Source organism: Anopheles maculipalpis, chromosome 3RL (genome assembly GCF_943734695.1).
Source record: "Anopheles maculipalpis chromosome 3RL, idAnoMacuDA_375_x, whole genome shotgun sequence".
NCBI classification, from domain to species: Eukaryota; Metazoa; Arthropoda; class Insecta; order Diptera; family Culicidae; genus Anopheles; species Anopheles maculipalpis.
The window spans coordinates 32,085,510-33,238,942 of NC_064872.1; the positions used below are offsets into that span (position 1 = coordinate 32,085,510).

Below are 1,153,433 nucleotides of genomic sequence, written 5' to 3' on the forward strand. Positions count from 1 at the left end.
TGTCACTGTATGATTCATCACAACAATTAACGTACTAAAAACGTAAAACAAAGAATGTAATTAAATCATAACAACACAAAACATTAAGTTAAGCTCGCTGCACGCCGGTTACGGTCATCCGTTGCATCTTTTCCCAACTTATACAACTTTCTCACACATCCGCGAATCTTCTTTACGGTGAAAGTTTGCCAAAAACCCGGGCAATAATGGCCATTGGATGGTTACATTTTTTTTTGCACGATTGAGAACGACACAGCGGAAGAAATGGTCCTTGCAAATAACTAGGCAACAGCAGCACCAGAAGTCAATGGCTACTGTTTTGTGTTTTTCAGCAAACACCGAAAACGGCAAACGGGACAGCTACAGCCCGCGCGGTAACAGCCAAGCCAGACGACAGCAACCCCGGTTTGGCACACGTCAACCTTCAACTTCGACTGCGCTGCGATTGATTCCGTACGACGGTGGTCGCGACCGATGAAAAGGATATTCCGTCGTGTTTTTCCAATCGAACACAGTGCGCGACGACACACACTAGGGGGAAACCCCCTAAACAGATAAAAAGGACACGGGCTTTATACGCTGCGCACTAACACACGCGTATCGCAAAACCTGCATCCACTGTGGCAGGAAGAAACAGCATGTACGGCTGTACCGCTCGCTCCCTTTTCGTTCAGGACACTGTGATTTTTTTTCCACGGTTACCTCGACGCGTTTCGTCGTCCTTTTTGGCACTACACACACACACTGATGGTGAGTGCGTGTGCAGGTAGATTCACATACGCATGTGAGTATCGAAGTGCAACGAATCGGTGCTTTTTTTTTGTTTCCTCGTGAACCCGCGCCGCCACGGATAGTTGCGCGTGCACGCAGGATGAACCGCCGACTATTCAACGTAAGAACTCGCAGGGACACGGTAAACTAATGATGCGTACTTCTTGGTCAGTTTGAAGAAAATCTTTTTAATTTTTCTACCTAGTACCTGCAGCAGTAATTGAGGAAAGGAAAGAAAATCGTTTGAGCTACAGTAACCGCAACAGAAAACAAACAAACACACGTGCTGTACCTATTTTGACAGCAACGTTTCGGCTGAAGCTAGATTGCTAGACAATGCTACGCAAGATGTATATAAACGAGATGATCTCGCAACGTGAGATTGGAAAATTTTAAAGCGAGAGGGAAATTTAAAAAACTACGAGAAATTTTAAATTTTTGAAATCGATGCGAAACTCTCAAAAATTCTCAAAGCTACGATTTCAGCTCACGATTTCCCGTGTAGGTAGCTTATGTACGCGCAAGGTCCGCCAAAAGCGATTTCAATGCGAGAAAAATTCTCAAACACTCATAAGAAACTGAAATTTTGAAATCTCTCGAACCCCTCCGTGTATAAAACCACCGTACACGGTCGAGGATCTCCAAGCAAAACCTCAAAAAGCGATAAACTTTCAATCAAAAAGATTTCGATTCGTGTACCCGCGTACGAGAGAGAAAAGCTGATAATGTAAGGTTTCCTCTCTGTAAGTGTTTTTGAAAAAAATTCTTGCTTTGAAACCACATGTTGAGATCCTGGCACATACACAAGCTACCTGCACGGGGCAACGGAAAAAAGTTGAAGTCTTAGTTTTAAGATTTTTTAACAGTTTCCCATCGATTTCAACAGTTTGAAATTTCCCGTGGCCCGAGGCTTTTAAGTTCAAAATTGGGAACCTGGGAAGCATGATTTTTCTCGCTGATCACTCCTTGAGAAATAGGTTGAGCCCATCTCAATTATATACACCTTGTCGTCCACTGTCAAATCAGTACCAAACATAAACAATCAGATGAAAAACCAGCCAAGAAAATCGAATCAATTCCAGCAAGACTCGTACAAAAGTTCAACTGTACGCTCGATTCTTCAGCTAACCAATCTCACCATGGATGACGAAGAGTACGAACGCTTCGAAATCACGGATTACGATCTGGACAACGAGTTTAACCCGAACCGGAGCCGTCGGCGTCCTACGAAGCATCAGCAAATCTACGGCATATGGGCAGATGACGATTCCGAAAACGATGGCGACGAAGGCACATCTACCGGCGGCGGTCGACGCAGAGGACGCCAGGTCGGCAAGAAACCGAAGGACTACTCGGCTCCGATTGGTTTCATTGCCGGCGGTATACAGCAGTCAGGCAAAAAGCCTGACCCGGCCAAGGAAGCGTCCGACGAGGACGGCGAGGGTGATGAGGATGACTCAAGACCACGGTTTGGTTCGAAGGGTAAACCGAGCGCCAGCAATACCTCGTCCGAATCGGAAGACGACAAACCTCCCGTGCATGATATGCGATCGATGGCCGGTTTCCGCACGTTTAGCAACGCACCACCGCTAACAGCCAAGGGGGGTGGTAAAAACGTGGGGAACTGGGAGCAGCATACGCGTGGCATCGGTGCCAAACTTTTGCTCCAGATGGGTTACCAACCGGGCAAAGGTTTGGGTAAAGATTTGCAAGGTATTTCTGCGCCGATCGAGGCACACCTGCGAAAGGGCCGCGGTGCAATCGGTGCGTACGGTCCGGAGAAAAAGACAGTCGTGGCGGATGCAAAATTGAAGCAAAAGCAGGATGAATCGAAAGCTTTACCGGCTGTCAGTGGAGGGGAGGACGACAGCGGACAGTGGCGCAAAGATGGCAAGCAAGGTAAATCGCGCTACTTTTATAAATCCGTTGAGGATGTTATTGAAAAGGGTAAGAAATCAACCTTATCGTACGCACCGTTTGATAAAACAGCATCGAAGCTAAGCCAGGTAACGGTTATTGATATGACCGGGCCGGAAAAGCGTGTCCTTAGCGGCTATCATGCCCTCGGCCAAGCGAAGGTGATGGACGAGGAGCTGTACGAGCCGGCACTGGCGGGAAGTAAAGCTCCGGCAAAAGAAATTACCCACTTCGCCCTGCCCGAGTTGATGCACAATCTGAACCTGATGGTGGAGTACTGCGAACAGGACATAATCGCAATTGATAAGCAAAAGTGTGAAGCCAAGGATCGCGAAGAGCAACTGTTGCATGAGAAGCAAAATTTGATCCGTATTAGCGAGCTGGAGAAAGATTATCTTCATACGCTGGAGGGAGCGCTTGAGCTGGTACGAACACTGGTCGAACCGGAGGGCGGATCGATCGAACTGGAAGAATGTGAAAGAGTCTTCGTTCGCTTGTACGCCGATTATCCGGCCGAATGTAAGGAGTTTGGTCTGCCGGATCTAGCAGCAGGTGTAGTTGCTCCACTGATTGCCGCCCGGCTAAAGGAATGGACACCGTTCAGTGAACCGACGCGCCATTTAGATGTGTTTAAGCGTTGGAAATCTATTCTGACATCTGCCAACACGGACAGCAACAGTAATAGCCTACTCGATCCCTACTCGGCCGTTGTATGGACTGGGGTAGTACCCAGCATTCGTGCGGCGGCAAACGAATGGAATCCACGCGTTCATCAGCCAATGATAGCGTTGCTGGATGCGTGGGCACCTCTTCTGCCAGCATGGATACTGGACAACGTACTGGAACAGATCGTGCTGGTCAAACTAGCGGCGGCGGTTATCGAGTGGGACCCACTGACCGATACCGTTCCCATACACTGCTGGATTCACCCTTGGACGGAACTACTTGGTCCCAAAATGGAAGGTAACGTTTATCCAGCAATTCGCGAGAAATTAGCCCGTGCCCTCAAAGCCTGGCATCCGGAGGATCGTTCCGCCCGTGCTATGCTAACACCGTGGAAGGGCGTTTTTGCCGAGGAAGATCTGCAATTGTTCCTAGCCAAAAACATCATACCCAAGCTGGAGCTAAGGCTTACCGAGCTGCTCATCAATCCGCTGCAGCAAGATTTGGAAATATTCAACCAAGTGTGGGAATGGAATGAACTCATCTCACCGCTACAGATTGCTACCATCCTTGACAAATATTTCTTCCCCAAGTGGATCCAGACCCTCGTCATCTGGCTCAACCAATCGCCCAACTTTGATCAAGTATCGCGCTGGTATCAGGGTTGGAAGGCACAGTTTACGGACGATGTTGTACGGCATCCGAACGTGAAGGAATGTTTCCGCAAAGCGCTCGAACTGATGCAACGTTCGATTGGTGTAGCAGGTACAGCATCAAACTCACCTCCGATCATGATGGAACCGATACCGCCACCACCAAAACCACCCATTCCGATGGATATTTCAATAGACACGTCCAGCGCTCCAACGCTCGAGTTTAAGGAACTCGTTTCGCAAAAGTGTGCCGAACGTGGCATTATTTTTGCACCGATGCCGGGACGCCGGGAACTCGGCAAGCAGGTGTATCGCGTTGGGAAGCTGTTTTGCTACATCGATCGGTCGGTGTGCATAATCAGTCCGGATGGGGGTGTTAGCTGGACGCCCTTATCTTTATCGGCGTTACTGGAACGGGCTGTCAGTGGATAAGATGGACGAGAAGTTTGTTTCAATTTAAATTAATGAAATAAAATATAATTTAGCTTACCAATTTGCGTGTCTGTTTTTACTTAGCTGGTTAGTCGAAGATAATCTCGTTTACGCCATCAGGCAAATACAAATTGGTACTAAACCTGGTGGACCGTTCAATGAAAAAAGTAATGAAGAAGACCCATGACTCCATGAATGTTGCTCTTTTGGGAGGATCTCTTTCAAATTCTAGATAAATTTCCGTTTTGCCCTCCATATGGATGTTGGTACTGCACTCCAGTAATGCTTCCCGGCTACGTCGGAAGAATTTGGAGGAATCGTCGCTGGTTGAACTCTGTTCCTCAGTTAAAAACTTATCCAGGCTAGCGTAGGAAAAAAGGTTAACGACCGTTGAGACGCCTGTTGTTTCAACGCGGATCCACTGGTAGGAGCTAGCCCTGGTCGATCCAGGAAAAAGCGTATCCGCCTGATCCTAGTAAATTTGAATCGTTGATCGAGTCTTTGATCGGCCCACCAATGCTGGATGCTTGCATCCGGTTTGGTCCCGTCTGTATGCATGGCTAAACGATCCCCGGGTCGAAACGGGCCCCTAGCTGAAGCCCAAAATTGCTTGTTGTAAATACTGGTGGATGTGATGTATGGTGCTCCGGCAGCTGCCTCGGGAGACCCTTCCTGGTGAGATTCGCTTAGGACATCAGAAGGATTCAATCCGCCTCTAGTCTGACTGTATTGCTTACATACGTACATGTCTCCATTGCAAATTATTTCCCTCAAAATTTAACCGAATCTTACGAACGGATTACGAGCAAAACAGGGAATCAATTTGGATTTGTAAATCGAACAAATGAGACGATGAATTATACAAAAGTAGAACAAGGTATTAAAACCCGTTGAAATCTCGAATACCACCGTGGTGTTAACCAAGACGCATAATCATACACTGTGTGAGATAATATACCGTCTGGGGCAAGTTCTCTACACACCCTAAATACGATCATCAGAATCTTGGCGTGATGGAATGGAATGATAAAGTCCTCTCAAGGGTTTGCCAGCACAGTAGTGTCTCATTTGTGATTACCGATATTATTCACAGGTCATTTCAATCCGACATATAGATTTTGCACAACATCTTTCAGCCCCTCACACGATGAAAATCTACAGGTCTACACTTTGATTTTTGATGGACCCGCCTAGGGCTCAGACACAATTATGCAGCGCGACACACGTATTTGGAATAACTACGCTGATATTCTATATTGTATAGAATCGCATACAATATATACAATATCCAACATAAAAAATTGATATCATTAAACATCCAGGCATCTACTTCAGACCAGTCTTATAATCCTCCAGAAGCCGATGATGAAAGCTGCAGTTCCAAGAGTGTTGCATGCCGCAGAAGATCCTAGATAAGATCGATAAAGCTAGTTGAGAAGCTTTCAATATCGGAGGACTTGGCAACAACCATCCAAGTTTGATTCATCCTCAATTAAACGATCAACCAAGTTCAACTCATACTTGGCCGCTGCCATTAGACCTCTCGAGAACGAGTGGTACTATTTCTCTAGAATGGTTCTTAAACTTAGAATTCAAACATAATTAAATCCATCATGCAAAACACTTTTTTATTCAGGCAATTAAACTTAAAAACATTATTTAGTTAGCCATCATTTTTGCCACAAGAATACAATTAATTTCATTTTATTTCTATCAAGGAAACTTCTTTCAAAAATTCACACGATCAATCTGGCATATATAAAATTACTAATGGTGTGTATTAGACTGAGATCAAAATTATTTGATTCGGTATTTTGCAGCTTACAAAACATAATAACGTGTCCTATCTTAATAGAATTACATAGAATTACAGAAAAATAATAATTGAAATAGAAAAAAAACCATACAAACGCGCCAGCCCTTACTTCTTGCCTTTGCGCTTACGAAGCAGCGCAGTAAATATGGCCTTTCGCCAGAATTCGAATGCATGCTCCATTATGTCCTTAACATACTGTTCATCATATTCGATCCACACTTTCGCTATATGCTTCGTCTTTTCGAAATCGAGCGCTGCCACGGCCAGCAACGCCTTCCTACGGTGCGTAATGTGCATCTGTAGCTGTATCTGGGCGAAGTACTTGGGCGAAAGTTTCTTCACATCGACGTAACATGCGTACGTCTTGGGCGTGTACGGACACTTGATCTCTAGCACAAACTCGTCACAGATACCGTCGGGCGATGCACCCATCCAAGGACATTCGGGATCGAGTACGAGTCCGATATCCCGCAGGTCAGGATATTCTTTGCATAGTTCGGCTAGCACGTGCCCTTCGAGATCGGTGCCCCGTTTCATGGCCATAGAAAAGCCAGACGAAACACCCATGATACGATCCCGCAGCGATCCGCCCAGCATTGTGCAACGGGCAGCTTCCCGGATGCGGGAAGCAGTTATGCGCCCGATACGCAGCTCGTGCCACAGGTCGGTGTCAGCCTGGCCGAGTGTAAGCTGTGGCACGGAACCGCACACCTCTCCCTGCATACCGGTGGTACAAAATTTCAGAAACTTATCTACATCATCACCCTTAAACGCTTGGATAAAGTGTACCAGGGAAAGCTTGCGTGCCTTTTCGAGCTGATCCGGTGCGATGGGAACACTCTCTTTCTGGATCTTCTTTAGTACGGGCTTGGTGGTGGTAGCTGGAACGGTCTCTTTTGTCCTAACATATTTGTTAACGTCTAAGCGTACTAGCAACACATGACATTCCCGTTTTAGCAGACGTTTCTTCTTCGGTGCATTTTCTTCATCGGGGTTCTTGTTTTCCTTATAGTCGATCGCTTTTCTTTCCTGCTGCTTGTGTTGAATCCAGTACAGGAAGCTTGGAATGGCACTGCAATTTACTGAAAAGGGAAAAGAACATTAGTTAGGTGTTCCATCAGTCTGGCAGGAATCTAACGAAGGAAATGCACCTTTCTCTCGGCTACATTCATTGCAGTGGGCAGAACTAACATTTTGTAGTTTGCCAGTAAATTGCAAAATTATGACATGTTTTTTATCCTGAGCCTTTTTTCGTTTAGTCCGCTTCTGTCTCTCATTTATTTCTGCCGTTAATGTCCGTTGAACCTTTTCGTCGGCATCGGTGTTGCTTTCCAGCGTTATCTTAGTTACCGAAATACTTTCATAGGCTCTCTTCGGTACAATGCTAGCACAGCAGGGTGCAGAGTAAGAAGTGGAACAAAAAAATATGGTTAGAAAATGATTCCATGGCACAATCCGGAGGGGCCTCCATTTCATGAATAAACATGTACCTGCGTGTTCGGTGCAGCTTGATTGTACAATCGATTAGTTTGTTTTCTTCGAGAAATATTTTCACCGTGTCCAGGTTTAGCTTCGGTATGAGCAGGAACACATCCATATCGATCGTCATTGAATTAGGGACAAAGTTCTTTTCACTTGCACGGGAAAATGTACGTTCCACTAGTGGACAGTCGGTTCAATAGCTGTCCTTACCGCCAAAACTCTACTGAATGTATTGTTTTGTGACGAAATCAACTGTGGTAATTGAAGCAGTGCGGCCAGATTACACAGAATTTACCCTACCCTTCTTTCGTTAAAACGCTTTTTTCGTTTTAATTCCGTATGCGATGGAATTATGGTATGTTGTTTTTAATTATGGTAATACGTGAAAACAACAGTTTTTTTTTCATTTTGTTTAACATCAAACCCAACATTGTACGGCATTTTTATTCCAAAATTATACAGCCCCCTCGAGAAGAAAATTTAACGAAGATTTTCTGCGTCTCAACCGCTTTCAACCGTCGTTGGTCAATACTTTCGAAGCAGTTTAACACGAAACGATACCACGTAGTTGGATATATCCAGATATATGACTATAGTCAATCCTCACTGTGGGGGGATGGTTCGGATGGGATTTGAACCCCTATCCTGCCGTTTGAAGACCGGCGTCGCCGGGAATTGTTGAAAATGATGTGAAACTGTCAAAAAGTCTCAAAATTTCGATTTCAGTTTTTTCTCCATTGCCCCGTGTATGTAGCTTGCGTACGCGCCAGGATCTCAAAAAGCAATTTCAAGCGAGAAAATTTCTCAAACACTCATGAGAAATTGAAATTTTGATTTTGAAATCTCTCGTGGCCCGCGGCCTCTACAATTATGTTATCAGGCATAATAGGCAATTTTCTGTCTAAGACCCTTAATGGCAGTCAAAATCCATAAGCAACCGACAGAATCATCTTCCGTGTAAGAACCCTTTAACAAAACTTTTGCCCGCGGGGTCTGTCGTTAAAACGTAATTTTCATTTTGTTGCTGTACAAGATAGAATGGTAAGGGAAATTATGATAACAGATTTATTCAAAAATATTTTTTCAGATTTAACATCAAAAACACCAATTTTTCTCATTTTAATTCTAATTATACCGTCGTACCCGATCAAACGCAGCTGCCACCGATTGCAGTTCAGTGGAGGGTGCTGCTTCTTGCTTTTTTTAAACTTAACGAAAGTAACTGTCAAACGAAGCAAGAATGGAACCAACACCAATTTCTAAGATGGCGCCGAAGTGAGCTGTAGAGCAAAACGGTGCTGGTGCAAAATTCGATCGTCGGAAGCTTGCAAGCGCTTCCACCCCAGTGGTAAACAATAATAAAAGCAATCACCGAATGTGCCAGTGCGTTTGTTTTCGGTGATTTCGTAACGCGGCTGCAACGTGCATACGGCCGATCATTTACATCGTGCGTGTGTGTGCTTGGCTTTGTGGCGCTCGGTGCGTTTGGAAGTGGGTGCAGAAAGTGGTTGCGAGCAGCAGCAGCAGTCAGCCTTGGGTGCACCTCCGGGGACAGGAAAGAAAATGGCGTCGTCGATAGTCAAGTGTTGAAGTGGAAAAAAATTTTGCATGTGAACTTAAAACCCCAATTTTCGACCTGAAACGCTCACTTTCCGGCCCGAAAACGGTCGCATTCGATTCACAACGGTGTGGTGCATTTTTTCAGCCACAATTCCATATGGTGGAAATATTTTTCCCCTACACCGCCGAAGAAAACCCTGCCAAAAAGCGTAATGAGCCAGGTAATGAACCCATTTTTGACCCGTTTTCCGATGCATATTCATTAAATTTACCTTTTCTGTGTTTTGAGCTCGTTTTTCCGCACGGGAACCCCGGCTGGGTGTGGCGTACGGTGGCTACAAGTTGTGAAAACGAGCACCCAGCAGTAGCTGCTTCCAGCGTTGGGGCTACTGATTCGAGAACAAAACGGCCGCCAGAACCTGAACCGGCCACTGTTCCACCCTGAATCGTTGTCCGTTCGATTGCCCACGATCCGGCCGTTTAGGCGAGCCCCTTTTTGTCCAAATCGAAAGGGGACCCTTTTTCGCAAATTAAGCCCAAAACCAATGTGTACTGCCGGGTAAAACTGCCTGCGAAAGTGCTTTTTACCGTCCGGAACCGATTTCGGGCAAGTTTACCGGACTTTTCCGTACGTGCGTCATCGTGCAACGCCACGTGGAACGTTCTAGATCACGCGACCACACGCACCGGGGAGAAGTTTTGTGGTGGGCCTTCGGATTTTTCGTGATAGATTTCGACGGAATGTAACGTTTCGGTGGTGATTTCTGGCGGTTTAGCTACTTTTCCGGTGGTTAAAATGGCCAAAAGACCGTTTTTCAGTGTGCTCGAGGATTACGTAATCGGTGTTCTTTGTCAGAAACAAAGGAGGCGAGTAGAGACACTGACAAAAGGCCAGGAAAAGATCCGGTACAGAACCTCCGGAACATCCGTTTACCAGGCTAGCTGAACTTTTCAGTCGATTCCTGTCGTATGATGTTAAGTTTTCTGTGTCCTCCAAATGGTTTTCAGGATTTTTTGGCGTGCCAAACTTTATTTGTATCCGTTGCAGACGTTTTAGAGTAGGGAAATGTACAGAAAGTTCGATTTTTGTGCAGATTTTAGGCAGATTTTCTGTGATTTAATAGTGTATGCTTGAAAGGAAGGCTTCCATTCGGATTGTCCCCTTTCTGCCGTTACAGTACGATAGTATTTGATATAATTGAGTGAGTTTGTTAGGAAATTTCGGTATTTTAATGAGAGTTTTGGGCTTTAACCGAGTTTTTACTACATTCCTTGAAGTTCCGGAAGTTTAGATGACATGGTGGATTGTTTGGTGAATGCAGTTGTGTGTCCAGTATTGCGTTGAAATTGTTCCTAAACTTTATGTAATAATCAATCCATTGGTAAAGTGTGTTTTCCAACAATTTGCGTCTCTACTTGTGAATAAATTAGGTTGTTTTATCTTAAATACGGTGTAGATTTGTTTTTTGCCTCGCGTCATGGATAGAAATGTTGTTAAAATAATGTGTCTTGTGCCAGGTCTATCTGCAAGATATGAATTTAAAGTGGTAAAGTTACAGTTCAACTTCCATTAGTTAGTTTGTGATGATCGTTTCTCTTCTCGTCTTGATTTCTTATGAATTTTCCTATAAACTGTCCTTAATGGGCTTCTACTACCATTCATTTAATTAACAAGAATGTGTGTTTTTCCTTCTCATTTTGTATTCACAGACAAAAGAGGATAAAAGTGATTCAGAAAATGAATCCAGCAGTGGAAGTAAAAGTGGCTCATCCTCCGATTCCGAAAGCGAATCCGGATCCGGCTCGTCCAGCTCCAGCTCGAGCGATAACGAGAACGAAACGTCCAACAATGGTCTGATGAACGTTTCGAACCGTGACACAAGCGGTACAGCATCCACGACCACCAACAACACATCCACCGCTAGCAGTAACATCAGTGGTGGTGGTGTGCGAAACTCCAAGGCAGAGAACGGCCTGTCGATCAGCAAAGCGAGTATTAATCAGCATCGTCCGGAGGATGAAGAAGATGACGATGAGGACGACGATCGGAACGAGGACGATTCCGATGGATCAGCTGGGAATGAAGCGGAAAGCGCTGGCGCTAACCATCATCACCCTTCACAGAACAGTCGTGTACGCAGCTCATCACACTCGGGTGCCGATTCGGATGAAAGTGCCGGGGAGCAGGAGGGAGCAAACGGAGCAGGGAACAATGCAATCAGCAACAACCAAAACAGTGATTCCGATAATAGCGCCAGTAAACCCAGCAATACTAGCCGACAGAGCGACGATGATGAGGAGGACGAGGAAGAGGACGATGATGAGGAAGAGGAGGAAGACGACGATGAGGATGATGATGATGATGAGGAAGAAGAAACGGGTGCAAAGCCGGAGCAACGGCTGACCGGTACGGTTCCGGCCACTATTCCTCCTCCACCCGAGGACGTCGACGATGAGGATGAGGAGGACGAGGATGAAGAGGAAGCCCAGCAGTCCTCCAAAAGCAGCTACGATGTAATTATAGATATTTAAAGTTTTTATTTTATATTTGAGTGTTCGATTTACTCACTTTTTTACTATCTGGTTTGCTACAACAGGATGAGGATTATGCTGCAAATAAACTGAGGCGGAAAAGTGCACGAAAAAAGGCGGTAGCTGCCGCACGGAAACGACCCGCTGCCCAATCAGTATCCAAAGCCAAGAAGAAGAAAAGGTAATTGATTTTTTTTTACAATTTTCTCTCATTATTTACGATCTTCTGGGTCATACCGGCCATCGAATGGCTTACTAGACTAGCTGATACCACGTAGTTAGATATTCAGTCCTCACTACCGGGGAACAATCCGGGTGTAGTTTGATCCCTGGTCCTATCGTGTGTTTGAACTTCTAAGAAGTTTACTGGCCATTTCTCTCTCTACAACTTCGAAATTTCTTGGCTTTCCCATTTTCTTGATTTAGTCAATTCTTACTACGAGGAAACAGTGCGGTCAGGATTCGATACCCGCTTTCTGGTTCCGTTTTGTTGGTTAATTCTTCTTTTTCTTGGCCTGCTCAGAGTTGAGCACGTCGCATAGACATGGACAGACCTCTCATTCGTTTTCAGGAAAATCCATCTAGGGCTGCATCCGCCGATTTCCTAAAAGTTTGACTCCACTTGTTCCAGCCAGCGAGCTCGCTGTGCTATTCTACGCCTCGTGCTGAACCCGCGTGCATTCGCCCCATGCCTGTAATCCTCATCAATCCACGTCGCATAGACATGGACAGACCTCTCATTCGTTTTCAGGAAAATCCATCTAGGGCTGCATCCGCCGATTTCCTAAAAGTTTGACTCCACTTGTTCCAGCCAGCGAGCTCGCTGTGCTATTCTACGCCTCGTGCTGAACCCGCGTGCATTCGCCCCATGCCTGTAATCCTCATCAATTGCCCTAACCATCGTATCCTTCCGGCATTGACTACCGTCAGGATATTGTGGGATTCTTACTTAAAAGGCACCATTTCTCTTAACAATTTTCGCTTTACACTCCTTCAATGTACAGTTCGTAATGGTCCTTCTTGCATTTGTAACAAACATGAGAGGAATGGAGTTTTTTTGCGAAGCATCTTCCCTTTGGGATTTCTTGCTAGACAATGGAAAACTTCCATGTAAAAGTGTATATACACTGTACATACCTGCCTTTGTTTGTAAATGTGATTGAATGGCATCACTTGATGCTCAATAAAGATGTGCGCAGATCACATGGTGGTGGTGTTATATTTTTATGTGGTTGAAAAATGCGTACGCAAATCTAAATTTATCTTTCGCACGCAACATCATCTCCGTGTTCCGACTTTGATCATAACCTCTAAACCCCCAGTCGCCAGTAGTAGTAACAGGTGGGTAGATACGTTGTAGTCCTGGTGTGTAGATTGCGGCACAAAAAATGTATTAAATTTTTTTTCAGGCTTTAGCCAACCTTAAAAACATTCATGTTATGAATTTTGATGGCTGTCAGTGGATTAGATGAAGAGCTATAGTGTTTTGAGAGTAACAACATCTGGTTTAGTGCAAAGCGCGAATGAAAACGGATTGGGCGGAACGGATCCCTCATTGATATTCGATGAATAAAAACAATGTTAAAACTAAACAATAGCTTCGTAAGCCTTCTCCCGGACCCTGCACAACAAACATTTAGTATTGTTTTCGTGGATTTACTAGTGGCTTTAGACACAGCCAAAAAAAATTTGATGTTTTATTTATTTATTTACATTTGATTATTACGGTCCAGTGCCGTATTGTCAACACCGTTGTGTTGAGTATAAAAAATTTTTATGTGTGCGTTTACAAATGTAAACGGGAATTCGATCTTTTTATATTAAATATAAACGAAGTGTTAGGCAAATATTCGAGATATGCGGAAAAATCCCCTTTCTAGTGGTTAGGACTTAGCCTTATCTACCCACCTGTTCCTAGTAGTGGCTAATCCGTTTTTTTATTTTTATTTTTTATTTCTTTATTTATTTATTTATAATTAATTATGACGGTTCAGTGCCGTATTGTTCACACCGCTTGCGTTGAACAAATTCTATAACTATATTTATAAGGCATTTCCTCCTTATTCCTTGCCTTATCCCGGGCATACTCGGTTATTTTTTATTATTTTTATTTAAATATTACGACTCGGTAGCTTATTCTCAGGTTAATTTGAGCTGATTTTGTACGAATATCTCAAGGCATTTGCTTCATTTTTTAAATAACTTTTATCTTTTCTTTCGCATCCACCCATTCCCAGTTCCAACAGCCGATGGAAGTCGGACACATCGGAAAGTGATGCTAGCGACGGTGATTCGGAGGACTCGCGTGACCAACGCTACCGACGGAAACCACCGTCCGGAGGCGCTGCTGCCACCGCCGCAGGGAAGAAACGTTCCGCCGGGAGTGCAACCAGCGCTAAATCGAAGGTGGCCAAAAAGAAGAAACCGGCGTACAGCTCCGACGATGGTAGCAATAGTGAGGATGAAAGAAAACGTTCGGCCGCAACGCGAAGGAAGAACAACAACGTAAGCTACAAGGAAGAGAGCGGCGATGAACCAACGGACAGTGACGATCTGCTGGAAGTTGATCAGGAAGCGGAAGAGGCAGCGGCAGCATTAGCCGCCGAGGAAGAAAAGGCGGAAACGATCGAACGGATCATCGGACGGCGGAAGGGCCGGCGGGGTGCAACGGGTGCGGTAACGACGGTTTATGCAATAGAGGAAAATGGTGATCCGAATGAGATCGGTGGGGAAGGCGTCGGTCGCGAGTTGGAAGAACAGTTCCTAATCAAGTGGACCGGTTGGTCGTATCTGCACTGCACCTGGGAGTCGGAGGAAACGCTGCGCGAGCAGAAGGTGAAGGGTATGAAAAAGTTGGAAAATTATATTAAACGCGAACAGCAGTTGGAATACTGGCGCAAGTATCAAGCCGGACCGGAAGACATCGATTACTACGAGTGTCAGCAGGAGTTGCAGCAGGATCTGCTCAAAAGCTACTACAACGTGGAGCGTATCATTGCTCAGGCGAACAAAGCGGAAGAGGGTGAAACGGGGCTAGAGTATCTTTGCAAATGGGAATCCCTACCGTACTCCGACTCGACGTGGGAAGATGCCGGCTTGATTCGACGCAAATGGCAGCAAAAAATTGTGGAATTTCACGAGCGGGAAGAATCACGCCGAACACCTTCAAAGCACTGTAAAGCGATACGGTATAGGCCGAATTTTAAGCATCTTAAAACGCAACCTGAATATCTCGGCGAGGAGCGTGGTTTGAAGTTGCGCGATTATCAGATGGATGGATTGAATTGGTTGATATTGACTTGGTGCAAGGATAATTCGGTCATTCTGGCTGATGAGATGGGACTTGGCAAAACGATACAGACGATCTGCTTCCTTTACTATCTGTTCAAGTCGCAGCAATTGTATGGGCCGTTTCTGTGCGTCGTACCGCTTAGTACGATGCCAGCCTGGCAGCGTGAGTTTGCCATTTGGGCGCCAGAAATGAACGTCGTCACGTATCTGGGTGATGTGCAATCGCGCGAAATTATTCGTCAGTACGAGTGGTGTTATGATAGTACGAAAAAGCTCAAATTTAACGCAATTCTTACCACGTACGAGATACTGTTGAAGGATAAAACGTTCCTAGGTTCGATCGGATGGGCATCTCTGCTGGTGGATGAAGCTCATCGGCTCAAGAACGATGATTCGTTGCTGTACAAAGCGTTGAAAGAGTTCGACACCAACCATCGGCTACTGATTACCGGTACACCGTTGCAAAACTCGCTCAAAGAACTGTGGGCCCTGCTACACTTTATCATGCCGGAGCGGTTTGAATCGTGGGACGACTTTGAGCGCAATTACGGTAACACGACGAACGACAAAAGCTACACGAAGCTACACAAAGAGCTTGAACCGTACATTTTGCGGCGCGTCAAAAAAGACGTCGAAAAAAGTTTGCCCGCCAAGGTGGAACAGATATTGCGCGTGGAGATGACTTCGATACAGCGCCAGTACTATAAGTGGATATTGTCGAAAAATTTTGACGCACTACGGAAAGGCATGAAGGGTTCGGTCGGTACGTTTCTGAACATTGTGATTGAGCTGAAAAAGTGTTGCAATCATGCTGCACTGACGCGTCCGATCGAGTTTGAAACGCAACGAGACAATCAGCAGGACATTGTGCAGCAGTTGCTGAAAGGGTCGGGAAAGCTGGTACTGTTGGATAAATTGCTCTGCCGGTTGAAAGAGACCGGCCATCGGGTGTTAATTTTCTCCCAGATGGTACGTATGCTGGACATTTTGGCCGAGTATCTACAGAAGCGTCACTTTTCCTTCCAACGGTTGGATGGTAGTATTAAGGGCGAATTGCGAAAGCAAGCGTTGGATCATTTCAATGCGGAAGGTTCGACCGATTTCTGCTTCCTGCTGTCGACACGTGCCGGTGGGTTGGGTATTAATCTCGCAACGGCTGATACGGTTATTATCTTTGATTCGGACTGGAATCCTCAGAATGATTTGCAAGCGCAGGCACGTGCTCATCGTATCGGGCAGAAAAATCAGGTGAACATTTATCGGCTAGTGACGGCACACTCGGTGGAGGAGAATATTGTGGAGCGTGCCAAGCAGAAGATGGTGTTGGATCATTTGGTGATACAGCGGATGGATACGACGGGGCGTACTGTGCTGGATAAAAATGGCGGCAGTAACACATCGAATCCGTTCAATAAGGATGAACTGTCGGCAATTTTGAAGTTTGGCGCGGAAGAGTTGTTCAAGGAGGAGGAGGATGGGGATGAAGAGCTGGTGTGTGATATTGATGAGATACTGAGGCGGGCGGAAACGCGCGATGAAGCGCCGGGTATGCCGGGTGATGAGCTACTGTCCGCGTTTAACGTTACGACGTTCGATTTCGACGAAGATAAGGTAGTGTCCGGTGCGAAACCAACGACCGGTGGTGGTGGTGGTGGTGTAGAGCAGGACCAGGACACCAAGGATTGGGACGAAATCATTCCAAAGTCATATCGCGAGCTGGTAGAGGCGGAAGAGCGTGATCGGGAAATTAAGGACCTTTATCTACCACCTCGGAGGCCAGCTGTGAAGCAGGGTAACAACCAGCAGCACGGTGATAACGAGGCGGATGGTAGGAAGGGTAGTGGCAAGGGTAAAAAGCGAAAAGGTGGTGAGGCGGAGGATAGTGAGGAGCTAGATTCGGACGTTGGTAGTGGTGGTGAGGATGGCAAAACGAAACGATCACGAGGGCGACCTTCCAACAAGGAGAAAATAAACGGATTCTCAGACGCAGAATTGAGGCGATTAATTAAGAGCTATAAGAAATTCCCGGCACCATTGAAACGACTCGAAGCGATCGCTTGCGATGCGGAGTTGCAGGAAAAACCGTTGTCCGATTTGAGGCGCGTTGCTCAGCTGCTGCATGACCGATGTCTACAGACAATGCGTGAAATTGCGAAAGAATCGGAAATGGATGGAAAACATCCCTCGTTGGCAGGGGCTGATGCTAAGAAGAAGTGTGCTCGTGCGGCTTATTCGAGCAAAATTGGTGGCGCATCGTTTAATGTGAAAACGATGATGCAGTGTGTGGAGGAGTTGCAACCACTAGACGAGGTGATACCGAGCGATGCCTCCGAACGTGCGCGGTGGTTGCTGAACATTAAAACCCGGCCGGCTAACTTTGATGTCGATTGGAGCGGGGAAGATGATTCGCGGCTACTGCGAGGCATCTATCAGTTCGGTATTGGATCGTGGGAAGCGATGAAGATGGACCCATCGTTGGGATTGGCGGACAAGATTCTATCGAACGATGCGAGTCGGAAACCGCAGGGCAAACATCTACAGTCACGCGCCGAGTATCTGCTGAAAGTGTTGCGGAAAACGCTCGAACTAAAGCGAGGCCCATCAAAACCGCGCAAACAACGAAAACCGAAGGAAATCAAGTCTTTGGCATCGACGCCGATTGTAGGAGCAAGTCCGATGCGGGACGGTGATTCTTCCTCGGTCAGTTGCTCCATATCAGCCACAATCGCTGCAGTTGCTGCAGGGGAAGATGTGGCGATAGGTGGCGCTATTGTTTCGTTGTCCAGCGGAACAGGACCAACATCCGGTGCGACGGGAACCGTTGGAACGAGCGCCATCGGTTCGGTGGTTGGTTCGACTGAAGAGAAAAAGACTGGTAGCAAAAGTAAAAAACTGTCAGAATCGGACCATCACCAACATCATCACAATCATCACCATCATCACGATGAGCATTCGAATGGTTCGCGACCGTTGGCAGATGATCACACAAATCATCAACCACACGGCGCCAAAGAATCGGACAAAAAGGATAAGAAAAAGTCCAAGAAAGAGAAGCAAAAGGATGCGAAGAAGGACAAAAAGAACAAAAACACTGGTCCGATGCATTTCACGGCGAACAATGAACCGTGCGCACTTAATATACTAGGCGACCTCGATCCGACCGTATTCAATGAGTGCAAGGAGAAGATGCGCCCGGTAAAGAAAGCGCTCAAGACGCTAGACAATCCGGACGAGTCGCTGTCGCAGGATGAGCAACTACGGCAGACGCGCGCCTGTCTCCTTAGCATCGGCGATCAGATCAACCTCTGTCTGGCGGAGTATCGTGATCCGGAAAAGGCTAAGGAATGGCGCAGCAATCTGTGGTACTTCGTGTCGAAGTTTACCGAGTTTGACGCGCGGAAGCTGTTCAAGCTGTACAAGCACGCACTGAAGCGTACCGAAGGTTCGGGTACGTCCGTTGGTGACAATAGTACGGCGAACAACGCAACGTCCAGCCTGATGACATCGCCTGTTAAGGAAGGTGGAAAAGGCCGGAAATCGGGCGGAAAAAAAGACAACGGGCATAGTGAAGGTGTACCACCAACGGCTGACAGTGCCGCGGAGGATAAGGAGGGTGAAAAAGTGGGTCGGCGTGATCGGAAGGAGAAAAAGCGACATCATCATCATCATCATCATGCGGGCGGAATCGGTGGACCTATTATGAGTGATTCGGCGTTACAGCAGCGTGAACGGTATCAGCAGCATCATCAGCAGACGGCAGGGGACAGTAGTCATCACGTGCCGGAACCGGGTGGTGGCAAGGATGAAGGCTCAGGGACGATGCATTCCAAAAGGCGGCTCGAGGAAGGAGAATACGACGAAAATAGCAAAGAGTACAAAAGACTGCACGGGGATAGTCGGTAGGTCGTTGGTGCCAGGGTGGAATCTGCGTAATCGAATGGAGTAAATCAACAGTTTCTTTTTCCTTTTTTCATTTTCCAGTAATCATCGAGGTGATCGTGAAAAAAAGTGGGACGAGTATGGACCTGACCGGGATCGTATGAGGAACGTGTCCTCTTCTAGGGGAAGTGCACCGACGACACCACAAAGTATGCGTGTGTTTCCCGACGACCGGGGGCCTCCCTATCCTGGCGATGGTGGTGGTGGTGCATGGCGGGATCGGTATGTACACATCTGCATTCACAAATTCATGCGATTCAATAAACAAGTCACCAATCAGGTGATGGGTCATACGACTCTTTTTGCGTTTCCTGTAGGAATCGAGATCTATCCGTAGGTTCAACGAGTTCGGAACGACCTATACGTGCAGCAAAGCGTAGGGCCATCCCAATTGAATTTCGAATACGATTCAAAACAACAGTTGGCCGATCCGAACCAGCAAGTCGAACGATCTCGCATTTGTTTTGCTGCACCTTAGGGTCGGCATGACATCGTTGTACTAACGGGTCGACCAGGACCCATTGAGAATGCGAAGTCAGTCGACACAGAAATTACTTCGGAGTCGAAAGCGATTTCGATTTCGGGTTTGAATCCGAAGTGAAATTCCGAGTAGACTCCGGAGTAATCCGTAGTTGACTTCAGAGCAATCCGCAGTAACCTTCAGCTGAGTCCGCAGTGCACTTCGGAGTTTAATCCGAAGTTAATATCGTAGATTATTCCGGCTTACACCGAAGTCAATTCTACAGATTTTACGGAACCGGAACTCCGTAGCGCCCATCATTATTGTCGACCTAAGTTGTTTTGCACCTTCCTTTTTTAAATCAGCGTCGCCGTTGGTGCCACCATCCAAGGTGGCAATATTCGACAGGGATGTAAAGAGATGAATTATCAACTGTTTTAGCGTTAGTTAACGTTTTCAAATGATAGGGTCTGTATATAACATAATTTGTATGAAAGTTGATAGTTAAGTGGTAATGGTGTAGTCACCACACAAAAAAAAAACTTTTTAATCATTCCTCTTCGTGCTTCCGGTAATGTTTGGTGTATTGTTTCTTATTCGATAGGTTCGGACCTGATCATAAGCGGGATCGATACGATGGTTACGGTGGCAGGCATACATCATCGTCAGGCTATCATCGCGATCGGGATCGAGATCGGGAACGTGATCGAGACCGTGACCGTGACCGAGATCGGGATCGCGAGCGAGACCGCGACAGGGACCGTGATCGAGACCGAGGTGATCGTGCTTACAAAGACAAACGAAGGTAAAGCAATTCAAATTTTTCATCCTGTAGAAAAAATGAAATAACATTGTGTTTCTTCTTCTTATTTTAGGTATCCACCTTCTGGCCCAGGAGGCTATCCTGGTGTTGGTGGTGGTCATGGGTATGGCATGTCCCCTTCTGCCGGCTACTACCCGTCCGGTGAAAGTCCCTATCGGTATCCGATGGGAAGTGGTGGTTATCCTCCTTCATCGCGACCTTCCGCTGGTGCTCCGCCCGCTGCTGTCGTGTTACCTTCCGGGAGCGTTGTTCCTGGTGCAGCCGGCGGTGTTGTACCACCCACAGACTATATGGACTATCGGCGACCAGAATATGATCGACGGCCTCCGCCAGCGGCAAATAATTAACTTAACATACACTCTTTCATTGAAAGAAAACCAGATTAATGGGATGTAAATAGAGGCAAAGGATGCTAAATGATGTTGGCTGTAACGAAAGTAGCGTACGTACACGGTGTATAATTCAGTCAGGTATTGTGTTAGGCGAACATTTTTTTTTAAGAGAAGTAATGGAGGACCGGGTCGATGGTGTGGAATCATCGTCGTCGTCTTGTAGAATGGTATAGTGAAAATTAGATTTAAATTCAGATTATTTTAAATAAGAGTCCAACAGCAGCTAGCGTTTATTGTAGCAGAATTCGGTCTAGGTTTAGCTCTACGTGTGTGTGTATATCTGCCTCGATTTGGTGATAAGCAAGCTACACATGTGTTTGTGAGAGCGCGACTGTAAGTTAGTAGATAGAATTTATGTCTGATGTGTACTGCGTGTGTAAATGATTTTAATTTGTAATAATGCAAAATTGCTCCCCCACCATACGAAAAAAACACATCTCAGCAAAACTCACACCACACTCACACACAATCCAACAAAGCCACACGGCACACAATCGTGTTACTATAACTTGGTAAGGTTTATTTATTTTACGTGAAGCCCGTTAATAAGCAATAGAGTAATCTAATTAGTACCTCTTTTTATACGCCTAGAGAATATAGCCAAGAAACAAACAAGGAATGATAACAAATATGAGAAAATCCGCGATACTATGAAGAAGAAAAAAAAAAGAATACGAAACTCACACACACACAGGTGCCGTATACTCCAATTATTTTTCTCTTTGTATTTGTATTTGGATTTTTTGTTCTTCTCCGCATACGTAAATCACATATCGTGAACTAAAAATAGTACCAAAATGGAAATCAAAGTTCTGTAAGCTTAGCCCGTACGCTACCATGCGTGTGGCGCGCCATCAGTTAATTATTTCTCTACTTTTATTATTAAACACCCAGAGTTGATCTTTCGTTTGCTCTTGTAAGTTTTCCAGCATCTTTTGTTGATTGTAGCGCAGTGGCAAACCGAAGTGTCTCTCCGCTTCGCTTCACTTTAATTTGTTCACAAACATACGAAAACAAAAAAAAACAAAAGACCACGGAACAATGGCTTTCTGTACGACACGAAATGATTGTGATTTTATGCTCTAAGTTTTATAGTGCGTACGTTACCCGACTACCCGTGTAATGCGATGTTGCAGATGCAATGGATAAAATTATGGACCATACCAACGTATATACTCCCAGAGAGATAGAGAGCAGGTGGAGGGTGTGAATTCACGTCCACTTATGAGGATCTTTCGCATGTTCTGTGCGCGCACTAGAGGGCAGTGGACGGATAATATTGTACACAAACTACTCTGCTTCTCTCTTCCAAATCACACTTAAAGAGGCACATCAAGATTGGATGGATGAAACTACTAAGACGGGCAGCAAAAACAGCAAGTTATACGTATTTAGGAACCGGTTGCTACTACCAAGTAGGCAGACCGGGGCCATTTCAGGGGGCATTCAGGAAAATGGATAGCAACAGCATAGCAATAGACCACTTAGAATATGTACAGTGTAAAAGCTATATAAAACCTGCATAATATATCTATATATATACATAACGTGTTCTGCAGTCGGATCGGATGAAAGGTTATATAAAAAAAGGGGGAAGATAACAAAGAGCGGGAGCAGGGAAGCAGTCGCTAATAATAATGAACTTGAACAAACAGAAAAACACGGTTACATTCACTACAAAAAATAAACAAAAAAAAGGAACAATTTTCTTGAAATTAAGCATTCTTTGTAGTTTCGGTAATTTCGATTGCATTTTATTTGAATTTGATTTGATTTGAATTGTAGCCCTTAGCATTATGCATTCCAAGTATGGTTCTAACCGTCATTTTGAATTATGGAAGCGCTATGTGAGAAGATCTTTTTTTCAAATATTGTTATTGAATAAATTATTCAATTTTCATATTTTTTAATGAACGTAGAAGAACGTAAAGCTTTGTGATAGTATTAAAAGAGTTTCTATTGTTTTTTTTATCGTTCAACTGTTTATTATTGAATATTTTGCAACGCTCGCTGTCTCTTTCGATGACCGCTTACAGCCACCACCGTGCATCACTGTTCTTAGCGCCTTTTTGTAAGCTTTTGCACCACAAAAAAACGAGGAAAAACAAGAGGAAAACTTATTCTCCCCGTGTGCGTGGGCAAGAAAATCAGATGTGTTTTTCACGGTCCGTGATATTGTGCAGTGTTTGTTTAGCGGAGTAAAAGTGCATAATTGAAGTTGTTGTTGATTAATGGAGATTTTTCTGTAGTGTCGTTATGCTGTGCGAGTAGTTGTGTTTCTAGAAGAAGCCACACCATCGTAGCAAGGGCGAAGAATTCAGGAGCGATTCTTGTGTGGGAAAAGATGTGTATGATGTTGGGTGTTGGGACGGTGCACTTCGTTCTTATCAGCAGCAATAATTCGGCAGTGATTATTGTGTAATAATGGTTTTGTGTATTTATGTGCCGTTTGGTAGTGTGAAGTTTTGAAGCTAAATATTGGTGGTTGGCGTGAGTTGTCTGTTTTTGGATTCATCGTGAATAAATGCGAAAAAGGTGAAGCTAGTTGTGGAGGGCTGCTTTGCGGTTTACAATGTAATGTGAATGCATATGCTGTGTGTCGATTTTATGGTCGGTCCAGTTGAATGCAGTCGTCGTCGTCTACGGGGGCTGTATTGGGTTGAAATTTAAGCAGAAGCCTCCGACGAATAAGGTAAGCCGTTTGTTGTCATTGTCCAGCTTTACTTGCTAGTTTTACTTTGCTCTATCAACTAAACGGAAAGTATGTCCCGTTTTTAATAGTGGTCTGTCCATTTAATACTATTCTGTTGGCCCATTCCTGTTCGCACAAAAGTGCTAGGTAGCGATATATAAGTCCATTGAACAATCGATGCATTTTAATGCCTTTATCGTCACAGATCTGACAAGAAATTATGTAGTTGCAGTTGCATTCATGTTGCGACAGATTTCTTTCTTCAAATTATGAGCAAACTCCATTCGGAGTGGGAACAGTCCAACCCTACCAAGCGAAGACAGTAGGGGGAAAAAAACAACAAACAGAGTGATTTTCATCTGAACTGTCAAACTTCAGTGCGACAGAAACCTCTGGAAAATAACCTGTTGGAATTCAAGGTCCGTTTTGGATGCGCGGAAAAGCTTCTAAACATTTTCTTATTAGAGTTTCTGCATTTTTTTGTGTGGATAGTTCTCTTAGTAAGAATGTTTAGTGCAGATTCAAATTACAACTTCATTCCATTCGAACAAAATAAATAATTCACTAACACATGTTTAGTGATGGGAAAGTTAAATTTTCTTCGGAATAGAAGAGCTACAAGCCTTGTTTTAGAAAGTATCTAGTACTTATTTGAACCTACTTTAAAGATGAAAATGCAAAGAGACGGGCTGCGAGCCACGGGAAATTTAAAACTATTGAAATCGATGTGAAACTGTCAAAAATTCTGGAAATTCCAATATCAGTTTTTTCTCCGTTGCCTCGCGTTTGGTGTCTTTTGTAGGTGCAAGGTTCTTTAAAAATGATCTTAAAGCGAGAAATTAAAAAGAAACACTGAATTAAGAACAGTTGATACCCTAAAGAAGTTCTCCAAAAATCAAGTTTTCAGCACATTTTTCATTTTGATAAAAGTCTCGAGGAGAAGGAATAGAATTTTTTTTGTCTCCCTAGAATATTTTTTTGTGCAGCACTTTGTGAATTTTAAGGCACAGTGCGTTGTCAGTTTGGTCAAAATCGTTCGATCAATACTTATTCCTTCAAAGGATTCGTAGCACAGTGAACATTAAAAGTGAATAATAACTTGCGTTTGAACATGTGACTTGCCGTCCAAAACGTTTGACTTTTTCTAAGGGGAACAGATCTTCTAAGCTTGGGATAAAGCTTACTGTGAATATGTTCCAAGGGCTAACGGTAACATAGTGACTGATTCTTCAACCGTTGGCCAATCGAGAATGAGCAGTAACATCCTAAGGTTAAAACTAGTGCTCGTTAGAACAAAGGGAGGGGTTTTCAATTCGAATTTTACCTTAATTTGTTTATCATGCATCTTATTATTTTTTCATGTAGAACAGCCAGACTGTATTTGTATATCATGATTTTTAACAACTGTGAAAATACAATGTGCAATCGTGTCAACTTGCACCGCACTTTGCATACATTTCAACGAACCAATTTCGCCTGAAAAGGGAGATCCTTCTCGAGTTTTTTACTCACTGAATGGACCGAAAATAACAGGAACTGTTTGGGTGGAATTTGTCTCCAGGGCCCACGTATCTTGTAATTGTAATTGTAACATTTTTTAAAACTTTCATACAACTAATTTTTTTTAATTTACTAATTTATTATTACATTCATAAAATCATAATTTGTCGTTCGAAAAGGCTCGTACAACACACAATAAAATACATTACAGGAGTGTTACTTTTGTCACTTTAAAATGTATTGACAAAATCCGCAAACTAAGGCACTATTGAGGCAAATTTGTTTGATAAATCCCTTAGTAGTGCTTATGAAGGCAATTTTGTCAAAAGGGTCGATGGTTCATAGGAACTTTCCTTCCGAAGGGAGTGTTTCATCTCTATAAAAATGTATCTCGATTTTCTTCAAATTTTATTGCACATTTTAGCCGAATTAAATATTTCTTCATACTTTAGTAAGATGGCTTACCGCCGTACTGTCCTGAATTAAATTTGTTCGGTTCGAAATTGTCGTGGACAGCGTGATTTCGTCAGCTGGGTATCAACTTCGAAAAGCGATGCGCGCGCGCGTTTATACCGGGGTTGACGAGTTGAATTGTTGTTTTCATTCTCGACTGTTTCCACGAACCTTCGATGAGACGATGCGTGTAAGGGAGTGAGCGATACGATGTTGTGCATCTCTGTCCCGCGCTGTGCGGACGAGCGTCAATCGTGGCAGGGGCTGTTTGCATCGACGCATTCGAATTTTAACCTCCGTGGCATCGAGATCGGTCTGGACGGAGTGAGCAGTTTGGGTAACGTCGTGCAAGAGAGCCAAGAGTGAGGAGTGAGAGTGTGTGTGTGTGAGAGAGAGAGGGATAGAGCGAAGGAGTAGCAGTCTGAACGAGCGGAAAGAGGAAGAGAAAACGTTTGCCATCTGCCCCAAAAAAAGAAGTCAGCGAAGTCGTGTGTCGAAAAATCCGTGATTCGAAAGTAGGAGGAACGCGCTTCTTATTCAACCAAACACTTGCACCCCGACGTAACAAACGCGCCACGCATTGTGTGCCCCATTTTGATCCTCGAGGTTACCACACGCGACCAGACAACGATTGTGCGTTTGTGTGTGTGTGTATGTGTGCGTGCCTCAAGGTGTGCATTTGTGCCCGGAAAGGAGTTCTATTGCGTTGAATTTTCGTACTTCTTATATGTGATCTGCCCCACACAACCCCAACCAACAAACAACAGACCCCAGGCTGTGTAATTCTCGTTTGTGTGAAACACAAAGCAACGGCCGCTGCCAATCCAAGATCCAACCGACAACGAGCAAAGAAACCTTGTAATTTTTTCCCCCAAAAGCGAAAACGTGTGTGTTACAAGCAGGCGCAGCAGCAGCTGCTGCTTACTTACACTGTTGGCAAATCAACCAATAGAGAAAGAGTGACGGACGGACGAGCACCAATACCATCACGCTTGCAACAATTTGCCCTTCTCTCTATCGGGTCGTGCATTCCCTACACGCGAAGCCATTAAAACCAGGCCGCGACGTTTATTCACGACTTTTGTGTGTGTGTGTGTGTGTTTGTAATTGTACGAGGTGGTTTCTTTTTTTTGCAAACTCATCAATAGAAGAAGCAAAAAAAACGGCATTTCCGTGTTTCGCACAACACCACACACTGGAATTATTGCACCCGTCAAATAAAGTGCGTTGTAAGTGTGCATAAGGGAGCGTACGTGTCAGTGTGATTGTGCTTCTAATTTCGTGAAAGCGCTAAACGAAGCAAAAAAGGCAGTAAATGAGTGCAAATTAATGGGCTCACCCCTCCCCACCTCCATCTCAGCCATCCATCGTGAGCTGCTGCTAGCCTAGCAACCATCTTTGAAGAGCCCCCGACGAGAGTGTGTGCGTGTGTGCAGCGAACGTTTGAGAAGGGTGAAAAGTGCGTGCGTGTGTCTGAAACCTTGTGCGTGTGCGTAAAGAAGAAGAAGAAGAAGCAGGAAGCAAAAATTGCACACGCACACTACAGTAACAGCGACATTCGTCATCATCCCCTTTAGGGGTTGAATTTGTGTGTGTGTGTGTGTGTGCGCGTGTGCGTGCTTCGTATTACGTTGCGTTTTTTGGGTACACGACATCGATCGATCGAGGTTTCTATTTCGGCTGACGGGTGGTTTTACCCCTCACTCTCCCCCCATACACCAAGGAGCCTTTGTGATAAATTGTGTACAACAACAATAACAACAACGATATCGTTTTCCCGTGTGTGTGTGTGTATGCGCTAGAGCTGTATTTCTTTTTCCTGTTCTCCCGCGGAAGCAGTAACGCGCAAGGCCACAACACATACACATAGGGTTCGCTCTCGCGCGCGTGTGTTTGTGCGTACGTACGTACGTTTCGGTCCCGGCCAGCTTTGAATGTACGCATCAGCACCTTGCCCGTACGCGAAAAAGGTGTTAACGAACGCAGCGCCCCAGCAGCCGAAGGACAACAGCATCAACACGGCGCGAAACGTCGTGCCCTGCCCCGCCACAACCATCACCCAGTGACATCCCTTCTTTACCCCCCGAACTCCCCGCAAACATGAGGATAGAGGTGAATTCGGCCGCCGACTTTCTGATGAACCTGCTCCGGGTGCGGAAGGCGAACCAACTGTCGGAAAGCCAGCTGCAGCATTTCAAGGGTTCGCTGGAACAGATCCTGACCCGCCACTTCCAGTGCCACTGGTACCCGGACGTGCCGACGAAAGGGTCCGGCTTTCGGTGTCTCCGGATCAATGGCAAGATGGATCCGATCATCGAGAAGGCGGGCCACGCGGTCGGGCTGAATACGGTCGTGCTGCGGAAGCTGCTCCCACTCGAGCTAACGATCTGGATCGATCCGGACGAGGTGTCGTACCGGATCGGGGAGAACGGTACGATCTGCGTGCTGTACGATACGGCGCAAAGCCGTGCCAGCCCGTCGTCGGATCTCGACTCGACCGGCAGCAGCAGCGGCATTGCGTGCGACGAGTTCATTATGGAGCGGGTCGGCCGGCTCGATCTGTCCGTGTCGTCGGTGGACAGTGGTAATGGGAGTGCGGGCGCCATGGTGGTCGACTTCCTGGAGCAGCAGCACAACAGCACTAGCAATGGGAAACCGCACCAGCAGCAGCAGCACCATAACAAGTACAATCACAACCAATCGAACAATAACAGCCACCATCACCATTATGCGAAGCAGCGCCACAGCAACAGCATGAGCTCGTCGTCGAGCGGACAGACTAGTCCCCCGCTAAGCCCACCGTACGGTGCCGCCGCCGGCTTCCTGAATCATCAGCAGCAGCAAAATCTCGCCAGATACCAGGCTGCCCAGCAGCAGCAGCAGCATCCCCATGGACCGCAGCAGCACAGCAACAACTACTATCCGGCAGCCGCCGCGAACGTACACCAGCCCCAGCAGTACTTCCCCTGGGACAACCAGTTCGTCAACAACAAAGTGCGCACCCAATGTTAAGAGTCATATCCTTCATATGTGATCCTCTCTCTCTGTGCCCGATTTTGGGGGTGATCTCCCTCGATCCAGCAGCAGCAGCAGCAGATTCAGCGTGTAAAATCCGAGTTAGTGTTTATCCTTTCCCGGTGAACAAAAAGTACAAGGAAGTGTGAAAAAACGGAAGCTTAATATTGTAGAAAAAAATGTGACGCGCGCGTGCGTTTGTGTGCGTGCGTGTGTTGGGGGAGAAGATCGAGCGCATTTAAGTGCGTGTGTGTCCTGTGATCCTGCTTTTTCTTCTAACTGCGGTGGTGTTGTGTGCGTGAGTGTATGTTTTTTGTTTGCGCGTGCGTGCGTGTGTGTGTGAAGCAAGAAAAGCAAAACAAAAGGATAATAGTGTAACAACACCATTTGTGTACAAAGCAACAAAAGTAGTGCGTGCGTGCGCGCGTGCGTATGTGTGTGTGTGTGTGTGGTTCGATGAAGGTGATTCTGTATATATGTGTGTATATGCAGATTTTTCCACCCACGCGTAACACAAGAGCCACGTGAAAGAAGAAAAGTCTCTTTTAATTGCCATCAAAGAAGAAAAAGAAAAGTAACGCGTGCGTGTGTGTGTGCGTGCGAGACCTTCTGTGTAATGAGTGTGTGCGTGCGTGCGTGCACGTCTGCCTATTGTTCTCCAGCATAGAAGTAATGGAATGTATGTGTGTTGTGTGTTGTGAAAACCAGCTGGAAAAGATCCGGAAAATCGAGCGAAAGTTCATGAGAGCGAGTTCCTACATGATGATATGTTTTTAAGGCGAGAAATAAAGCAGAAAAGAAGTGAAGTGTTGTGAACGACCACCACCGTGGATGGTGTGGTACCTTTATCGAATAGTAGCATAACAACAAGTCGAAGAAGTAACACACACACATACACATACACACACACACAAAAGAAGAAAACAACAGTGCAAAACCTACTAGAATATCCCCCCACCATCCCACAAAAAAAAGGCTCGGCAGGTGATGTCCACCGCGCTCACCACCCCCCCCCCCTCCCCTCCCCCCCCCCCCCGGGGAGACGCGAGAGAAACGGAGCAAATGGAAACGGATGATCTTCAACAAACATATAAAACAAAACCCCAGCGCCGGCGTGACGTGTGTGTCAGGACGACGACACACAATGCAAGTGTGATTAACCTACCGTTTTTCCTCCCCATCGTACAATATGGCAAGCTTCAGCTTCCCTTACCTGATGTGTGTGGTTGCTGCGGGTCGACTGGAGAGAGCGAAAAAAAGCGATGAGACACACACATGCACACCCAAACGGCATAGATGATAAGGATACCGGGAAGAAAACAACAACTCGGAAAAACCACCTGTTTTTTTATTAGGGGTAGCGCGACGCATTTCAATTGTGATCAATATTAATTTCAAACACACACACATGCACACAAACACGTCTTTATTATATACCAGTAGTAGGAAGGGAAGGTGGAACGACGGTGTAGGGGGTCAAGAAGGAATAGAAGTAGGAGGTGTGGAGCGTAACAATGAGTCAACAAAAACCAACTCGCACCCCCCCCCCTCCCTCCTCTCCCTCAATCACATCATCTCCCTTCGATTGTAACGATGCAGCGTAAGGATGCAACTGCGCTGCTGTGAGGTGTGTGTGCGTGTGTGACAAGTTTAAGAAAAGGAAAAGCATGGAAAAATATAATTGTAAATGTAGTATGAAAGGATTGTATATGATTGGAAGCAAAAGTACAAGAATGTGTCTAGAAGAAGAAGAAGAAAACACAAAAGCATAATACGAGAGGAAATGAAAAAAAAGAAAATGAAAAAAATGGAAAAGAAAAAAAGAAACGAAAAGAGCGAGAAAAAAACGTAACGAACAACGCAAACAGGTGGAAAAGGTAAAAAAAAAACATCCTCCCCCTATACATCTCCCGCGCGCGCGACTGCAAGAAAGCTCTTAGCAAAGTAAGCGTTGAAATTAAGCAAAAGTCATCCATCTCCTTCGTGTACCCCTCCCACCCCTTGCGTAAAGACAAGAGAGACCAATTCTCACGCCGCCAGCAGGCGAGAGATCACACAGTTGTAAGCGATTTTAGGTTTATATGTATGTTTACTTGTAAAAAGCCAAAACTGCAAATACTACTTTTCTTGAGATACTTTATTTTGTATTTTCTGTTTTTGTACTGCCCGAACGTATTGGTAAAAAAATTGTCTTTTTTACAAATTGTGTTTAAATTAAAATCCGGGCTCCTGGAGCCGTCGTTGTGTTGTGTCAAAAAGCACACACTCACACAAGCACCATTGTGTGCAGATTGTAAAAGGGAATGTGGAGGGAGGGTGTAGTCGTTGGGAGGGGAGAGTGGAAGATTCGATCTCCATCACCTCGCACAATCTCAACACTTTCTCCTATCAACGCCCATCGACCAACCCCCCCTCTCGCGAATAAATTCTCACCAGTTCAGTCCAAACGAATTAAATTTAGTTTTCGAAAAATGAAGACATTTTGTGATGTTTTGCGTTTATGTGTATGTAAAACTGATGCCAGATTTCTGTTCTGTATTACACTTTTATTGTGCCGGTTGGTTTGTGCGTGTGTTGCACTGTGTTTTCTTCCATTTGTTCCTCTTCCGCTTCTTTGCTTCTCGTTGCAAAAGATTTTTATGGTTTTTTTTTGTTGTTGCTGCTGATGTCTTCCTTTGGCTGCGACGGATGCATTTCACACATCTCTCATCAACCAATCCAATAAACATGGGAGACACGATTATGTTTTTCAGTTGTTCAGCGATTGTTTCGCGAGAGGTGTGCCAAGCTGCAATGCGAACAGTAAAAGAAGGGCGCAAAAACAAAAAGAAGCACAAAATCTTGTTGTTTGTGGAGGAGGTGAAGAGAAGAATGCGGAAACACAGAACGGAAGGAATGGTGCGGATATGCGCGGATAAAGTGATTAGCGTGATAGAGAGAGAGAGAGAGAGAGAGAGAGAGAGAGAGAGAGAGAGAGAGAGAGAGAGAGAGAGAGAGAGAGAGAGAGAGAGAGAGAGAGAGACAGAGTGGGAAGGAGTTGAGGCAGTGGGAGTGATGATGTGACATGATTTTGATAGCGAGTAAGAGCGATAAAAGCGAGTAAAATATCAGCAAACGGGTGGGCATGGGGGGCGTTAGTAACAGTTTGCTTTTTTTTTTTTAATAAGATCCATTTTTCTTTCCACCCCTTTTCTTTTGCTAAAACCCACAACAACACTCCCACCATCATCCCCAAACCACCCACTTTGTGTGGTGTGACTCCAATCCCCAAACCCGCACCACCACACGTGCACCCACTGCTCTGTGTGTGAATTCAGGCGATAGTTTCCCCATTTTCGTGGGAACCGATTGAAAGTAAGTGCGTGCATGTATGGGGGAAGGGATATCAGGTGAGGTGGAAGGGAGAGAGAGAGAGAGAGAGAGAGAGAGAGAGAGAGAGAGAGAGAGAGAGAGAGAGAGAGAGAGAGAGGGATAGAAGAAAGGCTTGTCAGAGAAAGAGAGAGAGAGGGAGATAGAGAGGAAAAGTGTGTGAAGGGGTAGTTAGTACCTCCCTTTCAGTTAACAAAAAAAGGGAAAGGAAAGGAAGGAAAGAGGGGGAATAGCGTTTAGGTGTGAAAGACGTGAAGAGTGTGGAAGGACGAGAATCGATTGTTTATAAAATCTATCTATAAATATACATATACATATACATACAAAACACAATGCTATATTTGCTTACGGAACAGAGAAATTCAGGATTAAAAATAAGCGAATGTCAAATCGTGTTTCAGTCACGGAACTAACAATGTTGCAAATTTATGTTTTCTTGACCAAAGATGCTGATAAATCACTTTTCCGTGTTCTCTGCAGGGTTCTGGTTCGAAGAGAGACAGTTCTGGTGAAGTGCAGTATTTCAGTGCGATACCTTTGCTGGATGATTTTTTTAAGGGATGAGACTCATCTAGGGAGCTGGACTAGATCTTCAACCGCTATATGATCCGCTTCTTCTTGAAGACAGAGTCTAGGAAATGTCCCGCAAATTTCTATCTTTAGTACTCTAGCCTCTCCATGATTCCATGCACTATTTTCTGTTTTCTATATTTCCAAAGATCTAGACTAGATCTTCAACCGCTTTATATGATTTACTTCTTCTTGAAGACAGAGTCCAGGAAATGTCCTGCACACTTCTAGTACTCGAACCCCTCAAAGATTCCTTACTCTGTTTTCTCTTTACTAAATTTCCAACGACCGGGACTAGATCTTCAAATTGTATATGCTCCGCTTTCTCTTCAATAGAGTCCAGAAATGTCCAGCAAATTTTTAGCTCTAGTACTTTAACCCTTCAAAGATTCCTTACACTACTTTCTGTTTTCTAAACTTCCAAGGATCTGGACCAGAACTTCAACCGCTATATGATCCGCTTCCTGTGGAATACTGAGTTTAGAAAATGCCCAAGCATCTTCAAGGTCTAATTCAATCCTTCCAAGATTCTATGCACTATTTTCTGTTTTCTAAACTTCCAAGGACCTAGACTACATCTTCAACCGCTATATGATGCGCTTCCTCTTGAATACAGAGTCCAGGGAATGTCCAGCTTCTTCAAAAACTTCTAGCTCTTATTCCTCCATTTTCTGCTTCCAAGGACAAGCGCAGTTTCTCTCCATGTAAGTTCAGACCCACAAACGTCGTTGAGGAGTCGTTGTCGACAGTTGATGATGCATCCACAACGGCATCACGCACGAATTCAATCAATGGTGATTAATTGGTAATGGCTGCCGACGTTTTAGCAAAAGCGAAAAGCAATAGTAGTGTTTTTGTGTTATTTTTTACCCTCTAAATAAGAAATTCTTTTTCTAGTTACGGTATGGAGAAGGTGAGATTTTATGATGAAAAAAAGAACAGAATTTTACAGAGTTTGTGTTTCACCTAGTCACGTCGGCTGTAGGAATGATTAAGAAAAACCCAGCTTCTGCCATGAGACCGAGAGACGGCGTCAACGTTCTTGGTATGATTAGATTTTGCGATATTTCTTCTAGGGAAAATGGTCAAACAATGGCTTTCATGCCAAAAGTATTTAAAAGTAAGCTTAAAGCTAACCTGTACTTGTACGGGGGGAAACCGGGATGTTTCAATTAATTTTGTTTTTCATTTTGAAAGCGGTCTGCGAAAATCGCTTCTCAAGCAAGGCATACAATTTTCACACACAACCAACAACATGTTTTGCGCCATCAAAACGATGATGGGTAGAAGCGCCGCATTGCTTTTTGTTGTGCATGTGCATCCGCGCATGCAGCGGGGTACTTTTCCATCCATTCAGCATAGACGACGACGCGCCATAGATGTGAGTCACGTAGCGCGTAGAGACACCTCCACCGCACGCACACCAATGTAGGTAACAACCTCCCGTCCAGCCATGATTGCAAAGCCCAACAAAAGGCTCTCGAAGAGAGGGCTGTTTTGTGTTTGCTGTGCGTACTTTTGTTTGTTCGACGCCGAAGCCTTGTGTTCCAATGCGAGCGAACACAAGGTTTTTGTGTGCGTGCGTGTGTGTTGTGCCTGGGAATACACACAACACGGCCATCATTATTGGAACCGCTAGCACTAGCAGACCATCCATTAAACCATGCGAAAAGCGAAGGGCTGCTTTATACACACACTCTCTCCCGGGCTAACGACGCAATAAAACACCCCGGCGTCTCGCGATGGCTGATCGTTGCTACTGCTACTTGGATTTGCCGAAAAAAACATAAAATAGTTTGGGCAAATGGTGAATAATAGGTCTAACAGCTAGATCGATCTAGTAGTGCAGACGTCACCCGCTAGTAGAGAGAAGGGGTGAGTTTTGCACGTTTGTTTGTATGGGTGAAACACGCTGTCAATCGTAGAGAGAAGACACAACACCCCGAACTTCGATGATAATGATGATGATTATGCCGTTTTGTTTCCCTTCATTCACCGCGCACCAAACACATCGGTCGCGGTCGAGAAGTTTTCGGGCATTTATTTTTCGGTTGTGTGGTTGAAGCTACGTGACTAAACGCATACTCGTAGCCACGCATACAGACGCACGTGGAACGATGTTTCAAAATGGCTGCTCCTCCCTACCATTCTATGGCTGTGTGGCGGCGCACAGCGCAAGGTGACGCTCTTGTTTCGTTGTTTTTTTGGTTAAACGCCCTGTTCCAAGATTGTCGTGTTTGTTGCAAATTGTTTCACCATGCTGTATGTTGCGGGGAGTGTGACTACATAGGGACAGAAATCTACAACCCCCCCCACCCCCCTCTGATGCTTTCTAAATGCGTCATTTCGACGCTTTTTTTCCCCTTCATGTTCAGCAGCAAGATTAAACTTGATTGCTTCGGTGTTGTACGCGTGCACTCGGAATCAATGTCAGTACACATCAGCAGGATTTTGGGGGGGCTATTTTCATGAAACATGAAATCATAAAACCCTCGCACAATTTGGAACCTTGCGCTGCCAGATTACACTAATCGAAAGAATCCCAGGAACTAAAGAAAACCTTGACGTGCGAACCGCCCAAATCGCAGCTATGGGGAGGGAGCTTCATTAGAATCCTTCTCGTGGATGCTAGACGATGCGGATAGACGTTTTAGCTGTTGAGTTTACGGTAATTTATGAAGCATCTTTTCTTTTTACTTTAATTATTACGTTTAGTATTTAAATGCTTTTTGCAAAAGAACGATTTTCGTGAGAAAATACTGTAAGCAAAAGCAGAACATCTCCGCACAAGTGTCTGTCATCTTGTATGGGAGTCGATTCCCCTGACGAAGCGAAAGATCTACTCTGAAACCTGGTGCATTTAGATACATTATCTTGCCTGAAGGTGTGCCACGCAGGAACAGCTTTAATCGTCTTTAATGAGCTGGAGAGGCATAAAGTACTGTTCATTTAGAATTTGGTCACTCTATCTTGTGTATAGTAGAGCCGCCATTGGTGCTATATGGAATTTTTTGACACCTATGAGTAGTTATTGGAGCACTCTTCCCTCTTATGGAGTGGTTTTGGTATGATCGTACTTGTTTCAGTTATTATTATCGATGGAGCTGCAACGCAGACAATTAATTGTGACATTAATTGTTCGTTCAGGAACAATGTCAGCTGAGCTGGAAGATGTTGAAAGCTTTACAGGCTAACCTTGGACTTTCGGATGAGGATATTGCAAAGAAAAAGCACGGTGCAGCTTAAGTACCGTCAGAAGAAGAATCGGGTTAAGTGCAGATTTCCGCTCTTTTCGTGCCTGAAAGCCACCAAACAGAACTCTGAAGAACGAGGTACGCGGGATACGTTCTTATGGATGACGAAACGTACATAAAATAGAATTTTGGGGCGATGTTCCCAACAAATATAAGTTCGTTTTTGCTGACAAATTTGGTTCCAAATTCATGGTGTTCCAAGCCATCTGTGGGCACAAAACACGGGTTTTTATAACAAACAAATCTATGAACTCGACAGTTTATGCAGATCGGTGTCTGGAAAAGCGTGTTTTGCTTTTTAATAAAGCTCATAAAGACTCAATTAAGCTCTGGCCATATTTACCAAGTGCATACTATTGGAAAAGAAACAGCTGCTGAAGTTGAAAAACCAGTTTTGCGGTAACTTATGAGAGATATCAAAAGAAAGTTACTTAAATTCATCCGTACACAAATAAATATATTTTTCTTGATTTTTTTTGATAAAAGAACAATAAAAAACCTTTCGTTTGATGTAGAAATTATATTTCTACGTTCAAAAATTGTTCGTTTTACAGCCTGTGATGAGTGACCGAATTCTAAATGAACTACACTTTAGATGGGAATGTATGTTTGTAGTACTTGTGAGTGTGTGTGTGTGTGTGTGTGTGTGTTTTTTACATTTCTGTACATATAACAAATATGCAAATATGGTCGCAAAGTTGAACGTCGGCTGCTATTTATATCGGTCGGTCGGTCAAATAAGCGATTGTTTGAGCCGATGCGTGAGGGATCGCATTGCCATTGTTCGTTTTTCGAATTTCTCCGAAGACTTCACCTTTTTTACGGCCGTTTTTTTTTGTCTAAAACAGTGTTTATACTGTTGGAAGAAATCCCCAAAGATGCCTCTATCGCGCAGTATGTCACATGACGATCTTGTGCAATTAGATCTTTAACGGCATCAATGTTCTCAGGTCCAACCGCCATTTTTTGACGACCTTCTCGAAAGCGGGAAGGTGTCTTGAGCGAGCGTCGGCCACGATTTTAGTTCTGCAAAGCAGTCTTGTCTTGATAGTCCAAAATGTTCACGGGTCAATTGCCTTTTTTTCAAAACTGATTTGTTCAAGTCAATGTAGACATCACAAATGATGGTCGTACGTCATAATGTTGTGAGTGTGATTATGCTCGAAAATGTCAAACTTTCGAATAAAAATATCAGATTGCATCTAGCAACACTTCTTGTGGCTTAGGCCAGAAACATATGAAGCAGCCCACGTACACGAGACCAACACTAGTTCCAAACTTATGGGGGGAAATCTGGGTTGTGCAGGATACGTTCAACAAGAGGTTATTGGGAACGGTTTGTATATGCTTAAAAGCGGTTGTAGAAAATTTGTGTTTTGTTTTCCTATTTACCTTTAAAATATTGACTGAAATTTCTTTAAAAAATGAGAAGAACAGAACGTCAAAAGCTTCAATGAATAGTTCCAATGAATAGGTTCATCTTTTGTACGTGCAATTTGCCATTAGAGAAACGTCCAGCACCAGCCAAATTCTCCAGCGATGTCCGCATGTCCAAGGCTTGACTTGAATACATCTTCCTGTGATTATCATCCTGTGGCTTGGTGGTGTTGATTGAAACGTCTCCCACTTGTATAGCAAATATGGGAGACAATTTTCCCTTCATCACTGGAAAGCGCTCAGAAATAGCCAGGTCCTTGCAGGGTTCTGAAGGCGTATTCTACAATTTGAAATGATCTGTGATTCTTTGCGGGCAGAAGAGTGCCGCTTTCTTGTCACTATTGGTATAGACAATGTCTTGGACATGTGTTTCCTAGTCTTTCTATGTTTTATTTGATCGCTGAACATCAATGAATGGTACTGGTTGGCTTGCTATATTTTTCCTATAGCATACGCTATTCAATGTGTGATTTAAAGCTGTTAAAGTTGAACTATATCGAGCAAATTTATTACCTTCTTCGTATTGTAATCCCATGGCTTCTCTTTATTGTTTTAATAAACGAATAAATAGCTTTATCATATTTTTCAACCGCTTCCTGTTCTTGATTTGATCCTTTTTTTTAGTTTATTTGATACTGCTTTTGCTTAGACCTTTTCGACAGAAAAATATAGAAATATATTAGAAAAATTCAATTCAAACGTACCGCAGCACCTGTTCCAGCACCGGTTGTAATTTAATAATAGAAAAACAAACAAACTGTGCTTGTGCTGCCTCAAGAAAGAGAGAGAGAGTTAGTAAAAGATAGGCAAAAAAGAAATTCTTGCAAAGTTAGCTTTGGACGGGGAAGAGCAAAGGAAAAAAAAGATATTAAAGGAAATAACAAAAGTAAGTAGGAAAAAATCAATCGAAAATACACACAGGGATAAGTTTTTTTTTTATTCTTCCGCTTGCGAAGAGACGTACGATGATGTGGTGTGTGGTAATGTCCGCTTCCTACGCACAACGCAAAGCGATATGATCTATGTGGAGCGCTTAACGAATATATTTGAATGTGATAATAAATATTTTTATATCAAACCCTCCTACGGGTACAGATACAACAAACGAGAAACGCAGATGGAGAGGCGACTGGTAAAATGAAAATGAATTACAAAATAAGAACAAAAAAAAAACAAAACTACAAAAATGATATGACAGACACATACTTTGACGGTAAATCATGCAAACGAGAAAGAATGTAGCTTTCCTTTGATATAAGATTCAGTATAACGAGTAAACAACAACAAACAAAGAAAAACAAACACAAATCAAACCATCAACAAAAACCACAATTATTTATTTTCATAGTAAGAGCGAAAACAATACAAAACTTCAGGAAATAAATATAAATTATGGAACAGCAGAAGAAAACAACAAGTTACAAACAAGCAAATAAAAACAGTTGGAAAAACTAGGACACACATAGAACACAAAGAGAGAAGTAAACAAAACGGCACGTGTTGAAGAACCGAAACATGCTATAAAACTGTCAATTCGGGTTAGTTTACAACCTAAGTAGGCTGTAGTTTTTCATTATAAATTTTGTTTCCTTTCTTGAATGATTTTAAGTAGAACCAAATTAAATTATTTTTTAACCATAAAGCTTTCCTTTTTTCACTCAACTTACATAATATTTCGTGTGGTCATTTTTATTTATAATAATATTTTTCACATTATCTTTCGCGCATTATTTCTCAATTTCGGTTCTTCAAAAAGGCAATTCTTCAACAAAAAAGCAGTTACTTTCATCTCGATCATTACACCAGACTTACCCGGTAACCAGACAAACTTTATGTTTAAAAAAGTACAAAAATACTGTTCTTACAGGGTGTGTGATATAGCGAAAAAGCATGTGAAACATTCTTATGATTTTTCTGTAACGTGGAAAAAAGAAAAAAAAAAACGTCTCGGCCGTCGTCTCAATCTGTAATTGTGATCTTACCATTCGTGCAGGAATGTTTCATACAAAGTACGAAACAGTATTTTAACTAAAGTAATTCCCATTTTAAACAATCGGAGTCGTGGGATAGAATGGCGAGAAGCAGTGGTTTGCGCTCGCCAATCCTCTCTTTGAAGCGGGAAAGCCTTTTTAGTAGGTGTTAAGGTGTGTGTTTTTATAAAAAGACGTACTATCACATTCATAGATATTAACGAAACAATCCATAAATAGGGTCAAAATGGGGCCGCCACGGACACCACTATGCAACAGTGGTTGCAGATTTTTTGGCGGACCAAACCAAGTATATCGTACAAAAAGCGGTCAAGCTCCTGCGGTGCGCAGTTGAAAGGTAAAAACAATCATCTCAGACCTGCGTATGCGTATGTTCTGTTTTCGGTGCCAAGAAAATCAATCCCAGTTTTTGGAGGCTGTTGCAAAGTGGAGATTCTACGGGAATTCTTTCGGATGCATGTGGGTTCTCTGTGGTGTTGTTTTGAGTCCTTTTGGAGGATTTTTCCGAGAACAAGACAAATTTCTTGTTGTATAAATTTCAAAAAATGTATCATGTAAAAAAAAAACCCTATTTGACTGTTTTGTAATTAGGCAAAGAAATCGTTTAGGAATTCACAAAAGGTGGGGCAACACGATAGAGAACAAAACATGCGTCGAATTCCCTTCTCCATGATCGGTGAAATCACGTATCGTAATAATCACTTGCCTCATCTCATCCAGACGCTTTTATAAGTCAACTAAATCACGGTACGAACGCTGTGCCGCGTTTAGTGTTTGGATGATTTTGCATTGCACAAAAAATCCGCAAAAACAAAATATGGACCAGAAATCCAAAAAGTAAGGTTATTTTACAATTTATTAGTGTAACCTTTGGGGGAAGCGAGCAATCGCCTAGATGTTATAATGTCCCCCCTTTTGGTTTGCTGTTGTTGTATCTTTCGAGATATTTATGTAAAGGTAAAAATCACAACAAATCGAAAAACAGAACAATACCGAAATCAATAAGACTACAACAATCAACGTACAAATATATAGGTAGTATAGTTGAAGCAACTACACTATTACAAAGCAAAACAGGTGTTACAGCTAACGTAATATTAGGTTGGTGACAATTAACGTTGGAGTTCTGGTCTGTTAGGCCAGAATTGGGAAGAAGCACATACAGGGTTTACCTAGCCAATTCGGCTTTGTCGAACTATTATCGGGCATCGTAAATGCTTATTCTGGCGTCGTAAACTCTCATTTTGGGCATCGTCCATTCTATTCGGGTGTCGTCAAGTTTAAATTCGTCTCTGGGTTGTTTTGATTGTCAAGCTGAGTTTATACACACTGATTGATGATTTACAAATTCCCAAACAAAAAAGTATTTCATTAAAAACCTATGACTAAAGAATGATATTTTGGTTTTGCACCTTTTATGTTGGTCATTTAACTTAAAAAGAGTAAATTTTCCTAAAGTAATTTATGCTAATTAGTTCGACATCACACAACCATCGCATTTTTGTAGAGCGTTATGGATCAAACACAACAGAGCCACCGATTTGACAGCTTTGAAAATCAAAACAATCCAGAGGCGGCTCAATATTCTATCTTTTTACAACGACGGATTTAAACGTGACGACGCCCATATAGAGAATTTACTACGCCACAGAATAAGCATTTACGATGCCGAATTGGCTAGATAAACCCTGTAATCGGGCGGGAGTACACCAATGCGTTGATACGAGGAGTGAACGAGAGTACTGAACGGAACGGGAACTATTTTTGTCATTTTCAGGACCCTTGTACACAAGCTAAGAAACACATCAATTATCTGCATGATGCTGTTATATCTCGCTTCTAAGGTGCATTCATTAGTTGATCTTATACGCCACTACTACCGGTATCCCCAATAGGCAAGGGTGTCGAGTACTCCTGTGTCGCGTTCGGCGGCCTCCCTCGTTACAATGTTACATTTTTTAATGCCTACTAGAGAGAGAGAGAGAGATATATATATATATCCGGGGGGCTTTTATGATTGGACATGATATTGATGAGGGCATATATAGGCGCCGCTTTTGAAAGTTTCTTGTCCACCCTGTGGTTTGTGGATGTTGTGCAGAGCTCGAAGCGCACACTCTCGTCAGCTTTAATAAGCGGCTCTGGCGATATGAGACACTTAGGACTTCACCATCCATCCAGGCTTCATCGAGGGGGTGGTGGTAGTCAGAATGTTGGTCCCGGGTTCCAGCGACAAGTTTTGCTACCAGGATTTTTTTTTGACTGTCTTTCTTCTCTACTCGTTGCGAACGTTGTTTTTACTCGCTGAGTTGATCTCACGCGATCAAATTTACACGATAGGCGCTGTGTTTTTTTTTTTAGCCTGAAATCTCTACCTCTCGAACAGTTGGATTTGGAAACGGTGGTTTTTGCACCACCACATAACCTCGAAAAACGGGTTCGAGTCGTTGTTGTTGTTGTGGGGGTTTTTTTTTTTTTGTAAGCGATGATGAGAGCCGTGCTTCACCAAACTTGTCCCCAGGTCGGTTTCTGCCACGATCTCTCATGGAAAGCCTGTTTTGCTTTCGACTCTTTCCTCTTCTCCCACAACAGCGCACCTTGCACCCACCGTGGGGGAAATCGATTGCAGTAGTCGGCGGCCCACACAATCCCCCCCAATCCAGTATGAGGCCATGATGCCGATGGTGTGTGCGCGAACAAAAACCGCGAACCGGTTTACTGCTCCAACGTGTGTTTTCTTTTGCCGTTTATTGCTGCTGCTCGAGACGCACCGCGAAGTACGATGGAGAGCATATGTTGCGCACAGGAAACTGGTTTTCGAAGTCTCGTACACATTATTTTCATCTCTTGGCTCTGCGTATAAGGATATTTTGTTGCTCCAGACGGCTGTCGCCTAGTTTATTGCTTCAGCCCGCACGAGCGAGTCCAGCCGATGGTGGTTGTTTGGTCACCATAGCACAACCCGTAGCCCTCATTACACGGCCATTAAATATGGTTCTACGCAAGCGTTGTTGCACGTTCTCCCGACAAGTTGTTGGTTCATTCAGGAAATGCGCTAACAATCACCAGATCAGATCACTTCTGATTCCTAGTAAACATACTCTCGCATTGCACACCTCACCGTCATCGTACAAACTGGAGTCAGCAGAAATGGCATTAAAAAAATTCGTCCACCAACCAACACACCCATTGCTCTGCTATACCCGAGTAAATCGATGCAAAAAATGTACAAATTTTTAACGAAACGAAAACCACAAACACCCAAAGGAAGCCCATATACTGTTAAAAAATAAAACCCTTACGAAAAAGAGAGAAACAAAAACGGATTTAACATAAAAAAGCGAAAAAAAGTGTTACAAAACGGTGCAACTTTTACAACAAATATAGAAAAAGATAAAGATATATTTTTTTACCTGGTTAAGATAAGGAAAGTGATAAAACGATATCGTACCCCGATAGGAAGCGAACAAGAACAAGACAGCACTCTCAGAAAAATACGAACAAACGAACAAGACTATCGAATGTCCTAACATAAGCAAGTGAAAAACCACCATCACCCATCACAGAGAGCAAAGAAACAAAAGGTAAACAAAGCGAAACATGCAAACACGCAAACAAAAATGCAAACAACTGTGATTGCAATGAAACGATATAAGGACACAAAGCACTAAACCTGAACAGCTGCATTTCCGCACCGACAGCGACAGCTTGTGCTAATAGGAGGGAAAGAGATCAATCAACACCACACCGAATCAGTGTGGGTGAAAATCAGGCTAGTAAAGAGAAAATTGTGATGTAAGGGAAAGAACAAATTGGATCCCTTCTATATGTATACCACACGTCGTACGGATTGTGACGCACCCATTAGTTTAAAACCACAATTATTCGTTGCATTTGCAAGCTGTGAAGTTTGTGAAGTTTGTTGTTTTAAATTATTAATGAAGCAACAATGGTAGGATGAGGTTTGCAACAGTATAAAATTATTTCAAGCGCTAGTTGTTGAACCGATAATTCCTCGACGAACGGAAAAGAGAACCTCCCCCCCCCCCCCCTCCCCATAAGGATCCTGTACAGTTATGTGTATAGAAATGTAAAAACAAAAGTAGTATAAATATACATTCGCTAAATTTGATTGTGGTAGGGAAACTAGACGTAGATGAGCAGGGAGTATTAGTTCAATTTTGAACTGGGCAAACAAAGGCATAACTATGAAAGCATCTTAAACGTGCGTGTATGAAAAATCAACAACACATAGAATCGCAAAAGTGGTCACCCCATGATCAGCAAAACCGTGTCATGCATGGAGATCGTTAAGGAGAATAATTCTCACGTTTTATGTTGGGATAGTTTAATTAATGTAAAATTGCATACAAGACAAAAGATCGTGGTTAATAATCTACACTGTGTCAAATAATTGACCGTACATCAAAGATACAAAATAACATATTTAATCAAAACAAAACAAATATCATATTTATTCCATGAAAAGCAGTGCAATGTTAGAAAATTGTCCGTACAACGAACCAACACACAGTTTATCGAGCCCGATAAGGCAAGTTAATACTCAGCATGTCCACCTTAAGCTGCAATTACGCTCTGCAAACGCCCTTTTTTATCGAGCAGACCAATTTTTTAGTTGTTTCAGAGTAAATTTTCTCCCATTCTGCCATGAGAACCTCTTTCTGAATGGCTTTTTAATCCTGGATCGAGTGTTTTCGCTCAAGATGATCCCACAGGTTCTCTATAGGATCTAGAGTTCTGGAGGTTGGTTTGACGATGTGCAGCAACCATTATTCGACCAGCTTAGAAGTATGCTTCGGATCATTATCTTGACCTTAGCCTTATCAGGCGCTAAAACCGCTTTGCGGTCTTGGCCTGCCGCAGCCAGCCCATCGAAGCCTGGCGAGCCTAATTCGCTGCCTATCCGTACATCACCCCCACGTAGTTCCGGATTTCTTAGCATGGTGCCACCATCAATTTGATCTTTGCCTCGTTAATCTGCAACCCGAGGTTTTCTACCGTCTGTTCGATCCTTTGGGAGGCCTCTGCTACCTGGGATGTCTATATTATCAGCGTCTACCAGGATCTGGGTTGACTTATAGAAGATGGTTTCCGAAGTCTCCATCTCTGAATCACTATCATTCTCTTGGACAAGCTGAAAGTTGGTCCCATGGTCCAACTTCACAGCACACTTGCTTTCAAATTATTCTCCAGAATGTCCAAATACTTTGCTTCGATGAATACATCGAAATACTAGTACAGTCGGCCGCAGATTTTTTTTATTTTTTATGCAATTGAGTATTTCGTTTGCGCCACACTCTCGCCAGCCCATCTGACATAAACGTATTAAATTTGCTTTCGTCCGTGAATCTGACGTTCTGCTAAAACTCCTCCGGTTTGAATACGTAGTTTTGGGCGAATACTTCAACTGCTTTTTAATGTTTTTTTTTTATAGAGATAAACGGCTTCGTTCCTTCTGCATGTTTTGGGGGACACTAATGCGCTTGTGACGTTTGGCGAGGTTCGGTTTGTGGTCTCTTCTCGGGAGTGATCTCCGGGGTTTTCTGGAAGGTCTCAATCGCATATTGAACGGATGTGTCACTAAAATCACTTACTTACAAAACCGACTAAATGTAGCATTGGATGTATCAAGTGTAAAAGGAATCTGTTTAAGATTTAAACTTTTTTCTTGCAATTATTTCCATTAGCTTTCTCTGTACGGGCAATTTTTTGACACAGTGTACGTTCCCTGTATGCTCCAATCGAAAACATCAAATGAAGTATTTTATTTTACTGTGGAACTATGCAATTAGATTTAATTTAAAATTCAAAATTACAATTTATAAAAGGAAAAAAAGTTTTCCTTTCCAAAACTTCTAATAAAAGTATCTGTGTGGCATCTCTAAGTTCCGTAGTGCACAGAAAAGAAGGAAGTAAAAGAAAGCAAAATTTAAACATCTGCCAAACACCAGTACCGTGTTTGCCCAATTTGAAATTGATGTCTCGAGTGTGAAATAGGAATGAGAAACTTTCCAGTATTGTTTTCACCTTTTTTTGTAGCAAAGAAAAATGCATACAAACTGGAAGAAAATCAGTCAGAGGCAGCAGAATGAGACAGAAAGAACAAAAAAACATAAACAAAAAACAAAATAACTAAAAATAATTGTCGAAAAAAAGGAAACAAAGGACGAAGAATGGCTGTTAAAACAAAAACGGAAGAACTGAAAAAAAAATATGTGAATTTGTGTACAAATCTACAAACGTTAAACACACACACACACACACGGCTAAAGAGTAATGAACACATTTTTTATCTCTCGCCCTTTGGATGCTCTGTTAACGCTTAAATGTAACGTTCACACCCGGCAGGAATGTGCAACAAAACCTGTCTGTCAGTCGAGGGATGTATAAAACATACGGTGCCGAGCAACAGAATAAACGGAACGGAATTGTTTTGAGCATTTATATACGTAATGTAAAGTTTTGTAACATTCGATGCAACAACAAAAAACGTACTTTTTACCGAATTTTCCTTCCTGTGATTTCCTTTCCTTCTGATCATCGGTTTGACGATCGACGTTTGCAAGTGTTTTATGTTTGCAGTTGTCGCGCCACTGACAAGTCGACTGTCTAATCCCATTTTTTGATTATTTTATGTATTGTTATTGGAAAAAAGGACTTTACTCCCTACTGTAGGGTGACTGAAAGGAGATTCTGAAGGGTAAAAGACAAGAAATGGGACGAAAAGAAAACATACCTGAGCCACACTGATAACAAATTTCTACGAATGAAACAGATAAAAGATAAAAAAAAAGTTTTTAAATATTGGTTCCCTTGGTGGATGTGTTTGAAGTGGGAGTGAAAATAATAAAGAAAAGATCCACTGTACGATTCCTAGTAGAAAATAACTTACGGGAAGGGAATACAAAAGCGTAATCATTTTATCATCGATGTAGCATCTAGAGCTAATCATGTAATGATTTCTAACCTTGTGAGCTGTGTAGATTGTTTAAAATAGAGCGCTCGGGATCAGTAAGCTTTCCTGCGCATCCCGGCAAATTATCTTTCACACGTTGTGAAGCAAAACTATTGTGTATAGAGCACTTGTCTGTCTCCCTTATCGGTCGAATCATGCAGTAGTAAAACATGTTCTTTCTTTATTCCCTATTGATGCTAAACTGAAACACCCTAAACGCATAAGATCGAGTAAGGATGGGCTTGTTTTTCTTCTGTAGTACAAAGCTAAAATTGGAAACATACATTGGGAAAAAGTTTAACATTTTTATACTATTCTTGTACGGATCCACTTAACAACAAAGTCATGCAAATTTAATGTAACACCCTTGAAAAACTTGATTGGAAAAACGGAAAAGTGTATTAATAGAAGCAAATGAAGAGATTAATATGAAAACAAACACATTCTTTGAACGAAACAAAAACGAAAAAATCAAACACGAAGAAAAGTACCAAAACAAAACATAAAGTAGTATCAAGCAGACGTTTGCAGAAAAGTAAAACAAATGAACAAAAAATCTTATATATCGATGTTGACTTGAATGTAACACACCTCTATTCGCTCTAAACCACAGATCCGCAAGAAGAAACGAATTTGTAGCAGAAATAGAACAGATTGGATGTAAAATCGATTCAAATAGGGATGGCTAGAGTGTATGTATGTATATTTATATGTTTCCATTCAAATTAAATTAAAACAAATAAAACAAAAAAATCAACTACACACACCTTCTCTCACTCTTGTCTGCCTGGCAGAGCTGTAGGAGTGATTTTTCGCCCCTCAAACTCCCCTGGTAGAGATTTCTTATCCGATGTGAAAAAAAGCTAAACTTAATCCACACACTTTGAACCAAAACTTTGATAAGCGTTTGGGGTGAAAACCAAAGGAAATACCCATCATATAACACTTCATACAAAACGTAATGCCATTGCCATTGAACACTAGCTGGGAGGAACCGCCCTTTCGTTGTTGTATGTCCTGTGTGCGTTCGGTCAACGCGAACTCGTGTAATGATGATAATGCACCAAAATAAGATAATCAATCACACAGAATCACACACTCTCTCTCTCTGTCATAAACCATCTACTTTTACCACCCATTCCTTGTACCAGTGATAGAAGCGGGTTCGACAAGGCCTGCAGATATACTCTCTTCTAAGATGTTTTGTAAATAAAATCGCGGTATCGGGCGTGCGCACCAGGACGCATTGAAGCATAAAAATTAAAGACGAATATTATTATCGGAGAAAAACGCAGCAGAAGAAGAATCACAGCATGAAAACATGACTAGAGAGAGAGAGAGAGAGAGAGAGAGAGAGAGAGAAAGAGAAGAAAAGAAACAGGGGACGATAAAGCTGTATACAAAGCTGGTGGCGTAAGGATGATTTGCTAGTAAGCTCGAATTTAATTTAGTTTCCTACACAATTATTGGTTTTGGCAATAGACAAGCGAACTGAGCGAATGTGTCATAAATGCGTTAATTGAATCAGTCAACAGAGAAGCTCGGAGTCATTTGGCACAATCTGTCCCTGTCTTCTGTTTTCCTTCCTATTAAAGAGACGAACCATTTCTTCTTTTCTGTGTTGCTAGTAATAGAAGAAACGTTCCTAAAGTACAAGCTGACTAATACACGATGCTGGAAATGAGATCTGTAAAAAAGCAGTTAATAAGTGTCATCACAGCTAAGAATAACATTAGTCTCGCTATTATTATAACAAGATCATGATCACACCGCGGCGTACTGCTGGTAAAAATGTGAAATTTCTGTTAAGAAAACATTTGTTTCTAACATGAGCGCTAAGAAGGAAAGAAAACATGAAAATAGAAAAAAAAAATACACAAAAACACACAACTGGAAACTTAAGTTTCCTAGGAACATATTTTGTTTCGCTCTTATTTCTTACTAGATTTACAAGTTTTCTTATGTTAATGTTTAATAAAAAAATGCAAATGGTTAAAAAACAAAAAAAAAACAACAATTCAAACCACTAAATGAAAAAAGCAAAACCTACACATCTTCATATATTATAATAATAAATAAAATGATGTAATATGACAGGCGAAAATGGAAAAGAAAAAAAAACAAAAACAAAAAACATAACAAACACACAGAAAAAAACTCCCTATCCCTTTTGCTCCCATATAAATGAACATAAGCATATTACAAATAAATATATTAAATGAAACTATGAAACATGATAATATTTGCAAAAAAAGAAGAAAAAAAAACATAAAACGAACAAAACTAATATTGTACAGAGAGAGAGAGAGAGAGAGAATTTACGACGATAAATACGACGATACGATGATAATGAAGATGATGATAACGATGACGATAATGATGAAGAAAATGGCGATGATAATGATGATAATGAAACTACAGCATGCTGGAAAATACAATTGAAAGTAATTAAAACCCGTATATTATACATAGAAATAATAAAAATCAGCATAAATTTGATGAAAAAATGAACTACTTTCGTGTGTTGCGTTTTTCGCTTACTTTTTTTCTTCTTCATTTAATTTTTCCGAACAACCCGTGCGTGGCAGACGAAGCGACGAAGACGTGTGAAGAGAAGGGGTATTTCTTTTCGTTGAGACACGGTTCTGATCCGTTCGAGTCTCCTTCAACTGGTTAAATGTTGAATCAAAGTAAAGGTTTACTCAGCTGCAATTAGGGCGAACGGCAAATAAGGTTGCTTTTCTTTTGGTGGCGCAATTTTTCTTACCACACTTCGTTTGAAAATGGGAGGATATGTTTGCTAAACTGTGCAGAAATTATATGTTGGTTTATGCGTGTTTTGACAAATGGTGTTTTGTTTTAACAGTTACACTCGCTAGAATCGTTCCAGTTCTTGGGAATTTAAAAAAAATCTGTTAGACGGCCTTGGCTTGCCATGTTTAATGACCGGCTGGCGGGAACTTCTGGTTGGCAGGTTCTTCTTATTGGGTTCTACTAAGTGACGCCGGAGTCATTGCTGTTACTTCGTACAGTATTGGACAAAATATGTCCAACTCAAATAGAGCAATCAAAAAAACGATCAGCAAATTTCAATTTATCGAAATAGAAAACGAGACACTTGCTGCAGTTTTGACGGTTTAGGAGTCTAGTTGTTTGCTACATGCTTATTGCAGCAATCAGCTGTCAAATTGACAGCTCACCGCGAGTGTTTTATGGAAAAGAACCATTTTTTGCTGGTCAAAACAACTGCCACTTTTCACTTCTTTGAACTATTATTTCTACCAGCATCGTTTAAGAACTTGGCAGTTTACGTTGGAAAAAGATTCGTTTGTTGAAAAAAGTGTTCTTTTTGCATTATTGTAACATTTCAAAGCAAATACACGTGAATAATTACTGAGGAAGGTCAGTACTGACGCTTTCTTAGTATTTTTGTTACTGACACCAAAATGACACCTGACAGCCTTGGAGGGAAACTAAGATAGAAAATAATCAAGAGTGGAATGTCACAAAAAACCAAATTGCGAGAAGTATGAGATGAAAAAAATGGACCGTATCTAGATTGTGCACGAAATTTCGTGCAACCGGAAAGGTTTTGTGTGCACAATAGAGGTGGAAGACCATGGTCCACCACGCCAAGAGGGGATACTGTGATCGTACGAAGCAGGATCCTATCAAATCTTTGTTCAGGGTGTGAATACTTATGCAGTTATCAGTTTCGGACCGTACACAATCAGACGACAATGCCGTTGAAGCCGGATTGTTCTCTCGACTGTTCTCTTAGGAACCGGAATAAAAGACTTCTGTTTGCTCAATCTCATATTGACTGGAATGTTCAGAAATGGGGGACGATTCTGTTCAGAGATGAGTCGAAATTCAACATCTTTGGAAGTGACGGGATTTGCCGTGTACGTCGACCAACTGGAAAACGCTTAGATTCACGTTACTGTCAGAAGGCGGTGAAGCATGGGTGGAGGGAATGTAATGGTCTAGGGATATTGGGGATGCAAGGCTGTAAATGAAAACAAGGGTTTCATGATTGGGATTGATTGGTTGCACATGTTTTGTCCAATACTGTTGTTAGATAGGCTGTACTCACTACGGAGGAACGGTCCGAATGGGCATTATTCCAGGACATTATATACAAAAAAATCACCGTCTATGTTACAATTATTCAGAATGAGCGGTTGATAGCGCTTGGCGTAAGGCCTCCGTCTAACTTGTGCAACTGCAGGTGCTTAAAGATTCACACATAGCCTAGAAATGTTTGTTCTTAACTCAATTTAGCTCTTAATCTTGGTCGTAGAGTTTGTCGCGAAGGCTAATATGGCTTCGTTGGCTGGAGCACGTAATGAGGATGCCAGACTCATGCCTCACCAAGAAGGTGCTCGTCAGCGACCCGTTCGGCACGAGGCGTAGAGGAGCACAGCGAGCCCGTTGGATGGATCAAGTGGAAGCTAACCTGTCGGAGACCGGATGCAGCCGTGGATGGAGGACTGCTGCTGAGATCTAGACCGAGTTTCCTAGAAACTGGAATTGGAGACCTGGCCATGTCGACGCGACGTGCTCAATCTTGAGCAGGCCAAGAAGAAGAAGAATAGGGTTTCGCTGAAACCTCAGGCTTAATGTCAGTGCAAGTCATTTATCCATCAGATGGATCGGAATTAAATTTTAGTGAAGAGTAATGATTGACTGTGAAGTTCTGGTTGGTCGGGAGATTTGGGGTTCCCAAAAAGTCGTTCTCAATTCCTAAATTAGATCACCTAGAACGTTTTTTCTCGTGGAAAGAAGTACCCAATACGGTCGTCCACATACTCAAGTCAAACAGAACATGGCGCACAACTGTACAAACACCACTCTCACCGGTGCCAACTTTGCTCAGACAGATTCTAGAACTGTTTTAAATGGATATAGGTTATATCAATTGTAAAAGCTCCTGTCCGATTGGGGACATTTTTGTGTTTTGTATTTTTGCCTTACGTTTACGCAACATATTCGTGCGCGTAACATTTTCTGTTGTTGCCTGACTTCTTCATTTATTTCTTCTCACAACCCTCTCGATCGAAACGCTTAAGGGTGGTAACACAAGCGATCGCGCATCATCCGGGAACAACAGCATTTGGCTTGGGTAGTGTTTGTTTGTCTTCCACTCCCAAGATCGCATCGTAAAACTATTGCGTCGTAAATATTTTGGCGATGGACTTCGCAGAAAAACCTGTTCTTGGATGAGATTTTTTGTGTGTTTTTTTTTGCTGGATTTTTGTGGTCACTGCTACTACAAAACCCCCGAATGATCCGCCAGAGGGAACGGGTCAAAATGACGCAGGAACGCGCAGACCAGCGCCGAAGCGCAAAACAACATCAAAATAATGTGCAAAAAGAAAAGAACCACAACTCCAACCACACACCTGCTCTTAAACTTGCTGCTGCCGAAGAAAATTATTGACTTCCTTCCTTCGTATTCATTTCTGGAGCTGGACAATATCACCTCTCCGAAGAAAGATGTACAACAGGGGGGAGAAGGAGGGGGGGGGGAAAGGAATTGTTTTGAAACGCGAATTCTTTCTCGGCTTATGCTGGGTAGCTTCACGGACACTGGAAAGAATTGCCTCACACACAAGCACACGCAAACGGATACTCTTTGGGATAAACATTGCAAAAAAACTTCAACTAATGCCTCATAGCACAGAGAATGTTTGCGCTGGTGTGCTCAACCAAACATAACCGGAGCGACGGTTGGTGGTGTGGCCGCGTAAATGTTTCGCCTTCTATGCATGTACGTGTTTCGTGAACGAAACGAAACATGCATAAATAATTTCACTCTCTTATCATTTTAGGGCCGGACCGCCGTTTGGGGTCCTCCTCGGGAGGGGTTGCCATTTGCCACCTTTGTCCTCCCTCGTCACCCTTGTCTTTCAACCTGGGAGCAGAGGGCTATAATAATGGTTGGACATGGTCCGTTGCTTGCAGTAACCTTCAACAAAAACAAACCCCCTTTGTAGTTTGTTTTTGAGCAGGGAGGACCCGACGATGGACAGTTCGATTTGAATGCATGGGCTGAAGTTTGTGTACCGACTCGGTAGTAAGTAGTACTGGTGCGATTGGGTGATAAGTTTTGGAATTGTATTCCGACCCACCCCGGTGCTCCGGTGTAAGGGTTGCATGGAGCGAACAAATAAATGTTTACGCTTTGCATTGATCGAGACAAACAACTGTGGTGGTTGTGTGTTTTCGTCGTTGCGAGGAAAGATGGTTGCTGGAAGGTTCTAAAAATGTGTATGAAAGTCACATTATGTAGACTGACTGCATCGTAAAACCCGAATTGCATTTATAGCAAACAGGTAATGTCTTTATCACGCCACTTTTACGATCAAGCTTACTTAAAACAGTAACACTTAGAGCACACTTCCGTAAAATTATTGCGTCTTAGCTGCTCGTACAAAAGCGGTGTAACATACGCAAACACACACACACACGTACTCGGCACTGTTCGGCTGATAACGCAGCCGCGGCCTCAGGCATTGTAAAAGTGTCTGGTGTTGTTGTTTGGTTTGCTCATTGCGTTGATAAAAAAAATTGAAACCGAATCCCTTAGATTCTAATTTGCGTCACACAGACGGAGAGCCACATCAGCGATGTCCCCAATCTCCCCCGTACCACCCAGTAAATGGGGGGTAACGTGGTGGTGAGTCGCTTAATGCTGGTGTGGCTTATCGCCGCCAAGGGACTGCTTGTCTCAAGTTTCCGACCGCGCGTTACCCTTGCCGGCAAACCCCGTTTTGTGTGCAAACACTCAATGCACGAGGGGGTGTCTCTAGTAGCAATAGTCTGTCGCGGACCTGTTGATAATGCAATTGCAATTGTTTGCATTGCGTTGTGTTGTTTCTAGATGCAGGGCAACACGTACAAAGGGAGCGTAAGTCTAGTCTAGCAGGTGTGGGCATGGTGGACGAAGTATGAAATGTATCTTTTTTCATTAGAGACCTCTTCAATAATCGCTCGCTCTCGATCTAGAGTTCTTGCCGTAAAAGCAACATTGATCTCGGCGTCTCAGGGTACTCATCTGCCAAGAGATCTCGTAGTTGAAAAGGCATTTCACAGACCTCGTCCAACAAGAGACTTCATAGTCGAAGAGGTCGACCAATGGGCTAGATCTCTAAAGAGTATTTCCATGAAAGGGTTGATGTCCATGTTTGGTAGAACTATATTAGGTTACAACGGATTCTTCTGCTTTCCTCCGGCGTAACGATCTTCTAGCTCACGCCAGCTATCCAATGACTTACTAGACTTGCTGATACCACGAAGTTGGACTGTCAGTTCTCACTTATGGAATTGGAATTTGAATCCCAATCCCATAATGAATCCTGCCGTGTGAAAACCGACGACTTTGTTGCCACACCACCGACTATAGGATAAGTACTATGGGATGTAGTACCAAAATTAAGATCCTTTCGATGCGCGGAAGACACGGATCTTCCCGCCTTTTGAACTATCCCTCATATTTATACTATTTCGCTACTTGCTTCTCGCCATCGGAGCTCGTCAAAAAAGCTTCTCTGCAACTCCGCTCTGCTCTCTGAACGGCTCGGATGGGATTTGAACACCTGCGAAGTCCTAGAATAACGGAGTACCAAAATTAAGATCCTATCGGTGAGCAGAAAAAACGGGTCTCCTTGCCTTTTGGATTGCTCCTATTTATACTATTTTTCTTTTTGCTTTTCGTCATCGGAGTTCGGCAGAAATTCTTCGCTGCAACGATCCGAATGGCTCGGATCCGAATCCTGCGAAGTCCTAGAATGACGGAGTACCATCATTAGGATCCTTTCGGTGAGCGGAAAACAAGGATCTCCTTGCCTTTTGGACTGCTCCCATTTATACTATTTTGTCGCCATCAGAGCTCGTCACAATTTCTTCTCTGCAACGATCCGGATCCGAACGGTTCGGATGGGATTTGAACATCGAATCCTGCGAAGTCCTAGAATAACGGAGTACCAAAATTAAGATCCTTTCGGTGAACGGATATCACGGATTTCCTTGCTATTTGGACTGCTTCTATTTATACTATTTTCCTACTTGCTTCTCACCATGGGAGCTCGTCAGAAATTCTTCTCCGCAACGATCCGGGATGAAGGGAAACAAACATGGCCTCATAAGTGCCTTTAACAGCTGAGATAATGATTAATCGCTTTACAGTTTCGGAGAATTAAGTGAAACTTCAGAGATGTGTTGGTGTGTTGTAAAACTTGTATCGATAAAAAACTTAGACATAACGACACGAATCCTTCAAATGGCTTCTAAATCTGGGTATTCCCAATGTCAGAAAGAACAATAAACTAAGAGTACATAAATTTCTAGGAAGAAAAAATAGTAGCTACAACAATATCTACACTAGTGTATGAACATGTTTTTCCCAACAATTGTCCCACCTAGCTGTACAACAATTTTCCCTCCAAACACTCGAGTGAAATTAATTTTCCACAAGATCCAGTGTGTGAGACCTACTTTTACGTATGTTTACAATGCAACCTTGTGTGCCCGGGTCTCACACTCACAGAGGTGTTTTTTTTTTTTCAAACCTTGCTCTCAGTACAAACCCTTGAGAGTCGTTTTGTTTGCGCTACCAGCGCTACGAGGTGACACTTTTGTTTTTGCTTCTTCGCTTATTACCCACTTCAACGCCAAAAAACCTTGTGCGAAGCTCGCTTTGTATGTACGTATTTTAGGGCACACGGTTTGTGTGTGTGCGGAGATCGCATTTCTCTTATCTTGCAACGAAACAGTTTGAAGGCACAGCAGCGTGTAAAAGCGTGTGTTCGAGTGTTATCAATACTTGAATCATGCAACGGAAAAAAAACACACAAGTATCTACGCAGCAAGAAATACCGGGTGTAATGCAATGGTGGCAATACAGAGCAATTCTCTGCTCCAACAGTGTTCCTCTTATGCCCTTTTCGACGTCGTAAAACTCGTATTGCATGAAGTTTTTTTTCCTGATTTAGGGAAGCCTATGCCATAAATGTTCCTTTGCCGAACGGGTGACATTTCACCGGAATTTGTTCTGATGACCTACTGTAGCTAAGAACGAAGAGTAAGGAAAAAAAACAAGAATGTTGACTTCTTCACGACACATAAAACCAGAAACGGAAATCCTGAAAAATCACAACGGAAAGGGCCGGGAGGACGTGAGCTGACCGTAAAAGGGATTGGTAATTTACATAAGGACGCATATTAATGAAAAACTGTCGGTTGTTCCCATCCATCCCGTTTACCTGTGGTGTGTGACTTTGGTCGTTCTTCAATCCCAAACTGACCTTTCTTTTTGTCGGTAGTATTGCATCAAAATGATCTTCCCGGTTTTCGTATAAAGACGTTATTTGTCTGGCGAAAAATTGCCGCTGTATCAAGTTTGACCATCGTCAACGGGCTGTTTTCTCTCGCCGTTTGCTCTGAATGACCTCAAAAAGTTAAGTTTTAGTTTCCGTTTTTTACAGTTTAACTCACATTATGGTCATTGCAATTACACGAGCTATTTCCCTGTCAATAGAACAGGACGATCAACCACTTTGGGTATGGGGAAACAGTACAATGGTTAACAATTAAAATGAATATAGTTTCCTGCTAGGACTTTCGTACTTCAGCTTGGACTGATGGAGCAGCTGTAAGCTTTGAAGCGTGTCTCGTAACATTTAAAGCGACTAATAATGGTTGTCGTGAATGTCGTTCTACCCTACTTACATATCTAGCTCGAGAAGTAACTCGCATATTATTATGAATAAATTGAATTGACAGTTAAGACTCATAAGCAAGCATTCAAATTCTACTCGAATGCTAACTGCTTCTATTAGAACTAACAGAAATAAGATGGCGATAAACAGCCATGTTCACTGCCATCACTGATACTAACAAAAGAATCCTAAAAACCTCACATCCGATCGAACCTTGTCGAATACAGCAAGAACAGTAGGGATTTCGGAGGTTATACATCGATAAACTTCACGTCCTACAGTGTTGCAATGGTGTTTAGCTGACACAAACACAACTGCACACCGACGGAGGAAACCCTCCGTTCTTTCATTCCCAAATTCAAAATTGCTTCCCTAAACCCTAGTTCTTTTGTCTACCCAACAACAACAGCAGTCTTTTTTTTTGTTGTTGGCCGAATGTCCGTTAATTACTGGCGCGGCACGACGCAGCAGCAGTTCGCCTGCATGTACGTGTCATGCATGTCCGCGGTTCAATTGAACTTGTGCAGCAGGCACAGGGGCAAGCAAATGACGGATAAAAATGGTCACTTTTCCAGGCCTGCGGAGGGCGCGCTTATTTCTTCCACGGTTCACTGCTCGGCGTTCAATTAATGCGCTTGCTGTGTGTTGCGTGTTACACTTTTCGTTTCCTTTTTTTATGAATTCCAACGAGGTTTCAACTGAAGTCATTAAAAGTTGTGTGTCTTTTCGATATCTTGTTGCTCTTACGTATGAAACTGTATGCAAACATATCTTGCAGTATGGATGTAAATGCAGTTTAACTTTGTTTAGGCGCATTACATCGTGGCACAGAAGCCACGATGTAATGTGTTGGCTCACACAACGCTCAACGCTCGTTTCTTCCCATTTTTTTTTGCTCCTTGTGGTTCACGATTCCAAAGTTGTAGGCGTGTGAACACGGGGAAAGCCTGGGACGGATCTCGTCCATTTGCTGGCAACCTTAAACGATCGGATTCTTTTTTTTTTGTTTGTTTCGTTTTATTCCCGCGGGAGAGCCACTTTCGCGCCATCGGGACGCAGGGACAACGCTGTAAAAGGGCTTCATGAGCCATGGGAACTACGGTAAAAATCCTTCCCATCGTGTCGCTAGGGTAGCGTGTTTCATCACCGCGGTGTTACAGATTGCTAACGGAACAGAATGATGCGTTGGGAGTGTAATTGCATAAAACTTTTATTTTTTGTTTGCGTTATTTGATTTAATTGTAGTTTTCTGTTTATTTTATTTTAATTCTAACCCTACTTAATGTTGAATATTCTTCATTTATCTTCAAACAAATTCAACAACCTGTTTAAAAACAACAAACCTTTTATGTCACATCTCGCATAACCTCCTTTCATGGATGTCCATGAAAACTGCTTTACTTTAACTTGCGCGTCCAACAATGTGCGTCCCACATTGGGTACCATTTTCTTCCAACGATGATTTATGAAATGCACAACAACGATGCATTTCGCAGGCTCGTATGTTACTGCCAACGTACAAAACTTGTACCACATCGTACAGTGAAGCGGATTCTTCTTGAGCGGCGCAGGCATTCATTGTGAGACGTGTCGACGTCTCAGCCGATCGACGGTTTTATCGTGGCTATTGCGAATTGAGAATGGAATTGCGGTCGCGCGAAGCTTATTCATGGCCGTTGCATCGTCACCATTAGCATAGTGCGGCGGAGAGAACGGTTGCCCACAAAGGAAAAGGAACTGCCGAAGATTTTTTGAAGGTTGTGTGATGTGAGATTAATTGTTCGGCGTGGCGACTATCTGTAGCTTAGCCGCCCGTGAATAATTGGTTGAGCAATGGACGATTCATAGTTTGTGTTTGTCATGGTTTAAATGTATTGTTAAGCAGTATTTTGAGAGGTTATTACTAAAGTTCTGATTTATTCCCTCACGTAATGGAGTACACAAGACTATTTGAATAAGAGATGATTATGAAAATTCTTCGACGCCATTTTAAGACATACAACACTTTTAAAAAGCATACTTCTTATCATATTACGCACAATTTGAACCATTTGCTAGACGCCATACCAATTTCTAGTCATTTTATTTATACCCTAAAAAGCAACGCGATAAGCAGTTACAACAAGCGTGACCGAGGGAACTCTAATTTAAGCAACCCTCCCAACAGTGCCTGTGCGGTGCGACGTTCCGTTCGATTGTATGCGGGCCCTTCAGATCCTTTACGGTTTAGAAAACCGTTGAATGGAAAGGTTCGTTTTCACTCCGTCCCGGAGTTCCTATGGGGTTGCGTTGCAAACGTTGCAACCGACAACAACACGGCTAAGAAGAGGGTGCATAGAAATAGAATTGTTCGCCCACCCTGCCGAATGTTATATCGCGCGACGGTGTGTAAAGAGATCCTTGTCGAATGTCCGCCGGATGTCCTGTCTGGATTGGGTGCCGCACGGACCAACAGTCCGTTTAGGGTGAGGAAAATAGTACCGAAGCTTTGAGAGTGCTTGCCATTACACACCCTCATAAACTTGATGTCCCTCGCGTTGTCGTTCGATGTGCACACGACTGTGGCGTACTTGATTGATTGAGCCTTTCCAGTGGTGAAACGATAAATATATTGTGCAGTAGCAGCTGCATAAGGCTGTTCGGGACGCGCACAACGACGTTGATAAGCCTGTCCCGTTCTGTTTTTGGCAAATAATTAGCGGATGGAAGAGGTGAGTTTGGTTGAGGTCCTGTCCCTTGATGGTGGAACACAGAACAGCGGGAAATCTTTTTGTTCCAGCAAGAGAGAGGGTTTTTAGAATCATTAGCTCATCACAAGCTGGCCAAGGGGTTAGACAGTTCACACGCAGGCAGCGATAGTGGATGAATAGGGGTGAACATGTGTCACACGAAAATTGTTGCCAACTGTGCATTCCAAATGGTGTATGATGGAGGTTCGAATAAACTTCTTCGTTCAAATTTCATCCACTGTTTTGTATAAACTTCTTCTGAATGGTTTCCACAAAGCACGGAAATAGATCTGAAAATAGAAATCCTCAAATACACTACATCAGAAAGTAATGGACACCATTTTTCCAACGCCCGAGTGTGTGACCTTGGCCGTCAAAAGCTCGGTTTTGGTGGAATGATAGAATAAAAGCCATTAAAATCGTATTCCTGCTCGCCGAAGCGACACAACTACTTGGCGATCGTCTAGGAAAGGTGGTAAGCCGCCCCCTGCCGCATGGGAACACTCCCGATGAAACGACGTAATAGAAAATCACTCCCAACGTATTCCATGTTTCCTGCTGGCTGCTAGTCTAAGAGCAAACCATAAATTAGACAGCGAACAACGAACCATCAACACCGAGGTTCTTCACAAGCCCTTCACATAAAAACCTTTTGGGTTCTCGCAACGTGAAGTCCCTTCTTTGTACTAGACGGCAAGAGAACGTTCATTATGTTGGCTTAAGAGTTTGTAGCATTCCATTCGATTTTTCCGGTGGAAGGATAGCCGAGTGTGAGTGATTGTCTGGGCACGACACGACGTGCGGAAAGCTCCAATCTCTGTGGATGTTTTAAGAGTTCAGAGAGTACACAGTTCACAACGAAGCATTCTGGAAAGCGGCGATTTGTACAACGTTCTGACGTCAGTTTTGCCAGTACAAGCTTTCCTTCTGTTGAAGGAGTGGTTCGTTTGCTTTCCTTCCCTTTAGGGCTCTGTTTTAAGGCTCTAACATGAAGGTGTGAAAATGTGAAAAAGGCTCTTAAAGGTTTTGCTTTACTGTGAAGCATTAAATAGCCCTGCCAGCAATGGACCTGTAGTCTGCCGTCGTAAACATCGAAGGCTTTGGAAATACGCGCCTCGCCTAGCCACACGATGGTTCGGTTCGATCGAACCGATCGGTCGTCGGTGGTTTCGGTTTTGCTTACCAAACTTAGCTTGCCTAGCCCACCCATCTATTACTATTACCAAGCGCTCTATTGCGTCTTCGATGGCCTTCGAGAGCGCGCCGAGCGTCGTGAGCAGTCAACCATTATCCGCCCACCAGAGCGCAGACCAGTGGATGAATCATCCGAAATAAACGAAAGGCTTTTGAGATAGGTTTGTGCGAGGCGCACGTTCGTAACATGAAGCCACACCAAATTAAAGTGGCTTTTTCTGAAGTGGCGTGAGTAGCTCGCTGTATTTGTTTCGGCGATAATCCTGATCTCTCGTGATCTTTTCCTTCAACCGGGGAAGTGTGAATGAGCGCAACCACGAATGCACGATCGATATATCTGCACGACGGTGAGTCATCGTAGGTTTCGCAATCACTGACTTGTGTTTTATTTTCCTTTCTGGCGGAAAGGTGATCCTACCGGTCCAAGTAGATGGGAAATGATCCGATGCGAATGACGTAGATCGGTCGGTGGGAAATAAACAAACGTCCAGCAGCAGTGTTTGTCTGAGGAGGGTTATATGATGTTCGTTGTAGTAATAGCATAACTGGTTTTAAAGCACTGCCAATTAGCATTTGTGACACTAAAGTGCATGAAAATTGTGAAAAAAGTACGATAAAACAATAAAGAAATAGTAAAAAATTTAATTAAAACATAAAATAGTGTATCAAGTGTAAAGTCTACCATTCTTTGACAAGAGTATGACATTTTCATGTGATTCTATTCACCCTTTGCTGCTTCCATACCTTAGGCGTAATGTAAGCATATAAATTACGCTCATAAAACCCGACCTCATTGCCCCTTTCCAGCGGAAAGTCTTGATCGAAACTGCATGCGATTTGCATTCGATCATATCCCGCGCTGTATCGGCAGGTCCCGCGATCGATTTGCGCGCTGATGCTGACGCATAATCTTTTACGTCTTGCTCGCGGAACAGCGTTGGGAAGAAGCAAAAACAGTCCCATCCACCCCCCCCCCCCCCCGCCGCAGCAAGAAAACAATGCATTTGTTAAAGCATGCACAAAACCAGAAATGGGTTAGAAATCATGACGAGAGAAGGAAGTTTGAAAGCCCTCAGCAGGCGTCATGTGATTCCCCCCCCCCCCCGTCCCCCACTCTTCGCTTACCAAATCACCGCCGCCTTACCAGGAAGAAGGGCCTGCGAGAGACACTACCCTGGCCCTTGAGAGATGGGCCCCAAAACGACAGGAAACTCGTAATGGTCATTAAAGTAAATATGTTAAGCAAACACGTACACACATGTGTGGTGCCCTCTTACCGGGGTCTCTCGGACCAATCGTCAGCGCAAAGCAAAAAGAAAACCCCGGGAGAACCATTTCTCCGGAACGCATACGAAGGTTTTGAACACTTTTTTTCCCCGTCCCCGGATGCTTGTGTCCGTTCGTGTACCGTTGGCGGTGCACTTTTCTTTGGTTGGAAGTGCCGGTTGTAAGTGGTGGCAGTCTTTATACCGATCGATTTGGGAGGTGGAAAAGGAAGCAAATGGTAAAAGCTTAAGACACTACAAGAGCACAATGGTTATGTGCGGTGTGTGTGTGTGTGAGACCGTTGGAGCATTGAAGCCAAGATGCTGCGGGTGGTTGAATTTGTGGTTGCCTAAAATGGCACCGAGATGCACAAAAAAATTGCCACTTTCTTTTCCCTCTCCACACAGAGACGCTGATGTCGCCGCGGATAATGGTGTAAGTGCTGCGGTACACGGCCCAATGTTCGCTTTAGTGGCGCTACGAACGCGACAACTTCGTCACGGTCGTCTGCACTTTGTTGGTCAAGCAAAATAGTAAGCAAATTTAACCGACGGTGCAATGAAAAGGGATTAGTGCATGCATGGAAGGGCTAGCGATGGAGAAGGGATGCGAAAGATCACGAGATGGGTTTGTTGTTTGGCGTGTGGATGGGGGTTGGTTAGTGTTATTTATGAAACACAGGGCAGCTCATTTGCATGGTCGTGCAAATTAGTTTCGAGACGAAATTCACTCCGGAGCGACTCTTCGAACCTTCATCATCACTTTTGTTTGTACGCCCTGGGTAGAACCTGGGTCTACAGCTAGCTTTGAGCTGCTGTTGAGTCCACCGTTTCTCCCCCTTTTCCGAGTTGGGTCCAAGCAACTGTGAGTTATTCAACAGAAACCATAGATTTGTTTGGAACATTCCTTGGACGATGACACTGACGACGGTGACTGTGCGAGACATCAATTTCTCTCTCGGTCCCAACTCTGTTTGCCCCAAAACCATGCAGCTAGCCAGGCTAATAATAGCTAGCTCTATGCTCACCGACACAAGGCTTAAAATAAGGTTAAACAACTCCCAAAAAAAATGATAGAAAATCACTTCTTTTTATCTCTGTTAGCGTTCAGGGTGTTACCACAGTTTCTCCAATTAGACCATATAAGGCACCTCGGCCGTTTTTCGCTGTGGCGAAAGGATACACAGCGGTGTGTAATGGAGAGAAATGGCTGTGCGAAACCGTCCATAGTGAACGGGAAAGGAGTGATTGATTTCATATCCGCGTGAAAGGAGGATTTAGTGGGATTTTTTTTTGTCGCAGGTTCGATACCCTTTTGCCACCACTTTTGGATGACATCATCGCCGTTCGAATCGTGTCCTGCATTGATTGTTTTTTTTTTTTTTGGCAATTTATTTTATTGTTTGATTTGTCGGCTCTTTCATGTATTACAAAATTTTGGGTGCTTTGATTGCTTTCACTAACAATTGTTTTACTTCTTTTGTTTTCTTGTCTTTAATTCCATATCGAACACTTTGTTAAGTTTTATTATTCTTTCAATCATTTAATGAATGATTTTTCAATGTCTTGCGAAAATTTTGCTCAATTCGTTTATTCAATTCGTTTTATCCAAATTAATTAACTTACTTACTAACTTATCAGGCGCTACAACCGCTTTACGGTCTTGGCCTGCCGCATCAGAATCCGGAAGCACTCAAGGTCGCGCGCTGTCGTCCGCCAATCCGTTATGCCTTGATGGCCTTGATGGCAGATGATTCCACGCCATCCTTCCACTGATCATTTTCCTCTCGAACGCGGCTTAGAGGACTTCGTCTGTTTTCGATAGGGTCCATGTCTCAGAGGCGTATGTGAGTACTGGGACTATAAAGGTGCGATACAGTCACAGCTTCGACCGTTGTTACAGGTTTTTTGAGGTGAGAGGTTTCCTCAGGATGTAGAGATGAGCTGGCTGGCCGCCAGTATCCTAGCGCGCACCTCCGTCTCTGTGCTGTTTTTGGTGCTGATTTTTGACCCGAGATAGGTGAAGTTTTGAACGACTTCAAATTTGCGGTCACCTATCTGTACATCACCCCGGCACGTAGTTAAGAATTTCTTAGCAGGGCCGCTGATGGTGCCACCATCAATTTGGTCTTTGATTCGTTAACCTGCAACCCGAGGTTCTGCTACCCGGTAGAGCCGCAGACCAATGATGTCTATATCGTCAGCTTATGCCAGGATCTGTGTTGACTTAAAGAAGATGGTTCCCGAAGTCTCCACCTTCCCAGTCACGGATGGCCCTCTCTAGCGCCAAGTTGAATAGAAGACAGGCGAGCCCATCTCCTTGTCGCAGGTCTTTGGTGGTAGCAAAGGAGCCTGAGAGTTTTCCATCCACCTTCATCTGGCATGTGACGTTGGTCGTGCTCATTCTAATAAGCCTGATCAATTTGGCCGGTATTCCAAAAGAGCTCATGGACTCGTAGAGTTTTACCCTGGCTAAGCTATCATATGCGGCCTTGAAATATATGAAGAGATGGTACGTGTTCAACTGCTGTTCAGCCATCTTCTCCAAGATTTGCCGCATGGTGAAGATCTGGTCATTGGTAGATTTTCTGTTTCGGAATCCTCTTTGATAGTTTTCAACTATCTGTTCGGCGAAAGGGAGAATATTTTGAGTCGGTATTCTAACACCGTAATACCCCTGTAGTTGTTGCAGTCAAACATATCTCCCTTTTTGTATATGGGATAGATGATTCCAAGATTCCAATCACAAGGCATCGATTCGCTTAATCAATTTAATTAACAATTTTAGTTGAATTTCTTCCCCGGTCCGAAAACGGCCCTGGTGGTGTAGGCGACAACGGCACCGGTCTTCGAACGACAGGACCGGGGTTCAAATCTCATACGGACTGTCCCTCCGTAGCGAGGACTGTGAGGACTAGCCTAGTAAACCATTCGATGGTCAGCGTGTTCCAGAAAGTCATTAAGCCAAGAATCAATTAAACAGAAATAATATAAATACTTGCACAAACATTCAAATTGTATATGTCACTTGCTAATTGATTGTTTTTGTCTGTCGTTCTTTTCTTCTTTCCGTTGTTTTCGATTACTGCGCTAACGAACGCTATTTATTCAAACGATGTAAACAGATTCGTCAGCTTAATCAATTGTATGTTTTCCAACTACTGTGCGCGAGGTCATCTTGAATGCTAATTGCCTGGTGGCTGGACGTAGGAATTAACAGGCTGCTGCATGGAAAACATATTTTAGCTTTGTTAAATGATTCGATACGCACGACGGATGTTTGTTTTGTCTGGTACTCAAGTATGCGAAACAATATGGGAAGTAATGTGTCAGGTGGTGGGACAAAATTCAATTTAGTTTGATTTATGATAAAGCTAGAGGGGAGTAAAGAAGTTTGAAATTTTATTTGCTTACTATAAATTAAACTATTTTTAATTTGAACTATTAATCGATTCGATCGATTATAATGAACGTATGAAATATTAATTAAAATTCTTTTACAATTGGAGATATTAATTCACTGAGATCTTGTAGAGATAACTCTTGATTTGAAACACAGGTAAGTAAAACCTTGTCGCTTCTATACGATAAAAATGGCTGCCAATACAACTATAACGGTGTTACCCTAAATGTGACTCAAAATAAGAAAGATCCACACCCCTACGGTGTGTGAGGCGGTCCTCGAAAAAATAACGGGAAGGTTCGGCTTTTTTATTTGCTTTGACTAACTTTATCTGACTCTGGCCCTGATACGTATCCTGCACCACAGTGATGCCAACGAGCTATACGGCAAAGCAGCGAAACAGCCCGAAGAAAACGACACAAACGACGACTTTGACGACCGGGGACAGGCTAGCTAGCCATGTCTCTGCCGTCGAAATCAATCAACTTCCTCAATCAAGCGAGCAATTTCCTCGTGAACCGGCGACGATGCTGGCAACGACGAACCAACACCACTACATGTTTTCGACGCTCCGCAGCCATTTTATGCTGCACCAGCACATATGTTGCTTTTGAGGTCGAAATTCGAATCGCGCTGCTTTCGAGTGTTAGTTTGAAGCGTTCTCTGGCTTGTCTGGATTGTTCGGATCAGCAAATTTCTCTTTTTAAAACGATTCTGGTACCGATTTTGGAAGGGTATGGGCGTGAAGGCGAGACAGTGAGGAAGACATTCTCTTCTTTTCATTGCCTTAAATGGTGTTGATGTTCTTAAGCACCAGAATGTTATGTACCACCAGCATGCTATCAAACCGGAACGATGGTGCATAAAACTTAATTGTTTCTTTGTTGCTGTTGCTTGGTTTTGCTCCATGCCTTGGTATCAAAAGTGCTAAAAAGAAAAGCACAATTTGAAATGTAAACCGCGCAACTATCGTGCCTTTTTTTGCGTGTGTTCTCCGCCCCAGCGTGGTGGTTTTTGCCTATCACAACTATTTTGTATTCCTAGCGCGCAGCGGCCCGTACCTTCGTTCACTTGGTCCGTCCGCTTGGTCCGATACGAAACGTCATGTCTGCTGCTATTGCTTCGTGTTGTCTTATCAATGACATACTGTGATAAGAGTTTGCGGAAACGCGGTAGTAAAGGATTTTTAATGTTGTCTATTGCCCTAGCTTGTCTATCGCGCACTTCGGTTGGCTGTTACTAAGTAGAAACTGCTCGTCGTCGTTTCCCGCTCGTTGGAAAGTTCGTGCCGTTTTTATGTTCCACAATAGCACAAGTTCTATTGCGAGCCCTCGGACAATTGGCTACGGTGTGTAGGCCCACTATTAGCACAATAAAGGAAACATAATCTCACTCGATCGTGGCGGGCGGTATTTAAATCGAGTTTCACCGCATCTCGTTTGCATCCTTTACGCAAAAGCTACCCGTCGCCTCGGAATTGCCGCATGCCGCTGAACCGTATCGCGTCCCGAATCGATGCCATTGTTTTGCTGAGGGCAACCTCTACCCAAAACCCCACCCTCCCATTGAGGGTGTGGGGTGGCCATTGTTGTACCCCATTCGGGAGGGAAACCCGTCTGCCATTTCTCAAGAGGCGTCTATAAACGGGCCGACTCGGCCCGAACGATTAGTGTGGGCGGTTTGATTGTTTTGCTTTGATTTTTGTCTGTTTTGCCTTTCACCTCTTATTTGTTGCCTTTTTTTTTTTGGTTGGTTGGTTGTTGGGTATTGTTGTGCTGAAGTGACCAACGGTTTATGCTGTTTATGTTTGCTCCAAACAGATGGGAAGAGTAGTTTCGGGGATTGGGGTTAAAGCATTGGTACATTTCAGCTGCAAAGCTGAAAAGGGGAAAGTAAGTTTTAAACAAATGCTACCGGAGTTTACAAACTTTTCTGATTTTATTTTCAAAATTTTTGAGAGAAGTTCATGAAACAGGCGTCCACACACACAAAACAATGCTTGTTTAGTAGCAAGAGTAGGTTAGGCATTTACGACTGATCAATGTATTTCGAATTGCAAATAGTTTTATTTCGACAATTGTTTTGTAATTGTGTTATTTTAACACAGTTTCTTTTGTTACAATATTTTTGCTTTTTGATTCTCATGGTCATTTTTGGTGTGTCTTGTTTAAATTATTATTTTATTGCTTTGAAGTTGTTTATTGTTAAAATATTCTATTTTCTTTTATGTATTACATATATTGTTGCATTATCATTTTGGTTTTTTAAAGTTTCCAGTTTAGTAGAAACTCAAACTGTTTGCTTACTAAACATTACATAATTTATAACCTTTTCGTTGTAGTTATTACAGTTTAATTTATTAATCAGTATTTGTCCGAATTTTTTTTTTAATATTTTTTAATTTGAATTAAATTTTTAATGTGTTGTTGTTTATCCTATTTTTTGATTTTCTTTTTTCCCTTTTTTAGTTGATTGTCTTGTTTGTCTTTTTTTAATTTTTTTATCAATATTCACGATTTAAATTGATTAATTGATATTGCATTATTTTTTGTATTGTTTTAAGAATTTCAGTGTTTCTTTTTCCATTTACTGTCTAGTTTTTGGTAGGAAGACATATTTTTCAGGCATTTTTGAAACTGCTTTGATTTCTTTTTGTTGTATCGTTTGTCGTTGGTTTTTTTTTCTAACTTTTTTTTAAAGTTTTTTCCCTTCTTTTATGTTTGAAATCGATCAGAAAGTCTTGCATTAGTTAATTGTTTGTCCTTGTTGTGTTTTCTTTTTATTCATTTACTTGCTCTGTTTATTGCTAGGAGGGCAATCTGTCACGTCACGTAGTATGGCGTATTAAAAGCATATCGAGACAAGCCGAAGTGTTTCACCGTCATGTAGAGCAATGAACCATGGGCGTCCGTCACGATCTCGATGTCTGAATAATTTGGTCGAGTTGATAGGAGGTCATTTTCCACGGACAAAGAGAGCAAGGGAGGGGTGTAGGGGTGGGTAAGAAGGGCAAGAGAAACTGGGGTCGATTCTACTAAATCACGGTCAACGGCGAACTGGCAATCGTAAAGCCATTATACGGCCATGCTGGGAAGTTTTTTGTGCGATCCCTTTTCGCTTCTCGATCGATAGTTCCATGGGCGGCGATGCGCAGCAAAAATGATCCATTGTTCGATGTATGTGTTTATATACACAGGCATAGGCACCAAAATATTATCTTAAAATACTTCTTCAACAGTGCTTTACTAAATGCTTGTAATAAATAATGAACGAGGTCGGCTAAAGTGCTGAAAATAATCGGCTCAGCCTGGAATCTCTCTCGAACGGTCTGGTCTCGAATTTCTTTATTCATTTGGTGTCCACTGCTAGGTTGGTAGAGCTGGGTGGCTGGGAGCATATAGCTGACGTTTGCAACACACGGTGGCACGTTGCCAATAAACGTTTGAAAACAGTTCACACCTTTTTCTTACCTACGGGCTTTGACCGGCGACTTCCAACGCGACGACATCTCGCAACCGTTTCACCTTTTTCCAGTCCGTCGTGACTGGCGCACACGAAGGATTGGCGGAGGAGTGCGTGCGAAGGTGGCACGAGGAGGGAGAGGAAGAGAGATCCAAACGAAAGGTTTAAACTTACCACTCGAACCAATCTATTTCGGACCAGTTCGGCTCGGGCGAAAGGATTGCCGTGTGGCCGTGCGGTCTATCCTCCCCAAGTACACCACCCTGGCCACTTCCCTTTACCTTCACTGTTCGAATGGGTTGGCCATCGTAACGAATCCGGTTTGGTTAGTTTTCGGATCGTATCGAAACGGAGCGGTGTGGCATGGCCTCTCTGCACATGGTTTGCCCATAGATTCGAAAGGCACCACCAGCGACATGGTTGCGCTGCTGGTGCTGCTGCTGCTTTACCCCATGGGGTGGGTGCTCGTGCGCTTTGATTTGGCTTTTGCCTCGTGAAGATTTTTGCCTGCAAAACCCATCACGACGGCACAAGAAAGGATGATGATGATGGGTGCGCTTACGATCGCCCATCACGGACTGCATATTGAGGACATTGGGTGATACGTTTTGAGATTAGAGACAGAAACCGAGCGAGAGAAAACGCCAAAGCAGTCAAATGCCTAACTAACGATCCCGGCCTGGTTGGGTAGTTGTTGTGTTCGGGAATGGATTCGACAGTGCAGTGCGGTTTGATTTGTTGCTGTGCAGCCGATTGATTCGCTTTTGAAAGTACGGCAAAAGAACTGTGCTGCAGTTAGATTAGATAGAGGAGTAGTACAGCGTGCGAGTAAAATCGGTTCAGTGACCGGATGGGTGTTCGAGCTTGGGTATGAGTAAACATTTTCCTTTCGCTGTTTTGTTTGCAATCGGGGTCGGTGAAGGAAGGGTTGGATGTAACGGCAGATGCACTATTTGATATTTTCTTATCAATTAACTGACACAAGCAAATGGGTTGATAAGGGGAATGCTAAAAAATAGTGTTGCATCGCTGGTTCAACTGAGTGTACGATATTAAGACATAACTTCTAAAGCTCTCTCTGCTATTTTATATTTTCATCTCCTTCATTATTGAATGATTTGATCGATTTTTCATTTGAGGACCCTGGGAATCTTAGTGATAAAACAAAGTATTCATCGCCGTTTTGGTAATGTTTTTTATGCAAAGACAAATTTCTAAAATGTTACCAATTAATTTGGAGGAACTATGACCGAAAATGTCGAAGGTACTCCAAAGTGAAGATATATTCGTACTATAAGTTTAATGTCTGACATTTAGGGGAAAAAAAATTTAACAGCAAACCAAAAAGCATCGTCAATTAATCACGAATCGCTTGGAGGCCTTATTAATCCTCACCATTGATCCAAAGGTCAGAACAGTCTTTGAAATCGTAGATAATATTCTCGACAGAATGTCCTTTCTTGCAGGACAACTTCGCCGTCGTCCTTACCTGAAGTGATAGATGGGACAATCACTCAAAACGAGGTGATAATTTTATTTTATAATCATTTATTTTATAATCAATAGCCAACCTAATGATTATACATAAAGAATAAATGTTTTTAACTAACGACAGAAGAAAGGACGGATAGAAAATGGTAGGAAATATTTGGTAAAACGCATGCTGGGTGTACAGGGAAATGCAAAAGATAGCTTGTGGCGTGCCATCTTTATGGAATAGCGCAAGCGCTTATGAAATTCTCGACCACTGATATAGAAATCTTCAATGCCTTAGCCAAACAGCAAAAATAGATACAAAATCATCGAAAATCGTTACGGAAACCGGTGCAATTGATATGGAAAATGTATACTAGCCGGTTGGAGAGTTGAACTATGTGAATACGAGATAGTGTAAATTATAGAGTATTTCGTTTTTACCAGCAAAAGACTAAAATTTAAAAAAAATTCCCAAAAACATGCTAATATTTGTATTCCAGTTCTGAATCAGTTCGTATATCCAAATACGTTCAAAAATCGTTCAGTCGTGCGGTCGACAGAACCGTTTAGGTACAAAAAAACATTTTAAGTTCGTTTAGAAAGCGCAGTGCGGACAGTTTTACCAAATGTGTGTTAATTTTTGGTGCATGCAACTACAAAATATTAATGTCAAAAAGCTTATTCGCCTACTTCTACTCTTCAACCGGCTAGTATACATTTTCCATATCAATTGCACCTATCTATTTGTATCTATTTTTGCTGTTTGGCTAAGTCATTGAAGATTTCTATATCAGTGGTCGAGAATTTCATAAGCGCTTGCGCTATTCCATAAAGTTGGCACGCCACAAGCTATCATTTGCATTTCCCTGTAAGGTTTGTACAAAACTGCATCGTTCGAGAAATATGTGATAATTTTGTTTTTCGTTTCTGTCTTAAGTTCTTCTTCTTCTTGGCTTAACTACCTCTAGTTGGTCACTCCGTTCAACGAAAGGTTTATTAGACTTGTTGATACCACGTAGTTTAATAGCCAATTTTCACTGCGGGGGAACGGCCCGGATAGGATTTGAACCCCGGTTCTGCCGTGTGAATCTGTCGTCTATAACACCGGGCCGATCCAGGCGTCCATTTGTCGTAAGTTCGTCTACTGTCATTAAATTCGGCAGGCTGTGCAAAAAGTGTGGCATTAAAATACAAATTTGCACACTAATGTGCATCACGAATAATATCAAATAAATTCAAAAGCTTAGGACCCCTCCTCTTTTCAAACGATTCAGCATTCGAATGCATTTACCGGGCCAGCTGCAAAATTCGTGTGGCTTGGGTGTTGTAGTTTCGTAACCTGCAATTACGTTACCAGTGCCCGGCGAGATTAGGGAAAAGAGCAGACCCAAATTGTGTGCCGCTAGAAACTGGTGCGTATTATCTCTCCGGGAAGCGAGAGTGTACTGCGGGCGGAAAAGCGCCCGAACTGCAGAACTGCTTACACCATGACCCGGTTTACCATCCGCTCGGTGCACCGCCACCGTGGTTGGGGTGGTAATGAGCGACCAATTTTGCACCGCCAATTGCAACCGACTCCTAATTCGCCAACCGAACCGTGTGTGTATGTTTCGTGGCTTCCCAAAAGAAGAAAATAGTGCCCCGGCAGTGTGTGGAGCAGACCAGGCGAGTGATCGCCGCGCAGTTAGACACAGACCGTTTTCGATGAATTAACTTGATTGCGGTGGGTGCGCGAATGCTTACCAACCACCGCACCGTGGCCGCCAGATGGTCGATAACAGAGACAGACCGATCCCATTTGGATTGACCGGTGCTGTGGGGGCTGGTCGTTGTTGGCGTATGGAAAGTGAAATTATTCAGCTTCTCAAAAAAAACACCCCGAATGCCAAAAGGATCGGAAACGGAAACCAACAACAAGTGAGCGAAAGGGATTTCCTCCCGCGAGAAGTAGTAGGTGTCGGATTCAGACCTTCCTGCCAATGCGGTCAGCTTTCCAAAGGGACGTTGACATGGAAAGCTTTACCGCAGATTTACACCCTAATGGGGATAAAAGGCAATGGTCGGGACTGTAAGTAGAGAAAGCAGCAAGAGTGCGTTGCATAATATTTAATGCACTTCATGTGCCTAGTTTGCTAGTGGTACGAGTGCATTTTATTGCTGCAATCCACAGCATTGAGTATGAGTGTTTTTTTTACGCTTTGCATATTCATAACATTTTGCAGATTTTAGGTTAATTTTGTTATTTAACACTTTTCAAAAGTTATTTTATATGTTCGAATTCATACGTTCGCTAAAATTCGTTTTGGATATTGGTTTTTCAATTATTACACCCTTTTAGAAATATTTTTTCGTGTTTGGTTTCAGGTTATCTTCGAAAATAAAATATCATCTTTTCCCTTTTGTAGAAGTGATTAATTTGGTTAACAAGTACTGAATACTACGGAGCGGAAAGTAAACTACTGAACGGTTCTTTATCATTCTTCAAATTTTAGAGAAGATTAGTAGAATATCCATCTTCTCTTGATTGATCGAAAACAAATAATTGCTATTTATTAATCATCGTCAAATGTCAGGACAAGTCGATACAACTCTCCTGTTACCTTTAAGAGCCAGTAACAGGCGTTAGGCTATGGCCGTTTAAAACTCAACAGTAGTCACACATTTTTCTATAAGCTAATTAAGATCCTGTCATACTGCTGAAACATTTATAGTCGCAGTATTACGCCAAAATTGACTCTGCCCAAAACCGAAAAAGTCCTCTTAATTGCCTCAGAGGGGAGAGATCGGGATAGGTACCCTTCGCTCGGTAGGATGTACCGTGTAGGATGATTGTGTAGATGATTGTAGGATGATTGTGTAGAAAGAGGCTGGATGAACCGATGTAATGACAGGATTTATAAGACGGTCATCTTACAGGATTTACCTAGCCAATTCGGCATCGTCAATCTATTATCGGGCAGCGTAAATGCTAATTCCGGCGTCGTAAACTCTCCATTTTTTGCATCGCCCATTCTATTCGGGCGTCGTCAAGTTTAAATCCGTCGTTGTGAGATTGAATTGGGCCGCGCCTCTGGATCGTTTTGATTTTCAAGCTGTCAAATCGGTGACTCCGTTGTTGTTTGCTCCATTAAACTCTACAAAAATGCTTTGGTTGTGTGATGTGTGATGTATAAGCATATACATACGTTGCACGATAATAGATTAAAGATGCCGAATTGCCTAAATAAATCCTGTATTACCACCACCATGTAGCGAATGAGACGTGCCAGGCTCGGATGGACTGATCATGTCATGAGAATGGCACCCGACGACCCATTTTGTGTTCTCTGTTTTGGGCTACTCGCATGCATATTGGCTAGATATACTACTGTGACCGGAAAATAAAGTGACTTTGATTTTTTTTTCTTTAATGAGTTTTTTTTAGTAGGCCAAATGAAGGTCATCACCTTCGAATTAATCCCCTTCCGATGCAGTGCATCCCTCTTCCTCCTCTTCTCCCACTCCTCGAAGCAGGTGGAAAACGCGATTGCTGGGATGTCCTTTAGTTCCATCGTCCTCCTCGATAGTGTCAAAACGGTATCCCCGAAGCGGCCGTTCTAGCTTGTTGAATATCCAAAAGTCGGCTGCTGCTAAATCTAGCGAATACGGTGGTTGCGGAACAATATGGGCGCCAGTTGTTGCGAAAAACTCCCTCAAAATGATGGCCGTATGGAAGGGCGCATAATCGTGCGTGCAAAAACCAGTTGTTTGTTCCACAAATCTGGCCGTTTTCGCCGGATGGAGGTTCCGAAAGATCTCGTATCGTCAAACGACGATTGTTGACCAAAAAATCCTTGATTTAGACGACGTGGGAGTCGTCGGTCGAGGTATATGGTCTCCCCGGACGGTAATCGACTTCGACTTTCTCACAGCCATTCTTGCAATCACTGTACCATTTGTACACATTTTTCTTTGACATAGAATCTTCCCCGAAGGCTTTTTGTAACATCCGCAATGTTTCTGAAGCGTGTATTTAATTGGTGCAGCTCCGAAAACAAATTGTGTCACTCCTAGCCGGGTTGGTGTTGTGACATGTAACGTGGCCGTACTGTCGAAAACACACATATTGACAGAAAACACACATATTGGCTTCTTTTGATACCTGAAATTTGACATCCAATGTCACCCTACTTTTCGGACAAAGTAGTATATTAATTCATCAACTAAATAAGCAATAGGAGCCTCTAATGCTATATAAAGCTACTTAACTAAACTTACTTACTATTATCTATGTTCTATGTGTGATCTACTTACAATATTAAGTTACTTCACCGGGGCGGCCATTTAAGCCATTTGATGGCGCGGCATGACCTAGAAGAGCGGTAAGCCAAGAAGAAGAAAAACTAAAACCCTAAGTATAAAGCGCAACTCACGCATTTATCAAACTCAGGTCTTGGTCCCGATACTGCGCACAAGTATCTAGTCAATATGCGTCAATATGCAATATGGTCGTCGGGTGCCATTTTCATGACATGACGAATAGCCCACCCGAGCCTAGCACGTCTTATTTGCTGCATGATGGTAATGCAGGGTTTACTTAGTCAATTCGGCATCGCCAACTATTATCGGGTCACGTAAATGCTTATCCGATGGGATTTGAACCCCGGTCCTGTCCGTGTAAAGACCGGGGCCGCTGTCGCCTACACCACTGAGCCCCGGTGATGTAACTTAATATTGAATAGTAAGTTTAGTTAAGTAGTTTCATATTGAATTAGAAGCTCCTATTCCTTATCTAGTTGATGAATTAGTATAATTCAATTGGCAGTACAACAGTTTGTATATTTGAGTAGTCAAATTCATAATCAAATAAAATGTAGCAAGTAACTTCGTTAATAATTCTTTCGTATAATTTCACAGCAAACCGGGCACATAAGCTCATAGAGAGTCAGCAACGTAAAACATTTGAAAATGCCTTATGAACCTTCGCCCTTTGTTTGCACGTGCTGTCTAAATAGTAGTGAGGCAAAAAAAAAAAAGGTACGCAAAAATAGGCCTCCAGATTGGTGAAAGTGTGTACGTGCCCTAACTGGAACTATGCCATTCGTTAACTTATCGAACTTGTGCGGTTTCATTACTGCCGCGCACACATGACCTGACGCACACATGACAAAAATAAACCAAAATTGTTTCTATAAAACAATTTATTCTGTACCGTGTATGTGTATCAATCACGATTTAAGCGGATAGCAAAATTGTGTAGCAATTTGAACAAGATCTTTATGTAATTCAAATCAACTTCAGGATCGGTTCTCATTGCTAACCGATTACAGCGAGATAATCGGTAGTGTGTTGTCGTGTCTCAGTGTAGGAGGGAATAAAAAAAAACACCAACCAATGCGCTACAAGTAAATAATCTGTCCTACCAACAACACGACGTACGGTACGCGAACGTGACCTGTGCCGCTGGATGATCCGTTGGGGGGTTCGGTTGCATGCCTGGGCCGCATGTGCTTATCGAATTTATCGCCATCTTTCCCATACATTGTTATGTCGCACGATCAGTGATAATCGCGGATCGTTAGAGGGATGTATGCACGTTCTTGGGATGGTCATAGCCGCGATGTGTGCTGGGACGGGATAGAATGTAGAAATTGTTTAATTTAATGGCAAAAGCACCATGGGTACGATTCAGCATCGGTTTTGTGACGATCGTGTATGTAGTTTGGAAGAAAATGTTTTTGAATGTTTTTCAAAGAGTATTTTAAAAATAAATCTTTTAAACTTTCTTTTTAAAATTGTATAGAAGATGAAAGTGGGAACAAGCTAAGGCTATATTATTTATGTAAGCCATTTTTCTTTCTAAACATCTTACGATCTTAACATACAGCTGTTATGCACCGGTAGCGAGACAGGAAGCGCCATGAAACGAATCGAACCGTACACATACACTAAACAGCCACACACATGCAACATATGATGAAGAAAATCAGTCCTAACCATTAAATGAATCTGAAAAACAAAACAACATTTACAGTGAAACCACATAGAATGCACCAATGGCCCCCTCCATGCCCAGGAAGATCAAAGCGATTCCCGGTGACGGGGCCATAACGAATGAAGAGAGAAAAAAAACCTGACACATTAATGCGTTGAAATGCTAGAGCATAACACACATACACACACACACACACATAAAGCATAGCTCGGGATACCACGGGATATGGCCACAAACCAGCCGCCATGTTGCGATGTTGCCGTACCAGCAACCAGTCAGTTTGATCGGTCGAATGAAGAGCAAGAAAAGGAAGCAAACATAGCATAAAAAGGAGAACCGGAAAATATAATCGTTTCCTTTGCAGCTGCTGTTGGTAGCAACCTTTCCATCGCTTGTGTGGTTGTATGTTCGTATGTGTGTAATGAGATGGCTTTTTTTTTGTTTTGGTTTTTATGCTGCTGGAAGGTAGAAGATTTTAATCGGCCGTGCATCCAAACGCACCACATTCACATGTGGTGAAGCATGGTGGTGCAGTTGCATTTGAAGTGTGTGCGTGTGTGGGCATATGGTAAACTTTACAGTTGCAGTCCGAAGATCGGGTGCGCCTTTCGCTATCGATTTTTATCGTAATTCGAGAGCGAAACATACTTTCCGTGTGTTTTATTGGGAAGGAATAGTGTGAGGTGTTTGATTTCAATGGAGAAACACCAGAACGCGATGTGCAAGGAGCTTATAAATGTATTTTATGTCGCAAGAACTAGTTAATACATTTTAATGCATGTCTGTTAAGCTACTTACTTATTAGTTTTCTTATGAATCAATCATATTGATTCACTTACATTTAATAAAATATACGAACAAGATTTTAATAAAAGTAAACTATTTTATTATGACTCATTTAATTTACAGTGTTGTATAGAAAAGTATTTTTAAATGGCTTTTCAAATGAGAAACTCTAGTTTGAAGTACAATTTAATTAATTTTAAGCCTCTTGACAAATCTCTTTGCATCCGTCTATCCCCAAAACTCAGGACATATTTTCTAGATATGTGTCTTGCAAGGAACTTTAGTTAATGAAGCTAGAAATGAGAAGTTAAGACATTCTAAGGATTTAGTATTAAGAAAAAGAAGCATCGAAATTATATTGCAGCGATTGTAAAACATAATACCACTTATTAACGGGGGGGTGGTCAGGTGGTAGAGGTGACAACGGCGTCGGTCTGCACTCGGCAGGATCGGAGTGCAAATTTCCATTTGGTGCGGCACTCCGTTGTGAGGATTGGCTATCCAACTAGTATGTGGTATTATTAGCAAGTCTAGTAAGCCATTTCTAGAGTTGGGACTTTTTTGTCCCTTCGCACCCGAAAAAGGTGTGTTATTTCGCTTGCGGACGTGACAACCCATTGAAATTTTTTGACTTTTATTTATGTTTAAGGATATTTCGAATGCGTCAATAAAACATTGTGTATCTCATACGGTACTTCAAAACAATCATTTCCAACCTAGAACCGCCATATGGGACACATTTGTCCGACAGGCAAAATACGTTGTGATGGTTGATGTGCTTCTGCAAGTCTGGCAGCCCTGGCGTGTACGCGTTTTCGTGACAAGGCAATATTTTTCAATCAAAAAGTTCAACAGAGGAAGAAACGTAACTTGTGATAATTTTTTAAACCTCCTTAGAATTAGCGAATTAGCGAGGACAAACAGAAACTTTATTTTACCAAAGCGTTCAAAAGCGAAGACACAACTCTTACAGTCCATCAAGGAAAAACTAAAAAAAAAAGTCGTTTTACTATGCTCAATGCATCGTGATGGAAGAATTGGAAACGATAAAAAATCAAAGCTTGAAACAGTGTCTTTTTTACAACTCGAGTTGATCGAGTTGGAGTTGATGTAGTTGACCAAATGTGTAGAAAGTACCCCGTGAAAAGTGCTAGTAGAAGATGGCCTGCTCATTCATTTTTTAATATTGTGGATTTGGCGGGAATCAATGCTTGGGTCCTGTACAAAGAACTTACACGATTTTCTTTTCAAACTAGGCGAAGAACTTGCCAAAGAGTGAGTTGAAAATAAGAGCGTCTACCTGCCTGTGCTGAAGGCTCTCGTCGGCGCAGCCTGGCTCAAATGACACAAGAGAAAAAGTGCTAACGAATTTTTTACATGTAATAGACCAGTATGTACATAATTTACAAATGTGAGCTAGGTTCTGATGAAGCAATGTAATATTTTGTCCTGATGCCAAGAAACCTAAAGATGTGTTATAGATGCTTGACATAATTAATGTTCTAGGTGTTCTTTTTGCTTTCAAAAAAAGCTTTGTCCTCTTCTTTTGACCATTTAGAGCTGTATTGACCTCGAATTTTTGTAATGTTTCTAAAGGGAGTCACAGACGCCCGCGTAGATCCAAACGGCTTAGAACAAAAGATTTGTTTTATTATAATAAAAACCCTACTTTTCACTTGATTGTTCACATATTTTATAGTTCTAAGTCGAGATTTACTGTCGTTCAACCCTGTAAAGAATAATTATGAGCGTTTATCACTAAAAGCCCTATAATGTTATATTAATGCAAATTAAACTGGCCTTGATATCTTTGATATGCGTGTGTTTGGTTATTGATTGCGTTGCTAATAAAGCTTTATTATACCTAATTATGATGTTCATTAATTATATTACCTCAAAAAAAAAAAAACCCCTTAGATAATAATAAACCTTTCTTAACTTGTACATATAACGAATGGGACAAAATTGTACCAAATGGCTGTTCTAGTAAGGTTGAAAAGTCCGGTGGTTCTAGTGTTAAGTCAAGAAGCGAGAGGGAGAATCCCATTTACTACTATTGTGACTTTTTATTCAACTGCATTGCAATTACAGTGTGTCTCAGGTCATAGAACAAGTGTCTGTAAGCTGCATAATTTTATACCATTTTTATCGCATCTTTTGTCGGAATTCATTTACCATTTAGACTCTTATTGAATTTCTCTAAGCACACCGTTACAAATTCAATAAATATCTTTATTGTTATTGCTCCTGCAGGCTATTTTTACTAGTGAACTGCATTTTTTTATTTCTGTAAAGGACTTTTTCATCATGTAATAGTGATGTGCGCTCCGGAACGCACCCACGGCTCCGAAGCCGGTTCCGAACCAACGGTTTCACGTATAAAAACCAACCTCTTCTAAGCTTGGTTTTAATGTTTGTTTTAAATAAGTGATTTTATTGGGATTCTTTGTGTCAGTTAGCATAAAAGTATCTAGAGCATATTCGGCGACCTGGCCGTGTCTATGCGACGGGCGCTACCCTGAGCAGGCCAATAAGAAGAAGTGTAAGAAGAAAAATAAAGAATCATAGGCAGCCATTTCTTGTGCTTCAAACTTTATTAAATCTTGAAGCTATTCTAATATGCCTTAAATTCTAACTTTAATTTGCTTTACTACCATTCCTGGCATGAACCAAGCGTAATATGTTATTGCTTCTTATGCTACCATAATGAAGCCACGTCCTCCTTTCCATATGTTGGGAAGCCGATTTCTATCAATATTTACTTAGAAAAGACATTTGCTCTAGGTCATGACTGGGAGAGTGAGTGGCGGGATGGGTAATGCCTTTCGAGAGGGCTGTTACTGGCAATGGTGCACCTTCACAAGCCACTACTCATCATGATCGTCTAATGTAATGCTACCGAAGCAAAGAGCACTTGAGATAGCGCTCCTCCAGTACAAGGGAGTTAGTTGTATATTTACACGGACGCATTTGTGTGTGTGGAGCCCTTTCGACGAAGTTGGTGATGTAGAATAAAAAAAAAATGGAAAGGAAACCAAAACAGACCAGACAGTGTATTTATGCTTTTTTTCGGCTGCTGCTTCCCGAGCGGTGAACGGGGTGTGTGCGTGTGTGTGTGCGTGTGTGTGTGTGGTGCATATAATTTAATGCTCGACCCACAACACACAGGGCCAGCCAGTGGCAACGGTGCATTTTTTGGTTCAGGTTGAAGTTCTGACACTCGGTCGGTCTTGTTTCCACTTGTTTTCCTTTTTTTCTTCTACAGTTTTGTTTGGTGCGCTGTTAATTCCTAGTTCCAGCCGTACGAACGATGCCGTAGCAGTGATTGAGCAGGCAACTTGGGTCAAAAAAGGCCAACGAAAGCGATGCGTACGATCGAGGACACGCTAACGAACGATGAGACAACGCTGGCAAACGAGGCAGCGATGGATGGTGGTGTAGAGTTTCGAATGGTTCTACGAAAAAATTCAATCCATTCGCAACCGCACAGTGCACACCCTACCCAGGAAGGGATGGTGCCTAGAATCGGCTCTTCGTGAGGATGGCGATAGCCATTCGTCATGTGTATATGTGCCTCGAACGAGCAAGCACAACAAGGGTACAGGCAGCGGCTCACATTTATGTACACACCCGGCAATCTAGAGAACGATGCTCTTCACATAAAGCCGGAGGTTCCTTCTTCTCTTTTAGCATAAGCAGCATGCACCAACCGATACCAAACCCACATAGCTCCCCCGCACATAAGCCCAATGCGCACGACACTGTATTTATGTTTCAAGGGCCCTTCTCGCTTTGATAGCCCTCCTGCGTAAGCCTTTCCGCACTCCGACCATCTGTCACTTTTTACCTTTTTCAGGCTGGAAACGGAACGCTTAAGCCTTTTTCCTCGCCCACCTTTGCGCGATAATGGTTTACCTTCTTTGTTTCTGCTGCGCTCGATCGCACAGGAGGAGAACATCGATCGATCGCGATCGTCCCTCTGTGTGACCGATCGGTGGTGCATCATCAGCGGATGAGACTCGAGAAACGCTCAGGAAACGACCTGGAACGAACCTGGATGGGTAGAGCAGCAGCGTTACTGCCTGCTGCTGCGGCATAAGACTCAATGCAGCGAAGAAAAGGGCCACGTTTTTCTGTCCTAGAAAAGAAAATGAATTTATAAAAAAAACAAAACCGGCTTCGGCTTGGTGGCGGCCGGCAGCCCTTTTTGAATGCATAGGAAGGGCAGATACTTTTCGAACATCATTCAACTCGATAACCTTTGCGCGGCGCGCAGTAATGATCGTGGCCGTCTTTCTTGTGGGGTATGGCAGCAAGATGAGAACATCACCAACTCTGCCCCCCCCCAAAGGCACGATCGTTGTAGGAGGAATCGAATGACAGACCACGCAGCATGAATAATGTTCCGTAGCGCATTTCTCGATCCCGATTCGATCGGCCAGATTCGGAAAGGCTTTTTTCTGGAGCACGGCCCGATCTGCCGTACCGTATGGTTGGAAACGATGTTGTTTGTGCTGCTCGTTGTAGCGAGACCCAGTTACATATTTCGATCGAAATCTTTCGGTGAAATTGAGGTTTCCTTGCTGTCGCTATCTGTGCCTTCTCTAGCCTTGTATCAGCCGTGTCGTATCAACAGCAGTAGAATCGAGCTTGTTTCAATAGCAGGCAATGTTTGTTGCGCTGCTTGTTTTATTCCATTTTCGTGAAGGGTTCTCCACATACACTCGCAGCTTCTTGAACGTGTGTTGGTAAAATCCAGTCCAGTTGAAGGTTTCTAGCCACAGAACAGACCAGCCGTGTATGTTTCCTTGTACCAGAACCTACAGATCAGAAGAGCTTTAGGTATGCAAAAGCACAATTTATCGGTCACGAAAACGATTCATATGGGTTGGTTTGGCAAAGTGTTGTTCGCTTGATCGTTACTCAAACGTTTCCTCAAATGCACGGCCGCGAATGGACACGTTGCTGCGGCAGAATGCAGAATGTAGAGGGCTATGCAAGTATTTAACGGAATTTCTTACTCATAAACAATTAAGATATGGGTTTGAATTGCCGTATTTTAGGGTCTTCGAACTGGCACGATCTATAGTAATTTTACTGTCTGATTGGAACATATAGTCGTAACATATTGCAGAGATGTCATTAAAACTGATCTTCGGGATAGCAGTAGTAGTAGTAGAAGTAGTAGTAGAAGTAGTAGAAGTAGTAATAGAAGTATTAGTAGAAGTAGTAGTTATTTTGGACTTAATATTTATAGTGCTGTTTGATAATTTTTGTTCATTAACAATTGGTTTGACTGTTTCATTCATTAACTCTTTCTGGTTTGCTTTTTTATTTTTGCTATTGATTATGATTTAATATTCATAATATAGCAAAAATTCACGAAAAAACCTACGAAAAAATATTTTATTTTATTCTAACCTAACCCTAAGACTATGATAAGTAAAAAATGTAAATAAAGGATAACTAATTAGATAAATTAACCTAAGATCAAGCCAGCATGGCTTAAATTGTTAACTGGTTCAATGGTCTTGCATTACTTGCTTGGCAGCCGTTGTCATAGTTCCGGTAAACTTCAATTGTAGCTATGTTTTTAATTCTGTGAAGCTCTCTAGTATTGTACGAAGGAGGAACATTTATGATCATTTTCAATATCTTGTTCTGCAATACTTGTAATTTTTTTTACGATCTGAGAATGCTATGCTCTTCTAAGCTGAGACTGCATACGTTAGTACTGGTACTGGTTGCCTTTTTGCAAGTAATTAATTTTTAAATTCAATTTTGATCTGCGAAACGGGTACCTTCTTTTAATCATTTTGTTCGTTCTTAGGAGAACATTTTCAATATCGCTATTTAAATGTTGCAATGGGCAAAGCGTAGGTTTTGCCCCTACTTGGACGTAAAAATTTTCTCCATACAAATTGTATGGGAAAGCCCGACTCCACAGAATAGAGTAGACTTTTCTTGGATGTGCAGTTTCTCCGTATTCATGATATCTGACAATGTTTCTCCGATATCACGCATCAATATTACAAGTCTTTCAGCTCAATTTTACAATTTACATCGATGGGAGCATCAGTGCGACCGGATGACCGTGTACGTCAGGACCGCACTGTAGCAGATGGGCGAGGGACGTACACATACCCTATCCAAGGTGCCCTGTGTCATCGGATTGGAGCGTTTGATCGTCTTCCTGGGCATGTACCGACGTATGAGCAGTGTCGGGCTATCCTCCATTATGGCAAGTGATTATGGCTAACCTCCAAAGCATGTTCGTAGCTAGCAGTCCGCTGGCTGCCATATTCCGGCATGCGTACGAACGTACGACACTCCACGCGAAAGTGCAGTCTACGCATTAACGTACGATTTTCAGCTCTCGATATGCGTCGTTACCCTATTGACACGATGCTCCTCAATATCCACTATTGCATCCATACGCAAAAATAGGATGGACGTACGGCATATTAAAGGCACCGCGCTGTGAACGCTGGGGGTGGAGCCGAAGCTGAGGTTCGTGAGAATGACTTTGCCACATCGAAGCAAATTACTTCTGGCGAATATGAGGAGACAACTCATTGATCCTTTGCTCCGGACGACTTATGCAGATCAGAGCCTAAAAGTCGCGGGTCACGTGAGATTTCAAAATTAAAATTTGCGTTTCTTTTTTTTCTTGCGTTTTTCTTTCATACATAAGCTGCCTACACAGTGCAGGAAGCAACGGAGAAAAAGCCGAAATCATAATTTTGAGATTTTTGACCCAGCCGACAAGATTTTTGACCCAGCAATTGCAAAATGCAGCACCTGAACAAGGCCAAGGGTTTTTTGGCAGAGATCGTTTCATGCGAACTCAGTACCAAGACTCAATGGCCTTTGTACATATTGCGATTGATTAGTCTGATCTCTTCATTACAGTAACGTGCAACCCACAAGTGGCCTCAGGTGATCGAATTTTTATTATAACGGCAGTAAGCCTCTGACAAGAGGCTCTTGTCAGAGGCCTCGACAAGATCTCCTCACTTCACGTGTTTTTAGATTGAACTGAACCTCACTGTTTGCTGACCCTCGGTGACGCGGACATATTCACGGTCGGCGGCGGATAACGATCGACTAGTTTCGGCTGAAATTCCCGCTTGTGTAAATAAAGAGCTTCATGAATCAACAGTGTCCAGCTATAAATTATTTATAATTCTATCATTTTATTTTGTCACCATTTCGTTGGTCAATAATCTTAAATTATTAACCGGTCAAATTTGAATATGTTTTTATGCTTAACCTTTATAATCCCCGGAGTTCAGTTACGTAGCCCTGTAACCGCGCTGCATTGACTAGTGTGTTTAAAAAGTAACCGTTTGTCAAATTTGATTCCTAAGTATTTCATGTTTGTTTTCCAAGGAATATTCCCATGACTCATCTACAGTTCGCTTTGTGGTAGTTTCCGGTACCGGTGTTTTTGGTATATCAGCTATATAAATACTGAATAATAAAGGTGACAATACGGTACCTTATGGTACACTGGCCACAGGTACATAGGGCAATAATTAAGATTTTACAATATTTGCAATGTTTTTACGATTGTGTAGAAATGATTTTTTGGTCGACCTTTATAGTCCCATTACTAACATACGCCTCTGAGACATGGACCCAGTCCAAAACAGACGAAGCCCTCTTAGTCGCGTTCGAGAGGAAGATGCTCAGAACATGGGCTGGCCATGTTATACGCATGGTACCGGACGACCCAGTTCAGAAAGTCCTTTTAGACCGTCTACACGGACAGAGGAGGCGTTGTAGGCCTAGATTGAGGTGGGAGGATGGCGTGGAATCACCAAGTTTTAGACATGCGTTAAATATAAGGACTAGATAGGTTAAGGCGTTCCTCGGTCATGGTCTTCGGATGCATTTTTATTAACTTTATTGCAACCAGTTAATTTTTGTTTTTTTTTAGCAGCTTTATCAGCTCGGCTTCGGTTTGATGAATTCAGATGGATGTATTTGGAACTTCGAGACAAGAATTAAGTGGTTGTTTGATGGATGATTAAGGGTTCTGGTTGCCTTTTCTTGTCCGCTCATCATGCACAGAATTTCACGATTCAATATCGTTACTGATAAATAGTACATTGAAATTAATGTATTGTACTATTTTCAAGGTATTCAGGTTCATAAGAGAGTTGCTGTGAGTTTTTGTACAGCAAAAAAGTAAATAAAAATCCCATTTAAACAGCTTCTTGCTTGTCAACAATCAAAATTCATTTTTAAAACCCTAGCCTAAAGTATTCTGTGACTGTAGCCTAATTAATAATAAATACTTGCAATGCTTATGCGTAAGGCTCCTCCACTGTGGAAAAGTATCCAATACAGTGCAAAAGCTTCCAACCCTCTTTTGGTACGGTCTCCAGACCAGTGCCTGGCTGCATGGCTATGAGGGTGAGCCATCCGGTTGAACCTTTTGCCACGAAATGGTCCAAGGCGATCCGGCGGCAGCGATTCCGCGCCGTAGTTTTTATTTTCGCAAGAGACCTCGCATTTGACGCGTTGATTGCCGTGCGGCATGGAGAAACAAAACCAGTCAGCGAACAAAACGTGCACCAGACAAACACTCATATACAGTGTGTGTGTGTGTGAGAGAGAGAGAGAGAGAGAGATAGAGGCACCGGATGGGGGAATAGCAGCACAACCATTTTCTTCAACTGCATCGCGAACCACCCATAATGGGAGCAGCAGCACTCACTGGCTGCTTTCGGTCCATTGTTTGACATTTCGCGCTGCTAGACGAAACAGGCGCGAAACACAGCGCCGGGGGGTGGAGATCTGTGGGTAATTGCGCGCCCGGTCCCCGCAGTGTCTTGGGCGCGCTCGCCAAATGCAAGAACTGTTGTGTGGGCCTGTTTTAACTGTTCTTCTGGTGAACGGAACTTGCTCTAGCTCTAGTGTGTCTGGTGTTCTGCTTGCTTTTTTTAACTTGTTCGAATGCTCTCCAGTCTGCTGCGAGAGAGTGTGGCTCTTTCACCCTTGGAAACCATCGTCATCCTACCATTTGGGGACACACAATCGATTCAGCTAAACAGCGAGCGAGCCAGAGCGAAAGAAGCCTTGCTCTGGATCAACGTTACCCCCGGTGTGTCGGTGTTGCTGGGTGGCAAAACCCTCAACGGTTCGTTAGTACCGATTTTTACTGTACTTACGGGGAGTGTAATTAGGTTGGTTGACGGTACTCGGTGGTTGGTTTTTTCCTTCGGACGACGTGTTTCCCGGGCTCACCCTGTCACTGCGAATACGGAGCAGAATGTCACTCTGTGGATTGACATTACGGCATCAAGACAACAGCCCCCTCTTCACCAGTCAATCCGTGCAGAACAGGGACCTCTGGTGGACATGCCTTGCATCACGTATGCTCGTATTACACTACACGAAACAAGTCCAAAGTGTCCCCCGGTGGGTGAAGGCGTAGAACCTTTCGCTTGACGCGGTGTGACATTAATGTCAGTAGCTGGTATAAGCACAGTTGCTATGCATACTGTCGTATGATATCAGGACAGCCAGATATAATCTGGAGCTTAATTTTAATATCGCAATCACCCGATAAGGGCCCCTAACAGATGGAATAGAATGTTCGATACATTTCTGGAGAAATGAATCAACCTGATGAATGTTTGTATCTGCTTATCTTGATTAGCTTTTTAGCCATATCGTATCGATACGTTGTTTGACATGTTTATTTTTAATTGTAAATGTGTTTACCTCAGGCTTTCTGTTTGGTATGCATTTTTCGGATTGATTTCTTCGTGTTTTCATTGAGTGATTAATAAATGCTTGCAGGGCTGGTAAGATAACGGCTTCCATTGAGTAAACATGCATTTCAACCAGTTGGCGTGAATGTGTTTTTTAACCCTCAATCGTACTTGACTTCCAACGCTTTTTGTTTTTTTTATGATAACGAACGTTTTTTTTGTTACTGTTTATTTTGCATTGCCAAGTTTGAAATATCAGAAATGGAGGGAAAAAAGGTTTTATTTCAATTTCTATTAAATGTACTATTTCCGGCTGAGCTATCACTGGTCGCGTCTTGTCGTTAAATTCAGGTTTACCCCAGGTATTAAAGTTTAATCTCACTGCGTATGTCGTACGTCATGATAATGCTTCGAAAGTGGTATAGATATGAAAACTGTGGGATTTTTCACCATTGCTAGCGGTTTTTTACGCTTTTCCACCACTATTCAAACCATCATAGGTTGGTGGTGTCACACACACATACAGCCACCACCTCTTTGGGCCGTAATTAGATTGCAATCTTTGCCCTGACGTAGACGAGATACGGGAGTGACGCGTGAGTTTCCGGTCTGTCGCTAACCAACCCCGGGCACGTTTCGGGGAAGTATTTGAACCGAGACATAAACGAATGACACCGGTTTGTAATTTAAAACAATTTTGCATCCCCACCCGAGCACACCCGCAAACCCCCGCTCGTTCCGGGCACCGCGTAATGCGCAGTTAACGGCTGGCAAAATAAACCGCACACCGCGGTTGTCAGTTTGCTGCTTGATGAAGCATTTTTAACGAAAAGGCCACTCAATCAAATGATAAGCAATACATTTCGCTTTCTCGGGTGTGACGGTGGTGGCGGCCTCTTTACGTGCCCCCACTGATGAAGAGATTAACAATATGCCCTTTTGCAGGAGATCTTTTAGTATTTTTTTTTTGTTTACCTTTATTTTTGTTGTTGTGTCGATGTGGCACTTCTCATTGCATAAGCATCTCGTTAATCACGTCACTAAGCGGTAAAGTTTACGCGAACAATAACGTGTTGTTTTGTTTTTGGAATTGAAACCTTTTGCTGACCGGCCGAGCCCGGGGAAGGTTGATAGTAACTTTGTGTACACAGAAAAAGCATCCTTTCGCGCATCTTCTGGCAGGCAGTTTGTAAACGCAAAGATCACTACGTGAAGGTAATCTCGTAGTGCGACTTAAAGTCGGTAATTTACAGGATGACCGTCATACATTGACATGCATCCTTAATAGGACGCCATAAATGACAAATATTATACAACCTGCAATGAGGCACATATACCTCGTTTGACTAGGTACGGTAATCGGCAGCAATCATGACGATGAAGTTCTATCCTCTTTGACGTGCGGGAGTCACACGGTACGATGGCATGACGTGCGACTGGTTGCGCTGATGAGTGGTGATGGAATAATTTCATTTAATTGTTAAGCGACACGGATAGAGCAATCGAGCAAGTGGAGCATGAGTGGAGCTAGGAACGCATTCGAGAACAATTGAGACATGGTCAATACACTCCAGCAACGGCAAAGGCTCATTTGCGCACTGCAAAAGCATCACAAGGCCCTACGATTTGTCGATGGGGGTATGGAGAGGTGTTAATTAAAGGACAGTGTACTCGATATGTAATGAATAGGTTTTGTATTGCCAATGCTAAAGTGTTGTGGGTAGGTTTTAATGCAAGAGATTAGCATACATAGAAAAGCTCTACCCAGCTTGAAATATCTCATTATTTTGCTGCTATACTTCAATCAGAAAGAAGCACATTACGGAATACTCGTATTTTTTGTATCTGATAAACTTTAGCTACTTGAGATAAGCTAGAGAGCTGTAACTGCAGTTGTACTACAGAGTTGAAGTCTATATAGGTTCAATTTTTGTATTGAGTCGATTTGTTGAAGTCATAGAACATATTAACTGACATATTAAAGACATAACTTGAACTAGAACACAAAGCGGCAAAGGGGCGACCCGGTGGTGATGTGACAACGGCGCCAGTCTTCATACGGCAGGACCAATAGTCAAATCCCATCCAGACCGTCCCCCCTTATGAAGACTGACTTTAGAAATACGTGGCATCAACAAGTCTAGTAAGCCATTCGATGGCCGGCGCAACCTAGTAGGTCGTTAATCCAAAAAGAAAAGTTCAAAGCGCTACTACCTTCCAGTCCGACCTTTCCCTTCCATGGGGGAGGATTCCCTTCGTCCTGGCAAGAATCCTGGCAGCTACGCTGATGACATTGAAGTCATTGTTTCACGATTTGCAGATACGCCCATGAGACATGGAATCTGGCTCAAGCTGACGAAGACTTGAAACTCGCGACCGAATTAGACGCCTTGGGTGTGAAAGTCGTCTATAATAAAGAACTCTATGGCCTGCATATTGGACAGCAAATTAGTCTCGCCAGGATTCGGTTGACACATGTCATTAGAATGCGGGATGATCATAAAATACGTCTATACAGGTACAGCTCCAGGTACTAGGTTCAGATGAACAGGGAAGGCCCAAAAAGGCAACAACAAACAATTTCCAGATTAAACAAAAGAGCAAAAGTCTGGGTTTAGAGACATTAGGATCCAAGACTTGTTGCTTGTTTTTATGCTGTCTGTTTTATAAAAGAGAAAGCTGAACAAGCGGCTCGTCTGATCGTCATTGGGAGGTTCGTTCGCCAGTGTCAGCCGCACCGACTCACCGTGTGCCCTTCATTTGTTATGACATTAATTCTACAAGTGTTATCCGAATAAATTGAGTGCGTTCGAGATCCGTTTGGAGTTTATTGGATCCAACACTCGCTCTATTAACATCATCTGCAAGACTTCTCTCGACAGCATCTTCACCCACCCAAGTGGGAACAAAAGCAAGCCAAAACCAAAACCTAACCACAAGCGTACGGCGCCCTGCTGCAAGTGCTCCAAACAAAGACGAGAAAAGCATGCCTATGGGGTCCGGATGGTGTCCCACACGTGGGATACATTGCCATCATATGTTGCTCTCGGTCTGTGCCCCGGTTACAATCAAGTTGCTACGATCTACTGCGGGTCTAAGGGATTCTTCTACAGTGTTTTTCCACCGCTATGCCTTCCTGCTGCCCATCCACGACGTTTACCACGATCGGAACCTCTTTTCAGCATTGATACTGGCTGGTTGGTTGGTTGGTGGCAGCTGGCAACAACATGCGGATCGAAATTCTCGCTTTGTCTCTCTCGGTAGTGGTTTTGCTTGCATCGCTGCCGCTGCCCCAATCGCTGTTGGCGACCTCCCCGGCAAGCGTGTGTGATCGCATTGCGGCGTTCATCTGCGTACGGAAGAAGTGGTGTTTGCCATTTTCGAGCTGCCCTGCTATGTTTCGCGTGCTTTGAGCGGTGCTGATGTGGTGGCATTAAAAAGAAGTGACACAAATAATGATAAAGTGACAGGCCTGGTGAGCGACAAAAGCAGGCCAGAGGAAACAGCTAAGGAAAGAAAACAAAACATACGTAACTAAATAAATTAAGCTCGTACGAAACGCATCGTATGGATGCGCATCTCTCGTTTCATTTGTAGCTTTGCAAGCGGATGAGAAAATAAGATCCCACGGGGTTGAAAAGCGTTCAGGGGTGTTTTTTTTGTGGCTGTGTTTTGTTTTTAGTTATGCTGGTTTGGTGTAGCTTTTCTATCTTATTTCAGACTGTGGTTTCTTGTGGAAAAAAGCGGGTTGGTTTGGTGGAGGATTCGAGAAAGATGATTTTATGACGTCTTATCATGCTCTCGTGCCCTGCCTTTGGAGCACTCGTACCAAAGCACCCTTCGTTAGAACCGGCCGAGTGGGTCTTCAGCCATAATCGCTTACAAGCGAACGCAGTCAGAAAGTAAACAGCTTCTGGCAGACATTCCGAAAAAAAAAAAAGACCTGGCCATCCGAGCCATGCATCTCGATTGGATCGTAAAAGAATAAACGGACCGGTCTTGAGACGACGTAGTTTCTTCCGATTTTTGTCAACGTGAGAGAACCTCTGCTGGGTAGTAAAGCAAAAACGCCGTATGCCTTCGTGAAAGCAAACGCTTATGTAATGTCCCTGGAGACGAGTCTGCTGGCTGGAGCTCGGGTTGACTTAAATCCCATTGCCTGCTGTCAACAGTCCGTCACTCAACTATCATCGGTTCGCTGCAATGTCATTAAACCAAATCGCCAAATCTCGGCAGTTTTAATGACTTTGGCCCATCCGCTGGCAGCTTAGAGTGTTTAAATCTTGTTTTTTCCAACCGGCCCAGCAACGTCACATGGGAGTTTGAGTCGCTTTCAGAAAAAAACCATCATCTAAACCGCGCGAAGATCTGAGTGTAACACAAACACTTCTCGCACGGCGAAGGTCATAAAGGCGACGAAGGCCCGCTGAGTGGTTTCAGCAGTACGGTCGGGTCGTTGGCGCTGCGCCGTGCTGTTTTAGGCCGTGTTATCTAGCGCTCAAATTAAAATGAAGGTTTTAGAAAACGCGACACAGAAAGGTAGAAAAAAGGGTAAATAGTGGTGTGCCTTGCCTTGGACGCGTTCAGCTGTGTAGGGTATCGATCGAACGGGTTAAGGTGAAACGATTTGCCGGTTTTTGCCACATTTAACAAGCATATTCAAAGCAGTTGTTTGGTGGTTTGTCAATTTTTGTAATTGTATTTTAGATTTTTTGAAAGTAATTTGTCTTAATTAATATTTAATATTAATTATATTAAATATTCAGCCCAAATCTTAGACCTTATTTGGACAGTTTTTTTTTCATACATATTCGAACGCTTGAATTTTCGATTCGAATACATATTCGAATTATCTTACTTACTTACTTATTTTATCAGGCGCTACAACCACTTTCCAGTCTTGGCCTGCCATAGCAAAATCCGGAACCGCTCACGGTCCTGCGCCGTCGTCCACCAATCCGTTATCCTTTATGATCCTTGGCCTTGATGTCGGATGATTCCACGCCATCCTCGCACCTCAATTTGGGCCTACCAAGCCTCCTTTGTCCGTGTGGTCGGATTAAAAGGACTTTCTGAGCTGGGTCGTTCGGTGCCTTGTGTACGACATGGTCAGCCCATCGGAGCCTGGCGAGCCTAATTCACTGCACGACGGTGGTGAGGTCGTCATACAGTTCGTACAGCTCGTTGTTGTAGCGGCTTCTTCCATTGTCCTTCCACACAACACGGGGCCAACAATCCTTCTGAGCATCTTGAACGCGGCTAAGAAGGCTTCGTCTGCTTTGCACAGGGCATATCCAAAGATTTCAGATTATATACAGTGCATCTCAGAGGCATATGCCTCAGAGGTTTTTGAGGTGAGATGTTTCCTCAGTCTGTAGAATGACCGCCTGGCCGCCAGCATCTTAGCGCACAACTCCGTCTCTATGTTGTTTTCGGTGGTGACTTTTGGACGACTTCAAATTTGCGATCACCTATCCGTACATCACCCCCACGAAGTTACGGATTTCTCAGTAGGGTGTCCGATGGTGCCACCTTCTATTTAGTCTTTGCCTCGTTAATTTGCAACCCGAGGTTTACTGCCGCCTGCTCGATCCTTTGGTAGGACTCTGCTGCCTGGGAAAGCCGCAGACCAATGATGTCTATATCGTCAGCGTATGCCAGGATCTGGGTTGACTTAAAGAAGATGGTTCCCGAAGTCTCCACCTCCGAGTCACGGATGGCCCTCTCTAGCGCCAAGTTGAATAGTTCAGTTTGGCCAGGATTCCAAATAAGCTCATTTCCTCGTAGAGCTTTACTCTGGCTATGCTATCATATGCGGCCTTGAAACCTGTGAGGAGATGATACGTGTTCAGCTGCTGTTCAGCCATTTTCTCCAAGATTTGCCGCATGGGGAAGATCTGGTCAGTGGTAGATTTTCCGTTTCGAAATCCTCTTTGATAGTTTCCAACTAAGAAAATGTTAAATATCGCCACCGCAGACTTGTATCAACTTATTTAAGACATCGAGGAAATCTTCGAACATTGTCCCACTAACAAACGCCACCCAGCATTAGCTGCAGCTGAGGTGCAATTGACGGCACGCCCTTTGGAAATGGCCATCTCCGCGAATCTCCATCCACACTGAATTCATCCATAAAGTGAAAATTAATACGATCGTTTTCTCAACACTAATTGTAGAGCGTCGCTGTGCTCGACCGCTTCGGTGCTACTGATGGCGCTTTGCTCGTGATCATCAAAACACCAGTGGCATGACCAAGGCAGCGAATGAGCACGTCTTTTTCCGGTTGAAAGAAGTTTTTTTTGACATGCGGTTGGTTGAGTGAAGGAAATGATTAATAACGACGTACTAAAAACAAAACTTGCTGTGCTTGATGTGCAATTTTAGCCGCTGCTTAATCGTTGTCGTAACTGGTTTTGGTAACAAACAAAAAATGGCAGCAGAGAGTTCGAAGGTTGACTAATGCGCGTGTACAACAGAAACAGAATTAAATGAGCAAAAACTAAAGACCTCACATTTGCATGAAAGAACTGCGTATCACGCTCTGCAGTACGTGATCGTGAGTAAGTGCGCAAGAACCACGCACACACACACATACACACATACACGCTTTGTTGCACCAGTCGACGATCGTCTGGTCATTCGCCTTTTCTTCGTCAAATGGCGTTGTGTCATCGGCAAACCGACACTTAAATTATCAACAAAATGGCAGTAAACTGCAATGGCAGTGGAGAAATGTGAACAAAAAGCATAAACATAAATAAATAATCGACCCTGTGTGGTGCAGAAAATTGGCACCAATACTCCGCTGCACATCATCCGGCCCCTTGTGCTCCTCTGCTGGTCCTCCTCCTCCTGGAAAGAAAGATCCAAGCAACGAATACAAACGTGCGCACCTTCAGAGTGCGTACACTGCACAGAAATGCACTTCATGCAGATGGGTTGCAAGAAAGAAGCAGACGCGAAGCGTTCATTAATAAGCGGAGACATGTTTGTTCGCTATCCGGCCCTTGCAACTGCTTCAGATTTGGCTCCGAAATGGCACGGGATGTGGCCAATTTCTCAACGGGCTGGAGGTGGAGAAAAGTTGCTGAGAAGAAAACATTCAAATTGCTCAGTGTACATGGCTGCGCTTTCGTCATCAATCGTCTCGAGCTTGGTTGTCGAAAGTTGTGTGGCTGGAGGCGATTACGATATGCATTTTTGCGCAGTACGCATTTCACTTTGCGAGCCTTGCCGACTGGGACGGATGAGACTGCATCTGCCGCGACTTGCGGTACGCAAATTGCGCTTGGTTGCCTATGTGTATGCGGTGCGTCGTAGATCAATACGACGGATGGTCGAATATGTGTTTCGACAAACAAACAAACTAACTTGGTCAAGGGTGACAAAGTCATAAACTACTTTTGCACTTATTTGCTGGCGGTGCGACGAATGCATTTGGCGTCACAGCTATGGCCATAGGCAATTATAAACGGTGCGTATTTACAGGGCCGTTAATTTTATTGGGATATTTTGAAATGCAGTACCTTGCAGTAAAGATTCCGAGATTGCGCTTGGCTAATAAATACATAAAATTTTATATGCGATCTGGGGCGGCCCGGTGATGTAGGTGACAGCGGCGCCGTTCTTCATACGACAGGACCGTGGTTCAAATCCCATCCGAATCGTCCCGTTCCGTAGTCTAGTAAGGCATTCGATTGCCAGCGTGACCTTATAAGGTCGTTAAGCCAAGAAGAACAAGCTATTATGCGATACTGCTTTATTAATTCTGTGTTTTTCAAAAAAAAAGTTAATTTAAAAAAAACATTCAAATCCCATCCGGACCGTCCTCCCGTAGTGAGGACTGACTATCCAACTACGTGGTATCAGCAAGTCTAGTAAGCCATTAGATGGCCGGCATGACCCTAGAGGACGTTAAGCCAAGAAGAAGAAAAAAAAAAACACACACACACACACACACACACACACACACACACGTGTAACTCAATTCATAGCTTGTAATGTAGTCTTTTTACCATTACTGATTATTTCCATTACTTGCTTGCCATTACTGATTTCCCTGCCTTAATTTACCGTGCTATTTGTACGTGAAATAAACGATTATAATTTTCTACTATTTATTTATTTTTTCTAATTAATTATGACAGTACAATGCCGTACAATTTTCTACACCGCTTGTGATGACTTATTGACGATCAATAATGTTAGAGAACTTCCTATAATTTTCCACTGGTTCATCGTAAAATAAATCACTAGAGGTTTTATCAAGGGAGCCATAAACCATTACAAAAATCAGTTCAAAACTATATAAGAAAGACAATAGAGCGACAGTGGCGCCGGTCTTTACTCGGCAGCCGGCTTGGGTTCAAATCCCATCCGGACCGTTCGGTTCCGTAGTGAGGACTGACTATCCAACTACGTGGCAAGTCTAGTTAAGCCAAGAAAAAGACAACAGAGTAGGAAGAAACATTAAAGTGGGATAAAGTTGTAAAAAAAAAATTCAAAAGGCAAACGAAACGAAACACAAAATATAAAAATAAAATAAAACATAATAAAAATAAATCAGTAATTCCAAACTTGTGTTGTACTATTAGCCAAAATGTCTTTAAATGTTTTCAATTCTTTGTCAAGATACACCACTTAATGCTTAAAATAAAATAGAATGCTTGAAATAAAAACCTTTTAAAGACAAGCAATGCATGAAGCCTGAAGATAGTTAGCTCGAATAATTAACCAAACAGCTTAAGTATTACATGATTTTTCCCGGTTGTTTAAGATTACAAAAAATAGCAACGTCTAGCCTTATTTGGACCTATTTGAACTTATTTGAGTTTGATGAAATTTGTTTTCCTTTTCCATTTTACTTTTCTTCTCAGCGTTCGCATATTTATGTTGTGGTCGGTGGTTTGTTTGTGTTTTCAGTTTTCTGGCACAAGCTGTGTCTCGATATCATCAAACCGACCATACGACGCTGCTCTATCATTCACATAAAACAAGTTTCGTTTTCCGGTTCGTGGCGGTTTGTTATTATCAACGCAGCGCCACCACTCATTTTTTGCACTCCCCAAACGCAGCAGCAGTGGTACCACAAGTATGAAGTTATGTTTTTCTTTGCATTATTTGAGTAGCATCACGGATGTTTGCATTATTGCGTTTTTTGTGATTCACAAGAATGTGCACGAGAACCGAGAACGAGGAAGCCACCGATAAAGGAGACGATTATTGTGTCGGTAGGCAAAAAAGCGGGGCACGCTCAAGAACATATCGCGCAATCGGCGAGCTGGTTTTGGAACGGTAAAATAAAAGCAATCGAGCAGTTATTACCGGGGCGCAATCGAAACGGATGCTTAACCTTTTCTTCTTATAACCCTTCGTGTTCTTTTCGACACACAGACCATACAGAGGGCGAGGAAGGCAAGCCCTTGCCATAATGGGCAGTAGTGGTGTATCATTTGCCAAAGTTGGTCCTGGGAAATGGCAAATCGTGCAGGAGTGCCCGATGGTGAGGGATTGTGGTTTTGATAAATGGACATTAATGCCCTCAGACGATGTGTTTTCGGGGGGTTTTTTTTGGCCGGCATTGTTCAGCTACATAATCGCGATGGTTCGTTTAATGTTATGGCACATTGAGGGAAATGATTTACTATAATCATCATCCTTGGTTGGTCAAGAGCTATGCTTTCTCTGAGGGGTATGTTCATTGTTTTGAGTGATTTTTATAAAATAATGAGCTGTGTTCTGAATTGATACTGCACAATCGGTGTAGAATCTATCATTGAATGATTCAAAAAATTTGAAAAACATTCAAAGCAATTTTTAACTGTTTTAATTCTAGTAATCCAATAATAAGGACATAAAGAAAAACCTGATGAGATGACAATGACCCATATAACTGTCAGATGCTTAATTAATTTGTAAAGAGGCTCCTTATATCGAATTTGTATTACTTTTTGCTCTTTTTTGTTTTATAAACAGTCAAGCTAGTTCTGGATATTTTAGCTTAAGTTTGTAGAATACGAAACCTCGTATCTTATCGCTTATCTCACTGTTTCCGAAAGCTCATATGTTAATAATTATTGACCGAAGCGTATCCGGTTGCACCGACGATCCTGTAATATCCGCTCCTTTTCAATTGCCTTTTGCCTAGTGGTAAGTTTCGCATCAACTCTGCGCCCTGCTTCACGCTTCAATTCGGACGTTTCCACTGTGCCTGCACTTGCTACGGATGACATGTTTCTCTTAACTTTTTTATAGTCCTGGCTCAATGTTGGGCTGGAAAGTATATGTTTGCATGAGCATTTAAGACACGTCGTTCAAGCTCACGGCACACATCCGCTGTCTGAGCGCTAAGGGTTTACAATTCTGGTGTCGCTCTTCGTACTGACAGTGTTTGAAATTGGCTTGCGTCACCATATCCGTCACCAAACCGTAGAAAACCCAAATTTCACCGGTTTACGGTTTCCGCTGGATGTTCTTGGTGGTTTTTGGTAAAATATTTAATTTCTTTTTCGCTAAATCGTTTCGCTCCCTGCGTCAACGCAGTGAGTTGTGACCTGATATGGAAGAAATGTGACCCTTTAGGTTTGCATGGTTCACATCCCTTCAAGGAGATGTTTTTTTTTTCTCCTCTCCTGCATATGTAAAAATCTATGGCTTTTACACAAATAAATCACTTGTCCCATACTCGAGACACTTGTAGGGTCTCTGAAATCCGGCCCCTGGTAGTTGAGTATCGATCGGGAAGATTGTCTTAAGATCAGAGATCTTCTGCACCGATCGGTCCCTTCTAGGCGCTGGTGATCTTGTACCACCGTCCATGGGGTACATGCTGGTAGTCCTGTGATGAGGTTTAGCCTTTTTTTGTATGTATTGCACAAAGGTTCCCATTTTGTCTTGCCGCAGCTTCTACGGTTCGCTGGCAAGAGAAGCAGAAGTTTTGTAAGATAATCTTTCATCGTCTCCGGCGAGTGGCGATGTCCGGAGGAATTCCATCCTCTCGACGACAGTAAGACGGTCTGTATCTGTAAAGGTTTTATTTGTGTGGTGAGCTTTGTGTGCGTGAGCTGCACGACCGGTGTTTGTTTCGCACCTTTACCACCCAGCTACCCGTAGATCCGACCGTCAAGAAGACGTCAGGTTCACGTCTTTTATCGTCGGTTCTGTTAGCTTTCATCAATTTCTCTTCCCAATAATTTGGTATTCCAGCTGCAGATCCATCCATCCAACCATCCATTTTGACCGTTCTATCCCATTTTACTCAAGGTTCGGTTGCGTTTTCAGCTCTCTTGCTTACAGTCTTTCTACGCTGCCTGCCTGCCTGCTGGTCGTCACGCAAACCGAACCAGAAGATTCCAATCTTCTTCGGTTGTGTACCGGTGGATGGAGTGGATCCGCGGCGGGTACGAACCCGAAAGAGAAAAGCCGTTCTATAATTTCACATCAGTTTCGGTGGTGTAAGAAAACGTAAGAACCGTGTGCCCCTGGTGTATGCTGGATGGTGGAAGAATAAATAAAATCACCCGAAACGGTTTCGGGAAAGGTCGGTGCCGTTGGTGTTCGTACCGCGCCCGGAGAGGAATAAACTTGGCCGAGCAGCGACCAAACCGGCATAAATTGCGTCGTTAGGAGCTAAAGTGAACTTCAAAGTTATTACGCAGTGTGGTAAGTATATACGTAGATACGAGGCTTGAGGTAAACAGAGTGTGGTGTGTTTCTGGTTCTTTTTTGTATATGTACGTACGCACATCCATTTACTGAGTTTGCCATTGCTGTAAAAGTTTTAAGTGTGTTGGCTTAAACAGCAAAATTTTGTTTTAGACAAGTCTGGTCGTTTACATTAATTAAATTTTAATTGGAAGGTAAATTATGTTCGCCCAATCAAATCGCACTTTTCAGCAGCACAACATCAGGGTATAGGTAAATAGGGAATGAAGCTTAAATTTCCTACTTAGCTACTTCGAAAAAAGTTTTGCAATTTTGTTTAAATAAAATGGTTAATGACAGGTTCTGTACATACAGCCTTTTATAATAATAGGCAAAACAAAACGTTACACTGTCATTTAGCTGCATTGAAATAAGAAATTAGAATAACTACTCCTTTCAAAGAATTAAATCAATATTACTCCTTCCACATTGTGATTCGATTCTTATAACAATGCTTTTTTAGATTCGTTATAACTAAACTCACTCTGAGCGAGTTGCTAGTCATCTTGAAGGATTCGAATCGTAAAGAGATTTGAACCTTTTTTGGGATTCGAATCGCAAAGGAAAATGTCTCTGCTTACAAGCAAGTCACTTAAAGTGAGTTTAATTATAACAAATCTCAAAAGAGTTGAAAAATATCTTTGTGATTCGAATCCCATGTGAGTTTTCAAACTCTTAGCGATTCAATTCACAAATGAATTATTAAAACTCCTCGTAAAGAGCTTCTTCTTCTTCTTCTTCTTGACTTGCTCAGGATTGAGCACGTCTCGTCGATATGGCCAGGTCTCCAATCAGTTTCCAGGAAACTCGATTTGGGGCTGCAGCCCTCCATTTACGACTGCATCCAATCTCCGACAGGTTAGACTCCACTTGATCTAGTTAACGAGCTACCGATAGACCCATAGACTACCTGACGTATCAAGGTGCGGTATATCATGGATTCATGTGTTGTTATAGTCTTCTGGATCGCAGGAGTTTGTACAGTCCGTAGTAGGCGCGATTCCCCTGAACAATGAGGCATCGGATTCCTCCTTTCCTCCTCTAACACCTCGAGAACTAAGGACTCCTCAACCACCTCGAAATTGTCGCCGTCAACTGATACTTTGCTTCCGAGTCGCGGTCTATCGCTCTCAGAACCACCGGCAAGTAGGTATTTTGTCTTCATCGCATTGATGCTCAATCCAATTCTATTGGCCTCGCGTTTCAGTCGGGTGTCCGCCTTGCACACCGCCGCAGTTGTCCGTCCGATGATATCGATATCATCCGCGAAGCCAAGGAATTGGAGAGATCGGGTGAAAATCGTGCCCCGGATGTCGAGCCCCGCGCTTTGCATGACACCCTCCAGAGCGATGTTGTGAAGAACTCACTCACTTTAACTCACTTTAGCTCAGTACGCACAACACTAATTGAAATGTGTACATGTCAGATCTGTTTCGAGTTTTGGAAATATTAAGTGAAACAAAAAAATACTAACTTTTGGTTATTCTGTTAAATGTTTAAAGTATATAGTAATTATTTGTTCGTTATGCTGTATAAATTAGCAAAGAATTAAAATTTTGTTTGGTCCATTTACCGCAGAGGTTTATCGGATCGATCAAGAATTCGACACATAATATTGGCGTAAAATTGTGAATAAACTAATGAAGCTAACGAGCATGAAATCAGCCCAAGGCGGTTGTTTTATTTTTACACTGAAAATATATGCAGTCCCTTCCATCTCTTTGAACTACTGCTAAAGGACGCAACATTTGTGTTTAATTTACTATCTGATTTACTGCTGCCAGCCAAGGAAAGTAGCATCTTGGCTCGATCTCACTCTATAGCACGTTTTACGACGTGCAACAAATTCCGCTTGCTTTGCGAGAAATCTAAGAACACGGTCAGCACAAACACGGGTCATAAACGCTTACACACACACCCATCAGCGTTTGCTCAAGAGCATGCATCCACCCACGGACGAAGCGGTTCCATGATCCAGCTCCCTAGATTTGTTAGCAAACGGCATTCAATGTTTCAATGTTGCGGCCTCTGCCGTACCGACGATGCAGCATACTTTCTATATGGCAATCGAACGCAACGAATCCATTAGCCACAGAGTTGCGCCAGTTGCATACGCCCAACCCTGGCAACATGATCTCCTTCATCATCATCCACACCGTTGGTTGCCCCGTTTTGTGCCGCGGGAGAGAAACTAGATTGGCCCGACACGAACGCCGATGATGAACTTGGTCGGATCTTCCTTGTTTCCCTCGGTTTGAACGGGCTTCATCGACAACGAAAACCCGCTTTTCCAAGACCCTTTCTCCGTATCTGTACCGCTAGCGCGTATGATCTGGCAAAAAAAAAACCCCAACCACCCTAACGCCCATCAATATCATCAATCTTGTCGCCAAAGTGGCGCGGCACTCCTCGTGATTATTATTGCGAAGGTTCGAAAAGATGCTTCCTTGAGGCGAAGGTAATGGAGGGAGTCGTACGGATCGGTGTATAATTTTTCCGGCCCGACTAAATCATAAAATCCCGCTGTTCTGACACGGACTGGAAGTTCGCGGAGGTCCAGCAAATCCTGTTTTGGCAGGCATAATAAATCTTGTATTGAACCGAACGCCCTCTGCGAAGATTGTGGTGTACGTGGCAAAATGCAGGGAGCATTTTGTAAGTAAATCACCTTTCGTCACCTTTATTTTACCTTGATGCCGCGATGGGAGGAGCATCCCGGCTCATATACAGACCTCCTATAGCTACTTCCAGCGATATTGCACTCGTCACGATCAGATAAGAAAATCAAACAAAAAACATCTTTTTGTGGGTCAAGCTCAAACAAAATAGAAAGCATCATCGTACGATTTGGTCGGTGGTCCGCATTGGTTCTTCTCGCGGTTCGAATTATTACAGTGTACACAGATTAAACCCACTCCATCATTGTGCAGCTTCGCTCGGTGGGTACACAAATCAATAAACAAACTGATTAGCGTTCATCAACATTTGCAGCACCGTAACGGAGTGGTAAGTGGGTGTTTTGGGACGACGGTGGATGTGGGGGCCACCGTCATGACAAACCTGGCTTTAACTGCTTGTAGCAGGAAAATGCATGACGATAGTCTGATCCGTTAATCAAGCGTTAATGTAAATAAAGTATTAAAGAGAAGTTTACTTAATTGACGTGTTGGTTATTTATAGTTGGTTATTTAAAATATTTCTGTTCAATTTTGATGTGGAATTCAACGCTTTTATGTTGCTTCACTTAACACGTTGAATGCCATGTCACCCACATTTTGGGTGACATCAAAACCGATCCTCTCTCCGTATACGATAGGCACTAATACTATGAACGTTCTAATATGGATGGTTGAGCGATTGTTGGCAAAAGGAACGAAAAACGAATAAGCTCAACGAAAGTATAATTGGTAACAAATTGTTCATTTCATGTACGAACTCTGCCTAAGTTACAGTTAACCTTAACAAAGCGAGAAAGCAGGCCGATTGTGTAGTATAAGAACGTTATAACAACAATGTAATAACATAGATATGTGTCTGTAAAAGGAATGAGCATGGCTGGGGTCATTGCTCAGTCGAATACAATTTTGTATGGCATTATCTTAAAGAACCTTACAGAACATTACCTTAAAAACCATATCGCAAAGCATGAGCCTATGTGATGAGTGAGCGAAGCGGTTCTTACAAACGAATAAGTAAGCGGCGCCCGTTCTTTAGCGATTAACGTGGCCTGACGGATAATTTCGCACAAAAAGGCTTGGCAGTCAACGTGTTAAATAAATTTGAATAAATTCTTATTATAAACTTATTACAATTAAGTTTGCAATGATTTGTTACTAGCAGTAAGCTAAGTAATAATTTATTTCACAATACGAGCACAATTCGGGCTGGATAGAATGACCATGACCAACGTCACATGCCAGGTGAATATGGATGTAAAACTCTCAGGGTCCTTTGCTACCACTAAAGGCCTGCGTCAGGGAGATGGGCTCGCCTGTCTCCTAATTATCTTGGTGCTAGAGAGGGCCATCCGTGACTCGGAGGTGGAGACTTCGGGAATCATCTTCTATCCAGGCATACGCTGACGATATAGACATTATTGGTCTGCGGCTCTCCCAGGTAGCAGAGGCCTACCAAAGGATCGAGCAGGCGGCAGAAAATCTCGGGTTGCAGATTAACGAAATTGAAGGTGACACCATCATTGCTAAGAAATCCGGAACTACGTGGGGGTGATGTACGGATAGGTGACCGCAAATTTGAAGTCGTCTAAAACATCAAAAGTCCTATTTTGGGTGAAAAGTTAGCACCGAAAACAGGATAGAGACGGAGTTGCGCGCTAGGATGCTGGCGGCCAACCGGTCATTCTACAGCCTGAGGAAACCTCTCACCTAAAAAAACCTGTCGTGACGGTCGAAGCTGGGACTGTATCGTACCTTTATAGTCCCAGTACTCACATACTCCTCTGAGACATGGACCCTGTCCAAAGCAGACGAAGCTCTCTTGGCCGCGTTCGAGAGGAAGATGCTCAGAAGGATTGTTAGCCACGTATGTGTGGAAGGACAATGGAGAGAGCCGCTACAACGACGAGCTGTACGAACTGTATGACGACCTCACCGTCATGCAGCGAACTAGGCTCGCCAGGCTCCGATGGATTATACGCCTGCCAGATTCCATATATGTTATGGAATCATCCGACATCAAGGCCAGGATAACGGATTGGTGGACGGCGGCGCGGGACCGCGGGCGGTTCCGGATTCTGATGCGGCAGGCCAAGATCGCAAAGCGGTTGTAGCGCCTGAAAAATAAGTAAGTAACGAGCATAAATCACCATCTGAAACTCAGTTCAGATAACAAGTAAAACGAAATTCGCCTGCCAATACAATAGGCCTTTCTGACTGACGAGTAAGCGCTAGAACTCCGTTTTATTAAGGGTCTTAGCAAGTCTCTTCCGTGGATGTAAAAAGCCCTAAGTTAATTTACACACCGGATTGTTCGGTGGCATTCTCATGACTTAACCAGTTCATTGCAGAGCAGGTAATCATACAAAGAGCTTTATTGAAGTGTGGCTTAATTCGTGTAAGAATAAAATTCCGTTTTAATTGGTATAATTACGATCATCAACTGAATTTGTCCAAATGTGAATATTTGTAAAATTTGAGTTTTCTTTTTTTCTATTATTGTCGAACTCACGCATTAGATGAATAAGCAACCAATCTACAAAATAGATGATAGGTACGAACTTTCAATTACTATATTAGCATACCTCATAATAGTTGTAAATGTTCTGATGTGTATCCATTAATACGTATCAGCTCTTCTTTTTGGCATAATGACCTCTAAGGTCACGCCGGCCATCGAAATGGCTTACTAGACTGCCGATACCGTCCGTAGTTGCCGATACCGTAGTTGGATAGTCAGTCCTCACCACGGGAGAACAGTCCGGATGGGATTTGAAGACCGGTGCCGTTGTCGCCTACATCACCGGGCCGCCCCGTATCAGTATTTCCAATAAAATTAAACTCATTAGTTGTGTGAGGTTGAGGTATTGGAGGACAGTAGCTTTATTAGGTCGAAGTTCAAGACTTATGTCTTCGTTTCGTTTGATCGATTTAGCATATCGTGGGCCGATAGTGAAAAATGAACGACTAGGAAATAAAATTCCATAAAATGAGTTGGTAAAATATTAAACAGGATTAATAGTTTTCTTAGCTTTTGTGTTGAAGCTTTTTGCCATGTGTTTTGTACCATCAATGGCTACAGTCATCGTTCGCGATTTTGATTATCGTTCCAAGCTTGATTGAATGATGATTCGCAGAATCAACCACCCGTTGTCCTTTTCGCTGCATACGACGGCATCGATCGATGCGGATGTTGTGTGGATTGTGCAAATCACGCAAGAAACTCTGAACCTTTCGATCAGCAGCTCCCAGTTGCCAAAGTCGCTGTTGGAACGACAGTTCACGATCGGTGTAAAGGTGTAACAAAAGGTAAGGACGTCAAATAAACCTAGCTGCGCTGTGTCGCAACTACAATGCCAGCAAAGGTTTTTTTTTTTTAAAGGGGTTGCTGCTGTGAATGTGTGAATTACATTGATAATTTGCAACAATTTAGCACTGTGCGCAGGTTTGTTTTGTAGCTTTTTTCGATTTTTCGAAGCAAACACCCGCACGTTACTTCCGAACGGCGATCGAAAGAAGAAAAAGGGTAGGATATTGGTAGAAATTTACCTTTTGTCCCACGTCAACCGTTGTTGTGGTCCAGCTGGTAGATTTCGCTTGGCAGACATCTTTGCAACACTTCTGTAATGAAGATAAGGGTGTCCTCGGTAATAGGCTTTCATACCCACTTCGATGAAGTTGGTGATTGTGCAAGAAGCTGGTTCGCTGTATGCGTTTGTTGCTGAGGCTGAGGGGTCTTCTCATTCCGAGACCGTTTATCTCGTACGGTAATCGAAAACTTTCTCTCAACGGAGCGATACGAAAACTTTCCTGCGTGAAATTTATTCAAATAGCTCGTGCATTACAATGGATGATATTTTTTTTCTGCGGTGCGGTGCAAATTTTTTTTTAAACGTTGGATAACCAATGTCTAGGCCTAGTGGTTGAATGATCGTCAATAAAGGGAAATGAGGGATCACAGTATTAGGATCGCTTTCGGGATGCAGGAAAAACGAACTAATTTATTTTATCGGTGGGGATTGTGTAACAGGTCAGTAGAGTGTCTATTCTAAAAACTTAATTTTTATAACGTTTTATAGATGACAGTTCCATTCCTGTAGATTAGTAGCCAGCAATGTCAGTAGCAAACACGATAACATCGAAATTAACACCTGTCCATTTAAGGCTAGATTACTTTCGGAAGCAAGACATGTCAAACCCAGATCGCCAAACAATTAGAAGACTATGAGTTGACAAAGCTTATCGTATTGATTTAATATTGCAAGTCTTCTTCGTCTGGACTGAACGACTTTCTAGGTCTCGCAGGCCATCGAATGGCTTACTAGACTGGCCGCTACCACGTAGTTGGATAGTCCTCACTACGGAAAGGGACGGTTCTAGGATGGGATTTGAATCCCTGTCCTGCCGTATGAAGATCGGCGCGACTGTCGCCTAAACCACCGGGCCGACAGTCGCGGATCGTCGCGGATAGAATCGTCCTCACTACGAGGGACGATCCGGATGGGATTTGAACTCCGGTCCTGCCGTGTAAAGACCGGTGCCGTTGTCACGTATACCACCTGGCAGCCCCTGCCGTGTATGAAGGTGAATAAAGTATGCTTCAAAAATCAACATATTACTCAACGAAATACTAGCAGCAGTGGAAAGCTCTGTGAAAGTGTAATAAAATTAAAAAAGGCACATAAATTCGTTACTGCCGTGGTGTGGCAACCCCACAGGGAATGCAAGAAGAAACAAGTAGCAAAATAAAATAAATGCAAATGCAACCGGTGCAACTCACCAGATTGGCATCTGACCGTCGGACCGTAGGAAGCTAATCTGCAATCTAGCTTTAACTGACAGCCACCGAATGCAGGCGTGTTGGTTGTTCTGGTTTTATTGCACCCCGCGCTTTCCGCTGCAAGAGAGGTTTGCATTTATGCGATACTAACCATTAACTCTCAGTTTGTGGGAAAAGAACAGCAAAATAAACATACTACACGTATGTTAATGTTCAGATCACTCATGTGAATGGGCATGGACAAAATTGGAATGTTCCCCCTTTTATTCTCAAATGTCTAAAGTTTGATGATTACCCTTCAAGTATTATGTTGAAAGTCCGTCAAAATAATGTTTAATTGATTATTGTTTGTAAAATGGAGCTTATTTTAAAATAACGAATCTCTTCATACAGGTTCTCGTGCTCGAAATTATTAAAAGCTCTTTAAGTGTTGGAAATTAAATTAATTAAAAAAAATGAAAATTAAATTAGCATCTCTGCAACAAGCTATTAAATCCATTAATCTCTAACGACTTCCCACTCGGCTTTATCGTCCTAGATCTGCTAGCGCACACTCCCGTGCCAGTTATCTAGCTGCTTGTGTTCGTGCTTGATTAACCGCGCTAGAAAATACTTCGCTCCCCGTGCATATCGCGAGGCTTAACTCAATAGAGCTTATTGATTTTAATTCTGAACTTTGCACGATCCATTATCCTCCCCCCTCCATACTCATCTCCGCAAGTGCCCTACACGAATGCGGTGGGAGGGCAGCCGCCCGCCTCTGTTACCTTCCCAACTGGCAAACCTCCTCTTAATTCCATCGCGAAAGGTTTTGCGAACATGGGAACAAACCATGCCTACAGCAAATCCAATCGAGACTTGGCAATCGCGCACAATTGGATTGCGAATGCAATTTCGTGAGTGCATGATGCAGTTACCGTTGCGCTTGCTATGCCTCCCATCCTCCCCATTTCGAGGGACATGTGTGTGTGTGCGCGTTGGATGCATCGCCATGTTCTGTCTGTTTGACTGTTTGTCTGTCCGTCCGTTTGTCTGCCTGTCTGGTCGGGTGGTTTGTCTGTGTTTGCCGCCGGTGTCGACAATTGGGGATTTGGGGGTGTTGAAAGTCACAAAACGGTGCCTTGTAGCCTAGCCCAGGACGAAGAAGAACTGATTTAGCTGTGTGTGATGCGCGAAATATGAAACTGCTTCGTGTTCTTAGGCAAGCGGGACATTATGTGTGTGGCTGTGGAAGCATAATATGAACGCGAATATATTGGGAGCTCGAGGACATATGGATACTCCCCGGTCGCTGGACACTTCACCTTGAATCGCACCGTCCCCAGCTCGAGTGTACCCCATCGTTGCGTTTTGTCAGTAAACCGGCGGGGTGGTTATTTGACTTAACGGTACCTGTAACACGTGGGTCATCCATTTATTCAGTTCCGTGCTCGCTATGATCGAGGCAGTAGCAACGAAAAAGACACCTTACGGACTGAGGCGTCCAGCGCGGTGTATTGAAATTCGCGCACCACACAACAATATGTCTGAGCGTTTGCGATTTACAATGCGATGGTCGCGAACTGGGAAGAATAGCAATTTACTTCCGTGGCGGCGACGTGTTTTTGCACTGAGTGGGGGGTTCGTTGTGACCGGAAAAAAAAAACTAGACAACGAAGGTTATGTGGATGTCGTTTTGCTAGCGGAAGACGTTTGTGAGATATAGTTTGTTTGTATAATTAAGAGCAAAGGAGAATAGTGCTAACAGGTGGTTTTTATTTTTGAAACTATTTGCTTCTTCCGATACGGTCACAATTTAAATAGAAACTTATCGAACTTTATCAGCTGAAGGAAAAAAAAGCCGGTTCCGACCGGCTTCAGCCCGGAGCCGGTTGCGAACCAACGGCTCCGGAACCGGTTCCAAACCAACAGCTGCGGAGCTGGTTCCGAACCCACGTCTCCGGTTCCGAACCAACGGCTCCGGAGCCGGCTACAATCCAATGAATCCGGGTCCGGGTCCGCACCAACGGCTCCGGAGTAGGTTTGTTGTAGGTACAGTTTTGATATCTAATATTTTCGCTCTTATGGCCTTGTTTACATTTTGCACTTGCAGACGTATTTTGTAGCCGCTTTATTTTGATAGATGATAACCAATTCAACACAATTTATTAAGCACATTGAGCGTGGATCGTAATTGTCTGGTTCATAATTTATTTTGATGAAAAAACATCATAAAATTAGTAAAATTAGACGATACACAGTAAAAAATATCCAATATGAGCTTTTAATTCGGATCGACCAATGTACTACAATGCTATAAAAAGTATCTGAAAATGCAAAATGTTAACAAGGTCATAAGAGAGAAAATATTTGATATCAAAGCTGTCAACAAACCGACTCCGGAGTCGTTGGTTCGGAACCGGCTCCGGAGCCGTTGATTCAGAAATGGCTCTAGAGCTGGTCCAGAGGCGGCTCCCCAAACGTTGGTTCGGAACCTCCGGGCTGAAGTCGGAGTCGGCTCCGGAGCCGTGGTTGCGCTCCTGAGCGCACATCACTATCAAAAGTCCCAGTAATCACTCCTATCTAATTTTATTTTTATTTTTATTTATAATTAATTATGACGGTCCAGTGCCGTATTGTTCACACCGCTTGTGTTGAAAAAAAAAAATACAATTATATTGGTAAGGCATTTCCTCCTTATTCTTTGCCTTATCCCGGGCATACTCGGTTGTGGATGGTTGTGGTGATGGTGATGATGATGATGATGATGATGATGATGATGATGATGATGATGATGATGATGTAGTGGTGGATGTTGTGAGTTTTGATGGTCCGGGACTATCGCTGTGACTATTGTGATGATGGTGGTTGGGTTCATCCGAATTCCGGCTATAGTGGTGATGTGGCTGTTCTATTGTTGACATTTGATGTTTGGTCTCGACTGTAACAAACAAATAAACATTGTTAAGACAGCACGAACATTTATTTGTCTGCATACAGTGTTCTCCAGTGCAGTCCAGCCATGACATTCCAAGCTCAATCTAGTCAACGTCCAATCAAAGGATGATCGACAAGCTCTATCCCGCAGCAGTGAAATCAATTTCACTACTCCCGAGACCGATCCCGCCAAACACCCCGAACCCGACGCCAACGCTGTGAAACTCAATGTGCCAAAACTGGACTGGAGTGTAGAACACTGTACTTTCAACAGCGCCTGCCTCCCTTTTACGGCAGTGTTGGAATCGCCCTCGAGTGCTGTTGCCCAGTCATCGGATCACCCGTGGCACTACAAAAATACACTTAAGACGTAGACAACAAAACATTTAACAAAAAAGGAATGGGGAAATACGAATAAGGATTGTAAGGATGCTTGGGATGTGGAATCATAGGACAAGACCGTTGTCTCTAGCGAATCGATGAATGATCCTCATGTAGGGGAGGTCCTTGGTAGCCAACACTTCTCTAATTTCTGTACCCGGTCGTCTGCCGATATTCTCGACTGCGCTCAACAAGGAGGGTCTTGCGGTTTCAAATTCCACGCAGGACCACAGAAGGTGATCCACATCGTGGAATCCGTCACCGCAGCCACACACTTTTGTCTGAGCCAGAGTTATACGCTGTAGATGAGCATTCAACGCAAAATGATTCGACATCAGTCGAGACATCATTCGTATGAATGCCCGGTCTACAGAGAGCCCATCGAACCAAGGCCGCAGGGACACTTGCGGAGAGATCGAGAAAAGAAAACGCCCGAGTTCATCCGCCTCCCACATGCTCTGCCAGCGAGACAGGAAAAGTTGCTGTGGGAAACGAAGGAACTCCTGGGCCGAGATCGGTCGGTCGTAAAAAGCGCCTTCTTGGACGCCTGTTTTGGCCAGTGAGTCTGCCTTTTCATTGCCGGGGATTCCACAATGAGAAGGGACCCAAATTAGCGAGATCTTATACGCCTTATCGAACATTGAGCCAAGCAGTTCAATGATTTTTATGGTGAGGAAATCCTGACTCTTAACAGCCTTCGGAGATCTCAGAGCTTCAATAGCACTAAGGCTATCAGTGAAGATGAAGTACTGGTCCGAAGGTCTCGCTGCTATCATGGATAGTGCGTACAAGATTGCGGCTAGCTCTGCGGTGTAAACACTACATGGCTGCCTCAATTTGAAAAATGCCTCGGTGAACTCGCTAAAAACACCGAAGCCAGTGCCCTCCTCAGAGGATGATCCATCAGTGTAGTACTGGCTTATTTGGTCTAAATGACCATACTTATTCATGAAAATACCCGGAACTACCCTCGGGCGAAGATCATTAGGTATGGTCTTAATTTCCTCGCGCATCGAGGAATCTGTTTTTAAAATGGAACTGTAGTTCTCAGGAAGGGCAGCACGATTTAATGCCTGTGGAGCGCTAGGATGCACTTGTAGGGCAACAAAATCTTCGTAGATCTTGAGGATTTTGCTCTTAGAACCTGTCTCTAGAAGCGCTTCAAAATTTTCTATTATCAAGGGATTTGATACTGAACAACGGACTAGAAGGCGAAGCGACAGCATTTCAAAACGTAGTTTGAGCGGCATCACTCCGGTCATCACTTCTAGGGACATGTTGTGTGTAGATTTCATGCTCCCTAGTGCGAGTCTAAGACAGCGGTACTGTAGCCTTTCGAGCTTGAGTATCAAAGTATTGGATGCCCAATGGAAGCATATGCTTCCATATTCCAATACGGATAGTACCGTTGTCTTATACAGTCTCAGGACGTCTGATGGATGTGCGCCCCACCAGAATCCTGTGACTGTCCTTAGAAAGTTGATTCTCTTACTGCATTTTTGTACCAGATGGGTGAAATGAGTACTCCAGTTTAGCCTTGAATTAAACCATACACCAAGGTATCGAAAATTGTCGGATGTTGATATCTTTTCACCATATAAAAAGACATCAATTTTCGGATCATATAGCCTTTTCTCCCTGTTTTTTTCCGTGTCGCTAAAAGGAGAAAAGACTACCATCTCAGTTTTCGTTGCAGAGAACTTGATACCAAGGTTTTCAGACCACTCGGAAAGATTGTCCAGAGTGGTTTGTAAAGCCAGTTGTATTTCGTCGGCGTCTCTGCTTGCAATAGATATAACGCCGTCGTCTGCCAATTGTCTAAGACTGCAGTTTGGCGCTAGACAAGAGTCTATCTCACTAACATAAAAGTTATACAACAGGGGGCTCAAGCAGGACCCTTGTGCTAGTCCATGGAAACTGGTCCGTTTTAACTGCACGTGACCATTGTTGAAATTCATAACTTTTTCCGACAAAAGTTTGAATAATAAGTTATTCAACTTTGGTCCCAGGCCCGCATTTTCTAACTTTTGACTCAGTTTGTATGGAGAAACTGAGTCAAATGCCCCCTGTATGTCAAGGAAGATAGACCCCATGTTCTGCTTGCGTGCACGGGCAAGCTCTATTTCTGTCACCAAAAGCGCTAAGCAGTCATTAGTACCCCTGGCTTTACGAAAACCAAACTGGGTATCTGATAGAAGGTTGTTTTTTTCCAACCATTCTTCTAAGCGTAAGAGAATCATCCTTTCAAGGAGTTTCCTCAGACACGATAGTAGCGATATTGGCCGATATGAATCGTGTCTTGATGGCGGTTTGCCAGGCTTCAAAATAGTGACAACTTTCACTTCTCTCCATTCTTGCGGGACGCTGTTGAACTCCAACATATTGTTGAAGATTCTTAACAGACGTTTCTTGCCCATGTCGGGGAGATTTTGCAGCAGTTTGCTGTTGATCTGATCCAGGCCTGGGGAAGAATTTTTGCTTGATAGAAGAGCAAGCGATAGCTCAACCATAGTGAACGGTGAGTCCATGATAGGGTCACTGCCAGGCGCATTTTGTGCAAAGTTTTGCGCAGGAACGAAATCAGGGCAAAGCTTGTGGGCAAAATCATTCAACCACTCGCCAGAAAAGCTTTCGCTCTCGTTAGTGTTATTGCTGTTTCGCATCCTTCTAGCCATCCTCCAAAGTGAATTAAGTGAAGCGGAAGGGTCTAGGTTATTGACGTATCTACGCCAATAGCCCTTTTTCTTCGCCTTCAACAGGTTTTTGCACGATCTCTCCAGTCCTTTATATTTTTCATATAAAGACCTTGAGCCCGTGTCCCGGAATGCTTTAAACGCCTCCCGCTTCTTATTAAAAGCCGCTTGGCAATCCTTGTCCCACCAAGGAGTGGGAGGTTTTTTGAATGTCCTTGCTTGGTGGGAGCGCCTTGTTTGGGCCTCAAGAGCGCACTTGTTTATAATTGAAACAAGTTTTTCGTACTCCTGAACTGGAGACAAATCTTCCAAGTCAAGAGAAAGCGAAGCGGCTACTAATTCACCGTATCTTGTCCAGTCGATGTTCCTCGTTAAGTCACATTTAACAGGGATTCCACCTCCTGGACATCCTCCCTTGATGTAGGAAATTTCTATCGGCAAGTGATCACTGCCGATAGGGTCCTGGATCACCTTCCAACTAAAATCCAGGGCCATCGCTGATGGACATAGAGACAGGTCCAGTGCACTCGCCCTACTCTTAGTTGTCTGCATCCTAGTTGCCTCTCCTGAGTTGAGAATTGAAAACCCAAATCTGTCGCAGATGTCTCGGATAATAGGAGCGCGAATGTCATCCTTATCGCAGCCCCAGTCGACTCCGTGAGAGTTGAAATCTCCCAGGATCAACTCCTATCTAATTTGTTCTACAAATATTTTCATCCACACTGTTTACCGCACAAGACGGTATTCTTGCCAGACATTCAATCATCCTTGCTTAGCATGTCTCTCTATCAATTTGCAACATGACTTTTATGCACATCAAACTCGCCTCCTGACTGTGTGAATGGCACACCCGCATACGCCTCTCCACGGAGTGCATCATCAGCATCGTTGCAAGCAATCGGATTGATGGCCTCGTCAATCTTTGCCGGGTGCATTTATCAGCATCAGTCGACTGCTGTTGCGAAGTCAGAATGTTTCAGGTTTTGCTTTCATTTGCGAAAAAGTCACACAAAGGTCGTTGTGAAACCGGGATCAGGCTTGATAAGGACGATGCAACGGAACGCCGGAAGATTCTGATGGGCTCGTTCGGATGGGTGATAGTAATTTTGTAGCTCTGATGGGATGGTGCTCCGTGTTGCGTTCGTGGCGGTTGGGAAAGGGGGATGGTCGTAAATTTTGAAACAGCACGTCAATGCGTCTCTTGTGGTGTGTTGGGTTTGTTCCAGAAACATGCTACAATGTTGTCATCTACGTTCGGCAGAGAGTATACGTTGCCTTTTTCTTAAGAACACTGTTATCATCGTCTTGGTGAGTCCGTCATGTGGCTAAAATTGGAAGTTAATCAGTTGTGTCTTATACAGTAGTTTTGATGTTATTGTAAGTAAATTGCACGAGCTCGGGAAGAAAATTGGATCAAGCTGAGAAATGAGGACATGTTTTTAAAGTAAGTAGATGTGCTCTATGCCGATCATAATTTGTGCATAGACTTTTTCCACTTGATCCATATCAGGAAAAGAAATTATAGACCTACTGATGTGAGATAATAGATCTCTGCGAGATAGTATTTTATTATTCCTATTCTAATATGAAATATTTATCGCATTTTAGACCATTCTTTGCCCATTATGCGTCAGCCCGACATTAGCTAAACTAATTTACCTTCCCTTGGAGTAACATTGGGGCCAATTCTTCTTCTGCGCGTTGCTTTCAGAACACCTTTTTTAGTCAAAACTCGTTGCTCAGTTTAGTGAACTTCTCCTCCTCGCGGCTTGTCGGTCCCACGGTATGGTTGACGCTGACAAAGTGAAAGAGGCTTCGCCCCAATTGGAGCTTTCTAACGCTTTTGCTACGATTCGTCTGTGTTTTTTTTTTGCGTTCAAAAGCGAACCTTTTCGAAAGGGTGCATTTATCGGCAAGGCAAGGAAAGCTGTATGCAGGACAGGACAGGAAAGAAGGTTTTGATAGATTGTGCCAGCGTATGCAAACCGGAGTGGGAGCCGGAAAGCTAAACGGGCTCGCGCTTGGGCCCTAGGACCAAAAACACCCCGTGGCGCTTAGATGGAGTTTGATGGCTTCTTTCCCACCGCTTCTGCCTTTCGTTATTTCTCTTGCTGTTTCTGCTGTCTATTGGTTTTCACTCGTTTTTTTTTTTTTTGTTGCTGCCATTAGTGTGCCAACAAAAATCCCTCGAGTCGAGCAACACCACACACACACACACACACACACACACACACACACACACACACACACACACACACACACACACACACACACACACACACACACACACACACACACACACACACACACACACACACACACACACACACACACACACACACACACACACACACACACACACACACACACACACACACACACACACACACACACACACACACACACACACACACACACACACACACACACACACACACACACACACACACACACACACACACACACACACACACACACACACACACACACACACACACACACACACACACACACACACACACACACACACACACACACACACACACACACACACACACACACACACACACACACACACACACACACACACACACACACACACACACACACACACACACACACACACACACACACACACACACACACACACACACACACACACACACACACACACACACACACACACACACACACACACACAGCGACACCGACCGATGGCTCAATCGCAACACTAACCGTTCCGCCATTCGTGTGTCAGCTTTTAGCGAGGTTAATGTATTCCTGTCGCGCTCTGCTTTCGCATTCAAAATCAACACCCGATCGGGGTGCGCGCGCGGGGATCGACACCGACAGAAAGCGACCGATTCGAACAATGGTCGATCTATTGGGGTAGCTCGTTTGGTTGTTGTTCCAATCCGGTGCACTGGTGCTGCCCGGAGCATTATTTCATAGCCCTTGTTCTTCGCGTTCCCGATCGGTGCTGTTGGTCTTCTTGCTTGATTTATGTCACAACAATTGACTAACAGAGGATGTGTCCTCGTATGCTCAAGCATGTTGTATGTTATCTGTTTACGTATTGGGAGATATATGCCTTTTTTGTTGTTTGTTTTGTTGTTTTAATTGTTTATTTTTGTCGTTCTTTTTCTTTTGTGTTTTTTTGCGCACATTATTATTTGTTTTGCTCTGCGCTGCTTTTTCTGTTCAACTTTTACCTTTCAAGTTCGATTTTACATCAGCTTCTGTGTAAGTTGCATTTGGTTCTGGGTTTTTTGTGTGCCTTTTTTGTTATCAATGTAAGTTTTTTTTATGTATAATTGTTTACTTTCCGCTGTTTGGTTGATCTGATGATTTAACATATTTTTATTATTTTAAAATAAGGTCATAATGATAATAATCATCGTTGTGATAAATAGCTTTACTAACTTGTTTTCATCTTCTTGGCATACCTGGTTTTGATCGATATCATGGAACATTTAAATTCATCAGTTAATTTTTCCTGTAATTAAAGTTGAAGATTGGACAATAAGGCGCAAGCCGTCATACTTAAAATAAATAAAAATAAAGTTGAATAATGCAAGCTTCTTATGGAACTTTAACTTTAGCATCATATGTATATGATTGTGTATTCAGCTAAGGGAGATTTGCAATTCAACTGCGGCTCTCTCCAATCAGCTGTTGAATTTCTGCCGACCTTTCGGAGATCTCCTATTGAAATGACCAAAATGAAAAATACCATCCAATAGTGTGATTATATCGGCAGTTCTTATCACCCACATTTCGACGAGTTTAAAGCCAAAAAAAATGGTAAAATTTATTCTTATACCATAGTTCTTATGAAGACCGGCGCTGCTATCACCTACACCGGTCCGATAGGTCCTCGACATTGTGATGAAACAAACAAGATTAACAGACTTTTTATTTAAATATTACAATAGATGTAGCAAGGTAAACCAATATTTTCTTCTAAACGAATTGCGGTATGATGACGATATGGCGAAACGACATTTGTAACGTCAGTTCCATTTGATTCTTTTTAAAGACTTAAGGCCAAGACCTTAGGCCATAGTCTCCGTCCGTACCGGACTATGCAAACTCGCTCGATCCCTGTTTAAGGTTACGCCATGGTCAATGGGCCCCATGCCCAATAGAGGATCGCTCACCAAACGTAGCTGTTGCGTTTTTGTATGTTTAACCATCGGTGCGTGCCTCTATTACAACGGCAACGTGACATTTTGTTGTTTTTTCTTGTTTAGAATAGTTAGAATGTGTTTGTTGCACCCGGTTTACACGAGCCCTTCTACCTTATAAAAAGCAGATTTTTTCATCGACGTGATGCAGAATTTGCAAGTCTATGGGGCCCCCCCGGGGGGGGGGGGGGGGGGGGTTTGGTCAGTGTATGTGCAGTGTAGCGCTGGGAGATGAAATGGAAAATGTATAAATTCCAATCCAAACCGTTTGCACAATGATGGGGCACCCGTAAGCGCACCGAATCGGATATATATGGGCGCTTATGGGTGAATGAGTTAGTTCGGAGCATGAATTAATGAACTGCCGCGGATGGTCACCGCGGATGGTTGTGAAACAATATTTTATTCATACAGCGTACCGTCGTTGAACTCTCCCCGCGGGGTGCACCACAGAAAGGCACGGGAAATCCCTTGGCGAGAGTCAACAGCTTGCCCTGATGCTGCTGCCATCTGGTGTGTTGGTGCAGAAATTTTGCACAATTTAAATATGTTGACAATAACGTAGTATCGCAATTCTTCTTTCCCGCACAGCAGACAAATGGATGGTGAAAATGCAAACAACGTTAAATTAGTTCACATCTCAAATTGTCACCTAAAGCCCCGGCTATGGGTGGTGTTTTGGTGGCGGAAAAGGTTGAGCCACTTATTGCCAGCGTAGTCATTTTGTGCCAATAAAAATGGGCTATACTCTAGTGCATTGTTTTCATTGTTTGAATAGCAAGGGAGAAAGGTGTCTGGCGATGTGATTGAGCTACATCACACATAAGCTGGCGGAACAGGGCTGGAACTGCTTTTACATTGTTTGTAAATTGACACTCTCTCGTAGTTGTTTTGTATCAGTTGGGAAAAAACAACATTTAATTGAAGTTTTATGTTCATTAGAATATTGAAGTCGTAGTTGGATTTCTCTTGTCTCTCTTTGCTCTTAGAGTACTTCACTGCATTAGGGGTTTTCGTAACAGGTTTTTGTAAATATATTAGTTCTCTCTTATATCTTGTTGGACTTCTTATCCGTCAAGAAAAAGTTTCAAATTTCTGTATGTATAATCTAGAATTTCCTTATCCGAAATTGTGTTACTTTGTTTGTTCCCTTCAAGAAAACAATCACACTGTAAATGGTTTGATTTTGCTTGTTCGGAGAAATGGTGCCTGAAAGAGAGAGACCAAAAAAACCCCCGCAACTTCAATAATCCGTGCACCAAACGCATTGATCAAGCGCCTCATCTGAATTGCGAATCGTTCCCATTTTTGTTGTAGCGTGGAGCATGAGGCGGAGCGGGATTGATTTGCATTTTGTGCTAAAGAGAATTTCAATTTTCATGCTAATTCCGATGAATGCTATCGAAAACCACTCATCTGCATGCACTGCAGCTATTCAATAGGACTTACGAAAATATGCAAAACCATTGCGCATTCATATACAATACGCTCAACTCACGTTTACCTGTGTGGGAAGAACGGAAGAAGATCAGGGAAGGCTTTGGGTAACGAAGAGGGGGAATGCAAGAGGGATTCTGGGCCTGGGTTGGTTGAAGGGGGTGCAAATGTGTGTCGATGTGTGTTGTCTTATCTGTTTTGAAGCACCTTTTTGATGCGAAATTAGTAATTCTTTAGCGTGTGTTATTACATGAGGCATAAAGTTTTCTTAGCATTATGTGGAAAATAACATACAGTCGTGCAATACTTAGAATCTTGCACTTGGTTTAGCTAGTGAGGTCTTGGTTTAGTTGAAGTTTTTTTTCTGTAAATTTGCCTACTAATTTTTTTTTTAAACAAGTATTTTATTCGATGATCCTGAGCAATCTTTCCAATAATCCGTTTTACGTCGTATCATGTTTAGATAAAACTTTAGATAATTTTAGTTCCCAAAAATAACTGCAATCATATTGAAAACATAGAGCACCTATGTCTCATAACACTGATGGACAGCGACTATAAAATATTTAGTAAGATTAAAAAAAAAAAGATTTTAGTAAGATTAAATCTGCTCACCAATTCACAAAAATGTAGTAACAAACCAAAACATATTTTCCAAGCTCTTCTATCGATTATAGACAAAAATATGAGCCTTAAGCACCAAAACAAAATAGCGAAACTCATCTCCTTCGTCATGGAAAAGGCTTTTGATAGAGTGGATCATAAATTACTGTATAGAACTATGCAATCTATGGGCTTTAACGAGAGAATAGTTTTGCTCATAAAAAATTTGAATGCAAATGCGTACTCAAGAATGTCTCTAAATGTCACACTTCTACCGTCAATAGCAATGAAACGATCTGTAAGACAAGGCGATCCACTTGCTATGCTCCTATTCTCGTTATATTTTAATCCTTTATTGACTAAACTAGAAGAGATATGCAATGGTGAAAATGTCTTGATTAATGCCTATGCCGATGATATTTCGATAATTACAACGAAAAAGGAAAGAACTTATTAAAAACGCCTTCCATCACTATAGTGTCACATCTGGAGCAAGACTAAACATCTCTAAGAGCTCATCCGTTGACATAGGGACAGTATCGGATAGGAGCAAAATTGTTATTGATTGGCTTGAAAATACGTATAAAATCAAAATCCTTCGTATAATATTCACTAATTGCCTAATTGAACTGGGTTATCTTGACTACAAGACGGTTGAACGGTCATCTGCAAAAGCAATACACAAAATAGTGCTGGATTCACTTGCGCCACCAAATGTACAAACACATAACACACATTTGAAATGGAAAAAAGATATGAAAGAATATTAATAGTAACTCAATGAACTCGAAACAAATGAGTCTCTATTACCTTACAGCAAACGAAAAAATATTCACCCAGGAGCTAAAGCATAAATTTGGTACGAGTGCAAATGCGAACTGTCAGGAATGCGGAACGACTGAAAATATGGAAAATAAGTTCAAAGACTGTAAAGCGTTAGGAAATATTTGGAAATTATTTTGTGAAATAATTATGGAAAAACGCACAGCTGATTAAACCGGACCTAGAGAATATAAATACGAAGAATAGAACGACTATCATGTCGTTAAAGTTAAATAAACTATATTATGATAATTAAAAATAATGAAGTTACGAATTGGATTTCTCTTGATAAATATCATTTAAAACAAAAGATATTTCACTAATAATGTAAGTAGACTATATGAACTGTAAAATTCTTAGCGCTTAAGACGTACTAAAGACTGTTTTGTAAATGTTAAAAAGAGTGTTAACCCTGAGTAAAAGGTGGTCCATGAGGTCTTAAAGACTCAAAGTCTTTATAAAATATTAAAAAAAAAAGCCTGAGTAAAGAAGCTGGATATATCCTGACGACCGATTCTAACATCTACGAAGTTTACAAAAGCAACAAAAGTCACAACTGATGTGGATAAAATGACAGTGTTTAATAGGGAACAGATTCCGGTCACTTCACTGTACATTGTAATTTAGAATTTAGCAAAACTTCATGAGCAATGCCGAGGCTTTGTTGTCTGATTCCTTAATCGTTGTTAAACTTTGATCTAAAGATCAGTCCGACCATCGAGTGGTTTTTACTAGAGACTTGCCGATAAACACGCAGTTGGATAGTCAGTCCTCATTGCAGGTGGACGGTCCGGATGGGATTTGAACCTCAGTCCTGCCGTTTGAAGACCGGCGCCGCTGTCACGTATACCACCGGGCCGCCCGTGAGTCAGGCTCGTGAAGATCGGTGTAGTCGTACGAATTTTGAATTCTATTCCCTAACAGAAGAGCCATCACATACATAATTAGTCATCCATTTCTAAGGTGAAGTCATACATGGTTAAATTATTCACTATTAGCAGCTAGCAGAGTTTGTGAAAAATATCTTGTTTTTGGTGAACATGACGCCAATCGAAAAGACTCAAAACCGACCTCAACGACGACCAAAAGAATTTATTGCGCTTACTTCAATCGGAGGACCTTCTACCTAATGATTCTACAACCAGGATGAAAAAGCAACTGATCCGTCAAAGCTTCGAAAGAGTTGAAAAAAAATGTAAATATTTTTGAAGAACGTTGGAGAGATGTAATAATAAACACAAATAAGCTCAATTTGTTGTAAACAGGTGAACGCACCTAGCGGTGTTATTATTGGTCGAAATGGGCATTCTAAGGCCTCCCAGCCGCAATGATTTAGCGCTGCAAGTTAATGCGCGTTTTTTTGTTGTTGCTATTGCTGCTGGTTTCTTCTAACCTCTGTTACCGAAATGTAACGAACGAATTAATATGTTTCCAGAACGCGCTGCAGGCAAGTCTGTGGGTCCCACCCTGTGCAAGATGCTACATCGTAGCGAATGGATTTCGGTTTGCCGTTACAAGACTTCTAGCGTGCACACCGGTACACAATTAGTTAGTTTATTGAACTCAGAGGGGTAGAACATCGGTATGGAACCTTGGCGAATGCTACGAGCGTTGCAGAACATTCACATCACCCACACGCACATGCTCCACAGGGTCGTCGAAAGAGGCCGCTGACAGGAATTAGTGTCATATTTCGTGCGCCATTCCGAGACTCAGCTCATGTTTACAGACAGTATTGATTCGTTCGATTCCCGATGCCAAGAAAGATTAGTACCCTGGCACACGTGAGACAAAGGTGGGGGAAAGAGCACCCCTACTAGCTGGACCATCGGCTCGTTTGACTACTTTTGCGTTGATCGTTGCACGGCGTGTTGCGTGTTGCGGCTTTAAGCTGTTTGACGATCGCTAATGCCGGTTCTATTATGGCTGCCTGTGGCCAAATCAGCGACGATGACGTTTAGCAAACAAAACGGACTGACATTTATGGCCTCCGGTAGCTCAAGTGCCATTTGCACGCATCGATGGTATGGTCACCACCATCTTCCCTTGCTCGATTGAGGAGTATGTAGTGTGACTGGAAATAGTAAAAGTGCTCAATCGAGTGTAAGCGCGTCTTACAAACGATGACGTAGGTAGGTGTCGTTTTCTTGTTGACGCACAAGAGCACACAGCAGTCCGACGTTTTGCAAGCACATGTTGCAATGCTGTCATCGGGAAAAATGTGACTGGCATGTCTGGTCAGAGCATTATGAATGGTATGTGTGAGATGTTTTGTAATTTAAGGTTTAAAATGGCAGTCACATTTCACATATGTTCATGCTATATCGTTCGCAGAAAGGTGCAACAAATGTTTGAATGAAGTGTAAACACTGAGGAGAGCTTATAAATGACTTTTCTTTCGTTTTGGTTACTTATGGTTTTTCTAAACATATGAAATACGTGTGAATTGTCCAATGTTCTAGCCTTTCTTGTGGACTCCACATAAACGGTAACAAAAAGCGTTCTGAACATCTCTTTCTCGAATGCAGCTAAGAAGAATTTGTCAGTTTTTGAACAGAGTTCATGCCTCAGAGGCGTATATGAGAGTTCCCCGGACTAAAAAACACTGACAATTTGTATTTTATTCGCCTTATGTCAATGTGTCCCTTCTCCGTGCCAACAGCGGTTACCAGTCCGCAGCTTAGCTGCCCACAAAGCGTACATTGTCCCCAATAGGGCGGGCAAACAACAGCGCCGCGCTCACATTTTGTGCGGTCTTTGTTTGGCGCGAATTGGCGCATCACTAATCCACGATTGCGCACACACCGCCTAGGGGTCACTCTGGGGCTTTGTTTGGTGGGCGGGTGGGAGTATAACCATTTTATTGCACGATCTTCATGGGATGTTAACTTTGGTTGTTATTGTTTGTGTTTATTTGTTTGTATCCTCTTTTTTTGCCATTTTTGTTTAAACTGCGTTTGATGTTATCCCGCACCCTTAATGGATATTGTGGCAAAGTTGCAGAAATTCTTATCGTGCGCATTGTTTTTTCTCTCTCTAATCTGCTGCCGGCGTATGAGTCAAGTGCGTTTTTTTTAAATGCATTTTGTAGCAGTGTGAGTTGGCAAAAAAAACCCTCTTCGTCACCACTAAATGGATCGGAACAACGGGCGTGTGTGTATATGTGGAGAGTACGCTTAACTTTCCCTCAAACGACGAGCATTGAACGCATTGGCGAAAGATAGACATCATGCTGCCATCATCATCACCAAACCCAACATCCAACCTGGCACACAGAGACGAAAACCTCTTCTACCACCATGGCCATGTTTAACTCATTAGTCGGCACATATACTTATGGCCGTGAAGCGTGTCGTGCATATTTTGCTATTCAAATTTCCTGCCGCCCAACATAATTCGATCGCATCGCAGAGGTTCGCGTTTCGTGTACATTGTGTGTTGGTGCATCTCGGCTGGTGTATTTGGGGCGTTTTGTTTCACATTCTTCCATTTATGGTATGGAAAGAAACGTTGGTTAACTGTGCTGTAATGCTTGGTTAAATGTTCTGTTACTTTTCCTACTTTGGGAGTGTGAGATTATGGCGAAAGATGTTTTGTTGTAGAATCATACACAGGGGTTAGGGATGTTCCAGTGAGTGTTCGAGGGACAGAGGCAATAGACGTGACATCAATATGCCTTGTAAGCTCTTAGATGGCTGCCTTTATCTTGCATGTCGTTAAGTCAAAAAAAAGACAGAAGCTAGCATTGATTGAACCCATTTTATTGACTTTCATTTAGGGTGTAATTAAACATTTTCAGTGTCAGGCCAACACAAGGTAGTAATGCAAAAGTTCTAGAAAAAAGAGGAACGGAACGGAACTGGGTCTTTTTGGAAAAGGAACGGAACGAACCTGCCAGGTTCATTCCGGAACGCACAACTCTAGTTTCTTTCCTTTAGCCATGATCGTTCCTTTCGTCAGGTTCGTTCCTTTTGCCAGTTTCTTTCCTTTAGCTATGATCCTGTCAGGTTCAAAATTTCGAACCCAGCGCCGATCGTTCCTTTTAGGGAACGGAACAAACCTGCCAGGTTCATTCCGTAACGCACAACTCTAGCACAAAGTTGTTGTACTTTCTGCGCTATTTTTAATTTTGAATAGAAACGACATATCTGGATGTCCGATGTCACGTGGATGTCAGGCATGCACCCTATTAAAATACTATTATTTATACTTTTGTCGAGAAATACCAAAAAATATTTCACTAGAAAATGCAACAGAATCCACCCGATATTGTTAATTTTATTTAATCATGTTCATAAAGATGCTAAAAACTTAAAAAATACACGATAGTTAGTTCAATAGTGGCTAATTTCTTAGTGGTAGAGCACGAGAAATGTTCTTTTCAATTTTATTACTCAAAAATGAATTTGACCGTAAGAGTATATTTGTTTTATTTAGCATTTCATACTTTGAATTCAAAGACCATAAAAAGTGTTTCAAAAAAAAATTGACAGATCTGGACAGAAATGTGATAAAATGGTAATAATTTAATTGATAAATGGCAATCGAAGCATTGGTATTAGTGTGAGTTGACTTTTTCGCATTAATTTCGCAGTGTAGGCATTAAAGATCCAGTCTAAGGAGGTGGAAGAGTTGAGTCAATTTTTAATGTCAAAAAAATAACTTTTGTTCCAATAAATCAAGTACGATCTGGAAGTTCTTTGTTGGAAACTTCGGTAAAATAAGCAGAACAACGCTTTGTGAACTCTTTCATTATTATTAATCCATAAAAGTGCTGTGAAATACAAAGAATGAATACAACTTATCACCACAAATAGCAACAAATAAGCGAAACGAGTCAATGGAAGATGATCCTCTGTAGCTCCCTGGTCAGCTATTAAAGTAATCAAGATTGCCGTTTTACGCCAAGTATTGACGTTCGTCTGATAAGGACATCAAAGTGATTGAATATTACCAACTGCGATTAATGGCACCATCAGGCGCAAACTGCCATTCAACCTTTTTTTTGTGTTTTGCACGTAAAATCATCTGTTCAATGACGTACGCGCTTACACACACTCTTTCCTTCCATCCGTTTTGAAAAAAATAATCCAAAGTTCAGAAAGAAAGTCTTTGTTACAACGTTCGAAACGGATGTCCGTGACGATTCAGTGACAAGGTAGCACCGCCTGGGGAAGGTCTCCCGGAACAGATCATTCTCGCAGTACGTCAGCAAAGGGGTTGTAGAGGGATTCGACAGGGGGTGCAAATCTTGGCACCGAACTTGATAGCTTCGTGTAATGGTAATAGTGGTGGGGAATGACGCTTCACACCTTCAAAATTTTCCCTCACTCTCCTACCAGGGTGCAATGACGTAGACTTACGTGTACTGAATGGGAGCAAACAGTTGTCTTCCCACCTACACCCATCGTCGGTTCGGATAAGTTTTTTTTTTCCAGCGCTTCTCCACTTTATCTCACGTGCATTCGCCATTGCGCCCTCGTGATACACCTGCCGGATGATTAGTTTTTCGAAAGAAGAAAACGGGCAAACACGTACACGTTTAACACCTCTGACGTAGAAGGAGCACTTGCGTGTGTGTGTGTCTGTGTGTGGTGTGTTCATTCGTTCTTGGTTTGTTTTAGCTCGATTTATACTGCTATGCTATGGCCTTAGTTGCACTCAGCGAGAGCCACTGACGAAGGGGCTACAATGTGCGGTGGACTGCGTGGAGGCAAGTTTAAAGTTGATCCAGTTGCCCTACGGCTCTCTGTGGTCTCTGAGTTTGCTGTGGATGATGTAATTCACGTTGCAGGAAAGTGTAAAGCGCAACTTATAAAGGCAAAAGTTGTCCCATTCTTTAAGTTACTGGCAGGGCAGGAAGTTGTGCCTGTGCTGGTTGCCTCCGAAAGTGCGTGCGAAGTGAATCCATTTTCCAATACCAGTTCTTGCGGGGTAAAGCTCAGGTAAGCTGTCCGAAGGGAATCAGGAAATAACGTTTAACTTCCTCATCGTGCTAACTGCGTCTGCTTGGCGAAGAAGTTCATTCCGTTTAATGACATTGATGCGCGTGCCGCGCCGCAGCCTGTGCGGGTATGTACGTGCCGGATGTACGATGTGTGGAGGTTTCTTGGTGTTTGGTAGTCGAGTTCTTCCAAGGCTTCAGTAAAGTTGCACGTATGGTTTTGCATGCGCGTTGGCGCGTTGGACCAGTGTCCAATGTAGCAGCAGCAGGTTCGATTTCATTGTAGTGGCGTCTATACACGATTCTAATTGTCTTACTGATGACGTAAATGGACAAGCGCTAGCGCCCAGGAGTGGGAGGACACAGGACCTTTATCGATTGTAGGCCTGTGTGTAGGTGTTATGTTCGACCCTTTGGAACTATCCTTCCTCAGGAACTTTAGTGTGGCTGGTCATTACTGGTTAATGTAACACTATCGTCGGTTGCAAACGATCAATAATTGGTGATTATAGTCTAATATTAGCATCCTCTCCCAGGTTAATCCCATTTCTTGTGTATATTTGTAGTGTGTAAGGTTCATAAGTTATAGTTTAAAGATTCTTTTTCTACCATCGTTTCTACGCATAAAACTCTATCCCTCAGACAGCTGAGGGCCATTTTTATTTACCAGTTACGTGGGTAATTTTCCCAAATTTTCCTAGCCTTCTCCTTTCTCGCCTTTCCGTTCATACCAGAACGCCATTCGAACATATAGGAAGCTTGTCTATATACCCCACCCCAAGGGTGTGTGTCTGGTGCTTTTATTTTTTGTTTGCTCCCATCAACATCATCTGCTTGATGCTCTACTTGAAAAACAGCGCACCTCGTGTGGCCTTTTTTTCTCCTTCTGTCTTCGCAATGAGTACTGTGAGAGTGATGCGTTTTTTTTTTGCTACTCGTTTGTAGAGCATCCATCGCAAACTACCGGAGTGCACCGGTACTCGGGACCGAGATACAGCTTTAATGATCGTTATTGATCTCAATTTGCAATTAGCAGCACCTTCGCCTTGGCGTGGAAAAGTTTGATTTTGTAAGTGGTTCGAATGTGGTTCGCGATGGTGTGTGTGTGTGTTCGGGAGGTTAGTTGTTTTTCGAAGGTCTTAAAATTTGAACAGCCTTAAGCGGTTAGCTGTAGTGTACAGTAGCAGCATACCGTACTGTTATTTAAATTATTGATGAAAATACGCCATTCTTGAATAGTTGGGGTGGATTGCTCGTTGGACTAGCAATGTTTAACATTTTTAAAGTCTACTAAATATATAATTTTGTTTGAAGATTGAGAGAAGAATGATGAAAAATTACGTCAAAATAGAGATAACAGGTTAATAATTAATATTTGCCATTACAATTTCTACCAGCACTGTAACAGTTGAAATAGCTGTTTTTCTTCTAAATGATCAATGCCGATTTTTAAGACTTCAAGGGCTATCTCACTCTCGTGGGCTGTAATTGAATTACGAAGCCAGTCGAAATGTGTAATATCTTGCCCGCAACAATTAACTACCGCGCCGTGTTCTACGTTTTGATGATGTTCACGATATGGAATTAAAAAAAAGGAAAAAATGAGTACAACATTTTTAATCGGATGCAAAATTTTCCCCCCATCAATCGTGTGCAGCAGCTTAGTTTTTGGAGGCTACGAGAAGTGGTCATTATGCTTGACGGTGATCGTTTTTTCTTTTGCGTTGGTTTGAGTCCATTTGTGCGTCTCTCTGCGCGAGTAACCGATTAGTGGTTAAACACCGTTAATTGTGCCACACGACCTGGATACTGCCAGACAAAAGGCAGTGTGTGCTGAGATGCTGAGCCCAACAGTGGAGGGGAACCGTCAATAGAATCACGTTTGCGCACACTCATCCGGTCGGTTTGGCATTGCGGTGGCTTTAGCGAATGAGATGTTCTACTTTTGCTGTGTCGAAGTAAATTGTGCTCCATGGTGGAAACGGATTGTTCTTGACGGAGTGGTCGTCATTTAGGATATGACACGGTTGATGGAGCTGTTTTTATGTCGATCTAGGTTTGTCTAACCTCGCATCAGCTTAGGATGATTATAAGTGGTTTGGTTGGACCTATGGACTAGGTCAGCGAAGTCAGTAGACCTCTAAAATATACTTAAACAATGCTTTATATTCAATATAAACGAAACCTCTGCATGTTTATTTATTAAAGCTTAATTTCTAGAGCATACAGAACATATATCTGACATTATTTTATTTTCAAAGCTTCAAAGCAAAGCACGCTGTACTACCTCAGTGTTCCAGTATGGAAATTTCATTCATAATGCAGGAAATTTGCACCTTGTGTGGAACCGTTCCTAAACTGAAATCAACGAACACTCTCCATTCCCCAACAAGATCACCCAACACATCATCAAACCCGAAGCTTCCCATATCGACCATATCGAACTTTTCCACGTGCTAAAATAGAGAATGGTTTTTTTTTGCTTTTGTTTCATTCTGTTGAACCCTGAAATTTATACAAAACTTACCCCCTTCCGGTAAGGACAGCTCGTTTGGTTCAAGTGCTTCGTAACTGGATACCAAATTTCGGTACTGGCGTGCATTTCCAAGCAGAGATTAAACGCATTCTTGGTGTACGGCGTTGGGTGCCATTCGCCATGATCTAGCTTATGGGTGTATATCGATACCTTTAGAATGAAAAAAGCGAACCCAAGTCTTGACAGTTCCAAAGGTACATGCTTCGTCTTCCTTACTTACGCCCCACGGTGGATAGATGTGCTGAGTAAATTTAACCTCTCCATTCATGACGAGCCGTTCGTCCTCGGCAAGATATAACTGCATCTTGGAGAAATCCAACGGGAATGGTGCGGCCTTCCGTGGGTTGCCGCAGCTCTTAAACAGTCTATTAACTTCCACTACAAAAACGCCCTAGAAACAGAACGAGACGCCATCCGTGTGTGAGAACTTTCTCGTGTAAGAACACAACGTTTAGGGTGTAAAGTTTTTCTACCAACGTTTGCAATACTGATCAGAACGGAAAGCCAGAGAATGATGTGCTGCATGGTGTTGTTTCCACTGGAAGAAATCGTCTGCCGTGAAGGACGTACGAACGATGTAACCTAGCACCGGGAAAGTGGTCATTGCGTGCTAGTCGCTAGTTTTCGATACCGATCGGAGCATATGTTGTGCACAACTTGCTGTAAAGTTAATCGCGATAATGTTTTTTTATTAGTTACTTAGTTTCATTTGCTTTCGAAAACAACTTTCGATTGTTTAAAGTTGGCAAACAACAACACTATCGAGATGCAGTGAAACGTGCACAAAAATGTTTGAAAATGATTAAGCCATTTGTGATATGTTTGTAGTAGGTTAGATAATTAAAAAAAAATACGTTCACTTCCTATTGATGTTTACCTGTTGGAAAGAAGTTCACGTTTTGTAGGTTTTATTTAGTGAAAACACATTCTGCCATCATTTGGAGGAGTACCTTACTGAGTTTGTGCAAAGCAACTTCCCATGCTCCAGTCTGAGCCAACACGCTGTCGATCGTGCGTTGACCAGCTTTATCCTCTGCATATTTGGAACCTTTAAGTAAGGCCCCATTGTGCTGTTTGTTTAGTGTAATAACCTCACAGAGTCTTAGCCTGTTTTATTTTATACTTTTATGATCAAAAATCTTGAGGAAGGATACGTATGGGATTTAATACCTGTCATCTGATAGACTACATTTGGAGCTTCAAGAGATCTTGCCTAGCATTCCTGGGACCGTTGAATTTACCCACCCGAAACTGGTTATTCAGTCTCGTTGGGTCACCGAGTCACGACATGGCCCATTCAACAATAGATCTCCAGGAAACTCGATCCCTGGCTGCAGCTTCCCATCCATGTCCAGCCAACCTGATCCAGCCAACGAACTCGCAGAGCTCCCCGACGCCTCGTGCCGAACTAGGGGTCACTAACGAATACCTTCTTGGCGGGTCAAAACATGTCCCAGCCATCGTATCCTGCCGGTCTTTGCTACCGTCAGGATGGCCTGTTCTCCTCATAGCTCAGCAAGTTCATGGTTCATCCTTCTCCTCCACACTCCATGCTCGAACAAACCGCCAAAGATGGTCCGGAGGATGCGACGCTCAAACACGCCAAGAGCGTTTGCATCCTCCGCTTGGTGTGCTCACATCTCACATTTAGTGCGGTCTCGAAGTCTTCTGGATCTCAGCAGACGGTAAAGGCCGTAGTAGGCCCGATTCCCCTGCACAATGCGTCTCCGGATTTCGCTGCTGACATCGTTATCCGAAGTTGCGATTATTTCAAGATAGCAGAACTCCTCGAGGTTGTCGCCGTCGTCTAGTCACAAGGTGGTATCACCGAGGCACCTCACAACGTAGTAAATGAAAGATCTCATGATCTTCAAACCAATAGCAAAAGATGTTGATATAATTTTTGCAGCATTTTATAACTGCTTGTTCTGATATTGAATCCTAGTGAATAATACTTTTACGCTTAACGTTGAGTTGGTTAAACCTTATTATTGACCCATTATTAACTTAGACTTCTAGCCTTAAAAAGGCTTTTAAAACTATGTGGTTGACAGTGAAGTGCTCGATTATCAGTCAGCACAATGGTGACAATCTTTCATTTTACCCAGATAGAGTCCAAGTACGTTTAATTCCATAACTTGATCTTTATGGAACCGTAACGTACTATACCCTTGAGAGATCTTTATGGCACAATTCTACTCTCCCGATAAGACAATAACATAGCAATACGGTGCTTACATACACGATCAATACCATCCCCTTGCTAGGTCTTACGGTCGCCATTGTATACTTAATGAGTCAGCTAATCAACCATGTCTACACACGAACACAGGTTGAGGAGTAATAAGGTGCGTCCATTTCTACATTTTATCGCACCTTAGTCAGTACTGCTGGTGAGCACATTGTTGGTGGCATGTGGTTTTTGTGATTCAATTGCATATTGAGTCATTTGATGTACAACTAGTTCATCAGACAGCGATATGAGCCAAGTAACAAAGCTAGTGTTCCTTCTTCACGTGTCCACAGCCAGGTGACTTGTCATACGGTGGTGCAAATTTTGTTTGAGTGATGGAAGTAGATTCGAAATTCTGGCCATAAACGTGATGTGTCTGTTTGTGGCTCTTGTTAGCTTATTTTAGGACCTGTGTTTGTGCACTACACACACGCTCACACACTCTGCTGCGTTGTGAGATATGGCGGAGTTTCGTTATCAACCGTTGTGCATCATCAACCCACCCATATTCGATTCCCGAAATATTTGTCCAGGGTTATTGCCATGCTATCTGACACCCATACCTGTGGACATACGCTGCGTGAACTTACCACACGTTTCCGTTTCCCCTACACATTTACAGATAGCAAGTCGGCCGGCTCGTGTTTCGCCCTTTCCCGTTTGCAACTGCCACAGAACGGCCGTACCCAGGGGTCGTGCATTTCCATCGATTGGTGTGAATAAAACATGATTCTCGTCAGTGGCATCGGTGCCTCGTACGAAACGGTTGTCACAACCGAACAATCCCCGTTCGATCATTACTTCCTGAGCTGATGGAGGTCGGCTGAACGGGAGCGCAAACACCAACTCGGATATTAACGGACAAACCAACATTCGGCGTACGTACTGCGAGGTCTGGAAGGATAATTCATCGGTGGATTAGAACCGTCTTGTGCCAACGTAGTGTGTATCGTCTGCATAGGAAGTATTTTCGTCGCTCTCTCTAGCCTGTCAAACAGCAATCAAACCATGGGTAAAATAAATGCCAGTCACAGTAGCTATTGTTACGATAGCATGTTGAAGCGGTCCGACGACAAGTATCTGCGGAGCTGCAGCAAAATCGAACCGATCGATGATCCAAACGACGATGGTGACGATGATGATGAGGACGATGAGCGGTCAAATGAAGCCCACCGAGGGGGGCCACCGGTTCAGGTTGTATGGCATGCGGATAAACTCGATGATCTACGCGGCACCGCGTCCGGTTCGTCCGATGATGAGCAGGAGACACGTACCATCCGGTATGTACCGGAAATTCTGGAACGAATTGACGAGAATCGCTTGGTTTATCGAGCGGAAGGTAACGCCAACATTGTGCTTTCCCTGTCGGACAACAAGCATGTACTGCGGATGCGCAAATCTACTGTCGAAACGCGCGAGGGTAAAGGTAGCTATTCGTTAATTACGTCGATTTTTTTACTTGTAACGATCTTTAGGACTAACGCCTTTCTTTCCTCGTACCAACACAGGTGACTCCAACGTAGATCTTCGACGGTTCGTCAAGTACTCGAAGGTCATCGCGAGCCAATTTTCTGAGTGTTACGTTCCGGCGCCAAAGCTGGCTCATCTAAATACGTGCAATCTGCAAGCGTTTAATGAACGATTGCGATGCTTTCGTCCTGGTAAGAAAATAACAACAGCATAAACATGCGTTTAAGTTAACTAATTCACCGTCATTTACTTTCGTTTTTTAGCGATGAGACTCGGCAAGGAAGTACGAGAGCTGGATGGCATTCTCTATCCGGACGTAGCATTCCTGCCGAAGTGGCTGTATCCGGCTACGCGAGTGCGGGACTTCAGTCAGGTGTGTTCTAATTTATTGGTTCCCTTTTGTTTCTGTCCCTTCATTCAATTCACGCATGCACGTTTCTTGAAGAGATGTTTCCAAGAACTGGTGGCAATTTACACGAATTACCGAGCGCGTGTTGTTGTTGCTTTTGCTCCATCAAATTGATGTCGGGATAAGCTCAAGGGTCCTGTTTTCTGCTCCGTTCAACGAGCGTGCATGCATAAATATCTCAATTGTTGTTCGGATGTCGGTAGCATCGTGTGCTTATCCACTACGAGCATGCGGTGTTAGGAAATGTGTTCTTGGAAAGCGAAAGGTACTTTATTTTAGTACGGGCCCTTACAGGATAGGTACAACATGCCCTTCATATGCAAAGATGTAGTTACTATTAATATCTTTTGATGATGTACATCTATAGGACCGATTTTGGTTAGGATGAAGATAAAAAAGATCATAAAATATTTTAACAAAATTTATCCAAGACCTTAAAGTGAATATCTGAGAGCAATCAAAATCAAGGAAAAAGTTAAAAAAAAATTACCTCATTCTAGCTTCTAGCTTTAATTAATTATTATTTAAAAAAGCATTTCTTACTAATCATTCCCATTGTGTGAACCCTCTTTTGTATTGATTCTACCAGGACCCAAAAATCTCTTCCACACCAACCCACTACCAGACGTACTGCGTCGAAATCAAACCGAAGCAAGGCTGGTTGGCGTACGAATTCTGTGATAACATTCCCCTTCCGGAGTTGACCAACGGTGGGGACCTTCGGAAGTGCCGTTATTGTTTGCATCAATATTTAAAGGTAAGTCGTTTCATTTGGATTTGTACTATCCCCCATGTTCACGTATAACACCATATAGAGTTCAGTTTCTAACGTTCCGTTGCGTGTTTTCGTGTACTTTCCAGCTCCAAAAGAAATCGATAGCAAAAATTAGTAAATACTGTCCACTGGATCTCTATTCTGGGTAAGTACGAAAAAAGGACCGACTGCGTTTAAACCTGCACACTGCTACACGTGCACGTTATAGCTAGAATATGCCAGAACGAACGCCAGGCGTCTTTTACAAGATACTTTGCCCGAGAAGGGGTTTTGTACGATCTCAAGGCTTCTCTCGCGCCTAACGTATTTTTGCAAACGGCGAAACCACGCGTTCAACTAGCGCAACGTCGTATTTTGAGCCGTTACGGATTGAGTTTTCGTATTTCATTCAGACAGACACAGACAAGAGACCATCGCGCACCAAAAATAGCGATCGATAGCGTGAATTGCTCAGGTTTTGTGATGCTTGCCGCTGCCCGCAGCAAGTGCTCGCACGTCAAATTGCCGAACGTGCGGCAACAGGTTATCGACGGATTCATCGGGGACGTTTTTTTGCGGGTGACCGAGGTAGTAGGACAAATGACCGCCATCTCTCCTACCGGTTGACCGGTTCATGTATTGAATGATGTTTGTTGTTGGCTTGTTTTGCTGCCAAGCGATTGTTTGTTCACTTGGTTTTAAAATGAGAACGGTATATTGTATCGTGGTAGCGTGGCGACGACATTCACGACAAAGGGAGTATATTTGACCGATCGAACTTCTCGACCAACACCTATCGGTACGATCCGGTTAGGGAGTTTATCTTCATTTGGTTGTCGCACGTTATTTGCACACAGCCGAATTCCCACCACGCGAAATGGCGTGGTGTGACGTAGGTTCAGCAATTTTTCCTTATGACGCCACATGCCATTTTTTTGTTGTTGTTCGGTTGCTCTCTTTGGTACTCGTGCTATCAAGCTGCACGCGTTCGGGAATGTCACCCCCAAAAAGACATCGGCAGGTGGCATTAGTCACCGTGTCCAAACTTCCTCCTTCCTGCGGTGGGGCATCCGAAACGGCCGACATGTGTATTGTGTGTGGGTTATTTATATTGATGAGTGTGTAATTTTGAAGCACAAAACGATAAACATGATACCACTAGCGAGGCTACACAGGCAAAAAAGGAAAACCCGCAAAAAAATACCCTCAGATGTGTTGTTTTTTTTATGTGTTACTAAACAAATATAGTTACGTGGACTAGTATTGAAATGGAAGCGCGAACGGTGTGCGTGTGTATCTAAAGAAAATGTCTGCTGTGGAGTGTTTTGTTATGCAACTTTAGAGCCAATTAGACTCGGATGTTGCTGCCTGGTTATTGCAATTAAACGTGTCTGATAAGATAAGCCCTAGAGGATAAGACTTTGGATGGAACAGGTGCAACAATGTTTGTTTACACGTAGATTGAATTTCGCTGCTCTTGGTGTTTAGTTTCTAGCAGTTGTGACACAAAATTTCAACCTTAAAATATCTGCAAATGCCCATGCACCAAGCGCTACTTACTAAATGGGTTGAAATCGAACCAATCGAAGCTTAAGTTATGCCTTTATTTATGCCACATTTGCAAATCGCCGTTGCCGCAATGCCATGCCATGGGAAAATCGTTCGGCGATTTCGTAAAGCGATGTTGTACTTTCCTTGTGCGAATGTGTCGTTTGAATGATTCAAGTCCTCTGCACCGAGGAGCTCTGTACAAGCGGGCATGCATGTTCTTGGTGAAACTCAAGGCACAAGCAACTGACCTTTAGGCATTAATTATGACTGACTTGTCTTGCCCGAATATCCTGTGCGCGCGGTAGGTTTGCGTACAGTTCTTGCAATTGGTAGCTCCGCTCCGCTTTCTGGTGGTGGTGGTCCGCATGTGTAAAAACCGACCGATTTCTCCCGTGCACCGAAAGACCCGAACGCAAACAAGCAGGACAAGCGTAGATGATGCACCTCACGCATCGTCGCATCACATTGGTTATAAATAAAATTCAATTATTGCCTTTTGCCTTTGGTTGGCCGGCCCCAAAAATATCTCCCGGACTCCCGGAATATAAATCGCTGCCGCGCGCCGCGGTTGTTGTCACTCAGTGCTAGCCGCGGCCCTAGAGCATCGAAGCGGCAGATAGAGGGGGCCATTTCCAACTCTCCTCCGTCAGGAGATGGTGTGGCGCACAGTTCAACCGCACAAACCGGTCGCGCCACGATCTCGTTTGGGTCGTTGTACACTACGCAGCTGCAGCGTTGCATTTTACGTGATCCGTGCACTTTCGAATCGGTGGTTTTTTGTTTTTTTGGTTGGTTTTGCTGCAAAACATTCAATATTTTACCGTTATGGGGTGGTGTGGTGGCACCCACAGCAGTTACGCTGTGGGCAATTACTTGTTTTTTTTTTGCCATCCCAACGCAACGAACGCAACCCAGCACAGGAGTGCGAATCGCTCGGGCGGGGGTGGACACAATGCGAAGGCGGTGGATGCCAAAGGTAGAGATTTTGCTAGGAAATCACGCCACGCTAGTTGTTGGTACAGAGTCACCCGGCGACCGGAGATCAGGTTCGACGATTTTGAATGATCTTTTTTGGGGGATATTTTTAGTTCTGCGTGTGTGTGCAGGGCGTGTGCTGTTGTCACACGAGTTATGTCGCTATTCGGTAGGAAAAAGGGGGTGGGGGTCAAACGGGGAGGAAACGCGATAGTGGATGGGAAGGATGGAGGAAAAGAAAGTGTAGTAGTAGGTAGCGTGAAAAAGGGATCTTCACACCAGCTTTAGAACAGAGAAGTCAAACTCATTTTCATACGCGGATTGCATAGTTTTAAAATTGAATAGATTACACTGCATGTGGAATATTGAACGGTAATATTGACTTTGCTTGGTGGTTTGAGGCCAATCCAAGAGTCATCTGCATTTCCGTGACTTTGTCGCATATATCAAACTGCATTTCGTCGATTCCTCTTATCATGTTGACTTTGAGAGCGTCAGTAATTTACGATGACTAAGATTTTACTTGAGACTAAGTATGTGACTAATAAAAAGCCTGACGTGGTTAAATCATGAGTTGTTGGTGGTTAGCTGTGATCGCTTTTTCAAGATATAACAATCATCTTGCATAACTGATAATCGCTTTCCAAAAACTGTAAGAACCACATGTTGCTCACATCCATATCGTTAAGTTTAAGCCAAAAGTAACAGTGATCTGTAGATTGTTAACAGTTGACGGACTCCTCAATATAAAAGAAGTTCATAGGGATGCTTAGCCACGTATTGGGCCTCATGTGGATTGGGTTTCACCCACAAACTTGTGTTTAAAGAGATTTTTTCGATTTAATTGGTGGTTTGTAGTAAAATGCCACAAAACCTAATTAGCTTATACACGAGATTGTCTGTGAATGTTAGAATTGAATCTCCGAGTTTTTCAACCGGACTTAGTTTACGTTTCCGAAAATCCGAGTTCTTCCAAAAAGCCGAACAGTCATCCTGTCATCTGGACCTTTCTTGCAACCATACCAAGGGGGAGAAATGCTTCGCATTTTGTTTACAAACCACTTTTTTTTACAAACTTCATACAGAAAATATACATTTTGGAAATCGTTTTAGTTCACCATAACTGACTGTCTCAACTATCCTTTGTCAGGGTCAGATTTGCGGGCCACATGTTTGACATGCCTGCTTTTAATCATCGCGGTCTGCAATCCGTTGTGAAGTCGCTTTCGTTTGATTTTTTGGTTTGGTTTGTTCCCTCGACGTGTGTGTTTTTCGCTCAGCCGACGTTTCAAAACCATTTATCGTGTTTTGAATAACGTAAGACTGCGTGAACGACTGTGCACACACACGTTGATTTTGTAAAGCAATATAAAGACGAAATGTTATTACTTGGGAACATGCCACAGTGCAAAAAAGATGCATCCACTGCCAATCTCCCGTTCGGTAGGAGCTGTTCTAGGTGGACAAGTTTTGAAAATTTATGCACATTCCTATTCGATGCAGCAACCAACAACGACACGTGCAGGTCGTGTATTGTTTTTGTTTCACTTTTTACCGGCAGCATCACCGCACGATTTCGCCTGTCGTCTGTGTGCTTCAGCGAAGGTTCGACAAAAAGTAATCGTATCGCGATCCTTTCATAGGCATGCAAACGTGGCTGTTTTTTTGTTTTTGTTTGGGTGTGTGGTCCCTAGCTACCTCTACTACACGCAGAGAAAAGGTCAAGGAGCACAGGAAAGTTGTGTTGCAGTTTGTTCCATTTTAGGTCCGGTGCCCTAGGAGACCTGTCTCGTCTCGGTATCCATTTCGGTGTTGCCGTGCGTTGGCTTTTGCATACAAATGATCTTCTTATGATAGAGTTGTTAGAAGCATCGTTAATATTTTATTTAATTTATAGCATACCAATATTGATTAACCGATTAACAATGCAAACCCTCTTTACTACAGTAAACCCGTTCGTGTTCTCCAAGCCGTAAAAGGCCTTATCGGTGCACCGCAAAATAATTTTAAAATTTTGAAAAATGGCAAGGTCGTGTACGATGACAAGCGAGAAAAGTCGATGTACAATCGGATATTGCGAGAAATGTTTCCACGGGATGGTCGCACAAAGGAGGAGTAAGTATCGCCGTGGAGCGTTATATTTCAACACTTTTAGGATTTTACTTAAAACATCTCTCAACTTTGTATCATTTATCCTAGGAAAAGCACAATTTTCATGAACCTCATCAAGGAAATTTTGCTAAAGGACTTCACTACGAACGATGAGCATTGCGATCGGAAGCTGTTGAGCATAAAAAAGGACCGAAAAAAGGTAAATCATAAAGAGATTTCTGCTGTAAATAGTCACCGATTTTTATACCGCTGTTTATATTCACAGAAGGATAAAAACCTGCTTCACGAGCGCGCCTGCAATCCCGTCAATCAACAGTTTCTCCCGAAGAGTTGCGCGTTGCGACAGATTTTGGACGTTCAGCTGTTGGTGAAAGTAGGAACTATTGAACTATTCTGTTGTGTAAGCGCTGCTAATTATAATTCCTTTTTTTCCTGCATCTATTTTAGTCGAGCATTTCCACGATCGATCAGTCCAAGTGGACCAAAGCATTGGGTTCAGATCCGTACAGCTATATTGATGACATGTACGAAAAGTATCTGACCTACCAAGAGGATGCTGGTGTGCACGGAGAACGCCACAGCACCACCTGGCCCAAAGAACTATTCACTACCGAATATCTGTCCGAGGAGGAAAAATATCAGCTCGGTGCGACGGCCCTGGACTGCTCGATAATGATCACGTTCCGACGGCTGTCCGGTGATCGGGCAGAGGAGAACAGGTAAAAATCTGCAGGTCCAGCATGAGCAAACAGAAACGCTTACAAAGGGAATATTGCCTGGCTGGGGGTCTGGGATATAAGTCTGTGAAGGATGCAGTGCAGTGTATTTAAAAGGCTTTTCTTAACGATCTCGCTATTTGCTATTGGAATTACTGAATGAAAAGCACCCACCCATGATCGGGTTTGTCTACTCTTTGTAGGATGATGAAGTCTACGGGCAAGGGACAGTTACCTGTCGCCTTGAGCCTAGACACGAAAGTGAATCATAGGGAAAAATACGAAGGATGGGATTACTTTCATACAGCAAACAGTACAACACAGTTGCAATCCATTTTGTTGTGAGACGGATAGGACCTTAAAGAAAAAAAGAAGAGTTTCTCTTTTTTCCTTTTTTTCAAAGTCCTTGTAGACAATTTAGGTATACGGTTGAAAAATTATCCCGTCCTTTTCGTTTAGCTTTGTTTGGTCGGTTCCGTGTAGTAAGGCTATGGGTTTCTGGGGGAACAGAGGGATTTGGGATGGTGTGATTGAACATTCCTGAGAATTTCTTATGCTTTCGTACCACTTGTCCTTTCCGCGTATCACATAAACATACACACACGGCGTACAAATGGTTCCTTTTTTTCGTCTCACAGCATGGGCTGTGTCCATTCGAAATTGACGAACCATAGTTGGATATTGGCAACCGGATAAAAAAATGTGATCACGGTTTTGTTGTGTGCGTGTTAATTTAATACACGCGTTAAAACCCTGCGTACATGTGGTGGTGGAATTTTCGGTTATATGGATTCGTCTGAAGAATTAGAAACCCTTAGAATTTACTCCATCCGAAAATAAAACTCAAGACCTTTTTTTTGCTGCGGGTACACAGGGGTTTTACATTTCATTGCAAGCCCTCTGTTTTCTTTTTTTTTTCATTAAAAACATGGCAGGAAAACAAGTTGTTTATGTATAACGGATTTTTTGTTTGCTTTCACAAAAAAAAAAAAAATTTAGAAAAATATTTTAAGATATTTAATATTTCCTTTCTTTCTTGATGCCATCCTTTCAGCCTAAACGAGGCCGCCCTCAATCACATCGTGTCCATCGAGGGTATGAAGTTTCTCGTAAATGTAACGATCACTGATCTGGACCCAAAGTCGCCGAAACATTATGCCAAGTACGTGGAGCAGCTTGCAGCATCCGCGGTAGCATATCGCGACTTTATAAGCAAAATGCGTCGTTAGAAGGAGCAAACGTTTGGTTGGTGTTGTGTGTGTGTGTACGTATGTTTCATCTACTATACTGTAAGTCCATCCATAAGTAAGTGGATCAAAAGACTAATTGCATCGATAATGCCTAAGAAACCCGATTCTAAATCGTAACGCAACACAACAACCACAAACACACACTAGCAAACCTCACAATGAAAAGCAATATAACATTTCCTATTATACCGCAGAAATAAAGGAGTTTCTGTTGTTGATTTTTTAAATGGAAAAGTAAGACAAAAACAGCATCGTAATTGTCTGTTCTTTACAGTAAAATGTGAGTTAGATAATTGTCGAAAAAGATAAATAATGTGAAAATGTCTCTGAATGAGGTATCTATCAGAAACAAAAGCCAATGAAAGACGAACAAACTGAAGATGAATGTAGGAGGTGGAAACCGGAATGGGAGAGAACACGGAAGAGTATAAATGTGTGGAGGGCATGCAAAAGATGTCATATATAATTTGAACAGGGTGTCTGAACAGGGAGGACTGAACAAAACACTACAATTAGGACACATTAGAAAATGTCTGTTTAAGGTTCTACCCACGAAAATTCAATATCGATTAACTACAGCTGTAAGGTTTTAGTTTTCAAAGCATGTTCTATTTATTGCAAACTATTTATTATGACGTTTTCATAGATTTAAACAAAGTGATGGACCCGGGATGGGTTCCAAATGACACCAAGTAATTTATTTATCGTACTAAACATTGTATTAGGTTATAAGCGTGGAAAAGAAAATTTTGCTAAAATAAGTTTACACCGCTTCATCATGCACAACGCTAGAAGGTAAACGGCCCTAAGAGGTAGGATCTAGCTCAGACGTATGAGTACAGTATTTATATTTGGTTTAGCGATTTATCATAGGCTTTCGTTCTCTGCACAGGTTAACAGTTAACTGAAGACGTTTCGGACCCCATTTTCTATGCTGCGCTATAGCAATAAGCGTCAGAACAGTCGCAAACAGGACTTTATATACCGTATGGTTGTTTTAGAATAGAAATACTAGTTTGGAATGAATGTTTAGCGAAATTATTCCTTAAAGTTTAGTAGAGTTTTTGAAGACTAGAAACAAAAAAAACAAAACTTGTACTGCATTTTTTGTGACACTGTGACCAACAAAAAAACATACGGACACCATTTTCTCTCTGTAACTGTATTCAGTACCTTTTTCACACTCGATATGGAGCAATGGGGAAGAAAGGTTTAGTTTTACACTGGGTGTTCCGTTTTCTATACTGGTTTAGCGAACAATGTTAAAACAATAAATCGATGGAAACCTTTAACTCGTTCGTCCGAAAGTGCCGAAAGACTCGCTCGGTTTTTGGATATCCGAAACTGATATCACATTATTGCTGTTGTGTTGTTGGAGCAGCAGCAGAAACAATTATCCCGGGACACCACATTCCCCGATACGCGAAGGAATGTGGCGCCCATCATAGGAAAAGCATGTCAATCAATTATTGAGCTAAAAGAATGGTTCCTTGCTGCGACGCGTAGCTTTTTTCTCTTAACCTTGGGATGTTTTGCGACGTTTGAGGAGCTTTTATAGTAGCAGGATGGAGGCGAAAGGAACACTATGCTATATGCGCGATCCTTTGCGTGACGATAAATTCCTTCCAACCCCTCTAATGCGGTTGTAAGAAAGGAAGAAATTAGACACACCCAACTGTTTTAGCACGTTGCCTGCCACTCTGTCCGATGATGGAAAGGATGGACTGTGTGTGTATGTATGACGCGTGTAAGGATACGAACAAGCAACAAGTCATTAAAGGGTGCTCCATTTTCGATTCCAACACAAGGTGTGGGCGAATCGATGTAGTATCTGTATGTGTGTTGGCACCATATCCTACGCCCAGTTTATCCAGGGCTTTCAGTCATTCTTACACTACCAGCCAGTAAAGCACGATTCGATGGGCAACAAAGTGGTCACCTTTACCGACCAGCAGCTCGAGGACTACCAAGATTGTACGTTTTTTACGCGCAAGGAGATACTGAGAGTGCACCAACGGTTTTACGAAGCCAGTCCGGATCTGGTACCGGTGATAATGACCGAAGGACAAGCATCCACGATACAGGTTCCGCGCGAACGTATCGAACGTCTACCGGAGCTGGTTGAAAATCCATTCAAGGGACGAATGTGTGAAGCATTTTCGCGCGATGGCGATGGTAATCTAACGTTCGAGGACTTTCTCGATTTGCTATCGGTTTTTAGTGAGCAGGCTCCACGGGACATTAAAGTGTACTACGCGTTCAAGATCTACGGTATGTCATACTGGATTTTTGTATTATTTTCATTTAATTGAGCGTTTTTTTCTGGCTCATGTTGTAGATTATGATCGCGATGGTTTCATAGGGCAGTCGGATTTGCTAAATGTAATTACGGCTCTCACGCGGAACGAGCTATCGCTGGAGGAACATCAGCAGATCGCGGAGAAAGTAATCGAAGAGGCGGATGTCGACGGGGATGGGAAGCTGTCCTATTTGGAGTTTGAGCACGTGATCACGAGAGCGCCGGATTTTATCTCTACGTTTCATATTCGTATCTAAAGCTTAAGCTTTTATTCTTCAAGGGACTTGTAACTAGCATATAATTTTATGGACTATATTTTACAAGTTACCACATTATTAAATGGTTATATTGTTGCCCAACGAGAAATTCTTAATGAATTCGTTAAACAACGTGAAACAAGATTACATGTTTTGTTGATAGGGCTTCATCTTGCATTTTCAATCCAAAAAAACTTCCAAAATCAAAGCAATTTTTATTAGGTTCAATTAAAAATTACTACCCGTAACTTGCTTTGGGTGATTTAACAACTCAGATTTTTATTTCTTCAACATCTTAGTGTTTATACTTTTAATCGAGATAGTAGTTTAAAATAAACATAAACACTCAGTTTTACATTAAAAATTTGGCATTGGACGAAACGGTTGTAATGGCTTCAGTGACGAAGACTAAATTGTATTGTATTCAAGGTAAGTTAGATGACATTAATGTATTAAAAGATCAAACCGTTTGCTATGAAAATTTAGATTTTTGTATTTCCGATCCATTCAATGCCACACGAGTATCGCATAGAGATATTCAATTGTTTCTAAAAACGTGCTCTTGAAAAATATAATTTTACTTCTCTTTTTCTGCTTTAAAAGTTGAACCTATCCCAATAATTGGATCATTTATGATTTATAATTTGTGATACGCTTTGTCAACTTTGTTAATAGTTAGTAGTAAAAGTTGTGATAGTTTATTTTAAATTCAAAATTAAATCTTTAGTCAAACTACGGCTTTGTCATGGAACGAAGTTGCACACTCCTGTATAATTTTTCGGAGCACGTTCGCAAAGTACTTTCGTTCAACGAACGATGAAACTCGCATGCTCGTTAAATAGCTTTCAAATGAGACGTTGGTTCGTTGAGTAAGTTTAGGGCGATCATATTAAATGTTGTACCAATTTTAGCATCGTTTAACTAAAAATTATATGAAGTTTGAATAATCATCGTGTTTCTTTTTCATTTTTTGTGAGTAACATTGAAAATGTATTTTTGTTTGTTTTATATTTGGTGATCCATTCTGTCATACTAATGGTTCCGCTGTAAATTTAAAAGATTTTTTCTGCGCTTTTTGAAATAATATAAAAGCAAATATCGTAACAGGTATTGACTTCATGTGATTTGATTTTCGGGGAAAACCCTTACCTAAGGTGTAATGATCAGCAACGAAGCGCCTGACAAACACGCAGGATAAGGTGTTCTCACGATAAAGTTGCTCGCATTGAACAGGACTCTGCTTTAGGATGACGGAACAACCCGCAACGAAACAACCGAGCGCACCTGGGATAAGGTGGCGGTATTCACGGTATTGTAAGATGAAATGCTTTACAACCAAAATGAAAAGGATTTTTTTTCTGTAAATTAGTTTTAAGCCATAAGACTAGGCTACCACTCATGAATAAATAAAATAGTTTGTGAACGATCAATACCAGAACAACTCTCCCCATAAGCGCTGTAAATTGTTCTACCAAAATGTCTCTTACGAGTGATATATTTTATTATATTATCGACCAGTAAATGTTCTCCTATCGAACTTATTCAAGGAAAGATTATTGATGATTGCAAGAATATCCTAATCACCAAAGTATTTCAGGCAAGCCATACAATTTCACCTTTTCTCATACCAGATACAAGTGGCGAATTTAAACTCAAACCACTAAATCATTCAATGCGTGGCAAACGCTTACAAAGTTGCATGTTTGACTTTCGATGGTTCAGGGCTGATACTTGCCCATTTAGTGGTAAACTTCGGTGGAGAGTGCTTCCGAGAAATCACAGCTTACATTGTGTTGAAATGCAATCAACTATGAAACACGGCTATCTTCAATTTAGTTTAGATATTTTTTATTTATAATGGAAAGCAGCTTATCTTTATGTAGTAAAATATAAATATACTTCTAGTACAAGTAACTAACAAAACATATGCTCGTTGTGCGTTGTATCATACATTCAGAAACTAGCATTCCTTATTTAATTATAATTGTTCGACATGTTCCCTGGTTGAGGCTTGAGCAGGCTTAAAAAACCATTAGCTGCCATTGTCCTGCTACTGTGCGCCTGCTACACTGCACAAAAAAGAGAGGTCGACTCGTATAAATTTGCATACCACAAACAATAATGCACCGGAACAAGCTAGTGTGAGCTTGAGAATGCATCAATCAATTTCGGCACAGAGGATGAAAAACAATGTAATTTTGCTCCAGGAATGCAACATCAGTAGACAAGTGTCGGAGGTATTTAAAAGTTAATTAAAACACCATACGGACACACGTATGCGTGATGCTTTTTAATCCTTCCATTGTGAGCTTTTTCAACGCACTACCACCGGGAGTATATTAAACATGGCACCATTTGTCTTTCGGTGAGTTATGAGATGAATGTAATTTTTGTGGTTTTGTAGGGGAATGAATTGAAGCTTATCCACTGAAACGGAGATGCTTTTAGCACTCTGATGCTAATGTTACACCTTGACAGAAAATCAGGTAAAAAGGCCACATTTTATAGGGTTAACCCACACGGTACAGAACCCACATAGAAATGGGTTGTCTGCAGGCCAAAATAGCAGCACAAAGTAGTGCTAAAAATTTCGCTTCACTCCGCAAAAAAAAGCATACTGTTACGCGTTGCGCTTGGATTATGCTGTTATTGAGCTTCATTGCGATAGTCTCGAGGTCGGTCATAAATCTTCACATAATCGAATTGAATTTCAATCATTCAATCCTTTCGATCCAATGGGGCGCATCGTGATGTGGGGGAACAGTAGTTGGACCTGGTCAGCGGTCCATAATTGATGATTAACGTCATTACGATGGCAATGAAGTGGACGCAAGAGAGAGTAAAAAAACGAACCGGGGAAAATTATTTTATTTGTTCTGTGACACTGTGAAGCGAGATCTCGGTAATTATATTGTTCCCTTTTTTTACGACTGGGAAATTCTAGTTTTAAGCGTGACCTTGCCGTATGAGATTTTTATTGATGGTTTGCAACTGATGTATTAATGGAGATAATTTTTATTGCTGTAATTTTTATTGTAAAAAAGTTTTTGCTACTCTGTATATATCACGAATGGCATTTGCAAACGTTTAGTCGTGAAAACATTTATTGAATCGCTATCATAGCATGAATCAAGATTCATTCAATTTAATGGAACAAAATTTTAAAACAAACGATTGTGAAAATACGTATTAAAAAACTATTTCCGTTAAAATAAAACTAAGTAAGGCGGTTTCGCTAAAGTCTAACCAGTCACACAGGACTTAACAGGACGAAAAAACGAAATGAAAATAATTACATAAAAAATTATCCTGGCTTAATTCTAGATCAACAAAACAAATCAACAACCTTTGGTATGAAATGAAATAAAACAATAAATAATATATAATTTACCACAGGATTTTCATATTGACTACTAGTAGTTTAAAATATATTGCACAACGTAGTATTAATAATTAAAACGAATTTTATTTGCTTAAGGAAATAGCCGATTTCTTCAATCCTTGAAGATGTGCTGAGGTTTGTTAGTTTAGCGCCACCTAGTGTAGAGTAGCTGCACTAAAATAGCAGAAAGCCGGTTAAAGTTTAGCTAAATGCTATCTGTTGGCTGCCAGTTTGCTATTTCTAGGCAAATTTACACCTTTGTATTTCTGTTTATTTGTATATGTTTTTCCTTCAATTGTCCTTCAAACATCAAATAGAATAAAAAACGAAAAATAACATACATAAATAATATGAAATAAATGAATTAAATGTATGTAAAAGAGATAAATAAATGTATGTAATGAAAATATTGGAAAACAAACGCAAAACTTTAGACGAGTATGCTCGGGCTAAGGCAAAGAATAAGGAGGAAATGTTTTATTATTACGTTTATACAATTTAGTCATCACAAGCAGTGTTGACAAATTAATTGGAAATAAATAAATACAAATAAAATAACGCAAAACTTTAATTCAATTTTTGAAATCAAAGTACTTTTTTTCAGAGAATTTGAAAGTGTTTTCTTTCCCGCTCTCTTCTGCACTTCTGCTCTCCTTGCAACTCATCATTCCTAACACGATTTGTTACCTTTAGCGTGGATAATTCACACAACATTGCAGCTCGAATTGCTCCCGGCTTCCCGGCATCACTTTCCTCGAGCACGTGTCGCAGAAAACGCAAACGAACCATGAACAATTGACATACGAGTGAGACACCGCACAAACCCGGTAGGACGATCACGACGAACGATCACCTCAAGCGGAAAGGGCACGCGTAACCCCAATTTATACCCGCACAAACAGGGACAAATAATGTAAAACATATCAACAAAAGAAGCGAAAGAAAGAAAAAAAAAGCCCGGTCTTCCCATTTCTTCGCCCTGCAAACAGCTGGGTCGAAGGGTCCGAGAAAAGGTAACGCACCGTCAAACATGTGGAGGTGAAATACATCGAGAGAGAGAGAGAGAGAGAGAGAGAGAGAGAGAGAAAGAGAGAGAGAGAGAGGGAGGAAAAAATACTGGAAAGAACCCAAGGAAGGATTTGTCTCGGACGGGTAAGTAATCGACCAGCTGGAATGAAAATTATCACCCGCATTCATCGAGCTCCTACGGTTGGTGTCTCGGAAAGGCTGCCTGATAGATCCTGATAGAGAAGCGTGTGTCAGCAGTCAGGAGGCCGCTGAAGGCGATAAACTAACCGGTTGCCGTCCGTGCCGTGTCCATGTGTTGCCTTATGTGGACGGTGTGCGAAAACTGCCTGGATACGTGAGCTGGTTCTTCAAGGAGCGCTAGTCACCTCGGTAGGGTCAGCGAACGCTTTCTTCGATATGAAAGGTGATCTTACCCGGTTGAAGATGAGTTAGTGTAGAAGAAAAAAAAATATGTGAAAACTCTTCCTTATCCCTGGGACTAGGAGTCCTCACGCGAAGAACAGCACTTGAGGATCCTTTGGCGTGTGAGGGGTTAGCGACCATCATCAATTCGCAGTCACAGTGAGCGTACTGCACCCGGCGTACGCCTTCGGAGGCTCGGTAACGGAAATATGTGTGTTGACTTTGAAAACAACGCATCCTTAGGCTTCCCGACAGGATGAGCAAATGGAAGGGAAAGTCCATATGGTTTTGACACATGTCACACAATTAAGTGATTGTGAAGTTGAACGAACGTCGGGTTTGGATTTTTGGAAATGTGAAACGAAGTCAAGGTAAAATGGGCGTGCTTGTGTGAGGTTGTGTTTTCTGCTCGTTTTGTGTGTGAATGTGTTGCTGATGCCATTATCATATTAATTTAATTTCATATTTTTCATTCAGGTTATGTTTTTGGTGTGTTGCTTCGTCTTACACGCATCACGTGCGTAATTTTTAAATTCTATTTGTTTCCTTTCTTTTACAGTTGTTTCTTCAGCTTCCATGACTGATTGTGCATATTTTTACATGTCATAGAAAAATAAATTACTGGTTTGGTTGAACGCGGTTTCAAGCTCTTCCAAAAAAAAAAATATCTGCACCCGGAAGTCACATTTTTTATTGTTTTCTTTTTGGTCTTATAGTAGGTTGAAACGTGCCTGCTTCAAGCATGAATCATTTTGCAAATTTATATCGTTCTTTTTGTTTTTATATTGTTGAGTTGACTCGTACAATTTACTCTATTAGTTTTTCATAAAAAATAGTCAATTATTTTATGATTTATGTTACTAATCAACTCTTTTTGTCTTCCTGATATTCCATCTAAAATTTGAAATTTATTGATTTTCTTTGTTGCAAATCATTTGATTATTTTGTGCTGTATTTGATGTGCTCATTCTCCTTGTTTATATTTATCATGTTATTATTTCTTATTCTTAGCTGCTTTTCATCTTTTTATAGACTTTAAATTTTGTTCTGATAGCATTTCGTTAAATTTATTAAATAAATTTTGAATGCTTAACATTTTTAAATTTTATTTTTTTTTTACACTTTGATCTTAGCCTTTGGATCGAGAAGCGAAATTTTGTCACTCATGTGTTGTTCATCAATTTTGTTTGTAGAATCATTGGTTTTCATTCAAACGCAATGTTTCTGATTTTTCTAAAGTAACACAAAGTTTTAAAAAATTTTTGAATGATTTTAATTTTCTTATTTTTTGTATAACCAATTTAACAAATATGCTAGCCTAAAATAAGTTCATCTATCTATTTCTCACTTTTGGTAGCTTACCATTATTTTAAAAGGTAAAAGATTTTTATTTTAAAATGTTGCTTTTAATATAAAAAATACTTTTATCTACTCTTTCTTTATTACTAAGTATGACGGGTCGATGCCGCATTGTGAATGTGAAATGTAGTTATTTTGTATTTTCATTTTTATTTTTATATTATGTATGCTCTCTGTATTCATTCTATTATTTTTAATTTTTATTTATTTAAAATTTGATGGCTCTTTGCCGTATAGTGGCATGTGTTGACAAATTACAAATTTCACAAGGCATTCCTCCTTGGGTTTTGCCCTATCCCGGGCATTCTGGTCAAATTCTGTATTTATATTGTATATTCTGTAGAACTGCCCAGCAATGTTGCTTAGAGGAACAGCACAGTCAGTAATCCACGGTCGTCTAGTCGGTATCCGATTCCCAATCTCCATTGGATTATTCTCCAATTCCGCCAAAGAGTGCCAAAAGTTGTAATCGCTTTGCAACGGTGTTTAGCTTTCGTGCAGCTTTGCACAATGCTTTCCCTACGCACAATAATTGCATTGCGTGTTTGTTGAACGTGGTGTGTGCGAAAAATTTAGTCACATATTCATAACCTTCCCCTCGAGTAGGCTTATGCGTTTAGCCGAAATAACATTTGCATCGTTTTCATCGCTCGTCGGTCAACAAGCACAGACACTTCAACCCGTAACGAATGGATGCATTCAGAGCAGCCATCCTATCCAATCGTTCCTACCCAAAACGCTCATTTTAAATCGTTCCGTTGAAGCACCATTTCGGCTTGGGATGGCTGGCTGGCAACAAAAAAAGCGCGGGAAGCACCAAAATAAACTGGCGCTTCGGATAAAGAGCTACAACTTCAGCACCATTCAAGTGCGAGCGTTGAATTTATTGCGTAGATAAATGCAAAAAAAGGGCTCACCGGAAATGCGCAGCGAAACTTCTGGTGTGTTGTTTGTAGCGATATGAATGGTGCCAGTACACGGGCGAGGAGTGGCCTAGTCCTGCCGCGGAAAGTCAATTGCCGTTTACACTGCATCATTTTTCATCGCCATCCTGTATGGTGTGCTGCGCGTAAAACGGATGCGTTCCTGCAAAATGCAATCAATCATAAACTCCAAGCCAGAGAATGCGGATTTGGAATTTGGAGCCTTGAATTGGAACAAAGTATAATCCCTATAGAGGAGCGTTACTGTGCGGATGAGTAGCGTTTGGGGGGATTGGAATGTGAAAACCACACTGGATTGGGCAGTACTGGGGCGTTTACTTCAACGGAAATGATGCACTTGCTAGTGTGCTGTGAGTGGATTAGGTTAAACTGCTGATGCTGATGAATGCAAAATGGTGTTAAATCGGATACATTTCAGAGCATTTCAATCGAATTCAGTGAGCATTCCATTTTCAGACTGCTAGACATTCAGTTGAATTTTAAAGTGATAGAGGCAAAATAAGTAAAATTTGACTGCTTTTCGTCTATTCAAATATTTCAGATATTATTTTGTGGAGATTTGAACAACGTACTAGCATATCAAGAACTTAAAATCATTCCTTCGTGCTCTTAGTTGCTACAGTAATTCACGATAGCACACACGGTCTTTCGCAGTCATCTATGAATTAAATATGCCGGCCTATCATACCTTTGTTTTGAACAGCAAGAGCATCCACTCTCATTACTGGTGTGTAATAGATGTAAATAACGGAAGAAATGATCCTCGTAATAATTTATGGTTCTTGTGGTGGATCCTCTTTAAAGATGCCCCGCTTCTGTTATGCCTATATTTACCACGAAGTGGATACAGCGACTGGCATGAGACGACTTGAAGTTGTACATCTTTGCGATCTTTATCTTTCATTGACTCTTTGACACTATTGGTGCCAAGCTAGATTTCGCTCCAACACTGAACGTCGTACGATGATCTTCTTGACTTAACGACCGACTAGGTAAAGCTGGCCATCGAATGGATTATTAGACATAATGATACCACGTGGTTGAATAGTCAGTCAGTACTTCTATTATTCTGATAGAGCGGCCTGACCATTTTGCTAGTCAAACAGTCCTTACTGCTGGGAAATTGTTCGGATGGGATGGGAACTCCAATACTCCAATGTCATACGCATGGCACAGGACGACACAGCTCAGAAATTCCTTTTAGGCCGTCCACACGTACAGAGGAGGCGTTGTAGGCCTAGATTGAGGTGGGAGGATGGCGTGGAATCATCCGCCATCAAGGCCGGGATAATGGATTGGCGGACGACGGCGCGGGACCGTGAGCTGTTCCAGATTCTGTTGCGGCAGGCTAAGACCGTAAAGCGGTTGTAGTGCCTGATCAATAAGTAAGAAAGTAAGTAAGGATGGGAGCCCCAGTCATGACATATGAATCCTACGCCTCTATGTTGCAATATATTATCAACGATTTACATTCTCGCGGTGAGATCATTCAGGAGCCACAAGCTACCGACAGTTAAATATAGCCATTTCAGATACAGATCAGAAGGAAATGTTTTCTGTAAATGATCATCTTACCTAACATGTTTAGCAATCGATATGTTTCGTGTTTGGTTGTTCGTTTGTTCATGTTTGATAAAATATGACACAAGGTTCATCCATCCCGCCACGTAATAAATCAGATCAAGAATGTCAGAAATGGTAGGCCAAATGTATTGCATCGTCAAAAGACTGGCCAGATCAAATGGAGTCAAACCTGTCGTAGAACGGCAGCAGCCGTGGATAGATGAATTCAGCACTGGACCGCGAATCCTGTAAACTCATTTTCGTCCAGGCGATATCGTCACGACGAGCAGGTCAAGAAGAAGAAGCAGGAATGTCCAAAGAAGAAAATGCTGCCAACCGGCCTTACTGCAACCTGAGGCAATTTCTGCACTCTATTTGTTTATTAAATATTATTTCGAAGGACTGGTTAGCTCTCTCACGACAGCGTGCAACAATTACAACACAGTTTACATGAACATGCGCATTTTGAATAAGCTAAAAAGCAGAACACAACACTAGCGTGCAAAGTTGGACAAACGCTGAACATTTACACGATTGATAAAGTCGACAGAAGAGATCCCGTGCTCGAAGTCATCACAAACACATCACAACCAAAAGAGGTCCGAGGTTTGGTGATTGCTAACATTGCTCGAGTTCAAAGCGATGTTGTTGGCAGGTACCAGTTAATCGCCGATAGTAACGGTGGACAATCCTTGCTGTCGTTTAGAAGGACAGTTGTCGTACGTGTTCAAGACGCTTATCAAGAAAAGGCAGTCCAAACTTCAGACACCTAGTCCCTTAGTCGAGCCGCTGATCCCAGGAACGGAGTGCAAAGCGCGAGACTCCTGCAGCGCGAGAGCCCGGGAGGCGACAGGCCACCACACTATGCTCCTTCACCGACCTTATAAGGAGCAGTATAGCATCTTCATAGACATTGGATCACGAAGCTCACGCGTCATGTTTACGACCGATCCAAGCAAACGGCTAGATCTTCAGATCATGTGAACGAGTTGTTCCTCAAAGGCGAAGCTTAATACACTAGCACGCAACACGCCTGTCGCGGTAGATGAAGCTGGGGTTGCAAAGAACCTTTAATGTCCCAGTACTAACATACGCCTCTGAGACATTGAGGCACTGTGTGAAAGAATAATCAGTAAAGGAGAGGATCTTATCACCAGCCAAGCAAATCTTTTAAGGCCGTCTACATGGACAAAGGAAGCGTGGTAGGCCCAGATTGAGATGATGTGAGGGCTTTGAAATGTCCGTCAGGAAGGCCAGGGTTTGCAGACGACGGTGCTACATCGTCAGTGCTTTCGTGGATTTCTCCAACAAATCAAAACCTGCTATTTTCTATTTATCTTGTATGTTTTGAGATAGATTAAACATGTGACATTTATCAATTAAAGATACGCAATTTCTTAAATTTTTTTGTTAAGTTTTTGTTGTTTAAAAACATGTTTCATACCTTGAAGACATTATCACACTAATTTTATACCCTTAATAAATGGTTTTTATGTTTCCTTCACCATCAGTATACTAATTTTATTCTTCTGATGTATCCATTGCATTTGAAATACAAACTGCATTAATCTCTTTAAGCATAAAATTTTTTAAATACACACTTTATGATCATCATCACTCTTTCCCTTCACAACACACCCTAATGATATGCCACTAGCAGCAGATTTAGATCTTGTACAAACCAAAAAGAAAACATTGCGCTACATTAAATCCTCCTCTAACGACAAGCTAAGTGTTTTGAATGGTGCGTACACAACCATTTACAGCCTTCAGCAGTAATATTGTTGGTGAAAAATGTGTAACATATTTTTTAGGGTTGGTTTTCCCTCCCACCCATTCAGCACAATGATGAGTTAATCGCTTTAGCCCCACAGTTACCATCAGTTTGGTTGGAGTAAAAATTCTTGTACTCTTGGATCCCTTTTGCCTTCTCTCCCTAGTGTACTGTCTTCGTTTTTTAACTCATTTCCCCCCCTATGTTTTGGCTAATATTATCCTCTCACCTACAAATGCACTTGTTGAATGAATGATAAGGACCGCGCAACAATGAAACACGCCACCATTGCGATGAGCTCGCGTAATAAGCATAAAGCTACGCTTTACGTACGCGAACGGCATGAAATTGCTTTCGCCAACACCGGTTGTGTGCGATGATGGCCACCCCGTACCGGATAGAACCGTTCTTTACGCGGTTTTCTTTCTCGCTCTCTCCCGTCTTTTCCGAATTTAAACTACAAAGAAAGGATAAGCGAAGGAACGAATAATTTCATGTAAAGAGAAAAGAGATTTATACACGGTAAAACAAATGCGCAAACAGACAGATAAAAAAAAAGGTCAAAAGGTACCGCCGGAGATTGACCTTGCCGCCTTGGAGCAAGCCCTTGGCAGACCTCGTGGAATTCATTAGCCTACATTAAACCGCAAGGTGTGCTGATCTGTCGGTAAATCCGATTCTTCCCCCAAAAAAACAACATCAGAGGGGAACCTCTCGCACCCATTCTCACCCACCTCCCAACTGGCCACTGTGGAAGAAATGTTAACCCGGATAAGCGCGACACAAAAACGCATCGAACAGCACAAGCAGCTCCCCCGCAACACCAGCGAGATGTGCGCACGTTACGTAAATGCTGTTCTTTGGTCACGTTTTTCCACACCACCGGAAAATGATGGCCGGATCGGTTGGACCAACCAGTGGTCATCAACGGTGAAAAGAAAACCACTTGAAACAAAAAAATCACACCGGATTGTGTTCCGTTTCTTTTAACGTTTTTTCGGCTGTTCCGCGCGGTCGGTTCCGTCAGCCCGGGTTGATAATTAATTATCATTCTGTTTTGGGTCTGTTTTGCGGCCATAGGGCTAGTTCTTTTGAAGGTTTTACTTTGTTTTTGTTCGTGCCGAACGGAACCCCCAAGCTGCTTGCTTGTGGCGATCTGTTTCGATTACCTTTTAGACGGTGGTCGGACGCATCTTCTAAGAATAATTAGTCCTGCGGTACGTTCGCGAGCTTAAGCAGGTGGTTTACAAGAGTATATTTTAAACACTACTGTGGAGAAAGCATATGCATGAGAAGTGAAAAAGCTTGAGAAAATTAGAAGAAAGTAGAAAAAAAAAAACATGTTGAATGATTTAAGAGCTACAGGATGAGTGTTGGTAGCATTAATTCAGTGTAGATAGATAACAGTAAAATAGCATAATTCATATTCTAAATATGACACGGGCGGTGATGATGTGTTGACAACGGTGCCAGTTTTCACACGGCAAGACCCTGATTCAAATCTCATCAGAATCGTTCCCTAGTCACGCCGACGAATGGCCGGCGTGACCTAGTGGGTTGCCAAGCTAACACACACAAAAAGAAGAACAAATATCACAAGATAAGTAAGTGTCATAGTCATAGTATATGTTCCTATATTACTGAGACTGATTTTTGTGTAATCTATGCTAGCTTCTAGAATGTATACCTGTCCCTATTACTTGGTGATCAAGACCGGGGTCCAAATCCCATCCGGACCGTCCTACTGCAGCGAGGACTGAGTATCCAACTACGTGGTATCGGCAAGTCTAGAAATCCATTTGACGGATGGCGTGACCTGGAGGGTCGTTAAGCCAAGAAGAACGGATTTCCTTGTTTGACACATCTTACAACCAATTCCCAGCAGTCATAAGTCAGAGGCCTGACCAACGATAAAGAAAATCGTGATAAAATTCGGTACTCTTGTACTGAATTCCCATTCCATGGCGTTCATGTCCGATCAGCTGACAATCTTTGGCAGAGTCCACTACAAGAAGGAGAATTTCGATCCCCATCAGTAACGAACGACTGATTTGTTTGAGAAACTTTCAACCCTGGGATCTTTCCCAATTATTCCGTGGCTAGGAGCATCTAACTGCGAAGGGTCTGCGACACTTATGATGTTATACTAAAACTTTTTACAACCTTTGATGCATCATGCACGGAAAAACATACTCCAAAAAAATCCGGTAGTGTTAGGTATCATCCTCACGTCACATGAGCTACGAAAGTTGATGCAACAGTACAGCTTCTTCGGAATGCTGGTACGGAAGTTGCAGATTCCAAAGAACGATGCAAGATTAGAATTTCTAGCATGCTTCGAACCGTGAGGTTTTAATTTCGTATCGGATTGGGTATGGCGAATCACGCATTAGTGTCCGGATTTATTGGATCCGGATCAGATCAGATATCCTGAGCCAAAGCAGAAAAGACATATGGTGCTTTGCAGTGCGTACACATCGAAAAATGCTTACGTGCTCAAAAATAACTAATACATTGAAATATGTTTTAACCCATTACTTCACTGTGCATATTATTAGTAAATTTTATGACTTTTATAATAACAGTTTAAACTACATTTCACTGCTTCTCGAATGTCCGACAGCATGTGCATTTAACGAGCAACTATGAGGGGAAACAAAACCTTAAGTATCAGTGCTCTACAAACAATCCCAAAAACAATCGTCCATGCTGTTGGTTGGAGCACAACTTAGTGGACCGTTGTTGGGTACGAATGATGGAGCTCTTGTATGGTTCGTAAAAGTTTCTCATTGAAATGTTCACAACCGTGCCGGGCTAAACCGGCCGGCCTTGGGCTTGGTAGAACGCTCAGCAAAACAGGACGAAAGGATTGTTTGTTGTAATTAAAACTATTTCCAACCAACAACTAGTCTTTGGTGTACAAGCAACAGCACTCGACAAACGTCGAAGGTGGAAACTTTTTCATTCCACATGTGAAAGGTTTAGCAACGTAAATTTTCCGGGCCACCCCTTCCCTCCACTACAAGCTGTTGGGATTTCGAGGAACGTTTAGCCGATTGTAATTTGTTCGCCGTATGATGTTCGCCCTTTGCAAAGGGTACTCATCCCACCTCACTAACTTGACGATTTGGGGAAAATTAGTGAGTGAAAACCACCCCCTTTTCGGAAGCTCCCACACTTGCATGCACACATAAATTTACTGTTCCTGCGAAACCCTGGTAATCGGATTTTACGGACGATCGGAAATGTGTAAACTTTTTCATCAAAACACCATCGGACGATAGTTTGCAACTTTTTAACGATCAATTTTCTGTCGACCGGTTTTAAAGCCGCGACCGGATAAGCTAAATAAAGGCAAGCAGAACAAAACAAACGGGTGATTTGTTGAGCATGTTTACTGTTTCTTTTTAAAGCTTCGCGTGGCGGAAGTTAACGCAAAAGTTAGTAGCGTAAGTTCCCTGTACACTAAATTCCACATCGCGATAGCGTTCCTCGCAAAGCACTAGAATTTCGTACCAATTAATACAGACAAATAGTTTATCGTGCGATGATCTAATTATGCCTTTCCAAACAATGAATCTGCATTTAATGGGCGTAGGATGCAAGGACAATTGCTGCGAAATGGCAGTGCGACCATATAACATGCATTTAATTGCATAACGTTTGATCAATTACGAATGCTGTTAAGCTGGAGCGGGAGGTTTTCGGTTGAATGGCTAATCTGTTTTAGTTATTGCTTTCACCTAAACCGCCCGCAAGCTTTGACCAATTTGTGCACTTGTTTCATTATTATTTAATGTGAACAATTACGCCCGATAAGAACACGTTGTTATGGTTCGTGTAAAATGTGTTTTTTTGTTGTTAAAAAATATGTGTGTGAAAAAATATGTAATTAAAGCCTATCCAACAGAGAGCAGGGTTAAGCTAAGGGTGAAACGTGTAGAAAAAATATTATGCTTAATGTGGTGTGAAGTTGAACTTGGAAAGTATTGGAACGAAAACCATTACCATTACCATGACCATTAATGATTTAATTATCTTTCACAATATCCTTTTTGCTTTTTTTGTGACATTTGATAAATTTAATATGGAGACCATCTGGGGGTTTGGCATATCAGAGCAGGACAGAATCTGGACTCTTAAATACCTTGACGTAAGGACAATCGTGTTACAAATCGATAAATCATGTTATTTTTCAATATCTCGGACTTTATGATGGACGTATCAATGGCATCACGCCGTCTCAACTTGGATCTACTACACCTCTTGCACTGTCTTTTCACACATATGGACGTATGTAACTATTCTGGATTATTTTATCACTAGGCAGAATTTTTGCTGTGGAAACCAAACAACTGAACGGCATACCAACCTTGACCTAACCAACGAACAGTGAATCATTCTGATGCACCAGAGGTTGTTAAAGTCTCTGGCGATTTGGTCAAATATACCAAGGATTTTTGGAGGTCAAGCCGGACTTCGAGGTCCTTAATTAAAGACACTATAGACACTTGAGAGTTAGTAAGGCAATGGGGAAGTATTATAGGATTAAGGAAACGAGAAAACGAGGAGGAGAAACATTATTTACATCAGAAAGAGAAATGATTTAGTTGTAGAGATATGCAGTCAGCTTAGGAAGAAATTGGGACGAAAATTGTTAAGTCGTCAGCACAGTTCAAATAACAATCAGAGGGTAAGGAACATACATCATTGACAAACAAAACAAACTACAGGGGATAGACGACAGTTCCTTGAGGCACACCTGCTCCACAGGGAAAAGAGTGAGAAAGGATGTTGCTGTGTTTGATGAGATGTGGAAGGTAACCAGGAAAGGCATAAAGCCAAAGGATAATGGAATTATCGAGGCCTAAATTGGAGAATTTTTGGAGTAATAGAGGATGTAGAAAACGATAAAATGCGTATTTAAAATCAATGCAAATCGCATTGACTAGAGGGAAAGAATCTAGTTGCAAAGAAATTATAGAGATATAATACCTAAAGTTGGTGGACGTGGAGCGAAAAATTGTGTAAATGGAGTAAGGTTTCAAATGAATTACAGCATAAAGCAGGTCAATTCCTCGATACTTAGACACATCGCAAATACGAACCACCCAAGCGAATTTCAAAAGTTTATTAAAGGTTTTGGAATGCAAAGACGGACGAAATAGTTAGGAAGGACAGACGGAAAAGTAGTGGAGCTAACACAGAGGAACAGTGATTTTCAACTTAAACTGTATCCAAGTTAGAAAGAGCACGTTGCATAGGACTGCCTCAAATTTAGCGCATCTATGGCATCGGCACATACAAGGATCAGCATTAACTTTCATTAAAAATTTCAGTTCTATGATGGCTACCGTTGTCCTTAATGATTGCCAAATACATAGCAGGGGCAATTCTTCTTAGCTTAACGACCTCTAAAAATCACACCGGCCATCGAAATGACTTACTAGACTTGCTGATACTACGTAGTTAGACCGTCAATCCTTTATACGGGGGGACGACCTGCATGGGATTTGAACTCCGGTCCTACCGTTTGAGCAGACCGGCGCCGCTGTCGCCTACACCACCGGGCCGCCCGACATGAGCAAATGTTGGGCATGAGCACACTATTTCAGTCAAATAATTATTACAAGTACAAGAGCTACCTGGAAGATCAAAAATGCACTTTCAAACACGGTCAGTGTAATATAACTTCCTTGACAATGCCAGGTTATAATATTGATGCATCTTACTTTTCAGCATGCTCTACTACCTCACAGTCATCCATAATAATACTTGTAGGGTAGAAATTACTATAATCTCCCAAAAAATTGCCAATAGTCAATAATTTCTCATGATCCAACGTGATCCATTCTACTGGATGACATTACAGTTTGGTGTGAAGCATTTTAAATTCTCCGTTGGGAATACTGAAACGCAAAGAATAAACGTTTCCTTTGTCCTCGGATCATCTTTTGCTTCATCTAAATGGACCAATATCGATTGTGTGCTGTGTGATCGTTTTCCGAAACGGGGTCAAAACGAATATGTCATTTTCCACCTTCCAAAAATGCAATTTCCACATACCAATTGCTATTGCACCAGCTAACGATTGCTCCGATGGACGTCGCACTTGAACCATTATACATTTCTTTGATCGGTTTTAAATTTATGTTATTATGCTATTCTTTGCAATCTCGTCCCTCCCCGTCTATTTTCTCAAAAAAGGAAGAGGATGGTCCATTATTTTCCTTGTCAAAATAAAAAAAAGAAAACAGGACAAGCGAAGGGAACCTTTTTTTCTTACACGCTACTCATACGAAATTTGCTGCCCAGAACTCACTTTTTTTCCTGAGCGCACTTTGTTCAGTATGCTACTATTTGGTTATTCCTTCCAGTAGCCCATTCGCAAATGCATATCACGCGATGGTAAGCTCACAGCTCTTTTTTTGTTTTCCGTTTATCGCATACACAGCGAAGATGGTTTCTGGGTACGGTAAGGCTAGGATAGCAATCTCAATGCATATTTCACAACGCATAATTTGCGTTCCTGGCGTTCCTATAAACTATCGGATGGCTACATGCTCCAGTAGCGCCCAGCCCAGGCCAGGGAGAGAGAGAGAGAGAGAGAGAGAGAGAGAGAGAGAGAGAGCACAAAATGTAGGAGCAAAAAAAGGGGATAAAGAATGGGTCGAAATGTTTGTTCTTGTTAGGTTTTCCTGCAAACTTGGTGTACTAAAAAAAATGTGCTGAATAGTTGAATTCTACCCTTTCGGGGCTTGTGCCACATATACATTGCCACTAGTAGCTTTTGCTGCTGCCAATCAAGTGAGCTTTAGGAAAAGGATAAAGAAAGCCTTCAACGGACAGTATCAAAACGTCAAACTAATCCCGGGGATTAGCACTGAGGTTCGTCGTATGTTGTCAACAAAATTAATGGAAGTAGGCAAGCGAACAAAAAACCCAAACCTCCACAGCATCACGTCACTAAGGACACTCCCAAACAGGGAACAGATCATCAGCAGTAGCCATAAACAAAGCCGCATCGATTGCCCTTATTAGCTCCGGCTGGTTCGGGGCACGCTTTGAACAGGGTCCGACAGACATACAAATTGAAATTATTCAAATCTCCAGCACTTTGCGGTGTGCCTTGAATCCCGATTTTTGGACTCTTTTAATGGCGATTCTTTTTTCGATCTTCGCATTTCCTCGGTGCTTTTCGCGTTAATCCTTTTTGCTCATTCCAAACAAGTATTACTGGCCGAAGGAACGATGGTGCTATCGGACCAGCGTGAAGGAACCGTTAAAGGTAGACACACTTAATGCCTGAAGCATAATCCTCCGCAAAGTTCGAAACAACGATGTGGAACTTGAAATGTGAGGGTCGGCGGGGTTAAGGAAGAACTTCAAAAGCATAGATGTCAACGCGCACGGCAAGAGAAACGAGTGTTCCGGGCGGTGAAAGTTTCGGTTCGTTTTTAAAGTTGTGACAGTGTAACCACGGAAAAGTTGTTAAGCCCCTGTAAATAGGCTATGTCAGTGTGAAAGAATCCCGAAATACAAAAAAAAAAAATCGAATGCTTTCCAAACTTTTCACAACTTAAAACTAAATACTGCCGGCAAGGGATAAGTTTTCGATTCTTACGATCGAATTTCTCGTTGTTTTTCGTCTGCCCTCCCCCGAACCAATTGTGCGGAATAAATTGCTAGATGGTGAGAATCGGTAGATTGTGGATAAATAAATGAAATTCAATTTCGTTTGTACTCGCGAAAAACCCATTCCGTGCACGGAAGGAAGGCGGGAGAGAGGCAGCAGGTAAAAATAAAAATCATAAAATAAAACGCACCACCCAACCGGCCCCAATGGAGCCCGGTTGTCGAATCTATTTCGTTATCCTTATCCCCAAATCGAGCCCGCCGCCTTATTATAACGGTATCAATTTCCAACCATTCAAAAGCACTGGATGAATAAACAAGCAGCAGCAGCAGTAAGAAGCAGGCAAAGACAACTGAAGATGGTTCCGTCGGGTGGCCAAACCAAAAAATAATGAACTTGGCCGGTATATTTCTTCCAAAATCATAATCCAATGAGAATTTCTGGCAAACATTCAAACCCGGAGCATTGACAAAACCCAGGCCCGAAGAGATGGTGCGCATCAAAATCATAATCCATCGAGAATTTGTCAGGAAACGCTTCACGTACCTTTCACGGGAGCTGAAACGAGTCGAATTTCGAAACGGGGGGAAAAAAACGTTCCCAGGAACGCTGGCAGAAAATCAGGAATCAAAATGTCGCCCTCAGCCGATGGTTCCGATGGCATGGGATGGACGAGCTTCCGCTCTTGCGCTTGTCAAGTTTTCCACCAAACAATCGTCGCAAAAGTGACCCATTTTGATTAAATTGCGAAACACGGCGGCGGCACGGCGGAAGGGAACAAGATTGAAATGAGATGGAAACGAATCGATTTATCCGGTGGGAGCAGTTTAAAGCGAAACTGTTGGGAGCAGTATGGACAATGTAATTTTCGTTGTTTATCTGGTGCAAATATTGGCAAACGACTTTTGCAAGAAATTGATGTTATTTGTTTTTGCAAGAAGTGTTAAAATGTGTTTTTGGTTTGGTAAACATCGTTGGGTGGAAAACCGAACTTCAGTCAATTGCACGGGAAAGAATGTTTACAATCAATCTGGTGTTGTCCGGTTAAACATAATTCTTACAACTGAATTTACTGCGTAGGGTTTATTTTACTATCCGGAAACTCAACAAGAGAGATTGACTATTGGAACAGCGATGAGATCATGACCAGGGACAGTATAGGGATGTAACATTCCTATTCATCTGATTGTTCGAAGCTACTGTAGTATGTTTCTAGAATTCTGCAAGTGACAGTTTCAAGAAATATAATCTTAAAGGACGATTACTTCACTCTTTAACTGAAATGAACTTAGATATACTTGAGCAGGTGGAGTATCTGCCACGTCTCTATCAATCTAGATCAAAAAGTTAAGCAGCAGGAGCAGGCAGGAGAACTGAGGTCTTAAAGTCAGTTGCAATTTTTTTGTTACAAGCCTGATCATGCATTTAATTCGAAAACGGATCTTCATAGTAAATGACCGACACTCCAGTAACATTTCATAGATAATAGAAATCTAGAATTAAGAGTTGAGGTGGTAGAGGGATCGTAACTTCGGACACCATCGTAAGCAGCGAAATCTGAAAGCGCTTCTTTCAAGAAAATCGTGCCTATTACGGACTCCACCAACTCCTGTGATCCAGAAGACTCCAACACATGAAATGCACGATATATCGTACTCTGATGTCAAAGGCCCTCCGAGTGGTTGAACTGGTGACCTCTGTGATGAGGAACCACAGTCTCCCCCAGGTGTTGAAACGACGGCTGTTGGCAGGAGTTGCGGAGTCAGTTATACGCTATGCGGCACCCATCTGGACAGAGGCAACCGACCTGCAGTGGTGTCGCCGGAAGCTCGCTCAGGTCCAGAAGCCGCTGACCAGGGGTGTCACGAGCTAATTCCGTTCGGTGGCGTACGAAACGTCGATAGTGCTGGCTAAGATTGTGCCGCTACATTTGGTCGTCAAAGAGGACGAAAGGTGCCACCGGAGGCTTCTGGCTGCCCAGGGTGCCAGCAGAAAGGAGATTCGACGACAAGAGTGAGTGACCACGATCCAACAGTGGTAGGGTTCCTGAGATCGGGCAGCCGGAAGTTCATCGGCCAGCCGGTAAGTCGTGTGGGCTCACAGGATCATTCTAAACCTTCACTAGTGGATGGAACGGACGCACGGTGAGGTAGATTTTCATCTCTCGCAGGTGCTTACGGGACACGGATTCTTCCGGGAGCACCTGCACGTTTGTAAGTTCGCTCCGTCTCCGGAATGCCCTCGGTGTGAGGGAGTGGCCGAGTCAGTGGCCACGTGATGTTTGAGTGTCCGGTGTTCGAAGACATCCGACAGGAGCTGTTGGGCTGTGGGTCGAACGATCCGGTGCACGCCAGAAACCTTGGCATAAAGCTACTGGAGAGTCCAGAACGGTGGAGGGGCATCCAGGAAGCTGCCAGGCGAATCACCAGCGTACTGCAACAACTCTGGCGCGAGGGCGAAGCTGCACTTAATGCGAGGACTAATCCTGCCTCAGAGAAGGTGGCAGATTAAAGAGCACCGCAGGAGAAGGAAAGCCGCGTGGCGAGAAATCTTTCCAGAAGGAATCGGCGCACACGTGACATGGCGAACGGACGAGCTGGCGCTCGTCTAGCAGCCCACGTTGTGGCAGCTTCAGCCGCTCGCGATGAGCAGATCCTGCAGGCGGTGGTCCAAGCAGAGTGTGTTGTTGGTCCATACCCACACGCAGCAGGGGGAGACCACCTTCCCCCGAGACGCTACGGCTCAGGCATGAACGGCGTTTGTACATATATGCAAAGAGTATGGAGAGACAGTGTTCAGGAGGGAACACTACCAGTTCCACCCGGAAGAAGTCGTCGCAAACGAACGCTACCCTCTGATGGTCTGATTAGTACGGAAGTCGCGGATGCGTCGTCGTCTCATAGAACGTATATGGAAGCAGGCGGCGAAAGACGCCGTTTCCATTATTCACAGAACAGACCAGACCAGAACAGACTACTTCAGGCCGTTGAAAGAGGAGTGGTGCGGTTAAACGGTGGATGTACGGAAGGGGAAGGCAGGGGTACTGCGGATTGTGTGGCAAATTACGGCAACAAGACGCAATGCAAAGCGTCGTTTAGCTCTGGAATCAGTCCCTCGCGGGAATATTCCATAGTTACGCAGGGTAGGCTAAGAAAATTGTTGTTAAATTATGGAAATGCAATAAAAATCCTACCAATTGTTAAAAAATATATACATCGTACTTTGACACGTTCGGTAGTCCTCAACGGGTAAGTTTCTTGGACTATGGTGACGGAGGACGCCAATGCGCTCGCCATTTTCGATTGGCGGGTGCTTAGGACTTTCCGTGGCGGTGTGCCCGAGCAGGGCGTGTGACGAAGGAGAAAAAAACCGCGAGCTGGCGGAGCTGTTTGACGGTGCTGATATTATGAAGGATACGATTGCTGGACTCATGCCCCACCAAGAAGGTGCTCGTCAGCGAACCGTTCGGCACTAAGCCACAGGAGCATAGAGAGCTCGTTGGCTGGATCAAGTGGAGTTAAACCTGTCGGAGATTGGATGTAGCCGTGGATGGAGGACTGCAGCCCTAGACCGAGTTTCCTGGAAACTGATTGGAGAGCTGGCCATATCGACGCGACGCTTCTCAACCCTGAGCCAGGCTAAGGAGAAGGATGTCGGATGTAACACGGCGAAGATTCAATTCCACCTACAATTAAGTAATTATTCGTCAAGTTGTTAGCTAACAGTCATACGCTAGGTTGAATATGTCCATCGTAGGTGTTTGTAGGTTATGGCATCAATTACATTATTAACCTTGGTTAAGCCCTGTGCCAAGCCGTCTGTGCTGGTTTCTATGGTTTATACATAATTTACAGTAAATAGATACAAAACCTTCATTTGTTCGACTCTCATAGACAATCTTGGTCGAAAAATTATGTCATTCAGATTGGTAGAACCACCTCTTAAACTCTTAAATGTTCCTTCAAAGTCTTATTGTACTGTGTGATTCTAATTACTAAAGCCTAACGATACTTCTTCAACAAATTTCCGATTCGATAAATCAAATGTCCCAAGGACGATCAAGACACACAATGACTCTAACGGAGATGGATTAATTCACATCTTACCAATGCTTTCCTTTGATGGTTGCGTTTGTTATCCTAATCATCTGCACACAATATGGTGGTTAAATACGCGCAAAAAAGTATCTTATTTCATACATCCCAATCAGTCTAGAATCCCACACATTTGCAAAGAACTGTACCACAGAATCGTTGTCGACGAGGCACATTGTCAAACACGGGCAAAACTCTTAAGCAAAGGTGTAAGCTGTGCAAATAGATCCGTTTCGCAAAAGCAACCCAACCAAAAAAGGGGTGCACCTTGTCAAATATTGATTCTTGGTTGGTTTCCCGCTGGCTAGCAGCACATGGTGTTTGATTTGTTATCAATTTCATCCTCACCATCATCATCAGCATCATCAGTCAGCACCAACACACAAACATCATGACAAACATCAGTTGCTGGAAACGCACCTTTTAACCGTAGGCAAATATTGTCGCAATATATTACGGTGAAGCCACTGGCCCAGCGGGCGACGGTCCATTTCTGCCGCGGTTCGATGACAGAAGCTCGGCATGCAATCGGCTTGCCTTATCGGTGCTAGTCCCCATCCAGACCGCCGATAAGGCAATAGCGTTGGGGGGAGAGAAAGAGAAATGGGTTGGACGTTGTCGTTTATTAAACACCGCTGATATGCTGTTTATGTTGCGTGATTGTGGGTTCCGAGAGATAGAGAAGCATGATCACATATAAGCGCTTGTAAAGTGAGCGAGCAGTTGTTGTTGGTGGTGGTTTTGCTAATTGAAACCACTGTCATCCGTTTCTTCTGGTGTGTGGCACTCTGTGAAATATGCATTTTGTGCTCTAATTATGCTTGGCACGATTGGCCAAATTGCAAATGGCCAAACATTGGGGTAGACGAGGCGTGTGTTTTGTCTGTCAAATTAGATGAATGTTTGTGCGAATGTGAGGACAATTGTGAGTTTCGACTATACCGCACGCTCGTAGAGACAAGAAAGTGCACCAATTGGAGATTGGTAGACGTTAGACGTATTGCACGCCACTATTTGGTTTCATTTGTGCATGCTTTTCGGATTTAGATTAAAAAAATTCTTTTAATTATTTATTATGAAAGTGTTTTAGAAGGTTTTGAATTATTAGATAAGGAAATGACAAATTGGCAAATAAGTAAATAAATTAACTTAAGATAGATGAAAATTAAAACTGAGTGGGAAATTTTACTATTTATTTTCTAATTAACTTTTATGATACGTTTTAATTGTTTTAAATAGGATTTTAAACAATTAGCTGTAAACATTTTAATTTGCTGTAAAACAATTTGCTATAAACAGAAGTCCTTATTTATTTATTTACAATTGATTATGACGGTCCAATGCCGTATTTTCAACATCGCTTGTGTTGAATAAAATTTGTTATCTTATTGGTAAGGCATTTCCTCCTTATTCTTTGCCTTATTCCGGGCATACTCGGTTATGGTTGTTGTGATGGTGATGATGCTGATGATGATGATGATGATGATGTATTGATGGATGATGTGCGTTTTGATGGTGGTTGGTTATTTATTATTTTGGTTATTTAGTTATAATTTACTATTATTGGTTATTTAATAGAAATAAATACATCTGAGTGTAAAATATCAAAAGTTCTTTCTGCTGTGTTGATTTTTAATAGAAGCGATTTTTTACTTCTTTATTGAACATGATTCTCGAGGCATTTCTTCTATGTTATTTTACCTTATTTTGGGAGATTCTTCTGCAGATTTTACATAGTTTTATAGATTTTAAAATTAACGTTTGGTATACCTTCTGCCATTTGAAAATCATATGAGTGGAAACAATTCAACAGATAAGACGTTATATCTATTATTCAGAGGCTGACATCCTGACCTGAAATGGGCAACGAATCCTAAAAGACATTTAGAAGTCTTAAGAGTTATGCAAACAAAAACAAAATTTTGCTACAGAAAATTCAAAAAAGTTTGACTATAGTCCATCACACAATAAAAAAGGATTATTTCTAGTTCTCAAAAAACAAATGTTTAAATGTATCTTTCTTCGAATCTATTGATACAATTGCAATTGTTTGCGATTCCGAAAGACTTTTCTTAATCATCATTCAACCAGCCACAAAACGATCATGCCACTTCCGGTTTCGCACGGCTTCAAGGTAACACCCCATAAGCCACAAAATGATTGTGCAAACGGTACCGGCTGGTGCAATTGGCAGGGAGAACATAAAACAACTCATCTCAGGCACTTCCGAGAAGCGATGCTATTTACCCATCCATTCGATGCATAATGAATCATCGAACAAAAACGTGCTCCTCAACCGCGACCAACCGCAACGGGTGTACTTTTATTTCTGTCCGTCTCCACTGGATGAAATCATCCATCCAGGGATACCCGCTTGAAAAAGGCAGAGGTCTCTACGGCGGTCTGTACGTTTATTTGAATGCTTATGCCTAGGACAGCAGCGGGTGAATCCTTTTCCTTCAGCCCAACAGAATAAGCTACCAAACTGGCGAAGCTTAAGCCGCCCGGACGGGGAGATAATTAAGCTGAGATTAATTAAGTTGCGGATAGTTTCATTGCGCGAGCCAGCACCGTGCCCGGCTGGTGCGGCGGGTGCCTACTACTATTGATGATGAAGAATTATCCCCGTGGCGTTGTTGCGTGTCATGCCGGGAGGGTGAACGTGGCAGAGGCAAAACAAAATGAGGACATTCCGGTGGATATTGTTGTCACCATTATCGCAGTGCTGCGCTATTCATTCACTTGCTCTTCCACTTTATATACGGTTTTCGGGGTCTATTGCTGAAGTTTTCCCAGTGACGCCCGGTGCTTTCGATTGTCCCAAGTTGGAAGACAATTATAAAATGAAGGGTATTTGTATCGTTCAACACACTGCTTGGTTGTTATAATCGCTTCGTGGAATACTTTCCACTTTCTCTCGCAAAACAAAGTACGGTTGCGTTTTCTGTAAGCTTTGCCAAGGATTAACAGTCTGGTGTATTGTCTTGTATTTTGTTCTATTTAAAGTTTCTCCCTCTAAACGTATTCTCCTTCTAGCTCATCTACGTTAAATGTTAGAGTTTTTGCAATTTATATAAGCAAATACAGTTTGCATAAAATTATCTGTTTTATTATTGAAGAAAATTGAATATTGGATAGTCAGTGCTCACTACGGGGGAAAATTGGGATTTGAACCTCGCGCCTGCCGTGTGAAGAGCGGCTCCAATACTGAAAGGATGGAGCATGTAAATAGTTACCGATCACAATTGATCAAAATGGAGCCTGAGCTAATCAATCAGGAAAGCAAAAACTTTCGAGGTGGTAGAGCCAAAGAAGAAAATGGATAATATTTTCGAAATATCGGAATATTTTCATATTTATGTTTAATTTCATGTTAAATACGTTTTGATTTCTTCATCATCATCATCACCATCACCACAACCATCCACAACCGAGTATGCCCGGGATAAGGCAAAGAATAAGGAGGAAATGCCTTATCAATATAATTGTTTTTTTTTTTTCAACACAAGCGGTGTGAACAATACGGCACTGGACCGTCATAATTAATTATAAATAACGTTTTGATTTCTAAGTTACCAAAACATTCATAAGACTCATCCGTCGAAAACTGTCTGTGCGATTCGGTCTATTTTTATTGCCAACTTTCCACTTAGCAGTTTCAATCCGATTGTGCAGACTTTAGCACGAAAAGTTTTCTCCCTCGGAAGAACTATCTACATTTATCGCACGAAAAATGTCTGGTCCGCATATTTGCAACAAGTGTAAGACGTAATTAGTGCCTGGAGGTATCGCCCGCCTTAGCCCGCCGAAGAAAAGTTACGAAATCCTTCCGCCCGACACCCAGCTGACCTTGGTGCGTAACACCATTTCGCCGGAAAAGTTGTCCACCAGCTGGATGGGGTTTTTTTTTTGCTGGCGTCTACTGCAGTGCCTCGACAATACAGTGGATTAATTAAAATCTGTTGTGACCGACCGTCGGCAGGACCGATTCGCGTGAGCAGAATCCTTACGTAGCGAAGCAGAAGGGGAGAATGCGACGACAATCACCGGCCAGCAAACTGGCTGCAGTTTTCCACCATGGCGGATGGCACGGGTGGTTCATGCAAATAATTACGCACTAATTCCCATTTAATGCTCCCCATCGGAACTGCCCTTCAAAAGGAGGAAAGATAGGGGAAGGTGCAAGGACCAGCTGTTCCTTTCCGGCACGACTTAGTTGACCCGCGTGATGGACCTGGGCTGGGTATTTCGGTCAGCTGTAAAACGATACTTCGTGCCATACACACAGAGGGATGATGGTGAAGTGAGTGGGCACGTGAGATTGACTGAAGTTTCGCGTGCTTTACGGTGAGCAACGGTTTAACTGGCACCTGTTTGAGGACGGCATGTGACACAGTGGGAAGTTGGTCAGTTGCATTGGATGAGAAGAGAATTAAAAAGGATTCATGGCGACAAACGCATTTGTTGTTAGGTTGTTACAGATGTGAGAGGAGTTTATTTATTTTTATTCAAATTTTGAATGTTTAATTTTATGTTAAATAAAATCGTTTAAAATGTGGAAACATACTAAAAGTGTTAAAAATAAATATACCAAAAACGGCAATAAAACACTTTGTTTAAAATAATTAATATAAATATGGAAATAAAGCAACAAATCCTATTAAAGCAAGGACAATATTTAATTAAGAGAAGAAAATAGAAATGAAAATCATTTGTAATTATATAGAACTTGACCATACTTTATACCAATACAAAGAGATGTTGAAGGCAGTTTCACACTTTTTGTCCACCGTAATCCGCTCAAACGTTGCCTGACATGCGCCTATGTATAAAGCACCGAATGGGTGGCGAAAGGGCATAAAACAGAGGCATTTTAATTAGCATACCACGGAACCACGTGCTTCCCCGGTCGCAACCCAAGAGCAACCTGCATCGACATCCAGGCGACATGTAACGTTTGTGGTTTGGATTTGCAAACCCAAAACGACACACGCACCGATGCACCGGAACCACCTCACTATAAGGGTCAGACTGTTTAAGAAGGCTCAGGTGATGTTGGCTCAGTTCTTTTCCTGTTTTTTTTTGTTCGTTACAACTCTCTCTCTCTCTCTCTTCCTTTTGCTGAAGCGAAACTCGCCACGCTTTTACACACACACACACGGCACGCGAAAACAAAGCCTCGTATAATCCTATTTGTGCCTGGTTGGATGTAAATCAGAAAAAAAGGTGGAAGGATTTTGTAGCGAACGGGGAAGGTATTCACGTGGTGTCCCGCCTTGTGACTTTTCCCGTGTACACCGTGAGGTCAGGTGTTTTGGGGTGTGGGAGGTGTGCATGTGCGTTTGGCTAAAATGCCGAACATCGAGGGCAATCGATGGCATAGTATTAGATGCAATCAAGTGATTAACGGCAGCTTAAAAGCGATTTGTTTCGGGTTTGGTTGCTGTTTTGCAAAACGTGAAGTGCGCACTCGTATCGCCTATCGGTATGAGTGGAGTCGTTTCTTTTTTCCTGCAGCTTATAGGATCAAGTGAAACATTAGCGCTAATCCAAAATGTGACCAAAAAAAAACTAAAACAAGCCCGCTGAAAGACATTATTTGTGTCTCATAATGTGTGGTAATTAGGGCGGTAATGGAGCAATCTAGTGGTATTACTGCGAGGTTATTTGTTCGTGTATTTAAAAAATCTGTAAAGTAGTCATAGGTTATCATGAAATAAGAACTTCAATAAAAACAATCATTTGTTTGGTTGTGGCATAGTTGACAAATTTTGAAATGCAAATGAAAATATTCATAAACGACCAATTTCTCAGCATCGGTTCAGTTTTTCTAACGTAGTTGAAGTCGTCACGGATGATGTGTAAATAGAGGAATAAAAAATATCCTGGGACTATCCGCTGTCAAAGGTGAAAGCGACGGTAATATTCAAACCGCATGTTCGTGTATTAAACCTGTTCGATTAATTTGTTCCTATAGAAAAAAGCAAAAGGTTAGGGGTTTTTAGGAAACTTGGTGCCGCGAACTTGAGCACCATAAATTTAGTTGTTCATTTATTGGTGTTTTCCCACTTAAAAGAGAAAAGTCTTACGCGCTTGGCCCTTTTATATCCTTGCCCTTCTCACTTTCTCTCTCTATCCGACAACCTTTCCGACACATATTCCAACAATCTGTCCAGTGACAGCGGCTGTCGGTGTTAACAAGATTTGTTTGCAACAGTTCCATTTCGTTCCACAGTTCCGCTGCAGACATATTCCCAGATTGACCTCGTTCTTATCGAAGGCGGAAGGCAATTCTCGGATATTATCGACGTAAGGACCTATAGAGGAGCAAAGGTGGACTCAGATAATTTCTTGTTTATGGTTAAGTTACGCCAAAAACTTTGCGTCGCCAATAAGCTGCGCTTTCAGCCTACCCCAACATAGATCGGCTGAGGCAAGCTGATGTGGCAAGGGACTTCGCAAATGCGCTTGGGGAAGCGCTGCGGGAGGACACCACCACCGAGGCTATGTCCCTCAATGACCACTGGCGTATGGTGGAGCAAGCCATCAGCAACACAGACGAGCGAACACTTGGCTTTGTGACACGTAACCAGAGGAAGGAATGGTTTGATGATGAGTGCAGGCGAGCACTATCCGAGAAGAACGCAGCGCGTACCCGCATGCTCCAGCGCGAGATCTGGCAGAACGTGGAACACTACAGACGACTGAGGAGGCAGCGGATCCGGCTCTTCCAGGACGAGAAGCGGAGTTTCGAAGAGTCGGATGAGCAACTGATGCAGCAGTTATCCCAGTCGGGGGAAACTCGAAAGTTCTACAAGATGTTGAATGCGGCACGGGGCGGCTTTACTCCCATGATCGCTATGTGCCGCAGCGAGGAAGGAGATATCCTGTCGGATGACCGAGAGGTGATCAACAGGTGGAAGTGCTACTTCGACAGACACCTTAACGGAGCAAATGCAAGAGACACCGAACAAGGCTCAGGAAGCAGAGGAGTGCAGAACTACGACAGACAGCATGACGATGACGAGGTACCCCTGCCATCCCTGGACGAAGTCATCAGTGCCATCAAACAGCTGAAATGAAACAAATCAGCTGGCAGCGATGGGCTGGTGGCCGAACTTTTCATGATGGGTCCGGAGAGGATTTCCGCCATTCCGCATCGGCTGGTTGTTAAGATTTGGGATCAGGAAGAACTATCGGACGAATGGAAACTGGGTGGCATACACCCGGTGTACAAAAAGGGCGACAGGATGGACTGTGCTAACTTCCGGGCCATCACAGTCCTGAATGCTACCTATAAGAATCTGTCCCAAATACTCTTCTGCAGACTGGAACCCCTTGGCAGATCCTCAAAAAATGCCGTGAGCACAAGATCCCTACTCACCACCTGTTCATTGACTTCAATGCGGCCTACGATACCATAGATCGGACCGAACTATGGAACACCATGCAGTAGTATGGATTCCCTGGGAAGCTGGTACAGCTGCTAAAGGCCAATATGGACGGAGTGCAGTGCAAGGTGAGAGTTTCGAGCATGCTGTCGGAATCGTTCGAATCTCACCACGGGTCTGAGACAAGGCGACGGACTCTCCTGTTTGTTGTTCTACATCGCTCTGGAGGGTGTCATGCGAAGCGCGGGCTCCGAGGCACGATTTTCACCCGATCTCTCCAATTTCTTGGCTTCGCGGATGACATCGACATTATCGGACGGACAACTGCGGCGGTGTGCGAGGCGTACACAAAACTGAACCGAGAGGCTAAAAGAATTGGATTGAGCATCAATGTGGCGAAGACAAAATACCTGCTTGCCGGAGGCTCTGATCGTGATAGAGCTCAACTCGGAAGCAAAGTATCAGTTGACGACGACGATCTCGAGGTGGTAGAGGAATTCTGCTACCTTGGCACGATCGTAATTTCGGACATCAACTTAAGCATTGAAATCCGAAGGCGCTTTGTTCAGGGGAATCGTGCCTACTACGGACTCCACAAACTCCTGCGATCCAGAAGGCTCCAGCAACCGCACCTTGATACGTTCGGCAGTCCTCTACGGCTACGAGTTTTCGAGCGGTGGGTGCTAAGAACTTTCGGTGGCAGTGTGTTCGAGCAGGGCGTGTGGCGAAGGATAATGCACCACGAGCTAGTTGTGCTGTTTGGCGGTGTTGATATCCTGACGGTAGTCAAAGTCGGAAGGATACGTTGGCTGGGGCACGTGATCGTCAGCGACCCGTTCGGCACGAGGCGTAGAGGAGCACAGCGAGCTCGTTGGCTGGATCAAGTGGAGTCTAACCTGTCGGAGATCGGATGTAGCTGTGGATGGAGGACTGCAGCCCTAGACCGAGGTTCCTGGAAACTGATTGGAAACCTGGACATGTCGATGCGACGCTGCTCAGCCCTGAGCAGGCCAAGAAGAAGAAGAATAAGAAGATGTTTCATTTCGTGAGGATACAAATATGTGGTATTATTTGTATCCTCACGAAATGAATTTGTATCTCATTTGTATCTTTGTGTTTGAAATTAAACCATTCTATATTATAAACATCCCTTAAAACTACCCTGATCAATTTGCAATAAACTCTCTACAGTGCAATGAACCTTTACATTCGAAGAGAAAGAGAAAAGCTCATTCTTTTGCTGCCCTTCAAAAGCGAGATGGAGCGGACCATTTTCAGGGCAGCGAAAAATCAAAACCGAACAAAAGACACCGAACGGAACGAAAAGGGCCGTGCATTTGCAAATGCGTAAAATTGTTTCTTGTGTAGCACAAAAAGTATGTTTTACAAATGAGAATGAAAAAAACGAAAAGAAAAATGCTTACTCATCTGTTGTGCTGGAGTGGAGTGCAAAATAGCAGCAATACAAAAAATCACAACAATCGGCGAGACTCTCTTTGGATGGTTGGTAATGGTGGCCAGCTAACGTTTGTGCGATATAATAGTACTGAAAGCTATTTGCCACGCGTTTAATGTTTGAATGGAAAGATGAAAGGATCACCACTGTTGCTGGTGCGGTTGGAGTGCGATGGGGCTCCAGCCGGGGGGAGTGGCAGTGTCGGTGTTATGCTGTGTGTATATGTTTAAAAGCGAAGTTTATGTTTTCCACGTGTTTTCACTGTTCGGTTCCGGATGAGTCAGTGTGCCTGTTCATTCGGGACTGTAACGTACCCGTGTGTATGTGCAAGGATGTGAGTGTGTTCATGTTTTACGAGGGTGTAAAGTTTACAACCATTTCCGCGCTGAACGACTATTTCGCTCCGAATGTGTCGTGGATTGGGCTTGGCGAGCATATCAGCTTACAGCAAGCACGCAGATCTGAAGCTGATGCATGACGCTAATGGACGGTGGCTCGAGACCGTCGATCGGGTGTTCGAAATAGACAACATTTGCTAGTTTGATGCTCACCAACCGCTACCGCTTTTGTCCACAACTTTCTGGGGCCGTCTCATCTCATCTTCATTTGTAAAACCCGCGGATAAGCGCATCATCGGCATACTCTCCTATTTCGCTCCTTCAGAGTAGTGAGTCCGGTGCGTCGGGTGATACAGGACAGGAGTCGATTGGGGGGGGGGGGGGGGGGGGGGGATGGTGGGAGGTACTGTGAAACTGGGCCATGTAAACATGGCGGGGAAGCGATTAGCTTCCCGTTTTCCATGATACGTCCGCTCTCGACCAGGAAACCGCACCGTAATCGGACATTATTATCACCGCAAAATAAACATCCGAGCGATGTAAGCAATATGCATGGCAATGCACCACACCAAACCCCGTTGCATTGCTGATGATCGTATGGCATCAAGTGGTACGATTAGATTGGGCAGAGTAAGGCGCACAGATAAAAAACACAAAAATAAAACAGAGGGGAAATAAAAACAAATAATTATAGCAACGCATGCCTTCCATCAGCAGTGTCGAATGCCGCTTTGGATTGTTTTATAGATCTATTAATTTTAACCCATTAGTTTGCGCTATTTTTAAATGGTGTCTGCTTGATGGCATTCCATTTGTAGCGAGACAGCTATAAAACTTTGTCTTGTGGCCTTTATTGGGTTAAGTATCTGATCCAGTTTGGCATTATTCCTGCAGGTTTTGTGTTTTGCGTTTAACAATGTTGAGTAAAATATGTTTTAAAAAATTCCATTAATGCAAAAAGCTATTATTTTGTTGTATAAATATATATAATATAAGCAATTTTAAAGAAAGTTTATTTATTTATTATAAATATTTCTTATTCTTCTTTAAAATGCATCCATCTGTTCGACATCAATAAACAAAAAATTTCTTATGTCGCATATTTTGACAAAAAAATTAATATCTTCAACAGCAGACGAATCTTTGGAGCACAAGTTCATTTTGAGTCGATTTATAAATGACATTTGAGCCTGTTCTTCAAATACAAATTTAAATTCGTCTTCGTTGACATTGATGTCGCCTTTTTATTGCCCTTTTTCCTTAATTTTTTTCAATTTTTTTCCACTTCTTTGCTTAGTTTAGTACTAATTAACCGAAATCCCACTTGTCTCTTATCGTGCTATAAAAAGCATATCGAATATCATAAACAACTTAAGGTGCAGCTTTTTCGCCAACTATTCCAAGAACAAAGAATGCAATTTACGAACATGGGCAGCAAATGATCTGGTTGTCTATTTTAAGCTACCCTGTAACTCAATAGCCTGTCTGGGTGGTCGCTGCATCTACCGAAAGTAAAAACGCGATCCTCCCCCCACGAACATACTGAGGGGCGAATAATAATAATAATAAGCAGGACACCATCTCTTGGAAATCGGCTCATCACGAAAGATGATATGGTGCGAAGGTTGCAGACGCTGAAGATTGTTGATAGCGAAAGCATCAGTAGCAACCCACAGCAGCGCCACCGACAAAGCCACCAAAGCCACCGATTTGCCTGCGGCGCGACGTTCTGAATCGCGGTCAGTGTGCGCGGTTAGTTTTGCGTGCTATTCCGCGGTTAAGCACCGGCCATTATTTGCATCGTCATAATTATATTTGCTGCATCCGCGGCACGCGCTTCAGCTCCATGTGGTGCGAAACTGCCGCGATGGCAAATTGTCTCGTTAAAAGCGAAAGCTTCTTTCGCGTCCCGTTTTGCAGAAGTTGCAGAGCATCACATAGATTACGGAATTTGTTCCGGATTCCTAGATAGAGCGAAGTTGCTCGTGAAGATACGGGACGAACGAAAGCAGAAGACGCGACACGAGATCGTGTTGCAAAGCGGAGTACAAAAAAAAAAGGAAAAAAGAGTTTGTGGTTTGGATGGTCCATTTAAGCAAAGCCTGGCTTTCAACTACACCACCACAGCTTTAATTGCTCCTCGCGGACCATTCTTGCAGACCATTAGCGTGCTGATGGTCTTTCCCTAAAAATATAGTTAATACGAAAACTGAATTAGCAAAAGCGTCTAGTACTTTGTGGGTGCATTGCGGTGCGAGGTTTGAAGTGGTGAGTTTTGAAATTGGTTTATTAATGGTCGTCTTGAAAATGAAATGCCATCGACAAAAGTTTTCACCATTTGCGCGTGACAAAATTATTTTCCATTTGAAGCAAAAGTTCTGGATGGTGGTTATTTATAAGGAGAGGATTTAATTACTATTAATAAGCTATGACTAATTGTTTTGTTGCCTTTTTTTGTTGTTCCAAGAAAGATTGGGGCGTTCCGATGGTAGAGGCGCCAACGACGCTGATCTTCAAACTGCAGGACCGGGATTCAAATCCCACTTGAATTGTTCTTCCGTAGTGAAGACAGACTATCCAACAATGTTAGACATTAACGCATAAAGTTACTTTACTAAGAAACAATAAAAGTAATAGGTCAGTTTACTGGTTGAACCTATAAAATTTATTTTAAAATTTTTTTTTTTTCATCTTGTCTTGTCTTGTTACAACCGCTTTGCGGTCTTGGCCTGCCTCAACAGAATCTGGAACCGCTCACGGTCCCGCGCCGTCGTCCACCAATCCGTTATCCCGGCTAAAATCTGGGCCTACCACGCCTCTTCTTTTCGTGTGGACGGCCTAAAAGAACTTTCTGAGCTGGGTCATCTAGTGCCACATGCGTATAACATGGCCAGTCCATCGAAGCCTGGCGAGCCTGATTCACTGCACGACGGTGAGGTCGTCTTACAGTTCGCCGAGCTCGTCGTTGTAGCGGCTCCTCCATTGTCATTCCACACATACGGGGCCAACAATCCTTCTGAGTATCTTCCTTTCGAACGCGGCCAAGACGGCTTGGTCTGTTTTGGACAGGGTCCATGTCTCAGAGGCGTATGTGAGTACTGGGACTATAAAGGTACGATACAGCCCCAGCTTCGACCGTCGCAACAGGTTTTTTGAGGTGAGATGTTTCCTCAGGCCGACAATACGGCACTGGACCGTCATTATTAATTATAAATAAATGTTTCCTCAGGCTGTAGAATGACCGGTTAGAAACTCCGTCTTTATGCTGTTTTCGGTGCTCACCTATCCGTACATCACCCCCACGTAGTTCCGGATTTCTTAGTAGGGTCACTGATGATGCCACCGTCAATTTCGTCTTTACCTCTTTAATCTGTAACCCGAGGTTTTCTGCCGCCTGCTCGATCGTTTGGTAGGCCTCTTCTATCTGGTAGTGTCTATATCATCAGCGTATTCCAGGATCTGGGTTAACTTATAGTAGATGGTTCCCCAAGTCTCCACCTCCGACAGTTGGCCTCCCACGGAGTCACGGATGGCCCTCTCTAGCTCAATAGGAGACAGGCGAGCCCATTCCCCTGACGCAGACCCTTGGTGGTAGCAAAGGACCCTGACGTTGGTAATGGTCATTCTAACAAGGTCTGATCAGTTTGGTCCGGATTCTAAAAGAGCTCATGGCCTCGTAGAGTTTTACCCTGGCTATGCTATCATATGCGGCCTTGAAATCTATGAAGAGATGGTACGTGTTCAACTGCTGTTCAGCCATCTTCTCCAAGATTGGCCACAAGGTGATTAATTTAATATATATTATATAATTTTTCCAATTTTAACTTCCAGTTCGGTTATAGAACTTACAGTGCTCAAAGGAAACAGCGAAATCCTAAAGCTACAAGATAAATTCTTCATTGAAGCACTGAGCGAAACTTATAGTTTTTATTAAATATTTTAGTTATTCTTTATCTAAGACGTTTTAAATTCGAAGCCCTTTGAGCATTGATTTTTCGTACTTCCATGTTTTTTGTAAAATAAAACTGGAAAAGTCGTTATTTTGATGATAAAAATGTATCAACTATTCGCTTTTCATTTCTTTATCAAAAACACGAGTCATGTTTATTGTAAGCCTAAATTAAGTTCTGCTGTTTTGAATATCCAGTACAACCTGTTTGCGTACGAAATTTATCAGGAGTTTAAAAGCGTTTTGAACTTCCTAAACATCCGTGACACAGATTATGCTGATTTGATATGAATAACAGATGATAGATATCAGTGAAGAGGACTATAAACAGAAAATCTCTGCTAGGCTTCCCCAACAGTCGTAATCCCTTTCGACTAGACAGCCTAAACATTAGACCTAAGCTTTTTTGAACTTCCCAATATTGTTTTGAAACAAGTTTAAAAATTATAATAAAATTTGCAACACACACCTCGATGAAATACGACCGTATCTCGTTGTTTCTCACGGTTCTTCAGTTGCCCTTGAGCTAACAAGCTTGGGTAAGGTCTTGCTTCGGATGCTCACAAGCCTTTGCCAAACAACCCTCACTCTTACCGAATTCGATTGCATTTTCGTAGAATTTGATTTGTTTTTCCTGCCACAAACTTTGCGCATGCTAATGTTTTCGGTGCCAAGCGCCGCACGTCGAGGGTTTTTGGGAGAATCCGCCCCAAGGATGATGTCATAATGAATTGGTTGGTGCGATCGCATATCGTTTTGCATTTGCAGGTGACCTTCGAGGGTTCGTGTTGTTTCGAGAGAATCGAGGCGAACGAAATCGCATCCGAAATCGAAAATCGAAGCCAAATCGATAAAGTTTGGAGCATTCTTTCTTTTTTGTTCATAACAAGATAAGCGATCATCAGGAAATGGATAGTGGAAAGAATGGGTGCGATGTTCGGCGGAGGTCACCGTTACCTCCAGAACGTTCAGCGATGTTGGTTTGTTTACCAGATTTGTAACGTTTTGGGTTTCCGTTTTTTTATATCTTCTTTATTCGTACGGGAAAGATTTTCTGGTAGTTGTAGTTGGTTTCGAATTTAGGGGAGCATAGCTTATGTTCTCCACCCCATGGGGAGCATTAGGGCTGGATCCAGTTTCAATACACCAGGGCCTAAGCCTATAAGGCCCGAGAGGAAGAAATAGGATCACCTTGTTGATGCAAAAACGAAGAACAGGGCTGTGTTAGGGCCATGGACGATCGTAGAATGGGTCTCAGTTACAACAAAGCCATGGCACATGGCAAAGGAATCGGCCGTCGAATGTGCTGCAGACGATTTCTAACTCGTTTTTTGTGTACATTTGTCGAGAAGCAGTAAAGCGTTAAACGAGCGCGTTTCCCTTTCGAAACACAAAAAAATGTGAAGGAATGTGAGGTATTTTCGATTTCAATAGATCTTCCAATTCACCGAATGCAGTTAATTATCTCAATCTGCTGCAAAACAATAAAAACCGCATTCAACCGCGGGCCATTAAATCATCGCGCATATGCGGTTTTTTTCGATGATTGGTTATTAATTTAAAGCTAGTTTTAGGAAGCAAAAACGCGTCCACGGAGGAGAATCAGGTGATTCAGTGAGGCCTTTTTGGCGTTTACGAAATTTAAACTCGATCAAGAGGGTCGAAAAGGGGTCCAACATTGAATTGCGAGGGATGGAATGGGGTTTCTCCACCGCTCCGAATAATGCTGCCACAAATTGCTACCCAGCACCGAACGACAAAGTTGAATACAAATTTGCTTGGGGAGCAGTTTTTTTTCTTCTTTGCTTCTCCTCCCCACGCTCCACCCGAAAGGGGCCACAGGTGTTCGGTTTGAAATTCCGGAATAGGCCACTTCCGAAAACGCTAATTGGATTACGCATGACGGCAACAGAAAAGCGAACGACGAAAGGCCGCGAAAGAAATTCAAATCGCATGACGCGTGACAGGTTGGAACTGTTGGACGTTAGGCACGGATTCGGATGGACAAAACGGTGTTACGGTTTTTTTTATGTGGTTGTGGTTGTTGCAGGAAGTGGTGTTTCGTGACGACTGTTTCATTTGTTTGGTTTAAGGTGATTGATTAAGTTGATTTATGTTTGATGATCATTTTTATTGGACTAGTTATGGATAAAGTGCTTTTAATTCCTAATTAAAATTTCTTTGTTTATAGGCTTTGATGATTTTACAATCTAAATCTTGAGAAACATTTATTCAGTCATGTGTAATCTCTTTCACCATAGTCCATAGTATCCGAATTCTACCAGCCTGTCAACCATTCTGCCTCAACAGCCCTGACAATGGCACTGAGCTGGACAAAACGTAATTCAATCCTGCGATACTGCGGATTTCAGCTAGCTCCTGGACGGCCAGTATTTTAATCTCCTTCCCCGGCCTCCGAAATCTAGCGAGACCGGCTTAACGCACGGGCCCAAAAGCCTCGAACCGAGGTGGGTGAGGTGTGAGCATGAAGTTTTCACGGTTCGATGCCTTTTACGTTTACGCCACTGGCCACTGGCAGCAAAACGCGCCCGAGCGGTGAGTGTGCTCACCGGCAAAAGGTAAGCATTATTCTTTCAGGGAGTGGGTTCAATCACACGCGTGGCGGGTTGAAGAATCTCAACCATATTTGAAAACATTCCGCGAGGCGCGTAAATTGTAGCTTTCGCGGTGATGCACACGCGGTCTACGAATTGATGGTAATGCTGACTGGAAGGGTACTTCGCAGACTGGAAAGCGCTGGCAGGTTTAGTAGACACCGGTGCTATGCTATTATGCTGTTCCATCGGAGCATAATACACCCGAACATCGATGAGAGTGAGTGTTAAGCGGCTGGTGAGGTAGAAAATCGATCGGGAATCGGATGGAGATTAAGATTAATGTAACCCAAGGCGGTAGTAGCGACGCTGGTTGTGGAGATTGTGGAGCAGTTACTCTTCGTTATATCATTAAGCATTTGATGCTTAACATTACATGGCTTTTGTTGAGGAATGATTCAATAGAAGTCAATTTAACATAAATCACTTCTGTATTGTGTGATCAAGATAAAGTGAATTTATTTTATTTTCTGATTCTTCTTTAATTTTTTACTTGCGCGAAGCAATCTAATAGGTACACTTTGTGTCATTTTTGCTTAGATAAAATGCCTGAAGAGTAAAAAATAAGTTTAAGAGTAAAATCATATTCATCTTTTAATATCCTTTAGCAATTTTGTCTCTCTATTTTAAATCTTTTAACACAATTTATGGGTTCAATTTATTTTTTTAATGATCGTAAGTACTGTAAAACCCTATCTTTACACCATTAGATAGTAAAAAACACAATATTTGCTTCAGTTTTTGAAAATCTCAAATGAATTACGATGCTTTTTTACATGCTTCCATGTTGTGCTACAAAGAATATAAAAATTTAAATTTAGAAATTAAGTAACTCCCAATTCAAGGAAACATAAAAAAATCTCGGTTGATCACCGCCACAAGTGTTCGCTAAATCCCAATTGATTTGCGTCACGCACTCTCGTTTGATTTACCCTGCCCCAGCGTATGCTAACGGCGCCATGACGTCATCGTGCAGGATCGCAGGGTGGTCACGATCCTTCCCAAACTAAGAAACACACGCACGTCTGGAACAACCCCCAGAGAGCAGAAAAAGGGCACAGATCGGTGAAGGGTAAGGCAGGGCAAAGATTTCTGTGCATTTTGTTCTAGCACACAGCTGTTTCTGGTAAGCGGTCGTGCCTGTCCCAACTCAAGCCACTGAGGTCTGATTCACATTCCATCCCCTTCTAACATAGAGGCGTATGAATCAGCATTCGAATACCGCCCGATGCGTCGTCGGTTTAGGTCAGTGGTCGGCAAAACTGTTAGCATCTAAATGTTCAATATAATGAATGATGTTCATAACTAGCTACACAAATTTGATAAAATTCGACAATTTATCTCACAAAAAGCATTAAATATTGCCAGAACCATTCCCGAGCACCCGAGCACCAGAACATCGTCCATTTAGATATTAAGAGATAGTTATGGACAACAGAAGAAGATGGAAAAATATCTTTATAATCTGTTGAAGAAAAATGAATCACATTTTGAAAAATTAAAACAATGCGGTTTATTCTAGAATATTATAATTACTAAAAATAATATGGAAGTTTGTCAATTTATTAAACAAGTCAACAGACCACATCGGAATTGAAGTGAACTACTAACGAATTAAAAGTTATTGCTCAAGAGTGGAACGTTAACGAGTACTTGGCCGTGGTAGAACGGAAAATTATGATGTATTAGTGAGTTTAATGAAGCTAAATAAAAGACTTCTACATTTTAATTGGGTTATTTAAACCGATAAAAGTTTAAAATATTATTACCGGTGAAGAGTCACATCATACCATAACCTAACAGCTGCGAGCCTCACGTTTGCCGACACCTGGCTTAGATCGTACACGAGCCACAGCCATACCAGCCCAACGTAGGGGTTGTTTGAGCGTTTCTGTTTACCCTGACGCTTATTCGTGTTTCTGAAGTCGACCGCGAACGTTTATCGGAGAGTGTACGCGCAGTGACCAGTAAAGGTACGTCGCATGCACGCGTGTAAAATCGTGGTGAACAGTGTTGTGTTGCGTATCGCATACCGGGGTGTGTTGTGACCAAGAAATGGGCTCCAAACTTCCGCAATAGCAGAGCACGATCAGAAGAGTGCAGTGGAGGATCAGTTTTGGGGTGCTGTAAAACGGAAGTAAAGTGGTTAAGGGTTCCCATAAAAGCTCCCCGGCCTGAGTCAACCAAACGTGCTTGTGTCCGGATTATTTGGTGGGGCGGTTTGGGCGAGACGGAGGATTTAATTGTAAAATCGATGTGTCATCATTAAGTACGCGATCGCGTGAAGGAATGTGTGGTCGCCAATTTCCATCCAATTTTGTGCGGTGTGCGATGGTGAACGGTGTGCATGCGAATGTGTTGAATACGGCCTACTTTGTATGCGGGAATGCGAGAATAAGTGTCTAATCGGAAGACGGCAGCAGCAGCTAGGTGTTTTGGTGCTGGTAGTACCAAAAGCCAAGCCAAACCAAACGGCAAAGAATCATTGAAGTAACTCGTCGAAGCTGCCCAATTTGACAGCTATTAGCGAATTTTGGTCCAGGTCACGTTTTGTGTTTTGGTTTGCACCCTCCCGGGTTTCGGTGTGCCACTTTTGCTCCAGTCGGTAGGGATTGTGTATATTTGTGCTTATGTGGTGTGTTTGTGTCTTCCGTTGCGGTCTTTATTGCAGCGCTATTGTGTTTATGCTGCTGATCATAAGCCCGCATTTTATGACATAACGAATTGCAGATTCGACGATAGAATCGATCGATAAGTTAGCTTGTGTGAGGTGAAGATTCGGCATCGGAATCACACCAGAAAAAGGAAGCCATCCATCCCGAGACGACCCGGGCCACGGTGGTACCTGCGAGATAACGTTACTTTGTGTCCTCTTCGGTGCGGGCTACCTGTTGATGCTGTTCTGCTGGCCGGATAATAACACTAAATCCCGGGACCCTTTCTTTACACACCGATCATTCAACTCCGGAGACTTTGGGACATCGAACACAGCGAGCAAAAACCGTAATCTGCTTAAAGGTCTCCGAAATAGAAGGGCGAGAAATAAGACAAGGTAAGGAAGATCGCTTCAGAAAAAAACGCAAACCGTAACAAGAACCTCTGGGAGATCCCCTATCGGACATCCCCGGAAACATGGCTACGGGTGTATACGGTGGGATCTTGTTCGAGTCTAATTATATCTCACCATCGGACCAGTACGCGAGATACCTATCTTGAATGTTGTGTTCATAATTTACTCACTTCCTGCCACCTCAGTTAGCATCGATGATAATGTTACCGGCGTGATATGGCGAAGGAAGGAATCCAGCAAACCACGCTGTATGTGTGATTTATCGATCGTGATGATTTGTACCGCTATAAGCGCAGCATCATCTCAGCTGCAAGCTCCAAACCGCAGCCGGGCTAAATGGGCAAGCTAATGGGCTAATGGGCCGCTCTATACTTGCCGCACCTCGCCAAGCAAACTCGTTTCCGTCCCCAGGATGCCCTTGACCGTGTGTCCCTTGCGAGGTCGTATGTGCACATACGCAACTACGGACGGGCTAAAATATGCATTATTTCCGACACGAAAGGCTTCAGGGAGCGCTAATGGCAAACAATTAGCAATTCATATGTGGAAAGACGCGAGTAAATCGTGCGGTATCGCACCGAAAGGCTTGTGATTCATGTGCGACTTAAACACTGGAAGAAAAAGCAAAAAAAAAAATCGAGTGAGCTCGTAAGTTCGCTTAACCACCGTGAACACTTGCGCACCGGGTTGTTGCCGATGTTCGGGTGGCGTCTTGTCAATGCTCGAATCAACGATACACGCAGGTAGAGTAGCAGTCGGAAGAACAAGCGATACAAGTGTTTTTCTCGTGATTCATCGATCCCGCGTGGTATAAATAGCTTGACTCAGTTGTTTGATGAATGAGTTAAAGTGATGCCGTTTCCAGGGAATGGTGGAATTTTTGAAGGTCACATTAGCAGCTTGACGGAATGCGTAAAAACGCACCATAATCCTTCTTCGGTTTAAATAAACCATTGGATTAGTGAGCCAAGCGGCACAAAACGATCATTATTAACAACTGTATTTAATTGGATCAATATTTACTATACACGCACGGGGTAAGCTCAAAAAGTTCCGCGAAATGTAGCTTACCGAATAGGGGAAAATTGGACAAACGGACTCTCAATTTCCATTTCTGTGACAAGCACAGGTTGTGCATCATAACAATAATGTTTTGCTATTTTACTGACGCTCAAGCACAACTTCAAACTTCACCAATGCGATAAAGAGCAAACCACGAACAAACGAGTCAGCATAAATCCGGCTTTTCCAGAGCGTAATAATCAACTCGGCTGTCGGTTTCACGTTGGGTCAGTCAGCCGGCTGACAGCCGTGGAAGTGTCAATGGATCAGTTTAGCGGTTTCGGAATTGTATCGGAAAATTAATGCCCTGCTAAATCAGCATTATATCGCGAGCTTTTCAGCTTACAGTAATTGTGTGCTTATTGGCTTCGTGCGCCCCCTGTCTCATCCGGCCCGGTGTTGTATCACTTGACAGGTTGGATGGTTATCACTTACAGCGACCTTATCATGTCTCCCCACTGGACGTTAATGTCCAATGGGAAGCGTAGAATCTTCTGCAAACATACACACCAAGGTGTACACGGGATGTTTCAGAATCGTACAATCCCACACTCTGGAACACGCTTGATGAGCTTATCGGAGTGCAAAAACACACCTTTTTTTCAGGTGGGAGTTTTGAGGGACTGCCGGCGAACTCTTCCCCAAAAACCCAATTGCGCAACGAGCGCACCAGTTTCCAAATTGAAGGGAAACCTTCACCGTTGGAGGTTTCGGGCCGACGATAAGATAATGCACTTGGAAGAAGTAATTCGTGTCAGGGGTAAAAACAACCTCCTCGAAAAAGGTATAAACCTTCTCTACCGTATCCGGAAGATACGGGGTTTGTTTTGGAGTGCGCTTGTACAGCGTTGTACCTTGTCAAGGAGGTTATCGTTCGGCCCGAACGATGAAGCCATCGACGCGCGCTGGATCGCCGTTTCGCATCACACCTGGCCCGCCTGCCGTGGTGCGGTTGATAATAGCCCATCTTGGGCGGGAAGTCGGAAAAAATAAACGACTTAAACAATGCCATAAACAGCGAGATTCTCCTTTCCTTAACGGTGGCAGCTGTACCGAGCTATCGTGAAGGCTGCCAAGGTTGCTGTCGATGGCATCGCTTTACCGAAAACAGTAATCACGACTATAGCCAGGACACACCGACACCGGGAGGTCATCGTTTGCGGTGGAAGCTAGCGCGTGCGTAATGCATAATTCAGTGCCGGCGATCACCTCCGAGGTGAGGGTTCTGTGATCTTCACTGAGCTACTGAGGACACATACGGAGTGAAGTAAACTGAGTACAAGATGAGTATCGACTGTTTAATGATATTTATTAGCGATCGCTGTGCTGCCTGTGTCTAGGTGTCGAAGAGTGTCTGGAATCTGAAAGTACATTCCAAGCTCTTCAATCTTGAAAGGTTTGCTCAGACACGCTCCAAACTAGCTTCTGCGTACATAATAATTAAATTGTATTGCCCCGTTTTTTTATTGTTGCTGCTTCATTTCAAGAGGTTTCCATGGAAGCCAGCGCACAAATAAAAGCGTCACCTCAATTCTGACGAGGTAATTCCCGTCCGTACATCTGCTTCTATCCCTGATGGTACCGCCTCAGTGCGCATGGAAAAATGTAACCAAACACGACGGCAAACGATCGGTGGTACGCCCTTGCATGCGCCCTTGTTGTGTGCTAAGGGATGCGCGTCTGTACGCGTGCCATACGTGCTACACGTTTCCGGCCGACAGAAGCCCATTCCGAAGGGGGCGATCGTGTAGCTTGTGGCACCATATGTGCAAGTCCTTAACGGTTGCCGTTCCATACCGGTTTTTTTCACATTTACCGAGGTCCTTTTCGGGCGGCGGCGTGGCGGGATATAAATTTAGAACTGAACCGCTCACGGTGAAGCGATCCTGTAGGTGGGTGTATCGTGCGCATGAGGGTGCATTTTTGTCAGTTACATTAGTGAGTGCGTCCTGCGCGTCTGTCATCACCGGTGGTGGTGGACTTTATGGTTGAAATGCGGGGCAACGGTACGATATCGCAGTGATGGTACAGCTGTCGAGCGCATCGGTAGAAACCGTTTGTGTGTGCCTAGATAATAAACCACCATCATGGAAGACATCTTCTTATGAATGTTTTCATTTTTTCCCATCCCGTTTTATGTTTCTTTCTTTTATGTTGCGCTAATGAATTTGCATAGCTTCATATTTTCCAGTTTCTTTTTCTGTTTGTTCATTACACACCGAATGTAACGAGGTGGTTCATTTGTCACATTTATTGACCCCATTACGCATCGATAGCAGAGCGGAGAACTCAAATCGATAAGTGGAAAAAAAACACACAGCTGAACGTTTAAAACACTGGGCCAGTAGCCAGGGTTTTTGGGCAAATGCTTTGCGGTTGTTTCCATTACCGCCCGACCGAACTGTGTCAAGGTGGAAGATGGGTGTTTCGTTCTGTTTCAATACCTTCACAGGCTCGTGTTTATCTCAAGGCTGGCATGTGGCTAAAAGCAAAATATGGTTAAATGACAAATGTTTAGTTATTACCGAGATGGTTGGTGGTTGGGTAGATGCTCGATCGTTACCTCGTTCGTTAGTTGCAGCGCGTTGCAGCAAGGCCCTGCTTGGTGATTTGCATTCGTCGATGGGATTGTTTTTAATCAAAATGCCACATCGATCGATTGCGATCCGATCAGGCTTATCAATGGCGCAGTCCAAAGATGGAGGTTCGTAATTATGACGTGGGACATCGGGGACAAAGATCATAATCATAATTTTTAATCGCGAGAGAGAGCTGTAGGCGCAACAACGCAATATGGTTGAGCATTACGTCTGGTGATAAATTCTGAAAATGGCTGCTTCATGTCATTGAGGTCGTTGTTGTGTAAATGATGATACGAGTAGGTCTCTGTTTATTGCTTCACAGAGTGCTTAAGATAACTTTGTAAAATGATGGATAACTTTTTAAAATTAGAATTTTACAACAAAAAATTATCTTCGATAAAAGAAGCTTCTTCAACAGTAAGAGATTTTTTATAAAACAATTTAAAAAATCATTTTAGGCGTTTATAAAAATAATTAAGTATTTGTTACCGTAACCTATACATTTGTTATCAGGAAATATCCTAAATTAATGCTAATTATGCGAAATATTGAGACGCATTGTGCAGGGGAATCCTGTCTACTACGGCCTTACCTTACGGACCTTACGAAATGTAAGACCTATTTAACAAATTTTTGAGTCTTGACCATCTGAGCAGAGGATGCAAACGCTCTTGGCGTGTTTGAGCGACGCATCCTCCGGACCATCTTTGGCGTTGTGTTCGAGCATGGAGTGTGGAGGAAAAAGACGAACCACTAGCTTGCTGAGCTATACGGAGAACCGGACATGTTATGAGGATGCCAGACTCATCCCCCGCCAAGAAGGTATTCGTCAGCGATCTGTGACGTGGGTGAACTGTCGGAGATCGGGTGTCTACATGGATGGGAAGCTGCGGCCAGGGATCGACTTTCCTTGAGATCTATTGTTGACCGGACCATGGAACGACGACGTTGAATTTGATTGAATTTTTCTAATTATTTTATTGTGATTGCTGTTTTGAAATGTCCCTGATCGATGTTAATTTTAATTTGTGGGAAAAATTCAAAAATGCTCACGACAAATAAGAAAAGCGCTCTAAATTTTAAATATTTTTAAAGAGTCTGTCGTAGAAATTAAGAGCGGGCGTCAAACCAAAAACATGGACGTTTTGGTTACACAACTCTTCTAGATGTTTAATCTTTTTTATAAAAAAAATCATCATTCAACGATGATACGTTAATAATGCTACGATAAGGAAACTTTCCAATCAGAAACACACACAAAAAAAAAATCGTTTCATCCATATGACGCTACATTAACAGTATACGTCCCACCGCATTCTTACGACTTTCCCATTTTCATAATCAGAATTATTGACTCAGATGCGCTGCAATTAATTACGGCTACGATTATGAAACCGACTCCGAGCCAGCTGGCGTGATGAAATTTGTAAAAATTCTTCTCCACCTTAGCTTCAACGCTTTCCGGCCCCTTTTCTCTGCGGAGTGTGTGGAGCAAACATCCGACTAGCGGTGCTTTTCACCCTTCCCGAAAGCAGTGTGAAAAAGGAAGAAAACCGTCCCCATCTTCCCTCGCGACACCGGTGGCAAGCTTTCAAACAGACCTTTCAAAGAGACAGGACCATTTTTAATTCATTACGTACCATTAGTATGTAAATTGTTTCTGACCAGTTCGGATGGGCTCGGTTAGGTTGGCTTTCATCTTGATTCGCTGCCCTCGAAACTGCAATCAAAATGCTGATAGGGAATGGTTATTGTTGTTGCGATGAGGGAGTTGCGCGCAGGCAAACGCATTTTTACTCCGCAACGATCGTGCAGACCAGCAGACTGGCCGATTTGAAATCGGCGTAAGTCGAGAAGCGACGTTGAGCTGAGGATGGATGCCGATCGGAATGGGTATGGGAGATAGTTTTCGTAATACGAACGGAACACGCCACAAGCGATAGCGTTCGCATTGCATAATTCAAGCTCGGGGTTGATCGCAACGATCGGCTAGAATGTGTTACGGAGGGAAAAAGAAAGCTATCGAAACCAAATTTTATCCAGGAAGAACGCCAGTTTCGTGCAGACAAAACAAAACAAATACGGTTTTGTCAAGCTGAACTAGCGTAACGTGACCAGCCTAACCATTAGTGCGCACTGCTGATGGAACGATACCGATGCCTACGGTTAAGCTATCTAGGCAGGGTCTAGACCAGTTACCACCCGCCGGTCACTGACGGGTGACAACAGTCAGTGTCAGTGTCGTTACGGAGCCATCACGTCTATCCCCGCGGGGCTGGCGACATATTTATTACTTCAAAGTCGATCGTACGCTTTTATTGTCATCCCTTAGCCGCCGGGGAGGACTCGTGCTCCATAACTGTACATTGTTAATTTTAATATTTTATATCGTAAAACCCGTTTTGTTAGAGTAAGATAGAGCTATTGCGGAACCATATTTGGATCGAATTGTTTGTTTTGTTTGAAGGCATATCGATTAGAACGGTGGTAATTATAATCAAGCTCCATGAGGCACAGAGTTTAGAGATTTTTGACTGTCCAAGACCTGACACCTCGACAGGAAGGGAGGAAATCTCCGGTGTAGTTTTTTAAATTCTTCCTTAAATTACTTTTCCAATCACTGGAGTGCTCGATAGAGTTGGAAGCTCTACTTAAGATTCTGCGAATATGTTCTTGTACTGTTCTAAACCTTCAATTTTATTATTTATAGCTCTTAAAGATTTCAAAGCTCAGACGAGCTTTGGATTCAAATCAAGCCAACGCTATGCACTTGCTATGAGTTCTCCCAAAGACCGGCCTCTTGTCTTGGCCAAGCTCATCTAGTGATATAAATAGAGGTGTGTGCTCATATTGACTCATAGTATTAGGTCATTTGTTTTTATTTTTCAACACTTACACTACCTTTGTTACGTTATCGGTCGATGCGTGTAGAACTAACCGAGCTCTGTTCCGATAATGAAGGTTCCCTCCTACAAGAAGCTGGGATCAATGTCACCTGAATCGCAAGATGCCGTTGAACCCGCGGGTCGGTACGTGTGCTTTAAAAAAGTTTTCCAACCTACATCATTCTCCCCGTCACACACGTAGCCACGTGTGCCAGCTCCTTTCAAGTGTTCAACAATCCCCAATAAAGCCTTCAACGCGAGAACAACGCAAGTTTTAGTTGACAGTTTGAGTGGAGGAGGCGTTTTGTACGAGAGGTGTGTGTTTACCTTTTCAATGGTTGATTTTTGATAGCAGCAAGAAGACGGGTGTGAAGAGCAAGTTCCACTACACCAGTCTCCCCTCCTCATTTCTCGGTACAAAATTTGAATAATCTGTCAGTGGGGAATTAAAATTAGCTGATCACTTGTCGCGAGTTCTGAGACGCCCTCCTACCAAGACGTCCCATCACTTCCAGCACGCCAGAGCGTTTCTGAACCGAGATCGTGGGGTTAGAATAATGGCGTAGTAACAGCAACAAATAGTAGAGCGAGGGGAAAAAATACACGAAGCAAAATACACGCGGGACTAGAATGGAGCCATGCTGCACGAGCAATCCGATCACGTACCGGCCCGCAAAGCAATTCTCGTCTATAACCTATGGTTAGAATTTTAAACATCTCGTCGTGCGTGCCCTGCCAGCATTTTATAGACTGGACCGCTTTTTCAATGAACCAGCTTGACGTGGCGTTGTTATTATGAGGCAATGAATGTTTTTTTTCTTGGTGTCCTGTGGTTGATTTTTGTAACTAGAGGCAACTTGGCAAGGGGGCAACATAAGGGTTTTGGGAGGGGGCAGAGGAAATTGGTCGATTTGTTAAACGCCACAATAGTCCTCACCGTGAGTGCGTGAGGCAAAAACGTGACTAGGATCGTTCGGGTTTTGTAGCGTTGATTCCTGAGCGTGGAGGTAGATTTGCTAAATAAAACAATTGAAGCTAGAATTTCGGAGCGAAATAAATGGTCAGATTTGGTGGTATTTTATTAGCTTCTCAATGGAAAGTGTGGTGTTATAATGGGATCCAATGTTGACGCTGATGAACTGTCACTGGTACTAACAAATTCTGGAGCTATGTTTATAGTATTATAACTTGCCCATGCTTTCACATTCATCACTGTAAACCATTCAAACACGCCAGAAAAATTCATTGTAATTGCAAATTGAATCATCATCCCTTACCGTTTGCCTTTTAATCTTCGCTAGACAATCGTCCTGTTTAAAATTCCTGCAATGAAAATATTGATTGACATGCAAGTACTGTATGTAAATGTAGCTAATCGTTAAATTAGCTCTGTTAGCATTTTGTTGTCCCGCGCGTGTTAGAGGCATTCTACTCTTCGCTAACGGTTTTTGGTTCATCTGGTGGGTTTATGCTTTCTCAGAACCTTCGATATCGGTTGTGTTCCCGTTGAAAGCACAAAAAAAAAACGAAGCATCGGCCATTCTTAGCACGCTACTCTGGTCTGCAAAATGGGGGCGATGAGAATAATCGCTTTTTAAGCTGCCGTGCCCTGTTGCTGTGCGGTGGAATGCTGTACGGTGTTGTGCATCGTCTTACCATCCATCCGTCCGCAACATCCGCAAGTCACATTTCAAGAGGCATCACTGCCGAACCGCCTCACTAAACAATTAACGAAAGGAAAGAAAGGCCTCCCTCAAGACGGAGGCAAGGAATGGCTCTTTTGCGGGCGTTGCATTCCGTTCTTCGTTTGTTGTTCTCGGGCTCCGGCTCCGGGATCGCTGGCAAGACGAAAGATCTTTCAGCTGCGTGGAGAATGAAGAGCACTGGCGAACAAGAACCCCGCTTTGTGCCAGGCGTACACACTGGCTGGAGGTGCTTTTTCTAGCCCGTTTCAATTTTTATGTGTACCGTTTAAGGCCTCTCGAGTTATGTACGCCCCCGTACGGTCTTACCTCCCCATCAAGCGGCAAAATACGCTGATCGATGATGGATAACTGTTACGAGCTCCAAAGAACCCTAGCCTTGCCTGTTTGCGAAACGAGTTTAGGACCCCTTAACTAGGCAATTGTTGTGGTCGGCAAAAATTTCGGGACATCTTCGGAGCTTGCAGAATGTCCAGCCAAGACGGCTCCGCAGCATAAGCCAAACCAGACCGGTACTAGAAGATCAACACTCAAAGAACAAAAGTCTTCAACGCTAGAGAAACAAAACGATCACCTGTAGGCATGGTTGGGTACTGTGGCCTATGGTGCTTACGGACGGGGCAACACTCAGTACTTATGTTGTCGAGATTGGAATGTTCGTACAACCCGAAATGATGCCAGTTGTGAGGCCCCTTGTTTGTGTGTGTTTGTGTTATTCGTTACGGAGCAAAATTACCCCATCGGTACCTATTGGGCCGCGCGATGGGTTCTCGATGTCTGAAGTGCCGGCAGCGATCCAAAGGCAAATCCGTCCGAATGGCGCATATCGTCCAATGTTGAGGGTAACTTCCCGGGTGATTAGAGGACGCTCGTCAGCGGTTTCGGCACTGTGGTGCGCAAAATTTTCCCGTAACGGCACTTCGAACCGAAGGAATTAAAAGTGGTTTATGTCGACCGGTGGGGAGCTCGTCAAGCGGAGCGGTACCCGATGAGTGATAGCGCCTAATGATATAACACCGTGCGGGTCCAACCGTGCGCGGTCACCAAGCAAAAAGCGGTGCTTGAGGGCTATTAGCGTGTCGTGTACCTTCTGGAAGCTCTGGCAGAAGTTGGCACGATTTCTGGATACCGATAGTGGCATAGAGTTGGTGTATGGAGAGGGCAGCGTAAAAAAAAACGAACGAATTCCTTTCGGCGGCAGAATTGTTTGTGCGGGTCGTGTTGAGCAGCGAGAGCATGTGGAGAGCAGCAAGTTGAAAAGGGGAACACCGTTCAGGACATCGTTGATCGGCAACGAGGCCGGCCAGGGTAGTAGCGGTGGGATGGATGTCACGTCACGTGTAGGTCAGGTCTTTAAAAGAGCAATTTCAATCGCTACAAATCGTGAGCATTAAATTCTTTCCGGTGCGACGTGTTTCGGTGTCCAAAGGGCTGAAGGAAAATGTTCCTCACCCTCCGTCAAGGTTCGGCTTATTTAGATTGATTTCGATTGAATCGTCAGGAACCGGGACTCCCGCGCAGTTACGGCTAGAGCGTACGGGAGAAGACTCTTCCGGGAATGGAATAGCAAAAAATCCACAGCTGTTCCGGAGAGAGTAATTAATAGATCGAGATCAAAGTCGTGGGCCCTTGTTGCTTCGCTTCAACGGTGCCTTCTGGACAACTCAGCGAACCTTTACGGTAACCCCCCCTTCGAAAGCTCCTGGTTTATGGTAGAGAGTGTGCGAAGGCTGAGCGTTTGCGAAAAATGGCCGCTCCGAAGTAGCCTGATCGCTGGACACCTTAATTGCCGGACGAAAGGTTGGAATTTGTCGCAATGTCGTGTCGGGGACCGGGTGACGTCCTTTGGTAAGGTAATTGGCAATCGGTTCCGCGAAACTTTGCTTCCTCTAGCGCGTGCTAGGCTCTCGGATGTGTGTTTTTGTTGTTGTATCATTTGGTGCAAGTAGTTCAATGTGAAATGTCGGAGGTAACATGTTTGCTTTAATTAGTTCGTACTGATTTGGATGCAATTATACGGCTAATAGTTTAGCAGATCTGAAGCGCGAGCCAAATGTGATTGGTGTATAACATGGAATTGTTAATCCGAGGCTCGCATTTATTGAACACTTTTGGGAATTTGTAAGAAAATAATTAAGTTCAGTTTTTGGAAATACTTTTTGAAGGTCACTACAACACATTAAAGTTACGAATTAAAATTTCGACAAAATGGACCATTTCAAAGAGAGCGGTTTTGCGAAAATTGTTGCTAATGAACCTGTTTGTTGTTAATAATTCTTTGAAGAGCTAATGTCATCAGTAAGGTAATTTCGATCAATTTCTCTAGAAGTTTGGAAATACACTTCTTTGAAGCAGTTTTATTTCCAACAATTTGATTGTTGAAAGATGCATTTTTAAGTTCCAAAAGGAAGCTTTTATAATTTAGACACATTTGAAGTTTTGTCCTATTTATTCGCAGGCAAAAAAAAAATCCACCACAAAGTAAACATTCTATGTCCCTTTCAACGACCGACTTTGAAGCTTTTCATTACTTTCTCCCATTAGGTACGGAGAATTCCTTTCATCATCAATTATTTTACCCTTAGAAGAGTACCCAACGCCCCACCATCATCATCGATACGATGTGATCGGATGGGACGATGCACGATAACGATAAATATGCATAACCTACCATTCACTGATTCCGATTCCGCGAGCACCGGACGATGATTGGTTGCACTGAAGCTACGGTTGCTGCTCCAGATAACACACGGTGTGTCTGTACTTTCACCTGCGCGAAAGAAAAGGTGTAATGAATGCGCCACACCTCTCCAGGAAACCAATGCACACGGGCCGGACCCGTGTGGCTCAGTGGCTTTTGGCCGGTGGTTTGTTTTTATTGACCCGGACACGGTGGCGCATTAATTGCAGCATCACGCTGGCAATTAGACACTAGGCACGGTGTGGAACGTGGCCAATTGCCTGCTGACGAGCTAAAGTAGAACACAGCTTTATTATCAGCAATAGCCAAACGGATCCGTTCTGTTTTCTTTTTAATGTAGGTTCTTAAATTAGATGCATGATACGAAGCACTGTTCGAACTTTTATAATAGCGCCCGGCTTCTGTCTGATAGCTTTTGCAAAAAGCGCAGAAATTATTTATGGCTATCTTATGGCTATGAATAACGATTCATTACCATCATCGGGTTTAGGTTTGAGTCGTTCCGAAGAACTCATTCCGATGCATCATTCCTCATTGACATTCACTCGGCGGGAAGCAGAATGAATATTTATGTTATTCGTATTCAAACGGCACAGATTTCGGATGCATCGGATGACCCTACTGTGGCTCCCAATCATAAATGGACGGCAGTTCATATTCGGCGCGGAAAAGAAAATTCATTCCCCGCGAGTCGACATTAGCGTTTTCGGGGTGGAGTTGTCGATCAACAGCAATGACCCGCGAGTGATGAAGTACTGTACCGCGTGAACGATGATGATGACCCGTTCCGGTATGCTCAGCACGTAGTCCACGGACACCAGAACGTGGCTGAAAAAGGAACTCCAACATAGCAACTGTTCTAAAGCCATTCGAATATGGGCGTACGGATGTATATTTACAGCGCACTGCAAACGTGCGGGAGCTACCACACGAATCAGAAGTTTGCCATCGATGTTCAATTAATTGGTGGCTTAGTGGTGGAATGATTTAGAACAGCAGCGCGGCACACAGCAGTAGTACTGTCCTATACGATTTCTAGTATCGGTCGGTGCGGTTGATGGTAATGACATTTCTAATTACTAATTACCATATCGAACTTGCGGGGGAAGAGAAAGAGACACGGCCAGCAAACTAGGGACGTTGGTATGGGGTTAAACTTAAGGGATAAAGTTGGGAAACGTCATAGACAAAACACTTCTTGTCTCTGTGTCCCGGGTTGAGGAAAGAAAAGTTTTTAAACAGTTTGCTCCTGGTGGCAATTGAAAGTGAAGCTTAAGCGAAACTTAAAGGAAAATGGAGATGATGATATTGTGAGGCATCAGCCATTCAGGAGCGCGGTAGAGCGTGTGTGAAGGATTCCGGGCCCAAATTCCCGAGTAGGGTTACAACAAACGGGTTTCTAGGGTTGAGATTTCCCCTGCTTGATTGAAAGGGATGGTCGGGGGACTATTGAATTTTACAGCAAGCTGTAAAACCGTAAGGAATTTAAACTACCGCAGATCTTTAACATACGCTGTAGAGTACGTACGCGAAGATGACACTCTTGGTAATAATCCTATCAGCAAGTTATCGTCCAAAGTGCCTCCAGTTCCCAGGAGAGTGACTGTGCTGGAGAAGGCAATTAAGCAAAGGCACAAAGTTCCCGGCACAGCTAACTCATCAGCGCCAATTCTATCTGATGTGTCGTGTAAATTGTAGCTCTATTTTGTGAGTAGACTGGAAGTAATGTGGTAATGGCGTGATAATGGAGACGAATTTTTTTTTATTGAGTTGATGTTGCTGTTAGTATCCGAATGTTACTATTGTTAGAACTCACGCAACTTTAGCATGATGGATGTTGTTCGGGAGGGATCCTGTCCGTGCTCGAGATGTTCTATCATTGGAACGGGAGAAAACCCATTTGCCAAAGTTCATTCCGATCATCCCGTCCTGCGAACGCACGCAGACAGTCTCTTCCCTGTCAGTTGCAGTTTGACATTGAAAATATTGTTTTGACAGTTAGTAGCAAAAGTTTGCCCAATTCTGAGCGCAGAGCTTAAATTTCGGTTGAGCAACTTTGAGCCTTTTTTTGTTGTTGTTGTTGTAGCCAAACAATTGTGTTTCTGACTCACAGTTTTTGTGGAGAAAATGTGTTCGGCAACCGTCACCAAGGGCTGCGCTTAGAGTATTTGTGTTAATCATTCACCACAACTTTGTGTACCTCGAGCACTCGATAAGGCCCACACGATCGGTTGGGTTTTGTTTTGAGTTCGTTCGCAAATGTTTTCCTTTTTTTTTGTTTTGCCATTTTTGCTTAACGACGTACTAACAATGCCTGCGACCTACCGCATAAAGTGTCATTAATCGATTCGTAGTACAGCAAAACGATTAAGTACGTCGCTTCCGTAAATGGCACAGGAGGAGAACGTTGTCGATTGGCATCGTTGAAAAGGGAAAAGGCAACAAACTGCATACAGCAACTAACAACATCCGTAAACGTTCGCTCGAGACGCAGGAATTCTGAGCTGCTCGGGGAACTCTATGCGGTTGTTATTGCTGCTGCTGCTGATGATGGAAACTTTTCTACCGGCTGCCCGTAGCTAAAATGGCTTGCAGGGTTGCCGTAAGGGCTTGACAAAGGTTCGCATTTGTTGCAGCTGCATAATGCAGCGCAAGTGATGGTGACTCTGTCCTTTACCGCCATCACTCATACAAACCATGACTCATACAGCGAGTGTTGTACTCCTATTAGACGAACGTCTTTTCCAATTGAAACATGCACTTGCGAATGCAATTGTTCGTGGTTCGAAGTTCCACCGTAGTAGTGTGAAGAATGTGTACTCACATTATTCGCCACAGCAGTTGTTGATGCTGCTGTTCGGTGTATCAACAAAAACGGACGATTGGAGATGCTTCTATTGCCTGACGAAGAATGCAACACTTTTCCCGTTCTCGGTTTCATGCTGCCAACGTGCGTCTTACACCACCAAAAAGTGTTCGTCCCATCAAGCGGTTCGAATGTCGAGGTCGGAAAACGCTTTGAAATTCCAACCCACGTGTGCGTGGAGCTGCAAGGAAACGGGGAAGAATTTTTCTTCTCCACCGTCGTGTTCTTAGGTTCTGGGAATTGTTGTGCTAACCCGTTGACACTGGAGCGCATCGAGTGCTGATGGAGCGTGGAATCGATTGCCTTCCGTATGATCTCGAGACTAGCTTCACTTTCGCTTCCGGGAATGTCTGTAGTCTATCTACATGCCACACCGTAAGGTGGAAATGAGGCAGAAGAAGAAGTAGACGGGTGAGGGCTAGATAGCACCACCATTCAGGCACGCAGCAGTTCGTTGCCCAAAGGGGCGTTTTTGTGCTGTCGCAAAGGTGAGCTATGTGGTGTGGGCATGATGCGTAGTTTATTGGGATCATTTGCGGAGTTGGTGGTGCGTAAAGGTGGTGTAGGAAATTGGTGATTTGCAACTTTGCACATGATTTGGAGGTAGTCGTCTCGGAGACGGCTACAAGAAAAAGAAAGTGCGGCGGAATGTGTTATTTTATTATATCGAAGAGTGGTGATCAAAAGCATATTTAAAACATAAGTAAGACGATTACACTTAGCGTTCTAGATGATGTGCTTTAATATGATTTTATTAACTTTAATAGCACATTCTTTACTCGTGCTTTAACATAATTCTTTGTAGGAATTGAATTAGGCAATTGAAGCTTCATAGGTACAATTTATGTGTTCACTTTAATTGCGTTTATAGCTACTTAAATAAAGAAGAAATACTTCTTTCTACAACTGAATGCTCCTGGTGCATTAAATGTCCAAAATTTCTTATTCTAGAAACGATTGGCCATTATAGCTGTTTTCTTAGGTCGATTTAAGGCCAGAAAATGAAAAGTTAAATAATGTTTACTTATGTCAGGTACGACGACTTGCGCCATATTGTCAATTCCGCATGTGTTGACTGTTTTCATAAATTAGATTTAGGGGGTATTTTCTTCCTGTTTTTTGCCTTATCCCGGGCATGCTCGGTGATAAGTTTAATAAATTGAATAATAAATGTTAGGCACAGAGAAAAAGAACTTTCCTTTTGATATTATAAACAAAAACATGGATTTTTGGAACAGGAGCTCTGGAGCACTCTCGGGTTATGGTACGTTGTAAGTAATACAGACAAAAATATATACATTTTTGATAACAAATAATAATGGAACAATATTTCTGAATTTAGTTTGACTAGTGAGGAACTTTATAACAAACTATGTGATGATTTTCATAAGATGAGATCATGTAATTAATAGGCATAAATAAACTGCAGTAGGAATTGTAAGGCAGATGACGTTCATGTTTATCTACTGAGATCGTGACCCTTTATGCGGTAGTAATTTTTGTTTTCAAATCAATTTATTTTTTGTCTAGTGATTTAACAAAATTTACTTAAAAACTAATGCAACTTAAGAATACCTTAACCCAATTTGACCCAACCTAGTCTTACGAAGAAAGAACACAATGGATATTTATGTTAGGCTGAGGATAGGCGTGAACGAAAGGATATTAAGGGAATGACGAAAGGACCCGCACGCAGTGAAGGGTCCTTACGTCCCACTGCTGTGCGCCTCGAAGGAATTAGACGTAGGGGGCGAGTACGAAGGTTGCTGTAGGAGACATAAAAAACGATTGAGAAGAGCATCAGTTCAATCTAGCAGGAGGGCTACGATAAAAAAGGATTGGGCATTGACAAGGCCGGATTCAAGGGAAACTCACCCAAGTAACCGGCATCTGATCTCATAACAAGGTAGTACAGAGGCTTGCTCTACTAAGATTTTCCTGGCGGCAAACCTAGTAAAGGATCTCTGCATCCGTTCGAGGCGGTCTATGTGGATCTTAGGCGAGAGCGATTAAATCACAGTAATCATTATTATCTGATATTGGCTGCTTTAACACAATTGAATTCATTTTCGAAATGCAGTAGTTTTCACGTATATTTTTTTTACACCTTGATTGTCAAAAGGAAGCAGCCGGAAAAGCATTACCGCTGCAGCATCGAATCGATTGCTACATCTGCGTTCTGCTCCAGAAATCATTGCAAAATTAACCGTGTGAATTGAATCGTCCACATCGTTCCAGACTATGCAGCAAAATAAAATCACAAAAACGAAATATAACCAGCTGCGCTTCTCTTAAAGCACCATTCCCTACCGTTCAGCTGACTTGCTGGCTTCACTTCCGCTTCGTGATCGTGCTCACCTGGTCCTGTTCTACCGAGCTGGCAAGAATGGAAAAGTCGTTAGCTAAAGCGCCACCCCTCTTACCTTTGTGGCGAAAATAAACCACTTCCATCGCGAGGGTCGATGGGGTGTGGAAAAGGTGGAAGAAAAAAAAATCGAAAAAGACATACAGCAGTAACGCACCGAGATTAATATCGCGTCTGAAAAATTCAACCCATACACACATGCTTTCGCGTAATCGACAAAGGAAGAAAAAGGAGGGAGCTAGAAAATACCATAACCTTGTTTCTCTTTACACCGAATCCGAGGGTTTTCCAATGGTGTGTCCCTTGCGTAATTAAATCGCGGCTGTATAGAGACCCTATTAACAGTAAGGGACCCTGTATTTGATCGTTCTGCTTGCGTAAGCGAAAGGGAAACTCACGTTACAATCAACACGCACACACACTCACATCCAAACACAGGGACGGATATTGTACTGCAAGGATATTTCGACGCATTTGGTTCTGTATCCCTGGCATGCAATGGAAGGGAGAGCAAGAGGGGATAGATGCAACATCTGCCCGTCTGCTATGACCGTTGGAAAGCATCGTACAGCTTGCGACAGGACGCGCGTCTTCTCGTACCAAACGATCGGCAATACTTGCCATTTGCAACCGGTGGGAGAAACATTCTGGTGCATGGGAGAAGGAATATTTCAGTTCACATTTTCCTCTGCCCGATAGCGGAAGGATATTGCTTGTGGTGTAGCCGTAGCGTTAGCAAAAAAAGGTAAACGCAACTTAATTTAATCGTGTGGTCGTGGTGTTGTGATGTAAATTGTTGCCAAATTTCTACGTCAGTTCATGTTGGCAAGGAATGGCGAAATTGATGTCACGATGCTAAGTTATTCGTTATTCGGTTCGAGGAAAGGACATACTTGCAAAAACAGCAGACCCTCGTGCTTATACTGGAAGTGTTGTAAATGTGGAAAATTTATCACCCAAAAGATAAACCACAGTTTACAAAATTAAGTTACAAAAAAAAAAAGGTGCTTGTAAGGAACACCCACAATCATCCCGCGAAAACTCCACGTGGGAATGCAAATTCTCATCGAGCATCGAGTAGCATTTGCAGTGGAAAACGGTGGCATCGCGCAATGCATCTCAACGCATTCGAACGACGTCTGCGACTTGGTTGCGGTTGCTTCGGATAAATTATTCCCATTGCAAACGACCACCAATGGTTACGACATGGCAAACGTTTTGCGGTCCAAGAATCGAAGAAAACGGTACCGGCACCGGTACAACTCTCCAAGTGAATCGCGCGCGAAGTGTAACGCAAACACAGACGCACACAATGGCAGCGGTGTTTGAAGCGGTCTTACCCGCCCGGAAGTGTTTGCCTTCCAAATGTTTGCCCATTGGAAGAATGTTCCGGTGCTAGTACCTTTGCCGGTTCGGAGGCGTTGATATGTTTGCATTTCGACTAACTGCGGTGGATTAAGGTTTGATATTTACAATCCTTTACCACCCATGGGCCGAAGGAGTAAAATTAAATTAATCTTACTCTTACTGGCTCCGACACTCTGGATGGGGATGCGTTTGCTGTTGTAATTATTGATGCGGGTGTGGAAACGATTTACGTGGGTAGACTGCGCTAAGATGTTCTTGACCGTTGGTTGGGTGATGTTTTTGTTTTCCACCCAGAATCATAAGTGCTGTAAAAAGTCTAAATCTTCTTTATTTTACGGCTACGAAACATGTCTAACTCTTACCATTCTATTTTTCCCTCGTTGCAGATGTCACGTTCCAACTTTGCGCGCTCACAAAGCAAAGTTTGGTTCGGCAATGAGCCGGACAGTGGACCGTACGGAGGGTTCCGACCCTACGGCTACCATCTTCACAGTGGACCAATGTCACGGCCAACATATCCCACCTTCCACGACCTGGAGGAGGAGGACGAGCTGATCGAAGAACAGCAAACGAATGCGAAAAGTGCCCCGAGCGCCAACAGCTGGGCCGAAACGAACCGCCAGGGAAGTCCGGCCAGTCACAAAAGTCAAGTAAGCATTCGTTTGCGCACACACGAAAGAGACGCGTTTTCTTTTATTTGATTTATTTACACCTTTTCTTTTGCTCAACTTCCCAAGGACTCTGGGTTTTCGGACACGGAAACATCCTTGAACGCGGGCGGCAGCAGTCTGGCGAAACGGGGCATCATAAATGATAGTCAGTCGTCCTCCGGGGCCACTGACAAGCTTACACCAAAGAGAAGCGCAAACGAGGAACTGTTTGCACGGTCACCATCTCTCAACAGTAGTGCACCGACACCGCCAACAGTGATCCGGAGGCCGGCAGCAATTGAGGTTGGCGAGAAAGCTGCGGCCGGCCGTCGGTTGTCGTATAGCGAATCAACCGACGTACAAGCACCAGACAGTCCTCGTAATGTGTCACTGAAGCGTGGCCGTGTCATCACGAAAAACAGTCGCGTGAAGCGCAATCTCAGTGAGCAGTTGAGCAATTCTAGTGAGGAAATGATCTCATTAGACAGCAGTGAGCTGTCGAATATTCTTAATCGAACGATACACGAAGCTTCCGAACCGGTGTCCGAAGCGGATGCCAATAATAACGCGATTAAGGGTGAGCCTGTAGAGCTGCCGACGTACTCCGAACTTTATCCGTCCCGCGGCACCTCAACGCCTATCCGTGGACAGTCGAAGCTGTACCGATCGTTACCACTGTCACCGACCCAGCGAGCACCACCCGTTCGACCTGTTGCGGCTCCCTCGGGGACAGATAATTTCTACGACGAACCGAGTAATACCACCTCAAGCACCGTGAGTGAGCATGGACTTTATTACACGATCTACGACAATCCACTGCTGAATGGACATCAGCCAGCGGTACAGGGCTGGCTGGATGGGTTGCGATTCTCGTGCCAAAGTGAAGTGATGTCGATACTGCAAACCAAATCGATAGCGACCGAAGCGGGACGATCGCTCAAGCTAACGTCAACTGTGGCGGTGAAAATATTGCGCCATTTGCAGAGCAAGGTGGCCACCTTGCAAGGAACGTTCGAAAGGGTGGAGAAGCTTTTTGCCGCTATTCGGAAGTACCAAACACAGCAGGAAAGCAACGATGAGGAGGACGAGGAGGATGAGAAAGAGATCTACCAGAAGGTGGCACCGTTTGTGCAAGGGCTTGCGACCGATATCGATGTGTTCTTGCGGAAGCAGCAAGGAACGGATTACTTCGGACGGGAAGCTTCCGAACGTGAAGATCGAAGGAAGTTTGCGGAAAATGCTCGTTCGCTGGCGGACATGCTGGCAGATCTACGAGCGGCTGCCTCAAGTACGGACACTTTCGACTATCGTTCGGTAGAAGAGGAAATACAGATCGTGAAACGATACTTCCTCATCACGGTGCGATTGATCTTCAAGCATCTAGTGAGGGTAATCGTGGATGCTGTGGAAGGTGCTCGCTGTGAATTGATCCTGCGCTCCAATCTCAGTTACGTTGCCAGTCTCTCCAATCTGGACTACGGTGGATTAGCTTCACTGAACGATGCATTCATAGCGAATGGAACGGTTCGAGTGTTGCTGTTGGTGTGCGTCGAATCGAAACTTTCGTCCGTGCGGGCACTTGCCCTGAGGGCCCTGGCGACCGTCTGCTCTACGACGGAAACAATTCGCCAGCTGGAGCGGGCCGATGGACTTGAGGTATTGCGCGATATCCTTGCAGCGGGTGATGCGGACCGTACCGAACCGGAGCTACGGGAGGCAGTGTCGGTGTTAACGCAGATTACTGCACCTTGGCACGGTGAGGAACATCGGTTGGAGGGATTGAAGCAGTATGTCCATGCCATCGTCGAAGCAATCACCGGTAAGCGAGCATCCACAAATGTTGTATGTAAGGTTGATTTGGGCAGGGCGTCGCCAAGATTGGCACGTGGCAGATTATAAAACTATTTTTGGAATTCAGATTTTGTCCATGCTGTTTTGGATCGTGTTTGTGCATGTGACTTTGACACTTGCTTGTCCCACTAGACTATGTTGACTGGCTGGCAATCTTCATCGGATGGAAAATGTGTAAAATTCCCAGAATTTGTCTCATTTTTCCTTTTATTGTCCACTTTTATCGGTCGAATTCTTCACGTGTGGAATGCCTGTTGGTCTTTGGTGTTTTGAACCAGGAATAAGAACCACTGAGATTAAAGTTTTTGTATTAAATTTTACTTAAATTCCTTAACATTAACAAAAGCTGCTAGCCTGAGGCTGGGTTTCTAAAAGTATTTTTAATAACCCGAAGCTACATGCAAGAACCATAAGTAACCTAACCCTACCAACGATATCCAGCGCAATGCCTTGTTGGGCAAGAGCTGATGTGATTTATGTGAAAAGTTTCACCATTATCATAGCCATTTGCATTTCATTTGCGAGTTCTTGCTGAAAAGTGCTTAATAAGATCGTCTGGCACAATAAAGCTTCGGCCGGATGTACATAGTTTCCTTCGTGATGGAGCATACAAGGTTGTAATGAAGACCGACACAACAAGGTTGCTGATGTAGCAGTTTAAACCAAAAGGGAAAGCTATGTACACATCCTTGCGCTTTCGTTAGGCAACCATATCGTTGTAAATTCGTAATTAGAAGAATTAGTGTTTGCTGGTGAAAAGGGTTTAAGGCAGGACGAAGTAATTGGTGGATAAAAGTGCGCTTAACAAGGCTGGCCTTTCTTCACTAGCTTTGGTCAGCAAATTGCTCCAGTGGTTTTCTCACTCCGTTGGCGTGGGGTCTGGAAGAAACGTCGGAATTAATTTCTATTTTATTTCCTTCTTTCTTTCCGCTGTGTCATCACTCACGCTGCATCGTTCTCGTGTGCCATTGAATGGAAACTCGCCACTATCGTCATCCCGCCCCACCCCGCAGAGATCATCGTGAAGACAAACTGCTGCCAAACGCTGCTGCTCTGCTCGGCCAGTCTGAACAACATGACGCGCATTGAACCGACGGCTGTGTACTCGGTGATGTCACAGGATACGGTCGACAAGCTGAGAATGGCCACCGAGCAGCGTGGTCCCGGTGCATCCATCTTTCTCTACGTAAGTACGAGTGCAGCGTGTGGTTCGGGAGTATAAAATGGAGTAAACAGCTTCATCTGTTACCCGGTTCCGGAGAAACGTTTAGTGGATCTAGTTCATCATCATCATCCTTTTGCGCTGTAACGATACCAGTCCGTTGTTAAAGGCAATAAAGGACAAACGATGCGTAACACGTCGCAGCACGTCACATAGTGATGCACGGCACGTAGTGGATTCACATATGGTCACAAAAAAGCCATAAGAACCACCACCAGGCTAGCTTTTCAAAAACTAGCGAACGAGGCTTTTGTCCCAGGGCTGATTGAAGCAATCAATCGATGCGGTGAGACGACCCGTTCTTTTCGTCCTGCCTGTTACAATTTATGGGCCTGCAAACTGTGCCGGCTGTCCTACATTTACCAAGTGTGAAATATTGCTCTCGAGCAGCTGAAGGACACGAATTGATGGATTACCGATCTCCGTGGTGGATCATAGCGGGGTGACCTATTCCGAAGGTGTTGTTCGGCGATTCCCAGGGATTTCAAATCTAATGTCCTGATACGGTACGAAAGGCGTACGTATTGGCGTGAATTGATTCGTTTTTGATGAGATGACATTAATCCGATGGGAACCGGTTACCGGAGTGACATCCCTCCTGCCGCTAGCTGATACTAATCGTGATCCGTTTTTCTTTTTCCCTCCCTTTTTTCCCCGTTCGACGCGCGTAGGAACAATTCACCTCGACGCTGTACAACATGTCGGCTAACTGGAAGTGCCATCATCATCTTACCCACCGGCCGCTGCTCGCCTTTCTCGTGACCGTGCTCGGTCAAAAGTTCTACGACCGTCTGCCGAGCGGTGTAGAATCCGAGGCTCAGCGTAAGACGATTCGGAACATTCTTCACGTGCTGTCGCGATTACTGTCCGGCGGTAGCCTATCGTCTGGCACATCGCTCGAGCTAATCGAAACAACGATTGGTCCCGTGTTGGCACGCATCGAACGGACGCTCGATGGGCGAAGTGAGCATTATCAGGACATTACCTACGTCAGTCGACGGTGCACCGAAAGTCTTGCTACACGGCCGTCACACCCGAAGGATGGGTCGGTTGTTGGTGGACAGCAGACGGCAGCAACAGCAGCACCGCACATTACCCGGCTCACCATCCACCGGGATCCGGTGAATGGGCCGGTGATGGTGCTGGACAAAAACCGACAGGAAAGTTACGTCTGAAGGCGATTGAATTATTACGTCAGGCCCACGGGTAGCAGAGCTACGGCGAGTGGCAAAGAAACCAAGGAACGCTTGTGCCATATAGCGAACGAAGAATGCTTTCGAAACGAAACGAACGTATCCTTGCAGTGCCTTCGAGAGGCCATTACAGGGGATGGGTACGACACGTTTAGAATTTGAAAGAAAGGAAGGACATAGAACACGAATATGTATTTATCTGTATGTATAGCTTGTGTTTTCGTGGTATACGTGTGACACCAGAGGATCTAATATATTCGAATGTGCTGAATGTTGTAATTTATCTCCCAATTCCGTAGCTCGTAAGGATACACAAACTACCCCAGATGTATGTATGATATATATATGAGAGTGTTGAAGCGAGAAGTGAAAATACGATACAATGAACTAAACGTCCGAAGAAGAAAAAAGTCACTATTCGAAGTCTTTTATTTTCACTCACATTGCACAGTATGGAACGACAGCTTTATCTAGAACAAATTGAAAGTCTTCGAAGCTGGGGCGAGAAGAGAGATCAAGAAATCCAATTTCCAGTGAACATCTTGCACACATACTCTTGTTTGACATATTCATGAAGGATTTGATCAAACATGGAGGGCGGTCAAATGCAAGTAGCTAGAAGCTCGTAGGTATGCGAATGTGGGTGGCTGGGTGCGTCTGCCTAATATGATTTATGTATATTTTAATGTCTAGAAGAAAAGGAAGGACATAATTCGATGGAATTAATAATGTCTATTACGGTAAGAAAGAACATCTTTTGAAGCATGTTCTACTGAACAGTCGAACCAGATTGGAAAAGTACCATATTGACTGAATATTTATGCGTATTTTAGCACTCCTGTTCCTCCTCTTTGGAAGTCTATGTGGGACGATATGGTTCGAAACGGGAATTAAAATGGGCCTCATATTGTAGGGATGCAGTACGCTTTATCTGTAAGTCTGCAAGATGTCAAACTTATTTGACCGAACCTTTTGGTTTATCCTTGTTAAGAAATGATACGATTTTTAACCTATTTAACCTGTGGTGGTGGTGGGGGTTTGTAGTTCTGGTGGTAGAATGTCCCCCTTGTAGCTCTCATTGTAGGTTTTGGTAAATCTGAAAATGTGCTCAAGAATTTCGTACGAAATTCCGAACAGCTGTTGTTGCTTGCTTGCTTGTTGGATGTCTTGTCCCGACCATCTTCCGGTTTTGAGTGGGGTATAATTCTTCGAACGAAAGCCAATCAGCACTTGAATAACAGACCCGATTTTTTTTTCGACCCCATTAAGGAGTATGAGGTGGGTAATAGTGTTTGGTCACTGGGTTTATCCAGTTGCTTTATGAATGTTTTGCTAGCCAATGTTATTTTGGATTGTCGAATTTCTATACTTCTGAATGTGGGCTTGTATAGCCATTATGTTGCTAGAGAGGAAAACAAAGCAATGCTGTGTACCATCGAAGGATAAAATGAACGAAAGGAATATAATGCAGAGGGCACTCGTATGCCCTTTTTTCCAATATACATTAAAGGAACATAGAAATTATTAGATATATTTGCGTCAGAGGTAATGTTCTGTAGGTCGTATATTATTGCAGGGAATTTTATGGCCCAAAAGAAAAGTGTTTATGAGCAAAAGTTGGAATTTGATTTTAACTATCCGTTGAGAAACTAAGATAATGGAGGTTTTACTATGAAAATATGCTCAATGTTTGTGGGAAGCATTAAAATATTACTCCAATCACATCAATTCATCGATCGATTCTAAAAGGACAATGGATTTTAATGTCCCAAAAAGTGTTAACGATTCGACCATGCTCGTAACGGCTGTGTAATGCGCGTTGCATACATTTAGGAGTAAACTGCCTTTTGGGTCTTAAATAAGCTGGTTTTGGTGCTTTTTACATGTAAAACTGGTTTGATTGCAGATTTAATCAACAAAATGTATTAAACAGACGCAGTGGATAAGATTTTTCTCATTAAATAAGAGGTAGCGAATCTTAATCCGTGATCAAATGATACAAGCAACAAACACGAGTAAGGGTAAGTTATAAAATATACTTGAAGCCGTTTTCTTGTACAATTAACATTGATATTCTTTGAACTGTTATTATGATTGCACATAAAAATCGCTTGAATCACAAACCGCATCTAAACATCGCTCCAAAGCTGGTGCTTTTCTCTAAACAGAAGAAAATCCGTTCTCAAATCGATTGGAATTAATGAGCACGAAAAACAACAACAAAAGGGGAGGAAAATATGCTCTTACGTATCGGTATACAGCGAAGCACGTTCCTCGGAACTCGTTACCCTGTCGCCTAACGAATTCTGCGAAAATCGAGCATTCTTTGTAATTAATTTGGTACATTTGAAGCGGGGGGAGGTACCCCTTATAGAACAGCACCTTTGCTTGCTTTTGGTTGAAATCGTACAAAGACAACGACATAAACCAATTTGTTGTGCACAATTGGTAGAATTATTACATCAAAACCCGAGCAGTGCTGCACTGCACACCATTTGCCATCCGACAACTTTGCCGATTACCGTTGATTGTAATTGATTTAACGTTTCTAGACTTTTTTTGTCTGGTTTCCAAACACAACGGGAGCACCAGTCAGGAAAAAGGCATCAAAATGGCTCACTCTCAAACCGTTTACAGTTCGTAAAGTTGGACAATTCTCGAGAAATTTTCTTTTGTACTGCTTCTTCGCCGTAAAACTACCCCATAGTGTTTGTGTCCTTCCGATTGGGCCAGATTTCATTTGCACCACACCAAATTCAAGGCGCAAGTGGCTGAAAAGCAAGCAAGTAACAACATTAAAACTGGACAGGTTGCGGCAAGTAGCTTTTCGTTTAATGTGAGCAACGGAACGAGTAAAGTTCACCCTTCGAAACCCTTTTTATCCACCTTTGGTAACTGCTAGGAGTGGTTCTGTTAGTTGGTCCTTTTTTTCTATCTTGAACGAGCATTTCTCGCACGAATTGAGGTGAGTAATTGAGAGATTAAGGACACACTGTTTTTTTTTGTTGGTTTTGGTAGAACTCAAATGTGCAGTTGGTGTTTTCGGGTGGTACAGGTTGGGTAGAAAACTTTACAGAAAAGCTAGAAAAAGGCTAGAAAAAAGTGGAACGGAGCAAAATTAAATTAATTTAAAACTAGCACCCAACTTACTCTCTACGCTTCTACGGGAGCATTAGGTGCCATTTTGACAATGCGGCAAAAGTTTACGAAAGTGATCGATTAATATAAATTAATTAAGGAATTGTTCTGCAGAATCACATAATACTTCTTTTCAGTGCTACGTGCAGTGGTGGATTAGAATGAGAGAGAAAGGGTTCCAAAAATTAAATCGAAACTAGTAGCACGGAACAGAAATTCGACTAGCTGGTTTCGTTTTATGCAAATAATATTATACTTTCAAATGCACAACGAGAAAATAATCGGTTTGAAGTCAAGATTTGATTTGGAAATTTATGTAAGAAATGAAGGTCTACGAATTATAGTTAAAATGTGTATAAATACCCTCCTAAGAAAAGGATTCTCGCAAAAGCTGGCGAAAGAGCCAACTAAACTTTAATAACGTTTCATTATCTACCGTTGATAATCACACAGCAGGAAGTAGATAATCCATTCTTATCATTTCAAACGTCAGGCAACGGCCCTTAAAGGTTTTGTAAGATGAAGAGCAACGCAGACCAGTGAGAAGAAGATGTATTTGGCAACAAAGTTGCTGTGTCCGTCTGCTTTTTATTGTTGGACTGCATTTAAAATTATTTTATTTAAGGTTTGCAAAAGAAGTTAATTATGATATGAGTTTAATATTGCATTTTTGAAGCTTATGAAATGATCAAAATAACATTTATTTTCTATCAATTGTGACGTAATAGAAGATTGTGTTACGATTGTATGATTGACTGAACAGCTGTATTACAAATGAAAAAGTTAAACAAGACAAATTATTAACTCACTCACTCACTCACTCATGTTGGCCTGCTCTTTTAAAGAGCACGTCGTCGTGACATGGCGCCGTCAACAATAGATCTCCAGGAAACTCGATCCCTAGCTGCAGCTTCCCATCCGTGTAGGCACCCGATCTCCGACAGGACTCTCTTCACCTGATCCAGCCAACGCCTCGTGCCGAACTGGGGGTCGTTGACGAATACCTTCTTGGCGGGGCATGAGTCTGGCATCCTCATAACATGCCCCAGCCATCGTATCCTGTCGGTCTTTGCAACCGTCAGGATGGCCGGTTCTCCGTATAGCTCAGCAAGCTCGTGGTTCATCCTTCTCCTCCACACTCCATGCTCGAACACACCGCCAAAGATGGTCCGGAGGATGCGACGCTCAAACACGCCAAGAGCGTTTGCATGCTCTGCTCGGATGGTCTATCTATGGAAGATAGACTCATATCCATATAGGACCACCGGGCGAATCAGTGTGCGATGTATCTCACATTTAGTGCGGTCTCGAAGTCTTCTGGATCTCAGCAGACAATGAAGGCCGTAGTAGGCACGATTCCACTGTACAATGTATCTCCGGATTTCGCTGCTGACATCGTTATCGGAAGTTACGACAGTCCCAAGATAGCAGAACTCCTCTACTACCTCGAGTTGTTCGCCGTCGACTAACACGCTGCTTCCCACTATCGCGATCAGAGCCTCCGGCAAGCAGGTATTTCGTCTTCGTCGCATTGATCATTAATCCAATTCTTGTTGCTTCAAGTTTCAGTCGGGTGTACGCCCCACATACATCGCTGTCGTCTTGCCAATGATGTCAATGTCATCCACGAAGCCAAGAAATTGAAGAGACCGGTAGGGAACCGTGCCACAGATATCGTTGTCTAGCCCCACGCTTCGCACTCGACACCTTCCAAGGCTATATTGAACAGTAGACAGGACAGTCCGTCCCCTTACCTCAGACCCATGTGAGATTCGAACGATTCCGACAGCATGTTCAATACTCTTACTTTGCACTGCAACCCGTTTATGGTGGCCTTTAACAGCCGGATCAGCTTTCCAGGAAAGTGGTGCCGCTGCATTATGCTCCATAGCTCATTTCGATCTATGGTATCGTAGGCCGCCTTGAAATCGATAAACAGGTGCGTAGGGGTTTGGCGCTCTCGGCACTTCTGGAGGATCTGCCGAAGAGTGAAGATTTGGTCGGTGGTGGATTTGCCTCCAACAAACCCCACTTGGTAGCTGCCGACGAAATCTGTAGCAAGTGGGGAAAGTCTGCAGAACAAGTTCTGGGACAGGGTCTTATAGGCGGCTGTAAGGACTGTAATGGTACGATAGTTCGAGTATTCCAGTCAGTCGATTGACAGTTTTTGTAGACTGGGCGAATGACGCCCAGTTTCATCTCCTCCGGTAATTCTTCCTGTTCCCAGATTCTCATGATCAGCTTGTGCATTTCGACGGTAAGTCTCTCCGGCATCATCTTGAAGAGCGCGACCACCAGTCCATCACTACCAGCAGCCTTGTTGCTTTTAAGCTGCTTGATGGCGCTGGCAACCTCATCCAGAGATGGCGGAGGCACTTCGTCCTCTGCACTGTTGCTGTCACTGATGTTGTTGCTGCTGTGTTGCTGCTGCAGTTGGCGTTTTTTCTGCTACTTGCACCAACCTCTCCTGTCTCTGAATAATTAACATTTTACTTACATATTTAAATCCGAAGGCGCATTGTTCAGGGGAATCGTGCCAACTACGGACTCCATAAACTCCTGCGATCCAGAAGGATCCAGCAACCGCACCTTGATACGTTCGGTAGTCCTCTACGGCTACGAGTTTTCAAGCGGTGGGTGCTAAGAACATTCGGTGGCAGTGTGTTCGAGCAGGGCGTGTGGCGAAGGAGAATGAACCACGAGCTAGTTGAGCTGTTTGGCGGTGTTGATATCCTGACGGTAGTCAAAGTCGGAAGGATACGTTGGCTGGGGCACGTGATGAAGTTGCCGGACCCGTTCTACACGAGGCGTAGAGAAGCACAGCGAGCTCGTTGTCTGGATCAAGTGGAGTCTAACCAGTCGGAGATCGAATGCAGTCGTGGATGGAGGACTGCAGCCCTAGACAGAGTTTCCTGGAAACTAATTGGAGAATTGGCCATGTCGACGCGACGTGTTCAATCCTGATCAAGCCAAGAAGAAGGAGACTTAAAAATTTATAAAACACTTATTTCTACAAAACGGCAACTAAAGTACTATAATATAAGTATTATTTATTGAATTTATTTGGTATAGCTGCAAGCAAAATAACAACCGAATTATAAATTCTGATGAAGAGCAGCTGATTAAAGTAAACAAAAATGTCGTAAAAGTACAGACCAACGCTTTAAATCAAATACTTTGGGGATTTAAAAATATTCATACTTAAACATGCTCAATTTATAATATTTAGATGAAACCGTTTTAATCAAAGCGTAAGTTGAAACAAGTTACCTGTACCGCCGATTATTCCGAAGTTATTTCTCAAGATTTTATAAAAATAATTGCGTCCATGCGTCCATATAAATGAATTAAAATCTGCATTTTAGGACTATAATTTTATTATTCGTATTTCTAGGCTCGTACAATAAATTCTTTCCAGTTTTGCCATGTTATCCTTGCCCTTGTAGCTAAACATTCCTCTCTTTTATCGTCAAACCGTTGCAATTACAGCAATTAAATCCGTATTGTTCTGCCTTCGTATAATGCTGGTCTTTCCCTCTCTCTCTCTTTTTCTCTCTCTCACTCTCTCTCATCTCTCTATCTTTCTATTTCATTGTCATACGTTAAGGATGCATTTTTTTGCGTTTAACTTTTTTGTTACAATAAATGTTGATCCTTTTTCTACACACGAGCGAGCAACGGTATTAATTTTTAAATGTGAAAAAATATACTTCTTTAAATATAGTCTTCATCTGAGCGCAAAACATTCGTTAGTACATTGTTCAACAAATCTGCTTTTGGAAAACCGAGTCAGGCTGACCGCTGATACCGATGAATCGTCGGCAAGACACGAGATTAAGTACGAGCTAATACGTATTGATGATACTGCATGTAAAAGTAAGCTTTGTTGTACACAGTGCTACGCTTTTCGTACGGTGCTGCTCATCGTTTTAGTCATAATGTTTCGATGTTTCAAACATTTTACATGATTTTTTTCTGCCTCGAAACTGTTTCGCCGTTTCGTAGTACAAAAAAAATGTAATTGATTCACAATCGAGCAAACGGTTTTCTGTTCCAGCTTTCATACATTTATGGAGGAGCTGATTATTTTTAAAAACATTCTTAAAATTCATTTCTTTTCCTTCTTTTCTTCCCGTTTCCAGTTTCGTTTTCTTGTACAATCCATCCAAGTTTTCTTATAACTTTATCACAGTATCGTTATTTGAAGTTTTATTTCTTTGTGCGAAAACAAACAAAACTGTTCTACAAAATCATAAAAGTAGCTCAAGAAAATAGATTATTTTACAAGACACAATTATAAAATTAAATGGTTGATTGCCGGTGACGGTTTGATTAGTTTTCATTATTGTCAATAAGCAAAATTAGGAACATTCAAATAACATGAGTCAAACATGTTGATCGTCAGAGCAAACAATCGAAATGAAAATAATGTTCATCCCTTTCCTGTTTGTTCTGCCAATTTATTTACAATTTTTTTTTTCGTACAAAAATAGTGACAAATCTTCTTCGACTTCTATAGTAGCATCGCTCAATTCCATCCGCTTCGTTACTTCGTGCTTTTTTGACTAAAGACTGGTAAAATAAACTTCTGTATAGGGAGTTAATCACTTTACAGGAAAGGAAATCTGGCCTGTGAACTTGCTATTGTCAGTAAAACTTCCTCACTAAATAAAACGATCCGGAAGAAGTGTAATGTACGGGGTTGTGCTTCCCTTTTCGATAGAATTATGCTGCCATTAGGCATTTGGCCTAACACGCCTGACCTTTTGCCACACTTAGCGTGAGTCCTTTAACGAGTCGTAAACGAAGGATGTCGAAGGCAACAACAGTGCATTATGGGTGTGTAATAGGGCAAAAACTTTGCTCTTGAACACACGCACACACTCATACATACATTCATGGGCAAAAAAAAACTTTGTGAACGTGTGTGTTGGTACAAAGAAAATTGGCATCGTTACTATGTGGTGTGTGAATTGGACTGTAAACGTATCCACGTGTCATTTCCCTTGATTGACATTCATCCGATACTTTTTTCTGCTATGCAAGAATCGATACACACTCTCTCTCTCTCTCTCTCTGATCCTCTGGTATGAATTCTCTAACGCCCTGAAGCCAGGGGCTTTGATTTCGTTGTACGCAAAAGGTTTGGCCATCTTCGTTGATGTTGCATGGTAAAAACACAAAACTTCTCTTTCTAATACAATACTGATTCGTACGCAGTCGTGACGCTCCCGATTCCTAGGTTCCGTTCCGTTCATTTCCCGTCTCGATGACGCTTACTGTGAGCGGCGGTGCGACCGTGGCAGTCGACAGCGTGGTGGCCGGTTCGTTCATATCATCCTCATCGTCCTCATCTTCATCCTCGTCATTGCTCACCAGCTCGTTCGTTCGCCGGAACAGCAGCTCGTTGCGTCGGAAAAGCGGATGCTGACGGAACCGGTGCACTCGAGAGCGGGCGCCAGTGCAACCGGGTGCATTAGTGGTGCCCTCGGCGGCGGCGGCTGACCCTAGTGGTATGCCCTCTGCCGCTGCCGACACACCGACCGCAGCACCCGCGGTCGATCAGGTCGTGGCATCATTGGGGAAATCCTACATGGGTCGAATCGGTCGGTAAGGAATGGTTCTGTGTTCGTGTGTGTGGGCGTGTGTGCGCCAACCAGGTACGCGAGGTTTCGATAGAAAGTTTGTATACACGTGCACACATTCGCATGAAGCAGGCCCCGGGTGGGTGGGTTGGTTGGTTGATATTTGTTTTTTTTCCGGTATCATCATTCGGTCCAACCCGGCAAACCCCAAGGAACGCATCGCCAGCCAACAATACAAACGAGTACGAGCACAATGCAATGCAAACCGACAAAAAAAAAACAAGAAAAAAGAAAATGGAAAGAAAACACGCTACAATCAATGCAAATTTTGTCATCCTGTCGCTTTGCTGCATTCCATCAACAGATGCACACACACACACATGTAAAATACACACACATATAGACAGAATATTATTAATGGCCGTGGTGTTGCGCATGATGTTTCCTTTCGTACAAGGCGGCCAATATATTGACTACTGCTTAAAGCTAATGTTCATAATCACTAGATGAGGCAATTAGCGGGGATGTATTGACGAGAAAGCATAATATTTTGGAAAGTAAATATGGGAATGAGGTGCAAAATTTCAGTAAGCGATCATAAATAGCGTGATTGTTGTGTTTGAAAAATAGATTGGAATAAATTTTGCGAAGAAATTAGAAACATAAATAAGAGAATCGATGGTTTTTGCACCTACCAAAGTGTTTTCAAAAGAAAATATTAAAAATATCCAAAATTTCATTTAAGAAAGTTTCATTTTATGACAAGTTTATTTAAAACTTAAAATAATTAAAAAAATGCAATCATTCATGAATTTAAATGCAGGAGAGCTTAAAACTGCGAAGAAATAATGCAATATTTACACTAAAATAGGTTTAAAATTTTGTACAAAATAAAATCACATTTTTCAATGAGGAAAACGTACAAAAAGAAAAGGTTTTCAGAAAGAAACAAAAATAAACTATAAATTACGATACAAAATAGAAAAATAACCATAACATTCTATGAGACCACAAAAACACGAAAACAAAACAAAGGAACAATAAAAACAAATGAAAATATAAAATATGACGTATGCATTAACATATAGACAGATTTTTATAATTCTTCTTGCAATGACACAGTGTCTAATCGGTCGATTTGGTTTGTAACTTGGCTTTTCGTATGTAAATACTGTAAACTATTAAATACTTAATATTAATCGAGAGATGTTAAATACATTAATTCGTCTGTTCATCAATTTTTATTTGCGGTGCCATTCAAATTTATTCTACTCTTCAATGCATACACTACAACTCTTATTAAAAGATTGCTTCAGGATTTATTTGAAATGGAATTTAAATTGATATACGAAACCAAAATAGTAATTTAAAAAATAGGATTAGTGATTGGTGGTTAGTGTTAATTTGGGACATGACTACCGGTGACCATCGATCAACGTTTACATGCATTTATTAACTCATACCAATTTACCCGTCTTTGCAAAGCTTTGTTTAGCTTGTTTTCTTGTGTTTAGTATGGTATCCACCAGCGAGGACATTTGGTTTGGCTGTCCCTCATGCGAGCAAGCAACGAACCAACCGAACCGAGCAGCCGAACCAGATACGTGTTGTACCTTCCGCTAGATGGAAGCGTCTCTTCGTTTTTTCTCGCTCCGTGTCCTTTGACCTTCGTGTTTGAACATTCGATTTCTAAGCGCAACAGCCCATCACAGCATTCGCTCGTCGATCCCATCGAGGGAGCGGGTCGTCGGCGAAGGACAGTGTGTCGCAAGGGAGACGGTCGGTTTGTCCGTAGCCCAGCAAAGCATGGCATGCCGCAGTAGCACTAGGATGGATCGTGGTCGCTAAGCATCGATGAAATGAAGTCAAAGGGATCCGGGTTAAGGGAAGGTGTGTGAATGGGCATGAGAGCATGAGATGTTGAGAAGAATGAGAAAGCAAACAACATGCAGAGCACAGATGCGAAAGGCAATGCGCCGTAGACGCCAAAGGAACAAGACTGAAATCGCAAATAGACCAAACGGGTAACGTAACGCCATAACGTAACTCTTGCTAAGATGCTCGCTAAGTAAGTAATGCCAGTATTGCTCGCTCGGAAAGTGGTGTAGTATGTGCGATGCAGTGCTGTACTTACGTGCAGTGGGATGCGCTGATTGAGCGATTTGTTTTTGTTCTTCTTCAAGGAACACAGCAACAGTTCGCGCATGCCTTTACGAAAGTTGCGGCTCAGGAAGGCGTACAGGAGTGGATTGACACCGGAGTTGAAGTAGGTCACCAGAAAGGTGAGCGGGGTGAAGAGCGCATTAAAGTTGGAGTCACCCTTGTAGTCAGTGGACCTGAGGAGGGTAGAAAAATGATGTACGGGTGATGAACGAGGAATGGTTTTGCTTGGAGCTGGTGAAAATAGTTATTGGCATTTTATTGTTATTCATAATTTAAAAGAAATTTTCTTCCAACCGTAAAGATTTATTTCTAAAATCCATATTATATAGAGCCAGTTATCATTGGCTGTATTTATAAACGTTTAAAAATAAATAAATGCCTCGCATCCGAGCAGATCCGAGATTTAAACGACAGACCAAATATATTTGTTCCCGGCCCCTTTCTATGGCATAAATCATCAACAAAACGGGTGGTCAACATAACATTAATGACGTCAGGAATCACTTAGTACCATTGCTAGGTTAAGTGAACAGAACGCACACTGGGTGAATAATACCATTGCACGGACGCTTTTCTTTTTATTGGGGAAAGCGTCACGATGCCACCACCTGGGCGATATTTCAATGAAACGTGCATGATTAGACTCTTTTCTCCGGCAGTTTGGACATCTTAACAGTAATTTCGTATGCGGAACGCAGTGATACGTTTTTTTTTGTGTGAGTTCTTTTTCATTTGACAAGTCATTCGGCTTATCATTTCGTTCTACCTTCCACGCGTGACCACGCGCGCTGTTGACGTCAAAGCCGGGTCCGGGACCAATGGTCGATAAAAATGAAATATGAAGTCACTTTCGCAAAGGTAGAAGCGGGTGAAAGAGAGACACTTCGAAACTCACCAGTATTGCCACATTTTCCTTGCATGGAACGGTAGATTGCAGAGGGCGAAGGTGAGCACCACCACCATCAGCATGCGAATGACGCCACGGCGCGCTCGGAGCACGTTGTTGGACGAGTGGGACACCTGTGTCAGCTGGGTGCCGTGTCGTTGGTGGAAGCTGTTCTGCGCCGGCCAGGTAGTCACCACTACCTTATCCGACTCGACCGAAACCTGTGTGTGTGTTTTTGTAACCCATGAGGCTTGTGTGTTTATGTGGAATTCGGTATCTCCGGTATTCCGGGCGGAAGTAGACACCGCAATGTCCGTGCACCTAACGCAATAAAGGCGCCCGGACGGACACTTACCTGGCTTTCGGTGACACCTGTGGTTCGCTTGTCGTACTTGCTGCTTGGCTTCCGGTGGAAATTGCTCGAATAGCTCGATGAGGTTGTGTTTTGCAGCGCAATGTGTCGCTCCAACCCCCGGGAGCTTTTCCACAGTGCTATCGCTATTCGGCTGTACAGGACCTGCAAAACCCGGTGGCCGGTGTTGGTCGAATGGAATGTGTGGTGTGAAGCAGTGGCAGCAGTGCAGAGTTTTGAAAGGAAGGTTTCCGCAGGCATGAAATAAAAACTCACACCCGGGTGACCCGTAATGAGCACTTACCGTCATAACCAGGAGCGGTAGCAGGTACAGCAGGGCAAAGTTGATGATGTCGAACAGCTCGGAGTTGAACATTTTCCGGTTGACGATGCAGATCGTTTCCAGCTGGTCATCACCGAGGTTGTTCGTGATGGTACGCACGAAGATAAACTTTGGGATGGAGTAGACGGCGGACGTTATCCACACGGCCACGATGACTAACTGTGGTGGACAGGAAGAGGAGGTGAAAGAGGAAATCAAATGATGGGAAAATGCTTTGAAGCTTCAAGGTTTTATGTATCGTGTAAATGTTCAGCGTGTTCTTGGCATTTTAAATGCTTTATACTCTGACAGTTATCATACTTTATTACAAATTTATCAAACTTATTTTTAGATAGTTTTCCCCAAGCGATGAAACTGCATTCCAAAAGAGGTTTCAAGAAGAAACTTTCTTTTAAAAGAATAAGTACATGTCGTTAGTCCCTAGTCCAGTTGAAGCTTGTTGAAGTTCTTCTTCTTCTTATTGGCTTAAAGAACTTTTAGGTTACGTCGGCCATCGAATGGTTTACTAGACTTGCAGATATCACGTAGTTGGATGCTGCGGAGGGAAATGGCGACGGTCCAGATGGGGTTTGAACTCCAGCCCTGCCTTGGTAAGACCGGCGTCGCTTTAACCTATACCACCGGGTCGCCCCGAGTTAAGGTAAGCCAGTTTATTATAAGAATCAGTCAAAACGCTCAAAATAAATAATGATTCTAGATATACAAATAGCTCTCCACCTTGTTGTGTAGCAACTCTGATCCAAAAAGCTAAATAAAGGTTAATTACCGTTCATAAATGAGCTTACAAGCAGTGTTCAGAACAATTATCAACGCTAAATCCAATTTAACTCATCTGTCTTATGATAAGAAATTAACTTACAACGTTAAAAATATATCGTTGATACAAAAAGAAAACTCAATTTGAATTTAGTGCCACTAAAATAACCAAAAAAATTATAAAAATAATAAAATGTAATAATTTTATTTATTTTTATTTTTGTTTGAGTATGACAACTTGCCGCCTCATGGTCTGTTATAACTTTATTTAAAAAAAATTTGCCATAGGGTCTGGCCGTTCTTCATGAAATGAAATAAATAAATTAAAACAAAACAAATTAAAGTTTATTTTCTTGAATATGTTGTGTTGTTTTTAATAGAATCCAAAATTACAAAAAAAAGTTTAAAGCATTAAAGTTTTGTCTATATTTAAGTTGAACACCGAACACCCATAGTTGATTAATCGTTAATATAAACGAAATTAGACTGACGACTAATTTGGAATGTTTGTTTACGCCAAATAAAAATTTTATTGCATACTTTTAGGCGGCGAATAAAGAGCTGAGAGCTAGTGAATTTACTTACTCTATTGTTTTGAAGATCAAACAAAGACTTTGCGGACAACAATTGAGTACAAAAACACACTCCACTGCCTCATAGAAGGAAATGTAATTAAAGGCGAATTTTTTGTAATCAAATAAACTTAAATCTTGTAACTGCTTTTCATCGCTAATCAGCTTAATCAGCGGATGTTTAAGTTAAGGCTCGTCCTAATTGTAGCCAGCTTAACTCCTTTTTTTCTATGAATCCAATCGTCAAAAGTTAAAAGCTCTCCGTTTATCTTTCGCATCTGAGCTGACTCCACCAGTCAGTAAACATACGCGTTACTTCGAAAGGTGACTAAACGTATGCATGTGTTGTTGCATATGGAAAAAAAACTACACATCAATGGAAACGTTAGTACGACAGCAACTACGACAGCGAAAGTGCTGCAGCTTCTTCATCACCGGACATCACAAACATGCCACGAAGCAAAGTGCAATGGGTGACAGATTGTTCCTTTTTTGGGGTGTGTAGTTAAGCTGATTATTTCCCCAGTGGGTGGAGCTGCCTGTGGAGTTGGAAGGATGGTCAACCACAAAAGCACACTGTTTGTTAGCGAGATTAAACTTTTCCGGGTGGCAACGGCAACGGCGTACGGACCAGTGGATGCAATGGCTACTGTTGAGGGTGCATCTGGTGCACATTCTGTCGACTGGTTGGCATAGATTGAATATGGAGCCGGAAGCCCTGTACTAGGGGTGCAATATTGTTTACCCTGCTGCTTATCGATCTGCGGACAAAAGGCACGACATGGCAAGACGTCGATGACGTTCCTTTGTGCGGTTCCGATCGTTTCGAAGGACACGAGCAACTACTCCGGGGATGGTCTCTTGGCGTCGTTGGACGGTATCGAAGGGTGGGCGATATCGATTCGGTTCAATGATTGAGTGGGTACGCAACCAAATGGAACAAAACGCGAACTGTTCTGGCTGCTCCTTCGGGTTTGCTGCATTGAAGATGAATGCTCGAGTACGAGTGGCTTTTCGAGGGGTAATTAGGGAATACTTCAAGTCGCATCGGTACACTCAGTACACTGAATGCGAAGTGCAATCGATCGAGAACTGTACGTCAAGATGGTCTTTTTGTTGTCCCAGGGTAAATTTCCTGTGCCAGGACGAATCATTACAATGCTTGGCGGGCGAGCATATGTTTAAGGCTTGTTTTGTGGATTGGATTGAACTCTGCTCTACTTGTGTTTACTTGAACGGAAATGACAAAGATTTTGATATTTGGTTAATTACGCTGGATAGTTACAACCCTCCATTTAAGTTTATACATGACCAGCTTCAATTGTGAGCAGATATATTTCTAAGGAAGCGACAAAGTTGCACTAAAATGGCATCCAGAGTGCTTGAAAATAACTCATTTTATTATAGCCTTACTATGCAGTTGCATTACCACGATCACTCTCTCCCTCGTCAATTCATCCTCGTTACAATGTATTTGAAGTGCAAAAGCACTCTTCCAGCACAGATATACACGTACGCACATAAATATCAATTCCCGGAACCTATCTGGTTCAGTGTGATTAATGTTTTCGATTTTACCAAACATCATACACATCCTGCCGGCGAGCGGCATACCTACCCTTAGTCGGCGCGATGTCAGGATCTGCTTGCACGTGATCGGATGGATGATGGCAAAGTAACGCTCCATACAGATGACGACCAGGATGAATATCGAGGCGGTGTAGCTGAGCGAATGCACGAACTGGTACATCTTGCAGAGAAAGTCACCAAACACCCAGCTGTGTGAAAAGCAAAAGGGACAGATAGAAGGCAGTGCAACGTTATTGACGGGCTGTCAGCGTTACCGGGCTCGTAGAAATCGTACTGTTTGAGGGTTTTGAGAAGCAAACGACAAACCACACGGTGACACATGGCACTAAAGCCGATGTAGGGGGTAATGTGGGAACTTCCGCTCTCGAGATGACGACATCAAGTCTGGGTAATAGAGAATCTGGTTTGCATTTTTTTGTTTCAATTTAATTTCAAATTTCAAGATCAAACTCGTTTATGACATACCGACATAAAAAAAAAGGCTGAGTAGAAAAACAGATCACTCTGGGATTGGAATTTTTAAAACACCCGAACGGCAACATCGATCGTCTGTTTGTTTATTGGTGCAAGCATATTTCCGAAATGGTTTGCATGTGTTTGTTTGCAATTGTGTTTCCTGTGGCGTAACATTTATAACGTGCTGGGAACATAAAATGTTGCTCAAAGACGGTGTTTGTACGCTAACGCTGCAATACGCGCCGCGCGTAAACATTTGCAGTCGAACGGCTTTGAGGAAATGGAAAAGTAATAATGACCCGCGTGATGGAATGTTAACAAAGGATAAAAGTAACATTGGCAACATGTTGGCGAGATACATATGGTAAAGCATCAAATGAAAAAAATACTGGTAATTTGGTATATTTCGGGTAGCGTTTTTTTGTTTGATTAGTTATTGAAGTATATTCAAAAAGTTTGTAACAGATGTATCGCTTACTGATTTCATTTCTTTTTAACGGACCTGTATTCTGTGCAGACTAAATTTAGATTTTACAAACTTTTATTTGTTAAATAGACCATCATCACCGCAAATTAGTACCTAGACTGTTTTATAAGGCTAGGCTGTTTGTCGCAGATGTTATAAACAATGAGAAATAATTTTTGTTAGCATTAGGAGACCAGACCGTTTTTCACAAATAAATTTTTTTTTGAAAAATACCTCACACGGTTTAAAGAATTATCCTCTTCCTTAGAGTTTCTGTTTCAATTTTTCATAAAATAAGGGGTAATACTGACTATTAAAATCCTCTAAAATGAAAAAATTTGGCATTATTGGTGTCTTTGATGGCTATAATTAGTACCATATCGTCTTTAACGAAGAAATTAGTTCAGATAAAATTCTAAATATGCTCAATTAAGACTGCTTTTACGCACTGTTATTACACGATTATGAGCATTCTTGATAACTGAATTAATATTATCATTTTTAGTCATGTCTTTGTTATGAGTCGGTGGTGAGTTGCTCTTTGATAATTGCGTTAAGTTCTTCTTCTTCTTGACTTAACGACCTCTAAGGTCATGCCGGCCATCGAAATGGCTTACTAGACTGCCGATGCCACATAGTTTGTTAGTCAGTCCTCACTACGGGGGGACAGTCCGGTTGGGATTGGAGCCCCGGTTCCACCGTTTGAAGACCCCAATTGCGTTGAGTTGTTTCGGTTTAAAATAGTTTTTGATTTTAATGAATTTTAATTATCAATTTCAACTTATAACGTTGGTAAACATTCTCCTTGCCAACAAAGATTTCCTTTTCCTTTGGAAATTATGCAGCTAATTAACTGCATTATTTTAAATTTCCCAGAATTTAACATGAACAGCATACAGCAAATGAAAATCTCCACCATTCCATACTATCACTATCCATCGACGTAGAAAGAGCTTTCGCAGCCCTTGGGAAGTATTATCTTTTCTCTCCCAACAACAGCCAGTATCGTCAGGCGTAGTGGTGTAGCTTTTGTACGTCTTCATCAAGTACTAGCGCCACTTGTCGGTCCCACCAAGAACCGCACTTTCATCTTTCATTCTTCAACTCTTTACTGCTGCACGCAGAATTGACACGGGGCACAAGCCGGGGCGATCGTTATTTTCCTTCACCGCAGCGTAAGACATCACATCGGCAAGCCGAAGTTTTCTGCGCTGCTGCACGCAGATACGCTGTACGCGAAATCTCTTCGCAAAGGCTCTCCCAGTACACGGACACCACCATTGCCAAGGGAGGAAACTATCGACAACAATACGAACCGCCGTACTGTTGGGGTTGCGAATTCCGCTAGAACTTTTCCCGGGCGAGTGCAGTGCCAGTGCTCAGATTTTGGGGATCATGTTATGGGACACGTTTCTGGCTGGCTGGAGCGGCGCGTCTTTCTGTTGGGTTTCGGTGGCTGAAAGTTTCTGGCAAAACATGGTGCGCAGGAAATTGGATAGCATCTCCGGGCAGCCGGTTAGAAGGATTGCTGTTTGGAGAAGCCGCTACCAGAACTAGTGCCAACCTTAATTATGCTCGCTAATTAGGTAAAAGGATTATGTTTTGACGCGCATGGAAAGGATGATGGAGACACATGGAGTTGGAGTTATGCATCAAGTGTGTGATGTGGTGTTTAAATCCTGCTTTCGTACGGGATCTTTCGGTAGGTAGGCGAAATGATGTGGATTTTGAAGTTAGTTCACGTTCATGTTTTAAAGATAAAGTTTGTGGTATAAAGTAAGCCGGAGAGTCTTTTTTTGCCGTGCTTGCCGGTGCGATGTTTTGTCAAACGAGCGTAGCCTTAGGGGTGTGTCTAACAAAGAAAACTACGTGGTTCAATAATTAAAAAGCTTGTCGCTTTTTTTCCTTTTGGTAATCTGTGAAACATGGCGGGAGGGATTATTTTGTCGTTCGTTTTGTTTGGTCTGCACCGTCACGCGAGGAACACAATCAGCAGCATCATTAAAGATTAATAATTGACGTAGTAATGGTAGCTTTTCGCTTCATTGAGACTGTCCTTGAGCGAGCGAATCCTCGGGAGAAAAAAGAGACGTGGCACAATTGAAAATTTATACACCACTAGTGGGATGGAAACGGAGGAGAGCAGAAGCAAGCGTGCCTCACAGCTCACAAATTTGAGCTTAAATTCGTTTGCAGATGGGACCGAAAAATGCCATCAAAATTGTAATTAATATCTTTCCTTCTCTCTCTAGTCACTGCGTTGATTTGGAAACTTTTGTTTTATTTTTTATTTTGGACATTTTTCTTTTTCAGTTTTTGGAATGAAGCTTCAGCTTCTTTTTTCCGTTTCGGCGATTTCTGGTTTGATTTGTTGGATTTTTTCGATTCATTAATTGCTATCGATTAGTTACCGAAATTCCACCGAGAAGAGGACAAACGGAGGACAACCAAGAGGGGAGATATTATGGAATATAAAATCAATTATTGTCCCAAATCAAATATCCAAACAGTGATTTCTACGAATCGTTGCCTATTGGCGTGAACGTAGCGAATGGCACGAAACCCGGACCTTACTGTCGGCGAAGGAATGTCATTGAACGTTGCGCTTGGTGTGACTTACCTTTCGATCAAGTAGATGGTCAGGTTCTGCATCACACAGAACACACCCACGCACAGGTCGGCGACGGCCAGGTTCGCGAGGAAGAAGTTCGTTATCGAGCGTAACCTTCGGGAGAGCGTCACCACTAGAATCACGAGCAGGTTCCCTGGGGAAGAAAGATCCGGTAAAAAAAAAGTAGATGACAATGATGACGTCCTTACAGTGAAGTTTTCAATAAAAGCCAAACGACTGAAGCTGATTGATAGAGGTAAACGGAGAATTCCGAGTAGATGTATTCCGGTTACGTTGGCTGCAACTGACACGTTATCCGAAATCTAAGAAACTCCAAAAAGAGAAGGATTCACTCTCACAGTGACACTTTGGGCAAGAAGAAAAAGCAGTAGCTCAGGGACTAAGAGACGCATATCTTTGCAACGGTTCGCGAGCCTCGCGATGCGAAAGCAGACAAACAAGTTTGGGGAAAAAGCTTCTCTTTGAAAAGGAACTTGATCGACCCTTTGGTCTCGCTTGGGGAGCGTAATAGCAGATACGGGAGTTATCTTTAGCTTTTGCTGGATTGATTCCTTTCCGGTGAGCTCGTGGAAGTAACATGGCCACACCATGGTGATGATGAGAAACGGAGCACTACTATCGAGGGTCGTTTCAGTTCACTGGTAATGGAACGGAATTGCGTATCGTCAAAGGATGTTGCACAGCAAACCCTGAAAACAGTGATCCTTGCGAAGCTTATAGATTGTGGCTCATTGTGTTTGATGATTCGCTTGTGTCCTCGATGGGTCTCTCTGATAGACGGATTTGGATGTAAACCGGCCACGGATGACCAAAATAATATTTTTTAAGTTAAATATTATCTTTACAGCCGAATGAAACTGGACAAAGTTTGCAACTCACATAAAGAATAATAATTTCAACAAAAGAAGTGATTTTTTCTTATGAGTTACAAATGATGACTTTTGCTAGGATAATGGCGAAGATCAATCTAATTTCTTGCTATACATTATTGTCTTATTCGTTTCCTTTTCAAACGCCTTTTTGTACAGGCAAAGAATGGCCAACTGTATAAATATTTATAAAACTTGTCAATGTTTAGATTTATAAAAAAACAATTAATTAAAACAAAAAAAAAACAATCAAACTGAATAGCAAATTCAGCTGTACAACAGCTATATCTCAATAAATAACTTTTTGTTTGAATTTTATCCTAGGGAAAATTCTACAAAAAAACCTGCCAAACAGTCTCGTGAGACGTTCCAGCAATTATTGAATACTTTAGCATTGGTTGCATAGAAATAAATTTTTTGGCATTTTTACTGAGTAATAAAAATGCCAAAAAACTGCTTCCTTCAAATACTGGCTGTCCAAATGACCCCAATATTGCTATTGACTGATGCTGAGGTTCAAATGTTTCTTTTAAAAAAGCTTCTCAGGCATTGACGGTGAGTGTTGTACTGAATTTCCATTTTTTCCATAATCTTCTACAATGCCTAGAAGTTTGCTCCTGAACCCATGTTTTACAACGATGAACCACATAATAATCATTTGGTTTTCTTGAAAATTTTTTGTTGGATGGCTTTACTAGTGTTACAGTATGGTTGTGTTATAAGAAAAAAACAGAAGATTTTGTCTAATAGAAGGGTCTGTCACATTGTCGGATCCCTATCAAAATCCCATCTGAACCGTTTTTCCACGTAAATCGTTTGACGAACCAAATTTGAAAATAGAAATGATGTATAAAATTCTTGAGTGGATTTTCTTTATAAGAAATATCAAATGTATATTTTCCGAAGTGTGTTGGCTATTCAAGCTTGATACAAAATAAAATGATGTGTTCTTTCATTCGTCTTGTTTCTTAAAAGTTTATCGTATTTCTTCCTCAGCTGACTGTACATTCTTTCACCCCATCTTAGATCGTTTCTCCTCCTGGTGTGAATGTAATTCCCTAATCTTATGTCTCGAGAAATATTACAACTTCTCGTTTACCCGTTGCCTTAATCTAAATTTCCCTATTGTCTTACTAATTCTCAAATATCTCGAGTTTCTTGAATTAGGGGCCTCAGAGTCCGGCTTGAACTCGAAAAATCCTTAGTATGTTTGGTTGCTTTAACAAGCTCTTGTGCATCAAGGCGCTCCACTGTTCGTTGATTAGGTCAAGACTGTAAGGATCCACATCGATCTTGTTGAGCTGGTTCAGAGGTTCTTTCGCTGGATTCGGATCTCGTAAACACGGTGATGCCTGCTATATTTAAGAATCCGTTTGCTGTAGCTTGGGCTTAGAGACATTCGAAGCTCACCGTACGATCGCTCAATCGTCTTTTATTAAACGGCTCTTCTCTTGGACTGTGCCGATGCCCCCGATCTGAGCTCGGTAATTTCTTTATACATACATCCTCACTCCTTTTCTCCTTCTGCATCATTTCCTACATCCCTACGTCGCGCACCGCAGTCAAAAGTAATAATCCTCTGGTGCGTGCCATGCTTCTGATCAATTTCTCGTATAATTTGTTTGATTTTAATCCCTCTCTATCTTCCTATCCTGCTTGTCTCCGATTCTCTCTCAACATTTATTTTCCCTTTTCATAACTTCATAAACACCATAATCACATACGAATGATCCTTCCATATCTGTCATCACAGCTGATCAATATCTGGAGCTCAATATTGAACCGGTTAGAGATAAATGTTTAATTAAACATGCTTTATGTTGAATGAGCAATTAAATCTCTATCCCCCGCGTGAAAACCACATTCAATCACACACACAGAATTAATTAAAAACACTCATCGTATTCGTATCCACCTCTACCACTTAGCATGTACCGAAGTGTAGTGTAATTTAAATTTCTCATTTACACTACCAAAAAGAGAACGTCAATAATAATCATAATTTCACGGCGTTGGAATAAATACTGCAATAAATCATCGTGCGTGTTGATATGTTGGTCTGTAATTGTTTTATCGAATCTGCTCCGCGGTACCTGCTACCCGTCGAACGCACATTGGCTGTGGTCAACGTGCGTCATAAATCATCACGGAAGCATATTTGGTCACGGTGAAATTGTTGTTTGCCCAAGCGGCCCTGAGCATCATTTTGCCGGCTGGTAAAGGCAAAGTAAAAAGCAAACGTACGCACATAATTGGCTACCAAAGCTAACGACACTCGCAATCTGGAGGCCATAAATCTGCTTATCTGCTTGAGCTGCGCACTTATGGCAGTAGCCCCGTGTACTGAATCATTTTTGGATGCAGCAACAACAGAGACGCTGATTTTCTTTTCCGTTTTGCCGGGTTATCGAACCCGATAAACTGTTCACTGTGGGACAGAGCGGGCATATAAAATGTAATTTAGGATAAATGCGAACGAAATTGTAACAAACGAAAAAATAGAAGCACAACATACTGCTCACTATAACTTAGACTTTGGAAGGTGCTCCATCGGCTGACCAATCGGAATTACGGTTTCTTAGAATTTGCTCACACACGTAATCATATTCCTCGAAGGAGCCACACAGAAAAAGTTAACCTTCAATTACATGTGTGGGCGTATTTCAGTGGAAACATATTTCCAGCCGGAATGGCTTTCTCTGTGAGAATGTTGGCTTTCCGGGGGGAGGGCAATGGAAAACAGAAATTGAAGTCTGGAGACACAAAGCGTGGTGAAAAAAAAAGAAGCATAAAAAAAAACACTTCGGCTCGATAAAAGTTTCTTGCGGTGGAAGAAGCGACGGAAAGCAAACCATCAGGCCACTGGCTGGAGGTAATAAATAATTCATCCGGGACTTTACCAAAGGGAAGAGAACGATTCCGCACGGAAACTGATTGCTATCAATAGCTTCGGCCGCAAGTTGATCCGGCACGATTCGATGTGAAGTTCATTTGCTGTGTGTAGAGTGTTGTTGTTTTTCAAGCTTATTTTTCTTAGGCAATCGAAATCACCATTGCGCACTGTGGCGGTGGTTTCAATTGGCAAAAATAAAACAGAGCTTAGAGATTGATGGAAAGTATTTTAAAATATTATGTTTTACGTCTTGGTTTTTTAAGGTTGTTTTGAAGTACTTGTTTGTCGCTTAGAGATACACGTGCCGACTTGTGTCAGGTTGATTTGCTTCTTAATAATTTGAGAGCTACAGACGAGCAAATTAAAATAATTGGTAGCAAGTGGAGAAGATTTTTTTCGTTGATTTGGCAAAACTGATTTTCTTCGTTCAAAATAACTTTTTTTTGGCGGTTATACGATTGGACGACTATACAGTAGATGCAAATTATTCCAAACAGTTTGCATACACATTCAGAGCAAGATAAATTGAATAATTTATGCAATTTGTAACATTAAACCAAGTGATGAAAGCAAGTACAATTGCAGTATCTTCTTTTCAAGTCTTTAATAAAAAAAACTTGCTTTACTCACTTTGTGCTCCTTGGTTTAATGGCCTTTTAAAGACTAAGGACCGAATAGGTCACGTCGGCAGTCGAATATCTTACTAGACCTGTTCGGTAAGTGAGTTAATTCTCACTACGGGGGAACGGATGCGATTTGAACTGCCATTTTGCCTGCCGTTTAAAGACCGTTGTCACCTATACCACTGGACCGCTCGACTCAAATCAGTATACTAATTGAATGGATTCCCTTCTAGAGCTGTCAGATCATTGCAAATAACTGTCTTATCATGTGGTAAAACATTTATTAAGTTTTTATCGATACTAAAAGTAGTTTAAGAAATATTTGTTGTCTTGAAAATCAAATTCTAAACCTTTCGATTATCCCACGGTTTCCTACTTTTATCACACTCTTCCTCAGACATTGACTTCTTCACCGTCAAATATTCAGGCACATTCATGCCTTACCGACAAACGATTTCTGAAAGCTTTAGCATACTTAAACACTTGATTTTAAAGTAAGCTTACCGAAGAAACAGCAACAAAACACCAAGGAGTAGAGCGTGATGAATATGACTCGCACGTCCGTCCGATCGAATATGAACTCCTTGTGCACGAAGTTGGTGAACGAGTGTGTCAGGTTGTTCGCGTCGGAAAATTCCAACCCCGACCCGTTGACGTTCAGCAGGGCCGTAGTGAGTAGTGGTGCCACCGAACCATTGGGCCCGCCCAACGATAGCATAGGGGCAGCTGACGCGGGCGAGGAACTAACCACCGTCGAGTAGTTGGCCAGGGTGGAGTGGTTCGCACCGACAGGTGAAGAATTTCCAGCTCCCAGCAACAATCCACCGCCACCGTGGGTTGGACCCAACCCATCGAGAAAGGCTGCACTCGAGCTGAGGAAACTCATCATTACACCGACGGAACTGGCAGGGGAGGAAGTCCCGTTGGGAAAGTCTAGCATGTTTTAAAAGCCTCCGTTTGCAGAACAGGCTTTGATTGCCGTTTTTCTTCACCGTGTGAGGGACGGTTTCACGTTACACTCACACCACTAGCTGATATCCGACATAGGGATATGATTGATGGGTGGTGCTGCCGGTAAACTGCCCCATTCGTATGGCCGCTTGTAACAGGTTGGGCTTAATTGGTAGGTTTAATCAGCAGCTTGTATCCACGTATGTGAGAATTGATTTTTCATCGCTCACTTAACCACCATCTGCTGGTGCTGTTGCGCTGGTGTGATGATGTGGATCACTTAATTGCTGTCTCCCGTCGGTGGATTATCGATAATTGAGTAGATTATCTGCAGAAGAAAGAAGAAAAAGAATGGATGAGGTAGAGCATTAATACCAGTAAAGGGTAACAAAGGGAAACATATTGAAGTGAACCATTTCACTTGACGATTGTCGATACGCCCGAGCGATTTCGTTCCACACGATGGAGACGCCTGGTCGGTTTTTTTTTTTACTGCAAAGCAATGGAGACGCCTGGTAGCTTTCAGCGAATTTATGCGACGGTTAAAAATTGCGGTAAAACCATGCAGACAAACAATTGATTCCATCTGCGGTGCCGACACTGATAATGACGATAACGATGCCGGAAGGGTAATGAAAATTTAATTTCATTATTTCTTCTGCATCGCGCTTGTGGGTAACGTTTATGTTTGAGCACTTGCTTTTGAACTCATGGGCGAGATGAAAACCACCACTCGCCGGTGAACCCATTTTTCAACAGCCGCAAGGGGTAACCAGGCCCGATAAAAACAACAACACCACCTGTACATGCCACCATCAAACGCGCTTTCGAGAAGAGAAGAAAAAAACCTACCCGTAAAAAAAAAATGATACCGTCCCCGGTGGAGTAAATCATTGGACGAAAATAAACGAACGAGAACGGGGTGAAAAAAAAAAAAACTAAAAAGCGGGAAGGAAATATGGAAAGCATAAACTTCAATCTGAAAATTCCCATCCCCGGCACGGTGGAATGTTCTGTTGCGTGGCGCGCACGTTTGTATACACACAACATGAATGAAAGACATCCGCCTCGGTTTGCCTTATGTTGTTCCCGAAATAAAATTATGCTTCAAACGTAACAGCACCAGGTCGGAATGTACAATGGGTAAAGTTAGGGACGAAATTGAAATATTTTACCTCGCTGCTACTTGCTGCGCAAAATGTATTTATTGCTTTCATAACTGTAGCATTATTGGAGCTGCATTGGAAATTGCTGACGACTTAATACACCGCTTCCAAACTGTCAAAAGCATCCCTGCAAAACCACATGTGTGCTGCAAGGGGAAAAAACAGAATCAAGGTGGATTTGTCATGCATGTTTTCTCGTTCAACTGCTTCATCGTCGCCTAAAGACAACAATAAAATCTGCACCGTACCTTTCACTCGAACAATGCGTACAATGGCGCAAGGCATGCGTACAATAATTTAGTCACTGTATCTACAACCGACAGATACGGTCTGGTGCGTGCGTGTGTCCTTGAAGCAGTGATCGAAGGAGCAGAGTCAGTTTGGGCAGCGGAAGAAGGTATGAGAATAAAAACCGGAACAGGAAATAGGAGAATGATTTATATTTAGGCGTCGAGGGAGGTTCTCTAGCTAACGAACAGTGAGCGCACAGTGTGCAGGATTGTTGGTTTCCAAAATGAAGTGCTTTGGTGTCCTATATTTTATCGTCTTAGATGGCACCCGGCCTTGACAGTAGTGCACGCAACGTTGGATCGTATAACCCTCTCTATCTTGCTTTCTTCCATTACGAGCAGACCAAAGGTTTCTTTTGGATAATGATTTGTGACAGATCAGGGCAACAGTCTTCTGTGGTTTTCCTCGCAGAAAGGGAAACGATGATGAATTGCTAGAGGAAATTAGTTTCGATGGGTTTATCGTAAAGGGGAAATAAAATGAACTCGTAAACCGTAAGATTGCGCACATAAATAGGGCTATATTTCTATAGGCCATAATGAAGAATGGCAAAATCAACGTGATTTTCATGTACCGTTTGTCTAGGTGAACCTGATTTAAAGCTATGCTTAAGAAAATAAAAGAAGTTACACAATTAGCAATAACACAACACCCGTTAAACTTTTTTACCTGCCAAGAAAAGTTCTAAGGGTGGGTTTTAGTGGCTTTCCTGTGACATTAAGAAGCCATTTTATTCTTCTTCTGTTTTCACGAGATGTAGCTGCTGTGGTAAACTTTGTCGTAGCTTTAAAAAGAACGATACTACATCATTAATGTCCTCGGTCAATTTTGTAAACTAACACTGCGTTGCAGAAGGAAAATAAAAAACAAAAGCGATCCATTAAGTCATTTTCATCGAGCAATGTATCATTCGTTGACTCCGGTAGAGTGCTTCGATATTATTGCAAGCAACGAAACTCTTGACAATTTATCGCTTACGTTCATGGCTTTTTTTTTTCTTTGCCAAAGACCATAGTGATAGCATAATGTGTTCCAAATTCGTGAACGCCGTTTCTCTTCGCAACAAAACCACCGCCATCGAAAGAAAAACGTATCAACTCTGGCTGCATCATTAAGGGTGATCAGTTTTCATTTCATTTTTTTTTTAAACAGCACGAAACGACAAAAGTTTCTGATCGTTCCTGGCTGTTGCTGCTTGGTCGACAACGAACGGTAGTCGGTCAATCCTAATCCATTTTTCAAGACCTCAGTCCCATCGTAGACAGCAGCTGCATTAGGACGAGACCGCTTTTCGTTGCGATTGGCGGTTGTGTCCCTCTTTTACGCTTCATTTGAGCATCAAATTGCATCCTTCGGTAGAATCCAGCCGTCTCCTTTCCCTCTCCTTCTGTTCTCTCTTTGCTGACTGCTGCTGAATGAAGTTGTGAAATCGATCGTTAAATTTGCCATGAGCATCGTTCGGCAGCAGGACAGGCGCATTTTGTTTTCATTGGTACGTTTATCTGTCCGGTAAGATTATCGTTCGAAGTTTGAAAGCTTCGTCGGATTGGCTTTCCTGTGTGAGAGATGTGGGGTTGGAAACAAACCGTTTTGGGTTGGAATATGTTTGCGACTTATCGAACGCTGTTGAGATGATTGTTTTAGATGCGGTCTAACGATAATGTTTGTGACCGTTTTGTGACAGCAATTTTTATCAATTTTTCAACAATGTTCAATGTTTGGTGAAATTTTTCTGAACACATCATTGCAAGTTTTACACAGTTTTGTAGATAATATTGAATTAAATTTTATTTTATCAGCCATCTCTGCTTTTCTTTATTTGGCAAGTCAGTGTCACTTAGGTACAAGCAACGAAAGTGTGTTTCTGCTCTTTACCAATTATCTAAAATAATATCATCGTTTCACCACAACCCCCAAAACCTCAAAGGATGTAAACATGCACCAACCCGAAATTCTCCTACCGTAGCACCTAAACACCAAACACACACACAAGGGATAGCCACAGGCCAATAAACTTTTCAAACTAAAGTGCAACCGACAGACGAACGCCACGAGCAGCACAAGACACGAGCGAAAGTCACGCACGCGGGCACGTTGCACGGAGTGTTTAATCGTAAACATTTGGCTCAAAACCGTGGGGGTTTGAGGTGGGACCGAAGATGATCTGTTTACTGTATCTCGTGATTGCAAATAGAAAAATCCCTAACCCAAAATTCGCCAATCGATGAATGAATGGCAGTGCCGCCGTGCGACGCAGCAACGTTTGTACGTTTTCTGTTGTTGCTGTTTTGCTTCCTCCTGCAGCGTCTGTTGATCATTTACGAAAAAGCTGTTCCTTATTTTATTGTTTCGTTACGGAATAACACACGGTGCACGGGCGCACCGAACCGTTCCGAGCACGAATGTCTCAGTGTCTATATTTACGTAGTGGAAAAGTGCAAAGTGCCAGGTTGAGATCGTTTCGGGTTCGACGTTTCAAGGTGCCGCTCACAGTTTGTCAGCTGTTCCCCAGATCTCGGTTTGGGGCGTTTTACCGCCATCACTCGAGGTGTGCGTTATAATCGATGGTTGGTTAGACCGTAAGCAGTGAGCGAAACTCTCAATCAAACCGTCTTATAAATCTTCGACAGGAATAAAACAAACCTGGCTGAATAGCTGGAAACGTTGGTTGGTGTGGTTTGTTGCGGGCCTGGAATGTTACGGATGATTTAATCAATTTGCCTGGTGTTTGGGTGCTACATTTGATTTAAATGCGCAAGATTCGCTCAAGAACGGCACTAACTACAAGCGTATACTAATGGGTCTTCCCAGATGTGGCAAGCGTGTTTAACAAGCGCGTTGAATTTGTTGGCTTTGGGCCAATCAAAATCATTTCACGGTATGTAATACACTTGTCATGTTCGTTGGCGTTAGCTTCGGTGAAACGATTAGCTTTATTTATCCAATAATACAAGTGGCCCACAAACAAGACTTGAGAAGAGCTGCTTCAAAATGCTACCGATGGAAGAAGAAATTAAATAGATGAGCAGCAGTATTCAGATCCAAACTATAATTATTCATATCTTGGACAAGCCCAGGTCTGGGCATTTTAGTATTAAGAATGTAAAATATTATGGAAACACAATGTTTGGGATTACTTCATATGTCAATCGGGGCGGCCCGGCGGTGTAGGCGGCTCCCACCTGCGGCGCCAGTCTTCGAACGGTAGGTTGAGAGTTCAAATTCCATCCGGACCGTCTCCCCGTAGTGAGGAAGCCATTATCGATGGCCGGTGAGACTTGAGAAGGTTATTAAGCCAAGAATAAGTCATATGTTAATCGAATAAATAAGAAATATCCCTAGTTTTGAATTTTATTCCAAGATTAAACGTGCAACAATCAACGGATTTCCTGAAAAACTCCCTTAAACTTTGCTTATTTATTTTCGCATTCAATGTAAGATGGTAATTTTTTATCCATTTTTGCGTAATAAGCGTAATGTGATAAAGTTGCATTTACATTTAAAAATAGCTTACGCTTGAAACATTTTTGAAATCTGTGCAATAAACCTTGAACGTATCGCAGACACGCTTCACACATCCCCCATTGAGTCCATTTTCTATTACAAAACACTAATGCAACCGAATCAAGAATGCACTCGAAATATAATGCACCGGCGCTTGTCTCCCTTGCCGGCCGTGATAAGTTTTGCGGTTAGCTATATCTCCGTCGGAAGCCCTCGGAACTATCGTAATTGAGGGGATAAAAATAGATTCGCGCTGCACTTGAAAGCGGGTACGCAAATCGTTCAGAAAAAAAACCTTCGGTTCGACCATTAGAAGGCCACTGCAAGTACGCAAACAGCGATACAAATTAATCCTCATCTGGTGGAAAAGATGGATGGGTCGGAGTATAGTTTCAGCCGCTGGTGGAAATCGATCCACGGACATCTGCAGAGCAAAATCGAGGTTAGGCAAATCTCGTTCAAAGTTTTTTTTCTTTTCTTCTTCTATTTTTCTTTACGAAGAGCTTGCTTTAAAATAGACAACCAAATGTTGGAAGGTATTAAATATCTTCCTTGCTTTACGTAATTTACGTCCAGTCTAGGCGACTGACGATGGTTACATTTAGTCGGCAAACTGTGGCGCGAATTACGACCGATTGTAAATTGCATTATAAACAATTTTGCGCATATCCGTGAACGAGCTGCATCAAAACCACGCTAGTTTGGATAGGAGATAGCAACTGTCAGGAACGAAAAGAGTTCTGCAGAGAAAAGGGTTGGAAAATCATTCACGTCAACTTGATTTATCCACAGCCAACCAGTTTGTTAACATTGGACAATTTTTTTTTTGTCTTTTCAACTTCCACTCCACTTGGTGACAGGTTGCACGTGGACTTAAATAAAAAACACCCCCGAAAATCGAACATCTTTTAAGAACTCTGGGTGAAAATAGTGATTGATAAGCACTGCTTTTTACTGTCCCAAGTGAGCTGCAAAGAGGGTAACAACAAGATGGGAGTAGTGGCACAGCCAAAATGAAATGCCATCACATCGTTGAATGATTCCATCTGGTTGTGTGTATTCCGTTTTTTCTCAAATTTCCGATTTTCCACCCCCAAACACACATCTCTGTCCTTGCGTGTGTGTGTGTATGTGATGAATTGTGGGGGGAAAAATCGTAGCATAAAATTTCTCTCCCCATCAACTTCAACGTGTTGATTGACAGATTGTATGACGGTTGCAGACAGGCACAGGCAATGCGAGGTTTTTTGAGATTTAGATATTCATTCGGCATTCAACCGGAACCCTTCATCACGACGGAAAGGATGGTCAAAAGCGATGAAGAAATCAATGACGGTCGGGCTCCACTGTGGCTGTGACCGAACGCGTGACAATTTTTGCATAATGTGTAAATAAATTCCGAAAAATGTTCTTTTTCTATTTTTTCGAAGGCACGTGCGTAACCCAATCAATAGTCGGCGATTGGGAGAAAATGAAATTTTCCTTGGAAATTAATTTCATTTAAGACATATCTTAAAGAAGAAAAAATCTTCTTTATTGTAATGGTAATAGGCAATAGGCAAACCAAAGCAGTAGCAAAGAAAAGGAATAATAAAGATTGTCTCATCAATTCCGTATTTCTGCAACCTGCGCCATCACTGGTTTACACTTAACACCCCTTTTAACAACCGATACATCCGTGACCTGCCAACCGGAAAAAGCGTTATTACCATACCCTTGGTAACGCCTATAAACACCCAACGATCTGTAGTCTGTTTGTACAACAGCAGAAAAAACACACCACACATTTTATGATACTTGTGTCCTGAGAGGGCAAACATGTGCACTTCACACCGATGATACTCGCACGTGTACGTCATCCAATTCTTTGAATTATCCATAAGACAACTGACATCTTCGTTCGACACATGCACACAGGCACTAACGCTGGAAGATTGATTTATACGTGCCATCGTTTACTATCGTCATTTGTGGCCAACTTTTAGTGGGGATACAATTACACTTTCTGCAGGTAGCTGGGAAAGGTATTTCAATTCATTTTTATTAACCAAACAGTATCATGTCACTCATCAAATCATTTCCGAGAAAAACAAAGATGGCAACAGCTAACACAATCGATCGATCTCGGCTCCATTCGTTCGCACCTACTGTCGATCGGGTGTACAGTTTTACGGCTGGAAACGAGAGCAAGTCGTAAATATTGTGTAAATATATTTTATGACCCAGTTTTTGAGCGCAAGCAAGCTTCAATGTCTGAATGTAGTAAGGAACGATAAGCTTCCCAATGTGCTCGCAAATGTGGTGCAACATGGTGCTGGTGTGCGGGTTAGTCATAGTACGACTGTGATCTTGAGAGAGCAGTTGTATTTACACCAAAGCTATATCCATAAATCAATCATGAAAATTTAATTCTTCAAATAATTACACCATGTGAAATAAATAAATAAATGACCCCATAGCGAAGCGAGCCAGCAAAATGAAAACTAGCCCAGAAAGCGGTGCCAAACTGTGCTTAAGAAAATTGCTTCTCGTCTTCCTTCCATGTGCAACGCTGGAGTCATTTACATTCGCTGTTTGAAATTCAACGCATAACGTTAAAAGAAAGGATAATATCGTAATGGAAAATTCTTACATCATAAGGCACATCAAACGATTACACCCAGTAGGGAGAGAAAGCCCATGTTCCACGTATCGTGTTTCATTCTAGCGAGCATTCTACATTAAAAAAAGACACATAAAAACGCCTCATATGAGAGATAGTACTCGTGAAGGACACATCCATTACCTACTCTGGTGAAGAACTAAAAAGAAAAGCATGCACAACTCCTGGGAAATCTGAAGATTATCTTTCGGTGGACTCGTTGTCGTATGAAGCGGTCGCACACCGACTGTTAATCTTAACGATATTGGTGAAGTCAAGAAAAAATACAATCTTGTAAAATGTGCCAGTGAAGGTTTAGAATATTTATAATTTTCAAATGCAGACATGGAATTATGGTAACATAATTGACAAAGATCCGTTGCGGTTTTATTTACCTAAGATTGGGCTGCCGTTATTAAGGTATGTAGTATTTTGATCCATGAAGAGATTTTAGTCCAAACTCATGCGTCATACGCCACTGTTACAACAAATAAAGCAGTTTGATGACCAAGGTAGTAGTAGCTGTACTGATCTTCAAACGATAGGTATTGAATCCTGTTCTAACCGCTAGCTACAGGTGTAATTAAGTCAAAGAAAGTCAGAAATGGGAGACCAACAACTCTCCAAGTTGTTTTGGCTTCCCTGGAACACGGCACCTCCAAAGACCCCCACATCCAGCTCCTAGACTCCAAATCTTCGTCTCCGACAATCGTTTTCAGTTGGATTCCGGGTCATTCCGGAATCAACGGAAACGAGAAAGCCGACCAACTTGCCAATAATGGTCGACTCCGTTCTGACACCCTTTCACACCCAGATGTCATCCGCTTCACCAATACCATCATCTCCCAACACTGGAACTCCACATGGCACAACGTAGACCTCAGCAACAAACTACGTCCTATCAAGAACAACACCTCTTCATGGGAAGATACCGAATCCAGAAACATCCAACAAGTCCTTTCCCGCCTTCGTATAGGTCATACCCGCCTTACACACTTCTACGTCCTATAAAAATCCAGTCCTCCACTCTGCAGCTTCTGTGGTGTGGACATCACCGTCCGCCATATCCTCACCGATTGCCATGGATACACGACCAAGCCACCAAGCCACCTGCCATCTAGGAACTGATTTAACGACAATCCTATCACCAGACAAACTCCAGCAGAACCGCCTCATTAGATTTTTACGCATCAATTATTTATACAAAAAAATTTAAGCAATAGTTTAAACTTATCCGATACCATATGCCATAATAGTTTCTATAGTTTTATAGGCAATAGTTTTCCATAATATGAAAGCCACATATGCGATAGTTTTGTATTAGATTAAAACGTCCTTTCTTTTTTATACAGTAGATAGGCGAATGTAGTCTCTAAGACTCAAAGCCTGTGTAAATAAACGCAAAAAAACTCTCCACATTGCAGAGCCAAAGAAAAAAAGAAGAAGTAGAAGAAGAAGAATTAAAGACAAGAAAGGCACCAAGAAGAAAGAGCTAGTTGATCAATTTATTTATTTATTTATTTACAATTAATTATGTACAATGCCGTATTCTGAACACCACTTTTGATGACTTTATCATATAAACGTAATGATAAGAGCTCATTTGTAGATGGTTTAGTTTATGGGTTATGGTTTGGAGGTAGTTTCTTTTTATGACGAATTCAACAAGTGTACATCAACATCTTTTTGTAACCAACATTAATGGTGATTTATTTATTACTAAGTATGACGGCACGTTGTCGTTTTGTCATCATTTATCATGATGATGATAGGATTCCTTTTTTTATTGCCCAAGAACTTGTAATTTTAATTTGTAATGCAATTTCAATTTTAATTGTTTCAAACTTTTATAATCAAAACAAACAAGAATGAGTCAATTCAGCACTGAGACATGCGCGCTAGAAAGTGGACTATAAAGCTTTTACTGTTGTGATAATGAGTCACATCAATTGCAGCTCGAAAAGTGCATTTTCCGAAATTGATTAGTAACTGAGAAAGGAAAAAGTATCTTGTATTGCAGTGTCTGAAGTCATTCTTGTTAAGAATGACTCCACAGATTACCTAACGCTTAAGTAGAGGATTTTTTCATCATAGATCCCCCTCCCTGCGCTATTCTAAAATTTAATTAAAAATATTTTAAAATAATATGTCAGGTTGAGTTAACTTTTCATCCCAAATATTACGAAAGTGTTTGGGTCAGTGGTAAAAGCGCCTGTGGTGCCGATCTTGCGCCTGTTGTGCCACGACAGGAAGTTGTTAATTTTTGTCTCTAGCAAAGAGATATGCAAAAAAAAAAAAATTAAATACTTTTTGAGCCGATTTCGTTTGTAGCATATCTCCTAAACATCTAACTAGAGCATACATTATCTGGCATGGGCAGAAATTCACCAATTTAAAAAATAACGTGCATTAGCCAAGAACGTAAGAAATATATCAAACGATGAATGATATCTGGCACTTTTTAGGCAGACTCAGTTCAATAATCGCGACACATTTCTTGCAAGTGCAGCAATCGATCGCACCGCGACACATTTTGTGCGTACGAAAACATTTTTGTACTAAATGCAAAAAAAAACAAAAAAATAAGGATCAATTTTTGGTTACAAAAAACGAGCAAAAACTATTATAAGAATTGGGTATAAATAAAGCGGTTTAGCAAGCCTTCGACATGGAGAGAGATAGAGCAGTCTAGAGAGAAGGTGCAACAAGCTAAACCTTGCGTTCAATTCTTTCTAGAGGTTTGAGTGTCCTCCTACCCAAGGTAAGGCCTCAAACCTCCAACATGCCAGTAAGGGATATTCCTTCTGAACATCCAAAGTCGCCTGGCCGACTTGCTCTGCCGAAGAGCATCAAGAGTCTGCAACCAAAGGTAAGGCCTCGATGTTTCCAACGTTCCAGTAAGGTAGATTCTCATCTAGAATCTTCAGACTGCCTGGACAGTCAGATAAAAAAAAAAGATATTGGTCCGCACAGCTAGCAATCACGTTGTTCCATTCTCGTCGCGATTATAAGTCCGAAATTATTCTTCCCCACCACATGGCGACCGTCCGAGAAATCCATCTTCTCCTCCACACTTTAATAAAACAAGCGTGTCCCGAAATTTTGTTACATATAACACCACCCCTCCCCCCCCCCCCCCCCTCCAACCCAACAGGCAATACGTAATTCATGGACGCCTCCTATGTGTGAGGTGGGCTGCTGGACTCTTTTAAAACGAGGTAAAATAATTGCTGCTACCATTTCATTAAGTTCATTCGTTTATTATCAACTGATCATCTAAAGATCGTCTCCTCTCAATACTGTATCCGGGTAAGCGAAGTGAAACCTCATTATCAACATTTATTATTCAATAGTATAATATCGTAGAAGTTCTTAATTAAAACAACACTTACTTACTAGTAGCTCCAATGGCAAGAAGCTGTTTTTTAACATAAAAAGTAAAACTCATAATCAACTGGATATAATCAAAATCCACTTTCAAAACAGCAAACATTAGCTGCATACATCGGACTTAAGAACCTAATTAATTCCCAATCACCCCCTTAAGTAACACTCTGTAATGCTAATTCGATCAAACTAATGCATCGACGTGCAATACTTGGAAGGAAAATTTGTAACAAATAAAAAAAGTGGTATCGATTTCCAAGCCACACAAAGTTCTACAGCCGGTTCAATCTCTCCGCTCAGCCTCGAACCGACCGAAGGTAAATTATTGATGTGAGATGGAATTAATTCATGCTAATGGCTATCACTTGCCACCAGTTCCGATCGCGTCATGCATCTCAGAACAAGCAACAGCACCGCGTGCTAGATTGACGCTTAGATGAGATAATTAGATTGCAACCCAAAACAACCCCACTTGGGTCCGTCCCGCTGCTCCATACGATTCCTCCTGAAAACACCCGCACTCCAGCAACCTGTAACGAATCATTCATGGGGACGTACGGGACGGTTCTTGGGATTTGTTCACGACACATCACGGAACACACGTGAGTCGCATCGTATCGAACCGTGTGGCACATCATTATCGACCTGCGAAATTACACTCATTGAAAGACGCACGCTTGAAGATGCCGATCCGGTCCCGTCTTCCGTTCGCCCGTGTCGCCTTAATCGATGATCTTTACTGGGGTGCCCTGTGCTGCCCTGTGCTGCCCTGTCTGCCAGCTGATAGTAAAAGACGCTGTCATTTGCAACACGCGATGCATCGTAAGATGCAAGGTAAGATTAGAGTGTGGTGCTGAGTGTAGTAAATGAAGTCTTGCATCAACGGTGAGGCGAATCCATTTCTCAACTGCTCCTGGGGTGGATTCGGTTAATTTACGTCAATCATATGTTTGCGTGGTAGGTGCTTTGAAGCTTGACTGTCGATTGGTCTCGGGGGAAAGATTTTCATACGAATCTACCGATTTCGGTATGCTGGAATTATGTTGGAAAACACCCACCAAAGCGATAGTAATGTAATGGGAAATGCAACCATAAACTGTGTACTGCGTACAGATTGTCAACGCTGAAATTGGAAATTGGAATTCAACCCGATCAATTGCATTTCCAATTGTAAAACGCGGGGCACTGTTAATTGTTCTCGGTGGAAAACATCGTGCACTGACTTGGTGCTGCAGTTGATGCTGATTTATTCAATAACGATCGTGCACCGGAAAATTCTCGATCCCAGAATCGGCGATGGCGTATGCCCGGCGTTGACAACGTATGATGAATTATTCATTTGTTTGCAGTTAGGGTGACACCCTATCAACGGTTCTGGACGGAGAGCGCTGGAAATAGGAAGAGAAATCTCATCTGCACTCAAACGATCGGCAAACGGAATCAATTGCACCAAGCGTGAAAAGCTTGAAGAGTGTACTCTCGAATCGGATGCAAAGCAAAACATTTTAATTAAAGTGTGTTTGCAGAGGCAGAGGCAAAATAGAAGATGTATTGCAAGTTGATACGTTCAATGGCAAGTGCGTTGGGTGGTTGATTTAATTATATGAAAAGTAATGTCGAGGATGGTTGTTTTTTTGTTGTAGATGCAACTTGGGACAATGAAGAGCATTTAGGAGTTCAAGGTTTATCTATATGTTTTAACCCTGTTGACAAAATTGCCTTGATAACCACTACTAAGGTTCTTTTCAGTACAAATTTGCCTTAGTAGTGCTTTAGTTGGTGGATTTATATCAATTTTTTAAAATGGGAATGGAAGATGTAATGTTGTATAGAACCTTTTGGAAGGATTTTTTAAACTTTATTTGTTGTAGAATTTGTTTATTATATTTCGATTTCAATTAGCGCTATCTATCTTTAGATGTTAAAATAACATTTATTGATTCTATATATCAGTATAATGAACAAAGAAGCAGCTTAGAAACGAATTCTAGGGTTAAAAAACTCGAGTTAAAGCGTTGCATTCTAGAACTGCAAAGTGAAAGTGTTCGTAAAAATAATAAAAATTGCGCATCCTAATGGTCCATAATGGCTAGATAAATGAACTCCTTGGTGGAATAGCTTATTGTTTAACTGCGTCCTATGTGATATTGCCTTTATCTATGTCTAGCCACCAATTTAGAGGCGTCCATTACTTCAGATAAATGTTTTCCTTTCACTTCAACTCACTCTGCACTACTTTACGTCCATGCTCATGCGGGCTGCTGCATATGTTTCTGGCCTAGGCCACAAGAAGTGTTGCCAGATGCATTCTGATATTTTTGTTCGAGAGTTTGACATTTTGGAGTATAATCACACCTACAACTTTTTGACGTACGACCATTATTTGTGATGACATTGACTTGAACAAGTTCAAGTTTTGCCAAAAATAAAAGGAGAATTGATCCGTGAACATTTTCGAGCGATCATTTTTCACTACTTTCGACGTGGACTATCAAGAAGAGAGTGCTTTGAAGAACTCAAATCGTGGCCGACGTTCGCTCAATGACGATTTTCGAGAAGATCGACCAAAAATGGCGGTTGGGAACTGAGAACTTTGATGCCGTTAAAAATCTAATTGCACAAGATCGTCTTGTGACGCACTGCGCGATAGAGGCATCTTTGGGCATTTTTTCCACCAGCATAAACACTATTTTGCATAAACACCTGACCGTAAAAAAGGTGAAATCTTCGGAGAAATTCGAAAATGATCAACATTCTTCACCATCACAATGCAAGTTCTCACACATCGGCTCAAACAATCGCTTATTTGACCGACCAAATTGTCGAAGTGACGGTTCATCCGTCCTATAGCGCTGACTTGGCACCCGATGACTGCTTTTAATTCGCGCTTATCAAGAAAAATAAAGCGTGATGAACGATTTTTGTCCCCAGAAGATGCTGTTGAAGCGTTCAAAACCACGTTTTGGAGATATCTCAATCAGAGTGGGAAAAGTGCATTGACAATTGATTTGGCGCATGCAAAAGTGTCAAGCTGAAGAACACTTTGAAAAAGCATAAAACAATTTTTGATGATAAATAATTGCATTTTCATTATTAGGTCAGAAATATAAAAAGTCAGCTGCGTATGTGCGTTTATTCTTGTTTTTAATTGAATTAAATGATAATTTTGCAAAATTCGTTTAGGTCGTTTCTGAAACTTAAAGACATTTTTTTAATGCATATTACGTTAAATTTAAATAATGAAAATCAGAATGTAAAAACTACTTCTTATTTTTGTTAGCTTAACGACCAACTAAGTTCACGCCGGCCACCATTACAATTATTGATACCACTTTGTTGGATAGTTGCCCGGTGATTCAGGCGACAACGGTGCCGGTTTTCAAATGGCAGGACCGGGGTGAAAATCCTATTCGGACCATTCCCCCGTAGTGAGGCCTGATCATCCAACTTCTTCTTCTTCTTCTTCTTCTTGGCTTAACGATCTTCTAAGATCACGCCGGCCATCAAGTGGCTTACTAGACTTGCCGATACCACGTAGCTGGAAAATCAGTACGGAGGAGGAACGGTCCGGATGGGATTTGAACGCCGGTCCTGCCGTTTGAAGACCTGCATCGTTGTCGCCTGTACCAACGGGACACCTTACGGTTACGGTTACGGTTACGGTACCACGTTACAGTTTAAAAAATGAAAAAAAATTACATTTAGATTTAAATTTTACTATGGATTGAACAAACACACATACGACAAAGCAAAAAAAAAGGGTGAAGGTAACAAAAGGAAAAGAGTTTCATGTTTTTTCTGCAATTTGTCTCCCGAAAGTGAGTTTTTTCTTACATCAAAACTTGCATAAAATAACCGTTAAAGCAATAATCATCACATACTTGTTCTGCTGACCTGGGTAAAACCTGGTGCTTGGCTTTGGGCGGTGGCCGGTGTACGGCCATTTCTACCCCCAAGGGACGCTTTGTTAGCATAGTACATTAATTTTCACGACCACTTTCTGCCACACTAGCGCTACCATAACGATTCAGCTATTCAGCCGCTGGGAAACTTGCTCACCGACGCGTCACCACGTGTACAGCGACTATGCTAAGGGATTTTCTAGTTTGCTCCGTCCGACGCTGAACCGGGAAAAGGATACAACGTTCTTTTTGTCCCATCACACGCGCCCCGTGTACGGTGCAACGGGTTTTGGCACCGGTTTCGGTTGGGTATGGTCAGCAAGCGCGACTACTGCTGCCCAAAATCTGGCAGGCAAAACTTTTCACCACCAAGCTCCACGAGATAGGAAAATATTTATCGTTTTAGTTTACCTTCCATCCGGTAGCAGTCGGTAGCTTGGGTTTTGGGGGGGGGGGGGGGGGGGGGGGGCTTTACCCAAACCATATGGCGAAACGCTGTCGCATTTATTTTATGCTATTTTCGTGTAACGTGTTTCGCGCATATTTACGGGAAGCTCAGGGTGCCGTTTCGAGTGAAAGGACCGCATTTGAGTGTAGATAAGGGCGGAGAGTGGATAGTTGTCGGGTAAAGTGGCACGGTTGATGTTTAGTAAGGTTTACAGCGAGGGAATGATGTCTTGGATGTTCGTGGCTTGAATAAACAAATTGATTGTTTTAAATACACATACGTGTACGGGACAGAAATGTTTTTACTTACATTATCATAATGTAAGAAAGGGTAAAGCAGCTATCAGTGCGAATGAGATCGATCAGTCGATATCAATAAAGCAACAGAGGACTTTATGAATACCCTGGACACTGGTCTAGAGTTTTGCTGAATGTCTCAGACTTAAGTATCAAATTTGCAGAAAGGTGAATCAAAGATTGTTAAGACGCGGTCTGACGATCTAAATACGTGGTATCAGCAAGACTTCTTCTTCTACTGCTTGGCTTAACGACTTCTAAGGTCACGCAGGCCATCACATAGCTTGCTAGACTTGCCGATACCACGTATTTGGATAGTCAGTCCTCACTACGAGGGAACGGATGCGGTTTGGATTCCGATCCTGCCGTTTGAAGTCGCCTACACCACCAGGCCGCCCCTATCAGCAAGTCTAGAAAGCCATTAGATGGCCGGCGTGACTAAGAAGTTCATTTATGCGAGAAAAAAAGACGAGGTCTAGCAAAGATGTAAATGATATTAACATTTGCGTATCTAAGACCGTAAAACGAGGTGGCCCTTTCAACGAAAAAATTCAATCAACAGTCCTTTGCCGCTTCCACTGGGTTTGCCCCATTGTTTGACAATTTTTTTTTTATCTAGAAAGTAATTGCTCAATAAGTTATCAAAGGTTTTCTGCTTAAGTATGGGTGTAATCATCCTTTATATCTGATAACTTCGTTCAAATCATTCTTAGCCTCAGTTCATTTGCATTTTAAGTTAACAAGAGCAGTATGGCTGACAAGCATTGTGTAAGAAAATTGAGAAAATTTCTTTCGCACAATATTTTTTTGTACGGTGATCGTACCATCGTTCAACAAATAAAATTCACCAGTTTATTGAAGAGATCAAATCCTAGAATAGTATATAAAAAAAAAATTCAAGATGAACACCTAAATATGAGATACAAAAATATAAAAATTCTAACTTATACCTCCTGCACATCGCTCTCGTCTAAACGATAAGACCCTGCCCAAAACAATACTAGCACAAAGTTAGCTATATTTCTCACCAATCCTGGTACTGATGGAAAATCAATGATCTCGAGTGCTTATCAACGCAGTACATGTTTAGCAACAGTTTTTCGTCTTCGCCCAGCACATCCCTTCGCCCTTGAGCTTCCCGGTCAGCTCGCTATCTTAAAACAACATTATACTTTTGCCTTCCTTCGGTCAATTGCGACCCCACTTTGCAGCAGCCCGAACGCTTGCCTGTTGGCCGAAAACCAAAACACTGTTCATAATGCCACTCCAACTCCGGGTGGTTTTATCTTTGGGAATGCCAGAAAAACACTCTCGCTCGCCCTGGTACCGTGTTGGGCTACTGGCCCACTTGCCCATCGACCCAGCTCCTGCCGGGTAATGTTTTATCGATAACGCGTAGGAAAAAGGGATTTGCACTGGATGAACGGAATTCAATAAGATCCGTTATCGCAGCGGCAGCGAAGGCATGGAGGGTGCAAAAATAAGGAAAAGTTGTTGATATTTATGGGTGAAAAGTTTCGGGTCTTCGGGCGAGTGAGATTGAAGGGTTTTGCTGGGTGGTGTGTTTGTTTATTGTACCGTGGGTACACAACCTTTGCGCCATTCTGCCAGTTGTGATGTGATTTTTGGACCGGCAGCCCGATCCGATCCTGAACCAATGAGTTATCAGTGGAGGAATGTATGGTTCTTCTAATTCCGAAAACATGCGTTTTTGAGGTTATCATTAACTTGTGCCTAATGCTGTGCCAGCCCAGCATCAGGTGGAAGGAATGTTTTGATCGTTCCCATCGTGTTCGCGAGCGAGGGTTTTTTGTAAGGCTGGAAGAATAAAATCCAGTAAGCTTAAGTGTTTTAAATCGATTTCTGAGTACGATAAGTTAGTTAACACACTCGTTGTGATTTGCTTCACCGGCTATAAACTTTTGTGGCTACCGTCGATAGGTGGCAAGAGTCAATATATCATGGAGCAGCTTTTACGCGTTCCAAGCATGAGCTATGCGTACGTTATGGCTTTGGTTTTATTTTAATTTCATTTTTCCCTATGAAAAAACTCTTCAGCAATCGTTTTCTTCGTGTGATCTTGTTTCAAACATCAAACAAAAAGTAGATTAAATTTCAATTTGAGTGTTTTAAAACACACCGAAGTCGAAACACCAGGTGTGCTGCCACCATTAAAAGAATCACATTGAAACAAATTTTATGAAGAATGTTGATCTGGGAATACATTTCCACAAGGCGTAAAAAAATCCATAAAAAAAACTCATCGTTGAGGGTACTTCTCGGTACTGGAAAGGAAAACCCCTAATTACACACCCTTTTCAACTGATCATAATCGTTGCGAAATAAAAAGGAAATTTATCTCGGCGTCCCATCAATCCCTCGTTCGTGCTCACGTTCCTCTCACCGAGAACTTCTCGGAACTTCATCGTACGCACACTCGTTACACTGAAAACTGTCAAGTGAGATTTATTTGAAGCTTAAGTGTTTTTCGTGCATCTTTCCTTTTTTTTGTTATTATTTACTGTTACCGGATAAAGCTACCCACTTTTCGACGACTGCTTTGGACGGGAGGGGACATAACTTCAATATTTGGTTTATGAAAAGGAAACCTTTTTCCTCTCTTGCCTCTTCTGGCTTTGAACAAAGGTTTAGTGGTGTTTGTGCTAACCTCCATGCAAATAATTTATGCTCACGTGTGAGGATTTGTTTGTCGTTTGCTTTTTTCTTGCACAAATTCTATTTATCTTGTGCCATATTTTTCCACCCGCTAACTTTCCAGTCAATCAAATTAAGGCGTAAGAAACAGACATCGCTCGGTTCGTAGGGTAGAGGTGTTAAATTATGTTGCCAGACCATGTCGGTAAACCATGAAATGTAATTAAACTTGTGCAATAAGCCTTCTTAAGTGTAACTTTTTAACGCAATCAACACATATCACAAACACACGCGAGCCACATCGGGGTGGGTTTGATTATTTGTTTTTGGCTAATATGTTTTTATTTTCAGCTTGCTTGCTTATCGGGCAGCTGTAACTGTCGGCCTGTTGCCGTCTACCAAATCAATATCCAGGCATTGTTGGTGCCACACATCAATACCATCACTTCAAGAAAATATTTTACAGTCTAGGTCGTCTGGTGCCATTCTCGTGACATCATGAGATCATGATGACTCGCGACAAAAGCTCGTCGTTGTAGCGGCTCCATCATTGTCCTTCCACACAAACGGGGACAAATATCCTTCGGTGCATCTGCCTCTCGAATGAGGCTGAAAGGGTTTCTTTACTTTTGGACAAAGTCCATGGCTCACAGGCGTATATGAGTGCGGAATCCAATAAAATTTTATACAGTCATAGCTTCGTCCGTCGCGACAGTAATATCTTGCAAATGAAGATTGCTTCAAATCCTTGCAAATAAAAAAAAATGCAAATCAATCAATACTTTAACCTTGAGAAGAATTTAAACATTTACACCTCGTGTACAGCAACTGGCATTGTTAAGAAAAGCCCTATTTGGTTAAAAACAATGTAAATAAAACAGTGTAACAAGAGAACAAAAGGAAAATTGATTTGATACTTTATAATTCCATAACGACGGCTGGCAATCAATCTGCATTACAATTGTTTTTATTTAATGATATTAGATTTTTTTAAAATAAACATTACAGTTAGAGCCTTCTCATTCTGTAAATAATAAATTATTGCGTCCCCGCGAATCCTCCGGACCAGTATTTTATATTTACTGATAGCCTCAGCGCTGTCGAAGCACTGAAATCCGTTGAGGTATTAAAGAGCTTTGATTATTTTATACTAAAAATAATGAATATTCTAAGTCTCTTTGCTCAATAAAGCATTCCGAATATCGCTTATTATGGTTGCCTGCTCACTCCGGGATCCCCGGCAATGAAAAAGCAGACTCCTTGGCCAAACGAGATGCCTCTGATGGCAGCATTTTTGAGAGGTTGATTTTCCCTCACGAGTTTCTTCGCACCCCACAACAGCTGTGCATGGCCCGCTGGCAGAGCATGTGAGATGAGGACGAACTCGGGAGGTTCCTGCACTCCATCTCACCACAGGTTTCCCTGCGTCCCTGATTTCACGGGTTTCCGGTAGATCGTACGTTTATTCGCATGATGTCGAGACTTATGTCGAACCATTATGCGATGAACGAGCATCTTCAACGGGTAGGTAGTGCCGAGTCCAAGGTAGCTGTAGCTGTAGCAACGGGTACCACGACATTGACCACATCCTCTGGGCATGTGTGTAGTTCGATGCCGCTAGACCCGGACTCTTAGCAGCCATTCGGACATCAGGAAGATCCCCAGCGGGGCCGATGCGCGATATCCTGGGACAGAAGGACTACGAACAAGCGCGAATTCTGTATGACTTCGCCAAAGTGATGGGAACCGTTCTTTGATCGCAACGGTGACTTCGACATGCGCCAGTCGGCTATTTCGGGAATCCATAAAAGCTGGTTTAGGAAGTCTAAGGTCGTAACTGGCGACCTTGTCGTTGGCGGGATGTCTGGGTTCGATTCTGCAGTAACCTTACATGGTTATTGTAGCTGTCGGCTCCTTACGTTTTGCTGGCGTCAGGTGTAGTTGTGACTGGCGGCTTTACTGTTGGCGGAATGCGTGAGTTAGATGCTACTGTAGCTTCACAAAATTGGAGTGGCTTTCGGACTACATACATTCATTCTGCTACATGTACATTCTGCCGATGGTGTGGCCACCAGCCACATCTAAATGCTTGCAACGACATGGAGTGGCGAATCACCACAAAGTATCCGCAACAAAGGGGGTTTTCTTGGGAGCCAATTGATAGTGTCCACGGCACGTTGCGCCAAAGAGGCGACAACAACAAGCATCCTCAAACGAGCTCACCTGGAATAAGGTGCACTTGAATTTAGGGAGAAGGAAATGCCTGCCCTCAAAATAGGATATATGTTTGATAACAATTCATCAAGCTAGATACAAGATTAGATTTTAAAGACTACGGCTTGGCCGTCATTACAAAATAAAAAAATAATAAATTTTTGCGTCCCACTGCTCACCGAATTATTTAAATGAATTTATTGCGCCGTTTGATGGCTTGATGATGGTTTGCGCCATTTTGTCAAAACCGCATATATTGACTGTTTTTTTATAAACTAGATTACCGGGGCATTTTCACACAGGTTTTTTGTTTGCCTTATCCCGGGAATGCTCGGTTATTACAATAAATTTGTTTATTTATTAATGTATAATTAATTAAAACGGTAGAATACCGAACTGTCAATACCGCTTCTGATGACTAAGCTGTATAAACTTAATGCTAAATCGTTTTCTCCTTATTCGTTGTCTTATTCCGGGCATATTTGGTTGATATTTAAATGAATACTAAGCTAATGACATTCAAACAAGCATGAATCACTGTTCAGTTCCATGAAGAAAACTTTTATCCATTAACCTATGAGTTTTAAAGGAAATTCAAAGATTCTTCTGGAAATTTCGAGCCTGTACCCAAGACTTTAAACGTCATCCGCTTATTAGACCACGGAAAAGCTGCTCCAAAAATACTGTTCAACATAAGCAAAAAAAAAAAAACTACAAACCCCACGAAACCGATTCCACTCAACCCAACCATCAATCGAGCGTTCGTTAACAGTAATCAATGAAACAAGGATATCCTCCAAGAAGCATAAAAAACACGGCTGAACACGCAATCGATGTAGGGAACAGGGCAGAACAAATCAGTTGAAGAATAGCCGAGTAGAAAAAAAAACCAACCCTGAACGTACACAAAAATCTGTCCCGTCCAGTATTTCCCGGGCGCAAAAACCGATAGTGTACCCTCATCAAAGCCGCTTTGAAGGTGACATCCTTTTCAACCTGTCCACTCAACACGAAACGCGCGGTCAAAAATATATTCATTCCAGCGAGTGCGAAAAAGAAGAGAACAAACCTTTTGAACGGGATTTAATGCAGGAGAACAACAACAAAAAATCCCTAGCCTCACGCTCAAGAATATGCCCCGATGACGACAGAGAAACACCGAGAAACTGATGCTGTTGATGACGAAGACGTTACTGACGGGGTTGGCTACAAAAAATGATAATAAAATGTGCTGCCCGTCACCGTCACTGCCAGCTTAATCCATCAAATTCTGGCTGGCTTAGGTGACGACTTTCGGCAGTGGTTCGAAATTGATTCGTTTCGTTGGGCCGTTTTCAATTGGTTCGCCGAAAAGTGGACTCCCCGGTGTGAACGGTGGTCGGAGGGAAAATCTCTCGTTGCAGTGGATTAATCCGATCAATTGGGTCCTACTTTGCAGCCAATTTACCGTACCGTGAGTTTCGAAAGCGATGGTAAAACGGGATTGTTGTGACCCACGGGATTCTTGCATTTGGTGATTTATAAAACTCACTTTTCACACTTTGTCGCTAGTGATGATGTCCGGTGCTATAGAATCCGACGGTTAATTGTGCGATCTATCGGTGTGTTTGGCAAATATCTAGATAGCAAATCTGGGTTTCAACTCACTTATCCACTTTACAACTCTTTTTCAAAGGCCAAATATGCAATTCACTTAAATCTCACTTAATGATCACACTCACCATTCACAAACACTTCACTCGAAAAAAGGATTTCAATCATCACTTGCTTACGCTTCCGCCCAGACCTACTTTATGAGCTCACTCTCTGAAGGCTTCGCAATGCTTTCGGCACTTTCCAACTGATTTAATGTAAATAGCACTCGTACCAACACACACACACACACACACACACACATCATCGAACGTAATTTATCAAACCAACAGAGAACAACTTCACATCGATTGATCCTTTTGATTCACTTTTGCACTTTAGCCTTTTGCCATCACTCAAAGCACGGCTAGAGCCGTTAAATTTTACCCAAACATACACACACACTTATACCGAATCCATTCCGGCGTAATAGAGAAGATCACCAAAACTCATCGGATGCATCGATGAATGCTGTTTCGATGCATTTGCATGCCACATCGCTCACTGACTCCCGATTGCCCGTGCACTATTTGGGTTAGTGTGCCGTGTTGTCGTAAATAAACGCAAGCTCGAACTCACGAGCTCGCAGCAACCGATAGCGATACGTTTTCTGACGGTCGTTTGGAACCGTCACCGTACACCGTGCTCGGTGTTTGCCCGTTCGCGTGCGTCGGTCGAATTGTTCGCAACTGTGCTGCTGCCGGCGATGGAGGCGCCAGTTACAATCGTGACTCGATGAACCAATTTCCGTGTTCTGTCACGTTCGGTTGTTGCATGTGGATGAATGTTGCGCATGAACACTGTACAGTGGGGGAGCTAGCTATAAGTGCGCCAGCTCGAAGTTGGTCTGTTGTGTTACTAGTGATAGTAATCCTGCGAAACTTTATTCTTAGCTTTTAAGAACGAATTTTAGAAGGATTTAAATCAAGGAAAAATCACGGCAAGTGACTAACTAACAAAATTACATACCAAGGCAACATGGCTTGCATGATATTTATATTTAGCTTTAATGTAAATCTTGAATAGATTCGGCTTTTATCAATCGGTTGCATGCTGTTCAGAAGTAACGCAAAAGAAGAGAATCATAAGCAACAAATCACTTGTTACTAATCCCATCCGGATTGAACCCCGGTCCTGCCGTTTGAAGACCGGCGACGAACATTTTTATTTAATGAACAAGATTTTGAATAATGTTTTCCTCTTTAAAAAAGTTAATGGAGGTGAATACAAAAACCTCTGTAAATAACTAAAAAAAACTCTGAAATTTTCAATGGATATAAACTTCCATTGGAGTGCATTGTGTATAACATGCTTTATTTACACCAACGGCAGCGAATGAACATTACAACTGAGCTCGGTAAATGATTTCCCAACTGTAGTTCTGTTGCGCAACATCCTTCATTCGTAGAAATCAATTCATGCGACACAGACAACAAATTGCCGCCCAAAGTGTTAGTTTTTCTTTAGTAAAGGAACATTCGCTACAATTTGAAACTTTGTTAAGCTACGAAAAGCTATCAAGCTTAACATAGTTTTGTGTCAAAAAAATGTTTTAATGGTACGTGAAGAGATGCAACATTGCAGCTGTAACAGTTGAATTGAAATCTCAGCACCAAGAATGGAACGCTTCATTTGGAACAGATGTTTTCAAAAAATCCAATTCACATAACGATACAAACAAACGCCCACCGGCACAGCAAGGTGTATGAAAGCGAGTGTTTTTTTAATTATCTCCGACACCTTTGGCACCGGTAATAGCAATGGAAACTTGCCCAAAAGGCCAACGACCATTGAAAATTGCGGTCCCGAGATTGTAGATGAATCTTTGTTCGATAGATTGTACGGGGTTACCGTCACCATCATCATCATTACATCCGGCGTCGGACTTTCCACCCTATTCTAACACTTACACCAGCAACCTTCACCTATCGCTGAGTAGTACTCGGAAAGGTTCATCCGACTAGCCGAAACAGCCTCACAGTTGCAACCGTTTAGGGCGGAAGTGTAGCAAAACAAAGCTTTTTTTTTATTCATAAAGGAGGCCGTATTGCAAAGACAAAGCTATAAATAGCGTACAAAATGAGTCGACGCCTTTCGGCTCAGTACTAACGTTTTCATGAATGAAAATTCATGAAAACCAAAAGTAAGGAAACCCCGTTTTTTCATGAGGGTTCAGGTTGAGGTGTTCGGCAAAAAGATGCGCGGCCTCAAGACAAATCAAAAGGTTTGCCGGACGCCAGGATTGGACCAAGAATGAACCAGTTACCGACGATTTTCCACGAGAATGCTGTCGTTTTCCGCAATGACTTGGCGGGGAATGGAGGGATCGGGTTGAAGTGTTGGGCAAAAAGTTGCGCGGCCTCAAGACACATCCAACGGTATGCCGTGCGCCAGGATCGGACCAAGAATGACCGAGTTATCTAAAATCCCCCTTAGTTTCGTTTTATATTGAAAAATACGTTGTGGAGGACTTTTTAAAAATAATTTTAAGAAAGAAGCAAAATTGAGGATGAATATCATAAAATTTGGAAATCACTCTAAAATGGATCGGAAAAATATTTGTTATACTATTTGTATATACTCTCCTGTTAATCCTGGTCAAATTTTGCCGCATCGAAATCCACAAAAATCTGGCACAAAAATCCGACCAGCAGCGACTCGTAGTAACAGGAGAACATGTATTCGAGAAGGTAGTTTGGGCCGGCAAAAATTCCAGAATCAGTTTTAAAATATCCAGTCAAAATTAAAAGTTGAATTCCAAATATAAAATTTCCACATCAACTTTAACTTGGATTTCGAAATTTAAAGCTGAATTTGGAATTTTTTGGCCGGCCCGAGCTACCTTCTCGAATACATGTTCTCCTAATACTACGAGTCGCTCCTGGTCGGATTTTTGTGCCAGATTTTTGTGGATTTCGATGCGGAAAAATTGACCAGGAGTAACAGGAGAGCATACCAGGCGAAGAGGTAGCAAATGGAAATTTTAAAAGTGGCCAGAAAATTATTTCTTTCCGTCACGACAAATATTTTTCCGATCCATTTTAAGTTTGTCAGTCGCATTTTAATTTCTCTCTTAAACTATCTTTTAAAAATACCTCCAAAACATGGTTTTTAATATTACAGGATACTAAGGGGGATTTTTCCAAAACAAGGTTGGTGGGAAGGGGAGCTAATTCTGCCAGCAGCATTCCCATGGAAAATCGACGATAACTCGGTCATTCTTGATCCGATCCTGGCGTCCGTCATAACGTTGGATGTGTCTTGAGGCCGCGCATCTTTTTACCGAACACGTCAACCTGATCCCTCCACTCCCCGCCAAGTTATTGCGGAAAACAACAACATTCCCGTGGAAAATCGACGATAACTCGGTCATTCTTAGTCCGATCCTGGCGTCCGGCATACCGTTGCGGATGCGTCTTGAAGCCACGTTTCTTTTTGCCGAACACGCCGCGGCCGTAAGTTGCCCCAGTGACCAAGCACAGTGAATGGGCGATTGAAACGTATGGTCATGGTCAACATCGCACGACCTATCCACCACAGTCCACAGCTCAACCATTACTCCGTGATGTTTGCGTCAACAGGATGTAGTGGGCTTTTGGGCTTTTTTCGAAGGAAATTCTGTTAAAAGGCATTGATGGATATGAAACGTGTACATTCGTTGGTCTGGAAGAGGTTATGTGCTAGCATTATATTGAAAGGAAATTGTACCAAATAATGTTTCGGCACGATGCGCATTTGCCGTAAATGAAATAAGCTCACCAAGAGGAAAAAGGGCAAAACAAACAAATGTTGAAGTTAATTTTGGTTGATCGATAATTGGTTTGAGTAACGAGAATATTGTTTCTATTGCTAAGCATTAGCGCGTCATGATGAATGTTTACGTGGTGACGTCCAATTTGTTCTTTTTTCTAACTCGGGATCGGGTCCCCGTCATTCATAATTTGTAACGATTTGTGCGTTCCTGATAAAGCTTGATGTTTCATTTATGTGCCAACAGTAGCAGCCGGCGTCATGAATTACCTTTTTACAATGGCAGCTCCTGCATCAAATATGAGGTGTAATGGAAGGGATGGTGGCAGAACGGTGTCGTCTGACCTTTTGTTGATTTTGTTCAATGGAAAGTGAAATGTTCGGTTTGAGTAGAAAGAGCAATAGAAAGAATGATAAAGAGAACAAACAAATCAATCATAAATAAACGAACAAAATTGAAGGCATGCGTCAGGTTGCTTTTCAACAATAGGAGGAAAATAGAGAGAATTATTTAAGGGGTGAGTTTTCCGAACCATTTTCATATAAATTAGGTTGTTAGATTTCAGTTTTTATTATACACAAAAATAAATTTGAAGATAAATGGTCCCAAAACTAACAGTCATCATTCATCACGAAAAGGGATTTCCATCAGCACAGCCGCTACTGAAACGCATTCAGCAGCAGCCGTAATTTATTAGCAAATTAACATTCTGTCAGACTACTTCACAACGTACGATCGACGCTAGTTGCATACAGATACCATGCAAAAGGCGAGCAAAATATCGAAAAAGTCGCCTAAGTGGCTAGGGGATTCGCATTCTCCAAAGCAAAGCAAACCCTATCGGCAAGACTGACTGACTACAGGGAAAAGGCTGCCATTATTGATTATTATAGACAACATGTTGAGTAAAAGCTTGTCTTCTTGCACATCGTTTCATATTGATAGGGTGTTTTTTCCATCTACTGCCAACATTACTACCATATTTACGTCCAAGAGCACACCTTCGGGCTGTACATTTGCACCTACGGCGTGTGAGTGTCGCGCGTGTGTTGGTTTTGTGATGTCAATAGCTTCGCTAATAGATTCAAATCCCAACGCAACAGGAGTCTTTTCGGTGCGATTATGTTTGCTTCTCATGAAGCGTTTGGAAAATATTGTACCACGTCCTTCCAGGCGGGCACGATGATTCCGATCCAGCCATGGGAGTTTATCGATTTTATGTAAATGCTGACGCGGGAGACTATGGACAGAAATGAAATACAAATAAAGTTTATCACCATCGCTCGGTTATAAATGCAGCACTTTGCATTAAAATTTATGCTTCGTATTATTAAAGCTGTTCGCCGTTTCGGTACTTACAATTGCTTCATTTTGCTTCGCACACGTTGATGATAGTGCTAGCAGCACGGCTCATTATGAACAGAGCAGCAAAACAAATGCAACAGTGTTTAGGGAGTAGAGTTTTGCAAACCGTTTCGCTCGGGATATGCGGCAATTTACATGACTAAACTAGCCTGTCATGTCGAGCAGGCTGCAAGCTTTGCCCAGCTGGTTTGTTGATTTTGCCGGTGATGATGAGCTTAATGGATGCATGCCAGAAGTGTGCATGCTGCATCGATGCTAACTAGCCAGAGTTTCGTACCGGGTTGCATGTTATGCTAATGAAATTATTCTTCATAACACTGTAAAACAATTATTCGTGTGTTTGTGCTGGAAAAGTGTACATAAGATGTGATTATTTCTTTATAAGCATTCCCAGTGGTGTACATTTTTAATTCATATAAACGATGAAAATACTATGTTCTTTTTGGTTTACTCTTCACCGAGTTCATGTTGGCCATATAATGGCTAACTAGACTTGATGCTATCACGTAGTTGGATAATCAACCCTCACTACGGGGGAATCGTCGCATTAATTATTTAATGTACATTCTTTTTCCTCTTCTTCTGGTGGTTTCTAGACTCTTTTTCTTCTTCTTCTTCTTCTTCTGGCCTGGTTTCTGGACTTTTAGACCAGATCTCCAATTCTTATCCAGAAAACTCGGCCTAGGACTGCAGTCGTCCGTCCACGGCTGCATCCGATCTCCAACATGATAGACTCCACTTGATCCTGCGAACGAACTCTCTATGCTCCTGTACGCCTAGTGCCGAAAGCTGCTCGAGTGCTGCTGCCGAATCTGCCTGGCGAGGGTTTAGTCCACGATCCTCATCATGTGCCTCAGGATATTGACGAATTTTTTAAAGGATGCAAAGTGCAAGATTATGCTGCTAACGATGTTGTCCGAGGCAGAACTTCTCCACCACCTCGAGATCACCGCCGTGAACTGATAGTCTACTTTCAAGTCGGGCTCTATCACGGTCAGAGCCCTCGACAAGCAGTCGTGTGTACGCCTCGCCGCCGCCGAAATAGTTTAGTTTATTCACACAATGTTGTCTGGATTTTCCTGAACAACAATTATTAATACAAACTCGTAGATTGGACATTGTTTACAACTATCTAAAAATATTAAGTTAATTCAAATATTATCGCGGATTCTGAATCGGAAGGAAGGCAATGGAAGATGATGGTCAAACAAGTGGTCGTAAGTATTGAATAAACGTACCGCACGTAAAAGCGGATCATTAAGTCCGACAGCCGTACGCCGAATGGGAACAAAAAGAGGAGGACGGGGTCGAAGAGAACGAGTTGGTAGGTAAAAATGCAGGGATGATACGAGACTGGGAACATCAACAGCGTTCAACATAAGGGAAGCAACAAACATGCTTTGAGATACTCTGCGTCTTTTTGCTAAGGTATCAAGCCCTAACAGCTCAGAAGAGGCTCAGAAGTATTACCCTTCATGATTCTTACAGCATATCGCGTAAATAATCGCTGTATTCTTTCAATGCGGTCGATCGATGATTTAAAAACCGGACACCATACAATAAGACAATATTCGTGTGTAGATCTGACGATCGATTTTACAAAGGAGTCATTCGTTTTATTAACCCGATAGATTTGCGAGCTTTTTTCACGATCATTTCGATATGCTCGAGGAAAGATAATCTGCTATCGAATGTTACACCTAGATCTCTGACAGACTGTACTCGATTTATTACTATTCCACCGAAAGAATAAACATTTCTAACTGGAGTATGAGAGCACCTAAACGGCATGACGTTACACTTTTCGGGACATAGCACTAGTTGGTTAGATGAGCACCAGGCAATGAAGAGGTTTAGAATGTTTTGAAGAGACGTACAGTCAGCAGTAGACGCTATAGGTTTAAAGATCTTTAAGTCATCTGCGTAACAAAGAAAACAATCATGTGGGAGGACGGCGGACACATCATTAATAAATAAAACGAATAATAATGAACTTAACACGCTACCTTGTGGAACTCCAGACGTAGGAGAAAAGGATTCAGAAGAGTGGGTATTGAGTTTCGCACGAAAGGAAGGATTTCAGCCATACAATTTGAGATTCAAGGAGACCCATTTTGGATAGCATTGCCAGGAGAATGGGATGTGGAATGCGATCAAAGGCATCTTTGAAGTCTGTATACACGACATCAACCTGAACACCTCGATCTAAACTAGAGGCGTTAGAGGAAGTTAAGGAAATTAGGTTTGTCAAGGTTTTGGAACGAATCCAAAGTTTTAACTGTCTAGTGAATTTTTTGGAAAAGTGTTTAAAGTTTTAACTGTCTAGTGAATGAAAAGACCTCATGGTCGTCTGCCAAGAGTTTTTGTCGTCTTCGGGTCCTTATCGTTCAATTTTGCTGGTCGTGTGCAGCGTCTACAGAGCCTGGCAGGTTCCAAGAGTCATGCTGTGAGTAATTCTAGTCATTAGACTCCCCTGTGAGGACTTAATTTTGTGCGAGCCTTTCCTCTGATGTATGCAAATAATGGTAGGAATGTTTCACAAAGTCAGTAATTTTAAAATTGTATCCGCTGTAATTACTAGAGAAATTGTTGTTTAGGGTGGAGCGTGTTAAAACTTCTTTTCAATTACGATAATTTTATACTTAAGCTCTAACACACGGAGACCTTTTGCTATTGAGCAAATAATCTATGTGCACAATTTTCACAATTTTCCTTAAATGACCCATTTTGTTTGCGTAGAGCACAACTCCCTGCACAACTCTCAGCCTTACTCTTCTCTGTCCACTAATTTTTCATAATTTACCTCAACCAAGATTGACTTCAACGATGACGTTTGATGATTTAGATTTTTTCCTTCAATCACTGCCCGTTTAACCCGAACCCCGGAGGGACCGTTTTTCCTCTGGGTCAAAATCGAATTTGTTTCAAGTGGATCCAACCTTTGAAGGTATAAAACCTACCCGAAAAGGTGGGTCGGAATTTAGCGGTCAAAATGATCACAGAAGGCTTTTCAATGCTAAAAATAGCTCGTGTAATGCACATTACAATATGTACATTTTTCATGCCTCTTTTCACTGTCAACGAAAAAAAAACCCCTCCCACAAAACTCCTGCAACCGATGCTGCCAGGACCGATCCTTAACCTTGAATTTTGAGTGACTGAAAGGTCGGAAAACTCGTGTGGGGTTTAGGAAAATTATCATATAAATTGTTGCACGGTGTGGTACGAAATGATTTTTTTGCCTGTTGGTTTTTGAAAGGTGCCCTCAGGATGGTGGCTTGAGCTTGACTTGTTTCCCATTTTTATCTGGCAGCATACGACTTTTTATGCTCCGTGCTGTTCGTGGTTTTATGGGCTCGATTGGATCACGGTGAGCGGGAAATACTCCTGCACACAGGCACCGCCAACAGCAATTTGCTGAAAGAGTAATTCGGTAAAAGAAAAATCAAAGCCCAAGGTACGGCAAGAAATTATGATCACTCCCACCACTATTTGTTCGTTCTCGCATACATACATACGTAAGGAAATGGGTCCGCTTTGATGCTCTAGTCTAGGTGAATAAAGCAGTCCAAGCACTTGAGTTGAACAATCGCGAACTTGACATTCATATTACACCCATTCAAAGCATTCAACCACGTGTGGAGACGTTCCGTGGAACTGTGCGGAATGTGATGCTCCAAGTTTTAAGCAACAGTGAAACTTTATCTGTTCCACACGTATAAAAAACTTTCTTTTTATGAAACCTCATCGATTCTAGGAGCTTTTCCACCTTCCCACTTGCAACGGAACGCATGCAAAATAGCACGAAGAGGCACTGCATTGGCTTTATTGAAAAGTGAACTTCGATGTGAAGTATTTGATCTTGCGCTGCACAATAGTTGGCACATATCCGATTCACCAGTTCAACCTCTTCTTACACACCAAGGGTAAACGGTGTGAAGTTAGCACAAAGCGCAAGCAAAAAGAAACCCTTCAGCAGCACACAGTGAAGCATCATCTTCGCTAGTGTAACTGGATTGCAGTTTGCCGATAGTTGAATTGGCCATTTGCATTGATATGATCGGTAAAAGTACACTCCACAGTCCGCATAAGTTTGCAGTCGACAGTCGAGGGCTCGAAAAGAACGTACGACGCACGGGGACTTAACGAGCTCTTCCGAAAGCATTACAACACCACGGATGCTTGTAATTTTGAATCTAAGAATAAATTCACACTATACATGCCAACGCCGATGCCGATCAGAATGCGCTCTCGTTACGTGTCGGCCTCCAGAAATGCCTTCAAATCGTGTAACGCAGAAAAGGCGTCATTCTGAGAATGGAGTACGTGCTGTAGTGCACGCTGTCGAACACTTTTTGGTACGAAATTATAAAAGTACGCTAGCTGAGAAGACGAACTCAACGTGTTGTGTAATATGAGTGGAGGAGCGTACGAAAAAATACATGCATTGGATTGGGAAAATATCTTCCAAGCATTTTATCAGGGAAAGTCTTTGAGGTTCAAGTTCATCTGCTTATATAAATTTAAATTGTGAATAAAGAGGATTGGCAGTGAATATCTGCGTATGGGGAGCATTGTAATAGAAAACTAAATTATAGTCAGCAGCAACCGTTACGTAGTTGATTGTTACGTACAAGTTGAAACTTTTTATAAATATTATGACATTGCATTTCCAACGTTGATAATCTTTCTACAACTTTCAAGCTTTTAAAAAAAAATTTTTGTGCAAGAACGGCCTGGTCGTATTGACCAAATTGTTAACATTTTTACTTTTTCTTTACAGACTTTTTTTACAAATTTTTATAAAGGGAAAAAATAAATAGATTAATAGCTGAAATAAGTGATAATAAAGAGTAATTTTATAATTTTTTTATTTATTTTCAGTATTACGGCTTGCGCCGTATTGTAAAATTTTTTAAATTTATTGGTTAAAATTATCATTTTCAAAATGATTGTTGTTTATTTTTGAATGCATTTAAAATCTTGTTCTTCTTAACTTAAAGACCTACAATACTCTTAGGTTTCGCTATGCTATCGGTTGGCTTACTAGACTTGCTGATACCTCGCAGTTGGATAGTCAGCTTTCACTAGGAAGGAACCGTCCGAATGCGATTTGAACTGGCGCCGCTGTCGCCTTTACCATCGAATCGCCCCCACGACTTGATTAAATAATTGCTAAAATCTTCGAATACATTTTAGTCTGACATCAATTCTAATAGCTCCAGTTTTTCCCAATCATCATCAATCATCAATCATCGATTAGTTTTTTTTTGTTTTAAAGAAGGGGTTTTTTTATTATTCTTGCGTTTCTTCAACTTATAGTTACACTTTTTAAACATTTTTTTTTTCGTAAGAACGGCCTGGCCGTATTGCCTTTTACTTTTTACCCTTTATTATTTAAACCATTTTACTTAACAAACACATCTATTGATTGTAGTAAATTAATATTAAGCCCCAATCAGTTTTTCAAAAAGTTGTTAATGTAAGTCTGTACTTTACAAAATAAGTTTTAGTTATTTTCAGCAATAAAATTCATCCCAATTAACAAACCGAACTCATGAAAATAAAGCAATAAATCTCCATCGATCGTACTGGAAAGGTTTTAGCTTACTTTTCCCCAAAAAAACACCAACATCATATGCCACGAAATCTTTGATTTATAGAACGATTTCTTTCTAACCTTTCTAGTCTTCCCACGCTACGCTCTGCGTGTGCCTGATGCGTCTAACCATATCAATGTGGTGGTTTGCCGGCACCACGGATACGCAGTTCGTCTATGTCACCCCGAATAATGGTCTCATCGATCAAGCAACGGCTCACCAACGCGAACGAATTCTCCCCGCTTTAACGGATTAATTGCGGTGCTTTGGTAGGCAGTTGGCCGCGATCCCTGGACCGTCGGTAATAAATGATAAGTTCATTCGGGCGGGAAATTAAGATCGCAGTTTGCTCGTCGTGTGCATGTTTGGTTGAAGGGTTGGTGCTTGCGGCGGTCTGGAGTCTAGACGGCGTTGGTTAACCTTTGCTGGTTTGGCTAAGTTTATGGAGGTAGCTTCCCGTCCGGTGTTAGCTCTGTTAAGGGTCAACTCAGTCATTATAGCCTCTCGAATGACTTTATCGGACATATTTTCTTGACAGTTAGACTTCCTTTTATTTAATCAAATTTACGTTAACTGAATATAACTGAACGGACAAGTTAGCATGAAAATTCTTCACGATGTCCTTTGATCCAAATAGAAACCCTACGAAACGTGCCATTTAATTTACTTTCCATTATTTTCGGCGGCTAGCAATAAACAACTTATTGCACTTCATTTATGTTTGGGAAGCATTCAAAGAAAGCTACAATCAGCCACTAAGGACACGTTAAAGTAAAGCCTAACTTTGATTAAAGCAAAGCAACAGCTAATTGGCTTTGGCGTGCATCTACGGTTCACTGTACCCTCTAGCACCATTTATATCCTTTCTTATCGCGTGAAATCAAGCATTAGCAAACCCCAAAAAGGAGCGTCGCCCAAAACTTCAACAAAATAGCTCAACCGTACCGTACTCGGTTCCGCCTCAATGTGCGCCATTTTGATGAACTTAGCTCGTGTTGCAATTTATCAACTTTTCCTTTCGCCCGGCTTTTCTTTTTAACATTTCTCTAAACAAACCACTTCGCTATTAATGAATATGGGAAGCTGCTTTTTCGCTGATATCCTTTTAGCAGGAAAACGGGCGTTCGAAGCCAAATCTCTGCTACGTTCTGCTATTTCTGTATCACAATTCCCGATTCGCTGGAAAGGAACTTGATCAAAGTTGAAAGATGTTATTTCCCGGCCACAAGTTTTGCTGTACTCGGTTGCTTTGCCTTCTTTTTATATTGCTTGGAGCGGATGTGCTAACAAACACCAGACACCTGCCCAACACAGGAAGACGGTGCAAAAAAGGATGGAAAAAAGAATTTTCGTTGCCCTTGCCTACCACCACGCGGTAACGGCACACAGACCAAAAGCTAACAATGCTTGCCGAAACGAGCAGTGCTAAAAATAATCAAACTTCTGCACGGTTTAGCACAGCGAGGCAGATGAATCAGTGGCGCTTGATTGCATGGCACCGGTTAATGGTGCACGTAGCGTACCTGTGTGCGAGCGGCACACCGTTCGGCTGCGGTTTTTTCGTGTCACGCAACGGTACAGCAGAACGATGAAGTGATTTACGCGTGTCACTTCGTCTGGTGTTTAATTTTGTCAAATTGTTTTACTTTCACGCTGAGCAAGTGTGACAGTTTTGATAGGTTTTGATTTTGCGGTGTGCGAGAAAGACGTGTTTCTTTGTATGTGGATTTACGCGCCTCGAATCAGTGGGTTGCAAGCGGAAGTTCGTGATGGTGTACGCACAGATAGAGGAAGAAGTGTGATAAAAATGAGCTAAGAATCCACTTAAATTCGATAAAACATCTCTTAGGGATGTAGTTGAAAGAAAAAGGAATTATGTTATTAGTTTAAAAATAGCAAATATTCTACATTCGATTGATTTCGTTTACCAATGTTAACCGTTCTTTTGAAAGTTCTTTATTCGAAGCGTTTGCAGCTATGCTTCAACGCCGCCTAAAAGTATGCAAACCGCAACACATCAAACATGAACTGAATGCAAAGCTCTCTCAGAAAGCGTGCGCTTCTCAGTACCGACATAATTAAATCCACATGAACTGTAGTTCAATCATCATGCTGTACAGACAGTCTATGTGTGTTTTGTGGAACTCCATCATTAAACTAGCTGATAGGTTGGTAAACTTTAATCATAAAGCAGACTGGGAACGGAAAAAGAGAAGCTACATTTACTGTTGAAGACATGTATCAATTATTAAAGTTGCTTTTCCATATCCAAAAAAGCACATCCTTTTTTACTTAACAAAACTGTCAGTTAGAATGATTTGATTTGTATGTTTCCTGTTAATTAGTGTGAAATAACCTATTGGTTTGGTCAGCCGAAAGTTTATCAATATGTTAATTAGACTTGTACCTTTTTTTTTTAATTCTTATGGGCTGACGAGACCGCAGTCCTGTTAACTAAATATTCATAACATCAAAAGTCGATTGACCAGATTCTTCAGATGGATGCATGCGCATGAGAAGATACAAAATTCATACAATCACATCAAGCAAACCCTCATCAATGGGACTACCCACAAGCCTCTACTCCCTGTGGCTGAGCACCAAAAGCTGAAAGTCCTTTAAAATCTTCCTTCCAATGATGGGAAACAGATCGAGTTATCAAGTCACAGTGGACGGCAAACCCTTTTCCATTCAATATCCACGTTAAAGCACATTCAACACATTGCCAGAAAATAGGGTTATGTTTCGGGTTTTGTGGCTTCCGGATGGAATGTTGGCTACTGCATAATAATCTAACCCGCCCGTGCCTTTTCCATAACACTTGGCAGGAATCGATCGTTTGCTGATGGGAGCCCCTCTTTCTGCTCCGAAAAAAAAAGATCCTTCCGAATCCAGTCGAGTGAGTTTGTTTTGATTTTACCGCCGTTTGGGAGGGATAGCTTCCTTAAGGAAACTGTACACTTTGCTCTTATAAACGGTCGATCCCGATGATAGTGCCAGTGTTTGTGTTTGTGATTATGGACAAAGAAATGTACGCTTCGTCGGCGATCAAGCCGACGACGCCGTTTCCTGTCAACGTAGTGACAGCTCGGAACGTTGTAAAGCGGTTTGTAGCGCACATCAAGCTAGCATGTGCCGTAAGTTTTCCATTCATTTCTGTTTTTTTTTTTTTGTTATGAAGCACCAAACAACCCAACAGCGTCTGGACAAAGAAGATCAAAAAAGCTGACTAGAAAAATAGAGCCCGTTCTAAAGCAGTATAAAACACATGACAGCGTAGCACAGGAAGTGCTGAAACGACAGCTCCGATCGTAAACGGACATCTGAGCACGTGCTCACAAAAACGTGAAGGCACGGAAGGGAACTCCAAGGAACTCAGGATAAAGGAAGGATTGAAGAATAATACAAACTCAGTAAGGAAAGAGAGAAAAAACTCACACACACACAACATAACTCACGCACTGAACTGCATAGCATTACGGGAATCTGTTCCCGGAATCCGTTCAAGTGAGTAAGGATAACCTTGTTTTTGTATGCTCGACCTCCTCTAAGGCGTACAGTGGGTAGAAGCAGACAGAACAACAACATCTAACAAAAAAAAAACCAAGCCAAAGCACGACACTTAATCGACGATTATGGAAACTATGAAGCCGGGCCGGGAACTAAAGTGTACGCAAACAAGCATGGCAGGTCCTGACTTAATCTGCATTATTTGTGCTGTTGCATCCTTTCGACTCGCCCGACGTGGAGCAACCTGAAAGCAACAAGAAAACACTCTTACAAAAAGACATGACACGCCACATGGCACTGGGACAACGGTAGACGAAGAAAGAAATTGTAAAACATTGTCTGAATGAAAGCGGAAAAAGTGAAGCGTGTTGGGTGGAAAAATGCATAAAACACAATAAAGCCACCGGGAGCTCATTCTTCATGCAGCGCAGCAAATCACAGCTGTGCACTATCGACGCTGCAGGATGTGCTTTATGGAGGTTGTGTTTGTCTGTTAAGTAGTTAATTTAGTGTTTTAAAACATCTCGAAACAGCTTTTTTTTTGGACAAACACTAGAATCAGCTACAAGAAATATCTACCCATGCTGGTCGTGTTGGATAAGTTCTTACTAAAATGTGCTTAGAAATTGCATAATCACTTACCATATGGCTCCGATTTGTTGCTTAATCGATCGTGAAGTTCATCTGACACCAAGCACATACACTTCCTTCCAAGAAAAAAACACGCGTATCGAGTATCGTTAGCGCATCTCATCTTTATTTAAAAGGATTTTAAACCATTCGTACTCCTGAACAACGTTTAATGGGCTGCCAACGGGTAAATATGGTGTGTCTTTAAGGATATCGATCTGTGGTCGCACTGGTAAAGTTCAGTTAAAGGAAGTTGAAGGAGAAATTCGTGAAAAATTTAAAGTGCACTTAATGATTGCCGTTGAAGATTTTTTATTGATTCAAACATTTCACACAAAGGCGATAAAAAGTAATGAACAAAACTACATTAAAGAACGTTGTTGCATTAATGTTTACTTATTTTAAAGTTTCTAAACAAAACATTCCCGCTGGTTTTACTGATTCAAAAACAGTCCTGACCATAGCAACACTGAATACAATAACTTCTTCGGCGGGTCCGCTAAAACAATATTGAAACAGAACATCTATTGACGATTCGCCCAAATTTTTAGATTGGGTAATACTCAGGGGTTTGAAAAAAGTGGACAACTTGTTATATAAATCAAAGCAAAGTAATGTAATATCCGTCGTGTTTGAAGAGATTTTTCTAGCTGAAAACGTTAACTACCAGCAGACATTTGGTTCTCCGTTCGCCGCAAGTCCTTATGAAAAAACTTATAACATACCTTAATACTCCTTAGGGATATCGTAAGACATGCTGATCTGGGCAGCTAAAAGCCATTAAAGGATTACGGTTTACCGGCCGAACGAACGACATTTTTACCGACAGTGCCCGTGTTCTGGGCGCCCTGAAAAACGACTCCTCCAGATACCTCCACATCCTAGACGGCATACCTTCCACAACTACAATCGTTTTCTGTTTAATTCTGGTTCATGTCGAAATTGCCAACAAAGATCAGCTCTGTCCAGCTGAACCACATACTACCCTTTCACGTCACGATGCCATTTGCAACACACTAGTCCTCAGTATCAAACTCCCCTCAAGCAAGCAAATCCAGTCATCTACTCTGCAGCTTTTGTGGTATGGAGATAACCGAGTCACCTGCCAACTATACACAGAACTTGCAACCATTTCATCATCCGACAAGCCACAATAGAACAAATTCATACGCAGACTGTAGAGAGAGTTCTAAATTCCTATCGCAATATTGTTACCAACAAACGAACCACGTAAGACGTGATAATATAATATAAATGAAATAAATATAACGTACACCCGACTGAAACGTGAAGCATCAAGAATTGGATTGATGATTAATGCGACGAAGACGTAATACCTGCTTGCCGGAGGCTCTGATCGCGATAGAGCCCGAGTGGGAAGCAGCGTGTTAATCGACGACGAACACCTCGAGGTAGTAGAGGAGTTCTGCTATCTTGGGACTGTCGTAACTTCGGATAACGATGTCAGCAGCGAATTCCGGAGATACATTGTGCAGTGGAATCGAGCCTACTACGGCCTTCACCGTCTGCTGAGATCCAGAAGACTTCGAGACCGCACTAAATGTGAGATACATCGCACACTGATTTGCCCGGTGGTCCTATATGGATATGGACCATCCGAGCAGAGCATGCAAACGCTCTTGGCGTGTTTGAGCGTCGCATCCTTCGGACCATCTTTGGCGGTGTGTGCGGAGGACCGGACATTCTGAAGGTTGCAAAGACCGACAGGATACGATGGCTGGGGCATGTTATAAGGATGCCGGACTCATGCCCCGCCAAGAAGGTATTCGTAAACGACCCTCAGTTCGGCACGAGGCGTTGGCTGGATCTGGTGAAGGGAGTCCTGTCGGAGATCGGGTGCCTACACGAATGGGAAGCTGCAGCTAGGGATCGAGTTCCTTGGAGATCTATTGTTGACCGGGCCATGTCACGACGACTTGCTCTTTAAAAGAGCAGGCCAACATGAGTGAGTGAGTAAAAAGAAATAAATAAAAAAGTTGATTCAACTCATTTTATAAAGTATAGCTGCATTCAAATTTCTGTTGATACTTTGGAAGATTCAAAGGCGGAAGCACGTACAAAAGAGACGATATTCTGGTGACAGAATAATTGTTCGAAAAGTCCTTAAAACACTCTATTTTTTAAAAACGAATCGTTTTCATAATTGCGCTTGTAATGTTTGTTTGTCAAATTACTAAACCATTAGAATTACACAAAACCATAAAAAAGGTCAACAATTCGCATCAATATAAGCATCAATATTCAAATCGAAACCAAATTAATGGCGGTCATACATCCATATCAGGCCTCATTCTATCGACAACAAATACGTGCTGCTGCCAATGCGGAAGCTTTGCAAAAAGTCACTCTTTTCTAGCGAGTCATCATGAGAACGCCACGATCATTCAAACGATAAGTAACTCATCTAACTTTATATTTACGAGCGTACATCCATCCATCTGATGCCTTCAATCTGCAGGCCATGTCTTCACGTACACTCGCCGCGCTTCGTGCAGGGATACTTCACTGGGCTTCCCTCCATAAGCACGCCATTTTTACGCCAACATTGCACAATTGGTATCTAACGATGGTCCCGCGCATCGCACCGGATCAGTAATTCCGACGGTTCCGATCATATACGGATGTGGATTCTCCATTACAAGCGAAACATGGGCTTAACGATTCGCAACACGAGCGCGGGATGCGCAAACAGCTAGCTTCCGAGCAAATCACGGTACGGCTTCATCAACCTGAGCAAAGTGGTCAGCGGGAACTGACGCGATGCGTCCCCACCGAGCCGGATGAGAAAGTCGGCCAACGAGGCATGGTAATGGTGCAGCAAGCTATCCATATAATCCCGCCGGAACTGTTCACCGGCCGAGATGAAGAAGAAGTAGCACAGATCGAGGATGGGCGATGCGTACCGGGACGATTGCCAGTCGGTCAAAATGACACCTGTTGCCACGTTGTTCTGTGAATGATTAACGATATCGTTATCGACCTAATAGCAACGAATCGGCACACCGCTCACTTACCTCATTATGCGAGTAGATAAGATTATTGATCCAACAGTCACCGTGCGTGACGACACAGTACGGTTCAGCAGTGGCCGGATCGCAACATCCCTTCAGACTCTCGAACACAGCATCCTTTACAGCACCGATCCGGTCCTGTTCCGATTCGAACCGAGTTTTCATCGTGGTAAGAGCACGATCGAACGATTCCTTCATCAACGTGATCAATCCACTGCCCTGCTCGCCGACCACCACACCGGCCTGCTTGTACTGCTCAAACACTTCCGGACGCTGTTCCTTCATCGCAAACGACAGTGCATGCAACCGTCCGAGCTGCTGCATCACCAACCGCGTATGCTCCACGTTGATCGGTTCCAGCTTGTCCCAGTCCCACTTTTCGAACGCTTCATTGTACTCCAGCATGATCAATGCTTCGGGTTCCGATTTGTCGGTATTGCAGTGTGCCAGATAGCATTTCGGCGTCGCGTAAAACCCTTCACCGGACTCCTCGGACACACCCTTCTCCGACTGGAACTCGTAGAACCCGTGCAGCGTTTCGCGGTAGAAGAAACATTCCCGCTTGAACAGCTCCAACGAACGTTTATCGTCGTTCGGTGGCACCTTACACCACAGCGTAAACTCACGATCGTCTCCATTGATGATGGCCTTGAACACGAAGCTCACGTACCCGTCACACTCGAGCCGCGTTTCTTCGTCGAAATCCACCGAAAACAGATCCGGCGTAAAGCCCTGCTCGACTGCAATCTGACGGATCGCTTCGTACACGTAATCGTTGAACATGGGAGTTATCTTCCGGCTGGCCATGGTTGAACTGTTTGGACACTAGCTCACTATCACTGCGAAATTGTGCGTTGCCCTTGCGGACCAATCTTGGATGACTGAATTGACACAATCATTGGCGCTGTGCGCGGTTTAAATAGGCCGGCGCGTCAGCTCCGAAGTGTTTGTTCCAGCCCCGGCTTACACTGATGGTAGTGGTGTAATGGGGAGCATCAAGAGAGTATGTTACGTGCAAGAGAGATAGAGAAAAAGAGCGAAATTCTATGCTCCAGCCGGGCGTCGTGGGGCGAGTATGCGTCCGGGTTTATCTTATCTCTCTGCTGCGTGTTGTACAAGCAGAAATCACTGGATCGAACGTCTGTAGGTTGACTCAAAAGTCACAGAACTTTTTAAACACATTTAATGAACGTTTAGAGATCAAGACGATATATTTTGATAATTTTTAATATGAGGATCTACACTAGACACGTTAGAATTAGAATAAATGATAGCAATTGATAGCATCTTTGACTTAAGCTTACAGCATCCTAAAGCATAAAAAAGGCCTGTACCTTTTTAATAACCCTTAAATACTTCATCAATTGCCGAAAGTACTCCGACGCGATATCTTTGCTCTCTGCCTTTCGTGAGGAGGGGTGTGTACTCAGCAATATTGTGCAATAGAGAACCGACCTTTCCTAACAAGCTGCAACCGATATTGGCTCATTTGGTGAAACTGACCAAATAAGGCAATGACTATTGATCGCCAAAATTAGCTACACCATATCTCGGCGCTTCCCAATCGCGGCCACACGTCTCGCATGCTTTCACCCACCTATCGGCATCCAAAATGACCAACTCTCATCCGCCAAGTGCAATAAACGTTTCCCTCCGAACGGAAAACCCGGAAAACCCGTAAAGGATCGTGAGAATGCTGGCAAACAGTGCCGGGGAAAATTAATTACTAAACAAAAATGAATCCCGTCCCCAGACCGGAGATTATATTTGTTTTTATCGTACCGATTTACATAATTCTCCATTTGCTTACGAAACATGGCGTGAAATGTGTGGCATGCAGTTCACGGTGCGCAACCACACAAACACACCAGCGCGAAGGTGATACATTTTTAATCCTTATTTCCCATTTCCGGCTCTTGCACACGGTGTTACCGGCCGCGGCCCAGCGTCCAGAGAGTTAGCTCACTGCATCATTTTATGCTTCCTTCTACACACACGCCCTACACGCACCCGCCGTTCGTCGGATTTGTTGAGGATTTACATTTGAATGTTTTGTTATTAAATTATCGCGTTTATGAAGTCTCACGGACCTCACGAATGCATCCTTCCGCGAGCACGGTGGTCCTCCGCTCGGCAAGGATCAACGGCTGCATGTGTTTATTGTTTACACAATGGCCGAGGGACGTGGCGGGACACGATTTTGTTTGTTTGAAATCAACAAAAATGGTTGTGTGTGCACTGCGACTGTTGCTGTTACAGGCCTCAAAGCCTAAAGCATGGGATGGAATTATAAATTACTTGCATTATGTTGGGGTGGAGAAGATTGTTTTTGCTGTTTACATGATTCTAGCGAAGCATTTTTTAGCATTTGGTTGTGAGGGTTTGAATGAAGCATAGTTTAGTTGTGTTTTCAACATAGAATGTGCAGCAAAATTTGTATGTCATATTTCTCTTGAAGAATAGAACAAAACCATTTCATACTTTCAAGAAAGGTTTTATGTAGTAGTTAAAGATATTTGACTTTTGTAACTTTTAAGTTCGTAGCTAAGAAAGCTCTCTCTTCTGGAAGTGGCATCTTTAAATACTGTAACTGACGCACAGGTGGGTGTCGTAGAAGTCATCGTCTAAGTCACACACTTTGTTTATGTAATGCCAGGTAGATTTATGTAAATTTTTGAATGTAAACGAAATATGTATTCTCTTCGAAATCGATTTAAATAACTTCAACCTCACATTTTATAATTGATCGTAGGCTTTTGTGGATGTCGTTACAGTTCACATGCACAGGGGGCACACAAAAACCCTCTTTCTTTGTATTTCCGCAATAATTCGCCTGTGGTTGGAGGGATCGGAGTGGAATGTATGAAGAAAAAATTGATCCAAAGACGCGCCTCAATCAGACCAGGAATGCCCGAATTTCCCGAAAGCTTTTTGGAAAATCAACCTTAGTTCCCTTTATTAAAAAATAACACGTTTTGGGGGTCTTTTTAAAAGATATTTCAAGAGAGAAATGAGAATAAAATACTCAAAATTGAAAAACACACTTAAATGGAACAGAAAAATATTCTCATTTAAATTTGAACTAGAATTTTTAAATTTCGGATTCTAACTTCAGATCTGAAATTGAAATTTAAAATTTAATTGGGAGTTTAAATTTTAATTAAAATATTTTAGGCACAATACCAGCTACCTCCCCGAATGGAGTATGCATTATTCTAATGTAATTCTAATTATTGTATGAAATTCTAATTATTACCAGTCGCTTCTGGTAGGAAAATTGGCACAAAACGAGATAAGTTTCAAAGCAGGAAAATTTGATCTCGTGAAACAGGAGAATGTACAAGGCTAGGGATTTTTTTTTTTTTTTGTTATCGGGGAGGGAACCTTCAAAAGGTCCCCATCTCGGAAGGTGGTCGCGGCTACAGACCAACCCTCAAGATGGGGTATGTGGGATTCATCGTGACGCTGGGCCCGTGAAGCGGACCCGGCAGCCGATGCGACCCAACTAAACCACTCCTCGACCTGATCCGAAACCTGCCGATGCGCTGATGTGCGTAGTACTCCATGCAGGTTCGTTTGTGCAATGCACTCATCCCGTTGACGCGCGGTTGCTGCGTCATTCGTCCTTGTTGTCTCAGCTGCTGCTGCTGCTTCATGCCTTCCTTTCCGCTGCTGCTGCTCAGACCCGTCCGTCCGTAGCCGTTACTCCCGTTTGGGTCTAAGCTCCTGCTGCTCCTTTGGTTACTCGTCGCTGCTGCTGCTGCTTCCGTTGTAGTATAGTCCTTTGTGTGCGGTTACGGCGGCAGCTTTTGCTACCTTGGTTGTTCCGTGTTCCGCCGTCGTTGTTGTCGCCTCCGTCTTGCCGTTGGTGGACTTTCCTCATTCCACCTCACTTGGAGGTTTCTGAAGATGGTCCGAGCGGCAGTCCGGAAAGCTTCCCAAGTGTCGCGGTTGGCACACATTTCCGCCGCCAGATTGTCCATCGTCAGGCGGGTGTGGCTCTGCTGCTGCATCTCATGCTGGATCCGAGCAAACCGTGGACAGTGGAACATTACGTGGTCGACATCTTCCACGTCATGTTCACACACCGGGCAGTTTGGCGAGCCGTCGAGGATGCCTTTGTCGACGAAGTAGCTCCGGAGAAACCCATGCCCTGTAAAGAGTTGAGATAGATAAAAATCAATTTGCTCAATCAATCTGCTCTGCTCCGGCTGTCCACTGTTGTTGCCAGCGTTCCATGGTCTCCTCTCTGCGTCGCTTTCGTATGTCTGGTCCAGTGTATCCCCTCGCTACCTTGTCGTCATGGCAGCGAATATCCTCCTCTAGGAGGAGGACTAGCGGGATAGTACTTGCGACCACGCAAGCTGCATCGTAGGAAACCGTCTGGAAGGCGTTGGCTACTCGGAAGGCTAGGGGGGTTGATAAGATAAAAAATCGAACATAAAATAATTTCTTTCCTTCATGAAAATTTATTTCTATGTTCCAATTATGATCGTTTTAAAATTTAATTTTAGTTTCTTTGTTCAAATATATTGTACAAAGCTCTCCACAATGTATTTTTTACCACTAAAGTCGGCTTTCTTGTGACGAAGTTCATGGGACCGAATGCCCGTTCCATTTTCTCTATCGTACTGCACAAATGCGAAGCGGATTATAAACATAACTTAACATAAATATACGAAAGTTTGTTTTTGAGCAATAAAAGAGATGTTCTAGTACGTGTAAGGGCATAATAAAACATATATTTTGAATATTTTTTAAAGCTTTACACATACTTGAACTTCGCTGTTGATACATGCAAATTTCGTACATGCACCAGCGGGAAACATTTTTCCCGGCAACCGTAATGAATTTAACTCTCCTTTAAAAGTATAGGTAGCTTAAGATAACCTTTGTTAAAGTAAATCTTCTTCTTCTTCTTTGGCCTGCTCAAGATTGAGAACGTCGTGTCGACATGGCCAGGTCTCCAGTTCAGCTCCAGTTCAATCAGTTTCCAGGAAACTCGATCTAGGGCTGCAGTCCTCCATCCACGGCTGGATCCGATCTCCGACAGGTTAGACTCCACTTGATCCATCCAACGGACTCGCTGTGCTCCTCTACGCCTCGTAACGAACGGGTCGCTGACGAGCACCTTCTTGGTGGGGCATCCTCATCACGTTAAAGTAGATGTATTTTTGAATAATTTTATTTAACGTCATCGACTCTAAACTATGGAGGTTTTACAGCCAAGATATGTTTTTGTCATATTTAAGTTTTTTGTTGTTTTAATAACGCATGAATTCATCCCATTATTTAAGCTAACCGAACATAGATTTTATGTAACAGAGACATTATTCACTCGGCTTGGGGCCTTCGAAAGGTTATATCCGTCACTGCTTGCATCAATTCGGTTTTATTTCTCAATATTAAGCTACAATGTGCTGCTACAATGCGTCAGAAACATATGTCATCTTCTTTGACACTAAAACAATCATGAAATATTGGCTTGTTTTTTTAGGATTTCTCTGACGTGTAACTTAGCGCAGCGATAGAAGGCCCAAGAGATTTTATATCGATACTATTTTTATATCAACCAACGCCACAAGTTTATGTGTTATAAAAATGAAGGCACCTAAATTCCCCCAGTTCATGAAATTAATAAATCTGGCAACCTTTCTTTTAATAAAACCAACTTTGCTGCTGATTTGTTGTTTGTAAACTTAACTTAATCAACCCATGGTAGCAGTAACTACATCTGGGAGTTATTCTTACCACATAGGGTTGGCAAGGATTTCAGATTGAGGAATAAACAAGTCAGGGATAGCACAAGTTACAGTATGAAATTAACGATAAGAGAAGATTGGTATTTTTTTAAAAAGGACAGCAATATAGGTCGATGCATAACAATTTAATAAAAGTCTTACACAGTTCCCCGCTTTCCTAACGATGCTTTTGTTCCAGCTTTACTCCACAAACACACATAAAATCCTTCCCACTGCCATCACCCGGCGTGTTTCCGTCACATACTCTCGACTTATGTGTTGGAGAATGCATTTTACACCCTCCCTTATTACATTATTTACCTTAATACGAGCGCAGAGCATACTGTCACACGGTAGAAGTTCTTAGCCCCTTCCGTCGAAAGTCCCGTCCCATGCATCGAAATGCCGCCGTTGGCTGTAGTTGTCCCAAAAACAGCAAGAAACAAACATCCGCTCTCAAGCACAGACACCGAACCAACTGGTGCATTAAGCAGTATCCTTCACCGTACCATAAGCCAGTGCCCGACTTCAGTGCCTGCTGAAGGAATCGAGATGGGAAAAGTTTCAAATGCCTTATTGCACGGCTTTACCAAGCGCGCCGGCAGCATCTTGAAGCAAAACAACGACCCCGCAAGCTGTTGGACGCAAATGCAAATTCAATGTCCAACCTGTTTCAGTTTGCCAACGACCAACAGTACTTGCAACCCGCTTGCAACCTCCTTAAGATCGTAATTCGTTAACGTAAGTTTTGGAAACAGACGACGGGTTCCACACGCCTCCCGGTGAGGCAAGTAAATGCACCGGGCAAAGTTTTTAAGCTCGTAGACGAAATCCTGTTGATAACTTTGAATCTTCCCAACCAAGCGATCGTCAATCGTGACAACAAGCGTCGGATGCAGCCTGCCATAACTTTACGCGGCTCCGAAGGCAAATGCATGCGAGAAGCTGCGAAATGGCGCAATAGTCTGCAGCAACACACTGCCTCTGTGGTTTGATGGCGTAAATTTGAATATAATTATTCCCTCACCGGTCAGCCCTCTTGAGATTTTCGAGCGTGTTCCACTGAGGCAAAAACAGAACCACGTTGTTAGTTGAAGAGCCAACGACACCGGAATACCCGTACACCAACGTCAAGAAATTCCATGTCCTCCTACTTAAACACCCCGATCGGCTAATTAGTCCAAAGGGTAGCTGTAACCACTTGAACGCGCGACCCGGTTCGTTCGGTACGGGTACGGTGCGGGAGCTGGTTTCCATTTTTCATCAACATAAATTGAGACAAGTGTCGCCGGAAAAGCAAAAGGACGAGAAACCCTTTTTTTGCGGTCGATAGACCACGTGTTGCCAGGAGTTTTTCGGGGTTCTGGTGTTTTGAATACAGCTACCACTTGTCGAGCTAGATGTTTTGTCGCGCATGTTTAGGATGTGTTGGCTTGTTTACTGTCTGCGTTGAATGATTTATAGGAACAACTGTTATTGAACTGAAACCCCAGCGGACATTCCTAAACGCTTGAAGAAAACGTCAAATTTGCTCTGTTTTTTCAGAGATTCAGGCAGAAAGTCGTCAACATGTTTGTGAAGAAGTTCAAAGTCACCTTACATTAACTATACACGTTCGTGTGGTTTTGTTTTCAATAAGAGTTGGTTTTAGCAGTACTTCTATCACAATGAGCTTCTCTTAGAAACCTTGCTAATGGTATAGGTTTACTACCATATTTATAGCAATGGACACATAACCACACGGTGGAAATGGATTTAAAAAAATTTCAAATTACCCAGCTGAATCGATCCTAAGTCTCTCAGATTAGGCCGATTTTATTTATCATCCTTAAACATTACGAGCTATCAAACCAGGCGCAGGAAGATGATGACGAGGTTCCGCTATCCCTGGACGAAGCCATCAGTGCCACGAAACAGCTGTAACGCAACAAACCAGCCAGCATCGATGGGCTTTTAGTCGAACTGTTCAATATGAGTCCGGAGAGGCTTTCCGCTATAATGCATCGGCCAATTATAAGCATTTGGAACCAGGCAGAACTGCTGGACTGGTGAAAATTGGGTGTCATACTTATCAACTTCCAGAACATCAGAGTCCTGAACTATTCTGCAGACTTTCGCCCCAAATTTGCAGCAAGCAAATTTCGTTGGAAGCTACCAAGCTAGATTAAATAAAAGTCAAATCTACTACCGGCCAATTCTTTACTTTACGGTAGATCCTCCAGAGATTCATAGAGCATCAGTTCTCTACGCACCACCTGTTTATTGACTTAAGGCGGCCCATGATATCTGGTCGAACTATGGAACACAATGAGGAAAGTACGGATTCCCTGGGAAGCTGGTACGGTTGTTAACGGCCACTATGGACGGGGTGTAGAGCAAGGTGGAAGTTCGTATATCACCGGGGTCTGAGTTTAAATAAATTTGCAATGCAGATTTTTACTTGAATAAAATAAATTTTCTTTCGTTTTGTAAAATCACAAAAAAGATAATACAAAAATTCTTCCAAAAATCCGGTTTTTCAATAGTTCTACTTTATATTTCTGTGGATAACTTACTTACAACATAATAAAAAAATACATCTGATAGACACTTTTCAAGAGATAGACCATAGATAAAATACATCGAGTAGTGCTGATAGCATTAAAGTATAATAGATTTATAGCAGCAGTTGGAAAACATTACACTTCCAATACAGTGGATACATGTTCGCTAAACATTAACCATTATATCTAGATGTACTTGTGGTATAGACAGAATTTAAGGATAGTAATAATTCCGGCTTGCAGACCAGAACGCAGTAGAGCGCAAACGCTGCAGAGGAAATTGGAACTCTCATAAACTTGTTGGATTAAAAAAAGAGGATTTTCATTTGGTATTTCTATTTAGTTTGCCACGGCTCCATGTCTTAAGGCTTTGGCAAATGGTGCATATGCTTTGTAAACGGCGCGTGTTTGTGTAGTCGTTGTGTTTTCGTGCCTTAAAACAATTCCTTACATAGCTAGGCTGATTAAAAACTCTTTGGCATGCAGCAGCACAACAACATCGATGTTCAAACTCCATTTCCCTTCCGTGAACTCTTTTCCAGGGTTTGCCTTTCTGGCTCGATTTGGCTTCCTATGCGCTTCACCATCCTTACCCATCTACCTGGTAATCTGTACATTGTTTGTATTCTGTTCAAGTGCCAGTCCGAAAAAGCGACTATAGATTCCGATTCCCGATGCTGTGTGTACGGGTTATGGGAGTGCTGTTGCACTTGTAACGCTTCCGTTAAGGGGAAGCCTCAAAATTCTTCCCGCTTTTACGTCGTGTACACGATGCTCTCTCTTTGTTTTACGATAATAGCTAAGACTAGGATGATAGCAGCATTACAAACATACACTACGCAAGCCTGTTTCTATCCGGAGGAAAAACATAAAACGATCTCTTCCACGCGCGCGATGAGCGCGCCTAAATGTAGACAAAGTTACCGACACCCTTTGCCGGATCCGTATTGACCATCTCCTTCAGCAGAGCGCTCGTTCGCACCGCACTGCTCTCGTTGGTGGTGTTCGTTTTCACGCCGCTGTTGCTGTTGCAGCTGCTGGTGCTGTTTCGAATGTCGGCCAACTTTTTATCGATTCCGAGTGCCGAAAACGACTGACTGACGGTGCGAATTTCGCGAATGTTGTACACGGGACTGTAGGACGGAGCGGCCAACGTGGAGGCGGGCAGCAACGATGGACGGCTAAGTGCCGCCAGCATGCTGGATGATTTGGCTGGCCGGGGTGGTGGCTGTTGGTGTTGAGCGCTGTTTTTACATTTCACTTCCGGGGGTGCTGCGTGACAGGAACTCATCGTTGTAACATCGCCCTCGTTGCTCGGTTGGTCCGGTTCTTCGAAGGAAGAATCTGACGAAAGAGAGGAAAAGGACGAGCAGGAGGAAGAGGAGGAAGACGATTCGGTTGAGTCGGTGGAATCGGTTGAGGTGGCCGAATCGTCGAGCGATGCTGGCCGGAAGGAGTTGCTCTCCTTAAGCCGCAAACTCTTCGCCTCGGCTGGCAGGTCGTTCAGTGAGCTCAACCCGTCTACGATGTCCGAGATGAAGGTGTTGGTGGGTGTACCGGTGGGACCGAGCGAGAAGCTGCCCGAGTGAAGCGACAACCGATGATGATGGTGAAGGTGATGGTGATGTGGCTGCTGGTGCAGATGGTGCATGCCGGGCGTTGGATGCTGAGCGTTCGCCGAATCGAGCGACGAGTTGAGGATGAAGTGTTTCGATTCGGCGATGGTGGCTAGCAGCTGACGGCGGCGCGGATAGTTTGGATTACGGCGAACGAGAAAATGCATAATCTCGCCCTTCTGCTGGCGCTGAAGCTGTGTCTTGAGGGGCAAATCGTCCGGGTGTAGCTTGCGCTGGTACTCCTGACCAGGACAAACTTCGTACAGGGAAAACTGCTCCACGGGTTCGATCGAATTATAGCAGGAGAGTAGCAACGACAGAAGCTCGTCGGATGTTGTCTCCTCCGAGATGAGTAGAGACTTGTACTGGGAGTTGGGCTGTAGCGCTGAGGTGTGTACCCGTATTAAACCGCCTGGTTTCTGTTGCAGACAAAACCTGCCGACAAAGGGAAGGGAGAAAATTGGAATACGTTTAATAACGAGAATTTCCAAATAAAGCTTTTGGGATTGGTATGTGTGTGAGTTTCACGGTCCGTACCTGGAGTCACCTTTGGGATGACAGGCCTGCAGTAGCGCTGGTCGTGCTTCGTCATCTAACTCTAGAACTGACTTTACACCCGGGCGACGTACAGTGACCTCCATCGTGAGGTAAAACAATCGCGGATCTCGATGACGCATTTTACATCTGAAAGGACCGAAACAAAATCCATTATTAGTCAACTGAGTTATGCAAATCAGTGCCCGATGAGAAAGGATCCTACCTTCGAAGCACCTGCTGTACAACACTCTTGCTGGTAGCATCATACGAAATCCCGAGCGTTTTGTACTCGATGTCCTGCCGCAAACAAGCCGTATAGATTTTGATTGTTGTCTGTGGAGGAGAGGAAGAAGTAGAAAAAAACGGTTAAAAACGTGTCGCTCGATAAAGTAACTAAAGCGGAACTTAAATACAGAAACAGACGTAAACGCTTCACAAGCCCAGACATTGGGATTTGTCCTGCTTCATCTTCATCCGCAGTAACCCTACTTTAATGATCCTCAGTTTTGTCAGTTCGAACGTTTGGGGAACTTTTTGTTTGTGGTAAGGGTTCCGATATTTATCCATCCGATGCGACCACCAAAAAGTACATAAATCTCGATTTGCAGGTAAACCTGTGCCCGAAATCTGTGCTGTGCCCAAACCGGGTCCACAAAATCCCTCGTGTTCGGCCGAAAGGGCAAAGGCCAACATCAAAGGGCAACGATCCGCTTGGGCTAAGGGGGCACCACACCTTCATTAGGGCATTTGGGGTATGGAATTTCGAGCCGATTCCAGTTGGAGATTTCGAAGGATTTAATTTGCACGCGACTACCTTTCGGTCGGCAAAGATGTTCGTTTGCGTAATAAATCGTTAACGGCAGTATGGAAAAAGGAAGAATGATACAATTTCGTTTCGTAACGAACGCTATAAAAATACGAAAATCGCATTAACCAAAGCATATTGTTTGAAAGAACGATCGATTTTCCCGGGAAAATCAAGCACGCTTATCAACAGATAGGTTTGATGAAATGGGAGAAAAAGTACGATTTTTCGATATCCTTATGAGTAATAATTAAATTTCAAACTTTATATTGAATAGCCATTGGGTACTGAACAATATAAAAAGAGATGTTTTTGCTGTTTAATGCACTACTGTGCATCTCTACTCTTTTGTCTCCGCACGACTTCTGTTTTTTCTACTTCCTTTTTTCTCTTCTTTTCAATTTTTGTTATTGTAATATTTTTTTCACTGCATATTTTAATTGCATTTTTGCTTTTAGTAATATTTCTGTACTTCAATTGTTTTATTTTTCATTTATCATTAGCAATTTCAGGTTAATTTTCTTTCATTGCTTTTTTTATTCAGTTACATCTTGCAGTTTTCTGCTTTCTATTTAGTTGTAAAATCATTAAACTAGCTTAATAATTGCTTATCACAACAAGACAATATTTATAAGATATATTTCTATTGCTTTCGATAAGCTAAGCTATGCCAAAAGCTAAGCTCATTTTCTCATCATATTTCTCAGCTCCTTCGCACATATTTTTAAGAAATGCTTTTCAAACAATGACTTTATTGTCTTCAAGCTCGCTTTTCCCCAGGCATGTACACATATTCAAATGATATCCTGGTTGGAAGAAAGCTATTCCCACGGTTTATTGGGCCTGTCTTATCACTTACACACCGTGCAGGAGGAAACAAAGGAGAAAAAACCCGAATCCAAACAAACAAACCAACGATAAAAAGTATCTGTTTCTCAAACACTATACAAGTCATTTTGTACACTTTCCAAGCACCCATGGGACGCCCGATAAGCTCAGTCAGCGTGCGCGCTCGCGCACTCGCGATAGATCTTGCCACACATTTACCGTCGAGCTCGCTTGGAAGATCACGCTGATCACGATCGCAGAAGGAAAAATCGCGACCAAACCACTAGCAGCGCTCACACACTAGCGCTCAGTACATCTTTCCATCCGAACTGGGTGAAAGCGCGGGAAAAACGCCACCCTCTCTGGGTACGATCATCGACCTAGAGGTAAAGATATCGCGTGCCGCTACGGGTTGCGTACCAAGCGATTGGGGGGTTGAAGTGAATGTGTACGAAGCCGATTCTCGCTTACTGTTCCCCTTCTTTAAGGGTTTTTATCACGCACACACTGCAAAGGCCCCACGGAGAAGCAGTTTGCCGTCGTCAAAGTCAGTGGCAATTCCGGTGCAATTCCGTAATTTATTGTCACAATAATCGCGCACCCATCACATTCCGGGGCTGCCGGTTTCCTTTCCGTTTGGCAGTGTTTCTGTGTGTTTGTGCTGGTTGTCTCCGAGAAAAACACAATAGAAGTCCAAGCACAACCTAGCCGTACAGTAGCAGTGGGAACTTGGGAAGGTTGAGCAAAACCCGCAGGGGAAAAGCTCGATCTTAATTAGACAAATTTCCCCGGTGGCAGATCGAGACAGGGAGGTAAACAATTATTTCTAACGCTCGCCATCAAACGCCATGAACGCTTCGGATGCCGCTGCAGACCTTCATACTGTCGCACAACACAGCCCAGCTCGAGACTTTCACCCTTCAAGGCCAAAGGGGATGAAAATTGTCCTCCTGCCTGTGTGGATCATCATTCACTTTAAATTTTCGCACCATTTCTACGTATCCGGCAGTTGATATGATGGGAATGTGTCCCAGATGTGCTGCCCGCCAAAACACGGCACTCACGTCAATCCTTCGTCTGCACGAACGCGTGCCATTTTCCGACCGATGTGCCACGTGACGCGGTTGCCAGGGGGCGCTTCGGTTGCGGTTACCTAGAATCTTAAAGTCACCGACGCCGATTTAAACCGTAGAAAGAGGCAACGGAGCCGTCGTCAATTAGAATTGAAAGCCAACAATAACCAAAAAAAAAGGCATGCATTCCCTAGTTAGTGCGTGTGGTTCCATCTTTTTAGCAGGAATTCATGCCCGGTTGCACTGTCGCTCGAGAATAGTCGCTTTTTGGTTGGAAAAATGGGCTCGGTATTGTGTTTCTTCAGCCGTCGAGAAACGTTTTTATTTTGACACGACACCCAAACACGTCTGCCGGAGCTGTTATCGTTCGGAAAAAATGGCACTTCGAGCCAGTCGTTCCGAAGATTTGTACAAGGAATAAGCTTTTCACTCATCACACCGCTTATACGGCAAACGGTGGCACAACAATTCGCGCGACCAAGACATACCGACAAAATGAGCATCGCGCTAGCAACAGGCACACACACACACACAGACGCGCGTGTGTGCCAATTCTGCCGAACGGAAAACCACAACAAAGCGTTCGCCTTTTTTCGCCGCGCTACCCCATCGCGACACAAAACCGTTTCACGACGCATCCTTTTCGATTTAATTTCCATTTTCCGACCCAATGCTCCTCGGTGCCTCGGTGTCGTCGTGGTAGAAAAATAATATTTTTTTTATGGTGGGTGGAAAAGCCACGCTTGTGGGATGGGCAGCATAAAGCGAAAGAAGTGTGTTACGAAGCGTGATTGAATCACGCAAATAAGAGCGTGGAAAAGCAAGAAGAGAGCACGAGCTGTCGGGTGCCAACCTCTTGCTTACCAATTTTCCTCTTCATGCTGGGGGAAAAAATGCGATAACCCCGTATAGGTATGGCTGGTAAAGCACGCCGGAGCTTTTTTTATGTTTTTAGTGGAGTTTAAGGAAATTGTTTCAAGTATCGCTCTCGCGAATAGCTTCGCGAACCATCCACTAAGGGAAGCGTTAAGGAATTCGATTGAGCAAAAGTATTCAATAAGCATTAAAGATGGAGTTTTGGGGTGTAGAATTCGCCCCAAAAATTAAAGATACGCTAAACAGTTTCAGTTAGAGGTTTATTTAAAGAATACATTCGTTAAAACGTCGTTGAACTACTACCATAACTACTAAGAGCGATCATAAGAGAAGCCAAACAGTAAAAAGTAATGTGCTACAAAGTAACGAGTTTTTCTACCCCTCCTAGTGCCGGGTTAATATTCCCGTTTGCGAGACATCGGGGAGCCACACATAAGACGCATAAACCCTTATCGAAGCCCAACGACCACTGCGCGTACAGCGAGTACGTGCCCGAGGTGGCTGGAGAGTTCGGTATATCACAACAAAACTGTGTCTAAGGGGTTACACTTTTGCAAAAGAAACACACATCCTTCCTTTTCCCATGAACAGTCCATGAGTCCATATGGAACGGAATGTAAGATGAACAACAACAACAAAAAAACCCTTAAACACGCTTAGCGAACATTGAAATCAAGAGCATCATGATTGATTTTACACCTCACACTTGGCCCGCTTCGGGATGTTCTTCGAAGCTTTGAATGGTTTAAAAAATAAATCTCTCACCTCACCGTTGCTTGGCTTGAGTGGATTTTGTTTTATTTGTTCCCGCCATCGACACATCGTTCGCACGTTCACGCAATGGTCATAAATTTTAAAAACCCACCCCAAAATAGTGACGTGTCTCGTTGGTGTCTTTGCAAGTGCTGAAGCTTAAAAATGTCACCCGAGAAGGCGTCGGGCGTGGTTTATTGGCGTGCAGCGAACCAGATCGGTTCGAACGATCTTGCCCACGAGAAAGGATGGGAGCAAACAAGCAGATGAGATCAAGAGAAAAGTTACTCTACTTTTCTTTTTTTTTTTAGCAGCAAAAACTAATAAGTAGTTGACAAATAAAACATAAAATCAAGCTCTTTTTTCCTGTTAGTAAAAAAGGGGAAAATAAAACAGTGTCTCTAGCAAAACGTATAGAAGTAAAACAAAAACAAAGCTGTTGTAAAAATCCCCAAGGATCAATAGAAAAGGAGAAAAAAAATGAAAAACTTATTCTGGCAAAAAAAAAACCTAAAGCTGTAAAGCATCCATTACAATGATTTCTGTCTACTGCGATTTGGCTTGGATGAGAGTTGGAAGAGAAATGAAACTCGTAAGGAATTTGTTGTTTTGTGCTGTTAATGTTGCTAAACCTTTGCTATGTTACAATGCGCCAAACGCATTTAAACGAGAAGGAGAAAAGGAGAGTGAAAAGAAACTTAAAACAACGGTTGTTATCAAACAGCAATTTATTTGAACGGTAGCACTTTTATTTTGCTTTTCGGTAGCGCCACCGTGAGCGTTTTTTTTTTATTATTTGTTGAAACCAAGTTGGGAGTTCATTTGGTGAGTTTATTCCACCGTCTCTGTTTATCTTTTCTACCCTGTTCACATATTCCACACACTGGCAACAGAGCGCTTCACCGTGGACACACTCAGCACGGGTTTGTTTGTCTGTACACATCCTAGCAAAAGAACTAAAACGAAAACATACGTGAAAAGTGAGGAAGCTTTTTTAATCGCAAGCTTTTCTCATTTGCTCTCACATCATCGCTAAGCACGTCTATTTATTTAGTGCCGAAAACGAGCAATACACACCGGTTGTTTACTGGGCCGGAGGGTAAAACTTTGTCACAACGTGATCAATGATTAGAGGGAAATGAAAAATATTTCCAAATAGTTTTAGGAAAAAAGTCACACACCTAAACGCCACAACTTTCCACTATAGTTGCCTTTTTTTTCTTGGTTTTGGGTTGTAATCCTAGCTCCGATTACAGTGCATTTAAAAATGGCCTTTCAGGGGTGGTGGTGTATGGCCGCCGGCAATAATAAATGAATTTTCGAACAGCCGGATTGATAGTGAGAGTGTGCCTGCGAACGGTAAGACCACGATGATGATGATGATGATGGGCGGATGCGAGAAGAGAAAACAGTCCGATTTCCGGTGCTAAGCTGAACCGCACGCGCGTGGTAGAAGCAGCAACCCCAAAATTAATGAGCTCCGGTTGGTCATATTTTCCGACAGCCAATCGAACGCAAAATTGAAACTTCACTGAAATCCCTTGCCCCGAAATTAACAAACCGATCGAATGGCGGATACGGTACAGTTTTCGATAGGAATGCGAAAAAAACGAGGCACATTTTCTGAACTAATTTAAATACCGGCGTTACCTTTCGACTTGCTATCGGAACCACTGAGCTGGTTGATGTGTTGACCCGGCTAGTCCGGCCACTTTTCACTTAGCCAGAAAGAGGTTTTGAAAGGGTTCCATACGCACAAGTTCGAACGGTGTTTGGAGAACAAATTTTTCGAAATAGGAACAAAAACCAAGCCGGTAGTGCATCATCATTACGAGGGTCCTAAAACCCGCAAACGTTGTATTGTGTTTTATTTATCGCACCTTTTTCTTAACTGTCTGGTCTGTCTGGTGCTTGGCAGATTGCGCCAAATTAATCAAACTCCTGCGAAACGTACCCTGAAAAACGCTTAGCTCGACAAATTAGTTACCGACAATGTGCCGGCAAACAAAAACCAGAACCCATGGATTACAAAGTGAGAGCAAAAACGATGCTTTAAATGACTTTGGTTAACACTATCTACACACGATTCAAACAACTTTACCCCCGGCAGGTCTAAAGTGCTGACAAATTGGTTCTGTTTTTCTGCGTACGAATTAGTGTACCACGTGCCAAACGAAGACCTTTGTTTTTTGCTGGATGGAATAAAAGCGATACACATTGCGAGTGAAATAGTTCTTAAGCTTGTAGTGGCGTAAATACGTCCGCAATTTTGCAAATCCCTCGCTCCGAGCAGCCTAATGAAGCTGAGAGTTGGTCGGGTAAATTGTTGATTAAAATAGTTGTCTAATGAAGTTATGCACACAGAAACACCTCTAGCCTCGAGAATGTGCCAACTACAGTTCTACAGCTGGTTATGATTAAAGTAGAAATTAAACGCAATTCTCTTGGGTACTTCCAAAGCTTCTATTAGCAGTCGTAAAATAAAATCCCTTAATATAAGCACCCGAACCCGAAGAGCTGCTGGTGGGCATCTGGTATCGTCTTCGTCTCGGACCACTCCGAAGAAATGAAACGAAGTGTGCATATAATGAACCGCAAGTAATGTTTATCCACTGGCGAACGTACCCGGACTAGATGAGTGTATCCTTTGGCAAGAAAAAGGAAAACGTATCTCCTTAAAGAGGCCACGAATGGACCTTTGGGGTTGGGTTACGGTACAATGTTTAACACAAACAAAGACTGTAAACATGACCGAACGTGGAATTCTTGAAGAACTGACTATTCTTAGTGTAGGAAAACGGAGAATTCTATATATTGAGCAAAGGAAACATAGAACAAGCTCTCTGTGGTTAAAACATTGAAGGGTGAATTGTGCTCCAAGGGATTGCAAGAGCCGAAACCGAATCACAAATCGAGTGCGGTTTATTTCCCACGTAGATAAACAGTTCCGCGGCATTCGCGATTTCAAAATATCCTAGCTGAAGAGAAGGCTTTGTTACCCATTTTAAGTGGTGAGGATTGAACGCAATACACACGAGGCAGTCATCCACGCATATACCACTTAAAGGGCTTCACGTTGACGGAAAGGAGTCACTAGAAGCTTTCATAAGTACTTCCGTGGCGAGGCAAGTCATTTGTTCTGGTTTCGGGTTTCCATTAGTGAAAGAACGGAAGTAATTGGAACGTTGCTAGACGACGGCCTGTTCAGGGAGGCGTCGCATGATTAACTCTTTACATTCTCAAGTCATATTTGGTATAGAAGTAAGTTGAGACTTAACCTCAACAGCAAGAGAATGAAGCAATTTAAATGTTCGAATGAAGAGTAATCTTTCAGGTTTCAATTTACGAGAAACTTTCGAACACGATGACACACATATTCGCACTGAAATCACTCTACTTCACCTTCAAAAGGTCGGCTGCTTATGGCCATCTCGTTATTGTAATGAATTCTATCATCTCCATCAGCATGTGCGAGAAGGGCTGGTGCAGTGTGCGATTGAATAGTTGCACATCGACACGCAACTCCCCACGCACACTCGCACACACACACACACACACACACACACACACACACACACACACACACACACACACACACACACACACACCAGGGGATGAATTCTCACCCAGAACAACGGGGGTTTTTTTGCATACGCCATGAGAATCCACCATCACACAGCCGCAAGCGTGCAGCGCGCGTACAGAATTTAATTAAACTGTGCAGCTTGCCAGCCGTTAGAAAACGTTACTAAGTAACGTACCAACTCACACCCGAACACACACACAATTTAAACGGTTCAGAGGAGGAAAAATCCATCGCAAAACCCGTACTGCACCGGGGTGCGCCTGTGTGGAACTCTTGCATTAAATTCTCTTAAGGGGGTAAAATCTTTCCCGTTTTTTTTTTTTTTGGTTTGTTGCGATTAAGCAAACCAAAACGCTGGATGCCGTTTATGCACCTTTGGTTACACGCCACTGTTTCATGGAAAATCTGTTTGCCCCGCATGGTGCAACCAATTACTCCTGAAAGCACACGGTGTGCGCGCGTGTCTTGTGTGAGAGAAAATGTTTTAGCAATACACAATCTCCATTGCATATTTGCCTCCTTCTCGCGGGTTTTGGTGGGTGGTATGGTGTATTAGAAAGAGCAGGTGGAGAGGTAGAAAAATATCCCGCACTTTGCTAGTTTCACGGCATGCCGCTAGCCAAACTAACACAATACTTCATTAAAATGAAGATGATTTGCTAACCACACTACCACCACCACAACCGTCGACAAATTGTGTTATGTGTGTGTCTGTGTAGGGTAAGGTTTGTTTGTAATTCCACCGAACCAGAATTTTTCCACCCGAACCCACAACCCCAACACCCTCCCACGTCAGTGTCGCGTGTGTAACAACCGCTCGGGTAATGACAATAATTACAGTCCTCTTGCCAAAACCCCGAAGTCAGCAAATGGAGAATGACCGAAGGAAACGGCCGTGGAAAGGAAAGGGGATGGTAAGCTTTTCCCGCAAGTGCGCGGAAACGGCAGCTTTGCACCGTCAAAACCAAGCTCGAAAAATTGGGTGTCGAACCACTTCATCTTAATGAGCACCTCATCATCATCAGCAGCTGTAGCGAGCCGGGAGCCTAGAAGCCGGCAGCTAAACTTATTGGAAGATTGGCAAGGACAGCGTCTCGCGAGAAACGGGGTAGAGAGTAGGGGCAAATAATGAAGTTTAGTAAAGCTACCGAAAAAAAAATCCCAAAAAAACGGACAAATTCCGTCCAAGTGCGGGCGGTGTGCCACAAATCAAGCGAACCATTGTTGGAGAATTTGCGGCATTTCCGTGGCGCACGACTTTATGGTCGTTCCAAGCGCCGCAATTAGACTGGCGTTTACATTTTTTTCTCCCCTTCTCTGTTTTGTTTGACCTGTACCAATCAACGGGGACGCCATTGGGCGTCTCTACAGTCCACAAGAGATTGGGATTAATTGAATTTGCATCCCGAGTTACGTGCTGCGACTTACCTGCGGAATGGTTTCGTTCAGGCTGGAATAGCTCGATGCTCGCGAGTGGCTTCGAAGCTGATCGCCCGGAGGCTCCGGACTGCCGCACAGGGACGATGCGCAGGATGTGGACGAACGCATCGACAGTGAATCTGCCCGGCTGCGCATCGGTGAGATCTGCACGTGCTTCAGCATCTGCGGAGAAAGAAAGAATCGATTCCGATTAGAGCAACCTGGCTGGAACTGGCACGCCGACCGGCTGTGCGTAATGATGGATAATTTTTGCTTAAGTATGATGTGCGTGTGCATCGTCAAAGTGATCGTCAGGTGTGTCGGCTCCACTGCTAACCGGACACAGCTGTCCGGACACTGGCATCGAGTGGAGGCGCGCAGGTTAATTGATCAATTATCGGACGTCACCACAAACACAAGGGTGATGATCAAGTTTCCGATCACCGTTCATTCAACGTTTGGCCCGGTTTTTTTCCCCTCTTTCGCTCTACTACTGCTGTCAGTTATCCCTCATCCGTTTTTTTTTTGTGCAAATATGCTGCAACACTGGCCTGATAACTCCAGTATCCCGTTTGCCTATTCTTTGCCGTTAGAGTCGGATGGCTAGCAGTAGCAGAAGATGATCACACCGAAGTTACGCAAGCTAGCAGGCATTGGTGAGTGTGCAACGCAGACTGGGATGAGAATCTCGACCAGCGATCGATCGTTTGATCGATCGATTGATGTCGACGAGCACGGAAGTTGAGCACATTAAAAACCCTCATCGCAAGACGAATCGCACAAGAATTTCACTTCATTTCTCACAACACGAACCGGTGACGACTTTGTTTTCGCCACCGTTAGTACGCACGGTGGATGTCATCATCGTCGATGAGCAGACCGCCACTCCTCGACACTGTGGTGGGTCTCGCCCGCATTGAGAAGCGCCCGGTTTGCTGTCCGTACAGCACTTCCTATTCCCGGCGCAAGTTGCGCAACTCGTCCCGGCACCCATTACGTGACGATTTACGTTAATTAAAATGCTTCGCTTTTTTTTTCGTGTTCTCTCTTTATTTGGTGACGATTGAGAAGCAGCAACCGAATTAGACAAGCCCCAACATACGCACAGAGGCTTACAAATATACAAAAGGAGAAGCGAAAAAAGAAACTGATCTCTATCCACTGGCGACAACAGTTCGAAACGACGCAAAGCCATAGGAAATTGATAGCCCAAGAAAGACAACTCTCCGACAACTTCAGGGCCCAATGGTCCACCAAAAAAATAGGAAAAAGATGAACAAAAAAAATTGGAGTCAAATGATAGTATAACATGATCTTTGAAGATCTTCACGATCTCCACTCGAGAGGATGATGATGATAATCATGATCCTCACACGATTCCGCTCGGTGATTTGGATGCTTTTATCCCCCTCTTGCTGCCATTTAAAATTTTGTCCATCTCCGGATGGCGTCGTCGAAAACGACCTTAGAAAGAATGTCGATCTTAGGCGGACCAACTCGCTGGAATCCTCATTAAGCGAAACGGTGACCGGACGCGAAGGCGCGGTTAGAAAGAGGTTAGAAAGATGCTCGCGCAGCACGGGAAACGGATCCCGTTGCGGTCGGTGTGGTATCCATCGCATTCGCTGCTCTACATGATTACGACATTCTTGAGAGTGGTTCAGCCCATCCACACGCATTCCTTGAAATTGCTGATCCTCTTTTGTAGGTTTTTTTTTTTTTTTGGGAAGTTCGCTGGGAATGTTTTGTTACGTTGTTTTGTTTTAGATTTTTCAACTCATCCAGATTTGAAATCTCAGCCAAAGTTCCCCCCCCCCCCCCCCACGCGGGTATCGTGCGCTGTCATCACATGCAACTCCACCACCAAAAGGGCCGACAACCGGGCTGGGTCGTGTTCTTGGCTTTGTCAGCACATGCTGCTTGGATAGGCAATGCTTCCGGCTTAAATTTCGTCAGATTTGCGAACGGATGTTGGAAAGCTTTCACGACCCCAGTGTGTGTGAGCGTACGAGAAGTCAGGTGGATATGTTAATCGGTTCGAAAAGATTGATTCTAGCTGACCTAGTTATCGAACAAACCCGACGAGTTTCTGGTGACCCACGATATAGCTTCACACGGCGTGTACAGTGGTGGGCTTCCAACCTTTCCCAAATCTAGTCAGAATTTGGTGCAGATTTCAATTACTTTAATGTGGTCCCCCAGCCCACAAAGTGCACCGGAAAGCCACCAAACAGCGTCGTCGTTCAGTTGATGTTTTGGTCGGTTCGGGCCCAGCTCTAAACAGTAAACTCAGTTACCGGATGGCTGAGTTCAGCCCATCGTCATCACCACACTAACCACTTCCCTTTTGTTCCAGTTGATCCCACCCGTAGCAAAAAAAAAAAACTACTGGAGCTTCGGGAACGATACAGGCCTTTCGTTCCCAAAACTCCAAATATGTAAATATGCGCCTTGATTCGACGGATTCCAGACCGACCGCCCGAGTCCACACCGGCAGCGGATGGAAAAGGCCACAAAAAAACAACAACCACAACGACGATGACGGACGGTGCGGTTTTCGATAAAATTTGCCTTCGAGGCTTCAGAGCAACGGCGATTGGCCGTTTTCACCTGCACCAGGCAAAAACCTTTCCTCCCCTATCCTGTTACGCTTTCCTGTAATCCCCGCGGATCTCCATTTTCCCACCCGCCGCAAGCGCAAAATCCCCGCACCAACCAAAGCATGGGGCGGAAAATCGTGAAATTAAACCTTTTCCAATAGAACACCGGATGCGTTATCGGTTGATTAACAACGAACCACGTCGGATCGAAACCGGGACCGGGCAGAATGGCAAAAGTTAGAACGGAAGCCATCGCAGCGGTGGTGTACGGTTCAGGGGGTTTTTTCCTGTTTTGCTTCTGCGCGGGTGGGGGGAAGTAATGTCAGGAATCCGGAACGAAAGGAAACCGGAAGCCCTTTGCGGTGAGATCGTGGCCCACGTTCATGGGAAATTTGGAAATTGTTTCCTCGCCCTCGGTTCTGCTGTGGAGTCGGTTGTGGAAGGAGTGATCGATTCTTGAGGAAGTGAGGGCACATTCCAACCGTTCAGGTTGAAAAATCTTCTCCATTTCCCTCGCTTCATGGAAAGTCCACCCATTGCTAGGCGCGTCAATGAGTTTTGCGTTCGAAAAGACAAACCAGACCGAGAAGGGGTAGCCATCTCACTTAATTAAATTAATTTACGGTCATTCCACGAAACCCCCGAACGCTATGCACTACCCAGATAGAACGTACCGAATGGCGCATGGTGCTCTTAGGGGGTTTTTTTTTTTTTAGAGAACGTGGTGTTTGTGTGTTTTTATACCGAGTAGAATAGTTTGTAGATTCTTGCTCTTTGCACTTGTTCTACAGCAGCCGCCACGGTATCCAACAAACCCTTCATCCCGTGTCCAGCTGGCGGGAAGCTTGTTAAGCAGGCAATAATTATTCATTCAACGTTACGTCCTCCACAAAACCACTTGTCGTTCAGTACCTACCATCCGAAAGCCCAATCGTTGTGAAGAAGGCATTTGGCCGGCCACTGCTTGCTTAAGAACGCGTGCTCGAAAGCCACTAGGCAGAGTGAGTGCTTTGAGCTTCTTAATCTTCAGACAAGACAATCACTAAAGCTAACAACCATTGCAGCGTTAAGATGCCTTCGAAAAGTTTGATAAGCATGGGAAACGCGTTTAAAAATTAGAACCTTTGATAAAAACAAAGCTGATGACCACGATAAGTCTGATTCAAAATGGTGGAAAAATTCGCTCGCTCGTACTCGTTACTGTACACATATCTGTCAGAAACGTCACCGGACCAGCCAGACAAGTCGTATACTAATGGCTCTGCCGTACATGACAATGAAACTGACACTTTCGCTGATATTACATTATTCGCGCGTGCAATTCAAAAAGGGCACTGTTTTTTTAAAATCACAATACCTCCTTTGGTTGCAGCAACAGCAGCAGGTGAGCAAGAATTGCATTTTATCACCAACTGACAGCATGTACACCTAGCTGTCATTCTACAATTCACTGCTATAAAATGAATCTAACAGCAGAAGAACGTAAAAAAGCACCTTCGGTCCAGAACAATATTACCGCTCACATACGTACAATGCTCATTTTCACAACAATATTACTGTATAGTATACCGTTTTCAGCCTCCCCCATTCGCCGCTGTTGCAAACTCCCAGGTAAGTTCACAATGGTGACAAATAAACAAAGCCCATCCCCGGTTGCTTAGCTCACATAAAAACGCACACGAAATCTGCACTCCGGCGGTCTGGGAACTCCAAAGGCCATTTTAGCTTTCGGATCGCAAAGCGTCCCTCGCTTATTGTGTGTGTGTGTGTGTGTGTGTGTATGAGCCTTTAAACGTATTTCTCATTTATTAATATCGTGCCAGCAACCCTGTATGACCCCGTCCAACAGGCTTGAAGCCAAAAACTGCCAAGGAAAAAAAGGCCAGCCCCAAGAGCGCTGGGAAATCTCCGGTGTGCACTGCCATTGCTTCGTCCGGTTCCGTTGCCAAACAAACGGTGCCACGCAACAATCGCACCAACGCGCACCACAATGGCCACCTCATTGCCCAAACGATGGGAGCTGCATTAACTCCCGCAGACAAGGGGGATAGAGATAAAACACATTGCTGGGCGAACAATCGTAAGCATCGTTGTACGTGCGTTCTCTTCTCGACGTTTCGTGCCCGTCCGCCCAAAGTGTCACCCAGCGACGGAGTGACTCCGACGTCCGGAGTGACTTAAACCTTGGCGTCACGCAAGGTGCTCATCGAGGAAGTGGACGACGTGGACGTTCTCGGCCATTGTTTCAACGTCACCAAACAGCGGGAGTTTCAGCCGCTGCACCCAGCAGACTCTCTGGCACAGCTCCCTGAGAAGCCAACGGTTGCCCGAAGACCGATGGATGATGATGATGATGCAAAAGCGGCGGGTAAATCACATTGTCTTCCATTGCACAAAAAGATCCCAATGTCGGCATTGACTTCGTGCTCGTTTTCCCACAACCCTCGCCACATCAACCCTCGGCGTTTCCTCACAGCGGGCCAAATAAGCAACCTTACCTGATAACTTCATCCGAAATTCGAAGCAAGCGCCAAAGAGGCCAGCGGCGTGCATTATTGTGTCTGTGCGAGAGCGTGTTGATGAATTGAAATTAGTGTCCAATTTCCTGGCCCTGGTACTGCGGGGCTCCCCCAATACATCCAACTAGCTGCAGGAAAGTGAACCGTACTGGCGGATCGCGTTCTCATTAGAGTTTCGGAAGAGAGCATCACAAAGTCAGACATTAATTTCTGCACGAGCACATACTTAGTACGCGACGCAACATGGGTTGCCTTCGGTGTGGGGGTTTCTTTTTTGGTGATGACTGGGTGAAAGTGAAAACAGAATAATTTCAGCTCAATCGCTTTTTACTTTGCTTTCGCTGGTGGAGCTCGTTTTCTATTGCTTCCTCGTTTTCAATCTGAACGATATAGTACGGTACGAATTTATGCAACCCCACGGCACCGATCACATCTCCCGGGAGGGCTGCATCCGGAAATGAAATGCATTTTTGATTACATCGTAAATCTGTAGCAGTGCTGTTACCAATTAAAACTGCATCTTGTAGCTCATGGTACAAGCAGTAAAATTGCGACGGGTAATGACTTAGCTTATGTGATTCGGATCGTTATAGATTCTGTCCTCCTGGTAGCATTCGTTTTTCAGTCAATTTCTGTTTGTATTACTTTACGAAGCTTTTCTTGAGAGAACTCTTAAGAAAATTTATTCGATCTGATCTTTTTTTTATAAAAATTCTACATCGTACAAGAATATGAAGTTTTACGCGTAACTTTAAAGCATTGCCAAAAAAATCCTTGAGTTACTCTATTACCTCAACAAATTAGAAGGTTTATTTATAGTAAATTAATTGTTTTATTACTTTGTCTGTCAGTTTACATGCTCCATTCTTTTGACTTCCACGCTATGCCCAGAAACCTTCAGGTTCTTGTGATTTAGAGGCATGAAAATCAATTCAATTGCTTATTTTCTCACAATCCAACAACCTACTAATTGGCATCATAAATTTATAATATCTCGCTGAAGGCAGAAACCTTTAAACAATAATTTCAATTATTATTTACTAATTCAAGCTTTTTATTTAAACACCAGCACGGTTTTTAAATCGCAACCGCAAGCTTTTCTTTCCCACAGAAAACCACTTTTACTATTGCCTGTCCCAGGCACATCCACCTCATCAGTGCGGCTAATTAAACAATGCAACAAAACAAAAGCGCAGGGGGGGGGGGGGGAGGAAAGGGTGGGCGGATGAGTGAAGTGGAGTCACCGATGAAGGAAAGGAAAAGTGACCACACCACCCACTTTTCCCGAAAGCGATCGCTGAACAAAGACGTCCGATCACGGAATCTCCCGGAGCTAATGATGGTTCGTTGGTTGGTTGGTGCCGCCTGTTCAATATAGATGCGGATGCGCACACTCCCCCTCTCATAATGGCACCTTCAACCTTACCAATCATATCCAATTCCGGATGCCACAATCCATACCTCTACCCCGACCAACCGGGTGAAAACGATCGAGGCTTTGGCGATCGAAAATCGCTTGCAACTGCAACGCTCATCTCACTTTTGCGCGAGCAAATGACAACGTGCAAAGCTGCTGACAGCAGCAGCAGCACCATGGTATTATTGGTTTCGATTTTGTGCTCTTCTATTTGTTCGCCCGCTCGATTTTCGACAGTTCCCGTCCGGGAGTTGGGAAAATGTTTGCTTATTGATTTTCGATTCGACCCAAGACGCTTGCAACCCGCTATAAAGGCAACACGAAGGGAAGCAAGGATATATTATAGCCAAACAAACCCGACTCCAAATGCGGTATAAAAGCTTTGTGTCCGAGCGACCGAAAATCTCACCGTACAAGCGTGTGTCCAGTCCGGACATTCACACTGTTGTTCGTTTGCACAGCTTTTCCTCCATTTTTTTACGTCTGTATGCACCGAGGAAAAGTGCTTCCATTCTCCACACGATCACGACCGTACGGCCATTTGTGTCGAATGCAATCGAGTTGCAGCCGTGCTTCCGGAGAATGTGTCCTTACCGAATTTATATGCTTTCCCATTTTGGGTGCACTTTCGGTTCCTTGCCGAGAAACAAGGAAGCAAAGCAGAATTGGACCAAGTTTGTAAAACTACAATAGAGGATGTAGAAGTAAAAAAGAAAAAAAGACAGGATGTCTCAGCAAAGTGGAAAAGGAACAGGGCTGGAAATAAAAACCCGAAATCCCTTCGGTGCACAATTGAATGCAGGTTGCATTCATTTTTTGCTGCTTTCAAATCAATTTGTTTGCTCCTCGGACGTGCCGCCCTGATGTGGGAACCGCAGGACGGACGGAAATCGAGGTCACGGACGAACGAATAATAGTCATTGTATTGGGACAGTAAAAAAGGACGATTTGTCACATGATGAAAAATGGTCGAAAAATAATTGCCACTGGGTAAATAGCGCATCCGGGAGGCCTATTAGTCTGCGTGGTGGAAGAATCAGAAGCAGATTATGCTTTTTTAATCCTCAGCTGCCCTAAGCGCAAGGTCATTACAATTGGCAGATGGTACCGTGATTGCGAAAGACATTCAGTGACAAAGTTGGTAAGCGGTGGATGATATGAAGGAAATATTTTTAATTGAAAAACCCTCTTCATTTTAATGATAAATGGCTACCTAATGAACCTCGGAACCTCGAGACCTTTGTGCTGCGTTCGATTTGGATACGGCAAACACCGGAGGCACCGGAGGATGCATAACTCATGCGAACGCTAATCACCCTCACCAACTCCTCGGGAACGGAAGCCGTTTAACCTACTTTCCACCCGTGTAGTCTCGAATGAAGATATCTCTCAGACGCGCCGTGATCGTTGCGTGCTAACCTGTCCCTTTGCATTATGCATTCTCTCGATGGCAGAACCGACCGGGGGACACCCTAGTGTGCATCTTCCTGTCCAGCAGAACCCTCCACTTGCTGGATGTATAAATTTATAAACCCGTTTCCACGCGAACCTCAACATCATTGGAGATCGAGATCGAGGGTAGATACATAGAATTTCTGCTGGTTAGCAAGCGGATGAACTTTTTGCTTTCGCGAATGGTAACACAAGCTCCCGGTTCAGGGTGCGAACATTCCAACGTCGACCTTGCACGCGGACGATCTGTCTCTATCTCTCTCTCTCGGGGGCAGAATGTGCCCCCGAGGGTACTTGGATGTGGATGATTATGATGATGATGAGCTCTCTCAATCTCGAGCTGAAGCTGCTTGAAGTACTCAAAATCCAACGAGGACTTTGGACTGTCGAGCGGATGAAACCGATCGTTTGCATCCGTTCCGGAGGCTCCACACCGTGCCACTGTGTGTGGGGAGAAGGCCTCGCAGATATTTCGCAATAAAAAAAAAATACAAACGGCTGCATGCAAAAACATTGACGAGATGGTTGTTTCGAACTTCGAGAGAGCTTCGTTGAACTCTTCGAACAATTTTGCTGCATCCTGTTCTGCAAGACCTTGTCCGCTAGCAGGTCTGCCAAAACACTCGCCGCCACCAAAGGCTGCCCGGCCTCATTCGAGTGTCACTTCCAGTGAACGAGGCGGCACACAGACGGCGTGTTACGCGCGTACCAGCACAGAGAACCTACTGCACACATTTCAAAGCGAGCGAGAAGCAATCCCACATAACCGGAAGGATGCCATCAGAGAGAAAGATGACAACTGCGGTTTGCTGGTTGATCAGAGACCCGGCCGGAGTCGGTATGATTAGTTATTTCTTTTCTGTTTTAATTAGCGCATGTCATAGGCAGAGCTCAAACGAGAGTAGAAAAAAGGACAGACTCTGAGAATGAGAACTCCCAGTGCTTCCGGGGAGCTGTATGTACACGAGCTCCCGGAATAGGGACGACCCACGGTTCCCGTTCGCTGATGACATGGAATTGAAGTGGTCTCCGGCAAAGCATGTGTGTTTCTTGAGCATATACATCACAGTTTTCCAGTTGGGTTGGGTTTTTCTGGTACTGGCGACAGCATTACTACTTCCGCCCGGTGAGCTCCATTGATTCTGCCCTTTCGGATAGGAACCGGATTCTGGTAGCTCAAGTTCGCAGCTCGTTTATCCGTTCTCAGACCGAAGACTTCCCAGTAAAATTATGATTGCCTTGTGCATAATTCTCATTCATTCCTGTTTACCACCATCTCGTTTATCCATAAAATGTCAAGTTCCATTTGATCCCCACCCATTCCGGAGCTTCCGGCAAAAAATTATTGAAGGAAAAAACAGATTTAAAGAGAAAGAGAACCCAAAAGAAAGAGCTGCGTCCCCTCTAACCGCTCTAGCGGAACAGCGTAACTGATGGAACGCGATTGTTTACAATTAAATTAACATAAAAATGTACTGTACCTACCTCTTTCTTCCCCCAGAACTCCCTCAACTTGGGCGCAATAAAACGGAAACATTACACTGCCCGTTAACCCCTTGCTTAACTTGCACTCGCAACGTCACCGGCGTTCTTTTCGGCAAGTTTCCCGACCGTTTCACTCCGGATACGGCAATAGAACTTTCATCATCATCATCACCATCCGGCACGTTCTGAACGGAACTCTTTTGTCCGAAGTTCCGTGGGTTCGGTGCAATCCATGTAGGGAATTATTGAATTTATTAAAATGCACAACCAAAACATCACCCAAACACGGAACACAAACGCACCCCGAAACAAGCGTCAGGGCCCGAAAGCCATAATGTCCGGCACGGAACGCTGAACGGGGGCCCAATTTTGATGAGTCTATTGTTTATGTTTACATTCCGTTGCGGACTCTGAAAAAAATGACGCAAGCCCTGCATGGCTTGGATAACCTCCAGCAGAACCCATAATGTTCTCCCGTAGAGGAAGTTGGACATACACACACACACACACATACGAATGGTTCAACGAAAAACGAAAAGCCGGAAGTATCGTATTTCAGATCTTGTACAATGGTATTATACGGCCGGCGCCCTATCGTTGCGAGATTGGATGCGACTTCCTCCACCGGGAGAGATCTTTCGGTGAGGATTTGCGCTTGACGGCGTTTGGAGCAACGAATGTATGCTGAAGCTGCCGCTGTATAGACGAGAGCGAAACTATTCCTTCAAGGCATGCGGTTATCGACCGGGCTTGGGTCGTTTGGTTTGGTTTTGAAGCTGGACGGGACGAGTTCATGGACCATCGTTGAAATGATCAAATTAGCATGCAATCGATAGTCAGCGAATCTGGACAGACATTCGTTGATACGATGCAATTTCAAGCTGTCAGCACCAAAAAACAAACCTCCCTTTTGTGCATCTGCCCAAGAGTTCTTAAAGGGACATCTCAGGACACTTCTAATATCAGTGGATGTTCGGAAACGAGGAGAGCCAAACATAGGAAAGCTATTTTAAATTACATTCCAGAGCACTCACTTCCGTTGTTCGCCCGCTTCCCACATACCATCTTGACAGTTTCTTGCACTGCTGTCCCGAATTTCGAGTAATTCGAGAGTCCCTCTTAGCGTTCGTTTCCTTTCCGAATGGTGTGTCAGCTGGTGCATGTACGAAAGCACACGCAGCAAGGTGCTTCATCGGGTCGGTTTAACACCCTTTTCTGCAAAAGTAAAAATATTCCCATGCTCTCGCTCGGTAGGGGCGAATGTACGAAAGCATGGTCATGTTTTACGTCCACACCGTGTCCACCGGTGGACCACGATGATGTGTGGAATGTGAAGCCAGTTTTGAGTTCGAGTTCGTCTCGGTTGGCCGGACACTGGGGCGTTTGTATGTTTGTTTGTTGCAGTTTTTGGCGAGGTGGAAGGTGAAAATTGCATCACCTCCACAGGGCACAAAGACCCTTCGGCGTTGGTTAAGAATGTAAATTGATGCAGGTGGTGAAGTCATTGTTAAGGGCAGCTTGTGTTCCGCCGGACCGAATGTTTGTTCAACGACGCATACTTTATATCATTTCATTTCATAACGATAAGATCCAATGATGCAGCTAGAACTCTCCATTTCGCAATTTTCTTGACCTAGCCCGGGAGTTCATCATCCGAAGCGCTCAAGTTCATTCACTGGTTCATCCGTCCACATCCGTCACTAGAAAGGATACGAACCAATGTTCACGCTAGGGAAAATTCGCAAAACGATTAACTCCTAACCCATAATCCTTTGTATTCGCTGCCTCAATCTGCTGAATATGCCCACCGAAGCACAAACAATAACCGGACTTAAGGATCCCATCGCTGGATTCAAGGTATTCTCGTGCTCTGCAACCGACGGATTTCGAGCTTCTCCGAACCCATTCAAATTTCATTGCGGAATGACTCTTTCTTTTCTGTCTGCTTCAGCATTTGCTACCCAATGTTCGACCATGAAAGAGTAAATAATCCTACGGGTAATGGCCGCTATTTGGTGTCATATTCGAAGGGTCGCGAAAAACGAAACCGATTGACGATCGGTATGGCGTTGGTTTTTTGTCTGAATTTCGCAAGAATGTTGCTTCCTGCTCGGTTAGCAATCAGCTTAGCTTCATTCAGTACGTGCTTGTGTGTGTGTAGTTCGGCTTCTCTCATAACTAAAGTCATGAAAAATGATACTCCTCCACGCAAATGCCCCAAAGCGGTCGGCGTCACCCGATAGCAGGGACCCGGGCACTACCGGCTGGCAATGTGTTTCGGGAAACGCTTTGCTATCGGGTTAGACAAACATCGGACGCAACATACCAACAAGCTCCACACAAACCAAAAAGAAGAAAAAAAAACAAAAACCCTTAATTCCTTCTTGACCGGTAGAACCCTTCCTAGAATGCAACCGCGGGGCGGTTTTTTAGCAAACAAAGTTCGCTTGCAAAATGCAAACATCGTAGGGCAGCGTCGAGCGGGAGACAAAAAAAAAGTAAAACCGCAACGCAAACTCCCTTTTGCTTTTGCTCCTCCGGTCGGACACACCACCACCGTCTTGCTTTCTAGGCTGAGGATGGACCAGCAGTCCGAGTCCGCGGAGACGGTGCCATTGTGCAAACACGTTCGTCCGTACACCGGAGGCCGTTATGGCGATTGATTTGATTTATGACCCTATCCGACCCGTCCGAGGATGGGGCGTTTGTTTGTGTGCGCGTGCATACTTCTTTTCTACCAGATGTACCTTTCCCCACGACCGAAAGGGCTGCAACCGTATGCCGCCCGTGAACGCCCCAATCCCACAACCATCCCAGCCCAACCCAAGTGCAGAACGCTATGCAAATTCATGCTAAACATATGCGCACGCTGTCGCTGCCGTTTTAGCTTCTTATTGTTTTGTTAAGTAATTTCTACGCTTGGTTGCTCGCCGGCTTAAGATTTGAAATTTGATTGTCACGGCAGGGAGGAGAAGGGATTGAACGGAGTTGAGCGCGGGAGTGGTATGATCGAGTTCGAAATGCATAAAATGGGAGAACACAACAGACTCGCCTACACGCATCTGCTGCAAAAGCAATGGTGTGCCGGGAGGAGTGCCATCCACACCGGTGGAAGCAAAATAAATTCGAATAAATAAGCAATGGCAATGGCGGAGAAAATGTTGATTGGAACGACATGGATGTACATCTCCATTTCAAGCCAACGATTAGGATGGTGCGTAGCATGTAGGTAAGGGTTTACAAACAATATCAGTTCAGCTCAGGTTCAGGTTAGCGTGTAGCAAAACGAGGGCGTGTAAGTTTAATGAAAGTAGTTGAATAAAATTCAGTCATTTAAATTCTTGGTTTGTTAATCCGGATTTAAGGAAAATTATTTTATCTAAACTAATCCGTTTATTTATCACTTAGGTTACATAAAAATCACATAAAAGCTTTTGGGGTAACTTAAACCTTAATCCAGTATTCGATATTCGGTGTATCGATATCCCAACTGTGCTTTGAATAAATCAATCGAATCTTGGACTAAGAGTGCCACTTTAAAGCTTCATCGTCAGTGAAAGTGAACTCCATGCTTGTGAGCCCTTTTTCTGCCTAATCATCTCCCTTTCTGCCTCAAAAGCGACACCATGCAATGTCTCCGAGTGTGTCAAATCTTTTCCGAGCTGCAAGATTTAAGCTCACATTTTCACTTTCGATTAAGTGAACCAATTTTCCGACAAGAAAAGAGAAAAACACACACTCACACGCCGTTTGCAAAGCGACCAGGCGTTACAAATTCCATTCAAATTACTTCCCCATTTACGAAAAGGGGGGCTCTCTGTGCGGAGCTTGCTTCAACACAACGCGTGTATGTTTGTTATTTGCTCTCGTTTTTTTTTTTACTCTTCACGGGGGACACTGCACCACATGACGCTTTTTGGCCCTTTTTTTTACGAACCAATACAGCTGATAGCGGAAAATGGGCGGAAAATGACATCGATCAACAGGGATGGAGTTCGGTTTGTTTTGCTTCTATTTTAGCACACACACACACACACGCTTTATTTAAGCTTTACCGCTCACCGAGGTGCCTGGGTCGATCACGGGTTTTTGGTGGAATGTAAACGCGACACAACCAAACGCATATTAGCTTCAGTGCTTTTATCCATCCCATCATCACGGTTGCCTTATCGCTCCTTATCGTCGTTTGACAGCGTTGCAAGAGTGGCAGACAAGCAGGCAGGCCGAATTAAAATGCAAAAACCCAATCAACTGTCAATCAGCGGTGTCTCGCTCATCTAATGTACTAATACTGAGGGATGTCATCGGTTATCGTTGCTAGAAATAGATGCACAAAGTGGAATGAAATTGATCACACTTCCTGTCTTTAACACATCCGCACGCAAATACGGGCGACCATCGTGCGCAGCACATGTTCTTCATGTTCATTGCCTTAATTCGATGCACCACAACTAGCAAAGTGTCCCTGGCATCTGCTCATTCTTTTGAACAGGAAAAAAGGATTAAATTTAGTGCGGGAACCAGGAATTTAGTGGCAGGAAAATAAACGATCGCCCATACCTCCCAGGAGCATCGTCTAATTCCCTCAAAGTAACCTGCGGGTGGTTTCTTACAACAGCTCTTGCTGCCAGTTAATTACAGTACCAAGCAGTTGGGTCGGCAGGAAAGATCGAGAGAGTTTCGTGTTACAGTGGCATTGGCAGTGGAAACGAATCCCGGGAGGTCCCGGATGCTGCGAACGGTGTGAAGAACGATTGCAAGAAGATCACCATAATGATGATGATGATCCGAGAGCACCTTAAGCCGAGTGTCACACACAGGTTCAGATAATGGGTCCGGAAACAAACAAGGAGACGCACACACACACACACACGTTGGTCTGCAGAACGGAAGTCACCAGACGCCGTGGAATCTCTCAAACCCGAGGACAAATGTGTCCGGGATTAAACCATTAGGGTTCCGGTGGTGGCTGATGGTGCGATACCTTTTCCCCCTTACGATTACCTTCATCTACATAAATTCCACCGCTTCATTTCTCTCGCTCGGATTCTGCCCATTTCCGGCACATTACCGGCAACAGAAATGTGTGACAGCGAAATTGGGAATACCGTACCGTACCTTCATCATCTCATTTGTAACGCTGCTCTCGTTTTCGAGTGGTAGTGGTTCCCTTCCTATGCTTTCCTTCTTCCCGGTGGGCTGACCCATAATGCTCACTGATTGTATTTTATGCTAGCTTTTGTTTCTTTTTTCTAGTTTTGCTGCTTGAAAACTGCAACCGTAAAGCATATGTGGGAATGTGAACGCGGGAGAGAAAGACGCCGGTGTACGCCAGCATAATATAAATCACATCTTAAGCGCTATGTGTGTGTGTGTCTGTTTTGTGTGTTAGGAAGAGAGTGTGCAAAAATAAAACTCGATCGCCATACAGCCAAAAAAAAAAAAAACAAAACGGCCTGCAGGAACCTTGAGAGAATTGTTCCTGCAAATACGATGGTGGTCCATAGGAAAATGCATATGACCGACATGAAATTCGCACCCGCCCAACCCAGTGATTAATGGCAACCTTAATGAGACACACATTCAACCATCAAATACCGGGTGGTAGTGTGCGTTACTATTCGCGTGGATGCAAAGGTTTTTCCCTCTCGTCAGTTTCTTGTGATGGCGGTGGAAAGTTTGAGTAAAGTGAACCAACCGATCCACAAAAAGCAACGAAAATAAGAGCATCAAACTTGCTGGAAAATAGAAGTAGTAGTCGCCAAATTTATCTCTTTTAGCTGGTGCCTTTTTTTTTCTTTTTCTGCTTTGCTAATGATCAGCTGCGGGAAGGAAATGTGAGGGATTCATAAATCATCACCAAAGCCACAGAGGACGTCAAGATCACACCGGCGCTGGAGTCTCCTCTTCTGAAAGAAAGCAATTTTCCGTTTTTTCCCGGGCTTGATTGCGTGATGTGGTAGTTGGCCAAAATTTGGCCCCTGAACGGGACTTTCCCTCACACCTCCCACCGAACCGGGCGTTCCTTGACCTCTGGGTGGGAGCATTTGTGTTGGGCCGGTGGAATATGGTTAGACAAGCTTCAAGCACACACACAAAATCGGAGCGATCATTAGAATAATTCCCCCCGAAACGCGCACGGGATGGATGAAAGATCGTTTCATGCCAAACTGCTACACTAATAATCCATCGCCCGAACTGGAAGCCATGGCTTCATTTCATGGCACCACCTTCGTATCTTTGACTTGGCCTCTGGTACGGGACCGTACTACCGATCGCAACGAGAGGGGCAATCATTATTATCGTCATCTTCATCAGCTTTCTACCGTGCTTCGCGATCATAATCAAGTGGAATTGTCCGCTTCCTCCCGCAGCTGATTCTTGCCGAGGATCGCCATCAACAACAAAAATAAACGGAACGTTCTGTAGACATTCCATGCAAGTATGCTGGCTTGTATGTGTGTTTGGTAAAGCATTCCGCGCTTGTTCCTGTGTGTGTGCGTGCTTGTGCGTGTAACAGACTTCTGCCTAGCTCCCGACAAGCCAAAGAAAAGTCCGACAAAAAAAAGCATGATGAGAAATGGAAAAAAGCTTTGATCGTAAAGATGTTTAATATCAAAATTCCTCCCCATGCCCAACCGTGCGCTCGAGCGTTCTCTCTCCCCCTAGCATCGACGCCATACAACATTGTCTTCGGAGTTGATCTCGCTTTCTTGCCCACCTTAACCCAACCATTTCCCAACGATCGGAACGGAAACGAAATCGATAAATTTCAAAACTATCTCGTCGATTCGACGGCTGCCCGAATCCCTGGAGGCAACAGTTTCGGGTGGATTTGGGAAGAAATTCCAATTCTGCTTGTTTTTACTACCAGAGGGCACAGCACACAATCACACCCGTTGTCACCTCTGGCACCGCGATGACGGCAGTGGGAACATTCCCGGGCCGGGGCTTCAGCGCAACTTCCAAAATTTTGTCCGAAGCGTCACCGAAACGCGCGACTCGCGCGGATGGAACATCACAACGACCGACCGAGAAGTCCACGGTTCCCCGGGCCTCGACCCAGGCTCGTCTATATTCCAATCTACCCTCATCTCTATCTCTCGCGTTTTCCTCGTTTCACCCACCCGAGTCCGCATGAGTGACATGAAAATCCGTACAAAATAAAACCTTAACTCCAGCGCGCTGAACGGCCGAGAACGGTTGACAGGAAGTTCCAATTTATAATTTACATTTCTACACTGCGGCCCGGCCCGGCACGAGGCTTGAACGCTCGATGGCCAACTTTGCGTTCCGATGGTGCATTTCTTCTTCCCACCGCTGGACAGCGAGGTGTCAGCACCTCGGGTGGAATTGGACTTTTTATTTTCAGATTCTTTCCGTTCCCTTTGGCTTATTTCTTTTATTACTATTGTCACCGTACTGGTTGGGCTTGCAGCTAGTTCTAGCGAGCCGCTCTACCGAGTATCGAGTAACGCGAGTAGGAAGTAAATGGCACAATCGATGAGCTGGAAAGCCGTGACCCGACACTCCAGCTGACACGTACCGTTTTCCGGTGTTTGGGAAATTGGACTCTTTCCGGAAAAGTTGACTTTAATGCAGGGTGGATTGAAAAGTTAGAATGAAAGCGAATGGCAAACAGTGACACTCCTTGGGTTATTAAATTGTGATCACTTTTAAGCAAATATATCCAATCATACTGGCTTTATTATTAAGACATAGATCACCCAAGCCGAAGGATGGATGACAGACAAAACTCCGACAGACTTTAAAGCGAAATAGAGCCATTTAAGGCCATTTACTTTCGCTTGCAGGACTTCAAAAGCATAATGAGCCAATTTGATTCGCTTCGGCAAGATAGATCCGATAATGATCCGCTGCCTGTCATTAGGCGCCGATCTTTTTTCCTCCGAAAAATATGCACACCCGGAAGATCCGAAGCGGTGGTGAAATTGTTTCGCTCAAGAACGCACCGAATCATGGCCACCCTGAGCTTACTTTCTCGTGCGCAACTTAAGAACCAACCAGAAGTGGATGATTTTCATAGTAGTGAATGGAAAAGTCATGCCACTTAGAGGAAAGGAATTTTTTAATAATTACCTTAGATTTTCTCCCAAGCGAACGAAGGCACAGAAAGTGAGCAGGCGAACCAAAAAACGGTAAGAATGAAAGAAGGGGAAAAAAAACAAAAGCGTTCTTGAAACTACCCGAACCCGGAATCGGAATCGATAATTGAAGCGAGAACCCGGTGCCCTGTGTCTTGGGTTCTTTCGTCCAAGAATCCAATATATCAAATCGCCCGTACTGTTTTGCCGCCTTTCGGCCTCCGTACCGAACACATTCCAATGTCCATTTTGACCCATCATCATCATCATCACCATCTTGATGATCTTGATCAGCACCATCATCTAGTTTTCATGAAGGCAATCGCATGAAACCCCGTCCGAACAAGCGCCAGGTCAGAAGTAGAAACAAATGACCGGAAAGGAGGTACGGTCCGAACGGATCATTCTGGCAAGCGCCTTCCAAAACCTCCAAACCGACATCTTTAAGACGTTCCCAGTAAGCCGGGGCACCAGAGAGATGTAAATTAGAAATCGTAACCACCGATGGAATCGTTTAGCGCGCACCATTAACGCAGTGAGTGCGGAAGAGATTTTCAGAATCTTCTTCACTTGAACCTTCCAACCTCATGCAAGCAGCGGCTCATATGGAGAGCCCCGATCATCACCGATCCAGCTAGTAATTACGCGTGGAGTTTAGGGGTCCAATTTCGACATTCCAACGCTCGAACATTGTCCATTTGCGATGTCCATCTTCGTGTGCGCATTAATGCGCGCTCCAATGCGCGCGTTTGTGGCGTTGCAAGGCCACCGACCTCCGGGCAGACCTCCAAATTTGCGTGCGTGTTTCCCCATCTAAGGGTTCGATTGAATGGTGGTCCGATCTTCGACAAACAAAGGTTGAAGGTTAACTGTTGTCGATTGCACCGATTGCGCGTCTTGCGTAACCCGTCATTGGTACGGTGCAGTGCAGAACTCTCGCTGCACAACGATCAATCGACGAAGCGGATGTGTAACACCTGGTCGGTACATGCAACGTACGATCAAAAGGCTTTCGGGAGAGGTTAGGATTGCTCTGAAGAAGTTACCACTCAACACAAGCCGCGGCCGCGGTACCCAATTAAAGAAGACCACGGCTTTATTTACACCCGAAAAAAAAAAGCAACAGCCACGCTGCGGGCGTCCATTTTCCACGCTACCGATCCCGACCGCTGGATAGATTGATGGATCTGCTTTTATTTTCGGGTGAAGAAGAATGCACGCATGTAGTTGGGGTGTCGGCTTTGAAATACGATTCCCAGCAAAAGCATCCCGCAGCCGTGAATATGGTGGGATTTACAAACATTGCTCCCAAGGAGAACCAACAGGACGATATGTTTAAATAACAATTCATCTACCGAAAGATTGTCTTTGTTCTTGTTGAGCAAAAACTTTTTAGAAAAGATTCATTTACAACTGTTAGCGGCAATCGTGTGGAAACTTTAGTTGCGGCCACTCCGCTTCGGTCGGTGTCTCGGAAAGTGGAGCATAATGCTTCACCGTAATTTATTCAATCAACACACGCTGTCCAACACCGTTTCCGACATGCTCCAGTAACAACGAGTCAACTTCGATGACGAGGCACCACCAGACAGTCGAAAGCCATCCTCCAGATGGAGAGATTCGACGTGTGTTTTATGGTGCTCTGGATGTCTGTGCTTTACCACAAGCGATTGAGCGAGAGGGAGCGCTACATCCGGTGAGGGAGTTCTTCTAATAAAATGCCAGAACCATCAAAACTCCTCGTGTCGGTACATGGAGATGGTTGGTGCGTTACAACCGCCAGGTGAACTCACGGTTCAACCACGGCTGTTCTAACCACGGCGCTTTGGCGATCGTTCAGGTCGGAATTCTTCGGCCCCGCATAAATTACCCATAAATTACGCACCATACGCAGACGGACGCGAACACATTCTTTCTGCCTTTAGAGGTTCTTCATCGGTCGCTTCATCGCATTCTATGTGTATCATTGTTTCAAGTTCTCAGATTTCTTTAGCTTTAGTAGCCTCACCGGTCAGTGGTAACGCATATTATAGCACCTCGCGTTGTTTCTGGGCAAGCATAAAAACAACTTGACTGCCAACAGAAAACTTCCACCACACAAAAACCGATGCCGTAACTTCGCTGCTCAATCCGCGTACAACGGCGGTGGCTTTACGTTGTCAGGTGTCTTCGTGACTCGCGAATGGCACGCGTTAGACGAGCGTCAGTTCACGCGAAAAGGTGAAATGATTCAGCTTCCGCGCTTGGTGTGAAGCTACCCAGCTACACCGTCCGATCATTTCTAAATATGGCAACACAATCCAAATGACTCACCTTAGATGGTTGTGCGATCGGACAGCAATGTCGGTGTTCTTGATGATGGTAACCGCTTAATTATCGGCTTGTCAAAGTCACGTTGCGTCCACCGATGGTTTCAAAACGTACGGAAGATCACTAATCAGCCGGGTGACGACTTTTTGATTGGTAATGCACACACACACACACACTCACACAAAGCGAAAGATTCGTAAATTAAATGTAATTTTTTAACAATTTGTTCTCGTGCTAATCACCACCGATAAGTGAAATTCGAGATTCATGAACAATATTTTGCACACACACAAATACACACACACGGCACTTTTTATAATGATTTCTTCTTCTTATCAGAAACATAAATTAAAGCGATTTTTTGCACAACTAAAGCACTTTTTTGCACACTTTTTTTTGCTGTTATTTTGAACCTCCGTTCTGATAACACAGATTTGGACGTTTTTTCTTCTTTACGTTTGTTTTTTGTTTGCACATTGGCACATCTATTGCTTATGCTCGATTAAAGTTGATTGCACCGATACCACATCTTTTAATGCTTGTTTAGCTTTTTATTCCTTCTTTTTCTCGCCGAACTGTTTGATTGTTATGTTTCACTTCGATTGCCTGTTTTCCGTTTACAAAACAATGAAAAGCACAACCGACGCCCCACTGGTGCTTTGGTTTGAAAGCATCGGAAGCAAACTTGCCTTTCAAAAATATGTTATTATTTTTCTGCAAACAAACAAAAAAGCCGCGGCTTACTGATTGCGATTTGCACCATCTCTCACCATCTGTTGTACAAATAAATGCAACTTGTTTTACTCCCTTTTTTTTCGTTTCGTTACACTTCTCGATGTCACTTTAAATCTTCTTTTTTTGTGTTTGGTTTTTTCTAGCTTCTGTTTTGTTTCGAACATACACGGCCAAACCACGGTACCGCTGTTTGGGGTTTTGGCTTTTTAATTTCACTCACTTTGCTTCATGCTTCATGCTGCCGTTCTTTTGCCGAACGCTCCACAGTGCAAACAGTGCGAACCGGTCAGCAATCATAGCAAAAGCACCGAACACAATCGAACATTGAGGGCCAACGAGCAGCACCGACCCTTATCTGTTGTGGGGAGCTGGTGGAGGTTTTTATTTTTATTTTCGTTTTCAATAACTACACTCAACGGTACACAGAGAGACACATACCGACACACCGAGGTTTACTTTTTCACAAAAACATTTCCAGGACATTTGCGGCGAACATTTGCGCGCCCTCGCATAGATTGTGCACGCAAGGGAGAGAGCGAGCGAGAGAGCTGGGCGAGGTCAAAAGGCACAAAATAAACTGCACTGATAAAGTGCAGCCCAGTGCCGGCACCGAGACGATACACCGAATGCACTTGGCGGCGCCTCTCTATGCACCACTATCGGGAGGGTGTTGCATGTACGTCGGCGCCCTGATAACTTCACTTGCGTTTTTCTGTTTCCAATTATAGAACCTGCCACTGTTGCACTTCCGTTCGTACCCACCGAAGCATCGAGCCGTATGACACGCACCAAACACTTGACCAGCCGGGGTCGGTTTAAAAATAATAAACAATTTTACTGTTCGCTCGTTGAAATCGTTCGTTGGTTGAACGCGCGCAGCACCGATTTCGCACCGTTCCACGCGTTCCAATCGACTTAAGAGGAATGAAGATGGCTTAGCTGGTAAAGCATGCTTAGCCCGGTCTGTTGCTTGGTCGACCGAAGGGAATTCTCGCTCTCGGTGCGTGTTGTTTCTCTCTCTCTCTCCTGACTCCTGGAAAGGGGCGATCAGAAAACAATGCACCTCTGCAAACCAAAATGCTTCGTCGACTCACTCTGCTCTCGCTCTCACTTCGCTGGAATGCAGCTTAAACATACAATACATGCTGCCAAGCATAGATCGCTTAACATGCACTGTAGACGTTAGGAAGCAAGTTGAAGTTGGAGAGAGAGAGAGAGAAGGAGGGAGAGCGTAAAAAAGGCAGCTCAACTCTTCATCGATTTTTCAATTGACTCTCTCCGTAGCTTGCTCTCCCTACGTGAAGACCTTTCGCCCTCCGAAATATGCGTAGGGTTTCATCGATTTCAATGCGAGCGACTGCACTGTGAAACGCGCTGAGGACAAAATACCGTGGTTGAATCGTATCTGGTAGAGGGAAACAATACGATGAATTGTTGCTGAATTATCAGCACTTCTTGAGCTGAGTCGGGGGAGAGGCGGGGAGGGGGGGAGAATAAACATCTAATAATAGCTTAAATAAAATGCTTGCTAAACTTATGATAAGTCAACAAAAAATTTGTTTCAATATTTTTGTTCATATTGCGAAGTAAATTGATTTGGGGAAGCGAGGTAAGGAGAAGAATTGATTTTATTAAAATTCAATTTATTCTTTTTTTTAACTCATGAGGATCTCACGTCCCTGACCGTATTGTATTTATTTATTTGATGAATTTGATTGAAGCATTATTTTGATCTATTTCTTTATATTCTTTTGTAGATGTTTTAAACTCCGTAGAAATAATGACCATAACAACAGCAAATTACTCAGGGTGAACAGATTTTTTTTCTCTTTAGATAAGTTCACAATGAACCTGACTCTATCATGCTCTACTGCCTCCATAAATTTATCCACCCGGTGAAGCTTCCGGCTCTTCATGTCAGCCATCATACCACAGACGGTGACAGAAATAAAAACTGCCTTCACCTCGCCCCTTGTTGAGCATAAATATTTGTAAACGGCATGGCCTGTGCACTCGAGACTGCACTGGCATTAATGCCCGAGTTTCCGCATGCGTGTGTGTGCGTGTGTGCGTGTGGATCCATACATCATTCTTGCAGTCATTCTGGAGTGGATAAACAGAGACGTAACAACACAGCCAAACAGTGACGCGTGAAATATTATAAAACTCCCTCCTGACTAAGTTGTGTTCTTGATCTTGGGCGAGAATGCAAACTCTTCTCCTCGATGCACTTGGCGGCCTGCTACACACTGTCATTTGCTGGAAGCCCACGCTCGACTCGAACCTCTGCCCTGATCATTTGTGCACTTGTGCGTCAGATCCCACAGCGCAGAAGGAAACGATGTCACTGCCACTGCTCACTGTCGCACATTATCCACGCGAATGGTAGCAAATGGGAAACACAAGCGAGCAAACGCTGGTCACTAATATGCCTTTGACATAATGTTCCAATTTAGATTGACGCTGGATTAATGGCGCATGACAACCGCAAAACAATTTCGCTCACGATTCCACGCGATTCCGCGTACCGGGCCGGCACAGTGCTGACGATTGCCAATCATCTTTTTTTTTTTTGTACTCGGTGCGTTGCAGGTGTGTATCGGGGATTTTTGGTCGGAAAATCGGGTTCCCTCTCAATTGCACAATCAGACAAATGAGCCAATTTTCGTGCTTTATAGAGCGACCATTGTAAAGCGTTTTGCAAATGCATTTCGTGTGTTTTTTCCTCTTTCAATTACTACTTTGGGAATATTACATCTAAACTTGATGGGCTGCTGGGAAAGAAAGTGGTGAATTTTTTAAGTTGACTGCAAATAAATATTATTTGAATCTTTTAAGCTTTAACGACCAATTAATTTGTTTGCTCAGCGATTTTTGCGGATGACATTTTGATGCACTAAACTTAAGGAAGTATTAAAAACACTTCTAACGTTATCATTATCCATCCGACCAATGCTCATTTTCAAGCCAACCTATCTGCTTATTAATCTAACAACACTCGTAACATCTCGAAAGAGCCCATAAAAGCAAGCAGTCAGCTTAAGCGATCGTCGCGTCAACTTTTGCGTATCAAACATCACACACTGAGCGCAAAACAAAATCATCTAAACGTTTAACAACCAACACCAAAAAGTAGCCAATAATAATCAAAATCGGATTATCTTGTGCTCTTGGCACACACAACAACAAAAAGGCAAATAAATCCTTACAGCACAAGGGTGTGTGTTGTCCGTTGGTAGTTTTTTTTTGCAGCAGCAGCCTGGCAAACGTTCAAATCTCCAAACGATTGGCCCATAAAATGAGACTTATCAAAAAGAAACCTGTCCTGAAAGGTGCAACAGAGATTGAAATTTTAATTCAATTTTTTTATAATCTTTTTATTGTTTCCTTTCTATTTTCTTATTATTTATTAACTTGTTACACAACCACGAGTCCCTCTGTCTCTCCTAAACTTCTGTCCATTCGCTTCCCTTTCTATTTTCAGCTTAGCAAATCAATTAAGCAAATTAATTTCTGCACCATTCTGGTCTCTTGTTTATTAAAGCCCTTCCCATGCCTCATTCCTGTATGTTCATAAGGAAATTGTTTTTCATTTTCATACGTGGATCGGCCTTTGTTTATCTCCACCGTCTACAAACGCATGCAGGAAGGCAGGCATTTTTCCCGATATTCCCCCAAAACGGGAGTATCCGACCGCACCCGCTCATTTTCCCTATAGGCATTTTCCCTAACGCGCACCCATTATAGGAATTTGTTTGCTTTTGGGTGTTTTCGTTACTTGCACCTTTGTTTTTCACTGTTTCTTTTTTTTTTTTCCTGTATCCCGGTACACTCCCGTTAGACGGTGGATTGGTTGGCATCAAATTTCATGCTTCACGTGCCATGTTGCATCGCCTTTCTTTTTTTTCTCCCTCCTCTGCCTATGATTGAGTGGAGCATAATGTTGAATAAAAACAGCACAGCGTACACTCCCCCCAAAAAGGGACGCTGATGAGCTTTACACTGTCATATCTCGTATCGCACCGGTTTGTCCCCATCTACTTTGTTTTTGTAGACCGCCACCGAAGTGGGCAAGCCCACCCTATTAATCCCCCAACGGTTCCCCTTTTTTCCTGCAGGGTGTGGTGGAACTGCAGTTCCGGTGATGTACCTTCAGCCAGCAAGCCGCAAGGTTTTCGATTGTTATGCCGGTAAGTCTCCGATGCTACTACGTGACCAGCCCACCACCACGGTAAGCCACCTTTCGCTCGTGGGCAGCGGATAAAGTAATTAAACCCACGCAGACACGTCGTCTATCCTCGTTCCGGTGTGGTTTAGTGTGGAAGCCACCATCATCATCGTGGGCATCCTTCTGCGTCGGCTGGCTCCCACACGGCGTAGCATATGTGGGCTCGTGTACCAAGGTCGGCGTAGGAGCCGTTTTGACCCCGTTCGCCTCGCCAGAAGTTGCATGATCCGGGCAAGTGGGTGGCTAGTCAAATGGATTATGAAACGTCTATTCCCCACGGAAAGGAGGGCCGGTGCATTAGATATACAGAAGGAGACAATCTATTCCTGCTTGGGGAAAACTCTGGGGCAGAAATTTACATAGACAGGATCGTGTAAACATGATTTTTATTTTACTTTTTGTAATGATGTAATTAAATCTGCATGCATAGTTAAAAAAAATTGACAGATAGCTCTTATTATTAATATTTAGTCAATGTTATCAATATTTCTGTTTAAAGTTTTATCAATTACATTATCAAGACGTCAAATCGAAACAATAGAAACAATACCCAACATATTAAGGTACACACTGCTAACAAGACAATACAAATCTTTGGGACAGAAATTGCATGTTTTACAACAGTTCGTTAAGGGTTATTTCGACTTCATCTTGACAAGGCGTTCCATCGGTAAGGATGGACGCGATCTATTTTGAACTTCAGAGAAGTACTCCGTAACCTTCAGCATCATGTGAACCTTTTAGCATCGCGATTTCCACTTCTGTATCCATTTTAACATCAGCTTCTAGTGTAGGTTTAAAAACGTTGAACACAAACATGCCAAACATCGTAACAACGGATACAAAGTTTGAGACTTAAACTTCACCTTCTTGGAATCACCTTTAGGTTTGTCTGTCGACGAATATTCAATAATATTTCGTCGAAGCACAGAGTTTCATTTTATTTACATGTTTTTAGATTTTTTTATATTTTCTTGAGCTGATTTTGTACAAAAATTTCAATGCATTTCTTCCTTGTTTTTCTTTTGCCTTATCCCTCGCATGTTCGGTAACATGTTTTGTAACTCTCGATACAGAAATTAGCTGTGGATTTCCTGCATTTGCAATTTTGTGATGTCATTTACTTGCGATCCTTGATCCTCCACTTTATTGTAAAGTAGCTCTTTTTATACAGGAGATGACACTGCTCCCTAAAATGTGAGAGATAAGTCCATCCGGAAGCTTCGTGCCCACTGAGGGTAAAGCCATGTAAACTTACACGTGTCGGCATTGTTGTCGGCATCTCATCGTCTCTGTCTTAGACTACTTAGATGTGGATAACGTGGTTTTTCCTACTAGTTCGAAGCTAACTTTTTGATATAAAAGAGCTCGCTTAGAGTCCTCAGTTTTTTTTTTTTGTGAGGCCTGCGCTACTTTGCAAAAACAGAAGAAATTAAAGAAATACTCAAAAAGCTTAAAAACAAGAATTCACCAGCATTAGACAATATTAAAAACAAAACCCTTAAAAGACTTCCAGCCTAGGCTTTCATACTTATAAACCAAAATATTCAACTGTTGTCTCAAAGTAGGGTACTTCCCCGATCCCCCGAAACCAGGTAAAAGCAAAATAGTTTAGCTACAAGCTACAGACTTATAAGTCTTCTAAGCAGCATTGGAAAAATATTTGAAAAAATGATCGAAAAGAGGCTTCGAATGCATGTTAACAGCAATAATATAATCCCAAATTTCCAACTTGGTTTTCAGCCGTCCTTATCGACCACACATCAATTGCAAAGGCTTTCAAAACAAGTGAAAAATAATAGAGATATATGTAAATAAGTCTACGGGAATGGTCCTTCTCGATATGGAAAAAGCATTTAATACAATTTGGCATAAGGGTTTGTTGTATAAACTAATCTTGTTAAAGTTTCCTAAATCAAAGATAAAAATAATACAATCGTTTTTTTAAAACAGACAAAATAATTTACATATAGCTAATGTTATATCGGAAGCTTTTGTACCACTTTCTGGATTACCGCAAGGGAGCATGATATCTCCACTCCTTTTCAATATTTATGTATCAGATATTCATAAAATGAAAAACTCCAATAGTTGTTTTAAGATCATTAAGCAACGCTTTAATCAAATATTCTATTTTTTGCCGAAACTGGAAACTTAAGATAAATGACACAAAAACTGAAGCTATTTATTTCTCGTGCAATAAAAGCATGCGAAAACTTCCACAAGCAGGACTAAAACTTAATAATACAACCGTCGCATGGAAAAATTATGTCAAATATGTAGGAATGTTACTAAACAAGCGTTTAACATTTAAAGAACACATAGAACAAACAATAGTTAAAACTGAAAAACTGCTGAAAATGTTATACACATTCTTGCATAGGAAATCCAAACTTATTAAAATAAAACAAGCTTCTCGTATACTATAGTTTCTTTCGTCCGTTATTAACCTACGCCTCCTCAATTTGGCAATATTGCACATGCAGTCATGCAAGTAATGCAGAACAAAATCCTTAAAATAATTATAAATCTGCTCCCATGGTACAGTACAGACTTGCTACACAAAAGGACAAAAACACAACTCATAACGGATTACATAGATAAGTTATGCACAAATCACTCAAGCAAGTGCCTTAGCAGTACAAACCCGATATTACAACAACTTGTTAAAGTGGGTTTTTATGTAAATTTTCCCACGTACTGCAGAAAAAAGGTCTTAAATAAACATCAACAATGTTATCAAAAACCGTAAAACATCTATGAAGAGTGTCTTAACGGATGGGTCCAATTACAAATACCATTATAATCATGAAATAGTCCAATAAACTTCTACTACTACTACTACTACTACTACTACTACTACCTTAGGTGAGGCCTCCCGGTAGCTCTCGAACTCACTACTCCTCTTTGTTCTTCCGGTTGCTTAGAATTATCCGTGGCAATTTTTAATCTTCAGTACTAAACCTCGCGGGATAAAGTTTTGGCCGTGTTTGCTTCCTTGAATTGTTTATATTTATTGCTGGAAAGTAAGTCCTGCCACTACCGATCCTGCCACTACCCTCCCCTACGCATTCTATGGCATCCTACAGACCTGACGATCATAGGTTATGAAATCATGCAAAGCTCAGACATTTGAACAACACATGAAAGAAACTAACAAAATATTTAATCAAACCAAATGTTATTCCTTTAGCAAGAAAATTAAATTAAGCAAAAAGAGTAAAACTTTTCCTTTCTGTTTCTCAAAAACTCATATAAAATATTTAGTACGGCAATTTCTTGTATTATGTGTATTCAGTTCCATTAATTTTGTTTTTAATGTATGCAACAATTCATACGCTCCTGTCGATAAATCACCCGCTTAAGCATCCGTATTTCATTGACACGATTAAAAAACTAACAAAAGAGACTGAAAATTAGGCTGTAAACCACTCGAAAGATATTGCCCCGCGTTGGTAGGATAATTTATTGCATTGGCAATAAAATTATTTCATCTCATTCTTGCTCCCCAATGGTTTAGCCAATCAAAAACCAACAAACCACCCAAAGCCGGAACGAAACGAATTCCTGTAGCAGCGCAAGCAAACCGATTCCACCCACCGTCCAACCGCTCGAAAACGGCGGAATGATACGTTGATAATGCGCCATAAAGATTTCGTTCCTTCCCATGACAAATAGCAGCATCAAAATGGGAAATCACGCTATACAGATATCGATCGGCAGACTTACCCCTGTAAAGCCGGTGACATATTTTAGCGCTCAAATACGTATTTAATCTACCGCATGCGTAGCTCATAATCGTCGATTAGTTACGCCTTGGTTGGTTGTAGGCGTAGGCCTACGTCTAATGGACTTTTGAGAGACCCATCGGTTATATGCTAATCGGTTTGCTGCGGGTCATCTTGCATGGATTCTTCGAAAAGAGCTTCCAAACACTGTACAAATCCTCTCACCCACCCAGATCCAGGAAGCCACCCCCAAAACGGAAGGTGTCAAACGTGCTGACTTGTCAAACGCCTCCTGTCTGTGGCGTACCTCGTCCCAGCGTGTCAGCGTGCCTGTCGACATCGAAGCGGGCCATCAGGCTGGGCCGGTTTTTATGCTGCCGTTGCAGCGCAACACAATCCCGGCATGCACGGGACGATCGAACAGCGCTCTTGCACTGGATTTGCTGATGGATGGAAACATTTTCGACACAAAACCATTTGCTTTGCAGAGGGGGTTTTCGGCTTTTTGACGGTGTTTTGTTTTACTTGTGAGACGTTTCGGCGCGGGCGTTTTTCGACGTTGGCGGTTTTTTATGGCGGCACCCTTTTTCGGTCCGCAAAGGGAGGTCCACCCGACGGAGGGAAGGGTGCTAAACGGCTTACGACCATTGCGCCATTTGCCGTTGGATGGTAATTATGTTCGGTGGTCGGCGTCGGCTGCCGCCAGTTAGTTCGTCGTCGCCAATTTTCAATTTAGATGTGACAGCATTTGCCGCCCGATCGTCCCTGTTTTCCGTCCCGATGAGGGTTTCTTGTGTGTTTCGCACTTTGTTTATGTTTTGTTCTGCTCGTTCTTTTTTTTTATCTTGTTTTTTTCTTCTTTTGGCGTCTTTCTTGTTAGGTGCACAACAATTTTGAAACGTCGCTTGGACGTGGGTTTTTGGGCATCATTATTTGACGCCTGTATTGATGAAATCATTTTTTGAAGCGTTTCGTGCTAACCGGCGCCATCCATATGGTTGAGTGGAAGGGTAGAGCAATAAGGTGCACGATATCTCATCGAAGTGAAGGATTCGCGGAGGCGCTACACTATCTGCAGTTTGTGTTCCACCCACCGAGACAGCGGAGAAAAATTAAGAGGGCGAACATCGAATGACAATAGCTCAATCGAAGTCGTAATGGCGTGGGTTTCGATTTGCTCAGAGCACATATCGAACTGGTAAGGCCTATACTTGTTTGTATGATTTCTTTATGATTTTGTCGAATGTAGAATTCAACACAACAAATCAATATAGAAGGTATTCTTTCTTCTGTAAGAACTGGCAGACGGAGATGAAAAGAAGCGAATGTTCAATTTTGAAGTTAGAGGAGGTTAAAGATTTGTTTAAGTCTCTCCTCAAGATATCTCTAGACCATTGTAAAGGTACAGTAGGAGACATATAGTACGTCTCGTTCTCCATGATAATCAGGCTGTTGTCTTACGGCACAAATATGATTGGCACTGGCAGTAGCTTCTTCAGAGTGGCTAAGTAATGCTCAGATATGGACTGCATCAACTGAAACTTATATCAAATAATTTTCATCTCATTGTTCTCAATTATAATACAAGGGAAAGAGACTTTTTATTAACCAATCATTTGCAGTCGATAATGACGGAGGTTTCTCTTAGCTTCTTCTCCCGCTTAGAGGCAGTCTGACCTCCCAATAATTGGAGGAGAATTAAGTGATCGAACATTAAACGACAATAGCTTAACCGAAATGCTGGATTGGGCTTATTTTATCAAGCGTTTAACATTCAACTTTGCCAAAACAAATCGGTAGCGGTTAAAGATCGTTGATGGCAGATTCCCTAGGCATTCCCTAGGAGGGTTGGATGTTGGGGCCGTGTCATGAAGGAGGAGGGGAGTATTTTTCTTTTTTCTTTTGAGGCCACTAACACGTACGAGGCCCCACGTCTACGAGGCACTTACTACGAAGCTACTACTGCAAAGCTGCAGTCGCAGGGCCCCTTTTACTAGACCCCTTGTATCAAGCAGTTGCCGGGGACCTAGGCGACTGCCTACTCCGCCCACTGTTAGATCCTCTACTGAGATGAACGGACGACGCAGTTAAATTTTACGACAGAATACGACAGACAATGTATTTTGTTCGTTTGCCGTCGATGAGTGGTCAATAAACTACTTAAAACTATTTAAAACAGTGTCTGCTTACTGGGTTTAAAACTATGAATACATAAAAAGCATATTCAATATCCTGTCTAAAACTATATAATTATTTCAATATTAAATATATAACATTGACTATTTTGTTATAGAATCTGTTTAGATTCTTTCTTTAGTGAACGAAGATTTTTTTAAAAATCTTCTCTGACAATCTCCAATCATCTTGCCTCACCTTCACATCACAGTTAAAGGATTTTATTTTTATTTTTGTATCCTTAAAAAGCTATAGCATGGAAAATTTATGTTATTTCCAGTGCCTTCAAAATAAACATTGCAGCAAAAAGTTGGTACCTGGCGAACTAGCACACTTGTATAACTTCCCATAGCTACTGCTCTTTTATGTTTATCCTGACCTTGTTCCTAAATCTCCTCGCCACACTGTTGCGCTCCCAACGTACATTAATCAACAGAGAAGTGCAGAACAAACTGCATTGAATTTAATTCAAAGCATCCCATTTGGCAACATTTATCATGTACAGCCAAACCAAACCGTCCGGAAGAAAAGGTGAACGAGAACTCCCAAAATGCTACTAAAATAAAAGCTCCGACCCCAAACGGGTGGAAAAGACTTAATGTATTACCAAACATGATCAACCACACGGGCGTGGTAGCAAAAGGCAATGGTCGATGATGCAGTGCATAAAACCACACCAACCACTAACACACATACGTTCACATACACATTACTGCATTCCCGGTTTCGGTCAGTATTCGACCAGTTGATGCACATTTTTGCAACCTTCACTTCCAAAATAAACAAAAAAAAACTTACCCAATTTCCAGTCCTGGGCTTCCCATCTCTTTCTTGTATGCTGCAGAAAAGCCAACTATTCGGGATGCACGTGTTTTTTTCGCTTGAACAAGTGCCTAAAGTTGCAAAAGCACACAGCTCGACTTTCAACACTTGAATGTTTCGGTCTACTTTTGCGTGCATGTACGAGTGTGTGCTTGTATGTATGCTAAGGGGTTAAAGAATCGTGGTACCACCTTTCAGAAGTTAAACTACGGAAACACCCAAAATTGTATTGCTAGGCAATAAAACGGAGTTCGTTATCGATATCCGTAAAACGCTGGTGCCGGCTAATAATACGTGCCAAGTTGCCCAATTTAATACGTTCTGGATGGCAGTAAAAACACCTTCATGTAACATTGATGCAACAATTTAAATGGCAAACCTACCTACCTGTTTCGACCCACTCTCGATCACTCACCGAGATCGTCGGGAACACTTGTTGTTCGTCGGAATCGAAACCCGTTCCCAGCAAAAAACATCTCAATTTCGTCTCCTGAACTCTTCCCTTTAGGTGGGATACAAATTCCAAAAGCCTCCCGCTTTGTGCATCTGGCGATCAGCTTCAAGGCACAACGGAAAATGCCTGCGGTTTGCCACAGCGAACGTCCGCTCCGAAACCCTCCAGCTCTCCATGTACCAGGGACCATCGGAACTGTTAGGAGTTCCCATTCACACAGCCGAGCACCTTGTCCTTGATGATGGGTTCGTCCTGGCTCTGGTCAGGTGTGTACGGTGGCAACGGACGGTTCACATAGCTTACCTGTCTATGGTCGCAAAGACGATAACGGCGTAGCTGCACTTCCCATAACACCAGCGTACACATCGGATTTCGCACGGATAATTCGATCGGGAAAGGAATTCGTTCTCAGATTCAGTTCCGTAGCCCCACAACGGTAGCCAGTTCGGTTGTTGATGTGGTGGATGTAATAATACCGGTTTTTTATTATAAATTTGATCGGTAGGAATCTTGCCCTTTCGTTCCGTACGAGCTGTTCTGAGGCTTTGTAGGACAGTATTGGAGTAGGAGTTGGATGAACCATATTTCATCACCATGCTGAATCATCGCACCATTAGCCTGATTATGTAGTGAGATACGTTGGAGATAGCATAGAGATGCATGATGTAAATCGAGTTTCCGATGTAATTTCTCTTGTAAAGTATTAAACAATTTATTCTTTAATAATTTATTTAAAGTTTTGCTCGTAGAACTATTTGTTTTTGATTCCAATAATTTCTATCCGTTTTACATTTAAACTGTATGTCATTTGTTGGAGATTGGTTCTAAATAATGAGAACAATTTTCAAGTAATTATCAACAGCAAAAAGTCTTTGTAATCTATTTGTTATATTTTGTGGAAATTTTTTTGTTTCATGTGCGATCTTTATACATTATACAGACAAGGACAATGCAATAAAACCATCTAAATATCGATTTTTGAAGCAATTGCTTTTGAAAATTATAGTCAGTAGAAGTATCGTAATTATGGTATAAATTATTTATTAATTAATTATAGCAAAAATTAAACTAAGATGATAGAGGCGACAAACGCGCAGAGAAATAATCCTACAACGACAGGAACGGGGCTCAAATCCCTCGCGGAGATCCAATCTCCCGTAGTGAGTACATATGGTAAGTATCCAACTATTTGATATCATTAAGTTTAGTAGTTCTGGCACACGTTCTGGCTGCCTTGGAACACGGCATCTCCAAAGAACCCCACACTCAATTCCTTAGCGACATCGCTTCCTCACCCGAAATCGTTTTATGTTGGATTTCGGGTCACACCGGTATTCACGGTAACGAAAAAGCTGATCAACTTGCCAACAATTGTCGACTCCTTTCACGCCGAGATGCCATCCGGTGCACCAACACCCTTATCTTCCAACACTTGAACTCCACATGGCACAGCCTAGACCTTAGCAACAAACTCCGTCCCATAAAGCACACTGCTTCATGGGAAGATACCGAATCCAGTCACATCCAACGAATCCTTTCCAGTCTTCGTATAGGTCATACCCGCCTTACGGACTCCTTCCTCCTAGAAAAATCCAGTCCTCCACTCTGCAGCTTCTGTGGTGTTTGGCATCACCGTCCGCCACATCCTCACCGATTGCCATGGATACACGACACACCGATCGACCTGCCAACTAGATTTCACAACAATCCTATCACCCGACAAACTTAATCAGAACCGCCTTATTAGTTTTTTACGTATCAGTAATCTATAAAGAAAAATTTAAGCAATAGTTTTAACTTATCAATTATCATATACCATAATCGCAATAGTGTTCCATAATATTTAAGCCACACCTGCAATAGTTTTGTATTAGATTACACCACTTATACAGTAGAGAAGCGAATTTAGTCTCTGATATTCGAAGTCTCTATAAATAAACGTAGAAAAAATATTCAGTCTTGTAAGCCATTTTATGGCCGGTGTGACGTAGCAGGTCGTTTAGCCAAGAAGAACAAGGAACATCCAGCAGTAGATGCGACGGCTTCGGTGTTCATATGGCAGGATGGTGGTTCAAATCTAACCCGAACTGTTCCATTACCAAATCATTACTAAAATCTTAAGCACCGAGATAAATTATCGAATGGTTTACTAGACTTATTGATACCACTTTGTTGGATAGTTGCCCGGTGGTTCAGGCGACAACGGTGCCGGTCTTCAAACGACAGGGCTGGGGTTCAAATCCCATCCGGAAAGTCCACCCGTAGTGAGGACTGACTAACCAACTACGCCACTAGTAAGCCATTCTCACTACAGGGGAATGATCCAAAGGGGATTTGAACCCCAGTCTAGCCCGTATAGGCTGGATGTATCAAATCAAATGTCCTGCGAATTTCCATTTGTTCCATTATGAAGTTGCCGTAAAACAACTAAAACGTGTTCGATACTTATTATTTTACAGAATTTTTACGACGTCGATCATATCCCAATCCATCAAAATACAAATGAAACAGACGCTTGACTATAAGAAATCATTCCTCAGCAAATCAAACCTGAAATAAACCCAAAGCGTTTTATTTTTTTTTGTTTTGCAAACATCTTCAATGTATCCTTTCATTGGCATAAAAACCTTATCGTATACGAATCAAACCCTTCATAAATTCTGGCCAGAAAATGAACCAGAAAAAAATTTCATCTATTCTTTTCTCGTTGACTGATTGATTGCATTTACCGAACATTCGGGTGCCCTTGGTGCATGTCTGCATTGAAGCACACTTGACCGATATTGAAACTCATAATCAAACCTAACCCCAGCACAACCACCACCAGCTCGATCGATATTACTTAAGCCGCATGGTCTGTATGCACCAAACAAACCATCGCTCACATAAAACTTTGTCAACCGAAAAACAATCAAAGTTTCCGAAGCGAACCATCCGACCATCCGATAATTGGATGGCCTATACAAGCCAGGCTGGCTGTGTGGTTAGTTCCGTCATGTGTCCTCTGCCAGAGTGCAGCACAGTTGGTGGTGGCTTTGACAGAATGTATCCTCCGCCACAATTTCATCTCGTCTCGTGGAAAGGAATTTCTAAACGCCTACACGAGTTGCGTTTTTTTTCCCCTTTAAAGAATAGAGCATTTCGACAGCAGAAACTATTTTTCTAGCCCATCATCATCGGCAACACTAGCCCGACCAGTAAATGGGCCCGAAAGTTTCGGATGTTTTTGAATTTATTTCTACTCTCCCCCCCCCCCCCCTTCCCCAAAAAAACGACTAAAACCAACCAAGGAAAAAAAAATGAATTCCATTTATGTGCGCTCCATCTCAATCGCTTAACATCGTGCTTAACTCGTTCACTTCCACTTTTCATCGTGAAGAAAAATGCTCCGGACCAGTGTTAAAAGAAACGGTTCCCGCAGTTTCCTCACTGTTCCGGTATCCGTCATCGAACCGTGCTTTGCTTCGGCAGTGCAAAGCCGCGTCAAAAGTGCGGCGCATCCCCGGCGGGATGACGGGTAGAACGAAGACGCGAAGAATCTCATTCCATTCTGCGCTATTAACATGACAGCATTCTTTTTCTTGGGGATTCGGTTTTTTTTTTCTCTCGCCTTCTCTGGAGACATTGCGCCATCACACCGACAGCCGCAGCCGATCGTGTCCATATTTTGACGACGAGTTTTCACTGCCGAAAATGATGGCGACGATATGAGTGTGTACTTGCGCTTCCTACGGAATCTGGCCTTTTTTTTTTTGGTCGGAGGTTCGTTTTCTCCTTCATTCTTCCGAGCGCTCTGTGCAGATTGTTAATATAGGGCGATATAGTTTTCGATCCCACGTTGACCCGGCTGCGACCGCATTACGAGTACGAAGAGTTTGGGGCGTAAACGCAAGCAGACTAAATACCGCCTTGGGAAACCGCCTGTCCGGAATGCTCTCTCCCGCTTCATGTAGTGGAAGACAAGAAAACGGTAAGACGAACAAGGAGCACAAGCAGAGATGAGATGAACCTTTAAAAATACGCCATAAAATGAACGAATGTCGTCCAAGATTATGGTGAATGCGCGGCGCGAAACGAATTTTTAGCTCCACAGAAGCCGGCTGGCTTTTTTTTTCGTACTGTTGTACTTGGGTACTTGTGTGAGTTGAGGTAATATTCGCTTACATTCGCGCAGTTACATTGTTGCAGACGTGCTTTAAAGCAGCCTTACCATCTGCAAAAAACTGCAAAAGGGTCGTATACAAACAATCTAACGAATCTCTCGTCTTTCGAGCAGCCATGGTGTGAACTTGACACCGTTAATGACCGATGATCGTTGGTAAAAATTGATTACTGTTCTTTTTCTACTCTGTTTCTTTTCATTTAAGATTTTTAAAATTAATGCTTTGAATTTAGTACTTTATTTATTATAACTGGAGTTATCATCATGACGTAAACAAATATCCAGATCACATCGCAACATATGACGTACACTGTCATCAGCCCATTGGATTCCTCGCAAACAGTATAATGTCGTTATTGCGTTACCACCGTGTCCTTACGACGATCGATCACTGTCGTCCCATCAAATGCGCGCCTCCGTCGACCTTTGCCACCGAATCGTATCACATCATTGGTCAACGAATTGGTGCACGAGAAGAATGGATGAATTCATGTCCTACAATGTAATGGCTTACAGGGCCTCCATTTGCTACGGGTTTGCTGGGGGGGGGGGGGGGGGGGAAGGAAATTACTTGCCATTCGTACAACGGTGCACAAGGCAACGGGCAAGGGCACGGGACAAAAAGCTAGCTGGTTTCATTTTCCATTATTTCCGCTTTTTGCTTCCCTTTTCGCGTATGGGCAGTGGAATTTCTGGACGACGCTAGTTGGAGGATATTACTGAGACAGTTTTAGTGCACCATCGAGCGGTTCTACTTCACCGTGGGGATATGCTTTTGGGGATGCAGGGTGAGTAATCTTCCTATCTTCGTAAAGAAAAGGAAGTAAAGAGTTTGTGTGGCCTCTCTTAATTTAGCACGGATCAATTGGAGCATATTCATATGCATCGAGCGTAATAAGATGACATTCGATTCATATGCAAAAGGATTGTTTGGTAGTTCGGATGCTTTATTTATTACCTTTTTATGGTGAAAATATTCATTACTTCTGCCGCCAGTGAAAGATTTTTTTATTTATCTACATAAAACACAATAATGTTATATCACGCTGGGTGAGAGCTAATAAAAGGAAATAAATAAATAAACAAATCCTACTCGAAAAAGTCTATTAATAATCGAAATATGTTGTACCAGAGAAAACAAGAAAAAACAAGAAGGAAATGCCTTCTTTTACAAATAAATTTGTCCAAAATGAGCTCAAGAAGTTTTGAGAATACGGTACTGAGCTGTAATACTTAAACTAAACTAAAACTCTACAGCCTGAGGAAACATCTCACCTCAAAAAACCTGTCGCGACGGTCGAAGCTGGGACTGTATCGTACCTTTATAGTCCCAGCACTCACCTACGCCTCTGAGACATGGCGGCCCTGCCCAAAACAGACGAAGCCCTCTTGGTCACGTTCGAGAGGAAGATGCTCAGAAGGATCGTTGGCCCCGTGTTGAATGGAAGGACAATGGAGGAGTCGCTACAACGACGAGCTGTACAAACTGTATGACGACCTCAACGTCGTGCAGCGAATTAGGCTCACCAGGCTTCGATGGACTGGCCATGTTATACGCATGGGGTACTGGACGACCCAGCTCAGAAAGTCCTTTTAGGCCGTCCACACGGACAGAGGTGGCGCGGTAGGCCCAGTTTGAGGTGGAAGGATGGCGTGGAATCATCCGCCATCATGGCCGGGATAACGGATTGACGGACGATGGCGCAGGACCGTGAGCGGTTCCGAATTCTGCTGCGGCAGGCCAAGACCGCAAAGCGGTTGTAGTACCTGATGAGTAAGTAAGTAAGTAAAAAAAAAAAAAATCAACAACGAACGCGTTTCAATAGTAATTATTGATCGTTACGGAAAAAAGCTCTACTAGAACTAGATTTTTAGGCAAATCCTAGAACTAGATGCCTGGTCGAATTGTTGCCTGGTGAAACTAGATTGTAAACGCTGAATGAAAGAAAGTAAAATAAAGTACGATGTGTAAAGTTTCCGGTAGAACACAAATCAAACGCAGTTGCGCCTGTGGAAAAAATAGGCCACATCTAGAGCTCCAAACTGCAATACATCGAATTTTGATATGGGACCTTGCTATGAACAGGAAATCTCTCATCGACTACAAGATGATCGACCTAAAACACTTAGGATAAGGTGTCTCACTAAGATAAAGACCCTCCTACGAACACCAAGCAACGAGCCCAACAGGGATATGGTGCCCTTTCACCGTTCAGTGCTTGAAATTTCTCCCAACCAGGATGAAAGGCGTTTATTGGCTAATAATAGCCATTACGGCCAGGCCATTCTGTGTTAATATATACCAAACTAGATTGTAATATTTGAGAAATTGTAGTATTTATAGAGAGGCCTCAACGATGCTGATGATTACTGATTCTTTAAAGAGCAGAGTTTGATTTGCATCAGCATGCAAGTATCGTGTGCTACCCCTTTGCATCAATTTATTAATTTCAATTATTTTTTTAAATTGTCAATTTATTTATCATTTCTAGGTGCTTGTTAATTGTATGATTTATCATTTCTAGGGGCATTTCTTGAGGCTATGCTAAAGCATTTAAAGCTATTTTGTTTGTATAATATAAAATACAAAACACTGACTAAGACAAAGACGCTAACGAGTACACGGACTCACGGAACGAATAAAATTCAGAAACGCGGGACATGTCAAGTTGGGGTCGTAGCGGTCAGACAGGAAATTCAATTCACGACACATTAACTAGAAAGGGTCTGAGGAACCGAAACGTGTGTGGCGTTCCTCAACGTCTAGTTGTCTCCTAGCTCGGAGAGTTCTCGCCGGGACCTAAAGACTAATTGCAGAGAGTAGAGCCGGCGAACCGATCCGAATGTCCAAGAAGCCCGCTATAAAGGATCTCTGTGTGATACAAAGGATGGACTCCAAGCGTCTTAAAAATCCGAATGACTTGAAAATGCGTCAAATTGATAACACTTTGAAAGGCAACAGCGTGTCTAGGAGGGGAGTGTTTTGATTCGACGCCCCCGATCTTTGTGCTCCGATGGATCATAGAAATACCTACTCGAGCTCTCAAATAGCAAGAAAATCACGTTTTACGCTGCATTTCTGGAGGAGACCTTATAGGAGACCTATAAGAGCGTATCCTGTGTGTTCTAATGTCCTTTCCAATTAATCCTTTGACTGTCCATATCAATCGCTAATTCAATGCTGTTAGTGATGTCGTTGTGTTTGGGCTCTTGTGGATTGCATTTATCAGTAATTTCTATATCCAGCGTACGTTAAATATCGCCCCCTAGCGATATTTTGATCTATATAGCTATTATATCTAGATATGGGTATACATATTTCAAAACACTATTTTCCGATATTGCTAGTTCCTAACCTATTGATAGAGGAAGAAAAAAAGATGATAACTGCTTGAGGCTAATTTTAAAATAAACTCCCTCACATCGTCATTACTGGCCTTGATTGCATTCTCGGTGCCGATAATGTTTTCGCAAAAAGGAAGCCGTTCGTCAACAACGCTTCAACATACACAGTCGATATGGAATGTTAATTCGTTTTGCGTCCTCTTAAGTAGACGCTACATTTTTTGTTTTCACTTCATATGTTTGCCCCCCGTATTTTTTTTTTTTTTGCACACCCCCTGACACTACATGCTTTCCTCATTAGAAGTACAATGAAGCCGAGCTACACTGTGTCATTCGATCGGTGGCAGACGTAAACATTACCCAGACGCCATCTATTCATTCGTATGACATCATCTTAATCATAGATTCATCTGCTTGTTGGAGCAGGGTTTTTTTCCTCTCTAACCGTCAAGTGATGCGTTACGATTACTTCATTGCACCACTGCCGATAAAAGCCGGTTCCGTAAAATGTGACTCGGACAAACTGAAAACATTTTTTCCCGCTCGATAATGATACGGTTACGATAACGCCCCACCGCAGTCCGTCCGTGAAACTTGCAGCTAAGTTGTTTTTTCCTTCTTCTTTGTGTGTGTGTGTGTTTGCTTTTTGCCCACAAAAAATCCTCCCAGTTTCTTCACAACACCCCCGAAACGGCGCGAATATCTTCACTTTTCGAACAGCAGCAAAGGCACCAACAGTGAGTCTGACCTTCGTGACGTCTGCTCACATACTGTCAGCCACCCTTGTGAATGGCAGTCCCTAGGCGATCCCTTCGCTGATCCCTCGACGGCCCAACAAGTCAACAGGTGGTGCGCAAATGTTTGATCTCGCTAATGAGAAGCGAAGCATACTCTCGCACGGTCATCAGCCCGCTAAAGTGACCGCTTTTCTTGGTATCTCCGCACAGTAAATGTTGCGAAACCGTACTGGCAGTGGATACAGCCGTACGGTGTGTGAACGAATCACAACAAACAACTCACACTTAGAATGTAGAAAAAAAGGAAGCAGCTTTTGTAGCTTTTTTTATTTTTAGACTAGCAAATAGCACCCAGAATACTTCGTCCAGTACTTGAATGAACTTCAAACGAAGGATCGTAGTTGTTGGGAAGCTTTTACTTGCTTCGCCTGCTTCCTGCTATGGTGCTTGTTCGTTTGATTTTCCGTGGACAAACATGACTTAGGTCCTTAGGTGGAAGAATATCTTTCAAAATGTGTGATGTTTGTATGTACACAAAAAAAGCATAAACCCAACATTCTGAGAGTTCTGAGAAACAACAAAATTAAGGCGTAAGTAGCACGTCGTATTACAACTGCGAGTTGGTTTGTAATTGCGCTTCAGAGAATATTTTTATAAAATAAGTTTGTTTGTGCTCTATTGCTTTCATCAACCATCAAATACAGTACAAAATTCTTGGAAAATCTAAACTTTTTAAGCTAATTGGAATGATTTGTGTTTCGAGTAACTATTTTTCCGATCATTTTGCATTATTTTTTGAATCAAAACCTTGTTGCAAAGAAATGAGTGTTCGTTTTTAACCTGCAAAAGTAAGAGCATCAATAAATAAAAAGGCAAAAATTGCCACTTTAGGTAACGAATCTGTGTTAAACAATTTTTCTTTCTCATCCATTCTTAAGCAATTCTACTGCAAAGCTGCAGTTTTCGCCAAATGAACCATGCAACCAACCGTCTAACGAGCAGCTCGCGCTCATTTCAAAAGGAAATAAGAGACTTTATAAACCGCATCCATCTACGATTCCTTTCCCAGGATCGGTCGAACATCCCTGGATCCTTGACGCGATCCCGGTCAGCTTCTTGAGAAATGGTTTGAGAAAAAAAACCTCGAGTACTTCAAGCATCTGGATGCCCGGTAAGGAAGCAGGATACCACAAAAAAAGAAGCACGAAAAAAAGGTTGCATCCCGGTGTTGATGCATAAAAATCATTCCACCACTCATAAGTTCTCCCACGCCACATTCTTGATGCACCAAAGCCAGGACTTAGCGAAGCCAGAAGTATACAAACTATCTTCTCCTGTTCTTCCTACTCGTTCGCTTGTTCGGCTGCCTTCACTCTTGGCGTCCATTAGCGGCGTTTCGAAGCTGACGGCGCTCGGATCACGAAGAGAGCTGTGAAACATATGGTTGTTTACAAGGATTTTCTCAACTTTAGGCTGGATGCTGTGCGCTGCTATTGTTTTTCCATCATTTTTACGTTCCTGCGATTGGTTTTAGTGGTTTTTTTTTGTTCAATTCGCTTCCTTTTTCCGAAAGTCGTTTCCGTTTTCTTTGGGTGCGCCAGCCAGCAACTAGAATGGCTCGTAAAATGCCACGAAACGTTGAGCACATGCCGAGTTTTTCTTTTGTAATCAAATGAGTTTTTACTTCCTGCTCTTAGCGAATGGATACGAATATTACTTCCTTTTGTGTTTGTTTGGTGAATATTTTTCGATTGGAAGATTAAGAAAGATTTAAAATATAACTATTTTCGATTATTCATTTAACAGTTTCAAATACTTTCTTTACACAACGAATTTATGGTTTCTGATATGTTCTGCAAGGGTCATATTTTGCTTAATGGCCTCAATCAAACAATCATAACCCTTTTCAACTCGTGCATTTATGTGCTGGATTTAAATGAACTAAAAGCCACCAATTCTCCATTCAACTAAAAATCGCCCTTCAGCCCATATGGCGACGGTTCAAATTTGTGCTTCTTTTTTTTGCACCAATCGACGAGCAAACTTAACTTTTCGTCATCGTACATCAGTTTGCTGCTTGGGAGACTTATTCATTTCCTCCTTTTTCCCATCATTCTCTCGGGCTGCCGTGTGCTACCGAGTTTCAGTGCCCGATCGGTAGTCGTGGGAATCAAACCGGACCCATTCCCATGGCGTAAAGTGTAACGAACGGCTGAAGGATGTGATGGGAATGTAGCAAAACAAAAAGGCGCAAGAGAGAGCGAGAGAAAATCCGGGAGTGGAAACCAGCGCATCGGGATGCAACGGGATAACCAGATGCAAGGTGCTAAAAGATCCTTCTACACAGCAGCCGAGCATCCTGGTTAGCATCTGGTACGAGGAATTTATGATTAACGAGGAAAAAAACGTCTCCCAGCCAGCGAGCGATGGTGTATGGTAATCTGTGGGAAAAAAAAGGAATTGTTTAGAAGGCCGGATATACCCGGAAAAAAAGAAAATTTGAATTGATTGAGAAGATTATGGATAAGATTTGACTGTGTGAGGAAGCTAAGACTGATATCGAGTTAATTTACTTAAAATTCTCGTTTTTATGTTTTAAAACAAATCAAGGACGTGTAATTCATATGGAATTAGAAAAACCTTAACTCTGACCGAATAAAAAAGGCATATTCGCATTGATATGATACAAAAAGACAACGCAATAAAATGAAATCCAAACATGAGATAAAAATCTTTGCCTTTCATCATCTAAACGTCCTTTTAGCTTACAGCGCAATCCTTTTACAAGCGCTGTGCCACGCTTATGTCATATGTTGGCAAAATAATTACAGCCCTAATCACATTAGTATCAGACCAATCTAACTCCACTCCAGCAAACAAAAAAAATATCCAACTTTTTCGTTTAAGTTTTAATCTTTAACACCCTTTTTCGAAGCATGTTATGCTGCCTTTTTTATTGTGTGGGTCCCACCGTTTCCGACGTAGAAACTTTTCCGATTATCTTGCCGGCCATCGCATCTTTTCTTACAGACGCTCCGATTTTTTTCATTGTCTGAAACGGATGAACAAAATAGAGGGAAAACAATCTCTTTACATCTTTTCTAATCCACCGCACGCTCGCTGGACCGTGCGGTGACAATCTCGGTAATTAAAAAAATTCTCCTCCAACGACCAAACACACATAATTTAATGTAAAAGCAACATAAAACACACACACACACACCCACTCTCGTATATTTCTTACCATGCAACAAGAGCATTGTGGCTGTGTTGCATTGTGAATTACGGTCATTGGTTGGACATTGCATTGGACAGACCCACGCACACAGAGCCAGAAATACCAGAATTCAAGGTCCCGAAGGTGTCGTTCGTTCGTCGGCCCCGTTCCGGTCCGACGGTGCATACCGGGCTAAAGGCCGTAAGACCACCGAACACTGAGGTTTTGGTTGAGAAATAAAATAAATAAAAGTCGGGCACCGCAACACCTTCCCTGTTATTCTTCGGGCAGGATTTATGGAACCTAAGAAGCCATGGGTTTAGGTAAGTGAGGCAACAGGCCAGCAAGCCAGAAAGCCGGGGCGCAGTGTATTCTCTTTCTTGTCTTGATGAAGCTTTATCAAGTTTTTTTTCCGGTGGTGCACGGTGGAAGAATGCGGTTGCTTCTTAAAAGTGTCTGAAGGGCAAAGAAGGATTCACCAAGCAGGCAGACGATGTGACCCAGGAGGACAGTTTAATCGAGTCAAAATTTACAATTTTTTTAGCAAAACAAAGAAGCTTGAAGGATTAGAAGAGTTGCTGGAGGTGTTTTAAAGTTGATCGTTGTGTTTATACCATATTTCACTGATAAAAGTCGTCACAAGTTTAGATTTTCATTATCAACTATGTGAAAAGATTTATTAATAGACAAATGAAACTTGCGTACTACGTCCTCACCGAAATTGACACACGAAAATGAATCATTTCAACCTTCCCTGATGGGGATTGAATAAAGTAGTTTGAAGTTTGTCTATCCACCGCTAATCTTTAGCACAATCCCATGCACCACTTGGGAAATGTATTTGCCAATATTCAATATAACCCACCGTGCTCCCAAACATCACCAGTCAAAAGAAGCTGTCTGTGAAGTTGGTTGATAGAAAGAACAAGTCACATCATGGACAAACTTTCGATCACACAGCTTTGTTATTAGACAGACAATTTATTTTTCCCTCTTTTGCTTCAGACGACCAGTGCTCACATGGTCGGCGATAATCGGTCCTAAGGTCCTGGCCCCACCAACCATCCAACAAACCGTAAACCGTTTTACCCAACAACCGAAAATAATATTGCAGGTCGAACGGGAGATGGTGTCCCACGCGTCTGCTACACAAGGGAATCGAGGAAAATCATTCAGGAGGAAATGAAAATCATTTGCAGGAAGCGAGATAAACTTTCACCATCAACAGCTTCTGGAAGACAAAATCGAACGGAAACTGTGAAGCATCTGTTGCCGAAGTCGTACAATGCTAGTCAAGTGTGTCAACGCAGCACATAAAAAATCATGGCGTGCGTTTGGGCGGGATATTGCTGTAATGATTATGTTTATGTCTACTGACACAGTTAGTTGAAGCTGCAATTCGGATTAATTGGTTTGATTTCGTTGTGCAGAAATGGCTTTTAAACAACACTAGCATGAAATTCTTGATGCTACAATTATGGTGCTATACTTTTATGAAATTTTTGGATAACTCCTAGCAGTTTTCAACCACAATTTTCTTCGCTGTTGATGCCACAACGATTTTCTCCAACAAAAAAAAACCCACCATGTCAGCAGCTTCTCTAATTTCTTACCACCGCAGCGAAAGTTTTCGCTTTGAAATATGCTGTCAGCATCACACAAAACCTTAATCTAAGAAAGGTTTCTTATCATCGAGTAAAGCAAGTTCTTATGCCCTAACAACAAAAACACACCGTCTAGGAAAATCTATCCTCCCGCCACGAACGTGTCATGAAATAAGACAACATCACACATCACAGACCAACCATCGGGACTGTCCATTGCAGTATCCTTTCGTCCGTACGCTTCGTCCTTCGAAAGAATTGGTTCACGTTCCGCACATATCTACCCAGCAGAAGCTTTCAGATTCTCGCGAAGTGTTGATAACGGCCTCGCCCCGGACCTGCAAAAGCATTTTTTGTTGCTCGTTTAGAAAGATTTCCCCATTTTCATCATCATCCTTTGACATCGCGCGTCGTCGGACGATGGCACTTCAAAGGGTCCCCCTCACATACACACCCGTCCAAGGACCAAGGGCCAAAGGGCACACCGTTCGAGACTAGCCTCACCGTACACTCTTTCAAGCACGCGTGCCCATATGCTCGATACTTGTCGACCGAACCCTGGACTCGTTCGCTTTCTTCGCTTAATTAATATGAAACAGTTTCGTTTTGCCGGTACCAGTGCCTGCGGGTATTGTCTCTGCTCCTTGCACGAAACCTCTCATAGAAGCGTTTTTCATCTGCTTTTGGCAAAGGAGAATAGTATCAAACGGCTCCCAGTAAGTGTGGCTGTATGTGTGTGTGTGTGTGTATATCTGTTTATAGGCTTGACACCTGTCTATTTCCGGCCATCAATCTTGGCCACTGCCACTGATGGGATCCTTGCCTACTACATCCTTTCCTTTTGCTTTTCTACATTTGTTCATTCGCTCGCGGAGCCACAACGTGCGCCTGTGTGATGTTTCGTAAAAAAGGGCCCCTAAAGCCTCGAACCGGATGAAGGAAGTCATCAACATTAGGAGCGAGGTTCCAGTTTTTTTTTCGCCTCTACGTTCAGATATTGAAGAGCAGCACGAGGAACTGTGACGAGTAATCATCTCTCGCCATATGTCGGCCGGAAGTGATAGAAGTTGTTGCTCGAGTGGAGAAAATCTGGCCTTAATTCTGATGCATTATGATTTTAGTATGATGGTTTCCGCTCAACATGATGGATCACGAGGACTGCAGTTTTGTTTGTTTGAGCGTCTGAAGACGTTTTTATCCTATGTTCGAATGATGTTGGAGAAGAAAATGATAAAAAGTGTGTAACACAAATTTTCTTTCTAGAATTTGATTCCCAGTTTCCGGCTATAATTATATTAAACAATTTTTTTTAATTTTTCATTTGATTTCGTCGCATTCTTTTCAATTTATATGATCTTTATTTTGAAATTTATTGTGTAATTGAACTAGCTTCAAAAATATAGGGTAAAGTTTTTTACACTTCCTTCATGAAGTATTTTCATTTTTAAAAGATATAAAGTTTTTGTTTCGTCATATCTTACAGACAATTAAAATACTGTTTTCTAATATTTTTTTTATTTATGATTGTAAGGGTTTCTATCACTCTGTCACAAAATTATATTTTAATACATATTTTATAAATATGAATCGCACTTGAATATCGTAAATAATTTAAACGTTTTTTAGTTGCTCATAAAAAATATTTTTCTCTTACCATGAAATAAATGATTAAAAGCCCAATAAAATTTTGTGCAGTCATTAGTGACAGATAGCTTACGAAAATATGATTGCTAAATCACATATAAACAAACATATTTTTTGAAAAAAAAATCTTTTTCTGTCAACTAATTCCTCTCTGGACACGTTAAGGCGATTGTTCATATTATGTTATTTATCTATCATTCCACTTCATTGTTTTGCCATCATTCGTTTCACATGCTGTAAATTCAAAATTGAAACCCAATTCTACGTAAACTTTCACTTCGATAAGAGCTTTTTTCCTGAGGTAATAGCACACACACACACACACACACACACACACACACACACATCAAGTAACGCCATTGACCGTTGGTGATTTATCTTTCCGATCCAGAATGTATCAGCTAGTTGGTACCAGATCCAATTGCAAGGCGTAACATCTTGAGGGCCACAACTTTCCTTCCTAATACATCCTCACACACGACCACTTACACACGAAGAAGGATGCTTATGGCATGTTCATCTTTGGAAAATAACCGACCCCATCCTAAGGTGCCAGCGGCCATACGTTCGGACTGAAGACTCGAGTGGACTGCTTGCACCGATTACTTGCGCCAAGTTGACCACAAGCGTGGTGGTGCCGGGAAGGGTACGTGGTAGACTTTTGAGAAATCATTTCTGTACTGCAAACTGCAGCGGCGTAAGTGTGTATGAACTCGCTCGTTACACTCTCACGAGGATATACCCTGGTTTTCCCGGTCCCGGGAATTGCAAAAATACAAAACGTGTGGAAAACTTTTCCATGAGCATTTAACTTACACAAACACACATGAAGCAGCACACTTACGCGGCGGAGAAAATGATACTTGAACGGGAAGCATATGTACCTACCTTTAACTGGGTGGGTAAAAGTCCCTTTTTACGGCATGAGTTTTGGATTGCGATGAAGTTTCGGTTGCAGCGGAACGGAACGTAAAAATCCCTTTGAGCACTGCGGCCATGCGACCATGGCGTTGCATGCAATGTGCCGTTGTTGTGAAACTCATAACTAAAGTTCACAACTATTACACGCTTGGAGTTGGGAAATTAAAAACAGTCTTTGGTGGTAGTTCCAACCTTCCGAAAAGGATTTATTTCAACAGGATTTATAAGTCGGCAATGAAGGCGGGCACGTTCGATGCAGATTCTACACTTCGCCACACGTCTTCCAGGACACTCAAAATGTCTTAATGAGTTAGCGAAACACTTCCAAGGTTATTAAATAAAACTGTACTCAGACGGGGCATTTTATTTTCTTAATAATGATCAGAGAATTAAAGCACCGCCTGTCTAAATTCTGAATTCGTTACATCACCATTAGCTTATCCACATATTTGCTCCCGAAAATGGTGCAAATACGGGCACCTGCGTCTAAAAAACGACGAACCAAACTTTAACGTCAATGATCGCAGTTTTCTGGTGTTTCATTCGCTTCAATTGAGGGCTTCCCTGGACAGGTGCGTGTGTGATTCTCTCTTGGCACAAGTCACCCTCACGCGATTGCTCGATAAAGCGGACAGCTTTTACTGAAACCTTCTAACCGCATAGCAAACCTCCCTCCAGAGATATAGAGGGACAGAGAGAGAGAAAAACTAACACACAGAGGAAGTTATCCAATGAATCCGTAATGTGGTGGTGCTTGGAACTTTCATAGCCTCGTCTTGATTTGCTTCATCCAACCGACCGGAGCGACTAGCGCTGATTCAGATACGCTTCAGTTCGTTTGACCTTCCGGTTATTAGGACGTTTACATATTTTGTTGCCTCCACGGTAAGCCACCCTAGCAATAGCACACAGTCGGTGATATCGCCTAGACACTGTGGGTCTGTTAGGAAAGGTTGCGGTTTTTAGTTCAAGAATAAAGTCTTGCTTTACGGTGTGGTTTTCCGAAGAACAGAGTGAAAAGCAGCAGGAAAACGAATGGTAGTGATCTGCTGTGAAGACAATTTTATGCTCACCGATTGTGTCTCAGAACGTCAACGTCAGATGATCAAGTGGATGAGCTTTACTGAGTGCGAGAAGAGTTGTTTTAGATGGTTTTAGCAACGCACGAGATAACAGAATTCGTTGTTGTGTTTTTTGTTTTGTTGGAAAATTCATCTTGGAGTGTTTAATTACTTGAGAACTTTACTTGCCAGCCAAATTGATACAATCATCTAATGGATCTTAAGTTTATGCGAGCGTTTAAGGACACAGTGAAAGATAAAATCATTCTAAGAGCCAATTAGAGACATTAAACTGAAGCATTATCTTATTATTGCATTTTATGGGTTTTCCAAGTGGATAGAATTGAAGACTTTGGCCATTTCAAGACACTGCTTGGTATGAAGCGCAGAATTCGCAGATAGAGCAACTAATTGCAACCAATTTTGAGACAAAAACTCCTTTCATTTTGGATGTGACACATTTCCTCCTCCGAACCATGAAAGATTGACATATCCCGTGTGAGCTTCAGGTAAAATATTTGGGTTTTTTCATAAGTAAATCTATCTTTTTTGACCGATTAGACAGTTTTATCCAGGTTTACATGCAAACTGTTCTATTCATCTTGATCTTTGCAGGGATACTCCGAGTATAATACTCGGAGTATAATGTCTCCTGTTAATTGATCAGCTCTTAGTGGGGTTAAAACGTTATTGAAAAATGAAATTACTTCTTAAAAAACAAAGAATACGATTGAAGCAAAACATACTTCTTTCTTTGAATAAAACAAAAACTTTAAACTTGAAACAAAAAAACTGGAAAATCCCGAACCAAAAACCATCAACATTTATAGTGAAAAGATCCTATTCCTTTCAATTTTTGCTGACTCCTTTTACTAAACACTATGAATAGTAAACTAAAACCTCACTCAAGTCTCACTGTTTACCGTGCTAATCGTCGTGCCAAGCTAATTTTAGTATCCCAAGCCTCGCAAAGAAACTAAACGCCTGGCACTAATTTAAACCCTTTTACCAAAAGAACAATTTCCTGCCGGACGCCACCAAAACATGCAACGTCATCGGTTTGTTTCCCTCTGATGGGGACCGGGTATTTCCGGCTACGCACAAAACCCCAAAGTTACTTGCAGTTTGACTTCTCCCGTTTGCTACTACAAGTTTGACTTACGACTGCGGCCGGAATTTACAGCAAATCAAACAAAACCAAAGGCAAAGGTCATCGAAAAGGGAAGGAAAACGGCAATAGGAAAACCCGCTGACATTTGCGCCAATCAGCCATCATCAAGCCAGTCCAAATACACCTTTTTTACGTCGAACGCCAACGCCAACCGAAGGGATATTGAGCATCTGGAAGGAAAAATGATTGACCTTATAACTTTGCCAACTTTTTCTTTTTTGACACTTGTGTTTTGTTCTGTGAAAAAAAATTTATGTGCTAGAGCGCATTCGTTGGAGAAATGTTTCGAGTTGCTGCAATGTTGTTTGAAGCTTGCCTTTGGAAAATTTCATTTCTTCGTGAACAATCGTTCAACACTCAAATAACAAGCGGCTTTATGGATCAATTTCACCTGTGCGCCTTGAGTGTTTATGCTTAACAAAGAAGAATGTTTTTTACTGTCATATTTTAACGCACGAAAAGTTAGTTTCACACAGAAATGACAGAAATATTGATTTTGCCATTAGAGTGGAGGTGCGTCATGGATCATTTCTCTGCTTTTTTCATTTTGTACATATTCCAATGCTAAATTAAGGAAACATTAAAATTAATCTCTCCGGTATTATTTCTCAGAACGAGGCTTCTGTTCCTTTGCTCCATTTCATTGTGCCACTCCCTCTGTGTCGTGGTGATGAACGAGAAGCGATTATAATGTCAAGGAACGTCTTGAGCAAATGTCATTAAACAAAAGCATACATACGATTCTGAGAAGAACGCCTATTTAAATATAACGAAATTCAGCTTTAAAAAATATGAAAGGATTAAACAGAAAAACAACACACACACATGCACGTACATACGAAATATTAGTTTACCCTAAAACTCTGGCAGGAGAAATCCATCCTCCTGACACTTGGCTCCTATTACTAATGACGATGCCGATTTCCGGTTTAGGTCAAACGACACCACGCGACGCGACTCAACATGAAAATGCTGACTATCACTTCTGCCATCTCTCCGAGCTGAAGCATACCAAACAAAACCTCACCACAGCCCGAAAGGGGGAAAGAAAAATAAGAACCGACCAAACAACATTTCTTATTTAATTTTCCTCATAATTGTTATTCCGTGCCGCACTTTCACTGTCACAATATTTGGTAACCGGAAGCCAAGCACATCGGGTTTTGGCCGGCCGGTCTCTCATTCCGGGAAACGTGCCTCACCGTTCGAACGAACTATATCCGTCGCCCGTGATCGTTAATGATGCTGGAAAGGGAAGCAAACAACGAAAAATTGCCGCATTTTTGTTTTTTTTTATTTGTTTGTTTCGTTGATCGATTTTTCCGCCCGCTTGGTCGATCGTAATCGAGCATGTGTTTTCCTTCCCGTACCGTGTGTCTTGCATCGGGCTTTAAGTGGGAGCCGGGAGTTAACCGAAAAATTTGGAGCTTCCCTTGAAGTGTGAGATCAAATGGTGGAAAATTGACAAGTAATGGAGTGAGGTGATCGGAAGGTTAACCGTGAGGCGATGAAAACTGCCGTAGGTAAGCGTTAGTGAGAAGTGGTGCTGTCTCAAATGAGAACCAAACAAGTGCAAAGGGAAAGAAACAAGGGAATGCGGGGGACCCAATGTCACTAAAACTGAAACCATAAACTTCGTGCTCGTGTTGAACGTCAAAAAGGGGAATTGGAAGACGAAAAGGGGCTCATGATTGTCGCCGTTATTTAGGAAACACGTTAACCACCCACTGCGGTTGTTTTGAGTGGGAAAAACACTTCTCAAAAGAGGGGAGCATCAATGAAGAGAAGAAAACTTAGGGACTCATGTCATAAAAATAAACTCTAGAGATGAAATCTGAAGATGAGACGTAAAAGAGTAATATGCATTCATTAGTGACATAAGTCGTTCCAAAGTTAATTAAATCAGATCAGTTAACATAATTAATTACAATCTCACTGTCATACGTGGAAGAATACGAACAAATGCATTCTCCTATTCAAGTGCTTAAATCAGTAAATACACCTTATAAACGCTTAATAAAAACGATTGATCATGGAAGTAACACGGCGACTTCAGAAGCTTCAATTTCCTGATCTCGAGAACGGTATCGACGACCATATGGGAGGCAAATTACATATGTGCTACTTAAAGTCTCTGATCGTAACAATTTGACCAATAGTCAGAGTAATTATTAGTTGTCAGAAACTATCAGCAAGTGATAGAGTTCTGCTACCTTAGCACGATCTGAACTTCAGACAGTAATCTTTCCAGCCTTATCTGATGGTACATTTTCCAAGGATATCTTGTTTACTTTGTAGACTTCTTGAAACGCGTCTCAATTAAGCGAGACGAGGAGATATCGGGCAGTGCCGAGATATTTTTTCGGACATTCTGATTTCCCAACGAAGGAAATTTCAGAAAGCTGCAATGATTGGTATACGCCCTGAGTATCACTCATGTATCACAAGAAAGAAACTCGATTAGTTTGGCGTAGGGTGTAAATGATCTCATCGAGCTCGTTGAATAGATTAAATGGAGTCAAACCTGTGAGAGATCCGATGCTTCTGTCTAACATGTCTAACGACGAGTTTCATGGAAAAGAATAAAACGATATATTTTTTAAATTATCTTTATCGATTAAATATGTAGGCATAATATTGCAAGCCAAAGTAGCATATTTTAAATTTTTCCAGTAAGAAACTACTAGAAAATGGGTTTCCTCAAGGTGCGATTCTATCTACAACACTGTTCCTTATCAGTATGGAATCATTATATGGGTATTTACCTACTGTAATACAAACCTTTACGTACCCAAACGATTTAACTATAGCTGCATCGTTGGCTTAGAAGTTGGTTATTACCAAAATTACTTTATTTTATTCAAATTATTTGATTTAATAGAAAGAAATTCGAAAAAATGGTTGCCTCACTCCATCATAATGCCCAGAGACATTCCACCGGTGCTTTTGTCACCAGCTCCATTTCATCGTTGTTCTGCGAAAGAAGCCAGCTTCCATTTTCGTATCTCATTACCCACAGACTAGTATCAGCCACAGGAAGTCTCACAGAGAAAAGCATCGACACCAAAGCTTTCTTTGGAAGAGCAAATAGGAATGGAATGCTCTTTAAAATCTTCGCAGACCACCTATCACCAAGCAAACACTTATTGGAGAACGTCCCTGGAACCGAAACAGTCCTGCGATAGATTGTTCAATGAAAACAAAACTTCTAGCCGGATGCACTACAACCACAGCGAGAATACAATTCAAAGAGCTAATCGAGCAAAAATATCAACTATACCATCACATCTATACAGACGATTCAGTGTACGGAGATTCAGTTGGCTGTGGGATATTTTCAACCAGATCGAAATGCGCTATAAAGCTCCCTGATCATACCACAATCTTTTCGGCTGAGGCAATAGCGATGATCATAGCGCCAGATGAAGAGACATGCTCCACCAAACCTAGTGTCTTGGCTGCCTTTGAAGACGGAAAATCAAAAGACCCATATATTCAAATTTTCGATAACCTTCCTTTAGCACCTTCCATCACATTCTGTTGGATCCCAAGCCATACTGGGATAAAAGGCAACAAAGAAGCTGACTGCTTGGCGAACGAAGGTCGCAACTTAGAACCTGCTAACCAAACGATCTTCAACAAGGACTTGAAAACATGGGCCAAAGAAATATTAAAGAACTCGTGGCAGCAAAAATGGTTGGAAGAAAAAGACTCCTTCTTACGATGCATCAAAACATCAATCAACAACAAAGAACAAGTGATACTCTCCAGGCTACGTATAGGACATACAAACCTTACTCACATCTATATCCTGGCAAAGGAAGATACGCCAAATTGTTAATTTTGTGTTTGTGAACTATCGATCCGACACATACTGGCTGATTGTTTGGGGTACACCAATGAAAGATCAAAACACCAACTTGATGTAAACATGCGTTACAAAACTTTAACAAAACAAAAAGAGGAAAAACTAACTTAGTTTTTAAAACTACAGCTTTAGGTGAATATAGCCAAAATGGCTCAAAACCTCTATAAAATAGGAAAAAATGTTTTAAATTTGTTTAAGCATTGCACATTGGTTACATACATTCGTCTCTTTACTAAAGTTTTTTTCTCTTACAGTATTAGGCAAGTGTTTATTAGCTTTAAACACTTCAAAAATTCACTTTTTACAAATAAATAATTATTTTTCTATCTCGTAACTTGCTCTTTTGTAATCAGCTAGTTTTCAAGCATGGCGCTTCTTTTAATTAGCGTGATTATGATGTTTGAAAATAAGGAAATAGAAAGTAATCAAGCCAAGACTTCTTTCACGTCGTGCAAAATGGTGCCACAACTAGCATACGGTTGGAGACATTAGGACTAATTTAAACCAGTTTACTCCTTCCTTAGATACAGCACAACTATCACACAAACGTACGCCCCGCGACCAACCCGAGGAAATGAATGCAACGAAATTAAACGCAATGCAGCTTGCATCACACATGCTCGTGCACTTTTATCACGATGCGTAATCGGCGGGTGCCATTGTGCCGACAGCAAGCGAGACTTCATGTTAAGCAGGAAGTAAAAATTAAACGCAATTTCGAGTTCTGCAAAACACATCATCCAACACCAGTCTTTGGCTGGCATGCTTCGAGACGAAAACACCCGCAAGCCTTGCAAAAGCAACCGAAACGCGACGGGACAATTTCCTGGAGCGAGCAAACTGTTGACGTGATGGCAGCCAAAAGGATCGAGTGTGCATCCTCGATGGGCACACTTTCTCAAGAGGAAAGCTTCCGGCTTGAGATGAGATGGGACCGTGGAAGTAATTTCTAATGCCCTACCCTAGGTGCTCTCTTTCCACTTCCCAACGCGTCTTATGGAAGATGGTCAGCATCTTTCTCATCGATGACGGTACAGGGCTGGTAAACAATAAAAATTGGTACAAAATGTACACCATCGGATTGCAAGGTTGATGCATTCTGACGCATTTAAACATCCCACACATCCGGTATTCTCGGCTGGGTGCCACACTTGGATCGCTCCGGGCTATCATACTGTTCATTCGAGACGCTTTTGCATTGGTTGCTTTGTCATCTTTTCCGGATCATCTATCTCTCCTGAGGTCCTATCCCTCGGGAGAAGATTTTATTTTTGGGTGCTGTTCCTAGAACCTCCGGCGCAAGGGGAAGGTCATTTCCGTTTCTTTTGAAGCATGCTGAGTATTGGAAGACGTCCCGTAAGCTTTTGTGCTCACAAAAAGATGATTAACCTAGCATACAATAGCGATTGCATCGGATTGATCGGAAAGGATCGATCGTTTTGTGAGTGTTTCGTTCCTATTGGGAAACAATTTGTTACTTGCTGTGCTCAATCCTTTTCTTGGCATTACAAACGAACAATGTATTAGTATGATTTATGTTTGTTTAAGTTAGATTATTTAGTTCCCATGCAGTGTTTATCTTTTTAATTTTTTTTTGCCGAATCAGTAGCTTTTTTATCACTTTTTTATCACAAGCTCAAATTGTGTGTTTATAGCTTTTATAAATTAAATTATCCTTAAAATTCGATTTTGGTTCAAACGAAGCTTTAAAAGTCACCGTCATCCATCTAAAATCACATCGTATCCCTCCCGATTTTTAAACTCTTGTAGATGTCTATTTTGCAATCGATCTATAAAATCAAAGTCGTTAGTGTGATCTCCTATGGACACTTTAGAATAACGAATACATCCTCTTCTTCTTGGTTTAACGACCTGCTTGGAGACATGCTGATCAAATAATTGTTTTTCCAAACTTATTGGTACCATGGACTCGAATATACAGTTCTCGCGACGGGAGAACGGTTTGTATGGGGTTCTAACCACGATCCTGCCGTGTCTGGTATCGAAGTCGCCTAACCACCGGACTGCTCCTAAAGTGATACATTTACATCTTTTAGATTCAGAAGTAAAAGGAATATCAACAATAAGTGAACCATAGTCGCAAAAGTTATATTTTATCATCAAGCCAAATTTGAAATAATTTTTACCAAATGCTGTACAAATGAAGAAATTAATTAAGCAATACGTCCAGAGCGTTCTTCAGGAAATAAAAAAAAGGTAGGTCTTTTAGGATCAATACCTTTATGAAATAATATTTTTATATTATTTAAAATGAATTTCAACACCCTTTCACGGTGTAACTTTCAGGGATATGCCGTGCCCTATCACGGCTCGGTGAAGGAAATGTCTCCCAGCAAAGATGGAAGGAGTATTTTACTTTTAAGTTTATTGTAAGCAATACGGCCTGGCCGTCCCTTATGAATAAAAAAAATGAATTTCTAGGGCTGCGACATTATGAATAATATTAAGAATAACCTTAAATATTGTAGTAACAGATTTGTAGTATCAATGTTTTTTTCTGCTTTTTTATACTTTCTGTTGTTGATTGTATACAGCGTGGCATCGTAGAAGTGATACATTTTTTTTACAATGCCCTTTTACTGTGTTTTTTGTCACTATATGTCAAACACATGGATATATGTGGACAGATTAGCTTGTTTACTATTTATGTGCAAAACATATACTGGCTAAAGAGAAATATAGGCCCACAAGTTGCACGCAACGCACCCAACGCATACGCTATTAAGCTATTGGTTTATAAAATTGGTTACAAATTAAAACTATTGGTTTATAAAATGCACAAAATTTTAATTTAACTAGTTTTAACATAGTTTTAGCAAGAAAATAAACTTTTTACTTAAATCATGTTTAGTTAATAATTTTTTCTCATAAAATTAGTCATTTAAAATAAAATTATGGCTCAGTATAGAATGATTAAAATTCTTCTTCTTCTTCTTCTTCTTATGCGAGTGTGGATTGTATCCTCCTATGGCCGGTGATGCTTCGCTCTCCCGTTCATATTCAGAGGCTTACCTCACTCTACTTTGCCTTTCGACTTCTAAGAGTCATATCGGCGGCTTATTTTCTCGCTTGATGATCGCTTACGGCTGGTTATCGGTCAGTTGTTTGGCTTTTTTAGAATTCTATCTTGTTCCTTTTTACATATCTTACTATTTCCTTAACATACTTTCCATCTTCATCCTTCCAATGCTTTTCTAGTGCTTCAAAAGATAGTCCTAGGGTTGGTTTATATTTAGAGCATTCGAATATCATGTGTCTGGCTGTTTCTGGCACCTTGCAAAGTTCGCAATTTGCCTCGCTAACGATTTTCATTTTTTCTAACCAGTACTTTCCCAGGTCGTGTCCTGATAAGATGCGATTCATTTTCCGTATTTCTGTGGCAGATAGGTCTATATTTCGGTGCCATGGCATTATTTCAAAATTATTTTGAAATTTTTCAAATTTCTTGCCCTTCTCTGCGCACATGTCGCGATACCATTGTTTTGTATATTCTATCATTTTGGTTTTGGCCATGTTTATCGCGTCCTCCATTCTCGATTTGTTCTTTAGGATCATTTGTGAATCTATTCCCTCTTTAGCTAGTGTGTCAGCTTTTTCGTAACCCATTATGCCTAAATGTCCCGGTATCTATCTAATTTCTGCTTTCGTTTGTTTGGATCTTTTTAAGATGTTATGTATTGATTCCTCAATATGTGTTTGTTTTTGTGCTTTTTGGATAATTTCGCATGCGGCTTGGCTATCCGTGTATATGATTGGCTTATTGATTCTATTTTCGTGTGCTATTTCTAACGCCTTTTCTATTGCGATTATTTCTATGGAAGTAATGGATGTACTTTTTTCAACTTTAAATTTGTATGAGAAGTTTTTACCGTGAGTCATGATGAATATACCAATGCCAGCACCTTCTGTGGTTTTACTACCGTCAGTGAAAATTAGTGTTTTTGTTGTGATTGAGTCCTGAATTTCTTTCTTATATTCTAGTTCCATAATTCTACGGTCAGCTGTACTTTTTTTGGATAGTTTTTTGTCTAGTTGTGTTCTAACATTTACTCTATGGTCTATATTATTCAGTTTTATGTCTTCTATGTTTTGTATAATTTCTCTATTGTCTTCATACAATCTTTCCATGTAGTTCTTTTTTCGTTTTCTTCTTTTTCTGTTTTTTCCAGTTGTCTTTTGTGAATAGGAGAATTTATGACCGTTTTAAAAAGTTCTTTTGTCGCTAAGTACGTTTTTCTGTAGTTCAATGGAACTTCGGAGTTTATGGCATATAGTGTGTTCAAAGGCGTGGTTTTCGTGCAACCTGATACTTTTCTAATTGATTGTGATACTATGCTGTTCATTGTCTTTAATTGTTTCTTTTTTCCATTTCCTAGAATGGATGCTCCGTATTCCAGTGTACCTCTTACGATTGTGCGATGTACTCCAATTGTTTTGTTTGGGCTCAAATTGTTTTTGTAGTTACATATGTGTTTTAGTACATTGAATTTGTTTCGTGCTTTATCTTTCTGTTCTTCTATTTGTTTATGGAAAGAAAGTTTGTTATCTAACCATATGCCCAGATATTTGTATGAGTCCGTTTGTTGTACCGTCTCTGTACCTATCTGGATTTTTATGGAATTTGCTTCTGGTTCCGTTACCCACAGTTTGGTTTTTTGTATATTTATGGGTAACTGTAATGCTTTTGCAGTTTCGCTAAAGTGATTCATTGTTTCTTGCAACCTTTGTTCTAGTTCACTTAGTGACTTTCCCGATTGTATTATGGCAAAGTCATCCGCATATTGGATGATTTCTACGTCCTTCTTATTTTTGTTTTTGTGGAATGCGCTTGTATATATATTGAACAGGGTTGGAGATAGAACATCTCCTTGCGGCAGTCCATCCGACACTAGTTTTCGAATAGTTTCCCTTTCTACTTGTATTTCTACTGTTCGATTATAAAGGAATCCCGTAATCCACCTATTGATATCTTCTGTTATCTTTTTTTCTTCTAAAATATTTATCAGTAGTTCCGTCTTGACATTGTTATATGCATTTGCCAGGTCTACAAATATGACTCCGGTGTATCTGTTTCTGCGTTTGTTTTGCGATATTTGATTTAGCAATAGATTTAAACACTGATTTGTGGTTCGTTTTTTTCTGAAGCCGAAAGATGTCTCAGGAATGAGGTTTCTTTCGGCAACTTGTCTCTCTAATTTTCTTAAGACCTCTGAGTTTGCCATTTTCGTAAGCGTTGGTATCATTGCTATCCCTCTATAATTTTTTGTGTCATTGAGATCTTTTTGGGGTTTTGGGATAGCTATTAATTTGATTTGTTTATATTGCTTTTTAAATTTTCCAGTTTTCCACATGTTATTGATTTCATCTATGAACTTTTTGGTCGCCACAATGTTGAGACCTTTTAAGATCTCATAGGATATGTTGTCATGCCCCGGAGCGGTGTTCTTTTTTCTTTTTAATATATCGTTCCAGTTTTCTATATTCATTAAGTTACTTGATATTTCGCCCTGGTATATTTTTCTGTTACCTCTTCGATTTTTCTTAAAGTTCTCTTCCAAAAAACGTTTCGCTGCTTGTTTGTCTTGGTGGATGAGGTTTTGTTCTTGTCTATTTGTGGTATTTCCTTCAAGGTTGCCTAAGAGTTGCCACATCTCTTTGCTAGTAGTATTTGAATCTAATTTCAACAATTTCTTCTCAAACTCGGCTCTTTTGTGTACTTTCTTTGTATATCTAAACTGAGCCATTGCTCTGTTGTAATTTATTTTGTTTTCCGTTGTACGGTTTTGATTTAATATTTTACGTGCTTCATTTTTTCCATTCCAAGCCTTCTCAGTCTCACGGTTCCACCATATCTTTGGCGTTTTTCTTTGTTTGTGTCTGTGTTTTTTGATTTTGTGTTGGATGGTTTTGATAACTGATTTCAGGTTCATACTCCTTTCCGGGATAAATTGGTTTAATTCAAACATCAGCTGTTTTTTGTTTACCAACGTTTTTTGTCCTGCTCTGTGCTTTACCTCTATTGTTGTTATGATCGTTTTGTGATTGGTGGCACCCATATGATGGTCCAATACTTTGCGGCTGCTCTTGGCCATGATATCGTCCGATATCATGGTAAGGTCAATTGCTGTTCTTTGTTTTTTTGTATCTGTGGGAATGTAAGTAAACTCCCTCTCGTGGAGCATGCACAGATTCGTATCCTCTAATTCCTCTACTAAGAACTTGCCCTTGCTGTCATTGTATGTGTTTCCCCACATGGTGTGGTGGCAGTTTAGGTCCGCTGTTATCACAGTTTTTGTTTGATGTTCGGTTTTTTTTATCACTTTTGCTATGATATTTTTGTAGTCTTTGATCGGTGTTGATGGGGCTGCATATACACATACTATATTTAATTTCGAGTCGAGTATTTGGATTTCTGTTATTTGAACTTGGTCACTTTCTTCGTGCTCATTTATCACCTTATATTTTAGTCCCTTTTTCACGTATATCGCTGTTCCGCCGTAACCGTCATTTCTGTTATTGTGTATTAAATTATAGTTGTGTATTTTCACTTTTTTCTCATTTATGTCGTTAAGCCACGTTTCCATAAAACATCCTACTGTTATGTTCATTGCTGTCATGAGTCGCAGTATTTCGTCCCTATTTTTTGAGAGGCTGTTTACGTTGCTTTGAAGAATTTTAATCGTGTTTGAAGCCATGATAATGATTAAAATTCTGATGTAATTCTTGTAACTCTTGTAACTCTTTTTGTGTGTGTGTGTGTCGTTGAAATTTGTTGGTCACTGTTTATACTTTTTCGTTGCTATTGTCTCGACTGGGCTTGGGTTTCGTTGGCCGTCCTCTTCCTCGCTTGATGATTTCTCTTTCTTCCTCCTCTGTATCTTGCGGGAAAGGACGCACTAATTTGAGCTTGTTTGTTAGAGTGTCGTTTGGATTAGTATTTGCGAGATGAACCTTCTCTACGTTCGTTTCTTTGTCTGTGTCAGTCTGTATTTTCGCAATACGCTCTTCTAAGGTTTTAGGCGCACCTGGTGTTGGTGGTACCGTTGGTCTGGGCTTGGTCGTTAGTGTAGTAAACTTGGTTTGGTTTGCTGTGGTGATGTTAGTTATATTGGATGCTTTCATTGCTTCTGCATACGTTAGCCTATTTTGTGCACAAGATACACCGGGATGTAGTTTGTTGCTACAGAACCTGCATAAATGGCTATGGGTTTGATAGGTTATAAGGAGTTTGTGCTCGCCTCCTAGGAACAATGTGGATGGGATGTGGCTTTCGATCTTCATTCGGACTATGTAATCTCCCGTTTTGGTCGCGTATTTATAGTTCGCTCCCCATGTGGTTGGCTTGATTGTGATGACCTGACCATAGTTTGACAGCAGTTTGGCTATGTCTTCTGTCTCGGCTTCCTCTGGTGCATCGTACACTCTAACTTCTACCGATCCGTCCGCTACGCTCACTGGGATTTTGTACGGTTTTTCGTTTAGCACTATGGTTGCATTCACTGCATCCTGCACTGCTCGTTCCGCTACCTCTTGGCTGATGGCTTTAACGTACACTGTAGGTTCTAGCTTGCATATTTGCAGCATCACTACTTCTTCCACCTTCAGTTTTAGGCTGCTTTCAACGAAATTGTGGATTTCTTGATACGTTGGCTTCGGTACGCCCGAGAAATCCACCTTTACGGTGTTCACGCGTACCACCATTTGGATTTTGTGTTGTTTTTCTTTTTATTTGTGTGTTTTAGTACGGGCTCTTTTAAGGGTGTCAAAACACGTCTGTTCAGGCCTGTTGTCACACATCGACTGAACATTAAAATTAAAGTGTGAACACACTCGTTAAAATGATTAAATAAGCTAGTGAATTTTTTTATCAATTAATCTTATACATAAGTTAGCTTTTGCGACACTTAACAATAATATCAAATTCCTTTCCTCATTTTACTAATGATTTATTTAGATATTTTTATATCCTACGCATAATGGTCACAAACAAATGGTTCAGGTTTTTAGTAATCTACGAAGGATACTACCCGCGAACAAACACATTGTTACATTTGCAAGGTGTGTGAAACATTCAGATTAGGCAAAAACTGCCTCATCTCAAATTGTGCCGAGTATTCGTCTACCGGAGACCGGCACGGTTGTTCCAAAAAAGGAACTGGGCAAAATACCTAGTGTCCGGATTCCAGCGGTGATATCAGCTGAAAAGGAACGTACGCAAGATGGCGCGTGAAATGAACAAGAGCCACTTTGCCATGCAAAGCATTCTGAAAGCATTCTGACTTTGATTAGAATAAGTTCAAAAATATGAAAATTCTTGGCTAAACCAGCAAAATATTGCCGACAGGGTGACCTGATCTCGGTTGCTGCTGAAGACGCATGCAGAACCCAACATCATCTTTTCGGACGAAAAACTGTTCACTCCGTAGGTACCCTTGAATAAGCAGAATGATCGTGTTTATGGAGCATCTATTCGCGATATACCAGCCGATAAAAGAGAAGTCGAGCGGTATCAAAATCTCGCTGTCTCAACCAAAGGGAAGTTGCCACTATTATTTATCGACAAAGGTGTGAAAATCAACAAAGAGTACTATTTCGAACACGTTCTGCAAGACCTTTTAAAACCGTACGCTTTTAACCTTTTTTGGAAACGATAGCTTTTGCTTCCAACAGGATTTAGCTCCAGCCCATAAGGCTTCAATCGTTCAGAACTGGTGCAAGAAGCATTTGCCATCGTCGCCAGATTTGAATCCATTGGACTTCAGCATATGGGGATACATGCTTGGAAACTTGGGCGGCGTCAAATATTTGAATTTGGACGGATTCAAGAGACGGTTTATTAAAAAGTGGGACGAAATGCCGGATGAAGTTGTACGTGCGGACTGCAACAATTTTCAGGTGCAGAGGTGAATGATTTGAAATAAAGTAGTGAAATACAAGTTCATTACTAATTGTTGGTATTTAATTCGATTCCGAAGAGAAATGGTTTCGATTTTATTACATGACCAAAGTGTATCACTTCTACGATTCTACGGTTTCTTTTATAATATTTAAGTTTTTCTACGTCGTTTAATTTCAATATTGCGCTATCAGGTTTCTCAGAAAATCTCAATTTTTCAGATATATTTTCTGTTCGTTAAACATTGAGCGCAAAGATTTTCTTTATTTCTTTAATCATTTGTATGAATATGGCCAGGCTAGAATTTTCCAAAGGTTGCATTAATATTAAATTAAAGATAATATAATTGACAATCAACAGAACACAAACGATGACATTGACATTTACAGACTTGTCTCTTCCAAAAGCTTCACTGTTACTCTCATTTCTACACGTCTCAACATCCGTCCCATTATGTTCACCACCTCAGCCCCCGGCTAAATTCCATCAAATTCCCATCCATTTTTAATACGAAAATTCGCAAGCTTTCATTCAACTCCGACACCATTAAAATGAAAACCCTCGCGACTATTGACACGCGTCGTCCCCCCCCCCACGGGTTTTCTCATTAGGCCACATTGTCACCTTCTGCCAACTCCCTTTAATATGTCTCTCGTTAAAGCCCGACAATGGTTCGGGTCTCATCAATTAAAACGCCATAAAGTATTGTAAAACAGCCCAGGTTTGAACGCAAAACGCACGATAGAAAGCGAACCAATTCCCATTCGCACAGCCCGCCCCAGCCGTCCCACGGTTAATCGTCGATGGAAATGAAATCAAGCTTCGTTCCACCGGAGCCCGCTCTTTTCACCTCGTTTTCGGCCATCGAATCGGGGCCATCGTGAGGCGCACTTTCGATTTTCCATGCTCATCCCTCATTCACACCTGTGCACAATTGTGTGCATCTCGTGGTCGGGGTGAAATTTAACGGACGAGTTTTTCCCGTCAACGCGCATTGTAAGGAAATGATATCGCTTGTTAGACCCCTGAGAACGCTTGCCTTCGTTGTGAATGGTGGGTATGTGTGTGTGTGTGTGTGTGTAGTGGTAACTTTGGGACAAGTAAAAGTTCAGAATTTGTTCAGGAAATTAAAGCTCTCTGCACGAGCATTAAACACACAGCAGCAAACTGCGGCAGCAAAAACGAATCCCACTTCCGGGGACATCCGATGCAAAACTGCATCGGAATGGTACAGTAAAAAAAAAACAAATGCAACCTGCTTCTCATCCGCCTGAATGCAGCGTTGATCGAAAAGATGCGTCCGGTATTTATATGTGTGTATGTGTTCTATTTCTATTTGCGTTTGCATTTCGGTGGAGAAAGTGAACCGACGCGAAGGCTGTTTTTGCTTTTCATCGTGCGGAGAAAGTGCGTGCGAAAATGTAGATCACACTGTTCGTTATCAATTGAAGACACCGACACCGGATACGCTAACGAAAAAAAGGGGTAAGCATTAGAAGAAACTCGTGGGGAAAAGTGAAACAAAATCAGAGAAAAATGGAGTCATTTTTTCATCACCATTGCTCACGGAAATCCAACAGATTATTTGATGAAAAGAAATGAAAAGAAAAACCAACTCGTCGAAAGATAAACAGTCGTACAAGCGCACCAACAAGCCGATGAAGCGAACAAAATCACGTCCACTTTGCAAAAAAAACTTGACGTTAAAATCGACCCCAATGTAAATTCGACTGTAACTAAGGGCGAACGATCGTATATCGTTTCGTTTGTACGTCGTGGTGATGGAGCAAAGATTCTTTCATCCGAGATTTATCGTGTGCTTTTTCACGCTGTCGATTACAGCACATTAAATGTTTGCAAAAAGCTATCACTTACGATCTTACGCGAATTTACTTATTTTTGTGATAGATTTCCCGACAAAAAAAAAACAAATTGTTGTCCAGGAAAACTTTTTCTATAAATGACGTTACTTTGCGCATCATCCCTACGCGCTGTTGATGGCGGATGACACTTCCTAGAATCGTGAATTATTTGCTTTAGGAATAGGACTTTCCCCGAAATCCGGTCTTTCGTGGATATTTAATTTTATTTGCCGATGTGATGATTCGAAAACCATCATCGTTTCTGTATCAATCGGCCTTTCAGTGGCCGGCTGTACTGTCTGGTTACTGGGAGCAATCAATCCATTTGTAATTCGATTACCGGGTGGTTTGAAATTTGGGGGAAAATGAAACGATTTCTGGATGTAAATAATATTTCCGAGAATTTGTTTGTGAAGGGATGCAAATGATACGAAGGCTTCGCATTTGTTTTAGATGATATTTTTTAAATAACTTTTAAGACATTTTCAGCAGCAAAAATTGGATTGATGATCGATGTGACGAAGACAAAATACCTGCTTGCCGGGGGCTCTGATCGTGATAGAGCCCGAATGGGACAACTAACACACTGCTAGTCGGCGGCGACAACCTCGAGGTGGTTGGGGAGTTCTGCTATCTTGGGACTGTCGTAACTTCGGTTAACGATGTCAGCAGCGAATTCCGGAGACGCATTGTGCAAGGGGAATCGTGCCTACTACAGCCTTCTCCGTCTGCTGAGATCCAGAAGACTTCGAGATCTCACTAAATGTGAGATAAATCGCACACTGATTCGCCCAGTGTTGCTATATGGAAACGAGTCTTGGACCATCCGAGCAGAGGATGCATCTTTGGCGGTTTGTTCGAGCTTGAAGTGTGGAGGAGAAGGATGAACCACGAGCTTGCTGAGCTATACGGAGAACCAGAAATCCTGTTGGTGGCAAAGACCAACAGGCTACGATGGCTGGGGCATGTTATGAGGATGCCGGACTCATGCCCCGCTGACGAATACCCAAGGGTATTCGTCAGGGACCCCAGTTCAGCACGAGGCGTCGGAGGACAGCAATTTCGTAGGCTGGATCAGATAAAGGGTGACCTGTCAGAGTTGACTGAATAATAAATTTGTAGTTATGTTCCATTCCATTTATATGAAAAATTTACTTAACTTTAGTTTAGTAAAGGTTTCAAAATATGTATACTCCATTTTCTAGGCAAATATCTTAACTTTCCAAACTCTAACTGCATAGTAATGCTGATTAAATATCAAGAAGTTATAGTTGAATAGCGGCAATCGTAAAAATTCTTTTTTTTCTTAATAGTTTTAATTGTTGACTTCATTTTTAAACAACTCACTACTGGATAGAACTGAGCTCTGTGCGGATTTTCGTTTATCGATGACACGCAAACTAACAGAGGGACATTTTTCACGAGTGTTGTCAGTCGTTTAATTCTGGGTGATTACAGTTACATCGAGCGCTTCGTCCGAAACATTAGCGGCGAGGTTTATGAATTAAACTTTGTCTGAAGAAGGATATTCTTCATCGTTTGAACGGATGTTTTGTCCTCTGCATACAAATTTCACTACGATTAAACCATCCAGGGATAAAGTATCGATTATCCTCGTCAATTTCTGTTGCAGCTTCCAGTCAAACTACACTGTTGGGTGAACAGAACCTGTCCCAATTCGATAGGAATAATTTTCTCAGCAACAAATCTATAGTCTAAACGCTGTATTATTTATGTACAAGAAAAGTAGATACAAACGACTTATGGAGAGTTCGGTGGAGCACTAAGATACCGGATGATTGACGAAAAAGTTCTTATAATATGTACTTTCTTTTTAAGCTACTGGCTAATCAAACCATAAATAATAATTTGATACATTAAACCAGCTAAGAAGAAATTTCATGCTTATTAAATTCAGATAGATGAATATTGAGAGCAGTTAATTACCTTTCAGCTGTCTACTTACATTTTTATTACTATCGGTTAAGGATAAAAATTCATTCGAACCACTGCTCAAGCGATCGGCTCCATAAAACCCTCCCAATCCGTACACGAAATTATTTCATTACAATAAAATAAACATTTGCTTTTCATTTGCTACACCTCTGCTTTACACTTCGCCTGCCGACAGTCTGGTGCAACAGCTCCAGCAGCAGCTGACAAAATACGGAATCACACTCGAACCGGTGCAGCTTGCTGATTTCCGCTTAATGAATTCGTTTTTCTTACACCCAGCCCAGCTCTGATTCGTGTGCGGTTGTGTGTTATGTTCGGTGCACTCTTGCTGCAGCTGGTACCACCGGTTTGGCTTCCTTCCACTGCGTTCCATTCGAACCGGCCCGAAGAGCGCTATTAAGCAATCGCCAACGTGCTAACAGATGTTGGTCATGCAAAGGAGGCATGCGATCCATGTGCAGACATTGAATTAAAGTGTTTCAAACTGGGAAAAAAAGCGAATAAAATACGCTGGTGGAACGATGTTGCGTGCAGCATGATGCCGAATCGTTCGACGGTGTGCGTTTCTGGCGATGCCAATGCCCTTTCGTAGATGATTGCCCTACATTGCCAGCTGGGCGAGTGACTTTGGAGCTTCTCGCTCGATGCGATACCCTTCAAGTAACGTCATTTCCAATAACACTCTGATATACTTCATGCTGCAACGCGAGAAAATGGTTTGCCAACTCGCAAGAAACTATTATTAGTCCTCGTTCTACGGTTTGCCACCGGAAATGTCGTAAATCGACAAGTGCTGCCAGCTCCCATTTGAAGACCATCATCCTATCGATATACCTGCTACAAGCTACCTGTTCCCCTTCAAAAACACCCCTTAACTTCCTAGCCACCTGGGGTGAACCTGGGGTGTGAAACAAAAAGGACATCGAACGACGGAACAAAGCTGCCGAACCGATTCTACCACCGGGGCTGAATCAAGCAAGATCGGTCCTTTGTACCATGGTGCAATTGAATTCCAGTTGAGTCTAACGGACAAGACGGGCAAAAACATCGTAAAAATTGACTTCGATTGTGCTCACTTCCGATGCATTGTGGCGAAGGTCCGGAAAACTGGCTCACAAATAAGAAGCGGAACAATCGGATAGGGCAAGACAGCCGGCACCCGTAGTTGGACGTCGTTGAGCGTTGTCGTTGCGATAATGGTATCTGCCCGAGGCATTATTGAATGTCCCTTTCGGAAACACAGTCAACGACGGAACCATTTATCTATCCTTGCTGTACCGCGTACCAAAGGCTCACTGGTTTGTAAGAGAAAGGATCGTGCCTTTAAGGATCTAAGGTATAGCGTGGATTTGTCTTCTCGTTCGATAGCGTGCGAGACATTAACGATAAACGGGTCCGATAATTTCACGCTCATTCATTGGTACGGCCTTCTTTTTTCACCCGAGCCCTTCAGGTGCGTTGATTCACATATTCACCATAAACCTTAGATCATTACCGATGGACAGGAGCGGATGTAATCACCAGCTTGTCCAAAGTCAATACGGAATTATGGTTAGGATCGGTAACTTGAAGGAAAATAATATTGCATCGTTTTACGTTTCTTTCTTCACATGACACTTTCGTGCCATTGGGCGTAATTTCTTTGCCTCATTTAATAGGTGAGGATACTTCTCACGCTTTGTATTTTGTATATTCGCGTATAAAAAGGTTCTCCTCAGTCAGATTATTTTTTATCTGGCTTCTGGCTTACGTTAATACGTTGGGAAGGCCCGGTGGTGTAGGCGACAGAGGCACCGGTCTTCAAACGGTAGGACCGGGGTTCAAATCCTATCCGGACCGTCCCCCCGTAGTGAGGACTGACTAATCAACTACGTGGTATCGCTAGTCTAGAAAGCCATTTCGATGGCCGGCATGACCTTAGAGGTCGTTAAGCCAAGGAAAAGAAGAAGCTTACGTTAATTATGTCCTTAGTTGCATCATATATGGCGTAAAAATGAACATACAGTGTGGTTCGAGCCCCAGTATTCCTGCTCTTAAATCCCAATCCAGATCTTATATCTCAGGTCCAAGCACCCAGACCATTGCCTACGAATCCGAGATACCTGGAGTTGTAGGAAGTAGAATTGCAGGATCTCAAATCAAGAATCCAGATCCAGAAAACAGAGATGAGGGGATTGAAAGCAGAAATCGTAGCTCTCCAAATTAAGGATTCAGGATTTGAGAGCAATGAATCTTAACGCTTCAAATCAGGGATTCGTTTTCCGAACACAGAAATCCGAAATCTGAAATCAACGCTCCGGGATTCAAAACTTCAAGACCTAGTAATGATTTTTTCACTACTAAGTATAACGGCTCTTCGCCGTATTCTCAACACCGGGCGTGACAACCGAAACAATGAACATTATTGATAAGGCATTTACGCCTCATTCTTTGCCTTATCCCAGGACAGTGAAGGGCAATAATATAAGACCACCTGCTATTACACAAAGACCAAATTGATGGTGGCATCAGCTGACCTACTAAGAAATCCGGAACTACGTGGGGGTGATGTACGGATAGGTGACTGAAAATTTGAAGTCGTCCAAATCTTCACCTATCTCGCGTCAAAAGTCAGCACCGAAAACAGCAGTTGCGCGCTAGGATGCTGGCGGCCAGCCAGCTCATCTCTACAGCCTGAGGAAACATCTCACCTCAAAAAACCTGTCGGGACGGTCGAAGCTGGGACCGTATCGTACCTTTATAGTCCCAGTACACACATACGCTTCTGAGACATGGACCCTGTCCGAAACAGACGAAGCCTTCTTCGCCGCCTTCGAGAGGAAGATGCTCAGAAGGATCGTTGGGCCCGTATGTGTGGAAGGACAATGGAGGAGCAGCTATACGAACTGTATGATGACCTCACCGTCGTGCAGCGAATTAGGCTCGCCAGGCTCCAATGGGCTGGCTATATTATACGCATGGCACTGGACAACCCAGCTCAGAAAGTCTTTTTAGGCCGTCCACATGAGCAAAAGAGCCGTGGTAGGCCCAGATTGAGGTGGGAGGATGGCGTGGAATCATCCGCCATCAAGGCCGGGATAACGGATTGGCGGACGATGGCGCAGGACCGTGAGCGGTTCCAAATTCTGCTGCGGCAGGCCAAGACCGCACAGCGGTTGTAGCGCCTGATAAGTGAATAAGTAAGCTATTGCACATTAGGCAAAAAAAGTGGCGATGGGCAAGTTTTCTTTCGATTCTGATGAAAAAATGGCTAAAACAGATATGATCATGAAATTAGACCGTTCATTAATTTTAAAATTCAAAAATTTTGTTTTTTTAAGTTTTGGGCAACACTTCTTTGCATTTTTCACCTCTAGGATTGATAGAGAGTGCTGAAAAAATAGGATTTTTTAACCTTTTCATTTTCTTCTTTTTTTTAGTATGACGGCTTGCGCCGTATTCTATTTTTTTTAAACCTATTACAGTTTCTTTTTATTGTTGTACAATCATTGATAAATTTTTGGAAAAAGCAAAAACTGTCCAAAATTTGGTAAAGTTGTACATGGGGGTAGTATCGAAATCAGCATTTTGAAAAGCAGATATCAAAGTGGTCTTACTTTATAGTCCGTCACTGTATATTATGTCCTGCCTGGATCGAATCATGCTACTGGTAAAGTTATTCAAGGAAACCAGTAATGCCAAATTCAAAAATATCGTTCACCGTCGCTTGTCCTTGTCCTACTTTATGCGTAATTGTTATTTAAGAACGTTTGCTTCCTTTGACAATTTGAAGCAATCTTTTCAATCGCCAATAATTATTTTCCCATCAATTTCGGGTGTTAGAACTGAAATCATCCAAACAGGCAATTGCTTAATCGCGTTTTCAATCAGCTGGTCCCAAATTGCTTTGGTCAAGTACGCGTTTCATACTCACACATTGCGCGAGTCGTTCCGGTCGACAGACCTTGTCTGACACACGCAGTGAAACGGGTGCATAAAATCCACCCAAAGGTCGACCGGCGATGAAACGTCTCCGAATGTGCACCCACGTGTGAGAGCGTGATGCTTCTGCCAAGGCGTCTTTTCTACGATCGTGGGAAAATCGATACATAACTATCATTTCGAAAGAAAAAAAAACACCCAACATGCTCGTCGCATTGTCGCCAACGTCTTCGACTAGTCGTTTGGAAAAACGTTCCTAAAACCGATCAGCTGTGATGAGAAAATGAAAGTGATCTGCTTTTTATCTATCTATCCATCCATAAACATCCATCGTTGCACGGTGCTGCAGTATCGTTGTTAAGTTTGTCCCACCGCTGAGCCGGGGCAGACGAAATCGAAAACTAATTACCTGGGAAAAATTTGGCCAGATGAGCCATCACAGAAGGCCGGGACACCATCAGGGCCATCATAACAAATGATCTATTTCGCACCTGCGAAAGAGTGTGCGCTTCGAATGGGGTGAACAGAAGAGAAAAAAAAATGGAATGTAATCGCTAACCGGTACGTCCAAGAAGGGGCACTTAAAGGCGTCTCCAACACGCGGAGTTGTGTGACATTAGCGGGCAAAGATGGGTATTGCAGTTCGTGGTCACCAAGTCATCGGTTTGATTAATGTAAACATTATTTAAGCACAGGAAAGCACGGCGCGATTGAGTAATGCTGTAGTTCGTGGGGTTCCATAGAGGTTAGAAAGCATCTGCTTACATCACCGAACAATGCTGTAAAGCTTTAGCTGGGTTTTTGTAGCTCTTAGCTTAATATTTCAACATTATATTTAATAAGATTTTAATTTAAAACACATCAGCGAGAGGAGATTAAAAGTGAGAGGTGCTTACTTTCTACACTGAGCACAGATATTTATGTAGTTTTTGTGATACTTTACATATGAATTTATTCCTGAAGCTTTTCTCTAATTCCCATGCTATTTCCCCATTTTTAATGAGCTGATAATTTATTTCAACTTCGAAACTTCTCTATTCCACATCAGTTTCTTTCACATTTTTAAACATAAATCAGTTCATTTTACGTTCTAATGTAACAAATCAGCATATGAAACATTTTTTGACATCTCTCGCACCAGGAACGCGTTTTACTAAATGTAGCCAAATGGCCCAGGAAATTCGCTACACTTGGTTAGCAAAAGCTCGACAAATCGTCGACGTAAAATACCAAGAACCATCTATCCTAATCAGCCACGAATTGGCCACTCAGCATAAAAGTAACATACAGTACTGGCCCCGTCCCTGTCTGCTTGCTGGACGATCGTCATCATCAATCATGTGCGCATCATCATTCCATCCTACATTCCGTCCAAGGTTTTCCTCGCTCGCTCTCTGGCTGGAAAATAGCACAAACCAAGCGGAATGGCGAAATCCATCACTGGCGCATCTTCATATTTGTGCTATCTTTTTTTCCGTTTTATTATCATCCAGTGCGTTTTTCTCCTTCTTCTTGCTCTCCAGTCATTGTACCGCTTGTGTTGTTTTGTTCTGCAACGCAAAGCACGAAAATGTGAACCATTTCAATTCATTAAATCGTTCCCAGCGCTTCGGCTGCCGGCTATACCAGGCCGTGTTCCAGCTGAACGACTCGGCGAAATGTCTCTTCTTGCAAATAGAGCCTTGGTTGCGCAATTTCTCCAGCGCGGTAGATGGGGTCTTCTCTTTCTCGAATGCGGCACAACAAACAGGTAACTGAATTATGAGTATGAAATTAATATTGAGCAAGATTTGCTCGAATTACATGAAAACAGTCCATTCGGAGCAGCGACAGCAGCAGTGGGTAGTAGGAGGAATCGAGCCATTGTGGGTGCTAGGCGGCGCGGAGGTTGACACTGCTGAGTGATGGTAATATCTTAGGCCACAGCAGACCTAGCATCATCTAGCACCCATCATCATCGCTAAGGTTTTCCAAGAGCTATGCTTACGCGCTTCTCTCTTTGCGTGTGCGCTTCCCAGCATAACAGAGGAATTTTGCCAACTTGTTTTTCGTTTTCTTTCGTTATGATCATCTTCCAGCCAAGCGATAGGACCGTCTGTATGTTGTATGCGTCAAAAACCGAACTCACAACTCAGGCTCATGGGAAAACAGGAAAAAAAACCCCCCCGAGAGTACCTAGAAACGCACGCATCTCAACATGACACACGAGCTATTGTTTCGCCGGGCTCAAATATCCACAGGTGTAGCGGGTCTCTTCTGGTGCTTCCACACATCAAAACAAACATTAAAACTAGCAAACCATCGAACCTACTCGACACTTTCCCAATCTTCCAACCGAGGGCCAATAATCCTTTTCGGATGGCGGGCACTGTCACATAATTGTTTAGCTCGTGCTTCTAGCATTTCATTTCGTTGCGCCCTTCGAACCGGATCGAAATTAGCCTGGGAACGGTGTGTGTGTGTGTGTATGTGGAGGGAAAGCAATGTACGCTGAAAGGCGAAACCGTTTCCGCCAGGGGTTGCGATCGGAAATGGAAACGACAACGAACGGGTTATCCTTGCCAAGGTTCAATAGCCATTACTTCCGTTCCGATGAGCAGCATTTGGTGTGTGGTTTTTTTTTACTGCGGCATCCTTTCGATGCGATGAACCATATCCCGGTGCAATCGTTCTATAATGGTAGAGGATTGCTGTTAGAGACATTGAATGCCAGAATTTGCATTGTGATTGAATAGGTAATGTATACATGGTACAGCTAAGGTACAAAACATGAAATGGTTCCATGAAGAATTTAAAGTGTAAGTTTTTTAAATTTTAGTACATATATTTATGTAGTTCAGAACCTTAATCATGTTAATTATACAGCCTGGCAGTTTTTCAGAGAATTAAAAAACCTAAATCATGAGTTTTTAAAACTTATTTTTCTACATTCAAATTACCATAAAGTTAAAAAAACCTATAAGAAAAGTATGAATAAAAATGCATCAGAAAAACTAAAATTATCATTTTAAAAAACTTTAGAATGCGACACGTAGACGAATTTCTTTTTCTTGAAATAAATTTAAAAAATAATTCCATAAAAATCTACTTATTTTCTCTATGTTTTTCTTAAAATTCGTTACTTATTGTTGTGCTTGTTTTGTAATTATCTTCTTCTTGTTGGCCTGCTCCGGATTGAGCACGTCGTGTCGACATGGCCAGGTCTCCAATCAGTTTCCAGGAAACTCGGTCTAGAGCTGCAGTCTTTCATCCACGGCTGCATCCGATCTCCGACACGTTTGACTCCACTTGATCACAGCCTCATGCCGAAAGGGTCCGGCAACTTCATCACTTGCCCTAGCCATCGTATCCTTCCGGCTTTGACTACCGTCAGAATATCAGCACCGCCAAACAGCTCAGCTAGCTCGTGATTCATTCTCCTTCGCCACACGCCCTGGCGAGTGCATTGGCGTCCTCCGTCAGCATAGTCCAAGACCCGTCCCCGTAGAGGACTTCCGGACGTATCAAGGTGCGGTAAATCGTGCATTTCGTGTGTTGTTGGAGTCTTCTGGATCGCAGGAGTTTGTGGGGTTCGTAGTAGGCACGATTTCCCTGCACAATGCGCCTTCGGATTTCGCTGCTTATGTTGTTGTCCGAAGTTGCGATTGTACCAAGGAGGCAGAACTTCTCTATCATCTCGAGATCGTCGCCGTCAACTGATACTCTGCTTCCGAGTCGTGGTCTATCAAGGTCAGAGTCTCCCGCAAGCAGGTATTTTGTTTTCGTCGAGTTGATGCTCAATCGAATTCTATTAGCCTGGCGTTTCTGTCGGGTGTACACCTCGCACACCATCCAGCATACATGACAAATACAAGGTGAGAGTGTAGTGGTATTGGGGGTGGCTTGCAAGGACTCTCCCCCAATCCCCTGTCTCGCCGGAGGACCTACGCATCCTAGCTGATTAAAGCCCCGTAGAATGCCAGGACAGAAGGACAACCAGCTGCCCCTAACATGGAGAACAGGCACTTTTATTTTTCTTAAGCAACAGCATAGCCGCTCGAAGGCCGGGAAACCACCGGGTGAATCATCGTACCGGCCGATCTGCCTGCTGAGCGTCCTGGGAAAAGTGTTGGAGCGACTTATACAGCGCAGACTTACGGAGCATCTCGATGCGACGGGCGGTCTCGCTGATGCCCAATACGGATTCCGGAAAGGACGCTCTACTATGGACGCCATCAACAGGGTGATCGCCAACGGAAAGGTTGCGCTGGATAAAAAGCGCAAGGGCGACCGACTGTGTGCAATGGTGACAATCGACGTGAAGAACGCCTTCAACACGGCCAACTGGACAGCGATTGGAGCAGCTCTGCAGCAAAGAAACACGCCATTGTACCTCCAGGCGTTGCTGCGGAACTACTTCGTCAATCGCACGCTCCACTACGAGACGGACGAAGGAATGGTCTCGTTACCAGTGACGGCAGGTGTTCCGCAGGGTTCGGTTCTAGGGCCAACACTGTGAAATGTCATGTACGACGACCTTCTACGTCTGGAGCTGTCCGGGAAGCGTGCGGACATCATTGGATTTGCAGATGATGTGGCGTTCACCCTTATCGGGAGGGACCCACAGGAAATCAGCAACCATGCTACGAGGAACCTGGAGAGGATCGAGCGTTGGATGGATGCAGTGGGTCTGAAGCTGGCCCATCAAAAGACCGGCTACATGATCTTCTGCACGCATCACAACCCGCAAGTAGGTCAACTACAAGCGGGTGGACACACGATCACTTCCACGGAATCGCTCAAGTACCTCGGCGTCGAGCTCTGCCGCAAGCAGCACTACGGCCGGCATTTGGAGAAGGTCTGCACCAAGGCAACGCGTATCGCAAATGCCTTGACCGCTCTGATGCCGAACAAGTGCGGCCCCAAAAGCAGCAGAAGGAGAGCCCTGGTTAACGTTGGGAACAGCATTGTCCGTTACGCGGCACCATCGTGGGGACGGACACTACTACACAGAGATATTCATCGCACAACCGTTCAGAGGACACGCAACAACAGTGGACAGCCGGAGCAGAGCAGCAGGGATCGCCGGGGATGAAGACGAGGAGACCCCGGACATTATGTCCTGGGTAAATCGTAAGCACGGAGAAATTGATTTCTTTCTTTCCCAACTCTTTACAGGGCATGGGTTTCTCCGGAGCTACTTCGTCGAGAAAGGCATCCTCGACGGTTCGCCAAACTGCCCGGTGTGTGAACATGACGTGGAAGATGTCGACCACGTAATGTTCCACTGTCCGCGGTTTGCTCGGATCCGACATGAGATGCAGCAGCAGAGCCACACCCGCCTGACGATGGACAATCTGGCGGCGGAAATGTGTGCCAACCGTGACACATGGGAAGCAGTCCGGACTGCCGCTCGGACCATCTTCAGAAACCTCCAAGTGAGGTGGAATGAGGAAAGTCCACCAACGGCAAGACGGAGGCGACAACAACGTCGGCGGAACACGAAACAACCAAGGTAGCAATAGCTGCCGCCGTAACCGCATACAAAGGACTATACTACAACGGAAGCAGCAGCAGCAGCGACGAGTAACCAGAGCAGCAGCAGGAGCTTAGACCCAGCCGGGAGTAACGGCTACGGACGGACGGGTCTGAGCAGCAGCAGCGGAAAGGAAGGCACGAAGCAGCAGCAGCAGCTGAGTCAACAAGGACGAATGACGCAGCAACCGCGCGTCAACGGGATGAGTGCATTGCACAAACGAACCTGCATGGAGTACTACGCACATCAGCGCATCGGCAGGTTTCGGATCAGGTCGAGGAGTGGTTTAGTTGGGTCGCATCGGCTGCCGGGTCCGCTTCACGGGCCCAGCGTCACGATGAATCCCACATACCCCATCTTGAGGGTTGGTCTGTAGCCGCAGACCACCTTCCGAGATGGGGACCTTTTGAAGGTTCCCTCCCCGTTAACAAAAAAAAAAAAAAGAAAAAAAAAGCAACAGCATAGCCGTATAGCTTTTTTTAATGTCTTTTCAAATGAAAATTTTTGACAAAAGCTACAAAAACGCCTTGAACGATTGAATTCACTCTAAATAGAAAGATTATTAGCATGGCTTAGATAAAAATGTTGTTTAAAGTTTTAGAACAACCTAATTAGACTTATAATGCTGCTTTTTTTGTTTGTATCATCAACCAATTTCTCCATTTTCTTTCTTTATCTCCATTCCTTGCCTGATATTAGTCAAAAGTCATGACTATTATTCATCTAAACGTTTCTCGTGAATATGAATAATTGCAACACTTTGCTCTGGAGACAGTAGCAACTTTGCATAGAATTGCATCACCGTCCGCCATTATTGCTCTCTAGTGCATTTCACCCAAAATGCTATGCTCGGTCCAGTGTTCAAGTTTATGTGGTTAGCGATAAGAATAAACTTTGTCGTCAGAACAAGCACCCCGATTTTCACCTACCAGACCATCTATAATTGCATTTGAATTACGGTGTGCGCGTGTGTACAAACTGAACGCGATAAAGCATGTGCCTAAAGCGACTAACAAAACGGGAAACGGTTTCACACGTTTAGGTCAGTTTTTGAACGCATATTGCCCTATTGCAAGTATCCTCGTGGGACCCATTTCCTTGGGCGCTCTTGACACTCGCCGTGAGTACGTGTGAAAAGGCTACGCAAGCAGGATGTGGTAGTTCACATTTCAACAACCACTACACCATGCGCACTTCACCCCGTCTTTCGCGCCCCGAACGGAGGCGCCCATCACTGTCAGTTTGGAACGCATAATTAATGGCGAGAAGCGCATAGCGCAAGGGCCAACGGTAGACAGTGTTGTGTCGTGTCGTCGTCGCCCATCGGTTCAACCAGCCGGAACGGAATTACTTCCAGCCAACCAGGCAGAGGTCAGGTGAATTACCTCCCATTTGTCCACCGACTTGTTAATGCTCTATTTCTTCCGCTTCTGACACAGATCGAAACGGAAGAGGGTTCTCCGGCTCCCAACAGAAGTAGTACGGTTGGTACGAAGCTGCATGGAGATAGTTCACACCTTGGCAAGTAGATGTTTCGTCGGACCGAAAGGCGTCCTGGGGCGAAAGGTATGATGACGTTATCTTTACGACACTCTCTGTCATCGAGCCGGCAAGAAACTGGGCAAACATCCTGCAGCAATGAACCTGCAAGGCATCATTGTTCATTACAAGCGCGGAAACGAAATGCTACAGAGGCAATAAAGCATTTGCTTTGCTTATGCGTGTTCTAAATGTTGAAGTTTGACTTAAAGTAATAATAAAACGACGGGATAGTAAAAAAATGGTACAAATTGTTCCTTAAAAGAATTGATAAGGAAAGAGTCACCTAGTTAAAAAAGTTGTTAAAAAGAGTGAATGATAAAACAAACAAGTTTACAAGTCTAATAATATTTTCTCTATCAGCCCTGTAAATTTTGACTGTACGGCATAGAGACGTCGTATTGGAAATAATACCGTATTGGTATCTATTGGGTAGTAAAGTCGTATTGGCCCATCATTTCTCGCTTGTTTAGCTTAAAAATCCAACCGTGTTTGTGTCCTCAAAATTCTCGAGAACTCTACATTTTTCCACCTTTAACCTTCGCTTGTTTATACCCTTTGGCTGTGGGGTTCAGAATCAACGGATCCATTCCCCTTGTATCCGTCACATAAACAAACAAAGCTTAACTCACCATCTCGCTTTGTTTTCCAACACACACACACCCAGACGAGACATCAACATTATGCTCAATGTTTTCCCGAACCACTACATAACCCTTAAACGCTCGCGCGAAGAAGTGTCTACTTCCTGTGAAAATTTTCCTTTCATCTGCTTTCTGGCGTAAACAACAAACATATCGAACATCGGAACAGATTTCCCGGCATAGCCACCCCGTACGTTTGATGTGGTTTGAAGTTACACCATCGACTACACACATTTTCAGTGCTTTGTTTTGCAATGCACTAACAGATACGATAATTGTCAAATTGATATTATCGATCGGTCGTAAGTTGGAAAAAAATTGAGTTCAATCGGAGCTGAAGCATGAAGCGAAAAGAAAACTTTGACTACGCCACACTTACGACCGGAGCCGGTACTTTGTTCTACTGCCCTTCGGGTTAATTGAGATGAAACCCGCATTCGACCGGCAACCACCCCATGTGTCGCTTCCTCAGCAGCATATGTCCAACGGCGGCGACTATGATGATGACGATGGTGTCAACAGAGGAAGCGAACGAACCTTGCCCAAGGCTGACCTTTCCCTTGGTTTTGGATACAGGCTCCCCCTTTTGCTGGGAGTGTTGATTCGGACTCGTTTCGGACTCGTCAAATGCAATTACCCAGCATTATTTGATTACGATTCTTGAGCGGGTTTTTCAACTCACTTTTCGTGTGTCGCTACACTGGGTGTGGAGATTGTCCTGCGTCCAAAAACCAAAATCGTCATTGATTCCACCCGAATGAAGCTGAACGTCCGTGCTTATGCTTTCCAGCTTCAGCTAGTGGTGCGGATTTGTGGTAAGGAAGTAAAGCAAGCTTGAATGTGGAGAAATTGAATTACTGTGAAATATATATATTCATAACCCTTGGGGCGATGATACTTCAGCTTTAGTGCTTTGATTGGATAAAGTATTATTTCATTCTATGGGTTTTTTTTACCGGTTTGGGACAGTGGATGCTTCCGGAGGTTTCGTTTGCCTTCTGAGGAAACTTCCAAAAGTGTAATCAATACCTTCCAGTAACATATTTTGATGCTTTTGCGTCTTTGGTACGATCAATCTTCTATTCGACGTTGTCCATTGTTAGCCTGTCAAACTTATGATTTAACTTATTTATTATGGTTCTAAATACGTCTTAATTTTGTAGCTACGGAAAGCTGAAAGTGATATTTAACTTCAATTATTTTCAATGCTAAAAGACATCCCAATCCAACAACTTTTTATCTTAATGTAAAAGAGTAATGGCGCTGATTAACTTAACAGTGCAAACAATCTAATTAAAAAAAACTCATCGTAAATGAAGCATCCACAATCTCCATCTAGCCATGGAAAGGCAACTTTGCATGAATGGCCGGGATTTGAAAGGGTCGCCTTTAAACGATCACGTTCAAGGATCTACGTCCCCCAGCCGTGAGATCCTTAAATTATCTTCGCTCAATAAATTTTACAGCTCGCAAAACAATCAGGCCCACACGCTGAGTTCTCGCTGGGAGTGTTTGCATAATTTATCTTATTTTTCTCTTTTTTCCTCATTTATAAACGAAAAAACAACCGAAGGCGAGCGCTCTTTCCCGGATATTACGGTTCGGTTTAAAGCTCCATAAAAGTTAAATTGCAGCTTAAGTGCACCGGAAAATTTCCCACGCTCTTGCTAGTGGTAAGGATTTCCGATCCTGGGCCGGGCTGATTTCACTTCCCTTACCTGAGCTTAGTGATTTTATGTGCCGGTTTGGGATGAGAATTTGCATACCAACGCTCCCTGGTCCGAAAACTTGTTTGGATGGCAGACAGTGTCCAATAATCATCATAGTAATGCAGTGACCAAACATTTAGTTCCCACGCCTTCAGAACCATTTACCGATCCTTGCAAATGTTCTGCACATTTCAGAAGTCATAAACAAACCAACAGTACATTTATGACTGTTTTAAATTATTTTACTAGTCTCTCCGCTACAAATAATACAGATTTTGTACAGCAAAACTAGTTCTTCATCCACACAAAAAAAAATTCCTTCAAGCACCTGACCTGAAGGAGTGATTCTCCGGAAAGCATCCTAACGGGTGTCTAACTTTCAGGAATTTTACTTCCCATTTACTTCTCACCTTCTTTCACTCACCAGATGCATCACCATAAGCCACCCAGACGGTGATACCGTCGGAGATGTCTTTAAGTGGCTTACAGAGTTACAGAGGCGCTCGATTCCTATACCTGCCGAGACGCATTGCCTTACCTGCGCTACCAGCAAACGACCAGCGAAAAGTGATACAAGTTTCGTCCTTTTTGTCGACGCTTTGGGCCGTGAGAAAACATGACAAACCTTTGCGGAGTCTGCGGAGCGCTGCATCAGGTGCATAAAGATGAATTAATGTGCACACCGAAAGGTGCTTAAAGAATGTCTCGGTTTCTCTCCTACTGGGAAAGGAAACACCCTCCGTTGGTTGCCTTCGTTGGGAGGGACGCTTTCTACAATGTGTGAGTGTTAGGAAAGGATGAAATAAGGGCCCCGAGTGTTGTGATCTGATAAGTTTGTAATCATAATCGTAAAGATTTCTAAGAAGTACCGTACCGTTGCACAAAGCAGGGAAGTGAATAGTTCTGTAGGTTTGTTGGGCTTAAAATCTCATAAAATACGACGCTTGTTGCTTCAAAAAGGGACTGTTTTGTTCCTGTGAAGACGCTGACTGTAGAGGAGTAATTTTATGAGATTTACTTGTCTAAGCCTGAATGTATTTTAAATATTGATTAAGTAACAATTACAATACACAAAAAAACTAAGATTTAGGAACAAGCAGGTTTTAATAACTGCGCTGAACAAATTATAATAAATTCATTTATTAATTTGAAACAACAAAACTGCTTATAAAAGTGTCATGATTATTTTCTTTACTAATTAAAAAGCTTCGTGTTAAGAAACGGACAAATTTAATAAATTCCTTCTCAGATGGCTCTATGTGTCTATTAAATTATATCTAACGAGCTGTGTTGCCATCTTGCTAATATCGTCACAATTACTTATGCGGAAACTCTGATTTAATAAAAAGCACCAAACAAAAATTAAAGCTAACAGACGTAACGCTTCCACCAGCGTGATCATTCTGTTTTTTTAAACCAGAAGAAGAACTAGAACACAGCTTAGAAGCAATATATTCTAGAGACTAATTCCATGAGTCATGAGGCCAAGCGGGTGTGATTAAAAAACCATGTTACATTTATTACAACGCCATAAAACAACCGATATCAGCAAACGAGCCAATCCGACACCTTCACTCAAATTACATCGCGATGACCAGTCACAATCGTTCCACTTCGGTCAGAAAAACTCGCAATTTTTTCATGCTTGACGGCATGACAGCTCATCCTTACGAGTGTTTGCCCTGTTGACGCGTGGCTCGTTCTTTGGACACAACTTACGCTACTCAATTAACGCAACCACCGCTAACACCGGAAGCTAACGCTACGGGAAGGAAATAAACTCCCCTACTAACTTTAAGCGGCTTATCTAGAATACACGTTTGCCGGTGTAGCTAGCATTACGAAAAAAACGGCTTCTCTGTGGTTCTTTTTTTCCTACCACAAACAAAAACTCTTGCGGTCAAAAGCTCGTATCATTTACATAATCGAAATATTGCGCTTTTCCCTAACCGGAAGCGATGATGCGATCAATGATGAACTATACGCTTCCAATCAAACGATACCGACACGTTTTGGAGGTTCAGAACGAGAAACTGAAGAAAGGAATGAAAAACATATTGATTTACCCCTGGTAGGGCAGCAGCCGCACTCTGACAGATTGTTCCTCGTAAGCGACAAATGAGACCTGACCACGCTTTTTTCATGCACTTTGAATAATTCATCTTCTTTCGCAAGAAACGGAAACGATGGAAGCGACGGCAAACATTGTGGGCAGTTTGTTCCTAATTATCATAACGGTGGACCGGGGTGTCGGGATAGTTCATCAACGTTCCTCACTTAGTTTCGGTATGATGTACGGTAGCAAAATCGAAAGACGAATTGTAAGGCGTCTCAACACTGCTTGAAATATAAATTTGTAAATGTAATATTTAAAAGTAGAAAAAAATATGAAAAATTAAAGCAATCACACAATATTATCTTAAAAAAGGAGAAGAATATGATAAGTGATGTAAAATATATTGTTTTTTGAATTTCATTTTAACTCATATCAAGGAGCAAGGGGTAATGGATAATAAAGCACACTGATTTCAATTTTTTATGATTGATTATTACGTTGAATTATTACGTCCTTGACCTTGAATTATTACGTCCTAGGCTTTGAAGATATCAAAGACTGGATTATTTCCTTATTGAGTTCGATTCCTTTATCCCTAGGTATTTGATAAAAAGTTAACAGTAATTTTCTAAACTAAGGCCAATATTATTTTCTAAATTATTTAAGAAGTCTCTTAGACTTTTTCACATTTTATTTTTATTTATTTTTATTTTTTTTTTTACACATTTTATTCGTGACATTTTAACTTTTGATCGTCTTCTTAGTATAAAAATTTCAAGAAATATCAAGCTTGTCTTTCTAATGAAATTTAGTTGAGAATTTTTAAATTAGCTCTTTTATACATCTACGGTGGCGTATCAAGCGCCAAACATAGTTTTTGTAAAGGATTTTGCATTTTCTATTTTATAGAACATCTAGTTGGACGTATCTCTACAGTTAAAAAGCAAATAAAATAAATAAGTAAATATACAATATCAAACTACTTTTGGATGATTTTACCAACAGTTTTTCTAGTAAGAAATAATTTAAAATGAATGGTTTATTACTCAGTTATGAATAATTAAATCAATTGCTCCAGCACACGTAAGAGAAGCCTGACAAAATATATGTTCGGCTTTCAGATTGGTTACCAAGGAAATTGTTGACAAGTATTAAGGCCAAAATGTAAAGCTTGAGTATGAGCAGAGAAAAACATTTTTTTTATTCCTGTAGAAAGGCCAGGCCGTATTGCTGTATGCAAAAAATTCACATGGCATTGTAAGCATGAAATATTACTTCAAGTCATATGCTTAAACTTTCATGAAAATTTCAGGTGAATACGACCAATAGATCACAGGAAGATACAAGCTTTATAATCCGAAAAAAGGTTTAAATTCCATACAAAATATCTGGACTACACGGGTAGGCAGTCGTAGCTGTAAGGGATGTCCATCGAAAAAAAAAAACGAAAAAAAAAATTAAAAAAAAAATTAAACTTTTTCTTCTTATCCGAAAAACAAATTGGTCTAGGCCTTATATAAGTTTCAAGTTGTGTACGCCTTCCCTATGAAAATATATTAAGGAATTATAATACAAAACATACCCAGTTAGGCGGTTATTGACTATAGGGTTAAAGAACTAATTTGAGACCTGGATATTTTTTAAATTTTTAACTGTGTAGAAGAAGATTTTGTATCATTAGCCTGGGTTTTCGTTTGAAAATTTATATTTATGTATTTTTTGTATTTATTATGAAGTATGATAGCACGTCGCCATAATCAAAACACCATGTGTGACTGAAAACAAGAACATTAACGGCAAGGCATTTCGTCCTTTTTCTTTACCTTTTCCCGGTTGTAACTTTGCAGTTTTTTTTTTTCAATCAAGAGTTTAAATCAAGAGCTGCCAGTTCAAATGCCACCAATAAAAACGATTGTCTAATTCCTCCATGATTCGAAAATCACACCAACATCAGCAACCCGAATAAAATACAATTGCCAAATTTGAATTACTCAAGCCATCTCCAAACATTGAACAAAAATTATTTATTTACCTTTCTACGCTCAAACTACAAATTACCAGCCAGAATGCTTCGAAACAGATCACATAACTGTTCCCATTATTGTCAAATGCAGGTCAATTTCAATTAGCATTGCCCAAAACCGCTCCGATTAGTCATCGAAAGCATTATTCAAAGAGATGGAAGAGATAGCTGCAAAAGAAAAAGTGACACTAAAGAAGACTTCGCAATTTGTTAGCCTACAGCCCGGCGTTTCTGCTCAGTGACTAAATTAAATGATTGGTAAATAAGAGTAACAAAATGGAAACAATAAACAAAACCGCCCGATTGCCAAAAATACATCGTATCATCCACCCCATTACAGCTTGCGCCTGTGTACGATGCAGTTTCGCCGTTTGAAACAAGCGGTCAAGATGCGAACGCGCCTGCAAACACATAGACACGAAATGGAAACATTTGCTCCATAAAAAAGGCGGTCGGTTCTTGGTGGGGGCTTAAATTGTCCTAATATTATTTATATCCAACACCGAGAAACGTGACGATAATTCATTTTCAACGGTCCCGAAAGCAGAACTTTTTGGCGCAATTAATCAGTCGCGATGGCGAGCTCCGAGCGTGACCATTCGGAACGGAGTCAGTGGGTTTTGTTGGTGCTGAAGCTTCAGCCAAACGAAGCAACAACAAAAAAAAAAAAAGCTCTTCAACACTGGGTACTGATCATTAATTAGCTGCATAATTTAGCATCAACAGTCACCGTCTCGTCCGACCGTCCATCCGCCGATCCGTCTCCGTTCCGTTCAATATCCGGCACATCATCGCATCGCATGTCGATGTTTTCCTCTAAACTTTCCATTTTCAGAGCAGTTTTCTCCACCGCTCGGAGCTGAGAACGGCGGGAAATCACGCCCCGTCTCTCAGTTGTCCAGCAGTTGTGTCTCGTTTTCTTAGCAGCGTAGCGTTTTCCGCAATCGAAAATGAACCCCCCCGGCATTCACCTGTGCGGGGTGTCGATTAGAAAGCCGATTCCCCACCGTGTTTTGTTGCCGATAAATTAAAGGCTAAAATGGTTGATGATACCGTTCATTACCGGACTGTTGGCATGCTTTAAACGGTTGTGCTGATTAAATGAAGCGAGGTTGGGTTTGGTTTGGCAAAGCTCCATATCCGTATGGGAGTATCAATTCGATTGCCAATTTAAAGCATTCGGAAAAGCGATAGCTTCATACGATGACGTTTCCGTAAGGCGTGAGATACAGGAAGCTTTAAGGGCGTGTGTCTTTAGGAATGTCAGGGCAGGGATTACATAAACTTCCAGGTGAGTTAAGGAGTGTAAGACAAGTCTTGAAAATCAATGGATGGCTGTAAAGTTGGACGATTGTAGACAGATTCAAACCACAATTTAAATGCGTTTTGTTACAAAGTTTCACTTTCAGGTTTAATGTAAAACCCCTGCAGAGATTAATATTGGCAACCGTAAAAGTAATAAATAATACAAAAAAGTTTCTACACAATTAAAAAAAATTGTAATAAATAAGCCATTTCAACCATAAAGTAACGAAAGGATTGTAAGTAAAAAGGGTATCAATGTGAGATCAAACATTAGGAAAAGAAATTAAAAACAAAACTAAACGGAAAAACAACATAGAAGAACGAAATAGACTTCAATTGAGTAGAAGATACTCATACTTAGAAAAATCTATTTGGCAATGGCAATCACTTTTCATGATACCTATTTACAAGCATACAAAGTTCTAAAAACAACATAAAGAGACGATCAAACAAATTCAAAAGCATACAAATAAAACCGCTTCTTTCAAATGCACATATTCCGGGCACGCCATCTCTCAACGACTAAATTAAATTGAGTGACCTTCCCACGGTGCAATGCATCCCTCCCATAGAGTTGCGGCAATCCTTTCAACACGCTAAAAAGCTTCATGATTAATCATAAAATCCTTGCCAGCACGTACTGTCATCGGTGTACACGATGCACTGCCCGAAACCCGCTTGATCCTTTTATGTGTTCCGAAAATGCGCTGATGGAATATCTATTACAGCTTCAGAACCGCCATTCAGAACCTGCTTAGCATGCGTCTCGGGTGGACGGTATTAGCGAAACGTTTCGAGCAAAAGATTATAATCTAATATTCCACCCGAGCAAGCATTTCCTAATGCAATCCGAATGGAGCGTGACCGTTGTCACATTGGTAGACAGGTACGGCTTACAGCTGGCGCAATTGATGTAGATTTACGTACGGAGTAGGGTTTCGGTTAGACGAGAAACACGTTGCACGAGCAGAGATGGAAAGATACAAAATGGATGTCTGTTTAGCAAAAGTAAAGGAAAAGCTAACTCAACTAACTCATAACCACCAACAGCATGAATCTACTCCAAATCTTTATCGCGATTGAGCAACTGTTGATGGCGCTAAGCTCATAGTGTACATCCACCAAAATTTCATGAAAGTCTCATCCGCAATCCGCATTCTACGTCCATCTAGCTCTTCAGAAAAAGAGTAAAGGTATGAATATTAAAGCATGCAGCAAGAACACTTGCTTCCGTCTCCAATACCAGCACCGGCTGTGAGCGAAAGGGAAAAAGTTCGCAACCGTAGCAGATCTGTACGTTCACCTGCACCTCCCACCGTCAGACGGGCAACGGCACTTTATGAATGTGCTCATGTCCGTCAACCATCTCATCCGTTCCGCAGCAGCTCTTTCCAGTCCAGAAGAACTTGTAGGAGAAAACAGAAGCAAGCACAGCCATACACACCTTCAAGATTTTTACGCAAACCATCTGCTTAATGCGGCAACTTCCTGCCATCCTGTCCTTTGAGATTGAATTGTAGGATGAAGGATGGAACTGAGACAACAAAAATGAAACAAAACAAAAACCAGATTCGATTAACTCCTGATGATCGACCACATGGCATTCGGAAGTTCGGATTCGGTGCACACACACGCAATGTCGAAGGACCACAACAGATGATTTTATGCCCGCTCGTTTCGGTTGGCTATCTTGCGGCTGAATATTGATCGAGGTGTAGCCTTAGATGCTTAACGAGACAAGTGCAATTTCAATCAGATTCTCTCGTTGAGCCTTTGAAAAGTTCGCACATGGCACCGGTGCACAAGAGGGTTGGTTTGCAAATGATACATTTCTGAATGATCAGCTTAAAGACAATGAGTTTGTATATCTTGCCAAGTCAACTTCGTCGTGTTATGCTGGAGGAGATATCAATTAATTTCACCTTTTTGCGGTGAAGTTATTTCAATAACCATAACTACAAACATATATTCGGACAGGCTTCAAAAGACACGTGGCGGGTTGAATTGGTAAAATCTTTTATTAAGGAGAAACATTTAACGGAAAGATGATGTAGGAGTAATTCTGAATGATAAATTAGTTAATTTCAAGTTTTGAATCTTTATTTGCAATCGCAGTCGTCTTAATCTTTTTGAAAGAAATTGATATTCAGACAACCTAGGGGGATGAGGGACATTTAAAGGATATCACTAGAATCGATTGTCTCCATGCAGCCTCTCCATGTGAATATTCTCAGTCACACTTGTAAGTCCTGTTCCATACGGTAGCTGGCTTAAAAGTTGATGGTATTAGACGAGTTATTCTCGGTCAGTCAGTCATGTTGGCCTGCTCTTTAAAAGAGCACGTCGTCGTGACATGGCCCAGCCAACAATAGATCTCCAGCACCAGCACATCCATGTAGGCACCAGATCTCCGACAGGTCTGTACTCCCCGACGCCTTGTGCCGAACTTAGGGTCGCTGACGAATACCTTCTTAGCGGGGCATGAGTCCGGCATCCTCATAACATGCACCAGCCATCGTAAACTGCCGGATACGATGGTTGCCACCGTCAGGATGTCCGGTTCTCCGTATAGCTCAGCAAGCTCGTGGTTCATCGTTCTCCTCCACACTCCATGCTCGAACACACCGCCAAAGATGGTCCGGAGGATGCGACGCTCAAACACGCCAAGAGCGTTTGCATCCTGGACTCGGATGGTCCAAGACTCGTGGCCGTATAAGACCGGTCTCGGCGTCTTCTGGATCTCAGCAGACGGTAAAGGTCGTAGTAGGCACGATTCCCCTGCACAATGCGTCTCCGGATTTCGCTGCTGACATCGTTATGCGAAGTTACGACAGTCCCAAGATAGCAGAACTGCCCAACCACCTCGAGGTTGTCGCCGTCAACTAGCACGCTGCTACCCACATTTTAATGCAGACGAGTTATTCTACTGGATGCTAGTTGTAGTCTGGAAGCTGGTAAAAAAGTATTAACCAAAGGTATGTAGACTCGTTTAATTCCCAGAAGTCAATACTTGATTTGTTTCTAATTACATTAAAAACAATTCAGTTTATAATTAACAAAACAATATCCATTTGTACTTAAACGTTTTAAATTTTCTAGTAACCCGTTAGTGTGAGCCAAGCAGGGGTTCGAGTATTATTTGTCAAATTTTTAGAAAAAGTATTACTAAACTGCGCCAATTCTGTCACTTTAGAGTGGTATTTCTGACGGACAAAAACCGTCAGACTGTGCAATATTGTCCCATTAGAACAGAGTGAGGTCAACAAATTTAAGAGATTAACATTCAATTCGATATTGAAAAGAATTTATTTGAAATGGTGGAAAACATCACAAACTAAACAAAAACTTTCCTAAAAGTATAAAACCAATCAATACTTATCAGGGAATTGCAGCAGCGGCGAATAGAAGTTGCTCCTATCACGTAGGCAGCTGACAGCAAAGGCAAGTTTTACAAGCCTAGAACCTTTTCCATGTTGTAACATTAACTATTTCCGATTATTATAATGACAATAACTTTGCAACCGTAATTATCCATCTGCCTACCTCATTACGATGTCAGCTATATTCAGAAGCTACCTAAATGTACATAAATGGAGTCAATGACACAAAACCAACTGGCAGCAGCTAATTTCCAACGAGCTGACACAAATACCCAAAACTCGCTAATCAGTGGAAAATCGAAAAACAGGTGCGTATGCATCGAAAGATCCTTGCAAGAAAAAGGTCCTTCCCGGTAACAGCTTGCTGCTACCAGGGAGGGATAAATTATTGCTGATCTTTGGCAGACAAAATCCCTGGCGTAGGCTGATGCTCTCAAAACAGTCCTCCAACCGCACAACACACCAGCAGCAAAAGGTATCGCGCTGTTCAGGCACGCACCCGCCTCCTCGAAAAAACAATCGAATATCACATTTGTTTTAATGGTGTATTAATCGGGAAGGATGGCGGTGAAAATTAGGGTCCGTACAGGACCGCAACACACAACCGGAACCGTTACCGGATTACCTGCAAGCCTGGCAAGCTGGTGTAAACCGTATGCCGAGCTTCAGCCGGTGCTAAGGAAATTGATTCTGACAGCGTTCTACGACACGGGTTGGCTGGTTCAGAATTTGTGGATGGGGATGATAGAAATAGGCAGACGCACGTGCTTCCTGCCCATCGTACGGCTAGCATCGTGACGAGCGCGTGACACTACACACGGTAACATGTGCTGCACAACCTGCGCCAACCTGCAGGGGGTCAGGTGTTTCTCGACGTACCTCGTTACATCCGTGTTTTTATGCTCCTGATGAGGTTTTTGGAAGCGTCACGGTGGTACGATAAATAAATAAATAAAAACCTCCCGGCCAACATTGAACAGCAGCAGCCGAGTCCGGGCAATAATAGGCCCTGCTGTTCCACCAGCAGCCGAACGCAATCGCGCTAGCTGCCGGTTGGTCAGCAGCATAAAGCGCAGGATGTGGCAGCCCGTGCTGCTGGCGGTACTGTTCTGTCATTCACACGCATACACAATTGCTGGCTGTACGCGTAACCGCAGCTGTCCCGAAGAAAGGAAGGTCTCAATAAGCGGAAGTTGGAAATCAAAGGCTAAAATCTAGCACCGCAACACACAATGCATGTGTTCTTATGCTTTATTGTTCCTTTGGGGATGCGTTCCAATTTGGATTATGGTCTTTAATGATGGGATGGAATTGAATCCTGTTTATTGTGGTGTTTGTGTGCGGACATCATTTAGCTTTTTTATTCTGCCTTGGAGTATTCAAACATGAAGCTTTCCTAAACACGTGCTTTATTGTTGGATGAAAACAAATGGAGCAGCTGGACACGGAGATTTGAGGTAGTAATTAGCCTATCGTGTCAGTCTGTAGAGCAGTTTGAATATTTTTTTAAACAGATTTTTAGAAATATTTTCTCTCAGGCCCAAAATAACGTTTTTGCGATTCATTTTTGGGGAGCTTGTAGACCAACATGTCCAGAAAATTGGTAAAAATGTTGGTTTGGATTGGTGAATTACTTTAAATTTGGTTTCAATCACCTTTTCCAAGTTTAGTAGTACGTCTCATGGAATCCACATTCGTCCTCTGGATAAACGAATCCATAACAAGTTTAACAGCAGAGAATGTCCTTATCTTAAACGCCATTAACGTAGCATTTTATACATAGGGCTTTGACTGAAGTGCCTTCCAAATTTTGTGTTTGAATTTATTGAATACCATATAAGACTTAATATTTGTTCTATGTTCATAAACGCAAAACTATATTTTCACAATTTTTAAACACCTTTTTATAAACTAAGTTGAAGTTTAAATTCAAAACATCAGCCCATGTTTGACATTTTGTGATATTCTTTTGTTATTTTAGTGTTTTAAAACTTCTGTTTATATTATTTATTGATTTCCATTTTTAATTCAGTTTATTATTTCTCGCAGTGTTTCTTAAATTTTGTTTGTCTCGTAATTTTGCTTGTTTTTAATTTGCTTTTCATGTTTTGGTATTATTTTTATCCAATGGGGATAACTGTTATTTTAGTGTTATTTAGACTAGTGGAAGACATGGTTAGAATTATTGCAGATGTGTCTGTTGAAACATAATTTTATTTATTTACTTATTTATCTACAATTGATTATTACGGTCCAGTCCCGTATTGTCAACACCGCTTGTGTTGAATAGATTTTCACAGATTCAATAAGGACGCATTTCCTCCTTATTCTTTGCCTTATCCTGGGCATACTCGATTGTGGGTGGTTGTGAAACATACTTTTATGTAACATTACTTATTATTCTTATCACCAGCAAAACAGACATTTAAGGATTAATTAATGAGCTACAAATGAGTCATAATTCATCAAACTGTTAACAATAAAAATATTGTTTAAAAGCTTGGAGGCGCTAATTTTTCGCTTGAATCGTGAGATCGTGAGACAAGATCGTGAGAAATCTTTTTTCAAATGAATGGAAAATGATAGTTTTTTTCCATTTTCTTTTCATAATATATTTATGTTTTAATGCAGTCCACAGGGCATGTCACTTAAGATTAGGTAGATAGCTTTTCTCACATTAGCTTCACCTGTACGCATTCCGATAGATCGCTCCCGTATGAGTATGCTAACGATCGTTCCGTAAATCACAATTTTTAAGCTTACGGCCAAACCCTATTAAAGACTTATCTGTCGTTTAACATCGCTTGAGAAAGCTTTCCACCAAAAAAAATGCACGTGTTTTATCGAATGTGTACCATAATTAGCGTCCATGTCAGAACCCATGTCCTCATGGATGATGAATGGCCATGTAAACGTGTCTGACCCTCCCTGCAATCGACCGATAGACTTGTTTTTTCTTTTTTCATTTTTCATTCATCCTTCGTCAGGTGCTTTTGCAATTGGAAGGACATTTTTAGAGGACTTGTTTTTCTCCATAATTTCAATCCAATTTGAAATATGTTTTCTCTCCATTGCGCCCATGAAATTTCCCCATCGCTACGTTGGCTGCTAGGCAATACAGCTAGTTGAGCCCTTCGTTTTACCATGCCAAAACCCATCATTATCGTCCCGTAAATAGTCCGAAATAAAGAACAGTTCAGTCGGTAGGAAAATAGAACTAGCTCACCTAAACCACTTGACCGCCATACCCGGCAAATACGCTCCGATAAAAAGTAACGAAAATAAAACCGCTCCGAAAATCTATTTCCATCGTGCCGGACATCGGTTTTTGTTTTCCCTGCTTCACTTTTCCTTTAACTTTTTGTTCCATTTGGTCAAAACATGTGCTTGCTTCTTCCAAACACTTCTGATCCCAATCAATCAGCGATCAGCTCGATGTGCACTGGAATCGTACGTCAAACACACGGGAGACCGATAATTGCATGTTTGAGCGAGAGCACACGGCTGCTGTTCCTGGTGCCGAAAAACACGTTGGACGTTGTTGGCTGTTGGAAGCAAAACGCTTTTCCAATCTCATTCCGATCATCTCGCACGCGTAATCCAATTAATACAAATGGAAATTTATTGCCTCTTGCCCGGGTGTTGGTTGTTACTCAAAGGCGAAAAAGCGTTCGAAGCGTGATAGTGATCGGACGGATACACTGTTGCTTATTAATAAATATGCAAAGTTGATGGTTAAGCTCGGCAGTGCTGAGAGAGAGCTTATTGTGTGAGCTGTGTAATGATTTTCTTTATGTGAATGATCTCAACTGGAAGTAGGTTTCAAATGGAAGCAGCATGAAAACTACAAAGCGTATTTCTTGATGTGCGTTATTGGAGTAATTTTTTCTTTGCCTTTGTCGAAATCATTTCAATTAAATGATAAGCACATCTGCTAAAGATAGTCCGAAAATGGAACATAATTTTCGACAAATCTCCGGTCTGGTGCGTTATCAAGAGCATGGACTCGCTTCGACAACAAATCACCCAAAGTACATCAACAAGTCGCATCTACTGGTGTAAAGGTCAGCTGTTATTGTTTGTCCGTTTTCAGGTCCGTTGGTCCGCACGAACAACAGAATGTCGAATGCCCAAGCACGCAAAATATCAAGAAGTCTTGTTCTCATCCCAAAATAAATAAGAAATTACGCACGGAAACTGTTGCTTCAAATAATCAAGATGTAGTTTCCAGCTAGCGTGACCTTTACCGATAAGGTTGCTACAGTTGAAGCTGTCCCGATCCATACACGGTTTTAGCACTCTGCAATACCAACCAACTATTTTAAAACACATTTACAGTGGATTTGTTTTAATCGAATTCAATGATCAATCTCTTCCGTGAGCACGATGGCGATGTTAATTAAACCTTTGATCCAGTGTAATAATTCGGATGAAATCGTTGTGTGGTCATGCACGTTTGATGCCGTGCGACCAGTTGGAAAATCGTAGTCGGTACATTCACCATTTGAAGCCTGTCAGTTCAAATTGATTGAAAAAAAAAACGGCACAAGTTACATTGCTAACAGTAGAAATTCTTTTAAACCGCCACATGAATCATCTGCAACATTGTGCAATGAAAATCTATTGAAAGGTACTTTTGTCAGGTATTTTATTACAACTTCATTTTTAAAGACACGTTTTTAATTTAGCCAGAAGATCTTCGGAACATTTGTTAAGCATTTTTCCTTTGACGATTATTTTTAGATATTAAATTGACTAATACGAATTGGATTGCTAATCTAGAGCTATTAAAATCACTCTTTAAATACCGAGAATGTTATCGTAAAAGACTACAAATTTTAATTCCGAACTGCAACTGAAACGTCAAGTAAACACAACCGGCAAAGCAACAACCATAAAGCTTTGCCATTCCCTTTCGCAACTGAGTCCAAAATTACACGCAACAAATGGCATATCAAACATCACCTTGCAGTGTGTAGCTACAACCAAAAAACCGGGCTAACACTGTTTGTGCAATGAAACACGCTACTAAAAAAAAAAAAAACAGAACGAGCCGTAAGGTTTTAGCGATCTGTTTTTGTCTCCCCGGTATCCTACAGATCTTATGATATGTTTGTTTCTTTTCGCACTATCACCCATCATCCCAATAATGCGGTGATACTTTGCAGCTAACCTACTTCGGCACGGTTCAACCCACCTGGTTGATTTTTTGTTTTGCCATCGCCCACTGTCAGCACCGAGTTCGACGTGTTTCGAACGATGTAAATGGAGTTGTAATACGATACAGCTACAATAGCAACAACAACAAAAAAAATAACTATCCGTTCAACACTCACTCGCGTATCACGCGGATCCGTCAAATTGTGCTAACGAGTGGTAAAATTGCCATGTGCGAGACTTTGAAACAAATGATAGGGCACAAGGCAATGCGTGGCGCGATGGGCCCGGGAAGGTTATTTTTACCCTACGTAAGGTTGATATACGTGCAACACCACCAAAATACGCATTGATTGTAGGTTCAAAAAGTGGTGGCTCATCATGATTTTTTTTTCCAAATCAAGTCCATGTGGGGAGAAATAACGAGAAATAAGTACCGTTTGGTAGTACAGAGCATGGTGAAGTATTTTTGGGACGTTAGGCGTTTTAGTTTACACCAGGGACTATGTTGATGATTAATTAATTTGATAAAGTGTTGTTCAAACTTCAGAACCAGAACCATTTTAGTGAATTTATGATTAATTTTTGATAAAATATCAGAATCAGAAGTAAATTAGCGAATTTTTGAATTCTAAGCCAACGAATTTTCTGGACTATGTTATTTTTTATTCATTTATAATTAATTATGACGCTCCAGTGCCGTATTGTCAACACCGCATGTGTTGAATAGATTTTCACAGATTTATAAGGCATTTCCTCCTTATTCGTTGCCTCATCCCGGGTATACTCGGTTGAACTATGTTAATTTTTTTTCTTTTTTGATGCTCATGAACATCATAGACCTTCAAAAATCGTTGCGTGTCATATTTTGGTTCTTTGTCTTGAGTCTACCTTTTTCTGGATAGTAAGTGTATCTCACCTAAAAACTGCATGCGATTCGATATCGCGTTCCTACGCGTAGCTGAAAAATAAAACACAGAACCTTGCTTATTAGGAATCTTACTTCTTCATTGTTCTTCTGGTTTGATCTGGTCTGCTTTACGCGACAGGTTTGGTTCAAAACGATCACACACGGCGGTGAATTCGCGTCACATGACGAGGAACGGGTCAGAGGCGCCAAAACGAGTACGACGTTCCCTTACGTCAAGAAGTGATCTAGCACGGAGTGATCTAGCCGGGGCGTAAATGTTGATTGCAGAGAGCAGCGCCAGCGAGTCAATACGATTGTCAGTTAGACTGGCGACAAAACGCCTCTGCGCGTTACAATTCCGCTGTTTCTCAGGTCAAGTAAGGCGAAACGTCCATTGCAGTCCACCTGGACACTCCAGCCACGCAGCGCAAACCGTGTAAATTTACGCTGGATGGATTCCAGGCAACGAGCGTGTCAATATGAGCCACCACACCACGGATGAGTATTCCACCACAGACCGAACTAAGAAGCAGTACAGCATCTAAACAGCAATCGGGTCTGTAAGATCGCGCGCAAGCTTCTTCAGAAAGCCAACTAGCTGATTGCCCTTAGCGACGATGTGCTCCAGCTGGTCATGGAAGCTCAACTCATCATCAAGGAACACTCCTAGATCTCTGACGCAGCTTTTCTGGCAAACGTAACCACACCAACGTAACCAATCTCCAAGCTTTTCGTACAGCACCAGGACTGGAACGCACTGAGAGCATTCTGGAGATGCAGCTGATCTTCCTGATTGCGTATCGAAAGGTAAAATTTAGCGTCATCCACGTAAAGCTAGTGGCTGTCAGCAGGAAGCACACGTGTGACATCGTTCAAGAATATCACGAAGGGAAGCGGACAAAGGTTGCTCCCTTCTAGCACTTCTGAAGACCCGTTGATACGTCAAGAGGTTTGGTTCCCCATCTTCACACAATAGGAACGGTAGGTGAGGTAGGGCCGCATCCAGTTCAGCATTCAGTTCAGTTCCGGAAGACAAAAAACCTAAAGCTTGGCGAGCAGCAACGAATGCGAAATACTATCAAAAGCTGTCTTGATGTCCGTGTGGTCCTGTGGCAGGTACTGAAAAACACAAATGGCACAAAAAAAAATTAATAATAATTTTATTAACACCTACGTTTGTTTATATTACGTTCTCAAGAAACATTTCCTATGCTTTTTAGTCTCCAGTGTGATTTATTAATGTTTTATCATGTCTGTACCATGTCAAAACAGTTTTATTACAACTTTACACGATCCTAAACAGTCCATCGCATGATTAGTTGAAACATGATTACTCACCATGTAAAAACGCTGTTCGGAGCATTTTATACTTTATGAATTAAACCATCTAAAGACTTTGCGTCTACAGAATTATTAATCTGTTCTTCTTGAGCATAAAGACTCATAGGACATTGTGTCCTAAGCTCAACTAGTCGACATGTATCAATATTAAAACTATGTGACTCTCAATCGTTTCAGCCTTAAATATGGTAATGCGGAATAATTGTATGTTCAAATCTTGCTTGTAAAATTTGCTTTGCAAGCTTTGCAAGCGCTTTTGCGAAATTTCGAAGTATTACGATCAAATTTTCATGGGTTTATTATATTCGCATTTACCTATCAGTTGCCATATCATTAAAGGTAAACATAGAGAGTGATTGTATTGGAGAATCAAGTATAGTAGACCTTGTTGACAAAATCTTTGAAAATCTGCCAACTAAAGCGATACTAAGGCAAATTTGTTTTGGAAAACCCCTTAGTCATGGTTATTTAGGCAACTTTGTTAATAGGTTGAAAGTTGAACTATCTTTCTAGATTGTATCGCAGCCAAACAAGGTTTTAAGAAACAGTTTTATCATCATGCTATAAACAAGTACCTTTGAATTTTAAAAGCGCTGTATTTTTTTTAGGGTATTAAAGAAATAGAATATTTTATGTTCGTTTTTTTTATTCATAAAGGACGGCCAGGCCTTATTGCTTACAATAACTTAAAAGTAAGATACTCTTTTCATCTTTTCTGGGAGACATTTCCTTCTTCGAGCCGTGAAAGGGAACCATATCCCGGGTGTGCTCGGTTGTTCCGTTGCGTAGTATTCCGTAAGCCAAAGTCGTGTTGATAGCGAGTCGTGTGCGGGCGTTTCCATACGTGAAGTCCTGATGGCAGGGGGGTCTTGTACGTTTTCCATTTCGAAGGTTCGTAGATTGCGTCCGATTTTGAAGTCTCGTTCGTGTCCTTCTGCTCCCTTTCGCTGGTTTGTCCATCCATAGCATCGGTCGGTGCAACTTCTTCCATATGGTACCCAACCCTTCACGCATCGTACTCATTCATACATTCTTTCATGCATCCATTCATTCATCATAATTCATATAAGTGAGGTACACCAGGTACAGCAGGTCCACGACTTTCCAATGTCCTGGACTGCATCTAAAAAGACGGGTCAAGCTGCCAATGCCCTGCCTTTCCAATGCCCTGGACTGCGCCTAACAAGGTGGGTCGAACAGCCTCGTATATCACACAAGACCATAGAAGATGATCTATGTCGTGGTATCCGAGGCCGCAGCCACATACTTTGGAGTCGACCTGTCCTATACGCTGGAGCTGCTCGCCCAAAGCGAAATGATTAGACCTAGACCTAGACCTGAGATGCCGTGGAACCAAGGCTTCAGGGACACTTGGGGAGTGATCGAATATAGAAACCTCCCGAGCTCATCGGTGTCCCTCAAACTCTGCCCCCGAGCCAAGCAGAGAGACTGAGGGTGTGCACGCATGTACTCGTAAGGTAGGATAAGCCTGTCGAAAAAGGACCCTTCCCAAGAACCCTTTTTGGCCAATTGGTCTGCCTTTTCATTGCCGAAGATACCACAATGTGCAGACAGCCAAACAAGAAATAACCGAAATGATATCTCAAACAATGAGCTTAAGACCTTTAATATTTCTTTTACGAAGTAGCACGGGTTCTTAATAGCCTTCACAGATTTTAATGCTTTTATGTTAGTTTTGATGAACATGGAACAACAATAACAACTATGATAAGATTCAATTATTTCTTGGGATTGTATATTAGAATATTATGGTTTATAAGAAACTTCTTAATTTTATTTTTCGAGTGAGTAGATATTCAGAATCAGAATCATGTAATTGTCAAGTTTTCTAAAAAAAAAATAATTTATATTATAAAACAGTAAAATCGTTCCTTTTCCTCGCCGTCATTAAATTAACAACGTCAAAATACCCGAAAATACGATTAAATTTATTTAATAACTTTCCCTAATAGATAATGAGAAAATAATAAGCGAAATTCTCACCATTTTCTGCATTAACGACATCACACAACAATAATTTATAACACACTGCCGTTGGTGGTATGAACCAGAGATAATTTCACATTTTAAGTAACGATGACGTGACGTGATAGCTTCAACGTTTCGTTCTACATCACATGGTTGGCAAGCAGTGGGTTCCACAATTTTCCACTCACACCCTGTAAACAAACCCGTGGTGTGCAGTGTACGCTCATCTGTGCTGTGGGGAAAGAAAAGCCGAGCATAAAAAGAGGGCAAACGCTGCACAAAACTTCGCGCATCTGTAGCTCCATATGGTCCATCATCCATCATGTAATATTTTCTGTTGTACTTTTTTTTTCAACGATGGCAAACAATGCAACTCCACTACAGCTCGGCCGTCCGCCAAAAATGCATCCACTTCGGGGCCACCTCGGAAACTTTGTCGCAAAGGGTGGCGGGAGAAAGATTTAACACTTTACTGCCGCGCATCACACATTCGTCATGTGGGCGTGAAAACCGGAAAAAAGCAACAGCAACAGCCATCGGCGGCCACAGCAACCTAGCGTCTGGCGGTTGTGCATGTACGCTGCCATCGCAGGAAAAGTAGGGAAAATATTACGCGAACAGCAAACGTACAGTATGGTGGAAAATAAACGACGGTGCCGTGTCGTAAAGTTGTCTGCGGTTTGCTAAAAGTACACAACCAACCAACCAACCAACCAGCCAGCCAAAGCCACAATATCCATGTTTAAGATTCGCGTCCCGAAAACCATTCACCTTACAGTGCAGTTCACAGTGTTTGCGACAAACCCGCCACACAGCTGCGAGGCGCGTGGTGTTTTGATGATTGCAATCGGTGTGGATGTCGTGTTAAATCTTTCAGTACGTCCTATTTACGTCAGATTTATTTGTTCACTCTCATCTTCTCGCGCAACATTATGAACACACTCATTACTCAGCGTGATAGTGCCCGAAAACACAAATCAAGCTTGAAGATAGCAGCGCAACAGCACCGCAACTGTGGCCAGCGCAGGTTCGTAAATCATGATTGACAACTACTGGCTGGCATTTCGACTAATCACCCTCGAAAGCCGCAGTGGGTAAATGTTTGATTAGGTTGTACCGGCGAACTAACTGCCTTACCAAGCGCTTATCATAAATTTACAGCTCACAACCAAACAACCACTTCGCTTTTCCAAATGAAAACCTATTGTTTTCGGAATTGCTCACCATCCCGGAAATGGGAATCTTGACTATTGCATGTTTGCCGTAAGGTTTAGACGAAGGTTGATGCAACAAGCTCCACAGCCACAGCCAGGGAAACATTCGTGATTGATTCTCCTCACGCTGATATGGCGAAGCTTTGATGCTTCCCGGAGACACACAGCGATCGAACACGTGGCCTAGGGAGATGAAATGCATTCGAAGCAATGTGTCGTTGGTGCATTCCGAAAATGTAATATGCTGCACAAGTAGTTGATACAACTTTTGGCGAGCCAATTGAAAAGTTTTGCAATATGCTTAACCCAGGTCGCTTTTCACAGAACGCTTGGCGAATGTAATGATGGGAAAGTGTTTCGTAGCTTTTAGTTTTATGGCGAAATTTGCAATGGATTCTTGGTAAATTATTTTTTTTTCATTCGTGAATTCTTGTTTTACACATTGTATTGAAAACTTTGTTTTTTTAAAGAAATTGCTCTTGACAATCTTATTTTTAATTTTTTTTGTGACTTCTCTGAAATTTTATATGAAGAGAAAATGTAGTCTCAGAGACTCAACGCTTCTTTAAATGGACGGGGGATTATTTTGTGTACAAATTCAGTAGATATTTTTATACGACAAGTCTGTTGCGAAGACGAAGACACTTCGACGATAATATCCCAAGTGGTCTTAGTAAACTAGACTCCCAAAACGATGAGGTCTTCTCGATCATGAGGTCTCTTGTTAGGCTAAGTCCTTTCGACGACGAGCAAAATTAGCAGCTGAGATCTCTTGGAAGACGATTCTAACACAAAGTCTGTTAGTAGATGTGGTTTGAACGACGAGGTCCCTCTGATCGAGAAGTCTTTTGGTGGATGATACACTCTCAACTTCGAGGTCTTCTGGAAAATGAAGTTCTATGAATGAAGTTATCTGAACTGGAAGTTCTGTCCACAAGGATTTTTGTTAAGATTTATCACAATGGACCACATTTCTTTTGGATTTTGTGCTTAAAATTTCTATGTGGATAATAATAAAATAACAAATTATTACTCTAAAGTAGTATAAACTTACATTCGTCTATTATGAAAATTAAACTTTAATTCAAATAATAAGGCGGTGAATAACATTCCTCGAATCTAATTATATTGATAGACAACACCTAAAATAAAAAATGTACCCAGACCATGCAAAACTAAGCCAGCAAAACAAGAGGATATTTCCCTTCAAACTTCATACCAAGAAGGTAAAACCGATGTTTCACGAAAAGTTCATTACTATTCCATTGGCATCGATTTCTTTGGCATGTTTTTTTTATTTTGTATACTTCCATCTGGCACGTCCTAAAGCAAGTCAATTTCTTCATCTCTTATGGATTTATTTCGATTGCTTCTCAGAACAAATGTCGCTAAGTACGGACCAAGCTTACATTCGAACACATTCCATCCACAGCCAAATTTGTGGTTAGCCGAGTGGATAGATTAATATTAATGAGCCGCTTGTGCGAGGGCTTGTGACGGACCGAGAGCTCTTTTTTATATTTTTAATTCACTTTCGCTTTATGCTTCTACCGAAAGCAAACCAAAACAGCGCCTCCAAAAAGCGTGTGGACAGCTCCATCACACGTCGTCCTCCTTAATGTCAAGGCAAACATACACACATACGTACAGTGTTTGAAGTGCCCGGTTCCAGCCCCTCGACTCGCCATTTTGTGCGATTTGTGCGGGATGTATTCATTTGGTCGGAAATCTATCAAATGTCGACTATTTGATCGACGCACTCAGACGTGCCATACAGCGGCGCCGCCATCATCGCGTCAGTCCAGATCCAGCCAGCAAAAAGCATAAAAGCCTTGTGGCATCAAGAGTGGCCGAAACATACTGCTGCTCGCTACACGTGCCCGAAATGGGCCGAAGAATCGGTAAACAAACATCGGGACACCTTCACCTTCAGATCAGCATTCAATTATCGGCATCATTCACAGGTCACCGCTAATGGTAGGCGATCATCACTCAAAAAAAGCCCTTTCCTGGATGTGATCTTTCTATCCCGTCTAACATACACTGGGTAAAAGTGATCGCGGGCTATGGGATGGATGGAGCTAGCGGGCTGTTAGTTTTCATTGAACGGCATTCCTCTCGACAACGGTGACCACCCGCAAACCATAAAAGGGAGGCCTGCCGGTTAGGTTACGGAAGCGATGGCACGCGGAACGTGCGCTACTGTGTTCGCCCGAGCCGATCGTAAACAGTCATAAAACAATCAAACGGCCTAACGTATCCGTCTTGATCAGTCGGTGGGTGTACGTGTGGGGCTAGCCCGACCGAACTCACTCACGTCTTACACAACGCGGGCTTTGAGAGCGTTGGAGGCATTTCCACGCAACGACAGTGCAAGGCACCATTGCCAAACGATGATTTATGGGAAGTAAGTCAAGCTGTAGCTTATCTGTTGCTCGGTAAGCTTGCTTCGCTCGTGCAAAATTGTTAAATTACCCCAATGACTTCATGACTGTAGCCCGCATTTTTGCTCGGTGATTGATTTGTCGTTGAAAGGCCGGTAAAGTGGCTCACGCCAGCTCAAACCGAGCAGGAAGTGTTGTTAATACTGTTGCAACCGTTTTACTCATTCATGTGGGCTGTGGTTTGGAAATTGGACTGAGCTACAGTTGAAGACAGATAATCTGCAATTAGTGGCACGTTCACAAGCTTTACAGTTTTTATTTGTAATTAAGGAAAATAGTAGTTTCTTTCGATAGGAATCCAAGAAGACTCTTTAAAAAACTCTCTTAGTTCTTTCTTAAGGATTAAATTATTTAAAAAATAAGAAATGAACATACCTAATTACCATTCGCCAATATTTTATCAAAAGCTTATCCAATTCCATAGAATACTTTTAGACGAAATTAAATTGACTGCGTCCGAACTGCGTCAGCCCGGTAAAAATTTTTGACTGATAAGGGGACCCCGAATCCACTAAGAACCTTCCCTCCGGTCAGCAGATTCCATGTGTTAGGGGCGACCAACTTCTAATCCGCCCAGGCCCTCCGAGGGACTAAACCTTTCACTGGCTTCAGCTACAAAATAGTAATAACTATCATAAAGTCTATTAAGCTATTAGATGACCAACATGGCCTCAGAGGTCATCAACCCAAGAAGAAGAAGAATACTGAAAATGACATGCAGTAATGGCGTTAATTCGTCAGCCAGAAAGACTTGGAAATTGGATTGACAAACAACGGCGCTAAACCGTAGACTTTGAGCGGTATCGCGGACTTATGCTGCACAGAACAAGACCATGAAAGAACCTTATGAGAAGATAAATAATCAACAAAATTTTTCGCTAATGTCAATGCCAGAGTAGTGCCGGTATCGAATGTCATTACAACTTTTCTAGTATTACTAGAATAATCAAGTAAAGAAAATCAAGAATCAGTAAGTAAAGGTCTTTCTAACACTTATAGTCAAAGAATGAACAATGACGTCCTACAAAACTTTGAAGCAAAAAAAAAGTTAAAGAATGTCCGGATTTTTGCAAATAAGCTTTAAAAATTCCTTAAAGATATGTGAAACGTTCTGTTTATTAGATCTTTCTTACATGGGTTCTTAAAATCAAAATCGCCAAAACCATGATTTAAGGCATCCTTTAATAGACCATTCCGAACCGTACGATTGTCTGCCAAAATATTACATCACACGTGACGAAACAAGCTTATCCTCTAAAGTATTATCGTACATGCATGAGCAAAAACATGAATAGAACACAATTGACGTTAGCTATGATGTACGTTTTATCATAACCATCCATTGAAATACACCAGCAAGACATAGCAAAACATTGAAACGTTTTTCTCCTCTTCTCTCGCGCATGTATGTGTCTCTGGTTCTACTTCAAAGCTCGGCTTAAAATCGCATACTATTCCCATTGAATAGTCGTGTCGTTACGGTCCAACGGTGACCTTGGTTTGGCAACATTTAGACACAAACACGCGGGCCGACAACAAACGTGATACTTACATCCCACCCACCCACGGTCACGGGTGTCAGCCATCGCGATGCCATTACTGTCTCGGAAGTACGCCGACTTTAGCGCACCGGTCCATTATTATTGTCAGTTCGGTCGTTCGTTCCCGTTGATTGCACCGCGGCGGTGCAGCCGACGTGATTCGACATCTTCTTTTCGTTGGTATTATGCAGCGACGATGCTGCACTGCGCCGTCGACTGCGGGAGATTCGCGAACACAAGCCAAAGCATCAACGGATGCTGCGAATGGGTGAAGATTATGCATCCTCGAGCGAACCGCAAGAGATTCGGTGATGGTCGCCTTCAAACAACAACAATAGTCGCAATCAATAATGACCGTAAAATTGTTAGCTTTCCTTGTGGGATGGGAGCTGCCGCTTCGCAGCAATCTGCTCGATCAAAACATGCTCACCGAATCGGTCAGATACGAGGTTAAGACGGTAGCCAGCAGACAAATAAAAACCCAGAACCCACTAACATTGATCCTTTACGCTGATGAGATACGGTTCATTTGCTGTTTTTAGTGGCGCGCTTTTTGCAACGTCTTTTGTCTTCTAGGCTCAGTTATAGATTGTTCTTGTCCAACAGGTCATTGACAGTCGCAGAACAACGGTGTTTTGTAGATTTGGATGAAAAAATGTTGTATGAAAATTAACGACAAAAAAATCAAAAAATGAGCTGCTTTTTAAAGTAATTACACATTAACTGAACTTTATAACTTGTTTCTATTGTAGGAAAAGCATGGTACTTTCAACATAACTCATTTTCATATAAAAAATAAAATAAAACAGGTAAATATCTATTATTTTCAATGTGTACATATTTTCAATTATTTTCCTTAACCAACATAACATTCTTTGAAGTGTTTTGTCTAATAAATTTTGTTTTGTACACCAACTAAGCTTCTCCAACGGGCTAATCATGTCAGGTGAATGATACCAGACAGCTCTGTGCTTGAAGTATGAAGGCTTGCTCCGTACTGTCAACATCGCATGTGTTGACTGTTTGTCAATTAGATTATCAGGGCATTTCCTCCCAGTTTTTTTCCCTTAACCCAAGCATGCTCGGTTGAGCGAAAAAATAGAATTAAGGAAACAAAATTCTCGAAAATAAGTTCTTCTTCTCATTTTTCTTAGCTTAACGACTTCTTAGATCATGCCGGCCATCGAATGGCTTACTACTACTTGCCGATACTACGTAGTTTGATAGTTAGTTCTCACTACGGGGAGACGTTCCGGATGGGATTTGAACCCCGGTCCTATCGTTTGAAGACCGGCTCCTTCACCACCGGTCCGCTCCCATACGTTATAATTGCTTGAATTTTTTTTCAAAAATAATACAACCCATCCTACTATTAGTCTTTCTGTAGTTGTTAGCAATTTACCAATATGCCTGCGACTAATTAAATACACGTTGTTCTACGACCGCCTACCCGTGTAGGCCAAACATTGTACCAAACATTTCTTTTTCAAGGGTTAGAAAGTTAATAACTTTTGATATGCGCGTCAAAAAAGTAACTACAGGGGTATTACGGTCTTGACTACCGCCTACAAAATATTCTCCCTAATCCTTCAGGATAAGCTTGTCCCATTCGTTGAACGGATAGTTGAAAACTATCAAAGAGGATTTCGAAACGGAAAATCTACCACTGACTAGATCATCACCATGCGATATATCTTGGAGAAGATGGCTGAACAGCAGTTGAACACGTACCATCTCTTCATAGATTTCAAGGCATGAAGATAGATTTCATAGATTTCAAGGCATATGATAGCATAGCCAGGGTAAAACTTTACGAGGCCATGATCTCTTTTGGAATCCCGACTAAACCGATCAGGCTTGTTAGAATGACCATTACCAACATCAAATGTCAGGTGAAGGTGGATGGAAAACTCTCAGGGTCCTTTGCTACCACCAAACCTTTGCTACCACGTGGGGATGATGTACGGATAGGTGACCGCAAATTTGAAGTCGTCCAAATCTTCACCTATCTCGGGTCTAAAGTCAGCACCGAAAACAGCAGTTGCGCGCTAGGATGCTGGAGGCCAGGAGGTCATTCTACAGCCTAAGGAATAATCTTACCTGAAAAAGTATGTCGCGACGGTCGAAGCTGGGACTGTATCGTACCTTTATATTCCCAGTACTCACATACGCCTCTGAGACATGGACCCTGTTCAAAACAGACGAAGCCTTCTTAGCCGCGTTCGAGAGGAAGATGATCAGAAGGATTGTTGGCCCCGTATGTGTGGAAGGACAATGGAGGAGTCGCTACAACGACGAGCTGTAAGAAATGTATGACGTCCTCACCGTCGTGCAGCGAATTAGGTTCGCCAGGCTCCAATGCGCTGGTCATGTTATACGCATGGCACCGGACGACCCAGCTCAGAAAGTCCTTTTAGGCCGTCCACACAGACAGAGGTGGCGCGGTAGGCCCAGATTGAGGTGGTAGGATGGCGAGGAATCATCCGCCGTCAAGGCCGGGATAATGGATTGGCGCACGACGGTGCGGGACCGTGAGCGATTCTGGATTCTGCTGCGGCAGGCCGCAAAGCGGTTGTAACGTCTGTTAAGTAAGTAAGTCACACTAGTATGAAAATTTCAAGAAAGGTGAGCATTTTTGTTGTCTAACTAATTAAATTTAGTTGAGGATTTTAAAATATTCCTTCAATTTAATTTTCGCTTCCAAAACGGTACACACCATACATCTACGGTGGCGTATGAAGCGCCAAACATAATTCTAATCAAAGGCTTATTGCACAGTTATGAATAATGTAATCAATAGTTGTAAGATCAATTCCACATGTAAGTGAAGACTAGCAAAATATTAGCCTGTTCGAATCAGTAAGCCGATCTTGCATCGAATCTTTTCTAAACCAGCCTTCTGTTACAAGAAAAAAAACATTCAGCAGCAGAAATTAGCAGATTAGTTACCAAGGAATGTATTAATAAATATTAAAATCAGAGTGTAAAACTGAAATACAAACCAAAAAAATTAAATTTGCAAAAATTTATTATAAAATTATAGACAGGAGATATTTGATGTCGTATGCTACCTTCAACATAGTAAATAAAAAATTATTACAAAATAAATTTAACTGACTCATTTCAGCCGTAAAAGATAATTCAAGATAAATAAGTTTAACAGCATATAGTTTGCCAAAAAGATAGGAAGGAAATGCCCAGGTAACCTAGTTTATAAAAACAGTCAATACAGCATTTTTTTATTTTTAATATAATCAGTTTTCAGCTATGAAAGCGTACAATAAAAAGAAAATGTAAACAAATAAAATCAAATAAAATCGAAAAAATACAAAATTCAATTTAAAAACTTTCTTTTTACACGAAAAGGTAAAAACAAATTGGTCTAGGTGTTCTATAATTTACACACCTAGATTACCTTCCCTATCAAAAGATATTAAGCAATTAAAATACAAAACTTACCCAGGTAAGCGGTCATCCGTTCCGTTCCACAGTGCTTTGAAGGTTATCCAACTATTTCTGGAGCAATGATAATCGCGTGCTATTCAAACTTCAATCAAAACTTCTTTTTAAACTTTTTTTACTTTTTGCTGTTTATCAATTTGTTTTTTAATTTTACTTTAACTCCTCTTCTAAATCGTCTGTTTGCCTAAGTATTTTATTTTGTATTGTTGCGAATTGTTTTACAACACGTTTATCAACTTAATGTCTGGAGTTTTTCAAAATTCAAACTGATTTTATTTATTCATAATTTTCTGCATCATTAGCAAGTTTTCCGATTAAATCCCTATCGTATTGCAGGGCCAGGCCAGGTTCATTCGAACCATTTTACGTACGTGTATATTCCTCCCATATAATTGAACAAAACCTGTTTAACACTTACCTCCCCTTAAGTATATTTTTCAAACGCTATTAGTTAAAAGTTATTGCTGCCTATCAGACTTTCTTCCAATTACTAATAAACAATCCGCACTCAATTGGATGATGGGGAATGAGAAAACTAATTTAAAGCTCACATAAATATATTTAAAGCACCTGTGAACAGAAAATACCATCAATAGGTCGTACATCATACTTGGTACACCATCATATCCCGCTCTATTGTGAAATGCTTCCTACCAGACTCACAACACACATTATGCTCCACAGGAAAGCTTTAACACAAAACGAATGCAAGTTGTGTAATCCTACCGCCGGAATGTGTTGTTGTCTGTTGTCAACGTAATACTATTTTCCGGTAGCGTATGGCGAAGAGTATAACACCGGAAAGAAAAACGTTCCATTCCGAACGATGATCGCTGACCTAATTTAAAAAATCGGCGAAAGCACTAACAGCAACAGAACCAAATTTAAAAGCAACCCTGTAAATCAAAACACGCACCGCACCGTTCCCGGGCTACGACGACGACGACAACGACGGTCCCATCCTGTTGTTTCTTTCCTTTTTGGTGGCCTGATGTGAGTGAGTGGGGCGAGCTAATGAGCGTGAAGACCAATTAATTTAGCTATTTTGCCCATTTTCACCTGCACAGCCAGCGCTTTTGTTACGACGGGCGACCACTGGGTACCTTTAAGATGTGTTTTGTTTTTGCCCCTTTCAGTTTTAATATTTCCAGCGTCAAGCATTTCTTTCTTATCCCATTTTAAGGGACGAAAGCTTTTACCTTCTCCCTCGTGAAGGACCTTTTTCGAACCTTTTTTGCAGCATGTAAAGAGTTTTGAAAAAAACATAAATAAAAAAGCGTTCAGGTATAAAAATAATACTATTTGCTGACTGGCACAACCGAAACGATGTGGCGTTAGGTTTGATTTATGGTGCTTGCAGCGTTCATAGGAAGTAAGCAAAGGAGAAACTTAATTTTTAAAGCGTGTATTTGTCATTTATTTAGCCAAATATCCACCATATTCTTTAAACAAAATCATACCCAATAATACATCATAAAACACTTGGCAATCTTTTCTCTGTTGTTCAACCATATGCACGAAAGTCAATAAATAACGTTTCCCACGAATAGAAAATGGTTCAGAAATCAACACCCTTGCCCTAAAGCCCCCCTTCCCAGCTGGACCTTGATTGAGATATTCATCATGCCCGTGGGGCAAACCAAAGATTCGATTTCCCAAAAAATCACCCCAAAAAATCTGAATCCCTCCCCTCCTTGAGGTCGGCATCATCGCGCGCGCAACATAATTCCGAATCCGGCGTGGTTCGTTATCAAATCGACCCCGTTGCTTTTGAATCGGTAAACCAGTTCCTGAAGCATGGGCAGGCAAAAAAAAGAGCTAGAGAATCCTTTACGGCTCTCACCGTTGGACAATCACCAGCCCTTATCGGCCACCGAGTAATCTACGTTTGTCGTCCGTTTTGTTTGCCTCCCGGCAGCATAACTCTTGGAACCTTTTTTGCTTGTGCCCCGTCTGTTTTGGTGCCGTTTTTTTTTTTTTTGCTCCTTCTTCTTTCACACAAGCGCCAAAACATTCCACCACCGTTTATTTGTTCCATTTTCCATGCCGGTGACAACGGGATGGTTTGTCCAGTTTTCGAGAAAACTACAACGTGATGTAGGCAGCGTGGAAAGAAGAAGGAAAAGGAGCATAAAATCACGGATGTAAACAAACTGGCCTGTGCGGTACAATGAAGTCCGTTGTTTTCAGGATAGAGCATGATACCATGTTGATCAAAGAGACGCAGTTAAGGCGCGATCATTGGTAAGAGCATATGCTGAGGTGATCAACGGTAACAAACACTAACTTGTCCATGAACGTGATCGATGAAATGGATAACATTTGTATGAAATCTTTAATAAATGGATAACATTTGTATGAAATCTTTAATAAAAATAATAGTTCCATCATTACATAATGGTGTAAAATGGTTAGCAAAAAGAGTGTAAAATATGCAAAACCTAATGACAATTATCTTATCTTAGTTACTTATTTTTTCTTTAATATTGTTCCGTTTCTTGCAATGGTGTTTGCTTCAAGGTAATATTGGCTTAGTAACCTCCTTCCGATGCTCATATAAATCAGGCTGTATTATGGTGGGCTAGGCAGTCCGGGGACCGGTTCAGGTCTTATCTGGACCGTCCTCCCGCACGCAGTACCGACTAATCTGTTGCGGGTAAAATCTAATCATGGAAAGTGAAAAATAATGGCAGACCGAGCCCTCACGAAATTTCAACGCCAAAGAAAAATAAGATATTGGCGTTAAGTTTAATTTCGTTTGGGTCAGTTTAATGAGAATGCGCCTTCTTCACGGCTTAACGACCTTCCATCGAATGACTTACTAGACTTGCTGATAGCATGTTGTTGATAATCAGTCCTGACTGCCTGGGAACGGTCCCGCAAGGGATTTGACTTCCAGCTCTGCCGTGTGAACACCGGTGACTTTGTCGTCACTACCCAGGGCTGAAGACCTCAATAAAGTGAGAATCCTGAGCGCGCTCATCACCTTCACGAGGTAGTTCTTCGCACTTTTCAAGCTCATCACCCTCACAAGGTAGCTCTTCGCTCTCTTCGAGTTTTTCACCCTCGCGAGATAGCTCTTTGCCCGTATGAGGTAGCTCTTCGCCCTCATGAAGTAACTCTTTGCCTTCAAGAGGCAGATCTTCGCATTCTTCGAGCAGTTCTTTCTCACGAGGTGAAAGAGCTACTTTACACAACGCTAGTCCTAATAGACTGTACTGTCTAGATTGTCTGACGCTATTCTCATGACATGACCTGGAAACCAGAGTCAAAGATTTGTCTGGAGTAATTCCTCTGCTGAACCTTACCAGAAGCATTCAGTTTCAGACAAGATCCATGTCTCAGAGTGTTATGGTCAGCCCAGCGTTGAATCGTATTTGTTAGTAGGACTACTCATGATTTCTTGATAAGTCCTTGACTTTTATTTGACTGAAGCTGGACATGAGGAAACGATTTAGCTGAGCTTCAGATAAAGGTTCACCTGTATTAAACACATTTTTATTTTTTTAACATTTTTTAAACATGCGGCTACATTATTTAAATTTCTTTTCCATTCCTGAGCGTATATCGCTAAATTGAAACATTTTCCCATAACTTTCCCCAGCGAAAATTGAAAGCATGTGCCGCAAAGTGTAATAAATTATAACATAAATTTATTGACTACTTCCCGCGGTTATCACGGTTACTTCCCGTGTAAAAATACTCATACGTCCATTGATCACGACCATCAAATTGCTGTCCGGCCTGCACGGTTGCCTCCTTTGAATGCGTCCGAAATATTTAAATATTTATCCAACGACACAATTCCCGAGCACACACACTAAATGCCTTATCGAAGATCAACAAATCAGCTGCTGTTGCTGCTGTTACTGTTTGCTGTCGCCAAAGGCAATGACACTGTTCCCCCCGGTTGCGCTTTGCTGACCGGAAATGTGGTTATCTCCCTATTCGAACGATACTCCGTGATTGGGATCGCGTTGCTCGTCGGTCCGCGAACGGACAAATTGAACAAAACCTTTGTCACTGGAACAGCAGCAATTGCATAACAGCTGGGCGACCGTCCGACTAGCCATGAGGAATAGACGAGGCTACGTTCGACAACACCTGCCACCGCATTCGTTGTAGCTTATTCAATCCGCGGAAAGGCTTTTCTTTCTCGTGTCATCCCTTTAAGACCGTTGTGGCGCCAATGTGAATGGTTTTCCGCTGCGTTTTATGTTTTTTTTTCTGTCAAACTCCCGTCCCGCGACAAAGGAATGCCACCGATGCCACATTAGCTTTTAATCGCTTAATAGCCGCTAAATGGTACCTCATTATGCAGATTAGGGAAGCGAGAGATTTGAAAAAAGGGGGATGTCCCTATTTTGTCGTGGTCGTTTATGCTCCATTAATGTGCGGATCGAAGGGCACAGGGATTGAAGGGATTATTGGAATTGCTGGAATCAAATGATGGGAAATATGTGGAATTTTGCCGCCAACGAGGGATTCTGTGGGAGCCTCGTTCGCGGGTAGAAAGCTTTCCGTGTAATTATATACAGCTGAAGCTCGTTACAGTATTGTAATTAAAAATATTAAAAGAAGAGAGAAAGTAAAAAACCTACAGTTAGATCTAAAAGAAAATCATATCCAAGTAATCGAATCATCAGAACATTAAAATTTGTTATCAAATTCTTGTCATTTTCACACCACTTTTCCATGTAGAACTAGGTCTTCAAGGAGGAATAATTTTTCTACACACCTTTTTCACTCAAAATGAAAGTAATAAAAGATGCTTTAAGTTCAACAACCACCGGACGAACTGGGGATGAAATTCAAACTCTGTGCGGTCATCAGTCAATGCATAATTAAACAGTCCGTGCATCAATGTGTCGTTGCTGCTCTGTGATCATTTGTTTTAAATGTGATTCTCACACTATTATTTACAAATTTCTTTGTGCACGCTTTTTGGCTCATCAGTATGCTGTGCGGATTGCATACCAACAGCATTTAAATTTCTGTTTTTATATGAGTTTTTTGTTTTGTAATTTGCTCATAATAGTTTTGCATAAAGCGAACGTTACAAAGGTAAACATTGTAATCGTGACAGTTTGAAGCCAGTGGATGGCAACTTGCGACAGTTTCGTAAGCAAAGAGCATTATTAGAGTGTGGTTTATGTTATTATTGTTTGATTTTGTTATTGTTCGTAAATATTTACTTACATTTTCCAGTAATGCTTAAAGCACTCATTTAATTCAGACTGATGCTTACAATTTTTCTAAATACATTAGTCTCAAATTTGTATTTGAACAAATCTGGTTGATTTAGGGTTTGATTCCTTTATTCCTGACCAAAGACTTACTTCTCGCGTACGACGAAAAGGACTTATGGTCTTAGGTCCTTTAAAATAAGGGAAAAACTGATAAGGAAATACATTACTTTATCGACTGGTGATCGTTGTAAATCCAAAGCATCAGTCAGAGCGAAAAACCAAACTTCCATATCTGACACAAAATTGAATGCATCTATCTTAAAGTGGGTACGTCGTCGATCAAAGATAATCCTTACTGGACTCCGCATCAGGCGATAGCATTTTTGAAAAATCGTTGGACAGACATCGAAGGATCTTATCCATTAAACCTGTAAGCCAAGATAGAGGATCAAGCGAATAATAAGAATCTGTTAGAGATGAATACTTGGTACTCGTCGATCAGGCGGGGCATCGCCGGAGAGAGCAGCGGTGAGAGGCGAGCTGTGGAAGGGCATCACCCCCGGAATGAACTTTTACATTTTACATTTTACATATACTCAAAAAATATTACCTTACCAATCGGTGTTGCCCACCACTGATTTATGCAACCCGAAAGAATGAATTGTGTGTAAAACGAGATAAAAATATGAAAAACAGCAAACGATCAACCACCATCCCACAAGATTATGCAACCAACGCAACACCCGGAGTGCAAATAGTTTGTGCCGGGTCCCAAGCAGATGAACAATAAAGAGCAAACATTTAACGAATGAAAGAAAAGGCGAGGCGAGTGAAAAAGCCACCACGATGATTGTTTTTAATTCTTAGCTGCCGAACAAGTTCACTTTCTTTTACTTTAAAAAACCCCCCCGGCCTGAGTGACGAACTTTGGCCGAGTGTATAGTGCGCTTTCACATTTTTGGGGGAAAAATTATTATCATTTGCTCATTATCATCGTGTCCCCGCTCCCGCTACCCAGGTTTTGTTTCACCGCTGGACTGCATTTATCACCCTCAACGAAATTAAGAGATGAAAATTCATTTCATCTGCGCGTCGAAAACTGTTTAGATGTATGTGATTTTGGGGTAAATGCACGGAAGTGAGCGGAACCATTCCGAGACGATAACGACGTAACGCCGAAAGCATTCGATGTCGATCGATCGTTCGCATGCGTTTGCATTTAATTTCGAATGCTCGGGAGGCTTTTCCTTCCCCAAATATGTCCAGCGAGACGAGATGTTCAGTGTCCGGAAAATGATTGGTTTTACGAAAAAAAAATATATACATGGAAACGCAACAATGTAATAGGTTTGAATGGTTTTGTGAACCATTTCTCGGGCGCCAGTCGCCGTATGGAGTAGCTTCCGTTCATGACACAACATTGGGAAACATTTTTTTTTTTGTTGGTTTTTGGTTTGTTTTTTGGGCCTAGGAAGGGAGAATGCATGTTTGCAGTCTTCAAACGAGAGTCACTGATTGAGTAACCAAGGGTTGGGAATTTATTTCAAGCTCTGTTTTGAGGGAGAAAACAATTTTTTTATTATTAGTTTATCTTTTTTCTTTCAAACTTTCAACTCCACGCTTGAATGTTAGAGACGCATTTACAGCGATGTGAGCATATTGTGTAAGGGATGGGTTCAGCTGGATGCTACTGGACGACTGTGCCCAGATGTAAAACCAAGACCCAATTAGCTGATTATGTGTTTTGTGCCGAATTGGTTCAGTAAACTCTTGGATGTGGATTTTATGTGCCAGCCAGGACTTATTTGTAAATGGAAAGGCATATGAAAAACTGAATAAACATTCACTCCGTAAGGGTGTTTTGAACAGCTCACTATTGAAATGAAACCCTTTTCCAATATGGACGGTTCATAAATATTCTTTTAGATGATGTACTGTTCAAATTCTTGATCGACCTTTGAGGCTTCTTTCTTCTAATAGTAAATAATGTTCCACTTCCACTTGGTTACAGATAACCTCAGCAAGATCATAGAGTTATAGAGGTCAATTAGAAAACTAAACTATGTTTACACTGATAACGCCTCAAGTAGACATTTATGGTCATCCAGACCATATGTCTATGCTGCGTAACGCATCAAACGGGCTTCGAGGATCACCTTACATTGGGGAATGAGATTACTGAATGGACGAAAAGTCATCGCTGTTATTAACATGATCATCATAACCATATGGTAACGAGCATAAACATTCAACAAAAACACACGAATGAAAACCAAACGATCGCTAATGAGATTAGAAAAGTGGTGTTATTTGTGGTTATTATATGAAAAACGTCTAGCTAGCAGTTTTAGAGGTTGGAAGGTGTATGAAACTGAATTTCATAACCATACGTTACTGCAATGAATCTTTTATTCTTTTTGCATGCAACCGGACCATTTCGCATAACAAAACAGTAAAAAACGCAAGTTTGTAATGTAAAACGACCCATTAGAACCCAAGTCTAGAATACTATCAACGCCAAGTTTTGCCACGCGCTTGCTGACGCCAGTAAGTTCCAGGAAATAACCCGTCGACCGTTAAATTCCCCAATCTCTCAGAGAGTTTATCTAAGCGCATGGCAACCAGCGTGGCTGTTGTGGACAGCAAACGTAATTCACACGCGACGTGTTGTCGATATGGGCAAGAATGTGCTCCAACCACCGAGAAGGGGTTGGAACGATCCGATAAGCGGGAACAGACAGAAACCCGTTTGCAAATAAAACACAAGCTACGCTACCTCATCTCGCTAAGGGATGATCCAATGAGTCAGTGGGGTTTGTGTTAAAGCAGCGTGCTAACTTTAGAATTTTACATCATTTTATGTTAAGGAAAAAACTTCCCCAAACGCGTGTCGTGAGTATAACTTCAGTCTTCAGTCGTCAGTATGGGTCGGCATATTGTTTGGCGAGTATTCAACAGCTGGAATTTGTTCTAAAAAATTATGATTTGTCACTGGTTTACACATTCGGGAAAGATAGCAAAGAGTTTATAACTTACTCATTATTTAACGGTTTTTATTTATTTATTGATATATTTATATATTAATACAATGAGTCATTTAACAGGTTGGCTGATAAGTCCCCGGTCTAACAAAGAAAAACACATTTTTTTGTCAAAATTCGTTTTTATTATTCAACATAGTTCCCTTCAAGAGCGATACAACGATTATAACGACCTTCCAATTTTTTGATACCATTTTGGTAGTACTCCTTCGGTTTAGCCTCAAAATAGGCCTCAGTTTCGGCGACCACCTCTTCATTGCAACCAAATTTTTTTCCTGCGAGCATCCTTTTGAGGTCTGAGACCAAGAAAAAGTCGCTGGGGGCCAGATCTGGAGAATACGGTGGGTGGGGAAGCAATTCGAAGCCCAATTCATGAATTTTTGCCATCGTTCTCAATGACTTGTGGCACGGTGCGTTGTCTTGGTGGAACAACACTTTTTTCTTCTTCGTTCTTTTTTCGTCAAGCAACCAAAAGTTGCTTGACAAAAGACAGAGCGTCTCACAAACTAATTGACATACAGACGTCAAATTTTGACACGATTCATTTGAAGGTTGGATATAAAAATAATATGCATTTAATACTAGCGGCGCATTCTATGTGTCAGACCGGGGACTTATCAGCCAACCTGTTAGTCTAGTTTGGCCTACATAACTATCCAAATTTAACGTAATTAACGATGAATCAAATTCGGTGGATTCAAATACGAAGCTGGTCTAAGAATTCTACTAGGAGCCCGGAAGTCTATACTTTCAAGAATGTCTATGTTGAAGGGATTCGAGTCCGAATAATTGACAGCTAGTACGGTATGTGGGTAGGGTAGTGCCACGAGGCCAAAGCAGCAGATAAAAGAGTGCACGTGTCAATTTTCTTTGCACGGATTCCAGCCTGTCAATTCTGTACTGTTGCATAGGTGTCCATATAACATCAGTAAGCTCTAAAATTTACCCAACAATAGCACAATTCATAAATTTAAGATTATGGGGGTTCTTGAAATCCTTGTCTGCACGTGAAATAAAACCTAATAATCAACACACCTTAGAAATAGTTAATTCATGATTTTATTCAAAAGTTAGCCTAGAGTCTAATAGTGCACCCAAATCACGAATGACGTTTGTTCGTGGAACTGCGCTGCCAGCTAATTTGTAACCAACTACTACACGTTTTGAGGAGGACGTTGTAACAGAGCACTGTAAAACATTTTCACGCATACAGTTCAAAGAACACCAGGACATGAAACGATTTAAACAATTTCGGAGTACAGCATAGTCGTCAATATTTCATACAGGCACAAATAACTTCAAGTCATCAGCATGCAGCTGTACGGAAGTGCGTTGAGAACATCATTAATAAAAATGAAAAACAGCAGAGGTCCAAGAATGCTGCCCTGTGTTGATTTTGTGCTTACTCTTACATGTATTGTAATAACTTGACTGAGTATGCTCGGAATAAGGCAAAGAATAAGGAGGTAATGCCTTATTAATAATGTTCATTATTTCAGTTATCACACATGGTGTTGACAATACGGCGATGACCCGACATTCTTAGTAATAAATAAATAATTAAAAAATATTCCAATAACTTGCAGACTTTCTGAAGGTCAGACTCAGTTCTTTGCTTAAAATGAATCAGGAATATTCTTATCAAAAATAATTCACTCCTACCAATCTAGGTTTGCAGCAAGAGTCCTTCAAATCGTTTTGAACGACAATTCTGATTTGCAGGCATTTCCACATTTCTTTTGCTAGATTGAAAAAAGATCCAACGGCTATTGCCTTTAAGAGATTTACCGAACAGGTTCAAGAGCCACCCAAATCATCCGTAGTAGAGAATCAACTGTCCCTGTGGAAGCTTACTAGGTGTCAAGAAAAACAGCGAAATCCTCTGCTGATCTGAATGACGGCGCTGACGGTGGTGGTGGTCAGTAGGACATTTCTCTGATGTCACCCGAGGCTTAGTGTCCGAAATTCTATTAACCCTGCAATCGGATACAGCATTCCTTCTGCTGGATCATTCAGCAGGATCAGTAACTTAATCTATTTATGATGAGCGCGAGGATGAACTGTTTGAGATACTCAGTGCTGCAGAACGAGCAGATAAGACAGAAACATAAATTTATTGTTCTTAACTTTTATTCGTTTCTGGATCTGGATTTTTATCCACACAAGACATTTTTTATTATAAAAACGTTGGGCAAGGAAACAATGATGTATGGAAGATTTCAACAAATTTTTATTTATTTATTTTATTTTATTATATTATTACGACTTACCGCCGTATTGTTATGAGTTGTAAGTTGCGTAGGTGCTGCTGATGATGGTGTAAAGGTGATGGTTTTTGGACCGGAGCTATTGCTGTAACTATTGTTCCTATACGGGAAATTCTAAAAAATGATGGGAAGAAAATTTTACGCTTATAAAACATCTTATCGTATAGAAAATGTACAAATGACATCTTAAAAATTATTACAAGCCGTGAAGCTCATTAATCTTTATTACTTAACAGCTTGGAGTCATTTATGTGACAATACAATCAGCACATAATTAATAACCTGCTCAGAAAAAACATAGCCCAACAACAATTCTGTTCGGAATCTTGCATTTTAGAATTTGTATTTTACCAAATCAAACCAAAATTGATGTAGAACATTGAGAAAAATTGACCAACGAAAATCTCGTCTTTATTAACAGCGCTTGTAGTGATAACTCATCATAAAAACATAGCAAATATTGATCTCTTCACCGTTTCTTTATTCCCAAGACACACCTTCATCTGACCCGTACGCCATCAAACGTCATCGCCGAGGTGTTGTTCCTAATTACACGAGCCAAGTAGAATTATTGGGTCATATTAATCAAATTTTCCTGCCCCGCAAAGCCGTGCTCGCACATCGCACTTGCTCCTGAACAACCAACCATTCCAAGGCCAAACAATCAGCGAAGCCCCGGTGTCGCGGTTTTGATTGGGCGATTTGCAGCAGCTTTCCTTAGTCGTGGGCCAATGTCGACGCGTTTCGAACCGTGGGGGGGTGGGGGGGATAAGCTGGGTGACGATGTAATTTGATAACAGATTTCGAATTAACGTAATTTCTCAACACCACCCTTGGCACCCCGTTAGTAATCCAATTTGTCACAACCAGGTTGGAAACCCGGAGGCGTTTTGTGCGTTGCGTCGCTTCTACCTTGGAAGCTTGGCGTCGCGAATGCGTCAGATGACATCAGTGGAATGAGCTCCTCATGGAAGTTTCTTGTGACGTTGTGGTTTTTGAAGCGACGTGCCTCGAATCGTTCGTTGCCTTGCAAATTGGGGAAGGGCAGTTTCCACGAAAACGGTTCAATCTTGTTAGCGGATGGAGCGGCGGTTGTACACAATGTACTACAACGCCATCGCAACACCACGCTCACGCGACAAACGGGCATCGAATATTGATTTCGTCGCCGTATCGATGGCAATGTTGAGATTATTTCCAAATCGTTGGCATACTTTTATGCTTCCCATTCCCAGCGACTCGAGTTCCTACACTCGTGCGGCATTCGGTCACACTCTGCACCGATCGATCCTCGTTCGCGAATTTACACGGTCCACAGTGCCAAAGGTTGATGGTGGCGGTGGTTGTGGTGGTTGATAAAACCACGACCTTGTCAAACGGATATGCATATCGATACCTTGGGTACTTTCCGTGCTACTTTCTGCGGTTAGCAGCGGATCAAGCGTGTGAAAGCGCTGCCGGAGGCTGACGGGAAGCGTACCAAAGCGTTCTTTTGGCAAGCATTTTGTGGCACGTTAGTGTTAGTGTAAGAAGCGGCAACAAAATGGCATGTTAAACATGCTGCAAATGTCATGTTTTTCTTGCATGGAAATTGAATACACCCTGCGTTTGCGTCATTGAATACCGTTTGATGTGTGTTTCGGTTATGTATCCGAAAAACCCCAAAGTCAAAGTTTATCAGCGCGAATGGATGGTTAGTTGTGCGGCACTGAGAGCATGGTTAAACACGTGGAATTATAATGAACACACAACTAACACAGATTTGCTCAGAGAATTTAATTTATAATAATTCTTCTTGGGGCTTTTCTGTAGTCTCTTTCTTTCGGATATCACCAACTCGTCGAATATCATCACAAATAGATGTTTTTGTTTGAAACATTAAATCCTGTCGTCACCACTTGTTTGCAGAATAGAGATATTTTCTTTTAAATAAATATCAAGTCTTACAGCATCATCGCCAACTTGTTAACATTTTATTTCGGAAGGGAACTCCGGAATCTGAAGGCCACGAGACATTTCGGTGAAGCCCATTCCCTGTGTGCAGTTAGACTTTTATGGAGTAAACCTTCCTTGACATTTCCAGGCTGCCAGCAACATCGGAAGCGAAAGTCATAATCGTTTTATTTCCCAAAGGACCACACCTTGGCGCCAATGTTTGACTGCTTGTTTCAGGTTTCGGCAGTCTGGCGACTTGGCTTCATGATCGCCGCTAATTACCGCTGGAGCTAATGAGACTCCTGCTGCGTTGAAAGCTGCTTGTTTGTAATTACAAGCTAGCCAGATTATTCTAGTTGTCCTGGCGATGTCCCTCAGAAATGGCACTCTTTTAGGGACCTTTTAAGGATGCCTTGGGCGATTGACTTGAAGAAGAAAATTATTCAAGAATCAGAACGCAAAGCAGGTGGTGCTGGCTCGAGCTTTTATCCCATAATTTTATTATTATTATTCTATGTTCAATAAGGATTAATCTATTTAAACTCTTAAGGTAGAAATTGAGTACTAAATATAGCCCAAATTTTAACCTATTTGTTGCATAAAAGGTTATCATTGATCACAATACCAACTGACCAACATTACAGCCAACAAATTGTATATAATAATCGTCGATACCGGCACCGGATGTGATCCAAATGTACTAAATTTCACTGTTACCCTCACATTACGCATTGTGTGATCAATAAACATACTTTTCTTCTGATCGATAAACACCTCACACTATATCATGTTGTGCGAAACTGCGATGCGAAGAAAAGCCTCCGAAGCATTTAAAGGTCACGGATGATTTCGAAAACATCAAAACGGTACCATCTTTCCAAAACCGTGGCGCATCTTTAATCAAGCTAAACCCAAAAAACCGGTCGATTACGGATGCCTTTGCTACCCTTTCTTACCTCTTCCCACCTCAGCGCTTCCCATGGCCGGCACACATATCGATCGATTTGCTGACCAGATGGCTCGGTCGGTTAAGGTCATGAACCGTTTATCTCCGAAACCTTTGCTCCTTTCGTGGTTGGCAGACACAACAGCAGTAAAGTGAGAAATGGGAAGTGGGTGCAACCGCGGTTACGAATGTGGTTTTCATCCATCATCCATGCTTTAACTAAACAACGGTAGCGACCAGCTTTTCACAACCCCCGACAGGCGTGTATATACGGTCGATCACGCGCCCCATCAAAGAGTAGCCTTGTTTTTTTTTTTCTCCTTCTCTCTTTCTCTCTATCTCTCTTTTATTGGAAAGTTTCGTTTGGGGTTTTTGTTTCCTTTTTTTCTTTTCTCGGCAGCTGAATTCTGGTGCCTTTTGGATGATTTCGTTTACAACCTGTCAGTGAGCTTTTCCGATACGCTTTTCACTGCAGCCGTAAGCCTTCACCGTTTGACCTGGTTTTCGTACCGATTGTACAGCACCAACGTGTCAGAATCACACCGCATCGATTGATGCTGTTCTTTACAGTAATTTATAATTTTTGAAATCCATTTGACGGCCTAATAAAGCATAAGTGACCTCACACAGAGGGGTTTGGAGAATATTCTTGGGTGAAAAAATTGGAAAATAGGAGAATAAAAGGAAAAAAACCGATTGGAACATTTTGGAGTGTGAAATTAATATTAATAACTCGCAATATCTAACGCTAAAACTTACAGACAGAAAGAACAATAATAACTTTAAAAAACAATCGAAAACATATTAGACATAACATTTAAACTAAATCAACCTCTTCATCAGTACTTTGTAACAGTACCAAAAATAATAAATTTACTTATACATCTTGTACTTCAACTAATATGATAAGAGAACTTTTGATTGAACCTGAAGTATTCTATGCACTGCTTTGGCTTTGGCTTCCACACCTTTTGGCTGAACAACCTTCTAGACGCCAATTAGAATTAGTGATATTACGTATTTGGATAGTTAAGTTGACACTAGGGTCCAATCCGAATGGGATTTGAATCCCGTTCCTGCTTGATTTATGATTTTTTTATTTGAATAGACGGGTTACTGCCGTATTTTCATCAACAAGATTTATTTATTTTATTTTATTGCTTCGTTTAAATAACAATAGAATTTAATGAATAGGTATTATTTGTTGTGGTTGGTACGCCTGAGTCACATTGATTTAGGTTCATGCAAATGATAACTACGCAACCTTAAAATATTTTATCAAATTTACAAAACGAAATATAAATCAAAACGCACATACAGAAGCCAAAGTAAAATCAGTAAAAAATCAACTTGCAAATTCACTTAATTCTATCAGAAAATGCAAAAGTTCATTAAAAGGGCTCCTGCTCTTTCGATGTGCTCGTGTAAAATGCAATTTAAACCCTAAATCTACATCATTCCCACCGTAAAACAGGTTATTTTCACGAACATAGATATACTGGATGGGGAGGTCAAGGAGAAAGGAAGCGAAATACTTCAAATTTAAAAAGTTTTGGTAAAATAAAAAATCGTTCTATAAAAAATATACTAAAAAAATGTACCTAGCCTAGGAGTTGCATCCCTGGAATGATAGTTCAATTTGCAACGGAATGCTATCGGAAGTGCACTTCGTTCGTTACACGGTGAAGGTATTTGTATGCAGATTTAATTGATTCCTAGATCACCGTACCCGTTGCCCCTTGCCATTGCCCGATCCAATGCCAATCGTATCGGGCTAAATCAATTGGAATCAATTTAAACGCGCCACTCACCGGAGATCCCGGAACGGTATCCTCCACCCCGTTTCGGGACTGTTGGGATTTTGGGGGGGTAATAAAATCAACCCAAACGATGGGCACAAATGTATCCGAAATGGATAAAAAACAAAAAATTCGCTATTTCTTTTTTCTTTCTTCTTTCCATTTTTCGCATCGGCAGAATGTGCATCGAAGTGAAGCGAATCGGGGCGCAAGAGCGAACTATGAATCGAGGGAAATACAATTACGCGCCAAACTGCACGGATACACTGGCAAAATGGCTGGACGTGGCAATGCGTTGCATTCAGTGCAGTGTGTATGCAAATTGTCGTCCATCCTTACCCAGGACCCACGACACGAGCGACCCGAAGAGTTGACGTTTTGGTGATAAAAATCAATCTAAATTTTAAAAAATGGCCTCATGGCGTGTATCGAGCTTGTAGCTGGTGGTAGTGGGAATTGTTTCCGAAACAATTCTCACTACCACCAGCAACAACCGAGGTCCATAGCTTTTTTGATAAGGACATTGAAGCACAACATAAAGGTCCCTTTTCATGTTCATGAAGGTATGAATATCACTTTTTTGCAGTCTGACGATACTAGCAGAAGAAAGTATCGATCGTTTAACGTACAACATTCTACAGCAACTTTGCTTTGCGATAGGTTGTGAGACTTCGTGGTGCTGGTTGCATCCATCACAATATCGGCGAATTTTCCAAGCAAACTTTTCAACATGAGAAGAGATATGTTCAGAATGATCAGATACGGGATATTAACTTTCTATCGACATACATAGAACCGTCGTTAGCAGCCGATTTTTTATGCGATTTTGTTTGAATTACTGACTTATCAGGCCTCAATCTGTGTCCTACCACGCCTCCTCTGTCTGTGTGGACGGCCTAAAAGAACTTTCTAAGCTGGGTCGTCCGGTGCCATGCATGGCCAGCCCATCGGAGCCTGGCGAGCCTTATTACAGTTCGTTTCTCTGTTTTGTCTCGCAAACCTTTACCATGAAGATAGCTTGAGCTTCAAGGATAAAAATTATATAATGAAAGTGTAAGTATATGCAAAATATAGTTCAAAAATAACATCAAGCCAAAATCTGTCCATCACTGTCACATAAACAGCTAGGATTAATCATCAAAAATGAAATTGTTGTTAGCAATGGACAAGTCTGAAGCTAATTTTTTTGCGAATTGTCCGTTATTATAGGTTAAATTGTCAAGAAAGCTTCAAATACTGTGACTTTACAGTGAGTTTACTTTGAATTCGAAAAAGAGGATGGCATGCCATAGACAAAGGATAAACATTCACAAGAAAAGGGCCTCTGCTACCTGGGAGAGCCGCAGACCAATGATGTTTATTTCATTAACCTATGCCAGGATCTGGGTTGACTTATAGAAGATGGTTCCCGAAGTCTCCACCTCCCAGTCACGGACGACCCTCTCTAGCGCCAGGTTGAATAGGAGACACGCGAGCCCATCTCCCTGACGCAGGCCTTTGGTGGTAGCAAAGGACCCTGAGAGTTTTCCTTACATGTTATTTCTATGTTATTTGTCAATTTCTATGTTATGGCCAAAGCGGCTATCGAATGGCTTACCAGAGAACTGGACTTTGTTGATGATAACCACGAAGTTTGATATTCAAGTCCTCCCTCAACTAAAGGGGAACGGTCCAAATGGGATTTGAACTCCGCCGGTCCTACTGTGTCAAGAACGGCCCCGCTGTAGCCTTCTCCACAGGGTCGCCTCCACTACCAGGGTCGCCTTTTCGACCGAGGACCAGGTTTCAAATCCCATCCGGACTATCAAACTATCATTCACTATCAAACTACGTGGCATCGGCAAGTCTAGTAACCCATCCGATAGCCGGCGTAGCTTAAGAAGATCTTTAAGCCAAGAAGAAGATATATTTATTTTCTAAATTTTCCAGTTAGAAATACGGGAAAGGTAGTCATTGAAAAGTAACCTGACTTTACAAATTTGTTATCATCAAGCGAGGCAAGGCAATTTGGGTTTTATTCCTGATTAAAAAAACATGGTAAAAGTTATAAACAGTTACGGAGAAACACGGAGAAGTTTTACAATTTCTACTACCATCTTAAATTTAAATGAAATCGGATTTGGCCCACTTGATTTAGTTTTGCAATAACTTTTTAATGTAATGGAAACTCACGAGCGAACTAAGGCGTCTTTGTCTGGTGGTTTCATCATAACAAAAATTGGTCTTTATTTGTGCTCCAGTCAGATGTCTGTGCCTGCATTTAAATGATGAAAAAGTTTTCTGAAAATGATAAGCAGCAAACACTTCGTCCTTGTGTAAGAAGAAGCCGTCTTTTGATACAATAACTCAAAAAAAGCAGATGTTATAAGTAGTTGAGCAAGAAAAAAATATAAAAGAAGTCAGAAAAAATTGCAATTACCCTCATAGTCATGTGATGCGCTGGGTTTGCAAATGTAATTTCAGGGCAAATCACTATCGAAGAAAATGATCCAGCCTTTCTCCATTCACGACAGAGAAGCATCTGATCGTTTTGAGTCTTCAAGCTGAAAATGTTGCTATAATATTTTATAGAAAATTCTCAAAAGCTAGTTCTGAGTTTACTTTTACATTTTATAGTTTATTAGGTTGATTTCCAAAAGTTAAAAATATATGTTTAAGTGACAAAATTATTAGCCCCAACTAGTGAAGCAGTTATTGAAGCGATCATTTAAATGTTTCATCACATTCACCAAAACAAATCAATGCTTCTACAGATACATGCTTATCATGATAACAACCTATGTAACACCTTAACTTTAACTACCCCTTTAGTGTCTTCCCTTCATTCAAAAACGGGTTCACAGTACTGTACATCCTGCAATCATACCGTCAATCATACCCATTTCATTCACCCTTAGTGTGTTACACCGCGCTTTGTTCGAAATTCTCGCACGACCACACCATCCAGAACCGGAAACAATCGGTACAGAATCACAGCAAAAACTTGCTCCAAAACCAGAATGCATCCGGCCGGATGTAGCAACGAAACTATTCTCCACCCCGATCCCCTGTTGAACCGATCGGAAATGGCACGCGAATTGTGGTATCTTGTGGCTCACTTTCCTAGTCAAGACGGTGATCATCATCATGGCTATCATCATCATCATCATTGTTGCCTTGTGTCGTTTGATGGTCCCTGTTCGTGGAAATGGAAAGAATGAAACGGAACGGACCCATTATGATGCGTAAAACCTCACGACAGACACCCGACCGGGAACTGTAACTGTGGGATGATGTAACGGACGGTTCTCTAGTTCGTCCATTTAGCGAAAACCCAATAATTACTACCGATCGGGTACGTGTGTACAGCTCGTTTTCGTTTGATAAAGTTTCGTCTACAGCTGGACTGCGTAATACAGAGGTACGGCCATCTCTGCTGGCCAACATTGTCACGCTCTGATAAACGAATGCGAGGAACACTAGCAGCAATTTGCTTGTCGGTCTGCCCTTCGCAGTCTACATTTAGATGGAAAGGAGGAAAAGTCTGTCAGCAAAACAACAGCAGACAAGAGTAGAATGTTTTGCTGATGCTGATGATGGTGGAGAAAATTGGTAGATAGCAAACAGGTATTCATTTGTTTGTGCGTTTTGCTTTGTTTATTATAAAAGAAAACAGTTTTTTTGTTTCCAAAAATGTTAGTTCCCTTAAAGTTGATGTTAACGTCCTTAAAGTTTTCATTTAAAAAAATGCTCCATAGATGTTCAAGACAATTTATTATTCAAGCTTACTGCACCATCATTTTTTTATGTTTATGGAACAAAAGCTGGGTAACTAGTCCTGAAAATCACTTTCTAAAGATGTGCATAAATTTATGTATGAGTGCCATAATAAAAATGGGGAGTCAATATTAGGACCTCTCTTCGATCACAATCACAATAAGTGGATGAGTTGTAACTATCGTGTGACCAGCTTAAGATGAACCATTACCGACCTTCTTATTTATCAGACGCCACAGCCAGGGCAGCTTGGCATTGAGCAGAAAACCTTGAAGCACGCTCGGAGTCTATGATAGTTATCTGACATGACCTGGACAACAATAATTCTACAGGATACTCGATCCCTCGAGGCACCCGATCTCCAACAGGCTCCACTTCAACTGATTAAACAAACGAACTCGCTGAGCTCTCCAACGCCTCAAACAAAACTGGGTGTCGCCTAACTGCCTAGTGGGATATCCGTTGAGAATTTAAATGCTAAGAGCGATTGCATCCTCCGCTCGGATGATCCAAGTCTTTTGGCCATAGAGAGAATCAGTGTGCGATATATCTCACGTTTCATATGGTCTCGAAGTCTTCTGGATCTCAGCAGACGGTGAAGGCCGTCATGTCATGTTGGTCTGCTCTTTTAAAGAGCACGTCGTCGTTACATGGTTCGGTCAACAATAGATCTTCAGCAAACTCGATCCCTGTCTGCTGCTTCCCATCGATGTAGGCACCCGATTTCCGAAAGGTTTCCCTTCACCTGATCCAGCCTACGAACACGCTCTGCTCCCCGACGCCTCGTGCTGAACTGGGGGTCGCTGACGAATACCTTCTTAGCGGGGCATGAGTCCGGCATCCTCAAAATATGCCCCAGCCATCGTATCCTGCCGATCTTTGCTACCCTTGGGATGTCTGGTTCTCCGCACTCACCGCCAAAGATGGTCCGGAGGATGCGACGCTCAAACACGCCAAGAGCGTTTGCATCCTCCGCTCGGATGGTCCAAGACTCGTGGCCATATAGAACCACCGGGCGAACCAGCGTGCGATATATTTCACATTTATTGCGGTCTCGAAGTCTTCTGGATCTCAGCAAACGGTGAAGGCTGGAGTAGGCTTGATTCCGCTGCACAATGCGTCTCCGGATTTCGCTGCTGCCATCGTTATCCGAAGTTACGATTTTCTAAAGATTGCAGAACTCTTCTACTGCCTCGTGCTTATGGATCCATCTGTATGCAGGACTGATTATCCAGCTACGGGAAAAATTAAGTCGAAGAAACCAGTAACACCAAGCATAGCACCTCTAGAGGTTAACAAGTCCAAGAAGAAGCATTATGGCAAGTTTACAGCCAGCATAAACTGTGCACTTAAAGGCAAAAGCCATCAAAGGTAAAATTAGGACTCAACTATTCTTTACTAGACAATCCTCTCCACGTGACTTACACGTCATCATAATGACACTGTTACACCAACCGGAAACCATCATTAAGTGGAGGTACCTTACTGCTACACCTCAAAACAACTTCCTCCATCAACGACCACACTAATAAAAAAACATAAAAAGGAACAGCTAGGGCTACCGAAAAATAAAAACAATCCACTGACCCAGTTTCCCTAGCCGCGCCATTTTCAGGACGGGGATCGGTGGAAGAAAATCAATCGAGTACATCATCTTTAAATGGTACGCGACTCTTATTCGGCTCCATTCCTGCTTCTACTATCTGCCACCAACCACAACGAGTACCTCTTTGGCAACCATGACGATTGGGGAACTACTCTCGGATCTCGGAAGCACAAGAACAAGCTGTAGCGGGCTGGTCATAAAAATTGATTGGCACAAAAACAAAAACTTTTACGCCCGCGCCCCACAGCACCCCAACGAAGGGAAACTGGTTTTTCGGTGCCATCGAACATTCCGCAATGTTGCGAGCATAAATCTCGCCTACAACAGGCGTGCGGCGAAAAGGCAAAAGATCGCGTCACGCGATTTCTTGCGCACAATCAAACAAGAACAAAAGGGACCCAAACACTTACACACGCACAGACATAACTAAGGTAAAACAAAAGCAACAATGAAAGCAGTGAAGGGCATTTGATGCGATTGTGGCCAAAAATAACGACCGAAAGTTTTGGGCGAGTATTTGACCTACGGAACTTTAATAGGCACGTGCCCCTTGGACCAGCAATGGCTGACATAATAATTTGTCCCGCGTCATGCTCGTAATTGGGTCACTGTCTAGGGGGAAATGCGAGCCGGCCCATCGGTCGTTCGTCAGCTACCGGAAATCAATACGCATCGAACCGGGATCGACCGTACACTGTGGGTGTTTTGGAGGACATGAGGCCACAGAAGCAATATTAATAATAATCTGTATGAAGTTAAAACTTTTTATTGCATGATTGCTAAACTAAATTAGCTGATGTGCTTGCATTTTCAGATTTAAAAATGTACATTCAATATTAGGCTAAAATTTCAGTCCTATCCCACGTTTGATGAAAAATTGTTCCAAATCCACCAACTGCACACCATGCATGCTTTTGTCGCATTTTCTTACATTATTTCGGTATGTTTGTTTTTCTTGCTGTCCTCCCAATTCGTACCAAAGAAAGACTTTAGTCCAATAAACGGAAATGAACAGGACGCTGGTTGATAGCGTCACCGTTATCACGCACCGGGCGGCAGTTTAATTGGTTTTTTGAAAAATTAAACACCCAATGCGTCCAGTGCGCTTCGGTTTAGAGGCTTCGCTGAACCTTTCGACTGGCTATTGGAAGTGTGTGTGTGTAAGAAATTCCAATTTGCTAACAAACCTGAAAGATTGCCGAGCGTTGAAGTTAACGAACAAAATCGATTCATTAAACGGAAAGGGGAATCAATTATCGTGTCACTGGTTGGGCCGATAATATTTACCATCGTTTGTTTGAGTACGGGTTTCTTCGGTGCTGTTTCTTATGATCAATTGTATGCTGAACTCAATCGAATGTTTAATAAACATTTATAGTTGTAACATTATGATTCATAAAGCAGCAATTATAGAAGTTATGAAGTTAATATCAGCATGTAACAGGGCGTCGGTTCGAATCTAGTTTTTGCCCAAAATCTACGATTATTTTCACCGTCAGAATAGCGCTCATACGAATATTTAAAAAACATAAAATCTAACAAAAATTTTTTTTATATTTTTCAATCCATTGACAAAACAATATTTTCATTATTTTCCTTTCCTTGTCAAGCTGGGCCCGAAAGCTTCTTGAATTTCTTCATTGGCACTGCAGCTTCGAAAGAGTTTCACCCGTATCAGTCAGTATAGTCAGTACTGCGGACAAAATGAGATTCGATACATGGACCAGTTGTGTGAAAGACCGTCACTACCGTCTCTGCCACACGACTGCGTAATCTCTTGCTTAACAAGTTACCGCGACCAGTTGATATTAACAATCCACGTGAGAAAAACTCAGATTAATTTCCCTATTTGAGTATAACTTGTTACTGAGGAATGGGATAGCGAATCGATGCCTTGTGGCTTGGCATCATCTATCCCATATACAAGAAGGATAAACTTGTCCCTTTCGTTGAACAGATATTTGTAAACTATCAAAAAGAATTCCGAAACGGAAAATCTACCACTGACCAGATCTTCACCATGTGGCAAATCTTGGAGAAGATGGCTGAACAGCAGTTGAACCACGTACCACCTCTTCATAGATTTCAAGGCCGCATATGATAGCATAGCCAGGGTAAAACTCTACGAGCCCGTGAGACCAACACCAACGTCACATGCCAGGTGAAGGTGGATGGAAAACTCTCTGGGTCCTTTGCTACCACCAAAGGCCTACGTCTGGGAGATGGCCTCACTTGTCTCCTATTCAACTTCAACGGCCCTCTCTAGCGGAGGTGGAGACTTCGGGAACCATCTTCTATAAGTCAACGCAGATCCTGGCATACGCTGATGATATGGACATCATTGGTCTGCGATTCTTCCAGGTAGCAGAGGCCTACCAAACGATCGACCAGGCGGAAAAAAAACCTCGGGTTGCAGATTAACCAGGCAAAGACCAAATTGATGATGGCACCATCAGCGACCCTACTAACAAATCGGGAACTACGTGGGGCTGATGTACGGATAAGTGACCGCAAATTTGAAGTCGTCCAAATCTTCATCTCGGGTCTAAAGTCAGCACCGAAAACAGCATAGAGACGAAGTTGCCGAAGTGTAGAATGGCCAGCCGGTCATTCTACAGCCTGAGGAAACATCTCACCTCAAAAAGCATGTCGCGACGTTCGAAGCTGGGACTGTATCGTATCTTTAAAGTCCCAGTACTCACATACGCCTCTGAGACATGGACCCTGTCGAAAGCCGCGTTCGAAAGGAAGATGCTCAGAAGGATTGTTGGCCCCGTGTTGTGTGGAAGGACAATGGAGGAGCCGCTACAACGACGAGCTGTACGAACTATATGATGACCTCACCGTCGTGCAACGAATTAGGCTCGCCAAGCTCCGATGGGCTGGCCATGTTATACGCATGGCACCGGACGACTCAGCTCAGAAAGTCCTTTTAGGCCGTCCACACGGACAGAGGAGGCGTGGTAGGCCCAGACTGAGGTGGGAGGGTGGTGTGGCCGGGATAACGGATTGGCGGACGAGGGCGCGGGACCGTTAGGGGTTCCGAATTCTGCTGCGGCAGGCCAAGACCGCAAAGCGGTTGTAGCGCCTGATAAGTAAATAATTTCTCTATGTTTTTAAACATACAACAGATTTTAATAAATAAATCAAATTCAAAACAATTGTTTTTCAATTATTATTAAACATTTAACCGAGTATGCCCGGGATAAGGCAGAGAATAAGGAGAAAATGCCTTAGAAATATGTGAAAATTTATTCAACACAAGCGGGGTTGACAATACGGCACTGGAGCGTAATAATCAATTGTAAATAAATAAATATAAATTTTTTTAAACATTTAAAATTATTTTGATAAAAGTAAACAAATAGTCAAAATTCAACAAAAAGTATAAAATTTATATTGCATTAAAAATTCTTCTCGCAGATTAAAAATGAAACAGGAATAATTTCTGTAGTAAAAAGCAACAATAAAATGTCTTTAAATTTTACAACAATAAGCAAATAAGAGAAATGGATGAAATCAACGAAAAACAACGCTGGAAAAATAGAAAAAAACAAAACAAAATTAAACAACTAAGATGAAACCAATGTTAAACGGACTTTACTTAAAAAATCTTCACAAATATAGTATAAAAACGGACAATATGGCGATAAGCTGCTATATTAGAATATAGATAAATATAATATAAAAACAAACTCAGTTTCATAAATGAACTATTAAGTATTAAAGTTCCTAAACTAAAACCAAATGCTGCCAACAATCTTACTGAATCATATCTTTATAATAATTATATAACAACAAGTCGAACGAGCAAATGAAAAACATATTCAAACATGCTTGATGAAAAGAAGTTTAGCAAAATTTAAAACTCAAAAATGTCATATGAATTTCCACACACTTTTTAATCACGGAACGGAACCAGCACGTAAAAAAGGAAGCATTTTTTGCCATTGCCATTCCTTACCATTAACTTTTTATCAAAGTTCCCTTGCGTTAAGAACGCGTTTGAAGCATTCCAACATTGCCTTCGCTGCTGCTGCTTACACATTTGCACAACGAGCGCCTCAGAGTGATGCTCACGCACATTCTTGACCCACTACCACCAACCGGTACACCGGTCTGCCGACCGGAAGCAGATATCAATGATGCCTCTTGCATCGTCTATCGTCTTTTCTTCCCCACAATCTTCTCCCAACCCACCAGAACCGTCCCTTATCTTTCCTGCTCAATTAATTGTCATCCAAAGCGGGACGCCATTTTCGCGACTGGGACTCGCTGCAATGAATCTGTCCACCAATCACCCCACCTCGCCGAGCAAAATTCCATCCCCCGCTGCCCATCTGTGCACGGGTCATCATTTCCTGCCCATCTCGGTGGCAGACATTGTTTTCAGCTTTTTCGCTGCTCATCAGCAGAATTGTTCGCCGTTTACTCGGTTTAGTTCTTTTTTTCTTTCTTACGAATTCATCAAGTTTTCGTCGACACCGACCGGGCCACAATGTGTGTTGCGCCGGATGATCCGGTGTGTAGGTCTCGCTTGGACCGGGATGCGACCCAAATATTTGCACGCATGCCCGTCGTGTCGTGATTTGTTGGATCTTCTCCACCGGCACCCTGTCTGCCAGGTCCATTTCCGTCATCCGTCGTCGAGCTGTACTCTTTAAGCGAAGAGCTCTTTAAGTTTTTTGGAAAATCTAATGAAGGCCGCACACCTCTGCCGGCGCAAAGGGAGTTCCGGGAGGCCGTCCCTTACTTCCTTCCAACGATTTGGTTTAAGTGATAAAGTGGAATCGGTCGATCGTTTGTGTGCATGGCTATCGATCGGATTGAATTGATCGATCGTGTGATGTGTTGATGAGAATGGGGTTGAAAACCGTGAGATTTTCCGCTGCTTCGATTAGGCTACCCAATCTGATTTGACCAGATGTGTGTGTGTGTATGTCAAGGGCTCCCGGGGTGTATCCGGAACTGGTTTCGGTTACACCATTAACGAGTTTAGCGACTGTGCTGTGAGATAAAAATGGTTTTGGTGTTGGCTGGGCGGGCATTGGGACTGTTTTGGAATATCTGCTTGGGATTTCAATACTTCCACACTAAAAATCTTCCAACGGGTAATAACTCTCGAAAATTTCATTATTAAGAGCAAAACACTATAAGAAATAGTTACACAGCAGTAAAATATTTTATTAAGATTAGGGCTCGATCCAAGGTAGGATCGAGACGAACAAAAATTCAATTTAGACTCATTAGAGTATCACTCTCCACGGAAATCTTTAGTAAAAGGCGAAAGATTTATTCGACAATTGAAGAGAGATCAGAGTACCTTCCGAGCGCTCGGAACGAACCACCGGATGGGCAGTCTGCATGTTTCTCTAGCGATGGCTACCATTATCCTTCAATTATAGTCCTTCTTTTTGCATTCTTATGCCCTGAGATTGAGGATTAAATAAGAAAGAAATCACGAAGGGAAGAGGAACTGCAAAGTAGGGAACAGAGAGCCAATAGAAGTAAACTAGGTACAAGGCAAATGTTGAGGTTCATAAAATGAATTTAAATAATTTAACCATTTTTTCATTAAAAACATTAGCAAAGTAAGAAAAGAAAATGATTTTAAACATCTTAAACACATACATAATGCAACATAATGTTTACAAAAATATTTATAAAAATTCAATACAAAACCTAAAGCCAGGTACATCGAAACATAAACGCTTGCAAGCAAAATTATTGACAGTATTCCAATTTTCAATTTTTATTATCAAACAGCTGCACAAGCCTGTTGGAAACTGAAACCTATTCCTTTTATTTTTCGTCCTTATTTTATTTTATTTGCTCCCAAAATAATGAATGGAAAGTGTGAATTCTACAGAATAACAATTAATTATCAAAAACATTTTCAAATAAATATTTTTGTGTATATAATTCAGGGTAAGGGTACATGATGCTACTGAAATAATATCGTCAAACTGCTGCCCAACCATTATCTGTACTTTGTCGCCCTTATCGTTTTTCTTAGCTCGCATGACGTTTGCAGTATCAGGTCGACGTTCGCAGTACATGCAGCGTGTGATGTATGTTCAAATCTAGGTATTCTGTTTTTAGAGTTTTTATATTTTTTTCAAGAGAAGAAATATTTAATTTTTATATCTATTTCGAATTATTTTTAAAAAAAATTCTAAACATTTCTATACCATTCCAGTTACATACATTCCTCACATAAATAAAAGCATGCAAAATCTTAATACGCACGACCAAAAATAGAATTCTTCCTGTATAAGCATTTCGCAACGGTTACCTCTCTCAAGCAAACGGCCACTTTATGGGACGGGCAGAACCAGTTGTTTCCGTTCCTTTTTCTGCCTGTTATTCGCCTGGCGCATGGCGGGGTAACGCACGGGACAGCAACCGTAGCATAAGCATACGTGTAGAACGAACATAACTGAAGCATTCGAGGGAAGCATTCGATTTATACATCGCTAGAGAAACATGCAGGCTGGCCATGCGGTGGTTCGTTCCGAGCGCTCGGAAGGTACTCTGATCTCTCTTCAATTGTCGAATAAATCTTTCGCCTTTTACTAAAGATTTCCGTGGAGAGGGATACTCTAATGAGTCTAAATTGAATTTTTGTTCGTCTCGATCCTTTCTTGGATCGAGCCCTAATTTTATATAAAATCTTACTCATCACTTAGGGTGCTTCGTAAATGTTGTGGGTAATAACATCTCTCATATTACACGCGTAAGATGTTTAAACCAAATATTCAAGTATTCATGCTTAAACACTTGATAACATTTTCGAATAAACAAGTGCAAGCAATTTGTAATAAAATAATATAGTTACCCAACACTACTTCTACATTTTTCAGTTTGACGACAGGTCCGACCATTGTAAGATATTTTAATATTGGATCAGAATATAATTTGAAGCAATACGGCTAGGCCGTTTTAACACAGAATAATAAAAGCAAAATAATTTGTAGCAATTTTGTATAAAAGTGAATCAATTTTCCTGCCTTTTTAAACTTTTTATCTGGTGAAAAAGGACCCTTCCGAAGCACCCTTTTTGGCCAATTGGTCTGACTTCTCATTGCCGAAGATACCGCAATGTGCAGACAGCCAAACAAGAAATATCCGAAATGATTTCTCAAACAATGAGCTTAAGACCTTTAATATTTCTTTTACGAAGTAGTCCGGGCTCTTAATAGCCTTCACAGATTTTAATGCTTCGATAGCGCTTAAACTGTTGGAGAATATAAAATATTCGTCTGGAGGACAAGCACTTATAATCAACAAGGCGTAAAAGATTGCGGCGAACTCCGCTGCATACATCGAGCATGGCTGGCGTAGTTGGAAATATGCCTCGGATACAATGTTATATACGCCAAAAACGATGCCCGGCTCTGATGAGGATCCGTCAGTATAAAAGTGGTTGCTGTTATAATGGCCATACTTTTCCATAAATATGCTGGAAATTGCTGTCCTGCGAAGACTATCAGGGATATTAAGTCCTTTTAGGACAACCAAATATTGTTGTTCTTGTTCTTGTTGAATTTTTGACTTGTCTCAATATATTTTTGAGCTTAACTGATTTTTTAATTCGTTCTTCTTTTTTTTGCACATCCCAATCAGTGTTAGAAAATCAAATCCGTGAATAAGTATTTGCATTGAATCGAATCGAAAAAATGGTGGTTAAATTTACGTTTTATGCCATAAAGCTTTAGTAAAATTATGTGAAATTGTATCAGTTTACACTCTGTTAATTTTTATATTTCAATCGAGCCTGCCCAGGATAGAGCGAAAGGAAAGCCGCGTCAATCTAGTTTATAAAAACAGTCAAACGTGCGGTGTTGACCAGACGGCGCAAGCTGTCACACTTAACGTATGACAGCTTTTTTTTAAGGAAGTAATTACTACCTTTAAAAAATTGCGAGACAAGAACAAAAACTTGTGGAAACGCGTCAAAAAACCTCGAGACGTGAACAAAAATATTTGGACACACAGCAAAAAACCATAGGAAAGTGTCGAAAATTGCTGGGATACTCTGTATTTAAATTACTTTTATTAAATTTTATTCTAAAACTAAGCATAGTTGAACTAGGAATATGGTGTGGCCGTAATTATGATAAAATAATTGAAATAAATTGCTTTAACTCGTGTCAAAAGTCAGTCAGTCGACAGAGAGACAATTAAACGGCCAGTAAACTCACTCTCGAGAATTTAATTCGCTAATGACTATTAAAATTCTTCAACAACCGTATTTTGCATAAGTTAAAGGAAAATTTTAACGGTCACTTATAATCTGGAAACGAATAATTCTTACTGAATTACAGTAAATAGTACCGGAATGTTAAGATTTATCAAGAAATACGATAAAAAAAAATATTTCTTCAAGTATCTTCTTCTGAAGACCAATTTTATCTAGAAAAACGCAATAAGAGTGTGTTTATTTGTTTTTTAATTTTTTTATTAATTTTTTTTAGTTAAAATTAGTTAAAAATAAAAAGAAAACGCGTCTTTTTTGTATCTGAATCGTCTCGAGCAGAAGAAACAGTGGCATAAAAACACACACATCAGTATAATCGTATCTGATCAGCTTCTGTGAGCGGTTTCATTAGACATTGGAACCCTGGAACACCATTGGACGCCACAGTGTCTTACCATTTCAACCCGGGTAAGGGTGCGAATCACCAACACCGAATGACCTGATAAGGAATTTAACTACCCTACCATAAAATCGGAATTGCTCGCTCTTCCATCTCACCCTAATCGCACCAACCGTCGTCTCTACGAGCAGGAGTGGATCAATCGACGCCAGTATATCCGATACAGGTCGTGTCCCAAACGGATGGGTAGACAATTTTCCGGATACCGGACACCTCCCTTGTTTAGCTCACTTCCACGCACATCGAACCGTAACGGGAAGTGAAAGGCTTTCGCTGTGGCACATTGCATAAGCATCCCCAGTCGAGTCCGGTCCCCAAACGCGACAAACTGCAAACAAAACACAGTTAAAAATCGTCCACTAAAACAAAAGAGACCCATCACGACGCTACCGAAAGTAGCGAATGGTGGCGAATATGGTGCGATCACCGTTAAATTATACCGCCAACAGTTTTCGCCACCAGCTCAACTGCAAGACATCGGCCCGCAAGGCCACGCTAGTGGTCAGAGAAAGTGCGAATGACGTTGCGATTGCGAACGCACTTGTTGAGAGCGATCGGCCACTTTGTCGGCGACAAAACGGACCGCAAAACGGTACGTATCGAACCGGTGAAGTGGACCGTGGTTGATTTTGCGTGATGAAAAAATGTGTCGTGGTTTGGTTTTTTTTTTTTGGCTTTTCGCAAATGGAAAATAGTCGGCCAGTGGGACAATTTTTCGTCCAAAAGCTCCACCCCAAAAGCATAGGGTTTTTGTGGTGGATGGAGGGAGAGGGTCGTTCAGTGTTCAATCGTGGTACTTATTTAATCGAGCTTGGATTTGCCCTTTTTGTGAGGATGATAATAGCAACTATTTAGCAATAAGGCAAGGCACGTTCCTTATTATAAAAATTTAAGCAGTAATGTGAAGGATAAGCCTTAGCAACATTCTTTAAATATTCTTAATTCTCTTTAGAAAAAGAGGATGTTTGTATCAAGTTAAGGAAGTCTTTGCGAATGGAATTTCTTTTCACATAATGTAATTCCTCAGGCAGATAGCAATTAATTAATATTATTGACAATTTTTAAGATTCAAAATTGCTACGTGCAATTTCAAATGTACGAGTCCAAAAGTCTTAAGAATTACCAGAAGATACGCCAACATTTGAACTATAAATGTTGCTCATGAGTGAGAGTGATTTCAGTGATTTTTTTAAGTCCCCTTGGGTCATCTTCAAGTACTAGGTGAATATTCCTTAATTGGTGGACCTTGCTTCTTGTGTGTCGTCGTGTCGACATGGCCAGGTCTCCAATTAGTTTACAGGAAACTCGATCTAGGGCTGCAGTCCTCCATCCACGGCTGCATCCGATCTCCGACACGTTTGACTCCACTTGATCACAGCCTCATGCCGAAAGGGTCCGGCAACATCATCACGTGCCCCAGCCAACGTATCCTTCCGGCTTTAACTAACGTCAGAATATCAGCACCGCCAAACAGTTCCGCTAGCTCGTGGTTCATTCTCCTTTGCCACACGCCCTGCTCGAACACAATGCCACTAAAAGTTCTTAGCAACCACCGCTCGAAAACTCGTAGCCGTAGAAGGTTGCTGGAGCCTTCTGGATCGCAGGAGTTTGTGTAGTCCGTAGTAGGCACGATTCCCCTAAACAATGCGCCTTCGGATTTCGCTGCTTACGTTGTTATCCAAAATTACGATCGTACCAAGGTAGCAGAACTCCTCTACCACCTCGAGATCGTCGCCGTCAACTGATACTCTGCTTCCGAGTCGGGCTCTATCACGGTCAGAGCCTCCGGCAAGCAGGTATTTTGTCTTCGTCGCATTGATGCTTAATCCAATTCTATTGGCCTTGCGTTTCAGTCGGGTGTACGCTTCGCACACCGCCGCAGTTGTCCGTCCGATGATGTCGATGTCATCCGCGAAGCCAAGGAATTGGAGAGATCGGGTGAAAATCGTGCCTCGGAGCCCGCGCTTCGCATGACACCCTCCAGAGCGATGTTGAACAACAAACAGGAGAGTTCGTCCCCGTATCGTAGGCCGCCTTGAAGTCAATGAACAGGTGGTGCGTAGGGATCTGGTGCTCCCGGCATTTTTGGAGGATCTGCCGTAGAGTGAAGATTTGGTCGGTTGTCGATTTGCCTCCAACAAATCCAGCTTGGTAGCTTCCGACGAAATCTGTAACAAGGGGATAGATTCCAGTCTGCAGAAGAGTATTCGGGACATTCAGGCAGCATTCAGGACTGTGATGGCCCGGAAGTTAGCACAGTACATCCTGTCGCCCTTTTTGTACACCGGGTGTATGACACCCAGTTTCCATTCGTCCGGTAGTTTTTCCTGATCCCAAATCTTAACAATCAGCCGATGCATGATGGCGGAAATTCTCTCTGATCTAGACCGTCTAGGTCTAGATCATCAGAATTGCAGAATTGCACATCATTAACATCATCAGCCGGACTCACTTACCACCTGGAAGATGCTCGTCAGTGACCCATTTAGCAAAAGACACAGCACTAAGTGCATAGCGAAAGCGCTCTAAAAATTCGATCTGAAGTTGCCTCTGATCTTCGGCAGCTTCTCAAGTAGTTTTTTTCAAAAACTCATTAATATCCTGCTTGTCATGCAAATTATCTCAAATTCTAGAAGTTAAATCTCCAGTTTCTGAACAGCAATTTATAGACTCCAGAAGCCATCATCGGGACAGGAAATAAGTCAAATGCTTGGACACACTTTTTCAATCAACCCTTACAAAGTTGCAGCCTCGAATCTTGTACGATTAACACCCTTCTTTTTTTCTCCAGTTTTCCACACAAGAACGTCCTCGTACTTCCGCCAAAACGGGCACAAATCGCGTCAGTAGCAAACCAATAGGCGGACGACGCGTGCGCGAATCATAATAACGTGACTGACGTTCTGAGAATACTAAAACATACAGCCGGGCACATATTCGAATGTATTTATTCAACGGTCACCTGCTAATGGGCACTACACTCTGCTGACAACAGCAATCATTGGTTGGCCCTGGGCTTCTGCTGTTACTGTACGTGGGGGGGGGGGGGGGAGACCAGCTGCATTCCGATGGCGATGCGCGTTGGGTTTTTACCGACCCTCGGGTAAGCTCAGGTGGATAAAAGTGGATTGCGCGTACGTGCTTCTGCGAAACCGGCCTGACCCACCGGGGAAACTACTTCAAGGTGCAGCCAGGGGCCACATGATTATGGAGGAATCTTTGCGACAGTTTACATGACGCATGTCGTTGGCACGCGTTGCAAGTCATTTGAGTAAACTTAAATCCGGTTCGCAGAAAAATTAACACTAAATCGATGTTTACGATCGATCGACGAATGGCTGAAACTAAAAAAAGTGAGGATCTACACATGTTTGGTTTTAAAATTCCGAGTGTTTCAAGAAAGACACTCTAATAGGCCATATCGGTCACACAGGTTTAATTCTCTTAATCTTCAGCTTAAACTCTTAATTTCAGTCTTCGAACTAGAGGCATCTCTCTATGCTCATTCACTTCCATAAGATCACGCACCAAACTCATGCTCACGATCGCCAACACCGATCGTTCATTGACACAACAAGCCCCAGTGGAAAAGGCACACACCAGACAGAAGGCGTTTAAACTCCGCAATCAATGCACCCGCTGTTCGGCGCATGGCTCACGTGCCCCGTTTCAATAACCACCACGCTCGATCAATGATCGTGGGCATGACGCTATCAACCGGTTTTCGGTGGGAAAGGCCACCAGCGTGCTGAGGCATGTGTAACACCTGTCACACATACCCCTGGCAAGGTTGCGAATTTTTATGAATGAAATCAGTCTCCTTCAGACCACCCCACGCGCGCCTTCCATCTGCCCACACACACACACACGCGCCTAGTTTATTCACGCGATTTTTTGCGGGATGTGTAATTTGAATGGACCAGTGTCAGTGAGTACACACCCTCTAATTCATGCGGCAGCTGGTACCGAAGGGCTGCATCCGCTACAGGTGGCAGCGCGTATGTTGCGCATTTCATTGTGGCTGCATTATGCGCTTACCGGATGTTTCCGGTCGAGCGTTGCTTTGCATCGCGAAAGTTCCGTTCAGCGGGTCTGCGGTACTTGGCAAGGCGCGAACCTACCAATTGGCGCAGAGCCGAAAGGGTTTCTAGATTGGGTGAAAGTTAAGAAAAGGACAAGCATCGGGTGGTAGTTGAAGGGCAGAACTGCAATTACACCGGTTGCCGGGGAAGTTATGCAAATTGCGTCCCCTTTACTTTTGTAAGAACCAATTGCATGCCTTTTACAACAGTTTTCATAGCATTCTTGCAAATAAAGAATGTAATTTTATTGTCGTTATTAGGCCTTATTGGATATTAAAATTCTTAAAGGTTATTCTGCGATAAGGTGATTTTGGGAAGTCTTCTGAGGGATAAAATAGTTTCTCAAACTTTATCAAAGATCAACCCCCATTTCTTTATCTTACATGGTAAACGATCGCGATCTTCCTGAAATATTAAGATGAGAAAAAAATTAAAAGCTATGTTTTTTAGCACTAAAACCTTTAAAGGTCTTCGCGTTAGCGATTGTTAATTTCACTGACCTAAATTCTTCGTAAAATTTTAAAATTAGGTCACACCGACCATCGAATAATTTACTAGACTTGTTGGTACCCCTTAGTTGGATAATCAATGTTCTCACTACAAGGAACGGCCCTGATGAGATTAGAACCCCGACACTACTCAGTGTCGTATGCTAATGTCGTGTACTAATTACAAATTTTACAAGGCATTTCTTCCTTGGATTGTGCCTTATCCCGGGAAAACTCGGTTAACTGACAGAATATCAGTTAAACAGAAGACCCATTTTTGCAGAACGGATGTTAACACGAACACCAAAACGTGTTTTGTTCTGGACATGGCCTCAATTCAGTGAGACATCATGGAACAAAACGTTCGGTGAGTATTAGAGCTTGTTCCCAATTGTTTAGCAAAACCTCTCTTTCTTCAACTGGAGGTAATTCTTCATTGAAAATGAGTGCTTTACCCTCATAAGACATAAGCGTAAGCGCTACAAAGAAGACAACACTTTCTAGCCTGGCTTCTGTTAGACTATTTGTCCAGTAGAGAACTATTAAATTATTATACAATTATAATTTAATTATAATTGTATAAATATAAGCCTCTCTAAAAAAATATACAATTTTTAGAGCAGCACGGCCCGATGGCCAAAACAAAATGATTTCAAATTTTTGGACCTTGGCAAAGGTCTCTGGGAAACCGTGCTAAATGTAGTACAAAGGAAAGAAAAAATCCTAAAGAAGGAATCTCTGGAAATCTTAAAATTATAAGTTGAATTGACAAATGTAACATCGGAAATGGTATAATTTGCGGTAAATTTTTTCAGTAATGCAATGCATTTTCTGTAACAAAATGTCATTCGCGGTTTCTGTACAATGTGATGAAAACAGAACAAAAGATAAACAAAGCATGTTGTATCTAACGTGTGTAGCTGATATAAAACATATATTTAATGCTTTTTTCCCACATCCAACGTACTCTTTAAACTTACTCTATTCGATACAAATAAACCTCATACCTACGAATCGGCTTCCGCTCTTCAAAGACGCTCAATGCGATCGTACTCATAGCACCAGAACACATTCTTACTCTCAACTTCCTTACACTCAAACTGTGGATAAAACCGCTCCGGTAACAACGGTCTAGTGTTCTGGTAGAAAACGGTTTCCAGCTTCTGCAACAAATTACCCGACGACATTGAAACGCGCCTTGCGCACGGTAGCAAATGATCCGCTTTACACAGCAACATAAACTCATCCATATCAAACTCCAGCAGATCGGACTTCCGATTGTACACCTCACCATAGCTGAACGGTTGCCGGTTTAGATACAGCTCACACACACGTCCATAAATCGACGGTACGTTAACGACACTTTCCAGCAGCAATAGATGCTCCAGCAACAGGTGTACCTGCGCCAGTCGGTTAAGCCGAATCTTCACCTCATCCTCATCGAAGTTGCTCAAAAGGATGGACTTTTCGCGTCCACGATCCTCGACGGTAGGTTGAAACAAAAGTGCGCTGCGTTGGGTACCACCGGCATGGTCAGCTTGTGGTCCCGATCCGGTAGCGTATCGAGATTTGCGGGTACAAGTAACTTGGGGTTGAAAGAGCTTCTCAAACTCCAACTCGTACACACCACTCTCGCTAAAGATCGTACGATAGTCGTTCATGAGCTTGCTAAAACCACACTCCAGCAGCAGTTCGTACGGTTCCGATCCGGTCAGGGAAGGTATAGCCAGACGGTCCTGGATCATCGCTAGTATGAGCTGCGCGAAACGAGTACCATTCGTAGGGACATTCTGGAAGGGCAAGAAATGCACATGAATTATCGGTAGAATGCTTGAATTCAGGGAATGTTTCAACAAGGATAATTTACCACAATATTAGAATGGGTTGACAAATGAAAGATGTAATCGATGGCTGCCTTCAGATCGTCATAGTTAGAGCATACTGTAAGTAGAGAAGGATTTGGAATTAAATTTCGCACGCTCATCACCAAGTCACTTTGTAGAAGCTTAACCAATCGTTCTCCCTCCTGACCCTATTTCTGCTTTTGAAAATTTGTTTCGCTAGGTTCCTATTGATGTCAAATTGTTCTCTGCAAAGTGGGCGAGATCATACCCCATTTATTTATGCTAATGGACAGTGGAATGGAATTTGGTCCTCAGAGGTTGTAGACGGTTTCGATGAGATTCTCTGCAACTTATTTTAGCTATTTTTTCCTTTTTATTAAGATTTTTTTCCTATTTCGTGTTATTTTTATCAAGAGCCTTGGAGGATGATTCCAAAAGAAACGACAAGGGGACTTTATTGACTCCTTGGGCATCAAAATACTCTCCTACTCGTAGGCCAGTTTACTTTATAAAGCAAATACTTTTCAAAGCTACTATCTTCTTCTTCCCCTTGACCTGCTCAGGGTTGAGCACGTTACGTAGACATGGCAGGGTCACAGGGGATTCTAGGAAACTAGGTTCTGTTGTCAGTGTATGTAGGAATTCCTCACTGATATGGGTATATATCTGACTCCTCTTGTAGGACTCGCAAAAAAGCCTTGCAAACCATCTCCAAGATAATCGCAATGAAAGAAGAGCAAGACATTTCAAAGCCTAGTCTTGCTGTGTCTAGTTATAAGAATGATTTACATACGCGTCAATGCATCGTACAGCCGTTCCATCACATCCGTCAGATTATGATTTTGCACCTGTCTAACCATGTCCGCGATCGAGGAAGACTGGTAAGTGGTGGGTTCTACTGCCAAAAATGTTGACAGAATGTTGTACACCTTTTGCTTCACGTACTCCAGATCCATCTCGCTGCAAAAGGAAGGACAATTATAGTATTAGTGTACTATCCGTGTTGTAAATCCAAATCTTAACTGCCAACTTACTCTACTCCACCGAGATCGTTACGTGCATAGCCAATCGCTCGGTTCGCACGAATATCCATAATCTTCTCCCTCATCAATGCTAATCGTTGCAGTTGCTGCCAGAAGTACTCCGCCCGTGAACTGCGACTAAACGCACCATTGTTAATCGGGAACTCCTGGCTCAAACGTACTCGTGCATTCCTCTCAACCGCAAACGTAGCACCTTCACCCATCGTGTTCCAGCTTAAACGAATCGTTATGTACGGACTCAACGAGCACCACTGCTGAATTTGAATTTTCGGGTTAAATTTCATTGCATCCCCGGCTCGCTCACGATGCAACCCGATAAGATGAGCCAACGAAATATTCTCATTCGCATGCATCCCAGCAAAGCGCACAACACCACGCGTAAACTGACGCTGATTGTTCGAGGCGGAGTTTATCGCCAGCTGAAGCAATACCGTCTGGTCCGTGTCGGTCCCACAGCACAACGTCCAAATGCTTCCCCGTCCCGTACGGCAATCCAGGTTGATAAAGTTCTGCAGTATAGAGCGAGCTTTTTCCGTTGCCAGCGGACCATAAGCTTCCTCCTCGGGCGCCCACAGGTTTCCCACCGTTAGTCCATTTGTTTCTTCAATGCACATACCGATATCATCATAATCAGCAAAGCTTATATCCTTCAGCGGAGAACCGGTTAGATCGAGACTGTTGGATGGATTGCTTTTCGGTGATTTCTTCACCCAATCGGTATCGGAAGGTAGGTCTTCATTCTGCAATTAACGTATTTTCACATTATCAAGCAAGTTTATCGCAAGCTAACAAACACATACCTTTCGGAAGGCGAATATGATCTTTTCGTTGCTTTCTGTAAGTGTGTGTATGTACGATGGGGGAGCGTAGTACTGAAAGTCGTTCTCCTCAAACTTACTGCGGAACAGCTGATAAACATTGGCCAAATCAGTCATTTTCACAAAATAAAAATGTTTCCTCAACGAGTAGCAAACAAAAAAGGCACAAAGCGAGGCTTCGGTTTGATTCAAATCGAAACACAACGTCAACAATGCCGGAGCGCGCAGTTTTTGTTTTTCCCAACCAACGATATTGAATGACAATTTTGACAGCAAAAGCAGCAACGGACTTTTTACAGCAGAAAGACCTTTTCAGTTTGATTCAAACAAAAGGAGATTTATAATTTCAATAGCATTAACGAAACCATTAGATTTTGTTTTAAATTTTCTTTTTATTTATCTTTAGTTTAAAAGGAATGCCACTTTTTCCCTTTTTTTTAAGCGCCAAAATCTCAACCCGAATATTATCGTTTATATGTCAAGAACGAGAACAAATTCCAACTGTCAGATCACTGTTTATCAACAAACAAGGCGGAATTTTTCCAAGTTTGCTTGCGTTCAACACGTTCGCCTAGCCACGCGCAGTTTATTGGGGAAAGTTATTTAAAAAAAATTGATCAAATCATGTTGAAGCCAATACTTGATAGAATCGGAACGAAACGGGTTGTACTTGCCAGTGGATCACCACGACGCCAGGAGTTGATACAAAATCTGGTAAAATCAATAATGAGGGTTTGAAAGATCGGAACGCTGATAACAAAAAGTCGTTCTTTCATGATACATTTTTTTTTTCGTTTCAAATACCTTCTAGGGGATATCCAAAGTCCAGCTCTGTCCATCGACATTCGAGGAAAACCTTGACCCTTCGCAGTATTCCTTCAGCGATTATGTAGCCATGACGGCACTCGGGAAAGTCCGGGAAGTATACGAGCGTCTATCGAAGGATGATGCAACGCGACCGGACGTTGTAATCGGAGCCGACACCATGGTCACAATGGATGGGCAGATGTACGGAAAACCAAAAACACCCGAACATGCATTTGAAGTGCTGCAAAAGTAAGTATACGAAAGCATTAATAAAAAGCAAACTAAAACGGTGCTCCAATGGATTTCTTCCACAGACTTATGGGTCGCACACATGTCGTGTACACCGGTGTGGTAATAAAATATCATGATAAGGAGGTTAAATTTACCGAATCGTGCCAGGTACACTTTGGCAAGGCAACAGCTGCCCAGATTCAGGCGTACGTCGACAGTGGTGAACCTCTGTAAGTGTTGTTTTGGCCACCAGTACTTGTAAATAGAACTGTAATTGATTATTTTCTTGTTACAGCGACAAAGCCGGAGGCTACGGTATTCAAGGATTGGGTGGTAACTTCGTGGAAAAGATCGAAGGAGATTATTTCACTGTAGTAGGACTACCGATGTACCGACTTTCAGTAGAGCTGTGTAAGCTATTTGACTATCACATAGAATAAAGACGTGGTAATATAGAAATATATATATTTTTACCCTTATTTAAAGCCCCAAAGTTGAATGATTGGCTATGGATTAAAAATGTTTCCGAAACGTTTCGAAACTAACGAGTCATCATGTAAGACAGTCAACAAAAATCAATCGAAATAGACCACATGATCATTGATACAAATCATTCCATAAAATTACAATATCTATTTCAGTATAATATTGTGTTTTTTTTTTTACTTTTTCTGTAGCAAGTTTCTTTACTGTTTTCCATCTGCCATTGCCCAAATGATGTTCGGCTTGATGATCTGAGGCTGGATGTGCTTTTATCAGCTATATTTTGTTTTATTTCTCTTTTTTGTTTTGCTTCATCGTTTGTTCACAGTAGAGTTTTCTTTTTTACGTTTCTTTTTTGTTTTAAGTTGACTATATCGTCGGTTTTGTTTATCTTTTTTATGTTTTCATTTCTTTTGTTTCTTTTCTAACATTACTTTCATACTCTCTTTCTCTCTGTGCCTTGTGGTATTTTTCGTACTCGTTCGTTTTTAAATTCCCTTCAGACGCCACAGAAAATAAAAGAAGTAATAAAGCACTTTTCTCGGTGAAGAGAACTGATGCGTGCTACATACAACCACACATACATACACACCCACATTCCGGTTTCCGGGAGTCCTCGATTTTCCTAGTGCTCTTAGGGATACGAAGAGATATGGCCTTTCAGCACTGTTTCTCACAATGTTTGCAATCTTTCGCTATACGTGGTGTGCGTGTGTGTGTGTACACGTGTTGTTAGTGTGCGGACGATGCCTAATAATGATCGTTTATCTGGACGACAATCGATTGATTAATTAATATAAAACACCTCCAGAGTGGAGATGCATTTTACATTCATTCAACTAAATCACCGCATCATCATTGGCCAGTCCAGGGCCCATTTCAACTACCGGTTACAAAATAATACACGCCACACACACCACAAATGAATTACATTATTATCCAAGTACCGCAACAGTTAAAGTGATCATTATCAATATAGGCGCATATGGGCGCGCCCCCTTTTTTTTTTTTTTTGCTTCGAGTTTTCCTTCCCACGTATCAACCAAAACCGAAATTTCCTCACACAGATTCTTTCGAGTATCGTGAATATAGTGCCTCAAACAGAAATCTAAACACCTCGAAATTGGACATCTGCTCAATTTTGTAAATAATTTTCATGATAGCATTGATTTCTTTTCATAGCATAGGTAATCATGATTTTATTTTTCGCAAACATGAAAACTGATAGAAAAACGGTTACCGAGCGTCCAAAAGCAGAAAAATTTGTAAAACACTGAAAAAAATTAAAAAACAAGAACTTCTAAGTATCTCATTAGAAACCTTTAAAGAATATAAATCATTTTTAATAAAAAAATCTGGTTTTAATCCCCAAAGTTCAAAGTCGAGAAATATTTCAATTTCAAGGAGTCCTTACATTCGTTCGAGGCACTCTGTATCCCGAATCTTCATTTCCATTTCCATTTGTCTCTTTAAATGGTAGAGCTGTCGGTGTTGATTGAGTTTGCGGCCTCTGGTTAACGACAACGCTTGTAGCAGCATCATTTTCTTGGTATTTATTCTTTTCTGGTTTTGTTGTTTGCTTGTGTATATAAAATATGAATACGATCTTGTCACGCGCGCCCTTCCTGCCCGCGTACAGTACTGGCTGCTGCCACCGTGCCGGGGAGGGCACCCTCGGGAGGAGAGATTATATATTTATTTTTACTTGCGGTTTTCACCATTATTTAGTGCTTTTGTTTGTATAGCTTTTCGTGTATGTGTGTGTTTTTTTAGTATTAATTTCTATTTTCTGTGTATAGACTCTAGCCATATTCGATCATATATGACTATTAATCAATACATAATAGTAGAGGCTTTCTTCTTTTGCCATATGATGTACCACATGTTGGGGCTCGCTTCATCCTCATTTTGCTATATTAATAGTAGGCAGAGTTAAGTAAATATAAGGATTTAAGTAAAACAAAACAAAAACACGCACATACAAAATCCATGTTTTTCCCTCGGCATTGGAACTTATACGAAAATTACTATTGCGCGCCTTAAGGACGCTGCTGTTCGGTTGCATCCTCCCTTCGATGATTTTATGTTTGAAGAAAAAAAAAACTATATTTCTTTTCTGTACCTCAGATTTGATTATCCAGATCAGTTATCTTAATGATATACTCAAAATTATACAAACGACGTTTTTTAACCTGTTCATCCTAAAAGTATGCAATGTTGTGTCCACGTTTCAAGACATTACATTCGTATCCGTATCCGGTACACCCTCCCCTCCGGTTTAGTTTATGTCGATCCTTTTTTGTCCTCTTTTTCGGTAGTCTCGCTCGGTTCGCTCTTGTTTTTAATAGTTATCACAGAAAAAAGTGGCCCACATTCATGCGCTCACTCATGGTATTACAGTGGTTAGAGCATAGCTAAAAACCGAGGGCATATGCAGTAAAGCGAACAGGACGCGCTCGACATAGATTAATAACACAAAAAAAACCCATCTTTGTATCCGTTCCATTTTAGGGTACGCATCATCAACGCTAAACCACATTTGCTGCACATATCATGTCTTTCCTGGCCGTACGTTTTTTGGTGGGGCTGGAGGTTCGTTCGAAATCCGGTACGAAGGATACGAATGAAAGTGGCGTTCATAAAATCATTGGCAATTATTACCGCGGGAAAAGCAAACATTCACACACTCATATCATCGAAGGGAGCGACACGCTTCACTGTTTATCGGGGGTTCGATTGTAAAATGGGGGAAGAGATCGCTGTGCTTAAACTTTTTAAGAAACACGGTTGTTCATCACAGGCGTTAATACACACGCACACACAGGTGGACTCTGGTTAACTTAAAACTTAGTTATCCTGTACAGATGTAATTGCGGCCGGGGGTTTGAATTTGGTTTGTTTCGTGGGCAATGGCGACGTGCAAATTCATTTACACGGTGTTTAATATAATTTAATACATTGTCTGGTAGTTTTACCAAAACTGGTTCTGCAGATTGTTTAGACTAAACAATAAATAATTTATTGATACTATGTAGTGTTCGTAACGATTGATTAGGTTCTTTTTTACATGAAACAAAAAACAAGGAACAAAAAACTCTGGTGGAATGATCGACATTGATGTAGCATAAAACAAAGGCTAATTGTAAAAACAAAATATCCTCATTCCAAACAAAGGTTCCTTCCGTACAGGTTCCGCAATTTAACGGAAATATAATTGAACTATAATTCTTGCTGAAAGTGTAGCAGCATTTGATTTCATCTTAAACTAAACCATATCCTATTGTGTAGTGTTAGGATCATATCGCTACGATCACAGTTTTTCACTGAGTTCTTTGCGCGTGTTGTGCAGTGATAGCTGAAATGTGGGTGGGTGGTGAGTTGGTGGTGGGTGGTTGTAGCAATTTAAAGACTATACTGCCGACCACATAATTAAATAGACAGAACAGAACTATGTACTTTGCCTTTGCGGATTATTTTACGGCCATATTGCACAATGATTTTCAGTGTCGCTAATAAAGATGTTAAAAGTAACAAATAAAACTATTGTAAAAATTTGCTATTGTTCTTGTACGGGTTGATTAAATATCCAAAACCACACACGCGGATATCATCTTCGTACTGTGTGTGTGAAGGATATTTTTGGTTTGGTGTAGAAAATATAATGTTTTAAATATAAATTATTCTGCCGGTCGCCGGATGCCCGGATGCGGAAATTATTACATATAATAGAAAGAATTATTTAAAAAAACCCTTATTCATTTCGTATTAACGCCTGTGAAGAGTCCCGATGTTTTAGGATACAGATATTAGGCCCTTTTACTTTCTTCCTCTTTGAATGCCTGTGTCATTGCGCTATTGTTTTTTTTTTGGTTTTGGTTTCGATCGTTTACATATACAAGTGTTTCTTGACGTGTTTTTTGTTTGTACGATATTGTAATGATTGCAGTATGGTTCGTCGTAAATTTTAATAAATTAAAAAATAGATGCAATTGCCTTCCACTGTTTTCCGCGGAACAAATACAATAAATCATTGTGTAGCTATAGTTGCACAGGTAGGTTGTTCCCACCACAAGCTTGATCGCAACGTGTATACATACAGTTGTACTATCCTTATTGACAAAATCTGCCTTTTGAAGCACTATTAAGGTAGATTTATACTGAAAACCCCCTTAAAAGTGTTATTAAGGCAATTTTGTCAGTAGCGGATGCAACAATAGATTGAGCTCGTAAAGACAAACTCATCTCATTACGGTGCATACACATACACACACAAGTAACTCTCAAAACAGGAAGGGAAATACCTATGTTCCGGATATGTCACGAGTGTCGTTTTCTTGTTTCTGCAACAATGTGTTCCAAAAAAAAAGCTCAGAACATATTGAAGAGTTCTCTTCCCTCGTTGAAATATTTAATTTATTACAATATATTAATAATGATCTACGGTCACACATACACACGCACTGGGCATTGTCGGATACGGATCATAATATGTCTCTCTTTCTCTCTGTCTACGAATGTGTGAGAAGCAGCGCACAACGGCGCTTCCAAATTGCTGTGTACGGCACATAAAGGATGTCCGAGTTACATAGCAAAAACAAACCCCGCAAGAAAGGATAATATGTACTCTGGGCTAGTAAAGTCGACACACGACTAAGCTCGAACAGAACAAAAAAAAAAGCTTTTTTATAAAACTTACAAACCTAAAATCAGCTGTCTTCTGTGTATAAGAGTTTTTTTTAGGGCTAGGTATGGGCCTCATGTACTAGAGCGCGATGATTCTGTTGTTTTGTGGAATCGATATTAAATTTGAAAAATAAACACACATGGAAACATGAAACAAACGAAGAAATGTGCAAAAAAAAGGCACTAAAAAAACGGTTTTTTCACAACTCAACCAACCAATCGTTCTTTGTTTAATTGTTACTAAAACCCGAAAGAGTATCTTCCTTTTCTTTATGTTTCAAGCATTTTTCGCTACTTCTTAGCTCCATAGGATGTGGATTCCTCCATGGATTTCTATCGTTCTGACCAATTTCATCCGGTTGTACACTGCGATGTTATCCGGAACCATTCCGAGCATTACGCTCTCGGTACACTCGACCCAAACCCCGGCCCATTCATTCGTGTGCTGTGTGTGTGTGTGTCTGATTTGTTAACGTAAAGCCTACCGTTGTATGTTAGGATGTTGATGTATCATCTTGTTTTGTTTTAAACATTAATGTTTCTCTTTCTCTCTCTCTCTCCCTCGCTCACTTCTCCTCAATAGGTTCGGTTTTCGGCTGTCCTTTCTCGTTACCTCGTTCACCTTCGTCTCTTGCTGTCACTTGCTTAAAATGAACACTTTAACTGGTGGGAATTTTGATAGTTTTATTGCACGCAGCACGAGTTCTTGTGGCCATTTTTGTGCTTTAACCGTGACTTGGGCCTATACTTTTCTAGGTATGATAGTTGTTTGGCATTAATAGCACCTCTTCGTTTACTGGAAAGAGAAGACATAAAATGGCAGATTAGTAAAGGAAGGTAAATCGGAACCACAATATAACCTCAATTATTGACTTACTCTCTAATCAATTCTACAGCTGCCTCATACTTAAGTCCTAGTTCAATCAAAGCTAGTGCCACAAGGACCGGCGCACGGCCCAGACCCGCCACACAGTGTACCGCCACACACGCTTCCGGATCCTCCTGGAACCTGTACAAAAAGCTTCGATTTATTGGAGGAATCGCAGCATTACGGTGGCACTGGTTACGCTACCAACCCATCCCACCGGCTACAGTACTGAACGATAGGTGACTTACTTTTGTTTCAATATCTCGAACCACTCGAATACGATGTCGTTCGGCGGGAACGTACCATCCTCGAACGCTAGATCGCGCACAATGATACCATGGTTCGCGAGCTCTTCGATCTTATAGCTTGGTTCGCACACGCGCACCACAATCGAAACGTTATGTTTTTTCAGCTCCTATAAGACAGCAATAGTAACATGGATCGTTTTAGTACACGAAATATGTGATAGAAGGGTCATTTTTCAATCACCATCCCCTACTTACAGCGATGTACGAAAGAATATTTGCATCCGATGGCCGATCGGTGATCAGGAATTTCATTCCCTTAAACTCGATCCGCGCCGGTGCGGGTCTGATGTCCTTTTGACGCATGATGACGGTTGTCATAAAAAAAAAGTTCGCCTTCACACACGCGACTCAACCTACAAATCCAGTTAACCTCCGGTGTGGTTGATGTTTGGCTGCTGGGTAAGGCTTCTTGCACACAACTGTCCTCTGCACAATCTTCTACGCCGAAAAGTCTTGCTTGTTTTATCACACGACGCACTCACCACGGCTTACACAGACAAAAAAAAAACGATCGTAGAACTTCTGGCGATTTGACCCTTCGTTCCAAGCACTAGGGCGCTCTTGATGACTTAAATACACAGTATTATCGATGCCGAGCAAAGGATACAATTTTCATTACAATTACAAAAAAGGAAGGGTTTAAAAGCCGGCCAAAAATCGCTCCAATAGCGCCAATGAAGATGGAGAATTTACTTAAACAAACGTAAAATTATCTTTATCACAATTCTCTTCGCGATGATCCGACTGATGGAACGGTATGTCTCCAAAACTCGCACGAATTTCGACACGAACGTGACTTACAGGCTTTTAACGCGAACGAGTTTGTTGTGTAGGTGGTGGTGGTGGTATAGCAGTATTATCTTATCTTCCAAACTGTCTTCTACTGTCGTGCTTTCTCCCGAGATGCGTATGCGATTTTTGTGACCGAACAGAAATAATAATCTAATATTCTTTTTCCAGCAAGTTTAGGGTTCGCCACTTAGCAGCCACTTCTGCGCGCATCCAATTCTCTCGCCCTGGTAGTAGAATAGAATTAGAATTATGCTTTTTATCTCTTCCGGTTCCTTGCTCGCCGCTTAACTGCGACGACAAATGCTGCCAAGCAAATACACACCTTTTCGTCGGCGACCAATTTTTGCTGATAACCGTGCAGATGAAGGTAGAAGCTGACACTGGGATTCTTGCTTGTTGCCTTGAGTGAGTGAGTGGATGGTGGGCCGGTAAGTTATCTTACTTTTCCTCTACTACTGTACTCACAAGCACACATACAAACACACACATACACACACACGGTTTATCTTTTATCTGATCAGATTTGTTCGCTGTTGTGCGCACCTGATCGACTCTCGAGATGATGATGGCAACAACAGATGCGCTGAGTGCTGTGCAATCTTCCGTAGGAGATGCGTAGAGTTTTATATAAAAATGAACAATCTGTCCTCCTCCTTCAGAGAGTAAAGCTTGAAACACGTATCTAAAAGTATTTCACATTCGAAACATCTGCAAATAGAGAAGGAAATAACTGTTAACAAATTTATTCAGATCAATATGAAATAACATATCTATGTTAAATATTAAAAAAACGCTTTAATATTGTACGTAGCGACGCGCCAATGTGCTGACTACGGATCGATCAGTATTTTTATAATATAAATTAGCGAGCAAGATCTTGAATTAAGTGACATTCTAACCAACAGCTTAGACCATTCATTGAAATCAGAGGTATCCTCCGGTCTTCAATTTATCCGAAATTATTCCTATCAAGTCAGAAGCATCTTCCGGTCTCATTCCGTTGAACGGCACAATAGCCCGTCTCAACTTTTTTGTTTATATTTCTATCATAGAGGCATTATTACTTCAACCTATAATCGACTATTCAATGCAGAACATTTTATGATCGTAAGCAAGATGCAGCATTGATTCGCCATCAACAAATGAAGTTTATATCAGAATTATATCTACCTGTACAAAAAAAAAACTATATGAACATTAAAGATAGGAAACAAAAAACGGCAGTCTCCAAGGATGATTAAACAAATATTAATTACCCTCAACCACTAAGACCGGGCAAACAATAAATTGTAAAAATGCTCTCGAGCGCAACATTGTTTGCATTCTAGCTTTATTCATGTACTGCGCTGATGTATGTGTGTGCGTGTGTTTTTTTCACTTGGTCGGACTGCCAATGCCAGTGAGCACTTGCTGATACAGAAATAAGAAACACGCAACGATTGAATGCTTAAGGTAGCGTAAAGAATGCTCTCAAAGGGCGATTGTGGGCTTACAGCTAGATTAGCTTACAAAAGAAACGCGCAGCCAACCGCAAGAACAAAGTAATATACATTGTGTATACTGCAACTTTGTCTAAATGCAATAAATATATACAGTGACCACTAATAAAAAAGACCACCTGCTGTTGTACATCAGCTTAAAATGAGTTTGTGAAGCTAATTTTCAGCGAATCTATTTAGTTTTTTTTTCGTAAAATTAAGTTGAACATTTTGAAAACACGTTCCTGTCATATGATAATTAATGATAACTACTATTAATCGCTTTTTTCGATTGTGCTTCAAATATTATTATTATTCTTATAATATTTATTGAATTTGATTCTGAGTTAAAACACATAAGAAGATAAAACAAAATCAATCATCAATTTAAAAATTCAAATAATAAATTAATTATAATTTTGGATATCCCTTTTTAACATTTTTCAGCTCTAGGATTGGTTAGGTGTGCCAAAATAAAAGTTAGATGTTTTTGAGTTGAAAAACTTTAAGAACTTATTTCAGGTTTTCTATGATTACACAATCATGGATGATCTTTTGCACGAAATAAAGATTCTATAGATAGTTCAGTTATTGATAATCATTCTACCATAATTTGATAAGGTTATACCAAGTAGAAATATCGCAATTAGCTTATTAGACAAGCGGACATAAAAGTTATGCTATTATGCCCGTCACTGTATATAGTGGTTTAAATTCAATTAGTTGCACAAAAGCCAACAAAACAAATTGAAAATTTTACAATTATGGACTGCCTATCACAAAAAAGCAAGTCTTGAACGCAGCTGATCGGTAACTAAAATAAAATACTACTTAATGCTAGAGTTTGTTACGAAACTTACTTATATTCATCTGAAACCCTGCTCTCTCTATTGCGGGGACTTAGATGGCTGCTCCGAATCACAACACACTACTACGGTTATTTATTTCGTTTGACTATATCGCGCCTTCTTCTTAAACATCGGCCAAAATTCGGTGGAACTGTGAATACCCTCTTTCCCTTGGAACGGGTACGGGATATAAGGGTCTTTTCAGCAGCAGCAGAAAGATCTTAGGATTTCGTTACAGTGTTATTCACTTGGTCGGGATATTGTGGCTGGTGTGTATGTGTCCGTGTACTTGGTTTTGATTTAGTTGTTTGGAGCACCTTCGGAAGGATCGCTCGCTCTTAGGGGGGGGGGGGGGGGGGGGGAAGAGTACAAAACAATTTTTACCGCGCCACAGCAGGACACCCTTATGCGGTCACTGCTTCGTTTGCTTTTGCGCTGTGCAACAGCTGATGATAATGGGTTGAGGGGGTTATACTTGTTTTGGGTACTATTCTTAATAGATCTATTTTACAATCAGTCTCAATCTGAAAAAAAAAGAAATAAAAGAAAGCAAATCGTTAGACCTCTTTCCCGGGAGTGCGCGCCAGTGATAAACAGTTGCTACCTACATATTGTTTTCTGCCGCCGAGTTTTGCTTGCAGTTGTCGAAGATATCCGATGCACAGCGTTCTTGTAGAACACGCAACGAAATGCCACACGCATAAATTAGTGAAGCGCAACAGGAAACGATGGGATTTATTCAAGCGCACACCAATTACAAAAGCATGCAATGTGTTGCTGGAAAGATGGTGCAACAAAGGACACGAATTGCACGCTTTGCTCCTTCGCAAGCAAAATTAAAATCGCTTCGCTTTTGGATATGGATGGCGGGATGGATGCAAGTTTACTACGATGACGAATCCACTACGACACCTTCACGTTCCTTTTTACGCAATTATGGTGCGTCGAGCAGGATGATGATGATGATGATGATGATGGTTTGTGTCCCAGTGATCGTCTTCTTTCGCTCGTTTATCTATCACCAAGTTCGATCGCTTCCAAAGGGGACCTTCGTACGTCCGGGTTTTTCACACTTGATGATGCTTTGCGACTTCAATGGCAATAACTAAACCGTGCGCTTCCTGGCGACGATGCTTCTCTTCGCTACTACGTGCAACACTTTCTTCTCCAATGTATGCTCCAGCTCGGGGCTTCTCATTCAAAAGCTCTCGATTTCTGTCTACGGTCTTGCGCGAGATCGCCTCCCTTACGCAGCAGTCACCATCCGTTGCTTTCGCTGGAAGATCTCCACTACTGGTTCGCTTCCTGGCCCCCTGCTCGCGCTCTCTCTCTCTCTCTCACACACTCTCCGGCACACGCACACTTTTTCTCTTTCGCGCTAATCAACGCTACAACTTTCTCCAGTTCGGTATCCTTCTTGGGAGGTACAGGCGGCGATGGTGTTGTGAATGGTGATGTGGCAGGGAAAAAGCGCGCCTTTCGCTTATTTGTGTTGTGCCTGGCAGTATTCCGCGCTGTCTAGCTGAAACTCCATAGAGGTTGGAACTAGCCGCACCAGCTGTCGGGTGAGAAGAAAGGGAAAGGAGAAAGGTAAGACATTTTCATTAGTAACACCGCTTAGACATCGGCAACTGCATGAGTAAAAATGATGAAAAAAAAATGCTCGAATTTTCTTATACAGTTTATCGTACGGAAATACTTAGCCGCACAGGGAGACACATATAACCCCATTTTTAAATTCAAATAAACGACCATGTCATAATTCAACAATTTGTTGGCATCTCTCCAACATTCCCTCAAGGTGAAAAACAAACATGAAAAAAACACCAAAATAAATGCAACACAAGATAGATCTCGATTCCGCCTTTCTAAAGAAAATGTGCCAAGGACAATCAAATTTCCCATGTGCTCATAACGAACAAGCCATCGGAAATTGAAATTGGGGACTCAAAAATGCCCTGCTTGCTGCTAAGAAGCCGAAAAGTATCCCTTCTAGAATTAAAAGAACATTAAATAAATTCAAACACCATTTTTAATTTCCTATACACACTTTCACGCTGAACTTGACATTGGCGCCGCTCGGCTGTAACTCACAAGAACCGAAGCTAATTTAACGAATGATGCAACACTTGCTGCCCATGCATCCAACAAACAAGTATTGCACCATTTACGTCTTCCTGTTGATGATCTACTGACACAACCAAGCGTCAGTGTATGGGCGATAGTAGCCCCACTCAACAGCGTTGGGAAAAAATGCACCACCATTTCCAATTACCATTGAACATTCTCTTATCGGTGCTTATAATCAAGGGCAGAAAAAGATATAGAAGAAACAAAACTGGGAAGAAAAAGCTATCATCTAACGGGGGCATTCTGTAGAAAAAGAACCGGGAATTATAGAGTCTACTGCAGTGGTCCAGAAAAACTAAACGACCTGCTTCTGGTTTCTGCAAATTCATTTGATTATTGGTTCTTGATTTTACGATTGTGTTATTACCGCTTGCTTTTGAATAATTTGATTGTAACACTCATGGCTCAAGGGTAATGTAGTATAAGATAAAATAGGTCTCAAAATTTTAATTGTTTTATTGGGTCTATTATACTTCTACGATTTCGTAATGGTTGTACCGGTGGCTCATCAGATAACTTAAAACATTCAGCATGTTTTTGACAACTTTCGAATGTACTACAGCAGAAGCTGAAATTTGAATGTCAACCCAACACAAAGAAAAAGCTATTTTCATAACCATTTCCATCTGACCCAAACCAAACCAAAGTTCTGTTCCATTTTGAGATAATGCCAATATTGTTAGGCAATGTTTTCTTACATCTCTAGGAAAAATATAAAAAATTTTTGGTGAGCAGATTGGTTGCAAACCGAAAGCTTAAAGCGTTTAACTGTTTAAGAAGATTTGGCCAAGGATCTATCATTGGACTTGCTCGAAACGAAACGTTTATTACTTCTGCTGCTATCTGCTGAAGTCCTATCAGAATTATTAAGATTTTCTATAAGATTTTCACATTAAGTTGAAGAGATTCCACTCCAACTTGAACAAAATCCTAGGTACAAGTTGTTACTAGGTACAAGTTGATCTACAAAACCCAGACGATTGAGCAATCAAATAGCATTTAAAAAATGAAATAATATATTCAACAGTTCCTCAGTTCATATATTTGCGATCTGCCTTAGATTTCAACCACACCGAAAGTGTACATCGCTGTGTTCACACATGCACCTTCCCTTTTCACGATTCTATCTTATCTCAACCGTCGTGGCCCAGGCTCGCCACCTCCAGCTAACACTCTATTTTCCTCCGCACTGGAATTGCACTAGCGATTGCGCAAATACCCGCTCCAAACCACGTACAATGTGCGTCGTTCGTGCATCGATGTGTGTATAAGGTATATGAGGGGGGTGCTTGCGTCAAATGTTGTATGTAGAGAGTGACTACTCCCCACACACCACTTGAGCACACAAAAAAGGGCAGCGAAGTGTATCTTCCAAAACAAGAAGAACTTGGTGGGTGTCCCAACGAATTATCCCTCCCCCAACCCATGATTATTATACATTCCAAAACACACACACACGGCAAGGCAAATGGGACACGTTAGCGAGGTTCTTATTGCGTTCTCACTGCTCCAAGAACGTTTTTCAACTTTTCTTATACAAATCTGCCGGCCATCGAATGGCTTTCTATTTCTAAACTTGCTAAATAATGCCTCTTATTAGTTTGATAGTCATTGTCCTTTGCCACTAACGAAAGATCTGGATGGGATTTGAAAATCGATCCTGTCGTGTTAAGACCGGCACCGCTGTTTCCGGACCACTGGAACGACACCTCCTGCAGAGAATAAAACTTTCATATGAATGCTCCACCAATTTGTTTGTTGCCCGTTCGTGGCACGTAATTGTTACAAACATACATGATCATTGTCGTCGCACTGGCCCCGTTTTAATTATCGAACAAACCACCCTCTCCCATTGGGGTCCGCCAAGGTGGCTCCAACGCAAAGGAGAGCTTGAGTGAGCCGGGTAAAGGTTGATATAGCAGTGGAAGAAAAAGTTGTTTTGCACGTTGTTTCTAATCATTCTCTCACGATAATGCTTCCAGAACCGCGCCATTGAACGCAAAGACTTCGTGTATGTGTGTACTAAATGCAAAACAACAATTCCACCGAAGCGTCTTACTGCTGTCAACGATGACTAACATAACCGATCGCCAGTGGATCGTTTATTTTAAAGCGAAAATTTGCGCAAGGAAGGTTTGTATTTTGTATATTTCGAACAACAATAAAGCATACCCGCCAAAGGGTTCTTTCAGGAAGGTAGAAACGAAAGGGAAGGTTTTCGGAAGAGGGAAGAGCATGGGATTCATTTTGTCCCCCCATCGACTGTGACGCAAATCGTAAAACAGAGTGGTGCATACGCAACTAACAACACCCTCCTATTGACGCCATATACGGCGGCAACTCCATCGTATCTCTCGCAATGGCGCGCGCGCTGGACAATGTCACGGATTCAAATTGAAAAATGGTTTGAGGGGAGGCCCCGCTGCGAGGCCTGCTCCCTCGGGAAGTCAATTACAAATGCACCGAACCCAAGAGTGGAGGAATTCTTACAGCTGCGTGCAAACGTGGGTGTGCCAGCAGTTCGAATCGAGATCAATGGCGAACGAGGAGAAGGGTGGATGGAATTTTGTTATCTAAATTCCGGAGAATTCTAAAGCAATGTCAATTGAACAGATTGCTTCCTAAGAAATTGCTATGGCATTGAATATCTGATATCAAACATAGTTTATGTAGCGATTTTTATTCTCATAAAGCATAACTTGAAGATGTATTTACACAGTTTAATATGTTGTTGCCATCATAAACTTCTGATAAGTCGATTAGGAATTGATGCAAAAATCAAATCTGACGTTAAAATTCAATTTTGTATCTCTGTTTTTTCTATCAGTTCTAATCCTTCACGATACATCCCCCAGCAGCGTCGGCAAGAATAAAAGCGTCGGCAAGAGTGAGACCATGTTTGCAATTTTCCCTGATACTCTACATCTGCAACAATGTTTCGCCCCATTGATATGACGTCATTGGACAATTTGGCATGTTGGCAATAACCAACCGAAAAACCCACACGCACAGCATCAACTTCCTGACGCTCTCACACTGAAAAACCTCACGAAATCGAAATCAACTCACACTGTGCCTCTTCTTGCTCGGTGCAATATTTGCATCCGCTCTGCCTTTTATCGCTCACTCTCATCTGCAATTGCACACGTCGCGTTGGCGTGAAGAAAATAGTCAACTAGCAGTGGCGGGTAGAAAAGATGGACGCACCATGTAATCACAACTAAAGCAGCTAAAGCAGAGCACGGGGATAATGGTGGTAGTATTTGTATCTGCCCCAGGTCATAAAGTTAACTGCCATCATCACTCTATCCATCCCCTCAGAGTTTGAGTGTAACAAGTTAGTGTCGTGTTTCTTCGCAGTCACTACAAAGTCGAGCCGCGGCGTTCGGAACAGGATTGCTATAAAAAAGCATCCTCAGAAACGTACAAAGTACAGGGCGTGCGTGATATCGCAAAACGGGAGATGAGCCCATAAAGCAAAACGGCGACAGCGATTACGGGTGATGGTGAATCATCCCGCGGAAAGATCGTCGTCACAATAGTGGTTAGTGCTTGCCCGTTTGCGTGGTGTCCGGAAGGCTCTTTGCCCACACCGCCACCATTCGTTGGGGCAGATAGAAAAGTGCGAGCTCAAAACTGCTCCAATTTAAAACTAATTTAAAATTTTAAATGAATAAAACCAATGCAGAATTATGGTGAGACTCGTTAAATGAGAACGTGGGGGATTATTATTTGAATTTCCTATTCATGTAGCTAAATTCCCACCTGTTAGAATTTAAAATTAACTTTTGCATAAATTTCGTTAAGAAATCCGAATTTATTATTCGTCTAGCCTGTCTAGCCTGAAATCATTATGGTTATGAGTATTTGAATTTTATAGTAAATCTAGAGCCATTTTCAATCATCAGTTAAAAAATGAATTGAACCTTGAACTATTGTAATGAATTATGTGAACCAAAAAAATAAATAAAACAGTAACCAACAGCACAAGATCACTGACGCCAAAGCGCAATTATCACAAGTTCGTTCCCGATCACGATCACTGAAAATCCTACACTAGTGAAGAATGTAATCAAATAGAAACGAAACACTTAATAAATCACAATATTGTTCTTCTTTTATTTGAATAATTTGATGTTTTACTTCAAAAACATTTTGGCTTCTAACAAAAAAGTGAAATCTTTCGTACAGGCCAGCTGACTAGATTTCCTGACTAGGACCTCCCCTTGGCGAGTTCATTACCCGGTGTCAAAAGCTTAATAAAAATATTATTGTGAAACTAGTAAGACAGTTCAGTTAGTTCAGTTATCAGGAGATGAGATGTTTCCTAAGGCTGTAGAATGACCGGCTGGCAGCCTGCATCCTAGCGCGCAACTCCGTCTCTATATTGTTTTCGGCTTTGACCCAAGATAGGTGAAGTTTTGGACGACTTCAAATTTGCGGTCACCTATCCGTACATCCCTACGTAGTTCCCGATTTCTTAGCAGGTCCGCTGATGGGACCACCATCAATTTGTTCTTTGCCTCGTTAATCTGCAACACGAGGTTTTCTGTCGCCTGCTCGATCCTTTGGTAGGCCTCTGTTACCTGGGAGAGCCGCAGCCCAATGATGTCTATATCATCAGCGTATGCCAGGATCTGGGTTGACTTATACAAGATGGTTCCCGAAGTTTCCATCTCCGAGTCACGGATAGCCCTTACTAGCGCCAAGTTGAATAGGAGACAGGCGAGCCCATCTCCCAGGCAGACCTTTGGTGGTGGCAAAGTACCCTGAGAGTTTTCCATCCACCTTCACCTGGCATGTGATGTTGGTCATGGTCATTCTAACAAGCCTGATCAGTTTGGCCAAAAGAGCCCATGGCCTCGAACATGGCCTCGTATAGTTTTACCCTGGCTATGCTATCATATGCGGCATTGAAATCTATGAAGAGATGGTATGTGTTCAACTGTTGTTCAGCCATCTTATCCAAGATTTGCCGCATGGAGAAGATCTAAGCTAAGACATACATTATCCTATACTGTCATATCCAGCCGCTAAAGGCCTTTTGCGCAACGGGAATCAACAGAGGAGTCGTGATGGCAGTTTCGAATAAGAATTGCATGAAGACATTGAAACGACCCTAAGCAGAAGAGTTTCAAGGACTTCTCCAGCAGATAACAGGGCGATTCTACAGCTTGATAAATAAGGGAATTCTATGAGCTAGGTATGCTGAGACGACGCCGATCTTCACCACGACAGGACCGGGGTTAAATGCCTATCCGGATTTTTCCCCTGTAGCGAGGACTGGCTATCCAACTACGTGATATCAGCAAATCTAATGAACCATCCGATGCCCAACGCAACCCAAAAAGGTCGTTAAGCTAAGAAGAAGAAGAAATGCTCAGTAAGTTGAGGAACCCTTGCACTATAAATCAAAGAAATCATTGTATACTGTAATATCTGTCAGAAATCGACAGAGGAGTCGTTATTGCAGTTTCAAATAGAATTTACATGAAGAAGTAGAAACGATCCTTAGTAGAGTTCCAAGGACTTCTCCAGCAAGAACACATAGCGGTTCTACCGCATGATAAATAAGGAAGTTATCTGAGCTAGGTATGCTGAGACGACAGCAACGCCGATCTTCACACGACAGGACCGGGGTTCAATGCCCATCCGGTCCGTTTTTCAGTAGTTAGGACTGACTATCCAACCATGAGGTATCAGCAAGACTTCTTCTTCTTGGCGTAACAACCTTCTAGGTCATGTCGGCCATCGAGTGGCTTACTATAATTGCCGATACTACATTATTGGATAGTCAGTCCTCACTACGGGGAGACGGTTCGGATGAGATTTTGAATTCTGTTTAAAGATCCTATATCCATGTCGCCTATACCGCCCCTCTATCAGCAAGTCCAGTAAGCCATTAGAAGGCCGGCTATCCCAAGCAGAAGAGCTTAAGATTCAGGACGGATGACGGTTTGGATACAGACTACGGATAAAAAATATTAAATGAAACCAGAAATATGATCTCAATAGATCGCAAGGACGACGCGCAAAATTAATCAGCTTAATCCAAATATCCTTCGCAAGCTACAAATTTATACTTTGAACGATCGCTGGTTGTTGAGAAGAGCGGTAATTGATGTTCATATTCCTGTAAGCCGTAATCAACCAACGTGCAATACCATCAAGTTCAATTCACAGTTTAAAACAAGCTCAGTGTGAAAAATTGCCTACAAAACCCTCAAAGGCAGTAGAAGCTAAAGACAAATGATCGCCTCGTCCATAATCCATCACACAGCAATAGTAAATAGTTCTCTGCATCTGCATCAACTGCACGATCGCGTTCAATGGTGCTGCAGTAATTCAAATCATTCAGCATCAATTACGTTACTATTGCGCATCTCCCGAGCCTAGACTGAGCACAACACACAACCGGCAACAAAACCGCACACTGCCATACACAAGCACTTCAGTCACGGGTGGGAGCTGTGGTTTCGGTTTGGCAAATAAATATAGCCCTCAGCTGTTACACGACCGATCATCGCATTTCGGTGGCCACACACGGCTGGGTGACAACAGGACGGTGGTGCTGGGTGCAATTCCCTAGTGTCAATGTACCTTGTATACTACACACAACGACCGTTTGCTGCACACCAAAACGAGGAGTGATCGATCCGCCCGCGCGTTAAGCTGCAAACTGCAAATCACACAGCTACAACGGGGGAGTTGTTTTCCACTTTTTTGTTCCCTACACTTCCTTCGACAACGCGCCAGACCCATATCCCGTGGTAATGACGGTGTTTGTTGGGTGGCTGCGGGCAGGTCAGAGAGGCCCGCTCAACCAGCGGTTAATATTACTAGGTCACCTTTACGTGTGATAGGCGATCCACCCGCGATGATTTGCGGCGGGTGCGACGGACGTTCGTTCTCATTCTCTCCCTGAAACGTGATGCCGAGTAGACGTTGGGTTTCGCGCACAGGATCGCCATGTCGGCGGTTCAGTACTTTGCGCTTGTGCGTTGTAGCCAGCCGTCTTCAAGCGCGCGACAGTTCGGCCCGCGAGTGGTGATGCGAAACATTGAAAATAGATCGCTAGCGAAACACGGAACCAGCAAAAAAGGGGAGCGAACAAAACCAAAAAAAAAAAAAACCCCTAGGTGTCCAGGGAAAGCCGAGCGCCGATTTGTTTTGGTTTTGTCGTGCTGCGATCTTGCTGCGATCTTGTTTAGCCGATATTTACGAACTTTGTTTTCTGAATGACGCTTTGTTGCGACTGCTGTCAGACAAAGTTGAGAGCTTTAGACGATATAGATCCGCACACCCGCACATAAAATGGCAACGTAATTCACACGCAACACAACAGAACGATTTCCCAGTTGTTTTTGTAATGCCCTTATCGGATAGAAATAGGCTCGCGGACAGACAACATTATCTCCTCCCCCTGCCGACCTGCTGCTTGATAGATTTCACACGCAAAAGGTGCGATAAAAAAAACTTCAAATCACAGCCCTATGCTAATAGATGATGCCATTTAGGGCGGCGACTTGGAAAAAGAACGATGAAAAAGAACCTCTCACAGGAGAGACACAAGATAACTCGCCTAAGGCACAGCCGCAATATGACAAAATTAACCCCACCACGCCAAGGTGTTGTTGTTCGTTGTGATGATAAAACGAAATTAAATACAACAAAAACCCTGAAGGTGATGAGTAACAGCACACATACCTATCTACCCATCACCCCACCACCCAAACCCTCAGGCCAGGGGCGCCATTGTCGTCGATATAACAAGGAGGGCTTTAAGTACAGAGATTGTGTAAATATTCGCATTGCGCAGGTGTACCCGGCAAAGCAAGATAAAGGCCAATAAAAAGGCAACGAGAACAACAACAACAAAAAAACTTTGGATATAGAAAACGCCGCGTTAAAGACTTACGGTGGATAACAACACACTGTGGCACACACGGGGAATGATCGTTCAACACAACGTCCCTCGGTGGTGTCCTATTAAATTTCACCAACTAGTCTCCTTCACCAGTACCGGTACAACGATTGAGCAAACTTGCTTAGGCTCTTACAAAGTCTTCAATCAAACAAACACCACACACACAATTGCAACAGCTCGGCAAAGGATCACACCGCGACACCAAGCACACCGCGAGCCGGGTGGTTCATGTAACGCTCTCCTTGAAGAATGCTTCCTGTGCGCAGACAGTCCGCCGTCGAATGGTTGCGTCCTGATCCCGCGGCGGAAGGACACCGTTTGGGCAGCAACCTTTCCACTCGCCACCGAGCCGAACAACGGCAACAACAATCTTCACTGCCGAGTGCAAATTCTGCTTCTTCCACTGTGGTCGCCGCGCTAGTGCGACGCGACCAATGATGACGATGGTGGTGCCGTTGGGACAGTGCCCCTTACTGTCAATCATGTAAAGGAAGCGAAGCTACCCGCTGATGATGGTGGTTTGTTTCGTTTCTTCTCTTGCCGTTTGGCAAATGTTTATCTCACGGTTAAATTATTCCTTTTGGGTTCTTCTCCTCCTCTTCCTCCTCCTGACCCTTTGGGACGTTGAGGAGGATCGTGAAAATATAGAAATAGGCACCAGAAGATTTCGCTTGAGAGTTTTGCTCTCACACGCAACAATCAACTTCCAAAAGCATATTCACACAAGCGTATGACACAGGCGACTGACATTCAATCGTTTATTCTTCGTCTTGGTTAACATTATTACACGACACACGACTGCTGTACGAATCATCAGCACTCTTTCGATCTTTCGACAGACTACTTTAACACATCACTAAGCACAGGGCTCACAAGAGTGGGGCACGGGATTTCCCCGATTCCTCACTAGAAAACCTCGTCTAATCTAGCCCAAAATTCACAAGAACTCGTCTAGTACGATCAGTCCACATTGAACTACGCTCGGCTTACTGCAGCACTTCACTTCTGATGCTTATCAGTTGTAATTTCCTGCCGTCTGATCTTCGATTGATCAAGTACGGGCGCGAAATCGTTGCTTTCAACCACTCGGAACCTATGGCGATGACTGACAGTGTGCTTGACGAAACCTGCTCGTTCAAGTCTAAGCGCGCGCGTGGGAGAATCGCACTGCTCAGCTAATGATTGTAACGGTCCGACCGACCGTACACTTCAACACAGTCAAGCAGTTCCTCCACGCACATAACCAAGTTTCCACCACCGATTCGGCGATTATACGGGGTTTTACTTTCCGGTAGAGCAGGCGCGAAACGTGGATCGCGATGTCAAGAGCGCCATGCGGATGCGAAACACACACACTGATGCGAGCCTTGAACGCGAATCCGGGTTGATGCGTGTGCGATAATGGGGCTTGGGAGGATTGATCGCGTGTATGCGCCCGTATTTGTTTAGCGCGCCGGTTTCGAGTGGATGCCCCTGGTTCGTAGTGTGGATGAGTGTTTGTGTAAGCGATACAACGATTTGCTCGGCGCGTATAAAGACGGAGGCTAGGCGCTCATTAGCACCTAGTCGCTTTCGAGCGCTAAGCATGGATGGGTCCCGAACACGCTCAACATAAATTTCCATCTTTTTGATGTCAAAACAAACGCAGTATTTGTTGGAGCTGAAGCTTTTTGAATAAACGTACCAAGTACTATACACCTGTATCTAACAACCAACAGAAGAAAACCGATCAAGTTTCACGGTCGTAACGCAATGCGGTTAGGAATCCGGGTGTGTATCAACTGGCGACGCTCCTCTATCCCCCCGTCAAGAAGGTCCCAACAAACGTTTGTGTTTGTCACACAAACGCCAATCGATAGTACTGGAATGTGGAGTACGCTTGTGCTAGGAGGGTTGTATCAACGTTATCAGCGAACGGTGACAGGAAACCATTTTCCTATCAACCTGCAAACTCTCTCTCTCTCTCTCGCCTAGAAAGAACGTTACCAATGCTGCAAGACAGATAGCAGCGGATGTGCACTCAAAAAATCCATGGAGCACACCACACACGTACACACATTCCGCCTTTATCACGGTTCAGTGCGACGTTCGACTGTCATTCCGTTCGAACATGTTCCACGATCGAGAACGTTCCCAATGACGTGTGCTACAGCACAGCAGCACTCTAAAAGCACCCGTCGAAGCATCCCCACCCCCGGGATGGCGGATGATCACATGTCTTGTTGGTGTGGTAGAGCGAAACGTTTGCCATATGGTTCATTCGGGATGGTTCATTCGGGGGTTGAGAATCCGACATCAGTTCGATTCCCATTTCGTCAATCATCGGTACCCGGGGAGGGGGTTCGAGAGTGAAGTTGAAAGCAACAACACAACCCAAAACAACGAACGCAATGTGTCCCATCGCCGTCCGTTCCCGCTAATGACGGGAAAACATCAACGGTTGATTGCTCTTGCGTTTTTTTTTTTTTTTGCTGCATCACTTTCCGGCGATGCATTCTTGGTGCTCTGGACCCGGGGATGTAAATCAAAAGAAGCTGCTAACGCGTTGCTGTCTTGCCAAAAAGATCACAGGCCAAAAATGTGTGTTACAGTTTTTCTTGGGTATTTTGCCGAGGGTTTACGAGGGATAAACGCTGTACGATGCAAAAATGTTGTATTAGGTCCGCAAATAAATAACGGCCGTTTTGAAATCGATGTGGCGTGGACCGTGGACTGTGGCGCGATTTTGACGTTTACAAACATCATAATCGTGTAAACTGACTAGTGATTATTTCATGCGAGTAAAAGTTGTTAGTTTTTGAAAATGTCTGATTTTGAGCCGGATAAGCGCCGTATGCGGGAGGTGTTGCTGTTTTCGTTTCGAGCGAAGAAAACGTCAGCCGAAGCGCATCGAGAATCGAGCGAAACAAGGTGTCGGGATTGGCTTCGACGCTTTCGAAGCGGTGCCGTCGAGGATGCTCAACGTGAAGGTAGGCCCAAAACGTTTGCCGACAAATAATTGACGGCTTTACTGGAGGAAAATCGCTGCCAAACGCAAGAAGAGCTTGCAACCGTGCTTGGGGTAACTCGTCAGGCCATATCAACACGGCTAAACGCGTTAGACATGATACAGAAGAAGGGCAAATGGATACCACACGAGTTGAAGATGCGGGACATTGTCTCTTCCTGTGTGAATTGCTGGTCCGGCACAACAGAAAGAAGTTCCTGCACAGAATCGTGACGGGAGACGAGAAGTGAATTTTGTACAGCAATCCTAAGCACAAAAAATCATCGTGATCCCCCTGTCATACCCCAGCATCATCAGCTCGGTCGAACATCCATAGCTCGAAAGTTATGCTGAGTATTTGGTGGGACCAGCTCTGCGTCATCTACTACGAACCTCTGAAACCGGGAGAAACAATCACTGGTGTACGCTACCGGAAACAATTGATGAGTTTCAGCGGAGCACTGCGTGAAAAGCGGCCAGAATATTCATCATGCCACGACAAAGTTATTCAGCTGCATGACAATGCTCGGCCCCATGTTGCCCCACCTGTGAAAAACTACCTTAATACCCTGAAATGGGATGTTTTACAGCACCCACCGTATTCGCCGGATCTGGCACCATCGGATTTACATCTGTTCCGATCCATGGCACATGGATTGGCTGACCAGCAGTTCTCCTCATATGAACGGATCCAGAATTGGTTGGATACCTGGATTGCGTCGAAAAACGTATCATTTTTCCGAAAAGGAATCCACGATTTACCCGAAAGGTGGAAGAATGTAATAAATAATAATGGCCAATACTTTGATTGGCCCAATTTCTACTAACAAAAAAATGCCACGAGTAAAAATAAACTTATGAAAAAAACGGTTATTTGTTTGCGCACCTAATAATAAAATATATTTTCAGAGCAAATGTCAAGCAATTTCTTTATTTTTCTAATCAAGAATACAATAATTGTGTGACAACTAGAATCTGCAAAGACTCCAAATTTCAGAAGCACTGGAATCACCGCCTAAAAATTGTCACTTTATCAGCATCTCAATATGTCCTCGATGGATGAACGTTCCTGATGCATTTCATCACTCTAGGACAGCATCAGTAGAATATGTTTTTGTGTCCCACATTTCTTCCATTTGCCAACTTTTGTAGCCTTTCCGAGATGTGTTTCAACGTCAACCGCGCTGATTGATTAGAGGATATGTCGGTCACGCAACCCAGGATGCGACATCATTTTGAAGCTCAAGTACACAACTTGGTTGGTATCATGACCAATCTGACTACAGAGCAGCATGCGTTAGAGTGTAGATAATTTTAATTGCTGTCAATGTGATGAAAACTACCCATATTGTGGGAAAATGTTTCATTTCTTTATTGCACTAGCACTAGAGTACTTTTTTTTACAATTAAATGACACATCCTTTATGATGATTCCTGTTCCTCAAACAGAGCAAACGAACGTGCATTTTAGCACACAAGAAAACGTACCACAATATTGGACGGATGTCTTCATCGTCATAAAGGCACCGATAGGCACCGAGCGGTGTCGCAGTCAGTCCCCGTAGATACAGATAAACAGCAATAATGCGCTCCCTGATCATCACATGACTTGGGTTGCGCATAGCGCCGTACATGTTAGTAAACAAAACCGAACCCCAGAGATCAGGTGGATACGTTACACGGTGGTAGTGGGCAAGAATTTACACGCGTTTATCGCGAAACCTTGCAATATTTGGACCGTATGAGACAAACCAGCAACGAGCAACGGTGCGTCGGTCGGTGTGGTCGACATAGCAAAGTGATAATTGTTTAAATTTAAACTTAGCAGAAGAAAAAAAAACCTATTCAGACGTCGACAGTGTGGCAAAGCAAAACAAAAGTGGCGTAGCAATAAAATCACTGTAAACAAAACACACAGTTCCTGAGCTGCACATTAACTTGCAGTTACCACAGTTGCTGCTCTCGATGGAAAATGAGAATCCCGTCGACGGGAACTTCAATAACTGCAAGCGTTACGGATTGGATGACGCATGTCTGCATAGATGCACAGAAAATACTGCAAACGTGGTCATAAAGTTGTAGGCGCGGATCGGATTACCACTGACTGAACCACATCACATCATCAAGGGTTTGTCCGTCAAAACAACAGTAACAAGACGCTGAACGTTGTCGTAGATGTTTGACGGACTTTGAACCTTCAAGTCTGCTTAGTAAATGATTATTTCTGTCTATGTGAGTAGGAAGCATACACGAGTCGTTGCAAACAAAAACGTTAGAATACGATCCAGTTGAGACTAAACCAGTTTGCAACTCAACTACAAGATTTCCTAGGCCCAGCTCTAACCTATAATCGCCACTATTATCTGTTCCTATCTACTAGTGATGCGAAATTCGTTTCGGACCCATTAGGTTCGTTCCGTTCCGTCAATGGAACGATCGAACCTAGATGTTCAAATAAGATCAGAAAATACGGTTTTTGCATCTACTACTGTGTCCGAAAAATAAAGCGACTTTGCCGATGCAATGCACCTTTTCCACCTCTTCTTCCATCCCTCGAAGCAGGTGTAAAACGCAGATGCTGGGATGACCTTTAGTTCCACCGTCGCTGCGGCTTCTATCTCCTCCATAGTGGCAAAACAGTGTTCCCGAAGCGGCCGTTGAACAGCCAGAAGTCGGTGCCAAATCTGGCGAATATGGCGGTTGCGGAACAATATGGGTGCCGGTTGTTGCGAAAAACTCCCTCAAAATGCTGTTGTTTTTCCACAAATCCGGACGCTTTCACCGGGTGGAAGGTTCCGAAAGGTCTCGTATAGTCAACCGACGATTGTTGACCACCAAATCCTTGATTTGGACGACGTGGGCGTCGTCGGTCGAGGTGGATGGTCTCCCCGGACGGTTCTCGTCTTCGACCTTCTTGAAATCAGTGTACCTCTTGTACACATTTTTCTTCAGCATAGTGTCTTCCCCGAAGGCTTTTTGTAATATCCGCAATGTTTCCGCAGCGTTTATTTCATTGCACAAATAAAATTTGCTACATGCGCGCTGCTCCACAAACTTGGACATGGTCAATATGCCGCTGTTCCCCTGTAGTGAGGATTGACTACCCAACTCAGTGCCATCAGCAAGTTTGGTAGCAAGCCATTCGATAGCCAGCGTGATCTAGTGGGTCGTTAAGCCAAGAGAAAGCAATCAGATGAAAAAAATGTATTTTTGTGGAACTTGCGGTCCTCACCAAGGAAGGAAGGAACCCTTGATCCACGATATTGTTGGGTAGACGAAAACTCGTAGACAAACCCCTTGGGGAAAGGTTTCAAAGAAGCTACCAGGATCGTTCCATTCTGTTCCGAGCAAAAAGGGAACATTCCCATCACTACTATCCATACCATACACATTGGTAGATCGTTTCAGTCATAGCTCTTATGCGCTTAAAACCTGCTTCTAACCTGCGAACATGATGTAAAACACCACCCACAGTGATGTACGTAATAACTGCAAAAAAGCTGCAGGTGTGCAACGTGCCACCCTCCCCCACCTTTCTCTACTCCCTAACAACCGACAAACCAATGTCCATGCCCTTGTCGGTACAATGTAAAGGTCGCGGACACGAGCTTCCATTTTTACGTAGCAACTCTACAGGCGCAACAGCAACAGCAAAAAAAAAAAAAAACCAAAGCAAAACCAAACGTCAGGAAATTCAACGTGATTATTATATGCAGGATATGCATACACTCACACGACTCGGTCATGCGGCTTGCCTCGTTTACCAAGACGGACTGCATCTAACGAACGATTCCCCGTAGGCAGTTGTATAATGCATCTAATTTGAGACAAAGTGATAAAAGGATGTAGCGTAGTTCGTTTTAATCAACATGCTGATGTTAAGTTTAAGCATAAGTGTTTAAATGATGCCCGATGTTGGATAATATTATTGTTACACTGCCATACTATTTTATCCTATATGTGAAAGATGCTAACGATTCTCGACACTATTTACGTGCTCAATTAGTGGCCATTAAACAGTGGTTTTAAAACCTGTAAAAGCTTGTATGCCGTTACAGTACCGCAAAGATTGCAATTGACATTGAACTACGTCGCTCTAGCGCTCACTGGTCTTGTCCCATCGAACACTGAACAGCGGCGGTTCAATCGATCCAACCCGCAAAACGTGTGCAAAAAATAGAACCCACTGCTGACAGACACTCTAACCTTTGGCTGGTTCCTGGCGGAACTTAACGGCGACCCTTAAAATAAATCAATCGACTCCCGGGGCTCGCGTGCGGCTCGTGCAACAGACGAGGCGTGGGACACACGGTTGCATTTCGTGTCCCGCGACACTCGGGACACGCGCTACCCTCAGGCCGGGATCAGGCCGGGGGAGCTGTGCTCACCGTCACCTGGAGGTCGCCACCATCCGCAAATATTGGCGTGTGCTGTCAGTATATATAGATCAGTCGATCATAAGACGAAATAGAAATGGATACTGCGACATAATGATGCGCTGTGAAAGCCCGCCCTAAAGTTGTGGCCGGGTTTTTGTGTCGCAAAAAAATGGTACAAATAAAAAGAACCTTTTGGAAACGAATTGAAATTTACACTATCAGCAGCTGGTTTAGATGCACTAGCAGATGTTTATCTGATACCTCTAATTGCTTTGCGACGCGACACCAATTTGCACTTCGAAGGTGTCGCACAATATACACAACCATCGCTGCGATGTTTACAACACGTGTTATGGTAAATATTGTTGCGTTGAACGTTGAAATTTCTCTTTCAAGGTAGCAAATAGGACATCGCAAGTTATGTACCAGAGCACCAGAGCAACATTATAAGCGTTGCAAATTATTTTAAATTGAAACGGAGAGCCACGCTTCGGTCTTGTTCAACTCATTTACCTTAGTAATGGGTTTATCTATTAGTGACCTAGATGAAGGACTGTGGCAGAGCGGATGAAAAATCTAAAAATTCATTCACGAGAAACCAACCACGGTGGATCTCTCGGCAGGAGAGTGCCACAAATTTATGCATTGCCACAGAACACAAACAAAAAAGAAACAATCGGCGTTTGTTTGTTTGAAGCAAAAATAGACCACAACGATTATTTAATTTTATCATTCGCTCATGCCGTGTAAAAACGAGATTTCTCGTCCAAGGGCACACCTCATGGGAGGTATGCAAAAAAATTTATAGTGCGATTTTTTTACGCCAGGAACAACACCAGGGAAACGCAAGGAACGCTACAGATTTGAACAGGAAATAGCATTGACATTGGTCGAGGGAAAATTAGGTTACAGTGCTGTGTCTCGAGCGTCGCAATGGGTATGAACGCTATTCGTAAATGTTAGTCATAACACTGTTTGTTGGTGAAACGAAAATATTTTGCCTTGCGGCAAATAAATCGCAAAATGCGAAACTAATGATTTTGCGCATTAAACTTCACTTTTACGATGTAATGATGTTATACAAACAAAATACTTAACAGCTAAGCCTTTTTAGCACACTATTGTTGACCAAAATAGATTGCTCACAATACACACACATTCCCACAGGATGTGACAACTTTCCCCAACCAAGGACACTGGAAAACTGTTGCCACATTTTATGCTGATTCCTCCACTGTCGGTTGCTGGTATAATTACAAGTAACACGACAAAAACTTTTACTGGATAGTGTCGCAACAATTTCTCGAGCAGTATGCCTCACGTAAAAAGGTTCAAACGTAACGTGACATGAAATTCAAATTGAAAAAGCGACAATTCTAAACCATTCTTGCTATTATATGTCCCTTACTCTGGTCTCCTAAAAATAAAAAATAAACTGCGTCAACATTTTTAATTGCAGACAAAAAAGGGTCCTATTATCTATTCCAAAACAATCAACCAACATGGTTCCTTCAGTTCTGGGAATGTCATGACACGCAAAGGACCCAGAGCGATTTGTGCGATTATCTACCAGTGGTGATTAAAAGGAGCTTGAAAAGGAAAATAAACGGTAGTCCATCCATCATTCCGGAATGTTAAAAAAAATGCAGCAAACTCAAGGTTTTCCGTCCAGTTTGAAAGTGCATGATGTAACACACCATTTGCAAATGACACGTCAAAACCATTTTCAACCAAACATGGCCTAAAAAAAAGTAAATAGCTCACTGGCTCCTCACAATAGCTCCTTGATTTTCTCCAGTTTTCTTACGGCCTTGTTTTTAGCGCGCGCACAGTTATTATGCGTCCTCTTCCCAGTGCCACCACAAGGACAGAGACGCACACAACGAGCGGACGATGCGTGGCCAACTGCTGCCGATTATCGATTTTTTTTTAGTGTACGATATTTTTATCAGTTCGCTAGAGCAAACCCAACCGAGCTCCCAGAACGCGCGCCATAACATTAAGCAGTGTACATTTGACCTTTCACGGTCCTGCACGATCCATGAAGGAAGGACGAAACCTTCGTCAGTAAGCACATGGATCGAATGACCTATTTTAGTGGGGGGGCCGCTTCAAGTACGGGAAGCCACAAGAAGAGACAGATGAGATGGCTCCGGTTGGTCCTTCTTGCACGAAACATACATTATCACCATCGATGAGTGCGTGATGGATTCCATTAGTATCATCATCCAGCATGTGAGTCGGAACGCTAAAACACCTAAACCGCGATGAACGCCGAGAAGGAATAGCGAGAAAAATTATTATGAACGTCACAAACAGCATGGTTACAGCACGTAACTATCAAATGGCTTTACTTAATCTTTATTTCTTCATCATCTAACTGACGCACGCAGGTAGTTGAAGAGTTAATAGGTCAGGGAAGAGTGTTTTTGAGCAATATTCCTTCGTATTCGCTATACACCGGGGCGGACCGGTGGTGTAGGTGACAGCGGTGCCAATCTTCAAACGACAGGACCGGGGTTCAAATCCGATTCGGACCCCCGTAGTGAGGACTGACTTTCCAGCTACGTGGTATCGGCAAGTCTTGTAAGCCTAGTAAGCCATTCGATGACCGGCGTGACCTTAGAGTTCTTAGAGTAGAGTAGAGTAGAGTGACCTTAGAGTTAGAGAAGAAGAAGCTATAAAGTATCAAGTATAAAAAGAGTCCTTTGCTAGTGGATCTTGTTTAGTTGCTGTGTAAAAGGAAACGCATGTAGAATGCAATACGAGATTGAACCTTATCGAAAGTCTCGTGAAGGCTTGAGGATTTTATTTGGCGGATTCTTGGTTTTTCTTGGTCATCTATTGTCCTTTTTGCGTTTATTTATGAACCGAAACTAGAACCGGATAGAATATCTACAATCTCAGTAATTACATTTGCTTCTGAGATTTGCATTCTGTGTAAAACTGGGCAGCTTCGAGACGACAGCACAGCCTTGACAGCCTTGACAAGCTTTATAAGGGTGGTTTTGGTACGCCGATCATGTCACAAGAATGACACCTGACGACCCAATCAGAAAAGCTATCAAAATTAATATAAGATGAGAAGTAGGGCCAAAATTGATGATGATATGGTCATAAAACAGGCGGCGGAAAACATCGGATAGCAGATTAACGAGCCAAAGACCGTATTATTGATGGTGGCACCATCAGCGGCCCTACTAAGAAACCCAGAACTACGTGGGGGTGATGTACGGATATGTGACCGCAAATTTCAGTCGTCCGTCGTCCAAAACTTCACCTAAACCTCACCGTCGTGCAGCGAATTAGGCTCGCAAGGCTCCAATGGGCGGGCCATGTTATACGCATGGCACCGGACGACCCGGCTCAGAAAGTCCTTTAATGATTCACCATAACAAATTTTGCTGTGTTTTTTTTGCGGGTGATAAAGACTACCTTTAATAGAGGCGGTGTTTGCGAGAAGGGCGTGCGGCGAAGGAGAACGACCCACAAGCTAGCTGAGACGATTGCGTCAATGCCGGAAGGATGCTCCATTAGGAAGGTGCGCGTCAGCGACATGTTCTGCACGAGACCTCAGCGATTTCGTTGGCTGGATTAAGTAAAGTCGAACCTGTCAGAGATCGTGCCGTGGATGGACGATTGCAGCCCTGGAAATATGAAGTTAAAAAAGCTTGTTTCCAATTTTCAACTCTTCAACCGGCTAGTATGCATTTTCCATATCAATTGCACCGGATTTTATATCTATTTTTGCTGATTCGCTGTCTATATCAAAGGTAGAGGATATCATAGAGCGTTAATACTTTTAAAAATTCTTAGCCAAAACCAATTTAATATCTTCTCAATTATGTAAAGCAAAATAAGTTTTACTTGAGCATATTTTTTGGACCTTGAAAAAATAAGGTTGTATGTATTGGGCCCTTGAAAATTGAATTTCCCCATCGTTGCAGCATAAAGACGGCCTTTGTTTAACATGCAATGCGAGAGCACGTTCGAAAGTATATTGACATTACATGAAAGTTCATTGTACCATCGTTGCGAAGAACACATTATGTTACGTTGCTGGGAAGAAAAAAAAAAGGGAAGAGAACAGAACAGAAAGGATAAACTCTCCACCCCACAACCGCTTCGATGCTTCATCGACGGCGTCTACCTTCGCTTAACAGATCCCACACACACACACACGATCATCGCTGATCACATGGTGGTAAACGATCGTTGAACTTTTCGCCAACCACAACCGAAAACAACACCACACAAGTTGAAAGAAGTTGCGGAAAACTGCGGAAACAACGCCGTATAAAGACATGTTTCGTTGTTGCGTCGTTGGTGCTGCCGCCAATGAGGAACCGAGCACGCACGGAACGATCTCAACCCCTAAAACAAATGCAAAAAAGGCTGCAAAATAAACGCGGCAACGTCAGTCAGACGGCCGACGCACAGATGTGCATTGCAAGAATGCACCAGAACAGCAACGAAGGAGAAGGAACACAACACAACAAGCGTCATCGCCGGTGAAGCGAATCGGAAAAGATAATTTCGATGCATTTATACATTTTGAGCTCTCGGTTCTTGGCCGTGTGCCCCCTTTGCAAGGGTTTTGTTCTGCCATTCCCACGGATCGTATTTCCGAACTATAAGTTCTTGCCTGTTTTTCGTATTGCTTCGGTCATCAGTTCGAAATCCAAGAACAAGAAACGATCGAGCTACGATGAAGGGGAGTGTCTGCGCCATTTTATCAGTGCAACGTGACCCAAGGAAAAGAGTTCATTGGCCTCCGCCAAAAGCTAGCACATGATGTTGTTTGTGACGATCGCCAGTTTATATATTCTAAAGCTAATGAAGTTCGAGTACAATTTTTATTAAAATCTTCCTATGCAGAAGGCGTGAAAAGCTTCCGGCGATAAGAAACACGAGAACCAATTTACAGACCCCTATCAAATCCTTATAAAATAGGCAACAAACTATATGCTCTTAGGATTGAAGACAAAAACGAACGCTTCAGTACTCTGCAATACTTTGGTTTCATTTCTTGAGCGACGACCACACTCAGCACTGGATTTCTTATACTGTTGCGAAAAATGGAACACAACTCGAAGTGGGCTCAACCGGCAAAGGTGAATGACTTCTGGAAAGCATGGAAAAAAGGGAGCGAAAAACATAATGCTTCATTCACTTCCCTCTTGGTTTTGCAGACACACACACATACACACAAGCAAGTTCCCTTTTTAGTCGACTGAATGCAGCAGCATAATGCTGCTCTTCATTAATGCATTTCAAGTGACCTGAGGGCTTGGTGATATTATTCATTCTTGAAAATGCATCTGCATCAAGAAAATCAGTTGAACGGAAGACGATAAATACATGAGCTGATTTTGCAAGTGTAAGGCAAGTCATAAATAGTCCAACGAGAACGATACTTGCCATTGCTAAATATTGGGAGTTCTTCTTCTTGGTTTAACGGCCTTCTAAGGTCACGCCGGCCCTCGAATGGCTTAATAGACTTGTTGATACCACGTAGTTGTTAGATGGTTTTGTTCCTCACTGAAAACTCACTTTTCCTCGCGGTGAAATGGTTCGAATGAGATTTAACGCCCGCTTCTGCATGTGTGCAGGCCGATCTACCAGCGGATCAACCCGAGACAAACGGTGAAGTATGCAATAATTTAAGGTTTAGAAAACGCCAGCAATAATTTATATAAAAAGATGCTAAGACTCTGATGATTTACAGGATTAAATACAAAATCAATGTACAATCTAGTGTAATAATCCTGGTGTGTGTAATCTAGTGTAATCGAAGGTGTGTGAGGCGTACACCCAACTGAAACGTAAAGCAGCAAGAATTGGATTAAAGATCAATGCGACGAAGACGAAATACCTGCTTGCCGGAGGCTTTGATCGTGATAAAGCCCGAGTGGGAAGCAGCGTGTTTGTCGACGGCGAGAACCTCAAGGAGGTAGAAAAGTTCTACTATCTTGGGACTGTCGTATCATCGGATAACGATGTCAGCAGCGAAATCCGGAGACGTATTGTGCAGAGGAATCGCCAACTCCAGCCTTCACCGTCTGCTGAGATCCAGAAGACTTTGAGACCGCACGAAATGTGAGGTATATCGCACACTGATTCACCCGGTGGTCCTATATGGCCACGAGTCTCGGACCATCCGACCATCTTTGGCGATGTGTTCGAGAATGGAGTGTGGAGGAGACGAATGAACCACGAGCTTGCTGAGCTATACGGAGAACCAGACATCCTGACGGTAGCAAAGACCGGCAGGATACGATAGCTGGGGAATGCTATGAGGATATGCCGTACTCATGCCCGAAGAAGGTATTCGTCAGCGACCCCCAGTTCGGTACGAGGTGTCGGGGAGCACAGCGAGTTCGTTGGCTGGATCAGGTGAAGGGCGACCTGTCGGAAATCGGGTGCCTACACGGATGAGAAGCTGCAACCAGGGATCGAGTTTCCTGAAGATCTATTGTTGACCAGGCCTTGTCACGACGACGTGCTCTTTAAAAGAGTAGTTCAATATGAGTGAGTGAGAGTGTAATGATCCTAGTATCTTTTTCTTCTTCTTGGCTTAACGTCCCCTAAGGCTTAGTATAATCCTAATAAAAATAATCCGATAGTCCTAGGATTAACAGAGAGATAACTCTGATCGTTAGCATTTTAAATTTCAGAATAAGCTTATTAAAATTGGGCTACGTCCATGAATAATTTCTGTATCATCGAGACGATTGGGATCTCCCAAACTATAGCCCTCCACGGTTGTTAACATGGCCCTGTAGGACCTAATAATAAATTTATTCTCTACTATTATAGTCAAAGTTAACAACTATATGATCAATGTTTATATTCCAACCCTGCTGCAGTTGAAACAGGGTCTTCTTGGCCCTGTTTCCCGATGGTTTCGTTGCACCGATGGTGGCCCGGAGGATTTAAACTCCGGTACTGTCATTCGAAGACCGTCGCCACCGTCGCCTGCAGCACCGGGCCACCCTAAAAATATTGGGAGGGTTTTGTTGCAATTCTATCAACCCAACAACTACCACACCAGCGGAATCAAAAACCGAAAAATCGCAACATATTGTTCCCCACATTCGCCCCTCCCGACGAACGGTGTGTTCTGTGTTCTGCACGCATAACAACATGCTTGAAGCAGAATAAAAGGAGGGCAATAACCCGATTCAAGGCCAGCACAGGCTTTTATATGCACCATTGACGAAATGATTCCTCTCTCTCTCTCTCTCTCTCTCTCTCTCTCTCTCTCTCTCTCTCTCTCTCTCTCTCTCTCTCTCTCTCTCTCTCTCTCTCTCTCTTTCTCTCTCTCTCTCTCTCTCTCTTTCTCTCTCTCTCTTTCGGGTGCTTTTTCTTACAATTCATTTGCCATTTTATTCGTACCCTAAGCAAGCAAAGGGGTATGTTTTATTGCGTTTTATAAAAGGCAATCTCACTCCGATTCTAATTCACAAAAAAAAAAACACAACAAACTGGGCTTACCATCCGCAGGATCTCTGGATAGATGGGTGGAAAAAGAGCACTTAGAAAAACTCCAAATGAAAAGTGATGTTGGTAAATGAATTCATTACACCGCAAGTATAATATACGTTTTAGAACGGAGGGTCGTATTTCCAAGGAAAAGTACCTTTTGATGAAACTCATGCTGGTGATGGGTCCAGTGTAGATAATGAAAAGAATACAGAAAAGAGGGAACTAATGCGAACAATCCCTTCTCCTCACTCTCTGGGAGGGTTGATAAAACAACCAAAATTTAATCCTTCAAAGATGTGTACACCGTGTGCAAGATGAATTTGACACATGGCCATTTCGTTTATAGTTCGTCATTCGAAAGCCACAAGTGTTTGGAAACAGTGACGAAAGTCACTGTTTGATGCAGTGTGCATCAAACACTGTGAAGGATATTCGCAAGCAGGTTGAAACCTGCAACGTAAATTTTGAGGCTGGTGTACAACGGAAGGATCATAACCAGGCGGTTGAATTGCTTACGGAACGAAGAGTTCTTGCAAGAATTGCAGGGGTGATTGCAGCAGGATCCGGGGGTCAGCATTCGGGCTCTTGCGCGTGAAATTGGTGCGGCCCCAAACACGGTGAAGCATGCGTTGAATGTGGGTCTTCGCTGTGCGTCGTACAAACGCCGCAGGAGTAAGCTTCTAACACAAAAAAAGCCGCGAGAAGCGTTTGGTATACGCAAAAAAGATAAACTTTTGTCAGGATTAGAAGCTGAACGTCCAAAATAGCAGTTCCATGGGTGCTGCAAACAATCGGAAGGGGATGTGATGCCACTACATTTCTTCTAGCAGGGCCTGAGGCTGAACGCGGACGGCTATGTGAAGCTGCTGGGCACGGTCGTCAAGCCCCGGAATAACCAATGTGGCCAATGGTAAGCCATAAATGGGACAACAGGATTCGGCACCTTGTCATACGGTCACCAAATCGCAAAAATGGTTTAAAGACAATTTTTACAACTTTACCACCCCCAATCTTTGACCTCAAAGCTCCCCGGACCTCAACCCGAAGGACTATTTCATGTGGAGCATGGTTGAAAGCGACACCAACCGAACGTCCTGCAACACAAAAGCAGAGTTATAGCAAAAAATTAAGTATGTTTTTGCGGTCCTAAACCCAGGCTATGGTAGTCCGGGCATGCTCCAGGCTCCGGAAGCGGATACAGGCGGTCGTCGATGCCAAGGGTAAAAAAAAATTTGAGTAAATTGTGCAACCAACATGGTAGCCTAAATGTATATGTATTCTAATATTTAAAAAAAAAATCCTCAATAACCTCCAGTAAATCTCCAAAAGAAACCCCCAAAAAGTGTATTTTATCCCACAAGGGACTGTCTGTCAAAGTCTGCACCCGCTCCAGGCCTTCTCATATCAATTGCGTTTTGCTCGTTTGAATTCCACCGAAAAAAAAGGGGTTTGGACTTTTGTCTGTCTCTGCTGCTGCTGCTGCTGGTACGTCGTATGCCCTTTTTTTTTTGGACCGAGACACATATTCGCAAACATTCAAAAAGGGGGAATATAATGTGCCTGAATACTCAATTGATGGAAAGGCCTAACCTGGCTTGACTGTGTGGCCCAAAACGGGGAAGCATCAAATGACCTCCGCAAAGCAGTGTGTCCGCAAAACCGGTAGAGGGAAACTTGGGGAGGGTAAATTTTGTCTAGACGTATAAAAAATTGTGTAACCTTAACACACACAAAAAAAAGCCGAACCAAAACGAGAATAGGGAACTTAAAAGGGATATCCGGTGAGCGAGAGGAAAGCGGACACACACAAGCACGTACCATCAAATGCTGTGTTGGTACGGGCGTCGAAAGGAACGTGACAACAAGAGTAAAGCCGGAAAACCCATCCAACGGGAACCAACCACCAACTGGGGCGAGGGGGGCTACACTTTGTCTGATGCGGTTCCGGTCGAGGAGAGAAATATTCCAATGTTTGGTGAGCTTATAAAATTATAAGAGTAAGATAAGCATTAGTAAATGGTTAAGGAAACATCAATTCCAGACACTGAAAATATCGAACAAATATCACCAATCCCAATCCAAAAGTTGAATTTCATTATTATCATCAAAATCTCGACCAAGAATAGAGTTATTTATGGTCACATCGCTTCAGTTCTCTTCATGTCACGCGGTCCAGATATTTGCGTGTCCTTGCAAATCATATTTTATGCTCAACGAACGTTATAAGAGCATAGAGCAAACGGATAGATTGTTTATCCAATATAAACAAACTGGCGACTTTTCCAACAACAACCACTACGGTGGCGTTTGTAGCCTCACAATCCTCCGTCTCTCTCCCTGGAGTCTAAGTTGCATAAAACGGTGATAATAGTTTATCACTTTGATGACTGATTGTTGCACGGCAATAAAAATCAAAAGCAAAACCCTATATTCAAATGTGGTATAGCAATGTTAACTCGTTATTTTACAGAATTTTAAATACTTTTTCTTCTACCGCAGAAACAAAACCCCTCAGGAAGTGGGCGAAAATATGAAATATTGTTTTTTTTTATAGAAAGGCGAGTCAAGAGAGAAAAATACATTCCCCCGCCTAAGCTAAGCGATCAATGTCCGTGGACCAAGTCAAAAGTAGAACTCTCGTTGGATACGAGTGAATACACCTTGGCAACAAAACCACAATTCTCAACGTGTCCTAGTCTTCTGTGCCCTGTGCATTCTCCCTATCGCCCCCTACCACCCCTTAACAGCATGGAGTGGATTTTCTCGAATGGATTCTTAAGAAAAGAAATCCAGGGAGAGGGGCAAGTTAAGTTGGAAATTCGACCCACCCGCAGAAGCAATCGGGGCGCCGCGAGGCTAGAAAGGAAAGGTGGCAAAACAAGGAAGTTTCCGCTGCACAAATGTAGGACACGGTACGATAGTTTTACACCGCCAGCTTCACACTGTATTCCTCCCAGCATTCTCCTGCTTGCTGTTTCGTGTTTGCTGGAGGGACGAGTTTCGCGTTTCTTGTCTCGCGCTGAGAGCCACTCTCTTTGTTTCTGATGCGGATAGTGTTTGTTGAAGGAAGGTAGCAGCAAGAGAAGTGAGATTTATAGTGATGTTTTCAATAAGCCTGATCAAAAAAACGCTCATACATTAATCAGACCAAGGTGTAAGGGTTCGGTTCAAATGTAACTCTTGCCCGCGTGACCTTTTTTTCCTTTACCCTTTAGGAACAATGCTTTTCTCAACCGCCAAATTGGTTCTAAAAATAGCTACCAAAAGTACAAATTAAATCCAAATAAACGAAGAATTAGGTAAATCGATTTGCTAGCGCCATGATACACCATTCGTTTTTTGGAGGCTTTTACCTTTCTTACTGCCAGCAGCAAAAGCAAAAGCAAAACGAAGGATCGATAATCCTAACACCAGTGTCGGTTACTTCCCAGAAAAAACAGGGAAACCCTCCTCGCACGGGAAATTGAACCATAAAATTATGTTGAACGAATACACTTTCTCGCATCCCCGGTGGCGCTCCCGCAATTCCTACGATTGTCTTACAATCAAATCTGACGCATTTTATCGGGAGCAAAACGCACGAATGGCTGTTCCATCACACTGAAACAGTACGCGTATCTTCTTGCTGTCACATGATTGTCAAAAAGTCCCTGTCCTCTCTCTCTCTCTCTCTCTCTCTCTCTCTCTCTCTCTCTCTCTCTCTCTCTCTCTCTCTCTCTCTGCAGTGCTATTCCGAAGGCGAAATATTCACGCACGTCGGATATTTCTGGAAGCAGAGAATTCGATCCGAAACAGTTGGTAACAGCCCTGAAAGATGGGGGGAAGCGGGTTAAGGGGCGCACAGCACAGAAACAACGACCAGACAAACCGGGACACACCCACAAGCTCATAATAAATTTATTCGGCCTCCAAACCTCCCGGCAAAGAATCCGGAAAAACCGAGAGAACGATTGTGTGTGCTCGTGTGGTTTTGGTGGGTTTAAGAACATGTTTTTGTATGCTGCAGGTCGCACGCAGCACGCAAAATCTAGAGACCACGCGGTTTCGACACTCACACAGGTGTGTGAAGCGTGAGGATTTTGGGAGCAAAAGCAATCGTTGCGTTCCGCTGCCACTGTATTTTTTGCAGGTGATGTCGACGGATTAATGTTCTGGTTTATTTAATCCGTCTCGGGTTTTATCGGGTTTCGCTTGTCGGATTAGTCGAGGTCTCTGCCCTTTGATCTAGTTTTTTTTTTGACAGATGTTACACAATGATTCGGTAATTTTGAGAATTTCTTATTACAACCAACGGATTCAAGTTATTTCGTTTACCAGATCCCCTGTGATTCTATTCAGTTACATCCTCTGAGATACAGTTATACGTGGAGTATCTTCTGTAAAGGATCTAGGTGGCTTGGCTTGACGAGACATTCTCTTACAACACCCACGTTGATTATGTTATTAGCAAAGCTAACAAATCACTGGGTCCTGATTGTTAGGCTATCGTCCGAAATCCGTGATCCCCTCGGTCTGAAGTTCCTCTTACTGTTGTTGGGTTCGATCTTTCTTGGAATACTCAGCTGTGGTCTGTGGTCTCCAGGTTCAACCGCGATGCCCAGACTGGAGAGTGTTCCTCGCCAATTTACGCGTGTAGCTGTTCGGCGCTTTCTTACCGGTTATCATCTGGCTCTACCTCCTTACTTTATACAAAAAATACTGAATATTCTAAGTCTCTCAATAAAGCATTCCGAATATCGCTTATTATGGCTGCCTGCTCATTGCGGGATCCCCGGCAATGAAAAAGCAGACTCCTTGGCCAGTCGAGGTGCCTCCGATGGCAGCATTTTTGAGAGGTTGATTCCCCCTCACGAGTTTCTTCGCACCCAACAACAGCTGTGCATGCCCCGTTGGCAGTGCATGTGGGATGAGGACGGGGAGGTTTCCCTGCGTCCTTGGTTTCACGGGCTCCCGGTAGATCGTGCGTTTTTTCGCATGATGTCGAGACTTCAACATCTTCAGTGTATAGGCAGCGCTGACTCCAAGGTTTGTAGCTGTAGCAACGGATACCACGACATTGACCACATCCTCTGGGCATGTGTAGAGTTCGATGCGGCTAGACCCGGACTCTTAGCAGCCGTTCGGACATCACGAAGACGATCGACCCCGGCGGGGCCGATGCGCGATATCCTGGGACAGAAGTACTACGAATATGCGCCTATTCTGTTTGACTTCGCCAAAGAGATAGGAATCGTTCTTTGATCGCAACGGTGATTTCGACATGCGCTAGACGTTATTTCGGCCAAAGAAGGGACTAAACTAGGTTTAGGAGATCTAAAGTCGTCTCGATCTGGATTCGATTCTGCAGTAACCTTACAAGGTTATTGTGGCAGTCGGCTCTTTGAGTTTTGCAAGTGTCAGGGTCGTCAGCGACAACATTAGACCACTGAACCAATTGAATTATGTTTGAACGACGTGTAGTTGTGACTGGCTGCTTTACTGTTTGCGGAATGCGTGAGTTGGATGCTACTGTAGCTTCACAAAGTTGTAGTGGCTTTCGGACTCGTGCGTTCTGCCGATGGTAGGGCCGCCAGCCACAACATCCAAATGTTGACTGAAGTATCCGCAACAAATGGGGTTTTCTTGGGAGCCAGTTGTTAGCCTCCACGTCACGATGCTCTTCCCTCCAAATAGGATATAAGTTTAATGAATTGTTAAGCTAAATATTAGATTAGATTTTAAGGAATACGGCCGTCTTTACGAAATAATAAAAAAATAAGAACTCAAGGATGCAATTTGCGTACAAACTGACCAAAGAGACTTAACGCAAGTATGAAGAGGTATCTGAAGTTTGTGGTATGATTATCACCGTGCACAAAATACTCTACCTAGGAGCTAACTCAATCAGTTGAGAGAATGCACGAGCTATCCTTGGTAGTAACAGATGGCGACTCTATATATGATCCTAAAGCCTCTCTATAATTAAATCCGTCGTAGGGTTTTGATTGCGATGCATCAACTGTTTTAATAATCGTGCCTAAGGAGACACCAGTTCCCGCAGAGTTGATAAAACCAATTTATCACAAAAATAGAAGGATATTTTGCCTTCCATTTTGGCACAAACCATTCAAAAGTCGCAAGCCAAAAACCGAGAAGAATATTTAATCTGATTGGAAAAGGAAATCACAACCTGTGGAGTTACATTCCTATTTCCTGGTTGATGAATTGATTGGAGAAATTCCTACCATTCCAAAATCTCTTTTCTACGTAAAGCAGTGAATTGGAATTGGAATTCCAGTACACGAAAAAAGCCTCCAACAAAATAGCTCACAATCCATCATTTAATAAATGCATCTTTCAGAATTCATTCATCACAATCCTTGCCACACAAAATGGAACTGCAGCAATTCAGTTTGATTTTCCAAACTTGTCGTTCGTTGAAATTCACTTCAGACAAAACACAGCCCTTAGTACGATTCCATCTGTTCAGGGTGGCATGTGACTCCTCTGTTCCGGCACAAGAGGGGGCATGAAATTAAAACCAATTCTCATGATTTTGAGATTCAACACGCGAAACACACATACACAATCGAAACTGCCCAACGTGTGAAACCCACGCCACACGACCACTTATGACCGCGACCGTCGATTGCCATTGATTATGGAAGCATACGAAAAGAGGAGGGAAAACGAAGAAGACCTTCCCCTTTCCACTGCACACCGCCATATGCCGCCGGCGGACATTCCGCGCTGTGCCGCTTATCACGGTTTGAATGAACGACGTTTAGTTCACTCTTTTTTTAAAGTGTGCAAAAAGTGTCGTGCAGAACAGTCGGGCACGAACTGTCGTTTATAAAGATGGTAACGCACATGGTCACAAACGAACTGTTCCATTTGTCGGTTTGCTCATTGAAGGTGAAATTTTCTGGCAATTTCGGTACATATTACAACGGATTCAGAGTCATATTTTTCTTGATCAAAGTGAGCTATGCTTTCGATGTGCAGCAACTGTAAAACTATGCTCCATCTTTTAGCTCTCTTTCGCTGTTGTTTCCTTTCTATTCTAAATTTGTTGGTCTCCACCCAAAAAAAAAATATGGACGATACAGGATGATGACACGTTTTGTAGAGCTAACTACTACTACTCACCACTAAAGCCATACACATTGAATTAACGATTACAACGGGATGGAACCGCGTGAGCTGACGTCGAAAAACACACGAATGTGGCGATGATGGTGATGGTGAACCGTAGTAGTTGGTTGTGGGATTGTGGCAGGCCGGGGAGACCCTTTCCCAGCACGGATCCACGAATTGACGACACACACACACGTCGAGAGGGAGAGGCTTCTCTTCTTCTGTCCCGCGTGTTTCAACCGCTTTTCCAGCTGCCGCTTCTTTGACCAGGGAAATTTAGTTACAGGCTGCACAACAATGATGGCTGAAAAACACACACTCACTGTACACCTGTGGGGCTTGGTATAAATTCCACACAAAACGGTGGCCACGCGCACTCACTCACGGTAAAAAGACCAATTTTCCCGTGTTTCGCAATTTTGCCCGTCACAACCTCACACTTTCACACGCACACACTTTGAAGAACTGACTTTTTCAAGCACTTCCTTTTTTTTATTCGCCCTCAAAAGGATTACACGCACAAATACACCGACCCGCTAAAGGATGGTTTTAGCCTCCTGTAAGAATAAACAGAAAAGTAGTTGCAAAAATTGGCTCCTATTTTCTAACCGCGCTCGTTTAGTTTATCTCGCATTTACTCGCTTTAAACACACGAAAAAAGTCGAAATTCACATCGAAATTATTACTACGCTGCGAACGATCTGACTGCACGGGTGCACGAGGTCCGTTTTACTAGATCGCCTTAAAAAAGTATGTGACAGGAGGGCCACGGCGCTAGACGACGCGAGAAGCAGCAAGACAGAGTGCGAGAGAGACAGACATTCGGTAACACAAAGGGAATCCCATAAGAACGCACACACAGCAATAACGGCAAGCGCCAGACGGTATCAAAGTAGCACGAAAGCTTTACGCACACACACCACTAGAGACGCACTTCTACTACACTGCACTACAGTGCGATGTACAATCGTTTCCGTCGCTTACTTTGTATGAAAAATTTCTCATCCCTTTGACATTTTCATCACCAGATCCGAAAGACGAACAATATTAAAAAAAACCTCAAACGGCTAAAAGAATACTTTTATCCACACGCGCGCACACACACACACACCCATTTACACACGCCCAAATTGTGAACTCTCTCGGTATCGGTGGCTGCAAAATTTCGATGATGGTGGCAATATTGGAACTTTCTCGCCCACTCTGTCACCAACCACACGCTACGAATGGCTTCGTTGACCCTTTTGTTTTTTTCAGCTCACCAAAGAAAAAAGACACCCCCGCCCCGTTCACCTGCCGTGGTCTGCTTTTCTGTTTTCACTCACGATTTCCTTCACTAACCCTGAGCACCTGACACAATGGCACTTTGGGGAAAAATCCGTGTCTCGGCACGGGAACTGCTTTCGTGAATTTGCCTTACTGGGGGGTTACGTACCCCGAACGAACAGGATTTCTTTCACTCTAAGGGTGCGTAGCGCCTATGCGTGAAATTCGGTTGCAAATTGAAGCAGGAGAAAACTTCTGCCGGGATTTTCCAGACCAAACACGAACGGCTTGAAAAGAGCACACGGGGTACACACCGTAATGTCGAGATGACACACACGCCCAACAGTGGGAAGATGATTTGTAACACGATTTTCTTTTTTCCGTTCACGACGCACGCACCCGTAGAGGAAAACTTCTTCTTCTGCGAATGTATAGATATCCCGTCCGTGGTGTTTGCGTTCGTGTGTGTGTGTGTAGCATCGGTACATCGTCTGGCGTCTGGTTGAAGGGTGCGTTTATAGTCGCGGTTCGGCTACTACCTCTCAACGGGCGCAATTGAGGTCACGTTGTATTGATGGTTTCTGTCTGTGGTGATCCGATAGATGGCGTTACTTGATCGGTGCCTTTTTTTTAAATAAAACATTTATTCTACTAAATAGAATTTCAAAATTTGCAGACAAATAGAGGTTTCCTGAGCTTTTCCCTTAAAGAACTGAAATGTTAGTTTACAGACACATACGCACCAATCATCCTTGCACTCGTACCCATTCGAATTTCATTGGCCAATTTTTAAATTTCTTTGGAAAACGATGACGCAATCCAAATTTCCCAACGCGCAATCCAACACACATACACAAGCGCATTTTATCCTCGAAAGGAAAAACAATATTGCAAAGAATCCTTGTTGCGTCATGTTTAAAAAAAATTACGCCGTCCATCTAAAGTGGGCAACTGCGCATTGCCAATAACACAATGTGACGACAGCAACAGAGCACGTGGAGCATGTGAAAAATCGTCCCAACATCCTAACTAATCAAGCGAATGGGGTGGGTTTTTTCCCCCGAATGACGTCGCAAACTTATCGATGCCATGTGTTTTGCTCTCACGTGGCATGATGATAACATGGATTTTCCTTTTCAAATGCTTGCACAAGTGAATTTCCATCAACAGGTGGCACAGATATTGAGGAAGCTCAAGATTGATGAACAGAATTAGTACCAATTGAAATACAATCTATTTTTTATTATTTCACTTCCATTTTATGATAATTATTTATACAAATTTCTGCCATTAATGCATCAAAATTATAGCTTCAAAATATTAAAAACAAGGCGTATTAAGACAAACACATCCATATGAAACATCTTAAACGACAGACAATGAGATCATTATAGCAATAGAAAGTGAAACGCACTTTGAAGGATCTCTGGAACGAAGGAAAGGAAAATATTGCGAAAGGCCATGGTCAGAGATAGATAAAAGTCCATCTGGAGTATCTATTCCCCAATTCAAGTCTAGACGCAACCGATAAGGACATGATCCTTAATCGAGATCCCTTGAAATCTGATCGTAATTCGGATTCGGATAAGGATCTGGAACCTGATTGAAATCTGGTTTCTGATAGACATACGAAGCTGAGATTGAAAGGAAGAGATTCCACACCCTTTCGCAGCTCAGAATCTACAGGTGTTTCCTTGGAACAGGATCACTCTCATCAGAGAACCCCACGTATTTCAAAGACAGGAATCCAAACATCAGATGCGGACAAGGAAATTTGGTATTATTTCTCACCCATCAGCCCATCATGGTAGGAAGAAATAGCATGAAAATGATGGTTTCATTTTTGATTTTGCCAAACTGGACCATCTCGGTGAGAATAAATGTATACATTTTTAAGAAAAAGAAGGCTTTAAGATTTGTCAGGACCCATCAGGACGAAGAAAAAGATTGCAAACGGGATTGCCAAACGCTATCGCCGATAACAGGATGCACCATTTTCACAATATACTATACACACATTGTTTTCTGTAAATTTGCAATCTGTATTTTACGTTTTATTATATCAGGCTTAGAAATAAAAACACATAACTAAGAGGGGGTTTTTTTATTTTGTTTAGCTTCCGGTCTACGGCAACCTTTTCCTCGTCGCTTCTATATTGCCCGCCGCGTTGAAATGCTGTCCGGTTGTCTGTTATAGTTTTTAAAGTGGATTTGAGGGGATGAGTTTTGGCGCTCTTGCGTTTGTCGGCAATCCTACACCTGCACCAAAAAATACGGAACGATACAGGTTATTAGCTAAGCGTGTCCTAAAACCTGTTCTCTTAAGCGATTTTTTGCGGCAAGTGATGATCCCTAAACGGGAGTGATCAAGCTAAGGATGCGATGCGTTTTTTATCTTTCTTTGTTTTCATTATATAAAACCAGGAAAGCTCGTCCGAATAATTGACAACGTGTTGATGGGTGTAAAGTTCGTGTTGGAAAGGAGACCGCAAATGCACAGAGAACAGAACATGAATTTTAATTGCGTTTGTATTATTAAGCCGAAACACAGCGCATCGTGGCGGCCTGACCGATGCTTAATTTGTATTAACGTTTACGTCGTGCTGGTACTTTCCCGAGGTGCTGGTGTTGGTACCAACAAGCTTTAAGGGCACGATTTGTGAAAAGGGTTATTTGTTTTATTATTATCTTCAGTGCACACAACACATTTAACAACTGCAACGTAAATGCGTGTGTTTGCTTTTTTGTTTGTTTAATTGTTGTTTTAGTTTTGTCTCTAGGCTATGTGTTGCACGATATGTATGATTTCGAATGAGCAGCATTGAGTGAGTTCTGGGACGTACTGGGACGCGGGGATGTGTTTTTCACTACTCTTGACATGTCGTGGTCTTACTTAATAATCCTGGGTTTTCTTTCGACACCGGAAAACGTACAGCGGGGAACGCGGCCTTATATTTCGCAGCTTGCGGCTATAAGAGCAGATTCTTGTATTCGAGAGCTTACCGAACGGTTAAGAGTGTTTGCACAACGGCGCAGCTACGATAAAAAAGAAACACAGAGACACTCAATTTACGAAACTTGATCTGATTACATTATGAATAGTTGTTTGGTGTGCTTGCTTAGTGACTTGGGTAGCTCGCCTAAATGCGATGACACGCCACCAAATGAAAGAGATGAAATGGATGGACGAATGTGAAACAACATCCGACTCACCGAAATAGTTGCGAATATTCAAAAAACTATCCTTTTGTCACAAGGGGGCGCTCTACAGCAATAAAAACTCACTAAACTTCTGTACGTGGACTAAGTAATCTTTTTTTTTTTTTTGTAACACTTTCTCTAATATGCGCCACACACTTTCCCAGGCTCTATAAGATCTGTTAAAAAGGTCTACCAAACGATGCTTTATTTTAACTGGTTTATGTATTGAGATTTACGGATATTCAATAATAAAACTGGAACACAGTTGCCCCTTGATCTTTGCCTCTCGATACGTTGTTTAAACTTTAGTAGTTTCCTTGTTTGGTACGTAAGAAAAAGAAAGTACAAAAACCTCACGAGTCCTGTTTCGTTTTGTGTACGTAAATTTTTTAACTGGCAGCAATTGGTAACACTACATCTTTTCAAATTTTGATCAACGATTTTTTCTACTATTTGAATGAATATGACTGTTTGCTACTGAATTTTTTTTTCTCCCTAATTTGCCTCAATAACTGGAAAGCAACTTAAAGTAATACATCAAATTTTTGTATAGCCGAAAATACCGAAAAAAGAAAACAAATATTTAAGGGGTTTGTTAGTTGATAATTTAAAAGCATTAATCAAAAGCAGAAGACTTGGTAAACAATTACCTTTTATTGTGAAGCTACCAAATGACTCCCTGCCCTTCTTTACACCTGCAGGTTACGCAGTAACCCGTGCGCTGCAAAGCAGTGTACAATTTCATTTGGTGCGATTACAATGACATCTGCTAGCTTTACAATTAAAAGAAATTTTCTACCATGTCATCTGAAACCATCACAATACCATCTAAAGTAGTCTACCATTTTATCTGAAGCGTTTACCAAAATCATTTATGGTTTTACATTATCAACTGATAAACCCTGTAAATCAAAAGAGCAACAACTAAACACGCAACCATTTCCTACATTGCGCTATTTTGGTCGGTACTTTGAATCCACACTTTGCGCTTCTTTTCACGCTTTTCTGTTTAGTACTGCGCCTACGTTCCACTCTCGTTACAGCAACGTTTGTTTTTACTACCGTGTCACAACCCACACACACATACACACATTCATCTCCTGTTCTATTCCCACAGGCCTTCGGGTTTTTTTGTAATTAATTCTCACAGCTCTTTTATAGTTAACTATGCTCACAAAATCGGATCGTGCGCCCTCCCCCCCCCCCCCCCCCCCCAAATCGTTCTCCATTACATGCACCTTTTTCGTTCATGGAGGGTAAAAAATTCCATTCCAAAAAGAAATTCGAGCAAAATTTAAATGAGTGTTGATACACTGCATTTTCCTATAAGATCACTCTAGCGAGAGTCGCAAACGGGTTTAGAGAATTGGAGATAACAAATAAGGATACTACGCTTCCGGAGCGTTTTAACTGTAAGTAAAGTAAATCCAGGATCGCTTTGTGTTGTTTTAGCTATGGTTCCATACTATACGACTATAACTGTATTCATCTAGACTGGGCTCTCCCTCTCTCTCTCTCTCGCGTCGGGAAACATCATTAAAACATCCTACCATTCCAATTGCCTGACATTCCTTCTTGTCTTTCATTGTACATTTCATTTCACTAAAATTGCTTTATCCACTTCTTCTCCTTCGTTCATTTACTATTAATCCTCTTCACTCTCTCTTCTATCTCTTTCTCTCTCTTTCTTTAGTAGCGTACCTGCAATATTTTGCTAATAATTTTGATATAAAAAATATGTTTGCTTTAGATTATTTTAACTTGGATCTCTTACCATATCATATATCCCCCTATACACAACTATTCGACGCGAGATTTCTCAAACACCTTCCCCACCATCACATCACTCACAATCTGTGCTGGACACTCTACAACCTGTCGTGTGAAAACCAAATTGCAGTAGTGTGTGTACATATTCAATAAGATTCTACTTCTATATGTATATTGCTATTACATCTGCATTACACTCTATACACTCAGTTCTTCAGTCCCATCTTCCACACCAACACTCGAATCCGGTTCGAACCCCGGGGCAAAAACCATAAGGAAATATTCCGAATTTTCTTTTGTTTTGCCAACTGTTGCCCTTGCCCAGGACAACCAGGAACTCTACAGTAGGGGACTTCTTACAAGCTAAATGCATATACACAGTCACTCTCACACGCACGCAATGCATTTCTTCGGTTTGATCTCCGTTTTCCTCCGCTTTTTCCCATTTGTCTCAAATCTCACAACGAACTTCGAAAGCGAAGGATTAGTGAAAATTAACCAAAATCCTACGGTTTACTCACTGACGCGTGGTTCTGGGGTTCCGTATCATTAGTTTATCCGTTTTATTCCTGTAATTCTTATGTTCCTTATGGAAATCGACGACATTTCCGAGGAGCGTACAGCACACACCGTACAGCAAAATTGTTTTATAAGCACTGACAGTACGGTACGATGTCTACAGATGCATAAGGACTCTGCCTTTTAAATGGATCACCAAGGTTCCCAAGGTTCGTTCCTGTGGACATTCCTTTTTAATGGACTGAAACCAATGCTAGCATTGCTTTTGGTTTGTTCTTTCCCTTTGCAAGCTAGCGGGTAACAATTCTAGGCAAAACATTGCGATAGATTGTGTCGTCGTCTCATGGAGATTGTATTACTGATTAAGCTTAGAATTTAAACGTTCAACCATTTGTTTAGCACTGCGTCATAGTTTTCTTTAATTAGAGGCCTAACGTACGCATAAATGCATCACGACAATTCTGAGAATGCCGCGTAGCTAGCCATTTGGTGCTTCTCAGCTCCGGCTAAACTTTTGCCACCACCGTTGACGACACGGAAGAGGCCGATGATGGCGACGACGTGGAGGAAGAGGCAGACGGCGAAGAACAGCAGGTCGGTTCCTCTTCCGGCACCACATTATTTTTGTCCAGCAGCAGTTGCAACGATTCCGGCTGAACACTGCCCTTCGCATGTTCCCCGGACGCGATCGTTGCTAGGCAGGAAGATACGACCGGCGGTAGTACGGATGAACTACTTCGTCCAGGTTCGTGAGCTGAATCAACCACCGGCGGCAGTATAACGGCTGCCGAGGATAGCTTGCGCACGAGTGCATTGCTTCCGACGATTGGTGCCACCGGTTCCGTGCCACTACTACTGCACGGTTGATAAGCGCCGTACTTTAGATCCTTGGAGTTGGTGCGTCGATGGCGCAATATGCTGTTCGAGTCCTCGATAAGTGATTTTATACCACCCAGAATCCCGGTACTTGGTGCACCACCAACACCTCCACCCTGCTCGACAACTCCCGATCCGGTGTGCGTCCCCGGTGCTAGGTTGAGTAGATTCAAATCACGCGAATTGGTACGCGAGTGACCCTTACCGTACTTGGACTCTAGCTCCTCATTCAGATCGCTACTGTGCTTCATGTTGTTCAGCACACCGATGTTGTTGTTCTTTAGCACCGCTGCCACATCGTGCGAGAAGGAACTTTTCCGTGACGAGCCACCCCCGGTAACGGGCGCACCGGTGGAGCTGAGGAACTTGTTGGCAATGTCGTTATCCAGTCGAATGATGACATTATTTGGCAGAAAGGAGAACTCCTGCCCGTAAGAATAGTTGCGCGTGTGGCGTTTCTTCTTCGCCGGGACACCAGCACCGGCACCGCCACTACAGCTACTGCTGTAGCCCAACTTGACATGCTCCGAACCACTCGCTCCCGGCTTCAGATGGTTTAGGATGTAGCGAATGTTGCTCGCACCGCCCGAATGTTGATCGCCCGTACTACTATGCTGCTGTTGCTGCAACGCAATCCATCGTCCGAGATGGCCCGATGAGGAGGAGGACGTTTGTTGCTGCTGATGGCGATGCTGTTCGTTGTTGTAGTCGTGCGAGTTGTTGCGCGTGTGGTGACGCATGAAGCGCTTCAGCTTCCAGTCGTGGAAGTCTACCTCGCGATTGGTAGCGGAGTTGCTGCGCTGGATTTTGATATCACAGGAATTGCTGCGGTAGTGTTTGCGGGTGGCCGACGCAGCCGGTGGCAAGCGGTAGGGCTGATGGACACCACCACCATCATCGTACCTGTAAAGACAAACATGAGCAATCAATATTTGTAATATTGGAGCGATTTCCCTTTTGATGCATCCTGAATATTCGACGATTTTTCAAATATATTTTAATTTTATTTAATTTTTTTGAAAACAACTTCGTTAGTCTTAGCTAATCACACGCTCATTTCACGCTTGTTACCTGTACTCCAGCTGAATGGTTTTAGAATCGTTCCGCTGATGACGACTAGCGACCAATATACGCTTGTTGTTCTCTGCGAGAGCGTCTCCAGAAATGCATTCACCATTGAACGGTACCATGATGCTTTCATCCAAAGTGCTCTTCTCTTCAAATACTACAATAAGAATGTAGGGAAATGTGTTTTATTAGCAACAATGAAGATGACTAAAGATCTGCTGCTGGTGGCTGCTTACATTTGTCTAAACTTATAATCGACCCCACCAGCTCGTTCGTCGACAGAGGATTCATCTTGTCCATGTTTTTTCGTCGTCTCACAAGCCACCAGTCAATGATGAAGATCACCAAGGCAATAATTTTAATTGACGCACATAATCCAACGTATCTGTGTGAAGGAAAAAGTATAATGTACACGATTTTACTTGTAAACCATAGTGAGACCATAGACCATGGATAACACTTACTTGTAACGGAATTTTTCTATATCATAGATCAAGCATCGACCACCCTTTTCACCACATGTGGATTTCCACAGTAGACAGGAAGAATCGATCAAATTGCCAAAAACGATAGGAGCCGGGATGTAGCCAAACAGACGGAATATGACAAACTGCATGCCGAGAGCGAACGATCGTTCCTCTTCCGAAACGGACCTAGAAACATAAAAGAAATGCCAGAATTTATTACTCATTTACTCCTATGATTTACTGATTTCGGTTGAATAATCTGCATACCGCAAAACAATCATGAGCAGAGGCATTTGCGTCGAAGCCACAACGAACGTCATGAAGAATAGCAGTATCAGGAAGGGATAGATCGTACGACAGGGTGTGTTGCAAACTCCTGCGGTTGCCACTGGCACAACCGTCACCTCGGCGAATGCTTCATGAGCGTTCAGGGCTTGCGCTTGTGCTCCTTCTGCGCCTCGATAAATGCTATTGTTTGTTACGTTTGCTTGTACGCCTAAGAAAAAGAAATTCAAAATAATTACAATTTCCATCTGCTGATAAAGAAAACCGTCTAGAATACTTACAAGCACAGTTAGTGTAATTCGAGCTAGATGAAAATGCCGTACACCCGGCATGACATGGGCTAAAATATGTCAACCCGTTGTTGCCGCAAACTGGCTCCACATCGTACATGTGACACTCGCATCCAAAATTGCACGCCGCCGTCAGATTCACCTGGAACGGTTCCACGTTGTGGGCCGAACTATTGTAGTACGGTATGGTGGTGCCAGCCATTTTGAGATTTTCACACCCAAGGAAGAACAACAGACCGTAGCAGGAGAGGCATATAAGGTTCGAAATTAGCACAAACTGGACAGCACCCTTTGGCTTTAGCTGGAAGCGTTTCAAAATGCAACCCCCGATGAAGATACCGATACAGGCGCCAGGGACTGCGATGGAGCCAGTAAAAACGCTTGCCTGGCTCTTTCCCAGACTGAACTGCGTCTCGAGGTATTTGGGTAGGAACACGACAAACCCGGACACAATCATCAGCTCCATGCAGGCGCCAAGACAGGTGACAATGTACACCGGGTTCGTTACTAGACGCCACATTGACTGGGGAATGTCTGCAATGGTATGACAGAAGGGGAAATTAAAATACTCAATGTCGAAACTCATGCACAATGGGAAATCTGGGAACCCTAGTTCTAAGGCCTGAAAAACGCAGCAATTAATAGCTGTGTCTTTTGGAGAAGAAAAAGCATTCTCCAAACAATTCTGAGCCCTATCTTCGAATCAATAATCTGCCAGACCAAGGAAAAACTTTTCTCCGTGCGAAAACAATTTCTGCTATCCGCACGCCAATGCCAATATCTATAAATCTACCTTCTGTATCGCATCCAAACCCCGTTTACCTTTAATGTCCTTTCCATATCCGGTGTCCTCGCCCGGTTTGTTTGCTTGCGGTGCATTATTGGCAGCATGTCCTGTTTGTTGTTGTTGAGGCGGCGGCTGTTGCTGCTGCGGCAGAGTTCCCGTTTGCTGCTGGGCCAGATTCGGCTGCGATCGGGGCAAACTGCTGGAGTTATTCGATGTTAATTGCTGCAGCTGGGGTAACCGTTGCTCGGCAATGCGTATTTTCTTCTTCTCGCGTGTTAGAACCTACAATCGAATCGGAAGGCCACGCATAAGTCGATGAATTATTGGACCGCAATAATGGGCATGTTATGCCGCTACGGTCATTTCTTCTCAGGAACAGTTTGCGAATTACTACCGAATAATTCACCTACCTTTGGGAAGGAGAAAAACGGTACCGCAACAATGATGAGCAGGATACCACACACCAAGAAGCCACCCCACCACATGCCAACCCATCGGCGATCGTCAGGATCTAACACAACAGAAAAAAAACGGCAAACAGACAAGGAACGTTAATAAGAACGGCAAAAAGGAACAATTTATTAGCGCTCCTTTTGACCATGAAACGCTTTTCTCAAACGGTTCTCTTAATGCGTTTTTTTGCACGTCTGGGCCGGGCGGAAATTGGCTTATCCAATTAACTTACCGATATGGATATCGCTGCCGGAAAAGGAATCCATATGGAATGACAGCAGATAAGCACCGAGCAGGAAGCCAAGCACGGGACCAAAGGCAGCCATACTGTACATCGCACCTGCACGACGAGAGCATAAAACGAGAGCAAATGGACGGTAACGGATTAGTTCTTCGGCAGGTGCGGGAGCGGCACGATATCTATACACTTACCGATATACATCGACGAGCTTTCCTTCCGGACGTGATCATCGACGTACGTGGTGCCGAGTGTAAACAGTGGACTACCGCCTCCTCCGAGCAATATTTGCGCAATTACAAACAGTATCACAGGCCCGAAGGTTGACGATTTGCTTTTAAGACAATTGTCTCCTCTGAGAAAAAAAAGAGAAGAAACAGACATCGTAGAAAGGTATAAATGTGAGATCGCGTCTACTTTTTCCCGTGCAGTTTGCTTACCTTAAATTGTGAGACGTGAGCGGTGGATTTGAAAGGCTATTCGAGAGCCTGCCAAGCCCCATGTCCTGCTCACGTACCGATACCAACCGACAGATGTTGTCGGACGTTTTATTGTCAATCATTATGCCCGGGTTCGGTTCGCCGGTAAAGTGGGGCACCATGAACACGAGCGAACCAATACCCATTATGACCGCACCTGCAAAGGCATGGGGAAAGACCGTTTCAATTTAGTGCGCTTTGGAAGCAAATGGTGAAATATTATAGTGCGCAGCAACTTACCGATACCGATCCAGACCGGGATGTGGCGCCGGCTGCCAAGGTAGCTAACGAAAATGACCGTGATAACGTTGCCGATTTCGTAGCTAGACGCTATCAAACCGGACAAGCTGGATGGTATTTCAAACCGCTTCTCTATCGTCGTTATCACGGAGTTTATATACCCGGAACTGAGCGCCTGCTGTAACGTTACTAGGATTGAAAGCAGCAGGACAAACACCTGTGGGTGGGGAAAGGTTCCAAGGAAAAGAAAAAGGAATTAATTTAAGCAGCGAATTCAAGAGGGTGGTACTTTACTGAGCATTTTGAATACCGGAAGTTAGATGATTATGGATGTCGGATAACCATTAACCTTTAAGGTTGCCTTAACAGCAATTGACTAACTTTAAGGGACGTACGGTTACGAAAAACGTACGGAAAAAATGGTATGATCTGATAACAAATTAAAACGGTAAAGAACCAATCGTTCGGTACATATTGTGAGAGACAAGCAGCAAGGATTAGAAAGACAAATATCTCAAGTATTTTGACATTTTATAATATCTCTCATTTGCCTTAATCATTTCTACGAAAATGACCGAGTGAAGAAGTCCTTCGAAAGGGACACTTTACCAACTTTCCTTCGCGAAATTCTACACCAAGCACGCTACCTAAAAAGGGGACAAATTTTCGAAACCTTCTTTGACCTTTAATGGCGGTGAAATTTTTCCTTCCCATACCTTTATCCGTGCAAAGTGCTGTACCGCCGATGGTCGACAGTTTAGGATTCCACAGTCTCGTGTATAATCCTCATTGATCAGCAGCACGTTCGGTAGCGGCTTTTCGCGGTCCATCATCACACTGCTGGACGGTTGTCGGCTGTGGCACTTGATAACGGTGTCGGCGGTAGCGGTGGCCGAGGTTGTCGCGGTTGTGGCAGTGTTCACCGACATCGGCAGCGACTCCGATTCGGTGTCCTGCGGAATGTCGGCGCTGCTGTCGTCGGTTTGCGCTTCCGAATACAAGCCGGTCATCGCGTACATCGATTCATTACGCCTGGAAGTGAAACAACAAGAATTTAAAATTGTACAAATGATGATAGCACAGAGTTGCTATGATAATACTGCTCCTACTGTGATATTCATTTTACTAAGGTGTCAAAATAGGATTCTGATTCGAACAACATTTCTTATTTTTAATTGTGAAATGTAATAACAAGCAGTAAAAGAAACTAAATAAATTACTAAAAACTTACACTTACCTGTGCCCTTTACGTTGGCTGTTGCCACCATCGATCGCACCACCGGACGTTGTCATTTTCTTCCAGTGGATCGTTCCGGATCAGACAAGAATGCACCGAATATTGCAGACCCGCCTGCACCGAGCGGAAGATCTGTGCAGAATGAGTAGGAAATTGGCGGGTAGGGGATGGTGCACGACGGCAGGTTCCGCTCAGGGGAAACTGTTGCAGCTTGGTACGCCCGTTCGGTAGAGCCAATGGTCGACAGGGGTTGTCGGTTGTGCCGCTATCATGTCTTCTGCTTCGAGCCGTATGTTTCTGAGCATAGAAACACACAACACTGGTGCGCCTATTGTTGAGATACTTCTGTCAAATGTGACATGAGGATGGTCTGTACTTAGTTAAATGTTTTCCTGCAAGAAACAAAGACAAATATGCATAGTTATGAGAAAAATGAATAAAAAATGAAGGAATATATTTTATTTATTTTATTTATTTATAATTAATAATGACGGTCCAGTGCCGTATTGTCAACACTGCTTGTGTTGAATAAACTTTATAATCATATTGATAAGGCATTTCCTCCTTATTCTTTGCCTTATCCCGGGCATACTCGGTTAGAAGGAATATATTTTATGAAATTTATAACGTGGATGAGAATGAGAAGACTTCTAAAGTCTTTTGAGGATTTGGCGATCATTTGTTACTCTGTTGTAGCTAAAGAAATGTTTTGAAAGCGACCTCCGATAGAATTTAAAACATTCTATTACTTCTTGCTGAGGTCAATTGGAAGCCTCTCTGGTCAGTGACGTATACATCATCAGAATGGTAAGATTTCGTAAATAATTTCCATCATTTGGAGGAAAGTCTTAGCCGTTTAGACGGATTACAGTGAGAAGACACTGATGACCAAACTTTGCCCTCTGTCGTTAGTCGTTAGTCGTTTCGTCTTTCACTAGAAGTGAGTCAGAATATGTCCAAGTATTTCAAATTTCTTCGTAGAACTCCAAATGCTTCGACTGTTTTGGCAAGTTTATTACATCGCACACCGTAACATTTAATTTCTAATCAAATCACACTTTAGAATTGTCATACTACACACCTCAAGATCCATTATACAGCAAGGACAAGAGTCAATTTTTGGAAAACATAACATTGAAACTAACCTACATTAAACTGTCATCAAGGGCACGTTTGATGGTAAAGCAAAAACGATAGGCATTCATGAGGTATACGGGACATCTTTATATTCGCTGGTCGAAACACGAGCCCAGCTAGCTTTGTGCGTCATCTCGGCAGATTTTGGAGAGCATTCAACGAATCCAGGTTAACGACCATTTAATGAGATATTTTATGTAATCTTCCCCACCCAGACAGTTGCCAAAGACGAGAACTTTCGTACAAATACAAACCATGTTCTTACAGCTTACATCATATCAAATTATATAAACAAACCTTTACACTAAAATATTACCCAGTCCTGTCGTAGGTGCCCTCGATGGATCAATATGTGATGCATGGTACAGACATGCAGGTGACATTAATTTGGTGCGAGCATCCGAGATTGGTTCGCTCTGGCCGCGTTCTGTCAGAAAATGATGATAAGTGACTTTCTCCCGAGCACCAAAAAACCACCACGGAACATTCGTCGACGGAATGGTGTGCCAAAAATTGAAGGTGTTGATGCTAATAAGCGCTCACCGTTTGACCTAATTGCGAGCTGATGAATCCACGCGGCACCCCTAAACTCGACACTCGACTGTGTGTTTTTAATAGACCCAGTGCCAACATCCGGTACACAGCAGCCAATCCGCATAGGCCACACATTGGCGTGAACAGCGCTACTGAACCATCATGCCACATCATCTGTAGATAAGTTTTGCAGTACCACTTGCGGGAAACAAACCACAGATTCGATGCTGTCAACGGGCTGCAATTTTGCGCAACAAAACATGTGCAGCGCAAGCAAGTGTGCATGATGTTTGTAACTGTTTCCGCTCCCAAACGTTGGCTTTGGGGAACCCATATCCAACCATTGGATTACGTGCATATGATGGATGGGGACAGTTGTGCCAACATTTCCTGTCCAAAGTTCCATCAAACTGGGCAAACGGATCGGTGCGAAATCCGGAATCCGCTGCCAAACTGGCAAATCAAACTTTCGCAATTAATTATGGTATCGTGAAGATTGCGTGCTGCTATCGAATTCGTGATGCGCAATGTCACTCTTATCGGACAGCGTTTTCCATCCCTGCTTGTGGTGATTAATTGAAAGCGAGTGGTTAGTTTGTCATGCGAACAGGGAAATGGAAAGTAGACATTTAAACATGCGTCAAATGTGCGATGTAATGGGATTTGATTAATTAAATGCAATTTTTATACCGATTAAACAACATGAAAATGATTGATTTTCCCGGCATTGTGGAACGTTTTCCGTACTCTAATGAACGGACCTATGAGGTGAGGCGACTACGGCGCCAGTCTTCGCACGACAGGACTGGGAATCAAATCCTATCCGTTCTCCCGTAGGGAAGAATCAATAGGTTGTTGAGCCCAAGAATATATAAAGTTTATTCAATTCATACTTCGGAGCATATATTAATCCAGACATAATAAAGGTTTCAAAGATCAATGATTACGTTTTACAGTATGAGCTAATTTTGCTTTATTGACGTTAATATGAGTTAATATACTAACTAATTAACTATCCTAAATCCATTAAACTAGCCCTATTGTAAACTATCTAAACTATCGCAATTGCGCCTATGGATAATGCTATGGATAAGCGTGAAGGAAGAATTCCTACAATGATCCAGAAATTTTGCTGATGATGTTTCCAATATCTCGTTTATAGGTCTAACATTGGCATACATTTCTGTGTTTCGAGTGAAGCGGTTTGTGTCAGTAATCATGCGCAACATTGTGTTAAGCATGACTTGGAGTCGGCAGAGGTGAGTCTTCGCACATAAGCCCCAAACTGATGCCGCATACGTTACTGCCGGCAAGATAATTACCTTGAAAATTGCCATTTTATTTGGCATTAACAGCTGGGACCTACGGCGTATCAATGGGTATTGGATATTTCAATAGGAAATGCACTTTTTCTAGGATGATTTTAATATGCCCTTTGAAAGGCATTTTGTAATCTATCGTAAGACCCACATGTCTAATGGACGAAGCCCACTGCACGTTTGTTCCATGTATTTTGACTCCCGAACTCAAAAGTGAAGTAAGACTTTTTTCAAAACGAAGTGGAAAAATCAGTGTTTGTGTTTTTGAAGGATTTATCCCAATTTTCCAGTCCGTGGCATTCTTTCGAAAAACATCAAGACAACGCTCAGGAGGACCATCGCAAGGTAGAGGCGGGACATCCGTCATGTACAGATTGTACAACAGCGGAGCCAGAAGGCTTCCCTGGGGAACTTTAAGCCAAAAAGTCGAATTATTGCAGTATTGGAAGTTAGTTGTCAAAATTGAAGGCTGTCTTTTGCTCTAATGTAATCAACAATATTGAAGAAACTTAGAATAGTAAAATTTAACTACCGAAAAGTCTCATTTCACTGCACTAAAGAATCACGCAACCTCAGGTGAGATTAAAACCTCAGAAATTTAATCATCAAAAACCAATTATCTAGCCCAAGATTTTCGTAAACATAATTTGCAAACTCTAGGCCACCCAAAAAAACAGAAAAATGGAGTGAAAGCTCGAAACAACTTCCCGCAAACAACTTCCGACCCATACCAAATGATAATCCGATTCCAATTTCCATCAGTAGTACTATAATGAGTCGCAAATACTTAGTGTTGCAGGGAAAGAATGTAACTTCCCATCACCTCAACAGCATCGTCGGTACGTGACATGCCTTTACGTTGCCACAACACGTATCATCCCTCGTCCTTTCCTGGCAGGTTACGGAGCATACATTAATGAAGCTCATGGCTGCTGTCGGGACAGAAGCATCTCTACCCTTGTCTACCATGCCCCCGCTTAGAAAAGGGAAGAATCAAGAGCTCCATATAGAATTGGGGTGGTTTAGTCAGTGTGCGCTTCTGCACCACACCGAGAGTAAAGTTCACCGACCCGACGGCTCAAAGAAAAAGACCAATATCCGGAACCAGACAGACGGAACCAACCGCTAACCGAAAGAGGGGCCCCCGTAGAAGTGCTAGTAGTAGGCGGCAGCCGGGGATGATGATTCTTTCATTTGATTGCATTCACTGGTGGTGTATGAAGTTGGTCAACGAGCGTAAAAAAAAGCCATATAACTTGCCCGGCTGTACCACCAGCAGCACCTTTTTTTCTCGGTGGCGTACCGAGAGCGATGGTGGAAAACGGAACATAATGTTTTCCCCGTAGGTATTTTCGTCCCTAAAGTGGTATCTCAATTCTATTTCCCCGTTGTGACCAAATGCATGCCCACACCTATACACAGACTTCCGTATGAAGACTGAGTGTCTTCTCTTTCTTATTTTTGCAAAAACCCGGAAGCTAAGGGTTTAGAGTAAAAGCTTACTCCGTAGTTTCCGTCTGCAAGAAAATCGCCGACATTATGGGTGCATTTTTGTTTGCTTATGGATGGGAAGTAACAAAACCCCTTTACTGTCTCTCTATTTCTTCAAAAATGACTTTATGGTTATCTCAAATTGAAACTTCACAAAAAAAAATTTAATGAAAGTATGAATGCCTCAATAGAGGCATTGAGAAAATAATTTTTTTAAAACAGCTGTTAGAGTAATGTTATTTGGAAAAACTATTTAATGTCTTTAGTACTCATATCGGTTCCTCTAGCAAGGCAAAACAAGAACACTGCCCAACATATCAATACACGGCAGTCGAACCGAATTCCGCAACTGCTTCGCCGAATACTTTGCAGTAAAACATTTTACAATTGCAAATACTAGCCCACTTTTGTCCCGGAGTTTTCCTTCCTTCACTAGCTGCAGACACACCGCCCGTGACAGATGGAGCGTTGTGCAAACCGTTGCTTTTACGATGAAGCATCACATGCGACACACAATTTGCCGTAAAAATTCCACCGATAGACACTACCGGAAAAGAGGCCGCTCTCCGCCAGTTTGCCGTAAAATCGAGCCCCATTTTACTCCCCTGTTGTTTTTTTGTTGCAACACAAACAGACGAAGGAAGAATGAATTTAGACACGCGACGAAAATGACGAGAGTGATCGGACAAGCGTGCGGTGGCGCAGCGAATCATGCCTTCCCACCATCCCGATCCGGATTGTAATTTTGGAAGGAAAGCCCGGGAACGGGCTGGGAAAATTCCGATTGACGACCAACACACGGCACAGAAGGCATGCTTTATCTCGTTCATCTTGTGTGCCAAACTGGTGGATGGTTTGTGCGCTCTGGTCTATAAAAAGCGAACGAGGAGAAGTTAATTAACAATTTTCCTGAGTTTACTGGTACCGATCGATGGGAGAAAATTGAATCGGTACGAAGAAAAGGGTTGGAGTTGCGGAACAGCTTTGCGGAGTACGGATTTTGTGTGTTTTGTAGTTTTGTCTAGCTGAAAGTAGGTTTGGCACGGGTTGTTTTTCCTTGTTGCGCAAGGTATGTTGCTGGACCGAAAGTTTTGTCAACGATTGGGAAGAATTTTGTTATTATTAATGTAACACCTGTGAGATACAGTTGAGTAAGTTAAATACTCCAGACAAAGTTGCCAAAAGTTTTATAATTTGCATAAACAACAAACGCTTATGATGTACGATTAACGTTACAAGCATGAAAATCAGTTGACTGCTCAGTGCCAAGTGAAAGACCTAAAAGGAATTAAATTTATACGACCTACACACGCATCGCGTGCAACCAATAGAATAAAACATTTTGTGACAAATAATTGCGTCCTTTTCGAGGTCAGTTTTGGTAGTACCAACTTCCTCCAAGCATTGTCCTACTGCACCGATGAACTATTTTATTCGAGTCAAGAGTTCTACAGTCTAGAGACCTACCGCAATAGAGACTCTATTGGTAACAAAAAGGATACTATCTACCCTGTTGCGTGTGAACCCTAGAACTCTGCAAAAAGAAAACCCCAAAGCATGCAACGCGGAAGGAAATGAACTAATTTTAAAAAGCTTTCCCTTCGTTTACAGGGCAAAGAGAAGCACGTTGGATAGGTCATACAATGGAGGCGCGATACCTTCAGGCCTTTTGCTCATCCGGCAGCAAAAGAAAAAAGAATGAAAAAAACGTAAGATTGAGGTTATGAAGTGATCTTATTTTCACTTGCCTTCTGTTGCATCGCGATGCGGAAAATGACAATTAAAAGCATGAAAAATGTTAAGTGACTGAGGTTCCATCTCTAGTCCACAAGTTAATTCCACGAAACCATGGTGTTTCACTGCAGGCTTATGGTCTTTTGGAGGCTAAAAAGCTGCTATCTCGGCATACGACCTGGTTAAAGCACAGTAACACCCGACATAACCATTGGGTTTTTAGAAAAATAAAATGGTGTGCCTTTTTGAACAAAGTTAATGACTTTGTACTAAAATTTTGACGCCAACGACTAAAAATATAAATATCCATTAGTTATCCAAGCATATCTTTCACAAGACAAAGGCAGAAATCTTTCGTAGCTATTGTACAAGAATTGTTGACATGACGATCAGAGGACATCGTCAGCGGAGATCGATGATCAGAGGAGATCAAAACCATTTTAATTATTTTTTATATATTTTTTTATTGAAAGCAACTTAAAAACTAGTTTGTAATAGGAATGTGTGGTACATGTAGGGACGACGTACACGTTTGACAAAGAACATTTAAGGATAGTTTCATCAATCACAGCATTGTTGTTTCCAACATTGTGGATGATGTAGTTTGCAAACAAACGTAGGATAGGAATCCTTCCTATCCTACTTATGCTAATGTGACTTAAAATAGGTAATAGGAGGGAACGGAAGTTGAGTTTGTGGTTTGGAACAATGGCTTCCATAGCCTGCATCTATGCTCCAGAGTCTCCATCCGGAAGCAGACTGAGCCAGGCTGACGGATCTCAATCCTTCCTATACAAAAGCAGTCTGATGAAAGTCTGTAGCTGGTGACGTTTTTCCAGATCCATCGCCAATCCGTGGAAGGTAACTCCAGAGTCACTTTGGAGTCTGGAAGTCTGTCGACCATCATTTGTCGACCTGTTGGATTGCGTTTTCCCAGTAATGCCCCATGGTCTCCCGTATATTGTTAGTAAACAATATGTCAAGCAGGCGCAATCTTTCTACTTCCCGCAGCGACGGAACATGCATCGGGGTGGTTGTTGGTGTGATGTGTCCTATGTCCAGTGCCGTTGTTTTTTCCACGCTCAGCTTCACCTCAGCGGTTCTGCCAAACGCTTCTATCGTTGTGGTCACCACCGAGATGTCTTCAGCATATGCGTTGATCAGGTCATCCAAATAACAACAAATATTTTCTAATCTGGTGATGAGCGCATTGAGGTAAAGGACAAACAGGTGCATGGATAAAGGATCACCCTGTCTTACAGAACATTGGATGGGAAACGACGGGGAAATGTTTCCATTCACAAGGATGCGGGAGGAGGATCGTTCACCAACTGTGCGCAAAAATCCCACAAGCCCTGGATTGAAGCCCAGAGAAGACGAGCTTACCACGCTTTCGTTGATTCTTGAGAACAACCACCCTCTCCTTTATAGAGAGCACCACTTTGCGTTGTCGAATATAGAATCAAGACGTAGACGTTAATAATTCTCGACAGTAGCTTGTAGTCTGTGTTAAGCAGGAATATGGGCCGAAAACTGTATAGATCTATGACACCTTCAACAAAGTCTCGCGGAAACCTTTCTTCAACAGCCTCATTCAATATTAGATGTAGATGCCTCACCATAATAAATAAAAATGCACAACATTAAACACGCTTGCAGTATTCAGTTCAGTTCAGTTATACCTGACTGACTAGAGCTACTTGAAGACCAAAGAACATTTTTAATCGATAAGAAAATTCTACTTTCGAAGTTAAACAACTATTAAACACAATATTTAAACTCTTTTGATACGATTAAACAAAAAAATGAAAGGATTCAAATCGATCACGACAGTTTATTGCGCGCTTTCATAGCTGTGCGTCGTGTGTCTTTCTGCCCAGGCTTCTATCAAACGCAGCCAACCAAAGTTTAACATAAACATTTCACCACCGACGGAACGGTTTGAATTCGATTAACAGCATCTCGAACATCTGTTTTGGACAGGCAGCGTATTTTTTTTCCTTGCTTACATGTCCATAATCTCGGCAAATAGCCGGTAAGTCGGCCAAAGGGTGCCTGCTAACGCATTGTTGTTTATACTGCCGCCCGATCCGAGATAGGATCGAAAATATCCGATCGGGTTGGGAAGTATCGGCACGCTGTGCATTGCGCATTTCGGATATGGTTTGTTTGCAAGCTTTGTATACATTCATCAGCAATCGATAAATTTGAACATTTTTGCGTATCAACGCAACAGCGCCCGTTCCGAAATATCGTTTGTTTTCGATTAATTATCCTTCCCGGAGTGTTGGGCACATTTCCTTGCCATTGTAAGGGAGTTGTGTGTGAAGTTAAAACTGTGTCAACCGCAGACCTTTCTTATTGAGAACGTATCGTTACCCACTGGCTGATATGTAGTAGTCACGGCACAGAGTTCATGGTAATAAAATAGTAAACAAAATTGAATTAACAAACTACTTGGCTACATTATAAAACGAATTGCAATAAATCAGTCGATTAATTGTTTATACATTCGTTAGCAACTGTCTGAGGTGAAGGTGCTGGAACACCATCAAAATTTGCACTTCATTTGTATTGTTGCTGCAAGCCTTCAATAGCGGTGCGTAAAAAGTATCAATCAATCATCATTGCGGACAAACAAAATTACGCTGCGAAAAATTAATGAACACTTGTGGTTGAAATAAACAGAACAAGCATTTTTAACCGTATTTGGTTGAGAAAAAAAGCAAAGTATAACTAAAAAATTTATCGTGAATCAACACAATCTGGCAACAAACGAACTTTAGAAAGCAGCTTACGAGTATCTTTTGCTTTCTTTTCAGGATAAAACGTATCATTTTCAGGTAGAACTGGGTGGTCTTTTTCCTTCAAATTTGATCTCCAATATCTGAATTTTGTTCAAGACGAATATCGTATTTTTCCTTCCTCCAAAATTCATGTTCTTCCTTTCAAGCATTTTAGAAATTTAATACATCAGTTCTTCTTTTTCTAGCGCAAGAGAGAGCCATCCGTGACTCGGAGGAGGAGACTTCGGGAACAATCTTCTATAAGCCAACCCAGATCCTGGCATACGCTGATGATATAGACATCATTGGTCTGCGGCTCTCCCAGGTAGCAGTGGCCTACCACAGGATCGAGCATGCGGCAGAAAATCTCGGGTTGCAGGTTAACGAATCAAAGACCAAATTGATGGTGGCATCATCAGCGACCCTACTAAGATATCCGGAAGTACGTGGGGGTGATGTACGGATAGGTGATCGCAAATTTGAAGTCGTCCAAAACTTCACCTTTTTCGGGTCAAAAGTCAACACCGTAAACAGCATAGAGACGGAGTTGCGCGCTAGCATGATGGCGGCCAGCCGGTCTTTACACAGCTGAGACTGTATCGTACCTTTATAGTCCCAGTACTCACAAACGCTTCTGAGACATGAACCCTTTCCAAAACAGACGAAGCGCTCTTAACCGCGTTCGAAAGGAAGATGCTCAGAAGGATTGTTGGCCCCGTGTTTAATGGAAGGACAATGGAGGGGGCCGCTACAACGACAAGCAGTAAGAACTGTATGACGTCCTCACCGTCGTGCAGTGAATTAGGCTCGCCAGGCTCCGATGGTCTGGACATGTTATACGCGTGGTACCGAACGACCCACCTCAGAAAGTCCTTTTAGGCCGGACATAGAAGGCATGGTAGGTGACAGATTGAGGTGGGAGGATGGCGTGGAATCATCCGCCATCAAGGCCGGGATAACGGATTTTCGGACGACGGCGCGAGACCGTGAGCGGTTCCGGATTGTGCTGCGGCAGGCCGAGACCGCAAGGCGTATGTAGCGCCTGATAAGTAAGTAATTTTTTTATTTTCTGTCTTTTTTCTTAGCCTGCTCACAGTAGAGCACGTCGCGTCGACATGGCCAGACCCCTCATCCGTTTGCAGGAAAATCGGTCTAGGGCTGCAGTCCTCTATCCACTCCAGGTTAGACTCCACTTGGTTAGACTCCACTCCACCTCGGCACGCCTCGTGCCGAACGGATTGCTGACGAGCACCTTATTGGTGGGGCATGGGTCCAACATCCTCATCACGTGCCCCAACCATCGTATCCTTCAGGCTTTGGCTACCGTCAGGATATCAGCACCGTCAAATAGCTCTTCTTCATTCACAATCCAGAAGGATCTTCTGTAAGAAGTCCTAGCTCAATTGAAAAATCCTGTATCAGTCATTTGATGATCAAAAATTGTCATAAGCCAAATTAACGCCACATATTCTAATGGCTGCACAATCGTGATCAATACGATCAATCGTTGTACAGCTCATCTAACTTGTCATTGTAGCTAGATTCGGGATTCGGAAGATTCAAAGATTCAATCCCAGGAAAGATTAGAATCAGATATGATCTTAATTGGTGGGGCGCCTCAGTGGTGTTGGCGATATCGGCGCCGGTCTTCATACGGCAGGACCGGGGTTCAAATCCCATCCGGACCGTCTCCCGTAGTGAGGACTGACTAACCTCACTACGTGGTATTCATTAGTCAAGCAATACGGCCAGGCCGTTCTTACGAAAAAAAAGAAAAAAATCCTCATAGATGGATTCGATTTGCTAGAGACACGATGAGGATTCGGATTCAATTAGGATTCTGTAGCTACAGCGTTCAAGTAAGCAAGCAGAAGCGTATCTGTGAGAATAACATTATGGATTTGCAGATCGTGCGGAATGCTAATAAGGATTTGGTTTGGAAGACTCACATCTCCAGTGGGAATCGCATTTTCCAATACCAATTGTAACGACTCAAGCTTCAGTAGCCTGTGTGTAGAAGATTCCTCCGAAGTATGATCATCTAGGACCACATTTAGTATAGAGTAAACTAATCCTCCAACTAAACATTAAATAAAAGCTTAAATTTTCTGTTAGATTTCCATATTTAAGTAAAATATTTCAAAAACAAATGATTTACTATTATGAAATTCTTGCTAATTTTTTTCAGCCATTCCTTCGTGACTTTCATCTGAATTTCTAACCTGACCTTCGACAACTGGCTGTCCATATACCAGTAACAGCAACCTTTTTCCATCCCGTTTCTTGCGTGCTCAGAACAAAACACACATTTGCACACAACAATAAATGAAATCAAACACCACTTACTAACCAATCAAGCCAAATAACTGACCAGGGACAAACTGAGGCCAGCACACACACAAAAAACAATAAATTTAATATGCGCTACCATACCCCAGAGAGAAAGAAAGACTGATGGAGAGAAATAAAATTAATTTTCATTCCCATGTACGGATCCTTGGTTCGGTGAAGTTCCTTACAGAGCTCGGGTCAGTGGTTGGTCGGATTGCTGCGCTTCCGTAGCTTTGAATCGATTGTGGAAAGGAGGCCAAACAGAGTTCCAACCGGTGCGCCAAGGCTTCGTTTAGTAACGGTAGTTAATTAAATTTGCATAGCGACACAAGTGAAACAAACACCCGAAGGCTACAAACGCACACGTGGGATGGTGTGTGTGTGTGTTCCGTTGAGAAAACGGGTGCATCCGGGAAACGTATCCTACTCAGCATCTCAGCCCATCGAGTGCGAGAACACATCGCTCCCATCGGACTGCAATAAAAACCAATCCATCGTGCCTGAGTGCCCTGAGTCCCGTATTGCTGGCGATTACACTACCCAGCCAACAGCCCACCACCGTCCAACGGCAGTTGGTAATTGGAGCAAAAGTAATGCGGAAATATTGCGGCGCAGCAGCAATAATAGCAGAAATAATCGTCGACGTACGGAGTCACGACTGCCCTTGAAAATACTGTAATGCCCCGACGTACAAACGCGTTCGTTCCGTGCAGGTCGTTATGATGCACACACACACACCCCACAAAAAGGTCAACAGTGGATTTTACAAAATAAATGGTAAAGAAAATGGATGCTCCCGTGCAGCTTCAAGTAGTAGTTGGTTGTTGAAGTTGATGCTCTGAGTCAGCGAGCGGTCGGGATGCAACAAGTTGGTGCACTATCCTTCTTGGCTTTGGTTTTCTAACCCAAACCACCCATCGATCCAAGTGGTTCGATCAATCAATCCTTCGAACCTGGGAACCTTTCACGTTGCGTGACATTTACAGCGAAACCACCACCACCGAATGCACCGAAAACGGAAAGAAATGTTTAAAAAAAAAGATGCTTTCTGCTCCAGTTCACTTTGCGGAGCAAAGGAAAACAAACAGAACAAAAAAGCGAGTCAACAGTATTGATTCAATGCAGTGTTTGAAGCTTTCGTCCATTACGCTTCCTGTGCGAGTTCGTGCCCGCATCTCATATTGCATACGATGGCGTAGCTTCAGGTCGATTCCGCACCAGCTGGTCGTATGCGCCGCGCTGCCATTGCATGAGTAATGCATTTTTAATGCCACACGAATCCCGTTGCCAGTGGCAGTGGAACATCGATTACATTAACCCTCTGCTGCAGGTTGCAGGTAAACCGTTGAGTAGCTAAGGGCAATGCAGCAGGTGAGAGATTTGGCAAAGAATCCTTCCGGGAAAGATGTTGTCTGTTCATAGTATAGCAACTATGTATGGACCCGAAATTCTTATGCGACAGTTGCACAGCGACGCTGCATGCAAATGATGTCGAGCAGGAGTTTTGTTAGTATACTCACGTTTAAGTTAAGTAATGACACTGTGTCAGGTATCTACCAGCAATGATTTATTTCTTCTTGTAGTTGCTTCAGAAGAACAAATTTCAATTTCAAAGACTGAATACTTTTAAATAATATAGCAGTTACTTATGCCATCATATAAAACAGCAACAAGTAATTCAATGTATTAAATGTTGCTCGAATGAATCATTCTACATATTTAGTGCCAATCCTTCCCGGACGGCTTAATGTCAGTTAGCTGACACCTTAGCTATGACAGCTGCAAAACGACGTCACGATCCATTGTTACACCGTCTTGACTGCAAGAAAAATCACTGCCGAGAGGTTTGACCTAAGCATCCGCCGCTGCTGAGATCAGATCAGTAGGAAAATGTTTATTGTATAATTTGTATCGATGGACAAGTGGTTCCTCCCGATACCGTTCTATGAATTCTTCATGAAATATGTGTAACAGATAACATATAGACACAGATAAATCCGAGCACGTAAAGGAATTAGACGCACCCAGTGAAATGTGCTGCCGAAATTCACGGCTCGAAATGATCGCTTTCTGCGTTAAAGTCGCGGGAGAATTGTAAAAACGAGTCCGAGGGGCCGAATGATGTCCAACGGTCGATGACGGCTAGAATTGCCTCGGACAAGAAATGACCGGGCTGGGATGTACGAGTTGTTCGCCGAGAGGAGCTTCGGGGAGTCCTGCGATGAAGGACAATCTTGGGCTTGGGCGCTTAGCTCTCCTAAGGAAGGTAGACCAAGCAGTATACATCTTTTCTAGAAATCCAGTCTCTGATTCCAGCATCGAAACAGAAGAATGATCTCTAGACGCGGTTGGTTGAGACACGATAATGGCATATTCCAGCAACAAACGAAGCAGTGAGAAATAGAGGGTCTTGATGCATTTAGTATCTTGAAGTTTACGAGCCGTATTGAGGACCCGTTCAAGCACCCCACAAGATAACCGAGCTGATCTTTAAAAGAAAGCTTCGTATCAAGCAACGAAGCAAGATCCCTCTGAGAACACATGTGAGGAAACTTCTCCACTCAAAACACCTTTCAAGACGAATGGATTAGGGACTGAATGGAACATTTTGTGTAATGATGGTGATGCCTCCTGGACATGGACGCATCACCCAAAAGTGTCAAAAAGTGACAAAATCCGGGGTAATAAAGGCATACAAGTTGTATGGGATTCATATCATGCAAGCTTGGGTGAAATTCACGGTAGATTGTGACCATTATGCGTAGGACATAAAAATATTAATTAAATAAATCATTAGTAAAATGAGGAGAGTTATTTGAAATGATTGTTTAGTGTCGCAAGAGCTAGCTTATGTATGAGATTAATTTATAAATATGTTTCACTAACTTATTTCATCATTCAAACGAACCTGTTCACACTTTAATTTTATATAGTTCTATACTGAGCCATATTTTCATTTTAAATTACTAATTTTACGAATAAAAATTATTCACTAAACATGATTTAAGTAGAAAATTTATTTTTTTACTAAAACTATATTGAAACTAGTGAATAAAAGATTTTTTGGATTTTATAAACCTATAGTTTTAGTATTTTCAATATGTCTTGTCCTGCCATGTTCACAAACGATTATGGAGCTTGCACGTGAGTGCGTGGCGTGCCACTTGTGGACATAAATTACTTTTTATCCCAAAATTCTGGCTGTTCTGTTTTCGAGAGGAAGATCCACAGAAAAACATTCGGCCTCGTATGTGCAGAACAGAACTCTTCCGCAGGAAACACCCATCTCTACCAAACAACAGAACGAACGATCTTGCAAAGCACAGCCAAAACAATCCATAAATTCGTGCTTTCAAAGGAAACTGGTATTCCTGACACCTTACTTTTGGAATTAAGGTGTAAAGGTCAAAGTCAATTTAAATTCCCTTTTACAAATTTAATGAAACTTTTCATACCAACGCATAATCCGCATAACTTATTATCAAACTGACAGGATATTTTTTCAAAAATCTTCCACCTTTATCCAGGAAATCTACCCAGGAGATAAAGCCCTTTAAAACAGCATTGGAAGATTGCTTTTCGATCGCCAGACAAACGCACCAGGATGCTGCACGCCGTACGCACACAAAAAATAAATCAAATATTCCTCCCCGCTGTGCACGACCGGTCATTTTACCAATTTATCACACAGTTCACCAGCACCAACCTTCGAAAATGTAATGATCAAACAGATGGAATGCAACAAATCGAAAACACGCTTTATTAACGGCTGAGTAAGAACTCTGCATGGATTTTTTCCCGTCAACAAAGTTTTTAAAGCATCTTTTTGAGCGTTTTTTTTTTGCACTGCCCTTAGTTGGGTCAAAATAAAATTTAAAAAAACCTACATCCAATTTGGGATTTAATGTGCCGGCTGCGACCAACGAGGAATAATTCACTTTATCGTTGTAAGGATTAAATTGTCTCCTTCTGTCGCTTATCCTTGTTTGCCTGATTCGGTTTTACTTACAGCAAAGCGTACGGATAATTCAAAGGATTCACATAATGATAATGCGGTAGAATTAGGCCTCCGGGGAGTGAACACTCTGGGGGCTCGTACTAATTAAAACTTTTAATCGTGACACTGCTTCGTTCAGGAGCAGGAGCTTCGGTGCCAGACAGTGAAGCGAGACAATAAATTGCACTGCAGTGTTTATAAATAATTTATCTAAAATGCGTACTACTCAGCAATGGTGTGTTGCTTAGCAAATAAAAAAAAACTAAACGAAATCATTGTTTTCCATTGCAATTTTTTAATAAAAATGCTAAATAATTTTAGCCGGGGAATTATGCAGACATTCCTAGGGACACTGGCCTACGCACAGATTCTAATTTTGTAATTAATTTTGAACTGCAACCATTTTTTTACTAATTTAATTTTTATTATTTTAAAATCAGCTCATCATAGTTTCTAATAGCAGAATATTTTAGAAAAAACACCTCCAAATGACAAAGAGAAAATCCTCTCTATAACATCACCCAACATTACCGTATCGCTCCCTTCTCAACTGCATTTGCATTTAATCTCATATTATAACAACACAGCGCACACTCAACGGCCCCCAAAACAGCTGTGGCGAGTAAAGCACCATTAACTGCATCACAAGCTGTGGCCGAGCGAGCTAAGTGCAACGACACCGAACGAACCGTAGTGTGCGTGCGCGTGCATGCATTATCATCGCCAACACAAGTAGCCTTTTATTTTAACGTGCTGGATCCGCGCGATGTCACGCACGCAGCACGCGCTGGGAGGGATTGGCGTCAACTTCTTACGTTGCCAGCCGGAGTGCATTTATTTCCCGTTTGCTCTGATCGGGTAGTTTGACCTCGGGAACGATTCGTACGCCACGCGGTATGAGCTTACATTGGTAATGGTTTGATTAACATACAACGGACCGCACCATACCAAGGCTAATCAGATTACGATCCGCCGAAGAAAGAAGCCCGAAACAAAGAAACATTGCGTGGAAAGTATGCTGAACAATTGCCGGAAGGACTGAGCTGGACTTGCTAGTTTTAGGTATAGAAAGGCTCAACTGCCTCAACTGCTTTGTTACCAAATCAATTCGTCAATAGTTTAGTTTGATTTTTTTCAAAATTTTCGCTCCCATGTCTCTCATCCGCCAGACAATCAGTAATGTGATCAATAAATCATAACCAACTACCAACAACCGTCACTCGAACGACCACCTAGACAGGATGTCACACATCTCGTTTTGGCACACGATCGAAACGGCATCAATTCAGGAGCAGGTTGCTGTTTTGCTGCGTTCGGCACAATTAAATTGGTTCGTTTCAACTTTTGACAGACTGAATTTAATTTCTCAATTCCCTACCAGCACCACATCATCTACGTTGGGGCGAGGATAATTAATTAGTTTTACGATGCCAGCAATCTCCAAGGAGTTGGCATTCGCGCCTTGAGTGTAAGTGCAGCAGCCGAACGTAATTAACCGATATGCTCTTAATTTTTTTTTTGTTCATAAAGGACGGCCAGACCGTATTGCTATATGCTCTTAATAATATAAATAGATTTAAAAAAATGGTAATCAACAGGAAATCAAGACACACAGGATTTACCGTCTTAATTTGAACTGGCGGCCCATATTTTTTTACTTGCCACCATCGTTTTTTGACTGAATGTGACTGAAATTTTTGAATGCAAGCATTGGATTTTGGATTGCGAACATTGATTTTCATCCGCCCGATTTATGACAGCTTTTAAGGCCGCCTGTTTATAACCCCCCTGATGAAAGATTACTTTACACTTTGCATTGTTTTTTATATGCAAAAATGTTTGTTTTTTCAATTACTAAACGTTTTTTGTGGTTAAATACTTTTTTTTGAAAAGGTTATGGTTATTTATAGAACAGGCATTGGGTGTTTTTGTTTAGTGTGATACGAAAATCTTGTGAATTAAATGTGCCTTGAAATGTGTAGTAGTGAAAGCAAGGAGATAATCCTTTCTCTGCGGGATTGATACTCGGATAAACATACAGCCTAATGAAAATCAATGCTCCCAATCAAAAATATACCTAGTCAATCAAAAATTTAATGCGGCAAGTCACAAAATGTGGGAAGCCAGTCCAAACTAAGACGTCAGACCCTGTAATATACCAGAAGATGATGTGACACTTAATATGGTTTTTATCTTCATACTTGACCGATCAGATTTTTTTAAAATGACTATTAATTACAAGACGAATTATTAAAACGTGTAGCGTATTTAATCCACCAGAAAGGTAAAATTAACAGATCGAGAAAGTAACAGGTGAACTTTGTATTTTCGCCAAGGATTTATGGCCCTCCCATTTACTCAGCCATTTTTATCGCATTTTGTACGAATAACCGTCCACGGGTTGTGGATCGTTAAAAAAGTGGCACGCAAATTTTTTAACGACTCAACCATATGCCCATTAGCATTCCATTCTATCTTCGCCAAAGCAACACTATAGCAAAGGTAACGGTTTTTTGGGAAGAAGGTCCTTAAAAGTTGTGGCTGCATTTGACTATCACTGCTATTTGAGTTAGAGTTAATTAATGCTGAATTTGAAGCTCTATTTCCCAAAATTGTACATCAAATAAAAATAATGATTCATTTCATAACCATTCTTCACTGACAAGCTGAATTGAAATTATAACTTATAACATAAAAAAATAACACTTCTGCAGTGACATAAATTCGCCAGTTCCTTATCGCATTACTTAAACAGAGATTTAATAAACTCAGAGACGATTGTCTGCCTCACCTTTTTATGCTTTTTACATTTTAAGCCCCGCTAAGCACTCAAAAGAGCACCCAGTCAGTCTCGCACATTGATATGACACATGGCGTTCTTCGCTTCACTTTGGCTGACACTTGTCGTGGCCGGCCGGGCCACTAAAGAGCACAGAACGCGGAAAATAAACCTCGAGACGCTACTGAAATAAATTGGCGCCCGGGCAGCAGCAACAGTAAGGCATAGGTGTATTGTGTGGACTTTTATTAGCATGACTCATAAAACCAGCAGGTAAGAGGGTATGTTGACGAAAGAGTAGTGAGAAAGTAAAACATTATGTTCGCTTCTATGCTTCACAAATTAAAGCTAAAATTTTCAAGAAATTGTATATTTTAATCTTTTTCATGAATAAATCATTCCAAACATTATATGTTGTACGTCAAGTACGTTTCCAATTTCCTATTTAATCTAAACGAACTGATGACTAATCCCATTGCACCCTTGCATGCCGCCAAAATTACAACCAACCATTTCAGTGGATGCAGGTAATGGCGCCGACTTTGTGGAACCTTTTTACTGCACGCATACGCTAATAAACGTGCCCTGCATTGCACTGAGCCGTTACAACTCGATGCTTAGCCTTTCCTTAAATAAATTAAAGTCAAGCTATTTTACTTCTGTTCACTGCAACTTAATCGGCAGGGTGGTGGAACCTTTTATTTTGCATGAACTTTTACGGCTGTACCCAAAAAAAAACTGCTCTTGAGAACTAAAAATCGTCGTTTCTGCCTATTTTATTTGCGAATCTTTTGATCGTCGATACAACTTAACCTCTATTCCAGCGTACCTTTACCGGTAGGAAGGTTTAATACTGTGGCGAAGGAAGGAGGTTAGGCACAATCGTCATGAGAGCACAATGCCCACACCAACAACGAGGAATATTTTTTTGTACTCTTGAGCGAACTGATTGAGCCGTTGTTAAGCGGCCCTAGTGGGAGGAAGTTTCTTTTTGGGAAGGCAACTCGATCACTCGGTTCACCTTGACTGTCGCGTGTGGAGTAAAAAGCTGGGCTTACCTGTTTTTTCCCCGATGTTTCGAAAGGCCGCTCAAGGTTAAAAACTGTCGCCGATGTCGACAATCCCGCAGAAACACGATTTCTGAGAGAAGAAGAGAAAGCAGATATAATAGTTAGTGTGGATGTGGTGAAGAAATCGTTATTTCATACTAAATAAATAGCTAGAATACTATTCAATTTAATTTTCGTTTTTTACATTAGAATCATTCCAAGGAATCAAATAACTTTTATCACACAAAACAAGTGACATTTCAGCACTCACCCATGAGAAAGAAACTCAATTCTTCTCACTCGTATATCGTCACATCTTTGCTTGAGGGTAGCTCTACACGATCTAATTCTCAAGGCTGATCTTGGTGGGAAAATGCCACGATTAGCCCGTGAGTGTCATATTTTCAAAGCGTAACAGACACCATTCGTGGGCCAGATTATGGGCCACGGCACATACTTTTTATGGCGTAAAAAAGCAAAGCTCCGGCAACCATTGTGGTGGTGCCATTTTACACCTGCCGGATTTTATTAAAACAGGTGGCTTACCCACGTTCCGTTTACCCAATTTTCATCAGCAAACAAGAGACTTTTGTTGGTTAGTATTTAATTTTCACCGTTAACCTTTTATCGTACGAAATGCTGCGATATTCCGACTCTGACTGTTTTTGACATTTATTTCCTTTTCCATTTTTTGAATTTCTTGTGTGTTTATCCCACTGAACCAATTTTAAAGCTGCATTTTTTAACGAGATTCAACGAAAATTCACCAATAAATTTTTTCTCAACTTGATCTTAAGTTCTAGTCGAACAAAATATGTCTTATAATTCTTAGTGGCTGAATGACCTACTTACTTGCTAAACTTGATGATAACCAAGAAATTGAGTCAGTCTTCACTACGGGAGAATGATCCGGATAGGATTTGATATTCGGTCTTCAGTTAATCTTTAGATCTCAAATGGTCTTCAGATGACAAAATTCAGTTATTTCTAACTTTGTCCTTCTCATAAACATGTATTCCGGTATTAGCTATAGGAATTTAATGAAATTTGACGCAAAATTGTGATATAACTTGAGACCCAAACTGATGTTTTCATAGACAGTAACAATTTTTGCATTTTTGGATTTCACATCATTTCAATTCACATTAAAATCCATTGGTCCTATACTAATGTTATAACATACAAACGCTTTTAGGACCTCTGGGTATCATTGTATAAGTTTACTCGCTATCTGCCGCCTTCTGACAAACTTTGCTAAAACCACCTTTCACTTCAAGGTTACTTAAGTGCTCAAGCGCTACTAGCCTAATGAGCATAGGACTTGAATAATGAACAAACTCATTCATTTTCAATGACAAAACGTTTCATGTAGCGCGCGAATCGATAAAACCAATTGCTTTCGGCCCTGCTCTGATCCCTTCTGGAGCGCGAAGAAAGTAAGTCGATTACACCGCCACCTCCGCCCGCCCCTAGTATTCGTATTTCGAGTATCGATCTACACAATTTGGTTGTTTCTCAGCGCTTTACCTATTTGCAACATACTTGCAGCAAGTGTTCACCAACGTCGCTCTAGGGAAATTGTTCCAGAAAAATAAAATTGCACCACGAACTACGCGGGTGGCAATCGAAAGTGAAACATTGATGGACGCCATAATACACCAATCCAGTTGGGGGCTTGGAATCGATTACTTCAATTGGAATTGACAAACAAAACGGCCAAAACTTTCCGCTTCCCGAGCAATTCCCGATGCACTGGAGGGAAAGTGTAAGCAAAGACATATTTGTAAAATTGTTAACGAAGGATGATTTTGGAGAGAAAGTTTAAAGGGATGACACATGACGGAAGGTGTTTGGAATTTTTAAAATGTGTCCAAGAAACTACTTTTGCGCTTTTTGCTATTGGCTAGCGTAGGGTGAAACAAATGCAGAAATTTAAGACAGTCCAAAAAAGATTTGAAATAAAGTCATCATTAGAAAAGAAGATTAAAGTATCATAAAATGAGTTACAATTCATTACGTCATTGACGAAATCCAAATCAACTCTTAAACTCTTAATGCAACAATACACCAGCTGTACATACAAAAACAATCATGTGATAGCATCATGTTCTGAGCTGCACACAAATTTTTTCCCTCGGGCTGTGCTACAATCTGCCAAACGGCACATCTTTGATGCGTGACAGTAGCTCGTATGGAACAGTGAAAACCATTTCATTTTTTATTCATGATGCAAGGATTAAGGACTAAATGTAGTGTCCATCAAAATGCCGAAAACGGCAGCACGATCAACAAAAAACTCGAATGACCATTTCGTAAACTAACTGCGATGAATAGGTTGTTTTGATAAATTTATGAATTTATGAATGCTTGGACAGAACATGATAACTAAAACAGCTTTTAACGTTTAATTGATAGTTTAGTAACATGTTTACTTATAACAGAGTTTGAAAAACTGTCAAATAACTCACAAAGTGACTCGCTAGGTAATTCAATCAAAATAAATAGCATTAGCATAAAAGAATGAAATAAATACTTCTAGCATTTATACAATAATATAGCGGGCTGATCTTTACACGACAGTACCGAATATCAAATCCTAACCGGACAGTTCCCACGTATTGAAGACTGATTATGAAACTGCGCGATATTAATAAGTATTGCAAGCCATTATATGACCGAAATGATCTAGCAAGGCCTTAAGCCAAGGAGAAAACTTTAATATAACAATGTGCGCAGGCTGGTAAATCCTTATGAAAACGTCAGAACTTGTAATCATAACTAGACTTAACAATTCTTAAATTTATTCTTTATTGGAATGTTGCTGTTAACATTGACTAAGCGTAGAACTTCTTACTGCTTCTTCTTTTTCTTAATCTGCTCAGGATTGAGCACGTCGCGTCGACATGGCCAGGTCGTCAATCCGTTTCCAGGAAGCTCGATCTAGAGTTGCAGTCCTCCATCCACGGCTGCTTCCGGTCTCCGACAGATTAGACCCCACTTGATCTAGCCAACGAGCTCCTGGAGTCAACGTGACGATCAAGTAGCCGACGTGCCCCATCTTGGCATGATGGCATGGGCATGAGTCCAGCAATCGTATCCTTCAGAATATCAGTCCCGCCAAACAGCTCAACTAGGTTGTGGCTCATTCTCCTTCGCCACACGCCCTGCTCGCACACACCCCCAAAAATAGTCCTTAACACCCGCCGTTCGAAAATGGCGAGTGCATTGGCGTCCTCCGTCAGCATAGTCCAAGACTCGTATACGTAGAGGACTTCCGGATGTATCATGATACGGTCGAGATCGTCGCCGTCAACTGATACTCTGCTTCCGAGTCAGGCTCTATCACGGTCAGAGCCTCCGGCGATCAGGTATTTTGTATGCGTCGCGTTGATCCTCAATCCAATTTTATTGACCTCGCGTTCCAGTCGGGTGTACGCCGCCGCAGTTGTCCGTCCAATGATGTCGATGTCATTGGCCGCGAAGCCAAATAATTGGAGAGATCGTGTGAAAATCGTGCCCCGGATGTCGAAGCCCGCGCTTCGCATGACAACCTCCAGAGCGATGTTGAACAACAAACAGGAGAGTTCGTCCCCGTATCGTAGGCCGCCTTGAAATCAATGAACAGGTGGTGCGTAGGGAACTGGTGCTCCCGGCATTTTTGGTGGATCTGCCGTAGAGTAAAGATTTGATCGGTTGTCGATTTGCCTAAAACACAACCAGCTTGGTAGCTTCCGACGAAATCTGTAGCAAGGGGCTCAAGTCTGCAGGATCTTCTCTACTTCCTACTGCCTCTGAAATAGAATTGCTTCTGAAATCCCTTTTAAAGCCACAGTTGGAAAACTGATATTTTTAGTCGGCATCTGTCAAACACTTGATTAATCATGCAACAGACAAGTAGAGTATTTATACTCATTGCGAAGCACTTGGTGGTAATGGAAATGATGATTATTTGACCCGAACAGATTGCGTAAGGTTCGAATTTTTTGCTACATTGAATTTATTATAGTAGGTCTGTTGTCAAACCAAGTTGAGAGTAAGTTTGTCTAAACATTTGCTCATATCTGTTTAATTTAGATTTTGGGTAGCAATATTGTTCTCAACGATCAAGGAGGTAACTGACGGATGTCATCCGAGAGACTAATCTTAGAATAAAATCTTGGCTAATAGATGTCATCGAATAGTAACACTAAAAGCTATTCGAGTACTCATAAAAACGAAAGAAAATAATAATTTTTGGAAGGATTGATAAGACAATAGAATACCTTCATCGAACAATTGGAACTGCTAGAAACGGGCCTACAATTTTGGACACCACCCTCCCCCGTGCCGTTCATGAGCAACCTCAATTGCTCTGCTTTATGGCAATGTAAAATGCGTGTACGCATTACGAATCCAGGTCTGTCATTAAAAAAATCACCTACCCGCCCCCATTGATTCACGTAACACACCTCCTCGACTGGGCAGCACGCAAAGAAGGAGTAGGCAGGCGTACATAACAAAAAAAGACTTACCGCCTAACCAGCGAAACAGCAGCACAGTTCAACACAAAACCATCGAAATGCCAATGGAAAAGCTGATGGTGAAAATAGATACGACAAAAGGCAACCGCCACGGTTTGCCGGTGCATATGGACGCGCTTGTCAATCAATGGAGGCGCACAAGCAAGGAAAAATGGATGGTTGATGCTTTGACGCAATACATCAATCCAATAAACGCGTCCGATGCCGGTTGCTTTATGCCAAACCATCAACAACAACAACACCTTCCCCTACCAACACTCACACTCTCGGCAGCACTACCAACTTACCCCAAGATGACGTTGTTTAATGTTGTGCGAAAGTGGCAAAAATTGGCCACAAAATGAAATTCTCATCATGAAAGCATCACTAGGAACACCATAGAAGTCCCATGGGTGAAACCACAACGAAATCTCGCAAGGAAATCCAACCGAAACCTGTAGGCACATGTCTCTTTCATAATGTTTTTCATCAGAAATCTTTCCAAGTTAATAAAGCACAATCTATTTACGAACAATTATTGACAGCTCTGTGTATTCCCGCAACAAAGAGAGCAGCACACCACGCGCTAATGGCACATGTTTTTTTTTTTTTTTCAAGAAATCTGCAACCTTTTTCACTCTGGTCTGTCTCGACCTCGACAGATGAATCGCTATTTTCATTCGTCCTTCGAAAGTCCTTCCAAAAACGGAGGTTTGAACAGGTGGTGGCAACTCTGTGCTACGCAGTTTTTTTCTGTGACCCCACCGTGGTTTGTGCGTTTGACAGAAATTATTGGAAGGAATTTCGCAACAAACGTCATAAACAGAAAAGAGCATGAAGATAATGTTGTTGACAACGGTGGTGGATGATTGTAAATGACAGAGCAAACCTCCGAACGATCCTCCGAAGCCGTAGATGTTCGTAAACGAAGCAAAAAGGAATTGCGTACTAGTTATAGCACGGAGTTTTTAACGCGACACTGGTTCAATTCAAATCGAACTGGTTTAATGCTACTTTCGCTTTGCCTTGTCCTAGTCGTCACAGACAATTACAAAGCTTTCATAGCTGAGTTTGAAGCATTACTCGATTCTGTATAATGTGGATTAAATTTCGGCAAATTTTAAATACACCCTAGAAGTATAATCTTATCAACTATTTCTGGACAAAATCTTCAACAGTGTCATCTATTCATCCAAGATAAGTATCACGGTTGTTCCCCTGAATGATCATATAGTAATCGGTTCGTTGGTCCTGTAACTACTTGTACAATTTACCGTCATTCCCTTTTTAACGCAATTCAAAAGGGCCGCTCTTAAGAGATCTTAAGACATCCCCGGCTAGATGCTAATTCGATAACACAGTCAACGGCTATGGAGAAAACGATGTACTAAGCAATTAGTGTTAATTAAACTATGCCGCAAGAAAAGGGCCCCCAACGGCCGACTAAACCAGCATCGAGCTAGTTTCCCATTAGGTGTACCGCTGTGGTATAGGCACAGTACCAGAAAACCCTTTATTACGTTTTAAACAAGCTAGATTAATGTGACCTCTCTATTGAGGGTGGAGGTAATGGTAATTGCAATCTGGAGGTTTCCCTACGATTTAAAATCTTTCGCCATTGGGATAATATTGTAGATAAATTAGATCACTTCCAGTATACAAAACACGTGGACAACTACGAAAACATGTTAAATACTGCGACAAATGGAAGCTCATGGTTTACGGAAGGAAAGACAGCTACACTTCACTAACTATCGCAGTGCTAGAAAGCTTCCAAATCGTACCATCGATATCGAATGGAAAAACTCCATCAAATATTTAGGCGTAATATTTGATGAATATTACCGATACTCTTGTATGCTTCACTAATCTGCGGTGACAGCGCAGTAACACATATTCAAAAGATACATGTTTTACAAAACAAATTCTTAAAAAAAGAATAATGAATCTTTCTCCATGGTTTAGCACAAGAATCATCCACAAGAAAGGCACAAATCGATAGGGTATTCGAACACATTCAAGCAATCAAATTCAGATACAGAACAAAATGTATGAATAGTGCAGAGAGAATCCTACGGAACCTTGTATAAAGATTCAAATCTAACGACTTCAGTAGGATAAGTTTAGTAATTTAGACGTAGATTAAGTTAGTATTATTTCTTATAATTTTCCTTCTTTTATGTTGTTTTTTCCTTTACTATCTAAGTTAGGAAATAAGTTTATCTTTGATAAGGGTTTTTTAAAGAATTTTTCCGCAACATGAATTTTCAATATTCTTTAAAACTACATTCAAAATGCCCCAGGCCACAACAATCCTACACATCGAGTTGTTCACGCACAACGGTGAGGCAGAAACTTGGCGAAGAACAATTCGTCAAGTGAGTGTAGTGAGTTCACTGCAGTGAGAAGTAGGTAATGCATGAGTGTCACTCAGAAAATTATAAATAGGGCAAATTTAGTTAAGATTAGATTTCTTTAAGAATCCCTTCCAAACTGATCAGGCTTGTTAGAATGACCATGACCAACGTCACATACCAGGTGAAGGTGGCAAGTGATGCCATGAAGGTGGATGGAAAACTCTCAACGTCTTTTGCTACCCCCAAAGGCCTGTGTCAGGGCTCGCCTTTGTCCTATTCAACTTGGCGCTGCGGGAACCATCTTCTATAAGTCAACCCAGATCCTGGAAAGGATCGAGCAGGCGGCAGAAAACCTTGGGTTGCAGGTTAACAAGGCAAAGGCCAAATTGATGGTGGCACCATCAGCGGCCCTACTAAGAAATCCGGAAATTTGTGGGGGTGATGTACGGATAGGTGATCGCAAACTTGAAGTCGTCCAAAACTTCACCTTTCTCGGGTCATTCTACAGCCTGATGAAACATCTCACTGGAGAGGGATAACGGATTGGCGGACGACGACGTGGAACCTTGAGCGGTTCCGGATTCTGCTGCGGCAGGCCAAGGCCGCAAATCGGTTGTAGCGCCTGATAAGTAAGTAATTAAATTTAGTTAATAAAAGCTCGCCATTCATTTTGGACTCCTGGCAAACTGCAAGCAAACTGGTAACAAATTTCTCCGTGCAAAACACGTCCGAAAGATCCGCGACTGAACAGAGTAAAGGAAACACCCGGCACCGATCAAAAAATAAATACTGTAACTTACAATACACATCATAACTAATAAATACAATGAAAACACACGTGGATGAACATAGAAGAAGAAAACAAATCAGTGAAATAAACAATATTCAACATACTTGAACAAAAATTGCATACGTATCTCGTTCGAATATCACCTCCAAGTGATATAACACCACTTTGATATCGTGGAAAGATAGTTGCGTAATGCTTGGCTCAAACTACCACCCGTAAAAAAAATCAGGTATTAGCATCATCGATACTCAGTACAGCCACAACGCACCGTAGTTTTGACGTAATTAATTGCCATTTTTACCGACACTGTTTGCCTGTGAGGAAGACAAATTGAATCACGTACAAATTAATCGAAACGCACAGTTCCGAAACGCTGGCAATTAGCTATTAACAATTTACAAGCAAACCCTTGCCCAACCAATTCCCAAACTACGGTGTGTGTTTGTGCGGGAAGAGCAGCAGAGATCGTACGTAACGTTTTCGGACAGACACGCGTCGCTGCAGCTGGAAAGGAATACGGTTGAATGGATCTCGCAAAAGAAACAAACGCACAAACATAAATAAAAGGCCCGGACGCTCCAAACCAATCCAAGGTGCACAGGTCCTGGGTGAACTGTGCGTAAATGTGTTCCACGAACAATCAGAAACAGAGGCATGATAAAGAATGAAGCATTCGGTAGTTTTTTGCATAAAATCGCGGGGGAAAATGCCTGGATATGAAAAATAATCTCATCAACAAAACTGCAACAAATCAACGTAGTGAGGACTTATGATCCAACTAGTCTTAGTGACCTCCATTATTCTGACATTTAAAACGATATTCTCAAATACGAGATCAACTCACTGAACTTAGTAGTGTGCCCGACCTTTACATCAATTTACGCCCAAGAAATGTTGGATTTTGCTATTCATCGCCACTTCAACCTGTCACCGTACGTCGCGGAATTGCGGTCATTTGTCCATCGACGACCACACATTGCCATGGCTGAAGCAAGTCGGCATTGGACCGTTGCTTCTCATTCTTCGTATCTGTTCTTGCTTAACCACACCAAACTACTTAGCCCTTCTCTCTTAATTGATCAAGCCAAGGTAATGATAGAATGTGTTTTTCCTTAGCGAAACTATTGAAGCGTGTTATTTGGTCGCTAGTGGGGCGGAATACTAACTCTCTAATGGAGCAAAACAGCAAGACTTTTGTTAAATTTTATTCAAACTACTTTATGTTTTACCTCTTCTTAAACAAATCCCATGGATTAGAAACGATCTTTTGAAGTTCGTTTCGTCATCTAGACAGATTTATGATTACCAAAACCTTTCCCGAACCCAACAAACAGTTTTATGAGGAGAACAACTTCCACGAAACTGTCGCTCACGATTCAATCTTTGCTGCCGAAAGGAAAGGTCACTCCAGGCGCTTCAAGCAAGCCAACACATTGTAAACTAATGATTTCCGTCTTCTGGATCGAAAGTCATGATTTCGTGCAATAACGAACGCAGGAGAGACACGATTTTCGAACGATTCGTTCGTTAATGCTGTCCCACAGTCATTGGGTAGAGTAGTTTTAGCATTTCCACCCTGGCTCTTCAAGGGATTAGTGAGAATAATCAATTTATTCACTATTAAATGTCTAGGCAATATCTTACCGACGTTTTCGATCCCAAGTTACCTAACGCCAGTGATCTGAATCCATCTCATTTAATTTCACCTCTTTTTCCTTCCATAGCTCTTACACTCTTAACACTATTCCTTTTTCTCCAGCCTATGAGTCATTATCAACAGCGACGTCAGCGGCAGTAGTAGTAGGGTGATTACTCACCACTGCGGAACTGCGTCAGTTAGCACACCTAGTGTAGTACATAGTACTGTCGGTCCGTATGTATATCGTTCCACTTATTTCGAATCGACGATCGTGCTCGTGATCGTGATTTCGTCACTCGAGAAAGCAATAGACCAGCTCTGGGCTGACTGGTTGTTGGTAGGCTGGGCCCCCACGTTGGGTGGTTGGGCAGATATCTGCAACACACACACCCGGCGTTCGGCAACATTGCGCACCGTTACGGCAAACTGTTCGTCGCCGGATGCATTGTAAAGCGCGCGCGCGCAGGAACGAGAGGAGAAAGCAAAAGCTTTACATAATGGATGAATTTAAATTCAAAACCGGCAGTAACTTACATATGACAGTCGTCCGGACGAATGGCGTGAGACTTTTGTGTCTTGGACTCCATCCGGTTTCGTACGCACGATCATCACAAGATCGATATTGAGCGTAAGAAATAAAGGATCAAAGGGAGTCTTCGTAGGGCAAAAGGTTGTTCTTTTCCCTAAGATACTCATCAACTGCATATAGTTTAAAATTATAGGCCAAAAAAGGGATAAAATAAGCTTAACTTGCTGTAAATATGGCGCCCATTCCACAACGCAAAATCAAGTGAACGTAACATACACAAATGAGCACTAATACGGTTTTAATCATCAACTCATAAATAAACCATTGACTGAGGTGGCTCTCCCATTAGCAGTTTCGATATGGGAAAATAGCGGCAAAGAATATGATTTAATATTATGCGAAAAAAGGGTAACCAGGCAAAACAACTCTTTTACACAAAAAAACCGGTACCATACGAATATTCCAACCGTTCGTTTCGTTCCGATGAAGTCATTGTTGGAGAGAGGTGCTATTAGTGACGGTTCATCACCATGATTTTATTTTCCAGCGCATAATATAATGTCTTACAGGGTTGACGTATCCAATTCGGCATCGTCATACTATTATCGAGCAATGTAAATGCTTATTCTGGCGTCGGTAACTCTCAATTTGGACATCGTTCATTCGATTCGAGCGTCGTCAAGTTTAAATCCGTCGTTTTAAAGATTGAATTGGGCCGCGCCGCTGGATTGTTTTAATTTATAAATTTGTATGTACATGACTAAAGAATGTGAAATTTGATTTTGCACCTTTTATATTAGTCATTTCACTTAAAAAGAGTAATTTTCCTAGAGCAAGTTATGGTAATTAGTTACACACAACCAACGCATTTTTGTAGAGCTTTATGGATCAAACACAACGGAGCCACTGGTTTGACAGCTTAAAAATCAAAACAATCCAGAGGCGGCCGAATTCAATCTTTACAACGAGGGTTTTAAACTTGATAACGCCCAAATAGAATGGACGATGCCCAAATTGAGAGTTTACGACGCCACAGAATAAGCATTTACTTTGCCCGATAGCTTGACGATGCCGAATTGGCTAGGTAAACCCTGTAAGATGCATAAATTTACGAATTTCTATGTCTTATCAGTTTCTTATATCCAAAGGAAGACTCTACACAGGTCGGTTGTAGTTTTGGTTGCAATTAGAAGTGTTTTTAACATGTATACAACGCTAATCCATTCGCACCTACTCACCTAACCTAACAATGTCCCCTACATTCCTGTTGCGATTTTTTGCGAGGAACAAATTATCATATGCAGTACCGATTGACCAACTAAAATTTAAAGACCAACAAAAAAACACGCACCTTCACGACGTAGGGAAACAGAAGCAAAACAATCATTGCTCGTGTTCGAGCGTGTATGTTTACAAAATAATTTCATCATGCTTTTCCCCCCACACTCCATGCAGACGCGAGACGCTAATTACCCACGGACAAATCAACCCGCACTCGCATAAAATCAGGCGCACACGCATGATGGTGTAGCATGAGTCATAGGAGATAGGCAAATGGAACACTGGTCGAAAGAGATAATCGCAAACAATCTCCCCGTTTTTTCTTGCACAACGAAAAAACACTGAATGGTACTGAAACATTGACGACACAATTCTTGTGCTTAGTTCGGCACAATGTCTTCAGGTGGGTAAACGTAAAGTGCGTGGTGCCGTCCAATCGTCGAGGTTTCAATGATGTCACGGAATATTTGGAAACCGTGTCGCGGCTGATGCCTCTAAGTAAGTTTTGTTTGCCGTCGTTTCTCTGAGGTTCATTCAACTTTAAGGTGTTTTGTCAACAATTTCAAACAATGACTATTATTTACCCTCTTTTCTTCCCTTCACTCTCGTAGAGCCGTCAATGCTCCAAGCAAATAGATGAAGGGTCCCATGTATGGGCAACACTGGTAGGCGGTTAGGATTAATACAGGCTGATCGAGTGTTTGTTTCCGAATGTGAATAGTAAAAGTTAGGGTAAATTGAAGTTTTGGAGGTTTATTTAGAGTAGTCGTAAGATTTCTATAGTTTGTACTGGTCATACGGGCATTAAGATATTACTTGCTACAATGGATATATCATCTACTGCGGCTATATTATGAGGCATTCTCTAGTCATGGTCTAGCGGCGCGGCCCGGTGGTGTAGGCGATAGCGGCGCCGGTCTTACCACGACAGGGGCGGGGTTCCAATCCCATTCGGACCGTCCCCCTGTAATGAGGACTGACTATCCAACTACGTGGTATCGGGAAGTCTAGTAAGCCATTTGATGGCAGACGTGGCCTTAGAGGTCGTTAAACCAAGAAGAAAAAGAAGAAAAAGAAGAAGACTCTAATCATGACGAAGCATTACAGACGAACCGACCGAAAGTCATCTTCACCGACAGTGTCAGCAACACGACATCTCCAAAGATCCCCACATTCAACTCCTAGACTCCATACCTGCGTCCCCGACAATCTTTTTCTGCTGGATTCCGGGTCCTTCCAGAATCAACGAAAACGAAAAAGCCAATCGTCTGGCTAACAGGGGTTGGCTGCGTCCAACAGAAGCACACAACTCCCTTTTCTACCGAGATGCCATCCATTTTACCAACACCATAGTCTCCTAACACTGGAACACCTCCTGGCGCAACCTGGACCTCATGCTCCATCAAGCACAACACCGCTTCATGGGAAGATATCGAATCCAGCCACCATCAACGAGTCCTATCCCGCCTTCGAATAGGACATACACATTTGACCCATTCCTACAACCTCAACAAATCCTGTCCTACACTTTGCAGCTTCTGTGACGTTGACATCACTGTACGCCTCACATTCTCACCGATTGCCATGGATACACGATACACCAAGCTACCTGAAAATTAGACACCGATTACACAATTCTACCACCCGACAAACTTCATCAGAACAGTCATATTCGATTTTCGGATTGACAGATCAGTCATTTATATAGAGAAAATTAAGTAATAGTTTTGACTTATATTAGCCATAATTGCAATAGTTTAAAATGATAGACAGGCCACATCTGCAATAGACGCGGCCCGGTGGTGTAGGCGACAACGACACTGGCCACTCGCCTATACCACCAGAACCGGGGTTCAAATCTCATTCGGATCGTCCCCCCGTAGGGAAGACATACTATCCAACTACATGTTAACGGCAGGTCTAGGCAGCCATTCGCTGACCGACATGACCGAGGCGAATGTAGTTTCAGAGACTCAAAGCGTGCACGTGGGCTGCTACATATGTTTCTGTTCAATCTGATATTTTTATTCGAAAGTTTGACATTTTGGAGCATAATCACACTCACAACATTTTGACGTACGACCATCATTTGTGATGTTATGATGTGAGTGTGATGGACTTAAACAAGTTCAAGTTTTGCAAAAAAAAGAGGATTGACCCATGAACAATTCCGAGCGATCATTTTTCACTACTTTCGATGTGGATAGTCCAGAAGACAAGACTGCTTTGAAGAACTCAAATCGTGGCCGACGATCGCTCAATGACGATTTTTTAGAAGGCCGTCCAAAAATGACGGCTGGTCCTGAGAACATTGATGTCGTTAAAGACCTAATTGAACAAGATCGTCATGTGACATACTGTGAGATAGAGGCATCGTTTCGGGCATTTCTTCCACCAGCACCAGCAAAAAGGAGAAATCTTCAGAAAAATTCGAAATACGAACAACAGAACACGAATCATTTTTCACCATGATAATGCGAGCTCTCGCGCATCGGCTAAAACCACCGGCCAAAACGTCGAACTGATGGCTCATCCGCCCTATAGCCCTGACTTGGCACCCAATGACATCTTTTCATTCACGCACATCAAGAAAAAAAATGCTGTTCAAGCGTTCAAAAACCACGTTTTGGAGGTATCTCAATCAGAGTGAAAAAAGTGCTTCGACAATTGGTTTGAGCGCATGTAAAAGCATGTGAATCAGGTTGAAGAACCCTTCGAAAAATAATAATACAATTTTGGATGGTAAATAATTGCATTTTCATTATTGGGCCAGTAATATAAATAGCAGCCGATGTATACGAAACGAAAAAACGAAAAACGAAAAATAAAAATACTCTACTCATGTTGGTTACGGCCTTAGTGTTAAGATCTGCAAACCCATGTAATTTTGAATCTGTGGCTCATTTGCGGATCGAAATGAACTTCAAATTACATTTATTACAGAAAGTTAAACCAACAAATGATAATAAAATTGACTCAAGTGCTGTTTTTGTTGTTTTATAACAGCTGCGTCCAAGCTTTTGCCACTTCTTTATGCTATTCTCAACACTAATTACAACTTTGTTACAGGTGACGTCATTTCATTTGCCTAAAATACATCCAATAGCATTTGCTTATCCAAGAAATCAAACCAATGATGAAGGAAAACAGATTTTTATGTTCAAACTTGTGTCTCAAATTGCCGCCCCCTGGTTAGTGTAGCAACCAAGGCTGATAACAATGATTAACAGTGGAAAATTCTATCTTGCCTTTCTGGCACTTTACCCACAGTAGGGAAAATTTTTCACGAAGCACAAATGACAGAAACAACACAAAAACCCTCCACAAAACAAATGATGAGTGTAGCGGATGAAAATGGGAAAAAGTTACATGCAGCTTTTTTTTTACACATTTTTTCTCACTCATTCATGGCATGGCTTTCTGGCTTTGTGGTAAGGTGCGAAATAACTTCCAGCCGAGCCGAGCTTCAGAATAATAAATGCCAGGCGAAAATGGAAACGAAGGAATAACGTTTCCATTCATATCCGTTGGATGTGGTTTCGTTCGCAATCTCACGCATTGGTAAGGAAGAGAAGAACAACTTCTGTCGTTTGCAGTGCGTTTATTGCTAGCGCGGTGGATGAATCGCGTGAAGGCACAGTTACTTCGTGCCCGATTTCAACATATTGCCGCCGCTGGCGGTCCTCCTAAAGTGCTGTTCAGTGTTAGTTTAAGTGAGAGCTAAATTTGTCTGCGAAACTCCATTGGAAAGCTTCTTCTTTGCTTAGATGTTAAATAGCAAAGCATTTTTCCGCAAAGAATGAATCGTTTAGCTGAGCATCCCTTAAAAAATCAATACTATTGTACTTTATATTTACAATAAATCGAGAGAATCGAGAAAGAGATAATCCCTATCAATAATAACAAGAAATCATCACAATTTGCTTTCTCAAACTCCATTATTCATGAAACTTTCCAAAGCAAAAAAAAAAACACATAATCCCATGTCCTTCGAGAATAAATGACTCTCGCGCGTTGGGAGCTTTCCATTAAAATGCAAGATTTGGGTGGATCCGGATGGGTCTCTGCATCTTCATCGTTATTTCGACAGTTCCACTCGAGAGAATAATGAAAAAAAAAACGATCATTGTTCAACGACCGTTCACCTTTTTGGCACTGCAATCGGCTAAACATTCATCCAAATCATGATGACGCACAAAAACGGGCTCCATGTGAACTACTATTACTGATACTACCGTGTGTCTCCCAGAGAATCAGCCAAAGCGGAAAAGAAGTTTATTATCTCCTTGCTAAGGACACGCAATACCGAATCCTCGATTGGTTCTCATCAGTCATCTCGTTCGTATGCCTTCCCTGACCAAATCCTCCAACAGCCACCCCCTCACCGAAGTGGACTTCTCTCATTTCGCTATTCTAATGGTAACCGCGACCACTTGAAGCAGGAAGCCCTAGTACCGTGTCCTCGTTAGTGGTCAAATTTGGCCGCAAGTTTGTGGACCAAGATGGGACGGAATGTAATAATTATTGAACTTGTGACGCATACACATAACGAGGGTTAGACAGCGGGATACGGTTTTGAGATGAAATCAATAATCCTCAAATGTCCCCTTTCTTTATTGCTGCCGAGCTTTTCCCTATCTTCGCAAATGCCACTACCGGGCGGCGCGTGGGACTAAACCAAACAGGGCACGAATCCTGATCGTTACCAGCAGAAAGAGAACCTTAGCCGTGCTGGCGCGCGATACGTGCGTGAGTCTTTGAAGCGTAAATTTAGATGCAAAATGTGTGACCCAGAGAATCAGTAGACTAGAATGAAGATGCCTGCTACACGTGTTTGTGAATAGTCGAGGGAACGCTTGTATCATCAATTCTTCGTCTTGAGCTAAACCTCCAAGATGGTAGGTGTTTGCAGAGAGTAGATTAGGGATTGCCTTGATTCGAAGGGTCGCAGCTTTATTCATTGAACTGCTTGCTAAGCGAAAAACGCTTTTGCTACGTGGTACGACTTTGAAAACCGATCCAAAAATATCTTTTTTCGAGAAACATTATTAACTTCTAGAATATCGTAACAAAAGATGGTCTTTTCTGAGAAGAAATGATGCTGTGGCTGAAAGGTTTTGAAACAAAAACCGCTCTGTTTTGTTGGATGACTTGAATGATTATGTAGCGAGCGGAGGAGCATTTCCACTACCAAAAAATGCATTAAATATCAATAATTAAAATGCAAACTTCACATGATTCATAACAAAGTTCACAACACCATTTTCTTTTTCATTCGACAACAGAAACTTTCCTGCAAGCAAAACCAACCGCGTTGCCTATCAAACAAAAAAACCATCATTAATACTGTGACGGGGGCAAACCATCGCCGAGGGTTTGGGGGGAGGGGGGCAGTGTACTGGATCTATTATTCATTCGCGGCCTCAGCCTTTGCGATGAATTTTCATTTCCCGAAGCTGCAACGAAATGTACAAAATTCGGAAAAATAAGCCTCCTGTCGTGGGTGGGTTACGCGCGATCGTGTGGCATTGATGTTACACACATTTAGCATCATCGTTCGTGTTCGTGCTGATCGGTAAGGCTAAGAGAGTAAGAGCACCCGGTGGTGGTGGGAGGGAATTTTGGGGCAAGTCATCCGCACGGGGAATTCACGCCGCTCACCCTTATCAACAGCGAAAGGGAGGAAAGGGGTTATAACACGGCCACCGTTTCAGTGAAAGGTAATCCCGCCCCTCCAACTCCCCTCCTCCCTTCGAATCAACACCCCCACACGCAGCAACAGTCGAGTACGCCCCGGTGGGAGTGAACGAATTTTTGACATGGCACATTTCCATGCCACACTGCATGAATTGGCACAATATTCGTTTTTTTGGTTCATTTTTACGCTCAAACCTGACGATTACCGCGTAAAGGCCGGGCTACATTGATCGTACTCGCAAGCGTAATTTTTATATTCACTAGCGCATCTGGCGGCGACCAGCGCAAGCTAGATGTGGGTATAATTTAAGTGCCAAAATTATTCATGCTTGGTGTCTCATCAATTTTCGACCAGGCTGTCTGTATGCCGTTTGACATGTTGATCAAAATCAATAAATTGCTACAGGTCAGGACGCCGAGTACTGCGGGGCAAATCGTCATTTGACAGTTGGGTGCCTAAGCTTCATACAAAGCGCACGACAACATTCCTTCCCATCTGCCAAACTCCATCCATCATGGCTTCCACAGCCAAATCTTCCACATATAATTGTAGTCAATGTTATCACCTTGATCGTAGCAGTGTGCATTGTTTATTGTTTGAATCGTTTGCCGGCCGGTGTTTAGTAGAAGTGAAAATGTTGGTGGTTCTCGATTTTTTGGAAAAATGAGCGAGCCAGAGCTTGAAAATGACAACAACGAAGTCCGGGATCGTTCCCGATCTCGTTCCCGTAGTCCGCATGCACGTCGTTTGTGGGTTCAAGACTTATTCCTGAACCGAAACGAAACCGGCAACCGGCTACTGACCGACATCACGACATCGGGTATATACGAGACGATGAACCGATTTTTAAGGATGAAGAAGGAAGATTTCTTCCATTTACTGTCCCTTGTTGGTCCAAAAATTGCGAAAATGGACACAGATTTCCGCAAAGCAATCACGGAACATGAAAGGCTGCTGATAACATTGCGTTATCTTGCGACTGGAGAGACATTTACCAGCCTCCAATACGTGTTCCGGGTAAGTAATATTATTTTAGCTATTTGCTTTTTGCTAAGCACACTTTTATCAATCAACATATAATTTTAGGTGTCGAGGCATTCTATCAGCAGAATAGTTAAAGAGACGTGCGCATGTCTTATCGAGGCTTTGCGGGATTATGTCAAGGTAAGTTGCGGGTGTAACCAGCCTCGCTTCAGTGTTTATGTGTTTAAAACGTTCAGCCAGGTGGCAGGCACCAGGGCCTGCCAGTAAACTTTCCCGTTTGCCGGGGCCAACCATTGCTCTGGGGACTCTTTGGCTAGAGAAACAGAATACATTGCGAACAACTGTACTCTAATCGCATGAATACAACGGTGTGAAGGTAAAAAATGATTTTCTAAATATTATTGCGATTGATAAAGACATCAACCCACACACAACAGTATTGATGAAGAGAGTAGAGTTGAAATTATAGCGAAAAACCTCATTTTTTCTACATGCATCTTTGGATCAAAATTCACTGCTTGGGTAGTAGATGCCGGCGGATAGTTCATGAAAAACGGAGCCGGAATGAACGTGTGAAATGTGCTGCACTACGTTTTCCTCTTCAACGTCCTCGTATAAAAAGAGTCAGCCGGAATCGATTCCGATCCGTGGGTGCAGCGGGTGCGCTAGGTCGGAGTTGGAATCAAATCCGACCCGCGGGTGCAACGAGTTCGGGTCGACCCGAAAGATCAGTAGGTGCGAGAAAGCATAAGCGAATCCGACCCGTTGGTGCAGCGAGTTCGGGTCGGGTCGGGCCACGGTAGGTTCAATACCCGATCCGAACTCGCTGCACCAACGGGTCAGAGTCGCTTATGCTTTCTCGCACCTACCGGAGTATTTGCACCCACTGAAACTACTTATACCTTTTGGGTTGACCCGAACGACTCCGGGTCGCTTTCTAATGGCTCCGACCCGATAGGTTCGGGTCGACCCGCCCATTACTAAAAGGTTCATGTAAAACGGAAACTTTTTTTTTCCTCGAACGTAGCTCTTCAATCAAGTAACTAATGTGATATACAAAACTCAAAAAGTATTCAAAGTTATGTTTTTAAAGATTTTTTTTTAATGTTTCTAATAATTCCCGCTGAATATTCATAATACGTCTCCTTTTTGGAGACGGAATAAGCCGAAGCTCATCGGCCACGTACCGGCCGAAATCGTCCGGATCTGCGGTTTCCGGTGCGCCTGTTGCACCCGAAACCGGTTGTTGCAGCCGGTTGTTGAGGGCCCCACTCACACCGTTTCCCTCGCGGATCGTGCCAGGAGTGACGGATAAGGCAGAAGGGTAGGAAGAAGGAGTAGGAGAGAATGGCTCGGGGTCGAAGGCAACCGCGGCATCCCAATCGATGTCGTCCAACGATTGTGGAACCGCGTAGGCTGCCTCCACGAGGGAACGGGGATTGAGGCCCTCATCGTCGTTGCCAAGCTGAAAAAAAAAGAAAATGAACATTAAAATCATAATTTATGTTTCTCATAAGCTCTAAAATATACAGTAACTAAAACATGCATTGAAATCATTCCTCTATTTTATTTTCTTTTAGCTACCCTCTACCGAAGAAGAATGGCTTGCAATCTCAAGACGATTTGAGCAGCGCTGGAGATTTCCTCACGCAATAGGTGCAATCGATGGGAAGCACGTTGAAATTATTTGCCCTCGTAATAGCGGATCCGAATATCACAACTATCAAAAATTTTTTAGTATTGTATTAATGGTTGTGGTCGATGCTGATTATAACTTTTTATGGGCAGATGCTGGTGGTAAGGGAGGAATATCGGACGGTGGAATATTTAAAAACACACGGCTGTATCACAAGCTAGAAAACGACCAACTAAACATTCCACCAGCAACGCCATTGCAGGTCCCGTACCAAACCCCAGTCCCATACTTTATTCTCGGTGACAAGGCATTTGCCTTTACCAATTACTGCTTAAGACCGTACAGCGGGGTGCATCCTCCTGATTCAATGGAGCGTACATTCAACAAAATGCACTCTACTTGTCGTATGCCAGTTGAAAATTCGCTTGGAATATTAGCGAATCGATGGAGAGTGCTCAAAGGCATACAACTGCAGCCGGATGTTGCCAAAAACATTGTTTTGACAACAGTTTACTTGCACAATTTTTTGCGCAAGCATGCTTCGCGGGACACATACACACCCCCGTCTGCATTTGATAGGGTTGTTCGCGGGCGACGAGTCGATGGAGATTGGAGAAGTGAAGGGGGCTTGACCGATCTCCAAAACATTGCTTCCCGACCTTCAGAAAATCTTGCTGACATAAGGAACCACATTGCAAACCATTTAAAACATAATCGTTCTACGTAAATCCATCCAACCAATACCATGGATATTAAAATTAATAATAAATTATGAAATCGCAAACACAACTACACCAACTATACTGTACATTACTACCAGCATGGTTATTTATAATATACATTTAAGTACGCGAGTGCAACAACTACGGATTTTTTTAAGCATTACTCGCCTGCTCTATTAGCGGCTGGATAAACTGGCTGGCTTACTAGCTCACTCACCGAATAAACGTGGCCACATGCCTGTTGTGTTTGGTTGCTGCTGGTGGATCGAGTGGACGAACGTGGCGATAATCATACGCATGTAACTATGTACAGTAAAATCTTTCTACAATCAATTCTCTTCAAGATTGATCATGGAGAAACTTAACTATAGCTACGTACACGATAGCGATTCGCCCAAACACATTATCGGACGAATTGGCCATCGACCCGCTGAAATAGCGGAGTATAACGGACGATCGTAACAAGCAGGGTACGCTCGTCTATCAACTACGCACCTGCTTCCAGCGCAACGATCGATTGCCAATTGTTATTGCCGATTGCAATTGCACAACGAGCGAAGAAAGAATCCATCGTCATGTCAGCACTATCATTCCGGACGGCTATACATATTGGTCTCGTGCTGTTGACGTGGTGCGCTGGTCAGCATTTCCTGCTTGTCGTGATCGTCCGTATATGTGTACATTTTAAGGATCATAGGAACACTTCGTGTGTGAAATGATTCATTTGTATTAAAACTTTGACGAACGAAGCACATACTACTGTGGTGTTATGGGGAAAACCACCATGATATACTTTGTTCGTCAAAATGTTTATTTTATAAGTGCAAAAGAGAGCTTTTTTATGTATATAACAAACGAGCTTCGCATTAAGTTAGTTAAATAGAATGTGAGTAAGGTCAACTAGTTCGTCGGAGAACATCTATCAATCATGGATACCCAAATGTGTTGATGCTCAATACTAGGCATTTATGAAAAAAATGATTTGAAAGCTGACATTAGCTTCCACGCCAAAGATTAAACAAACTAGTTAACCCACACCACTAGTTATTTAAAATAAGTATAAACATACTCACCGTGTCTACATGCACCGCATCTTGGGTGGCCTCGTCTACAAAAGACATCGCTTGGTAGGCGAACCACCGTGGCCGGAACACGTCGTCATTGCCTAAAATAAAACAATAATAAATTGGGATGAGAAATAATAAATTAACTGTATATATATTTTCCTACATGTACCTGCACCGGTTTGCGTCGTCTTCTTGACCTTGGCCTTGTTGGTCCGATAAATGCCAAGGAGTCGGGACCACAGATGTTTCGCATCTTGTGGCGAAACCTCCTCCTTGGCCGCTATCGCAGCCCACGCGTCGCCCTTCAAAACTACATTTTTATAGTTTTTTTTTTTTTTCTCCCACAAAACACGGTGCTTTTGCACCTCGGCAATGAAGCGGAGGCTTTTTTCATGATCCTGGAATGAAAAAGAAAATTCAGTTAAATACTTCCCTTTTTTAATTTAAATTAAAACAACAGAAAGGTCGACAATCGCGTGATAATTCGGTCATGCTAGCCGTCACACCGGAACCACAGTGATAATAATAACACGTGCTATTTTTATATTAAATGTATACAAATAGGCCGGTAAATTTTGCTTACAATTTTATAAAAAAAAAAGTTCTACCAAGCAATATGACAAAGCCGTTCCTCATGAATAAAAAAACTCGCTCTATACTAAAAACCGCTACAATACCAAAACGAACAACCAGTTTCACACACTCTGCAATGTAGTTTAAATGATGAAATAGATGGACAAACCCTACAACAAATTATTTAAGCACTTGTGAAACCTACAAACACTACATTTTTCAATAAAATGTTCAGCTCAATTGCGGCCCCGAGCCGAGCCGGCGATTCACAGACAACAGTTCACACACACACACACACAATTTTCGTTAAAAACAGTTGTACTTACTATTTTTTCATTGCGTCCACTGCTTCCTGCTTGTTCCATGGCTAGAAATACAATATGTATGTTAAATTACCACATATTTTCAAAAAAACATACACGACAAAATATCGAACATACTCACCGAGCTGTTTGTTTACTGGTTTGTGATCAAAATTATAGGCTCCTCGACCCAAAACGCTTTTTGACAGATAAATTATACCAGCCTCTAGCTTCGACCCGCCGCCGCTAGATGGCGTATGCGTTCACAAAAATTACACTCAGGAGTACGATCAATGTAGCCCGGCCTTAATATTCGCAGGAGATTACATTTTTTTTGCCTTGGGGGAGCGAACACACGTTAATCAGTGGGTTCCACACACGTTTGGGATAGATAGTTAGCTCCTGTCATCGAAGTTGATGGTCACGAATATGAGTTTTTTCGCTTCGCTTTGGGATCAAATACGTTCTAAAAATGGACTTGTTATACTGATCAAAACCCCTTGGAAAGAACCCATTTCACGCTACTATAACCAAAGATAATCTTTATGCTGTTGAAATATTGTCGTTTAGAGACGTCAAGAATTCGACATTCTCTCGCGGAAAAGATCACTGATTTCCTGTTGCTGAACGAGACGCGACGCAACAAGGTTATGACCGGTCCGCATTCATCCCGAACCGCGAAGGGAACGCTGATAAGGGCTCGGAAAACAAACCCCCTAATACCAAAACAAGCAGTGATGCTGGAACGGGCGATAAGATGTAACCGGACTGTGAGTAAAATGTTCCCTCACTGGGATGACAATCTTTCAACCTAACCTTGTTTCCCAAGATAAGACGCCACACATGTCGCATTTTCATAAACACATGCAATCGCTAGCAAACAAAGGATTGATGTAAAACTTGTACAAATAGAATTGGGTTGAACGATAGTTGAAACTGTTCTAGATTCTCCTAGCAAAGGAGCAAGATTGAAAATGGATAGATGTGTCACTTCAAACTAATAATTCTGCTGAAGCAAAGTGTCATTTGGGCGGCCAGGTGGACGGCACGACCGGGGTTCAAATCCCATCCGGACCGTCCCCTCCGTAATGAGGAATAACTGACCAATTACGTGGTATCGGCAGTCTAGTAAGCCATTTCGATGGCCGCCGGCATGACCTTAGAGTTCGTTAAGCCGCAAAGAAGAAGAAGGAGAAGAAAACAGAAACGTCTTTTGTCTTCTGTTATCTTCTGTCAAAAGATAAAATTTTGAACAGGTATTGCAAATATTTTATTTTTACCTCACATTTTTAAAGAAAACCTTGCATTTTGATCGTACGTGCGTTTTGGAATTATTTAGAATTGGAAATATGTATTTTAGCAGTTATTTTTTTCATTTTTTAGTTCAGCTTGAGCGTTGTCTAGAAATGACTCGCACTTGTCTAGTTCTACTCAGAAACCCTGTATTGTATATCGGTTCTTTGACGGTAATATTTGGATGACTTGTTTTAATCTCAATCCATTGATCCTCACATTATCAAAGTTGCAAGGGAGATCTATGCAAAATGGGTTAACAAAAGGATGCTCTATTTCCGACAAAAAGCCTTGTTGTCCCTAGTATCTCTAGTAAGTAACCTAGTAAATCTCACTGTCTCGAGGATCGCCATTCAACACGCTACTCAAAAAACTTCGAAACGATCCTAGCAGCGATCTGTGACTTTTGGCGTTGGCGCCGAGCTTTTCAACCGTAGTCGCATCATGATAACCGCCATGTAATTGAGTAGGCGTAAACGAATAGCGTCAATCACGGCGCCATTTAGTGGTGCTGTGTGCTGATGTTGGGCAACATAGTGGCGAGGAGGAGTTTGCCACTGATGGTGACACAATCAGCGGTGTGCGTACGGTTGTGTTAGTGTGTCAAAATAACGAAAAAGCGGAATAGAAACTTTGCCCACTGTTTGTGCGTAGCGATTTGGAGTTCCCCAACTTCTCCCCTAGCCCCTTACAATACTCACACACACACACACACACACACACACACACACACACACACACACACACACACACACACACACACACACACACACACACACACACACACACACACACACACACACACACACACACACACACACACACACACACACACACACACACACACACGCGCACGCACACCTTTTCCTTTTTAATCTTCCGATTTCTCCCACCGGGTGTATGTTTCAAAACAGATTCGAAACATTTCTATGCGTATGCTTCCGTAATGGAGAGTTTGAGTGGGAGTTCGTTTCTTTGTTGTTACCATTTTTTCTTGTCTTATCTTTTGGTTTTTTTGTGCTATCACACGCAAGCCTAGGGGTTTTTCAGCAATTCTACCATATCGATGCACACATCCTGATGGGAGGATACTGGCGCTAAACAGAAACCAGAGTAAAAAACCCCTGTAATGCGTCGTAAGTCGCAGACAGAAAACAAACGCACGCACTTTCTTTACGTCTGATCTCGGCCCCGTATGGACCACAGTGCTATTACGCAATGGCATTTTCCACTCTCAACGCCCGGTGGTTGTTTTTTGGAGATGGTTTTTTTTTGTAAGGTTTGATTTTCCAAGTTTTCGGTGGATTCGGTGGTTTTTCATTTCAACTTGGTCGATTGCAACCACGAAAGTGTGAACGGATTTTGTGGCGCAGCTGGTACGTTTGCTTGTTTTGGGGTGAGGCGCTTATCAGATGCGTTACGCAGCGAAGTGGAGTTTGTAGTCATTTCGAATCGGACTGTTGGAAAGTTGGTTTATTTCATAATTTGATTTGTAAATAATTGTAACTTTACAACGGAAACGATGAAGAAATAGTTTTGTAATTTTCACAAAACCATCCGACTGATTCGTTGTTACTGATTTGTACAGTGTACGATTGTGCGTGAACCAGTTGAAGGTGTGATAATTTGGAGGGGTGTTCTTGTTTTAGGGTTTGTCCCCTTGTACTATCCATCGTATTGAGCTCACGAGGGAAATCATGAGGATTATGAGTTGGAAATTAGAATTGTTGCAATTATCATCCACAGCAAGGACAGTTGAAAGCGTTTGAAAATCATGTTCTAATCCCTGCAACAATTAGAGTTAACTTTATCTTAAGTAGTAATTTCTAGTGTGATGGAAGTGAATGTTTCGGATAGAAATGAATTTGATCTTAAGGAATACAGTGTACAAACATGGGACAATACTATGCGTCCTTGAAATCCACATGTTACGAAGCGTATTATTTCCTCTACCAAGGCTAATCTTTTGACTCACGATGGCCAAAACATAATACATAAAAGTACAAAGGTAAAGGTAATGTCTGACACAAAAGAATGGGTGTCATAAATAAAGCCATTGAGGAGCATGAAATGGGTTCCTTGCCCGTAAACAATCCCACAGCAAAAAATGTTGGTAGGCATCAAATAACAACGCACCTAGTCTTGGTGTTCAATTCTTAATCAAACGCAAAACCACTCTTAGAAGGACGAGTCGTGGGCCAAAGGGTGGCATAGTGGGTTCAGCAGAAACTTCACGGTCTAAGGGACCAGGAAGAATGCGATGTATCAGGTGTAATGTAATTTAATCAGGTCTGTAATAGTAAGTAAAATTTGAGGTTCGGTTTTGTATTTCTTCATTCATTTTATTGTGATTGCAAAGGCTTTAGATGTTGGTATTGTGTAGTAAATTTGTTGTTTGAATATTTTGTCGGTAAGTTAGTGGTTAGCGGTTAAAGAAAGTGTGCCCGCCATTATCATCAGCCTCTTAAGGGTATGTTGCACAAGGTTCTTATACAAAATCTGCTGTCCATGTCGCCGATTCGCCCTCCACATTCAATCTACTCCTTGGAGAAGGGTTTACAAGTTTAGCTTTAAATCGATGGGGGAGCAACATTGCTTGCGTTTTGGCAGTATTTACTTTAATCTTCCAATTTGAAGCATATTTGAGGAGCTTTTCCAGGCAGCGCTGAGCTCTACTCCTCAACTCAACCATAGTTCTGCCCTTTACTGCAATGGCAGTGTCGTCTGCGAACAGAAACATTTGTCCATCACAGGGCATAATCGGCATATCTGCTGTGTACAGAACGTACAATAACGGACCCAGTAGACTACCTTGTGGGACACCTGCCGGTATGGTTAATGGGTCAGACACTTCAGAGCTTAAAGCCACTCTGAACGTTCTATCATCCAAATAACTACTAATGACCTTGGTTAAGTACATAGGAAGTCTAAACGCAGCTAGTTTATGTATAAGTCCCGCATGCCAAACATTATCGAAAGCTTTTTCAATGTCTAGAAAGGCAACAGCGGTGGATTTTGTTGCTTTCTTGTTGTTTTCTATGACTCCCTTAAGCCTGAGCAACTGATGTTTAGTGGAATGGCCCGGACGAAAGCCAAATTGGGCTGTACGAATGATCTCCAGTTCAGACACCCAGTCTTGGAGACGATCAAGAATCAATCTCTCGAAAAGATTACCAAAGGCACATAGCAAACTGATTGGGCGGTAGCTCTCAGGACAGGTCAAATCATTCCCTGATTTAAGGATGGGCACCATTTTAACGATTTTCCAAGCACTAGGAAAGTAACCCACTCTCAGGCATTTATCAAAAATATTAGACAATAAGGTCAGTGCAAGTCGGACGTTGTCGATGGTCACACGGTCACGTCGAGGTATTGAGTAGCTGGCCTCTTTGACATGCTGGCTGCTACATTACCCTCAACAGGACTAGCAATATTTTCACCCAGAAGATGGGCATTGGCAAATTGTGCAGCAAGGGCATTGCACTTTTCGACAGGGGTGAGTAAAATATTACCCCCGGCAGTCAAACGAGGTACGGGCTATGGTCTCAACACCCTTTAGCATAATTGCTACTGAAAGGATTGATAAGATTCCTGCCTTCATTAACGATTTTCATGGTAAAAATTCCAGGTAATTTCCGAATGCCTGCTGGCATATATTATTGCATTTGAGATGTTTTTTAGACTGATTTAATAATGCAGGGTTAGCGCATCGTGAATATATACGAATACAGGAAATATTCGTTTTTTTCATTTTCATCTGAATTTAGTCTTTTTTTTTTGTAGGCCAGACCATTACCTTTAAAGCCCTGTTGAAAGACTCTGTCACACGAGAAAAAAGTCGTAATATTTGTTCTTATCAATAAATTGAAATTTTGAATACACTTTCACAACCGACATGGCAAGATTGCAAAATATACTTTGACAATAAAATTGTTCATACAATATGCATGGTGTTATCGTGTCCAACAATCCAGTGCTGGACGACACACAATCAGTGCTTTGGCCACTTAACAGCTGCAGCTATATTTGGGCAACTAAACCAACGTCAACTCCGATGATTATTCTGTATTAACTCACTTCAGCCCTCTCATGTTTCAGGCGTAACACGACCCTTTTAGCTGCTAGCGTGCTGTAAAATATAAGCCTTCCATGAATTTCGGAAAGGGTACGCTTACAATACGGTGTAATAATTCAGTGTTTCAGTAATTTCCGGTGTTTGATATCCACCGCGTGGACAAACAGAGATACAAGGCATCGATAATGCAAGTCCCTTCGGTGTACAAAACTTTGAGTAAATGTGATACACAACAGTAGACGGTTTGTTTGTACTGAAGAGGCATAAAGTACAGTTCATTCAAAATTTGGTCACTCTATGTTAAGTACAGTAGTGCCCTCAGTGGAGCAATATGGAATTTTTGACACCTTTGAGTAGATATTGTAAAAAATAGAAAATCGTCGTTCAGGAACAATGTCAGCTGAGCGGGAAGGTGTTGAGAGCGTTACAGACTAACCCTTTGACTTTCGGGTGGGGATATTGCAAAGAAAAAGCACGGTGCAGCATAAGTACCGTCAGAAGAAGAATCGGATTGAGTGCAGATTTCCGCTCTTTTCGTGCCTGAAAGCCACCAAACAGAACTCTGAAGAACGAGGTACGCGGGTTGCATTCTTATGGATGACGAAAAGTACATAAAATAGATTTTTGGGGCTCATGGTATGACAAGTCATCTGCAGCTGTGGAGGCACAAAATACGGGGTTTTATAACAAATCAATCCATGAACTCGACAGTTTATGAAGATCGGTGTCTGGGAAAGTGTGTTTTGCTTTTTAATAAAGCTCTTAAAGGCCCCATTAAGCTCTGGCCAGATTTGCCAACACCCCAACACGCATACTATTGGAAAAAAAGCTACTGAAGTGGATAAACCAGTCGTGCGCCAGCTTATGAGAGATGAGCTTAAATTCATCCGTACATAAACAAATATATTTTTCTTGAATTGTGTGATACAGAGTTTCTGAAAAAATGTTTTATTTTTTGTCTAATTTTTTAATCGTACTTATATGTACTTTCAGGGGGCACCCTTTATGTGGACCGGCGTGACCTAGTAGATCGTTCAGGCAAGAGGAAAAAACATTCCACATAATAATGCTCACTCAAGAGGTACGGCAGGTATACGTATTTTCATGTTGAAATCGGAGCTTAAATTTTAAGTATGTTTGGAATAGGCCTTATGATTAAGTTTTAACGGGAAAACTGCTGATCGTTAGAGCATACGAGAATCTTTTCTGTCGATCTTTACACAGTTCGCTTTTCCTGGGATTATTCGCTTAGAATAAGACAGATTCAGATTAAGCTTTTGCACTGCTTATATTCACTAAACTATTCTAGATCGTACGCTGTCGCATATACTACCAGGCTACCCTATTCGGAGCATTATCTATATATATAATAAGGGTTTCATTAAGGCCAACGATTACGTTTTAGAGTATGAGCTAATTTTGTCTTATTGGCGTTAATATAGGTCCCATGTTGAGAGCTACTCTTATCCACAGACCGTCTGGTGCAGAGTTTTAGATCTTCGCAAATTCTAACCACTTCTGAGGAATTTTTTGGTCTTATAAGACTTGATGGAGACTAGAACTTGGCGAATGGCTTCACGATCTTCAACTGTGCTGCTCAGCTTTTTTTTACTATTTTAATCATAATTGTCTCAAATCAACGGATTTCAACGATAGATTAAAGACAAAATGGAAATGATGAAATACAGTTACTATAGCGAGGAAATGACCCGTTAATATAGTGTATAAAAACACTCAACAAATGCGGTGTTGACAATACGGCGCAAGCCGTCATTGTTAAAATAAATAAATTAAATAAATATAGTTGATTTCAATTTGAAAAATTCTAATTTATCTCTTCTTTTGGCATCATCAAAATTCAGTCACTGACTACCACTGTATAAAAGCAATCAAATCGCAATCTAAGAAGATATTCATCTCAACAATTTTTGTAGATCAAGTTGCCAACACATCAGCTGGCACAGGCCAATTTTTCTAAAGCTTTTGATTATGAAACAACAACCTGCCACTGGACGTACGCATTCCGATGTTTGTTGACGACTTTGTTGGCATAAAAACAACATAATAAACATATTCTTGTGTACGACTGAACCTCCGAAACATGCTAATAGTCTTTTTCTATTTTTTTTAAACTAAAAACTTCAATTTGTAAATAAGAAACACACGCAAGTTGGCGCTTTGCCATCGCTGAATGTTAGAAAAGTTTATCAGCCATGCTCGCAAATTGGGTAGACCAACTTTATTACGCCTTCCTTTTAGTGTTGATTTATCTAACTCCGAAGGAAAAGCTATAACATCTTATTGGAATAGCAAACATGCTTTTGCTCCACCTTCCTTTGGCCGGATCTGAACACATTTTCTCTCACCGTACGGTCACCACGAAACATGTCAATGACAGATTTCCGGTGCTAAAGTCAATCTCCTTCGGAGCTCCACTTTTGGTGCGGCGAAGGCTTAAAGTTGTTTTCGAGTTTAGTGGACGAATAAGTGGAAGGTGGCGTGAATATTTAAGGTCACGCTGTATTAATATCGTGCGTTAAAGACTTCGGAAAGTGTAAAAGACGCATAAGACAAGCTTTTGGAATGGAAGGAGAATGGAGAATTCTTCACACGGCAGGACCGGAGTTAACATCTCATCCAAATCGTAGCCCTCCATAGTGAGGACTAACTAACTATCCAACTACGAAGTATCTGCAAATCTAGTAAGCCATTCGATTGCTGGTGATAATCTAGTAGGTCTTTACGTCAAGAATGGGGAGAGCGAGAGTTTGTGTGTGTATTCAATAAAGACTGCTCAAATGTTATTGAACTTACCTTCTTCTATATTATCAAGCTGAAACCATTAACGGCTATACTTGTTTTACCGAGTGATTTCTTTCTTCTAAGCGCACCTTTTCTGCTACACTTTTTGCACCGATAGCACTTTATATTGCACTTTGTTTCTTCACACAGCACTGGTAGAGGGACAAACGAAACGAAACGGGAACGGGGATGAGATTAGAAGCATATTTTCCTTTTAATATACCAGCTTCACACCAAACACTTGAAAAAACAATCGCGTCGGCCAGCCAGCTTTAAGATTATAAATACAAAATCACACACACTTCACGGCACTGTGCTGAGAAACTGAGGCTGGCTGGCTTGGTTGGCTGGCAAACACAATCGCTTTTCTTTGTAGCTCGCCGTACAGCATAAACATTCACACACACGCACGCGCGACCACTTCCATTACGTTACCGATTGGCAGCATACACATGCAGCAGCCTTTGGCATGCTTTGATGCTCGCTTTCTTGGTTGATCATCATCTAAGCAGCCAGCAGCAGCCACGTTGCCTATCGACATCACACTTAGTAAGCCAAGTGCACATACTCACACACACTACCAAACACCACATTACGTAGATGAAAACGTGTACCCTCCCCCCCCCCACCCCTCCCATATAATCCCTTTTTGTGGGAGGGTGTTGTGTTTAATCGCACGTGCCAAAATTATCCCCAAAAAACTGTTTTTCATTTAACAAGTGAGGTGAACAACAAATTTCCCTCAAAATACTAAGAAGGATGGTTTCAATATTAGGAGGAAAATAAATCTATAAAATAGAATAAAATCCTCTACCAACTGATGGGCCGATTTGGTATTGGGATGCATTGCAACACAGACACGCTTTTCAGTCAGCCACCCCGAGCAATCAGCTGTGTGTTTTGTGCCCCACACACACACACACACCCGATGGGTTATGAAACATGACCATGGCCTCCCCACACCCTGCCGGTGAGCGGAGAGGGGGAGGGGGGGGGAGAGGGTTGCATGCAACCGACCGAAATAGACGAGAGTCGTCGGCGGTCCTTGGTGACATATTCGAAGAAAATCGATCATCGGGGGTTGGGAAACGGCAAAAAGGTGCATTTTCTTCAAGGGGCAAGCTGCTCTAGACGTGTGTGTGTGTTTTTTTCTCTAGTTATTTTCCTTTTTGACACTTGCGGAACACTTACGAAGTGTACAAACAAAAAAGGAAAAACCTCGTCAGAGTAGCACGCAGCCAATAACAACAATTTGGGACGGAAAAGTGGCACGTTTCGCTTGATTTGTTCAATTTTTCATAACTGATTCGATGAGCTAAATTAAATTTCTCGTCACCTAGTGCGCAAAATAGTGGCCCAGTATGCTATCAGCTGTTCCGTCGTTTGTTCTGTACATTATTGTTGCGTTTTATGATTGCTTCATGCCCGATGCTGCTGTGAAGCTGCCCAACATAGAACATAGAATCGTAATCAATCGTGTGCTAGCGGAAGCATTAAACTACACATGAGGGCACTTGTACCACTCACAATCAACTTATCTAAACGCACAAATGTGAAATAAATTTCACGCGATCCAAGCCACCATATTTCGTCACAACAAAACATTCACCCTCGCCTTGTGGTCTTGGCGACGACTTCTTCGCTTCATCTCACGACCATCGACACGACACACACAAAGCTTCACCATTTTTTCTAGCACACTTTCTCGCCTTGCGTGTAATTGCATGGCCAGAAAAGAACTTAGCACAACTTACGTAACGAAACTTAAGTACATTTTTACCAACCCGTTGCTCTTTTTTTTCTTTTTTAGAAGCAAAAGTTTCTCGCTTTTGTTTATGGACGCGACGGAACAACACACACGTCTTGCTCGTGCAGAAGAAACCCGATTTTTGACAGGAACGGTTGACGTACACGTACACAATGCTCTCACTTCTCGCTTGCTTTTTTCTCCTCGGTCCCGGGTGCAAGTGAACGAACGGGGCGCGTTCCCAGCTGACGTTTGGTTGGGCGGTGGTCCTGCTACGCGTTCGTAATAGGTGCCTTCAGTCGTGGCTCTTGAAGAAATTATTGTTAGCTGTCAAAATACGTACACGGTTTCCACTATGTCTTCATGTTGGGAACAAATGTTTTTTTAAATATTATTGTTGCTATCAAAACATTTTCTATTCATTTGTTTATGAAGAGTTAGAGTAAAAAGTCTTACGAAGCGGTGAATTTCGAGTTGAATCTTCGGTCCTACTGTGTGAACAACAATGTCACTAAAGAACGACTTGATTCGGTGTTTGATAAATTATTAAATGAGAAAATTTGGGTTCTTTTATAAATTTCTGCTTATTTGTGAACATCGAAACTCAAAATTAATTTAATCATTATTTTTTCTAACCAAACTTAAACGTGTATAGACACCTTCATGATTATTGCTTAGTGCGCCACCTATCGAGCAATAGCGCAAAGTAGCCATACCGTCATTTAAACTTGAAAAGCCTACGGAAAAATAAACGAGGAAATATCATTGAATCGCTAACACAAAACCGTTTTCAGTAGGTTTTTCCAATGTGATAGGTAATCTATCTTCTTCTTCTTCTACTACTTCTCCTTAGCTTAACCACCTACTAGGCCACGCCAACCATCGAATGGCTTACTAGACTTGCCGATACCATTTAGATGGTTAGTCAGTCGACACTACGGGGGAACGGTCCTCCAGATGGGATTTTAATCCCAGTCCTGCCGTGTGAGAACCGGTGCCGCTATCGCATCCTAGACCTCTCCTAAGTGATCAAAGGAAACTACAATTTTCTTTCATTTTATGACGTCAAAATAATTTCACTAGTAGCTACTATTACCTTCTATCATCAAGTACAGAAATTTCTTAATTCAAGGTTTCATTTTATTCAAATGCATCTTACACACTATAGAGCCTACACGTCTTAGCTTTGTTTTTGGCAGTACGTACATATACATATACGATAAAGGTTCTGTATGAAAAGGGTCGTTTATCAGGTGTTGGGCTAATTCTATTCCAAAGACCTCATAAAAAACTGAGAAGCGTTTGTTCGTTTAATACGGGAATCAGTCCATCCTGAGAATCATTTGGCCTCAGACAGAGAATTCTACAATTGGAGAAAAATTATGCCCTACAAAACAACATCAACCACAGTCAGCGACTCGATTCGCTGACTAAATTCTACCTTTACTAAACTTACTGGAACTTACTGGCGCAGTCGCTACACGTATCTGGATGGTATAAATTTTACATACTTTATTAAGACAAATCTGCATTAAATAGCGATGTGTGTTTGATGGAATGCGTGAACGAAGAAACAAACACGACTACTATATGACACTTAAGAATACGTTTGACTTTAGCAATAATAGTTTGCTACTTGAAGTGACGAGTTTTGAGCAACGGTTTGGCATCGTGATTGATCAAAAAGGATCACTCAATACTTTTCTACGGTGATAGGATTCGCGTGACCGTTTGAGGTTAGTTTTTGGTTTGTTGCTTCTGGTTTTGGATGTGATTCACCGTTCGTGATGACTTTGGGCGGTATGTAGTAGAACCAGGCGCCGAAAAAGAATAGTATGGAACACGCCTTGCCGATCAGGGCCAGTAATAGCATATACCTAGAAAGGGAAAGAGAGAGAGAATAACCATAATAATTGTGATAACATCACTTAGTACAAGCGATAACAACATCAAACAGCCTTACTTGCTCATGTACGCATTATCATAAACCAAACATGCGCCGTGATCCTCACAGCTCGATTCCTGCCACAAGATGCACGTTTCGTCGATAAGCCGTCCGAAGATCATCGGTGCTGGAATGGTACCGAGCACACGGACCTTGATCCACTGTATCCCAAGCGCAAACGAACGTTGATCGTCGTGGACACACCGGAGCGTCGCCGACAGGGCCGGCATCGTCGCCAGAAAGGTGAAGAACATCACCAAAAAGCACAGCATCACAAAGATCCACAGATGGTCACACTGCGACTGGCACATCGTATTGACCGCATCGTAACTTCCTCCACCGTACAACGGTCCCGCCTCACCGTGAAACGTCGCATTGATGCAGGTACAGTCCCGGTAAACTTTGGCATTTTCCAGATTGATTTCCTCACTGCACCCCGCATGACACGGCGAATAGTACATGACCCCATCCGCACCACAGATTGGTTCGTAGTTACGCCGGCTACAGGCACATCGGTCATTGCACGCATTGTCCAGATTCTTGGGCAGATAGTACAGATCACGTGGTTCCGTCGTGTGGGCGTAAGCGCGACTGTCAAGATTTTCGTGTGGAAAGTAGGGGGCTGTCACGCCGGCAAACGTGAGATTGGGACAGGATAGGAAAAAACACACCGTAAATAGGGCTGCAAAAATTGTTGCAAACAGACAAAACTTGATGATGCCCGAGCAGGACAGGTGAAGCTTTTTCACCAGATAGCCACCGAGGAAGGTTCCACCACCGCCGGCAGGTACCGTTATTATTCCTGCGGGATTAAAACAAGACAAGTGATTAATTTATTTGCTTCAATTTATAGTTTTGTGCATGAACATGTTAATAACAAAAAAAATAATTCTTAAGTGCGTTGTTGAGACTAGGCTTAAGTATAAAATGTGATTTTAGAGGATTTTTATTTAATTTTCCGTTAGAGTATTACAGCTCGATGTACATATTTTAATACATATTAGATTGAAAATGGGGGAACATATATTAAAATAAATAAATTAAGAAATGCGCTTCTTCTAGGCTTAACGACATCTAAGGTCACGCCCGCCATCGAAATGGCTTACTAGACTACCTACATATATACTACGTAGTTGAACAGTCATGGGATTTGGATTGGGTTTGAACCTTTGAATACCTTAAACCTGCCATCTTTTACACCTAAAATTTTTGTTTCTTATTCTGCCAAAGTCCTAGGTTTAATCGTCCAGGCCTCATTAATTTGCCTTACATCCCTAGCCCTACCTAGAGTGTTAAAACATGTTCTCTTGAGGAGTCTTAGGACTTGCACAGGAGGCCTTTCATTGAACAGTCCTCACAAGGCTTCAATGGTTGAAATCTGACAGCACCCAAGAAATGCTCTGTCTTGCGATTTCTTCTTCTTCTTCTTGGTTTAACGACCTCTAAGGTCATGCCGGCCATCGAAATGGCTTACTAGACCTACCGATACCACGTAGTTGGTTAGTCAGTCCTCACTACGGGGGGACGATCCGGATGGGATTAGAACCCCGGTCGTGCCGTTTGAAGACCGGCGCCGCTGTTGCATATACCACCGTGCCGCCCCATCTTGCGATTTATAGAGGACAATACTCGGTGTCCTTTATCAGGGAAAGAATTAAAGAATTTTGATTACCAAGAAGAAACCTTTCTTGTCAATATAGCTTGCTAAAAAAGCCACATTAACGCTCAAGGGACTCCTTCACTTTTTCCATGAATCTTTTGGAATAAATCAAGTTATAAATTAGTAATACACTAGGTAAATTAGTATAGACACATAAAAATTTGAAAAATGTAACCTAATTTGCAAAAGCTAGTAGTCAGTAGTATCGTAGTATCTAAATCGATCTAGTAAAGCTAGTAGTATCAAATTCGATCATTGGCACTACTCAAGCTGGGAAACAATTTCACGGTTGAAATAGGACAATGAAGTAGCTCCAAGTGATTTAACTTTTATCATGAATAAAACACATAGTCAGTATTTAATAGCTTGCAAGACAATGTAGGATTGTACGATAGACACTGGGAATCACCTCGTGAAGAAGACTTATGCTGACGGTGACTGCATTATCGACCGAAAAAACTACCAATTCCTCTAATGAGAGATTGAAAGAATTTTTAAACCCATTTGAATTGTTATTTGTAATACACAGATAGTTCATTATCATCAGATGTCCATGAGTGACTCCCATGAAAACGGTCACCAAGAAGGTAGACAATTTTTGTGGAAGAGTCACATTGGGAACTTGGCAAAGAGTCGCACTTTCCCGACCACTGGGTTCATTGTTTAGATAAATAAGTCCTACAAGGATCGTTCAACAATCAAGCTCTAAACGAGCTCATCCAAATCGTCACTTCTTTGCTGATTAACAACTAGTTGAATGCTTATTTCAATCCTTGAATAAAGATCTTTTCAATTAAAAATAGTTCTTTTTATGATGTTTGATTCGCTTCTTGGAGAAGGCAAAATAACATTAACTCTAGCAGGAGGAGAAGTAGCTTGCAAAATTAACAACATCAAGGTATAATTTTACTATTTTCATCAAGCTTTTAATATAATTTCTCTAGGATCTAGTTGTGTACTCCAACCAGGACAATAAGCGAAATGAATATAAATAAAAAATAAAAGAAAAGATTTTTGAAACAACTCAATTTTATTACGGATGTAATGTTTTGAGCGTATTAAAATGTGAAATGTCTACTAAAACCTGTGTTTTTTCTTAGCATCAAACGAGAAACATCCTTCATAATAATTAATATGATTATACTAGAAACAATATTATTTAAAAGAAAATAATTCAAAAAGAAAAAAGAACCTTCTAGAAATTTCCCAATAGCATGTACATATTCCACTCCAAAAGGGCATAAGACCTTATAAATTTATTTCAAAAAACATTTTCAACGATCAACACTTACCCATCAGCAGCGCCGACCATACCGCCGTCACACTGAACTGATTCTCGATCAGCTTCGGCAGAAACACGGCAAACCCGGATATGACCAGCCCTTCGGAAGCACCGGCCAGGTTAAGGAAGAAAAACGTCGGATTGCGTAGCAACGCGAGCAGCGCACGTGGAATCTGCTTGATCTTGGTGAACGCTTCCTGGTGGCGCTCTCCATCGCCATCACCGCCACCGCGGTGAGCTTCCGACACCTTCTGCAGCTTTTCCGAACCGGGCAGGGCGGGCGGATAGGCCAGGATGGGGATGGCCAGCAGCAAACAGAACGCTGCCATAAAAACGAACCCAACCCACCAGGCACCGACCCATACCTTGCTGTGTGGCGTTAGCCCGAGACTATGGTGAGAGAGATGTGAAGTAAAGAAAGCAAATAAAAAGAGAAGGGAAAAAACAGGTAAGGTTAATAAATAGAATAATATAGTATCGTGCACGTGAGTGTTGGTGGATGCGAAGGAATGAAGCAACCGTACAAATGCGTGTTTTTCCGGCAAATCCTTATACCAGTCCCTATGCCGGATGCGGAACCCGGATATATGAGGTTAGATAAAAAGTGTTTTTAATGGCGGATGTCCTCACAGTGGCAATGTGGTCTATTTTCTCGTCCGGAAGCACATGTACATTGTTTGTGCCACGGATTCGGTAGTCACGTTGTCGTTTTTGCTCGCGTTACGATGGTTACAATCCGCCGCCGTAGTTACAACCGGGTGCAATTGTTCCGGACTGAGCGCGCGTAACGCTCGGGAACGCCGCTGCACGGAATCACTGCGTAGAGGACAATGGTGCACGACTTAAATGGCAATATTGACACCGTGTTCGTTTCCGAGCTTCCGAAACCGGCTCGACTGTGTGGCCAGCTCGTTCATAAGCTTAGTTTTATGCGCGTCCAGTCCACACACGGGAAAGCGACCATGAGGGATTTTGGCTGTGTTTTTTTTTTCTTCTCCAAATCATACTCGAATGGGGAAAAATGGAACTCACGCGAGAAAAGACAATTAAAAAATGATAAATGCACATCGCTAAGGGTGAATGTGAGGAAAGGGAGAGGAGCAAAAAAAAAATGGTTATCCTGAAATTCTGTGCCCCACGAAGAATGCCATAGAAATCCACTCAGTCCGGTGGGATCAAGCTACTTTTTCGATTTTTATTTTGCAGCTCGAAAACGTAAAACAGCGCGTTCGCCGGTTGTGGTGACGTGTTCATTCATTAAAATCAACTTTTCCCATGGATTACAAATGGGATTTTAGCTTGACCGAGCGCAGAATGCGTTTTGTTCATTCATTTATCGATCTATTGTGTTTGGACCAAGTCAAGTGGTCACATGAAACAAACTGGTTTTGGAAATGCACCGAATCCAGGAACGGATGCTAGGAACGCAGAGGCTTTTTTTATTTGAATGAAGTAGGGAGTTTTCTCTCACACATGTGCAATACTTTAATTAAGAGCACAGGTGATCATCAATCATCGTGTGTGTGTGTGTGTCTCCACGATCGATCGATTACGGTAGGCAATCCATCTTTTGCATAATCGGGAAGTCATTAAAAACAGTTTAACAAATTGTATTTTGCAGCTGAATTTGTGTCACCATTTGTCGAGGGTTAAGCGTTATTGAAGCGTTGTGAAAAAAGAAGAAAAACTGCATTTAAAGTACCGTAAAGCATCGAAGCAGATTTTGAAATCGTGGCTATGTTTTAGCAAAAATAAAAATATAACAAAACTATGTTATGTAGCGATATAGAATTAATGATAAGGTTCTAAGTCCTGGTAAGGACCTAAAAGAACAAATGTATCTTTGGAATATTCAAAATATCCTAGACTATCTCCAACTATCTCCACCGGGCGGCCCGGTGGTATAGGCGACACCGGCTCCGATCTTCAAACGGCAGGACCGGGGTTCAAATCCCATCCGGACCGTCCCCCCGTAGTGAGGACTGACTAACCAACTAAGTGGTATCGGTAGGTCTAGTAAGCCATTTCAATGGCCGGCATGACCTTAGAGATCGTTAAGCCAAGAAGGAGAAGAAGAAGAAGACTACCTCTGACTATTGCTTAAATAAAGTCAAGGGATGCCAGTAATGACAGGCTAAGACTTCCAGAGGCTGTAGAGCCAAAGAAAAAGAAGCAGTATGAATTAGTTGGTACTACTTTAAACCTACAATTTGGAACTATAGATTCATTTTTGTTTCTTCAGTAAGAAAACAAACCCTAATCTATTATAGAGATGTCAATTTTAGACTTATATGGGCTAAAGAGTAATATAGGCCCTCAAGTTGCACGCAGCAAACTCACATGCAAGCTCTACAGTCGTTTGTGAACATGGCTGAGTAGGTCATATTGAAAATATTAAAACTTATTTATTTATTTATTTACATTTTATTATTACGGTCCAGTGCCGTATTGTCAACACCGTTGTGTTGAGTAGATTTTCACATATTGATAAGGCATTTCCTCCTTATTCTTTGCCTTATCCCGGGCATACTCGGTTAAAATATTAAAACTATTGGTTTATAAAATAAAAAAAAAACCTACTTTAACTAGTTTTGATAAATTTTTAGTAATTCAATAAACTTTCTACTCAAATCATGTTTAGATATTATTTTTTCCGTATATTGAGCCATTTAAATTAAAGAATATAACTCACTATAGAATTAATTGGCTAAGGAGTAATAAAGGCCCTCAAGTTGTACGGGATTCATCTCATGCAAGCTTGTGTGAAAAATCACGGTAGATTGTGACCATTATGCGTAGGACATAAAAACATTATTTAATTAAATCATTATTAAAATGAGAAAAAGGAGGAATGAGGAAAATTATTTGAAATTATTGTTAAGTGTCGCAAAAGCTAGTTTATGCATAAGACTAATTTATAAAAACCTTTCACTAACTTATTTCATCATTCAAACGAGACAGTTCATACTGTACTTGAAATAATTCTATAGTGAGTCATATTTTTTTATTTAAGCCAATATACGGAAAAAATCATTTTTAAACATGATTTGAATAGAAAGTTGATTGAATTACTAAAATTTTATTAAAACTAGTTAAAATATGATTATTTTCGGATTTTATAAACCAATAGTTTAAATATTTTAAATATGTCCTACTCTGCCATGTTCACAAACGACTTTGGAGCTTGCATGTGAGTTTGCTGCGTGCAACATGAGGGCCTATATTACTCTTTAGTCCTCTTTAGCCCTAAAGCGTTCTCCAGTTTTCCTCAGTCCACTCTGACTTCTGTTCTTTGTCAATGGCTATTTGTATTCCCTGATGTCCCGATAAATGTTATGCCATTTTGTTTGAGATATTTCTATATTTCTATTTGAGATATTTCTCCGTACAAACACACTCCACTGGCTTCTTGGATTAGACACCATAGAGGATCGACATTCCCACTTCTGGTCTTGCTTTATAGCAAGTCGCTTTTCGCATGTTCTGGATGTTCTTTCAGCCATTCCTCTTTAAACTCTAAACCGCTGTCTAGGCGAATGATCTCCCTTATACATTCCATCTCGCCATACGCGATTTGAACCATCCGAACGAACCTTTCATTAGAGCGCTCTCGGATTTCAATAGCTCGTATCACCTGTTCGACTACAATGTCCCTGGGTACCACGTTATGTCTCATATACCCGAGTCCTCGGACTTTCATCCACTTTAGCGTTCCCCGCATTTTGTAAGTTTCCTACTGTTTTTACTCACATTCCCTTAATTAATAAAAATACTTTGTGAAACCCAAGTGACAGACAAGTTAATTTAAATAAATAAATACAAAAAAATGAATAAATAATCTAATAAATATGCTAATAAAGCTAATAAATAATAAAATGAAGAAATAAATATGACGTACTTTGGCCGCACTTGCAGCTTGTGGAACAAGCAACACTGCTTAGAAACACGAGAACCAGGCTTAGCAAATTTGTCCATGGTCAAGGATTTATTTGTAATTTTTTTTTTGCTAGTTTACTATTTTCCATTTTTTACTTCTTGTTTAGCGCCATACAAGACTTTTTAAGCTTATCGCCATCGAAAGGTTAAAAATAAAGTTTTGCGTGATAAAATTTGAACTTTGCAGTGCAATCGGTGCAGCTTCATTGTGCTTCTGTCACTCGCGTGAATGCTGCTGCCATCCTTGATTTTTTCGGGGGTATCCAAACACAAATAGACAAATAAAAAATAAGCAAAATATGCAAACAAAATTGATGTTGTTATACAAATATTCCAACCACACAATTTAAGACCTATTCGAAACAAACAATTTCACTGGTTAGCACATCTACCGTTTGTGGTTTTCTGTGGCTATACAATGTGGCTAAACCACATTGTGTTGTTGCATATACGTAAAAACATGCTTCCTTTCCGAACCTACTATGCAAAAATGCTTATTACCTTTTGCGCAGCATAACGAATTGCTTATTATGGAAATGCTTCGACACTAGCGTCGCACCATTGACGCGCCGTTGCTTCACCTGTGGCTGAAGGTTGATATATTTCCACCAACACACAGCACAACATCGTCGACCGTAACACAATTTGCTCGGCAAACGGCAATGCACCGCCATAACCTGCGAAATGGCGGGCACGAGGGCACGATCGATCATTTCAACCGGCGGTGGGTGGGACGTAATCTTTTTGTCGTGAAGGAAGACATTTTTGCTGCTGTTGTTATGTGAGCTGAAGGTGAATTTTGCTGGTTTGTGTACATAGGAAGCAACAGGATGGTTTGTTCTTGTTTGCCCAACGGCTGTATTTGCTTGGTAAGGACATGTACGAACGTTGGAAGTATGATAGGATAAGAGCAGGGTTAAGTAGAAATGTTTTGGTGCTTTAGAAGTACAATATTTGGGTTTTCGTAAGAATATTAGCAAAACATTTTTTTGGATTATTAAAATTGGCAACTTTTTTCGCTTTCCTGGCCTAAATTCACATCTCTTTTTAAGCAGATAGTCTTTGCCTGCAGCAATACAATTCCTGCCAACATTCGACAGGGTAGAGATGACGCCAGTCATTATTATTCCAGAAGGAAATGAACCATTTCCCCCCTATGCTGCAAACTCTCTCGTAATGAGCCCAATGATCCGCTGCCGGCATAATATCGTCACACCATATTCGTTGTGCTTCATTGGCGCACAAGTGATGCAGTTTGTTCCTTTTACTTCCAAATACTCTGGATAAATGGGGGGAGTACGTAGGCAACGTAGCCTACCGTTTCACAATTCTTTCGGATGATAAAGCCCGCTCGAATGATGGCAGATGATGCGAAACGTCCGTAATGCCGAAAAGCGCAAGATGTTACCTTGTCTGAGGTGTTATGTGCTCTAATAAATCTGTCCCATCTTCAGACGAAATGCCAAACTATAGTTGTCTCCTTCGATACATTACTATACGTCCGAAGGGGACGTGTTTGCCATTCCTACCAAAAATAAAACGGTGCGTTCCGCAAACAACAAGAATGGACGATAAACGTTACGACCATGGTATGAAATTTTTCCACCTAATTTGAATTTATTAATATTAGATGCAACACGTTTCATAGGATTTTGCACCGAAGCTTACCGGTCGTGTATTTTGGTGTGGTTGTTTGGACAAAACATAATCCCTTCCCAATGGCACAATTGGATACGCTTACAAAGGGTGGATGAGCGGCAGAAGTGGGTAGAGATCGACCAATATGATGGATGACAGTGCAAACCAGTAGATTAAAAGCAGATCCGTCTTCGACCCTTTTTTTTCTAGGATCTTATGAATATTTTGCTTCCTTCGTACGATATCTATAGGAAAACTTACGTGCTAGCATCGACGACGAACATGTCCGTGTAGAAGAGAAGCAACTGACCACCGATGACATAGCCGGCAGCTGGTCCAACAACGGCCATTGTGTAGTAAATGCCTGCAAGCAGAGGTTTGAAGTTTGGGCGTTTTATTAAAATTGTGTAACATGCTACGGAAATAGTAAATAAATATTTAAGTTAATTTTGTTCAAGTATTTTAGTAATTTAAACAAAATGCAGAAAACGATATTCTACGATGGCATTGCTTACACTGCTTACAATCCTCTAAGTATAGGCTATATTTCTACAACGCATCCGTGCCTTCGGTAGGTAATCCAGCACCTACCACCACGACCAAAAGCTTGCGGCAAATCTCCGGACACAAAAATGACCATGGAGTCACCTTCCACCGATTGACGATTGATCTGGAAAAAAACGTCTCCATCTACAGACTATCAACGTACCAACGATCGATGCTGATATCGAAGGTGCCGCTAGGACTGCTACTCAACTACTCTCACAGCTTGCTCAGCCTGCTCCCAGATAGAGACTCTGGAGCACAGGTTTGCCCTGTCCTCTAGTGCTTGGAGTATATTGATGCAGGCTATAGAATCCGAGGACTTAAGATTCCCATAGAAGATGTAAAGCCTTTTTTATCAAAATTGGGCAAGTCGTCAATGAAAACGTAAATAAGCTTATGCCTTAAGTAAATAAGATAAGTACTGCAACGATATTCTACGAAACTTCAGGGGCTTAAGCTCTGTCAAGCGAGTACACAGAGACACAAGCTCATAGTAGATGATTAGAAGATGTTTTGTCAGATGGCCTACAATATGTTGGTTATAAAAATATTGCGTTGTATAGGTCCTAAGACACTGCCTTGTAGAACTCCGACACAAGCCGTTAAAGGTTCAAATTTTCCCAACCATGTTTCCTTTGTCCTTCACTGTCTATTTTCACAGATTTTAAAATTATATTATACTAACTTCTGATAATGGATTGACCTAAAAATTTACTTACCTACGAATGTTTACCTTAAAGCAGTCGAGTTTTTTTTTCTCCGTCTCCTAACACTCACCAAATACATCCTTTTCACTGTTCTAGGCCGACACAATAGTACTCCTCGATTTCGTACTTCAAACCTTCAATCAAAAATCAATCAACCCCACTGTCATGCAGTGTACAGCATTGCTTCTGTTTTTCCTACTCTTATCGCTCACTTTTGTCACTAAATAGATTTACGCTCCGACCCGACCCAAGTGCAAGTGTCCGGACGAGGGGGATGAAAACGAAACACAAATCAAATCAATTGAACTGAGGAAGCTCCGGTATCGGGCACACAATCAATGCACAAATTATGCTCCTGCTTGTGAGCTAGTTTACCATTTTCAAAGTGTTCCGTCAATCCGTCAAATGGTGCCTCAACTTTCAATTGAAATACTATCCCTCACACGCACACTGCATTTGTGCTTGGGGTTGTCGATAGGGGTCCTGGTTCCACTTGGACCGAGACCAGCGGCCTCACTAAAGTGGCACTGAGGAAATGAGGAAAAAAATGATGTAAATTTTCCACCCGAAAGAAGCTGATGCAACTAGCTAGCGGCAGCTGTGACAAATGTGAGCACTTAAAGTGTGAAACAGGACGTTGTCTCTGGTGGTCTACAATAAATAGGAAATAGTAAAGAGCTTTAAGTATTAACTCATTTCGTACGATGCTGTTGACGTTTGTTTTTTTGATTATTCCTCGTTTTAATTATTTTCAATGTCTTATTATTTTTTGTCATAATTTTTATGATAGTTTTTTAATAATTTTATATTTTTGAGTGCCTTTTTACATTATTTTTTGCTGCTTTCTACTTCATAAAGCGATTTTTTTTTCAAAATTTGTTTCAACGCTTTCCCAGATATTTTAAGATTCTTTTCTATTTTGTTGAAGGTTTTCCATACACTTTTTAATTTACACTACAGTCTATTGACGATGATTTAATAACAACCAAAATTAAAAAGAATTAATAAAACTGTTCAAGATAATATCTACAACTATTGAAACGATTACGAAAATGCTTGGGAAATAGTCCATAAACGATGTGACGAATTCAATTATGTATGAGAAATGGAATAAATGAAAAAACATAAACAAATCTTCAAAATATGCTTCCTTTTTAAGTTTTTAGAGTGTCAAACAAACAATGCAATATTTATGTAAGTCCAACACTTGGTTTTTAACTTTATGCTCCTATCTACGCACTTGCATCCTATCTTGCTCAACCTATTCCATCTGAAGCCCCACAAAGATATGTAATCGTTTTGACGCACAATTTCATCGAGGTTAATAAAAGGAAGCTAATAAAATTATGATGAAGTTGTGCGCATTTATGTCTCCGGCCAGTTCACGATTCTCCCTTCAGCCAACGCGTTTCCAACATGTTCACGCACAACTTCTAGCTTTTTCCGGTTTACGACAAAGGAAACTCCTTTAGCGTCTTCGAAGTACAGTCCACAGTCAGCAAAGGGGCCCGCTTCTAACAGCAACTATCCAATGCTTTTACCAACAATTTCACTCCCTTCAACCCGGAAGTCGGTAGTGGAAATTCCTTTCTTTCCACTCGTATTCCTCCCAAGGAAAGGCATGATTTTATTTGCTTCCTTCCAGTGCGCCCTTATCCTGCCATTTCTCTCGGTCTCCCACCGTCGATCACCGTCGTTTAATTTCACAATCAGATGATTTATTTTGACAGAAGTGATTGCAAAATATTTTGATCCTCCTCAGCGTGCTTCCTTCTGCTGTTTTTTCGTGCTGAGGGCGGGCCACAGAAGTGTGTCGCAAAGATTATATGGTGAGTAATTTATGGTGTTCATTTGCGAATAACTTACTGTGCACACCCGGGACCTGGCCTAAGCTAATGTAGGCCAACGACGCGTGATGGTGAAGGGAGAGAGAGAGAGAGAGAAGACAAAAAGGGTGGCACCCGATGCATGGTGTAGCATATTTAAAAAGCGTGTGCGAAATATGCTCTAAGCATTGGGTCTGTGCTGTGAGAGATTGTATCTACATTCCCAAGCAATTGCGTATGAACACGTTTTACACGATAAGCAACGATTTTACGCACATTTCTCTCTAGCTTACTAATTTAGATCATCTTCAACACTTACCCAAATACACGGAAGACATTTTCTTCGAGACGTTCTCGTCGATGTACGTAACTCCCAGTGTGTAGAGCGGCGAGGCTCCGGCACCGAGCAGTAGCTGGGCGGTAAAGAAGAACCACACATTCCAGGACAAGTTTTCACTGTCCGTCGATGTCGATGCTTGTCCACCGTTTGCCAGGGGCAGTCCCGTGCTATGACTGCAACCTGTCAGCTAAAAGGGAGAGATTAAAAAGGTATGTAAGCGAAACAGAAGGAAAAGTAAGAACATGTTACATAGTACAAAAAAGGGGAAAGGATTTTATTTTTGTTTCCGGTAATGGTAGAATGTTCCAAAGAGTGAGCCAAAGCTAACCAGATTTGCCCGGAAGCTAAACATGTCAAGGTAGTGCTTTTTCACCATTTAATTACCGAGTTTTGTTCAGTTCAAAAATGATACGACTACATTAGGATAATTGAAACATTTAAAGTAAATTATCTACTTTCTTTTAGTTGTGAAAAAAGAACATATGCTACGAGAATTGTTACAAGCAGTTTAAGGAATGCTGAACGTTATTTTTAAAAATAGCTTCCTTAATTTTCGGTGGCTGAGGCGATAGCTGTGAAGGACTTCACACGACAGGATATTGGTTGGATTTTGCTTGAAAATAAATATGAATTCTTTCGGTTTTTCTTGGGCCTTGATTATCCGTAGCTGCTCTAACAGCTCTCAGCATCGATTTATAAAGTCCTCACATTGAAAATTTATTTTTTTAAATCCATAGATCGAATGTCTTTTTCTGCTTTTAGCGTTCGATCTTAAAAAGATGAGAGATTCTCCATCATTTAGACGGATGCTCTGGTCTTTTTGGGTTTTTGCTGCATCTTACAACCAGTGGCCGAAAGTGGAAATGGTTTTCGGGTGCTTGGGAGAGCGGCACAGTGGCGAATCAAGGTGTTACGAGGCCCATGGCGGAAGGGATATTGGGGCCCAACACCAATCAGGCTTTAGCAAAATCAAAAGTGCTGACCGGGGGAGGGTACAATAGATACACATTCATCCTCATCATCCGAGATCCCTTCTTCCTCATAATCGAAAGCGCCCGTCGAGGGGTGGAGTCGATGCGTCTCTTGGAGCCCCATCTATCAGATTCACCAGTATTTACCAGAATACACAACATAGCGCCAAAATTTAAACAGCCAATTCGTTTTGGGCTTCAGCTCGATGTGAGACACCGCACGCGGCCGATCAGTCCTCTTTTAGGAAGATCCGTTGGGTGGCCAAAATTTTAGGAACACTGTTGGGTGGCCGAAATTGTCCTCAATTAGGCTTAGCGCTCAGAACTGATCTGGAAGTGCTTCAAGACTTCCAACTTCTTCCTATAGAGAACGCGAAACGCAGTTTCGCGACTATTACGAATAGAACTGCTCCAAATCAAGTAAAATTATCGTAAACTTTTGCCTCTACACAACTGATATCATGAAAAATATTATTAAAAATTTTACGGATCGCCAGGATTTAGAAATATTGCAAGAAACATTCTTAAGATCAGACTGTTTAAAGCATTAAAGCATGCAAGCAAATTTTATTTAAGAAATAAAAACTGCTTTCAAAATGACAATAATTTTACTCCTTTTCATTTCATAATGACTAGTATAAAAGAAAATCAAAAGAACATAAACGAAAAAGCAAGAAAAAAGACAACAAGAGAATAACCAAAACACAAGATAGGTTTGCCCAACTGTAGTCCAGTGCTTAAAATTGCTATTTTTATGCTACCAAAATCAAGCAATACAACCAGCTTGTTCTTTACATTTGAAAATTATGAAAAAAAGAAAATAAGAAATAAACAATTTTAGTCATATCTTCCCTTCACCTGTTGCGCTCATTCCCTTCTCTTGTCATCGAAGCATAACAAAATGTCTCCGCTACTACTTGAATTTCGATCACTTACCTCTGTTAACGCCTCCACGGAAGCACCGGTTCCGTTGGTCAGCAACGTTGTCAAAGTACACACATTCTGCTCCGAGTTGGTTGCCCGATACTGTCCGACGAGAAAGTGTGGCAATGCGAACACGAACGCACCGAGTCCCATCACTGCCACACCCCATCCGATCCAGCGTGGCTTGGAGGCACCGATCCTGCCGCCAAAGTATGACACCGGCACGAGGCACAGGAAGGACGCAATGTCGTAACCACTGGCCACCAGGCCAGTTTGTGTCGAACGCAAACCGAACCGCCGCTCGATGGTCGTGATGACAACGTTGATGAAACCGTTCACTACCAACCCTGGAAAAAGAAGGGACGAAAAAAAAAAATTAAATAGAAAGAAAAATTGTGAAAGCAAAGGACACCGAAGATGGCCAAGAATTACGGGCATGTGGAAGGAAAACCGAGGGACATTATAACGGGAAAAGAAAGACGGGAAATGTTGTGTTGCGTAGCACATTAGACGCAGGTTGTTTGTGTCCTGTCGTGCGTGTGAAAATGTAAAGATTCAAAACATCCGGCTAGGGTGGCGAGGGTGATACACATCAGTACAATGCATCTAGGGGAAAGAAATGTGTTCCGAAGAGGTGTCCAAGGTGACAACTTTTGTTTGCATTAAGTGAAAACGGTGTTTCTTCTACGTCCTCGTTTCTCGTTTATCAGTGTTTATCACGTGCTGGCAGTGATTGACCATTGTATGCGGTTATTGTAGGTTAAATTGAAATTAGTTTTATCTTTTACACCAGAGATATTTACACGATCCCAATTTTTAGATCAGTGACCAGAGAGCAGAGAGCAGAGAGGTCTCATCCTCTCCATCTTTATACTATAGATCAGTAAAATATTTATTACTGATACTTTTTTACCAGATATTCTTATGCTTCTTACTATATAACTTATACTGCATAAGCAATCAGGGCAGGCCGTTCTTACGAAAAAAAATCTTATACTTCTGTGTCAGATTTCGTAATTGGGGTGTAAAGTTCGAGACTCAAAAATATATAATTTTTTTTTTTTACCAATTCCGTGCATTTCTGCAGCACATTTTAAATCGACTTGTTCAGTTTGCCACAGAACCAAGCTGTTTATTACGGTTTTTTTCTATACATTACCAAACAACTTCTTCTTCTTCTTGATCTGCTCAGGTTTGAGTACGTCGTGATGACATGTCTAGGCCTTCAATTCGTTTCCAGGGAAGTTCCAGGGCAGTCCGACATGTCTAGACGCAGTACGCTATCCACGGATGTATCCGATCTCTGACAGGTGTGACCTACCGAAAGCGACTCATCGTACCATTCTGCTGGTGCATGAGTTCGGTATCCTCACACTTAGCATACGCAGTCAAAGATAGTGCTTAGCACCTTAGTGTCCTCCTTCCATCAGCATAGTACAGGACTCGTACCCGTACAGGACTAGAGGACATTTCGTGTGTTGTTGGAATCTTCGCAGGAGTTTTTGAAGCCCATAGCAGTTCAAGTTCCAAAGTTACGATCGTCCCAAAGTCACCGATACACTGCTTTCGAGTTGGACTCCATCACACTTCCGGCAATCAGGCATTTTAGCTTTATCGCATTGATCCTCAATCGAATCCTACCGCCTTCACGCTTCAGTCGGGTGTACGCCTCGCTGATCAAACCAAGAATTTAGAGAGATCGAGTGAAAATTATGCCCGGATCTCAAAGCCCACGTTTCGTATGACACCTTCCAGGGCGATGTTGAACAGTAACCAACCAAAATTCCATCTTATTTTGAGAAAAGATCGTTGTTCTTTAGTGTATTTTCGTCCAATGGAAGAAAACCACCGTCTCCAGTACTGGAACTATCTCTAGGGATACAGAGGAATATTGTCATTTACTTAATTAAGAATACTACTTTTAGGGCTACAATTATCCAATAATTTACACCCATTTTAATCAGTTTTTCTGAAGAAATTATTAACTATTGAGTCTATTATGAAAAGAAAATCCTATGAACTCTTTAAAACATGGTTTTACATTTATTTAAAGTATCTTCAGCCGAATTATTCAAGAGTCGCTAACCAAATGTAGATCAGCGAGTGGATTTTTTATTCTCAAAGGCATACCAGATTGAAACTTTGTTAAATACACACAAAAGTACCCAATTGTAATCGGTATAGCAAATTTCCCTTTTGACACATGGCACAACCAATCGAATCGAAACGGAGCACATACTCAAGACATAATTCATTTCGCCATGTAATGTGCACATTGAGAAGCGCTTTTAAAGCACCGAATCGAAGGTGAAAGGAAACCAAACAGCAATGGATGGAAAAATTGTCATTTAACCACACTTCAGCCACACTCAATGTTTGAGGTTTCCCTTCCCTGGGCAACACACTTCCAGCTGTGAAAGCAAAAATCGCAAGAGCACATTCAGAAGCGACACTTAATCGTAAAGAATTTGGGCAAGCATTTACTATCTGGAAACGAATCTATACCAGTCAGTTAGTTTAACCTTATAGCGAGTTTCCCTGCCAGAATCAGCGACAAGTTTGGCTGCTCCCAGGAAGCATTCAAGCAGCCGTTTCGTCCCCTCTTCTTGATTGACAATTTTTCTACAGTAGACTCCATTTCGCTACTATACTACATCATAGTTCATATTTTACGCATTTTCTTTGCCCACATGCCGATTGACTGTGGAACGGATTTCGATAGAGCTAGAGTTAGATATTTGGCGTGTCTATGGACAATGTTTTCAGCCCGTTGGTTCGTACAGTTTTGGTAAAACGATATTTTTTTTCCCTTATCGCGACATGCGGTGCGTCATGCTGGGACAAACGTACATGCGAGTACTGGGGGAAATGATAGTTTTTCCCCAAATTTTCATATGAACACACATACACGTGACGCATCAGTGAAGCTTGCTGCACAACAATCTTGTATCTCTTTGATCTGATAGCCAATTTTTGGGGCTTTATTAACTAGACAAGAGAAGGGGGTTTTTAGCTTTAGTTTATGATGATTCAATTTTTGGAACACAAACAGTTTATATTTCTATTTTCTTATATTTTATTATGTCTAATACTGTTTTTTTCGTTCTTGTTTATATTATTTGCTATTTTTTCTGTAGATTAATATTTCTAAAATATTTTTTATTGTTTTATTAAGTTATTTTATAATTAATTATGACGGTCCAGTGCCGTATTGTTTTATTAAGTTATTTGTATGTATTTTACTGCTAAAACCCCAACAAACTTTTTCATAAATTATCAGTTATCCAATAGAATTTAGTTGAGTCCTTCCAGTCTATTTCCGCATTTTTGTGCTTTGATGCGGATTGATAATAGAAGAAAACATCAATCAAAGATAAACACTTCAATCATAATGTTTTTATTATGTTGTAAAACATGCAACAATTGAGACAACAAAAAAACGTGTGTTTGCTTCAAGAAGATCCGATTGTGAACCCTACTCCAAGTATTCAAAAGCAAGTGTTATCCTTTTTATAAATCGCATGGAAATGGATTCCCATTTGCGGTTGTTTGAATCACACTTCGATCATCACAGCAACAGCAAAGATATTAACCAAACAAGCTCACCATTCAAGCAGCCGGCAGCAGCAGCAGCAGCACGTGTCCATAAATAGGCCTCATATTTCATTCCGCTTATGAACGATTGAGCAGAAATGCAATTTCGTACTTACACTCCCCTCCTGCATGGGAGGGTGGGGAAGCGATTGTAAAATTGTAAGCGATTTATGCTAAACGAAAATTTAATTTCCTGTTTATCGCTAAATTGTGAAAATTTTCTACCCGCAATCTCCCATATTTCGCGCCCTCGCAGCAAAAGGAAAAACAAAAATCCCACAACCACTCAGGTCCGATGCACTCGAATCGATACAACCAAATAAATCCATCAACTGGCCACGTGGCAGGCGTGAAAACAAAAGGTCAACAAACTGTGTGACGATTTGGGGGGGGAAAAAAAGGAAACATTAAAGAAAGTGAGGTAAACAAACTCGTAGCGAAACAAAAGTGTTGCAAAAGCAAACCAAACACGGTGCAGCATAAATGGACGCTTTTCAACGGAAGCAAACAAACACAGGAGCAAACTGCATGTGCAAAGTGATATGCCAATCAAGCCGCTATTCTTCGAGCACTTAAAGATGAGCTGAATGAAAAGGATAAGAAATTCGCCTACGTTTCGAATTTCGCGCAAAACACCCAAATTGCTAAACTGAAAGCTATTTGCGGTACTACACTCCCTTGCTTAGTAATTCAATGTTTTCCTCGACTTCCATCCGTCACCGGCGAGACATCAGATAACGTAAGGAAAGCCCTGTTCTTCTCCATGTGACTGTTTATTAGATTTTATGTGATACTATGCCAACGAGCACAAATCGGCCCAAAATTATGTTTTTCCCTCTCATCCGTTCAAGCATGGAAAAGCAGAGCGTTAGAGTGATGGAAAGGACGTGCAAGGGAGTGACGTCTGTTGACAAGCTTTCCTTGTCCCTTAATGACTTTATGAAACCGGAAGGAAATAAGATGTGGGTTCGACAATCGGCGTTGTGCAGCCGATTACCACCGATTTAGCAACGGCTATTTTAAAATTCGAGTGATTGCGCTTCGATTGGCGCCGCTTGATGGCACATTAAATGGGAAAGTTTTATTAGCGTGTCGATGGTTGTGATGGTGGTTTGTTGGTTGTGTTTTGTTTGTTTGTGCTACATTTTGTAGGTTTTCTTATTTCATTAAATGTTTGAGCTTCTTATTCTCCTTTTCTTTTTGTTTATTTATTTTTTTTGTATCTTATTTTATCTCATCTCGCTTTTATCTTCACTTAGAATCTTATGTCCTTTTAAGCATCTTTAAGTAAAAACTAATTATAGTTTTTTTTTTAAAAAGAAATTCTCTTATTGTTGAGTCAAGTATTCGTTACTTAGAAATAATCAGTATTTAGAACCTTATACATATTTTTTTCTTTTATTTCTTCAGGGACGGACTGACCGTATTGCTAGAGCCTCACTTCTTTTTGAGGCTAAAATGTTATTTTTTTCGTTTTAAAAATGATTTTTTTATGTTTGTGGGGCAATTATCGAATTTTGTTACCTTCTATCAGATTTTCAAATTTTTATGTCTGCATTTTTTCAGCTTTCTTTTTCATTTTTATCCCTTGAATGCTTGGAGAAGATTTTAATAATATTCCTTTAATATTAGGAGCTTTTTTACTTTTTATTTTTAAGATTTTATGAAATGAAGTCCTGTGCTCTTTACTTATGCTAACTGACTGTATTCAGCATTAATCTAAAAAATGGTAAAAAAGCCTTCTAATTAGAAATAGAAGAGGAAATTATATGGTTAAAAACATTGAAGATTGATTAACTTTAACAAGGAAATTGTTTCAAACAAAAAAAAACTGAACTGAACTTCTCTTTTTGTTTCACAATATTTTATGATTTTATTTTAAAACAAAACACCCTGAAGAAAAAGTTCGATACAAGCTACAGCTATAATAAGGCTTTTTAACTATCTTTTCCTGAGGAAACACTAAGCTGACCTGCACGCGTGGTGTAAGGGTGCAATCCAAAGCAGAAAATTAATAATATTCCCACGAACTGTGTGACTGGTAAACCGCTACTACATGCATGCAACGCCCCATAAGCAGCATCATTTTGAGCTCAAAGCATGATACGACCAATTCCTGCCATACTTGGGCCGTAAGTTCACTAACCGACCAGCGGCAAAAGTCGATGGCAAATAGCTCACGCGCCACGACCAAAAACCCTTCCCACTATTTTCACATTTATGGTGAAAATTGCCACAAGGGGAAACCCTCGAACCCAGTTACCCGGTCTTGTGCGAACGTAAGACGTAACGGCAAACATTCCCACTTGCCGGAAGCCACACGGTGGTTCGGCATCAAACTGTTGCATCTGCGGAACGATGTTTGCCCTGAAACGGCGTTTTGGCCCGTTTACTACAACACACCGATCGCTAGACGGGATTGGGGTTCCTTTCATGCTTCGTCAAAGGATCGGGACGGACGGAAAAATGTGTCAACTACCGCAGGCTATTTCTTGTCCGTTACGCTATCGCCCTCCCCCCAATCCACAGACCCTCCTGTTTCCATTTTGCACGGGGAATTGGGAGTAATCCCTTCGACATGACACTAAGCTACGTTTTAGAACATTGTACACACTTTTCTTACTTGCATCTAGCGTTGCTTTCCCTCTTGTTACGATGTCAACACTCATAAAAATGGCTATGGGTTGACAGTTTAGTTTTAAAATCCTTAAACTTCAGACCACAAAATTGCCTCAATTCCTACAGATTGGTGGTAGATGTTTCACGCTATTCGTTCGTACACCATGGCACCATGAAATGGTGATTTTTCTTTTACACCGGAAGAAAGATTTGCCACTTTCTCCCAGTGCAGTTGTGTTCGAGCCAAAGATGAAAGAGAACGGTACGATGGGAAAAGCCGGAAAATGGCCGAAGCCCTGGAAATATCACGTTGCACAATAAGTTGGAGGATTTCATGCAATCTTTTAACTGTACGCGTACTTTATCGACATTTGCTTTGCTGAGCAGGGGGCTGGTAAAACACCTTCTGAATCTCAATTACGTTCATTTTTCACATTTCCTACTGCTCTTCGGTTTACTGCTTTTGGAATTCTGTTTTCAATCTTGGCTCGGGGAGGGTAAAAAGTATTTTCTTTTCCCATGTACTCCTCATTACTGTTTCAAGGATGTATCGGAATGCGCACGGTATCGGAAATGTATCGCTCGTTTTGGATAACGATAAGACTTGAACATAAAATAAACGGCCATATTATGTTTATTTATTTATTTATTTATTTATAGGTTGTTTTGGTTTTTTGTTGATTATTATATGTATTATATTGTTGCATTTCAACATTTCATTTCCATTTAATAAATTTTATTCTTTACTTTTTATTTATTTTACTATTTATTTTATTTTGTACACATTTGTTATTCATTTGTTACAATTTCTTCTACCAGCAACAGTTTTTTGTCATTTTTCTTCATTTTATCAATATTATTATTTGCTGTATGCATATTTACTAAACTTATTTAACGTTTCTTTAACGTGTGTATGTTCATAAATTAATGTAAAATTGTTTTGCTTATAAAGTTCGACTGGTTCTAGTAAGTTATAGTTTTTTTTTTCGTTTTATTCATTACTTTAAACGTTTAGACGATAATTTATTAAAAAATTGCATTGTTTTTTTGTAAACCGTAGCGAAAGTTAGTTTTCGTGCTTGATGGGTTGAATTTACGAAGCTATACATTGTTTGTAATGTCTTAACGGAATAAATAGCCGTTTTTGTTCTTGTTTTGTATTATTACAACATTTTCCATTGCCCTATTTACTTTTGAAGTGTTGTAGGTTTTTAATTACTTGCTTTCTTTGTTTTATATTTGTGTAATTTTATTCATTTTACATTAAAAAGGTAAAATCTTCATTCATTATTTAGGTTTTCCTACATTTTCAATGTTTTATGGTTTTATGGTGGTAAATAAATAATTGACATTGAAATTGTAGCTACGAATGCTAGTTGACTACTTTCCAAATAAATTTTATGATATTATGATTTTTTTATTTTAATTTAAATATTACTGCTTGGTGCCGTATTCTCAGCTCTTCCTGGGCTGATAATGTACAAAGTTTTCAAGGCATTTTCTCCTTGTTTTTTTCCTTATCCCGGGCATGAGTATAGTGGGTCAATGCCGTATTTTAACATCTTTCTATATGTGAATAACAGTTTACAATCGATAGCCTTAGATGCAAATGAAACCATCAGCACAATTCCCACAGTGCAGTTATCAATACATCGAAGCACGAATTTTAACACATGATGCAAAGTCATAAGTTAATGCTTATAGAATTCCTCCTTCTAAATAAGAAGCAACTCCCCCAACGCGGCACGAAGCGGCGAACCCGATAAAACGAAGCTTATGTACATTACGATCCACAATTTAGCACAACATTAACGAACATAATGCCACCACACTCATACGTCGGCAGGTGTTTGGGTGCATTAAAACACCCGTTCCAGTGGGGAGGAGAGGGAAAAAAACGCCGTGAGTTGACATGCTTCCCACTCCCAGCGTTTCCAAAACACCAGCACCGGAATGGCGGATTGAATTTAAGCGTGTATCGTAGTCAATCGTGGCACTTTACAAATGACATAAACGTGACTCGACGTAAAAATCGGAGTATTCGCGAGTGAGGTTTTTCCGCGCCAACGACGACAACCGCCGCTTGCCGGACGGGGGAAAGCATTTTACGATCCACTTTGCCAAACAGCGATTGGCAGGGCATCGATTTTCTCCCATCGAAAAGTATATCCCTTTTGCAGCGTGTCTCAAGATGCTGTTAGCTGGAATGGCAGTAGAAGGGCACACACGCACACATATCAAAAGTAGGTCCTAGGAAGGCGGTTGATATCTTGAGACGAGCTGGTTCATTGTTTTTATAGCTCCTCCACTCGTCCCGCTGGCTGAGAATCTCGCTCCCTTGTTCTACACCCGAGCAAAATCTGGGGAAAGTGTCCTCAGCCTCATTTGGACCAAGGAGGTTAATTTTTACGCCGCAAATAAACCGCACTAACCCCTTGGCACGAGCTGCCATCACCACGAGTTCACGAGTGTTCGCACAGAGGATGGACGGCACACGCGTCCTATCGGGCGGCTGCGATCTCTTCGTTTTAATAAGACTCCATAGAACCGAGGGCCCGGGAAATGCATCCCTCGTCTTTACTGCCATCGCGATAAGGGTTCATAATAACACGAAACAGTAGTAGCAGCAGCAGGACTAGAATGAAACCCCATAAATAGAACAGTGCCGTGGGGCGGGACGACAGTGTACGGCCACAGCAGGAACGCTCATGCAACGCTCGATGACGCATCCGATTTGCGAAAAGCTGGAATATACCACCCCGATCCCGATGTTTGCCCCGAGTGTGAGATGGGTCCAATCGGAGAATCTGCAGTAAACGCCGGGCCTCCCACCCGGCTCGCGTTACGTTGTCGTATTGTCCGCTGAGCAGCGAGAAAGGCACGGAAGGATAAATCACCGGCGAAGATGTCGCTCGATGGCATAAATCAGATACGGGCCACTTTCACTGTTCTGCGTGCTCCACACTCAGAGCAAACGATTCAGTGATGACAGTCGTAAAACGATGCGGAAGCAAAAACCTTCTTTTGTTTGGAGGTTAAATCGGGGACACGTAAAAATGCAAGTGAGATTGCTAGAATTTTGAGAACAACAACGCTGAAAGGGTTTGTCAAACGTGGAAAAAGCAAGAGCAAACTTTGTTCTGGGAAAATAAGCACAGTTCCAGGATGCGAAAATAATCTTGACCGAATGACACTTGCTTGAAAAAGAACTATTTTTTTCAAAAGAAATGTTTGGTGAGGACAACTGTTTCACTAATTTGATGATTTGTTAGACAGCAAAGGGAAAAATTACAAGGTTTTTGACGAGGTCGCTTTTCCTGGTCCGGTATGTTGAGATGCAAAGAGACACAACTAGGAACTGAAATAGCCTTGGCAAACATCACCATTATATTGTAAAAGAAGCAACTGATTCCGTGATCACTTGACTCTATCTTGGTTACAACACTCCACCACAGTCGAGAGATATTTTCTCATGGAACGTAACACAGGCGTTAAAGGAGATTCGATGATGGAGTTGAATATGATGAGTAGATAGCCTTTGAAGATTCATGAACGTGATCGTGAACCTAAAACACTGGACTTCCTGTACCAAGAAGTGGGTCCTCTGGAATATACATCTATAAATCAATACCTTCTGGCGATACGCTGGTATTCACACGGCAGTACCGGAATTCAAATCTCATCTCCAGTGTTATTAATAAGACAGCAGCTTGACCTAGCAGAGATTATTAAACCAAGAAGAAGAGAAGATCTGGTATCGAAATCCCGGTCCAAGCCGTCTCCCTACACGCAGGACTGCTGTGGATAAACTATGTCAGGGAAAGCCAGAAATGGCAGGCCAGAATTTTTTGAGGTTGTAGTGCCACAAACGAAGTATCTACCTCGCGTTTCTGGTCTTTCTAGTACTCAGAAATTAATGGTCGATGAATGATTTCGTGACACGGCCATGTATATTAACAATGAATGTGCTATACCAACTAAGCTTTGTGATAGATCTGTTACGTGAAATGTTTAGATAAGTTCTAGTCAATCCAGTCAATAAGTTATATGAGCGACATGATAGGTCATGTAGGCCATTTAGTCAAGAAGAAGAAGAAGAACAAAAACAAGAAGGTTACTTCTTACTTACTTACTTACTTACTTACTTACTTATTTATCAGGCGCTACAACCGCTTTGCGGTCTTGATCCGCCAATCCGTTATCCCGGCCTTGATGGCAGATGATTCCACGCCATCCTCCCACCTCAATCTGGGCCTACCACGCCACCTCTGTCCGTGTGGACGGCCTAAAAGCTTCTGAGCTGGGTCGTCGGGTGCCATGCGTATAACATGACCAGCCCATCGGAGCCTGGCGAGTCTAATTCGCTGCACGACGATGAGGTCATCATACAGTTCGTATAGCTCGTCGTTATAGCAGCTCCTCCATTGTCCTTCCACACATACGGGGCCAATGATCTTTCTGAGCATCTTTCTCTCGAACGCGGCTAAGAGGGTTTCGTCTGTTTTGGACAGGGTCCATGTCTCAGAGGCGTATATTAGTACTGAGACTATAAATGTACGATACGGTCCCAGCTTCAACCGTCGCGACATGTTTTTTGAGGTGAGATGTTTACTCAGGCTGTAGAATGACCCGAGATAGGTGAAGTTTCGGACGACTTCAAATTTGCGGTCACTTATCCGTACATCACCCCCACGTAGTTCCGGATTTCTTAGCATGGCCGCTGATGGTGCCACCATCAATTTGGTCTTTGCCTCGTTAATCTGCAAACCGAGGATTTCAGCCGCCTGCTCGATCGATTGGTAAGACTCTGCTACCTGGGAGAGCCGCAGCCCAATGATGTCTGTATCGTCAGCGTTTGCCAGGATCTGGGTTGACTTATAGAAGATGGTTCCCGGAGTCTCCACCTCCGAGTCACGGATGGCCCTCTCTAGCGCCATGTTGAATAGGAGACAGGCGGGCCCATTTCCCTGACGCAGGTGGTAGCAAAGAGGACCCTGAGAGTTTTCCATCCATATTCACATGCCATATTCACATGGCATGTGACGTTCATGTGACGGTCATGGTCTTCCTAACAAGCCTGATCAGTTTGACCGGGATTCCAAATTCCAAAAATCCATTACTTCAATTTGCTATTAAATTTCACAGGTAAGATAAAATTTTAAAAGATAGTTTGATCCTGCTAGTTTTGCCTAATACACTAATGTAAAGCTGGGTACTAAATTAAGCTGCAAGCTTTACGATACTTATCGATGTAAAGCAAATACTTGACGTGTTTAATCCATTGTTTTGAATGAACCATAATAATGAATGAACAAAGCAGATAATACAGTGGAACTGTTGCTGTCCATCCGATAGAGTGGACCTTTTTTCTATTACTCCACTTACCATTTTCCTATCACACTACTAATCCTATTCCGGTGACAAGTGCAGTGGCGCACGAGTGCACTCACTCAAAGCCCTGCCTGTCCATTATTTATGACAGCTCCCAATTCATTAAATTTGTCATTTTAAATGCAATAACAATCAGATGACAACGGCGACACGTTGTACTTGGCTTGTTTACAGCCCTGGATGGGACTGGGAAAGCCAACCTGAAAATTGCGGGGCTCGACTGAATTGTGCGTGCGCGCGTATGTTTGCCTGTTGTTATGTTTTGTTTTTATTTCAGCCTTACCATTCGCGCTTTGTTCTGACAACTGTCACTTCAAGTGCGATTGCCGCCGTCGTCCCAGCGTGAAATGATAAATGGACCGTTTGCCTACGCCCTCCCAAGGCACCGTCTCTTCGTTCACACTGAACTGGACTGGTTGCCAGAATGGGCGAAGTACTTCGTCCACCTCGCGCTTCCACCTAACCATCCGCTTTTCTCACGCCACTGACCGTTCGACCGGTCATCGTTTTGTCCGCCTCCTCTTGGAAAAGTGATAAATAAGCCGATCACAACTGACACCACGTGCACGAGCCTCATTTAAATGGTGTTTCCGAACCGATGCACTTTTCACCCGGTTAGCATGCACTTGGTGCTAATAGCAGCCGTACCGGGGACATATGGACATATGGGCCCCATCGAAACCCATTCTCCAATATCCGTACAGCATGGACAGCCCTACACCTTCCACGGTTGAAACTCGAACGGGGTCAACAACAGGCTGCACAAACCGCAGGGTTAACGGAGTGTCATTAAAACACTAAATGGTCCATTATTTGGACGTCAGTTTTGGGGACAGTTTTTATTATCAACATTTTCCGTGCCCCCCTCCCTAGTGATTCTATTTTCCACCGTCCGCCCATACGACGACGGCCATTTCAATTCGCCAGTAATCCTCGGACGTGATTTCGAACCTTAAAGTCTCATAAATGTCCCATCAATTTATGATCATCATTCATCAACTGATTACCATTATTGGGCGCACGCTTCCGCTACGTTTGCGTGTGGCTGATGGGATGACCAGTCCCCGTCCGGTGGACTGGATACGATTATTTTTTTATTTTTACGCTGCATACACTTGTTGCTGCTTGTATCGTGAATCGTGCTAGATGAATGGAGCGAGTTTTAAACTCCACCATCCTCCAGCTTACTGTCTCCAGCGGGTGTGCAGCCACAACACTTCTTCTTTATTATCTAATGACTGCAAGCCTCATAAATGCGGTGCATATGGGTCGTAAAATCGGATCGTAAAACGGGACTAATCGAACGAGATATATACGCAACCCCCATACAGAACACGCCTCTTGCCGGAAGGTTTCAGTCGTATGGAAACACCTCTCGTTGCGCGCGTGTTTGATGTCAGCTTGTGGCAATAGCAATTGAGATTTATGTGATTTTAACCAAATTATTTGATGTATTGAAATGAATAATATGCACAATAAAGCATGCGTTTTTCGGCATTACCGGTTGGGCAGATTGTTGACGAAAGAATGGAACTCTAAAACCAACTTCTAATGGTCGTAAAGTGAAGCCCACATTTATAAACATTAAGCATCGACACCGATCCACAGGGAAAGAAATGGTCTATAAATCATGTTCCATACCGCCAACGGTTCTCTGCGGTGCGATTATGTTAATGTCCCAATTGTACAATTATGCAATGGTTTGCTTTTTTTGCCCCTCGGCTAATTTGGATAAATAAACTCATCTTGAACAGCAACCTGTTGTGTGTCCGCTCTGATCATCGCAAAAATTGTAGCTAGTAGAGTTTAGATTTGTGTGTAAATTACAGGGTAAATAAACAGTTTCAATACTGTTAATAAGCTCTTAACATGAGTGATGGAATTAAATTTAGCGGTACAACTCGGACTGTATTTACAGTAAGTTAAATTAAAAATTTTCGTTCGCAGTTTCGCATAAAAAGGAATTAGTCATTGCAATCAACACTAGAATTACCGGACCAGTCATTTGGACTAGTCCCATACGTTTCAAATGGATATATTTTGTATAGTTGAACAATTCTGTCCATGTTGATGCACGATTTTTGTACATTCAATAAATCATTCGTTTCTAGGAATTTAAAAATTAAAAATAAGTTCTAATATCGATAGTAAGTCACATCAAGGGCAATTCTATCTTAACCAGTCACTTTGACTGGTGGTTTGTGGGACGATGAACAGCGTCTTTCAATGCAAAATGCTTACAAAAAGTTAATATTCATATATAAACAACAGACTTATTTCTTGCCATATAACTATAAAATAATATATAATATACAAATATAATTTTGTATATTATATTATTGTTTGTATATTATAAATATAATATACAAAAAATAAAAAAAAAATAAAATTCGATTTTCTCTGCTGCAGGACCACATACTGGACAAATAGGCCCCAAACAACCGAACTAGTCCCAAACAATTAGATAGAAGATGTTAGTCAAAAATAAGTCCTATTTCTATGACTGAATTGCACCCTTAGAACTGATTTATACCTGGTACTTCAGATACTTTGGGCAATCCTCTTCGCAGACTTATAGACAGTACTCTGTACGTCAGACTGGTAGAACTGTGTTAATTCTTATGTACAGAGTAAGTAGACTTACAAATTGAAAAAGAGAATTTGTTGAAGTGGAAAAATCAGAGTCTCAGACTAACGCCAGAAATGGCACACACAAAAAAGAAACGCATAAGCATTCAGCGTAATATTCGTAGATAAGTAGGGTCCTGAATCTTTAGTGTGGCCTTCATACGTCCTAGTATAGCTCCACACTTGAATTTTATTTGAAGTTTTTTAATACACTTCAAAATTCAAAACTTCTAATTTCACCAAGAAAGGAAACCATTTACACTTTATCGTCTACTAGAGATTTGTTTTGCCCCGGAACACATCAAAATCTTCAACGAGTCTCAAAACGGGCAAGCGATTGGAAACTTTTCAATATGTCACAACCACACTCGAGAGTGTGCAATTGACCGGAGACTACAGATTAGATAGTGAAAACTAACGTTGCAACTTTCTGGCAGCCCTCATCTCGCAATAGTCGGCGAGATGGTCGGGGTCAATTTTTTAGACGAAAACTTTCCACACACACACACACACACACAAGTCCCCACGACAAGTCGACAGGACCAAAAGATTGAACAATCGGGATAAGGATTTTCATCTACCGCGGGAGCATCTGCCCGAGACAGGCTAATTTTGGGTCAGTTGTTGTCAGGCAGTTTCGGAACACCGAATTCCGAAGGGTTCCGAAACGCCCTCCTGCGCGTACCATTGTCGAGAGATTAGTTTCGAGCATATTGTGCCGTACATGCAATCACCATGAAAAGCGTCGATTTACGACGCTTTCTTTCTTGCTGTACGTTAACCTACTAACCCCTCGTAAATGTTTCGTCCGCTTCCGAACTGCAACAGCTGACGGGATGGGTAATCTCCCAACATCCAGCCCGGGCAGAAGGATGGTAGGTACACGCCAGATGCTCGAGCTACCTGAAAGGGCGGGTGTAAAAGTCACACAGTACGCGTCCACAATTTAATTTTTCCACCACTGTGGCCGGAAAGTGGAAATTCCCCTCGCAATGGAAATGGTTTGTTTACACGCATAAACAGCATATGATTATCACCTCGTAATGTTTGAGTGTTAATAACGTTGATCGGTGTGGGGTAGCAGGCGTAAGAATCTGTCAACCGTAACCATCCCCTGGCCTGATGGTGGTTGGAAAAGAAGAGGGAAAATGTAGTCCTAGAGCTCCTGTGCTCCGGGGGCATCTAGTTCCAAAGTGTAGGATAATTGTGTCGCCAGCAAGGGAAGCCAACGCATCGTCTTCGAGCGGTAGTTGCTCCTTCAGGGATTAAATTCAATTTCACCGCTTAATGGCGGAGAAGAAAAGGAACGTCGCATTTAGACTGTATTGTTGATGTTGTCAGTTGCAGATCGCGAGTATGATAATGGAGAACTACGAGTACGGTCGATGATGATGTATGTGGCGATCAATGCACATCGATGTTTCATAGGACGATAAACTGGCAGATGAAACTACGTATTAAAGCTATGGGTGGCACCCAATCAGAGTTCAAACGCTGTGACTATGGTTTAATAAATGTCCTTTTCATCTTTTGCACATCTTAACGATTGAGATGTGAAAATTTATCACTTTTTCTCCCCAAGATTGTAATCTCTCTGGTTGATGGTTATCCTTAAAACCAAAAGTAAGGACCTCGTGTCTAATGCAGCTCACAAAAGTTTACAGATATGGAGACCTTTTAAATAATTTAAATAAACAACGTGCTTTTCTAACTAAAACAACATATAAAGATAATGTATGTACATAATAAAACATCAAATGGAATAAAATATTGTAGTTAATTTTTTTTTATATAACAATACGGCACTGGACCGTCATAATTAATTATAAATAAATAAATTTGTTTGATAACTAAGCGCAGAAGCAGACAAAATAGTGATTAAATAGAATTTTAACTTTATTACCAAAATATCATCAATTTTTATTTGATTTGTAATTTATTAATATTTTATTCTAAAATTTTTTTTCCAGATTGGCTTTCTTATTTCTTTTTTTCGGTTGCTGATTTTCAAAATTATAATACAATTCTTTTTAAAGTTTTTATTTTTATTTATTTTAAGTATGACGGCTTGGGCCTTATTGTCAAAACCGCATGTGATGACTGTGTGTATAAACTAAGTTAACGAGGCATTTCTTCCTAGTTTTTTTTTGCCTTATTATGCTCGCTTATCTCTTAAAAAAGTTATTACTCAAAAAATAAAATAAAATATTTAAAAATTGCCATCAGGAAATTTTTGAATTTAGCACGGTCCTTGCATTGCAAAGTTTTGAGACCACTGATCTATATTTAAATTATAAAATCTTAATTGAAACCTGTATAAACCAGCGTAAGTGCGGCCCAACGATGTAGTCGACATTGGCGCCGGTCTTCAAACGGCAGGAACGGGGTTCAAATCCCATCCGGACCGTTCCCCCGTAGTAAGGACTGACTATTAAACTGCGTGGTATCGGCAGTCTAGTAAGCCATTACGATGGCCGGCGTGACCTTTTAGAGGTCGTTAAGCCAAGAAGAAGAAGAAGTTAAAACTAGAAAAGACAGTGAATCATTTTATCTAATTTCACTATATTTTTTACAACTTTACAAACAAACAGAACTTTATTGGGTATTTAGCGGCATTTACTTGTAAAACAAACATTAAATAAACTGTTACCCGTTTACTAACGTTATTTCTTCTTAATGAGAAGTGACGTGCGTTACAATAAAATTCAAAATCACTAGAAAAAGAAATCAAAATTTTTTTAATGTTAAACGTCTAAAAACCTAATTTAATTACTTCTAAAAATTAAACGTAAAATACTTAATTATTTCTAACAAAAACAAATAAGCCAAAACTTTCTAAATACTTTTGGGTTAATTTTCTTCAGAATGCAAACTCAACGAGTGTTTGTAAATGTTTAACAATTTACTTCCTATTCAAGCTAAAAAGCATTTCACAGCGCATAAAGTGTCCACAATTGTACTCGTCTTCAGTCACATATTAGCACAACAAATGTGATCCGAATTTGCATTCCCACGAGCTCCGTCAAGCTCGTCCGCGCACACATCGGCCACAAGGGTGAAACTGACTTTCATCGTGCGTTAAATATTGCGACCGCACGCACCCGCCACATTCATTGCTAAATCTGCTCACTTACCTTGCACGGCACCGGCCCAGCACAGCCAAAACAGGGCCCACTTGGGTGTCATGAAGCGCGCCATCCACCGAGGACGCAGCGCGAACCACCCGCAATGGTACGATCGAGGTGGCGTCGCCGGCCTTTGCAGTGGCCCCGCACAGTCTGCCGCGACCTTGCCCGGCGGACACACGCCCTCCTCCAGCGCGACAGGCGAGGACGGTTCACCATAGCTGCCACCGCATTTGGTCGACTCGGTCTGTACCGTGTTGCCGGACGGTGTTGTGGCAGACGAGGCCGGGTTGTTCATCTTCACGCTATCGTCCCAGCTGGACGTGGTGGACATGAGGATGATGATGATGGGGAAATAGACCGAACCAACCAAGGTATTACGTATTACACACACACACACACAGCTACTTTTTATTTTGTAGCACTTTGTGGTTTTATTTTAACCTTCTTTTCTTAAATCTCAACTTTCAATTAAGCACTAAAACCTACCACATGGTCAAGGTCAATGGGGGGAAAAAAATGGACGATTGAGAATTGAAAACACTTGTCTAACTTTTCCCTCTGCACGGCGGCTGACGTTTATTATCCGTCTCGAAAATTACTGACCATCGACTAGAAGCTGCCCATTCAACGGTCTTATCACATATCGCCACACGGTAGCACAGAAACTCTGGATGATGCCCGCAGCTTCAGAATTGTTTGTGTAAAATTATGCAAAATCTCAACACTGTTTCAAAACGCTCACTGTGCCCCGACAATTGGCTATTCACTCTCGGGCATCCAACTACCGAAAGGTGAATATCAATACAGCTTATGGGATTTGATAGCTGGCAGCTTTTTGGTCACCTTGTCGCTAGTAAAGACAATATTTACTTTAAACCCTTCTTATCACACTGTAACATTGATTGGGTTGTATGCTCGGCAAGCATGCAACACACACACACAATACACGCTCGTAAATCACCAAGATCCTCCAAATGATCCTCCCAACGACGAATATCTGCACAAGCAACGCTCACAGAAATCACCCACAAAACTACAGCTAGTACGCTCCTGTCTACGTGAACTCCGTCAGCCAGGACGTTCCATCGATGACTGACGGTTTGGAATTGCCTTGGCGGAGCATACAAGTCACTTGTTTGGTCGGTGGTGCGCAATCGTACACCAGACGAGTGTTGCAAACCGACCCGCCGACAAGCAGCCACGCGGTCAACCGAGGAAGCGCGACCCGAACGCACGTCAGCAGTAAGCTCTCGTCGGCATGAATGCTGAACGGAAACTAATCGGAAGCTGTTTGTCTCGTGCGGCTGAGAGCGATGCAATGCAATCTGACGGTCACATGTTGGCCGTGAGTGCACTTGACGTAGCAAGTGCATTACACCAGAGACGAGGTTTGAAGGTACTCAGTGAAGAAATTCTTCTATTTAAATAAAACTCTTTGGGACACAACGTTCAGCATAAAATTCGGCTTTTGCCATATTAAGAATTGTAATGAAAGAGGCAAAAATTTAATTTCCTAATGACTCATTTAATATTAAAATATTTCTTATTCTACACGAATTGACAGGCGACAGCGATGATGGTCTTCAAATGACTGGATTGGGGTTCAAATCCCATCCGGACCGTCCAACTATCCAACTGCGCGGTATCGGCAGTCTAGTAAGTCATTCGATGGCAGGTGTGACCTAGTAAGTCGTTAAGCCAAGAAGAATATTTTTTCCTCAATAATCAAATCTGACCGGCAAGTCACAAAATGTTGATGCATGTAATGCCGAATAGTTTAGGGGAACATTTCAAAAGGATTGTGTTATATTCCACTATATGGCTGCAACGTTCCACAGTCGTGTTGCAAAACTCCCCGAACTTAATGCAAAATTCTAGAACAAGGTTGCAAAGTTCCAGGCCTCCTAGCTTGCCATAATGCAATTCCAATGAGTGATTTAAATGTTCCGTGATAAGGATCGCATTCCTGCATAGCTCACAAAAATTTAAAAACAATCATGAAGACGCTCATCATGAAGATGAAATGTGTGGATGAAATCAAATATATTCACTATGAGTGAGATAATTTTAATGCTTGACGTAGTGATACTTATTTTAAACCAATAAGGTTTTTCACGAAGTGTTAGGCTTTTAATTTTACTCACTGTACGCATTTTACGTGCTTCCACTGTGAGTGCTGTATTTGATTGAGTGGTCCACTCACGCGCTTTTATGAGCCACTCACCACTTTAACGGCCGTTCCGTTTTTTCGCGTAGAACGGATTATTGACCGGCAGAAACGGTTTATTGATTATTTATCCATTATTTTATTCATTTTACATAGTTTACAAGCTTTCACTTTACTTGCTAAAAATTATTTAAGAGATTATTTACTGTTTAACATATTTTTCCGGACCATGCGATCAAGCGAATGCTTAGAATCTAAGTGTTTTTACGTAGTTGGACGCTGTTATAACTAGTTGTACGCATTACAGAGCGATCCGAGACACACCGAACAGCTGCTATGTCCTCCGTTTGTGGCGTACGTGCACGTCTGAGGCACGCTTGCCATTAATTGGGCGCAACCTTTAGTGGTTACCATTCGGTTATTAGCTGGAAAAGGATGAGAAGCGTTGCAAGATTAGCAAACTGAAGATCACACTCAACATGACTGGAGATTGTATACAAACCATCAGCTCGCTGCACAGAGAGACATGCGTACTGTGTGGTATTGGGAGGTACCGGAATCACTACTGCAAACGGAACTGGTACACCGGGGAGTGGGGTAGGATGTGTCGGTGGTGTTAAAATTGGAGAACCTGGCGTGCTTGACACAGGTGAAAAGGTGGGATGCGTTGGAGGGGTTAAGATGGGTGTGCCAGGTGTGGTGCTGATGGTGGTTGTATCCGGTTCAACGGTGGGAATTGTTGGAGGAGTAATCGTAGTTGTATCTGGCTCAACCGTAGGAATAGTTGGAGGAGTAATTGTAGTTGTATCAGGCTCAACGGTGGGAATAGTTGGAGGAGTAATTGTAGTTGTATCTGGCTCAACCGTAGGAATTGTTGGAGGTGTTATAGTAGTTGTATCAGGCTCAACGGTGGGAATAGTTGGAGGAGTGATCGTTGTTGTATCAGGCTCAACGGTAGGAATAGTTGGAGGAGTAATCGTAGTTGTATCAGGTTCAACAGTTGTAGTTGTCACCGGGATGGTTGTGGTTGATTCAATCGTTGTCGTTGTTGTCTCTGGCTCTACGGTAGGTATTGGCGGTGGCACTGCGGTCGTAGTTTCAGGAGCTACAGTAGTAGTTAGTGGAGGATCCGTTGTCGTTGGGGTAGAACTATCCGGAAACGGTAACATAGGTCGATTTGGTCCACATTGCACAATCTCCATTTGTCGTGTATCGCAATCATCGCAATGAAAACACATTAACTGCCCATTGGAAGCTGGAATATGATAACGAATCCGCTTACAAAAACTCCGCACTTCACATTACGCTTGCTCCTACTAAAACTTACTCCTTACAAGACCTCCAACAAGACATATTGCCAATAGTACTATACGAAAATCACTCATACTGTCCTTACGGAACGTTCAACGATAGCCAAGCGTTTATCCTCAACTGCGAGCTAGACAGTCGTTGGTAGGCTTTTTTATCAAAATCCCCAGCCCGGACCCTGATCTGTCGGATGAGCTTTATCCGAAGGTTTTATCGGTTCGATTCAAGATTAGCTCGTGTTTGAATCAGTGATTATTTTTAAATTACTTTGATATCGGTCCAGCCAGTTTGGTGAATCACGCGCCTCGGTGTACGTGCAATGTTGCAATGAAGCATATACGGGATTACGTTTGTATCTATTTTGTGCAAGAAAGTTTCTGGTTTGGTTTTGATAAGTGATAGAATTAACGGCTGATGTTTGGTTAAGATTAAATTTTGTCTCAGACCGTCCTCCAGACACGTGTCGCATTGTTTGTACAAATGAAGTTTGGAATGTGTACTTAGTTGGTATCGGTAGCGACGTCAAGGTTGCCCTATCAAAGCCTGTACCTTAAAATGTTGATGCCTTGAAGAGGATTAAAGAGCAACGACATTGTTTAGATGAATTATTCTGAATCATCATGCATCATAACCTAAAATTAAAGTCAGGATTTCTGGAAAACTCATCAATTTCCGATAAGCTAAAATTGCATTCCATTTCAACCAATCGATCATTCCGCCAGTTTGACTTCAGTTCTATTTTTCATTTCTGACTAATATTGCAGAAAATGCAACTTGTCATTTTGTCAATATCTGATAGCTGTACTCACTTCTAGAATGAACAATGAAGGTAATGAGTGATACAAACACAATAAAAATGAACCACCAGATATCTATAGGCAAAACCACACCTTTAGGAACCCTATCAGCGGTTGGGATTTTAATCGTTACGACAGACTTACGGCATCTTTCCTCTCTGCCTTACTGAATCAAAGACTGAAGGACAATCGTTTCCGGCTGAAGTATAAAGCAACGTAAAAGCCAACTTCCGCCAATGTGTTCAACGCCCACTGCCTGGGAAAAAGGAACACCAACCAAGACTATTGCATCGGTCGCTGCATCGCGCGAAGGTTCAAGATCATCGTACTTTATTGCCCGCGTGATAACGCCCCGGTGCTCATCGTCGTGTACAAATTAACCCGAATCAGAGTACAATAACGCTCATTTATCCACAGCTAAGCCGCACTAGGGCGACGCTCGGATTCCAACGGGCTCTTCTGCAGGATGCGACGTAGAAGAGACCCAAGAGCGAACGGAGCGGAGTACCGCTTAATCACCAAAGAATGCATGCCGTTGTACCAGTTGATTGAAGGGATTTGGGCAATGCAATGTATGGGCCACGGACGCAATGATGCCGATGGTAGAGTGCTGTTCATGCGTTGGTGTGATTATGCGTATGGTTGCGCATGTGGAAGTTAATAACTTAATTATATGCACAGCGGTATCCACAGGGGAATGGGACTCGGATTGATCGTTTCCTTAATTCTTCTACAGTTTAGATCTAACGTGTTATGTGTGCGTGTGTTTTAGACGTTTGTTTAGCTCAACCGTTTCCTTCTGTTTCATGTTCATCCGACCGCTGACGCGCTGGTCGTTATGATAGTGGAGGAACCGACATTGCTGCAAACCTCCGACATGTGTTGTATACTAGGAGTAAATGTCTTAATTAAACTCTATCCCACGCACTACTTACTTCAATGCGTTACCCTTTTGCTTCACTCCAACTTAATTTGATGCATTATGGACAGAGACTTTGCAGAGACTGTTATCAAGTGAGTTTAGTAATTACATTTAAAAAAATCGGATTATTTTTTTTTTCATTTTAAAAACTAATTATTCATATAAAACAGAAAATAATGTCTTTTATAAAGTAAAGTAAAGTTTTATAATTCATATAAAACAAAAAATAACACTTTGGCACTGTTGTTATGCTCCTATCCTAATCCATTTTGCTTTCTACAACATCTCAGATGTTTCAAAGTACTTCAAATGTCCAGACTTAAAAGGTATTGTTGGAAGAACACCAGACATGCATGAATCAGTTGGATTTTTTTTACGGGATGAGCATTGCTTCGATTATTTCTAGAAGAAGTCTAATGTTGCAGCCTTATTCATTTGCTCTAGACGCCATTTGAGAAATTAGCAAGCTGATACAAATTCTGTCAATTATCAGAGAGGATTTCGAAACGGAAAGTCAACCAATAACCAGATCGCCGGATGTGGCAAATCTTGAAGATGATAGTAGACCAGCAACTACACTCTCACCATCTCTTCAGCACGGTTTACCACGCATTGGGCTATTTTTGCATTTCAGCCAAGCTTACCAGAGGCTTATATGACTGTCAATAAGCAACATCACGTGTCGAATGATAGTTAATTATAAACCTGCGACAAGGATGGACTAAACATTCTCCTATTCAATCTGACGCTACAAAACATAATTTGATTTGATGCTTTTCAGTCCAGCAGAAGATTACCAAAGGATCGAACTAAAACCTCGGAATGGAGGTTATTAAGCGAAATTCAATATTATGTTTTACAGCCTATCACGACGGACGATACTGAGACTGTATAGGACATCTATGAATAGTCCTAGTAATCACATACCTCACATGTAGTGTTGTGTAAAGTAGCTTTTTTAAGTGAGGAGAGACCAACATGTGCGAAGTGAGTCCTCCCGGTAGCTCTATAATCACTATCAGGGTGATCAGGCCCAAATCAGGGTGAAAAGCTATTTCGTGAGAGAGAATAGCTCGAAGAATGCGAGCTACCTCATGGAGGTGAAAAGCTTGAAGAGTGCAAAGAAGTACCTCGTGAGGGTAAAGAGCTACCTGGTGAGGGCGAAGAGCTCCCGAAAAGCGCGCTCAGAATCCTCACTACATTGAGGGGTGGCTCACCATCTCATGACCCAACACTAGTCACAAGCTTTTAGTACAGAGACTCTGCACAAAACTGATAAAATTCTCTTAGCCGCGTCCAAGAGGTATTTTCTCACAAGAATCTTTTGCCCCGCATGTGTGGGCAGGATGTAACTACAATGGCGAGCTCTTTGAGCTGTACCGAATTATCAATATTGTGCAGCGAATCCGTTTCATCGGTGAGCAGGTCATGTGATGAGAATGGCACTGAACGATCTAGCCCGTGAAGTCCTTTTGGGTTCCTCTTATGAACACAGGCGTGGTAGACGAAAAATCAGATGGATCAGCCAGAAGTCCGAAAGGGTTGGCAAAATTTTACCTAAGTGCCAACTTCCAATGATCGGATTGAGTCGATTCTTAATTCCGTTCAGTAAACAATCATGAATAGCATTTCCACTAAATTTATTAAACTTGTTTCACGCAAGCACCCACTGCCTCTCAATTATTATCGTTAATCGTCCGACGGTCTTTCGATTGCTCCATCTGGAAAATATAGTTTGCCATCGCTTCAGCTTCCGCTCGCTCCCGTCGCATCGCAAATGGACGATATATGGATCGGTAGGTGTAAATTACGGATCCCGATATTAGGATCGTTCCTCCTACCACTGCGACCGGGGAGCCTTTTATCATTTGAAACATACGTGCCACGGTCGACAGAGACATGCTGTGGAACAATTGGACGATAGACGTATGTAAATTACACATTGCAACATAATGCTTTAAGTGAATAGAAACATACTTCACGGATACTGATCGTTCTATTTTTCTTTGGAAGCAATAGCAGGTGTTTCACTGGTGCCAGTCGTAACGGTGCGTGCTTCTTGTAGTTGCCGAAACGTTGGCTGAAACACGTAAAACCCTCCACCGATTCCAAATACCGTGATGATCAGCAGTTCCGGAATACGTGACCGACCGTATCTCATCCTAAAACGACACCGGAATAGATTTATTACTTGCACAAAGCGGCGGCAATTTTAGGAACAAACACCAACCTGCAAAGCGAGATACAGTTTGTTTTGATTCTTGCATAACAACAACCGGCAATGCATACAGGGTGACGCGTAAAGTCATCAGCATGACACTTTTGCATTTGAATAAATATTTGAAGTTTTCGGTTACGATTATATATTTTTGAGATATGGAAAATAAAAACTTAAACTATGTACGAATGGAGTAGTTACTAAGTATAATATTTTTTTTAAATATACTGTACACATAAAAACCCCGAGAGATCTATTTTCCTCCAAATTTCAAGATTTTATTTTAAATTAACGATTATAAACCATTGCTGCATACCATCTGAAACGTGCATTCAGGATTTTACTTTTTTCCAGTCAGAATAGTTTGCCTTGAGATCTTCCTTCCCAGAGTATACTGTGTACCCTGTCAAGCGCTATGTATTACGTAGCTGTTTTACATGAATTTCCAAAATTTAAAAGATTTCCTTTACGGGGATATTGGCAGAATGTTGTAATGTGTTTTAGTACTCTTAAGCCAACTGACGATAGGTACGTACCATCTGAATACAATTAATTAAAAACAAAATCATCCTTCATTAGCTCCTCATTTCCTACAACTACAACAACATAGTATAATTGGAAAAGCAAATGAAGAACGGATGAAGGAACCCACAAGAGTCGCAATAGTTTCCGAAGTAAAGTGTTCAACTTCCGAACAGCTCTGCTTCCTACCGGACGCAGATATACACCATTCTATGGTTGAAACGAACAGCTCACAGAAAATGGAGAAAATTTCGTCATCCGTAGGAATCAACACCAAATGTTTCCTCTCCAACAAGTCTCAAAGCAGCAGCAGCAGCAGCAGCAGTGGTGGGGATTTGCAGGAATTTAATTCGGATGATAGCGATGTCACCCTCAACGACATAGAATCCTATGCTTGTTTCGAAAACGATCGAATTTCACTTTGTTCCGAAACTGGACCACCTAAACAGCTCAAACGCAGACGACTGTTGCCACCGGTAAAAAAGCAAAAGTACGACTACGTTCAGTCAAAGGTAAAACAGTACGTTAAATCGAACGCTGCACACTAGAGGGCAAACTATGGTGGATGTGGAGAGAAGAAGTATTAGCATTTATTCCGTTAACATACCCCTGTTATAACATCTGCTTGTAGTATAAAAAGGTAAAAAAAAGTTCTCAATTGTAGCGCTTTGCATCCTTCAGCACACGTACCGAAACGTCGCTCGAAAGCACAGACAGATCGGCCAAACTATCGTCCGTCATTGTGCTTATGTTATGCGACGCTACCTTACGCTCACCGCCGGCCGCTGTAGGCTCGGCAAACTTAATTCGTCCCTCGTGACGGATAACCATCGTGGGCGAACTGTTGATCAGCTTCTGCATCTTCTCTCCACCCGGAATCCGTACCACGTTTCTTTCGTCCAGCACATGGGCCCGATTCGAACAGATAACACCCTTGCCGGGCAGTGATGAGGTGTATCCTTTAAGATTAATGCCTTGATTCTCTTTGCATCCGTGGCTGCTGCCAGTGCTCAGGGCACTGTCCCGATTTTCGCTGTGCAGCACATCGATCAGATTTTTGTTGTGGCAGTTAATCTTTGTCTGCAGCATGCTCTGAGGCGTTTTCTTGATGTACGCACCGATCGGTGATACGATATGATCAAACTTTCGTCCCGTAACTTTCAAGTGTGGTAAACGACTGACCGGTTTCTTGAAGGATCCTGTCGACCCAGCACCCACTGCAACGCCTGTTGGTAGATTTTTTGTGGCACTGTTTTTACCCGCGCTAGAAAATAGTGCCTGCTTGACGCCAGCGCTGTGACTTCCGTGGGATATATTCAACCGGGAGCTCATGCCACTCGTCGGCGTCAGATAGGACAGATGTGAACCCATTGGTGGTGCTTTCTTCATATTCTTGTCTGAAGGTGTATGTAACAGCGGTGGACGGTATCCATCATCCGAGCCGGAATTTGTGCGAGATTTTACCAGCTGTGCTCGGCGTTCTTCCTGCTCTTGCTGCTGCTTCTTCAAAGCCATCAGCTTCAAGCCCTGCTTTAACATGAAGTCCGTCTCCTCTAGTGTGTCGTTAAAGCGATCAGGCATTTCATCCAGCACGGAAATTTCATCGGGGAAGTTTTGGGTGCTTTCTTCCTGATCCTCGTACAACAGTGAAGATGGTTCAGGCTCCAACAAACTTTCATCCCGCTCGCTAGCCAAAGAATCTAATGGGTAGGTATTTCCGAGTTTCTCATCCTCTTGATGTTTCTTGATGTATTCCGTGTCTTGTTCATCTTCTATCTCGCTTTCACTGCTATCCAAAATGATGACATTCTGTTCCCCTTCCATCGAGTCTGCCTCTCTGGTAGAGTCTTTGCTGTACCTGGACTCGTACTCGGTGCGCTGATCGTAGTTATTAGTACGATTATCGGCCGCAGTCATGTCGCTCGTTACTCCCGAATCCATGTCCAAAATGCTGCTGCGTGCATACGATTCAGTTTCGAACGTATCCTGTGCCGTACGGTACACTTCGCTAGCACTGGTAGCGGAATTTACGTTCAACGATTCTCCCTCTTCCGGTACCTGCCTAGCCGAGGCGAATGTTTCAATGGAAGAATTCTTCGACGCTTCGGACGGACCGGAAAAGGTTGATTCTTCCAAAATGGTTGACGGTCGTAGCATATGCATACGCTTTACAGGCGAAAGAGCCACACCACCACCAACAACGGGTAAAATTGTATTTTCCCACAATCCGGACGGTTCGTCGATTTCGTCGAGCTGCGTGACATCACCAAATGTTGCTGGCGGATGGAGTGTAAGTGTCGGCACAGGAGGCTTAACGACGTCGGCTTGCATTTTAACACTCGTATCGAAACCATTCACCTTATCCAGCACGGCACATATTCGCTCCATTTCCTCGAAGCTAGTGTCGGACAGTTTGCTGATCGAGTCCTGCTCGAGAAACGTTGAATCGTCACCGATGGACTGTTGTTGGCTCGGTTCAACCACTTCCCGTGACGCTACATCATCGGAGTCTTCCGCTGGTGGCATTCGCCCATCGGCCACTTTGTTCTGCATTTCGCGTCGCTTACGATCAAGCAGCGCTTTGAAACTTTCCTCTAGCTCGAACGACGATTCCGATGACGATGAATTGGGTGTGGCCATGTTTTGGGTAGGATTTTGACTATAAAACAAAAAATGATGCTATCAATAACACTGCCCGCTGATGAGCACACCCCGAATGCACGATGCTCGTTCCCTGTTCACCTCTAATACTCACTGCAAATTCCGCAGATAAATTTTCCAATCGTTCAGCGTTGGCGTTCCGTACGTGATGGTCGTTTCTGCTTCTTTACCACTTTGCTGGGACATTCTTTCTCAAAACGCCAATCAATCAACTTCACTTCTAGGTAGCGGAAGAAATCGTAATTTTCACGGAACAGGTACAATGCAGCGCCGCTTGATGCTTGTTGTTGTTGTTTGGATGGACGGTTATATTTGAATGCGGCGCAACGATCGTCTGTTTTGACAGCAGCTAACACTGTGCACTCGATTACGACCATTCGTTTTGACAGTTCAGGAATGTGAACTTTTTGAATATTTTTCACCAGTTTTGTTAATGCAGTAATTTAGATTATTTTAAAAAAATAAAGAACTAGAAGTATTATTTCATTTTCAAAATGATTTGCTAAAACATATCTAATTTAAATTTTTTATTTCATAATATAACTCAAACACAGTAGGCCTACTGCGCCGCATAACGAATTAATTCACGTGTAAATACATAAATACGCTAGATTATCATAAAAATAAAGTAATTACGGGAAAAATTAAATAACTTAACAAATTTTGCAGCTTGTAGTTGTGTTTCACAAATGATATTTACGTAGATTTGTCCCATCATGCCACATTGTGTGATTCATCTCATTTTTTTCTATTTGTTTACATTCACGTCAATAACCGCGGGTTGACAACAAAGATCGCAAACGATCTGCAGCTGTTTCCGACCATTCCTACTGTTTCAGTTTCTACATTCCACAAAAATGATGCGACTTACCCAATTCCTGCCAACAATTGCACGCAATCGCCTTTACACGACAGTAAGTTTAGCTGTGTAGTCCTCAATACAATCATTGCGGTGTAAAACCATTCTCTTATCATTATTGCTTACATCATTCTCCCGTCCCCGTCAGAATATCTCTCAACCCGTATCGGTGCGAATCGTGGAGGTAGGTCCACGGGATGGTTTACAAAACGAGCCTACGCTGCTACCAGCAGCGGTCAAGATTGAGCTCATAAATCAACTGTCCGAAACTGGGCTGCGTACAATCGAAGCGACAAGCTTTGTGAGCGCCAAATGGGTACCGCAGATGGGTGATAACGCGGAGGTGCTGCGAGGTATTAACAAGCTTCCCGGTATTTCCTATCCAGTGCTGACACCGAATCTTAAAGGATTCCAAGCAGCGGTAATGCATCAAAATAGTCAACTTATAGGACCCAATTGCGATCATATAATGAAGAACCGCTTTTCCTCAACAGATCGACGCCGGCGCAGAGGAGGTGGCAGTGTTTGGTGCAGCGTCAGAAAGTTTCTCGCGCAAAAATGTGAACTGCTCGGTAGATGAAAGCATTGCCCGATTCCAGGACGTTATGGATGCGGCCAAAAAGGCAAACGTGAAGGTTCGCGGATACGTTTCGACGGTTGTCGGTATGTAAGAGAGTTGTGCGGTAATCCTTACCCGTAATGCTAACAAATTCCCCTATTTTATCGTACGCTAGGTTGCCCCTACGAAGGAAAAATTAAACCCTCGGCAGTGGTTCGCGTTGTGGAAAAGTTGATCGAGATGGGATGCTATGAAATTTCACTGGGCGATACGATTGGCGTCGGTACACCGGGATCCTTCACCGATATGTTGCGCGAAGTCACCAAGATCGCACCGGTCAATATGCTAGCTGTCCATTGCCACGATACGTACGGTCAAGCGTTGCCAAACATTTTGACATCGCTGGACTTTGGTATCGGCGTGGTGGATGCTTCCGTTTCGGGTTTGGGCGGATGTCCGTACGCACGTGGTGCGTCGGGAAATGCGGCCACGGAAGATGTCGTGTATATGCTGCACGGGCTTGGCATTGAAACGGGTATCGATCTGCCGAAACTCGTAAACGTTGGCAAGTACATTTGCGACAAACTGCAACGGCAATCCGAATCGAAGGTGAACCGTGCGATGAGGAAGACCAATCCAAACGCTTGTTAAGTACAGGTTGAGACATTTACAAAAAAAAACATTTTTTTTTTTTTTTTTTTTTATTCATGAGGGACGGCCTGGCCGTATTGCTAAAAAAAAAAAAAAAAAAAAAAAAAAAAAAAAAAAAAAAAAAAAAAAAAAAAAAAAAAAAAAAAAACATTTATCAGGGGTAAAAGTGCATTTACTAGTCGTAAGCATTTTTTTATTCGAAAATCCATTTGATGCATTAGTGTCATTTCAAGGGTCAGCCAAACAAAAAAAAACTAGCCATGCCGTTTTGCAGGTTGGCATCGTAGAAGTGATACATTTTGTTAATGTAATAAAATTAAAACCATGTTTGATTTCTCTTCGGATTCGATTTAACCTTCGTTTCAATGACCTAAAATACACTCTCACTTCTACAATCACCTACCCGTGTAGGTCATACCCATTTTGTATGGGAGTATGCATTTTTCCGGATTAAAAAGCTAATAACTTTTGATCTGCTTGTCATATTTGTATAAAAGTTTCAAAAAAGATGTGGTTTTTTACTATTTAACTAATAAAATAAAGTTGAGAATTTAAAACATACCCACATTTATTTATTTTTTGTTTTCATAGCTAGTAACATCGACATTTACAAATGTTTTTAACAAGCGCTTAACATACTTTTTGTCTGAAAATATGTATTTTTCGTTTTTTTATTATTCCGGTAAAATGGTCAGGCCATATTTGCTGCTTTTTCCGTTTTATATTTACTATTTTTTTATTAAGTTAACTAAATGTGAAAAGTAAATAATAACCATCAAAATAAGTCTGCGTACTGTTGTTACTTCTTTTTACAAAGTCAAGCAATCAATTTATACAAACAGAATAAAAATAGGCAAAGAACTGTCGGATAATCATGACTCCAAATAATTCAAACGATAGGCGTTTCTCTTATAATTTAAACAATTGCCCAAGCGACCGTAAGTGAAGAATGAAGACTTCATTCGTATTCGTATGCCGATCATGCATTGAGTCTCGTCTAAAACAGGCTCTTGTTACAAAAAAGACGAATAATCGACTTAAATTGAGTTGAGTCAGTTTGTGCCTAATGTGAATGCTTGTGAAACCTTGTAAAAGCAAACATTTTTACTTGTTTGCGATATGAATCCATTATGCTAGGAAACTGAACTGAACACTAAGTGTACGTTTTGAACAATAAATAGCAAACAAGATATTCTGTCAAAATATACTCAAGTGTTTGACACACAGTAACAGAAAACACAATACAGCGGCACTCGAATAAGTGTATCATTTCTATGATGCCACCCAGTAGGGTAGCGGGCCACGAGAATGCTCGGATTTCAACGGTTTGAAATTTACCGTGGCCAGAGACCTGTAAATTGTACACAGAAAATTTCTACCAACCGCAATTTTGAATGCAAATAAAATAAAACAATAATCAAATCATAATCAAACGCATCAAAACATAACTGACACACACCCACAAAATTTAGCCATTTAGACCGTGACGTCCGCAGAGCGATTTAGCAAGCCGAGTCTGCGCACCAGCATCGTCCAACGGAGTATACCACCTGAGCCCCGAGGTTCGTTGTCGGTGTTCGTCGTGCTTAAATTTAGTTGAGTATCGGTACCCGCCTCAGGCTACGCTGCAACGCGGACGCTGCGTAGATCGAAACGAGCCCGAGTGTGGTCCAACCCCTTTGCTTCATTTAGTACTTTGCTTGCTTGCCCCAAACTACGACTAGAAAACAGTATGCAATTATCGACAGCAAGCAAAAGTGAGTGAGAGAGAGAGAGAGAGAGAGAGAGAGAATCCGCGAAAGAAATCCTACGAGAGAGCCTATCGATCATCCTGCAGAAACGCCAGAGCAAACGAGTGGCCGATTGAATGTACGTACGATTGCAGCGTAAAAGGATATTTGCGATCGTCTCGTATTTCGCACACACACACATCCCGTTCGAAACATATCGCAGCATATTTTAGTGTATAGTTGAGCGTATACAGTGGTGACATATTCCAATTACAAGGTTGTGTGGTTTCCGTGCAAACGTAGTGTCCCCAACCTCCCAGCGCGAAAAAAAAAAGTGCTGGGAGAGCTTAGTTTATTTTTGCCCTCGCATTATGACTCGTTCTGTTGCCGAGCAGAAAGAAAATTCAACTGAAAAAATGTGAGTAATTTTCACTGTGCATGGGCATGGGTATCGTGTTAGCAGCAAGTGAATTTTTACCCGAATAAAACCCATCGATCGCATTACAGTAGAATATTGTAAGTGGAGCCCCAAACAGTGAGTGAAAACCGTGCGTATGTGTTTGTCGGGAAATTGAAATGCGTGCCCGTAATTGTGCTACAACGTGATTATCGTCGTGCTGCCGTGCCGTGTAAAGCCCGCCAGAACGCCACCAGTGAGAGTGAGAGAAAAGCTGGAGCTATATTTATAGAGGTGATAAAAAAGTGATTCCAGAAATTAATTATTACTATTATCTCTAGCTGCTAAGATCGTGCTACTAATGGGGAAGTACTGGGAGAGATATCTCGTTCCCGGCTCCGGACAGGGGAACGATGTGCAAATCGTCCCCTTCATTGTGGAAAGTGAACGGATTTTCTTTGTACCGCACCGAAATTGACGGTGGGACAAGAATTCGGGTTTTGAGTGCTTAGTTTGTACCACAGAGAGAAAGAGAGAGAATGTGTGTGTATGAGAAAGAGAGAGAGAGAGAGAGAGTGCCTGTTTTTCATACCAACACACTTGTGTAGATGCGCGTGTTGTCGGACTCTTCGTCGGCGACCGTATTCCTTGCGAAGATCATCATCATCATCAGCGGGTGAAGTAAATTATGTGAATTGGAATGAAGCAGACAACAGCAGGTTAAATGTGCCCCATCCTGCCGAAGCGCAAAAGAGAGAAAGTCTGCGGAAGATATTTTTAAATCATAGGCATACACAACCATACACCATCCATGCAAAGAGGGGGGGGGGGGGGGGGGGGCAGGTTCTGCTCTCATCTCGTATTAAACGCGTTACGCAATCCACAAGGCGAGCAGCGTCGTGGCCTCGATGTATGTTGTGGTGCCTGAAACCGAAGGAGTTTCTTACTGAAACAATCAGTGATCCTGGTCGTGGAAAGCTGTCTCTCTTTTTTTTTGCTCCACTAAACGAGGAAAGAGTCTCGCGAAGAGTCTCTCCACAGGCACATTTCACAACTCTTCGCGGGGCGTTCTTCATGCGCCCGGCCCTGCCGTATGCCCTAATGGCGAAGCGTTGATGGAAACCTGTTAGTTGACCGTTTGCTGCAATAAACTAAAGAGAGCATGCTGGAAAATGGGGACAAACTATTGGAACATCTGTTGCCTGTAGTGAGGCCAATGTCAGCAACAGACCTGAAGCGTAGACAACTTATGCGCGCGTGGAACTTCGTTTCGCATCGCTCGGTGTTCTTTTCGAAATGTTAACCTAATTAATTGAAAGCCTGTCGAACGTATAAAAATATGGTTTAAACAATATTCTCGTTTACTAAGCTGTATATGTGTGAGTCTCGTTTCAAATTCAACCAAAGAATTCAATAAATTCTACCACGAATTGCACGATTTCATTCTACAGCTAGCATGTGCAATTTTAAAACATCTTCTCTTACTCTCCCGCGTACAACTACTACGCCACACGTCGTACACAGGGGATGCATGCACATAAAGGCAAAACACAAAGCCGGCAGCAACAAGTATAACAAGCGGAGAAACTCTTTGTCACTAACCTGTTTGCCTGTATTGTCTCACTGACCATTTGGGGTGGACCGTGGCGTATGATACGGAAAAGTGATGGTAAGCCTTTTTTTCTATTTTTAAAAGCCCGATCAGTTGACGTTTGCGAAAGATGTGCTGCCTCTGACAGCAGCACGTCGTCACGTGTGTGTGGTAGATGGAACGGATGCACAACGGCTGAAGCTGATTGTTGGTGTGAAGTACTACGGTGTGGCGTCAGCTTGTCATTAGGAAGCATGTTCTGTTCTGGCAAATTTGTGAAAAATTTTATGTGAGAAAAATCGAGACTGATCTTTGTTATCCCATGATTAGAAGAATATGATTACCATATGCAATTAAAGCCGCAGAAAGGCATGTGGCATACCAGTATCGAAAAAGGTTTTAATGCCGAAGAAAATAGTTTGAATAGTAGCGATAGAAATAGCTGTGAAAGCATCTTAAACATTTCTTTTCATAAGCCAAATGAAAAGCAATGGAGACGCATGGTATTTCACAGCTTCCAATGGAGACGCATGGTACCTAAAGCGTTCTAATGGAGACGCATGGATACATACTAGAAGTGATTTTTTTCGTTAATTTGAGCTAAAGAACTGAATTTTTTGCTTGTATCTGTATCGAACACCGTTGTTAAACTATCATTGAACAGATAGTTGCAAACTATCAGAGAGGATTCCGAAACGGAAAATCTACCACTGACCAGATCTTCACCAAGGGGCAAATTTTGGAGAAGATGGCTGAACAGCAGTTGAACACGTACCATCTCTTCAAAGATTTCAAGGCCGCATATTATAGCATAGCCAGGGTAAAACTCTACGAGGCCATGAGCTCATTTGGGATCCCGGTCAAACTTATCAGGCTTGTTAAAATGAACATGACCAACGTTACATGCCAGGTGAAGGTGGATGGAAAACTCTCAGGGTCCTTTGCTACCACCAAAGGCCTGTGTCAGCCTGTCTCCTATTCCACTCGGCGCTAGAGAGGGTCATCCGTGACTCGGAAGTGGAAACTTCGGGAACCATCTTCTATAAGTCAAACCACATCCTGGCATACGCTGATGATATATGCATCATTGGTCTGCGGCTCTCCCAGGTAGCAGAACCTCGGGTTGCAGATTAACGAGGCAAAGACCAAATTGATAGTGACATCATCAGCGGCCCTACTAAGAAATCCGGAAGTATGTCGGAATGATGTACAGATAGGTGACCGCAAATTTGAAGTCGTCCAAAACTTCACCTATCTCGGGTCAAAAGTCAGCACCGAAAACAGCATAGAGACGGAGTTGTGCGCTAGGATGCTGGCTGCCAGCCGGTCTGTACCGGACTGGCCGGACTGTACAAAACAGTCTGAGGAAGCAGCGAATTAGGCTTGCCAGGCTCCAATGGGCTGGACATGTTATACGCATGGCACCGGACGACCCAGCTCAGAAAGTCCTTCTAGGCCGTCCACACGAACAGAAGAGGCGTGGTAGGCCCAGATTGAGGTGGGAGGATGGCGTAGAATCATCCGCCATCAAAGCCGGGATAACGTATTGGCGGACGACGGCGCGGGACCGTGAGCGGTTCCGGATTCTGCTGCGGCAGGCCAAGACCGCAAAAAGCGGTTACAAGAAAAAAGTTCAAATCCACTTTTGCGAAGTTTTCTAGAAAAATATTTACAAATAATGTTCGGTAGGGTCATCGATTAGTTTCACTTCCTAGTTTTTGTGGAATTAAATTCAATTGAATGACATTCTTGTCGCTTTCAATAAAAATAATATATGGAAGAACTTTGCTTCAAACCCCATCGGTACCCTTCTCCCGTGGTAAGGTCTGATTATCCAACTAAATACTATCAGCAAGTCTGGTAAGCCATTAAATGGCCGGCGTGACCTAACAGATCGTTAAGCTAAAAGGAAGAAGAAATAGTAGAAAAACACAGGAAAAGTTTACCCCGAAAAAAAGATGACATGCCAAACCATTTGCAGCTGTGGTTTCGAAACAAGAATTCTCATGCTAAACCACAACATAAAATAATCCAACAAAGTTATTAAAACTGTGTCTAGAGGTGGTAGGATAAGATCAATTAAGCTTCAATCAAGAACCAAAAAAGAAAAAAAGAATTGATCAATGATTGGGTAATAAAATGATAAAAAAATCGCCCAATGACTGGAACAAATGTCCTCAAAATGTTCAATTAATTTTAACAGAAAAAACGAAGTACATTGATTGCAAATTGGCGTCACAATTTAATTTTTACCTGATGTACAATAACTGGTGGTTTTATTGGCGGTCACTGTATCATCAGCAAATAAATATGAAGCTCTCTATCTTCTAGATTTCCTGCTAAATATAAAATAATAATAGTTATATTAAGCTAGGTTTTCGTTTGAACAACGAGAAATCCAAACAAAAACGTTTCAAAATTGAAGTTCTTAATCTGATCATATGATCGATCGATTAGTCCACCGTGCTGCGCATTGGGAGCATAGACGATAAAAATAGTGTGCCATTTAGTGCACAAGGTCCCGCCAAAACACGTGGGTGTGGCGGCGTCGATGACTATTTATAGTCTGGCGCTAACGCTATGTTTGTAATCAAACGCGCCCACATTGCTGTGCCTTGTCGTACGATGCTCGCTTGATCATTATCGACATTCCTACACGAAAAACCTAATTTTCGAATTTTTTTTACATTCGACAAACATGCCGCGAATCCTATCGTCTAGCATTGAACATCATTGAATGAGACGTCACCATGTCGCACCTATTCCCAAGTGCAAAGGGTGATCAGTTATGTCCGCTTGGTTTCCATCCGCAAGTACGCTGGCCCACGCGATGTAAGCGATGTTTTCGAGACTACAAGGAACACGGAAATAAACGAAATGGAGACGACATAGCAGCTTCAACGCCGGTTTTGCCAGGCTCAACCCAATCACGGTGAGTGGTGAGTGGACTGGCGAAAATAGCGTTTGTGGCTAACTTTCTCGTAACATCCCGCACCAGCAATCGTGACAGTGGCAGCAGCACCACACTGGACAAACCGGTCCGAAGTTGGACATCTACACAGAATCTGCTTAGTCCGAGTAGTGGCAATGGCGGCAGCAGTCAGAACTTTCAGCAACGTCCAGCTTCGTGGGCCTCGACGCCGGATCTGGACAACATTCTGCAGGCGGTTAAGGCCGATTTTACGGTCAACTTGCCCCTCCCTAGACGACGGCATACGACAACATTCGACAATGTTAGTAATGTATGAAGAGTGCAGTTTAAATGCATTTCTACTTGAAAATGTGTATGAAACGAAGCTTCATTTGTGACTTCCAGCTAGACGAGGTAAACTCGACAACAGTCACCATCAAAAGGCCACCACTGCCACCGATTCTGAAGGTGGAAAGCGTTAAAAAGGAGGACAAGGCAGAGCTACAAAAACGTGAAGACAGTGCAACGGACATTGTGATCGAGAAGGGTGACTCGCTGGCGGAGCGTGTGCGTAAGTTAAATCTAATAAAACGGCAAGGTAGCGCAGAACGGGAGACGAGTCGAGAGCGTTCAGTTCCTCCGAAGCAGGAAAAGTAAGTTTCGCAAATAATTACAATCATCCAGAAAACGGTCCTAACCTCTAATGTTTCCCTTTAAATTTCAGAGATGAACCACCAGTCGTAACAGCGAAAATTGTTCTCAAACCGCCCAAAACAGAACCGGAAACGGTTGAAAAAATCGAACGACGAAGACGTAGACCCATTCCAGACACACCCGATTCCAGTGTCACCAGTTCCTCTGCAGCTACAACTAGCTCTAAAGTAAGCACCGCCAGCAGTGTGAAGCCGACGGTAACGTTTGCAAGCACATCACAGCCATCAACCGCGTCTTCTACAACTAGCTCCCAGACTTCCAAAGAGTCTCAGGGAACTGATGCAAGCGCTACAACCAAAAGTATCATTCGCAGACGACGCATAGAAGAATCTACAGCACCGTCGTCGTCTACCACTTCTACCCCGTCCTCCGTTGGGTCTTCATCGTCATCAAAATCCACCCTTACTCAGTCGAGCCCGTCCATAACCTCTTTCCAGCCGAAGAGTGCGCGTCCTGCCAGTGAGCCGCAAGTACCCAGTTCCAGCAGCGACGATGTCAAATTCCTCATATCGATTAAAGACAAAAAAGCGAAAGCGGACGATGATCTACACTCGATTACGACCGAAACGACCGAAACGACGGAAGCAACCATTGTGGACCACACAGACATTCGAGAACTGCAGGAGGAGAACGAAGGTCTCAGACGTGAACTGGAAACGGTCAAAGCACGAGCGGAACGAGCCGAACGGGACAAGAGCGATATTCTGCTGCGACGTCTTGCCTCCATTGACACTGTGTCGAACAAGACTGCTGCGTCCGAAGCTCTCAAGTTGCAGCAGAAGGTAAATGAGCAGAAACAACTGATAGATGACCTGCAGGACGAGAAAAAGTTCCTTACCACCAAGCTGAAAGAGATGTCCGCCGATATGAATGTTCGGGGCAGTCGAGGTATCGAGGAACAGCTTCGCCAGAAACTAGAACAGGCGGAAACGCTCTGCGAGGAACTGATGGATGAGAATGAGGAAATCAAACGCGAACTTCGCAACATGGAAACGGAGATCGAAGAAATGCACGACAACTTCCGTGAGGAGCAGGCGGATGAGTATGCGTCACTGAAGAAAGAGCTCGATCAAACGACAAAAAATTGTCGCATATTATCATTCAAGCTGAAGAAATCCGATCGCCGTATTGAGCAGCTAGAGTCGGAAAAGTCTGCCCTTGGGGCGAGCGGAGACTTGGCAGCTAAAATAAAACAGCTCGAGGATGAGCTGAAGGTGTCGAATGAAGTGGCACGTCGCCTACAAACGGAACTAGAAAGCGCTGGCCCAGGAGCAACGCCAACGTCTCCGACTAAGAAAACACCGAGCCTTGGCAATATCGGTAAGTCGACGTCGGCCGACAGTAAGATTTCTCGCGCCTCATTAACACGCGGTGGATCGCAAGAAGATCCGGCACAGTTGCTGCGCGATCTGCAGGATTCGCTCGAACGGGAGGCGGACCTTCGGGAGCAGCTTAAGTACGCCGAGGAGGAGGCGGAAAATTTGCGCCGCAAATCATCTCGCGTTGAGGATGAGAATGACTCTTTAGTAATGCAGCTGAAGAAGATGGCAACGAAGGCGAAAAGTAAGTAATTTAGTTTAATTTTTAGTATGTCCTATAAAACACCTTCCCCCCACATTAATTCATTGCAGCTAAGAGCAGTATCTTCACTAAGGCAAGAAAACTTAGCCCAGCACCCACATCACGCTCCAGCACGGACACTACTCCCATAGAAAAGGATGAAGGAATATCGGACGAGGAAGACCCGGCCGAACTGCGCTTGCAGCTCGAACTGAACGAACAGGAAATGGCAGTTCTGCGGCGTAAGATGGAGGAGTTCGAGCACGAGAACAAACATGCGCGAGAGCAAATCAAAGATCTGCAGGAAAATCTAGCATCCAAAACGAAGGAACTGGGTCGCAAACTTCCATCGTCGCTCGGTAGCAAAACAGGTGTGAAGGATCCATTGGAAGAAAAGAAAATTACTGTTATGGAAGAAGAGATAAGCGAGCTGCGGAAGAAGCTGATCGAGAAGGATCGCGAATTTGAACGATTGCAAGCTGAGATGGCACTAGCTAAGTCAAAGGGTGGCAAATCACTGTCTAAGTCCAAGTAAGTTTATCGTACACTGGCCTTCTTCTTATTCTCTTTGTGAGGATGTATCACGGTTCGGTAAAGGTAGTTCCAGTTTCCCTCCAATACTAGGTCCGTGATTGTAGTTCCATGATACTCTTCATGTTTTTTGGGACCGGCTACTGATGGCCATATATCGTGAAAATCATTGTTGATAACCATAATTGTCCATCCCTTTTTTGCAGATCACTTGAAGCCCTTACCGAACAACAGGCACTAGACTTGAAACGACAGCTGCAGGTGATCGAGCAGGAAGCGACTGTACTGCGAGCCAAAACGCAAAGCCTCGAGCAGGATAATGAAAAGTATCAGGCAGAGATCAAGAAGCTTCAGGCCGCCGCACCGAAGGCAACCGCAACATCAGCGGCGGATAAGAAAAAGCTTACCGATTCGATTGAGCAGTTGGAGAAGGAGAAACATGAGCTTGAGGTACGGTTGAAACGCCTCGTACAAGAGTCTCTCAGTCAGCTACCGGTACGTTTGTCCAAGAGCCCGACAGATATGCACACCAAACTTCAACTAAGGGTAAGAACCGAAAGAGAGCTTTGATGTGTACTGTACTGCAATTTCAAACACATTTTCGTTACCAGAAAATGGTCGAAGAATGTGAAATGGAGATCGACGAACTGCGAGCTTTGGTTGGCAAAGCGGGTGCTTTGAACATTACTGCGCTAGAAAAGGAAAGGAAGCAGCTCGAGGCGGACCTGACCGAAACAAAGCAACAACGGGATAAACTTACATCTGAGCTAAGTAAATGAGCGATAAGTCCATTAGAACCTCTGCATTGAAATCTAATTGCGATGCTTTTTTTTCAGGCACACTTAAAAAGGAAACTCTCGAACAGCAAACATCGAAACTGAATGAAGCACAGCGTACTGTAGAAAAATTGGAAGACGAAAATAGAAAGCAAAATGAAAAGATTAAAACGCTCGAAGATAAAATCACTAAAATCAATACTACAGTACGTTAAGAGAATAGGCGAATCGAAGATTTAAAAGAAGTAATGATTTATTTTTTCCCCACAAACCCACAGATGAAGGCTACAGAATCAAGCAAAACTTTCCTCGAAACTCAACTCAAAACGGAGAAAGAGAAACATACCACCGCCGAGCGAGAGCTTGAAAAACTACGCAAGGAAAAGACTAAGCTGGACAATCGGATCAATGATTTAGAGAAGGAACTTCAGCTCTCGAAGAAAAATGCCGAGCTCATCAAGGAAAGTCTGGAGCGGGAAATGGCGGCAATGAAGAGTAAATCGTCTACCGGTGCGGACGATACCGAAGCGACGAAGCTTCTGCAGGATCTTAAAAAGCAAAACGAAGGTAAGGGCAAAGCAAAACTCATTGCAATAGAAAATGTTCGCTATGAAACTATTTTTATCTTTCTGTACGATTGTAGAACTAACAGCAGAGATCCACCAGCAGAGCAGAAAGTTCGAAGAGTTGCTTCAGAAACATGAAACCATGGAAGAGGACCATCTGGTCGTTAAGGCACAGCTTGCATCGGAACGCGAAAAGACGCAAGAAGTTGATAAGCTGAAGAACAAGCTGCTCCAAGCGGAAGCCATCGAGTCAAGGCTGGTAAAGGAAAACACTAACATGAGCCGCCGATTAGTGGAGGTGCAGAAGAAATTAACCACCGCCGAGACAAACAACGACAACCGGTACGCCGGAATAGAGCTGGAGAAAAACCGCTTGAAGACGGCACTGGAAGACAAGCAGCACGATTACGAGAAACTTACCAAGGAAAGCGAAATGAACGCGTATCAAGTGAATCAGCTGAAAAAAGACGTGAGTGGTCTGGTGGAAAATTGGTAACTGGGCAACATGAATGAATATCCATTTATATCTTCCCTGAACGATTCCAGAACGAAGACTTACGCGGAAAACTGGATGACTATGAACGCATTAACAAGGCTCAGCGTACACTAAGCGAACACAACGCTCATTTGGAGCAGGAGCTGAAGAATGTCTACAAAAAGTAAGTGTTGGTGTTTCTTGCTTCGGCAAAGCTACAAAGAACATATTCTGACATATTTTTTGCAGACTAGAAGCGTCGGAGTTGAATGTAAAGTCAGAAGTAGCTGCCACACGCTTGCGCTACGAGCAACAGGTGACCAACTTGCACAACGAGCTGACAGCTATGCAGCGACAGTGCGAACGGTTTAAGCGAGATCGTGATACCTTCAAGCAGCTGGTAGAAGCCGCCCAGAAGCAGATTGGAGATATGAAGGCAAACCGACGCAGTCTCGCGTCCGTTACCAGCAGCAGCGGAGACGATGACGATAAGACGAAGATAGTCGCACTGGAGCAACAGATTGGCTGTCTCGAGGATGAACTTAGTGAGGCTCGGCTTGAAGCTAGCAAGGTGCGCACGGAGCTAGTATCCGAGCTGAGTGCGTCCGAGATTAAGATCTCGGAGATGCAATCCAAGATCAATGAGCTGGAAGAGGAGAAAATTATGGGTAGCGGAAAGTCCAAAGTGCCCGGCACGAAGACACGACTCGAGCTATCCTGGCAGAAGGAGCGCGAGGAGTTGCAACGGTTAGTGCAGGAAACGTCGACGTTGGCTCGCGATCTACGCCAAACACTGTACGAGGTGGAGCGTGAACGGGACAAGGAGAAGCTCGAATCGAAGCGCAAGATCGAACAAATCAAAAAGACAACCGAGGAAGAGATCGAGGAGGGTCGCCGGAAGGTGACCGAATTGCAGAGCGATCTGCTGGAGTTGCGCGATGCTCACGCAAAACTGCGCACGGCAAACGAAAAGTTGCGCCGCGATCGCGATCGTTACGAGCGTGAGCGGGTCGATGCTACGAGAAAGAGGCTGGAAGCTGAGGGTGACAGACGGATAGGTGCGCTGCTGCAAACGGTTGACGAGTTAGTGAAGCTCGCGCCGGAACTGCAGAAAGTAGCGTCCAAGGAGTCTCACACAACAAGCACGGGAAAGGTAGCGGTTTATTTGAGATCGGGAAGATTGTGCGGTTTTGATGAGCTAATTTAATGTCTTATTCCACAGACCATCTCAGCTAATGCACCCATTCCAACACCGCCCATGCGTCACAAGAGTCCATCGCCGGGACCTGGAGCCACAGCACAGCCACAGCAATCGATTTCTACAGTATTAGCCAGGCTGGCCGATGCATCCGAAGATCTGAGACGCTACCAGCGTATGTGCGACGAGGAAAAGGACAGAGAACGGGCACGTCGCGGTGGGATGCGACGGTAAGGATTCCTGAACATTCCCCAGAGGAGATCCAAAAGACTCATCAATATCATTCTTTACAGTGCTGCATCGCAAGAAAACGATACAATGCACGATAATTCACCAAGCCGGCCGGTACTCAGGGTGAATCGAAACGGTGGCAGCAGCCTGCACAGAAAGAGTCTTTCGTTGGATCAATCGATGCAGGCTGAACAGCAGGGGGTAAGCAAACTTAAGTCGTTAACTCGCTTCCGCTTCTGACCTTTGCAATTTTTTTTTTTTTTGCTCTTTTAAAGCTTATCTGGCGCGAAGGGGACGATAGTATGTCGTCACTGCAATCGATCGACTCCGACTACGGCATGATGCGCCGCGATTCCAGCCTAGATTCGCGCCTGTCGACCGGTTCGACCCAAAGTGATATGCCTCGCATGCGAAAGAAGAAGCGCGGTCTGATGGGTAAACTGCGCAGCTTAAGTCTGACGCGCGGCAAAGGAACCGAAAGCGATTATTCGGTAAGTTTACCGCGCTTTTTGTAGTGGATTTTGGCAACAATCGATGGAAGGCTTATTACGTATTTGACACTTTATCATCACCAGCACCAAGGATCAGATTCCGATCTCAGTCTGGCAGGTGATGTTCGATCGAGCAAAACCAATCTAAAGGGAAAGCTATCGGGAATGTTCCGTCGGGCCGGATCTTCTTCGCGCACCAACAGTGCCGAAGCTATTGATCGCGAAATTCAACGCCCAGTCGCCATCCAGACGCTCGGTAATGGTCCTACATCGGTAGCTGTGCCACCACAACGGCCAGTTTCTGCTAGTACACCGCATTTAGCTAGAGTAAGTCAGAAGTCTTTTTGAAAGGGTGGATTCAACTGTAGATTATTGATATTTCGAATTCTTTCCTTAGGCTGCTAAACCTCCCACACCGTCAATGGCATCAACGCAGAGAAAACGGCTGAGTGCTAACCTTCCACCAACAGGCCAATCTTCTGGTGGAGGTTAGTAACGGAATCGATGGACTCAAATTGGTGTTATTGGCAGACCAAGGAAGACGGATATGTTGTAGCTTTGTTTAGAACAATCAAGTCATTACGAATGATTGTCGATCTCTCCAAACCGTATCGGCATACACACACAAGCTCAAGCAACTCGCAATCTTGGGCCTACGTTTACAGGAAGTGAAGTGCACTTTTCTTAAATTGTTCATCGTGATAATTGTTGATGTAGCAAATGAAACACAACCGAGAGCAATCGTTAAATAAATATGTTCCACTTATTGTTTATGTTTTATGGTTACTTCGTGTATAGAAGAAGATTTGTACAACATACCTTAATGTTTTTCACCATAAAATACACAATTATGAACAAACAACACTTCTTTTTCCACCTTTCCGGCCAATTAAATGGATATCGCAAACAAACCCTTTTTTGTAGTACACGCGCCCGAGCGAGTGTTGGTCACACTAATTTTATTGACTGTGGACACTCAACGACCATGCGAAATTGTCCATTTCACCCAGTGTGCACTGCACGAAACTCGCACCATCATCGTCGAGCAGTTCGAGCAGCGATAGGGCTGCTGTCAAAACAGTCATCGCGCTGTCATAACAAAGCAAAAAAAATATATCAATTCCTAATCAACAAAACGAAGTGGAAGCAGCGCACAACGAAATAACAAAGACGTACAGTGCAGTGGAAGGCAAAGGAGTTAGTTTTATAGCTACGGGGATTCTCCCCCATCTTTGTAGTTTTTGTGATAAAGAAGGCGCAATCGACCCGCGAACGACAGAGATATATTCCCCGTCGTCAAACGAATAGCAGTACCATATTCGGGGTACCAGTTGCTACGGGTTCGGAGAAGTGATAACACTGGTCAGTAGTAGCCACCGGATCCGGATCCTCTACGAACGGTGCGACCGAAAGCAAGGAAACAGCATGTTTAAGCGGCGTGTGAAATCACAGCATACTCATCGATCGCGATATCGGTTTCTGCCGGTGGTGGTGCTGCTAGTGCTAGCCCAATGGTGCCTACTAAACACAGCCGTTACGGCCGAATCTACCGATATCGAGCTCGATGCGAAGGCGAACAAAATCCATCAGATCGATTCGCTCAATCTGTTGCTTTACACCTTCCTGCTAACGTTGACGGTGCTAACGATATGGTTATTTAAACATAGGCGCGTTTCATGGCTGCACGAAACGGGTCTGGCCGTTATATATGGTAAGTGAGAAGGGGGAAGTGGTAGTAAAGAAGGTAATTTTTTTTGGAGTCGATTTTCCTAGCAAACGAAATTTCGTTTCACTTATCAAAACATACCGGAAAGGTTCATGCAGGCGGAGAGAAAATCGGATTATTCGAATATTAACGCGGTTTGTAATCAATAGTACGACAATGTTTAGTGGGCGACATCGCTTCCCATATGGTACACTGTCGAACGGATCATTTTACATTGATAGCGGGAGGAGCACGTCGAAGAGCAGCAGCAATTCGTATGACTAATGCCGTTTGCGCAACGGCAGTTTGTATGGCTGTGTGATTTGTCTGAACGACCGACCGTCCGTCGTCCCCGTTCTGTTTATTATGTACTTGCTATATTTACTTTTGCATCGCCAGTGCAAAGCGATGCTATACCGGCTGTAGCAATAAGCAACAAAAAAAACTGACTCTGTAACGTTTTATGCGATAGAAACTCTAGAACCACGGCACACACACAATTCATCATTTCTTTCTTTTTTTTTATCTCTTCCTTCAAACAGGCCTCATTGTGGGCGCCATTATCCGTTATGCAGGAACCACCACACCAATCATTCACGTTTCCGTGGAAGCCGAACCGGATGCCAAGTTCAACCAAAGCCTCCCACCGGACACGTTATGGCTCAAGTTTCCGGGAAATTTGCCGCACGGTTCCGATCAACCGGTAAAAGCAAACAAAACGTACACGTACAGCTTTCGGGGCGAGCTGGGCAATGTGGAAGAGAACGAGATCGATCTGAAGGCGACGTTTGATCCGGAAATCTTTTTCAACATCATCCTGCCACCGATCATCTTCCATGCCGGTTACAGCTTAAAGAGGGTGAAATGATTAAAATTTGTTTTATATATTAAAAAAAACACTTTTCACATTTATATTCCTTTTTTTAGAAATATTTCTTCCGTAACCTCGGAGCGATTTTAATGTTTGCCATCATCGGTACGACCCTGTCGGCGTTTTTAATTGGTGCACTAATGTACGGATTCGTCCAGCTGATGCCAAAGCTAAAGTCGAGCTTTACGTTTCTGGATACGCTGTACTTTGGGGCCCTTATTTCTCCTACGGATCCGCTTACCATTTTGGCGATCTTTAGCGATATGCATGTGGATGTTAATCTGTATGCGCTTGTGTTTGGTGAAAGTGTACTGAACGATGCCGTTGCGATCGTGCTCAGTGGGTAAGTTATGGTGCAATTATGCTTCAACTTATAAAGGCTCTTAATGATGCATTTTGTTTTACAGTGCAATCCAAAACTACGGCGAACATTACTCGAGCAATGGTGAATTTGAAGGGCATGCGTTTTTACGATCGTTGGGCGATTTCTTTAGCGTGTTTGCCTTTTCACTGTTAATCGGTGCATCGATGGGGTGCGTTACGGCCATGATGACCAAGTTTACAAGGATACGAGACTTTCCACTGCTGGAATCGGCCTTGTTTGTACTGATGTCGTACAGTACGTTTTTAATTGCTGAAGCGGCTGAGTTGACCGGTAAGTTTTTAACCTTTATTTCAACGATCATCAAACATATTATATTGCATATATGTTGTTATATTGCATGTAAAATATTCTATTGGTAGGTATTGCATATTTAATATAATGGAGATAAACATTTGGAATGCCAAAAAAATATTTCTATCATACAGCAAAAAACCAGACCTTTTTTTTCTATATAAATATACTTTTCATTTAATTTTCAATTCTAGGGAAAGGTAAAGGGAAAATAAATGTACTTCAGGACGAAAAGATAATGAATTTCCCTTTTTTCAAATTACAGGAGTTGTTGCTGTACTGTTTTGCGGCATCTGTCAAGCACATTACACGTACAACAACCTTTCGGATGACTCCCGGACACGGACGAAGCAGATATTTGAGTTGCTTAATTTTCTTGCTGAAAACTTCATCTTCTCGTACATCGGTGTGTCCATGTTTACCTTCCCCAAGCATCATTTTGATCCGCTGTTCATTTTTACCGGATTTGTAAGTATCTGTTAGAAGTTTGTTTGTTTTTTTTTTTTTTAAATTGTAATTCTCTTTATTTATGAACCTTTCTTTCAGATGTGCGCGGCTATTGGGCGTGCTGTAAATATTTATCCCCTTTCAGCGTTGCTGAACATTGCTAGAAAGCCAAAGATTTCGTGGAACTTTCAGCACATGCTGTTCTTTGCAGGTAAAATTTCGCCTTTTTAACTCTATTTTCTTTAGGCAAATTTACCTGTAATTTTTTTTGCTACTTGTTGTAGGATTACGTGGTGCAATGTCTTTCGCACTTGCGATTCGTAACACGGTGTCCGATGCAAGACAGGCTATGCTAACGACAACGTCATTGATTGTTATTACTACCGTTATCATCCAGGGAGGTGCCGCTAACTTCCTGCTAAACTGGTTGAATATACCGTAAGCCGTTTTGAAGGGTGCGCTACGCTACCCGAAGCGATATTAATTTACTACCGTTTTCATTGCTTTCAGTGTTGGCGTTGATGATGAAACGGAAGTTCTACCCTATCAAGGCGTTCGTAGCGTAAGTAAAATAGTGTTTTATTTTTCTCGTTTTCCTACCCGTTGCTCTTTAGTGTTGCACTGTCGTGTAACACCGGCACATACAGCTCGTCCGGTGAAATAACAAAACCTCTTATGTATTTATATTTTTTTTTTGTTTTTTAATGGTTAATCTTCCTACAAACTCAAAAATGAAACGTTTCGCTAATCGCCTTTCAAAAATTTTATTTTAACCACAATTCCAACACTCTTGTACTTTCCATTCTAAATCGGTTTTATTTTCACCAAAATAAAAATCGTACGCCTGCCGCACTGTTCTCACGGCAACAAACCCAATAAAAGGTGTACAATTCGATGGAGAACACAGCTGGGGTATGTTAGATTCGTATAACAAAACAAACAGCATGCCGTATGGTGCCACTAGAATTTGGTTTAATGTTTGATCATTGTGTAGTGAAGTGTGATGGCTGATCTATTATTGCATGCCTCCTTCCCGTCGTTAATGTGTTTTGTATCAATGTATGCGTGCGTCTGTGTGTTGTATGGTCCATTAATCGATCCGATCTGCCCGTACCCACATTCATACCAGCTAGTTCGAAGCATTTCATTTTCCGTGTAGAACCTGGCAATGCCTTACAGTTTCCATGGTTTCAAAGCTTTCTTTAAACTTTCCTTGCATCATTATCGATTAAGCGTTTCTTAGCTAGCTGTCATGTTTCATGTTTCATGTCGCCATAAGCCGTAAACGAACCGGATGATATGCCAATGGGGATGGCATATCAGGTATTTCAAAGTCAATGTGGGGCACCTTGAAATTGTCTCACCTGTCTTTTCATAATATAGTGTATAGCGCAATTGATGGACCCATATACCAAGAGTTTTTTACCGCTTCGCAATCGTAAAATGGATCCTAAAATTAAAACTTGATCTTAATGCGCCAGAACTTTTAAGGGGTGAATTGCAAAACAAGACTATCAAAACGGAGCATAAACATTTTGAATTGCTGAGAGATTTAAGATAAATGTTAAAAAAATGAAAAATTTTCGATTGATCTTCAATCCTGCCCTAAGATGGTGAAAAGCATAACTATAAGATTGTGGTAGGGAAGTATATAAAATATTTATAGGTGTTACACATTGATTTTGACGTATTATTGACTGTTTAGAACAACTTTTTATTGGCTTGAAAATACTTGAGTCGCTAAAGAATGCTCTCTAACTCTCTCTAGAACTATTTAGAATGGACGAAAAACTATCACCCTCCCCCCTGTGCATTTCCTACAAAACAAACATGCACAATTCCCCAAAAACTAATCCATGATAATGTTTTTATTGTTGCTTATCGCAAATTCGTCACAATCGGAAACGATTGCTTTAATTTCTAAAGTCGATCGACGTTGGTTTAAATCTGAGTCAGCTGCAAGTGAATAGGCGAGCAAGCTCTTTGGTAAGAGGCATTATTAAATTCTAATTTTATACTAGTTTTTTTTTTCAAATTCTTAGTACATACGGATGTGATAAGTTTAACTTTTGTTTTAGAATAATTTTTGGTCGAGTAGTATGAATAGATGGTATTTGTTTTTTTTCTTCTGTGATTAATGTAACGTATGCATTAAAAAGAGTAGAGTTGCTGTAGTTTGGCAATCGGTTCGAATCTTAGCCAGGGTAATAACAAAAAAAGAGTCTTAGTATTTTAGCCCAAAAATGGGCATGAGTTTCTGTTCTGAATGGCGACAACTTCCGTAATTTTCTTCCCTTATTTGGGCATGAACTTTTCATCCTAAGGCACTTCTCCGGGACTCTACTCATCGTGAAGAGTCTTCGTATATTAATACTGCCACAAACACACAATCACTCGTGCATATCGCCATCTATCGAGGAGTAACTATTAAACTTCTTTACTAGTAATTACGTCGAACCCGATAAGATCAAGTATTTCTTCCTTCCAATCTTGATCTTATCGATTCCTGCTCAATCTTGGCTACAGAATGATGAATGAGAGCTATTGCTAAAGAGATCCTCTAACACCTGGATAAAAAATCTAGAGTGTCCTCGACCTCCTAGTCATTAGCTATGTCTTGTGAGGGGATTTTGTAAAATTAGAAACCATTATTTCGACGATCGTCAGGCTATGTGCCTTATCAATAGTAACATCTCCTTTAGGGGACTCAAGAAAATCAATCTATTTTTTAATGCATATGTTAGCTACTAAGTTTTACTAGACTTATGGTTTGAGGGATTTGCTAGACTTAGTTCTTACAAAGCTTCGAGAGCAAAACATTACCATGCTATTACTATTGAAACCGTCACCATTAACCACTAGCACTAGAGATTCGCCTTTCTTTGTCATTTGTTACCTTTCCCTTGCACCTAAAGCCTCGAGCTTTTTCTGCTATCATTAAGATTGTTTGTCATTTCGCTGTGAAGAGTTAATGTAGTAACAACTCCCAGAGGGCACTACGTAATAATTGCATTTCGTTTCAATTTATACGTAAAAGGATTTGGAAAATCCAGATAGTGAGGGTGCCACCACACCGGGAGGAACACGAAGAGGGCACGAAAAGGCTGTCCTGGCACGACTGTGGGGAAACTTCGATACAAGGTAAGGCCATCAAGTTGGGCTGATAGAGTTTAGCAAAGGATTGAATGAATGTGCCACGTTGTTTCACTTTACCAGGTATATGAAACCATTGCTGACCCATTCGAGGCCGACATTGCTCGAAACGTTACCCGTTTGCTTGAGCCCATTGGCTCGTTTGCTCACCACAACCGAGCAGCTGACGCAGGTAGGCACTTAGAAATAAAAAAATTGATGCTAATGTATAATTGTAGTAATACAAAATTTATTGTTATAACCCGTAGGATGGTCCAACGCGCCGTTCGGATTCCGATTCCGACCTATGCATCGATGACGATGATCGTGCTTCGCGCGGTGGCCCCACTGATGGTAGCGGTCGCAGGAACTCAATCAATCGCGTAAGTATACGCCTCGTTTCGGACGATCGCAGCACGATATTTGCAAGCTATAAAAACCGCGACTAAAAAAAAATATTTGCAAATGCAGATCGGGTAGTGTGCGAGATGAGCTTGAGAAGTAAAAACACAGTCGTAGGGAACAATAATTTGCAAGCTAACAAGTTGTATGATATTCGGGGATAGGTATGGTTTTTTTTAGTTCTAAACCTTCTACAACGCAACTAGCACGTAAATGATGATGAATGCATGAAATAATCCGTACTACTAATTCATACACAACCCACACATCCAAAACAATTACACAAAACATACAAAGTATTTAAGGGTAGAGCAAGCTGTCGTAAGAAGGACGAGAACAGATCGTCAAAAAAAAAAAAAATGCGTGCCTCTGCTTCAGCGCGCAATTACCGCTTGAGCGTGTCTCTCTGGATTTGTTAGAGGTGTTTATCGATATGTACTATCCATTGGTGGTGTTTTTATCGCTGTCTAGTCAACGCGGTACTGTTTGCCGTAGGTTCGGTTATAAACGAGCTGCTATAAATGCATGCTCTAACGAATATTCTTAACAGAAGTGTGTAGCGGTGTCATGGTGCTAGCCACTACCACCCTCCTGTTGTTTGTCCTATATGTAAAGACTGGACGTGTTAAAAACGTGTTGGTGATAAAGTGTATTTTGCCAGTTTAACATTAGGGGTGTCCGGTATGTAGGTTAGCGTAGATTGATATAATTTTGACTTTTGACAATTGTCCAAGGTGAGGGTAGCATAAAAGCGTAGAGATCGACACAAACAGGCGGTGAGTAACGCTTCCATTCGACATTCGGAAAAATATGACACAACTACATGTACAATAGACATGACTTAATTTATCTGACTGACATGACTGAAAAATTATCTAACGATAGAAAGGTGCAACATCTGAATTATTCAGATGCTCACCACTATTGAATTCTTGATTTAAGTTTTGCATCACAGCTTGATTTCGATGATTTCGCATACGATGCACGTCTGTCCCATGTGTTCCACGCAATCATCGATTGTTGTTTATAATATGTATTTTACAGTGACCGCTAATAGTGTAAGACCACTTTTATGTGCCGCTTTTCAAAGAGCTCATAATTAAATAGTAATAATTAAAAAACCTGTAATACGTTTGAACATTTTTCGACCCAAAAAAATGTGTTGATTGGTACACCTAACCAATCTTAGCGTTTAGTGAGGAGAATTCCGTTCCTTCAATGGAACGATTGAATCTAGGTTCAAATAGAGTCACGAAGTAGGTTTTTTGCATCTACTTGTTTTGTCCATTAGAATGTTAAACCGGATTTTCTAACACCTTTTATTCCTGCATAAAGCTCCATTTTATTACAATGAAAGCAACGCTCAACGCTATTTGGGTTTTGTAAAATCAGGTGAAAACATAATGTTTGTGGAACTTCCGGTCCTCTCTAATGAAGCGAGGCCTACGATCCACGATGTTGTTAAATAGACGAAAAGATTAGACTGACTATAATATCATCAAGAATCGAAAAAAGCGACTAATAGCCGATTTCATGGTTCATCCGATGACAGGAACGTGTTTCCAAAATGTTCATCTAAGCTTAACAAAAAAAAAATGAATAAATGAAAAAGTAGTTTCGTTGAAGATTGGCTTCACAATCTCATGCTTGCTTGACGTGCAATAGCATGTGGTCTTATTTCATTGGTGATCACTGTTGGTTTGGTTGATTTTTAGTAGTCATGGTCAAAGCGGTTGAGGAACTACAATTGATGATTCACTCTTACCATGAGCTGTAAATTAATGCAAACATTAATGTTTACGACACACATGGGAAAGTTGGCATTTAAGGCATTAAGGCCTCGTGGAACCGGATTGCCGGATGATGTAATCTATTTAGTTATCTTTTTTATCTATTGTCTGTTGTAGTTTTATTTTCGTTCGTAAACATTACTCATACAATAATGATGAAGCATCGAAATTGGTGTTAAAATTTATTGAAGCGTTGGAATTAGAATTCACCGCAAAAAATCTTTCCAAGCAAAAGCGGAACGGGAATGGTAACATGCCCTACTACTGCCATTAGCTCTCACGTAAACCGGTTATTTAAAAAAAATGAGCACCAAGAAGGCAATAGAAGCAAATGGAAACCGACGTCGAATGGAAGCGACACTTAACGCCGCAGTTACAAGTAGTTGATTGTTAACGATAAGTTATTATTAAGTAAGCCTAGTTTTATCGACAACCGTATGAACGTGGATTGTGATCTTAATATGTATCCCCTTGTTCTTTGCATGCATGCGTTTCCTTCGTTATCGTCCCTTCGACTCTATCCCCACTACTATCCACTACCTATCGTGTGTATGTATGTGACTCGGTGTGACGCACGTGTCCTGCGCCATTCGATCGTAAATTGTATCCTCTTATCCTTCTGCAAACTCGTTATACTACCGACAACAAATACCACCGACCACTACTTCTACTACACCACAACTACGACTACTACTTCTACTACCTGCTACTGCTCCTAATACTTTCACTCGGTCCATTCGTCCTGGCGTATGGGCGAACTGGTACGACCACCGAATTCCGCACACACACACACACACACACACACACACACACACACACACACACACACACACACACACACACACACACACACACACACGAAACAAACACTTTCTGATATAATTAAACCTATCAACACCGGCAGCGACAGCAACTTTCCGATGCCGCGCATGAGGCTAACGATGCGATCAACATACTAAGTAGTTTGGGAACTAATTTTATGTAACACCCAAATAACTGTCTCAAGCTACTCATCGAGAGTGAGTGATGGGATTATATAGCGATTCTTTTGTAAAAAAATTATCCTTTTAACATTTTTCTTTGTTGTTTTTTCGCATGTTTTGTTTTGTTTTAAATAACGAACTGATCCTTTTTTATATAATTGGCATAATTTTATTCAGTTTTTCTTTCGTTTCGTTTGTTTTTTTTTCTCTTCTTCCTGATTTATTCTACGCGTGTGCACGGTGTTTATGCAGCAGAAACGTACTATTTAAGCTGGCCGATCCTGTCGTTTTCTTCTGCTAGTAAAGAAAACGTGGGTTAAAAATGAAGTGCAACACAGTATGTATGCTCAACCAAATTTTTGCAGCATTACCCACCCAATGGGGTTTGCCATATGTATCCTTGGTAATTTTTAGTTTAATATTTTTTAAGTTTGCAATCGGTTTATCCCTTCTCTTGTTATTTAGTTTTTTAAAAACATTAATTTATAGCTCAAAGGTATATGGGGGTATTGAGGTTGATTTGTTACAGAACTGCGCAACATCGTTTGTTGGTGGTTAACGTATTTTCATTAGGCTAAGTTTTTACTTGGTCCCAAAGCAAGGGACAATAATTGTGTTTAAGAACTTGTTGAGTGAGTGTACTCTTCGAATTAAGTCTTTCATTGCTTAATGAAATAAATTATAATTGCTTTCTTCCGTTTCGGTCACATTTTTGAAAGATTCATAAACCTTCCAAATAACTTCTGGAGCAAATTTTGCTTCCTTTTTCCTTTAGCAAAAAAAAAAAAAATTTCCAAACTATTGAACCATTCAATGCTGTGTGCTCTCTGTTGACTCCACTGAGAACGTTTTCTTTTTTATTATTTGATACTTATCTGTTTCAACTTTTTTAATTATTTAACTTTCATCGAGCCTACATTTGTTGGTTTATCTATTTCGTACTTGATTTTTTTATGTCGTAGATGTGTTGTTTTACAAAATTTTTATGTTCTACAGTTACCCAACACCGTAAGTCAAACGATTACATGCGAAACATACAAACCCCCTTCCTGTGATTTGTCATTAATCTGAAAGCTGCAGTATATAAAATGCTAACGCGCGCTCTAGCTTGAGTTAAACGATTGGGAGCATCAATGATCGATTCGTTCGTGTTGTACTTACCAGTGTGAAATACAATGATTTTAACGTTTGATAGTAGGGCTTATAAGAGCTAGTTAATTCGTTCCGAATGTGTCAAAGGATTAGTAAATCAATGACAACGTGCCGGTTGAAAAAAGGTAGTGCTCTGCTAACAGAAAAAGACGAGCAGCAAAGCAGAACGTTTGGTTTACATCGTTTAAGTTCGTTAAGTATTCTGCTAAGTAAAAAAAAAGTGTTGCGCCAATGTCCTATCCAAAGCGATCAAGGGTGCGATGTTATGCCGAAAGGAATAGAGATTCATTATGTAATGCGTTTGACATGCTTACAGTGGGGATAATCATTGTAAGTGGCAGTTTTTTTTATATAACTTTGGGTGATCGTCTAAACACAAGTTGTCCGGATAACAAAGGTGCTAGTTAGACGCTATAGGGACAATGTGTGTAGGTCTACAACTGTCTAATGTGCTGAAGATTGTGTAGTTAATATCGAACGAGCAAGAGACGCTAAACATGTGCATTAAATACAATGATATTAAATGATAAACAGTTGACGTATTTTCCTCTTTTCTTTGTACTGCATTCAACTTGTTTTTTGGCGCTTTCATAATCCTTTCTCTCTTTCTCTTTCTCTCCCTCTTTTCTAACGTTTGCTCTCCCCATTCACTATGCGTCCGATAACGATCTTTCCGGTGCGGGGGGGTTGATTAAAATTCCGAAACATCCGAAACGGTCTCTAGTTAGAAATTATGGACGACAATGAGCATGGCACGTTCCGCGTTGCATCCTCTGCCACTATTGCCAACCGCATCATACAGCAGGGAAGAAGGGCCAGTGGAAAAATATTCCACTTCTAAACGACTTATCTAGTATTAAGATGCAATACTGTCGCTTACATTCTTAACGATGATCTGTTCCGAATATTCTACGCGTTCGAGTAACCGAAAGTTCTTGTTTTTGACTGTGATATTTTAAAATTTGAATCATTTTGTTTGTTTTCTATCCAATAATGTCGGTGAGCTGTTTGGCTATTTTTCATTCTTCTTTGGAAAAGTTTTTTTTTCAAATCCAAAACCTAAATAAAGTACGATCTGTAATCGTTATATTATATGCGTTACAAGCACATATATGGCTAATATTTTCAATTTATTTTTTTTCAACTTGAAAAAGCTAACAAACGAATGAAATGGAAGGATTTGAGTACTACAGGGCGGTCGGGATAATTTTGACAGTTACATTTTTGTTTATAACTCGAGCTTGAGTTGGCATAGGAAAACAAGCAATATGTCATTCGACAGCTAAAAGTGTACGGAACAAGCAGCGAAAACATCCCGGGATAAAAAAAATGCCAAAAAAGTGTACATTGTGCAAGCAGATCACATGCATCATGGTGATCCGCGCCGAACGCGACAACCGCCGACACGGTACAACCGGTGGCTGGCTTACTGCCCGGCGGACGTGCCACGGGTGCCGCAAACCAAGTTCCCCCAGACGGTGATGGTGTTTTCCTGCGTGTTATCGGAAGGGGACGTGATGCCGCCCCACTTTTTCGAGCAGGGGCTGAGGCTGCACGCGGACGGGTACATTTCCATGCTAAAAACCGTCGTAAAGCCTTGGATCACGAGAGTGGCCAACGGCAGACCGTACGTGTTCCAGCAGGATTCCGCTCCGTGCCATACAGCCTCCAAAACGATAAAGTGGTTGGCGACCAATTTCAACTTGTTCCCGGTTCCGGAGACGGGTGGAGGCCGTAATAGAAGCCGAGGGCGGATAGTATGAATAAAATGAATAAAATACATGGTAAGCTACTATTTCTAAAACAAAAAAAAAAAATCCCCGATGATAAATTTAGCCATAATTTTTTTTTCTTTCTCCGTAGGTGACTCTCAAAATTATCCCGAACGCCCTGTACATAAAATATTCGTTTTCTCGTGCCATAAATAACGGCCCGTTCAAAGGTTCGTCCATCAACTGTCAAAAGTGACATTACTGTGCCAGTTAGCAGCGTACGTGATCTAAACTCGCCTATGCAGTGTTTGATGTTTCATTTGCTTTCTCAAACACCTGGGGACAAACACGAGAAAATATTTTCTAGAAAAATTGTGTCTCGGTAAGTATTTTAGCCATTTCAGAACGTCTCTCGTTAATTAGGGGTTGGTAAATCGTTGAACCGATGAAGAGGCAAACAAATTAGCATCAAAAAGTTGCTAAACCGATTGCCAAAACGGGTCGCTAACATTTCCTTGTTTTTCGCTCTTTGTGTATTTTTAGAGTGCTTCCTAGGGATCGATAGTCTCACCAACACACATATACTCACGATGCCTACCATCAGACTACAGTCGTCGGACGGTGAAATCTTCGACACCGATGTGCAGATCGCCAAATGTTCCGGAACCATCAAAACGATGCTGGAAGATTTGGGTATGGACGAGGGTGACGATGAGGTAGTGCCGCTGCCGAACGTAAACTCGGCCATCCTCCGGAAGGTGCTACAGTGGGCCACCTTCCACAAGGATGATCCGATCCCGGTGGAAGATGACGATAGTAAAGAGAAGCGTACCGATGACATCAGTTCGTGGGATGCCGATTTCCTGAAGGTGGACCAGGGTACACTGTTCGAGCTCATCCTGGCGGCGAACTATTTGGACATTAAGGGGCTGCTGGATGTGACGTGCAAGACGGTGGCGAACATGATCAAGGGCAAAACCCCGGAAGAGATTCGCAAGACGTTCAACATCAAGAATGACTTTACGCCGGCCGAGGAAGAACAGGTGCGCAAGGAGAATGAGTGGTGTGAGGAGAAATAGTTTGGGTTGGTGTCTTCAAACAGAAGGGACAGGTATGGACGAAGCTGCCTATCCCTATTATCTTCACAGTGATTTGAGGCTCGAGTTTTGGAGCTGGTGCAAAACTCGGATTTAGCCAAAAAAAAAAGGAAATTTCCTATTCGGTGACTGTTTAGTTTGCTTTAACCACTTCACTCACCATAGATCCGTTTTATGGGATTATTGTAATCATATTTTTTTCAGTTTTGATATATTTTCGTCCAAATGTTCTAGCAACTAAAGGATCAATAAACAGTATGCAGTATAACTTGTAAGTTATACTGCAAATCGAATTCGTTTATTTATAAAAATGTTAATATACAAACATCAAAAAGAACTATTCTATGTAGTAATTCGGACGTTACTTATAATCTTCTGCTCACCATTTGTAGGTTAAATCTCAATCACACGCGGTACTATTGTCATAGCAATAAGAGATTCATGATGTGGAACTTTCCCCCAGAAATGGCGTCCTGTATACATGTATTGCCAAACGGAGAGATAGAGGCAGATGGGCGAGACGCACTGCAAGACAATAGGGTATCTTCTCGATGCCACATGTTTGATCGCCAGTCCAGAAATAGACAAAAATTGGACACCACATGGTGATGGTAGCCTTCTTCGACAACCTTGCAGCCAGAAGACTTCGTCGTAGTGGCAATAGTGATCCCATCGACTGTTAGTCTTTGGGAGGATCGCTTTCAGATTCGGAAGAAGTTTCTCCTTTGCGTTCCGTACGGATGTCGGTCCCACACCAGTAGTGCTTCCCCGTTCTGTCGGGAGAATGAAGAGAAATCGTTGCCGGCTAACGGAATCGTGCCTGGACGCCGAGGACGGCTTTTTGGCAGTATGGAGAACTTCTTTTTTTTTAAGTAAGTGTGATAATTATCCTACGGGAAGCTTCAACAATCATCAACAACTTGTGTAGTGATAGATTCGTGTCTCTTTTATCTTATTAGCAGGGCCGGTAATTGGTTTCCCATTCTCCAGTTACCTTACTTGGCATTACTAAATCTGTCGTCTTTAGAATTCTGATATTTCAGCTTTAACAGGCAGTGTATATGTGATGTGGTCTCTCGTGCAGATGTCTCGACCCTGTCGGCTCTGTACAATGTCGCAGTAGCTTAAGTAGCTTCATAAGTGAAACGCGTTCCGTGCTAACAAAAGAACGGTTAAAACGAAACAAACAAATTGCGCACATAATCTTTAATGTACCGGTGTGCCTCTTATCACAGTTCATGGTTCCATTGAGTTGTTCATTTTTAATTCGTTGGCCTGGTTGGCATGTCTGGTTCTGGTGGCATTAATTGCGTGGTGTGGCTTGGCTAGCTTTAAGCATTGTTTTCATTTCGACCTCTGGCACGTCGGAGGACTTTTTGCCACGGAAATGATTTTCGATGTCTTCCAGCGTGCGACCCTTCGTTTCAGGCAGGAAGAAATACACGAACACGATGCCCAGCATCGACAGGCAACCGAACAGGATGAACACGTTCGAGCTGCCGATAGTCTCCACCATTGAAGGATATATTTTAAGAATAATGAACGACATGGTGTACCCGAAGAAGATGGTCAATCCGGACGCGAAACCACGTATCTTGGTCGGATACACCTCGGCATTCATCGAGAACGGCAGTGTGAGAAAGCCGAGCGTGGCGGTAAAGATAAATGCAACGAGCAGTACTGTTGGGATCCAGGCAAGAGATGTCCCCTTCACCGGATGGATGGCACAGATGGCTAATCCGAACATACAGGAGGCCATACCGAAACCGGAAAATAGAGCCGGTGGACGACGCCCAAACTTGTCGGAGATGAACGACATCAGCACGGTAGTTACAACGCGCGTCAGTCCGACAAACACCGCGCTCAGGAACGGATCGATCGCAACACCGGCCTCGATTGAGAAGCTTGCCGCGTACACGATAATCACGAAGATACCGGTAAACTGTTGGAAGAAGAAGAACGTGCACATGATGGCGAGCGGTTTGTAAACTTCCGGTTTCTTCAACTGATCCAGCTTCGAATTTTTGCCATCCTGTGACGATCGGAAGCGTGCAATGTTGTCCACCAGTGCATCCAGCTCGGCTCGTATCTCGGGATGATCGTCCTCCTTGATGGCACGTACCACCTTTAGGCATCGTTCCGCTTTTGGCATACGCTTCTTGCTCACAAGCCAGCTGGGCGATTCGGGCAGCGGTATTACGGTCAGCAGCGATACGACGGTAAATACGCCACAGATCATACACACGAACCGCCAGTCATTCTGCATTTGAGAAAGTGAAGTGTGATTAGTAAACAATTCGACGAGGCTTGGCAGGCCCAACAACAAAAAAAAACGTCCATTCGTTCGTCCATTCAATCAAGCCTATGATAAGCCGTACCTTGAACACATAGCCGAGCGTGTAGATACTAAGCATGCCGATGGCAGTACAGAAGGCGGTCAGCAGCGTTAGGCGCCCGCGAAGATTTGGATGGGCCACCTCGGCCGCGTATACCGATGCCGGAGTGCTAGATAAGCCTATCGCAATGCCTGTTCGAACGGGCGACATTGAAAAGAAGAGAGAGAAAAGAGAAAAAAAGCGTGTGACAAATGATGGCCATTAGCTTATAGGTAAGACACGCGCTGTTACTGCGTACTGCGAAACAGATAAAAAAGGTCTCCCTCTAGGCGGTAACGTACCTATTATTATACGCGCCACGATTAGCTGGATGAAGAGCGTGGTGCTATCGGTGCGGCTTGCAAAAGACATGATTGCCCAGGAAACGATCGATATGATGTTGATAAAGTAGAGCGTTTTCTTACGCCCGACCTTGTCCAGCAGATAGCCGGAAAGCAGCCCGCCAAAAGGGCACATTATCGATGTGATGGATGCTAGCGGGAAACGATGGGCGAAAAAAGAAATTTGTGAGTCCTGAGCAAAATCTCAAACAAAGCTCGACCTTTTCTCGCTTACCGAACCACGTTGCGTCGGATTCCGTCAGCACTACCGAGGTGGTAGAATTCGTAAGCTCAATCATAGCAATCGAAGGAAAACCGATACCCATCCCGGACGAGATGATGGTAATGTTGGCCACAACCGCCATCACTATCTGAATAATGGCGGCACGGCGTGTTAGCTGCGTTAGGACGGCATGGGTTGGACTCTTCGGTGCGGATGATTTTTCGGTAAGGGCGGCCTCCACCTCGGCCGTATCTTTTCCACTCATTTTGTCGCCTAACAAAAAAAAAAAAAAAAATTGAGAAAAATTGATGTTAAACAGAGTAGGTAATGTTGGCAGGTATTGCTATGGTTATGAAAAGCGTAGGCTACCTGGGTATCAAACGAGCCCAAAAAAGAAACGATACCTGCCAGACAGAGCACGCCCGTTTAACTGATCTTTCCCGATCGACGCGATCGGGAGCGTTAGAATAATTAAAAATTTGGAAGATCGCGCAAAACGAGAATAGGCAATAAAAAAGTAAATCAGGAATATATTTTACAAACAGGTCTTTACGATTTGATGCGCGGAAGTCTCCAGCACTTGGGTGGTTCGACTTTCAGCAAAACATCGAAAGAACGGAGAGAGAGAGAGAGGGATAGTCCTTCGAATTGGTGTACGTTTTGGTGAGATATTAGGGCACCTTGAGGGACTAGAGAATTTTTTGGTGGCCTGTTGCCTCACCCATTCAGCGCGTTCCAGTTCTAACCGGTGTTCGAAACCCGTGTAACTGGATGCAGGGTGACGCTTTACCCTCGTGTAGATTGCCCAACGAGAGAACCCTTCCTTACTACGCACTGTTGCTGCTGCTGCTGCTGCGTTGCCTTCAGAAATAATTGACCTCAATGAATGGCGTGTTGGCGCCGAATGTATTTCTCTTTTTGCACACGTCGGCGGTTTACATGTCCGTAAACATTCGTGCGGCGGACGTTGTAAAAGATCGTCCAACTTACCACCCTGACCAGACTGTATTCCAGTTTACAAGCTTGGCTGGTTTCCAGCACTATATCTGAGAGATCTATCGATGGTCTTAGTTCTGTTAATTGGTGAACAATTTAACACTGAATTTGCTAACACTCGTGTCACGATTTCGTTCCTGATGGTCCTGCTGACTAATAAACTACAGACGACAATGTTATGATGCAGCCGAGCGTCCTGCCACCGAGACTGATCAGCTGGCTACCAACCGACACCGACTCCCGGAGCTATTGGTTGCATGTGGTCGTACCACAGACGCGCAAGTCGTCGGTAGTGAGCATAAATGTTTACCAAACAGTGCCCACGTCTCCCCGGCTGTTATGTGGTGGTGAGATGTGTATGTTCCGGAAGGTTGCTCACCGCAAATACGAAGCATGCGCACAAAACGAACTTCACAACGATTAGCGGATTTGAAAACGGCACGCCAAGAAGCGGGAAAAGAAGAGGGTCATGGTACATTTGACAGCAGTAGTTCGATTTTTTTGCTCGTTCAAGAACCAGTTTTTGAACGAAACGATATTTGGGGTTGGTAATGGTTGGCAGCAAAAAATGTGTGAATTGTTTCATAAAAAATGTGGATAAAATTTCTGTATACAAATTTTGGAACAAGAAAACAAAATAACTCTCTTATAAACTCATGCAACGATCGGCCCCAAAACACAACACTTTGAAAGGAAAGATTTACTGTAACAGGTGGAACAGCACGGTGAAACAAAAGCCGCTCTACCAAAACTGGTGAATTTATAGCTAACCTCTGGGGGAGACTCCTCTTCATCTTTTATGATCACGTGGCCGAAATCCGTGGTGTGATGAAAACCTTTTTAAAGTTATGAGAAAATTAATAATTTACAGATGTCCCTAGCGGAGGTGAATCCCGCCGCTAGCACCAGCATTTTACTTGGACCGCGGTCGCCATTAAATCCACTCCAAGATGTTTGCTTTAGGACGTCGTCTTCTAGTACATCTTGGCTTGTTTGTCCAACAAAGTCTCCCCTCCAGAAGGTGGATTGACCCAATCTAATGCGCAAACCCGTAGCCGAAGTTGCGGTTTTTATTTACACTATACCCCGATGCGAATTGATTCTTTCAATCTCCACCCCACCTGTTGTAGGATGTAGAGTGGACAAGAGCTTATTATCTCTCGTCCTCAAGCTTGTCTGTGAGGTGAGTACGCCCGTTAACCTTCATTGAGGAAACGATACTTCAATCGATTATTATCTGATTGGCCTCAAAAAAAGAAGTGTGTGACTGCTGTGACAGAAAGGTGGCCAGTTATGGTGCCAGTACATGCTGTTCCGTTGAGGGTCATACAGTAAAAAAAAAGATGAGTTGTTGGAATAACAAAGCTATCATCTCTTGCAAGTGAATAATAAATTCAACTAAAAAAATCTAAATAGAGCGAGGGATACAACATTCTTTTTAATATTCTATCCCAGATTTATTTTATCAGATATCCAAAACTAAAAACTTTGATCCGAAATGGTTTATCTTTTAACGTTCTTAAAAGAATTCCTATATTTTTACTAAGTATAAGCAAATTAATGGGGCCGCCTGGTAGTTTGATAACAGGATCGCCGGTCTTCACAGGCAGGACCGGTGCTCAACTCCCATTCGGACCACTCCTCCGTAGTATGTGAGGACTGACTATCCAACTACGTGGTATTAGCAAGCCTAGAAAGCCACTTCATGGCCGGCATGACCTAGTATAGGTCGTTAAGCCCAGAAGAAGAAGAAGATGGAACTAAATTCCTTACGACCAGAATAGCTTTAAGTGTTGGAGATCACTTGTTTAATCTGATTGAACAAGGGGTATCGCAAGGGATTTTAAACAAAAAGGCGTTGGGAAATAAATATTATTTCAAAAGTATCTAATATTGGCATTATACTTACAATAAAGCCAAGGAAAGCGTGTTTTTTTTAAATATTCGAACTCTATTCTTTCCTTGAGGATAGGTTAATTTTTGAAGCCTCCTTTTTTATTCTAATCTGATAAACTAGTGATGCTGAGCTAGTTTTGTTTAACGATGTCTGTATTTTAGCTCATCTTTTGATGATTACAGAGACCGCCAATAAAATAAGACCACCAGCTATTGCACATCAGGTCAATCAGGTCGTCAGGAGATCGTGAAGATAATTTTAGCAACTCTAATTAATGTTATGTGTTGCAAAATTTAGATAAAAATTTTGAAAAAAGTTTTTTGTGGATTGTGTATGATTTATGGTCTCCAAGTTCATTCATATATTTAAAAAAAAATTGGTTGGAAATATTTTTAAACCTATTTCTGAAATCAAATTATTACACAATCTTTAATCGACTTTTTGCTGATGATAATTCTACCAAAATTTGGTATATCTATACCTAGTTGAGGTATCGAAATCAGCACTTTGACAAGTGGCCCTAAAAGTGGCCTTATATTATTGGTATTGGACACTGTATATTGGTTTTAAACGTGAATCATGATTAACATGTCACGTTACATGTTATGTTTTGTAGGCTATCCATTGGAAATTTCTTCAAAAATAGACCTTTTCTCTATCAAACTGAATATGTTCATTTTAAATCTGTGGTATGCCTTAAAATATATTCTTAACATAAGATTTACATAAGATACAGTAAAAGCTTATGTTCAGCAATCCTCATTTTTTCCCTTTTCAAACGGAAAATATAAAGGATTCCAGATTTCGGATCTCTGGTATAGAAATATACGTCAAATGGCGGCCCTGAACAAAAAAACAATTCTAAGAAAACAAAAAAAAAACAGTAACAAACCGCTCATCTCATCGTTTTATTCTTCACCCATCCGGCTATTGGACACTATGCTGATAACAACAAGTTCAATAGCGACAGAAAAAAAAGCAACAGAATGGAACATTTGATGTTTCAGCGCGTCATTAGCACATGGAAAAATGGTTAGTGCTATCATTAGTAGGTCGCGTTCGATGATTATGAGATTCAACTCATGCAACTTGAAACATGGGTTGAAAACTTAAAAATCAAATGTTAGCCTTTAGCGTTGCTGTTTTTATTCCAGTTCCAATGTAGCTGAAGCAATATCTTTCATCTTAACGTACGGAACTCTTCTCTTATCTAATTCGGCCTGGCACCACAAAACCATCCTGAACAGGTTCTCCAACTGCGTGGCTGGAAGTTCCTGGTTGGCTCGCCTAAGTATTGCCTCATTGATCGTGCGTGCTACCTTGTCACGATGGCTTTGCTCCAGCAGCGCTCGGAACGGACTTGTTTGTGGGTTGTTAAATACCAAAAGTGCTAATGTGCGTTCGATTTCGCTGGAAACAACTTCCTGTGAGAGTTCGGCTATCTCGAAAGCTAACGTTTGTGCAAAGGCTAACGCTTCTTCGGTACATTCCGCACGGATTAGTTCGATCAGATGTAGTTGTAGTAGTTGGAACTTCAGCCTGTATTCGGTTTCGAGCAAACCGGGAAAAAAACTCTCCACCAGCTGGGCAGCTTCCAGGGCACAACCTTGAGCAATTAGGCCGACTATTCGCACACGGATGTCTAAACAGCAAGGATCAACCGTTGGATACAGGTTCGATTCCTGGACAAACTTTTCCACCGTTTCTTTGTAACCAGCGCTGAGCAAATAATTTGCAATTATTTTGTGCATGGTTTTCTGCTTAAATGGAAACGTTTGCAGTAGCTGCTTCCACGCCTCAACCGCAGAAGCGTGCTCGTTTGGTTTTGGGTCCATCCAGGACGCACACACTGCTTCAGCTCTCTTAAGCAAACGTTATTAATTGACAGCAGATGTTGGTTCTCGGTTGTGGTTTCCCTGGCAACCAGTGGAACCAGTGGAGAGCTTACCCTGATTGTCAGAAATCCAGAACCAAACATCGAACAGATGTCGGGTAGAGGTGCAAGACTGATCGAGACATCATCAATCATGCATCGCTGGACAGGGGGCATGTGGTACCACTATTAACTGGTGAAATCCTATCCATGTTACCAAAACAAACAACACTTTCAATTTCGTGTTCTCTGCCAACCTCACCACCGTACATCCCGAATGTGATGTGAAAATTGGAAGCAGAAGATGATCTTCCGTTCACATCTCGGGACAGGCGTTTACCCTTGACCGAAACGGCCGAATTCTTATGTGACACTGCGAATGCGGATCTTCTATTAATAACACCCGACCAAACACGGATGGTCGTCAAACTTGTACTTGCAGCAGCAGCATTGCTTTCTGCCTTTCGGAAACGATTGACGTTTTATTATACGCCGGCCACTATAACACAAATTTCGTATACTGTATCAGTTTGTTTTTCTTTTCGGGAGGGGATAAATCTTGTCACATACGGCAAACCCCGGGAAGTTTCTAATCTATTAGGTGGTGCAGAAATTCACTCGAACAAAACACCACGGAGCATGCTGGCAGTTGAAGAGCTGGGTTATCAAAACAGTGACAGAAAGTGCTAGTGGCACCATTTGCATTGATAATCGTAACTTACGCAAAAGGACGACAAGACGGCGCGTTCGACGCCACTCACCACTGTTCTGCACCACACTATCTGCCGGGCACCGACTGTACCGTTATCCGACGGAACGCAAACTGTTCGCGCGCGCGAGAGCCGCTCGTCTTTGGGTAGCGATCGGCGAATACTAAAGTCCGTTGCCATCATCCGGCTAGACTAAATACGCATTATCATCACGAACGGGCCCACGAGCGCAGTTCCACGAATGCGCGAACGCGCGCGTAGAGCGCGCGCATGGCTTATGCTCGGGCCAAGCGACCCGAACCACGCTGCCGGCTGGCGTCGTCGTCAAACGAAGCGGCCGGCGCGCGCGAGAAGCTTTCGGATTTATCAGTAACGGATTTCGCGATCCGCACTTTGAATGAATGTTAGTGACAACGCACCAATTCGTCTACGGACGCGAGAGACGCACAATGAAAAAATAAACATTCAAATGGCGCTAAGCACGTGCTTGCGCTGTGCCCGAGAATGGCGCGAACCCTAACGGGCGTTACGGTTAGCTTGTCTGACATCAATGTTGACCATCCTTGAACTTGATGGATTTATGGAAGCGTGGACTAGAGTAATCCGGACTGAGTACACACACGCACACGAGAGGGTAAGATTAATGCGTAATTTTGCAAGTAATTTAAATATTTAAAGATTTCGAACTAACGCGACACTTCATGATACAAGTTCATGCAATACTTTAGTCGCAGGGATCGAACCGGTTCGGATGTAAATATTTAATTACCATCATTAGAAGCATATATCGGCAGCAGTGATTAAGTGAATTGCCGGTACTTTGTTGTCAGATAATGATAGCTTATCGTGGGCCGCAGAACAAACAGTACGATCATAAACCATTAATAAGCTCGCTATCACGCTGTTGAGTGCTGTGTAATTATCACTCATTTAGGAGGGTTTTTTTTTTGTGTACTGATAGGACTTTCTATTAAGTAGGGCATTAGAATGAATCAAGCAGTTTAAGGCTTTAAATATTTCATTTTTTTATTCGTATTCGGTAGAGTTTCATCTATCTTCGTTACTAAACTATTTAGCGTATGCGTATGCGAGAATGGCACAATGCTTCCCCATTAAGCTACTATTTCTATATAACGTGGAAGTGGTTAGTTAAGTTTTCCTTGCGGATCACAGATCTATCTTCGATCACAGAACGGGAGACTATTTTATTAATATTAACGATGTGTGCAATGTTCCAAAAACGAACGCACGTCTAACGTGATCCATCTTCAGACGACCTCACACGAGCCTGCCATTAGTTAAGTGTATTTTTGGGCAACAGATTAACCACACAACGCGTTTCAATTAAACCTAATTCAGCGCCAATTCCTTTGGAGTATTTGGACGCTTTTCACTAACGCCACCCGACAAGTGCGTACGGCGCGCGCAGATGGACAAATGATTGACATCAATTGAACTCAATCATGGTGCGAAGGAAACTTGAGCTTCTCCTGCTCCATAACCTGCACTCATCAGTTCACTGAGCGGTGAAGTAGCAATGGTTTAGCGTTCCCAAAGCCGTTAACAATCGCATGCTCTGAAAGCACACGCCGTATCATTGGCTCACACACTCTCCGTGGACAGATTGCTGACTTCATCTTCCTCAACCTCTTGCGATGGTGTCGAACCGTGTGACATGCCGCGGAAATAATCCTCAATCTCCTGCAGCGATTTGCCCTTCGTTTCGGGCACGATGTAGATGACGTACAGTACACCCAGCAGGGAGATAACCCCGTAGAAGATGAACACGTTCGCACTGCCAAGATACTCCACCATCGTAGGGTACAGCTTGATCGTGCAGAATGACATCAGGTAGGTGAAAAACACGGTTACACCTGAGGCAGGACCGCGCACCGTCTGGGGAAACAGTTCGGCCAGCATCGAGAAGGGCATGGTAAGAAATCCGAGCGTGCTGGTAAAGATGTACGTCAGTATCAGGACGGTCGGGATCCATTTTAGTGGCTCGATCGGTGGGAAGTAGCTGCACAGTGCCAGTCCGAACATGCACACAAGCATACCGACACCGGAAAAGATGGACGGTGGTTTGCGGCCGAGCGTATCCAGGATGTAGGCCACCAGCATGGTGGCTACTACGCGCGTGATCCCGATCAGCACCGTGCAAAGGAACGGATCCATCGATACGCTCGCTTCCGACGATACCTTAGCCGCGTACACAATGATCACGAAGATGCCGGAAAACTGTTGGAAGCCGAAAAACCCGATAATGATACCGAGTGGCTTGTAGACTTGCGGTTGCTTCAGCAGCCGTAGGAAACTTTCCTGCCCGGCACGTCGCTGAGCCATTACATTATCCCGCATGCGCATCAGTTCTTTCTCCACCTCCGGGATTCGCTGGCTGTACGCACCGTAGCCACGGATTTTCTTGAGCGATCGTTCGGCTTCCTCTTCGCGATCCTTCGACATCAGCCAGGCAGGTGATTCGGGCATGAAGAACAACACCACCAGCGAAAACACACAAACGGCCGCGGCGAGTGCGGCTACCAGGCGGAAATCGTGCGGTATGGCGTACCCCATCGAGTAGATCAGCAGAATACCGACGGCAATACTCAGCGACGTTAGGACGGTCAGCCGGCCGCGCATCTTCGGTGTGGCGATTTCTGCCGAGTATATGGAGGCCGGTGCGCTTACTAAGCCGATGACAATGCCTACGGGTAAACAAGACGACAAATGTTTGTTAGCAAACGGCCTGGTGGGTGTCGGCACAAAGGGATCCCAAAGCTTACCGATGATGACACGAGCGCTTAGGATCTGTGTGTACATCAGATCAAAGTTAGTCATACTGCAAACCGCGATCAGTGACCAAGACACGATGGATAGCACGTTGATAAGCATGAGCGTTTTCTTGCGTCCGATGCGGTCTAGCAGGTATCCGGAAACAAGCCCACCGAGAGGGCACGCGAACGAGCTGATGGAAGCTGTGAGTGTGAGGTAAGGGAAAGTTGTTTCAAACTTCTGCTGATAAAGAACTTATCTAAATTCGTTCGTTTGATCAATAAAACCTTCATCGATCGTCCAAAATAGATTGTCCAAACGAATGTATTTAATTACTTCGATTAAATCTATTAAGGTTTTTAAATCCTAGCTCTCTAATAGAGCAAAGTCATGTCTACTCATGTCTACTGGCATGTTGACTACTCTGTAGGCTCTCATGGAGTAATTCAAGGATATATTCTTAGTATCGTTTGGTTGTCTGTAACGCTCTTTGATCATGTTATCGGTTTTTCTATTTTTCTAGATTCATTAAATTGTCCGCATGATGAATAAGACCTTGATCGAGTGTCCGAAATAGCTTGTCCTGGCGAATCTGTTTAATTGCTTTGATCAACACTGTCTTGGTTTAAATTCGAGCACCGTGTCAGATAGTTCAGAGTAGTGGTCGTGCCTAGTTGACTCCTGCCTAGGCTCTCCTGAAGTTCCTTAAGGAAGTATCTTATGTTATTTTTATTTTTGTGACTTAAGTTTCTTTGTTGTCTATGTGTGTTCTAAGTACTAACTGATTTTCCTTCTCTTTCAATATTTATGTTCTTTTCTACGCGTTGTTCACAGAGGCTGGTTTTACCCTTCTGAAAACTTAAGCGGAAATGGTTTTGGGGCTCTTGGGGGAGCGGGGCAGTTAGGAGGCCCATGACGGAAGGGATACTGAGGCCCAACACCAATCAGTAGTAAGACTTTATCAGAATCGAAACCATTGATACACCTTCATCCTAATTAGCCAATGCTCAGCTCGGGGGGCCCCCGAAGTGGGGGGCCCCACGCGGCCGCTCAGTCCGCTTATAGGAAGATCCGCTTCTGCTTGTTCTACCATCCCTTTGAAGGATTAAAAGAATCATTTAAATCTACAGCTGACTCTTTTGTAGCCCATCCCGTAGTTCCTCGAGGAAGATTCCTTAGCATCCTATTTTATAATTGTATTTTAAGTTTCTGTATTTCTATCCCTTCTCCTGATGACTTTCTGATATTTTTGAACGAGTCCAATAATTAGTTTCAACCGATTTCTTACTAAGGGGTGTCTTCATTCAAGCCTCATTTATTAAAAGGCCTCGTTGTCTGGAGACTTGAACCAAGTGTCGTCCAAGCTTTATTAACAGAAAGATCTCGGAATTGAAAAAAAGATCTCGGAATTGATCTCGGAATTGAAAGAATTAAAATGGGATTCAAACGCTATAGACCTCCTCAAATCTAGACTCCTCACTGGTGCAATGGTCATCCATTCCTTCATCTGCTTTAATGCAAGTCTCATTTTTTCACAGACCGTAAGGTTGGAAGTCTTCATATTCCTCCTAATAATAAGGTCCAGTAATAATGGTATATAATAGTATATGAACCGTACACCTATACTTAGCACATAAAAATGCTTACCGAACCACGTAGCCTGGCTAGTATTCATTCGCAACGGATTGTCCTCGCTGGTAAGCGCGTGCAGCGTTATAGCCGAATAGCCCAGCCCCATACCGGACGACAGTACCGTCAGATTGGCCAGAATGCTCATGATCAGCTGCATACGGGCACCGTTCGTGTGCGCTTCCTTGGTCAGGATCGTTGTCATTTTGTTCATCCCGTAAACCGCCCCATCGTTCTGCCGGGCGTCCGGTTTCCATTGCTTTTCGCTAATAAGCGATATGAACGTGGGCTGAATGTAGTGCAGATTCGAAGAAGCGGTCAGCTGTTCGTGCTCATCTTCTGCAGAGGACAGTTCGGCACGATCTTCCACGGGTTGCAGTTGCTGGGTGGCGGCTTTCGCACTGTGTGCCATTATCAGTACTGCAAAAGAACAACGGTAGAAAGATTACATCAGCTCACGCACCGTAACATGACACCATTGACCGAATGGGCTTCCTGTCAACTAAAGAATTCCCCAGGACTCTACCCCTTTCGCAGTTTCATTATCGCCGCTATCAGCCCATATCGATAATCGATGCTGAGTTGGCAAACAAACTCAATAGCAGCGAAGATTTGCATGTGACAGCATGCCAAGACTTTGTTATGGTACATTTATATACAGCGTCCAACCCACTAAACAACATACTAATCGAACAACAAACCCTGCGATAGTGGTGCGATTGAAGATGATGATGATGCAGGAACTTGCGATGCGATTCCTGCAGATAAGACGCAAAGCTAGCAACACCATCCAAGCGCGCTTTAAGATCCTTCAAGTAATTGGTAAGAGGTGTGGCCACGAGGAAAGTTATTTGTTGCGAATACAGGGGACACCGAGAGAGGGACGGGACGGGCTGTGTAAATACGGCATAAGTACCTCTGCGGGGCAAAGAAAAGTGGTGATAATAGATTGTTACCGTGCGCATTTGATGAACGGTAATCAACGCCAATCGGCATTAATGAGCTGCCCATGCGGTGCGGGCCAAGTCACGACGTGCTGTCGAACCTTGTTTGCCTCGTGAGAGCACTGAGATGGACGGTACAGGACACACGCGCATTTGGATGCGTTTTACAGGTAGTGTATATAGGGGACTGTCACGAATCGGGTGCATTTGCATATGCATGAGCATGTGCCTGAAGAATGTAGACAAGAAGATGGTGACAAGATTTTAAGGGACATGGCTTGTTGCTATTACTAAACGTAGAGTAAAGGTCGTTAGTACACTCTAAATGACGCGCTTTGGAATTCCACAGTTCCGGGGGGGACTTTGACTCGTCGATAGCAGGGCTTATCTCGTACTGCAGGTTTTTTTTGCGACCGATTGAAGCTTACAGATAAATCCAAATGCAATTCTTATCGCTTAAGACACTCGGCAGGAGGTATAAAGAAGTACCCTTATAACATGTTTATACACTTCGACGGAATGATGTAACCAATGGGCAAGTTTGCTGGCCCCATTCTCTGTGGCGGGTTGAAAAGGTCATCCCTCCATCAAGCGATGATAATCTCTCCACCTTGGTGAGAGAACACTTGATTAAGTCATGATAGAACATCTTCACACACAAAGCAAAAAAATCGTTCCTTAAAGCAATTATTTCGCTTATGCAGCACAACATTTCTAATCGAACTTCTTCATCGGTTCCCACATGTTCAGCTGCCGAAGCATATTGGAGGCAACATCAAACCCGGTCCGAATCAGCTGTACGAGCCACAACGCAACGTGAACTTCGCGTGTGGTGATAATGACCTGATAGGTCCCTCCTGAGGAAGTAGTACATCAGATACAGCTTTCGTCGCGCCATATTTCATAGACTGTTTGCTGCCTGGGTAAGCTACATTTCTTCCTGCTGACCCGTGGCATCTTATCTACAGACAGTCTATCAGTCGATTAATTTATTGGACAAATAATTAGCTCGTCGAGAATAATTAAGAACGGATTTGTTTGTCTGTGCAAATACTCGGAAGCTCGGATGGCTGCGAACCTTGATGATCCTTTTTTAATTTAAATCATTTAAAAAAAATGGAAAAACTCTTCCTGGAGTCTGCAAGTCCAGTAGGAATTCCTTCCAGAAGGCGTCTCCTCGGTGTGTGACGTCGGTATAGGGCGATTGCTTAATCACCACCAAAAACCGTACACTTTGGCCAGCATCCACTGAACTCTTCGTCCTCATGGTTCATTGCTCTTTTCCCCTTCCCAAAAAGGTTAGCCCGCCAATCTCTAATCGGCCATGCTTCTCGCCCGTTCTACGTGTGAGACGCGCCTGCGCATGTGCGCCTTCTTGATTGCACCGTTCTAAGTTGTTCCGCCACCTTCGTCGGGACTTAGAATGGCAAGGAAGCAGCTAGAACCGCTTGATCACACTGATGCTTTCGCTGCAGGAAAGTTCCAGAACGCTTGCTGGCGTTTTGGCGTAACAGTGACGCGTACTGTAAACAAACCGCGACTTCCCGAAAGCCCCGAGCCCCGAGAATGGCGCGGATTGATAGCGCGGGATGCGATTTGATGCGTGAATGCCAAGGCCGCAAAGAAGTGGTCGGGATAAGAACGAACCTAGCCACCCCGTACCGTCCCGTGGCAAGAACCGAAAGGTGCCTAATGGGTGCCCGTGTTATCAGGCAAACATTCTCCATTCTTCCTGTACTATTAGTTCACGTTATGAAATAGTCTACTTATCTAGTGTTTCGAGGAATTGAAGTTGAAGTTTTTTTTTTTGCCGAACTCTCCCGTGTCATTGTCCAGCTGGGTGCCATGCAGATAGAAATGTAAACAAAGTGTAGCCAGCAAAAAATATAGCCGACAGGGGCAAACACAATCCGTTTGTCGGTTGTAAATTAGAAAATAATAAACCCTAAATTTTGGGCTTATGGCTCTGCGGTTCAGACAACGCGTCCGCTAAACTGTGTGCCATAAATCCCAAACGGTACGCATCACGTGTAGCTAGAGAATGTTCCACTCTTCTGCACGCACTGGCCACGAGATTGGCGGCAGTAAAGTTCATCTCTACAACAATAATCAGGATAATCAAACACCTCGGTAAACACCTCTCCAGCAACTTAATCCACAGTCAGCGGACAGACAGTGTCGGCATTTATCCAACTCAATATCAAGCGCGTGAGACGTTTTCCTTATCGTGGGGCCCACTAGCATGGCAGATAAAGTACGATAAAATCATACCGCAAAACCAACGCCATTTTTCAAACCATTTTCGATTTCATTTTGCTATTGGCGCTTCTTCAATAAATTCACACTTTAATTAAACGTCCGGCAGCCCGTCCGTCGATTGAGCCGGATGAAAAGGGGTTTGGAATGTTGTTTGCAAAACTGGCCAAAAATAATTGCCGATCTGGGCCGAGGGCCAATTTGTTGGAGCGGGCATGTGTCACATTGTGCTCCAACCACAATCCTGGGACAAGTTATTTTAATAGTCACTACAGCAGTGTTAAGCACGTTTCCCGATTCCCGAAGGTGACATTGGAGAAGGGTGTTTTCGCGTTTCTCGGATGAAAATGCGTCTCGATCGACTGATCATCGCTGCATGTAGGTAGCGATCAGGTTGTGTGATTGTGATGCATTTCTACGCGACTTAAAACTTCAAGATCAACGGCTACGCCTGTACACTAGCCAGATGGAAACAGGTTTGTTGGAGTTTTTGAGTGACTGTGGGGAACTAGTTATTGAAGGGCTTTTGGGTCGTACCTACCTTTAAGGTCTTAGCATTCACTGAAGAGTAAAAAAAAAAAAAACGCGCCCTAACTAACGATCCCAAGCGACAGGGTTTAGAGGTTTCTCTTGATTCGTTTCAAATATTTTTAAACTTCACTATTACTTGGCAAGCTTTCTTGTCTCTTGTTTAGTACTTAAATACTTCTTTATGTGCACTTCACTAACTGTACTTTATTCGTTGATAATGTAAAGGGCTACGTGTCGAGCTGGAACGTTTGTCCACTCTGCGATGGTACACCTCCGATTGGGTTCCTGTCTGATCGTAGACTGTTCGAACCAGCGGCCCGGTCCTGCCCGTTAGTACTCGTCGTCTGTGTCTTCGATGCGCTTGCTTCTACTGTTGCGTCGAACCAGGCCCCCCTATCTCATCTCTCGCTCGTCTTCGTACGCGGTATCAGCTGCTAGCGTAAGTGGACTGGACGCGCTACTGGTGCTGCGTATGTGTCATCAAAACTTGCATATGTGTGCAAAACGGTTCAGGACGATGCGTGAGAATTTGTTTGGCCAACTCTAATACACGATTAGCTATATGCACAGAATGCGACTTGTGTGATGCATCAGCCCTTTTTCTGTTTTCCTGTTGTAATTCGTCACTAGTGCAAACGGATCAGAACGGATTGCACCGATCCTCGTGTCAATAGGTGCAGCGATCAGTGCACTATAAACACTGCTTGATTAAGCGATAATTGGCCATTGAAGCTAGTCAACTTCCGCCGCAAACAGTCCCTGTGATGTGAGTGGAATGCGTTGCACTGCTCTCAAGTGTGTTACTGGGGCAATTTCTGTACATTAGGAATTTATTTTACAACATTTCTTGCAGCAGTATATTCTGAAGGGCAGCTTGATAACACGCGTAATCCATTTGCTATTCATCGTAAAATTAAACTAAAATATACAAAACAAAAAAACGATCTGATGTCTAAAAAAGAACAACAACCGACGCTTATCTTATCACAACACTCTCCTGCATCGGCGGCATCGTTCGTATATGAATTTTCGGCATCATTTGGGCCAAATATTCACTTCCTCATTGTTTTGTTTAAATGATTTTGCATGTATCAGGATGTATCGGCATCGTAGCCTACGGAAATCATGTCATCTGTTGCGACGATCTGGTGACAAATTATCGGCGTAAATGATAGCATAACAATAACAAACAGGTGATGCTTTGCGTCTTTTATCAGTTTTTTTGCTCTTATCAATCAAACTAAAAAGAGGTCGTGATTGTTGTGCTGTTTACTGGTCAATGGATTTATCATTCATTACCCTAGTTTTAAAAAAAAGTCAACAAAAATCTATTTAGAGCGTAGCAACTACAGTGTAATGTTGCTTACAGCGTAAATGTCACAGAAAAGCTCATACAGAAGTTTAATATTGTTTATTTTCTAGCCGTTAAAATTATGCTTGCTGCTAAAGTTTTTATGCTTAAAATTAGTTAAAATAAATTGGCTTCCAAAACATAAAATTTTCCTGAAACTATTTGAAAATTAGCTCCTAGAATCGAATAGAAAAGGAACTTCAGCCAAGACGCAAAAAGAAAACACGTGGAAACGAAATTTGAATCAAACGGCATAAATAATAGCGCCACCTGCTGGAAAGAAGAAACAGCAAATATACTAGCGCCACCTGTGTGTCAGTTGAAAGAAGCTTGCAAATGAATAGCTCAATGTGTTGTGTTTGAATACGACCACGTGGTTTTGAGATGGTGCACGTGGTGAACGTGAGTGCTGTTCGTTGTTCTTAATAATTAGGAACACGTTTTTTATTAGCCTTTGCGTTCTTTGTTTACCAACTTGTATCCTAAATCATTTGCGCTGTTTGGCAGCCGTTGGTTCGAAGATTACCTTATCATAAACATTCATTAGCGTCTTCACTTCTGTGTTTCTCTTTGTTATATTTACTTTTTATAGATTTTACAAAATATGGCTGATTTTGATGATTTTCAGCTCATTGTATTGGCTTATCGACCTTTCTTTATCATCCGTTTTTTTATCACCGGTTCCCTTTATTATGTATTTCAAGGATTTTCATATAATTTTAATTTAGTCATTTAAATCAGTGTGAAATCGGCTTTATAGATTAAACTAAAACATCAGTCCAAGTAAAGTTTAATTAAAAGCTATGAAAGTAGTATAGCTACTCTATTCTCTATATTTTTTAGCAAAATAAAACAAGGTCTTGTGTCGATGTACTACGCCTCCCCGAACCGTTTACAGCTTTGCACGGTTTTTTTTTCTTTTCTTTGTGTGACGAAAGTGTGAACCTTCCAATCACGTCGCTGATTAAAAAGCTAGTCGCCAGTGTCGTTGTAACGAATGTCTAACAAACCAGTTGTTTAATCATTTGGAAGGTAGCATCTTCGTTGGTGGGATGCAACACCAACATCAACCATACCGTGTGGTACATCACGGTCCCTCGGCTTTCCTGTTTACGGCAGCCCTTGTCACCTCGGCAAGCGCGAGTGTGTGTGTGTGTTGTTGGTGGAGTTCTCAGTATGATCAGGTGTTAGCTTTGCGTGCGTCGCTGATTCAAAATCGAAGCGTATGCTTGATCAACATAAGGGAAACCGTGCCCGCGCGAATGAATCATCCGAACAACCGTCGCATAATGTCGTCGCATAGGGGCGCTTCGCTTTTCACGAAACATTTGCACAATTATCACAGCCATGTGAGAGTCGTCTACGTAGGTATCCTTCGCACCAAAATAAAACTCCACGATAGGCATCATTGAATGTTCACAGCAGGAAGATAATTCTTTTAATTGCTCACTCTAGCAAGCATTAGCAGAACAAGGAACACCTCCTGACGGAATGATTCATTCCTTGGAGGTAGGGAATAATACAAATGGAAAAGCGATAGGAAAGTTAGTAAAAATTCAGCAATTTATCATTATTTTGGAGCGAAAGAAATAAGGAGCATCTGTTTACTGGAAAGTTCTGGATGATAAGTGCAAGAGCAGTTACAGCTTTACGATGTTTACTACAATTCCGGTAAGATTACGGTCCAAGAATTATACTTAAGCGGCTTCGCCCGGTTCTTATCTGTAACGGATGATAAACTAGAGTCTCTTTGCGTCATTACAATTGCTATGATGGTCAAGCAAAGAGCGTAAATCTGCAATATTTATGATCTGAATTGATGTATTTATAGCTATCGAAAGGGAAAGTCTCTTAATAGTACACTAAAAGTGTTAAGAAATATTGTAGATTCAAATCTGATCTGGAGCAAATATTCCTTGGTATGATACTTAATATATCCGGCAAGTGTCTGTGAAAAAATATTATAAATGTATGTACTTTATCAGAAGAAGTGGGTGTATAAATAAGGCACACTTTATTTGATGTGTGTAGGCCATGCGTTTTGCCAAGAGTCGTTGCTGTCCGGTGGCCCAATCTGATCTAGCAAATAATTTTGTCCGACCAGTTTCCGAAAATATTGGTATGAGTCCTCGATTACCAGGGTTCTTCTTCTTCTAGGCCTGCTCAGAGTTGAGCTAGTCGCGTAGAAATGGCCAGATCGTCAATTAGTTTCCAGGAAACTCGGTCTAAGACTTCGACTGCATCCGATCTCCGACAGGATTGACTCCACTAGATCCAGCCAACGATCTCGCTGTGCTCCTCCACGCCTCGTGCCGAATGGGCTGCTGACGAGCAACTTCCTGGTGGGGTATTAGTTCGGCTCAGCAGCTCGTGGTTCATTCTCCTTCACCACACGCCCTGCTCGCACACACCCCCATAGATAGTCCTTAGCGCCCGCAGTTCGGGATCACATAGATCTCCTTCTTGGAACTTCTTTTGGACACATTATAATTATTTGGTGGCTTTTTAGAGTAGCGGCACCGGTCATTCACACAGAAGAACCGGCAACGCAGTAAGGACTACGTGTTGTTCATAATAAGGCTAGTAACCTATTATATGACTGGTTTGGCCTTAGCAGATCGCTAGAAGAAGCTGCCGTAATCCGGTTAAGAAGTTGAATTCTTTTAGCCTACATTCGGTAATTTCTTCGGCACAACAGGACTAATCACTAACCCCATATAGAGGCTGCACCATTGAAGAAAAAAGCTCAATATTTTTATCTTGATTGCGTATAAGTTTCCTGTCATCCTCTGCTCTTCCTGGGGACTGCCAAGCCGTCTATGAAAGTGTAATTGATATTTATATATTTTTCCACATTCGCCATTCCATATTTTTCCATATTACCCCCATAAATAATTATTACATGAGGACTGACTATCCAACTACGTGGTATCAGCAGTGTAGCTAAATGGCCGGCGTGACCTTAGAGGTCGTTAAGTCAAGAAGAAAAAGGATATTTTCCAACGTTCTCCAAACTTATAGCATTCTGAAAAGTGTATTGTTCCTAATTTTGCAGTGATTTTTTTATAGCCATGTGAAACAATGTGTATCTGAATTTTAGCTTATTTGCTCTGCATTTATTCATTTATTGAATATGAAAATTCCTTATTATCTAAAAATAAGAATTATGGGATGAATACATGTAAAAAATATTAAAGATCAAAATATGAAGAAAAGCGTACCTTGACTAAACAATAAACCCCATCGCTGCCTGCCAAAGACCTTTATAAAAATGATTCAAAAATATATATACCCGTGTATAAAGGTTACTTTAAGCTACTTATATTTTTAAACGACTTTTAAAACCATTACCTTTGCCAAGAAAAATATTTTTCGAAGATTATGTGTAAAATTATACAAAAATATTCAAATAATGTGTTTGGTTGCTGTCTACAACTTACTACAACAAACACATAGACATTTTGGCCTATAATATTGGAACGCTAAATCTTGCGAACATCGAGCAACAGGTTACTCCAAAGTTTGTTTGAAGTCAATGAAAAGATCTTTTTTAATTTATTGTCATCCATACAATAAATGCACATATGTATAAGGAATGTAATTATTGCAATATTAAATGACCTTTAGTAATAAAAAGTAAAATAAAATAAATTATAAATTTGTAGGGCAATCCTGCAGTAGTATGTCGTGAGAAGTATGGACAACCCAGTCATGGGGTACGAAAAAAGTCATTAGCCATTTTATGACCAACAATTAACCAGCATGTGTCGTTAAGCCAAACAGAAGGTGAAGCCACCAGAGCCTTGTCGTCGCGAAGATAGCAATGAATCACTCATTGTTACAAGTTGTAAACATCCCAGGGGTTTAAGGCTCACTACCAAGAATCTGGAGGTTATTTAGAAGGATATCCGTCCCAGATGTTTACATTTTATGTCAATTTGTACAAAGCTTAATGAAGACTTATTCCTCGAAGAGCTTTGATGCACTAAACCATACTATCTAGTAAGGGTGACTCTGTAGGCCAAGACTTCAAACACCACACCAGCCTCAACGGATCGAGATAGTAAACAAAGCTGCTTACAATGTAAAAATCCCACCTTGTCATCATGATGATAGAGTTGTTGTCGCGAAATGAATCAACACACTTACATTTCTTTTCACTGCTAATTATTTTATTCCATTTATTTATTTTATTTATTATTTTATTTAACACTTTATTCCATTTATATTAAATACACTACACGAGATTCTAAAATGCTTATCGTAGAGAAACAGAAAACAAATGTCAAAAGTATAATCAATTCTTCCGAATATCGTACGCTGAAATACCCGCCCCGCCCCCCCACTCTATCACAGACTAGTAGTTTGCTTATCTACACATCCTGCAAGCGGCCGGTCGTCTACGCTTTTGAGTCATTTTTGTCCATCTCCTTGCCCTTGCCGCCGCGGAAGTAATCCTCAATATCTTGCAACGTTCGTCCCTTGGTTTCGGGCAGGAAGAAGTACACGAAAGCGATTCCGATCACGGATATCAAACCAAAGAACAGGAACACATTTTCATTCCCGATGGCGCTTACCATCGTCGGATAGCTCTTCAGTATGATGAACGACATGGTGTACCCGAAAAAGATCGTCAATCCAGACGCGAAACCCCGGATCTTGGTCGGATACACCTCCGCATTCATCGAGAACGGAAGCGTAAGGAAGCCGAGCGTGGCGGTAAAGATAAACGATACTAGCAGTGCGGTCGGGATCCAGTTGTACTCTGTATCGGCTACTGGATAAACAGCACATGCCGCCAACCCGAACATACAGCACGCCATACCAAAGCCGGAGAAAAGGGCCGGCGGACGGCGCCCGAATTTATCCGAAATAAACGACATCAGTATGGTGGTAAGAACACGCGTCAACCCTACCAGCACTGCGCTCAGGAACGGATCGATAGCAACACCAGCCTCCACCGAGAAGCTTGCCGCGTACACGATAATGACGAAGATGCCGGAAAATTGTTGGAAAATGAAGAAGGTACACATGATCGCGAGAGGTTTGTACACTTCGGGCTTTTTAAGCTGCACCAGCTTGGACGCTTTTTTCGAATCCGAAGCCGACGTCGCGCGGAAGCGAGCCACATTATCCTCCAGTGCTTTGATTTCCGCCCGAATCTCGGGATGATTGTCCTCCTTGATGGCGCGAATAACTTTCAGATAGCGTTCCGCTTCCTGTGGTCGCTTTTTGCCCACCAGCCAGCTGGGCGACTCCGGGAGTGGAATCACGGTTATGAGCGAAACGCCAGTAAACACGCCGCAAATAGTACAGACGTAGCGCCAATCCTCCTGTATGTGTGTTGAATGATGAATGGGAATGATTGTTTAGAGTTGCCGAAGCGCTAGCGTTGGGAAAAAAAAGTCGTGCTTACCTTAAACATGTAACCAAGCGAGTAGACTAGAAGCATTCCAACACCGGTACAGCCAGCTGTTAACAGTGTCAGGCGCCCTCTCAGCTGAGGATGAGCCACTTCAGCGGCATAAACCGAGGCAGGTGTGCTAGAAAGCCCGATAGCGATACCTAGGGGCGAGAACGAGAAGGTTCTGGATGACTTTACGTTGTTTACGTCGAAGTTATTTAGTACCCGATATTGAAAGAATGCATTCATTTGGGGTTTTCCCATCACAAAGAATCAAGCAATACAATGGGCAGCTTTTATATTCCAACGTACCGATAATGACACGCGCAACAATCAGCTCCACAAACAGCACGGATGCGTCCGTTGTACTGGCGAACGACATGATCGCCCAGGAGATGATCGATATGATGTTGATGCAGTACAGCGTTCGCTTACGGCCCACCTTATCTAGCAGATAGCCGGACAGCAGCCCACCGAACGGGCACATGATCGAGGTAATGGATGCTAAAGGATATCAACGAGTTCAACGTGTGTGTTTGTGTAAGAGATTGACCAACATTCGATGATTGTAAAGAGACTCGCTTACCAAACCAACTCGCTTCCGATTCTGTCAGCACAACGGAACTGGTAGAATTCGTCAGCTCCATCATAGCGATCGAAGGAAAGCCGATGCCCATGCCGGATGATATGATCGTGATGTTCGCAACGATGGCGAGCAATATCTGCGTAATGGCGGCCCGTTTCGTTAGCTTCACAATACCGGTTCCGGTCGCTTCGGTCGCCTTGTCCGTTGGTGGTGGATCGGTGGTGGTGGTGGTCGGTGTGGTTGGCGTTTCCCTTGCTTTCTCCATTGTAGCCATCGTTGTACTGGAAACAATTTTGAAGCAAACAACCAAAGCTACTGTCAGTAACTGGTTCGGAACTGGTAATTGATTGCCATAATTTTTATGTGTAGTTTATGCAATAGAAAGTAGAATTCTCATGTAATGACCCTTTTTTTTTGGTGATTTTACACTATTACGCAATTACACATGTCAACAATAAAATTACTGCACGGTTAAAAAAAATGACCCACTTCAGCTACATATGGATCAATTAGATTTAATTTTGCTCGGATTCTACACCTATGAAGTGTTCTATAAAAATGGATCCACTCATCGTCGGGTTGATAGGGTTTCAGTATTTCCACACGATCGGGGATTTTGCCCCTAAAGAGTGAAGACAACACGTTGATTCTCATACAGCCGGCTTCGTCTTAGAAGAGAAAGGCGAGTTTTGGATAACTATGCTCAGTTAGTTCTTCCTAGCTTAGTTGAATACTTTGAACTCTTTAATGGAAATTTTACAATGACAGAACACCAAGACTATAAAGTCGGAAAATGTTCTTTTGCAAGCAATTTCGTCTTCTTCCAGAAGTAAAAAGATTCAGGGAGTACAACACTATTTAAAACTTCTTAAACCACTGATAAAATTGTACGTACTAATCTTGAAGTGCAGTTTATCAAATACTTTGAAGATAGCTACTCTAAACCTGATAATAGTTTATCTAATCAAATTAAGTAAAAAATAAAAGTGATGAGAAAAAGTTTTCTTCCAACGCAGTCGAGCCCTAACCAAATCCGCATAGAATCCCAATCGTAGCTGTCGGATCGAATCCTTAAATTAGGATCCAATCCGATTCCAATCTTCCTAGGGATTGAATATTCAAATCTTCCGAGTCCCGAATCTGTGAAAAACTCACAAAAATACGATGGGAAGTTCGTTAGTTTGTTAGGTTAGGTCATTCAATCTATTTATCAATCTAGATTAAGATATATGAATGATCAGAAATCACTAATAAAGGACGCAAAAATACAACTATTGGAGATACATTTTGTGCTAATTAAATTTCCTCTCACAATTCTATATACGGTTCCTGGCTCCCTCGTAACATTTCCCAAGCTCACGAAAAAAAACTCGATTTAGCACAAAGCTTTCGCACCCAGATGTCTAGGTCGGTCATACACACCCGTCCGTATTGATACAACAGCAGCAGCCTGGATGATCCAAAGACTCACGCCTACCGGAACCATGTGAGCAGTTACTACCGGTATGCTAATTGTTGAAAAAATGTGCCACCCACCGCGAGCCAGTTCCGAAATCTGAACTGCGTATCAAAATCCCTGCGCACTTTACCCTCGGCTATCCGTCCGTATCTGTTTGCCCTATTAATTTGCAATTATTGGCGCTTGAGTTGAAAATTATCACAAAAGAAACAAGTAAAACGACTTACACTGGCCACACAACCTTGGCTAAGATTGGCCATTGGCACTTGCATGCGTTTACGCAAAGCATTAGCATTGTCTCGTGTGCGTAATGTTCTGGGAATTACATCCAAACATCTGGGAGCTTGCAGCAGCACTCCAACAAGCCCAATAAATTCTATCATCCCGCCAAAAATAGTCACCATCCGACACGGAATTGCATACAGGCAGCCGGGTATGGTTGCGGAGGGTTGTTTTCCATCAACAACTCTGCCCACCACCGGCTGGCTGCTGTCCGGTGGAGACTGACTTCTTGTATAATCTTACCCAAGCCCACAAACGTAATGCACGATCAAACATATGACGTACCGGGAGGTACGTACACGCTATCCGAAAGCTTTTGTTCCCAAGCGGGCACCCGTGGCGCATTTCTTTATCTTTTCGCGATCGCGATATCTTGCGACAACACGCGCTGTGGTCTTTTTCCCCCAACAGCTGTTGCCATCACACCATACGCGAGTGTGGTTCCGGTGGACTATTTTTAGCCCACACTGTTTTGCATTTCTAGCCCGCTTTCCATTCGATGCGTCGACTGCACTTTCTTCCCCGGAGGATCAGCGGGCGGGTTTGAGGGTTGGGGACCGAGGACCGTGACATAGTTTTATGTGACACCTGGGAAAGGGGTGCTGTGTGCCCGTAGAAGGTTCGGTGGTTTATCGGTGGGCAAATATTTATGACCTCCACCGGGGACAACCCTACCAGAGAGAGAGAGGAGATGCTGCACTGCAGTACGAGAACAACGCACCTCACTATCAGAGCTGAGTTGTGCGGATGATATTGGAAGGTTCTGATTGTACAGATGAACGCCGTTTTTCAATGCCATTAACCTTCCGGAGATATTACAGCCCATGAAGGGGAATCCTGCTAAAACCTGATAGTTGTTGTTTTGTTAACCCTCTCCTGGACCGAAGACCCAACCAAACCAGATGGGAATCATTTTTTGCAAAAAAGAAATCAAAAGAAAGAGTCTCTCGAAAATCGCTCAATCATTCATTGGCGGTAAAATCCCGTTTCAGGTGAATAAAGACAACCCCTCCCGAAACGGCTTTCGATAACCTTCGGCGTCGAAGGTGAAGTCCTTAATTTCTGTCTGTGCTGATGCAGGCGTGTAATGCAGACACTTGATTTTTTAAGGGCTTCGTAAAAAGACCCGTGTTTTTGCTGTACAAATTTTATATGATAAGTAATGCATTACACGTGCGAAACGGTTCATATTTATATTTTAAAAAAATATTTTGGCCTCATTAAAAATTTAAAAAATTTGTTAAAAGTATCACATTTGTATAATTTCAATGAAATGACATTTACTCAATGTTTATGGTAATTTAGATTCAATTTTTCAAACAGAATTGTAGTTATGAGGACGTATACTGTACCATAAATTCATTTCATTTTAAATTTATTTGCATTTTGAAACTTTTAAAACTGTTGTAAAATATTTAAAAAAAAACTCTTTAAATTCAGCACAATCCACTCAGCACAAATCTTTTTCTCCGAATATCGGATACTACGCCGAACTGATGGGCCACAAAACCAGACTTTTCTTTTGTGCGCGGTGTTTAATCAGCTGAACCGATAAGGGAATGATCATCTTTTTCCCAGTGAAACGATCGTGTTCTTAAGTCGCACAATAAAATTCATGAAACTGAACTGAAACTGGAACGATTTGTAAATTGGTCCGTTCGTTTAAAGTCAAAGAGGACTAGCATATAAATTAAGATAAGAAACATAAATCACACAACACATCAGTTCCATTTTTGAACGTATGCAAAAGAACTTTCTTCTTGGGTTCCATTTTTTTTCTGTTTACGCAATTATGCATCCGAAAACGGTTTTACAACACTTGATTTATAACAAATCACCACATAAATTTGCAGCCCATTAATAGGCGCCTAGCGCACGTGCGGTGGTGCTTACCTTGCCCGAATATTGTTGGCGGGGTGATGCTATAGCTAGGACAGGTTTTGCTGGTGAAAACTGGCCACTGGCGCGACACGACTCGCAAGCCAAAATGTTAACCAGTGTTAACGGGGGTAACAACGTTGTTACTAAGCCGATGCGGCAAACGGAACGAAACGGAACGTCACTTCAAACAAAAAACGAACGAAGCAAGACACCCGACCCGGTTTTAGAGGCCACTTTTAGACACCAACGCACAACAACCAAGCTCCGAATGCTCTTCCAGGACTTGAAGTTCCTTTCGCGACGATCTTCTCCACACGACTGGGATGGCTTCGATGGGCTGCTGATCGTATTATGCTGAACCTGTGTACCCGCGGCACCAGGCCACCACCCGGCCTCACAATCATCAGCATCATCATCGTCATCGTCAACCCCACCCTGCCGAACCGAATCGGCGGGGCGATGGAGGCGCACCCTTTCAAACGTGCGAACAAACCACCCGCCCGGGTTATACGCGGTCGTTTATTTAGCGTAGTTTTTTTTTCTTTCCTTCACGTCCTCAATGCTCTTTCTCTCTCGCTAGGCTGATCTCTCCTACGAGGCTGCTGATCCACGCGGTCTCTTCTATCGATGTGTGTTTCGTATCGTGTATCACAGCCCCTATTTGTCTTGCAGCACTCGTGCAGATTGGCCGTTGCCAAGTGTGAGTCGGTTTGAATATATATTGGGCTACATTTGTATTTAACCACCGGCAACGGGGGTTTTACCCGCGAATAACCTGCGTGTGCTGGTGGTTCGCAAGAGGAAAGATAGCACCGCGACACCGTTAGGCAGGGCAAGGTCTTCTTCCTTGCGAGGTTAGATGTGGATAGAACTGTGCAGTGCGCTATATTTGTCTGGATGCTGTTCTAGCGGTGCCATTGCATCGCTTCAATGGCAAGGAAATTGAAAACTACCACGTGGTCACTCTTCGAATGATTCCGTAGCTCAACGCACGGTTCCAGAATGCACCGAATGAATTCGTTTGACTTTCTAGAAAACGTTCTAGAAACGGTCATTTAAACACCTAACACAAAGCAAATTACTCGTGCCGTTCAATGTCCAGATAATCGTTGTGCGCGTATTAACAACATTAGCCCACTTTCATTATAATAATGGTCGTAAATTTCCACCAAAAATATGATATGAACCAAACACAGTGTTCAGCGATCGATCGGGATTTTTCTTCTAAATCAGTCTCTCTTATAATCTATTTATTTCTTCTAATTTAAAACACTTCTAAATCACACGTGGTACGAAGATCGATGACGATCATTCTAGCTACAGCACAAGTTCGGCACTAAGAGTGTTCCATTCGTATGTTCTCTCGTGAATAAAAAGCTGCTTTACAGTGTATTGTATTAATAAATTTGGTGGTGATTCATAACGCATCAATCGGTAATGGTTTAATGGCGTAATTTGGACTCACAAAAGGTGTAGATGATACAAAATACAAAAGGAGAAAAGACAGAAGCAAATAACGTATGCATTTAAAAAAAGCGACAAAAATGATCCAATTTTTTTACGCGCTTACGCTGTCACCTAGTGGTCGGTCCACCGGTATACTATCGATGTATACTAGTTGACTACATAGTGTCAAAATTTGAGAAGTACCAATTTACAGTAGAAAGGACAAGAACAGTAAAAGTTCTTTGCACGAAAGTTTGTTCGTAACGTTTGCTCAATCCGGGCCAGAGAAAATGTTGGCCGTTGTTCTACATTTCCTTTCGGTCGGATACGATCGGGCGTCAGATATTATATATTTCTGGCCTATCTAGAGAAGGGAAAGTTCATAGAATGGGAGCCATGATCTGGCCTTCCGACAATTTATAAATCTCCTGAAACATTCAACAGAAACTGAGGTTCACAATCAATGAAAAGGAAGTCAAGCGAGCGCTGGAAAAAAGGAGCGTTTGGGGCGATTCTGAGGGATCGCCCAAATAGCTATCCTAAGTGTGCCCCAGTACCCTCCGATCGCAATTTTCTAGATCAATTTGAAGAAGAAAATTTATCTAAATAATTGCATGATCAAAGTCAGGGATGAATTGATGAAATAATCGACCCTTTTAACAGAAAAAAGGTCAACCAAAAATGTTTTGGCACTTTAAGTGCGGCAAATGGCCGCAAGATGATGAGGCTAAGATTGGATTTTTTTCTTTCATTAAAAATTTATTAAAGAAAACAATGTAATTTGATTGCTTACTATATTCTTTACAATTTCGTTTTACCATGCATGTGTGCTTCTTTAAAGCATACGTTAAAGCAAATATCTTTCTAGAGAGATGGTTAATGGTACTATTTTTTGCATTTACAGGTTGAAGAGTGATGCATGAAGCAACACAATTTGCAAATGCCGTATTTGATAAGGCTCTAGATGATTTTGAAACTTATCACTCCAGCTAACGCGAGTTCTGAAACCAAGTTGCGGGTAGTAATTAGTTTCATTTCGATCATAAATCCTTTTGTTTGGTCTAATTTCGTTCGCTAGCTCCGGTTGTTGTTTTCGAGCGCTTTAGTATCCCACATACTGATAATCAACCAATAGAAGAGTTTAATGGGAAAGTTCTTCTACAATAAGCATACTGCAAATAATTACGTTGGCCAACGACATGTTTCGTTGATTGCGTACTGAACCCGTGCAATATCCTTCAAAAAACAAAATACCGGTTCTTCGTATAGCACATCTTAGCACCACGATTCGATCGGTTACTATTTGGGTCAACCTTGGCAGAAGAAGGTCGACCGGGCAGAAAACGACAACAACAAGCTTGTTAAAGTTAAATGCAAAGTTTAATGTTTTTACTAAAGATAGTAGCCTCTTGTGCGGTTTGTCGTCAAGTTTTCCGGGTTCCGGGTGAAACGTTGAAAGAAAAAAATACATATAGTTTATCAGATTACAAATTGCTATGTTATAGTGGCTACTGACCTGTATTTTTAATCCTTTTTGATGACACTCTTCTACTACTTATTTAAATGGTTATCAAGAGGAAGATTTAGCTTACCTAAAAGATGCATGGAGATGTGAGATAACTATGCCGCTTGAGCGTCTTTTGCATAGGAGAAATGTAGGTACAGCATGTCCCCAACGGATGTACATTCGTCCGTAGAACCTCAAGGTTTTGTAATTCGTTTTTTTCCTATGATCCATTTAAATGCAGTTATTGGCATCTTTTAAGGACGTCCTTGAGGTAAAAAGATGCAATAAATATTAATAGAATGAGCATGAAACGTAGGGCTCAGTCATATCTCACCTGGTAATGAATCTTATCCATACGCTTTCAGCAGCTTACGAGGATGGTTGTCGATTAGTTGTGCCATAATCCTTTTCGATATTCGATGTTAACATCCAAAGGTTATTTATATTCTTATCTAATAGTATTATCCTGCAATCGAACAAAAAGAATAAAAATTTCTGAAGTGTTCACAGCTAGTAAACAGCCGAAACTTACAAAATCATCGTTGTCTTGCCAACTTCCCCGGCAGATAATAACTGTAATGAAACACCGACGAAACATATTGTTGCGAAATGGGTCCTTAAATTACACTTTTGATCACTTTGCACCACTAAATTCGACACGCTTGCATTTGCTCAACGCACTGCAATTTTGCCGGTTTTTATTTTCATGAATTCAACAACAACAAAGTCAAGATTAGTAGAGGTTACGTACAAGATCACTACATTTAGATGTCCCCAAACGTTTCTTTTTGTGAAATGTTAAAAATTCTTTCAAAAGTTTATTGTATTTTATGAATGATAAAATTAAATGGAAAAACGATTTCTCATATTTTGCAATAAAATCAAGCTGCAAAACCTTATTCCGAGAAATGAATTAAAAACGCAAATGTTCGTCAGATCAATTGATAAAGCGTTTTTTTAATCGGCCGGATGAGCGATTCAAAGCGTTTTTCGCCTAATGTCAGTTTGTTTCAAAGAAAGGCGGGAAAAAATGAAAACAAATTAAGGTCACATTTTCGATACAGTTTAAATACTTTCATTTTAAGATACTTCGATTAATTTATCTCCTATTGTGTTGCAAAAATGTCCGAAGGTGTTGCTGACTTAGATGTGGAAGAGTTGGAGCAGTTGTTGTTGGCAAATTATGCCGACAATGTCGACGACAATGAGAGTGATGAAGAGACGAATCAGCTTGATACCAGCGGACAGAAGAATGAAGCTCCAAAACGGAAGTTAACACTGGAAGGATCAAGCTTTCTCGTAGCCGATACTGAAAGTAATATCAATGGAGAACCGTCGTCCGCAGCGTTAGCGCCAGGTACAATGGTAACTGCCGACGCTGATATTGATTCGTCCGATGAGGAAGAAACGAGAAACTTTCTCGAGCGCAAGTACAATCAGTACGGACGACAAATTAATGATCTGCTGAAAACGAAAGAAGCGGAACAAACGGACCAAGCACTATCGAAATGGGTGGATCGAAAGCTGTTTCAAATTAACCGTAGTTCACCACAAACTCCTTCCGCAGAGATTGTGGGAAAACCCGTACCATCAAGTCCAACCACAGCAACAAATAACCGTATCGGTGCTGGTGTTAAACAGACTCCAACGGCCAACAATTTTGCCAAGCAAACACCTACCAGCGGTGGAAGTATTCCGGCTGTTTTTCAAGCGACTGTTCACACCGATCCCGTATTCGGACTGCGCATCGTACATCCGCTAGTGTCAAGCCAGACGCTGCAGGAACGAATGCAGGACAAAAAAGCGGTCCCCTTTATGCGTCTGCGAGCATTTGTAGAAACGGCCGATCTGCAGCAGGATTGGGTTATTGGTGGTGTGGTGATCAGCAAAAGTCCCACCAAGACAACTTCCAAGGGCAAACAGTTTGCAATTTGGAAGTTGAGCGATCTTCACGGTGACATCAAGATGGCCAGCTTGTTTCTCTTCGGGCAGGCGTTTAAGGATCTTTGGAAAACGGCGATAGGTACGGCGGTCGCTGTACTGAACCCGAACGTGCTGAATAATAATAATAGTGATAAAAACACGGAAGCAACCCTTTCGATTGATCGTGCTACGAAGGTGATGGTGCTAGGACAATCGCGTGACTTTGGCACCTGCCGAAGTCGTAAGAAGAATGGGGATCCCTGCACGTCCATAGTAAATTTGGGCAAGTGTGAGTACTGCCTGTACCATATTAAGCAGGAGTACAATAAGGCAAGCAATCGGGGCGGTCTCCTAACGTCCACCGGCGGCCGTGGATTGAATGAGCTGCGAAACAAAGTCCTTGGGAAGAATGAGGTGTTTTATGCGGGACAAAGCTTTAGCGCGGTGAAAGCCGTTAAACATCCCAAACAGATCGAGAAGGATCGCAACCGTATGATGACGCTGTCGGATTACTTTCGATCACCGTTCGAAGGAAGCGGGAACAATGGTGGACAAGCCACAGCTGGTGGTACATCACCGGCAACAACACGTTCCGTACCGTCTTATCGCGCTGCGGCATCGGCAACCAAGCCACAAAAATCGTCTGCCGCAAGAGTCGAGCTTAACGTAGGCCAACGGATGAAAGATTTTCAGCGGCTCCAAAGTCTTGGTGTATCGATGGAATCGTTGCAGGAAATAAAATCTTCCAAACCATCGGCGGTCGAACCTGCTCAATCACCTAGTACTGCTGCATCGTCCTCATCCAGCATGGTGGATAATCGCAAATTTAGCCTTGAAATAGTGCCTCGCTTAAGCAAGGATTCGTTTGATATCGATTTTTCCAAGCAAGTGTCCCTAAAGAAGGCACTCCAATCGCGTGCTCGAGCTTCGGAAATTATCAAACGAAAACCGATCGAAAAAGCGGATCCCAACTTCATCAAGTACCGCGGCACGGAACAGGGCAAGAAACGGGTGCTGGAAGAGCTGTCCAAGAACGCACCGGGCGAAGAGAATGCTGCTAAGCGACAAAAGCTCCAGCAAGAACAGGACGAAAAAGAACGTGCCAAACAGGAACACATGAAACGTATCATAGAAGCGTCCTCCTCACATCAGGATCTGATCGTGGCGAGCGAGAACGCCCAGCAAGAACAGTACATCAAATCGCTCGAACGGAAGGAAGCGATGGAAGAGAAAATGCTGAACACTTTCAAGGTACCGTGTAAGGCGGTCAGTTGCACACAGTGCAAGTACATTGCCTTTTCCGCTGCGGATCGTTGCAAGGCGGAAGGACACCAGCTGCGGGTGCATGAGGCGGAAAAGCGTTTCTTCCGCTGTGCCGACTGTGGCAACCGGACCGTCAGCTTGTTCCGCATACCAAAGGTCAGTTGCAAAGGTTGCCAAAGTTCACGCTGGGAACGATGTGCGATGATGAAGGAGAAGCGTGGCGTACAGATAGGCGACGTGCTGTCGATTCGAGGCGATGAAGAGAAGTATCTGGGCAGTTTGGCGGGTGCGAGTGCGAGTTTGAATTTGCTGGTGCCGGAGGAGGAAAGTTGATGTCGGGTAAGGAAAGGATGGAACGAAGGTTAAATAAAAGTATCACAGCTGACTGATATATACAGGCAATATTCCTTGTGGTAGGACTTAATTTTTCTTAATTCAGACGGATGAAAGCTAGATTTAGATCTTTGGATCTAGAACTAGACAGACGCCTATTATCTCTGATCTATTAAAACTTCTCCGATTGAATTTTTCTGACCCAGTTTCTTCTGTTTTTGGCTCAACTCTCACTGAATTTAAAACCTACGATGTCAGGAAAGCATAGAGCTGAATAAAAATTGCTCTTATCACATGTGGTGGGTTTTTGGTCGGGAAAACGACTTACAACCGAAGGACCAAGGTTCCGAATCCCTGCGATATCTGAAGTACAGCACTTTTGAGGCTTCCAAAACGTAGAACCACCAATAGTCCTTTTCCAATGGTATTCTCTGTCTGTAAATATTGTTATGTAATATTGTGCGTAATATAATCAATGTAATTTAAATATTGTGCGATTACTTTTTAATTTTTGATAATGAAATTCCTTCATATATCTTATGGGTTAGTTAAGCATACCTTAAAAACGTTAAAAATTTAAATATCTTGTAAGTGGATGTAAGGATTGTGAATGTCTGTAATTACCCATTTTTTTATTAAGAGAATTTAATTTAATTAATCTGTTGCGTTTCAATCGAATCATCAAAAAGTGAATAACATCTTGTAGTAAGAAAACGTTAATTTCCATTTGCCAAAAGAATGCTGTTGTTGGTAGAACTTGGAGGACCTTGTGCTTAAATACTTGAACCCTTATCCTGCTTGAAAAATAAGTACTGTTCCGTTATCGGTGGACTGCATAGAAATTAATTGTACGAATGATGCTTTATTCGCTCTTACTACAAGAGCCTCGATATATAGTTTGTATACAAAAAATGTGAGTGTTTGATAGCTATTATCATAGTTACTTTGTTTGTTTGTATGTTTCGAATATCATCACTAGGCGCCAAACATGTCATGTGAAGATGAGGTATTACCGTTTACTGATATCTGTGCTTCGATGAACGATGGATGATGGTGTTTTGCTTTAATATTAAGATGAAGTCTATGAATGTTTTTCACTTGAATGAGTTGAGTTGTATACCTACACCTAATTTCTAAACTTTTTTTTTTAGTAAGAATGGCCTTAAATCATGTCCATCAGTTTTTGCTACGAAAGTTGTAGACGACGCACAGATTCTAAATTCTTGTTTTTTGGTTTCATTCTACATAATTCGCACGCGAGGCGCCTTCACAAAAAAGAAGGGGCTTTCTTTTGTCTACTCTACACCCGGTGAGAGGTTTTCCGAACGTTTTGTGGAGAAAATGGTGTAATCAGTCTGTTCTGGAATCAGTTGATATTGTTCATTCGTTTCTCGCGTGAGTATTTGCCGTTGTGTGGAAGGAATTAGAGGTAAATTTAAGGTGGATAAATAATGATGCTTGCTCAAATATGCTAAAACTATCGGAAAGGCTTAAAATCGCCAGCTTTGGTGCGATTGGAAGAGAAAGAATCTAGAGAGAATATGTTTAGCTGCAGTTTTTCCTACGCTCGACTTCGAACTGTCCAACCTAATGTGATCCGTAGGCAGCAAACGAAAGCGACTAGAGAGCTTTTTTTCATAGATGAAGTGGATAATGCTACCAAGGCAAGACCTAAATATAAGTCGAACGTCGACTGCATCTACCAGTTGTTCAAAAAATCAAACCCTTTGCTGTTGCCGAGCAAGCTGTTCAGCTCGTCGTAGTTCTTATCGTCCTCCTCAACTGACGATGATTGCGCACGATGAAGGCACTCATTTTTGGAGCTCTTGGCAAACAGATTTACCTTATCATTGTCCGCATCGAACTCGTCTTGCTCGAGCGTACCATCGATCTCGTCGCTACCGTTGATCGAAGCAGCCGATGCCGCCGTTGTCATTTCCATCGGTGCTTGATTGAAAATGAGATTGTTAAACTTACTCAAAAAGCCCGCACCGGTTGCCTTCGTACCGTACGCTTCCTCCGTCAGGATAATGTTCTGCTCACTATCGTACGCTGGCAGCTCTTTTGCGAGTGGTTCGTCGTGTGCCTTCTTTGCCAATCCTTTCATCAATGCAGCCGCTGCCGTCCCATTTCCTTTCGCCAATCCACCATTCGCATCGTTCGGTTTCGGTGACTTGAGCAGCAACTTTTTCGCCAGCAATCCTGCCGCCTTGACTCCGTCCTTACCATCCTTTTCCGGTGGGAAGATGGTTAAATTGATTTGGCTTTTAGTTTTGTGTGCAAACGGTGCCGAATGTTCGTCCCGGTACAGACCGACACTATCGTCCGTCACCACTTTGCGTCCGGTACGCACGTACTGGAAAGTTTGCAAACGTTTGCCATCGTAAAGATTCGCGTTTCGATCTTCCTCGCCCGGGTTTGCTTCATCGTCATCGGTGCCGAGAATTCGCTGCAGCGAATCGGTCGATGTGGAGAAATTGTCAAAGTATTTCAATGCCAGCTCCGGTTTGATGATGGTTTCGTTCACGATTTCCATCTGCTCTTCGCGACTCAGATCATCCCATATGTGTTCGTACGCGCCCCGTATCTCGTCAATGTCTAATGCGATCTTTTTGGAGATTTCGTTCAGATTGGCAAAGTAATCCGATACGTACGTACGATCCAGTGTGGTGTCCATCGTGGTGCCGTCCAAGCTTGACTGATGTTTGCAGTCGAAAGTCGGATTAGTAGCGGTTGCAGCCCTTTCTCGATTGGTTTAATGTTGGGTATCGTCGAGATGCCAATAGCCTCTTACGTTGTGTAGATGGCAATCAGAGCGTGTCCAACGGGCTGAGGGAGCTTCTCTGGTATGTAATCGCCACTGACTGCCTGCTTGCTGAGACCGATTTGCTACTGCGAGTGTTCTCGCCTAATTAATTGATCGGTTTCATTGCAATCCCCCACCCAGCCGATGGACGATGTGTTCCTTTTTCTGAAAAAGCCCGACCCTGTGGTATACTGGCCAAAACTAAACAACACTTGCGAGAAGTGGAACACCTTTTTGGGTGAAAAACTTTTTTTTTGTTATGACACTGTTTGACGTTGCCGTTGTCATAGAAAAAAGTAAATATTATGGGCGACGAACTAGGGGGCGCGTTTACATTGGAAGGTTGAAATGCTTCGCCATTGAATTCGCTTCGTTCCGATACAGTTGAAATGGAAATCTTTCTACAAATTGAATTGAACAGAACATTTTAAAATAACTTATTAGAATATTTTCATAATATTAATAATTCTACTTTAACAGCGTTCTGAACGAAGTTGCCTACAAAAAAAAGCATACTAATTCGAAAGATTTCAATAAAATTATGTTTTATTGGATAACACTAAATTGGTTTTGCTATCATAATTTTGCTGTAGTGTAGGGTGAACTTGGGTTTGGTTGTTTAAGCATACGCCGCACAAGGAAACATATCTTGCCATAGCTTTGTTGCGCCTGTTGATAGTCGAGAATAACAATGCTGTTGATTTTTTGTTCCCAGATGGTGGGACGTTTTCAATGCTAATATGGCTGAACGGAACCCGATCAATAATGCTTTTTCTTCTGCGTGAATATTGTGATTGCTTCTCTACGTTTCACCAGGATATACCGCATATACCCGTAGCTGTCGTAGGTGTGTTTTTCAACGAACTGGATATCTCTTTATTTCGCGTAGGTAATGCTCTCCAGGTTTTAAATATTATTTAGTTTGCTTTTCATTTCTACAGCAGGGTGGCAAATAGGTGTTGGATTTTTGACGCCACTTGTTTAGACCGGAGCCTTCTCTACCAATTTGAACCAGTGTCCGCATTCGCAACGCTTCGGCTGGCCCTAAAATGGGAATAGATTGAAATTGGAATGTTAAAAGTTTTGTTGGAATAGGTGTTTCTATTGCTTGAAGCTTTTCACCGTTGCACTTACCTGGTACAGCCACATCCACTGGACATAGGTTTGATCTTCCTCGCCTGGAGAAAAAAGAATAATAAATGTGTGTGTTAGCAAAAGGATAGCCGTTTGCAGTTCCGAATCCGAAACGCAATTGAATAAAGCATCAAAACAATATACTTACAAACACAGCCGACTAGACGAGCATCGAATGCCGATGGAATCAGGTTGGGGCTATCCTTGGTACCCGGTCCGCGCTTGAACACACGCATATCGAACGGATCTGGATTTCCGGCTTGCTTGGCCAGCAGCTCACGCTTCTCGATACCGGTAGCATGCTCGATCGGGTCGTTCATCACTGCAAGAAATCATCACAGAAAATCCAAAGTCAGCAGTCTATTCTTTCCGGACGTTGAAGCTGTTTGCAACAATGAAAACACCGTTCCAGCGACACACACAAGAGCCATGTCAACTCGGCATGAGGGATCCGACCGTGAGAAGATTATCAGGCGGCGAAGGCATGAACTTTTGGATATTTTCATACGAAAGTTTTACCAATCAGTGTCGACCATTTCGGGGCATCCTTTGGTCAGGCATTTTTATCCTTCCCCCGGACGCAGGATGTTGATTTTTACCCTTTCAAATTACGTAAGCTCGCACAGAGTTTGGGATTGTGCTCTCTCACTTCGGCCGCTAAAGAAAATTTCGATCGCTCCATCCGTCTCACACACACACGCACGCGGATAGGTGTGTTGTGCAATATATATATCGATGCACCCAAAGAACTTACTTTTGCAAAATCGGACTGGCGTGTAGGTCACATTTCGCTTGGCCGCAGCCAGGACAATTCTTCCGCACAGCGATGCCATTGGTGTGGTTGCTTTGTACGCGACGAGAAATGTGAAAAGGTGTCTTTTCGTTGTCGGTCTCGGCGATTGCACTTTTCGTAGAGGGTTTCTCACGAACTGCGGTTGCTTTGACGTACGATGAGAGCGGGACCAAGGTTGCTTGAGCCAATCACATGGTGTGAGGTGTTTTGACAGTCCGGTGACTGTCGCAAGCGGATCAGCTGGAAAATAAACGATTTTTATTGTGCTTTTGACCTTAAAATGCTGTTTTAAAATTCTACGAGAGAAAAATAAAAGAGTTTTAAGAATTATTTTGTATGGTAGAAGTAATTCCGTACAAAAATAAATAATTGTGGTAATCAAAGACAGCGATCATTTTGAAGCAATGTATAGAAACCTTGCAAAATAAGGACCATCTGGAAGGTGATTGATAATATATAGTTGATTACTTCCTTCGGTAGTGCTCGGTTGTTTCGCTTTCAACAAATCTGTTGCTTAATTTTGAAGATTTCGGTAGCTTCTTTTATGTGCATATATATGTGAAAATGGAACTAAATCAGGCAACGCTTTTCCCTCCACAAGTGTGAGTACAAACAACATCTTAAACTTACTTTATTATATATGTTTACTGTTTACATATATAAGCGAATCTGTAATCATTTAATGCCGGTAAAGTATTTACGGATGTCCCGAAAAATCCTAGTCCTTGTCCAACTTCTTGTAGTTAGCAATCTTGACGCTAATTGCATTAAGTATCTCCTTTGGCGACATCTTTTGATCGTCCTGGCAAACCTTCAGAATACGGCCACACTCTTGTATGAAGTAGCCCAACTCCTTTTCGTCGATCTTGTGCTGTCCTTCGTGTGCCGGCGAGAGACATTTGTTGGTCAGCTGAGCAATTTGTACCTTTTCCGAGCTGAATGCTTCGTCCAGATCAAACAGCTCAAGAGGTGGAGCGGCTAGGTCACTGAATATTGGCTGGAACACCTGCAACGCACAGTAAAAAGTTTACTCCAGCAGTTCAACCGAAGGCCAAAGCAACCAATGTTTGCCACACAAAGGCACACGCAAACTTACCGCAAGCTGTAACGGCGGTAGAGGAATCTCGAACTGCGGTTTGATGATCTTGAGCGGTTCATATTGCACATCCAGCTTTTCGTACGTGCCGATAACATCGCGCAGCAGATCGTTGTTGATCGAGTACAGCGACATATCAAATAGCTTCTTGAAGTCGGCCGGAATGTCGTAATCGAGCGAATCCATTAAACAAATCTTCGGCTGCTCGGCCAGATAGATCGTATCGGGTATGACGGCGTAGTCATTTATCTATTTAGCAGAAATTTGGATATAAAGCGAGATATGATGCAACTGTAGTACAATCAGGGAGATAGGCTGCCCCTTAGATTACCTACCTCCAGGTCGTTGAAGTCAGATGATTTGAATTTAAACTCATCCTGCAAAATCATCGCCAGCAAACTGTCCCAAAGCGCTGTGTTCACCTCGTTGGTGATGTACTTGTCCTGAAACATGTGTCCCGACCCGATGGCGATCAGCTTGCCGTTGTTTTCGTTCTGAAAGTAACCAGCCAGCGGTCGGTTGAAAGGATACACTACTGGGCCGGTCGTGAGGAGCACATTCGCAGGGGTTATAACGTTCATGGTCGCTCCGAACGGGTAGACAAACTACAAAACATACAAACGAGTGGAAATGAGATATCCGATATCTATCCTAGCGCAGCTTTTCTTGATCATTAATCGCCCAATGGTAGCGCAAATCGTTTTTGATACCTCGACTTTGTACTTATCGTCCATGAAATCGAACGACGTGAGGATACTTTTGCTCGTGTCCAGCAGTAGATTGTTCATCGAGTCGCAACTTACACCGCCACTGATGAGAGCTTCCTTGGGGTGGAAATATTTGTAATATTGTGGTCGCACAACGACATCTGCGAAAGGGGAGATATTAGTAGGGAGAATGTTACACCGGCTGCGCTATATCTGTACCATTGTTGATAGTCATTCCATAGTCTTCGAGTAGAAAGTTTACATTGGTGTTGAACTGAACTTCACCGCCTTCACCGAGCAGAAGTAATAATCTTCCTCCATCGTTAATATAGTCCTAATTAGTAATATTAGTAAAGCCATTACATCCTCCGAAAAACAGGCGATAGCCGAATGTGCTTGTACTTACCTTCAAGTGCTGAAACTCTGTTTCGGTGAATTTCTCCTGAGGTCCTGCCAGCACAAACACGGTGGCTGTCTTCAGGATATCTGGCGTGATCTCACTTTTATTACTAATGACACAAAGACGTTAAAATTTAGTGTGTTGTCGGTGACTCGAAATTGTTGGGAAACGCTATCCAATTGTCCTACCTTTCGACACGATGGTTCACCTTCAACTTCCTGTGCAGCGTTTTGTAGTTGTCTGCAAGCTTAAACAGCTCGTTCTTGGAAATGTTGAACAAAATTGTTGCGTTGCTCATGGCTGTTAACAGATTCTGCCGGTAAACCGGTCCCTTTTTTATATCACCGGAACCGTAAATGAGCTTAGAATATGATACGTTCGCTCTAGTATCAAACCACACACCACTGTTTCGATGAAAGGAACGCATAAACAAACGTCACGTGCCGTTCCGAGACGACTCCTACGATTGTTTGGTATGGTAGGTTGCCATGGCAATGCCTATGCCTGCCGGTTTTTTGCGTCTCTATGTAGCGGTTTGAGGGCCTTGGTATTTTTGTGCCACGCGTGGAGTCCAGGGATTGCCATATGGCACATTTCTATGCCAAATTTCTGATTTGTAGTCTACTTTTTTCTGTCCGTCATGAAAAATTTTGGTTGGATAGGATACGGCACCGGGAACCGGGTATCGAATCCCGTACGGAACGCCTCTACGGATCGATTCCGCGGTCTCGGGAGGTTGTAGAGCCAAATGAAGAATATTTTATTTCATTTGTGCTAACTTTCTAGGAAATACAGAAACTAGGGAATATTTTAAGAAATACAAGACAAACCAAACTGACTGACATTTATGTTTTATATCAAGAAAGTACCACTTACGGAACCACATAGAGGAAAGTGTACCACGTTAAGCACTTCATACTGTAAGCAAATTAAATCTGTTAAAAAACTGAATTAGCTTTCATTGTCATTTTAAACTTATTTTAACGCATTTTAGTCAGTCACAGAAAAAATCATGCAAAAAATCTGTTTTATGAAAATTCAAAAAATGGTTAAAATAGTGATGATTTTTCATTTTTTGTGTTTAGGCAACAGAGCAACACCCAAACGGAGTAAGAAGAGCCACCTGATGAAATTATGGAAAATTATTAAAAATATGAAAAATTGGGTGTTTAATTAGTATATGTTAGGCACAACTGTGTTTCAAAAATTCCTTCTCTTTTGGGCGTTAAAGATAGTTTCATAACGACCAGAACTTAGCTCAGCACTGGTCCTTACTCCTTCCTTGCCTTAGGATTTACCTCCTTAGGCTTCTAGGATTTGACGTGTTTTATTGGTGAAGCTTCGTGTTCCTGAAATGTTTGTGTCACCGAAGTGTGTCACCTTTTGGTCACGGATTTCACCGCCCGTTCCAGTCTAGCCCCTGGCTCCGTTTCTCGACACCATCCTGTTTCATTGTGGACTAGTAATGAAAAAAAAAAAAAAAAACTCCGGTTCGGATTCGGCGATTTGTTCTCTAGCCGGATCGATCGGGATACGAATACCAATCCAGAATTGAGATTTCGAGATTGAATATTGAACTAATTGAATATTTACTGAAAAAATGCCTGGCGGTTCACTTGTCCTTACGTCTTCAGCTATTCAACAGTTCACAAGGATATAGAACAAATTTGTGTAGTTGCTAAAGAGCGTTTAAGGAATTACTACTCAATACCACTTTGCCTCAATGAGAAGAGCACATCTTTCCAACTCTTTTAAAGCTACTCGTTTTTTGAAACTTAATTCTTGTTATGCTGGAATTCTAATTCTTCCAATTAATTTTTTGTCATAATTTACTATGCCAATTTGAAACCATATTGCAAAGAACACACCATGCTGGTGGCAAAATTAGTCAATAGAAATATCCGATTCACGAACTTTTTTCCAAACCGCAGACATCAAGACAAGTTTATACGCTCCTCAATTTTTTTTAATCGCGTAGAACGGCCAGGTCGTAAGGCCAATTAAGTCTTTTTAGTTTTATTTATTTACAATTGAATATGACGGTCCAGTGAAGTCTTTTTAGTTTTATTTTCCTTAAAAATGGATTTGCTTAACATTTAATTTATTTGTAACGCATAATTTTTTTTGGAAGTCTCATAAAAGCCTAACAAAAACTCGATATGGTTGGTATATGGTTCTGTTAAAAACAAGGCTATTGCCTAACTGGTAGGGAACCCTCGCACTCATCAATTTTATAATTTTCTTAGAATCTATGTGATAGTTGAGATTCATAAAAAAGCAGGAAGTTTCCCGGTACTACAGTAATCTCATTAAGGTCCTGAGGGAGCCATTACCGATTAATGGTGGTTTGGCTAGAGCAGCTGGGTAAAAAAGCACCGTTTTGGCCTTTTTAGTAAGAAAAAAACCTGAAAGCAACAAAGTAAAAAAAAAAGATATTTAAAAATAAAAACATTTTACTGTGTATTGCCACCACCCTTCAAACCTTCACCATCGTTCGTAGTTATATCTTTCGAAATTCGAAATTGACTTTGCACGTCTGCAGTGCAGTACGCTGCTTACTGGACGGTACCAATTCAATGCAGAAAAAGGCACGCATAGCTAAGTATTAAATGAAAGTGTTAAGCAATTTACGACTCTGTCAGCCCGGTTACGAGTCATTTATCTTGCTCGTAGGATCGCTTACACTACTACTCACTCCCGCCCGAGAACGAGCGAACGCATCAGAACGTGTTACGCGAATCGTACGCACGCACGGGAAAGTAAATACAGATGGTGGATTTGCAGCGGCCATCGGGTCCTACGGGTACGGGTTTGACCGATCGCGGGTCCCCGTAGACTCATCGTTCTCGCGATCGTTTCGCACACTTGAACGGGTGGTCCGATGGTCCGAAGCTCTGGGAGTACTGCTTGCTGTTGGCATCTGTGGTACGATAAAATCATGTTTAACATCTTGTATTACCGACCCGCGCCGCATCGTCCAACCCCTTCGCATTGCTCTTTGCTTTTTTCGTTTTCCGCGGAATATGAATCAACACTCTGGTGCATCGATACGGTCATTGCATGTACCTTCGTACCTGCACCGATCATCGATTTGGGCTTCCAACAGCATTTCAGACCGGGCTGAGCCTCTGTAGCCTAATCTTTGGTATCGAAAAACGATTCAGATAGTACTAATTGGGAAGCAAAACCATGCATGGCAAAGCTTTTTCGTTAGCTTCCGCTTTGAGGTGAGTGGGCAGGTTTGGGTTTGTTTGGGAGCAAGGAAGGCAGGAGAGGCAACCCGAAACTACCAACCACCACGAACCCGAATCGGTCAGTCGGGGTCAGTTGTACGAAACGGAAAAATACAGCCGTTTGGCGGATTGGCTGAGGGACGGATCGGATGGTGTGAATTTTATTATTCTGCAGTTCCTTATCGCAACGGGCTTATCTTCGATTTATGGCACCCGGTATCGATAGGTGACAGTGTAAGGAAAAGGTTAGTTGATTCGATTCGCAACACCCTCAGCCTTCCTGTCCTTCCTGGTGCGTGTCGATGTCCGTGATCCACAAACGCATTCCACGACGTACGTGTGCGAATTCGCGATTTGTGTTGTCTTGCATCGTGCTGGAATGAATTGTAAATGTCTTTTGCCACACGTTTTAACGTCCGCGAACCGTAGTTTAACCCTTGTGCCTACCGGCGTTTCTGGAGAGGAAATTTGGAAAATTGTTATCCTGGTTTAAAAAAGAAAGAAAGAACAAGCGCCTCATTAAAATAAAGTTAGTAACACTTTAAATTTGAGTGGAAATTATAGTCATGGCAGTTAAATGTAAGGAGTAATATCCAAAAATGATAAGATCCTTTACAATTAATTTTTCATTCATTTTTCACCGGCATTATCGGGCTAATGCCTTTAGACGATCTCCAGCAGCCTACCGAAATAATTTTTTTTTCTGGACATTTTAATTTTGTTTTAATTTTGTGTTAGAAGGAAACGATTTATTGCTAAAATCTAACCCTAAATATTCAGAAAGTAACAGCTTTTTGCACTGAAACATTTAGCTAAAGATCGACGGGTATCTAATCAAATGAAAATCGACGCCCTTGCCGAATTATACTAGACCAAACCTCCCCTATGATATATTCTCATAAATTATTGGAATTAATGAAATCTGTTCAACGAGAAAAGATCATTCAAAATTGACAGTTTTCAGATTTAATTGATTAATGGAACCCATGTTCGTTCATCTTTATATATCGGATAACGTTCACCAATGACCATTAGCGTGGCGTAACATTCGTTCCCCAGGAGCTATTCTGCTGAAACACCACTCCAGGCAGCTCTTCCAAGATCAGTTCTGGATTCTAAAAATTGAAGCTTTTTGCGTTTTAAGAAAGCTTCAAAGTGTAAATTAAGGTACATCGGCTATGATGAAGTTTCATCCTATTGCGGCATTTTTTGAGACATGTTTCATTACAATTTACTTCTATACGTTATTGGGATAAACAATGTACATATTAAGGGGTTACCGTTAAAGTCCCGTTGAAGTCTTGTCGATCTATTATTATTAACAGAGTTTATCGCTCGTCTATGTCATGCACAACATAAACGAGAAGCGCTTAGTTTAAGGTTTGTGGGGCGCGTAACAGGTTTGGTACACAATTCGAGAATTTGTTGACTGAAACAAAATACTTTTCATCGAAAATTAGCTCTCAAATTAGAGTATGCTCATACGACCACAAGAGTTAAGAGGCCTCTTGCTTTATCTTTGCATGATCCTGTTTCCCTACAGCCCGAGTAGCCAGCGTTCAGGAGTGTGAACTTATTTATGCTTTGCCCGTGTAAGTATCGGCTATAACCATACTGTGCGTTTGGACCATAACCTACAAACAGCAGAAACTAAAATGGAAAAAAAAAGAAAACAACTGGCATGCTTCACTACACCCTTTCCACCAGTTCCAACAAGTACATGAGCACAATGTGTTTTTCAAGCGTAAAAGTATATTTGTTCGAGTCGTGCAATTGTTACAGCGACAGCGAATTTGACAGTTTACACTGACCGTGTACATGATTTCGATTTGTAAGTTTTGTTATTGCAGTATTGCTCTCCGTTTTGTTTCGATACATATGGAACCTATGAACCGAAAAAAAACCCCCCAGTACCAACTGGCGTGTCTCCCATGATCTCGTGGGGCCACGCGAAGGTGTATAAATATTCCACGTTGGTGGCACATGCTGGGTCCACCGTTGCTGGTGGTTCGATCATCGCCTAACAAGGAGAACACAAAAAAAACTGTTCTTTCTCAGCGCTAGCTTCTCTAGCACCTGGTAGGATGAGTCCTACAACTAGCGAATAGAATATGGAGCAAAACCCAAAGCGAACAGCGTAGTGATAGCGCCGCTAGGGTGCGCTAGATGGAGAACGCAACCAATTCTCCTTGGGGAGCCGTTTTTCGTGGCTCTCCGGCGTTCTTGTCGTTCGTAGGTAATTTATTCCCAACAATTATGCTGCTCATGTTGTGACATAAATTTTCGTTAGTACCAATGCTTCTCCTGTTCCGGGAACTCAGCAGTGTGGCTTCGTCTACCACCCCCATCCCTTTTCCGTCCATCCCGTTGCGAGTCCCTCGGGATCGTTGAAAAAAAGGCCTGTCTGGAGGGAAAGTGCTGAAGTGAATTATGACTATTTGATCTGATTTGATTTTTATCGATCGATCGTTCGAGCGTTTGGTGTTTTGATTCCCATTCGTTGGATAACATTGGACTATTAGGACGAGTGATTATGTTGACGTATTTGATTGGATTCTATTAAGTAGCACGTGCGTGTTCTTTGCTAAGTAAGGAGGTTAGGTTGCTTGATTGATAGTGTAAATGATGTTGCAGTCAAAATTAAAGGACCACCATTTTGAAGTTGTTTATGTAAAAATATCTGTTTCGATTGGAATCCCTTCCTGATAAATCAGAAACAGTTGTATGTGGTTGATACATAACGAACTTGCATTAAAAGTAACATTCTGTGTTTATTAAATAGGAGTATTGTTGCAGTTAACAGTAGCAAAATATTCTTCAACCGTCTTCTAAGCGACACCAAATATCAGCCAAAGAAATCACTTACGATTTCAGTCAACGAAAGGTATGCGTCAGCAAAACAAACCGAAAAGCAAAAACAAAGCTTAAAAGATTCAGTTCGCTAACTTTTCTATGCTCCATATGACGCACCGGTGCTGCTAGAACTGCGAACACCATACGATCGTTGAATCTCACAGTGCGGCGCGTCGTTGTTGGAACCCAGTAATCGGATCTCCAACAAACTAATTATACTCAATAGAACGTTAAGATATGCTGCTGCTGCTGCTGCTGCCTCCACTTCCATCTACTTTCCATCCGAGTTTATTCGTCCCTCGGGAAGCTGGGTGGCTGGCTGGATTCTTGAGGAGCGGTCGAAAACGGTCGATTCAGCATCCGCGTGTGGGTGACGAACGCGTGGCTTATCGCGGGATGCACATCGACAGCAAATTAATTTATGCCCTCGCTCATCCTTCTGTGTAAACAAATGAGGTTGAGCGTGAGAATGTTTTTTTTTTTTAAAAAGGTGGCCGTACGGCAACGTGTACCATTACGTGGAAAAAAGTTCGTAAATCAATTGTACGTCGAATGCATTTGCAGAAATTAGTTTTGTTTTGTTATTAAGAATAATGCTTTATTCGTTCAATGTTCAATGTTTCAATTGTTCAATTCCATGGCACATTGGGCTTTATTCTGAGCATGCCTGCCATGTAACGGTTTCCTAGATTTATTGATACAGGTATTTGGATATTCTGTCCTTGCTACGGGGAAAGCGATTCAGATGGGATTCGAACTCCTGTCCTCTCATCTTTGATCATTGTTTGAGTATCCGGATCTTTGACATCTCTGATGAATGTCATAGTACCCAAGCTAAATCCAGTATAAAATTTTGTTAACCGAATATTAAGTTACTCGTTGTCAAATTTCGGACAATCCCCGGACTCTCGAAAGCACAACATTTTCAACACCTATGCAGTTAATAAAGGGTTTTTTTAATGGCGCTTTGTACTATCTGTACTTTATTGTATTTGTACTGAACCTTCCGGCCCTTTTTCCTCTATAACTTTCCTGGTACAACCGCCATCTTTCGGGAAAGTGTGGCACTAATGCGCTGCGCACTAATGTCAATATTAATCTGACACCGATTTTTCACTTGACAGGACCGGACTTCGAATCTCTTCCGAATCGTACTCCCGTAGCAAGGACTTAAGTCTTAATATTGGCTTACTTCTCGTAGACTAAAGAACTTTTTGATGGTTACGGAGGCTATATGAATGATGGAATAGATGACTCAATTTGAATAAAGAAAAGAAACCTTTTGTGTTTCGTTTTGGTTCCTTTAACATGTTTTCATACTGGTTTCTTCGTGTTTTGATTTATTCTGCCGAGCTAAGTCTAGAAACCTATTTTATGGTATGGCGGGCATGGTCTAGCACAGGTTTATACAGGGTTTGGCGATTTATAAAAAAAATTGTGCACACACTTGAGCATTTCACGGAAACGCAGATGGACTATTCTGGGCATGTAATATAATTTCAATTGCCTAATCATATGGAACGATGATGATAAACAATAGGGACAACAGTAACGCTAGATAGTATGGCCTAATTTGTACGAAAAGCCTTAATTATTATGTGCTTAGCTTTAAATAAATAGAATAAAAGATTTTATAAATCGACTAACGCAATGTTCCATAAATTTTTTATAGATCGTTGGAAATATTTGAAGTCTTGGAAATATTTCGATACGGTTGACAAAGAAATGCAGATCACAAGCTGCACAAGCTGATACAACCTACTATCAGGTAGGATGCGTGGAATGTGTCGTGTTCAGCATCAATCAGAGCCCCATCACGTGTACCGTTGGTGCGTCGAACGTCAAAAACGGGATACGTCCGGCCGTTATGGCCTTGTCTGCCTTGGTCGGTTGTACGTTGCCCGGAAACCTGGAAACCGCTGACGGATGCGGTCGACGTATTCGTGTGCGCTGTGATGCGCCAACTTCACCACCGGTGCAAAAAAGCGGACGAACCGTAGCGAACATCGGTTGCGGTTGTTTGGTGCGTTGCCATGGTTTTGCTGAAAGCTGTTGACATCTTCCAACCGAAACCTCGACAGTGCACGCACCAGCAACTGCTGTTTGCAGCGGCCTTAGATGGAAACGGATCATCCTAGATGGGTTTTGGCACCTGCCCGTGCCCTGTGTGTCTGTGATGAAATAGACAAACGAAACCGGATGGATTGCTTCTCGAATTGCCGCATTTTTATTGTTGGTGCTTGTTTTGCATCTATGTCGGTCATAGCGAATTGCAGTGAAATTGTTTCTGTCGAAACGAGATGCACTAGACTGTATCGTTGCATTGGAGGTATGACTGGCGTACAATCACAGATGAAAGGGTTTTGTGTGTGGAAGGTCTAAAAGCTTCAATCTAAAATATTCATAGCCTTTTTTTATCAACACAAAGCATGGTAAATGTTTAATGGGATTCAGATATATATATGTGGCAAAGTTTTTTGTATATTTAGTTTAATAATGGAGCTCAACTTATAACCAACAATTCATCAAATAGCCCAGAACCTCAAAACTGCAAAAAACCTTTATCAATGCCTGCTTTTGTGATCATGTGAAAACTTTTTTAAAAGTTCAATTCATTCATTACTCGTATTGGGTTTTACATAATAGAAAAAGAGTGGTTCATCTTGTTTAAGCGATGCATTGGATGGAATATGAGGGTCCCGCTGCATGGCGAGAGTGTTGCAAGAAAAACATTTCAGTGGCTTCTTTCGTTAGCAAACACACAAAAGCAAACGACAGTTGACGGTCGAGTGATGCGTTTTTCCTTTCCCATTGCGTGTAGCAAACGCTTCGATGCTCTGTTGAGACGTAGAAATGCTGCACTAGAAATGAGATATGGCCAAACATCACTACCGTTCCATACTGCTGATCAGCAGGAATTGTAACGACAGCTTTCTACAAGTTGAAAAACATTCATGAGATGAATGGCTTTTTATATACAGTGGCCTACAATATTTGAAATTTACTGGGGTTTTGTTTTTTTGTAAATTTTTTTGTTGTTAAATTTTAATCCTATTCGAGCAAGACATGTTTTATGGAAAATGATGTAAAATAATGTGTATAATGTTTGAATGTTTATTTAATTGAGAAATTTTATTTAGTGCATACAGAGACGGACAACAGATTATGACCACCTGCTATTGTACCTAACGTAAAAATGAGATTGTGAAGCCAATTATCAATTTTCTATTTTTTTTTGTAAAATTAAGTTAAACATTTTGAAAAAAAAACACGTTCAAATCATTTGAAAAATCAATTAATCGATTATTGGTCACTTTTTGGCATATTTAATAAGAATAGCCAAAACACATAACAGAAGAAGAAGAAGGGAATAAAAAAAATTTCATTATTCTTGGGCATCTGTTTTTCTATTTTTTCAACACAAAAATTGGTTATCTTTTATAATGAAACAGTTTACTTTGGTACGGGATCGAAATTTTAAAACTTTTTAAAGTATTTTTTATTGTTATACAATCATTTATGAATTTATAAACGAAATCAAAATTGTCATCCCATTCGTTAGTAGAAGTATCAAGTAGAAGTATCGAAAGCAGTAATTGAAAAGCGGATACAAAAATGGTCTTAATTTATTGCCCATCACTGTACGCTTGAAATGAGAGGACCTTTGGGACTGGCACTAGTCTAGCTGAAGTCTATATTCATAAGAACACTAAATTTTAAGATCCTACTAGGTGTCTGAAAGTAGATCTTCTTTCCAGAATTGTCGGAACACCAGATGACGTCCGATGCAGATTGTTGTTTATTTGGATGTATTAGAGAGACAGTGGTCCCTATTTGATTTTTTTGTTTTTAAGTTAGACAAAAAAAGACGATAAAACCTTACTTGAATAAATTCTATACCTCTCTCTCGTATACTGAAATTTACGTTGAAGAAATTTCCCATAACGATGCATTATTTTGTTCACCACTGTGGTATATGTGCATGCGCGCTGCTCTTACAGAACTGAAAAGGCGGAGCCAAGCGTGGCATCCAAAACAGGGCTGGGCTTCATCATAAACGTCGCGTTTACATAGCAAAAGGTAATCACCAAACTACGCCAAACTTTCGTACCAATCGTGATCGGAGCCGATTTTTTTTGGGCTCCTTTTTCGGCAGCCCGGCAGGACGATTTATTGCGTTTGCGTGCTGCTTGGATTAGTTTTGCCTGTGTTGATGAGGGAGAACATTGTCTGCGTGGTGATGTTCTCCCTCATCAACACAGGCAAAACTAATCCAAGCAGCACGCAAACGCAATAAATCGTCCTGCCGGGCTGCCGAAAAAGGAGCCCAAAAAAAATCGGCTCCGCACACACAAGCGTACGAGTGTTGAGTAGCTTTTTTCTATTGTGTACAACATTTTCCAAAAGGACAATTATATTACGTGAAGCATTGTTTGTGATGTTTAAAATAGGACTCTATCAGAGAAAACAGTAACGAATTTCAATTTAAATCTCGATGGCAGTACAGCTTCTTCAAACTTTTACAGTGTAACACTGTCATCAACACGGGGCTTCCTTTATACAATCCATGGCGAACAATAATGAGCGGAAAATTGCTCCCTTTTGCATGCTGTTTTCAAGTGCTTCGCGTAGCTTCGCCCGCAAACCGGTGGCATTTAATTTATTTAAAATTAAACGCATACGAGCATACATTGCCTTTCAGCTATCCCCGTAATCGGATACGTCTTTTATATGGGACTATGCAGGCTGCTTGACGGTTGTGAAGGGACAAAATGCGCACCGGTGGTGGGTGGGCAGTTTTTCGTGATTTTTAATTTTAAAACGTCCTACCGATCCGCTTGCGTTTCTCCTTGCAAGGTTGTGTGGGGCGGTGTGTCCTCTTCCAGTTTGGCGTGTCATTGATAGCGCTAACTATGTAATTAAACAATTAATCTTGTGAAATGATTTTAATCGTTTTTTATATGCTGCAATCGCTACAGGTTTGTGATATACGATTCGGCTTGTTGTGGATTTTCTTTGTACGCAGGTGTTTTAATTACTTTTAAAGTGTGTTTATACCTAAAATATATCTTAAGTTACAGTCTTATCGTTATTCGTAAAACTATTTTGGGGACAAAAACTACCTAAATTATTAAAAAAAATTATTTTGGTAATTTCAAAATAATGCGATACTATTAAAATAGATTTATGAGCAATAAAAAATATTATTTTTCATGTTATCAAATCGTATTCCATGGAATTACGGCATGGCATGGCCACCTTTGTTGATCTGTCAAACATGTAAATGAACAAAGAATTGTAAACGTATTGCGTGTGGCAGGGCAAAAATTTGCACAGAAAACATTACCACCCTGCAGGAGAGGCCAATTACCGCCCAGAAGCAGTAGTAATGACCAATTCGATCCGATCGGTTTACTGCTCTATTCAAATGAAACGGTTCGCCAACGGTTTGGAATGCAACTCGGGACATAAAATATGAAACCTCCAATTGGTGCGGGCGGTTACTCCGTTTGGTTAATTAAATGGGGGTGCAAAAGTGCAATAGTGTGATTCTTGCGTTTGTGTGGTTGTGTGCTTGCGTCCAAGCCCGGCGTTGCCGATATTAGCTCCCGGCCGGTGATCCATTTCAGGTCAACATGATTATATCGTTGATGGGAGATACATGTTTGACGGTGGTGGTGGTAGTTGCAGCTTCGTTTGACGTTTTGTTTGTGCGTGTTTGCTGCACTTTTGTGCATGTGCCGTGGAGTAGCATTTTAATTACAATTTACAAATGCACCCTTGCCTAATTATCCTGCTTAAAAGTCCAGTGCCGTCCAGCGAACCGGCGGAGGTAATTGTGCGAAGAATTGCTTAAATTAACGCCATTAATCATCCGCTTGTCTCCATGCCCCAAGTGGGTACGAAGGTGGAAGCGAAGAGAGATGACATACGCTTGGCACGGGAAAGATGACACAGCAAACAGCCACAGTACAAGCAAAGCTGCCCAAACAGCAAAGAAAAGGTCCCCAGGGCTTGCGCAACACGTGGGAGGAAAACGCGGAAAAGTTCAAATAGAAAAATGCCGCCCCGATGCCGCGGTGTGGCTGTTGGATCACGGTGTGCATCATCCCGTCCGAACGTCGTGGAAAATCGTTGTTGCGGTAATTCAACACCTTAGCTAGAGCGCCGCTGGTAAAGGGTAAGCTCCAAACGGCCGAAGAAAGACGGAAACAATGAGAAACACCCTGGCAAGAAAAGCTGCTAGTGGTGAGCGAAAGGAATGTATGCTTGTGTCTGTGTGTGTTCGCACAAAACCCATGGTTGGACCATTAACACGGTCGGAATTTTCACGTTGCTTATCGCAAGGTGCCCATCGGTGCGGTGTCGTGCACTGGGATGCATTTTGTGCAAAGCCCCGACGGGACTGGACGGGCTGTAATTAATTATCACATTTATCGGATTTGTTCATCTTGCGTACTGTAAACACTTTTGAGGTTTGCAGGGTGACAGAAGAGGAGGTGTGTTTGAGTTTTATGGTGATGCTCCAGGGCAGTGGGAGGCGGAAATCCTCTGCCCCTGGCAGGCCTGGCTGACCGGGTCCGGTGCTGTACATATCTTTGTAGTTGTCGGTTGTAGGTTGGCTGATGAAAGGGACGTTCTGTCGTGTAATTGCGGTAATCATTCTCACATAACTCCTTTACTTTGTTTGCCATTTTGTGTGTGTGTGTCCCACGTTTTACTGCCTGCAACGATAACGATTAGTCCCTCTGGTTGTGATACTGCTGCGTGTAAAAACGAGCTGTTATTTACAGTCAAGTGGTTTATATTTAAGATGTGTGCTTATTGCAAGGCTAACATAAATGAGGTGATATCATTTGTCATTGTACATTAACAGACAGCTCTAGGAATATTAATACTACTTTTTAACATATAACTTTTTCTTCGTTAAACACCCTACAAGGTCATGTCAGTCTTTGAATTACTTACTAAACTTGTTGTTACCACGTGGTTGAATAGCCAGTCCCTTACTAAGGGAGAACGGCCAAGACGGAATTCGGACCCCAGTCCGGAGGTGTGGAGATCGGCGCCGCTCTCACCTTGCCATAGGATCAACCGCCTAACATATAACTTACTTACTTACTTAGCAGGCGCTACAACCGCTTTGAGGTGTTGGCCTGCCGCAGAAGAATCCGCAACCGCTCACGGTCCCGCGTCATAGTCCATCAATCTGTTATCCCGGCCTGTCCGTGTGGACGGCCTACGGCCTAAAAGGACTTTCTCAGCTGTATCGTCCGGTGCCATACGTATAACATGGCCAGTCCATCGGAGCCTGGCGAGCCTAATTCGCTGCATGACGATGAGGTCGTCATACAGTTCGTACAGCTCTTCGTTGTAGCTGCTCCTGCATTGTCCTTCCACACAACACGGGACCAACTATCCTTCTGAGCATCTTCCTCTCGAACACGGCCAAGAGGGCTTCGTTTGTTTTGGACAGGGTCCATGTCTCAGAAGCGTATGTGAGTACTGGGACTATAAAGGTACAATACAGTCCCAGCTTCGACCGTCGTGACAAGGTTTTTTGAGGTGAGATGTTTCCCCATTCCTAAGGTATAACTAGATATTGTAAATGATGAATCCCAACTCGATACATCTTTTTATCTGGAATTTGAAAATCTGGGCAGTATGTCTTTGACTGGCCACTAACTAGCATGACTTTTAGATTAGAAGTCCGAGGAATATATTTTTAATTATCTCAAGCTTAACAGAGGCAGGCAATCATCCAGAAATTTTCTCTATCCTGTAGTATCTTGTTGCAGAGATCTCTGTGACGACGGCTATATGGCTTTAAAAATTACACTTTCTTGCTGCTCCATCAACAACAATAATTGTGTTGATGGAGTAGAAATTTGAATGTTCTAAAAGTCCTTCAGTAGTATCAGTAGAATACGAAGATTTTGAAGAAATTTCAAAAATTTTTGTGGTCCTGTTCTGTCCTGTCTACGGGTTTTTTTTTTACAAATTGGATATGGAGGCCACGCTCGAATTGCTGCACTGATTCAACATAACTGCAAGTATCATAAGATTTGACGTTTTTACTCGGTCTTTCAAGGGTCTTGCCTAAAATTTTGGCTATTTGGAATGCGTTTTGATACGATGCGAAGGTCCTTACATGACCCTATCTAGTGATATATTGAAAGATGTTTAATTTAAATGAAAAAAAAATCTTTAAGCATTATATATTTTTGTATAACGTTATTTTTGTATGCTTTTCAATCTCTTCACTGCAATGTAATCCAATAATATGTCTCATTAATAATGATAATGTTGTGCCTAGCGGCTGTTTTATTCAATTTTGTGCGCGTGTGTGCACACTTGTCAAGTTCCAATTGAGAGATGATGATCATTCTTCGGAGAGTAAACGAACAACACAATTAAAAGGCCTCCACATGGTACGACCTTTTCCGATTCTCCCCCCCCCCCCCCTCATTCTACCCTACATTGAACCATCGCCGGTATTAATCGAGGTGTGGAAATTCTGCGAATTATTGCGCCTGCGCTGCAGCACCACATCCACCCACTTCAGGGCACCCATTTTTCCGGGGCTCCATTTCATGCCGTCCGATGGTGGTGGTCCGCGCAATGCCGGCCATTCCAGCGATACGACCTGACCATAACACACACACACATACACGCACACGCACCACCCTCCACAATTTCCACACTCGTTCACAGACGAAAACAATGCGTGCCCTGACCGTTGGCGGCCGGCGTGCGAAGTGAAAGCTGATCCGCGGCCGGTTTCGATTTCCTCGGATTTGGCCGCGCAAACCGCGACGTGCCTGTCGTGACAGAAGACATGAGCGCACGTCGACGCACGATACCACCGTGGTGTCGATCTTGATCTGAAACGAAAAACGAAATAAACGACCCCAACAACGCCCGCATGCGCTCCGCCATGGTCGGGCCACCGGCCGAAGTGTGTGTGTGTCCCCAAAAAAAAAAAAGCTCAGCTCTTTGCTGCCCCTCTGACCAGGGAACGGGAAACGTAACCTACCGGAACCTTGGAAAGATCATCTCCTTATCGTGTTACTAATTAAACTATTAAATTTAAATCAGTTCACATTCAGCCGTGAGCGGGACGGTGTTCTTCGGGGGGAGTGAAGGTTTGACCGCGTGCCGCGGGTCATATCACGCATGTGCGTGTGTCCGCTTACGCTGAAGGAATGTAACAAGCTGTACGACAACGGGTCTTGTGCTGACTGCTTTGTCTGTAGGACATTCTTTGAAAGTTGTGTCAACTCGTGTCACCGAGGCGGTGGTGATGGTGATTCGGTCCTGTAGTGTTGTCATGTTTTCAAATTTTTCGATGTTGTAGGAGTACTTGGTTACATATCTATTTCACTCGTTTTTTTTCTCTCTCTCGCTTTTATTTCCCTAACACACGTTGCGTTGTGTTTTAATTATTCTCGAACCGCGGTTTTTGGTTAATGTACAGTGGCGAAAGTTTGATACACACTTGTTAAGTTTACTTTCAACACTTTTGCGACACTTTACTTGTACGTCCATATTGACTATTTTATTAAGTTTATCTTTTTTCTTACTTTTTTTCCCCTTACCCTACGAACCCTGTTACGATCGCATGTCCAAACGTAAGATCATATGTTGAATGTGTTCCACTCTTGTAACGTAATACTTCTATGTTACACACATAAACAAAATGCTTTTTTGTTGTGTGATTTAGATAAAGTTGTTTCATCCAGCGTTTAGAGTTGTTACTCATCAATGAAGCGTGTTTAGTTAATGTTTGATCTCGATTTCACCCTGGTAGAACATTCGTCATCATCCAATTTTTTTGCGTCTCTTCGTGGAATAGAGAAAATTGCTAATGTAAATAAAAAAAAAAGGTGACTCGAAGGATCTTTTGTTTCTTCTTTTTGTGGAGAACTACAAAAGCGGCTGGTCCTGCGAAAGCAGAAGATCTGTTCTGCCTTATGAAAGTTTGGCAATGCTACAACTGGATCTCCGTATCGTCACTTGTTACACACTTGTGTGGCAACACTTGCCACTTGCCACTTGTAACTGTTTACTGACTAGGAGATAACATTTATCGAAAAGTTGTCGGATTAATCTTTTTTGTTCCTGGACAAGCCTTGATCTGGAGAAATATTAAACTGCGAACCGAGTTAGCCGGCAAAGATTTCTCCTAATTCTTCAGACGGAGCTGGAAAACACTACGAGAGTGCGGGACCAATATCCGGGACCGAAACTTCTCCTAAATCTGAAAGAGATCTTCTCAAAGAATTACATGTAGTTTTTTTTTTCGTTTATCTTAGAGGCTTTTAGAGTCTCTGAGACTACATTCATCTATCTGTAGTATACAAAAAGTGATTAATACTAATACAAAACTATTGCAGATGTGGCTCATCTGTTATTTTAAATTATTGCAGTTATGGCTAGTAGAAGTTAAGACTATTGCCTACATTTCTCTATATAAATTGCTGATCCGTAAAAATCTAATAAAGCGGTTCTGATGGCGGTTTGTCGAGCGATAGGATTGTCTCGTAATCGATGTCTAGTTGGCAGGTGGCTCGGAATGTCGTGTATCCATGGCAATCGGCGAAGATGTGGCGGACAGTGATGTTAACGCCACAGATGCAGCAGAGTGGAGGACTGGTTTTGAGGATGATGTAGGAATGGATCAAGCGTGTATGACCTATACGAAGGTGGGAAAGGATTCGTTGGATTTGGCTGGATTCGATATCTTCCCATGGAGAGGTGTTGTGCTTGATAGGACGGAGTTTGTTGCTTAGGTCTACGTTGTGCCATGTGGAGTTCCAGTGTTGGTAAAGCGGATGGCATCTCGATTGGAAAGGTTGTTGTGTGCTTCTGTTGTACAAAGCCGATCTCTGTTGGCCAGACAGACCCGGAATCCAGCAGAAAACGATTGTCGGGAACGCAAGTATGGCGTCTAGGAGCTAAATATGGGGGTCTTTGGAGGTGTCGTGTTCCAGGGCGGCCAGAAAATTGGCGCTGTCGGTGAAGATGACGTACGGTCGGTCGGTCGGTCGGTCTGTAGTCTTTTTTAGTTGACATCTCAGGAATGGTAACTACAAAACAATATTTCGTTGGACAAGATGACGCAGTTATTTACCAGTCTGTTTGGAATAATTAGAACAAACACTTGTTCTATTTAAGTTTGGTTTCAAAAATTAAACCATTGGCTTTGTTATATCATTTTTCTCAGCTTCCAGAATTAAGTTTTCTAAAACAAAAATTTTAATTTCTTGATTATCGCCAATCGCCTTTTTAAATATTGCCAATTGCTAGGCGTTCCAAACAAACGTTTCATAAAGGTATCATTCAAAGGTAAATAGAGCCAATGGCAGTACCATCGTAAGGAAACACGACAAGAAGAAGGAACACGCTAGCACATTTCATTGAGAAGTCGTAGAAATTAAATTTTCTCATAGATGAATGACGTTCGTGGTAGGCCAACGGACCGTTCGTTCGATGCGGTCGATGCATGTGTTGCCGCAGCTCCCGTTATAATAACTGAAGAAAGAGCCTTACCGAGAGGGGAAGGGGGGGGGGGGAGTTCCAAAGGCGAACGAGCCTCGTATGGAGTGCATTTCACGGTGCAAGGAAAAGACAGGGCTTCTGGTTGATGGATACCGACGTTTGGGATGTCTGTATAAATTTCTAGTGCTTTTTTTTTTGGTTCGTTCCCCTTTGGCCATCGCTTCTCCGACCACAAAAAAAAAATGTTTCTTTGCACCCAGTTAGTCAAACATTAGTTGGCAGAGGAGGGAAGGGTCATCCGGTGGTGGGTTCATTCATTCATGGATGATGGGAACTAGCACAGACGCGACACGAAACACCGTGCCAGTATGGTACGCGCGCGGGAAGAAACGGTCAAGGGATAGGGATATCCTGCCGATACCCCCCCCTCGTGCCGACTGGTACCCTGTCGGTGATGGTAGCTCCATTTCTGAAGCGGCAAACAAACCGAATCCTTACAACTGTCTAGCTTAGAGCCAGACCGGCGTGGTGAACTTCGCCTCGTCGCCCAGGATGGATGCACTCGAGCGGTCCTTAAAATGGCCTCCTTCACCTTTACCACGCTGCTCATTTGCAGGATGTCCTCTTTCTTTGAAGCAAATGAAGCAGCATAAAGGCTAAACGTCAGCCATTGGCAGCAGGCCGTTCGGTCGTTGTATGAATCAACCACGCGAGCTGAAGCATAGAGACGCATGTCGTACCTGAAAAAAAGAGCCAGATTTTGGGAAAAAGAGCTTAATATGTTTGACATCAGTGATACGGAACGGGAAATCGAAGTGGGCAAAAATGAAGCGATGGGTTTTTGGGCCTTTTTTCGAATGTCTTCGAAATGTCTAGCCTGGAACTAGTGCAGGCATGTACAGTTAGACATAGCTTGAGTGAATAGACTTAGGGAATCGAGACTATAATTGAGGTGGCCTAGCAGCAACGCGGTTGTATGTAGAGGACTTGATTCCTAATAACTTTAAATCCTATTTGGACCTTCCCCTACTGAGGTGCTTACACACTATCTGGACCATCTTTGGAAATGCATGTTCTTTGCTAAGAGAACTTGCGATCAAGGATCCCAAAAATGATAGGTTAGGATTCTCAGAAGCTAAAAAATAAACAATAATATACATTAAGCAATGCTAGCACATAATATTGGATGTTGAATGTTACCTATATAACTTCTTAGTGAATAACATGAATAACATTCAATAACATTGGACCTTCCCAATTACACTGCTTAACTGGCAAAGTTTGAGAACAATTGCCTATTTTTGTATATTGAAATTTAAGCTTTTAAAATAAGTTAACTGTTAATTATATCTTTAACGTTAAATCTCGTTAGATGGATGTTTCATGGACCCTTTCCGGGTGTGGTTTTGACTTTAAGTGACTCTGCCCGGTGGAGTGCTTCATCCTGACGCTTCCGAGTCCACGCTGACAGACGTCGACCTAAACAAATATTAGCTCTGGTAAGTGGTGGTCTGTTTCCGTCTCCGTAAAACCCTAGTTCCGCCTTTGCTGCAAGGTTGGGCACCCTTTGTGCTGGCGTTGATGCTGAGAAATTAAATGCTGCATTGCAGCAGCATCCTCAGCGTTGGCACTAGCCATTCGCTATATGTTCCAGATGCGATTGCTAGGCTGCAGTAGTATAAATGTTTCTGCTCTCGTTCCCTACAAGCATGTTTCTTGTTTGGTGTTGTATGTTCATCATATACTTTGCAGCCTTTTTCAATTATTTTCGAGTGGAGGAAGCCCCGAATTCTAGGAAGCGATGCAACGATTCCATCCCTAGATTGTGTTCTCCCGATAGGACCGCTGCACTTTTGGCCAGAGCACACCCAAGCAAGGGTGGGAAAATTGCAGCAAAATGCAGCCAACAACAATGGTTCACAGCTCGCTGCTCTAGTTATGGTGTCCCTGTCCCGGGTTCGCAGTGTGCCTCAGTTTGCTAATCCGCCTTTAATCTGTCCCTTGAAATCGGGGAGGATCGCCCAAAGAAATGCCACAGCATGCTCGCTGCTTGTTTGGAATAATGGAAAGTGTGCAACAAAGCTTCCAGGTGACAGCGCAGCGCTTCCGGCACACGGGCAGGTACCTGTCCGTTCGGCAGGAAAGCTTTGCTCCCGGCGTAAAATGGTGTGTATCAGTGCGTTCCCGATGGTATCGTTTGTTGCTTTTCGGAAGAAGTAAGTGGAGTGATGAAAGATTGTGCCCATCAAAAGAGTGTCGTGAGAAGGGAAGCCTTACGGTTGTGAGGATGATCAAGGAGTCGTCTACACGAACGATCAATTGGGCAGAAAGGCTTCCTTTGCGCTTCCTGATATGTTGAGGACAAATCAATCGAATAAATAAGCTTATAAGTGGACTGGAAACAACAAATAATAATAACAACGTGTGGCATGTAATCGAAATTATAGAGCATGCATCAACAAAATAAGTAAAATAAAATAGCAATATTGATGTTTATTTATTTTGTCATAAATAATTTATTGATTTTATCTTAGATTACAGAACGGTTTATCTCAGGATCTTCAAAAAATTATTTTAAAATAAAATCCTTTTTATTGCGATTTCTAGTTCAAACCGAGCACAAACTAAGTCTTGCCTTATTTTAATTTATAATTACGCCTTTCAAGATTACGCTTTCTTTTTTCCATATCAAACTTATTATTCTGCATGCTGTGTTTCTACTGTGAGTTTCTTTAAAAATCATATTCTGTGATCTGCATCAGAAGCAAACATAAAGGCAACAAGCGCCTAGGATGCATATGTTCGAGAGTAAAATCATGTGGAAAAGTCAAACAATTGAATGCAAAAGGGCAGAGTGTGCTGTATATGTTTAAACAGAGGGGACAATAATGGCCCAAAATCGATCCGTTGCTTCGTGATTTCTTCTCCGGACAGCGTTTGTTGATTTTCCATGTTTTTTTCTCTCTTGTGGTGCTTCAAAACCATTGCGACCGATCGATAATATTCTCCCGGCGTATCCTAGTAACTGTTCGGGGTTTGCTCATGGAAAACGCACCACCAAACGCTAGCCAATTTGGGGAGCAGCAACAAGAACGGATGGGCTTCTGTGTGCTGTGAAAACATACGCTACTGTTGTCCCACAAGACAACACCTATTACCATTGTCCTACCGCTGAAGGGTGCCACAGTCTCGCACCGTCTGAAGGGCTGAACGTTGAAACAACAAACGAAAATTCATCCCCCTATCTGGTTTGCCCGCGCATGGAAGACACGTGTGCATTAATCGATGGATGCGTCAGAGCGAATGTGTTATCCTTGCAAACAGTGAACAAGATGGCTCGCAGGGTTTGATAGAAATGCTCTTAGAGGCATCGATTTTTATCTACACCAATCGACGGCGATACGCATGCTGAGTAACAGCGTGTGTTAGTGGGGCGCAACTATAGCAACGACCTCGGCTACTGTTCGAACGAATGAAACCATTAAAAGACGCCGAACGCACGGGGTACCACCCTGGATGCTTTAATTGATGCTCTCCACAGCACAACATTGTTTTTCGTTCGCTCGTTGGTGGTATCAAATTTACCATTATTATACCTCTAGTTAGTAGTGGCACTTGGCGGGAAGAAAGTGTGGGAGAAAATGTGTTGCTTTTATCCTTTCGTTCAGATGATGGGAATGTTGCTAGATGCTGACAGATGCATTGTGCTGGCTGCTTGAACGCTTTAATCCTTGAAATCTTTTTAACTCAACTCACATGGTCGAACAGATTTGATCTATAGATTAACAAACTAAATAAGAAAAGAAACATTTCATTTAAATTCCTATAAAATTTAGTAAATATTTAGTTTGGTCATAGGCAGCAGTTTTGCTTTTCTAACCTAAATTCGTAGCATTTACAGCAACACAATTTAGCATTTACATTTACGTAGCATTTAAGTTAAGCACTGAATGTGTTAGGTATGATTTGAACTTGAGATTTTTATTTATTTTATTTATTTATTAATTTTTTTTACTTACTTACTATGCCTCTCTATGCACTAAAAATTAAACTAACTAACTAAGAACTAACTACAAGCTATCTTCAATAGTATCTCCTAATACACGAATGTATTCGTGGGGAGAATCTTTACATTTTTGTTTTATTTTATCGTTGATGGTTTTTATCAAATCATTAAAACATTGAACGCCTGTTTTATGGTACAAATAGGCGCACCTAGTGTACCTACTTTCCTCCAATATCATCATATCATATCCAATCAATATCTGAACTCTCCTTCTGTGTGTTTGTGTACAAGTCCCCCACACGGACCAAGCATAAGTAACCATTGGTGTAATAATTTGTTTAAACAAAGCCAGCTTATTCTGGAGTGAAAGTTTGGACTTGCGATTGATCAAAGGATACAGGCTCTTGACAAGGATGTGACCTTTGTTCAAAATGCTCTGTACATGGTCTCGAAAGAGCATCTTGCGATCAATCAGCAGGCCCAAGTATTTTATGGCCGTGGACCATTCAACAAAAATGCCGATTCGCCCTCCACATTCAATCTGCACCTTGGAGAAGGGTTTACAAGTTTAGCTTTAAATCGACGGCGAAGCAACATTGCTTGCGTTTTGGCAGTATTTATTTTAATCTTCCAATTTGAAGCATATTTGAGGAGCTTTTCCAGGCAGCGCTGAGCCCTACTCCTCAATTCAACCATATTTCTGCCCTTTACTGCAATGGCAGTGTCGTCTGCGGACAGAAACATTTGTCCATCACAGGGCATTATCGGCATTTCTGCTGTGTACAGAACGTACAATAACGGACCCAGCAGACTACCTTGTGGGACACCTGCCGGTATGGTTAATGGGTCAGACACTTCAGAGCTCAAAGCCACTCTGAACGTTCTATCATCGAAATAACTACTAATGATCTTGGTTAAGTACATAGTAAGTCTAAACGCGGCTAGTTTATGCATTAGTCCCCCATGCCAAACATTATCGAAAGCTTTTTCAATGTCTAGAAAGTCAACAGCGGTGGACTTTGTTGCTTTCTTGTTGTTTTCTATGACCCCCCTAAGCCTGAGCAACTGATGTGTAGTGGAATGGGCCGGACGAAAGCCAAATTGTGCTGTAGGAATGATCTCTAGTTCAGACACCCAGTCTTGGAGACGATCAAGGACCAATCTCTCAAAAAGTTTACCTGAGGCACATAGCAAACTGATTGGGCGGTAGCTCTCAGGACAGGTCGGATCTTTCACTGGTTTGAGGATGATAGTAAATATTGATATTAGCACGATTTGTATTGCTGCATTTTTTTGTTGGGCTGCTCCGAATCAATAGGTGTTAGGCTGATTTTCAATGGGCATCAACTAAATGATCCTTGAGTATTCTCTTAGATCGGCAACATCAGTCTCTCCTATGGATGCTTACGTCCAGTGGCGATGCTTCGATCATCAACTTAAATGCGATATTGCCACCCAACATTCACTCCGCTTAAGGACTTCGAGGGGCTAAATCTGCAACTCCTTATGTTGCTAGGGCTTCTGTTTCCTCCTGAAGCCTACAGGGACTTGATGCACCACTTTTTCGCCTTATCTAGATAGTACTTCTAGTGGTAAACGGACCTCTGGACCAAAGTTTCACAACGCTCAAACTACCAGGCTATAATGTGTCGAATTTTCTCATCCTTACCTGCTGCATTTGAAGATACATACAACACTGTTCGTTGATCAGAATTCGCTCCTGATTACATCCTACTGTCTTTTTCTTGTAATTCTGGAATACAAGCAGATGACTCACCAAACCATACGCATTTTATTCAACACTAGCAACATTCAGTTTAGCACTTCCCCACCATCTTCAGCATCGCGAGGAATGAAAAAAACATGCAATTTAGAATCAGTTCTTAAGCGAGAAACCATTTTAAGCTTCCCCTTTTCTAGTTTATAGCTCTCCCAGTAAGACTTCTGTTAAATCAGTGGAACCACATAAAATGGACGGATACATTTCCTTCAACGTTTTTTTTTTCGCCACGCCATAAAACATAAAATATCATCTTTAAAATCTATGGACTTAGCCACGTTGGTATTCTTTCGCCCAACATTACGTTCGCTGCCAACCTTTCCCAAGGCGAAACACACGTCCGATCGGAAGGTGGACAGTTGTAAAATCTAAAAAAAAACTGTTCTCTTTACGATCGACGAAACGAAACGTACGAGCACGGTGGATCCCGGTGCGCGCTCGTCTGGTGGTCTTGGCGTATAAAATCATCACGTTTTGTTTTGAGTTGTTTCCTTTTTATTTGTTCTTATTTTCACCCCTTTCCTGTCAGCCTTCTTTGCCAACAAACGGCCCTGCGACTGTGAAGATATCGATCGAGAAATTAACCATCGACACCTTTGGCAGTGGTGGACGCGTTTTAATTTCTGTCCTCCCAATGGAGCTGGACAGCACGCACGCCGGTCCCGACGATGCTCGTCGATGCTGTTGTGTCCGATTCGGTTCGATCGAATAAAAACAGGAATCTTCAGAACTTGGATGCTTTTGGGTGTGGGTTCAAGAAAAGGAGGATGGTGAAAATTTTACGCTGTATGCTACAGTGCGAACGAGGTGACGATCAACGACGACCACCTCAACCTCCCTACAAACCCATCGTACCCTCCAATAGCCAGATCGGTCACTCGTAGAACATAAGCACGATGGAGTGAAATGGGTAAAATATTTAAATTTATTATTAAATTTATTTTATGATATGTCTCATTATTGAATTAGATTGATGAGTCATGTGTGAAACCGGGGCGTGCTCAGTTTGGTTGGTGCGCGGGTTATCACGTCGCGCCCGTTTCTGGATCGCGTTTCGTTCGCATACGCGTCAAAATGTCACCGAAACGGTGAGAAACTTTCTCACCTTGCCAGTTGATCCGCGCGGGCACACGTCACGCTGCGCTGTGGGAGGAAGCGAGCTTGCCGTAGCTATGATTTGTTTAACGATTTGACCATGCTGCGGGGCAAGCTTGTGGAGAACAATCATATCGACTGTTGGCAAGCTTTTTTTTTGCGGCGGGCATGGTGATCATTTCATTTCTGGAGGATTGATTCGACGTCAACATTCGATGGTTCCAGGAATCTTGTGTAGCAAACCATCAGCGAACCACTTTGCCGAAGTCGAACAGAACCTCTTGATGTTCCGACAATTTGACGTGTACTTGCCGTTGCAGGAAAGGCTCTCCTTGCCTTGAATATATTACCTTAAGGCCGGGCTACATTGATCGTACTCGCAAGCGTAATTTTTATATTCACTAGCGCATCTGGCGGCGACCAGCGCAAGCTAGATGTGGGTATAATTTAAGTGCCAAAATTATTCATGCTTGGTGTCTCATCAATTTTCGACCAGGCTGTCTGTATGCCGTAACACGTGCTATTTTTATATTAAATGTATACAAATAGGCCGGTAAATTTTGCTTACAATTTTATAAAAAAAAAAGTTCTACCAAGCAATATGACAAAGCCGTTCCTCATGAATAAAAAAACTCGCTCTATACTAAAAACCGCTACAATACCAAAACGAACAACCAGTTTCACACACTCTGCAATGTAGTTTAAATGATGAAATAGATGGACAAACCCTACAACAAATTATTTAAGCACTTGTGAAACCTACAAACACTACATTTTTCAATAAAATGTTCAGCTCAATTGCGGCCCCGAGCCGAGCCGGCGATTCACAGACAACAGTTCACACACACACACACACACAATTTTCGTTAAAAACAGTTGTACTTACTATTTTTTCATTGCGTCCACTGCTTCCTGCTTGTTCCATGGCTAGAAATACAATATGTATGTTAAATTACCACATATTTTCAAAAAAACATACACGACAAAATATCGAACATACTCACCGAGCTGTTTGTTTACTGGTTTGTGATCAAAATTATAGGCTCCTCGACCCAAAACGCTTTTTGACAGATAAATTATACCAGCCTCTAGCTTCGACCCGCCGCCGCTAGATGGCGTATGCGTTCACAAAAATTACACTCAGGAGTACGATCAATGTAGCCCGGCCTTTATGCTCCAGACCTGAAACTAAACTGTTGCGAAACTGTTCCGGGAAGATCATCGGTAGATTGCGATGAGGTTTACAAGCAGACGAGGTTGACAACTGGATGGTTGGGGACCATACCGTTGCCGTCTGGCGCACGGTCTGGTTTTTTGCCGAACCGACAGTTCCTTGAAGAATATTCGCCGATTCCTGCAGCCGCACAATTGACAGCAAGGATCAACGGCGGCAGGACAGTGCCCTTCGAAAGGTCCAAAGAACGTGGCGTCCCTTGTTGCTTTCTTTTTTGGGTTTTGTAAATCACACATGTGCCCGCTTGGGCCCAATTAATTTACGCATGATTTGGCCCACTGTCAGTTCCAATTAGTTGTGGTTAAACATTTGCACCTTCCGTAGCATGTTCTGCGCCGTACGCTTATTTTGGTTTAGATAGGTTGCAGACTGTCCTGACTGCCGAAAGGAGCAACCGATTAGCGAACTTTGTGCATGAACAGTGGGAATAATACAATGTGGATAATGGGAAGGCGGGCAAAGAATTCTTCATCGTGAGGACATTATTTTGATTAGACAATTATAGCATTATGTTCAATATATGAAACGTATTGTAATGTCTTGTTCATAGATGTAAAATTGTTGGAGAATGTTTCATTATCTAAATTACACCCTTTTATCCCACTGTTTGTTCCTGCGCTGTGTGAGCTTCACTGGCGTCAAGATGCCATGCGAACCCAGAACATCCCGCTGACACCACCGTCGGCGAAAAGGTGGAACCTGTTTTCCGTGGTCCTCTACAAAAAAAAAAAAGTCAAAGCCCGGTATGCAATGTCCAGGACGAAGGAGCCATGTTCAACCTGTTGTGTGTGCGTGGTTATTTTTTGTTTTTTGCTTTGAATTTTCGTTAATTTTTCGCTGTAGACGATCGCGTACCACAGATGAAGAAGTTCCGCGAAGTCTTGCGTCTCGATCGGTTCTATCGAAGACAACCTGTGCGCCGAGACCACCGAGTGGAAAAGTGCGAGCAAAATGCCCGTGCAAAACCAGCTGGGTGATCGGTAGGAAGAGCTGCTGCTGTCTAAGATGTTACGAATTTCGTTTTCCTTATCTCACCCCAAGGATCAACCAAAATGACGACCAACTGGTGGATGCTGGCAACGTAAAAAACACACACACACACACTTCGATGACCATCAGCATCCGTGGTGGAAGAACAACCATTACCACCGGGAGGAGATGTGTGTTTAATTTATAGATCAGATGAATGCACACAGATAAGTGGCGTGAGGAATTGATAATTTACATAGATTCTGGCCAGCCCGTTTTGGGTGGAGTTTCTTCTTCTCCAGCACACGACGGTGGCTGTCTCTGGATATGGCGTTAGAGGATCGAAATCGATCGAACGCTTCCCTCGCTCGATGAGGCGTAAAACAAAAGAACACTACCATCAGACCAGATGGGAAACGATTAGAGGTCTTTGTGACAAATTTTTATTGTGCATCCTCCACGTCCTCCTCCTAGCTCTTCTCGAAGATCGCAAGAAAAGGCTAATAGTAGAATGCTTAGTGCAAATTTTCGACAGCATCGATTTGTTTAAAGTTCTTTTTGTGGGTTTATATATTTTATTTTCCTACCGACGTTGTTCGTCTGTATTGTAGGCATCTTCCAGCCCGAGAGACACCACGCAGTGTTACGGTATTCGGTGAACCGGGCCCCAATCCCGTTTCCCGGGGGTGATCAAATGGTTTATGAGATATTCGATCGAATCACACCGATAATGAAGGTTCGTCTGGGTGAACTGTGCGGCTTAACCATACGGAGGGTGGTGGTGGATGGGGCGGTTTGGGGCACAATTGAGTTATGATGTGGAGAGAGTAATATTTTCCTTCGCCCGTTGCATCGGTTCCGGCCAGCTGGAAAAGGGTAGGCAGATTTAATTAGTGAGTGTAATTTATTCGGCAAAATATGCGATGATTCAAATGCACGATAAAGCATTTAGGTGGTTTGTAATCGGGCTCCAATCTGCTGTGTGTGTGTATAGCTTTGGTGTGAAGGAATGTATTAAAATTTGAAATTAATAATTGGTAGATTGCAGATCGAATGCTGCTTCATATTCGATACAAATTGATCAATAATAATTATTATTGAGAATTGAGAAATGGAAGAGATCAGTAACAATTTTCTTCAAATATTGAAGTTAAACATACTGCAAAATTACTGACGAACCCTGCTTAAAATAAATCATCGTAAGTCCAAACAAAATTCTACCACCAATTCCAGCATGTTCCAAAGCTCATTTCCGACCCAACGCATGGGCAAGTGATATCGAAAGGATTCTCCCCCTTTCGCGTATCCAGACACATGTGCCCGGACACAAGTGAAACATTAGAAGTTGAGCTGTCCGTTTAGAGAGCATCAAGCCCTTACCATTTCCCACAACAACAGTAAAAAAAAACTTCCGATCAACCCAACGTTAACGTATGGGATCAAGTGCGTCGCAGAAGCATCACAACGGCACTGTGCGTTATTCTCGGCTGCCCAGAGTTTTCGGTACTTTCAAGGTTGCACTTTTCGCCATCGAACCGAAGTGGCCACAATTTTGAAGGGCACCATCACGGACCGACTGGTGTGGCCACTCAGGCAAGCGGCGTGAAACCCTTCAAAGACTTTGGGACTTAAGCGTTACGACCCCCGGGGGACATGTGGGTGCGGGTTTCCCGAAAGCCAAAACTAAGCCACAATCATTTGTGAACAGAAAGTGCTTCTCAACGTCCATCCAGCTTTGATTTTTTTTTTGTCTGTTGTGGCTATTTGAAAAAAAAAAAAAAAACAACGGAAGACACTTCATTGGGACTAATGTTGGATAGAACGTAACACCCGAAACCGTACCGAAATTATGCGAAATGTGAAGCATCTAAATATGTTTCGGATTATGCTGAAGTGAATGGACGTGGTGTGCCACAAAAAAAAAAAGGCACGCCACGTACACAAACACACAATAAGCTTATTGTACATTATGCTCGTGTTAATTCCTTCCTAACTGCTTCGAGCGGGTCACTACGATAGGTCTTACTGGAATATGAGGGAGGGTCTCTCCTGTCCAGACAAAACGGTTGATTTCCTCTGCTAGCAAACCAAATTGGCAAACAAGAAACAAGAGGCAACAAAACAGTCTGCACAAAAGGGGTTTTTTTTTGCTGTTTCTGGTAGCACTCTATATGTTTAATCATCACGCACGGTCTTACTTCAGCACGCAAGACGGCTGCGTGAGGTTTCGGTTGATATTTTACTGTCCAAAGAAGTCGACATTACGCATAATCCCTTTCGAAACCGGTAGCAGCTATCCTGGGGCTACCTTAAAGCTTTTGTTATTGTATGTTTGCTAACATTTTTTGCAAACACCTTTGATAAGCCGATCGAGGTTCGGTGGGCTTTTTTAAATGGCGGAAAGAAACAGATACTGAAGGAGGGCGAATTTACACGTAATGTACACCTTGCGAGGTATGTAGAAAAAGTATTTTATGCTGTTTGAGTTATTTACTCAAGGGTTACGTTTGAAATAGTTCACCTATATTGTGGAATTACTTTAGAAGAGGACTGATTATCCAGCGCCGGGTAAAATAAACTCCAAAGAACCTAAAATGGTAGGTTTACTAGTTGAACAAAAATCCTTTAATTAATTACTAAAAATTTTAGTTCTAGATTTTTGCATACGAATTGGATAAACATTTTCGAACGATAACGATACATTGGAAGAGTCTGATTGCCTGGTGGATATACTGATTTACGTACAATCTTAAATATATGGCATTCCCTCCTCAATCTCTCTAGGCGATGATGTGGCTGATACGCCCGCTGGCTGTAGTGAACTATTCGCGATACATTTTTCAGGCGTGTTCGTTGATCCATGTAGCAGCTACAGTGTCTCTCCCCGATGCTTTGGCCTACACGCCTAGTAACGTCATTAGCTGCAACACCGTAGAAATAGATGAAAATGCGGTTTCAAAAGCTCTAAAGAAACTAAAATTACCTTTCTTACCCGGGCCAGATGGCATACCATCATGTGTCTTGAAGAAACGTTCAATTTTCGTCCCAATTGTTTGTTTTGTCTTTTTTGAAGATCGCTCAAAGAGGGAAGTTTTCCAGTCGTCTGGAAAACGGCCTGGATCTGTCCGATTTTTAAAAAGGGAGATCGTTCAGTCGCGGCCAATTTCCGTGGTACTGCCATCCTCTGTGCTATGTCTAAAGTGTGTGAATCCCTTGTTCAATCCTTTATACTTCCTGTACTGTCTAATTACATTTCTCCGCACCAGCAAACGTTCTACTTCGACAAATCTTATGTGTTTTGTGTCTGTTATTATGTCCAACATTATTTTGTAAACGTCAAGTAGACACTATATATACTGACTTCAAAACAGCTTTTGATAGTTTGCCACATGACCTACTGCTTGCAAAATTGGAGAAACTTGGGTTTGGAGGACCAATCTTGTCCTGGATCGGGTCCTTTCTTACGAATCGATCTTATTCAGTCAGATTGGAACACTCGTTTTCATCTTCATTTGTGGGCTTGTCTATCGTTCCTCAGGGAAGTGCACTTAGTCCTATCCTTTTTACCCTATTCATCGAAGACTGTATCAATGTTCTTCCAACTGATGGACACCTTCTTTTTGCTGATGATATCAAAATCTTTCTCCCCGTGTCTTCGTATTTCGACTGTCGATCTCTACAACACATCTCTTAGTGACTTTTCTGTTTGGTGTTTGAACAATGGGTTGGTGCTCTGCCCCCGTAAATGTTGGGTCGTCTCTTTCGGGAGGCCTTCTGCTGATCGGCTGTTATGGAACTACTCCTTTTGCGGCACCCAAATAAGTAGAGTAACCACCGTTAAAGATCTTGGGGTCTTGTTGGATGAGGGACTCTCGTTCGATGAACACATTAACCATGTAGTTAATAAAGCTAATAGAGCACTAGGCCTAATTTTCCACATGGCTTCTGAGATCAGAGATCCTTTATGTTTAAAGTCACTGTACGGCTGCTGCCTGACCTGATATCCTGACAGTAGTCAAAGCCGGAAGGATACGTTGGCTGGGGCACGTGATGAGGATGCCGGACTCATGCCCCACGAAGAAGGTGCTCGTCAGCGACCTGTTCGGCACGAGGCGTAGGGGAGCACAGCGAGCTCGTTGGCTGGATCAAGTGGAGTCTAATCTGTCGGAGATCGGATGCAGCCGTGGATGAGGGACTGCAGCCCTAGATCGAGTTTCCTGGAAACTGATTGGTGACCTGGCCATGTCTACACGGCGTGCTCAAGCTTGAGCAGGCCAAAGAAGAAGACTGCTGCTGGGTTCGCTCCGTTCTGGATAATGCAAGCGTAGTGTGGACCCCAGCCGGAAAAACCGCTATGCAGAGACTAGAGAGGGTTCAGAGGGAGTTTACGCGCCTCGCTTAGCGCGCTCGTCTACACCGTTCCTATGCCCTAATATTTTTTCGCTGCCGTATGTTAAACCCAACAGAGATATTAGATCCCGCCATTCGCACGCGCATTCTTACTTCATGTATGCTTTCCTCTGAACACGACGTTTCTTCACTTCTATCTTCTATACCCCTGTATGTCCCTTCGAATGTCCCTTCGTTGACTTCGTGATAGACCGCCCATATTTATCCCTTCCCGTTGTTCGGTTTTCGGCCAGAATGATCCTTGGTTAAGATGTTGCATTTCTTTCAACAGAGATCACGAGCTGTTTGACTTTAACTTCCGAACTCGCCTTCTAGAGTCCACTACCTTTACTTCATAAAAATCCTTTACCTCTGATAACTCCTAATCATAATTTCGCCCCTACCATAGTTTAAGCATATAAATTGTGTAGCCTACAGAGGGAGACAATTTGAATTTAATAAATAAATAAATAAATAAGTAAATAAATAAAATATTGAATTTAATTGTTATGTATTTGACCCTTACACTTTGCCTGAGCGTTTTGGTGTTTACTTAGAATTATTATTGATATTAAAGTTTTGAGGGATTAGTCATGTGTACATTGTTGCTAAAATGATTGTAGTTCGAACAAACTAAACTCTGTTGTTATATTGTTACTATCAATTATTTTGTAACATCCCTTTTGCCAAAATCTGCCAACTAACGCACTAGTAAGGCAAAATTGTATTGAAAAATCACTTAAGCCGGTGGTTATTAATGCAATTTGGTCAATAGGGAAAACAGACGTGTGTTACTCTTAGTTTTTAATCTCAAATGGTATGCATATTGACCACATCAGAAAGAAAAAATGCGGCTAGCACCATACATCAAACTCCCAAACTCCTGAACCAAAAGAACTCCCGCCACGATGGTCCCGTCAATCAACGGGCGGAAGAACAACCAAAATCCTGACGGATCTCGGTACGCTTGAATTGCTCCGCGTGCTATAGGGTGCGTAAGTATCCCGGATGGGTTCAAGACCACAAGGGCCTAACCGCAAAAGGACCAGTGCCAGTACCAAAAATGGACTACGGACGATTAGCCAAACGGATTTGATTCTCGTTCCTCTGTTTCGTTTGTATTTGCCTTGTTGGGCTTTGGGCCACACAAACCTCACCTGAGCTTGAGGTAAAACCCGATCGAAACCATCGTGCATCGGTGGGTGATCTCGCCTTTGCCACGCATTCGCCGTGGGCTTTGATCCCTTCAGCAAGATCAACTTTCCGCTCAAGGGTGTGTTGCATCCTTTTTTTTTTGTTGATGGGGCACAAAATTCGGAAGCCAGATACTGTCATGCATCATTGAAATCGATTACATTTTCGGTTGAAGATTTCTAGGAAAATTTCATTAGCCATCCGCCTATCCGGCCGTATCGTGGCTTCGCGCTCGGTTTGTTCTCGTCTTCGATTAGGTGTGTGTGTGGTGTTTGGGCTCGGATCTCTCTCGTTGGTCTAGATAAGTTGATGCAACACAAGGTCCAGATTGCGGGTGCGTGTGTGTGTGTGTGTTTACTTGGAATTATCTTAGCCGGTGGGCTTCACCTATCGATGGATCATCGTCAGCAAAGCAGTAAGGGTGAAGAGCAATAGCTTTCTTCTGCGATGCGTTATGTAAACAAGAGTCAGCACTCCACTTTCTTTATCTTGTCAGCTTCTTGAGTGATATTCCTGCCCGAACCTGCTAGAAATCCGTGGGAAATATTTTTCTTTTGTCTAGGATAAAGTCAGAATGTCAGGTGCTTGGTACGGATTATAGAAGATGAGTCAAGAAGATTATAGAAGATGCGTCAATTGTATTTAGACTCAAGAGTTTGGTGGATGAGTCAATTAAACAGTAATAAAAGAATATGAGGGCCGGATAGTGAAGACTGACTATCCAACTGCTGCTGAAAATTAAGTCAACGAAAGTCAAAAACAGCAGACCAATCCCTGTGGATCTTGTAGTGCCACAGGAGGACAAGAAAAGTATCAACAACTAAGAAGATAACTTGAAGGCTCTTTGTGAATATTATTTGGAATTATCCACATTTTCTTTAAATAGAGCAATATCATGAAAACTTTACAAAAAGTTCGTTTATTTTTGTCTCGTACAGTTTCATTATTATTTTTTTTTTTTATGAACCAACATTGCAACAGCCTAATGATCTAATAAAAATGGCAAAACCTTCAAGATAAATGCTGCCCTAAAGAGCTCTGAAGGGAAATTGAAAAAACCCAATTCCAGTGGAATACAAAAAACTTCCACAGCACAGAGACGAAAGGGGCAAACCGGTACAAATAATAACGAAACACTTGTTGAAGAAATCCGACTCCCAGTTGCTCGTAGTAACAGTACGGTGGATGCAAGCGCGCCCCGTCTGCAACATGACACCGGATCGGATGTATGAAATATTCATTCAATTTTCGGTGTTAATTTGGCCCATTGGGAGCGTTATCACTCGGCACGATCGTTATCGGGCTGCTGTGAGCAGACGCTGTATCCTTACACATTCCCCCTGTTTGACATGAAAAACTCGGCCTCAGCCGCCCATGTTCTTGCACCCGTTTCACTTCACCCTGCTTTGGGTGCAAAAAGTGGGAGTTCAAACCCCTTGAGGCGTAGCATTCTCGCAGCACGAACGGCTAGCACGGAAGGGCTGATGATTTATAAGATCAGGAAGCCGCATATCAAAATCCACAAATGATGTGATTAAATTATTTGGCCACTTTATTACGGTGCAAGTTGGTGTATGAGGGTGTGTAGCTAACGATAGCCGTTGTATCCCCGACCGTTTCCGTTGGGTTTTCCCGGTGTGTGATGACAGGGGGTTTTGAAGGGGGAAGCCGTGTCCGTTAGGTTAGGATAATTTGCACGACAAACTTACTGTTTTTACCGCGGGACACAGGAACGTATGGTTTTGCACGTGTATGAGAAGAGAAAAATGTATATAATTAATTTTCCCACAACCCTTCGGGTTCTTTGGTTGTTTTGCCGAGCACGAATGTTAGGAAGCCAATGAGATTTGGCAGTAATTGACAGAACACATTGACAGGCGCGGCTTTCGGTTAGATATTAAATGCTTTGTACCGAAAAACAGATATATCATGATATTCAAAAATGAGTTGTGATAATAGTTTGAGTTTTAAGGAGGAAATGCCTTATAAATATGGTTAAAGAATTTGTTCAACACAAGCGGCGTTGACAGTACGGCACTGGACCGTAAAGGCCGGGCTACATTGATCGTACTCGCAAGCGTAATTTTTATATTCACTAGCGCATCTGGCGGCGACCAGCGCAAGCTAGATGTGGGTATAATTTAAGTGCCAAAATTATTCATGCTTGGTGTCTCATCAATTTTCGACCAGGCTGTCTGTATGCCGTTTGACATGTTGATCAAAATCAATAAATTGCTACAGGTCAGGACGCCGAGTACTGCGGGGCAAATCGTCATTTCATGATCCTGGAATGAAAAAGAAAATTCAGTTAAATACTTCCCTTTTTTAATTTAAATTAAAACAACAGAAAGGTCGACAATCGCGTGATAATTCGGTCATGCTAGCCGTCACACCGGAACCACAGTGATAATAATAACACGTGCTATTTTTATATTAAATGTATACAAATAGGCCGGTAAATTTTGCTTACAATTTTATAAAAAAAAAAGTTCTACCAAGCAATATGACAAAGCCGTTCCTCATGAATAAAAAAACTCGCTCTATACTAAAAACCGCTACAATACCAAAACGAACAACCAGTTTCACACACTCTGCAATGTAGTTTAAATGATGAAATAGATGGACAAACCCTACAACAAATTATTTAAGCACTTGTGAAACCTACAAACACTACATTTTTCAATAAAATGTTCAGCTCAATTGCGGCCCCGAGCCGAGCCGGCGATTCACAGACAACAGTTCACACACACACACACACACAATTTTCGTTAAAAACAGTTGTACTTACTATTTTTTCATTGCGTCCACTGCTTCCTGCTTGTTCCATGGCTAGAAATACAATATGTATGTTAAATTACCACATATTTTCAAAAAAACATACACGACAAAATATCGAACATACTCACCGAGCTGTTTGTTTACTGGTTTGTGATCAAAATTATAGGCTCCTCGACCCAAAACGCTTTTTGACAGATAAATTATACCAGCCTCTAGCTTCGACCCGCCGCCGCTAGATGGCGTATGCGTTCACAAAAATTACACTCAGGAGTACGATCAATGTAGCCCGGCCTTAATAATATATAAAATAAATAATAAATAAATAATAATAGTTTGAGTTTACGTACAGCTTTTTTCGTGACCGAGGCCGTGTAGCGCTGGCGATCTTCACACGACAAGACTGGATATCGAATCTTTGTTCGGGCTGATTATCCAGCCAGGGGTAAAATCATTTGAAAGACGCCAGAAATGGCAGGCCTCTAGCAACAATCGGCCAGTTGCTAGATTGCAAGCAGTTGACTGTTTTAATTTATATTCTAAATAGCCAAGACCAGTGAACTAAGTAGTAAAGTGGTTGTAAAACGATTCGTCATAAATAATACAGCGGCACAACTATACAAATAGTTAGTTATTTATTTACAATTGATTTTTACGGTCCAGTGCCGTATTGTCACAAATAGTTAGTTTTTTAAATAAAAATAAAAATTGGAATAGATTTAAAAAACACTGTTTTATTGAATGTAGCGAAAAAAGATCACGTCGTTTAATAATTTTTGCATAATTTTACACCTTTTCGCTACGAACCAAAGTCCTCCACACGTGAGGATATTTTGTTTTTTGAGAAACATAATTCTGGGTTTGTTTTGCAACAATACTAGAGGTTTGAAACAACCTTTATGAAAGTTCTATAAATTTCAATCGTTTGTACTGTTTTAATTCGCAGTTTTGATGTTTGAAAACGATGTGTTTTCAACGTTTGATTTTTAGTATCTTAGTATTAGCAGTTAGGTCTAAAAATATTTTTAAAAAATCCTTTGAAACTACTTGAATTTTGAAATAAAACCAGATCATTCGAATAAAGCAGGGTTTTTTTTTTATTATTCTGTCCAACCTGCAATAGCATTGTTTTAGCTTGTTCTAAGAGCTTTTATATGCTGTTTATGTACTTGTGTTAGAGGCTGTAACATTACAACTTATTGCATTGGGGTTTCTTGATATTAACAAACCATAATATAGATAATTAAATTCGCTGATTTCAACATTAATTTTCATTTTTTCTTTTAATATTGAACTACAACAACGTACAAATGCAATAAAATTTGGTTTCTACGCTCACGCTATCAATACAATGCTTTTTGCTTGTTTGTAATAAAAACAGGATAATCACACTTTTCTTTGATTTCCTTCGGTACCTATGTCCCTTATTGCCTCCAGTACGGTTCTAGCTGAAGAAAACCGGATTTAATCAAACACGAAAAAGGGGGAAACCGGGCACACTAACACCCAGCTCAGCTCGGTACAACGCTCGGAAAAGACACCCGTAATTTAAGGCATGCGAACATGACTCCCCGGCAGCATAATGCTCAACTACTGCTGTGCAATTATCCCGTGTAAGGTCGGTGTAGCGCGGTGCGTTACCACTGCCACCCCGGCTTGTTGCGCTTGTGTCATGGTTTTCCCTGCACACTCTCGCTCGCCAGTGCGCGATGGAAAATAAGTTTCCTTTGCTTTCGCTTTTCATCAGCCGATGTGCTAGAAAACTGAATTATATGTACAATAACAACGGGCTTAGCGAGATTTTCGTAGGAGAGTATGGGTTGCGTTTTGTGGTGTGTCGTAGCAGTAATGCTTTGCTACGTTCACTTTTCGGCTTTGGGTGATTTAGTAACATTCGAAGAGCAAAAAAAAAAAACCAGCGTTGAACTTGCGTGTGCTCTGGATGAGCGAAGGATGATGGTGGCGAACATCCAATTTCCTTCCCTGCTGTTGATTTCCCATTCCTTGGTTCTTGGTTGAGTTTTGCGCAGCAGAGAGATGTCGACGTAATTTAAGGGGCGTTGCTATAACAACTTAACTTGCTGCTCTTATTTGATGCTATCGTGTTTGATTAGGATTTCCCGGGAGATGGGAAAAAATTTCTCCGGGAACCGGGGGTGGCCCAAGGAATCGCATTATCCTCTCAAGTACGGGAACACCTCGGCAGCACTCGACTGTGGTTCGTTTAAGACGGAAGCATATGCTTTTCCGTGTTCTGTTTTTGTTTATAACCTTCTTTTCCTTTGCTTTGGCTGATTGTGTTAATGATTGTGATGTTCTTTCGCAATAAATTAATTCACTCGAAGTGGTATTAAATTATATTACGATTATCAATGTGGCCTCAGTTTGGAAATCTAAGTAAATTTTCAGTTAATTATAACAATATAATTACGGTTTTCTTTTTAATTTTGGTGAGAGTTCTGAAACTATCTACTGTACTTACATACACAACATTTAAATTTCTTTGTATAACTTTTCTTCTCTACATCTACTCCTAATGATGCAATACCCTAACTGGAGGGTGTATTTCAAACAATTGTAACCCATCTTTATTTTAGCACCGACGTCCGTTGTCCATCATTATCCAATGAACGATGACAGACAAATTCTATTAACCAAGTACTAACCAGTTAATGTGAGGTGTGGTGGTTTGGCATGTGCTGCTGCTGGTAGCAACAACTTCCCCTTTGCTATCCGATCCCAATATCCGCGTGACGCATCCACCACCCGACCGTCGGTCGCTGTCAGTCTTCATGAGCTGGTCGGTTCCTGCTGCTCGAGAACCTGAGTGTTGCTGGTTTAAAATTGAGTGCAAATTTGCCGGCTTTCCCTTTTCTTTGCGGACTTCTGAAGCGAGCTACGGCACGTGTCCAGGATGTTCGGAATTAATTATGGTGCGATAATGTTGGTATGCTTGTGTTCTTTTTGATATGGCTTGTGATTTCCATGTGTATTTGAATGATGATGTGTTGCTGGCTGTGTTCTGACGTATGCTTGCTTTTTATTTATTTATTTTTCTTATCTGTTAGTTGCCGTGGGAAAATAGAAGTTAAAATCGGAAGAAGGAACGAACTTTTTTACTAATCAAAAAACATACATAATGGCTTACAATTTCTCATTCAAATATTGTTTTTTATAAATTTTTTCCCAAAAAGAATTGGATTAATTCACACACAACTTTGTGCTACGATTTTAAACTGAATCAATTGGGATAGTCGTAAAATATGTTTCGAAACATTTATCTACTTCTCTATACATTTTTGTGTGAAAAAGAGGCTTTTCTCACGAATTTGGAATCAAGAAGAAAAATTACTGCAGAAAGCTGTGCTGATTGAATAATAGAATCATTCTCCTTACTTAACCCTTTTTGATAAGACTTTCGATCGAACGGGTTGTCCTGGGAAGCGAAGAAGTTTCCCTTTGTGTTAGTTTGCCCTAACCTGGGGTATTCAAAATTTGGCCTTTAATTCCAATCGATTTCCCTTGCCATTCAATTGGTTTTTTCAATCGAACATTTTTATCCTAGAAAAAACCGTATTGAAAGGGTTGTTATCGCAGAATGTTTCAAGCAATTTTCTTGTCTTTGTCATGTTTCTAGTGAAGTTTGCTGATTTTTATATAGGAAACAAATTATGTTAGAAGAGGGATTCTGAGATTAGTGAATCATAAAAGTTAACTTTAGATTAAAATAATGTGTTAGAAATCCTTTTTTTCAGCGATGGTTTGTTTTTGTTTTGTATTGTTATATTTGATATTGACAATTTACATCATAAATTGTGTTTTTCGAAATATTATTGTATTACAAATATTGGTATATTATTAAAAAGCTTGAATAAAATTGAGACAATTTTTTTAATTTTTTTTTATTTACAAGCATGAAATACTTCGACATTTCTTCACTATTTTTATTTTGTATTAGTGGTTTTTATTTCCAAAATTATATGTATCTTTAATTTTCTGCCGTTTTTTAAAACATAAATTTTCCGACAAACAAGACTTAACTATTTAGTTTAAAAAGGTAAAAAAGCAGCAAACCCCTTGAAAAAGGGACAAAAATCATCGAATAAATTTTTTACCAGGCGCAGAGAAAATATTTGCTAGACCTTTGATCTTTTGTGCGTGTAAATAAACAAAGCGAACGGCAATAAAGTGCAATAAAGATTGCACCGGATGCATCAAATTCAATCGCTGCAATCAAGAGCCGTCTCTACATGCTAGTCGCAAGTTGGTAGTCAAAATTCTTTTTATTGCAAGAAGGCAATTGCAAGGGGACAGACTTATAATGCTGCGGACGCTGTGAAAAGGAGTAACGATTGCTTTCAAGAACGATCGAAAAACTTTCTTAACACGAAAAAGACATTTTTATCCCAAAATTCTCACCACCTTTTTTGAGGGTTCATTTTTTTAAATTTATTGACAATTTTGAACACCGAAAGGGATGCATTGTATCGTGCAACCAAGAGGAATCGTACATGGGGCGCACTTCATTTCGATTGACCTCACAATTAAGGGCACCTTTGCACCCAGAAGTTCAAAGCCATTAATGAAATTGGTTATTTGATACATTTTTTTTGTTTGTTCGGCTCACCTCTAGTCTAGTTTGGTGTTTTATTGGTGAACATTGTAGAAGAGATCCGGTTAAAGTAAAAAACCCTTCACGAACGACAAAAATTGGCAAAGGGTTTGCTGAAGGATGAAATATTCCTGCAACTTTGTATGATTTAATATTGGTTTACCGTGCGAGGAGAGGGAGAGGTCCGTAAATAGTTCCAATTATTGATGCCTGTAGGTCTTCGTAGTCGCATGGTTTGCTCGCCGTGTTACTATTACTGCTGGCCATAGCCTGTACGAACGCAAACCTCAACAAAAAAAGGTCCATCAAATGATTGTTCGTATTGATTGGACATCGATCCCAAGCAGTTCGACGCTTCGTTTGCTACCGGTACAGCGGGGCTGCCGCTTGGAAGGATTCGTTTATCCTTTTTTCCCGCTGCTGCTGCTGCTGCTGCTGCTTGCCATATGCTACCGGGCGTTTTGATTCCACTTTCCGTTACGTTAGCCTTTTCTTTCGAGACGACCCTAAATCTTCCCGTGGTCAGACGTATCGTACCGGGGCGAGAATGGGCAAAATGGCAATGGGTCGAAAAATTGGACTTGGAAAAATAAAATATCCATTTCCATTCGGCCATTTGCAACCTGGCCGGGACATGGGCTGTCAAGCCAGGGAACGTTTTGTTCATTTCTCAGGAAAACAATTATTATTTATGTGCCCGTAGAAGTTGGAGCGAGTGAGATCGATACCGCAAAACCGCGAGGACACAAAGTGATCGTCCTCCATGGGGAGAGTGTGTGTTTTCTTGTTACGTCTTTAACCGGAGCAGTTGATTGATTTTTTTTCTACCGAACAGAAACAGATTGATTTGGTGCGTTTTTGTTCAGTGTTTTTTCGGTATTCTCCATTCCGTGCGTTCTTTTCGACGCTGGAATTCTATTTCATTTCATATCGAGCTATCATTTTCATTGGTTATGCTACGACCATATCTCCTGCTGGTGGTTTGTTCATTGTTGTTCGTATTGTTTTCCTAGTTGACGGTACTCGAATTTGTGACCAGTTGCCATTTTGTGGTGGTCGTAAGGTCGAATGGCTTTGAGGTTTGAGGTTGTTCTTTTTTTTCTGTCTCTTTAGGATAGATCAATCCGTCAGCTTTGGTGGCGGATGATACAACCGAACGGATGGATCCAATTACCGAGCGCGATGAGGATTATGAAGAAATAGTAAATTCGATCGCCATATGCTGGTGATAATGAATTTTGATGCAGGCGTACCATAGAGAGTATGCTGTCAAGTTTATATCGAAACAAATTTATTGGACTTCAGTTCCGTATAATTCGATTTCAAAACATTCGCGGTTTATGCAAAGATGTTTGCCAAACCGTAACCGTAAAACATCGCCTTTTATATTCAAAATTTTAGTGTAATAGTGTTAATTCAATACGGGATGATTTAAGTATTTTTTAGACCTTAAAACTACTTTGCGGATGCTCAGCATAACAACAATCTAACGAATCTAAGTTGGTTAGAGCTTCTTATTGGTATTACCAACCATTGGGCGGCCTGGTGGTGTAGACGATGCCGGCGCCGGTCTTCGAACGGTAGGACCGGGCTTCAAATCCCATCAAGGACTGTCTCCTCGTAGCGAGAACTGACTATCCAACTACATGGTATCGGCAAGTCTAGTAAGTCATTTCGATGACCGGCGTGAACATACATACGGTCGTTAAGCCAAAAAGAAGTATTACTAACCGTATAGCGACGGACCTAGGCTTGAAAGGGCCTGAGATTTTTTTTCGTTTATTTATAGAGGCTCAAAGCCTTTTAGAGACTACATTCGGCTCTCTACTGTATAAAAAAGATGGTTTAATCTAATACAAAACTATCGTATATGTGGCTTTAATATTATGGAAAACTATTGCCTATAAAACTATAGAAACTATTATGGCATATGGTATCGGATAAGTTTAAACTATTGCTTAAATTTCTTTGTATAAATAATTGATGCGTAAAAATCTAATGAGGCGGTTCTGCTGGAGTTTGTCGGGTGATAGGATTGTCGTTAAATCAGTTTCTAGTTGACAGGTGGCTCGGTGTGTCTTGTATCCATGGCAATCGGTGAGGATGTGGTGAACGGTGATGTCAACAGCACAGAAGCTGCAGAGCGTAAGGCGGGTATGACTTATACGAAGGCGTGAAAAGACTCGTTGGATGTGGCTGGATTCGGTATCTTCCCATGAAGTGGTGTTGTGCTTGATAGGACGGAGTTTGTTGCTGAGGTCTACGTTGTGTCATGTGGAGTTCCAGTGTTGGGAGATGATCACGGCGTGAAAGGGTGTTGTATGGTTCGTCAGGACGGAGCCGACCATTGTTGGCAAGTTGGTCGGTTTTCTCGGTTGATTTCTTCGGTTGATTCCGGAATGACCCGGAATCCAACAGAAAACGATTGTCGGAGACGCAGGTATGGAGTCTACAAGCTGGATGTGGGGGTTTTTGGAGGTGCCGAGTTCCAGGGCAGCCAGAACACTGGCACTGTCGCTGAAGATGACGTTCGGTCGGTTAGTCTGTAGTCCTTCGTCGGCGGCTAGTTAAATTGCTATTGCTTCGGCAGAAAAGATGGAGGTGTGATTAGGAAGTTTGATGGCGCAGTTGTCCGTGGAAAGGGTCTGCGATTGGAACTGACTCTTGAATACACCCTTTAGTTGATGAAGTTTCTTGTCATTAGGATCGAAAAATCGATATTTGGTCTTCCTGTAGATGAGGCTAACCCGCTTAAGAGAGCTCTTCGTCGAACGAGTTTCCTTAAACGACCAGGTTTGATGAAAGATAAGGTTACTTGAATGACTCTGGGACGGTGAAGATGTCTGAGAATACATTATATCTCAAAGTTCTAGAGGTCTTTTGCAATTAAGGCGTCGTGGACGATAAAATTCCTTTCACCAATGAAGAATTTGGCCCTTTGCGGAATAGAAGTTGAGAGTCTCTACTAAATCGAAGTTTGGACTGCTTAGTCCGAGTCATTGTACCTAAGACGTGGAATACTCTTGATGAGTATTCCACAATGACTACTAAATGATTTATACAAGTTGATACTGTAGAATCATCTCTTTATAATATATTCGTCAGTTAAAAGCGTAGCTTGATAAATTAGTGAATGATCTACACTGTAACATCGAAGACAGCATTTATACCATGCTGCCTTCGATCAACGCATGATCGATCCGTTTCGTACACCGGTTTGAAGCATCTTGCCATTCCGAGAACGAAAAGTCCCAGACTTTTGCTTACATCCTACCGAAACACTCATTCGACAAAGTGCATGCACCGTCGAAAAACTGTTCAGAGAAAGAAAAAAGAAAAACCCGTCCCATCATCCCTCAACAACCAGGGTGCCAAATGCATGCTACCGCATGGTTCGATTCCTTCCCTCATGTTCTTCCCTCCATTTCTGATCCCATCCATGGCCAGCGATGCTGATGCGTGCCTCCCATTGTGGGTGCGTTCGTGCTGACTACTGACAGTCGGCGGTCGGTTCGAGATCAGCTACTGTTTGCGGCACTGTCCATAGCTCCCACCAGCCCAACAAGCGTCCGCGCACCCTTGGATCCACTCATCCGACACTTGCCATGGTCCTTGTTTGCTTCCTGCCGCGATTTTGACAGCAGCCAGGACTGGAACAACCGGGATTGTGGTATTCGAGATTCGATCTACGGAACGAGGGGGGGGGGGGGGGGGGGGCGATGGTATACGGTATCGCCGTAGTCCATGATCCGATCCGAACGCCCTGACGGGTCGGGAACGCACGTCATAATTATGTGGAAAACGCTTCGTGTATCTTATTCTTACGTCTGTCACTTTTGACAGTTGATAATTTTTAAACGAATCGCTGCTGCGTTTTGTGCTTTGCTGACCTTTTTTTTACTAAACCCTTTCGATGTTTTTTTGGGATTGTTTTGTTTCTTGTGCACATTGTTTCAAGGCGTATTTGTGGAGCTGTGTTGTGTTATTCACTTGCTCTATGGCAACATGTTTCTTATTAATCATAATGTTGTTGACTTAATTTATGATAACAAAACTAATTTAATTTTTATGAATAACGAGATGATAATGAGAACATCAGAAACATCCGATCATAGGAACTAGAACCTCAGATTCGTTATCACAATGCATAGAATCTTGATCGTTAGATCACTCGAAATCTGTGAATCCCAAAAACACAGCTTCTGGATTTTGTCTTTAAGATTGTGTGCTGGATTTTTTTTAATGTTTTTGCTCCCCTGCTTACACGCGCCATTCCCGTTTGATGTGCCGACGTCACGAATCGGGTACGTGTTGCTCGACGTTCACATTCTTCCTTTACTTCGATACTGATTGCTTCAGAAGGAATGAACGAGTTGGTTCGGTAAAACATACGGCCACCATGGCACGGTAAGAAGAAGTACGGGATCGTTATGAAGATTTTGTTTCCGTTTGTTTGCTTGGGACAGAGTATAATTACGTATACGCTTGGTGCGTTTTTTTTGCTTCTCCAGTCACAGTCATTCTCGTTCCAATATGTGTAACATCTTACTTGAGCAAGGTAAATGTTTCGAAAAGTGACATATTAACGTCGGCTGTCCGTCGTTGTTGATTGATATGGTTAAGAAGAAACAGGAGAGCAAGTTGTGCATTATGTCTTTGGGTCTTTGTTTCAGTGCTTGTTATTGAATCAAATGAAATGTTTGTGTTTTCCCTTGCGATAATCTTTAATTGTGTTTTATAATTTTGTTTTTTCGATTGCGACTTGTTTTCTGGCATCCGTGATTGTCCGAACTCTTCTCCAGGGGAGTCTTGATCTTTTAAGCGATTTAAGCGGGATTTTTCCAAGTGCAAAAGCACAAACAAGCGCTCTGTTGATGCGATTTGATAAACAGATTCAGGACTGTTCAGATGTAAAGAATTACAATCTGCAGCCACGGGTCAGCGCGAAGGATCATCGGAGGATTAAGGATTAAGAAATTGCAGCAGCATCTGTTGATAGGAATATGGGTGCGATTGCACTAGAGAACTAGTGCTTTATTATCCAAATTGTTAATGTTACGACACCATAAACAGATGTAAATTAAACAGATGCTTGGGGCCTTGGACTTTCATGGGGTTTCTTCTCACATGGGGCGACAAAGAGGTATCTTCCTATAAGGTCATTGGAGCCATGGGTATTTAACGAGCCCGTGGAAGGATATGTTCTATCGAAGGAAAAAAATCAAGATCAATCAATCTACCTAAGTCGCGCTTCAGATCATTTTCATTGGTGAATTCAAAAGAGTCCGCGGACACGGACAAAAGAGTTTATATCGTCGGTCACAAAAATGAAATATTTTCTGCACTCCTGACAAACGGTAAGACGCCCTTCAGTCACCTAATTCGATGAGGTAGTGGCCCCAACTTACATTTTGCTTGGCGCCTCCATGGGTCTTGATCCGCTACTGGTTGTAAGAGTATTCTTACTATCAACAAACATTCTGGCTCTGCGAAATTGCATCAACAGAATACAATGTGTCGCCTATCCAAGGCTACCGTTTTTCTGGTGTTTGCAAAATTTTATCACAGAATTATTGTCTTCGCATGTCATGATCAGATTGACAATACGGCACTGGACCGTCATATTCAATTGTAAATAAAATGTCATGATCAGATCGTCCGGATGGTTGGATATTCTTTCCAGTTTGCTAGAAGGGATGTTAGATGTAGGAAGATTAGATGCATTGTCCCGATAGAAAAATACATTTTACCTGAATATAACATTGAAAAACTGAAATAATTGAGCTTCTAAAAATATTTTTCTTCGTAGAAAATTCTTCTCACCGTGTGCGAAATGCGCAGGCCACTTGGCTTTCTTTACAGAGCCTTGAGATTTGAATTTGCAAAACTAGCTACACAAAATGATGCTGAATATAGGTTTGCTCACACAGTAGAGATGGATAGAATTGACAGTGTGCAGCAGTGTCGCCTTCAATGGGTGTGGATCAGTGTGCAGAAGATGCGCTTTCATTGCTACCACAATAAATCGTCGGCGAGCAGTGAGCAATCATCCCCTTCGAAATGCTCTGGTCTCCCTCTCCCTCTCTCTCTCTCACACACACACACACACTGTATATCGACAGGAGAGCATAAAGTGGGCGTGGTTAAAAGGATACACAGCAATACATAACCCGCACATAACATCACGCGTGGTTGATGTTGAACGATTTGGCGAAAGATTTTAGATCGCTTGTGTGGCGGTGTTGTTTTTTTTTCGCTCCGTGTTATTTGTAGAGTAAATTGTTCTTTTCGTCAACCATTTCGTCCAACGGGGCCTGTCATCATGCATTCAAAATGCTGCTTTGAAAACCACTTACAAAAGCTTCCGCAAAACATGGTACAAATATCCGCCACGACGTGTACGACCGGCCATCGACCATCGGCCATCAGTGCAGGTTTAGGCGATCAATTTAGCATTGAAGAGTTTGTCGTGTGAAGAAAATACATTGTACCGGTGTGGATGGGTGAGCGTGCATGTGTGGGGAAAACTGAATGAAAAATAGTGTTCAAACGCTAAGCAAACGCACACACAATCACACAGAGAGAGGATGATTTGATCGGGAAATCGAATTGCAAAGAGCAATTAGATAGGGAAATTTGATGCTACGATTATGGAACGTATACACAAAAATCAAGAACGATTTAATGCCTCAACATTCCAACAATGCAGTGTGATGCATCCATAGTTTGACGTTCAATCAAGTTGCATCGATTGAATTGCTTCGATTGGTGTGCTTTGTTTGCACGAAACATGCTTTTCCTGGTAGCGCTGTGTTCGTGTTTCGCATGCGATCAACAATATGCACGCTCCGAAAGGAAACATAATTATCAATGGATGTTTGATGTTTCTTTGCAGTACGAGTTGCCGTTGCAGACGGAGCGAAAGATGCGTTAAAAAGTTTCCACCGAGCATAAATTGTAGCCCTGTGCCAACATCGAGCAGTGCTCGCTCGAACCCCCCCAAAATGGGAAATGTTTTGCTTCCATTCATGCTACTGTTGCTATTCGATCGACGACGTACGTGATCGGTTTTGTTTTGTTTACGCAACAAAGCGCAATCAACATCCACCACTTGCAGAATGCACCGAATGCAAATGCAACAGTTGGGCCGGCAGTAACTGGCTGTGACTAAACATTATATTTCCCTTTTTTTTTTTTTAATGTTTGCCCCCAAGTGGTCAGCTCCAAGTGCAACGATCAATGCAAATCAATTAAGTTGTTATCCATCTGAGCCGAGCGAAGTTCATTGAAATCACGCTGGTCGTGTATGAATGAAGAACGTGATGTGTTTACGTTTTTCGGTTAACCCATAATAAGAAGAAAAAAACGTTGTGAAGCTGTGGGTGCAGCAAATCATCCCCTGAGCTACTGACCGATGCTTATGCAAAACTGCCAAGCCAAAAACCAAACAAAAGCAACTCAACTGGTGCCCTTAATTGTCAACAGACGGGATGGTGGGAGTTGCTTTTTTTTTCTCGCTGAAGAATTGTTTACACGAGACTGCATTGCGCTGATTGCTCTACATTCGTTTGGATTTTTGCAAATTGGTTCGATCCGAGTGAACAGAGTGAGCAAAGCGAAGGGGACAAAAAGTTGAAAAGAATTATGTTTAAGGATTAAGTAGTGCGCTTCAGTATGCAAACACTTGATAGATGTTAGAATAATAAGATATAAACAATAAGAAAATAAAATAGAAAGAAAGTGTAATAAGAGAGTGAATAGATAAAAATAATATTAATTTTCCTTTCCACACCGCTTTTCTACAAAATTTTGAAATGTATTTTATGAAACTATTTTATTTGCCATGGGAAAAAGCCTTTTTTTGCATAGCCGAAAGAAAATGAAGAATTTTTAATATGTTTTCTTTGAAATTTTATTTGACACATCTTTTTGAAGTATTTTTTAATTAAAAAAAAAAAAACAGAAATAAATCGCCAACGATTCTTCAAGAATAAATGCATTTTTGTTTATTCCTCTAACAAACGGCAACAATGGGCGCAAAATGCGCAACATACTTCCTGCCCTGCATAAGTTCTGCAAAATCGGGCACGCTCATTACCACCATGTAAAAAGGGACAATTTCGATTGCACTTTTCGCTTGTATGCATTGCCTTCTTTTTTTTTTTTGCACGAACAACGATCTTTAAACATGAGCTGGAAAGAAAAGAAAACAAACGTGAGAAGAAAGAAGCCCGAATCCATTGCTCGTTTTTCTGCTATGCAAACCTCCTCACAAAGAAAAGGCGAAGCGCCCGCTTGCTAGAGCCAAACGGTCTCGCAACCGTGTGCCGACAGCAACAACCAACACCAGGGGTGCAACATAAACCAGCAGCATAAGCATGCTCTACTGACAACACCATGACTGGGGCGTGCTCTTTCTCGCACACGCCGCGCACAATCACTTCTCGCGCGCTCGCACGGCACCCCGAACAAGACCATGCTCGCTCTCTCGCTCACGCTATGCTCTCTCTCCCGAGCATCAACTCCGCGTATGTTGAGGTTGAGATCAAAAAAAGGTGTGTGTGTGTTACAAAGTTAGTTTCCATTTAAATCTCCGTCCGAGTGGATCGTGCGTGGTGTTCCGCGTGCCCGTCGCTGTCTCGTCGTGTTTCGTGTGAAAAGTGTTCGATCACGGTACCAGAAACGGTCTCAAAAGTGGACGGAAAAATAAGGCACGGAAACCGTTGGTGGACTGGTTGTGGATGCCGGGTTTGATAAGCAAGTGGAATTTACTGCAAATCTTTCTAAATTTGTGTAAAGCTTCAAAAAAAACATGTTCATTTAAAATAAGGAGAAAAGTAAGTTTTGTGTGAGTGTGTGATTGTGTGCAATATAGTGGAAAATTGTATTATTTTAAATTTTAAGTGTGAGATGCCGAATTTCGAAAGTTTCGTCCTGGGTGCGACAGTGCTTTGAATGAAAAGGTGAATTGCTTTAATACATTTAAATGGACAACTTTTCCTAATACATTCACTACCACTGCGCCAGAGGCTGCTAGTTTCCACCGGCTAGAGGCTTTTTTGTACAAAGCGCGAAGGATTAACACCGGTTCTACACAGCGGACCGTCACCATAAGAACAGCCAAAGTGTACAATTACACCCAGCTTAATCTTCGCCCGCTTTTGCAGATGAATGTTTGTTTGTGTTTGAAATTGGGCGAATATGTGTGTGTGTGCATATGTGCGTTTTTTTGTTGGTGTGAGTTTTGTGTGTGTTTGCTTGTGAAAAGGACGAATTTATTATGCTACGGGTTTAGCAGCATAATAGAGTTTGATGGGCGGACCATTGTAACGTGTGTGACATACGAAACCGACGTGCAAAGAGGCATCCGGGGCATCCATGCTGGAAGATGGGCATGCAAAAGAAAACCACCGTGGAGTCTAGGGAAGCGAAGACCCACGGCAAAAAGGGTCCATTTCGTGGAAGAGAAAAAGATTATCCAAGCGTGAAAGAAAGTTGTACGATTGTTCGACGAGATGTGCAAAGCTTCCGAAGAAATTTGAAACGCACCAGGCAAAGGAAGAGGAAAGAAAATTTCACATTCCATCGGAAGTTGTGTGCGTTTGAGTTTGCAGTTTTGCGCTCGATTCAGCACAAACAGCTTTAATCGTTCAAAAAAATGTTGTTGATTAGTAATCCTTGCTCACTAGACTACATCGAATAGGGTGTGAAAGGAGTTTTGTTTGCAGACAAATCCTATTGCCCAGTTGGCGGCAATCCTTCTGCTCAATGGTTTCGCTACAAATCGTTTTGCCACTTGACGGCGAAGCCCTACTGCGGAGGAAGCCCTTTCGCCCGACACAATGCTCTCGGTCAACCCTTTTCAGCGTGCGTGGTCGCGAACCTTTTTTTTTTTGCCACAAAACCGTCGGCAAACTGTGCATCACCCGGCCGTCAGAAGGTGTACCACAGCTACAAGCGGACGACAGTAATCCGCAGATAATGTTGTTTTAGTTCAACTGGTGTGAGCTGCAACAATTATGGGACCGTGGGCACGTTTCATTTTTCGCGAATGCATTTTTTCGTTTTGGATGCACTTCAACTTATTTTAACTGCAACGAACGGAACACGCTTTCCGGTGTTGGATTGATAAAAAAAAGCAGGAAAAGATATGGAAAGAACGTGTCTTTCCAACCACAATTCATATTCGTTGCCTTATCATTGCGTGATCATCACCTACACTTGCCACACTTGAACACGTCTTGGGTGGGTTGAAGCTAGACGGTTGTTTATTGTTTACAGGCATAGTTTTTCTTATTGTTTCATTAAACAAATGCGTGGAAAATGGACTAAAAGCACTTGCGTTGTTGTTGATAAACACTTTTCAAACTAGTGCATGGAGGCTTGAGCTTCAGTTATGGCTTTGTACCATTGAATGTTTTGTATGTTTTGCCTACTTTTTATTGACACGGAACTACATTAAAGTGTCTTAACTAAGGTTGTCTCGTTACTAGACTTTAGACTGATGGGCCAGACAAGCAATGTTCATAACATATGTAAAACACAAGTACACCTTAGGCACAACAATGGAACATTCGAAACAATGTTATACTCAATGTTCTCAATCTATTAACCATAACATAAATAATATTTGTGTTTGGGAACGAAAACCTACACTAGAGACGTCCAAATTGGGCTCCACGTCTTTTGTATAAGTTCAATTTCTTGACTAATACTTCGTCCTTGTCGGGACTCCATTTTCTCGACCAGTCTGTAGAATGCTTAGACCTCGAACCTTCTTAAGAACATATTAAATGGGGGTTTTTCTATTGCTTCCTAATTTTCAGTACATATAAACATTTGAAGACAGTGAAGCAATTTGTATTTTTAATTTACCAGTGCATCTACCACTAAGCCTTCGTCTTGGTTTAGCGACCTTAACGACGTAGGTCATGCCGGCCATCTAATGGCTTACGATCCTTATTGATAACAAGTAGTATTTGGCACTACTTATATTAGCAGTATTCTATGCCGGCGCTGCTGTCGATCTTATCAGCGGATCGAGCGACAATTCTATTTAACAGCTGTGCATCTTATTTATCCTTTATTTATTGGAATACAAAAATATATTGTCACCTTCATAAAAAAACAGAATAATAAAAACGCTCCTTTTTATTGGTATTAGCTGTAAATTACTCTTAACATCTATACTTGTACATTGTGCTTGCAAACCACTCACTTTATAGTTCTGGCGTAAGTAACGAGGTTAAAGACAACTTCTTTGAATAAATAAAATAATGTACAGAATATTTATGTAAGGGACTTCAAGCATATCATAAAAGTCTATTCATTCTCTATAGATAGTCAGAAAATAGAACTATCATATTATATAATTATATTTTATGAACTTTATTTGAAGTAACTCTAACTTGCTTTTTTAAATTGATAAACAATTGTATTTTTATTGTATTTCTGAAGCTTTAGAACAAGGATTTTCTGATTATAACAAAGCCTTCGACAAGTGTAAAACAACGTGTGTTAAGAGAAAAAAAATCCTTCCTTTTATTGTGTATTTCGTACCGCATTGTTTTAGAAGCCCGAAGATCCTTGAAAAGGTTACTTTTATTGATAAATGTGTACTTTGCCTGAACAATTTAAATGATTACCAGTAAAGTAGTTTCAAATGCAATGCAAATGACTACCTTATAACGTAATATTTACGTGCGACTTACGTGGGAATAATTTTTAATTTATTTCTATGCGCAACAGGAAGTACTTTTAGCATACAGTACTGGACAAAATAATTCATACGGTTCAACTATACGCTTTTGTAGAAAGACTACAAGATCAATATTACCTTCAATGTAATAGTTACAACAACGGTATCTTAAGAAAAGTTGTTGCCCTATTATCAGGCAATAATGTTGTAGAAGTGAAGTTATTAGAATTACGCATGACTTTCTAAATATATGCTATCTTTCAGGAAAGGATGAGGATCGGAATGGCCAAAATAAATCATACATCAGATTTCTTATTCACAAGTTATGCTTATATCAAATATCTCCTTTAAGTTTTGAACCCTTTGGGATTTGGTATGACCACTCTTTGTCTTCAGCACCGCTTCCAATCTACGAGGCATACTTTCAACGAGATTCCGTAGATATTCCGGATCAATTTATCTCCTACGCTGTTTTCAAAACATCAAAATAGTCGTCTTTGTTGGAGATCGATGTTTTGTCCACTTTATCGGCCAAATAATACCACAAATTCTCTATCTTTTTTTTTTTAAGTGTATGATTTATTTTGTCCATGCTTAAAAACCAACTGTTTGTTATAAAAACTTCTTGTATGCATATAAAGCTATTTTTAATATTTTTTTATCTGCAATACTTAAAATTTGATGAAAGTATTATAAATATTTCTAATAAATCAAGGTATTTATCTGAAAAATAAAGAAAATACTCCTCAAATAGCATTTTTACTTTGCGCGTATGATTTATTTTGTCCAGTACTGTATGTTCAACTGTTCCGATTGCGACGTGTAGAGCACTTTATCTAGCACAGAAAATGGATCTGCTGTTTGTAATTGAAAACGCCCCTTAGATTATGTGTGTAAACTGGCTTGAAGTTATGGTTTGTGTTAAGTTGTCTGACTACAGTTTATGAAGTAAGATGCACTGTCGTGTAAATTTGAAAAGAGACATGTTTTCTGTTTCGAACTATCTTTGAATGTTTCGCCCAAGATCTGAACACGGCGCCTTGCAACCGTCGGACAAGCGGACAAATGTGCTGTGCTGGATTTATCTCGAAAAAAACATTCACAAACGCATCCAGCCAGTGATCCTCTTTTCAACTTCAGAAGCCGGCTTTACCAGCCTTCATGTGTTTACCAATATTGTACCGTAAATGCCGCAGTACCGTGTTTAATCTGACTGGAATCTTCAAGAAATCAGCCCATACCGTACATTCCCGGCATTGTTACGGGGCACAGTAATGCGATGGGAAGGGGCAGGGTAGGCAAATCAGATTTTATGAATCAATGGTTCTGAAACCTTTCGCACTGGCACAGGAATGGAATGGAAGAAACGGTAGCTACCTGCCCTAATCCTTTAGAATCCCGTTGAGCCAACAGCACGCCAGACAGCTCTGCGATGGATGGTTAGTCCGAAGAAGAGGATGATCCGGTCCCGCTGGCTGGAATGTGGTGACCGATCGAGATAAAGCCCCGATCGACTGAAGTGCCCGACATTCCTGACGGTCCACACTGTCTCGCGCGCAAAACCTTCCTGCCTTCTTGCCCACCCACAAAACGGTCCGGACGAACAGTCAGTCAGTCGCCTTGGTTGAACTTGAGCTCGGTTGGGCCCGTTGGTGAAATTTCACGGTTCACATTTCAAAGCAAAGTTGCTTGTAATTGGAGTTGCACGCGCTCCCGGAGTTTTCGTGGCAACGACACGGCGGCGCGCACGACGTACACGATGTGTTGTACATTTTCGTCACCTTACCGTTGGTTGGTTAGGCTGGTGTTTGGAACGAATTTCCACATTTTCCCCCCACGTCTGCACAGCCTTTCGACGGGTAGTTAGTGATGGATAAGAATGTCAAACATTTTCATTACGGCGCCCTAATTGCCCGATCGATGATGGGTAACCAGGTTGATTGGGGCTTTGATGTTTGTGCGATATTGCGTGTGTGTTATATTTCTATGAAAGTTGACGTAGTATTCTTGGGCAGTGTGTGCGCTCAGAGGAACTCTGTGAAGGTTAAACTATAACTTGTTTTAGCATAAACATTTACCAGTGCACCATTACTAATGGTGCACAGTTGATGTTACTAAATAAAATAAAATATAGTTGATGCATTTCTAAAATTATTTTTAGCATGATAAAAAATTTAACAACAATGTTTTAAGGCGCGCGGTACAATCAGTGCTACAAAACAAATCCGTGAAAAAGTATTTTCATCAAATCAAATCGAAACAATGCTGATAAAATTCTTTGTTTTATGCCATGCAGTTCTAGCAAATTTATGTGCAAATAATTGATTTACACCTTGGTAGTTTTTTTAATCAAATATTTTACATGTTTATTAAAACATTTTACAGAGTTCTTCAGAGTGCTCATAAACTTGCATACGAGAAATTGATTATAAGTTCTAGTATACCAAAACGAAATAAATAATCAGTAGAAGACATCAAAAATACATCGGAATGTGTCAAAAAAAAACCTCTGGACGTGGACAAAAATATTTGGGCACACGGAAAAAACCATAAAAAAGCGTAAAAAAAAACGTTGGGATAACCTGTGAAATAATAAGCTGAATTCGTCGTAACAAGAATTCTTTGGAATTGTAAAACATGTGAGAGTTATGTATTTCAATTAGTCGATCTTCTTCAAATAAGTAATTAAAATTATGTGATCATTATCGATCAATCTATCCACATCAATGTCTTATGTTTGATTATTAGTAGTCTAAGTGAAGTGCTGGAACAATTTTATTTGGAGCAAATGTTGTTTTGATTCTAATGCCCGAACTGTAGGTAACTGATTACAATTTAGTTTTTTTAACATAAATGTTGATCTATTTTGGCTTAGAGCCGCCGTAATACAATTAATAATACAAATTCTTAAACAAATTTCAACAAAAAACATGGATGCAATTTTAAGATGTACGATTTACAGGTCTTGCTCCGCTCTTTGTGTCTCACATCATTCTCATTACTTAAATTAATGTTTTGTGAGCAAAACAGTTGAACGCTTTTTCACTGCAAAAATTTATACGAAAAGAATCTGCGAATCAAAGTAACACCAATGTTCAAACTGCGTGGAATCTTCTGCAGCCGTTTAAAATATCATTTATGCCTGATAACATCTTTGTTTGTCGCATGGAAAACGATAAACGAAGATCTTCTTCTCAATTGTCCACTAGAAATGAAAAAAAAAAAGGGATTTCATCTGATCGTTGCACAAAGAGTTCTCATCGTGCACGTATCATCACTCCTGGCATCAGCGGCCGCTGAAAAATTAGTCCGAATGTGCACGGTTCGATGGGATTCCGCCATCCACAACGCAATTGTTCATAATGTGTGCAGTCCCTTTTTGCCTTTTGCCAGCATACCAGAAGACAAATTCGTGAGTCACACCCGTTTGCGCGCAGCTATCGTACCGGAAGGATCTTTACCGAGCGTCGAGTACGAATGTGATCTTCTCCGAGCACGGTAAAGATCTTCTCCGTGAAGATGTGTGTCTGTGGTAGGGAAACTGTCAGCGGGCAAATTTATTATTTCAACAACACCCCCGACGGAGTGTCATCCCTCGATGACGAATGATTCTGGCTGATCGCGATCGATCGCGTCTCCATTCCCGCGCTTCGAAGCTGCGCGGATTGTGTTGTATGTGTGTTTGTTTTATTTTTTATCGCGTAAAATTGTTTCTCTGTTGTCCGATTTTTTCTTCACCGGATCATTTATTGTTTTTTGCAAGCCTTTTGCTTTCATCCCCTTCAAAAACATTGTCACACTGATGTATGGTGCATATTAATTTGCTCCACACCCTGAAAAGAGTAGGAGACATCGCCGATGGCGGAGCCGGAAAGGTTGAGAAAAGAGCCCGAGCGAGAATCGCTTCGTGGAATTGGGTCCCATTTTTCATTTGTTTGATTTTCGTCTCGATGCTAATCAACTGGAAATCAATTATTTGATGATAATTTTCATCAACAGGTTTCAATTTGTCCACCAAAAACTGGCCTCTCCCCCAGTGTGTAGGGCATGGAGGAAAGCACGGGGAAGGGCGGAAAGTTGGAAGAAATCGAACGGCTCTAGACAACAGGACCGGTCTTTCGCCCGGTGTGTGTGTGTCTCTGCCGTTGTAACCCTTACACGAGACGCAAGAACACGCGTGGCCTTCGTCTCGAGTTCGAAGAAACTGTCACAAACTCCTCGCGGCTGGATCGGTGCGTCGAGCGTTGTGCCGCGTAGAACTGTCCCGGTTTTGATCGAGGATCGCACAGTTTTACAGAGCCTTTGGTGAAAAGAAGAAACGAAAAATCAACCACCACCACCAATCTACCCGGTAGGTAAGGGTTGTCAAATGTGCTGTCGCGGTCCGCGGGACCAGTCGACCAGCGTGCAACACGTTGACGGGAGGGCTCGGATCGATAAACGTCAGTGACAATGACGACGACAGATTGATTTGAATGTTTCGATGGAGGTTTTTTGATTTTTTGGTTTTTGGTTGTTGTGTTGTCTAGCCTTATCGAATGGGACGCTGATACACACCGATGTACCGATAAGAGTGTATTCGTCTTAGGAATATGGTTGGGAATTTAGCTTGAGAGATAAAAAAAATGTTTTTTATGCGCTTGGTACATGTTTAATTTTTATCCCGTTATATGAGTGATGTCTTGGGTGACTATCATGGCATTTTCCAACAAAATTGATCATTCCCTTGGTCTTGCATGCACCGTATACCGCTGGTAAAGGTGCAGTCGAACCAGGGAAAACAATTTCCGATTAGTAGCCCGGAAGTATGGTTGAATGTGAACACCGGATCGTCATAGTCATCCACGGGTATCGTACCAAAGATCCGCAGTTTATGGTTAGCGCACCGGTCCAGGTTTGATCCAGCGAGACACTCAAACGATCTCATCGCTTTGCAAGACTACCTCAAATGCTTTTTGTTTGGTTTTTGCATTTATCGATCGAGCCAGGCAAATTTCGGATTCTCCCGAAAAACGTGAGAACCCTTCGCTGTGATCATAAATTTGGAATGATACATCGTCCGCACCTTACGACACACACTGAGCTCAGGATGTGTGTGTGTGTTTGTTTGTATGCAATACAAAATGCTAAACATGCGCCGAAGACAAACCGGCGGGACAGGTGATCCCGATGACGATGATGCTGGGCAGCAGCAACAGCAGCTAACAGCGTAGTAGTGGACGAAGATCATCGAAGATCTTTATCGCAAAGACGGAGCTACGGAGGAGGGGTTCGAGCATAAAACCGTAGCCTAGCGGGAGGTCCACCACACTCTAGGCCCTGGACACTGGGAGTAGTAATAATAATAACAATAATGTAAAAGCAATAAAACTTCTACCAAAAGTGATGGGGGGACAAGGTGAAGGGAATGTTGTGCGAGGGAAGGGAAACCGTTTTAGTCACTAAAAGAACACAAGCAATAACAAGCTTCGAATGACATTAAAGTAAACCCCACCTCAATCGCTTCTTTCTAGCCGCAACATCCTTCCATCCCGGGGAACGTCAGCGGATCGCCATCCCACGGGCAATTGACACGCCGAATGGACAAAACTGCAACGAGTGCATGGTGTGCAACAGTGTTTGTGTGCGTTCGTTCGTCGGTGAGCGTACGCCGTTTGAAGTGTGTCCAATGAGCCGTACCGGCTAGTGAAGTAGTGAACTATTCCATCCGTGCGCTGTGTAGTGCATCGCCAGACCTAAAACGTCAAACAAACGCGTCATCGGTTAATAAAATAGTTTCATTCGTGCGTTCGGAACTCGTGCGTGTTTAACGACGAACGACGGTAATCTTAGTACGCAACGATTACTACCACATCGCTGCATCCCTATCTCGGCTGCTACCATTACTACTACCCGCTACTACCTACTGCTGCTTCTACTGACACCGATTGCGCCTGCTACTGCTTAGCAACCACTGATCTTCGAAGGTGTTTTTCCTTTAACCGCCACCGGTGCATGTAAGTGTGCCCGCTCGTGTGAACATTTTGTGCATTATTACGACGGTGATCGTGTGTGTGCCGTGTGTTTGTGTGTGTTTCTGTCGATTCTTAATGTGAAAATCGTATGAAATGGTGACACTAATGCCTTGTAGCTATATATCTGCCCCCCGGATCTCCATCATTGATAAAATGATAGAGATAGAACCAAAGGTACACCCATAAACCAATAGCCCACTATACCAGGTATCGATGTACGTTTACGGGTTTCCGTGACACGGTGATAGTCTTACTCTGCACCTCACCTCACCTTACTAACAAGCATGCGCCCTAGGATCGATCTGCTTGTGATCTGCTGTCCTCCTATCTTATCTTACGATCCTTCATGTGTGTTTTTTAAAGACCAACTTCACGACTTCACCTGTTTTTTTTCTAACCCGTTTTCTTGCTGCTTTATCGCATTTCTTGCTGCCGTGTGGTGTGTGTGCTCTAGCCTTCGTTTTTCTACACTGCAGCGGGGACACATATGGGGACAATAAATTTATTTAGTTTTATGACTGTTTAGGGATACAAATTATTCACCCATTTTTGGTGTAGGTGCCGTGCCTCAAAATCGATGAACTACGGTTGATCTTTATGCTGAGATGTGTAGAATGAATGGATCAAGGGCATAGATTTTGTTTAGTTTAGTTAAAAAAATATAAAAAAATTGTTACAATAGATTTTATTCTTCACTCTCGGATCGAAGTTATTGCCAAAAGTTCATGTTTATTCTACACAAAAAACACGTTGTAAAAGCCAATTTTTCCTCATTAATTATCCTGCTTCTCCTGCAAGCGCATAATATTTGCATTTCCCATCACCCTCTTCCTCTTCGCCTACCTACCTCACCCTTCTTAGCTCTCTTACATTGGTTTATGGTTATTTTTCAAATTTCATTTGTCCGATCATTTCTCATACGCTACCCCTGCGGGACCAGTGGATCTCCCTGGACCCGGTCACAGCCATAATTCTTCCTTTCTTACGTGCTCCACGGCTATCTACATTTGAAAATCTTTCGCGCTCTCGCTCTTCCTCCCCATGCTTTTCGGAGGCTGCTAAAATATGCCGTGTTAATGTTGTGTCTTTTTGTTTATTAATTTAATTTACCTTGATCATTCAAATGCCCGGTGGGATTCCAAGCTCGTGGCGATGCTTCGTGGCGTTCGTAACGAGTGTTTCGTTGTTGTTTTTTTGTTCTTATCGGTGTTGTTGCTGATTCTTTTTCGTTTATTTGTCACGATGCACCGGTGTTGCACTTGTTGGAGCTGGTGTACCTTTTTTTGGGTGTGTTGATTCTCATTTTTTGCGTCAAGGAATAAATGTATGCCTAAGCTAAAGAATATTTCCAGTTATGTAGAATAATTGTTTAAAGATCTAATAAACTTGCGGTTCTATTTATTGCACAGACAATCGTTTAAAGGGCCACCCTTGTAGGCGGGTGGTGTAGGCGACAGCGGCGCCAGTCTTGAAGCGACAAGACCGGGATTCAAATCCCATTCGTCCCCTCGCAGTGAGGACTGACTATCCAACTACGTGGTATTAGAAGACCTTAGCAGTTTGTTAAGCCTAGAAGAAGAATGTTCTCAGTGTCAATCTAAAAACACCATAAAGTGGCAAGGTTCTCTTTGTTTTTTTCTTCAGCATGATTCTCTTCAAAGTATATTTCTAAAGGTTGTCGCTGAATTTTCCAAAACTAATTCAATAAATTGTCACAAACGGCTTGATCATAAGTGATAAAAGTAGCTCATCACGTCAGACAAGCCATCTTCATGTATTTCCCTCTTCTTCAAAAATCACCAACCAACAGAAGATCGATGTAGTAAATTTATCTTCGTAACAAATCGCCGCTAAAAAGGTTGCGTCTTCCCCCCCCCCATCGATGACACATGACGGATTAAATCAAAACAAACACACGTTGGACTGGTGTTGAGCTGTGAGCAAAAAGACTGAAAATCCCAAGCAAACAGACAGCAAACGAACTGGAAGGAAGATAAATTAAATAATAATATAAAATTAATTATGTTTCAAATTATGCTACGAGCACACACTCCTTTTGCTGTTTTCCTTTTCCTTCCAAAGCGTATCCCCCTTCTAAAAACCCCCCCAGCAGGAGTGGGCCGCTTACGATCGGAACGATATGGTCCCGCACGATAGTTGGAGGGTCTCATGATTAAGCGAAACGAATAATAATGTGAACGAAACGTACCGAAGATACCGAAGCCGGAGCAAGCAAAACTCCTACCCGTCAGGAAATTTTGGGGAGCACAAATTCTTGGAAAATCTTTGGAACTAATATTTTTAACCAGCCTTTTGGTCACTTTTCAAGTAGATTTATTAGATAGAGGAGACGTCCCTTTCGCCGTACGGTGGTCACCACACAACCACCACAGCACGGTGACGGGGTGTTGATTAGTCGTTTTGTTTCGCTGTCCTGCGCCCGAGAACTTGAAACATTCCTTGAAACATTGTGAGCGCGAGGAAGCCAATGAAGGGGAGAGAGTTCTTAAAATGCAATTTGTGACTGTAGTGTTTATGCTTGTGTTGACCCTTGTAAAAAAGGGGTTGGCATTAGCCACTTGACACGCCGTTTGTAGTTGCAGCAAGGAGAGAGGCCGTCCATTGCAGGACACACATTTGTTTGGTTTGGTGCCACCCATTCCTCTGGCGAGGACACATGTTTTAGGCGTGATAAATGTTTGTCTCCCGTCGTCGGCAGGACCAACTGCCTGAGCATATCAGCATAAACATACACACGCACACAGAGAGAGTTCCCCAAGACCCCCCAAAACGGTTGTGGACATGCTGCTGCACATTTTATGCTTACACCTTTATACCGCCTGGTTTTGTTGGACCTTACGATCGTACGATCGTTTGTCTTGGGACTGCAGCCATCGTTAAACGCTGGGTGGTGGTTCTGGCACCGTTGGTACGAAAGTTCACCGTAATCGGTGTTTCGGACATGCAAAAAAACGGCTCACAAATGATTATGTTGGCCATATTTCACCAGCCAAACTGCTGCCCAATGTTTGTCGGTCGATGTGGTCTTGTGTTTTCCTGTCACACATACACACACACACACACGCCCAGCATTAAGCTCGTGGCTAGCTGCGTGTTAACACGCATCAAAGTGGCAAGTTTGCTCGGTACACGAGGTCGTTTTCCTGCGAAAACGGACATCGACCGAACGGGACACCCTGCCTTAATAGGTGAACGCGAGAGTAAATCGATACGCGCTTCTTCAGAGTCCAGCGCTACAAAAACGGCCTACACACACACACACAGGGGGGGGGGGGGGGGGGGGGGTGGACGAAAACATTACGATCGATCAATCGATTTGGTCCCAAGACGGTGGCATTTTAGTGGGACTGCGTCCCGTATTCTACCGGGAGCGTTTAACGACAAAGTTAGGGATGATAAAAATTAAAATCAAATAAAATAATATCGAATCTGTAAAAGCGAAGAAACAAGGAGGTAAGCCATTTCCCATTCTAGAGAGAGAGAGAAAGAAAGGGGAAGCGTTAATGGTGGAGGTTGCTGTTGTCGCATGATCAGATGTGGTTGCTAATAAAAATTAAGCAGAAGAAACCTCAACAACATAATTCTTCACCCATTAATTTGGTTTTTATGGATATTATTTATGAACATTATTTATAGGCTAACCGTTGGCTGTTGGCCGTTTAACCGATCGCTGATGGCCGGTGATTGTTCGACGAACATGGTGAAAGAGGAAAATCCATCTAAGATTGACCCAGTGTTTTGTAGTTTTGGTGTGGTGCAAGGGACACAAATTGTGTGTGTGTGTGTGTGTGTGTGTGTGTGTGTGTGTGTGTGTTTGTCAGGGTTTGTCACTTAGAAGCTGTTTCGCCTCTAGCAGCGACCCATTCGCCAGTTTCCAGTTTTCTTTGGAAAGAAAGTTTTGGAAATGCTCCAGCAGATACAAGATGTTTCAACAGGAAACCTACCGAGGCCAATCTACCGTTGGTAGGTACACCGAGCCGGTATAATTTTATCGCCTTCAAGACTTTTTCGAACCAAAACGGCTCTGTTGGGCATCGTCCATCTCGTCCGCTGGATAAAATTCGTCTTGTTTATTTCGTGTTTTTGTTTACTGAATCACCACGCACCACGGTCACCACGGAGTGATCTTGTTGGAGCTGTTTCTTGAATGTTCAGTTCCAGATCCCTTCCAGAAAACCTTTCGAACGCGACCGCGAAGGAACGCGCCATTAAATCGCAGCAGTTCCAAACGGGAAGGCAATTATCGTAGCGATATAAAAATCGTGTTCCGCGCAAGCAAAAACACGATAAGCGCGGCTCGATAAAGATGTGTTTTCCTCCCACTTTTCGCTTGGTGTTTGGTGGTGCTTTTGGGTGTTGTTGGGCCCTGGTGGTGTTTTAATGCGTCAAGAAAGCGATTGTGGATGCTTGGCTCAGGGACGAACGTCCGTCAACATGATGTATGGCTGGTTGGTTGATCGTTTTCTGTAGCGATCGAGGGCTTTGGTCGGGACTAAACGTTATGATAAGACTTCTTGGAAGGAGATCCAAGATTATGCCGAGACACAGGTCCGATACATGTAGGACATCGGTTTGTTCTAATATCAGCTGATTATCGATCGTCCCTAGATTGTGCTAGGTTCCATTTTTTCGTACCCTAATTATCGACGAAACTATTTTGAAATTTGAAGGATCGCCGAGTTTTCTTTTCTGCATATAAATTAACGTCAAGTATGATCATTCTTTGCTCCAAAAAAGCCACAATCCTCTTGTCAACACATGCTCACATGTTTGCCATGCTATGCTAAAAGAAAGATACAACTAGAATCTTTTTTGTTCCACTAACAACACCATGAAACTGTCGATATAAGTTTTCAGTTTTTTTTTTGTAGTCGTCTACTTTGGAGGCCTTCGAGGCCTTGCTGTTGACACCCATCAGTTGTCGCCTTTTTTATTTTTATGACTTTTCATTCGATTTTGAGTATGCGTTTTTTTGGTGGTGGTGTTGTTTTTGCCCTCACTCTTGAGCGAGGGTTTTCTCTATTCTACGAACGAATCACAAAACTCCGCGCGGAGGAAGCCCTTAAATCAGTCAAGTGAATATCTTTCCCCAGCGATGCATAAAATACGAGATGCACTGACACCCTCGGCAGAAGAAGCCCTAAGAAAAGCGCAATGGGCAAAACGAGGAAACGATGCTACACCGGGAATCGGTATTGGGATAGCTTTTCGCCTGTTGGTCCTCTTTCCATCCGCATTCGTAACCATCCGAGCGGATAGTGTTCGCCCCTCTCCCACGTTCGCTGTTGTTTCCCCCGTGGGACCTTGGCCCGCCCGGTCACCCAACCATCTTATCGCGCATTTTTGGGAAGCATTTAAATAATTTGTTCCCGTTTAGCGTTTTATTGGAGGTTTACTTTTCGTCTTCGGGCTTTTGAAACAAAACTCTCCCCCGAGGACAGGAGCAGTGGTGGGAAAATGTGTGATGGGTGTGATCCAGGAAGCAAGGTGAAGATAAATTACGAGCTCACCGACGAGCAACGCCCCAGTTGCTGATAAATCACGTAGCCGGCTTGGTAGTAGGACTTGGGATCGGTGGCTGGTTAGTAGTTGTTGTTCTGTATGAGCTTCGGTTGTTAAATATTGGGACAAAGGGGGTAGTGTTTGCCCAATGATTTGTTTCCAATCGGTTTGGACGGAACTTTCACACGCCAGTTCCCAACGCTTGCCGAGGGTGGAAATGACACGCAAACTGAACGCATTTGACTTTCTTCTTTCTCGTTTCTTGCAGGGAAAACGATCGCGCACCGAAGGACCAGACACGACGGAACGTTCCCGGTAAGTAAAGTTTTGCTCACGCGGATCGGCTAGTTACTTCGCAATGGATTGGCGGTGTTAATGTCAGCTTTTGGTGCACTGCATTATTGCCGTGATGTTTATAGCGGTTCGGTGCACTTGGCACAGTGTATAGTAGTCGTAAATCGATGTGTTCGTTCGCGCCAGTCGTAAACGGAACTGTAAGTGAGCGGAGTGCGAAAACATTTTATGGCTCGCATGGATTTATGAACCATGGTTAGGAACTCGGTTGGTTTATGGGGTACGGCTGTAAAGACCAATTTGTAGAATCCGTGGCCAATAATAAATGTCGCTTTCTAGCGGTACTAGAGAGTGAAAAATATTAATAGAAGATAGAGACAAACGCTTGTCGCGGGAAGGTTTGTGTTTCTTGTACAATTATGAATGTTTTTTAAATGGTTATTTGATGCAATGAGAGTAAAAGAGATTCACTGATTTTAATTAACGGAAATTTGAGGTTTTCTTCTTCTTGGCTAAAAGACCTCGAAGGCCACGCCGGTCATTTAATGGCTTACTTGTCTTGCGGATAACACGTAGTTGGATAGTCAGTCCTCACTACGGGGCTTGTGTGACAGCTGTTTAAAGACCGGTGCCGCTGTCGCATCTACCATCGGATAGCCTCACAAATTTTAGGGCTTTTTTCTATATTGAAAATGAATTAAACTTTTAGTTTTAGCAGAATAATGTATTTCGTACAAAATGTCTGAAGTTTCAATGTCAGGTTTCCTCAATAATAGAACCCTCCTAAGGTTAGGAGGACAACGCAAAATGAGCTCAAAATTTATAATTAACGATTGACAATAAGAAAACAAACTTATATACAATTCCAAACTAAAAATTCTACAGATAGTAAGCCTCCAATATTGTTTCTTCATCTCTTGAAATGATTTATGTAGCATGGGTTACTACCCAACACGATCATCATCATTCGATAAGGTTACATGATTTCAAGCTTATCGCTAGAACCATTTCACCTCATGCTTTCCGCGGCCGGGAGAAGCTACCTGGTGCGAACGAGGGCGTTAAATCATAGATCGATGGCCATAAAATTGAATGTGTTGACCAGGGCACACCAGGGCAGGAAAATGGACGCTAATTTACGACGCTCCCGTCCCCGTGTGCGTTCTCCCGTTGGTCCGCTACGGCCAGGACATTCTCGTGCCGGATTCGGCAATTTCCTAGCGCGGGAATAAACATGAATAAAACATAAACATAGCGAACCGAGAATCGAGACCGCGGGTGTTAAACAGGGAGAGAGGAAACCGGGATTGGTGAAGCGAACTGAGCTGAAACTTAAAATAAAGCCAAAATAAAACAAACAACCAAGCTGTGACAATGGATCGTTGACAAGCGCACTGTTGCTGCCACAAGGCTGGGAAAGGCCGATGGGAAGCTCATCTGTATGCAGATGAAATGGTTGGCCCCTTGATGAGAAAAATCTCCCCCCCGAGATGCGAGGGGAAGGAGATGGGTGTGTGTGTGTGTGGGTTGGGACCAGCTTGCGATAAAGTATCTCCCAAATGGTCCGAAATATTTAGATAGCAGACGTCCGTCCCGATCGTCATCGCACGGTGTTCGAACGGAATGCCCCGTGGCTGCCGTTTCGACGCGATCGATTATCGATTAACGGCGTTTGGTTGTCGCGTTGATCGAACCCGATCGATCGAGAAGGTGACAACGGAACGGAAAGTGTCGAAAGTCACGATCTTAGTCATCGGAATGGAATGTTACTCGGTGGAAACTGTTTTGATTGGGCTAATGAAGAACCAATTATTTACTGCCAGCAAAAGCACTTAAACGTCTGTGAATGTTTCGGATTAATAGTGAACATAATTTGCACCGTTGGATGAATGCGAGTGTGACAGACATACTCACTATACTACTGTTGCGATATCAAACTATCTGAACGATTTAAAAAGCGTAGTAAAAATTAATTGTACTCATTTCAAGGATAATATACTGTCACTATTCATACACGTTTGCTAGAAGCTTACCAGTCCATCATGTGTCCTGCATTTATGTTGTGGCACGGTATTTTTTTATCATTGAAGCATCAGTCATTCCATCCGAATGATGAATCCACGATAAACAGGATTATACCACATCATCACAACACATTCAGCGCATGCCCGTCTTCTTTAGCAATAAGTTCACCTTCAGCTGATGAACATGTCCATCATTGCTCGTCCACTCAACAAACTTCCCCAAGACATTGAAGATTTGTTCCAAAAAAGAAAAACCAACAGAATCCCTTTTAAAACGTGCAGCCCTGTCAGATCATCCGAAAGATAAAAGCGACTGATGCCGCCGGGAGTCGGACAGATTAGCGTGCACGGTCTGTGGTGCCGCATGGATGATCTCGTGTGTGTGTGTGTGTGTGTGTGTGTGTGTGTGTTTTTTCGTACGACGGCACATTTTCGCCAGACGACTGACGACGGCCGGGCGTTTGATGGACTGCTAGTTCTCGTCTAATTAGATTATTATTAATACATCTCTTTCGCCGGTAGCCAGTTGCTGCAAGCGGTGACTGCTAGAAGATTGTCCCTTGCGCCACCGTTTCCAGTTCCGCTCGTTGCGAACGTCGAACGCTGCGGAGCGTCACTGATGATGAGGATCGTACCGCACGCCGTCAGCAGCTCCGGATTATGGTTTCGATCGTTTACGATCTCGTTAGTAATCGGTGGTAATTTGCGAAAATCTTGATTGAGCGTTGAGGAAGAGATCGAAGGGCCGTGGTAGAATTAATTCGTTTTCTCCTTCAGTTCCCTGCCCCCACTGACCAGCATTAGACTGTAGGTGCCGGTCGGTCGATCATTCTTTGGAGGCTGTGATAAATATCTACCCGCAAGAGTATATCTCCTGGACGTTTAAATTATTGTTCCTCGCGGTGTTGCGAATTGTTTCTGTTTTCCTTCTTCCTCGTTTTGGTTGCTGTTCGTTTCCTACGTTTCCCTTTTCCGTTTGTCAATAAATTGACGACGATTTGTTAGGTACGGTATTGATGTCGCTTTGAGTTAGTGTGACAGAACAATCCTGGACGAATGCTTCAACCGTACCTAAGCGTACGGTGCGTAGCATTTTCGCGCACAGAGGTGGGGCGTAAAAAGAAGGATGCAAAATAATGATGTTGCTGGGCTGATGTTGGACATAAGAAGGAAGAGCAGGAGAGGGAAGAATGGGCGGCTTGTAGGAACGCAAACTAGTGTCTCCAGACGGACCACCGATGGTTGGTGGACACGCGAGTTTAATGCAAACGGACGTACGGTAACGGGCGCGAATTCAAAACAAAGAATCTTTAGGTGCGATAGGACCAAGAAACGGAAAGATAAAGAAACTCATCGTATCGCATCGGGACAGACAGCGGGACAGAAAGAGATGCGGGGACGATGATCGGTGCGGAGCGGGAGGGGATTTAAAAAATAAGATATATGCAGGAAAAAGACACAGCGATGATGAAGATAAAGATTATGATTTAAGACATTCGCCGTCGGGGAAAGAGATATCGACTCGAGGACGACTCCGTGCAGTGTCGTCCCCGGTGTCAGGCCGGTGGATACGGCGCCTGTTGATTCGGCGGATGCTGGCTGCAGCAGGGTAGGAAGCGGGGTTGTATGTAACGGGAGAGCACATAATGGACCACTGAACAAACACAGCGGTCGGTGGGTGGTCCTCGGTTCCCGGGATCACGAGTGCCAACGGAATGGGAAAATTAAATTCACACCATGCGCTGGCGATCGATCGATCGATCGGGCGAAGCCCGGGCCCTCCATTCCTTACCACTCGGAAGTGTGCAAGTTCGGACTGATTGGACACACTTTTGATGGCGTTGGTTCGCGTTGGCAGCGTATCGAATTTAACGATGCCCTCGATTATTAGACGTCTATGTTTATGTATTTTTTCTATCCGGATGAAAGCGATAGTGAGCGGGAACTGAAACCGATGCAGCATATTGATTTTCTTTGACGAAAAATTTACTGATCAATGTATGATTTCTAATGCTCTATTTAGACAAAAATCATAAATCAACAAATTGTGACATTTAATGCTCCATTTCATGTTGGGCCAGTTGTTTGTGAGTGGTAACATCTAAATTATGTGTATTTTTATTGGTTAACAAATTTGTTTCGACAAGCATAAATATATTTTTGATAGAATATTATCGTCGAGGGGCAGCCCGCTTGCAGAGGCGCCAATCTTTACACGGCAGAACCGTGGTTCAAATCCTATTGAGGTTGTGAGGACTAACTATCCAACTACGTTGTATCTGCAAGAGGCCAATCGATGGCCAGTGTGACCTAATAGGTTGTTAAGCCAAGAAGAAGGTTTATGTCTATTCGTCGTTACTACATGATCATGTAAACTTAGTCTAAAGACACTTGCATGGTTTTATTTTTGGTTTTCTGTTAATCCGTATAAACTTTTCTTTCTCCTGTTAAACTTAACATATTACCATTCTTCATCAACATAAAGATTTTCTTTAACTTATTGATTAAAAACTTAACTTACTAGTTGACGACTAAATGATACAACCGGCCAAAACTATTTTGATGACTGCAACAGGATTGGAATATAAACATTGATCATATAGCTATTAACTTTCTAGATCAGTTCTTTGCTCTGTGAAAGTTGTGTTCCATGTCACAATTGTGGGCAACTGAAAAAAACAAATAAAATATTTATGAAAAATATAATTTTAGCCAAAAAACTAAATTCCACGTCACCAAACTCTTACAATGTGATTCAAACTAAAAAACTAGTGAAGATTATATTAAACCAGACTACAAATTAAATTTGTAAAGTAAAGCCCACAGTGAACAAAGACCCTTGTTTTGTATAATTTATCAAAGTTGTCTCTTCCTTCAATCGTGAATTCATCCAGAACAGAATAATTCATCGACACTTAATGATTAGTTACTGTTGCTGAATTGTAGCGTTCGACAATAGTATCCTTCAGAAGTGTTCAGGTTAGAGACGAAAGAGCAAATCAAGAGTAGAGTTGATTGTAATTAATTATTAGGTCATTAAGACCTAATGTCCCCAGGCCACATTGACAATCGTGGAGGGCTATAGTTTGAGAGATTCCGATTGTCTCGATAATACAGATATTATTCATGGAAGTAGCCCAATTCTAATAAACAAATTCTGAAATTTAGAAGGCTTTCTATCAGGGTTATCACTCTGTTAATACTAGGGTTATCTCTTTATTATTTCTAGGATTGTACAAGGATTATTACTGTCTTCTTCTTCTTGGCATGCTCAGGATTGAGCACGTCGTGTCGACATGGCCAGGTCTCCAATTAGTTTCCAGAAAACTCGGTCTAGGGCTGCAGTCCTCCATCCACGGCTGCATCCGCTCTCCGACAGGTTAAACTCCACTTGATCCATCCAACGGGCTCGCTGTGATCCTCTACGCCTCGTGCCGAACGGGTTGCTGACGAGCACCTTCTTGGTGGGGCATGAGTCTGGCATCCTCATCACGTGCCCCAGCCAACGTATCCTTCCGGCTCTGACTACCGTCAGGATATCAGCACCACCAAACAGCTCAGCTAGCTCGTGGTTCATTCTCCTTCGCCACACGCCCTGGCGAGTGCATTGGCGTCCTCCGTCAGCATAGTCCAAGACTCGTACCCGTAGAGGACTACCGGACGTATCAAGGTGCGGTAAATCGTACATTTCGTGTATTGTTGAAGTCTTCTGGATCGCAGGAGTTTGTGGAGTCCGCAATAGGCACAATTCCCCTGATCAATGCGCCTTCGGATTTCGCTGCTTACGTTGTTGTCCGAAGTTGCGATTGTACCAAGGTAGCAGAACTCCTCTACCACCTCAAGATCGTCGTCGTCAACTGATACTCTTCTTCAAAGTCGGGCTCTATCACGGTCAGAGCCTCCGGCAAGCAGGTATTTTGTCTTCGTCGCATTGATGCTCAATTCTATTGGCCTCGGGTTTCAGTCGGGTGTACGCCTCGCAAACTGCCGCAGTAGTCCGTCCGATGATGTCGATGTCATCCGCGAAGTTAAGGAATTGGAGAGATCTGGTGAAAATCTTGCCACGGATGTCGAAGCCCGTGCCTCGCATGACACCCTCCAGAGCGATGTTGAACAACAAACAGGAGAGTCCGTCCCGTTGCCTCAGACCCCTGTGAGATTCGACATCCGACATCGATTATTACTGTAGATTGTTCATTGATTTCGTGTTTAATCCTGTACATCATCAGATCAAGCCTTACATTATTATACTTACTTATACTTTACTGTTTACGTCTTGGGTCTTTCCGCTTGTAGATCAGTCTTCACACGGCAGAAGCGGGGTTTCCGGTCCATTTCACCGTAATAAGGAATGGAACCATCTAACAACTAAGTGGCAACAACAAGTCTATTAAACCATTCGGTGGCCGTTGTAACATAGTAGATCATTAAGGCAATAAGTAAAAGATTATTGTCATTCTAGAAGCTTTGAGACGATTAAATTGTATGGAATCTCTTTGCAATAACTTTGCAAACTGTAAGCACAGTTGGTGCCGATTTTGATATTGAATCTACTATCCTCCACATTAAGTGTCCTCCGATAGTTTAATCTTGTTCTCTGTTTATGTTTCATCCTCCTCTCGGATATATTATACCGTATTGTTCTTCCTGTTTCCTTTGGACGTTTTTTTTTTGTTTCGCAAACAAATATTAGCTGCGCATCACTAGCCCTGATTTATGAAGATCGTGCCACTGCTGGTGCAAAGTGTCATTAATAATGAGTGCAGCGGAGCGCGTCCTACAGGATGCGCCACTAGAAACCGTACCCTTTGCCAATTAGCCAAGCTCGCATGCGCGCTGGATTTTTCCCGTCTTCGCGCGAGTTTCAAAATAAACATAAGCACCGCCACGCTTTGCACCATGCACTCCTCTCGCAGGAGTCAAGTAAAACTCATCCGATTCTTGGTGTTATGATAAACCATTCTTCCTGTCGCGCAATCGTTAAACCCTCGCGTCCGGGATGGGCGATGTGGCTCCTACTACTTGCCTGTTTGATTTGGTTCGTTTCGTACATCGGATGGGCGGAAAGGCGACAATTTTCAGCACATTAAGCGTAGCATGCGTTGTTGGACCATTTGTGGTCCTGGTGTGCCGGTAGAAGTGGAAACCGTACGCCTTTCGCCTTACAAAACAATTAGCATCGGCATACATGGTGAAATCGTTCCATCATCACAGCCATGTTGGGGAGACATCGTTCTACAACGAGGAAATGAACGTTGAAATATTCCCGCTCGCTACGAAGCTTGATCGACGACGACGATGTTACTGGACGAGATCAAGTGTGTGCGCGCGTATGTTTCTAAAGTGCGGTACAAAGAGTGCTCAACGCACTCCGCCGAGAAAGGCGGTTTTTCAAACAATACTTTTTCCTACGAAAAGAACCGAAGCACCGAAGAAAAAAAGAGCAAAGTGTGTGTGTCCGTATTTATCTTTTCCCTTTTTTCCGTGGTGGAGTTTTCTTCTCATTTTTTATTGTAACTACCGCGATCATAAAACCAGCAGCATATTCTGGCGCAGGGATAAGCATCAGGGTTGGTGGTTCGGTGTCGGCACAGTGCGCATAATAGAGCTGCCTTTTTTTTATGCTTCCTCTCGAAAATTGCAGCGCTTTGAAAAATCTCAAATTTCAATCCGTGTGCGTATATGGTCGCGAACTCCGAAGGGAAGCTGTGTGGCTCCCTGCTGCTGCTGCTGCTTGCTGCGACTGTACTTTGTGCCCTCGTCAAGAGTGCAGCGAAATAAAATGTGTGTGTGTTCCCTATGGCCAGGGTTTGGACAGGACGTCGAAAAGAACAGTTAACCATGCATGAGGGAAAATCGAACAGAGGACAAAAGAGGGCCCTACTCCCCTTTCTCTTCTACCAATCGGGCAAGAACACCTGTAGCTTGTTTACTGTAGTACGAATTGAATGTTTATGTAGAGCAATGGATTGGAAATGCCATTCCTAGGAATAGTTGTTAAAAGCTTGAATTGCTGCTTGATGATAGATTTTAAAATGAATAGTTTATCATATAAATTCATCATGGTGAGGTGACAGCGGCGCCGATCTTCGCACGGCAACACCGATGTTAAAATCCCATTCGAACCGTTCCCCAGGTGCGAGATCTGAGGACTGAATTTTGATGTGCAAAGTGATTGATGTGCAAAATTCTATTTTGGTCAGAATCGGTACCGAAATGTTCCGAAATATCCGGATCTATTCGAAGAAAAGATTCGGATTCGGTTCCGGAATCGGAAGCAGTGCTTGAATCGGGTTTGGAATTGGTATTGAAATAGAAATATGAAATATGAAATATGAAAAAGAAGATTCAGGCCAGTTAGGGCAGGGCAGAATGTCTCGAGAAATTCCGTCGGAGAAAATGATTAAGGAGTCAGAATCTGATCAGGAATTGGTTCCGGAAACGATCCTGGAAACGGTTAAGAAATTGGTATTCGTTCCAGAGTTAGGACGATCCAAAAAATTAATCAGAATCGCAACCGATTCTAAAATGGAATCGGAATCAGGAAGTTCTTATACAAAACTCTCTAAGAAAAGGAGTCTTGAAAGAAGTCGTCCGATCGTCCGAGAATGAGAATATCTCAGCGATTGTTAAATCTAATATCTTCTTGTGGGTTGTCAATTGAAAAGATTTCTAACTAACCTCAGCAGCGACTATCAGAAACTTTGAAGTAGATGGATAAGAATCTATCACAGCATCCAGTCGTTTCTTATAGTCAGAAGGATAAGCAAAAAATGTGATCAATTATTTTAGTAAAATGCTTCTTTAAACGTATGATAAGAGCAATATTGAATCCATTGAGTTATCTTTTGTACTTTTATTGTCTTGGTCATGCAATGTAAATCTATTTCTGTAATCCATGTGTTAACTCTTTTCCTGACCGAAATGGGCCGTTGAATTGAAATGACTCTGGAGATTAAAAGCTATTAATTTAAGTTTAACAATGACAAACTCTCTCATGGACTAAACACGTTCATAAAAAAACTAGCTAGCCAAGAACACAAGACTATCGTTTCAATGTTATGTTTTCTAATTGAATTGCATTGATGCCACACATGCAACAGTCATGCACGCTTGGTCACTTGCAAGGCGTTGCAAAACTGTGTCACCCTTATGCCACATCCGCTACACGAACAGTTACGCCTCATCTAGTGCCCTGAACACTTGAAAAGTGTGGATAATTGTCAGGGGTACGGTCGATAAATCACAGTGTCACACCAAATTGCGCTTTCGACGTTGTCCTTTTCCTAGGCCGTGCAGTGCATAAAATAAAAACAGAACATGGTTTATCCTTAATTGTAGGACACTTTTTTATGGCTGTTCCAACAACTTTACTTGACACTTGGCGTGATATCCTTCCCACACAGACACAGATCCATTGCTGTCCGAGCAGTATCGGCATTTAGCGCATCGGAATGTGCTCAGGATCCTTTTTTTTTTTTAGCCTTTGCTCGTTAATTCATTTGTCGGTTCGAGCTGAAGGATGTTGGCAGTACTCGTGCAAAGCCAGCAAAAGGATGCACATGTGTTACACAAATGCGCGCCCGCATAATGCACCGCTCTGGAACCGACGAAGAAGGAACCGGCATTGACAATACCCGAAAACAAGTGGTTCATGGAAAATAGAGGGCGCAAGAAAAAAAAAGGAAGAAACAACAATTGGAGTTTGTTTTAGTCCCGATGCATCGTGTGCTGATGCGTTTGGGTGTCGCCGTTTCGGTATAGATTTGCTGTTTCGGAACTATCCAAGGCAAGCAGACAGCTTGCTCTTTCAGCGTACACATTTTAGCACACAGAATGATCGTGCCATGATGGTTTGCCAAGCCAAGCTGATCGTGCCAGCTGGCTTTGCTTAAGAACTCAGGCCAAACAGCAAGCCTTTGCGCTCTGTTCAAGTGGCACAACGAAAAGGCCAGACGGAATTTTGGTACACATTTGTCAGCACATTTTAGGTTCCTTTTTGGGCATGAGAAACAAACCCCAGTTTTGGATTGAAATTTGAAAAATGTCTCGCACGTGGTACTGCAAAAAACCTGACAAAACGATGATATTTTAGAAAATCGCATGGCAGACAGCTCAACATCTATCAAACGAGAAATCCTTCGATATCTTTTCATTACAGACCGGGGTTTGAGCAACAAAACGTGTGATAATAAAAATTAAGCACTTCTTAAGCGCAAACGTTCATAACCGCTGCTATCCATTGGCAACAAGCTGGTTTAACATGTTTTTGTCCTCCTCAAGTGCTAATGTCCTATAAAAACCGTTTTATTTGTTGCTTCCGTTAGGCGCGACGCTTTTGTTTACGCTTGGGTTCAAATTTCATCGACACTTACCAAAAATCTCCCGTGGACGTGGAAGGCGGCACACGATTTCTTAAGGCGCCTCTGAAGCGAGATTCTTGGAGATTTTCAGCATAACATAAGTAGCAACATGTTTTAACGTGTTCGGCTGCGATAATTATAACCTAAACAATTGGACCATTTTTGGAGCCTCCTAAAAATCTAAAGAGAGGCATTCGAGGCATGGAATGCTTACAAACAGTCTTGTTGCATCCCGCGAGTTGATGCGTTGAATTGCGTAATTTGTTTACTTTATTCTCGGCTGTCTGACGCTCTCGTTCCGTGTTTTGCCTCACCCAACGGTCCTACCGGAACGCGACAATGAGCTGTAATTATTATGTAATTCTAGCATTATTACACCACGCTTCGGGCGTCATGCGTTTGAAACTGATCTGGCCCGCGGGCTATCAATTCACTATAAATAGGTTTTAATTCGTTCGCTCTCTCTCTCTCTCTCTCTCTCTCTCTCTCTCTCTCTCTCTCTCTCTCTCTCTCTCTCTAAACTCCATAGTCAGGCTCTTCGCAGCTTCGGTGGAGTCATCCCCATTGCGGTGGCAATCAATTTAATACTATGACAGTCGGTCATAGTGTCAGTCTTCGAAAAAAAAAAATACAGGCCGGATGCAACACTGGGAGATGCATCCAGAATGTGCACACGTTGTCACACTTCCTGGCATTTCCGCATCACGTCCATTTCCCGTTGGAAATGGTCTTGTTTGTTGGTGCATTTTAGATGGATCGTTTATTGCACATCGGTGGAACGATCATTGTTGGAACGATAGTAAGGGGAAGCTCCCCTGGAAGAGGAGTATTAAATTCGATACCTTTTTGTCGCCTGACGCTACTGTTTTTCAGTGGGGTTCGTCTATTCCGTTGGGGATAGCGGTAGGCACTGCGCAAGTAATAGGAGACTAATATCAGCCGGATGTCTAAAAACAGACGCTTCGGTTTATGGACGATCAGAAATTGAAAGGAAATGGTAAAGTATTCGAGTATTTTGGTGTTAGTCGCGCATTGTGCGCATTGTGAGATTTGAACTCCAGTCCTACCCTTTGAGGACCATTGCCGATGTCGCCCATGAAACAACGAATAAAAGTAATAAGGCATTTCTTCCTTATTCTTCGCCTTGTTCCGGGCGTAATCGGTTGAAGTCGAGTGATAGTAGGAACAGATATAAAAACAAAGTGTTGCAAACCATCGATTATTTTGAATTTAAAAAAAATCTAAATTAAGACTGTAATTTCACATGAGAACGTAAATTAGTTTCGTCTAACTAAAGATGCAATTTAAACAAATAATTAAGTAATCATTTGTTCATAATTGGAACTGCTCAAACATGACTTTTTTTTTTTGTAATGACATATCATTACGTACGGCTTCCTACTCAACATCCGTAGTCCTGACATAGTTTTCCATAAGTTTGGTATTATTTAACAATAATTAGATTATTTGTAGAGTAACACTTTTTTCTCGTTTCTTTTAATGATTAGTTACATGGAGTCCTAACATAAGAAAAATAGTTGACTCAATTTGTGACAAAACCAAAGAAGATTTAAACATTTGTGCTCTTGAGCCATGGAATATACCACAAGGCATAGAGACCAGAACGGGTTTTGGAAGATGTTCTCTGTAGGATGTCAAACAATGTTCTATCCCATGTTTCGAAGGTTTCACTTTCAAGTTGCTATTATTTACGCACCTGATGAGAGGATGTACAAATCTCTAGAAAGATCTTCTTTAAGTATACTTCAAGAGAAGTCCTTAAAAATTCAATCATTCCACAACATATCTCTTGTCGGTGATTATTAAAGATTGAGAGACGAGCTTGTCCTTCTTGGAGTCGCTTGTCATTTTCTTACTACGCCAAAATCAATTCTCTCCTTTCACGATTTATTTCACGATTTATTTCATTGTTCGAGTCAATCTTTGGAGCCAAGAAGAAGAAGTTCTTCTTGGAATAACGACCTCTAAGGTCATGCCGGTCATCGAAATTGGTTGCAAAAATATGTCTGAGTATAATGATTACCAAACCAAGACTTCTGATTTAAAAATCCCTTTCTCCCTATGATGAAAATGGTGTAAGGAACAAGAGAAAATAATTGTAGCGTATTTTCTGCTCGCATGTATCCACAAATATTTAGTATATAGCTAACCTGGGGACTGTATTTTGAGCTCTTACTAAGAACAATCTATTTGTAAAATAATCATCCACTTTATCGATTTGTCCTCTACGTTTCTACGGAAACATTTTGCTGTCGGTAGTGGCCCCAGCATTCCGATAGTGTGCGTCACTAAGCAAGTAAATAAAGCTCCTGATTCGTTGATGCTCTTAGCCTAGACGTTTTAACAGTGCAAGAAGGACCGGTACATGGAAAACTACGAAACATAGATAAAATCAACAAATTGGGAAAACTCCCTTATTTCCATCAACAACCCCCCTAGTGACGAAGTGTGAAAATACGCACCAATCACATCGTTTCAAACCAAACTCCCCCGTCTCGGTGCATGCGTCTTCTGTAACACACATACAGCCACAGCTAACGAAGATGTACCATTTTTTTCTCTTCTTTCCCTAACGAGATCCACCTTTCCTACTGGGGATCGTGGAAAAACCTTTATAACTTTGCTGAAGGGAAGGTTGAAAACTCGAAGGGACCACCAATAAGTTCGTGGAAAAACCTTTAATCACCAACACTGTCGTACGTGTGTGCGGGGTGCGTGCAGAATGGAAAATAGAGGGAAAAAACCGTATGCTTTTGATCGATTTTCCACCATTTTCCTGCCTGTTGGACGTTTTCTCAACAGTGCTAACGATTTCAATGCCCAAACGTGTTCGACGTTGTCATTGCTATGGTGACGGTGATGATGATGATGAGCATGATGTTTCGTCGCTTGAAGGGAAGAGGCGTAAAATATCAAATTACCTGTGGGTGGGAAGGATGGGCGCTTGGGTATCGAACAAAAACAAAAAAAATACATTGTCCCCTCTACTTCCAGCTGGAAAAAGTTCCTTCCTTTTGTGGGCTAAATTTGTGCGTTCTTTTGTGATTATGTGCTTTTCTCGTATAGTACTTTATGCTCTAAAAGGAGCTTTTTTTTCGAGGGTGACATAATGGAGAGACATAAGATAAATTTCATCACCAACACCGTGTGGGTCATTTTGTAGGAAGGACGTAAAAATCACTTGCAACGAAAAAACAGCTCAATGTCGTATGCTTATGGTGTTTACACAAAATCGGGAAATTTTAGATAATAAATATATTTTATTGCTAATATCATTAATTAAAATGATTTTTTTTTTTGACAACCAAATATTGTGTGCTTCTTGGGAAAAATTAAAACAATCTGTTGGCATAGAAGCCTCTACCATCATTTTGAACGGTTTCAAAGCAAAAAAGGAGCACTGAAAACAAACTCTTCCCTCACCGCAAAGAAGCAGCTTAGAAAGGCCAAACATATCGGGATCATAAATCAAACGGTGCAGACTCTCACGAACGGACTTGCGTTACGTTGGGCACTCAGCTCCGTTGGTGGTATCGGAAGCGAACGGTCGGACACGCTGGAAATGAAGACATTCGGTCAATTGGATTAGGAACGGATTATTATGATTGCTTCAACCACACCGGGACATCGTAGGGCTGCCCAGCCGCCCAGTAAAAAGTGTCCCATCGCGGAGACGCTTACGATTTCGAAACCACCATCCTCGTTCCTCGTTCGTTCGTTTTTGTGGTCAGATCGTGTGTATTTATTTTTATGTTTTTTTATGGACAACACGTGCTACAGTTTATGTGTGGATTCCATTTCCTCGATTTATTTGTGTGATGGTTTGTCACTTCGCTATCGCTTGAGCTGGAAGGGCTGGAAGCTGCGGAGTAATGGGAATTTATTCGATGGTGTTAAAATTAAGATGTGTTCAGGTTGATAGCTTCACGCGGAGGGAATGGGGTCCACTACAAATTTGGAACAAATGCTATGAGGTGATGCTTAATTTATAGCATGTACGACACGATCGTCAAGCACGATCATTACAACAAGCATCTTCCGTTTTGGTAAGGTAAACATGAGGTTTTTTTGTATTGTCGTGTTTTGTGATAACCTCGGAAGAAAATTTAAGTTTTACATTTAGCTAATGATTTTTGTTAGGTGTTATTTTCTTTTTAATTTATTTTTAAACAAGTTAGTTTTGTGAAGTTTAGATTAGAAAAAGTTTAATCTTAAAAACAGCTTTAATTCATTTGCCTTGATCAGTATCATTAATAAAACCACCCCGTAAGCGGTTAGAACGTTCAGCCACAATGACCCTGCTGGAAGGTGGCGATGGTGTGCGAGATTAGATTACACTAGACCGCATGAAATTGTCCTAGACTAGACGCCCACTTCACTCGACCATTGCAAAACTGGTGGGAAAAGTATACAACCGGAAACGGTCTATTTCCCACCAAAGAGAGGACCGTCCGTTCCGAGTCCGATATGCTGCTCGATGTCGCACGTACGGAATGACCACGCTGTCGCCATCTCGGTGATTAGATAATTCAAATTAACTAGCCGTGGTCATTCCCGCACTCGTAGAACTATAGACGTACATGGATGAAGATGAATCGGTTGGTTGGCTTTGGATGGACTTCTTTTTTCGGGGGGGATAGTTGAAGAGACATATGACGACCACCCGGTCGAAGTACCATTTAGAGTCGGATCGTTCGGTATCGCAGTAGTGATTTGAAGATCTGGACTTTGTGTGTGGTCAGTAAAGATCACAGAACATCTTTGCTAGAAACTGGACAGATGATGAAAGATTGATGAGTTTTATAAAGTGATTTGTTTTGGAGTTATAATAAATAACTGCTCTTACTGTGGCCTTTTTGACGATTATTTGTTGATTTTATGATCAAAAATGTTTTACGCGATTTTTATTTAGTCGTTACGTTTACTTTTGTTGTCAAATGTTGCATAGATTTAATTGCGATTTAGACCATAATAGTTTGATTTAATTTTTGTGTTGAATTAATCACAATTATGTTTTTGAAATGTTTTTAGTCATTTAATACAACTTGTTGTCTTGTTGGACATTTAATTGCTTATTAGAGTGATGTGCAGTAGCAGGATTAACAGCCTTATTAGAGGCGTTAGCTATCACGGTTAGGATTTGATTTGAAAGTGGTCCAGCCAGGTTCAGGATAGGATTATAATATCATGAAAAACTGCACATTCAACGCTATGTTTATGTCATAACCAAAACTACGATTAACTTAAGTAAATTATTCAAATGATTGTATTGAAACTTGGGATCGAAGTTACACTTTATAGAATTATGTATCTTATTTTCTATATGGCTAACAATGGTCTCATAATATGAATAATTTCTTCTTGGTTTTCTTGACTTATTGACCATCTCGGCCATGCCGACTTTCTGGTACTCGCAGTTAGATAGTCAGTCCTCACTACGGGGCAACGGTAGGGATGGGATTGGAACATATCATCACCGCTCGTCCCCAATAAAAATAAGGTAGTGAATTGGATAGTAAACTGGTGAAGTACAGTTGATGAAGACGAGTAAACAATAAAACTACTACAAATAACTCAATTTCCATTTTGCTCGACTTCCAAGAAGCATTCTATGTCCATATTGTCCCTCATCGATCAGACCGATTCTCAGACCCCTAGAACAACGATAAAGTTCTGCTTTTCAGGATGAGTTTCTGCTGCTATTCAATAGCCTTATAATATTGTTGAGCGGTCAAAATATGGAAGATGGTGTAAAAGTCGTTAAATTTATAATTGCCCGTAAGGACGTGCCTCACTGTCTCCAACTTCTTGCATACAACTCATAGTACAACTAATTTAATAATTACAATTTTTGAACTGTTTTTTGGTTATTTGTTATTTTATGTTGTTGAATTCAACGGACCATATGGGGCGGACTATACAATTAAGGAACGCAGAGCGCGACAGATCTGGTTCAAAATGATCACACAGGGCGTTAAATTCGCGGCACATGACGATGGACGGATCAGTGGCGCCAAAACGAGTACGACGTTCCCCTACGTCAAGAAGTGATCTAGCACGGAGCGATCTAGCCGGGGCGTAAATGTTGATTGCAGAGCGCAGCGCTGGCGAGTCGATGCGATTGTCACAAGCCAAAGTTACTTTGCATCAATGAATAAAGTTGTTATATTTTAGAAAAGACTGAGGAGAGTCCGATAAATTGTTGAGGCATAGGGTAATCGCAGCGAAAAGTCGGTTTATTTCTTGAAAGCATATTTTACAGATATTTTACGGTAACGTTTGACTATTACTTACTCTTCAACTAAACATTTTAATCGAACGCTTACACTCACAATTATTCGGAATGCTGATCATTACAAAAACAACCCATGTATCAGTCGTCAAAACATACACAAGCATAAATGTTGAAACTAAAAAATTCATTCAAAAAACGTGATCTTCTCGACACACGGCCCAAAAACCCTTCCAAACAATTCTCAAAAATATTGTCCCTTAGCTGTTTGTTTGTGCGTTGTAGGTATGTAGACTTTTAATGCCCGGAAAGCATAAAAATGTTCTCACACTCTGCCTCTTTCTGCAAAGATCGACAGAATTACTCTTCGACGTTTTGCGGTCGGGTTTTTTTTTTTTTGGTTTTGGTACATTATTTGTTTATTGTTGTTTTGCTTACCTTTCTCGATTGGTAGCTTTTTTTGCGGTTTTGTTTGCTTGCTTTCTTACTGCATGCCAATTTAACTATTTGCCGAAAAACGGTAAATTTTTGGCCGATTGAAGGCAGAGCAAGCAAAACAACAAGGGATTTTTTTGTACATTGAAATGAAGCTTGACGGAATACGCCGTCCAAGTCGGTGTGTTTTTTGAGAGTCTAGGCTTCACTTGTTGCTTGTGCCGTTTTGAAACAACGGAGAATTCTTTCCATTTCCTATGCTGCCGACGCTTTTTATCGCACTCGGATGTGTATTCGACCCTGCATGAGATTCTAGGAGCAGTTCCCGGAATTGACCCTCCCAGACGAAATGCCAGTCCCAGCAAGCGGGATGCGAAGTGTCAGCAAATTCCTGCTCCATCCTGCGCACGATCGTGTGGAGCAATTCGGACGGATCCTGCCCTTCTTCACCATCTCGGATCGTTCATAGCCTCGATTGTTTGACACATTAGCCGCAAAACGTTGGGAAAATGGGTCTTCAGCGTCCACAGCGCACTTAAACCAGCAGTGAAGTGTAGCGATCTTGCTTTGGTGTGCAGAAATTCGAGTGGACACCGAGTGAAAGAAATCCTAAACCTCTCGGGAAACAAAGGGAAACAGTTACGGGCGCGCAATTCCACGCGCGGCGACTCCTTCCAAGCAACCTAAGCAAAGGTCACCTTCCGGTAAAAGGAAGGACGGCAAGCAGGAGGGGATCTCTCTATACTGCGTGGATCGTGTTACTACGAATGAATCGCACTTGAAAGTGTGACGATACACACTGCGGTAGGACATCCCTTTCCATTGGCAAGGGGTAGCACGAATGTACCTTACAGGCGAGACAATTGCTGACTTTTACATTTTCCAACGAGGGAGTCTCATCGTTGACCTTGATTTTTATGTGTGGTGTGTCGGTTGCAAGATGATATGGAGTTAGCTCGAAATAATTTCCGTTACTTGTTGCGCGACAGAAGAGACGGTGAGTGACTGTGGGGTTGAATGAAAATATTTTAAGCAACAGTAAAGGCAATCTTTTCTTTGCCAAACTAATGGAAAGATTTATGCCATTCCAAAAAAGGTTGGAAAAAATATTTCCGTTTGGTAATTTGTGATTGTTTACTTACTAATTCTAATATTTAACATGGGCACCTGGTGGTAAGGCGAAAACGGCGCCAGTCTTCAAACGATGGTAGTAATGGGTTGTCATGGGCAGTAGTCATGGGTCTGGAACCGTCCGGAGCCGACCGAACCCGTTCGAAACCGCTAGTCGGCAGCCAGAGCCGTTGGAGCCGTCCGGCTCCGTTTGGAGCCGTCCGGCTCCGTTTGGAGCCGTCCGGAGCCGCTAGTCGGCAGTTGCTAAACCGAAATTGGTTCCCTATCATCAAATTAAATATAATCTGATAAAAAAAAACGGGTTGAAATGCAAAATATGCTATTTTATTTATTTCATTGAAGATTTCTCATTTTTCCGACCGCCTCCGACGGCTCCGGATGGCTTGGCTCCAACGATTCCGGGCGGTTCCAAACTCGGAGTATTGCATCTACCTTCCGGAGCAGCTTCCAAAATTGGTGGAGTCATTCAAAAGCGATTCCATTTTTTTTTTTGTCAAATTTACCCATCACTAAACGGCGGGCTAGTAAGCCTTTGGACGGATATTTAATTTTTGTTAGGTTATTGTTATTGGTTTTTTTTGTTAGGTTATTGTTATTTATGCTTCAATTAAGGCAATTTTTTCAAGAATTAATTTTGAAGACAGAGTATGTTGGCTTTTATTTTTCATGTCCACTTTTTATTCCATTGTACGTCATGAGCGCATTCTCTGGCCAATTTTCTTGCTTATTCCCCCTTTTTCATTCCAGAGTGACGGCCTGGCTGTATTGTTTATAACAAATTTAAAAATAAAGCTCCTTTCACCTCAGTTGGGAGGCAACTTACTCTCCTTTTATTTAATTACTTTAGACTTTTTTAAAGATAATTTCTATCGCTCTTGATAAAGCCTTAATTTTAAAGGAAAAAGGCGGAAAAAATAAAAAAATATCTGATTTTTTTTGACAAACAGCGAGACGGATACTCTCGCTAAACGAAAAAATTAACCATCGGGAAACCGAGTCATATTCTTCTTCTTCTTCTTCTTCTTCTTGGCTTAATGATCTACTGGGTCATACCTTCATTCAGTCCTCAACTATTGGGGGAATGATCTTCGAGATGAGATTTGAACCCCGATCTTGCCGTGTGAAGACTGACGCCGATATCTCCTCCAACACTGGACCTCCCCAAGTCTTATTGATTCATTTTACTCGTTTAAAAAAATGCCAATCAATCCTTTATACGGTTCTCTAGTACCACGCATACCATCCATTTCTGTGTGATAATAAAATAATTTACTACACCCTTTACTTAAAATTTGCTGATAAATGGGTTTCCATTGTTATATGAACGAGCAGCATATTTAAACCCTTTTCTCGTTGTTTTGTGAGCCCACCCTCACCGGGAAATCCTTCCTTTCCACCGGAGGAAGCGTTGTTCGGTTCCCATTACAACACACGCCATCACCGGTACTGCACCACACCGATGCCATGTGTCGGTGGTGAGTTTTTCCCGTAATTAGGAAGAAAGTGTGAAATTACAATAAAATTAATGCACGAAGACATTTTCGTGAGCAAACATGTGTAGGGGTGGGTAGGAATTGGAGGGAAAAGCGGGGCACACGCGCGCACGCGAGCGCAGCGATGGAAAACCGATCTCCGACGGCGGGCTCTCAGGCGTGTTGGCTGTGCGTTCTGATCAACATTAATATTTGTATTGCTATCATTATTTTTATTATTATCGTGTTGTTTACTGGTTCGTTCATTCTTTCGGGGCCACAGTAAAAAATAAATACGATGCAAGTCCACCGGAAAGAAAAGAAAAAAAGGAAAACCGCGGCGGACGACATTTTGGGTTTTGTGATGCGTCATAATAATGATGATGGTAGTGGTAGTAATCGCCGTAGGTAGGTAGGCATTGTTTTGCGCCATGACACGTCTTCTCGACCCACATAAATCAAGCAAAAGGCAACCGCCAGTCCCCACGTACGTCGCCGGAATATGGGCTACGTTGTCTTTTTCGGCTGGAGCTATGAGCAATACGGGTACACGTAGGATAAAAAATGGATTCCTGGCATGTCACATCAAGGGTTAATGAAGACCCTCCCTCACACCAACGTACTAAATACAAGGAAGAAATTGCTACAGAGAATAGGGAAATTTTTTGGCTGGAAAAATGGATTGTGATTTATGCGCTTTCCTGTGTTTCTTGTTACTAAAAACGCCACGGAACACAGGTCCGTAACTCCGGTGCCCACCAATGAGTAATGGTTGTAATCCGAACTAAAATGAAGACACTTTTCCTTAGACCCTTGTTACAAACTAAGTCACTACACACATACACAATCTCACCTTGCTAATGAAATTCTTTCCCTTTTTTCTTTCTATTTGCAGTATCTACAGTAATCTCTCAGAGTCACCACTAGGAACGGGAACGGCAGTGCCAACGCTGGACGGTATCGGTAGTGGTTCGGCATTAGCCTTGGGCACACCGTTCCACTATCCGCCAGGTGCGTTGTCCAGTGCGCACAGCCATCACACTGGTGGAGTCAGTAGTGATCACAGCGTGTTTAATCATACCGCGGTCGCCGCCGGCTCAGCAACTACAACCATCGGAAGCAGTTCGATAGCTGCCAATTCCTATCGCTTGGGTGGCAATTCATCCGGAGGTTCCATTGCGTTGCACAACGGGCTCAACTTAAGCTACGGACCACTACCGAACGGAGCTAGTACAGTTGGTTCAAGCACCGGAAATAGTGGTAGCGGTAGTGGCCTGCTGACAAGTCCTGGATCGCTAGCAAGCCGTTTGAACAATAGTGCCGGTAGCAGCAGTAGTAGCAGCGCAAGCAGTGGTGGTAGCGGATCCACCACCGTCACCTCAGGTAATGGGTCCGGTGGAAGTTCGGCAGGATCCAGCACCGGAGGGCTGGTGGATGGATTGTCCACGCTGGCAACTGGTGGAACCGGCGGAACGAGCAGCAGCAGCAGCAGCAGCACTGTAGGTCTGCTAACGACCGGAGGAGGATCCGCCGAGCTGGGAATGTCGCACTGGCTTAGTGACGGTACGGTCAAGTCGGAACTGCGCAGCCCCGGACTGGACGCGAATCTAGCTGCGGCAGCGGCCACCAATCTACCGCTCGGCTCCACCACCGCTCACCTTGACGGGACCGGCCTGTTCTGTGCGAATCCAGGCACTACCGCCGCCACGCTGGACGCTCTCCAGAGCCAAACGGCTGCGGCCACGAACGTGTACGATCACAAATCGGACTACTACAACTACTACAACAGCATGCAGCAGTACACGCCGGCATTCTATTCGTCCGCGTACGGTGCGACGGCGTACGGTGCACGGACGGCGTCCACCAAGATCCCGTCCCCGAACACCTATCTGGCTTCGCCGTACGCGGCAGCCGCCGCCGCCAGCAACAACAATTCCGCCCAACTTTACTCCTCCTACGGGTACAACTCGACCTTCGGTCAGTTCGGGGCGGGACAGCAGGATGGGTACAGTTACTACAACGATCAGTACAGTCCGTACTACGCCAACACCGCCAGCTATTCGCCCTACGTCAGTTCGCCCGGCTCGAGCGGTAGTCAGGCTGGGTTTCATGTGGCGGCCGGACTTTCTGCAGACAGTCCTTCGGAAGCGCACGCCACCACACCGAACATGCTGGCACACTCGCACTCACCACAGTCACCGATCTCGATATCGCCTACGGCCGGGATTGGGGCAGTGCCCGGTGTGGGAGGTTCGGTCAGCAGTAAGACCACACCGACTGGGAAATCGGGACGTGCCCGTGGCAGGCGTCACGCACATCCAAGTCCAACGCGCAGCTCGACCAGCGAGCCGGGAATTAGTGAGAAGGCTCCGGAGCGCATCTTCGTGTGGGATCTTGACGAAACGATCATCATCTTCCATTCGCTGCTTACCGGGTCATACGCTGGGCGATACAATAAGGTAAGTTGTGCACTAAATGCTGGCCTGAAATTGCAACACAAAGTTCAGAAAAATACGGACGGCTTTCAATTTAAAGAAATTAAAAGTACTAATTGGATATATTTCTGAGTTCTTATGGTAAAGACCAGAACCAACAGAACTCAAGGATTTTTTTTGTTATAACTTTTGCCATGCTGGGTACAAGGTTGTATGACTATGTTTTACATTTTATTATTATTAGATGGCGTTATTAGAATATATTAGAGGCTGTTGATCAGTTGATCACTTATTAGTAAGACATGTAGTTTCGTCGAAACAGAAGGCCACATATCTACCAACAGTTCTCGACGTCCAAGAGACTGCCATTGCCCTTAAAAATCCTCATCTGTCAACTACCACCAGACCAGGGAGCCAAAGGAACCTTATCTACCAAGAGACGTTGTGGTCGAAGAAGCCTCATCTACCTGGTCATGTTGTCTTCGAATGTTCTCCACGTCCAAATAGACTTATTGTACCATGGTCAGATTTACCGTCACAGGCATCCTGAAATCCTGATTATTTAATTTATTCCAGAAAAAAAATGTTGCCTTCCTAGCGGCTCCACAACAGCTAGCTTATAAGAACTAAAACGTGAACCAACTTCTAGCTTTAGCCTAACAACAGTAAACAATTAAACTTAATAATATTATTAATATTAAAAATCTGACGAATGTACCGAAGTAAAGGGATTTGGGACTTGCCGATGTATGACGATGCAGGGACCATTAGAGGGGGCCGGTTACGAAGTACACGAGAGGGAATACATATATTGGGGTGGATGAAAGTGTAGCGACCTCGGGTTAGCGGTTAGATGACCGTTACCAGCAACCGTTGTGAGGCAGGCAACATCAGACGTTAGACGTTAGACGTTCGGTGGCGCACCGGAATAAAAAAAAAATCATTCGTTCCCGGTACGTCCAAGCGAAGAGACCAACTCGCGCGGTAAATCCCAAGTGTAGTTCTGATGATCAGCAATAAAAAAGTAGTACTCACGAGGTGCTAAAACTGGTGACCCCGACGTGATTGTCAAAGGAATTATCTTGCGATCAACCTCCGTATTATCGCTCTCGTTCCACGCGTAACCGCGACACTTAGTGCCATGCGTCCTCCATTTTGTACGTGCAAGTGTATACGTGCAGAGTGTGTGTGAGGAATACTTCTGAGCTCATTGACCCGTGCAAAAACGCGTTCGAACGTGCCTCGCGCATTCCGCTAGCATCGACTCTAGAGCATATTGGACTCGCGACCAGTTACATCCTGCCGCGCTAAGTGCATCGTGTGTGAACGGTTCGAGGTACTCCCCGCTAACGCAGCGTAAAAGGTCTTCAACCAAAAAACCAACACCGTTTCCACTGGAAAGCGTTGGCCAACGCAGCGACGCCGTGAAGGTGCAACACATTTCGTCACCCACGGAGCGTCCCTGCACGAACCGAACAATCGCAGGATACCGGGAATTCGACCCACGCCGTGGCGTACTTATACAGCGAGCACACGCATACCATCACCAACCACGTGTGTCGCTGTCGAACAATCGACGGCTGATGCAATCGACATGGTAAATTCGGAGAAACGAACCAACGACAATCTCCACTGGTAGTGTTCTCGAACATTCTTTTGTGAGCGCCATCATCAGCGAGTGCGACCGAGAGGGAAGACACTGACGCCGAGTTGCGCGCGCAAATTCTCCAACCGAGACCATCATTTTCGAATTTGCCAGGCTCACCGTTGAGCCAACGCCAGCATCGTTCAAAGCACCGCTTCTCGAACCGTACCAGCTACCACGGGTACAGCAGCGATACCCTCCGCTGCTCCGTACTCCGCCGTCGCCATTGCAAAATTCCCACGGCTCACCGTCGAGCCACCGCCATCGCCGTTTCAAAAGCGCAGCTTTTCCGAAACGTGCAACGCAGCCGTCGTCGCCGAATTCGTGGGTATCCAACAGGACGCGGATAAACGCAGCCATCGACGGACGTGTCCGTGCACACCCATCCGCGAGTGAGAAGCCGCCATTTTCTTCAGCTCGTCAACCTACACCGACATTGAACGAGATTTTTCTTCGTGTTCTGCGTGCACCGCATTCAACGCGAAGACCCCCGACTGGATTACGCTACGATTAAGGTAAGATCCACCCTTTTTACCACTAACCCTAGTGAAAGGATGATGCACAGTCCGAACAATCGCGAGAGACCGGCTGCAAATCCTGATGTAGCTGCTAGCCCCGCCATCGCAGCACCAGCCCCGACTTCTTTTAATGTCTGTTCGCCAGCCGCGTGTGGCGCTTCTACCGATTCGCCTGATTTCCAAGTAGAGGCGCTGAACGCCATGCAGCTTAAACCACCCGAGTTGGATGCCGCTGATATCCATACATTTTTCTTTGCCTTGGAAAACTGGTTTGACGCTGGGAATATTCCGTCGAATCAACATACTCGACGCTTCAACATCCTTAAGACGCGCATCCCTATTCGAATACTTCCTGAGCTTCGTCACCTTCTCGAGAGTGTACCCAGTAACGACCGCTACGAAGCCGCTAAAAGAGCCATCGTACTACATTTTGAAGAGTCGCAGCGTAGCCGGCTACATCGACTGTTAACAGAAAGTAGTCTTGGGGATCGGAAACCGTCACAATTACTGTCCGAGATGCGACGCACCGCCCACGGAGCGATGACAGACTCCATGCTAGTAGACCTCTGGGTTGGACGACTACCACCTTATGTGCAGTCTGCGGTAATCGCTGCTTCATCAAACATCGAAGAGAAGGTGAGAGTAGCCGACTCAGTAATGGACTCCATCGCGTTATATCACCGCACCGGTCCTTACCAAACCGTATCCGAAGTGCGTTATGAGGAAGTGGAGCGGCTCTCACGGCAGGTAGCTGAGTTGAGCCACCGATTGGAGGAGGTGCTTAGCCGAGACAACAACCCGGTGCGCGTACGACCTCGGGCACGTTCTCGCCCACGCCAGGTGAACCGTTCCGTTAATCCAACTGTGGGGAAGCTGTGCTACTACCACGAGCGGTACGGTCATGTAGCGCGCAACTGCCGAGCTCCTTGCTCCTTCAAGGACCGAGCACAAGGAAGCACCACGCCATCCACCTCCTCGTGACTAACCGACGGGGAGGCCGGGCAGAAGGTCCATGCCCTCGCGTCTCCAAGCTATCGGCTCATGGTAAAGGACCACAAGACGAACAAGCAGTTTCTCATCGACACCGGCGCCGACGTCTCCGTGATTCCCCGACAGCACAGCTCTATTCCGTGTAAACCAACCACTGTAAGATTGTTCGCCGCAAACAGCACTCCGATCCAAGTTTATGGAGAATCTCTTTACACCCTCGACCTTGGACTCCGACGAGCCTTTATGTGGAGCTTCGTGATCGCTGACGTAGGAACCGCGATCATCGGAGCCGATTTCCTCCAGCATTTTCACCTGTTGGTTGATCTTCGGAACCAGTGTCTCGTGGACGCACTAACCAAACTACGAACCCCTGGTGTTCCGGACCGAACTCTTCAGGTGCCAACCGTTAAAGTGTGCGATTCGACGTCGCCCATCGCTACCCTGTTGAAGGAATTCTCCGGATTAACCGCGTTGACTACACCTGGGACCATTCTACAATCGGAAATCATGCATCGTATCGAGACCATCGGTCAACCGACCTTCGCACGACCTCGAAGACTGTCCCCGGAGAAGTACGCCGCAGCTCGGGCAGAATTCGAGTGTTTGGTGCAACTTGGAGTGTGCCGCCCCTCGAACAGTAGCTGGGCCAGCCCTCTTCATATGACAAAGAAGGCAGACGGAACATGGCGTCCTTGTGGCGACTACCGTGCCTTAAACGCGAAGACAATCCCAGACCGTTATCCGCTACCGTTCTTACAGGACTTTACTATGCACCTACAGGGGAATACCGTCTTTTCCAAGGTTGACCTTCATAAGGCCTATCACCAAATCCCAATACACCCGGATGACATACCGAAAACGGCAATTACGACGCCTTTCGGTTTGTTCGAGTTCACGACCATGCCCTTCGGATTGAGAAATGCCGCACAAACGTTCCAACGCCTCATTCACGACGTTCTACGTGGGCTTGATTTTGTCTTCCCATACATCGATGACATGATCGTCGCTTCGCCGTCTGAAGCAGAGCATCACGAGCATCTTCGCCAATTGTTCCAGCGGTTGGAAAAGCATCATTTGACCATCAATACGGCTAAGTGCGAGTTCTACAAGAGTGAAATTTCTTTCCTCGGACACTTGGTCAGCACCGAAGGAATACGTCCTCTACCGGAACGGGTCAAAGCAATCAGCGAGATGAGTAAGCCGACGAACGTGATGGAGCTGAAGAAGTTCCTCGCCATGATCAACTATTATCGACGCTTCCTTCCGCAGGCGCTAGCAACGCAAGGCATCCTGCTCGAGATGACCCCGGGGAACAAAAAGAAAGACAAAACACCACTTACTTGGACAACCGAGGCTTCTGCTGCGTTCGAGAAATGCAAGGAACAGCTACAACGCGCTGCACTTTTGGCACACCCTGTGGCGAACGCAGAGCTATCCTTGTGGACGGATGCCTCCGACTTCGCCGCGGGAGCCGTGCTCCACCAATGCGTCGATGGTGAGTTACAACCTCTAGGCTTCTTCTCAAAGAAATTTGAGAAACCGCAACGCAACTATTCCACCTACGACCGCGAACTTACTGCCATCTATCTCGCCGTTAAACATTTTCGCTACCAGTTAGAGGGTCGCGAGTTCTGCATTTATACAGACCACAAACCTCTAACCTACGCTTTCCGGCAGATACACAACGATGCTTCACCCCGAAGAGCTAGGCAGTTAGACTTCATTGCGCAGTTTTCCACAGACATCCGACACGTCGCAGGAGAGGAAAACGTCACCGCCGACCTCCTCTCACGCGTGGAAACGGTTCATGCGACGGCCACCATCGACTTCGAACGTTTAGCAGAGGAACAAGCCCGAGATCCTGAACTCACCGAGATACTCGAGGGAAAGAAAGGGACGGACCTGTTTCTACAGAAGACTCCGATTCCAGGAAGCCGAAAGTCGCTCTACGCAGACTGCCCTGGAGGGATTATTCGGCCCTATATCACGAAATCATTCCGGAAACAAATACTGCAAGCCGTGCACGATCTGAACCATCCGGGAACGCGCTCTACAGCCAAGCTGATGACTGAACGATTCGTTTGGCTGGGGATCAACAAAGACGCTCAAGAGTTTGCCAGGAATTGCCTCGCCTGCCAACGAGCGAAGGTAGGGAGGCACACGAAAAGTCCGTTGTTGCCATATCCCGCGACGACGTCGAGGTTCAGCCACATAAATGTCGACCTCATCGGACCATTTCCTATCAGCAACGGCAACCGTTACTGCCTGACGATCATAGACCGTTTTACTCGCTGGCCCGAGGCAGTGCCGATCCCGGACATCACCGCGTCTACTATTGTATCAGCGCTGATGTACAATTGGATCGCTCGATTCGGAGTTCCGTCCAACATCACCACCGACCAGGGACGACAGTTTGAGTCCTCGCTGTTCAAAGAGCTAGCGAAAGCCTTGGGGACCAAACATATCCGGACGACCGCCTACCACCCGCAGGCGAACGGGTTGATCGAGAGATGGCACCGTACCCTGAAAGCTGCAATATGCTGCAAGGACACCTCTCGTTGGAGCGAGTATCTGCCACTAATTCTTCTCGGGCTACGGACTACCTTCAAAAGTGACATCAGTGCCTCGCCAGCCGAACTAGTATATGGAACGACACTCACCATACCAGCGGAGTTCTTCAACGAGAAGCCGCTACCATCAGTATCTGATCAGTCCGAATTCGTCAGAACGCTACGGGAAGCGATGAACAACATCCGACCAACGAGAACCGCCTGGCACTCCGACCGAACCGCGTTTGTTTCCCCGGATCTGAGTAAATGCACACATGTTTTCGTTCGCAACGACACCGTCCGACCTGCACTGACAACACCCTACCACGGTCCGTATCAGATCCTTACCCGAAATCCTAAGTCATTTCAGATACTCCTGCATGGCCAGCCGGCATTGATTTCAATCGACCGCCTGAAGCCGGCATATACGAGCGATGAAGTTGGTTCAACGCTGCAGCATCTTCCCCGCGACGAGCAGCTACTAACCAACCTTGGGCACGACACGCCGAAGTCGCTGAAGCCGCTTCCAGAGCACCCTTCGACGTCCCCAACGCCATTACCCGAGCAACCGGTAACGTCCCGTAAACGCATGCCGCTAACACGCACGCCGCCAACATGCACGCCGTCGCTACAATGCACCGACGCAACCACCAGCAACGCCACGCCACCGCCTATCTTACGACACAAGGACAAGGGCGTATCGACCGGTGTCACCAGATCACAGCGGAAGGTAACCATCCCTTTGCGCTACCGATGACACTGGTCTAAGAGGGGGGTAATGTAGCGACCTCGGGTTAGCGGTTAGATGACCGTTACCAGCAACCGTTGTGAGGCAGGCAACATCAGACGTTAGACGTTAGACGTTCGGTGGCGCACCGGAATAAAAAAAAAATCATTCGTTCCCGGTACGTCCAAGCGAAGAGACCAACTCGCGCGGTAAATCCCAAGTGTAGTTCTGATGATCAGCAATAAAAAAGTAGTACTCACGAGGTGCTAAAAAAGTAATGCATTGGAGGATTGGTAGGAGCGTATCTGCTTGTATCTTGGTAGTGCTATATGTTGTGTATTTTGTTCACTTTTATTAACGAAATAAATCGACAGATGAGTTCGTTAGAAAAATTGCGTGTTGATCGCAATGACGCCGTAAGTAAACTGCCCGTTCGTAAATGACAGTTCGATTGTCAAACTTAAGATCGGATGCAAACCAGGTTGCATCATGCTACACAATGACAGCAGTCCATACACAACATTATATATGAACAGCAAACCTGGTGGTGAGCGAACAGACAACTGAACAGTACTCCAGGATTGATCTGCCCTGTGAGCAAAATAGCGTCTATAAGCATAGCCGATCCGAGAAGTTGCGAGTAATCCGCCGTAGCAAGCTCAGGGTCCTCCAGGCTTTACTAAACACGGAATCGATCCGGTCGAATCGATCGAGGGTCCAACCAAATACCCAAGTATTTGACAACTGTCACTCGGCTGAAAGGCCGCTTATCGATGACATAGGAGTTAAGGTTGGGAATTTGGGAACGATTAAAAGAACCGCCACCACACTTAGCAGGACAAATTAACGTGCAAATGTTGCAAAATGTTGAACAAAGAAGTATCTTATTTTATTTCAATCATACGATACATGAGTGCCTGTTATCAGTATATAGAGGAAAAAAAAAATAGAGCCAACAAATTCATATTTTTCGTTTCTTCTGCTTTCAGAACCGCGACCACCAGGTGCAGCTGGGCTACCGGATGGAGGAGCTGATCTTTAACATGGCCGATGCGTACTTTTTCTTCAACGATCTGGAAGAGTGCGATCAGATACATATCGACGATGTGGCATCCGATGACAACGGGCAGGATCTCAACAACTATAACTTTGCCGCCGACGGGTTTCACAATGCCACACCGCAAGGTAAACATCCGGGGAACACACATCCCAAGTCAATATTTGAACGATCCAGTGTCTATAGCGTTCGGAGGTTTTTTGTTTTGTTTATTGGTTCCTTTTTAGCAGGAGCTCCACCCAATGTTTGTCTTCCGAATGGTGTGCGTGGTGGTGTGGACTGGATGCGAAAACTGGCGTTTCGCTATCGGAAAATCAAGGACACGTACAACACCTACCGGAACAAGTAAGTAGTGAGCAGAATTGTATGAAGCCTCTACTGCATGAGATGCTCAAAATGTCCCCTCTTTTTCTATTCTGCTGCGTTACAGTGTTGGTGGTTTGCTAGGACCGCAGAAGCGAGATCACTGGTTGCAGGTGCGTTCCGACATCGAGCTAGAAACGGACAGCTGGCACAGTCTAACGTTGAAGTGCTTGAACATGATAGCACAGCGCGAAAACTGCGTCAATGTACTCGTAACCACAACGCAGCTTGTGCCAGCCCTAGCTAAGATTCTGCTATACGGATTGGGTCAAGTATTCCCGGTAGAGAACGTGTACAGTGCGAACAAAATTGGTAAGCCGTTGGTTTGTAGCAGAAAATTCAAATTCCCCTTCCTAACTCGCTGTTTCTTCCATTTTTCCGCCAGGTAAAGAACAATGCTTCGAACGTATCGTTACCCGGTTCGGACGCAAAAGCACCTACGTCGTGGTCGGTGATGGGCAGGATGAGGAGAATGCGGCCAAAAATCTCAACTTTCCTTTCTGGCGGATATCGAGCCACAGCGACATCCGATCGTTGCACACCGCACTCGAAATGGGTTTCTTATGAAAGGCTTACCTTCCACCCGGCACGTGGTTCGTGAATTCGAATTTAACGATAGCGATCTGATCTGTCGAAAAGTCAGAGCGCCACTCCTCCCCCCCCCCCACGTTTGGTTCCGAGTTAATGCCCAAACATCCAAACCAAAAGACAATGCTTCTCTGGCGTCTCCGTACTTATCGCTCAATCGGAGAAGAGAGATACGGTCGCGTAACGACTGCGTTGGTCGGCAGCCAGTATTTATTATTGTTTATAGTGTAGCTTATTAGATATAAATTATTTCTTAAAATTCCCCAACAGCATGCTCCACAGAATACAGAACAAAAACCTAAAGGCAACTGCTCAAACCACGATAGGACGTAAACTCGGCAAAGCTAGAGCGAATAACCATACCAAACGGGAAACTATAGGAGAAAGCTAAAGCTGGAGATGAATCGTCTTCATGCTGCTATTTAAGAAATGACACTTTCTTGAATGTACAGAACAAGTCAAGTTCATAAACAGATTTGATTATACGGATAAACGTCGATAAACTAAGATGGGCTTCACATTCTCGAGACAGAAGGCCCTAATATCCCAGTGCAAATATCTTTTCTTTTCGCCCAACATTTGTCTATACAAGACGGTATGGAAAACCCGTACAACTTGGCTAATGAGGAATAATGAGATATGAAAATGGATGTAGAAAGTGAAACAAAATGGCCGCTAGAAAATGCAAATATAATGATTTTTTTTTATTAGATAGACTCGCAAGGATATATAAGTTGGAACAATATCGTCGGCTTCTTCCGGTTGAAGTTTTTATTTCCTCAAAAGCTGTTGATAAATCGATGTAAATACTTCCTTATATCCTCAAAATGTCGTCACTGTTCGGGGTTAGAGGACAACTGCAAACAATCTGTAGATGTAATTTGTTGTAGCTGTGACATAAAGAAATAGAGAAAAAGTTTCCCCAAATCAATGGCAAAAGTGTTAACTTAACAACCCTCAGCTAAAACAACAGCAAAAGTCTATAAATGCCAACGACACGAAAAGGGAATGGATGGTGTACATATTTGTGCGATGGTTTACTGAAATCAAAATATTATCCCTATAGTTAATAAAGTTTATCGCAGAAATTGTGCCGATACTTATCAGGCGAACATCGAAAGCAAACTTACATAAGTGTTTACCCCCCCCCCCCTGGGGACATGGTTTCGTTTGGTTCGCTTGAGGAAACGGTGTGACCCTATGGATATGCATGGAAGAGAGTGAGTTGGTGGTATGTAAAGTGAATAAAGTGAAAAACAAATTACATCAACATAGAGAAGAGTGTACGTTATAGATTTTTTTTTTAAATTTGGTAAAGTATTGACCCTATTTGGGGCTACGATTGGTTGAGCTAGAAGAGAAGGAGCAACTAGTTGACGACATCATGCCGTAGATAGCTAGAAGACGTCTGTGGGCTTAATACCGGTACTAGACTCTGGTGGGATAATACCCGAAATTTCATCAAATCCTTCCTGAGGTATGGGATACGGAGGTATATATATATGATCCTCGCTTACGATCCACCTCGTCCGTTGCATCGTAGAAGGCTCCCTGGTTGCATGATGAAGATCGACAAGGGGTCAATTTTATCCATAATAACCCTCCCCGTGTGTTTAATATGGCAGGGGTAGTGAAGGGGGAGGGGGGGGGATTTGGGATCGGAAGAAACAGGATTGAGTGTTGAACAAATATATGCGCGGCCAAAAAACGCATCCAACGGCATGCCGAACGCCAGGATCGGACCAGGAATGAACGAGTTATCGTCGATTTTCCACGGACATGCTGTTATTTTCCAGATTATTTTTGTAGGGACTTGTGGAATCTGGTTGCAGTGTCGGGCAAAAAAATGGGGTGTGCAAAGACGCATCCAACGTTAGGCCGGACGCCGGGATCGGACGAAAAATGGCCGAGCTACCACCGATTTTCCACGGGAATGCTGTTGTTTTCCGCAATAACTTGGAGGGGGGTGACGGGATCGGGTTGAGGTGTTCGGCAAAAAGATGTGCGGCCTCAAGACGCATCCAACGGTATGCCGGACGCCAGGATCGGACCAAGAACGACCGAGATATCGCCGATCTTCCACGGGAATGCTGCTGGCAGAATTACCTCTCCTCCCCACCACTCTTGTTTTGGAAAATCCCCCTAAGTACCCCGTAACATTGAAAACCATATTTTGGAGGTATTTTCAAACGATAGTTCAAGAAAGAAATTAAAATGAGACTGACCAACTTCAAATGAAAAGACAAATTTAAAATGGATCGGAAAAATATTTGTCTTGACGGAAAGAAATAATTTTCAGGCCACTTTTAAAATTTCCATTTGCTACCTCTTCGCCTGTTATGCTCTCCTGTTACTCCTGGTCAGATTTTGCCGCATCGAAATCCACAAAAATGTGGCACAAAAATCCGCCCAGGAGCGACTCGTAGTAACAGGAGAACATGTATTCGAGAAGGTAGCTCGGGCCGGCAAAAAATTGCAAATTCAGTTTTAAAATCCCGAGTCATCTTTTTGCGGAACACCTCAACCCGATCCCACCATCCCTCGCCCAGTTATTGCGGAAAATAATAGCATTCCCGTGGAAAATCGGCGATAACTCGTTCATTTCTGGTCCGATCCTGGCGTCCGACCTACTGTTGGATGCGTCTTGAGGCCACCCATCTTTTTGCCCAACACCTCAACCCGATCCCACCACCGCCACCCAGTTATTGCGGAAAATAACAGCATTCCCGTGGAAAATCGGTGATAACTCGTTCATTCCTGGTCCGATCCTGGCGTCCGACCTACTGTTGGATGCGTCTTGAGGCCACCCATCTTTTTGCCCAACACCTCAACCCGATCCCACCACCGCCACCCAGTTATTGCGGAAAATAACAGCATTCCCGTGGAAAATCGGTGATAACTCGTTCATTCCTGGTTCGATCCCGGCGTCCGGCCTACTGTTGGATGCGTCTTTGCACCACCCATCTTTTTGTCGAACTTCCCAACCCGATCCCACCACCCCTCGCCCAGTTATTGCGGGAAATAATAGCATTCCCGTGGAAAATCGGCGATAACTCGTTTATTCCTGGTCTGATCCTCGCGTCCGGCCTTCCGTTGGATGCGTTTTTGCACCATCCATCTTTTTGTCGACCTCCCAACCCGATCCCACCCCCCCGACCAGTTATTGCGGAAAATAACAGCATAACAGTGATATCACGATCATTCCTGGTCCGATCGGGACGTTCGGCATACCGTTGGATGCGTCTTAAGGCCGCGCATCTTTTTGCCGAATACCTCAACCCATTCCTTCCAACCCCTTCCCTCCACCCCCTGCCAAGTTATTGTGGAAAATAATAACTTTCTCGTGGAAAATCAGCGATAACTCGTTCATTCTTGGACTGATCCTGATTTCACCACCCCGCGCATCTTTGTTTTTACTCCCTTTTACCCGATCCTTTTATCCCTGCCCAGTTATTGTGTAAAAATCCTCTTTTTGTGGAATAACTTAGCGGGGGTGGCTCAACCAGCGACAAAGTGAAAAACCAAACCTTAGTACCTACGTTTTTACACTTAACACTATCAATAAAAAAAAAGAAAGAAAAAATTGGACCCAAACTTTGATTTCGAGTAACAGAACATACCAATCGGGAGGTAGCATTTTGCCGAAAAATAATCGAATTTTGCTCAGCTGGTTGCTATGCATTGCATTGCATACTCCGCGGCGCAAAAAAGCTTCGAAATTATAGCTCGCTAAAGCTTTCGATAACTGTAACGCGGACTGCATATTGGTAGGCGGAAAAGGTGTTGATATAAAATCTTTTGAAATATTTCAAACCAATTTGAAATTTTATTTTGAATATGAAAAATTTTCGGCACGGTACCAGCTACCTCCTCGAATGTATGTTCTCCTGTTAATACCGGTCGCTCCTGGTCGGAAAAATGGCTCAAAACGAGACTAATTTGGATGCAGCAAATTTTGATACCAGGTAACAGGAGAGCACACCAATCAAGGAGGAGGTGAAACGACATAAAAAGGTAACATAAAACAATTTAAGTGTGTATTTCAATTTTATGTTATTCATTCTCATTTCTGTTTCTTTCTTGAAATATATTTTTAAAAAACCTTCTTAATGTATTTTTTGACACTAATGTCGGGCTGCTCGCAACAACGGTTATAATTATTCGATTCGTTTTCTCTATCTTACTACACAACTCCGAAGCGAATTACGAAACATAACTTAACATGACTATACGAATACTTGTTTTTGGACAATCAAACAAAAATTAAAAGAGTTAGCTAAAAGCGATGTTTTAGTAAGTGATAGAGAACAATAAAATACATATATTAACATTTTTGTATAAATTTTACATACACTTATACAATGTTTTTGGTGTATGCAAATTTCCTTGATGTATCAAAATTATACAAACACCAACGGAAAACGTTCTTCAAGACCAATATAATGATTTTAAAAATCATTCAAAAGTACATGTAGCTTTAGCCGATCTTTGTTTAAGTAAAACTTTTTTTTAATTTTATTTAACGTTTTTTGCTCCTCGTCAAGCAGTTGTTATAGACAAGATACGATTTTTGCCTTCCGTGATCATTGTTAAACGATCAATAAACTAAAAAGTGTAGATAAAAAGCTAAAAATCCAATTACATGGCTTGACATGGCTAGCAAAAATTGGGAGATAGTCGAACTAAGATGCAATGTGATGAAGGGGTGCCCAACTTTCCACTCCTCTTCCAGAGCCTTCGAAATGCCATGGAGCTTGTATTATCTTATTTCTAATGGACTCAATGACGCTAGATGAGTTTCTTGTCCCATATGCCACTTTTTCTACAAACCTTTTTTCTACCACAAGAATAAGGGGCGTTCTGTGAGCATAAGAAATCGACAGCAAGCAAATGCTGCAGACACGTTTGTAGCACATCTTTGAAAGGTACAGGCAGATATTTAGTAAATTTGTTTCAATGAGAAATAATAGAATAATAAAGTATAATTAATTACCACTCTTTACGAGCAACCGAATGCTTTTCAATTGAAATATTATTCATTTGATTTTCTCACCAGAGAGCAGCACTGAAATCAACAATTAAATGTAGCCGTCATCTTCGATGGCCTACTAAAACTACCACTGTGCTTCACTGACAGATCGATCAAAATTGCATCCCCCTTTTTTCCTAAACACAGGCCTAGCGAAAAAACTTCTCCGATTCTCGGTCGATTCGAAATTTCACTGGAGGTGAGTGTTTTCTGGTGCTGTAAAAACCACCTCGGCCAAACGAATAAACAGTGATAGTTCTTCCACATTCCATAGCCTATTGCTGCTAGTGTGTTGCGCTCGATATACGGTAATGGAGAGAGGAACGGTTCTGGCCAGGAACAAGCAGTGGCTTTTTTTTTGTTTTTTGGGGTTATGATTTCGTAATCAAAGAAAGATGGTGAAAATAAGCTGAATATATGGCCACGGGAGCGCTCAATGCATCGTTAATAGAATTCCTTATCGGTGGCATGATAGTTTACGTGCTTTTTTTTACTGGCAGGGCGTAATTGTGCTGCACTCGTGTGGTGCAAGGGAAAAGGGATAACCTTAGGGGTTACATAATGCTGTGCTTTTTTTTGTTGTGCAATGTCGCGCACCGTTCCCCGATCAAAGCAGTCATATGTTCCTTTGGGCAGCCGTCATCACTGTCATTTGGAATCCGTTGTGTTGGAAACCTATACTGAAGTGCAATAATTAATCCGAGCTTTCCTTTTCAACAGAAACGATGGCCAACGTGAACCTTGCGACGGTGGTGCTGCGAAATGCGCTTCGTGCGAAGATGGGCACCCGCCAGGCCCATGACATGATCTCGCAGAAGATCGGCAACCGGGAGGTCGTTGGACACGGCTGGAACGGTCTGCCAGTTTACGCTGACCGTGTCGACTACCCTATGCCGGCCATCCGCTTCAAGGAAAACACCCGCGATGTCCTGGTAAGTGTCAGTCAAGGTCGCTTGTTGTCATTTTCTGGATGTGTCTACTATGATGCGGTTTGTCCTCTTTTGTCCTTTTTTGCAGGCTCTGCGTGAGAAGGAGAAGGGTGACTGGAAGAAGCTGTCGGTCCAGGAAAAGAAAGCTTTGTACCGTGCATCGTTCTGCCAAACCTTCGCCGAGATGAAGCACCCGACCGGTGAATGGAAAGCCTGCCTCGGTGGTGCCCTCATCGCGACCTCTATGAGCCTGATCGGAATGCTGCTGCTGAAGACGTTCGTGTACGATCCAATTCCGGAAACGTTCGATGAAGAACATCAGAAGGCACAGCTGAAGCGTATGCTGGACCTCAACATTAACCCAATCCATGGTGTGTCCTCCAAGTGGGACTACGACAACAACAAGTGGAAGTAAAGCGTTACCAATGGTATGCTGTGCAAGTAATTAAATTCCGTGATCCTGTTAACATGGTTCACACAGCCTGTTGTTCTGTGGGCACCTGTTGAGTAAATAAATATCAGTGATGCCTCTAGGATACCTTTACTGTTGTGTTGCTTTGTGTAGTGTAGTACCAGATAAAATGAATTGTGAAATTGGGGTTTTATGAACGAGAAAACGCGCTCAAGAGTAATATCTCTTTGTCTGGCACGATCATAATTTCGGGTCTTATATAATTCTGGGATGAAGCAATAACGCTATCTTAGATGTTCGAAAATATCTAAAAAAAGACTTTCTCTCAACAAAGGCTGAGCTAGACTTGAGAAGGCCTGTCGCGAGAATACTTCTGGTTATAAAAGTTCTTGGGAAGTTTTGGACCATGGATATAACAAGATCCTTAAAACGAAAAGACCTCTTAGAAGGGGAGTCTGCTTGGACGTTGAAACCTCATTGACTACGAAGTCTCCTGGTTGATGAGACTCCAACTTCTGTCAGGTAGATAAGGCTTGAATCATGAGATCCATAGGTAGATGAGACTCGTTTGATAACTACGAGGGCTTTTGGACTTTAGATAAAGCTGTTAGTGATGGAGGATTTACTCATCGCGTATCTTCAATTACTACATTGTGTCAAAAAATTGTCCGTACTACCTGTACGGACTGTCTTTTCAAACGTTTTGTTATAAAAATAATAATTAAATTGGTTGGGTTGGATAATCCGTGGCAAAAGTGACACTCATAGGGTTTACTTAAGTGCTTTCATAAAAAAAAACAAAGTCATCGATGCGATTTCCTGTGTTACAAAGTTAATTTTTCGTATTTTTAATGTTTTTTCCTTGAATAAATATCGTTTCACACATTAAAATCCCGGTTGAAATTCGAAAAGTGACCGTTGATCTCAGGAATTAAGGTAAAAAGGTTTTTCGGAATTGCAGGCATAGTGAATCGTTCGGAATCTTATTAACTTAATCAATCATGTTCGCTGTACGCTCGGGCTATGCTGTGCGGACTATTTTTTAACACAGTGTAGATTAAGAGGACAATACCTGTCTTCTTGAGAAGACAATACCGATGAGAAAAAAAACAATTTAGGATTTTTCAATCTTTCGCCTCAAACCACTATATTCTACCCTGAAAAAGGCTCGAATAATTCGCCTGAAAGATAATATGTTTTGGTTGCCGTTTTATCATCAGCCCTTCTACACCGTTTCTCCACCCTCGGCTGATGCGTGTTTTATTCACAATTAATAAATACCAAATTCATTAGAAACATAAAGGAAAGAAGTACACGAAGGACGGCTTCCTCGAGGCGCTTACAGATGTTATTAAATAAAACTAATTCTAAAAATGTCTCAAAAAAGGTATAACACAATGTTTAGATGCATGACGCTTATATCAGGCCACACCACTTTTCACTTGCTGCTCGAACTTGCCGCACCAGCATAGTTCGTACGACCCCATGCATTCAAACTCGGCACAATAATACGGCGCTGCCCATTCTCCCGCTTCAGTACCTCCATTAGGCTCATACTCGGTAACCACGACTAAAAGTTATAGAGAAAAAAAAGTTTCTTTAAGGCAAGAGAATACAAAAGAAAAAAGAAGAAAAAAACCACAAAAATCCACCTACCGTTAGTCGATCCGCCGTCGCAACGACATTCCGATTCGGTTCCGCATCGTACGCAACCGCTTCAACGCCAAACATTTGGCACATTTCCTCCACTATCCCGCGCTTCTCGCGGTTCATCACCGGGAACGAGTAGGAGCGTGACTTTTGCTTGCTTTCCTTGGCAAGCTTTACCAGTTCGGTAAGCTTTTCGTGTATCATCTGCACCAGGGCCGGATCTTTCTTTGCATAGGCACGCAACGTTTCGGAATAGTTGGGCTGCAGTTTGGAGGGCAGATCGGGATTGCGTATTTGCAGTGCGATCGCAATGCGGCGGTTACGTTCCAGTAGACGACATTCCTCATTGCACTCCAGTCTGTGGGAAGAGAAAATGAATGATAGAAATAGGTTTACATGTACAGATTTTGGCCCATAGAATGTTGGCAACGCAATGGAACGTGTTGAGATTATTGGCAAAGGTTGCGAGTAGGACAGAAAAACCCTATATTTTCCTTAGGGGGAAAAATGACTTACGTTTTATTAGACTTCGGTCGAATCGGTCCAAGAATGTCGCTCAGCTCGACCGATCCACCACGCTGCATTTCCTGCACCGACGAAGCAAGCTGTGCTGTTGCTATGCGACGGTACTCTTTGTGGAAATCGTGGCACGTGCGTTGCTGCTTCCGATTTCCACACTCACATGTTACTTCGACCAATATTTTGCACGGCGTGTCCGGACAATCTTCATCGTGGCACGGTGCATTGCACGGATGTACACACGTTTCCCGCGTTTTCGTACAGCTTTGCTTACAAACTGCGCCTTCCTGTGCACACTCATCTTCGTGGCAAGTTCTAATGCACTTATGTCGACCGCAGCCGAGTGGTTTAGCACAAGGCATCCCACAGCTAAACGATTCCTGATAACATGGGATGGTTTTTCGCTGTTCGTGCTTCCCATAGCAGGACTTCGTCGTAAGCACTACACATGGTGGACATTCCGCTTCGGCGTGACAATTGTGTAGTACCGGATGGTCACAAACATGCCGTCGATTACACGGGCGCTCACAGGACGGTTTCTTCGTGCCACAAGGTACAGGAGGATAGATAACATTAGCACCACAGTCACACGTAAGTTCGTCGAAGGAAACACGAGGACAAGGCCGGCAGTTACCCTTGTGGCAGGGTTTATCACAGCGATGCCGCCCACAGGACAGTGGCAGTGAGCAGGTTTTTGGGCAGATGTGATCAAAATCGATACAACACAGCTGATTGCACTTATGTTTGGCACAGCTACGCCTTCGTACGCATCGCTTCTTGCACCGCGCATCATCGGCACGGGTCGTCAGGTCTTTGCACTTCATCGATTGATCCATGCTACCGCAGCGACACTTTACCATGGTGGACTTTTTACACGGTGGACAAACTGCCTCCCGGTGGCATTGGGCTTCACAGCAATGGTTTGCACCGGGTGGACCACACGTAAGCTTTCGGCCACAGTTTCCGGTGCAGGTTGGTATTGGATCGAGACAGGATTGACGACTCCCAGGTTCGACTGCTTCCCGCCCACACGGACAGCTAAGCACAAGTTCCGGTGCATCGGCACACGGTTCACATTCACCCTCGTGACACGCACGCGGACACTTGTGATTTCCACACGCCAACGGTAGGCCACACGTTTTTCCACACCCGTATCGAGTTTTCTCGAGATTTTCCACACTACAGCTGACCTGTCGTTCACTTTTGCCACAGTAACACTTATGCTGCACCTGTTCCGCACACTCTTCACATTCTCCTGCGTGACAACGTTTCACACACCGATGCAAGAGACAGTTTAATGGCTTATCGCACACAGCATCACACAGCAATTCTTCCTTTAGACAACACTGGACCGGTTTTACCAACCGTCCACAGCCACACTTTCGCTGTACCGAAGCCTGACAAAGTGGACACGGTCCAGGATGACACAGCAGTGTACATGCATGCTCACAAAGCTCACGCCGGCCGCACACTTCGCCACACGAATGGGCCAAATCTTCCCGACTGTAGGCCGGATTTTTCTGCTTCCCGCAGAAACAGTAATATTCGCGCGGAATCTTTTTCGTCACGTGCTGGCAAGCGGGGCAGCGCCATCCGGAACCATCCTCCGCCTGCGAGCTAGTAGCCCACTTGGTAACGCATGCCAGATGCAGTATGTGATAGCAATTGCCGCAGGACCAGATCGATTGCATCGGTTTTACAATTTCACAGCACACCAAACACTCGAGCCGGTAGCATTCGATCTCGCGCATAAGCTTTTCCCGCTGGGAACACTTCGAAAGTGGCTTTATCATCGTCGTTGGTGATTCGGGCGGCTTTTTCGAACGTCTCTCATCCGCCGGTTCGTACGATTGTAGTGTGCGATTTCCACACCACCGGTTTGTCCCGGCACGGCGAGCAGAATTTTCCCCATTCCGTGGTGGACAATCAGCCGCGTAATCGTCCGGCTCGTGCACCCGTAGTCGTCCACTTCCGGGGGTAGATTGGTTGGATTTCCACTTTGCTTGACGGCCCACCACGGGACGGTCGTCTCGCGTGTGCCAACCGTTGCGTGGTTTAAGGCTTTCGTTTCGACGTGGACGGCCTGCGGCGGATCGTCCCGCACCGTAGTGATTCGATGGTCCGGCACGAACATTTTCTCTATCATCCGGATCTTCCGGCTCGGCAGGCGCCAGTGTGGTGGTAGTGTCTATCGGATTGCTCGGTGTCGGGGGGTCAGTTTGGTATTTGCGTGGGATAAATTCGGCCGCCGTTGGAGTAAGGTTGGAGGTAAAGCCATAATACTGGAACGATGCTGCCGGTTGCTGGGACGGTTCCGGTAGCTGGTTGGTGGGATTCGATCGGAGGTACTGCAGTTGCTGCTGTATTTGGACCCGTGCATTGAACTGGGAAATGAAGTCATCAAAGCTGGCGCTGCCACTGCTGCCGCTTGGAGCAGTATTTCCTTCGCTCGTTGCCATAGTGGCCAAGAGCGAAGGCGTCGGGCCCGTAGCCGGCAAAGCCTAATGTCCCTCGGACGGCGATTCCTGGCTGGGGAAAGTTGTACGCTGCTCGAAGGCTAAGATTGGGCTGTGGGGGAAGCGATTAAAACGGTATCATTGCTCTCAATGATGAAATTGCAAATCAGACACACGCATGGTTTTATGCAGAGCAAATAATTTACTATATGCGAAGTTTTTTTTATCCTACGCACTTCACACAACCTTTACGCACCTAGCAAATGAAGAAAGTAGGTAAACTTCTCTATAAATTAAATAATATAGTAAGAAATTAATCTCAATTGCACACGGGTAACACGACTTTGCGCAAAGCTCCGAAGAAGCAATGGGAGTACGGGTACTGTCAGTTTTGACAGCATTCAGCGAGCTGTCAAACGGCGTAACCCAACAGACAAGCCCAAATTACATTACAGGAATAATTCCGGAATTTGTATGCCATTCTTTTCATTTGACAGAAAATTCCGCTTTAGAAGAGAAATATCATGCCAGGGGCCATGATACGCCAGGGTAGGTGACAGCGGCGCCGGTCTTCAAACGGCTGGACCGAAGTTCAAATTCCATCTGGACCGTCGACCCCACGTAGTGAGGATTGACTATTCAACTACGTGGTATCGGCAAGTCTAGTAAGCCTTTCGATGGCCGGCGTAACCTTAGAGGTCGTTAAGCCGAGAAGCGTTAAAAATTATATTCAGAAGGTCGTTAAACTAAGTTAAGCGTTAAGAAGAAGAAAAAGCTACCATGTAAAAATAACAACTTTTTTATGTTTATTTACGAGTTTATTTTATTTATTTACGATTTTAAACTTTACGAGAGTTATTGACAGAAATTACTTTGGGCAGAACTAAATCATTTTTTCTAGCCATGATATCTTCTGTCAAACACGCTTTAACTGCCCGAACTCGGACCACGGCGCGCTCGGAGCAGACTTGTTCGAGCCTTGTACGCCATAAAATTGCCTGCTGGGAAGCATTGTGAAAAAAAGCACACAAAGAAAACACAACATCAGCCAGCAGGCAGATCAACAACAAACTTGGTAAAGGTAATGCAATTTCTAAACTCAAACTGACCCCGCTCGGTCGTGGAAACAAACGTTTATTAGCGATAGAGAGTATAATCGTTCTATTTCTAGTTGAATCTCTGCTCATATTTATGTGGCTGGCAACATGACTTGGGAACATCTCGAACGAGGAAGCTCACCAGTGGATTGGTGCGAAGGCAACTATCTCGTGTCGCCAGATATTGCGGAATTTGTTAATACGGTTAGTATATTCTAAAAATTCAATTTTATAATCTTAGAATATTGTAAAGTGATTATTGTGTGTGATTGATGTGGTCGTTGATATGGCAAAGAGGAGGAACCCTCGTGTAATTGCATTATATAATTACAACCTTATCCCTTCTACCTTCATGTGCGCAATTACCACACAGTACTGGCAATGCAACACACATTTTACGGCCTACTTGATATTTCCTCCTCAACCATAACTTTCTCTTTCTCAGGTTAGCAATGTTCTATTTCTGCTTGGTCCACCGTTTCTCATCTACCTGTTTAAAGACTACGGCAAGTTCATACAACCGGCCATACATCTGATCTGGGTACTGCTGATAGTGGTCGGCCTTTCGTCGGCCTACTTTCATGCCACGCTCAGCCTGCTCGGTCAGTTGCTGGATGAGCTCACCATACTGTGGGTGTTTATGGCTACGTTAAGCCTGTTCTGTCCGCGACGTCATTTTCCCAGAATTTTCAAACGATCGAGGTAAAAGTAGGATTATTAGCAAGTTGAAAATAGGGAAGAAATTAATACTCAACGACCTTTTTTTCAGAAAACGATTCTGTCTGTCGATGACGATATTTTCCATCGTGGCAACGGCCCTCTCGTTTTGTCATCCCGCCATAAATGCGTTCGCGCTTATGTTCCTGGCCATACCGGCCACCTATTTACTGTACCAGGAGCTGAAAATGTAAGTACTTTGAGCGAAATAAGCATAGCACCAACATATTTTTGACTATTTATTCCAAAATATTGACACGATTCTGTTTTTTTAAAGGTTAGAATGTTAGTTCAATCTATTTTGAAACTTTTTGGATTATTGCGTAGATTTTTTGCGAACCATTCACATTTAATCTGATAAATTTATGAAAATGGATGAGAACTAAAAATACCACCACCTAGATAACAATACATCCAGCTCAATTTTGATCAATATTTGACTTGGGGTGTGAGTTTCATATAAAAAATCGCTAATGTACTTATCGTTCATTAAGTATCAATAGGCCGAGTGTAGCATCTTAAATAAGGGGAAAAAATTCAACTTAAACCATAATGCAGGCTTCTTGCCAAGTGAAATTGGTCAGTATAGCTTTCATTCACTAAGCACAACCGTACAGTGCATGAACAATTACAATAACTGCGGCCAACATACCTTCACGTGGAAGGCGAAGCTGCAATACGATGTGATATATGGTAATATTTATTATTATATTATTAAGAGACCAACATTCCAAATTCGAGCAGGATTGCAATGTCCAGTGACCACAAGATGTGTGCAGCAGAAACTGTTCAGCAATGAAAATTTGATGCGGCACAATAACCTCTGCAAAATCTCCTTTACAGTACGTCATAACTTGAATGGGACCAATTTCGCTCAAAAATATATTTCAACAATGAATGAATGTAAAAATGTGGTCTTTTCGGTTAATATGTACCTTTTATGATGGTCCCATTTTTTACACAAAACAATGATGGAAGGATTTTCGCAAAGAACTTGATTTTAATGTGCGCTGTAACATTGATGGTGATAATTTTTTAACATTGATGATGCAATTTTTTATTCGCAGTGTGCAAGATGAACGAGTGTATCGGCTCGGTGTGCGTAACACAACTATCCTGATCATGGCCATCGTTTGCTGGATTAACGATCGCATGTTCTGTGACGCCTGGTCATCGATGAACTTTCCGTACCTGCACGGTTTCTGGCACATTCTCATCTTCATCTCCGCCTATCCAGCTTGCGTACTGTTTGCCTACTTTTTCGTCAACGACGAACGGCCCGAAAGTCGCCCGACGCTAAAATACTGGCCGCGGAACGATTTCGAGCTGGGCATACCGTACGTGTCGATTAATTACGACAAAAAGTTTGATGATGCTATTTAGACGTTCGATTAGAGGTGAAGGTAAATTTCAAGTAGAAATCCACTTTGTCGGTCCACGCTCTCTTTCTCTCCCTGCATGCCAAAAGAATGCACCTTTCATTCACTTTTCATTACGCATAGGAAATGGTTGTTATGTTAAGCATCAACCAGCTTGTAACGAATGAATAGTGAAGGGAAGTTTTGTAAACGTACCAAAAAGAAAACAGAATGCTTTAAAAACACGATGAAATTGGTTCGGGTTTTGCAAAGGTTTCGTTCCAGCACACCACCAACTCCACCGTTTGTTGATAATCGTGTACAAAGAAAACAGCACCATTAAGGAATTGTCGATACTAGGAAATATGATTTTAGCCGTTGCTATAGGCAACAGAGTGATAGGAAAGAGGTTAGATAAATTATTTATTAGTCCCCCTTCCATGCATGGTTTCTGTGTAGATTTAGTTCGCAAAAGTTTTAATAAAAACCAGTGCTAGTAAATTTTAATGCGCTATGGAAACATTTTTATTTTGCTCCTAAAGTACTGGTGCGATTGTTTTGTCAAAATAGGCCCAAAAATATATTGTGATATAGGAATCTTGGTCATGGGATGTAACGGTATTTCAGATCTAGGTGTCGACGATTGGTCCGCAATACTGGTCACGCAACGACACAGCTGCAAGCAGACGTGTCTAACCGTCCGAGTCGGACGAAAGATTCGACGAGTTTTCGGATGAGTTTGTAACTCGCGACTGTTTTACCGCCTCCTGATGATGATGATGATGCCCAGCAGAATGTTTCTCCCCACGATAGATGACCGAATTTTTGTCCGTCTCGTATATCTTAATTTCGTACAGTAGCTCCGGCTTGCTCATGATTAGCTTTAAACTGTCCCATATGAAGATGGCCACGTTTTCAGTAGTGCTAGCGAGATTCTTAAAGTATGGCACGTCTTTATCGAGATTAAGATGATCCAACTTTTTCATTATTGCTTGCTCCATGTACTCCTTTAGATCGGTTATGTTCATCACCATGCCCGTTTTAGCATCAACCGGGCCACGTACCGTGACCTCCACTGTAACGAGAAAAAAAAGGAAAGTTTCGAAAGCATTCTTGAAGGTTCACGTTCACGTTGGCGTACCGGTATAGTTATGTCCGTGCCCGTTTGGATTGTTACATTTGCCGTAAACCTCTCGGTTCGCTTCCTCGCTTAGAAAGGGACTGCAATGGGAAATATCTTTGTATTATTTTGTTCTCAATTTAATAGACCGAATAACTTACCTATGCAACCGGTGACACGCACTGAAACATTCCTTTCGGGTCAAATAAACTTGTGGTCGGGATGACATGATCCGCTCTGCGAATTCTGATAAGATTCTGACCTAAGTAAAATGAGAAAAATGCGTATTAATCGACAACTGCACCTAAAACAAGTAAAACAACTCTTAACCTGTAGAATGCACTTTGTTGTAATAAAATAAAGCAACAAACTTGCGAAAAAACACCGTTCTCACGTCACGTTTTTCTTTTTTTTCCTTGCGTTGGACAGTCAAAACAAAACCGCATTCTTAGCACTAAGGGGGATTATGGATAAAAATAAGGTTCTATTATATTTTATTAGCGAAAACGCTCGTTGGAAGAAATAAACTTGACTTTAAAATAATTGATTTCTTGGAATGATTTCTTAATCAGATAGTAGCAAAATACAAAGTTTAAAAGCCAAAAATAGTATTTCCCATTATTTTTTTTAATTAAACAATACAGAATTCTTCAAAGACCCTAGAGCTCTGCTCTTATCTCACTGTGCAGCGAATGCGTGTGTGTAGCACGTGTAGTTGATGTCTGGAGAGACGGCTTGTACTAAAAATGTGCTAAAGCGTAATTTAAAATTTCAAACCATGATAATTTCCGTTTAAAAGGCTAATTCTCGGTTGAATCAACTGTTCGAAACGGAAAAGAATTTCATTGAACTTCATTACTTCAAATAAGCATTAAAATTATAACAAATTTATAACAATTTATATTTATTTATAACAATAATGAAATGGCGCTCTAGCGCGCAACATAGGGCTGGCAAAATCAGTAAGAAATCAATGGTCATTTTCCACATGAGGCCGATCATTTTGTAGCCTTTAGATATCATAGCTTTGAATTGTGCAGCGAAAGTAAGTTTGGAGCCCGGGAGTTATACTCGTCTCGTCAAAATCACGAGAAAGCTGAGGATATAATTGAAGACAAAAAGGTGACGAGATCGAGAGAACGATATGATAGAACATTTACTAGAGTAAAGTTTAGTCAAGAATCAAGAAAGGATTGGATCGAGGAACAATTACCGAGACCAGAGATAGAAGAAACAAAATTGAATATAATCAGCAAAGGTAAAATGGTCAGAGACAGGTTCTGCATACATCGTTGACAAATAACTGATGAACTAATGAATGGGCTAGAAAAGCAATAATTATTCCTAACTTTGTGATCTTGACTTTGCAGTGTAGACTTGACTGTTGTAGTAGATAGCCAAGCAAGAAATGGAGGGCTATTATAGTCAGTTCAGTATCGGGCCCATATATTTTTTCTAGTTTATGTAAACTTTGTCCAGAAAAATCTTTCATTGAAACACAATTTTAAACTGAAACATCTCAAACAATAAGCGTACTTAATCCACCTTGAAACAAACAACAAGCGGCCATCTTATAAATTCTCACAAAATAACTCAATCATACGGAAAACACCGTAGTATCTTTAGTAGTACTACCTGTGCACTAGAGATTCTAGCCGTAACTTAATGTCAAGGTCACCGGTAACCGTTTAGTGGTTCATACGCTTCAGTATGACGCTTTTCAACTCTCAGTTCGTTTAAGAGCGTTGCCATTACCCTTTGCTCGTGAGACAGGACGCCGACCAACCGACAGAAAGGAAACAATTAGATGAAAATTGTTTCAAAATGATGTCTAAGCAGCCAGCATATCCTCGACAGGTCTCTTCGCCAGCTTAAGAAGCACGATGCAGATTCCACGTGAGGCAAATCATGATGCACCGCTTCCTTCCATATCCATTTTCTGCTGCAAAAAGCTATTTTCTCGATAAATGCTCTTACGGTAATTTTATGACATCCGGATGAGGTACGTTTTCGCCACCAACCACCATCACTCGGTACGGTACACTGCCAGAAAACTAACCCGACTTGATTCCTGCCGTCCTTACCCGACCGCACATACTACAAATGGGTTGTAATTCAATGTGGTTAACTCGTGGGCACTGCGCACTTACTGCACGGGCAACCCTTTCTTTAGTTTGCTCCGGTCGTCATCGTTTGCCGCTCGTGTGTGTAATCACGTTAGTGGGGTAAAGGTTATGTGGGACAGTGGCTGTTTTTTTATTTGTTGGGTGGTGATTTCAACCCCAATCCACCGGAAGCATTATACACGCGTGTGTCGAACATGGGAGCACGTGCAGCTCCCATCGGTAAATCGGCACTTCCTGGAGAAAGATTATACGGCTAACTCTCGCTCGAGATACGGATAAGGGGCATGGGGGGTGGATTCTATTTTCATTTGTCTTCATGCAACGCCTCGAATGGTGCCCAATTGCAGCATAATACGGTTCGGGATGTTCCTTCCTATTACTTGCTAGTTCGGTAGTATTGAGAAGGATTCAATACACTGAAACGTAACCTAATAGAGTGGCTCACCAGGATCGCACCGTCATGTGCATTTGAATGAGGTATTTCAAACCTTATTCAGGCATTTCTTTAAGCTTTTGCAATTGCTCTAAAGCTCGATAGAAACCACAAATACGTGATCTTTTATTCGCCTAGATGAAGACATGCCATTTGTTAACGTGAAGCTGGCGAAATGCATCAAATGGACAGTCTAATTCAACTGACAGAAAATACCGTTTGGAGAGTGTATCATAAACGAACTCAAGTCCAGTATAGCGATGAAGATCTTGATTGTCTTTAATTCTTAAACACTACTGTGTTGCGGAAAGATTTCGACGTAGTGATAAGAGATGCATCTCAATTTTACCAGGCCGGTTGCTGAATGGTTGAAGAGAGCAGTGCGCTTGTTGAAAATATTTAAAAATGGATGAAGCTCCAAAATAGCTCACCAAGGATCAACAAGTACTCTTCTTGTCTAGTGAAGATGGTTAGTTTTTCTCCATTGCGTGCTAGCCGTTACGGACAGGGGCCAACGAGGTAGTGGTTCACCGTGGTGTCTACCTCGTTGGTAAACATGTTTAGCAAGTCCGCACAAAGCCACTCTGCAAACCTCCCATAAGGAACCGAAATACGAAAAAGGATAAGGATACTTACACCCAAAAAATAAACCGAACCTGAAACCCATGGCGCAATGAGAGGCGCACCAATTTGCCCTGCCCACGCCCAAAATAATTGTATCCTGTTGTAGCCCTACGGTTCACATTTAACACCTTACGGTTGAATGTGTCTGTTTAAAATTTCCTACCAACCAACAAACCAACCAAACGTCCGCAGGCTCTTTGAAGCGTGAAATACTCCTCTAAGGATGATGGAGCGTGGACCACTAACTGGGTGGAAGGAAGATTTCGGGAACAGGAATTCCTTTGACGAAACGAAGAGCCTTTCTGATCTCCTGTTCTGCTAGGCCAGTAGTAGATCATCCGAACCGGTTGTAAGTGTACACGCCACATCCTTACACGCTGAGGCTTGAGATATTTTATTTATGCAATACGTCACAGCCAAAGGATTTATGATGCTGTGCCGTCGGGTGGCGCACGGTTGGCGGGTGGGTACGGCGTTAAGGAAGTGCCGAGAAGCTGCTGTGCCGGTGTGTTTGTGGTGAATTATGGATCCATTTGGTACGGTGTAAATAATGGGAATGTGTGCACATTTTTGTGTGAGTGTACCGCATGTACTAACGTGCCGTACTCTAGATGGTAATAGAAGTTTCTAATGAAGCTGTGGAGAGCTTTAAAGCTGCTGAATCGTTAGTATTTTAATTTCTCTACAGTAGTTAGCGGGTTGTACATCAGCGACATTCCCACACTGAAGCGTAAGCTGCCGGAAGTGAAGCGTGCCGGCACTGATTTACCCTGTAACCATTCGGGGAAAAGACAATTATCATTAAGCATCTACTAAGGATTCTGCCCCACAATCCCACATCACATACTATTGTGCTAGAGCAGGGTTTTCCAAACTTTTCAGTGCAAGGGCTAGATAGACACAGGAATAAAAGTGGGAAAATCTTGAATCATGTGGAGAGGATAAGTATTTTGTGATAGTTTACCAAATAATTTTAACTAGGCACCGCTTTGGTCATCTAGATTTTTGGCATCACAAAACGTCATTACGGCCGGATCGTTATATCGGAAATAAAATTAATTTAGGAATCTGAAATGCCAAAAGTAATAGACATAATCAAAAAATCTTCTTTTTTTACCACATTTTTATGAAGTTTTGTCATGCTATTTCTGGGTTCTTTTACTCAAGATCCCCTAGTCCCCCTAAAAGTATATAATTAGAGCCGCCTGCAATAACTTTCTTCTTTCTCTTCTGATTGCGTTCGACAACCTTGAAAGGTCTCGTCCTATCTTTTCCGGCTTTCTGGACTTTGTTGTGACCACAATTTTTTTGTATAAGAGTCTTTGTAGCAGGTAGTAGGTACCTTATGGTAGAGCTGTTTGGGGGCCCCTTATGGTTCTTATGGAGTATGGTTCCCAGATACAAAGCTACTATTGCGAAGTTCCCAACACGAGGCCCCTATCGGGGCCTTAGGTGGCTGCCTATTCTGCCCACCGTTACATCCGTTAGTGCCGGGGTTCCTAATACTAGGATTCTGCTAACACTGAGCCGTCAATACGATCCTGTTACTAAGGGACGTCTTCTACGAAGTTCCTAACACCGGGCCCCATATAAAAGCCATCTGTCGGGGCCCTACACGACCGTCTACTGCTAATATACATACTATAAACCAATTTACCTTAGAAAACTAACCACTTCCTATACATTTTGTACAGGTTTTAAGGATCAAAATAGGTTAAATGTTACAAAAACAAATCAGCTATAGGATTTCTCCGGGTAGCACAAGAGAGTTTCTCGAGTCACAATTAGGAGATCCCTGTTCCACAGCATGTACGTGATTAATGGGCAGCTTCTGTACGGCTCTCGAAATCTTACCACGCGCACACTTCTCATCGACAATCAGATCTCTCGCTCAAAACCTTGCTTCCCCACCCGAATCTGTAATGCATGTTTAACAGCAGCAAAATGGGATTACACACTTTGGCACTGATCACACTCGAATTCGCTTTCATCGGTTTCTCCATCAAACCACCTGAATACTCTACACATCAGTGCGCCGCACCCATCTTGAAGCGTTTCAAGGATAAACGCACATGTTAAGAGATAAAGAGCGCGAGTGAAAGCAAGCACGGAGCCGATACAAAGCGCGATACTACGCGACGCGACGAAAGTAGATAAGCGTTTCCGGTGCCTTCAAAACCTCCTCGCTAAATGTGTGCGTCCGTGTGTGTGTGTCAATTTGTTGCTGATAAACGGTTTACCGGTGATGCACAATGGTACGCGTACACGCGTTGGGTGCCTTCGTCCCGTCAGGAAGCAGTACATACGCTATCGCAACCATCTCTCGCTGAGTAGTGAGTGCGCTGATGAAGCAAGCGAGTGCAGCGAGTGTAATTGAAATTTAAAACCACCCCTTTTCCCTAGCCCAAAAATGTCTCGATTAATGTGTGTGTGTGTGTGCGTGTCACACGGAGATGTTGAGTCCCGTTCCAAGATTTGGTATCGCCCTCTACATTCCCTCTCGCTTTCTCCGTCTCGATTGGTTTGAGTGTTCAGTTGTAGCACACTTATCCACGAGTGAATTCTTACTGTGTCTGCCCTCCGGGCGATGGGTAGGTTCTTAAGATGCGAAAGAAAGGGGTCGGTAACTTCCGCTTTCGACAGAGATATACGGTGCAGTGTATCAGCGCAAGAATGACGCTTCTTCCGGTTGCTTCTTCGTTCGCTAGCAGCATTTTTCTTAATTTCTTTTTGGCTTGCTTGTTTGCCTGCAGGCTGCGGCCCTCGTTTTTGAATGCGAATCCTGATTGCTTACCGTATCAGCATAAACGATAATCGTATCCGGCTTCACAGATCGTTGACTCTTACTGGCAGTTTGATAGCCGGAGTGTTAACGGGTCAAAGGACTATTTGTTCGGAAGGAGAAGAGAAGGCGAAGAGACCAGACCAAACACACACACACCCGGGCAAAGGTTCTACAGTCAAGTGCCAACACTATTAGCGCCTATAACAACGATTCCAGGGGGGTGAGGGGTGACAGTGGCTCAATAAGTGCTTCTGGAGGTTCGGTTTTGCACACGCCATGATTTTGTTGTTTGGATAAGAATAGGGTTTTTGAGATGTAATCTGTGAATGTGAACGACTGCGTGACTGCATCGGAGGATGGGTTGGTGCACTCAGACAGCGTCCTCTACAAGTAAAAACTATTTACGGCAAAGAATAGTAAGGGTCCTTCTATAGAAAACGATAGTACGTTTTTTCGTTGATGTACAGGCAGATGCTGTATAATCGGAATGAGGAAATTGACAGTTAAAATGCGTATTTATATTAATTTGCTCAATACACGGAATGAGAGCTGTACTGAAAATTATAAAATAATGAAAGCATAACAATAATAGACATTCGCGGTAACCGTGTACAAGTGCTTCCCTTTCGTTGAATGCACGCAAAAGGTTTTCGTACACTTATTTTGAAATTCAATTAAATGATTTTATTTTGTGAAGCGGCTCAGCCTAGACGCGGTGAGATATTCGAAGCGAGTTTTAACGGAAACGTAATTTGATTATATGAAGTTGTAAGTGGAAACGCGCGAGTGTCATTATCGACCAGAGTTAAAAAGAAATTGCACGTTGAATAGGTCTGTGTTTTCGAATGAATTGCTCATTTTGTTGTTGAATATTATGGGAACGAATTCAATTATGTTTATTGGATGTTGGATGCTGATATTATTTTCTTCATTACCCCCTTCGTCTAAAAAATTGATTAATTGTTTTCATTCGTTTATGAAAAAAGGATAAGATGTAATGTGGAATCCTGAAAAAAAAAAAAAAAAAATTTAAGGATGACTAATAATTGAGGATGAAAACAAATGGAGGACACAAAAGACGGTGCACCAATTTTACCAAAGTATTTTAATTACTTCTTCATCTGTTTTGGATCTTAGTTCATAAGGATCATATCATCAATACGTTTTCTCACTTAGAAATGGAAGTGTGAAGTGCAGCATTATTTAGCAAGCAGATAATATAGTCAATAATATTGATTAGTGTCGCACGTACTGAGTAAGAGTAAGTGAGTGATTTGAATCATTTTTTTTAAATACATAAATTCAATAAACTAATCTTCTTCTTGGCTTAACGACCTTCTAAGGTCACGCCGGCTATCGAATGGGTTACTAGACTTGCCGATTACATATAGTTGGTACGGGGGGACGGTCTGGATGGGATTTGAACCACGGTCCAGCCGTGTAAAGACCGGTGTCGCTGTCGCCTATACCACCGAGCCGCCGGGACTATTCACAAATAGTTTTTACACCTTTTTTAGCAGTTTATAACTCTTTAGGGGCGGTGGTATATCCGACAGCGGCGCCGGTCTTCAGACGGCAGAACCGGGGGGTTCAAATCCCATCTGGACCGTCCCCCCCTCCAGCCGTAGTGAGGACTGACTATCGAACTACGTGGTATCGGCAGCCTAGAAAACCATTTCGATGGCCGGCATGACCTTAGAGGTCGTTAAACCAAGAAGAAGAAGAACTCTTTAGTGATTCGAATCGCAGAGATCGCAGAGAACTCACGCTGAAGTTGTTGATACTCGCTAGGGAGATTCATATTGCACATGGTATATTTCATTCGGAACACAGAAAGTTTTTAAATTCTTTTGGGAATCATTATAATTACCGGAAGGAGTTGATAGTTCATAGTCGCTAAAAGACTGGTTATTCTCATCTCTAGCACTTACTAACTGGGTCAAAAGTTTGCACTGGGATTCCCGTATGTGTGGGCACGTCAATGGAGACTCCACTTTAATTACGATCTCTATCAGTTCTTCACTATCTCACTCTAAATGCAACGTACTAGACCTGCAAGGTTTGAAAACGTGACTAGTCACGCCGTAAGAATTGTTATCGGATCATCAAGAGTAAGAGTCTTGTTCTATTGGGTTCCCTGGAGGGACGTTCCAGCATGCTGAGAGGTTTCCGACGTTAACCTAGTAAAGAGTAGAGTTGTAGTGCCCTCATACGTAAACAGGTGTGTGATAAAGTAATTATTGCTATAAGACAGAAATACAATCAAAGATTATTGATAAAATATGACTAGTTTATTGAGATATTGATCTATCGTTAACAGATTACCACCAGTCTAGACAACATTTCCATAGTTCCCTGCTTTGTAAACCTCTCACAATTGCACTGTAAAAATAATCGAGCTACTATCCTTAAAACGATTCTAGTGTTTTTCGTTTGTAATCTCCACCACTTCAAATGAAGGGTGGACTACAGAGCTTACACTAACCGCTGAGGACGCTTGAAATAACTTATTACACTAGATCAATAAGCGAGCGATAAGCGAACGATATTACCCAGTAGCTAGAATAAATAGTGTTTATGCGTATGTATAGTAGTACCACAGTGTAAATAGACTATGAAATTCGACACATGCTCATAGTCCTTCCTGCAGAAGATCATCCACCGCGGGTGTGTAACTGTTACACTTCGGGAAATCTGCCGGTGGCTTGACCATATCGTTCGTTTCGCCTACCTGCAGTACCAACGCCATGCCCACGGCCGTATGCCACTCGTAATGGCAGTGCATCAGCCAAAAGCCAGGATTGTTCGCACGGAACCGTACACGGGCGTATCCACGGCTCGGTATCGAGACCGTGTCCTTGCGCGGTGGAAGTGGGACCGTATTTCGCTGCACCAAGCGCTGCCGTGCAATTTGTTGTGCGATCTCGAACGTGATCGGCACCCGTCGATCTTGGCCCAGCTCCATCACGAACATTTGGTAGCCGTGCAGGTGGAATGGGTGGTTAAGATCGTTAACGGTGGGTGTGAGATCGAGAATGTACAGTTCCACGAGATCACCCAGCTCGATCTTGACTCGATGTATGCAACTGCACAGCTGTCGATCGGAACACCGTTCCGGACGGTGGTGCTCGTCACAGAACATGCTTTCATCGATCTCGTCGGGTTGTGTGAGCAGTGGGAATGGTGGATATGCGAGGGTGAGGTTGTTGATGCCACCTTGTAGCATTACCGAACCGTGGATGTCTGTGAAACAGGCAGTGAAATAAGACAGGATTAGTTGAGGAATAAGTCCAGAGTATGTCACATATACTTACTCATAAAATGCTCATATGGATGCGTCTCAAACATGTGGTGGAAGTTGACAAGATAGTTAGAAAAACCGAACGTAAGCTGATGATCAGGCGTTCCATTGATGACATCTTCGTCTGTATCGTACGCTTGGAAGTCGGTTATACAGTAATCATTAAACTCAGTGCGTCCGCACGTTGCATTCGGATGATTGGCGGTGGCAACGTTAGGGAACTGAACGTCATATGTAGGCGGTTTGTTGGCAGGGAAAGCATAGCTTTCTACAGGACCACCGGTGTATCGCAATACGGCGAATTGCTCCAGCTGCAGATCAGCACAAGGCCCTAGAGCTCGCAATCGTACCCAATATGTGTCTGTAGAAGATAATTATGCAAAGTTAAGTAATTCATCCATACTGTAAGAAGCCACAGGTGATCATACCTTTGGGTCCGTTGGCATCCAGCACGAAATCGTACCGTTCACCGGACGTAGTGACCAGCGTATCTACTTTCCGCGGTTGCAGATGGAAGGAATCGCTAGCAATTATCTCGATGAAGTGATCCTCGATCTGTAGCTGCAGTGGACACACGTGACTAGCGGCATTGATAAACCGGAAACGAAAGCGTGCTCCACGCCGAACAGTATACACCTCCAACGGCACGTCCGTGGTTTCGTTCTTTTCGCGATCGTAGTACGTTCCGCGACCATTGATGAGCAGATTGATGGGCATGATTCCACCAGCGGACGGTAGCCCCGGCATAAACATCTCCCCATCGATATGCATCCAATCCGAACCCACAATCACATGGGCCGGTGTGTCGTAGTGGTACAGATGTCCATTCGGATCCGCTGCTTTAGGCTCACGCACAATCAGTGCTCCATAGTGTCCGTTCACCTTGTGATGTCCCGAGTGCGAGTGGTAAAACTGTGTGCCAGGTTCCGTTGCGAGGAAAGCGTAGCGGAACGTATTTCCAAACCCGATCGGGCACTGGGTAATGAAGGGAACACCATCCATGTGTGGTGTGGCACGCTGATGAAGACCGTGCCAGTGGATCGAAGCCGCTGTACCGGCCATCGCATTCGTTACATCGATCACGATCAGATCGTTGTGGCAAACGTTGATCGCTGGTCCAGGGATGTGACGGTTCAGGCTCATGACACCACGTTCGACGCCATCTGCCGTTATGCAGGCAGGATGGTAACAGTCGGTATGGTTGCCCTTTGCACAATTACGACAAGCACTGGAGAAGCAAGAAAATGAACAAGTAGAAACGAAATTAGAATTTGATGAGATAACCACCTGGAAGTCGTACAGGAGCAAACTGGTTCTCGAATGCGTGCATAACTGTGTCCTAGCTTATCGCTTCCTTTTTCCAGCTTAGCTGAAACCAAATCCCCCACTTCACGCGTGTTCTGGCACATGCAAAGGTAACAAAGACACTTCGCGAGACCTTAAGCTGCTTGTGGAATGTGGCTTAAGTCGACACAAGTGGCGTACATCCTTTTATGGAGGCTTAATTTGCCATTACAAAATACTTGCGTCACTTGCCTTTCTCTGGTGCACTGACAAGAAGAGTATCCGGATAACTATATACTAACCGCTAATAATAGGAGGATGGTTGAAGGCTTTAGGAGGAATTCTTTCTGACCGAGGAAGAGTAAGATCCATCAACGCACTTCGCTTATTGTTTACATTGAGCTTAAGAGGCCTTGTTCGTATTTTAAGTGTTTGCCCTCATATGGCGTTCGTGAAGTGCGTAGAGTGGAGACTTTTTTCCTAACTGTTTGAGTGATTCATTAACGAGCTAAGCGCACTTTGTAAAGATCTTGTGCTATGTAGAAGTGGAGGAAGTTTTGGTGTAACGCTGAAGCTTTCATTTTATGGCACACTTTTGTTAGTCATCGTTGCATCAGCAGTTGAGTTTAGCCCGTGCACGCAACCGAGTAATGGCTGGCTAACATTGAACTTCACCTCGTGCCAGATGGAGCCATATAATCTAAACTGTCTAGAGAACATGGGGATTCTATCACTAAGTACACAGACTTCACATGAGATATTCCGTTATAGTGCGTCGGTTGCAACTTTACGATCTCCCGCATTGTTTCGTACTCGGCAGCTAAACTTACGGTCCCATCACGTGGTAGTGTTCCATCGTCCAGGAAAAGTAGCAAATCCGGGGATGCGTGTCATCGCACTGGCGTAAACACTGCTCGCCCGGAAAAGAGTGCACATCAAGCGTGCCGTTCGTCGATTTCACCAGCGTTTTTAGCCAATTCTGAGCACGCGCACTTGTAGCGCACAACACCACCACACAAAGCACGGCGAGTGTCCGCGTAGGGCGAATGATCATTATACCAATCTTGATGCTAGCTAGTAATAATCCAAAACTTCACGGTGCACCTTGAACTGTTGCAGACACCGTGCACTGAGCGCGATTCAACTGTAGCCGTAACACTGACCGTCAGCTCAAATGGGAAGAAATTATTTATAACGGAATGTCTCGCCAGCACTGGTACGTTCGGGTTTCTCGAGAGGCCGTGTGTAGTATAAGCCGTGGGGCTTTGCTTACAGCTTTAGTGCTTTCGAGATAAGATTCGTGACGTCCTGCACTACTTCTTCTTCTTCTCGTCCGCCACTGAGCTTTACCCTTCTGCTTGCCCTACGCTGCAGGGAAATCCCACGCACGATTATAGCAGACCCCCTGCTGGTGCGGATCTCTTCCAGGAACATTGGAGTTTAGGTGTTGCAATAGTTTTTTTTTTATTTTCATCCACATAAACACCCACAGACGCAGGGTTAAGTAGCGACGAAAGCTACCGGTTTTAAGCAGCTCTCGAAATGAAAATGCAGCTTTGTGGAGGAAGCTATAAAAAAACACACACAAGTTGAACAGACTATTGCTTTGGATGGAAATATTGACTGTGGCATTAGTGGAGTAAGTGGGCAGCGCAACTTGTACGTGTATTAAGTGATAAGAGGCAATCGTGTCAACACAGAGCAAACCCGATTGGGATAATAGTAATCGTTATTTTAGGAAAAATTGCCCAAGAATGCGGAAAGGATTTTGCTAGTGAAAATGTACACCATATTTTTATAGCAATATTACAGGGGCCATAAATGTGCCTACATGGCAGATTGCTTTTTCACAAGAATTTGTTAAATCTGATTGCTAGTCCCGATATCAAATAGCACTCAGATAGGCACGTTTGTCTGCTAGATCTTTAAGCTTCTTTCACCATAATCCTAGTGCCAGTAACTACCAGATGCATGCTCCCCATGGGATCGATTCGTGGAAAGGTAAATCGTGATATAGCAGTCTTGGCACTGGCAACACACAGCTTTCCTCGTCATCCAGCACAGAACCAGTCAGTTAACCGGGAACGAAAACAAGCTCTTCCCGATCCAATCTCAGGTGCTAAGCGTACGCAAAACGGGCACTTGCACAGACACTGGAATGATGACGACGAAGGTATTAGCGGTGGACCGCTTGCATATGCAACGGGCTTGGTTGGTTTGTTCCCTAGCGGGGTCGTAAAGGGATCTACAGGGACAGTGTGACGTGAGCGGTGCTGTTTGTTTTTCCAATGAACTCGCGTCTTTATCTTTCGTATCGCATTATACTTGTGGGCTGTTTGTACAGTTTACGTCCCTGCCGCCTGGCTAACGATTAGTCGCTAAGTAATCTTCGTTTGTTGTGCAAAGTGGAACAATCTGTTTGGGTTGGAATTTGAGAAAATCGTGTTTTTCTTTTTCATCAGAAGACGGGGAAGTTTTTCCCGCTGCGAGCGATTTAAAGTAAATGGTGAAATGAAGTGCGAGAGAATAAACACAAGATGATCATTTTTATGTGTCTTCAGGAGAAGGAAGCAGCGCAGGCATGGGAATTTTAGAGAAAGGACCAGTTGCTTAAAAGAACTCAAACAGTCTTTTAAAAACGTTCAAAGGGAGTCATTTGGAATAGAGGAATCTAAGGACACTTAAGTAAAACATAGCTATTAGCATTTATTAGCACGGTTAGTATAGCGACCATCATTGATTATTGGTAATCACTTACATCTATCTTAAAACAGGTCATCATTTCAAAAATTCCTTTAAAAGTATCATTTCGTTTAGACTATGTCAGATTGACCAGATTACCTGTATCTTTCGTCTAGTAGTATATGGCCAGAGCTAATCCGGATTAGTAGATGGCCTCTGTTAACATGTAAGCTAGTTTTTTAGTGGTTAGAGACACTAAACAATAAATTGCATACCTTTCGGCGTACACACTGAACAAACAATTCTATGTAAAACGATTTTCGTTTACATGTTTCCGAACAATAGTACAGTAAGGAATTGGTGGAGCATCTTGACAGTAACTTGATTCGCCTTGAGAAAGCTTTAACCAATTTTGGGGAACTGATTTCACTGACAATGACTATAACCTTGGAAAAAGCTAAGCTCTTATATAGGCGTCGAAATTGTATTACTTGATGTACAATATTCAGTCATCTATTGGTTTGCATTTGAACAATTTTAACATCCATTGCTTAACATCTCTTTTATTAAGGTCTTATCTTATTAGCTATTACAATGTTTCTTAAGGTTTAAGCTACTTTAAAAATTATTTATTTAGCTAATCTTGCTGGACAGGTAATACAGGTTTGATGTGCTATTCACTAATCAACACTAGAAACTATCTTAAGCTTATTCCATTTTATGAATCTGATAATTAACTGAACAAAAGTGTAATTATTTGAATTAGCTCCATGCTACTATAATAATACATTGATCTCGGCCACACACTGCTATCAGTTCACTGTGCTGATTTAGACTAATAAAACTCTAATATTAACCCGTAAAATTTACAACCATATGACCAATCAATTTCGCTCGGTCGCATAATTTTAGATTGCTATTTGCATTAAGCTGTTCATTGAGGCATGGATGTGTGGTAGCTTGTAGTCTAGTAGAGAGCAGCTAGTCGCATGCCAATCTGAACGAATCTATGATTTCCACAAAGTTCCCAGCCACTTCCTAGCCACTTCATCCACGTAAAACAACCCACTAGAGCGGGGAGTAGATGTCCGGTTTGTAACTGCCGCACCGTGGAAAATCACTCGGGGCCTGTTTCATTTCGTCCACCTCACCGACCTGCAGCACAAAGCTCATCCCGATGCCGAGATGCCATTCGAAGTGACAGTGTACCAACCAAAATCCTGATGAGCGTCAGACAAGAAAAAAAAAACCAGAAACGCATGATGGGTGTAAAATTAAAATGGGCACCACAGGGAACACACCGACCGTCCTTAGCTTCCCCACTCACCTGGATTATCCGCCCGGAAGCGTATGCGAGTGTAGCCGCGCGATGGCACCGATACGGTATCCTTGTACGGTGGGTTATGGTCACTGGGCATGGTGCGTGCATATCGGCGACTCCGCTCAACAAAGTCCACCTTTTCGCTTTGCGTCCGAAATTCGGGCAGCTGCCCCATGCCGGTTACGATAAACCGGTGCCCGTGCAGATGAAACGGATGGTACAGATCGCGCACCACTGTTCAATGGAGCAGCAACAGAGAAGAGAAACGGCCCCTCGATTAGAAATGGTGAACGCAAGTGCCGCGTACTGGTTGCGATATCGTTACCTTCCGCGTCGTCGATCAGCGACATCTCGACCACGTCATTGAGGGCCACCTTTAGCCGGTGCAGACAGAAGCAGGCATGGTGCGGTTTGCAGCGCTCCGGCCGGTGCGTGTCGTTGCAGAACATCCCGTCGCCGCCAATCAGTTCCGGTTGCGTGAGCAGCGGAAAGTCCGGGAACACCATGCTGATGTTGTTCGTGACGCCAATGTTGTTGAGCGTGAGTACTACGGCTGCGAGTGTTGGGGCACAAAAAAAAAAGGACACACAGACAGACAGAGGCAAAAAATTAATGCAAAAGAATGGACACAACACCGCGTCACGTTACGCTAGTCCGGTGTGTGTTCCGGGCTTCCGTGTCGTTGAAGCTGGTGGGCGGTCACTTACTCATGTAGCGGACGTAACCGTGATCGGAAAACAGGACGGACGGGTCGGCCGTGAACGTGTTGAACAGGATGCGGAAGTATTTGTCCGGGGCCGCATCGATCAGTGCATCGTCCCGGTAGACTTCGTGCGATTCCAGATCGGCCACACACAGATCGCCATCGTCCGGCACGTAGCACGTGGCGTTCGGGTTGTTGAGCACCTGGGGGCGTGACGGAACGGAAAGTAGTCATCGCGTTATTACAGCACGATTGCTCAATGAAGGCCATGATCGGGCAAGTGGAGCGTTATTAGTAATGACTATTTTTGTCAGCACCGGTTTTTCTTTGTTTGGTTTTGCTGAGCTTAGTGCGTTACGGTGAGCAAACGGCGGGTGTATAAGGAAGAAGAGGAAGCTTTTCTTAGGAAGCTTACAAGTAAAGATGGCCACTCGAACCGGTGCTTGTCAAGTGGTGTGATATGCAGTCATGTTGTCCAGGGGACTTTTGCTAATGAATGGGCTTCTTAGGCGAGATAGGACAGCGTGAGGTGGGCCTTAGGTCTAATTGTACAAATATGTTACAATATTGTAAATACAGTGGTTTGTGATGTAAGAGCAATGTCAATTGGGTTATTAAAGAAAATGACAATATCCTTCAATTCCGTCCATCCCCGTCCATTCGTTTCCTTATAAAGTATGGAATTGTTCAAAAAGAATCAACGGAGTTTGTAGCGATATTATATTGTTCAATCAGCCTATTGAAAACCACAATCTGAAACGTCCTAAAATGATTGGATTTAACGATTTTAGAAGAAGTACTTCAAGATTTTGAGATATTCCGAGTTCACTTTTTGGTTGTTACCGAATCGTTTTTTTATAATTAATTCTACCATCTAGTAAAAAACAATAGCATGGCTTGTAGGGCATTTTTTGTCCAGTAGACACTGTCCCAAGACCCAAAAATGTGCCAGAAGTCGCGAAAACTAAACGTCTGGCCTAAAGTCTGGTGTTATTATCGTTCGTCATTTATCCCAAACATCCCTCCTACTGAAGAACATTGAAGAAACTCCTTTCCAAGAACGACTGAAAGACGTTATAAAAATAGTGGTGAAATAAATATATCCGGTGACCAGACGGCAAGGAGCCGTCATACTAGAAATAAATTAAACAAATATCTCCTGCATTAAGTGTATTGTTGGTAAAATAGACTAGCAAATTAGCAGATATGAGCCAATTTTTTTGACAAATCTCTAGCGTAGGGTCTTATTCAGTGGTTATACTGCCAACATGGAGTAGCAGCATAGTCACTCGGGAAAGAGATTTTAATATTATTGGAGAAAACCCTTTGAACGTAAGGATGCAATCAAAATAAAATCCACCATGTTGTCCTTAGCGGTTTAATGTTTAAAGCCTTAAAAATAACTCTGTTCTTCAATACAAACTTCGACTTAAGATTAAGATTGTGAAACCAATCGGGGCTAATCTAATCACGATTTTAAAAAAGACTAAAAACGACATGCGCCTCAATGTTCATATTGGTACTATCTGGCAAATGACTGCTGAAAAAAATACAGTCAAAAAGGCATGAATAAAACCAATTGAAATTAATTAAATTGCGCGTCAAACTTATCTAACCCAATCCAACTGGCAGCACTAGATCGGTGGATAGTTATTGGATATTTTCGGTAATGTGCATAATGCTAGAAATATGATATATTCTAACAAATAAGTGTTTTGAAGGTTTGATGACCACCAACATGACTCAATCATGTTGGTGTAAAAATACATAAAAGAAGCATTGTTTACCAACAATAGCAAAAATAAAAAATAAGTAAACAATAAATTAGAAAAAATTCTCATCTTATGGAAAATAAGCAGCAAAATAACTTCGTTTCGAAACACCAAAACCGAGATCAACTTTAACTCGCCACAATGTAGACATTTTTCACTGCACCAAACTATACACCTACGGTTCGGAAGAGAATTTATTAAGTCATTCAAACAAATGAAGCTATTTACTGATCGCTCGGAAACAAAAGAAGAAAAACCAAACCCACCGCGTAGAACAACCGAAGCCAAACAACAGGAAAAGTAATGAGTGCAGTCCCTACCAAACTCGTGGTGGTGCAGATAAGTGGGCGATAATGATTAAACGATGAACCGTGGATGAGCAAGAAACAAAAAGGAGAAGCACAAAATAATGAATAAAGTAAAATAAAATAAGCGCGTAATGAGCGTCGTTTGTTTCGGTTAGTGCTTGAAGACGAAGCTTCCATTCGGGCTGTATGTGTTAACCGGCTAGATCAGTTCAGAGCCTTTTTACTCGTCCTTTTTTCCTCTTCACCTCACTTTACTACCCATGAAGTGACTTCGCTTCGCTTTTTATCTGGAGCATCCTAGAAGCTGGATGCTGTGGGTGCTAGCACGAACACGAACGGCACGTTGACACGTCCCACGTGCTCGTGAAAATTGTGCCCGTAGCTATTCGTTGGTGGCGCGTGGGTGCCGATTAGACGTTTACTTACCGTGCCCGTCGGGAATCGCTCATCCCAGGTGGGTGGCGTGCGGTTCGGGTAGGCCAGTACCTCTTCCGGTACGGTGTCCACTTCATCGATGTACGACAGGACGGCAAACTCTTCCCGTCGCTCGACGTTACAAAAGCCGATGGCACGGACTCGCACCCAGTAGTTACCTGCGCACAGGGAGGATACACACGGAGGACACCGAGGTTTGGTGGAATATGGTTAAAAGTTAATGACTGCGAGTGTGGTGAGGAGGGGCTCTCGAGGGTGCCCGTACCTGGTTTCTGATTTGCGGACAGAACAAAGTCGTACCGTTCGCCCGAGGTGGAGATGAGTGTGTCGACCATGGTGGGCTGCACGGCGCCTCCATCGGTGGCAATTAGCTGCATTCGATGGTTTTCAATCTTCATGGGAACGGGAAATTGTTAGAATGTGTCAATGGAAATATAAAATCAATGAAAAAGAGACATTGCTTTTTATAACGAGCATAGAATGGACCACCGTACGATAACTATGATTGAATTTCATTCTTTTTAAAGCACTTAAATTGAGTAAACGTGATAAGTTATATGGAGTATTCTTTTTTGTAGGCTTGTTTTTTATCGTTTTACTATTTGTTTGTGGTTTTATATAAATTCAACTAAAAAATATTTCAAATAAGCTGCTTCAACTCTTTCTTCGGTGTTACTTTTTTGATGTCCTAATGCGCTTTTTTTTATTCAACCTTTTTTTAAATTAATACACTATTTGAGTATTTTTTTAAATGCACGTTGCAGAGAAAACATTAAAAGAGACGAAATTTAAATCGTAAAAAAAAATTATCAAATCATTTTTACGCTGGTTTAATACTTTGAGTGATGCCATTTGAAACAATTTTGAAGGAATTAATTTAACAAAATAAAATGCTGATTTTGGGCCGTAGTCTCGTTTTTGTCGCGTCGTGACGAAGGACCACTACAAAGGGACTCACTATCGCACTAGGTAATAAAAATAAGCCTTGCAGCCATTATGCTTGCTAGTAGGTGCTTCAAATGCATTTAAAAATTTTACAGTTTCTATACGTTTTACTGATGAAAGTATTAGCAGCCAGGGAATGTGTAGAGAGTATGTTCAAATAAAAAAAAATCCCTTCACCATTCACTGATCGTTTAAACGTGAATGCCGTGAAAGCTGAAAATTGCCTCTCGAGGGTTTGTTATTCACTTCAGTGAACCGATTGCCTTATTTTTAAAACCCATTTTTGGAAACTACAGTTTAGTACAATTTTTACAACACGTAATGCTTAATCTAAAACGCGTTGAAGCAGTTGTTAAAAGGAAAATATCTAAGCAAAGAACCTAAAGATAAAGGATTAGTTCAATAAATTATTCATGTAAAAAATTAAAGCCCTACAAATGCAGTGACATGACTTCTATTCCAATTGAAACACTTTAAAACGGGATAGAAATATCTCAAGAAAAAAGGAGTTTTAGCTGAAAGAGATCCTGATTGTAATCAAGTTGTAAGATCGTTTTTCAAAACAAAAAAGTCCCGACTTGGTTTAGACTCCTTGGTTTAGGCCAATATTGATAAGACTCAAATGGCAATGACAGAATGCAGCACCCTGCACTTACCTGCAACTGGAAAGGACAGAATTGGCTTCCACTGCTAATCAACCGAAAGCGATACCGAAAACCTTTCTTCACCCGGTACACTGTCAACGGTGCTTGCACTTGAAGTTCGTGTTCCTCCTCCTGTACGAAAAAAACGAGTCCAAAACAGATCACTTAGTTAAGCATTATTTAACAATTGTCAAACTTCCACTAGCTCGCTGTCTTACATCAAAATGCCTTCCACGACCGTTTATAAGAATTGAATCCATCCGCACCGTACTGCTCTGAAGTCCCGGCACAAACTTCTCCACCAGATCGAGCGTCCAGTCCGATATCACGATATGATGCTCGCTGAGATCGTAATCGTACAGATCGCGATTGATGTCGGTTGGCGATCGAACCACAAACAGTCCGTAGTGCCCGTTTGCCTTTTGATGGCCCGAATGTGAGTGGTAGAACTGTGTGCCCGGTTCGGATGCATTAAACGCGTACCGAAAGCCGGTACCGTGTGGGATCGGGCACTGTGTGATCATGGGCACACCATCCATCCACGGCGTATCGTACTGATGTGCTCCATGCCAATGGATCGTTGTTTCAAGACCTTCCATATGGTTGATGAGATCCACCACAACCATATCGTGCCGGCAGACGTGTATGGACGGTCCTGGGATTTGTCGGTTAAGTGCCAAGACTCCACGCTCCATACCGTCCGCCGTAATGCACTGCGGATGAAAGCAGTGACTTCGATTGCCCCAACGACAGTCACCACAAGCGCTGCAGAGATTGGAAGCTATGAGGTGACATCTTTTGTTGCCGGACAGCATCCAGACGATACTTACGATCCCATCGCTGCATATTGTTCGGCGATCCACCGAAAATAACACACCCGAGGAGCTTCCTGTTCCGGACAGATACGATCACACTCGGCACCATCATGAAACTCTGCCAACTGTAAGGGCGTTGGTCGATCTTTCGCCTCACGGACCACCTGCAACAGTCGCGGACCTGCCATAAACTTCCCCATGGCAGGAAGAACTATCACACAGAGGACGAGAAAGCAAGAACACAATTGGTGTGACAATTCTATTCACGACCCGCTCGCAGGAAGTGAAACTCACCCGCATTCGGGTAGGTCGTATGTCGAACCAGAAATACTAAACACACTCCGATCACCAGCAGCCAGACAAACGAATAGCAACCTTTATTCTCCATCCTTTCACCACAAACGATCCGGACACACTGGTGGCTAGTACTGTCCTTACTCTATCACTTTGCGAGGTAAATTTCGTCAGAATTTTAGCATCGTTATCATCTACCCCTGGCCAGGATTAACGTCTAATCAATTGTGTGTTGGGCTGTTACATCACGGATTCGAGATACGGCATCGGAACTGACCCAACATCACGCGCGTCGATTGGGGTATGTGTGTTTGTGATTTATTGGGAGAGAGAAAGAGGCCAACCTCTCCTTGGTTGTTTCTTTAATGAGCTTCGATTAAAGCCGAAGTTAGGATGATAAGAACATTGGTCATCCGACGGGATGCGATTTAATTGGGAACGAAAGGTGTATAGCAGACGTAAGACGTTCGCGGGACAACCATTCATGGGACAATGTTTTAATTGGAATGATTTGCCATCGGAAATGACATGGTTGTTAGCGGCGCAGATAGATTTGATTTGGTAATTTATATGGGGTGCAAAAAATAGCCATTAATTTTGCAGAATGTAGAAAAATAGAAAGTGAGTACATTTTGACAAACATTAGCGTTGAATCTTTGCAGAACAAAGAGGCCACACAGTCGATCAGTGCAGTACTTTTGTTTGACAGTAATTATTAAAAAAAAAATTACTAAACCTTACTTCGATAATATTTTTTTAAACTTTTAAAGTAAGGTCCAGAAACAGTGAAATAACCTTTTTTATTATTAAATAAATACACTCTGAGGTTGAGCTTTGAAAGACTGAATTCTGACAACTCCATAAGCACTTAGCTTATATCAAGCTTCGTTTCGCGTGAATAAAATTATTTCATTCCATCCATTATAAATTCACTTCACTAATAGAACTTTCACTGAGGTTCTTTATGCACTGGAAAGCTTTGAGAAACACATTAAGATGCTTTACAAAAAACAAAAGAGAAAAAAAAACGTAACTAAAAGAGGTTCACACCATGATAACTGCAGTTTTTTAAGCAATTGTAAACAAATTCAACTAAGTTTTCATAGGGAATGAAAAATGGGAAAATGTGATAGAACAGAATTATAGTAAAACATTGTTAAAATTAACAAGTTAATATGGTACTCCGAATAAAGTTATTTTTCTGATTACTGTTTTTGATTCAGAACACCATGTTGTGTGATAAGTTGCGAAATTAAAAAATCTCTCTTGCCGACGACGTGCAGTGGTGTGTGATCAAACGTCAAGATTCCATTCTCTTACTACAAAACTTCCAAATTAGAATTCTTTGTCTAATCTTTCTAACCCAGCTGATACGAAAAAAGTACAATAAGAATGCCAGAAAAACGGTTGAAAAACAATACAAAAAAACTACAAACAAACAACGTTTGTGCCGTCCGCTATCACCTCAAAACTCGTGGCACTAACAGCACATATGTTGCTGTAGGTTCTGTCCAAATCAGGACTCCAAATCCACCCTATCAGCAGCAGTAGCGACAACAGCCGCAGCTCGGCAAAACATGACATGGTTCTTTAATTATTTTCTTCAACGACCGCGACCCGGGGCGGGATGCGTTGAAAAGTTTTTAATTGTGACCTAAAACATGGCAGCGGGGAAAATGTTATCCTTTTTTTCGAGCCACACCCTTATTGAAGGGTCTCTTCTTGTATCATAAGACAATCAATTGACTATTTTACTTTACAAATGGAACAAAATACATTTTCATCTATGGCGTAGTAGTACAAGGAGGACAAACCATTCAATTCCACGATCGCTTCTTCCATTCCTCGGACAAATTCTAGCCAGTTCCGTAGATCGATGATTTGTTTGCCTCGCACACACGAGTATCACTTCCCTTGTGTGTATGTGGGCTTTCGCATTTTTTAGCTCGTTGTTTCATATTCAGTTTTCGTGCCCCGACAAGGCTTGATATGAATTTGAATTTTTAACACAATTTAGTTCAAAAATTCAAACCACGTGCGTGGTGGAACGCTTCAAAGAGATTCTAATACTTGTACGCTTCTACGGAATCGCTCATCGGGTTCCCTGGAGGAAGCCCTTCGATTATTCGAAGGAATTCATTACAGAGTGGTGTCACCCAAAGTGCTTCCTTTAGCTCTAGCGGCATCACGACCATCCCCTTCAAGGCACCACGGTGCTAAATTCTCGCCGGATAAGCATGGCGCGAAAGCATGTTTACCGAATGCATTATCGTTTACGCTGAAGCAGACGCCGAAGCCACACGCTAAATATTTCAACAAACAGATAGAACGCCACGCCGAAAAGCCGCCCGGGTGGCATACGCAATTAACACATGCTATTTTCTCCTTTGCTTCCGCGATTTTTGTAGTCATTCCATTCGTACGACGGTGCAGGGCCACGTGGTGGTTGGTTTTTGAATGACAACAGTGTACGTTTTTTTTTTGCTTTCTTTTCTTTCTACACCACCACGTTGTTAAGTCCAAATCCCAATGGTGATGGTGAAAAAGCAGGCGCTGGATTTCTTTGCACATCGAAATGAAGCTTTGTGTGTTTGATTAGTTGTGTGTTGGTGGTGTGTCTGGGTTTGTGTGCTGTGTTGGTGTGACAGGATGAAAATCAGGATGTGGTTATTTTTTGCTGTTATCCTTTGGGGATTTGCTTGCGCTGGTAAAAAAACTGTAATTCCCCTACTTGTGTCTGTGTTGTGTGAGAGTGTAAGTAACCCGCTTGTTACAAGATTAGGGGATGATGTTTGCGGTGGGTTTGCCTTCCACGAATAATAGTAGCAGCAGCACACACTCACTACAAGCACGAAGGAAAGCGTGTATTCGAAGAACGAGGCAAGTTCAGTGTGCAAATTAGTTCTGGGCCTGATTCGATTAAAATCTGTGACCGACTGTGTTGTGCGTTTTTTTTTCTTCTAGCAAGAGGGAGGGACGCACGCGAAGAAAACTGTTTCGAAGGGTCGAAGGGTACAAGTTGATCACTCGGGCTGCGCTAGTCGTCTCGTGCACAGATGGATAATGCACGCTGAAGTGTTTCACAAATTGAGTTCCATTTTACGAAAGGAGGGACGAACGGAGGGACTGTGTGGCAGAGAATTATGATTTCTTTTATGCACTTTCTTACTAGCGCCGTAATTTGTTCAGCTTTGCTTTTTTTGCCCTTTGTCGTGATGGAAAATCGTCTCGATTGCAGCTGGTAATACTTTAATGCAGGGTAAGGCAACTGTTGTTAGCAAAATAGTATTGTTTAGGGAACATTTTTTCATAATACTGAGAAACAGACGTTTTTCTTATACCTTTTTGCTTCAATTAGTTAATAGTTTGGCTTCATTTCTTTGATTCACTAAATAATGATTCTTTTGACACCCAAATTAGAATTGTTATTATAAAACGTTTTTTTATACAATTTATGTTCAAAATTTGAGTTGAAATTTCGATTCTGCATTCATATCAGCTTTGATATGTTTAAAACCGTTAGTGGTGGTAGAGGCGACAGCAGCGCCGGTCTTTACACGGCTGGATTGGAGTTCAAATCCCATCCGGACCGGCCCCCACGTAGTGAGGACTGACTATCCAACTGCGTGATATCGGCAAGTCTGGTAGGATTACTAGATGGCTGACATGACCTAGTTTTGGCTTGGCGTTTTCGCTTTCCAGCACACAATACTATTCCTAATTTAGAATTATGTAAACGGCTTTTAATCAAAATTGCGTTCTATCTTTTTACCATATTTACTAATAAAACTGGAAATAGTCTTTTGCAGAAATATTTTAAAAATCATTCCGATTGGAAAATCGTTAAAAGTGACTCTGATTTATGATTTTTTTACTTTGTGATGTGAGGATATTTACTACTAAATTATATTACGTTATCTGGTGGCAAAGGCAGTAGCGGTGTTGGTAATGGCACGGCTGGACCATACATGGAATTCCGTTCAGACCGCTTCCATACACATCGGTTTGGTTATCCAGCTACGGGCTGCGGGATTTAGGTTGTAGAACCAACATGCCTTCAGAATCTTGCACAGCCAAGCAGGCTGCTACAAAAAAGGTATAAATGAATGAAGAATTATATTAAAATTATAAAAAATGCGCCAACACAAACAAAAGGTTGCTCATCCCTGGTGTAGTAATATAAGTGCTTATTGAGATGGAAAAAACGACACCATTACACAGTTATCTCCATTTCTCATCATCTAAAGTAAGTAACGATTTTAATCGAGACAATCATGAGGCAAAATTGTTCTCCGCAGCGATTTATTGCCTTGCGCAAAAGGGAAACGTACCATCCCCAGTTCCCAGATCGTGAGGGAAAGTTTAAAAAAATAGCAGCATGTTGTCTGGAAAATGTTGCAAATTTATAATTCGCTATGGGTAAGCCGATAAGAAACCAGATCGCTTTTCTTTCACACTAAGCCGAGGTGAAACTAACCAAAGTGAACAATTATTGTGCACATTTCTCGTTTGAAACGAATTGCGCAAGAAAATGATCAGACACGCAAAAAAACTGGCGTCTTGTTTCTCTACCGGGTAAAAAGGTCACCATTTTCATTCAGCTTCTTCTATTTCCAGACACTTCCAGCTGGGTCTGCCGGCTGCCGTGTGTATGATAATTTCTGCTCCACCTTTTCTATTGCGTAGATCCCCTTGCGAAACGCATGTCTAAGGTAAACAGTTTTTCCCTCGGTGAAATGCAAATATTTGCTCGCAGGAAAACTATATTCATGTCGATGTAATCCTACTCGATCCCTTCCCAGCTAGGGCGCACTTTACCACCACCGGCAAGGGTGCGGGAAATTCTATGCAGGTTCCTCTACCTACCGTTGATTACGTACCCTTAAAAGGCCAATGCTTGGGCGTCGGGTGCGTAGGACGTTGATTTTTCGTCCATAACCCGAAGGTGTAAGTCGTTAAATTGCTGAACAAACAGTAGTACCCTAGGTCTCGCTTTCCTCATCACAGGCACACACATACACACACTCGTACAGTAGGGCAAATTGATCTAAACCATTCTGCGGTGCCCATTGCTAAGAGCCAATTAGGCAAATTACATCAGCTTACCGTTTGTGATTTCTGCCAGGAGGGTGAACCAGATCGAAATGGGTTATGACGAGTGGCTAAGACATTTGTACGGGTTGTTTCCTCGTTTAGGCAACAGTTGTTTCTGCCGGAGGTTAATGTATAGACTTCTGACTTTACCCCTTCCCCGTGAGCCCGTGAGCGCAAATAACATCTGCTAAATAATGTGGCAGGTTTGTGTCGTGCAGGTCATGGGGTATGGATGAAATTTGTATTATTTATCGTCGCTTGCAATCTGTAATGACTTTCGCATGTTTTTTTCTTCTGTACAAACGGGAAAAAGAAAGTGCGATAGTATTGAGAAATTACATACATTCATTCTATTGCCTAAGGATGTTTTAACGCAACCAAATGGTCTGTAAACGTGTTCCACGGTAGGGCTTTGCCTTGTACTAAAAATAACCACATAATAGTAAGTCGTCGCAATTTTTTATTTATAAGGGACCGTCAGGATACCTTACTCGGCTCGGCACAAACATTTTAATGTCATGGACACATACACACACTCCGGTGTTACGCAAAAAAGGTCACGATATGTCAATCAGTTCCGGTTGATTAGAAAATTCTAACCAGTGAAGGTGTCGCTCGTTAGCAATGTGCCGCTAAGGGATGTCTTAATAAGATAGAACTACCTACGTGTTTGAGAAGCCGCTCATTTGTGTTTGAACTAGTGAACCTTTTTCCTCTGTGTTAGTCATGAATAGTAATCACTATAGTGCGTGTAATATGCTTTGTTCCTTGGTGTTATTTTAACCATGAAAGGGAAACATTTGTTACGTAAATAGAAGCAGCATCAAATAATAGTTATTTTAAATTGCGGTGTTTTTGCTGTTCAAAGTTGTACTAAATCGTGTTGCAATCAGCCGGTGCTATTAAAGCATCATATTGCATACCTTTTAGGCGCATATACGGTTGCTCTAGAAACGTGTGAGAATGTAACGAAAAAAAGGTTACCTTTACCATGCGTTTTACAACAAAATCAACGTGTTTCATATATAATAAATAATCTACACTAGTGTCGATAATCGGCCGCTGGAAATACAAAACCATCCAAAAGCGGAACGCTTTACTATACAGCACTAAATGCGTGAGGGTTATTCAAAGACCATGAACCATAGTTCTGCGATTGAGCGATATAATTGTGTGATGTAAGGCCGAATTAGCTAGCTAGCAGTTATAATTCTCACTTATTGTAGGTTGAAATCGATCAATAGTTCGAAGTTAATTGAGCATTGAAACGTGATTTTGCCCTTCCGTGTTTGGAGTTCCAGTTCGACATCGGTGCATGCACATCTTATCCTGCATGCATGCCATCCTGAAGGTCCTGTACATGGTTCAGTTTATGCATGCAAGGTTTGGCGAGACATAAATTTGACGTGCAACATTATATCATCAGCCAGAATCGAGTATCACAAGCTGAATTTGCATGAACGAAGGAATAGTTCAAGGTTTTCTGGTATGAAATATAATTGATAAGAATTCAATACATCAATCAAGTAATATTTTTTGCCTTTACTAACGAGTGAAACAAAAAACGCTTAAAGGAAAAAAACAAAGCAAAATCCCACAAAAAAAAAATTGGTGGAATCTAAAGCCAACATATTCAACCGCACTAAATCATACTCAAGATTAGGTAAAGTTTCCAGAAAATTACGTTGCAACAAGGAGTACTGCAAATTGTTCAAATGAAATGAATATATCCTCTCAATAGCAAGAACCGTTGGTAAAATGTGTTGTACGGGAATTTCTTGGAAAGCATTTTCATTATAACAACTAAACATAATCAGTCCGCCATGACACTTCAAATGGTTTAACACGTATTACTTTCAAATGGTTGAATATTTTAAAATATGCAATCGTTCCCTTGAATGCTCAACCAGATCAATACAAAACCTCACCTAATCGTGACACAAAGGGAAACGATATTAGCTCAATCGAATGCAGCAGCAAACGATTCAAGACATTCGAGGAATTTGGTTCGTAGATAAATTCAAAATTTATTCCTAACCTAGAACACGCTCTTACATTAGCTTTGGCGATAAATTAAGGATCACAACGCATTACCGTTACCCTCCCCATCGGTAGCTTCCTCTATCGGTGGTTGATAGCTACCGCAGCGTGGGAAATTGGCCGGCGGTTTCAGCATTTCGTTCGGTTCACCAATCTGCAACACCAGTCCCATCCCGTTGGCAAGATGCCATTCAAAGTGACAGTGTACCAGCCAGAAGCCTGCAAAACAAACCCGGCAAAGGTGAAGAAATGTGTCCTAAAGAAATGGTGACCACGCGTACTTACCCGGATTGTCTGCACGGAACCGTACCCGTACGTAGCCCCGGTTCGGTATCGACATTGTATCCTTGTACGGTGGGCAGTTTGCGTTTGGGCGCCGAACGGTCTGAAGATTCCTCAGGTATGTTATCTGATCCGTAAGAATGTCGTTCGGGAAGCGCCCAGTATCGGTCACAATAAATCGATGACCGTGGAGATGAAAGGGATGGTAAAACTTTTGTTGCACTGCAGGAAGAAAAAGGCAAGAAGTGGTCGGACAGCGTCATTGTGATATCAATCCGTGGTAGTATAGTGCAATTCCGGATGCAATTCCACTGTCACTAGCTGCGCTTACCCGGAGCCGTATCGAACAGCACGATCTCGATGACTTCGTTGTGCTTCACCTTGATGCGGTAAGTGCAGAAGCACAAATGGTCGTCCGTGCAGTGGGCCGGCTTGTGGCTAACGTTGCAAAACTGTGCATTCTCGTCGACTATCAGCTCCGGTTGAATCAGCAGCGGGAACGAGGGTGGCACGAAGCTGATCATGTTCGTAGCACCGATCGTGTTGAACCTATCCCGGACGGCTGCAAGCGAAGGTATACATTCCGTTTAATTGCCGAGCGTGTTTCTCGAGACGCAAGCAAAGCTTCCGATTGAAAAGATTTAATTAGTGACAGCATCTTCATTAAATCTTGCATATTTTCCTGACCTCTTAAGGCAGTGATACACTTAGCCGAGCGAAGAAGTGCAAAGTGTACACATTTTCTGGCAAGGTCCGCCTGCCGTGGAAGTCTGCTATATAAATTAAATAACATCCAAGCATAGTCTTTCAGCTTTTAAGCTATCTGCAATTATGGTGTGATGATGATGATGATGATGCTACGTATCAAGTGTTTACTCAGGATAGTATGGTGACATGCAAATGCTACACCAAGGTCCGGACATTCGGTTACCACAACATCCGCCAGTGATGGTACTTACTTGCGAAATGGCTAAAACCACGCTTCGAAAACAGTAAGCTATTGTTCGCCTCAATTACATTAAATCCAAGGAAAAACGTATGATCCGGCACGGCATCGATGAGTCCATTGTCGCGAAACACTTCGTACGATTCGAGATCCGCCGCACAGATGTACGTATCGTTGGGCGTGTAGCAGGGCGCAGTTTGGTGGTTAAACACGATACCTTCCGGATATGGCTCGTCGTACGATGGTAGCGGTTCCTGTGGGTAGGATAATGTTTGCGCTACCGTCAGCCCGCTGGCCGGGGGAAACGTTTCCTTCGTGTGGTAGGACAGGATGGCAAAGTCTTCTACGCGCATCGGATCACAGAAACCGATCCCACGTACACGTACCCAGTAATTGCCTGTAAAGTGAGTTAGGAGGTTAGAAGCTGAGCGAGATAGGAAGGAAGCAGATCGAATGTGAGGAAGCTTTCCTCACATTCGATTCCTACCCGGGGGTTGGTTGGCCGTTAGGACGAAATCGTAACGTTCGCCAGAGATGGATACCAGTGTGTCTATGGTGTGTTGAGGTTGTACGGTTCCACCGTCAGTGGAGATGATCAGCATGCTGTGATTTTGGATCTTTAAGTAAAAGAGAGGAGAAGGGGAGAATTGTTGTAATTCGAACTCGAAGGGAGCTTTTAACTCTTTCTTTTGTTAATTTGATTACTACATTTCTTTTGTCTATGATCCCCCGAAAACTTAAGCTAAAAGTACATTGTAAAATCTGATTCTTCAATCTAACTGCGTCACAACATCTTTTTATACAAATATTCGCCTTGGAAGGTTATCAGATAGCTAGAACAGCAGATAATTCGATGGATAAAATTTTGCTGAAATTCCATGTGTAAAAATCACCCTACAAAAATATTACCACTCCTTTCCTGGTTAGCCCATCAGCAGTTATCAGGGAAAATTTTACAATTGATTTACAATTAAAAGAGGAACAGTTCGCTTGTTTTTGGCTCGTTTTGGACCTTTGCGATCACCTGATCTTGTCCCTTGGATTCATATAAAATCAATGGAAGTGTTTGCTTTAGCCATTATACGTAATCTTAACGATGGAATAGCGGAATATATGTTGAGTTGCATGCAGTGGAAACTTAAAATTAACGACAGTACAACAGATGCTATTTACTTCACTTGTTGCACTAGTCACAAGAAAATCCCAAAGAATTTCTTGAAAATAAACAACACGGATATTAGTAGGGAAAAACATGTGAAATATCTAGGAATTACACTTGACAAATGATTAACTTTTAGTAGGTAAATTAATGAAAAACTATGATTCGTCGAAAAAAATCAAATCATTATATTGTTTCATTAACAGCAAACCTGAGTAAAATTTAAATAAAAAGCTATTGTTATATAAAACAATTATAAGACTAATTACTTTACATGCCTCACCAATCTGGGCGAAATGCGCGGCAAGTCATGTTAAGAAAGAACAGGTATTGCAAAATAAATACATCAATCGAATTGTGAACTTACCTCCATGGCATAGCACAAATGCTATGCCATGGTAAACACTATATAACAAAATTACCAAAAAATAGGTCAATTTCTATCGAACACTCTTAAAAAAATTCAGAGAAAAATATGTTAAAAGTCTAGTAAATGTAGTAAAAAGACTTTTAGGATTAGAACTAGGTAGGAAACTAAAAATAGGATACAGTACGATAAGGTATATGCGACATCGGCGCTGGTCTTCAAGCGGCAGGACCGGGCTTCCAATCCCATCCGCACCGTCTCCCCGTAGTGAGGATTGACTACCCAACTACGTCGTATCGGAGAAGTAAGATGGCCGGCGTGACCTCAGAGGTCGTTAAGCCGAAAAGAAGAAGAAAAAGCATTGCTTTAAGGATTAGATAAGAAACCAGTATCAATGAAATGTTTAAGGTGTATTCGAAAATGCAAAGAAATAAACAAATATTTAACTAACTGGTGAATTGAAGTTTTTGCTACCGTTTGCTGCATAAATTACGACGGAATGTTTTCAATCTATGAGGAATGTTTTCGATCTATGAGGTCTTGAACTCCCTAAAAGATAACTAACACATGCGGTCGAGATTCGTTCATTCCGAGGAGAAATCAACATGTATGAGTTGTGTACAACTATCCATAAATCTATTGCAGCGAATTCTTTACCATTTAGTCATATGCTCGGACGCCCATACGGATGATTCGAATTGTTAAAACCCATCATATGATATAGCCTCATCTGATGGGTCGCATACAACTCAAAGTACGACGTCATTTAAAGACATTTAGATTTTAAAAAATAATTTAACTCTTGTAACATGCGAATCAAAAATCGAAAATATTGTTACTTTCATGCGCCAATTCTTTTCAGAGTCAACCCTTTATTTAAATAAAAAAAAACAATCCGCATCAGCGTCAGTTTTATTCCCATGAAATAATCCTATTAAACAGCGAAGTGTAAAGTTTAATTGTTAAAAATTTTACCCCATTCAAAGAGATGTATTGTAAAAGCTAAAACCACACACATACACCATAAGAGTGTGTTCCATTTTTGCAAAAGCACGATATGTGCGTATGTGTAATGGCAATCGTTTGCACCAGATAGCAAATAAGTTAACAATAAATTCCCATTTATAAGCTCTGAGTAATTGAGAAACATTGTTCATTCCCAAATTGGCACATACACGCGGACGCGCGCGTATTAACGCTCGCTCGCGTATGGCAATTGAAATTGCAACTGCACTTTGTGTGTGTGTGAACAAAGATCCCTCGGGCTGGCGTATAGCCAAACGTCCAGCATGTAACTTTCCATTCAGTCCAAAACCGGGTGGGATGGAGGGAGAATGGGGACGTAAAGCACGTAACGTAATTATAATATTTGAACTACTTTTCCCAAAACCAACGTACCGGCACGTACCTGCATCTGAAACGGACAGTACTGGCTGCCGCTGCTGATCAACCGAAAGCGGTACCGTTTGCCATACTCCACCAGGTACACGGTCAGCGGGGCATCCTTTCGAGTGCCGGTCGTTTCCTGTTCTTGGTGTGGCAGCGGGAGAAAGTAAAGGTGTAAACAGACCAGTGGTGAGGATAATTTTCGATAAATTTTAATTTACAACCCTTCCGCCCCGTCATTCCGTAGTGTGACTTCGGGCCTGGGACACGGTTGGGGTAAATTCATTATTCATACATTAAAGTACCGCCCGCGACCATTGATGAGGATGGAGTCGACGCGCATCGAGTCGTTTTGGATGCCCGGCACCCACTTCTCCACCATGTCCAGCGTCCAGTCCGCGATGATGATCCGATGCTCGGACAGATCGTAGTCGTAGTGCTCCCGGTTCAGGTCGCTTGGGTCGCGCACGACCAGCATACCGTAGTGGCCGTTCGCCTTCTGAAAGCCTGGACGGTGAACAAAAATAATTAGAACAAATTGGAAGGACTACCAGAAGGTGTCCACCTACCGGCGTGCGAGTGGTAAAACTGTGTGCCGGCTTCGACCGCGGTAAACTGATAGCGAAAGGCAGTACCCTGCGCTATCGGGCATTGGGTCACCATCGGCACACCGTCCATCCAGGGACTGTCCTTCTGATGGAATCCGTGCCAGTGTATCGTCGAACCGAGACCCTCCATCTCGTTCTCGACGTCCACCACGATGGCGTCGTGCTTGCAGACGTGTATCGGTGGTCCCGGGATCTGGCGGTTGATGGTAAAGACACCCCGTTCCATCCCGTTGGCCGTGATGCACTGTGGGTCGAAGCAGTGCTTGAGCACACCGATTCCACAGTGCCAGCAAGAGCTGCAAGGGGGAAAGGGAGATGATTTTGATGCTGAGCATATGGCGTGCGCGAAAGCGAATGCATTCGCTTACTTACGATCCCATGGTGGCAAAGTTTTCTAGCTTCCAGTGAAAGTGACACGTTAGCGGTGGCCCATCCGGAGTGCACGGACGGTCACACTGTTCGCCCGGAACTACCTGTCTTACGGTGGGGCTGGATGTGTTGGCGAGAAGCAGTAGCTGTGGCCAAAGGCGTGCTGAAATTGGACTGTGCTGATGAGTTTCTGGGCAGACAGATTTTACAACTATCGGATGTTCGTCTAGCAAGTGTTCTATTAAAATGTTACAGCGCTTTTGCAATAGAATATTAGTTAAAGAGGTAGTCAAGTAGTTTACCAGCATTGATTATAGCATAAATAAATAATTATTGTTCACAGGGTTATTACGCGGCAATTAATCGTTGCTGATTCGAATTATTTCGTTGTTTCACATTTCCTTGAAATTTCAGGATGATAACCTAAGTAAAGCTGAAAGAGATGTGTTTACAAACTTAATATTTCATATTTCAAATAGGATTTGCTACCTGCGATACTGAAACGGAATAAAACTGGTGTTCAAAAGCTCAGTAGTGCTCGCTAATTAGATCGCTCGTTGCGTATAGATCACCTGTGTACTATCCAAACACAAATGAATGGACAAATGAAAGGAAAAATACGTGAACAAATGAATTTGAGCACATCCAAAGAAAGTTTACTCGTTACGCGATCCATAAGTTAGGATGGCACGAAAGCTTCTACCTCCTATCTTACTTTGAGCACTGTCAACTGGTTAGCCTCGAGTAACTGGAATATTGGCCATGCTTTCACATTTATGGCAGAACATCTTCTAGTCACTGTCGGTTAACCTCATTTAGTAGGTGATTTGTAACTAAGATTTACTACACCTAGACTATCCGCCAGACCAAATCATCGCCAGACCAAAATTGCCTCAAATACATTAAGTACATCTGTTGGATTGTTACATGTCTCCATTGGCGAATCAAGACCTTTCGAGACCCAAAGGAAAATGAATAGCTGCTCTGTCTTTGATAGAGCACATCCTTTGTACCTTCGAGGAGGCCCTCTCAATGCCCAACGGCTCTATGACCAAACAGTTCCTTATGAAAACATGGAGCCCTAAACATTTGTTTAGTTTGGTTTCCCCTGCATGTACGAGGGCTGACAATAAAGTAAGGTCTCCAACGCTGCAACTTCGCCGGATCACGCGCTAGGCGAAATCTGGAAACACCGCCGTGTTCCTTGGTTTCTCCACTACCACTTTGCTGCTGGGTGAGGCTTCCCCGACCGCTCAGTCTTGGCTGAGCAGCCGTCAACGATGGAGGTACCCCTCGCGTCAGCGTCCAAGTGCGAATTGCGTTCTGTAATACGTTTTTTGAGTGCGAAAAAGGTGACACCTATTGAAATCCATCGTCAACTAGTTGAAGTTTACGGGGAAAAGTGTATGGATATAAAAAAAACGTGCGTAAGTGGAGCCGCGAGTTCAATTCCGGGCGCACTAATGTTCACGACGAGGAGAGAAGTGGCCGACCGTCGGTCTCGGATGCGATTGTTCAAGCAGTGGAGGCAGAAATGCTCAAAAACCGCCGTTAGGAACTTGGAAGAGAAGCTTGGAGGAGTGTGTAGCAGCGAAACAATCCGTTATATCCTTGTGAACAACTTGCAGTATCACAAAGTTTCTGCCCGATGGGTGCCGAAGGTCAGAAAGAGGTCAACACCTGGCTACGCGAGGTGGACGGAGAGTGGTATTCTACCGGCATAGACAAGTTCATCGTGCGGATGCGCAAGGTGTTGGAAAAAAATGGCGATTATGTAGAAAAGTAGCCAAGACCTTGGCCTTTCCTACGGTGTATCGCTTTTTGTAAATAAATGTCATTTTCTATGAAAAAAAAAAAAAAAATTGGAGACCTTACTTTATTGTCAGCCCTCGTATCTGTACAAGGTTAAACATTTGTAACGCGTTCGACTATTTACGAAATAAGTATATCTATGGTATGGACAATACGGCACTGGACCGTAATAATGAAATGTAAATAAAAAAATTAATATCTATGGTATGTTATACCTTATCAGTTGTGTTAAAAAATTTACATCTGCTTGCTGCATGAAGCTCTTTATGGGTAACGAATAAACAGCCATTAATTTTAATAACATTTTACCACCGACCTACATTGCCATTCTTTGTCCACATTGAACCAATATGAGGTTCCGTGTCATCTTGATAATTAAGTCCTATGTATCCTATCAAGCAATCTTGCCGTTAGTCGCAACAAATACAGCGTTAGCAGTTGATTTATAGCCCAAACGATCGATGAAATACGATTGAACCATTGTTTTTGCTATTAATTCTGTTCCAAAGCGAAGATTTTGGCAATTCGCCTGATGAGGACAAATCCCTAGATCTAGCGGAGCTATCGTTCCACACTAAGCGTTCAGTTTATCCTTCCATGTGGCAAAGAAGACCCTCAGCAAGATCGAAATTTTATACAATCGGGCTCCAATAATGTACCATTAGGCTTTTTTAGGGCGTTCGGTGTCATTCTTTTGAAGTGTGAAGTGAAGTGTTTCACATTATGTTTCATTCCGTCTAGATGAAAGCAACTTCTTCTTGGCGTAACGAACTCCACTAGGTCATATCCGGCTATCTAGTGGCTTACGATACTTTTTGACACCACATAGTTGGATGGTCAGTCCTCACTACGGAGAAATGGTTTCGGATGGGTTTTAGACCTCCGGTTCTACATATTACGGCTACTACTCGAGGACCAAGTTCAAAATTGAATAAAAAACTTAAAAATATTTAATATAATAAATCATTTACGCTGCCAAGTCAGAGTAAAGTTTGATTTAGTATTTCAGTTCTCGTTATTTAAATTTTACTTTCCTATTTTCTCTGGATGATTTTCATTACCTTTTCATTAGCTGAATTTCTTTAACTGAGATGCTACCTACATCCTTATTAATCAGTGTTAATAATAAGCATTATTATAAAATTGCTTTGGCCTTTTGGCGTTTTGATTTCCTGCAAACCAAAAACTTAAACTTTCCTGCAAAAACATCTCATCAACGAAAATGTGCAATTGATTAGATTATATTTATTGTTTAATTAATTTTGAGGATTTGATTAAGTATCAAATCGCTAACATTTTTACTGAACCATTGTACTTGTTAATGCGTGAATTAAATGGCTACGCACCCTATCCGGACATGAGCTATGGTAATGCCAATCGTTTAGGTTCAATCGTTAGGTATTTTTTTCAAAACAAATTTAGAAAGAAAGCAAAACCCCAAAATGTAGTGCAACATATTTCGCTGATAAGAATTTTATGCCGAATTTTGATAAAGCTCCCAGTTGTTAAATGAAAGTCTTCTTTAAGCAGTTTCACGCGTTGAGGCAGTCCTTTTACGGTACGTTACTAATGAAAGCGATCGACGGTACGAATGCGTATTTTAAACTTCTTGCTCGTTTTTCATTGCTCTATTAGCAAATCAATTGGGATGTGTTGGGGAAAAGTGCGTATATGATAAGCAGAGTTTGATGTTTTTGATTTGCTTCGTTTGGAATTTTGTACATTTTTTAAGCATAAGAATAATATGACGTTTTTTTTCACGAAGTAATATATGCCGGGCCGCTTGGCACCGCTAGCAAGATTTTAGTAATATGGTGCAACAAGTGAGTTAACAGAAATTTGTTATAAATTAATTATCATTATTATAACAGTATCATAAATTCTATGAGCAAATTGTTTGTCTTTTGGCATAACGACAATCTAGGTCATGCCACTAATAGTGTATAAGTTCATTGGAGATATTTATTCTATGCTTTAGGATAGTAAGTCCTTGCAACAAAGAAAAGTTTCAAATGAGATTTGATACACCGCTCTGCCATGTAAAAGACTGACACCTGCACCTTTCAACCACTAGATAATTCATTATGCTGTTAAAAGTATCTGTTAAGATGTTTTGATTCGAAATTCTAAAGAACTTCGAAAAACAAACCCAGAATCAGTTTCTATAGGATCTTTACCATCTTATTTGATGTTTAAAATTGCAATGAATGTGCGAGATGAGATACAAGACGTACATAATTTAAATGTTTCCTCCTGGGTTCGGTTGCTGAATATAATTTACATCATTCACATTTTCGAGGATTCAAAAGAAATTGAGATGGTCGAAGGAGAAAATGGAGTTGAAAAATGGTTGAATATCCATTGCAAATGTACCGTTCGTTTGTGCTATGCTTTGTAAAGTTTGAAAGCAATACAGACCACAATGTGGTGAGACCTGTTACCAGTAAAAGTAATACAGATTTTTAAAAAGATGGCCGGTTCGTTGGTCGATTTGTTGTGTATGTTGTAAAGAAGAGCCTGACTATGGCAAACCAAATATTACCATTACAAAATGGTTGTTTAGTATGTAAAGCTTTCGTATCAATTTCACCTTCAAACATTTGCTTCAGTTTCAAAATCTCTTTGCAAAACTAATGCGAAAAAGCTAATCCAATCACCTAAACGCACCACAAAGTTAGTTTAAAAAATACAACGAAAAGGGCACTTTTCAAATCTGAATTAACATTTTCGGAAAACGGTTTGCTTCCGGCAGCCACGCGTTGTTATAATCAATGTGAAATTTGATTCCCCTGTTTTTTGTTCGAAAAGATTTGTTTTCAAAACATTTGCCATAATCGACATGAATTGTCGGCACAGTACGCATCAGACGTAGACACTGTCCAGGCGAATTGCTTTATGATTCTGTGATTGAAGGATACAAAAAATCACTCTCTATTATCAGTTGAAATTTAATTTTTTTTCCATACAAAATTACATCACAATCGTCTGTTTGTTTAAAGGACCGGTAAGCTGTTGCTGTGTTGCACAACATGAGTTAATACCCATTCGGTACTGCTCGTTTATTTCACCTTTTTACTATTTCTACAGAACAAAGGTAGAATTGAAACATTCTTTATAGCATTTATTCTTGGTTAAACTTTCACTCGAAATAAATTCCTAAACACACCACCAAAGTCTTCTGAACAGTGTTTCCACTGTAAAATTGCCACTCACCGGGTTTTGTTGACAGTGGCAGCCCCACGAAACCGTCGATCGGTGGCAGAATGGAAAGAACCAATGCACACCAAACTATCCATCGCAATTTCCCGGGAAACATCACTTTAAAATCTCGAAGAATCATGCCAACGAGCGCGTGTCCGATCGCGTGCCTTTACAGATTAAAACTGAAAGCAACATTAATCCACTCCACTCACCCCAGTAAACGCACCACGCTCATCGACTATCAGTACGGTGTACTTTTTTCTCACTTGGTTCAAATTAATAAAAAGAAAATTTGTCGCTCACAAAAAAAGAAGGTTTATTTGGTGGACTAAAGATGTTTTTTTTTGGTCCCTGCTGGTCGTCTCACTTGTCTCTGAAACTAATCTTTTGTTGCATGAAGTTTTTGTTTCCCCCTTTCTTGAACTAGTCTCCCAATGGTAACCGTAGCGCTTATCACTCCACGCCCGGCGTGTAAAGACGTTTTCGATCGTTTTGGTAACGCGTGGCTCGCGAGGGTTGTCTCGTGTTTTGGTTTGTTTTTCGTCATGCGTCTGATTGTAGCGATTAGCGAACCATTTTGTAGTTACTTACGGCTCTGCCAAGAGAAATGCAAGAGTTTGAGGGGTGAATTTTTGTTCTATTTCGAGGTTTGAAGGAATAGATCAAAGCTTGACTATTTATAATCGGTTGGATGGTTGTAAATCGTATTTCGGGGAAAAAAATATGCAACAATTCTAGATCATTCCTAGCGAATGTTTATGAAGATATAATACATACCCTAGCATAGGCTTACCAACGCCCTGTGCTGTATGAAATTCGAGAAATCGTACGATGCTACCGCTATGTGATATCTTATAAACCAAACGGCAAAGAGAAATAACAACAAATTCGCAGTAAAATGGGATCAAAGGACGGTTTGTGAACTTTTCAAAAGCAAAGCTTCAACTTCCTTCCAACAGCAATGATTAAATGTGATTTTTTCTTTTTTTTTAAATTCCCATCGCAACGTTTCGATGTCATCTGTACGGTGTGCGGAAGTTCCGCCCGCGGAAATATTACAGATAAGATGGCTAGTGTTCAGTGGTCAGTGGTTGGCAAAGGAATCTTTTCTGGATGCAAAGTATGTCTTTTATTGTTTATCACACCAGCAAAACCGCGAAACTGTCAATAAGTCCCGTTAGTCATAAGATGGGCGTGGTGGCCTAACACGTTCTTAAGCCAAATAAAAGAAGAAAGTAGCTATTTATCTAGCTTAATTTTAACTCTATTCGGGCAATCCTATATCAAGCTTGAATTAGTTCATGTCCTGTTGAGTATAGAACTATGAGTAAATAAATTCAAGTAGGCCAGAAAAAATAGAACTAGGATTACATAAAGTCTAGTAGGCCAGGTTGATGTTCATTCTTCTGTGGAAGATCTAACGGATGTTGATAGGGCGATGAGCGTCGAAAAAAATTCTGAATGCCGACAGTACCAAATCCCTAACATTTACCTAATCCCTAATCCGAACATCGAGGCAAAGGGAGGACTCCCCTTCTTTGTTGTTCGACATCGCTCCCGAGAGTGCCTTGCGAAGTGCGGGCTTCGATATCCGGGGCACGATTTTCACCCGGTCACCGTAGGATGACATTGATCCAGACATCAGCTATCGGTCAGATAGCTGAGACTGTTTTCGAGGCGTACACCCGATTGAAATGCGTGGCCAATATATTTGGATTGAGGATCAATGCGACGAAGTCAAAATACCTGCTTGCCGAGGGCTCTGACCGTGATCAAGACCGATTCGGAAGCACAGCTCTGCTATCTTGCTATGCTATGCAGCGAGCTCGTTGGCTGGATCAATTCATCCAGTCAAACCTATTGGAGATCACATGCAGCTGTGGATGAAAGACAGCAGCACTGCAGACCTGTCTATGTAATCTATTCGTGTTCAGACCCTAACCAAGCCAAGCACAAGAAGACTAAGGGCAAAAAAGGGGCCTTACTAGTGATAGAGGCAAGAGTAACACCGGTCGTCACATCGCAGCAACGAGTAAACTAAGCAAAGGATGCCAGAAAAAGTAGTTAACCTATCATCTCGACCTCGCCAAGGCCAAAGAAGGAGCAGAAAAACTAGAAGAAGTGGAAGAATTTCCTATACGAAAACGTACAGCTCGCTTATTGCAATGCTAGGAGTGCTCAATAATTGTTGGAACCGGAAGCAGCCACAAAAACCCAGCCTAAATTTATCGATAATAACTCGCGTGATCGCGTTGGTTTCAGCTCTCGAATAGCTCTTAACAGGATGATGGGCAGTCGAAAGAGGATTCTGTTCTGGACCATCGAAATGGATGGACCTACTTACCTTGACCTGAGTCTTGTTTATGCCGTGTCGTGTATCATTGTAAAGAACCGAGCCCAATAAATCCTGTGTGTTGTTAAGTTATATACGTCCATGTTTTGTAATGGCCACCAAATCTGCACTTAAAAATAATGATCATTTTTGTATTTTAGAATAAATTTAATAACAAACTTTACGTACGAATTTATAATTCTTGAGTGCCATGAAAGATCTACAGAAATGAAAATAATTGCATGAAAACTTAAATGGTATTTTTTCCAACTTTCATTAACAAAAAATATGGAAAAAAATATCGCACACTTGCTGATACTTAAACATAATGTAATAGTAAATAATGAAAAGGTCTATAATTGAATAATAAATTTGCGATGGTACATTAAAAGCCTTTTATTATTATCTAACACATTTCCGTGCCGAAACCGTTTGCCAACCACTGAATTGAGTTTGATGAACAAAATACCATCGAAGCTGTTCTACGCTGGAGTCTACGGGACAAGCAGACTTTCGCTCCACTTCCGGCATCAGAGCATCGCCTGCAAGCATTGCTAATGTTAATAATTTGCAAAGTTGAAGGAAAAAGCATGAGGAATCGCACAAGTTGCTAACAACCGTTTCTGTGTTTGCATAGTTTCACACTTAATATGTTTCCATACGGACGATGCATTTCGAAGCATGAAATAGACAAGAAAAAATAAAATGAAAAGGCGTGTTTCAGAGTTTAGAGCAGTTGTGTGTTTTTTTTTTATTTAATTCTGAATACTTCCTGTATATGAATAATACTTTTTCTCTCTTTCCTTTGACTACAACACGCATCCACTACGCAACGCATCCTGCCGTTCCCATGCACGATAATGATCATGTGGCACCACTACTACCCGTCGGCTTCACGATCCTGCTCTGCTGACTTCTTCCTGTTGCCCTCCACTTTTCCTTTCCACCGAGATAACATTTTATCTATCTATGCTCACCGTGTGTGTTCATTTTTTTAAACATATTTAGTTTTGTTCGTTCTCCATAGTTATATTTACCTTTTGCAATGGTTTGTTGAACATTATTGGTTGGTTTGTGGGAAGGGAAGGTCGAGGGGGGGGGGGAGTGAAGGTTGGTGGTAGATTGGAGCGGGAGAACATGCATGACATGCCTCCGGTACGACAATGAATCCATCCGGATTCGTGCATTTCATCGGAATCGTATCATTTCGCTGCAGCAAAAACCGCGTCTCCAATGCCTTCTAAAAGTACGTCCGCGTTCGACGCACATGGAAAACTTAAACACCAACACAACGCGCAACTGGAAAATGCAAGTTGGAGTAAAATACTGTTAGTTGTTTTTTCCCTGTTCATCTGTGTTTTATTTCCTTTTCTTTCTCTTTCCATTTTTTTGCATTTGTTTCCTTATGTTGACTGACTTCTGGGATTTGTCAGCCGCTTGAACTATGATACAGTTTTGCAACAACATTCGCTTAGATGTGTGTTCGTGGTGGCCTTCTATCTTTGTGTTTAGTTTTTATATTTAATTTTCTTATATAAAACCATTTTCGCAGCCCTTTTCCGTGTTAGCTTCATCGTACCGATACAAATCGACGTGGTTCAACACTTATTAGGGACATTTCGTTTCACCGATGGTGCGCTACCGAACCGTACAGCATTACCGTGCTTGTCATCGACATCATCATCATCAGCATCATTGCCATCATCGCCATGTGCGGCAGCAGCACCAGCACCAGCGCTGGTCGCTGTGGTTGACTTCCGCTGCGGGACGGCTTACCACCGTCGTCCAGCTGGCTGCGGTTAGCGTGCTGCATCGCTGCCGGCTTCTCACCTGTGACCGAATGAAATACGAAGCGTAAAAGGGAGGAAAAGAATTTATTTAGCAGAAATTACATTAGCTACTTTTGCTGTATTTAACATTGTTACTGTCGCTAAACGATGCAATTTGCATGCTGATGCTGTGGAGCGACCGCACACCCGGGGTCGTGACGAACGGAACCTTGTTAGCGTACTTTTTGTATGTGTATTTTTTTCTGTTTTCTTAGAATTTTAAGATTGAATTTATTGCTTTGCTTGATACGGAGAAAGCATGTACTTTGCAAAAGCTTTTGTGAGAAGAAAAAATGGTTTTAAATTTTGTTTGTAGTGAAGCAAAAGAACAAGCAAATCAAGCAAAACAAACATATTTTTGCTATATTTTGATGCTTTTTGGATGGAAAGCTGCCCACATTCAACGTACCGGATACAAAAGTAAACGATGTTTCACATTTCTTTAGTAAAGTGTTTTCTTCAAAAGATAGATTTGACTTCGATAAGTCTTAAAGCGAGTAATAGTTTTTGAGCCTTCTATCAATTCTTTGGCTGTTTTGGTTTTGTTTTACACTAAGCTCACGTTCCTTATTTTAGTGTTATAATACCGAATACGCAACTTTTCAAGATATGTCCTTTACTCATGCAAAAATGAGACCTTTAAGCCTAGCGGAAAATAAGGGATTATTCAAAATTATAGCTGACAATCTGATACCGCAAGCTCTCAACAAGATCGACAGCAACAAACGCACACCAAACAGAGCGTACGAGCTAAAGCATAATTAATGTTGCGTTAGTATCTTGGTTGATGGTACCCGACCCCAATCTGCAGGATTTAAAATCATCAATTTATATTTTTCACATCTTTTTTTATTCGTCAGCTAAAGTATAGTGTTAGTATAGCGACATTATGCTAGAGACTGTATTACTGGAGCTCAATTACTGTGTACAGTGTACAGTTAAACGTCCCTTAGCACACACCATCGATTTCGACTCGAAGTTCGACTCGAAGCAAGATCAATCACCATGCTAGATGACAAATTGATCTTGCCGCTATGCGCCTGACAATAGGCAATCTGTCTACAAAGGGCTTCGATGTAGGATTCAGGGAAAACCCTGAACAGACAGGTTCAGGACAGAGAGCACAAAATTATTCAAAACCAGGTGATTGCATGTGCGCAATTCTTGGGAATCGAATACAAAGTTCAATTGTGTTGTGTGTTTTTTAGTATTCATTTCATGCTTGTACTATGAAAATGGATAGTCGTTGCAAAGGAAATTCGATCGCACTTCATATTTTGATGTGTGCAAAGGTAAACTAAACGATGGAGAAGAAGGTTGACTGCTTAATAATTCTTGTACTCAACATAAAAAGCCTTTTGCACAGCAATGTTCACCGAATTACAAAAGAAATACTCATAAGACCACTCACATTAATCAATTTGAATTAACGTTTAGCTTCTGAAAAACCCTTATTGAAACGTTGCTTTAGATGCTCAATTCTATGATCGGTATGATTCTATGATGATGGTGCAAAAGTTAGCTTGAATTGCTATATTAATTTTACATGCACTTGCTTAGGAACCGACAAGTGCAACCGGTTGTAGCAGTGGTTGCTAATACTTTTAGCAGCATCCCCGTAGCACCAGTGTCCGTGAGTGTGTTACATTGGCACTCTAGCAGCCTATTCCCGAAAAACTCACCTTGCAGCACGTGTACGGTGATGCTGGCAGGGCGAGCGTTCGACGGTGCGCACGTGTAATTACCGGCGTGCCTTAAGTGGACCTCCTTGATCGTTAGCACGCTCGGTGCCGGCGTCAGGATGTGCGAGTACGGCATCGAATCGCTGTAATTCAACGCGAGCTGATTGTGGTGCGAATGGTGATGGTGCTGATGGTGCAGATGCGGATGGCGACCGATACCGGCGGGCCGATCGAGCGCATCGGACGATACCGTACCGGACGGTTCATCCTGCCGCTCGAGTGATAGATCCGTCCGGTCTAGGTGTTGCTGGTGGTAGGGTGAGGCGGATAGGGCTGCCGCCGCCGCAGCCAGCGACGCTAGCAGCAGCGAGGAAGAGGAGGACGGTGTTAGGAAGGGTTCGGAAGAATCCTGCCCGTGTTGTAGCGAGCGTTGGAGCAGTCGTTCGTCGTCGAGCAGATTGAATCCCTGCTCGTCCTCGGACGACAGTGGCAGATCGTGCTCGTCTTGCAACGGATGGGGCAACAGGTAGGGATGCAGATGCGACGGATGGGCGGCGGTGGCCGGCGGCTGGAACGGTGTGACGGAGAATCCGTTCAGCTGATCAAAGTTTACCATGTTCTGCTCGTGGTACCTGTGCAGGGATACAGTTTGAAGATGGGAAACGGAGAGTAGCGATATAAATGCATTGTCGTGAATTTCATTTCGTCCTGTTTCTATGGCTATGGTTATAGCTGGATGGTTGAGTGGGATGTGAAAGATAATGAGTAAAAGCAGAAAATTGTAGTGGCACCGGTGTTGCTGGTTACATTATAGCATAATTTTAGTTTGGATGAGAGTTTGTCTTTTAAAGCACTGTTAGTATTGTTGGAATTCTTAATTTGTAGCTTAGCTTTTTAGATTAAAATTGTAATATTAAATAGAAACGAATAGATGATCGTAACAAAGCTTACAAAACAATGTGTTTTCGTCCTGAAATTTGTCCTGAAAATTGAATTGAATAAATTTATATCATCATTCACAACAAATCTACAGTACCACCTCCACGTGTCTCCGTTGGAGGGCGCCCTGAAGACATATGTAGCACTAGAGAGTAGATTATTCTCGAATTCTGGTTCTTAAATTCGGTGTTCAATCAACCAAATATTAAATTGTATTTAAAATTGCGCCCTTTGATCGAATTACGCGCAATTGACAGGTATCGATAAAGCGGTCATCAGTAGTTATGGAGTTCGTTTGGACTCCTTTAACTCACACAGTATAGTTCACTGAAGCCAGTTTCCATGGTTCAACCATCATTTACATCCATTTCTTATCTTTATACCTACTCGGTCTCGGTGTCCGATTTGTTTGACACAATAGCATTCCACCGGAATGTTCGATCGATCATGAACCTGGACAACCGAGATAGCGGAGAAACTTGCAACAAACGTTCGGTGCACGGCACCGAATGCATGCCAATTTTACGACCCCAAAAGTGCACTGAATAATGTAACCTCACTAACGACGGATGCGTGTAATCGGGTGGGATTTCCCACTACCCAACTATTACAGAATCGTTCGAGACCGGTAATACCGAGCGGATGCTGCATGGGACAAAACTTTGTCGAAAACGATTGCGAATGACGATGGAAACGGTCCGATGGCGAAGTGACACAATGCACCGGAGCTGTACCGTTGTGGAAAGTAATTATCTTGATCAACGTTCTCGTTCGTGCGATGCCGGGGTTTCCAGTGGTTTGGGGGAAAATGCATCGTGGAGTATCGGAATTACAGCCAAACGTTATGTACGTGGTTTGACGATTAGCGGTTTTTGTGGAGTAATTGTAGTCACTATGCTAGTGGGTATGGATGATGGTACAATGTAGGTAATTTTGGGACAGTACATAAAGATGATACTGTACATCGGAGTAATGAAGAATGGATGCTTATTTCGCGTTAGAATCGATACAATTGTCATTAGAGTGCACACAATCATTATATTCTCGGTAAAAGTTATTTAAATTTACGCGCCTAGCATTTGAACCGTTAATGTGGAAGGATCAATATTTCAAAGAAATTAGGCATGGTTAGGTGGTTAGGTGAAATCGAATGACTTGCTAGACTTCTCCGATACCACGTAATGGGATAGTCAGTCCTCACTACGTGGGAACGGTACGGATGGGATTTTAATCCCGGTTCTCCCGTGCAAAGACCGTACACCATGTCACGTACACCATTAGTCTGCCCACAATCTTAAATCTAGATGAATATTAAGAACAGAGCTGGGCAAAGATGGTTCAAGAAGGAGCTAGGGATTACTGAGAAGATCGTAATATGGAACGGAATACAGGAGGTGTAAGGTGGAAATCAAAGCAAGTGAGATAGGGAATAAAAGGACTACAATGCACGCAGCAGAGTATCATCTTGATGAACTGAGGAACAACTTCTAGGAATGATGAAAGGAGGACGGATACGAAAGGTACGATTGTGAACATTAAAAGGGGTCGAGCACAATAGTGACCGAGCATCAAAACGATCAAATAATAGGGAAGCAATAAAAAGGGCCCAGGAATGGAGGCGACGAGTCTCATTAGTTCCATTAGTCCAAGCAGTTGGCACCTAAACTGATAGTCAGGCAGAGTGTAAGAGTGCACCAAGTACTCTGCGAACAGCAAACCTAGAGAACCTCTGCAGTGACCTAGTGAACCTCTGCACTCGCTCGGTGTGGTTAATATGAACTCGAGCCGAGGGACAATATTAACTACACCATCAGACACCAGATTACAGAGCAATACTTCAGTATAATACTCGAACAGTGAACAGAAGAGTGCTTCCAGACACGAAGCGTTGTAGAAAAAAAGAATACTTTATAAAAAAGTAACCTAACTTCAGACTGTTCAAAATATATTACCTTTATTTATCTATTTATATTTTTTGTTTATGGAATCCTGGCCTCCAGAAACGTTAGCAATAGCTGTACAGCTACGAGCAATAACAACACCGTCAAATGGAAAATAGATCAAAATGCTTTCGAAACCCTCAAATGGACGAAAAACTACGTTTTATTGTGTGTATTTAAACTGATTAACCGCGCATCGGTTTGTAAAACGGAAAGCTGGATTTCCGTGGACTACACCCACACGCAAACGTATCATTATTTAACTCATTACCGTTACCCCTTTTGTCGCACGTCATTGATTTTTGTTAACCTTATTAAAGGCAGGCATCGTTAAGCGAAAGAGGATTTGTCTTGATTGTAATTTTTGCAAGCGCTATAATTTAACGCCCACAGGTAGCATGAATATCACTATCCTTGTTTGGTGTAGGGCAACACAGGGGATTAAGTAAATGATCCGTATTCCCGGGGACAGTTTCACCGGAAACTGCGAAATGAAATGAATGAAAAAAAAAAGGAAAGCAAACAACAACTGTCCCTCGGTCTGTACTATCAATCGAACCGGAAGGCGTTTGGGCGTCACGTTACTCAAAAATCATGGCATGATATTTTTCGGAAAACACCCGAACACTGCCATATCATGAATCCCTCATTAATACCTGTCGCATATTTATTTCGCGCCCGGAATCGGATGATCGGATCGGTGCTTTATGAGGTTGCGCGTTTGCATTCCGAGCTGTACCGGACGCGTGTACTGTGTGATAAGGTGCAGCAGGCAAGCATAAAATGGGCTTAAAAAAGCTATTTGTCAGTGGTGTGGGTGGTTCGCTGTACTTCGCAAACACCTGCCGCGAGTATTGTGACCGGTCGGCTGGTGGTTCTGTGCGACAGAGAGGAGCGTAACAGCAAATCCTTTGATACTTGCACAGTGGCAGTAATAAAAGTTGGGAAAAAAGCGCAAGCGTTATTGACTGCACACACACACCCACACACAGTCCACAACACACGTGAGGTGGCCATTTCGACGGCACTAATGGCAACATAATATCCCCCGGAGGAGTAAGATTATGATTCTCAGAATGTAAAATACGTATCTGTTTGTTATGTGGTTCTGATGCAAGGGACAATGAAAAAAGGGAAATAAAAACGGGGTAAAACCACACCATATTGAAAAATGGGTCTTGTTAAACAATGTATCGGTTGGATCTGACGTTATCTGCTTGTAATGATAACCGTTTCGCTATTAATTTACCACGTTAGCGTCCATCATGTGCTTACAGAATAAAAAAGAAGCTTGAGATTCAGAGATTCAAGTAGACTCATGGCCAAAAACATGGCTCAAGTTGACCTCAAAAAGCAATATCCGAAGCTTTTCAACTTCCAGTTACAATATTATAACCACAAACTCTGATCTCGGGGAAATGTAACAAAACAAAACGTAAGGGAAAATCATACACAGTTTGAAATAAAGTTAAAAATTCATAAAAGAAGAAGGATCACTAGGAGGCAAGTTAATGAGAGTAATAAATTGCTGATGAAGGTAGGACAGGCTCGCCACATCCTTCTCGTGGCAAATAAGCTTAATTTAGTGTTTCAAATAGCATTGCAGTGCAAATTATTCATTACTCACCAGAACACGAACGTCGGATTCTCGGTAGCGCGCTGTAATTTGCACTCTAGCCGCAAGGTAGATCCCTCATCAATGTGTAGATCGGGTGCTCCGACTATTTCAGCTACTGCCTCTAAAAAGCGAAAAAAAATAACATCCAAGCAAAACAAGGTTAAAAAAATTGTTTGTAAGAAAAAAGAAAATAAGTCGGCTTTAAGAACCGTAGCGAGGGTATGGAAAACATGTTGCTAGTTTGCGTTTGAGCCGGACGGACGGTTTCACCCGGAAGCCAGTTTGAAGTAGCTTAATCCTCCCGTACAATTTATCCCTTTATTTTGTAGCTTCTTTCAGGTGGAGATGTATTTTCCCCCCATGCGTGCCGGTTTGTTTGAATGATTGCATGATACACTACAGCCGAAGTACCAACAGTAAGTGAGTCGACTCGTGTAACACGTGCTTACGGTGGAGGTACCGTTACGAGCATCAACAGGGAGGCCTGTTAATCGTTAAAATGTTTCAGCTGTTTTGCTTTCCGGTTGCGGAATTGTTTCAAGTTAGTACATCCCATGGTTGGAAAGGCAAAGGGATTTACTCCGTGCACATCTTTACACATTACTGTGCTTGCTTTTGGGTGTTGAAGACGACGTTATGAAGAGTGTGTTTTGGTGTAGTGCTTTCAGGTGAATTAAATTTAATTCATGTAGCAGTAGAGACAGAGCCGAACGAGTTGTTGGAAACGATAAAAATGCCTATCGATCATGCAGGGGTTTTCTTGGAATAAGGAAACACGAAAAAACAATAACACTTAAAGATCTAAATTACAGCAAACAAGGGTTATATTTACGAATCAAATAACGCTTCCTTATATTTAGTCCTTATGTTAAAGTTTTGTTAAGCTGAAAGTCTTTAAATCGTATGATTTAGGCAATCACTTGGATGACAACGGCACCATGTGCTTAAAAATATAATAAAAGCTCAATCTAAGTAAAAAGACTAATCGAAACACAACGCTGGAAATCAAATGGAAGGCCGGGGCCACACACAAGACATGAAACAGACCGAAACAAAACGTTAAATTTGACAGTAAATACCGCCTTTCTATGGTTGCGGAGCAAAAATAAAAAAAAATCGATTATTTGGGATATTTTTACCAAATTACTGTACTTTATGGTCAAAGTAATTGTTAAAATACGAGACGCGGCTTCTTTTGCTTTTTCTGTCCGCTGTTCAAAAATTTAGTCCGCTGTTCGCGCGCGCTTATAAACGTTTTTCCGATCTTTGTCCGCTCGTGGTTGGTTTTCAACTAATCGATCGCTCCATAACTGATCCTAGGGCATGTTCGTCCTGCCCTTTTCTGACCCTTCTTTTACCTCCTTTTCTTCTTGGCGCCTCCTAACTGACAGGGCGTTGGGATCTTTATAAAGTTTCCAACAGTAGTATTTTGGAAGATCTTATTGTTTCGGTCAAACCCTCAAGAACAGCGAAACAAAGCGAAACAGTCAAACAAGCGTTACGAAGTGTTACATTTTGATGATTCGTTTCGGCCTGTTTCGGTTGTGTGTGGCCCTCGCTAAAAAAATACTAACAAAAATCACCATATGCTCAGTAAACGTGTCACGCGGTTAGTGTGAAACAGGTATTTTTATGTCAAACTTCTTCTGCCTCTTGGCCTAGAAACATTCTACAAGATCACGCCTACAGTCGAATGACTAACGAGGATAATTGATACCTCGTAGTTGAAAAGTTGGAGTTGGAACCCCGGTTCTGCCGTTTGAAGACCCGCGTCGGTTTTTTCTCTGCCACCTAGCCACCCGAAAATTGTAGAAAAATAGCATTTTTATGCAAAAAACAGCTCACGAACGGATTTCGAAAGTACAGAACAAGAAAAATACAGGCAAGAAGCATTTCATAAAAAAACGCCAGTAATATCCCAAACAGCAAACAATGCTCGAGACTTCTTTTCCAAACTACAAAGCAGAATTTTGATGGAAGTACTAACAAACGGCTCTGCTTCAAATACCTGTTCCATAATACCAACAACTGCAAACAAATCAAATTCTGTGTGGACAGCATACATGTTTGATACGCTATCGCAAGCAATCAGCATCATCACAGCAATAACTTCTTCCGTAGGAAAAAAAAATCCCCGGCCGGTGAAAAATCAATCGGAAATGTCATCTTAAGACTCCAGAGGCTGGTGAGGTGCGGGTATTTGAAAGGGCAACAATGGCAAACATTGATACAGCTTACAAAATGAAATCCATTCCCATTGCCTCGGTAGCTCTTACGCTTGGGGAAATTGTATCGTTTTCAAATCGTCTTCCATCGCTAAAGAAGCTTGTGCGGTAAAAGGTTCAATTACGCTCGAAGAGCAAGATGGGTGTGAGGAAGTTGTACAAAAAAAAGATGAAGAAAAAAAACACACACACACACACACACACACACACACACACACACATCATCCTTAATACGTCGTGCACACATTATGTGTGCTTTAGCTTGTTACCCGCTTGTTCCATTGGCAGAAAGGTTAAATTTGGTTGCAGATTGTAAATAATTTAATTAAAATATACGCTTGACGTGAGCGCTTGGTAAGCTTCTCCGAACGATGACTACGATGACGGGCTGACTGCCCCGTTGCGGTAGAAGGTGGTCCGGGAAAGTGCCGGCTGTACTCAGGGTCAGGGTGGAGCTTTTTCTTATTTCTGACACACGTACACGTTCTTAGATGCATACACGTGTACACACATCCTCGGTAGGAACGGCAGGATTCGATGCGATTTCATCAAGCTTTAATGAAAACTCAATTTCCCAGAACACCTACTCGCGTGTGTATGGAGCAAGTTACGTTAAATACTTGAAAAATGCTTCACCGGGTTCTCGTGTGAGCCAATCCAAGGCTGACAACGGAACGTCACGTGTGAGGATATTTCGCTGAATACACACACACACACAAACGCACACATAACGAATACATGGGAAGTTGCTTTTTGTGTAAGCTCGCTGCTGGCACCAATTGCCATAAGCGAGATCGGTTTAAATTCTTCCCACAGGTTTGGACTATAGCGCCAGCAATTTGTAAACGTAATATATTCTAACCAGAACGCACTCTTAGGAACCGGAAGGGGTATATGTGGCTGTGTAAGTATCGGGCCCATAACGGAACCGGCTGCTTGGCATGACAAATCGGAGGATACTGGGTAGGCAGCTAAAATGCGAAACGCTTGAAAGGAGCTGAAGTCATCATGTACATTGCAGTCCATGAACCGTGGTACAGGGAATTTGTTGTAAGTTTTTCGTTTTCCATGAAATATTCTATGCTTCCTAATCCTGATGATGGAAGGAATACGTGATTGAAAATTGATGGACGTGAATAGGAATTTTTCGAAGCTTTTACAGTTTTTACAGAATATTACATATTTTACATGTTATTCAAACTTACCCAATGGCATTTTTGCACCCATAGCTAGAGCAAAAATTTAATGTAAATCATCAAATTCATAATAAATTTAAAAAAATCTTTCAAAAATATTTGTTCTGCCAATAGGTTTTTTTTTTAATTTAAACAGTTCAAATTAAATAGAAAAATTATTCAAAAAAATAGTGGCTTGGCAACTGTGTAGAGCTATGATGATTCAATTAGGGTTGAAATTGAAGATCAATGTGATGCAAACATACAGATGAAGATTGCCCAAGGCTCTTATCTTGATAATGCTCGACTTAGAAGTAGAATTATTGGTTAACACTGGCAATCTCGAGGTTTTGATACGATCGTAACTACAGATACTAATATAAGTAGCAAGCTGTTGCGGTTTAGATTACTCCAACAAACAACGATATGGTACAATATACACTGATGCGTTTGGTAGTCCTTGAAAGCGCAGGAGTTCCGGATTGCGCAGGAAGAGGACACCTGTGAACAGGACCTAGGTGGATGATAGTTCATGTCCTACAAAGAAAGTACTCGGGAAAGAAACGGTCAGCATCAATCGTGGAGGAGCACAACAAGTTCATTGACTGAATCAATATGGAGACGATCATGTACAAGATCGTATGGAGTTCTTGGTAGAGCAACTGCTTTCAGTGCCCAAGTTTCCCGGACACATATGAAGGTTTTTGTGAGTATGTGTGGAGGTCTTCTTCTTCTTGGCGTAACGACCTCTAAGGTCATGCCGGCCATCGAAATGGGTTTCTAGACTGCCGATACCACGAAGTTGGTTAGTCAGACCTCACTACGGAGGAACGGTCCGGATGGGATTTGAACCCCGGTCCTGCCGTTTGAAGACCGGCGCCGCTGTCGCCTACACCACCGGGCCGACCCCGGTGTGGAGGTCATTATATGGATTTTGTTGAAATTATTTCGCCAGCGAATGTCTATGAGAAAGTTTGTGTATTAGAATTTCCAATGTCTTGGAGAACCATTACCGGCTTCCTTAACGCTATTTTCCTCCCACCTGACAGTTCTACTGCGTACGGAAAGACGATTCGAATGGTATCATATGACAAGTAAAACGGGTTGTTTAAATTCCCTACAAATAAATAAACAAACTATCTATTAGACCATCCAATTTTGTTCAGTAAATTTGCAAATATTGTTCATGAGATCTTGGAAAAACCTTCAAGATTAGAATATTATCAAGAATCCACATTTAGCAGTCAAAATGTGTGGTTTTAGGTCCTCTAGCAGTTTATGACACGATTTTCCTCATTGCCTTAGAGCTTCCAGTTGATTTTTCAACGATGCTCTGTATTTGACACATACTCTCACTTGAATAAAATAAAAAGATTTCAAGCCATATCATCCTCAATCCGCTTTTTATCCCCAAACAAACATTCTTCGCTTCTTTATGGTCAAATACATACACCAATGCCATATCCTTTCATTCTGTTTGCCCATTATCACATGCGTACACCTCATTTAAACGTCACATTCTGCCGAAAGCACAGTGATCAGCATTTTTCACGATTTGCTGTGCGTGTTTCCCTATACGTGTATGTGTTTGTGTGCCTGTGTTGATTCACACGACCTGCACAAGGCGAGAGAAGAAAACCCTTTACTCGAACAGGCATAAAGTGTCAACTGGAATTTGTTTTCCTACCTTGTGCCGTACTATAGCCGACCGGTTTGTCCTTCTGTTTTTCGTATGCTTAATATTGAAGCTTTTCTCCTCAGTTCAAGAAGCGACTGGCTGGGCTGTGGCTTGGTTTTGCCTTTTACCTCCCCCCTCCTCCTCCTTTCCATCCGCAATCTAATTTGCTGAATCCAAACAGGCAACCATTCCGAAGGCTTGATAAAGGATTGCGAAAAATCCTCAGTATAGATTTGGAACAAGAAACAAACGAAAAAAAAAATTCCAACACATGCAAAACGAAGTACGGTCATGATGGTATGGAAGGTAGGACAAAAAAGTTTAAAATAAAATGCATGCTCTGTAGAGGACAACACAGTAAAGGATATAGTGGATGGATAAGGACCACCTATAAATGAACCTACAAAAATACAAACAGCTTTGAAACATAAAAATCCAGTTCGATCGAGTGTACCGTGCACCTGAGAAGGGTTTAGCCAAGGTAGCGGAAGGAATGAACGGTAAGCAGGATGAGCTTTGGCAGTGAGCGGTAGCGATTATTTTCTTCCCTCTGAAATATCCCATTCTCTAGCGAAGCTTCCCGGTGTGGTTCGTGTTTTGTTTTTCTTAGCAGTGCAATCATCTATTTGCCGCTTCTCTAGACAGTGTGCTACACGCCCGTCCGTGTATCGGGATTTGTGTCATCGAAGGAATTTTTCATGAGAGGTTTATCTTTGCGCTACCCCGTAACCATGCGCTCACGGTGAACTGTATTGCACTCGCCTTTCCCATTTACTAGGCCATATTTCCTTATACTACCGATAACCGGTAAGGAAAAAAAAACAACGGCCCAACCAAGTGGCCTGCCGGAGTACTTTTATTGGAAAATCATTCCGAACCGTTTTTTGTTGTTCCCTTTTTTCGCTTCTCCGTTTGCCGAATGGGGAACGCGCGACGTACATCTTAAGCGTGTCGTTTTAGTGCTATAGAAACGGCGATGTTTCAGGAACCCCCCCCCCCCCACCCCTAGCGAAAGCTTTCGGTGTGATGGTGGAAGATACACACACGTGCCCGTGCTTACCTACGACTTTAAGCTCGACAAACACCGATTGAACGGGATGAACGGACAGCTGGCACTCGTACAGTCCCTCGTCCTCGGTCCGCACGGACTTGATCCGCAGCGCCCAGTGGCCCAAGTGGCGCAAATGCTCGACCAGAAACCGTTCGTCGCTGCTGTACGTGGAGAGGCCGACCGTTAGTAGCTGGAAGTCTTGCCGCCGTATCCACGATACCTGTGCCGGAGAGAAGAAAAGCGGAAAGCGACAATGTGATGAGAACAGTGAGGGAAACGCACACACAAACAACGTTTTGTTAGATTGGCTTCGAGAGTGAGCCGAGTTGAGGCCGTGGGTACGGTGCGAGAAGAAATTCATTTTCCACCTGGCGCTGTTTTATTTTCATTCGCTTGTATATTGTCCCTGGCCGATTGTGCCTGGTTGTTTGCTAAATGGTTGATTTTTTTTTTTTGTGTTTGCCTATTTGGCTGTGTGTAGAGAAAATGGCTATACGGCTAAGCAGTTCAGTCAAATAGAGCAGAATCAATTCTAAGAAGATAATCGTGGAATCTTATTGTTTGGCTGTGCTGGAGGGATTAAAATAAGTGAGCGATGCGAATGTTTGAAAAATAAATGAGGAATCTGAACAAATAATTCTAAAGCAATCGTTTGTTAACAATATATTGATTATATAATTTTTTGTTTGACAATATGGCATTGTTCCGACGTATTTAATAAAAAAATAAATCATTTTTCGTTTAAGTAAAGGGTTATTTCAACAACTTCAGATTTCAAAGATAATTAAATTCCATGAATATATGTTTCATTTTGGTGAAATGATATATTTAAAGTTCTGTTAAAACGTGCAGTTTAAAAAACTCTGCAGTGTTTCTAGCGTCAGTTACAAAATCATTAAATGAACGTTGCAATAACCATAGATTCTTATGTTTGGATACAATGAATTAGTTTATTAAAACTAAAAATTAGTAGTTACTTTAATTATCGCAAATCAATGTTGAAGATAAAATTATTTAACAATTGCACAACAAATAAAACAGACTAAAATGAAAACATGTGTACAAGACATAATCACAGTTTAAATATGCGAAATCCAAGAAAAGGAACTAAAAAAGCAAAGGAAAATCTAAATTATTAAAAAAAAAAACAACCAAAACCCTATAAACGAAAAACAAACACTGCAGAAACAAAATTATACTTTTATAAGCGAATGAATATTTCAATCAAATTCCTTGCTCTAATATTTTTCATATCTTCCTAGCGTTTTCCAACACACTGGTCGGTCAAAAAGCACACCGGAGAAAGGATTACATTTGCTTCCTTAGTTTTCCTTCGATGCTTTTGCAAAACTTCTGTAATGAACCATTTACCCTTAGATATTGCTTTTCCGCGTTCGCCGGCCCGTATCTTGAAAGGAAAACACACACACACAAAATCAAGGGGGTTCCTCATGTTAACTCACCAGGGCAGAAGATTGGCTGATGACGGTACACGGTAGCAGTGCCGTACCGCCTCGTTGTGCTGTGACTTTTGTGTTGTTTTGGGTGGCAAAATACATCGCGGCGGGAAATTGCGACACCGAAGGCGCTACCGATGAGACCGGATGTTGGTGCTGCTGGTGTTGATCATGTTGGTGAGGATGATGATGCTGGTGGTGATGGTGGTGCTGCGGATGACTACGATGATTGCCACTGTCGCTCTCAGTATCTTGCACCGTTTGCTGCTGCGAAGAGGTGAAATCTGTAAAGGTGGAAAATTGATGCAAAAAAGAAAGAAAGAAAGAAAAACATTATAGGTGAGGGAGTGTATCAGTGTACGGCCAAACATTTGATACAGGACTTTTGATGGTTTGATGTTGGCAACAGTAGCCAACAGCATACACTAAGAGGCGAACCGCAACAACCATTTTTGGTTGCAAGGTGGTTGAATGAGTGTGAGCGGGTGGTGAAGCAAGCATAAAATTAATGTACTACATTTCCGAGTCCGCGTACGACCATGGCCGCGCGAGTAGAATGCGTACCGAGCCGGAAAAATAAACCGTCCGCACAACGTGCCTCCATAGGGGAGCACAGGAACAAAATAGGCATGGAAGGAACAGGCGTGTGGTGGTGAGTTGAAACGGGCTACGGGCATCTACTTTCATCCTGCGCTCCGTTTCGATGATTGATTGCATTCGGAGGTCGGTATTAATTTATTTCGTGTATTTATCGTCCTGCCCTGTACACTCCGGCTTTTTTTTTATCTTCGCTTTTTGATGCTTTTCGGTTGTTATTGTTGTTGTTATCTCCACCCACAATGACCTGCCTGCGGGAGGAGGATGAAGCGTTTGCTTGATCGTCTTTGTTGATGTTTACTTACGCGCATCCGGAATGCGGAAACTGGGAAGGCCGGGTTGTGTCGTATTGTTATCACTAAGCCTTCCCTTTCACAATGGGGCAAAGCTGGGTGTGATGGGTGAAGAAAAAACGCTGAAACCACCAACCTACCCTACCCACAATGGCCGTACAAAATGTGGTACGACTTTATGATATTTCACACCGAATTCCAACCACCAGGCGCCTCCACCTTACTGGCTGGTTCTCGCGCGGTCGAAGCGAACTCCATCAAGGCTTAGCGAAGTATTGCTCTTTCTGTCGTTGGCAATCGTCAGCAATCTCAGCCAGCACGCTTTTCTGCTTACCACTTCTTACGATTGGCAACTCTTGGGGCGGTCAGTTCCGTCCGCCCTCTCGCAACAATAGCAATAGCAACACACCCTAATGTACCGCGACAGTAAACGAACCAACAAATGGACGAATCTTGTATTTTTCCTGCGTGGTTAGAAGATTGTCGGGGTGAACACGGTGGTTTTGAAGGGTGCTGTTTCTTGGTGGCTTTTGACGAATTTTGTCCTGATATTTAGCAACGACGGATGAAGTGGGAAACAACACCAACTATAAAAAATGGAGCTGGCAGCTTTGTCAAACTCCAAAGCTTGACAAGTGTGGAACCGAGATTTTTCAACCAAAAACATCACAGTTAGGCGATGGAACTAAGATGGGAGACAGAGAAGAAAAAGAAAGGTTTTTCCTTCCTTCCTCCTTTCTGATGGATGTTGTTGTTTTGTGGACGGTTTTTATCGTGCTTCATATTATGCTGACTGTGATGGTTTTGAGGGATAAGAAAAAAAGAAAAAAAAACCGTAAAAGTATTTTTCTCCAAATATAGAGCGTGGAGTTTTTACCACCATCGGGGCAAATTGTCAACAGCTCAACCAGCAAGAGGAGTAGCTGTGGCTTTTGAGACGGCAGTTTTTTTTTTCGTTTCTCTTTTTTCATAGCAAAAGTAACCTTCTGTCATCGCTGCCAGTCACTTTGGATGAGCAAAAGGGGGTAAATACACGATTGTTAAATTTTGTACGCACTAGAAATTCAAGCGAGCTAATGGATCATACAAATCACTTGGAGGACACCGTCTGCATTCGTGTTTGTACTTAAGGCTATTGAAATTTTGATGTGGAATGAAAAAAAAGGGAACTAAAATTTCTGACGGTTTCCCTTAGCTGGAGGATTAATTTTTGCCAAACATCCATTCAAGAAACGGAATGTATTGAATCACGCAAGGACAACCGGAGTTAGCTGAATCGATCCATTATTTTAATTGAATTGCATTTTCGGGCAACCGTTTTACGCTGAAAAGCTGAGCTAATAGTGGCGAGATGAATTTTAATGGATATCACTTGTTAACCTAATTTGATTGTTTGTTCATGGTTTGAATAGTTGAGGAAAATGATTTCCGTTACGCTTTGGGGATTTTTTGGAGAGCAAACGTTTCAACGTATTTAAAGGTGTTGTTTCAAGTGATGTTATGAAGGGAATTTCACACAAAATCGTAATTTATAGACGATAAAGCGCACACGAAATGAGCTATATTTTTCACTTCCTTCATCAGTTACACATTTTAGACATTCATGTATTTGTAGTGCTACACAATATTCATCTAAATCATCAATTACACCGTAATGTATTGTAATCATATTTGTGCTTGCAATGGTCCACAAAATCAAACAACAAACTGGATTGATTTGAATGCAGCGGTGCTATTGTGATGAAAATAAAAGTTACATTGGGTTGAAAATGTTTACGCTTCGGCCATTTAGCTGTAATGGACAACAACGCTTGTAAGCGTTCTCCACTGAATTGAGTTTGGCTATCAGTTGTTTTGATTTCAGATATGCAAAACTGCACGTCAAGATTAAATTTCTGTTCGAAATGGTCCGATTTTTCGTATTGTTTACATGTGTTCGTTGTATTTTGCCCACAGCGATGTTTTAGTTGCTGGATTCCATGTGGTAAAAAATCCTTTCATCTACATTTAACAGCTAAAAAGCATAGTTTTTACATTCAAAAATTTTTAAATAGAAATTTTAAAATAAATGTTGAATGTTCAATCTAATTGAGCTAATTGAAGCTCGAGCCTCGTGTGTCCGAAAGCAAATATTCGTTTGAAGATATATTTTACCCACAAAGGCAAAGAAAAAAAAATGCACTATTCATTCAACTCACGCAAACAATTTTCCTTTCTATATTCAGTCACAAATCATTTCTAACAATCTGCACCAGCAAGCAACAATCATGTATCAATTCTTTCCCGCATTATCCTCCATTGCGCGGGTCAAAGAATGTTTCTGAGACATGCTTTGACAGATTTGTTTCTGGCACGCTTTCAGGCACGACACTTTGCGACGACCGGATAATGATGTGAAGCGCAAGCTTTTGGTTTTGTGGGCAAAGGCAAAAATGTTAATATACTTGTGAGTTTCCAAGAATGCAGCTCCGTTAGCGTCTCCTATCTCGCGCATCCGTCGGATCAATCCATCGACAAGATATTTTAATGGTGGAATCAGAAAGGGAAAAAATAGCACAAAAACACGTGCCCAAACATCAGAGGAAGAAGAAAACAAGATAAAAAACAGCTCTTCAAAACTTCACAGGAATTTCTGATACTCACCCGTATGTGGTGCGCCCATGACGATGGTAAAGATGAATATCACAGCTAGAAGATGCCTTTGATTACAGCAACAGAAGAGATAGCTCAGTTCGGTACCGGTGTAAACCCAAGCCATGGCACGTGCGTTTCGTTCCTTTGGTTAAACAGTTCCGGGTAGTAGACGTGGTAGATTGGCAGACGACATCGATTGAAGTAATAAAGCTCGATGAATAATCGGTTTTTTATTTTGTGTTTTTTTTTTGTTTGTTGTTTGTCTCTTTCACTTGTCTTCCTTAAGCTAATGTAGCTTTTTTTAAGCGAACTTACACACACACACACACACACACACACACACACAGTCACGAACGGGCTTGACACACCTTTTTATTATCCATTCTATTTGTAGAACGATTTTGCTTAATTACGCACCTTCCGTAACAGGGACCGAGGCCTTTACGAGGCCAACTTGTTGCAGTTGCATTCGTGCCACATTCACACATCACGTGCCCAACGTTTGCACTCATGGAAACCATTCATCCTTACAAGAACCGCGTGCAAATTGTACACCGTGCATTGCTTTTGTATGCCTCGTAAGTGTAGGAAGTGCCCGCTGGGTACCGGTAAAGGGCACGGTAAAGATTTTATACCCGTGGGAAAATTTACATCCAAACACTTTACACAACTACGATCCCCAACCGTATCACTGGGCATGCACTGTGTTAGCTATGCAAATCGTTTCCTTCGTTTCAACACGCGACAACACACTCACTCATTTGTGCTTTGCTTAGTGCAAAGTTCGTACGATTGCATGGTAATTGTGTATGGCTGGGCTAAGCAGCACCATGCATCGCTAAGCAGCAGCCGTTCGCTTGGGGAAAGGCTTTTTTCTTTTCCCGTTTTTTTTATTCCTGTCGTACAGTCCGATTTCAATTAACTTTTAACACTTTTCCGAGCTGTCAGAACACATCCGCAGTACGGCACTAGCGACACACGCACTTCTACCGCCGGCCGGTACGGTCCCTTGCCAGGTGGTTTGCACCATGAACAGGACCGACTTTTCGTGCATGCTTCTTTTCATAGTGATCATCGTCGAGGTGTTTTTGTCACTTCTGCTGTTCGTTGCCGTGGAGTGTACCGTACCGTCACCGAGTGCGCGCTAAACGTCACTAATGATCCTGTCAACTGTAGATGGATCTGAATGTTGCACCTTGCACCTTGTGTTTTTATACGCTTGTTCTGTGCTTTTTTTCCTATCTTCCACGTTTTTCACTGTTGCGATTTGTGTGTGTCTCTTTCTTTGCCACCAATACCTTAAACGGTTGCTACGGAACGATGCTGATGATGATGGCCAGGATCTTGGCCTATTTCTACGGTTCGGTTGTGCTCAAGCGTACGCTGGAATGAGAAAGACCGACACGAGAGGAAATGAGATTGTTGTGCTCGGGCAGGAAAGGTTAGAAATCATTTGCAGTATCAGGTGAAGTTGACACTCTTCGGTTGAGCAAGACGAGCGAGAAAAAATGGCTTTGGAAAGAAAAGAAAGTAATGTTGTCGTTTATGATGTTGAAAAGCGGGTATTTGAATTGCACCGTTCTGATTTCGTGTTACGTACGTTTGTTTTCTAGCAAATTCGTCACGATGGAGACGCCCGGTACTTTTTAACACAAGACCGGTCAACACAAGAGAGAAAAATTATCACAAAAAAAAACAGTTATTGAGTGGTTTTTTGGCGAGTGATTCCTTCCTCATTTGTAATATAATTTTTGTTATTTTCAACAAAAGGGAGAAAGCATTCAGAAGCAGCAGGAGCATTTAAAAAGTATCTTTTCAGAGGTAGCATAAATTTCAAGCCCTTTTTTGAGATACTTTGAGGATTCGTTATTCTACCGGCAAAAAAAAACCTAAAATTATGACACTAGACATTTTAAGCCCTAAAAACTATCAATTAAAATGAAAGCTAGGGTTTTGAATAGTGTTTAAATAAATATGTATATTTTGACTGATCCTCAAACTTATGGACCAAGAATTTGAGTGCTTGTCAGCTTCACGGGTTGGAATATAAAATAACCAGATAGTGTTGTGTAACGGTGTTCTTATTCAAATTTTTTTTCACGCCAGCCACCGAATGGCCCATTAGACTTGCCGATACCAGATGATAAATCTTCGAATTGAACCATTTTTTGACGCACATGTTACAAGAACTATGGAGTCGGCAGAAAATAAAATTGAGAATCTATCGATTCTACCCGTGATGCCGTCTTCCAACTGACATATATACTTACAAAATCAAATAAATAAAACGTACAACTGAAATCGAAGGCAAAAACTCTGTTTCCAGGCAATGAAAAACGATCCATTCTAAACTTTCCATTGAAAAGGCTTAATTTTAAATTCAATACCAGTTTTCCAATATGACTAAATACAGCAAAAATGGGTAGGAAGCTACTAACAGTTCAACAGTAAAATAAACGGACAAAAGAAATGAAAACTATCCCTTCATTTTAGAGCCTAACCTTGACCGTATTCAGTCCGTTCATACAAACTTTTTTCCGCTACAAAGAAAAGCACCCAAACTCGTCACCGTTTCCTTCGTTTCGCAACGCTTTTTTTGTCTTCTTTAGCTCCATTTTATTCGTTAACGCTTCACAATACGCTAGTATTTTTTTCCAGCTCCTCAAGATAAGAAAGTTGGCACGCAAAAGTATAGCTTCCGCTTTAGGCCGATTCTTGCTAAAAGCATATAGGCTAACACACATACCTCTACCCATTTATAGAAGAAAAAACAAGCCCGGAATGACAGCAACAAAGTAGTCAAACCACTCCGAAAAGCAAATAAAGCACAACTCTTATTGGCAACAGTATACAGGAAGGTGGTAGAATATGGAAAAAAACAGCGCGGAAGCGATATTTTGGCATTAGCCAAGCCTTTGTGGACCGAGACGGAAAACTTAAAACGGATAAGGTGAAAAAAGATTAGGCAAAAGCTATAGCAGCCCGACTGGAAGAAGAATAAAAGGAACAACCGTTTGTCACACACGTACACACCCTCGTCGTCGCTGGTAAACGCGCATACTTCCCTTACTTGCAACGCGACCTACACAACCGGAAAATGTTATACGATTTCCACTACCTTAAAAAAGTCCTAACACCCTTAGGCTGCTGGCGTTGGCTTTCAGGGGACGCCATGCACGAGTTAGACTGTGCCAACCTGGCACTTGTTCAACGCGACCTGGTGTCGTTCCATTGAAGCGGTGAATTTTGGCACTACGGTTTGGCAAAACCCGTAATCAAAATTGTGTACCAGTCGAACCGGGTGCGCTTTTTTTGATAGGAGGGGTTTGTCCCCACGGGCAAGTAGTGGCAAAAACCATTGAATTTTCCCACCTTTCCACCCCGGGATGGTTTCCCCAAACACACTCCTAAAACACGGGAACGGGTGGCTATTTCACAGTGGCTGTTCGAATTGATTCGCTTTGAAACAGGTTCCCTGATGTTTCTTTCTTACGGCACTACGTACGGACAATGTATAACGACGAAGAATAGGCTCTAGCAGAAGGAAAAAGAAACGATATGTACCTTACGGCGTGTGTGTTTGTGTGGTTTTCTTCGTTATTGAGGTTTTATTTTTCATCGCTTCTCTTCCCATGGTAACGACCGGTTAAGCCGTACAAATTTTCAAGGTGAGCCTTTACTTATTCATTGATTCGTCTTGCGCCTCCGATCGAACCGAACCCTCCATACCTAAGGGAACGTTGAATGCGTTGGTCCCATAGCAATGCGTCTTTTGCGTAAAAAAGCTATGGTTCCGACTTTTGGCAAAGATTTTTTGGCCTCTATTCCCACGACTAAAACTCACACACCCCGACCGACGCACCCGCACACGTATACTAGAGAGAAAGCTCCCACGCATGCTAAAAAATAAATGTTTCCTTTGGCACGTTGAAACCCTAGCAAGGGCGTCTCCCTGAGTGGTTTGCTATATATTTTTTTTTTTTTGGGACGCCAACATGCTGTTATTTTCTTCCCGTTTGGAAGCGTCAATTCTGTCACGAAGTATTATTTTTTGGCTGCAAAACGTTTGACAAAAACAAAAAAAAAATGTACTCCAATCAAAACCTCAAATTATTCGATGCTTTGTAGAATGGAGCCTTCCATCAAAGGAATCGCTTGACTCTATCGCTCTGAATCTATGGTGAATCGGTTGTGTTTGTTGTTGATGGTTTTATTCACTTAAGGATCGCTGTTTGTGTGCTTTGTGAGAAAATTGAATTTTTATTTGAAATTAGCATAAATGGTTTACATTTCCACATGATGTAGTTTTGGATTGTGCAACGTTTCACGAAGGAATGTTTATTGAAACTTTTAACATAATTTTTACGGGCTGCCTTCCATGAACGCTCCTCGAATGAGCGATGACAGAAAATGTCTGGTATTATAGATATTTTATATTTTTGGCTTCGTCTTAAGGTGTATTGGCATTTTCTTAGATATGTTTGGTTGTGTCTAATAGTTATCCTGGAAAGCAGCTTGTGAGGGAAGATCTTTATACGCAGAAAAGAACTTAGAAAGAAAGAAAAGTGAGTATGTTACCATTCTGGGAAAGAAGAAAACTCTTCAGAATCATCGAAGCATTCAGATGAGTTCTGATTTTACCGCTCAAGCTCTCTATGTTACAAACACTATGTTACACCATTTTTTTATTCTGAAAGAATGATGTTTCCATATTGCTAGGTTCCATCATTATTGAAGTATGGAAAACAGCAGAAACAGTTTTATTTACTATGGTTATACGTTTTATATAGTAGTAACCGTACCATCGAGTTAAATAAAATCCAAAGCAAATAAAAATTCTGAAGCGACACAACAATAAAACCATCGTTTATCGTAACTCATTCAGCCCGGATTAAAGCACAGGTTAAGGAGGAAAATCCGCGCCTATTTTGACGCGTAGACATCAAGAGAAAGGTTTGAAGAAAATATTTTTTTCAAATAAATATCGAGAATTTAGTGAGTAAAAAACTATAAATAGCGTCAGGATTACAGAATAAAATAAACGTACATTTTGGATCCGCGCAAACCACCAAGTCTTGGTAAATATTTCGGCTCACAAAACGATCCGAAATTTCGCGAAGCTGTTCAGCCTCAAATATTGATACTTTTATTTAGTTTCCAAACGGAAATACGTCGAAGTGCCGTCATACTCAATAAGAACTAGATAAGAAAAGTTTCCAAAAATCATAAAAGTTTGCATATTTTTAAAAGTATTGTATATTTTTTAAATTAAAGTACCATAGAGTCAATAAAAGTAATCTCTTATTCTTCTTCATGACTGTCTCCTTTGATCCGGTTGTAAATCCGGTTGTAATAAAAACAGCCACTGGAGGACCCCACCTCAGAGATGGATAATGCCCTTCTGAGGCCCTAAGCGGACCGGATCATGGTATTAGGAGGGGAGGAAGAGGAGCAGAAGGGGGGAGGGGGTTGGATATGATTCCCTTTTGCAAGGAGTTCCCTAACACGCAAGGCTTCATGATCGGTGAAGCTCCTTGCTCCGGCGAGGCACCCCCTGGTCTACGCGGTCGTCCGATCTGCAAGCCAACCTTCAGCTTGGGGCGCCTTTCAAAGTGGGGAGCTCCAAGCGACCGCTCAGTCCGTTTATAAGAAGATCCGCCTCTGGCCCAACTTTCACTTCGCTTAGGGCCTCCGAGGTGCAAAATATGCCACTGAATTTTCCACAAATTTTCCATATCACATCTGCCTTATGAACAAACTATAATTAGTAATACCGGCCGGTTCGTTCCTCAAGTAAAACACCAAATAAACCAAAAATCTATAATCACGCAATCGTGTTTCCGCACAATTTAAAAATATAGCCACGCCAACAGAATACACCTCCTAGCTTCTAGAAATGACTAACTACCTGTTCAGTCTGAAACAATCGTGATAAATTGGCTTCCAGCCTTATGTTAATTAACCTATCGCAACATATTATAATTATCGAATATTGATATCATAGTTTCAACCGGCAACTGGCAATAAAAACTCGACATTTAACTTTGTTTTGCAATGAATTACTCCCAATCAAATTAAAAATAATTGCTTCCGGGTTTTCTTCGATCCATATCGTTTCTCAGCTTGCCGTTACCTCTTACCCTCACCCAAGAAGCTCACCCACTTCCGTTTGATAAATTAAAATTCATTATAACATTTCGTGTGCCCAAGCCATACCAGCCGGGGCATCTAATACCGTCCGAAGGTGCACCCTCCGAAAAGGGCAAGGTATTAATGATACTTTGCAAACTATCCTCACACCCTTGCGTCGATGCGTTTTTGATTAATTCCAAGCACTTGATTCCAGTCGGGCTCAAAGTGAAACCTACACAGCGCACCGGAACTTTTGGGGTATCGTGGAAAGGATTCGGGAAACTTTGACCGTCTGTTTTTTTGGGTTTCTTTCTTGCAACAGCAGCAGCAAGTCAGAATCGAAGCACTTAAATTGTGATGGATTGATTTCTCCCTAATTGCACTGGGATGGTGTGGGGAGGCTATGGTGCAAAAGCTTCGCATTTTCTCCACCAAAAGTATGAATCGAATGGATTGTGAAATGACAGAAAATTTATCAACCATCTAACGACACCGAATCTTCCACCAGCCGGCCAGCCACCCTATCCGGCCAGCCAACTTCGAAAAGCTAGTGAAAACGGTTGTACGTTTTCTGTGCTTTTCTGTCCCCCCTCCCGTTTTTTGTGTGTGAACTTCACCCAAATCAAACTATTTAAAACCTGTTCGGCTTCAGCTGCTAGGCATCGGGGCACTGACAAATGGCGAAAAGTTTCGCTACGCTTCCATATGGCCGCACCGAGAGCACGGAAAAAGGGGTTTTAGTGGGTTCTAGTATCCGGCTTCATTGGCATGCGTTTTTCGCCGAACTGGTCGTCCTGCTGTCGTCCCTTTGTTCACCCGAATCGAACCTTCTCAATCGATCGCCATTGCAATGAGTGTGTCTTTTCTGACGGCATCATCTCGCTCGCTCTCTAGTCTCTTCTCGGTTTCGGAGATGTAGTACAGCACGGTTCAGCTCACGGTTCGGGATAACGAGCCGTTTGGCAATTTATTTTTCCACTAGTTCCCTGCTTTTCTTTCCCTCCCTTCCTTCCCTTGCCACTGTATCGGGTTGCTTCTGTTGCTCGAAACTTGGCCCTGTGGCGGCACACCAGCCGTTGTGACAAACTTCCACTCAACGCCGGATGGCTTTCCCGGAAAAGTAAACAATGTGGGATCCGATTGAAACGGCAAATTGTGACATAGCTCAAAAGTTTCGATACGCTTCTTGGACGCAAACATCGGGTACTTTTTCGATGTTGTCACCATTTTTTTTTTTTTTTCGAAATGTACACAACAGCGAACGGCTCGCTGCTTGGTGAAGCATTCCAAAACAGCAATGAATGTTCACTTATGAAATTATTCAATTGTTTGTTTCCAACGCCTCGGTGGACAAAATCAGATGAAATCGTTGAAATTTGGTCATGAAATTAAAAAGGCCAGGTCGAGGATTTTTTCTACCCGAAATGTCTTGGAAAGATAACTATTTTCTGGTTTCTGTTGTTTTCGTCACAAAAATGAATTTAGTGTTTTGACATTTGTTCATGCAAGGTGAAATTTCTTAGAGACTAGAAAGTTGATTAAATCAGAGCTAGTCCGCTACATACTTTTAGGAAATTCTTATAATTCTTTTGCTTCAATTTATTTCACTTTGTGCGCCAATGAAATTGTTTTATACATGTCTACACCTATACGACCTGAAAAGTACTATAAACAATTTACAAACTTAAAAAATCTAATTTGTTTGACAATGAGAGAAATGATAATTAAAATTGGGTTTCTCAACCGCTCCAACTATGGATTAAAATAAATACAGAAAATCAGTTAATTTTTTTTTAAATGTGATTGTTGAATTTACTGTTACTATGAACAAAAATGTTGTCTCCTGAAGCCCAAGTTCAACATCGTGCTAGCAACGAAAACAATAACCATAATTTATCAACCAAAATTCAAAGCAATTCTTTTGCTCCATCAAGCTTCATAAACAGCGGCTAAATGGGATCCCGATCTTTATTTAGACATCTAAATCATGATCCTGCAAATGTTTCGAACAATTGCCGGCACAACCTACACGTGTTTTTATTATCCATCGCAATTACCATCAGTTCCACGAATAATTTAGCATTTCAGCGACAATCTGCGCCCGTGTGCAGTAGCATGTGCGCTGCGAGATATTTTTTTTCGCCGATCTTTTTATAGCTATGATCAATGAGCACTGAAAGCAGGAGCAACAAAAAAAAAAAATTGAATAGAAAACACGCGTCAAATTGATGGGTGTCGAAAATTTTCAATCAATTTCGCTCTCAGCGATTGATGAGAAGAGTTATGCGTGGACTAGCCGGGCTCCTCCCGGCTTTCGATGCATTTTTTTTTTCAAACAGTTTTGCACATCTCTTCGTTCGGTTCAGTTCGGCTATCAATAAAATAGATATTTTGCCACCGTGCTGTACATTGCGATAGGAAAAAGGAAATCTTCTATTTAGTAGAAATCTGTGTTCAAATTTTTGGTGAAACATGCACAAAAAACTGTCACTATTTGAACGGCATAAGGAATAAAAAAGCTAACTAAGAGATATTGAGCGCCAATCGAGACGGGAAAATAGCATCCCCATAAAGGGAAACCTTCCGTATTGACAAATATAAAATTAATTTCCGTTTCCATGCAGCTAATGTATGATTTATGCATTTTGCTCGTGCAAAATTACCTTCACCTTTGGTGGCCATCGACGGTCTATGTGTACGCTAAAGGGCACGCACCGGTGCTTTTTTATAATGCCAAGGCTTTGCAGAATGTTCACCGTACGACTGGTTATCGATACGACACGTAATCAACGGGCAACAAGCAGGGCCAGTGTTTGGGGAAGGAAAATGAGCTGCCATGCTCACGTTCGCACGTTCGATTGAGCGCCCAATCGAGGGCTCATAATTCCTTCACCTTACGTACGTTACCGTTACGTGTGTGTGTGTGTGTGTGTGTGTGTGTGTGTGTGTGTGTGTGTGTGTGTGTGTGTGTGTGAGTGTGTGCATGAAACACCGGAAGCTTGATACGGTCAACCCGAAAAATAAAAACATATTCACAGCCTCAGGGCCACACAGTTTCCTGGCTGTACGAATCAAACCACTTGATGTGGCAAATTTTATTGACATAAATGTCCCAAGGGGGTTGGTTGCGTATAGAGAGTTTTTTGCTTCGTGTTTTTGTATTTTGTTTCCTGCCATAATTTTGTTTTGTTTAATCATTTTTTCTACTTCTGCTTCATTAGCAGCGACCAACATTGCGGAGCGGATTTTTTTTTTCGCCTGCCACGTTCAATAATGGAGCATGCTAACAGCTTTATTTTTGAAATAATTGAAGCGAAGGGAAAACGTTGGAATTTCACACGTTCATTTACGGGGGTGTTTTTATCGGTATGGCTGAATAGGCCCAACTATGTGGGCAAAGCTGGCTTTTTTTTTTGAAATAAATGAAAGTATGTGTTGATAACCATCATAATTATTCAAAGAAATCTAAATTACAGAAAAGGAAGCAAAAAGGACAGCACGAATAACTTCCACAGTAATTACTTTTTTATAATAGGATAATATGTCATATAAAAAACTATTTGCTAATAATAAATGTATCCGCAAACCAGCATGGAAACGCGCAAAATACCTAAATAAATTCCAACTGTTGTGTTAGCAAACCACCTGACCTGTACCTGCACACGTTTCCTTCCCTTCCTTTCTGTGGATTTGCCGGAAAAGCTCAAAAGCCAATTACTAAACCACAACCGGCCACAAACGTCATTGCTGTCAATAATCAATCGAGCTTCAACCGGTAGGGTGTTTATTAATTGCTTCTGCTCGTCGGTGGCTATCACAACGGTGTACTTTTTTAAACGCTAAAAGGTGCAAGCATATCAGCTACACCAAATTAAATGAAGGATAAAATCATGTGGAAAATAAATTCAATGCCCTCGTTCGTCTGTTTGTCCGTTTTGCCACCCCTTCCGGGGCCAGTCTACTCTTTGCCTATGCTTACGTACAAATGTGACCAATAATTAATTGCTTTGTGGATGAATGATTCGACCCGTCGTTTGAGGGCGTTGTCGCTTTTTTCCTATGCTCTGTAAAATTGAACACGTCATATGTTGATGATGAGAGAAAAAAAAACCAGACACACGCACTAAAGCATATATGCGTCGTCTGTCACACGGGTAGAAATTAAATACTGCACCACTAAACGGATGTTACGAAGCAATGCGGTAAATTGTGCACTTTAATTATTTCCCTTGCTGGATGGAGTTTCATCCAATTACTATTAATTAAAATTGGCACGGCACGGCGAAATCATTTCGTCAACTTTCTATCCGCTAATGCACGTACCGGCGGGTTGTATTGAGCTGATAATGTTATGTAAACGATTTGTCACATCGTTTTGTTTCGAAGCTTTTAAATAAAGCTTTACGCTGCATACGTTTTGCTCGATCAATCTTCATGATACATGAGAACATGAAAATCTTTTTAAATATTATATCCGAATCAAGCACATTTGCTCATCGTTCAACATCAGGAACAATACGCTCGTTGTGCATACATTCCCTAGAATATGTTTTTCTTGAATAGTGTATTGGTGTTCTTTCCCATATGTTAACCAATATGGTGATATTTTCCGCTATAAATTGTAGAATAAAGAAATGGTAAAATCGTACCCTTCGTAAAGATTTTCCTTAGGTACACTGTATCACGTGCGACACACAGATACCTCTCTTATTTATCTCATCCCGACCCCAAGCTGACCCCTTCGATGCTGTGGAAACTGTTTCACACCTCGATTCTTTGATATTATGCAAATTTTCCCGAAGGCTACCATTTCATGGCTATCGATATAGAGCAACCCCGGCCGTGTTTTGTCACACGTGTACTACATACACACATACACATTGCTTTAGGCATGAACAGCATACATGAGATTTCCCCAGAGGACATACCGGAAGCTATTCGTTTTCATTCCAGTGACAAAAAAGGGGTCACATTATTACGTTCCACAGAGTACTATCGGATAAGAAAACCAATAAAATATTAAAAAAAACTTTAAAAAAAGACAAAATTATATGGAGCGTTCCGGTGGCCAAGGCGATAGCGGTGGCGATCTTCACACGGCAGGACCGGAGCTCAAATCGCATCCCCCGTGGTAAGATCTGACTATTCAAATACGAGGAATCAATTGGTCCAGTAAATCAGTATTTGGCCGGCGCGACCCTTGCAGCTTTTAAGCAAAGAAGGATAAGAAAAAAAGACATTATAAGCTAAAATATCTTATTATTGGCGTGGTACAAGCTAAACAGATTGTAATTCAACAATAAGGTGCATATGGGTTTGGTGAAAAAGACGACATCGGTGCCCGTCTTCATATTACAGGAAGAAGGTTCAAGTTCCATTCTCATTTAATTCATTCAATTTAATTTCTTTTGTTTAAACGAGAATCATTGCATTTCATTGATTCGTTTAAGTACAATTAAGATGTGCAAACATTTCCCTGATTTCTTTAGTACTTCTTCTAAGCTTACCCATCTGTAATATTGTTTATTGTTTATTAATTAATCCGTCCACCGAGAACGGTTTAACGAGGCAAACACGCTTGCAATGGCTGAGACGCTTTACAAGGATATACAATAAACGCATAGAACTTTAAAATTGGGACATACACATCGTAAAATCAAACTGCCACGAACATTGATTGAAACGCCTAATCATGGCCTTAAGTTAGTAGCGTATACTTTGTTAGTGCGAGCTTCATGCAACATTTGTCGGTGTCTTGATACCGATCGCGGGACAGCAAAAGTCCAAGACACCACCAAGCACTTTTCCGTACAAACCGTCAATGAGTTCTGGACGTACCACAGGTTAAAAACAATAACAGCATGTTGTAGTCTCTCACAGTCGTCAGTAGTTTTTACAGGCAAAACAATTTCACGTCGTCGGCATACAGAAGGTAGGAATCGTCAGGTAACACAGAACACCGATCATTGACATACAGGATAAATAGAAGTGGTCCCAGATTGCTTCCTTGTGGAACCCCTAAGTTGCTGGTGAAAGGACGAGAGGTGTGTTGGCCAAATTGAACGCGATATATGCGGTTGAGGAGGTATGAGCTCAGCCATGCTGCGATTTTGATGGTGAAGCCTAACAAATGGAGCTTACGGAGCAGTATTTCATGGGATATACTATCGAAAGCTGCCCTTAGGTCAGTGTAGATACAGTCCATCTGTATACCCTGGTCCATACAGTTCGCACACTCGGATACAAATCGCACCAAATTTGTCGAGGTGGAACGCTTGGGCATAAAGCCGTGTTGTTCCTTCGCAATGTAGCAGGCTGAAGCATGCAGGATCGATTCGCGAACCATTATCTCTAAAATCTGTAATATCCTTTTTAGTTCACTAAGTACGACGAGACTTTACATATACTTTTTGGCATATCAGCTAAGCTTAGAAATTAGTTTTATACTCGCATATTTTTGGAGCAACCAAATTTTACATTCATCGCTTATGACGCCCGACAAATAATTCAGAGCTGTGTATTTGGCTTCAACAATTAGTTTCAAATTTTTCTTTTCAACTGTTGATTAATGCTGAATGCTTTTTTGTTTAAAATATCTCAAAAATTAATAACTATTTCATGCGTAAAACAGTGTTTCAGGAACAATAAAAACCATGCATCACTGTCATATATTTATGATCAAGATTTGAAACATTATGAGCCTTGTCTCACTCAATTTATGGTATGGCAAGTGTTTCTACCAGTACCGTACGACCGCAAAAAGCAAGTACCCATCCATCCATCCATCCATCCATCCATCCATCAAGCTAGCAATAAAATGGCTTTAAGCCATAGCAGAAGCGTTACCAGCTGTGGCGGAAGGTAATGCTTGCCTTAGCTTGCCGGCTGTTTCTGGATCTCATTTGCTTATGTGTCATCACCGAACCTCACCAGGAGCTAGAGTTGATGTTGTTCCTTCCCGGTTGGTGAATATCAGCAACCAGCTTCATGCATGCCTCTCTTCCGGCATATTGTTCATTCCACTGCCACCTAACCACCGGCATCACATCAACCAACCTTACCGCCCTCAATTCTGCAACCAGAAAACTTCGGTCATCAAAGTGCTCATCTCCTATCCAGCGCGTCCCTTAATATAAGCTGTCTTATGTTGAAGGCAATATGTTTGAAGCCGGAACTAGCTTCCTTGTACCACGCTTGTTGACTTCTTGGTTGGAGTGGCACTCATCGGACGAACCTGGGGGCGTCACCATTCACACTCATCTGAAGCACGTTTGCTAAATCTAGCGGGCGCTGGTTCGAGGCCATCGTGTCAGCCATCGCCTGCTTTTACCACATAATGTCGTACGTGATGGCTTTGCAAAGATTTGCCGAAAGTTACGAAATCTGTACCCCCAGCACGGGTTCCACAGATCCAAGCATGAAAGAGAATCATTTGTTCCGAAAGCTGGGTGGGTAGATACCGTGTAGGTGACAAGTGGAAACACGGCATTTCCGCTGTGGGCAGGCAAGTTTCGGGAAATTGTGCCATAAACTTTTTTTTTGTATTGAAGCTACAACAAGCCTAGCCGAGTGCATCATGCGTTCAGGCACATAGCAATGCTTTATTAAAATCATGCTCTCGTGTGAAGCAACTTTGGGGCTGGGTTTCTCAAAAACTCATCATTCTGAAAATGATCGAAGCTTCCGCGTTTACTTCATAATTTGACCGTATTTTACGTAAATAATGTTAACGTTATGTATATTTTTTCACCAGTAATGAATGGCAACCGAATTAAGTGGATTTTTTCATAAATCATAAATTAGCATACCGTGAAAAGCTGTCAACTTTTAAATTGCGCCCACCCGGGTTTCAATGTCTGCATTCAAACGCCCAACAACAAAAAGTCTGTAAATTAAAGTGAAGAAAAAGTTGGCATTAATTACCGTTTGACGTGCTACAAAGTAAAAATTGGAACGTAACAAGCCAAAACAGCACAGTCAACACTCCACTCACAACAAATGCAAAAAAGGCAATCAACAAAACTCTACCAGAGGAAATTCATTTATGCGTTTGCTTTAGGTAGATTAATTCAAAATGTGTTTCGTGTAGAAGCTCACACCCGAATTCCCCGGAGCGGTCCGGAGCCTTTCCAATTACCGACACTTTTTCGTCCTTTTGATTCAATGGCCATCTTTCTTCTCTTGGCACCGCGCGTCAGTACCTCCCACCTTTCCCCCTTCCCATCACAAATGATGAGCTAAAACGGTTCGACGACGGTTGAGCGACGACAGACAAACGACACAGGAAGCGCGCTCTCGTGTTGCGTGAAACGACACCGAAAGTGGCCCAAAGGGAGACTAGTCGGTGTGAGAAACAGCCTGTATGTGGGGACGGGGTGGTTGGTACCCGGGGCCGGGTAAGGCCGGGTGGAAAAAATGACGCCAGCAAACTCCCATCATAATTAGACGAAACGAGAGCTATCCCAACACGGTTGCAAATGCAAGCCGAGCAATTGGTCACGTTTCGTCGGAACCGTCCCGCCGGGGGCAATTAAAAGAAAGCCAGTGCCTGGCCAACGCGCTCGAATGTCACGCGAGTGGTACGCTTCCGGTTCCCCGGCCGAAAAACCTTCCCCAGCACGCTCGCCAGACAAGCGAGTGCCGAAATTGGTGATCCGAAAGCGACACCTGCAGTGGAAATTGATGCGCACCGGTCCAACGCTGGCCGTAGGTTCACGTGCCCGGCAATAATCAGCCATGTTTCGGGGAATTAGAAGTTTTATCATACGAAGTCGAGCCATATCTTGAGCAGGGTTTTTACGGGTAGCAGGTTTGACCTGGCAACAGGATGATGTGTTGTGTCGGAAGCGCATGAAACGGGATTATTGAAATCTGCATCCGTATGGAAATAGTGTTTTGACTTGCGCAAATAGAGGATTCTTATGATGGGTATAATGAGATACTGCAAACAACGCTTTGATCTTATCTTTCAGGGCGCCAAAAGGATTAGGTTGAACTTCTTTTTGATGCTGTAAGGAGGGCATGGTGATCTTGCTAATTATTTCATACTTAAAATGTTTGAGTTGAAATTATTGAACTATCAAATAAATTTTCCCACCTATCCATTCATTACAATTTACCAGCTTCGGAAAAATATCTTCTATGGTTAACTCAAAGAATATATTTCTCTAGATTTATGCATTAAATATTTTATCTAATCTCAATGGGTTTTACGACAGTTAGCGAAGATCTCAGTCATGACTGTCATACAAAGTCATCATTGTGGAAAGGAATTTACTATAAAAAACAATTATTTTCAAGATATTTTCATCTATTCCAAGTATGACGGCTCTTTGCTGTGGTCATTATTTTAGATATAATATGACCAAATTTTAAGATATAATACGACTGATTTTTTAGCACATAAAACGACTAAATCTCACTGGACTTTCTGGACTGTAATGGCCTCAAAAAAATCAAATTAGCCAGAGAGAGCCTACCATGGCACCAGTCTTGGCACGGCAGAACCGGGGTTCAAATCTTATCGCTCGTATGTTGCTACTGACAGCAGCTGACTACTGACTATGCAACTACGTGATATCAGCAAGCGTATCTTCAACGTAAGTCTAGTAAGCCAAATATGGTCGGTGTGACCTAAAAAAGAGTTTATCTAAGAGGGAGAAAGAGAGAACGAGAGAGAGAAAGAGAGAAAGAGAGAGAGAGAGAGAGAGAGAGAGAGAGAGAGAGAGAGAGAGCAATACTCATGACAGAAATAAAAATAGCAAAAATAGCATAGGTTAGTCGCTTATGTATTCTAACTTTTTTTATTTCGGAAAGTAAAGGTTTTAAGACAACTCGGAATACTTTAACTTTTACATGATTGTCTTTTTTTTGAAAATACTTCACAGAAACGCTATTATTAACGCAAGCGTACGTAACGTACAGATAAAACAGGTCTTACACGTCTATAACGTCATTCGTTGCAAGGCGTTTGGATACGTATTCTTGAACCAAACGGAAAAATTAGCACAAATGAAACCGTTCCGAACTTCGAATTCTCTTCCTCTGGATAGCTTGAGCAGACACCTATTTACGTGCCGCTTCTGGTTGTGGATCATTTATTTCTAAAGTGTACACAATTAGTCAGCCACCATGCGTCTCCATCAATATGACGTGGTTGTTGTTTCTATTTCGGGCGATTATTCTCAAAACAGGGGTAATCGTAACAAATATGCACAAAAGTATACGAGATACTGTTATTCTGGCACATTGGCGTCATTAATACAATCCTAAGCTAGTCTTGTTATGGCAATAGACGCAAGAACGAAGTGTATTCTATCGAAACACGATTGGTTTTGGAAATATATGACCCCTTACACTACCATTCTCTTACACACTCTTACAGGTAACTCTTCAACAGATTAAGCCAAATAGCGGCAATCGCTAAAGGAGCGGCTTTGACTTTCCGCTTTGTAGCGAAGGGAACCATTTCATCATCATTCCCAATGCTCTTAATCAATCAAAAAGTGATCGATTTTCGTTCACCGTACCGGGACAATCGATACCCGTGTGCTTGGTTGCAGCGATGCGTTATTGTTTATGAGGGTTTCCTGTACGGCGTTTACCGGCGCTCCGTTCATCGAGCTTGTAAGCGGTTCCCAGCACAAACCATTCGGCACGGTACAGCGACGAGAGCACGCTTACAAATTGATTGCACGTAAGTGAACGAGCAAGAAAGCTAGTTGCCGTACAGTCGGACTAATGAAGCGTTGTCGGGTGCCTTTGTGTTCGCACCGGTTCTATCGTACACATCGTGTTTCTCGACAAAGTGAAACAACTTCATTCCGACCCAGGTTCTTATCGGGCAGCTTCCGAGGACCCTTGGCGCGTGAACCGGTTGCCACCGTATCGGGTCGAGCAAAATTACACTTGCATTCATCCTAAGCACCATTCACACTGGAAGCTGTGTAGTGCATAAGTACAATAGTAGCATTTTGAACTAAGATCACCACCAACCTCCCGCCTTTCTGAATTCGTCCCTTTCGTTCGCACGTTACCCAGTTTTAAACGGCTTTTATGAAGCTCACTTGAAGCACGCCTCGCGTATAAAGCGAGCTGCCGCATTATTGTATTATGTGCGAGTGTACTTTTAATTATTTCACTCATTGTCGCCCACCCGGGGTAGATAATTTCACGGATAAGAAGACTAAATTGAATGTAGAAAGTGCAGTGGCGAATTTCAATTCAATTGCCCGATGCTCGCCACCCTGCAACTGACGGGTATGTGTTCCGTCAGCACCGACGATAATGCTGTGCCCGATCCGTGTTTCCGGATCCCGTCCTGTGCTGCTGACGATTCCTGTCGGCGCCAGTGCGTTCGGTTCTTGTGAACCGAGCGAACCGAACACACTGCACACCGCTGCACGGGAAGCATAGGCGTTGCATAAGCCATTAGCATAATTCTGTTTTACGCTCTTCTTGCCCACTTGTATGCGACGGGGCACGGCCGTTGAGACATCCGTGCCGTATCAGGCTTAACCTTGCAAACAGCGGGAGCAACATTTCGGTGTTGTATGTTGATGTTGAATGTGTGTGTGTATATATGTTGCACATAGCAGTTTCGCACAACGTAACTCGGTCGAGTTCTCAGAAGGACAAAAACTGCGATAAAAATACCGGCTCCATTACCATAGTGTGAAATACCTCCTGCAGCACTTTGCATCGTTGGGAAAAGTACAGAACACAACTGATGGGAAAGTTTTCGAAATAAAAATAAACTAAAACCGTGTACAAAGTAACGCTAAATTGACACCAGTTAGCGAGTTACATGAAGATTGGCATGACACACAAAAAAAAAAGAAATCAGTTCATCGAAATGGAGGCGCCTGATGTCTTATGCGATTTTGATAAATGGCAATGATTCTTTATTTTGAAGAAATGCAATACGTTCCCGTAACAGTAATATTTTAAAATTTTGTACTTCAAATCATAAACTTTAACCAATCCAATATTTACTGTCATTTATAAATAATTATAATTCCTATGCATTCATTCTAGTTACCACTTCGTTTTTCGTTAATATATTATGCCATCCTGTAGGATTTGCAAGATACGGCATCTTCAGAAATGCATTTTCGGGAAATCATTTAAGAAGCCTCATCTAGCAAAAGATCTAATAGTGCTTGTCTAGAACAGCATTGTTGATGGGGCTTATCTCTCGAGGATACTCGTAATTGATGTTGCCTATTCGTAGGCTCGTAGACAAAGGGGCAATCCCAGTATGCTTCACCTACCAAACAATCTCTCGGTCGATGAGTTCTCGTCATCCAAGCTTCATTTACTAAGGCACCTTGTAGCCAACACTGCTTTTGCAAAAGTGTAAGAGACTTTGCCATTGAATCAAGGGACCTTGAAATCGAAAAGGCTCGTTGTTACAGCTTCATTCTGCAAGGGACCTTACAGTCGGAAATCATTGAATTGTATCGTCGAAATCATTTACCTAGATGCCCCGTGGTCAAAGTACCTTTTTTGTAGTAGAAATGATCATATCGGCTATGCTTCATTTACCAAGAGATCTCATAATTGAAGATACCTTGTCCAAGGGACTGATTCAACCAAGACAATTAACCGCTAATGAGTTCCATTTATAAAAAAAAAACTTTGCTATTAAAAGCAATATCGGTGTATCCTCATCTGAGGGACCTTGTTGTGTAAGAGGTCTTATGAAGCACAGGATCCAAAACGTTCCAAGTTTTATGCTTAGAGTCATTCCCGCCAAAGACTTCATTGTATCTAGAGCCGGTACAATGTTTATGTGACGAACACAATTAGCAATATATAAAGAGAAAAAGAAACTGTCCACAATGCACTTATGTAAAAATAGTTGTTATTAAAAAAACCCCAATGAAACATTAAAATGAAAATCTGTCCCCTTAAAATCTCACTCAATTCTCGCTGTGCTGTTTTCCTGATCCGCAGTCGAAATGTCGCAACACGATTTGTGCTCGGTTACACAATTCTGGTAACGGTCGTGTGCGACCATGTGCATTACGTCAGTTGCAGTTGCACGTGGTTGCCTCGCCACCTGTCACTGCACACACACACACACACATGAGCGAGTTCAGCTCCAGCTCATCTGCCTTCGAACAAAACGCCAAGCCAGCCAACCGAACGAGCTCGGCTTTATTGGGTTTTCATTTGTGAAGCCCTCTGCCCTGGGTTGCCCTTTGGCTGCAGTTTCCCATGCATTCTCCAACCCCTGACCTCTCGCTGTCTCACTTTACTGTCCATAAATCTATCGTTTCATGCACTCCCCCAAAACGTAACGCCATCCGCGGTGTTAGGTCTGCATCGCGCTTTCGCTTTATTTAATTTCCATTTGATTTTATTTATTCACTTAGTTTTCCATTTGGTATTCAAATTTTGATTTGCATCGGTACCGGTCGCAGGAAGACGAATTCTGCGTTGGTTTCGAGCAGGGTTTTTTGGCAATGCCTTGGTGTGGTACACGCCTTCGTTGGTGTGCTACTGGTTGATTGGCAAACAAAAAAAAAACGCTCCTTTTGGTGGCTCTTTTCAGGCTACCGATGATGGTGATAAGCGCACGAAAGGGAATGTTTTACCTAAATGCAAACGGGAGGACAAGGTTTTTTTTCTCCCCCGAGGAACAACTATTGCCCTACACCTGCTGATACAGCATCGTTCGGCCAAGCTATGACAATGGGATGAAATAGTTTTGTCATGTGTGTGATGTATGTGTGCCTTTTTATTGTTCTTCGTTTTACAAATCATGATGGCGTACCTTTGACAATACCGTGCGTTCTACGATGAATGCAACCCTTCGGCACAAATCCGTACGACGGAAGAAACAATGACGAGAGTAATGTTTACTTTTAATTCCACTAGCGAGCTGCACTGCTAGGAATTTTTTTAAATATGAAAGGAGAATAGAACTCAAAATACGAATTGTATGAAGTAAAATACGATAGAACGATTACTTTTCCAGACACGATTGTAATTTTTGTGAGATTTTTGTTTCACCAACATAAACGAGGGAGCCTTCGATGCATTTTGAATATAACAGTTTCATTTTAAGCAAAAAAAAATGAGAAATAACTTTACCAGTCATTTACGACCTTATTAAATATTTAAACACTTCGCACCACTAACCCATTACAAATTAACCACAATAACGCACCACGAAGCAAGTTAACCCATTAAACATTGTAGCCTTAAAGATTATCGTCTTCCTTTCTACCTTTTATGGCCGTGCTCTGTTCCTGGTTTCCGGTCAAATTTAACTTCATTGTAGTTTTGCGATCCATTAAAAGTTTTCCAAAAGCTTTTTTTTGCGAAAAACGACTTTTCCTTCACTGGCTGGACGGTTTCTTTTTTGTTCTTTCATTCTTCCTTCCATCAAGACGCTTTGCTTCGTTGAACACTTTCACACACACACACACATACAAGCAGCAAGCAAAAAAAAGCCACTCTAATCTGCTAATCATTCGTTTGGCTATATCGTTTGTCCTTTTTTTTTATCGCCAGCCGTAGAAACCCCATCAGCACCAAACCGTTTGACTGCTTCGTCAAATGTAATTGGCTGCTGGCTAGTTGATTGGAATGGGCAGTACCGGAACAGAATGAGACAGAGAAAAGAAAGAGCAAAAAAAACGTATAACAACAAGAAGAAAAAAAAACAAACCCGTCAGACAGTAACGGAAAGTAAACTCGTCTGGAATTTTTGGCGTAATGAAATTTGAGAAGAAAGTTTACCCAATCAACAAGCACACCCGGGGTAACCCGGGCCGGACAAACCCATCATCCTTCGCTCGAAACGTTCACGCATGGTGCTATAGCAAAAAAAAAAAACTGCCACAAAACGAGGCAAACACGCAGGGAGGAGGCAAACAGCTAGGAAGAAAAATGTGTACATCCAAAGAAAACGCCCCGAAAGCACGGTGGAAACGAAAAGTTTATGAAATTCCTGCAGCGCAAGAAAAGCACCACCATAAAATGCTATTAAAATCTCGTTAATTTTTCATACGATGCCCGCACGCTTCTGAAGCCCGTAGCTTGTTCTTGGTGCCAACAAAGTAACCAACGGTGGGTCAGTTTATGGCTAACGATGTGGAGACCCAGGTATAACCGTCTCTCCCCCACCCCTCCAAAATAGACGGGTCACACGCAAAGCACGATGTAAACAATTTGAACGTTTAATTTGTACCATATTTCTTACGGTAGCTGGGCTCTCCGGACTTGGGGCATCGCACCAAGGTATGATTAATCGCATAATCAATAAAATTTACAACCAAACCGCCCCCGTTCTCCCGTTCTCCCCGGTTCGACACATAATCGAAAGTGTCCTTGGCAAAAATTATCCCCGGTCTTGCAACTTCATCAAAATTGTACCAGGTATGGTGAAAATGCAGATGTAGGCCAATAAACTTCTATAGCAAAAGATTTACCGAGCCTGAAAACTCCGGCACATCACTCCGGCTCTGGTACAAAAGAAGGCAACATTGTGCACACCGACCATCTAAAGAATGCATCCAATCCATTCACGTTCATGGGCACTGTAAGGCTGATGAGCTTTTTTTCTCCTCGTCACCTACTAGTTGTTAACTCCTTCCGCAGTTTTATTAACAGGAAAACGCACCGTTATACCGCATTTAGGGGTGCGTGGTTTTGTGGTCGGAAAAAAAGAATCTTCTTTAAAGCTCTGGCTTCTGGCAAGCCGTTTTTTGCCATATTTCTCAATACTTTTCAGAGTTCTGTTTTCCACCCCCACTACGCTCGCATACAAAGAAACCCATCACGGGTGGGTGTCCGGAACTAGGAATGCGACCGTATAAAACAGGTCGACTCCCGGAAGACCCGTCCGCATCGCATCCAGTGTAGCGGGACCGAAAAGTTTATGCTTTCCTTTCCTTTTGTGGTTTTTATGACACCACGTCAGCGTTCGTGTGCCGACCCGGTACCATTCCAAACAAACCACCACCATTCTCACGGCTCTTCTTTCGAAACCTTCCACTCACTTGACGGACTCTGGCGGTGTCTGTTTCATTTCGCACCGACGATTGATTAGCAAGATAAGAGAGATGCTTGCAAAATGAGGGCATAAAATCTGAAGCGGTACCAATTTTGCTGCTCGGGGAACGTTTTCCCCGAGCTTTAGCTTCGAAGGACCGGAAATTGACGGCCAGCGTAGATGAATGATGAGGAGGAAAGGGAAGAGTAACGGTAGGCGTAATCCGGGCACCGAGGCACGATACCGCCATTGTGCTTGACAAAGTGTGCTGTCGGTTTCTTGTGCATGTTGTTTTTCGTATCAAGCTAAGTAACGGATTTGTTGCTGCAAAAACAGGTTGACAAGGCGTATTATTATGGTGGATGTGTTTAACGAAGGGGGCGAGAGAGAGAGAGAGAGAGAGAGAGAGAGAGAGAGAGTGAGACGATGGAGTTGGAGAGTGTAAATTGGAACGAAGAGTCGTAACGCAACCGTAAGCTAAGAGATATTACAGAAAAACGTGCCACATTGAAAGGTAGCATGATTTTGAACATGAAGTTTGATTGAAAATTTTAAATTTCTTTTGCCGGCTGTAAATAATGTTTTTGCGAGCAGATAATCAGTTGATTTTGTAAAGTAAATAGATTTTGTACTTAATTGCGCAATGTTATATATAGTGGATTTGCAGGCTTGAATCAATTCAGCGAAGATTTGACAGATTAACGTCTTAAAATTTGAAAATAATAAATCAAAACAATATGGTTACGTATGAGGCCAAATGATTTTGGTTCAGCCGAGTAGCAAATGCAGTAAAGATATCAGAGTTCACATGGCAAGACGGGATATCGTAACCCATCCAAACCGCTTTGGGTGTAAAATAATAAGTCAAACAAGACAGCAAAAGTACGACAAGTTCTCTTGAGGTTAGACGTCCAAAGTAGAAAAAGCTCTCGTTGTCTCGATTCCATTCATTGCTGAAGTATAATGCTACGATATTATCATACTTTGTTTTTTTTTTTAGAATTCTAAATTCAAACACTGGTCACGCAAGATATGCCAGCTTAAATTCTATGTATAAAACTTTCAATATCCACAATTTTTCTTAAGTTGAAGCTTTCGCCTGATCAGTACATAGTACATATTCAACTCAACAATGTAAGATCTGTGCAAATAAATTAAAACTCATAAATGTTTCCCCGGTTACATATTGTGATGTGTTCAGCTCAAGGGCACCCATCATGCCGCTCAAATGTGAATTCCCATGCAACAGTATCAGCTAGTCCTACGGGGCCGTAATTGTTTGCTTTGTGGCCAATAAACTTCCAAGAACCTTCGACGCTTCCGAACGCAACGCATTATCCGTCGCCCGCAGCAACAAGCGGTAAATCACATCAAATCAAAATGTTGAACCACTCAAAGCCACCCTCTTTGCTTCCCTCTACCTCCCCCCCCCCCCCCCCAAACCATTGCTATCCGATAATTTGGCGTCCATATGTATGTATTGCTCCCTCCCTAAATATATATTTTACCAAAACGATCATCTCATGCCGGTGGGCCATTAAATCACAAAAATCGCCCACCATCACCACATTTCTGCCCACGAGCCGACGCCCGGCAACGATCGTGACTCTGGTCATAAATCGCTTTGGAACGCGACTCCGGTGCGCCCGCCAGCCAGCCACTACCCACTTTTCGGACCCATATGTCGGAACCATTCATCCGGCCTGTTCTCCTTCAACAATTGGCAACGGTAGATGCCGGCCCCGGATTGGCCAGCACCGGTACGCAGTGAACGGAACAGAAAGTACCCACCGAAAGCAAGCAAGCACAAACAACATAAAACATGGCCCGAAAGGACTACCGAACGGTGGTCCGCCGGCGTCTTCAAGGTGACATATTTTATGCGACAGTACGTGCCTTTTCGACCTGGACGTCGGAACATGTCATTAGACATGTGCCGTCGTGTAGGTAGTATACATGGTATGTATGATATTTTGATGTACGCATCAACATCGCCGAAGCGAACCGTCAGCAGCTTTTTACTCCTTTACCGCAAAAAGCGCACAGGGTTATGAAATTTTCGCTCAGTTCGACCGAATGCTCAGCTTCCTTAGGCAAATGGTTAACAGTTCTCAACAAAAAAAAGCATAGCAAAACAAACAACTTCAATGTTCCTTTCCCCGTCGATCCTCTTGGAGCCACCAAAGGAATGTGGCTTATATATTTTCATAAATATTTTACCACCGAAACCGTCATGACCTCTCGCACCGAAAGTGGGCAACAGGAAACGGGAGTGCCGCTTTGCCGTCAGTCATATCCAATTGCCGGTATCACATGGTTGTTGGTTCTGGGTGTCACACACCGGTACGAGGTGGCCAGACCGCACATTAATGCTTCAAGTGGATCATTTCTTAACTCAATCACCCGTATCCGAGTGGTACGCGAATGCGCCGGCACGGATGGGTGTGCTGGTGTGTTATGATGTACCTTGAATTATTCATGCAAGGCCAAACACACGGGGGCAAGTGAGCATGCAAACCGTGGCGCGATAACAATCCTTGCCGGGGCAACGAGGCAATGTGGATCTAATTAAACATTGACGTGCACGGTAATTAGTTGACGACGGGTCCTGCTGGTTTGGTGTGCACTGTTTGCGTAGCCGTCTCTGTACCAACAACAATCAATGATCAACGTTTATTAATATTAGTATTAACATGCTCAATAAGCCGATCGTCCCGCACTCGGCGGTTATGGTTTGTGAGGAATGAGTTCGGAAAGGCGATAGTGGTAGTAATTGCGTTCCTAGCGCAGTTTAGCTCTGTGAATGGAATAACTTTTTTTTATTTCGAAAGGGACGGCCTGGTCCGTATTTCTAGAGTAACAATTTCAAGAAGAGAAAAATACATAAAATGTCCGAACATGACAAATACTTGCTTAGAGCAACTCAGGAAGGTATTAACTTGAAATTAAATCCTTGAATTTATGCAAAAATCAACTTGGTCTGCAAGCACAGCAGCAGCTGTTGTGGATATCAATCTATTAACTAAAAACTACGTAAAAGAATACAAAATTGTTGTATAAGGGTATGAACAAGGCTGCATGCTCTGCACAGGCAGCCTTGCTCTTGCGACATTTTCAATCAATTGACATTACAAACACAGTAAAAGATACCGCAGTTAGTCTGGGATGCAACGTAGTAAAAGCAGGAACATGTTCTTGAATCTTCTATGACCTCGCAAAACATTTTTGTTTTCCAGAGGAGCCTAAAAATGCTTGAAATATTCCCAATGTTTTTGAGTAATTTAGTAATTCAGTAATTCAGTAATAAAAAAATGTACATAAACTCACAACAAAAAACATAAAACAGCGGTTCTTCAAATTGTTTTCATTAGAATTTTTACCAAATTGTTACATGAATGCATTGTTTTAGATTAACATTCAAAGTCAATGTAATACCTGGTATCAATTTGCGCGTAGGTTGTTTGACAAGCCAGCACAAGTTTACATATTTTTCGAAAGACAAAAATAGCATACATTCCTGAAGATCACATTTCAGTTTTAAAATACATCGTTTTTGTAGCTGGTTTTACGTTGTTCAGATGATTTGAAACAAGCCACGTGCGTACATTTGTTCGATTTATGATATTGAAACCATTTGCAATTTAATTTCTGATTATTCAGAAAATAACATTACATGAAAAAGATACTATGATTAGTTACTGCGACCAATGATTTTTTTAAATTTCCTGAAAAACGTCCTGGCCGTATTGATGTTTATGTTTTATACAAGAGAAACAAACTGTAGCAGCACTGATTATACTGTTAACTCCTTTAATAGCAACAGGACCTTGTGATCATCGTCAGCCATTGCCGAAATCATACCCAAAAGATTCACCTCTTCTCCTGTCGCTTTAGTGAGTGAGCTGTTAACTGGTGCAACTCGTTTAGCTGTCATTCAGCCAAGCGTGTTTGTGGTACGGTACAACCAAACACAAAAGAACCGGACGATCCGTTTCCCGTAAAAACTTCCTAAAGCGTTCACCTAAAACTTTCCGACTATCCGTTCGCTTTGTACCAAGACGAGAACAAAACTTCCACCAAGCGTTCTAGCAAAACAGTAGTTAGAAATACTTTGTGACCGTAACTGGGAATGGTTATAAGGGTTATAATGTGATTATGATTGTTCAAACTATTGAAGCTAGTAAACTAAGCTATGCACCACAAAAACATTTTCTATGAAGAGTTACAAGAGCAATACGTCAAAGATTGTTATCCCATTTGAGAGTTTAATTTATCGACATGGTGTAGCTACAACAATTATTTGTATTGAAATTTCTATATGTTCACTGTAAACCAACAGAGCCAATTTGAATCCTAATGCAGCATAAGCTATTCCCAATCTGCTCACTAAGCAAACATTACAATTGCACTCAGTATCATCATGAACGGATGTTTTCCTGCTGTTGCGAGCTTCGTATTGCTTTTGGGTTAGATTTCGGTAGCAAAACTAAATTAATTTCCCAAACTTACCGACACGAAATTGAATCTCGACTTTAGACTCACATCCAATATCCTTGGGAACGGAAGAAAATGTATCACGATCGTCGCATCTTGCAACAACAATTCATCAATCTGGGCTAGCTGTAACCGACCACCACCGTTCACCCGCATTACCGTGCCAGGACTGATGTTCACTTCAATTTACTTTTCTTCGATCGAACCAAATCGGAAATATACGTTCAACATTGGCCGGAACACGACGGTTACGGAGAAGTTTACGCGTCCAACGTCGAATAACAAGACAAAGTTTTATCAGCCTCAGTAGCGCGAATAGTGAGTGAACATGCTGCACTAGTTTGTCCCACTAGCCCATCCTTCGCTAGCCCTATCATTTCGATAGGCAAAAGTAAACATTACACTTTTCACCTCAACGAATCGGAGCAGAACATTCGGCCAAACCGAAAGCAAACAACAATCGGCTATCCAATAAATGTTCCCGAACCAAATTACACGCCAGCAAAAGTTCGCGTGGCATGAGATGTATTGATCGCTTTTGCTCTCTATTTTGCAATTTCCGTGCTGATGTGCCTTATTTTCGACAAGCTTTTAGTGCAAACGGGGGGCCATTCACCTTCCGTGCAAAGGAAGCGCCTGATTGTAGCAGATCTTTACATGAAAACTGCTTTAGGAACAACGGCGTTTTACGCAGGGAACGAGTGACGAACCATGGAGTCGAAGTCAACGGGACAAAACAACCAAACGTGATTTGATTGCCATTCACCATTTTGAACGACGCCCCAAAACAGTCCATACCGGTGTGGACGACCGTCAGTGCTAAAATCAAGTAAAATAAAGCACACCGTGCCGGAAACGAAATCAATGGAAACGGTGGTACCGTGACGCAGAAGAATATGAAAACGTGGAGAAGAAAGTTTTTTAAATCTAGCCGTACTGTACCTTACCGGAACCCGCTAACCGCATTTATGGTGCTACCATTGTTTGCCCTGTTTCGGTGGACCAGTCTGGTACGTGACGTGACTTGTGTTCTTCTTCCTGCGCCAACAGGAATCATGCAGTTTGTCGCACGTTTCGATTATATGTCCCCCGGTGACTTTCTTTCATTCTGCCAGGTCCTGTCTGCTTTCTTTTTTCAACCTTGACTGACAGCCCTGCAAACCAATGGATGGTTGGAACTTGCAATAGAAAAGAATTATAAAGAATACTCGCCGAAGCAAACCACATCACACTGAATGGAGCGAGTCAACGTTTGTTGGGCTTAGTATTCATTCAACCCACACGCACAGAGTGAAGCACAGTTTTAAATTTATTTCCTTTGAAAACCCGGACACCCGAAAGGATGAAAGCATGATGAAAATTGCATCGCTAAAAATACTACAAACGAAATGACATTCACAGATCGGTGGAGTTATGTTTTTGAATAAAATTGAATTTTTAAATTCTTTAAATAGCTTTTCGATTGTATTTTTTCACAGGATGCCTTCCGTTTACTCCACCCGTCAATTATTTTGTACATTTTTTTGTAAGGATAAAGCTGTCTTTTTTTTGAATGAAATGAAATGTCGATGAAGAACAAAGTACTGGGCGTCTCCTTTAAACTTGAAAACGCTTTTACGTTTAAATCGAACCAATACAAATGGTGAAATACTGTTTGGAAAAAATAATGCCCACAAACAGCTGTTGTTTATTTCCACACTCGAAGGTTTTTTTTCCTTTCGTTTGCCTATTAACGTAATGTGCATAATTTATACTTCCAACATCCTCGGAGTTCCCAGTTCCCCACTTTTACTAAGTTTAACATCGGCTTCAACTCTCCACGAGGACCACTTTTTTTTCTCTTCTTCTCGCAATGAAAATAACCGTTGGGTTGCAAAATGTTTATAATCGAATTACTACACTTTTACTGTTGCCAGGCTTGCCAATCTTCAGGACTAAATCTTCACACAGCGTTAGGTGCGGTATTGCTCCATGTTTGCAATGAAGAAATAAACATCCAAACAGGAGGTTGATATTTTTAACCATCCCTTTCAAAAGAGAGAAGAAACAAACTGCACAAAATGCGACCTAACGGGTTCAGTGTCCCATTCTCGTATGCCAGAAAGGAAAATAAAAAAACCCCCCCTGACGTTAAGGTGTTCGGATGCGTCGTTTGAAAAATAAACCCGCATAAAGAAATCAGCAAATCGTTGTCAGGGAAATATGAAAAGATCAATATTACACCTGTTCCGGCAAATGTCCCTAGCGTGGTGCGGTGGATTCGTATTACAAGAACTTAGGAGAAAGGCGGCCTGCACAACATCATCCCGTACACGGTGGTGTGATTGGCATCTTGCCGGTCGGTATCACCGGTGCGGATCTCGTCCCAAAAACGTCTTGTGTTGCATTTCGCCTACCGCCGGTGCTTCCGGACGCTTGCTGAACGCATCTGCGTTCTCAAAACGAGCAGCAACAGCGGGACGTCTTTGATCTTTTCCCGATCTATCCGTGCCCTTTTCTTACCGAGCCCCCGGCCCAGCTTGTCTTACCTGAAACGCAAAAACCCCTTTTTTCCGTTGCGATTCTTTGAAGAACTGAAGCTATACAGGAGAAGTAATTGGTGCCACACAAACGGAACCCCGGTTGCTAGCGTTACCAAACGCAACCGTGTGCGCTAGATTCGGTACCATCTTCCGTATGACTCGTCTTCTTTTTCTTTGCAGGAAAGCGTAGCGATGAAAGAGATGGCAGCGTGCGTCATTCGCATCTGTTGCTCCACCCGAAACACATCGAGGAACGATCGGTAGAGGTTTTTCGGTTAACCGCAGCACTCGGGTGGCTGCATGATGTAGGTTAATTGACCGCGACGGTATTACCTTTAAATCCGAACGGTGATGCTTGATGGGAATTAGTGTGCCCTTTTCTAGTTATAGCAACCCATCTGCTTCACACCCCCAACGGGTGGTTTCCTTTTCTAATATGCGTTTCGGAATTGAAGGCTTTTAAGTAGTTTTTGGTAGAAATAGTTCAAATACCTCGCAAAAACTTCAAGTATTAATTACAACGGTTCTGAGGAAGCAGATACTAATTAGCCAAATTCCTCGAGCTACGCAATTCATACTAAGCGCACCGTTGCTAGTAAGTTATTTAAAAAAATTGTAACAAACTTCTCAATAGAATTTCACGGCCTAAACACTCGTATGTGTTTAGGCTTATTGAGTCGCAAACCTCAGGGATTGTGCCATCAAATAATTTCAGTGTTCTTTTGCCAAAATTAAAATTAGTAAAATGAATAATAATGTTTCATATTCCAAGAAGAAACATTGTTCGATAAATTATTGAAACAGCTCGAAGGAAAAATATTTTGTTTAAGCCTTTTTTAAATCATAAATAGTTTTCATTGTACTCGACAAATGCGTCGTTATTGTTTGCGCTTTCAAGCGTATAACATTTCTCGAAAAAAAGTTTCGAGAAGCGATACATTTCCCTATCAATATTGATGATTATTTCGTCATACCCACGCTTCACCTTTAACCACCCATCTCCACTGCAGTGCACAATTTATTTTAAGAACCTTCCCCCGATCGCAACATCTGCCGCTGGCGATGAATTTATGATATTCGAACAATTTATGCACTGAAAAATTGGAAAACCTTTCCCAGCCGTGCTCGAACTCGAAGTCATAAAGTGGGACGGAGAAATTAAACGAACGGAAGCAATTTAGCTGCTGGACAGTTTAAGTGGACCGGAGAGTTTGGTTCGACCATTTCCAGTTGGCAGTGGTGTAGAAAGCTCATAAAAATGTATCGACCATTTAACGGAGGGGGTGGGAAAACCCTTACTAGGCCAACATGTTGCTTCTGCGTTCCCTTGGCCTCTTGGTGCTGCTCTTGACATCGGGTCAATCTGTTCCCGAGCGTAAACGTGTTGGCCGTTAGCAGGTTTCCGTGCCGGTGGGTTGTAGCTAGTACAACTTGGTTGAAGGAAAAATTAACACGGATAAAAGTGGCAAGTCGGCCGGCCCATACAATGTCGGAAGGTGCTGCGTCATCGATAAGAACGTCTGTTGCTTGGGGAAAGTGGTTCAAGGTGGTTCAGAAATTATCCAAAGCAAACTTGCGGTAACACTTTTTGTTTTCTTCCTTCCGACGAACAATGTTTCCTTAAAGGGAATTACGTGCATGAATGGTTAAAGCAAAGCGCTTGAACTAATCAAACGTTCTGATTTGGTGAGCTTTTAGGAAACTTTCCTTGGAGAAATTTATCTTTCACCAGCACTCACACACCCCTTTGTTTATTGTTTTCCTTACAGTTCGATACGCATCGGCGTTGGAAAAAGTTTTTCCTGCCATCAGTTAAATTTAAATGCCTCATTGCACTTCACCAAACCGATAAGCTGACGCAGTAAAGCGAATATTGAACTCTAACCCGCTGGCTATTACAAGCGACGGCTATGCGGCACGTGAAACACCAGGCAAACACCAGGTCCAGCCGACTAGGGTGCAAAAATATTGGCCCATACCCCCCAACCCGTCGAAGGTGTTAATTGGATTGTTCTGAAGAGCTTCGAGTGAAGTGAAGGGTTTCCGATACCGTTCCAATGGGGATAAAATTCGGTCGTTACAATCCGCTTTGACGGGTCTTGATACTAATCCAGAAAATCGTTTACTGCCTCACAGGATCCTAAGTAGCGTAACCGTAAGACGAGCCCTATGCTTCCACCGCTCCGTGAACCTGTCCCCTCTGGGGGAAGGACGATTAAACTTTGCCTGACCTCGGGTCTTGGGTCGGTACATCGAGCAGCGTATGGTGGTAAAAGCACAATGTACCATCCTTTCGCAGCTCGGCGCAAACCTGATTGATAAATGAGCATAATCTATCAGCTGCTTTACGAAGATTGCTTCGTTACGCTAGCGAAGTGGAACCATTTTCCCCAACAGCAGCATCCCGCTTAGAAACGATGGCAAAAATGGGCTCCATGAGAAAGAAACAAAAATGGCTAAGAAGCTTCTCTCCGTTTATCTTGTGCAGAACAGTATCGATGAAACTTTCACCAGCGAGTATACACGGAGCGAGTATACCTAGGGAAGCATAGCAACACATCGATAGGAAAACGGTTGTGCATTGAACCTCGCGACAAACGGATGATTTAATCAGAAATACCTAGCTGAACAAAGATTGCTTAGCTGTGTATCCTTTCGTTTGGCAAAGCATCCGCATTCCAGCCGGTTGAAGCACGAAAGTTTTGCAAGATTGCTGTCTTCAAATTGCGATAAAGTAGTGTGTCCGTACCCGTGGATCAATTCAGTTTGTGAGAGGAGGCAACGTCGGATCAAGTTTGTCGATAATTTTACTTCATCAAAATGAATGCTTTTATAACAGCGGTGTTGAACTAAAAAATAGCATTCTTAATCACAGCTGACATAACGTAACAAGCTTTCACTAGGAAAAATGAGCTTGTAAGCTTTACACGTTTGAAGTAACATGCTTCGCAATGTGTAATTTAAAAAAAAAAACTGCAGAACATGCAGTAGAATACAAGCGAATAGTTGGACACTCGACCACGCTGTACTGCTAATTAAAATGTGTATTTTTTTGCAGCACAAAACAATCCTCTTGTGCGAGCCGATTTCAAAATTCCAAGTAAAAGCACGAAGCACCACAATGTTAACAATAATTCTCCGTTCTTTGCACCGAACAGCATCATACACTTTTACCTCGATGTCTAAACATAGACTACCCTTTAGCACAAGTGCTCCTCTCATCGCAGTCTCATCGAGAGCACACAAAAAGGGTTCAAACATTCAACTTAATCAGTAATGCAATCAACGGCCAGACTTTTAATCATCGAATCTTGAAATACACTGCTGGTGGGCTAGCGTTAAAATATCCTTCCAAGAATAAACAACCGACAGCAAGTTTCGCGTACCATTCAACCGTCAACCGTCAACGGTGCGCGTCTTTAGAAAACTTTTCCCACACCCACACCCAACCCAAAGCCAATCGCTTGTCTTTAACTGCATTGACGGGACACATTGGTATTTCGTATCGCTCGCCAATACCCACAGGATCAGCCCTCCCCTCGGCACGCTTTGTCAACTACTGTCGACGCGCGTTGATGGGAAAGTATGCAAACGAAATCGATCTGCCGGGAAACAGGCTAATCCGATTAACAAACGATTTGATGGGAATGGAATTTTCCATATTTTCTCCATTACATCGTATCTTGCGTTCATCTTGCTTAGGAAGGAAGGAAAAACTCCTGCTCAGTGCTTCAGTACCACCACCAGTACGCCAGTCGGTTTGCCGGAGTTGAATTGAGGCCGAAAATTGTTGCAACACTTTGTACATAGCTTCAGCCCATCGTGTTTTGCTGTGCTGAGCACACGCTTCCCAACCAAATATGATCACATCAAACGATACTGTTGCATTCAGTGGAAAAGTATTTGCTAAAGCGTAGTAGAAGCGAAAAAAAAGTTTACTTGTAGGATTGTGTGAGTGGAACGGTCGGCGAGCCGTACCAACGATGAGAAATATCTTTTCCAACGATTGAAGGCTAAAAATAAGGCCAACAGCGGTAGACGGGGATCGCGGGCGAAAGTACGCGTCGCCTGGTTCTGGCAGTTTGGTTGCTTCCCAATCTTTTGCTTCGTTCAATATTTGCAAATTCTTAGTCCGGGTGCGTGACTCCTACGCAGTCCTGGTTGTCCTGTGAGCATAATTCCCGATTGGCACAATTTTCAGCTAGCGGGTCATTGTAGGTTTTAAATATCTTTAAAGCTGGTATAAAATGTTTTCGCTACGGCCAATAAAGTTTATAGATTCTTTTGCATAAATTTTAAAAATCTTTAACTAATCAATTTACGATGTGAGCAACATATGTTATCTGTCCTGATAAGTATTTCCATATCCTTCGCATTTCCTGTAACCTTCACAGCTTTAATACTCACAAACGCCTCTGACACATAGGGTTTTCCCGAAACTAATGAAGCCATCTTAGTAGCACTCAAAAGGAATCAGATGAACTTTTAAGCTCCGCAACTGTAAGTTTAAATGTAGGACTGCAAAGAAATTCAACTACAGTACTGTAATGTTCCACAATGACGAGCCCTGTGAGATGTATGAAGTGCAGGCTCCGATGGACTGATCATGTCATGTGAATGGCACCGGACAACTCAACATTTAAAGTATTTTTTAAATGGTAATATGAAGCGTAGTATGCAAAAACTGAGACAGGATAGTAGCGCTTATACATTAATCCGAAAGGCCGTGCTTTTTGGTATAAAGATGATGAAGCTCGACCATGCACGTTTTTGAGGATTTCTGCAGCAAAACAACAAACAGTTGAAGCCTGTAATAAGTTTGTAAATAATTCCAATGTTTCAGTTTTTGACTCTACTGAGACAAAGACTCTAGTAGTATTTGGTCAATATTTTCGAACAAGGCTTGATGTATTTATCACTAAATATGCCAATAAACCATTTAATGCAGACTGACAGTAAGGCGCAAGCCTTCGTACTTAAAATAAATAAATCAATATTTAATGCAGGGCACCAATGACCTGATGTGATTTTTTCAAAGCATATAAATAAATTGCACAAAATGTTTTGTACAGCACATGCAGCTTAAGTACAATCGCCCGCGTTCTTTACAACCGTATTCTTCTTCTTGGCTTAACGACCTCTAAAGGTCATGCCGGCCATCGAAATGGCTTACTTGACTTGCTGATACCACCTCACTACGGGGGGACGGTCCGGATAGGATTTGAACCCCGGTCCTGCCGGTTGAAAACTGGCGCCGCTGTCATCCTCACCACCGGGCCGCCCCCTGGTGGTACCGTATTATAAAAGGTTACATTTACCGATCTGAATACATTTACTTTTAACAACATCCATCATTACCAACAGTAACTCTTACTTGATTGATATTTTCAAGCGATCCTTCTCAACCGATCGAATACATTCCCCTTTCTCTCACACCCACCTTCAGGTCGATAACAAGTAGATAAATTTAAAATTTTCATCAACTACAGACTTTACAAATCTTCGATTCAACAACCCAACCTCAACTAAGCAAAAAAAGGGACCGAACAACCAAGCTCGTTTAGTCGCTGGGGATGGTAAAACAGCCGGCCTTTTCGCCGTTAGGCTATGTGTTCGAGCTGACCCTCGGCTTTTGTTTGTGTTGCTCATTTACGGATCATCCTTGTCTTAATGGTGGAATAAAATACGGCCACCCTTCGATCTCCGGCGTTACCGTCAAGCTTGTGGAAGGTTCGATCCCGCACGCAACACCACCCATCATCGGCAGGTCAATATTGCCCCACAGAGTAAAAACGGGAAAGGTCCGGAACCCTTTTTTTTCTTTCCCATCGACGTCTCTCGATCGGAATCGTATTACGTGCGACCCTTTTGGGATCGTTTTGTTCGTTGTATTTTTCATGAGCTGTGCGCTCGACTACCAATAGGTAGGATCGTACTATCGATGCAGATGGGACGGACGGACGGTTTCGATCTGTGTAAATGTTGTGCTTTTTATTTCGCTTTTGCGCTTTCGTGCTGCTTTGCTTTACCATTTATCTGTCTCCTTTGTGCTGTTTATTCCGTCCATTTTGTCGACGCTAGTGTGCATCGAATCGACCAAAGCTGTCCTCTCAACAGCTCCGTCGCACTTCGGTTCCACGGTTTGGGAAAATCGTTCGCACTTCAAACATCAATTGCATGGATATCCTTTTCGTACCGCTTCACTCCACACGGTGATGCTCATGAATATTGTGCTTCAATTTTGAATGTCTTTTTGCGTAAAAAAAGGGAGGGTGACAAGAAAAGAAAAATTCTTCTAAATGCTGCGGGCACGAAATGTGCCCACATTTTCCATTCGTGGCAAAAGTGCAATACAACACCGACTCCATAAAAGATCTTATCGTGTGTGTGTGTGTGTGTGTGTGTGTGTGTGTGTGTGTGTGTGTGTGTGTGTGTGTGTGTGTGTGTGTGTGTGTGTGTGTGTGTGTGTGTGTGTGTGTGTGTGTGTGTGTGTGTGTGTGTGTGTGTGTGTGTGTGTGTGTGTGTGTGTGTGTGTGTGTGTGTGTGTGTGTGTGTGTGTGTGTGTGTGTGTGTGTGTGTGTGTATATGCCGTTATCCTGTGTACTTCAGTCGATCACCATGCTTGGACAACACTTGGATGAGTTTTTTTACGATCCATTTTATAGCAGCCATTACAATTCACACCACACTTGCTCGTGCCATACCGATGGGCAGGTTTCGCCTAAATATGGGTGTGTGTGTGCGTGTAATCGCATATGCAAAAAAATATTTCAATTGATTTTACATTGTTGAACCCGCTCGGGAGGTCCTGAAAAGGTACCGGAAGAGAGATGTGATCACGTACGGCTGGCAGTGTTGACCGGGTGAACCGGGACAATACAATTTTATCAAACACTTTTTCCCAAGGTTCAACCGGATGGAACTTGTTTCTTTTTGATGCTATAGGAAAAAAAGGAACCATACAACAAAGTGCTAACAGTACGTATGAAGTGGAACTTCAATTTCTCTCCCTATGTATCTCTTTCGATGTGGACCCCCATCCCGTGAGCAAATGTTATCCGTTCTTTTTTTTTTTGGTGTGTTTCAACGTACAATTCTTCCCGAGGGTACCGTAGCAGGTGCTGGTAGGGTTAATTTATGTAAGAGGATGGAAGGTTCACGCAAAAATGTTTGAACCGATGCACGTTTCTGCTCAATATTTACATGTTTATTGCGTTTCGATTCCTTTTAATCGATTTGCATTTCTTCGTCAAGTTACGAGAACGTTCCGTCAGCTGATTCTGCATTTTAAATGAGCACAATCCGAAATATTCCAATAAAATAGACGCTCATTTTACACCACTTGCTTAAGGGTGCATTATAATGCTTATACATATAAACTAATGGAATAACACATTTGCAGCTGAATGATGCACTGATGAATGGACTAGAAAATTATGCACAAAATGTATAATTTGATGATGAAAAATTACGGCAAATGTGTAATAATTCTACCGTTATAGATTAGCTATAGAATAGATTATAGTTTATAGAACTGTTTGTGTTCGAAAACAGATCCTCGGGGTATAAAACTGAATATCAAAGCTTGAGGTTACTGGTGAAATCTGGAAAAAAAATTAATTTGACATAAAATACTAATAATTTGTTTGCATATAAAGTAAAACTTTTACCACAGTCATTCATACATTGCACAGACCCAAATTTTGACAAGCTACTGCTATTTGATACCCTTGATTGCAAAATGCACAAAATAATCATCATCGTGACGAAGGGCGATTCCGTGTGAAGATTATGATAAAAATTTTCCAACCACGACTTGTGACCTTTCTAAGCACATGCTGAAAATGGTCCTGCTGTATTCGCAAAAGGATGGAGGTAGTAGACGACTGCACTGTCACATTGAGCCCACCCGTCACTTAGCAATAATTGGATCATTGTAAACGTCTGATCAATCAACGGTGACAAATAAAACAAAGGGCGAACCCGCATGACGAATGGCTAGTTATTTCAGCCCCTTTGCTACTGGTACGTCCGCAGTTGGGACATTAGCAAGTAAGGAGCTGTTCCCGCACACCTTTTCTTCTACCCTTACCCATCCATCCTGACAATCAAGTTTCTTCACACCCACGTCTAAATCCATGTTCGCGTCTAAAGCCATCAAAACTCTCAGAACCTTTTACGACCCCGCAAATATGCATTGCATATAAGTTCCCGGAACTATCGCTATGCTTCGTCGTAGGGTGAAACTATTTCCGAGACGTATGGGCTGGATACATGATCGTCGCCCGTATCGAATGTGAATATCCTGAAATGTGTTTCGAGAATAGGCGTAAATCAATAATAATAGTCTTGATTTAGTGTTTCATTGAAAACCTAAGCTAAGTGTCCCATGCCACTGATTGGTTGGTTTGCCGTTTCTGGTTTTTCTTGACCTACAATTTTATCCATTCCTGCCTCCGGGGAAACAGTCCGAACAGGATTCTATACCCGATCCTGTCGTATGGAAGCCGGTTCCACTACTGGCTCGACCACAAGATCGCTTCAGAAAATAGACTCGCTTCTACAATGAATAATTTAAGTTGTCCATAACTTAAAATTCCCATGTTTAGGCGTGCCCAAAATGCTTCTTGTGAACCCAAATCGATCGCTTAGTCTCAGTGTAAATCGTTTAAAATCGATGACGAAAATCCCGCCGATCGAACACGAAAGCACTGTTGACGTAATTGATGACGAGTTGACATAGGGATGGAGCTGTAAAGGTTTGTTTCAAAATTAAATCTAAAATTAGTGTTGTGTCCTTCGGTACTGTCATTAAAAGACTGTTTTTAACTCAAAGCATGTTTTGGCTTTAGCTCCAAAAACAGACTACCGTAGCAATTGCCGTGCGATCGATAGCTCGAGACCAGACGGTCCAATAATTGAGACAATTTAGCCTGTCTCCTACAAAAAGGCATCGGGGCATATGTTTTCCCATAAATCACGAGCACTACACGGCGTCCAACGTACCACCGAAAGGGTACATTTACTCTGTGGAGTGCTGTACGACGGTAATTCCTTGAGTAGCGGTTTGATGTGATGCCTCCCGACACAGTTTCGCACACAGTCCATCATGACACGCGAAGCCATGAATTTTCATGAGCGACGGCCACTTAACGCACCGTCGAACGCTACGTAGCAGCTGAGGTAGGATTTAATGCACTACACTATCTTAAAGATAATGGTCTCCCGGGAAATGTTGTTGCACGATTCGCAGAATTCTCATCTTGTGGGTCAACAGCTCGCCGGACGTACGGTAACCAAGAGTCTCCTAATTATTCCACCACATCTTCAAATGCCTTGGCTGTCCATTTCACTGCTTGCGATCTCGCTGAAACGCGACATGCTTTCGAAAAGTTAGCCAATTACTCATTCATTAGCATTCCCTTTCTAAATCAATAGTTTCCGTGCGGGAAAATACAAGCACACACACGCGAGTCTGGAGCAGAAAATCTGATCAGTTGAAGTAATGTATTGGGTTGTTTCCGATAAGCAACTTTTGCGTCGTGTTTGTGATTTGTGCAAATAGAATGAGGGTAAATAGAGGGCCAATAGATTGCAAATTAATGGTAACGGGTTTGATGGTTCTGCTGCATAAATCATGTCCCCCGGCCAATGTGAGAGATCGATTGACAGTTGCCGTGGTACTGTCAAACATCAATCAATGCAATCTGATTTCCATCAAGCAGAAGCGATCCATATCGCGACACTCCCATGAGGTATGCGTGAAAATTCCGGCATTTCGGACAGTACTTTTGAAGGTGAAGTTTTAATAGAAAAAAGTTCATTGAAGTCAAGATAATAATGTAGTGAAACTAAATCTATGTTATGCGATAAAGCATTAAACTTTTAATACAGTTATTTTCTAGAATCAAACAAGGAATCGATATTTTAAAGCGGTTCTTGTAGGTCTAACTGTCAAGTCACATCAATGGTCAAGTCACCCAATCCAAAACATCAATGGATAAGTTTTATTATTCACCGTGGTCAAAGGAGATACATTAAATCATAAAAGCGTATTGGCCTGGTTTTGTAAGCGATAGCGGCGTCGGTCTTCAAACGACAGGACCGGGGTTCAAATCATATCCGGACCGTTCCCTAGTAGTAAGCCATCTGATGGGCGGCGTTACTTTAGAGGTCGTTAAGCCAAGAAGAAGAAGCGTATTAGGCACTCCATGATACAACTCGCCCACAGCTTCTTGGACTTGCTGCGTTAGAATATCGACTCAAGCAACATTCATCGTCTCTGTCCTGTAGAAATAGGCTTGATATCCCTCGTTCGTTCCTCTATTATCCTATGTATGTCCCGTCCCGTTCTTTACGTTACCGCCCTCCTGTATCTGTTGCTAGGCGTTTTACGCAGTTTGATAGCAAAAATCCTCTCCAAGAATGCTTTCGTCTATTTAATGTAGTGACTGATCTTCGATTTTAGTTTAGTTTTTAAGATTTTTTTACAGACAAAATACAAATGAAAATGACAAATGAAATGAAATAATCAAACTATGTTATGTTAGTAATCAAATAACACGTTAAATTTACAAACTAACATAGCAAGTATTTGCGTGAAATTAAAAAAAAATCAATAACACAGCAAAACACAAAAATACTAAAAAATATATATTGCGAAGCATAAGTATTTTAATCAATAAAAAATTCAATCTTTTTGCGTAAAACACATTCAAACTATGTTTGGTATCATTAATAGAAAAAAAATCAGCATGATAAATGGTGGAATTCATCAGCAAACAACAATGTAGTATGATAGCGAGCATTTCCAAACATGTTGAAATTAACACACAAAAATACATGAACATTACCGCTCAAAAAAACTTGAAACATGAAAATACAATGCGGATGATGATGTTTTATTTTACTCAGTTACCTAAACAATCCTCTTATGATGTAAATTGAAGTATAATTTAAACTTGACATAGTTTATGCTCAAATAATGTACTGCTTATCACAACATTTCAGCTCGTGTTTTGTTCCATTTGGTAGAGGTGAAATGATCGTATCGAAACCAGTTCACCGTACACTGCAACAAACTATCTGTGCTCACCTGCTTCGCATAATACGAACAATCTATTTTCAAAAGTCCATTAAATAATCAACTTCATCCTCGGCACGGTAGATTGTGAACAAGAAAACAATCTACCACTCTCATAAATTAAGCTTCGTATGCATAATTCATATCACCAGCCACACCACCGCCGTTTCCGTACCCCGGGATGACACTTTCCCAGGGCCCGATGACGCATTTTTACCATCCTTGTTCGTCATAAGAGCATCCATCCTGCTGCTTTCCGTTTTGTTCGATGTGTAGTGCCATCATGCATCAGCAAGCGATTGGCCTGACAGGCCGGACAAGGTTGATCGATAAACAAACAAACATTCAATTTTGTCCCAAAACCATCTCCTATCAGGTGGAAATTAATTTGATGCACTCCAAAAACCTACCACCCTCCCCTTCCCGATGGGTTGGACCGGGTCGGGTTTACTGAGCTGTGCTATGAATTGAATATTATTATTTTTAGACTTTAATATCTTTTTTTTTTTTGTAAGCAACACACTATCGTTTTCAACCTCGTTGACTCATTGCATTTTGTGCTCATTGAACACAGATTGTGATCGTACCGGTATCCTTCCCGCTCAGGCTCTGGCTCGATTAGGATCGAACATGAAAAGGCTAACCCATTTTGTTTCCACTGCATTGCACGCGCCGCACGTGGCAACGGTGCATTAGTGATGCAGATTTGTGCATTTGTGTGTGTTTATGTGCATGATAAAATCCATACGGTACGTGTTATCGATATCCAGCTGCATTTCTCACTCATGCATGTCTAATTTTGGCTGAGCACAATGCCAAAAAACAAACACCTTTTGCACATCAAAGAACAGATGAGATTTAGCTGTGCTTGCTGGTGGGGTAAGAAGAAACACTGGAGGCCAGTGTTTACAGCAAAATGCAACACGTACCTCGTGCTAGACGATAAGGAATGTTTCTGCTTGCCTGCTGGCAAATTATCTACGCAAAATCGGTATGCTAAACGGGAATTTAATTACAAATGCTAATCCAATCCACCATCCACGAGGCCGGTTCGACCATCGTTCGCTCTATCACGTTCACCTTCCCCAGCGTCGCAAAACGTTCTTGTCTCCCCACCCCCCTTGCTGATGGCTGATCGGAGACCGGTGGTCCAACTGGCGGCCAATCAACCTCGGATTGGTACTAAATACTGTTATCTTGAAACCGATCGGTAGAATTATACGTTCCGCGAGGCAGGACGGTCGGGAGCAGGAATGCTGCGAATGGTGGTAATTTGCATTTGACAAGGCAGGAAAACTCCTGCATTATCGGTGTTGATGATGCAGCTATTAAATTTATTAGCCGAACGCGTAATGGATTAATGAGAAGCTGTGTGAGAGATAGCGGCGTCCAGTGTGGTGTAAAGTGAATGAATATTCAATGGTTAATGTTTTGGTTCCATTAACCTAGCAGCGTTATCAGCTGACTTGTTGCTTTTACTTGGTTTTTCAGTTTGGCACTTGTTGTTCAAATGAAACAACTGAATAACTGGAAATTCTACCAACTAATTTATAATTTAATTATCTCTAACTTACAATCCTAGTACGTTTAACTTTTTTCAATTAAAACTAAATCCGACTGATGCTAATTGGAACAAAATTTCAACTTACGGAGTATTTTCTTCGAAAACATAATCATTTAACACTGGAACCTACAGCACCATTTATTTTGATTGATTTCTTAGTTTTGAACTATAATATTTTTTGATGAATCAAAATTCTAAGCCTATGTATGATGAGTTTTACACATTCAACAGGATGTTCTTTTCTTTGAATTTATAAATCAATAATCAAATCTAATATAATCTAATTAACTTACGAACATCAGGGGTAGCTCTACCGCACGATGAACAGCGTGTTTGTGTTTCAGTGGTTAAAAAATATCGAAAACAATGGTGAACATCGATAGCAGATAGACTTATCCGAAACAGTTTATTGTTTATAGCATAATAAAATAAGCCAAATAACATCGTTTTACAATTTCATAAGTAATAAGCCTGATGCAAAGCATTTTACTATGATCGTTCTGAAGGTACGAGGCTATGTAAGCAACAATCTATAAAATGTTTATGTAGTCTACAAACTCAACAATTAAAAAATGTTTAAAAGTTGGATAGTTCTTGAAAATTCAGCACCAGTTACTTGTTCCGATCGTAGTGGAACTGCATGCATTAAATTCTTCGTAGTTCATTTGTCTCTTTGATAGAAAAAAATAGGATTGATCAAATGACTGTCTAAATGATCTTCGGTATGGAAAACATTTTTAGCAACTCTTGAATATTTTGAAGTTTTTAACATATTGCCCAACGATAACATTTTTTTTTTCGTTTATTTATAGAGGCTTTGAGTCTTAGAGACTACATTCGCCTCTCCAACGATAACATTGATTTGATTCGTAATTGGTTTTGATATACACTGGCATGCGCAAGACGAACAAGCCGGCGATGTGTAATTTAACGCTGATGCATAACCATTCATTTGCGGGTAAATTAATGCCAAGCATCCATACAAAGCAGCGCAACATTTCCACAAAAATGTCCACCGTGGTTTTAGGTGCCAAAACGAAAGTAAACAAACAAGTCCATTTACAGGGCATTTATCAAGTGGTTTAAAGTGGTTTAAATTTAAAGTTTTGATTTATTTCCTATTTGCTAATTTATGTACTCCGCTCAAGCGAAAGTTCATGTATATTTTATCTTCTTATCCTAACGATCTTTAAGGAGTTTTTTTCTGCTTCTTTGACACGACAACCTTAGCAGGTCTTGAAAAGCCTTTTTCGGCATTCCTTGATTTAATTTCAACCGCAGTCGAATTGTCAGTCCTGTAGCTGGGAAACCAGTCCGTCCGGGATTCGTTATCCAATTATCCCGTGTAAAGACTGACGTATTGGACCGTTCTCATATCATTACTAGGCTTACTAGACATTTGGCTTTCAAATATAACCAGATACGGGCATACGGGAGAACGACCCGGATGGGATTCGATCCCCGGTCCTGTCGTGTGAAGACCGCAGTCACTATCTTCACTATGTCGCAAAACCTACACACATCCCAACCCACTTTATTTTTATGAAGCTGATTTTCTTTGAAATACATTTTCTAACAACAAATCGCTTGCATTTACCAAACTAAAAACAATAATAAACAGAACAATGAAACATTTAGATGCATGAATGGAACAAGTTCATCAGTGGGAAAACTTACCATTCTAAGTTAGCGCTGCGTTTCAAAATACTTCTTCGTGCCAGCCTTTACCGGGCTTGCGTCAAGCTCGTTTGCACCCATACCGCGCACCTTATTCAACACACCATTAAATATGTTAAGACAGAACTATCGTTATTCCAGCGTATGACACGAAACGGTGTTTCATAACCATAAACCACTCACTCACGTTCTCCGGTCTCTGCACCCGGTGTCTTACGATTTTACGAATCGAAAACAAGCACCACTACACTATGGAGCAGTTAAATGCTTTTGTCTTGAAGTAGATACTGGGGAAAAAACGTGTTCAAAAACAGGACTCTTGATTGCACAATTTCTTTAACAAACAAGCACTCCCCACCCGCACGTACACACACAATAACGTCGCACCGATGGGCACTATGATCGACCCTTTTTTTACGCACCTTCCGTGGTTATCATATTTTTGTTTCAAATCACGCACCAACGTCGCCGATGCCGGAGGTGACGACGACGGTGCTGTATCGTGCCGGGATTATTAATAAACTTGCCCATACACCCATACCCCCGTTTGGCAATGCCTTTTCACTGAAATCATCCCAAATCTCCCATAAAAAAAAACGACAAAATTCTCAAGTCTTGCTTCCAGACCTTCCACACCAAAGCCGTCTCACAGGATCGTGAAGAAGCGACGACGACGAGCTGATTCCATGCAAAACAGCCTACTTAGACGAAATACTGCAGCATCCAGGCGACATTAATCCCAGGCGGCGTACCTTTTTTGCTTTCACAGACTTCCTGCGCCCTAGCTGCCGAAGAAAGTATCTTAATTTTCCCAATTTGTCACCCAACTGTTGCCAAGGTTCAACCGAACGGGTTTCTCGCACACACGTTGGCTTCGGCGTTGCCTTTTGGTACCAGTAATATCTTTTTCCCATTTGACACTCTCTTCACATACACACGCGGGCGGCCACATAGGCACATTCGGCAACACACGCACTTGCCGAAACACATGTGTACATCGCGTCGTACACCGCCGTCTTCGCCTGTCTTGACTCATCAGCTAACGGTCGAGGGTTGCTGAGATCGAACGATGGATACGAGTTTTCCACGATCAAACTTTTACACAACACACACCGCTTTGCCGTTTTGTGGAACCCTTTTTTTAACTTTTGCCTTTGCGCCCGGTTTCGGTCCGATGCTCTTAATCCTCACACCATGACTACTTCGGGTCCGCTAGCGCGAGTGATGGATTGCAGCAGTTGAGCAAGAGATAGTATGGTAACGCCACTTTGCTCACCGTTCTTAAGATATCAGCTGAGAGATGAGGCCTTGGTGGTTGGAAGCGTGGAAAATTATGTTTCCTTCCGCTGTTCCATCGATGTTCCACCGAGGTTTGGAGGGACGATACGATCATCTCAGCTTCCGCTGTCATTCCGCGGGAATGTTCCCAACAGTAGACACACAAACACACACTTACACAGAAACTGGGTCCGCTACTCATATGTAACCGATCTTACTCTCTAATCCTCATTGCTTTTCGGGTCTTTCGGTCACGTACAAGTAGCGGCTTGAGAAAGAAATCATAATAATAATTACACTCACTCGATGCCGTGACACAGTGTCACCCGTAGTCGCGGGCATTCGCGCAAACACCAACTGCACTTCCAGCTGCACTTGTCAGCATGAAAAACGCATCCCGCCACAGTCAATCATTCCACGTGGTGAACGTGTTTGCCGCCGTTCGCTGCGCACTGTTAAAACTCGCCTACTCGATGGGGTGTAAACTTTGGAAATGTTTCCACTCGATGTTTCCCGCACCGAAGCCATCAACCGACTGGCACAACGGAGCGTCCAAAGCTGACGGTGCTGATGCTTCCGATACGGGTTCCTCCGTATCCTCCTGCCGCGTTTCCACCTTAAAATCGGACGGTTTGTGTACGTACACGGATGAACACACGGGCTGTGGCTCATGCGCACAGCGTAGCATTTCCCCGTTTCGTCGATACGGGGAAGATACAGTGCCCGTTTGCATCATCAAACGGAAAACGCAAACGGACGAGGCAACTGCTTTCAATCAACAATTCCGTGTACTTCATGAGGGCTTGTTCGAGAGCTCATGTGTGTATTGATTGGGATGTCTTAATATTTTTAAAATCCGATCGTTTATCGCCCAGCCTAAACAATCTTAACGAAAGAAGTACACCAGCATGCTGCTGGTGGCCGGGAAAAACAAAACTGGTCAGCGTACTGGGGAGAAGGATATTTTGTTTCGAAAATCTAACCGGGGAAGCAAAGAAAAAACATCGCCCAGAAAGGGGAACTTTTGAATGGTGGGTAACGGTAATTTCGTATGCTTGTGAGCACTGTGAAAAAAAACCGTTATTTAGTGAAATAATGCTGATGGAAAGGGATTAAAACATGTCACAACTCTTTACTTTGAACTTTATATGTAAAATAAAATTTAAATAAATAAAAGAACGTACATGGTCTCCGAATGTTTTCCCACGACAGTACCGGGGTTCAAATGCCATCCCGATTTTTGATGAAGAAAGTTTTCATATTGTATCTTGAGCCTTTTACAATTTTCTTACGCCAAAATACGACACAAAAAATCCAAATTTATTTTGTAATAACGACATAAGCAAAAGACTTAGCCGTGACAGTACAGAAACTTTACTGTGTTATTTAGATTAGTCATTTCCGTTTGTTTTTTAATTGATGGGATTATGTTAAAATTTTATTTCGATTTCGCTTCATATATGAGGAAAAATAAAATAACCTTAAGCCTAAAGGGGCGACCCGGTGGCCAGACCAGGGTTCAAATCCCATCCGGACCGTCCTCCCGTAGTGAGTACTGACTAACCAACTACATGGTATCGGCAGTCTATTAAGCCATTTCGATGGCCGGCATGACCTTAGAAAGGTCGTTAAGCCAAGAAGAAGAAGAAGTAACCCTAAAGTTGCTTTTATCTAAAGCTATCCAGCACCCAAAGACTTATAATCTATTTTTTAACAAATGTACAGCATGTTAGAGTTAAAAGCTTCAAATAAATTGATATAATGTTTTTGTAGAAATAATTTCTGTGATGTTCTTGATAGGTTCTCTCAAGAATTTGATCCATGAGGAAAGATTGTTCGAGTTCTATTGAGGCATTTGTTTCCGAAATTTCTTGCTAAGCTCATTGTTGTAACCATTAACATCTTCTTGACTTAACGACCTTCTAGGTCACGCCGGACATCGAATGGCTTACTAGATTTGCTGATATTACGTAGTTGAATAATCAGCCCTTTCCACGAGGAAACGTTCTGGATGGGAGTCTTACCCCGTTCCTGCCGTGTGAAGACCGGCACCGTTGTCGACTCATTAACAGGCCGCCCTGCAACGAACATATATTTTAGCTGAAATTAAGAGTTCATTACTATTTCTTTTAATTTTTTTTTTTTTAAAACATTGTTTATTTAAAACAACTTAAAAACTAGCTAACAAAAGAATAGTGGGGTACATGTAGGGACGACGTACAGGTTTTACAAAGAACACTTAAGGATATTTTCATCAATCACAGCATTGTTGTTTCCAACAATGTGGATGATGTAGTTTGCAAACAAACGTAGGATAGGAATCCTCTTACTTATGCTAATGTGACTTAAAATAGGTAAGAGGAGGGAAGGGAAGTTGAGGTTGTGGTTTGGGACAATGGCTTCCATAGTCTGCATCAGTGTGCTCCAAGCACTAGACACCCTGGAGCACAGGGCAAACTTGTGCTCCAGAGTCTCTGTCCGGGAGCAGTATGAACAGGCTGAAGGAGCCCGATTCATCCTGTCGAGCAGCAGTCCGTGTGGAACCTTGTTGTGCACCAGCAAGTACAGCATCGAGCGTTGTTCGGATGAAAGTTTGTAGCTGGTGACATTTTTCCAGATCCATCGCCAATCCGTGGAAGGTGACTCCATAGCCACTTTGGAGTCTGGAAGTCTGTCGACCATCATTTGCCGCAAACTTTTGGTTGTCACTGTAGGTACCGGATGGTATGCGAGCTGCTGGATTACCATCCGAAGGCACGGATAAGTTGTGGCAATGGAGCCTATATTCGGGGGATTCCCAGCACAATCTATGTGCTGAGCCCCGATTTTCAGGCAACCCTGCTCTGCAACGTACCGATTCACCAGCAACGCTGTTGTGGTAATGGCGGGAATGTGAAGATTGAGTCCACCTCGGTTGCGTGGAAGGGCCAAATGGGTTAATGGGATCCGAAAACCCCCAGATCCGTCCCACAGGTAAGACCGCACCGTCTTGGAGGCCAAATCGATGTCCATCGATCGTGCGCCACACACCGATGCAACAAACCAAAGCTTGGGCAGAAGGAAAGTGTTCAAAAGCACCACCTTTTGCGCCAAATTGAGGTCTCTAACACGATGCAATCTGACCAAATGACGGAACTGTTGGATCACGTTTTCCCAGTTATGCCCCATGGCCTCCCGTATATTGTTCGTGAACAATATGCCAAGCAGGCGCAATCTTTCTACTTCCCGCAGCCACGGAACATGCATCGGGGTGGTTGTTGGTGTGATATGTCCTATGTCCAGTGCCGTTGTTTTTTCCACGTTCAGCTTCGCCCCAGCGGTTCTGCCAAACGCTTCGATTGTTGTTTTAACCTCCTCGAGTTTGGGAAGGGAGGTTGTCACCACCGAGATGTCGTCAGCATATGCGTTGATCAGGTCATCCTGATCGCAACAAATACTTTCTAATCTGGAGATGAGCGGATTAAGGTAAAGGACAAACAGGTGCATGGATAAAGGATCACCCTGTCTGACAGAGCAGCGTATGGGAAACGACGGGGAAAGGTTTCCATTTACAAGGATACGGGAGGAGGATCGTTCACCAACTGTTCGCAAAAATCGCACAAGTCCTGGATTGAAGCCCAGAGAAGACATAGTTTGCCACAAAAAACTTCTATTAACTCTGTCAAAGGCCTGTGATAGATCAAAGGAAACGAGCTTACCACGCTTTCGCTGATTCTTGAGATCAACCACCCTCTCCTTAACAGAGAGCACCGCTTGAAAAATGTTGCAAGGTTTGTTGCTACATTTTTGCGCTGTCGATAATATTCCCCACTTCCTGATTATAGAATCAAGACGTAGTTTAATAATTCTCGACAGTAGCTTGTAATCTGTGTTAAGCAGGGATATGGGTCGAAAACAAGAAATGGAGCCCGTACCTCCTTTCTTTTTCACTAGAACTATGACACCGTCAACAAAGTCTCGCGGAAACTTTCCTTCAAGAGCCTCATTCAAAATGAGATGTAGTTCCCTTTGGATTATCTCGTATGTACGAAGATAAAATTCCTTAGGAATCCCATCAGGGCCAGGAGACTTTCGCGACGCAGATTTTTTAATTGCATCGAGGATTTCATCAGGTGTGATCTCAACCATGCAATTATTATTGGTATCACAATCCTCTGGAATGATTTGGATACAGGTAAACGTGTCGTCCGTAGGCAAGTCTTCGTCAGAGTACAGTTGTTTGTAATATGTGTGAATGTGTTGTCTGATATCTTCTTCTTGATCAATCACTCTGCCATCTTCAGACAAAAGTTTGTCAATTACGGTTCGAGTTCGCCAGCGTTCCTCAAGTTGAAACGTGGACACACTCTCACCAGCAACACGAGTTTCGTTGATGCGTGTGTACTCTTCAGAGAAGCGTCTCTGAAGAGATAAGATTTTACCCTTGACTCGGTTTATATTACTAAGCTCGTCAGGGTTTGTCAGGTAGTTATTGTAAGAGTTTTTTAGAACTCTATGCAGGATGTCCATACGCAAGCTAAACGCGGAGTATTTTTGATTCGTCTTCCAGCGGAAAAACGATTTGATTTTTGGTTTGGCGAATTGAATCCACCAATCCATCCAGGAACTGAAGTTCCTTCTTTGTCTTGTCCATACGTTCCACTTGCATCTGAATTCCTGCATATTTTCCTGTGTTAATATATGAGGCCTTAACTGCCAGTATCCATTGCTACGCGATCTTTGGCAAATGTTAACTGGCAGGCAAACTCGAACCGTCAGAGCTTTATGATCAGAAAAGGCCAGTACGTGTAAGCAAGTCGTCCGTAAGTGTGTCTTGAGTGTCGATGATACGTAACATCGATCGATACGTGAACCCGAACTACGTGTGATATGGGTAAACTCTACAAAGTCGCCTTTGAGGGCCTCCCAGCTATCACACATACCCATAACGTTGACAACATTCCTCAGAGCAGGGCTAATATTTCTCTCGCCCGTTGCGTCCTTTTGATTCAACACGCAGTTGAAATCCCCTGCGAGAATGACATGCTGAGATGCATTTCGCAGGTAGTACGCTATGGTGCGATTGAAAAACTCCTCCCGCTCTGACCAACGTTGGCTTCCAGAGGGAGCGTAAACGTTACAGAGTGTGGTAAGATTCTCAAGACGAAGACAGATTATACGTGAGTCTAAACTGCGTTCGACGTGAGAATATTTCAGGTGTTCCCGTATAGCGATCGCTGTTCCACGTTTATCAACATTCACGTTCGAGAGCACTTTGTACCCAGGAAGCGCAATGTTGCCATCATACACTTCTTGTAGGAAAATAATATCTGCGTCAATTGATCGAACAAATGAACGCAGAGTATTTATTTTAGTCGGGTTTGAGATGGTATTTAAATTAATTGAAACTAATGTAAAACTAGCGAATTTCAAATAATTTTTTACCCCTCAGTGTGTGTGTTAGTCGCCGTGAGTGTCTTAGCATTTTTCGGTGGTCTGCCAGGCTTACGCCTGACTGATTCTCCGATCGATGCGTTAGACGCGTCACTGTCCGTCTCGTCTTGGTTTTTACGCTTACCTTTTGTTTCAGCGTCAGGATTTGTGGTAGGAGGTGTGGGGGTAGGATCCCGAGGAGCTTTGAACACAGGTACAGCTATCGCCGTACCGCACTCGAGTTCCTTCTGCTGTGCTGTTGATGTCGAAGCTGCCGCTGCGCTGCTCGGTTTCATCGGTGCCACCGTCAGAGCCTTCGGTGCTACGGTCGGTTCCGTCGGTGCCACTGTCGGAGCCTTCGGCGCTACGGTCGGAGCCTTCGGTGTCACGCTCAGAGACTTTGGTGCTTCAGTCGGAGCCTTCGGTGTCGCTGTCGGAGCCTTCGGTGCTACGGCTTTGCTAGTGAGCGGTGCACCCGCTACTTTTAGCGTTTTTGCCGGAGCTTTCGGTGGTGCAGTGTTTTTGGGTGCTGTTGCTGTTGCTGCTGTTTTTGTCACTCCAGCATATGATGTGCCTTGCTTAGCCAAGCTACGCTTGCTCTGCATGCATCCCATGCCAGTGTGTTCGGGCATCAAGCAGTAACGGCAGTACGGATTTTGCCCATTATATGTGATGGTGGTGCGCTCTTCCCCGATGGTAATCGTCGGTCCGATTTGGAGTGTCGGTGATTTGAGGATGATCTTCACCGCGATGATCCCAGTTTTTTTCCCCGGCACTTTACTATCCGGACCGTACTCAGTCTCCGTGATAGAGATGATTTTGCCGAAGCAAGACATCGCTGCCTCGATTTCTGCTGCCGTGACATACGGCGGAAGCTCGTGCAGCCGCATTTCCGTTGCACCATCCTCTAGCATAATCGGCAGCAGATATGATGCTCCGTCGATGGTCAGGAAATGCTTCCCCTGGTGTTTCGATACGATCTGCTCTGCTTGTTGCATCGTTTCCGTCTCAACGTAAACGATTGCCGTCGAGGTGCACATTTGGATCCTCGTGACGACCTCTCCGGCTTCAAGCGTATCGACAATAAAGTCGATCACCTCTGAACGGGAAGGGCGTCTCGGAATCCCTTCGTACACTATTTTTAAAGTGTTTGCCCTAATGGGCCTTGGTTTGATTGTCTCCATGACAATTCGAAAACTCTGGTTATGAGATGATAAAGTACTCTTGCTACTTGAAAAAAAAACACGTCTGCTCGCTGCAGCAGTCAAGAGTCAACTGTTAATAACTTCATTGAGGTTTTTATTTTTATACGGTTAGAAGCAGAACAATTTATTGCACAAACATCTGTAAATTGGGGTATTATCATAAAAATGACTCAGCGTTGATCAAACCATTCTCGTTTGGAGTTGGATTATTGGCCGACGCGAATGCAACAGGTACAATTTTGCAAAGTAATTTGTGAATAATTTTGTTCACATAAAATACTGTCCTGATTAAACAAAATAAATCCATTTTTTCGGAATCAAATTATCCAACTTCCTGCAAACACTTGTCACGATTCTTAAAATTGTATTGATTCCTCCAGCATCGTTAAATTCCTTTACATCTGTTTTAAAGCACACTTACCGCAAACCAAAAACCATATTCCAGTTTTTTTCCTCCCGTTTCCTGTGTATTTTTCTCGTCCACTCAACCCTGTACCATGTGTAGGGCAACAATCATATGAATTTTAAATGTACCTAAACCTCCCAAAACCGGGCCCAGCGCAAGAGAAAAGGAAACACCAGGCAACACTGAAGTACTGACAGTCGCGAACCGTTCAAGCCTACCGGATCCCAAAACAAACAGTCCTCCATTACGCGGCACGCGAAGGCCCCCCGATGTGGTTTGCACTGGCCGTTCTGCACTAAGGGGTTTTATTAGAAAAGAAAGCAAGAGAAAACGAGGAAGCGGCCAGTTGTGTTTTTCGGTCACCAGGCAGCCGCTACTGCCGCCTTAAATCAAATCAACCAAATCAATCTCCGCCTGGGAAAGGTTGTTTTCCGTGGTAACCATCGGGGCGAACTGGTGGAAGAGCCGCGGTACCAAGTATAAGCACCCGGTCGACCTCTTCCTGCGGGACAGCAGCTTCATCAACGAGATGGGTATTGCTGGAATATGGCGAAGGTTGATGCCAAAATTACAAGCAACACCCAGCATTTAAACGGCCATTAAACTGACTCCCGTCAATACGAACCCTGATGGAGAGAACATCCTTATCCTGCCGAAAGCCTAACCGATCCCATCTCCCCCTCGTTTGTTGCCAAACGCTCACTTCCGATCCACAACCGGATGGCCAAAATGGGAATGGGCTGGAATTTTTGCGACGCCCTCTTCCAAGAACTTCCCCACACCATTTGCTTCTTATCACCCTATTCCGGTGGATGTCGCCTGGATGGAGCACCGTCCCATGGTTTGTGGTATGTTTTTGGACAGAGTAAAACAAACACACCCGACGTTCGCATCGAAACGAGCTGACTTCCGGGGGAATGCTTTGCACCCGTGGCGACCAACCATGATGATCAACGCTCGAGAGAGCCCAGCGACGCTCACGCCAACGACAGGCCCTGCTCATGAATTATTAATTTCCGGTGGGAAACAGAAGATGAAAACAAACTTAAAAGAAATCTTTTGCTTGCTTTCTTTTCGGTTTTTTTTCTGTTGTCGCGTGTTGTCCTGCAGCAGTGGGGAGCAGCAAACCCGGGACGTCCAACGCAAAGGATGGCAGCTGTTTCAACAACCCAGTCCTGTACTTTCGTTTTCGTTTATCCAATTGCCCTTTGAATATCATCGAAGGCCAAGGATGCTGGGCAATGCCTGGCTAGCTTTGGGTAGCACATATCTAAGACAACAGGAAAACCTGAGTCTTCGAACCTCGGCACACCAGGATAACCGCAATTTATTGATTCGTGTTTTGCAGCAAATCCTTTTTCTTTTACAATCGGTGTTTAAAAACTAATAATCCATTATTTATGTATTGCTTGTGCAATACCACTTCAAACACACATTTCAACACATGCTTCTTTTAAATGAAATTTAAACAATTTCTCACTTCTACAGAAAAACAAAAACAACTGATGGAAAAACAATCACGAACAAATAGGCACAAAACAACGATAGACAACAAATCCTTGCCCTATTTGCCTCAACCCAAGGGCTGGAGAGCGCTTTCAACCCAACCCAACGTTCCTTATGGCTTTCAGCTTTCGTGGAAGGTTTAAAACGACCACCCGTTAAAGGATACAACGGCAAGCCTGTGTGCATCCGTTGAAAAACCTGGTGCCTGTTAATTATTAAGGCCAAACCAAAAAAAAAAAGGATAAAAATTTACTTCCTGTACAGCGCGTGTGGGTTACGAGTCCTGTTGTGCCTACCGGGCGACAGTGCCACGTGGCGCTGGGCCTTTCGAATTCTCGGAACCAAAAGCAAATGCTGACCTTTTTTGGACCAAGATAAAACGATATGTACACTTAAACGAGTCACCAAATCGTTCCAACTATTTTGATAGGTGGATTTTTTTTTTGGAATGGTGTTTTTGAGGTGGAATGGTGTTTTTGAGGAATTTTAAACTGTTTTGCTGGCGAGGCGCGTAGATGTAGCTGTAGCAAATGGAGGGTTTTGTGTGGTGTTCATTAAGAAGTTTGTGTTTTAATTGTATAAGCATTTTTTCTCGCGCAATATAATTGGATCATTAATAAACTGCTTCGAGTTTAGTTTACTACCTTTTACAAAATATCTAATAAATTGTAAGTAATGTATTTTTTTTTATTGCGCTTGAAAAGTCAAATAATCATTCAACGCATACGCGATATTCAATGATTTCGTCAGAATTTTTTATCTTGTCATCTTCAATCGATTGAAATAATCAAATTATCCACTACGCCAAGGTTAAGGTTAATTATCATTTGGAAGATTTGGAAGAACAAACTCAACAGAACTGATGCTAGCTATGCTCACCCAAGATTTGGTGTATTGTCACGATTAAAATAAAATTGGTTTTGGATAACGAAAAGACCTAACCCACCAGGGATCAGACATCCCTTCACGGTTCGGAGAAAGTCCAACCGTTATTGTTTGATACAAAAAAATCATAATAATTTAAACTTGAATTTGGGTAGCCCTCCTTCTGGTGAACATGGCACTAACGAGCATACATTTTCATTCGCAAAATAAAAAAAAATAACATCAGAAGTATTTTGACATGTTACTGTGAATTTTGTACAGTAAAACATAACATGGGAAAAATTAATCGATGGACGTAATACCCATAGCGAACGATCAATTGCGTTGGGTCGATATGTGATTGTACTTTGGAATTCATACCAACTCTTCGCCTATCTGGATTCGAAAATCACTTTTGATGCCAAGACAGTGACCATTAAGGGTCCTCGGGTGATAGCTACAACGATGGACGGTAGAGATGTTTCCGGGGATTTTTGATCCACATTATTTATGGATATCGTAACAGAAAATTGTAAGATCAAAGATTCTTGCAGCATGGAACTACTCAGAGCTGTTTGAGTTTCATTTGAGTTATGGTAAGTCGACCATTACACCGGTACTGTAATTAAGGCATCAAAAAGTGGTATCTATCCTCCGGAGCTCTCGGCCTTCCACCCGCAGCTAGATAGTCAGCTCTGCGTGTAAGTCACTGTTTACCTCTGCTTGAGTTAAACTATTCCTTTTGCAAACTTATGAAGAAAAAGTGATCATTTTGAATAATAAGACGAGGAATTTTTCTATGCCTGTGCGGTATTCGAAAGGTCTTAAGGACTCATAAATCGTTTTAATTAGTATTCAAGGCACTTGAACTATAATTGCTGTTAGGGACCGCTTAAAAGAGGATTATTGACATCGAAAATAACATTATATGTAACGCAGCCCCGTTACGACTCCCCGTTAAGCTTGCTTGGCAGACGGGCAAATTAATTAACTATTTATTTATTTATTTACAATTGATTACGACGGTCCAGTGCCGTATTGTCAACACCGCTTGTGTTGAATAAATTGAATGATCTTATTGGTAAGGCTGCTGATGATGATAATGGTGATGATGTTGGTAGATGATGGTCCGGTACTATTGCTGTGGCTATTGTATGGATGGGGGTTGGTTGCATCCGAATTCTGACTATTGTAGCGCGGCCGTTCTATTGTTGACATTTGGTGGTTTGGTCTGGATTGCAACAAACAAATAAATATTGTGAAGACAGCACATTTATTATTCTGCGTACCGTGTTCTCCAGTGCAGTCCAGCAATGACATTCCAAGCTCAATCTAGTCAACGTCCAGTCAAAGGATGATGGACAAGCTCTATCCCGCAGCAGCGAAAGCGACTTCACTACTCTCGAGACTGAACCCGCCAAACACCCCGAACCCGACGCCAACGCTGTCAAACTCAATGTGTCAAAGCTGGACTGGAGTAGAAAACACTGTACCTTGAACAACGCCGGCCTCCCTTTTACGGCAGTGTTGGAATCGCCCTCGAGTGCTATTGCCCAGTCATCGGATCACCCGTGGCACTACAAAAAATACACTTAAGACATAGACAACACATTTAACACAAAAGGAATGGGGTAATACGAATAAGGATTGGAAGGATACTTGGGATGTGGAATCATAGGACAAGACCGTTGTCTCTGGCGAATCGGTGAATGATCCTCATGTAGGGAAGGTCACTGGTAGCTAACACTTCTCTAATTTCAGTAACCGATCGTCTGCCGACATTCTCGACTGCGCTCAACAAGGAGGGTCTTGCGGTTTCAAATTCCACGCAGAACCACAGAAGGTGATCCACATCGTGGAATCCGTCACCGCAGCTACATACTTTTGTCTGAGCCAGAGTTATACGCTGTAGATGAGCATTCAACGGAAAATGGTTCGACATCAGTCGAGACATCATTCGTATGAACGCCCGGTCTACAGAGAGCCCATCGATCCAAGACCGCAGGGACACTTGCCGAGAGATCGAGAAGAGAAAACGCCCGAGTTCATCCGCCTTCCACATGCTCTACCAGCGAGACAGGAAAAGTTGCTGTGGGAAACGAAGGAACTCCTGGGCCGAGATTGGTCGGTCGTAAAAAGCGCCTTCTTTGACGCCTGTTTTGGCCAGTGAGTCTGCCTTCTCATTGCCGGGAATTCCACAATGAGAAGGGACCCAAATTAGCGAGATCCTAAACGCCTTATGGAACATTGAGCCAAGCCCTTAATTAACTAATTAATAACAATACTAAAAATATTTTATTACTAGAATATTACTAGCACATATACGTGAAGGGAATGTCAGTTCTTATTTTAACATTACAGCTTCGAGAAATCTTGGTCTTCCATTTTCTGCTTCCCGGACTTTTTTATCCGAATCTGCCTTCCCCTTTCGATACTAACACCAATGTGCCCTGGTGAATGGTTTGTGAAAATCAGGGTTGGTGTAAGTCAAGACCAAGGTCAACTATCTTAGCATTAATGGATTAATGAATCCTTCACGAAAAACGTCTCTGTTTCAGTATCACCGAAATCGACTTTGTAACAACAGCCAAGGCTCCAATACGCAGGGCTTCGTTAGATTTCTCTCTAAAAAGGCGCACTTCAACGCTTATTAAATCCACAAAATACGTTTCGAATCGGGCATTTAAATACATCGCCATCTTGTGCGTGCCTATGAAATGCACCTTACTGTCACGAAATTTGATATCATTCCCTCACCACCACCACCGTGTAGTACGCACGCCGGCCGGGTGCAGTATTATTTGCAATAATGTCATTAAAGTTTGATATCAATCCCGTACGCAATCCTGCCCTGCCAACGCTCTACCACTGCGGTACGATCAAAATTGAAAATCCGACCAATCCTTAACGAAGAAGAAGCTCTCAAAACAGTACCGATTCCGAAAAGCCCCTTTCCGCGCAGCCGGTCACTAAGGCTGAGGTTAAAGTGTCGTATTGCGAAGTTACGGCTGCGTTGGTTGGAAGCATAGAAAACAAAACAAAATGCTATACCACCTCCCCGGTAATCACTCGCTGAAAAACCAGTGCCGTAGAACATCTACTCCAGCCAGGCCATCACCTTCGTCCCGGTGGGAGGTTAATTTAATTGGCTTTACAAAACTTTCATCCAAAACACAAATGGTGCCACGTATCGATTTATGCTTCCCGCTGCGATCGGTGCACAAACAAAATAATCTGCAATCGATACTGTATGTATGTGTGTGTGTGTGTGTGTGTGTGTGTGTGTGTGTGTGTGTGTGTGTGTGTGTGTGTGTGTGTGTGTGTGTGTGTGTGTGTGTGTGTGTGTGTGTGTGTGTGTGTGTGTGTGTGTGTGTGTGTGTGTGTGTGTGTGTGTGTGTGTGTGTGTGTGTGTGTGTGTGTGGTGCTTACTGGTTGCTGTAGCCGAATCAACATTTTTGTACGAATTTGTTCCTTGTTGCCTCATGTTACACTCAACGTTTGCGGCCCACCCAGTGTCCCAAGTTGCCATTTGTGTTTGCTAGAAGTTTGATACGTAGCTCATAATTCGCCTATTTGTCTTGTCGCGTTTGGTGTGTTTTGCTACCGAAAGCGACCGGCAATAATTGCCCCAGTGGTTACATTGGCCAAAATCGTATGTGTGTGTGTGGGTAGTAGCAAAAAAAAAACTTTCACCCTCAAACCCTCAATCCCCAAAAGCCCCAATCACAAAACAAACGATAAGCATGTGCAGCCAGAAATATGACGCCTTTTACTTTCATCTTCATTTGTGCTTGTTTGTTTGGTCGTTTTTTTTTTTCTTCGCTTCACTTCTTCAGTTTGGCAGTAATTTTGTGGGGAAAAGTTTCGCGTTCCGCGCTTCGGTGAGTGCTGAAGGACTTTCTTGCGCATAAACTTTTGCATTAATTCACATTACGAGCTAATTCACTTTGCGAACCAGTTGAAAAAAGCTGTTCGGTTTTTTGCATCGTACACGTTGCGTTAATTCTTGGGCATGTGTTTCGGGGCCGGTAGCCCCGAGCCGCCCGGTAGGTGCCGGTAGGTGACAAGCATTGTCGGAAAGGTTACCTTAAATCGATTTGGGGAAGATACATTTTAGCGAACGGTTCTTGGTCGCTTACAGTTAGGCACATAATGAGGATTACATTTAGTTTTACTATTCTACTTCAGTAATCTAGTTTTTAATTCTTGTTTTGAAAACACAGCATCCCATCAATACAATAGACTAGACAATAAATGAATACATATTTTTGTAAAATTTACGCTCAAAAATTAAAAAAAAACTGTAAAATGTATACACAAAAAAAAACTATATTTGTTCAAAGTGGGTGTGAAGATGAATATTTAATAAATTAAAGATATTTAAATAAATTCAAATTTAATAAACAGCAATCCCCGGTCTGGTTTTCTATCAGTGTGGCAAACGCGACAACAAATATAAAACCTGAAAGAAAAAAATCGTGCGCAGGGGTAAAGTAAGCATATCTAAATAGTTATATTGTGAAATAAAAATACATCGCGAAGCCGTGTCAAAAAAATAAAATCGGATCTCGGGTAATTCTCACGGCATACAAATATTGTAAACTTTCCCATGCTTGCTTCAGCGTTTAGTATAGGAATGCGATAAACCCAGGATGAACATAAATAAGAACAGGAACGATCAGACGAACCCGTGCGAAAGCGGCCTCCTTCCTATGCAACACATCATCTCCAACCGACTAGTCGCCACTGCAGCTCGGATCCTTGAGAAAGAACTCGACGCAACTGCAAACATCACCAGAGCAAACGCAGAATTAAGGACATTCACCAACCAACAGTTACCACCGATCATCCAATCCACCCGCCAGGGAATCCGTCCCTGGTATCTCCGTACACCTGCCATAGACGGGGAACTTAAAAGCTCTCTCCGGGGAACCTGAAAAAACAGCCACATCGCCAATAGTATCTTTACTCACTTAATACAGACTTAATACAAACATTTTCATCATATCTTTACAGACGGCTCCGTTTATCTGGACTCAGCCGGCTGTGGGATTCACTCCACCAATGATAACTGCGCCATCAAACTTCCTAATCACACCTCCATCTTTGCCGCCGAAGCGATAGCAATTCAACTAGCCACCGACGAAGGACTACAGCCTGACCGACCGAACGTCATCTTCAGCGACAGTGCCAGTGTTCTGGCTGCCCTGGAACACGGCAATTCCAATGACCCCCACATCCAGCTGCTAGACTCCATACCTGAATCCCCGACAATAGTTTTCTGTTGGATTCCGGGTCATTCCGGAACACCGCTTCATGGGGAAGATACCGAATCGAGTCACATCCAACGAGTCCTTTCCCGCCTTCGTATAGGTCATTCCCGCCTTACGCACTCCTACCTCCTAGCAAAATTTAGTAATCCACTCTGTAGCTTCTGTGGTGTTGATATCACCGTCTGCCATATCCTCACCGATTGCCATGGATACACGACACACCGAGCCACCTGCCAACTAGACACCGATTACACGACCCCCGACATACTATCACCCGACATACTTCATCAGAACCGCCTTATGAGATTTTTACGGATCAGTCATTTATATAGAGAAATATAAGCAATAGTTTTAACTTATCCATTATCATTTGTCACAATCGCATTAGTGTTCTATAATATTAATTAGATAATATTGGTTAGATTATACAACTTATTTATACAGTAGAGAGGGGAATATAGTCTCTAAGACTCAAAGACTCTATAAATAAACGAAAAAAAAAATCAGACGGACCTACGGTCCAGCATAAGCGATGCACAATTGCTTCCAGCGGCAAATGTTTACATTATGGCATAACGTCAACGCAGCACAAGGCGATCTTTAGTAAACTGATATTCGATCGCTTACACGTTGCCAATCGAAAAAATTCCCAACAAATCTAAAGAAAGCGATAGCGATACGCGCTGCGAAAGAATTATGGAAAATAAATTTTACATCTCACTTCAGTTGCATCGATCAAGGGATCGAGACAAGAATATAAGAACGAAACTGTTTGAATAAACGGGACTTACTTCTGAAACTCCATCCAAAGAACTTTGCCTTCCCTCAGGATGTTGGTCCCGCACTCCAGCAGTGCCTCCCCACTCCGTTGGAAGAACAAGGGGAAGGTATCACCGGCAATGTATTCGTTCGCGATTAAAAACTTCTCCTAGCAAGTCCAGGAAAAGGATTGACTCGCCTGACTTGGTAGTGCTGGTGTCGCCTAGACGACCTGAGATCCGGGAAATCGTTGCTAGCCGAACATTGGTGACACGGTTAAATACTTCTCCTGGCAAGTCCAGGAAAAAAGGTTAGCCCTCTTCGTCTTACGCGTTGCGTTGTCAGCAGATACGCGGATCCACTGTTAGGAACTGGTTCTGATCGATCCAGGAAATAAGTATATCCGTCTGATCCAAGTAGATCTGGCAATGCACAAGAAACTGCGCGAGAGTTTCGGATCCGGTTAATCCTGCACTTGATCGGTCCATCCAACGGCGGAGGCTTCGCATCCAGTTAGTTCCCGACAGCAACAATCAGTAAAAAAAAATCTAACAAACTTGAACAAATAAAAACTATATCCAAACTTCTCCTGGATCCAAACTTGTCACCGTACCGTAACCAACGGTTTAATGACTTACAAACTTCATAAAATAAATAAGGCATTTCCTCCCAGGTTAAGTTAATGGTTAGAATCTCAAAAACATACCAAAAATTGCTTTAAAAAACCTCAGAAACCTCAAAACAAAAGCAAAATCAAAAACTGGGAGGAAGCCTAAAAACCTCGGGCTAACATATATCTACTTGTTACCAATTTTTATACACATTTAAAAGAACAGCATATTGTAATAACTGTATCCGAATTTTAAAACGTGTGGAAAATCGTAGAACAATATGAAAGGGATTCAAACAAATCTAGAAAACACTCAATAACCTTCAAACTAAAATTTCAATTTAAAAGTTTTTAAAATGCTCAAAACGCTGTATTATCTGTTCTAACTACTATGGGACGGATATGAAGGATTTCGAATCCCGTTGACCCTATTAGCCCTCCCAGTTGTACTTGTTTGTGCTCAACAAACGGTGCCTCCCGGATTACTGCTCGTCAGAATCTGTCCTGTTCTCTAGGGTATCTAGCTTGTTTGGAGCATGCAGGCTTTAGAAACCTTAGTCCCACACCAAAATCTTACCAAAATTTAAGTCATATTAGCATAAGCAAGAGGATTCCCATCCTACGTTTGCAAACTATATCATCGGTCAGAAGTACGACGTAACTGTCCTTAAAGCTGTGGAATGGAAACAGGAGTTTCTGAGAAACTGTACATAAAATTTCTCGCGACGAAACCTCTAGGATGACCTATAAATAAAATACTTTTCTTCTTAGATTTTTCCATCACAAACTGTTTCATTGAATAATTTCCACTTGAAATTGCAAGGTTTTTGATTTAGTAAATTTTATTTACTTTTGGCACACTTTGTATGGCATCTGTTCGTTATCTAATTTAAGATGACGAGATGGGAAAGTTTATTTATAACAAGATAAGGCTATTTAACGAGAGTGCAGCACAAAACAACAGCTGCTTTTCCTCAAACCGGTTTTCACACGCACACGAAATGTGCTTGTTAACATGGTCGTGGTTGCTTTTCCAGCGTGCTCCATCATATGCAAAACAACAGCAAACCGTCGCAACATAAGTCTGCTAAAAATAGCTAGCGCAATGAAGTCCCAAAAAAATTGTGCTACTCTTACTGTAGCTCTCCTTCTTGTTCTCCATTTTTGTACTATTGAAAATCCTCCCGTGCACCTAACCCAGTGACAGCCAATAGTCAGCAGTGAGATGGAACAAACATTTTTCTTGTCGTATCAAATCATGCAAAAAGGAGCCTAAAAATAGGCGAAAAGCGCGCCGGCCCCGAAGCGATCATTTGTCAGCAGGGCGGCGGGCAAAGCCAACCTCGGTGGCAAAATGAAACCCAGCGACGAACCGAAAACAAATCAAACAGAATTCCTTCGGGGTTTCCCCCGTTCATGCGAGCTCTCCGCGTAAAATATAATGAGTCGGAAGAGTTTTGTCGCGGTGTTGCTCTTCTTATCGACGACACAGAGAGACAGAGACAGACAGGGAAATAATGATTCCCGCGAACAAATGGTGTCGTAATTAGATTATTCATTTCACTGACGATCAATCGGTGTTGAAGGATGGGTGTGTTATTATTTTTCTAGCTGTAATCAATCGTATTTGTTCGTAGTTTCTTGACTGCATTCCATAACTACCTTTTTATCAATATTTGTACATATACTTCCTGAAGCTTATTTCATCATTCACCGTTGAAACCATGAACCTTCGAAACGAAACGTCCAGCAACATATCATCAAAAACTGAAATGTTTTTGCGTTTGTTTTCATCTTCAATAAATCATTCGATACCACAAAAGGTCAATCGATGCAAACAGTATTAACCTCGCCGAAAGTGTCCATTCCGGGGTGGGATGATGGACGTGTTTGAAGTTTGTTTTTCTTTTGTCGTTTGTAAACTTTTTTTTCTCTTCTCTCTCTCTCTCTCCCTCTCTGTCTTATCATCGGTTACATCGATTTTGTAGGAAAAAAAAACTGCGTACCGAAAAAAAGAAACCACACCTTTACCTTTGCCGATGCTGACAGAAAGTGTCCTAAATCAACAGATTTTCGAGACCATTATGCCGTGTCGTATCAAATTGTCAGCAGCTAACAGCTGAGGCAGGCAGGCGTCACCCTTCTTCCAGTGCTGCTGCTCCCATCGGGACGTAAAACAATCTTCTTGAGCGGTGTACAGTGTGTGGGAAGGCGAAGGGTCGATCGGCAGAGGTCGTCGCGGAAGGATATGATGATTGAATTGTTTTCTTCTGCCACGAGCCACGAAAATAGGATGCCGGCGATTCGGTTGAAAAACAGTATCGAATGGCACTGAAAATGATTGACTGATTGAGACAACTCCGTAAGGAAGTACGATACAGAAGGTATGTACGATTCGGGAGTTCATTACGGAGTTGAAAGATTGGAAACATTGCTGTCTATGTAAAGTGCAATAATTTCATGAAATAATGATCAAGTAATGTTACTCCTATTGTAAAAATATAAAATATTATTTATCCGGGAAAACATTATACTGCAAAATTATATAACAAGTGTTTTTGTTGAGTCTTAACTGATGGTTGTTTAGTTTGATAAAAAATGTTTAAGAGGAAGTTAATAAGAATAAAGCGATAATATCTTTTTACTGCTTTCAAATACTTTTATAAACATTATGACAAGTTTTTTTTCCCAAAACCACAAAATCATAAAACAAAGCGAATATGATAAAAAAATATAAAAATAAACGTTTAATGATTTTTTTTACATGCATGTATTAAATAAATGTATTAAAATTTGGAAAAAAACGATCTTTATTAAAGATTAGTTATCCAAATCATGCTGAATGATCCAAAAAGATTTCATTGCTAGGTCGTCCGGTGTCAATCTCATCTCACACATACCAAACGGACAACCCTTGCGAAGATGTTCCTTTCCTTTTTCTGAGCTTAGCGAAGCTTCTAAGGTCACGCTGGCCATCTAACGAAACATTAGATTTGCTGATACCAAGTAGTTTGACAGCCGCTCTACGGAGAATCCGTCGGATCCTTCTCGGTCCTGCCGTTGTCGTCATTTCTTACCAATACGGACTAATGGGGATCAATCAGTATCGAACATAATATTCGAAGAAGGAATGATAATAAGTCGTTCAAGTCTATCGTCTGGTAATCAGTGGCGGATCAAAACCCTTTGGAGGCCCCAAGCAAAAGAGTGCTACAGCGAAATTGGTGCTCACGATGTCTCTCCCTGCAACAAAGCAGACTCTTTCCACTTTTGGAGAGGACCCCGTAGAATATTCGGATCCTTTAAATGCCTACTGGGAGCATTTAGAGTTCGGGGCGGCCCTGACCGGCATAAGCGACAGCGTTGCCGGTCTTCAAACGGCAGAACCGAGATTCCTATCCCATCTAGACCGTCCCACCGTAGTGAGGACTGACTATCTTACTACGAGCTATCCTCAAGTCTGGTAGGCCATTCGATGGCCGGCGTGACCTTAGAAGGTCGTTAAGCGAAGAAGGAGAAGAAATGCTTAGTGGTTCTATGACCAAACTGCTACTTACAGGACGAGCCAACCCTGAGTTCCAAGCATCTGCTCAGTTTGCTTAAACTCTGATCCGCTCCTGCCTGAGAGGGTGGCAATGTTCAGGTACCCTATTTACCTGGATTGTCTTGTCGCGCCAGTTAAAATATGCTTCACCAGTCGCCTAAGCAGTTGCCTTTACAATATATACTATAAAGACGTTACGAAATAGGAATTGAGTAAGAAAGCCTGTGAAACCCTTTCTTTGTAGGATACAAAATCCCTTCATCGTTAAGAGAGCAAAGTGTACTAAATCAACGATAGAACACGTGACATGCACGGTGGCTTAACCCTAAGCGAAGAGGAAGTTGTGGACACCAGAGGCTAAGAAAGTCCTATTGAGGCAATAGCCGCAATATAAATTTTAAGTATTCAGCGGAGGTAGGGGCAGGGATGTTGTTCTATTATATTCCAGCTCGGGAAGGATTCGGATTGTCGGATTCGGAGATTTAACTGCTCCCAATGCAGTTAAACCCTCCAGCTCGAGACTACTGCTGCTGCTGCTTCTTTTAAATCCCGATAAACTCACCGCTAGTTACTGTAAGGAGCTATATAAATCTACGCATAATTATAAATTATAATTATAATTATAAATATAGGTTGCTATTAGATGGCCATCATAATTTTGCAAAAGTGTAGAAAAGATTTCTGTATTTAGTAAATACACGGCATGGAACACGCGGCACATATAAACTTACGTTATTTCGAAAAATGAAATCTTTAAGCGAAATAAAACCAAAATAGATATAAAAAACACATTGTTAGGAACCTTTATTGTAAGGGAAAGAAAAATAATTTCCAATTTCATGGTTTAACTAGCTTTCAAGTGTGATCGTCATTACCTTTCAAGTATTATCACGCCCTAAACACCAATCCATCGCTGATTCACCTGTACCCACCACAAGAGGCGGTAAGGTACCTTAATTTGGATCCATTTTTCCGATTTCTTGAGTAGTTTTACCAAACATGTTCTGACTGGGTTCCCGAACCCACGCACAGCGGCCCTTGAAGATTTTCGATCAGCCAATCGTTTGCTGGCATGACGACTCCATACGGGTAAAACGAGGGGACCGAGGGGTGCTTTTTGATAAATATCCAACTTGCCGGAACATGTCAGAAGTCTCGAGGGCTGCCTGCGTACGGTGAATAATAGCCTATCGAAGTAGAGAGTATGAGTGGATTGGAGAAATGAAGAATAAACGGTCACACTTTTAAAAACGATTCCACCACTACCTCGTACACACGCACTAACGCACTTGTTCGACACCTCGACAACGGAACCACGCAGCGCGTTCGGTTGACGAGCTGCCAAACGATTCCCGGCCACGGGTACCAACCGAGACGCGCGAGACAAATGCGGTGACATTTATGGGTAGTCTCGCTGTAGCTGGCCTCTACACTACAACGCCAAGCGCAGCAAGCCAGCTTCTACGGCCACTACCCTCTCCCGCCACTAATAATGCCTGCCGCACAATTTATGTCAACAACAATGGGATACCATTTTTCACTGAAATATCGTTCCGAAATATCAGTTTAATAGGTAGTACACATCTGTCACGGAACATTGGGCGGGTGGTGTCTAAATGAGGGGAGGTGTGCTACCGTGTGTGTTATGGTGTTCCGTTAGGGCGGTTGGGTGGTTCGAAAATATATTTTTTTGGTAACAAACGAATCAAAAGTGAACATAACAGGGCTGCCAATATCGAGAGGCATAGGTCGCACATCCGGAAAACCGGAAACGACACTTAAAAAAGAACTGTGGAAAAGCGGTTAAGATTTGAAGTAAAGCGTTAGGTCTGGAACCTTCAAACCTTCAGTTCCTATCAAACTGTCAATTAAAAGAGGCACATGAACAGACCTTGGACCACTTTTCTGATTAAGAATAGAACAAAACCTAAACAAACTAAAAATCTGTCCAAGAACCAATTAATATTACCCCTCAACCCGTCGTGTACCCGTTTATGATTAACGTGTACTATAAATGTTTAAAAAAATATATTTTTGCTCGGTTCATTCGGTTGCGCCAGTATACAACAGTGAGAGGGAAAGAAAAATAGACTAGAACAGGCAAAAAAGGAAAACCACCTTTCGCTTCCCAACTTTAAGTGGGCTCGGCCGGCCGACTTCATCATCGCTGGCTGGCTGGCTGGCAGGCAGACTAGCAGAGGGACAAAGTCGTAAACATCTGCTACTTTAGACGATTTTAAACAGTTTAAATTTATTGCTGGCGGTTCCTTTATGGCCGGTTCGTCCGATTTTCCCCTAGAGACCCGCAAACCCGCCGATGATGCGGCGGCGGTACTCGTCGATGAGTTTGTTTTGCGCGGGGGTTTTAGGAAATGAAAGATCCTTTTTCTGCTGCTTTGCTTTTTTGTTTCACGTTTTCGCTTCTTCACCTTTTCAAATCGTACACACGCAAGAAGCTGGAAAATATATGACCCACTCACGCCTCCGAATGCGTGTGTGTGTGTGTGCTGGTGTTTCTTAGGAAAAAAAACAGCGCCGGAGAACACATTATGGGAGGAAACTGTAAATTCATAAAACGATTTCTCGCGAGCCGGTTTATTTGTTTATAATTTTTACAACACCCCCGAAAATGGGTGGATTGCAGTAATTCAGTGCCGGAGGTTTGGGTGTTTTGGGATCGATGTTTTGAAACGCTGTAAAATGTGTGCGTGCTAAGGGATGTTAGTTCCACTGTTCGCTAATTTAATGCCCAACATAAATGGGTAAAAGCGATCGAAGGGGAAGGATTAATTTGCTTGCACACCACACAGATTATGTTCGCCCGGGGAAAGGAAAACATGTTAATCGGGGAGACGTAACCGTTTCCGTATTTTACAAACAAACTTTCACGGGCTATCCCTTTTTGCCTGGGATATTATGGAATGTTATAAGATAGGTGATAAATGAAGCTCTTCTTCTGCAAGAATTTAATTATGGATGATTTGTGCTTATAAGCTCTAAAATATTTACAGATTCGAAGAGACGTAAGACTTTATTTTTATAAAAATTGTTTATTTAAAACAACTTAAAAATGATGTACAGGTATAACAAAGAACATTGAAAGTCCTTTGCAAAATGATGAATGTCTGCAGCTGGTGACGTTTTTTTTTCAGATCCATCGCCAATACGTGGAAGGTGGCTCCACAGCCATTTTGGAGTCTGGAAGTCTGTCGACCATCATTTATCGCAAACTTTTAGTTGAGACAGTCGCCCGAAGGCATGGATACGTTGTTGCAATGGAGCCTATATTCGGGGAATAGCCAGCACAAGCAGCAATGTGATGAGCCTCGATTTTTAGGCGTTCCTGCTCAGCAACGTATCGATTCACCAGCAATGCTTTTGTGGTAATGGCGGGAATGTGAAGATTGAGTCCACCTCGATTCCGTGGAAAGGCCAATTGAGTCAAGGGGATTCGAAAACTCCCATATCCGTCCCATATTTAAGACCGCCAAATCTGTGTCCATCGATCGTACTCCACACACCGATGCAACAAACCAAAGCTTGGGCAGAAAAAAGGGCTTTTAAAAGCACCACCTTTTGCGCCAAATTGAGGTCTCTAACACGGTGCAACCTGACCAAATCGCGGAAGTGTTGTATAGCGTTTTCCCAGTTATGCCCCGTGGCCTTCCGTATATTGTTAGTGAACAATATGCCAAGCAAGCGCAATGTGTCTACTTTTTACTACTAATATGTAGAATTCTTCGGGAGGATCTTTAGCATGTTGCTCCACACTTAATGATTTTTTTTTGAATTCATAATATTTTTACGTTTTGCAACAGTATAAAAATGCAATGTTACAAGTTGTGGACGAAATAAGTTTATAATTGATATGTTTTACAACATAAAAAAACCTGTCAACTTGCTTTTTTGTTTGAAACCTGTATCAAAATTTCTTCCAAAATTTGTCCATTCGCTTACTTGTATGACAAATTTATTAAGTGAAAGTGTTATAAAGTCCTTCGGGGGTCCAACATGAAAACCCTTTGACCTAGAACAAACTTCAACCGAAAAATGGAACCCCATTTGAAGTTATTAATATGGAAATTCTAACAGTATATCCATCAATCGCTAAACAACCCAAGTGTAGTTCACTTCAAACACTTGTCGTTGGGGAAATTTGCATTTCCTCCAAAGAAAGATGGACTTGTTTGTTTCAATCGTCGTGCACGGACGGCAGACTCCCATAAAAGAATATCTGAAAAGTTTCATTTTGAATCAGACAAACGATCGATTAAGCTTTATGATCGGCTGAGAGTAGTTCTGGCTTTCTATGAGGTTTTGCGTTACATACATTCACGCGATTTTTGTCGGATTTTGTCCCCTTTTTTTCACAACGAATTCAAATACAGTTCAATTTAATGATCTGTGTTAGACTAACTAGAGCCCAAAAAACTTAGAAGATGATGATTATCGACTTTGAAACAAACAAAAAATATAACAAGTACTCGATAAGCAATACTTAAAAGCAATGTTATGACTTTCGCGTCCAGATAAAGCTAAAACCAGTGTCTTACTAGTCGATCTATTTTTAAGAAGAAAATTTCCTACTATTCAACCCAACTCCGAACAGCAACTGAATATCGAATAACATTTAAATTCACACTTCGCCAACGACAACGAGCACGACACCTTCGATGGAAAAGCCAAAAATCGTTAACAGATAGCTCATTAAAATACTGTAAATTTCTCTGCGCGTTCCAGCTGAAAGATGTGATAATTTGTTAACCAACCAGCGCTATGTCTAACCACAAGCGCGAGCACTCTCTTCAACGCAACAGACCCAGACCTGGGGACCACTCGAGACACAGACAGGAATATAAATTCAAACCTCACTCGACGGCGATTGACGACTTCTTGATGCCTGTTGCCTGTTCCGCACAACCAAAACAACACCACACCACGGTCTCCCCCCAAAACACGTAATGCCATGACCCAAGGCAGTCATTAATAGGCTCGCACCAGTGCTGTTTACATTTCTTCCCGGTAAGCGTGAGCAAACGCCGCGGCAAGCAAACGGAGCACGAAGCATTTTTCACCCAGCCGTAAGTTGACCTTTTCCACGGGCGAAGAAAATAACTCCTCTATTCCTGGTACTGATCTTTCCAGGCGATCTGCATACGAATCACCCGTCTACGATGCTGGGGCGGGAAAGATTCAGTCCCGGTTCGGTTCTGATTTTGAACCATCCCATTTATTTACCAAAACCGGCGACCGACAGCAGTGCTAAGTGCTATACTTAATTAAATACTTCTTGAATGCCGTGTTTACTTTAGCCGATGCAAAGATGCTGGTGGCTTCCGCAACTACCGGGGGAAGAAAAAAATAACCTCTCTGTGTTTACTGGTTTGCCGGAAACGAAGAACCACTTTTGAACGGTACAGTACGGCAGTTCGATAATTGTACGATTTATGGTTTGTGGTGTTTCAATGGGGAATGCAATCGCGGCACGTGCCACTAATGGCTTTTGATAGGTTTGCAACGGTCATCTAAGATGTTCAAATTCATACATTTTCTATCGTGTCCAATCAGAGGCTGCATGAACTGCTGAAAAGAAGTAATCAGAAGCTTTTTTATGTTTGCTGATTAAACAAACTCTGCCTTAGGAACGATATCACAGGCGATCCTCACTGAGAACATGACATGAAAAAAAAAGTTTTATATTGGGATGAACGAGGCTTTAAAAGAATGAAAACCTCCCTAGACGACAAAAAGAATAATTTTAAGCTAAATTAATACCACTTTTACTCATCTACAATCATAAGGTTTCTAACGTCGTAATGTCTTAACAATTCTCCAATTTGTCCAACGCATGTTAACCATTTCTTATTGGTAGACAAAATATCACTGCAATATTGAATAATTTGAGGCTGTTATGACCAAATCAGTCGAAAAAACTGCAATGAAATGAATGTGTTATCCCTGAGTGAAGAAATTGTAAATAAAAAAGCACATCCTGATTGTTATGGTGAATATTTTTCCTTCGTGAGCCAGCCTGTACTTATCGCGGCTCTCACTGATAAGTACCCGCATCCCGTGAGTTGCCGTTAGGTTCGGACTTATGACGTGATCGCCCAAGGATCACTCTCTCTCCGGCCCGCCTAAAAGTAGGATAGTATTAAAAGCTTTAATGTGTTAACTCATTCGCATGCATTCGTCCACTTATTTTATCACATGACGACAGACCTTAACACTGATGTTCAGTAGAGATCCTGTAGCTACACAAAGCAAAGATTACTGATTGCTGTAAAATCTTCATTCAGGGCTCCATCCAGCATATGTCAAACAACACAAGAAGAATCTCCTAGACAAGATTTATAGTTTGATGTAGCGGTAATTGACCAGACTTCCTCGGAACTGCCCTCGGAAGCGATCACCAGATTTTTCTTTGCGCTGCTACAGTACGTTGTTCAATCATTCTAGCATACTTTAATCAAGACGCGTAAATGATCGTCACGGACCAAAAATGGCTGCACCCAAAAATGTCTCCACCAACTTCCATAAGAAATCTTCGGACCAGGTTATATGAAGTGTATTTGTTCTCCTATATTAAATATATTTTGCATTTTACTCATCCTCATGATGATGGATGCTCTCACAGCCCTCCATAAGTTTCTGATCGACTTCATGCAGCTAGGGAATTCAACTTATGAAGATATTCCTGGTGTGGTTTAACGTCCTTCTCGTACACCCCACAATTTTTTCCTGTCTGCACCAACTTAAATTACGTTGAGAACAATCCTTCAACAGTACAGCTATGAATCCAATGCCTTTCGACGGGAAACATAGGCTTATCATGTCTCACCAAACATGTGAGTACAGATTTACGTGGCAAACGAATCCCTTGGGAGGAAGAGATATGTGTCTAGAATTTACGTTAGGGGTGCAATTGTTTTTTTTTTTACTTGCACTGGCACGCTATGGAAATCTACTTTACTTCTGAAAGCTGGATACCTTATGGACTACCCGAAAAGAAAAGAAATGACAACAATTATATGTTCCTTATATTTTTCATTATGCACGTGCGTTTTATTTTGAGAGTTATAAATCTCTTTTCCCCTTCCTATAAAATGCAACTTTTCTTCAACACAATGCACATAATCCTTCTGATTGCTATCAAGAATCGTTTTACACATAAATATCTTCACTCTCTAGTTCAATCAATCTAGTTAAGAAAATTGATAACAAATATCTATAAAATAAGGCAAGAAAAAAGATACACCACACAAACGTGCGTTCCAACGCATGTTCCAACGCTAAAAGATTAATCGGTGTTGAAGATCAGTCGGACGATAAAAAGTGCTAGTTCAACGTTTAACTGTCCTCCCAAATTCATTTCGTTCCACAATGTTCAAATAAGCAAAAAAAAAACAATTCCAAATATACTTCTTGCCAGTCCTAGGGCAGCGGCAATGTAGCATTAAATTGTCCACGCAAAACAACACTAAAATGTTGAAAATAGCTTGCAGTGAGGAATAGCTATTTCCAACAATCAACCCCTTTCTCATACCCTCGGACAGTGCCGGATGGTTGGAAAATCAATCCAACAAACCTCGGACGAGATGAATGCCTCAAACACGGAGGTATGAGGAGGCCATTCTTTTGCGGCTTCCGTTACGTGTAAGCTGTTAGATGCTAGGTGCAGAAACTCATGGCTGACCACCGTCCAGGTGAACTTTCCAACTTGTACGGGACATTTATGTCAACATGCAAACCGTACCAGGACGAAGACGCTGACGTACGGACGACTTTTTGATTGACCCCTTCCTGACCCATAGACCGAACTGCTACAGTACAGCGTCTACTACAACTACTACTGCTACCCACTCCTAAAATACACACGCTGAGGTCTGTCCGTCGATGTTGCACTGGCACTGTAACACAAAGTCGGCGAAAACTTTGACATCGAACTTGTGCAACCGGACACCCGAGATTGAGTCGACCGACTAAAACACCGTACAGAACAGAAACAAATCCGTCAGGGATGGTGGTGGTGTCCATTCACTCAACCAACCCGTTCGAAAGTCACCTATGTCAAACGGATCGGAACGTGAAAGTCAACTTACCACCGGGCAAGATTTATACGTTCCACCTACACGTCCAACCTTCGGGAGCTTCTTCTCCCGCAACCCCGTACAACTATCTTTCGAGCGTTGAAAAGGCCATGGGCAATGGTGCCAGCAGCAACAAGCACAAAAAAAAGCAATACACACGGACCAGTACTTTGTGCCCGCAGAATATTGTCGACTGTAAATCACGAGCTCGCAATTGAACGGCCAAGACGGATGGGAAAACTGCGACATTCGCGGACATTCCACCGACTGGTGTACAAAGTGGCACAGTGTAAGGCGAGAGCGAAAATCGGTTCCCACGGACACTGGATAAACGAATGATGCATATGATCCATTTAGAACGGTTAACTTTCGTCAATTTATTGAGCAATATGTTTGACCAACAGAAGCATAGAGGCTCTTCTAGGGAAAAAAACTGGCAATAATGTTTGTGCAGTTTTGTCTTATTGTACAATATCCAGGGTTCGACAGTATTGCTTAAAACATGTCGATCAGTATTTGTTCCAATTTTGATTAAGCTGTTTAGTATCTTCTTGACATCTCATACTTTTCCATCTCAAAGAGTGGATTAGTGCCTAGCTTCTTTGAGTGTTTCACTGCCTAAGTAATTATCACGATATCTCTTCTTTATGTGTTTGTGCTAATCTTTTTGAATTCGTCATTTTTCCGTGTTTGTTTCTCTGAAGCAAATCGTGGCTAAGTGCTTCTTAACAAGAGTTCATGCTTGGTGGACCGGCCAGACAAATCTTACATTTACTGTACATTTTGTTTCTTTTATTATTCGTGAGCTGAACACTGCAACAATTCCGATTTCTCTTGATGTTTAGTAAACTTCCTTTCCTTGTGTATTCCTAAATGTGCTGAAAATTCCGCCTCTCGCTCGACTCAAGCTCTTCACAGTGTTTATGCGATCAATGAATTGTCTTTATCACGTGTAACATCTGTTCGTGATTTGGATGTGACAATTGAAACAGAAAAGCTTTTTAACAACCACATCCTGAATACGGTAAACTCGACGTACAGGAAACTTGGCCTGATCAAACGAATCACATCCAAGATGTCTGATTCGTCTTGCCTGAAAGCCCTTTACCGTAGCTTGGTACGTACGTCCAGTATTACAATTGCAGCTCCAATTGAAAGGGTGTTAACACTTTTCTTACGTTTCACAATCAAGCGACTACCTGGTCGCGATTCTAATTCCTTAACACCTTACCTTGTTAGAGTTTCGTTCTTTGGAAGTAAGTCGTTTCCGGGCACAAGCTGCTTTAATCGCCACAGCTCTGCTGACCAATTTCTTCATGTCCTTGTCATCTTCCCGTTTCCGTTTTTCTTCCTCTAATCTCATCTGATCTGTTTAGTTTTTGTTCTTCCTTGCGTGTTGTACCTCTTTTTTTTTTAAATTCAGTCCTTCTATTTTATGTATTTCCCGTATGTTCCTTGTCTTGGTCACGAAGTTGTCGGCAGTGCTCAATAGACTCATAAGGATAAATTTATTTTCCAGCTAATTTTGTAAAATCATGGGGTATAAAATAATACATAAACTAATAATAGAAATTAAAATAATAATAAGTTACCAACAATAAAAAAATATTATTTTTATCTTTGAATGCAGGCTACTATAACATTAATCTATGTAGTTATTAATAGTATAATTTTCTTTGCAATATTTTTATCTAGTGCAAATAACAATGAACTGCACAAAACAATATGCAATCCTCCTTGTACCCACGACCAGCGCAGATTTTTTATAGCTGTGGTCCTGGGGACGGGGACATATGTCAGCGTGAAAGATTATTCTTTCGACTATCAACCATTCTGTTGCCACTATAAATAAAGTACTCCAGGCACATGATCTCCCAGCTTTTGTTTTGACCATGAATAATTCCATGACCCGCGTTAATATGTACAGGGTAGGCGATAGAAGCAAACACGAAAACCACTGTGCCGAGCAGAGCAATTACATTCCATCACCTTCCATCTCCCTGGTGACCGATACGTTGGTTTTAAATTCGAGTTTGCCATTACCGAAAGAATCGGTAAGAAGAATGGTTCCCCATTTTTACACACGAAAACAAGGTCAAGGTTAAATGGCGCACACAACGTGGTACATTGTAATTTATCGTCCCTTTCGCAAACGAGAATACGACCGGGGGACACATGAATATTGTACCTATAGTATACAGTGCGTTGGAATTGCGTTTTTGTGAAAGCTATTTTTTGTACCTTTGTCCTTTCGGCGGAGCACTTGCAACCGATCTTACGAACATAACTCCTAATCCCTATTCAACTTCTGGCGCTTGGTTTGCGTGTGGTCCTTCATCTCTGTGCCGTGCATAACTTTCGCGCGTCGAGATGACTCATCTCCGATCAGTTCGATGAAGAACCACAATGATCGTTGTATAAGCGCACCCGTTATCCTTTGGCTGACAGGAACAAATATTTGTTTCAGTAATAATTTCACCTCCTCCGACACGCGCACCGTTGATGGAAAATGAACACCTTTTGCTATAATCTATTAAAGTGGGAGTGAGAAAAAAAACCAAAATTATCGCTGAAAGGCAGTAAACATTAACGATATCCGTACCTCAAGCATCACGCGGACATTTCGTTTGTTGGAGAATGGTAGTTCACCAAACAAGAGCGAGAAGAGCACGACACCGGACGCCCAAATGTCTGACGGTACTGGATCGTACGGTTTGAACTTCAACACCTCCGGACTGGCATACGCATGACTCCCGCAGAACGTTTCCGAGAGGTGTGGTTCCCCCTGGCTGGAAGATTCAGAAGCGTCTTCCCACAGGCGGCACGCAAACCCGAAATCTATCAACTTTAGTCGATCGTTTGCATCGAGCATAAGATTTTCTAGCTTAATGTCCCGATGGGCATAACCGTGCGTGTGAATATATTGCAGGGCATTGATCAACTCGTGGTAGTAGCGGCGTGCTCTCGGTTCCTTCAGGTGGCCCTCTTTCTTTAACAAATTTAGCAAAGATCCATTCTCAGCGTATCGCATTGTGATGTAGTATCTGCAAACGAAATCACAATTATCGAACGGACGATTTACCGGAAAGTGTCAACTCGTGGCATACGTACCGCATATTGGTTTGGAAATATTCGTAACACCGAATAATATTTTCATGACGCAGCTTTTGCATGGCCTCTACTTCGCGTAGTTTACCGTTTTCCACTAAAGTGTCTCCCAACTGTGCGATGGACACAATTTTTACCGCCACCGTGACCCCCATCTTCTGCCAGTATGCTTTCTACGGATATCGGAAGGAAGGACACTTTTAGAAAATGTTTGTGTGTTTGTAAGGTGCAAGTCAGTTACAGATAAGATTGTGAGAGCTTACTTTTACCGTTGCAAACGCTCCCCTGCCGATGATATCTCCCACAATGTACCCATACTTTTCCAGAGTCGTTAGAGTTTCGGATGTGCGAGGTTTATCGTGCGCCGATTCAACCGGGTGTAGCGTTGCTGCTGCCATCCTTTTAACACGTATGTAGCCAAGTTAATTACGATGTGCAATAAAAGCGACGTTGCGACGATCTGAACTAGCAATTTAGATTTCCTTCCCGGTTTGGCCGAAATTATTTATTGGAGTGAAGAAAACGGTAACATTGACAACAACATCTGTCAAATTCAGTTTTCGCAGAAGCCTACTACGATGAGTGTGTGTGTGTGTATTTGTGCGTGAAAAGGTGAGTGAGTAAGCAAGGCTCCAATTAGTGGACACAAAGTATTGGTCATTCTCGATTTACGCTTATTGCTTTGTTCACTATCGATAGTTTGAACTGTGTTTCGCTTATTGTTTTACCGATATCGGAATGTTTTGCCATCTGTCAAATGCAATGTTGGATAAAGCTGTTTGGAGGTGGGCCATGTCCATAAAAAAACAAACATTTTAAGGAAGTGGCGAGGGAGGGTTCACCGGGGTTCCAACACGATCTGAGGCCCCGAGTACGACTCCCTAAAACGAGCTACGACTGCAAGATTCCCGACACGAGGCCCCTGTTACGAGGGTCATTACATACGAGGCAGATGCCGGGGCCCCGCTGAGCCGGTCTCGCAGACCTGTAGTGCAGTACCTGGTTAGTAAATAAACAATCATTGATAGTCAATCATACATGATTCGATACCCTTTCCTGCTAACTAACTCTTGTTGTAAAAATTGTCCCGCAAGGATCCCGAGCACAGCGCGATTTCCAAGTCCGCTTCTACCCGGAACGAATATGGAAGATGTTGGCGCATAGTAAGCTGGATGCAATTCATTTCTATCATTGCATTTGGAAAAGTTTAGCCGTTCAGATTTAATTTCTCGAGAAACTATCTTTCTCCTCCTTCCCGCCGTGCCAGGTCGTGATGTCTGCAATTAACCTTCTCGTCTTCATTTACGGTGCTCTTGGCTCGCTCCGTCACCCGTCCTAAATGCGTTAACGTTCATCAATGATCTTCTCCGATCGGTCTTGGAATTCGCGGATCACGTCGAGAATTCTCTTCTCGAATTCTCGTCGAATCTGATCTTGTCGATCTGGCCATCTTCGGACTGAATCGAGACTTTCACATCTCGATTCTATGTAGATTCTGTAAATGTGTCCTTTCCAGTGGGGTGACCTCAACACTGACACTTCGGCAGATACACTCCTTTCTTCTTCTGGGGTTAACGGCCTCTATGGTCATGCCGCCCATCGAATGACTTACTAGACATGCCCATACCACGTGGTTGGATAGGCAATCCTCTCTACCCTACTTTACACTACTTGAAAAAGTTGTGCAACATATTCAAGAGGTATGACAATACGGCTCTAGCCGTCATACACAAAATTAATAAAATAAAATATTCAAGAGATACCATAGCGTTCCGGATGTAGCGACATAACCTCGGCGAACTATCGAAGGGCCCTTAGCCGAATCCGTACTGGGTAGCAGTGAGATCTGCCGTATATTCCAAGTGGGCAGTTAGTCGAGCCTAGCACGTCCAACAAACAAACTGATGGGCTTTTAGGACGAGGACTTGCAGGATGGCTATCCCGCCCTTAGCACGTTAGGAGAATGCTCGTTTACGTGTAATAATTTTACCAATTATTGTGTGATATCTTCTACCCACCAGAACACCTCATCTCAATTGTATATGATTTATGATTTTTATTATTATTAGTATCATTTCCGAATGATCTTCACATGATCACACCAGGCGTGAGATATTGGTTCACAGGGATGAAAATTTAAAACGGGAAAACCACCGCGTGTACAAACAATTTTATGCTGCTGGATGGGGTGTGTGCGTGTGTATGTTGATAAGCAATTTCTTTTCCCAATTCTTTATCCAAATGGCCTCTACCTCTACCAATCCCGTTACTCGGTGTGTAAATGAAATTCGTGTATAAGGTACATATAATACGATCGCAAAAGGGATATTGTTTCCAGTTCCAAGCAAATTTCTTTTGTTCCTGTGTTTACATTTCATTGTGAATAAGGTTTATACGTTTTTTAAATGACTCCCGGATATCCATCACTGGTTATGGGGGCGGTTTTTTTTTAAAGCAATAGTTTGGATTAAATTTGTTTGGACTTTCCGGGACAAGCATTTGTCTTTGCACCGTGAACCGAGTAAAAATGAATGCACTTAAAAACATATTCTTAACAGTTATTGTTAGCTTTTGTTTGTCTTTAAATATATCGTTGTATTCTTAATTGTTTGTTGTGCCTTAAAAAGTTCGCGAAATAATGTTTTATGGCAGAGATGAGTGGAAAATATCCAAAACAGGAACACATAATTTTGCACCGAATTTAAAGCGAGCGAGCAGTATAAAAAATAGGAAATCGCGGTGGTCGTGGTTTTAGGCAGGGCGTATTCCTTTTTCCTTTTTCGGAGCGAGCTAGTACGTGTACCGTATATAATAAATAGGTTTCTATCTAATATGTACATGTTGCTTCTTATCCCGTATGATTTTGTTTTCTGCAATCCATTTGCATCGATAGTATTTTAGTAAAACAGAAAATACCGCATCAAGCGTTTCGGAAAGCCGCGCCTGAGCGCCGTGTAAGCGTAAACAACAATACAAACTTAGCCTAACTGATTTTACTTCCTCAACCATTGCAAACGGATAGGCGTCCGCGGGAACTCGGCTTCCTATAAACAAAATCACTGGCTTATATTATCCTACGATCCTCTGGGATGAGTGTGTGTGTGTTTTTTTAACTTCCTGCAGCAGCTACTGCTGACTAGCACAAGTGGAGGGCCGGATACGGATGTCCACTCACCATAAATCCATTTGCTTGATCTTGATAATGCCACTCTTGTAGTACTGCGGTATACTGATCATGTGGTTTGTGTGCCGACCACGGGAAGGTTGCCGAAGAATGTTCACAATTTTGCCTGCAAAAATGGACAACAATTGTATTAATTTGTGTCCAAACGCTAATTATTGATAAAAGGTGAAGTGAACCACACTTACCGAGAACATTTAGTGTGTGAAAGTGTTTGTGCTTAAAGTGAATAATTTGCCGCAGGTTAGTGTTGGCGGTCCATCGTTTTGCTATTTCACTCGAACAAATTTCCACCGTTTCGGGCATATCCGAGAAAGGATTAAGCTGGAAAAAGTAGTTCAAAGCGTAACAGTAAGTAAATTGTTAACGTGGAAGCAATTGAAAGGCAATATTTACTAACCGGATAGTATTGTATATCCAGCAGCTCATCGTCACAGCTCGATTTGATGGCGTCGATCAGTTTCCTGTAGTTGCAATCACGCTTCGACATGTGTAGCAGATACTGCGGTATGGTCATCTTGGACGTGTCGACTTCGTACTGGTCGTAAAAGTACTGTCGCAGCACTTCCTCATTCGGTGTAAGGCCAAAGCTTGTCTGTAAAGGTAAGGAAGAAAGATTAGTGAGCGTGGTACAATAATGTCCCAGAACTAGATACAACAGAACAGTTTCATCAGGGTATTATCGAGGGTTGTCCTCTTTTAGAGGCAAGACAGGGAAGAAATTTTTGAATTTGAAACGGTTTAAGAACATGTATTGCTATTAGCATTCGGTAGTGAGCTCGAGAGTTACCGGGAGGCCTCAGCTCAATAAGCTGAGGACTCTGAGTGCGCTCTTTTATTTAAAATAGGTAGCTCTTCAACATTACGAGGTACCTCTAAGGCCTATTCGAGCTCTTCGCACTCCCGCGAGGTAGCTCTGCGTCATCTTAGAGATCTTCTCCCTCAATGACTATTTCCAAAAAGCTTAATATTTTTATACTAATTTCCAATTTCAGTACATTACAACTAAAGACTTAAAAGATAAAGGCGATCATGACTTACCAATGAATCCATTATTGTCAATAAACTGCAATTTAATGTGTATATTGTTACACTCTGCTCTCGCGAAGTCTAAAAATATATCAATAAACAAAATATAAATTACACTCCAACAAGACGGCGGACTTTCTAGTTACCTTTTTCGCATGGGCATGCGAAGCTTGTTGCCCAAACCAATCGATGCCCGGTGTGACTTCTTCGTGCATTTCCTCGTCCATTATGCACGGAACGCTTCCCTTGCTCTGTTGAAGACGCTCTCTCGCCAGCATTCCGCCCGTGGGTGGCATCTCCTTGAGGGTGTTGACTTTGTGCAACGCTTCATACACGATCTGCTCCACATGCGGATCCCACCGCTCGTCGTCTATCTGCGGCTGATTGGTGTCGGATCCCGCAAAGAAACCTCGATCGTACGGTCGTGTTGTAGCTTCTTTTACAAGGGATCGTCCTTTGCCTTCCTCCTTTGACGCTTTACAAGCATTACAGTACCGTTGCCTGGTCGGGTCTTGCTTCGTGCGCATCAGGAACTCTTGCTCTGCACAATCCAAACAGTGCATCTCTTCTCCACACTCATCCAACGGCTTCGGTCGCTGTTTGCCTGCACCAAATTCGGCTGATTTGTAGTAGAAAGGAGACTCCTGCGGGTAACGATGTGCATTGGCCGCATCCGATTCGTCAGGAGGTAAAGAAAGCTCTAACCGAAGATTTTTTGCCTTAACCGGTAAACCATCGCTTTCCATCAGTGTAGAGGAACAGTCCGCCAGCCGGGGCAAACTTTTTGGAATGGCACCCGTTTTATGTGCTTCTGGCCGATTTACGATTGGTACCATGCCATCACCTTCCCCGTTTTGTTCCCACTGATCGTTACTTTCTTCTACTGCGGCCAGTACCGGTGCGCTATTCGTTTCCGGCACATGATGAAAACCCGTTTCATTTCCTTTTTGTGCTGTTTCGCTTTCCCTATCCAATGGTCCCGTGGATGTTGATGGTTCGTGTGGTACCGCAGGCGAAGATATCCTAGATCGTGAACCATTCGCTACGTTTTCCGGCTGCCCTTCCGGTGGTCTTGGCACACCGGCATACTTATCCTCATCCAAACCGAGCATAAAATCTGACTGTCGGTTAAAGTTTTCCATCTCCGAGCTTGGTTCCGGATCGAAATCCATCTCGAGGAAATCGGTCTCGTCATCGGGCGGTAAATCACCCTGCAGATCTAACAACTGCCCAGCCGCACCGTCCGGTTCACCGCCCCTGTACGCATAGATGCAGTCGTCCGAGGTGGATGCATTATCATCATCGGAGTAGGCGTTTTGCGGCAGAAGAATGATTTCCTCGATTAAACCGTTTTCGCTCACGTAGGACAGATTGCCGAGGGAATTGTTGTCGGAAAAGTCACCCTCATCCGGCGGGCAGGAATCGTCGTTGGAGTTCAATTTAACGGGAATCTCTGGTACGGTTGGCCGGTTAGATCCATCCGGAGGTTCACACGTACCGTTTGATGCAACCTCTAGTACTGGTGGAACGATCCCATTGCTCTCGTGCGACAAAGTAGTTCGAAGATGATCCGTGCTGGTACCGTTTGTGGTAGGATTAAAGCTGTTAGTGTTTGTGATAAAAAAGTCCACGGATGATTGTAGGCTCGGAAGCAATCGTTCGGATGGAATGTCACTGCCAGCAGGGACGATCGGAGAGGATGATTGGTTAAAGATGGACGTGATGTGTCGTGAAGATCCTGAAAATGGAGACGAAAGTTTATTTTAGTGAGTTTTCTTTATATAATTTGTGATAGATAATCATAAATGATGCACCAATCTCCTCCATTAACCAACAACCTCCACCCAGTACGACGTCACCCAGCGTTCTTACCATTTTCCGCAAGAACTTTATCTTTCACCGGCGATTCGTTGGCCGCTGCTACACCATTCTCCTTGGGTAACGTCGAGGCCGAACTGTCGTCCTGCACCATGCCGGACACTCGATCGTGCACCGGAGGCATCAGGTTTTCCTGCTCGATTAGATTGTTGTTGTTGAACTGATTCTGATACTTTGCCGCGGACACTGTCTTTGAGATGCAGTCCGTCCCGATGACCACTGTGAGGCCACTAGCGCACCGGCCTCCGTTGCTGTAACAGCACTCCTTGTTCTTGTTGCTATCCATCGTCCGGGTGGAGCATTAGTAGAGAGCGCCGGTGCGGACCCTTCGCCCCGGTCCTAGCGATTCCGGGGCACAGGAGCGAGTCACCGCACACTACCGGATGCGAAACAAAGAATACTATTTACGACCGCACGAAGGGACACTGTTCTCTATCCGCTCGTCGTAGTAATAGTAAGTATGATGTAATGTTGTTTATTTTAGACAACATAAACTACGCGTTTGTTTCACAGCGCTCAACGGAACTGGCTGTGGGAGTGCGCCACAGATTCGCCCTCCAATTTACGGATGCTTCCACTCACGACAATTGTTTTTTCCGGTCGTGCACACTACACCGGGTGACGAATGCAACAGTAGCCAAGCCATTCACTTCACAATCCAATGCAAACTCGATTCCGATACGTTGTTGCCCGTGTGGATGTGGGTGCGCTTACCGTGCCACCTAGGGGCACGGGTTGTTTGGTCCACAACAAACAATGTGGGTCGTTGTACGAATTTACGCCGTTCGTCCAAATGACGTCGATACGGTGCGAGTGGCGAGAACTAACCGAACGAAAAAAAAAGACACAGACAGAATATCTTTACGGAAAAGTGTACGAGAAGTGCTGATTTGCTGATCACTGTGCTGCGCCGCAAGCGAAAATGTTTGCGACGAAATGTATTGTTGTTCTTTCTCTTTCCGATCATATTTTTTTCTTTGTTTTGCTGCGAACGTCATACTGACAGCTGGTCGTTTTCGCCTGTTTTGCTCTTTGCCGATGCAAGCGCCATCTACAGGGTTGATTTTTAACGACGATTTCTTTGAACAATTTGGCGATGAAAAGCAGTTGCCCGATGCTCAGTATGCTGCGTTTGTTTTGAAAGTTGGCAAACGTATTCGTCTCAAAATGTCGGAAACTCATCAAAAGTATTTGCCTGTATACGTATTATGCATTTTGTTGGTATGTTTTACCTTGTTTCAAGTTTTTGTTGGTGAGAACGCTTCAGAAAATGAATTGCACAGTCGGAAACTAATCGAAGAGGTAAGAAAAGTGAAAACATTTCGTTATCAAAACTTGACTCTTTCTTTCTAATCCTCAAGCGACTAGAACAGAAACAATATCAAGGGCTTCCGAATGAAGTCAGCATTGACACTGCATCAAATGTGCAATGTTTTAAAGAACTTGTTGAACTCAACGATCGAATTACTCTGCTGGAGCAGCTCAACTTTGATAAACTTGGACCGGCCGATTATGCTTCAAGTATTTTCGGTGGTGAAGTTGTGTCGGTAGCTACATCGTCGAGACATCAAAATTCGATAATGAGTAGAGTAAGCTCGATGCTATCTTCCGTAAGCGACAACTATAGTCAGATGCAATGCATTATACAGGTAGCTTTACTTGATTTATCCTGCTGAGCGTTTATGAAATGCTTAAATGATTTGTTACGTTTTAGGACTGTGGTACCTGTTATGCGTTGGAAGGAAGCTCGGGAACGATAGTGCTAAAGCTGGCAAAGAATGTACATTTGAACGCCATTACAATAGAACACATTCCGAAATCATCATTACCGATCAAAACGGATGTTTATAGCGCCTTAAAAGAATTTTCAGTTTGGGTATGTGGTTTTTGCCGATAAAGTATTTTGAAATTAAATTTTTAATGCACTTCTCCTCCATGATCAGGGTTCACACAATTCAGGCAGCACGAAAAAGGAGATTTATTTTGGAACGTTCACTTTCGATTATATGACTACGTTTTTGGAAACGTTTGAATTCGATTTGGACCGTAGCGTATCGATCGTTCGTTTCGTACGAATTGATATTCATTCGAACTATGGTGAAAAATACACTTGCATCTATAGGTAAACGGAATTGTTTGTGAACAATTTGAAAGCATATTAATTGATTGATCGTCATTATTATTGCAGGATTCGTATTCATGGAACACCCGAATAACAATCCGCTTATTGAATTAATCAATTATCCAAAAAGGCACACAATCTCCAAGTAGCAATCGAGTGGAATCTCAAAATCATTAATCAAATTTGGTGTCAAATTTAAATGTTATAAGATTATTTTTCAGTGGTAACTCTTCATTTTTTGTGTGAATAATTGTTTTTGTTCCGACAATACGGCACTGGACCGTAATAATTAAATGTAAATAAAAATTGTTTTTGTTTTGAAACCAGAAGTTTTGATTCGTAAGCGTGATTAAAAGCAATCCAAAAATATGTGGAAAACGATGTTTTGTGTAAAACAGTCGTTCTAAACATAGGATTCAAATGTCCGTTCAAGTTCCTACAGTGCCAACAGCGAGCAAAACTTCGTCAAAGGTTGCGATTTTGACACATTCGTTAAAACAGGCTTCTGACGTTAGCTTCGATGAAAGATGGTTGTTTTGTAGCCAGTCGTATTTATAACAAAAAAAAAAAAGAAATAACTACAATACAAAGACGCGACAAGAATTTGTAGGCCAAGTGTTTTGTGAAAATGTGTAGTTTGTGTGATTAAGCTTTGTGTATTGTAAAACAGGCAAGCCAGGTGCCACACTTGCTCAGTGTGTTTAGTGAAAAGTTCGGAAAGTCCCGTCCCTCGCGTCGTGGAGCGCCTCTGAGGTGGCTGTGTTGTTGTTCTTACATCCCTCAAGCAACCGTACGTGAAAATCGTTTGTTGCTTAATTGATTTTGGAATCGTTTTTTGTTGTTGTATGGTTCTGTGATCCGTTGCGGTTGGGTAGACCGAACCATTTATAGTTTGTGCCGTTTATCGAATAGTGCCAGTGGCTTGCATTCCAGTACGTGTAATACGCGTGCATGATTCATCCTAGTTGGTTGGAAAATTCGGAAAAGCGCATCCGCGACATCGCCGACGACGGCAACAACCACGGGGACAAGCACAATGGTCAACACAATGGAAAGCTCGTACGCAACGATGTCAAACATTTCGCAGCACACAGAAAACTTCCCACTGCCAGGTATGTCGCGACCTCGATCGAAGCACCCTTTTTCACCCTTATTTGTGCGCTTTTGTTTGCTTCCCAGCCTCCTCTCCCAGCTGGCCGAGGGTAGCATTAGCTCGAGGTGTATGTCATTATACTACGGGGAATGGGTTGGGTGCAGAACCAGCTTAGTGAAGCCGCCGCGAGGTTCCTTGCAACGGCCCCGTAATTAACGTTTGAGCGTAATTGCCCGCACAGACGCCTATACGATATGAGGCTTAACGTGCGCGGGTCAGCTTGCCTACCTTTTGCCGACCGACATTGCGAAGTATGTCTGTTACGTAGCCAGCAGGGGTTTCACTTTTTTCTGTTGTTGCCCCATACCATTCCCGGTGGCAAATTCCGTTTGAAATTTGTTAAAAAAGCAAAATATGTCTCTTAAATTCCTTGTTAAAACCACTTGAAATCCAAGTGTCCCGCTGTGGTTGCCATGGCTACCATAGTGAGATGTGGAAAATAGGCCTGCTTGGAAGCTTGCTGGTGCTTACAAAAACATTCTTATCTTTCCGCTTTTCTTTTTCTCCCTTTCATCAACAATCAATAAACGTGCACCATTAATTATTCCAAAACGCTGTAATAGTACACCTGTTTTGGATCTGTCGACATATCCACACCCGCGTGGAACCGCACTTTCCTTCAGTTGGGGTGTTTGCCTTCACCTTGCATCTGCGTAAATGGCCGCGTTGTTTATGTTTGCCAGCGCAATGTTTTCTTTAAATTTTCCTGTAACTTCCAAAGCAAACACACACACGCACAGGTTATTTTCCTGCATCGGGTTCGGGTATCCGGCTCCATTCGATTATGGGGTGCACACGTTCGAATGGATTACCGAAAATAGAAGTCATTTCAGCCAATCGGATTCGATGCGCTGGAACCGGGGCGGCTAATAACGGGAGTCATTGGTGAGTGCTGTTTCAAGTACCCGATTGCGTCCCTCGTCCCTTCCGTTCCTGGATAAAAGGGGGCCAACTAACTAGCTAATGTGTGGTAATGCCAACACAGACAATTGAAAAGAACGCTTGAGGTTCTCGATCGACCGAGCAAAGAGAAATGCTAATCACCGGAATCGCCGGAGGTAAACGGTGGTGGCCACCGCACTGTTCTTCTCCTCATCCTGCTTTTTTGATTACCCATCGCAAGGGTAAGAAAGCTACCGTATCATGCCGCCAAATCGTGCCCGCGGCGGAAAGAGTTCGTTTAGAGTGAAATTGACCGTCGTGCGGCGTGTCAGCAACGGTTACGTTATCCGGGACTTGAAGACTGGGACCGGGATTGAAGTTCTAATTTTACACCAACGACGAACACTGGTATCGCTCGTCGTGTTTGTGTGTTTGGCGAATTGTCCGCATTGGAATCCTCGAATAAGACGTAATTGCACTGCACTTTGATTGCACTTTGATAACCAGTAAGCAACTGAATTTTTGAACCTTTCTTCTCGTTTTAGAGCTAACACCCGAACAGCAAAAACTATTGATAGAGCTGCGAAGGAAGAAACAGGAGATTTTACTCGAGATACAGGTGAGTGTTTTATAGGTCCCCTTAAGATTAAGTTTTAGGTAAATATGAGCGTCATTGTTGATGATTGTGGAAAACAATTTTAAATAGTGTTTAAAAAGCCTTTAAAAATGTATCAACAAGCATGGAGCTTGAAGGCACATTCTTCAATAACAACCCTTAAAGTGACGTCGCTGTTGTTAATACCCACTAAAAGAAGCAGAACCACGTGGAAGAAGCACACCGTAAACCGGTTTGATACACGATTAATAAGGACACAAACAAATGAATGTTGACCCAGCAACACAAATCTGCATATGAGCCGCGATTCACTTGCGAACTTGAGAGAAGCCGATTAGGAATTTCATGGAACGTGAAGTCGTTGAATCATCGATGGAACGCGCGTGTTTATCTTTTTCCTTGTGAACTGTCGCACATATTGGCGTATGATTCAGCATTCAAATTTGAATAGTGTCGGTTACAGAATTGGCGAAGAAAAATTGACCAAACATAAGCGCTTCTTGATATTCACTTTCTCTCACCTTGTTAATGAACTGGATTGAAGACTCCTTCAGCTGCAGACCAAACATAGACACACGGGATACCTTCTTGACGGTCAGTAACTAACTGGAGGATGCCACTGCGAGACGGTATCGCTGGAACTAGGATTGTCGGAAATCGGCAGGCCCAATGTCTCGTAAAGCTCACTGTGTTCACCCAACACTCCCAGCTAGAGCGATCCCCGAATGGTACACCAAAACTTGGACAGACACACAGAGCCTTGGTCGGGCTTTGGCTTGTGACCTTTGTGACGGTGGTGATGTCCTTTTGGCGTGTTGACGTTCTAATAGGTTCGTTCTGTTGTTCCTCGTTTTTTTTATCGTGTCTCTCCCTGCGACACAGTGGTCATGGCGTTTCGATTTTATGTCTCACTGCGGTGAGGACACGCAAATTCGTTTTACCCTCAATGATAGACCAAGCCCATTTTTTTTTCGGCTCCTATGTCGGATGGATTTGATTTGGGATTCGGGGTCATGCTGGTATTAAATAGCGTAGATAGCGCGAAGTAAAAGAGCCAGAGGTGGGGGCGATCAATCTGCTACAGTAGGTCTTACCCCGTTATACTGGGAAGTAGTGCTAATGAACGGTACGGTCCGGATTCCCTTGGGAGGTGTTAATTATGACGTGCGTAGTACGACTGGTTATTCACCACGATTACTGTTATCACGTTTTATGTCCCACGCTCGTTATACGGTCTTATTTCATTCACTCCCCCCAAAAAACAAACACTTTCGTTGATTGCCAAAAATACGCGACCACCCAATAATATTGTTGACCAAATTTTCTTAACTAGATCAAGGATAATCGGTAAGATTTGCCACTAACGTACAGGCGAACCCATCCTTTGGCGGTCTATTGCTGACCTTGCCATGGTGAATGAAAATAGCAACGTCTTCTTTCGGGGGGTTCCTGTTTTCGGTTTTTTGGCATGATAGTTCCATTTCTGCCAGCTCCGGGCTGGCAAATCCGTAATCGATAACAACCGACACACAGTGCTGGTGGCATTTTGGTTGGAGTAGAGGTCGCAATGGTGTACCGCAATGGATTGTTTTTGATTGCGGATAATGGATTGCATCGGTAGAGTTTGAAAGATTTCAGGGCGAAAGTTACAAAGGGTTAGTGCACGGGTATCGTTTAGATTTTTTTTTACGTTTTGTACGATATTTCAAAACCCGACAGACAGTCGACAGTTTTCCAAACGTTTTTAGATTCGTCTGGAGATTTTTAGGACGCATTCCTGTATAATGTTGAATTCGTTTCACAGTTTTTACTATGTATTCAGTAAAAACTGTGCATTCAGAGATAAAAGTTTGTTAAGAAACTGTAAACTTTCTCAAAAATATCTAAAAAATCCTCAAAAAAACATAGCTGACAATATCAAACACACTAGAAAAATCGTTGAACAATTGCTTAATAATTAAATTGTAAAGAATAGATTAGCAAATAAAAACCTCAGTGATCAAATCCCGAAAAGTATTACGGAACCATTATGGTGACATACTTTGAGCTCTTAAGGTGCGCTTCAATTTTCCTTCTCAACTACCTCATCTAAAGCTTGTGTTACGCTTTTTTTTTATTACTTTATTGTGTTGTTAAACATGCCTAATGCCGGAAAACATGGGGAAAAAATCTAATGCCATGAAAACATGCACCACCATTTCGTGCTACCTACCGGAGCGCAAATGTGCTCTGATTTTCGTTTTTAGAGGTGTGTTTTCTCCTGCTGTTTAATTTCGTACTCATTTTATTGCTAAAGGTTTAATAAAAAAAATGTTCCACTTGTGCTTTATAAGGGGAACGCGGCGAAATAAACTCGTAACAAGCTGCATTCTACAAGCCTAAACTAAACCCATCTGGAACACATTCAACTCCGTCGCTGATGGTTTGCCGGAAGAACATTATGAGGCTTTAATCAGCATGCTCATATTATTAACCTCCAGGAGCGGTTTTATTCGCGTACCCTAGCTTAATGTTAAAGCTCTCTGCAGGGTAATCACGTGTAAAAAGAATGTGGACAAGGAAGCACTATAAAGCAAGCGCTTTCCTAGCTCGTTTGAAGTGACTGAAGTCGATCGATTAAAGCCTTCATCCGAGAAGCGCATCGCTCGCACTCGACCCACCCGAATATGCTCTCCTTCTGTAGCTTCACCATTCGATGGATATGATAAAATAAAACGGCTGCCCACTTACAGGATACGATCTCACGACGTAGCCAAAGGTGCATCATCCTCTGCACAAACACATCCTTAGCCCTCCCGCATGTCCCTTTGTTGTGTGATTGAGCTGGCAGAACTTTCTACCATTTCGTACACCAGCGTCTGAACTCTGGCGAACCCTTACGAGAGTGGATGAAGTACACCCTCTGGTCGGCGAAAGATTGATTGCATTAATGCACCTCGGAAAAGCTTTTTCTTTATTGGCAAGACACGTTTCGTCGTTTTGCTTGCTTTTTTTCCATTAGCCCTGCAAAAACGTTTCATTGTGGTTGTTTTTATCGTTGTGTGGTTGCATTATTTCTTCCATTGAAGCATTTGAGATTTTCTCCTAACCATTACTCCTCTTGCATCTGTTAAGCATGTTGGTTTTATGTGCCCGGGTAAGGTTCATTGAACATTGCCCTCTTGGAATTTTTGTCTTGAAGAGCCAATTAAGTAGAAAATATGTATGTATTGCTGTTTAATGAGATGCAATTTAATGTGTTAAAAAACCGAAGCTCAGGATTTGCTTTCAAACACGCAAATCACTTTCGTCTTATCAAGTCTATATATGATCTTTGCCGAACCGAACTGTATACATTCAATATATTACAGCACTATTGGTTGATTCGCAACTGCTAATCCAAGCTCCGAGGCTTTATTGCCTGGTAGCTTACACTCGTCTAGTTCAAAATGTACTCTAGACAACATGGTCAATGTTATACAAAAAACCTGCATCCATGCCTAAGCTAACGTCTTTTATGTCGCAACTGTCACTCAGATTGTGCGATAAATTATTTTTTTTTGTAATGCAATCTTTTTGAAGAAGTGTGCGTCATCGTTCGGAGAGACTTACCAGTGTTCTCAATAGAAAATAATATAATTTTTCAAACAAACCCATGTTCTATTGCCAAGATGGATGGCAAAAACTGTTCGTTCAGGCTCAGAGAGGTCTGTAATAGTGATGGGTTATACGACTCTTTTTATGGATCGATCCGGAGTTGGATTCGTACCTATGGGTTGGATTTCTCACCACGAACAGGAGCCGATCGAGGCAGATCCGCCAATATTTACAATTTGTGGTGGGCTTCAACTCCGGAAGATTCGCCTAGCCCCTGACCCGGACCCATCGACCGAGCCGTACCAAAAAGTCGAGCTTTACTGCACTGACGGGCCGATTGGAACTCGTTGGAATTGGGAATACGACTCGAACCGCTCGCTTACGGATGACTTCGATCCCGTAGCTTCGATTGCGCTCAAGGTCCTAAAATAACTGCCCAAGATTTGCCCGGATAATGGTAGCAAAATGTTTAGCAGGCTGCATCTAGAAATCAATTAACCAGCTGAATTATTTGTTGCTATTTGTTTATGGATTTTGGATGTGGTGTTTTTTGATGGTCTATGTGTTCCAGGATTTTTTTTTTATATCTTGTAATCTAGTCTGGTTTAATATCTGTTTTTACCATTTTCTTGGCAGTTTATTATAAGCTCATTTGTCTAGTAAATTTTTTAAATGTTGGGAGAATAAAACAGGTGTCTAAAAGCTGTATTTTCTAGAATTTATTTTATCAATAAAAGAATTATTCTTCCGCCAACAGTAAATCGAGTTTCATAAGGTTTCGCTTTCACGTGCTTGCGCGTAGACGTTATTTACCGATGTCCACACATAACCGGCACACCACCAAACAATCCATTTCCAGCGGCATCGTCTTTGCGGGAAGCTTAGAGAGCTTTTACCATTTCTTCACCAAAACAAACAAAGACGGAACCCCACCCTGTCCCGTCTTCCTTAGCTCCAAACCTACAAAAGCTTAATCATCATGTCCTGGGCAATCTATACCCCATATTATGCTATGCTATACCTATTTACTTCTCGCAGGATCAAAGGACCTTTGCGTGTTCGCTCTTCCCGAGAGCTGCTCCCGATTTTCTCACGACGGGGAAGGCAGTTTGTTTAGTACTGAAATAACAAAACCTTCCGGGCCTTCTCCTTCGAGCAATTGGACGGGATTGGACCTACCTGACAACGGGAACTGGCAGGATGTGAAACAATGTTCTCACTAACGCACACAGGAATGGGTTTTCTCTTTTCTTTTGGTGTGCAATGGTACACGGTTCGTGCTCATAAGGAAAAATCAGTACGCTTCCGGCATCGTTATGTTACTGCATTCCTTCCGGCCAATTGCACTTGGCTATCGTAGTAGTACGTAAGCTTTTCCCGCCCTTTTGTGAGTGTTGGGAAGGTTCGTTGGACTTTTCGATCGATGGAGGGATGATGATGGTCCCTCTCTTGAAGCTTTCCACGCTACTTCCACTTTTGGGGAAGGTTGGTCCATGAGAATGGCGAACAAAAAGGTACAGCTTTTCCGCATTTCTTTAAGTGTGCAACGTGCTCATAGGGACCAACAATTTTTATAAAGATGCAATGTCCCTTTTTTTCGGATAGAAGATAACCAATAGTTCACTATAGTTGAATCTAACATTTTAATTGGATATTCAGGCAAGCTTTCTTTAGGATGTCAGCATCATTTCGATATCAACTCTTTTACCAAAACTGTCTCCAGATTCGGGATGACTTTCCTGGATTGGTGAAACACTTGTGTTGTGTTTCTCAAAAAATTCCTTCCAAAAACACTCGAGTAGCAACTCACGAGTGAAGGTCGATCACACGGGAGAGTAGCGCGTGTCTCGGATGTGCTTACTCGCTCTAACGCGCAGATGGCCACGGCCAACACCCCGACGATGCCAAGGATCAAGAAGTTTCATCCCGGACACCACTACATTCCGCAGTAAAAACGCGCGCCCCGTGCTTTTTTCGGAGGGGAATTGGCTGCTGCGAAAAAGCTAACCGATCTTTCTGGGGGTTTGTCGATAGCAAATGAAAAAGCACTTCCCCCAGTGCATGAGAAGCGGTGCAACCGGGAAGATGTCAAGCGGTGGGACACGTCTTCCTTTGGCGGCAAGTGGATAAAGTTTTGCAAAAGAAAAGCACGTGGTGTGTAGCGTTGGGTTTTTGTTTTATGCGGTGGAAAACAGTGACGAGCAGCGGGGTGAAGGATGAAGTTCAATCGGAAGTTTTGGTGATAAAAATTGGAGTAAATTAGGAAACATTTTGATATTAAAAATTGATTGAAGCAAATAAAAGAGTTCCTGAAAAATGTTGTATTGCTCTGCGACGATAATTCTTGCTTTTAAACACTGCAAATTGAGGAGAATAGAACACACATCTCGCCACTTCTATATGACATTTGAGCTGTGTAAGTTTGAATCTTATCATTCCTGTACGCTGACGAAGATATGGAAAGATTCCTCGGAAAGAAGAGATAACGTTAGGTGTTTGTATCCGTGGTTTAAGGTGCGTGCTACCGATATAGCTTCGACGTCAACGTCATCAAATATCCACTCTGGTCGTAAAGATTCCCCACCTCGATGTGAAACCTGTCCCGATCGATGACGAAATCCGTTCGCTGCTGTGTGCTGCGTTAGGTGCGTTTTTGTCTTACCAAGATTCCTTCCTTCATAAAAGGCCGTTCAGAAGGTACTATAAATTCTGCACAAACGTACAGAAAGATTGCTTTAAAGGACATCACACACGTTGACACACACACCAGCTTGTAACTGACGTAAATTTGCACTTGGGATTTTTATTTTGGTCGTACTTTTGTTGTTGTCTTGCGTTAGTTGCGGTCCTATTGCGTTGTTTTTTTTAACAACGTGAGAGTGTGAGAAAGCTCCCGGCGCCATGTGTTGTAATATTAAAGGTAACCATTTGCAAAAGTATATAAGGCCGGGCTCTGGGCTGCGTGTTGCTATAGTGCGGTGCGACTGCTGCGAGGCTATGGGTTGTGGAGGTTCATTTAAAGTCAATTCACGTTCTCCCCGATCATAATCATCGTCATCGTGGTGTCGTCTCTAAGCAACCGCTCTACGCAAAGCACACGGACACACGCAGCAGAGGCAATGTTCGTTGAACCTTTGTGCCCAACGTCGGAGATGGTGGGTTTTTTCGTGGCCATAGTCTAATATGTCTAATGCAAATGCAGAGATGCTGCCTCCGTCCCCGGCAATGGGGGATAACATTGATAAGTGTGTGGAGATTACTGATAAACGGCATTGCGGATGTTATTATTATTACTTTGTTCAAAAGTTCTTTGAATTTTAATAAATCCCATCAGATTTGTTGTTGAAAAATCGATGAAAATTGGGATGAATCCAATTGGGAAATTCTGATATGTTTTGGTAAGATAAACAATACAGAAAATCGCACCTTTCCAACGGCCTATTCAACGATGGATGGTATCGAATCAAAAGGAAACCACATTTGGTAGGCCAAGACTACTTGAGATTGTAGTGCTATAGATGGATTTTTCATTAATGTTTGAACGAACAAAATCTGTTTTTTTTTTATGTGGTCCTGTGATCTGTGATCTTTTTTGGAGCTATTCAATAAAAATAGAATTAACTAATTAAAATTCAAAGTTTTGATTTTGAAAGTAAAACGAAGAGTATTCAATTGTATGTTTCAAGAATAATTCAGAGAAGTAAAGAATAAGAATTCTTATAAATTATACTAATTAAGCCTTCTTAAATCAATGTTTACGAACACAAGAGTAGTTAAAAAGCAACAAAACAAATCCAAAGAAAAGCTGTTATTTACATTCTCCAAAAAAAACCAAACACCCTTTGCTGTGCTGTGACCACAGCCTCATTTGTCGTAGTACGCGTACATTCTTTCTCACATACCTGCTTAGAATAGGGGTGGATTTTTCCCCTACTTTTCTAACACGCACACACACACACTCTAAAGCTCACCCCATTCATTCATATTCAAACTTGAGCCCCTCTCGCTAAATATGTTTTGCTCTCTCATATTTTTTTACGCTCACCGGTTTTCTTACAGAGGTTGGCAACTCTTTTGTTGGGCGGTTTCATACTCTTTGAAGCGATGCAAACAAAGAAGATACAAAATACAATTAAAGTAAAAAATTATTTGCACAATAGGTTTAATTACTAAAATAATTATAATTTTATTTAAAATAAATAAAATAAAATAAAAAATTGATATTAAAAATGATGTTCGAAAAAGAAAAGGTTTTATTAAACTCAGAAACTACGCAATGAATTTTTCTCGATCTCGGCAAGTTTACCTCCTCAAATATTACGAATGTGGACTTCTGTAAGAAAGGTGTAGGTTTTGGATGGTCTCGTTCTAAATTTCAAACAACCATGCAGCAAAAAAAAGGAAACAAGCGAAAAGAAATAACATGAATGAATTACTGAAGTGCATCACAAATTCGTAAATTTTTTGAAAGTAATATGTTTGGTAAAAAATTACCAGCAATTGTTAAAAGCAAGATGATTGTGGAGAAACGTGGAAAATGCTGGTGTGCTAAAAAATCGAGTTGAACAGTTTTTGTTTTTACAATTCTAGAACCTTGCCACAATCTTATACGAAATGTTACTTTAAAAATGGATATGGATATTAAAAATGTATAGAAAAATCTTTTATATAAATAGAAGATTAATTTTGGTTAACAGTTTGGATGAAAAGCTAACAGATTTGCCGCGTTCAAACCAACAAACGCCTTAAAAACTGGTTTAGATCATACACCAAACGCCAATAAATTTTTTACTGTGTTGAACATTACAAGTGGTTTTCTTTTTACTTCTTAAAATCTAGGTCTTCAACGTCTTTTAAAATAATGTTCATCTATTTCTTAACTTTATCACGACTTAAGTAGTCATTCGTTGAAGGCCTTCGTTGCTTTCTCTGAAATCTTTAAATTTATACTATTTATTTACATGGCTTGGCCGTTTTGCAGTGAAAAAAATTGAAACTATCATGTTCGTATACTCGTTCGTAGAAAACTATAAATGTCTTGTGCGGTACAGAAGAATCCATTCTAATTCTACTTAAAAATGCACCCCAAAATATTAATTTAGACCAAAAAACGCTTGACAAACCCTTCAAACAAAAATCAGCCGCGTCTTCACACGTCTTTCTTCAAGTGTGAGAGCGGCGGCCTGTTTCTTCACCACTTTGAATGTGTGCCTTTGCTTTTTGTTTTTCTGGTGTGCGTTTTTCCCTCACTGTCACTGTATTGCGTCGTCTTTATGCTGGTTCACAACACCACCCGCAAAAGCATGCTGCGAGAGGGTAGTGGGAGTTTGTTATTCTCTTCTGTCGTGTACGGCCCCGTGTTATTTTTTTTATTCTTCTTAGGAGGATTTGTCTCCCTTGTGTGTATGTTGTGCTGTCCAACACCAATTCCAACACGAGCGCGGCGGGGTACGCTCGCTCACTCGTCCGTCCGTGTTCGTCAGTTTGATCGGAGTTTTGTAGCCGGGCGCAAGGCACACAAGCAGCAGCAGCGCGGTGTACGACGACGCGAATGCCGCTACGTATTTGTTTCTTCCGGTCCGCGGTTGTTGTTGTTGATTGACAGAAACATACGGTGTGCGTATTTTTTCATCTTGTTTTTTTTTTTGGTCCCGGTTTCTCTAGTGTCGAAAGTTCAACCAAATTCAACCAGTGTGCCAGATTCGTAAGTGTTTATAAGAAACCTAGGGAAACATACGAGTGGTGGTAGGCAGCTGCTTTAAACGGGGCTTGAGAAAACAGGAAATTAGAGTGGAAAAGTTTTACAAAGTTCCAAGTGTTGTTGCAAACCGTAGTAAAAATCTGTGTTAAATCAAGCTAAACATAAACGATCGTTAAAACGATCTTTCAAGCCGCGCGTGTATGTATTGGTTAAGCTTTAAGGTAATAAAGAGGTTACAGATAAGTGCAGCACAGTGACAAGTGAAGTGCATTCTGGATATTGCATCCACTGTGGAATGCACTCGACACGGAAAGCAATTCCCAAAAGCCACTTGCGTCGACGACTTGGGAAATCTGCTGCGCCTGGAATGTCCTTTTTTGGCGCTGGTTGTGTAGTGCCTAGTGGGAGGCATCTGTTCGCGAAGTGCATACAGAGTGCAATCAACCTCCACCTCAAAGGGTGGGGGCAGGCGTAATGCAATCGTCAAGGAAGCCATTTTTGTGTGATTGTTGTGTGTGTCTCTCTCGCTCTCAAGTGTCTAATTACTGTCCCGGGGAGTAATAGTGTGCCGCGAAAGTGTTACTTCTCGTGCCGATTTGTGGCGATCAGTCCGCGTCTCTGTGTGTCTGTGAAACGAATGTCTCTGTTAGTAGTATTATTGCTGCCACTATTAGCGACAATTGAACATCGCCGTTGCAGCAGTTGCACCCGGCAGCTGTAGCAGCAATTGTTTTTTTCCCTTTCCTGTATTGCCCGTGGCGATCGATCACGAGGCATAAAATGTCATCGTCTTGTTGTGACGCAGCAGCAGCCTCACAAGTGTTGTGATGTGATGAGATGTGTGACAAGATGTGAAGCGAGTGAAGAAACCAACAAAAAAAAAATCAGCTAAATCTTATGGCTGTTTTAGGGCAGCAGCAGTAGCAGCAACAAGCAACCCCAAGACTACGGGCGAGTAAAGCAATATTGGGTGGAAAATATCATATTTAAAAGCATTCAATTCCGGCACCGGCCACCGCCATGGTCACTCCCGTGGAACGGAAGGAAACCTCACAAAGACATGTTCCCCTTTTTTTTTGGCCAATTTTATCTCCCACCCTCACCCCGTTCGCCACATTAGCCCTTTCTGCCCTCCCCTCCCATCGCAAACTTCTTAATCTGAAGTTCATTTTTGTGTCTTTGGCCAATGTCGATTAATTAATCAACAATGGCGAATTACGGCAAAGCGAACCGAAACTTTGCTCTCACACGAAACAGGAAATTAATGCGCCAAACTTTGTGCCCTTTGTGCTTTTCTGGTTCGTTTTTTTTTGTTTGTTGGCAAGCTGTCCCAACAGAACTTAGGAACCTGTTGCGAATCGCACTCGCGAAACGGAAACCGAAATGTATGTAATTTTTTTTTGGTGCCACTATTTTGCACGTATGAGTCACATGATCGTGCTCGATTATCTTTTATACCGTATCGTAATATTGTTTCTTTTTTTTTTTGCTTTCGGTTTGTTTGAAACGTTAAAACCGCGGCCTTGCAATGATAAAGCGCCCCAGTGCGCGTCATCTCCCGAAAGGGGGGGGTGTTTTTTTTGTTTCTTTCGTTCTGCATCTCGCTGTGCGTCCGCCAACGATGAAGTGGGTTGTTTCTGAGAAATTTAGCAACTTGTGGCTGTTTGAAGAAGGGGCGAATAACACCATCTTTGCGTTGTTATACGGTGGCTTTTCCTGTGCCTAATGGCAAGATGGAAGATTTCTGGGAAAATATTTCTTTATTAAGCTAGAAGTGTGGTGTGATTCAATCCAACGAGATCCAATTTAAAGATGGAATTTAGAATTTCTCCTTTTACTTTGTTTTGTATTTTGATTACTCTATGGCCAGAGACTACTAAAGTATGCATCAAAGAAAAAGACTAGTTTTTGCGGATTCTTGGTCCGGTCGACCTTGTGTCCTATTATTTTATGTACAACCAACATATTGCAATGTCTGAAGACATAACTAGAAATATAAGATAAGTTTTCATTATGAGTTTTATCTCGATGCGAAGAAGCTATATATACGCTTAATTTAGGGGCGATCCGGGGGTAGAAGCGTCCAGATTTAGTCCAAATCGCATCCGGACTGTTCCCTCGTAGTTTAGATGGTCGGCGTGATCTAGAAGGGTTGTTACACCAAGAAGAGTTAGCCAATCGATGACCACCGGTGCGACCTATACCATGTAGTTAAGCCAGGAATAAGAATAGATGCTTTCTGCACACTTTAACTTGGCCAGAATCAATTCAAATTTAACCACTTATTATACCTATTTTAGGGGCTTTTTTAGGCATCAAAGCAATAGTTCTAAATGTGTCGAAGAGCATAGAAAAGCTAGACGTTTTCACAAATAACACACTTGGTCAAGACGCTTGATTTGTGATCTACAGACAATCATTCAGATGTTGACAGGGCTCGTGAAAAATGTCTTTAATGTCTCTGAGAGTATCGACAATTCAAAAGTATCCTAACTGACATCAGCTGCTACCAAGAGTCTGTTCAAGAGACTTTCCCTTTGGTCCGCTGTTAGGGTGATTTTTGGCTCGTTCTAGTTTCTTACTTGATTTGCCACTGGATCACTCGCTCTCCAACTGATTCCAGGACAGATAGGGCGTTGGGATCCTTACAACAGTTTCAAACACCCTTGAAGAACATTATACAATTATTCTGTATCCTAAACAAAGTAGGAACTGATCGCCAAGACCCAGAGAGGGCTGAAAAGGCAAAGCTTTATCTGTAACAGCCTTACAGCACTTTTTCTATAGAAATATTGTTGAATATAGAATTCTGGCAGAATTAAATCCACAATTCCACAGCACTCAGATATTAGTCTTTTTATAATGCCTGCATTACCATTCTAAATTTTGCATTATAGCAAAGATGAATAATTGATTTTTGCACTTCTTCACACGATGCTAGTAGAACCGTTTTGTTTTCAAATTTAAATTATTTACCAACAACCAAAGGTTGGTTCTCTTCCATTTTTCGCTCGCCACCTAATGTTTAGAACGTTCCTACCAACGGTTTGTTACATTTCGGTCAGGTTGTTGTTACTCGATTTTCAGAAACCTTTTCCTCACTACATTGCACACGATATGGTGAAAGTCGCTCGATCGCCCACCGGCAGCACATGGCAGCAATGTAGCACCAGAACTAAAATATGTGTCTTTTTCGATGGGTGTGAAGGAGGTTCGTGAATGTCCGGCCCGAATAGAGAAACAACGGCCCAGAATTTATCCGTACCGTACCCCGAACATGTTCTGTTTTTCCTTCTACTCCTTATGGCTACCCCAGGTTCGGGTTAGTTCTAGCTCTCATCGGTGAGTGGATTTTCCAACAAGAGTACAAAATAAAGCAACTTACTTCCCTCGTTGTTCAAGTGTTGGTACTAATGGTAGCACTAAACAAGGGGTACCGTTTGGCCATAACGACAAGAATCGTCAAAATGAGCAACGTACGAAGCGAAAAGGAACATACACAGCCCATTACCTTTAATACACGAATGGTACGGCGTGAGTCATTGCATGTGTGCAACTGCACCGTCGCACAAAGCAACAAAGCTGCTGTTCGATCGTGAGTTGTTGTTTTTTTGTCGGTTTGCATTTAATGGTTGATAAGCAGAAACTGAGTAAGTTGCATAAAAGCGAATGTAGAATTCAAAGTTCCGAATTAATCAAGCCCCCGGCATAGATATTTTCAGTCCCATGCTATGTGCTGAATTTGGAGTTTGTTTGCACAAGTGCAGTGCAGATGGGTGTGTGGGCACTGGAGTTTGAGTCATTCTTAGACTTCAATTTTCAGCTCTCTATTCCATTTTGAACATCATCATCGGTTAGTGATCGATCGGTTTGGAGTTGAAACAATTTTTCTTGTGCAATTTGAATGCTTCTATTCCATTAGGACATGAAATTTGAATCAAGTGAAACACATAAAACAGGCTGAAGGTCCTAACACGTAGCACGCGACAGGGAGTTATGTGAGATCATAAAGCTTTTTCCAGCGTTCAGCTTTGCCCAAATCGATCGTACAGCAGATTTATTCTACAATCGAATTTTCTGTGAGCCTTTCTGGGAGTGTAGGAAAATGGAGAAGCTTATCCAACTCAATCACATTCGGTTGAGGCCCTATGGAAAACCACGTTTTTTTAAATGGCTCCGGTTCCCAACTCCCAAATCATGGGAAAAATTGGCTACGAGTGACAGTTCTGATAAGGAACATTCGTCGTTACCCGTACGTCACCGAACGCAGGCACCAACACGACGAAGCATGATTCATCTGTGGCGCTTTGTGTTTGTTTATGTTGGCCTAGCTTAGATTAGAAACCGTGGCAAACTCCTAAATCGTGCGTAACATAAGGTGTAAAAATTCGCTTGCACTGTACGAAAGTGGCAAACCCCCCAATCGCGGGTATGAAATGCGTACCCTTAGTGCGAAAATGAACCCATCTGCTCGTGGCAACATTTTCACGGGGAAAGGAGGACGAGTTTCTTTGTTTGTAATACAGCAACAAACCATTAGGAAACGCACGCGTTTTTCGTAAAACCCAGGCTCGGTGTGTTTGTGAATGAGCAATAAGTAACAACTTTTCGGAGGCATTTATTTCATGGTAAAGCGAATTGGGGTTTTGTGCGTACGCGCGCGTTCTTCACAGGTTTGATGATTACAGCACGAGTATCGCAATTTTTCACACATTTTCCTTTTTTTTTCATTTGTTTGGATGCTTTCTCGCTAACTGATAGTTTCTTGTTTGGGGTAGGAATAAGAAAAAAAAACCCGGCAACCGACCATTTCCAGACTGCGTTGACGCGGAAGAAGATTTACGATCAGTTGAAGGCTCTCGTTCTCGTTTGTGCGACGACGCATGTATGTGGCGCACTCGTTACGGTTCAGCCTCGGTAGTGATAAGAAAGTGAGAGAGACTAGAGAAGCAAGGGAGGCAAAAACTAGGTTGTTAGCAGAACTTCCTGTTATGCTTGGCTTATGCACACTGTCGACAGACCATTTCCGAACCATCCGATCTTATCTGGTCGGCGGTTCGCGGGGCTGCGCTGCGTTTGCTTTACGAGTTCTTCCTGTCGTTGTGGGTGATTCGGTGCAAAAGCCCACGCCTTTTGCCCTTTTTGCGTGGAAAAAACTGGCTACCAGCGTGTGTGTAAAGCACGTTCTACGACAGTGATGTCAAACTCACTTTCAAAGATCTGTAGATATCAAAGGGGAGAGGAATGAAGCATTGTAAAAATAGTTGGTTAGGTTTCGCTTGATTGCGTGCATCCAATTTTACATGTCTCGAGCGAAACTCAGTGATGACACATGGATGACACTGTCGCTTTCTATGGCCTGTGTTTGGCTGTGTTACTGATGGGAACAAGCCGGATAAAAGCATCTGCCGTTGGTGCGCCGATTAGGCTAAGGGATGACCAAGTCCGAACTTTTGCGCAGTCGTCAGATCCTTTTGGATCAGACGGATGTAGGCCTTTTTTCTGGGCCGACCTGGGTTGGTTCCTACCAGTGGATTCGCGTATCTGCTAACAACGCTATTATACGGCGGGCGTCACCAGTTTCGCTAAAGTTGGAGAGTTAACCTTTCCTGGACACTAGCCAGGAGAAGTATTTAACCGCGAACCAGAGTTCAACTAGTGATTATTCCCCGTAATTCTTCCGACGGAGCGGGAAACCACTACTGGTGTGCGGGACCGACATTCGTTGAGAAAGCAAAGGCGAAACTTCTCCTGAATATCACGGCTGTGGCCAAGCGTCCTCTGGTTGTCCTGACACTCCTGATGTGTGGGACCTACATTCGTAGAGAAGACAAACGCCAAACTTCTCCCAAAACTTAAAGAGATCTTCCCAAAGATTTAGACTAGTGTTGTATTTGGAGGACCTAATGCGGTTCCCAGATTATCCATGTAAGGACCTCGTCACAGAAGAAAATATTTATCCGAAATCGGAGTATATTTTTACAATGATCGTAAAGCTTGATCTCCTTCCTCAGTTAGATCCTTGCACTGGATGAAATATTCAATCAGTATCGCAGCCAAATGTAAAAAGCAATCAATTCCTGATGGGACACTTTATTAGTCGATTTGTCCAACGGTTCTCTGCTGGCCATGAGTTTGACATCTCTGTTCTCTGGGAAGAAAATTTCCATGATGTGCATTTGCACAAAAAAAAAAAAAAACCAAAATATTTTTATCAAAATGGAAAGCTTCGAAAAACACATATGCCATATGGATTATTTTCACGATTGCACATGTTATTGCAAGCATCACTGTCTTTTCTACATCCCTTTTCTGCCTGGTGTTCTACTACCATCCTAAAATTATGTGTGATTTTTAATACTTGCTAGGAGTTGTTCATTATCATAATGAGCAATGCGGCTCTTGACGTTTGGAAGGTGACACATTTTTAATGATTTTGCTGTCTACCAAAAGAAGAACTCCCTCCCAGTAGCAGGAGCAGCAGTGTTATGGTCCGTTGGCTTGCTTGGATAGCTGCAAGTCACCAGTCGTAACCATTGTGGGGGAGGGGGGGGGGGGGGTTATTTGTAAAAAGTGCTTCGTTTGCGTCTGTTTTTTGTGTTGCCATCAATATATTGTTGTTTTGTGTACTAACTTCTTCATACGTTTGCCATTTTTCACTGGTCGCTTATCTGGTGTGTGTGTGTGTGGTTGTTGCTATTATCGGATGGAATGCAAAAAAATAAAACAAAATGGTGTACCGGCTTATGGTGGTAGACGGGAAGATAATGGTTGTCGCCCGTTCGTGTCGAGATTAGATAAGTTCACCGACTGCAAGCGTTTCTTAAAGAAACCCACATGCATGTGGTTTGTGTATTGTTACAAATGAATTGCTTCATCCATTCAATAATGACCTTCGGATTGCGGGATTGGGAACTCTTGATTTGCCTGCACGGTAGCCTAGAAAAAGGAGCATGTCAGCAAGCAAAGGGAAGCAATAGGAGTGTTTGGCAAGATTGACATGACTTGATAAAAACGGGTTGAAGTATTATAAATTGCACCGAGCGCAAATAATGATCGCGTCCATATGCAGCCGATCGTCCCATGCAGATACCTTCGTAAGTTATGCGAGATTACATCATTTTTGTAAAGGTGTTTTTTTTTGTCTTCTTCAACATATGATTTGAATAGTGAAGTATGAGAAGTTATTCCATCATCAATGATGTTGCCAGCGCGCAGGAATTTCACATCGTATTAGGTGTTTAATATATTTCGCAAGCATCGCTGACGCATGGTAAACAAAAGTGGTGAAAGTATCTTGATGTAGTAAATATAAATGAAGAGCTTTCTCGATTTGATTGACACGCAGACGAAGCTTGCCCGTCTGCTGACACTTTCAAGATTGAAGTGTTGAATTGTGCCTCTTCTTACTGGAGGAAAATTAATATGACACACGAGACCTGCTGTATCGCATTTGCATTCCGCACTTTTTGCATCCAGATCGGAACGAAAGCTTTGGTCGAAAGGAAATTCATTAAAGTACTTGTGGCGGTGAAAAGGCCAGGAAGAAGACGGAGCATGGTGTCTTGATATCGCTTACCGTAAGCAATACGAACCTTGCATACGGATGCGTTTCGATGCACCGAACGCAACGTTTCACCAAAGAAGCACAGAAAGAGTCAGTGAAGATAACGAAACTGAAACTGTCGGGGCTATCAAACGTAGGGTGGTGTGTTTTGGGTTCTATGTTGCTACCTGTATCTTCGTGTCATTGAACCCGGACTACTGAACCGTGTGGAACCGTAAAAAGGGAATGATTAATGCCGTAAAATAATACACAGGACACGGAACGCCTGTATGTTGATTGTTCGGAAAACAGCTTAATCAGCAAGCTGCCGTCGTCGTTCGCAATGTGGTGTGAGGCTTTTACACACGTAGCGGTTGTTAGACAGGCGGTTATGGTGTACGTAAATTTGAGACAATCGATTTAGCCATATTTGATCCAATTTTTAATTTTATAGATTCATTAATTTTGGATGAATGAAGAACAAAAAGAGTCAGTTTGGATGGAGATGCAAATAAAACTACTGCAGGTTATTTGGGTTGAACTTGAAAAAATTGAGGCCGTCTTTGAAAATTTGTTCGCATGCTTTCAAGTCATTCAAGTCATTGTCGATTCTGCACCGTTTTAGTCGCAAAATTATTGAAAAAGATCCTCCGTCTATCAACGAAGCACTCTGATGCGTATTAAGGCCGTTTAGACTGTCGGAAGAGAGCGCCCCGGTGGTAGAGGACACAGCGCCGCCGTCCTTTACACGACAAGACTGGGGTTCAAATCCCATCAGGACCATTGTGTCGTACTGAGGACGCTTGTTTATTTAACGTGGTATAATAAGTTTTGTAAGCCAATCAATGCCCGTTGCAACTTAGTGAGTAGTGATGGGTTCTCGGAACCGCACCCACGGCTCTGAAGCACTTCCGAGAATCGTAACTCCGGCTTTGGAGCCGTTTGCAATCGTTCGCTGCCGTTCGGCGCTGTCCAGAGCTGTCCGAAGCCGTTTGGAGCCGTTTGGAGCCGTCCGGTACCACTAGTCGACTGTTCCGAAACCGTCGAAGCCGTCCGGACGGCTCCGGACGGCTCCGTACGGCTCCAGACGGCTCCAGACGGCTCCAAACAGCTCCAGACGATTCCGAACATGGAATATTACACCTGCCTACCGGAGCCGCTTCCAAAATTGGCGGAGCCATTCGGAAGCGATCCCGTTTTTTTGTCGAATTTACCCATCACTATTAGTAAATAGCTCGTTAAATCAGATCAGGCCCTCGATCGATTAATGAATTTTCTTTAGAAAGCAGAATATGTAAAGAGCCAAATTGTTTAATGTCAGCAATAAAAACGTATCTCGCGACAGTCAAATTCTTTGCTCGAGGATAGAATTAGTTTTATGAAGCAATCTTAACCAAAAATGTTACCTACACATAGCGTATAAATAATACAAAACAAAATGTAAAACTTCTAAGTTTAATAGTTTAAATAAATTTAACTTTTCATGTCCTGCAGCAGGAGCTGCAAAGGGAAAAAGGAGAATCAAAATCGGTAGGATAATTATGCTGTTGGTTTTAACATTTCCAAAACAGTTGTATCCCATTGGCAGTACATGCATTTACATGAGCAGGAAAAACTTTTCTTCCTCCTTCAGTGAATACATTACAATAATTATAAACTTTTTTTTCCCCCAAAAGGATCCAGAGAAGATTCCGTGTGCCCCGGAAATGGCATTGCAGCAAACGTTCATAAATAGCGCCAAGGAGGAACCCCTTTTTTTGGTTTCTTTTCACTTCTCTGATTCGATTTAACTTAAGATCTAACTGTTTTCTTTTGGTCTGGATGTGGCGTAGAATGCTTAAAATGTTCCAATGCACCCTGTCTTATGCTAACGACGGACTCGTTCAATCGCGCTACGCCATTACGGACACTTCAATTGCTTCAATCCCTACACGCGATCCGGGTTCGGGAACACCATACCCGGCAACCCGGGGCAGGAAAAGGAAGGCTCGACACTGGATTTAAAAATATGCTAAACAGCGGAAGGTTTTCACGGAACGACGGATCTCCCGGAGTTGACGAAAATAAGGCTGTGCAAGGATTCCGGGCACGCGTTCGTGAAGCTATAGTTGCGTAAAACGGTTTTTCTTTCCTGCCGGGGAGGAATGTTACGTTCCAAGAAGGTCACTGCATTATTGTGTGCCTTTTTTTGTGTGTGTTTTTTGGTGTTGTAGCTTAAATTTCTTAAGAATTTCTTACAACACAGAGAAAAAACAGCTTAACTGTCAATGTACATATCTTCATTCGTCTGTCGGTTGGCATATCAATGGATGATCCGTAGGCAAACAAACCCGACATCAACATGGACAAAAGAAAGTGACTGGAACAGGGGTGTCAATATGAAGAGAGAGAGAGGGACAGAGGAGCAGAAGAAAAGAACATATGTGTGTACAAGATGCCCTGCACGTACAGAAGAGATTCTCTCCCTCGGGTGTGCCATTGTCGATACATTAATCGTACGCGGGCGTTACGAGGCTAGGCAAAAGGGATAGCGGCATGTCTCTCCCTGCCCTGACACTGCCAGAACGTTGTGAAGGAATTCGCTTTTCGCATTCCCCGTAAGACACACTCGCTCACCAGAAGGAAAACTACACTTTCAGCCAACGGTCGTGGAAATTAGTTTGTTTAAGGCCGCGCCTTCGGGTGCTTATTTACGGGTGATCCTCACTTTCCTCGGTGTGGAATGTCTGGGTGCAAGATGTCTTTATTAAATCCGCACTGACGGGAGAGTTTGTTTGAAGGGCCAAGAAGAGTGCTAAACGTTTTCCTGCTCTTCGGGGTGGATCAACGGCGCACGCCTGACATTCTTCGACCAAATGGCCGATTCGCTCGATGCGGTTTCGATGAATATTGATGTGACACTCTTCAGTCCATGAAGCTTGTCATGCTGCCGTCTACGGGAACCGTGCTGAGCGCTCGGGATTGAGGAGGAATTAAAGCAGAGCAAATCACACAGGCCAACGAGGTCCTCACTCGCATTCGTCTTACCTTTTACCGTGACACCTTGACTTCATTCGGGGGATGGGGGTTCGGTTCATTGAACCAACCAAGCAGAGTACCATAAGGGCATTTAGAGGTGTTCCGTTTTGTGTGTTAGTGTGGTTTTTTTTATTTCGATAGAGTATCTGCCACCACGAAACGACACCGAAAATGGCTCTACTCTGAGGTCCATGGAGGTTCGGAGGTTAAGGGGAAGATGCTGCCACCGATGGTTGTTTGTTACCGACGGCACCGAAATCATGTTTCTTTCGGTTGGTTTCGTTTTGTGTGTGTTCATATACATTCTGCATGCATTCTCGCTACCTTTCTGGCCTGTCTTGATTCGATTTGTGCGTTGCTGTTCTTGCATAAATTTTCATAAACAGAATGTGGCGTTCGTCTTTTTTGGGCCAGTATGCTTTTTTCCTTTCCTCCCTGTCTCTTAGCCAGGTTTACAGCAAAAAGAAAGCAAGCAACCAGCACAAGGGGGCCAATAAAATGTGTCTGCTCATCGATTTTTGTTTTCGCAAATAGCAGCACACTGCTGGAACTCCTCTGCGTTAGAGAACGTCAGAAGAAACACAACATCGTTATCGAAGGACGTGTTTTTGCTTGGTGTCTCTTTCCGGTCTGGTTGGTCGGCTGGTGTTTTAGCTTCCGATATCTTCTCCCGTTCCTCGCCGGACCGTTTGACGCCCATCCTTGAGTGAGTAGTACCCATCTGGCAACCAGAAGATACTTTTGTGCTGCTGTGCCATACCGTGGTCGAAGCACTTATTTTATTCCACTTTTTTTCCTTTATCTGACTTGGCCCAGTTCAGCACTGTTCGTCTCCTGTTCATGGTCAGCAGTTTGTAAGAAGTCCCGTGTCATTTATCAGTTGTTTTTTTGTTTTGCATTGCGGGACAAAACATAACAAACAAACAAAAGAGGAATGTTGCAGCTGCAACCAAAACGTGATCATGCTGGGCTGGGCGGCGGGAAAATGTGACGCAAAGCGCGTGCTAAATTTGCACGATGAACACACAAGCAAACACCTAACGGGAGAGTGACAGGCGGCAATAATAATTGATTGCTTCTGCCAAACGAACTGGGCGCGCGGGGTCCAGTGTGTGTGTGTGCATACGTCAATTGATGATGGCTAATGCACATATTTACGTAGCCACACATGGGTTGGGGTGACACGTATCGACCATTACAGCTGATTTAAACAATTTTTTTTAGCAGAGTTTTGTTGAATTTGTAATGCTTGGCTGCTCTATTTTATTGAGAATAGAAACTTATAGATAACGGTTGTATACTTGACATTTCCGTATTGTCTTGTTCAATTTACACCTTTGCGTTATTTTTTGTTGGAAATTTTCGTTCATATTTCACACATTTCGTGTATTATTTTATGATTTTTACTTCCTCTAAATCATCAAGTTCGGTCAACTCCGGCCGTGCCAACTGCAGCTCACGAAGGAACCGCGAAAGGTATGACTCCAGAGACCTCACTAAATAATCCATTGGTAGTAGCGACGGGCGGTGTGTACAAAGGGCAGGGACGTAATCAGCGCTAGCTAATGACTAGCACTTACTAGAAATTCCAGGTTCATGGGAACCGTTGCAGTTTCCAATCCCAACTAAATGAGCATTTGGGTGATTTCCCTTTTCTCTCGGAATGGGGCCGCCAATTGGCGAGAACACGCTGCTGCCCACATTGTAGCACGCGTGCAGTCCAGAATATCTAAGGGCATCATGGACCCGGGGAAGACATTTCCTTCTACGAGCCTTGAAAGGGCACCACATACCGTGTGTGCTCGGTTGTTCCGTTGCGTAGTATTCTGTCAGCGAAAGCCAAAGTCTTGTTCGTAGTGAGTGTCTTATCACAGGGTGTGTGCGGGCGTTTCCATACGTGAAGTCCTGATGGTGATCTTGATCGTTTTCCATTTCGAAGGTTCCTGATTGTGTGCGATCTTCTCCCATTCGCTGGTTTGTCCGTCCATAGCATCGATCCATCATCATTCATACAAGCGAGGTACAACACGAGGTGCGAGGTGTATAAGACAATCAAACAGAGGGAGTAAAAGCGGCCGTTTTAGTTTGTTGAACAGCCAGAAGTCGGCTGGTGTCAAATCTGGCGAATATGACGGTTGCGGAACAATATGGATGCAAGTTGTTGCGAAAAACTCCCTCAAAATGATGGCCGTATGTTGTTTTTCCACAAATACGGCCGCTTTCGCCGGATGGAGGTCCGCATCCGCCGCATTACGCTTAGAAAGTCTCTTTGTTCACCGGTTGGCCCTTCGGAAGAAATTCCTTGTGAACCACCTCACAGTAATCAAAGAATACCGCCAGTATCACTTTGATTTTCCACTTTGGCACGACTTCTTGGGCCTCGGTTCATTCGGGGAACGGTACTCGCTAGACTGGTCCGTTGTTTCCGGGTCGTATGCGTAAATCCACGTTTCCCCGGCATTTATAATCGATTTCAGCTTTCCAGCTCAGTCTGCCAGCATCGTTTTGCAGTCTTCGACACGATTCCGCCTTTCTGGCCTTTTGGCATCAGGTGAGACTTCACCCGCTTCAACCCCTGAAACATCTTTCAGGACGATGTTGACCGAGGCTTTGGAAATCCCAACCATTTCCGAAAGGTATCGTAACGTACAAACCAAGGATTTGGTGGTCAACAATCGTCGGACCACCAAATCCTTGACCACCAGCTCCGAAAACAAATTGTCACCCCTAGCCGGGTTGATGTTGTGACTTGAAATGTGGCAGAACTGTCAAAAACAAGGAGCTTTTTTTGGCGCTCGAAATTTGACATCCAATGTCACTTTACTTTTCGTACACTGTAGAATGTCGTGGTCGCAGGCCGCAGCTACATCCTTTTAGTCGACCTGTCCTAAACGCTGAAGATGCGCGCCCAAAGCGTAATCATTAGACCAAAGCCTATGAATGAACGCACGATCACCTGAGATGCCGTAGAACCAACGCTTCACGGACACCTGGGGAGTGATGGAATATAGAAACCTCCCGAGCTCGACGGTGTCCCACCGAACTCTGCCACCGAGCCAAGCAGAGTGACTCTGGGGCACGCATATGCTCCTGAAGAAGGAGAAGGATTATTTTACGTTATTACTTTTAAAACTTGTATAAAGCTTTCATTTTAATGACTAACGTATTCCGTTTACAAATTTTCCCTACGGCTGATTCTAGAACTTAATTCTATCATTCATTATATCAGAAATCAGATCATAAATATAGGACAATGTGTCTCGGGAAGTACCTAACCTGTGATTTACTTTATCGGACAAGATTTATCGATATGATAAGCAGTATACCTGAGGGCGGGCCCGGTGGTGTAGGCGACGACGGCGCCTGTCTTTAAACGTCCCCCCATAGTGAAGATCCCACTATGGGGGATAGCCAAAAAGAGAGAGAGAGAGAGAGAAGCAGTATCCCTATAAAGATTCCTTTATTTATTGCTTATACCGAAAACAAAATGCTACAACACTTTCGATGTCCCCAGGAGCGGTCTAATTATGATGCTTACACATTTCATTACTCTACCGTTTACATATCTTAACTCTGCCCACCCAGAACCATTCATCAACTAGTGAACTGAAAACAGAATGCTATTTGGTAATAATTTCCAAACCATTCCAACCCGAATCGTCCTCGTTTGGAGCCCTGTAGGTTGTGCTGTGAACTTTTTCTTCGAGCTTCCATCTTGCTAATTAATCAAACCGAAAGGTATTGCCCACTACCGTTCGGTGGAATAGAGTTGTACCCCTGAATTTAGTGCCACTCCGAAGATGGGATTTCTGGCGTTGTGGAGCACCAAATGGGTCACATTTGAATCGTAGATTATTCGATTTCCGGCTTTCCCTTGTATATAAAAATCAGCGATAACGTCAAATCGATAACGAACGGTGTACAACGGCCGCGTGTTGGAACCGGGTTAATCCGTTAATGCACGAATGGAAATGTTTCATGTTGAGGTTATTATTAAGGTATTTCCTTTTAGGGTTCAAATCGATTCAGATATTCAGAGTAAAGGAGTCTTTGATAGAAATGAAAAGGTTAAACACCACCGTAAAAAATGTAATTGTCTAGCGATGAAGCGAATTATTTATAGATCTGTTTTGCTTTAGGACTCCACAATGGAGAGCATTGTCCGAACTCTACATCGTTCTTGAAGCTGATCGCTAACAAACAAACCGCTAAGGGTTATGGTTTTTTTTAAGGATTACCTCTTACCCAGAAACACTCAAATATCCGATTTATTACAAACAATGTTATTTATGCATACCACAAACACACCAAAATGTGTAGGGCTCACTTTTCAATCGAACTCGGCTCACCCCTTGCGTATGATCGTAAACATTTGGCTTCCATCCCATGCTGCATCCCATAAACATTACCACTTTTTTTTTTTTTTTGATGGGATCACTTCCGGTATCGGATTACTTCGAAACGAACGACCAGAACGATCCATCTGTTCTTCCTGATGGATGTATCCGTGAAGCCTTTGTCCCGTAACGATCGTTGCAAATTTGTGTGTTGTGTGCCTGGTGACCCAGTTTTTCTTGGTTGAGTGTGTCACAACACTTCACTCCCATGGGAACTTGCGCTGCGCCGGCCTTCATAGCAAGAATAAGACGTAAAACTTTTAACTTCCCCCTTCCTGTGGGATGCGATTTTATCGCTTTCGATTTCGATTTGTGCCCTCGGCACTGCTAGTACGTGTATCCTTACTGGTATCCTGACAAGTTGCTTTCTTACTTAATCGGCGGGTTTTTTCGTTCTGTTTTTTCTTTGTCCTTCGCTCGGCGTTGGAAAAACTCCTCCAGCTAGTTCGGAAGCTAGCGGTGCGTTGATCTTGTCGTAGTTATCGTTTTTGTTGGTGGCAGAGCTTTTTTTATGTGGCAGTACGATAGGAAGCGTATGGAGCACGTGCCATAATATGTCTTGCCCCCAGGGAGGCAAGTTACAGCCAAACCACCGCGCCCGTTAGGCAGTGGTGCTTCCCAGATAAAGGATCGTTTATTTGGCTATACGAGGATATCCCTTTTTCGCGTCCAAAAGTCCAAAAGTTTGGCAGATGGCAAGATAAAAGAAGAGCGAAAAAGAGTTGCTCTGGACCTCAATAAACCTGATTATATCCCTATCTGTTTTTTCTTGGGTTCTGTTTTTCGGAAGAACTTTAGTAGAGGAAAGGGCAGGAGCAAATCGTATTATGTCTTTTTACTGCGTATGGACGCCGTAGGGACATCCATATTTTCCGAGGAATTCTTCTGACCATCCCAAGGACTCACGGTTTCGTTCAGTCGATTAACCAAAGTTGGGGAACCCGTTCTGTCCCGCCTGCTTCTACCGTGGCGCAAGCATTATATCACTCAATTGCTAACCAGTGGAAAAATGTTATTGAAGTGCTAAACCATCACCATCATCAACAGCATCTACGACGTCGTTAGTTTACCATGGACACACGGAGAAGCCAGGGGCTCATCGTTCAACCTTGGCCCTCGTCCTTAGCCGCTTTCTAGCAATGTGACGCCGAAATAAATAGGGGGCAGAAGTAAAGGAAAAAAAAAACAACTGAAAACCCACACGCATAAATTCGTACCACGCTTAACTGGCCATATGGTGGAGGCGGAAGAGTCAGTTTCGATTCGTTTAGCATTTTTTGGCTGGTCGGTCGCGTGTGCCGTTTTGCAGTTGTGTGTATGCCAGGGGGATGATGATATCATCATCTAACGCCCGCACACTGTCCGTTGATCCAACCACCGGCCCAACCCGTCTTCATCGTTTCGGAAGTTGGAGAAAATATGATGAGATAATAAGCGATTCCAGCCGAGAGAATAGCGGAATATATTCATTCTTATATCCGCTCGGCTCGTTGGTCACTTGTTAACGAAGCATCATCTTGATCGTGCCTGGCGGTCATCATTCTTCATAGTGAAGTGACGTCACGGTTGGATGGGTTTTCGCTTGTTCTGGAATTGTAGGTGTTTCTACAGGTCCTCTTGGCTCCATAGCGCGCGGAAGAACGCTGATTGAGAGTGGCCACCGTTTCCCATGCAATCAGGAAATACCTAAGAATAGACATCACGAAACCAGACGACGACAAGCAACGCTTGCTCTTTGGTGCGTGAATTTTTGGCTGATCATTTGTGAAAGGGAACCCGGGTGCGATGGTGGTAATATGATTTACGAGACGCGATCGCGTTGCGATGCTCGGTGCGTCGACAGCCGTGGCCATGCGATATATGTATGTAGGTTGAAAATATGGATTTCCATCGCTCACACTCGAATGGTTCGACATTCGATGCTTTGCGTATGCATTGCGGGCGGATGTGTTCAATGCACTATGAAGCGAAACGATCATCTGATCTATGAGCGTTTGGATCGTGTATCGTCTGCAAATCTGACGTGAATGGTCGGAATGACATAAGCGCACTTTCGGAGATTTACGTGCGATCGATATGTTCGCTGGGTAAAATAAATATTCAATAATTTACTGTCGTGCAAAACAGTTGATAATTATATATTCTAATCCCTCTTTGAAAGCACAAATCAAAAGCCATCGATCAGCATGCTATAGCAATAAATAAATTCGTCCGTAGTTCCCAAGCCGCTTCAGTCTAATAACAAATGAGCTGTTTGATTATTTATTTACACTAACATTCACTGCTACTTCGCGGTAGTCAGCGTTCTATTCGTCTAGCTGTTGTTGATTGATGGAAGCGTCCCCTCACTTCATTAAAGAAGCCGCAAACGTCTCCTTATCAAATGCACTCCGCTGCTTTCTGAGCAAACCGAAGCGGCATGACGAAGAAGTTGACGCTGTCAGAGCAGAATGCGCGTGGATGCGCACCAATAAATGCATTTATTGCGTTCTTAATTTGACTTTCGCTTTTTCCCGACATTGGGCGGACACAACAGTTGTGCTCTGTCTTCTTCTTCCGGTGGTGAGCTTCCGGTTGGGTTTTGATCGCTTCGCCGTTTCGATTGATTAACGATTTTTCCAAGTACTTTTTCGCCCTTTCTATGCCCTTCCGTGCGAGTTTGACGAGCCATTGCGGTTCCATACGTTTATGAAATATATTGCAATATAACTGAATCACACACACACTCACACACACACACGTATTACACACAGGAAGGATGATGTTGGTTTAGTGAAGCAACACGAATGTCTCCCTTCGCTCGGAACGAACAGATTGGCAGCGTATGTTAGACCGGGTCCGGGAATCGGTTTTTGGTTTGAATAAACAAACAGCGCAAACATCGGACAGAATGCGCTGTGTGTAGTATATGCTGCCTTGCATGAGGGTGCCCTTTTCACCCATCGTGCAGTTATGGTTGTCTTCGGTGCTGCTTCTCACAGGCATTAGTTTGAAAGGAAGCGTTGTGTTTCCTTTCAATCTTCAGCATGGTAGGACGCGAGGGAGAGAGAGTTTAACCGGAAATGATAAACAAACCTTGATTTGCGGGAGCATAAACTTGCCTGAAGGTGGAGGTTTTAGGGTGTAAAATGGTGCAATCGATGTAATTTCGTTTCATACTTGTTGCGCGATTACAACAGGGGTTATGGTAATCCATGGTTGATGTTGCGTGAACAAGACAAGAAGCCTTCAGTTTTATGTTTTTACATTGTGCAACAATGATTTACCATTTTCGTGAAATCTTCTGTGAGATTTTTGATGAAAATCTTATTACTGCATTTAGAATCTAATCACATTTAACAGGTGGGCTGATAATTGTTTGGCCTACAATAGTAAAAAAAAATTTTTTTTATTCAACATACCTCCCTTGAAGGGTGATACACCGATAATAGCGGTCTTTCAATTTTTCTATGCCATTTTTTAAAAAGGATTTTTCTTTTCCGTCAAAAAAGGCCTCCGTTTCGGCGAACACCTCTTCATCTGACGATAATTTCTTCCCAGCGAGCATCCTTTTGAGATCTGAGAAAAGAAAAAAAGTCGCTGGGGGTCAGATCTGTGGAATACGGTGGGTGGGGAAGCAATTCGTAGCCTAATTCATGAATTTTTGCCTTTGTTTTCATTGATTTGTGTTTGTTTTCTTCAAATGTGGCCGTTTTTTAACGATTTCGTGCTTTAAACGCTCCAATAACTTGATATAGTAGTCGCTGTTAATGGTTTTTCCTTTCTCAAGACAGTCGATGAAGATTATTCTTTGCGCATCCCAAAAAACTGACGCCATAACCTTGTCAGCTGATTGTTGCGTTTTTCCTCGCTTTGGAGTGAAGTGATGAAGCCAAGTCTCATCCATGGTAACATACCGACGCAAAAACTCGCTAGAATTTCGCACAAACAGCTCTAAACACTGCTCCAAATAATCAGCTCGTTGTTGTTTTTGGTCAAATGTACCCATTTTGCACAGAGCTTTCTCATACTCAAATATTCGTGAACGATATGTCCAACACGTTCCTTGGATATCTTTATTGTGTCAGCTTAATCGATCAACTTTATGGTTCGGTTGCTTTTGATAATTTTGTGGATTTTTTAAATGTTTTCCTCTGTAACCACTTCTTTCGGGCGTCCATTGTGTTTACCGTCTTCAGTGCTCATTTCACCACGTTTAAATTTAGCATACCAATATTTTATAGTTGATTTTGGTGGAGCAGAGTCCAAACACTCCTTATCAAGCCAATTTTTGGCTTCAACTGTATTTTTCCCCTTCAAAAAACAATATTTTATCAACACGCGAAATTCCTTTTCTTGTCCATGTTTGCTCAAAACACAAAAGTTGCGTCACATAAAATGCTCTAGCTCACTAGGTTATTGTCCGAGTGCTGTCAAATTTTGACAGAACTCGTTTCAAGGTTAATACTAACAAAAAAACAATATGGATTTGAATTTACAAGCGCCCTCTATGTGTCAGGCCAGACAATTATCAGCCGACCTGTTAATCAATATGTGTTCTTAAAACCATCTACAACTAGTCTAGAGCTATTTTTCTTTCCCTCAGGCACTATAAAAAATGGTCAATTATGTTTTCTCTGTTAGCCATTTTCCGACACCAAAATAAATTGCAACTTAATGATTGGCGTCAGCCAAATTTAGATTTCCTATTAGTATCCCCCGAAAATTCCCATCATTTGTGTCGAACCCCCAGACAAAAGAATGTCTTGGGGAAATCCTTTACGAAAATCTTCGTTGCTTTTAACCAGTTCTTTGCTTTTATCCTTTTTACTAGTTCAGTTTTGCTTACAAACCCCAGCCAAGTGAAAACATTCAACAGCTGTGTTTTATAAAAGGGTCACATTGTTAACATTTTTTTCTGCTTCGCCAAGAATTGTAATTAAAATTGTTATTTTCACTCATCATGCAATGATCGTACCTGCACGAAATCAACAATTTTATTTTGGCAGAGTTGTGGCATGATTGTACAAAAACAAAATCGCTTTCACTCACCGAACCGATAAGAGTTTTGCGATCTGGCTTGGCAACAGCAACGCAAACGCCCCATCGTTTTGCCGAGCGCCAGGTTTTCTTTATTTAAAATGTCACCATTTGGTGTGACAAAAAAAGTAAAGAAGTGTGTAAGATGATCTTCCTACGATCACACAGTGTTTGCGTGAATTCGGACGTGGTGTTGTGGAAGGGTTCGAATGAGAAAGGCAAAAGATCATTTAGTAGGTTGAGAAAATTCGCAACTAGAGCGAGTGCCGAGCGACAGTACGAGTGCAGTGTTATGGGGGGACATGCTTCCGTTTTTAGTCGTCGTTTGTCGATCCCCATGGTCGAAGAAAATAAAGCAATTTATGTCGTCATAAATAGAACGCAGGCAGGCTCAAATTATTAGTAGCGTCATGTATAGAACGACAGAACTGGTCGTGGTGTAAATCCCGGGATTCTTGTCGTCGTGTCTGTTGCTAGTGGACCGATGATAAACCACACGGAAACCGATTCCATCTATACATTGTGATATACGGCTAGCATAATTCTTGATCTAGACAAGTACAAGCAGAGGATGAAACCTTTACAGATTGGAAGGAAAGACTCACAAACACATCTTCTTGTCATTCTTGTCTCCTCGTTACTACAAGTCGGGAAAGAAATATGGAGACAGCAAAAAAAAATCACACTAAAACGACGCACTAATGACAACTCGTTCCCAGCCAGCGCCTGAGACGAACCGATTGATGGGTGTATTTTTGTGATCCTATTTTTAGGACCTTGAGCAGTGAAGAAAATGCGCGCCCCGGTCTCGCCCAGCCCTTTGCCTGCTGCCTTGAAGGGCATATCGCAAAGCGATCTTGGCATCCGATCCGTTGAAGACGCTCTTACCAAGGCTCGTCGATCGCTAGGGCAAGGCCATCGTGTTTGGGGACAAGGTGCAGCGTGTTGTTCCATTTAGCATCCATGCTTTGTTAAGAATGTGCAAGAGTAAATTTTACTCGCGATACATGCCTGTACGTGTGCGGATAGTGATTAAAGGGATGCAAACGACGATAAAAACGTACTCGAGATAGAGGGTTAAGGGGCCCCTAGAGAGTATGACGATGCAAAATGAAATTGCTCCTCAGTTTCTCCAACCAAAAAGCCTCTACCCGAGTTGAATGAAATGAGTCATCGCAATTTCAGTGTAAGCAATCGGGTGCTGCCTATTCCGCTAACTTCAGTGTCATTTCGAGCGAGAGAGAAAAAACGACACGTAATGATGGGCTTGTAAAGACTTGTCGGGGACGCGAAGTGAGCTACTGAAGTAAGGGCGATCAGCGGTTCTGCGTCATCATTGTACAAACAACGCCATGTTGCAACATTGACGTCGCGTTTGGAAGTTCTCTTGCTGGCGCTAATATTCACAGCTAAGCCACTTGCCACTGCGGTCCAAATAACGTTAAGTTAATGTTTGATAGCATAAGCAAAGACCCAAGAAGATGCAGAAGAGGAGCTAATTTCTCATGCGTATCTTGTTTCACTCCAAAAAAAAAAAACCGGTCGCATTTTCGAAGATCGTGTTCATCTGGAAGCATCTTGGCGAGTGATCTTGATCGTGTTTAATTGATTTCACATGATGTTGTTTGTGTTTGTCATTGTCACTGGCTGGGCAGACAGGGAGAAGGGCCTAGCGCTCAAAGTGTTAACCATGGGTGCTTCACTTTCGGAGACTAGGTTTGGGGATTAAACAAACTGGTTCTTTCGTTGTTAGTGTATTATCACTTAATTCAATTAAGTTTGAGTGGCTTTTTCGATTTCGATTAAGTGGGAGCGACTGACATGTGTTCATGTTTGTGGGAGAGCTGTACAAAGTTGATGCTTTAATAAAAGAGAATTAAGAAAATGCAGCTTTTTGCTGGGTGTAAGTGTGTACAACGATAAAAATTTAATATCAAAATCTCTGCAAATTCCAATAAAATCCTTCTACATTCGACCTAGATGTGGCATGTCTTCTTAAGGGTGTAAATCACTCGAATCTCTGTCTCAAAATCTTAACACAAATAATCCACCGAAAAACCGCTCCCAAAAATGACACCTTTCACACAGGTTGCGCTGTAAATCTGGCTCCTCAGTCACCCTCCACCGTCTGTTTACTTATTCTTAGCTCAAACAAATCCTCAAGCGGCTGATCCCGCCCTGCTATTGGATGCACTCACAAGAATGACAACGACCGATCATATATTTGCACAAACCGCAGCCATCACCCATGGTACGCCCGTACTCCTCACCCAAACGATCGCCGTGGGGGTGATGAACCTCGGTCGACTTGTCGCTACAAGCGCTTTACCTTTCCCTTCAACCTGCACCACCGGTTCGCGTATGCAAATATGCACCGATCGGCTATTTATTAGCGAACGGCTGGTTGATGGTATGCATGTATGCACCTCGGCTATCTGTGCACGCGTTTGCCCATTCGCACCACGTAGCGCGCACCGTCGGTCAAATGAGGCGACCCTGAGGGTGCTGGTGTATGTCCTGCGCTAATCAGAAGCGTAACATACAGCAGGACACCAACCATCATCATCAGCGTATGCGGCAGGCAAATGCATACCGCGGACCCGGCGCGACATTCGATGCATTTTGTTCACGCTCTGCCCCATTATGTGTAGCGTCGGAGCCGAGTTCCGAGCTCGGCTGGCGGTTGGGCGTGCTGGTGGTGGCCAGGCAAGCAAAAAAATGTTCGCGTTAATTTATGATGCCACCCCAACCTCCGACCGGGGAAGAACGGGAGGTCATTTCCTTCACTTTCGAGTTCAACGTTTTGTGCGAATGTTGGGCGAATTGCGAGAAGCGAATTGAAGGTGATTTTGTTGTTGCTGTTACCGGTTTAATGTAGCGATAATAAGACCGAAGGTTCTATTTGTTCGAATTGGTCGAACGCGACGGGGTCGTGAACTGACTTTTTATTGGGTTTTGTTTAGCAGACGCATTTAGTAGACGCTACATTGCATCGAAGTTTTTATATCACAATTTGCGGGAACTTCAGGGAAGTTCGTTTGTAGTGTACATTCGCCAGGAATGTGTGGTGATCAAATCAACTGACGCAGTTGTGATATCATGTGCTGAAGTTTCCAAAAAATATGCATCTTCTTATGAAATCTTCTAAAAACTCCTGTAAAAAATTTCTTAATTTAAGATCTTTTCTACCTCTTTTACTTGGTTGGTTTGTCTGCTTATTACATGCATGCCCTACCGTTCACATTGAAATCACGCTTTTGCTAATTGTTGTTGCGTTTTTTTTATTGCTTGCAAGGATTTATTTTAATCGATTTTTTAAATTACATAAGAGTCTTTCTATTGATATCAGCTACCCCATTACAAGCCACCCTTCATACATATATTGCCATTTCGAAATCTGATAATGATGGCTTGGAAAAAGTGGTATGCTATCAACACACACACCGTTCGTATAACTCGTCAATCATGCCCATGCGTGTCACAGTGGCAACAGCAAATCTGTTCCACTCACTGTTTTCCACCCCATCATAATAAGTAGCGTTGCGGGTTGACCTTGTGCTCAATTGATACGCACTCTCAGACACAATCTCGCATGCAAACGCAGAGCGGGATACCCGGCCAGACCGACGACCCCACGTTTTACCCACATGCGTCCTCTATTGTCTATTTTGCAGCTTAGTTACGCATAGAAAGAAAGAAAAAAAATCGTATGTTTATACTATTCCGAGGCATATTTTTGGGGTAGGCATCGGCAATAGGGCTTGTTTTCATATTGGACCTCCAACTGCATTTGCGTGTTTGGTACAAATTTCCTTCTTTCTCCCCATGCGCTGCCGCTGTTGATTATTGGAGCTTGGTTGTTGTTCCAGTATTGACCCAGTCGCTCGGGGTAACGGCGTCTCCCCAACATAATACGGCTCACCCGTAGCAAGAGCACCCAAACACATACACAGTGAAGGGGGCTCAAACATTGCGTGTTTGCAATTTTACAGTCCATACCGTCGGGTTTTAGCATAATAGTCCTCGTTCTTACGGGGGCTAATACGGAACCATGAACAAATTGTTCTGTAATCGAGTTCCTGTTTCTCGGCATTCGCGCGTTCAATCCTAGAACACGGCCCGTTAAAAGCGCTCCGGATCATAAAAAAAACGCTAGTCGAGGACGATTTTCTTTGCACGGTTGATTGATTTCTTGCGTGTGCTGATCGCGGGTGGGAAATCGGAACAAATGAAGTTTCTTTGTACGTTTTTTTAAAAGGCCATCCGGAGAGGGATGTGGGGGGAACGGAAGAGTTTATAGTAGCAGAACCATGAACTTGAACTGTTTGTTACGTTTTTTGTATGAGACATGCTATTTTATCTTTATTTATTTGAATAAAGCTGTTAGTAGTAGCGCTCCGTAGATAACACGGGTTAGTCTGCAAGATTTATGAAGTCAAGATAGCTGGGAAACGCTAGACTCAGACCTCTCGAGGTTGTAGACCTCGAAAACCAACGAGGAAAAAGAAGGTTGCTATGAAAGTTTGTAAAATTGGACATTTAACATGAGTAAATAGTAAAAGTTCCTCCATCCCAAAGCACCATTTTCAAATAGAAATTATTTAAAATAAAACAATAAAAGTAGACTCATCCCTCACCCCATAATACCTGTTTCATTTGAATACCTTCTGCCAAACATTGTTTCCAACAGTGGCTCTAGATTGGTGCCGATCGATTTTCGACAATTTATGATGTCCAATCAATACTGCCAATGAGGTTTTCCTGCCCTTTTGCTTTGCACGGCCCCTGAGCAAACTTCGGGGGATTCGCGAACGGCAGGGCGACGTCAAAATGGCAAAGACACAACGTTTACACGGACCAAAAATAATAGCACCGAATCACATTCGGCGGAGGTGTTGTGCAGTTGGCACACTCGATACTAACACAACGAACCTGATATTCGATCAAATATGTAGCATTTTTAATAGCGAAAAGAAATAAAACTATGGTGTGCAGTAGCTGTTTTGGGGTGATTTTTGCCTCACGGGGGTTTTCGAAAATAGAATCCACACTATTTTGGCCACTTCGATTTTCGGTTGTTTTCGGGAAATGTGGAGAGGACATTCGATGCTACTGCTTCAATTTATTCCCAAACATAACGCAGGATTAGCTGGTCGACGTTCTGGCAGATTTATGGTTCCAGTCAACATGCGTAGCCTTTGACAGAAATTTCGATTCGACACACACACACACACGGAAGGACATCCACTTGAACATATTGTAGCACCGAATTTTTTCTCGTTGTTGCCCACCAACCATTACGCCACGTGTCGCACGTTGTCATATTTTGTCATTTCGGCACCTCCGGCACCGCTCGTTTGGGGTTTTCCATTTCTGTGCTGACATTGAACTAGAGGAAAAGCAATCCCCCATTCACACACCGTTTTGGCCATTAGCCAGCGAGGGGCATTTGTGGATATATGAAGGGGGCGTGATGAAGAAGGTCTTACATTTTCGAATTCATCTGTTGGGTGTGCATGTGTTTGTGTTGCGTTTTCCAAAATGGAAACTCGTTTTCCGTTTTCGCTTTCGAATATCGCTCGCGATTCAGTTCAGTTTTTTCTTCGTTTTGTGTTGTTTTGTTATGGTTTTTTTTGTTTTTGTTTCAAATTTGATCACTTTCTGTTTTATTCGTCGGCCGTTTACTTCCTCTCGAGTTCTTCTTAACACGGGAGCTCTCTGGCACAGGTTATTTATGTTTGTTGTAAGGCTTTTTTTTTTGTTCCTCGTCTTTGCAGTCGTTTTTCGTTTATCGTTTATCGAGTAAATGGCATTGGTTGGTGCAGAAGGAAAGTTGGTTTCATCGATGGAGATGATTGTCATGATGTCGGCGGAGGCTCGTTTATGGTCGATTTAGCGTGCGGACTTCAGGTCGTATCCGATAGCTTCATCCGTATTGTGTGCGACCATTTGTTGCGATTGGGGAATTTATAAGTATTGTTTTTTCGTGCCAGGAAAACACAAAGCTAAACTTTTGGAAAGATGACTTTGGAATCGAATGTTTGGGCTCTGGTGTGGGTGTGGGTAACGAAATTGATTTTTTACATCTGCTTTTGTTTGCGAGCTTATTGATGGAGATGTTAAAAAATGGATTCATTTTAACAGCGATCAAAGGAATGAATAATATTTGTGACAATTTCGTTTTCATTTTCAATAATCTGTTGATGTGTGGATCGTTCGAGTAGTACGTAATAAGAAACATCAATCTCTAGTAATAATAGGCATCTAAAATATATTATCCTCCCAAATACAATTCATACACAATAATGTCATTACCATTCTAGTTGGTAAGCTTCCCGCGCCTAGTACGACTAACATATTTATGTCTTTACGAAGGCTTTATTAAAAAGTAAACGCATTGTCGGGATTTCCCGCTGCTGGAACCGTTAAAGCCCAGCGTGCGTAAGATATATTGTTCTTCATTTCCATACAACCACTGCCGTGCCATCAGTAGCAGCAGCGTACGAAGATTGTCGCAAGCAAGAAACACGGAAAACAACTTACTTTACCGTTGAATCATCTTCCATCTTCACAACTAAGCAAACCCCTAGTTTTTGGGGCCGTCTAAGTGCCGAAATAACGGCAGCGTCTGAGAGTGGGTCTGCCGGTGGGGAAAAATTTGGACCATAAATTAATGCCTTCACCAGGCACCACGCACAACAGCCGCTTGTGAGTAGAGCTGTTAAAGGCAATGGCTGTTTTTCCCAGCGGAGTTTAAACGGGGCATGATTTTAAAAAGCCTTCGGTAGTTAGAACCGGGGAAACACCGGGGTTTTAACTCACAATGCGTAGATTTTGCTTTAAGGAGAGACACTCAAGACGCTATTGTAGAACCATTTACTGTTTCCTTTATGCTACCAAATTGGATCGAATCAATGGAGGAAAAAACGGAACCTTTAAGTAGTTCACTCGTGCAAAGTGATCCCCGAAAACGATAGTCGTCGGCTTAGAACTGCTGACTTGTTTTCTTCCAAACGTTGTAAAGCTAGCTGGCTTTCACAAAAAAGAATCTTTTTTTTTTTGGAATTGGACGAGGATTTAGAACTCAATTGATTAGTGAATAGAGCAGCCTGGTGCGTCCGAGTAAATTGAGTTACTCTCTGTACGGGACCGGGATTTTTCTGTTCGGCCATTTAGAAAAGCCCTCCCGGAAATCTCGTTTCACAGAATACAGGATAAGCTATCCGTTTTGCCAATGATAATACCGTGCAATAGGTTGAAAATTTGGGACAGGGATTTTATGTCAGTTCGCTGTCGCATTTTTGTACGTCAGCAGCTTTTGAAATGAAATTCTACGCAGAAAATGCTTTCGTGTTTGGAGTATTTTGTTCATAACTTATTGATGAAATAATAAACGTTTGCCTTGCCCCAGGAGGCACCATTCATCGTTGGTTTTGATTGCCAAATAGTTGTGAAAACCGGACCGACTTTGATCGATTACATCAGTGGGTTTTTGGGGAAAGGCCTGTGTCAATGGTTGGTGATCAAAAGTTTGCATATGAGCTCAATAATTGTAAAGTGAAGGAATTTTCGCTTTGCAATATGAGATGAAATACCCATCGTGGCACTCTGTTGGTTACCGTGACATAGCCAACATGCTGTCCGATTGTATTTTTGTCTTCTTTTGAATATCCGGAAAGAGAGAGAGAGATAGAGTAAGGTAGAAAATGCTGTACATGCGAGGTTATTATGCTCTGCAATGATGCTGTAATGTACAGCGAGCGGTATTCATGAAAGCAAATACCACCCCACGATGGAGGAAAAATTAATAAATTTTATACTTTCTCTGTACTGTCATTTGGTGGTGCTTTTTGCCTTCCATTCGATCCAATACATCATCAATTTTTATTGCGTACCATCAGCGAAGGGAATTTCGTTTTCTGCGTGACAGTACAACACAGTCTGACCGGGTCATGACAAGTAGCATTAATTTTACAGTGCATACGACTCATTTTGTCCACTTGTTTCCCAGTGGGAATAAGAACCGATGGATTCATGTGTTGCGGACGCATTGTGTTTAATTAATTAATTATAAGAACCAAGGAATGCAGTATCTGAATTTGATAATTTTTTTACTATTTTTTATAAATGTGTAAAAAACTTTATTTGAAATTTATTCGACAGCATTTGTTTACTATCAACTATGAACTTTACTTTGCCACTAAATGGAGACGCATGGTTGTTTGAAGTAACATCATAAAAAATGTATTTTTTTATTTTTTCCTCTAATCCATTATTAAGCAACTGATAAAAGCCTTGTCCACCAAAAAGTCCTCACTTGTTGATGCAACACTGTTTATATTTTATGCTTTTCTTCCAAAAGCAGCAACATCCATAGCATCATCATCATCACCATAATGCTCGATTGGGCAATTGGTTATTCCCGTTTTTTTTTTGCATTATTTTGTTAAAATGAAATGTGAACAGTTTGGTAAATTTATTCGATAGCTCAACACCTACCCAACCGGCACTTGCAGGGATATCGAATCTCACCAACGCAAGGTGTGGAAATGCCGACGAGCGTTGTACCTTGCGGTGCCTTGCGGGCACCATTTGCAGCCCGATATTTATCGGATTAATAATTCATAATTCGTAAAATTAATTTTTACTGCACATAATTTATTCAATTACCGGTAGTCAGAATTCGTCGGTACGTCTTTTCATTCAGCTAAGGGGGGTGCGGAAGGGATTAACACATTTTCCTTTGGTAGTGGCGTGTTGAAAAGTGGGTATTATTGATTGCAAATTGGTGTTTAAAATAAAATCAATTTGATCGCTATAACGGACAATGAATCGAATTTTAAATAATAGTTTCATTGAAGTGGTTCCAATTCCCTTTGTTGTTGCTCACATGTTTTCTAGAATGTGTCACCACAGTATTCTGCTTCATCAGAACTAAATTGTACGAAATTAACGAACAACTATATCTGACGGCGTTAAGCAGCATTCCTTTGTGATGTAAAACCAATTGACCAATGATGGGCATACACATACACACAATACAAATTGGCTACTATTGACCATGACAAAGGCAGCTGCCTTTTTTCTGCTTCTCGTGCCACGTGTGCTTGTGGTGCGGCTTTTCTAAGAGATCCAGAATTCAAACGACATTTCGCAGCATTGACATCACTTGCTTTAGCTGCCCGTAGAGATCGTGCACTTAAACCGCTATAATCCACAACCAACTGAACCTGCCTGTTCGCCGTTGGGTGATGATTGTTATAAATTGAATTAAATCTCTCAACGCGTGCTCTCTTTCTCTTTCTCTCTCTGTCTCTCTTGACCGTTGTGCCCTCGGATCCAATTTCCACCACGAATAGTGGATAATAGATTTTGGATGAAGTTGGCCTGCGGATGAAGAGTACATCCCGCCTTCAATCCATGATGCTGGAAGTGCGTCGATAGTGCAGCTTACCTCCTTTGTAACAGCGCCTGACACATGACACACGAGCTAATATCCGTAGCTGTCATTGCACTTAATCCGCCGTCGCGTCATCGCGGTTCGAGAGCATAAGCGTCGTCGACAGTGTAGTATTTTTCGCCAGCTCTCCGGTGGCCTTCCGTGTTATTAGGGTCTGAGTTACAGGGCGGCGCAAGTGCGTCTGCATGTTTAGTAGTATGAAGTGAAATTTATGACGCACCATTTGCGCAATCATCAATTCCCTTCAGCGTATTGCTCGGTAAAGTAACTGAAGCTGAAGTTTGTGTGCAAGTTATTAGATTTGCACAGGAAAAAAAGAAGAGATTTGTTTCATTTAAAGGTTGAAGGACAAGATTGAGGACGTAGCATGGCTGAGGACAATTTAATTTACCGTCTAAGTGGGTAGTTATTTTTATTAAATGTATGCCTGCTCCAAGCGAATGACTCGTACTGTGACTGAAATTCATAGAAAATTAAAGTTATTCCACATTAACCGTTGTTTTACAACACATAAAGCTTGTTTTTCGATAATCGATTTTTTCTATCGCGCACAATTTTGCTGGCAAAATATTTCCTTGACTCCAATAAACAAATTGGACCACCCGCACCATCATCATCACCCCCTACCGAATGCTTCCCCACTCTTCAATCGGCAGCTACTTGGCAGACGTAATTGTGCCACAACGCCCCATAATCTACTTTACCACCGAGCAGCGACGTGGCGTATAATTGCTGTCGATCAAACGTGTAATGTGCCACTGCACTTTTCGTGCGTGCAAATCACGGGCCGGCATCGTGATTTTCCGTGTTTTCAGCTGCGGATCTGGCATATGGCCAACTTTGCGTGAAGCGAATGGAATGAAATTGCTGACAACGTGGAGTGAGACGAGAGCGAAAAAATGAAACTGAACGAACGAACACAACAAATCAAACAAATCAATTCGATCGAACGAATTTTTCGCGGCCTTTAGAGGTGTGTGTGTGTGATGTGTGGGGGAAAATGGTATGATTGCTGCATGGAAAATCAATCTTTACGGTCAAGTTTTTTTTTTGGTTCGGTTGGGTTGCAGCAATGTAGGCCAAACGTTTGATTGCTTTCGTTGGTTCCTAATCATCTCAAGTACAGTGGATGTAATCAGGGTTTTGGTGAAATAAGGTTAAATTAAGCCCAGTCTAGCAAATTTGCAACTGTGAAGGTTAATTTGAGAATCTTTATTAGCTTACAATCACAAACTTTCAAATAAACATTATTCGCTCTGTTGCTGTCGCTGCTTTACTGCTGTGTTCGCCGAATAAAAACCGGAATCCAAACATCGAAAGATTACAAATGAGCTCATTAAATATTTCATTCACAGTGGCGTGTTAATAATAACAAAATATACCTCAAATGCATATGAAGTGTTCGTGACATTCACTCCAAATCAAAGAACTGCATAAAACAAATGAAAACTCCAAGTGAAAGGACAAAGCGTTTGCTCGTGACGGTTAGTGATTGTACAGCCGTGAATTTGGCCACCACGGTCGCGGCCGGGCTGTCCTGTCCCGTGTTCGACGACCACAGATGTGTGATACGCGCGTGAAGTACTAGCTAGCCAGAGCCAGCACATTGCCATAGGCGGCAATTGTCTCCGCCCTCCAAACAACCCAACAGTCCGCACGGGCTCGTAGCGTGTTATTTAGTGTTTAGTGTACGTGTACGAGCATCGCCCGAACCCGAGCCTCACAAGTGCCTCTCGTCGCAGATTTAATCGCAACGCAACAGTGGCCCTCCAACATGTTCTCCTCGATGCCACCGAGCGCTACTGGCGTTGGTAGCGGAACCGAAGTGAAGAAAGCGCCCAGCAATTGGTTCTGGTCGCTTCGCAGGCAGCCGAAGCCGAAAAAAGCTATCCTAGAACCGGACAAACCGTTACAGAAAAGCTGCGTGGATCTATCGTCCGCGGCAACAAACGGAAGCACAACGCTGTTCGGAAACAATCGACTGGACGAGGTAGTGTCCACCAGTAGTTCCTCCATCGAACGTCCAACGGCTGGTTGTACGTGCGAGTACGTGCAGGTATTCGAACCACCGGAAACAACGGGCAGTATCTCGACGACTGCCACCATCACGACGACGGTGTCACGCCATCAGAACGATGCACTGCTCGAATCGGCTTCATCCGATAGTAATCTTGCCTTAAGTTCCTCCACCTCACCGCTCGAGGGTGCGGTCGGTGTGCAGCCATACGCGACGAATAGTTTGCGGCGCCGGAAGGAACAGGTCGTGTACGGTGCGAAAACGGTCACGACAGTGACGAAGACGACCGTGCTAAACCGTCAGCGAACGTATCGCGTGGGACTCATCTTCAGTGACAATGGGGAGCTACTGAACAGTAACCTTGACCTGCGGCAGTTGGTCGAGGAAAGCAAGCGCAACTTCCTCAATGCGCTTGGGAAGGCGGGCGAAACGGAAGGTGGCGCTCTTGCCATACCGCCACCGCCCCGATTACCGTCGGACCTTGCCAAAGAGCCCAACAACAATGAGGCTCAGCGAACGTTGAAGGACTCGGCAAAGGGTGAACTGCAGCACCAGTTTAGCATACTGGACGATAGCAATTTTGACTTCATTGACGATAGTGCCGATCTGTTCAACCGTAACTACCCTCATCAACCTCCATCAGCGTCGTCGACCGTGGCAGAACTACCAAGACCATCGGTGTTGGCATCGCCGGGTGTGGCGCTTCCCATTACCAAAGTGTTGCGTATGTGCAACAACTGTAAAAACAAGAGTAATCTAGTCTACCAGCGGAGCTGTTCGCAACCGAATCGTAAGGTAAATGTGACAAAACGAAATTTTCCACACATATGCATCAACAATGACGTATCAGTGCTAAAGCAAAATACCATTTATCAAGGCTTTTCAAATTTAAATTTTGCATCTAATATATCCGGCATTTTATTCGCATTCCGTCTGCAGCAAATCAACGATGAGCTGAACGAGGTCGAATCGGAGATGAAATCCCACGAAAGCAAGGAGGAGAACAAACATTCCAACAAAGACAAACAGATGGCGCTAGGGCGGAAAAAGTTCAACATGGATCCAAAGAAAGGTACGCATTGAAACTTTGTTCTTAAAATTTAGAGCGGAAGCACCAGTAAGGGGAAGCTTTTTCCTGTTGGGAAAAGGCTTTGGTAATGAAAAGTTTTGAATGCTTTGGGCAAGGATTCCGGATGGATTTTTTTTGCGTTTATTTATATATGTTTAGAGTCTTTGAGGCTCTCTACCGTATGCAAAAGGTGGTTTATACTAGTGCAAAACGGATTGCAGATGTGGCGTAGCTATTACTTAAAACTATTGCGATTGTGGTTAGTAAAAAGTTAAAACTATTCCTTAAATTTGTCTATATAAATTGCTGATGCAGTTTGTTGGGTGATTATCACAGGCAGGTTGAGGGTATGTCGTGTATCCATTGCAAACGGTGAGGATGCGGCAGAGATGATGTCAGTGCTACAGAATCTGCTGGGTGGAGGACCAAATTTGTTGAGGAAGTAGGAATGGGTCAAGTTTGTACAGGGTGTTCAATAAATTCGAATACAACTTTTCATCGATTTGTAGTTGTGCTCTCTGTATATTCTGTGTATTAATATTTTTGTCAGCTTCAGTATCATGTATAGGCTAACCGTTGCATATGGTGTTGACTAACTGTCACTTAGTGTGTAAACACTGTGCACGATGAAAGAGTACCGCGATCTATTAGTAAAATTGTTTGTGGGAGTAAAGCAGCCCGGCGACATATTCCGGCGGTTGAAATCTCACGGGGTAAAGCGGAATTTTATGTATACTACCATCCGCCGGTACTGGGAGATGGGCTCGACCAAGGATCGTACAAGATCCGGGCGGCCGCATTCAGCGAGGCGAGCAGTCATCAAAGTGGTGAGCTCGATCCGGAAGACTGCTGCTGAGCTGAATTTGTCAATCGGGACGACTCACAATATTATGACGAAGGACCAAGGGTACAAGCCGTACAAGAAACGTAAAGTACATGAAGTAACGGAAGCTGCAAAGAAGAAGAGGCTGTACAGATGCAAATTGATACTTTCGCAGCACGCAGGTCAGGAGTTTGTGTTTTCCTATGAGAAACTCTTCGTTTTGAAACAGCCGAACAATGTTCAAAATGATCGACTGAGGCCGCCGACGATGGCCAGCATCCCCCCGTCCGAAATAAACATCCTACGGTTCCAGAATGCCGTGTCGATGATGGTTTGGGGGGCCGTATCCAGGTGTGGGAAGCTCCTACTGGTTTTTACTACACAATTGTACAGTTGTACTACAGACCGGTTGTACTACAAAACCGAGGTTCTGGAGAAGGTTGTGGCACTTCAGGATCTCTACGGGAAGGATCCTTACATTTTCCAACAAAACTGCGCTCCGACCCACACGGCGAATATCGTCCAAGCGTGGTGTCAGGAGAATTGGACAGGGTTTCTAGATAAGATGTCATGGCCACCCAATTCTCCAGATCTCAATCCCCTTGATTACTATGTATGGTCATACATGCTGGCCAAGGAAAGCGAGTATAAGGTGAGCACAGTCAACCAATTCAAGAACGTTATTTCCTAGATCTGGGACGAAATGCCGATGGAACAGGTGCGATTCGTTTGAGAAACGTCGGAAGCTCGTGATAAAGTACAAAGGGAGGGTGCTCCCTCCTAATATGCCAAAAAGATAGTAAATAAACATGGCTTCAAGAAAAAAAATACTCAAAAAATTATATCTTATGATCTTATGATTACTCGTTTTTGAAGTGTATTCGAATATATTGAACACCTTGTATGTCCTATCCGAAGGTGGAATAGGACTCGTTGTTGATCTCGGCAAGGAAAGGTGTTGTATACTTCCGCTGGACAAATCCGACCTCTGTTTACCAGACGATCAACTTTCTCGTTTCCGTTGATTCTGGAAGACACAGTCGGAGACGCAGGTATGGAGTCTAGGAGCTGAGTGTTGAGGGTCTTTGGAGGTGCATTGTTCCAGGGCGGCCAGAAAATTGGCGCTGTCGGTGACGATGACGTTCGGTTGATCGGTCTGTAGTCCTTCGTTGGCGGCTAGTTTGATGTCTGTTGCCTCGTCGAAGAAAATGGATGTGTGATTAGGAAGTTTGATGGCAACTGCGCCATCAAACTCCATCTATCATCTGTAAAGATATGATGGAAATGTTTAAATTTAGTCTGTATTATGTGGGTTTGGATACTTTTGGTGATGTGACTGCTTTTTCGGGTACCCTGAAGAGAGATTCGATATGGATTAACACCTGTTTCTTGAAAGCGGAAAGGAATGTTAGCATGGTTTATTGATGAAACTGTTCAGTCATTGTTTTTTTGGAAATGGTCTTAAAACCACTTTAATTCAAGTATTAAATATTTCTAGATAACTTTTTTAATTTACTTGCCCTTTGCATTAGTTATCACATTATCCACTTTTCTCATCCCAAATTGTCGTTCCATCGTTTTCTTCCTAAAACTCCTAACCTAACGAACACAGAAGAAGATGCCATCGCATGTCATCATTAGACCAATATCATCTTCCATTTCCAATTACGAAACAATTAAGAGAGTACCATCACACAACTCTTACACACAGCACAGTAGTTGCAATAGTTTCTCCGCATGATACAACTTGGACATTAATCATCACTGCGTATCGTATCGTAAGGTCCCCCCTGCAGTCGGTGAAATATGTGATTGTTTAAGGACGTAAAGCGAGCGCGTTTGGAATTCACCATCCCAAATCCTTCCCGAAGGTGGGCATGGATCGTGCTGGAAACAAACACTTCCGCATCGACACTCACCAAGAAGAAGTGCTTCGCACCGATGAATGATTGTCTTTATTCGTTTAATTAAATTGTCCGCATCCGTTCGATAGGTTCCAATCCCCGCTCGCTGTGTTTCCTTCTGTCTATTCGAACAAAGGTTCCCGATTGGCCCGATTGAACCTGTTGCTCTAATGGTGCAATTAAGCCTGTATGGCACGGCACGAAGACCGAACACCATCGATGGTGTTGGGCATCGGTTCGCCTGGTAAACGGGGTTCTGACGTGCGGGTAAAGTTTGTCAGGAAGTTGTTCAACTAGTCGAGGTTGTGCCGGAATGTGCAAGTGGCCTTGAAGAACCAATGTGACCGGCCAACGTGTGCCGCCGCCGCAGCAGGAACGGTTGGTTGGTCTTCGCCGGCAGCTCTGAAGTGGCTTTTAAAATTAAAAAGTCATCCATCATTCGCCCATTTGCGCGCCCACTGCTGCTTGTAGCTGTCAAGACTTGGAAGACGTCGATGGCGGCAGTATGAGAATTGCAATTGGGGGGGGGGGGGGGGGGAGGGTGGGGGGTATACCGGTTTATGTCAAACCAATTCCTGTTTATGGCATGAAAGAGTGTCTGGCACGATCTTAAGATGTTATAAAACAAGGATGAAGCACTTGAATAGTGATGTTTTATTGCGCTTTGTACTTGTTTTGTGTCAGCCCCAGAGGGTCACAAAATTAACTATTTTGTAGCAAAAAAAAAAAAAAAACAAAAAAAAAACAAGATAATAAAAAAGTATACTATTTATTGAATCATTCTAACATTTGTATCCTATTTTCTTTTCTCATTTTTTAGGAATAGAATTTTTATATGAAAACCAGCTCCTAAGGACAGATCCCCAGGATGTCGCACAGTTCCTGTACAAAGGGGAAGGCCTCAACAAAACGGCAATTGGTATGTTACATCGTTGTGGGATTTTATTTTTTTGCACAGTACCAAACAGCGAATTGAATGCTAGAAATCATTCATCAAACAGCACCATCTGCAACACTGTCACGATAAATAATTCATGCTATTGGTGATGCTAAAGGGAAGGGACTTCTGGGATATTACGAATGGGGACGCTCCAGCGCCAATTCGACGTGACTCGACGATCGCCATAAATTTGAAGGATTTATTCGAAGTGCCAGGCAAAAAATACTGGAGGAAAACGGGTATCCAGACTACAACGAGTTACTGAACACATATACATAACGCACACCGTAGCTATATGGTTCATTCTCCCGTGTGCAGGATATGTTTATGGACCCGTGTATAAATATATTTTTCTGTCTCCCTCCATTTCGGTGTGGCGTCCACCGGGTGGGGAAGAAAGCGAGAGCTTTATAACCAGTGTGTAACTCGTTAATCGCAACCGAATGCAATTTAATGCACGGTGGATGTGTTGTTTTTGCTATCTTCAATTTTTGCTGTTGCAACTCATTGCTGCTGCAACTCGTTGATGAGGATAGAATGCATTATACAAAAAAAAAGCGACAAAAATATTCCATATCCTGCCTCTGGTTGGGCATATACGGTGAGCGGTATTTTATTCATTACCGAGAGCTAATGTCAAATGGGCATTTTTAACCCTCCAGATAGGTGAGTTACAGTGACACATCCCCCGTGTGTATAAAATTAATCGACGATCCTTGTAATCGATAACCGTTCATAGGACAACCGTGTGCACCAATATTGGGCGGAAAAGATAGGAAAAAGGAGACTTTTTACGAATTGGATTCGTACCGATCGTATCGGTGCAGCATGGAATTACCTGAATCCCCCTTTTTTTTAACCATGCGCTAGGTAGAGGGATGATTTCCACGGTAAAGAACCGGGTCGAGTGGTAAGCTTACTGATGATGAGCTCAGATAAAATAATTGCCTTTTTCAATTTGCTCTCGATCGTGTTTACGTGTCGCGCCATCCCTACAGGGACTCACAGACATCCGAAACACTCGCAGGATGAATTACCAGGCTCGTGCTCGCATCAATTGTTAAAATTTAATTCACAAATTATGCACTTACATTACGAACCCGCAGCAGCAGCAGTGCGTGTATGGAGTTTGTTTTTTTTTTTCACAACAAACCTTATCACCCAATATACTCCGACTATAGAGGGAGAAAGCGTCGCGAGGAGCAACTTATTTCATACGCTAATGATTTTAATCGTGCCAAAGTTTGATGGCGAAAGAAGATTTATCATTTGCAGCATTTTTCGCACATCTGCTTACCTTCTTCCCTTTGGCGAACTTGCCGTTACCTGACTAATTGTGAAATTGTGCAAGGCAACTGTATAATGGGATATTAATTAAAAAAGCAGTGTGTACCATGGCCGGTATATATGCATTGCACATAAAAACATTGCATAAACCTATTTTATCTTTGCAACAGAAAAAAATATAGCCAGTGTAGGGTAGATGAGTTATGTTTGTAAATGGTTATAAATGGATCCTCAAGCCCCAAACAATGTATGTACATCGGATTCAAATTAAGGCGACTGTCAACAGAAGGATGTGTGCAGATAAGAAAGACACCACCATTCTGTGGTGTTAAACCATCCATCAAATCGGCAACCATTTCACCATCCATTTCGATTGGTCTCACAAGTTCTTGATTGTTTCCTTAATAATATTAAATGTCCCGAGAATTTTTTGTTAATAATTTTTAAATCCGTCCTACAGTCTATTGAAATTTTTCATACAATTTCGGATTCATCCGGAAGTTTTTCTAACGATTTTACGGACATTTTTCGAATAAGTTTACTAGTGTTCGTAACGATCGTGACGATTTTCCAGACGTTTGTGGATTCGTTTCATTGTTTTTTTTTTCAAGATAGTTAAAAAAAGGTTTCCTCAAAGTTTGTATACTTATAAAGTGATCTCGAATTATATAAGACCACTTATAGTTCGCTTTTTTGCAAAATGCTGATTTTGAAACTTCTACTAGGGGTAAACTTTTCCAAATTTGTTAGCATCTAAACTGTCTTCTTTTCTGAGACAATACGGCGTCGAAGAGCCGTCATATTCAAATTGTTCAAATTCAAACTGTTAATCAAAACTATTTTTAGCATGTTTGATTTTTACCAAAAGTTCAACATTGATTGAAACATTTTGGACCCAAAAATATCTATCTTTTATATTAGCCCACCAAACCAAACCTTGAGTTACAAATATACAAAGTTTTGGCCATCCACCCAAAACTTGTTTCAATTTTAAAGTTGATGAATAGTCTTATTTTATAGTCTTGTGTGTTTTAGCCATCAAAATGCAAAAAGTAACTAATAAATGATTTCTTCATTCAATGTTTTCAATGTTTTTGAAACGTTCAATTGAATTGTGCACTAAAAACTAAGATGAAGATGAGGGAATCAAAAGTATACAGACAAAATTATTCTAAAAAAAAGAACATCTTCAATAAAGTACACACTAAATCTTGAGACAAAAGTGCTTGTCCCAAAATTATTTGTAAACCCCTTTGAAAAAATAGTTAAAACGATGGAAAAATACCTAGGAAATCATCAAAACACTTCAAAGCTATTTCAAAACTATGTAGTAGACCGTTAAAAAACCTTCGGATGAATGGAAAACTATATGGAAAAAAACGCCAGAATACTTCTGTATATTGTGATGCGTTTTATCTACACAACACACACCCGATCGGATTTTTATTAGTAAATGATAACTTGAAAACATAATCAATTGTAAATGACAACTTGAAAACTTTTTAAATTGCTAGTTGTTGCTGCTATCACGGGGAATGCGTTTTTTCACCTCTGCAGCTTACATATTTCGATTATTACATGCATTCTACTACTGTTCCACGCTGAAATGATAAACCACGAATCATCAACCACCCTGCACTATAGCACACACCCACACACCATGAGGGAGATTGATGGGAAAGCCTGTTTTTTGCTATTGCATTTGTGGGGATGACTTTCTCGCCCTTCCCTTCTTTTGTACCGTCTCGGTCGCCATTTCCATTTACACAGTAGGTCAAAGGGATGAGTAATTAATAATAACCACGCCAATGTTATTTTACGCACGTGTTGTGAGAGCGCTGTCGGGTGGTACATTGGCGTTATTCATTCCCTTTCGGGGTTTTTTTTTCTACACTCACCTCCCAGCAGCAGCAACATTCCCCGTGGTATCAAACAACGTTTACTACCTCACCGCACTGATAATGGCAGGCATTCATAAAAATAAACAAAAATAATTAATATCGTGTTGATAAAATGCGATTAAAACTGTGTGTCCAACAATTGCTGCTGCTTTTTGTTTCTGGTGTGTCCCTCTCTGTGGTGCATTTCTTATTATTTTGTTGCACAATCGACCGGGTGGTTTTCGTTTGTTATGATGATGCTGTTTTGTTTTTTTTTTCTCGGTGTACACCCACCGTCCGGGAGTGTTCTTCCAATTGCACACCCTTCGCTTCACCGCCGTGTCTGTGGTTGTGGTTGGTTCCGGATTCTGTGGTTCCGGAATGGTGGAACCCCATCGCGCTCTATATACTGAGCGATGATTGAAAGATGTTTAAGGATGTGGGACATCGCGGTGCCCGGTCAGTTTGGGGTGAGGAAAATGGTGCTTCCGCAATTGAATTCGAGTGCACTTCGCGGGCGTGCACCTTCATCATAGGGTAGAGATGCACCACCACCACGTGTGTGATGGTTGTGTTTGCGGTCACTGAATGGTAGTTTGTTATTTTGGCACATTTCACTGTATCAATGTTGACCGGGTGCTGGGGAATGGGAAAGAATGTGTGTATTTGAATGAGGTTAAAGCGTTGTGCTACTACAGTCATGCCGATGCCGATTTCAAACATTCCTGTACATTATCCCGGGTTCAGGCAAAGGGTTTGAATCATCACAGGCTAAAGAAGGGAAAATAAATTTATTTTCACGAATGTGATAATTTTCCTCTCCGAATGCGACCCATCATCTCTCTCTCTCTCTCTCTTCGAAAAAATCGAGCACACTTCAGCGGATGGGAAACTTAAATAGTTGCCCGTATTAAATCATTCCAATGGAGGTAATAAATTTTATTGTTTTGGTCCGTAACCGCGGTAAATAGCACTCAACCAAAAATAGGTGTATTGTAGGAGGTAAATGTTCTGCTATGGGAGAAGTGAAAAATGCATAAATTTGTATGCACCGATACAATGTACATTAAACAATTTTTGTGTGTTAAAACTGTTGCGATAATAATAGAATATTAATCAACACTTTTTTCTTTACTTCATGTTTCCAGGTGATTATTTGGGTGAAAAGAATGACTTCAACGAGCAAGTGCTGAAGGCCTTTGTAGAATTACATGATTTTACGAATCTTATACTGGTGCAAGCTTTAAGGTGAGATAGACGGAAGTCTTCGGCAAAAAATAAAACATTATATTAATCTGTTGTTTTTTTTTTAAATTGTTTCCATTTTTTTGTAGACAATTCCTCTGGTCATTCAGACTGCCCGGCGAGGCGCAGAAGATCGATCGCATGATGGAATGCTTCGCCCAGCGGTACTGTCAGCTCAATCCGGACATCTTCACCAACACGGACACGTGCTACGTGTTGAGCTTTGCCATCATTATGCTCAACACATCGCTCCACAATCCATCGGTAGGTTCGGACGACCAGTACAAGCAAGAACAACACAAGAATATATTGGTATTGGCAGTAAATATGCTGTAGCATATTTTTCCAATGCACGCGATCAATAGCGGTTGAATAGGTGGCTTCGTTGTTACTTGCAGGCGTGAAGCTGGTCGGAATTTAATTATCATATCCCAGCGCATTGTGCGCGCTGAGGGACCGTACCAGCGATAAACGATGATATCCTTCCCTACTGTATATGCAGGGGCCTTTTCGTTCGGAACACAGGAGCGTACCGATCGGTTTGGTCGGTGAAATGGAAAATGGTGGCATTATCTACACCCGCTTGCACAATTACTCGTTCACGTTCCGCTCATATACACAGACACGAGTACAACAGCATCAGGATAAGTGCATTGTGGGGATATATGATTAGAATTGTCCTTGCTTGCCCGGGTTTGGAAGTGTTATCCTTTTGAAATTTAATGTAACATTTAACACGGTTGGTTTATAAACGCAGGAACACACATTACTGCTGCCGTTAACTCGCTCGAGAGCGCGGATTATGGATAATAGTGAAAAAGGAATTAAAATATGCTGCGTACGCTGCGCGTGGTTTATCACCAACCGTAACTCCTGGGTAGCATTGTGAAATTGCGAGCTTAACTAAGTAAAAAAAAGCGACATACACTCGAAAAAACCCAATTATCCCGCTCACCTTTCATGGTCCTTCGATTAAGGGTTAGCTTTCAAACACTATCTGACCTACTGCACCGGATAACTCTCTTTGTGCCGGGCCGAGTGGTAAGTCGGTTGGTAATTATTTCCAACCTGCCGGTTTAGAACTGATTTAAACGCCGCTACCGAAATGTTACGCTACTAGTGGCAACATTTATCACAGGCTAATCGGGAAACGAACATCAAACGAGCAGGGAGGATGCCATTTTTGCGTACCGTGCTTAGGCGCTAAATTACAACATCATCACTGCTCAATGAGTTTGTCAGTCGCACTTGTAAGCTAATCAATGGTATCATCGCTCGATTGCATTCCGGTATCACTAATCACGCGCAGCTAGTGGTGGGAGAATGCATTCAGTAATTGTGGAGTCGACTTCAAATGGAAATCTTTTTCTTTGATGTTGATGGTCGCTGGGGCCTGCGTGCGAATGTAATTCAGGGAAATGCCTGCACGGGAATGTTGGATTCCGACCCAGTGGTCGATGAATTAAATGAGTCGTGGAATGAAACTTTGGCATGCATTTCATGTGTTTTTTTTTCTTTCTCTCATTTTTTTCGTTGCATTGCTTCTGCAGGTAAAAGAGAAGCCCACGGTTGAACAGTTCATTTCCATGAACCGTGGTATCAACAATGGGGGCGATTTGCCGCGCGAACTGTTGGAGGTTAGTAGATGAACGTGAATCGATTATTTAATTTAGCATAGCAAGTTAACACGTGTTTTATAACCATTTTTTTTAAATCGCTCTTTTCCTTAGTCCTTGTATGAGTCGATACGGGCGGAACCGTTTAAAATACCTCAGGACGATGGCAACGATCTGATGCATACCTTCTTCAATCCGGATAAGGAGGGATGGCTGTGGAAACAGGGTGGAAGGTAAGCAAATTATTTTTAGTTTCTATTTTTAAACAAAATTTTAATTATTCTTTTTTTCGTTTCCTTACTTGCACAGATATAAATCGTGGAAGCGAAGATGGTTTATACTGAACGATAACTGTCTCTATTACTTCGAATACACCACCGACAAGGAACCAAGAGGGATCATTCCATTGGAAAATATTGCGGTATGTTTAAATTGTTTTCTCCCTTGGTTCCTAAGCAAAGTATTCGATTTTTATGCGTTTTTTGTTGTTGTTTTTTTTTCTATCCTTCTTTTTCCACCTGCTGCTGCACAATAGGTGCGTGAGGTAACGGACCGCAGTAAACCGCACTGCTTCGAGCTGCACGCAAGCGGTGGCGCCGACATTATCAAAGCGTGCAAAACGGACAGCGAGGGCAAGGTGGTGGAAGGTAAGCACACCGTTTACCGGATGTCGGCCGCAACCGAAGAGGAGCAGCAGGAGTGGATCAACCGACTCAACCAATCGATCAGCCACAACCCGTTCCACGACATTCTAGTACAAAGGAAAAAGAAAGCCCTGGCAAAAAGTTAGTTAGCACTGTCCTGTTTGAAAAACTAAAATCGTTCTTTAAAAAAAAAACAGCAACAAACAACCAAACTGCGGAACTGCAGAAAATGCGCCTGCACACATATTTACATACACATACAAAAAAAAAACAGAAAAAAATGTTCTCATCGGCCACAGTTCCATTCTAAAGAAGGAAAAATTGAACAAAAGACAAAAGTTTGAGGGAAAGCAGAAGCAAAATTCGTAAAATTATAAAAAAGGCTGTAAATCAAGAGCAAGATGGACCGTGAAAGATGGAAAACATTTTTGCAAAACATTTAATCAAACGTAAAATTCAAACGAAAAACAAAACGTGCTAAAAAAAGTGGAGGACTCATTCGCGTGCATCATCATCGGCCTGCTGCATTTGATCGTGCTTTCGTGTGTGTACCGGATTAACAAACGCTTCCCTCAAACTGCTTCCTCGATGCTAAGGAAACCAATTATCTGCTGTCGTTAGTTTTCGGGTTTCTGTTTTTAATTGTAATTTGTGCGTAGTCCGTTAGAGCGTGAGATAACACCACGTGGGATTTTGTTTTTGCCTGCCAGTGCATTTGTGCGTGAATGCCTGTTGAAAAATGTTCCGCGCCCAGTGTGGTGTGCCGCGCCGAAAGCTTCTAATTGTGGGCACCGACCAAACAAGAAGAGAAGAGGTTAATGTATGTGTTTGTATGTGTTTTGTTCGTTTGTTCAAAGTTAGGTTTAGGTTAGTTTAATCCGGAAAAGTGCGCTTGATATGTTTAGATAAAAATATGAAAAGGTCGTAGTGTCAGGAATTCGTTTCTTAGTGTGAATTGTTGCGTTGGGTTCTGTTAGTTAGTTGCACCGTTCTCCTTAAGGAAGGGGTTCATGAACGCGGGTTTTGTCATTTCAATATTACAACAATACAACCTATCTACCCTTACCTTGGTTTCGCACGCTGCACACGCTGTAAGTGATAGTGGTGACCGTGCAATAGGCAACTGGGTACTACTACTCATCTACTCAGACCCAGTGTAGTGTGCAGAATGTTTTAAAAAAATGCGAGTCAGGATCAGCATTTACGTTTGCTGCTGTCCAGTTAGTCCAGCTTCCATTTTTTTGTTGTCCTCTCATTATCACCCGTTCTGGGAAGGGCTTTGTAAATGTGAAGTAAGATAAAAAAGAAATTAATTAGAATATGTGAACTGCGACAGTGATCCGGCCAGGTGGATCGTAACTGTGATCATGAGATGCTAGAGCATGTGGAGAATGGTAGAAATCTAGATTATAGATCCTTTGTTTTTTGTTTGGCAGTAGAAACAATAGCGAAAGCGCGTGGAAAACTCATATGATTGTGTAAATATAGTCAGTTAGTTGCAGTTGATTGAAATGGCCGTGTTTGAACTTTTGGTTCTTATTAGTCGGCCGATCCATATCCTTTACATGCAAGCTGTGTTACGTTGCCTTCTGTCTCTCGTTCTCACTGTTTATCTTAATTATAAAATTCAACTGAAAGCAAAAAAATCGTTCCTTTAGTATCAATCCTGTTTTATCTTTCTAGTAAACCAATAGTTTTGCTAATAATAGGACAAAATGTTCAGGGAATTACAATTTATTAGGCCATATTACAACATTTCACACTGCCGGGAGCACACAGGACACAGTCCGGACATTATAATTCACAGTCGAAAGTGTGCTCTTCATTGGAAGAGCCTCAAAGATATTATATGATACCGAAAAAAAAAAAAACAGATATCGATTTGTATGTGTGCCTGCAACACACATATGTAACAATGGATTAAAATGCTCGTAAAGTAAGCGGCTCCATATCCTCCTCATTCGCTCATGTATTCGAGCGCATATAGAATAGAAGTAAGGGACAGTATCGTGTATAATACAGTCGCTAACACCATTATAGGAACACCAGCTTTTTGAAGATTAAAATAAATAAATCAAAGAGATGAGTAAAAATGATTATGTTTGAAGAAAGAATTTAAATGTACGTAATTTTTTCATTATAAACATTTTATTGCTACCAAAACAAATCCTTCTTTTAAAATACATAACTATACGGATGATGTACTGAAAAATTCCTACAAAAATATTTGTTTAACAATTCGTGCAAAGGTTTTTATTTCTTAAACGGCCTTGGTCCACGTCATATTTAGAGTCTGGATACGATTTTTACATAAGTATTTGGAGTTTTCTTAATTTTAAAATCTCATACATTTGTTTAATTTTTTTATTATGATAAAAATTTATATTATAATTATATCCATCTCTTCAGACTGATGTTTTATCCTAAAAAGACGGGTGTTCCCATAGCTGTGTTAGGGACTAAAGGGCATCGCATATAAAAAGGTTCCATTTTAACAATCCACCTTCCCAAATACAATAATCTGCATTTCATCCTTCCATGCAGCTTGGCATATTCGATGCAGACTCGCGAGTGGCCTTCCGTTTCGCGCATCCGTTATTTGTTTGTAATGTAGCAATCCACCGAACGACACACCTGTCCCAATATCCCACCCAAGTCTGCATAAAGAAGAAAAGCATCTCCAACCAAACCCAACGCCCCATTTGACGCCCCCGAATGTAATTGTGTGTAAGGGTTGCCGTGTAAAGCTAACTATTAAATCGCAACAAAAAGAAGGATGAAAAAACTGCAACCCACTGTAAAAAGTAAATCCCCCACAAGAATCCTAGACATATGCATATGTGTATACACAGTATATCTAAACGCCGCGGTAGGGAAACTTGGGGGCCCTAGAAGATGGGGGTAGACTAAATTTATAGCATGATGTAGTTGTAATCCGGAACTGAAAAATTATTAGTTTTACAAGAACAGAGCAAACAGAATGTGAACAAATGATAACGAGGATGTGTTTTTGTACTTTATTTTGAATTGTTTTGTTGTGCACCAATAACACGCTTTTCTCGTGCTGTTGTGTTGACTGGGGTTGTCCACTAATTAGGGTGTCCCAGCGAATGACCAAAGAAAGAACGATAGATTGATTGATTGATTGAAGGTTTGCACCGTGCATGCATTTTTGGTCCGAGAATCCGCAAACGAATGTATCTCTCAAACTAGCTTTAACGGCGTTGTCATTTGCCATTGATAGTCTTCCGGTTTTAATTTCCCGGCGTTTTTGGAATGTTTTTAATTTGATGGTAATACCTAGAATGAAAGTTAATTTGCAACGGATACGGGTTAAGGCGCTACCCGCTTATTTTTTTTTTCTTCGGGGTGGTAAAATCTCACGGCAAATGGCCCTGTTGCGGGTTGGGAAATTTCGTTCGTGCAAAAATCATTTCACACGTCAGATGATGAAAATTGGAAACATTCCAGCCGACCCCAGCATCATCATCCGGCACGAACGAACGGCGTGGGTATGGGGTAAGAAAATCGAATAATACGATAATAAATAGGAGTAGCACCCGATCGATTCGATAATGATGATTGAAATTCGATAATAATAAAAAAAAAGAAGAGCATAAATAATGGCTGGGGAAAGAGAGCTCTGGGAAACACTGCATCGATTGCACTCGAAATCGAAACACTTGCCACCGCTGGGCACCCGAAAATGCCAATGGCAAATCCTGATGAGGTCCTGCTGTTATTTTTTTTAAGTTGAAACTATAATAACGAAATAAAATTTTCCTTTCACAGGCCAACCAAAAAAAGGTTTCCACTTTCAGCCCCACTATCTGTCTCGCATTTGTGTAGCGGCGTGTTGGCCGTGGTGTTGAGTTCTGGATGCCCGTGGCACAATTAAAATGATATTTAAAACGTCTCCCGAATCCCGAAACGAACGGGCACACACGTGGTGTATATGAATTAATTCAATTTAAATTGATTTTCATCTGGTTTTGTGTGTGTTCGATTTTCGCAAATCCTCCACTGCCAAGGGACACGAGCCATGGGAGACGCGGGTATGTGCGGGTACTTCCACAACCGGACACAGTTACTGGTTTGGGGGTATCTCTTTTTTTGCTGGCAATTTATTGTGAAAGCTGCAGATGCATACAGTATTTTTTTTTATCGCATAGCGAATGTCACCCATTTTTTAACTCACTTCCCCAATGTGTCTGTTTCTCATTTTAACATTTGCTTTACTCATTCGTGCGTGCCCCCCTTTTTTGTTTCAAATATTTATTTGACTGTACTCTAACTTGCCTGTAGAGTCAGTTTTATTTATCATTTCCTCCACCATCCAACAATCAAATGTCCCTTTTTCCGGGACCGATATTGACCCAATTTCCGAGTATGTGCATGGGTCATCTTTTTGTAACAGAGGCGCGTGTGTGAGCTTTACAATCCTAGGAAGTTGGAATGTTCCCCCTCCACTAGGAGGGACTAGCTTTCGGGGACAATTAGTGTCAGTGCTGGTGTAAATCATCAGAAAAATAGTAACCTGCCGCGCCAGGTTAGTTGGAAGCTTTATTTTATCGTCGTGAGTTATGTGATTGCGTGTGCAACCGATTAAAATACTATTTTTTTAATGTTCCTATAACTCTTTGGCTGATATAGCTACTGTTTTTTTTTCTTTTCATGAAGTTTTTGTATTTTTATTGCATTACTTAAGCCTCAATTTAGTTATAGAATAATTTAAATTTTAGTACTATAGAATGTTTTATAGAATATTTTATAACAAACGTAGTTACAAACTTTCGTAGGACAGTTGGAATAGTTGCTCGTACTGATGGTAAAAAAACCAAATTAAGATATTTCTCAGCTGAAATCGGACAAACTGAATGTTCCTCTTTGTTTCTTTAATATTTTAATATTGAATAATTATAGATTTTCTATATTTTTATCATAACAAATCCCGAAAACTTTTATGCTCGATTTCAAGCTTTAGGGTTATCAAGATCCGATTGTCGTTGCTTAGGACTATGTCAACAGACTGAGGCTTATTCGTTTTTTGAGTTGCGAAATATCCGAATCAAATTTATCGTCAGTACGTAAAACTATCTCATTTGAATAGAGAATCGTTGCAGCGCGTAAACCGTTGATGAGTGAACCGTTTGAACATTTTCGGAAGTTGTTGATAGAATCATGTTCCTTATGAAAGTAGAAATATGTACATCATGGGACAGAAGCTAGGATAAGTAAAGACTAGAATACTAAAACAACGAATGGAGGACAAGAAGGACATAACATCGTCAATAAAACAGAACAGTGTTTCATAAAGGAAAAAGTTAAATTGTGTCAGGAGTGAGCAATTGACGATTTTAGAATAATGTGTGAAGTGAGCTTAGTAAGGCATTAGGCATCGTTAGGACATTAATTATAAAATGAATTCCAAATTGATAATTTGCTGCTAATCAGGGTTTTCGTAAAGCAGTTTTCTATGAAGCATACTGCCAATCAAACAGTGGGATTTATACCCTTTTAGGACCGGCAGTAGCATTTATCTCCAATATTGTACTAAGCTGAGGCAAACTCTGGCTCGATGTGTGGAAAATATGATAATCTGTTGTGGTTTTAATGGCGATACTAGCCAAACATCAAATCCTGTGTTTGTGTGCATGTGTTTAGTGTGTTTATTGTACGCTTATCACAAGCTAATTTTACGTTATAATCCGTCCCAACTAACCGTGTCACAAATGTATCGATTCGCTTCCGTTTTCTGAGTGGTGGCAATTTAACGATTTACTTAACTAATTGTTTGTGTTTGTACCACACTTAACTACAGTCCTGGGCGAAATTGAATTGTACACTCCAATTTGTTGTTAAAATTGTTCCACCTGTTGTTATGGATGCTGTAATGCGATTAGCATTTGCATCTCAGTCGTTATCTCCGATACAGCTGGTGAAATTGAAGTTTTAATGATGATCAACAGCCATGGTAACTGGTTTCTCGGTAACCTTCTGGCTTACTGTTGATAATTGGCAACATTATACTGCAAGTGCATGATTGATTGATGAATTACAGAGAAAATGTTTGAATTTTGGTTCTGTACGGAGTTCATATTTTATTGTACTACCTCTAGTTCTATAAATAACATCGATGGATTGTGTTTATTAGCTTCTACATGCATGATGAAGTTGGATAAGAAAGAAAACATTGCAATTGGAATAATAATTGATCGTCGACAACATGACCCATTTCATTGAATCGAAAACAAGAAGTCACATTAAATTGGCTGCTTTTTTTTTGCTTTACACAAGTTTGTTCGTATCTTTATCGATTAAATCGATTCGCGTAAAGTTTTAAAATGTTCTGTTTTCCCCCCCCTCATCCTGTTCTAGACCCGTTCGCTACACTACTCCAGTGGTTCAGTTGCGGGTTGTTCTGCGCCGACCGTAAAAAGCTCCAACGTCAGCGTACGACCGTCGACGAGTACCATCTGATGCCGCTCTAGTTCTTCTCATTTTTTATCAAACGCTCAAAGCGATTGAAAGGCCAAATAATTGTGATAATAAAACCAAAATAAAGACAATAAACTAGCATTTTATTCAACGAATTTGTTTTGTTTTTGGATTGAGTTTTAAACTTGAGAGCGATTTTCAGTATATAAAGTAAGTATTAGCGGAATATTTTTGATCAATATAAAAATTAAAAAAATGATAAAGACTATTAAATTTAAAAATATCCTGCCAACGGTTAAATAGTACGTGTTTCAAATAATTTAAAATAATACAAACCGGATCGGATTGAATCAGTGTTCCTGGATCGGATTAGAACCGTTCTCATCCTTTTTTAACCTTAGTGTGAGCGAAAGAGAAAAAATGAGAGAGAAAGAGACAGCAACATTCCACGTTAACCGGCGATCGTACCCGGCATGCTAGATTGATCCGCAATTTAGTAAAAGCCTTCGCTAGAAGCCGAATACATTAGAAATTGTGTTTAAGTTCAAAAGTTACGCTCACGTAGTGGTAGCTCTTCCTATTCCGCGTCGCGTAGTGCTGTTAAAAAGTGTTTTCCCCTTTTTATTCTAACAAAGAAAAGTTGGATTGTTTACGGCCCCCTTCCCAGAAAGCCAACAAATCGGGTTGAGATAAAGTTTTATCTACTTTAAAAGAAAAGAAAAATTTGCACGTACTCTCTTGCACACGTGCTATTGCTGGGCCCACGGGTTCATTATATAAACATTGTACACACTAGAGGAAGCAAGCATCCTGTTTTTTTTTTAATTGCTTACGTACGCTTCAATTCAATGTGTTTGATTGCTTCGATTTTAAACTGTTAAAAACAACAAAAATATTGTACCATATTTAAAGAACTGCGAAATAGAAATATAGTGTGCAACCATATTGTGTTCTGTCGCTGCGTTGCCATCTTTTCAAACTCCGACGAGAGCAAAGTTCATTGAACTTTCGTGCCTCTCTTTTCGAAGACAGCATCTGCCGTGTGTGCGATTGTGTAGTAGTTACCTGTGGCAACGTACGCCTATAGAAAGAAAAGCGATTGAACCGGGTGATATGATGAAATTCGCTAATTCGGACACGACGACAATGTCGTTGCGGCATGGTGAACAATATGAAAATTGTTCGGAGCTGCTTATCGAGCCAGGTAAGTGCGGCGTGCCACATACGGCCCAGCATTTTTGCTATTTAGCTATTAGCTGTGTAGAACTTCCTTGTTGAACCTTCTAGAACTTCGTCTTTGTGTATGTTTGTTCGTTCTGTCAATAGAATTGGTGATGTAGTGGTGGTTAGTAGTGCTAGTGGCCTGCTGAGATTTTTTTTCAAAGTCTCGTAAGTACGTAACTTCCCATCGTCATCATCATCTTGCCGCCATTTTCTAAGCATCAGTTTCATCTCTCACTCGACTGTTGACCGGCGTGCGTGTCAATGTGATTTGCAGGTATGACATCGCTCGAAGAATTGGACCCGGCTATCCTGAGCTGCGGTTTGCCGGCCATCGTACTGAACGAGGAAGATTTGGCAACATCAACGACAACGGCGACGGCGACGCAAAACCCGATTCATCCGTCGTCCCTGATGGGTTCCTTCAATGTTGCTGCCGCCACCGCCGCCAACGTGATCCGCTACACGGTCGCCCATTTGCTGGCCCTTAGAAAGAGCCCGTTTTCTCATCGACGCCCGGCCGCAATCGACGATCCGCGCACGGGACAGTACCCGATATGGAGCCGTACCGGTTTTACTCAGCAGCAGGACACTCGGGTACGCCGGGCGAGCCGTGGTGGTAGCGACGACGAGCATCTGGCTTACGGTCGCAAACCAAACGATCGACAACGGGACAATGGCTTCAATCCGCCAAGGTAGGTGTGCACCTAGAGATGGGGAAAAGAAACAAATAGATGGAGCTGGTTCCAGACGATTCCACAAAACTTGGTCAAGTCAAGTAGGTGGGACTACTCCTTCTGAAACCGTACGGAAACTTCAGAAACGGTCGGTATCGTCCGGAACCTCCCGGAACCAACGGAATCTTGGATCCGTCCGAGAACTTTATAACCGTCTGGAATCGTTGGAACCGTTATTCCAACGATCGTTGTTTCGATGTTGGAACCGATTTTTCCGGATGGTTCCAACGGATCCGGACGGTTCTAACGGCTCTGAACGGTTCCGAGGGTCCCCGACGTTTCCGAGGGTCCCCGACGGTTTCAACTGTGGATCACTAGTGTGGTCCACAGAGGTAGTGAAATGACCAGATAAAACCAACCTTATTTCTTTTCGCGCAGATTTCGACGTAATCATGAGTTTAGCAACCGGAACCATCACGTGATAGTGAAAAGCTACAATACGGGTGACCCTTCCGGACATGGCAGTGCGATGCGTCTGCAGGATACGATCATCGAGGAGGAACCGGAATGGGTTGTCGGTGGTCCCACTTCCCGTCTGGATACGATCGAATTGCGTGGCTTCGATGAGGATGTAAGTCGCACGGTATCGGAATCGTTGAAGGCATCGCCGCCGTGTGGCAAACAGCGGGGAGCTTTCTTTGACGAGCTGCTCCACTACGAGCACGTTCACCCGAAGCATCATGGTGGTGCGAAACACGACACTTCCGGTAGTGCCGGCGAAGGTGAGAGTGTGTCCACCTCGAACAATGGTTCTCCACCACCGGCTCGCAGTACACCGACCAAGAGTGGTCCGGCGGATATGAACCACAACGGCGGCGGACATGGTCGTAAGCTGTCCGGGATGGCCGCCGGATGTTCGTCTTCCGGTGGTGGTGGGGGAGTAAACGTATCCAACTTTGAGGAATTGATGAAGTTTGATTCGATTCTCGGCGATTCGGGTGATTCGTCTAGTTCCCGGTTCAGTAAATACTATCACCGTGGGAACGGTGGTGTTGCATCGGGCAGTGGTATTGGTGGACAACATCATTATCAGAACCATCACTCGCAACATTCCCAACATCACGTCCGTTTTGCACTCGAACGGAACACTCATCACTACAACAGTGCACCATCGCAACACCAGAACCGGCAGGCCGGTTCAGGTCGACTGCCAATTTCGGCACTCCAACATCCGCCCGCCGGTGTTGAATCGTACCAGCCGGGCGCTTCCGGATCATCCGGCTTACCAACCACCGGTGATGCAAAGTCCTTCCAGCGACTGCTTGAAATGTTGGCCGCCCAAAACCAACGCAATTATCAGCAGCAACAGCAACAGTACCTGCTGCAGCTGCTCCAAAACTGTCAGGAAACGGAAACGCTCCGTCAGATGTTGCTGAAGAAATGTTCGCTGGAAAATGCGGCCACCAACCAGCCAGGTGGTCAACAGCAAAGCCAACGCATTCCAACGCAAGCCGAACTGCAGCAACACACGCAAACGATCATGAAGCAGGCGCTGCTGCGCAAGAAGATCGCCGAACAGAGCCGGTACATGCTGGAGCAACGAAACGGTCAGGAAGCGATACCGGCCGTTCAGCAGCTGATACAATCGATCTGCCCGAACGCACAGCGCAGTCTGTCCGTGCTGGCCGGCAATAATGGACCGGAAGGTAGAAACGATCTTGGAGCTGTCGGCGGCGGGACCATGTTTGCTGGCGCGAACCGTGGAGGTCAAATGAGACATTCGAACAGACGTTACTAGCACACAAACCCTGCATCCCTGTCGGGGACAGTCTCGATTGATTTTTGCTTTTGATTTTATACTTCCTACTACTACTCTTTTCATTCGGAATAATCATTTCCTAACCGCCACACGCACACTTGGCAGACAAATTGTGTTTGATATTTGGATGGTTGAATTTATGCTTTTCTTTTATAAAGTTACTACTACTAATACTACTACTACTATTGCCTGTATTTTTCTGTTTTGTGTGAGTGTGTTTTGCATTTGGGAAATCAGAAAAATGGTTTATGTGCATTCGTTTTTTTAAGAGGCACCCTGAAGCATTTAGGAAACCTTAAGATCGACAGCCCAATAACACTGATCAGTTTGCATAGTTAGGGGAAAAGTGACACACGAATGTTTCTTCTACATTCTTTGATCAAGGATTGTTTGTCTCGCTCGTAAAAAAATGTAAGAATGTCCTACAAGGAAATAACTAAAGAAGCAAGACATAATATCACCCTCAGAGGGCACAGCTTAAGCCGGGCTCTGGCTCGATAAAAAAAGATTGAATGTTTTGTGTTATTAGAGGTGTTGTAATTTGTCTTTGGGTGTCTGGATATCATTCGCACAAAAGAACCGATGCGTTGCTGGGATTTTCCCATCCTTATTTCCAGTAGTAGTTCCTCAGTTCAATATTATTTTAATGTATAATTTTTCACTTTATGTAAATCGCAAAACACGAATTAGGTATTGTCTGGTGGTATACACCACGAGCGGTTCGGGCAACCGCTCGTGGCAACCGTCAAATAGGTTCCGGAAGTTAGAGGCAATGTAGAGCGAAAGCGAGCACTAGGAAATGATCGATTTTTATGTTTCCAAACATTCGTATCAATTTGCTTAGTTAAATGTAATATAATAATTCATGTTTGATTGTTCTTCTTGTCGTCGCGCGAAGTAGAGCGAAGCGCAATTCGGCAGGAGTTTGTAACGTGTAGCGATTTTCCACTCGATGATACTCTTCGACCGCACCGACCAAAGGCGTCGTTCCGCCAGAAAGTAGTGTAGAAAATGTGGGAAAGCTTTTGGTTGAAAATTTTGAAATAATCAAATTGTTCGTGTTGGTTTTCGTTGGAGTGTTTAGGAGCCCCTCAGGTGGATGGATTTTTTTCTCTTTCAATTTCAAATAAAAATGATTATATGTGCGTTTATGATCGGTTTGCGTTTGTGTTTGAGTTATCAGTGAACTTTCTTCTTTAAATAGTTTCTGTTTTTGATTGAAAAATTTTATGAACACTCACGTTTGCAGCTATTTTCATTCTACCACTCACTTTCTAAGACCTTAATTTCTCAAGCACCTTAGAATAAGAGAAAATCATTGTTAAACCATAGGAATGTTTACGAGTGTCTAACTGAGCTTAGACAAGATCCCCTGGGCCACGGAGTTCCTTAGACGGCAAAATCATTTTGATCCCATGATAAAGTCTTAGACTAGCTGAAGTTTCTATTAGAACGGATCCCTGGACGGACAGTTCACATGACCGGCGAGGGCCCTTAGGAAAAAAGTTTCCTTATTCAGCTCTTCCCAGTCGGAGGCTACACGTGATCATTCTGCTTAGATCCGTCTCTGGCCTCGTGAATGACGGAAACTCTAGAAGTACAGGTCCAAAGTTAAATGCTTTTTGTACCTAGCCCCGAGCTTAGAGCGATACTCGAAGCAAATTGGAACTTTGGGCTTAGTTTTTTTACGGCCACAGAATTACAACTTTGTGCGCTCCACCTTGAAGTACTCATCGTTGCTCGCGCAGTTCCTTTAAACGTTGTCTGATTTACTTGGATCAGACGAAAAGGCTTTTTGTCGGGGTCGGGGTCCAGCAGTTTCGCTAAGGTCCAAGATTTGACCTTTTTTTCCTGGACCAACCAGGAGAAGTATTACTAGTGACGATCCCTCTAATTCTTCCGACGGAGCGGGGAAGTACTACTGGGGCGAGCGATCCACATCCGTACGAATCCCAGGGTTGGACGGGTGTCTCCAGCTTCGCTCCAGTGTTTCTGCGCTCCGTCGAAAGAATTAGGGCGGTGGTCGATTAACTGGGTAACCTTTTTTTTCCTGGACAAGCAAGGATAAGTAAGTAGGCCAGCAAATTCTTCCGACGACACGGGGAAGCGCTAACTGGAGCAAAGAGATTCCCACCCAAGAGCGATTGTACAGTAAAAAGAATGCTTAAAAATTACTTCTAGATATTTGTACAAGAAATACGATATTTCTAGATATATACTCCCATGATTTGATATGTTATCAGAAAAGGTGGTCTTGCTCCAATATGGTTATCGCGACAAGCCTAACGCAAATAGAACATTTTGTTATTTCACCACAATATCGATCGTCAAAGTACATTTCAAGGTCTCGCTGTTTTGCTTTAAGCTTCCCTTCATCCCCTAAATATTGCTTAATCCTCTACCAACCCCCTTTTTTCTCTAAATCTCATCCCCATTCCGGAAGTCCCACTTCTGCATGCGGATAAAAGTGACACACTTTTGGCAACATTGCACGCCAACCTGGGGTGGGGAAGAGAATTCCCGTCGTTGGTTAGGATTGCGATTTAACGCTGGCTTTGATCATTCGTTTGCTTGCTTGTTTGTTTGTTTGTTAGCTTGCTCGTGATCGTGGGTTATGAGTTTTATCAAATGGCGTACAAAGCAATGTGCCTCCTGTGCGTTTCCGGTGAGGATTTGATTCGCGAGTGTAGTGTACACTCGCCACAGCCTGGAAACCACCGTCGAAAACCACCCAAAAGAGGTGATGAATTTGTTCGCTATTGTAGGCAAATTTTCCGGCAGGCGATCTGTCGACTTTGTAGCGGTTCGTTTGGCCACACGAAGGAAGAGAGGGCGAAGAGCGTTGTATGTTGGTTGGTTTCAATTATTTGCGGAAGTTTTCGGGTTCGTATCTGTTGTGTGTGTGCTTTTTTTTTTCTAGGTTAGTCCTACAACCGACAGGAAGGAATTTCTGAGGCCCGCTCAGGTGTGTACCACCGGACGGTTGTTTTTCGTCCTCGTTGGCGTTGATTTTCTATACCAACTGTTTCGCCGATTCCCCCTCGAGGTGTCAGCAGCAAGTCCTCTGAATCGTTTCGAGCACTTTCCTTGCTTGATGACTTTTCGGCATCGGGGGGCGCAACGAATTGTTCTTGTAGTTGGTAGAAGGACTCGGCTGAAATTGACGGTGGCGAGTGGCATCGCTCCTTTACGGTTTGACATGATGCTATTCGGTTGCCGCCGGTGGCCAGGTTAGCTGGACACTACTGGTTCGAATATTCAATTGCCCTTGCACACAGATCGAAGCCACTGGCCCCGACTACCGGAAGCAGCTTATCTCGTGGTCACCAAATATCGATGAGAATCAACCGATCTGTGACATCCGGCTCGAAATGCTCGGAATGGGGGAAGGCTGAGGTAGACGTCTCCCAAGGCACCACGGACCTTTCTCTGCCGCAGCTATTTATTATGGCTGCTGATGATTTCATCTGTCGTACCGCTTCCGTGGTGTATTTTCATTTCCCCCGGTGTTTGAATTTTCATTTGCCAATTTTGTGCCAACGGTGGCGATGCTTTCGAGCATTATAGTTGTACCTGCCGTGAGTGTGCTTAGCTTTTTGATAAAGCATTTATCGGTTCTGCCGATGTCGGGGGATTTTTTCGTCTTGTTTTTAGAAACGCGTACAATAGAAATGTTCGGCGGTCTGGGCTGATGAGTTGGACGAAAGATAAATAGGTCAATGCACAATCTATCGTGTCGAGTTGTATTGTTTTCTGGTTAACGTAGTTGTAATTGACACCTGATTATAAGCCGCGTTATATATTTTGCATAACTTTGTATGACTTTTGAATAACTTCGATGTCACTATCACGTTGTCGAGATATTTGCTCTACAACGTATGGCCTTTTCCAACAAAAGTGATGATTAGATGATAATGTTATTCTGAATAAATGAATCGTTATAACAATAACGATTAAGTAAACCTAGAAGCTTAGGAGAAACTCAACTAAGCTTTACAATAAGTAGCTCCATTTAATTTTGAAGTGTGGATGTTAATGCGCTAAATATGGATCGTTGATTACAGATCCCAAAGTTAAATTGCAATTCTGGTTGGAAGTTATTATTTCCATTTCTTCTTGACTAAACGACTAGGTCATACAGGCCATCGAATGGCTGACTCTCTCACTTATTTTCTCATGATGGGCTGCTCTTTTAAAGAGCACGTCATCGTGACATGCCCGGTCAACAATATATTTCCAGGAAACTCGATCCCTGGCTGCAGCTTCCCATCCATGTAGGCACCTGATCTCCGACAGGTCTCCCTTCACCTGATCCAGCCAACGAACTCGTTGTGCTCCCCGACGCCTCGTGCCGAACTGGGGGTCGCTGACGAATACCTTCTTGGCGGGGCATGAGTCCGCCATCCTCATAACATGCCCCAGCTATGGTATCCTGCCGGTCTATGCCACCGTCAGGATGTTCGGTTCTCCGTATAGCTCAGCAAGCTCGTGGTTAATCCTTCTCCTCCACACTCCATGCTCGAACACACCGTCAAAGATGGTCCGGAGAATGCGACGCTCAAACACGCCAATAGCGTTTGCATCCTCCGCTCGGATGGTCCAACACTCGTGGCCATATAGGACCACTGGGCGAATCAATGTACGATATATCTCACATTTCGTGCGGTCTCGAAGTCTTCTGGATCTCAGCAGACGGTGAAGGCCGTAGTCGGCACGATTCCCCACAATGTGTCTCGGGATTTCGCTGCTTTCATCGTTATCCGAAGTTACGACAGTCCCAAGATAGCAGAACTCCTCTACCACCTCGAGGTTGTCATCATTGACTAACACGCTGCTTCCCACTCGGGCTCTATCACGATCAGAGCCTCCGGCAAGCAGGTATTTCGTGTTCGTCCCATTGATGATCAATCTACATCTTGTTGCTTCACGTTTCAGTCGGGTGTACGCCTCACACACCTTCGCTGTCGTCTTGCCAACGATGTCAATGTCATCCGCGAAGCCAAGAAATTGAAGAGACCGGTAGAGAATCGTGCCACGGATATCGCTGTCTAGCACCGCGCTTCGTATGACACCTTCCAAGGCTGTATTGAACAGTAGACAGGAGAGTCCGTCCCCTTGCCTCAGACCCCTGTGAGATTCGAACGATTCTGACATGTTCGATACTCTCGCTCTGCACTGCACCCCGTTCATGGTGGCCTTTAATAGCCAGATCAGCTTTCCAGGAAAGTGGTGCCGCTGCATTATGTTCCATACCTCATTTCGATCTATGGTATCGTAGGCCGCCTTGAAATCGATAAACAGGTGGTGCGTAGGGATCTGGCGCTCTCGGCACTTCTGGAGGATCTGCGGAAGAGTGAAGATCTGGTCGGTGGTGGATTTGTCTCCAACAAACCCCGCTTGGTAGCTGCCGACGAAATCTGTAGCAAGGGGGGCAAGTCTACGGAATAAGATCTGGGACAGAGTCTTACAGGCGGCATTGAGGACTGAAATGGCACGATAGTTCGAGCATTCCAGTCTGTCGCCCTTTTTGTAGACTGGGTGAATGACGCCCAGTTTCCACTGCTCCGGTAATTCTTCCTGTTCCCAGATTCTCGTGATCAGCTCGTGCATTTCGATGGTAAGATTCTCCGGTCCCCCATCTCGAATGGCTGACTAGACTAGAGTAGTTGGATAGTCAGTCCCCACAATACGGGGGAACTGTTCTGATGGGATTTGAACCCCGGTCCTGCCGTTTGAAGACCGGCGCCGCTGTCGCCTACACCACCGGGCCGCCCCTTAGCTAGCTATTTTTGATAATTTTCATAAAACAAATTGGTGAAGATTTCATTATCGAAAAGCCTGATAAATTGCTAGAGTATGTAACCCTTTAAAATTTATTTGCAAGAAGAGCAATCAGCAGACAACATTCTACTGGGCTGTCAGCCATCACAAGCCAAGTACGGGATTATCCGACATCATGTGGAAATGATCTAATTGAAATTGAGAAATCTTCATTCGTCAGTTGTAATTTTTCATCCAAACATTATAATCATAAGCATACTCTAAGCTAAACGAAAAGCCGAAAAGAGGAATATTAACCCACCGGGCAATAAACGTTCAAATATCACTTCACCAGAACCGCTCCAACCACTGCGCTCTTCCTGTGTGCCACGTGTGCAATCAGCATCTGATGCACCGATCTCGACCATTTTCTCCCATCGCCAATGGCAGTTGCCAACATCTTACCCATACCTATACACTTAACGCATGATCAACTGTCAAAACAGCATCACTGAATAGCATCCCCTGTCAGGGCTGTGGCAAAGAAGGGGTTTTATGGAAGGACCAAAGAGTAGAGAGCGAATGTGTACGTATCGCACGTGCAGCCGCACTTGAAACAACTCTCAACAAGAATTTAAGAATTTGTCTCGGGTTCGCTGATTTTGTGCTGTGTGGTTCAATTAAGGGATGCTACGGAACCATCACTCGGGAAGGGTTGGCTGCTGCAACGGCACATAATGCAAGGATAACAAAGGCTGTCAAAAATAGATCACTTCAGCAGTTTAACTAGGGGAAAAAAAGGAAACCCTTTTACCCGGGGATTTGTCCCGGGTTTTACAGTTAAGAGCAGTGTATTGAACGGTTTTGTGCAGCTTTGAAACGCATGTCAAAATGCATGGCCGAAGCCAATTTTTGTAACATGCTTGTTAATTATGATGTACTAAAATTGGCAACATGATACGCTTATTGGCGGTGGTTAGAATGTTCTTTGGTATTTTTTTTAAAGGAATGAAATATTGCCCTGAACGCACGCTAATGCATGAAGCTAATGTGCGAAATTGGATAGGCCAGCATCAGCTGGAGTACATGCCAAATTTAATGACATGTAAACTTATTAAATATTTTGCACATCCATATGGTGGCAACCCTCTTCTGGGAGAGCGTACGTATGCTAATTGCTTCCAATGAAACCCAGAAAAAAAATGAAAAAAGACTGTAATTTGTAAATTTTGGTTTATGTCATAATTCAATGGAACGATCGAGATCCCGAAAACTGAATGCAACAAGTTTTTGTACATTGGTTGTTGCGTAAGGTTTTTGAAAGAGGGTGAAGAGTCTTTTTTTCTGCACATAATAATCTATTATTTTTCCTTTACAATATGACGTGGGAAATATGTTCGGATTGCGACCCGCGGATAAAGACCCGCGCTGTTGTCGCTCCAGGTGTTGTATTAATAATCGCACTATTTCCTTGCGAATTGAACTAGATTAAATACATGGTACCTTCATTTAAACTAACCAACTACTACAACTGACCAATTCGATAAAGATAAAATATAATTTTGAGCATCAAGTTTGAGCGTCAAATTTAAATTGACGATGTGTCTAAAGTCTATATATGAGAGTTCCAAGCAACGTATCGTGTTTGCAGAAATACAAAACAGTTCACTTTGGTTAACAAATATGGAAAAACGATTTGGATTTAAAACAATTTTGTACACACTGAACTATTTCACGCCTGTACTCTAGAGATAGAATTTTTCTTGACTTAACCTCCCAAGGTCACGCCGGCGTTGGCTTATTAGACTACAGATATCACGTAGTTGGATAGTCAGTCCTCACAGCTGCGTTTGCAGCAGTTTTGAAAAAATACTCTAAAAGAACTAGGATTCAAGGTATCTCTGACGCATTTAAGAGCTTTTTTCCTAAACGAAGAAGTTTACGTCTCGAAGTGGAAGATGGACAAAACTCATTGTCGATCGAATCGATACCTAATAGATCTGATCTGGAACCAATGCCAATAGTTTTATCTAATTATTCTTTAACTAAAACGGAGTCGTAGCTGATCGATACCGTTAGGACAAAGTTGAAAAACGATCTGATGCATCCCTTGATCTAGGTAAATCGGTGACTAGAGTCCAGGTGGTAACAGACCTAGTAATGTTTATAAGTTTTCATTATCTGATGTAGTTTAATTTTTATGTTAATCCGGAAAGAATTCCACGCTCCCGATAAGCTATCGTCCTATTAGCTTGCTCCGCTCACTGGGCAAACTGTCTGAGAAAATAATTCTAATTCGTCTACAATACTGGGTTGACAGAACTCAATATCCTGCGATCTGGGCAATTTGGCTTTAATAGGGATCATTCCACTGTTCACTAACCTCTAAGACTCAGGCGTGTGGTGTTCGCATTTACAATAAAATAAAAAGACAGCTCTTATCCATCACTTGAGGTCTGCTATATTAAGGGTTTGCAAGGATTTCAAGTTAGAGAGCTAAGCGATTAACGGGAGAATCGGATAGGACTTGCGATGCGTTAGATAGATAAAGTGCGTGAGCATAAACCGAGAGAGGAATAATCATGCGCTAACGAGATCGCATGATCGTAATTGCGTCGTAATCAATCATGCGATAAGGAGGGCGTAAGGTATAAATAAGTGTCCGATCGACAATCTCTCTCTCTTCCTGATAATTTCGACGTGACGCGAGCATCGTACCTGATTATCCTGAATAAAGTAGATAAGTGTAACAAAAACCTACAGACGTTTTGTTGAACCAAACAAGATGCGATCAAAACTCAGTGCTGTTGTTTTGCTAGTTGTTGGTAAGGCTTTCAATTCAATTTCGCAACTTATATTCTAAAAATCATCAGGAGTTACCTTACACTGAGAACTTACAGTGTTGCTTGGCTTTCTACTTCCTCCAACCCAGTGTCCCAGTGGGCGTCCCCCAGGGAAGTCTTCTGGCTCCGCTGTTGTACAATCTGTACACGACGTATATCCTGCCTCTACCTTGCGATGGGCAGCAGTTTAGAGGTAGAAGTCTGGTGGAATTGAGAAGCAGATTGCAGCGTTGTCTTGATGTTTTTGTAAAGTATGCAGCGGACTGGATTGGGAATTGGGATAAATCCTACAAAAACACAAACCATGATTCCATTAGATATCAGGGTCTTACGATAGATTACAAAATGCTGTTCAGAGCGCATATTGAACCATCCTAGAAAAAGGACATTGTTTTTGGAAATTTGAAATAAATTTGACCAGTTTGGGGCTCACGTGCGAGGACTTACTTCTGCAGACTTCAGGTTATGCTTAACGCTTCACTCGAAATACGGAAGTATACGCAATAGCCGATGTGAAACCTCTAAACGAGATATTGGAAACATCATCAGCAAAATTTCTTTATCGTTGTAGAAGTTCTCCCTTCACACTTTTTAATATATAATAATAATTATAGAATATTAAAAAAAACCCTTGCTGGTAAAGTACCATCAAAGTCCATGTACAACATGCGACCTCATATAAACGACAATAAGGCAAAATAAGCTCATTCTGTAAAACGTAATCGTTGCTCTTTATGAAACCCTTGTTATGTATGGATTATTCTTCGAATCAAGAATTGAATAAACTTTATGCATATAATTTTTATGTTGTTGTCCAAAGTTTGTCTACGTTTTGATGGATGCGTTTAAAATAGATGGACCAAAGCGACTGGACTCGTATCCCATACGCATTAACCGAAAACAAGAATTAATGACAATATTCAGACTAATATAGTTTTACACACATTCAAGTGTAAGAATGCTCATTACGTTACCTTTTCATGAGTTTTCATCAATCTTCTTTATCTTAGTATTCATATAATGAAAATGATTAATGCATGTGTGATTTCTAAAACGTTGTGTGGTTGTGGAACTCATCAACAGATTTGTTTACAGTTCGAAAATTAATTGCCTAGAAAATGCACGAACCCAGCATAGAATTCTCAGTTTGATGCTAAAGGCGTTTGTAAACCTTTACTTTACTGTCCTCAAATTACATCAACAAGCTGTGGAGGGTAAAAAATTGAATTATAGTTCCATCTGACAAGGGTAGCACGTTGACCTGGTTCATGCCATTATGTTTCTTTTCTGGATCCTTAAAAACAGATGCACTTGATCCGGTATGCTAACTGCATCGCTCGTTTACAAAAGACCTTGTTTCACCGGTATCAACTCCAATCACACTGAATGATCGATTCTTGGACTAGCAAATGTAAATATTTGGTCAGATATTGAGCCTGCCCCCTTTTTTGTCTTGGCACTAATGCAACGCTGTAGGTTAGGGTGAAATAAAAAACCACCCAAAACGCACCACTCGAATGTGATGCCTTTAAAAACTCTTGCCCAATGGATCAACGGTACTAAGACTCCCATCAACATTAATTATGACAGACACGGTGGTACGCAACGAGAGCATAAGGAGGTGGTCCTGCTCGTCGCCCAAATGGATTGTTGTTAAAATCCCGGAAGGCAATCCGCACTACAACGCAGGAAATCTAATGCCCATTACGAGCAGGAAGGATTATGGGTGCTTCGAAAAATGAATGTCCTGACAATAAAAAAGGGTGCATATTTGGTTGGTACTGCTGTTTGGTTTAGTCCTAAGCCAAAAATGGGAAATGTGTTCTGGTTCCCTAAGCTAAACAAAACTCGCTGGTGATTAATAAAAAAAAACACACACACATGCACCCTATGGATTACAAGCAACGGAAGAACATACGGGGAAGGGACGATCTGCCGAGGAACGCAGATATGTTTGATGAGTACGAATCGAATGCACCAGATTCGTTTGGTAAGACGAAAAGACACAAAAATGGGTGAAGTAAAAGGACTGGGTTTTGGCAAGAATTTCTCAGAATAATATGATCCTGATCCTGACCAATATGTTGTCAGAGGGAAACAACACCCGACCCGGCTCGAAATCAATTCGTCCATTCATCTGCCAACTTTCAATCCATAAGCAAAACATCGGATAGCAGTTGCAAGGATTCGTGAATAAACATTGGCACTCACCCCAAGTTTGCTGGACGAGCTTGGTTCGGTCCTCACCGATCAGTCACAGTGATTCAGGTTAGTGGGGTGAAAGTGTATGTTTTGCAATCGCAGAACAGTTTCGAGTTAAAGTTTGCGTAACATTTGTGGTTAAGCTCTGGGTCGATTAGGAAAAAAACACACAATCTCAAGAAGTTTGTACTGCAAAAAATTCAATTTCAATTTAGCAGTATTTTTTTTTTTGTTGGGACGGATTTTGATAGATTTAGATTTTCCATTCCATTGATCCACTTGTAACGCGAACACGGCGTTCCGGTTCCGGCTGAATTGGTCATTTGCAGCTCTCTGAGGTATAGTGTTTTCGTTGCGTTAGTCTATCTTTTTTTTTTTTTGTAGCTGTATCCCTTCGATGGCGCTTACCGGGATTTAGGCTTATGGTCTCTCGGACCAGCCGGACGACAATATTGGCTACCTGCAATCGACTAACGGTGTGTGTGTGTGACTGTGTGCGCAAGTCCGTGCAAATCCCTTAGCTGATGGAAATTTCTACTTTCGGCCACTTTCGGGGTTTCCGTTTGGATTGGGCTTAAAATTCCATTTCATGGTGCAGTGTGGCTTTGCTTTTCATTTAAATTGACACGTTCTGTCGCTTTCTGTTTCCTTTTTTTTAAGTATCAGATTTCATTGCCTATATTTCACGTGTGTTTAACAGAGAATGACTTACCAATTTCATTCAATGTTATTTTTTATTTAATTTTATTATTTTTATTTAACTTCACTTATCTAAATAAAAATATCTTGGGTTATCTTGGCATTACCTTAGACAACCACCTTTCTTCTCGTTAGTCGCTAGATATCCTCCTTTAAAGCACCGGTTCCCTCTTACAATGGAGGGTAAACTAACTCTGTACAAACAGGTTATATTATCTGAATATCCTATTTGAATCCAACCTCTGGGGGTCTTGCTCCAGCAGGAGTATGCTTGTTGTACAGAGGATCCAGAACAAATTCTTCAAAATGATCCCCAACCACCCACCAATGTATCGCACTTGCACAGCTTCACAAAGAAGCTGGGATCCTGTTTATCAGGCATCAGATAGCGAAAAATATAGAGAACCGCAAATCTTAAAGTCTTTCTTCCCAATTTTGGTTAATTCGTACTCTATTCTTAGATGAATAGGAAGAAGCGAGAATTAGGAGGATTATCCAAATATTGTAAATATTGTCTGGTATTGTTGTAGGCTTGTCGATACCACGTAGCTGGCCTACTCAGTCCTCACTACGGGGGGACGGTCCGGATGAGATTTGAACCCCGGGTCATGCCGTTTGAAGACCGGCGCCGTTGTCGCCTGAATCAACGGACCGCCCCTTTTAAATAGGTTAGGCAAATCGACAATTAAATAGGCAAATCGACAACCGACCAAGTCTTTACTCTACGACAGATCCTCGAAAAATGCTGGGAGCACCAGATCCTTACGCACCACCTGTTCATTGACTTCAAGGCGACCTACTATACCATAGATTGGACCAAACTATGGAACACCATGCAGCAGTACGGATTCCCTGGGAAGCTGGTACGGCTGTTAAAGGCCACTATGGACGGGGTGCAGTGCAAGGTGAGAGTTTTGAAAATACTGTCGGAATCGTTCGAATCTCACCGGAGTCTGAGGCAAAGTGACAGACTCTCCTGTTGTTCAACATCGTTCTGGAGGGTGTCATGTGAAGCGCGGGCTTCGACATCTGGTGCAAGATTTTCACCCGATCTCTCCAATTCGCGGATAACATTGACATCATCGGACGGACAACGGCGGCGGTGTGCGAGGCGTATACACGCGAGGCCAATGAACTACGATCTAGCTGAGCTGTTTGGCGGTGCTGTTTGGCGATGCTGATATCCTGACGGTAGTCAAAGCCGGTAGGATACGTTGGCTGGGGCACGTGATGAGGATGCCGGCCTCAGGCCCCACCAAGAAGGTACTCGTGAGCGACCTCTTTGGCACGAGGCGTGTAGGGGAGCACAGCGAACACGTTGGCTGGATCAAGTGGAGTCAAACCTGTCGGAGATCGGATGCAGCCGTGGATGGAGGACTGCAGCCCTAGACGGAGTTTCCTGGAAACTGGTTGGCGACCTGGCTATATCGACGTGACGTGCTCATTCCTGAGCAGGCCAAGAAGAGAAAGTTTCAATAGCATTAACACTATAAAATAATGGACACTATGGGATCACGATGAAGGGACTTTCATGAAGGCCCTTAGCTGTCCTGGTTCAGACCTGGACTAGCATACCTGGTCTAGGAAAAAATCACCTTTATGTAGAATTTTCTTTCACTCTCAAACGTCGGAAACAAACTACAGCGTAGACACTTATGAAAAGGAAAACTGAACACTTGTTCGTACTGAACTAAAACAAATACAATTTAATTATTGTAGAATAAACCCTATTTTTGTTCTTCAAACAAAATTTTTATCAATATTTTGTATCATGGACTCTTCTTCATTTATTTCATCTACAACATCTCTTTCTTTTATTTCCAGTTCGAGTGGAATTCCTCCATTACGTGCAACCCACCCAGGAGCGGGGTGAGTAATAAATGATATTAAAATAATAAATTATTATAAATTACTTACGGATACGTTCTGCGTGCGCTGCCAAACCTGGCAGTAAACGAAAACATCTTAAGACGAATCTGCCTGGGTGCGTGGATTCAATATACGCTCAAGCATATCAGCCGACAAGCCCTTGCAGTGTTCGGCAGGAATGGTAGTAGTAACTCTTTTAGCGTGTGTTGCGCCTATTGGATCGTTTTCGATTCGTTGCGATGTTTGGCGCTACACACCGCCGGTCCACCACGAATTACACGTTGAAGATGGAGGGGGGGGGGCTGTATGATGGTGTGATATTAGGTTTCATAAATCCCCCCCCCCCCCCCCCCCCCCCAGCGTGGTGTGTGCTGTGTCGTTATAACACTGATGAGGGATGTATGTGTGTTGTCGCAACGGTGTTTGCTGTAGCATTAGTTTCCCATACCGGTATGGATTTATGTGACTCTTGAGAGATGCTGTGGCATTTGGGACGTACGCGTTAGCTACCCTGTGCAGGGGGTAAACAGGACGAACATCATCATGTATTTATTGGTTGGTCGAAGGGAGAAACATGCATAGTTATGGGGGGGTCGTATTTACCTGCGCATGGGGAGTTCGGGTTCGGGTTTGGGGATTTGAATGTGTGAAATGGTATTTCTTTTATTTTCTCTGTCCCCTTGGAAAATGACCATTTCACCCACGATGGTACGAGGGATCATCTGAAATGGCCGTCACCGGAGAGTTCCGGGGGTGCATGAGGATAAACCCCAAATATGTCCCATTTACGATGATGGGATGCTTTGGAATGGAGACTGGGAGTTTGGAACATTCGTTCTCGTCCTTTTATTTCTCACTCTTGCCCCTGCCAATCACCTTCCTAATCCTGGTTCTTATTAGCTTCTTGGTGAAAGTATTCAATACTCTATCAAACAACGTAAATTATACAGCTTATTGATGCAATAGTGTGAATAGATTCTGCAACACAAATGTCTCAAGATTCCCTGGTACATTCTCTTACTTCTTACGTTTGCAAAGTACATACCTTAAAAAAAACAGAAAGCCTTGTCTCTCAATATAAAATAATAGAATCATGAAATAAAATTGCTTCCGCTTCGAGATGAGAGCAAAGCAAGCAGCCGCCCTTACAATTTGCTCGTTCTGCTGCTGCAAACCAGCACACCTGATCCTCGGTGTTGTCGTTGCCTTAGTGTCGTCTTGTTGTTCGCCTGACCCTCCAAAGCCACCATCGCTTCCGGATGGTGCACCCGTAATGACGGTGGGCCAGGTGTTTCCGGTGTGTAAAAGGACATACGGCCGAAGCTTACCGTGTAAGTAAGGGCTTCATCTAGATGGATTGCATTTTATTAAAATGTGTGCATATACACACATACACACCGCAGGAAAAACGCCCAAGCGACAATCGGAACACACCGTGTAACGATCGGTACTGTTAGAGGGTGGTCCGGTTTTGCTTCCACTTTTATGGCTCATTACGGTTTACGGGCAAAATATAATGAAGATTTCTTGGCCCGGGCAGACGGTTTGGTGTTTGTGCAGTGCTGCTGCAGTGGATTATGGAAGGGAACAGTTTATTGGAGTAGTTTTGTGCGTTTTTTTTCTTTCGTTTTCTTTTAAAGATTGAATTAAAATAAATAACGGTAGTGGAGAGCGTATCAATTATTTGTTGCAAAGTAGATAAATATGCAAAAAACGTGAGGGAAATTATATTTTCTAGAGGGGAGAAATCTCAACAGTTTCAACGAACTTTCGATTCATATTATTGTTAAACAATTGTGCAACATTGTTCAACAATTGACTTTCAATTTAATAAATATACTAAATTTTAGTAAACAAAATTATAAGAAAAAAACAATTGTCTACAGGAAATTGGAAATCTTTAATTTGACAATAGCTAAGAAATTTTATAAAATGCTTAAAATGACATGTGGAAATGAAACACGCAAACTACGTGAGAACAACCGGACAATACAAGTAGATTTGATTTACAATTTGACACATTTTGATTTTGGAAATTACAATCAAAGCTTTTGGTTACACGAAAACATGTTTTTTTTACGTGTTTCTCTTCATCCATTTTGCTTTTTGTAATTTTTTACATCGATTTTTTCATAATTATGTGCACACCAAAGATAGCTTATTTCCTTATTGTTTGTAAAAAAGCTTAAAACTTCAGTTGATATAATTCGCATAAATTCACTTCTGTCACTTCTAATTTCTTCTTCTTCTTCTTCTTCTTTATCTTTTTCTTCTTTATCTTCTTCACCCCTCTTCTTCTACTTCTTCTTTTTCTTCCTTTTCTAGTTAGGTTTTCTCATGTAGTTGTATAGTCAGTCCTCAATTAGATTGGAACGTTCCGGATGCGATTTGACTCCTGGTACTGCCGTGTCTGGTGCTGCTGTCCTGGTGCCGCTGTCCTTCTATCGCCGAACTGCCCCCGGAAGCTGTAGTTACTCTTTATATTCATGTTTCAATAGCTTAATGCCAGATTCGTCAACAATTTTCAGTCTAATTTCACATAAAAAAGCCAATTAAGTCAACTTTGTATTTGTGTTTTTGTGTTGAAAATTAGCTTTTCTTTATTGTACAATTTGTATTCGATGTTACAGATCGCTTTAAATATTGAAATCTCTAATAAAACAGCAAAAATATTGAGGTCACTAATGCAATAAAATCAATAAATTGAATCCTTTTTTTTTGCAAATCCTTTACATTCACGCAACCACACACGTTAACAGACGTTAGCTACACATTTTGAAGTTAGTATTCCGGGCAAGGATAAATATATAAAACATTTTTTGTTCGTTACCGTGCTGTATCACCGTACAGTAACGGCATCGACACCATCTGTGGTTTTATTTCACGCGCGCGCTCCACATACAATGTCGATGTGTCGGTGTGATGTCATTTCGCCAAATGTTCAGAACCGAACGGAAGGCTCAAGCATAATAACAGGCACTACCCGTCGACGACGGCGGCGGCGGTGTCGACGGTTTCGTGGGTTTTGTTGGCGTTCTCGCGAGCATTACCACGGAACGGCATTTTCTTCCCCAATCCGGGCTTTCCGCTTCAAACCCACTTCTTCCAGCCGGTTCACAGTTCCTGTGAAAACTGTTGCCACGGACTGCACGCTGTACTGCTCATAAAAAAGGGCCTTGCATTTGCTGTGCCGGCGGGTTCGGTAGGTTCACGGGGGTAGTCAGATTTTACACGATTTTCCCATGTTTCGGTGGTGGCATCCTATTTCCCGGCTGATTCGATTTCAGTTCCGGTGGGTAGAAATGAAAAGGATACTTTTATGTTTCGCTCGTGAGAAGGTGATACTTATGCAGGAGAGTGCAAAACAAACCCAACCAAAATACGAGCCGCACACGTGCGTGTGTGTGTGTGTGCTGGTTGGAAAATATAAGTTCGTTTATGCAAGATGTGCAAAATGGTTATGTTTGTTGTATGCTTGTTTGGCGAGTTTGGCTTGGCTGCAGTGAACCGGGAATACATGGATCGTGTTCAACCAGTTTTGTAAACTGCTAAAGTTGGAATGATGGTTTTTAAGTGTAATTTGAAAATGTGTAAATGCTCTTTCAGATAGAAAATATTTCAAAGATAGACATTATTAACGATAAGTTGCAAAAAATGGATTAAGAAATGGTTGTATGAAGTAAACGCCTTTATTAAAAAAGAGATAACTAAATATCATCTGGACAGGAAACATTAAATATGTAACTCATTTAGTACTGTGCACTGTTTCGAATGCATTTTTATTTCGTTTGTTTTATTTGTTTTACTGTATGTGTGTTGCATGTTACTTACTTACTTATCAGGTGCTACAACCGCTTTACGGTCTTGACTTTCCGCAGCTGAATCCGGAACCGCTTACGGTCCCGCGCCGTCATCTGCCAATCCGTTATCCCGGCCTTGATGGCGAATGTTTCCACGCCATCCTTCCACCTCAATGTGGGCCTACCACACCTCATCTGTCCGTGTGGAAGGCCTAAAAGGACTTTCTGAGCTCGGTTGTCCGGTGCCCCATGCGTATAACATGGCCAGCCCATCGGAGCCTGGCGAGCCTAATTCGCTGCACGACGGTGAGGTCGTCATACAGTTCGTACAGCTCGCCGTTGGAGCGGCTCCCTCCATTGTACTTCCACACATACGGGGCCAACAATCCTTCTGAGTATCTTCCTCTCGAACGCAGCTAAGTCGGCTTCGTCTGTTTTAGGCAGGGCCGCCATGTCTCAGAGGCGTTTGTGAGTACTGGGACTATAAAGGTACGATACAGTCCCAGCTTCGACCGTCGCGACATGTTTTTTGAGGTGAGATGTTTTCTCAGGCTGACTCTCACTATCAATTTGAACTTTGCCTCGTTAATATGCAACCCAAGGTTTTCTGCCGCCAGCTTAATCCTTTGGTAGGCCTCTGCTACCTGGGAGAGCTGCAGACTAATGATGTCTATATCATCAGCGTATGCCAGGATCTGCGTTGACTTATAAAAATGGCTCCCGAAGTCTTCACCTCCGAGAGTCACGGATGGCCCTCTCTAGCGCCAAGTTGAATAGGAGACAGGCGAGCCCATCTCCCTGACGTATTCCTTTGGTGGTAGCGAAGAGGACCCTAAGAGTTTTCCATCCACCTTCACCTGGCATGTGACGATGGTCATGGTTATTCTAACAAGCCTGATCAGTTTGACCGGGATTCCAAAAGAGCTCATGGCTTGTTGGCTGCGTTGTTGCATGTTAGTTTCTTTTTTATTTGCTGCTCTTAATTGTTTGTTTCTTTTGTTTTATATTCTGTAGTTTACTATTGTTCTAGTTTGATTAAAGGTTTTTAGTTTTAATTAATTTCCTTTTTATCAATTATGCTGGTTTATTTGTTTGTTTCCGAATCTGTGCTTTGGTCGTTTGTTTTCTTTGTTACCTTTGTTTTTGATCTGTTTGTTTAAGAACTCTTTTATTTATTATCGTGTTTATGTTTTTATACTTAATTCGACGGACTACGTGAGACCCCTTAAAAATAGGCAACTTTTGATATGGTTCTTCTTTTCAGTTAATTTTTTTTTCAACTTAGTATTTTTTTAGTTTTGTTTGTTAATTTTATTTTTTTCTTTGTTATCTTGCTTTTCTAAAGATTTTTAATATTTGCAATTCAATAAACTGATTTAGAAATTACTTAAATAATATCAATAATATACCGAAACGTGTCATTATCAATTTCCATGACAAAGTTCCATTCAGTGCAGTAAGAAACTAGGAAAAGCTGCTTCATTGTCAAACATATTTACCTAAGCCGTTTACCTTATTATAAATAATGATCTCCCAAGTGCCTGTGTTTCATATTTTGTGCCTGTGTGCTCCCCTTGGACAGTTCGGAATCGGATATATTAATGCTGATACGGAATAACGTTCCGGCGTAACGATTCGCGAGAAATTCAGCCTTATCCATCGATAAGACTAGCCGGTCCCAACCATCCATATCCTCTCACACACCCGCACGCCACACGGTTCGACAGGTTCTGCGTGAGAAGGAGTGTATGCGGTTACTTACCAGGTCGTGTACATATTTTAGAGTCCCTATTACCCACCATTAGCCGTAATGAAGCATGGATCCGACGGGGTGCAGGTGATCTGGCGGGATGAGCGCGCGTGTGGCCCCACGGTCGTCGATCCGTCGGTGGCGGATTCTTTTTAATAAAGTGCAGTGACATTCGCGAAGTAACTTGTGGGGATAATAAAGCCATAAAGCCTGGTAAAATGAATACCCCCGCGGTTGGGCCGGCGTTTCAGTTGTGGGTCCTGGTGCTTTGGAGTGGATGTTTTCCCTTGCGTCCTATGACGCGTTGTGGGGTTGTTTTTTCTGTCTCTATAATGTTCCTAGAAACGGCATTATCCGAACAGTCGCGATCTTGCTAGTATGTACAACCATTGTTCGCACCGACCGGTTCGGTGCTAGACCCTGCTTCTTCGATTTCTTCTTCCACTGTTGGGTTGTCTCACCGGCCCACGCCAAAATGGGTGTCCTGTGGGACGGGCACAAGAGGACACCGAAGCTGTTAATAAATAATGCAGTAATCCGGGGCCGGGATTAAAACTCCACCGATCGCATCTGTGTCTAGTTTTGCGTTCGGTTGCGCCGTTCGACGACTGCTCGTCTTCCTCGGTAAAGGTTGCTTCAATTTTTTGCGGTTGGTCTTGCGGTTGTGGACGTCTTTTTTTCAGCCATCCTTTCTTTATGTCTGTTGCTGTCCCGTTGAGGGGATGGAATTGAAACACTAAGTGAGATTTTTTGTTCTTGTCCTGAATCTGCTTGACGCCTTGTAACGTGCATACAGAGGGGACAGCTTAAGGGAGGAGAACCGCAAGCAAGTCAGAAAAAAAGAAAGTTGTGGGATTATTTAAGCTTAAGTTTATCTAATTTTTGTAGCGTACTTTATTATTCACAATACAGCAGCGATGCTACAAAAGATGAGGTTAAAAGCGATATCAGCGTATTGAAAAAGTTTATTAAACGAAAAGACGGCTAGCTTTGTCAGCGTAATGCTTTAAGTCGATTTGGTGATTTGCAAAACTTTGCTGTTGGGATTAAAGTGAACATGGGTCAATTTTGTTTCGAAGAAAGGTGTTGAACAATAAAAAATTATTTTCCTTATTTTCAAACCCACGAGAAGGATCGGGATTGACCACAAGGAAGGGATCTTCTATCATCTTTAAATAAATACTGATACCAATTTTAATTTGTCCACGTCTTTACTGTATTACTTTTTTTCCTTCCACGGTAATCCTCCTTCCCCCCCCCCCCCCCCTCTATCCATCCAGTAACGCTCACTTCCCGAAGCCTGATAAAAGACAATGATAAAGATGGTACTTTATTAATTTCCATACCAACTTTACAGTTATCGTTTGCCTAGCATCTTTTTCCCTTCTGCTGGGAAAATCGTTTAAATCGTCCTTCCTGATCTTCGTCCTGCTGATCATTGCTAGTCGTTTTTTTTTCTGGTGGATCATCCATGCTTGGGAGGCGTGTGGAGGCAGCAGTTATGAAGTTGATAGATACAAATTGTAATTTACATTACTTTGGCGAGCTCGACACACTAGCACTACGCCAGAGAGTTTTGTACTACGGCCTGTACCCAGGGTGATCCTTTTGGATAATGATAATATGTGCATCTTTCTTTACCATTCTTTACCACAATCTCTCCAGTCAAGCTGGACAGCAAAGCTTATCTTAATTCTGCCCGGCTAATTGCAGTAGATGAAGCTAGATGAGAAAGAAGAAACGAGCTAAAGTAATGATTGTCAATTTGCTGCGTTGACTTTGGGATAAGGATGAGAGATGTAGCCAACGACATGGTCCGTACCGACAGTATTACTTCATTAGGAAGTTCAAAGACAAATGCGTGTGCCGATCATTTGTATGTGTGTGTGTGTGGTTGGAAAGTTTCTCCGTTAGGGCATTACTTCTCGACCACATATGGAAAGGAATAGCGCACAAGGGTATTGAGTCATGGTTTGACTGAGGGGAGGTGCTGAATACGAAACACTTTAGAGTAATTAATCAACGCAAGATGGTGTGCTCATAAGTTGCATTATTTTCCAGTTTTTCTGGATCCATCGTGGTTTGTCGGGGGCAGTGTATGAATTATTCTGAACATTATCTAATCTGAGACGGTATTGTATGAGTAAATGAAGTTTATATACATTACACATGTTGCGTGATGAACGTCTTCTGCTTGATTCGAATATTTTTTCCTATGTAAGCTTAACATTGTGATATTTAGTGTATGGTGGCGAATAACTAGAGAAAAAGAAAAAAACAATTAAACAGCTCACAGATCTTTGGTTCATCTTGCCACCAGATATTTCCTTTCCAATCTTTATCTTCTTCTTCTTGGCTTAACGACCTCTAAGGTTATGCCGGCCATCGAAATGGCTTACTAGACTTGGTGATACCACGTAGTTGGATAGTCAGTCCTCACTACGAAGGACGGTCCGGATGGGGTTTGAACCCCGGTCCTGCCGTTTGAAGACCGGCGCCGCTGTCGCCTAAACTACCGGACCGCCCCTTCCAATCTTTATGTGTCCTACAATTATTAAGTCAGCTCATTCAGTCCCATCATTTTTAGTTTATTAATGTTTATTGTTCATTAAAAAATAAATTGCCCGTCCGCCATACAGCCGTAAACAAGAGCACCATGCACAACTTTTTCGATTGCAGCGTTTAAATTTCAGTAATTCTATTCCTATAACTCCTAGTGTTCAAATTAAAGTCGAAGTGACGTAACTCTCACTAACTCACTCATGTCGGCCTGCTCTTTTAAAGAGCACGTCTTTGTGACATGGCCCGGTTAACAATAGATCTCCAGGATCCCTGGCTGCAGCTTCCCATCCTTGTAGGCACCCGATCTCCGTGTTAGAACAGAGTAGTTTGAGGCGTGAAAAGATACGTGTAGTTAATACAAGGTTCTGATTTATTCTGATTTTATGAGCTTACTATGTTAATCATATAAACTCTTTTGGCTTCGTTGAATACTAGATGCTTCTATATCCAACACTCCTCCTCAACGAAGACATCTTCATCCTTTAACACCGATTGCCGTTCGATGTCGTTCCAACTTGATTCGTTCAAGTGGCTTCGTCATAATGTCCGCTTCCATTTGATCCGTTGATAAGTAACGTAGCTCGATGATTCCTTTCTGGCGCAAATCTTTAGTAAAGGCATGTTTGGTATCAATATGTTTGGTACGACTATCAATACGATCTGATTCTACCATTTTGATACAAGACTGGTTGTCTTCCCACACGACGATTGGATTCGTTTCTTCTTCACCAAGATCATCACCTAACAGTCGTTTGATCCACATTAGTTCTTGACAACAGACGGACAATGACACGAACTCAGCTTCTGTTGACGAAAGCGAAACACACGTTTGTTTTCTGGTTCCCCAACTTATGAGTCCTCCGCAATATTTGATCAGAAATCCGGAATTCGACTTTCTGTCATCTTCATTACCGGCCCAATCAGCATCAGCGAAACCTTCGAGTTTTCCATTACCATCGCCTAAGTGTAAACGCAGATCCTTAGTTCCCGACAGATAACGTAGGACACGTTTTGCTTCAGTCCAATCTCGATTAGTCGGATTGGATACCTTCCTGCACAGTAATGACGTACTGATACAAATATCGGGTCGTGTATTCACCGCAACATACAGCAAACTCCCCACTAACGATCGATACGATTCATTCGTTTCCAGTAATTTCTCCTCCTTTTGCTTTATATACGCGGGATCGATGGGTATCTTCGATGGTTTTGAATTTTCATGACCAAACCGAGCAATGACTTTCTCGATGTAATTCTTCTGGTCAAGCGTATAATGTCCTTTGACTTTTTCAACATGTATGCCCAGGAACTGCCGTATATCACCAAGCTTTGACACCTTGAATTCCTTTTCAAGTGTAGATTGTATGCTGTTGTATTCATCCTCCGAATCACAAAATATGAGCATATCATCCACGTAGATAAGAATAAAGCAACGCTTACCATTCTTGTTTCTTATATACAGGCACGAGTCTGCTTTCCCGGATTGAAAACCCATGTTTCTAAATATATGATCAATCCGTTTGTTCCATACACGTGCTGACTGTTTCAGACCATATATGCTCCGCTTGAGCCGACACACCAGATTTTCTCCCGACTGAAATCCTGGAGGCTGCTTCATATAAACTTCATCAGATAAGTAGCCATACAGATAAGCGCATTTGATGTCCAAGTGCTTTACCACCAAATTCTTCTTAGCAGCTATCGACAGCAAGGTACGAAGAGTGGTTTGTTTCGCTACTGGGGCAAAGATTTCATCATAATCCGTGCCGAACTGTTGAGAAAATCCTTGCGCGACCAATCTCGCCTTATAGCGTACCACCTCGCCGTTCTCATTTTCTTTCATCTTGTATGTCCACTTACATCCGACAACTTTCTTTCCTGCTGGCAACGGTACTAGCTCCCAGGTCTGATTTTCGATCAAAGAGGCTATCTCCTCCTCCATAGCAGATATCCAAGCCGTTTTATCGACACTCTGCATCGCCTCCAAGTAGCTTCTTGGTTCGCAAGTGTCTTGTTTCGTAACACCGGTTACTTCTGGATACCGCTTCGCTGGTACTCCTTTCGTTGTTCGATTTGACCTTCTTGGTACACATTCGATGTCTTCACATTCGTTAGAATCATTTGCAGGGACATGATCTTCATTTTCTTCAATGATATCACTAGTGGCCGTATCAAACGTTTCATCTTCGCTATCACTTTCTTGATGAAACAATTCAGATTTCTTAGTAGCTGTCTGAAACTCTATTTCCACATTATGATCGGCTTTACTAGTACGTTCGTTTGTTAAACGCTTAGTGTTCTCATCAAACCGAACGTCTCTACTAACAATTATCTTTCGTGTATCTTCGTCAAGCAATCTATATGCCTTGTGCTCCGACGAATAACCTACGAAAGTGAGCCGTTTTGCAGTAGCTGAAAGCTTCCCTCGCTTTTCCTTTGGGATATGTACCCACGCACTGCAACCAAAAACCTTCAAATGTTTGACATCAGGCTTTACTCCGTACCACAACTCGAATGGTGAAACTGCAACTGATGTTGTAGGCAAGATGTTCTGCAAGTAAACTGCTGTGTTCAACGCTTCAGCCCAATAACATTGCTGCATGTTTGAGTCGGCAAGCATGCATCGAACCATCTCCAAAAGATATCGATTCTTTCGCTCTGCCACTCCATTCTGCTGAGGACTGTATCCTGCCGTAAACTGCGCTTGAATGCCTTGTCGTTTGTAGAATTCCCTTAACTTTTTCCCGCGATATTCTCCTCCTTGATCCGAACGAATTATCTTCGGATTGCGCCCGAACATATTCCTCGCCATTGCCACGTACTCCCCGATCTTAAGAGCTACTTCCGACTTCTGCCTAAGCAAATACAGAACGCAGTACCTTGAGTGATCGTCGATTACCGTCATGAAATAACGATAACCGGTAACGGAAGCTGTCTCCAATGGTCCACAAACGTCGGTATGAACGAGATCCATCGTCGCCTTCGTGGATGATATCGATTGTTTCGGGAATGGAATTCTTACACTCTTGTTCTTCAAACAACAATCACAAGGTTCCTCAATGCCGCACTTATTCATATTACATCCAGTCACTAGCTTCTCTTTGTTCATTCGATTTATAGCTCTCATGTCACGATGCCCGAACCTTTTATGCCATATGTGCTCGCATTCCTGATTGTGGTTACTTCTAGCTGCCAACACGATCTTGTCCGGCTGCTCCAAAACGTACAATCCATTGACAGAATGTGCACACGCCACTGTCGCTTTACCGTACATAATTCGACATCCAACATGATCGTCGAACTCCACTCTTGCACCTTTATTAGTTATCTGCGACACCGACAGCAAATTCATGGTTAAACTTGGCGTAAACAACACATCGCTCAACTTGACCTCCCTCGATACTCCGTTTTCGTCACACAACGTAATATTCACGGTACCTATTCCGTCAACTGGAGCTCGTTTTCCATCGGCCAATTTCACCCATTTCACATCGCTGCTTCGCAATTCACTAAAATATTTCCGGTCTGCGACGATATGGCTAGATGCCCCAGAATCTACAACCCATAACTTTGAATCGCTGTATCTTTCACTTACCCCGGCAAACGCGAAAGTAACTGTATCGTCCTTCTTTCGATGTATCTTGCCACGTCTGCTGCTGCTTTCCGGAGCTCGAGTCAATTCCGGACAATCCAGCTTCTTGTGACCCGTCTTGTTGCACTGGTAACACACCAGAGGTTTCTGCTGCCTCTCCCGACGTTTTCCAGCACCAACTTTCAACACCGAATCCATTGACGCTCCACGATGCTTTTCGATCTCATCGATCAGCTTCCTTTTCACCAACTCCATTGTAAGATCCTCATCAGATCGAGTCTCTAATGCGGTGGTAAAAGTGTCAAACGAACTTGGTAGGCTTCGCAAAATCATCGCGACTTTGAGATTTTCAGCAAGTTCTTGTCCGGCATTTTGGAGCTGCTCGTACAGTTCTTCCATCTCGCATAAGTGCTCGACCATGTCATCGCCTTCCGAAAAACGTTTATCGCAAACCCTTTTCAGCAATGACACCTTCGATGTAAGTGTCGTTTTCCTATGATGGTTCTGCAACGATAACCACGCTTCACGTGCTGTCTTCGACGAACGAATCAATCCGTGTTGGTTGTCTTCAATGAGTAGGCCTATTGTCGCTCTGGCCCTAGCTACACCGGCGTCCCAAACATCTTGCGACACTGCTTCCGGCTTCACTCCTGGTTCCACGTAGCACCAAAGATCCTCACGGACCAACAGTAATTCCACTTTGAAGCGCCAGCTGTTGTAATTACTATTGTTCAGTTTCACCATACTAAATCGGCCATCCATTCTGGAACAACGATTTTACGAACGTAACGAGACAAATATTCACTTTTCTTCTGAAAAATGCCCTGGGCCCATAACCTGTTAGAACAGAGTAGTTTGAGGCGTGAAAAGATACGTGTAGTTAATACAAGGTTCTGATTTATTCTGATTTTATGAGCTTACTATGTTAATCATATAAACTCTTTTGGCTTCGTTGAATACTAGATGCTTCTATATCCAACACTCCGACAGGTCTCCCTTCACCTGATCCAGCCAACGAACTCGCTGTGCTCCCCGACGCCACGTGCCAAACTGGGGGTCACTGACGAATACCTTCTTGGCGAGGCATGAGTCCGCCATCCTTATAACATGCCCCAGCCATCGTATCCTGCCGGTTTTTGTTATCATCAGGATGTCCAGTTCTCTGTATAGCTCAACAAGCTCGTGGTTCATCCTTCTCCTCCACACTCCATGCTCGAACACACCGTCAAAGATGGTCCGGAGGATGCGGCGCTCAAAAACGCCAAGAGCGTTTGAATCCTCCGCTCGGATGGTCCAAGACTCGTGGCCATATAGGACCACTGGGCGAATCAGTGTGCGATATATCTCACATTTCGTGCAGTCTCGAAGTCTTCTGGATCTCAGCAGACGGTGAAGGCCGTAGTCGGCACGATTCCCCTCGGGATTTCGCTGCTTTCATCGTTATCCGAAGTTACGACAGTCCCAAGATAGCAGAACTCCTCCACCACCTCGAAGTTGTCGCCGTCGACTAACACGCTCCCCACTCGGGCTCTATCACGATCAGAGCCTCCGGTAAGCAGGTATTTCGTGTTCGTCCCATTGATGATCAATCTACATCTTGTTGCTTCACGTTTCAGTCCGGTGTACACCTCACACACCTTCGCTGTCGTCTTGTCAACGATGTCAATGTCATCCGCGAAACCAAGAAATTGAAGAGACCGGTAGAAAATCGTGCCACGGATATCGTTGTCTAGTCCCGCGCTTCGTATGACACCTTCCAAGGCTGTATTGAACAGTAGACAGCAGAGTCCGTCCCCTTGCCTCAGAACCCTGTGAGATTCGAACGATTCTGACAACATGTTTGATACTCTCGCTTTGCACTGCACCCCGTTCATGGTGGCCTTTAATAGCTAGATCAGCTTTCCAGGAAAGTGGTGCCGCTCCATTATGTTCCATAGCTCATTTCGATCTATGGTATCGTAGGCCGCCTTGAAATCGATAAACAGGTGGTGCGTAGGGATCTGGCGCTCTCGGCACTTCTGGAGGATCTGCCAAAGAGTGAAGATCTGGTCGGTGGTGGATTTGCCTCCAGCAAACCCTGCTTGGTAGCTGCCGACGAAATCTGTTGCAAGGGGGGCAAGTCTGCGGAACAAGATCTGGGACAGAGTCTTACAGGCGGCATTGAGGACTGAAATGGCACGATAGTTCGAGCATTCCAGTCTGTCACCCTTTTTGTAGACTGGGTGAATGACGCCCAGTTTCCACTGCTCCGGTAATTCTTCCTGTTCCCAGATTCTGGTGATCAGCTCGTGCATTTCGACGGTACGCCTCTCCGGCCCCATGTTTAAAAGCTCGGGCGCCAGTCCATCACTAACAGCAACCTTGTTGCTTTTAAGCTGCTTGATGGCGCTGGAAACGGCTGGTTATTGCTGCTGTTGTTGGCTTGTTCTGCTACTTGCACCAACCTCTCCTGTCTCTGCACCGTTCAGGTGTCCTTCGAAGTGACTTAACTATTCTTGAAATGAACGCGTCATTGCACTCATTGGTAAGTTTGCGCCATATTGCGTGTTATACGTAGTATCATGTAGCATTCTTTGCTGTCAAGATGTTAAGCGAGGGAATAAGAGACTGATCTACGCGGCATAAGGGAACCAAGCGATACGAACCATAATGTTCTGATCATGTGACCAATAGTTTCTTCGAGGTGAGGCACAAATGCCAGCTTTTTTTTATCCAATACTACACCTAGGTCACGCATTTGCTCGCGTTAAAGCTTGTCCGTTGATGACATAATCGTTTTTTATTTGGGAAGCCAAGTCTTTTAAGTTTCTTCAAGAATATGCTTCTTCGTGCGATATGCTGTAGAAGGCCGATTTAAGGTCGATGGACACGCAATCCATCTGCAGATCCATCCAACTTACACATTCGGTAGTACTAAATTTGTTCAAGTGGAGCGTTTGGGCAAAAATCCATCCTGCTCACGACTGATATATTTGTTGATGCTCTTGCAATAGAGTCAAGCACTATTTAATCAAATACTTTAGCTCAGGCGCATAGACAGTTTTTGATCACCTTTTTTATAGTGGCGGGGTAAAATTCATGATGTTTTCAGGATCGGTGGGACGACGCCCTCTCTTGACGATCGTTGATATAAATGCACTAATCGAGGACAAAACACATTGCTGCATTTTTTAAACACATGCCCTGGCATTCCAACGTTTCCAGCAGTTTATTCTGAGTTTATTGTGGCTTTAACGGTAACGGTTTCCATCCGATTTGCTCTCATTATATTAAGTTTTACGGCCTGGGCGTTCTTCATAGAATAAAAATAGAATTTTTTATGGATTATTTTATTTATTCAAAATTCAAAACATACAATTGATGTTTTTTTACAAATTGTTTTTAAATATCTATTCAAAGTTGTGTTTTTCATCTATTTGCAATATAATTTTTAAGTTGAAGTGTTTCGAAAACATAAAGACTGCCATGTGCTGTTTTTAAAAAAGAGAAAAACATCTCTCATAACTGTGAAGCAATAAACTTCGCTTAAAAAAATGTCAAGCTAAACGTTACATTGAATAACTTATCGACGACGTTTTGTGTAAAATGTCGAACAGCATGAAAAAAAAAAAAAAGATTGATTTTATGAGTTTCCTGCGCAAAACATATTTCATTCCACACTAACTCCTGCAACAAGTGCCAAATTCAATTTACTCTCGAGCGATCGGGTTCACTCTTGTTGTCCCTTTCTCCCGTCAGCTCGACAATCTCCCACCAAACATTACCGTAACATCCTTAAGGTTATGACATCTTCGCATGATTATATTTACTCCAATCGACTTTGGCACGGTCACAGCTGGTGGTGGTGCTGCTGCTGCTGCTTTTTTCCACCATCTTCACCAGACAACGGCCAACGGTGTCGGTTGAGAAATAAAATAAACTTATTCACCTTCGGTGGTATTTGTCCCCAAGGGCGCGCGACCATCGAGAATGTCCGTGTACAATCGTGTGCCCGGCGGCCCTTGGGCAAATCCTTTTGATCGTCGTCATTCAACCCATCCTGGCGAGGTCACGGGATTAGTTCGGAGGGTTGGTAGGCTATGAATAAACAGCGAGTGAGAAGGGTACGGAAGAACAGAAATTAATTACTTTTTGTTTGATAATTTTCTGTCCCCATGCTGTTTGGTCATTTCGCTTCCACGGACACACGGCGCTATTATGGTGACGTTCCGTGCGATCGCGCTAGAAGTGGAACCATGCTCTTTCCACGCTTGCAGTCAGTGCAAAGAAACCTCCTTCACTTCGCTATCGGAAGGATACGTTTTCCACGTTGTGACGTGGAGCTTTCACACGGCAAACGGCGCCTGCCATCACACATGACGTCAATGTTTAGTTGCAAGGAAGGGGTTTTGGCTGTGTGTGAGTGTATGTGTGAGTGTTTAAATATTTTGCCTCACATCATTTTTAGCTTCTTCGTTCGTGCCAATGCTCAAGATTGCTCATTTCGTGCACCAGGTTCTGGTTCGGGATTGTCGTACGATGTGTTTACCTTTTCTTTCCTTGTGGCGGCACTTGGCTCTGTGCACGTCCGATCGGATTTGTGCTGCACTTTTGTAGCCTTGTCATGCTGCAGTGGGACGGCGATTTTCCCGTGTGCACATGTTCGAGTACCCCGAATGAAGGGGAGGGGGGAGGGGGGGGACCAGCAAAGCACGAGAGCAGCCACCGATTTGTTGTGGCTTTTGGATCGTTTGATTGAATGGTGCTTTCTTTGTGCCGAGGGTGCTTTTCGAGCAGGGCGTCATCACACAATGGAAAATGCGATGAAAAGCGCGAGAAGAAATGTGTTGTGCTTGTTTGTTGGTTGTTTATAGTACGTGGTGGGAGCAGTGTTCGTCTGGGTGGCGTTGAATGGGACACTTGGTTGTGCACTTTGCAGTTGAGGCGTTTTGGAAGGGAAGGGACGTGCATTGAAAGGTGTGTTGGGGATTTGGTTATTGAAAGTGGAAAGAATAGTGTATGAATGGACTTACAATGGTACCTAGCTGTGGTTATTATATTTTTGTAGTTTCATAAAAGTGTAATGAAAAGTGTGTTATGAAAAAATCAAAAGAGCGTACCATTTTTGTGATGTGATTATTTTCTTTCATCTGGATAAAAGTGCATTGTTGGCAATACAATTTTTGAAATTTCTGAGTTTCGATGTTCATTGTCTATTTTATTATTTTATTACATATGTCATATCCAATCCATATTAGACTCACCATCCTTGATTTCATCTAGTAAATTAAATCAAGAAAGCGTGTTTTTTTTCGTAAGTTCGCGATTTAATTAGTTTGTATTAAAAATTGAGCTGCCTAATGGCTACACAAATGTTACTTAATAACAGATAAGGCCAGGTCGCCAACCATTTTCCAGGAAACTCGGTCTAGGGCTGCAGTCCTCCATCCACGGCTGCATCCGACAGGTTTGACTCTACTTGACCCAGCTAACGCTTGTTGTGCTCCTCTACGCCTCGTGCCGAACGGGTCGCAGACGAGCCCCTTTCTTGGTGGGGCATGAGTCCGGGGGCATCCTCATCACGTGCCCTAGCCATCATATCCTTCTGGCTTTGACTAACGTCAGGATATCAGCTCCGCCAAACAGCTCAGCTACATCGTGGTTCATTCTCCTTCGCCACACGCTCTGCTCGCACACACCGCCAAAAATAGTCCTTAGCACCCATCGACGTTCGAAAATGGCGAGTGCATTGGCATCTTCCGTCAGCATAGTCCAAGATTCGTATATTGTGCGGTAAATCGTGTGTTGTTTTCGTTATTTTGTGGAGTCCGTAGTAGGCACGATTCCCCTGAACAATGGCTTTGTATTTCGCTGCTTACGTTGTTGTTCGAAGTTACGATCGTACCAAGGTAGCAGAACTCCTCTACCACCTCGAGATCGTCGCCGATTTAATATATAATCAACCTATCCTAATCCTAACAGTCTAATTAACTTATAGTGGAGAGGCTAAGGATGTAAGAAATGCAAAGCAGTGAGCCGAAAGCTTAAAGTTAGCGATTGCACGGAGCAGAGGATCTTTGAGACCAACCGCCGAGCGCTGTGAAGGAACAACTAGAAGAGGACGTTGCGGCAGATAATGAAAAGGAACATAAAAATGGGTTTTTAGAGGAGAGCAGGAGTATCTAGAAGATCAAGAAGAAGAGAAGCGATTTTGCATAGTGCGTAGCAGTCGTCATCTGGACTCATTAGGAGGTTGAGAAAAGGCTAATTCAGCCAGCAATTTATGAAAAACAAACCTGGTGAAAGAGCTCTTATCTCGCTCAATTCGTTCAATGTGAACCCTAGCAGACGGGATCCAAACCAATGAGCAGTAATGACCTGACTAATGAACAGAATAGAGCCTGCAGACGCAGCTAGTCAGAGCAATTTTTCCTTTGATTTTGACAAGCTCTATGTACAATTTCAGTTAGTTGGTTGGTTAAATATTTGTCATACATCCGAGAAAAAATTTGACAAATTTACTGCTCGAAGGTCAGACATGTGCAAGAAGAGTGGAACAGGCCTTACAATGACGAGCAATAACAATTGAATGAGGATTTGTAAACCTTTCGACTTATCTTATATAGTCCTTTGGATCGAGGTGTTTCCAAATTGAGAGATAGCGATGACTTTGACGAGTTTACCTGAAAGGCAATGATATTTGATTAGCAGACGACGACGAACTGCATCGTAACTGTAACTGTGTAATGTAACTGTAGTTTTCGATGCAGACTGTATTGAAAACTTTTGCAGCAGGCCAGGTATGAAATGCGAGACAGCCAACGACATGCCCAGTCTAGGTGTTTCCAAAATTTGAGGCTATCGAGGAAACTTCGCCGCAGCAGCATCGGATGGCAACAAGAGACGACATCGTGACTGGTCGAATGAAAACGTCATATGTTACATGTTAGGAACAAAGACACGATCACACGTCTTAGCTAGGGAATAGGAATTTAGTCTTTCCTATGGAAATTCCTTGCTGAGCCTTCCACTACTAGTCCGCGATCCTTTTATTGCTTTTTGGACCGGCTGCTAATGGCCATATGTCCTTACTGCTAGCTGATTGATTAATTTAATCTAAAATTTATTGTTTTCTTATGGTTGGAGTACAATAACCAACTAGCATGTGAAGCTGATGAATAAAATAATTTTAAAAGCGGACGTCTCAAACTTATTACGATTCGAGAGACTTCATGTTATTTTTAATAAAATTTTGAAAATTAAAAAAAAATATATTGAGCTTTTAAAAACTATTCCCCTTTTTTGCATTTTACTCCAGTTAAGTTTTCCAAAGTTTTACATGTTTCTCTTCACGAGAACAGCAAATGGCCAATGTCCGTTGGAAAAAAGAACTCATCGTACCGTCGTGTTTCACATTCGCTCGTGGTCACGTTGCTCTTGATTCCGTAAATGTAAAGGGACGTTTTTTTTTATATTTCGAAATAACAAGTGGGAAAGGTTAGCAAGATTAAAGGTTTTGAATGGTATGCCTCCACCATCGTTGCACACATCTTGTTAACCAATCGGCGTGTCATATCCCATCCGTCCGTGGATTGATTATTTTCATGTTTTCCCATCCCATGCTTTAGTTGTTTTCCCAGCGCACTCAGCAGGTGGGCATCATGTTTCCTTGCCAAATGTTCCCTCTGTTTTCGTGCTTCTCCATTCAAAAGTTGTGTTCTAGTGTGTGTGTGTTTTTTTGTGCTGCTTTTCTTTGATATTCCTGCTCCGTTTGACCCTTCGACCAACGAGCAACAATTTTTCCCCTTTTCGGTCAAATCGTACCAAACCCTTCGTACTGTCCCATTCGTGGCGGCATAGTTTGGCGAAATACTTTGATTAAAAATTTCCTCCAGCAAACATTCTAATTTCCTTCCATCCAATTGACTCTGTCCGGCAGGTATAAACGTGTTCCCACCCCCGGGGGTAAACACGGTTTGGGTCCCGTGGAGAGGACAAAACTCAATTCTGCGTTGATGATTTTGCACCCGTCGGAAACGGTGACAAAAAAATGCAGACGGGAGAACGCTTCTATACTGGGAAGGATAACGAAGTCATCCTGTGTCTGCCATTTGGCCAACCACCAATCGGGCATAGCAGCGCCCAGAATGCGTTTCGAATTTCCTTTTTCATAGTCAGATTAGAGCGAGATGAGATGGGCCAGGAGATCCTCACTTTGTAAAGACAGAGGCCAATACAATGGCCAATGTGAAGGAGATGGGGTAGATAGACTTCATGTTACCGTTCTCAGGTGAGCAGCCTTTGGTGATGGTTCTGGCAATGGGGACTACCTGTGTGACTGTGGAGTTCTGTAGCCTGATGCGGATGACGGACTACGGAACGGTCCACAGCATAACGTGCAACACCACAAACGTCGACGAGTATGACGACCCCCGACGAAACGATGACGGCACGCGGAGTGAGATGATAGACATGCGCTCATGGCGATGCAAACATATTTTGCGATTTGGAAAAATTGAATTAATTTTCATAACAAGCACATAACACTGGAGAGACACAGCAGCACATGCCGGTCGGCGGGTGATTCGTGTGATGCCGGGTATACCCGGGGCCTGCTTGTGCATTAGGTTTTGATAGGCTGAGGACGCTCTAGAGCGTGTGGTTAAATTGTGTAAAGGGTTTTTGAAATTTGGCTCCACTGTTGGAATGATGATTGATCGTGGCTCACGTCAGTTTAAAGGGAGGCAAAAATCGGTTCTCCATTTGACAAGCAAACAAAATGGAGCGTAGTGTGTCGTTGGGGCGACATATGTTAAAGACACAGTTGATGTAACGTATGGAAAAATAGCTTCATTAGGAGCAAAAAGTTGATATAATCGGGAGGCACTATCGGGAGTGCAATTGGTAAATTATTCTAAAATTAAAACATATTGTTATTGCTTTTCAACATTTTTACCGTCGATTCTCTTAATTTAGTCGCGGTTCAGAGTCGCCCTTACAATTCAGACATGCCCAGAGTATCCATACTATTTTTTCAGGGTGGCCACTCAACCGGGAAAACTGAGAAAAACGGGAATCAGACGAGTATTTGTTTAAACCGGGAAAATTTCGGCAATTTCTCCGAAAAACCGGGAAAATCTATATTCTATGTAGTACCATTTTTCTTCAACTGAATTATTAGTTTATTATTCGGGTATGGTGTGCTTACCCATTCTACCTAGCACACATCTTTTCTTCTTCCTGTGTCCTTTACGAAAGGATCCACAAATCATGTGCGCGCGCTTACTCCTTTGTTTTTACGGGGTTTACACCAGCAATGTGGATTATGCTAAAGCGCTCTGGGTGAGTCTGTAACATTATAGTTTAACATATGTACCTTCATTTTCTGAAAAAACCTAGTGGGAAAGTTTGCAAAAGGGATTTTTAATCACATTATTTTAAGCATCTTTTTTAAAAACTTTATTCGGGTCTCGTAATAATACTACTGTGTCCGAAACGTAACGTGACATTGGATGTCAAATTTCGTGTGCCAAAAGAAGCCCCTTGTTTTTATTTAACAGGTTGGCTGATAAGTCCCCGGTATGACACATAGAATGCGCCGCTAGTATTAAATGCATATTATTGTTATATAGCACCAACCTTCAAATGATTCGTGTCAAAATTTGACGTCTGTATGTCAATTAGTTTGTGAGACAGAGCGTCTTTTGTCAAGCAACAATGAAGAGGTGGTCGCCGAAACTGAGGCCTATTTTGAGGCAAAACCGAAGGAGTACTACCAAAATGGTATCAAAAAATTGGAAGGTCGTTATAATCGCTGTATCGCTCTTGAAGGGAACTATGTTGAATAATAAAAACGAATTTTGACAAAAAAATGTGTTTTTCTTTGTTAGACCGGGAACTTATCAGCCAACCTGTTATCGTTTGTCAATCTGTATGTTTCTGACAATTCTGTCACGTTTCAAGTCACAATATCCCGGCTAGGAGTGACAATTTGTTTTCGGAGCTGCGCCAAGTGTTTTACTCCATACTGATCATGTCCAAGTTTGTGGAGCTGCGCGCATGTATCAAATTTTGTTTGCGCTATGAAAAAACGCTGCGAAAACATTGCGGATGTTACAAAAAGCCTTCGGTGAAAAATCTTTGTCAAAGAAAAATGTGTACAAATGGTACAGTGATCTGAAAAATGGCCTTGAGATAGTGGAAGACGAGGACCGGACCGTCCGGGGAGTCCGTCCACCTCGACCGACGACGCCCACGTCGTCCAAATCAAGGATTTGGTGGTCAACAATCGTCGGTTGACGATACGAGACCTTTCAGAAAGTGTTGGGATTCCCTAAGCCTCAGTCTACATCATCCCGAAAGATGGTAACGAAAGACGATAATGCGCCCTCCCACACGGCCATCATTTTGAGGGAGTTTTTCGCAACAACTGGAACCCATATTGTCCCGCAATCGCCGTATTCGCCAGATTTGGCACCAGCCGACTGCTGGCTATTCAACAAGCTAAAACGGCCGCTTCGGGGACACCGTTTTGACACTATCGAGGTGATAGAAGCCGCAGCGACGACGGAACTAAAGGACATCCCAGCATCCGCGTTTTCCACCTGCTTCGAGGAGTGGGAGAAGAGGTGGAAGAGGTGCATTACATCGAACCGCAAAAAACCGTGGAAAAAATTGAAAAAATCGGGAAAAACCGGGAATCCAAAATCATGATTTGAGTGGTCACCCTGTTTTTGAATATTTGGATGTTTTGCATTGTTCGCAAAGCAGCCATTTTTCATCGCCATTCAGTAGTTTGTATGGTTAAACATTTTAAAATTTCTGGCACATGCCTATTTGTTGTTGAGCCGGGCCCTTGTCCCGTTCAACGGATTGAGACTGGAGAATGCCTCCGACTAAACCTTTCAGGACCGGAGGATGCCTTCGATTTGACGAAGTAATTTCGGCTGATTAGAAGACCGGAGGATGCCTCCGACTGAATAATGAACAGTCTAAGGTGTTGGTTAGAATGCTGTTTTATTCAAATTCTTGCTCGCTAATTTATACTGTAAAAATGCTGACCGATCCGCAGTCAGCGGACTTATCTGACCTAATTTAAATGTTTTCGTTCACTCGGCTGATTATTACGTGGCCTGCTACATACTTTACTGGTCTAGACCACAAGAAGCGTTGCCAGAGGTAAACTGATATTTTTATTCGAATGTTTGACATTTTGGATCATAATCACACTCACAACTTTTTGACGTACGACCATCATTTGTGATGTTTACATTGACTTGAACAAATCAGTTTCGCCAAATGGAATTGACCCTTGAACATTCTCGTGCAATCATTTTTTACAACTTTCAACGTGGACTATCAAGACAAGACTGCTTTGAAGAACACAAATCTTTGTACGGCGATGAAGCGCCAGCCTGTAGCACTGTTAAAGACTGGTATAATGAATTTAATCGTGGCCGACGCACGCTCAATGACGAATTTCGAGAACATTGATGCCGTTCGAGATCTAATTGTACAAGATCGTCATGTGACATACCGTGAGATAGAGGCATCTTTAGGCATTTCTTCCACCAGCATAAACACAATTTTGCTCCAACACCTGACCGTACACCATGAGAATGTGAGCTATCACACATCGACTCAAACCATCACTTATTTGACCGGCCAAAACGTCGAATTGATGGGTCATCCGCCCTACAGCCCTGACATGGCACCCAATGACTTATTTTTATACGCGCTCATCAAGAAAACAATGCGTGGACAACTATCTTTATCCCCAGTAGATGCTGTTGAAGCGTTCAAAGACCACGGTTTGCAGGTATCTCAATCAGAGTAGAAAAAGTGCTTCGAAAATTGGTAAAGCAAATTTAAATAATAATTAATAGAGCAAATGGAAGTGTTGTACACTTCCAGCGACTTTTTGTATGCCTTTAGAAGCATAAAACTATCGAGAAAGGCTTCAGGGTGAAAAAATCAAGACAAAATTCTCTACTTGAACAGTGTACAATAATTCACTTTTAAACTCTTTATATTTTTTTTCACGTAACAAATAACGAACAACAAAGAATTTACTATTTTGCCCGTCCAAGTTTTTGTTGCGTTCTACTTTATTCGCTTTAATAGCTTATTGGAAAAAGATCAAACTGTATATTAACATGGGTTTTGTTTTTCCTTTCGCATTTTTGTTCTAAAACCCATTCTTTCCTGCTTCTTGTATTTCAATGATTTTTCTCCGATTTTTGCAAAACCTATCCCGATTTCACAGGAACAACTGAAAATTTGATTACATATTCATGTTACCGTTCGCGCATTCTTTTTTTTACCATAAACCACTGTAATAATAGCAATACACTCTTCTGCGGCTCTGCATCAAGCAAATCCCATTACATGATGTTCGTCTGCGAATGACAGACAGCGCACTTTTCCACTCCCATCGTGTGCACGCTGCTACCGAATGGGAATTTTTTACCTTTTTTTTCCACCAGCATCATGTTGGCAAAGCAACAAAAATTCGTGCATACCTGTACGATTTCGAAGCTTGCATTATTGTGTGCTGTGGTCGCGACATCATCTACCACCGGTGGGGAAAGTTGACAGTCGCACACATTGGAAACGTAGCTGCCGTCGAGCGGCAGGGAAATTGAATTAAATTTTTGGTTTTACATTACACTACCCTTTGCCAGCACCGGGTGCAAGAAGGCACCAAAACAATGGGGATCCCTCGTGTCGGGAGCGGGTTAAATTCCCGCGCCCAGGAGCTTTGTTTCCTCCGGCTTAATCTCCCTTTTCGAATTCTCTTTGTTTCTGACGAGTTTTTTCCACCACAATAAAGAGTTTGTGGGTGTGTGTGTGTGTGTGTTCGCCGTATGAGATCGATTATTTATCCGTGGTTCCGTTGGCTGTCAAATTTCAAACATCGAACGACATAAATATTGCATGACAGCATGACCCCATTCGCAAAAGCGGACAGGCCCGTGTCAATGCGCCAACAATCGCCAGCGGCGACTCAAAGACCACCCTTTGCGTGCTTTGGCGGGCTTGGGCTGTTTTTCTTGTGTTGAGTGTGTTTGTGTGATGTTGTGGTAGAAAAATTGCATATTGCTTCACGTAAACGGGCGTGTGGGCACAGTGTGGTATGAAGAATTGGTTGATTTTGAACATATTTGTAGAAGGAGTTGTGTTTTACGATTTTTTAAATTAATTATTAATTATAAAATTACTTGATAACTTACTAGGAGGAACTTATTTTGGCCATGGAAATGAAAAAAAAAAAACGCTTGCTGTGAAGGTTAGTCTTTTGAGCGAACTATGTTAGTGAACATAAAAATGAGCAAGTAATAGGAAATAATCGAATAACGAAACGACCAGATATTGAACAACACAAAAGAACGTATTGAGAAGATAATGTATTAAGCAAAAAACAAGCCAAAAAAGGAGAAAAAATGCGAAAAGCTATAATTAAATAGGATTTTTAGTAAATAAAAAGGTAAGTAAGGTATAGTACATGAGAAGGATTGAAAAAGTAGAGAAATAAAGTGAAATTAATAAGCGATTGCAGAAAAGAAGTCATTGAATAACGTAAGAACAAATAAGAGAAATCAACCAAGTAGGTAATAGAAGAAACAAAACGTATGGAACTTAAACACAAAACCCAAATGAAGCTAAAACTTGAGAAAAAAAAAGAAGAAAAGGCTATAACAAGTAAGGTGAAGCTTTTTTTGTGAGTTTTTAAATTAAAGTCATTAAAAAGAAAATCAAAACTTTTAAACGATAAATAGCAAATAACGTTTCACACACTTTAAGCATTCATAATTCAGGTCAATCTTGCACCAAACTCCCCACACACATTCGTATGAATCAACGTCAGCTACTAAAGGGACGAGTGTGAACATTTATCCAAACCGGATAAAACCGTAGGTGATACTTATCCTTGCCTTTTGTCCTTCTTTTTCTCCTCAAGCAAACAAAATGACAGTACCAACCCGTCGTACCTGCGCAAACCCTCTTTTTAGGTGTCATCTATCTTTTGCACCATTTGCATAAAACTCTGACACTTTGGATTTTCGTGGTGTGTGTGTCTATGTGTGTGAGACGGTTTTTTGTTGTTGTCTGTTTTATCAACCAACCATATCACACATATCATAGCCATAAAGATAGTTCGGTGTCTTTTTGTACCACGAATAATGTTTAGAGCAATAATTGAATAACCAACACCATAAAATAGACGCCACCACACACACACTTAGTAGGCCCCGGGGGCGTAAAGCAAAATCCTCGTGCACCACCAGGCGGCTCCATCGATCGGTTGGCAAAAAGAAAAGCCTTCCGCAATGAAGCGCTTGCTTATCTAATATTGGTTCGAGACTGTTAAGATATTGTTGTTGTGCCACTCAGGGTGCGACAAAAGCAGGGAGCTTTGTGGCGAAGGATGGACTCTTCCTCGAAGAAAAGGGATGTGCCTTTGAATGATGCGCCTTGCGCTTCGAGCCACTGCCGTTCGGTAATAGACTTTTTGCTGACCATCCGTTCCAGATATGGTCCGATCCCTAATGTAATACACTTATTTCAAGCCTTCAAGTCGGTGAACAAAAGCCAGCCTGCCACACATACCGGCGCACAGATAAAACAGGTGTGGTAAGGGATGATAGTGTTTGAAGATGATGTTTGGTAGCATTTTCTTCGCTGCGCTCCGATAAGCAAAAGGGAAGATCCGTTTGGCTTCTTCCCATTTGCCTGCATGTTTTTGCTGGGGTAGAGATTTTAATCAAAATTTAAGAGCCTTTTCGACTTCAAACGAAATCATTTGCACTCGCTCTTTGAAGTTGTCATGCACATGCAGCAACGGAGCAATGGCCCTGGCCAATTGGAGCAAAAAGCAAACCCGATGGAAAGCAATGGAGCTGGAAAATATTAACAAAATTGTGTAAATGTGCTGCTCGGTCGGGAGAGGATCTTTGTGTACGTGTGCGTACGTGCGTGTGTGTGTGTGCGCCTGTGTTTAGGAAAATATGTTTGATATTCGTAGCATTCGTGTTACGTCTTTAGCAGTCTGCAGCGTCTGGGAAGAAAGGAATGCGTGTTTTAGATGAGCTTGATGGAGCACAATTTGATTGTGAAGAAGTTACTTGCAAGTATGCGGTGCTGGTTAGGATTTCTTTTTTAATTTGCTGTTTTGTTGTAATTCGAATGTAACAGTTGTGCTAGGAAAATTGGATACGAAAACAGGAACAATGTTTTCTTCATAAGAGGTGTAAGCTTTTCTACATCAAGCAGTGTTTACACAGTGTTATTGTGTTGACATGTAAAGGTAAATTTTACAAAACAAAATAAAAGATAATCACATTGTACACTCGTTCAACGTATCCCTGAAGTGTGCTGCACTCGATCGATTTTTAAAAAAACCTCTTCAATACAGGGACTGCGTACAGTACAAAATGTTTTTGTCCTGTAATATTCGATTATAAAATTCTTTCAAATCATGTTCAAATTACCGATGGCGGGGAAAAAAATACACATAGTTTTATAGCTTCATTGGCAGAGAGGTATTTTTGCATCAAGCATGTAAAGCATCAACAACAAAAACGATGTCCCTTTGCCGGTTAAGCTCAGCTACGCTACGCTTTGGCGAGGCTCAGGTGAGCTAACGTAAGCCATTTTTTGATTCCGCCCATGTTGATGGTTTTTTTTATGAATCTCGAGGGTTCCCAGTTGCGGCTTGTTGCTGGTGCTGCTGTCAACGGACCCGACGGAAAAGTTTGTGACATTTTTATTTTCCACCAAACCGAACAATCCACCAGGACGGTCGAACGTCGTGGATTTTTTTTTTCCTTTTCCACGTCCAAATGCACAGGAATGTTGTGTTCCCGAGGTTAACGAAATTTTGGGGGAAAGTTGTTTGTTTCTTTTTCTTCTTTTGTGTACCATTTGATATTGTAAAATCAGTGGAACTTTAGGAAGAGTTTACAGTGCAAGGAAGTATGAGCTTTGGCTGAGTATTTTTTAGAATTCAGTCAAATTAAGGTATGACTTGTTTATGTATGTATTGTGTGAAAGTCGCGCCTGAGTTCATCCACCTCCCACATACTATTTTATCGAGGCGGGAAAATTAACTGAGTCAAACGAAAAAAAAAAAAAACGTTTAAGCTGAAATTGATTGGTTCTAACAGGTTGACGGCTTCTCATTGCTCATTGTTTACTTCGCGGCAACCCGCGCCAGCTTATTTTGTTGTCGTATGCGTAAATAATAATTCAGAAGAAGATGGTGGAGCAACAGATACACTCTTTGTACGTTGTAATAAATTTTAAAGCCGCAAAATACACGATGCAGTGAGCTCATTTAGTAGCTTGGTTAAGCCTAAAAAGCTTTTTAGGTTGTCTTCTCTTCAATCTTAGTTTGACGATCTTCCGTGATTTGCTGATAAAAACTGCGATCACTATTTTTTTATTTTATTTATATTATATTTTAACCGCCATATTGTTAGACTGCGGGCACTATCTTCTATAAGACAATATAGATCAAGCCATACTTTGATTCACACAAAGGTGATGTACCGGTAGGTGATCGTGCCTAATTGAATACTTCAGATATTAAGGGTCAAAATCATACTACTTTGGGTACAATAAGGGTCACCTTTGAGCAAAGAATTAGACTTGCCTCATGCTGGTAGACTCTTTGGACAACATACCTCGAATCTTTCTTAAAAAAAAAAAACGAACATTCAGGGTTCTTATCGGGCCACATCACTCCAGTAAGAAACTTCTAGAAAATGGGGTATTTGTCACTAGCTCATTTTCATCATTAATCTGCGAAAGCGGCCAGCTTCCATTTTCGTATCTCATTACCCACAGACTAGTATCAGCCGCAGGACGTCTCACAGAGAAAAGCATCGACACCAAAGCTTTCTTGGGAAGAGCAAATAGGAATGGTATGCTCTTTAAAATCATCGCATACCACCTATCACCAAGCAAACACGTATTGGAGAACGTCCCTGGAACTGAAACAGTCCTACGATAGTTTGGTCAATGAAAACAAATCTTCAAGCCGGATGCATTGCAACCTCAGCGAGAATACAATTCAAAGAGCTAATCGAGTAAAAATATCTACTGTACCATCACATCTATACAGACGTTTCAGTGTACGAAGATTCAGCTGGCTGTGGGATATATTTAACCAGATCGAAATGTGCTTTAAAGCTCCCTGATCATACCACAATCTTTTTGGCTGAGGCAATAGCGATGATCAGAGCGGCAATAGCATCAGATAAAGAGACATGCGTCACCAAACCTAACGTTATCTTTTCAGATAGCGCTTGTGTCTTGGCTGCATTTGAAGACGGGAAATCAAAAGACCCATATATTCAAATTCTCGATGACCTTCCTACAACACCTTCAATCACTTTCTGTTGGATCCCAAGCCACACTGGGATAAAAGGCAACAAAGAAGCTGACTCGCCAGGCAGAACCTGCTAACCAAACGATCTCCAACAAGGACTTGGAAAAAATGGGCCAAAAAAATATTAAAGAACACGTGGCAGTAAAAATGGTTGGAAGAAAAAGACTCCTTCTTTTGATGCATCAAAACATCTATCATACCATATACTGATCACATCAACAACAACGAACAAGTGATACTCTCCAGGCTACGTATAGGGCATACAAACCTTACACACAGCTATATCCTGGCAAAGGAAGATACGCCAAATTGCAAATTTTGTGTGTGTGAACTATCTATCCGACACATACTGGCTGATTGTTTGGGGTACACCAATGAAAGATCAAAACACCAACTTGATGTAAACAACGACGTCATGCTTGCAAATGACACAAAAAAAAAACAGAACTAAAACTATTAAGTTTTTTAAGGCAAACAAATTTGTACACAAAAATCTAAACTTACAAAACTTTAACAAAACAGAAAGGAAAAACTAGCTTAGCTTTAAAAAATACATCACTAAAACCGAAAATGCAACCGATTATGCCCGGGATAAGGCAAAGATTAAGGAGGAAATGCCTTATCATTATGATTATAAAGTTTATTCAACACAAGCGGTGTTGACAATACGGCACTGGACCGTCATTATTAATTATAAATAAATAAATAATTAAAAATCCGAAAATGTAAATATCAAAACGTAGAGAAGTGAATTTAGCCAAAAGGGCTCTAAAACTCTATAAAAATAAAATAAAAAAATAAAAATAAATTCTGGTAGACTAAGCGCGCGTCATGAGAATGGTGCAGTACGACCTATTTTCTAAAATATTTATTTAACTTTCTGCATAGAGGAGAAAGCCTTGATAGACCCAGATTTCGATAAAGTAAAGATGTTCATGCGTGATCTCTCAGATAGGCCAGAATAATCGATTGATTTGACAACGTCGCTAGCCAGTGATCGGTTTACAAGAACATCTAAACCGTAAAAAAAAGAAAAATAGTCCAAAAAATAAATCCAGTCCATAACAAGGTTTAACAAATATTCTCCATTCTCTTGGAGCTTGACGGCCTGTTTGGTCACACCGGCCATCTAATGGCTTACTAGATTTGGTGATACCACGTAGTTAGATAGTCGGTCCTTACTGCGGGGGAACGGTCCATATGGGATTTGAATCCCGGTCCTGCCGGTTGAAGACCGGCGCTGCTGTCTCCTATACCACCGGGCCGTCTCATTATCAAACATTGTTTCCATGAATTCACTGTTTCTGACGATTTTGTTGAATATTAAAATTTTTGGGTTGTAACCACAAAACTTACAGACTGTTCCAAATCTCGACGGCATCATTAGAAGAAGAAGCATGCAAAATGCAATCGTGTCCGGTATGGTTAGGCATCAGTCTTGCCATGTTTAGCCATGATCCTCGTTGTACCGATTACCCTCGCAACACCGGTCGTGAACACTTTCCTATCATCCAAACATGCTAAGCCTAAGGATAGTATTTTCTGTTTGGAATCCCCGCTAACACTACCCGGAAGCAGCGAAAAAAAAAGAAGAACCGAATGAAAGGGACGAATCCTACGGTAGAATGTAAAACCGTGCCTTTCTGTCCGTAAACTGAACGGGGATGGGATGTAAACGCAACGAAGGATGTGCATTCCTTGTGAATGCTGAAGGAACCGAGCTGTAGTAAAAAACGGACGAAAATCGTGCATCTTTTCCGTGTGCTTTCCTTTTCAATACACCGTACAAAAGGGTTCGATCGTGAGCCGTGACACTTTGGTGTTTCTTTTTTTTTGTCGGTGTTACTCTTGTTTGCTATTTCTACTGGAATTTGCTCCTCTGCTACGTACCGTACCGAGCGTAGGAATTGAAGTCCTTCCTGGACGTCGCAAGCATACCCCATATGGCTTTCACCCCTTTTTTTTTTTGGAGCATGCCGAAAGCAGCCAAGGAAGGAAATTGAAAATGCAAAAGTCTATAAAGCAACACACTTAAGGGAGGATGTAAAGATTGTGAAGGTATGCGCTTAAAAATTTCCCCCGAGGATTTTTTGGCTTTGTGCAGGCGCTGGTAAGGCACAAGAACGAGGACCTAAATTCTTGATTCACCCATCCACTATTGACCGCGCTCCCTCCATCCGTCCCATCCAACAATGGGTTACTCTCGCCGAAACATACTACCAGAAACGGTGAACCAATACGGGAGCTTTGATGAAGTCATGCGCGCGAGCAGAAACGCTTGCAGATTCGAAACTTTAGCTCGTGCCAGGCGACACCCCAAAGGACGCGTAACACGGAAACACGTCGCACTCGTACCGTGCCACTCCTCAGCCACTGTCACAGCCTGGTGGCAGCAAGGCACGAGGTGGAAGGTTAAAAATTCATAACCAATTTAAATTTATTACTACAGCAAATTTGAAGCCATTGGCAAACTGACTACCGCTATCGTGGGAGACACAGACACACCCAGTGCAGACCGGAAAGGACATCACCCTTACTGCGCCATATGGGTGTGTGGGAGTTCGATGGGAGATAGCATCTGAAGTGAACGTGTCGGTCGTAAGGACTACGGACCGGTGGTGCTTGTGTTGAGGTTTGGTTCGAGTGAGTGTCGCCCACGCTTGCCGATGAATCGGTCGGTGTAGTTGGAAGCAAATAATCTTCGAACGAATTACGCACAGTATGCACATTATACGTGGAGGTTGTACGAGTATGTTTTAACGATTATTTACAACTTGTTGCCAGGAAACGGAATGCCTATATATGTAAATGGTGTAAAATGAACCGATGCCAGCTTATCGATATTCAGAAAACGATGTTACTGAAGTGGTATAACGTAAGGTTTGTGAAACACTTAAGCTTTCGATTCAATTCAGCTGAGAAATTCAATTGAGAGACTTTTTGTGATGCATTAGAATTATTTATTTTTAATCTACGAATTCATGAAACCATTAAATGTATGGAAAGCTTGATGAAAACACGTGTATCCAAATTATCCAAAAAGAGAAATGTGGAAATAAAAGAACATAATTCGATAAAATGGGACAAAGGGATCTGATCGTCAACTAATTGATGAGAGTTGTTGGATGTAAAAAGCGTTTGAAGAAAACTATCATCCTAGCTGTTTGCCACTGAGGTTTTACAAACACCTTCTTCAAACTAGGAGTTAAACTAGGAAATCTGAGGGACTAGGGACAAGAATTCACGAAGACGGGATATTGAGAGCGATATTGGGCAACTTGAACGATGTAATCGTTCAAGAGGTATGAATCATTAAAAGCTGAAATCGCTCGCAGGAATGGATCATTTCGGCCGTGTAGTGTAATCAAGGAAAGGACTGTGGGAACATCCAGATCGTTGCAAAGGAGGTAGACGATAAATTATGACTGGATGTGACTAGTTGTAACAGACTCAAGAGTGAGTAATTCGTACTGGATATGATAAGATAGAATACTATCCGACCAGCCGCCAAGAAAACAACGAACAGCGACGCGGATTAATTTCCACCGAATATGTTCAATCCTATCAATCAGTGTTACGCCAGCAGGCCACCAAACTACCGACGCATTCTCAAGCATAGAACGCACTCAGCAACAATACAGGGACTTTAAACACCAATGGGTCTTAAATTTCGGAGGACATATGAATCATGAGCCTGAGCATTTTGTTTGGCCTTATTCAGGGTTTTTCTCATCAAGCCAATCTCCAAAGTCATTTGTGACAGTAACTCTACTAAGTTTAGTTGCACAAACATAATAATCATGCTTGATCTTACTAATCGAAGGACTATAAGAAATTACACAATATTTACCAGGACACAGAACAAGTTCATTGGAATGACACCAGACATTGAAACGAACGAGGTAATACTGGAGACGTATCCAATCAGTTAACAAGGACGCTGGCAGAAAAATGTTGATGTCATTTGCGTATAGCAGACTGCCGTCTGGAGGAAGAACATTTACACAATCGTCGACATACAGTAGGAAAAGTGGGGGACTGAGAACATTGCCTTGTGAAAAAACAATGACTCCAATCGACTCCAATGTAACATGCTGGTCTGATGTAAAGGAGGTACAAGGGACATCAGCTAAGCGATAAAGGAAGTTTGAAAGATGTTTGGGGAAGACGAGATGACAGAGTTTCTAGGTCTGATGTCCTTAAGTACAGTGATAAGGATATGAGGGAACAGTACTAACGGAGTAACCTCAAGTAACACGGGAGCCTCCTGCCGGCTGACACCTATCATACGCAGACGCTGTGTGTTTGGAAGCTGTGCGCTGCTTAGCCTCGAGTTGCTGAACCAGTGAAACAGCTACGTCCAGAGGTTATTTGTTGCGGGACTATTAGACAACCGGATTGACTTGCCGTATGTATCATAAATTCATCGCCGTCTATGATCGTCATCCATCCTGCCATGCCGAGGTGTGCGATGTTAATTTAGTTCGTCCGCGTTTAAATTCATGTATTGCGACATGAAAACATGTCATGTTTCAAGTGGAAAATGACCCCAAAGGAACCGATCAGTGGCCAGTAGGTGTAGTAGTTTGGGTGATTATTGATGGCAACCAGAATGCACAAGCTTATTTAAAGATCGTTAGCACTGAGTGCCGTGCTTTCAAACATAGAGAAAGAAACAAAAATGAATTTATGACGCCAAAGCAACAGTGAAGCAATCTAAGCAATTTTGTAACTTCGAACATCATCAGACGAGATTATTATTTTATGAAGCATTGATACAAATGCCATTGCCATCTGCTACAGGTTGAAAGCAAATTTTTTATAGCTTTAAATGTGCTGTTATCTCCAGCACAGGTGATGGAACCACTAATGTTCGAGATGCACCTAATTTCAGCCAACGGTTGTAGGTACGCAGGATCTTTATCTTTTTTATGCATATTTTTCTTCCTTGCATAAGTGATACAAGTTCGTCAACTCAAAGGCAACAGGGTGTTGATTTAGGATCATACGAGATAGCTAGTAATATGCATATTTATGTGTTTTTTTTTAATTATTCCTGGTGTTAGACCAACCTTCAGAGCAATATTGAAAGTTTTATGCTGCTTCAAACAGTATATTATAAGCTTAATTCCTTGGAACGAGTTTCATTAAAGACGAGGAACAAGATTTATCTTGGTCAACTTTTGTGGAACTAGATGAATTTGGATAAAGGAAGGTAGATAGATATTCATTGAAATTATGCCTCTGATTTGCGAACGGGGAGTGACATTGTCGATCACGTGTCTGTGGTTTTACAAGTATGTATGTGGTTGCCGCAGATGACAGCGAAGGTGTGTAAGGCCGTGTGTACACCCGACTGAAACGTGAAGCAGCAAGAAATGGATTGATGATCAATGCGACGAAGACGAGATACCTGCTTGCCGGAGGCTCTGATCGTGACAGAGCCCGAGTGGGAAGCAGCGTGTTAGTCAACGATGACAATCTCGAGGTGGTAGATGAGTTCTGCTATTTTGGGACTGTCGTTACTTCGGATAACGATGTCAGTAGCGAAATCAGGTGGGACATTGTGCAGGGAAATCGTGCCTACTATGGCCTTCACCGTCTACTAAGATCCAGATAACTTCGAGGCAGCACGGAATTTGAGACATATCGCACACTGATTCGCCCGGTGGTCCTATAAGGCCACGAGTCTTAGACCATCCGAGCGGAGGATGCAAACGCTCTTGGCATGTTTGAGCGTCGCATTCTCCGGACCATCTTTGACGTTGTGTTCGAGCATGGAGTGTGGAGAAGAAGGATGAACCACGAGCTTGCTGAGCTATACGGAGAACCGGACATCCTGACGGTGGCATAGACCAGCAGGATACGATAGCTGGGGCATGTTATGAGGATTCCGGACTCATGCTCCGCCAAGAAGGTATCCGTCAGCGACCCCCAGTTCGGCACGAGGCGTCGGGGAGCACAGCGAGTTCGTTGGCTGGATCAGGTGAAGGGAGACCTGTCGGAGATCGGGTGCCTACATGGATGGGAAGCTGCAGCCAGGGATCGTGTTTCCTGGAGATCTATTGTTGACCGGGCCATGTCACGACGACGTGCTCTTTAAAAGAGCTGGCCAACATTATGGAGATGATGATGTGGTTGTCCACATAACGTATGTTAGAAGATTAAAAGCATCGATTGTTGAATTTATGCATTAATTCAGTCTGCCGAAGAAGGTGAGCACGGCAGTGATGATAATTTTTTTGTAGTCTTTGCAGGCGCCGAATGCAAACTATCGTTTGTACATTTACATATTTTCTTTTAATTTTTAGCTTTATTTGGATTGTGTTTGATAAAAAAGTCCTTTTTCCTTGGAATAAGAAATTAATTGTTGCAATTTAAAATGGTGAAGCCACCCTTCTCTATTTACCTATTCTATAATTTATAGTCCTGCTAGCAGTAATAAACCTTCCTTTTGGGTTCAAAAAATGTTAACAATTCTTAAATAAGTGAATTATAGGCATAAGTGCAGTACAAATAGAATATATGTAAATGCTTGTTTCTTTCAAATATTTTCCTGCAGACAAATACTGCCATTTTTTTCAATATTTGGGGTCGTTCAGGAATTTCTGTAAATCTATATTTTCACAATATGAACTTTCTAACGATAGTTATTTTAGCTGTTGTTCTTAAATAAGGAATTATAAATGGTTTAAACCATGTGATGCAACAGAAGAAAAAAATCCACTAAACATAAGAAAACATTTTCCCGTTCGTTATTGTGGTTATTATTTGCTGATTACGTTTCCCGTGCACCCACCGTAGCTGCCCCATTTCCGAATCCACTTTCGCTTTTCACGTCGTAAGATGTTTGCTTTCCGAGAAATAAAATCATCTCCGTCTTCAACCGTGCACCCGTTTGTCGTTCGCTGTCTTTATCGGAAAATCACCGCGGGCGACGTTTAAACAATAGAAAGAGCTTGGGCCGAAAAAAGGGGAGGACTGCCGGAAAGATGGCATTTCAAAATTGTATAAATTAAACATGTGAATGGCATTGGTTTTGACAAGTGTCGGATTCTATTTGCTCTGGCCTCGTCCCTCTATTTCCTTGTGCGGACGGCTTCCCTTCACGGCACAGCAGCATAAACCACAAACGTCTTTCAGCTTGGGGACAACTAAGCGACCAGGGACGGTGCGTCTGCTCCAAACTCCTTGAGGAGCCATCCTTCCTTTCTACCTTGGCGTTCACGTTGAAGCTCCCTGCGCGAGTGGGTAGTAGTACGGAGCGGAGTGGGTAATTTATGAAAAGTTAGCCGTATGTCCTTTGCTTTAAAACGTACTTGCCTTCAACGTTGACGATGCCATCGAGAATGACGATGATGCTGGTTGTGTTTTTCTTTTCGGTTCGCCTTTCTTTCTATCTTTGCTTCTTCACATTCCAGTGGTGGGGGGGCTTTATGTGGAGCCAGGACGGTAGGTAAACGAAAGGGAGGCGCACAGGCAGCAGAATGTAAGACAAAGGACATCATCACCATCATCATCGGTATGGATGTTGTAGGTATGTGTCTGAGTACGCGATCGGGGGACGGTTTTTCTTGCGAGCGTTGCTGTTGCTACCCCCCTCCAAGGCACGACGTGTCGTTTGTCGCGGGCGCGTAAAAACCATTCTTATGCAAATACGCGCCCGCACACACACACACACACAGCGGCTAATAAGACGTTGGCCGTGATTTCGGGCGGGCGTTTGTTTTGAATAATTTTTCCGGTGCACATTTCATTCCCGGCCGCGCATGTTTATGATATACCCGGCAATCGGTGCTGGTTGGGCACGTCGACAACAGGTTGCACTATGGGTTCGGTTGGTATGAGTTGTTTAGCGATGAAACCAGCTAAGCTGGATTTTGAGCAACAGTTTTTACGGTATTTATGTTTTGTGAAAAGGTTTATCAAATTATAAGCATGTGGTTTCAATGAGTTAAATTTATTTCTTAAGAATTATTAGCAAAAACATTTTTACAGTCTGTAGTTGTGGTCGTCTTCACCATGCGGCAAATCTTAGAGATGACGGTTGAACAGCAGATGATCATGTGCCATCTCTTCATAGATTTCAAGGCCGCATATTATAGCAAAGCCAGGGTAAAACTCTACGAGGCCATGAACTCTTTTGGAATCTCGGCCAAACTGCTCAGGCTTAACAAGCCTGAGCACTGAATGAGCAGCAGAATAATAACCATGACCAACGTCACATGCCAGGTGAAGGTAGATGAAAAACTCTCAGGGTCCTTTTCGCTACCACCAAAGGAATGCGTCAGGGAGATGGGCTCGCCTGTCTCCTATTCAACTTGGCGCTAGAGAGGGCCATCCGTGACTCGGAGGTGAAGACTTCGAGAGCCATTTTTATAAGTCAACGCAGATCCTGGCATACGCTGATGATATAGACATCATTGGTCTGCGGCTCTCCCAGGTAGCAGAGCCCTACCAAAGGATTGAGCTGGCGGCAAAAAACCTTGGGTTGCAGATTAACGAGGCAAAGTTCAAATTGATAGTGAGAGTCAGCCTGAGAAAACATCTCACCTCAAAAAACATGTCGCGACGGTCGAAGCTGGGACTGTATCGTACCTTTATAGTCCCAGTACTCACATACGCCTCTGAGACATGGCGGCCCTGTCCAAAACAAACGAAGCCCTCTTAGCCGCGTTCGAGAGGAAGATACTCAGAAGGATTGTTGGCCCCGTATGTGTGGAAGTACAATGGAAGAGCCGATACAACGACGACCTGTACGAACTGTATGACGACCTCACAGTCGTGCAGCGAATTAGGCTCGCCAGGCTCCGATGGGCTGGGCATGTTATACGCATGGGGCACCGGACAACCGAGCTCAGAAAGTCCTTTTAGGCTGTCCACACGGACAGATTGAGGTGGTAGGATGGCGTGGAATCATCCGCCGTCAAGGCCGGGATAATGTATTGGCGGACGACAGCGCGGGACCGTGAGCGGTTCCGGCTTCTGCTGCGGCATTCGAAGACCGCAAAGCGGTTGTAGCGCCTGTATAAGTATAAAAAGTAAATTGTGGTCATATAAATTTTAAATGTTGCAACGCATTATCTCAGAATACTATCTTGAGCATCAATCTACACAATTCTTACAATTTGTATGATCAACACTGGTGTCTTCCAGACATCCAGAAAAAAAGGTGGACTTAATGATCAGGAAACTGTGATTTCATTCAGCTAACGAAATCTGGAAGATAGAGTAGAAATTTTATATTGCTTAGTTTAACTCATTCGAATAGCTTTGTGGCCAGGCCGTTCCATCGGAATAAAAAAATCTCATTTGAATGTTGAAACATAGTCTCGAGATCGAAAGTTGAAAGTGTCTTAAAGCGTTCTTACTACTGTGGGTTGTGTCCATTACGAAAACCATGTATTTATAGCTGTGATTTTTGAATTTTGATGGTAATTGCAGGGCAAGCTCTGTCCATACTCTTTCGATCGCAAAAACTCTGCTGTCTCCAACAGGCACCAATAGATTTGTTCGACACATTTCTATCACAAAACCTTTTTTCAAATCATTCCATAGTCAAGAAGGAATAGCAAATTTCTAAAGTCGTGTTAAAGAACGATTCTTCAAATATTGTCTTCAACCGTATGATTGACGTCTTTGTTTTCAACCGTATGATGAAAGTGCTATCGTTTCCATGTCCTTCGAAATCCAGAAAATGTATCACAGTGCGTTACGCAATTATTAGTAATATTTATTTTATTAAAACAATTGTACCTCGAGCAGACGAACATGTCTGCACAGAAACACCGGCCCGTGTTGTCGAAAGACGGTACCACGCACGACGATAGCTTCCCCTTGACGTGTGTTTTAGCGCGGAAGTTCGCGATGTGAATGGATTCCAAAATGAATAAGACGCTGCGTGAGAAGCGTCTACGGTACGGCCGTCCGTTTCACACTCACAGCGTGTTTCCTTTGGCGCGAAATGGGATAGGAAACGGTGCAGCAGCCTTGTTTAGCAGCAACCTTGTTGGTGGTAAAGATTCCTGCAAATGAAGGGCAAGCGCCATTGCGCCCGTTTGCTGGTGGTGGTGGTGGTGTGTGCTGGCGGAGATTGTACATTCAATTAAAATGCAGAACCAACGCTCTGCTGCCGACACTCGCCGGCTGGAGCACCTGAAAGAATGCTATCGGATGGAGATTGCAGATTTATGAGCGGAATTCGCAATGTCGTGGTGTGATTCTTCTTCCTGACTTTAAGATCCAGCAGGAAGGAATGGGATTGCGAAAAAAAGAGAAAGAAACGACGATAGTGAAACCTTCTTCGATAGGGAGTTAAGTGAAAACAGGGAATAAAATGTGCGAAAGTTTTTAAAACAGCCCTTTTTTTGTGCCGGAAATTAACGCTGGGCAGAAACCTTATGCATTTGCGCGAGAGTTGAGTTGGAGTCGTTAATTGGGATGATTTGTGTGGCACGGCAGCTACGTCTGGGACGTGCGCGCGTGGTGAGCAAGTTTTTTGGCGTTTTTTTTTAAATTAAATTCGCACGCTTAAACGGATTAGCAAAGTTCGCGACATTGTGTGTAATAAAGAGACCAGCAATGCGCTTAAATTGTAATAATATTGGCTGATTTCGTGATGTGCTTTTTGAATGTGTAAATTTTTGAAATTTCGCCACCAACGTATAATGACGTCATTGGCGGATTTGTGCTATGTGCTGCATGATTCAAATATTATTCTATTCAAACAATAATAATTTGTGGTTTTCCAAATCTTTTCATAGATATTTACTAGACTACAAGTTATTAAAAATCGTTATTGATTTTCATTATAATAAACGCAATTCTAGTAATAAAGCTAATTGAATTTCATAAGTTTGTGGAGAAGGATATTCGTTTGAATTTGCCTCATTCAAATCAACAAAAATCGGAAACTGTGATATTTACGAATGAAAGTATTAAACGACGTATTTAGACGACAAAACGTTAGTGATTATTCATATGTTACAATATCTTTCTTTCAGCTCTAATACAAACTAAAAATAATGGAAAATCATGAATGTTAAACAAAGTAGTAGCTTTTACTTTTTTATTTGTCTCCTTGGCATTTCAACCTCGAGAGGTTTCGACATGAAATGTAGTGCTTTCCTTGCCTTAATCGAACTCGAGACGGAATAGTCTATCCAGCGTACGGGAAAGCAGTCCGAACGGGATTCCATACACGGTCATCCCGTGTGAAGATCGGTGCCACTTTTGCCTCTGCCACTTTTTTACTTTTTGCTGTCGATGAAGGATTATGACGTTATTTTTGGTTGCCTTTTTAGCCCCCAAAGGTATCGTTTACGATAAACGCTCAACAAAGGTTTTGTTAAAAATTTATTTAAATTAAGGTTTTGTTATTTAAATTTAAATTTAAATAAAGATTTAAAAATCATTTCGGCGAAATAAAGACAGTGTGCTTCTGCTTTAAATTTCGCCTGAAACCTGTAAGAAAACCCTGGTTTTCGTTGCATTTTTTCCCATTGAAACCGTCGATGATGAAGATTAATTTAAAATTAATTACGTCCCACAACCAAAAAAAAAAAAAATCTAAAGCAAAACCTATAAAAAAACAACTTCCTTAGTGTCAATGATGGCACGTGCTTGCTCACCAGCTAGACTGCAACGGAATAAGTGAGAACACAAACCGACCGACCGAGGGATGAACGCATTCTCTAATATGGAGAGTTTAAAAATAAATCCTTCCAGAGTGTCACTGGAGAGAGCACAAGAACACACGACTTTAGCACGCACGCACGAAAATCCCTTCCCGCGTCACACATGTTTACACAGCATAATTTAGTGGCTCATTTGAAGGGAAACGAAGCTCCACGCCGTATTGGTGCTCCCCTCCCCCTTCGGGAAGACCCATTCAAAGCTAAAGGAAAGGAAACATAATTATTCTAATTAATTACACTTATCGTGTTCATTTGTCTCGTCGGGTTGTCTTCGAGATTTCTTACCGAAACAGTTCGACGGTTTTGGGCGGGCGGCGGTTCCTGTTGAGAGTAGCTTTACCTTATTTTTTATGGATGTGTACTGGGGGGAGGCATCCCAGCCCGCCCGAATACAAAACCTCCCCTTCTTGGAGTCGAGTGGAGCCGAGGAAAATGGTTTGTTTTTCCGGTTTTTGGTAGAAAGTTCGGTAAACACTCTGTGGCACAGCGACAGAGATTAAGGAAGGATAATTTTTCTTCTGGATAACTGGTGTGTTGCAGGAACCTGACAATCGTACGTGTATCTGTGAAGGGTGAGAACAAAATTGGGAACGAAAATGATGCAGATAATTTACTGTAGCTGTTGGCGGTGGAGTGTTGTACATAGTTGGTGTTTTGGTGTAACGGATAGGGGTTTAGCTTGTATGACACGTTTAAAAACATATTTATACCGTTTTACACTGTGTTGTTAATAGTTGACCAGAATGAAATTAGCTGCGGGATTATTTTCAATAAACAATTAAAAAAAAGATGATCTATAATGAATTGTGGTCCATATTGTCATTCATTTTGAAATAGCAAGTTTTAAAGGGTGTGTAAAATAACAAACAAGAAATGCTTATATAAAACGAGTCAGTGGAGCATGTGTGTTGTTATTCACTGCATTACTTGCAATCAGTATTCCAAAACGAAGCAATCCTAACTCTATTTAAATTTGGCTTCAAAAAATAATAGCAAATCGGAAATTTTTTAACCCGAAAATTTCAGTAGAAATTGACACATAAAGCATGCTGCATGCAACAAACCGATTAAGTCAAATAACTCACAGCCTTTTTCAGCAAATTCAGCAACCAAAAGGCTTCTTCTTCTCTTTGGCTTAAAGATCGACTGGGTCACGCCGTCACCGCCTTTGTCAATCCGTCCCAGTTAAACCAGATGGGATTTCAACTTTCAGCTTCGTTGTCGCCTTCCCAGCAAGGCGACTACAACCAACCAAACATCTGCACGGAATATTAGAGCGGTATTGATTTTATTCGATCCGGTATGGCCTTAAAAGTCTAGCAGCAAACACAAAAACTTCTTCAGATCAGGTGTGTGTTCAAAGCCTGACGAAAAAATCACATCCTGCACGTTCTGGATGAGAGCGACTTATCGAACGAACTCGCGGCTGACCTCAGCAATAAAGAAACAATAAATCTAAGTTCAGAGTACCTTATTCAATTACTCTGTAGCTAATACGATACTAGGCAACTGATCATTATGACACAGCTCATCAATTATTAATGGCTCAACAAATGACTCCATGAGCTTGAAGTGACATTATACGTCAAGTGACAGAAAGGAATCTGATTATGGTGTAATCGATCACCATAAAAAAAATCTATTTACAAAAGGGAAAGAAGCAGTTTTTGGTAATAAAATGTGAAGTTCATCATCATAAGTACTATAAAATTATTTTATTTCACTAAAATAATTAAAATACATCAGCTTTATACCATGTTTCATGAGAAGAAGGCACACTGAATGCTTCTCAACAGAAGTGTATTTAAAAAAAGTGCTTCTTTACATGTTGAAAACAAATCATCTAAGCTATTTATTCTAAAGCAAGTTATTAAATTTTACGCATCAAAATACAACTTTTAAATATTTCCATCACTGTACCCGGCTGGCACGCTCCGCTGCGTCTAATCCACTAAGATATAGAGACAGTTTCTAAGACCACAGTGTTGCTACACATCAACCCGTCAGCTCCGAAAACTTACTAAACTGCAAGCTCTCTACAACACGATGCTAGCAGTTCGTTTGACTTGGGATTTGTGTAAACTGTCAATAATTTACAGCAAATGGCCGTGCCATGGACGATGCCGACGAGAGTGTTAAAATGCTAGACGAGTGGCGCACAGAACCTGCCGTTTCAGCGTCCGTTTAAAATAACGAATAACACAAGCATAACAGTTGGTTGCTGGTGTTGGTGGAGGATGAACATAGGAAGCGTGCCAGTGTTTTGTCACTTCAAGAAATTTCAAACAAAATTTTGTGTACGTTTTACCACACCATGCATCGCGTGGTTCGGCGTGACATACGGAATTCATAACAAAACAGCTCGTGACATGAGTTGGGCGCTTGGTAGAAATCAAAACAAATTTTTATTGCTTCAACGCTGTCTGAAGTGGAATCTACAGTGGGCCGTAGCACTAGTCATGGAATATTAGCTGTCACAAGAAACGCTTATTAAAAAATCTATCTTCAACTGCAAAAACGGCAATACGAAATGTCCGTCCTTATCCATTATCGTGTTCTTCATGTTTTCTTTCTGTGTAATGGGCCAAGTTGTGCCTGTTTTTCTCGCTCTCGCTTTATTACATTTTCATTAGAATGCAAGAAAACATGGTACCTAATGAAACGCGAAACAACCGGCAAGAAATCTCTTCAGGGAACTCATCAGCTGAGGAAAAACGACCTGGTGCAGCGTTTCTTCCAACGGTGCGAGTACCCAGTACCATGCGGTGTAATCTTCCTCAAATTAGGAAATCATTTATTACACACCATCCTCCGATGTGAAAACATCCACGCCGGAGGGTAAGCAGAGGGACTAGGGGTAGTATCTGTAACATCCCACAGTGATCAATTTCCCACGAAGGTCTAATGTCCTCTCGAAACGTCTGTCGATTGTAGCTGCAGCAAGAAATGTAACGCCGTCCTTCCAACTTCCACTTCATTTGAAAACACGCGCCCTCGAATATACGAGGGGCGACAATTCGAGCATTAACCACCACCACCTAAGCATTTTTCCCCCTCAGCAACAACAACAAAAAAACCCCTTGGAAATAAAGTGGGAAAAACACTCCCGCGCGCAATTACAGTCATTTTTTCTCGTTACATCTCGAATCTTAACCTCGATCGAGTACGAAGCATCGGTGTGTACGAGTCAGACGCATCAGGGGACATATGTAAGTGTGTGGCGGGGCTGGGAAACGATAGGAACGTAAGAAAACAACCTTTACGATTCGGTAAAAACGATCCCCGAAAATGATACTGGCAGTTCACGCTCATTCCTGTGGGAGATGAAGAAAAAAAAAAGAAATCCCTGTAAGAACGGTGACGGTGCCATCCGGTTTGCACAGTGGTAGTAGTTGACTCGCTCGCTGACGACAGTATATCGCGGAATGCGCCAGACATTATTATGGAAATAATCCGGATATTATTAAATACGAGCTGGCCCCGAATGCGACCGGCCTGTTGTCGTGATGCGAAATTGAAAGTGCGAAATAAAAAACCCGGAAAAAAGTGAATGTGCAATAAAAATTTGTCCAACAATATTCGCGGCCGTTTTTAGCTTTCGAGATGGTTTTGGCTGTTTTTTTTTTATTCGCCTTTCATGTTTCTGTTGATTTTTTTGGTCGGTGTTTGCTGTATTTGCATGATCAGCAAATGGAAAGCACACTGTTGGAAGGTAGCGAAATGTGCGGAAAAGGTATCGTGTTTGTGAACTTTTGAAAATACATTTCAAACAGTATTCAAAATTATGATATCGATATCAGCCGTGAATAGTATCGAACAGTCATCGTCTCTCGTGATATTTATTTTGCAATCAGTGCACTGGTCGGATAAAGTCAACTAACTTCAAAATAAATTGCTCACTGGTGCTATGAGGCGGTTTTTATGTGCTTCTCGAGTTATTACCTATGTAGCATTTAGTAAAAATTTACTTCAAAATAAATAAAACATAATTCAAAATGTAGATATGTGGTTTACATTAGCTGCACCATATTTTCAAATCATTTATTAGCTTATGCGTTTTCATCTGTGATAACAAATGTGATCTATGATTATTCATCGCCATCTCATCTATTCCTACGCATTTGAATCTCAATAAAGTGTCATTGATTAACCCCTTCATAGTTTTGCCCAAAACAGGCTCGGGGAAGTGTAGTGGTATTGTAGTGTTGTATAGACAATCGTGAAGGCCAGTCTGATGGCACAGGCTACAGCAGCTCCTCTTCATTTCGATTGAAAAATGAATAAATCTCAATCGAGTTTTGTTGCAAATTTTGTTATGAGTTTATTCTATTTGCATCACGCTGTTTTTGCTCTACATATTTCTTTTATAACAGCAGCTCATGCTTATCATCTCTGTCTTTTCTATATTTTTTCTTCTTTTTTTACTTATTTGTTTTATTTTTTTCTATTCCTTTTTGTCGCATGATTTGTTAGGTTTTATTTTATTGTAGTATTTTTGCTGATCTGAAAGTATTTTAGTTACCTTTTCACAATCCAATACTTCTCTTTTCATTTTTTTATTTCTTCTTAGCAATACGTCTTTCACGAAATTGTAATTTATTCTTCTTTAATCTCTTCCTGTTTTTTCTAACTTTTTTCTTCCAGTTCTTGTGCTTCTGCTGCTACCTAGGCCAGGTATATTTTTCTTCCTTTTGCAATATTATAGCTTCACAAAAATTGTTTTAACTTATTTTTTTTACCCTTTGCTGTTATTCCGATTTTAAAATATAAATAACATGTAAACCCTCCCTCAAAATAAAGCATTTATCTGCAACAATATTGCATTGCGTAAATGTCATCATATAATTTTGTATACCTTCCAGAAAAGGAAATATTATAATACTTTTTGATGGTGGATTCGATCACATAATCTGTCAGTGCTAGAAAGCTTTACGATCCAGTCACCAAGATGTATGTCATTGCCAAAAGTTTTAAGAATTTGGCCCAGAATTTGGTATACAATCGTGAAGGAACGAGGGCAAAAAAAGAACACAAAATGCAAAAGAAAAGAGAACTCTCATCTCATGCCCATTGAATAGACATTTCAAAATTGTTTTTTTCTTTCTTACCACTATGCACGTATATTACTATTTGCGTCTGGAATGAAGTTGCTCAATTTTTACTTTCACTTTCATACGCATTCTTTCTGCTGGCATCTTCCACGAACACATTATTGCACAAATAGAAACGAGTCTGTGTGAGCAATGCGTAGGTTTTTTTTTTCGCGGTCTAATACAAGGCCCCATTATCGGTGGTGTTTTTGGGTTTTGGTTTTTTTTTTATTCTGGTGGCATCTCCCAACGGACTCAGCCTCGAAATTATTCGTATAGAATGATGGTCTAAAAAACAGCAAATCCTGGCCATAGTTTATTGGTGAACCGACGTAATAATCTTACGGCCGTGTCTGCCTGGCCGGTGCGTTGCAAGGGACGATGAAGGTTTGCCCTTGGGAGATGCGCGTTTCGCATGCTATCGTCGATCCCTCGGTTTTTGGTAGGGACGGCGCGTTTTTCTATCATCCGTTGTGGTGGGAACTTGTGTAAATCAGTACCGTACTAAGGCCACGTTTGCACCGTGATACGTCAACCGATGAAGCTGTAGGGCAAAATTCCTTCTTTTTTTTTGCCTATCCTGCCTGTAGCGTCTCCTTCCTGGGGCATTTTGTTGCAGCTGAGCCTAGGATTGCAGTCGTGTTTGTTTCTTGTTTTCTTGAAGAAGGGACTGCTGTGTGCTCTTCTGTCTGGTGATGCTGTGCAGAAGAAGGCACGAATGTATCGCCGTGTATTACAACGCAACTGGCCGCATAGTACAAACACACGCACACAAACACTTGCGCAGGCATGATAACTCTATTCCAGCAATATTTATTGCTTGAATTGCACTATCGGGATTTGCGCCGAAAATGAACCATTCCGCGGCCACCGACCAATCGTGATGGTGCGCCATGCCAGGGGGAACGACAGGGAAAAAAGCGGCGTTATGCTTCAAATTGAATTTTGTGCAAATTGCGGAAGGCCAAATTGAGTTCTGCACTTGCCCACGGTACACGCTCACTACCGGATAAGGCAAGGAAGGCCGGAACCTTATGCTGTTTGCTGGTGGGAAAAAGAAAAAAAACATTCAACGCAAGCGTAGGGCACGCAGTGTACGTGTGGGAACGTGCCGTGCCATTCATCGTGGGAGGTGGAAGGCAGCTTGGTTCATAAATATATCTCTATATATGCACGTGTACAATCCCGTTCGGTACGTGAAGATAGTTTGCCTGTGTTGAAGGGCAAACAAAAAAAAAGCAAACACGTATATGCACCGTGAGCCTGAAAGGCAGCGTGCCGATTCTTAGCAGCACGTTGAACGAAGAAAACGAGGTTACTGGAACCTCCCGGAGCTGTAACTCGATTAGGTGTGCAGAAAATTGCACTGCGAGCGTAAGATTGTGGCGCGTACGCAACGAATCATGCAATATCATCCGTGCCGATGCAGGAATGTAGATGCCACCGGAATGTGGCAATGATTGAAATTAAAATGCATTCAGCGCTGGATCACATACATATATGAGATTTCTTTTTCATTTGTAAGGGAATCAGGAGTACTCTTTTCGTTTGAATTTTATGAAAGAGATTCTGAGCATCAATGTGTCTAAGATAGCATTCAAAGAGGCAAATAGTTTGATCAGATTGGTAAAATGCTCCTTTGTACAGAAGTTCAGAAGATTTATTTTTACACCGTAAAAGAGCTCTCGTGCCCCAAATCCTTTTTGCTTTGACTAAATGTTTTTGGTTCCTCGTTTAAGCTTTTTTCGAAGAAGAGATATCTTCATAGAAATTATCTCATCTACCAATATCCTAATGCCTAATGTATCAAGATGCATTAGGCTACCAAACCTAATGTATGAAGATGCTTAATTTACCAAGCCCAAAAACTCATCTGCCCCATTCACTCATCTGCCTAAAAACCTTATAATCAAAGAGGCCTCATCTCATAAGCCAGATCTTCCAAGATATCGTAGTCAAGTAGTCAAAGCGGCATTGTGTACATTAAAATCTGAAAGGCCTCGCTTACTAAACGCTCGCTTACTTAGGCTTCTACGTCTAAAGCGTTATCTAAAAAGAGACATTGTAGCTGAAGAGCTCGTCAAATGTTACTGAACTACAAAACAAACACTTCCATAATCGTCCTGAACGGTATTGTGGGCCAACATACGCGGACTACTTACAGATCTCCTGGTCAAAGATCTTGTATTTAACAATAGGTCTTGAATTCCTTGCAACATCCAATTGGGGTCTCGTTCATCAAGAATATTTAAACGAAACCATGTACCACGAAATCTCGTCTGATAGATACAAAAATACCAACTTTTGACAATTCCTGACATCTTTTGAGCCTTAATTAACTAAAGACTCCCCTTCTTTTTGGTCTGCTCAGGGACGAGCACGTCGCGTAGACATAGCCACGCCGCCAATCAGTTTCCATGAAACTCGGTCTAGGGCTGTAGTCCTCCATCCACGGCTGCATCCGATCTCCGACAAGTTTAACTTCACTTCATACAGCCAACGGGTTCGCTGTGCTGCTCTATGCCTCGTGCCAAACGGGTCGCTGACGAGCAATTTCCTGGTGGGGCAGCATAGTCCAGGACTAGTACCCGTAGAGAACTACTGGATGTATCTGTATCGCAGGAGTCTGTGAAGCCCGTAGTAGGCACGATTCCCCTGAACAATTCGCCTTCGGATTTCGTTGCTTACGTTGTTGTCCGAAGTAACCATCGTACCAAGGTAGCAGAACTCCTCTACCACCTCGAGATCGTCGCCGTCAACTGATACGGTCTATCACGGTCAGAGTCTCGGGCAAGAAGGTATTTTGTCTTCGTAGCATTGATTCTCAATTCAATTGAGATTGACTTCGCGTTTCCCATAGACCTTCTATCTAAACTACCTAAAGACCTTATCTCCAAAAAAATCTAATTGCAAGGACAGACGGCAGAAGGTGCCAAGAGTAATTCTGTTTATCTCTCCCGCCCTTCATAATCCTTCTGAAGTCTGTATTTACCACTGGCCTTAGCTGCATAACACCAGCGTTATATCAGTATAGTGCAGTCATATCATGCCATATCATCAGCAGTGTGAAGATTTCAGCAAATTCATTTTAACTAATGTGGCTGTCGAGCCTTTTGAATGAACATCATAAACATATTATTATCGTAAGCTACACTTAAAACTATTTTAGTTCATTGTATGTTGAAGTTCAGTCTACAATTTCATCAAAATGTTATTTTGGTTTTTGCTATTATTATTGAGCTTTAATTATTTATTGCCTTCCAGCTAAACAGCTAATGAATGCACATGCTACTTCTTCTTAAACTCATAACTCATCCAAGCAACGAATAGTAATTGTACCTCGCACCATCTTAATTATTCGACCCTGACAATCTTTTCGTTATTTCGCGTCATGCCCAAACGGGGAACGGTAGCACCACTCCAATGGTGCAGTTGCAGCACTACACGTGCGCACGTACTGCAACTGCATCCGTGCGTTGTAATTTAGCGCTGACGCTGCTCCCGTACGAGCGAATAATGCATGGTCATCGCCTATGTACCGAGCATTGGATTACAACGGGCCGCCCCACCGCAAGAAAGACGGTACAGATGGCGAGTAATTTTCGCGCACGAAGTTGCCGAGTAGCAGCAGTAGTGTACACCCGCTGACCAAAAGTCGGTTGTGTGCGGTCCGATGGAAAGATCATGCATGGTACGTAATATAACACATTACCCTAATCCTATTACACGAAGGATGTATGGCGCAAAACTGGAAACGGAGGTAGGAGAAACCGACTACTCGTCTAGATGCAGACGAGTCGCGTCCATCCGCGGACGTGCGCTGATGAGTGTGTATTGAGTGACAGGATATTCTGTCCTGAAAAATGTGCATCTCTTCACCAGCAAGGCCTGTCTTTGGAGGTATCGTGTGAGGAATGGTTTTGATTCTTTGTCTCCCGGTTGCTGTCAGCCGGTAGAGACCGATGGGAGTGTCCTTTTCGTGTGTGTATGTATGATGCTCATTCAAAGGTTTTCTTCATTGCCTTTTGTGATGTTCTGTGGTGATGGTTATTTATTTACTCTAAAATACAAAACATAATTGTGGGGCTTTCCAATGTGTCATTGAGGAAAATTAAGACATAGCGGCTAGAAACTAGTGTTGAAAATTCTGCAAATTTCTAGTCATTTCTTTGCACAAAATGCATAATATTAAAAATTATTTATTTAGTTCGAATATTGACCTGTAGCATCCACGCGGCAATCCATTAGAAGAAACAGCCGACAACAGCCAGAGTTGAAACAACTCTGGGGCTAGGAAACAGGTATAAATAGCGGAAAATAGTGAGGCGAGAGGCAGAAGGTTTTGGCAAGCCACAGGATCAACAACGGCAACAATAAAAGAAGTCCAACTCCACTTCATTGGTGACCCCGACGTGATCGTACGTGTTTGGAGAGGAGCTGCCGTTTGAGGATCACGAATCAGCGAGCAAAAGGGAAACAGAAAAAACCAAAGACAGGCGGCAAAAACAGTTCTTTTCAGAACTCGAGCTACTTTATACGCTACTCAGAGTTCTTTTTAGAATTCAAGCTTCCTTTTGATCATTGTCCTTCCCGTCTTGGTTATCATCACCCTCTGGAGACGTTTCAACGGAGACAGCATCGTTCCAGAATATCACCCGGTTGCCAACCTTCTCAGTCCGCGGCCAAGTCAAACACGTGAAGTTTCGTGACGCAACGTGAAAATTTTTGTCGTTCGGTGGACGCGTGTGAACGTGTAGAAATTTTGTGTAGTGTGTGGACATTTTCAAAGAGTGTAGTGAGAAAGTTCCTGCGCAAAAGTGAGCTACTAAACACGACGCGCGTGTGCAAGTGAAGACGTCTCTAGCAACAACGCTCATCTCCCACACTCCAGATCGGCGTCTTATCCCAGTGTCGTCACTCACACCTTGGGACGCTTGATTCGCACAGCACCACACCGTCTACCTGCCATACCGGCTACACCGTCAGCAAGTAATCGGGACGTAAGTTCTTTCGATGATAAGAACCCCGATAAAAACCATGGCGACAACCAACGACGAAGATCAGCCCACGCAAACCATCCCGCTACTCGATGGTTATGATGAAGCAACCATCACCACGCCGCCGATGACGCCACTACCAAGAGAGAGAAGTTCCGTCGTCCAGCCACAGACTAGCCGCGATGTCATCAGTTCGGTCAAACTGCCGCCATTTTGGACCAGTTCGCCAAATACCTGGTTCATACAGGCGGAGGCTCAGTTTGAGAACGCCGGAACGAAATCAGAGCGCACCAAATACGCTCATCTTCTGACTGCGATGTCGCCTGAAATACTCGAAAAAGTGATCGACATCGTCCAAAATCCTCCGACCAACAATCGCTACACCTTCTTGAAGGACGCTTTGCTGCAACGCCTGTCGATCAGCGAAGAACAACGGATCTCCAAGCTGCTGTACAACGCCGAGATGGGAGATAGCAGCCCTTCAGATTTTCATCGACGACTGATGCAGCTGGCCGGATCTACCGAATTCTCAGATAAGTTGGTTTTTCGTTTATGGTTAGGGCGTTTACCGAAATCAATAGAAATTGCTTTTATTTCCATGGCTAAAACTAACATTGCGGAAATATTACCCATTGCTGATAAAATATGGGAAGCGTCGAAGGGAGCATCGGTTAGTGCGTGTGCCTTAAAGCCTGGTCGGAATGAAATCTCGGAGCTTAGAAGTGAACTGTCAGAACTAAAAAACCTTGTTAAGCAAATGCATGTCTCACGCGATCGCGATCGATCAGTTCCACGTAAAGAATTCCGTAAGCGTAGTCTCTCGCGAGGAAGAATGCAAATGAAAGGGAAAAAAGTTTTTTTGTTGGTATCATAACAAATATGGTAGTGCGGCAACGAAATGTGTTAAGCCTTGCAGTTTTGTAGCCAATATGGCTGACAAGAAACGAATAAATTCCACGGATACCGAATCTGTTGGAGAATTCCCATATTCATGCCGACTTTTTCTTCATGATGAAGTTTCTAAACTCACTTTTCTCATAGACAGTGGTGCCGATGTATCAGTGATTCCCAATTCAGTTTTCGGAGTATTAACAAAGTCTAGTGATATTTTGGTTGCAGCAAACGGAACTCCTATTCCAACGTTTGGAGTAAAGTTTCTAAATGTCTCACTTGGATTGCGACGATCTTTTCCTCATTCTTTTGTGCTTGCTGCAGTAAACCATCCAATAATAGGAGCAGATTTTCTTAAGCGATATGGTTTATTGGTCGATCTACGCAACAAACGATTGGTGGATCCACTTACCAATCTCTCCACAAAAGCAAGTATAGCAAAGGTTGATACACCATCGCCCAAATTATTTGCTTTTAACGATGTGTTTACAGGTTTGTTGAAGGAGTTTCCTTCGCTATTGGACTCCCCGGATTTCAACAAACCAATTAACCATCAAGTGGTGCATCACATTCATACCAAGGGAACACTTCCTATCTCAAAACCCAGGAGACTTGACCCAGTTAGGCATAAGGCTGCCCACGCTGAATTTCAGCATATGCTGGAACTGGGCATCTGCCGTCCTTCTTCATCGCCAGTGTCATCACCTTTACATATGGTTGCTAAAACCAATAGTGATTGGAGACCATGTGGGGACTATCGTCAGTTGAACGCGGTTACTATCCCTGACCGATACCCAATCCCACATATCCAAAATTTTGCGATGAATCTGCATAATTGTTCACACTTTACCAAACTAGACATTATAAAGGCATATCATTTGATTCCTGTTGCCCCGGAAGATGTGTATAAAACCGCGATAACCACACCTTTTGGTCTTTTTGAATTCCTAAGAATGCCTTTTGGTCTTAGGAACGCTGAACCCACTTTTCAACGTTTCGTTAATTCAATTTTTCAAGATTTGGACTATGTTTTCGTTTACATCGACGACATTTTAATAGGAAGCACTTCTCAAGAGGAACACATTACACATGTGAGGGAAGTCCTGAAAAGGTTGGCGAAGAACGATGTTAAACTTAAACATTCCAAATGTGTATTCGGAGCACCCCAGCTCGAATTTTTAGGGCATCATATTGATGGCAAGGGTATTACCCCAACCAAGGATAAAGTTGAAGCAATCAATACTTTTCCTCAGCCAAAATCATTAAAGCAGCTACAACGTTTTGTGGGAATGGTGAATTACTACCATCGGTTTATTCCACGAATCGCCGAAATAATGAAACCGTTGCACAAACACATTGCCATCCACACCAAGTTAAAGTCAATCGCTTGGGATTGGTCTCCTGAATGCGAATTAGCTTTTCAAAAATTGAAATCTAGTATTGCTCAGGCCACTTTACTCAAACATCCAAATAATAATGCTAACTACAATATAACTACGGATGCTTCAAACATAGCAGTCGGAGCTGTGTTGCAACAAGACAATAATGGTACTTGGGAACCGCTAGCATTCTTTTCTAAACAACTGTCGGAGGCTGAACAGAAATACTCCACTTTTGATAGAGAGTTATTAGCGATTTATTTAGCCATCAAACACTTTCGATACTTCATCGAAGGTAGAGATTTCTTTATCCTAACAGATCATAAGCCTCTCACTACAGCTATTCATTCTAAAGCAGATAAAACTCCCAGGCAATACAGACATTTAGATTATATTTCACAATTCACCTCCGATATTCGCTATATTAAAGGGGAAAGTAACGTTGTAGCGGATACATTATCACGGATTGGGGAATCTTGTGAAATTGGCAGACTAGATTACAATTCCCTAGCTGTAAGTCAAAAGACTGACCCGGAATTAGAAAAGCTTTTAAAAAATCAAGCTCCAACATCAAAATACAAAATCGATAAATTAAACATAAACAATCAAGAGATATATTTTGAGATGTCAACCGGAAATAATCGCCCTTACATTCCAGAGCATTTTAGATTTTCACTGTTCAGGGAACAACATAACATATCTCATCCCGGAATCCGAGCGACTAGAAAGCTTATATCTTCAAAATATTTTTGGCCCAGTATGAACAAAAATGTTAATGAATGGACCAAAGCTTGTGATAGTTGTCAGAAAGCTAAAATCAATCGGCATACGCACACACCTTTGTCTCGTTTTGACCTTCCATCAGGTAGATTCGATCACATACATATCGATATAGTTGGGCCGCTTCCAATTTCCGATAATATGGCGTACATATTAACCATAATTGATAGGTATACTAGATGGCCGGAAGCGTTTCTCATGTCTGATATAACAGCTGAGACAGTAGCTAAAACGTTAGTACAACATTACATATCCCGATTTGGATGTCCCGTAAACATTACTACAGATAGAGGTAGGCAGTTTCAGTCCAAACTATTCGCGGAATTAGCTAAGTTGCTGGGTAGTCATCATATATCTACTACGGCGTATCATCCACAGGCAAATGGATTAGTAGAACGTTTTCACAGACAATTAAAAGGTTCATTGATGGCAAATGACACCTCTGAACGCTGGACTGAGAAGTTACCCTTAGTACTATTAGGAATACGAATATCGTACAAAGAAGATCTTAAATGTACTCCTGCCGAGTTAGTTTACGGACAGAATTTACGGCTACCAGCAGATTTATTAGCTCCATCGTTAGCACCTATGCCTGAAACACATGATTATGTAACGCGTTTGAAAAATGTTTTTAGCAAAATATCTCCCACTTCACCACGGCAATCGAACACTAAAGTATACATAGATAAGAATATGGAGACCTGTAAAAAAGTATATGTTAGAGTTGATAGGGTTAGAGCTGGCCTCGAACCACCTTACGAAGGGCCGTATAAGGTAATAAGAAAATTAAGGAAATATTTTGTAATAGAGAAAAACGGAAGGCATGAATCCATCTCCGTCGATAGGTTGAAGCCCGCGCATTACATTGATAACATATCAAAAAGGGTTCATTTTACGCTCCGCTAATTAGAGGGGGAGTAGTGTAGCATCCACGCGGCAATCCATTAGAAGAAACAGCCGACAACAGCCAGAGTTGAAACAACTCTGGGGCTAGGAAACAGGTATAAATAGCGGAAAATAGTGAGGCGAGAGGCAGAAGGTTTTGGCAAGCCACAGGATCAACAACGGCAACAATAAAAGAAGTCCAACTCCACTTCAGACCATACAAGACGAACAACTCCTGTAGTATGCAAATAATGAGCCGCAGGTACCTGATTCAAACCCTTTTTCGTGACAATCCCCAACGCCGATGCTTGATTTGAGATCTCGTTTCAGGAGCAACGAAACCTTCAACCGGACAGTAACCGTGTATCGGACCATAAATAACGATCATGAAAGTATGAAATGATTTAATTAATTTTACGTCCAGTTAGGACAAGGCCAAACTCATTTTTCACTCCCACTTTTCAACTTGTCCGAATGACAATTGGCGAGACAACGGTACTTCCGGTCTTCGGTGAAGTTGCAGTACCTACCACCCGATGGTCAGCAAAACTTTGTACGGAATGTGTCCAAGAGCTTGGGACTTTCCTTTTCCTGGTTTCAGGGTTTGCATTGCGTAGAGCTGTTGTGTATTCTTTCCACTGCGTGTGCTCGTTGTACGATGCGAGTGGCAGTAGGATAGGATAGGATCATATGTTTGGACGTAGTTCTACCAAGAAGGATCCTGCTGGTGGACAAGAATGTTACCAATTAGCAAGGGACACACGAGGAGCCGTACGGTACAGATCAGTGCTGCACTATGGGAGCATCAGCACTGGAGGGTGCTAATTTTATTAGTACGTGGGGCCACCTTCATCGGATGGTGGGTGTACATTTTATTAAAATTTTCGATCCATACGATGGAAGAGCCATTCTTCACTTATTGTTTTTTGGAAAAATGTTCTGTATCCTTTGTTTAGAGTTTGGGGCTAAAAGATTCGAATTTTCAAGCCAATTTTCTGCGTATTTCTACACTCCTTGGGGCAATAAATCATTGAGAATGCTCAATGAAACTCTACCGGGAGCATCTTCGAACATAGCACAAGGAAATGATCGATATCCACTCTGTGCTGTCGGGTCGGAGAGAAACCCCAAGCAGTAAGTTCATTTATTGCTCAAAGGTTTAGCTTTAAATCCACTCAATGTACCTCCTACACACAAGTGGTTTGGAAACCGGGGTGGCAACTTCGGCAGAAAGAACTTCAATAAAATATAAAATATGTCAATTTTTACACAAAACACATGTCTCGCAACGGTTAGCCACTAACATCCACCCGAACATTACAGCATGTGTGTGTAGTGTAGCACCCTTCCGTCTCTCCATCGCAATGAATAAAGGCAGGAAAATGCTTCGCTTTGCAAGGGTATCCTTATAATATAAAAGGATTTAATTTATGGGCCTGTGAAAATTGAATGCAAACCCGAACGGATCGTGCCGAAACGGTGATTTAAATCAAGCCATCGATCCACATTTGTTTTTCTCCAGCTCCCAAATACGCACACCGTAAGCAAACATACTCACACAGACACAGGTCCCCCACCGGCTTATTGCTGAGCTGAGCACACAAACGTTTCCTCGCCCGTTCCTCGGGATATGTGAATGCAAAAAAGCGGGAAGTACATTTGGACACATATTTGAAATCCATTAGAAATTCTTGTCTCGTAGCATCTGAAGCCGCATCGTAGTGTTTCAACGCTCGAGTGTAGTGGTTACGTCTCTACGCCCGAGTTTTGGCGAGTGTACGGGAGTGAGAATTTCCGCTGAATGAAGCCAATAATTTTTGCTGACTTTTCGTTTTTCACGTTCCCGAGGTTTACGAAGGGAACGGATCGATCCACTTGTTGTGTCGACTTAAACGCACGCACCCGCCGTTCTTTCGGCTTTGAGTGTCGTGGGATGGGTTCGAGAAATGTTCGGTAGGCGGAAGTACACCGTTTACACTGTCCAATCTCATCTTGTGTCGTTGTTTGCATCACTGACCGGAGGGAGCTGAGGCTGAGCGCAAGGAGCAACTGGGTGTGCTTGGAAGCTGATTGAAAACCACACTGAAGCTATTAGAAACCATTCGAGGTAGTGTGTATGTGGTATCGCTTGGATGGATCATCTGGGGATGGCTACTAGTAGTTTCACGTAGTTTCCCAGGACGGTAAAACAGCTTTAGCTAACTTTCGTCTACGGTATGTCGGGTGTGTTCTTTCTTCGACTAGGTCAACTTCATTTGGCTGGTGGTAGTGTGGTACCTCTTCCTTTGCTGGTTGTAGCGGTCTCCGGGTCCCCGGGTATGATCATCAATTTTCCAACCAAGCTCCATTTCTGGCTTCGAGTTCGAGAAAGTGAACTGACCGAACTGTATAGATGTCTTTTTGGTGGATTTGGAGGGCTACTCTTGCTGTGAAGGATGTATACGTACATGGTAGAAGATGGCAAAAGGTGTTAGTGAAGGATTCACAATGATTCTGGGAAAGATTCTTCAAATTTCGGGAGAATGGTTTCTTTCCCCTAAAATGTACAGTTATGTGCAAAATAAGAGCCAAAGAGTCTAATGTGTAACAAAATGGTACTTTTCAATGTGCAATGCAAACAATTCTCATGCGCTTGAAAAATTTATAAAGTATCATAGAGCACAGTTTCGTCATCCTAATTTCTGTATGTTCAATCGCGTTTCGATTGTCTACTTGGAACTGAAGTCTTGGAGGTTATATCTGGTTCCTTTTGAGGGTTATTTGGTCTATTTTTTGCAAGGAGTATGCCCTTACAATGATCCGATATGACAGGATGTCAATGTCAGGTTATGCTTATGATTTTCAAAAATTACACCATGAGCACAAAGTTTAAAGAATTTTTTCAAAGTATTATTGCCGGTCTTACTACTGATGCAGCTAAACCTCCATGAGGTATAATATCAAAGTGAATCTTTGGTTTAATAATCAAAATATTCTTATATTCCAAAGCAAGCCAAATTTTTTCGGTTTTATAACTTATTGAGGGATAATAAGTATCTAATAATAAGTCTAATACAATACGAGTTTTCACCGAAAGAGGAAGACAGAAAAAATTAACCTGAGACTGCAGGCTGAATACTTGAAACGTGCGAATACAGAGTTTCGCTGCCTACCATGGGATGTTGGCAGCATAGTTTTAGCCTTCTAACAGGTTGGCTGATAAGTCCCCGGTCTGACACATAGAATGCGCCGCTAGTATTAAATGCATATTATTTTTATATAGCACCAACCTTCAAATAATTCGTGTCAAAATTTGACGTCTGTATGTCAATTAGTTTGTGAGACAGAGCGTCTTTTGTCTAGCAACTTTTCGTTGCTTAACGAACGAAAAAAGAACGAAGAAGAAAAAAGTGTTGTTCCACCAAGACAACGCACCGTGCCACAAGTCATTGAGAACGATGGCAAAAATTCATGAATTGGGCTTCGAATTGCTTCCCCACCCACCGTATTCTCCAGATCTGGCCCCCAGCGACTTTTTCTTGTTCTCAGACCTCAAAAGGATGCTCGCAGGGAAAAAATTTGGCTGCAATGAAGAGGTGGTCGCCGAAACTGAGGCCTATTTTGAGGCAAAACCGAAGGAGTACTACCAAAATGGTATCAAAAAATCGACCTTCCAGGTCGTTATAATCGTTGTATCGCTCTTGAAGGGAACTATGTTGAATAATAAAAACGAATTTTGACAAAAAAAATGTGTTTTTCTTTGTTAGACCGGGGACTTATCAGCCAACCTGTTAGTGCCATTTTGACATTCGTTATAAGTTTGGTCTCTGTGGGTTTGGATTTTGAACTTGTTACGCTATATTTGGATGACGGGTCTGTGATCCGAGATTCTCTTTACATTCGTGAACTTATGAAGAAATAGCATCTCTATTGAAGCTCCTGTCTCCATTTATTTAGAACAACTATGTCAATTCCTCCCGTCACTATGACTTAAGAGGACTTTGTGCCCGAATAGTCTTCAATCATGCTATACATATTATACTGCAATCCATCGTACACATACTTCCTCTCCATTTCTATGAATAAAATGTTGCTGGAAATGCGTTGAATGATTTAAAATGAAAAATACTGCATTGCTCTGATTTGTCCCACTCACGTTATCACATGATAACATCACATGGTCGCCATACGCGTACACATACTTCAATTCATATTCAAAGTGCTTTTTAAAATCGCATCGAAAGCACCCTTTTTCGTCCAATTTAATGCTACCGTCTGTTCGATATTTAAATGCTCCCTATGCATTGACAACCGTACATGGCATAAATAATTCAACCACCATCCCTACACGGTGTCCTCGGTCGTCCTTTTTTCTACACCACACTGTACGGGCGCATGGTGTGTACGAAACTTGTCTCCATCGCCTCCAGCCATCTCCATCTGCGAGCTTCAAAGCTTTGCCAGGAATTTATAGCTCCACTCCAGTCTACACTACACACGGTTGGTTTTCAGTATACTACGGAGGAGTAGTACAGTACGAGAGATAAAGAAATAGGAAAGAAGTCGGGAATACTTTTTGCCTTACCCCTAGTATAACATAAAGCAAAAGAAAACGAGGTAAAGCGAGAGAAATTCCTAGCAAAGAACGCCACTTGAAGCAACGATTTCAACGCCTGTACAAGCGTGCCCCGGCGGGTGGGTGGTTTTCCGGACCGGTATCAACCTTTCCAGCACGTCCAAAAACCCCGGGACGAGTGTTTTGTATCTGTTTAGTTACTTTTTAGAGACTGGAGTGAAATTAAAATAGCTTTCAACGTTGTGACCAGAATGCGAAATTAGAACATTTATCACAGTTAATGCACACACACGCACACACAGGAGTGTGCCAGAAGCTCTATGTGACCGGGGAGTTTTTTGTTGTTGTTCCTTTCCATGCTGAGGTCATCCCGGCAAGAGGTCCTTAGAAGATGTGGAGCCAAACTGTAGAAGTGGCTTGCGGATAAGATACGAGCGAAAAAGCCTTATTCTGATGTCGTGAGTTGGCAAAGCTTCTTAAATACGCTGTTGCTTTTGAAACGACGATTCGTCGAAACGTGGTGCAACTGACGGGTGCTAGAGGTCCTTCGGCGATTGGAAATAAGCGTAATCGAGTGTAATATTTTGCTGCCCCGCCACAGTGTGTTTCTGTGGTTTTGGTCGATGTTTGTTTGCCCGGTGGCATAAGCAATTTCGGGAGTGCGCTGTTTGCAATCGACAGGAAATGGCTAACGATGGCCGACCGTGGGTGGGTGTCGGTGAAAACAGGCTGTTCGGGATGTGAAGCGAGCAGAGAAATAGCTGATTTTTCAAAAAATAAAACCACCGGGTTACAACATTTATGATGGTTTCGGTTTGCTCGGCAGTTTTTGGATTTCGGGTCGACTGTTTTGGCATATGTTGGAAGAATTGCTCAAGCTCCCGGCTTACAGTTTGATCGGACGATCATCGAAGGTAATGGGTAGTATGTGGGGATGGGAGGGAGAGTTAAAAAGAGCGAGAGAGGGAACAAAATGTGAACAAAAGTTTTCAAATAAATATTAAATTTATGTTTTAAGTTTAATACTTTTGGCACCGCTTCCATGGAAGAGTAGATAACAGGGCAGGGGTGAAAACGGGGGTGCGAGGGAAAGGGGCATGTTTTTGACGGTGTTGAGGGAGTTTGTTTTATCCAGGATGCCGTTCCCGAGTAGCGGGCGTTCTGGGAATAGTAACTTGTCTTTGGGGGGTGTAGTTTTCAAGTGGAGAGTTTTGTGTTGCGAAGCTCCAATGAGGAGTACACTCGGGAGAAAGTAAGCATGAGTGTTGGTTAAAAGTTTGTGTTTATGTTTATGCCTTCTGGTAGTATAGTGTGTGTATGGTATAGTTTCGGAAATGACCCATATTTGACCCAAATATTTCGATCGAAAAGTTAAAGGAAATTTCTATTTGAACAATGGTTGATACATATTTTTGCCTGATTCATATTTTTTTATAAGTTGGGATGTGGACAAATAAATACAACAAACGGTAAATTTTGCTTCCCCATATTTATTCTATTATTGAACTTGTTTCACATCTCACATCTTCAAAAGGGGCTCACATCTTCAAAACAAAATTATAATTTTGAAGACTGTTAAAAAAGGCTTGCAGAAGTAGTCCAGTATTTATCTTTTAATAAAATATTTCCAAAATACATTTACGTAAATAATAGCTTTTAATAAGCAGTTTGTATTTTTTGTCGATTTTTAAAACCATTACTTTTGCAGAGAAAAATATATTCTGTATGTGTTTGTATGAAAGATATATGGAAAACAAATCATGTTCCAACAAGAAAATGTTTAAGTGTGTGTAAAATAATGCCAAAATGTGTAAATTATGTGTTTTACAACTCTTTTTAAATTACTTCAGCATAGATTTAAGCTATCTCTTCTAGTTTTACTTTTGTTCTTAAAAACAAGTGTTCGTTAATTTATTTTTTAAATTTATTATTAATTATTTAATCATTTTGTTAAATTGTACTTATTTTTTACTATTTGAAATAACAGACGTTTAACAGACGAAAAAAGATATGATGAATTCAAAAATATTTGAGATGGAAAAAAATTATTATTTCATTTATTTAATTTTATTTTTTATATTTTTTTTATTTGGTAAATATTCGAAATACAAGCACAAAATTTATCCCCGTGCAGATATACATTTGGACACCTCTCACGAAGCCCATAGCTACGCAGGTGTAAAATTTTCAGACATCCCCATTTTACACCCAACGCCCATTCCAGCAAGAAAGCACAACAATTTATTGAGACGCTCGAAAACGTATTCGTAGAGAGCTTTTATTATCCCCGTGTGACTGTTTGTCTATCGTCACCGTATGCGTTTTTCGATTCTATTTTATCTCACCTGAATATGTCGGTGCAATGCTGAGGGTAGCGTGAAAGGATGTGTGTGAGTCTAATCTTTCACCATATGTCCTAAGTATGATTCAATGTAGCTCTGCATTCGCACCCTATAACCCCATACAGGCTTCTCGTACACAAACACACTCTAAGGTCAGATGTGACGTTACTGTACTGTCCAAACATATACGGTGGAGTGTAGAAGACTTGACTAGAAATAGTTTCCTACCAGATCGAGAATTCTTCGTCAATCGGACGCCAAAGTTTGCCACCGGTGTACGCACCCACCCAACAAGACACGAGAGCTCCCGGGCGGAACAGAAAGTCCGGTGGTGGTCGGGAAGATAAGAAGATTGAAAACTTATTTCAGGTATTTACGGATTCTGCCATAGGAATTATTATTTCCGGCGAAGTACGAAGTCGTCGGTATCGGGACATCGTTTGGACGATATTTGGAGCGGAGCGGACACTGCTGTTGCCTGTGTGCCTACTTACAGTCCTGGGTTCGACACGGTGTAGTTTCTCAGTTATCCTTTCCGTATTGCTTGTCTGCGTGTGTGTGTGTGCAGTGGGTATATTCCGATAGGGTGAGATCTGTCACGGAAGGTACAGACTTTATTTGGCAGTTTGGACTGCTCATGGGATGCATTTTCGACACCATCCTTCCCTGCATTCCCGGCAACATGTAACAAACCATACATTGGTATGGGTTTTGGTATTTTTGCTCCGCATGCCAGACTGTTTGAACACGGTCCAAAATTGCTTGGCATCGCTGCTCTCCCGGTCGAAAACATCCGGACAGCGATTGTACGGTTTGGAGTGCATTTCGTCAACCATCGTCTAGGGTAACACGGTAGGAAGGACGTGCAGCCTACACTTGCTGGGGGGGGGGGGGGGGGGGAGGTATACTGGGAGGGGAAAAACTGGAACTGAATTCTTCCCGTTCCCGTTTTCCCGTTCCCGAATGAACGGTTGCGATTCGAATGGGACTAAATTTAAATTAAAACAGTGCAAATTCCTGTAAGTGATTGCAATCAGCGCACGCCTGTTTTTTTGGGGAAATTCATTCGGTCATGAATAATGCTTCGGAATGAGTTTTGATTTTATAAATCGCAGTGGTGTGTGTGTGTGTGTGTGGTTAAGATTCGGGTGTTTGGGAAGCATTGGAGCGAAAAAATGAGCAAAATTCCGTTTTAGAATGACCTGTCAAAGTTCGTATTTTCAGGATTCAGTTTATTGCTATTAGTTTATTCGAATTGATGTGACTGAAAATCTTTCAATTGATTAATTTTTAATCCATCTCAATTCTTATTAAAATTGTATAGTGAATTCCTGTTAGTAAATAATGCTTCACTTCATCCTTATAACCACAAACTAAGCGAAGTAGATATAGATTTATCTTCGTTGAGACCATTTCTAGCGAAGGATTGTATTTGCAATTTGCATCAATTTATGGACCAAAATACCAACAAACCAGCATCCAGTCCAGTCCAAAGAAAGCCATAACTTGTCAGCTAAATCGAATGATGAGTGTATTACTGTGTGGTGTATCCGATTCGTACATATCCACCATTCGACTGTACCACCGCATAAGCGACCCAACAAGCAATACCCGCTGGAGTCATTTTTCAGGTTCCATGTCAATTTAAAAATTCGTGGAATTCCTTCGCTCGTGCATGCATCGATCGCGCGCTGGTGGATGGTGCATTCGTTTCGCGAAAGTGAATCGAACGAGCGAATGCAGACAGGCGGAAAGCATCAACAAAACGTGGCGGCGCCGATGACCTCCGGGCGGCGTTCATCTGGCACTACAGTTTTCGGGCACGGTTCTGCCTTGCTCGTGCAATTTTCGATCGATGAGACTGCGCTTGCACACGGCTGGCCCGTCGGACAGCACGGACACGGTCCCCGCTTTGGATGAGTGTGTTTCTTTTCGCGGGATATCGTGCCGGAATAAATAATGTCCATCTTTTACGCTCTGTGCGACGTGCCGAAGGTATCGGTGAGTCGTAAAATTTGGTGCATGGGAACCGAACACTGTTGGCACAAGAAGAGACACGTCAACGGCCGCGACACGTTTGACCTCGTCGCCTTCATCAGAACCGCGCGCATGGAGGAAACGTTTATGAAGCATAAAATCAGCGCCCGAAGCGGACCCCGGGGGAGAGAGTGTTGGAGGGTGGCCAGTTGACGGTGTGTCGTCCGGGAATTTGACGACGCAGCCAAAGCGCCACTCTCTCGCTGTTTGGGCAGAGATTTCGTTTAAGATCGTCGCTGATCGTGATTTCGTTAAAACATTGTTTGTATGCATGCACGTTTTGTATGTGCACTTCCCGGTCTCGTTCTGTATTGACCTCTGCCGTTGCCGGGATAGGTCGTTTATGTTTGACGGAGTGGTTTTTGTCTTTTTTTTCTCTTTACGGCTCTCCCTGCTAGCCGAAGGAAGCGCCCGATTTCGAGTGACCCCGTTGATCTCGAACGGAGACCGCGAGACTGTGTGTTGCATCATCGCGCGCTGGTTTGGCTGCGGTTGGCATAATGTGTTTGCATCACAATCAGAACCGATACTGCACCGTACTGTCGCTTTATCGTTCGATACGGCCTAGCAAACAACATTCTTTGTGACAGCACGAAGGTCTCTCAATAGGCGGTTGCCGTCAGAGCTGAAATCTGCATGCAACATGGCGAAGGCAAGTTCCTACCTTGCTTCACTTGTGCGCTCGGTGTGGATCCTTTTGTGTTGTGCGAGACCAGGGCAATAAGTTATGAAATTAGTCAATTGGAATTTTATTGCCCATTGTTGGGTAGAGTGGTCCAATTCGTGCGTCGCGCCGCATTTCATCGGATACAATGTCCGTTGGGGTACGATAATTTATGATCTGCCTAAGAATTGGTTCACTTTGCCTGGGTAAAGCGGTTACGAAGAAATGCAGTTTCTTCTTCTTCAAAGCAAGAAATTGTGCTGGAAACATACACAGCCTGAAAACAATTGGAGGTCAATTGAACAGGAAATCGGTGAATTGTGGTAAGCTTAGAGCAGAAAGATGAGAATGTTTTGATTTATTGTTTCGATACAAGGCTCAATATAGCATAGACCTATTGAATCGTTATAAATAACAACAATTGAGCTGGTTTGCGATTTTCTGTACGTTTTTTTTGCGTCGGAAAATTAGACAGTTTGCGGATTTGAAGGATTTATAACTGTTTGCTAGTGTCACGCTATGAGTACACAAGTAATTTGAGTTTTTTCCTCATATACTTGACTGGTGTTTTATATTGTTCAGCAAATGATAAAGCAATAATATTCAAGTATAGATGTCTGATGCTAGAGCTTTTGGCGAATTTAACTCTTCGGAAGAGAGAGCTAGAGCTTGGTGGATTTAACTCTTCGGAAGACCTAAGCGGATTATATATTGGAGACTTCTTGTCACATTCAATGTGCTGCCCTCTTTAGCTTACTTAGTCCACGCATCGTTTAACCCGCCACTGGCTTGGACCACACTAGAGTTCTGTAAAATTCTTCATCTTCTCTTTATTTATTTAGCTTTTACTTTGTAGTAAGCTCAGATATATTTATTTATACTGAATTATGACGGTCAAATGTTGTATTGTCAACACCGTTTGTGAAAAACAGAACCAGAAACAGCGTTGATAAGGCATTTCCTTGTTCTTTGACCATACCAGACCAGATACTGATCCAAAAATCTTGTGCCTTACAGAGTGTAGTAATTATTGTTGAAACTGTTACAGAATCTACTCAACTTTCTGATGCCTAAGCTGCTAAACGCGCGTCATCGTCTGCCATTTCTGTACTTTGGCTTTAACGAAGGCTCTGTTAAAAAAAAAAAAAACTACCATTTTGCAAGGTGTATCTGGCATCCAAAAGAGGTTTTTGTACAGTCTCAGAGTCTGCCATCATCCTGGAGCAGCGTACCTCTGTATCTGTGATGTTACAGGGTTCAACAGCCCATAGAACAGGCATTAGAATAGTACAAGGAATGCAGGATTCGAGGTACACAATCTTTTTCGACTTGAACATGGATTACATCATTTTAGCTACGCTGTTTCAATTGATAACACAATTTCCGATTATTTTCGAACATCGGCATTTTTTATACCTTGTCGAACGGTTCGTTTATCCTACAAAGGTGAGTTCGTGGATTGGATTTTTTTACACTGAAAGATTAGCAATTTAAGCGTCTTAAGAAATTATTCGCAACTCGAGCTAAACGCTCGAGACGCGCTAAAGGTGCCGAATCTGACGGCTTTCTGAACCAATTGCAGATTGTCTGATTGAAACAGCGCAGCGCGCCTAAATGTTGTAATGAGCGTTCAAGTCGGATGAGGTTGTGCATCTTGATCCTGCATTGTTCAAAATTTTCTGATGCTTATTCTATGGACTGGTGGACCCTGTATCATTCATTAACGTTTACATGCTAACGTTTAAATTAAATATTGTGACGGTCCTGGTCTTCCGTTCGTATGAAATTAGGTATTAGAATTATTATTACCGACCTATCAGACGATCACCGGATCGGCCCAGCAGTAGAGCTGAAAGCTTCTTCTTTTTCTTCATCTTATTCGAGTGTGGATTGTATCCTCCTATGGCCGGTGAGGCTTCGCTCTCCCGTTCGTATTCAGAGGCTTACCTCACTCTACTTTGCCTTTCGACTTCTAAGAGTCATATCGGCGGCTAATTTTTTCGCATGACGATCGCTTACGGCTGGTTATCGGTCAGTTGTTTGGCTTTTTTAGAATTCTATCTTGTTCCTTTTTACATATCTTACTATTTCCTTAACATACTTTCCATCTTCATCCTTCCAATGCTTTTTTAGTGCTTCAAAAGATAGTCCTAGGGTTTGGAACATTCGAATATCATGTGTCTGGCTGTTTCTGGCACCTTGCAAAGTTCGCAATTTGCCTCGCTGACGATTTTCATTTTTTCCAACCAGTACTTTCCCAGGTCGTGCCCTGATATGATGCGATTCATTTGCCGTATTTCTGTGGCAGATAGGTCTATATTTCGGTGCCATGGAATTATTGCAAAATTATTTTGAAATTTTTCAAATTTCTTGCCCTTCTCTGCGCACATGTCGCGATACCATTGTTTTGTATATTCTATCATTTTGGTTTTGGCCATGTTTATCGCGTCCTCCATTCTCGATTTGTTCTTTAGGATCATTTGTGAATCTATTCCCTCTTTAGCTAGTGTGTCAGCTTTTTCGTAACCCATTATGCCTAAATGTCCCGGTATCTATCTAATTTCTGCTTTCGTTTGTTTGGATCTTTTTAAGATGTTATGTATTGATTCCTCAATATGTGTTTGTTTTTGTGCTTTTTGGATAATTTCGCATGCGGCTTGGCTATCCGTGTATATGATTGGCTTATTGATTCTATTTTCGTGTGCTATTTCTAACGCCTTTTCTATTGCGATTTTTTCTATGGAAGTAATGGATGTACTTTTTTCAACTTTAAATTTGTATGAGAAGTTTTTACCGTGAGTCATGGTGAACATTCCAATGCCAGGACCTTCTGTGGTTTTACTACCGTCAGTGAAAATTAGTGTTTTTGTTGTGATTGAGTCCTGAATTACTTTCTTGTATTCTAGTTCCATAATTCTACGGTCAGCGGTACTTTTTTTTTTGGATAGTTTTTTGTCTAGTTGTGTTCTAACATTTACTCTATGGTCTATATTATTCAGTTTTATGTCTTCTATGTTTTGTATAATTTTTCTATTGTCTACATACAATCTTTACATGTAGTTCTTTTTTCGTTTTCTTAGAGCTGAAAGCGACGCCGATCATCACCAGCGGACTGACAATCCAACTACGTTGTATCAGCAAGCCTTCTAGCAAGATAATCGATCGCTGGCATGACCTTAGAAGGTTGTTAAACTGAGCAGAAGACATACCGATGGAGTAACTACCCTTATACTTATTACACAGATGAACAGAAAATTGTTTGGACAAGAGAATCATTATGCTGTATGTTATCTTTATTTAAAAATAGGATTTCAATATTCGTTTTCCTTATAATTAAAAAAAATCACTTTACAGATTTGTACAGTGTTTCCTTTTCTTCCCTTAACGACCTCTAAGTTCATGCCGGCCATCGAAAATGGCTTTCTAGACTGCCGATACCACGTAGTTGGTTAATCAGTCCTCAGTTGGTTAATCAGTGTAGGCTGTCGCCTACACCACCGGTCCACCCCTTGACCAGTGTTACAAAATTGAAACAATCTGAAATCCTTTTACAATGTTCATTCGTCATGTGTCATTTGAATCTTTACCTACGTCTACGCCAATATTATTGTATCCACAATGTTGCACAATTCAATTCCAAACATTCTTTGCCACCGTTTTGGAGACCCTGCAGGCCTCACAACATTGGCGAACAATGAAGAGCGCTTATTGCACACATAAGTTACCCGTTGCCATGCGAAGCAATCAATAGATCCAGCACAAAAATTCAATAACACATCCGCACACCGGTGTTGCCGTTCAGATCGGGATGTACCTTGCCGGTATGATGATGTTTTGCTTCTTTCGGTGGCACTTGGCCTACACGAGCATGCCGGCCTGTGGAAAGCGTGTAGTTTATATTTATCATATCTGTTCAATTTTCAAGAACTTCAACCCCTCGAACCGAACGCCCGCCAACGCTGGCTGTTGTGGTAAAATCCACTGAGAGTTTAGCTCACTTAAGCAGGAAGAAGGAAAAAAGCAAAACAATTCAACCTGATATCGTACGCCAACGGTGCGGGAATGGGATATGATATACACATATCGGCAATCCTGAAACTAATACTCCCTAATTCATGTTTGATTGCATTCCATTATGGTACGGCTAATGGTTTTCTTTAAAAAATGTATTCGCTTTCGTTTTGCTTCAGATTTTCTGTTTTTTTTTTTGGCTTCGCGGAACTGTCGGATTAGCGATGACGGATGGTGCCGGAAGACGGTAGTAGTCGAGGTACGTCTCTCTACGACTAGGGTCGCGCACATGAACTTTCCATGAAGCGCGGAACGTTTCGCATACGTAAACAAATAAATTTAAATTCATGTCAAAATAATTGTTCCCAAGCGGTTTGGGAATGTTGCTATCCTGGGAGGGATAGAGCAAAACAAAAAAAGTAAATAAACCAAAATAGTCCTTCGCGTTCGCGTTGACACTGCCCCGACGTCATCTTGTCGTTGTGAATGGGAAACGAAAATTCGTCTTCGCTTACGCTAAGGGCAGCCACTTTTCTCGAGCGACTCCGGGTGGCTTTAGCCGTACGGCTTTTGGCATTTTATTTAACTATTATTTTTTTATTTATTTATGTTCTTTTTCAATCATTTCACAATTGAAACTGTCCACTTCGTTTAGCCCGAGACGGTGCCACTCTATCTGGGCACAAAAAAAAATAAAAAATGGTCACACAAAGAGTGGGTGGCACAAAAAACTTTCCGACTCAATTTGCAGCATAAGCAACCATCCTTCGGGATGGGTTCAGAATGAGCAAACGAAGGAAAAAAAAGACCTTAAAAACAAAAAGCTGACCGTCAACTGTCAATTTGGCCAGTTGGTTGGCGTATGTCTTGTTTGGCTCGTTCTATAAGCGTTCGGTGCACGTTGGTCCTTTCCGGGCTTTTTTTTTTGTTTTTCGGTGTGTATTTGTGTGTCCGTTTGAGGATTTTCCAACTCTCCTCGTGATAGAATTCGAGCAATCCTTGTCGCATCCTAATTAAGAAAGATTCGTAAGGCAGCGCTGGCAGTGACGCGTCGGTCCAACGTGCCCGTCCTACTCCGTGCCGGACATAAATGGAATTTCCATGTCTAGTTGTCGGTCGGTCCGGAACGGTATATCCGAGAGCATAAGTTATTCACTAGTAAAATTTTATAATCTCCGATCACGGCAGGGAAATGGCACGTAAGTTTGGGCTTGAGTGTGTGTGTGTGTGTGTGTGTATTGGGGGGGGGGGGGGCTTTTTTGCTTGTTTGTTTTTGTGGCGATTCCAAGCTGAGATCAGAAGCTGTTTGTGTGCTTGTCTCCAGCTTAGATGATCAATTATTTTGTAACGCAAACTCTCTGTGCAGTCGGTGCTTGTAAGCGGATTTAGTCAATTGCATTTCTTTTCCCGCCAGCTCGCTGTTGATAAGTGCTGGACACTAGTTTGGTGGCGTTTCAGGGGGATGTGAATGTTTCATGAAAATGTGATTTTTGCAATTTATTGTACGAATTTCAAAAACATTTTACATTATTCCTCAATATCACATATGTAGCGATTGATTGTGTCTTCAGCAAAAATAGTTTTTGAATCGCGTGCAATTGATATGGAATATGAAATATGACAGGCGGTTAATATTTTTTCCCATATCAAATTCATGCACTTCCGTAACTGTTTTTGCAGTTTCACAAATGTGTTGGGTGTTTCTATGTTAATAGTCGATGTTTTCATATTCGCTTACGCTAATCTCTAAAGTTGACTCGCCGCACCTTATCATCTGCGGCTTTCTGCATCTGAAAGAGACAACATGAGGTACTCCAAATAACGCGGGTACATGAACCGAAATATTTTTGACGTAAAATTTTAAACTTTTTGAGTTTTTGATTAGAGATCATGGACCGTGTACCGTAACTTCATGCGATCAATTACTCTGCTTCCACCTATTTGTTTGTAAAACCTCTTTCGGTGTTGTCCTAGGTGTTGCTGAACGGCTTGATCGTTAGTTGATTGCAGCTTTCCCTATTTTGCCGACTTTCGCTTAAAGGACATTTTTAGGTTGAAATTGGTCATGTTGTCGAGGACCTTGTTCGTCTCTTGCAGTCTAGCTTATTGTGCTCATTGGGTTAAATTCTGTTTGAAACCACTATTAATTTAACCATCTCTGTGTGTCAACAACAACAGTCCTACGTGGTTCCGCTAGAGGAAGCTTCAGGAGATCATCAGAAATACTCGAGATATAATCACAGTATCATCTTCATTCTTAGAGTTTGCCACAAGCGACTAATTATTAAATATCTCCTTGTAATACCCAACAATGTCATCAAAATTTCAAGGACTACGTAACCAGTAGAACTTTGACCTCCGGTTGTATTTCAATTGTGCGATCAGACTATAAGCTGGTAAATTGCTATCTTGTTTTCTTCAATGGTTGCCGCTGTGTCGTTTTCACCATATAAAACAAATTGTTACAGATTTTTTACCCAAATCTTTACATTCTGGATCTTTTCATCATTGGAAAGAACATGTCTCGATTATTTTAGTACATCTTTTTATGTTTCTTATGTTGTTTTTAAAATGATTATTTATTGACAAAATATTTCAGCTAATAGTGATACATTCGGTGCGGTCCTGCTAGTTTTTAATAGCGAGGTAAATATATTTTCCCAACATAATGTAGCCTAGCACAAGACACATGAGACATGCGAAAAACCATCAATGATTCCCTAGAGCAGAAAGAATGGCCAAGTAAATTTCGTTTTTACTTTCCCATATGTTTGTATAACTTTTCATACGATGGTTGTGCCTTAACAGGACTTTATCTCCTTCGGTGCACGTACCGGTGGTAGGAACGAACAAAAACAAAAAATAGTAAAAACCAAAACCTTCGCACCGATCCGTACGAGTTCTAACGATGCTAAGAAACGGCTAGAATGGCTCTCCGTGCTTCGACCCAGAACTTGGCCAAGGATGTGCCTGGCACACGAACGGCACGGTAACTCGGCCAAACGGGTGCCAGGTACTGTCAGGGTTTGCAAAGTTGCTGGCAAAGTCACGTTTTATGGAATGAAATTTCATAGGTGTGTGCGCTCCAGTTGTAATATAATTTAATAACTTCAAATCTTTGCTAAACAGATAAAATCTTAAAACAGTTACGATGCTACTGTTTGCTACTTCAGCTGCATCTGTTACAGGTTTCGTCTGGGCTGGCTTACTTCGTGCTGGTTTTCTCTGCCATTTATTTTGTTGGCGAAAGGTTAAGGTTTCCTTCCTGCACGTTCCGGCAAGGTTTTAAGTTTTTTGGAGGTCAGGAAAGCTGGTGGTGCGCTGGTAAATGGCTTCCCATCGGGTATGGGATAGAAATAATTTAAAGAAATGGATGATTCTTAAGATGTTGAGATGAAATATATTGTGACGGAATGTTGAATCTGAAATTTTTAAAAAAATTGGACGTTCAGGCAACTTACTAATTGCCTGCTTAGAGGTATGCGAATTTAAGATACTGAAGATTTAATGAGCTTCTAGTAGAAACTCTTCTGCAACTTCTTGCAAAAGTCTTCCGAGATATGTAAGAAGCATTAGATTAGCTTTTCTCCTTTTGCGCTTTATGTATGTCTAGGAGCATATTGGGATTGTATCCGAGAAAAGGCCGCTTTATTAAATTAACATAATTTGTTGGCAATTAACGACCGATAATCTAAAGACGAGTGTGCGTCCGGCCATCCAGGGTAGAATCTGTCGCTACGGTCAAAGGTTCACTATTTCACGCGCACGAACCCGACCCGATAAATCCGATTCCTAATGCATTCGGGACAGTGTAGCTTAAGGTGAATGGATTCCGATAAGCCTCTCACTTCACATCGTGCATGGAAGATGTGCGCAATGTGTCTCCACTGTGGCCTTTAACCGCGTTTAACAGCGTCGTTGGTTGTAGTAGCAGCGAAGGATATCTCAAACCCGCATCACGAAGGCAGCTTACCACCGGCAGTGTGACTCTTAAAACCAGACTCTCCTTATCCTCAATCCGGTGGCTCATCCCATGCTGCGTCCACATCGGTGGATTATACGATTTTGCTGCATCACAAGAGAGCGTCCACCGTCGAGCGATCGGCGAACCACTTACGCCGAGAGTTGGAAAACATATAAATAATTTTTAATTAAAAGCGATAAACCCGTACCCTTCGGTCGGGGTTGCGAATTGCGATGAAGATAAAAAGTTAATATTAATAAATTTAATTGAATCAACTTTGCGCCTGTGATCGAGGATTGGGTTGGTGGCTGAAACGCGTTCCTCGGCGCTTTATCTGAAGCTTTGGTTGCACGCGATTATTCTGCCTACATCTTAAAAAAAAACAGCTTCCGCACAGTCACCGACCAATCCGGCCTCATCGGAAAGCGGGCTGTTTTGCACGAACTGAGTGCAAATGATATCGCTCCGATTCGATTTGATATCGTAATTGAATGAAAGTGGATTGGATTTTTATTCGTACAATTCAATCGTGCGTCGGCAGACGGCTGGGTCTCAATCTGGGGCTGGCCAGATGATCGATGTTTCGTTCCTCCTTTAATTCACCTTTACATGGTTGCGGTGAGTGTTATCTGGAAAAGAAAACAGGAGATGCGAAGCATGAATTTGCCATTTCCTGTGCGGTAAGTCATACATAGTTCAAGCTTAATAATTCAATCGGTTGTGTTGGAGAACAGCACTGTTTTTATTAAAAGAAGGAATCGAATCAATACTGTGAATTTAAAAAAACCAAAATAACATTTCATTACTGTTTTTATTCACTTCAGCAGTAATATTGAACTTAGCTACGAACAAACTTAGCTACGAATCGTTTTTACCTAAATCCGATCCGTTGGACAACTCTTCGCAGTAATCCTGATGAACAAAAAAGGGACTTTACAATGGGTTGAATTTTCTCGGTTTCTTCTTTTTTTTGCTTTACAAATTCGAGAGGACTTTTACCTACCATTTGTAGTCTGAGCTTTAGTTTACCTGGATAGTCTTTCCTAGCAGCCTTGGTATCCTCGCCTGGAGTATTGCTAGTCTAGTGTAGACAGGCTCCACTACAACCTTGGTCTTCGGACCACCTTGGACTTACTTGGCTTCTTCATGTTTTAATTGGCCTCTTGGTAATGCAGGTCAGTTAAAACCTGCATCTCTTGGCCTTGGCCGCAGCAGACTCTGGAACCGCTCACGGTCCCGCGCCGTTATCCGCCAATACGTTATCCCAGCCTTGATGGCGGATGATTCCACGCCATCCTACCACCTCAATCTGGGCCTACCACGCCTCCTCTGTCCGTGTGGACGGCCTAAAAGGACTTTCTGAGCTGGGTCGTCCAGTGCCCAGCCATGGGTATAACATGGCCAGCCCATCGGAACCTGGCGAGCCTAATTCGCTGCACGACTGTGAGGTCGTCATACAGTTCGTAGAGCTCGCCGTTGTAGCTTTTCCTCCATTGTCCTTCCACACATACGGGGCCAACGATCCTTCGGAGCATCTTCCTCTCGAACGCAACTAAGAGGGCTTCGTCTGTTTTGGACAGGGTCCATGTTTTCATAGGCGTATGTGCGATGGGACGGAATGATCCCGGAATCCCGCGCCCTCGTGGCAGTTTTGTTTACTGTTGAGCTACCCCTTCCCCACCGACTTTCAGATACCCCAGTTACCCGTGATGCCTATACCCTTCTCATTTTAGCCTTGCCTCCCATCGTCCCCCGGGGTTGATTTTACCCGAGCTCAGATAATCGAGAGACAAGTTTACCGGCCTGTACGTCGTGGACGTATTGAGTAAGAGTCGAGAATGGAGAGCCTGTGTTGGCTTTCTTGAGGCTTCGGATCCATTCTCGTGTCTGCAAGATAGACCAATCGAAGACAGACGATAGACCAATCGACCATCGGACGATATACCTGTACACTTCGGTCGGGATTGCGAATTATGGTGAAGATAAAAATCCCGTTTAATCGGCTATCTTCAACTTAAAAAAAGGCTAAATAGAGAATTATTTGGTTTAAAAGGTTCTTCAAAATTCTCTGTAATCGGAATTTACCTCCCACCTTTTGTTGTTATTGTTGTTTGTATGTTTTTTCATTCGCCTCTTCTTTTAGACAGTCTAAATTTTACTCCATCTGTCTGTCACACAGCAAAATTCAAACTAATGAATATAAGCCAACATCCCTCAAAAAGTTTATACATTTTTCCGTTTCCTCGATATTCTCGGAGAGCACAACCTCTAGGTGCTTACTTAGTCCGTGCCTCTCCCTCTTTAGTCGATGAATGTGGGTCAAACGTGTATGACCAATTCTTAGCCTAGACAACACTCTTTGATCGTTGTGGTTTGAAAGATCGGTCCAGGATGCTACTGTCAGTTTGATTTTTTTAGATGGCTCAAAGCTGATGTTTTTCATGTGTTTTTCCAACTCTGTTGTAGCATCTATTTAAACCAGATTGATTCCCAATTTTGTGTCTTTTGCCAATTCTTTTGGACTATTCCATTGACTTTCGAAATTTCCGGAGGTCAAAATGAACAATTTCCGGCATTCTTGGGCACTGGATTGTCAGTGCAACTTACTATTGAAACATAATTTATTCGGCCAGGGAGCTTCGAATAGAGCTTTAATGAAATGTATACTTATCAAGGCATTTCTCTTGTTTCGCATGTCCTCAAAAGTCGTGTGAATAAAATAGTGTCAATCCTTCTCATCTTGTCATCTTCTTCTATCTTCAATGAACTAGTCATGGCTAAACGTGTGCTATAATGGAAGCTTGCTTCGTCTTCTTTCTTCAGCGATCCGGATGGGATTCGATTCTTTATTCTGCCGTGTGCTATTTTGTGTTTCAAATAAAAGTCATCTAATAAACGCTTTGTTTTGAGCATTGATTTATCTTTGGCGCAAGTAGTTCCTATTATTTTTATAAATTAATTTAACATTCATTCCGAAACTATTAATAAAATTTGAGGTTCTTCCTTCCTTAATCTTAACAATTAAATTTTTCAGATACAGTTGTGAGATAAACTATCTTTAAAAACGATACAAGACATCACATGAGCAGTTCGACCTCATAAAAACAACACAGTACCACGTCTTAAGCACTTGCCCGCTACAAATGACAAATTCTTCGACCGATTTTTTTTTCTTTCCTCGCCAACGATTCGTTTGCCGCGGTTAGCAAACGGCCAATCAGCCGCAGATGTCCACTGAGTGCACCGGTGCGCCAAACCGAAAAGAAAACTTTCCGGGAGTTATAAATGACCAGCGTAAATTTCGTCCATTACGCTTGTCGTCGTCGTTGTTGGCGTTTGTGGTGGATTGAAGGTTTCCTGTGGGACATTTCAGCAGCCATCTCGTGGCTCTCTCTCTCTCTTGGAGCAGCGGGAAAGTGGGCGAAAAAAAAACAACGAAACTTCCTATCCCGAATCGTGCACACCGGATGATCTGGTAAGGAAAAACCGTCCATCCGTTCGTGCGGAAAGTGGTCATCGGTTTTCGTGTTTTTTTTTTTTGCCCCCGAGATGCATTTGACCGTTCCTCCAGGGGGTGGTACGGTTGAGCATTTGCTACAAGCGTGTGAGTGAGCGCGTGTAACGTATCCCGGACACAACCGTCTGGAGCGTGTAGCTGCTACATGGTCATCGAAACCGCACCGGCGGCACTGCTTCATTTACCTTGGAAGCAATAAATAAATAATTTTTCATTAATATTATTGCACCGGACAGCAGCAAGACTCCAACACCGTAGGTTGCAGGAGGTTTTCTAAAGGTGGCCGTTTTTTTTTTCGTTTTCCTGTCTTGCTGTTCTTGTTTCACCAGTTCCCTCCACGAACCCGAGCCGTTTGCTTTTGCTCGCTGTCTGTCCATCTTGCTAAAAGCTTCCGGTCCCGCTAGATGGAATTAGGCAGGCGCAGGTAGGTAGCTGTAATTCAATTTAGATCCTTCTACCCCCGATCCCGTGAGTTTTCCGGTAAAGCATGTTGCCGAGTATGGGTAGTTTCGGTAGTAAATTTTGCCCGTCGCTCGTCGTTTTGGTCGTTACAGTGTCGATGATCACCGTGTGTGCATGCGGTGTATGGTTGTACTGTAATGGAGCATTTGGGGAATATGAGAGCTGTAGCTGCCCTGCGATGATGATGTCGATGGCGTTCGCTTCACGGTGTAAATGAAGCCTCCCCTCTATCCCGTTTCGATGGTGAGCGAACGTGAAAAACGATACATTTTCGTGGAAAATTATCACCGCCGCTTATGAGCCGTAGTTGGAAAATGGTTGTAGAGTCCATTTTCACCGATTCGTTTGATGGGTCTTTTCTGTTCAAGAAGCGGAACTAACGACAAAACAACAAAAGATGGACCGTATCGTGAGAAGCATTTGAATTTTGCTTTGTAGTAAAAGTTGTACTTAATTTATATCAACAACATTATGAGAAATGAATACAAGAGAAGCTTTTTATATTGCTGGTTTTCCTCAAGCTCAAGGAGTTCTGCTTTTTGGCATAATCTTAGCTCACCCATCCGGACCGGGAAACATTTGACGGGAGGCCGACATTCGGTTGAAACAGTATTATTTGCCAAAAATATATTGCCATGCACGGAAATCATTCGATCGTGCTGCTAGGCAGGAAGGAAAATTCCTTCGTCTGTTACGCATGGTCGGGCATTTGCATGAACCGGAAGATCGGATGTCACGTGCAATGGTATTCGAAAAGAGAATTTAATAAGAAAAAAAATGGGATGATAGGAAAATATTTTTTCCCTGCTAGTTTATGGCCCGGTGAACGAACGCGTGGAGTTCTAGGAAAAACAGAATACTTAAAGATAAAATTTACGTAGAGTGTATCGAGAGATGTTCAAAGTAGCTAAAGATGCTAGAATATCATGCGAAAACTTTATGATTAGCGCTTATTTCGCATTATTGAGAGGTTGGAAAATAATCGTAGGCTATGGACATTCGCTTTATTGACTAAGCGTTATCAATGCAAAATATCCAAATACGCTAGCGTTATCCCATGTTTTTGTAAAATTATATTATTAAAATAATTCTTGGCATTACGCTTCTTATGACAATCAAGAGGCATACGTCATGCCTTAAATCCGCAAAACTCGTCACCCATCGTACGTCCTAAAGTTTGACTAGCGAGAAGACCCAGTCGAGTTCTTCTCCTGTAGTCAACCACTGTACGTCAGCAGGGCGAGTAAAAATATAATGATCAAACGAACGTAGCATGGAAGCAATCCTTCGAGTACGCCATAACGTGCGTATCGGATACGATAGTTCGCCAAGAAAAAGATCCACAGGCGAACAGACGAACATAGACACCGGCTAAAGCACAGGCAATTGCAGCAATATTGGCTCACTTGAGCAGACTAGGTGAAGAAGGATGCAGACAAGTTTTTATTCATTCTTTGCTCATTCCCCGGCAACTCCGGCGACAGTTCCGGTGGCAAGAAAACTACCATGCTCGTGTGTATGGGCGGTAGAATATTGATTAAAAATCAATGCCCTTGCCCGGTGTGTCCAGAGGTGCGTCGTAGCTTGGCGGTCGTGCATGAAGGATGGGAACTGTTTACGCTCTATCCATGCCAACATCGTCCGGGTATCACACGGAGCATTCTCAGCTTCAAGTTTGCTTACGCTTATGCTCTTTGATATGAATGAAACAAACAACAACAGGAGAGAAGTAAAAAAAAAGTGACGTTTCACCTTTTTCACCGCCTGTTCCGCGTGTCTCCCGGTCGTCTACAACTCTAGTGCCAGTATGTTTAAGTGGCACCAGAGACCGAGTGCCGTGGTACGTATAGTAGCAGCAGCAGTAGCAGCAAGGATCGTCTGAACAGACGGCGATGAGTGCAGGAATTGACTGTTTGTCATGGAAATCGGATATAAGTGCCATATTATGTTGATGTTTAAATTATGCACTTTGACGTTTTGCTGTTAGCCTGCTTCGTTCGTTCGCGCACGATCGCTCAACCGGAACTGGAGCTTTACGGGTACGGTGAGTGGTTATCTGGGTAATGGGAGGAGCAGCAGAAAAGGAAGCATTTAGGAAGAGCTACCAAATCAACGTATTTCTTCAGGGAGCTTCCACCGGAGTGTCGTATCGTTTTATTCGATTCCATTTTTATTGCTATGCTTGTTTTTTTTTTGTTACTCAAAATGGAAATTCAATCGAACAGAGCAGAACAGGGTCTTTGCAGCATGGTGATGTTCTTTACGCTAGCTTGGAAATGTCAACAAGTTTACATAGTGCCGAGGAATAGAAAAATTGCTCTAGAACTAAACGAAGCTTTAACTATCACTTCCGCTTCCATTCCATTTTGCCGTCGTATAATCCGTGTTTAAGAAAATCCTTTTACATTCCCAATCAATAAAAGCCACTCATGTTGCATGCAGGTCTTCGCATTACTGTGCGATTCGTTATGAATGCTTCCTCTGAACGTCCATTGCTGTCGTTCGTTAATAATTTGAAACACATTTTATCACCCATAACCCATGGCTCCTTCAATGGAAACCGAGTGCCGTCCAATGGCAATCTGTCGGGGGAAGTACTGCAAAATGCATCAAACGCATCACTTCATGCATGAGCTAGTATCGAGACGAGGCGCCCGACGCCAATCACCCACAACTGTTGCCAGTTGGCATTACTGCTGTGCGACCGTACGGGAGTGTGATGCGAAAGCTTATCCTAGGGTTTTGCTCCAAGATGCTATGAATATTAAGTTGGCACACTTTGATGTGAGTGAGCGGTCAGTAGTGGTTCCCCCGGGTGTCATATCGGTGTTATTGCGGTGGGTATTATTTTCGCTTCGAGCGACTGGAAGGATTGAGTTAATTAAGGCATTTTCATATAGACAGATAAAGCTGTTGCAAATAAATTTGACGTAAAATTTATGTATTGTTGAAACGCGTGCCTGAAATATTGTTCGACAAGTATTTTATGACACATGGTAGAAAAGCGAAGTAACGATCAAACTAACGTGGTAGAAGCGTTGTCGGCGCTTCTACCTGTTAACATCAAACCTAGTAAGCCATTAGTAGGACTTAGTATCTGGAACTTTGTTAATGGACGATGTATTTGCTCAGGTGTCATGAAATCATGGAGAAATTTGCGCCAAAATTTTATTTATTTTATTTATAATTAATAATGACGATCCAGTGCCGTATTGTCAAAAATGCGCCAAATTTTTTTGTGTAAGTAATTGCCTTTTGCTATGATTATTTTAAAATATCTTCCGTTTTATAAGAAGTCTTACAAGAACTACATCTAGTAAACTGTATCCCAAGCTTATAAGAACTGTTATAATGATGTGTTTGGTGGCTTAGGATATTGGCACAATCAACCCATGATCATGCCAATCAGACTCACATGCTAAAATTGGACTGTTATTTAAATGCAATTATCGCGGATTTTTTACAGGACATAGCTTATATGCACTCAACCAGTTGTTGAAAAAACTCAAAAAAGCCCATTGAAGTTATTTATCAACAATTACATGTATGTCTTAATAAACACAAAATCTTGTACAATTCTTTATTAGCACTACATCCTCGAGATGTCATGGCATGACATTTTGTACTTTCAATAAAAATATTATGGGAATCAAATGAAAACAAGTTTCACTATTAACATTCATGTCATACGATCAGTATTCTAATTTCAAGATGTCCGAAAAATTACGATAAAAGCATGCAAAATTGATGAATACCTTTCAAGTAACAGTCATTGTCCTGTGATAGATCGGCCCGATTACTACAGGAACCTACACTGTTCAATATAGCCTTGGAAAGTGTCATACGAAGCTCGGGGCTAGACAACGATATCCGTGGCACGATTCTCTACCGGTCTCTTCAATTTCTTGGCTTCGCGGATGACATTGACATCGTTGGCAAGACGACAGCGAAGGTGTGTGAGGCGTACACCCGACTGAAACGCGAAGCAGCAAGAAATGGATTGATGATCAATGCGACGAAGACGAAATACCTGCTTGCCGGAGGCTCTGATCGTGACAGAGCCTGAGTGGGAAGCAGCGTGTTAGTCGACGGCGACAACTTCGAGGTGGTAGAGGAGTTCTGCTATCTTGGGACTGTCGTTACTTCGGATAACGATGACAGCAGGGAAATCCGGAGACGCATTGTGCAGGGGAATCGTGCCTACTACGGTCTTCACCGTCTGCTGATGTCCAGAGGACTTGGAGACCGCACGAAAAATATGGCCACGAGCCTTGGTCCATCCGAGCGGAGGATGCAAACGCTCTTGGCGTATTTGAACGACGCATCCTCCGGACCATCTTTGACGATATGTTCGAGCATGGAGCGTGGAGAAGAAGGATGAACCACGAGCTTGCTCGTAAGGAGCTGTACGGAGAATCAGACATCCTGACGGTAGCTAAGACCGGCAGTATACGCTGGCTGGGGCATGTTATGAGGATGGTGGACTCATGCCCCGCCAAGAAGGTATTCGTCAGCGACCCCCAGTTTGGCACGAGGCGTTGGCTGGATCAGGTGAAGGGAGACCTGTCGGAGATCGGCTGCCTACACGGATGGGAAGCTGCAGCTAGGGATCGAATTTCCTGGAGATCTATTGTTGACCGGGCCATGTCACGACGACGTGCTCTTTAAAAGAGCAGGACAACATGATGATGGTGATGATGACTACAGGAACCCTAAGTCAAAAGTAGACTACAACTTTCACGTAACATTCACATCAAAGAATAATTCAGTATCACATATACCGATGTTAAAATTTGTGACGCATAATCCGTTTTTTGGGTAAGAATTCCTCCACCGACCAAATACGTCCACCTTCGCCCAATTCAGAGACTAGCTTTTACCTAGAACAAGCTTCGTTGAAGTTATATAAAAATCAACGCAACTTTTGCAGGGCTGTTTTATGTTCAGGACGAGCAAGAATTTCAGCTATTCACTGGCAGTTATTTATTCGTGTCCGAAAAGGCGGAGATATTCCGTGTTTTGTGGTCGTCCTGCTAAGACAGCTTCCATGTTGGCCGTGTAGAACGCATTTTGACCACATTCCGCGACATACACGAACGCGCTTGTACTTTTGTTTTGCTTTTTTTTTCGCTTGCTTCATACACACAAAGAAGCCAAAAGCTCTTCAAAGGGAAAACGAAGTTTGCCCATATCTTTGTGGTGTTGTGCGGGATTCGATGCGCCGTCCGAGAACGTGAACTCCTTTTTGCTCCGTCAACACCAACGTCCTTTAATGTTCTTTGTCACAATTCTGCCTTTTTTTTAGGTTTGGTTTTCACTCTAGACTCAATCCATCTTTTTTACCACTATCTCATCTGTCGTGTACTGTGAAAAGGGTTTGACGTAAAAGGATCCGCCGTGGAGGTGAGGGAGAACGCAAAAAAAAGCTCATACAACGCACACGGTACACGCTGCCGTAGTTACTGCACAAGGAACATAATAAGTACACCCAACAACAATGAACCTCATAACGACTAGGTAGTACTAGGTCGGCAAGGTATAAAAAAGAAAGTATAGGCACACAACAAGTCAAAGACACAGGCCACACGCGACACCAGTGCTTTGGAAAAAAAAACGATGTAAAGTAAACACAACAAAGCAGAGAAAAAAGTAAAAAAAAACCTACTCTGAAAACACTAAACCCTGGTCCGGAAAATTCTCGTCCAGATTGCGGTGGCGTAAATGGAAGCGGTTGGCTAAAGAAGACGTTCGCTGTAGTTTCGCGGCCTTGTTGTTTCGTGGGTGACTGTGTGTGTGTGTGTGTGCAGTTTTTGTTCTGCTGTTGCTGCTGCTGCGCCCTCCAACCAACAAGAAGTAGTGGAAAAATGGCGCAACTTGTGATAGAGTTTTTCCTTGCGGTCAACAACGGTACTACCGGGTGGTGGTATACCGGCGATGCTTCGGGTATGGTGACAACTATTGGATTTCTCAACCGTTTCGTGCGGCTGCCAGCAACATAATGTTTGTTTACGTTAGATAGTTTCTGAGTGGGAATCATTGGGAGAGGAAACGAATAATAAAAAAAAGTGGCCCGTGCTTGTGAAAAATGAAAAAAACCACATGCTTACAAACTGACTCGTTGGAGGTTTACAAGGTTTTGGATGGGTTGGAGTGGATAAAAAAAATATTATAAACATTTTAATCAGTGCGTTCGTTTCGTTGCTGCAAAAAGTAGAACATTTTGTAAGTTTTATTTGGAAAAAAAAGTTGATAAACATTTACTACTACTACTTTACATAATTATTACTGAATTAATTATAAATTTATTTGGTTTTAATAATTTAGGTTTTTGGTGGTAGAAATGCACTTATTTTTTTATTGATAAACCTACTTATTTACTTTTATAATTACATTCTATCCGTCAAATGATAACAATCGCCTACGCAACAAATAAAATGTTTGACAACTTAGACTACTCTACGTCGACCTGCATTAGTTAGGACATGAAAACTGGGAAATAGTTTTCTGTAGGTAAAATCCATACTAGTACGCATCCTTCTTTTAAAAGTTACTATCTAAAAAAACAGACTTTTCAATGTTGTTTTGAAAGTTTTTTTTTCCAATAGCCATTCCAAAGCAGCGACTAGTTTGGAACTGCAATGTTTCCACCATAAGAAAGCAATTAAAGATTGTATCGCATTCGGAGTAGTTAATTTTATTTCTGTTCGAAAAAGTAGTAAACCCCTTTTCAAGGGCACCGCGGTAAGCACGAAGTTGGGTTTTGCATGCTTTTGGTGCGTAAAATCCTCCCGACCCGCAGCGAGAGCGGGTTTGAGTTTTATCATTGCAGTTTAAGTTGCTTTCTTTATTGCGACATTTTGCAAAATTTCATCTGCTCGCACCGGAATGGCGCTGTGGTTCACTGTGGTAAGCCACGCTATTGCATTGGCGCTTTCACATTTCACAACTGGGTTAATGGTAGGCTCGTTAGGAAAAAGAAAAGTTTCATGACATAATGCTGTGATAGATCCCCCGTGGGGGACATGGAAGGGTGAAAAGGTTTGACCCCGGTGGTAGGCTTAACGAAAGGTTCGAAGGGCCGGGACGGTAAGCTAGCAGGACACTTCCGCGTTTCCTTCGTGCTTCGGGATAGACGAGCAAACTTTTGAGCTTATCGAGTATATATCAGCCGTTTGGAAAATGGAATTTTCTTTCTCAAACAGTAAAACCTCTCAGAAGGGGCGCCACATCGTTTGATTTGGGATAATGAAATCATCCAATTCAACACTATAGTTACCAGTCCTAACAGTGACTCTTACGAACGCAATCGACCACCTTGAACTATGGTACGACCTGTGGGTGGATAGAACAGCAGAATGATCCTTCAGCTGTGCTGATTTGTGACCTAATTTTCCAAACACAATCTTACACCTTTCACCTATTGCCTCATAAATTGAGGACAGCGGGGAACCGAGAATGAAAAAAAAAAATCCATCACCCATCTTGGTCAACTGAGAACCTTTCTTAATTAAATAACGAACTCCGTTTTGTCACCACCAAGCTGGCTGTTTGCAGAAGCTGGGCGTGAAGTAGTGTGAACCACCTAAATCTGTCTGGCCGGCTATTCAGCTCTGTAAACCTGTCAAACGTGAAACGAAGCTGCCAACAGACAATAATTGGCCCAACTTAAATCGTCTTGCTGCAGAAGGTGCAGAAAACCAATTTTACGTTTCAATGGTCACCGGGACAATTTACCGGGGTGTGAGATTGTAATATTTTGGTGGATTATTGGAACCAGACCTCATTCTAGAGGCATATAAAAAAAACAATAAAAATACGAGTTTTGGTCAACAGTTTTTTTTATATTGAAAGAATTAGGCACTCGTTAGACCTCTGTTTACATGAATTAATATCTTGTCCATATTACGAAAAGTGGGCATTAGAATCCGAACTTCTTCATATTTTTGGCTTAACGATCACTCACTCTAAGGTCACGCTGTCAGGGATTTGAATTCCAGTTCTGTCGTATGAAGATCCGTTGCCTTATCACCGGGTCGCCCGCGAAGGCTTTTAATTTTTAGCCTGTTAATTAGCTTATTATCAAGGATTTAAAGTTGTATTACAGGGTATCCCGAGTTGTTTTTTGCGCTTTTCCATATACTTTTTTCGACTATATGGATTGAATTGAATCGAACAAATGCTGATTAAATGTTTGATGCTATGCAGTTTTGGTAAAATGATGTGAAAACAATAGATTTAGAAGATTTTGTTGCCCTACAAGCGCATCCTAGCGCTCCACAGGCATTAAATCGTGCTGCCCTTCCTGAGATCTACAGTTCTATTTTAATAACAGATTCCTTAGGAATTACGAGGAAATTAATACCATACCTGATGATCTTTGCCCAAGGGTATTTTCCGGGCATTATCCGGGTATTTTCATGAACAAGTATGGTCATTTAGACTAAATAAGCCAGTACTCCACTGAAGGATCATCCTCTGCAGGAGGGTGTTTGTAGCGAGTCCACCGAAGCTTTTTTCAAATTGAGGCAGCCATGTAGTGTTTACATGCACTATTGATGATAGCAGCGATACCTTCGGACCAGTAATTCATTTTCACTGATAGCCTTAACAAGCTGCTATTCAAGCTCTGAGATCTCCGAAGGCTGTTAAGAGTCAGGACTTCCTCACCATACAAATCATTGAACTGCTTGACTCAATGTTCGATAATGCGTTTATGATCTTGCTAATTTGGGTCCCTTCTCATTGTGGAATTCCTGGCAATGAGAAGGCAGACTCATTGGCCAAAACAGGCATCCAAGGAGGCGCTTTTTACGACCGACCGATCTCGGCCCAGGGGTACCTTCGTTTCCCACAGCAACTTTTCCTGTCTCGCTGGCAGAGCATGTGGAAGGCGGATGAACTCGGGCGTTTTCTCTTCTCGATCTCTCGGCAAGTGTCCCTGCGGCCTTGGATCGATGGGCTCTCTGTAGACCGGGCGTTCATACGAATGATGTCTCGACTGATGTCGAATTATTTTGCGTTGATTGCTCATCTACAGCGTATAACTCTGGCTCAGACAAAAGTGTGTGGCTGCGGGGACGGATTCCACGATGTGGATCACCTTCTGTGGTCTTGCGTGGAGTTTGAAACCGCAAGACCCTCCTTGTTGAGCGCAGTCGAGAATGTCGGCAGACGACCGGGTACAGAGATTAGAGAAGTGTTGGCTACCAATGACCTCCCCTACATGAGGATCATTCACCGATTCGCCAGAGACAACGGTCTTGTCCTATGATTCTACATCCCTAGTATCCTTCCAATCCTTATTCGTATTCCACGGGTGATCCGATGACTGGGCAACAGCACTCGAGGGCGATTCCAACACTGACGTAAAAGGGAGCCAGGCGCTATTTACAGTGCAGTGTTCTCTGGTCCAGTCCAGCTTTGACAAAACAAGTTTGACAACGTTGGCGTCGGGTTCGGGGTGGTTGGCGGGTTCAGTCTCGAGAGTAGTGAAGTCGCTTTCGCTGCTGCGGGATAGAGCTTGCCGATCATTCTTAGATTGGACGTTGACTAGATTGAGCTGTGATTGCTGGTCTGCACCGGTATACCAGCAATAGCACGACCACAACCCTATAGCCAGAAATCGTAAACAACTAAACATCATCGATACAATGGCCTCTGCCATAATACCGGACCATCATTTACCAATATCATCATCAGAAGCAGCACCACCCATCCACAACCAAGCATGCCAGGGATAAGGCAAACAACAGGAAGGAAATTCCTTGTGACATTTAAAAAAAAAATCTTGTTTATAACGTAGTCAACATAAGCGGTTTTGACAATACGGCGTTGAGCCGTCATACTAAAATAAATAAATAAAATAATAGACTAACACTCAAAATGAAAAATTAAAAATTTTATACTCAAACATGTTACATTTAGAGAGATTTTAGTTGATAGTTCATAGTTCATAAACTTTTATACGATAAATTCATTCTTAGTTCTAGTATACCAAAACAAAACCAAATTCAGTAGATGAAACTTAAAAAAAATTTAAATGCCCATGCAATATATGGGCATTCTTCAAAAATCCTTGGACAGACGAAAAAAAACAGCCATTAGAAAGTGTCAAAAATTTCTGGGATACCCTGTATCAAAATTGATGTTATAATTTATCTTTTCCGTCAGCCTATTCTACTCTCTACTTCAAATCATATGAGAGCTTAATTTTTGTGACAGCACAACTTTTTATGATGTTTATTTGCACAAATTTCACAAACTTAAAAACAAACGAAAAATGCGCTTGCAAAAATAGTTGATGACCTCTGGAGATGCTAGCGTATTGTGCTATAGAACCAAATGATCTATATTTCACATGCCATCACAACGTAAAGTAACTCCCTCCCCGCCCGAAAGTCATCAGTTTCGACATCGAAAAAGTGATTGACTCAGCAAATCACCCTTATATGGACGAAAGAAGACGAAAGAAAAGGTTCTATACTTGCTGCCAACTTTCAACCAACATTTTTATGTACTTGCAAACTTTCCTACCTAGCAAGCGCTCATCAAACTTTGTAAAGTATGTAGTCCCTTGTTTGGGTTTACTTGTTCTTCGTTCGCTGTAAAAGTGTACGCGTGGTATTTTTCGTAGTACAACTCCCGAAGACAAGTGACAGACTGGCGCACAGCTGTAGGGAATCAGTTGCACAGGTAGCACCCATTCCTGTGCCATTCAATCGTTTGGCACAGTGAAATTGGGTAAAGAATGGAATGGAATTTATCCTTGCGCCCAGTTAAAACACCGCTGCCCGACGACCCGGTCTGGCCCATTTGACCGTGGGTGAGAATCGGGGATGCAAAGTTTTTCTCTAAATTTAAATGATAAATAACGCAGGAATGTTGCTTTTAAAGGATAGCAAACGAGCTGTTTACTTATTCAACTTTGTACCATTGTGCAGTTCCTTCCCGATCCCGGTAGTTTGTGCCGTCCGTACGCTCTACCGCCCAACGGACATAAATCTTGCGCCAAGAATGTGTGTCTCCCGACGGAATACGGAACGGTTCTGTTTTGGTTTTGTGGAATGCTGCAACCCGTTTGGAAACACTGTTCGACAGCCGGACCAAAGTTACGGACCAAACACGGCCATTTTATTAGATCGAGTCCCGTACCGTACAGTCTTTCATCTTGATAAAGCGCCTCAGCTCATCCTGGTGTCCTAAACAAACAAATTCGCCATTTCTTAACCGTACCCATTGTTCGGTAGCACTTCGCCCCGGCCACGTGTCGGTCAGTGGCCGTTTTTTGGAGGGCGTGGATGAGCGCTGGTGGCAAATGAGAACCGGATCTAAACATTCGCTTAAGAAGCGGGTTTTGGTTGTACAATTTATACATACACACATACACCTACTGAAGGAATGATTGTTTTGTGAGCTGAAAATTTCAAAGAAAACCCTTTTTGCCCGGGTAGATGCTAAAGATGGGCGCATCTGGAAGGTTTGTTGTTGAAGTGTTTCGGTGCGTCCAAACACGGCAAAGGGGTTTTTGATCGAGCGCCTAATTATGCTGGTTAATGTGAGCCCGAAGCAAAAACTGAGCCTTGTATATTAACTGAAGCTGAAAGAATACTCTTTTCATGGCGGGGCGATACCAACCATGGGCCGGATAATTTGTAATTGAAGGCATCACCTGACAAGCAGCAAAAAAGTGGAACAAATATTGTTTAATTTTTAAAATGAACACTGTTTTCCGATTAACCTTTTTTCACGCGGGCACGAATTGGATTCGCATAGCGTTCATGTTGATCGGATTAGTATGGAAAAAAAAAGAAATTCCAGCAATCGTAAGCCGCAATGCAAGTGACGTGCGGTTTGCTAAAATTGATTTTCATCCCAGTTTAGTAATTGTTTCACAGTACTGATGGATAAATTGTTGGTGGAAGTCCATCGGGCAGTAGTTAAACGTTTCAATCAGAATTTGTTATTTGGTTCCTGCATTTTTTCTCTTGATTATCCGTTTAACCATTCCGTTGATACCGGAGCATTGCGTTCGGAATAAAATAAATTATGGGAGGGTTTTGATTTATGGATGAAAAATTGCCAAAGCTGTCGGAACGGTACGTTTCACCCTCGGTTTTCAATCAGACATTCACCTACTCCGGTAACGTTGAGCACACGTGCATATGTGCTGATGTACTGCCAAACATTCTCATTTCCGGTGTGGGCGAAGTATGGATGATTCCTGGTGTGTTCAATCCCATCTTTGACAAGCCTTTGCTAAATATGATTTGCCTCGTGGCGGATTTGTTGTGCACTTGAAGGATAACGGGCGTATTCTGCATGTGGCAAAAGGGGAATCTTGTTTCCTGTAACTCTTTTTGCTGTATGTCTGTATGTTTTCGTATTTTTGTTTAAGACCTTTTTGTGAATAATAAATTCAAAACAGTTTGTTTTCTGTCAGTTTCTCTAGAGGCTGTGCGATGGGCAGCTCGAAAGCGGTATGAATTGATTTAAGTTTTATTTTTACTTTTGCTTTGATATTTTTATTGATACCATGAATCCTCAAGTTCAATTGTAAAATACCTCGACTATCTTCAGTGATCAGTGAATTTTGCTTCTTGGAACTTTGTTTCTACGTTTTGCGTTGAATGGAAAAGTTTGAAAAACAAAACGAATTAAATTATATCAAGTACAAAGTCATGTGACGTATGGCAGACGGCGGGAGGTAGAGATGACAAACTGATCTTCACATGAAAGGATCGGGTTTAAATTCCAGCCGGATCGTTCTCCCTTATCTAACTATACAACTACATGGTATAAGCAAGTCTAGAGAGCCACTGAATGTGCTCTAACGATATGTTCTATTTTTTCATGGAATTTCCTATATTGTCTTCTATGTACGGACTACATTTTATACAGTAATTCATTGGTTGCAACATTGATTACGATTATATTATTCCATAATATAGGGCGGTCTGGTGGTGTAGGCGACAGCGGCGCCGGTCTTCAAACGGCAGGACCGGGGTTCAAATCCCATCCGGACCCATCACTTCGTAGTGAGGATTGACTAACCAACTACATGGTATCGGCAGTTTAGAAAATCATTTTTCGATGGCCGCCGGCATGCCCTTAGAGGTCGTTAGGCCAAGAAGAAAAGGATATTATTTCAGAAGTAAGAATGTTGATATTAGTGACGCATTGTCTATCCAACCGTTGACGAAAGCTTTTTAAAGATATTTTAAAACATTTTCTGTCTTACCTCACAATAGAGTCATTCAAATTCAGCTGAAACTGACAAGGAAATTCTGGTATCGATTCTACAGTAACCTTACAGGGTTATTGTGGCTATCGGCTCCTTGCGTGTTGCTGGCGTCAGGGTCGCCAGCGACAACATTAGATCACTGAACCAATTGAATTAGGTTTGGACGATGTGTAGTTGTTGCTGGCGGCTTTACTGCTGGTGGAATGCGTGAGTTGGATGCTGCTGTAGCTTCACAAAGTTGTAGTGGCTTTCGGACTCGTGCGTTCTGTCGATGGTGGGGCCACCAGCCACATCTAAATGCTTGCAACGACATGGAGTGGCAAATCACCACAAAGTATCCGTATCTGGGTTTTCTTGGGAGCCAGTTGATAGTGTCCCCAGCACGTTGCTCCAAAGAGGTAACAACCCCTTAGCAGACATAGAGAGGACAACAGAACAGAACCATACCTGGCAGCAACAACATCCACAACCGAGCTCACCCGGGATAAGGTGCACTTGAATTGAGGGAGAAGGAAATGTCTACCCTTAAAATAGGATATAAGTTTAATGAATTGTTAAGCTCGATATGAGATTAGATTTTAAGGAAAACGGCCTGGCCGTCATCACGAAATAAAAAAAAGTAAATCCTAGCCATTCCTGTCTTGCGGATTTATCATTTTGAATCTTTGAAACAAATCATTCATGTCTTAGGCAAAGGCTCCCACTGTCCAGTGGCGACAGTCTGCACACGGTAGGACAAAGGGTCGAATTCCATCCGGACCGTTCCCGTTGCGTTTTGACAACTGACTATTCAACTACCAGGTTTCAATAGTTCTAGTAATTCATTAGATTTCGATCTGCTATCGGGGGTTGTTAAGCCAAGAAAACGAACGAAAATATGACTCAGAATGGGCAACTACGTGTATTATTATCGGCAAGTCTAGTAAGCCATTCGATGGCCGGCGCAAAAGAAGCAAAAGAAGAAGAAGAAGAAGATGGTAGGAGCAAACACTCCCTGATACTTTAGAAACGAGTGTAAACATATAATATTTTGACGACTTACTTAACTTAGGTCCTGTTCTATCTCAACGACAAACAGCCACCAAGGCATGGTTGCAAGATTTTTTGGAGAATGCCGAGAATCAATGGACATGAATTAACAAAACAATCAATTTAACGGAGAAATCTAAAGTATTAATTCATCCCTGAAATCCTATAATTACAAGTCATTTCAACAAAAAAACATAACGCGAATTCGTTACCATTTACCTGGAAACTAAAACACTCGATATTAACATGGTCCCTTATCAGCTCAACCGCAAATGATTCAGCAACACGAACAAGCACATCATTTACAACGAGCATGAGGTTCGTTTTGGCTTTCCATTCTTTCCAACCTTCCACCACCATCCAGTCAAACTCGCTATCTTTACAAGAATAACTGATCATTTTTCAATCTCCATTCTCCAGTGCCGTTGTCGCGCAAGTTTTCATCGCGGTTGTGGTAGACTGGTTATTTTGTTTTGTCTTCCTACGGGCTATACGAGGTTTTCTGGGTTTCCACGTTCGTTGCTTTGATATTCGCTAGTCGATGATTATGGGTCCCCGCTCCGGGGGTTGAAAGTCGATTCTCCTTTCCTTCGATCGCTTTCATCTCTTCTGTGCTAAAAACTGGTTAATGATTGTTGATATTGGAAATTGAATTTGACAGCCTAAAGGAAAGTGTACGTTTCCGTTTTCCCTTCGAGCGGAGATCGCTTTTCTATGGAACGGATTGTTAGTGGGGAAACTGACGCTATCAGTTTTCCCGCGCGATATTATTTTACTTATCATTTTGAGTTGAACGATATTGATTTTAACAAAAGTATGGGCAACATTGGAAAAGAAAGTTAAATTGCATTTAATTTCATGTTTTGCAGAACCAACATGTTGTGTTTTGAGCATACAGATTTAGAAATTTTGCTTAGGAAAATGGTGGCCCATTGAAATTTAAAACTAAGAAGAGCAACATGAAAAAATGGAAATAGAAAACGAATTTATCACCCTAAAAACACGTAGTGTCCTTTTGTCGCAAAACGATCCTTCCACCTCGAGGAACTGCTAAAGCAACTCGCCGTACTCACTTCCACTGCTGCTCCGTACTCGATGGACCATAGGGAACGCTTTAGCACTAAAAAAAATCCCATCTGGTTGGCCAAATTTACTTTCCCGCACGCCGTGGGTTTCCTTTTGTTTGCGGGCGAGAAAAGGGATACTAATTGAAAATAAAAGTAAAGCAAATAATGCGTCATGACCGTCGTTTTTCGGTTTGTGTGGAGCATTATCTGATGAGTTGGAATCGTTTTCTCCCCGGCCCCCGGAACCTCCCGCTAGAAGGTTGTGAGTGAAAGTCAAGGATCCTTTTTTACCGACGGTTTTGAGTCGTGCTGCTCCGACAAGAAACTTCTGTCAACTTCAACCAAACAGTTCATTGTTTTTCCTTTTTTGTTGTTGAACTGCTTCGAATGACAGTGTGTACGGCGTTGGAGGATTTTTTGTTCTCTCCATCCGACAAGAACTCGGAGGTTTTCGGAGTCGCCGCAACCAAACGGTACTCGTGGGAGAGATGTGCGTTTTTCATTTGCTTTACCACACCGACCGGGCCTTCACGGATTGTGCCCAGCGTTTCTTTGTTACGGTCACCGATACCCGATTCAAACAATAGAATCGAGAAATACGGGAGTCTACAACCATAACGTGACAAACCCACCCAGCTTGACGGAGCTCAACACTACCGAGCACAGCAGATCATCTTGCTAATGAGCGTCGTCGGCGTCGTCGGTTCGGATGGTCGGTTAGTCTCGTGTCCTGTCCTGTAAGTGAAGTCCTTGCGCCCTTTGATTTGGGGTCTCACAAACAAACCTAGTTGTGGGTTTGCTAAAGGGGGAAAAAACACAGTGTGGAAAAGTGAGTAAAAACTCTACTGCGTTGTAATTGAGTAATGCTCAAACGCCTGGGACTTTTAGCCCTTGGTTCACCAGATGCAATACCCAATCTTCTGACGGCAGTTTGTGGCTGGATCGTTCTGGAGATGTTGGGCTTAGTGATACGACTTTTTAATTAAACTTTGCCGCATTATCTTCGGAACGGGAAAAGTATGGCAGCTTATAGCGCCGGGTGAGAGTGAATGGAGCTGCAAATATAAAATGTTTTTTTGTTCCATTTCGTGTGTGCGTGTTTAGTTTGCTGATTAGGATTGTTGTGTGTGTTTGGCCTAAGGCTAGAGATTATTTTCAACCCTATGCCAATTTTGTCTGCGATTTCAGAGCCTGTAGAAGGTAAATGGAAATGGTAAGTTTGCAATTTTTGTAAAACAATTATTTCTTAATATCTTCAAGTCAACGGTTTAGTAAATTCAAACCTCCTTCAGAGTATAGTTCTTGTTCTAAACTTAAACCTAAACTTCATTTGACTTGCTTCAATGAGCTAGTTTTATGCACAAAATAAACATTCCATCCAATTTGCTTCGCAAAACCTCAGCAAAATGAATCGAAAGTTATGAAAACATAAGTTCATACTTGCCTCCATATGCAACCGGTTAAATTGACCTGGATTCTGGAACAACATTGAATCTAATTATATCGTTCACGTGTACTTACGGGCAAAGGTGTCATCAGTGGGCACCGAGTTCATGCAAATGCTGCTTGTTTGAGAGAACCAGCTCCGGAGGCTTGGATTGAACTTTTTCCAACACGATTGTACACGATAACCACTTATCTTCGATCATAACTTGGCTGAACTGAGCAAACTCCGACTCAATCATCATTTCTGTTTGTAGTCACCGTCCCACTGCTCTGCCTTCCACTCTCTTTCCCAACAGCTGCGAGCTCCTCCGTAGCTTCCCCTTTTTATGGATGGTGAACGTTCTGCTTCGCATAATAATCATAGCCTCAGCGATACATACTTTTTTGCATTTTCCACGAACTTGGTTAGAAAAACACTCCACACTCAACGTGTACTACAACAGGAGCAAGGTTTGTCTCGTTCTGGAAACGAACCACTTTGTTCTCACCTCATCATGAGATAACTTTCCATTGGCAAAGTTTCATCGGTTATCACTATCGCTAACTTGGCCGACTGCAGGGCGACGGTAGATTACGATCCCTGCGAGTGGTTTTGCTATTACTTCGCACAGGCACACACACACACACACACTCACTAGCCAGGTTTCCGTGGGATTATCCTGAAAGTCTCCTTTCCCCAAAACCCTTCGACCAAAGTGATCTTTCAACAAGATTCCGTGAAGTTCTTCCGGAGGGAGGGTTAGAGGTTAGGATAAGGGAAGGAAAGCAATCGAAAAAAGGTAAGCAGTGCACAGGAAGGTAGTTTGTGTTGGGGAGCAGTGGGCTGTGGGCATCCCGTCGGCCAAGGGATTGAATTAAAGTATCTCCCATGGTGACAGGAAGATCTCTTTCCCATCATCGGGACCGGCCCTTTTATCCCCGGAGCTCCATCAACGGTACCGTCTCACATGGGGGAAGGGGCGTCACAAATGTTACATCCCCGGACCCCACCGATAAACCGTCCCACAAGTTTCACCTCGCCACCTTTACCTTCCCATTGCTTAAGAGGGATCCTTTTCCACCTTCGGGGCAGTAAGTAAGTGAAGCGAACTTTCTCGTGTTTCGATAAATGCAAAGTTTGTCGATACCACCTTATCGACCCTCGGAAAGGCACTCCTCCGTCCGGCATGGACTGCTGGCCGACCGGCAACCTGAAGCTGGCTCGACTCGCCGGTGTATGCGATCGATGTGCAAACACAGGCTGAGGTTACTTTAGCTTTTCGAAAAGTAGACCAACAATTTTGGAAGGTATAAGATTCATGAAAGTTCTGAAAGTTTTTGTTAGCGTAAAAGTTGACGAGTAAACCCATCGAGTGGTCGATCGGGGAGGAAAGTTTTTGAGGTTCATTTAGTCAACAAATAAAATGCACTTCTGCAGTCTAGGCGCGTTGGTTGAGGTAGATGGGTATTATGGGGGAAACATGGGAGTGTACAAAAACTGAAGTTTAGTGCACCTGATCTTCTTTTTTTATAAGTCGCGAAATGAAGATTACGAAAATAAATGGCGACAGAAAAGTTATTAGGATGTATCTGAAAACTATTTTATCGTTGTTCAATTATTATTCTCCATGAAACAGATGAGAAAAACCTTTGCAAACAGTTGTTCATAGTAAATACAAAAATTCATTTACTTTCAATAAGAATATAAAGCATGTGTTACAATAATGAAGACACAGAAAAGTACATAAGTAAACACGCGTAAAGTTGAAGCACATCAAAACGACCTTCATGGTTAATGTCTGAGTTAATAATAAATTTTTACGTAAAACGAAGCTAAAAGAGGATCAAGTTTCTTGCATATCTTGGTTTTCTAACCTGAAAATATTCCCCTCGAAACATTTCCAAAACCATCCGCTAAAGGTTACGGAATGAAGGATAATGAGAATAAATTGTTAATCAGCATATTACCGTCACCATTTGCCTCTGTGCTGCTCCGTCGTTCTCAACGAGTTCGATGGCATTCGGCTCGGTTCGGTGCGTTGGCACGGTGTCTGCAGATATATTTGGGACAGTGTTTAGTTTGTGACAAATGCCGAAGGATCAAGGGAGCAGACGATGAATGAATGGTGAAATATGACAATGTGATACTAAAGATAGAGATTATGCGAAGGAAAAAAAAAACTTCCTCTTTTTATACGTCTTCACGACGAAGTCTCTGCAGACAGTAGAGATTATTTTTATGCACACTTTCAGCGCGACTCCGTATGCGTCTTATAATGGCATTTTGGTGTTCTGTTGTCTGACGATGGGATGACGAATAGAAAAGTTTCATATAAGGTATGAGCTGGTACAACGTGTGTGAGAGTTAACCTTACTTTCGCGTGTAAATATAGAATAATATAAAAAGTTAAAAGTTCATTCATATCGTCACATTTGTAAATGAAGTGCAAGTATTCGAATTCCAATCAGCGATAATTGGCAATTTCATAACTTTTGTGATCTACGACAGGCACATCTTTTATCTATGATTTATTTTTATAGTACCAATGAATTATTTCACGTTGAGATATTTCTTTAGAATCAACTTTCTTTTTGAGAGATGTCTCACATACACTACTGTATCCGAAAAGTAAAATGACATTGGATGTCAAATTTCGCGCGCCAAAGGAAGCCCCTTGTTCTTATTTTTCGTTTCTCAATATGTATGTTTTTGACAGTTCTGGTACGTTTCAAGTCACAACATCAACCCGGCTAGGAGTGACAGTTTGTTTTCGGAGTTGCGCCATGTGTTTTTGTCCATATTGATCATGTCCAAGTTTGTGGAGCAGCGCGCATGTATCAAATTTTGTTTGCGCAATGAAAAAACGCTGCGAAAACATTGCGGATGTTGCAAAAAGCCTTCGGGGGAGGATCTATGTCGAAGAAAAATGTATGCAAATGGTACAGTGATCTGAAGAATGATCGTGAGAAGGTGGAAGACAAGGACCGTCCGGGGAGTCCGTCCACCTCGACCGACGACGCCCACGTCGTTCAAATCAAGGATTTGGTGGTCAACAATCGTCGGTTGACGATACGATACCTTTCGGAAAGTGTTGGGATTTCCAACGCCTCGGTCAACACCATGCTTGCAGACTACGCTGGAAAGCTGGAATCGATTAGAACTGGCTAAGAAACATGGATTTACTCATACGACTCGGAATCAACGGAGCAGTCCAGCGAGTACCGTTCCCCGAATTTGCCGAGGCCCAAGAAGTCGCTCCAAAGTCAGTCGAAAATCAAAATGATGTTGACGGTATTCATTGATTACCGTGAGGTGATTCACAAGGAATTTTAGTCCGAAGGGCCAACCGGTGAACAATGAGTATTATCTAAGCGTAATGCGGCGGTTGGAGACCTCCAACCGGCACCCATATTGTTCCGTAAACGCAGTATTTCCTAGATTTATTACCAGCCGACTTCTGGCTTCGAGGACACTGTCTTGACGCTATCGAGAAGATAGAAGCCGCAGCGACGGCGGAACTAAAGGACATCCCAGCATCCGCGTTTTCCACCTGCTGCGAGGAGTGGGAGAAGAGGTGGGAGAGATGCATTGCATCGGAAGGGGATTGCTTCGAAGGTGATTGCTTCATTTGGCCTTATAAAAAAACCTTTTTAAGAAGTCACTTTATTTTACGGGCACAGTTGTAGAGTTTAGTGCTAGGAACTCAGGAGGATTTTGTTCTAGGCTCTGATTCCTTGATTCACAGAATATGCCAAAGCTTTTTTCGTTTTCCTTAAGCTCTTTCCTTCTTGACAGAATAAAAAACATGGCTCGTGTCGTCCGGAGGTTTCTGGATGATTTTTCCTATAGTTTAAATTTTGTTGCGAGGTTTCATGATCCATTCTCATCATATTTTTGTTTGTGTTGTGTTAAAATGTATTATATACTTTAATATGGTCTATTTGCAAGTAAAATTATTATGCCATACATCCACATCTTCTTTTTCGTCCCTTCAATATCGAGAGATCTTACCCACTCATTATCGTCTTCAGTTGACACAGTTCAATCATTACTCTGGTGGTATTATTATTATTTGTATTGTCTACCCAGATATGGTCTGGGTAGACTCTGGATATGGTCGATCAGCTGTTCCTCGGTCTTATTCATAAAATTGGTTGCTTCTCTAACCTATGGGAAATATTTTTGTATAGTTCTCCGACGGAGGTCTTTTAAATCGTGTAATTTTTTCAACGCATATTCGCTTCCCAGGCACACTTAGGCAATATAATAGATTGTCAAACTGGATGTAATTTATATTTTATGATATTAATTTCTGTGAAGAGCAAACAATTATTCGTTTCCTAAAATTTGCTTAACACAAATCACCAACAAAAAGCTTCCACGTTGGTGACGAAGCTGTTGATGATGACACGCACGGATCCCATTTGTATCACCGATCTCCACTCGCCGATCTGTTCCCGTTGCATTGCCGTTGGCACAAATGAAACCCGCGCCGTTCCTGAAAGTTGCTGAAAAACCTGACAACATTCCGTGACCTTTTTCGCAATCAGCGAAAAATGTGTAACGACCAACAATGGGCAATAGTACGAAATCTGGATGGTAGCAGTCAGGTAGCTTTTTCGCATATATTATGCGTATATCGTGTGCAATACCACAAAAAAAAAACACCGAAACTCAGCGCTTCATGATGGCACGAACCGTCGCGTTCCTCATTATAAAGTGAGCCCCGTAAATTCGCACACCAATTTGCGACCACACGGTGCACACGGCGTGGCAAAGATTCGTACGATAATCACGACACTTTTTCACGCCATTTCGGTAAACGACGCGGAGCTGTTGAGTTTTGCGTGCGTTCGAGCAAATGTAAAGCGTCGGCAACACGGTGGACAGTTAGAAATGCCAAATTAGGACCGCTTGGAAGCAAATGGGGTGGGCAAAGAATGGTAAAGCCTTGTAAGAGAGGGAAAACCGTTCGATCGTCGTCCTGGTTTTACCTCGATGTGTGTGTGTGTGTGTGTGTGTGTGTGTGTGATTAAGAATTCGAATGGCGTATTCCATTTGCACATTACCGATTTCTGTTCTTCGGCATTCCCGATATCGCGAGAAGAGGCTACGTGGGAAACGTTTGCTCGAAAGCAAAATCAATAATGTCCCATGGAACCTAGCACGTGGGTTATTGACTGCGTACTTTCCCTTCCTCCCTTCCTTCTCCTTTCGTTTTTCGCGCAATATTGTCGATCGAACGCAGGACGACATGGTCCTCGGACGCTCTTCGATGCATGACGGGGATACGAAATCTAGTACCCTCGTGGTACCCTTTGCTGCTGACTAGAACATACTCCTTCTGTCCTTTTGTTCGCACAGGGCCCTGCACGAATGTAGTATTTTTATCAACAGAGTGTACCTGTGTTTGTTCATGTTCATTCGTCAATGTACACTCTACGTTGCCATTCCTCAGGACACACGTGAACACTCATCCTGTTGGCACCTTTCGATCATTCATCAATATGCAAGCCCTCCGGTCCGGCGTAGAAGTCAGGTATCCGCTTGTTTTGGCCATTTGCGTACGTTGCGTTGATGGTAGATTCTGTCCAAATCTTTATGTTGACAATAGGCGTATCGGGAAGGGACCGTGTCGCCAGCGTTGCAGCAACAACTTAAATATCTCAAATTGAGCGTATGTTTAGGTCGGAAAATATAGAAGTATGATGTTTCCATCTAGTAAAAATTATTTCTGTTACTCTTTACTAGGAATTGTTGTTGACCCCGATAAGGAGTACAGTTTAATTATCAAGAATGATTAAGTAAAAATCATATATTCCTACGTTGCAGAGTGGTGCAACTTAGAACTAATTTACAGATAGCACATCTTCCACATTATCGTCAGAGGTCATGATCGTAGCGGTTCCTCCATTGTCCTTCTACATACATAAGAAACCAAAAATCCTTCTAAGCACGCGGCTAATGGGGTTTTGTCGATTTTTGACAAATTCATGTCTCAGAGGAGTACATATGTGGCGTACTAGGAATGTAAATCTTCATCATCTAGCTGTACATCTTCTTCTTGGCTTAACGACCTCTAAGGTCATGCCGGTCATAGTTGGTTAGTCAGTCCTCACTACGTTGGGACGGTCCGGATGGGATTTGAACCCCGGTCCGGCCGTTTGAAGACCGGCGCCGGTGTCGCCTACACCACCGGACCGCCCTAGCTGTACATCACTCCTACTTAAATCTGTGTTTGTTGGCAGGGCCGCTGGTGCCGTCATAATTTTGATTTCTGCTTCTAGAACCTTTAGAACATAAAACCTAAAGTTCAGTGCCACCTGCTCATTGGTTTGGTATTTTTATACTGTATAGAAAACCTCAATCGGTTGATGTCTATATCATCAGTTAATGCAAGGATTGGCTGAAAATGGTCCTCGAAGTTTCCACACCTAGTCTCGGATGGCGACCTCTCTAGTTTAGTGCTTGGTTGAAGAGGAGACAACCTGTCTGTCAGACACTTAAGGAAGAAAGTGCCCTGAGGGCTTTCTAATATTCACCTGCAATTTTGAAATCAATGAAGAGATGGTGGGAGTGTAGTTGCAAGTATTATTGTAGAAGTTGTTTAAGATTATGTTACATATATTGAATCAATTCCTAAAAAAAACAGTTAATAAAACAACCTCCAAAGTTCTGATGGTGTTTGAAAGGATATCATGTATGAAGAGTGTTAAAAAAATATTTGTTATTCAAACTTAAATTATGTTCATTTTAATTTGAATAAGATGAATAATCAGTTTAGGTTTCGAAACTATTTAAACAAAAACACTTAATTTCATCACTGTTATGTTGAATAAACCTTTTTTGTTTCTCACTGTTGTGTCTAATAAAATACTCTTGCTTGTTCGACTGTTCGTATGCGACTGACTGTATTTCCTGCTTATAAACCAATACTCTTATTCTACTTATGACTACTTACGCACTACTCTTACACCTATACACTAATACTATTTACACACTACACTCACGTTATAATGTTTTTATTATACATCATTTGTCTGCTTGTTTAATTTTTTTTTTTTGTATCTAAATACATTTAATCACAGATAATTTTACTTAAAACTCCTTTTTTTCAAAAATCTTACTGCATCGTACCATTTTCTGCGCTTATGTCAGCAATCGTTCACCTTAAACATGCTTTAACCGTATTCTAATTTGTATTCCATTGTAATTTTAATGGGCAAACTATTTTCTCGTCGCAACAATGCATACAACAGATCCGTATGTACACACAAATACCCTACGAACGTGAGTGTGTAGTGTCATCCTTTCGCTCCAGTGCAGTTCCCCGTACAAGGAATGGTTGCATAGGCACCAACCAATGATTCGTATTCAATCGATGTGGTTCGTGTTTTCGTGACAACATTTCGCTCTATGCACCCTGTTCTTTTGTTGCCTGCTGTTTCTTGTTCCGTTTTTCCCCCCTATCCCCGCGTTTTTTACTTCCTGGTGAAGAATGAACGATTCCATCGACCAGTGTCAGTGGGGATCATGTTTAATTATTATGCAAACGTTATTTCATAAACATTAAACTCGATGATCGAGTTTGGGAGTATGGCTTGGTGGGGGGGGGGGAAGGGGGGGCTGAAGGGGGTCGCACATGAAATAGAGACAATTGCTAGCGACATCGGGGTAATGATATGATGCACCGTAATCATCGGAATCATCATCATCATCATCATCATTGGCCATCGATCGAACTTTTTCACCGTAGGAATTATCCTTTCTGATTGATGGGTCATAACGGAAGCATTCGTGAACGTACGTACTTGCATATGTTTGTTGCTTGAATGGACAATAAAGCGGTGAAAATGACGGAAATGATTTTATTGAATTGAATGGAAAAGAAGTTTAATGGATTTATGTTTCAACATCGTAAAGCGTCATTCTGTAACTTGGTGGGTGTTAGGAAAAATTTTAGGAGTTTTGAGACAAAATTTTTATAGCCGCTTTTTGACAACAAGGCTTCATTTGTTATCCATTTCTTTGAATAAATCATCGTATTTGTGAAAATAATTTTCAATAAATCGAACGTTACACAATTGCCGTCTAAACCGGTGATGATTTGACAGAAGGGATTCATCATGCTTATCATCATCAATAACATTATCGCAATCATCATCACCGCGTGTGCTGCCGTTTGTTGACGTACAATTTGGCTACACGATGCAATGACCCAACACACATCGCATGTTGGCACCAGCATCGTTGTTCCATTCAAGCATTCCGACTAAAAGGAGCCGAACCAGGTTGCGTGGTTTTTCTGCTGACGCTTGGCACCAGGCACCACCAACATACCCCTCCCCACTCATCCATCGAGTCCATCGAGATGCCCATTACGGACACATCAAACCCTACAATGCAACTTGCAAGCAACAAAATGTGGCCCGCTGATGGTTCTATTTGGAGTAGGCAAAAAATTGAAACATCACCACCATCAAAACGATTCGAACAGCAGCAGCAATGCACAACATGACCAGCAACAACGAACTGCACCGGGTGGAGTTGCATAATTTCAAAATGCCACTCCAGCAACTTCTCCTGCGTTACCTTCCTGGAGGTGGAGTGGAGTAACTTTTTAGCGCTCGGTTTTACAACGTCGATATTCGACCGGCACGCGGCCTCGAGAACAATGTTGATACAAATTAGTAACAATGGCGGAGGTCAACAACGTCGGATTATTATGCTGCGATGGGGTCAGTTAGTGCAGCGGGCAGTGTTGGCTGCAAATTTGAATTCGTAAGTGCGTTCGGGGAGGTCGAATGCACGCAGGTCGCATTTCAGATGCAGGTCGGTGCATCTCGGTGAAATGCATTGCGTGTACGTGTAAGTTGAGTTTGGTATGGAAATAGTAATGCAGCACTGAATCGAACCGTCGTTCGTTCGTTTGCCTTCGAATGTAGTACTGTGCTGGTGTGTTCTGGAGAATTATCTGGTTGATTGAAAAGACTGCCGGGAGTGTTACGGTAATTGGAAGAAATTTTGTTGATATTGAATGGCCGGAACATTGGATGAATATTCTAAACATTACTTTTAAAGCATTATTGATATCGGTTTCGGTTAGATATTTTATTGTAGAGTCAACATGAAACTAATCCTAATTCTTACCTGCAAATCGAGATCGTTAATGGGTTGTTTTTTTATTACTATTTTTGAAGAAGAATCACTTACTGAACCGAAAATAAGGTTTGAATTTCAGAAGCAGCCATTTTATCATTATTTAAGGACTGATCGTAGATATTAGACATCTATTTGCAAATAAATTTCTGTGGTGGTTCCAAAAATAGTGGACCTGAGGATATCTTCAAGTGATTCTAAGAAGAGAGGTTATAGATACAAGTTTCTCACAGGCAATCAAACGTCCTAGACTTGCGTTGCCTGTTAGAATATCTTCAGCACGACACTCGAACGTAAGGAAAAATATTAAGTCATCCTAGTTCCAATTTCGGTTGGACTTCTCTGTTCATCTGTAAAAAGTTCATTGGAATATCTCCTTATTTAGTGCCGTCTTTTAAAGCTGTATGATTTGAAGTAGCTTTAGGGAGAAGATATTGCTCTCTCTCTCTTTTATAGAAACGAATTCTATTACTGTAGGTCATCTGGTGTAATTTACTACTCCAGCTAACCGATAGAGGGAAACCATTTTTACAATTTGCATATGATTATGCTTGCATGAAGCTTCCTAATTCACCAGTTCCCAGAAGAAATCTTCGGTGATTCACATTTTAATGATGCACGATGTAGCCCGCGCTTCCAATCTCGTTAGCAGTAATAGGTCATTTTTTAGCATCCGAAACAAACTTTACCCGCCCGAAGGCTCGTGACCCACGCGCAGCTTGAACGAAATCCGTGTAGCGCCAGCTCCACCCCACTTTTGATTAAGCTCAAGCCTTCGCCCAAGCCAAGCCGAGCAAAAGCTGCGATTTTTCATCAGCAAAATGGGCCACACCGGTTCGGCAACTGCAGCAACACGCGGCAAACGCGGCGGATCACCCAATGGACAATGTTAATTTCGTGAAAGATTAATTCCCTTCCATCAGGACCAGTCGACCCCAACGCTGCCGGTATGGGGTTGTTCTAATTTCTTTTCGCTGCAAATCTTCCAACAACTTCCAACCGGGCCCAGCTCCCGCCCCCCGGACTGGACCATGCCATCTCAAGCGTGGCGCAGGATATTTTTACCTAATGCCATCAGCTGCACCTGTACCTCCGTTAGTTTTTCTGGGGTGGAATTGGCTACCGCTGCCTGGCTCGCTTTTTTTTTCTTGCGCCAGGCAACGTCTTAATCTTATCGTGTAATCTCACTTCCGAGCGGCGACCGCTTCCGGCCCAAGCGTACGGAGTCTGGAAACGATGGAATCTACGTCAAACTGACTGTCGAATCGCGAAGTTTATCAATATTTAACTAACCCCAAACGAGACTAATCTCATTTTGTTGCGAGAGAAGTTAAGTGCGCGCCACTGGCCGGGGAAAGTTTGTTTGTGTTCTTTTTTTTTATTTTATTTGCGCCTTGGAGGTGGTTTTGACCCATCCTTTTACGTCTTCTCTTGCTACGGTGTATTTTTTTTCCTGCAATGTAGGTTCCCGCTTACGTTGTAGTTCGATGAGTTGCCTTTCCTTATTTTGCTGGCCATTTTTGTGTGGTTAAGGCATGACGGCAAGGTTTATTCGGTGGCTTGATGTTGCAGGACGTGTTGTTTTTCTTTTCGTTTTATGGGTGAGAAATTGTGCCGGCTCGTTTAAGATTGTTAAGGAAGAGTTTATTAATTCGGTTTAGCTGTTGTTGCTTGTTGTATCAACTGCTTTTGATATCAAATATTTTATTTTGGAGCAGGTGGAGAAGACCACTGAGATTTTACATTGAGTACAACTTAGATCAGAATTTTTTTTTACAAGGATTCGAATACTCAACATATTACAGTAATTGGTCTAAAAATGATGATTCTAGTGCTCATTAGGTCTCCAAAGACCCTAGAATTCTTATCAATTTGATTTCCAAGTTTTCGTGATGTCTTCCATTTTTATTTATTTCCATTAAAGTTATTTCCAAAACACTCCTTTGCCAGATTTAACACCTCGATTATTGTTCGTCAACCTTATAGGTTTTTCATGTCTACTTTACATTCGATTTATTCAACCCTCTTTGGAGTAAAACAGTACTGGCAGACACCTGAAAGATTACTAGGCCATCTAATGAACTCGTTAATGAGTAATTAGGCTGGCTTTCTTTCGCGAATAATTAAACATATTCTAATGTAATTTGGGAGCTGACAGCACCGGTCGAGGAAAACTGGAATGATGATTTTGAAAAAGAAGAGTCAGAGCATGTTGTTTACAACTTTTTCAACAGGATTTATTTATGACACAAATACTACGAAAATCACGCAAGATTATTAAATGTAACTTTAACGAAGTGCTAGTTTTTGCTTATTTCAAAACGAAATCGTGGTACAACTACCGAAATTTTCTTTAAAAAAAACTGGTAAATAATAAATATTAGGTGCGCAAATAAATAACGGCCGTTTATTCATAAGTTAATTTTTACTCGTGGCAGTTTTATTTGTAGAAATTGGGTCAATCAAAGTATTGGTCATTATTATTTATTACTTTCTTTCACCTTTCGAGTACATCGCGGATTCTTTTTCGGAAAAATGATTCGTTTTTCGACGCAATCCAGGAATCCAACCAATTCTGGATCTGTCCATAGGAGGATAACTGCTGGTCAGCCAATCCATGTGCCATGGATCGGAACAGATGGAGTTCCGATGGTGCCAGATCCGGTGATTACGGCAGGTGCGGTATAACATCCTATTTGAGAGTATTACGGTAGTTTTTCACAGGTTGCACAACAACATGGCCAAGCATTGTCATGCAGCAGAATAACTTTGTCGTGACGTGATGTGTATTCTGGCCGTTTTTCCCGAAATGCTCGGCTTATATTCATCAATTGTTTCCGGTTGCGTTCACCAGTGATGGTTTATCTCGGTTTCAGAAGTTCGTAGTAAATGACGCCGAGCTGGTCCCACCAAATACTCGGCATAACTTGCGAGCTATGGATGTTCGGCCAAGCTGATGATGTTGGGGTATGACCGGGTGATCCCCATGATTTTTGGCGCTAAAGATTTCTGAACAAAATCCACTTCTCGTCTGCCGTTACGATTTTGTTCATTTGCTCTCCTTCTGTATCATGCCTAACGCGTTCAGCCATGATTGCGTTTGGCAGTGATTTTCCTCCAGTCTTCGTCGGCGAACGTTTTGGGCCTTCCTTCACGTTTAGCATCCTCCACGGCGAAATAACCGCTTCGAAAGCATCGAAACCAATCCCGACACCTCGTTTCCTTTAGAGCAGCATCGCCGTAACCACTCGAAAGCTCTCGATGCGCTTCGATTGCCATTTTCTTTATTCGAAACAAAAACAGCAACACCCCCGCATATGGCACTTATTCGGCTCAAAATCAATCATTTTCAAGAACTAGGAACTTTTACTCGCATGAAATAATCACAAATCTGTTTAGGCAGTTAGATTATATAATTCCCGTATTTGATTTATGACGTTTGTAAACGCCAACATCGCGCCACAGTCCACAGAGGCCACATCGATTTCAAAACGGCCGTTATTTATTCGCTGACCTAGGTTAATCTTACAAAAAAATCACTTGCATTCGTTTCGTTTTCATTAACCCATTATTATAGCTATGACTATGACACTAAGCTTTTAGTGGAATTTGATTGATATGCATTACATCATTATCCTGCACGGTTGAGTCGTTAGAGCAGGACACACAAAAAGTATCGCCCTGCAATATGGCGACACGTGCAATATGCATTTCTGCCACTGAACCGTATCAGCAAACGAAGACAGACGGAGCATATTGTCGCAAAAGCGACCATCATGAAATATCCATTACTGCACGTTCATTCGTTGTGAATATATTATAGAAAATCAGTTGCGTTTTTTTTTTTAATCCCGTGCATCCATTAGATGTTTCGAAATACATTCGTAGCATCGATTTCTCATTAAGGGATAACGAATTAATTTTGCCCACTATTCCGAAATGGTGTCAGCTGTCCATCATAGTCGCGTTGACTCTAATGACACTCGCCGGTAGCGTTTTCTGAGAATGTTGCAAAGGGCGGCATATTCTAATGCGGCTTATGCAAATGCTACCAACGTCCAAATGAGATGGCGCGGGAAGAAACAATTGAGAGGAAGAGGATGTGCAGCTTTTTAGAGCCTCGTTTGATCCCGTTGTTATGTACGGTCTTTTTCTTACTGCTGCTTTCTCAAACGGACACGTATAGCTTTAATATGCCAACAAACCAATAGAAGGAAGATACATGGGTTGGAAGCTTTAGCGTTGATCGATGGCGTGCAGTGGGCAGCGGGATGATATATGACACTTCCTAATGTACAGTAAACAGCTGTGGATGGGCTTCTTGTGTGAGCTAGCTTGCTAGCATTGGACAAGCCTTTAAGATGTTCCACTTAAGCTCCATTTAGGAGCTGTTTTCTGATTTTGATTTGCCGGAATTTTTAGCTCTTGAAAAGGATTAACGCATCTCGGGCGCTGCACTTAATTTCTCGCCATTATGATTTAATTACTACCGATGGCAATAAATTATGCATGATTTGTGTTTTGGGCGAGCATCTATCGAACTGTTTGGGAAATTGAATTATGCTGCTGTGAAGGGTAAGGTTGGAACAGGTTTTTAAACGGATTATCTACTACTTTCTGATTTGGATTCACAACACACACACACACTCACAAGTTGTACAATAAAACTTGAGAGCTTTGTGGCCTGCCGGTCTTTCACATGGCAGGATTTTGCTTCGAAACCCATCTAGTAACGGAATGACTGACTATCTTTATATCCCTCTCGAGCTGTCAAAGAGTGGAACCAAAAGATACAGGAAAAAAAAAAAGATAGCTTGCAGTTTAGCAAACAATACAAAATAGTGGTGCTTGCAGAGATGGAAACTCTTTGGAGAAAATGTTTTGGAGCAAAAACACTAAATAGTTTCCGTTGTGTTTTTATTTGTTGTTATATAATTAGATTTTTTATCAGAAGGTGATTCTTAAAGATACGATTCTTATTTTTATTTTTTTAGACACCCACGTTGATTATGTTATTCGTAAAGCTAACAAATCATTGGCCCTGATTGTTAGGGTATCATCCGAAATCCGCGAGCCCCTCTGTCTGAAGTCTCGGTATTGTTGTTGGGTTCGATCTTCCCTGGAATACGCAGCTGTGGTCTGTGGTCTCCTCCAGGCTCAACCGCGATGGCCAGACTGGAGAGTGTTCAACGCAAATTTACGCGTGTTCGGCGCTTCTTTACCAGTCTCTGATTTTTTTGGTTATTTATAGAGGGTTACCAGTCTCTGACTCTCTCTCCCTATCCTATCCGCTGATGCCTTCTTGGGCTTGAGATCATGGAAGAAAGATATTTCCATATCCGTACTACGAGGGCTGACAGTAAAGTAAGGTCTCCATTTTTTTTTTCATAGAAAATGACATTTATATACAAAAAGCGATACACCGTTGGAAAGGCGAAGGTCTTGGCTACTTTTCTACATAATCGCCATTTTTTTCCAACACCTTGCGCATCTACACGATGAACTTGTCTATGCCGGCAGAATACCACTCTCCGTCCGCCTCGCGCAGCCAGGTGTTGACCTCTTTCTGAACCTCCGCGTCACTTTCAAACTTCTTCCCTCCGAGATGTTTTTTCAGGGCGGGGAACATGTGGTAGTCACTTGGGGCCACGTCGTGACTATAGGGAGGGTGATTCACGTTTCATCCCCCGTGACAAACCCTTCCAAAAAATCTTCGCCTTCCTCTTCAAAACGGGCCACAACTTTGGTCGCACATTCCACGCGCCGCTTCATGTGGTCTTCGGTCATCTGTTTCGGCACCCATCGGGCACAAACTTTGTGATACTGCAAGTTGTTCACAAGGATATGACGGATTGTTTCACTGCAACACACTCCTCCAAGCTTCTCTTCCAAGTCCCTAATTGTCGCACGGCGGTTGTTGAGCATTTCTGCCTCCACTGCTTGAACAATCGCATCCGAGACCGACGGTCGGCCACTTCTCTCCTCGTCGTGAACATTAGTGCGCCCGGAATTGAACTCGCGGCTCCACTTACGCACGTTTTTTTATTTCCATACACTTTTCCCCGTAAACTTCAACTAGTTGACGATGGATTTCAATGGGTGTCACCTTTTTCGCACTCAAAAAACGTATTACAGAACGCAATTCGCACTTGGACGCTGACGCGAGGGGTACCTCCATCGTTGACGGCTGCTCAGCCAAGACTGAGCGGTCGGGGAAGCCTCACCCAGCAGCAAAGTGGTAGTGGGGGAACCAAGGAACACGGCGGTGTTGCCAGATTTCGCCTAGCGCGTGATCCGGCGAAGTTGCAGCGTTGGAGACCTTACTTTATTGTCAGCCCTCGTAGCTTCATTGCAGGACTCCTGTTAAATGAACTAGATGTCTCGTCTCTCCTGTCCGCTATCCCCCATTTACGCCCCTTCTCGTTGCCCTCGCGGAAGACCTCTTCTGTATATCCCATCTCGCCACACTCTCTACGGCTCGAACGACCCCTTTATCAGGGCCCTAACGGTCTTCAACAACACTTACCACCTGTATGACTACAATGCATCTCTGCCTCGCTTTCGTGTTCGTCTTTGTGACTTTTCCTTCTTTTCTTCACAATCCTTCTTTACCTTCTCTTCCCATTAGCTACTTAAGAATTATTTTTTTAAGCCATCGTGGGCGGCCAATTGAACATAAGAAATAAATAAATGTATATCACATACATATAATTATTATGTTATGCAAATATTGGGCTCGGCTCGGTGTAGGTGATAGCGGCATCGGTCTTTATAAGGCAGGACCGGGGTTCAAATCCCATCCGGACAGCATCCCCGTAGTTAGATCTCACTATCCAACTACGTGATATCACCAAGTCTAGTAAGCCATTTGATCGCCGGCGTGACCTTAGAGGTCGTTAAGGCAAGATGAAGATGAATAACATTAAGTCTTTAAAGTAGATGGACAATTTATACTGCTAATTCTTTATCTGTCAGACACGGGCCTTCGCAACTAAATGCACAATCAAAAGCGAATTAAAACACATAGTTTTTGTTTGATTTTCAGTACTGAATGTTTGACAATTTGATTTGAATTCATTTGAAGTTTTATTGTATTTTTTTAGTAGCAATTGTAGTTTAAAACATTTACATTATTTTTGTGACGTTTCTTACTGTTTATTTGTTGTTTTTTTTTTTTAATTTTTGATTTGTTGGTAAGGTAAATTTCATTATATTATATTCAAACCAATATTTTGTTATTATTTTATTTTTGTCTTATTTCTTTCGTATGATTTAATAACTTTACTTAAAATCTTCCAAAATCGTAACATCATTTCTAGCGTTCGAAGATAACGTAACTTTCGAAACTACAAACCCATAATTGAAAATCGGTGCAATCATAGAATTATGAAACCATAATCCATGCACACGTTTCGTATTGCGAAAACAAGCATGCAAATGGGTACCTCTATGCACCGGAAACAAATCATAAGGTGGAACATAAAGCGACCGGGCAGTGCTAGGGGGTCGCTCTCGCGAGCACAAGCGTGCTGCAAAAATCAGTTGACGGAAACAATGAAAAGTTTTCGAACCGAAGCACCAACCGCCAGCACCGGAAGCACCGTACGGATGCATAGCAACGCTACGGTAGGGGTCGAGTTGTCGCTAGCCCAACACTTCCACTTCCGATGACCTTGTCCCTTTGAATGAAGCTTGGTAAAGTTTTCACACAAAAAGTCCAAACATGCTCATTCCCTCCGCTGCTTGCAACACGCACACCAGCATTGGTGTTATGTTTCGCGAGCGGGGCCGATTGTGTTGCAAAAGTGCAACAATCCGATGGGGAATTTGGCGGATTTCGATAGACACATTGCGGGTGTCCCGTTCGTTCGCGGGCAGACTCGCAAACAGATGTCATTAAAATTACCCTTATTTCATTTTCAATTAATCACATTATCCCTCTTCCCTAGACCCGTTTGCCAAAAACCTCGTTCACACGAAGGTTGTGCACTATGGGACAGAAACAGGGACGGGGGTGGGCTTGCTTTCGGAACGGATTGTTTCTATTTCCGGTACACGATTCGAACCGTTTGGCACGGTTACGGTATTCTTGGTGGGTTTTCGTCTTTTTCTCACTTTCGTCAGCATGCACAAGGAACGATACGTCCGTGGTTGGGCAGTTCTAACGATTGTTCGAAGGTAATGAAGTAAAATCTGTCCCATATGGTGGAAATGATCTTTAGGTGTTATAAAGATGAGTGAATCGATAAGAATAAAATGTAAGTAGTGCAGTGATGGCACAAGTGAGAAAACTGAATAGAAAATTTGCTCTGAATAATTTGCGCTTATCATTACGAAATGTGTCATTAAATTTGCTTTCTAAAAGCAGCATGGATATAAATAATTATGTCTCTATGGTTGTATGTATGATGTGTTGTTAGCCTTTTTTTTATTACAAAAGCTACTAAACAAGCTAGCCTGCTAGTTTGTTTGGTCTTACTGAAGTCAAAAAATAACAAAATATTTAGAGTTTACGACGTGACCTAGAGGGTCGCTAAGCCGAGAAGAAAAACAATGGACTGGAACGATTTATTCTCTTCAAATTTAAACTTCAATAGCAATATTTTTAACAAAAGAGCAATTTTTATTAACTGTAAACAAAAAAAAAAATACTAACAATACGCCCTGGAGCCGTGATACTAAAATAAATAAAAACCAAAATAAAATACTTTTATTTTGATGCTGCAATTATTCTCCAGTATTGTAAAATGATCGAGTTAGAGCAAACGTTATGAGTGTTGTTTTCTAAATGATTAGAGCGTTTGTCACAGTTTTAATGTTGAAACCTGTGCATCGTTTTTTTTTTATTTATTTTGCTTACAGTTAACTTAAGAGTAAGATAGTCCTTTCATCTTTGCTGGGAGACATTTCCTTCTCCAAGCCGTGAAAGGGCACCATATCCCGGGTGTGCTCGGTTGTTCGGTTGCGTATGTTCCGTCATCCAAAGCCAAAGTCGTGTTCCTAGCGAGGGTCTTATCGTGTGAGGGTACCTTATCCCGGGGAATGTCAGGCGTATCCATGCTCATGGTCCAGATGGTAGCGGGGGTTTTGATCGTTTTCCATTTCTAAGGTTCCTTGATTGTGTCCGATCATGAAGTCTCGTTCGTGTCCTTCTTCTTCCCGTCACTTGTTTGTCCATCCATAGCATAGGTCGATGCAACTTCTTCCATATGGTACCCAACCCTTCACGCATCGTACTCATTCATACATTCATTCATTCATCCATCCATTCGTCCATAATCATTCATAGAAGCGAAGTTCAAGACATATAAGACAGACAAACAGTGGGGGTAGAGTGAGGAGGGGGATCACACTAATAATCCGTTAGCATGGCAAAAAAGAAAGATCGTTCTCAGTTAAACCTCGTCGCAGTCTACCAGCAGATCCCGAATCGGAATGTTTGGCAACTTCCCAATAACCTGGACTGCGTCCGAGCAGCCTCGTATTCCACACAAGACCATAGAAGATGATCTATGTCGTGGTATCCGAGGCCGCAGCCACATACTTTGGAGTCGACCTGTCCTATACGCTGGAGATGCGCGCCCAAAGCGAAATGATAAGACCTAAGGTCTAAACATCAGTCGAATGAACGCACGATCACCTGAGATGCCGAGGAACTAAGGCTTCAAGGACACTTGGGGAGTGATCGAATAAAGAAACCTCCCGAGCTCATCGGTGTCCCACAAACTCTGCCACCGAGCCAAGCAGAGAGACGTATACTCACGAGCCATGTACTCGTAAGGTAGGATAAGCCTGTCGAAAAAGGACCCTTCCGAGGCACCCTTTTTGGCCAATTGGTCTGCCTTTTCGTTGCCGAAGATACCGCAATGTGGAGGCAGCCAAACAAGAGATATCCGGAATGATTTATCAAACAATGAGCTTAAGACCTTTAATATTTCTTTTACGAAGTAGTCCGGGCTCTTAATAGCCTTCACAGATTTTAATGCTTCGATAGCGCGTAAACTGTTGGAGAATTTAAAATATTCGTCTGGAGGACAAGCACTTATAATCAACAAGCCGTAAAAGATTGCGGCAAACTCCAAATATCGAGCATGGCTGGCGTAGTTGGAAATATGCATCGGATACAATGTTTTATACGCCAAAACACATCTTTTTTTTTTTAATAATTTTGAATTTTAAATTCTGTGTTATCTTCATTTATGTACAAAAAACTACTAGAATTCAAAAACGAATCTTAATTCAGCAGCTAACATAAAACTCCCCTTTTTTCTTTCTTTCAGAACCTGCAAAACCCCAGAAACGGTAAGTAAAAACATAATTTTCCGCATTGTTGAAAGCTGTCGCGGTGTACTTCAAAGAAAAAGAAAAAAAAACATCACCTCCACTCCCTCGCTCACAACTAAGATCAATCATCACAAAACGAAAAAAGCGCATCGTTGCAACTGCCCCAAACCAATCTGTGGCTTCCGTACTTACTCGACTTCTGTGAAAGGTGTGAAATGCAAACTTCTCTCCACCAGTGGCAGGCGTTTTTACACATCGCCCGCAAACAGAATATAAGCTACGGCCTATCGGCCTTGAAATTTCCCTTTTAACGGTGCATAAAATGTGCATGTGCATGCACATTGCACTCTTGTCACAAGAGGGGCGCACGCCATACGACACAAAACCTGGCAGGCGTCGTGAGTCGGTGACAGATGTTGTCGATGGGAAGGGCGTTTCCTTTTGGGTGGCAAGCATTTTGTGAAGGCCTGTGGATGTGTTTGCCCTTGTTGCTGGAGGGTTTTCGTTTTGTTTACACGTTCAACTTACTTTTCCTGTTTTAAATGGTGCATTTAATTAGTTGTTTTCATGATTGACGCATGACATTGTTTTAATTGTTAATGTTTTATGTGCTGAAACTAGATGAAAAAAGGTGTTTGATGGTTTGAAACGAAAATGAAAATGAGTTGAGGCAAACGTTAAATGAAACGTTGTGAAGGAAATAAGTATACAAATACGTATACAAATTTTATTTTTTTTTTGCAAAGTGGGATTTTTTTTCCAAATAATTGAAATAAATTTTTAATTGTGAAGGTACTTGAAATGTTTTTAAAAAAAACCTGTGCAAAATCTAAGAGATTTATTCCACGCTTTCTACTCTTTTTCACCACGCATGTGTGTATAACTGCGTTGTAATTTCTAGATGAAAAACACAAACAGCAGCTCTCCAAATTTTTTTTTCCACTTTTTCTTACGATGCGGTTAGCGTGCAACAAGTATCCGTTTCGAAGATGAAACCCGTAACATGATAAACGAGAAGAACACAGCCAAAAAACGAAACACAGAGCAACTCAACAAGACGCAAACACTCGACGCCCGAAACGACTTATAAACAATCAATAACTTAAACAATACAAGGGAAAACGACAAGATACCCCAACCACCACTCCGGCCAAAGGAAAGGGCCGGTGAAGGCGAATCATTTCTTCGAATAAGGTCTTTAGGTTAGAGGCCGTCTGTTTGGTTGGTTGCCCGTCGTACGGGGTAATGTTTTACGAGCGCTGAAGCAGTTTGGAAAATGCCATACGGTCAACGGGATGAACCGCATTCGGTAGGATTTTTGAGAAGCGAAAGCAGAACAGAAATAGCGAAGCAAGAATGAAGCTAACAAGCGCCCTGCAGCAGGGTTCTCGCTCGTTCGCGATGAGGCGCGTTCAACAGCTATACAAACATTTGAAGATTGGGTTAAAGAGAGTGCTGTCAATGGATAAACATGCATGCTGCAGAGAAGAGTTGCCAAAATGTATAAAACTGAAGTAGAGAATGATGGCAAAAGATAACAGAAAAGAGGAGAAAAAAAAACCTTGTCCAACACTGATGTACAACATGTTCCAGTTTGTGGATGCTATCGTGTCCTTTCGAAAGCGATACATATTTTAATGTACATTTCTTGCATTCTTTTCAACCCGAAACCTAACATCATCAATTATGTGGCATAAAAGGGGGTTTTGGAGGAATCCGAAACTAAACTCACGTCACGCGGGTTAATTTGCTAAACGAATAGGGGTAACGTTTGACGCCCTAAGATAATTTAAAACATAAACAATGCAACAAAATCGTTGGCAATCAATCTCCATCGATTTTTAATTTCTAATGACAGCGCGCAAAATTTGCAAATGGCAGGTGTGCATTCTGTGTTTGATGGGATTGAATTCCGTTTTTTTTATGGGTTTTGGGAAATAGTCAAATGTGAAGACTGATGATAACGTTGAATCTGTACTTTACATTTTCGTGTGCAAAATTTTGAATGTTTAGTCACACAGTTTTGATGTTATTTGCCGTTTTTTTAAAGAACTTAACAATTCAAAATGCAAATGCATTTTAAAATATGAAAATTAAATCGATGCTTGAGCAAATGAAAATTGCATAAAACCATTTAAATGACAAAATTTGAACGACTTTTGTGTGACAAAAAAGAAATTGAATATCTCAGCCTATCTCGGGTCAAAAGTCAGCCACGAAAACAGCATAGAGACGGAGTTGCGCGCTAGAATACTGGCGGCCACAGCCTGAGGAAACATCTCACTTCAAAAAATCTTTCGCGACGGTCGAAGCTGGGATTGTAGCGTACCTTTATATTCGCAGTACTCACATACGCCTCTGAGACAAGGACTGTGTCCAAAACAGACGAAGCCCTCATCGCCGCGTTCGGGAGGAAGATACTCAGAAGGATTGTTGGCCCCGTATGTGTGGAAGTACAATGGAAGAGCCGATACAACGACGACCTGTACGAAGGGTATGACGACCTCCCCGTCGTGCAGCGAATTAGGTTCGCCAGGCTCCGATGGGCTGGCCATGGTATACGCATGGCATCGGACGACCCAGATCAGAAAGTCCTTTTAGGCCGTCCACACGGACATAGGAGTCGTGGTAGACCCAGATTCAGGTGGGAAGATGGCGTGGAATCATCCGCCATTAAGACCTGGATAACGGATTGGCGGACGACGGCGCAGGACCGTGAGCGGTTCCGGATTCTTCTGCGGTAGGCCAAGACCGCAAAGCGGTTGTAGCGCTTGAGAAATAAGTAAGTAAGAAAGTATTATAATTCAGCTAATTTAATCTTTACTGGAGATCTGATCGCTCGGAATATCTTTGAAAAAGTATTTATCAAGGTTTCTCGAAAGGTGTGAATGAGTTTTTCGTGCTTGATAATTTCTAGAATTTTCGATAATGGCTTAATGTCTTAAACTAATAAAACTTGGGGTTTGGAAAATTGACTTTATCTCTTGGGTTCCAATTTTCTCATAGAAGAAATAATTCCTTCATTTCTTTACGCCTTGCATGTTAAGATACGTTATTATCTTGTTATCGCTCCATAACCTTTAAACTCACTAATGTGTTTTAATGGATAAGCATTACTTAATGTCTGCAGACGATCACAAAAAATCGCTCATATTTCATGCAAAATATCGATGTATCCTTAAAATTACCAGCAAATCTTACGTGATTATCAAGCTGCATCCAAATTAATACCGAATCCAATGTTTGTCCCACGATATTCGTTCTCACGGCGAAAAGAAGGCGCAACAGGTTCCCGATCCGATCCCGTCCCCAATCAACCTCGTTCATTATGGGTTTCAATAAAATCGAACTGCAGCGAATGGAGCGGATCCGAACACGTTCCAACAATCACTGCACGTTAGATACGGTGGAGATAAAAACGCACCAGCTCTTCCAGTCCAGAATCAAAGTCCCGACCCTGTTTTTCCTTCGTAAGTCTAAGCCATAAATATTAAAATTATATGCACACCGCGGGTGAATCCCGAGCTTATCTTCAAACGCTAGAAAAACGCAAAGCAAACACCGACAAGAGCGTGGACAAGATCGCCGCAAAGAGATTCGTTTACCGATCGGGCGATCTTCTGATCAGAAACAAATATATTTACCTTGAGCTTTTGATGAAGGCTTTACACACTGCGGAGATGCATTCGCTCCGTTTGATCGGTCGGTAACCGGTTTCCGCGACAAAACACTTCAAGCTCGATGGTAAACTTAACTGCCACCCGCTTGTTTCGAGCGGGTGGTTTCGAGCTTTGAAGAGCAATAAATTTCGTGTTGAGTTAAATTATGTCCAAATAATGGGAGAATATAATAATTCACCCACCGGTTCGGGAATCGCGTTCGAGGCGCAATCGAGAGAAGGCGGGAATCAGACAAAATGTCACAAAATAAAAGCACGCAGCATGTAATGCTCGGTCGGTAGGAAGCTATTAGTGGGAAGCATGGTTTTATGTGTGCCGATGGCTCTTTTTTTTTTTTTGCTGTCGATGAAATATCGAAACAATATTACGAAAAAAAAAAATGGGAAAAAGAACTGGAATACGTTATCCAGTGGCCGAGCGGTTCACCGGGTGCGTTCTTTACCGTGACGATCTGTTCCGTTTACCGATGAAGTTATTTATGGCATGAGTAGATCGGTGAAAGGAATGAGCAGTTGAAATACGGTTGACCACCGGTAGATATTTCGATCTGGGAGGGCGATGGACCATCATCCATCTGTAGCCAATACCTTTGCTGTTCTGTTTCCTCCCAGGCTTTAGACGACTTTTTACAATAATATTTATTGCCTATTTATGTACATCCCGTTTTTTATAAATTAAATGGCTTTTTATGTTGTATTTTTTTTTTAATTTAAAATAATTCATCATTAAAATTAGGGAAATGTATTACCGTCACCAATTTGATGTACCTCTAGCAGCAATTTCATAGCACCACATCGCTTCATCCCCTCGAAGGTCATCTGCTGCGCACACAGGCTTCACACCGGAAAATGTCACCTATCGAGAGTGAGAGTACGCACGCATCCCGCCGCGAACCGAAGCGTCTGACCGAAACGACTCAAACCGGGAAAGAACGGTACGATACAAACCAAAAAGTGGCGTCTGTGTTTACCCTCTGCGTGTGTGCACGGAAGCTGGGAAGCGCAATGGAAAGTGATACAGGCCAAAGATTGTGTTTTCTTTGCCGTGCGCTTCCAGTCTGTTTCCACACCCGCGGCACACCCTAGTGCAGCATGGTAGCATAGCGATGCATACAAACATCCCAACCGTAGGAGCAGTAGCGGCAGTACCGGGCTGCCTCAGAGCGAGTGTGTTGCATGAGTCAAAGCAGACGGGATCAGTCGGGTCGGAGAGGGGAAGAAAATAGCTACCGTAAACAAAACAAACTCCGAAGCCGTTTTTATCCTGACGCAACGGCATTCGCTTCCAGTTCGCTTGTTCTTTACGCCTGACGCTCTGTGAGTCAGTCAGTACGGGGGAGTTCTTTTTGTGCCTCGCGAAGATCCGGTGCAATGGTTCTCCATTTTCACACCTAGCAACAAATAACTGTTACCAGAGCTGGCGATAATGCGGCTCAGCGGAAGTTGCTCGTTGATGATTAAAACATTTTATAAAACTGTGAGTAATTAGGCTGCGCATCACAGGAAAGCGATTTAAGTTTTATGCATCGTTTGCTGGTGGAATAAGTACGTCTGCGATCTAAATTTTAGGTTCATTATCCATTTGTTTAGGCGCCAAGAAGGAAAAGAGGTTAAACCTGCCTTATTTTTAATTTATCTTTGTGCTTTTGCGTTTTATTTTCTTCATTTCTTGATTTCTATCCTAATTTCTTACTGTTAAGCTTATTTAAGTGCGACGTTAGATCTGACTTTTTTATATTTATATAAAAATGTCCCATTTCTTTTCTATATTGTAGAACGCTTATTTCGTCAAGCACAATGAAAAGAATGCACATGTTACCTGACCCGCACATGTTCGCTACAACTGAGGCTATGCTGAGCTTCTCAGCATTTCTCGTCCTCAAAATCCGGGCGAATTCGCTCTCAAAATTCCACGACGTTCATCAAACCGACAGGCAATGCACCAACGAATGAATGAATGAATGACTGAGCGAAGCATAAAATTTATGCTGCCTGTAAATTGCATATGCTACTCGCAAATACACATAATGAACAGAAATGTTCATTTTGATTTCGCCCGAGAGCACGCTCTCTTCTTGCACAGAGAAGCACAAAAATGTTGCGCACTTGATCTGATGAATTTTCTGCTGAATATGGTTAAGATGGTAATAATTGATTATTTTACCCTAGTTTTATTTATGTTTCATGCTTATTTATTGCTGAAAAGTGATATTGTTGTTGAACCATACCAATAAAATTTAATTATATTCTTTAAAGTATATATCAACCTTCACGCTTTGGTTTCGTTGAATGGAAATTTAGTGAGAAAAAGCAAAAATTTTAAATTTGACAAGAAATTTTAACCAATATGAAAACGAATTCATCCCACTATGATATGCTCAACGTGAGCGTTCATCTGTCGTTGCAGGCACAATTCATGCTCGAACCGAAGTTGCGTGAGAGAATACGCATATTCTCGTTTTCTTTATCGTCTCTCGTTCAATATTTCTAAATTCTCCCGTGTTTTTCGTGCATCAGCTGCAGTTCTCTAACGAAATGCAACACGAAAGTGCATTATCGTGAGAGTAGGGAAGCCGAATTTGTTTATATTCTTTTTCAGTGCCATGAATGAATTATGGTGTTATTAATCGGTGAATTAATGTTATTATTGGATGAAATTAAAAGAGGAGCATAGTGCATGATTAAACTGTAAGCAATTTATTTTGTTACATTTTATATCTTTATGCATGAAATTCCCTTTGAGGCAGGGAGCGAAAACTACTATATTTTTCATTTAGCTTTTTATTCCATTTGATTCGTATGATGTGAAATGTTGCTTTGAATCTTTTAAGTGCAATTCAATATTATTTAATAGAATTACATATTCAATACATGCAACAATATTAACATGCCGGCAATGTTTTCATCGCTCGCTCCTACAAATTATACCAATTATTCCTTTATCCGCCGTGTTTGTAAAACATCCCGAACTCTAACCGTATTCATTCACCGAATTTATGATTTGCGACCCCACGATGAACACACACACACACACCTCACCCAGAACTATGGCACGGCGACGACACGACGACGATATGTGCGATCCGCTGGTAACAGAACAGAACATACGGAGAGAGCATGCGCGTATAGGGCGCGAATTGTCGTGCTGTTCACGGCCGACGGCGGGCCTCGGTTCAGCGTCGTCGAGACCGTGCTCGTGCCCTCAGTTTCGGCTTATGTTTCGCGCGGTCCACATGGTACGCACGGTGTTCGCCACTCCGGTGTTGCGGTGTACGCGTGTGTTTTCAGTGCACAGTTTTGGGGGCTGATTCTTTGGTTTTGCGGGTGCAAAAACCAAGCGAAGTGAAATCAATAAGGTGAGAAAAGAAAAAAAAAAGCTAGCAGTGTGTGTGTGTGTGTGATTTTCGTCGCCGTCCAACATATTTTACTTAGCGCAAAACAAAACAGGACTAATTGTCGTGCCTAGTCCTCGGAGCAAAAAGGGATGTGGTGTCCCATCGTGAAGGTGGTGTTGCTATAAATCATATGCCGTGATGTTGCTTCCGTTTCCGAGAATCGACCGCGTACTTGCGGGTGGTTGGCTGGCTGGCTGGCTGGCTAATCACAAAGTCGTTTGCCTGTGGAAACATTTCAAAAACGTGTCCCAACATGTCTTCGTCGTCCTCCAGCTGAAGTAAGGCTGACATTCTGCACCGAACCGATAGTATTTGTGTGTGTGTGTGTGTGTTAGTGCAATGGGGGTGTGCAAGTTTAAACATGCAACTCCTTACTACGCTGCCAAGTGAAATGCGAAAACAACAAACCATGCCAAACCTCTTCGCAAACATCGGAGCTCCCGGTTGTGTGGAGGAGTGTGTTTGGGTGTGCAAAAGTCAACGCCTGTGGTCCAGCTCAGCGTGTAGTGGATTTAGTCGACGACTCGCGTCTTTCGACCCGGTGTTGCTTTGCTGTTGGTTGATTATTATTTTTTAATTTGCATAAATTAAAACTCCCGCACTGGTGGAAGGAACCGGAACGCTGAAAATTAAACCCAGAAAAGAAGCCCGTAACCAAGTGGTCCATTTTACCGCTGCTGAAAGGTCCTGCCATACACACCTTACGCCATTTTCACGCTAGACCGGAAGTGTTGCCGTTTGAGGAAGGAATTTTTGCTCCCACCTTTTGCCGGAACTTTCCACGCGGTGTCAGGCGGAGCGCGGAACAGAAACAGCAGCACTGTTTTATGGGCCCAGCACACGCCAAAAGCAACGCCCTGGATGCCGGCTAGAATCTTTTTCCCCTGGCGCTCTAGACAGCCCGTCCAGTGAGTGGTGTGTGGTAAGCCACATTCTTGCTTTGTTTTTAAGACTCCTTGGCCAGTGAAGGCTGATGTTGCTGTGTAACGTATGGTGGAAAACACCAAGGCGTTTGGAATGTTCCGCAACACGACGGGTGCACGTCGTTGCTACTTGTGATGAGGGCGGCAAAAAGCTCGAGCCTTACCTTAATGGAAAAAACAATACAAACGGCGCGCGTAGACTTGCGGCGAAAAAGATGGATCCTTCGAGGTCACAACCACCGCTTGCCCGTAACAATCGATACGGCCGTGTTTGGGGACGTTCGGTTTGGCGTGTTTTGGAGTGGAGTGAAAAAGTTCTTTATTGTTGCTATTCCACCCATGGTTTCGCGTATCGATTATCGGGCGCATTGCCTTTTTTTTTGCTGGTGACAAGCGTGAATTGGATGTTGGTCAACCGTTGTTGGGAAAGTTGAGCAGTGTGTAAAAGGTGGTGTGATGCCCAAACATGTCATTCGTGTGATTGAACGGATTTGATTAAATTTTGCACAGAGATAGTCAAGTGTGGCCCCTCCCATGGGGGATGAAAAACGGGAGCTTTTAGAGAAGGATGTTGTGCTGTGCTGTGTGTGTGTGTGTCTGTTTGCTGATGTCACTAATAATCAGTTCAAATTACCATAATTACTCCCCCAGGACCATAGACCGACCCAGTTGGAAGGTCGCACTGAAAAGTCCTTCGATTTCCGGTAGAGTTGTGTTTAGGTGTTTTACTGTCGAATGCTGTACGTCATATCCTCCGAGCATTGAACGCTTGCCGAAGGACGAGCAAAGACGAGAGTGTCGTACGGGAATGGGTGAAGACGAAAACCGCGGACACATTTTCGCGCGCGACCACGAACCATCCCACACGTTGATGGATTGGCAGCTTGATTGGTTAGTGTCGGTTTTGAGGGTGGTTACCTATCCGCCCACCCTTCCCTATCGGTGGGGGAGCAGGGTCACCCTATTTTGGGAGCTGCCGGCTGTGGAGATTGCGTGCGGTTTATGCAAATGATTTGCGGTTAGAGCCTATGGGTGGTGCCGAAAGGGTTTGGGACGGTGGAAAGCAGGAAGTGAACCGGAACGACTTAAAGTGTGTAAGCAAAGCCACAAGCGCGTAGTATGGTTCGCGACCACAAACTATCGGACTACTAAATTGCCACTCGGGGGCCGTTCCCTTAGGTTCTGCTAGACGCAATGCATCTCGGTGAAATTGAAAGCCAAACAGCTTCAATTCTTGGGCTTGACATTAGCATGGTATTGTTTGGAGGAGCAGGCACGATATTAGGATGAATTAATTGTGGTAAATTGAATTTCAATTTTCTTTTTTTTTTAACGGCGTGTGTGTGTGTGCTTCCAGGTTGAATACTCGGGAATACTCTCCAGTGTGCTGTGATGTTGTGAGGCAACTTCGCACTCCACCGCAGTGCACAGAATGCACTCGTGTGGTGAAGAATTATGTGAATCAAGTGTATGCAAAGAGTGGCCTACCGTTTAGGGTTCAACAAAGTAATAATTAATGCTTGAGTATGCAAAAGTAGGCATTAGGCGAATGATTGTGCAGTGAGATGTTTGTGAGGTGTTGGTGAATTGCTTCAGTACGGAAACTACACAGTGTAAGAAGGAGCACCAAGAAGATGATTTTTGATTAATTGGTGTGAATCGAATGAATTCACTGAGTGTAATGTAAGTTCGTTTGAAAGTGTAACAATACTTATGTGTGGCGTGTATGGTGTAAACATATTAATCTGTGTAGTGTTGTAATGAGAATCAGCATTCAAAGAAAAAATCTTCTATTCTGAAGTTTACACAATCCTAGTTGGAGACGTATCAACAAGTGCATGTGCATGTTTTATTGTGTCATCTGGTGGGGATTCTTCAAAAAATTAATAATTAAAGAAGCGCATCTTCAAACAGCCACAATCACTACTCACACATATTAAAAGGTAAAACTTACATTCTTTCCATCCTTTTTTTTTTGTCATAAGCTTGCTGAAACTGAAACAATAACGATTGTCCCAAAAAAATCTGATTAATAAGCTTCCGAGGGCTGTGTTAATGGGGACGAATTAGGGACATAATTTATTTCCTTCTGTAAACGAGCATATCGAAATGGTCATAATGTGGCGGGTTGGAAAAAAAAACTACCAACAAAACACCCACCATGGTAAGATAAATATGCGTCCCATTTGGAGGATGTACAGATGGCCGAGCTACAAGTTGTTTTCAGACTTTCTACAACCCCATTTCTGGTGCGGTCGATGATGTAAGCACAGTCACATTTATCATCGAATCTACACCATCCTCAGCTTATCCCCAGCAGAGCACAATATGGAGCAAATGTTTGTGTGTGTTTTTTTTTTGTGCCAGTGGACATGGTGAAAATATACAAACACAGCTCAATTGCTGCTAGTTCCCACGAAATGATCTACAAATCTGCACCCCACACCGGTACGCTGGACCCTAAAGGTAGACAGGGAAGAGTGCGCTGAACACAAAGAACATAATTTGTCAGCCTCAGCGTCTCATTTGATGGGTTCGAACGATTATGCTCTCCTGTGCAACCAATTCACCGGTTTCGGTTCGCCACGAATGTCATCTCGAGCGCGTTCTAATGCGTTTTTAAAAAGCCACAACTAAACGGCGAACCTTTCTTGCCGAAGCGGCGATGTAAAGAACCATCGTCATCACAATCACGTCATCTTGAGCGTTTTTTTTCCCTCCAAAGTTTGTCTCTTCCATTTCGGTTTTGATCTGTGGCACCGCGTCCGGACGGGCGTGTGGAAGTGGGCTTCATTCTTACGATTGATTGATTAAGATTTCCTTTCGCCTAATGATGACAATCGCGAGAGCGAAGTGAGGAACAACTTCGAGGTCGGTCCTTCACAAACTATCGTCGCACGCTAAGCAACGTGAAGAACCTGAATCTGAAGAGCAACGACGTTTCCACCAGCGGAATATATCCCGCGCATGTGATAGCGAACAGTGTCTGGCAGTTATTGCATTTCTGACGTTTCTCCGGGACGTGGTGGAATTATGATTGAATGTTTATTTGATTTCAAACGCACCCGTCCATGGCCCGGCCCGTTTCCCGAGTTACCGGGATATGTCTGGACGAATTGAGACACAAACATATCATCGAATCGGGTTTTGCAGCTGATTCGTATCGTTCGTTCGAGGGCGGCATTCGGTGGACTTGGGCTGTCTGGTTTCTCGTCTTCGTCAGTCGAGTTTGAGCCCTCAACCAAGGAAGCAAAAGCAAAATCAAAAGTCATATGAGGGGGGGAGGCCAACAACGACATTTGAAAATAAAGAAAACAGATACCGATAAGCGATTCCGATTGGTGGAACCTTCCTCAACTCAATTTGAATATTGATTCGATCGTGAGGGAAGAAGGGAGTTTATAAAAGAAAAACATGCGCCAGCTAAGCAAACCTGCTGCAGCTGCAATGTTGGGTGGTTGGTTGCAGCTGAGTCATTTGGTGGTGCGTTTGTGTGTTTAGGATGGAATTTGTAGGTCATCGTTTTGATCGACGAGATATGTCAATAAGTCTCGCCGGGTCACTCATACGCTGATTGTGGATGGTTAGGATAGGCTTTGAGGCGGAAGATACATTGATAAAACTATATGTTTACGTTGTGTCTTTTCTAATCTAAGGGCGTTGGTAGGAATGCTTTATTGAGTCATAAAAGAAGTAATTAACTAAGGCGGACATCTTAACCTTTGAGCGTCATTAAGCTTATCATGACAGGTTCATTTAATTGGAAATGGATTATAAAAATAATTATCAAAAGAGAAAATGCGTCAATCATACATCTTAACATTCAATAACGTAAAAACCTGAACTGTGTGAAATAGAAACAAAATAAAATGCTGAAGTATATTATCAAAATCATTTACTAAATAGATGTCAAAGTATAAGCAACAGCACATGAAGAATCAAGGATACCCAACACTTATTCTTCTTCTTCTTATTGGCTTAACGACATCTAAGGTCATGCCGGGCATCGAAATGGCTTACTAGAATGCCGATACCACGTAGTTGGTTAGTCAGTCCTCACTACGGGGGATTGGTCCGGATGGGATTTGAACCCCGGTCTTGCCGTTTGAAGACCGGCGCCGCTGTCGCCTACACCACTGGACCGCTGCTTAAGCGTAACACAATAAGCGTAAATAAACAGCTTTCGAAGTTTGGATAGTATAAGCCAGGAACAGAACGACAGCAGGTGACAAATTGCTCTTGATAGTCTGGACATTTTTATGCTCTATACATTCTCGTGTGTTAATGATATTTTTTAAAGATATTCTCAATTGCTTAGGTTAAGACATCAGTTCCTGCACACATTTGAATACTTTAGTTTTGAAGGGTATTAATGCCACAATTGCCTTCACAGCTCGCAGCTATCTGAACTCATACGTATTTCTAACAAACCTTCGGCAAACACCAAACAAAGCACATTACATTCCACATGCTTAAAGAAGACTTAACCCATATTTGCTTTAACTCCAATAGACTGCTGTTGATCAGTTTCTCATAAAAATAGGTGCAGCTGATGCGATAAGACTGCTCCGCGATAAAGGTTGCATTCTTTATCATCATTTCCTTCCACACACATACACACATTCTATTCCTAAAGAGGCCATATTTAGCTTGTCTACTGTTGAAATCCGTGCAGTCGTCGTCGTCTACCAGGCGGCGACTTTGCATGAAGGCAAAACAAATTTGCTTATCAAACGCAACGGAACGCAGTGCACAAAACGACGAACCGAGAGCGTGTTGCACGATAACGAACGGCTGAGTAATGTTTGATTTCACTATCCAGCTTGAAGTGCGCGGGAGGCTTAGCCGTGAAACCTCTGACCAACTTCCCCGGGGGGTGCGTGTTAAGGAGGAGGTTCGGTACGCCGGCAAGAAAAACCGAGAAAGGGAGAAGCCAAAGAAGGGTGCCAAAGATCGCGACCAGCTGTCGCCAACGGGGGCGATGGTTCGCGAAGGCGCTAAGAGGTCGAAAAAAGGCACACGATGGAGAAGTGTAAAGGAAAACAGCCTTGTGGTGCAGATAAAATACATAAAGGGCTCATGCAAACGGTGTGTGTGTCGGTCATGAATTAGAGCCATTGTTGTCCTTTTACGGGAATCTTCTTTTTCCGACGAAAAAGCTAAGATTGCTCGTTCAATGTGTGCTGGCTGGTTCGTTGTTCTTGTCTAAAAGTATCATCAACATCATCGGCATCATCACGTGTGGATGATCATCGGAAGATGGCAATTCTGTCGTCATTCAGCTATACGAGAGCTAATTAGTAAAGCAAACAGCGGTCCACGCCGAGAGCCATTAAAGTTATGCTTTCTTTTCCATCGCTGTGATGGCGTTGACTTGTGGTTGGAAAATCGATATCTTGTAACCTTCCACGGTCACGTAGGCACACACAGATGCACATACCCCCGAACCCACGGTACAACACTTTCTTTCGAGGAATAAGCCGGCTTTTCGCCGTTGGTGGTTCCTTACGCTCATGGTAATGAACTCATCGAAACGCATCACCCATCGTGCACACCCGTGACGAAGTAAATTAGCGATCGCGATGGGTGGTGGTGTCGGGCGGTCCTTCTCCATCTTTCTCCTCCTCCAATCCTCCCGCCGTAAGTGTTCCATTGATGCTTAGTCTGGTGAGGGAAGGAAGTAACCGAGAAAGGCAAAGAATGAATCGAATGCAAAACATATTTTTCTTACGATCGACGACTCCTCGTGTGTGCGTGTGTGTGCAGGCTGTTTGTTCTTTGCTGTAAGTATTTCGCAGCGAGCATGGAGATCGTTACACCGCGTACAAACTCCGATATCGAACAGGGAGTGAAACATACTCCATCAAAGCAAAGCACACCCCGTACCTAATCAGACGAGCGGGTGTGCGTTGATAATTAGAAACAGAAGTGCATTTGGATGCAGCTGTGTGTGCGTGCATGTAACAGCTCCATCGTCGGATGGCGAGACAGTTTTCAGTCTTATGGGCCCGATTTGTTTGCCTTCGTCTTCATCATCATCGTCCATGAAGACGGCGACGATACAATACGATGGCGACGGTGAGCTGTATTTACATTTGTTTTAAAAATGGATATGGAAACATGATCTCATCGGTTGCACGCGAAGCGAAGGGTACGGCGAACCTGTTCGTTCCGGTGGAGCTGAAGATTTTGGCTGCCGTAAAACGCTGGAACTACTGTGTCGTGGCTGGAAACGGTTTTTGGCCCGATGTTGTACCTTAACCCCGCGAGGTCTTAATTTGTAACGCGAGCATGACGATTGGATTATTGTTACGTCGGTTGTGGAAGGAATGACATTCATGTCATGTTGGAATGCTTGCCGGTATGTAAGCGTTTAACCCCATGCCGATACCGTTTGCTGTTACATGCGGTGCTGAGAAATGTATGAATGAGTGGATGCGCTTTAATGTGGCTTCTGGCTGTAATCGTTGGTGGTGTTGGAAGTAAGGGTTCGAATTAGTTACTATTGAAATTTGAACTTGGATGAAAATTGGAAGAAAAGCCGGCTCATGGTTGCTGCACTGGAGAAAAAGTAAGTTTCTTTTAAAAGCACAAGATCTTGTAATGTCAAGCATCATATTTGGGACCTGTTAGTTCAAGCTTTGAGATATTTCTTGACTCCTGGCTACAGTGATTTTGAATTTCACAACATTATCAATCAAAAGCGAGTACATCGATTAGGATCTCGACCACCGAACCTATTTTATTGTTGCTGCATCCTACGGCTAAAAATATATGGTGTGCCTTCGCTTAACAGGACAATTAACTACGATCGTTTAAAACATCTCTTCTATAGTGATCTGGTCTTTCATGTTAGAGTCGATCAACTGACATCAGCAGCAGCGATCAATTTATTTTGTGTTTTGGGTGAACTTGATTTGCTCAAGGTCTATCGCTCCATCATTAAAACGGAGTTTTGGAAGAACAACTGAGGCTTAATCGAATTTTTCAATTTTTTTCCAGCAAACGATTTTTCATTTAAGGTACTTCTACCTTCGTAAGGCCGAACAGCTGTAAAGACGCCCTGAGAAATCTGCAGCTTAAATTTAGTATTCGATTAGCATTGTACTCATTGAACTGTGGATTTGATTTTCCCTAAAGTAATCAAGTCTATTTCTCTCAGTGATAAAGTTATTTGAAACGTATAATAATGCATCTTGAAATAAGCTCAAATTATGTGAAATTCAGCTGCAATTAAAGTGTATTTCAATTGCTTTTAAGCTCAAATATTTCATGTGCTAACCGAAATTGCAAAACCACCACCGAGCCCAACCGAACAATTTCCTCCAACAATTAATAATGCGTTCATACTAAGTCGTCATCCTGTGGCGTCATGCTCACCCGGCGAGGCTCCCCCATTTCCCGGAACCATTTATTGAACATCAGCCAAGGGGTTGGTGTGTTTTTGTTTGACGCCGAAAAGCCGAAAATCACATTCCACCTGCCACACGATGGTGCCCCGTTCCACTCCACCCCCCCCCCCCCCCCCCCACCATTTTCATTTACCGGTTATTCAAAGAAAAAGTGGCATTGGGGGATGGCTTGTTGCTGGTTATTTGGCGCCTGCAACCAAACAAAAATCAAACAAACCATCCGGCGTGTGTGTGTGTGTGTGTGTGTGCTTTTATCAAAGCGGTGTATCGTAGTGGTGATAATTTATGCGCTGCATTCGGTGGTTGTTTCGTTTCATCTTTGCCGATCGATTTTGTTTGATTTGGTAAGAAAGGGAAAAAGCGCCAGGGAAAAGGGTGAGCAAGAAATCGTGATAATAGATGGAAAATGGTGCCCATTTCCCCCTGCTGGGGCTTTTGGAAAATCAATTAGCCTTGGGTGTCATAAAATTGCAGAAAAACGAGATAAACAACTGGTCTTATGGTGGAACGATGCCGGCAATATAATATATCAATTAGGCATTCGTTTTTTAGAATAAAGTAGCTTCTTCTGAAAATTTTAAAAATTAGTTCTTTCCAAGTTGCAATATTTTATCACCAATTTTCTTTTTGTTTTGATATAATCGATGAGATCTCTTTGCATAAAATGAAATTAATTAGATGTATCCCTCAAACATTCAATGAAAACCATCATTCATCGTCATTATTATTCTCATCGTGCACAATCGTAACAGCACACGATAAAACCGCTCAATAGAATGTGTCGTAAAAGCTTCAACTTCCATATCATAAAGCTGTATTCCACTTGTTGTTTTGGGGACAGGAACTGGGTGGACTTGGGTGGGTAAGACGAGGTTTATTTTCACACAACCTTCTTATCGCAAACCGCACCGAAAGCAACGGAGCAATTGCATTTGCTGTGTCGCCACAATCGGTCAAGTTGTGTGTGTGTGTGTGCCTTGTGTAAGTCTAATTGCTCGTTTGGTGCAATCTTGAGAAGTTCTTTTCGTTCTGTGACTCCCCACAGTTCGGTTTATGGTTTGAGCATTAGAAGGATTTTGCTTTTTTTTATGGCTTAACAACAGCACCGAACAGGTCCCCCGTCTGGACTGCTTAACTTTAACGTTTCCATCGAAAGAGATTTGCTGCCGGACGATCGGGATTCAACCGGGACACACACACACACAAGCGTTCGAAGTTGTGGATCGTAAATCTGATCATATTTATGTGCTGCGGCTCACTTCCTTTCCGTATTGCTTGAGCATCTCGAAGAGGGACCCGGAGCTTTGTTTTACTCTTTGCAACTTCCCGTTCTTTGATGGAGTAGTGCCGTGTTTGTGGTGAATTAGGTTCCCGAGCATTCGCCAGACGCGCACCACACCAACAAACTTGTACTCTCATCTTCGAACCGCGTTCGTGACATTTTTGTATGCTCCAACATTGGCATACGTTTACGGTTCAAGTTTGGGAAACATGTACCGGCATGAATCATACACGTGCGTGTGTGTGTGTGTGCACGGGTATGCTCAATGTGTACTTCCGCCCCTGGTGGTACGTCACACTTCCCCCGGCCACACCAAGCATTGTGTTTGCGGAAGAAACGTGTCGCGCCAAGTGAATATTAACCAACGAGAGCTATTTCCGATTTTGCGTCGCCCGGATTTTGTCGTTCGGTTTGCGTGCTTTTCTTCCTTTGTTTCTGTGTCTACACAATTCAGTTTGTCCCGGTTGCCTAACTTGGTTCCGTTTCCGAATGAAGTGTGCGAAAGGCGGGAGCGGGTGCTAGTTCTGGTGGCTGGTTGACAATTTTTATTATCGGAATCAATTTTCAGCACGGGTACGGGCAGTTCGCACGATAAACATATGTTTCGACATGGAAGCATAAAAATGGAAATTCAATAAAATTTTTAACAATACCTCAAAGCGACAGCGAAAATTTCTATTCTGATCAATGGGTGCGTGTTTTGTTCTTTTTTTGGTTTTCAAATTCATTTTTAGTTTTGAATAAGTTTATGTCGTGCGTATAAGCTTGGTTTACGATCGAGTGCCTGGGTTTTTTTTAATCTTTTTGGATCGTGTTTGCGTTTGTTTTGATGCTCATACGTGAATGGGTTGCTTTATGAATAGCAAGCGATCGAGGGTGTTTTGTTTTGGCAGCTAATAGGATTATGAGTTTATGTATTGTTCAGTAGTAATGAATTTTATCAGAAGGGTTTGTTTGTTATTGTTGTTTTCTATTGTGGATTCCATGAAAACTGCAATTCAATAAATAAAATATGATTGGTTTGTTTTGTATGAAGTATTAATTTATAAATGAAAATCAAATGCCTTTTAAATTTGTTTCTGTAGTGCCGATAACATGGTTGATTTAATAATGTAGGCTAATGTCACTAATTAAACAACATAAACATAATTTAGACATGGTTTGATTTTATGTACTACTGTGTCCGAAAAGTAAGGTGACATTGGATGTCACCATTTTGCGCGCCAAAGGAAGCCCCTTGTTTGTATTTTTCGTTTGTCAATATGTATATTTTTGACAGTTCTGTCACGTTTCAAGTCACAAAATCCCGGCTAGGAGTGACAGTTTGTTTTCGGAGCAGCGCCAAGTGTTTTACTCCATATTGCCCATGTCCAAGTTTGTGGAGCCACGCGCATGTATCGAATTTTGTTTGCGCAGTGAAATAAACGCTGCTGATGTATCAAAAAGCCTTCGGGGAAGAATGTATGTCGAAGAAAAATGTGTACAAATGGTACAGTAATTTCAAGAATGATCGTGAGAAGGTCGACGCCGAGGACCGTCCGGGGAGACCATCCACCTCGACCGACGACGCCCACGTCGTCCAAATCAAGGATTTGATGGTCAACAATCGTCGATGGACGAAACGAGATCTTGCAGAATCTCTATCCGGCAAAAGCGGTCGGATTTGTGGAAAAACTAAAGCATTTTGATTGAGTTTTTCGCAACAACTGGTACTGGTTCTGGCTGTTCAACAGCTAAAACGGCCGCTTCGGGGACACCGTTTTGACACTATCGAGGTGATAGAAGCCACAGCTATGGCGGAACTAAAGGACATCCCAGCATACGCATTTTCCACCTGCTTTGAGGAGTGGGAGAAGAGATGCATTGCATCGAAAGGGGTCAGTTCGATGGTAGAGGCGACCATTCAAATCCCATCTGGACGCTTCCCCCTGTAGTCTATACAACTACTTCCCGCTGACTACCAAACTACGTGGTATCAACAAGTCTAGTACCTAGTAGGATGTTAAGCCAAAAAGAAGAAGAAGAAGATATAACGAATTATCTAAAAGAGTTTTAAAGTGTGAGTAGTGAGTAAAAGATTAAAAGAAAGTTAATATTACTAAAGTATTAAGCACCTATTGCCTTATAAACATTTGAGAAGTTTTAACATTTTGAAATAATCCTTACAAATTTTTCGATAAGTTTCTCGCGTGGAAAGATTTCTTCTGAGTGACAAATTGAGCGACCTTTTTTGAGACGATTTGGAATAGACACAACAGACTTTGGAGGTTAACAGGTCAACTTTGAAGACTATTTGAGTGTTAACATTTGTTGTTTGTGGGAGCCGACTGAGCTTTCTAGTAGTTCCTCCCAGCAATTCAATGCCGATTTTTGTTTGAGAAAATCAAAAACATTTCCGCTGACTTGCAATCATTTGCTGCAATCCTCGGTTACTTTAAACAATGTCTAAAACGTATTTTCATACTCATAAAGACAAAACAAATCCTAGGGAATGTTTAGTCCACTTTACCGAATCGAATGTTTAACTTTAATTTGTGTAAGTGACACCGGAAGTCATGGAAAGAATTTTTCCCTTCCCTTGGTGCACCAATACCGTGTGCAGTTAGCGTGCCCGTTGTCCTGCACTATTTGAATGTTCACTTGAAATGCCATTCGGTCGTGGTGTGAATGATGTTTACCGATGTTTACGGCATTCCGCCATGTCGGACGAGGGAAAGCTATACCGTGGTCGAGTTATTTGAATGATTAAAAAAGCGAGCTGGGTGAAAAATGATTGATTTCGGACTGGGGCATCTACAGAGTTTTTCGGTGGAGCCGACGTTGATGACGTTAAGGAAGATAGCAAAAGGTAGCAGTGAGTTGGAACCCCTTAGTTTCTGGTAGATGGTAGTACGAGAAATGAAAGAAAAACAGGACGATCATATCAATTTATACTAATGGAAACACTCGTGTAAGTCACACATACACAATTTACTGGTAAAGTGTGATGCAAAGCAAAGGAGGCAAACCAAACAGGGAAAAAAAAGTTTCCAAACATCCGTACGAGGATGTTACCTGCAGTAAAGTACCTTTGAACGTGGGGAAAAAAGCAAAACTGACAAACCTCCAGGAAAAAGGTGTGGAAAAACGAACTGCTTCCGCCAGGGAATGGGAGGGGGGGGGGGAGAAAGGTTTGAAGAAAATGCTCCCGACAAGTTGGTGGAAAGTGTACGAGTGTGTGTGTGTGTGCGTGCTTCGGCAAATGCAGGATTTGATTGATCGAGGGCGTCCTCCGGTTTTTTTGTGCTCGTGTGAGAGAGAGAATGCTTTTAGCATAATGACGAAAGATTTCGTCATCGTCGTTGGACGGATATGGGCTAACTTTTGAGGTTGTTTAAACCCGAACGACGAGTGAGTTGAGACTGACGGATGTGAGAAGTGGAGCCCAACCAACGTCGGTACGGTCCCGTCCACCCGGAAGAGCTTGGGCGTGGAGTACGGTTTTCTTGGTACGTTTGAAGTGTACCAAGCATGTGTTTAACATGGATCCTGCTATCGTTTCGTTCGGTTGAGAATGTAATCTTTTGCTTTTGGAGTGCTAAAACAACTCAGGCCGGGACCGCTTGCCTGGAGATGAAAGTGATGAACGACGAGTAGTGGAGCACAACAGCAACAGCACATTGTTCTAATCTGCTAAGATGGTTTCCTGTGGAGGTAAAATTTGAAAATTTCACTCATAACTATGCAACGATTTTGTGCGCTGGCTGTGGTATTAAAATCTGGCTAGAACGTATGAACGAGACCGGTCGGTGTGCTTTGTAAGAAAATGTTTGGAAACAACAATCAAAGCTATTACTGCACGGACGCCCTTTATCTTTTCGGTTCGGTTTTCCTATCCATGTGTGAGCTCTTACGGGTTTCGTTTTTTTTTCGCCATTGCAGCAGCCCAGATTAAGGCGACTCATGCTCTTTATGTTCTCCTGACAAAAGAAGCAAAAAGAAGCTTCGTGAATGCTGAAGCCACACTAACAAGATAACCTGTCTTAATACGATTAGGGCAATCGAATTCTGCTAGTCACTGTCAAAGATCGGTTGCTACTGCTGCTGCTGCTGCTGCTGCTGACTACTGGTAAGGGTAGTCTGGGTATAGAGCGAGATCTGAGGAACAGAAAGAGGGGCAACAGCATAAAGAGAATGTGGAAAAATAAGTTGCCCGCTCGTGTTGGTTTACTTGCCAGTAGCGCGTTGTGGAAGCTGCAAAATGGCTCGTCGCTCGCTCCCCAATCAGCATTGTTTTCGTCCCGGCAGCGAGATGAACAAATCATGAATTAATTGAATAATTTTATTTGAACGTCCCCAGTGTCGGCATAATGTTGTGTCGGCTGGAATGGACAGTGCGTCAAATATTTGTCATACAGCAATTGGCCAGTCAGGCGTTGTGGTGCAGCAAGTTTGGAGATATTTATGTATACTGTGAAGAGCAAATTTTGATCCATTGCTGAACCCTTGGAGTTTAAAATGAAGTAGAATAATTGTAGAAAGACTTGGATTTTTTTGGAATTGCTTAACTTTTTCCTAGATGAAAATAATAAACATAAAGAAAGGAAATTTAAACGTTTGATTTCCCTACGAAAACCATACTGCAGTTTTTCGAAAAAGTTTCAATTAATCCTATACAGAGTCCAGAAATAATTCGAACTTTGGAAGTTTACATTCAAATAATTTATCTGTTTTCAACTTCAAAACTCCAAACATCGCCCAGCACTGTACAGATGTCATTCGAACGTCGTCATGCCCGCTATTGACTTGAGCCATCTAATTCCCTGCGCGCGAGTTTGACGGAATGATTCGTCATCTTTCGGGGTTAGAGCATAATCCCCAGCCGCCAGAAGAGCCATCAACCATCTTCCTTCGGAGGGCTGGATGGGATGAACAAGGAAGAAGCGCTGAGCATCGTGATGGGGAGCAATGGTTGGTGGTGATGTAGTGCTTGCTTTATGATGCTTTATTGTTTTGGTCGTTTCGTTTTGCGGCATTGTCAGTAGCCGCCGGTAAGAGGGCTGCTCATACGAGTATGTTTATGCCGGGCCGTAGCATCGTGTACTGCACAGCCATGTACACAGCACCGCCACAAACTACACCAGAAGTGTTTGGCCCCGAGGATTGCTTCTTGCCCCGGTGCTGCATCCAATCAAAATCATTCAATGTGATATGCTCCCTCCGACATTCCGAGTGTCGTTAAAAAGTCAAACGCGCGGCTTAAGTGTCGGTGGAAGATTATTATTTATGTGTCGGGTGGATTGTTTCTCCCGGGAGAGGATTGATTGTTGTTGTTGTTTGGAATGTCTGGAAAGTAATGTGTGTGTGCTGAAGGGTTACCCTTATCTTGCAGGCTCGATCATGTTGTTATCTTCATTAAAGTTTAAAGCCGTAAAAGGTGTAGGATGCCAGTGGACATGTGGAAGCGCTGTGTGAAGCGAATCAGGCGTGAAGTTGTAGTAGGGGGCTTTGATTTTATGTTTCAAGTTAAAGATTGGCTTCGTGAGGACATGTTTTGATTTACACTTGACATAAAAATAATTATCGTTTTAATGATTGAGCGAAACAAATTATCGAACTACAAGAATTCTGACAATCAATCTTAAAAACATGAAAAAGCACGTCACAATTGCAAAACTGTTCTTTGGGTTTGTAATGCAGCATGAACGCAATTCCATTTCTTGCCGTTTTTTTGCTAGGCCCAAACCGCTTGAGCGCATATTTCATTTGCGATTTTCATGAATTTCAAGTGGTACATTAACGTTCGCCACCACACCATCGACGGCGGGTAACGCGGAAGGAAACACAACATAAGAGTAATGATTGTTGGGCACGAGCAACAACTAGCGCTCCGAAAAACGCTTGGGTGCCGGGAAGTCTCCATGCACGCCGGAACAACATGGGAACAGCGAGTGGAAAGGCATTTGAAATAATGGCATTCATTCATTTATTCATTTATGGTTATGCAGCCTTAAACACTTATCTCGCTCTGTGACATATGCTGCTGCTGGGGTGGTTCTTGAATGCATTTTTTGCAGCATTTCTTTTTGTGTATTTGTTTGTTTCGTCTTTAGATTCTTTCCTCATTTGATTTTACTCTCAATCAAGCTTCTGGAAAGAACTAGTGTTTTATCGTTTTTTTTCTTCATTTTATGCAAAACTGTGCTTTACTTGCTTTTGGAAACGCCACACGAGCTGTTGGATGTGTTGAGCACTATTATGGGTGCTTTGTATGGGTGTTTTTCGGTGCGCATTGGAGCTGTTTTTTTATGGTGTTTGAATAAATCGTTATTCATTTTAATTTCATCCCGACCAGCTCCGATGGACTTTTGCGTGTTTGGGAGCAATATTCTTCGCACGGTTCTTTGCCCGTGCTTTTACGGGGTTTCTTTATGTACGCTGCGTTTTGATTGTGAATGCTGTAAAAATTAACCCAAAACGGTGTTCTTATGGTGCTGCGGTGATGGTAGTAATGACGGTTAGAATGAAAAGGAAAAGTAATGCTGCTGTTTTAAATTATGATCAACGATAATAACTTACTTTTCTTGGAGGATTTCGTGTAGGTTTTGACTATTTTAGGATTCTGCTCTAGTGTTGTAGATAATAACGGACAATAAAATGAGGTAATTCAAATTTGTAAAAGTGAGGTTATGGTCTCGGCAAGAGACGAATCGGCTGAGGCTTATACTATGAAACAAGGAAATTATCGGACTTAAAGAATCGAGTTCTGGTTTTCTTTTTTACCATTATAATTTAAAGATAGTCGAAATACGTTAAATTGTTGTACAAAACTGTTCATTTTTCAATATTTCTGCAATATTTGTAATTTTGAGCTACCTGTCTATGTAGGTCGGATTGAAAAACGCACTTTGATTGGACAACTGTACTGTCATGCGTTTATGTAGATATTCTACTTCATCCTGGACCGTTAAAACAACGTACTTCTAGGTCACGCTCACAATGGGGGACCGGTCCGGATAGGACTAGAACCTCGGTCCTGTCGTGAAAAGACTGTCGCCGGTGTCGCCTCTACCATCGGACCGCTTTTGGTTGTTGTAAATCTGGGCTTCAATTGATATATTTTTTAAGAGTTTTTACATAATTATTTTAAATATATATATATTTATACGCATTCAGGATCAACTCTTTAAACTGGGCACCACAGAATCATCTTTTTAAAAAGTATGGTATTCTAGTATTTGAAAATTTTACTAACAATCGTATAAAAATGGCACAAAAAAGCACTCTTCCCTATACAAGTTCATTCATGCCTTACCATTCCTTACCTTTTGTCACCTAGTGCAAGTTTCGTCACACCGAGTTCCACGAATTGCTCACGGTCTGGAAACTCTACATAGTTCCAGTTACCGCCCAGGGTGAACCTAATGCTGCCAAGTTTGTAGAACCATCGACACTGCTACGTTCAATGTTGTCCAAGTGTTTGCCTGAGGCGTCCATCTTTTTGCCCTCCGACTTCTACCAATCTCCTCCTTCTGCAAACTTCCTCAGTTGCCCTTACGCCGTGTCCGAATGGCGAGTACAGACGATGGTGATGATGATGTTGCTACCACGACAACTCTCGGTGGAGGTAATTGGAGAAAATGGAAATATTTTCATCCCGCCGTTTGCGTGCATCGGGCGCACTACAGATCAAATCAGAAGGAAAAACAATGCAATGAAAGGTGAAATGTAAATAGCAATGATTCGCCACCCCCATTTCCCCGGTGCAGGTTGCGCATGTTCATGACGACGGGAATTAACACTTCAAAGCGAAATGTGATCAAGCGAAGTGCGAGTGACAGAACCGCTGTTCGAGATATGGCGCACGGGGGAAGCTTCGTTGGAGGCAGGAAACCCCGCCAGACGCTGTTGTTTCGACGCTTGCTTTGCTGATTATTCTGTTGCCGTTGCCCGTCCCAGACACGGGCGATGCTTTATTGGCACATTTGTTTCCCCCTCGTCACGATTTGCTGGTACTCGTCCGGCAAATCGTCATCATAAAATTAGTTCCATTGGGGGTTATTATGCTCTGTATGCGCCACAACGCCCTCCAGGAGGTCTAGTCCAGTTTCTTTTTTCTGCTTTCTCCAGCGGTTCTACAGTAGATCCTACTTTAGGTTGCAGGGAATGATGTTGTAAGGCGGGTTCTTTAATGGTATGCAATTTTTTTGAAAGTATACTTTTGGACTAAACAGGAAATTTATTTTTGTTTGTTTTGCTGCGTCCGTGCAGCGACAAAAAAGGAAATTTAATAAGACTTCCTTCAACACATAGACTTGGAATGAAGCATCCTGTTGCTTTCTTTCAAACGCTTCTCCAAATAAAATTCATTTATGCATTATTAAGACGGTTGATTTATCATATTTTATTAACGAAAAAACATAAAAGGCATTGAACTTTGTTTTGCTGCCGAACACGGAAGAATGCTTTATTCAATTTCAACCACTGTGCTCCCTACAGAAGTAAGAATTTTCCAACACAAAGAGTAAATTCATTCTGTTTCAGAATGTTTGATAACATGTTCTAATGATTTTTATCTTCACCCTTACACACCATAAGAAAGGAACAGTATTACAACGCCATAAAAGTCGTAAAGCCAATAACTTATACCGTTCGATTCGGTTGTGTTCTCGTTGAATGCTAGGGCAGTCCTAAAAAGCCATTCTCCATCTCGTGTGTAGGCGATGGCGGTGATCGTACCCAATTTCCCAAACGCTAACACTACTGTGGGCAAGTGCAGTTTTCCCTTTTTTTTCATTTTCAATTTCCCTGATTGCTCACTTCGCCAAGGGCCACATGTGGGGACACATACACACACACTGCTGCAGGACTCTGGCGCTTATCGTCGCACATTATGGCATTGCGGTGCTGCGGCATATAAAAAGTGAGCGAGAAATAGAGGGTGAGTGGAGTGAAAAAAATGGCCCTTCACTACCTCCTGGGAGAGTTTTGGTGCAAATCGTATCCGAACGAGGGTGCCAAGGACAAATTTAAGTGTTTTTTTTTGGGTACACGTTTACAATGCTGAGTTTTATCTTTCTTTTTTCGATTCGATTTTCCGTCACAGCCTCGGACCGGTGTTTTCTCCAGAGGAACACCATTATAAAGCACAAGAAAATGTAGAGCTGCGAGTGGAAAGTGAGGAGCTGAAAGAGACACATAAAAAAACCTTCACCGCGGTTGGTCACTCGTACTTTTCCACCGGTGGAAAATTGCACGGAAGAAACGCTCGAGCCTGAGTGTCACTTGGAACAAACGGGTAGAAATTCGGACTAGGTTCGGGAGGTTTGGTGATGGTGTTTGCTTGTGTTCTCATTCATTATTCATAATGATCTACCACGGTGAACATCTGGTTCACATTTCTGGCCAGCTCTTCTGGTTGTACCCCGTTCTACCCGAAACGGACCCAGAATGAAAACTGCAGACAGAAGCCCGGCGATGGCAAAAGGAAGAAATTGTTTTTCCATGCGTCGGATGATGGTATTTTCTTGCGTAAGCGTGGGCAGGATATTGTCCTCGAGTTTTAAGCCTCCTATATACATCGCACCGTAGTAGATCTATATAGCACGCTGGTAGTTTAATGGTGGCAGTAAAATATACCAAAAGTCAACGAAGCTTTGTGACAGCGCTCCGAATGTTCTTGCGGATGAGCAAAATGAGATTTTTCTGTCGTGACTCCATCAACCTTGAGTCTATTTATCTTTTTACGGTTGCAAATGGAGATGGTTAGCTTGGTCAGCTCTGTTTCTAGACAGTTGTACAAAAAACTCCAAAAAGTCCTCCGAATGCCTTTTCCGACTTCCTGCAATGGATAGTTCATTAAGTTTTGCTTGTACTATTGATGAGTTTGTTGAAGCATCGGCGCTTGCCTAACCCCCAAAACCGGGTTAGGTCACTTCATTTGGTCGAGCGAAAAACCAACCTCTGCCCAGACTGGAACTGTGAAGTGAAAAGTTGCGAAACAGTTAGGGTGACGACGGTGGGCTTTTCACTACAGATTGATGAAAATGGTAGTGGAGCGAAAAAAAAAAACGGGAGAAAAAGGTCAAGTAACGATCCATCGAATGTCGCATCCGTTACGGTCACGGTCAACGATTTGTTACAGAGTTTTTCTCGGTGGCTTCAAGTTTTCGGCACCTTTTCCAGGATCGCAACTCGTTGGAGTTGCCGCGTTGGAGGTTTCCTCTTACGGATTGTTTTTTCGTCCGGGATGGTTATCTTTCGGAACGGTGAAGGATTTTCTACCCACTACCGGTTGATTGAACGAGCAGGATTACTGAGCAGTGGCAGGAAGTAGGAACATTGCCCATATTTACTTCTGGGAAGTTTCCTTTCGTCTCTGCGCTCACCGTAGATCTATCACTTCGCTTTTGTGGTGTGTATGCTTTTGACATCTGGGACTTTTTCATGTTCCCAACCTACTCAATGATTAGGACACAGAATCTTTCGGGGGGAAGTAGCGGGTGTTTCTTGTGGATACAGTCAAGCGAATCCACCTTTATTATTCGGGGATATGGTTGGCTAGCTAAGTAAGGATGAGGATGTATTCTATCCGGAAATTTCTCAAAACGGAAGAACGTTGTAACGCTGGAATTCTTCCCGAAGATGCTGTGCACTTCTCGGCTGTGTGAGTGTGGAAGTAATTATTTAAATAAAGCACCAACTTTAACTACACTCGTTAGCTGCTGTTGGATTAAGCATAAAAGCGAATCCTGATAAGACTTCACGATGATATCGCGTCTAGGAAGTGAAGGTCCTGCTTGTAGTTTCTGGCAGGGGTTTTTCGCTGCAGGAAAGTTGTTCGAGACAGCTGCTTCGTTATTTATCTCTCATCCGTGATAGGCAGCTGACGAGGACCATTACGCTCAGGACACATTTGCCGGCGCTTTAATACTCCTAATTGGAGTCACCAAGTTCTTTCCGGTTCGGTGGAGGCAAGATGCAAATTTAAGAAATCCTTATCCGGACGCGTTTCAGCACTCACACTGGATTTCTCTTGGAAATTGTCAAGCGAAGGTTCAGAGAACTCGTAATGAAATAATAACCTCAAATAATAAATCCTGCTAAGTGCGTGATTCCCATATCTGAAAAGATATCCTCTCACGGACTCTTCACATACCAATCGGTTCCAATTTCTCTTTCCGGCATTCTCGAACTGTTCTCTAATTTGGAACCACTCGCTCAATCGATCAATCGTGTCTAGGCACTGTCTAACGTCTTAACATTCAGATCCTCTCCCCTTATCCTGTTCGTAGGCTTATGTTTGCAATCAGGATTAGGTACTACGTGCAGCCGGATCTTCAATCACGACATCCGATCGATGACCTTGCTAGAAATGCTATCCGCAGGTCGCTCTAATCGCCGGACAGTAGTTTGAAGTAGAGCAAACGAGTGCCAAGTTGACTTGGCGTGTTCCGGTCGGAAAAACATGGAAAATCATTTCTCAACACACATACCGCCCCACAGCTTGTTCTGTGTTGCTGTGATGTCCATTTTCGTCCAATGTAGAATTTTTTTCCCATTCTTCCCTTGGTGTGTTTTGCTTCGTCGAACTAGAAATCCGAAAAGCAAACAAACCAACGACCGATTTTCGACCGGATGGTGGTTGGTGGCTTCATCATGGAATTGGCCGCACATTGTACGGGTGTTGTGTTGCTTTTTTTTGTGTGTTTCTTCTCTCGGGTCCGTCTTCGCGTCTAATCGTGTTAAGGACCACTTTTCCGTTATTTGTGTGTTTTTTTATCGTTGCCTTTTTTCCTCGTCTACGTTAGCTAGGAGCAGCAAGCTGGTTCGTTCTTTTGACGGCGTGTCAGCAGCTTGTGGTTGTGTGTGTGTGTGTGTGTGTGTGTCGTTTTTCCACGCCATTTCCACACCGGTTCCGCTCGATCGAAAGTGGTCAATCTATTTGGTTATGCTTTCGTACATCAAATATGGTTGCTTCTTGCTGTGGGTTCCGCTGTCTCTTGCTGTGTCCATCGATGGGCCTGAGACGATGGGCAGATTCTATAGGAAGAGTCCGTAATTCCGAAAAAAAAAACTCGAATCAGCGCTTGTTTCAGTCGGTTGTTTGCATTGCGCACACAAACAGTGATAAGATAACACTGTTGTCAGTGATTGACATCGAGCAATAAATTATCGATATGCGGCTTATGAGGGAAGCAAATAGGACGTACGCACTTTCACACTCAGCCAAAGGGCAGATGAGAAAACGAGTTGTTAGGTGTTTGTAAGTCGTGAGAGTGGAGCTTTTTTTTTGTTGGTTAGCGTTGTCGTCTGTTGCTTTGCTTTAATCACGAGCCACAAGGGACCGATACAAATCAAACAAGCATGCATAGTTCGGGGTGTGATAAGATTAAGATGAGAATGCACACTATCTTCCCTGGTGGAGCAATGTCGGTCAGATTTGTTTTGCTGTTGCTGGCGATGTTGTCTTTCTAATTTCTCAAACATATTTTAGATACCGATAGTACGGCGTAAGTTATGGAGCGGTAGATTGTGAGATGCATTTTTCGTACGATTGGTCCCTTTCCCTTGGGTAACTATTCTTCCGATCCTCTTCCGATGAAACGCGACACAGCGGAACTAGCATTTTTTATCAGATACATGTTAGCATAATATGAGGGCTTGTACAAATGTTCAAATGTTGACTGCACCATGACTAACCTGTCACCAAGTGTAGCAAACAACCAACCGGTCCAACAGGAGAACGCACTCACACACACCCCTTAGAACAGACGTAGAATGCAGCAAGCTCATCGGTTGCCTGTCGCTTGAGGGATAGTAATGGAAAACATCTGCTAGTTCGTACGACGGTTTATGATCCGTACCGAATGGCGATCGAACGATAGGTGCGGCAGCGCGTTTGATGGCGAAGATTTGGCACGGGCGTAGTTAGATTGTTTGATCGCAAAATCGATTTGTTTCACTGCTCGAATATTGCTGCGATGCAAGTGCACCTCGACGGACAATTGAGAATGTAATTTTATGGCATAACGTGCTTTTATCAGAATGTCATGTTACGTTTGTCTTGCCCATCGGTGGAACCGATCAATTATTTTCGGCTCTTATGATTCGATTTAATTATTTCTTACTTGTAGAAATGTTCTCTGGAGCTCTGATCTATGTTTTGTTTAGTTTTATCTGGAGATTTATTCAAAATAATAGTGTCGTAAGCGGATAACGTTTCTACCACTTATTTTTTATTAAAGAAATTAATAAACGTTCTTAACGTTTATTAAACATTTGAAGAGTTTTATCAGTAAACATCTAAACTCAGAACAGTTGAAGTAATAGACGAAGCTGGGACTGTATGTAATATTTCTTGTTCTAGAATTCGCTACAAGACATAGAGGCTATTTCCGGAGTTAAAAGATAATGAGATGTGAGTTGGGAAATTTAGTAAAATTTTGAAAAGATCAAAAGATCAATGAAGCTTACAAAGAACTTTCGAAGAGGAATCTTTACAGCAACAAAACACGTTGAAATGTTGAATAAAATCCTCCCGAATTGATGATTATATTCCAAAATTCGGTGGATTACTCACCCAAAATGCAGTATCTATATTTCTTCTCACAAATAAAATTTGAACCATCCGTTGTTCGACTGCCTAAATTGCTCAACCGCTACAACCGTTCGATTTAAAGGCACATTCACTCCGTAAACTGTTATTTATTGTTAAGTTATTTATTCTTCACCACGCTCGGTGCAACTTGTCGGTGCAATAGTTGCACCACCGTACGGAATAAGCTGTCAAGCAAGGACATACGGTGTACGACGAGATGCAGCAAACATTACGCCCAAGTTCGACCACATAAACCCCTTTACCTTTCCGACGTGTCACATGTACGTCCTTGCGCACAATGTAACAATGAATCATGTGCGACGTCTCTCGTAAGGCAAGCGGCATCTTCCACGACTTTGAACGCTCAACGTTCCCAACTCGCACATGTCGATGTTGAGCGTCGTAACGAGTCGTTTCCGTAGCCATTTCTCAACCGTCGGCTTTGGTCCTGGTACAAGTCACACAAAATCATCGTTTGTGTCTCGGCTAAGGCAGACGAAAACTAGCGGAAAGAACTTGCCGCAAAGCGACGTATGTTTCGTATATATTCATCACCGAAAAGTTTATCCTCAGAGCGTGTGTGTGTGTGTGTGTATGCTCTCTTATGCGAGACGTTTTGTTGGGAACGGTCGCTCTTCCAAAAGGACAACGTTACAGAATGATAAAAGGACGAGTTTTTCAGGCACGAGCAGCCGAACACCGAAAGTAGCGAGTTCTTCTTGAGTACAAGAAGCTGGCCTCTGCGTTTAACCTCACACAATGTGTTTTCCCTTAATGAGTTTATGATTGCACCAGCCGGGAGGATGTTTTCCGTCCCTGGTCGGAACGGCTGGGTTGGGAATATAGTTATTTTTCAAACGCGTCCGCGTACTGTGTGTGTGTGTGCGCGCGAGGCTGCGGGTTGTATTATGCTCAGTGATTCTGGTAGTTTGGTCTGGTCTGGTTCCTGTTCCGTGTCGACGTACGCCCGCGCTCAACTGTTAGTTTCCACTCTGATTGATCTTCGGGAAATACGATACTTTTCATCGCAGACAAAAGGCACGATTCTGCGGTGCTGATGCTGCTTGAGATGTCTCGCTGCTTGAGATGAAGCTGATGATCATGGTGATGGAAGTGCCCTCGTAGAAGTGTGAGGCCTTGTGTTGTGCGCTACGGCGCTGACGTACTGCTGCTGGTTTTCGGTATTAATTACAACCGGGCTTGTTTCGGTAGCGAGTTGCGCTGATTCTCTTTGGAAAGTAAATGATGGCGAAGCGAATGAGGGCTAGCTCGCGAACTGTTCCAGATGGGAACTGTTTGTTTGGACGGCTTTGGTGACTTACTGGTGGTGTAACTTGGTTTCGTATGAATGGTTCAAGCTGAGCCCGATGAATCTCATATTTAGGGCAGTCGTGTGGAAATAGGAAATTATCTAAGAGAGTGAATCAGAGGCATTTAAATGTATCTCCGAATCCTTGCGATTTCTGAATATCTTGCCTATCTTGCAATAACTATGGAATGAGATAGTTACTGTCAAATGTGTGATTTAAGTGACATTTTAATATGACAAGCCACATTGCGCCTGATGGCTGTTTTATCGTTTTTGTTTGATAGAGTTGTTTTGATGTAAGTGAATTTGAAAAACAAGTTTCAATGCTTTAAATTATTGCTTATAAATTATTACGAAAAGAAGATAATGTATGTATTATTTGCTTAAGATATGCAAAAAACGAGTTCTTTTTCTAAGCAACATATGGGTTAGGCTGCCTGCTATTTCCTTTCAACAAAACATCTCATGCTGTGTTTGCTAATCGGATGTAACAATTTCCCCTTTTCTTGTTTTCTCTTTCCAGGTACGTATTGGAAACAAATTAGCTTGATCATATTCAAAGGGAGAGAACCAGTACATCGCCAGCGCCGGTTCTGGCAGCTGACACGCAGGAAGTATAAAACATATTCACCCATAGGACCACCCATAGCTCAGCCGTATGATCGGCAAATGTGACCGAAATTATGCAATCATATTCAGCCCGTTTGGTAATTGAATTCGCGGATCAACCCGGCACAGGCAGGCTATACAAATCCTTTCAGCGCTGTGGCATGGTGGGTTCGCTTTTTTTGGCTCGCCCCAGTAGGGTTTTTGATAAATGAATAAGGATGAATGGGAAAGCATTTTTAAAATTTGCTCAAAGCAGAGGGAAACAGGAAAGAGAAAAAGCGGAAAAAATGCAACACCCTTTTCGAAGCACAAACCAGGCAGTGGACGCGAACGCAAACTTAACTAATAATCATGAATACGGTTGTCTAATCATCGCAAATAATTTATTCAATATGCACCCTTTTCACCAAAAACGCCATTCTACGCGGTCCATTTGGCATCGAGTGTGCGTGTGTGCCGTGGTGAAAAAAGGGTGGCAACTCCCTGTTCCTGTGTACTTTTCAACTGTGTTCGTGTTCCATTTTCTCAAAAAAAAAAAAAAAATCCCTAATGTTGAGCTCATTTATAGTTTTATTTTCTTCTCTTCTCTTCGCATATTTCTTTCTTTAAAAGCCTATTCTATGGGCCCTTTGTTCCTTGTGGTGCCTTTTCTCTGTTTTCAAGTGCTTTCCCTCTGTCTCTCCAATTTCTGCCTTCAGAACCATCATGTAAACGTGGAATCCTTTACCTCAAGTTGCGCAATAAATCTCCGAAATTCTCCTTTCAATTTCTCAACCTGGTCGCTCCGATTCAGGAGTTCGTCCTCGTTTAGCACAAGTCCTTTTCTCGCCTGTGTGTGTGTGTGTGTTTGTTGGAAAGATATACGTCATAAGCGCATCATCATCAGCAACAGCATCGTCACCATGGGGGTTGATCCAATTTTTCTAGATCAAACCCGCAACCGGCCAAAAAAAGGGATGCTTTCGAGTTTTGGGTGGAGAAATTATTGCGGATCCTCGTTCCTGTTGCGTAAACCAATTTTGTGAGCGCCTGTTTTGGTGTAGATTTTTTTTCCACGTTTGTTGTTGCTGCTGGTTATTGTTTGTCTGCTTAGAGGTGTAGCAACATTTCTCTATAAACCCATCAAAGCGTATTCCACCACTCAGCGCCTTTAGGTTTTTATTATTCTTTTATTTTGGGTCCTTTTCATAAGAGAAGCCCACCTGTCGCGTGGGGAGAGCCCACCTTTCCAGGATGACAGCCCTGTTAGGGTATTTCGAAATAAAAACAGGGAAAAACTGGGCCAAACTCCTACTTGAAAGGTGGAGGAAAAATAATGCAAAGATTGTTTTTGTTGTACTATTGCATTTATCTTTACTTTTCTGCTCAAAATTTTTCGCAGAAGGACAGTTCGGCGGTGATTTGGAGATTATGTGAAGCTGGACAGTGGATTGAGTCAAACCTATTGTTTGTTGTTTATTTCTGAAGCTGGTAAATACATAAGAAATTTGCTAGGAAGCATCGGCATGTAACAGTTTCCAATCTATCCCTTGGAATCTAAGGCTTTATTTTACTCTTAAATTCAGTTGAACTTGTGTGAGAATTCTTTAGTCTAATAAAATCTTTAAGATTTATGTAATTTGAATTGTTTTTGATTGAGTTACGAAATGTCCTTTTTTTGCTAAAAGCTATCAAAAAATTGACTACACAACTGCATTGTTGCTCGAGCCTTGAAGTTATGTTTTTTCTACCTTCAAGCCACCTTAAACCTTTCACAATTCAGCAGTGCATCGATTTAACAAAATCACCTAAAAGCGCCCCTATTTACCCAGCTGTACATTCAACAAGCCCAACACACCCATTACTCGCCTTACCTAAGATTCAAAGCTGAAGGGAGATGAACCAAACCTTCCAGCAACTCCATCGTGGCCGAGTAATTAATCACTCAATTTTGCGTGGTTCCTCTCGAGCTTACTCCATCGTGGCGGAGTCCGTCTGCTTTCCGGCGATTCTTTCGTTGCATGAAAAATGGAAGAAAATGGTCTACGTGTTCTGCCCGCCATCCTTCCGGAAAGGGTTATTTATCAAACCGCTTTTTCATGCTGGCTTGCCCTTTTTACTCCATCTCTTTCCACCTCCCTCCATTCCCCTTGGAATGCTAAGCGAACGCAAATACTTTGTTTCTTTGCCGATCCGTTAGCACCTTCTTAGTTCGCTCTCCAACCGGAAATGGGACTTTTTAGTGTTTTCCATTCATTCGCTCGGTGTCGCTATCCTCCTGTTGCGCGTGCTGGCCCGGTGCATAACCATATCCGGGCACTGGTTTTCCAAAAAAAAAAAACCCCTCCGGTGTAACCCACCCTGTCTCTTGCAAAAATGGAAAACTGTAGCTCCAGGGGAAAGAAAAATTGCACAAATATTTTAATATTAAGTTTCAGCGACTAGATTCCGTTTTGCCCAGCGTAAGGGGTCTATGTGTGTAGGCGAGAGAACCATTGAGGGCATTGAAAAATGGAAAGCACAATCGGGCACTCGTCTGCCGCACACGCAAGGACAAGCGCCCCGAAACGCAAACATTTCGGGTGGAAATAAAAGCGTAGAGATTTGATGGTGTCAGGAGATTGGGTGTGTAGCAAAGCAACAAAAAAAAAAAATACACACACACAAATAGAAGAGAATAAAAAAACCAAAAAGTTCATCAAGCAACGCAACGCGCATATTAAGCGAATATGAAAATTTAATTAAAAAATTCCTCCATTTCCGATTGGTGCGCCTCAAACCCCTGACTGTTGGTACTGTTGAGGGTGGAAGGCTTTTGTTTTTTTGCGTGTGTGTTTTATGCAAAATATTTGTTAGAAAAGGGGAATGTTTTGCATTGTTTGTTTGTTTTTTTTTTGTGTGAGGAATAAACTCGGCCAACTGGACGTACACTGCTCTAATCTGTTCTAATAACGCCTGGCACCGTGGACCAAGGACCGTTTTACCAGTGTAATGGAATATGGTGAGTTGGGTAGCGTTCCATTCTGTCTGTATCCTGCAAGTGATGATGATGCTTTACATAAAAGAAACTAAAATTGAGCGTTTTTTAGCATTAGACTGGCAGCTTTTCCAGAGGGTGAATAAATGATTTCGTTATTTTGTTTGGTGTTGTAGTGATTCTGTTTGTTGGCTCTAGCTTGCCAACACTATTGATGAGTCTTCCCAACCGATTTTAATTCCATTTAGTTCATTAATAATATCTGTTCCCGTGGTGATGGTTTAAGACATTCTAAGGCATTCTCCCTTGAGAAAATAAGCGTTTCGAATGTTGTCGCAGCTTCCCTATGCGTATCAAAAGCAACGCAACATGACATCCATTTTCACTTATAACTTTCCCCCTGCGTAATGACTCCGGGTCATTGTGGCAGCCAAACGGGAGAACAATAGGTGGGTGGATGGGTGATGATTTTCAATTTTTCCAGCTTACATTTGCACCTCCCAACGAGTCCCTTCACGTCCGTCCCGCGTGTGTTTGTAAATTGTTATGAATAAAAACAACAATAATCATGATTTATTAAATAAATTTATCGCGCCTCGAAAAACAAGAGGACCACGGGGTGTGTGTGTGTGCGTCTGTCCAATGCCGTGTGTATTTATGCCATATTTATGCTTCTCCGCACCGGAAAGGACACGCCGACCACGATGGGCGGTGAGTGAATCGGGCTCTTCATATCAAAAGTAATAATAATAAATCAAACTGGGGAAATTAAATTTTTATTCTCACCCTTGAAACTGTATTTCGTTCATTTTGGTAAGAGGGTACCTTCGGATGGGAAGTGGTAGGATCGACGGGCAGTGGACGGTATGTGCACTATTCGAGCCATTTGAATTGCTGCTATCAAAATAGCCTTCGTGTGGTTTGCTTCCTCTTTTTTTCTCTCTCTCTCTCCCTACCTTCCCTGGGCTAGCAGATGGACTTTCTTTCCACAGCCACATATGGACTTGTTCCCATCGAGAAGGATGCTCAGAGTTTTTAGGCTAACGCGTGTATGTGTGTGTGTGTGAGCTTTTTGCCCTTAGTCCGGATTTCGTTCGTTCGACGGGAAACCTTGAACCACACGGCAAGGATAAAATCGAACCTTGAGCCTGTGAAACCGTTAGCCTTTTTCGGAGAGGAAAAATTCAACATTAATCAACGCCATCCACATGCACCACTGAGTGCCCTGGCCGTACTGATAGCACTCGGTTCATTTAAATGGCTTAAATCATTTGCTCTGGGAAGTTGTTTTTCGGGTCCACCACCACGGAACTCCGAACGTAGCCACACAGTCTGGGACACGGTTTAGGGGTAGAAAACGGTTTTGGATTCGGGCCAAGTTGTGCCGATGCTAGGTGTGTCCTTAACACGGTGATAACATGATAGCATTAAGCGAAGTCGTCGTGTACGACAGCAGGCAATTTCAATATGTTTTCCGGTAATGCACAGCGAAGTGTGTTGAGCTTGGGGTTATGATGACGAACAGAGCAAGGTCGATTCCCATTGGCTGACCTGGATTTTGAGATGATTCGTTATTTTGGACGTGTTGATTATTTAAAGTACAAGTTTGTTTTTTTCCTGTAGTTTACTGTTTATTCAAGCGGATTTATATTTTGTTTCATTGAACAAAATAAAGTAAAATATTAACTCTGGAAATGTTGGCGTTTTGGAAAATAATTTGGACAGTTTTTTTCAATCTGGTCCTCAGTATTTAGAAAAGAGTGATGATACAAATACAATACAAAATCTTTTAATGCTAACAGCTTATCCCGAAAATCATGAAGTAAAGTTTAATTGCTTTACGTGTGCTTAACACCCACGAGGAAATTCATTTCTTTAATGGTTTTGTATCCATTTAATGATTATTGATAAAATCTTGATAAAACCCTCACGCAAATTTTGATAATTGATGCAGTATTAAATTTCTATAGGGTGCCAAAACTACTACCCCATTTCGCTCGTATCACGCATCAAGTGAAGTGTTTTGATTGCTTTTCCAAAAGTTTTCCCCCATTCAGTGGTGTTTTGAAAACATATTAAATTGATGAAATCGATCGTTTTCTGCGCGGCTGTTTTTGATTTTGACAAGTGTAATTAATGCAGCCACACATCAGTCTGCTAATGAATAGCGGGACACTGTTGCCAAACGGTCTTTCAACAGTTTATGATAAATTGCTGCTTCAATCCCGTAGCATAGCCATGATTAAAAGGAAGGAAACCGGCAGGAAACCCTGCTTGAGATGCAAAAGCCGAAGAAAACGGTTTGGATGCCTTCCATTTTCCACAGATGAAATTAACGAGGTTTCCTTAAAATCATTTCTTTGTCCTCTCGGCTGGAAATCTGTCACACACACACACTTACACAGTGCATTGAACAACTCGCTCCCCAAAAAAGAAAATGAGATGAAGTGGCAGGAAGTGATCCGTTTTAATTTATACCCTATCACCGGCAGACTGGTCGCCCCAAAAAAAAAAAAACCCCCACCTGATGAGGGAATCAGTTATGATTTTCGCTTATTGGCCTCACCCTTTCGGGCACGGACAACAGCACATTAATTCGAGTTCTGCCTGCATGGCAATGTGAATTTTCAGCTTCCGGAAAATCCCAAGCTCAGGGCGAGACCCACCCACCTGAAGCGTTCGGCAGGGGGTCTGTTTTTTGGCGACCGTTACCTTCTAGGCGTTGTACCGGTGTTTTGCGAAATAATTTCGAAACTTCTCTCACCCCCGTTAGCTGGCCTTATGACCCTTTTTTCCCGACGTGTAGGGTTACCGTTTTTGTCCACCGTAAAAGTAGGAAGTTCCGTGAACTGTGGAAGGTGGGCGTGTGCAGACGATTGAATTATTAGCTAATTTCATCCTAACACACGTACCCAAGGTTGAAAATGCGGAAGGATACGTTTTCCAGGGCTCTTGGATTAATTCAAGAGCAAGTTGTGGTGGGGTGTTTTTGTGTACGTATGTGTGTGTGTATGTGGGACGGGTTGCGACGTTCAACCCCTTAGGGACTGACCTTATGCGACCTCCCTCCAGAGATCTCTAAAGTGTTACTGTTTTTCACAGCACTATTGGACGATTTACACTCTCAAAGTTCGTACGGATCACGGAGCGTGACGCACCAGGGATGTTTAGTGTCCGATGTTTTGCCACAATGACGAATAGTGGAGAGTGCGTATGTGTGCGCGTGTGTGTGTTTATGCACGCTGGAATCCATTTTGATTATTCACGTGTCCTTTAGGTCGATTATTGGTTGACCTCTTCGAGCAACGGTAGAAAGGGGAAAGGATTAGCTTCACAGCTTCACGTCACGATAGCAACGCGCTGTTCCTGTTGTTTCCGATTTCCCTTTCACAACCAATCCTGTTCCGGAAAACCCCACATTGGCAACAGCTTTTGACGCATGTTGTGTTCAAGTTTGTGGCCTGTGATGTTGAAGTGGTTCCGGTTCTGGGTGTTTCCTTTTTCCGAATAGCCCAAAAAGGGTTCCGGTGGATTAGCTGTATAAACGGTAGCTTAAATTAAGTTTTCAATTGAAGGAAAAACAAGATTCGACGACACTCGCAGCACGAGCAGAGTTTTGATTTCAACCCCAGGATCACTACCCGGTTCCGGTCCTGATGTTCGTTCCCTTTACGATTGAAATCGCGTACCGTGACACATCGCTTTCTATCGCTGGATAGGACCCTATGAAACCGAACAAAAAAGGATACAAAAAATCTCACTCAGCACTCAGACTCTCTACGTTGAATCCTTTATGGGAGCAGTGATTTTTGGTGTTGCTGTTGAATGAAACGGTGCTGTTGAATCATGAGACCCGGGAGTTGGCGCGCCTAATTACCCTCTTCGTGAGGTCGCTTTTGGAAGGTTGGTTTTTTCCCCCTTCCTAGAGAGATAAACGGATTTCATACATGAATAAAGTACTTAAACAAACGCCTGACGCATCGTAATTAAAACGTTTGTGCTGTTTGATGAACATTCGTGTCGACCTTTTTTTTTGTGTTGCTTGTTTTGTAAATTAAAGAATAGGATATAATATTAGGAAATTCTTTACACAATTTTTCGGCTTTGCTTCACTTCCGAGAGAGCTTTCTTGATTCTTTTCAAAAATGAAGTGGACATTTCACATTCACTTAGATTCTGGGACATTTGTGCGACATTAATCTGAGCAAGATAAAGTGGACGATTCATTCGTAGCATTGAATAGAAACGGTTCAAAAGGTTCAAACTGCATAAAATTGATCCAATGTTCGTTGGAAGTTCCAGATGAAATGGATATCAGCAGAAGTGTGCAGAAATGACAAGAATAATTCTATATCAACTTGAAATCTTTTTAAAAAGGTTTTGAATTATTTTACCTCATGGATATCTCATTTAACACAAATTATTGTTATGATAGTGATGAGTCAGTTGGGTGAGTTGTAGGGCAAGTAATTGATTTAAGGACAACCTAAATAAATGCCATTGCTACGTTCGATACATTACCGTTCCGCTAAAAACCGGAGCCAAATGAATAAAAATTGGATCCGATAAAGCACAATATTCTCGTTGCATGAAAATGTGCGACAAACTCCGTGAAAATCAGCATAAAAATGTCAACTTCTCGGATGATTGCAGTTTTATGGTCTTTCCGACGATAGCTTTCCGCTTCGTAATCGTTTGTGAAGCTTTGAGTTTTTTTTTTAACGTAATTCTTGTATCGCCGTTTTGTTCCACTTTTGTATTGTAATGAACACGAGAAGAATGCTGGAAAAAGAACCCGAGGCTCACCGGTGTCCGGAGCCTTTGTAACGTCCTTTTTTCGTGTTTTATTTAAAGAGTTTATAAGGGCATCGTCAAGAGTAAAAGTAAAAAAAACCTCCCGAGTGGCACATCGTGTTTTAGCGGGGTCATTCTATTAACTGCTAACTGCGCCAGTCCGTTGGATTTGGTTGCGGCCAGCTGTGGGCCGAGTGAGTTTTTTTCTTCTTCATTTTAATTTGTGAAGCAGCACTAGCACACGCTTCGGTCTTATGCCTGAAAACGTGCCAAATGGCGATAAGGGGTTACATTATTCATGATTTCGCAAGTTAATGAGCGCTATCCAAAGCTTAATTCTTGTCGTTAGTGTATAATCAGGCCGTGTGGCGCACTCGCACCGCTCTCTGCTACTTTCTTGTCGTGGCGCTTTTGCGGTCTTTTTGTTTCGATTTTGTTGCAAACTGTGTGTACGAGCGTTTCAAGTCTACCGATGGGATTAATCGGGGATGGAAATCGAGTGTTCCATGTCACCTTCACTCCAGTGGTGTGCGATCGCTGGTCGGCCAACCCTTCCACGACGCTTTTCGCACCCCAACGTGCAGGTATGATAATGTGTGAGCAAGTTCCGGTGCTCTCGGCGAAAAGGGGCGAAAAGGTTCGTGAGTGACCCGCGAGCAGATTTGACCGGCCAGCGGTTGTTGGGTTCGGGTGTTTGTTTAGTGGCCGTTGTAAATCATGTTGTTTCTAGCAGCAAACGACCCATCAAAGGATTGCATGACTCACGGGAGTTTCGTGAACGTCGGCGAGCATGATAGAATGTATGTGCTTATCAAAAAGTCTGAAGAATTTGAGAGCTTTCGTTGATATATTTGGGCTGGTTAAAAATTTTAACTGAGTGAAACATAACTATAACGTGTGTTTAGGCTATATTTCAGGTTAATTTTTGGGTTTTGTTTTATTTGCTAGAAGAATATTGTTAAATGTTTCATAGCAATATCACATGTGCGTTTTTATGGTTTTTTAAACATTTTTCCGTTAAACGAAATGCTTCATCAAGCAAAACCACTTTCATGCGGCAACCAATAAAGAACCGCTCGTAAATAGAGCGAATGTCGTGAAACTATGAAGCACTTCTTGCCGCAAATTGCACATCACCATCCCTCCCACACAGAGCACGGTCAAAGCAGCAGGAACGGTCGGTTCGTTTTGGTGGTGTTACTGCTTACTTTCCGGCACGCCAACCTAACGGACACTTTGGCGCCATCGCGCACATGCCGGACAACCGCCAAAGAAAGGTCGTAAAAATAGAAGCTCTTCCGGGTTAGCTTCCTGTCTGTCCTGTCCGAACGTATGGGGAACAAGATCCTGGTCATATGGGTTGCCATAAGTCGATGGTGGAGAGGGCCCTGTGGTTGATGTGCTGACCTCAAACTATCCTGTCCCCCGTGAAATAGGTGGAGGATATTAGACAGGGCTACTAGCTAGTAGGGAGATATGGTATTATTTTTGCTTTTCAACGACTAGGGAACAACTTCACGCCGTCGTCAGTTAGGTTGGGAGGGGAATATAATGGAGCAAACGAGGTAATGGACGAAGGCTCCAAAAAACGGACACACCTAGTGGGAGCGTTTTGTTTGAAAAGATGGAGCGTCCGGAGCATGTGTGATTATAAAATATTATAATATGGTTATGTGTGTTACTCTTCTGTGTGATTTTGTTTAGAGGAAACACACTGCTTGATTGAAGCATTGGTGGATTTGCTTTTCTGGTAAAGATATTTTAAAACTAAGGTCGCGTTTTTAGGTTGAAAATAGCGAAGAACAGATGTTTTAAACATATAAGTGTTTGAAAGCCTAGCTTCAGTTTAAGAAGAAGCATTCAATTATTAGCAGCAGTAGCATCCAAGTTACAAAAAAGTTCGTTTCCAGGGATTAAAGCTTATTTGTATCATAAATTTTTTATGTTCTATTTACTAAGAGGAGCAAGTTTTATTTTTGATCATATTACAGTAGTCTGGATGCTTATGTTCCTCTAAGATCATCCATCTTTCAAGATATTCGTAATGAATCCTTGAAATCCTTGTGCTTGGAAGAGTAACGCAATTAACGGATTTACCCGGATAAGCTTGAGTTTCCGTTTAATATTGCAAAACACTTTCCCACTATTCGTGGAAACCGCGTATCTTCGAATCCGCATTAGTCGATAACCGCTTCTTCTTGGCTTAACAACCTCTAAGGTCATGCCGGCCATCGAAATGGCTTACTAGACTGCCGATACCACGTAGTTGGATAGACAAGTCGTCACTACGTGGGGACGATCTAGATAGGATTTGAACCTCAGTCCTGCCGTTTGAAGACCGGCGACGCTGTCACCTACACCACCGGGTCACCCTAGCCCGAGAACCGCTTAACAAAGGTGATTACTGCATTAGTTACTATGAGCAATTTTGTTGAATAAGTTCAAAGGATCAAAGATTCCCGTTTTGCCAGACGTTGAACTACAGTTTTCAATCACGAATTGCTCGAAAAAACACCGTAAATTTGATTAAAGATTGTCGAGAAATTGTAAACTGATGCACAAACTTTCCCCAGGAGTGACGAAAGGATTTAAAACAACTGGTGGCAGAACGGCTATAAGGCCGAAAAGCTTCACTTCGCTTCAATCTATCGATGCCAGAGAAGTATGTGCCGTAAAAGTTATGTGACGTCAACTATGTCATATACGAGTGGAGCGCAAATCCTCATCCCATATCCACACCGTTGATTATAGAAGCTTAAGGTTTCAAACTTTGTGCAATTGCACCAGCTGCTTAAAGTTTCATCAGATACCAATCCAACAAATACATAATTCTACTCCATATTGTGTCCTGAACATTGCACCTACAAACCAAACACGAAAGGAAAAAGTTACTCTCCTCCATTAGGTGTAATGTGCCGACCAACCAGTTGCAGGAAACAGTTTGCAAAACCACACTCGACAATATTTCAGGGTCGCTTTCAGAACGAATGAACGGCAGCGGTATTTATTCCTTCTTCATTCAAAAGGTACGACGAGGCCAGGCACAAACGATGCACCACCAAATAAAAAAAGGATGTACCACCCCGATTATTTCGCTTGCTACACCCGGGCAAGTTCCGGCCGTGTGTGTGTGTGTGGATTTTTCCTCTCCAATTTCTCCACGCTCAAAAGTCACATTTATCACCGGGTAGCATATTTTACGCCGACTGGCGCGACGGTACTTTCTCATTTTTCGCCCATTCTCGAGTTTCCGTGTTTGGCCTGCTGGCCAGAACAGATAGCCGATGATAGTGATGTGGGCATGTGTTTTGCTAGTTTTGCGAAGCGGCACTGTTTGGCTTGTTCCGATTTGGAGCGCGTTGAGCGCTGTCTGGGTTTTTATTTCCACCAGGAAACCGGCGCCACCGTGACTGGTTCCTATTACTCATTCGCACGCGTGTATGCGTTTTCACTTTCACCTTTGTGCCTTGTCCTTGGTCGGGCGTCCTTTTTCGGGGTCCTCTTTTATGTGTGTTGTGTCGTATCTTTGTTAGCGATAGGGGAAATCGGTTTGGTCTTCCATGCATTTCGCTTTTTTTTCCCTTTGATGTAGTAATTTATGGTCTCTCATTTCCTCGTGCACACAGTAAACAGCAAGGAACGGTGAAATCTGGTGCTTATGTTCATGGGCTTACCCATTGCCTAGCATACCTCAGGTGAGGGTCTTCTTTTCCCCGTAGACGTGAGGCGATTTAGCGCGTTTTGTGATAATTAGTTTAGTGTAATCTTTTTACAAACAGAAAAATCGGTATTTCAAAAGCCTATCCCGCTGTGTCATATGCACCGCATGGAGCCGAAGCTAGATTGAAAAAAGAAGGGAGAATGGAAAAGAACGTAACTTCAAAGAATACAACAAAAAATGGCCTAAAACGTAGCGCCAGAAAAGTGAACAGATCTTTTCGAACCATCAGCTAGAGTATAGCTCTCGCAACTGAGCTTGAGTGCTAGGGACAACAGGGTCAAAGAGGAAAGTTTTTTTTTTTGCCGTGTGTTTGCTTCCTACTCTCCCCGGACGAAGGGAAAACTAGGCTTAAGGAACACATGCTGCAAGTCCCCGATAGGATTTGCCACAGCGACGAGAGGTGTTATTGTGCAGTTGCAGAAAAGCGTGAAGTGATGTGATAAAATTGCAGCACAGCGCCCTCATTTTGAGCGATTTTTCGGTGCACTCGAAAGAAAAGCGAAAGGTTTTCTTTTTTTTTTTTTGGCTCCTTCACATATCTCTGCGCCAGCACTTCGGTTCTTGTTGACATTTGCTGTGAATGAGTAGTGCGCATGGAAAAGAAGCACAACCATCCAGATGGCACGTAATATCGGCAGAGCCGTAAGAGAAGCAGCGGCATTCAGTCCCTTGGGATATGATCCCTTCTTTCTACCAGTTGCGTACAGGCAATGTGCACGTACTGCGTGGTGTATGTTGTTCAGGGAAGATATCGGGGGAGAAATAACCCTCTCCGCACCGACAAACACACACACTTACAGACGGATTTGTACGAATTGAAGGCTGCATTTGTAATGGTCGCACAAGGACAGCATACACACCCTCGGGGCACGATGCGACTGTAGCGAAAGTGCAATATCAATATTTGTCCATTTTACTGCTCCCGTGCACAAAACGCAGCCCCAGACAAGAATAAACCCCCGCTGTAGCTGGTGCGGGTGGATGGACGAGGTTCGTTTACCATTGAAACGTGACGTGCCAGGTTTAAACGGTTCCGCCATCCAGTTCCGATCGGAAATCGATCCGGTTGGACAAATTCGACGGCATTTTGCTAGGTCGACCCCGGCGTTGTGGATGGGAAGAAGGGGGGAGTTTGAATTTTCTCGATCGAAACACAAAGAAAACATGACTGGAAAAATAAAACCCGTGTAATGTGCAGCCTTGGTTTGGGCGGGGAGGGTGAGTTTGAGTTGCATATGGGAAAATGCATGCTGAATTTAAAGGACCTGCTAACCGTGGGGTCCGCTGTAAATGGCGTATTAAATAAATTGAACCAATAAACAGAATCGTTTAGCGATCGGTATTAAGTTTGGTGTCTGTTTTGGGACTTCTGGAGAGGGCGACTGCTTTGGGGAAGAAGCAAAGGACAGCGGTGTTTGGATGCACATGCTGTGATGCAATGAGGCAATGAATATTTTGTGTCCCTGGTTTTCCAACACGAATGATAATGTTCGCATTATAGTTGCTTTTAACGACGAGTCTTCGAAGCATGCATTTAATGGGCTGGTTTTCAGGGACATTTGGTGATATTTGAACTATATATCGAATAGGATAACGTCATAAGAAGTTGTCAGTCATTTCATACGGACATTGTCATTGTAACTACTTTATTGTAGCGTACAAAAAAAGAAAAAAGATTTTGAAGTTTTGTAGACCTAAACATGACTTACTTACTTATCAGACGATACAACCGCTTTGGGGTCTTGGCCTGCCGCAGCAGAATCTGGAACCGCTCGCGGTCCCGCGCCGTCGTCCGCCAATCCGTTATCTGGGCCTTGATGGCAGATGATTCCACGCCATTCTTCCACCTCAATATGGGCCTACCACGACTTACTGAGCTGGGTCGTCCGGTGCCATGCGTATAACATGGGCAGCCCATCGAAGCCTTGCGAGCCTAACTCGCTGCATGTCAGCTCGTCGTTGTAGCGGCTCTTCCGTCCAAGACCGAAACATGATCTGTTGATATTTTGGGAAGATCCTGTAGAAGATGCAACAGTCACGCCGGTCTTTACACGAAAGGACCGAGGTTTAAATCCCATTCCGACGATTTCCCCTTAGTGAGGACGTGGTATCGGCAAGTGTAGTAAGCCATAACATTGGCGGCTTGATCTACAGGGTTGTGAAGCTCTTAGAGAAGAGCTTCTTCTACAGCTGAAGAAGAAGCTCTTCTCTAGGAAAGGAATACGATAATTTTTTTTAACACTTTCAAACGTGTTGCTTTTCCTTAAAACTACTACTGCAAAACACTCGGGTAAGTTTCGGAGTAACTCTATGAAGCAGAGTTCCCTGAAAAACCATACCAAAACAGTCCCTGTTAGATCCTTCTAAAAGGTTCAGCACTCTCCACACTGGTGTGTTGTTGTTTTCTTTCTGTCAATGTTGCACTTTGATGCTTAAGCACACTTCTCAACATACACACCAAAGTCTGCACCGGCGACACGCTGCTACGGCGAAGCATAGTTTGAGCTAATTTATGTGAACATAAGAGCAGCGACTTAACATTTCAGCAAGCAAGCGCGAACGTCAGACGACACCATCATTGCTAGCTACAAGCGCCGAGCGGATGATTTTTTTGGTGAGTTGTAGTAGATGCGGGGACTTGGTTGTGTCAACTAAACAGTTCTACAACAACCTGCTCTCACTGGTAATGGAGGAAAAAAGGATACGATGTTTCGGGTGAGGGAGAGTGTTGTCGTTTTGTAGGGAAGATGCCGTGAACTCTGGCGTAAGCAGCCATAAAATAGAGCTTTCCATGTTTTTTACCCAGCCCCATCGGCTGACGGGTGTGACTATTTGCACGACAGTTGGGCTTTTGCTTTCTCCGGGATAGGTTAAATGGAGAAGGTAATTTTTGCCATTTGCCAAATGGAGTGGTGCCACAGTCGAAAGGACTAATGAGTTTTTCCTTGGTACGATACTCTTCGTGGTAGAATTATGTATCGTGCCATACGTCACGTTCAAGTATCGTTGCCAAAATTTTACCTTTTGCTTGCTAGGATGTTTGTGTTGCTCTATGATTTAAAGTTGTTTTGACAGGAAGCTGAATAAAGGAAGCTTTTAAGAAATTGTTTACCATAATTGTAAACTTATTCAAAGATTCTTAATAATTGACGCTGTTATTTGATTTTTTTTTAAATAAAATACTTTACAAAGCAATTCTTAATTAGGATCAATTCCAACGAAATAACTAAGTAGTAAAGAACTACTCTAGCTGAGGTAGCTATGACAATTTTCACACTTTTTAAAGGATTAACGCAATCAAGTGACGCATAAGGTGACAACTTAAATTGATATCACTTCAGCTAAAAGCGCGACTTATCTCTCGAAGCGCAACCGAGGCTTAGCGCTCAGTAAACCAATATTCGGATTAATACGATTTGCCTTCACTTCACACCGAATCGATCCCACCCAAGTCTTGGTTGACTGGGTCAACGATACACCTAATCTCTAAGTTCACTACTGTCCCTAAAATTGAAAATTATTTCTTTCGCTCGATTTTTTCTCCCATCCTGGTAGAAGCAGTGGGGTTTGCTAACCAAAAACTGCTGCCTAAAAAAATTGATAATATTCCGTTTGGTTCGAGTATCGCTCTCGGAATGGTAATTTTATGCTACGCAAACGATTGCCACCTCCTTTCCAATCATCGTTTGAAGCGCTGACCTCTACGGTGTTGCTCTCTGTGGGAGTCATTCGTTGAAAGCGTAGAACCGTCCCGATATGATAATTATATGCACCCAAGGGACAAGGTTAGAAGGGTCCCGTCCATTTCGTTTTTTCTCTCGCTCTCTCACTTCCCAAGTTTTCTTTTGTGCTTGATTAGGACCTACGGATAAATCGATTCGATCGCACGGCCGGCATTCGATCGCACATCATTAGCGATAAAGGAGTTTAGATGATAGGAAATCATTCGAATTCCTGTGGCTTTCTTATGCTCCGAGCTGTTGCTTTCTTTTTCCCACACACCGGCGGGGTGGAGTGCAAGGTATTAGGGCTTAAGCGAACGTTTATGCCCTGATGTCCAAACTAGGCGGGTTGGTATTCGAGCGAAATCTAGCTGGAATTTGATCGTTTCAACGTGACGTTATCGGAGTGCGGTCGGGGATACGTTGCATTTCCTCGTTTTCTCGAGTTTGCTTATCGATTGGCTATTACAGATGGGAAGAAGATTGAATTCTCACAATGGAAAGACGACGAAGGCCATTATGCTAATTTGATAATTTATACGATTTGTGATCATATTCGTTGGGGCAAAGTGAGATTGTATGGAAATGTGTGTGTTTGTTTTCGGGAAAATTTTGGTATTGATGTTAAGTTTATTTTGCTGTCGGAACAGGTGGTCAAGCGAGTTGCAAATAATTGGTAGAAAAATATGTTTAATTAACTAATTTGGAGATGAAGATATCGTTGAGTGATTTCGTTAATAGGATGTTGTGGAACTATTTAATTAATGATCGATTAACATTGTTTGCCTTACTGCTTTAAGGGTTTTTTTCCGATGAGCTTCCTATTTTTGGTTTTAATTAGAAGATTTTATCATCATTAACTAGTCGATTCAGTGGTGTTCATATGTTTATCAATCATACCTTTACGTTTTTTAATTAAGTGTAACGTGTAAGTTGTGTAAGTAAACAAAAAACTAAAACGGATATTTTGAAGGATTAAAAGTTACTGCTGTTTCAAAAAACACCATTAGTACTTTTGAGGCTTTATGGGAGTGAGATCAAACCTTAATCGTAACTTTCATATAAAAAATTCTAATATGTTTTCACATATGTCTGGCTTTTCCTCAATTAGTCTATTCAACTATTGGATAAGTTAATCATCACTACCAGTGCAAAAGTTGGAAGCTTTCGTGAATGACGAGGCGCTTACCGTCCAAAAGATAATTCACAGCTTTCGATTTCACGGCTTTAGTCAGTCCATTCTTGTAATGATCGCATGGATGGGGTTTCGTCTTAGATTTGGAGGGTGAGTTTTATGTGACAATTTCTATTCTGGCTACTCTGATACTCCTCAACTCCTGGTAACATGCTCTGTATAGTCTGTTTCTGCTGGATTTGAAGAATTGTTAGAAGCATAATGTAAATCTAGACTCACATTGCTTGCAGAAAGATTGACATAGTCGATGCTTTATTTTAAGTGAGGAGACTTTATAGACTCATCAGAGGATTAAGTTGGCTAGGCGAATAGAATTATTTGGAAGAAATTGTTAAATATATGAGGTTTTCCATTTGGACGCTCAATTATCTTCAAAGAAATTGGACTGCATTCTTCGAAGTTTGTTAAAAATCTTATCCTGTCACTTTCTTGACGAAATTTCTTGACTGATAAAATTAAATGTACACACACAATGTATTTGATATCGAAACTCATTTAGAAATGGCTGGCACCAATATATTTTGAGGAAAAAATCGGATATTAATATCGCTAGTTTATTTTCCATACGGTTTTCTGATAAATGAAATGCATTATTTATTATTAACAAATGGTCAGCAGCACTCATCCAATTAGCACACATACTTTTAGTAACAAAATGTAAGAAAAATGATATTTTTTTTCTTTTCTGATACAAACAGCAAATGTTCCGTACCATGTATTTCAATATTTATCACAAGTTGTATCGTTACTTATCGGTGTTGTTTATGCCGCCATAAATTCAACTTTTTGCGTACATGTAAAGTAAAGAAAAAAAAGCGATGTTTGCAAAAACACGCATATCAGACCAAAACCTTATGGTCTTGATCCCCGAACCCGCGTCTCCCTCATTCCGGGCCATCCTCCGCAACGCCACAAACTGCATACGAACATTCTATCAATATTCTTAATGGGTTATTGATTTTACAGACGAACGTGCGTGGCTTACTCAATCCTTGGCATGCATGTAGCAATGCAGCCCGCAACTGCACTGCCCGCACACTGCTGCGCACATACTGGTCAAAGCGAATGCATTCCGCTTACGAGACGGTCTGGCCGGTACGGAAGTTGGTAAAATGTTTCTGTATGATGTTTGTGCGTTTTTTTGTCTCCCTCGCCAGTGGTCCGCAGGGGCTGCTACCAGCAGCAATACTTGTCGTGTTCATTTTACCATTTTCGTACTCGATATTTGCTCTTGCAATCTGTGTACTCGAGTCTTTCGATTTCGTTTTTTTTGCTTCTTTTTTGTTGTTGTGTTCTACTCACCTACGTTAATTTCTTCGTTCCCACTTGCACCTTTCGGTACGGGCAATTGCAAGCCCCAAAAACCCCCGGGGTGGGTGGGTATCGATGCACTTCGATCGTAACCGGACAACCAGGCTTCTGCGTTGGCGCGTTGGCTACCGTGAGTACCTGCCGCCGGCGACAGCAATGATGATGGTGGTGCATGATCGCAATAAAACATACTTTTATCTTGGCACTTGCTAAACGGCTTACTTTTGCATGCATACAGTGTGCATAGCTGTGCCCGATGGCGGGTGGAGGGTGGTTGGACATCCGTTTAGGCGTTTACGCGGAATCGCGGAAAATGGCTGGACAGACCAATATCTCACACTTCGACGCTGAGTGTGGCGAGCTTTGAACGAAAATCATGCTTTGTTTTTGCTGCCAGCTCATGACGGGCGAATGAAATGTGGACGTGATCGTAACGTGTAAGATTGGACAGGATGTTTTGCACGCTTCTTAATGGATTTTTTGCATGTAAGCAAGGATCGTGCATAGAATTTTAAAATACTTTTTAAAGAATATTCTTTGAAATAGGCAAAACAAGCAGAAATTTTTTAGCTTAGTATCCAAAAGCATTGTAATGCTTTTAAAATTAAATTAAAAAAATGTATTACTAAGCATTTTAAAATTTTCACCAACTTTATTTTCCAAAGGTCTGCTCATTGTTACACTGTTAGCTGATGCTGAAAAAATCTCTCAAATAGGAAACAATGCAACATTACAGGTTTAGCAAACAGAGACTCCAGTACCAACCAGCATGACCAGCGTACGTGCCTAATCTCTCTCGTGTTTCATCATCTGCACTCGACTCGCTTGCCATGTAAAACACAACGAACTCCCAAATGCGGAATCCTCTTGAACTCAACCCCGAATGGAAGCAAAATGCAAAAAAAAGAAAACAACACCCCGTATTCGATTTTCACCAGCGGTGAAGTGGAAAACAAAAGCCACCCGGCGATAGGACGTGAAAAACTGGCTGCTGGCACTGGCCCATGCATGATACTCGTTCGTTTTGAGCATGTTAAATGTGATAGAAAGATGCACAAATCAACAAAGAACAAAAACACTAAAAAGCACAGGAAGTTCCTACAAACTAGTGTAGAACCTTAGCGGTGTTATCAACATAACTCCTTTTTATAAAGTCCTTTCCGTGAGGGATAGAGAGAGAGAGAGCACTTGGATGACCTTTTCAAACCGGTAGACCAGGTTAGATAAGGTGGTAAGCTCGGACAAAACAGGATTTGACACCAAACTCTAGGGCGTAGTGCAGTGGGACGGTGGGAAAACAAAATAGGACACACTCCCGTATAAATAACTGAAAGGATAACGCACTGAAGTGAAACAACCGGAAACGCAACGCAAACTATCTGGAGTGTTTTTGGTTGAGTTTTTTTTTTACTTTTCCTTCTCTTTGTGGACGTGTGTGTGTGTGTGCCGTTCATTCGAGCACTTAGGAATTCATTGGAAGTTGATCGCAAACGGAATCCAGTTCGTGGGACGGTTTCCATTGCCCGACGTGGGTTAAGCCATCGCAAAATGCACTTCACGGACACGTTTTTATACTGCGCTCGTAGGATTTTTCTCGTGCGTAGTGTTTTCAGTGTAGTTTTTTTCGGTTGTTGTGTGTTTTCAGGACTACAGTAGGATGTCCTTCGCAGCAGCACGTAGTGTTGAAGGTTTACTGGCAAACTGTTTTGTGTGTGCTCTTGGCGGTGGATCAAACAGGGAAGTGGAAGTAAATGAAAGAGCAAAAAATGCTTATTTTTTCGGCAGCTTCTGCCACAAACTTCACGAAGGTTCCAAAGAAGTTTGGGCCCTTTTGTTACTACAGTGCGGATGTTTTAGAGGTGATTTAAATACGGCTCTGAGTAAAATAATAATTGAATTTTCGTTTAAACATCGTGACAAAAATAGTGAAGAATGCTGGTGTAATAAATCCTCTATTTCTAGCTCGGCAAGATCACAGCTTCACCGTCACAAAAGTACTTGTCAACCGTGCTGTCATCAATCAAAAGTATCTCTACACTCCATAGAATTCTTATCATGTCAGTAAATCGTGTCGCTCTAACAACTCGCCGTTAAGCACTCCGGAACTCGTAAACACCCATTGATTTAAACCTTACCCCGAGAACAAGCCTTGCTGCTATCGAGATTTGCCCTACAGTTTGGAAATGATTTTTCAAATCATGAAATCAAATCATGATTTCCGTACATGAGGTCGCGCTCGTCTGCGACTCATGAAAACTCAGAATCAAAACACAATTCAACCCTCTTTCCTGGGACAGCTTTGGGCAGCCCGAGGAAGATCCTTAAATCCTTTTTGATTATGTTAATTATCGTGCAAAGTGTGTCTATAAACCGGCTCGCTTCGGATCCGGGTTCCGGTTCCGTGCGTTGCGTGAAGAAGTGTGAAGCCGCTTGTTTAGAAGCGGACCTTCTTCCGAAGGTTACCTAATACAGAGCCGTCTGCTGTACAGCAGTGAACTGCCGTTCACAGCCCATTTTGTTTCCTTTCGGAAAAGGGAACTTCCTTGGTGGTGGCGTTGGAGTGCGGAAAATGAGCGGCAGTCGATGTTTGGGGCAAGATTTAGAATTAATTGCCATCCCGGACGAAGCGGATTACATCCTTTGGCACCTCTTTGATCCATCCAAGCAAGGCTTGATGGGTGGTAGTACAGTGTCGTAAAGTTTGATGCTTTGAAGGTATCCTTGTGAGATCATTGCTGGCAATGTGGCGCTTCTGCCTAATGGAATGAATCCTGTTTTCCTGATTTTCTCGAACCGTGTTGTGTTTCCCGCCGGTCACCAAGTCTCCGGGTCTAAACGACATCACGTGGTCTTTGCTACCTCGGTAGTATTCTATTGATGGGAGGGGTTTTTCTTACAAAAGGCAGCAACATCGTGTCTGGACGCTACGGATATCCAATGTTAGCGTACCCAGGGTCATTAGGAACGAAGCTCCGTGCCGGAAAGAGCTTTCCCGAAAGAAGGAGCTGCAAGAATTAACAATTTGCTGGCCCATTTGAAGCGTCCGGATTCCGGATTTTCCCATTGCAGGCCGGTGTACCGAAAACATCCGGTCACAGTCACAGAGAAAGAGAGTAAAAACCATCGAATGAGAAGGAAAACTACCAGCCAGGAATTTGTGCAGCCAATTTTACTTGTTCGTCGGTGTATTTTTTCTTCTTCTTCGGTTGTTTCATTTCTGTTTTGTACTGCAAGCATCCCAACTCATACTTGCTACCCTGTGTTCAGCTATGCGACAGATTTACGTAACGGAAAAGCTTCCGCTTCACAGGAGGTTGTGGTAGCTGTGATGGTATTTTATTCCCATTTCCGCCCTTTATTTCCAACCCGACATTCTTCGGCACAATCTCCCTCACCGAACCCCCCGAACACCGAGCCCGAACGGACATAATAAAATGTTGCTTTATGAAAGTACAATTATTTTGTATCCTCGTAAAATAAAATCAATTAACGGACGAGCTTGACGCGGTGACTGATGGGGCTAGGGCGTGGGGTGGCTGAATTGGGGTGGGAAAATCCTGTCCGGGTCGAATCAACAGCAAAAAAGAATGTTAAAAGCATTAAGCTGCTCAGGACCCTGTACCATAAATCGATGAAGCGGCCAGTGTGAGCAGCAGAAGCAGGGAAGCATTTCAGGCACCGGAGATTGTATTACCCGATTTCCCGAACTCACTTTCCATCCCGAACCGGCTCCGAAATGAAAATCGATACAGGAAATGACCTCAATGATGGTACGCTGAGATATGGGTGCGCGGTGTAGGAAGCAGATCCGTTGTTTTTGTAACGCGCAACCGGGTTTTAATTCTCAAGGTGGCAAGGACGTGGAAAAACTTCTGCCCAACAAATGGTAAATTGAAACGAACTTTTCCATCCTTCCTTACTTGGTGCACTTTCAGGTTGCCGGATTGTTGTTGCTTTCGTGTTTGGGAAGGTGTGAGGTTTTGATTTTCTTCCAACCGGGACAAGACGGACGGTTTGTTAAATGATTTTTGTTGCTTTCCTTTCGATTTCAATTAATCGGAAACGTGCAACACGAATAACAGGCCGGGTACGCCGAACGAGGTTAAGGGCGCCCTACTCAATTAAACGCTGAAGTGCATGTGCCGAAGGGGGTTTAAAAGTTTTATGGAACACTTAAATTGAACTACTTTTTAGGACAGAACGCTCCGTTGAATGTTTTAGAGTGCATTAAGCAGAACAAAATGTCTAACAGTTTTCGTTTTTATTCTCTTCTTTTCAGGTAATCTTCCTTGCGGAATTTCTATCGTTTAAACGAATTTTATGGAGTAAAAATGGAGTCCAATAGGTGAGCTTTAAGCACATTCATCTTCCTGGAGCAGTTTGCTGTTCATTCTACCGAATGGTCATCAAATTTCGTCCAATGTAAATACGGAAAAAAGCAAAAAGACGATTGCTACAATATTGCACCGAACGATCCTTTGCCTCGGTAGTAGCTAATGTAAATTTCTGCTACCTTTTTATGCGTGTTGTCCTTTTTACCACTCCTTCTAGGTAAAATTGATTCCTGAAGAAGTTTGTTTAAATGTTCTTTCCTACCCATTGCTCCCTTTAAAGCCCTCTCCACTTTGCGTTCACTGGCGATCCTTTCTGAATGGATTCGGAAAATGGAAAAGCTTATTTGCGTTCGATTTGCGCTATTATGCTGGATGTGGAGTCCGCCTGACTGACGAATGAAATCAAATAAAATAGTTGTCTATTTGCGTAGGCAAAATGGTGGTGGATGTGTGTAAACAGGACTGCTTCATTCTTTTCACCGCTTGACGTATAAGTATTTGAGTGGCTTGCTTAGGAAAATTGCCTTTAGTCATGCGTTCGATGCCAGCCATTACCTACAAAACATTTGTTTATTTTCGGTTACTTGTGTAGCAGTAGTATATTGGACAAATCGTTTTTATTTGTTTTTACTAGTGTTTTTAAGTTACATGGATTATCTATAAAAAGTCGTTTTTATTCCAATACGAAATTTAACTTCTAGAACAAGAATCCAAACCACTCCACGGCCATTAAAAATGTCTGCCCGAACCTTGCGCGGCACGAAACGGACTGATCTATCTTCTGCCTTATTCTGTTGGATCGAATATGCAAAACGAACGTCAGATTTCGATGATAAAGCGAAGTTTTCGGCAGTTTATTTATCATTCTGCTAGATAGAGGCCTTTGCTGCCGCACACTTACCTACCAAACGCTCTTCGTCCCTGACCTTGATGATTTATTTGCATTTAAATAAATGCCGGTGCTGACAATATTTATGAAACATCGCCGAAGGTTGTTTTTCGAAACTGTTTTGTTACGTTTTATATCTGATTGCGCATGCTGAAAGCATTAGTGCCCGTTCTCATATCCAGCTGTTATCACGCAATGGTAAATTTTCACAAAGGAAATGCGTGATTAAATGTCTTATCACTGTGTCTAGAAGTTCAGCTTTATTTTACTTTGTTTTTTCTTCGGTGAACTAGTTCTTTCTTTCACGCTGGAAATGGGTTTTAACCTCATTGTTAAGGGTGCAGCAAGTTCTTCCTTGCATGCAAGAAACACTTCAACTTACCCGCAATGTTGCTCGTAGCAGTCCTTCAGCTGTCTCCCGTTGAGTGTGGGCTGCATAGAACATTACCAGTGGGTACAGCCGGTCCGTCTGAAGAAGGTTAAAAAGCCTCAATGATGAGAATCGACAGTTGGTAGGGTTTCACAAGAAGCAACCGCCGGGAAGAAAAACGAACATTGTAAATGCTTCAATGCTAGTAGTGCTGTCCGACATGTTTGACCGTTTGGGTGGCCATGGGTACGCTGTGCAATCGACACAGCAGTTTGTGCGGTTGTGCGCATGCAGAATACGTACGAATGCATATGGGCGAAATCGTGATCGAGTCTGACAGCTCGACCGACTGCATGCACACGCAGGATGGTGTTTATTTGTAGTTCGGGTGGGCGAACACCGAGGAACATTGTTTGTCCGGTTGGCCAGGACATGCAACAGCGCTATTGTGTTTGCGTATTCGATCTGATTGATTTATTATGTGTTCGAGAGGAATGTGACAAAAATATTTGAACAATTTATGTAAAATTGTTTTATGAAAAGATTTAAGTTAAATTCTTTTTTTGTCACTGAAACACACACCGAAATTTATTTGACTTTGACAGGGGTGGCCCGGTGGTATAGGCGACAACGGCACCGGTCTTCAAACTGCAGGAACGAAGTTCAAACCTCATCCGGACCTTCCCCCCGTAGTGAGGACTGACCAGCCAACTACGTGGTGTCGGCAAGTCTAGTAAGCCATTCCGTTGACCCGCGAGACCTAGAAGAGTTCATTAAAGCACGAGGAAGAAGACGTTTTGACAGATATTTTTGAGTTCATCACACAGATTAAGAATAGATTCTCTTATCTGTTAGACCCGAACCACAAACCAGATGAAATAATAACAATTTTTAAACAAAACATCATAAATAATTTATCATTGTTTATTGATGGTTTTCTAAATTGCTTGAGGTTAGGTGCGATAAATTGCGACGACTAGTAATATTCTGAAAAACATCCAAAAACTGCCACAATCGTTCATTATTGCTTTGGAAACTGTCATAATAACTTCGAGCAATGCAAATAATATTTAAAATTGTGTTTTTGAATTGTCTTGTTTTTTTTTTGGTGATTGAAAAAGTAATATAATTATAATAATTTTATGTTCCAATAAATATTTTATTGACTATGAATAACTTAGAGTATTAAACGTCAATGTTGGATGTGCTTCCAAGCATCAAAAGGACGATCTTTATGCTTATAAAGCAACTTATTAAAGTTGCTTTACCGTGTCGAAACTGGGGCAGCAATGTTTGAAAATAATTTTTAATGTTCAAATATTTAATTTCTACTCGCCGAACCGAACTCAAGCAAACACGAGAAGTTTAAACATTGTAGTCCTAGCTGCATGTAATCAAATGCACACATACACCCTCCAAAGAAGAAAGCTTTGAGCGTTTGGTGGTCCTTGAATGTGCCCGTTGTAGCATGTTTGTGTCCCTTTTGCCCTTTGCCGTACCGTTGCGGCATACCTGCATACGTACACGGTATTTATGCAAACAAATAGCGCCATCCATCCAGATTTGCGAGCTTCGGTGCGTGAAGCTCAGTCGTGATGGAGGGAAACCGTGCGAAGGTTTAGGAAGGGTTCACAAATAAAAAGGAAAAGCGAACAAAAATCACCCGCACGTACGTAAAACGAAAAACATAAAACACTGTACATGTGTGGATGTTGTGTGTGTGTGTGTGGTGTAAAAAATGTGAAAAATGACAAGTAAAACAAAAACATTAACAACGATAAATGGATCACGATAAAAGAGTGCGCCAAATGGGTGGTGGCGAATGGTGTTTGGGCTTTTGGAGAAAAGGGCGTGTTGCTTATCCGGCACATTGTTTTTTTTTGTTTTTTGTTGCTACACAGTGTGTGAAAAGTGTGGAAATCGGAACAATTATTCCTTACAGCAACGTTTGACCTGAACACACTTCCACCACTTACATTGTGGAGCAGCAGAATGGAGTGCTGCGCAAGGGGGCGCGCGTAATGGAAATTACTCTCAACTACTACGAGAATATCAGTTGGTTGGCGCGTTTGAAACGGGAAGATAATCGGATATTGTAACAGATTAAACGGTAGTAGATTGAGGTGCGTTAGGAGAGGGAATAATTTAGTTTCTATCATCATCAAAAAGTGTTCAATCGATTTATGAACCTATCCTTGTTTGGATGGCCGATTTTGGCGTTGGACTTCGAATGAGTCAATATTACGTTTTAGTGTTGCATAAAATAGTGACTTTGTAAAATGAAACATCACTTTACTCAGCAACACTTTCTCTCGCCCTCCACAGATTCGCCTTACTGCTTGATCCAATCATCTCGACATTGTTCCT

The 1,153,433-nt window shown here is 42.4% G+C and overlaps 47 protein-coding genes, 2 non-coding genes and 1 pseudogene across 62 annotated transcripts; 22 read left to right on the plus strand and 28 right to left on the minus strand.

Moving 5' to 3' along the window:
• The first annotated feature begins 1,805 nt into the window (after positions 1–1,805).
• On the plus strand, positions 1,806–4,436 carry LOC126564086 (septin-interacting protein 1). Its single transcript, XM_050221015.1, has one exon. It carries the CDS (start codon positions 1,818–1,820, stop codon positions 4,434–4,436), a length of 2,619 nt encoding a protein of 872 aa, XP_050076972.1. The 5' UTR covers positions 1,806–1,817.
• Positions 4,437–6,357: 1,921 nt separating this feature from the next.
• On the minus strand, positions 6,358–7,866 carry LOC126564728 (uncharacterized). Its single transcript, XM_050221822.1, has 3 exons — positions 7,743–7,866; positions 7,404–7,636; positions 6,358–7,334 (listed from the first exon to the last, which is right to left on the minus strand). The coding sequence occupies exons 1-3, from the start codon at positions 7,859–7,861 to the stop codon at positions 6,358–6,360; spliced, it is 1,329 nt and encodes a 442-aa protein (XP_050077779.1). The 5' UTR covers positions 7,862–7,866.
• Positions 7,867–9,212: 1,346 nt separating this feature from the next.
• Positions 9,213–724,111, plus strand: LOC126564205 (sodium/hydrogen exchanger 7). 8 transcript variants are annotated; one of them, XM_050221177.1, is made up of 15 exons: positions 421,658–421,666; positions 599,318–599,604; positions 600,141–600,457; positions 600,526–600,812; positions 600,877–601,124; positions 601,411–601,613; positions 601,692–601,803; positions 601,877–602,030; positions 602,103–602,154; positions 602,475–602,504; positions 604,630–604,733; positions 604,809–604,917; positions 604,994–605,107; positions 608,152–608,172; positions 724,101–724,111. In XM_050221177.1, exons 2-14 carry the CDS (start codon positions 599,319–599,321, stop codon positions 608,167–608,169), a joined length of 2,034 nt encoding a protein of 677 aa, XP_050077134.1. In that variant the 5' UTR covers positions 421,658–421,666; position 599,318; the 3' UTR covers positions 608,170–608,172; positions 724,101–724,111. The 8 variants fall into 8 exon arrangements, with proteins under 8 accessions (XP_050077132.1, XP_050077134.1, XP_050077136.1 ...); XM_050221179.1 differs by having other exon boundaries at positions 608,155–608,172; XM_050221178.1 differs by lacking the exon at positions 724,101–724,111 and adding an exon at positions 657,062–657,071.
• LOC126560563 (chromodomain-helicase-DNA-binding protein 1) lies at positions 9,235–20,692 on the plus strand. Its single transcript, XM_050216521.1, has 7 exons — positions 9,235–9,515; positions 11,005–11,808; positions 11,892–12,007; positions 14,064–19,016; positions 19,099–19,278; positions 20,121–20,321; positions 20,392–20,692. Exons 1-7 carry the CDS (start codon positions 9,507–9,509, stop codon positions 20,684–20,686), a joined length of 6,558 nt encoding a protein of 2,185 aa, XP_050072478.1. The 5' UTR covers positions 9,235–9,506; the 3' UTR covers positions 20,687–20,692.
• Positions 27,461–28,388, plus strand: LOC126565116 (protein Tob1). Its single transcript, XM_050222258.1, has one exon. It carries the CDS (start codon positions 27,477–27,479, stop codon positions 28,386–28,388), a length of 912 nt encoding a protein of 303 aa, XP_050078215.1. The 5' UTR covers positions 27,461–27,476.
• LOC126560564 (uncharacterized) lies at positions 126,146–127,044 on the minus strand. The gene is given in 5 exon segments (XM_050216522.1): positions 126,146–126,321; positions 126,393–126,551; positions 126,622–126,792; positions 126,879–126,972; positions 126,974–127,044. Coding segments are annotated over 5 exon segments (663 nt in total). The 3' UTR covers positions 126,146–126,153.
• On the plus strand, positions 129,643–137,853 carry LOC126564410 (inositol-pentakisphosphate 2-kinase). Its single transcript, XM_050221449.1, has 10 exons — positions 129,643–130,060; positions 130,143–130,295; positions 130,368–130,477; positions 131,103–131,270; positions 131,375–131,433; positions 135,741–135,908; positions 135,993–136,104; positions 136,171–136,278; positions 136,353–136,624; positions 137,676–137,853. Exons 1-10 carry the CDS (start codon positions 129,643–129,645, stop codon positions 137,848–137,850), a joined length of 1,743 nt encoding a protein of 580 aa, XP_050077406.1. The 3' UTR covers positions 137,851–137,853.
• Positions 139,791–140,437, plus strand: LOC126565456 (calcium and integrin-binding family member 2). The gene is made up of 2 exons (XM_050222638.1): positions 139,791–140,142; positions 140,210–140,437. Exons 1-2 carry the CDS (start codon positions 139,791–139,793, stop codon positions 140,425–140,427), a joined length of 570 nt encoding a protein of 189 aa, XP_050078595.1. The 3' UTR covers positions 140,428–140,437.
• LOC126564069 (uncharacterized) lies at positions 199,347–204,012 on the plus strand. The gene is made up of 4 exons (XM_050220982.1): positions 199,347–199,611; positions 199,699–201,430; positions 202,476–202,648; positions 203,356–204,012. The coding sequence occupies exons 1-4, from the start codon at positions 199,348–199,350 to the stop codon at positions 203,857–203,859; spliced, it is 2,673 nt and encodes an 890-aa protein (XP_050076939.1). The 5' UTR covers position 199,347; the 3' UTR covers positions 203,860–204,012.
• Positions 212,465–228,141, minus strand: LOC126564453 (trissin receptor). 3 transcript variants are annotated; one of them, XM_050221515.1, is made up of 8 exons: positions 227,706–228,101; positions 222,805–222,949; positions 219,291–219,450; positions 216,306–216,503; positions 216,005–216,166; positions 215,659–215,870; positions 214,735–214,936; positions 212,465–212,604 (listed from the first exon to the last, which is right to left on the minus strand). In XM_050221515.1, exons 1-8 carry the CDS (start codon positions 228,088–228,090, stop codon positions 212,578–212,580), a joined length of 1,491 nt encoding a protein of 496 aa, XP_050077472.1. In that variant the 5' UTR covers positions 228,091–228,101; the 3' UTR covers positions 212,465–212,577. The 3 variants fall into 3 exon arrangements, with proteins under 3 accessions (XP_050077472.1, XP_050077471.1, XP_050077470.1); XM_050221514.1 differs by having other exon boundaries at positions 212,497–212,638; positions 227,706–228,141; XM_050221513.1 differs by lacking the exon at positions 212,465–212,604 and adding an exon at positions 214,307–214,444 and having other exon boundaries at positions 227,706–228,141.
• On the minus strand, positions 267,802–268,985 carry LOC126564938 (uncharacterized). Its single transcript, XM_050222065.1, has 2 exons — positions 268,180–268,985; positions 267,802–268,115 (listed from the first exon to the last, which is right to left on the minus strand). The coding sequence occupies exons 1-2, from the start codon at positions 268,981–268,983 to the stop codon at positions 267,858–267,860; spliced, it is 1,062 nt and encodes a 353-aa protein (XP_050078022.1). The 5' UTR covers positions 268,984–268,985; the 3' UTR covers positions 267,802–267,857.
• On the minus strand, positions 277,365–307,926 carry LOC126564495 (uncharacterized). Its single transcript, XM_050221557.1, has 5 exons — positions 307,845–307,926; positions 287,963–288,136; positions 278,837–278,946; positions 278,614–278,760; positions 277,365–278,511 (listed from the first exon to the last, which is right to left on the minus strand). Exons 2-5 carry the CDS (start codon positions 288,134–288,136, stop codon positions 277,365–277,367), a joined length of 1,578 nt encoding a protein of 525 aa, XP_050077514.1. The 5' UTR covers positions 307,845–307,926.
• LOC126565683 (uncharacterized) lies at positions 362,874–363,628 on the plus strand. Its single transcript, XM_050222882.1, has 2 exons — positions 362,874–363,098; positions 363,527–363,628. Exons 1-2 carry the CDS (start codon positions 362,874–362,876, stop codon positions 363,626–363,628), a joined length of 327 nt encoding a protein of 108 aa, XP_050078839.1.
• Positions 420,337–420,460, minus strand: LOC126566288 (U5 spliceosomal RNA). Its single transcript, XR_007607347.1, has one exon. It is a non-coding gene; the product is annotated as a U5 spliceosomal RNA (small nuclear RNA).
• LOC126566286 (U5 spliceosomal RNA) lies at positions 421,667–421,790 on the plus strand. Its single transcript, XR_007607345.1, has one exon. It is a non-coding gene; the product is annotated as a U5 spliceosomal RNA (small nuclear RNA).
• LOC126560566 (protein zwilch-like) lies at positions 429,396–432,189 on the minus strand. Its single transcript, XM_050216523.1, has 5 exons — positions 432,055–432,189; positions 431,246–431,994; positions 431,005–431,171; positions 430,235–430,308; positions 429,396–430,157 (listed from the first exon to the last, which is right to left on the minus strand). The coding sequence occupies exons 1-5, from the start codon at positions 432,187–432,189 to the stop codon at positions 429,396–429,398; spliced, it is 1,887 nt and encodes a 628-aa protein (XP_050072480.1).
• LOC126564290 (protein zwilch-like) lies at positions 429,396–432,189 on the minus strand (annotated as a pseudogene).
• Positions 432,672–433,550, plus strand: LOC126565739 (dTTP/UTP pyrophosphatase). The gene is made up of 4 exons (XM_050222947.1): positions 432,672–432,786; positions 432,884–433,128; positions 433,194–433,340; positions 433,406–433,550. Exons 1-4 carry the CDS (start codon positions 432,697–432,699, stop codon positions 433,548–433,550), a joined length of 627 nt encoding a protein of 208 aa, XP_050078904.1. The 5' UTR covers positions 432,672–432,696.
• LOC126565483 (PRL-1 phosphatase-like) lies at positions 438,941–439,785 on the minus strand. Its single transcript, XM_050222663.1, has 4 exons — positions 439,648–439,785; positions 439,393–439,559; positions 439,154–439,285; positions 438,941–439,072 (listed from the first exon to the last, which is right to left on the minus strand). Exons 1-4 carry the CDS (start codon positions 439,768–439,770, stop codon positions 438,961–438,963), a joined length of 534 nt encoding a protein of 177 aa, XP_050078620.1. The 5' UTR covers positions 439,771–439,785; the 3' UTR covers positions 438,941–438,960.
• LOC126560567 (PRL-1 phosphatase-like) lies at positions 438,961–439,755 on the minus strand. The gene is made up of 4 exons (XM_050216524.1): positions 439,648–439,755; positions 439,393–439,559; positions 439,154–439,285; positions 438,961–439,072 (listed from the first exon to the last, which is right to left on the minus strand). Exons 1-4 carry the CDS (start codon positions 439,753–439,755, stop codon positions 438,961–438,963), a joined length of 519 nt encoding a protein of 172 aa, XP_050072481.1.
• LOC126563876 (solute carrier organic anion transporter family member 4C1) lies at positions 481,859–487,893 on the minus strand. The gene is made up of 14 exons (XM_050220658.1): positions 487,773–487,893; positions 487,252–487,567; positions 486,536–486,752; positions 486,257–486,452; positions 486,011–486,171; positions 485,811–485,918; positions 485,536–485,636; positions 485,161–485,407; positions 484,330–484,872; positions 484,031–484,259; positions 483,761–483,949; positions 483,533–483,681; positions 483,306–483,453; positions 481,859–483,131 (listed from the first exon to the last, which is right to left on the minus strand). Exons 1-14 carry the CDS (start codon positions 487,826–487,828, stop codon positions 481,859–481,861), a joined length of 3,933 nt encoding a protein of 1,310 aa, XP_050076615.1. The 5' UTR covers positions 487,829–487,893.
• Positions 524,386–527,526, plus strand: LOC126560568 (uncharacterized). Its single transcript, XM_050216525.1, has 4 exons — positions 524,386–524,739; positions 524,809–524,886; positions 526,287–526,681; positions 527,409–527,526. The coding sequence occupies exons 1-4, from the start codon at positions 524,386–524,388 to the stop codon at positions 527,524–527,526; spliced, it is 945 nt and encodes a 314-aa protein (XP_050072482.1).
• LOC126565653 (uncharacterized) lies at positions 528,105–529,069 on the minus strand. Its single transcript, XM_050222849.1, has 3 exons — positions 529,031–529,069; positions 528,301–528,529; positions 528,105–528,229 (listed from the first exon to the last, which is right to left on the minus strand). The coding sequence occupies exons 1-3, from the start codon at positions 529,067–529,069 to the stop codon at positions 528,105–528,107; spliced, it is 393 nt and encodes a 130-aa protein (XP_050078806.1).
• Positions 540,617–572,402, minus strand: LOC126565815 (solute carrier organic anion transporter family member 4A1). The gene is made up of 7 exons (XM_050223025.1): positions 572,065–572,402; positions 554,711–555,045; positions 552,783–552,990; positions 549,646–549,748; positions 543,821–544,200; positions 540,887–541,670; positions 540,617–540,800 (listed from the first exon to the last, which is right to left on the minus strand). Exons 1-7 carry the CDS (start codon positions 572,387–572,389, stop codon positions 540,617–540,619), a joined length of 2,319 nt encoding a protein of 772 aa, XP_050078982.1. The 5' UTR covers positions 572,390–572,402.
• LOC126565123 (mucin-2-like) lies at positions 574,514–575,610 on the minus strand. The gene is made up of 3 exons (XM_050222264.1): positions 575,553–575,610; positions 574,728–575,480; positions 574,514–574,650 (listed from the first exon to the last, which is right to left on the minus strand). The coding sequence occupies exons 1-3, from the start codon at positions 575,608–575,610 to the stop codon at positions 574,514–574,516; spliced, it is 948 nt and encodes a 315-aa protein (XP_050078221.1).
• On the plus strand, positions 579,883–580,540 carry LOC126565469 (uncharacterized). The gene is made up of 2 exons (XM_050222651.1): positions 579,883–579,998; positions 580,081–580,540. Exons 1-2 carry the CDS (start codon positions 579,886–579,888, stop codon positions 580,538–580,540), a joined length of 573 nt encoding a protein of 190 aa, XP_050078608.1. The 5' UTR covers positions 579,883–579,885.
• LOC126564221 (uncharacterized) lies at positions 580,633–582,860 on the minus strand. The gene is made up of 2 exons (XM_050221204.1): positions 582,748–582,860; positions 580,633–582,651 (listed from the first exon to the last, which is right to left on the minus strand). The coding sequence occupies exons 1-2, from the start codon at positions 582,837–582,839 to the stop codon at positions 580,647–580,649; spliced, it is 2,097 nt and encodes a 698-aa protein (XP_050077161.1). The 5' UTR covers positions 582,840–582,860; the 3' UTR covers positions 580,633–580,646.
• Positions 583,661–584,730, plus strand: LOC126565675 (hydroxymethylglutaryl-CoA lyase, mitochondrial). The gene is made up of 3 exons (XM_050222875.1): positions 583,661–583,933; positions 584,007–584,175; positions 584,247–584,730. Exons 1-3 carry the CDS (start codon positions 583,838–583,840, stop codon positions 584,720–584,722), a joined length of 741 nt encoding a protein of 246 aa, XP_050078832.1. The 5' UTR covers positions 583,661–583,837; the 3' UTR covers positions 584,723–584,730.
• LOC126563761 (uncharacterized) lies at positions 587,006–598,386 on the plus strand. Of its 2 annotated transcripts, none has more exons than XM_050220468.1 (18): positions 587,006–587,143; positions 591,162–591,372; positions 591,439–591,682; positions 591,757–592,004; positions 592,076–593,628; positions 593,697–594,156; positions 594,363–594,702; positions 594,768–594,927; positions 594,993–595,138; positions 595,211–595,499; positions 595,576–595,967; positions 596,045–596,157; positions 596,223–597,126; positions 597,196–597,401; positions 597,465–597,603; positions 597,678–597,893; positions 597,978–598,220; positions 598,291–598,386. In XM_050220468.1, the coding sequence occupies exons 2-18, from the start codon at positions 591,191–591,193 to the stop codon at positions 598,384–598,386; spliced, it is 5,931 nt and encodes a 1,976-aa protein (XP_050076425.1). In that variant the 5' UTR covers positions 587,006–587,143; positions 591,162–591,190. The 2 variants fall into 2 exon arrangements, with proteins under 2 accessions (XP_050076425.1, XP_050076426.1); XM_050220469.1 differs by having other exon boundaries at positions 591,439–591,673.
• Positions 611,292–624,351, plus strand: LOC126565529 (S-phase kinase-associated protein 1-like). The gene is made up of 2 exons (XM_050222715.1): positions 611,292–611,851; positions 624,340–624,351. The coding sequence occupies exon 1, from the start codon at positions 611,354–611,356 to the stop codon at positions 611,840–611,842; it is 489 nt and encodes a 162-aa protein (XP_050078672.1). The 5' UTR covers positions 611,292–611,353; the 3' UTR covers positions 611,843–611,851; positions 624,340–624,351.
• LOC126560569 (uncharacterized) lies at positions 613,164–625,088 on the minus strand. Its single transcript, XM_050216527.1, is given in 8 exon segments — positions 613,164–614,120; positions 614,239–614,387; positions 614,538–614,729; positions 614,812–615,072; positions 618,923–618,942; positions 621,864–622,980; positions 623,059–623,250; positions 624,695–625,088. Coding segments are annotated over 8 exon segments (3,282 nt in total).
• Positions 634,153–636,022, minus strand: LOC126564518 (facilitated trehalose transporter Tret1-like). The gene is made up of 4 exons (XM_050221583.1): positions 635,749–636,022; positions 635,475–635,666; positions 635,175–635,323; positions 634,153–635,091 (listed from the first exon to the last, which is right to left on the minus strand). The coding sequence occupies exons 1-4, from the start codon at positions 636,020–636,022 to the stop codon at positions 634,159–634,161; spliced, it is 1,548 nt and encodes a 515-aa protein (XP_050077540.1). The 3' UTR covers positions 634,153–634,158.
• Positions 643,446–941,077, plus strand: LOC126564129 (protein MCM10 homolog). The gene is made up of 2 exons (XM_050221066.1): positions 643,446–645,848; positions 941,068–941,077. The coding sequence occupies exon 1, from the start codon at positions 643,446–643,448 to the stop codon at positions 645,840–645,842; it is 2,397 nt and encodes a 798-aa protein (XP_050077023.1). The 3' UTR covers positions 645,843–645,848; positions 941,068–941,077.
• On the minus strand, positions 647,542–648,519 carry LOC126565042 (uncharacterized). The gene has a single exon (XM_050222181.1). The coding sequence runs from the start codon at positions 648,517–648,519 to the stop codon at positions 647,542–647,544; it is 978 nt and encodes a 325-aa protein (XP_050078138.1).
• On the minus strand, positions 649,501–650,747 carry LOC126565648 (cytochrome c oxidase subunit 5B, mitochondrial-like). The gene is made up of 4 exons (XM_050222846.1): positions 650,537–650,747; positions 649,931–650,104; positions 649,783–649,826; positions 649,501–649,692 (listed from the first exon to the last, which is right to left on the minus strand). Exons 1-4 carry the CDS (start codon positions 650,613–650,615, stop codon positions 649,630–649,632), a joined length of 360 nt encoding a protein of 119 aa, XP_050078803.1. The 5' UTR covers positions 650,616–650,747; the 3' UTR covers positions 649,501–649,629.
• On the minus strand, positions 651,294–653,110 carry LOC126564722 (intraflagellar transport protein 52 homolog). The gene is made up of 7 exons (XM_050221815.1): positions 652,967–653,110; positions 652,785–652,887; positions 652,598–652,712; positions 652,382–652,539; positions 652,007–652,276; positions 651,672–651,920; positions 651,294–651,581 (listed from the first exon to the last, which is right to left on the minus strand). The coding sequence occupies exons 1-7, from the start codon at positions 653,074–653,076 to the stop codon at positions 651,294–651,296; spliced, it is 1,293 nt and encodes a 430-aa protein (XP_050077772.1). The 5' UTR covers positions 653,077–653,110.
• Positions 710,112–746,491, plus strand: LOC126564122 (developmental protein eyes absent). 2 transcript variants are annotated; one of them, XM_050221056.1, is made up of 7 exons: positions 710,112–710,306; positions 715,924–715,970; positions 736,523–738,086; positions 745,481–745,676; positions 745,776–745,893; positions 745,979–746,223; positions 746,297–746,491. In XM_050221056.1, exons 1-7 carry the CDS (start codon positions 710,226–710,228, stop codon positions 746,476–746,478), a joined length of 2,433 nt encoding a protein of 810 aa, XP_050077013.1. In that variant the 5' UTR covers positions 710,112–710,225; the 3' UTR covers positions 746,479–746,491. The 2 variants fall into 2 exon arrangements, with proteins under 2 accessions (XP_050077013.1, XP_050077014.1); XM_050221057.1 differs by having other exon boundaries at positions 710,114–710,306; positions 745,779–745,893.
• LOC126565482 (cytochrome c oxidase subunit 4 isoform 1, mitochondrial-like) lies at positions 752,239–926,269 on the plus strand. 2 transcript variants are annotated; one of them, XM_050222662.1, is made up of 3 exons: positions 752,239–752,460; positions 752,546–752,898; positions 926,258–926,269. In XM_050222662.1, the coding sequence occupies exons 1-2, from the start codon at positions 752,254–752,256 to the stop codon at positions 752,870–752,872; spliced, it is 534 nt and encodes a 177-aa protein (XP_050078619.1). In that variant the 5' UTR covers positions 752,239–752,253; the 3' UTR covers positions 752,873–752,898; positions 926,258–926,269. The 2 variants fall into 2 exon arrangements, with proteins under 2 accessions (XP_050078619.1, XP_050078618.1); XM_050222661.1 differs by lacking the exon at positions 926,258–926,269 and having other exon boundaries at positions 752,546–752,995.
• Positions 754,291–757,498, minus strand: LOC126564014 (protein shuttle craft). The gene is made up of 3 exons (XM_050220915.1): positions 755,036–757,498; positions 754,526–754,877; positions 754,291–754,439 (listed from the first exon to the last, which is right to left on the minus strand). Exons 1-3 carry the CDS (start codon positions 757,495–757,497, stop codon positions 754,308–754,310), a joined length of 2,946 nt encoding a protein of 981 aa, XP_050076872.1. The 5' UTR covers position 757,498; the 3' UTR covers positions 754,291–754,307.
• LOC126565235 (alkaline ceramidase) lies at positions 758,692–760,691 on the plus strand. Its single transcript, XM_050222393.1, has 4 exons — positions 758,692–758,795; positions 759,037–759,293; positions 759,361–759,498; positions 760,376–760,691. The coding sequence occupies exons 1-4, from the start codon at positions 758,700–758,702 to the stop codon at positions 760,689–760,691; spliced, it is 807 nt and encodes a 268-aa protein (XP_050078350.1). The 5' UTR covers positions 758,692–758,699.
• LOC126565484 (6-pyruvoyl tetrahydrobiopterin synthase) lies at positions 761,359–762,024 on the minus strand. Its single transcript, XM_050222664.1, has 3 exons — positions 761,948–762,024; positions 761,808–761,887; positions 761,359–761,741 (listed from the first exon to the last, which is right to left on the minus strand). The coding sequence occupies exons 1-3, from the start codon at positions 762,013–762,015 to the stop codon at positions 761,359–761,361; spliced, it is 531 nt and encodes a 176-aa protein (XP_050078621.1). The 5' UTR covers positions 762,016–762,024.
• On the minus strand, positions 770,387–773,393 carry LOC126564275 (uncharacterized). The gene is made up of 4 exons (XM_050221276.1): positions 773,170–773,393; positions 771,484–772,283; positions 771,069–771,416; positions 770,387–770,997 (listed from the first exon to the last, which is right to left on the minus strand). Exons 1-4 carry the CDS (start codon positions 773,391–773,393, stop codon positions 770,387–770,389), a joined length of 1,983 nt encoding a protein of 660 aa, XP_050077233.1.
• Positions 776,085–782,352, minus strand: LOC126564296 (uncharacterized). The gene is made up of 10 exons (XM_050221297.1): positions 782,259–782,352; positions 781,980–782,175; positions 781,368–781,914; positions 781,162–781,281; positions 779,826–779,952; positions 779,552–779,718; positions 777,050–777,248; positions 776,668–776,895; positions 776,349–776,576; positions 776,085–776,241 (listed from the first exon to the last, which is right to left on the minus strand). Exons 1-10 carry the CDS (start codon positions 782,350–782,352, stop codon positions 776,090–776,092), a joined length of 2,058 nt encoding a protein of 685 aa, XP_050077254.1. The 3' UTR covers positions 776,085–776,089.
• LOC126560570 (uncharacterized) lies at positions 789,433–799,661 on the minus strand. Its single transcript, XM_050216528.1, has 10 exons — positions 799,535–799,661; positions 794,513–794,672; positions 794,102–794,436; positions 793,828–794,039; positions 793,555–793,671; positions 791,108–791,237; positions 790,634–791,017; positions 790,006–790,236; positions 789,678–789,896; positions 789,433–789,611 (listed from the first exon to the last, which is right to left on the minus strand). Exons 1-10 carry the CDS (start codon positions 799,659–799,661, stop codon positions 789,433–789,435), a joined length of 2,094 nt encoding a protein of 697 aa, XP_050072485.1.
• LOC126564514 (uncharacterized) lies at positions 803,429–821,141 on the minus strand. The gene is made up of 6 exons (XM_050221580.1): positions 820,982–821,141; positions 817,455–817,732; positions 816,001–816,211; positions 809,872–809,983; positions 805,366–805,997; positions 803,429–803,684 (listed from the first exon to the last, which is right to left on the minus strand). The coding sequence occupies exons 1-6, from the start codon at positions 821,094–821,096 to the stop codon at positions 803,479–803,481; spliced, it is 1,554 nt and encodes a 517-aa protein (XP_050077537.1). The 5' UTR covers positions 821,097–821,141; the 3' UTR covers positions 803,429–803,478.
• LOC126560571 (testis-specific serine/threonine-protein kinase 4-like) lies at positions 895,688–896,903 on the minus strand. The gene is made up of 4 exons (XM_050216529.1): positions 896,769–896,903; positions 896,509–896,678; positions 896,000–896,441; positions 895,688–895,927 (listed from the first exon to the last, which is right to left on the minus strand). The coding sequence occupies exons 1-4, from the start codon at positions 896,901–896,903 to the stop codon at positions 895,688–895,690; spliced, it is 987 nt and encodes a 328-aa protein (XP_050072486.1).
• LOC126564133 (uncharacterized) lies at positions 899,667–902,884 on the minus strand. Its single transcript, XM_050221078.1, has 6 exons — positions 902,588–902,884; positions 900,862–902,453; positions 900,728–900,796; positions 900,087–900,281; positions 899,875–900,010; positions 899,667–899,795 (listed from the first exon to the last, which is right to left on the minus strand). Exons 1-6 carry the CDS (start codon positions 902,877–902,879, stop codon positions 899,677–899,679), a joined length of 2,403 nt encoding a protein of 800 aa, XP_050077035.1. The 5' UTR covers positions 902,880–902,884; the 3' UTR covers positions 899,667–899,676.
• On the plus strand, positions 903,761–904,820 carry LOC126565295 (SUN domain-containing protein 3-like). Its single transcript, XM_050222460.1, has 5 exons — positions 903,761–903,895; positions 903,955–904,242; positions 904,308–904,469; positions 904,537–904,715; positions 904,782–904,820. The coding sequence occupies exons 1-5, from the start codon at positions 903,761–903,763 to the stop codon at positions 904,807–904,809; spliced, it is 792 nt and encodes a 263-aa protein (XP_050078417.1). The 3' UTR covers positions 904,810–904,820.
• Positions 941,078–947,818: 6,741 nt separating the features above from the next.
• On the plus strand, positions 947,819–965,999 carry LOC126564180 (cytohesin-1). 2 transcript variants are annotated; one of them, XM_050221143.1, is made up of 10 exons: positions 947,819–948,895; positions 949,040–949,172; positions 952,717–952,815; positions 957,152–957,251; positions 957,338–957,512; positions 958,799–958,885; positions 958,979–959,097; positions 959,174–959,285; positions 959,400–959,649; positions 965,887–965,999. In XM_050221143.1, the coding sequence occupies exons 1-10, from the start codon at positions 947,858–947,860 to the stop codon at positions 965,997–965,999; spliced, it is 2,226 nt and encodes a 741-aa protein (XP_050077100.1). In that variant the 5' UTR covers positions 947,819–947,857. The 2 variants fall into 2 exon arrangements, with proteins under 2 accessions (XP_050077100.1, XP_050077101.1); XM_050221144.1 differs by lacking the exon at positions 965,887–965,999 and having other exon boundaries at positions 947,820–948,895; positions 959,400–959,709.
• A 1,046-nt stretch (positions 966,000–967,045) lies between these two features.
• Positions 967,046–969,642, plus strand: LOC126564336 (protein cup-like). The gene is made up of 3 exons (XM_050221352.1): positions 967,046–967,150; positions 967,445–967,862; positions 968,283–969,642. Exons 1-3 carry the CDS (start codon positions 967,060–967,062, stop codon positions 969,640–969,642), a joined length of 1,869 nt encoding a protein of 622 aa, XP_050077309.1. The 5' UTR covers positions 967,046–967,059.
• Positions 969,643–1,153,433: the final 183,791 nt, after the last annotated feature.

Coding starts and splice junctions, on each gene's coding strand:
- LOC126565123 (XM_050222264.1), bottom strand. CDS start 575,610: ATGAGTGATTTTCGTATAGTACTATTGGCAATATGTCTTGTTGGAGGT. Junction 575,481..575,552: donor TGTTGGAGGTCTTGTAAGGA/GTAAGTTTTAGT, acceptor ATCATATTCCAG/CTTCCAATGGGCAGTTAATG. Junction 574,651..574,727: donor CTCTGTGCAGCGAGCTGATG/GTTTGTATACAA, acceptor ATCCTTTTCCAG/CTAATAACCGAATGGTAACC.
- LOC126565675 (XM_050222875.1), top strand. CDS start 583,838: ATGGGTGATAACGCGGAGGTGCTGCGAGGTATTAACAAGCTTCCCGGT. Junction 583,934..584,006: donor TTAAAGGATTCCAAGCAGCG/GTAATGCATCAA, acceptor TTTCCTCAACAG/ATCGACGCCGGCGCAGAGGA. Junction 584,176..584,246: donor ATACGTTTCGACGGTTGTCG/GTATGTAAGAGA, acceptor ATCGTACGCTAG/GTTGCCCCTACGAAGGAAAA.
- LOC126565739 (XM_050222947.1), top strand. CDS start 432,697: ATGTTGAAGCCAATACTTGATAGAATCGGAACGAAACGGGTTGTACTT. Junction 432,787..432,883: donor AGGAGTTGATACAAAATCTG/GTAAAATCAATA, acceptor AATACCTTCTAG/GGGATATCCAAAGTCCAGCT. Junction 433,129..433,193: donor GCATTTGAAGTGCTGCAAAA/GTAAGTATACGA, acceptor TTTCTTCCACAG/ACTTATGGGTCGCACACATG.
- LOC126565042 (XM_050222181.1), bottom strand. CDS start 648,519: ATGGACACCACACTGGATCGTACGTACGTATCGGATTACTTTGCCAAT.
- LOC126564129 (XM_050221066.1), top strand. CDS start 643,446: ATGTCCGAAGGTGTTGCTGACTTAGATGTGGAAGAGTTGGAGCAGTTG.
- LOC126564453 (XM_050221513.1), bottom strand. CDS start 228,141: ATGCTAGACTTTCCCAACGGGACTTCCTCCCCTGCCAGTTCCGTCGGT. Junction 222,950..227,705: donor GTTTTGTTGCTGTTTCTTCG/GTAAGCTTACTT, acceptor TTTCTTCCCCAG/GGAACCTGCTCGTGATTCTA. Junction 215,871..216,004: donor CAGGTGTCACCGAAAGCCAG/GTAAGTGTCCGT, acceptor ACACACACACAG/GTTTCGGTCGAGTCGGATAA.
- LOC126560570 (XM_050216528.1), bottom strand. CDS start 799,661: ATGATTCTTCGAGATTTTAAAGTGATGTTTCCCGGGAAATTGCGATGG. Junction 789,897..790,005: donor GCTGTTCGATACGGCTCCGG/GTAAGCGCAGCT, acceptor TTCTTCCTGCAG/TGCAACAAAAGTTTTACCAT. Junction 789,612..789,677: donor GTTCCGTGCAGACAATCCGG/GTAAGTACGCGT, acceptor TTTGTTTTGCAG/GCTTCTGGCTGGTACACTGT.
- LOC126563761 (XM_050220468.1), top strand. CDS start 591,191: ATGTCGCACCTATTCCCAAGTGCAAAGGGTGATCAGTTATGTCCGCTT. Junction 591,683..591,756: donor CATTCGACAATGTTAGTAAT/GTATGAAGAGTG, acceptor TGTGACTTCCAG/CTAGACGAGGTAAACTCGAC. Junction 594,703..594,767: donor ACACCAAACTTCAACTAAGG/GTAAGAACCGAA, acceptor TTTCGTTACCAG/AAAATGGTCGAAGAATGTGA.
- LOC126565648 (XM_050222846.1), bottom strand. CDS start 650,615: ATGGCATCGCTGTGCGGAAGAATTGTCCTGGCTGCGGCCAAGCGAAAT. Junction 649,827..649,930: donor TCGTCTAGTCGGCTGTGTTT/GTAAGTATATTG, acceptor TTTTTTCTCCAG/GCGAGGAAGATCAAACCTAT. Junction 649,693..649,782: donor AGTGGATGTGGCTGTACCAG/GTAAGTGCAACG, acceptor TTCCCATTTTAG/GGCCAGCCGAAGCGTTGCGA.
- LOC126564722 (XM_050221815.1), bottom strand. CDS start 653,076: ATGAGCAACGCAACAATTTTGTTCAACATTTCCAAGAACGAGCTGTTT. Junction 652,888..652,966: donor GTGAACCATCGTGTCGAAAG/GTAGGACAATTG, acceptor TTGTGTCATTAG/TAATAAAAGTGAGATCACGC. Junction 652,540..652,597: donor TGGAATGACTATCAACAATG/GTACAGATATAG, acceptor CCCCTTTCGCAG/ATGTCGTTGTGCGACCACAA.
- LOC126565235 (XM_050222393.1), top strand. CDS start 758,700: ATGACTTGGGAACATCTCGAACGAGGAAGCTCACCAGTGGATTGGTGC. Junction 758,796..759,036: donor TTGCGGAATTTGTTAATACG/GTTAGTATATTC, acceptor TCTCTTTCTCAG/GTTAGCAATGTTCTATTTCT. Junction 759,294..759,360: donor AGAATTTTCAAACGATCGAG/GTAAAAGTAGGA, acceptor CCTTTTTTTCAG/AAAACGATTCTGTCTGTCGA.
- LOC126565456 (XM_050222638.1), top strand. CDS start 139,791: ATGGGCAACAAAGTGGTCACCTTTACCGACCAGCAGCTCGAGGACTAC. Junction 140,143..140,209: donor CTACGCGTTCAAGATCTACG/GTATGTCATACT, acceptor CTCATGTTGTAG/ATTATGATCGCGATGGTTTC.
- LOC126564180 (XM_050221143.1), top strand. CDS start 947,858: ATGTTCTCCTCGATGCCACCGAGCGCTACTGGCGTTGGTAGCGGAACC. Junction 957,252..957,337: donor ATACTGGTGCAAGCTTTAAG/GTGAGATAGACG, acceptor ATTTTTTTGTAG/ACAATTCCTCTGGTCATTCA. Junction 958,886..958,978: donor TGCCGCGCGAACTGTTGGAG/GTTAGTAGATGA, acceptor TCTTTTCCTTAG/TCCTTGTATGAGTCGATACG.
- LOC126564086 (XM_050221015.1), top strand. CDS start 1,818: ATGAAAAACCAGCCAAGAAAATCGAATCAATTCCAGCAAGACTCGTAC.
- LOC126565529 (XM_050222715.1), top strand. CDS start 611,354: ATGCCTACCATCAGACTACAGTCGTCGGACGGTGAAATCTTCGACACC.
- LOC126564518 (XM_050221583.1), bottom strand. CDS start 636,022: ATGGCTACAATGGAGAAAGCAAGGGAAACGCCAACCACACCGACCACC. Junction 635,667..635,748: donor ATCGGAAGCGAGTTGGTTTG/GTAAGCGAGTCT, acceptor GATATCCTTTAG/CATCCATTACCTCGATCATG. Junction 635,324..635,474: donor TGTTGCGCGTGTCATTATCG/GTACGTTGGAAT, acceptor TCTCGCCCCTAG/GTATCGCTATCGGGCTTTCT.
- LOC126565484 (XM_050222664.1), bottom strand. CDS start 762,015: ATGTCATCCCGACCACAAGTTTATTTGACCCGAAAGGAATGTTTCAGT. Junction 761,888..761,947: donor GCGTGTCACCGGTTGCATAG/GTAAGTTATTCG, acceptor TTCCCATTGCAG/TCCCTTTCTAAGCGAGGAAG. Junction 761,742..761,807: donor GCACGGACATAACTATACCG/GTACGCCAACGT, acceptor TTCTCGTTACAG/TGGAGGTCACGGTACGTGGC.
- LOC126564410 (XM_050221449.1), top strand. CDS start 129,643: ATGGGTAAAATAAATGCCAGTCACAGTAGCTATTGTTACGATAGCATG. Junction 131,434..135,740: donor CCACTGGATCTCTATTCTGG/GTAAGTACGAAA, acceptor TCTTTACTACAG/TAAACCCGTTCGTGTTCTCC. Junction 135,909..135,992: donor GATGGTCGCACAAAGGAGGA/GTAAGTATCGCC, acceptor CATTTATCCTAG/GAAAAGCACAATTTTCATGA.
- LOC126564275 (XM_050221276.1), bottom strand. CDS start 773,393: ATGATCATTCGCCCTACGCGGACACTCGCCGTGCTTTGTGTGGTGGTG. Junction 771,417..771,483: donor GGATGCCAACGGACCCAAAG/GTATGATCACCT, acceptor TATCTTCTACAG/ACACATATTGGGTACGATTG. Junction 770,998..771,068: donor TCCATATGAGCATTTTATGA/GTAAGTATATGT, acceptor CCTGTTTCACAG/ACATCCACGGTTCGGTAATG.
- LOC126560567 (XM_050216524.1), bottom strand. CDS start 439,755: ATGCGTCAAAAGGACATCAGACCCGCACCGGCGCGGATCGAGTTTAAG. Junction 439,286..439,392: donor TTCGAGATATTGAAACAAAA/GTAAGTCACCTA, acceptor CTTTTTGTACAG/GTTCCAGGAGGATCCGGAAG. Junction 439,073..439,153: donor GCTGTAGAATTGATTAGAGA/GTAAGTCAATAA, acceptor TTCTCTTTCCAG/TAAACGAAGAGGTGCTATTA.
- LOC126565815 (XM_050223025.1), bottom strand. CDS start 572,389: ATGTCCACCACGTCCAGCTGGGACGATAGCGTGAAGATGAACAACCCG. Junction 552,991..554,710: donor CCGTGGAGGCGTTAACAGAG/GTAAGTGATCGA, acceptor TCTCCCTTTTAG/CTGACAGGTTGCAGTCATAG. Junction 549,749..552,782: donor AATGTCTTCCGTGTATTTGG/GTAAGTGTTGAA, acceptor CTCTGCTTGCAG/GCATTTACTACACAATGGCC.
- LOC126560566 (XM_050216523.1), bottom strand. CDS start 432,189: ATGACTGATTTGGCCAATGTTTATCAGCTGTTCCGCAGTAAGTTTGAG. Junction 431,172..431,245: donor AACGATCTCGGTGGAGTAGA/GTAAGTTGGCAG, acceptor TTCCTTTTGCAG/CGAGATGGATCTGGAGTACG. Junction 430,158..430,234: donor CAACCCATTCTAATATTGTG/GTAAATTATCCT, acceptor TTGCCCTTCCAG/AATGTCCCTACGAATGGTAC.
- LOC126560571 (XM_050216529.1), bottom strand. CDS start 896,903: ATGGCAGCAGCAACGCTACACCCGGTTGAATCGGCGCACGATAAACCT. Junction 896,679..896,768: donor GAGCGTTTGCAACGGTAAAA/GTAAGCTCTCAC, acceptor CGATATCCGTAG/AAAGCATACTGGCAGAAGAT. Junction 895,928..895,999: donor ATGTCCGCGTGATGCTTGAG/GTACGGATATCG, acceptor CCACTTTAATAG/ATTATAGCAAAAGGTGTTCA.
- LOC126565295 (XM_050222460.1), top strand. CDS start 903,761: ATGTCGGAAACTCATCAAAAGTATTTGCCTGTATACGTATTATGCATT. Junction 904,243..904,307: donor AGATGCAATGCATTATACAG/GTAGCTTTACTT, acceptor GTTACGTTTTAG/GACTGTGGTACCTGTTATGC. Junction 904,470..904,536: donor TAAAAGAATTTTCAGTTTGG/GTATGTGGTTTT, acceptor CTCCATGATCAG/GGTTCACACAATTCAGGCAG.
- LOC126560568 (XM_050216525.1), top strand. CDS start 524,386: ATGAGCGAGCCAGAGCTTGAAAATGACAACAACGAAGTCCGGGATCGT. Junction 524,740..524,808: donor GCCTCCAATACGTGTTCCGG/GTAAGTAATATT, acceptor ATATAATTTTAG/GTGTCGAGGCATTCTATCAG. Junction 524,887..526,286: donor CTTTGCGGGATTATGTCAAG/GTAAGTTGCGGG, acceptor ATTTTCTTTTAG/CTACCCTCTACCGAAGAAGA.
- LOC126564014 (XM_050220915.1), bottom strand. CDS start 757,497: ATGGCAACGAGCGAAGGAAATACTGCTCCAAGCGGCAGCAGTGGCAGC. Junction 754,878..755,035: donor CGACCGAAGTCTAATAAAAC/GTAAGTCATTTT, acceptor CTCTTCCCACAG/ACTGGAGTGCAATGAGGAAT. Junction 754,440..754,525: donor CGACGGCGGATCGACTAACG/GTAGGTGGATTT, acceptor TATAACTTTTAG/TCGTGGTTACCGAGTATGAG.
- LOC126565469 (XM_050222651.1), top strand. CDS start 579,886: ATGTATTACGTAGCTGTTTTACATGAATTTCCAAAATTTAAAAGATTT. Junction 579,999..580,080: donor CTTAAGCCAACTGACGATAG/GTACGTACCATC, acceptor ACAACAACATAG/TATAATTGGAAAAGCAAATG.
- LOC126565683 (XM_050222882.1), top strand. CDS start 362,874: ATGTACGACGACCTTCTACGTCTGGAGCTGTCCGGGAAGCGTGCGGAC. Junction 363,099..363,526: donor GCACGCATCACAACCCGCAA/GTAGGTCAACTA, acceptor AACTCTTTACAG/GGCATGGGTTTCTCCGGAGC.
- LOC126564221 (XM_050221204.1), bottom strand. CDS start 582,839: ATGTCCCAGCAAAGTGGTAAAGAAGCAGAAACGACCATCACGTACGGA. Junction 582,652..582,747: donor ATTTATCTGCGGAATTTGCA/GTGAGTATTAGA, acceptor TTTGTTTTATAG/TCAAAATCCTACCCAAAACA.
- LOC126565116 (XM_050222258.1), top strand. CDS start 27,477: ATGAGGATAGAGGTGAATTCGGCCGCCGACTTTCTGATGAACCTGCTC.
- LOC126564938 (XM_050222065.1), bottom strand. CDS start 268,983: ATGGCCAGCCGGAAGATAACTCCCATGTTCAACGATTACGTGTACGAA. Junction 268,116..268,179: donor TTATCTACTCGCATAATGAG/GTAAGTGAGCGG, acceptor AATCATTCACAG/AACAACGTGGCAACAGGTGT.
- LOC126560563 (XM_050216521.1), top strand. Junction 12,008..14,063: donor AAAGCCAAGAAGAAGAAAAG/GTAATTGATTTT, acceptor ACCCATTCCCAG/TTCCAACAGCCGATGGAAGT. Junction 19,017..19,098: donor AGACTGCACGGGGATAGTCG/GTAGGTCGTTGG, acceptor TTCATTTTCCAG/TAATCATCGAGGTGATCGTG.
- LOC126564069 (XM_050220982.1), top strand. CDS start 199,348: ATGTCACGTTCCAACTTTGCGCGCTCACAAAGCAAAGTTTGGTTCGGC. Junction 201,431..202,475: donor CATCGTCGAAGCAATCACCG/GTAAGCGAGCAT, acceptor CCCACCCCGCAG/AGATCATCGTGAAGACAAAC. Junction 202,649..203,355: donor GTGCATCCATCTTTCTCTAC/GTAAGTACGAGT, acceptor CGACGCGCGTAG/GAACAATTCACCTCGACGCT.
- LOC126564122 (XM_050221056.1), top strand. CDS start 710,226: ATGGTGACACTAATGCCTTGTAGCTATATATCTGCCCCCCGGATCTCC. Junction 710,307..715,923: donor TGATAGAGATAGAACCAAAG/GTACACCCATAA, acceptor CGTTTCTTGCAG/GGAAAACGATCGCGCACCGA. Junction 745,677..745,775: donor TCACAATGCCACACCGCAAG/GTAAACATCCGG, acceptor GTTCCTTTTTAG/CAGGAGCTCCACCCAATGTT.
- LOC126564133 (XM_050221078.1), bottom strand. CDS start 902,879: ATGGATAGCAACAAGAACAAGGAGTGCTGTTACAGCAACGGAGGCCGG. Junction 900,282..900,727: donor TGACAATAATGGATTCATTG/GTAAGTCATGAT, acceptor TTACCTTTACAG/ACAAGCTTTGGCCTTACACC. Junction 899,796..899,874: donor TCACACACTAAATGTTCTCG/GTAAGTGTGGTT, acceptor CCATTTTTGCAG/GCAAAATTGTGAACATTCTT.
- LOC126565483 (XM_050222663.1), bottom strand. CDS start 439,770: ATGACAACCGTCATCATGCGTCAAAAGGACATCAGACCCGCACCGGCG. Junction 439,560..439,647: donor ATATTCTTTCGTACATCGCT/GTAAGTAGGGGA, acceptor GCTGTCTTATAG/GAGCTGAAAAAACATAACGT. Junction 439,286..439,392: donor TTCGAGATATTGAAACAAAA/GTAAGTCACCTA, acceptor CTTTTTGTACAG/GTTCCAGGAGGATCCGGAAG.
- LOC126564495 (XM_050221557.1), bottom strand. CDS start 288,136: ATGCTGAAGCACGTGCAGATCTCACCGATGCGCAGCCGGGCAGATTCA. Junction 278,947..287,962: donor TGAACGAAACCATTCCGCAG/GTAAGTCGCAGC, acceptor TCTCCTCCACAG/ACAACAATCAAAATCTATAC. Junction 278,761..278,836: donor GTACAGCAGGTGCTTCGAAG/GTAGGATCCTTT, acceptor CGGTCCTTTCAG/ATGTAAAATGCGTCATCGAG.
- LOC126565482 (XM_050222662.1), top strand. CDS start 752,254: ATGGCCAACGTGAACCTTGCGACGGTGGTGCTGCGAAATGCGCTTCGT. Junction 752,461..752,545: donor AAAACACCCGCGATGTCCTG/GTAAGTGTCAGT, acceptor CCTTTTTTGCAG/GCTCTGCGTGAGAAGGAGAA.
- LOC126564514 (XM_050221580.1), bottom strand. CDS start 821,096: ATGGCTTGGGTTTACACCGGTACCGAACTGAGCTATCTCTTCTGTTGC. Junction 816,212..817,454: donor TCAGCCAATCTTCTGCCCTG/GTGAGTTAACAT, acceptor TCTCCGGCACAG/GTATCGTGGATACGGCGGCA. Junction 809,984..816,000: donor TGTCGAGCTTAAAGTCGTAG/GTAAGCACGGGC, acceptor TTCGCTTTTTAG/AGGCAGTAGCTGAAATAGTC.
- LOC126565653 (XM_050222849.1), bottom strand. CDS start 529,069: ATGGAACAAGCAGGAAGCAGTGGACGCAATGAAAAAATA. Junction 528,530..529,030: donor GTGGACGCAATGAAAAAATA/GTAAGTACAACT, acceptor TTTTCATTCCAG/GATCATGAAAAAAGCCTCCG. Junction 528,230..528,300: donor GACGACGCAAACCGGTGCAG/GTACATGTAGGA, acceptor GTTTTATTTTAG/GCAATGACGACGTGTTCCGG.
- LOC126564336 (XM_050221352.1), top strand. CDS start 967,060: ATGATGAAATTCGCTAATTCGGACACGACGACAATGTCGTTGCGGCAT. Junction 967,151..967,444: donor GGAGCTGCTTATCGAGCCAG/GTAAGTGCGGCG, acceptor TGTGATTTGCAG/GTATGACATCGCTCGAAGAA. Junction 967,863..968,282: donor AATGGCTTCAATCCGCCAAG/GTAGGTGTGCAC, acceptor CTTTTCGCGCAG/ATTTCGACGTAATCATGAGT.
- LOC126563876 (XM_050220658.1), bottom strand. CDS start 487,828: ATGACAACGTCCGGTGGTGCGATCGATGGTGGCAACAGCCAACGTAAA. Junction 485,919..486,010: donor AAGCTCGTCGATGTATATCG/GTAAGTGTATAG, acceptor CTCGTCGTGCAG/GTGCGATGTACAGTATGGCT. Junction 484,260..484,329: donor GAATTACACTAACTGTGCTT/GTAAGTATTCTA, acceptor TCTTTTTCTTAG/GCGTACAAGCAAACGTAACA.
- LOC126564205 (XM_050221181.1), top strand. CDS start 599,319: ATGTTTAAGCGGCGTGTGAAATCACAGCATACTCATCGATCGCGATAT. Junction 601,804..601,876: donor GCACATGCTGTTCTTTGCAG/GTAAAATTTCGC, acceptor TACTTGTTGTAG/GATTACGTGGTGCAATGTCT. Junction 603,579..604,629: donor ATAGGCGAGCAAGCTCTTTG/GTAAGAGGCATT, acceptor TATACGTAAAAG/GATTTGGAAAATCCAGATAG.
- LOC126564728 (XM_050221822.1), bottom strand. CDS start 7,861: ATGACGATCGATATGGATGTGTTCCTGCTCATACCGAAGCTAAACCTG. Junction 7,637..7,742: donor AAGCTGCACCGAACACGCAG/GTACATGTTTAT, acceptor CTGCTGTGCTAG/CATTGTACCGAAGAGAGCCT. Junction 7,335..7,403: donor TGAATGTAGCCGAGAGAAAG/GTGCATTTCCTT, acceptor TTCCCTTTTCAG/TAAATTGCAGTGCCATTCCA.
- LOC126564296 (XM_050221297.1), bottom strand. CDS start 782,352: ATGGAGAATAAAGGTTGCTATTCGTTTGTCTGGCTGCTGGTGATCGGA. Junction 781,915..781,979: donor CAATATGCAGCGATGGGATC/GTAAGTATCGTC, acceptor CAATCTCTGCAG/CGCTTGTGGTGACTGTCGTT. Junction 779,953..781,161: donor TCTGTCCTTTCCAGTTGCAG/GTAAGTGCAGGG, acceptor GTTCCCATGAAG/ATTGAAAACCATCGAATGCA.